General features: G+C 39.3%; 7 protein-coding genes, 3 long non-coding RNA genes and 1 other non-coding gene across 52 annotated transcripts; 4 read left to right on the top strand and 7 right to left on the bottom strand.

Annotated features, from left to right (window-relative positions):
- Positions 1 to 72,688: 72,688 nt before the first annotated feature.
- ANK2 (ankyrin 2) lies at positions 72,689 to 654,645 on the bottom strand. Of its 17 annotated transcripts, none has more exons than XM_061419338.1 (51): positions 352,954 to 354,008; positions 288,707 to 288,808; positions 261,852 to 261,950; positions 258,950 to 259,048; positions 218,771 to 218,869; positions 213,679 to 213,864; positions 213,214 to 213,237; positions 210,134 to 210,232; positions 208,723 to 208,821; positions 202,611 to 202,709; positions 198,245 to 198,442; positions 195,997 to 196,095; positions 195,737 to 195,835; positions 190,316 to 190,414; positions 184,494 to 184,691; positions 180,740 to 180,838; positions 180,093 to 180,191; positions 173,879 to 174,076; positions 169,210 to 169,308; positions 168,105 to 168,203; positions 164,396 to 164,494; positions 163,372 to 163,470; positions 154,724 to 154,796; positions 153,443 to 153,496; positions 144,022 to 144,166; positions 137,303 to 137,405; positions 136,495 to 136,598; positions 132,224 to 132,259; positions 125,426 to 125,650; positions 123,596 to 123,694; positions 122,446 to 122,600; positions 118,941 to 119,152; positions 118,438 to 118,642; positions 116,032 to 116,128; positions 113,087 to 113,315; positions 111,809 to 111,934; positions 109,521 to 109,643; positions 106,924 to 106,956; positions 105,000 to 105,021; positions 95,833 to 102,081; positions 94,215 to 94,289; positions 91,604 to 91,735; positions 90,091 to 90,234; positions 86,403 to 86,685; positions 84,362 to 84,653; positions 81,909 to 82,001; positions 81,339 to 81,422; positions 81,063 to 81,227; positions 79,878 to 80,060; positions 78,389 to 78,480; positions 72,689 to 74,966 (listed from the first exon to the last, which is right to left on the bottom strand). In XM_061419338.1, the coding sequence occupies exons 1-51, from the start codon at positions 353,080 to 353,082 to the stop codon at positions 74,783 to 74,785; spliced, it is 12,537 nt and encodes a 4,178-aa protein (XP_061275322.1). In that variant the 5' UTR covers positions 353,083 to 354,008; the 3' UTR covers positions 72,689 to 74,782. The 17 variants fall into 17 exon arrangements, with proteins under 17 accessions (XP_061275322.1, XP_061275321.1, XP_061275323.1 ...); XM_061419337.1 differs by lacking the exon at positions 352,954 to 354,008 and adding an exon at positions 323,037 to 323,443; XM_061419339.1 differs by lacking the exons at positions 213,214 to 213,237; positions 352,954 to 354,008 and adding an exon at positions 323,037 to 323,443.
- A 17,071-nt stretch (positions 654,646 to 671,716) lies between these two features.
- LOC133249241 (uncharacterized) lies at positions 671,717 to 691,293 on the bottom strand. The gene is made up of 3 exons (XR_009736889.1): positions 690,944 to 691,293; positions 676,339 to 676,424; positions 671,717 to 674,215 (listed from the first exon to the last, which is right to left on the bottom strand). It is a non-coding gene; the product is annotated as an uncharacterized LOC133249241 (long non-coding RNA).
- A 134,505-nt stretch (positions 691,294 to 825,798) lies between these two features.
- LARP7 (La ribonucleoprotein 7, transcriptional regulator) lies at positions 825,799 to 843,697 on the bottom strand. 7 transcript variants are annotated; one of them, XM_061419365.1, is made up of 13 exons: positions 843,550 to 843,697; positions 837,449 to 837,649; positions 837,196 to 837,296; positions 837,039 to 837,122; positions 836,744 to 836,908; positions 836,568 to 836,661; positions 836,148 to 836,492; positions 835,926 to 836,070; positions 833,864 to 834,012; positions 833,064 to 833,182; positions 829,615 to 829,774; positions 829,273 to 829,364; positions 825,799 to 826,135 (listed from the first exon to the last, which is right to left on the bottom strand). In XM_061419365.1, the coding sequence occupies exons 2-13, from the start codon at positions 837,645 to 837,647 to the stop codon at positions 826,055 to 826,057; spliced, it is 1,734 nt and encodes a 577-aa protein (XP_061275349.1). In that variant the 5' UTR covers positions 837,648 to 837,649; positions 843,550 to 843,697; the 3' UTR covers positions 825,799 to 826,054. The 7 variants fall into 7 exon arrangements, with proteins under 7 accessions (XP_061275349.1, XP_061275347.1, XP_061275346.1 ...); XM_061419363.1 differs by having other exon boundaries at positions 833,064 to 833,185; XM_061419362.1 differs by having other exon boundaries at positions 836,148 to 836,495.
- A 128-nt stretch (positions 843,698 to 843,825) lies between these two features.
- Positions 843,826 to 899,478, top strand: ZGRF1 (zinc finger GRF-type containing 1). Of its 5 annotated transcripts, none has more exons than XM_061419354.1 (30): positions 843,826 to 844,090; positions 847,018 to 847,103; positions 847,933 to 848,013; positions 852,184 to 852,243; positions 853,719 to 853,904; positions 854,569 to 856,750; positions 860,071 to 860,144; positions 862,364 to 862,414; positions 864,249 to 864,335; positions 866,003 to 866,188; positions 867,955 to 868,057; positions 868,151 to 868,248; positions 870,587 to 870,710; positions 872,796 to 873,454; positions 874,348 to 874,486; positions 875,002 to 875,186; positions 875,974 to 876,170; positions 879,765 to 879,904; positions 883,310 to 883,453; positions 885,916 to 886,030; positions 887,094 to 887,356; positions 888,647 to 888,806; positions 892,300 to 892,377; positions 892,578 to 892,725; positions 894,305 to 894,432; positions 896,101 to 896,224; positions 897,527 to 897,703; positions 897,839 to 897,973; positions 898,691 to 898,952; positions 899,127 to 899,478. In XM_061419354.1, the coding sequence occupies exons 2-30, from the start codon at positions 847,035 to 847,037 to the stop codon at positions 899,285 to 899,287; spliced, it is 6,516 nt and encodes a 2,171-aa protein (XP_061275338.1). In that variant the 5' UTR covers positions 843,826 to 844,090; positions 847,018 to 847,034; the 3' UTR covers positions 899,288 to 899,478. The 5 variants fall into 5 exon arrangements, with proteins under 5 accessions (XP_061275338.1, XP_061275340.1, XP_061275341.1 ...); XM_061419356.1 differs by having other exon boundaries at positions 885,919 to 886,030; XM_061419357.1 differs by having other exon boundaries at positions 872,796 to 872,851.
- A 222-nt stretch (positions 899,479 to 899,700) lies between these two features.
- LOC133249246 (uncharacterized) lies at positions 899,701 to 922,014 on the bottom strand. The gene is made up of 2 exons (XR_009736891.1): positions 921,864 to 922,014; positions 899,701 to 900,542 (listed from the first exon to the last, which is right to left on the bottom strand). It is a non-coding gene; the product is annotated as an uncharacterized LOC133249246 (long non-coding RNA).
- NEUROG2 (neurogenin 2) lies at positions 920,969 to 923,865 on the top strand. 2 transcript variants are annotated; one of them, XM_061419367.1, is made up of 2 exons: positions 920,969 to 921,550; positions 921,923 to 923,865. In XM_061419367.1, the coding sequence occupies exon 2, from the start codon at positions 921,924 to 921,926 to the stop codon at positions 922,734 to 922,736; it is 813 nt and encodes a 270-aa protein (XP_061275351.1). In that variant the 5' UTR covers positions 920,969 to 921,550; position 921,923; the 3' UTR covers positions 922,737 to 923,865. The 2 variants fall into 2 exon arrangements, with proteins under 2 accessions (XP_061275351.1, XP_061275352.1); XM_061419368.1 differs by lacking the exon at positions 920,969 to 921,550 and adding an exon at positions 921,557 to 921,835.
- Positions 923,866 to 925,599: 1,734 nt separating this feature from the next.
- TRNAC-ACA (transfer RNA cysteine (anticodon ACA)) lies at positions 925,600 to 925,670 on the bottom strand. The gene has a single exon. It is a non-coding gene; the product is annotated as a tRNA-Cys (tRNA).
- Positions 925,671 to 950,655: 24,985 nt separating this feature from the next.
- Positions 950,656 to 1,072,441, bottom strand: ALPK1 (alpha kinase 1). Of its 11 annotated transcripts, none has more exons than XM_061419370.1 (15): positions 1,071,822 to 1,072,416; positions 1,069,845 to 1,069,932; positions 1,012,289 to 1,012,468; positions 1,007,739 to 1,007,893; positions 978,361 to 978,559; positions 972,633 to 972,692; positions 970,139 to 970,225; positions 969,099 to 969,175; positions 967,055 to 967,150; positions 965,195 to 965,299; positions 962,270 to 964,394; positions 959,972 to 960,125; positions 955,411 to 955,573; positions 954,694 to 954,880; positions 950,656 to 953,368 (listed from the first exon to the last, which is right to left on the bottom strand). In XM_061419370.1, the coding sequence occupies exons 3-15, from the start codon at positions 1,012,407 to 1,012,409 to the stop codon at positions 953,169 to 953,171; spliced, it is 3,729 nt and encodes a 1,242-aa protein (XP_061275354.1). In that variant the 5' UTR covers positions 1,012,410 to 1,012,468; positions 1,069,845 to 1,069,932; positions 1,071,822 to 1,072,416; the 3' UTR covers positions 950,656 to 953,168. The 11 variants fall into 11 exon arrangements, with proteins under 11 accessions (XP_061275354.1, XP_061275353.1, XP_061275361.1 ...); XM_061419369.1 differs by having other exon boundaries at positions 1,012,289 to 1,012,520; XM_061419377.1 differs by lacking the exon at positions 1,007,739 to 1,007,893 and having other exon boundaries at positions 1,012,289 to 1,012,520; positions 1,071,822 to 1,072,418.
- LOC133249251 (uncharacterized) lies at positions 1,023,620 to 1,025,584 on the top strand. Its single transcript, XR_009736892.1, has 3 exons — positions 1,023,620 to 1,023,744; positions 1,024,287 to 1,024,354; positions 1,025,023 to 1,025,584. It is a non-coding gene; the product is annotated as an uncharacterized LOC133249251 (long non-coding RNA).
- An 8,097-nt stretch (positions 1,072,442 to 1,080,538) lies between the features above and the next one.
- On the top strand, positions 1,080,539 to 1,089,570 carry TIFA (TRAF interacting protein with forkhead associated domain). Its single transcript, XM_061419386.1, has 2 exons — positions 1,080,539 to 1,082,115; positions 1,088,222 to 1,089,570. Exon 2 carries the CDS (start codon positions 1,088,246 to 1,088,248, stop codon positions 1,088,801 to 1,088,803), a length of 558 nt encoding a protein of 185 aa, XP_061275370.1. The 5' UTR covers positions 1,080,539 to 1,082,115; positions 1,088,222 to 1,088,245; the 3' UTR covers positions 1,088,804 to 1,089,570.
- A 7,193-nt stretch (positions 1,089,571 to 1,096,763) lies between these two features.
- AP1AR (adaptor related protein complex 1 associated regulatory protein) lies at positions 1,096,764 to 1,124,876 on the bottom strand. 5 transcript variants are annotated; one of them, XM_061419381.1, is made up of 10 exons: positions 1,124,432 to 1,124,876; positions 1,112,647 to 1,112,695; positions 1,111,090 to 1,111,116; positions 1,108,483 to 1,108,508; positions 1,105,788 to 1,105,884; positions 1,104,506 to 1,104,604; positions 1,102,362 to 1,102,420; positions 1,101,607 to 1,101,680; positions 1,100,376 to 1,100,504; positions 1,096,764 to 1,097,665 (listed from the first exon to the last, which is right to left on the bottom strand). In XM_061419381.1, exons 1-10 carry the CDS (start codon positions 1,124,512 to 1,124,514, stop codon positions 1,097,400 to 1,097,402), a joined length of 909 nt encoding a protein of 302 aa, XP_061275365.1. In that variant the 5' UTR covers positions 1,124,515 to 1,124,876; the 3' UTR covers positions 1,096,764 to 1,097,399. The 5 variants fall into 5 exon arrangements, with proteins under 5 accessions (XP_061275365.1, XP_061275367.1, XP_061275366.1 ...); XM_061419383.1 differs by lacking the exon at positions 1,104,506 to 1,104,604 and having other exon boundaries at positions 1,124,432 to 1,124,830; XM_061419382.1 differs by lacking the exon at positions 1,124,432 to 1,124,876 and adding an exon at positions 1,124,003 to 1,124,421 and having other exon boundaries at positions 1,111,090 to 1,112,695.
- Positions 1,124,877 to 1,153,433: the final 28,557 nt, after the last annotated feature.

Raw genomic sequence — 1,153,433 nt, forward strand, 5'->3', positions numbered from 1 at the left:
TTAAAAATAAGACTGCATATTAACAAGATGGGATTGATGGCAAAATGCTTGTAAAGATAATAAAATCTATGGTATCTCAGATCTACTAACAGCCCATTGTCCATGTTAAGGGCTATTGGCAACCCCTTACTTCATTTCCTGGGATATCTACCCTGTCTAGGAAATTCAGATAGCTAATTGCTTATCTGAATTATTTAAACTCGCATTTAACTTGCCCAATATGCTACTGGTGATGAGATGGTTGGATGGCATCACCGACTCAATGGACATGGGTTTGGGTGGACTCGGGGAGTTGGTGATAGACAGGGAGGCCTGGCGTACTGCAGTTCATGCGGTCGCAAAGAGTCGGACACAACTGAGCAACTGAACTGAACTGAACTGATGTTTATTTACCTTAGATGCAGAGTACATCGTGAGAAATGCTGGGCTGGATGAAGCACAAGCTGGAATCAAGACTGCCAGGAGAAATATCAATAACCTCAGATACACAGATGACACCACTCTTATGGCAGAAAGTGAAGAACTGAAGAGCCTCTTGACGAAATTGAAAGATGAGAGTAAAAAAGCTGGCTTGAAACTCAACATTCAAAAAATGAAGATCATGGCATCTGGTCTCATCACTTCATGGCAAATAGATGGGGAAACAATGGAAACAGTGACAGACTTTATTTTCTTAGGCTCCAAAATCACTGCAGATGGTGACTGCAGCCATGAAATTAAAAGATGCTTTCTCCTTGGAAGAAAGACCAACCTAGACAGCATATTAAAAAGCAGAGACACTACTTTGTCATGAGCAGATGTGAGAGTTGGACTATAAAGAAAGTTGAGCACCGAAGAATTGATGCTTTTGAACTGTGGTGTTGGAGAACTCTTGAAAATCCCCTGGACTGCAAGGAGATCAAACCAGTCCATTCTGAAGGAGATCAGCCCTGGGATTTCTTTGGAAGGAATGATGCTGAAGCTGAAACTCCAGTACTTTGGCCACCTGATGTGAAGAACTGACTCACTTGAAAAGACTGTGATGCTGGGAAGGATTGAAGGCAGGAGGAGAAGGGCACAACAGAGGATGAGATAGTTGGATGGCATCACCAACTCGATGGACATGAGTTTGAGCAAGCTCTGGGAGTTGGTGATGGACAGGGAAACCTGGCATGCTACAGCCCACAGGGTCACAAAGAGTCGGACATGACTGAGCAACTGAACTGAATTGCTTATCAGTGTTTCTCTCTCCCTCACCCACCTTACATAAGATCTTCAGAGGAGAAGAGATGTTCCAACTAAATCAAGGATATGGCGTTTGTTTCATAGATAAAGCATGTTCACAAATGCAGGAAGAAATCCCTTTTCATACATGAGATATATTCAATAGCAGGTAAACAGTTAGTTGTCTAAAATCTTCATTTTGTTTCTTAACAAACTGAACTGGAAGCCCTATGTGAAGCAGTACAAGACTCTAAGACAAGTTCAGATAATCTTTACATTTTTATCTCCTGGTAAATATCTAATTAGCATCATCTGGATCAATAGAACTAAGGTTAGGAAGTTTGAGGAGTCAAGCAGTATTGAATTTGTGAAGGACTGTTCCATAGGATCTGCAAATGTTTAACCAAGTCAGTCCATTCTCAGATTTATCCTTTGAATTTTCCAGGGTCTATTTTTGCTTTGTAGTTTTGATGTTCATTTTAATTTACATTGCCATTAGATATGTAAGGATCTCTTTATCTGAAATCTCTCAATTCTACTTTTAACCAAGGATTATAAAATGGCACCATTCAGAATATCTCAGTTTTATGATTTGAAAGCGATCCTGGAATCAATGGACCGGAGATAGGAAGGACTCATGATCTTCATCATCAAGTGATCACTGTCATTATTTCTCAATAACATCCCCATCCAGAATCTGCCAGGTTGGACTGCCAAGAAAATGACAATGAGATGGAGCTGGAGCACAAGATATTTATTTATTAGGAACCAACAGCTATGAAGGAAAGGAGAGGACATAGATCTGGGGATAGGAAGAAGTGAAACTACAATGGACTTGCCAGCAGACCGTGGCCAAGCAGACCAGAAACTCTTGAGCAAACGTGGCCTGTCAAGATGTCACACATTGAACTGAAATGCCTGGTTTTTGTATTCCTTCTCTGGTCAGTTGTTCTATGTGGGCTGCCCTGGGAAGGGCATGGACTTAAGTGAGGGGTTTCTTTGCCAACGAGGCAGACTTTGAAGGAGCTGACAGATTATCAGGTTGTCTGGTAATCACACTTTCCACAAACTGAGTGGCAAATTTTTCTTCAAAAGGCATCTGGACAGTGCTTCTTCACATTTATCAAAGGAAAATTTTGAATTTCCTCTTAAAAATGGTCATGACTCATATGTCCACACAAATATTCATAATAGTACCAAAGAGGAAACCCAAATGCCCATCAACTGATGAGTGGATAAATACAACGTGGTGTATCCACCCAAAGGAATATCACTTGGCAATGAAAAGGAGTTCAGTGCTGATGGATGCTACAACATGGAACCTTGAAAGCATAAGCCTAAGAAGCCAGTCACAAAAGACCACAACAGAGCGGTAAGAACAAGATGGCAGAGTAGAAGGGCATGTGCTCATCTTCTCCTGCGAGAACACCAAAATCACAAGTAGCTACTGAACAACGATCAACAGGAGAATGTTGAAATCCACCAAAGAAAGATACCCCATGTCCAAGAGCAAAGGAGAAGCCACAACAAGATGGTAGGAGGGGCAGAATCACATTTAAAATCAAACTTCATACCCACCAGAGGACGAGATGGTTGACTGGCATCACTGATTCAAAGGAGAGTTTGAGAAAACTCTAAGAAATAGTGAAAGACAGTGAAGCCTGGCATGCTGCAGTTCATGGGGTCTCAAACAGTTGCACACAACTGAGCAATTAAACAACAAAATACTCACCAGAGATGCTTGTAGGGCACAAACAAAATCTTGTGCACACAAGGACCCAGGGAAAGGAGAAACTACCCACCCAAAAAGATGGAGCCAGACCCGCCTGTGAGTATCTGAGGGTCTCCTGTGGAGGCACAGGTCAGCAGGGGGCTGCCACGGCAACAGGGACTCTGGGAGAGGCAGCGGGAGGCATACATCCTCTTGAAGAAGGTCACCATTAGCCCCACCACAGGGCTGCCAGGTGGGCGATTCACAGACTGAAGAACAATTATACAAAAGGAGTTCTCACACTGTTGTGAAAATTCTAGGCCCCTCAACAGACTTCCCAACCTGGGGATTCAGCAAGGGACGGAGAAACCCAGGGAATCTGACTTTGAAGGTCAGTGGGATTTGATTACAGAACTTCCATGGGCTCGGGGAAACAGAGACTCTTGGAGGGCACAGACAAAACCTTGTGCGCACCAGAACCCAGGACAGAGGAGGGGTGACCCCCTGAGAGACTGAGCCAGGCTTGCCTGTGAGCTTTGGGAGTCTCCAGTGGCGGTGTGAGCCAATAGGGGCTGGCCGAAGGGTCGGGGCACAGGCAACAGGAGTCCTGGGAGGTGCAGCATGCTGACAGAAGTCTTTCGCAAGAGGTGGCCTCAGGCCAAAGTACAGGAAGGCAACATAGCCCCACCCACCAGCAGAAAACTGGACTAAAGATTTGCTGAGCATGAACTTGCCCACCAGAGCAAGACCCAGTTTTCCCCACAACCAATCCCTCCCATTAGAAAGCCTGCACAAGCCTCTTATCCTCATCCATCAGAGGGCAGACAGAACGAAAACCACAATCACAGCAAACTAACCAGTGATCACATGGATCACAGCTTTGTATACTTAATGAAACTATGAGCCATGTGATATAGGGCCACCCAAGACGGACAGGTCATGATGGAGAGTTCTGACAAAATGTGGTCCACTGGAGAAGGGAATGGCAAACCACTTCAGCATTCTTGCCTTGAGAACCCCATGAAAAGTGTGAAAATTATGACACTGAAAGATGAACTCCCCAGATCGGTAGGTGTCCAACATGCTACTGGAAAAAAGAAGAGAAACAGCTCCAGAAGAAATAAAGAGAGTGAGCCAAAGCGGAAACAAGAGTTGTGGATGTGACTGGTGGTGAAAGTCCAGAATAATATTAGAATAACATTTAGAATATTTAAATTCTAAATAGAATAGTTTAGAATAATATTACATAGGAACTTGGAATATTAGGTCCATGAATCAAGGTAAATCAGGCATGGTCAAATGGAAGTTGGGAAGAACAAACATCTACCTCTTAGGAAACAGTGAACTCAAATGGATGGGAATGGGCAAATTCAATTCAGATGACCATTATATCTACTACTACGGGCAAGAATCCCTCAGAAGAAATGAAGTAGCCCTCATAGTCAACAAAGCAGTCTGAAATGCAGTGCTTGGGTGCAATCTCAAAAACAACAGAACAATCTCAGTTCACTTCCAAGGCAAACCATTCAACATTGCAGTAATCCAACTCTATGACCCAAACACTAACGCCAAAGAAACTGAAGTTGAACATTTCTGTGAAGACCTACAACACCTTCTAGAATACTGAAGGGAGGAGAAAAAAAAATTGTCCTTTTCATCAAAGGGACTGGAATGCAAAAGTAGGAAGTCAAGAGATACCTGGAGTATCAAGCAAGTTTGGCCCTGGAGTACAAAATGCTGCTGGGCAAAGGCTAACAGAGTTTTGCCAAGAGAATGCACTAGTCATAGCAAACACCCTCTCCAACAACACAAGAGATGACTCCACATAGATATCACCAGATGACCAACACCAAAATCAGATGATCAATACCAAAATAAGACTGATTATATTCTTTGCAGCCGAAGATGGAGAAGCTCTATACAGTCAGCAAAAATAAGACTGGGAGCAGGTTGTGCTCAGGTCATAAACACCGTATTGCAAAATTCAGACTTAAATTGAAGAAAGTAGGGAAAACACTAGGCCATTCAGGTATGACCTAAATCATATCCCATATCACAGTGGAAGTGACAAATAGATTCAAGGGATTAGATCTGATTGATAGAGTGCCTGAAAATCTATGGACAGAGGTTTGTAATACTGTACAGGAGGTGGTGACCAAAACCATTCCCAAGAAAAAGAAAGCAAACGGTTGTCTGAAGAAGCTTTACAAATAGCTGAGAAAAGAAGAGACGTGAAGGGGAAAGGAGAAAGAGAAAGATATGCCCATCTGAATGCAGAGTTCAAGAGAAAAGGAAGGAGAGATAAGGTCTTCTTAAGTTAACAATGTAAAGAAATAAAGGAAAACAATAGAATGAGAAAGACGAGAGATTTCTTCAAGAAAACTGGAGAAACCAAGGGAACACTTTATGCAAAGACAAGCACAATGAAGGAAAGAAATGGCAAGGACCTAACGGAAGCAGAAGAGATTAAGAAGAGATGGAAAGAATACACAGAAGAACTGTACAAAAAAGATCTTAATGACCTATATAATCATGATGCTGTGCTCACTGACCTAGAGCCAGACATTCTGGAGTGCAAAGTCAAGTGGGCCTTAGGAAGCATCACTACAAACAAAGCTCGTGGAGGTGATGGAATTCCAGTTAAGCTATTTCAATTCTTAAAAGATGATCCTGTGAAAGTGCTGCACTCAATATGTCAGCAAATTTGGAAAACTCAGCAGTGGCCACGGGACTGCAAAAGGTCAGTTTTCATTCCAATCCCAAAAAAAGGCAATGCCAAAGAATGTTCAAACTACCACACAATTGCACTCATCTCACACACTAGCAAAGTAATGCTCAAAATTCTCCAAGCTAGCCTTAAACAGTATGTGAACCAATAATTTCCAGATGTGCAAACTGCATTTATAAGAGGCAGAGGAACCAGAGACTACATTGCCAACATCTGGTGGATCATAGAAAAAGCAAGGGAATTCCAGAAAAACATCTACTTCTGCTTTATTGACTATACAAAAGCCTTGGACTGTGTGTATCACAACAAACTGTGGAAAATTCTGAAGAGATGGGAATACCAGAGTCCCTGACCGGCCTCCTGAGAAACCTGTGTGCAGGTCAAGAAGCAACATGGAACAATGGACTGGTTCCACATTGGGAAAGGAGGATGTCAAGGCTATATATTGTCACCCTGACTATTTAACATATGCAGAGTACATCATGTGAAATGCCAGGCTGGATGAATCACAAGATGGAATCAAGATTGCCGGGAGGAATATCAATAACCTCAGATATACAGATGATACCACCCTTATGGCAGAAAGTGAAGAGGAACTAATGAGCCTCTTGATGCAGGTGAAAGAAGAGAGTGAAAAAGCTGGCTTACAACTCAACAGTCAAAAAACTAAGATCATGGTATATGGTCCCATCATGGCAAATAGATGGGGAAAAAACAGAAACAGTGACAGACTTTATCTTGGGGGGCTCCAAAATCACTATGGATGGTGACTGCAGCCAAGAAATTAAAAGATGCTTACTCCTTGGTAGAAAAGCTATGAGAAACCTAGATGGCATATTAAAAAGCAGAGACATCACTTTGCTGACAAAGGTCCATCTGGTAAAGCTACGGTTTTTCCAGTAGTCATGTATGGATGTGAGAGCTGGACCATAAATGCTGAGAGCCTAAGCACTGGTGCTTTCAAACCGTGGTGCTAGAGAAGACTTTTGAGAGTCCCTTGGACAACAAGGAGATCAAACCAGTCAATCCAAAGGAAATCACTCCTTAATATTCATTGGAATACAGATGCTGAAGTTCCAATACTTTGGCCACCTGATGTGAAGAGCCAACTCAACGGAAAAGACCCTGATGCCAGGAAAGACTGAAGGCAGGAGGAGAAGGGGGCAACAGAGCATGAGATGGTTGGTCACTGGATCTGAGTTTGAGCAAACTACGCTGGGAGATAGTGAAGGACAGGAAAGTCTGGCATGCTGCAGTCCACAGGTTGCAAAGAGTCTGACACAACTGAGCAAATGAACAGTAACAACAAAAGATCACAAAGGGTATGATTTCTTTTATATAAATATCTGGAATAGGCAAATCTATATAGACGGAAAGCAGATGGGTGGTTGCTTAGGACTTTGGTTGGGAGTGGGGCGAGGAAAATGACTGCTAATATAAATGAAGTTTCTTTTGGGGATGATAAAATATTCTAAACTTCAACGGTTGTGATGCACAACTCTGTAAACACACTAAAACCATCCAATTTAATGTTTAAACCAATGAGTTTTATAGTCTGCTATGTAGATTTCAATGTTTTAACAAGGGTCACCACTAAAGTGTGGTAGGCAAATGTACTTGTTTTTTGTTTGAACATAGTCAATTAATCATCATTACGATCAGCAACGTCATCATCATCATCATGAATATTTATAGGCACTCATCTAAAATGCACTGCATCCATTATCTCATTTCTATATCAACCAACACTTATTTGCTTCCCCACTTTTGAGGAATTGAGGGAAGAGATACTAAGAGTTAGGGAGCATGGGATTGACATATACATACTACTGTATTTAAAATAGATAACCAAGGTCCTACCATATATATAGCGCAAGGAACTCTGCACAGTGTTATGTAGCAGCCTGGATGGGACGGGAGTTTGGGGGAGACCTAACACATGCATATGGATGGTATGGCTGAGCTCCTTTGCTGTCCACCTCAATCTATTACAACATTGTTAATCAGCTATGCTCCAATATAAAGGAAAAAGTTAAAAAAAAAACCAGACTTTAGTGATATATTAGTTATAGACTAGTATATATTAGTTATAGACAAAGAGAGAGCTGTCATGACTTTAGTATTTCTGAAACTCTGTATGAGCTTCCACGTTAAGGCAGGGATACTTCTCAGTTAAATTTTTTTTTGGATTGCTGTTTACGTTGGGTTTGTTGTTGTTGCTGCTGCCATTATTGATTTTGCTCCATCTATTCCATCTTCTTGGTTTATAGACCAGATCTCTTTTGTCTTTCAGTCTGTTACCTCTTTTACCTTATAATAAAAATGTCCTTATGCATTAAAACCAATTACTCACTTTACCACTTTATGTATGATAAAATCTAGGATTAGAGAGAACTGAGTAATTTGTCTAGGACTACGGAGTTAGCGATATCAAAACTATGATTCAATCTCTTTCTGATTCCAGACTTGCTTCATGAGTACATTACCTGTGTTGTAGAAACAGAACAAAACACATGTGTTAATACAGTGGCACTGTTCTAAAATTAACTGTGTATGATGATATGATTTCACATTTTACATGCCCCATCCTCCATGAGGTTTAAGAGAATTTAAATCATATTTTCTAACTATTCATTTTGATTTTATTTGGATAATCAAGTTTTAATCTAGTTCTTTACTTTGGGAAGCAGATTACCACCCAACTAGCATAATAACATAATTATTCACTGAAATCCAAAAATCTGAAGAGAATTAAGGCAGTGGTTCAATGTTTCCAGTTGAAGATATTAAATTTTCTTTGCATGTAGGTATAATAAACTTTACAAGTAGACAGACTTACAAAGGTAAGATATATGTACCAACAGATTGTTGGATTTGTACAAACTTTTAGACTATTTTTTTCTTTAGACAATTTCAAACATTTTGAGGCATGCATGGGAAGATATTTTACACTAAGATTTAATATGCCAGAAAGTAGGACTGAAAATGACTTAATGAATATAGTCTAAAAAAACATGCCCTGACACTTTATTAAAAGCGTTAGGGTTATTTGTGATGTTTCTTCAGTTAAGTGGGATTTTAATTTGCTGTAGATTAGAAAGTGTGAGTCTAGAATCCATCTCTAGTGGATGCTCCTTACCCTGGAACAAAATGGTATCTGAAGAACTGTGCATCTTATCAAGAGGTACCCATTCCAATACAAACCATAAGGAAGCTTATTTTTAAAATAAAAGAAATTTTGACAAGGTGAATAATGATTTCCTGGATAGAAATAAATTTTAAAACTCAGAGATTCTTAGAGCTATTGTTGCTGCTGCTAAGTCGCTTCAGTTGTGTCCAACTCTGTGCGACCCCATGGACTGCAGCCTACCAAGCTTCTCCATCCATGGGATTCTCCAGGCAAGAACACTGGAGTGGGTTGCCATTTCCTTCTCCAATGCATGAAAGTGGAAAGTGAAAGTGAAGTTGCTCAGTCGTGTCTGACTCTTAGTGACCCCATGGACTGCAACCTACCAGGCTCCTCCATCCATGGGATTTTCCAGGCAACAGTACTGGAGTGGGGTGCCATTGCCTTTACGAAGGGAAAAAAAAAACAAGACACCAATTACTAATATCATAAATGAAAAAGGAGTCATTACTACCAATCTCATGGATGTCAAAAGAATGATAAAGGGAAACTATAAACATCTCTCTGTGCACAAATTTGATAACAAAGATTAAAATGACTTTTCCCTTTAAAGACACAAACTACTAAAACTCACAGAAAGAAACAGATCATTTATATAGAGCTGTATGCATTAAAGGAACTGAATCCATAATTCAAAAAGTCACACAAAAAAGTGCCAGACCCATTTCACTGGTGAATTCTACCAAACACTTAAGAAAAATACAAATTCTCCATAGTTTCTTCCAGAAAACAGAAGCAGAGTGCACACATTCTAACACATTCTATGAGGTTAGCGTTATCGTAATATCAAAGCCAGAACACTATGAGAACGGAAAACTAGAGACCAATATCCCTCATGAATATAAATATAAACATCCTCAATACAATATTAGCAATGTGAACCCAATGACTCAGTAAAAATTATTTACTATAATCAAATGGTTTATTTCAAATATGCAAGGTTGGTTCAACATTTGAAAATTAATGTGACCCATCATATCAATGTTTTAAAACATAATTAGTTGGATAAAAAGCATTTGACAAAAATCAACTCGCATTTATGACAGTAAGTCTCAGCAAAGTAGGAAGAGAAGTGGCTTTCCTGAGAGATGTCAGCAAGATGATGGAGAAGGACATATAAGCCTTTGCTCCCCCTTCAAACCCAACAATGAGACAGCTATTTATGAATGAAAATAACCCTGGGAGGACTCGAGAGTACAATAAGGACCTGCAGTAACACAGTGCGGAAAGAAAAAGAGTAACTGCAAACCAAGATCTCTGGAGAGATCAGCATAACTAAGATTTGTGGAATTCTCAGTTCCTGGAATTTGATTTTAGGAGCAAAAAAGAGATGTGGAGACTGTCAGTATTGGCCATGCATCAGGTGCCACCCTGGTTTCCAGTGGCCCTGGTGACAACTGACAGCTGCAGACACCCTCTAGTTTTCACAGCTTAGGGCTCCACGGAGCTCATCAGTGTCAAGCCCAGTGGCCTGCTCCAGCAGCTTTTGCCACTGACGCGACGACAGCCATCACTGCGGTGGATCCCTGGAGAGGGGGACACTGCTGCATGCTCACCCACTCCCAAGAAGAAGCCATTGTTACACCACCTCAGGACCAGGCCTTCTCCAGCCCACAATCCTGCACATGCCCCAGGTCTGAGGCTGCAGCCACTGCGCATGTCCACACGCCAGAGCTCAGCTCTGTGGCTGCTCTGCCCATGCCATAAATCCTGACTCAGCAGCCAGCCAGTCCACGAATGCCTGTGCCTAGGACACCAGAGCATGAGCTCTGCAGCAAGAGCACACACCCCAGCCCTGGAGCTTTGCTGACAGACGGGCATGGAGACTACGCTGCCACACCCTCCCCAGTGTTGGACGCACCACACCCTTCCCTCACACCCCCTGGTAGATAAAGATCGTTCCCTATTAAAGCCAATTCATAAAGTTTGGAAGAGATGACTGTTCCAGCAAATGTGTGAACAAAAGGGCAAGTCTACATGAAACATGAAAAAAATCAAGGGAAATGGTAACACCAAAGGAACAAAATAACTTATAGTAACTGTCTACAAAGAAATGGAGATCGAAGATCTGCTGAACAAAGAATTAAAAATAATCATCTTAAGGAAGCTTAGGAAGCTACAAGAGAGAGGAGAAAAAAAATGAAATAAAATCAGGAAAACAATACACAAACAAGTTCAACAAAGAGATCAAAATTCCCCCCAAAAATGAATGTGTAAATAAAACATATGGACTTTGCTGGGGATTATCCAGTGAAACACATTATGCTGCTGCTGCTGCTACTAAGTCACTTCAGTCATGTCCAACTCTGTGCGACCCCATAAACAGCAGCCTACCAGGCTCCCCCATCCCTGGGATTCTTCAGGCAAGAACACTGGAGTGGGTTGCCATTTCCTTCTCCAATGCATGAAAGTGAAAAGTGAAAGTGAAGTCGCTCAGTTGTGCCCAACTCTTAGCGACCCCACAGACTGCAGCCTACCAGGATGGGAGTCCATAAAGTAAAAGCAAGAAAGGAACAAAGCTTATTTAAAGAAAGAATAGCTGAAAGTATCTGAAATCTGAGGATATATATTGACATCTATGCACATGATGCTCATAGGTCTTCAAGTTCAATCCAAAGAGGATTTCATTAAGATACATTGTAATAAAACTGTCAAAAATCAAAGAAAAAGAATTTTGAAAGCATCAAGAGAAAGGAAACTTCACATATAAGGAAATCCCATAAAGCTATCACTACATTTTATTAGTGTATTTTTCAGCAGAAACATTGTAGACCGGTATAGAATACGATGATACATTCAAAAATCTAAAAGGAAAACCTGCCAACCAAGAATACTTACCATTATACAGTGGAAGTGATAGAGTCAAAGGATAGATTTGATAGAGAACTATGGACAGGGATTAGGTTTGTAACATTGCACAAGAGGCAGTGATCAAGATCATCCCCCCCAGAAATAAATGCAAAAAGGCAAAATGGTTGTCTGAGGAGGCCTTACAAATAGCTGAGAAAAGAAGAGAAGCTAGAGGCAAAGGAGAAAAGGAAAGATATACCCCATTTAAATGCAGAGCTCCAAAGAATAGCAAGGAGAGATAAGAAAGCTTCTTCAGTGATCAATGCAAAGAAATAGAGGAAAACAATAGAATGGGAAAGACTAGAGATCTCTTCAAGAAAATTAGAGATACCAAGGGGACATTTCATGCAAAGATGGGCTCGATAAAGGACAGAAATGGTTAACAGAAGCAGAAGAGATTAAAAAGAGGTGGCAAGAATACACAGAAGAACTATACAAAAAAGATCTTCATGACCCAGGTAAACACGATGATGTGATCGCTCACCTAGAGCCAGACATCCTGGAATGCAAAGTCAAGCGGGCCTTAGGAAGCATCACTATGAACAAAGCTAGTGGAGGTGACGGAATTCCAGTTGAGCTATTTCAAATCCTAAAAGATGATGCTGTGAATGTGCTGCACACAATATGACAGCAAATATGGAAAATTCAGCAGTGGCCACAGGACTGGAAAAGGTCAGTTTTTATTCCAATCCCAAAGAAGAATAATGCCAAAGAAAGTTCAAACTACTGCACGATTGCACTCGTGTCACTTGCTAGCAAAGTAAAGCTCAAAATCCTCCAAGCTAGCCTTCAACAGTGTGTGAACCAATAATTTCCAGATGTACAATCTGGATTTAGAAAAGGCAGAGGAACCAGAGGTCACATTGCCAACATCCGATGAATCATAGCAAAAGCAAGGGAATTCCAGAAAAACACCTACTTCTGCTTCATTGACTACACGAAAGCCTTTGACTACGTGGATCACAACAAACTGTAGAAAACTCTTCAAAAGATGGGAATACCAGACCACCTTACCTGCCTCCTGAGAAACCTGTATGCAGGTCAAAAAGCAACAGCTAGAACTGGACATGGGACAAGAGACTGATTCCAAAATGGGAAAGGAGTATGCAGAGAACACCATGCGAAATGCCAGGCTGGATGAAGCACAAGCTGGAATCAAGATTGCCAGGAGAAAGATCAGTAACTTCACATATGCAGATGACTCCACCCTTATGGCAGAAAGCAAAGAGGAATCAAAGAGCCTCTTGATGACAGTGAAAGAGGAGAGTGACAAAGTTGGCTTAAAACTCAAATTCAAAAAACTAAGATCATGGCATCTGGTCCCATCACTTCATGGCAAATAGATGGGGAAACCATGGAAACAGTGACAGACTTTATATTCTTGGGCTCCAAAATCAAGCCATGAAATTAAAAAAAAACTTGTGCCTTGGAAGAAAAGCTATGACCAACCTAGACAGCATATTCAAAAGTAGAGACATTACTTTGCCAACAAAGGTCCGTCTAGTCAAAGCTATGATTTTTCCAACAGTCATGTATGGATGTGAGAGTTGGACAATAAAGAAGGCTGAGCACCAAAGAATTGAACTGTGGTGTTGGAGAAGTCTCTTGTGAGTCCCTTGGACTGCAAGGAGATCCAACCAGTCAATCCTTAAGGAAATCAGTCCTGAATATTCATTGGAAGAAGCTCCAATACTTTGGCCACCTGAAGCAAAAAACTGACAAATTGGAAAAGACCCTGATTCTGGAAAAAATTGAGGGAAGAAGGAGAAGGGGATGATAGAGGATGAGATGGTGGGATGGCATCATCAACTCTATGGCCATGAGTTTTAGCAAACTCCAGGAGTTGGTGATGGACAGGGAGGCCTGGTGTACTGCAGTTCATGGGGTTGCAGAGTCAGATACGACTAAGTGACTGAAGTGACTGTAGAATACTTTACCTTCAAAGGTGTCCTTCCAAAATGAAGGAGACACCTATGGTCAATTAATCTATAACAAAGGAGGCAAGAGTATACAGTGGAGAAAATACAGTCTCTTCGATAAGTGGTGCTGAGAAAACTGGACAGCTACATCTAAACCAATGAAATTAGAATATTCCCTAACACCACACATATAAATACATTCAAAATGGATTAAAGACCTTAATGTAAGGCCAGATACTATAAAAGTCTTACAGGAAAACAGAGGCAGAACACTCTTTGACATAAATTGCAAGAATATTTTAACCCACCTCCTGGTATAATGGAAATAAAAATAAATGGAATCTAATTAAACTTAAAAGCTGTTGCACATCAAAAGAAACTGCAAACAAAAAGACAGTCCCCAGAATGAGAGAAAATGTTTGCAAACAAAGCAACTGATAAGGGATTAATCTCCAAAATATGCAAGCCATCATGCAGCTCTCGGAGAACGCAATGGCACCCCACTCCAGTACTCTTGCCTCGCAAATCCCATGGATGGAGGAGCCTGGTGGGCTGCAGTCCACGGGTCACTAGGAGTCGGACACTACTGAGCGACTTCACTTTCACTTTTCACTTTCCTGCATTGGAGAAGGAAATGGCAACCCGCTCCTTTGTTCTTGCCTGGAGAATCCCAGGGATGGGGAAGCCTGGTGGGCTGCCGTCTATGGGGTCGCACAGAGTCGGACATGACTGAAGTGACTTAGCAGCAGTAGCATGCAGCTCTAGGTCAAAACAAACAAACAAAGAAACCAATGACTCAAATGAAAAATGGGTGGAGGATCTAAATAGATATTTCTCCAAAGACGACATACAGAGGATTTAAAAGCATCTGAAAAGATGCTCAAAATCTCTATCAGAGAAATGCAAATCAAAACTACAGTGAGGTATCACCTCACAACTGTCAGAATGGCCATCATAAAAAATCTACAAATAAAAGCTGGATAAAGGGAACCCTCCTACACTGTTGGTGGGAATGTAAATGGTACAGCCCATAGGAAGAACTGTATTGAGATTTCTTAAAATACGAAAAATAGAGCTACCATATGACCCAGCAACCCTACTCCTGGGCATATATCCAGAGAAACCCATAAGTCAAAAAGATACATTCAGCCCAATGTTCATAACAACACTCTTTACAGCAGGCAAGAGAGGGAAGCAACCTAAATGCCCATCGACAGAGGAACGGATAAAGAAGATGCAGTACACGTATGCAATGCAATGTTACTCAGCCATACAATTAATTAAATAACATCATTTGCAGCAACATGAATGGACCTAGATCGTATCGTACTGAGTGAAGTAAGTCAAACAAAGACAAATACATGGTATCACTCACATGGGTAATCTAATTTTAAAAAGGATGCAAATAAACTTATTTACAAACTAAAAACAAACACAGATTTGGGGGGAAAACTATGGTTATCAAAGGGAAAAGATGGGGGGAAGAAAAAACATAAACACAGTATTATACATAAAATAGGTAACCAACAAGGATCTGTGGTGTAGCACAGGGAAGTACTCAATATTCTGTAATAACCTGAGTGGGTAAAGAATCTGAAAAAGAATGAATACATGTATATGTATAACTGAACCATTTTGCTATACAACTGAATCTAACATAGCATTGTAAATCAACTATATCCCTATAAAAATTTTTAAATATTTTAAAAATTATATTTAAAAATGATGGCGATAGAGCTTTCTTTTAGGGAAACAGAATCTGAGGGATTTCATCACCACAAGACGTGCCTTAGAAGAAATGCTAACAGGTGGAGCTTTTCACACTGAAATGAAAAGACAATAACTAACATGAAACATATGAAAGTATAAAACAATGGTAAAGGTAAATATATAGTCTAATTTAGAATACTGTAATACTGTAATATGTGTAAATCTCTTAACTGTAGTATACAGTATTAAAAACAAGAATAAAAGTAAGCGTTCAAAAATAACAGCTACAATAATTAGTTATGAATATACAATATAAAAAGAAATGATGACATAAAAACAGAGAAGGCGATGGCACCCCACTCCAGTACTCTTGCCGGGAAAATCCCATGGACGGAGGAGCCTGGTAGGCTGCAGTCCATGGGGTCGCTGAGGGTCAGACACAACTGAGCAACTTCACTTTCACTTTTCACTTTCATGCATTGGAGAAGGAAATGGCAACCCACTCCAGTGTTCTTGCCTGGAGAATCCCAGGGATGGGGGAGCCTGGAGGGCTGCCGTCTATGGGGTCGCACAGAGTTGGACACGACTGAAGTGACTTAGTAGTAGTAGTAGTATGACATAAAAAACATAAAATGTGGGTAGAGGACTAAAAGGGTAGAGTTTTTGTATGCAATAAAGCTATTATTAGCTTAAAATAGTGTTAGAGGGGAATTCCCTGGCAGTTCATAACTCTGGACTTGCACTGTAGGGCGGCCCAGTTTGATCCTTGGTTATGGAACTTAGATCTGACAAGCTGCATGGCAGGTCAGACAAAGAAACAAACAAAAAACACTGTTGCAGCTCTAAGGTGTTTTATTCAAGCCTGATGGAAACCACAGAGCAAAAACTTATAATAGATACACAAAAGATAAATCAAAGCATACCACTACAGAAAATCAAACAATAAAGACAGACAGCAAGAGAGGAAGGAACAAGGAAAGCACTCAAAAAACAGCAATCAGTGACACTCCAATATATTAACAAATTAACTGAAAAATAACTTAAACTATCCTATTTACAAGAGTATCAAAAACGTGGAATAAATTTAACCAAGTAGGTGAAAGATCTGTACACTGAAAACTGCAACATATTGATGAAAGAAATTAAAGATACCAATAAATGAAAGAATATCCTGTGTTCATCTGCTGCAAGAATATTATTAAAATGTCCATACTACCCAAAGCAATGCACAGATTTAATGCAGTCCCCATTAAAATTCCAATGGCATTCTTCACAGAAAATCCTAAAATTTTTATGGAATCACAAAAGATCCCTAAAAGGTAAAGTACTCTTGAGCGAGAAAAACAAAGCTGGAGGCATCATACTTTCTGATTTCAAATTCTATTGTAAAGCCAGGGCAATCAAAACAGTATTGTTCTGGCAAAAAGACAGACACAGAGACTAGTAGAATAGAATAGTTCAGAAATAAACCCATGCATATATGATCAACTGGGCTTCCTCATGGTTCAGCAGGTAAAGACACTGCTTGCAATACAGGAGATGCAGGTTCGATCCCTGGGTCAGGAAAATCACTCCAGTATTTCTTGACTGAAAAATCCCATAGACAAAGGACCCTGGTAAGTTACAGTCCAAGGGGTCGCAAGGAGTCAGGCACATCATCACAAGCCATCCATCTACCCATGCTGCTGCTGCTGCTGAGTCGTTTCAGTCGTGTCCGACTCTGTGCGACCCCCAGAGACGGCAGCCCACCAGGCTCCCCCATCCCTGGGATTCTCCAGGCAAGAACACTGGAGTGGGTTGCCATTTCCTTCTCCAATGCAGGAAAGTGAAAAGTGAAAGTGAAGTCGCTCAGTCATGTCTGACTCTTAGCAACCCCATGGACTGCAGCCCACCAAGCTCCTCCATCCATGGGATTTTCCAGGCAAGAGTACTGGAGTGGGGTGCCATTGCCTTCTCCGCCATCTATCCATATAGTTAACTAAACTTCTACAAAAGCACCAAAAGTATGCAATGGAGAAAGGATAGCCTTTCCAACAAATGATGTTGAGAAAACAGGTTATCCACATGGTAAAGAGTGAAAGTGGACCCCTATCTCACACCATACACAAAAAACCAATTCAAAATTATTTAAAGATTTGAATATAAGACCTGAAACTGTAAAATCTTCAGAAGAAAACATAGAGCAAATCTCCTTGACACTGGCAGAGGCATTTTTTGACTTTAACATCAAAAGCACAGGTAGCAAAAAATGAAAACAAGTAGGGCTACATCAAATAAAAAACTTCTACACAGCAAAGGAAACAATTTAAAAAATAGCAAAACCAAAATAAAAGCTAATTTAAAAATACACAAATGAATAGGACAGACATTTTTCCAGAGAAGACATACAAATAATCAACAGTTATATGAAACAGCCATGAAATTTAAAGATGCTTGCTCCTTGGGGGAAAAAAAGCTATGACCAACTTAGACAGCATATTAAAAAGCAGAGACATGCATGTATGGCAAAACCAATACAATATTGTAAAGTGAAAAAAAATAATAATAAAAAAATAAAATAAAAAAGAATCATAAAAAGCTAAAAAATAAAAAGCAGAGACATTACTTTGCTAACAAAGGTCCATCTAGTCAAAGCTATGGTTTTTCTAGTGGTCATGTATGGATGTGAGAGTTGGACTATAAAGAAGGCCGAGTGCTGAAGAATTGATGGTTTTGAACTGTGGTGTTGGAGAAGACTCTTGAGAGTCTCTTGGACTGCAAGGAGATCCAACCAGTCAATGCTAAAGGAAATCAATCCTGAATATTCATTGGAAGAAGCTCCAGTACTCTGGCCACCTGATGCGAAGAACTGACTCACTGCAAAAGACCCTGATGCTGGGAAAGATTGAAGGCAGGAGGAGAAGGGGACAACAGAGGATGCGATGGTTAGATGGCATCACCAACTCGATGGACATGAGTTTGAGCAAGCTCCGGGAGTTGGTGATGGACAGGGAAGCCTGGTGTGCTGCAGTCCATGGGGTCGCAAGGAGTAGGACATGACTGAGTGACTGAACTGAACTGATATGAAAAGATGCTCAACATCAATAATTATAAGGAAAATTAAATAAAACCCACAATGAGTTACCACCTTATCCTTGTCAGGGCAGCTATTACCAAAATGTCAAAAGATAAGTGTTGGTGAGGATGTAGAAAATAGGACCCCTGTATACTGTTGGTGTTTTTATAGCCATTATGGAAAACAGAGTGGATTTTCCTCAAAAAATTAAAAATAAAACCATCATATGATTAAGTAATCCCATTTCTGGATACATATGCAAAGGCAGTAAAATCATCATCTCAAAGAGATAACTGCACACCCAGTTGATTGAGGCACTTGTCACAGTCACCAAGATATGGAAACAATCTAAGAATACAGCTATGGGTGAATAGATAAAGACTATACACACTCACACAACAGAACATTGTAAAGACTGAAAAAGAAAGAAATATTGCCATGTATGACACAAGAGACAAATACTCCTGATCTCACTTACATGTAGCATCTAAGAAAAAAACCAAATTCGCAGCAGCAGGGTAGAATGGTGGTTACCAGGGTCTGGGGACTAGGAGGAAAAGGGAGATGTGAGTCAGGGGGACAAACTCTCAGTTATAAGTTCTAGAGACCTAATGGACTTAATGATGACTATTCTAATAATAATGCATTGCATACTTTGCCAACAAAGGTTCATATACTCAAAGCTATGGTTTCTCCAATAGTCATGTACAGATATGAAAGCTGGACCATAAAGAAGGCCGAGTGCTGAAGAACTGATGCCTATGAATTGTGGTGCAGGAGAAGACAGAGAGTCCCTTGGACTGCAAGGTCAAACCTTGCAATCCTAAGGGAAATCAACCCTGAATGTTCAGAAAGTTCTAATTCAGGAAGGACTGATGCTGAAGCTCCAATAATTTGGCCAGCTGATGGAAAATTTCACTCACTGGAAAAGACTCTGATGCTGGGAAAGACTGAAGGCAAAAGGAGGAGGCGGTGGCAGAGAATGAGATACTTAGATAGCATCACTGACTCAGTGGACATGAATTTGAGCAAACTTCAGGAGATAGTGGAGGACAGAAGAGCCTGGTGTGCTATAATCAATGGGGTCCCAAAGAGTAAGACATGACTTAATAACTGAACAACAACACTATACATTTGAAATTTGTCAAGAGAGTAAAGACAAAATGTTCTCACCACAAAAAGGGTGCAAGTAACTCTTGGTGAATATGTTAATTACCTTGATGGTGGTAGTCATCTCACAATGTATATGAATATCAAAACGTATAGTACAACCTAACTATACAACTTTTATATATCATAAAAAATTGGGAAAAAGAAAAAGCAATTATCTTTCTCAACTTGGTAAAGAAATCTACAGAATACCAACAGCTAACATCATACTTAGTGGTGAAAAACTGAACACACATCCCCTATGATTAGGAGCAAGGCAAAGATGCGCTTCCTCACAACTCCTAGTTGTCATAGAAACTCATACATAAGGAACTCATACAATAACAAAAAGTATACAGATTGGAAAAAGAAAGAAAAAAAATTTTTTTAACAAATGGCAAGACTGCTGATGTCAAAAACCCCAAATAACTGACAAGAAAACTCCTGGAATAAATAAGTGAATACTGGAAGGTTGCAGAATACAATGTTGCTGCTGCTGCTGCTAAGTCGCTTCAGTCGTGTCCGACTCTGTGCAACCCCATAGACAGCAGCCCACCAGGCTCCCCCGTCCCTGGGATTCTCCAGGCAAGAACACTGGACTGGGTTGCCATTGCCTTCTCCTATACAAGTAATTCAATTGCTTGCCTACCTAGCAGCAATAGACAATGTGAGATGCGAAGTTTAAAAGAATACTATTCATAGAAACGAAAGACTAATAAAATATATGCAAGATCTGTATACAGGAAACTACAAACTCTGATGAAAGAAATCAAGAAAGATATAAATTAACAGAGAGATACTCCATGTTTGTAATAGCTCAGTCGGTAAAGAATCTGCCTGCAGTGCAGGAGACCCAGGTTCCATCCCTGGGTTGGGAAGATGCCCTGGAGAAGGAAATGGAAAAACACTCAAGTACCCTTGCCTAGAAAATCCTAAGGACAGAGGGGCCTGGTGGACTCAAAGAGGGTCACAAAGAGTCGGACATGACTGAGCAACTGACACTTTGACACTTTCATGGATGGGAAGCCTTAATACTGTTACAATGTCATTTCTTCTCGACTTGTTCTATAGCTTCAATGCAACCCAGTCAAAACCCCAGGAGGATAGCTTGTAGATATATACCAAAATGATTCTACATTTTATATGAAAAGGCAAAAAACGCAGAATAGCCAACATAATACTGAAGAAGAACATAGGTGGATGACTTACACTATCCAATTTCAATTCTTATAAAGCTCCAGTAATCAAGTTATCCCTGGAGTAGGAAATGGCAACCCACTCCAGTATTCTTGTCTGGAAAACTCTACAGACAGAGGAGCCTGGCTGACCACGGTCTATGGGCTCACAAAGAGTCGGACATGACTGAGCACGTGTGCATGCACATGCACGCACGCACGCGCACACACACACACACACACACACACACACACAATCAAGTAATCAATAACAGCATGGTATTGGTGAAAGAATAACACACTGATCACTGGACCAGACTAAAGAGCCAAAAAACAGACCCAAACAAATAGAGTCAATGAATCTTTGACAAAGGAGAAAAGACAATCCAATGGAGAATGGATTTTTTTTTTCAACAAAGGATGCTAAATTTGAAGCAAATTGAATGTCGATATGCAAAAACATGAACTTAACATAGACCTTATACTTTTCATAAAAATTAACTCAAAATGCATCATAACCCCCTCCCCCAAACAATGGAAAGCTATAGCACTTCTTCTGTAGTGTCCGAGTTTCCTCTAAAAATATAAAAATTCTAGGAGAAAAAGATATATGTGATTTTGTGTTGGTGACTTTTTTTGTTTTAGATAAAACATGAAAAGACTGTCCATAAAAACTGTCAGCTGAACTTTTGCTTTGTGAAAAACACTGTTAAGAAAATGAGAACACAAGTCAGACTGGAGGAAAAACCTTGCAAAACACATATCTAACAAAGGACTTGGACCCCAAACACACAAAAACTCTTAAAAGTCAACAACAGAAAAAGACAACCATAATTCAAAAAGACAGAGACCTCAAAGTTCATTGCAGGAACCTAAACGTCCATCAACAGAGGAACGTTCATTATTGTGATATTATTCAGCAATTAAAAGGAATTAAATTTACAATACTGTAAAGCACTATACTCCCATTTTAATAATATTGCAAGAAATTACAGTTGCTGTGCTAAACAGTCACTTTAAATTAGAGGATAATTTTGTATCTGCTATCATAAAATAAACTGTAAGTGCAAAAAAATAGGCAAGAAACTGTTGGACACCTCAAAGTATGTATACAGATGGCAAATGAGCATATGACTCATTACATATCATTAGGAAATCACAAATTAAAACAGCAAAGTGACAGCACTGCACACTCAATTTGGTTAAAATTTTTTAAAAACTGATACCAATTGGTGATGGGAATGTGAAACAACAGGAATTCTCATTCTTTGCTGGTGGGAATATAAAACCGTAAAACAAATTACAAGACAGTGTGTTCGTTTCTCTCAAAGCTAAACGTAGTCTTACCACAGAGTCCAGCAATCACACTCCTATATATTTACCCAGATGGATGAAAATGTATGTCCACTCAAAAATCTATATTAGAAGGTTTATAGCAATATTCATACCCCAAACTACAAGCAACCAAGACATCCTCAAAAGGTAAATGAGTGAACAAACTGTTACAGTGTTACAATAGAATGTGTTTTTAGTGGAGGGATTAAAAACAAGGTACTAAATCACAAAAAATTATGTATAATTCTTAGTTCTATATTGCTAAGTGAAAGCTAGTCTGAAAAGGTACATATGTGATTCCAATTATAAGATATTCTGGAAAAGATAAATGTCTAGCAATGGTGCAAAAAATCAATGGTTGGCAAAGGTTTAAGGATGAACTGAACAGGTGAAACATAAGACATTTTTTAAGGTTATGAAGCAATTCTGTATTGATACTGCGCCAGTGAATAAATGACACTGAATCTGTCAAAACTTATGGAATTTTACAGTACACAATGAATCATAAAGCAAATTTTAAAAATTTATCACGTAGGATATCAGGGGATCCACAGATGGACTGCAGAATGTGACTATATAATCTAACCGTATTTCAAATGTATCAGTTCAGTTCAGTCGCTCAGTCATGTCCAACTCTTTGCAACCACATGAACCACATCACGCCAGGCCTCCCTGTCCATCACCAACTCCCAGAGTCCACCCAAAGCCACGTCCATTTGGTTGGTGATGCCATCCAACCATCTCATCCTCGGTCATCCCTTTCTCCTCCTGCCTTCAATCTTTCCCAGCATCAGGGTCTTTTCAAATGAGTCAGCTCTTCGCATCAGGTGGCCAGAGTATTGGAGTTTCAGCTTCAGCATCAGTCCTTCCAATGAACACCCAGGACTGATCTTTAGGATGGACTGGCTGGATCTCCTTGCAGTCCAAGGGACTATCAAGAGTCTTCTCCAACACCACAGTTCAAAAGCATCAATTCTTCGGCGCTCAGCTTTCTTTATAGTCCAACAACACATCCATACATGACTACTAGAAAAACCATAGCTTTGACTAGACGGACCTTTGTTGGCAAAGTAATGTCTCTGCTTTTTAATATGCTGTCTATGTTGGTCATAACTTTTCTTCCAAGGAGCAAGCTAATTAATTAATATGTACATAAGCTAATTAACTAATATTACTGTATCAATATTGTATCATTAATTCTAACAGATGTACCATACTAATGTAAGATGCTAATGACAACAGAGAAAATTAGATGTGAAGTATACAGAAACTCTTTGTATACTTTTTTTTCCTATAAATCTTAAATAAGGGGTTTTTGTTTGTTTGTTTAGTTACTGTTACAGAGGGGTTATGAAAGTTTACTCTGACAGAAAAAAGTTGACCAAATTACAGAATCCCTGCCCTAATTCTACACACATATGTGTATAGAATACCATTATCAGTGGGATAGTCAACCTAAAAAGTATATTTCTTTGAGGCCCAGCTCCTAAAAATTAGAACCAAGTGATTAGTTGATAAATATGAGACTTTCTCAGCAAAGCACTCACCGGCATACCAGTACAGTTTGTGAATACTAGCATTTGTTCAGAAAAGAAGCCACCGCTTCATCAAATTATGATTTTGGCATTCTACATCGATGTCCAACAAGTACTTCCAAACACGGAGACCGGATAAATGGGGCTCACATTCAATTGTAGCATTCGAGACTTCCTTTTTTTGTTGTGTAAAACAGCCATCCTATCTGAGATTTTAGAGATTCTTACACTATGTCCATGAATCTTGGTTGATTCTGAAACAGTTTCTGCTTATTATCTAATGATAAGAAGCGGGGAGGAAGGTAAGGAGGGAGACGTCACCTGATTATTTTCATGCCTCATTCCAAGCAAACGTGACAACAGAGGCAATAATTACTCTCCTCTGTCCCTTAAAACCTTGATTTCTTTGCTCCTTTGAGTAAATATGGCATATAGCTAATGACTGACTGAAAGTCTCCCAGCAGAAACCTAATGCCCTTGCCTCCTAAGCCTGGGCTGGATTCAGGAATCACATGCGCACACGAGGACGCTTGGCTGGGTTAACCACCTTGTGTAACAAAGTATATGGAATCGGCTCTGCTGTGTCAAGTGTCTGTTCATATATCCAGCGTGACAGCTTTGTAAGCTAAGAGTTATTTTTTTGGCCAAGTAATTTAACTTCCCCGGGCCTCCAGTTCCTCATGTGCGAAGGGGTTGTTTGTGCCAGATTCTAATAGCCATCTCAGTTCTGTCAATCCACATCCAGCCCAAGATTTACTTGAGACTCAGAGCTTTTGTGCTGTTATTTCAGCACATGGTAATTCTATCTTCATTGCTTTTCAGAAAATTTGACTTCAGCTTGAGTTACAAACTTGTCTATCAACCTTATTGCCCACTCTCCATTTCTAACAGTCCATTTACCAAACCAAAAAATTTAGAAAATTTTTATGTCCCACAGAGCAAAGGTCTACAATTTGATGACATTTTAATTTATTCTTTTTCATTCTAAATATTTTCAAGAAGTATACTCATTTCCCGGGGCTGCCATGATAAACTACCATGATCTGGCTGGCTTAATCAACAAAAATGTATTGTCTCATAGTTTGGAGGCTGGAAGTCACAAATTAAAGTGTTGGAAGTGCTGGTTCTCTCTTTGGTCTGGAAGGAAGACACTGTTCCCTGTCTCTCCTAGTTTCTGGTAGCCTCAGGCACTCTCCAGCGTCTTTAAATTGCTTTCTATCACGTTCTATTTCTGTGCCCAAATTTCCTTTTTATAGACACCAGTCATATTGAATAGAGCTAACCCTAGCGACCTCATCTTAATCTGATCTGCAAAGACCCTATTTTCAAATAAATTCACGTTCACACGTACTGAGGATTAGGACTTCCACATCTTCATTGTTGAAACACACAATTCAAATCATGAAATGAAAGGGAAAAACTGTTAGTCCTAATAACAGGTAAAAATATTTCCTCTTCCAAGTTTGACCTTTATAAAATGATAATGTCATCTGATGTCTAGTTGGCATAATCTTGCTTTCATTTCATATTTATATAACTTTTTCTTCTCCTTTTCCCCTTCCTCCACTCTTTCTTCCTTTATATATGAAAATCCAAGAACTTGATGTAGACTTTTAAGCTTTCTGTTTTTCCTTTTAATTATCTCATTCATCAAGTTAGCTTCAGCCAATGTGGATCAGATGGCTAGAAAAATGTAGTGCTTAACCCCTGAAAGAGGGAGAGTTAAGTGCAAGTGAGAGAGGAATCAGCATGAAATGAATCGTGGGCAAGGAAAGCGGAGATTATATACTTGCAAGTCCATTAACCTAGGCTTGGCTAGTTAAAAAAATTGCTTGTAAAGCTGCTGATAAAATTTGTACAATTTGGACTTCCCTGGTGGTTTGGTGGTAGAGGATCCACCTGCCAATGCAGGGAACGTGGGTTGGATACCTGGTCTGGGAAGATTCCACATGCCAAGAAGCAACGAAGCCCACACACCACAACTACTGAACCCACACTCCAGAGCTTACGCTCCGCAACTACTGAGCCCACATGCTGCAGATATTGAGTCTAGAACCTGCACCCCATAACAAGAGAAGCCCCTGCAATGAGGAGTCCAGGCACTGCAACTAGAGAGGAGCCCCTGCTCGCCCCAACGAGAAAAAGCCTGCACCGAGGAAGGAAGACCCAGCACAGCCATAAAAATATAAATAAAAATGTTTTTTAAAATTTGCACAATTCTTCTTGGTTATAATGGGACACCCCCCTCACCCCCAGCCTATTGTCATGGAATAAATTGGCTCTGGTTTGAAATTTGTACTTATAATAAAGCGCTGTGAAATACACCTTGAACTTACCACTAGCAAGAGAAACATAGTACAAAAGCCAATTAAGCTCACCAGAAAAATCTACTTGAAGTTCCTGGATCTGAGACTGGTAAGCAATTAGCATCTCTGTGCTTAGCACTTATTAGTAAAGAGGATTCTAATGCTGAAAGGCATGTAGTGTATTCAAAATTGTTTGCTCCTCCTCTGAAAGGCATGACAGACACATGGAAGAAGAGTTTCTCTCTGTTCTCACCCATGGTAAACCTTCCTCCCACCACGTATGTATGCAATATGTCTAGAAGTTTCATGCCAAATGCATGGAACTATTTTATGATTCAGAAAATTCAGTAAAGAATGATTTTCAGACTCTTTTCAAGTCCAGCTGAAAGATATTTTTAATAATCTTAAGTCCAAGAAAAACTCTGAAGCATCATTTTGTTTCCTTCATGCATTTTTGCTCAATATAAATTGCTTCAGTGGTTTCTGGAACTGCAGTATAGGAAGTATTATTCTTTTTATCCACATTTATTATCATGGGTTAAATATATTCCCTATATTTCTCTCTCTGTTATCACCTTCTTTGTGTATCTATGCCAAGTTGTACTCTAAGATTGTAAACTGCCGTACCGGTACTCCCTAAGCTGTGGTGTGCATAAAATCACCGAATTTTATTTTTAAAATGCATGTTTGGGCCATTATCTAAATGGATTCTTAGTAAGCAAATGTAAGAGAGACCCAAGAACCTGTACTTGTAACAAGCATCACCTATGGAGCCGAAGCAGCTGGTCCTTGGACCTAACATTAGGAAAAAAACATGAAGGATAGGGACTAATTCCATTTAAGATGATTTATACCATGCCAAGGGCTTCTCTGGGGTTCAGACGATAAAGAATCTACTCGCAATGTGGGAGACCTGGGTTCAGTCCCTGGGCTGGGAAGAATCACCTGGAGGAGGGCATGGCAACCCACTCCAGTATTCTTGCCTGGAGAATCCCACGGACAGAGGAGCCTGGTGGGCTACAGTCTATGGGGCCCCAAAGAGTTTGACGCAACTGAGCGACTGAGCACATACTATGTCAAGAGATGTTTGCTTCTAGGTGCTGACTACTGCTAATTGCCTAAGTATTCCTTATAGCCAAACTGCTGTACAAAAATGGAGTCTTACATGGTTCACTAGCTACTGAGAAACAGACGAAAGGGCTGATGGATTTTTCCCCTCCCTGGGTAGAAGAGACGGCCACTAATTCCTAGACAAGTTACTCAAACCACTTCTTTTCTTCGGTCCATACAACCCCTTGGCTACAGTTCTTAAGGATGTCTATTCTCTCTCTGACTGACAACATATGAATGAAAAAGTGTTTAGAGTTAAAAAGATTGCTCACTTCTCTTTGTTGTTTCTCCATATGTCACCTGTCTTTACATTTGTCTGATGTCGGTCGTGCGTGTTTGTGCAGCTCAGTCGTGTCCGACTCTCTGCAACCCCATGGACTGTAGCCTGTTTGGCTCCTCTGTGCATGGATTTTCCAGGCAAGAGTACTGGAGTGGGTTGCCATTTCTTCCTCCAGGGGATCTTCCTAACCCAGGGATTGAATCTGCATCTCCTGAGTCTCCTGCATTGGCAGGCAGATTCTTTGCCACTGAGCCACCTGGATGCATTTATTTTATCAGTTGCAAAAATAATGCACATGAAGGAAAGTACCCGGTAGACAGCGCCATGACACCAGGGGTGAGGTTTCTGTATGAAGACCTCTTAACTCAGTGCCCCACAGCTGCTTCCCCTGACCCTGTACGGTGCAGTGTAGCATCCTCTGCCCCCTCGCTCCTTTCTAGCCCCCTCGATACTGTGTCATTGACAATCTACTTGTCTGAATCCCACTGTCATTTCTCACTGAGGGTAGGAATTACGTCAAGACCATCTGTGTATCCACAACTCTCAGCAAAATGACTGACTTAAAGGAGACGATGAAAAAACCAATCGTCTAATGAATGAATCAATAAACCAACCTCCTGAAAAAGGAGAGCCAGTTTCTTCCACAAGCTTCTAGGAAAATTTCTAGTTTTCCCAGCCGTATTAGATCCGTACAGAAACCCATGCTGCTGCCCAACTGGTCCATCACATCTCAGCCCTGCATTGCATCTGCTTCACTAGATTTGTTTTGGAAGGATGGGTTAAGGAAAGATTTAGAAAGACATCTAACTTCAACTCTCAAACATGAGATGTTCAAAGTAAAGGGCAAGCTTAGACGCATGAAGGGGGAATGTGTATGCGTGTGTGCGTGGTACGTGGGAAGTTAAAGGCATTCTCACAGCTTATAAAATTTCTGAAATTAACCTTTCACAACTGAATTTACATTTATAAATCTATATACTAGGGATGTGTTCAAGACCTTAATTTTTAAAAACCCTTTCCTCAGAAGAAGTTACAATGAATATCACAGAAAAACAAAGGATCATAAGAGACTACAAGCAACTATATACCAATAAAATGGACAACTAGAAGAAATGGACAAATTGTTAGACAGGTACAATCTTCCAAGAATAAACCAGGAAGAAAGAGAAAATATGAACAGATCAATCACGAGTACTGAAATTGATTAAAAATCTTTTAACAAAAGTTCAGGACCAAATGTCTTCACAGGCAAATTCTATTAAACATTTAGAGAAGAGTTAACACACACCTTTTGAAACTCTTCCCAAAAATTGCAGAGGTAGGAACACTCCAAAGCTGATTCTATGAGACCACCATTACCCTGATACCAAAACCAGAAAAAAAAAAAAAAATCACAAAAAAAGAAAATTACAGGCCAATATCACTGGTGAACACAGACACAGAAATCCTCAGCAAAATACTAGCAAAGCAAATCCAACAGCACATTAAAAGGATCATACACCATGATCAAGTGATTTATCCCAGGAATAGAATGATCTTTCAATATCCACAAATCAATCACTGTGATCCGTCTCACCAACAAACTGAAGACTAAAAGCCATATGATCATCTCAATAGATGCAGAAAAAGCTTTTGACAAAATGCAATACATTTATGATTAAAAAGAATCTCCAAAAAGTGGGCACAGAGGGAACCTACATCAACATATAAAGGTCATATAAGACAAACCCACAGCAAATATCATTCTCAATGGTGAAAAATTGAGAGCACGCCCTCTAAGATCAGGAACAAAACAAGAATGTTCACTCTTGACAACATCATTCAACACAATTTTGGAAGTCCTAACCATGGAAATCAGAGAAGAAAAAGAAATCAAAAGAATCCAACTTGGAAAAGAAGAACTAAAATTATCACTGTTTGCAGATGATGGGACACCATACAAGAAAACCCTAAAGATGTTATCAGAAGACTTCTAGAGCTCAGTGAACTTGGTAGAGTGACAGGATACAAAATTAATACACAGGGGCTTCCGGGGTGGTCCAGTGGTTACGACTTTGCCTTCCAGTGCAGGAGTTGCAGTTTTGATTCCTGGTGAGAGAGTTAAATTCTACATGCCTCAGGATGAAAAAAATCAAATCATAAAACAGAAACCATGTTGTAACAAATTCAATAAAGACTTTAAACATGATCCACATGAAAAATCTTTAAAAATTAATATGCTGAATTCTCTTGTATTCCTATATACTAACAATGAAAGATCAGAAAATAGAAATCAAGGAACCAATCCCATTTCATCAAAAAGAATAAATACCTAGGAATAAACCTATCTTGGAGAAGGCAGTGGCAACCCACTCCAGTACTCTTATCTAGAAAATCCCATGGATGGAGGACACGACTGGGCGACTTCACTTTCACTTTTCACTTTCATGCATTGGAGAAGGAAATGGCAACCCACTCCAGTGTTCTTGCCTGGAGAATCCCAGGGACGGGGGAGCCTGGTGGGCTGCCATCTATGGGGTCGCACAGAGTCGGACACGACTGAAGCCACTTAGCAGCAGCAGCAAACCTACCTTAGGAGGCAAAAGACCTAGCTTAGGAGGCAAAAGTTTCTACTCAAAAAACTGTAAAATATTGATGAAAAAAATCAGAGATGACAGATGGAAAGATATACCATGTTTTTGCCTCAAAGAATCTATATTGTGAAAATGATCATACTATCCAAAGCAACATACAGGTTCAGTGCAATCCGTATCAAATCACCAATGGTATTTTTCATAGAATTAGAACAAAAAATTTCACAATTTTTATAGAAACACGAAACACCACGAATAGTCCAAGCAATCTTAACAAAAACAGAGCTGGAGTAATCAGACTCCCTGACCTCACACTGTACTGAAAAGCTACAGTCATCGAAAAAGTATGGTTCTGGCACAACAACAGAAATACAGATCAACGGGACAGAATAGAAAGCCCAGAGATAAACCCACACACCTACAGTTGCCTAATACAGGGGGCAGGAATATACAATGAAGAAAAGGCAGCCTCTTCATGTAAAAGAATGAAATTAGAATACGCCCTAAGACCAATCACAAAAATAAACTCAAAATGCATTTAGGACCTAAATATAAGGCTGGATACTGTAAAATTCTTAGAGGGAAACATAGGCAGAACACTGTGACATAAAATCGAAGCAAGATCTTTTTTGACCCACCTCCTAGAGTAATGAAAATAAAACCAAAAATAAGCAAATGGGACCTAATTCAACTTGAAAGCTTTTTCACATCAAAAGAAATCAAACAAGTCAAAAAGAAAATCCTCAGAATGGGAGAAAATATTTGCAAATGAAGCAAGTGACAAAGGATTAATCTCAAAAATACACAAGTAGATCAAGAAACTCAAAATCAAAAAAAGTCTCAATGAAAAAATGGATGGAAGACCTAAATAGACATTTCTCCAAAGAAGATATGCAGATGGCCAACAAACAATGAAAAGATGCTCAACATTACTAATTATTAGAGAAATGCAAATCAAAGCTACAATGAGGCATCATCTCACACCTGTCACAATAGCCATCAAAAAAAAAAAAAAATCTACAAACAATAAATCCTGGAGAGGGTACAGAGAAACTTACACTGTTGATGGGAATGTAAACTGAATCAGCCACTATCGAGGCTACTATGGAGGTTCCTTAAAAAAGGAAAAACAGAATTACCATATGACCTAGCAATTCTACTACTGGGCATAAACCTGGAGTAAACCCTGTGTATAAACCTGGAGTAAACCATAATTTAAAAAATACACGCACTCCTGTGTTCATTTCAGCACTATGTACAATAGCCAAGACATGGAAGCAACCTAAATGTCCATCAATACAAGAATAAAGATATGATACATATATACAATGGAATATTATTCAGCCATAAAAGGGACAAATTTGTGCAAATTACAGAGATGTAGATGGACCCAGAGACTGTCATACAAAGTGAAGTAAATCAGAAAGAGAAAAACAAATCTAATAATATCCCTTATATGTGGAACCTAGAAAAATAAGACAGATGAATTTACTTACAAAGCAGAAACAGAGACAGACAGAGGCATAGAGAATGGATATATGGATACCAAGTGGGGAAGTGGGGGATGAATTTGGGAAACTGGGATTGACATATGAACACTATTGTGTATAAAACAGATAACTAACCTATGGTAAGAACCTACTGCATAGCACAGGGAACTCTACTCAATACTCTGTAATGGTCTGTATAGGAAAAGAATACTGGAGTGGGTAGCTGTTCCACTTTCCAGGAGATCTTCCCAACCTGGGGATCAAACCTAGGTCTCCGGCACTGCAGGTGGATTCTTTACCATCTAAGCCACAAGGGAACTTGAGAATACTGGAGTGGGTAGCCTTCTCCATCAGATCTTCCCAACCCAGGAATTGAACTGGGGTCTCCTGCTTGGCAGGCAAATTGTTTACCAACTGAGCCATCATGGAAGCCCTCTGTAATTGCCTGTATGGGAAAAGATTCTTAAAAAGAATGGTTGTATACACATGTGTAACTGATTCTGTCTGCCGTATACCTGAAAATAACACAATATATTAAATCAACTATACTCCAATAAAAACTAAATTTAAATTTTAAAAAAATTTGAAGGCTTTTCTTTCCTCCATTTTCAGACAACATTGTGTCCCTTTGTATAATACATTTGTATTTTTTTTACAATATGAATTGGATATAAGTTGGAAAAGGAAATATGGCGATTTGGGAGAGTTTATCATCCACCATCTCCTAAAATGCTCTTCGTGCCCCAGGACCCTGGAATGAAATGAAGACAATCCCATTAGTGTCTCAGAGTGGAAAGAATCTACCCACAATGCAAGAGACCTGGGTTTGATCCTTGGGTTGGGAATATCTCCTGGAGAAGGAAATGGCTACCCACTCCAGTATTCTTATCTGGAGAATTCCACGGACAGAGGAGCCTAGAGGGCTACAGTCCCTGGGGTCACAAACAGCCGGACACAACTGAGCGACTAACACTTTTACCAAGAAGAGGAAAGGAAAACTTGTCTCCCTAGCATTCTCTTGCCCCATTCCCATCCAACCATAACTCTTGAAGCTGAGCTATGTTATCTACTTTTGATACATCCTAAATAGAAAAATAAATGCTGGCATTTGTAATTGAGCCTTTAACTGTAATACTGTTGAGTCAGTAAGACATGTCTGACTCCCATGGACTGTAGCCCACGAAGCTCCTCTGTCCACGGGATTTCCCAGGTAAGAATACCAGAGTGGGTTGCCATTTCCTTCTCCAGGGGATCTTCCCGACCCAGGGATCGAACTCTGGTCTTCTGAATTAGCAGGCAGATTCTTTACCACTGCACCACCTAGCAGTAATAAAGAAATCTGTGGGGTGCAGCAGGAAATAGAATGATTTCTTTAAAATCTGCAAGACTGACACCTGGTGGTTTTAATGCTCTGATGCAGAAAAGAAAGAAGAGTAGCCTGAAAAAGAGAAACCCCATAGAATTTCCTCTGGGGGTAGATTCCTTCTTGATAACACACAAAGCAAAGCCCCCCACAAAACTCCCCAGCACCCAGGCTTTCTCCTGCTTTCTGGTCACGAGACAAAAACGGCGTAACGATTCAGGGCAGAAACGTCAGCATCAGACGCGGCTTAAATGCTGTCTGGCCTCGTGAGATATTTTAGCTACGGGAACCTCAATTCCCTCATCTCTGACAGTGAAAAACACAGTGATAAGCCATGATGGAAAAGAATATTAAAAAGAATACATATGATACATACGTGTGGAACTGAGTCTCTTTGCTGTACAGCAGAAATTAACACAGCATTATAATGTGCTGTGCTTAGCTGCTCAGTCATGTCCAGCTCTTTGCTACCCCATGGACTGTAGCCCACCAGGCTCCTCTGTCCATGGGGATTCTCCAGGCAAGAATATTGGAGTGGATTGCCATGTCCACCTCCAGGGAATCTTCCCAACCCAGGGATCGAACTCAGGTCTCCTGCATTCTAGGCGGATTCTTTACTGTCTGAATCACCAGAGAAGCCCAATTTTTCAAGTAAGAATACTGGAGAGGGTTGCCATTTCCTTCTCCAGGGGATCTCCCCGACCCAGGGATCAAACCCAGGTCTCCTACATTGTAGGCAGACTCTTCACCATCTGAGCCACCAGGGAAGCCCACATATAGATAAAATAAAAATATCTCAGATTGACTGTCCTAAAACCTTACAGATTACTGATAGACTGTATCTCTAAACAGCATGTGTAGATCACATAGAGGTTAATTAGCACAGTAACTAGCTCACTGTAAATGTTCCACAAAATCTGAGAGCGTTGAACTTTGAACTAATGCAAAAGAGCAGACATTTGGAGACTCAGCCCCTGGTCACCCAATTGCTCAATACATATTATTTTTATAGTTCCCATCTCTCCCACTTCTCCAGGTCTTTGAATGCATCAAGCATTGTCCTTAAAAAAAAAAAAAAAAAAAAACTATCATTTTAAGTCTTCTATAAAATCGGGCCTATAAAACTGCTGCTTTTCTACCATTTTTGATCTGCAAAAAATAGTTACCTCACCAGTTAAGAGTCATTTTCCATCATTAGAGACTTTCTCAAGTGAATAAACAGTCTGGAAAAATTACTGTCTACAGGCTGAAATCATATTATTATAGTTAGTTCATCCACTGAGCTTAAAGGGGCTCTAAGATACAGGATTTAGCTTACTGAAGCTCTCTCCACTACAAGCTTTGTATTAAAGCCCCTGTGATTATTTCCATTAAAAGGCTCTTCTTTTTTTCACAGTAAGAAATTTACAGGAAATCATATGCTGTGTAGCTGAAGATTTTAGACAATTTTTCTATGTAGAATCCAAAACTGTTTTCTACCATCCATAAAATCAAGAAACAACAAAAACTGTGGTTACTGAAAATAAAAGCCTCCTAGGCAACCATCTCATACAATACAAAAATAATCTAATGCTGGCAGAAATGGTCCCTTGGAAATAATGGCTCATTTGTTTAGAGTTCTACTGTTATTAACTTCTGGTGATTGGGGAGTGAGGAATGGAAAGGATGCCACAAAGGATCATTAAGAACAACACACCAGATAGAGAGAACCATTTAGATGACAAGCCACATAACGCACTTTGGATTAAAAGCAAACACACACAGAAAAACAAAAATTTAAAACCACTGCTGGAGAGCATGAAGTCCCTGAAAATCCGGGCAGATTCTTAACTTCCTACCAAAGGAAGAGGCCATTACAATTTTATTGTCCCCAAACAGTAAGAAATACCGACTGTGTTTAAAAGGAGCTAGAAAAATAAAAAATAAACATTCTTATCTGGAAGTTGGCACTGTTTAAATGAGAGATTTTAAATGCCTGGTGGCTCATGACCTTTTGTGACCTTGCATGCTCAGATGCTTCAGGGGGCAGAGCCTACAAGGTCAGGCCTGACCACACCACACAGCCCTATCTGGAACCTTCTTTGCCCTGCCAGAGAGCCTGGATCCCAGTCTTTAGGTTTTTTCTTTTTGTCCTGCACTCTTTGCACCATCACTCAAAATGACAGAACCAGCCTTTGAACTCGAAGACAAAATTAATCATTGTGTCCACACTGAAAAGTTTCCTGAACACATGCTGAGGGCAGAAACTGTACTGACCTTCCAAGAAGGTGAGGGGGTGATGGACCCTCACAAGCCCAGGACAGTGTGGATCCTTCTGCAACACAGGGCAGATATGAAGGGTGCTTACCTTCTCTTCCTGGGACTTTGACAATGTCACCATCGAGCAAAACCAGCTGAAGGCTTAGAGTGCCCTTGCTTTCTTACCATTTCCTTCCCTATAGTTTCTCATATTGGAAAACTGGACAATAAATGCACAGGCAATGAAGGACTCCTGATGTGGTTATTCAGATATGGGGAGGATGACTAGAATGCTTGCCTCCACACATAAGACAGTTTAGGGATATTCACAGCCATTAACAGAAGATTCAGAGATATAGATCATATCAGGCTCGCAAAATGAAATACTCTCAAATTATTAGATTTATTTGACTCATGAATAGAAGGTGGAAAATGAAGTCAGGTTAATTTGCCCTTGAAGAAAGACTTTCACCTGAATTCATTTTCTAACATTTTATTTTACTGTGGTAAAAATCACCGAAGAGCTGACTCATTTGAAAAGACCCTGATGCTGGGAAAGATTGAGGGCAGGAGGAGAAGGGGATAACAGAGGATAAGATGGTTGGATGGCATCACCGACTCAATAGACATGAGTTTGAGTGAACTCCAGGAGTTGGTGATGGACAGGGAGGCCTGGCGTGCTGCGGTTCATGGGGTCGCAAAGAGTTGGACACGACTGAGCGACTGAACTGAAAAATCACCAAAAACAAGACCAGGAGCTGACTGTGGCTCAGATGATGAACTTATTACAAAATTCAGACTTAAATTGAAGAAAGTAGGGAAAACCACTAGGCCATTCAAGTATGACCTAAATTAAATCACTTCTGATTATGCAGTAGAAGTGACAAATAGATTCAAGGGATTAGATCTGATTCAAGGGATTAGACCTGAAGAACAATGGACAGAGGTTCGCGACATTGTACAGGAGGCAGTGACCAAAACCATCCCCAAGAAAAAGAAATGCAAGAAGGCAAAATGGTTGTCTGAGGAGGCCTTACAAATAGCTGAGAAAAGAGGAGAAGAGGAAGGCCAAGAAGAAAAGGAAAGATATACCCATCTGAATGTGGAGTTCGAAAGAATAGCAAGGAGAGATAAGAAAGCCTTCTTAAGTGAACAATGCAAAGAAATAGAGGAAAACAATAGAATGGAAAGACTAGAGATCTCTTCAAGAAAATTAGTGATACCAAGGGAACATATCATGCAAAGATAGATACAATAAAGGACAGAGCAGTATAGACCTAACAGAAGCAGAAGATATTAAGAAGAGGTGGCAAGAACACACAGAAGAACTGTACAAAAAAGGTTTTAATGACCCAGACAACCACAGTGGTGTGATCACTCACCTAGCACCAAACATCCTGGAGTGCAAAGTCAAGTGGGCCTTAGGAAGCATCACTACAAACAAAGCTAGTGGAGGTGATGGAATTCCAGTTGAGCTCTTTCAAATCCTGAAAGATGATGCTGTGAAAGTGCTGCACTCGATATGTCAGCAAATTTGGAAAATTCAGCAGTGGCCACAGGACTGGAAAAGGTCAGTTTTCATTCCAATCCCAAAGAAGGGCAATGCCAAAGGATATTCAACGTGCCTGCTAAGTTGCTTCAGTCATGTCCAACTCTTTGTGACCCTATGGACTGTAGCCTGCCAGGTTCCTCTGTCCGTGAGGATTCTCCAGGCAAGAACACTGGAGTAGGTTGCCATGCCCTCTTCCAGGGAATCTTCCTGAACCAGGGATCAAACCGGTGTCTCCTGTGCCCTTGCATTGCAGGCGTATTCTTTACCATGAGCCACCAGGGAAGCCTAAGAATGTTCAAATCACAACAGAATTTCGCTAATTTCACGTGCTAGTGAGGTAATCGGAGAAGGCAATGGCACCCCACTCCAGTACTCTTGCCTGGAAAATCCCATGGATGGAGGAGCCTGGAAAGCTGCAGTCTACGGGGTCGCTGAGGGTCAGACACAACTGAGCAACTTCACTTTCACTTTTCCCTTTCATGCATTGGAGAAGGAAATGGCAACCCACTCCAGTGTTCTTGCCTGGAGAATCCCAGGGACGGGGGAGCCTGGTGGGCTGCCATCTATGGGGTCGCACAGAGTTGGACATGACTGAAGTGACTTAGCAGCAGCAGCAGCAGCAAGGTAATGCTCAAAATCCTTCAAGACAGGATTCAACAATACATGAACCAAGAACTTTCAGACATACAAGCTGAATTTAGAAGAGACAGGAACCAGAGTGCCAATATCTGTTGGCTCATAGAAAAAGCAAGGGGAAAAAAAAAAGAAAAAGCAAGGGAATTCCAGAAAAACATACTCCTGCTTCATTGACTATGCTAAAGCCTTTGACTGTGTGGATCACAACAAACTGGAAAATTCTTAAAGAGACAGGAATATCAGACCACCTTACCTGCCTCCTGAGAAACCTGTATGCAGGTCAAGAAGCAACAGTTAGAACCAGACGTGTAACGATAGACTGGTTCAAAATTGGGAAAGGAGCACATCAATGCTGTATATTGTCACTGTGCTTATTTAACTTATATGCAGAGTACATCATAAGAAATCCTGGACTGAATGAAGCACAAGCTGGAATCAAGATTGCCAGGAGAAATATCAATAACTTCAGATAGTAGATGACACCATGCTTATGGCAGAAAGCAAAGAAGAACTAAAGAACCTCTTGATGAAGGTGAAACAGGAAGTGAAAAAGCTGGCTTAAAATTCAATATACAAAAAACTAAGATCTTGGCATCCAGTCCCATCACTTTATGGCAAATAGGTAAAAATGGAAACAGAGACTTTATTTTTGGGCTAAAAATCACTGCAGATGGTAACTGCAGCCATGAAATTAAAAGATGCTTGCTCCTTGTAAGAAAAGCTATGATGAACTTTGCTGCTGCTGCTGCTAAGTCGCTTCAGTCGTGTCCGATTCTGTGCGACCCCATAGATGGCATATTAAAAAGCAGAGACATCACTTTGCAGACAAAGGTCCATATAGTCAAAGTTATGGTTTTTCCAGTAGTCATGTACAGATGTGAGCTGGATCATAAAGAAGGCTAAGTATCAAAGAATTGATGCTTTTGAGCTGTGGTACTAGAGAAGATTCTTGAGAGTCCCTTGGAGACTCAAGGAGATCAAACCAGTCACTCCTAAAGGAAATCAACCCTAAATATTCATTGGAAGGACTGATGCTGAAGCTCCAATACTTTGGCCACCTGATGGGAAGAGCTGACTCATTTGAAAAGACCCAGATGCTGGGAAAGATTGAAGGCAGGAAGAGAAGAGAATGACAGATGATGAGATGGTTGGATGGCATCACCAAATCGATGGACATGAGTTTGAGCAAACTCCAAGAGACAGTGAACAGGGAAGCCTGGCATGCTGCAGTGTGTGGGGTCACAAAGAGCTGGACATGACTGACTGACTGAAGTGAAGCATACTCAACATGAGATTTACTCTCTTATTTTACCTGAATTTATTGATCACTGTCTCATACCTATACTTTTTCTCTTTACAGAGCAGCTTTTCTGTTATTTGTCATAAAAATAATTGCTTCAAAAGGAAATACAGTTGAATCAGTTATTTGATAAAACAGTGGTTTTTTCTGAATTTAACAAAGCCTTGAAATAAAACAGTCAAGTTTGTTTATATAGCCATTTTAGACCAACACTTCTGAAATTTCTTCACAGTATGTTACCTTTCCAAACCAATTAGTTAATTATATAGGTATCTCAGTCTTTTGGGGGCTACTATAACAAATTACCATAATCTAGGTAGCTTATAAACAACAGAAATTCATTTCTCACAGTTCTTGAGGCTGCAGACCTCAAGATCAGGGTGACAGCATGGTGCAGTTCCAGAGAAACCTTCCTCCAGGTTACAATCTGCCAACTTCTATTGTATCCGGAGAGGCAAGTAAAGAGCAAGAGAGCTCTCTAGCCTCTTCTTGTAAGGGGACAAATCCCATTCACGAGGGCTCCACCCTCATCACCTAATTACCTCTTGAAGTGAAGTAAAGTCACTCAGTCGTGTCCGACTCTTTGCGACCCCATGGACTGTACCCCACCAGCCTCCTCCCTCCATGGGATTCTCCAGGCAAGAGTACTGGAGTGGATTGCCATTTCCTTCTCCAGGGGATCTTCCCGACCCAGGAATCGAACCCAGGTCTCCTGCATTCCAGGCAGACGCTTTAACCTCTGAGCCACCAGGGAAGCCCTTAATTACCTCTTAGAGAACCCATTACATTGGGATGTTTCAATGTATGAGTTTGGGGGCTGGGAGGGGGGCACAAACTCACAGTCCACTGCAGTAGGTTTCAGTCATAAACACAGCCAATCCTTATGTAACTACTGTCTCCCTTCGCAACACAAGGACCAAAGGGAATGAACCCGTATATGTAAACAACCACACTGACTCTTCTCTCTGGCCAGCCCATCTTCCCCTCAAGCTGTAAACCACACTCTTGCATCTTTCAAATCTGTATCTATTTAGGCTGAGCCAGGTCTTCAATGCTGCACAGGCTCTCTCTGTTTTGTCAAGAGGGGGCTACTCTCCATTGCAATGCTCGGGATTCTCCCCGTGGTGGCTTCTCTCTCTCGTTGCTGACTGCAGGCTCTTGAGTGTGTGGCTCCAGAGCACAGGCTCAGCAGCTGTGGTGCAAGGCTTAGTTGTCCCGTGGCATGTAGGATCTCCCTGACCCAGGGACTGAACTGGAGTCCCCTGCATTGTCAGACAGACTCTTTACTACTGGGCCACCAGGGAAATCCTCATATCTTTACTTAAGTGTCACCTTAGTGAAACCTTCCCTGCCCAGTCAATCCAAAATACGGCTATATTCCCAGGATCTAGAAGAATATAGACATATAATATGCAGGAAATAAAGACTGACTGTGTGACGGAAGGAGAGACTTGTTTACTGGAAAATGTGCTTTGCAATCATCCTTGAAGTCGCTTTGCTATGAATGGAATCTATAATGGTCCCTAACTTAGAATGATTCCATTTAAGGACTCTTAGACTCTGTGGTGGTACGAAAGCTGTATGTGTTCAGTAGAAATCGTATGTTAAGTTCTGAATCTGGATCTTTCCCAGGCTAGCAATATGTGTTACCACACTGTCTCATGATTCTGGGTGGCAGCTGCAGTTTTCCAGTCAACCACGTGACCACGAGGGTAAACTACCAACATACTGAGTCATTCTGGACGCATGCAAGCATTTTGTGTCTATCAGCACAGTATTCAACAAATAACACAAGATAGTCAACAGTTTATCATAAAATAGGCTTTGTCTTAGAAGATTTTGCCCAACTGCAGGCTAATCTAAGTGTTCTGAGCATGGGTAAACCCAGCTATGATGTATAGGTAGCTTAGGTGTATTCAATGTATTTTTCACTTAGGATACTTTGAACTTACAATGAAGAAGGAATTCATAGGGCCTGGACTCCATCTTAGGCCTGTTCATGCTGATCATGCTCGGCCACCTTTCCAATGGACTCTGAACTCTGGGTTTAGTGCCTATGAAAACAACAACAGAAGGATAAGACCCCCTCCAGACAGGGGAGCCTTGAAGATCATATCTAGGTTACTCATCGCTTAAGAGAAAACATACACTAATCACCCCTTCCTCCAGACAGGCCGTAAATTTTTCTGTATCAATCGGAGTGTAACCTCAGGTTTATTGATTATTGGCTAACTGTTTGATTTTTTGAGCACATGAGTACATAGCACGTGAATGATGGCGTTATTGGGATTGTATTTTCCTTGGTTTATGTAAGTCTCAAGGAATTTGGAGTGGTGGGTTCAGACACGTCCACGTGGGGTATAAAAGATTTTCACAAATGCTGGTTGGGGTCCTTGGCTAAGAGGAGACTCTGCCTTGGGCCCGCAGGTGTAATAAATTGCACTCCACTATCTGCATTGTCCTTTTTTTTTTTTAATTGAAAAAAATTTTCACAAGAAGAATTTATTGGTCACTGAATAAGAGATGACAGTATATTTTATTTTATTTCTTTTTTTAATATAAATTTATTTATTTTAATTGGAGGTTAATTACTTTCCCGGAACGCGTGGCTACAACAAGAAGTTTATAAGGACATAACCCCATCGTAAGGTGAAGAATATCTGTATATATTCAGGAAAAATATATCATAAAAAATTATTTGCAGGACAAGTCAAACAAACTAAAACAAATAGTGATAATAAATATGATAATGTAATTTTTAATGTTATAGGAAAGAAGAAAGGGCAAGCTCTGTGGGGGAGAAAAACATACAAATTCCATATTTGAATCTAGAGGCTAATTCTCAAAAGGGCTTTACAGTGCTCAGAACTCTACAACAGTGTGCATGGTCATTATTATATGAATAAACAGATGAGTTCACTGCAGTTTACTGTGGGTATTCAGTTCCTTCATGGGTGACTGAAGAGGCTGCTAAACCTCATGAACTGAAACCAAAGGAAAGATTTCCCTGAGCTGCTGACAGGCTCTACCTGCCAAGAGTCTGATGTTTCTGAGCTGGAGGTGCAGTTGAACAGCAAAAGAGACTTCCTGTAGCTAATGAGCCTTTTTGCAGGTGCCCTACACTGAGGAGGCCTCACAAAAGTCCCTCACAGTGTTAGGGATTGCTCAAGGGAACTTTCTGGAGCCTGACTGGGCTTTCCGATGTTGTCATTAGGCACAGCTATTGGCGTGCCCCAGGTGACCCCGGCTGCCTGCTCTGGCCTCACTGTGCCTTCCTTCAGTGCCTGCTAGAGAAATGGTTACAATCGAGTTGCAGGAGTGAAAGAGCAGAAAAGGATTTAGTGTGAGGCTCGATGGCAGCCCGCAGCGGCCACCTCACCTCTCAGGAGAGCTCCTTCATAAGCTGGATAGACCAGTGAACAGAACTGGCAACAGTTTTGTCTTTTGTTGGGGCGACAAAGGCACATACACGGCGCCGCCCTCCCTCTGCCCACCACTGTCGCTTGCTGTGAACTTTCTTCTCCCCCCTATAGTAGGCCGGGCTGTCTAAAGTCCATGACATGGGCACACCTTGGAGAGACTGTGGTTTGATTCAGACCACTAAAATAAAGAGAATCCCAATAAAGCAAGTCACACAAAATTTTTTATTTTCCAGTGTATATAAAAGCTATATTTACATCACATCTAAAGAAAACAGGGTATACACTTTCATTAAAAAAATACTTTATTACTAATAAATGCTAACCATCATCTGAACCGTCAGTGAGTCAGATAGTAACAAAGATCACTGATCACCATAACAAACACAGTAATAAAAAAAAGTGTAAAGCATTACCAAAATGTGAAAGAGACAGGAAGTGAGCAAATGCTATTGGAGAAATGGCTCTGAAAGACTTGTTCAACATAGGATTGCCGCAAAGCTTCGATTTATAAACATGGTATCTGCAAAGCACCATGAATTGAACTGCAGGAAAACTCGGGACGCCTGTACTCTACTGTCACTCTTCTGATGAAGCCTGTCTAGGGAGTGTGGCTTTAATGACTGCGTTATCAACACAGAATAGGAAATTTCAGCTGTTGAAATATTTCATTCCACTCTCACTTTGTGAAGAAAAGATTAATTTCACAGATTAATTCACTTTTTAAAAAAAAAAAACATAGTCACCATACTTTTTTTTTTTTTCCCCTAAAATTGAGCATGCCATGGTTTCCTATTAGAGTATGGTGGTTTAGTGGCTAAGTCGTGTCCAACTCTTGCAACCTCATGGACTGTAGCCCGCCCAACTCCCCTGTCCACAGGATTTTCCAGGCAAGAATACTGGAGTGAGTTGCCATTTCTTTCTCCAGGGGATCTTTCTAATTCAGGGATCGAACCAGTGTCTCCTGCGTTGTGGGTAGACTTTTTACCACTAAACCACCAGAGAAGGCCTATTAGAGTATGGAGGGTAAATAATACAAAGGTTCAGCTCTTGGGCTCTGAATCAGGTAGCACTACCCCTTATTAGGTGTGTATGATTTGGCAAAAAAGGATCTACCACTTAAGGTTGTAGTGAGAATTAAATGAAACCATGTACATAAAATAGTTAACACCATGCTGGACACAGAATTTCTCCATAAACATTTTTCTCCATAAACATTTACTGTTAACTGAAATGGAGCAGGACCCTATGGTCCTTGACCCCCAGGTCCTCAGCCTGCCTTTTGCCTGTGAAAAAAATTTAGCCAAAGAATAAATTTTATTGGAGAAGTGAGAAAATGCAGAAACAAAACAGTCAAAGGAGACCAAATAATAATAATTTAGTCATTAAGTGAGGTCAAGGAGCTTTAGTTCCTTCTCAAGGGCTACAGTCTTCCCTGGTTGGCTTGGGGATTAAAAAAAAAAAAAATGCCTGCAATGCAGGAGATGTGGGTTCGATCCCAGGATTAGGAAGACCCTCTAGAGGAGGAAATGGCAACCAAATCCAGTATTTCCTGCCTGGGAAATCCTATGGACAGAGGAGCTGGGTGGGCTACAACCCATGAGGTCACAAAGAATTGTTCACAACTAAAAGAAAACAACAGAATGGGAAAGACTAGAGATCTCTTCAAGAAAATTAGAGATACCATGGGAACATTTCATGCAAAGATGGGCTTGATAAAGGACAGAAATGGTATGGACCTAATAGAAGCAGAAGATATTAAGAAGAGGTGGCAAGAATACACAGAAGAACTGTACAAAAAAGAGCTTCATGACCCAGATAATCACGATGGTGTGATCACTCACCTAGAGCCGACATCCTGGAATGTGAAGTCAAGTGGGCCTTAGGAAGCATCACTACGAACAAAGCTAGTGGAGGTGATGGAATTCCATTTGAGCTATTTCAAATCCTGAAAGATGATGCTGTGAAAGTTCTGCACTCAATATGCCAGCAAATTTGGAAAACTCAGCAGTGGCCACAGGACTGGAAAAGGTCAGTTTTCTTTTCAATCCCAAAGAAAGGCAATGCCAAAGAATACTCAAACTACCACACAATTGCACTCATCTCACACACTAGTAAAGTAATGCTCAAAATTCTCCAAGCCAGGCTTCAGCAATACATGAACCATGAACTTCCAGATGTTCAAGCTGGTTTTAGAAAAGGAAAACCAGAGATCAAATTGCCAACATCCACTGGATCATGGAAAAAGGAAGAGAGTTCCAGAAAAACATCTATTTCTGGTTTATTGACTATGCCAAAGCCTTTGACTGTGTGGATCACAACAAACTGTGGAAAATTCTGAAAAAGATGGGAATACCAGAACACCTGATCTGCCTCTTGAGAAACCTGTATGCAGGTGAGGAAGCAACAGTTAGAACTGGGCATGGAACAACAGACTGGTTCCAAATAGGAAAAGGAGTACATTGAGGCTGTATATTGTCACTCTGCTTATTTAACTTATATGCAGAGTACATCATGAAAAATGCTGGGCTGGAAGAAGCACAAGCTAGAATCTAGATTGCCAGGAGAAATATCAATAACCTCAGATATGCAGATGACACCACCCTTATGGCAGAAAGTGAAGAGGAACGCAAAAGCCTCTTGATGAAAGTGAAAGAGGAGAGTGAAAAAGTTGGCTTAAAGCTCAACATTCAGAAAACAAATATCATGGCATCCGGTCCCATTACTTCATGGAAAATAGATGGGGAAACAGTGGAAATAGTGTCAGACTTTATTTTGGGGGGCTCCAAAATCACTACAGATGGTGACTGCAGCCATGAAATTAAAAGACGCTTACTCCTTGGAAGGAAAGTTATGACCAACCTAGATAGCATATTCAAAAGCAGAGACATTACTTTGCCAACAAAGGTCCATCTAGTCAAGGCTATGGTTTTTCCAGTGGTCATGTATGGATGTGAGAGTTGGACTGTGAAGAAAGCTGAGCACCAAAGAATTGATGCTTTTGAACTGTGGTGTTGGAGAAGACTCTTGAGAGTCCCTTGGACTGCAAGGAGATCCAACCAATCAATCCTAAAGGAGATCAGTCCTGAGGGTTCATTGGAAGGACTGATGCTGAAGCTGAAACTCCAATACTTTGGCCACCTCATGCGAAGAGTTGACTCATTGGAAAAGACCCTGATGCTTGGAGGGATTGGGGACAGGAGGAGAAGGGGACCACAGAGGATGAGATGGCTGGATGGCATCACCGACTCGATAGACCTGAGTCTGAGTGAACTCCATGAGTTGGTGATGGACAGGGAGGCCTGGCGTGCTGCAATTCATGGGGTTGCAAAGAGTCAGACATGACTGAATGACTGAACTGAAGTGACTGAGCACACACGCAGCTCAAAGTCTACAGATAAAATTGAGCCACATCCTTTGAGCAGTCTTACAGATACTGAAACCCCCAGCAGGTGGAAGAAGTTAACGACATGATGACCAAACTGTAACCATGACATAAGCTGCCATGATTCTGAGACTTGGCCTGAAAGAAATGGGGACAAACTGACTCTGGAATTGAAAATGAATAATACTTAATCAACATGATGCTGGTCAGACCACAGGTGACCAATTTCAAGATGACGCTCAGAGCTGTCTGTGCTCTTTCTGCACGCAGCCCCCCTCTCCCCAGCTCTGTCCATAAAAGCTCTTACCCACTGATTGTTAATGGGAAGGAGTTGGCCTCTGGATGGGCCCAACAAGCCCACCACAGGTTGCCAGCATCCAAAATAAAGCACACTTTCCTTTCCACCAGCTTGGCCTCTTTATTGACTTTTGCACAGGGAGTAGCGCACCCCACTTATGATTTTGTTACAATGATTTCTTGCTATAACTTTAAGAAAAACCTAGAGTTCTTTCCTACAGCCTTTTCTTCCTATGCCTCTTTCTCTTGTGTTTTTCTTTCCTGTGTATCTCCTTTACTACTCAACAACAAAAAACACACTTCACTTCTGACACTTCTAATCACCAAATATCTTGGGGTTTTCCCCACACCACCCATTTCTCCAGCACAGCTGGGTGTTCTACAGTTTAATTCAACTCTGACACTATCTACTCAAGTACAGCATCAGATTCCACAGAGTCGGGGCTCAGTCCCACCAGACTGCTGCCCCTCACTGGGATGCTATTTGCAAACCCAGATGTCACCTGTGCTTCTGACCTACTAACAACAGAGCTGCCAAAGACTCCATCCTTGAATTTAGCTTGCCAAAGCAGCACACAGAATTTACAGAAAGACCTACTTACCTTTACTGGGCCTTCTTACAGGATGTGATCAAGGATACAGGTGAACATCCACATAGAAGACTCATAAGGTAAGGTTCCACAACCTCTCCAGGTACCTTGCACCATGCAGGAAGTTCACCCAGCCCTTTTGGGGGTTTTATGGCGGTGATAGTACGTAGGCATGATTGACGGGTCCATTGGCCAATGATGATTGACGCAACCTCCTGCCTTTCTTTCCTCCCCGGAAGGTAGTGGGTGGGACTGAAAGTTCTAACCTAATTACTTCATTGGCTCCACCTGGCAACCCCCTCAACACTTAAGTGCTTTGCGAAGGTCAGCTCATTAACATAATAAAATACCTTGTATTCTTATCCTTTAGGAAATTCTAATGGTTTTAGGAGCTCTGAGCAAAAAAGGGGACAAAGATATAAAATAGACTTATTTTAAATCACAGTATCACAATGTGAGAAAAAATGCATTAAACTCTTCTTCCCATGAATATGTGATACATTTAGAGCGTTAAATAATATCACTGACGCCTCTTAAGTATATGCATTTAGGAGACCGTGAGGCGTTAAAGGATGATTCATCCACAGTTCTAACTGCATTTCAACTGCAACTGGTCAATTGTTTTCACCAGATTTAAGAAGTAATTGTTATTTTTTTTAATTTAATTTTATTTTTAAACTTTACATAATTGTATTAGTTTTGCCAAATTAAGAAGTAATTAACAGGCTTGTTTACTTCACCATCTCCAGCGCCTCGTCAGCATTTGGTTCAGGTGCTTATTAGCAGTAAAGTAGTTGAGAAGAAACAGTTGAAAAGAGAAGAAACAGACAAAGGAGGAGAAATCTGGTGTCAGGCTGGTCCTGAACAAGCAAAGGCCCTGAGTTGGGGGGCAGGAGCCCCATGCAGTCAAGGGGCTCATGGGATTTACTCTTTGAATTCAGGATCTGCTGGGAGCAGTGGAGGAAATGTGAGCAGCTCTGGGCCCCGTGGGCACTGACACACAGGTCCATGCTGTAACTTTCTACTGTTACAAACCTAAGGACAACTACAACGGTTTAAATGACATTAAGTGAATCTGCCCAGAAAATCCTGGGAATTTTAGCACAGCACCAGCAAGAGGCTCCAGTTTAGGTGATGACTGGTTACAGGACATGGTTTCCTGACTGGTAAAAGATCAGCCTCCCTCATGTCTGCACTCGCTAGAGCAACAGAGCTCCCCGCTCTGGGATTTTGGCTGAGACTGTTGGTCGTCTGCCCAAATCTATGCTCCCTTTTCTTCCAAGGTGACAAGACTCTAATGGGCCAGACTTTTCAGAGCAGCAGGGCACCCACCCTCTTTCCCTTCCACTGCTGTCCGAGTGTACCAGTAAGGCCCAACGTGTGGGTCTCTGAATCACCATATGAAGGAAAGCTATCCAGTCGCATACACACTGAACTGCTGTGTGAACCGGCTGTGAAAAATTCTGTTGTATTTGATCATGTACATTGGGGTTTAGCTGGTCCCAATTCATACACTACCTTCAGTTCCACTGCTGGAAACAGAGTTTGCATTACAGTTTATTCCATTGTCCAACCCCAATAAAAGACAAGTATACTCGGGATATATAAAATAAATGCTTTCTTAGTTATTTTCTCCTTAGTGAGATGAGTGAATCAGAAATTTCCTGAAAAGTGATTATGACATGGCTCACAGAGAAGGGGACATAAAAAGGCAGGAACACATGTAGGAAGGGAGGAGAGATCAGGATGCCAAGAGAGTAAGTGAGCATGACCTTTAAGTCTTTCCCAACTTTTCGTGGACTCCCTCTAACGATGTGATGGATTGATTAAGACCAAATCCTATCCTCTCTGTGTTTATTGGAGAAATGGCTTTTCTCCCAGCCTTGTGCAGAAAACCCGCTATCTGCTGTTCTCTGGGGCATGTTTAAAGGAGTTCTTCTCTATCGACTGAGCACCCACCATGTGTCAGTTAATGTACATGCAAAGTCCCAAAGAGCTGCTTTCCCCCTGCTGGGATTAACAGACCTCGGATTCTTATGGCTGGGATTTCTACAGGGCAAAGTGGGGCTCACACCTCCTATTCAAGGTCACCGTGGCTGAGGATCCTCTTGGACAATGTGAGACTGATATTTTTCATAAAGGTGCCTGCTTCCAAAGGAAGCTTTGATCTACTGAACTCATTTTGGCTCTGCTGCTAACCAAATACGTATTTCTCATTATAAATCATAGTAACACAGTGTTACACAGAGGAAAAAAAATTAAACTCTTAATATGAATATGTGATAAAGTCAGAGCATTACTTAATATCACAGACATCTCTCAAATATCTGTGCTTATGAGACCAGGAGGAGACAAAGAATGATTATCAACAGTTCTAAGTGCATTTTAGCTGCAACTCATCAACTCTGCTTTCAGCAGTCCTAAGGAGTAATGACCAGGCTTGTGTTTATTTTACCATCTCAATCTCCTTTTTTACCATCTATCATATACATATATATATATATATACACACACATATATATATCATATTATACATCTATATATATCAGATTTTATATATACATACACACATATATATATAACTGTATAATTGTTCATGTGCTAGTCAGCAGTGAATCAGACAAGGGTCCTCCTGACTCAAACAGCCATTTCCAAACTACTTCAATTTAGTAGAAAAGCATTTATCGAATACATACTGTGTGCTAGGGATTCAGTGTTTGTTGGAAAAGGTCAGTTTTCATTCCAATCTCAAAGAAAGGCAATACCAAAGAATGCTCAAACTACCACACAATTGCACTCATCTCACACTAGTAATGCTTAAAATCCTCCAAGCCAGGCTTCAACAATACGTGAACCGTGAACTTCCAGATGTTCAAGCTGGTTTTAGAAAAGGCAAACCAGAAATCAAATTGCCAACATCTGCTGGATCATCGAAAAAGCAAGAAAGTTCCAGAAAAACATATACTTCTGCTTTATTCACTATGCCAAAGCCTTGACTGTGTGGATCACAACAAACTGTAAAGAGATGGGAATACCAGACCACCTGACCTGCCTCCTGAGAAATCTGTATGCATGTCACCAAGCAACAGTTAGAACTGGACATGGAACAACAGACTGGTTCCAAATAGGAAAAGGAGTATATCAAGGCTGTATACTGTCACCCTGCTTATTTAACTTATATGCAGAGTACATCATGAAAAATGCTGGGCTGGAAGAAGCACAAGCTGGAATCGAGATTGCCGGGAGAAATATCAATAACCTCAGATATGCAGATGACACCACCCTTATGGTGGAAAGTGAAGAGGAACTAAAGAGCCTCTTGATGAAAGTGAAAGAGGATAGTGAAAAAGTTGGCTTAAAGTTCAACCTTCAGGAAACGAAGATCATGGCATCTCGTCCCATCACTTCATGGCAAATAGATGGGGAAACAGTGGCAACAATGTCAGACTTTATTTTTTGGGGCTCCAATATCACTGCAGATGGTGACTGCAGCCATGAAATTAAAAGCCACTTGTGCCTTGGAAGAAAAGTTATGACCAACCTAGACAGCATATTCAAAAGCAGAGACATTACTTTGCCAACAAAGGTCCGTCTAGTCAAGGCTATGGTTTTTCCAGTGGTCATGTATGGATGTGAGAGTTGGACTGTGAAGAAAGCTGAGCGCAGAAGAATTGATGCTTTTGTACTGTGGTGTTGGAGAAGACTCTTGAAAGTCCCTTGGACTGCAAGGAGATCCAACCAATCAATCCTAAAGGAGATCAGTCCTGAGGGTTCATTGGAAGGACTGATGTTGAAGCAGAAACTCCAATACTTTGGCCACCTGATGCAAAGAGCTGACTCATTGGAAAAGCCCCTGATGCTAGGAAAGATTGAAGGCGGGAGGAGAAGGGGACGACAGAGGATGAGATGGTTAGATGGCATCACCAACTCAATGGACATGAATTTGGGTAAACTCCGGGAGTTGGTGATGGACAGGGAGGCCTGGCGTGCTGCGGTTCATGGTGTTGCAGAGTTAGACACAACTGAGCGACTGAACTGAACTGAGAGTGTTGACATTCCTCTTTTTCCTTGAAGATGAAGAACTTTACCTGTATGGAACATCTGTCTGTGTTCTGTGAGACAAGGTCGGCCTCCACTAGCGCAGGAGCTGAGGGCAAGGGAGGATCCGGGCCATTGTGGACACAGAGGCTGAACAGAGAGCCTTCTTCCTTGTCTCCACTCCCAGCCTTCCTCCCTAATCAAGGCATCTGACCTTTCCTCAGCTCTTGGCTCTTGATTCAGATTGGCTCCTAACACAAAACCCTGGATCCACACCAAACCTCAGTTCTCTGCCTAAAATCTTGGACTGTTATTGAGGAATCAAGGCCAGAAACAAATAAAACCTCTATTCATCAGCTTCCATTTGTTGCAAGATTCATAGGCTGTTTCAGGAAGAGTTCAGTTACCAGATCTCTCCCTGATAGGGGAGGACATGAGGCCATAATGATCTGTTTACTCCATTCATTCTTAAGCCAAACAGGAAGCCCGATAAACATTGCTGTTAGCTCTTCCTGAAACTGAACTCTTATTTTAAAACCCTTCATGATTTACCCTCTTCACTTTAATGATCATTAAATCCATTTATTTAATCCAAAGGAAGGAAATATATAAAATCCTAAGTAAGTGCAATTGAAACAAACACCATGGACATTGCATGAGGCAATCCACTGATAAAACCCATTTCATATACAGAGTCCTATGTTTTTAGGAACAGGAAGAAAGAACTCAGACATGTTCAGTTGTAAACATGATATTTATTACCACATTCCTCCTATTGTTAATGAGGCAAGCTCTATTCCCTGTGAATGAACAGCTTTTGAAGAAAATGATTGTTTTTCCTCTCACCCTGGTTTGGCAGGTCCTGAAAGGTTGCAGGACACATATCCTCCTGCAGGACACATACTCTAACCAAGCAGGACCCTACTGGGCCTTCCCAGGTCAGACCTCACTGCACCCACGTTCTCTCCCTGCTTCTTGTCTGTAGTAAAACTCTACCCTCCTAGGCCTTCCCTGCTTCAGGGCCCCCTGGTGACTCAAGATGGCATTTGCCTACAATGCAGGAGACCTGAGTTTGATCCCTGGGCCAGAAAGGTCCCCTGGAGAAGGAAATAGCACCCCACTCCAGTATTCTTGCCTGCAGAATTCCATGAACAGAGGAGCCTGGTGGGCTACAGTCCATGGGGGTCTCAAAAAGTCAGACATGACTGAGTGACTAACACTTTCATTTTCAGGCCTTTCCTGAGTTCCAAAGAATAAATTTAATCAGAGAAGTGAGAAAATCCAGAAACAAAGGAAAATAGTCAAGAAGACAAAATACTAATAGGTTAGTCACTAAACAAAGTCGAGGACCTTTAGTTCCTCCTCAAGGGCTATAGATAATATTCTGAGTCATATCTTTGAGATCTTTTGCAGATTCTGAAACCCTCACCAGGTAGGAGAAGTTAACTGTATGCTGACCACAAATACACAGACAGACCCCAGACCAGCTGGAACCAGAAGACTGAAAATGTTGACCCCTGGTCACCTCACCACCAGCCAATCCGAAGAAAGTCCATGACCTCATCACACACCCCACCACCATCTCCCTCACCCTGTCTTAAAAAACCCCCTGAGAGCCTTAGGGGAGTTCAGGCCTTTTAAACATGAGTTGCCTTGACTCCTTGTATGGCTCCCTACAATAAACACCACACTCTCCTTCACCACAACCCAATGCCAGTAGATTGGCTTTCCTAGGAGGGGTGAGGGGACCCAGGTTTGGATCAGGAATGCTGCCACCACATGAAAAGTAAGTCTCTCCACCCACTCTTTCACACTGGGTGGAAAAATCAGTAAGGAAAAGTGGAACAGAGTAAGGAAGCCCAATTTTGGCCCAAACCCCTGCCTGCTCCTACCTTATCTGGCTGCCTAAGTGAAGCTGATCTTCACTCCGCAGCTTTTCCCACCTGGTTGAGAACTCAGAGGAGAGGAGATGTGACTCGCTGCGAGCAGGGGGGTGGATGATCAAGGAAGAATATTCACTTCCTTATACATAAACTCAGATATTTGGTTTATGACAACTGTTTTCAAAAATTCATTTTGAAAGTGGAAATTCCAATATCCCTTGTGAATGGTTTGTTGAGTTTGTTGTTGGCCAAATCCAAGATCACCTGTGAGTTTCACTGGTGATGACTTGGTGGCTGCCCGTGACACGTGCAGCCGGAATGAGGGGACATTCAGAAACCGCAGTCTGTGTGGAGATGAGCAGGGGTGGGGGTGAAGGTCTGCTGACGTCATGTGTGTGATTCTAGGCTCCTGTTGTGACTGTTCGAAGGAAAAGAGCAATCATGGTTTAATCAGATTTTGTAAATAAATATTTATGAGCCACACTCATTTCTAATGCATTATAAAGCCCCAAAGTGAATTTTCAACCAAAGGTGAAATCAGCACAATTGTAAAGTCTTTTTAAAGGTTTAATAACTTAACATATATAAATATTTCACAGCTTTGTACCCTACTTTGTATTACAAAAGTAAGATTTCTTCAACATAAAGAATGAAACTATAAAGTTTCACAAATAGAAATGAGTCTAATGGCTCATTAAACATATACAAGAGGAAATATTCTTTCCCGGAGGAGTTTTGCCAAATTTGAGTGAATTATATAGAATTAATTTTGCCTTTATTTTCTTACATTTTACAATATTTAATATTTTGTTACTTGTGAAATATATTTTCAAGGCAGAAAAGTTAAAAAGTACAGAAAAGCAGAAAGAAAAAGAATAAGAATTAATTTTTGTACTCACAGATGACTACTGTCCATCTTGCCATTCCTCATGAGTATGTGAGGTATGTGTGTAAGTATGAAAGCCTGTAAGTGTGAGCAGGAGTGTGTACCCATGTGTGTGTGAGTGTGTGTGTCTCAGATGCTAAAGGGTCGTTTTCTGCTGACTCAGAGCCTGGAGCCTTTGTGAGCCCAGAAGGCAGGAACTACAGGCACCTGGCCATCTCTCCATCCCAGGACAGTCTGGGCTTGAGAAACCAGTTTGGCAACCCTAACTCTTGCTTTCTGTAATCTAATTTTAAAAAAAAAAAGACCTTTTCAGATTTACTTCTCGTCGTTCCCCAAAACTAGCTTCCTCTGTTGTGAAAACTATTCGTATTCCCCACAGAGGCCTCACCTGCACCCACCTCCCTGGGGGTGCTTTTACATTCCTCAGGGGCTCCTCTCCACCCACCCAAGATTAGCAGGTAAACATTTTGGCCTTAAGTGTGGGGAGGAAGAGATATGGAATGTATTTGGGGGAAATAGCAGATTGTAGTCAAGTTTAAGTTGGGCTAAGAAAAGCCATAAAGGGACATTGCCAGTGCTGTGGAGAGGAGGGTGGGGAGAGATTGGTTCCAAGACCAACAGCCATGGCGGTGGACAGATTACAGTGCTCTTCTGGTAACAAAACAGTGCTCAAATAGCAAGGAATGGGATGCAGTTGCATGGTAATGTGCCTTAGGAAAGCTCCCAAGAAAGTCATTTTCTATAAAGACAAAACTATGAATTGCCAGCCAGATGCAATTAATAACATTTTATTAGACATTTGGGTTTGCCTTTCATTGCACAGGTTTCCTGTGTGATGGAGCAGTTATGATAAATACAGCCTCTGGCATCAGAACACTCACATTCCGGCCCTACCCCACCTGGCTGAGAGACTTTGAGCAAGTTATCTCACTTCTTTATACCCAAACTTTCTCTTTTGCAAAATGGGAGCACTTGGGTAGCAGTAAATGGAAGATTGTGTACCAGCAAAGGGCTTAGAACAGTACCTGGCTCATAAAATGCTATCAGTAACTGTTAGCATTTTTCCCCCCAAAGGAATAGAATCGTATCTACATAGACTTTGGCTTAAATCGGGTTTGTTTATTTAATGGGTAAAGTTAAACAAGGTTAAATTCTAATAGTTGCTACAGTCACTAAGTGAATCTAACTGCGAGTTACAATAACGTCCTGTTAGACCTAGCAGAGGTTTTATTTCACAGCCCCTCCCCATTTTACTGGTAAAACTGAGACTGGAAAAGTTCCCGAACTTTTCCAGTCGCACAGCTCCTGAGCTGGGAGATTTCCACTCTATTGTGGCAGCCGCCACCTGGCGCAGTCGGGCAAATGACTGATCCTCTGTTGCCCTCTTGTGGCACGTTAGGGAATTTTTCTTAGTTACCATGTGCTTTTGCTTAGTCGCTCAGTCGTGTCCGACTCTCTGCGACCCCATGGACTGTAGCCTGCCAGGCCCCTCTGTCCATGGGGATTCTCCAGGCAAGAACACTGGAGTGGGTTGCCATGCCCTCCTCCAGGGGATCTTCCCAACCTAGGGATCAAACCCAGGTCTCCCTCTTTGCAGGAGGATTCTTTACTGTCTGAGCCACCAAGAAGTCCAAGAATACTGGAGCGGGTAGCCTATCCCTTCTCGAGGGGATCTTCCTAAGCCAGGAATCCAACCGGGGTCTCATGCACTGCAGGCAGATTCTTTACCAGCTGAGCTACCACAGACGCCCTATTGGACACTAATAGATAAGAATCTTGTACTAAGGATAGTGGTGCTAAGTCGCTTCAGTCATGTCCGACTCTTAGTAACCCCGTGGACTGCAGGCCGCTGGGTTCCTCTGTCCATAGAATTTTCCAGGCAAGAATACTACAGTGGGTTGCCATTTTCTGACCCAGGGATCGAACCCGCATCTCTTATGCCTCCTGCCTTGGCAGTCAGGTTCTTTCCCACTAGCGCCACCTGGGAAGCCCAACGATATTACAGTTGACCTTTGAACACGAGAGAGCAGTTGTTAGGGGTGCCAACTTTAGAAGCAGTTGAAAACTCAGGGATATATTGTAGCTGGTCTTCAGTATCTGCAGTTCCAAATCCAAAGTTCTCCACCAAGAATCATGTAGCACTGCAGTGTTCACTAATGAGAAAAATCTGTAGCTAAGTGAACCCGCGTAGTTCAAACCTATGTTGTTCAAGGTTGACCCTATAGCAAGAACTTTTTTGTAGAAAGCTCCACAGGCATGGACCAAAGTCTCTATACATGGTCTCTATAATAAAATGAGAGTTAAAATTACTAGATGTTTTATTATGTTTATAAGTAGTTAAAATTCTTCCACACACCTAAAAGATTATTCCTCTTTTGTATACAGACTGCCCTCAGCTTACAATGGGGTTAACTTGCTGACAAACCCATCGTTAGTTGAAAACATTGTAAGTCAAAAATGTGTTTAATATACATAAGTAAGTAAATTAAAGTTGCTCAGTCATGTCTGACTCTTTGCAACCCCATGGACTATACAGTCCATGGAATTCTCCAGGCCAGAATACTGGAGTGGGTAGCCTTTCCTTTCTCCAGGGGATCTTCCCAACCCAGGGATCAAACCCTGGTCTCCCGCATTGCAGGCAGATTCTTTACCAGCTGAGCCACTAGGGAAGCCTATCTATTTCTACGTGGGCTTAATTCCCTGTACAATGACTGGATCCTCTCTCTCAAACAACAGGTGGTTTTTAGAAAAAGAAGAAAGAAGTTAAACACAGCCAGAAGCTAGGTTAGTCTCCTGTGCATACAACCTGGGAAAATATTGCCAACAGATTCACCCACTCACGCCAACACATATAAATTAAGTTGTACACAGATGTGGGCATACAATTAACATTCCCCTTCCTCTGGACTTTACTTCATGAAAGACATTCTTGAAGATAGCAGCTACATACTCTTCCAATATGTATCCTATTATGGATATAAAATTTGTCTCCTGTTTTTTTTTTTTAAGTATAGTATTTTCCTTTCCCATGGAGACCATCAATAAATCCCTTAAGGTAACACTGTTGAGTCAAAGGATTTGTACATATTTAATCCTGAAAGGCATTGTTTTGTAAATTATTTTTCATTTCCACTGGCATATAAGAGCCCCATGTTTCTGCATTTGGAATACTAGGTCTAATTTTAGGCCTTAAGACCTAGGCTAATACTAGGTCTTAATGAAAATTCTGTGCTGTGGTTATTCACTCAGTCATGTCCGACTCTTTGTGACCCCGTGGACCCCACCAGGCCCTCTGTCCACGGAAATTCTCCAGGCAAGAATACTGGAGTGGGTTGCCATGCCCCACTCCAGGGGATCTTCCCTACCCAGGGATCAAACCTAGGTCTCCTGAATTGCAGGCAGATTCTTTACTATCTGAGCCACCAGGGAAGCCCAATGAAAATTCTAAGTGTATCCAACTTGGTTTAAAAATAGCATCTTATTGTTTTAATTTATGATGTCTAATTGTAGGCCAGATGGGGCTTTTTTCTCAGGTAAACAAGTTATTTGAATTTTTTCCTGTGCCTGTGTGAAGTCTCTCCACATTCTTTTCTGTTTTCATGTTAGGTTGTTGATATGTGCAGTCTCTTTATACAATGAGTGAATTCATACTTTCCCATCTATCTTTTAATTTTGCTTATAATGTTTTTTCTGCATAGAAAGTTTAGATATTTATATAGTCAAATGTATGGGTTTTGTTTCACCTAAGCTTCTGAGTTTTTTTCTTGTCTACAAAGATCTTTTTTATTTAAGGTGATTTTTTTCTTTTTTTGCTATCACTTTCTTTTATTATTTTTATGGTTTCTTTTAAAAATTTTTTGGCATTTAAATAATTGAGCTATCTCTAATTTGTTTTTGTGAAGCAAACAAATAGGAATTTAGCTTTTTTCCCTCCCCTAAATAATGAGTCATTTGACCTAACACTATATAGAATAATCTGCTCTTTTCCGGCTGATTTGAAAGGCGACATTGATCATATACAAAATTTCAATTTTGGGGGGGATCAATTTCTCTTTCTGGATTCCCCATGCTATTTCATTGCTCTTGCTGTCACTTGCTACACAAATAATACACTATTTTAGAAGTCGTAGACTATCACCACTTCTAAAAAGAAATATTATTTTAGAATGTATTAAAATACATTTAGCATCTAGTAGGTCTACCTTGCTATAGATATTTCTTTTTTTTAACCCCTAGAATCTTGGTTAATTTCACATGCTTGATTTTTGTCGTACAAACTCAAATTAAAATAAAATTCTACAAGAAATTTTATTGTAATAATATTAGGAAACAAATTAATGGAAAACTGACACCTTTACAATATTTTATAATTACATACAAGACAGTTTATATGTATCCAATTATGTAAGTAAAGCCTTTAAAACATTTTTAGTAGGCTCTGTAGATTTCTTGTTAAATTTATAATTAGACATTTTAATCATTTTTCTTGCTATTATAAATTAAATTTACTATTTCTTTCACTTTTATTTTTAATCTGGAGATTTTCTATGTTAAAGAAAGTAATGGACTTTTTTATGTTAATTTTGAAAAAAGTGAGAAAATTGTTGACTAATTTTTCTTTCAGTTTCTCTATGTTTTTCTGGTTTCACAAATATATTATCTGCATAAGTTGGTAATTTTTTTTCTTCTTTTCCAACTTTTATGCTTTTCTTTGTTTTTCATTTGAATTTACATTAATACTACCCAGAATTGATCAAGAAGTAATGGAAATAATGGACTTTTTTATCTTGTTCACAGTTTTAAAATAAGAATATTCCCAGTGTTCAACATTAAACAAGATGAATTATGGTGTGTCCCCTTTGTGCTCTTAACATATATTTATTTTTTTAAATCAAAAAAAAATAAAAAATAAAAAACCAGCTTGTGCAATGAAATAAAAGTTATTTTCTATGAGGCACAAATTTTGCTTAAAATTGCAGCATCATTTGTAAAGAACATAAGTGAGTTCTTTCTATTTGCATTACATACATAACAAAATTTGCTGCACATTTTTTCTTACGCTTTAAATAACTTAATGAATGTATTAATATTGAAACTTTTACATGTGAGGATTCATAAATATTCCATACATGACATCATCTTACAGAGAGACAAGCTTGGATACAAATGAAAAATGTATGTTTTCAATGAAATTTTGTCATTGGCAGCAACATGGATACACTTGGAGGGTATTATGCTGAGTGAAATAATTCTGACCGAGAAAGACAAAGACTGTATGATATCCCTTGTATGTGGAATCTAAAAAAATACACAGTAGTGAATAAAACAAAATAGAAGCAGATCATAGACATAGAGAACAAACTGTTACGGTGGGGACAGGGAAGGGAGGAGGGACAAGATGGGATTAAGAGGTACAACTATTAGGTATACGTCTATAGGTCTTAAGGTCTTAATTAAGCTACAGATCTTCCCTAGTGGCTCAGAGGTAACGAATCTGCCTGTCAATGCAGGAGACATGGGTTCAATCCCTGATCTGGGAAGATCCCACATGCCACAGAGCAGCCAGGTCTGTGCACCACAACCATTGAGCTTGCGCTCTAGAGCCCACGTGCCACAACTACTGAGCCCAGGTGCCACAAGTACTGAGCCAAGTACCCTAGAGCTCATGCTCTGCAACAAGAGAAGCCACTGCAGTGAGAATCTTGCACAGGGCAGCTGGAGAGTAGCCCCCACCTGCCACAACCTGAGAAAAGCCCCACAGCATCGAAGACCGAACACAGCCCAAAATAAATTTTAAAAATATTAAGTTACAAGGATATATTGTACAGATGGAGACTAACGCAATTATTTTATAATAACTAAAATGTAATATAACCTTTAAAATTGTGAATCACTATATTATACACCTGAAATTTATATAGCATTGTACACCAGTTCAGTTCAGTCGCTCAGTTGTGTCCGACTCTTTGCGACCCCATGAATCGCAGCACGCCAGGCCTCCCTGTCCATCACCAACTCCCAGAGTTCACTGAGACTCACGTCCATCAGGTCAGTGATGCCATCCAGCCATCTCATCCTCTGTCGTCCCCTTCTCCTCCTGCCCCCAATCCCTCCCAGCATCAGAGTCTTTTCTAGTAAGTCAACTCTTCGCATGAGGTGGCCAAAGTACTGGAGTTTCAGCTTTAGCATCATTCCTTCCAAAGAAATCCCAGGGCTGATCTCCTTCAGAATGGACTGGTTGGATCTCCTTGCAGTCCAAGGGACACTCAAGAGTCTTCTCCAACACCACAGTTCCAAAGTATCAATTCTTCGGTGCTCAGCCTTCTTCACAGTCCAACTCTCACATCTATACATGACCACAGGAAAAACCATAGCCTTGACTAGACAGACCTTTGTTGGCAAAGTAACGTCTCTGCTTTTGAATATGCTATCTAGGTTGTATGACAGGTCAATTTTTTAAAAATCTCATTAAAAAAAGCCTTGGGGGTTGAGGGGAAGAAAAGAGAAAAAAATGCTTTCACTGGTAATAAAGGAAATTTGTACACTGGGACCCACAGAGTGGAGGCTGCCCCAGTGGTCTGAGCCATGTCTCAAATCTCAGTCAGTCCACACTTCCAGGAAACACCTTACTGTCAAGGAAAGCTAATATACCAATCACAACCCTCAAAGTTAGCTTTGGTTTGCTTGCAAGGGGCTCCTCAGGTGGCTTTATGGTGAAGAATCTGCCTGCTGATGCAGGAGATGTGGGTTCAATCCCTGGGTTGGGAAGACGCCCCTGGAGAAGGGAATGGCTACCAATCACAACCTTCCAACTTGGCTTCAGGTGGCTCACCTGGCTCATTGGAGAAGGAAATGGCAACCCACTCCAGTGTTCTTGCCTGGAGAATCCCAGGGACGGGGGAGCCTGGTGGGCTGCAGCCCATGGGACCACAGAGAGTTGGACATGACTGAGCACATAGAACATGAGCAGTATATTAAGAGCTATTAGCAATGAGCCACTTTTGTCTTGGAATGAAGCCACTTGGTCACAGTTTATTATTTTTAAAAGTATGTGCCAAATTATGTTTGTTATTTTGTGAATTTTTGCATAGTTGCTGCTGCTAAGTTGCTAAGTCACTTCAGTCGTGTCCGACTCTGTGCGACCCCATAGATGAAAGCCCACCAGGCTCTGCTGTCTCTGGGATTCTCCAGGCAAGAACACTGGAGTGGGTTGCCATTTCAGTTACGCCTTAGTAAAACTGGTCTATGAGGTTTATTTGTTGTTGTTATTTTGGATTTTTTTTTTTTTGGTTGCATTTTGTCCAAAGGTATACATGCTTTGTTAAAAAAAAAAATAATAGTAATGGGAAATTTTCTTTTCTCCCAGGGCCCTGTGGCAGTTAAAACGGTATTGGAATTATTTGTTTACTGAAAACATAGTATAATCCATTGGGGACACCACGATGATCTAAAGCTTTCTTGTGGGGTCAAATCTTTGGCTATTTTCTTGATTTCTTTCATGATTGTTGGGTGTGTTAATCAGTGTTCTCCTGAGAAACCGAACCAATTGGATATATATATATATAAATAAAAATCAGACAGGAGAGAAGGAGGCAGGGGACAACCTTTAAAAAAATGACACAGCCATGGCAGATACGACATAAACTGGTTAGAACCACCTGGATTCAAGATGGTGAAAAATTCAGCTTCCAGTGGATCTTGAGCCTCACTGTATGCTCATTGTAGCACATTAGTTAGCCTGTAAATGCCACACCCACAGGTGCCATGACAGCTCCCAGGCTGACCATAAAAACCATGAAGTAGGTGGTGGCCCAATCCTTGGAAATCCTCTCCACTTCCCCAGAATAACTGGAATAATCCTCCCATTTTCTAGCCTATGAAATTACCCAGCCCATTACAACTAACTGCCCCTTTATCCCAGGCCGCTCTCGCCTTCTGACTTGGACCTCATTCTATCTATGAATGTCTATTTCTCTGCACAGACCTGCTTTCACTTCACTCGCTCTTGAATTCAGTCTTGCAAAAGCCCCTCACTGGGCGGCCCTCCTGGGGACCCACCTGAGACCTGGGGCTTGACCATCCTCTTGCGTCCGATAGCTCTGCGACAGAACGAGATTTACTGTGAGGAATTGACTTACCCAGTTATGGAGCCTGAGGTCTGCTGTCTGCAAGCTGGAAGCCATTGGAAGCCAGCGGTGGGGCTCCAGTCCAAACCCAAAGGCCCAAGAACCAGAGGGTCCATTGTGTAAGGTATGGCCCAAGCCCCAAAGCCCCAGAGCCAGGAGTACTGACATCTAAGAGCAGAAGATGAACGCCCGCTAAAGCAAACTCACCCTTTCTCTGCCTTTCGTTCTGTTCAAGCCTTAATGGAATGGATGATCCTCACCTGCGTGGGTGAGGCGGGGTCTCCTTATCAAATGCCACTTAGTCTACCCATCAAATGCTCTACTACCAACAGCTGCACAGACACCCAGACATCATGTTGTAGCAGCTCTCTGAGCACCCATTAGCACAGGCAAACTGACAGATAAAATGAACCATCCCTTTGGGGTTTACCGTTACTATCTCTTCTGCAGTCAATTTTTAAACAAAATCATCTCTTTTATTCAGGTTTCTGCATTTACTTTCATAAAATTAGGTACTTTTTTTTTTATCATTATTTCCTCCCTCGGAAATATTTCTTCCTAAAGGGATTGTGTTCCCAATTGGTGTGTGTGTGTGTGTGTGTTGGAGGGATTCCCCACACTTAGGGTGCAATCTGCCAACACCAGTTGGATGGGGTCAATTCTGACACTATTCCTACCCAGAGACCCTATCAGACCCCACAGGTTGAGATCCCTGTCTATGAGACTGTTCTCTCCCACACACCCACCCTCTCTGCCCTCACGGCAGACACCAGTCAAAAGCTCAAGTTGTTCCTTCTGCTTTTGACCAACCAGCTATAGAGGCTCCAACAAGCCCCTTGTTCTGTTCGATTAAGTTGCCAGAGTGCCTTACAGAACTCAGATAAACATTTTCCTTTCTAGGCCACTGGTTTATTATAAAAGGACACAACTCGGGCACCGCCAACGGATAGAGCAGCATGGGGCGAGGTGTGGGAAGGGACACAGCGCCTCCATGCCCTCTCTTCCTGGTGCCCAGTTTCCCCACATCTGCCACGGTTCATTCACCCACCAAGAAACTCTCCAAACCCCTTCCTTTGGCTTTTTATGGAGGCTTCACTACACAGCATGAGTGACTAAATCACTGGCTGTTGGTAACTCATTTAACCTCCAGCCGCTCGCTTCTCCCTGGAAATCTTAGGGTGGGACTGACTATTCCACCTCTCTACTCAACCCATGGACAGAGCAGCCTGGTGGGCTACAGTCCATGGGGTTGCAAAAGAGTCAGACATGACTTAGCTCCTAAGCAACAATATTCATGGTTGGTTCCCCTGACAACCAGCCCCCATCCTTAGGTACTTTGCAAAAGTCACCTCATTAATCTAAACTCAGGTGTGGTGGAAAGGGCTTGTTGAGAATAACAAGACATCCATTTCATGTTTATGGCTCTGAAGCCATTTAAAGAACTGCGACCAAATATTATAACAAAAGATGCTCCCATTGCTCTTGTCCTTCAGGAAATTCCCAAGGTTTGGGGAGCTCTGTGCCAGAAACAGATGAAGATCGAACATATTTCTTACTATAAATCACAATATCACATTCATCCATTCTCTTTCTTAACACTGCGCATTTCTGCTTTTTCTTTGACTTCTTATTTATGTTAGTGGCAATTCTGTATTATTGTTTCAAAAGACAGCTCGGATATATCTTGTATTTTTACTTTTTTCTATTGTAATATCTCAATATATATAACATGTGGCAAACTCTAGCTTTGCCACAGGCCTAACTAGCTCTTTTCTTTGCCCAGACAATCCACACGTTGTTTTCCTATCTGGCAGTTCAGGGCGGAAGAATTATGTCCCCTGGTTTGAGGCTTTCAGTTTTCCTGTGACCTCTGCTTAGACACATAGTTTCTAATCCATTAAGTTTGTAGATTTTTTTTTGAAGCCAGACTTGAGGATAGTGAAAGAGGAAACGAGGGAACATATGTGGGGAAAGGCAGAAAGAGAATTGGTTGCCGAGGTTGGAGGATGACTTTCAGAAACTGGGAAAGAGCTGCGTGTGTGTCTCTGTTGGACACAGCCAGCGGAGAGCCTGGGTGCGGAGGTCCGTGAGGGCTCGTGAGCAAGTGAGCACGAGTAATTTGGGAGGTAGGAATGGGAAAAGCGTTTGTGATGGTTAACTTTTTGTCAACTCGACCGGGTCCTGGGTGGTAGATACCTGGTCAAGCATTGTTCTGAGTGTCTGTGAGAGTCCTTTCGGATGCGATTAACCTTTGAATTGGTCATCAATTTGGGTAAAGCAAACTGCCCTCTCCAGTGTGGGTGGGCCTCACCCACGCAGCTGGAGGCCAGCCCACAACACAAAGGCTGACTCTACCTTAAGTAGGAGACACTGTCTGCTGCCTGACTGCCTTGAGGTGGGACATTGGTCTTTTCCTGCCTTCAGACTTGGACTGAGACACTGCCTCTTCGATTTGGAGCCTGTTGGCTCTTGGACTAGAAATACACCATCCTGGATCTCAGCTTGCTGACTGCAGACTGTGAGACTTCTCAGCTTCTAAAGTCATACGTGCCAATTCATTATAATTAGTTTCTATTTGTGCATACATCTTACAGTTTCTGTTTCTCTGTAGAACCCTATTACAGAATTGAAGTAATGAATGCCCATTAACATCTACTCTCTTATCCACCAGAGTCAAGGTCATCAGCTGAGTGTGAAGTAGATGAGAAAGACAAAGTAGACTTTAAGAGAAAGAGAGAGACTTTGCAGAAGAGCCGAAATGAGGATGGTACTGAACAGGGCTGATTTCCTTATAAATAAGGAACAAGATATTTCTCTAGGAGAAAATTAATTTTTAATTATTTGTCAAATTAGTGGTTCCATATCTACTGCAAGATTATAAACTCAAGGGGTAGAGACTGTGTCCTTTGAAGATGGAGCATGGTTACTGTTGGAGTCATTGTTTGGATTTTTATCCCAACTTTGCTGTTTTTTAACTGCCTGGTCTTGAGTGAATTACCCAGCCTCTCTGCCCCTCAGTTTCCTCAGCCGTATCTACTTCATAGGTTTTGCCAGAGATTAAAGAGGTTTCAAAGCCACTTTCAATGGTGACTGTCAATGGAAAAGCTCATGATTGTCTTGGCCTGCATCTACCGTGAGGACTTAGCACAATGCCTGGAACAGAATAGGGCTTGAATGTAGGAATGAGTGGATGGAGGAAGATGATTATTCTGTGGCTCAGCCCCTCTGCTTGTTGCTAACTCAGCATCATTTCCACTCTACAGTCTTCCTTTCAGGCTGGGGGAAGATCCTCAGAACTCTATTTCCTGGCACCCCCTTTCTAGTCGTGTTGTGTGATAGATTCTGCCAATGATACGTGTTCATCTGATGTCTGAAAGGGAAAGAGAAGGAAAAGTTTATTTGTCAAGGAGCAGCTGGGCTTTGGCAGAAGACAGAGGAAGGGTTTTCTGCACTCACGTCCAGGCCTTCTCTTAAGCAGCCCACACTTGTTGCTGCAAAGAGCTGAACCTGTCAGTGGCTGAAGTTCTGATTTCTGCACCTACGAATTTCTTTAAAGTAGCATCAACTTCACTGCCTTCCAACATTTGTATAAGTAACTAATTCCCTGCATTAAACCCTTTCCTACTAAAAATACCCAATGGACTTTCAGTTCAGTTCAGTCACTCAGTCATGTCCAACTCTTTGCAACCCCATGGACTGCAGCACGCCAGGCCTCCCTGTCTATCACCAACTCCTGGAGCTTGCTCAAACTCATGTCCATTGAGTCAGTGATGCCATCCAACCATCTCATCCTCTGTCGTCCCCTTCTCCTCCCGCCTTCAATCTTTCCCAGCATCAGGGTCTTTTCCAATGAGTCAGCTCTTTGCATCAGGTGGCCAAAATATTGGAGTTTCAGCTTCAGCATCAGGCCTTCCAGTGAATATTCAGGATTGATTTCTTTAAGATGGACTGGGTGGATCTCCTTGCAGTCCAAGGGACTCTCAAGAGTCTTCTCCAACACCACAGTTCAAAAACATCAATTCTTCGGTGCTCAGCTTTCTTCATGGTCCTACTCTCACATCCGTACATGACTACTGGGAAAACCATAGCCTTGACTAGACGGACCTCTGTTGGCAAAGTAATGTTTCTGTTTTTTAATATGCTGTCTAGGTTCGTCATAGCTTTTCTTCCAAGGCACAAGTGTCTTTTAATTTCATGGCTGCAGTCACCATCTGCAGTGATTTTGGAGCCCAAGAATATAAAGTCTGTCACTTTTCCATTGTTTCCCCATCTATTTGCCATGAAGTGATGGGATCGGATGCCATGATCTTAGTTTTCTGAATATTGAGTTTTAAGCCAGCTTTTTCACTTTCCTCTTTCACTTTCATCAAGAGGCTCTTTCGTTCTTCTTCAGTTTCTGCCATAAGGGTAGTATCATCTACGTATCTGAGATTATTGATATTTCTCCCGGCAATCTTGATTCCAGCTTGTGCTTCATCCAGCCAGCTTTTCACATGATGTACTTTGCATATAAGTTAAATAAGCAGGGTAACAATATACAGCCTTGATGTATTCCCAATTTGGAACCAGTCTGTTGTTCCAGGTCCAGTTCTGACTGTTTCTTCTTGACCTGCATATAGATTTCTCAGGAGGCAGGTAAGTGGTCTGGTATTCCCATCTCTTTAAGAATTTTGCATAGTTGGTTGTGATCCACGCAGTCAAAGGCTTTAGGGTAGTCAATAAAGCAGAAGTAGATGTTTGTACTTCTAAAGTAGACTAAACCCAATTGTTGTGATTGGAATTGTATGCCCCCAAAATTCACACTGGATTATAATTAAGCGTTAAGCTCCAGTACTTCAAAATGTAACTGTAGTTGGAAACAGGGCCTTTAAAGAGGGGACTTGTTTAGAATGAGGCCACTATAGTTGGCCCAGCTGGATCTGACTGGTGTGCTGTAAGGTGGCATTTGGACACACAGAGAGATGCCAGGCTACCTCCACACAGAAGAAAGAAACTGTGAGGACGCAGTGAGAAGGAGGCAAACAGAGAGAGAAGAGAAGCTAGCCTGCCAACATCTGGACCTGATTTCTGCCCTCCAGAGCTGCCAGAAAACACGTCTGCTTTTCAAGCCCTCTCATATGTCGTGTTCTTTTATCACAGTCCTAGGAAACGAACACACCAGTCTAAACAGTAACTGCATCTTTGGAACAACAGATGCTCCAAATTGTCCCTCTGGCGCTTTGAGTGACACAGTATGGTTGGGGAGGTGGTTCTTTAAGGTATCAGACATTTAGGAGTCACTCAGAAAATGCACACAAGGCCAACTCATGCAGAAGTTGCTGCTACAATGGTGTCATGCCAACCCTGCCTACATCATGGCTTAAAGGAGGTCTGAGTTCAACGCCCGGAAAAAACTGGCAGGATGAGGATTTCATGCTGACGTTATAACTCAGTTGTTTCTGCACAACCACGAAGACAGCTGTTGTGTTCAGACCCGCCTCCGGTCCAGCTCAGGCCCCTGCCAGCACTTCTCTCTACAGCAGCTAAGTTGGACCTAGGAGTTTGAGGGGTTTTATCCAATTCTGCAGTTTTGAAAGTGAAAAAAAAAAAAAAAAGGAAAGAAAGAAAACCACCAATAGAGTATGTGTGGGAAGTTTGAAAAAGGATTGGAAACTAGAACTGTGCTCTAAGGACCTGATGAGAAACAAAAAGATCCTGAAGAATCCTTCCTCAGAAGGGAAGTAAATCAAAGGCTTAATTGACAAGCATGTCCAGTGAGTCTCTGGGAGGAAGTGGCTAAACTTTATTTTCTAAGCTAGAGGGCTCCCACCTTCAGTTCCAACTCAGAGGCTCACTCCTTCCCACAGAGGTGGAAGGTCACACACATGGGTCCCTGCCTAATGGTCTCCCAGGACACACACAGCATGGTGGCGTTTCTGGATTAAAGGTGACGAGTGGGGCAGGACTTACTGTCCTTCCCTGCATCTGGTAAGGCCAGAGGATTCTGAGGCAAGTACAGTCAGCCCTCCTTATGTGAGTTCTCCATTTTCGGATTCAACCAACTGTGGATCAGTTTGTAGCCCACTGAGTCCCTGGATGCAGAACCCATGGGTTTGGAGGGCTGGCTCTATCAGGCAATTTTATACAAAAGACTTGAGCATCTGTGGGTTTTGGAGTCCATGGGGAGCTTCTGGAACCATCCCTGGAGGATAATGAGGGATAACTGATTATTATCTCTTATTTTACTCATAAGGGAATTGTATTCAAGTGGATAAACCTATTTATTCACAAAGTCACATGAATATTGACATAGCTAGGCTGATTCCAATCCAGGCTTATTCACGGTCATCTATTTAACCTTTGCTCCACGGAGACATATCAAGGATTTATCAATTGAACATTTCCAATGATTGAAGAGACCTTAATACCACTGTCAAGTCTCATACATAACAGCTGAGCCCAAAGTATATTGATGTGTATTGACATATAAAGTATATTGATCAATATATTGATGTATATTGATCCCATGGAGTAATTCAAAACAAGGGAGTACTTCTTTTTTTCCCAGGAAGTCTGAATATAATAATAAAAAAAGAATAGTTTAAATTGTGTGTAGGAACTGGATGGGAATGCAGGTTTTTCTTAAGGTCTTTAAAATATTTTCTTAAATATTGAGTGAGAAAAAGTTGTATTACATATTTACATAGGTGATTCATTCTAAGATTGTAATTCTAGTTTTAATTAGATCGGAAATAAAAATCATACCTTAACTGAAGGGAGGACAGTGTAGTTTTTCAACAGGACGTGATGACTGAAGACAGACTTCCCAACCGCCTTTTTTATAGCATAATAAAAACAAGCAGGCCATCTTTACTCTGTGAACCAAGAAAATCTTGTAATGATTTTGGTTCTCATTAAATATTTGTTCAGCTCTCTTTACCTGTTTTACTGTGTGCTTATTATCTACTTGCCCACACCCAGAACTTCCATGGTGACATAAATGACAAGGGCAAGTCAAGTTTAAATTCAAGTCTGTTTCAATGTGCATATAGGTGATCTGCATCTATCCATGGTGAATTCAAGTCATTTGTGAGATGTGCATAATCTTCCCTCCATCCAGGGGGTTCCCCTCAACTTCACATTTTAAATATTTTTCTGTAAAATGTGATATGAATCACTGCTCATTTTTTATTTGGGGTTGCAAATCACATAATTAAACATGGGAAGACGTTGAACATTCTCTGATGCTTTAATCTCCTAATCAGACTCAAGGAAGTGGAAGCTCAGAGTTCCTGCCCATAGAAAGCACAGCACATGAAATACATGGGATGGTCACACAGCCACTCCCACTCTGGAAAAAATTCTTTTAACGTTGATTCTTTTTTCTTCAAGTATAACTGGTACTTCAATTTTGGAAGATCTTGCAAATCAACCAGGCAGATAAGCCAGATCCAGTGAGCTTTCTATCTCATACCAGGTGAGATTTAAATAGACCTTAGGCTTCTACCTTGCTCCTTCATCTGTAACACGTTTTTTTTGTCATCTCATTCGTGCGTGTGTGTGTTCCTGTCTTACTGGATATCTGGCCTGAGGCCTCCAGCACTGGACTCTGCAGGCAGTTGGGCAGAGCTGTGCTTGGTGCCAAAATGAGGACCCTCAGAAGGCTTCACCCCAGTTACTATTCTCTGGGGTCTGAGGCTCTCTGTCAGTCCAGCAGTTTGTACTCAGTGCTCCCACCACAGGAGCTCAGGGGTCATGAACCAAGATTTCCGCAAGCCGCACAGTGTGGCAAACAAAAGGGAGCAGAACGATAAGAAAGAATAAAAACTAAAATTATAAAGCTAACAGATATATTAGGAAAAATAGAAATGAAAAAATAACTGGAATGTAAAACAGAACCACAATAGCAAAAATAAAAAAAAAAAAAGGGAGGACCAGAAAAGGCCTTGGGGTATAGGGAGGGGGCGGGTCTAGGCTCAGGGCCTGGGGTGTGGGGGTGGGACTTAGGACCCTAGCAGGCTCCCCAGGGCCTGAGTGGGTGGGGGAAACACTAGCAGCATTTCCCAGATTTTTCGAATCCTGGAAGGTCTCTCCCCATCCCCATTGATCCCCTTGCAATGAGGGGCCTCTCCAGGTGTGGGGACACCTCTCCTCCCCAAGCCACCCCTCAGGGGTGCAGTCCTATCCCCCACCCCTCCCCACCCCAACATTCTATCTGGTCACTTGGGGGTCCCTCTTGTCCCCTTGTGTGTCAAGGTCCCCCACCAGTATCTGGTAGGTGCCCTAAGTTATGAGGAAATGTGAACTCCATGTCCTCCTACTCCTCCATAATAAAAGCCATATACAACAAACCCAAAGCAAACATCATTTTCAATGGTGAAAAACTGAAAGCATTTCCTCTAATACCAGGAACAAGACAAGGATGTCCAGTCTCACTACTCTTCTCAACACAGATTTGGAAGTCCTAGCCATGGCAATCACAGAAAAAAGGAAACCAAAGGAATCCAAATCGGAAAAGAAGAAGTAAAACTGTCTCTATTTGCAGATGACATGATAGTATAGTAAATAGAAAATCCTAAAGATGCCACCAGAAAATTATTAATACTAAAGCTAATCAGTGAATTTGGTAAAGTTGCAGGATACAAAATTAATGCACAGAAATCTCTTGCATTCCTATATACTAACAATAAAAGATCAGGATGCAAAAGATCTGTACTCAGATAACTGTAAAACAGTGATGAAAGGAATCTAAGATAACAAACATATGGAGAAATGTACCATGTTCTTGGATTGGAAGAATCAATATTGTGAAATGATTATATCACCCAAGGCAATCTAGAAATTCAATGCAATCTCTGTCAAACCACCAATCACATTCTTTACAGAATTAGAACAGAAAATTTTACAATTTGTATGGAAATACAAAAGACCCTGAATAGGCAAAGCAACCTTGAGAGAGTAAAACAGAGGAATCAGGCTCCCTGACTTCAAACTATACTATAAAACTACAGCAATCAAGACATTATGGTACCAGCACAAAAGAAGAAATATAGATCAATCGTACAGGATAGAAAGTCTAGACATAAACCCACACATCTATGGCCACCTAATCAATGACACAGGAGGCAAGGATATACAATGGAGAAAAGACAGCCTCTTCAATAAATGGTGCTGGGAAAACTGGACAGCTATGTGTAAAAGAATGAATTGGAATACTACATAACACCACACACACAAATAAACTCAAAATGGATTAAAGATCTAAATGTAAGACCAGACACTATAAAACTCTTAGAGGAAAACATAGGAAAAACACTCTGACATAAACAACAGCAAGATCTTTTTTTAACCTCCTAGGGTAATGAAAATACACACAAAAATAAGCAAGTGGGACCTAATTAAACATAAAAGCTTTTGTACAGCAAAGGAAACCATAACAAGATGAAAAAAACCCTCAGAATGGGAGAAAATATTTGCAAATGAAGCAATTAACAAACGGTTAATTTCCAAAATATACAAACAGCTCATGCAGCTCAGTATCAAAAAAACAAACAGCCCAATTAAAAAATGGGCAGATCTAAACAGACATCTCTCTAAAGAAGACATACAGATGGCTAAGAGGCACATGAAGATGCTCAATACCACTAATTATTAGAGAAATGCAAATCAAAAGTACAGATACTACCTCAGACCGGTCAGAATGGCCATTATCAAAATATCTACAAATAATAAATTACTGGAGAGGATGTGGAAAAAAGGGAGCCCTCTTGCACTATGTGAAGCTCAAAATTCTCCAAGCTAGGCTTCAACAGTACAAGAACAGAGACCTTCCAGATGTTTAAGCTGGATTTAGAAAAGGCAGAGATGACTCATTAGAAATGACCCTGATGCTGGGAAAGACTGAAGGCAGGAGCAGGGGATGGCAGAGAGTGAGATGGTTGGATGACATCATTGACTTGATAGACATGACTCCGGGAGTTGGTGATGGACAGGGAAGCCTGGCGTGCTGTAGTCCATGGGATCACAAAGAGTCAGACTCAACTTAGTGACTGAACTGAACTGAATTTGCACTATTAGTGGGAATGTATATTGATAAAGCCACTATGGAAAACAGTATGGAGGTTCCTTTAAAATCTAAAAATAAAACTACCGTAAGACCCAGCAATCCCCGTACTGGGCATATATACTGAGCATATATACTTTTGGGGCATAATCCAAAAAGACACATGTAACCCTAATGTCACTGCAACACTATTCACAATGGCCAGGACATGGAAGCAATCGCAACATCTAACGACAGGTGAGTGGATAAGGAAGACAATGAAATGTTACTCAACCAGAAAAAGGGATGAAAAGGGGTCATTTGTAGAGAAGTGCATGGACCTAGAGTGAAGTTAGTGAGAAAGAGAAAAAGAAACATTGTATATTTATGCATGCATGTGGAAACTATAAAAATGGTACTGCTGTTGCTGCTGCTAAGTCGTTTCAGTCGTGTCCGACTCTGTGCGACCCAATGGACGGCAGCCCACCAGGCTCCCCCGTCCCTGGGATTCTCCAGGTAAGAACACTGGCATGGGTTGCCATTTCCCTCTCCAATGCATGAAAGTGAAAAGTGAAAGTGAAGTCGCCCAGTCATATCCGAATCTTCGAGACCCCATGGACTGCAGCCTACCAGGCTCCTCTGTCCATGGGATTTTCCAGGCAAGAGTACTGGAGTGGGGTGCCATTGCCTTCTCTGATAACCCATTTCCAGGGTAGGAATAGAGCCACTGATGCAGAGAATGAACATGTGGACGGGGGGTTAGGGGAAGGGGAGGGTGGGACAAATTGGGAGGCTAGGATTGACATATATACACTACCACGTGTGAGCTAGATAGCTGGCGGGAACCTGCTGTAACACTTAGGAAGCTCGGCTTGGTGCTCTGTGATGACCTAGATGGGTAGGACTAGGGGTGGGGGATGGTGGGAAGCAGGTGCCAAGAAGGAAAGGATACATGTATACACAGAGCTGATTCACTTCAGCATACAGCAGAAAGTAACAGAACATTGTAAAGCAATTATATGTCAATAAAAAAGCATAAAATAATAAATAAAATGTGACTCAATTCTTAAGCTGTGTCTTTGTTGTTTTTGCAGTAAAAATACTATAGCAGCACTAAAGGGTTTCTTCCAAAAACAAAACCAAAGATACTCTCCAAACACAACTGATTTCAGTTTTGCACATCCCTGCCCTGTTCTTTATTTGCATTAATGGATCCATTTCATTTCTAACTCTAAGTCGACGAGAGACGAGTAAAGCCCCAGAGCTAAATGCTGCTCCCAAAGGCAGAAGGCGTTCTCTGAGCACCATGACCGCATAGAAAAGAGGTGAATCATGGCCCCTCTTCTCATCTCTTCCAGGCCCCCAAATTCCCATTTCTCATTTACTCATGATCCTAAAACTAAAAATAAATCATTGTTTTTCTCCTTTTGCATAACAATAAAAATTCTTTCAGGACAGAATACAGTCTGTTTCTCCCAGTGCTTAACAGCATTGGGCATGAAGCATATTCAGTTCCCAAACAAGAACAAAAGCCAGTGTGTCTTCCTTCAGGCTTCACATCTATTTCATCTCTTTAATATTCATCTGTCATCTCCTGGAATCAAAGGTGAGTGATAAAGAAGAACAAATCACCGTTGCCACATTTAACACTTGTACATTTTATTTAATTAAATCAGCCATTGTACACATTGCAGCTATGTATTGTTAGTGTTGTATTTTTTCCGTTAACTAATACATGCCCTCATAGATATATTCAATTAGTGTTATCACCATGGGAACAAGATGCTGATTCATCAACTGAAAATTCACTTCTTCTCACAGTATTCAAGTTTTTTGATTACACAGCAAAAATCAAAACCAAAAAAGAAAAAAAAAAGGTGAATAACCATTATGTTGTTACAGACATCATCTGCACTGCAAATAACACAACAGAAGTGCTTTTCTTGAGCTCCAGTGAAGGTTTGGACAACAAGGCCATGGTGCGCTTGAAAAGTTTCACCACTGGCCTCACTCATTTTGGCTGCCAAAGAATGCTTTATTTCCTATCCAATTGCCAAAAAGTGCTATCATTTGAGGCTTAGCAGATTCGGCTTGTGGGAAACCTCCCTCCCAGGAAATTTTCTCTCTTGGCAACGTTACTTGAAATGAAGAAGTACCATTGTTTGTCATCTTTGTTTTTGACATTCGGAACAATGAGTCATTTTTGCACAACAGGAAAAGACCAGATAGAATTGGAAAATGTTCAATCCCTGGAGGATAGACTCTGGTTTTTAAAATTTTTAAATTTCATCTTCATTGAATATACTTTTCTTTAACAAATAACTGATTCAAAATGTATACTGTTTATATGAATATATTTGTGAATATATATATGTTAAAATGCTACACAGCTTCAACCACTAGAGGAATGAGGAATAGGACATGGAAATCACTCAGCTGATCAAAGTCCCTTCTTTGAAACAGACAGACAGGGAAGTGCACAAATGCACTTCAGAGTTTCCAAGGGAGTTCGGATTTCAAATAAATAAACTAAAAATTTTAAACCCAAACCAAATTTTTCAGGATTTCTCAATCTCGTCTGCAAGCTAAAAACAGACCTAGCAGAAAAGTGAAAAGTGCTTGCTGAGGGTAAAAAGAATGAAAACCATCGATGTGATTAGAAGAGGGGTTTGTGGTTTGATTCTTAAATGCTACATGCAGGTATTAGAGAAGATATAAACCTGGAGAAAAAAAAAAGAAGAAACCACTTCAACATGGTGAAGGAGTTCAACCATTTGTGTTGGGCAAATCTTGTTTCTGATGAATTATCTACAGTGCAGTGGCCAGGAGAAAGTACCACCAATAAGACAGCGTGGTTTGCTAAAGCAGCAATGAAAACTGGAAAACTACAGTAGTTTTAGCTTTTTAAAATACCCTGCCAACATGTCCCAAATCTAAAGGACCTGAAGATGCTAGACAGCTGTGGGATGCTGCTACTGGCAACTCAACACCTCACTGCTTCATCTCGTTGCCTCGGCTCCCCGCCTCCCCGCCCTCGATGACGGCTGGAGAGTCATAAATCATGGCTGGCCAGCACCAGCGCTAAGTGCTTAGTTAGGACAGTTCTTCAAGGTTATGAACCCATCTTTAACTAGGAGCCAGAGCTACTCTGGAAATTCTAAGGACATGGTAGGTCTGAAGTGCTTCTTTTGTGGTAGAACTGTATTATCATTCGATTGTGTTAGCAATATCTTAACGAACTGTGGTTCAGCAATTCCTCTAGAGGCCTTTCACTCCGTGATGCCCAGTGTAGTCATGATAGGCAGTGGTTTTAATTTTAATATAGTGTTCGTCTGAGCATTAGCTATATACATCGTACACGGGTATCTCTTGGAAGGATTCCTATGTGTCATCATTTGAAGAGGTCCGCAGGTGAAGTTCTCCCGTTGAATGGATTTTCATGGAGCTTGTGCAGAAGCCAAGAAGAACAACGGAGGTGGCCAGGTCCCAGGTCAGCACAGACACAACAGAGCAGTGGATACAGCATCCAGAGTGAGGGATGCTATCTTTGGTCACAAATTAGCTTACAGTTAAAGAGGATGGGGGAAAACTCAAACCAAATGCCGCATGTTTGCTGAAAGTGAAATGTCAGGGTATCCCATTAATCAGGCCAGTGAGGTCACTCCTCTAATGAAACGGGACGTTGCATATTGAGTGAAGGTGTGGTTTCTGGTGTGAGAATTGGGCAGCCCCTCACTGGGCCTCTTGCTTCGAGTCCTCCTTGCAGAAATGCCGAAGGAGTTGCTGGAGGTCGTGCTGGAGGTCGTCCTGGTCTAGCGCTTCTGGGACATCCTCCAGGTGCTCCAAGTAAATGCGTTTTCCCTGCTGGTCCTTCACCACAGCCCTCTTCTGGGTTCTAGCTTTACTCATTGTCGTCCTGGAGGAAAGCAGACAAGAGAATGTTACGTTCTTTCTTTCCTGCTAAAGGCAGCCACTACCTTTGGTATGAGAGGACCTAAGACATGAAAGTGATACTTACTGTTGACGCCTCTGTCCTGGGCTACTACCAACTACAGCCATCTCTGCACTTCTTTCTTTTAGACACAGCTCTCCTATTTAAATGACTCATGAAATTTCTAAAACGTATTCTGGAACAAGGAGTATTTTTTTTTTAAACTTTAAGAAATATTTCAAATAAATGAAATGATGTTTTCATATGATTCTCTTAAGAACTAACCATACACTCATGCCTGTTTTGATTAGGGCACTGCTTCATCTCCATGTACTGTTATATTGGTATGATTATTTTCCTGCATCTTTACTGCAAAGTGATCATACTGTGATTTGCTCCCTCTCTGCTTGTAAATACAATTCTTCATTCCACAAATATGTGGTAAACATGTCTTATGGACCAGGTACTATTATTATATAGCAAGTAAGGAAACTGGATCTCAGAGAATTTAAGCAGTGCTCCAAATAAAAAAAAATAACTCAGTTATTATACAACAGGGCCAAAAATCAAAGGTTTCAGGATTTGAATCTATAACCATGAGGCCATAGGGACCAACTTTATACCAGCATTGGATGTATCAGTTTTTTAAGCTTTACCCAGTATTTTCCTTACCGATTCCTAGTGTCAAGAAGCTGAGGGTTCTGCCCACGGGCTGCCCTAAGCTAATGCTTCTTAATTCCCTAAGCTTAATTCCCTAAGCTTAATTCTTCCTTCTGACATCTCTACACATCTGTTAAGATCACCGTGGTTTTTAAAATGGCTGACTTCAATCAAAACACTTCCGGCTTACCTTTGGACATCTTGTCTTCTTCCTTCTCTTGTGTTCTCTTATCTCCCCTTTCCTTTGAGTCTACCTGAATTATTTTGTATCTGCAAGCAAACTTTCATTTGTTCCTTTTGAGTAAAACATCAAATTTGGCGCCAGTGCTTGAAGTCAGATTGTTTTATAACTATTCAGCATCCATATATATTTTTTTCATCCAAAATGCAAATTTCTGCTATTGCCACCAAGATCTAGTATAAACCTTTAGGGCACTGGCATTGGGGGTTAAGCTTCTATCAGAGGACACTTCTTGGTGCTGTGTGTCCACATATGTCAATGAATGTGTTTATGAATACACTTACATATACAACTCAAACAGTGGAATGAATTATATGCCTATCGGGGAGCAGTGGGTATGATCAAATGTCTTCAGCAACATGTAAGATGAAGTGTTGTGGATCACAAATAGACTTCCATAAACTAAGTAGCTGTGGGACTGGACTGAGATGTCTATATTCCTGGCTTCAAATTCACCAGCTGTCACTGAGAATTTTGGATGAACTGGTCTCAATCTAACTCCATCTTAAGATCTCATGATGCTAGGGTGTGCGTGGTTTATGTGGTCCCATATGCATAACTGAGTAAAAGATGTAAGAGTTCAGAGTATAAAAAGCACTTTATCCTTAATTTATATAGCATTCTTAAAGTTCTGTGAGCAATTACTCTCTCTTAAATTCCTAGCTGGGGCTGTTTTTCACATGTGGTTGGAGGGTGGAATTGTGACAGAACCTTTAATTTCACTGTTCTAATTATTATGTTCTACAGGCTAAAAATAGCCTTGTAGAGTACTATAAATGACAATCTTTCTTTTCTTCTCACTGAAATGAAAAGCACAGCAGTAACTTCAATTTCCATTGTGTCTTCAATGAGAAGCTGAGAACATTTTGTTAATACACACGGCACTGCTAGAAGCCCAGAAAGAAGTGAGGTAATGGTGCCCAAGTTTACACATCGAACAAGCAATGGGGATGAGGGTAGACCAGAAAGCCTCAGAGCTAATCCTTGTTCATATGCACAGATATGAGCTGCTTACTGCTTTTATAATATTTTCTGAATTTATTAAAGTCCCTGGTTTCAGCCTCACTAGGTACATTCAGCTTCATGGGTATCAAATTCATGCTCATGTTATTTACCACTCACATGCAGAATCATGAAACAGCTTGTTAAAGACAAAAACCCATCAAAGGAAAGATTTACCAAGATTGAGCTGAAAGTGAAAGTGAAAGTGAAGTCGCTCAGTCGTGTCTGACTCTTAGTGACCCCATGGACTGCAGCCTACCAGGCTCCTCTACCCATGGGATTTTCCAGGCAAGAGTACTGGAGTGGGGTGCCATTGCCTTCAGCTAGATTAATTTGTGAGCAATTTAATTTGATTCCTACTCCTTGGAAGGAAAGTTATGACCAACCTAGATAGCATATTCAAAAGCAGAGACATTACTTTGCCAACAAAGGTCTGTCTAGTCAAGGCTATGGTTTTTCCAGTGGTCATGTATGGATGTGAGAGTTGGACTGTGAAGAAAGCTGAGCACCGAAACATTGATGCTTTTGAACTGTGGTGTTGGAGAAGACTCTTGAGAGTCCCTTGGACTGCAAGGAGATCCAACCAGTCCATTCTAAAGGAGATCAGTCCTGGGTGTTCTTTGGAAGGAGTGATGCTAAAGCTGAAACTCCAATACCTTGGCCACCTCATGCGAAGAGTTGACTCATTGGAAAAGACTCTGATTCTGGGAGGGATTGGGGGCAGGAGAAGGGGTCCACAGAAGATGAGATGGCTGGATGGCATCACCGACTCAATGGACATGAGTTTGGGTGAACTCTGGGAGTTGGTGATGGACAGGGAGACCTGGCGTGCTGCAGTTCATGGGGTTGCAAAGAGTCAGACATGACTGAGTGACTGAACTGAACTGAACTCTATTCTACAATGGAATATCCGAGATGGTTGGCCCAATGAAATTGGTGACTTCCTGAAATCTAGGAAGTGACTGTCTAAAAGTCATCTGACTATTATTATGTCTTGCTGCTGCTGCTGCTAAGTTGCTTCAGTCGTGTCCGACTCTTAGCGACCCCATGGACTGCAGCCTACCAGGCTCCTTGTCCATGGGTTTTTCCAGGCAAAAGTACTGGAGTGGGGTGCCATTGCCTTCTCCCATTATCATGTCTTAGTATTTAAAATTTTTTTCTTTGTTTATTTATTTATGGCTGTGCTGGCTCTTCATTTCCGTGGTATGTGGGATCTTCCTGGACCAGGGATTGAACCCAAGTCTCCTGCATTGGCAAGTGGATTCTTTACCACTGAGCCACCAGGGAAGCACCTTAGTATTACTTTTAAAGCATCAGGAGAACACTTCAGGAATGATACAGTGACAGATGTTATCACTTGATGGAAGTCTTAAAATGCAGGGTGAGTCTGTAGCTTCCAAGGGGGTTTTAGGGTAGATGTGTGGATTCTATTTATCTTTTCTTAATATTAGAAAACTTTTAAAAAGTGTTAGTTGGCAAAGCATCACCCCATGCTAACCCAAACCTTCTAATTATTGATCCATCCTCCTTCAGGACTTCATTCTCTACTAAACTGGGGGAGTAGACTTTCATGTGGCTACCTGTGTAACTCAAAGCCTGAAATAAGGAAAAAACAGAACAAGACAAAGTCTATCATAAACCATAGACTTTAACTTAATCTATCACTCTGCTTAATGGATAGTCAATATAAAAATACATGCTTGAAAGGATAAAGAAAAGCAGTTCTTAGGAGCAGACCTAAGGATCAAGTTTTATTTAACAGGTCTGTAAAATTTCTTGCATTCATGAAGGAGACTGGTTCAACTACTCCACAGTTGTCCCTACCTATACTGGTTGAGTTCTAATTTCCTCCTCACCTCACCCTGCTCCTCTCCACAATGCAGACTTTAATGACAAATACAATCAATAACGACCAGAGGCAAAAACAAGGAACAAACAAACAAAGCCCGAAGTGTATAACTCAGGTGATTCTTCTTTTGATAGTTCAAGTTCACCAGGTGTCAAATCTGAAGAACTAAAAGTAGTATGAATAAAGTATGCTCTTAATATCCTAAGGCATTCATATATAATCTCAATGCATACTGTGGGTATAAAAGAGGGCATGCACATAAGATTTAACTTCAAAATGTTTCAATAGCAAAGAATGTTTCATAGATGTATTTTGCACACGCCCACCAGCCCTTAGCTGAATCTTTGAGACCAGATGTGTTTCAAATTTCAGGGTTTTTTTCTTTTTGGATTTTAGAAAGGTAATATGAGGTATACACTATATATTCTAATATCTCATTTGGGGTAGGGACAGCATCCTGAAATCACACCCATTAATATATCAATAGTAAAACATGAACATTCATTCTTTTGGAATAAAAAAGACTCCAAGTCATTACAATTCCTTGTCAGTTCACACTAAGTTTTTCTGCCAAACTAGCTTGCTACTAACTTTAAAAATTTGTTTTGGTTTTCAAAATTTGGGGAATTTTTGTATTGTAGTAAGTGTTTATGGAGATCACTGTGCTGTGGACCCATTTCATAATTATTGAAAATCAGAACTTAATTATAAATGCTTGATTTATTTATGGTTATGAACGATATCTGAATCTTCTTTAACGCTTATTATTGGAAATATCTGAGAATATCCATTAGCAAAAATAAGGGGCAATATCTAATTCTTTCCCTTACTAATTGGAAGTACAAGTCAGTTCTGAGACTTTTAGGCAAGAGGTACCATCATGCCCCAACTTTGGAGATTCTGATCCAGAATGAGCTGAAGGGAATCCTGGTCATGTGGATTTTTAAAAACTCTTCAGGTGGCTCAAATGAACACAAGTTGAGGAAAACTATTTCACTGTACACATTATTCAAATAGGAATTCTACGCTCTTGAATTATTCTGCATCCTTCCATGAGTACAGGTATGGAATGACACAATGATAAATCATTTTCTTCTCAAACACAAAGCACACACATAAAGACAAAGTGATGATGCTTCTATACCTCTTCAAAGTCATCTTTGGCTGAAGGAAGATCAGTGGCTAAACTAGAATCCCCCAGATGTTTCTCCATCCTCTCACCATGGACCACAGTTGTCTTAACAACTTTGCTGACTCTACGGCCTTCCACTGGTTCAGCCTGAAATTGTGAGGTACTGGACAGAATGCTGGGCTCAGACAAAGTTACCTGATGAATGAAGGACACACAGTATACAGTTTCGATGACCAAGATGTAACAGTGATGAACTTTTCTACGCCAAAACCCACATGCTACAATGGTGTATCTTAAAGACAGCATTTTGTCAACAAGAAGCAGAAAAAGACTACGATCAATTGGTAACATCTATGTAATGACTATACAGACACAGCACCAAATCAGCCACTTAATTCGTTGCTTGGACAGAGGTTGGTCAGGAAGTTTCATGGCTGAGGAACTGGCTGCTCAGTGCAATGCAACCCAGTGCCCTGCAGATGAACTCTCTTTTCCCAAGTGTAAATGGGTTGTTCTGACATTATGAAGACAAAATTAACCATCAAAGAAGGAACTTACAGAGACATGAGAAACTGAAAATGTAGATGTTTAGAGAACCTCGTGTGTGTAATAATAAAATTTTGAGGATGTGAATGGATGCAAGATGGTGAGAATGTCCCAAATTACATGTCAAAGAGAGTAAATACGCTTCTGAAAGAGGGAAGTAAAACAGGAAGAAATAAAGCTACAAATCAAGGGAGTTTCTGGATCCTGGTTTCAGTGACTCTGAAATGCAAAAGTTTAGAAATCCAGTATTTATCAAAGGTGCCCTAGAGAAGGCTGCGGTGACTGACTGGGCACGGCACCACAGTGCCTTGGCACAAGATTTTTTTCAGAATCTACCACTTGCCAGCTAATAGGATTGCTGTCTTTTAAATTTTGACTTTTGGATGTCTGCTGCTGTCAATTGAATTAATGAGAAAGTGGAAATGAAAAGGACCAAAGACAATGAGTACAGTGGTTACAAATCTCCCTCGTGGTTATTTAAAAATTTTCCAAATCACGAAGACAAAAAAAAAATCAACGTGTAACTAAACACAGACTGCCTTATAAAGGGGGAGAAGTGAGGCCAGCAGGAATGAACTATCTCGTCCATCTCTTGTGAGCTCTATTTCACACCTCTCCATAAAGTCAGTTCTGGAGACGTTGTGGGCTCACCTCTGACTGCTCGGTGTCACTCTTCAATACAATGCGCTTTATGACTTTGGAATAACCATCCCCTTCATCAACGCTGATAGAATCCTGTGGTGCTCCCTGCATCGTAATCTCCTCTTTCTCTGTGCCGTCAGAGGAGATGAACCGCCTAATGATTTTCCTAGTAACCTAGAAGATATTTTACTCATGTAACTTGTTTTTAAGGGACGGTGCCAGGGTACTGATACACGTTTAGACAGGAAACTTGAATCAATCATGCTAAGATACTTAAGATAATACCTTCTTTACCACGGTGTGTCCATGCTCATCGATGTATTCTTCTTCTGTGACTGTTTCTGGGGGTATGTCAGGCATATCATCTCCCTACACAGTTGAGAGAAAAGGGTCACTTCCGTGTTTGACATCAGTGCTGAAGAACTACTCCCAAGTGCTTATAATGCAAGGAAGGTTAGAAAATTAAAGGAGCTTTGAGAAGCATTGCTGAGATGCCAAATCCTGTCACGTAGTAAGTTTAAAAAAAAAAAAAAAGAGGTAATAACATGCTAGAAAATCTGACCAAAGTTAGCTCAAATTTAAACAAACAAACAAAAATAGATCAGCCAGAGGTGAGGTGGGTGGAGCTGGAGATGCTAAATCTTGCTCTTGCTGTTCGTTCTCTCAGAGGGAGGCTGTGGATGTCATTACTGCTGCATTTCTTTACAAACAGAACTTAGGAGGGTTAAGGATCTGCTTTCTGAAGGCCATGCACTACCTAAGGAGCATGCCAAGCCCTCCACTCCAGATTGGTCACTCTCAAAGGGTTATGGGGACAGAAGTGTCCTGGACGTGCAGTAACGGAACAACTGGTACCTGAATAATCAATCGTCGGCGGACAACCCTGGTTGTTACCATCGCCTCCTCATCTGAGCTGGCCTCCAGCTCACCTAATTCCTCTGTTAGCTCCTGGTGGAAGCATGGAAGCAGGGTTTTTGTTTATCATGCTAAGGAATGTCTCTTCACTACAGGTTTCTGTTTTAGCCCACAGTGGTTTCTGCAAGTTCTATTCGTGGAGGCTTTGGTGGAAAAGCCAGGAGGGATGAAAACAGCACATGCTGGGCTCAGACTTCACCGAGAATATAGCTTTTTGTTTACTGAATTAAAAAAAAAATCTGAAATTCTGAGAGTGGCCTGAGCACCCATCCGTCAAAATACATCAGAAGAAAGAAGCAACTTGCCCATTCTTCTTGGACTTCAACTCCTGATGTAGACACAGATCACGGGCAGAACAAGAAACTCTAGTGAGCTGTTGATTCTTGGGCTCAGGCTTGGAATGACCCACCAAAGGCACAGAAATACTATGCTTGTAGCAGAACTTTCTGCAGGAAGTCAAAATTTCCTGTAGCTATTATCTGGCCAGTAGTGAGTTTCCCTGCCATCAAGGAAGACAGGCTATGAATAGTATTAGACTCCCTGTGCACAGGAGCTGAGGTGCAGAGGCCAATCCAATTTTATGGGTCTGGCCCAAAGCCAAAGGTGGAGCTAAGATCATAACTTTAGATGATAACATATCTCACGGGAGCACATATATGGAATCATTCTTTCCTAATGGAATGCTATTTTTAAAAATTCTATTGAAACATAGAAAAGATTACTCAACTAAATTTTGTCAACATACTTTAAAATATCAGTTATATTTCCATATTCTTTCCTGCTGCAGGAAAACATGTAAATTCCAAGCCAAATTATACTTTAAGTACACTTAGGAATCTGCTGCCTAGAAATATGGTCAGGAAGAAAAGTGACTGAAATTGGACCCTTAAGTCAGGGTCATGAGATGAAAAGGGTCAAAATAGGAAGCTTAAGAGAAAGAATTAGAAATTCATCAAGAATAAGTAGAACAGGCCCATATAAATAATGTGGAATATAGGGAAATTTATCAAAATGTATTCATATGCATAGGACAGATTAAATATATGAATTATCCAGATAATTGTTTCAAGTGTACACTTCAGTTAGCCTACAGATTCTTAGACTAAAATTGGCAACTTTTAAGTTCAGATAGCATCTATGAAACATTTTTACTAGAATTCATTTAAGCCAAGAACTTGAGAGATGAATAAAGGCTGTACAAATGCAAACTTGGAATAAACATCCATTCATGGGATGAATTCATTATTTAAAATAGCTGCCAAAATTTGGAGCAGTTCTTATCTGCCTGGATCTCCCCTAATTTTAAACTATGGTTTTAGAAATCTTGCCAGCAGATATCACACTCAGAGTGAACAAAAACAAATGTAGATGTTAAGCCCAAAGATATTTTCCCTCCAGAGTCTTAATTCTTTTATAAAACATTCTTTCCTAAAAGATGTATATGCATGCTTTAAAAATAGTCTGACATATAAAATGTTTTTAAATCCAAAAAAGGAAAAATATATCTAATTTAATTTACATTAAGTTTAATTCAGAAAGATGTTCACACTTGTGTGTGTGTGTGTATGTGTGTGTGTGTGTGTGTGACTCCTTCAGGGAGCTATTGAAAATGCCGGTTCTTGTCCTTTCCCCTCCCTGGGTTCATTCTGATCCAGGAGTTCAGAGGAGGGAGCGATACGAACCATTCAGACCGTGTTCTGAGAATAAATGGTTCAACTCAGTTTCTTAAGATGGTCTCCACCTGTCTTCACAATATCAAAACCTCACTTAAAAACAAAGAAGAGACAGTGATGCATACTCATGCCGCTATGGGTTTTCTGACTTTTGGAACCAGCCGTCAATGTAGGTGTAATGTCCTTTTCCTGAGTCATTCTTAAAATAAATAGGAGCTCTTACTTGGAAATAATACTTCCCCTAATGAGAAACATTTGTTTTGGGAGGTAAACCCCACTCAATACCCACAGGTGGTGTGCTTATCACCTGACCGCACAGACAGACTTGCCACGAGGGCAGATTCCAGCACTCTCCCACGGCTGGCCAGCTTACCTGATGCTCGGTCAATTCCCCTCACTAGTCGTCTTTATTTATAAGATAATTCTGAAAGGTAATATCAGGTATATTATTTCACCCCAATGCTCATTTTTCTTAGCAAAAGGGTTTCCAACTATAAAACTGGGGCTGATGGTCAAAGAGCTAGAATTAGAACCATGTACTACTCTCTTTCTAGATTCACGGGTTCTCAGGTTTTTAAAAGGGATTGGTGGGCTTCCCATGGCCCAAGTTAATTAATTTGGCAAGCTGTTCTGTGAAAAAAACAGGTCACTGGAGAAATGCACATGGGAGAGGGTGTGGAGCTTTGTTCCACGTGGGAAAAGAAACAGAGGAGATTTTACCTTTTGAAAAGCAGCCTCTTCATCAAGCCTCTCGAAGGCCTGAGGCTGGTCCTCGGCCGATTCCACGATCACGAGGCTGGTTTTCCGAGGTGAACTCTCCTCCCTGCGTTCGGGGGGCTCCTCAGGTTCCTGCACAACTGGAGAGCCTCCCCGCTCACTCGATGTTGGGGTTTGGAGATACAGCCTCTCCTCCTCGGAAGGGGTGGCAATTTCCTCAGGTGTCTTGGTGGGGGAGCCCGATGTTTCCGTGGCCTTCTGAGTCTCTGACATTTCTGTCCCTGGGGTTGTCACGCTGAAACGGAAAAGCCCCAGTATACCATGAGAACACAGGCATTTGTGACCCCGTTGAAGGAAGGGAAGATGAAATCTGTCTTCATAGTCCATGGAAGTCTAAATATGTTTCTAAACTTGGCCAAGAAATGAAATGTGAACAAAAATTGTATGTAAAATATAGTTACAGCACATTGATGTAGCATTGACTGGGAAAGATGCGCTTTAAAAAGATAAAAATTATTCTCAAATGTATTACCATTTCCTAATCTCTACAAAGTAGGGTAATAAATAATATGAGATATTAATAAATAAATAATTTCATCTTTCTTTGACAACTCAAGGTAATATTGATGATCTGAGGAGGTTTATATAAGAAAAATCCGTGGACAATAGGCTTCTGAAGCAAGACCAAAATTTGGCAAAAATTTTAAAAAGCAATATATAAACCCCATGTTAAATATAGTTACCATAATCATAAATAGAGGGAGATTCTTGTTATATCTCTGGAAAATCATTATTACTTGATAAGATCTTTTGGTATTGAAACTTTTTCTATTGATATAGTTTAAGTAACACAATCTTTATAATTGCAATTTCTTTTTTAAATAATTATTTATTTGGTTACACCAGGTCTTAGTTGAGGTACGTGGGATCTAGTTTCCTGACCAGAGATTGGACCCAGGTCCTCTACATTGGGAACATGGAGTCTTAGCCACTAGACTACCAGGGAAGTTCCTATCATCCCAATTTCTAAAATAAAAAAAAATGTTCCCCTACTTTATTATAATTTTGTCACTCTATAGATGTTAAATGCCCCGAGTGCTTTTCTGATAGTCCCTCTTTGCTTCCCAGCTTTTCCTTCTTCCTTCTCGCTTTTCCTGGCCTCTCCTTTATGTTCTCCCCTACAATCTAAAGGCGGGTGGGTGAGAAGGCGGTGCTCTGCGGAAGGCAAGGTCATCTCAATGCCCATTTTCTCCAAATCCAGTGATTTCAGCATAGAGCTCACTCAACAACAAAGAGCCTCCTGACACACTATTCTCACATTTCAGGGCGGGGACACGCTTGCCTTTCTCATGATCTGGTTGGTTTTCTAGACAAGTGTCATTTAAGAAACTTTCTTTTGCTTTTGCTTCCAGGAAGCCCAGAGCTTGAGTTCTAAGCTCACTGCACTCTGCAGCTTCCTTTAGCCAGAAGCTCTCCAGACGACTTCTCTTCACTCCCATTCCAACCTCTAATGGTCTTTCAATCTGTGTGCGTAATTTGTGTGGCATTTCTATATTTACTGTCAGCCACCTCATAGCTTTGTGGTGGTTTCTCCTGCACTGGCCCTGTTCACACTCTGCACCAGTCAGAACACAACCCGCACGCACACAGAGAAGTGAGGTACAGCAGAAACACAAGTCATGACCGCACAGTCTACAGTGTCAACAATGCCTTCAGAGAAACACCTTTGACCTTTGACCCTGTAAGGTGAATAAAGTGGATATTACTATCATAATCTATAGATATGGAAACAGAATCTCAAAGGGCTTAGGCATTCACCCAAGGTGACCAAATTGGAAATTGGTTCAAGCAGACTTGTGCCATGCAATGCTGTCACATGATGTCTATTAAATATCTTGCTTCTTTTCCTCTAGTTCTGGCATTTGTTATTCGTGTCATTTGAGAACTATCTGAAAACGCTTTATGCTTGGATATGGCTGGCACCCTAGCCATGTTGGCTGGCATCTCTGGACTGACCCAGCACAGCCTTTCTTTTGGAACTCACAAGTATTCTTGCTGTTCAAGAGACGACTCCTCAGGCAGGTCTTGCATTTTCCCTGAGAAATCCTGTTGAACTTGCTCCTTTTGAGTCTGGGGAAGGAGCTCTGTTGCAGAGCCATCGCCCTCAGTCTTGGGGATGCCATCCTGAAGAGTGGAGTAACCAACAGAAATGTCTTCCTCTGAGACGATGGGAGGGTGGTCAGAGGCCTCGTCCTCTTTAGAAGCAGCATGCTCCTCTTTCTGCTTGTGCTGGGCAGTGCAAAGCTCCTCTTGGAGTACTGAGAACCCTGGAGGGGAGAATGATTCCAAGTAAGTGTTTAATTGAAGCTAAACTTATTAAGTAGGTACTTATTAAGTAACTACTACATGCTACGCCTGTGATAGGTTCATGGTTACAAAGTTGATTGAGGCACTGTGTCTGCTTTCCATCTAATACTGACCATCTAGGGAAGCATAGGCAAGTAAGAAATATTAAAATGCACATGACTGGGCCACCAGTGCTAGCTGATGAATGCCAAGGACCCAACAGGGTCAAAGAATCAGGAAAGGAAATGCAGAGGGTGAGACAGCTTTAGGAGACCTAAAGATAAGCAGGAATCAACTGCAATAGTCAAGGCATAAATCTACATAGCAAGAAGAGGGTTAATACGAATGGTAAAAAAAACACTACTACTCCTACTAATAGCCAACACGTTCTGAATCTTTATACTATACATCAGGTACCATTATGGGTTTCCCAGGTGGTGCTAGTGGTAAAGAACCTGTCTGCCAAAGCAGGAGACATAAGAGACATGGGTTTGAACCCTGCATCTGGAAGACCCCCTGGAGGAGGGCGTGGCATCCCACTCCAGTATTCTTGCTTGGCGAGTCCCATGGACAAAGGAGCCTGCTGGGCTACACACAGTCCATAGGGTCGCAAAGAACCAGACACAACTGAAGCAACTTAGCACAGCACGGGCATATTATAGGTGCTTTGCAAGTATGAACATGTATTAAACAAACACTCTGAGGTTAGTACTCTTTTTATGAAAGGTCTCTTAGGCCAGGCCATGGAATTTCATTATATCAAGGGCAATAAGGAGTCACTGAAAATTTTTTTGGCAGAGATGTGACTGACATTCATCTATCTCTCTATTCACTCAATAGATATAATATGTTGAGTTTTATATCTAATAGGTGTTTAGATGCTGGATACATAGTAGTAAACAGGACAGTAAAAGTTTCTGGCCTCACTGAACTTGCATTTCTGCGGATATAGATTTATAATAACTTTTAGGGGGCACGGAAGCCAGGGGAAAAGTACAGAGTAAAACGGGGCCAGTATTTCAGATAAACTTGTCAGAAAAGGCTCCTTTTAGGAGCTGATACTTGAGCAGAGGCCTGAATAAACAGAGAAAAAGGCACGTGATGATCTGAGGGAAGAACACCTCAGAATGGAGGGGACAAAAAGCACCAGAGCCTAGAAGCCTGAGAAGACGGAGGCGCCCAGGGAGCAAAAGTCAGGTGTCTTGGACTTGGAAAGACGGGGAGAGATAGGAGACAGGACAAGCTATGAGGCTCCTGCTGACAATAATACACGCCACTGTGTGAATTTACAGAATGTAAACTGCACAAAGACACTGAAGGAGACTACCCCGTGGCATAGGAGAAAAAAAGAAGAGAGGGTATCATTTTAAGAAGAAGAAGAAGGGATTAGTTTTCTGTCTCAAATGTTACAAGCAGGTAAAGGAAGATGAAGACTGAGTTGCTCAGTGCATTTGGTGATGAGGAGAAACTGGTAATTTTGCAAGATTCTTTGCTGTTGAGTGATGATGACCACACATGGCCTGTATGGATTCTAGAGACAGTTCTATAGAGAACGGGAAGAGAAAAAGTAGAGATGGGAAAGTTAGACTCTCCTTTGGAAGAGACTTCCCATGAAATGGCTGGAGAAACAGAACTTCATACAGGGGGACATGTTGGGTGAAAGAAGATATTTGCTTTGCTTTGCTTTTTAAAGCTGGGATCTATGAAGTACATTGTAATGCTCTAAAGCATGGTCTAGTTGTAGGAAGACAGAGTGGGTCACTGCAGGAGAGAAGCCCACAGCTGGTAAAGGGGATGAAATCCAGTACGAAAGGCGAGATGATGGTTTTAGCAAAGCAAGGCCATTTCATATAGCAGGGAAGGTCGAGTATAAGCACTGAGATGCACTTACGTTGGGAGATTTTGTGGTGAATGGATATGGACATTTGCTTATAGTTATTCTTTTTTTCTAAGGAATGTCAATTATGATCAGGTTGGAAAAAATGAAAAGAAGAGAAATATTGGAGGCTTGAAAGAAGAAGAGAAAATGCAAAAATACTGATGAGACAGATGAAGGAGAAAGAGTCAGTGAGAATGGAAATGAATGAGGGTAAATTAGGGAAATTTTAATATAAAAAATGAGGTAGGAACAATGGCTGGAGGTCCAGTGGGTTTGAAGGATGACTGTGTAGAAGCAAAGGAGGATGCAAGTGTAATCCCTCAAGTCAGGACTTGGAAGTAGTACAGTCACTGATGACTCAGTTTGGGTTGCAGGCATAGAAACGGGTTACTAAGGTAGAGTAAAAGACACAAGCATCAGCAGTGCCACCAAGGAGCTGAAGAAAGGGCACTGGGTATCACCCATGCTGACGGTTGCTATGCACTATTTGTGTGCATGCTGAGTCACTTCACTCATGTCCAACTGTGTGACCTCATGAACTGAAGTCCACCCGACTCTCTGGTCATGGGATTCTCCAGGCAAGAATACTAGCGTCAGTTGCCATGCCCTTCTCCAGGGGATCTTCCTGACCTGGGAATCAAACTCGCATCTGCCTGTGTCTTCTGCATTGCAGGCAGATTCTTTACCCACTGAGCCACCTGGGAATGCTGCTGCTGCTGCTGCTGCTAAGTCGCTTCAGTCGTGTCCAACTCTGTGCGACCCCAGAGATGGCAGCCCACCAGGCTCCCCTGTCCCTGGGATTCTCCAGGCAAGAACACTGGAGTGGGTTGCCATTTCCTTCTCCAATGCATGAAAGTGAAAAGTGAAAGTGAAGTCGCTCAGTCATGTCTGACTCCTAGCGACCCCATGGACTGCAGCCTACCAGGCTCCTCTGTCCAGGTCCCATTCACATTCATATGCTGAAACCCTAGTCCCATTGTGATGATATTTGGACAATGTATCCCTAGGAGGGAATTAGGTCATGAGGGGAGAGCCCTCATGAATATGATTAGTGAGTGCCCTTATAAGAAGAGGTTAGAGAGCTGGCTGTCCTTGATGTGAGGACAGAGCAAGAAGACAGCCACGAACCACCCTGAAGAGGGCCCTCACCAGACCCTGATTATGCTATCACCCAGACCTTGAACTTCCTGAAAACTTCCCTGGTTTTCAGAACCAAGAGAAATAAATTTCTGTTGTTTAAGCTACCCTGGTTTTCTGTTGGAGATCATGGTTTTCTGTTGGAGCAGCCCACAACGACTGAGACAGTGATGAAATATCAAAGTATGAGCAGTATTCAGGTACCTAAAATGGGCAAGGAAGTCTCAGGGTAGTGAGGAGAAGAATGTATGACCAAAGACCATAGGCAACCCTCTGAAAAAGGAAGATGGTGGGTCTCACTGCCTGAATTAACCATACACAACAGGCACTCATACACAACAGGCACTCATACACACACAAGCTATCTGACCTTCACTATGATCCAGTGTAATGGTCTGCTCAATCTCTGCATAGCTATGACCGATGCGCTCCTGGAGAGCTTCTGTGCTGGTCTCCATGAGATGCACGATATCCATTCGGTTGATCTTGGTGAGACATTCAACGAGACTGGTATCTGGGATATTAAAGAAAAAACATTGATTACATCAGAGGGCTAGTCTTTTAAACCCTTTCCTTTAGTTGTCTTAGTGAATTTTTTTGTTGATACATTTTAAGTATAGGAAAAAATTTACTAAAATTTTGTTATCTGTACCAAAAACAGCCAAAGCCCAACTAAGGATCTTTGTAAGCAAACAAACAAGACAAACACACAAAATGGGTGACACAGCATGGTAATAAGCCCTAAAAGCAGAGCTACCAGACGGCGTGGAGAAGGTCCTGTCACATGTGATCCTTTGATAAAAAGCGATTTTCTAGTAAAAGTATATCCCACATATTGTGTGGGATATATTCATACTAGAAAAAGTATTTGTTGACTGCTGCTGCTGCTGCTGCTGCTGAGTTGCTTCAGTCGTGTCCAACTCTGCGTGACCCCATAGACGGCAGCCCACCAGGCTCCCCCGTCCCTGGGATTCTCCAGGCAAGAACACTGGAGTGGGTTGCCATTTCCTTCTCTAGTACATGAAAGTGAAAAGTGAAAGTGAAGTCGCTCAGTTGTGTCCGACTCAGCGACACCATGGACTGCAGCCTACCAGGCTCCTCCATCCATGGGATTTTCCAGGCAAGAACACTGGAGTGGGGTGCCATTTCCTTCTCCAATGCATGAAAGTGAAAAGTGAAAGTGAAAGTGAAGTCGTGTCCAACTCAGCGACGCCATGGACTGCAGCCTACCAGGCTCCTCCGTCCATGGGATTTTCTAGGCAGGAGTAGTGGAATGGGTCACCATTGCCTTCTCCGATTACCTGAAATTTAAATTTAACTGGGTACTCTCTATTTTTATTTTTATTTTCTGGCAATCCTGTCGAGAAAAATGGTAAGAGAAGGAAAGATAAATGTGGGCTGGAAGTCTCTAGGTAAGGTCTTCAAAGAGATATTAAAGGAAATAGCAAATTTAGACTAGCTGAAGGATAAGAAGCAGTTATGGCTACTTCCCATTTTATTTGATGTGGTCAAAATATCCACTTGACATTTTCCCCCTGTTTTAGTTATTTAGGAGTAAAGGAAGCAGGAACTGAATGTAATATAACATCAATAAAACAATGATTAGTAAAGCAAGTGTCTGCTGTCAATATTTAGAAAATTTAAGGATCTTAATAACATTCCTGTTAGCAACCAGGGCTAGGATCACTTTTCACTACTTAATGCTGTTCACAGAAACACAGTACAAGAAGTTTCATGCAACGTGGTTATTTGAGAAATGTTATCGCTTCTTCTCATTTGCTTATAGCCGCACTTCAGATTGGTGGCACCTGACATAAAAGGCACTGAATAAGGCTTATTTCCACCTCCACCCTACTGCCTTTTAGTTAGAGCTCCCCACCCACCTGTAGCATGTCTCCCGTCCCTTTCTAGCCAGTACTTCAACAGCGCATGACTCTGATCCTGCAGGGAGTTAGGGTTCTCAATTCGAATTTGATGAATTTGCTCTTCAGTGAAGTCCAGTTCTCTTGCTAACTCTAGAAGAGAAAATACTTTGTAAACACATTAACTTCAAAGTTTGAGTCTCAACACCTTGTCTTGTGATTTTGCAAATGATGAGTTCTTTGTACTGCTGTAACAGAGTTCCTTTATGTTTTCCTATTAGAAAAGACTCTCATATGCCTTTGTTCTTCTAGCACTAACCCCAGATATTTTCCTTACAACTGGGTTTGGAGTTGATCACTGTCTTAGTGGAAAAAGTAAGTTTGAAACAATGATTATAAAACATGTAAATTCAGGCCCACTCATTTAATTCCAAAATTAGAAGAGACCATTAATACTGGCTTATATTCTTAATCAAGATAATGGAAAATAAATGAGTGAAAACAGTAGAAGAGACCATGTCTCACTTTTAATCATAATTAGGTAATTTTCAAATACTATAAATCCTGTTTCTGAGTACTTGGATAAATGTTGGTTACAGCTGTATTACGGTGGTTGGATAAACTCTTTTCTACAACATTATGTCATACGAATAAAAGGTCTGGGAAGCATTAACTGACCTAGGGAAGAAGCCACAAAGTTCTTATTTAAAGTCTATACCACTAACATTCTACATGGATGCTACTGTATTGAGGGGTGTGTGTGTATAAATGAGGTGTCCTCTTTAGAGGGTAATTTGCTAATATCTTTCTAAATTAAAAATATACATATCCTTTACCCAGCAATTTTCCTTTTAGGGGTATGCCCTACAGTGGGTGCATGCTCAGTTGTGTCTGACTCTATGCGACTCCATGGACTGTAGCCCGCCAGGCTCCTCTGTCCATGGAATTCTCCAGGTAGAATACTGGAGTGGGTTGCCACTTCTTTTCCAGAGGATCTTCCCGAGCCAGGGATCAAACCCACACTTCTTGCATCTCCTGCATTAGCAGGTGGATTCTTTACCTCTGAGCACCAGAGAAGCCCATGCCCTACAGACACAGCCACAAATCTACCAGTGCACAAAGATATTTACTGCCACTAACAAGAAACAGCCTAGGCATCCATCAACAAAGGCCACTGATGGAATGGCCTCCTATACAGTGGAATTAAATATTTATTTAAAAGAATTACATAGATATTTCTATGCTGATGGATTATTTATGAGAAATACTGTTAATTACTCAGCTTATTTTTTAAATAATAGGCATAGATGTGAGCACTGCAGATTTTGTCTGAATACATGAGAAAGTGTTAGCAGTTACCCTTGAGGAATGGAGCTCGAAGATAAGATGTAGGTAGTGTGAGGGACTTATTTACATTTTATACCATTCCATATGATTTTAAGGTTTGAATTTTCACCAACTATAACAGATACTGCATTTAACATACATATACATACATACTTAAAAAGCAAATAATTCGGAATGCTAGCTATTTAATAAGTCAACTAGGGATATTTTGAGATCCTCCCTTCCTCTAAATTCCTCAATTAAATAAATATGATCAGTATTATTAAATTACTTTAAACTATTTCAGTCATTTATTCTACATTATCAATTATCTTTGTTAAGAGTATTATGACTTCATACCCAATCTTTAAGAAACTTAAAGGAGCTTAATATTAACTTTATAATGTTTCAATTACGTAGTCTTCCAGGTTCCTCTGCCCATGGAATTCTCCAGGCCAGAATACTGGAGTGGGTAGCCATTCCCTTCTGCAGGGTATCTTCCCAACCTAGGGATCGAATCCAGGTCTCCCACAATGCAGGCGGATTCTTTACTGTCTGAGCCACCAGGGAAGCCCTTATACTGTTTCAGTTAAGTAGTCACAAATGACATAAAAGTCAGACCAAAAAAAAAAATCGGGAAAAGGCAAAAAATCTTGACAATCTTGCTTTAGTATGTTATATCATAGGAAAGATAAAAGGTATACCTTTTAAATGCTTATTTGTAAATAAACCACATTGATTTTAGAATTCACTTCACATCAGAAAAATTATTTAACATATAATTTCTAAACTGAAACATGCCTATTTCTCAGAAAATTAGTGAACATCTCATTCATATGTATTTTAACTTTCATTTGAAGTTACGTTTAATACTGTTTACAATGAAAATATCTGAAACAAGTTATCTAAAACAAGAAATTCAAATTGAATTTCAAATTAAATTCTGGTTGAATTTAAAATTAAATTCTATGACAACTGCATCTAACAATGGTTTTGAAACACAGTAATCTCTCCAAAATTTAAATATCCAAAGGAGGGTGGTGGGAGTTGTTTTGTTCTCAACCTAAAGTTCTATTATTCAAAATTCCAGAGACAATAAAAGGCTTGCCCTGGTTCACAAAGTGAGTTAATGCAGACCCCAGATTTTTGAGTTCACAGTTTATCATTCTTTTCACTATTCCATGTGGTCTTCCTCAAGGGGAAAAAAAAAAAGACCTTTTACTTTGTCAATGACACTTGGCTGATGCAAACTATGTCATTCAAACCAAGCAGGTTTTGTTGAAGAAATGGGTCATATGCATTTTACCTGTCCAGCTGAAGCCAAGGTGATCAGCAATATATGCCAGCCTTTCCTCAATCCGTTCCTGCTCATCCTGTTGATCTATAGAAGGTCAAAAACAGAATGGCCAAAAGTTGTCCATGACAGGAGAGGGACCACAGTACTGATCATCCAAAGAAAGACAGTCAATTGTCCAAATATTTGATTACAGCACAAGTTAACTATAACATTTTAAATCATATTAAATTGTGTGTTTGCCTGATTTCTGGAATGGAATGGGGGGGATACATTTAATAAAAATCATGGAAACCATCTGCTTCCATATCTCTTTAATCAAGACTAGCCATTGGACATAATTGCATAAGTTACTGATTTCTAGTAATCTTATGACTTTCCTCTTAAATTGTCTGAGAGGATACTGCCCACCCTAAGATAATCATCTTGCTCATCAAACAGCAGAAAAATCTTAAATGGGATGGAGAAGTGGAGTAATTGGTTAGGACCTCCTATTATTGCCTGTGGCAGTATAAGATCACTTCTGAGTCACATAGCAAAAAATCACATCCAAGATTCAAGAGACCTAGATCACCGGTTGATCGGACCATCCCGGTTTTTTCCGTATGGCCAGAAACAACGTTTGTCTTGGTCCTGGTGACCTTGGAAGAAGGAAGAATAAAATGTACATAGTTGTATGTGTATGTTATATTAGTATGTATATATGCCTTTTGGGCAAAGTTTCTGTCTGCTTACCACTAAGTAAACTCAGATAATGCTCCCACAGACTACAATTTTGCCTTTTATTTTTAACTTCCATTAATCGATGGGCAGCATTTTAGGTCATGGTATCATGACATTTTTTATAATCCAAATTTAAGAATAATAGTCTTTATTGTAGAGATATTGGAAGACCAGAGGCTTCTTCTCAAAGCCATCTATGGTTTCCTTTTTTCATAATTCAAAGGGTCATCATCCCCTCACAGTCAACTTAAATCATGCAAAGTTTGAGTTTTCGTTGTCTGCTGCATCTATTCAGAGTCCATTCTCTATTCATCTGTCGCATAAATGAAAAGCATGCTTTTACCTTATGATTGCTTAAAGTATTTACCATTGGTATCTGAAATCCAACCTTTCTAAATAAAAACAAATCCACAACAATTAGAATTTCATGATATGTGAAATCTTCTTGTGCAAACGGCTTTCTAATGATCACAAAATTGCGAAGTACTAATTATTTCAAAGTACACAAAAGAAGAGAAAGCAATGAATCCTCATAATACAAAATGAAACCAAATAAATCCATGTGCTTAATTTGAGGCTAAAGCCTGGAAAGTCAGAACAACAAAACTCAAAGCTTGCATGGCCTCACGTGCAGCGGCTAGAGGAAAGGCAAGATCCTGGTTGCCTGCCGATCATGTTTATGTTTTCCATAAGCATTCTCATTACTCAATCTTGAGATTGTTTCCACGGACAAGAGTATACAGAGAAAGCCACAAAACACAAAGGGCTTACACAAACATAGTAACCACTACAGAAAGCTTAAAGGAAATGAGACACAAATCACCAACTAAAACAGACATACAAAAAATAAAACTATATCAAATTTATGACATGCGTAGCACAGGGAATCCCAGTGGCTGGCAAATACCTTCAGCATGGTCATGGCCATTTTCATCAGGGATGCGTTCGATCAGAGTCTCAATGGACTCATCCCAAATGGGCCTTGTGTCAAACAGGTCCTCAGGAATTGAGTTCTCGGTCTCAACAGGTGGCAGATTTTCAATTACTGAAACTTCCAGGGCACTACTACTTTCATCATCTGAAACTAAATCTTGCTCCCTTTCTGACTGTGTAAGTCTATCCACTAACTTGGAAGCTTCATCACTAATCTCCTCAAAGAATTCTATGGAGTTCCTGTAAAGATCAAAGAAATGCTCCTTATTGTCTTTTGTGGGGCTTGTGGGCCCCCTGCAGGAAGATGCGGTGCTTTTGCTCTTTACTGGCAATCGGGATGCAAATATCTTTGGTCTTGTGGCCCCTTCCTCTGATTCTAACTCAAGCTCCTCTTCCTCACCTGTGCTTTCTATTTCTGCCTCAGTGTAACTTCTAGTTTCTACTGGACATTTGGTCTTCACGTCCAAACTGGCATCAGATTCAGATTTGCTTCTATCATCTGGTGCGCTGCTTGTCAAGTCCTGTCCCTGGGGACCACCTGTCTTCTTTAGAGGTGAGTCTAGATGTGAAGGCTGCTGCTCCACTCTTTGGGCAGGTGCTTTCACGGGGATTTTAGACTTTGGTTTTGCTTCATCTTCTTTACTTTCCTCATCCAGGCTGGGCAGAAAATCTTCAGAAAGGGAACTCTCATATTCCACCGATGGAGGTATTGAGGTTGAAGTGGGGATAGTCCTTACAGGGATTTTGGATTTGCTCTCAGTAGAAGGCACATTCTCCATGGGTGCAGTAGGGATTTCAATGACTGATTTCTGTTCCTCTGGGGAGGAATCGGGAGAATCATCACCCCGATCTGAATATACAGACCTAGTGACTGTGGAAAAATCTAACTGAACTTGTACAACTTGTTCAGGGAAGTCAGGGCAAGTGGTCTGCTTCGCGCTGGATGGAGGAAGAGAATCACCCATTTGCCTGGTGGGTAGGTCCTCAAGCCCTGTAGAAGTAGCCTCTTTCATGGATGTTTCTGTGGAGGCTGAAATGTCTATTTGGGAGCTAAGTGGGGTATCTGAAGTGTGTATTTCTTCTACCTCCTCACTCAGGTCATCTGGGAGTAACTCTGCTTCATCATCCACTGTTTCTTTTGATTCTGAGAGTGTTAATGACTCAGCTGATGTCTCCACCTGTGGGGCCTCAGCACCTGTACCTCCTTCTTTCATGTCTTGTGAGACAGTCTCTTCCCTGGATTCTTGCCCAATTTGGAAAAAGTGAAAGCTTTCATCGGCATAGGACCTTTTGGTCATATCAATGGCACCACTTCGGGTCATCTCAAACAATTTTCCTTCCTGAAAGAGAAATGGATTTTGCTCACTGGTTGGGGTCCCCTCTTCAGTTGGGGTCCTAGCAGGAGTGGTGTCAGGGGTGGTACCCTGTGACTGTCTGTCTACCATCAAACCAAATATCTTCTGTTCTTCCTCTTTCACCCGAGCCTCAAAGGCTTCGTCATCCTCACGGATTTCACTCCAGGAATCAGAATCCACATCAGTTTTTGTGATGATGACTTTGCTTATTTGTTCACTGACAACTGTTGATGTTTTTGGTACAGGTGGCTCCAAAGATGAGGAGGCTCCATCTGACTGTATTTCCTGCAAAGTACTCTCTTGTTTGGATTCTACTTCCAAGACCTGCTCCTCAAAATTAGCTTCTTTACTTGAAACAGTTTTATCAGAGGAGCTTGTCTCTACTACATCTTCAACAGAGGATGTGATGGTAACAGAATACTCTTCAGAAGAATGAAAACTTGTGTGCCTTGTATCTGTTTGGGTTTTGCTTTCTTCACCAGAGAAAAAAGATTGAGAAGGAACATTTTCATAAGGGCTTATGATTTGAGGATCATAGATTTCCTCAGTCTCTGTTGGGTCTGACACTGGAACATCCAAGGATGATCTATCAGTTTGAGTAGTAATGAGTGAATCTTGAATGGAACAGTCCTCTGGTAAGCTCTCAAAAGCTTGGTCAGGTTTTGTGACCTCCATTTCTGTAGCAGAAGCTGTAGAGACCATGTCTTCATCTAATTCTTTTGCTTCAGATGCTGGACAAAGAGGTAAAGAGGAGAAAGATGGAGAGCCTTCACTGGGGGGATCTGCTTGTGAAGATTCGACTTCAGGAACATCAAGCTCTTCTTCTAGGTCGTTCTCACCAGTGTCTTGGAGGGCTAGTGATTCCTTATGGATAACTAGCTGCTCACTGACATCGTCACCAGGGGAACTGCGGAGACCTGAAGAGACAGGAGCAGCTGAGTCGCTAGGACTCCCAATCTCATACTCAAGGCCATCACAAAGTTTTGATTGATAAGTATCTCCATTCAGATCATCATAAGACATCTCTGGTCCATCAGTGGGAAGAGCATGACTGTCTTCGGGTAAGCGAGATTTATAATCTTTTTCTTCTTCTGATTTATCTGAATCTTCCTGAGCATCTTCATTCATCTTAAAAGTGTACTGCTTGGAAACGATAGGCTGGAATTGTATTTCTTCAGGACTGGAATTTGAGTCTATGCTGGATGGAAGTGGGGAAGGAGGCTGCACTCGAATAACTGGCTCTGCCAAGAGACCTGAGTCAGCACCTTTCTTCAGCTGTGTCAACTCAGGTTCACTTTCTGAGGAGGAAGAAGCCTCCCTGCCCTCTGTTGTTACTACCACAGGAGCGTCACTTTCATCCTCGACACTCTCTGTGTGTTTTGGTTCATCCGTGTCTGCTGAACAGTCGACATCTGCATCAGAGGATGAAGAAGATTCTTCCTGCTTGGGTTCTCTTTTGTAGTCCCTTTTCTGCTTTGCTTCTTGTTCAAGTTCATCAAACGTTTTGACTTTGGTTACCATTTTAAACATTTCCTCTTCCGGTGTGAACCTCTTTTTCTCCCCATTTTCTGAGTCGTCCTCCTCCGCACATTCAGGAATCACAGCTGGTTTTGGTGTGTCTGTGGTTTTGGGCGTGACCTCGTAGCTAACTTCTTCGGAGCTGGGGGTGTCTGGGGAAAGGGGACTCTTCCCCGAGCTCTCCATGAGTGACGTCTGCTCGAGGCTGTCATCCTCGGCACTGCCGTCGGGGTCTCGGAGCAGCCGGGACCGCACAGAGGCCACTTCCGTGAAGAGCTCGGTCTTGGCAACAGCTGAGGGAAGAGGAAAGTGACTTGGGAGAATTCCAGCCTTCATCTTTGGTTCAACGGGGCTGCTTTCAAGAGAGTCACGGCAAGGGGATTCCTTCAGAGGACTTGGTTCCAGAGAATCGGGAGTTTTGTGCGAAGAGTTATCTTCCAGCACAGGGCTGGCCTCCAGGGAGTCTTTGTGGCTCACAGCGAAGGATTCATCAGCCCCAGGGCTGAAAACCTCACTCTCGCGGCTAGGGAGTGCGAGTTCTAACCCTTGCGGACTTCTAATGGCTGCCTGGGGCTTTGATTCAGTCCCTGAGCCTGCCTTTACAGCAGCCTCGGACAACGGTGAGGCCTCTGCCTCCCCTGAGGGCTTGGTGGCTGTGGATTCCTGAGCTTCGGTATCAGTTTGTGTTTCGTGGGATGGACTAATGTGTGCACGTGGACCTTCGTCACAGGTCACTTCCTCAGTCAGTCCTTCGGATGTTTCTTTTGCTAATGATACACTTTGACCACCAAGGCTGTCACCTTCCTGTGGGGGGCATATGTCTTTGGAAGGGTCTGGGGTGGCCTCTGTCAGCTGATGCTCAGCAGAGGACTCTACTGCCTCGGTGACTGCAGCGCCTTGCCCTTCAGAACCATCAGCAACATCTTTGGTTGAGGGATGTCCTTTTTCGGAATGACTTTCTGGTGCTGTTTCTAACTTGGTAGTTTCATGTGTTTCCCCAATCTGCTCCTCACTTTTCTTTGGCGAGAAGGAAAGGCTCTCTGGGCTTGTCTCGGGGGTCTCGGCTAGGCCCTCATGTTTATAGCTTTCCTCTGAACTAATCTGAGGGGTCCCTTCCATCAGGCTGCCACACGGAGAATCTGCCACCCCTTCGGGCTTCAGGCTCTCAGAACTGCCATGTAAAGCGCCACTCTGCAAAGACAGGGCTGGGAGGAACTCATCTTTCATGTAATCTAGTGGAAATGTCGTGTTGAAAGGACTAGTGAGCACTTGGTCTAAGTGAAGCTGTGCCTTCTCAGGCTCCTCAGTCATACGGAACTGCTGGTACTTGTCATTGTCTTCCAGTTCTTGCTTAATGACGTCAGAAAAGTCAGTGGAGGTTTTCCGGTCTGGGCTGATCTGGAGATCCATGTCTCCCTGGTCGTCAGCCAGCTTTTCTTTGGGGACTTCGCTATCTTTATGGCTTTCTTCTTCAGGCACTGGCTGAACAGGTTCGGGTGTTTTGTGGTTGAGAGATTTCTCCTTTTCTCCAGCCCCATCTTCTCTCTTAAACCCTGTGGAGGAAGCACGGACTGCTCTTCTGGGTTCTGAGAATCCCGTGACCAGGAACCTCTGGCCTCGTTTGATTGTCTGACTCTCCGTTTTCTGCGCTTCTCCTGGGGTTACTATCGGCCCCTTTTCTTTTTCTAGCCGACCTCTACCCTTTTCTTGTGGCTGTTTTGGTTTTGCAGATTTGTGCTCAAAAAGTCCGGTCTTGTGTTTCGATGGGTCCTGACCTGACTGGAAAGCTTTCATCAGCTCCCGAACAGACATGGTCTCCTCGATTCTTTCTGTTTTTGAGGTGGGGGAGACAGGTGGTTGTTTGTCTGTTTTCCCAGAAGGTGACACGGGCAGGTGCTTCTCAGTTTTCCCGGAGCTTGAGACAGGAGAATGCTTTTCCATCCTTCCAGCGGGTGACACCGGCAAGCGTTTCTCTGTTCTGCCAGGAGATACCGGCGGATGTTTCTCGGATCTCCCAGAGGGAGATCCAGGGGGACGTTTATCTGTCTTACCTGAAGGCGAAACAGGAGGGTGTCTTTCTGTTTTTGTAGAAGAGGACATAGGGGAGTGTCTTTCCGTTTTGGTCGAGGGTGAAACGGGTGAGTGTTTCTCAGTTTTGCTTGAGGATGACACAGGGGACTGCTTTTCAGCTTTCGCGGAGGGTGACACAGGCGAGTGTTTCTCGTTCTTACTCGATGGTGATACCGGAGGGTGCCTTTCTGTTTTGGCAGAGGAGGAAAGAGAAGTGTGTCTTTCTGTTCTAGAGGAGGCGGACGCTGGCGCATGCCTCTCTGACTTCAGAGAGGGCGATGCAGTCAAATGTGTCCTTTGTGTTACCTTTTTTGGCACATCCTCTTTGCCTTTGACTCTGATAGGCAACTTGCTTCGACCCTTCTGTTCATCTTCCACTCGTTTCTGAAGGGCCTTCACCTTGTCCTTTATGGAACCAATGGGCGTTTCCTCTATCAAAGGTGACGTAGCTTTTACAGCAGGAAGAGGCTCGGGGGCTGAACCTGTGTCTTCATCTAATGACTCCTCTGAACTCCCTTTTTTAAGTTCTGTTTTTTCTGCACTAGCTTGTGGACTGTCCTCCTTCTGCTTTTGTTTCTCCTTTAATTTCCTTCTCACCGGCTTCTTGATCCCCAGGCTTGGTTTGGGCTGTTTCTGTGTACTCTGTGTCTCCTCTGAGGGTGCATCTTTGCCTTCGCTTTCTGAGCGCCTGCTGGGACCCTGAACCTCAGGCTTCTCCTCTACCATACCTTGCTCCTTCTGGGGCTGCTTTTCGTGAGGAGGCACATAGGAATTCAGATCCTCAGTAAGGTAGTTCACTAGCCCCGTTGAGTCTTTCTCTACTTCTACTTTGGTCTCTTTATCTAGCCTAACTTCTACACATGGGTATTCGGCGATCTCTAAAGATGCTTTTTGCTTAGCCTCCTCTATCTCCTCCTCACTGACAATGACCCACTCCTCCTCCACTAACTCTCTATCTGGCTGAGACCTCGGCACACTGCCTTCATCTCCTGTGCAGGTTCCGCTTCTCAGGATTTCGTTCACCTTCTCTAAGTCCTCTTTAACTCTTTCAACAATTTCAAAAGGCTCCCCTGGCTCTTCCTCTGCAGCCTTCACCAGCTCCTTCACTTTGATGGAACCTGCCCTATCAGATCCATCTGTGGTCAAGATGGCGGTCATTTTGATCAAATCTTGTTTCATCTCAGAAACTTCAGAGAGCAAGTCCGGACTTGCCAGGACAGGAACTTCATTAACCAGGTGACTTTTCAGGACAGATGTTTCTGTAGATTCTGTCTCATCATCTTTGATGTGAATGGAAAAACATCGAAAGTAAAATGGAAATCAAAAAAGATATTGGCAAATGTAATCAGGACTGAAACGACACAGTGTCTTTTCCTGTCGTGGCGGGAGGGACAACAAAATGGGCTGGGAATGGTGGATCCACAAGGTCTCAGGATACAAAAGCAAAGCAAGGCTAACGGAAAAAAAACTGAAAAGGAAAAATGAGCAGGAAATAACTTGCTTAATTTTCTCACTTGTAGCACATCCACACATATAACAAAGCTTTAACAAATAATCAAGACACACACACACAAAATCACAAAACAAAGAACGAACGCAGTGAAATTACACAGAGATATCTCAAGATTGTTCAGATGTTACAGATCAATGTCGAAAAAAAATGAATATGGGAAAAAAAGGAAAAAAGCATTAGAAATCGCAGATAGTTGATTTCCTCTAGGAGAAAGCCAGTAGTAGCAAACTCAGAATACTTCCTAATGAGGTATATACGTTATTTAATCATAGAAAAATCTGGAACGCAGCATGTTTAGTTCTGCCAATATACAATGACTATATAAAATATATCTGAATCAGCTGCAAACCGGCATTTCATCTAAGGGAAATTCACACCTAACAGTGAAACAAACAGTCTTGTGCTGAGAGGCATGGTCCTTTCCTTGGAGCAACCTCCTTGCTTAGACACGTAATGGACAGACCAAGGAGGGAAAGAAAGGAAAGGAAAGAAAAACAACAAAAACGATTGTGATTAAACTTATATGTGAGTCCAAAGTTAAAATGTGATGCATGGCAACCCAAATCAGAGACAGTCACACGGGACACACGCACAGTTTATGTAAGCCAAGTTATTTCCATGCAAAGCAAAGGTGGACTAAAACTGGTGGAGAGGCAGCCTTGCCGAGATGCACGGGCGGGAAGATGGTGAGAAATTAGAACACATGTGGAAAACGACTGTGGTGAAGCATAGTTATTTCCCTAAAAGCCCATACACAAGATGCTCAACGCAGTATGCGTGAGGCGTGGGTAGTGGGTGCCTGCATCCATTAAAGCAAGGAGGACAACTCAAACTCGTTTAGAATTTACTCATGAAAAGACCGTAGTTCAAAAAGCCCTTTCAACAGAGCTCTTCTTTGGAGATTACTTCATACCTGGATGAAGATTATTTTATGATTGTTTTTACACTAAAAGAAAGCCAAACATGGGACTTCCCTGGCAGTTCAGTGGTTAAGAGCTTCCACTACAGGGGATAAGCATTTGATCCCTGGTTGGGGAACTAAGATCCCACATGCTGTACAATGTAGCCCCCCACAAAGGGAGGCCAAATGTAAGCCTATATTTGAAAATTTTTAAACAGTCACGATACCTTGATTCATTCAGGAGGATTAATGGCACTATATCAATATAGTAACCTTTTTTTTTTAAATGATTGAGCCAGATGGATGAATTTTTAATTCCTATAAGCTTATATCCAAGGAATAAAGGGTCATTTAAATAAACATATTAGTACCAAAGAAAAAAGTGGAATAATAAAATCTCTTTATAAAAAGGAATTAATGAAAGCAATAATAATGTAAAAGTTTTTATAAACATAAGTGCCTTCTCTTGAGAGAATCAATATTTGTTGAGATATACTCTGTGAAATGCATATATAAAGATATATTTAACTTATATTAATACAGATTTGTTCAGATATAAAACAATGAAAATATCCAGAATTTTAAATATGCTAGTCCTAAACAAAGATTTATAGTGGTTAGTAATGGTGGTTAATAATGGCAACTAGCTTGTATCTTACATCATGATCTTAACCCTCATATTTAAGAGGGTAAGGAGACTCTTAATTAAAAGTATTTCAAAAACTTAGCAGTAAATTACATTGTGCTAGGACTTCAAGAAAGGGGGGGAAAGTCCAAAGATTACTGCATTGGGCCTAAAGACCATATTAAACATACTTCTAAGTTTTCTCCTTTTGGGAATAGCACTCTGAAATACAGTGAATCAAAATAAATCTTAAGATGAATAAACATTAAAAATCAGATTTTTTTCTAAAGCATTTGGGACATAAGAGTAGGAAAGAATCCTGAAAAACTAATTTCTTCCACACAAGAACCTAGTCACCAGAAACAAGCCAACAAACTGAAAATTTAACTGAATGTTACAAACCTAAAATGAGCTCTAAGATAGCTCTCTCAATGTCTATAAAAATCAGTTCTTTCTGTACTATATTATGCTTAGGCTTTGCATCATTATTTAAAATTAGCCCTATTATGACATTACGACATACTGTTATGATTAGTAATTTCATCCAGGAGGTTTTCATTTTTGCTTTTCCTGGTTCTTAATTTTTTCAGAACACTTTTACAAAAGTCCATCAGACCTCAGCCCTAGAGAAGTCAGTTACACTTCACCACAGTAAGAGGTGCAAGGGGTGGGGGGTGGTGTGAGGGGAGCGTTAGCTTTAGCTGAGAACTATTAAGACAGTATCACTTTTGCAGGTGTGGCCTACATAAGTAATGAGCTCTCTACTGATGTCAGGGTCGCTTGATGTAAAAAGTGATACTGTCACATCAGAGCTTAAAAAAAATGAGATGACAATGTTATGCTAACAAATGGACAAAAACGGTAGGGTGAGTTTCTAAACAAGCATAACAGCAAAAGCAGGGTTAACAGGGATCCAAAAGAAAGTGAATGCTTAGATGAATAATCATTGCATTTTACTGATAATTTGCTCACAAATTAGATATATTCATAATTTAACTGGCCAAGCTGCTTCTCTAAAAATATATTAATGATTAATAAGGATAATATAAAAATATAAATATTATAATGGTTAGTAATGGCAACTAGCTTGCATCTTAATTCATGCTTTTCTTTATTGTAGCCAGCTTTCACACAAACTCAGTTTTATTTGAAATCTTACTTTTTTCTGATGTCATATCGATCTGAAAGAAAAGATACATAAATTGAATGGTTACAAATAGTGTTGTGTCCCATATCCCCGATGTACACAATAAACTCTATCATAATTATAAACATGGGAGACACCATAAGTTATAGGAAGGTCAGAGTAATTTGCTACGGTTCTTCCCCAAGAGTGTCTTTGATTCTTATCCTAACTTTGGAAAAAACAAATCTGTTTTCTAGACACTATAGGTAGAAAGTCCTTTCCAACATGTTTCTTTGGGAAGATATGACCTAGAGGTGTTTGATATTAGAAATAGATATTAGGGAAAAGGGCCAGGAAAAAAAAAGTGAAGTAGGTATAAAACAGTGTCAATTTAGTTGAGAAAAAGCAAAGAACATGCCCGAGTGATATGTTCTATAGAAACTGTTCCATTATTAGTTACAAGACAGAATTCCAAATCCCCAAAATAACACAAACTAGATCTCTTGCACTGAATAGTTCCTGAAAATATTCAATAGAAAATCGTAAGCCTAACAGAAAAATTCATTTGGATATAATAGCAAAGCTGGTTTCATAACTGTGTTGCTCTTTCAACGAAGTATGTAGGTATCATTTGACCAGCCTGGGGATCAAGTCGTCAGCTACAGAAGGGAAACTGAATACGTGAGGCAAAGAGTGACTGCACACTTGGGGGCAGGCATGGCTTCAGTCTTGTAAGTTTATTGTCATCTGGTCATACACGGTAGCACAACGAGGCTATAATCACCCCTCTCATCCTGCTCCACGGCTGGTATGAATAGAGAAGGGAACTGACGGGTAGTCTCTGAACTGATAAAGGCCTTACATTTTAAGCTGGTGAGCACAAGGGTATTTATTATCTTTTTCTTCATGGTTTTGTATTTCAAATCCATCATAACAACATTAAAAAATAAAATGGTGTATTTGAAAACATTTATGTGAAACAAATTACAATTCCATTTGTCTGTCTTAGAGATATGAAGCAATATGTTAATTAAGTATAAGAACTTTTTCAATAATTTCTTTCATTTCTGTAATGCTTAGGCATTTTCAGATCTTTATTAGGAAAAAAACATACTTTCTTTGACTATCAAAGCAAGTATAATTCAAATGGCTATTTATTCAAGGTAATCTCTCTAAGACTCATTTTTTTCATCTGTCATATAGCACCTATGGTATGACAACATACATCTTTTAGCATGACTGTGAGATCACTGTTGATGGAGTATGTGGAATACTTAATAAAGTGTCTACCTTATAAGAAGTGCTCATTATTAGTAGAGTTCTGCATTATAATATTAATATAGTAAGATGGATGAACTGTATGCTCCTTTTGATTTCAGTGGTTCTCAAACTTTTGTTCTTAAGACGCCCTTTATACTCCTAAAAAAACACTGGGGAGTGTGAAGAACTTTTGCTTATGTTTAACATATATAAATATGTGTCTGTATTACAAATGATAGCTGAGAAAACACAAGAACCCAAGTGTAAACAAGCCCACGTTCCATAGTGTCAGGGTGATAATGTCATCATATGCAATGCAGCCTCTGGAATACTTCTGTGTAGCTTGTGAGGATATGGGCGCTAAAAGGCAAATGATGACTCAGGACTAAGGAAACAGTTTTATCCTCCCGGCATCTCCTGACCAACCTTTGAGAACCACTGAGATTGTGGTTTGATTTTCAGTAATTGGTAGAGAAATCTGTATTATTGCACAGACAGGTAATAATTTATAGGGAAGTTTTAGTGTCCTATGAAATCAGTCCATAACATGAGAAAACAGGCTCAGAGAGGTTAAGTAAAATTGTGACCCTTCAATTACTAAAAACAACTGTATAACCCTTCTCTGTTAATCATGTGCTCTTATCAGTGGTTACAGCAATGACACAGCCATTAACAAGCGACAACGCCATATAATTACCTCTTCCTCCTGTTCTTGATCTGACTCTGATTCCTGGCCACCCCAAGACGCCATGCAAGATGGAGAAAGAGAGCAGGAAGAGTAGAGAGCATTTAGAAGAGAAGACAAAACTAAATACCCTGACAGCAAACATCAGCAGGCAAGCATACAGTTAGCATTTGCATATTTTTTCTTACTAACAGTTTACAGAAGACAAGCACAAAAATTAAAGAAGATTGATTTAAATGCAAACATCTGTAGATTCAAAAGACAAAAGAACCAAAATTATAAATATACTAATCTATCAGACAAAAGAACTAATATTATAAATGTACTCATTTCAGATATAGGTTACCAGCAGCCACAAAGTGTGACATTTCATGGATTGGATGGCATATGTCTACAGAAATGGTGATGATAATATCTCAGCATAATATCTTGATGCTTTTGAACTGTGGTATTGGAGAAGACTCTTGAGACTCCCTTGGACAGCAAGAAGATTCAACCAGTCCATCCTAAAGGAAATCAGTCCTGAATATTCATTGGAAGGACTGATGCTGAAGCTGAAACTCCAATACTTTGGCCACCTGATGCAAAGAACTGGCTCACTGGAAAAGACCCTCACTCTGGGAAAGATTGAAGGCGGGAGAAGGGGACGACAGAGGATGAGATGGTTGGATGGCATCACCGACTCAATGGACATGAGTTTGAGCAAACTCCGGGAGCTGGTGAAGAACAGGGAAGCCTGCTGTGCTGCAGTCCATGGAGTTGCTGAGTCAGACACAACTAAGCAACTGAACTGACTGAACTGAATATCTCAGCCATTACAGGTATTGATTAAACATGTTAAAAGCCACAAATGAACATGCAGTGAAGATATTTTCAATACACAGGCAATACTTAGGAGTTCTCTTGTAATAAAGAGCTACCCTGTTCTAAAATATATCTAAACTCTACCATGTTTGTCAATGTTTTCTTTTTGTTTTAGTTACTAAATGGAGAGCTGTCCTGGACCATCATTGAATTAATAACTGTGCCGGATATATCTTGACTTAGATACAAAAAGGAATAATGAACTAAATGCTTTCTTTTATAGCATACTGAAAGCTCATTTGAATCAGAGACAAAGCTCATTCATCTTTACACATCATTCAGATGGATTGCCCCAGCATTTATGTATTTCTCTGTGGTTCTTATTTGGCATTCTGCTTCAGTGATTCAAAAGTGCTCAGCACTACAACCCCCAAAGTACATTCTTTACCACTGGAATGCTGTTAGATAACAGTTACTTGGATGCATATGTCTACTGCTGTATTCTAATTCTTGTAATTAACATGTAAATTTACACATGCAGATTCTGGTATTTCATTTCATTTTGACCATTAAATAAGAATTTAGTGTTAAATATGATACTACATGGTTTTCTCTATGTGACCGATTTCTAATTTGTAAGAATAATTAATCGTGAAAAATGGTGAATGAAAATAAACATAGAAAATGTTCTGTTTCATGGAGTTAAGATTTAGGATTTTAAATATGTTTCTACCTCTCCTCCTGGGTTTCCCTTGTGATAAAGAATCAGCCTGCAATGAGGGAGACCTGGGTTCGATCCCTGGGTTGGGAAGATCCGCTGGAGGAGGGAAAGGCTACCCACTTCAGTATTCTGGCCTGGAGAATTCCATGGACTGTAGAGTCCATGGGGTTGCAAAGAGTCGGACATGACTGAGCAATGTTCACTTTCACTTTTCACCTCTCCTCCAAGTCTCACCTGCCAGTATCCCACTTCTCAACCTCTAAAATACACTCTGACAACTTGCTATAACCTTCTATAAATTGCCATATGGGAACTTTCCATTAAAAAGGAATACTGGTCAAAATTTTTCAAAAAACAAAAAAAGCTTTTCCCAACATTTAATCTATTCCCTAGTCTTCTTTGATTTGATCAGAGTAATCAAGGAATTCTGTAAAGAGGAGAGGTTTGAATAGAAAGAAAAACTTCTAGTAGATTTGGGTCAAGTATTAATTTTCCTTTCAACAATGTTTCAAATCTATTCCTATAACATGTGAGTATTTTGTATACTAATCATGTTAAAATAGTTGGAAAAAATGAATCTGATGCTCCCCAGATAGTACAGGTTACAAAATGAACATATAATTATTTTAGCAACAAGGTAAAATACCCTGAAGTTGCTTTGAATTTCATAATACATAATCCACCTGTGAACTGGCAGTAAACAGAAGCTAACAGACTCATAATGTTTTGGCAGGGCCAAAAGCACTACTAGCATGGTGCCAGGAGGGCGCACAAAAACCATAAGGAAGGCAAAGTGAATAGTTTCATGTTCAAAATCAGTCCAAAAGGTTACATCTTACATTGAAATTTTCTCTCTTCCATATCCAATACATATTTATAGAAACTTTTCCATCAAAGTGAATTTAATGCAAAATAAGGTAGAGCTACCTTTTTCCTTACTTAAATGGAACATCACAAATTGGACAGGGTATCAAAAACGACTATTATACATGGTTGCATTCAGTGTCTTTGCCTGTATCTATTCTAAAGGATTTGGAAATCAAATCCTCTACAGCCTGAATTGCACTATAGCAGATTATAATACCTTCGTATAAATTGGCAGGGTGATGTTTAAGTTGCAAATAGCTTGGTGCACCAGGCCTCTTGTAGATTTTGGCTCTTTCATAAATGATAGTCGTCCGCAAGGTTCCTGAGTCGTATCACGTACCTTGAACAAGAAAGACATACATGCTTCGCTCACGTGTGACACATACTGTTTACTTTAGTGAGATGACACTCAAAAGAACCAGAGAAAAGTAAAATTCACTTGCTTTGGAAGTGTTCCTTTTGCCCTTTCCTATTATCATTTAGAACGATTAAAAAAATCATTCAATTTTTTAAAAATTGTGGTAAAGTATACATAACATAAAACTGACCATTTTCACTTATATTCTTAGCATTGTTATGCATACAACTCAGTGGCATGAAGCTCATTCACAAAGTTACGTGATTATCACTACTGTGCAAAATTTCCCATCATCCCAAACAGAAACATTACACCATTAAGCAATAACTCTCCATTCTCCTCTCCCTCCAGCACCTAATAGCCTCTACTTAACTTTCTGTCCCTATAAATTTGCTTGTTCTAGGTACCTTATATAGACAGAGTTATACAATCTTTGTTCATTTGTATCTGTTATTTCAGGTTGCATAATATTATCAAGATTCAGTCACATTGCAATATATACCAGAATTTCATTTTTTTAAAAATTGTGTTAAATTGTACATAAAACATCATTTCAACCATTTTTACATGTATAGTTTACTAGCATTAAGTACATACACATTGTTGTACAATCATCACCACCATGCATCTTCAGAATGTTTTCACCTTCACAGACTGAAACTGTTTCCATAAAAAAATAATTTTCCATTCCTTCCTTCCCCCATATCCTGGTAACCACTATTCTATTTTCTGACTAGTTGATGACTCTAGGTATCTCATACAAGAGGGAACATACAATATTTGTCTTTTGGTGTCTGACTAATTTTACTCATTTTAAGGCTGAATAATACTACAATGTATGCATATATCACATTTTGTATATCCATTCATCTGTCGATGGATATTTGGAATATTTCCACTTTTTGACTATTGGGAATAATGCTGCTATGAACATTGCAAGTAACTGGTTGAGTCTCTGCTTTCAATTTTGGGGAATTGCTGGATGATATACTGTTTCTATGTTTTAACTTTTTGAGGAACTGTCATACTCTTTTCCACAGTATGGAATGGCTACACCATTTTACACTCCTTCCAGCAAGGCATCAGGGTCCCCATTTCTCCATATCCTCACCAATATTTGCTATTTTGTTTTGTTTTTGATAATAGCCATCCTAATGAGTTACTGAGTAGTATCTCTTAGTGGTTTGAATTTGAATTTCTCTGCTGTTAAACATTATTTCATGTGTTTATTGGCCATTTGTACATCTACTTTATAGAAATGTTTAAGTCATTTTCCTATTTTTGTATTTGGTGTCTATAGGATAATTTTTGACCACTAACAATATCAAATATTAGCATAATTACATAGCTGTTTACGGTAAATGGATCCCTTAGAAGAACCTATCTTTAATCAGGAAAACCATTGAACCAGAAATGGCACAATGAAGGCCTTCAGTAGAGATCTTGAGAAAACAGACATTAAAACTTAAATAGAATTATTATTTCCTTTTATTTCATGAATCTCTCCCTCATACTCATTTTTGTTCTCTTCAGAACTGGTATCTAAAATGCAACTTGCATATGTTAAATTATGATAAATTGCATATGTTAAATATGAAAAATTCCTAACCTAGATTAACATTCCTAAACAGGGACAACAAATTCATGGTACATTAAAGTGTCTCAACAAATGTTTGTTGAATGAATTTATGAACGTATATCCAGTCTATTGCTCTATCTGGGATAACTTCTTGATAGATTAACTGGGTCTTTTAAGAGCTTTTACTATAAAAATTTGTCACTAACAACTCTTTTTGGTCTCCACATTTGTGAAGTTCAAAAATAAAAAAAATTTAAGCACAAATATTTAAAAGAAGTAATAGTTAAAAAAAATAAAAGAGAGGCTTCTTTTAACATTTGGAAAAGAATGACCAGTTTTCCTAATTAATCAGTTGGCCATTTGTCCCTCATTCTTAGCCTATAACTAAAAATCAAGGTTGAATCTGAAATTTTAAAAAATAGTTTTTAGGAGTTTAAAATTTTATAGAAATACTTTTAAAAAAATCATTAGAAATGACTGAAAAGCAAATATTCTCTTCTACCAAAAGAAGTCAAAGCCTTACTTGATGCTGAATAAAACACATTCCCAAATTCCATGTATATATTACCTTGACAAAGAGAGGAAGTCTGTTTTCTTTGAAGGCAAAAAAACTGAATATATGATGTTGGCCACTCTTGGTTAATGGCACCAGGTTGCCAAAACAATCAACATAGATGGGTTTTCCTTCTAAGACCTGATGAAAATAGAGAAAAACAAAAAGAATACCATAGCTGAAATTATTACATTACTGGAACATTAAAATTCTTAAAATGTGCATACAATAATCTTTAAAATCCTGACTGACATTTTGTCTTATCTGTGACAAGCTTGGACCAGCACTCCCTCTCACTAGTAATAGGAATCTTCAAATGCATGGGGGCCTTTAATCTTACTGTACTCATTTCTAACACTGTACCATATTATTTTCCCAAATCAATATGTCTTTAAATCATAAATTTATATTTTTGACATCACAATGAATTCGGTTACTTGAATTCAATATCAAAGATCCACACTGATGGAAAATTAAGAAATAAGAAAAAGTAGTATAGCAAGCCCTGGATATTGTATTTTTACGTTTACACAAAGGATATACCTCCTGGGCTGTTTCCTTTACTAGTTTTTAAGTTTCCTTAAAATTTGCTTATTTTTAACTGGAGGGTAATTGCTTTACAACGTTGTGTTGGTTTCTGCCGAACATCAGCATGAGTCAGCCACGGGAGTCACATGCCCCTTCCTTCCTGAACCTCCATCCCACCCATCCCACCCCTCCAGGCTGTTTTCTTTATGATTAAAGAATAATAGGGGAAAAAATCCAATAAATAGTCCCTTAAAAAAAAAAAAAAGAACAAGGAAACATAACATGTGAATTGCTATATCCATTTATATACTTATAATTTATTAATAATGCATAATTTTTCCCTTAATAATCTTTAAAAGAGTCCTTTTATCCCTATTGAATGGGTCCAAATTGGCTAAAAATGGTGCATTTTAGACACTGGCCTTCTAACTGATCAAGATGTTGACTGGTCTGCTTTTGATGGCATTATTTAATTAGATGGGCTTCCCTGGTGGCTCAGCATTAAGAACCCATCTGCCAATGCAGGAAATGCAGGTTCAGTCCCTGGGTTGGGAAGATCCCTTAGAAGAGGAAATGTCAACCCACTCCAGTATTCTTGCCTGGGAAATCCCAGGGACAGAGGAGCCTGCTAGGCTACAGTTCATGGGATCGCAAAGAGTTGGACATGACTTAGCGACTGAATAACATTTATTAAATACTATTTTAAATATATTAAAAGAGGTATAAACAACATACTAACATAAATTGGTTTTTAAAACACAGTACCTCCACATCCCTGCTTCTGGCCACCTCAGCAAAGTTTTCTTGTTGTTCCAGGGTTTTATCCACTTTATCGTCAGTCATGCAGAAACACCTCAACCTGGCTTCAATGGGGTCATGTGATTTGGCAAACACTACAAATTTGGCCATATATGGTACACAGATAATTTCTCTATACACTTGTGATGCAAAGGTAACAGATTCCTGAATTTGTCGACAATCGATCAGCCAGAACCTATAAAATAAAACAAAGTCAGTTATCTGAAATTTAATTACAGTCATCCCTCAGTATCTACGGCGGATTGGTTCTTAGAACTCCACAGATAGCGCGATCCACAGATGCTCAGGTTCATTGTACAAAAAGGCAGAATACAGTCGGCCCTCTGTATCCATGGACTCCACAACTGTGAAAAAGGATAGTCAGTTACATGAAAAACAAATCAGTTCCTTCAGTATCATCAGAGTAATCATTGCTGCCTCTTGGAAAAAGTGAGAAGCAGGAGAGGGAGATAATGAGAGCAAGCAAAAGCAAAGGGAAAGGAAAGACGGGGAGGGGAAATGGAGGAGGATGGATGAGAAGGAGGGCAAGACGAGGATGTGCCCGGTGTTTCAGGTCAAATGTTAAACCCTGTAACTTTTCTCCTTGGAAAGTCTTCAGAGTATTCAGGCTTCTGAAATACATCTTCAGCGTCTAGAATCCTTTTGTGGTGCACCCTGGTATTATACCAATATCTTGCTGGATGAGTTTCTATTTTCTTTGATCGCCCCTGCTGTTCCTCATTTCATTTCCTAAAACTTTTTTCAACAAAATCTACCTAACGTTTCTTCATCTCATCATTCTTTTCCAAAGGACTCACAGTCACCAAGGTTGGATCAACCAAACTACTTTTTAAAAAAAAATCTGCTTTTGCTTCAGAACTCCTAAATACTGCTTAATATAATCCATAGAAGAAATTATTGGCCTTGTGAATAATTTATGATTTCTAGCCTCAGTCAAATCTGTGACATATTTTGGTAATTTTTTTTCCTCAGATATCATTTTATACACTATAGTAATGTTGCTAAACCTTTATGACACCCTTCAGGCTTTCAGAAAGGTTAACTTCACAGAAAAAGCAGTAACCATCAGATGCACATTTTCTCAATTTGCTCTTTATACATGTCAAAGATTTATTCCAGATCCTCTCACTTTGAAACCTTCCTCCATCACTGATCCCTCCTTCCTGACTCATTGCTCATAATCTTTAAACACTTGAAAATTTCCTTATCTTCTTAGCTTTTTCTTCCTTCAAGTTCCTGATCCATCTCTCTTCTTCTACTTTTTAATTGTGATAAAATATAATTTAATTGGCAGCCTCAAATCCAAGAAGTGGGCTGTGTGCACTAATGATAATATAAAATTTGTCATTTTAACCATTCTTGAGTGCGCAATTCACTGGCAGTAGTACATTTAAAATACCATACAACCACAGCCACTCTCCATTTCCAGAAATTTTTCGTCATCCCAAACAGAGACACTATACCCATTAGACAGTAACTTTGAACTTTCCCATTCACCTCAGTCCCTGGTAAACTCTATTAAACTCTGTCTCTATGAACTTGCCTATCCTAGGTACCTCGTTTATGTGGAGACATGCAATATTTGTTCTTTTGGGTCTGGCCTATTTCATTTACTGTAATGCTTTGAAGGCAGCCTAGTTCCTGGTTCTTGGCAGGCCCTCAGTATTACCTCCTTCCTCTTTATACTGATTCAACTATCTTTGATTCACTGATTCTTCGACTGTCTGAAAGAATTACATTATTCCTATAATAATATAATAACTCCTAATTTCTTTGTCTCTCCTATAAGGCCTGCTGTAAATAATGTTAACCAACATTCCGGCGTTATTTCTGAATTATAGACTCCATTGTCGCCAGCCTGCAATGCCCTTCTGCATCTTGGCTCATGTTACCTTCTTTTCCACTTTTATCTGCCTGTTAGTTAGGTTTCTATCTCATGGACTACCTTCTCTCTGACCACTCTAATGTGAACACCCTCTTTTGAATTCTTTCAGTAACTCTTTTGTACCTTTCCATCCAGAACTTGTCATTTTCTGGCATTAGAGTGGAGATGAGTGAATGGCAGGGCACACAGACAGACACACAGAACCAGAGACTCACAGCTGAGCCCTTTGGGTGGCTCCGACTACAAACGGATCACTACACCCAGCTATGGCTGTGCATTGTTATTCATGCATCTATCGTTTTACCCCCCGAATAAGAATGTAAGCTTTAACTACTCTCAACGTCAGCTTTCTCATCTTTAAAATGGACATATTGCCTCTCGCTCTTCTTAAGTCACAAGAGTTTACAGTAACCAAATTAAACAAACAGGAAAACACTTGGCAATCCATTAAAGATCAAGCAAATGAGAACTAGTGAGTTGAGTTGGTTTACACACATGCAATAAAGCTAGACAGCGTAAGCTTTTTAAAGATATGGGACACAAAAAGGATAATGTGTAAACATGCTATGGTGCATAAAAGTCACTGAAAACTCTAAACTGTGTAAGCAAACCATGATATGCTCTGTGGTTTGGTTATCATTCTGTTTGAAAAAAAAAACAATTCAGGCTATTTTGTTGTCAGCAGGAAATCCATCATTCCTAAGTCCTTCAGGACTGGAAAAATCAGCTGTGGCTGCTAAAGCCAGAGTCTGGGTCATACAGTAATAGCTGGCAATAATTTACTTTCTTTAGATTTTAATCTGAATGGCTGTACTTCATACTTCATTAATGCATTATCACTATTACATTTACTGGGGAGTCTGGTTTAAGACATGAAAGTAAATGCAGACCATTTTTAAAACCAAACCAAAATTAAAATTACTTTTAAAGAATGCATGAAACAAAGTAAAACAAGAGACATTTGGGCACACAATTTCAGTGGTTTTTCTGTGCAGTATAACCATACCTGGCAGACACATTGGTTGTAAAGGAAACACATTCATTGACAAATGTTAATGGCGTAGTTCCTGTAATATCTTCCCACTGAGCAGGGGTGGTTCCACCTGAAATAACATGATTGTTGAAAAAAAAAATTAGGCAGAACTCCAAACTCGGTGTCATAAAATAAAGGCTTCGTGGTTCTGGCTTCTGGCTACGTTCATTCACTCTTCAGGATGACACCCTGGAAACAAAGTGACTGAAAACTACGTGCTAAAAAAATGATACACGGAAAACAGACATTAATACCACATTTCACAGAACTAAACTTAAGGGAGGCCATTTGAATAACTGCTTCAAATTACTAGGTGCTCTTTTCTCTCCCTGCCATCCTAAAGTTTTTTTATTGTAATTGCTAGTTTCTGAAGATAATTTTGAATTGTATTCAGTTGATGATTTTAAAAGATCCTTCGACTAACCAAGGAGCTGAATGCTTTGTTAAAACAAAAATCCAAATATTCCTTCACCTTGATATTTTAGGCACTTATTTTCAAGAAACAAAATTTCCTTTCAATTTGCAATTTTAGGTTGGCAAAAATCTTTGGAAAATATTAAAAGCTCAGGAAATATTGCAAAGCGAAAGAACAAATGACTGAATGCCTCTGAACACTGACACATCACTCTGGAGGGTGATGCTGACTTTCATTTCTACTGAGACATTAAGTTGGCGTAAATAAGGACAAAACTGTCTTCAGGCATTGCAGGAGAAATATATGTTTGAGATGAAAACAAATTTTGACTCTAAGGATTGTTAAAGAAGGGAATGAGTTATCAAAGTTCTTTATTCTAGGAGGCCCATAAGATACACATTCTAAACAGATTTATATAATAGAGCGAAACACAAAAATCCAAAAATCTATTACTGTATTTGTAAAAATTAACAAGTAAATTTAAAAAAATAAAAATAAAAACGATAAAGCTTTCCCTAAAAAAAAAAAAAAAAGAAAGAAAGAAATTGTTTAGAACAAATCCATCCCAAGACAGAGGCCCAGAATAACTAGACCAGATGGGGTCAAGGCCCAGGTGGTATCTTCATTTGATCATCTAGAAGGGCAGGATGTGCCACGGACATTTTTCAATCTGACTTGTTTTGCATCCAGGCTGCTACATAGCATATTATAGGATGATTAATCATACACATGAATCAAAAAGCATGGGAATGCTATGTAATAAGCAGAAACAAATAACTGGGAGAGGCCCCAAGTGAAGCATGACATTTCTCACTACTCTCATTTTAGGGCATGTATTTTCTTTTATTATTTTTGCTTTGTTTTGGTTTTGAGTGTCTTTTTTGTTTTGTTTTGTTTTGTGGTCATGCCATGTGGCATATAGGACCTTGGTTCCCCCAACCATGGATCAAACCTGAACCCTCTACATTGGAAGCACAGTCTTAACCACTAGACCACCAGGGAAACCCCCATGTATTTTAAAATTATGTCATATTATTAAACTTATGGGGTAAAGTCTCTATGGTTTGCTATCAAGAGTACAGAAAAAAACACTGATAAGAAGGAAGAATGAGAGGATAAAAGAAGGGTGAACATTCCTGCTAATGAGGAAAAATGAAAAAAAATAATAATACTGAAGCAGATATAGTTATTATTTCTACTAAAAACAGTATGAATATTTACTGAATGCTAGTACCATTCAGTTTTTGTTAAATAGGGAAATTCTCAATTATGTAGTTTCAGTTACTTGTGTGGATAGTTTTTTAATCTCTCACCATCTGTGGTAGTATTATTGGTCAGAGACAACCAGTGTCCTGGGAATATCTTCCTGGAGTTTGATGGTTAACTGAAAGCTATTACAACTTCCAATTGAGAAGACTAAATATCCTCCTTTTTTCCAAAGTTAGTCAACAGATTAATGATAAAGTCATAACCAATTCCTGGACAGAAAAGTTTGAAATGGTTGATATAATTATTCAAGATATCATTTAGTTTGCCACAGGTATAAGGTGATATCTTCAATGAAGGCCTAAAGCTCGGGTTTAGAGGTACATGGACTTGGGTTTGAATCCCAACTCTGTCAGATATTTACAGTATAATTAATCTCAGGCAAATTATAAAAAAAAACTTCTCTCAGTCTTGGTTTCCTTTCTAGTAAAAGGGAGTTAAAGTTTCCTCAGAGGGCTACTTTGGAGATAAAAATGACCATGTGTATGAAGTGCCTAAAAGTCTGGCATCAGGCTTTATTTAGAAAATATTAGCTCACTTCCTATCCCCTTTCACTTCCCTAGTCAGTGTGCTTTTCCTGAATTAATGCATATTAATAAGATGCAGGCATCTTAGGACAAAGGTAATTTAGTATTTACAATCTAAGTTTCTTCTTCCAGAACTTTCTATTATTAACACAATAGTCCTATGTGACTCACCTGTGATGCTGCATAGTAATCTTAAGGTTGGTGCATCTCCTCCAAAACCATTCAACATGACATCACTTGAAGCTTTGGGGACAGGAATGGTCATGGTAATTGGCTTGTGAAATTTTCTTCTTCTAGGTTCCAAAGTGACTATAGGGCTGAAGGTAGCTTTGTTGCCCAGAATCTTCTTAACCAACTCACTGTGCATAGGTTGAGCCTTTAAAAAAATAGCGAAAATATAAAAATAAACAATACATCATTATATTCCATGTCAAATTTCTTAATACATTTTTATTTCATAAATCAGTTTTGTATCTTCAAATATGGCAACTGCAATTTCCTACTGTTACCAAACACTCATATAAAACTTCATGACACTGATGATTTCTAAGGGCAGCTTTTGCTCACCCAGGAATAATTTGATTCTTTAGCCATTTCATTCTCTTTTGAAAAGCTGATTTTGAATCCCGGGAATAAAATCCGTCAGGTTAACCTGCATCTTGACGTGGGCGTACCTGTAGGCCAACACGGATCCGCTTGGTTAGCGCCCCCTCGGGGAACACGGCCTGCACCTGCGGCACCACGGTGCTGCTCAGCACGCCTCCCTCTGGGCCAATCAGGTTGCTGTCCTGCTTGATGCGCGACACCACCGCAAAGTACTGTGGGAAGTCACGGGTGATGATGCGGCAGATCCGCTTCTTTTCGAGGTCTTCCGGGCTATCCAGCACTGAGACAAGAAATGACCCATCTTCATAGAGCAAGGATTCGCTTTTGAAAGCATTCTAGCAAACTCACTGGCATAGGTTAACCCTGAACAGATGTGGCAGCAAAAACCTTCTTTTTTAAATAATAGGAAAATTTAAAAAGCAAGGCTATCCTAGCAATACCAGAATCTCTCAAGACCTGTCAGCATTTGGCTGGCACATTTTCTCTCTTTGTGAAAACTAGGACTTTCCAGGGCACTGTGAAACAAAAGCATCCAGTTCTAGACGTGGTATTGCAAGGCTGTCTTTGTAAATAAGGGGGTTTGAGGGCAATGAAACGAACCTGTCCTGTTTTTGGCTCAACGTGCCAAAGAGGAAATTGACTATGGGCTCGTTTCTTTGCAAATTTCAAAGTTAGTTCAAAACCAGTTATTTGTGGTTTTAAGAAGTAATATGGTCCTTTTGGTTCTCAGGGGAGTAGTGCGGGAATAAAATCTGTCTTCGAAGGGTAAGACGTGTATTAGTGTGTTCATTCCAGTGGCATGGTTGTCTCGGAGGTAATCACTGTGGATATTTTAAAAAGATCAGTGATTGCAAATTTAGGGTTTCGATATTCCCCTGAAATCATGAACTTACCAAGCAGATCATCTAACATCAGGAGAATGGGATAATGGACTCTTGATAAATTGCATTAGTGTAGATATGCAGGGCAACACAGTAAATCCAACTGGTTTAAAATCTGAAAATTTGAACTAAGTAGATCACTGAATTTTAAGAGATTATGGAAAGCAATTCATTTTTAGAAAGCATTTTACAATTCTTACAGACGCATGAACAGCAACTGTGTTTTTCTTGACTCTTGAATATAACTAGATAGCAAAAGTCTGAAGTCCCAGGATCTGATCCTTCATGACTGAAGACTGATACATTGGCAATTACTAGCATATACTTATGAAAGAAGAGGTTTTCACAGAACAAACATAACAAACATAAAAATATACAAATTCGATTCTATTTCAAAATGAGCTTTTTACTTATGTAGAAAGTTATAAGAGTGGGTCCCTATCTAAGGACAACATGGCAGTGTTAATGACAGGTAAATATATCAGAGAGAAATATCCTAAACTCGATGCAAAAGAAATGGTTCCCAGGAGCAGAAGCAGCTAAATACAGCACAGAACAAGCTTTATCGGTAAGAACCCGGATCTTTTCATCTTAATTGGAAAATACTGACCCACACGTCCAGAAGGCATAATTTCCTCTTCTGTGGCCTCTCTTCTTACTAACCCTCAGCAGAACAGGAAGAAACATTAAAGCAGCTGCTGTCAGGCTACACCTTACCATCCATGAGCCACACATGAAGCCACAGTTAGTGGTCCTGGAAGACTGATAAAATCTGGCAAACAGCCGCACAATTGTGTGCCCAGGTCGGTGCAAATTTTGGTATGTTCTTGGCACTTGGGAAAAAAAAAAAGTGCCTGTTTGTGTAGTCACGTAAAGTGGAACATATCTCTGGTTATCTATCAGGACTGACACCTCATCTCTGCGCGGCCTCAGGAGGCCTAAGAAAGAGCACCTCCCTCTCGTCAAACTAAGGTATTTCAACCTGAGGTTAAATGGCCTAAACTGGGATTTGAGATTTACAGAGATTAAAGCCCTAAGGAAAAATACGTTCCTTAACTATATGTGTAAGTGTGCATATGAAATTCAACCGTAGCTACCTCTCTGTTTAAGTGTAAACTGTGAGTGAATTTAATTTTCCTAACTCCTTAATAGAAAGTTGAAAGTATTATTCTAGTGAGAAGTTGCTATATAGCACAGAGAGCCCAGCCTGGTGCTCTGTGATGCTCTAGGGGGATGGGATGGGACAGGGGAGGGAGGCATGAGAGAGAGGTAAAGGACTTCTCAGGCGGCACTAGTGGCAAAGAACCTGCCTGCCAATGCAGGAGATGTAAGAGGTGTGGGTTCAATTCCTGGGTCAGGAAGATTTCCTGGAGAATGAAATGGCAACCCACTCCAGTATTCTTGCCTGGAGAATCCCATGGAGAGAATGAGTTTGGTGGGTTACAGTCCACAGAGTTGCAAAGAGTTGACTAAAGCAATTTAGCACACATAGCATGTGCATAATTATGGCTGATCTGCATTGTTGCATGGCAGAAAACAATGCAACACTGTAAAGCTACTTTCCTCCAACTGAAAAATAAGTTGATGAAAGAAAAAATTATATTGTCCTATAACGTAGTAGTTATGGGTATATGTAAGTTTTCCTGGAGAAAAGTTTAGCACTTTTTATCAGTGTCTTAAATATCTAAATGTTCAGATTAGGCATTTTTGAAAATCATGGATATATTATCCAATATCTATTCATTTTGTTATGAAACAGTATCTGCTGCTGCTAAGTCGCTTCAGTCGTGTCCAACTCTGCGACCCCATAGACAGCAGCCCACCAGGTTCTCCCGTCCCTGGGATTCTCCAGGCAAGAACACTGGAGTGGGTTGCCATTTCCTTCTCCTATGCATGAAAGTGAAAAGTGAAAGTGAAGTCACTCAGTTGTGTCTGACTCTTAGTGACTCCATGGACTTCAGCCCACCAGGCTCCTCCATCCATGGGATTTTCCAGGCAAGAGTACTGGAGTGGGGTGCCATTGCCTTCTCTGGAAACAGCATCTATTCTATTTCATATTTTAGAAAAGTTTGCATGAAAGATAGAGATGGGCCGTATTTCTTTATTAATCTAAGATATTTACTATTAAAGAATTTCATTTTCCTGAATGCAACAAAAATAAGACTAGGCAAATATACTGTGCACTCCAATGCATCACCATGGTAATATACCAGAACACTCTGTTGTCATTGTTTAGTCACTAAATCATGTCCAACTCTTTTGTAACCCCATGGACTGTAGCCTGCCTGGCTCCTCTGTCCATGGAATTTCCCAGGCAAGAATACTGGAGTGGGTCATTTCCCTCCCCAGGGGACCTTCCCAACCCAGGGATCAAACCCACGTCTCCTGCATTGGCAGATGGATTCTTTACCACTGAGTCACTGGTGCCAAACAAGGGGTCTGGGCAGCTAATGCTCAAAAACCCAGACTTCTTGCTTTGCACCTGCAATAACCTGGTATTATTTCCTTCACCACAACCTCTTGTTGTGGTGTAGGCAGGCTTACTGTGTAGCCTGTAGGCAGGCTTTACTGTGCAAGCGCCAGGAGAGAAAATTGGATTAGGTAACACACACATACCCCCTAGGATATAAACAAATGCATCACTATCATGCCTCCACTTCAGAGTCCTTTTAAAACCTTCAATATGGAGTACCTTCATCCATGCCGTTCAGGATTTCATTCAGCTCCTCCTCCGTGTATTCACAGTAATGCTCTTTCCAGCTGTCCCCGTTCTCACTGCGCAGGACCACCAGTTCCCTCTCTTTTCCTCGAAGGGCAGCGAAATGAGGGATCTCCACGATCACAGGCCTGACACAGCAAGGCAGAACATTCAGTGTGGACAGGAGCTAACCACCAGCAAGACAAGCACCTCAACTCTGTCTGTTGCAAAGTGACCTGGAATTCTTCTCTTTCTGGGGACAGGGACAGAGCGGGGCCATCCTCCGGAGCCCTGCAGCTAGCAGATGGTCCCACAGTAGCTAGCACTCCACCTCGGGGGCGCCAATCCTCGGGGCCATGCTGCTACCTTAAGCCAATGATGTCTCCCTGTGAGTGCATGTGGCATTCTGGAACTTCTCCTTTGATCAACGTAAGGATAACACATTTAACCAAAAGAAATGTACATGCACATCTATGAGGTATGCCAATCTCTTAAAACGTTTTCTACAAGGTGCAGAATGACAAAATGGTTTAAGAGGGAAAATGGCTCATACGCTGTGTAATTTCATGTGCCATAAATGAGATGTCAGAAGAGTCAACTGCTTCGGAACTCGAGAGGCATGCACTCAGGACTCTTTCCGTCTATTTCCTCCATTCAAGGAGACATAGGCATGTGCACACAGCATGGCCCTATGGGAGCACCTCAGCAGGCGGCCAGGTGTGTCCAATGCCTATTACATTTCAGGATCCAGAACATGCACTACCCTACTGTGTTTCGGTCACATTCACTCTCAAAATCCAGAGAGGCTTTTGATTTTTTTTTTTCAGTCCAGGTTGCTTTGATACAGACTCCGAATTTATCATAACGACATCGTTAACTAGCACATAGTACAACTAGGCAGATCTCATGCTTTAAACGAAAATGAAGGTCACAGCACTTAAGGGAAAAGATATAAAAACATCACTCAAAAATAAAAGTCACATACCACAAGGGTCAGAAATGGTCCACTAAAGATAGGTTGTACAGAATTTAAATCATAGAGAGGGACATGTCATGGGCACAATGACAAAAAGAGAAATCATATTGCAGAAGAAGGAGAAGAATGGGGGCCCGCAGCCATCAATTTGTTTTAAGTCACTCCTACCCAAGGAATTTGGTTCCAGGAGGCCCCAGCTGAAGGATGCGGCTGACCAAACTTTCTCCCTCATTAAGTGGGGGAGGAGCCGTTGGCAGGTGAAGTTTACTGAGTACATCCAAAGCAGCAGTGAAAGAAAGAACATAGGTAAGCTTCAGGTGTTGTGTTCCACAGAACCCCAGCGTCACCAGCTGATGAACAGAGTGAAGTTTGGTTTCACACTGCGTTTGGTTCTGCCCCCTCCATTGGTCACAAAGAGCAAGAACAAGAGACCCAGAGTGTACAATGGAGGCGCGTGGAAGGAGGGAGCTTGGGGTCAGATCTATTCCTGCTTAGGTTCACCGCCAGGGCATGAGCCAAAAAAATAAAATAAAATATGCTCCACAGGAAAGACAAAGCTGTTGGGAATACAATAAAAACTCTGACTCTGTAATGAGGCCAGAAGTTTTCATGGGTATTTCTCAACAGATCTGACAATTATTAAAAAGCCTACAACTATCTGTGCATGAGGAAGGGGAAAGGAGCTGGCACAGAATATGAAAGGAATCACTGGGGAATTATTCCAACCATAATGGAGTTTTCTGATGCAACCCAGAACTTCACAGGCTCCTTCTAAATCTCTGGTCTGTCTGATAGGAGGACACGGGAGGTAGTTTCCATAACTGGGAAATACATACACACACCTTTTCAGGTGTGAACATAATTTGGAACAACCTGTTAATAGTTTGCTCCAAATTATGAGGCTTTAGAACGTTTCCTGAGTTCTAAAGTAAGAAATCCTCTCCCCAGTATGACACTGGCAAAGCAAAAGAGTTCCTAATTAATAGGATTTTCTCCCAGTTTTTTTAGCACAAAGACTTTATATAATAAGACTTAAATACAACCGATTTGTTTCAAAATATTTTGAAACTTGTCCCCCTCCAAAACTTGGTTTTGTCAGTTTTCAGCAGGTACTACTCATTTCTTGGCATATTGAGATACCAGGTAATATAACAGCAGCAGTACAAATAGAAGAAAAGCTTATTTCTGCTCAAAATTGCTAAAATGAGCATGGTAAAAGTCATTCTGGATTTTTGTCCTCTTAATGAAATCTATGCCAAATAAAAAACTGCCAGGATGATTTTTAAGTCATGGTAGCAATTTTGATAACAGAAAAGACAAATCACAAAGATTAAATTTTTGTATGTTCTATAAAGAACACTGCTCTCCAAAGTGAAGATGATGATTCTGTTTGTTGTAACTATACAAGATGCCAAGTTTATGTTCAGAACAGACTAGTGCAGTTGACCCTTGAACAACTAGGCAGGTCCATTTGATTTTTTTCAATGGCAAATAGTTCAGAACCACGTGGTCCATCAGCGGTTGTTGGATCCACAGACGCAGCACCTGGGATGTGGAGGAGCCTCTTACAGGCAGAGCCAATCCTCAGGTGTTTGCAAAGTTTTGACTGTGTGGGGGGCAGTCAGAACCTCTAACCCCTGCGTCCTTCAAGGACCAACTGTATTTTTTCTCTACGACTTTCCCACTTAAATCCAGATTAAAAAATACCTACCATCAACCAAAGTATGATTATTCATAGTGGAAGCCTGGCAGCTACTATCACATCCAAAGAGAAAGAGTAATAGTCAACCTGAATGCTTAACCCATTAATGCCTTAAAATAAGAGGCATTTAAGTGCGGTCAAACATTGAGGCATTAGTTTCAATTCTTAAAAAATTTCACAGGGGCCAATCTTCTTTCAAAAGCTTGACGTACCTGTTTCCACTCCATCCTAGTGATTTCATGTAGAGGACACAAGCTCACCAGTGACTAACTGGGAGGTTTATCAGAAACCCTTACCCAAGGAACTGAGCACCAGAAGGTCCGACTTCAATCAGGCGACTGGCCAGGCCCTCTCCTTCCACCATTGGAGGCATTGTCGCCAGTCTATGGCGTTTGACCAGTCGGCAGGTGACTCGTGTTGGGGCGGTACATTTCCGGGGCGGAATAATGATGCGGAGCCCGTTGTGTCTGCATCCTCGCATAGCACCACCTCGGGCATCCACCATAAAACTAACCAGGAAACTAAAAGTTAAAATGGAAGGTTAGATGGTGTTTTGAAATATCGAAGGCAGATAAACAAGCTTTGTCAAGTTAGCTTTTTTTCCCATAACGCTCTGTTCTTAAAAAACATTTCTTATTTATATGCATAGTGGCCAAAAACATGCCCTTAAAAAGTAATTTTACTTTATACCAGTGCCTTTATTTCAGTTTGGTTGCTGTTTTAATTTTTGTATTTTTTGATCTGTTACTAAAGAACAGTTCTGCTCCTAATTTGACAATGGTGATATTAAACATGAACTTGTAAATTAAACATACATCCAATTGACTTAGAAAGTGGAATGAAATTACATAAAGAATATGAGTCTCCTTTTGTTATAAATGCAGAGGCATTTGCTTCCTGCTATATGCGTCCTGAAAAATCCATAGTTTGAAATAATATAAAGATAGAGCAGAGAGGAAAGACTAAATTGTAGCTTTTCTAAGTTAACTCAACTTGACTTTTAAAAATTACATCATGTCCAGATCATTTCAGCATAATTCTACAACTTAAAAAAAATTCAAAGGCTTTCTCTCAAGACCAAACCCATGTACATGCATCCTGCTCCAACACTGTCATACCCAGGATGCAGGTTTTTAACTGATTACATTCTAAAAAAGAGGAAAACCAAAATAATCAAATGCTTTTTTTTTTTTTTTAAATCAAATGCTTTGGAAAGAGCCCATTTACCGATTCAAAGGTGCTTTTTCACTTCTTAAGTAGAAATATCTCTTCTATACCATTTTAATTGATAGGAGAGAAAGAAAACAAGATTATCAATCCCCTCTGCTCTGGGTTTTGAGGGGGAAATCCTGGGCTCATGCTAATGGAAGACATCTGGGCATCGTGATTTTCCCCAAATTATAATAAATTAAACATGGAAAATCACAGCTAGTAATTCAGAAATGTAAAGGCATCTCTTCTTTTGCTTCTTTTTTGCCAACCTAATTGTTCATGAATAAGGGAGTAATGATCCAAGGTGATTTGGCTTGTTTACTTTTTTAACTGTACCAAGAGAAAGGGTTTGTCTCAACTCTGAAGTTGGTTCCTTCAGGATGTTTCTGCAGCTTAGTGTGAGTCTGTCTCACTAGGTTAGTGTAAAACTCAAAGTCTGGGAGGCACTTACTTTGTCAAGGAGGAAAAATTAAACCAGGCAATCTGATGGTCGTGTACATATACACAAAGACACACACAAATAATGTGCACACCCTACTGTCTTTCCCAATTCTCCTTGCATTTCCAAGAATTTTATACCAAAACAGAAAGAGGAAAGCAACACACAGGTGTCGTAAGATCTACTGATAGCTTAAGCAGCACAGAACTATACCAGATTCATCACACTCAGATATTACATCCATGACAAACATGTAAAACATTTGAAAGGTATTTCATTAAAGTAAGTTATGGGATAGAAACACAATATATTTGTGTTATTTTTAAATAAGTGAAGGAAAAATACCTTAGCATCCTCTTCATAGCAGAACACAGACCTCATTAAGCATGCTATTGAACAGAACCCTGCTGCTAGTAATACAGACGTCTGTGAAGGAGCCCAGAGTGCCTATCTGAAGCAGGTCACGCAGAATGAGACCAAGAGAGGAGGTCTCACACTTCTTTCCCCATGCAGGAGCCAGTCTAGACCTACCGGTTTAAACCCCATCCTCTCAGCTTTTAGTACGGGGCACAAACTGGGGAGTATAAGCAGCAGGTCAGTTCTGAAGTGTGGATGTTTCTGGTCTTTATCAAAATACAGCGAAAAAATGTTGGCTGCTTTTCGTATTACTAGTGTTTAAGCAGGAATTCTTAAATTATTTTCTATTTGCTTTTTAAAATGCACTATCGCTCAAAAAGAATGAAAGAACTGGTAAAACGTCTAGATGACTATAAAGGTTTCTTTCCCATTTTATTATTTTCATTTGACTATGATATCCCAGGGACAGGGGAGCCTGGTGGGCTGCCGTCTCTAGGGTCATAAAGAGTGGGACACGACTGAAGCGACTTAGCCGCAACAGCAGCATGATATTTATGTTGATTTTTATAAAAACTAGAAAAAAATGACTGAAGTTTCAACAGGTGCTATTTCAAACTCAATGCTGTATTTCTGACTTTCTCTACTTTCTTTGATTTCTTTTTCATCTTTTGATTACTAGCACCATTGCTGAAGAATAGGGACTCAAAAAAGTAAGGAATTATTATAATACATCTGATTAATATCATCAATATCCAATACTATCTATTTTTTGAAAGCATCCAGGGTGTTTCCCCATTCATGGTACATGCTATTATATTTTCACTATATTTATTCCAGTAATGGTTTACAGCCTATATATTCCATTTAGAATATCTTGTAGCAGTGCATTCTGTAAGGAGTGAATTGAAGTAGCTATATATTTGGCTGTAACAATGTCTAAGCACCTACATGTTTGATTACTTTCTCTGATTTCTATGTTACTGACTTTCTTTTAAAATTCTCTTTTGTTCTCCTTTACCCCATAATTTCCATGCTGCTTTTCATGTCACATTTTGTACACTTCTTGTCAGTGGCAGCTGCTCGGCTAGGAACTTAGCAAGGATACAGAAAGTAAAGACATACCCCAGATGTCCTCCATTGCTGCCGAGATGCTCACAGTCTAAGCCCCAAATGTCACATGACGATTTCACTTACTCGGAATCGCTTACTCTCCTGATCAAGGAGGAAGGAACTAGACCACACTCAGGTCCATATCAGTGTCACAATGGCAGTGACCTTGTGCTCTGTATTTCTTCCTGTGTCCCAAGTGCCTAGTGCTATGTGAATGGGGCACACAGTAGGCAGTTAATAAGTAACTGCTTAATAGTGAATGAATGGAAGAGTGAAAAGGGTAAGTTGTGAGAAGCTGTATATATTTGTTTCTAATTGAGAAGAAGGCTAAAGTAGAAGGTTATTTAATTCTTTGATTCCTGGACAACCAATCCAGTCAGACCTCACTCAAATTACTACACTCAGACATTTCAGTTCATAAAATAGCTAAATAGTTGAGAAGGACTGTCTTCAATATTAAATATTCCTCTACAGGCATTTCCCTGCTTGAAAATGAGAGAGTGAATATATTCAATTACCTTGATAGAGGATTAGTAGAAAATGAAAGTAAGCAAAAAACCAAGAGTTTGGATACACCAAAGTAATGATTTTGTTAGAAGTGAAAACTGTATGAAGAAAGACCAAAGACTGGGAAGTAAAAGGTCTTAAAGACTGGAGCTGCAGTAGATAAATTTAACTATATATGTCTTGGTGTCATCATAGATCTAGAAAATTATATTTAAGTATCGCACCAGAACAGCAAGCAAATTTGAAAAATTAAAGTGGCAATGTGTCTAATTCAGAGAAAACTTCCAACAAAAACAAGCTTTTGTGTCTTTATGAAATAACTAAAGGAAGTGCACTAGCCTAATAAAAAACAACAAGCTCTACTGAGGGAATTATTAGATGAGAGAGGGAGAGAGAGATGACGGAAGAGAGGGGCAGGCAGGCAGAGAAGAAAGTAAATCAGAAGGATATCAAGAAAGAAACAAAAGGATGGGAAGTCATGAAAGAGCTAAATATTGATAGTCAAAATGAATAAAAATGTTTACAAATTTAGTTAGAAAATACTCTAAGCAAATCAGACTCAAATAGATGCTGCTTAACAGTGAATGATGGAAGAGTGAAAAGGGTAAGTTGTGAGAAGCTGTATATATTTATTTCTAATTGAAAAGAAAGACAACCAGGGACCAAACACCAGTCAGACCTCATTAAAGTAAACAACTAATTAAAAAGCTGACTATGCAGAATCATATGTAAAAGTCTTTTCTTCAACTAAAAGAGAATAAGAGAAATAATTATGCAACTTTTTCTAGGTACTGATGAGAAGTCTTTTGATAAAAGTCAACATGCTAATCAGTTAATCCTAATAGTTTATAATATAAAATTGGCTTAGCATTTGAATATTGTCATCAAAAATACCAGGATATCCAAAGGTGTTACTACCTGGATGTGTGTGTGAGTCATTCAGTTATGTCCAACTCTGTGTGCCACGCTCCTTTCTGTCCCTGGGATTTCCCACTGGAGTGGGTTGCCGTTTCCTTCTCCAGGGAACTTCCCAACCCAGGGATCGAACCCACATCACCTGTATTGGCAGGCGGGTTGTTAACCACTGAGCCACCAGCGAAGCTTAGGTAATAGATTAGTGGATAGTTATTTTGTGATGTATAACAATTTCAAAAAGCAGATTGTAAGAGATCATTATTTTTTTTTTGTATCACAGGAAAAAGTGAAAGGTTAGGGTGAATCATGAGAGAAATTAGTTCACATACCAGATTTGATTAAGTAAATTTGATTTTCTCATATTTTCAGGAGATTAAAAATGGGACAAGATAACCCTAACCCTAACATTGGGAGATGAAAAGAACTAAAGTAAAATGTATTGATAAATGGATTGAAGTTCAGTTTCACTGTTTGTGAGCTGTGACTGAAGCCTCATTTGTCAATGAGGGATAATCCTATCACCACTTAAGGGTAGAGCAAGAATTAAATCATTGTGGGTCAAGCAGATAGAATTCAATAAATGCATATAATTTTATATATTTTGAATGTCTTAAAATTAGCGTATAAAAAATTAAACAGAGTAACTAACATTTATTAAATATCTACAATGAACCTACAACTTTGCTAAAGTAGTTTAATATGGAGTTTTGATTAGTTTATGAACTGTACTAAAGAAGATGTAAAAAACACTATTATTACAGAGCACAAGATAATTCAACAAGTTCCACATTCTTTCCTGGCTCCAGCTTGGATCTATCACGAGATCTAACCTTGTGTTGAATTACTGCTCTAACCTCGGGCAAGTCATTTAACATCTTTAGGTTTCAGTTTTCTCATCCCCAAAATGAGAGACTTTGATTAAACTCAAACTCTAATGTGGCATTCTGGTATTAAAATTCTAACTAGGTTAGGCGACCTACTGGAATGTTCCATTTCAGAAGTTCTGGAAGCATTTCTATTTGAAAAACAAACTGCTATTCCTCCACGAAATATATACTATTTTTGCTGTATGGCTAAAACAATCAGGAGTAGTTTTGCAGAAAATGTATACACATACTCCACTGAACATTGACTTCAGACTGTACAGACAAAAAAACATCACATAACATACTTGGTTTTAATTGTTTATCTTACTCTTCAAAGGAAATTCAGCAGTCATGCAAAGTAGAAATCCTTATTGAAGTTTTCTAAATTGTGAGATACAGTGTTATCACAATTTAAAAGGAATAAAAGCAAAAGCAATCCACCATTATTATGCAGATGACTTGCCTAGGAATTTGTAGTTGATTAGCTAGACAGATACATGCTTCAGAGGAGGCAGCAGAAAACAGTGATTCTGGTCTTTTGAGGACTATATCCTCCACCCCAAAAGTTATGAATCCTTAGGTTTACGTTTAATTCATCCAGGATCATGGGGGTAAGGATGGGGGGGAGATTACAGCATTCAGAGTTAGTTACTGAGTGAAAATAGGAAAAAAAAATCGGTCATCAGGGTGCTTCAGTGATCTACACATACATAGCAAGAGGGCCTTAAATTAAATCTGATTTCTGGGTAACTGTGACAAAACCGTACCGTGAGCTCCCTGTCCTCTATAATTTTCTTAATTTCTTCCCAATCTTCCAAATTCCATGAACTGAAAAACTGATGAAAAACAGCTTTGAAATAAAATGCCTCAAACCTGTTAACATCACCAAAAATGTTATTTATCACTATGTTCATGTATAGACACAAAATATTTAGTGGGTATTGCAAAAAAAAGTAAAAAAATGGATATAAATTTGTCAAAATTGAAAATTGCCTGATTTGTAGACAATCTTCAGTATCCTGATCCTGATGGATGACTATGTAATAAAAATACTATAACCAGTAGTCTGATAAAGAACTTTAAAAAATAACTTTATCAAAATAACATATAATCAAAATAACATAGAATCATAGATATTTTTAGAACACTGGAATCATTCTATAGTACAATTTCCAAAATATCAAAAGTTGCACTTAAAGCACTACTAGCAAGCAAGTGCACTATTAATAAACTTTCAGCCTTTGGTTCCCCTATAGCTTTAAAAAACTCTGCTAAGTGACACTTAAAATCATAACCTTTACTATAACTTGAAAATAGCTTAACCAATTTGCATAATTGCTGGGAATAACATCTTTCAGCTCTATGTAGCCCTTTTTCTCTCAAAAGAAGCAGAGACACGGAGACTTATGATGAAGACAGCCATGAGGTCTACATTCATTTTAGCATACCCCCACTTATTTCCAACAAAATAACAAATACCCGCTTTCCCTGTACCATAATGGGGAGTTCAGTAATGGTCATGACGTGGAGGCAATAAATCATTCTCCCTCATGTGCTCCCTCTCTTGCTCTCTCTGGCTAGGTATGGTCACACTAAAGCATCCCAAGGCAAGGTACAGGGAGAAGGACGTGGAGAAAGGGGAAGAGGGGAGGCAACATGTTCAGAGAAGGAATTATGCGGAAGTTCACCTGCTGTTGTCACGATCAAGACATGGAGAGGTGCGGCTGCAATAGAATAGATACTTTAGCACAGAGAAGGAATGGATAAAGTGAGATATAAAGAAGGAAATCAGAAGTGACTTTCAAATGAAATATTTATATACCAATACCGTATTCACTGAAAAAAAAAAAAAGGATGGAAATACAAATGAGATACAGCTCTCTGAAAAGGCTGAGAGAAGACCCAGATATGGGGGCTATGGAGTAACTCCCAGGTTAGGGAACTGGGATATAAAACCAATGGAGAGGGATTTGTGGCCTTATTCAACACTGGCGTATGTGGGTACTCAAAGTCTAAATATCCAAGAAGCTACACAACATCAAGGGGCAGTTTAATGAAAGATAAAAAGTCTTTTATTTGATAGACATAGTTTTGCCTCCATAGCTTTTCACTCACACTTTTAGTATTTTCAAAATAATGGTAATGCCCTTTGGGCTGCTACATAAGAAATGCAAACAGAAAAGGCGCAATTTAAAAATTGGCTCCAATGACAAACAGCAGCATAAACTATAAGGCAGAGTAGGTAACACTAATTACCTACTATAGGTAACAAAAACTATGTGAACGAAGTCTTGGTGCTTTTCCAAGACTTCCATTCCCTGTCTTCCTCACTGGTCACACTGTTTGACCTCACTCTAAGTCCTGTCGTTCATTCCTCTTCTACTTGAGGCTGCTCTTCCTCAAAACGCTCCGTACCTTTTCAGAGAGTCCACTTGGGTTTTCGGCACCTGATGATTTACAGATAAGTGTATACTCTGGACCAGAAACCTAACTTGACAAAACAGTTGTTTCACTACTTATGAAACAATTTTCTTCACCCCAAAGAATTTACCTTCATGCACCATTAAAAAAAAAGTGTTTGAAATACATGAACAACTAAATTAACTGCCACAGGTACTTAGATAAATATTGATGTCGTCAAATGAAAAACATCTTTAATTTCTATGAATTTCAAATATCAACTTCCACTATTTGGGCTAACATCTTTACATTTTTTTTAAAATAGACTATATTTTTTAGAGTAGTTTTAGGTTCACAGCAAAACCATCTTCAATATGTTTTCATGAAAAAGAAGTCCTATAAAAGATTACTTTCCTATTGACTTCTAGTTACTATGTCTTATATACGACGTCATGAACTGACATTTATTTGTTGGCACTTGGCTGACATTAAAAAACTATAACATTAAAGACTTTTGAAATAATACTTAAAATGAGTCACAAATCTAGCTATTGATAGGAATTTGTGGCTTACATCTGTTGATTCATTATGCACTTATGAAATGGGGAAGAAATGTAAAATTTAAGCTCTTGTCAAAGCTTGCACTGGATGTGATCACGGTTAGGATACTGGAAATAATAATCACACTGTGAATCAGTGAGGCAACTTCTTTAAGAACAACAACAGAAATATTACAGCCAGCCTTTCTTTTGCTAGATACTGGCTGTATTTATTGGTCAGAACAGATTTTTTAATCACCGTGACCTATTCTCCTATTGTGATGAACACTAGTCATTGGAAACAGTAGAAATAAAATAATGGTGCTTATTGGTAGAAGTTGTGTCTTCCATTAATCTAAAATCTCTTCATCTAATCTAATAGATCAGTATCCAAAAATTAGTGACATATGCATATAAAAGCTAACTTTATTATCTCCTCTATCAAAAATTATTTTTTTCTTACAATTTGGGCAGGCTTTAAAGTGGCTTAGAATTCACCTAATTAATTTAAGATAGACTCAGCTCCTTGTAAATTACATAAAAACTATTACTCAGGAACCTGATGTATAATGAATAAAATTATAAGAAGTCATTTTTATATGATATATTATGAATACTATTTATATTAATATCACAGTAGCTTTCAAATACCACCATGTTCAGAAATACTGAATTTTTAGTGGTAACTATCCATTCCACTGGAGTCATCTTTTGCAGTGTTCATTCAAATACTATGGTAGAAACACAATTTTACGATAGATTACCTGATAAAAAATAAGTCAAACACTGCCATTATGAATTATACCACATTGGTTATTCCCATTTAGAGAATTCAGAATACTTTTGTTTCACTAACTGGAAATTTGCTAAAGATGTGTGTGTGGATTGTATAAATACTAATGGCTAAAATCTATTGATTACTTATTCTTTCTAGGCAAAATGCTAACTACTTAAGAAGCACCTAATCCTTAAGTCCCCCCTACGGAGCCTATAACATAACATTCATCTTATAGATAAATAAACGAAAGCACTTTACACAACTTGCCCAGTGTCACATATTGAATGTCAGGGCCAGGATCTGAATTCTGTTTGGTATGATTCCAAAGCACACTCTTAACCATCATGTTATTGCTCTTTCGTAGACTGTCTTCCAAATTCAAATAACAACCCTCAGCAAGCTTCTTAAAGGTACTGGCTAAGGCTTACTCATCTGTTTTCCTTAGTGCCTGGCACAAACTTTGGTGCACTGCAGAATTCAACAGTGTGTGAAGAGAGAATACTGAAGTAAATGGAAAGGATAAAAAGATATTTGAGGTAACTAGTCATATGTTAATTACCTAAGTCAAACTTATAGTCGAAGCTTTATTAGGCAATGGTGTTCCTTTCTAATCGCCTACATAAAACAAATATATTTGACAACTGGTGCTTGTAGAAAATACCAATGGCAAGGCCCCAGCAACAGAGACTGTGATAGAACTGGTTTCAGTTGGGGCCTGGGCATCAATATTTTTAAAGCTCCCAAGTGATTCCCATGTACAGCCAGAGTTGAGGATCAGAGTCAGTGACCATGTTTCATAGTAAAAAAAAAAAAATAAGGATCTTTAAAATCTTGGTCTGCAATAAGACAATTTTTCTCTGTCACATTTTGCTTAAAGTAATCTTGTCACTTTGTAGGCTGGACATGGACTTCAAATACTAGATTATGGTTTCTAAATTCTGACCTATTATCCATCAACACTCTAGGCCCAAGGTTTTTTTCTTCTTATTATTGTTGAAAAATTTAGTATGTGATGTTATGCTTTTTGAACCACATACAGCTGTCAGATTTTAATTATCTCATTTTATACTTAAAATAAGTAAATTTGAATGAGGTTTAATTGGTTTTTATTCCCCTGAATAACACTTGCACCAAGAACTAGCTTTTACTTATTTAACATAGAAGAGTATTATGATTATTTTCAATATCTATGTAACTAATTTTATATCTATGTAACTAGTTTTAAGAGCCTTTAACAGAAGATCAGATTAAGAAGTCCCAAATTTTAAACTACAGTATCTTAGAATGCTTTCCTGAAAGGAGAATATTTTAGAATAATAAAAACAATAAAGGATCCATCACTCAAAATCATTCTGTGGATAATGGATAAGGAGTTTGGGATAATAATTTAAATCAAAATATTACATTTAGTTAGATAAAATACGAGCAGGGTTTAAAAAGTAATTAAAGAAAAACATTTTTAAAGTTTATTCATAATTATGGAATTACTATACAACTTGAAACCATTAAAATGTAAGGAAAAGACCAATTGTAAAGAGTACTACAATTTAAAACCCCTTAAGGAATTAATATTACAAATAATTGAATTCTAACTTAAGAACATCTTTAAGGATATTTAAAATCATTAACTCAAAGTCCTACTTTTTAATAAGCTAATATAAATAGGCAGAATTTCTTAAGTGGTGGCATATATATTACCTGAATGACTTTAAAACGATAATTGAGAACCTAACTGGTTGCACTCAAATCTCCCTTTTTAATATATTCTTACTTCAAGCACCATGTGAACTCCTCTGTATATCTGTATGACTCAGACTCCTGTAAACATTATTTTAGATGCATTAATATGCAAGGAAAGGCATTTATTAAACTAGTCAATCTTAGTAAGCAGAACTTTCAAAAGCAAATGATCTTGCCCCTCTTTTCAAGGTATCTTAAAGACAAAAATATGAACAATAAGGAGGCCACAGGTATACTCTGGTTAGTTAACAAGCTATTTGACGCAGTTCTATGCGTTATTTTAAAACAATGGTCAGTTCTTCTATGCGGAATTCAACCCTTTTTGCTGGTCTGTTTGTGTGGAGAGACTCCATGGCGGATAAAGCGGATAAAGCATGACCTTTTTAAAAAAGGTCACTTCCCCTGTTAAGCTAGCCATCAGCTAAAGCTACTGGACAAAGCTGTTATTTTCACTCATCTCTTTTTACCTCTTGATCTGGATACACAATATTGATTTACTCACCCTGAATGAATAGGGCTGGAAGAAAGAGCCACGTTGTCCAAGTTCTCAGTGCCCCAGCTTAGACGATAAGAATTCCTTTCTGCCTCCTTGGCTAGAGTTGTCACCTAAACACAAAGAACACTGGATTTAATACGAAAGACTTTCTTTCAATTAAATTAAAATATAATGAACTTCAATAATTGGAATCACAGGAAAGTGGTATTACATGGAAAAACATTCATTTAAAAATATGATATGAGACTAAGGCATTTAAAAATATATCTTTATAATGCATTCCAATTTAAATTACATTACTGATGTAGGGTTACACTTGAGTAGTTGTCTGTGAAAAACATAGGTTTCATTTACTTCCTTATATATAGTCAAACTGATAAAATCATATCTAAAATTAAGTTCATAACAAATTCTACACCTTTTCTCATAGAAAACAATTTTAAATATTGAGAGATATATTTTAACCTGTACCTTTTATCTTATACTTTAAAATGCATCCAACCTTACATTTTCCTTTAACAGAGATTTCACAAAGAAATTGAGTTTTATATATAATCTTCACAGAAGAATCCAGTATAGCTTAAGACACAAGTAGTATATTATTTTAGAAAAACTCTGCTCATTAAGAAATGCAGCAAACTTTCTTTATGCTTTTGAAAAACTTATAAATCTCTTATGCTAGGCTTATTGACTGAATTAAGACAGTTTTTTTTTTTTTTTTAGGTTAAAAAATCTTCTTCCAGACCTAGCCAACATCAGATAACGTTAAAAAGACCTCCAGAAAACAGAAACGCAAAGGCAAAAAGTCACATACCTGGTGACTGGGGATCACAACTGCGTCGTCGATCATGGCACTGTCCCTCAGGTACGAGGCATGGCTCAGGGTGTGAGACCTGTCGGAACTGAAGGATCGAAGGCTGGTAGGTTGGCAGGAGGTCATGGTGATATACCAACAGCAGTAGTAGGGTTGGGAGGATGGAATGATGAGCCGAGCAGGAGAGTGAAAAAAGCGTGCTATTAGCTAACAGTGCAACTTCCAGGGGGACATAAATCGCAACCGTGGAAGAAGGAAACCCAGGTCTCTGTGTTGCCACACCTCTCTGTCCAGCAACTAAACTAACACATCTTTTGACTGGTTCCTACCACTCAATGGCCAGGGCACAAGGGAATCCAGAAGATAAAATTTGATACTCCTAACCTGATTCATTTTCTTCCCAGAAATGTTTTAAACCAGCAACTGTAGCTTACTGCTAGTATAAGAAATTCACACAGAAAGTAATCCCAGGATAGACTGCTTAAATCTGTGTTAAATGTAAATCTCCCTGCAGCTAGAAAAAATATTAGTAGAAGACAGCCCTCGGAGAGAATGAAACGAAAGCACAGGTTTCATTTTCACTCATTTTCCTCTCTCTCCACACCTCTTTCTCCTCCTCTCCAGCTGTGAATGACTGAGTGTCGGTGCACACCCCTGGAAGCGACAGAGCGAGATGAATGGGGGCCAGATGCGTGCTTCCTGTGGAAGTGCTGTTTCTCCTGTTTGTCTCTGGTGTTTCCAATAAAGGGATTTCAAAGGACAGCACCATTCCCTGTGCATGTCCTGTGTGTGGTGAGTGAGGCACCAAAGAACGCTGGTCGCTGTGGCAATGAGATGCAAGAGCACAAAAAACCGTTTCTAAGACCAACCCACAACACACGCGCACACACACATCTGCCAGCGTGAAAATGAATTGCCAGCGGACACTGACCAAAACTGAGGCTTGGCTTCACAATGGGATTTAGGCTTTGATAAGCAATGCTTTACATTTTTGGCAAATCTGAATTTCAAAGTTCTGAATTACATACTCATATGTAATGGGTGAGACTCGATATTTGCATAGATGCAATTCGGAGAAGGCAATGGCACCGCACTCCAGTACTCTTGCCTGGAAAATCCCATGGATGGAGGAGCCTGGTGGGCTGCAGTCCATGGGGTTGCTAAGAGTCGGACACGACTGAGTGACTTCACTTTCACTTCTCACTTTCATGCATTGGAGAAGGAAATGGCAACCCACTCCAGTGTTCTTGCCTGGAGAATCCCAGGGATGGGGGAGCCTGGTGGGCTACCATCTATGGGGTTGCACAGAGTCGGACACGACTGAAGCGACTTAGCAGCAATTTCCTTACTTCCTAGTCAATTTGTACAATCAAATGACAAACACATTGGTATCTTAAATAAACTATATTTTATACATGCTAGCCCAAGAATTAAAGATCTGTATTCAGAATACTCTCGCCCAAAGCCCACAAGGGAAAATAAAGAGATAGGCAAACTTTTAGCTTATTTATGGAAGCAAGATTTCATTTACTTTCAGCTAGTAGGTATTTGGCCAGTGAAGCGCTATAGAATTATGGACTAAACATCAATTTAGCAGATCTATTAGTAGAAACTATTTTCTTTTGCAAATATACCTAAGTTTGTAAGCCATATATTGTCATCTTTGAGAAGTGTCAACATCTCCAACTATCTTTGAGGAAATCATCACTTGGTAGATAATTTATAGTAATTTGGGGCCTTCTCCTATTTTGCTGTAGGATCTATGCCCCAAAGTAAATGCTGAATATTAGACGGTAAGTGTAATTGATGTACTAAAATTCATGTATTAAAAAAGTTAAATTATCTGATCCTATGTTTTTACACCTATATAAGTCTGTGTGTTTATAATACAATTAAATCTAAATAGAAATTTGTCAATACACTATTTTATGCTCTACAGGCTTTTGGGGAAGATAGAGGCTCCTGACACGGCCATGGTAGGAGGAGCCTGGATGCCAAGCAAACAATTCACAGGGGTTTTAGTTCTGGCACCTGGAAGCAGCTTATACTATAGTTATTTTTACAGCTGTGCAGCTAGATTTTGATGGTGCACTTCATAAATAGGCTACTGTGACGAACCCTGGCCTGACTTTGAAATTGAGGATAGGAAGGGGATTAAACTATTGGGAACAGGGGTCTTTAATCTCAGCAAAAGCTTGTCTCAACTGGTGGACTGAGTATTTTTTTTTTCCCCTGCCTTAAACTACAAAGATAGCTAAAGATTCACTTGTATGTGTTTTGTACCAGGCAGCACTAGGTTAACAGCTCTTCAATTCTATTCTCCTTTATTTTCTTTTGAATTGAACCAAGAAGGGAAAAACAGTAGAGAGGTTAACCTCTTGAAATGATATGTTGTCTATGGGCTCATCATCTTCCCCCATCAAGATCTACTGGGTTTAGATGTATTAATTACATAGTCTCTATGCTCAGCTTTGAAATTCATAGATCCAGACGGTGACTTGATACATTTAAAAGTGCTAGATTTATATTAATGAACAGCACAAAAGGACCAACAGGCACTGGAGTACAAGAACAAAAATGCCTGCTCATAACGGCAAGTAGAGACTCCATCACTATGTAACTTTACCCTTAAATGCAGCCATGGAATGGTAGAAACACAGGTCTCAAAGGCAAAATAGATATTTAGCTTGGATGGGAAAAAACTGAATGGATAAAAAAAAAAGGCGCCTCAGTTAAGACCCAGTGACGTGGCTGCCACCACTGTTTACACTGTCGAAGTGTAAACTTGTAAAAGGGCAGCCAGGTCTCAACTGCCACTCTCAGGGAGGCCCCATATCTGAGTGGGGGTGTGTCTGCTTTAGGAACAAGGTATTTAAGGGCTCCTTTGGGTGTGAATGGAAAGAGGTATTAATGAGGTTTTTAAGAGTTCCTTGGAGCGTGAATTTAAAGCCACATCCTGCAATCACTGTATCAGTAATAACGGTGGATTACTGATATCCATCGACCTAATACCTGGGTCTACTTTGCAACTGGTTTTGAACCAAGAGGAGAAAAGGGATGTTGGTGTTATTTTTTGTCTTTCCTAGAGTCCAAACACCAAAGAAACACAGAGGGAGAAGATAGGAAAGAAAGAGACAATATGATTACAAAAAGGAGATTAGGGTAGGGAGAAAAAGATATTAGGATCTACAGAGAGTGAGGGAAGTTAGAGAGACAGAGTGAAGAGAATGAGTAAGTTAAAACCATATGTCTGAATATCTCTACCCTCTGATTTTATTTTAGCTCTCTCTGTTTACTGCCTTCTAAAATGCTAATTGGTATTTAATCAATGTTTATAGTTCTAATTGCTCTTTTTTCTATGATATCAAAGAATCTACTTAAATGAAATGAAGTGAGAATATTCCAAGAGTAAGGAAATTCTTCTCTAGTTCAAGTCTCTGGATCAGAAACTGTCTACTCTGTTTTAAAACACTGCAAGTAAATTCAAATATTTTGCAACAGAATTGCCACTTTTAAAAAATTAGGTCAGAGGTGGTGCTGTTCAGTTAAATTTGCAATAAAATATCTATAGAAGTGTAAATTTTTACATGCTGTTCAGCTAAGGGATGAGCCAAAAGTTTTTTTTATAATCTTAAATTTATACTTTTTCACCATGATACAGCTGCTTTATGGACACATATTAGGTGGTATCAAAGTTTGCAATTTCACTGAAAAGTGCAATAATTACTATCTTAGTAAGCTGCAATATTTATTAGAAATTCAATTAATGGTGCTTTCAAACCTATTATAACAAGTGAATATCCAAAAATTCAATGTGTTTGCTTTAATACATGGGGAAGCTTCTGTGGTTCACTGTTATTTAGCTCTGCACTGACTCTGAATAGCACTTTTTAATATGTAAGCAATAATAAAATAAAATGGAAACAAAATCCAACTAATCACATCTTGGTTGTGTTCCTATTCAATGTAATCAAAGTTTAGCTGTTTTTATTCCTCTGCATCCATATACATTTCGGGCATCAGAGTAATTTTTTCTATCATGTCCAACTATAAATAGGCTAATTACATTTCTTCTGGAGAAGGAAATGGCAACCCACTCCAGTGTTCTTGCCTCGAGAATCCCATGGACAGAAGAGCCTGGTGGGCAGCAGTGCATGGGGTCACAAAGAGTCGGACATGACTGAGTGACTTCACACAAACACCTTTCTTTTGGGGAAACTGTGCTAATGTTTGATCAACCACAAGGTGGAGCTGTGACAGTTAAAATAAAGTCAGGTGGGGGCGTGTCACAGACTTTCATCCTAGTAAAATATTCCTCCTTCTAGCTCAAATATTAATAGATACTCAATTTAATACATAAAAATCCTAATTTGAGAATAAATCCATAATTCTAGAATATAAGCAATCCTTGCCAAAACACACAAGTGTGCACGCATGCACGCACACACACACACACACAATACACATATATTGAGCAGAGAGCAGGGAAATGTGGATGTATCCAGGAAGGTCATGTTTTCATGATATGCAATTAATACCTACCTGGGTATGGTACTATTGAAAGCACACCAAATAAAGAAATGAGAAGGAAAAAATGATTACCGAAAAAGATAACATATTCAATTGGCTAAGCAAAACTAAAAAAAAAAAAAAAAAAGCAACCATGAAAATGAAATGCAGACTATAATGCCAACTCGGAAAGGATGAATGAATCTGGTGTCTTTAATGCAAGTGTGGCCCCGGACAACCGATCATGTCTTTTTTGTTTCATATCCCCTGTCTTTACAAGCTGAGAAGTATTCAGTTTAGGTAGAATCCTCAAACCACTGATACTCGTCTTATAGAAAGCATTGTTCTAAATCTTTCTCCATACTAAGTATTTCAAAGTCAGCAAAAGGATCAAGTTAAGCACTTATTTGTAACAAGAGAAATCAAGCTGAAAAAAAAAGGATTTTTGGATAACACTAATATGATTATTCACAGACTACTGTGAATTTTTGCAAGGCCATAAATATTTCATTGCAATTTAAAGTCTTTCAAGAATCTCAGATTGTAAGGCTCAAATCAATCAGTGTATCAAAATTCAGAATCTAGAACACTGACCCCTCACAAGCTCCCCTACCCTCACTCTCTGAGCAGCTCCCCCTATATCCTGATCCCAAGGACCCTCTCCATCTAAGTCACTGAAGCCAACGAGCCAGTTGGGTCTTCTTCCTCTTCCTCACACAGCCCATAAAATCTGTCACCATATCTGGCCAGTTTTGCCTCACTGATATATTCTCAAATTTTTCATTTCTAAAATTCTCTCCAGGATTGCTACCACCCAGGTTAAGAGTTCAAGTCTTGTCCTAGCTCCTCCAGCAACCATTGCAGCAGTATTTTCTCAGATGGTTACTACTGCCAGAGGTGGGTAGCCCTTTGACAAAGCCGCTGAATTCACCCTCTGTCTCACTGTCAGAGAGATCCATCCAAAATGCAGATGAGGCCGCCCCTCCTTCACACTTGCACTCCAGCCGCGCTACACTGTTACACTACTCTGTTTCTCTCATACACCACAAGCCTTTGCTCACCTCACCAAAGCTTCAAATGCCCTCCCTGCCTCTCCTCACCACTATTACTTATCATCCCTTCTCGATCTAGGCTCATCGGCTCCAGGAAGCCTGAGCCTCAGGGATCCAGGTGCACTGTGGTACCACTGGCCTCATCTTTCATGCCATTAGTTATGAATTCAGCAATTATATCTTAATCATCTTTGTACCTCCAGCACCTACCACAAAGCCAGTCCAGAAAGGCACTTACATGCACATTGAATTAAAAAAAAAAAAAAAAAGATAGGAGGGAGGCATTAGTACTCAAGGAAAAAACCCAAGGTAGGCTTGTTTTTCCTAATTATCCCTTTAAAATGGACTAGGCTTTCAGGTATTTATTTCTTACACTCCACATATGCTGGATATAGCCAAAAATAGAGCCAATATTAAAATTATAAACCTGAGATTACTGACTGGCAAAAGATATTACATTATATAAACAATTACACACAATCTAAATTGGCAGTGATAGATGAGGCACCATGGAATGTTCTTAGTCAGTTTGTCGCAAAAACTAATAAACACCTGAGGTGCTAGTTAGTAATAAACCCCAAAATTGATTGTATGTTTCAGAATAAAATGTAAACCTCCCTGGATCTGGTGATAAAACCTGCTCTCCGTCAAGATTTTGCTCAGATTGCTCTTGGTATCCAGCCTCTTGGGGGATTCTATTCCAATTTTTTTCATAAAACAGTCAGTTCCAGGCAATGTTTCCTTCTCAATTTGTTATTTTTAAATCCTTCTTCACAGTATAGTTTGGTTCACAGAAATGATTCCACTAACAAAAAACCCCAAGGGGATTTGGGAGTACCTGTAACTGCCACTGAGTAAAGACTGCCCATAAGGCAAAACTGTCCTTTTAATTTGCCTAGAGAATAAGTTGTAGATGATTGAAAGTATCATACTTTAACAGTTTAGAGCTCTTTATTTGTCACGACTCTGCTTCTTACAAAGTTAAACTTTCACTAAATGACTTAATCTCTCTAGGCCTCGGTTGCCTTTAAAACAGACACAAAGTTGTTAGAGAATACCATAAGATAATACACTAACTGCCCAGAGGACAGGATACCTATGAAGTGTCAATGATCCTGTCTACACTATCATCACAAAGGGAGCGCTTTCGGTGAATACCTGTCGGAGCGGCCCCCCTCCAAGCTGTAGCGCAGGTAATTCATCCCGTCCAGGAACTGACTGCTGGGGAGGGAGTCATCACCCAGCTCCTTTAGGTCCTCAGGTCTAAGGTACTCTCCCCCATCACCCGTCATTGTGTCATCACCTTGAAACAGTCAGAGAGAGATGGAGACTTACTTGTTGAATGTAGTATCAACTACAAAATACAATTATAATTGTGAAAAAAATCAGCGTAATAGCATTGTCATCACTGAAATACTGCATACTGGAAAAAAAACAGAACACATGCAATTAAAAAGTGCTGAAACTCGGGGGAACAATATTTGACCCATTTTCCTATTACTTAACAAGAAGAAATAATTACCTGAATTGGAAGTCTTTTAATTTTTAGTCAACCTTCTTTACTCATTTTTTATCATAATAGCTGATTTATAGCTTTATATTTAACTTAATAATTAGTACAATATGTACAACTTGGCTTCTGAATGTGGTTTCAATAATTTTATACACAGTAGCCAGCATTAACAGTCTTCATGTAATCAACAACATGCTAAGAAATATCTATGGCTCTAAAACAAAGAAGAAGTGTACTAAATGGAGTTAATACAGCTTATATACAGATATTAGCAAAATACGCACATTAGGAAAAGAACACTAGAACGAAGTGGGCAGATTGTGACATTTTAATAAACAATCAGGGATTTAATTTTAAAAACATTACAGAGCTTAGAAAGGATGCTTTGGGATGGCTTCCCAAAGGTGAAGTACCAGGGAAAAAGTGAGCTAAGTAACGAAGCAGTGGCAGAAAGCGATGACTAAGTGTTGTAGTTGTCATTTGGAAGCACAGATGGCGAGAGCACATTCCCTGCCCATGCACTGGAATAGAATGCTGTCAAAAATACAGATTTCAGGAAATTCAATAAATGATACCTCATTCACACAAATGCTCTCTATACCATTAATGTGCTAGAATGGGGGAATAATTTAGCTAAGAGAAACTATTTTTGAAGATCCTTGAAGGGTACTAATCACACAAAGCCTGAAAACCTATGTAAGGGAAAACTTGAAGGAATGTACTTCATTCTTATAAGTTAAACATTATTTTAATTTCTTCTGTTTAAAATAACTATTTCAAGTCAGCACTAAGTTATTTATAAAGACACAGCATCAAAGAACCATAAAAGCATGTCTTCAGCATTTCATCACTTCCCTGTATACATGATCAGAAGAGCCCATAATCAAAAGATTATTAGCTTTCTAAATTACTTAAAGCCAAAGACAGCTTGAACAAAAGATCTTCCAGTGAATAGAAATGCAATTTATTCACCACTGGAGGTTTTTCTCAGAATCATTACACTTAATATTTGGCAGTTACAAGTCTCATCATTAAAATTACTTTTTATTTTTCCTCAGTGAAATAATTATATTTTTATTTAGTTTTAGTTGAGTGAGGCTACCCAGAATAGTAATTAAAAAAGTTGAGTCTTTAAAATCAGATGGATCTGGTTTAAAATTCTAATTCTGCTACTTACTGGCCAGTTAATCTTCCCATGAGAGTGATACTAATAATCTATCTCACATGCCGGGGATCTGAATTAAATAATACATAAGGACATATTATAGAGTTCTAGGATATAATATTACTAGGTATTATTTTTGTTAATACAAAATGGTCAAAGTGTTGACACTCTGAAATATAAGCTAAACTTTATTTATGCAAAATAATTTTTGAAAATATATAAAGAAAAATGTAATTGCACTGCTTAAACAGTTCATAAATCTGATAACTCTAATGAAAACATGAGTAAATTTTTAAAATTAATTTTGTTAAACTGGTTCCCCCTCAAATCTTGTATATAATCTCTTCTTCAAAGTGTTCTCTCACAAAATCAGATGCAGCAACAGCAGCAACCCACAGATAAATAACAATAAGGCCAAAGGAGGGAGATCTCTTGTAGTGCAGTGGGCTGAGCAGTGTCCCCCCAAAATTTCATTTTGTCAACTTGGAGCCCCAGGATGTGGTCTTATGTGGAGTCAAGGTCCTTCTAGATGTAAAAGAAGGATTTAGATGAGATCATACACGATAATTTCAAAAGAAGTGTTTTCACAAGAGAGAGAGAAGGACACAAATAGAGGAGAATGCCATGTGAATGCAGATGTTAAAGAGATGTGTCTATAAGCCAAGGAACACCAAGGGCTGCTGACAGGCACCGAGGCTGGAAGAAGTGATCAAGAGTTCTTCCCTACAGCTCTCGGAGGTGAGCATGGTCCCACCATGGACTTCCAGCCTCCAGACCTGTGAGGGAATAAATCTGTGGTGATTTGCTGCAGTAGTCCTAGGAAATTCCAGGGAAGCTGCAAAAGGAATCGCTGAAGAAGGAATGGGAGCTGGTCAACTGCTTGGGGGCAACTGTGATAGGCAGCAGCTGCTGCTTCAAAGTTGCTTCAGTTGTGTCTGACTCTGTGCGACCCCACAGACGGCAGCCCACCAGGCCCCGCCGTCCCTGGGATTCTCCAGGCAAGAACACTGTGGGTTGCCATTTCCTTCTCCAATGCATGAAAGTGAAAAGTGAAAGTGAAGTCACTCAGTCGTGTCAGACTCCAGGCAAGAGTACTGGAGTGGGTTGTGTGATTGGCAGAGATGAGTGTATTTTAAGTGAGAGGCTGGTGTGTGAGGGGTCATGGAGGGCAGCAAAAACAGTATGAATATAAGAGTAACATGCATTACTTACTGAGAGAATACTAAGTAGAATGACTTAGCATTAGTCAGTGTTCATGTTGGCGAGCAATGGGAAGAATCTACGAAGAAAGTCGGTCTCTGAACACAGCAATGAGATCAGGAAGCTTGGACATTTTATTACAGGACTTGTGGGACTTTCCACTATTTCTCCCTCTTGTATAACTGGTAAGTCTTTACACAGGAGTATTTTTATGAGTCAAATAAGTTGGGATTCCCCCTTGGTTTATTTCTGGGAGACAAAAAGTTCTAAGACAATTCTAAGACTTGGCTTATTAAAACACAAGTATTGATTGGATATAAGCCTAAATTATTTCAGAAAGAAAATGCAAGTTTTGTTAACCTTTGAGAAAACTAAGTCTTATTTATGAAAAAGTAGAGGGAATGGCTGAATTCACGGTTACATATAAAACAAGCTATACTTCATGGATCCCTTGAGCAAAAGGCCTACAGAACTATTTAAAACCCAAAAAGTGCTTGAATGTACTCTCTCATTCTTGCTCTATCCCCCACTCTACTACCCCAACCCTCCTCTAAGCTCCAGCAATCAAATAGTTGAGCTTTGCCTTCTAGCATCAAATTCCTAATTTCACCCAGACTGAGGCATCCTACCCATCCCCAGAGTCAACAGGCTTTTGCATTTCATCTTGCTTCTCATAATCTGTCAGCTCTCACCAGTCTCTTAGCAACCAAGATGGTTACAGAGAACAAAGACAAGTCACAATGAGCTTCAATTTCTTCTTGAAATTACTCACAAGTGAAAGCATTAGCCGCTCAGTCAGGTCCAACTCCTTGCGACCCCATGGACTGTAGCCCACCAGGTTCCTCTGTCCATGGAATTATCCAGGCAATAATACTGGAGTGGGTTGCCATTCCCTTCTCCAGGGGATCTTCCTGACCCAGGGATCAAACCTGGGTCTCCTTGCATTGCAGGCAAATTCCTTATCACCTGAACCACCAAGGAAGCCCCCAAATTACTCACAATTCCTTAATAAAAAGTAGGGCTGACACTTCAGGTTCTCTGTCTTATTCCTCCCCTTTTTCTTCCCCTCTTGTCATCCCTAAGTGGACAGAAGGTTTACGTGGTGAAGGAAAGAGAAGAGAATGTCACTCAGCCGGACTCACTCCCAGTCTGGAGAAGCAAGGCCTAGTGTCAGCAGTTTTACCTTGTACAAGATGCAAATGAACTTAGCCTTCCCCTCCTGTGCATGTAGTCATATTAAAAGACAGAAAGAAAGCAACTGGAAGAGGACAGTTTTATCAAATATATCAAACTGAGTGACTGTGGTGATAAGTCAATGCACAAGTGAAAAAGCCCTTATTTCACTGAGTTCATGAGAGAGTGGATGTCCTTTACATTCTCCCACATTTCTGCATTTTGATGATTTTATTACAATGCTATCTGCCTAAGACAGCTGCTACATTACAAAAATTGCCTCCTAGGCTTTGTACTACCAAATGTGAAGTTCAAGGGTTCAGAGACCCCTATGGTGGCCTTGTGTCTATCCTGATGCTCGATTATGTTTCAGAGTCGCTCAGTCGCGTCCAACTCAACTCTTTGCGACCCCATGTTCTGTAGCCCACCTGGCTCCTCTAGCCACGGAATTCTCCAGGCAAGAATACTGGAGTGGAGGTCCTACAATATAGCACATGGAACTCTGCTCAACATTAGGTGGCAGTCTGGATGGGAGGGGAGTTTGGGAAAGAATGTATATGTATGTGTGTGGCTGGTGGGCTTCCCTGATAGCTCAGTTGGTAAAGGATCTGCCTGCAATGCTGGAGACCTGGGTTCAATCCCTGGGTTGAGAAGATCCCCTGGAGAAGAGAAAGGCTACCCACTCCAGTATTCTGGCCTGGAGAATTCCATGGACTGTTTAGAATTCCATGGTGTTGCAAAGAGTCAGACATGACTGAGCAACTTTGACTTTCACTCTCATGTATGGCTGAGTCCCTTTGCTGCCCACCTGAAATTATTACAACATTGCTAACTGGCTATACTCCAATATGAAATAAAAATTTTAAATAAAATAATAAAAAAGAGAATACTCGAGTGGGTTATGATTCCCTTCTTCAGGGAATCTTCCTGACCCAGGGATCAAACCCAGGTCTCCTGCATTGCAGATAGACTCTTGACCATTTGAGCCACCAGGGAACACTTACGTCTCAGAGAGAAATGGTCAAAGATGCAGAATCACTAGTGTCACTGAATGCTAGTGTCACTGGCCAGATGCTAACCCGATGTTGGAATTACCTGGAAAGGTATGTACTTAGGTACTATTCTCGCCATGAAACTCCTCTCCCAGGACATGTGTGCATAAACCATGCTATTTGATAGTGTGTGCAGTGTGGGATGGGAAGCAGAAATGTCTATAGAAATTAATGAAAAATAAGTCTGGGGAAAACATGATAGAGCTAATGCTTTAAATGTTATTACGGTGTCCAAAAAAATAAGACAATCATATTCTTGCCTTTCAACATGGTAAGTAAGATGACTTCTACAGTCCAAGGCAAGCCTATCCCGGCCTTTAAACCCTCATCTTCTTTCATCTTCCTAAACTCCTTGTCTGCTAGATCCTTTATCTTTGACCTCTGCTTCTCTGCCAGCCCCTTCTTTCCTCAGAAACATCCATGTTTCTGCCCTCTTTGAAATACAGTAACCTCTTCCTCCAACTCTTAGGCCTTCTTTATTTCATACTCTGAGTCCTTTTCCTTTCACAAACAGAGACTTTCTGTTTTTACAAATTAATCAGTGGCCAAGAGGTGACTTCTTTGCAAAACTAACCTTCTTAATTTCTCAGATGTAAACCCTCCCTGGTCTTCCCCCTTACATCGGAGTCTTTCTTTCCAGTCTCCACTCTCCTTAAATGTTGATACTTCCCTTCCAAACTTTCTTCTTATTTGATACATAATCATGTATTTTTAAAACGTCAAAGATCACCTATATTTTGCTCACACACTTTCTGCATCCATCCCAAACCTCTCTCACAAACTCAACACGCAGATTCAAATGTTTCCAGGGCTGCCCCACCTCAACTTGCTACAAGCGTCTCAGGTTCAGCACGGTGACCCCCGACTCATCTTCTTCCCCACCTTCCTCTCTATCCATCTGCTTCTCTCTGCAAATTCCCTACGTGAACACACAGTACAACTACTTCCCTACCTGAGCCAAGGCAGGGAAAAGGGATACAGGACTACTTTCAAATAAGATTCTGAATTTAAATACTTAACCCTTATTTGTTAGTTCTACTGGCTTGGAAAGAGTTTATGACAGAGTGGTTATACCCCAGCATTCTCTGTTTTATCAACTTCCTTATTTGTTGTAAAACAAATAAACAAAAAGCAAACCCTTTTTATTTTTTGTGTCATAACAAACCTAAAGTGAACTTCCTTTCTGTTTCTTATATTTGAACAACCCCTTCCCTGACATTACATATGTACTTACTTAACAGAATTCTACTTACTTAACAGAATTCTCGGAGAAGGCAATGGCACCCCACTCCAGTACTCTTGCCTGGAAAATCCCATGGATGGAGGAGCCTGGTAGGCTGCAGTCCATGGGGTTGCTGAGGGTCAGACACAACTGAGCAACTTCACTTTCACTTTTCACTTTCATGCATTGGAGAAGAAAATGGCAACCCACTCCAGTATTCTTGCCTGGAGAATCCCAGGGACGGGGGAGCCTGGTGGGCTGCCGTCTATGGGGTTGCACAGAGTCGGACACGACTGAAGTGACTTAGCAGCAGCAGCAGCAACAGAATTCTAACTTTCAGATTTTAGGAGTTAATTTGTTTTTCATTGTATTCTCCAATTAGTCCAAACATCTTCATGAAAACCCTTTCTACTAATTGTATAGCATTAATGTATTGCTTGCTTTCAAAGTTTCCTGTTTTAATATCCAGAAACTCAAGAGTCCTCAGAGCTAGAACCACAGCCAGTCTCTACAGGGTGCAGATCACAAGAGAATGGGAACAGATACATACGTACAGTGGGAAGGGCCCAGGATTCTTCCTCCTGACAGCTCTTCACACTGCCAGGAAGAAGGAGGTTCTCTGAAATGTTCCTGAGGTCTCTCCCTCTCAAGACCACTTAGCACTTCTGCAGTTAAGTGTGTAAAGAGCTGAAATCTGGGGGCGGTGCCATCCTAGGGTCAAGTGTCCACAGTGGAAGTAGGTCAAAAGGCAAAGAGAGATGCGCCTCTGTATTTCATCCCAACATTCAGCCACTCTGGATTTCTCTTGATTATCAGGACACATCATCCCAGAGAACTAGTGGAGAAGTTTGTACAAACCTCCCGCTCACAAATCCCTGAGTATAAGGGATACGTGGGTCACATTTCCACAAGTAATTTAGTTACACAGGTGTTATAATCCCAGAGCCCCATCATATAATTTACGGCTGGGGAGCTGAGTCAGCAAAGGTAGGAAGCAGCTCACAATCCTATGAAGGTGTAAAGGATTACACTGACAGCTTGGTTTTAGTCTGCACAGTAGAATATTCTTAGACTGAATTCCCATTTCTCTTCTCCTCCCATTTCTCTGCCATCCGACTTACTTTACATCCTGACTGAGCTATTACAGCAGCTTTCCAAGTGGGTTTAGATTCCACATCTACCACTTAGTAGCTCTGTGTCACTGAACAAACTACTGAGTATGTTTAAGCCTTAGCTTCCTCACCCTTAGGTGAGTCTTTCTCACCTGAAAAAAAAAATGAGGGGAAATCCACAGTTGATCTCATACGGATGCTTTGGGGATGCGATAACGCACCTGGCACTGTGATGCTTACTGCTTTATCCTCCCTCAGATGTCTGCTTTCCACAGCGAGATCCGTATGTCTTAACGCATCAGCCACACTGGCTAGATTATTTGCCTCTCTGTGTCCCCCTCTTGTACTTTCCTATCTCAGGACCTTCCCCTGTTCCTTTTCCACGCCCTAAAACCTGCGCCACCCTCCTACTCAGCTCTTAGCTCTAAGCAAGTCCATGCGACTGTGCTGGGTCCTGCTCGTGATGTTCCCAGGCAGATATGAAAAGCGGATGACATAGTGCCTTCAGTTATGCTTCGTGAGTTTATACATTGCATCTCCATATATGTTCATCTTTGATTCTGCCACGGTACCGGTCATAGAGCTTACACACAATAACATGACTTTCACCATCTGTAGGTTGGATTCTTGAATGGAAAATTCTGATTTCTTCACTATTGCAAGTTAGCCTGTTAGGACATCTATACTTGGCTTGAATACTCCTGAGTATTGATACACAGACTATTATTAAAATGGTAGAGTTGTAAAGAAAACAGGGATTAGCTAATACTGTCCAAATACATGCCGCTGTACTTCACCCATATAAATGATGGTAGGTTCCAAGAAAACATTTTAAACTCACAAAAAATTAAAGGATTGGCAATGTCAACTAGTCAAACTCTTTTATACTAATTGTACTAAAATGTTACTTCACAATACTTAGCTACATTCTACACAAGAAAATTATTCAACTTGAATTTCTTAGTAGGGAAAAATGCTCCCTGGTGGCACTAATGGTGAAGAATCTGCCTGCGATGCAAGAGATGCAGGAGACTCAGGTTTGATTCCTGGGTCGGGAAGATCCCCTGGAGAAGGGAATGGTGACGCACTCCAGCATTCGTGCCTGGAGAATCTCATGGACGGAGAAGCCTGGTGGGATGCAGTCCATGGGGTCACAAAGAGTCAGACACGACTGAAGCGACTTAGCACGCAGGAAGCCACAGAAAGCTTCCTCTCTCACCATGAAAGATATTCTTGATCATTCACCAATATTCCTTTAAGAGTTCTTATCACTAACAACTTTTAACATGTAACACTTTTAACAAAAGTATATAAGATGCTATAACTAGACCTTATGTTATGCAATGTGTAGGTTCAAGAGGTTGTTTCATACAAATGAAATTTCTAAAACCTCAGTAAATACTTTGGAAGGCATTAGCTATTGGAATTCTTTATCAAATATTTTAGAAATAAATAACTATTTTTAAATTAAATAATCACTACCTAATTTATCTCATTTATAAATTTAGATTTTCATGTAATAGGTTTCCTTCAAGTGGTACCACATGTATTTTGGAGTCTTCTTGATAGAGAAGATATTTTATATTATTCATTTTCCCCTATATGCCAAAGTCTCCCCTAAATTTTTAAAGATTACTTTATTCCTAGGTAATTAAAAAAATTAGATTATAATTACTAACCTATTTTTAACTACATCTAAAACGTAGCTTTATCCAAGAATGGTATGACTACATATTCAAGCAGTCTAATGAAGTTAATATGTTCATGCTAATTCAATGTCAACTTATCAAAAATTAATTTTTCTCTAAATTTGTATTCTAAGAAGAAATATTAATTTCTACAAATATTTCTATAGTGTCATTAGATAATGTAATTAGTTAATAGGTCTCAATAATAGTTTCAAATCATTAATATTATAGTATAAGCAATTCATGGCATTAAATTTCCAAGTTAATACAATCCACACACTCAAATACACATGTAAACAATTCCACTCATATTACACGTGCTATATAAAACAAAATCAAAAACAGATGAGTATTAGGCACCCAGATGTAAATATGAAGCAAGTTGCTTCTAGCCAGTTAAGAAAAATTAAAAGCAAAGACAGGCTTTCACTCCAACAATTTCCTCAAAAGGTACCTGAATCACTAAGAACTTCCCCATCAATAAAGTGGTCACCAAACTGTTTAAAAGCTGTTAACATGTAAGTGAAGATAAGAAAGATGATCACACAAAGCAAAATATAGTGTGCAAATACAAATTCAGAAAATTGGCAAGTATTAGGATGGAACACAAAATTATCATAATAAATACCTGGAACCATTATTTTTGGCAACATCTTTTAATTTGACCCAACATTTGTTTGTTCTTATCATAAGTTCTTACAAAAGTTGAGACAACTCAATGTCTGTCACTGATAAGTGAATTAATGAATTGGTTTCAAATGAGGGGATCTCAATGGAAAGTCTGACCTTATGATTTTATTGTGAAGAACCTAAAGAAATATCTTTAACATTTCTCCATAAAAGCAATTAGCATGGGGCCTACTACTAGGGCCAGTATGGCAATAGTTTTTCAAACACATACACTTGTTATGTGCATACATATGTACACATATTTTTCAAACATGTATGCCTGGCCAATAGCTGTACCACTGAAACTTGGTTATTCACTTTATTCATTCATGAATTTTTTAGATTTTTCTTTTTGTTCAAGAAAAGTCAGCTACTCTAGTGAAGTACAGTAGTGGAAACCTGCTGGCTGGACCTCAAGCATAATGCCTCGTACCCACCCCAGAGTCCCTAGTGCTCCTCATAGAGCCTCTCAGAATTTTGAAATCCACTGGCTTAGATAATTTTTATCAACTTTAAAACTATAGCAGGCACATTTTCCGACTTAAAGAATCAAATCTCAGATTTAATTTGTATGACTTACTGCTGTGCTATTTTTAACCTTCTCTAAGGCTCTTTTCCTCTGGATTTAAAGTCGATTCTGTGTGACTGAACCAAATTAGAAAGCAGATATTTCTCAACATACCCTCAATAAAACATGCTTTAAGTTCTTTTGCTTTCAGGCATTTTAATAAAAAACATATTTTAGCATAGTTAAATATACTAACAACAATTGTATTATCAGGTAGATATTTTAACAGATGGTCAATTTCCAGTTTCTTTCCCTTTTCCCAGTCCTGTTACTTACTAAGTCATTAAAGATAATATCAGTTGAAAATACATTAACAGAATCCTCCCTCCCCGCCAAATTGAAAAAGTAAATGTACTGAAACAAAGGTGAAAAATTGACTTTAAGTGCTAAGATGTTGTCATCTAAACCCACTGTACCAGCTTAGTCCCTGAAAAAAAAGATGATTTCCTTCATGTAAGATCATGACAGATGTCATAGAAGATTGAATAAAAGTCTTACCCTCTTCATCAGAAACATCAAGAACCTCAGTCATGGTCTCAGGAACATTTAGCTTGTGTTTTTCAGTGATAGTCTGGAAAAAGAAAAATCATTACTGTTCAACTTAAAACAAAGGATTAAAAGAATCACACAGGAGAACACAGTCAGTAGCATCAGCAAGTGATCAGGCCCTGAGCACGCCATCTTCTCCATGTGGACATTCTGGAAGCTTAGTCTCTTATTCTCCTTTATGGAAGTTCCTTTGTTCTTTCTGAAGATAAATGACCATTTACTCCAGTGAAGTTGTTAAGAGAAAGTTCATCATTTTGAGTTCCCATTTGCAAAACACATTCTTCAGCAATGGCATTAGAAGCCATGTGGAGAAAGCAGATTCGTGTTTTCAGGGCCTCCCTAAAATGGACTAAGTTATGTGTCTAGACAATCTTTAAAAAGCAGCAGTGAACACAGGCAATCTATTACAAACAAAACCATTGGTTAGAAGTTGTAAGCAATGTGACAGACTTGGGCAGAAAATGTGATGCATCTGCTCTGGACCAGAAGATCAACAGTGGACAGTCAATCATCCTTGTAGTCTTTCACTGGGCTACAATTCTGGCTTGCTGCTTAGTGGCTGCCCTCCATAATAGCACCCCAGAGCTGCCAAATTCTCTGCCTTCCAGCCCTGACGGACCAGGTAAGGTTATGAGACCACTCTCTGGAGTCTGGCTGCCTAAGTTCAGATTCTAACTTCATCACTTATCAGCTATGAGGCCGTAGCAAGTCCTCTATTTTTCCATGCCTTAATCCCCTTGTTTATAAAATGGGAACAATAACACTACATCCTAAAACTGTTATGAAGATTGATGAAATAATATATAGAAGAGCTCCAAAATCACTGCAGATGGTGACTGCAGCCATGAAATTAAGAGACGCTTACTCCTTGGAAGGAAAGTTATGACCAACCTAGATAGCATATTCAAAAGCAGAGACATTACTTTGCCAACAAAGGTTCGTCTAGTCAAGGCTATGGTTTTTCCTGTGGTCATGTATGGATGTGAGAGTTGGACTGTAAAGAAGGCTGAACGCCGAAGAATTGATGCTTTTGAACTGTGGTGTTGGAGAAGACTCTTGAGAGTCCCTTGGACTGCAAGGAGATCCAACCAGTCCGTTCTGAAGGAGATCAGCCCTGGGATTTCTTTGGAAGGAATGATGCTAAAGCTGAAACTCCAGTACTTTGGCCACCTCATGCGAAGAGTTGACTCATTGGAAAAGACTCTGATGCTGGGAGGGATTGGCGGCAAGAGGAGAAGGGGACGACAGAGGATGAGATGGCTGGATGGCATCACTGACTTGATGGACGTGAGTCTGGGTGAACTCCGGGAGTTGGTGATGGACAGGGAGGCCTGGCGTGCTGCGATTCATGGGGTCGCAAAGAGTCAGACACGACTGAGCGACTGATCTGATCTGATCTGATCTAAGAACAGTGTTTAGAATATAATAGTGTTCAAGAAATATTAGCTAGCATAACTTATCATAATAATTCGATATTAAATTAGTCTTAAAAACAAAGGTTCTCTGAACTTTTTAGTCATTCAGGCACTCAAGAAACATTTTGAGTGCCTATTCCATGATAGGCACTGTTGAGACACCAGGGATACCAAGGTGATTAAAAATTAAAGATAAAAAGTCAAATCCCACAACTTTAAATATCACTTAGAGATGGCTGAGGCTCTTTTTTTCTGTGTCCCTGTCTCTTGTTTCTGTATTGAAAGTGTATTAAGTACATCAATTGGCAAAGCCATGAGAACATTCAAATACTAATCTCTCACAATAAAGAGTATAATCTTCAAATAAAGACACTAAAATACAGTCAATAGGTTGTCAAGGTTTTTAAACTTTGCTGCATAGATATTCCAGACTTGTTTGTCTCTAGTATCCCATTACCAGCTTGTTTCTTTCCAAAAGCAGTAAAGAACTTCAAATATATTTATAGGGAAATTCAGTTGATTAATTTGAAAATATATCTATATGTGTGTTGTGCTTAATCTCTTAGTCATGTCTGACTCTTTGCGACCCTAAGGACTGTAGCCCACCAGACTCCTCTGTCCATGGAATTCTCCAGGCAAGAACACTGGGTTGCTATGCCCTCCTCTAGGGGATCTTCCCAATCCAGGGACTGAACCCAGGTCTCCCACATTGCAGGTAGATTCTTTACCGTCTGAGCCACCAGGGAAGGCCAATATACAGGTATAATGTCTTTGTATTAAGAGGGAGTGATTAAATCATAACATGATACTGAACAACCTTTCAGTGGTTTCCCATTTTCTTCAGAAAAAACTTAATACATTTGATCCCTAAATAATTCAGATTTGAACTGCCTGGGTCTACCTACATAAGATTATTTTCCAAAAGTAAATACTACATTACTACATGATCCGAGGTTGGCTAAATCCATGGATGTGGGAGGGGGCATGGCTGACTATAAGTTACACTCAGATGAACTGCCTAGGTTGTCAGGGGGTCAGATGAACTGGCTCTGATAATGCCTGGTGATGTAGCCAGAGGCAGGGAGACCACATCGCTCCCCCAACCCTGCATCCGTGTTGGCAGCCACGTTCTCTTACACCTCCGTTTTCCTCCCTTATCCTTTTCTTTACAAGAAATGTTCTTTTTCTCTTTTCTTGGCTCATGTAAGATGTAACTTCCTTGGAGAAACACTCCTTGACCCTCCCCAATGAATGTATTTGTTTAGCCGTGTTTAATCTGCTACTACTCCCTCCTACAACATCATGTGAACCACATCACACACACCTGTATATGCCTCATCCGCCTCCTACCTGAGTGTGAGTCATTAAAGACATGGTTTCCACAGAACCAAAAACATAGTAGGGGCTTCTCAAATACATAGAGGAATAAATCAATGACATAAAATTATGCAAAGTACATTTAAAATTCACATAATGACTGCGTAGATTTCCTCTGGGGAAGAAAAGTAAAGGAAGAAATGGAGAAAGCCTTATGTTATCCAGATGAAGGCACACTGAAGACTAGAGTAGTAAGTTCAGCTTTCCAGAATGTTGCTTCTGTTGTTCAAATAGTTCCATAATGTCTTATTCACTGAAAACAAATTAAGCACTATAGGAATGACAAAAGCACCTATCCAAAATTATGGAGACTAACAGGTGGTAAATAAGTATTTGACGAATGAACAAATTTTTAAAATATACCATTTAATTATAAGATTAATTTATGAATTTAACACAAAAAGATGATAATCTAAGTTCTATATCAATGATTCTCAACTCTAGCTGCGTATTATAATTATTAGAGAAGTTTAAAACATATTATTGCTTGGGTCTCAACACAGTCAATTAAATCTGTATTGTTTGACAGTGGAACCAATTACAGGTGTTTAAAAATAGTTCCTCAGGTGGGTCTATTGTGCAACTCAATTTGCAACCTGTTACACTTTCCTGTATTAAGAAAGTGCATAGGTTGCAGAAAAATGACGTTTTTTTTTGCATTTAGCATATAAGATAGAAGACAATGAGATCCTATTAAATTATGACTGCTGGGGAAACTTTAAAAATAAGTCTTAAGTGTAAATTAAATGATTTAAAAAGTTAAGGGATATCTACTGTATTAAACTACACCAGAAAGTCAGTTTTTGCAGATAACGTTCTAGAGTAATTGTCCTTCACTGGAAACAGTTTCACAAGAGGATGTGTCTCAATTTAAAAACTGATGGAAATATACTTTAAATAGGTAACTTATATTGCCCAACATTCTCAGTTTCTATTTCAGATGCTGATAATGTGACTGTATTTTCTTTGAACTCGTGACAGTGGAACTAGCTTTGCGTTAGTTTGGTTACTGCATGCTATTAAAATTACTATCTGCAAATATATGTGGCAACAGAAAAAGTAACACACTGATCATATTAGTCATGGATATTTTTTGGCACAGATGTTAAAAATGCCTTCTATTTACAAAGTAGTAAATATAGGATGCATTTTTACATGACATAGTGCCTGACCTTTAAAAAATCATCAGTAAATATTTGTTAAATGGATAATAAGTCTTGTACTCATGACTCATGATAAAAGAAATGAAAAAAAAAAACCATCCCTTTAAATGAACTGTCCTTTGAAAACTTGATTAGCCAAACATAAATATAGTTTTGTGCAACTCCATCTGAATAGTCCACAGAAAACAAGGATATAATTAAATGATCATAGGCATCTTCTGCTATAGAATCTCAGACTCTATGGTCAAGACTAGAAACAACTTTAAAATTAAAATGAGTAGTGCACAAAGCATAAGCTTAATAGGATGTAGTTAAATCATATATTGTGGCAAAACAACTATGTGATACCTGGCAGACTCAACTTACATCATAATGTAGAAAACAGAACATGAGTCCTTAACATGGTATTTTTATAAATGGGGGCTAATGCCTGGTTTGTTTCATGGGAAAGAAGAAGTGTGCTTTACTGCCCTTCATATGGTCCCTCCCCTGGCCAACCATTCCCTTAGTATCACAGACTCTGCAAGTCGCAGCACGCGGAGCGACCCTAGCTAGTGTACTGCCTTCCAAGGCCCACACGCAGTCCCCCATCAGTACAAGCTAAACCTTTATACCAATTGTACATGTTAACATAATTTTTGCATATAATTAAGTACTATGTAAGTAATATTTTTCTATTAAAGGTTGGAAAGTCTCAATGAAGGTGAATTACCAAAAGTAACTGCTACTCACATGTGGTTGAGACAATTATAGCACATTGGGAAAAAATATGCTAAAAGTTTAAAAAGGTTCTGCATTCAGACTAGTCTTCTGGGTTAAAAGTTTTAAAAAGTTCTGTACACAGACTATCTCTTTAAGATAACACATCAGATAAATGTATACAGATATTGTAGGATACCACACATGCACCCACAATACACTATGTATTATTGATGTTCTTTGTGCAAGAATAACAACTTTTAGCTTTCTAGTCAGGGACCTGTATTCAAAGAAGAGTTCTTGACTCCACCTTAAAAGGTGTCAAATGATTACATGTATTTATTGCATTGCCATTTCTATGATTCCCACTTTATCTGACTCATGGTATCATATAAGATTTAGAACCAATGTTTAAATGCTAATATAAATATAATGTCATTTTTATTTTAGTAGGTTATTCAGTATGTATGCCCTACATATCAGTGATCATATGCAATATAAAACACAACACTTTAAAACTATGCAAATAACTGATGATTGCTGATCAATCACCTGAGCCACTGCTCCCTAGTGGCTCAGAAGGCAAAGAATCTGCCTGCAATGCAGGAGACCCAGGTTTGATTCCTGGGTCGGGAAGATCCCCTGGAGAAGGGCATGGCAACCCCCTCTAGTATTTTTGCCTGAAGAATCCCATGGACAGAGGAGCCCGGCGAGTTACAGTCCATAGAGTCGCACAGAGTTGGACACAACTGAAGTGACTTAGCACGCACAAGCAATAACAAAAGGATGAGTCATATCTCACAGTTCTTCCAAACTGCATTAGGAGATTGAGCTTGTTGGCTTCTGTGGCCAGAAATGTGTCCCTCCCACTTTGATGTCCATTCCGGCAAACAGACAATGATTGTAATCCCTGGAGAGTGCTCAACGGTCTCATATTCCCTGCTGCGTCTTAAGAAGTTAGCAAAGCAAAGGTTAAGGAAACAAACTGCAATCCCAAAATGTCTCACATATTTCTGAAGTAATGACTTTTCCTTTACAAACTGCTACCTTACTCTCCTCTCCACACAATGACTTTATTCATACTTTGGGGTGAAGAACTCTGGAAGGAGGAATAGCTAAGGAGACTTTCCCTGATGACAAAGAACTCACATGGCTGCTCACCTGGCACATGGTACTAAGTGAATGATGTGAGGTTTGTATGTTAGGTGTGTGGCTGTAGCTCAGCTAATACATTCAAATGGTAATAATTATTAAATTTAATTTGGTTTATTTTACATATTATTAAATTGCTTCATGCTATTTGCCTACCACCAGTGAGTAGTCCAAATAATTTTTAGTGAATCTATAGACTTTAGAAAATGATACTGAATATGATCCTCCCATGAAAATCAATAAAGGGCATTATTTATGTAAGTTTTTAAAAGTTGAAAATTCCTATTAAACTACTTTTAGCAAAGCCAAGGTCAATTATATCAGAAAGATTAAGAATATGGATTTTGTAATCTGACAACTTAAATTTGAATCCTACATCTACCCTCAATGTTTGGCATATTTGCAACTTACTAAATAATAGTCATAGCTTTAAATATCATCATTATGTGGAAAAAGAAAGACCGAAAATCTCTTCTGAAAAAGAGTATAAAGTCAGAAGACCTACATCACAGGAGGAATGTTTGTATTTTCAATCCTTAGACCCAAATTCCATCTCATAAAACAATAAAACTCATAATTCTAAGAATCCAATTCTAAGAGAAGCAGAAAGTAAAGATAGGACAGTAGCAAAACATGTAACTGGTAAAACCACCCAATTAGAGAAAGGGGGTACTCGTGTGGTTAATGTGGGCGACGATTTCTTATTTGAGTACTGAAAGCAGTTAAAATCTAAAACATTTTATCATGTTTTATATTTATTTGCTGGCTTTTCACATAGAAATTCGATTGCTAAGTACAGTGGTTTTTATTGGAGCAATGCTTTAGCGAGACAGCATAAAGAATAATAGATACAAGAAAAAAAGCTCACGGAGGAGCTTTGAGGAGTTTTCACATCCCCCTAGAGCTACATATGGAGATATGACCTATGTCTGATTTGTGACAAGGTATCTGAGAACTTGTGTGGCAATAGTATTTAAAAGCAATTGCTCCTCTTTCAAAATATAGCTCTGAATGGTTAAAGTATCACTCTAAGTAATATCTATGAGCCTGAGATCGCTTTGAAACATGTAAAATTTATAGTTTTGATATTAAAGAAGATTTTCTTTCAAAACTTAAAACCTCATTTTCCACTCCCCCTATACTGTAAGTTATTGGTCAGGAGGAATAATGTTTTTACCATTGATGACTCTTCAGCACCCAGTATGGAATCCAACACACCTTTTATATCCAATAAACACTAAATGAAAGAAAAGCAGGTCACGATAGCGAAAAGATGCCATCTAGTGGCCATTTGATAAAAATGTATATACATGATTCCTAGAACATGGAAGAGGTAATAAAGTTGAGAGATGACTAGAACAAATGTGTAGCCAGTCTTGCCACCTAAAGTTTCATTTATCTGTGATGTGCACACTGTTTCAAAGGTTCCAAATAAAGACATATGTAAAGGTCCCTAATATGAAGATTCTCCTGGTATAAGAAACCATACAGTAAGAAAAAGGCATCACGATTCTTCCATATACAGTGACTCAGGACGGTGCTAGATGGTGACAAGACTTGTTTTTCTCCTATATAATTTATGAATGCTATGCTTTAAATCTTTAAAAATATTGTGGTACACTGGCCAAAGATTTTGCTTGGGGAAACAAGCAGTGCCATTTTCTTATCTAGATTCTGTCTGCATCTTGCAGTTCATTAATACATCATCCTTCCACTCTATTTAAAACTTCACGTCAAACTACTTCAAGGTCTGTCAGCAGGGACTTGCTATCAGCCTTAAGAACAAAATTCTCTTCTTCTCCTTCACATCTATCAAAAGAATCAAGAGTTGTTAAACTATATGCATCACTCCCAGCTTGGAGCATGTATTAGAACCTCATTCAGAATTTGTTACTTGTTGATTCATGATCTCATTGGATCTCATCTCATCTCTAAGGAACAGCTAGTGATCTGCTGTCGCTCTTCTTTTCTACTTTACGATGAGAAATTACAGAGCTGTTGTTCTCGCTCAAAGAGGAACGTTAATAAATAAAAGCAAAGAGAAGAGCACTTTTAGTTGTAAGTCTCCCTCTCAGGAGGCCTCCTTTAAGCTCTGCTCCAACTGAATAGCACAAGAGCATTAGCAACGATTCCATCACGGTCTTCACTATTCCAGAGTTTCTGGCAAAGGCCAGTGATGATCACTGGCCTAAAGAATCAGCACTTATATTCCATATAGTGAAAAAAAAATTAAATATATACTCTGTCATGATGCAGACACGGTTTCTCTCCTAAGCACACTCACTTTTCTTTTTGAATAAAAAAATACTCAGAAATAGGAAGAAAATCAGGATGAACTGTTCTCACTGCGAATGCATCTGAACTAGTCCTGAGCTAAGAAGGGGTCAAGGTCTTCCCAGCGTCAGGAGTGACCTTCAGGCTGAGATAAAAAGTGGAGTGTCCTACCACTTTGCCAGCAGTAGGTGTCACACCCAACTCCAGCAACAGGGCAGACGAGCCAGAGAAAAAGAAGTCAGTCACAGAAAAAGGGCTAAGTGTTATAACATTACATTCACACATTTTATACGGATTTACGTTGACAAAAGGAAGCTGAAATCCCTGTATGAGCTGTGTAAATACGTTTACATCTGCATACTTCAAGGTACACAGGCTCTACAATATGTTCGCCCAAAGTCTCTACAACCTGTTCACACAAAGAAGTTCAAACGCTCAAAACATCTTGTAAATGAAAATGCACGTGGCTTAAAAACCACAACAACGGAGCCCAAGTCGATGGGTTCCCTTTACTTACCGTGGTGGTGGTGGTGACCTCCTCCGTTACAACCTTCAGGGTGTCCACCACCGAGATGTAGCCCAGACGCTTAGCAATCGCCAAGGCAGTGTTGCCATTCTGAAGAGCGAGCGAAAGAGAGAGAAAGGCAAGTGAGAGCGGGGTGGGGGGATGGCGGGGTGAGCCAATGAGCTCACTCGCGGCTCCACATGAGCCAGCATTTTCTTCCAAAACAAGGCACAGCTTAGGAAAATCACTAGTTTTTACCATTACATCTGAATCTTCTTTGTAACTTCTTCAAACTATAGCCCAGGTCACCATGGTAACACAACAAGCTGCATCTGCCTGCTCTAATAAGAAGCACTCGATTGCTTTAACCCTGAGGTTGTCGAGCTAGCGCTCCGAATTCTGTACTGTGCTTAGGAGAGTCACCTTTGAATCCAGAAGGAGGCCTCCGAAGAAAACTATTCAAGAATCAAGTACACTCAGTCCTCATCAGAAGTCAGGCCATCTGCTGCAGGTAAGATGTTACCACAGGGAACGCGGCAACATATTTAGCTACAGCTGTGCAAAAGTTCCCCGTGCAGCAAAAGAACACAAACAAGCAACTGAGGCCCCAGGCCAGGCCACTGGGGATCTCGGTTGGTTTAATTGCACCGCTTAGTTTACATTTCAATGGCTCAACATCCCAAAGAGCTCCGTTGGAGCCAGCGGCCTCGGAAAGCGTACTCCCTTAAGAAGATCGGGCGGGAGGGGTGGACTCCGCTCCCAGCCGAGAGCCAGCTGGAAGCCAAGCCAGTTTCCGCAGCCCGAGCCCGGGGCCCCCTCCCGGGAGGGAAGACTGAGTCAGGACGCTGCGCTCCCTCCCGGGACCAGCGCTCTCAGAAATCACATGCTGATTTCTGGAAATCCTGGGCTTTCCCCCCGACTGCGGAGGTTTAAGAAGGATGTGGGGGGTTGGGGGACTCAGCTCCGCCAAGCGGCTCCCGGGAAGGGGGATTCTAAGTCAATCAAAGAGAAAGAGGGGCAGCCGGCGCCCCCTTACCGCGGTGGTAGCGTTGGGCTTGGCCCCGTGCTGCAGCAAAACATTGATGATGTGCGTGTGGCCCTGTTGGGCGGCTTGGTGCAAAGGCGTGTAGCCATTCTGTAGACGACGGCAGCGGCGGCGGACCCAGCAGGGGTGTGCGGGAGAAGGAAGAAAACTAGTTAGCCTTCATTTTGAATTTCTTGGTCTTATTTACACCCAAGTCGGCGCGGAGGCCTGTTTCTCTGGAGCAAGATATCACCAGCAACCCATTTTCTCAGCAGCACAACTCCCTCACACCTTATGGTCCGCTAAACAAAGAGGCTGGCTTCTAAAATTAGCAAGATCAACAAACTCCAAATGGTAACTATTATTATGTTTTCACCAATTAGCATTCTAATTAGCATTCACAATGAATATGCTGAGCAAGGAGATATTATAATGAGGAAGAGTATTATCACAGTGACTCCTTCCCTAGGAAAAATGGGAGCATCAACTGTTGAACTCAAACTTAGGAGGATCATACAAACCAGTTTGTTCATTGTGACTTCCTGCGTCACTAACCTCTGGGCTAGCTTTAGGAATTCTAAACTAGTGACAGTAAATTGCAGTCTTCTATCCCCTTCAGAAAATCCTCAAAGATGTACACACTTAACAAAAGACTTCATTGGGAGCTGAGTGGCCCACTTTCAAATAAAAACTCCTTTAAAAGTAGGTTCTTTTAAACATTCTGGTCTAAACTTTCACTTGGATGAAAGTTCTGCAACTGTGATTTGTGAAAAATTGAGGTTAGTGAGAAGCCAATCTTGCTCAGAACTCTAGTGAGTTCTAGGTGTGGTACAGATTGGTTGCATGCGGACATCAATTCAAGCAAACTGCACTGGAATCCTTGGAGGCACAGTGAAACGGTAATAGCTGTCGTGTCCTAAGCACCCATTTTATGCCAGATATTGGACCTTATATTTATTCTCTTAATCTTTACTACCATTCTGAAAATGAGGGTGCTTGGTACACAGCAGGTGTCTTATAAATGAGTTCATGAACAAATGAGTGAATGCATGAATACTTGTCTCCCTATTTCAGAGATGATGAAACTGAAAATAACAGGGCTAAGTAATTTGTTCACAGTCATTCTAGGTTCAGATCCGAGGTAGAAGATCATGAAGACAATGACCATCAGATTACTTTTTTATTGTCTCCCTGCCTCACCCTGATAAAAATGTATCTGTATATGTCACACCCCAGGGTCCTGGGCTCTAAGTTCTGAGTAGCCCATTCATACCTTAAACGTGTAAGAGTATACATCCCCTATTTCCAGTGTCACTACCTCTTCATGACCAACATTTGCTTCTCCCGTCTACATGAAGTGACTATCCCTATGCTGTTAAAAAGAAAAACTACGGGCCCAAAATAGAGTCACTTATGCCAGGCAACCCCACCACATTGGGGCTTAATACCTAACCTAACAGAAGCTTCAACCTCCCCAGAAATGTCATCTTAATCGGTCAGTCAGGAATTTTCTGGTCAGCACCAAGGGGATAATCTGCCACGTGGGGCCCCTGCATACAAGGAAGATGAGGTAGTCTGCCACTGAGACCCCTTTTGTCTGCCATACATAGGTTACCTTTTTTTTTTTTTTTTTTACGACTTCCTTGTTCAGCATTTAAAAACCCTTCCCTTTCTGTCTTCCTTGGGAACTCCTCCCTACTTGCTAGATGGATGCCACCCTTCATGAATCATTCAGTAAGGCCAAGTAGAGCTTTAAAATTTACTTGACTTAAAAGACTTTTAAAAAAGCACCGCACAGGGTGCCACTTGATCCCGTCTGTGCTCTCACTTGGGCCTTTCCATCCATGGGGATGTACCGTATGTGTGAGAGTCTGTCTGAGGATCTCTCAGACTGGAATGTCATCAGCTCAGCCTTGTCTGCTATATATCCCTGTAATGGGATGACTCCAGGAAACCTGGAACTATAAATCAACTTCAGGGACTCTGAAAACATAGCTGTTACAGGCACTCTGCTCTCAAATCAGGCAATCCATGGATATTTCAGGAGCATAAAATAAGTAATATTTCTTTTCTTAAAATTTTTTTTTCCTTTCCATTGTGTTTATAAATACTACACTGAAGTTTTACAAACTTTTCCAAATTTTTATACCAAGTGATGAATGTTTGAAGAGTAAAGGAAATACACATATTTTCATAGCAACAAAACAATTTGTAGTAACTATGGTTACATATGAGATGTGAGGAAGAAAACTAAATTTCTTCTCCAAAAGTGTCATTCTATGTGAAAACATTCTGAAGTGTTTATTAAAAGACTGTCCTTGGAGGTATGGATCAATCCACTCCTCTGAAGATATATGAAAAGATACTTCCAATTGCAAGTAAAATCTACATAGTTCACTTTTTAAAAACCTTGAAAGTTAAACTGAGATTTTTCTCCAGATGTCCATTTGAATGCAGATCAAACCCGAGGGAGACAAATGATGCTATCCAGACCACATGTTTGGCTTCTCAATATTATAACTATTTCAACAAACACCTAAGATAAAAATATAGTAAATATTTTCAAGTTCTGCCAAAATCTCATTGCATTGCTGCATTAGGCCTTACAAGAGAATACCTGGATTCCAAAAGTCTTGCGTGTAGTACTTGTATGTGAACTGACTCAGCCAAAATGGTATTACACATTAATGCCTGAGGGAGACCTCATGTTGGAGCTTTCAAATATGTCTCCAAGTACAGTTTCATGAGAACTCAAGAATTGCTCAGAAACTAGGCAGTCACCATTCTTGCTCAAGTCAGATTAGAAGTTTTGTATCTCAAATGTTAATAGTACAATTTTAAAAATAACTTTAATTCACTTACAAATATACTTATGTATAGACATGCTTTTGTTTATGCTTCAAAGAGGATATGAAAAAGCTAACTTCTGAAATTTGTTGTTTCTAATTAGTATCATCTTGAATGATGACTGAAAAATCCTGAATGTGCTCACAGTAATTTACTTGCGCCTACTCACGTAGCTGAAAATTAGGGATCTGTGATACATAAACGATGCAATTACATACATTTTTGGACTAAAAACATTGGAGCTCCTAGGTTACACTATGCATAGTACCAATATTTTACCCATTTCTCTTCCCTTGAAATAATCTGAATGTACTGAAGTGTGGTGTTATGTTCCCATCATGCTTTGCAGGATAGAACCCTTCAGATTACAGTGTGAAACATACTCAGCTCTACATTATCCTTGAAAACTCCCAGCCCAGGCTTACATATTACTGCCTCACTGAGCACGGCCACGTGGTATCCCAAATGTGACAGAGTTCATTAAAATGAAAGGCAGGCAGTCCAGGCGGCCTAATTGTATTTTCTCACTACGGGATGAAGGCTGGGGGAAGGGGGTCAAGGCTCTGAAACAAGGTAAAGGAAATTGGCCTGAACATCAAGATGTTCTTGCTGGCATCTATTGCATCCAGCAGCGAATTGTTAAATCGCTGTCAGCTACTTGAACTTCCTAACAGAAGTAGTTCTGAAGCTGACCTACATGGCTGTCAAAGGTTATTAAAAAGAAAAGTCTCAAACAATTGCACAAAGCTTCATGGCTTATTCAAAATCACTAGAAGCACTAAAAGGAAAATATGTAACTATGGTGAGCTAGTGAAGTGTCCCTATGGCTGAACCAATGGCTTACAGAAAACAGAAATGAGTACAAGTATTTTACCTTGGTTTTTGCATTGACATTTGCTCCCTGCTTCAGAAGGAAGTTGACCATTTTCACGTTTCCATAGTGACAGGCCACAATTAAAGGAGTGTAACCAAGCTATAAAGAATAATAAATAAATTACTACTCCAGTGGTTAAAACTGAAGGGGAGAGGGATTAGGGAGAACTTCAGTTCTGGCAGGATTGGTAGAAATTCTATTTGCTTGTACAGATATTACTTAGCAGATGATATATACATCCTATGGATATAGAGATGGACAGGAGCAGACCCCTGAGCACAGGAACTTAATGCAGCACAGGAGATCCATCACTGGGCAACTTAATCTGACAAAGAGCTAAGAGAAAGACACAAATAATAGGCTCTGAAAACACGGAAGAGAGACTGAGTCTAATAGGATCCAGAAGAGATGCACAGAAAACACAGAATTTTTTGTTTTTGCTCACCTATGAGAATAAGATGAGTTCGTAGAATTTAATGACATAGAGAGAGAAAAGCTGTTTAGAAATCAAGGACATGGAGGCAAGCAGGCACAGGAAGAAGAAAGGAAGTCATTTTGCCTAACAGATGTGATGAGGCTGCTGCTGCTGCTGCTAAGTCGCTTCAGTTGTGTCCGACTCTATGCGACCCCATAGACGGCAGCCCACCAGGCTCCCCGGTCCCTGGGATTCTCCAGGCAAGAACACTGGAGTGGGTTGCCATTTCCTTCTCCGATGCATGAAAGTGAAAAGTGAAAGTGAAGTTGCTCAGCCATGTCCGACTCTTCTCGACCCCATGGACTGAAGCCCACCAGGCTCCTCCATCCATGGGATTTTCCAGGCAACAATACTGGAGTGGGGTGCCATTGCCTTCTCTGATGTGATGAGGGGGAGAGGGTAAACTTAAGCCTGCAAAGTTGGAATCCTTTGGTATCTTTTGCTATCCATTTTGACTTGATTCCAGTAAAAATGGAGAACCATTAAATATTTGTGAGCAGAGAGAGCCACAGTTGAATCAGAATGGCCATCTGAAGAGGCAGGGACTTGGACTTCGGGTGACATGAATGCGGGCTACTGGGAATCATCCAGGTTAGAACCTGTCCCGATATCAACAGTGATTGGCTTTACCTTTGTGTGTGCATCCTGGTCAGCCCCATGCTTGGTGAGAATATCAGCGACATTCACTTTATCTTCCTGGGCTGCAAGGTGTAAAGATGTGAGTCCACTCTATGGAGAGAACGAAAGCAAAGGGGTACATTTGAAGAAGAAAATACACAGTAGCATCTATAATAGCATGTAGTGAAAAAAATCCTGGAAAATTCAGAACTGCTCCCTAGAAACTGCATCTTTTGATATCTAAAACAAACCCTCCAAGTGAATATAACTTTCCATCAAAGACATGCTCTCTAAGCTAATCAACACTGCCCTCAAATTACATTTTCTGTATTGGATACTTATATTATGATGCAAGACTTTAAAATAACCCAGCTAATAAGCTTCCAAACAACATTCATTTCAAACCCGTTCTGATTCTCCTGCTGAGTCTATTTATTCACTTGAATAATTGATCAACCAATTACTGCTGCTGCTGCTGCTAAGTCACTTCAGTCGTATCCGACTCTGTGCGACCCCACAGACTACAGCCCACCAGGCTCTCCGTCCCTGGGATTCTCCAGGCAAGAACACTGGAGTGGGTTGCCATTTCCTTCTCCAATGCATGAAAGTGAAAAGTGAAAGTGAAGTCACTCAGTCGTGTCTGACTCCTCGAGACGCCATGGACTGCAGCCTACCAGGCCCCTCCGTCCATGGGATCTTCCAGGCAAGAGTACTGGAGTGGGTTGCCATTGCCTTCTCCGCAACCAATTACTACTTCTACTTTATAACTGCATCAATAATGTATATTTTCATCAGTAAAACATCACATCAATGTAAAAAACATCCAGAGTTACAGGAAATGAGTTCAGAATAAATTTCTCCAGCACCCAAAGACAGAATACTATTTTAGGGATTTACCTAAGTGCTAAATAGTGACCCGATCACTCATATATCACACCATATATTTGGCCAGTTATATGTAAATTTCCTGGCATATGTACATCAAGTAATTATTTTAAGTAATTAGGCATGCAAATAAAGTACAGTTAAGAATTAATGAAAGAATAGAGAAAGGAAGGAAAAGTGATTTATTCAGTCAGTGCCACAATCTGACAGCCTCACTACATATGCAAGTATCTCCCATCAAGCAAAACTGAAATTTAAAGGGTATCTTTAAAACCTAAATCACTTGTACGTTTAAAACGTGTTTTTTGAGTACCTCTCATATGCCAGGAAGTGTCCTAGACACTTGAATAGATCAGTGAACAAAAGCCTCTGCCCTTTTAGAACTTACATTCCAGCTAACAGGATATTCATACCACATGTTCATCTCCTGCTGTTATTGTCCAAACACCTAGTGTATTTCTCCTCTCCCGGTGCATCTTGCATCTGCATGCTGCGGTATCCTACTTGTCCTCTGAGTTGGCATGCCCACTCCCCGAGTTCATAGCCAATCAAAGCGTCTCAACCATGGCCTGCAGGCCGGCTCTCCTACAGTCTGCTTGGGTTGAGAAATCTAAACCATGTTCTTCATGCTCTCTAGCCATGGTGTTACTTCTATAAACTGACAAGTTCTCTGACCTTTAAAAAATCAAAGTAGTATTTATAGAGAAAAAAAAAAGAAAAAGATTCTCCAACTAGAGAAAGGGCTTTATGTTTAAGAGTCTGAGGCCTTTTAATTCTTAGAGTTCTGGCTGAGCTCAGCTTTGAGTTTCATAAACCATAAGAATGAGATGGAAGATACACCCTTCTGCATTAAAATGTTATCATTCCTAAACAAATAGTATATAGTCCTAAAGTATAAACATTATGAATATTAGGACAAAGCAGATTTTTCTTCATACTGTTATTCTCTATATTAAAATAGAAAACAAAATTATTTCTCCTTAGAAATAATCAATCTTTTAAAAATGTTACTGTTAGCTAATTGGCCATCTTATCCTCATTTATAAAATGTCTTCACGGAAACATCTAACTTCATTTTAAATTGAATAATTGGGTACTATAGCTCAGCCAAGTTGACAGGACCAGGTGATTTCACTGATCAAGTCTATCCAACATTTAAAGAAAAATTAACAGCAGTCCTTCTCTAAAAAAAAAAAAAAAAAAGTTACTGAAGTGATCATTAAATGAAGTAATCATCAGATGTCTCAAAGGCATCTTTAATGGCATTTCAAATGTACATGCTGATTTCTACATTATTTGCAGAATGGATTTTTTACAATATAAGATGGCAAACTAACAACCAGTGTTAAAATCCTCTACAGTTTATTATGGTAAATTTTCATGCCTAAATTATGTAAACCTTCCTAATAAATTAAGAAAACAGAAAATGTTGAAAGAGTTCTTTTCAAAAAAAAAAATAATCTATTTAAAAAAAAAGTAATCTATTTCCTAAGATGTACTGGCAGACTCTACAATTGGTTGCTTTATTAGATGGGTGATTGGATAAGGAATGAAATATCTATTTCTGTATTATAGTTCTTATTAAGGAATAGTCACTTAGAGCATATTAGTTGATTTTAGTTGACCTTTCTTTTTGGCCACACTGAGTGGTATGAGAGATCTTAGTTCTCAAACCAGGGATTGAACCCATGCGCCCTTCAGTGGAAGCATGGATTCTTAACCACCAGACCACCAGGAAGTCCCTGACTTTAGTTGGTCTTAAATAGATAAAGAATATATGTAGTTTTAAAAAGCAATGGGAAATTTATTATCAGCTTTGCTTATTATCTAAGATACCTTCACAGTTGCATTTTCCTATATTTATTTCATATAAATTTATTATTATAATTTATAATATAAATAACACCAACCAAAAGGCAAGATTATATTTTTCGATATCATAGTTATTCAGATATATCTTAACATATTTACTGAAGTTTTACTCCAGTAACAAATACATCATCATTGATCTTTAGGAAATCACCCAATATTGAAATCATGTTATATAGTTAACATAAATACTTTGTGGTTCAAATGGAATATTTTTCTCCATTGCTGAGTGGAGAAAATATTCAAAAATACTCACTAAGTATTTGTTGACTGCTAAAATTGTCTCAAAAGAAGTAATATGTTTAAAAGAATACCATCAGGGAGGACATAGCAAACTGATTCTACATATATGTGTGTGCCATTTTTATGAATTAAAAATTACCCCATCAGAAGCACAGTGTGATCGGTTTCATGAAATGTCAATTCTACTCAAATTTTTGCATGATTCGTTAATGGATTTCTTGTGTTTATTTTCAAATGAAGATTTGTTTTTAATGGACAATAAACATATGACTCATTTGTGTACTGATGTAAAATGAAATATTCTACCACTGGTTTCATGATGAGACTGTCCCCAGGGAGCTCACAGACCACCTGAGTCCCATGATTTTAACAATCACAAGGAAATCCATGCCCCAGACTTTAAGGATTGTCTGGCTGACACATTGAATTTCACCGTAAAGCGTCATCATGTTCATTCTTGTTAAAAATGCAAATATCTTTTGGAGGGTTAAGCCTACAATTAGTCTCACCATACTTTAAAAAAGGATCTCTGAGGCCTTTTGATAGAGAAGAGAGAAATGCATGAGGGCAAGGAATGTACTGGAACACTTCTGAGTGATTTAGGCACAGAACAGGACTCTGGAGGCAGTCAAGACAACTTGTCTTTTTCACAGCTCTTTCTAAAGGACATAAGCTACATAACCTATTTACAAATATTACGACCAACTTATAACTGAGTCTCCAAAAGTAATAATTAACTCAACAGTGAGATGTGGAAAGTATCTTATTTGTTTATTTGTGGGAAATTCTAAGAAACTTAACTTTCACTAAACCCACACCATGTGTTAAAAAAAAGCATCAGAAGATGTAAACAATGAGCTAACTTATAAACAGGCTCCAATATTTTTGTTTCTCAGCAGCTGGTTCCAATGGAGTACAAAGAAGTGTTAAAAAAAAAAGATAAGATACATAAATAGACAGGGTTATAGATATATATGGAGAAAGACTGGCATGTACTTGCAAAAATTTTAATATATTTTTCCGACATGTCCCTGACTTGTTCTATTATAGTTAATACACTTGTCCACAAAGGCTATTCTCTGGAGAGATGCTTTATTAAAAACACTGATTCTCTGACCACCACCATAACCACCCAAGCTAAGCAGAAATCATCATTTTACTGAGTTCCCCGCTACTGATCAACAGGTGCCTCTGATGCTCAGCCCCGCTGAGAATGACTTGGGTGGCAGGCACAGAACAACAGCTTAGAAGCAAGTGTTTGGACTGGGCCCCAGATGAAACAGCCAACTCTCCTCTCTCTCTGGAATCTGGAAGTAGGGCCAGCAGGTTCTATAGTAATCTGGACAGCTGCTTGAGCTGCGGTGATACTAACTCTTGGGAGCAACAGGATAGCCTCTCTGGTCACAGACAGAGAAGCAAAGGGAGCAGGCGCACAGAGAGAGGAAAATGACACCAACTTGCCAGAAAAGTCAAGACATAACCAGACAGCCCTCCAGGCAGAGTCTGTGAGCCTCGCCCCTCACTTCCTTCTGATTTTCCAGCCCCTCATAAGGCTTGACTCCTTTGCTACCCTTGAATTCTATAAGACATCCCTGTTTCTCTCCAATACATGCCCCCTTTTTGTTTCAAATTGTCTTTGATTGGTTTCTATTTACATTGAAAGCAAGAGGCCAAACTGGAATACCTTGGTTGACATGTGGATATTGGCTCCCTTATCCAGAAGCAAGGTGACCATATCCGTGTGTCCCTCCTGCGAGGCCAGATGGAGTGGAGTGACTCCTTGCTTTGTCACGATGTTCGTCTCTGCTCCGTAGCTCAGGAGTGTGGAAGCTATCTGCATTTGATTCTTCTTGGCAGCAATATGTAAAGGAGTGTAGCCATTCTAAAAAAATAAAAACAAAAAAACACACCTATGTTGTAAGCTTAGCAATCGCCCTGATGTATGCCTAATGGAAATAAGATTCTTTAATCAATAGAAAAGTTAAAAAGTAAGGTTATAAGAAATCCAAATTCTTGCTCATCATAAGTTTCAGTCCAATAACTCCCAAATCTTTGCAAACCATTCTACTATATTTATAAGACAGATATAGACACAAATGCCCCAAAGCTTAGAATCTCCCCATCATAATGCTGCTCCTGAAGAACAAGCCAGATTCCTCGTCTACATCACCGTCCTTTAAATACCTGGAGATGGTTTTCATATCTCCCTTTAGTCTTCTCTTTTTCAGGTTAAATTTCCCATTCCTTCAACTATTCCTGACAGAAGCCCCATTTCTAGAGTTCTCCACTGAGGAGGACCTGCTCTGGACTGACTCTAGTTTGTTAATATACTTTAGATATGATTTTAATAACAGAATAAAACAACATTATTCCCATGATCTTGTTATAACACCCCTACTAATGTGCTTCTAGTTGGAGTGTACTTTTTAATCATTTAACAACTATTTAGTATGTGCCTACCATAGCCAGGCAGTGTGTGTGGTGTGGTGAAAAAGATTTCTGTTGTTATTGTTCACTCGCTAAGTCATATCCAACTCTTTGCGACCCCATGGACTGTAGCACACAAGGCCTCCCTGTCCTTCACCATCTCCAGGAGTTTGCTCAAATTCATGTCCATTGAGTCAGTGATGCTATCTAACCATCTCATCCTCTGCCACCCTCTTCTCCTTTTGCCTTCAATCTTTCCCAGCCTCAGGGTCTTTTCCAGTGAGTTGGCTCTTGGCCTCAAATGGACAAAGTATTGCTGCTTCAGCTTCAGCATCAGTCCTTCCAATGAATATTCAGGGTTGATTTTCTTTAGGATTGACTGGTTTGATATCCTTGCTATCCAAGAGACTCAGGCGTCTAAGAGTCTTCCACAGTTCCACAATTCAAAAGCATCAATTCTTTAGTGCTCAGCCTTCTTTATGGTCCAACTCTCACATCTGGACATGATTACCGGAAAAACCATAACTTTGACTATATGGACTTTTGTCAGCAAAGTGATGTCTCTGCTTTATAATACTCTGTCTAGATTTGTCCAAGTCTTCCTTCTAAGAAGCAAGAGTCTTTTAACTTTCCGGCTGCAGGCACTGTGAGAAGTGGTTTTGGAGCCCAAGAAAACAAAGTCTGTCTCTGTTTTCACTTTTCTTTCTTTTCTCTATTGGCCATGAAGTGATGGCACCAGATGCCATGATCTTTTAAATGTTGAGTTTCAAGCCAGCTTTTCCACTCTCCTCTTTCTTAGAGTAGTATCATCTGCCTTTCTGAGATTGTTGATATTTCTCCCAGAAATCTTGATTCCAGCTTGTGATTTATGCAGTCTGGCATTTCACATGATGTACTCTGCATATAAGTTAAGCATAGTGATAATATACAGCCTTGTCATACTCCTTTCATAATTTTGAACCAGTCTGTTGTTCCATGTCCAGTTCTAACTGTTGCTTCTTGACCCAAATACACATTTCTCAGGAGACAGGTAAAGTGATCTGATATTCCCATCTCTTTAAGAACGTCCAGTTTGTTGTGGTCCACACAGTCAAAAGCTTTCACATAGTCAATGAAGCAGAAGTAGATGTTTTTTCTGGAATTCCCATGCTTTCTCCATGATCCAATGGATGTTGGCAATTTGATCTCCGGTTCTTCTGCTTTTCTAAATCCAACCCGTATATCTGGAAGCTCTAAGTTCACATACTCAAAGGCTAGCTTAAGGGATTTTGAGCATTATCTTGCTAGTATGTGAAATGAGGACAACTGTATGGCAGTTTGAACATTTTTTGGCATTGCCCTTCTTTGGGATTGGAATAAAAACTGACCTTTTCCAGTCCTGTGGCCGTGCTGAGTTTTCCAAATTTGCTAACATATTGAGTGCAGCACTTTCACAGCATCATCTTTTAGGATTTGAAATAGCTCAGCTGGAATTCCATCATTTCATGGAATTCCATCAAAGCTGGAACACATTCTAGCTTTGTTCATAGTGATACTTCCTAAGGCCCACTAGACTTCACACTCCAAGATGTCTAGCTCTAGGTGAGTGATCATACCATTGTGGTTATCTGGGTCATTGAGACCTATCTTATATATAGTTCTTCTGTGTATTCTTGCCACCTCTTCTTAATCTCTTCTGCTTCCTTTAGGTCCTTACCGCTTCTGTCCTTTATCATGACCATTCATGCATGGAATGTTTCCATGATATCTCCAGTTTTCTTAAAGAGAAGTCTCATCTTCCTCATTCTATTGTTTTCCTCTATTTCATTGCATTGTTCATTTAAGAAGGCCTTCTTATCTCTCCTTGCTCTTCTCAGAAACTCTCCATTCAGTTAGGTATATTTCTCCCATTTTCCCTTGCCTTTCACTTCTCTTCTTTCCTCAGCAATTTGTAAAGCCCTCTCAGACAACTATTTTGCCTTCTTGCATTTCCTTTTCTATGGAATGGTTATGGTCATGGCCTCCTGTACAATATTATGGGCCTCAGTCCATAGTTCCTCAGGCACTCTGTCTACTAGATCGAATCTCTTGTATTTACTCATCATCTCCGCTATATATTAATAAGGGGTTTGATTTAGGTTAGATCTGAACGGCCTAGTGGCTTTCCCTACTTTCTTTAATTTAAACAATAAAATCAGCTTATATTAATCTTGTGGTCAATTAAAATCCTCAACCTCCTTTTTGTCTCTAAAAGCTACTCAAAGGTAGAAACATGAGGCTACTACCAGAAACCAGAGGAAGTCAGACTTTGCTTATAACAGCCTAAGTTTAAACCTCACACTTGGTTAAAAGGACAAACAGATTAACAAAACTCTGGGACAAGTGTCAGTCTGGAACCTACACTGTTTCCTTTCCTTTTCTTTGTCAATTCTGGTAGAATTTTTCATGAAAAACATGTGGTGGAAACTAAAAGCGGTGACTTGCCATTAATTGGGAGACACTGAAGGGAAGCACAGCATACTGACGAAGTGCTTCTTATGAGATTCCTGAAGTCTAACTGCAAAGTGTCCCGAAAAATGAAAAGGGGCTTTGAGAATTTAAAAGGCCTTCTGTGTGGTCATGAAATCTGGATCCTCACACAGCCCTACGTTATCCCACTGTTATCCCACGTTATCCCACTTCTCTCCAAGTCAAGAGAAGCATTTTTCAGATCCAATGAACATTTCCCTCTGAGCTGCTCGGGAAATTCAGCAGCTCTTCCTGGAAGCCTTCTCACAGGTCCCTTACGTTCCACATGATCTAGAACACTGCACTCGAACCATGGGCTCTACTGGATAAAAGGGCACAGAGATTATTGTGGACCCTATCAGTTTACACATTTCTTTCTTTTTTTTGCAGTGGGCTTTCTTTCTTCAGCCCCAACTCTCCCCAGTCCTGTAGCACAGACTACCAAAGCTAAGCAAAGTATCAGTAAACGTACCAAGGTTAGGTAAAATCCGGGACTCATGTAGAGAAGGACAGAGAGGTTTTAAAAAATTTAAAAAAAAACAACATAAGAGATCAAAGAGAATGCTAAGTTGTAGCAATATAAGAGGTCTGACTGTCCAGCAGATACTTAACCTGGTAGTCTGAAGAGCCCTCCTAACTCCATATAGAGTCAAATTTGGGGGAACCAAATAAAAACAACAAACCCAATGAAGACTAAGAAAGGATTCTGGAGTTTGCTAGAAAGAAGCAAAGAGGTTCCAGGATCCCAGGGACTGTGTATGTGCGTGACAGGCGGGGTGGGTGGGGGATGGATGGGGTGGGGTGGGGGATGGATGGGGTTTGGGGGCGGTTAGGGGACTGTAGTGAGCAGAGTGTCGAGAGTGGCAGCAGAGCTGGGGTCCGCCCACTGGCAGGCTCTTGGAGCAGCCTCAGAGCTATATGTGTGTGTGTGTGTGTGTGTGTGTGTGTGTGGCAGGCGGGGTGGGGTGGGGTGGGGGATGGATGGGGTGGGGTGAGGTGAGGTGGGGTGGGGGGATGGATGGGGTTTGGGGGCAGTTAGGGCGCTGTAGTGAGCAGAGTGTCGAGAGTGGAAGCAGGGCTGGGGTCCACCCACTGGCAGGCTCTTGGAGCAGCCTCAGAGCTACAGGAGTCATGCTCCCTGACAAGCTGGGGCAGGCGAGCAGAAGACACTAGAGGAGCCTCTGAAACCCGCCCACTGCAAACCCTGGAGCAGACGCTGCTCTCCCTAGTCTTAGGGACTCTGTATGTTTGCTCCTGAGTAAGGACCACACTTTGTCCAGGTGAGAGATCAAGGCTATATTTGTCTCTTTAGAAAAACCATACACAGTATAAGTTAGGTCTTCTCTCCCTGGTAGATTGAGAGTCTTGTAGGGGGAGAACATCCATTTTAGTTTTACAACAACCCTTTCTTTATACATATTAAGAGTTCAGATAAAGAGTTGTGTTGGGTATTGACAAAGTCTTTCATATCTTTGTTTAATGGAAAGTTAATGGAAAAAACACTGGGATGTTAAATGAGCAGGTATTTTTTATTCCATTGGGATAGTTGCTCAGTCTTCATTCTTTCATTAAAATTTATTGAGAACCTACATAATCGTGTATGAGACACCTCAGAGACATACAAATATGAATACAACATGATTACTGTCCTCAAATAGTTTATAGTCTAGTAAGAAGAAAGACATTTTATGACAAATGCAGAATTGATGACATTATAGAGAAAAGGAATTATAAATAAGAATAGTATGTGCAATAATAAAATATGTCCTGCTCTTTTGATAAACATCACAAGCTATATATTTGTAACAATAAAATATGTATATACATATTTACACATACACATATAGACACATATGTAGGTATGGGTACAAAGTTTAAGTATGTGTAATAGTTTATCATATATAACATTTTTATATACAAAATAAACTTCTAAATAGAGTATTCCATTTTATTACACATGTAGAATGTATATAGACATGTAAGTATATATGTACATGTTGCTACACCAGAAGAGGGATAAGTCTCTCTCTAATGCTTTGGGATACAATAGACCTAGTAGTTAAGAGCTGGCTCTAAAGTCCGACTGTCTGAGATCAAATCCTAGCTCTGTCAACTCTTAGTCATATAACTTTGGACTTGCAAACTAACCTATTTAAATCTCACTTCCTCATCTGTAAAATCGAATTGCCCTCCTCTCACAGGATCATTATGAAAGTAAACGAGATATTGCATGTAAAGTCTTTGGCATATAGGTAGTAACAGCTGTGGCTCTACTATGTCATCTAATATAGCATGAATATTTTTCTACCACAATAAATAGTTTCTTTTTAAATAAACAAACTCTGACATGTTTTCAATATATGTCTGCTAAATGAATAAATGCAGCAGACAATAATGACGTTAGGTGTTATGTGACATTCATGTGTACTTTCAGTGTAATAAAGAGGCAGCTCAAATGACAGAAACATCATCCCAAGGTTCAAATCTTAGTTGGAGCTCTTTTATGAGTTGCTGCTACACATACTTCCAAAATGCATTCCTAGACTAGAAATTTAAAAGGATGTATGCTATAGTTAACAAGAATGCAACATTTAAAAACCAAAGAGCATTTCATAGAGCACAATGAAAATTCTGAGTCAGAAAAAATGAGCAAATAAAAGGGTGGGTGTACCACATTTGGTTTATACAAGAAAAGAAAAAACCTGAACTTATGTCAAAACTCATACTTCTGAGTCTAAAACACGGAGTCCTGGCAGTAAGAGTCATCTTTCCTGGCTCCTGGGCACATCTCCTTAATATTTGCTGACTTGTAAAAAATTTTAAAAGGTTTTGTGGAATCAAATGGAAGAGGAAAAATGTTAATACCAAAAGCTACTATCAGTACTAGTTGCAGTTATAACAATACCGTATGTTTAAAAACCGGTTCCCGTGTGCTGTCAGATCAGTTACATGCTACACCTGTAAGCCCTTTCTGTGGTCCTCACCTTGGCCATGGCGTGAGGGGAAGCACCCTTCTCCAGTAACAGCAGCGCCACCTTCTGGTTGTCATAGTGAGCAGCAACATGGAGCGGGGTAAGGCCATTCTGTAAAGGGTGTGTTTAAGTTTCAGTATTAATAAATTAGCATTAGCTGCTGTAAAGCTGCCAGGATGCATGGAAAATGATACCGATTAAGTTCATGTTAATGCATTAATATAGTCAATAGGAAAAAATCAAAGTAAATATCTCATGATTTTCATGTTAGAAATGTAACTAAAACTGAAAATGAGCAGTTGAGCTTACAATTAACACAGAGCATCTGGATTCCACCATAAAAAAACGTCTAAAATGCCATGTAAGAATTATTACATTAACATTGCAAGGATTCTTTCTAATATAGAGAAGTTCTGGACCCTGTTGTTAAATCAACACACGTTTGAGACACAGCCTTTTTAAACACCTTCAGAATCGGTATGTATGTGGACAGGTCACAGATAGACACCTGCATCATGTCTATTTGGCATAGATTCAACAATTACATTGATATTTCTTTCAGAAGACTGAGAAAAATATCTTGAAACAGCGATCCCCCAAGTTTTGAAATTAACCGAGTTAAAGGCTAAGAACAAACATGCATTACTGAAAGCTTTTACCTTCCCCGCAGAATCTGCGGCAGCACGGCGTTGCAAGAGAAGTTTTGCCACATCCAGGCTCCCATACTTGGCAGCTACGTGCAAGGGGGTAAAACCCTTCTGAAAATGGGAAGAACAAAAGTAAAATGTAGCATTTGTCTTTGTGACTGCTAACAAAATCCTTTTAACAAAACCTATTAAGCAAACTATGTTGATTCTCCACTTGGGAAAAATACTGGAAACATTAAATCTGTTAGTCATAAATGAGGACTAGAATAAGGAATAAATTTAACAAGCAAGAGTTTGGCTTGACAGACTGGACAAAAGAAATCTTATTTTGAGGGCTTCGAGGCTGAAATTGGACCTTATAGGCTTGGAATGTGCAAGGGTCAGTAAAATGGCTCTGATCTGTGAGTGGAAAAAAAAAAAATCCTGTCTTTTTCTTACCTCTAAAATTAACAGGATTAAAACAATAGTGCCTTCTGTCCAGACTCTTTTTTCCTATTCTTTTTATAATACCTGAATTCCAAATTTCTTCATTTAAGGTTTAGGGTATTTTAGCAGTCATGATAAAAAAACAAGTGATTTGTGATTCAGTTGATTGCATTTTCTGCAGAAATAGCAAGATAAATGGTGGACAGAACAAAAAGTGTTCACCTTAAAAACCACCTCTCCTCCTGAATGTTATCCCTTTTCTCAAAGACCCACACTTTATCTAATACCTTTTGGAAATACGCTTTACTTCTGGCATTCTATTGAGCTGATTAACACCAGACTAACTGTTGCTTTCCTACACGTTTGTATGTACAGATTCAATGTCTTGTGTGCCTAATCCACGTCACTCTGTAATTAGCAGTGTGTTACAAATATAGCCAAGTTCCTGGACTCAGATCTCTAGGATGGCACAGCTCCTACATCATGATCTCAAATCCATCCTATTGGCCAGACAGTCTAACCACATGCTCTTCTGGCACTGGGGTGGGCGTGGGAGGACTCTAAAGCTGACCAGGGCTTGCAAAACACACACAACAAACATGCCTGGGTTAAGTGGTCTTCTATCCTCCAGAGCACTTAGGCCCTCAGAATATAGAATACAGAACATCCCTCAAGAAACAACACTGCTTTCTCATGGTATCACTATACAAATTATTTTTAAGATGTCTTTTTTTCTTTTTGCTTTTTTTGAACCTTAGGTACTAGTCAGTCTTTGGAGGAAAGTAAATCTGCTTTTTGCAAGTGTGGGAAGAATATAAGAAATCCATTCAAGCCAACATATGTTATTAATACTCTCCTCCCTACACACAATGACCGGGGTGACCCCCAGGGTGAAGTATAAACCACGTGGTAAAGAAGAAAAAAAATAAACTTTTATCCTTAAAGTCTTGCTGGAATAGTGATCCAGACCCTTTATAAATTTGGAAACTATTATTAGACAAGACTACATAGAATCTTTACTGTAGAATCACAAAATAGAGGGTGGAAAATCTCTCTTGAGTCACACATTTTCCTTCTTCCCCTATGTTAATCGCATCAGGATTTCACTTGCCCTCTGATATTTATAAACACTCACATAGCTTTAATAACGGAGAAGGCAATGGCACCCCACTCCAGTGCTCTTGCCTGGGAAATCCCATGGATGGAGGAGCCTGGTAGGCTGCAGTCCATGGGGTCGCTAAGAGTCGGATACAACTGATCGACTTCACTTTCACTTTTCACTTTCATGCATTGGAGAATGAAATGGCAACCCACTCCAGTGTTCTTTCCTGGAGAATCGCAGGGACGGGGGAGCCTGGTGGGCTGCCGTCTACGGGGTCGCACAGAGTCGGACACGACTGAAGTGACTTTAATTCTAAAAATCTTTGAAAGACAAGGGACTATATTTTGTTCCCTATTTCTGTATTTTGCATATCTGAATTTCATTTATTTATCACCTTCGTCTGAGGAGACAATCACCCAACCTTTCTTGGGTTGCTATTGCTGCTATTCTTATTATTATTATGGAGCTGACCCTTGAATAAAATGGGTTTGCACTGTGGGAGTTCACTTATATGCAGATTTTTTTCAATGGCAAATACTATGGTACTGCACAGTCTGCATCTGGCTGAATCAGTGGCACCCCACTCCAGTACTCTTGCCTGGAAAATCCATGGACGGAGGAGCCTAGTGGGCTGCAGTCCATGGGGTCGCTAGGAGTCGGACACGACTGAGCGACTTCACTTTCCCTTTTTACTTTCATGCATTGGAGAAGGACATGGCAACCCACTCCAGTGTTCTTGCCTGGAGAATCCCAGGGACAGAGGAGCCTAATGGGCTGCCGTCTATGGGGTTGCACAGAGTCGGACACCACTGAGCGACTTAGCAAGGCTGCACAATGGATATGGAAGAAACCAGGATACAGAGGAAGTGCGGATGTGAAGACAGACTACAAGTTACATGAATATTTTCAACTGCATGAAGCGTGGGTGCCCCAAACCTCCTTAGTGTTCAAGAATCAAACATGCTTTTTCTTGTTTATGATTTTAAAAAAATTAAAAATACTTTCAACCCTTTAGATTTCAGCATTTGAATAACTAACAGTTTCTTACATCAAAACATGTTTTGCAGTCATAGGCAACCATGTAGGTCACAATGGATAGTGGACTGCTTCTACTGCTAAGAGGACAGAAGCCACCGCAATACTTCAGTTTATACTTGAAAACTTCCTTCTCTCTCAGAGGTTGTATTTATGTCTACTTATTATGAGCAAATTGAAGGTGTCTCTTTACAATCTGAATCACTGTTGGACTTGTCGGAATTATTTTGCCCTGCAAACAATTCAGTTGTTGTAGGCTGTAACACGGCTCATTCTCCTCTTCTGGACTAGTTCATTTCTTTTGCTCCAGTAAATTGTGTTCATGTTTCATTCTAAGTCACATTCAAATAGTGTATCTCAAACACAATGCGTCAAGTGGAAAAAAATTTGTCTGCCCTAGCATTAAACTTGGAACACAAGTAAAATTCTGTGATACGGATTTTCTTTAGAATATCTACTTTTCTACTTAAATTAGAATTAGATTAAAATTGTCTAATTTTCTATTAGACAATAGTGACTAATAAAGTGTGATTCTGCAGCCCACTTCTGTTTAACCACTGTGAGCTGGTTAAGCAGAAACCAGAAAAGGCGTGATCACTGACACCAAGGTTGGGAAAATGCAAGATTAAGTAAAGTGAACTTCTAGGTGATACTCTTGACAAACTCTTAACTCGTAACAAATACAGTACTGCTAGTCTAATGCCGTGTTCTTTTCCTCACTAGGAATACTAGCTCAATGTTATTTGGGAATAGTATTTTTTTTTCCTCGTGGCAATATATTACAGATTTTACCATGGAAAGTGAAGAGAATGTAGCCCCTGCTTTATGGAAATCATCTTAATTAAAGTTCTAGGGGGAATTCCCTGGCAATCCAGTGGTTAGGACGCCACATTCCCATCACAGGGAGCCCAGGTTTGATCCCTGGTCAGGGAACTAAGATCCCACAAGCCAGACAGCCTGGCCAAAATAATAATAATAAAGTTCTAGAAATAACACCAGCATTAAATTAGGAGAAGAAAATCCAGCCCTCTTTATTGAAGATACTATACGTAATCTCAAAATCCCCCTTGGTCATCTAGAAAATGAATCTCAAACATTCAAAGAGAAAGAAGTAAGTGGGAGGCTGACAGGAGCTCCGCCCTCCCTGCCTCTGTGACTCAGGGCTGCTCCCCGTCCACGTCGGCATGAAGCCACCCCTCTTACCTTGGTAGCCAAGGAGTGGGCTGCCCCCGCTTCCAGGAGGACCGAGGCCACGTCCACCTGTCCTTCCCTGGCAGAGATATGCAACGGCGTGTACCCATTTGTAGTGGCCGCATCTGGATGAGCCATATGTTGCAGAAGCAGCTGAACAATTTCTGTCTTACCCAGGCGGGAGGCAATATGCAAAGGCGTCTGTTCCTCCTACAACTCAAGTCAAGTAAAAAGTTAGTGCCAGGATACACCGAACTTTACCAATAGTGCATTTTACCCAGATGTTTCATGATGTCTCCTCGGAATCTCTAGGAACCTCTACCCCAAAGGAAATTATTTCAACTCTGACCACAGTTTATATCTTGTTACAGAATGACCTGTTTGGTCACAAACTCTTCCTCAGATTTTTTAAAAGTAGATATTTCCATGAACTTGGTCATCGTTTTCTGTACATGCCAAAATGCTTCTCAATTCATTAAGGCTTCAGCCCTCACTGATGTTTAAATATAAACCAGCTTATGGTTCTGAATAAGAAAGAAATGTAGTCCAGAAGTCCTAAGACCTAGATTCTCATCCAAAAGCTTTCACCAAGAGACAGTATTCTGGGAACCGAATCAAGAGAAAAAGAACAAAGGATGCTGGGAAAACGTTGTTATTATTCCACTTAGCAAGCCAAGGATACACATGCTGGTTATTTTCTTCAAGGAGAGACTGTGGATAAAGATGATATTGTAATCTGATTTAAAAAGATGTCATTCCAGGAAATGTGGCAGACGGGTCTGGGACTTGCATCCAGGGCTTCAAAGATCAAATGGAAGTCTGGCGAGAAGATAATGGGGTTAAGAATTTGCCAAGTGCTTTTCATTTAAAAAAGGGAGAGGATATAGCTGGTATAAGAGACAGGAAGGACCCATTCAAGGAGGCTCAAGAAAACACCTGACTCTAATGTGTGGTCAGGAAAACGTTTTCAGTGTTCAGAAAACCAGGCCAAACTATTCTCTTATAAAAAGAAAATTGTGGGTAACCTTAGTGAGGAACAGAGGTATATCTCTAATCTGCCCAAGGGCATGTCCTAACAAAGGTGAAGGAGGAGAAGCTGGGCCAGCTTCCAGGGCTAAGAATGAATAGAGAAGATAGAGCGGGGAAGAACTGTTCAAAAAACGCAGTATCTGAAAGTTATAAGAAAAGAAGTATTAAGAGGGAGTGACAAGAAGAGATGGATCCAGGATGGTAAGAACAAAAGAATAAATAGGAATTATGTAGAACTGCGATTTTAGAAAAATTTGCACTTTCTAAACTTTTTTCACGTACTCAAGTCCTATGCTTATAACAGACCTCAAAGGAAGGTGTAGGATGTATTAGTTGGTCTTTTCCAGAGGAATTAAATGAGTTCTCCAGGACTGTCCGAGGTCACTCAGTTATTAAAACAGAACGTGAATTCAGGCAATGGATTCTAAAGACATTTCTTTGTCTGTTCATTCTACAGAGACAATATGATGGCCACTAAGAAAACTAATGGGCTTCCCAGCTGGTGCCAGTGGTAAAGAACCTGCTTGCCAATACTGCAGACGTAAGAGACGTGGGTTCAATCCCTGGGCGGGGAAGATCTCCTGGAGGAGGGCATGGCAACCCACTCCAGTATTCTTGCCTGGAAAATCCCACAGAGAGAGGATCCTGCTGGGTTACAGTCCAAAGGGTCGCAAAGGGTCGGACAAGACTGAGCGACTTAGCACACACCTAAGAAAACTAAGAGGGCAATGGGGGATTCTCAAGAGGAAAGGAAACTGACAACACTTTAAAAGATACAACTTTCTCTGAAATACAGAGGAGATAAGAGAGGAGTGAAGAGAATGGACAACTACCAAAATAAATGGAAAGCAAAAACAGCAGCAACAATCAAAAGACCAAAGAACTTGAGGATAGCAATCATGAACATCTGTTGTTTCTGGGTGTCCTTTCTTGGACTTCCGCCCAGCAGATTTTGACAGAGGTGGGTGTTGCAAGTGACACACTCTAACATGTGTTTTCAGTGAGCAAGGGAGAGAGTTGGGGCAATGATAACCCCTCAATGCATAGCTGGGAATCGACAAACCTTGACTAGTGGTGACTGAGTAACTGGCTAAATTATCAGTGTCTCGGTTCTTAGACCATAGAGCACTAAGGTAGTCGTTTTTTGTTTGTTAAAGTTAAGAAATAAGCTTTCTTGCCTAATTTCTTTAATTTTTGGTACAATCCTATTTGAAAATTGAAAAGGAAAGAACATACAGATTCAATAAGAAATTTTTTCCACCTGAAATCAGAGATTCTAAGACTTCTGAATGTTCAGGTTGTTGTTTTCCTGTTGAATAACAAAAGTTTAATTTGCCACCCCCAGTTAAAGCTAATTCAATCCAAAGCAAAGAACTGGGAAAGCACAGAAGATAATATTAAAGAAAAACTGTATGTATCTTGACCTTCTTGGTCTCCTTCAACTGTCAGTTCAGTCGCTCAGTTGTGTCCAACTCTTTGCGACCCCATGGACTGCAGCACGCCAGAACTCCCAGAGCTTGCTCAAACTCATGTCCATCAAGTTGGTGATGCCATCTAACCATCTCATCCTCTGTTGTCCCCTTCTCTTCCTGCCTTCAATCCTTCCCAGCATCAGGGTCTTTTCCAATGAGTCAGCTCTTCGCATCAGATGGCCAAAGTATTGGAGTTTCAGCTTCAACATCAGTCCTTCCAATGAATATTCAGGTCTGGTCTCCTTTAGAAGGGACTGGTTGGATCTCCTTGCAGTCCAAGGGACTCTCAAGAGTCTTTTCCAACACCACAGTTCAAAAACAGCAATTCTTCGGCACTCAGCTTTCTTTATAGTCCAAATCTCACATCTATACATGACTACTGGAAAAACCATAGCCTTGACTACACAGACCTTTGTTGGCAAAGTAATGTCTCTGCTTTTTAATATGCTGTCTAGGTTGGTCAAAGCTTTTCTTCCAAGGAGCAAGCCTCTTTTAATTTCATGGCTGCGGTCACCATCGACCATATGAGGGGCAATAATTCTCTCATTATAAAGCATCACTGACTGTAATACAGCCTGATCCAGGCAGACATGAGCTCAGCCTTACCATCACTACTAGCCTGAAAAATCAGGGAGACTTTCTGAGCCCCAACCCCTTTAACCAAAATGACAAAAAAGCAATGGCTGGGACAGGGTTTAAATGTTTGATAAAATTTCCGCTACTAGTTTCTAGCTAACAAGATCCCCAGGAACCATATCTGCTGGCAGGTAACTAAAGTCTCAGTTAAGTTTGAAGTGAGGTTAAATCAGGAGCCCTATGATTGCTCAATCCCTAGAGAAAATGCCAGAGCCCCATATTGTGCCAACAGAACGTGGGCGCTTAAAAGCAAGAGAGCTCTCAGAAGTGCAGGTCGTCGCAGCGCCCCCATTTACGTCCGTGAGGGACACTGGGTGAGAAAGGATCTGGATCTGGGGGTGCGGCAAGCACAGAGTGTGAGCAGGAACCTGGCCACGGCGGCCCCTGCTCTCCAGTCTGTCGAGCAAAATGTGACACATGCTCTTGACTAGTGAATTGAGTATTCTTGCACTTCTTAAGTGAAAGATATTATTGTGATGACATGACATTTCTTTCATTATATATCACTCATAAATATGACTTAGCCCCATGATTATATAACCATGAGGTAATATTTCTAAAACCGGATAGAGAAGAATACATACAACCCAGAGATCTTGACCTTAGAGATCTGTGTGGTAACCGGGTAAAATTTTTACTGTCTCCCCTTTGTAAGAAAGTGAATTTTAGCACAATGGTATTAGGTTAAGAGAGGGAGTTTTCAGAAGTGCCTGCATGTGGGAATTTTACTCGAACTATTAGGTAGTTTCATATTAAAAGAGAGGGCTTCCCTGATAGCTCAGTTGGTAAAGAATCTACCTGCAATGCAGGAGACCCCGGTTCGATTCCTGGGTCAGGAAGATCCACTGGAGAAGGGATAGGCTACCCACTCCAGTATTCTGGCCTGGAGAATTCCATGGACTGTACTGTCCATGGGGTCGCAAAGAGTCGGACACAACTGAGTGACTTTCACTTTCACTTCATTTCATATTAAGAGAGATAAATGTGAAGGCCTTTTATGATTGAGCATGGATTGTAACATATTTACCAGAACACTACCATAATTTCTGATAAACTTAGTGAAGTTCATAGTACTCAGAGGCATTGACTGACCATAATTTTTTTCTAATAGCTGAATTGCCAGGCAAACTTGAAAGGAAGTGAGAATAGACAGAGCACAGAGGATTTTTAGGGCAGTGAAACTACTCTGATTGATGCCTTAAGGATGGATACATGTCATTATACATTTGTCCAAACCCAGAGAATGTACAACACCTAGGGTAAACCCTTGTGTAAACTATGGGCTTGGGGGTATCATGATGTATCAATGTAGCTTCATCATTCATAATCAATGTACCACTCCGGCGGGGAATGCTAATAATCGGAGATTATGGGGTCGGGTGCCTTTTGGAAATCTATGAACCTTCCTCTCAATTTTGCTGTGAAACTAACACTGCTTTTAAAAAATAGTCTTTAAGGGTGGGCGAGGGGGAGAGGGAGAGGGAACCAAGAAAAATGCCAAGGCAGGGAAGAATAGAGATTGAATAACAAAACACTTAACACATAAGAGCATAAAACAACAATAATGATTACCAAAGAACATAAGTTACACTACTTGTACAGTGGATAGAAAGGTGGATAAAATCTAAAGGCACAACAGTAATGTCAAGGCTGCCCATGTATCACTGCATTCTGCATGAAGGTCTGCAGGAAAAAATGCTGCAACATGCACAGAGTCAGAGAATGTTAAGGAAGTCTACAGGAGTTTCAAGGTTTCTAAGGCCAAGCTTACATTTTAATCATAAAGACCCGGAAGTGAAATGACTTGCCTAAAATGACAATTTGTATGACTCTGGTAGAATGCTTTCATTCCAGTACACTAATGTTTCTGAAATGGACTCACAAGGGTGGGATTCATGCTGAAGTGAGCTCTAGCTTAGATATTGAACAAGGAGAGAAAAAGTATTTAAATATTCTATGAGAATCCCAAAGAAGCTAGCGCAAAAGTTAACAGCACAGCGTGGAAAAGGAAACAGAAGATATTGATAAAATATTCAGTGTAAAGGAAGAAGGTGAAAAAAGAAACAGGGAAGCAAAACTTTTTTTTAAAAGAAGAGGGAAAAAATTCAAGTTGTGGGGGAATTAGAAATGGAAGAATCCAATCACACAATCTCCCATATTTTGGAAGAGTAGAAGGACAGAACGTCTAAATATGGAGAATCAGAAAAGAAGAAAAGTAGAACTCATTACAAAAAGGAGGAAAATAAAGCATATGAAGGGGAAACATGAAAACTTTGAACATGATTTGTTTCTCAGTAACTAGTAAGAAATGTCTATGGAAATTTGATCAGCTTTGGTGGTAAGAAATAAATATTATGTAAATATCTTTATAATATAGATAAAAATATTAAAGCTCATGAAAATGAAGATATTTGTGGAAGTGCTTTCATAGGTTAAAAAAAATCATTAAAATGTTACTCAATGCCCAATTTCTTATATACTGTACATTTTTTCAAACATTAATGTTTCTAAAATTGGAGTGTATTTTCCATTGTGTATATTCACTGTACCATTTCATTTCTGCCTCAAAAACTGTTACTGAATTGATGCGTTCACCTACAGTCCTTGGCATTTCCACATCAGGAGATGGACAGCAGCATCCCTTGGAGATGGAAGTCATGTGCGTAACAGCAGCAAACCCCAAGCACCAGCACCTACCCTGGCTCTGGCATCGACGAGGGCACCGTTCCTCAGGAGGCATCGGACCACTTCCACCTGCCCTGCACGGGCCGCCATGTGCAGGGCCGTCTCCCCACGCTGCCAGGAAACAGAGATTGCTGAATCTTAAGCAAACCCACTGCTCTGGATAGCACACAATAAAAATGTGCCTTTTTGTGAAAGATAGCATTATATCCAAAGGTGTAAGAAATCTTGGTAAAGGCACAATTACTTCCTAATTCTTCAGTCTGGAAAAACACAGTTTGGTATCTTCTCCATCTTCATAAGGATAGAACAAATGTATATATAAACATCTGGCTCAGATGGTAAAGTGTCTGACTACAATGCGGGAGACCCGGGTTCGATCCCTGGGTCAGGAAGATCCCCTGGAGAAGGCAATGGCACCCCACTCCAGTACTCTTGCCTGGAAAATCCCATGGACGGAGGAGCCCGGTAGGCTACAGTCCATGGGGTCGCAAAGAGTCGGACACGACTGAGTGACTTCACTTCACTTCACTCCATAAAAAAACTGGTGAACTTACCCAAACATCCAGGATACCCTGAGGTTTGACTTTGTAACCAACATAAACTAATTGTCTTTGGTGACATGAAGTCATCTTTTATCCGGCAAACCTAAAATCTGTCACACTTGCCTATGTGATTACGACTTCATTCTGTTATTACTAATGAGAAACTCTAGATGCTAAAGATCAAGTCAACACAAAAAATTGCAGCACCTGCACCATACGGAAGCCATTCCTTTCCAGAATTCAACATTTACTTCTGAAATAAGCTATTATTTCACATTTGTCTTGGTGTTCTGAGACTAAAGACAGTTCATATGAGAAATCTGATTTGCCCAGGAGGTCCCTGCTTATCATTGATCAGCATGTTTAATTACAGACAGTTATTTGATAGAACCACTCAGAAGTGAGTACAGCAAAGTTAACAATGCCATAGGTTGAGGTGGGCAGCACTGAGCTTCGGGTCTCTCCTTAAGCATCTCCGTGCTGCCTCAAGGCAGACGCACCTATCAGGAAAAGGCAGCTTACCCTGCAGCATGAAGGATGATGGTTAGACATAAGAGAATTTTCTCATTAGGAAGCCTGTTAATTCCTGCCTCTAAAAGAGAGATTTTTTTTTTTTCCAATCAGCATACTAAATCCACAGTAGTTCTAAAGAAAGCAGGGGTTCATTCTGTTAAACAATTTTACAACTACAAAAGAATAAGATTCTAGAATAAAAGTTATTTTTGTCACCACAACTATACTAGAAAAGAAGGTTGACTTCAACCTGGTAAACCATTCCAAATAGAGTAAATTGATTTCAAAGTTGGTTGAGGTAATTGGATACACCTGACAAATCCCGGTGAATAATTTCTTCTGATTCCTTGCACAACAAACAGACTAAGAAGATTTAAGACAGACTTTTTACCAAAGTACAAAGTTTTTACCAAACTTTCGTTTGGTACTTAGCTCACAGTTCATTTTTTGCTAGTGTTCAGTGTTCCACTCCTTATGAAATTATAAGAAATTCATTTCCAATGATCTGAATTTAAAAGCACTGAATTGGATGTCTAACTCTAATGTTCTTTTTGTTGGTGATTCATTTATCCTCTAATGGCCTTATTTTCTGATGCTATCTTTTGACTTTTGTAAATGTATCGGAGTATGTTATCACATCAAATAACATTATCAGAATAGCTGTATTTGTTTTCACCCTTTGGATGTATGGGAAGATTTTTCCTTTTCAGACAACCACAATTTCTGACTTTTCTGTATCACTTAAAACCTGTCCCTAAATAGATGAAGCTAGATCTTCTGATTTAGAGAAAAAAAAAAACTCAAATTTTTTATTCAGAGTCCTATAATAATATGGCAATTTTACTAATTTTGGAAGAAATGAAGACAAAAATAAATTTTCTTATAAGAAGTTAAATCAAAGAGGTCTCAGGAGTACCTACTCAATGATGAATTTTATGTTTCCTTTACAAGCCAAACTTTATCAATAAGGAGTTTTCAAAATGTAGTATTTCCAGTATTAGTCTTAGTATTTTCAATATCCTTATTTGTACCTAAAATAAATAATTTTTTATAGTGTTTACACATTTGAAATTGATAAGTAAGATATAAACCCTAAAATATTAAACATTATATTCAAAGAAAAGTTACACATATACACACGCAAATCGTCTGTCCACTTTAAAACAATGGCCGTGTTCAATTCTTATTTAATGACTTTTGGATAACTTACTTTTATGGTAAACTATCCTTATTCTTTTAGCTTTATGTTATCCTTGTTTATATATAAGTATAAATAAGAAAATGAAAGATGTTATATATTATATTAATCAGTAACTTCCATTTCTTAGTTAATGGGTACCTCATCTTATTCAATGATCTTGTTTTCCTTATCTTAAGCTAATTAACTTTAAGGATTAGGGGACATTCTTAAATATAATATGCAGTGTGAACTTAAGCCATGAATCCATTGATTAACTATAAGAAGAGAAAAGCTCTGTGTCCCCCACGTTGCAGTCTGGAGAGCCCTCAAAGTGCTGGGGTTTTTACTCCCATGCTTGTCAATGCATACTTTGGATTATGGATGTATCACAACTGTCAGCTCAGCTTTCTAGGTTTTAAAGTACATTTGTGAACTTTCTGGAAAGGGAACTTTGCAGTAATAATATTTGCACATGATTGAGTTGTTGGTACACTTCAAGCTTGGAGTGAATTTTGAGACATATAAACAAGACTGGCAGGAGAATGAGTACGCTCAGGTCCAAAGCAGGTACTAAATTTCATGCCCCTCCTCCCAGTCATTAAGACCGACTCTGCTGACAGCTATGTTGACTTCCACTTTGGCTGCATCAGTTGGAAAGCATCAAAGCATAACAGACAGCATTGCATTCAAAAATGCAACATGATTTCAGGCAACACACAAAGGCTCCACGGGCGGGGTACTTTGGGGTCAGGAAATGCCCAACTCTGACACAGCAAGCAGGCAGCCAGTGTTCACATGGTTTCTTAATCAACCGCAAAGAGTTTTGGATGCAGGAGCTACAGCCTCACGTTCTGAGAAGACATCAGTTCACAGGCATCCCACTGCTAGAGAAAGTTAGATTCCTCTAAATGTTGGGTTGCCAAAATTACCAAATCAAAATACAGGATGGCCAGTTAAATTTGAATTCCAGACAAAGAATATTAATTTAGCATGTCTTGACTATTGCCTGGGGAATGCATATACTAAAAACTATTACGTGTTGTTTATCTGAAATTCAAATTTAACTGGGAGTACTGTATTTTTTCTGGCAGTCCTATCTCTATGGTATCTGTTCCCTGAAGGACACATCATACAAAACTTAAAATGAACAAACAAAAAGCAACTAGGAAACACGTTCAAGGAGAGGATTATGTTGGCAGATGCCCCTCAAATATTTACTTTGAAGGATCTGAAGGAAAAGAGTATGGATGGACAAATGAGAAGATGAAGAATGAAGAACTTCATAATGACCAACAGGTGGAAGTTAAAGTTTAATACAGCAATTGCCAAATTTGGGAGTATTTAAGAACCTAAAGATGTCAACATTTTTCTTGCTTTAATTGCTATTTATTTTTACTTGAAAATCTATATGTAGCCTACACAGGTTTTTGTGGTTTGTTTTTTTGTGTGTGGAATGGAGCATATCAATATGGAGTAAATCCATAAGCATCAAATAATTTGGAATTGGTCAGTGAAAAAGCAAATTAAGAGTGCCACAGAACCATACAACCATTTCTTGTGGCTTTTCTTGGATTAAGAAAATATTTAGCAAAAATCTCCCCTCAAAAAGATTTTCCAAAAAGTCTCCCCTCAGAAACACAGGGAGTTTCAATCAAGCATTGCATAGACTATACTTATCTATATTATTATAGCATTACAGCATGATAATGGAATTCACATGGTGTCAACATTGCTCCTGAGATACCGCAGGCATTTTAATGCAGAGAAGGAAAGCACAGTACAGTGAGAAAGGACTCAGAGAACTTCTTTTAAAGGTACTGGATTGTACAGGTCTCAATTTAAAAAAAGAGAGGCAGCCATTTCTGAACACAAAAAAAGATGCTATTGATTTCTTTTAAAGTCCTAAGAAGTGACCATAAATTAAACTCAAGTTGGCATGTTGTGAAATTTATCTTTAATGGAGAAATTAAAATTTGCATACAGCATTACTTTAGGATCAATAAGGTGTAAGTAGGGGAATTATAAATATAGACTATATTTCAATTCTTTAGTGGTTTTATACTCCAATTGTGAATACTATGGAGAGGTATTAAATCATAATTAAAATCTAATGAATTTATTTCATATGGATTTGTCCACACATCAGAATCTTCAGCATGGAAACAGTGTGCAAAACACAAGGAAATGAGAAAGTGAGAGGGAATACAAATAAAAAGTGAAATTGAACATTCTGTTTTACAACCTAAAAGGAATGGGATACCCAAAATTAATAGCCATAGTAAACCAACTGCTTTTGAAAGCATGATTCACTTTAATAATAAACACTAACATGTATTGGGGGAGTTACTTCTGTTGAATACTTTTTAAAGCCTCTCAGTGGTTCAGTGGGTCCTGGTGAGCTTCAAATACTTGACATCACCTTGTACAGAGCAAGTTCTCTTGTTCAAAAGAAAATCTGCATTCAATGATCAAAGTTTAACTGGGCAGACTCCAAGAAAATGAGAGAAATAAGAAATGGGAAATAAAAATCCTAACTTAGATTATGTAGAAGAATTCTGAAATATCCAGCATTTATTGGCAGAACAAAAGTTGTCTGGCGACCAACATGGACTTTAGGATACGTGAAAAAGTTGCAAAGTATAACTACTTTAGCAAACAAAATCAAATCAAAAGGAAAAATCAACAGAGTAAGGTTAGAAAATGGAAAATCCATGTGATTTAAAGGGGCGGAATTTGATATTAAGTAAAAAAAAATTAAACAAAAAACTCTTGGTCTACCTCTGGTTAATCATTTGATATAACCAATTATGGTACTCAATATTTTAACCAAAATTACCTGGAATATGATTCACTTGAGCCATAAAGTTTTTATTCCAACCAATAATTCATTCACATTCAGAGGACCTCTTAAAATGCATTTTAATAACTGTATTTAAGATGTGTGGCCAATTCATCTGCACCAGGAAGCTGACACAGTCTTGCTCCACAGCTTCCAATGTACTGTGTAAAATATTTCTTACCCTATGGAGGTTGTCCTCACCAACATTCTAGCAATTACTTCAATAAAGTTATCACAGGGGTGCTTCCCAAAGCTCGGCCAGCCACTGAGCTTTGATCACACACACACATCTCTACACACACCCACACACATCCTCTCACTCTCTCTCCTGTGGTTATTCTGACCCAAGCCATACTCACAATGTTAGTGACATCTGGAGAGGCTCCGTTCTGCAGCAGAAGGAGGACAATGTTCAAGTGGCCCATGAAGGCAGCCACATGTATTGGTGTGAGGCCAGACTGCGAAACAAAGCGACAGCAGTTTTACTCCTCTGCACCGGTGGGGGCCTTGGGGCTTCTTCAGATAAATAAAACTCGGAGAGGACAGAAGATGGGTGGAAGGAAGGGGAAGAAGGAGTAAGACAAGGAATGTTTCGTGACAAGCTGAAACATTTTTCTACCTCTGTTATAGCTTGGATTGAAGCCCCATATTTCACCAGCAGTTCCATGACTTTGATGCGGTTTTTCTTGCAGGCAATGTGCAGTGGAGTAAAACCATTCTGTGCAAAAGACAATCAAGTTAGTTGAAAACATGCAGAAACGAGTCTCACACAACTCCATGCTGGCACATTGCAGGCAGTAATGCTACATCGTCACATAATGTTACCATTTCTTCAAATGCTGTAGCTGTTGGAGTTAGACAGCGATGGTGTATTCCTGGAGGCTTGTGTCATGTGTGGGGGGCAGGTATGGCATTGTTGTGTGGTTACAGAGAAAACAAAAGGGACGTGGGCCTATTCTTCTATGGTGGAAAAAACACACATAATTATAGTTTAGTTCTAAAATGGTTTAAAGTATACTAATAGGACAGATTATTATATGGCTTAAAGATGCTTCAAAGATAAGAATACATTTTTTTTGATGATGGGCTATTTCTTAGAGTGAAAAATCATTACCTGTTTTATTTTGAAAATCTAAGATTTATGACTACCTCTATAATAAATGTTTCAGGTTAGCTACTATTTTTTTAGGGAACAGGTGTTACAAATTAACAGAAATTATTTGTGTTGATCATTTTTTATAGCCAGAAGTTATACTGTTTATATTAAAAATGTTTTATGAGGAATTGTTGTATATTAGCAGAAATCATTATTTATGTTGATAATATCTTTATAGCCATGTTATATTTCTTATATCTTTAATATAACATTTTTATAACATGCCAATCAAGATACATTTTGTTTTAGAAAGAAAGTAATAAGTGCTGAAATATTTTCAAAAATAGTATGAAGAATTTTTTAAATAACTGTAAGAAGATATCTCTTAAAAGCAAAGAAATGTGGAGAAGTCTTTAAGGTACTTTTTAACTTTTCATACTAGGATAATGTGCAGGAATTGGGGGAAATTACATAAAAATTTGTTAACCCCATGCTTAATCCTTATGTGTTAAGTATTATATTTTTATTTGAACAATGATGACTCTATATAGAATAGCTGTATCCATTTTGCTAGTTAACAATTTTGCATGTCCCAATAGGGACTTTTTATCAGAAAATATTTTTCTACATTAACAGTTCTCGGGAAAGTATATAATTTTCTTTAACTTATGACATTATTATTCACAACATTTTAAAACTAATTTCCCATCTATTAGCTATGTAATAAGCCAGATATAAATAACAACATGTATATGTAGCACTTAAAAGATCTTCAATGATTAGAGTATGATATCTTATAAGCTTATTGGCCACTATCCAATTAAAAATGAGTACTTTTTTCTTTGTAAGAAAACAAACATCCTCATGTAATTGCACATAACCCAAAAAGTATAGTTGTTTCCCAGGCAACAATAAATAAGTTGATTCCAAGGAAAATTTCTCATAAAAGTAAGATCCAATATTTTCTAATTCTAATACATTCTCTTAAATATTGATTGCCTGAAGACTAATTTAACTGACATAAACAAATAGAAAAAAGGATTTGCCTTTAGTTAGAGAATTAGGAAACAAGAGGCATAAATTAATACATGCCTAATACTTCCAATGATTATGGTTAAAATATAAGTGAAGCAAGGAGACTTATTCAATATTAGACTGTGAGGGACACAGAAGGTGCTCTAGGGACAACCATTTGCAGATTTCTCTTGAGCAATTGCTGAAATAGTTCATATAAAATACTTCCTGAAGTAAAAAGATGACCAGCATCACTTTTCTATTAGTCTATGGTTGAGGAATCAGGTCAATAAGGAACATCTCCAAGTGAATTCTTTACAGCTTACATTTTACATTACCTTACGCAGTCAAATCTGTTCACTTTAAACATTTTTCCCCCAAAGATTATAAAGTTTAGCTTTTTTACAATTTTATTCTGACTCTATATAGAGGTGTATAGAACTTATTTTTATAACTGCCTATTTTGCAACTCCTATTTTCCATTTAAAAATGCTGATCACTCCAGAGGTTTCATATTATCTATGACTTGCTAATTACGGCAATGTTACCTTGGTGTTCTCTTAAATCTATCCCTGCCGTTATTTAATAGCAAACTGTGACGGCATGAAGTAGGCAGGCAACTTGTGGGAGGTGACAAATTTAGAATTAACTGTGTATCTGTAACCGTGCACTGCTGGTGTCTGCAACCACTGATCAATCAGTGTGGGTTCGCTGGTGTCAACCTGTATTCATTTAACGTGGACTGGGCCAGGTTTACCAGGGCTCTGGCGTTCGGGTTGGCTCTCTTGTCCAGAAGAAGTTTGGTTACTCGGTAGTGGCCGCAGTGTGCGGCAACGTGGAGGGCCGTCAAGTAGTCCAAAGTGACGTCATCAACAGGCGCCTTGTGCTGGAGCAGGTGCTTCACACATTCCACGTGGTCCCCCTGTGCAGCCATGTGAAGTGGAGACAGCCCGTTCTGCACATCAAAACCAAACCAGGCCCACATTTTAGTCATACTGAGTAATGTAAGAGAGAGAAAGACATATCATATGGTATCACTTATATGTGGAATCTAGAAAAAGGGCACAGATGAACTTATTTATAAAACAGAAGCAGAATCACAGATGCAGACAACAAACTTAAGGTTATGGCGGGATAAGGGTGGAAGAGGGATAAATTGGGGAATTGAAGTTGATATATACACACTACTAAAAATAAATAGATAATTAATAAGGACCTATTGTGTAGCATAGGCACTCAATACTCTGCAGTGGCCTATATGGGAAAAGAATCTAAAAAACAGTGGATGTATGTATAACTAACTCACTTTGCTGAAATTAACACTCACACCTGAAATTAACATAACATTGTGAATCAACTATACTCCAATAAAATTTTTTTAAAAAAGAAGTTTGAAGGAAAAAGAAAATGTATAGAATAATCCGATGGCAGGGAGTGAGAGTAAACAGACAGGAAAATACAGTGTGTAGTCAGGCAGCATCAGGTCGACTTAGGGATCACAGGGATCATTAGGGATTACAAAGTTAAAGAGAGCCGCATCACTGCAGTTGGATGCTTTCTGCAGCCCCATTCAGCCTCAAAAATGGGAGCTGGATTTATATCAGGGTGAAAAGTAGCAGGTGTGTATGAGTATGTCAGGGAGTGGTACAAGTAACCAGGGAATTTCTGGTGCATAGAGGTGAGGGAATAAGGTGAATGAGAGACAGTTCAACTGAGAGACAGTTCTGGTGCTAATGGCACCAGAACAATAAACATTTTTCTGGAGTTGGGCTTCTGGAGAGTATTCACTGAAACAGAGGAGGTGGTTGGACAAAGGGGAGGTTAAACACAGAAATTACAGAGGCTTTACAGTGAGCAAACTGTAGAGGCCAAGTGAAACGATCATCTACTGCCCTCACCAAGATTGTTAAAATCACCAATTAGAACAGGGCTTTTGGGGACTTCCCTGGTGGTCCAGTGGCTAAGACCTGACACTCCCAATGCAAGGGGTCCAGGTTTGATCCCTGGTCAGGGACTAGATCTTATATCACAACTAAGATCCAGTGCATCCAAATAAATGATGGATACATCTTTTTTTTTTTTAAAGGATAAGTTGTGGAGAAGAGTCACAGTTTACTGAGCATTTGAATTTTCAAAGAAAGAGGGAGAGTGACAGCTAGATAGATGAATATTTGCTTGAAGGAGGAATAAAAGATGATACAAAGCTGGGAGATATGGAGAGGGAGGGAAGCTAGTCTGGTATTAGTTGCCTTGGCCCTTTCCAGGCCAGTGGTGTCACCTCACTCCAAGATGGTTAATTCACTTTCTTCTGTTCCTTCCCACAAACATAGCTCTACTTTTTGTACTAACTCCTTGTCTATCTTACCCATGTAAATTCCGAGCTTCTTGAAACTACAGATGGCATATTATTTTTCTTGATAGTCCCTTGGTGTCCAGAACACTGCTTGGCACATTGTAGCTACTCACTATGATAGACTGATGGTGCATGCATGCATGCTCAGTCATTTCAGTCATGTTTGACTCTTTGCAACACTAAGGACTGTAGCCCACGAGGATTCTCTCTCCATGGGATTCTCCAGGCAAGAATACTGGAGTGGCTTGCTATGCCCTTCTCCAGGGGATCTTCCCGACACAGGTATCAAACCTGCATCTCCTGCATCTCGTGTATTGCAAGTAGATATTTTACCCACTGAGTCTCCTGGGAAGACCAGTTTGATGATACATGAATGGTATCTGATTTTTACAAGTAGGCCATTAAAAAATTCCATCAAGGTAAACCATAGTCTTCATTAGTGATTACAATTACAGGCAAATTATGCAAATGAGATTATTTTATTGTTTGTGGAATGGCCTATCTGCCTACCCTCAATTTGATACAGGTCTTTTATTAGTTATAGCATGACCAGTGTGAAATTTTGTTCCTTCCATTTAAATTTCAATCTATTTCCTCAACAAAATTTTCCTTAATTATGCATGCATTGCTAAGTCACTTCAGTCGTGTCCGACTCTGTGTGACCCCATAGACGGCAGCCCACCAGGCTCCCCCGTCCCTGGGATTCTCCAGTCAAGAACACTGGAGTGGGTTGCCATTTCCTTCTCCAATGCCGGAAAGTGAAAGGTGAAAGTGAAGTCGCTCAGTCGTGTCCGACTCTTCTCGACCCCATGGACTGCAGCCTACCAGGCTCCTCCATCCATGGGATTTTCTAGGCAAGAGTACTGGAGTGGGGTGCCATTGCCTTCTCCGTATGCATGCATTACCCAGCCCAAAATGTTGCATTTTAAAGACAGATCTCTACAACATTCATAGTATAGATATGAGAATGAAAATGATGCAGATGATTTATTCTTTGTCTTCATATACTTCTGATTTGAAGCCACCCTTTCAGGACCTATGAGGCACATCTCTAAAGACTAAGTTCATTCTATACAAATTTTGAACCTGTGGGCTGGTTTTTGCTCCAATAATTTCAATTAAATTTTAATTATAACATAAATTGAAAAATATGTACTTGTGTTGGCTGCCTTATTTTTCTCAGCTTACCCTAGTTACAGCATTGGTTGATATGAATCATGTTCAGGGGATGGGAGAAATGCAATAGGGAGAAAATAAAAGAAATGTCCCCTGTCTAAATTTCTGCTGTATTTAAGGATCCAAGTGTTGTTACATTTCCCATTAAATAACTCTGTGTGATTATTTTCAAACTGTGTCTCACGCTATCTTCTGGTAACTCAAAGAAAATATCCAATAAATCAGCTCATCACTCTGTTTCTATTTGTATGGATAAGAGTTTTCCTCATGGCTGTGAACACTGATGAAATGAGACCAGAATATACAAGATGTACTATGCCATAGAGAACAATATGCTTGTTTAATGGTTCTCTGTAGCTAGGCTATCCTAACTTTTGCTTTTCACATCACCTATTAATCGCAATTATAATCAACCAACACGAAATTCTTTTTAATAGTACTGTCTAAGAAATAAAGATTGGACAGCTTATCCCATACAATCTTATCTTGTATTGCTACTTGTACTTCTTTAAAACATAATTTTATATGCATTTTACAGCCATCTCAGAGTATCATAAAAATGTAGACTAACAATGTTTAGAGACGTTATCACATATATAATATCCACATTTACATATAATACAGTAATATTCACATTTCTATCTACAGAGAGAACAGCAGGTAAAAATATAGAAATAATTGGAAGTTATACATTTAAAATAAAGTTGACTTAAAACTCAACACTAAGAAAACTAAGATCACAGCATCCAGTCCCATCACTTTACGGCAAATAGATGGGGAAACAGAGGAAACAGTGACAGACTTTATTTTGGGGGGGGATTCCAAAATCATTGCAGATGGTGACTGCAGCCATGAAATTAAAAGATGCTTATTCCTTGGAAGAAAAGTTATGACCAACATAGACAGCATACTAAAAAGCAGAGACATTACTTTGCCAACAAAAGTCCGTCTAGTCAAGGTTATGGTTTATCCAGCAGTCGTGTATGGATGTGAGAGTTTGACTATAAAGAAAGCTGAGTGCCAAAGAATTGATGCTTTTGAGCTGTGGTGTTGGAGAAGACTCTTGAGAGTCTCTTGGACTGAAGGAGATATAACCAGTCCATCCTAAAGGGAATCAGTCCTGAATATTCATTGGAAGAACTGATGTTGAATGAAACTCCAATACTTTGGTCACCTGATGCGAAGAAGTGACTCATTGGAAAAGACCCTGATGCTGGGAAAGATTGAAGGCAGGAGAGAAGGGGAGGACAGAGGATGAGATGGTTGGATGGCATCACCAACTCAATGGATATGAGTCTGAGTAAACTCCCAGAGTTGGTGATAGACAGGGAGGCCTGGCATGCTGCAGTCCATGGCGTCGCAAAGAGTTGGACATGACTGAGCGAATGAACTGAACTGAACTGACACATTTAATACACCTCAATGCATGTATTTTTAAAATAATTTTTAAAGTTTGATACCTACGACTCATTCCTCAAACACAACAATTGAGGAACCAGAATATGCTCAGCTGATGCTTTGATTTTAAGAATAGATACTATCAAAAAATGTCTTAAAGAGTTTGCTGGACACCATCTTCCTCATAACAACTCACCTTCGTCCTTGCCAGCAAGGGAGCGCCCCGCTCCAGCAGAAGCTCCACCACTTGGTCATGACCGCTTCTTGCAGCACAATGAAGGGGTGTCAACCCATCCTGCCAAAAGAATGAAAGATAGGCCTGAGTTCATTTTAAACAAACAAACCAAGATTGTATCTGTTGCCATCTTGAAGAGAGGGTTTCCTAAATTCAGTCCCAGTGACTCAGATCAGTGATAGAATTGCTATCAGTTAAGTGATAGAGAAGAAAACTTAAGAGAGAAAACAACATAGAGAAATCTTGATAGAGAGAAAAAGAAAGGCAAAGACAGAACAAAAAGAGGGAGAGAATAAGAGAAATCCCATGTGTAGAGGTTCAACGTAAAAAAAAAAAAAAAACTGGCTGGTCATGAATTTGTATATTGAGGAAGATGGAGAAGCAAAGTGTGCTGCATTTGTTGAACTTCAAAGTCCTACTTGCCTGGAGCCACCCCCAGAGATGATATTTGATGACTCTATTTTCATTCTGGTTATCCTAACACAGCTTCTAAAAATTCTTCTTAATCTAACTTGTCCATCTATCTTCTCTCTTGAATTGTCACTTTTGATAAATTCTTCTGAAATGTTCCATGAGGCTTATAAAAAAAGAAGGTCATTTTTTTTCACCTTCTAAAGGTGATCCAACATTCTGTGATGTCTAAGCTAGCTATCTTCCATTTGCCCTTCCAGATCTGTGCTCTACCCTTCTCCATTGTGGGCTACCCTGCCCCCTGGCTTCTGGCTGGGGTTGGCCAATGGGATACACAGCAAGACATGGAAGCAACTTCCTGAAGGATCTCCTGGGTCTGGCAGTGACTCTTTAACCAAGTGTGCACTCCTACCAAAGCAGCCTTCTGTGTACAGCTCTCTCCTTTGAAGGGCAGGTGACCTCTTCTCACCTTTCAGACCTAGGGTTGGTAATGAGCCCTGTTGGCAACTAGCCCCAGGGATATGTCACCTTCCCTGTTGCCTCCCCTTCAGTCCAGCTACAATGGTGTAAATAAGCCCTTGAATAATTTCTATTCAAATTATCAAATTTGAGTCATTTGATTTTGGCTAGGACCTTAATGATAACTGATCCTTGCTTTGTTAAATCTATTTGGCCAGTCATCTGATTTTGGCTAGGACCTTAATGATAACTATTCCTTGCTTTGTTAAATCTATTTAGCCAGTATTGAGATACTAATAACCAAAATAGACCCTGCAGTTTTGGGGTATCTGAGAATTAGCATGAAAAGACTGTCTTCTCAGCAAAAAAATATATATATATAAACTACTGCAGTTGGGATGCCAATTTATTTTAAAGTTTGCCAAAAGGAACTTAAAAGAAAAACTGTGTGGGCAAGGTGATTACCGTGCTGACGCATTTGTATACTGGTACCAGTGACTGGTGGTGGACATACTGAGCACTGGTTGCTGTATTCTAAGTGAAACAGCAATTAGATGCAACTTCATATCTCAAACGTATTCTTGGTGGGGGCTTCATGGAGATCTAGAGTTTGTGAAATCCAACACAGTGAATGAAGACATGACGTGCACAGTCCAGCACGTGGTCTCTGGAACCACTGAGCTCTGGGTGTGAGTGTGTCTTGGATCAACCCACCATGGGTGAATCTGCCTGAGGCTCCGCTTCACGATATGTTGAATGAGGATGGTTTTTCTTACCCAGTTTAACTTACAGCCTTGTTTGAAAGATGAAGGGATGCTATTTTAAATCACTTTTAGAAAAGGCAGAGTATTGCTTTCTAAAGATTATATGAAATATTCATGGCATAATCATTTTGAAACCTCCAAAATGCTCTCAGAATAATAGGAAAATATGGAGAACACTTAAAAAACCCACTAGAATATCAAGGAACACTAAGGGTTAAATAATTGGTTCTACAAATAAATATTACAATTTAGTGATGTAATTTATCTGCCTGTATAAATGATATGTAAATTGTATCAAATTCAAGTTGCCCAACATTATCAATCTGGGAAGATTTTGGATATATTCTAAAAAGTACAGTGTCTCATCCCCTGCCCCAAATCTTTATTGAGATGTTTTGTATTCAAGAATGTTTTAAACTCTTTTTACTCTTAGGAGCTATTATCTATTCATTACCTTTTTTTTTTTTTTAACTTACATTCTTAAGACTGTATTTGAAGATTGCCTTTCCCCCCGCTTCCCTGTGTTCTCTTCCCCCCACCACATTGGAATCATTTCAAATCACACTGCAATGTCTGTAATCCTTAAAGGAACACCATTTATCTGGCTAGTAACCCACAGCATTAGCTTCTTACAACCATTTCTCTTATCTTTTCCTCTCCTCCCTGTCAGCTTAGATTATTCTTCCAGTAATGTATCCTGAAGTCTGTGTGTTAATATAAGCTCTGCTAACTACTAAGCTGTGTGTCCTTGGTTAAGTTATTTAACTCCTCTGAAACTCATTTTTCACACTGGTAGTCTTATTTCTCAATTGAAACCACCATATTTTCTCAACAAGTAAACAATAATACTTGGTAAGTTGTTAGGAAGATGAATTAAGCTGATATTAGCATAGTACTGAACAGGGTGCCTAGAACAGCATGTGCATATGACAACTTATAGCCCCTACTACTACTTTAATTATTACTTCTAATAATGAGTAGCAAGGGTGATCTCTTTCTCTGATGCATTTTCATTAATCATCCTCACATGTTTTTTGTATACTTTTATTGCTTGCATTGAAATACATATTTCAATATTTTAACCATAATCCTTATAGGAAGTATTTCCACATTAGATAAAAATAAGTTTAAAAATAAAAAAGAATAATGCCTTTAATAAAAGTTAATAATATCATGCTTAACTAGCTATAACATTTTGTTTTAACATGAAAATGAGGTTTTTAAGACACCAGAAAACCAAGGCTCTGGTGAAAATGTCTTAAAGTTTCACATGAGATTCTAGTCAATGATGAGAATGCCTCTGAGATGCAAAATGTCTCAGTGATTGATATAATGCTGGTGAAAGTGCTGAGAGATTGTGGGCATGATTTTTTAAATTGCCCCAAAGCCTTTACGTATAATATTACAGAATAATATTTATATTATTAAAAATTCCATCAATAGACACATTATTATAGTACCTAAAAAGATAGTCAAAAACAAATACAACATTTTTTAATTTTAAAATATGTTTTTAAAGGACAAAAGAAAAAACAAACCATGAATTGGCCTCCTGATTCCAGACATAGTCCTGGATTTTCAGCAGATACCTCTACGTGATTTTACTTTTGGTAAGAAGGATATGGGTCTAATGATTATAGCCAAAACCTAAAGAACATAACAGCTTTTAAAATTCTACTTTAGAAATGAGGAAATATTTTCACTTACAGGAAAAGCTCAGTGCCACCTTCAGTATTGTGACTGATCCCAGGGTACACTGGAATCAGCTCGTGCAAATCGGTGAGAGTCAATTTTCTGCCTAGCTTTTCTCAATTCTGCATCAGGGATATGACATTGGTAGCTCTCGTTGGCCATGATAGAAGTTTGGAAGTATTTAACCATGCGAATCACCAGAGGGAAAGTCTACAAATCAGAGTCTATAGTTTATTTTTTAAAAGAGCTTAATATTAAGCTTTTTTACCAGTACGCTGCTAATCTGCTCCCTTGGGTATTGTTGATACGCATCTCTGAGTACAGGGATCTAGTCTGTCTTTGTTAACAGCTGTATCACTAGGGTTCATAACACCAAGTAGGAAATCAATAATTATTTGTTTAAGGAAGGAATGAACAGAAGATCTGCACAATGTGTACAATTAGAAAATCTATTTTCACTTTATAAATACCTGAGTGAAATTCTATTTATTTGCTATATCTAAAAGCTACATTGGATGAAATACAGTCCAAATATTCCCTTTAAGAAGAAAGCAATGCTTACACTGACAGAACTAGCCTAAAAATCCATTTCTCAGTACCCTTGTTATGAAAAAGCAACGCTCATTTGCAGTTACACTTTTAAATCATATACGCAAATGTATGAAGGGCAAGCAAATTAGAGCATATTGTAAAGGACAAAGCAAATATTGTGATGATCAATAAAAACAAAATCAATTGCCTCAATAATGAATGAATACACCAGAAAAGCATTAATAAGAGGAACATGTATCCTTAAAACACTGATGAAGATAATTTTTTTTTTTTTTGCATTTGCAGAGTGCTATCTTTACATTGGTCCTCTCAATTACTAGAGAGTCTCAATAGAGACAGACAGGTGAGTGTAAAGGGACTCATTATGTAAGTAATGGACTTAAAGAAGGAGGTACAGAAACTCTTTCTTTCAAATACAGAGAACAAATAAGCAAATCATGTGACATTATACGTAATTATTCCAAATTCTGCATACCTACAGCATAGCAAGAGAAAAGGCATGCCCTCAAAGCAAAGGGTAGAAACCACATAAAACCCTGGTGAAAGACACTAGACACCCCAGCAAAGATCTTGACAGAAAAAGCAAACCATTTCAGAGTTCCCACATGATAATATGACCCAGGTACTCTGGACCAAATGTTGTAGAGAAATGAGATTTAAAAAGCAACATAGTCTAAAGTCATTAAAATCCAAAATGTATAGTCTGGGACTCGTGTAGTTTCTAAAAGCTCAAAGATGATAAGATTATTAAAATATTTTTTAGTCTTAAGATTTGCAGGGGAATTAGGTTAGACCTTTATTCCTTCGACTATGAGCATGCAAAGTCCCAGGATTAAACAAAGTGACAATAAAATATCACAAGGGACATATTCTATCTACTAACTTATATAGACTTCTTCCACCATACATTTCAGAATTTGACATAATAGGGATGTTTAAAGTTTTGCTTAAGTCTATGATTAATCAAATGTACTCGAGAATTAACACTAAGGTACTAGTTTAATGTTTAAGCAAGTAATTGTACATCATTTCCATAACATGATAAACATTATGAGTAGCTAAGTAATTTATTGGTAGTTCAGCTGGTAAAGAATCCACAATGCAGGAGACCCTGGTTTGATTTCTGGGCCGGGAAGATCCTCTGGAGAAGGAATAGGTTACCCACTCCAGTATTCTTGGGCTTCCCTGGTGGCTCAGATGGTAAAGAATCCACCTGCAATGTAGGAGACCTGGGTTCGATCCTTGGACTGGGAAGATCCCCTAGAAGAGGGCATGGTAACCCACTCCAGTATTCTTGCTTGCAGAATCCTCATGGACAGAGGAGCCTGGTGGGCTACAGTCCATGGGCTGCAAAGAGTCAGACACAACTGAGCGACTAACCACAAAGCACTTAAAAAAATACCTAAGAGTTGATTCTCACACAACCCTATGAGGTAGGTAGTATTACTAGCCTAACTAAGTTTAGAGAAGACAAGTAAAAAGTTAATACCACTCAGTTAGTAAGCAGAAGTAGCATTTGAAATCAGGTAGTCTGCATTCAGAGTCTGCACTTTAAACAGTTGTGTTCTCCTGATATCTTATTATCTAGTTTTTGGGAGTGCATAAAAACTCAGAGCTATATTTTACTCAAAAAATTTGAAATCAATGAAGGGCACTGCCTCTTGGCATGTTGACATGAGTAAACATGCAGCATAGTAATAACTGTATGCCTTTTTTTCCATAAGCATAACCAGAGATCTCCTGCTCAGATCCCTATAGCATAGCTAGTTATGAAAAACGACTTAGGAATTGAAAAGTTCAAACCAAAAGATTTTCAAAATATTTTTATGTAAAAACCACACTCTCATAGCTTAATGTGTCCTAATGAGTTTGGGCTCTTGATGTTTATGACTAGCCAAATCTCAGATGAGGAAGTTCAACCTTTGATCTTTGTGCCCAGAAAATCAGTAAGCAAGAACTTGAAAAACTGTCTCCTTGAGGAGCTAGCATTCTGCTTCTCTGGGTACTTATGAGCAAATATTAATGCCACTTGACCATGTAAAACCTTTATATAATGTATGAAGTTTAAATCAAATCCAAGAAGGTAATTTCCTTGAAAATGCATTGCTTGTGTTTAGGGACTGTTATTTTAAAGAGCCTGCTAAAAGAATACAAAAAATAATATGGTAGGAAATGGAAAGAACAGAGACACTCACCCTAGTTTTGGCATCAATCTGACCGCCACGATCCAGTAAGAGCTTCACCATGTTTGTGTTTCCCCTTTTGGAGGCCACATGCAGAGGAGTGATTCCATTCTACATTGTGGAGAGACCAAACAAGAGCATGGTGGGTGTGACAGGGCATGGTGGTGATGGCTTTGTGCTGAAGAGCACAAAGGAGATTGTGACCTATTTTGCAACTTTATCCAAGGTTTCTATGCCTTCAGTGCTTTTGATTTTTAAGGAACAAAAAAAGCACACAAACCATATAGCACTATAGAGAATGGAAAACATTATAAAACTGCATAACTAAGTTAATCAATAACTATGACATATGTACTAAATCTACACATCACAGTCAAGAGACAAAGGAAGCAATTTTGCATAATAGAAGCAAAATTTCAGGTCCTACCTAGGATAGAGCCCTAGTCCAAAGTCTTAAAACATTCATGCACTTAGAGATTCTGGGATCCTAAAGTTTGCTATGCTTAAAAATGGAATACACATATGCCAATAAATACCCAATGGAAAAATGATTCTTAAAAACATCTTCTTCAGAATAATTCAGTATGAAAAACTTGAAAATAACGCAATATAGTTTCAGGGCAGAAGACTTCTAAGGACAAAAGACTGTAAGCATGAATCATATGTATTTCTTTTCTTGGCTATTCTATAATCATCATGATGTCAAGGATATGTACCTGATTTTTGGTATGCTATGATTTTGCAAAATCAAGTATTGCATTTACAGTATATTAAGTATACTGAATTTGATATCTGTCATGTAAGTGAATTCTTTCCAAGGAAAGTATACCATTAAACGTATAACACATCGTAATATCTTTAGCTAATAAGACTCCTCATATGACCAAATTCTCAATTTATTTTAAAAAATCTGTGTCAAATTATGTGCCCTATAATCACTGTTAGGATATAGTATAAATGTACTTATATATTTTATACTGAACATTTTAACAGTTTTTTGTTGACTTGAAGTTTTTCATCCATGATTCACGGTGTGACCTTTAAATGTAACTGCTCATATTGATGTCAGAATCAGCATCTTCCTTATAAAAAATGATCTGCATGCATGTGAATTTACACACTATTTTTCACTTGCTGGTTCATAATGACTTCCTACGATTTGAAGAGGAAAAAAAAATGGAAAATCTAATTTCTCCAGCACAGATGGATCCATTAAGAAAAAAATAAATAAAATCTTTATCACTGTTTATTTTTACTTTAGTAAAATGCCAAATTCCCTGGCAGTCCAGTGGTTAGGACTCTATGCTCTCACTGCTGAGGGCTCAGTTTAATCCCTGCTCAGGGAACCAAGATGCTGCAAGCCACACAATGTGGCCAATCAATCAATAAATCAAATTAAAAGAGAAACTATTTTAATCCATACCCTGGCTGTGAAGTCCACAGCAGCTCCCCGGTTTAGAAGGAGAGTTGCCACGTTGACGTTTCCATAGTGGGCAGCAATGTGCAAAGGGGTGAATCCACTCTATGGAAAGCAAAGAAAACAGCAGTCAGTAAAGCATTTTACCTCCATGCGTGGTAGTCCCTGGTTTAGTGAAGAAAATCACATGGGAACTGTCTACCTAACAAGTGAGCAAAGTAAATCAGGTCATAAATGCTTTAATAAGATTTTCAAGTTTGAGTGGTATTATTTAAATTTAGTGGTAAATAAGTCAACATGAAAAGGTAAACAAATATCCTATATTTCTTGGCAACATTATTTCTAATTATTATAACAATTTATTTATTTATGAGATTGGCTGTCTATATAAAACCATGTTTCCTGAGTTGATTTAGCTTTAAAGCAAAACAAAATATGATTAAACAACAGTATTTTTTCAGCCATAGAATATAACTATGAATAAAGAATGTTTTCTCCAGAGAAAATTTCACATCTTCTATTTTTAAAATTTGTGTTTTGGTTTGGGTGTTTTTCAAAATGAAAAATAGCATTGGTTGATATTGTATCTTTGGAACTATGAATATATTGTGAGAAATTCAATATATTGTGAGAAATTCTTACAGAAGATATACAATTTCATCCCACATCATTTATACTATCCTGATATTTCTATCCTCTTTAACAACTGAATTTTGTCAGTTATATTGTTCTGAAAAAAAGTTTAAAAAGCAATAGTTAAACAATACAGTAGAATAAATATGAATATAAAACAAAGAAAAAATTAAGTGGAATCCCAATTTGAACGTTAATTAAACTAAATTTTATCAGTAAGACTAATATAAAAATAAATAAATCATATGAACATTAGAGAACGGTTTATTCTTAGAGTGTTTTAAAAATGAGTCTGAAAATCTTAAATAGAGAAAAGCATATTTCCTTTCATTTTTGCTAATGAAAGCATAATTAGAAATTTCTGCCATTTTCACAGCAGAAGCATACTGATTCTTTTCTTATTTACCATATTAAAAAAAAGCATTGTTCCTGCTCTCCATAATTTCCATTGCTTAATAAAAGATAATAGGAACAATAAAGACTGTTCCTGTAAAACTGGGTATCAAATCCTGCAGTTTTGAGGCCATTTTGCATTGCCTTCTTTTGTTTGAAATGAATTTTGATATACAAAATATTGTTTTTAAGAAATGTTACTCACATCACAACCATTATTTTCCTATTCACTTGGTGACTTTGCTTTTAAAATAGCCTAAATAAGTATTCAGATACCTTAGGTAACAGAAATTCCTCTGTGCTAGTAGCCAAATTAGCTGCAAATAATTTCCAACTCTAGTGAAGCAAGATACAAAATAAGAATAGCAACTATCAATCCAAAGCCTACGCTTATAGTCATGATATTTTTATTTTGTATCTACATGATGCCAAATATTCATGTCAATATACAAGAAAAAAACCCAGCCTACAACCTGGGGGCTATTTTACAAAATGTCAAACTTTAATATTTTAGGAAATAATTGACTAGATGTTTTTTATTTTTATCTTGATATTTCCTGTCACCCAGTCATATCCTGAACATGTATCTATTATTTGAGTTACAATTTAATTTCAGAAAAACACAGAGATCGCTGATGAATCATTTTCAAATTATTCAAGTATAATAATATTATTTTTCCCATTTTCAGAAATAAACTAATTTATTGCTTGACACAGCCTCATTGAAAATCCACAGTGATGCCTCAGGCTGTGACTCTTGGATTAGCATGAGGTTGGTGTAAGCCCCTCAGGAATCCTTCCCTGATTAACAGGGAGATGGAAGGCTCAGGTCACGATTCTACAGGACTGTGGTTTGATGGGTTTCTCTTTGTTATTCTACTGTCCTTGAAGAAATACTTCTAACTCAGTATGTATCTACTCAAATTGCTGCATAATGATTAGAACCAACACTGCCTTCAAAAATGTAAACAATTACCAAAAATCACTTAAAAGTAAAAAATATTAAAATCAGTAATTAAGATATATCAATTTGTATTATTCCAGTCTTGAGCAATTTCACCAAGCAGTTGGGCATTTTTTAAAAAGTCTCTGACCTAACATTTGGAACAGAAGAAATGATATGAATAATTTAAGTCTATTCACATCTCAATGAATAAACTAGTTAATAAACAGGTATTAGTTTTAGAAATACACTACTAATATTAAGCGCAAATGCCAGGTCCACAACCCAGTGATCATATGAAATGTTAATCTAGACAATTTCCTCAGCAAAGTGAAAATCAGTCTACAGAAACAGTCACTTGCCTTTGAAGGTTAAATTTTATAATACAGGTTAATTTTTATAATACACTTTCAATGGTTTTTGTATTAGTGCCTCTTGATAGCAACAGAGAGAGACCACTACACACACACACACTCACACATACTCTCTCTCTCTCTCCCACACACACACACACACACACACACTCTAAACCAAATGCTCTTCTTGATTTTGTTTGTGGATGGGACTTATTTAGGTATGTGGAAAATAGATGATTTCATGACAACTATTATCAGATAGCAAGATGATGAAAATATTTTGCTCATGATATGCTCAACATCATTACTGATTATATACAACGTGGCAAAAAATTACAAAAAAGGGCAATTGCAAAGAGATAAGAGGATGAAACACTGGCAGAGCAACCTCCTTAAATTACACTTCACTCGATTCTAAATGGAGAATTCTCATTAAGAGAAGGAGGTCACATCTCTTATTGGCAAAAAGTTAATAATAAAGCTCACTTAGTAAAACACATATTATGGAACAGTATTGTTTCATGCTCTACTCTAATGAGCTTTTTAAATAGCTATACTGATTAATAGTGTTTCATAAATATGTTATATTAAAATTTTTGAATTACCTATTTGCCCTAATTATGGGCAAAGTTTCCAAATTAATTTCCTAATAATGAAAGTTCTAATCATTAGTATGAATTAGTGAGCATTTATTCTAATTGGACAAAAAAGACAATAAAAGTTTTAAAAAGATATATTTCGGTATAACCGCAATACTGTACCTCGGTGGTCCTATTCACCATCATCTGAAGCAGTGTTGTGTGGGGAAAAGAGGGAAGATATTACACAGTGCAAAATTAAGGAAACCATCAACCTGCTCTCTGCAATTGGCTACACCATTCCAGCATGCCAAAATGCATTCTATTTAGCAAAGGCAACCATAACACTATACAATACAACTGTATCTTTCTATTTCTGTTCCTGTTATTTTTTATCATAAATAGAATAAATAAGAAGGTTTCTAAAAAGCTTCACCTTTTGGAGAAAATTATCTCATAGGGTTCTTTTTTGTTTTCTTACTGTACCCAGTAGACAGTCCCCTTTATTCTGAAATACCTCTGAAAGTAACATCTCTTTTGATGACCAGAAGTAATTTTGCATTATCACCATGGCCTACTTCTTTATCATCCCCCAGGAGGAAGCCGGCAGCGGAAGAGTTCCTGTCCACAAATACGTGCAGCTTTTACCTTGGACTGTACGTCAGCGTTGTGATCGTTCTGAAGCAGGAGGGCGGCAGATTTGGTGTCATCTTTCCTGGCTGCAATATGCAGGGCTGGCAGCCGCACCTTCCCTTTGGTGTCGTTCTCCAGGAGGATGGCCACCGCCTGGTTGTGTCCCTGCTGGAGCGCCACCGCCAGGGGCGTAAAGCCATCCTGGGGAGACAGAAGGAAAAAATTTCCATCAACTTTGGGAAGCCTGGGATTCAACTCCAAGAGACAGTGCATCTCATTTTCAAATTAGAGATTAAGATTGACAAAAACATTGGAAGGAATAAATATCACTGTGAAGACTGAAGCAAATTATAGTCATTTATTATACTACGTACTGGCTTCATCAGATATTTTAAAATATCTATTCTATACATACTTTTAAAAACATCTGCCTTTCCTAATGAAGCATACTGCACACAGGATATGCTCAATTATGTCTTGAATCTGAAAATATAAATTAGAAGCAACCCGAAGTGATGCCTGCTTATACAAAGAAAACTGTGGGAAGGGGAGAAATAATGAAAACCAAGTCTGACTGATATGGTAGCCAACACGGGGAAATAAATGACATGATTAACTTTGCAAGCTGCTAAATATCTCTGTACTGATTAGGGAAAACAACAACAGTTAATGGAATGCTCTATTACCAATTAATTTGGGAAAACTGGGGCATAATATGATCTAAAATTCTTTGGCAAATAAGGCTAATTCATTAATTTTGCACTTAGTTGAATTATATATTGTCTTTTGAATATAAAATTGTGCTAAATAATGTAGAAAATCAGCCTTTCACTTTGAAACTTCAAAACCAATTAAAGAAATACCACAGATCATCAAAGCTAGAGGAGTCTTAGCCGTAGATGGATAACCATGCTAGAAAACTGGGAAGCTATATTTTCTCTCTAGAAACATGTATTCAAAAATGGAAAGGTGACAAGTAGGAAAAAAATATACTCTAGGCTCTGTTAATGTGAAAACCTCCCTTAATTCACAAAAGCTAGAAAACAAGTCTCAGAGTTAAAAGTTTCCATTCATAGAGGAGACAAGAGGAATTGGATGGCACATCTAACAAATGCATACCAGAGACAATGGCTGTTTAACCACATCTAACTGCTCCATTTGTTTCCAAATATGATTTTTAAAAAGGTAACTGTAGGACTCCTCTGGTGGCTCAATGTAAAGAATCCTACCTGCCACTGCAGGAGACACGGGTTTGATCCCTGGTCCAGGAAGATCCCACGTGCTGTCAGCAACCAAGCCCGTGCACCAAAACTATTGAGCCTGTGCTCCAGAGCCCAAGAACTGCAGTTATTGAGCCCAGAGGCCACAACTACCGAAGCCCATGTGCCCTAGAGCCCGGGTTCCACAACGAGAGAAGCCGCCACAGTGAGAAACTTGCGCAGCGCAATGAAGGCAGCCCCCGCTTGCCACAGCTAGAGAAAAAGCTTGCGCAGCGCAATGAAGGCAGCCTCCGCTTGCCACAGCTAGAGAAAAAGCTTGTGCAGTGCAATGAAGGCCCAGCACAACCAAAAATACGTTAATTAATTAGCCAATTTTTTAAAAAGGTAACTGTAGACTTTGGAGGGAAAATTATTTTCCTCAAATGTCCATATCATATATGCACTACCACAATTAGGACTGAACTTTTAAAATTAGAATTGAATTTTAAATAAACACACTACTTAATGAAATGGAAGAGTAAAGCATGTAGTGTTGTAAGATGAAAGAGAGTAGCCTAAATTTGGAACTTTGGCACAAATTAAGTCCTCTGTGAAGGAGGAAAGAACAGGCTCATTATCATTTACATATTTAATTTGATTTCCCCCGCAACAGTGGGATAGTTTATATTAAAAGAGTGTGAAGTTTATTTTTTTCTTAGAGACGAGTCATTTGCTGACAGTATAGGGCCTGATTTAAAAATTCCTAGCTTTCAATTTTGGTAACATTCAGGAAGAAGGAAGAAAGCAGAAAATTATAAAAATGATACTGGATGGACAGATAACTCCCTGCAGAGAATTTAACTTTGAATCTCCACCACATGATTTCATTCTAATCTACACTTCATGGAAGAAGAGTAAATATTTGAAATTATTTTTTTTCAAGTATATCTACTAACTCTATGAAAAGGAAACCAATATTAAAATTCAATACGCTTCATTTTTCACCATCTATTTACCAATGCCAAGTGCTATAATTATGGGAAATTTCAAAACTTTAAATATTTCTTTTCAAATATGAGTTTCACTGCCATACTGAATGATCTCAAACTATCTGATAAACTGGTCGTAATGTCTTGCTTAGTAATTTTTGCAAATTAGGGCTATTAATGGGTTCAGGGTGTCTTCTTTAGGTATTTTCATACATGCACACATGATTGTTGAAGGTATTTAGCAATACAGCCTAAAATATCACAGAGTAATCAACTATAAAGCCCTGTGAAGATGTCATTTATTCGCAGAATGATAACTAAAGCATGCACTCATGCATGTTCAGTTGGGTCTGACTCTTTGTGACCCCATGGACTATAGTCTGCCAGGCTCCTCTGTCCACGGAATGTTCCAGGCAAGAATACCGGAGTGGGGTGCCATCTTTTCCTCCAAGGGATTCCCGAGCTAGGGATCAAACTCCCATCTCCTGCATTGGCAGGTGGACTTTTTACCACTGTGTCACCTGGGAAGCCCAAGAAACTAAAGTGAAAGATGCAAAGAGTTTTCCATTAGTGCATTTTCTGATAACCATTAAGGCCAGTGGTGTGGAATAACCAATTAAGTTTCTATATGTCCACTCAGAAAAAATTATAGTTATTTAAATGATTAAGGGGCTTCCCCGGTCGTTCAGCAGTAAAGAATCCACCTGTAATGCAGGAGACTCAAGAGATATGGGATGGATCCCCTGAAGGACGAAATGGCAACACACTCCAATATTCTCTCCTGGAAAATTCCATGGGCAGAGCAGCCTGGACAGCTATAGTCCATGACACTGCAAAAGTCGGACACAACTGAGGATTCCTAACGCAAATGATTAAAAAATGAAACAACAGGCATAAATGAGTCTAAACCAGGATTCAAAACCCCATGCGATTGACTTGCAAGAGCCACACTTCTGTGCAGAAATCAAAGACCATTTTCATTTTCTGAGAACCACAGTGTGACATGGACTCAACCAACGCAACATACATAAAAAGGTGTTAATATTTCTGGAAACAGACTGAGATGGCACAGAGGTCTAGTCTGGAGGAGCCATAAGACAGCTGAGAGTGCTGGCAGGCTGCGTTTCCCTAAACCATATGCTAGAAATAGTAAGTCTGTATGATCGGCAGAATTCTGTAGTGTAAAGATTTCTCTAGGTAAATGATTCTGTTTTCAAGGAAATAAAACACATGCAGATAAGCATATTTAGCTACAATTCTCAGAGGATGTGATGTAGAGATATAGTCTCCTATTGTTACCCAAGCTGTGCCTGAGGACGTTCACATGCCACGCGCTGACAGAACTAGTGTCTCAGAAAGTCATAAAATCAATCATAAAATCATAATTATAAAAATCACACTGTACTCATGTGGTAAGAGGGTAAAATCTGTGTGTGCTGAGTAGAGAACATGGAATCGTTTCACACTGGGTAGTTGTATTTTCCATGGCACCCCACTCCAGTACTCCTGCCTGGAAAATCCCATGGATGGAGGAGTGTGGAAGGCTGCAGTCCATGGGGTCGCCGAGGGTCGGACACGACTGATCGACTTCACTTTCACTTTTCACTTTTCTGCATTGGAGAAGGAAATGGCAACCCACTCCAGTGTTCTTGCCTGGAGAATCCCAGGGACGGGGGAGCCTGGTGGGCTGCCGTCTATGGGGTCGCACAGAGTTGGACACGACTTAAGTGACTTAGCAGCAGCAGCAGTTGTATTTTCCAGTCATAAGCAGGAAACATGGTCTCATTAATAGTGATGTCTCGGGATTGTTTTTAGCTAATGAGAATAAGCTGTCAGAAAGTTACTATGAGGCTCCACAAAAAGCTTTCTATCAGAGGGCCTGGACATGAATTCAATGGATTATAATGACCTCTCCGCACAATGCAGGGCAGAATGCAGGTTGTGTTTATTTCATCTGGAGATTTAATTGCCCATAAAGGAGGTCATTTAGACATTAAAAATTAACGAGGCAGTTTCTATTAGTCATCTTTCACTCCAGGCCGGGAGTTTTAAAGTTTTGTCAGTGGAGCCACAGAACAAGAACCAGGGACGTTAAAGCTGATTGAAATTGGTGAGGAGAGGCATGTCCCGCTGGAGGTCTCCTCCCTTCCTCTCCTGTGTCACCTGCTCCCAACCTTCCAGGGGCCCCTGAGCATTTTCCCCAAGCTTGAAAACATCCTGACCATCAGGTACAAATCACTATTCCAAACAGTCACTAAATTCACTCCTTAATCTGCCTAGGGCAAAAATCAGAAGGAAAATACAAAGCAGGTTCTGCTTATCGGAGGACACACACAGGGAAAGGAAAGTGATACACTACGTCGGCTCATTCCAAAACCATTTTTATGTCTGGATGCCCTGAATATTTGGAGACTGGATTGATTTTGAACATTCTACTCAGTGGCTGCCATAACCACATTCATACAACCACGTCATAATTTGAACTTCAGAAATACGAACAGCTTTCTGATGTCCTATTCCTCATGAAACTGTACAAATACAAAGAACTATGAATCAGTGCTTATCACTAAAAAAAAGCCCCTTTAAGGAATTGTATTAGATCCTAACAAAGACAAAATATTGATGAAAAGAGATGGGTAGAATTTACTACAATTTGATTTTAGAATGGTATAAAGCTCCAAAAAAGCTACAGAATGGCAAAATTGATGGAAGCGTGATTTCACATAAGAATACATTGATATGAATCCCAAATTGTAAACTCATTCAACTGTGCACTGGATTGCTCGTTCATGGCCACTGTTGTACAATAGTGATATAAACATTCCTAAAATAAAGATAATGGAGACCTTTTACAGCTAGATACGAAGAAAATGGACATTAAGTCAAAAACATTCAAGTCTTTAGAGCTGACAGTCTTACCTCAGTAGCGGTGCTCTGATTAGCTCCATTTTCCAGCAAATATTTTACAACATCAATGTGATTCTCTTGGGCAGCCATGTATAAAGGAGTGAAGCCATTCTGAGGACAGACAGTGAAACAGGTATCTTCAATCATTTGACAAGTTTAAACCAGGGAAGAATACAAGACAAGGAAAGAATGAATACTATGAAGAAAAATTTTGAAATGTTGAAACAAATAACATACCTTCACACTGAAGAAGTCATACCTGCATTTACCATCATAAAATTAGACAAAATCAAAGTTAACCAATTTCCACCTAAGATATTTCAAAGGAGGAGGAGAAATGGAAGAAATATCCCCCTCATTTCCTGCCTTCATTTCAGTATCAGAGATTCACATTTCTTATCACCCAACACTGTGTTAAAACTAAAGATATTTAGTGTCTAAATATCTATATAATTCTATAATATATAGAATTCTCATTACATATACTATCTATATAAAGTAATGTTAATGTAATATCTCCTGTATTTATCAATTCATAAGCCATTTAAACAGATGATCATTATCTTGAATATACACATTTTAATACTCTTAAAGGTATAAAATGTTACTCATATCAAAATAGGCTGGGAGAAATTATAGATCTGATTGAAAATTTAAAAATCTGTATTTCAATGTTCTGACTGAGGTAGCATGATTTATACTGAACCCTCTTTACTTTTTAAAATCCATTCTGAAATTCTATTATTTGTTAATTCTCATATTCATTTATTCAATTATTTACAAAAATCCAAGCACTGGTAGCTGGGCCATTGCTGGGAAATGATGAAAAACAAGACAGACATCTGCCCTCCTGGAGAACATTCCACAGCAATATGACAATATCATGTAGTCATAGTTTTTCAAAGCATTTACATTTTATAAATGAGTTTGAAACTAAGTTTAAACTGGCAAATTTTCTTTTCATTAGAACCTTTGCAATATGTAATATTTTATTAAGGTAAAAACTCGTAAAGCTTTATATTTAAAAACACATGAAATAATTCATAAACTATCAAAACTCCACATTCTCTCAAAATTGTGTCAGAATCTTAAACACAGTTGGTTCCCTGAGAACTTGAATGCATTAATGAGAATAAGTAGAAATACAGATGAAACTTCAGGGAGTTTCAAAAACTTACAAGGAAAGAAAAATGGCTTTTTTGAAACATTCTTCCGTATACATTGTATAAGTGTGGAAATGTTATTGAAAATGGTCAGGACACAGCAAAATACAAACACACAAGGGTATGAGTAGAATGGGCTTCCCAGGTGGCTCAGTGGTAAAGACCCACCTGCCAATGCAGGAGACATGGGTTTGATCCCTGGGGGGAAAGATCCCTTGGAGGAGGGCATGGCAACGCACTCCAGTATTTTTGCCTGGGAAATCCCATGGACAGAGGAGCCTGGCAGGCCACACACAGTCCACTGGGTCACAAAGAGTCAGACATGACTGAGCAACTGAGCACGCATGCACAAATACAAGTGGAATAAGAAAAGTTATTTAAAATTTGATTACCAAAGAAAAATTGTAGGTTTCAAATGGTGGTGAAAATTTTAAAACAAAGAAATATTACAAGAGGAATGAACTAACAGTTTTGTAGGATTCAGGAATAACTTGCTAGCTGGAAGGCATATTTTTAAAAAAACACAGAAAACAGGTGAAATCTAGTGTATTTTAAGAACTGAAGAGGTGGCGGAAGGATAGAATTAGCAATTCAAAGGAAGGGAAAGCCAGTGAGGACTGTTACAAACAATGAGTGGGTGTGGACTGGGGCTCTTTCACGACAAGTAAAAGGCAGGGATGCAAAAAGAAAAAAAGAACTTGGAACAGAATAAAATAATTTGCTTACATGTTTCCCTCAGAACCTTGTATGTGGATCAGGAGAAAGGTAAATAGACTGTGGCTGCCAGATGGCAGGGGGAAGGGGCCACGGGCCATCCTTAGGCTTCTGTCTTGGGTCGTGGACTTTAAAGGGACCTCCTCTAGCTGAGGAGGGTAAGGGATCCAGAGGGCTAAGGGGACATGCCCTCTCTGATCCTGCAGCTCCCCTGCCCTCAGATCACACATCAGACATGCCGCCACCCAGAGTTCCGTCCCATGCAGCCCCAAGCGTGCCTCAGCGCTGCTCAGACTGCTTCCTTGGGATCATCCACTCACGGGTCCACTGGCATGCACACCCTGCAGGGTTGAAAAATGGTCCTCAATATGTGCACATCCTAATCCCCAGAACGTGGAAATGCTACCTATAATGGTAAAAGGAATCTTGCAGATGTGATTAAGTTAAAGATTTTGAGATGAGGAGAGTAACCTGAATTACCCAGGTGGGCTTGACGTAATCACAGAAGGTTTTTACAAGAGGGAGGCAGTAGGTCAGAAAGGAGAGATTTATTCAGAACATTCAGTAGGAATCAGCAGTGCCAGCACCTTGGCATTAACCCTGTGATTAGGACTGATTTTGGACTTCAGACTTCTAAAATTATAAAAGACTAATAAAAGAATAAGTTGTGGGGTTTTTTTTTTACTACACTTTGACATTTTTCATTGAAGGATGCTTTATAACATTGTGTTGCTTTCCGCCATACATCAACATGAATCAGCCTTAGGTATACTTATATTCCATCCCTCTTGAACCTCCCTCCCTCCTTCCATCCCATCCCACCCCTTTAGGTTGTCGCAGAGCACTGGTTTGGGCTCACTGAGACATACAGCAAATCCCACTGGTCATCTATTTTACATACGGTAATATATACGTTTTCATGCTATTCTCTCCATTCATCCCATCCTCTCCTTCCTTCCTACTGTGTTCACAAGATTATTCTCTATGTCTGCAACTCCATTCAGTTCAGTCAGTTCAGTTCAGTGGCTCAGTCGTGTCCGACTCTTTGCGACCCCATGAATTGCAGCACGCCAGGCCTCCCTGTCCATCACCAACTCCCAGAGTTCACTCAAACTCATGTGCATCGAGTCGGTGATGCCATCCAGCCACCTCATCCTCTGTTGTCCCCTTCTCCTCCTGCCCCCAATCCCTCCCAGCATCAGAGTCTTTTCCAATGAGTCAACTCTTCGCATGAGGTGGCTAAAGTATTGGAGTTTCAGCCTCAGCATCAGTCCTTCCAATGAACACCCAGGATCGGTCTCCTTTAGGATGGACTGGTTGGATCTCCTTGCAGTCCAAGAGACTCTCAAGAGTCTTCTCCAACACCACAGTTCAAAAGCATCAATTCTTTGGCGCTCAGCTTTCTTCACAGTCCAACTCTCACATCCATACATGACCACTGGAAAAACCATAGCTTTGACTTGACCTTTGTTGGCAAAGTAATGTCTCTGCTTTTCAATATGCTATCTAGGTTGGTCATAACTTTCCTTCCAAGGACTAAGCCTCTTTTAATTTCATGGCTGCAGTCACCATCTGCAGTGATTTTGGAGCCCCAAAAATAAAGTCTGACTCTGTTTCCACTGTTTCCCCATCTATTTGCCATGAAGTGATGGGACCAGATGCCATGATCTTAGTTTTCTGAATGTTGAGCTTTAAGCCAACTTTTTCACTCTCCTCTTTCACTTTCATCAAGAGGCTTTCAAGTTCCTCTTCACTTTCTGCCATAAGGGTGGTGTCTTCTGCATATCTGAGGTTACTGATATTTCTCCTGGCAATCTTGATTCCAGCTTGTGCTTCTTCTAGCCCAGCATTTCTCATGATGTACTCTGCATATAAGTTAAATAAGCAGGGTGACAATATACAGCCTTGACGTACTCCTTTTCCTATTTGGAACCAGTCTATTGTTCTGTGTCCAGTTCTAACTTTGCTTCCTGACCTGCATACAGGTTTCTCAAGAGGCAGGTCAGGTGGTCTGGTATTCCCATCTCTTTCAGAATTTTCTACAGTTTATTGTGATCCACACAGTCAAAGACTTTGGCATAGTCAATAAAGCAGAAATAAATGCTTTTCTGGAACTCTCTCGCATTTTTGATGATCCAGTGGATGTTGGCAATTTGATCTCTGGTTCCTCTGCCTTTTCTAAAAGCAACTCCATTGCTGCCCTGCAAATAGGTTCATCAGCACCATCTTTCTAGATTGCATATACATGTGTTAATATACAAAGAATGAATTGTGTTAAGTCACTGAATTTGTGATAACTGTTACAGCAGCAACAGGAGTCTAACACACTACTAGATGTTTTTGTGAGGAAGAGTGCAAGTAACAGATGAACAGAGCCTGAATGTACAAGCTGAGGTGTCTATACCTTTACACATGATGTTCCTGTGGTATGGATGGAGCCTAGGGTGAGGAAGGGGAAGGGGCCAGAGTCCAGAATCAGTCCCAATCCTGCAAAGAATGAACTCCAGGGTTTTTAAGAAGTCTAAATTCGGACCTATCATATTGCTAGAAAGATATATTTATGAATATAGGAGGATGTGTGCATGTTCAGTTTCTTCAGTCATGTCCAACTCTTTGCAACCCTATGGACTGTAGTCTGCCAGGCTCCTCTGTCCATGGGAACCTCGGCATGCAAGGGCTTCCAGCAGAGTGCGGGATGCCAATGTAAAGAACAATGAAAATAAAAATGATTTACTGAACACAAGCTATATATCATTCACTGTGAGAAATGCTTTGAATATATGGCTTCAAATTACTATGACCACATGTCTCAGTTGTCTGGGATGGTCTAAGTTATGAACAGTATCTTGGAGTAATTATTAAGAGTCTCAGTTCAGGTTTTTATCAGGTGATAAATTAAAAGGCCCAATACTATCTCGAATATTTAAAATTGTGCTGTAACACTGGTATTATTATCCCCATTTGCAATAAGGCAGCTGGGGCTCAAGTATTAGGTAACCTTGCCAAAATCTCACAGGTATTAAGTGAGCTGGAAGCAATAGGCAGGAGGCAGTCCATGGAGAGCCTTCTTCCCTATAAAGGACCTGATCTTGTGGATGTGTGATTCTCAGCCTGGCTGTGTGATAGAATCTCCTGTGAAACTTATACAAAACCCTAGGGACTACCCTCCCTCCCCTGAAGTGGAGTATCCAGATATGAAATCAACACACACGCATTAAATAAAAAAATTTGTTTTTAAACTACCTTTAGGCAATGCAGAAAACGACATGGCTTTTGGCAGGAATCACATCTGCATTTTGGACAGGTCACTCTGGTGACCACAGATGCCTTGGTTTGGGATGGCAGGGGACAGAAATTGAAATATGGGATTAATCAGCTTTTGCAATATTTGAGACAGTGTATGGAAAAGATGAAGGACACATGAGCTAAGACATCATCTTTGCTAAGAAGGAAGGGGAGCTATTTACTGTTACTAAATGTGTGAAGTAGGAAGGCCGTAAAGATTTACTACAGGTGCTAAAGATGTTGGAAATTATCCTTCCTTCACTTACTGATGCTATTTAGTAAGAATTAGTCTACCAGACAATATGAAACACATCTGGGTAACTGGGAAAGGGCATGGCAACACTTTAACACCATTGTCAGTTTTATAGGGAAGCTTTTATCTTCCTACATTGATAGGTCCTCAACACAGGATTAATGGCTCCTGTGTCCATGTATACAAGTACTTTCCAATAAATTATGTCTCCATGTTTTCCTGTAATAGTCTGACTGCATGTAGGCATCAAAATAGACATTTGATATTTCCTCCTTGTTGGTATCAAAAAGTCAGAGGGACTTCCCTGGTGGTCCAGTGGTTAAAACTGCACGTTCCCAATACAGGGGGGCCTGGGTTCAATCCCTGGTCAGGGAACTAGATCCCACATGCCGCAACTAAAGATCCTGCATGCCGCAACTAAGACCTGGCACAGACAAAGAAATAAATACATATTTTAAAATAAATAAATACAACAAATTAAATATTTGTTGTCAGAGTAGTTCCAAGGTGACCAACAGCAGCCTCTACCAAGTGGCTATTAAATATTTTGAATGCTGTTCCTCTCCATAGCAATTATTAATTATTTGCCATTCATTTATATTTATTCACTAAAAAAAACTGTGTTTGGTAACTTCACTGCCAGGCATTGTGCTCAGCTCCAGTGATTCAGAAATGAAAGCTCCCTGTTTATGAGGAGCTCATGGTCCAGAAGCTGAGATGGACAAGTAAGCAAACAACGGTATTACAATTCAGTGAGCACATATCTAGTTAAGTTTCTTTTAAAAAAAAATTATGTGTTGGATACAAGGAGAACATAAAGGGACATAGAAGTCAACTGAATAAAAAAATTATATCTGAAGGAAACTCTGGGAGTGACACTTGGAAGACATTGGGAGTGATTTGGCTTGTGGCTCAGAGGTTAAAGCGTCTGCCTGGAATGCAGGAGACCCGGGTTCAATTCCTCGGTTGGGAAGATCCCCTGGAGAAGGAAATGGCAACCCACTTCAGTACTCTTGTTGGAGAATCCCATGGACGGAGAAGCCTGGTAGGTTACAGTCCATGGGGTAGCAGAGAGTCGGACACAACTGAGCAAGATCACTTTCAGTGACTTTTCAAGCTAAAAAACACAGAATTTAGGCACAGAAGTAGGGAAGGTTTTCCAAACAGAGGAAAGCCCATGAGAAGAGAAAATCCTGACCATATAGGGATTTCCAGAAAATTCACTGTGACAGGCGAGAACAGGCTGAGACAGGCAGGGATCAGCACCCATTCATCACTCAAAGGCATCTGAATTTTATTCTTAAGTCTTGGGAGTCACTGAAGGGTTTTAGGGCTTCCTAGGTGGCGCTAGTAGTAAAGAATCTTCTTGCCAGTGCAAGAGACATTAAGAGACGCATGTTCCATCCCGGGTTGGGAAAATCCTCTGGAGGAGAGCATGGCAAACCGCTCTAGTAATCTTGCCTGGACAATCCCAGACAAAGGAGCCTAGCGGGCTACAGTCCATAATGTCACACAGATGAATGAAGTGACTTCGCATGCACACACAAAGGGTTTTAAGCAGGGGTCTGACATATTCACATTTGCATTTTAAAGAGATTAAGTTGCCAGAATGGGGAGGATGAATTAGAAAGTGGTCAGAGAAGAGTCTGGAAGAGTAGAAAGAAGATTTTTGTAATAATTCAGATGAGAAATGAGGATTAGAAATATTTAATATGATTTGGGGATTTTGAACTGTCATTAACTATTTATATGTATTTATATGCCACTTAAAGATTGGAAGTGGTTTCGGTATGCATGATTTATTAGTCATTATAACATTTCTCAGATTTATTGAAAAGTTAAAAGAGTTTTCTTCAAATCCAGAAATTATATTTTGGAGAATTCAAACACTTGCAATATTACCAAAAATATTTTTCCTACTTTCGTTAGTGATATAACTATAAACCAGTAATGAGGTTTTAGTCATTGGAGAGAAACTTTTTTGGTAATTGGATTATTTTGGAAAATTGAATTAACATGAGCTAATAATTTTCCTATCAAACGTAGATTTATTGCAGTTTTGGGAACATTTTAATGCAATCAATCTAATGCTATCTATATGTCATTTCAAAGAAATTATACAGCAACAGATAAGTGAGTATGAAAAGTAATGAATGGATTAGAATCAAAGTTTTAGATAAGGACCAAAACTCTAAGAGCTATTATTATCACCAATTTTTAACAAATCTTAACTTTTCAGACTTAATTGTGCCAGAACATATAACCTTATTCTTCTATTACACAAATTAAGATTTATCCGTTGGATGATTTGAAATGGTTGATCATACAAAATCACTTTTATCTTAACGTAAGACTCAATGTTACCATTCAATTCAATAGGTATTTTTTTAATTAGATATAATTGACATATTAATTAGCTTCAGGTGCATAACATAATGATTTAAAGGTTATACATATTGAGAAGTGATTAACAAAGTAAGTCCAGTTATTTTCTCAGATCAAAATAATTTTTACAATAATGAAAAGTTCAAAAAAAAGGTCTTTTTTAACAGCACCAGATTTGTTCTAAAGTTTTTCACTTTAGCACTGGACTAGGTACTTTGAGAGTAACAATTATGAATATAATATTGTTCCTGCCCTCAAGAGCAGAAAATGCAACAGAATTCATTGATTACTACACATATACAGAATCATAGCACAAGACACATTATAATTACCAACAGAGAAACATGAATAAAATGCTCTCAGAGCACTAAAGAGTGAGCAATTAACACTGAAAAATGGTATCATTGGCCTAAGCACACAGATCTGAGAGGAAATCAGGAACTAATGAAATCAAGAGGGTAGATCCAGAGAAAATGAAACATTCTTTGCAGCTTTTTTTTTTCTTGTTTCATTTTCTCTATCTCTCAAGAGATGTGGTTTTTCTGTGAAAAGTCAAGATTCTTACAGGTCTAAAAATTAAAAGGAAAAATTCAAAGATCTCTTAGGCTTCTAACAGAAAACGGCAATTCACATTTAGCATATTACTACCCAGCTAAAGATATGCTTCAGGTAATTTTATAAATCAAGAGTGAGCTAAAAGAATAGAAAATGATTGTGGAAACTTCAGATGGTGTATAAATTAATTTCTTTATAACTGCTCATTATCATTTTATTTGTTCTTAATTTCAGCACTATGCTGCTAAAATTAAGTATATTTCAATGATTAAAAAAAGGTCCTATTTTTCTAGATGAAAATGTTATATCTAAAAGGAGACTCATCATTTTACAATGAGGAAATTTTAACCTGGAGACTGAGTGAACTTTCAAGTGGACGGGGCAGCGAAAGAGGTTAAGCAGAGACCAGAAGGTTTGCTGTTGTTTAGCTGATAAGTCATACCCAACTCTTTGTGATCCCAAGAACTGTAGCCCACCAGGCTTCTCTGTGCATGAGACTTCTCAGACAAGAAAACTGGAGTGGGTTGCCGTTCCCTTCTCCAGGGGATCTTCCCAACCCAGGGATCGAACCCACATCTCCTGCATTGGCAGGCAGATTCTTTACCTCTGAGCCACCTGGGAAGCCTGGAACAGGAGGTCAGTTGGAAGTAAATGGCACAGCAGAGGCAAAGATGCTCAGGATCTCTAACCCTTTCCTTCTCATCTTCTAAGCCCTGACACAAGTGTCACCCTCCCTGGGAGGCCTCATCTGTACCCATAACAATGCTTAACAGTGGATGAATCAGTAAAGTGGAATAGGACCCAAGATTTTTTTATGTCTGTCCTGGTTTTAAAATATGTCTGCCTATTCTTTTCCCATAAAGTTTATTACAGAATATTGAGCAGAGCTTCCTATGCTGTAAAGTAGGTTCTTATTATCTATTTTATATATAGTGGTATGTATATGAAAATCCTCAAAAAGAATAGACATAGGTATATGTATAACGGAATCACTTTGCTGTACAACTGAAACTAACACAGCATTGTAAATCAATCAAGTATTCTCCAATATAAAATAAAAATTTACCAAAAAAGAGCACTGCATATGTCTAAAAGCTCAAATCTTATGAATATATCACGACAGAATTCTGGAAAAGAACTGTGTTATTGGCAACGGTATCTTGAAAAATAAAAATATAAAGAAAAATTTTAAATTCATACACAAAAATAAAACAAAATGTGTCTGCAAATTCTTTGACACTCCTCCCTTCAAAAGGTAGAGCGTAATTCTCTTTCCCTCAAGTGTGGGCCAACTTAGAACTTCGTTTCCAATGCACTGATTATGGTGGAACTGAGATGTTTGAGTCCTGGGGCTACGGTTTAAAGTCCCTATCCTATTACTAGGTCTCTCTCGGGTTGTCTGCTCTGAAGGAAATGAGCTGCCAGGTCGTGTTAACATTCAGACAGCCTGTGGAGAGACTCACAAGAGAAAGAACTGAAACTTCTCACCAACAATTAGCACTGGCTTGTCAACCACGTGATAGAAGGCTATCTTGGGAATGAATCCTCCAGCCTCAGGAAAGCCCTGGTCAGCCTCTTCACTACAGCCTCATAAGAGACTCTGAGCCATAATTTCACAGTTAAGCTACTAATGAATTCCTAATGAATAACATGTGTTTATTACTGTTTTAGGCCACCACGTTTTGGGATAATTTGTTGCATAGCAATAACTAACTGACGCAATGTCCAACAAAGCCATATATGATCGGGCCATGGCCCACCTTGCTGACCACGTCTCTTACCACTCTTACGCTAAACTACTCCCTTTCTGTTTACAAAAGAAATTCAGATCCTAATTTTGTTTTGTTTTGTTTTTTCAAATTTTCTAATCATATAACTTTCTTCAAATGCTATCTAACCTAAAAACTTTGAAAATAAAATGTTAAATAAACAGGGGTCCTCTGTTTGATGTTGAGAGAGTTACAACTGTTCAACAATGTCTTCCTTATTTGCAGACTACCAGGACAATCGTTTATAAACTGTTGTGTTCCAAGGAGGTATATCAGGGTTCCTCCTAGTAGAATAGTGAGTTTTATGAGTTATCACTGTTTGAAAACACAAAAGACAGAGCAGCATAATTTCATAGTAACGTGTTACTTTTCCTTTAGCATTCTACAATTAAAAATGATACAGTCTTTGCAATAATAAGAAGAAATGAGTGAGTAGACAGTTTGCATATATTTGCTTAGATGGAGCAATCTATATTTCAGAGTTTGAAAACTGCAGCTTTAAATATTTATAATACTCTTAATTCCCTGTGTCATTTTCCAGTGGATAAAACATTACATATACTCTCCATATCTACTGGAAAGCTCATCAACAAGTTACACAATCAGTCCTAAAAGTAGAAAATGGTAATGGTTATAAATGGCTCTGGGCTTCCCAAGTGGCGCTAGTGGTAAAGAATCCACCTGCCAGTGCAGGAGTCGTCAGAGTCGGCAGACCTGGGTTCTATCCCTGGGTAGGGAAGATTCCCTGGAGAAGGAAACGACAACCCTGCTGTATTCTTGCTTGGAAAACTCCACAGACAGAGGAGCCTGGCGGGCTCCAGTCCATGGGGACACAAAGAGTCAGACACGACTGAGCACGTAAATAACTCTGGGTTTGAACTCAGCAAAAGTAGAATTTCCTTTTTGATGAAACCTTCAGTCTTTTGCAGGAAGGTCACTATCAACATTTAGCTTTTTCACAGAGCAGAATTATTCCGCAGCGTCAGCTATGACGTGCTCAGAGGCTCTGTCATATACCAGTTAGCACTGGTTAGGAATTACTCCTCTAGTTTCTATTCCAAATACTATGCATCATCTTCTTCTTTTGAATTAGCATTATGAGGGATAAGGTTAGAAAGCATCCCCAAATTATCACATAGTTTAAAGTCAGGATGATTCAAATTATTTGCCTAAATATACCGTAAATGCACAGCTGCAAAGGATGTAAAAAGCCAATGAGTACTAACTGCAGTCACAAAAATAAAGGCTACTTTGTGTACTTCGGGGGTGTGCTTAGGGCAAAAGAACAAAAGATACAATTATACACTTGCTTAGTAGTTAAGAAGGCATTTTATTAATTAAAATGTCATATAAATTTTCTCAGATAATCTAAACATGACAATTCCTTACAAGGGTTAGGATATTATATGTTATTATAACCATCTTTTCTCCAAAGGTCCTCTTTAAAGGATTATAGCTAAACTATTACATGACACTAAACGGTTAATACTAAATTTTTCTAGGAAGGTTAAACTTTATGAAGTGTTTGCTATGTCGTCGTGTTTCATCCCCACCCTATGTTATTAAGGTCATTTAAGACGATGGCTGGGGCTTCCTTGCTGGTCAAGTGGTTAAGAATCTGCCTTGCACTGAAAGGGACACGGGTTTGATCCCAAACCAGGGAACTAAGATCCCACACGCCTTGGAGCCACGAAGCCTGAGCAGCATAACTAGAGAGTCTGTGTACTGCAACAAAAGATCCTACCTGATGCAACACAGACAGCACATGCTGCCAAATAAATAAATATTTTTAAAAAGATCATAGTGCACAGTCAGTTCACCCAAGGGCACAGCACAAGTGGTACGATCAGGGTCTGAACCCTGAACGACTCCAAATACAGTGCTCCTTCCTCTCCCCTCAGCTGTCCCCTTCAACCAGAATTCCATTGTCTCAGAGAACAGACTTTTCTCTAGTAATCGGACAACGAGCCTTCTCTTAGACTCTTCACTAGAGGTGACAGCATTAGAAATGATGCTTGATGAAGAATGTCCAAGTGCACTCTTAGGCATAAGAATTCTTCCAGTCTTTATTTCCAGTGACTAAGAAATTTAGGGTAGGGGGTGTGAGGAGAGAGAAGGCTACATACTTTACATTTGCTATTTAACCCTAAGAGCCGAGTGCAGTAAGTCATATATCTCTATATGACTCAAAGAAATTAATATTCACAGGGATTAAGAAGCATGACTAGGGATTTCCCTGGTGGTCCAGTGGGTAAGGCTTCACCTTCCAATACAGGGGTTGTGGGTTCAACCCCTGGTTCAGGAGCTAAGATCCTACATGCCTCATGGCCAAAAAAAAAAGAAAAAACAGAAGCAATACTGTAACAAATTGAATACAGACTTTTTAAATAGTCCACATCAAAAAAACTTAAAAAAAAAGAAGGGTGCCTACATTTTCACACCACTTACAACATGGAGCTGGGATCTGAACCCACGTATAACTAATTCTAGAGCTCATGTTCTTCCTATTACACTAATCTGCCATGTTTTTAGCAGCAAATTTAATAGACAGTATTATATGATGTCTGGATTTTGCCAGTAATCAGAAACACAACTGAAAATACTGTATTCCTACAACCACTCTTGTCACCTTCTCATGGATAAATTACCATGAAAGTATATGACTTATTTTACATATTTCAAGTTACTCACTCCAGTACACCTTATACATCAACCTGAGCCAATTTCTTTAAAACTATATTCAACACTTTCTTGCACAGTAAGACTGTCATCTTACTGACCATAATCAAAGACCACAGCTAAGGACAAAGACCTTTTCTATCCTCACCCACTGTCATATTAAGAACAAACCTTCAATGCGTAATAGGGTGTCATTCCAGACCAGCCTCTCATCAGTGTTTCTACACTCACCAAGCTCAACTGTTACCTTCTGCCATTGTTGTAATTAATCTTCCCATGTGGAAAGTCTTCTGTTTCAATTTCCCCTCTGCAGACCTTAGCTCCTTCTCAATGCTGGGCTCAGTCCTCTGAGAATTTTTCATTAACAGAATTTAGCCAATTTCAACCGTCCTCTCTATGTGGTTGTGTTAGTCGCTCAGTTGTGTCTGACTTGTGACCTCATGGGCTGTAGCCCACTAGGCTCCTCTGTCCATGGGATTCTCCAGGCAAGAATACTGGAAGAGGGAGCCATTCCCTTCTCCAGGGGGGTCTTCCCAACCCAGGAATCGAACTCAGGTCTCTTGCATTATAAAGGAATTCTTTACCATCTGAGCTATCAGGGAAGCCCCTCTATAATATAGCCAGTTCCATACAAGTTATACCAAACTGTCTACCATCTTCTGTTATTCACCTTTTCTTGTGTGCTTGCCTGGACTTTGCAGGTAGCCTATACACTTTTTAAAGCAGCTTCCTGCCTCACACTTGTTCAGAATCTTCCACAGCAATGAGAACTCTGCTGAGTACACAGTAAGCACCTAATAAAGAGCTTCTGACTAACAGTTTACCCTCAGTTCCTGACAACTACCAAGAGCTTAGATTTGTGCTTTTCTCCTTTCTCATTTAAAAATTTAAATTTAACAGGTGACATAGCACCAGTTCATTCTACAAAGGAGCTAAGGTAGCTGGTGATGTTCTATTCATTCTCACAGAATTCCAAAATACTGAAAACATTCATCTCCATGTTATACTTTACAAAGGTAAACAGATATCTCATTACATTGTTAAGCCACTACTGAATAATTACACAGTTTATGTTCTTGAATTTGCAAACAAAAAATGAGAAGTCAAATGAATTTTTAAATAAACATAGAGGAAGCAAATGCATTTTAAAAGAAAGTAAATGGCATTTTAAAATTGAAGAAAGCAAATGAAGTTTTTTTAATGGAATGCCCAGGATATGGCAGTAGGTTGATGCCTACGCAGGATCCTTCTACTTTTTTTTTTTTTTCAGTTGATTTAAATACATAGTTTTAATGGATGCTACAGTTGAAATCTTCCACTTTTTTAAAAAAGCATTCTGGTTTCCTTTTAGACCATCTAAGAGATACTCTAGATATCTGTGTCTTTCCTGACACAGTTCATGTAATTCCAACAAAATTGAACTTCTCTCCTCATCGTCTAGCTCCAGGAAGAGTATCAGATGACTTAACACAATCAACACTTTTCATTCTCTTACATATAATTAGTGTCTCAAGTTTGGCCAAGAGAATTAAGATGGCCCAATCAGTCAGACTCAGGATTCTCTTATGGAAAGCTGGAGCAGAGTTCCCTTATTTTAACCGTGAGCAGGAAAATGCCTGGCTCTAATCTTAGATCCACAAGGAAACCCAGTCTAGAATAAAGCTACAGAAATCACAGCATAGAGAAAGAGTGAATCTGAGCTCTTGGCTATGAATACCTGGCAGGGGAGGCGGGGGGAAACAACAAAAATAATCTAATACTGGAGTTTAGCATTCATCTATTTCAACATTGAGGGCTTCCCAGGTGTCACAGTGGTAAAGAATCTGCCTGCCAATACAGGAGGTACAAGAGATGCTGGTTGGATTCCTGGATCAGGAAGATCCCTGGAGTAGGAAATGGCACCCCACTCCAGTATTCTTGCCTGGGAAATTCCATGGACAGAGGAACCTGGCGGGCTACAGTCCATGGGATCCCAAAGAGTTGAACGTGACTGAGCAGCAGACATGGCATGGCTGCATTTGAACGCTGTACTCATGAAAACTAGGAAAGTCCCTTTTTTATTTACCCAAATATGAAGTAAGTTTTTTCTTGTTTGCAATTGAAGGCATCCTAGTTGATACAGACACCTACACTAAAATAAAGCTTACATTGCCATTGGTTTAAACTACAGCATATTCCAGGAAATCCGGAGTATTACAAAGTATATCACAGAAATAGAAATATTAATAAGGATGCAATCTACAAGATGACTATAGCTAACACTACTGTATGGTATACAGGACGCTGTTAAGACAGTAAATCCTGTGAGTTCTCATCACAAGGAGAAAAATTTTATTTTCTTTCTTATTCCTTTTATCATGTCTATATGAAAAGGTGGATGTCAGCTGAAACTATGTGGTAACTATTCAAAGTATATGTAAATCAAACCATCACAGTATACACCTTAAGCTTACGTGATCAATAAAACTGAAACATTTTTTTCAATAAAACTGAAAAAATAAAAATATAATTAGACTTTTAAGAATGAGGTTAAACTACAAAAAGGCAAATGGATCATTTTCAGTAAGGAAATAAATTTGTTCTTCCAAGCCTAGGATTTAAAATATTTCTGTGTGAATGGCAAATACAAACTAAGGTATTCAGTGGTAGGTTTTCTCCCATTACTGTTTTTGCACATATAAATGCTAACTTTTATTTAAACTATTGTTAGAAATGGCAAATTTATGTACTCCTGGATTAAATGCTTTCTCACTAATCACATAAAATTTATATAATAATCTATATAAATGTTTTTATGTTGCATGTGTAGTAAATGATTTTAATGATAAAAAAAACTAAAATTAAATTTGCAAATGTTTTAGTAAAACTAATCTCTATAGAAGTAATAAAATTGCCTAAACATCAAAGATGAAAATTTAACATAAAGTTAATTAATATTTGAATACTGAAATTAAGTGGAATTATCTGATACATAGGCTTTAAGTACACTTTTCTAGACGTTCAAATTGCTGAATAACATGGATTATTAGGTTCAGAACCTTAGTTTGTAATACAATTTACTTGGTATATGTAGCAGGTGCTTTAAAAAATGTGCATTTTGGGGCAGCTTCATAATGACCCAAAACCTTTGAATAAAGAAATGTGTCACCTCCAAAAGCAAAAATATCGACTATTGTACAGGTCCAAGAGATTGAGAAAATTAAGCCAGTAACAATCACTGAAGGGTGCTTTTATTTTCCCTCAGCAGAGTAAAATCCCTAAAACTGAAATAATTATTTTGAGTTAAGCTATGCATGCATGCTAAGTTGCTTCAGTCACATCCGACTCTTTGCAACCCTACAACCCTATGGACTGTAGCTCAATCAGGCTCCTCTGTCCATGGGTTTCTCCAGCAAAGAATACTAGAGTGGGTTGTTGCCATGCTTTCTTCAGGGGACCTTCCTCACCCAGGGATCGAATCCACGTCTCTTACTTCTCCTTCATTGGCAGAGAGGGTTATTTACACCTAGTGCCACCTGGGAAGCCCTGGATTAAGCTATGAAAAGTTAAAGCATTAGTCTTAGTCATGTCCAGCCCTTTGCAACCCCATGGACTATAGCCGGCCAGGTTTCTGTGTCCATGGAATTCTCCAGTCAAGGAAAGTGAAGTGGGTAGCCATTCCCTACTCCAGCGTATTCTCCCTACCCAGCGATCAAACCTCGGTCTCCACACTGCAGGCAGATTCTTTACTGTCTGAGCCACCAGGGAAGCCCCAAATTAAGCTATAGTACTAACTTAATTCGGAGAAGGCAATGGCACCCCACTCCAGTAATTTTGCCTAGAAAATCCCATGGGCGGAGGAGCCTGGTAGGCTGTAGTTCATGGGGTCGCTAGAGTCAGACACGACTGAGCGACTTCACTTTCACTTTTCACTTTCATGCATTGGAGAAGGAAATGGCAACCCACTCCAGTGTTCTTGCCTGGAGAATCCCAGGGAGGGGAAGCCTGGTTGGCTGCCGTCTATGGGGTCGCACAGAGTCGGACACGACTGAAGCAGCAGCAGCACTAACTTAATTGGTTATTGTTTTATTATTTTGAGGTTGATTAAATCTAATAAGGATCAAAGAATTTTGACTCACCAGGTTAAAATACTCAAAATAAGTATAAAGGGAGTAATAAGTACTTCTCTTGCACATTATATAAAAATATTAAATTAATGCTTACTAAATAGTTTTCTTATTTCTACTCAGCTGCCTTTGAGAAAATAAAATGCTGCTCTAAGTCTTTTAAAAATACATCTAACATCAGAACAATATATGATTCATTTAGACCAACAAATGTAAAGCCATATTTCTTATAATCCTGTCAACAGCTGCCACTAAGAAACTTAGTTTTGTTAATAAATATAGAATGCAATCAAGTAGCATTTCTTTATTACCTGAGACACGTATCCAGAAATTTTAAATATTTAATCAAATGACATCATTGCTTCGCTCAGTAATGCCAGTCATTTTTTGCCATTTTTATAATTAAAGTACTTGGAAAGCTAATATAAAAATTAAACCATATAGTTGAGTACATGCAGACACCCAACCCCAGTAGGTTTCAAACATTTTTTTCTTAATTTTCCCAAGTAAAAGTTTCCTTTTCTTTGTTTCCAAAATATTTGCTATAAGTTTTCTCAGTCACTCAATAGTGGTCAGACTTACATTGCAATTCTTACCTCTTATCCAATGTTAACAATTTTATATAAATTGTTATATAAATAACAATTTATATAAATATAAATAACATCTCATTTTGTTTGATATAAATAACATCTCATTTTGTATTATGTTAGACACATTACACCAACAGAAATTAGAACAAAACTCCACAATATAAACAGGTTTGGTAATATTTGAATAACAGAGTAGTAGGGCAATAAAAGCCTTAATACAGAACTCTTCCTTTACTAAGTATGGGGTTTTATCTGTGTTGATTTACCCTTATCTAAGCTCTCTTAAAAGCTGCCACGGAGTTAGAGCAGACAGTGCTTCCAAGCAGTGTTGAGACCGAGAAAGAAAATAGATCCATTAAAATAACCAGCCCCACGTGATATACTCAATATTTAACAGCTACTTTACACATGTAGTTCACAACTTGCCTAAGATATAACCTCAAAGAATGAATAATGTAGTGATTCAGAAACTCATGTAGACAACATGCGAAACCATTCAGTCATGTACTCAGACTTGGTGTCCCTTGGAGTGCTATTTATAATTTGAAATATATTCATATTCACAAAGGATTTTAGGTTACATATACACATAGAGTTAACATATATACCTATAGTTAAGATAGGGCTATAAAGGCCTTCAATCAACAAACTTTGGTTGCAGAAATCTAGTGGGGATAAGGAGGGCCCAGAATGAGCTGGGTGTGATCACTGAACACTTGAATTTTGGCAGCCATAGAAATAAGGGAAATGTGAAAGACGGATGGAGTTGCCATATTTTGGAGAAAAGGAAACTTGCTGACTGTCCTCTAGAATCTTGATTTCATACAAGAGACAGAGAAGACACAGAAGCCGGTTGTCTAAGCATGCCTGAGGCTATTCCTTGGGAGAGTGGTCTCAGATGCAAAAATGTCAGGGCAAGAATTGTCACTGAATGGAGAGCAAGTTCTCCAGGGAAATAAACTCTAATTAGCATCTGAGGTGACAAGGCTGATTCATGCTATTCCTGAAAGCTATGAGCGTGACATATCCCTCTTGAGTCAGAGGCTGCCTTACTGCAACTTAGAGGTACCAACAGCAACCCTTCTCTTCAAAAACTGTGTTTGATCTGCTTAAAAAGTTTGGGTGCATGGAATTCTTGATCTCAAAATAGAAAAGCTAAAATTTTTATCAAATTATTTTGAGGGAAGATGTACCCTTCAAGTTCACACATAAGTGGATATAAATATGCCCCATTCATTCCTTCAAAGTGAAAGTGTTAGTCATTCAGTCATGTCTTTGCAACTCCATGAACCGCAGCCCATCAGGCTCCTTTATTCTTGCCATTTTCTAGGCAAGAATCCTGGACTGTGTTTCCATGCCCTCCTCCAGGGGATCTTCCTGACATGGGGATAGACTTCGTGTCTCCTGAATTGCAAGCAGATTCTTTCCTTCTGAGCCACCAGGGAAGTCCAATCCATTCCTTATTCTGCCATTAAAAATCAGATTTTGAACAAAAACATTCTGATGGTCCTTCCTGAATGCAGTGGCTTCAAACCGTACACAGCAACAACCAACTGGCTTTTGGATGTGTTTCTGAAGCATGCCCTCCCACACTTGTCATGGTCTCTGAGATAATAATAATTATTATGTCTTCAAATGATGATGTCTTAACAGATCTAACTGCAAAAGGGTTTTGCAGTTAGTACTACTAGTTTCTGTTCATAAAGTCATCATCATTGCCATTGAACAGACTTCTTATCTTTCTTTTGGCTGCGGCAAGTGAATATTTACTAAATCATGTAAGTACAGAATCGGGTTGTTTTAGACCTAAGCACGTTTACAGGTCTAAAACTAGACTCTGATTTGTCAGTAGACAGTGCTTTTCCTTCCTGGTGTTATAAACTACACTAATTGAGAAAAGCCTGTACTGTGTGAGGTTGCTCACAGCATCCTGTAACTTGAGCTCAAACAGTTTCCAGTTACAAAATCAGAAGGTGACAAAAAATTTGGTAAAATGGTTCAGGAAAATGTATACTGTTTTAATAATTTCCTCAGGAAACTGAAATATGATGACAAATATTAGTCATGTAATAATTTTGCCAAAAATAGCTTGCTCTTTACACGAAGTAATATATTAAGAGGGTAGGACTTGAAATGTACCAAGAAAATGTGGAGACAGTAGCTTAGTTTAACAGTTGAAAAAGAAAAAATAGGATTTTTCTAAGCAAGCTATTTTCTTATCTTTAGCCTTCAAAATGTGTTTTTCACGTGTAACAAGATAAAAAGAACAGCTTTTTCCACTATGAAATCATATTTAAGAAAATTTATTAAACATTGTGGTTTAAAGTGTAAGATGGTGATTGCATCCATGAAATTAAAAGACGCTTACTCCTTGGAAGGAAAGTTATGACCAACCTAGATAGCATATTCAAAAGCAGAGACATTACTTTGCCAACAAAGGTCCGGCTAGTCAAGGCTATGGCTTTTCCAGTGGTCATATATGGAAGTGAGAGTTGGATGGTGAAGAAAGCTGAGTGCCAAAGAATTGATACTTTTGAACTGTGATGTTGGAGAAGACTCTTGAGAGTCCCTTGGACTGCAAGGAGATCCAACCAGTCCATTCTAAAGGAAATCAGTCCTGGGTGTTCTTTGGAAGGACTGATCCTAAAGCTGAAACTCCAGTACTTTGGCCACCTCATGTGAAGAGCTGACTCATTGGAAAAGACTCTGATGCTGGGAGGGATTGGGGGCAGGAGGAGAAGGGGATGACAGAGGATGAGATGGCTGGATGGCATCACTGACTCGATGGACATGAGTTTGAGTGAACTCCAGGAGTTGGTGATGGACAGGGAGGCCTGGCGTGCTATGATTCATGGGGTCGCAAAGAGTCGGACACGACTGAGCAACTGAACTGAATTGAACTGAACTGAAAGTGTAAGTTATGTTGAAATAATGGAAAAGAGAAAATTAATTATTAGATAAAGATAACACAAGGTATACTATTGTAAAGCAATCATCCTCCAATTAAAAATAAATTTTCAAAAAAATACAAGAGAAAGGTGATACTTTCCAGTTTGGTTGTTTTAACTACGAAAAAGTTGATAAAACAGATTCTTTTCCATGCACTGCCAGCAGCAACAGCAATGCTTGGCATATGGTATGTGTTCAATGAATATAGCCTTTTTTTCTTCCTTGCTGTTTGTAGCAAGTTCCTTTTCTCATCTTTCAACTTCATGCCCTTTGTGTCAACCTACATTATATCAAGGAAAAGTTATATATTAATCACTAAAGATAAAATTTTTGTGAAATCTTTCCTTTGCTTCTCTCCAGATAATATAATGACCTCATAGCTGGAATGGACAATCATCCAAAATAACAGATATTGTCCTAAACTAATCTCCATACCATTTATCTCTCATTCAATAACTTAAGCAGATAATACCAATATATCTAATAATTAGGATAATAGCTAACATATAAATTGCATATAGGCTTCCCAGATGGCTCAGTGGTAAAGAATCAGCCAGCCAAGCAGGAGACATGGGTTCGGTCCCTGGATTGGGACAATTGCCTGAAGAAGGAAATCGCAACCCACTCCAATATTCTTGTCTGGGAAAACCCATGGACAGAAAGGAGCCTGGTGGACTCAGTCCACAGGGTGGCAAAGAGTTGGACACGACTAGTGGCTAAACTAACAACAGGAGAATATTGCGTTTATTGTATACCAGGTACTTGTTCTAAGCACTTTACGTGCACTAACCCACTGCATCTTTATACTTACCCTGTGCAGTAAATACAATTATCCCTATTTTAAAGTCAAGGATATGGAGTCAATGAGAGTTTCAGTAACAAGCCCAAGGTCATACAAATAGTAAATCACAGAGTAGGGGTTCAGCGTCTCTCCTGGAGTCTACAGCCCCACATACAGTTTTCCGGGGTTAATTAAACATATTCCATTGCCTTATATCTCTTATTCAGAAGTAATGTAAAATTTGCCAGATTCCTGCGCCTGTGGCAACACCCAGGTTCCCCCTCAGTCAGTCTCTCCCATCAGGAAGCTTCCATAAGCCTCTTATCCTCCTCCATCAGACGGCAGACAGACTGAAAACCACAGTCACAGAAAACCAACCAATCTGACCACATGGACCACAGCCTTGGAAAACCAACCAATCTGATCACATGGACGACAGCCTTGTCTAACTCAATGAAACTATGAGCCATACTGTGCAGGGCCACCCAAGATGGACTGGTCATGTTGGAGAGTTCTGATAAAACATGGTCCACTGGAAAAGGGAATGGCAAACCACTTCAGTATTCTTGCCTTGAAACCCCATGAACAGTATCAAAAGGCAAAAGATAGGACACTGAAGGATGAACTTCCCAGGTCAGGAGGTGCCCAATATGTTACTGGAGATCAGTGGAGAAATAACTCCAGAAAGAATGAAGGGATGGAGCCAAATCAAAAACAACACCCAGTTGTGGATGTGACTGGTGATAGAAGTAAAGTCGGATGCTGTAAAGAGCAATATTGCATAGGAAACTGGAATGTTAGGTCCATGAATCAAGGCAAATTGGAAGTGGTCAAACCGGAGATGGCAAGAGTGAACGTCGACATTTTAGTAATTAGTGAACTAAAATGCACTGGAATGGGGGAATTTAACTCAGATGACCATTATATCTACTAGTGTGGGCAGGAATCCCTTAGAAGAAATGGAGTAGCCCTCATAGTCAACAGAAGACTCCGAAATGCAGTACTTGGATGGAATGTCAAAAATGACAGAATGATCTCTGTTCATTTCCAAGGCAAACCGTTCAATATCACAGTGTTCCAAGTCTACGCCCCGACCAGTAATGCTGAAGAAGCTGAATTTGAATGGTTCTAAGAAGATCTATAAGACCTTCTAGAACTAACACCCAAAAAAGACACCCTTTTCATTATAGGGGACTGGAAGGCAAAAGTAGGAAGTCAAGAAATTTCTGGAGTTAACGGGTAAGTTTGGCCTTGGAGTACAGAATGAAACAGGGCAAAGGCTAATAGAGTTTTGCCAAGAGAACGCACTGGTCATAGCAAACACCCTCTTCCAACAACACAAGAGAAGATTCTACACGTGGCCATCAACAGATGGCCAATACCGAAATCAGACTGATTATATTCTTTGTAGCCAAAAGATGAGACCAGGAGCTGACTGTGGCTCAGATCATGAACTCTTTATTGCCAAATTCAGACTTAAATTGAAGAAAGTAAGGGAAACCACTAGACAATTCAGGTATGACCTAAATCAAATCCCATACAATTATACAGTGGAAGTGAAATATAGATGCAAGACTAGAGATCTCTTCAAGAAAATTAGAGATACCAAGGAACATTTCATGCAAAGATGCGCTCAACAAAGGACGAAAATGGTATGGACCTAACAGAAGCAGAAGATATTAAGAAGAGGTGGCAAGAATATACAGAAAAACTACGCAAAAAGTATCTTCACAACCCAGATAATCACCACGGTATGATCACTAACCTAGAGCCAGACATCCTGGAATGTGAAGTCAAGTGGGCCTTAGGAAGCATCACTATGAACAAAGCTAGTAGAGGTGATGGAATCCCAGTTGAGCTCTTTCAAATCCTAAAAGATGATACAGTGAAAGTGCTGCGCTCAATATGCCAGCAAATTTGGAAAACTCAGCAGTGGCCACAGGACTGGAAAAGGTCAGTTTCTTTTCATTCCAATACTAAGAAAGGCAATGCCAAAGAGTGTTCAAACTACCACACAATTACACTCATCTCACACACTAGCAACGTAAAACTCAAAATCGCCAAGCCAGGCTTTAACAGTATGTGAACGTGAACTTCCAGATGTTCAAGCTGGTTTTAGAAAAGGCAGAGGAACCAGAGATCAAATTGCCAACATCCGCTGGATCATCGCAAAAGCAAGAGAGTTCCTGGAAAAGATCTACTGCATTATTGACTATGCCAAAGCCTTTGACTGTGTGGATCACAATAAACTGTGGAAAATTCTGAAAGAGATGGGAATACCAGACCACCTGACCTGCCTCTTGAGAAACCTGTATGCAGGTCAGGAAGCAACAGTTAGAACTGGACATGGAACAACAGACTAGTTCCAAATAGGAAAAGGAGTACGTCAAGGCTGTATATTGTCGCCCTGCTTGTTTATCTTATATGCAGAGTATATCATGAGAGACGCTGGGCTGGAAGAAGCACAGATGGAATCAAGGTTGCTGGGAGAAATGTCAATAATCTCAGATATGCAGATGACACTACCCTTATGGCAGAAAGTGAAGAGGAACTAAAGAGTCTCTTGATGAAAGTGAAAGTGGAGAGTGAAAAAGTTGGCTTAAAGCTCAACATTCAAAAAACTAAGATCATGGCATCCGGTCTCATGTCTTCATGGCAGATAGATGGAGAAACAGTGGAAACAGTGTCAGACTTTATTTTGGGGGGCCTAAAAATCACTGCAGATGGTGACTGCAGCCATGACATTAAAAGATGCTTGCTCCTTGGAAGAAAAGCTTTGACCAACCTAGATACCATATTAAAAAGCAGAAACATTACTTTGCCAACAAAGGTCCATCTGGTTAAAGCTATAGGTTTTCCAGTAGTCATGTATGAATGTGAGAGTTGGACTATAAAGAAAACTGAGCACTGAAGAATTGATGCTTTTGAGCTGTGGTGTTGGAGAAGACTCTTGAGAATCCCTTAGACAGCATGGAGATCCAACCAGTCCATCCTAAAGGAAATCAGTCCTGAATATTCATTGGAAGGACTGATGTTGAAGCTGAAACTCTAATACTTTGGCCACCTGGCGCAAAGAACTGACTCTTTGGAAAAGACCCTGATGCTGGGAAAGACTGAAGGCAGGAGGAGAGGATGACAGAGGATGAGATGGTTGGAGGCATCACTGACTCAATCACTGACTCATCACTGCTTATGCCATGACACAATAGGGATTGTGTTACCAGCTAGACAGAAGTTTGACACTATTAGAAGGAAGATTTCTGTGCTTACTTCTCTCTGACATGTCTATGATAGCCAGGCAGATTTTTTTAAATTTAAATTTATTTATTTATTTGGAGGCTAATTACTTTACAATATTGTATTGGTTTTGCCATGCACCAACATGAATCTGCCACAGGTGTACACGTGTTCCCCATCCTGAACCCCCCTCCCACCTCCCTCCCATCCCATCCCTCTGGGTCATCCCAGTGCACCAGCCCCAAGCATCCTGTATCATGCATCGAACCTGGACTGGCGTTTCATTTCACGTATGATATTATACATGTTTCAATGCCATTCTCCCAAATCATCCCACCCTCTCCCTCTCCCACAGACTCCATAAGACTGTTCTATACATCTGTGTCTCTTTTGCTATCGCGCATACAGGGTTATCGTTACCATCTTTCTAAATTCCATATATATGCATTAGTATCATATTCTTATTTCATGGCATTGGCTAGGGCTTGAATGCAATGTTGAATAGTATCACAAATAAGAGTCTTTTGTTTTGTTACAGACTTTAATGAAAATACTTCAAATATTTTAACATTTAGGCTGACATTTCAGTGGTTTTTGGTATATTCCTTCATAAGCAGCCTAATATTACTAGTTGAATATTTTTTACATTATTAAAATTAGATTTTAATTTCTTAATTTAAATACATGCTTGAAACATCATTTAAAATGATACTACAATGTTAGATACAAAAATATGAGTAGTTAAGGACTAAAACAACCCTTAAAAGTACCACCAATTAATCCTGAAAAGTGCTATCTGCCCAAATAATAAATGTAGTATGGAACTTTAAAGAAAACCAGTCCATATCAATCAAACATTTTGGATGTTTTTTAAAGAATTTAAACTTTCTCTTCAACTTGGGACTTTAGCAACATTGATACCTTATTCTAACTAAGGTATACTAGCACTATATTTTATATATTTTCAAAAAGATTTTTTATTATTGTACTATAAGCAAAATGTAAACCATCCTTATAAGGTTTATGGTATTCTATTTAGAATTTTCAACATTTGGAATTTGCCTCTGAAAGGGATTTTCAAAATAACTGCATTTTGTTATAACCACATTTTGCTATTTGTACTTCAATGTTCACTGTCCAGAATATCTAAATTGAGAATTCTCATTCTTTAATCCATTAGTATGAAGCTGCCAGGGTCTCTGGGTAATCGATGTTTATAGGCTAAAAGACCTGATCATTCAATTACTTAACCAAGTAAATTACTACTGTATCTATGCTTAGAATAACTATGCAGCCAAATGGCAGTGTTCTGAAGAGCACATGGAAAAAGCCAGTCATGTGAACTACAGATTTCACTGTGAGTAGCAATTTCTTAATCTATGTCAATGAACTGATTTTGTCACATTCTTCACTGTGCTAAGAACAGGCAGCAGTGAGCATGGTGAGTGGCTGTTACTACACAAATGCACTGTCACTGAATCCAGCAATAATGACAGCTAACAGTCATTGAGTCTTACGCCAGGCCTCATTCTAGGTGCTGTACATGACTTAACTAGTTTAATTCTCACAACAGCTTCTGTGAGGGAAGTACTATTATTATTATGCCCCTTTTAGAGAGGAAGACGTCCCTGGTGGCTCAGATGGTAAAGCGTCTGCCTACAATGCAGGAGACATGGGTTCAGTCTCTGGGTTGGGAATGGTGAAGGCAATGGCACCCCACTCCAGTACTCTTGTCTGGAAAATTCCATGGACAGAAGAACCTGGTAGGCTACAGTCCATGGGGTCGCAAAGAGTTGGACATGACTGAGCGACTTCACTTTCACTTTAGAGAGGGAGACTCTGAAGCATGGTTACATGAGGAGAAAGTAGAAGAGTTTGATGATCTCGCTTCAGAATTTGTATTCTCATCCACTTTACTACGCTGCCTAACTATGCAATGTCAAAAGTGGTTATAGGAAATTTCAATATCTTAAAAACATATATTTGCTTTTATGGATTCAAGAGTGGACATAAAAAGTAGAAATAATCTAAGATTTCAGTTATAACACATACGTAGTTATGCTATAGTTAACGCTGTAATATGTTCCAGCGCTAAGTCGCTTCAGTCGTGTCTGACTCTCTGTGACCCTAGGGACTGTAGCCCACCCGGCTTCTCTGTCCATGGGATTCTCCAGGCAAGAACACTGGGGTGGGTTGCCATGCCCTTCTCCAGGAGATCTTCCAGACCCAGGGATCAAACCCACGTCTCTTACGTCTACTTGTATTGGCAAGCAGGTTCTTTACCACTAGCACCACTTGGGAAGCCCCAATGGCGTAATATATTTACATATAAGTTTGTAGTATTTTACACGTGCAGTATATTACTGGGCACTGCTTGTGTGTGTGTGTGTGTGTGTCTGTGTGTGTTAGTCACTCAGTCATATCCAACTCTTTGTGGCCCCATGGACTGTAGCCCACCAGGCTCCTCTGTCCATGGGATTCTCCAGGCAAGAACACTGAAGTGAGTTGCCATTCCCTTCTCCAGGGGATCATCCCAACCCAGGGACTGAACCCAGGCCTCTTGAATATTTGGCGCTGCAAATTTTCGCAAATAAGAAAATAAATGAATACTTAAGACATTAGTTAAAGGACTTCCCTGGTGGTCCAGTGGTGAAGAATCTGACTGCCAATGCAGGGGATATGGGTTCAATCCCTGGTCCTTGAAGATTCCTCATGCTGCAGGGCAACTAAGCCTGCAAGCTGCAACTACGGAAGCCCATGTGCCTAGAACCTGAGCTCTGCAACAGGAGAAGCCACCAGAGTAAGAAGCCTCGCACTGCAAAGAAGAATAACCCTCTGCTCACTACAACCAGAGAAAGCTGGTGCGCAGCAATAAAGACCTAGCACGGCCAACAATACGTAAATAAAAAATTTTTAAAGATATGGGTTAGAATAACACTTGAAAAGAATTATGAGGAATTGTACCAAATATGAAAGTTTAAAAAATTAAGACATAATGTAGATGCTAATTTTCACCTTCAATTATGGTTATATAATCAATCAATGTTTGGGATATAAACAAAATCCCTTGAGACCATAAGTGTTATCTAAATTCTCAATTTCCTCTCTATAAAATGAAGAAATGGCTGATCTCTGCACAAATAATGCAGCGAGGAATAATACAATATTCTCAATTAATTTCCTTGGGCTTTTCAGAGTTTCAGACACACACACCTAAAAAGTTCTATTAAGGGACAATAAAAATGCAAACACTTATGAAGTATTATAATGTATAAATAGTATAAAGAGAGTTTAACTGCATAGAAAGAAACCAGAAAAATAATTACTTCTGAGGAAGGGCATGGTAGTTGGGAAACAGGAATTAATGCTTTTTAAGTATACTTTTGCATTGTTTTGACTGTTTACAATAAGAATAAATTCCCATGTTACTTGTTAAGATAAAGAGCTAGACACTCAAATCACATGGAGTATTTAACCGGATATCAGAAGACAAGCGACACCAATACAACTTTGGGTAAGACACTTGGCTCTAGGACCTCACAGTCCTATAATTAGTGCTAAAGCTAGGCTGTCTCTAATACTACTCTTTCACGTCTAAACTATAATAATTGGTGAGGGACATAGAGAGAGAATGCTAGGAACTCACAGCCCCCAAATAAAGCAAATACTTAATAGTTCATCCACAGGAGACTTACCCTCAAAATAGAATACTGTCCCCATCCTATTACCTCTACTGTTGTTGCTAAAGCACAAAATACAGTGAATACAGAAGGTCAAAAGCTCTTCAAAACAATTTTATAAAGTAGAAAAAACACCAAAGTATCCATGGAAGGTGTAATACACTGAGTGAGGGAGTGAGTGGCGGTCGCTCCGTCTTGTCCGACTCTTTGTAACCCTGTGGGCTGGTGCCTGCCAGGCTACTCTGTCTATGGAATTCTCCAGGTAAGAAAACTGGAGTGGGTTGCCATTTCCTTCTCTATAGTATACTGAACCTAGCTCCAAACTGCAAAGCTGTTTAATTGCTAATGAATGACACATTAGAATAAAGGAAAAGATGGGCCATCTCCAAAGTCTTTGCAGTTTGTCCAGTCATCAAATGTCTGAGTTATAAAATGGCACAACTAACAAATTCATGACTGTTAGGATGTTTGTCATTATATACAATACATGGTGTGCACATTGATACAAGAATCACTTGTTAATCAGAACTGAAGTAGGTGTATAAGTTGCAAATCTCTGATCTGTTTAAAAGGCCTTGATATAGTTTCATATTTTTGGTTTTCTCTTGGCTTCTCTTTTTTTGTTGTTGTTTTCAGTGGTTCCCAGGTTTCCTTCAGTAGTTGTTACCTGCTCTACTTTCTTTTACACTATGCTTGACCTGTGAATGCAAACTTAGATTGCACCCTATGCTTTTATTCCTAAGAATCAATAAATTTAATAAAAAGAGGAAAAGTAATTTAGGGCCTAATGAATCAATAACAACTGAACCATTGCTTCCCACATAGAGTGATATCCTTCCCATGCCCATGAAGCTAACAACAAAAAGAATAAAAATAACAACAATGTACCATGGATTGTGCTCCATACTTCAATCCTCACAATAATCCTAGATTCACGTACTATAGTTACTCCTGTTTTACAGATAAGTAAACCCAGACACAGATATGATAAGGAACTTGCCCAAAATCACAAGGTTAGTCAGTGAGGCAGGATTTGGAATTCCAGATTATCTGACTCCTGAGTTGATGCTCTTAATTACTCTTAAATTGAAGTCTGTTCAACTTTAAATCAAGTGCTCATTACACTGGTCTTAAATGGTTCTCATTCTAATTCTTCAAAACGTGCTATTTTTCACTCACTTTACATTAAGGACCCAGAATCTTCAAGACAATTACTATAACATTTTCCATTTTTTAGCCATATGTCCCAAGTTTTCTTCAACATGAAAAATTTCCTTAAAACCTAGACCCTCCTCCACCTCTCCCTGGCTTCACTGCTGTGGCAGTCTCATTGAAGTCCACTGCTTCAAGAACTAATCTGTCAGATGACCCATAAATGTCTTCATTTCATTCCAGAATTCTCTGAACTCCAGACTTGCAGCTCAAGTTTGCCATTAAAATCTCCTCTTGGATGTCTAACTAGCACCTAAAACTCATGTTCTTTACCCACCCCACCCCTGACAACAAAAACACAAACAAAACCTTGTCCTTATCCAGCGTCCTCTGTATCAATGGACTGCATCAGCACCCATAGCGGCTGACAGACGAGAAAGCCAAAGGTCATCACTGTCACCATCCTTTTCCTCACCTACTGTACGCCACCATGACCGAGTGATGAACGAGGTCCTACATCTCCATCAAAGCAGTTCCCTTTCTGCATCACGCAAAGCACCAGCAAGCACTCCACTCTATGCTAACATCACCTATTGGCTAGAGTTGACCTCTGCAATCATCTCCAAAGAGTTTGCTTTGCATCTGCCCTGTCTCCCTCCCAGTTGTTCTCTGAACTGTAGCAGGTGACCTTTCCAAAATCTAAGTCTTATGTTATCTCCCATCTCCACCTCATACTGGGCTTAGGATAAATAGCTTAAAACAAAATCCTCAACATAGTTCACAGGGTCCCATAGGCTCTGACTTTCTCTCTCAGGCCTCATATATATCTCATTTTCCCCTTAATGTTTTAACCCTCAGATTTATTATAGGCTCATGGATGCAGTATTTCATCTTGCCGTAGCACACACTATCTCCTCTTAACCCTAATAGTAATAGTAACTCCTTTCTTTAAGAGAACAGGTCACTGGAGGAAATCATGCTAAATGAAGTAAGTCAGACAGAGAAAGAGAAATATCACACGGTATCACTTATATGTGCAATCTGAAAAAAAAAAGCCAAACTCATATAAAGAGGGTAGAAAAGTAGCTGCCAGGAGCTGGGGGATGAGAGAAACAGAGGTTGGTAAAAGGGTATGAAATTTCAATTATAAGGTGAATAAAGTTTGAGGATCTAAAGTATAACATGGTGGCTATAGCTGATAACACTTGTATAATGTAAATTTGCTAAGAGAATAGAATTTAAATGTTCTTATAAAAGAAAGAAGGGAGGGAAGAAAGAAATAAAGAAGAGGAGGAAGGGAGGCATGAAGGAAGAGAGAAAGAAGGGAAGGGAAGACAGAGAGGAAGGAAGGAAGAACTATTTGAGGTGATGGATTGTTAATTAACTTGACAGCTTGGGGGGGAATCCTTTCACAAAGAATATATATAACCAATTATCATGTGGTACACTTCAACTAACTCTCAATTTTATTCATCATTTATACCTTAATAAACATGGGGGAAAAAGAAAATTTGAAAAATTATAAGTTTTAAAAAAAGAGATCAGTCATCATTTCCTCCAACTCCACCACCCTCGTCTCCACCAAATCATCATATCTTTAGCCAACAAATACCTGCTGAGTATGTGAGGAAAGGAGTAAAGGATTACTTCCAACAATTTTCTATTGGCAAGTTTTATTTAGTGTCATATTTTCAAAATTACAATTGTAATTGCATATTTTTTTTCCAATTGTAATTACATATTTGACCATTACAATGTCAATTTTTTTTCTGTGATCTTTGCCTTGAAGGATCATTCTTTTGAGGTCTTCCCAATGGCTTCACCTAGCATCTTAGCTGCTGTGGAATGTACACATTGAGCTCTGAGATCTGAGATCTGAAATAAGAGGCAAACTGCTACAATGCTATTATACCTACTTACTGCCAGAGTAGCTTATCCTCCATATTACCTCAGAATGAGAGAAAAAAAAAAAGGAGTCCTCTATGAAATTCGAACTCCACATTTATTAAGAGAAATGTGGAGCTATCTTTGCCATGTTACTCTTCTCCCTACAAGTACTACCTTACTACAAATTTAGTTCCTTTAAAATGCAGTAATAGAGGACTTGGATAGGCTTGTGAAGGAATGAATACATCTACCAAAGAGTTAGATTTGATGATGCTTAACCACTCGACCATTCAGGTATGACCTAAAACAAATCCCTTATGACTATACACTGGAAGTGAGAAATAGACTTAAGGGCCTAGATCTGATAGACAGAGTGCCTGATGAACTATGGCCGGAGGTTTGTGACATAGTACAGGAGACAGAAATCAAGACCATCCCCAAGAAAAACAAATGCAAAAAAGCAAAATGGCTGTCTGAGGAGGCCTTACAAATAGCTGTGAAAAGACTGGAAGCCAAAAGCAAAGGAGAACAGGGAAGACATACTCATTTGAATGCAAGTTCCAAAGAATAGCAAGGAGAGATAAGAAAGACTTCCTCAGCAATCAATGCAAAGAAATAGAGGAAAACAATAGAATGGGAAGGATCAGAGATCTCTTCAAGAACATTAGAGATACCAAGGGAACATTTCATGCAAAGATGGGCTCAATAAAGGACAGAAATGGTAGGGACCTAACAGAAGCAGAAGATATTAAGAAGAGTTGGCAAGAATACACAGAAGAACTGTACAAAAAAGATCTTCATGACCAAGATAATCACGATGATCTGATCACTCACCTAGAGCCAGACATCCTGGAATGTGAAGACAAGTGGACCTTAGAAAGCATTACTATGAACAAAGCTAGTGGGGATGACGGAATTCCAGTTGAGCTATTTCAAATCCTGGAAGATGATGCTGTGAAAGTGGTGCACTCAATATGCCAGCAAACTTGGAAAACTCAGCAGTGGCCACAGGACTGGAAAAGGTCAGTTTTCATTCTAACCCCAAAGAAAGGCAATGCCAAAGAATGCTCAAACTACTGCACAATTGCACTCATCTCACATGCTAGTAAAGTAATACTTAAAATTCTCCAAGCCAAGCTTAAGTAATACGTGAACTGTGAACTTCCAGATGTTCAAGCTGGTTTTAGAAAAGAAAGAGGAACCAGAGCTCAAATTGCCAACATCTGCTGGATCATCGAAAAAGCAAGAGAGTTCCAGAAAAACATCTATTTCTGCTTTATTACCTATGCCAAAGCCTTTGACTGTGTGGATCACCACAAACTGTGGAAAATTCTGAAAGAGATGGGAATACCAGACCACCTGACCTGCCTCTTGAGAAACCTATATGCAGGTCAGGAAGCAACAGTTAGAACTGGGCATGGAACAACAGACTGGGCGGAAAGGAGTACTTCAAGGCTGTATATTATCACCCCGCTTATTTAACTTATATGCAGAGTACATCATGAGAAACACTGGGCTGGAGGAAGCACAAGCTGGAATCAAGATTGCCAGGAAATATATCAATAACCTCGGATATGTAGATGACACCACCCTTATGGCAGAAAGTGAACAAGAATTAAAGGGCCTCTTGATGAAAGTGAAAGAGGAGAGTGAAAAAGTTGGCTTAAAACTCAACATTCAGAAAACTAAGATCATGGAATCTGGTCCCATCACTTCAAGGCAAATAGATGGGGAAACAATGGAAACACAGTCAGACTTTATTTTTGGGGGCTCCAAAATCACTGCAGATGGTGACTGCAGCCATGAAATTAAAAGAGGCTTAGTCCTTGGAAGGAAAGTTATGACCAACCTAGACAGCATATTGAAAAGCAGAGACATTACTTTGCCAACAAAGGTCCATCTGGTCAAGGCTATGATTTTTCCAGTGGTCATGTATGGATGTGAGAGTTGGACTATAAAGAAAGCTGAGTGCCGAAGAATTGATGCTTTTGAACTGTGGTGTTGGAGAAGACTCTTGGGATCCAAGGAGATCCAACCAGTCCATTCTGAAGGAGATCAGCCCTGGTGTTCATTGGAAGGACTGATGTTGAAGCTGAAATTCCAATACTTTGGCCACCTGATGTGAAGAGCTGACTCATTGGAAAAGACCCTGATGCTGGGAAAGATTGAGGGCAGGCGGAGAAAGGGATGACAGAGGATGAGATGGTTGGATGTCATCATCAACTCGATGGACATGGGTTTGGGTGGACTCTGGGAGTTGGTGATGGAGAGGGAGGCCTGGTGTGCTGCGGTTCATGGGGTTGTAAAGACTCGGACATGACTGAGCGACTGAACTGAACTGAACTGATGCCTTAATTCATTCAAGTTTCAGGAAAAAATGAAAATTAGCACTCAGTCTTTCTACCTCACCTGTCTTCAGAAAGATGAACAGAAAGACAAAATATGTGTATTAATTTTATTTTAAAATTTTGAATTTGCTTTATTTTACTACAAATGAAAATATTACCATGTCTTTTCAGATAATGTGTGCGTATTTAGCAGACTAATAAATTTAATGTTAGAATAGTACTGGGATCTGAGACAATAATTCCATTCAAGGCAATTTTTAAATATATATATGAATCCTCATCATTTCTCCAATCATACTGGAGGGTAGAGACTGGAGAAAGCATATTACCTTCATTTAACTTGGAATGGTAAAGAATGCAGATACTCTTGCAAACCTGTAATCACCCAGTAAACTGATTTTCAGAGTCAAAAAAAAAAAAAAAAATTCTGACTTCAATCTTACCTCCAGGTAAATGCAAGTATGTGTCATCATCTTAACATCAGAGAATTTGTATTACTATAGCAATTTTCCTAATTAAAAAACCAACCCTTATTAAGAATCATATGTATATATTTGGGACAAAAACTGAAAATGAAATATTTTTTGAAATGTGTGATCATGGATCCCATTTTATACTGTGTGTGTGTGTGTGAGAGAGAGAGACAGAATGGAATGTCCCATTCTGAGCTTTTGTTTTGAGAGCCAAGGATGGCTCTGTGGTCATATGGAAGCAATTTGCTGTAGTGGGCATGGCGGCCAACTATGTAGGCTTTCTTCCTCTTTACAGTCCAATCCAAATTATGAGACAAGGAGTGAGCGCCAATGAAGACAAATCTATTGGAAGCCATACCTGAAAAGATACTCATCTTTGCATATAATGGTTGTTGTTGTTGTTTGTTAACTAAGTCGTGTGCAACTCTTTTGCAATCCCATGCACTATAGCCCCCAGGCTCCTCTGTTCATGGTATTTCCCAGGCAAGAACACTGGAGTGGGTTGCCATTTCCTCCTCTAGGGGGTCTCAACCCAGGGACTGAACCCACATCTCCTGCATTGGCAGGTGGATTTCTTTACCACTGAGCCACCTGGGAAGCATAGTGGGTATATGAACCCTTGTAAATCTGGTGGAGTAGTTGATGGATATTTAATCTTGCAACTGGTCATAGTATGTCTGAAAGCTAATAAAATAGTGGTGTAATCATGTTTGTGTTACAAATTGAAAAGTCTTCTTCTAGAATAAAATTTCAAGGATTTAACAAACAAAGAGTAGTGATCATAAAATAGGCAAAAGGATTCAAGGAAAATAGAACTAAATTTAGTAAAATATGGTATCAAGAATAGCCAATCAGAATATCTTATTTGGCACTCACCATTAAAATAAAATAAAAACTACAGTGTTCCTGAAGGCCTCATAAAAAAACTTGAACACAAGAAATTCCAAGAAAAAGTAGAACAACGTAGACTAGATAAGAAAAGTGAATCAAAAAAATCACAAACTATATTTCTGAAAGTATAAAATATTCCATTTGTTAAAAGTTGTTTGGTAAAAGAACTCTGTAAAAAATGGATGGCTGAGTGTCACAGTGCTAATGAACTCCTTTGTGTGCTAGTTGTCTAGCTTTTGCGGAATCCTTTCAGTATTCCTTAGCATCTGAGTGACCAGACCAGGAGAGAATGGATGGCATTAAGCCATAGACCTGGCTCTGGTGGGAGGTAGGTAGGGTCTTGGACCTCCTTAGAGGAGACAGAAGGTGTAGCGACAGCTCAATGAGAAACAGTGAAGCATCCTAAAGATTTGTGGAAGGAAGGGGGCCATACCATACGGCCGTGCGTCTGTAGCTCCATCACTAATTGAGGATGAGACCTTGGTTTTCCTATCTGTGCCTCAGTTTTCCCCATATCCAAAATAAGGATAATCATTGCTGATTCACATAATTATAAAAAAATGAAATTAAATAACACATGAAAAGACTTTTTACAATTAAGCATCTAAATGCAAGGTATTACAATTGGGCTGCAGTTCTTTGGCATCTGGAATGTCTTCCAAGCCACACTCAGCTCCCTGGATATTCTTCTAATGAAATCACATTTTCCTTTCTCTATGACTGCCAGGGAACTCAAACACTATGGGCTCCACTGAATGAAGGTAAAAGTTAGAGAGCTGCAGCTGACCACAAGTTCTCTCCCCATTGCTCCATAATATCCCTCAGTTGTATGGAGGTATCACCTATTCTAGAACTCAGTTTGCTGTTTTTAAAGCTGTGGTAAAATATAAATAAGATAAGCTAGTTTTCTTTGTAAAATCAAAAACCAAATACACATTTTAAGTCACTTTGTTCTATTATTAGAGCAGTCATTCGGAGAAGACAATGGCACTCCACTCCAGTACTCTTGCCTGGAAAATCCCATGGACGGAGGAACCTGGTAGGCTGCAGTCCATGAGGTCGCTAGAGTCGGACACGACTGAGCGACTTCACTTTCACTTTTCACTTTCATGCATTGGAGAAGGAAATGGCAACCCACTCCAGTGTTTTTGCCTGGAGAATCCCAGGGACAGGGGAGCCTGGTGGGTTGCCCTCTATGGGGTCGCACAGCGTCAGACACGATTGAAGTGACTTAGCAGCAGCAGCAGCATTCTTATTTTAATAATTTTATATAGAGAGACTATAATAAAGATCTAAAAACATACACTTATTGAGGAACAAGAGTTGATAGAGAAATGTTTCTCTGTTAACACATGTTGATAGAGGAAATTAAATAGGGGAGATTTCTCAGGCCACATATCTTTGCAGAAATTGCACATGTTCATATTTTGAACATTCTCCAAAGATATAGCACTTATATATTGTTGTATATTTATACAACAAATACTAGTTAAAATTTTTTCACATTAAACCTTTTGCATGGATTCTGCTTCAGGAGAATCAGTTTATTTAGACCTTAATAGGATTTTAGCCAGAAGAAAAAAATTATTCTCTGGGGTCTATAGTGAAGGTAGAACTGAGGTCTTGATGAGATCTTCACACCACTAAATACAGGAGACCAAAGAACCAAGCCATGGAACTACGTGGTCAAGGTGAGGCTTAAAATCACACCAAGAACTGACTCAGTAGAGACCACACTGCTACCACTGCTGAACAAAGAATCATTTGTTGACTGTTTTTGTATCCATCACATAGTTCTATTTAAAACACTTAAGTTGCTCCTGCTGGAGTTCTGGAATTCTTCTTGAATGAAGGACACCACCTACCAAACGTGGCACGGTGCCATTTGAAGGTAAGCCTCCCACGGATCTCACTGTTTATGTAGAGAATGCATAGGACTCCATAGAGGCATACATCTGCATAACCTAGGAGTCTCTAAATGTTGACTCAGTGATGGTTCCTTGGAGCTTTTCAGAGTTTCCTACTTTCTCAATTCAACAAAAACCTTAGTGCTCCATTTCCAAGTAACTCAGAAGTTTGTCAAAGCCAAACTACAGTGCAGTAACCCATGATGCTATAGTGACAGACGATTCTGCATTCGCCATGCATTAGGTTCTTACAAAGAAGTAGAAGACATAATTTGAGTACAAAATTCAGGATTTACATTATACATCTGGGATTCCTATGCTCTTTTTTTGGTTCTCAAAAGGGAGTGAGTGTCCAACTATCACAAGCACAGTTCCTACTGATTCACCTGACATTCACTGTTGTCACACAAGAAATCTGTACCTTAACAAGCCACCACCGACAAGAGTCATACTTGGAGAAGGGCTCGCATTCCCCTTCAACAATCCTTAAAATGACGCCTTTGGAATTTGCTCACACACATGGCAAAATAATCAATCTGTTTTATATAAATCCCAGCATTTTAAGTTCAATTATAAATTATAAAATATTCTAAGTTATAATAATTTTTGTTAATTGGTAGTGATGGCTACCTAAATTTAATATAGCGAATAGTGTTATAGATCTTATCAAATGATTTAGGCATTCAGAAAAACTAAATTTTAATTATGAATTTTTCTTACTCTAAAACTTTCTCACAAAAATATATGAAAATATAGAAATTAGTGTGAAGCTATCTGTCAGTATTCCCTACAATATAAACCTAAATCGAGTTAACTGAATACAGACAAATAAAAATTATTTTAATCTCAAAGATAATATAAATTTTCCTTTAAGATCTGTTATAATCTGGCATGGTGTGACTATAAAGAACAGCCTTCTTGACACTGAAAGCAAATCACTGATTAAATGGTTTGTTTTCTTTGAAAAGTCTCCAAAGCATATAATATCTAATAGACAGTAAAATAACTGATATAACTTTTAACAAGTTTTTACCTTACAGCATTTGATACCTGTCAGCTTATATGAAATTACTATGCTTCGTTGACCATTTTGAGGAAAGTAGGCAAGTTCTTTTGATAGATATCCAGTACCAACATATATGTTAACTTTCCATCAAAAGCAACCTCCTATGGGCAAAGGATGGCTTCTGTTTCCATGCTTTTTTTAAAGTCACAGACTACTGATGTATCATATGCAGTTGAATCTGTATTTAGACAATCTTACTGCAATATCCTTACACTCAGTTTTCTCTTACATTCTCTCCAAAGCAGAGGTTCTCAAAGTGCGGTCCCTATATTAGCAACATCAGCATTAGCTGAGAATCCGTAAGAAATGAAAATTCTCAAGTCCCTCATCAGAACTAAATCAGAAGCTCTGAGGTGTGGCCCAGAAACAGGTGTTTTAACAAGTCATGCAAGTGATGCAGGCTAAAGTTTGTGAAACTCTGCTCTAAAGCAAAAAGATACTCTCTAGCTATGAAGAAAAGTTTGTCTGTTTTTTAAAAAAAATTTTTTTAACTTTTTTTTTGTTGTTGGTTTTATTTTTTTATTTTTTTTAAACTTTACAAAATTGTGTTAGTTTTGCCAAATATTTATTTTTAAATGAAGGATAATTGCTTTACAGTACTGTGTTGGTTTCAATGAAACATCAACATGAATGAAAAGAAGTTTTTATCCCTTACTTTGGAGCAGTCAATTTTGTAGTGTCCTATGTCTCTAAGCCCAAGATGCCATTATACTTTATAGAATATACTAGAGTTCTTTACAATGACACCGATTTTTTAAAGAATTTCATTTAACAAAGATTTTAGAATATGGCATATTCTCAATAAGTGTTAAAATGTTGATGCACACTTAAAACGTGGATTATAAAGGGAAAAGTGATTATTCAAAACACTGTGAAGTAGAGATAAAAATTGATAATGTTTTGTCTGTTGTAATTTCAACAGATTCTTCCCTACAATTAAGGTCAAAGAAAATAGGGCTGATTTTAAGTTCCACCCACTAGTGTTTTAAGGTCCAGAACTTGTGTCATTTATCCAAGCAGAGCCATGTCTATGTGATGAATGAATGAACACTATAGGTAATATATATTCCTGTACAAAGGTCTTCAAAGGCAAGCTGGAGAGATTAACCCAAGGAATGGACAGAGAGGAACTGGTTTATTTTGCCAATAGCACCCTGGTGTGGTCTATGTTACTAGAAAGGCTAAAAACTTTAAAAACAGAACAAATGGATTTAATTTCAAAGATATGCACCTCAATTTCTGCATAAATTATAATAGAAACAGAATAAAGCTTTGGGCAAACCAATATTTCTCGACCTTTCAACTACAAAAAACAGGGATCAAGTTTGTAGTATGGTGCTTTATTATTTCAAAATTGTAATTAGTTTCATTTTAAGATTATCATTCTCTATACCATATAATTAGTATAACATGCACCATAAGGCTGTGGGTCTTGAATTTTTCTATTTCCCTAAGGAGATCTGTAAAGCCCGCATTTGACATGAAACTACCCAAAGGAGTATGACTCCCACTTTAAAACAGATTCTCCACTGGACTATTAATTTTTGATAATTTTTTTTAATTTAAGGAAAGAAAATAAAATACTTTATAGAGTGACATAACTTGCATGAATAATTCATCTTTCACAGATGTTACTTTCAAGGAAAAACACTATATCATTTTTTAATGCACTTAAAGACAATGATAGACTGTGAACTTGTCAAATTTTGTCAAATTTTCAGTTATATTAACAGGAAGATGATGTACTAAGTGAAATAAGTCAGAAAGAGAAAGACAAATACCATATGATATCAATTATATGTAGGATCTAAAATATGACACAAATGAACGTATCTACAAAACAAATAAAGACTCACAGACAGAGAACAGACTCGTGGTTGCTAAGGAGGGGGAAGGATGGATTGGGAGTCCAGAATTAGCAGATGCAAACTATTATATCTCTAGATGGATAAACAATGAGGTCCCATTATACAGCATAGGGGTCTATATTCACATACTATGATAAACTATGGAAAAGAATGTGAGAAAGAATGTATACATATATATGTAAAACTGAATCACTTTCCTGTATAGTAGAAATTAACATAACAATGTCATACAAAATAAAAAGAAAAGAGAAAGAAGCTAGAAAAAAAGAGGAAGATGATGATACATAACGAAAATCAGAAATGGTATGAGTTAGTAAAATAACTTGGCTGAAATAAATCACAGAGTGTTTATAGTAAATTTATGTACCCAATAGCTGGCTAAACATATTAAATCAATTTCACAAGGTTAATTTAAATTTCTTTACATTATAGAAAATCAGAATGTAATACCTGAGACTGTGCATTAATATTGGCTCCTTCCTTGACGAGAACTTTGACAACTTCTGCTTGTCCAGCCAAAGATGCAATGTGAAGAGCAGTATTTCCTTTCTATTTTGAAACAAAATAGAAAATGTTAAGAGGCTTCTAAACCTTGTAGAAATCAAAATGTACAGATATTTTCAATTTTGCTGATTATTTCAAGTGGTTAAAACTTGTCATTCTGTTAAGACAGCAGCCCACCTCAGGAAAAAATAATTTTTACCATCAAACATTGGCCATTCTATACAAGTTTTCCTTCTCTATTCTGTACAATCTTGGTTTACTGTGAGGAACATGGAAAGACTGAGATCTTACTGAAGTAAATAATTTGGGACGTATGTGCATACGTGTGTGTGAGTGACAATATTACCATTCATGTTATTTAATCAACAACAAAAAAAGTCCTACCCTAAGATAAAGTTAACTAAAAAAAAAGAGTTTATCTGAATTCATTTCTCTATGTAGAGAAACCTAGGAATTTTAAGTGGTGAAGAAAATGACAATTCACAGTTGGATTCTGAGTCACCAGAGCACATAGGTGTTCAAAATATTTGGGGACTAAAATAATAAATTTTACATGTACTACATGATATTACCAACAATTTCAACCATTAGCTACATCAAAAAGTTACCATTAAGAGTACTAAACAAAAATGAAAAATAATTTAAAACCATCATGAAAAGAAAATAAAGGCTAAGAAAAAAAAAAAGAAAATAAAGGCTAAGACATTAAAAAAGGCTTATGACATCATTAAAACAATTATAAAAAATAAAAAACAAACAAATCTGGGGCTTCCCTGGTGGCTCAGTGGTCAAGTATCCACCTGACAATGCAGCAGACACAGATTTGATCCCTGATCCAGGAAGATCTGGAGAAGGCAATGGCACCCCACTCCAGTACTCGTCTGGAAAATCCCATGGACAGGGGAGCCTGGAAGGCTGCAGTCCATGGGGTCGCTGAGGGTCGGACACGACTGAGCGACTTCACTTTCACTTTTCCCTTTCATGCATTGGAGAAGGAAATGGCAACCCACTCCAGTGTTCTTGCCTGGAGAATCCCAGGGGCGGGGGAACCTGGTGGGCTGCCGTCTATGGGGTCGCACAGAGTCGGGACACGACTGAAGCGACTTAGCAGCAGCAGCAGCAGCCAGGAAGATCCCACATGCATGGCGTAACTATGCCCAAGGGCCACAACTACTGAACCTGTGCTCTAGAGTCCAGGGGCCATAACTACTAAGCCCTGTGCACTCTGGAGCCTATGCTCCACATCAAGAGAAGCCACCACAATGAGGAGCCCACACATCGCAACTAGAGAAAAACCCACACAGCAATGCAGGCCCAGCGTAGTCAAAAATAAATAAATAAAATCATTTTTAAAAAATCTGTACATTCAAAGTCATAAATTTTGGGGGAAAAAGGTCATAAATTTTGGAAACTGGTTCTTTTTTCGCCACTAATTCACTGTGGACCTTTACCACTCACATACTATATTGGAGGCTCAGTTGCCTTCCCTTCAAATGAGGAGTTTCAGTGAGACTCGTTTCTGGATCTAAACCTCTACAACTGTTGTAACCTGTGATTAAAAATGAACCTGTATTTTAAAACATCGAGTTTAAAGAAAAGGAAACAAATGATAATAAACAGTTAAGCTAGAAAAAGCAGTTGCTTTAATGAATACATTAATATAGACAACTCAGGGGAACCAAATAATTTGATATAGGTTAAAATTTACATTCTTTAAATATTTAACATTTATTTGACGTTGTCAAGAGAAATGTTAAAGATGTTTATTCTCTCTTTAGACTTAAAAGTAAGCAATTTCTTGCATATGGTGAACTTATATTTTAACTTCTTTGGAATTGCCAAAGAGTTTTTCACTTGGTTTTGTTTTTTTATTTCCAATGGAATGGCTGTATACAGTGGGAGTAGTGTCAGTCCACATTTTGGCAATTATGCATGAGGCACTGGAAATTCAGGTTAAATGGTCATACTTCTAATTTACTCCAGCACTCTTTTTGTCTATTCCTGACTAGGCTAATGACCCAGCTGGGGGTTGGGGTGCCTGCAACCTCTCTCTGCATCACACACAATCAAATTGTCATAATTCAGCCCTAGTCAACAGGCTTGACTCTGACTGGCTATGGGTTTTTTGTTTTTTTTTTTCCAAATTAAATTTTCACCTTCTAAAGATAAAGATTTGTCACCACTGATGATATTTTATAAAATACTTGTTTCTGAAATGATCCCCCAAAGTTCAAATATATTTACCAAAAACAGCATCAACAAGTAACAGGTACTAGTGTACTGAGCATCTTATAAACTCCTTTAAAAATGAGCCCAATTTCTTTACAAACTCACCTGATAGTGACAAAAATCTGGGTTTACCCTAATAATTCAACCTATGATCAAAAATCTCTTTTCCATTAGAGTATAAAGTATCTGTAAATTCTCTTATCAAGTTAAATGAATATATTAAAAGTTATAACAACTTACTGAAAGCATGAAAATTACTTGTTCATTTCCATCAAGCAGTTTACTACATCAATTTATTTTAAAAAATGAATTAGCCTTGGGAAAATAGGTACTTTTGTCTATAGAGGATTATAGTAATCTAGTCTCTATGTGAATCAAACAAGAAAATAAAAGATAAAATATTGAAAACTAAAGATACAGAATTCTTTAGTCTCTGTTAAGTCCCTAAAGGAAACAATTCAAACTCTGCAAGATTTAATGAACAGGGGTTTCAATTTCAGCTCTGCATTGTGAAGAATCTTGGTGTTCCTGCAAACCTCTGAAATACACAGCCAAGGTAAAGAAGTTTTAAATTGTTTCCTCTTTACCATGGGATAAATATGACCAGCACAAACATTACCTTGGTGGCAGAGTCCACAGCAGACCCTCTTCCCAGCAGCTCCTGAACTAGCCCCACGTGGCCTTCCTTGGCAGCCAGGTGAAGCGCGTTGAGTCCATTCTGAAAGGAGAAAGCAACAAGGCTCAGAAGTGGAGTGATGATGAGGCACACCGTTGCTGATCTAAGCAAGTATAAAACCCAGAGGACAGACAGACTCTGATCCTCTCATTTTCTCTCTTTTTGCATTAGCTTGAAGCTGTTAATTTCACAGAGACTAATTTCCAATGGTTTTGATTCAGAGAGGCAAAGAGGTAAATATCATCACTGCCCCTTCCTTCTCTTTCAGGATTAATCCCAAACCAATGCCCACCTCCTGAGGCACTGCTGGCTCTTCTGAGAGAGGTCTCAGAGCAGCTGTGGAACCCCGAGAAGGGGCCCAGGGTTCCAAGCCATTGGAAGCAGTGTTAGAAGTAGTTCAGGGATGGCCCAGGCAGAAAAGGAGGCCCACATGGGCCTAATGATGGAGCTGCAAGGCCATGAGGTGAGGACCACCTGCTGCAGAGGAAAGAGTAGATGGTGCTCACTGTAGCATGCAGGGGATTAGGGCTGGATGCAGGAGAGGAGCCCTCGAGGGGGCCACAGCTGCTGGTGGCAGAGACAGGGCTTCTCAAGCCACTGGACTGTCCAGGTGACTCCAATAACCGTGGCAAAATGTCCCTGAGTCCACAAAAGGAGGGTCATTCGCCATGGGAGGAACCACTGTGGCTACAACGGCTACCCGGAACTGGAGAGTCTGTTGAGCCTGCTAGTATGTGTGGGGTGTGATCATTGGGCAGGTCACTGGAACTGCTGGGACCTGCATTGCTTCTCCTCTGGGGACTGTGGGTGAAGCAGGGTATACTTGGGATTCTGGTTGTCAGAGCCCCAGAACTGCCTGCTAAAACAGGGCCATCTCTGCCTACATCTCTTTCAAACATTCCTTGCTGCCCTCGCCTGGCTGTTGGAACCAGGGCCCACGACCAGGGCTCCTTCTGGACCCAGGGATTGTGAGGCTGACCCGCCAGCTGATGTCTTTACTGTGGCGGCATCCTGAATACGGACCAACCAAAACAGGCTACTGTTGACAACTCTTTGATATTGGCTTTATGTAAAAGCTAATGTTGATAAAAGAATATGAACTTGAAAAAAAGGAATAAGCAAAAAAATATGAACTTGAGTCTTTTGAAACAATCAAAAAATATTCATTGAGCTGGCTTACTGAGAGCAAAATACTGATTGGGCTTATACACCTGTGAATCCCAAGCAAGATACCACCTGGATCTACACAACTTTTGGAATAATGCTATTTCTGTATAATATCATCAGAATGACTAAATATTCCACATAGTTAAAAAATAAGATCTTACCACTACTTTGAAACAACCATGTGTACATTAACCGAAGGACAGAGTTACCTGTTTTGATTAGCACTTTTATTAAGTGCCTATATAAAGTAATATTGTACTATTTTATTTACAATTAAATTTTACAATAAGCTCTATTCCCCATTTCTCTTACTGATTTTATGAGATATTTTGCCCATTGACTGCTTTTCCATGATCATATAAAACTAGTGGATGAAAACCCAGGTAAAACAGTCAATAAAAATTTTATAGAGCCACTGACCATTGTTTACACTTCTGACACATATAGAATATGCATAGATTAACCTATTTCTAAAAGTTGAGAACAGATTCAAGAACAGCTAAATATAACTGAATGTTAAAAGCATTGAAATCCATTAAACTGTTTTGCATCTTAGGACAAATCTGTAATTAATACAAACTTAGCAGTTAATCAACAAGTGTTTGCTAAGTTCCAACCAAGTGATCAGCTCTAGGTGCTAGGTGCTAAGGGAGGACCCATGGCATAGTTTCCAGCCCCAAACAGCCCTGAAATATTTATTATTAAACTACTGAAAATTGCTTCTGCACTAGCATATACTTGTCCATGACTTTTTCAAATCTTTGTCTATTCTACTTTGCAAATCTTACATGTAGAGTTAAAGGTTCTTCAATCTGTTTGAAAAGTATAACTTATATACCTTCCTTAATAACATTAAAATTTAAATATCTGAAAGGAGGCAACTGCAAATAAATATGAGTTCTTAAAAAATATTAAAAGAAAAAGATGGAGGGTAAATGGATACATCAAAAGGCAAATAAAAGGAGAAAGCAAAACTTGGTCCCTAACCTCCATCCCAACCCCACTCTTAATGGGATTCCTGTGTCAGACACTAAACCAGGAGCTCTTTTCAAAAGGAACTAAATGCCCACATATAGAGATACAAATAATTATGAAATGCTATTTGCTGTTTCAAGCTTCCCAAGTGGCTCAGTGGTAAAGAATCCACCTGCCAAGCAGGAGATGCTTGGGTCAGGAATATCCTCTTGAGAAGGTAACAGCAACCCACTCCAGTATTCTTGCCTGGAAGGTCCCATGGACAGAGGAGTTTGGTGGGTTAGAGTCCAAGGGGTCACAAAGAGTCAGACACAACTTAGTAAATAAAACACCACCATTTAGAGTTTTACTCTGCCATTAGCATAAATAACACTGATAAAAGGAATCACCTATAATGGGAAGAAAAAAATCAAACTCAAAATGAAAATGACTGTTTACATATTCCTAATCCACTTCCCACTCGGTAAACTCATCCAGAATCTACCTGCACCTTTCCCATCTCTTTCACGGTGGCTGCTCTAAACTAAGAGTACTCACCGTGTGACACAATTAAGAATGTATTCAGTTTTCATGAAAACAGGGAAAAGTAAAGCATGTGTCATCTTTGTCAGTTTAACTGATTTTACTGTGTCGAAGAATAGATGCTTTTGAGCCGTGATGCTGGAGAAGGCTCTTGAGAGTCCCTTGGACTGCAAGGAGATCAACCAGTCAATCCTAGAGGAAATCAATCCTGAATATTCATTAGAAGGACTGATGCTCCAATACTTCGGTCACCTGTTGTGAAGAGCTGACCATCTGAAAAGACCCTGACGATGGGAAAGACCGAAGGCAGGAGGAGAAGGGGATGACAGAGAGACAAGATGGCATCACTGACTCAATGGACATGAGTTTGAGCTCTAGGAGATGGTGAAGGATAGGGAAGCCTGGCGTGCTGCAGTCCATGGGGTCACAAAGAGTTGGACACAACTGAGCGAATGAACAACACTGGGTCTTTGATGTCCAAAGATTTCTGATTTAATAAGTAAATAAACCTATGGATAATCCAAGAGGAATCTTGTTTTGTTAGTGAGTTATTCTCAAATCCTAAAGACTTTCTTTTTAATTCCCAAACGAATATTTAATGAGGATTTACTGAGTCTTTAACTTAAAAATATTTACAATGAGACTTGAAATTTAGTGACTCATTGATAATTTATAGGGAAAAGTGAGAATACGAATGCTTTGAAGATACTACTTTATAAAGCCTGTTTCTTATTCTCCATTTCAACCATAGTGGAAGGCCTACCTAGCACCCCTAGCTGGTAGCTCCCTTTATGGCCACTGGTCCTTCTCCTCTTTCCAGCCCTATCAAATGTTTCTATTGTACAATCCCCAAAGATAGAGAAAGACACTAAACATGACGGTGAGTTACCTGAGAGAAGAAAGAGTTGCAAAAGTCCTTCAAAATCTTACCAAGACCAAGTAGAATGAAAATATTATCAGAGCTGAGAAATAAATACTTAATGAATGAAAGATAAGCTTATGACATAAATATCATTATTATATTCTACACTTTACATATATTATATCACATAATATTTTACAGATGAAGATACTAAAACCCTAAGATTCCAAGTGACTTGCCTCAAAGATCCTTACCGTTAAGAAGAGGAAGAGAAAAAACTCAAACTTAGATCTGATTTCCAAACTCACGCTTTTAAAAAAGTTAAAACAATGTAGCTCTACACTAGTGTTTCAAACGGTAGGTTATCATGCACAAGTACATCTAAAATCTATTCAATGGATTGCCAATCAATGTATTTCAAAACATGAAGTAGAACAAAGAAAAACAGAGTACATTGTGGATGGCAAGTGTTGATAGTATTTGGGGTTTTTTTGGTGAAGCTTTACATACACATACACATGTACACATGTGGAAAATTCTTCAAGAGATGAGAATACCAGACCACCTTACCTGCCTCCTGAGAAATCTGTATGCAGGTCAAGAAGCAACAGTTAGAACAGGACATGAACAACAGACTGGTTCCAAATTGGGGAAGGAGTATGTCAAGGCTATATATTGTTACCCTGCTTATTTAACTTATATGCAGAGTACATCATGCGAAATGCTGGGCTGGAAGAAGCACAAGCTGGAATCAAGACTGCTGGGAGAAAGATCAATAACCTCAGATAGGCAGATGACACCACCCTTGTGGCAGAAAGTGAAGAAGAACTAAAGAGCCTCTTGATGAAAGAGGAGAGTGAAAAAGTTGGCTTAAAGCTCAACATTCAGGAAACTAAGATCATGGCATCTGGTCCCATCACATCATGGCAAATAGATGGAGAAACAGTGAAAATGGTGGCAGACTTTATTTCTTTGGGCTCCAAAATCACTGCAGATGGTGACTGCAGCTTACTCCTTGGAAGGAAAGTTATGACCAACCTAGACAGCATATTAAAAAGCAGAGACATTACTTTGTCCACAAAGGTCCGTCTAGTCAAGGCTACAGTTTTTCCAATAGCCATGTATGGATGAGAGAGTTGGACTATAAAGAAAACTGAGCACCGAAGAATTGATGCTTTTGAACTGTGGTGTTAGGGAAGACTCTTGAGAGTCCCTTGGACTGCAAGGAGATCCAACCAGCTCATCCTCAAGGAAATCAGCTCTGAATATTCATTGGAAGGACTGATGCTGAAACTGAAACTCCAATACTTTGGCCACCTGATGTGAAGAACTGACTCATTGGAAAAGACCCTGATGCTGGGAAAGATTGAAGGAGGGAGGAGAAGGTGACAACAGACGATGAGATGGTTGGATGTCATCACCAACTCGATGGACATGAGTTTGAGTAAGCTCTGGGAGCTGGTGATGGACAGGGAAGCCTGGCGTGCTGCAGTCCATGGGGTCGCAAAAGTCAGACATGACTGAGTGACTGAACTGAACACATGTGCACACATCTGCACTGGGTGTGCATGCAGTGTGCACCTGTGTTTGTGTGTGTATGTGTACACGCACACTGCTCTACATTAGAAGAAAAGCTTGAAGACCCAAAACATGAGAGCATCTTGGGGAAACAAAATGTTGTTTCAGACCAATAAGTAAGTTAAAAAGCTGATACAAAGGTCATTCTAAAAGAAAAATGGTTTTTATGATATGTCTATTTGAATTTATGAAATAAAATTTCACAAATTTCATAAAATTTCAAAAATAATTTTCATTTTAGATGAGTGTTGTGATATAAATAAAATGAATGACATTGGCACAAACAAGATTTCTTTATTTTGAAAATACTGGCAGAATCGCAGTTAAATGACATCCACATTTTGAGTTCTAAGAAGGGTTGTGGTATAGTAGACAACACACACATTAGGAACCCAGTCCTGTTTCTCCATTACTGACAATATAATTTAGTTTCTTCACTAGTATGAAATGGGGACATTTCCACTCTGCTTACTTCAGATAGCTACTTAAAAGAGAATATAAAATAATGTATGTTTCTGTTTGAAATCTATGAAGTACTATGCAAGTGTAGGTTAGATGCAAAAAGTAATAAATTCACACATATTCCTAAGTCTTTCCTTCTGTTTTCTATCACAGAGATTTGGTTGAAGGATGATAAGCTGAACTGAGTATTTTTTTTTTCATGAAATGGACCACAAGCAAATGGCATTCTAGAAGTCAGATGTCCAAATCGAATTTCACTGGGCTAAAATCATGGTGTCGGCAGCACTGTTTTCCTTCCAGAGCTTCTAGGGTAGAACAGTTTCTTTGCCTTTTCTAGCGTCTAGAGGCCACCTGCATTCCTTGGCTGGTGGCCCCTTTCTCCATCTTTAAAGCCCACAGCACAGCATGTGCAAACCAGTTTTGAATGTTTGGGGTCTAACCTATAATGTTTACCTGGACTGGGAAAATTATTAATTTAAACAGAAATGATTATTTTAAAAAGTGTTTTGAATTCTGTGTGCTTAGACACACACACACACACACACAGGTGTTTATTGCCCTGCTGTCTGTGTGTGTGCGAGTCTGTGTGTGCTTAGGCACTCAGACGTGTTTACCTCTTTGCAGCCCCATGGACTGTACCCCACCAGGCTTCTCTGTCCAAGGGATTTCCCAGACAAGAATACTGGAGTGGGTTGCCATTTTCTGTTTCAGGAGATCATCCCAACCCAGGAGTTGAACCCCTGTCTACAGCATTGGTAGGTGGATTCTTTACCACTTAGCCACCTGGGAAGCCTCATTTTTATTCTTTAGAATTCTAATGAAACCAAAAAAAGCAGATGGGAACCTGGTCCCTTAGTAGCCATCCTGTCAATAATTCAAAGAACTGCTATTTTACTTCTCAGTTTTAACTCTCTTAACTTAAATGTCATTTTCACATGGTCTCATTTCTTTGGTTAATTTAATTTTATAAGAAATGATAAATTATTTTAGTATTTGACTTGTGTTAAAGAAAGACATCTGACTTACCATGACACTCAAAGACAGAAAATTACTTGAGCTACTTATTCTAATATCACGGTTTAAAGCAATTTAAACATTAAAAGTCAGCAGCAAATCATTTAAATAATAACTAAAACTTATTCAAATTTATACTCATATGTTAGGCTTGGCTCTAAGCTTTTAATTGCATTAACTTATTTAAGCCTGAATTGAACATTATGAGTTATGAACTACCTGGTGATTCTAGAAACAACACTCCACTTCTATAATCAAGACAAAAGCAAACTATATGGGCCCTGTTTTATAATTTTATTTCACTTTCTTTAGACCTCAGTTTCTCATCAACTGTTATTCCGTATTTTTTAGAATAAAAATATCTCAGCCTTTGATAATAAGTCAGCAGTTAAGGAGAAAAATGATTTCCTCTAGGCCTCTACACTTACAATGTCTAAATGTGTCAAAATTAGAAACGAACTCCACAGTGAGTTCTAGACTGCTGTATCATGTACATGCCAAACTTAGTTGGTTAAGCAGGTTCAGTGTAGTTGATCCTTTAAGTTATATATAGTAATAAAATTCTTTGGTTCTGAAATGACAAGTAATGAGAGTATAATTTCCAGATGATTTAAAGAAAGTATCCATGAGATGAAGTCTTCTCTTTGTATATTTATCACGTTTAACTTTTCAATCAACTCATCTTGACAGAAAACTTTCAAAACATGGCTCTTCTCCTTCTGACATTGAATTTAGCAAGATTGGAAGCAGGGGAAGGAGTCCACATCAGAATTAATCAGCAATCTCTTTTTTAAAAAATGAAATGAAAAAACTCCCCTAGTAGGACAACCTGAATTGGATATGCATTCAGGGGTAAAGGGTAAAATTGAAGTGAGAGAGGGAAAGAGCAGCAGGATCTCCAAGGGAAGGAAGTAAGGCAGGAGAACAGATTCTTAAAAGGTCCCACACAGTTCATTCCAGTTGCACCGTGTCCTGCTACTGTTAAACCTGGCAGAGTTTTATATTAATATAGACTAGATAAGGCTTAAATTCAATAATTAATAACTGAATATCAGTTATTCAACTATTTAAGCTGTTTTGTACATGCATTATATGCCAAGCATCATTCTAGGTACCAAGTCTACACTTCAAGGTACCCATAAAAAAATCTAGTAATGTTATTAGGGAATTAATAATTAATCATCTCTCCCCCCATTTTACAATTTTAATTAAAAATAAGCCAAATTTGGCTTACTGGGCTCTAAAGGATTATGGGAAGAGAGAGGAGGGAACCCTCAGACAACAAAAGTTAGCTTAGAGCAGTCCTCTAAGAACCGCATCATCACTCTGTTTTACATCATAATAAAATGATTCAAGGCTATGGTTTTTCCAGTGGTTATGTATGGATGTGAGAGTTGGACTGTGAAGAAAGCTGAGCACTGAAGAATTGATGCTTTTGAACTGTGGTGTTGGAGAAGACTCAAGAGTCCCTTGGACTGCAAGGAGATCCAACCAGTCCATTCTGAAGGAGATCAGCCCTGAGTGTTCATTGGAAGGACTGATGCTAAAGCTGAAACTCCAATACTTTGGCTACCTCATGCGAAGAGTTGACTCTTTGGAAAAGACCCTGATTCTGGGAGGGACTGGTGGCAGGAGGAGAAGGGGACGACAGAGGATGAGATGGCTGGATGGCATCACCGACTCAATGGACATGGGTTTGGGTGAACTCCGGGAGTTGGTGATGGACAGGGAGGCCTGGAGTGCTGCGATTCATGGGGTCACAAAGAGTTGGACACGACTGAGCGACTGAACTGAACTGAACTGAAAATGATTCTTGCAATTTGCATTTGGTATCAGTTTCAGATTTGTCTCAGATGCACTCACTGGCTTAGTCAGTTTATCCTTTACACAATCACAAAATTTGTTTCTTTTCACAATTGATTGTATTTTGTGTTTCCTGTTTATCTTCTATGAGAAACAAGGTTTCTCATGAACAACAGTCAAATCCATTCAACCTTGTAAACTCTACACCTAACATAGTACCTGGAACAAGAGGAAGGCCACTGCAGTAATGTTCTTACAATGAATGAGCTAATACATAGTATGTGCCATGCAGAGGTAAACAAGAGTTTGCTTAACTCACCCAATAACTGTGCATTTTGTCAGTGAATGAGACAGGTGCACAGACAAGTCAGGAACAATTACATCCACCTTTAGCCTTTGGAAATACAATCAAGAAAAGTACACTCTATGAGGCTGAAGTTGGTTAACATTAACATGTGTAAGAGCAAATTAGACTCTGAGATAAATATTTAAAGTGGTTTTTCTCAACCTGAAATTCTTGGATGTGCTCTTAAGGATCTCTGAATTCTCTGAGAACTTTTTTAATTTAGCATTTTCATGCAAGTGCCAATCTTAAAGTTAATAGACATATATGCTGGATCATCTGGATAATCACATTTAATTAAATATCATCAGGCAATTTCTTGTTCTCATATTCGTGATTGATTCCAAAGGATCATTTAAAGGAACATGAATTTTAATGCAGTATTTCTGAACCTGAAGCATACAGATAGATTCTCAAGGTTCTCAAAATAGTCTCCTTCTCTAAGTAGAAGAAATAGGGCCTCAAGAGATGGTTTGTAAACATAACCTAATGAAACTTGGGTTGCTCCATTTAGAAAGTAAAACAGATGCTTGAGGAGGCAAGATAAGAAGTACTCAGCCATAAAAAGGAACAAATTTGAGTCAGTTGTGAGGTGAATGAACCTAGAGCCTGTTATAGAAGTCAGAGAAAAACAAATATAATAATCCATATATATATGTGGAATCTAGAAAAAGAGTACTGATGAACGTGTTTACAGGGAAGAAATGGAGATGCAGACATAGGGAACAGACTTGTGGACACAGCAGGGGAAGGAGAGAGGTGGGACTGACTGAGAAAGTAGCAGAGACATCATACACTATCATGTGTAAAAGGAAGCACGTAGGAGGCAGCTGCTACGTAACACAAGGAGCTCAGCCTGATGCTCTGTGATGGCTGAGAGGTGTGGGATGGGAGAGGGGAACAAGGCTCAGGAGGGAGGCCCCTGCATATATAATTATGACTGATGGCGGCTGTTGTTCAGCAGAAGCCAACACAACATTGTAAAGCAATTATCCTCCAATTGAAATAAAACAACCTTCATAAGCATTAGAAGCTTTACTATGTCCCAGAGAAGTGTAAATTACCTGAAACGAATAATGACAATATTGATCATACTGAAAGGAATACACTTGTTAGAATTTATCCAGAATTTGTCCATCCAGCTACTCTAGCTTGAGTGAAATCAGTAACTGTGGCCAGCCCAACTTTTTTGTTAACTTCTATCCAACTGCAACTGACACAGCCATAATTTGGTCCCCTGAATAAGTGTGTGCAACACAGTGGGTTTTCTCTGATATCGTTTTAGCCTAAAGTAGTCTTGCTTTGAGGAAGAGAACTACATTGTGAAGGTTACATATATAAAGTACACAGACAGTGATGAGCATGTACCCGGCATGCAATAAAGTATTACTTAATACCACAGGTGTTATTTCCCATTTCATGACTGGGTAATATGAGATTCAGAATGATTTAGGAGAATGGCTCAATATCCATATTTATTCAATTATTCACTTAGTGAATATTAATTGGAAACCTATTGTGTGCCAGGCCTTCCAGCAAAGTACCCTTTTCACTGAACAACACTGAAGCTTAAATTTTAGCTTATAAATCATCCTTTGTGAGCTGGTTCATATAAGTCAGTAACCATATTTAGATTGCTATGCTTCAAGGACTTCTCTTTTTAAACCCCTTAATTTTCCTGTGCTGTTAATGTTCCAAGTTTTCTGTTTGTGGGTTGTGCATTCATTCCTTTCTGCGTTTTGCTAAATTGTTAGCTCTGGATACAAATGGTTAATAAGAATATAGTGCCTTCTTTAGAGATATAAAAATCCCACTAAAAGGAGTCATTAAAAAAGGCTATAGAGATCATAGCTAGTTTGTTTCTCAAATTAATAATTTCAAGAGAACTTGAACAGCAAATCTCTTAAGCAACTTCTCTTTGGTTGCTTTGGATGAGAAAATATTTTCTCATCTCCCTGGTAAATTGCTTCCTTCCATCCCTACTTCTCTCCCCTGCCTCCCTTGGGCACTTTGCTATCTTCCTTCATTCCTTAAGGGAAATATCACATCACACGTTCTCCAATAAACCTCTTTCCCAAGAGCAGTAGCATCCTTCTCTCACCCCAGCAATGGGTTTGTATACATGATCAGGTGTAGGGTTTGATATCAGATTGTCCCCACCACATCCTCTACCCTGCACAAAGTACTTGTCTTCTTTGTATTGTTGGTAACTTTTTTTGGTGGTGGTGGTGGCAGTGAAGGGAGTCAGAAGAAGGGAAGAGCCATGGATTACCTTTTCCAAGGTGTGCCCTTATGAGCCCTTATTCATCTGCATTTTAGACTGTTTTATCCTACCCTGAAGACCTTTCATTTCTGAGGGAAGAGGCTGAAGAAAAAACACTGTGATACTAAAATCAATCACCTACATCAAGTTATACACCTGTACAGACACAGGTTCATCAACCGACAGGTAGCTCCTGATCATGTCTGTTTCAATGGACAACCACATGGAGCTGCTGAATTCTCTTCTGCATGTCTGTTTTCCTCATTTCTAAGAATCCAAAGAAGTTACCATCCGAAAACAAGGTTTCCTTTTCTTTCCTACTCCTTATCCCTAAGAGAAGACTTTGAAGACTAGAGATCCTAGGATTTGGGGTTGCTCCTTTACAATCATCAAAACACACACACACAGAAGGAGAAAGAGAAAATTACGAGAGTAGACAGGCATGGTAAAGGCCTGGAAAATGTCTATAGAAACGTGGGAAAAGACTGGAATTAGTGATTAGCAAAGAAAGAGACTGTTAGACTAGGAGTGGGCAAAAGCTCAGCTACTGCAAAAGGGCTGGCTGATTTTTAATGGCACAAGGAAAGAAACCAAGCAGAAAAATGACTAAGCAAGAATGGCATCTAAATACATCTCACTTCACACACCACCTGTGTTTGGTTGCTGTGTGTATCTGAACAGCTCTATTGAATATATGTTTGGATAAAGATCTTCCCTCTCTTGACCCTCCACAGCCAAAATCAAGGCAGGACTCCAGAGCTCTGTGGGCTCCTGGTTAGACCCCCCACTGCCTCACATCTTTTTCCAGACAACTTTCACAATCTCACCATCACTATCTGGTTGGGACCATATAGACTAAATTTAACAAAACTTAGCATACCCTGTATCTTTGTGTATGCCAGTCACCAGGTCAATCCTCTTCCCTCCAAATGCAACCCCCATACGTGTCCCTTTTTCTGATCATCTCTGATCACCTCCCATATTCTGAAACTCTTACACAAGGTCTTCTAGAACACATGCATGTGGTTATTAGCAGTGCCTTAAATCTCTTCTCTAAACATTCCTTTTAACCTTTCTGTTCTAACTGAAACACAAAACCACTGCTTCCCTGAAGTCCACTCAATAATATTATATTCATCCCCCATGCCCCAGTTAACCACTGGACTTGGTGGAGCTGTGCTGATGCTTCTTGCTCCTCACTGCTCTTCAAAACTATTTTTCCTTCTCCTTTTACATAAATCTCCAGATGCCATCAGCCTGTATCTTTCAGATTCCATCCTCATCTCTTGAAGATTTTAGCTTCTAGTTTATTGCCACTTTTTCCAACAAATATGAAGGTGGTTTTTCCAAAACCACAGTCAGGTTCCTGATTTCTCTATCAATAATGTTTCCTTCTCTCTACCTCATCTACTCTCTCCACAGTCATTCCCAGTAACATAATCTTCCTCCAGGATTTCAACTTCAAGTATTGAATCTGTTTGCTACCATTTACTCTCTTGCCAATATCCTGACCCAAATCCAGCAATCCTTCAGTCCCTGACACCTAGAGTTTGTTCACCTCTTCACTGTGTCCATTTCTTTCCTCACGCAGCCTAAATTCCATGCATAATCTTTATAATTTTATTCATTCCATTGCAGGTATCCTCAGTTGGCTTGGCCTTCTCTAGCTATACCACACATGCTTAGCTGAACCACATTCCTGGTGATGGACCTCTCCATCTGACACCACATCTGAATGCAGCTGCAGAAGAACCCATGCATACAAGCTTGCTCATCACGCTGCCTGGCAATCATACTCTGTTACTGTTTCTCCCATTCCCCTAGGTGATTATTTCACATCTTCTCTCTCCTCAATCTCCAATACTGCCTCTCTCCCATCTCTCCTCTCTGCTGATGACCTTCATTCAGATTTCACTAAAAAAAAAATAGAAGCAATGGAAAAGAACTTCCATTCCACATCCAGCTCCAAGCACCTCATCCAAAGTGCTTCTTGCTTTTTTATCCATAAACCCTTCCCTTTTCCTGAACTATCCCTGTTCTTAGCAAAGGCCAAATCCCCATGTGTATACCAGGCCCCATCCCCTTTTACCCACCTTAGGACAGCATCCAGCATTTCTCTCTTCTCTCTCATGCCTCATTGACTTCTCCCCCTTCTGCTTATTTTTTCCATTAATGAGACAAAAATGCTATAATTTATCTCATATTGTTTTTAAAAAAGCCTCTCTTGATTCTACTTCCTCTTCCAGCTGCCTCCTCCGTTTTCTCCTTCCCTTTATAGAGTCCATGCAGTAGTATCTGGTCTTCCCGTTTCGACTGAATCAACTCCAGTCAGATGTTTACCCCACCAGGCAACCAGGAAAGCTTTAATCAAGTCATTAGCTATCACCACTTTACTAAGGCTCTTGTTCCCTTCTTCAGCTTATTTGAACAGTGTTTTACAGAACATTTTTCTCCACCTGAAAATAAACTTTTCACTTGGTTTCCTGGACACCACAACTCCAGGTTTTCTCCCACTTTTCGGGGCACTTTCCCCCTTTCTCCTTCCCAGCTCCACCTCATCTTCCTGACCTCTAAGAGTTGGAATGTCCCAAGGCTCAGTCCTTGGACCTCTTCAGTTTTCTCACATAATTTTCACATATTGTTTTGGTGACATGGTCCGGTATCATGGCTTTATGTAACATCTGTAACACTGAATGCCCCGAAATATGTATCTCTGGTAAAAAGCTCTCCTCCAAACCCAAGACTCATATGCCCAACTACATGCTCAACATTTTGGATATCAAATAGATGAAGTGAACTTATATCCACAGCTGAACTTATGATTATTTCCTTAAACCTGCTAAAATCACATTCTTTCCCATTTCAGTTAAGGAAGCTTTTAACTTCCACTATCCTTGTGACCCCAACCTTCATCCCCAACTCCTGTTGTTTCCACTCATTCTACTTCACTGCTTGGCAACCATTCACTTTGCAGGCGGTGCAGTGGTAAAGAATTCACCTGCCAAGGCAGGAAACACGGGAGAGTCTTGGGTTTAATCCCTGGGTTGGGAAGATCCCCTGGAGAAGGAAATGGCAACCCCTCCAGTATTCTTGAGTGGAAAATTCCATAGACAGAGGAACCTGGTAGGCTACAGTCCACGGAGTCACAGAGACTCAGACACGACTTAGCAAATGAGCACACACATACACAACCATTCGGTTACCCTTCATCACTCTCTTCCAGTCTCTGAGATGATTATTTCACAACTTCTCTCTCCTCTCCAGTAACAAATCTTCAACCCTCATTAGTCTCCTTACAGCCCCAATCTTCATCCCCAACATCTCTCTTTGGCTCTCAGACTACATTAAATCCATCAACAACATTTATCAGCTCTATCTTAAAAATATATCCAGACTCCAACCACTTCTCATATCTCTCCTGCCTGATGCCTTAGAACAGAACACCTCATCTCTCACCTAAAGTATTAAAGAAGTGTAACTAAGATCATGGCATCTGGTCCCATCACTTCATGGGAAATAGATGGGGAAACAGTGGAAACAGTGTCAGATTTTATTTTCGGGGGCTCCAAAATCACTGCAGATGGTGATTGCAGCCATGAAATTAAAAGACGCTTACTCCTTGGAAGGAAAGTTATCACCAACCTAGATAGCATATTCAAAAGCAGAGACATTACTTTGCAAACAAAGGTTCATCTAGTCAAGGCCATGGTTTTTCCAGTGGTATTGTATGGATGTAAGAGTTCGACTGTGAAGAAAGCTGAGCACCAAAGAATTGATGCTTTTGAACTGTGGTGTTGAAGAAGACTGTTGAGAGTCCCTTGGACTGCAAGGAGATCCAACCAGTCCATCCTAAAGGAGATCAGTCCTGAGTGTTCACTGGAAGGACTGATGCTAAAGCTGAAACTCCAATACTTTGGCCACCTCATGTGAAAAGTTGACTCATTGGAAAAGACCCTGATTCTGGGAGGGATTGGGGGCAGGAGGAGAAGGGGATGACAGAGGATGAGATGGCTGGATGGCATCACCAACTCTGTGCACATGAGTTTGAATAGACTCCGGGAGTTGGTGATGAACAGGGAGGCCTGGCGTGCTGCGATTCATGGGGTCGCCAAGAGTCGGACACGACTAAGCGACTGAACTGAACTGAACTGAATGTATGCTTCTGTGTAAAGAGTAACATTCCTTCTTCATAAAGTATTCCAAAGCATTTCCTCCTTCTGCCCTTGCTCCCTTTCAGTTTAAGGGCTACTTTTCAACATAAAGTCAGTTTATGCCCTGTCTTTGCTATTCAGTTCAGTTCAGTTCAATCGCTCAGTCGTGTCCGACTCTTTGGGACCCCATGAATCGCAGCACGCCAGGCCTCCCTGTCCATCACCAACTCCCGGAGTTCACTCAGACCCACGTCCATCGAGTCAGTGATGCCATCCAGCCATCTCATCCTCTGTCGTCCCCTTCCTCTCTTGCCCCCAATCCCTCCCAGCATCAGAGTCTTTTCCAATGACTCAACTCTTCGCGTGAGGTGGCCAAAATACTGGAGTTTCAGCTTCAGCATCATTCCCTCCAAAGAACACCCAGGGCTGATCTCCTTCAGAATGGACTGGTTGGATCTCCTTGCAGTCCAAGGGACTCTCAAGAGTCTTCTCCAACACCACAGTTCAAATCAATCCTCTTCTCTCAAATTAAAGCCAAAGTTCCTGAAATAGCCTATATGCTCTTTGGTGCTGCCTCAGATTCTCCCCTGACCTTCTCTTCCCCTCCATCATGCTACTCCAGCTACACTGGTCTTGAACATGCCAGGCACACTCCTTCCTTGGGGCTTTCTCTCTGCCAAGGCTTCTTTTAAAATGCACTGCCTGGGATTGACATATATGCACTATTGATACTATGGATAAAGTAGATAACTAACGAGAACCTACTGTAGAGCTTGGGGAAGTTTACTCTGTGCTCTGTGGTGACCTAAAGCAAACCCCCAAAAGAGGGGATATAAGTATTTAGAGCTGGTTTCCTTTTCTGTACAGCAGAAACTAACACAACACTGTAAAGCAATTACACTTCAATAAAGAGTAAAAAATAAAATAAAATGTACTCCCTCCAAACAAAGCCGAGTTTCCTTGTTCAACTCTTTCAGGTCTTCTAACCATCCTGCCTTCAATAATATGCTGCTCTCCATCCCCCCTCCCTCTCTTTGTCCTGGCTGTATTTTTCTCTCTGTCATCTACTGCCATCTCTCTTCCCACATATTTTACTTTTTCCCTTGGTGACCATCTCTGTCCTCTCAGGCAGACTGTAAGCTCCGTGAGGGCAGGGTTTCACCTCTCCCTTCATGGCACCTAGAATTCTGCCTGCCACATAGGAAACACACAATATGTGCTTGAATAAACAGATAAACAAATGGGAAGCTTGGATTCAGACTGGCAGAAAGACTGCTATGAGGGTAAAATCTGAGATGACCTAGGGAGGAATGAGCGACTGCCTGCTTGGTATGTTTAAAAATCAACATCTTTTAAGTCATAGAAAGCAAGCACTGAAGAATATTCTTAGAATATAAATTGTTCTGTTCAGTCTAAATCACTTAGCAAAGTACTTAAGAAGACAGTCACAGGAATAATCTGCAGGAAGCTACCCTTGGGAGTTTTTAAATGAAAAGTGTGAAAGTGTTAGTTGCTCAGTCTTCTCTGACTCTATGCTACTCCATGGACTGTAGCCCACCAGACTCCTCTGTCCATGGGATTCTCCAGGCAGGAGTACTGGAGCAGGTTGCCATTTCCTTCTCCTGGGGATCTTACTGACCCAGAGATCGAACTCGGGTCTCCTGCATTGCAGGCAGACTCTGTCATCTGAGCCACCAGGGAAAGCTGTTTTAAAGTGAAAGAAGGGTTACATTTCAAACGTTTCGTAAATCTGTGTGGTTATACATATGAAGCTTTTTAGATCTATGGAGAAGTAGCTGAGGAAAAGTCTCTACTGGAATTTCTTTACATTGAATGACTTATCTCTGAAACTAAAAATTCTAAGTGCTCAAATTATTTGGGAGACATCATTCAAATCCAGTTTGAGTCAACACTAGTCAGTATAAAGCAAGAATTAGTATTAATGTATTGAAGAAAATCAGAGAATGATGCAGAATCCAATAACAAAAGAGTTATTATACAAAAGGTTAACAAATAATAACAAAAGTTATTATACAAAAAGTTATATAACAAAAGGTTAACCTGAACCAGAAAAATGCACCACCTTTTGCTTCCTCTAAATGAGGTGTCACAATTAACTCATAGATATACACCTAGATTATTTGTACAAATATTTGTACCTCATTTAACTTGTTAGAAAACTGTGTGTAGTTCATTTTGATATTCCATTAATTTTATGAATTCAGTTCTCAGCTATTCATTTTTCTTTTTATCTTTATAAAGTCCAAGGCTAAAAATTGGTTTTGGCATTTTAAAAAAGAAGTTCTGTCCAGATGGAGCCAAATGACATTCATAAAAAAGATTTTTGTTCCAAAAAAGATTTTAGTTTAAAATAATTCACATAAACAGTAACTGTTACCAAATTGCTACTAAATGGGATCTTGCCTATTTGATGACACAGGCTATGATAATACCTTTTATGTTCTGCCTATGAGAACAAGCACTACTTTTACTAAAGCTCAGGTTGAGAATCAATCTAAAAATATTACATTGTAAAAAGGATTATAATTTGCTAATATTTTTAAAATGCTTGCATTTGGCAAACATCATATTTAATTATCACAAAAGCCCTATGACTTCAGTGTTACTATGATCACTATGTTATGTTGAGAAAACAGTTGAGTCCTGGAGAAGCTGATTGCCCAGGGTCAGGTAGCTGAGAGGTGGCTAAAATGAGAATTTGGATTTCAGCACCCACATTTTTAATGTGGCTTCCAAAAAGGCTGTGTGGTCTGAGTCCTAACTATGTGAGCTTATGATAAAGTCACTGTGGGTGCGCCAACATTGCCCTCTGCTTTTGAGAAATGAAACATAGGCTGTAATTGATATTTAGCACTTTATCACTTCAGTGGTAAACATGTCAAGGTCAAAAATCAGAACGCTTTAAGAACTGTTAACCTTTAAGGTAATAATTAGAATTATGTCCAATAAATGATACGTGATATCCTTCATTCTGAAGTCATTGCTGTGGAACCAATAAATTTTGTACATGGTGAAAGTATCTGAACCTTCAGAGGCTTTCATTGATGTATGTGCTGTGCGTAGTTGCTCAGTCATGTTCGACTCTTTGTGACCTCATAGACTGTAGCCGCCAGACACCTCTGTCCATGGGGATTCTCCAGCCAAGAATACTGGACTGGATTGCCATGCCCGCCTCCAGGGAGTCTTCCCAACCCAGGGATCAAACACAGGTCTCCTGCATTACAGGCGGATTCTTTACGGTCTGAGCCACAAAGTGGCTATAAAATCTTATGAAAAGGTCATAGAGGCTATTTTTAATATCTAGATGTTAACTTTGTTTGCAATATTATCTTATGAACAATTACTAAGTAAATATAAAATAAGTACACATGAGTTTCAAAAATAGGGAGCCAAAGCCAAGATTTACTCTCTTTTTCTGAATGTACAAGAGATAAAAAATAAATACATTACCAGCTTCATCTTTTAAGAAAAATGAAAGTTAACAAAATTGTGACTTCTTTGAAAAGAGAAAAATGAAAATTCAGTTCTTTTTTTTTTAAAGAAATCTATCTTATGCCAAATTTTGCATTTTCCTCATGTCCTTCAAATGAAAGTAGAAGCCAAATGGCATTTTTCAATTAAATTTCAAAATTTTCATGGTAGTTATGAGACCAATTTTATAAAGAAAAGGAATTTCATCCATATTTTAGTTTAAGGAATCTAGCATGCCAACACACATGGTATTTTTGGAAAGCTGGTGCAGCCCAGATTGCCTTTCATTGAGAAATACAACAGGGTACAGAAAGTCCTAGTTTCTATGTTACATGTCATAATGCTCCCCAGAAGCTCAGGCTTATGAGCAAGATATGCAATGTTAGCTTTGAGATTTTCTATATTTAGAAATAGCAATACTTTGGCTAACAAGTTGCCTCTTTTGCTCTCCTGGATGTTTGGGAATTATTTCTGTTCTATATTTTATTTGAGTTTTAGTAGTAATCCTGGTGGTGGTGCTCTTTGACTTAAAAGTTCCTTTAACTGCATATTATGCTAATCTGTGGATGAATAAGGTCCCATTTATACCAGCAACATTAGATTAAAAAAGATTTGAGCTTTAAAATAAAGGGCAGCACCATGGCAAATTTGGAAGGGCAGATTCAAACATCTCAGGAAGATTAAAAGCTGAAAGAGAACAGACCTCTGTGACCCTGGGGACATCACTTAACCACTTATGGACTCTTCCTGTATTTGTAAACTCAGGGGAGTGTCTCCCTTACATTTGTCTCTGCCGATTGATGAAGTATCAGGCCACCAACACAAAGCCTGATATGTAGTAACTAATTAGTTAGCATTTTTCACTTCATTTGCCTAATCTCTACTTGATGTACATTCCTGAATGGTAATAAAAAAGAGCCAACACCAGACAACAATATTTACTTTCAGTTCAGTTCAGTCGCTCAATCGTGTCCGACTCTTTGCGACCCCATGAATTGCAGCCCACCAGGCCTCCCTGTCCATCACCAACTCCCGGAGTTCACTCAAACTCATGTCCATAGAGTCAGTGATGCCATCCAGCCATCTCATCCTCTGTCGTCCCCTTCTCCTCCTGCCCCCAATCCCTCCCAGTATCAAGGTCTTTTCCAATGAGGCAATTCTTTGCATGAGGTGGCCAAAGTACTGGAGTTTCAGCTTTAGCATCATTCCTTCCAAAGAAATCCCAGGGCTGATCTCCTTCAGAATGGACTGGTTGGATCTCCTTGCAGTCCAAGGGACTCTCAACAGTCTTCTTCAACACCACAGTTCAAAAGCATCAATTCTTTGGTGCTCAGCTTTCTTCACAGTCGAACTCTTACATCCATACAATACCACTGGAAAAACCATGGCCTTGACTAGATGAACCTTTGTTTGCAAAGTAATGTCTCTGCTTTTGAATATGCTATCTAGGTTGGTCATAACTTTCCTTCCAAGGAGTAAGCATCTTTTAATTTCATGGCTGCAGTCACCATCTGCAGTGAATTTGGAGCCCAAAAAATAAAGCCTGACACTGTTTCCCCATCTATTTCCCATGAAGTGATGGGACCAGATGCCATGATCTTCGTTTTCTGAATGTTGAGCTTTAAGCCAACTTTTCCACTCTCCTCTTTCATCTTCATCAAGAGGCTTTTTAGTTCCTCTTCACTTCTGCCATAAGGGTGGTGTCATCTGCATATCTGAGGTTATTGATATTTCTCCTGGCAATCCTGATTCCGACTTGTGCTTCTTCCAGCCCAGCATTTCTCATGATGTGCTCTGCATACAAGTTAAATAAGCAGGGTGACAATATACAGCCTTGACATACTCCTTTTTCTCTTTGGAACCAGTCTGTTGTTCCATGTCCAGTTCTAACTGTTGCTTCCTGACCTGCACATAGATTTCTCAAGAGGCAGGTCAGGTGGTCTGGTATTCCCATCTCTTTCAGAATTTTCCACAGTTTATGGTGATCCACATTGTCAAAGGCTTTGGTATAGTCAATAAAGCAGAAGTAGATGTTTTTCTGGAACTCTCTTGCTTTTTCAATGATCCAGTGGATGTTGGCAATTTGATCTCTGGTTCCTCTGCCTTTTCTAAAACCAGCTTGAACATCTGGAAGTTCACGGTTCACATACTGCTGAAGCCGGCTTGAATTTTGGGCATTACTTTACTAGCATGTGAGATGAGGGCAATTGTGCAGTAGTTTGAGCATTCTTTGGCATTGCCTTTCTTTGGGATTGGAATGAAAACTGACCTTTTCCAGTCCTGTGGCCACTGCTGAGTTTTCCAAATTTGCTGGCATATTGAGTGCAGCACTTTCACAGCATTGTCTTTCAGGATTTGGAATAGCTCAACTGGAATTCCATCACCTCCACTAGCTTTGTTCGTAGTGATGCTTTCTAAGGCCCACTTGACTTCACATTCCAGGATGTCTGGCTCTAGGTGAGTGATCACACCATCATGATTATCTGGGTCATGAAGATATTTTTTGTACAGTTCTTCTGTGTATTTTTGCTACCTCTTCTTAATATCTTCTGCTTCTGTTAGGTCCATACCATTTCTGTCCTTTATCAAGCCCATCTTTGCATGAAATGTTCCCTTGGTATCTCTGATTTTCTTGAAGAGACCTCTAGTCTTTCCCATTCTGTTGTCTTCCTCTATTTCTTTGCATTGATTGCTGAGGAAGGCTTTCTTATCTCTCCTTGCTACTCTTTGGAACTCTGCATTACTTTATTACCTGGTAAATTCTGGTGACTGAGGAGAATCAACCTCATACTTTGCAAGAAGGTCAACTTCAATTTTACTGGTTCTCGGTGGATAATACACAGTAATTGCAGTTAGAATATGTACACCTTAGAAAGTCCTTTCATATTTCATATTTAATTCACATTGCTGCTCAGTGTGTAAAATTGAATGTATTATTATTTTCTTGTCCTAGAGATTAGAAAAATGTCACTTTCTAACTTGAAATGACTTGATGAAAGTGGAGATAGAACTTAAACTTGAGCGTCTGGGATCTAAATTCTGTGTGATTTCATGACATTGTTGCCTTCTCACAAAAACAAATGCTCTTCCCTTTTATAGTCATGTGTTAGTGCACACTGGGCCACAAGAAAAATATTAAGCTACTAAAAACTTTTCTAGGTAACTCAAGAAGTTAGGTTCACAACTCTATAAAGCAGATAAGAAGTGAGCATTTACTGCTGAGAGTTTTTCTTTTAAAAAAAACAAAGACCTAAGATCTTTTATATGATTAAGATATTTCTTATATTTTAGGGTAAAGTGGACTTGGTTTGACTGAGGTTAATGTCGTTTTCCTTGGGTTCCTCTTCCGGCATCACTTATGATGATTTTATCTAAATGAACTAATACTTCAAACAGTTTCATGCCTTTTTACTAGCATATAGAATGTTAATGAATTGGTATTAAAATTGGGAGAACGTATTTCATGTACTTGAAAAAATTCTAAAATAGCATGTTAAAATATTCAAACAATTTATATTCATTCTCACAGGCAGTTTTGGAAGAAGTTCCTATGTCTATACAGGAATTTGGAGGAAGTTCATACATCTATACAGGAATTTCATATAGTCAAAGCTGTATTTTTTCAATAGTCATGTTTGGATATGAGAGCTGGGCCATAAAGAAGGCTGAGTGCCAGAGAATTGATGCTTTTGAATTGTGGTGCTGGAGAAGACTCTTGAGAATCTCTTAAGCTACAAGGAGATCAAACCAGTCAATCCTAAGGGAAATCAACCTTGAGTATTCATTGGAAGGACTGATGCTGAAGCTGAAGCTACAATACTTTGGTCACCTGATATGAAGAGCTGACTCATTGGAAAAGACCCTGATGCTGGGAAAGATTGAGGAAAAAGGAGAAGGGGGCAGCAGAAGCTGAGATTGGTAAATAGCATCACCGACCCAATGCACAAGAAATTGAGCAAACTCCAGGAGACAGTAAAGGACAGCAGAGCCTTGCATGCTGTAGCCCATGGGGTCACAGAGTCGGACGTGACTTGGAGACTGAACAGCAACAACAATAGGAATTTGGATGTTCTTGCTCTTTTAATATATGAAAACCCCAAATTATTTGTGCAAAAAAATACTAGAAACATATTAAATGAATTCATAACGAAATATAAGATAGATAAGAAATGGAGTCATAAAATGTGAAGATCTTATATACTAGGATAAAGGCGTTTGGCTTGATTCCATATGTCAGTGCCAAGAACTATGTAAGGTCTGCTGTTTTATCTTACCTATAAGCTACACTGATAAACTGCTACTGCTTCCTGATGCTAGAAGAAGACACGAGTCTCCTAGATGAGAGACAATGGACTTCATGCATGCGCGCTAAGTCACATCACTCATGCCCAACTCTTTGCGACCCTATGGCCTGTAGCCTGCCAGGCTCCTCTATCCATAGGATTTCCCAGGCAAGAATCCTGGAGTAGGTTGCCATGTCCTACTGCAGGGGGTCTTCCCGACCCAGGAATTGAACCTGCATCTCCTGAGGCTCCTGCATTACAGGTGGATTCTTCACTGTTGAGACACGAGGGAAGCTCAATTGACTTCAGAGTTCATAGCAAAGAATCGGCTGCCTGTCAACATGTTGCCTACACCAGTTCCCTATGTCCCCTCCCAATCCCAAGGAAGGGACACAGAGGACCATGGGTACCTGTGCATACCGTGGGTTGAAACTGGAGCCTATTATACAGAGTGAAGTAAGCCAGAAGGAAAAACACCAATACAGTATACTAACGCATATATATGGAATTTAGAAAGATGATAACAATAACCCTGTGTACAAGACAGCAAAAGTGACGCTGATGTATGGAACAGTCTTATGGACTCTGTGGGAGAGGGAGAGGGTGGGAAGATTTGGGAGAATGGCATTGAAACATGTAAAATATCATGTATGAAACGAGATGCCAGTCCAGGTTCAATGCACGATACTGGATGCTTGGGGCTAGTGCACTGGGACGACCCAGAGGGATGGTATGGGGAGGGAGGAAGGAGGGTTCAGGATGGGGAGCACATGTATATCTGTGATGGATTCATTTTGATATTTGGCAAAACTAATACAATTATGTAAAGTTTAAAAATAAAATAAAATTTAAAAAAAAAACAAAAACTCAACATTCAGAAAATGAAAAAAAAGAAGAACTAACCTTCAGGGATTCACAGCTTTTAAACTAAGAATGAAGAAGCCTGCGTTTTCTCTGAAGGAATGAGCTACCTAATCCCTCAAGGTTGCTCACTGCAAACACTACCCTGAGAAATTCCCCAGATAAATAGCATTCAGTGTCTTTCATTCTTGTCACACCCAAAGGAATACATAGGGATGCTCAGGGTTATAGCAGACTGATTCCTAAAAGCAAGCTGCACTCAATATTTTTGATGCCAAGAGATATACTTCCCTAAAGGACAAGAAATATTGCCGTTGGTGACAATACTTCCTATGGTGGAAAGTCTTGGGAGGAGCAAGGAAAATCCTGCACCCTTTGCAAAAGTCTGCAGGTAATTTTTATATAACAACCACACTGATCTAAGCATTGGAAGCCGTAAAAGTTTGAGGGTGGAGGAGTACCATAAAAATATTTTTATTTTAGAAAGATGACTCAAGACAGCATAGAGATTGACCAAAGTGACAAGATGAAGACAGAACCTAATTAAGCAGGATCTTACGGCAACTATGGTGAGTGACCATACTGTGGGTTAATGCAAATTTGCGGATGTGGAAAATGAACCAGGAAAGGAGTGCTGGACGGGAGTAAGGGAGAAGACAAGGGTGGAAACCTGTGGGAACTAAGTATCAGTAAGGAAAGTGACTATGTTTTTCAATGAAAAGTGAAAAAGCCTTTCACTGTGTGGATCACAACAAACTGTGGAATATTTTTAAAGAAATGGGAATATCAGACCACCTGACCTGCCTCCTGAGAAACATGTATGCAGGATAAGAAGCAACAGTTAGAACCAAACATGGAACAACAGACTGGTTCAAAACTGGGAAAGGAGTATGTCAAGGCTGTATATTATCACCCTGCTTATTTAACTTCTTATATGCAGAGTACATCATGCAAAATGCTGGGCTGGAGGAAGCACAAGCTGGAATCAAGATTTCCGGGAGAAATATCAACAACCTCAGATATGCAGATGATACCACTTTAATGACAGAAAGTGAAGAGGAACTAAAGAACCTCTTGATGAAGGTGAAAGAGGAGAGTGAAAAAGCTGGCTTAAAACTCAACATTCAAAAAACGAAGATCATGGCATCCAGTCTAATCACTTCATAGCAAATAGATGAGGAAAATGTGGAAATAGTGTCAGATTTATTTTTTTGGGCTCCAAAATCAGTGTGGACGGTGACTGCAGCACGAAATTAAAAGATGCTCCTTGGAAGAATAGCTATGACAAACTTAGTGTACTAAAAAGCAGAGATATCACTTTGCCGACAAAGGTCCATATAGTCAGTAGTCATGTATGCTTGCGAGAGTTGGACCATAAAGAAGGCTGAATACCAAAGAATTGATACTTTTGAAATGTAGTGCTAGAGAAAACTCTTGAGAGTCTCTTGGACAACAAGGAGATCAAATCAGTCAATCCTAAAGGAAATCAACCCTGAATATTCATTGAAAGGACTAATGCTGAAGCTGAAGCTCCAATACTTTGGCCACCTGATGGGAAGAGCAACTCACTTGAAAAGACCCTGATGCTGGGAAAGACTGAAGGCAGAAGGAGAAGAGGGTAACAGAGGATGAGATGGCATCACCAACTCAATGGACGAGTTTGAGCAAACTTAGGGAGATAGTGATGGACAGAGAAGCCTAGCATTCTGCAATTCATGGGGTCACAAAGAGTCAGACATAACTTAGCAACTGAACAACAAAAAGATAATCAGCAGGTAGGAATTTGGGAGGAGAGCAAGTGTGACTATGAAGATACACCAGATTCAGTTTTTGAGAAGTTGTATTTGAAAGATTTACTAATTTCAGGGGAGTATAAATTGAACGTAACTGGGTATAATACACATCAGGTATATATATCAGGATATATATGACATTCTACAGATGATTTCGAACTAGACAATGAAATTTATCTCCTGCTAGCTTATAATTTGGAGAAGGCAATGGCAACCCACTCCAGTATTCTCGTCTGGAAAATCCCATGGATGGAGGAGCCTGGTGGGCTGCAGTCCATGGGGTCGCTAAGAGTCGTACATGATTGAGCGACTTCACTTTCAATTTTCACTTTCATGCATTGGAGAAGGAAATGGCAACCCACTCCAGTGTTCTTGCCTGGAGAATCTCAGGGATGGTGGAGCCTGGTGGGCTGCCGTGTATGGGGTCGCACAGAGTCGGACACGACTGAAGCGACTTAGCGGCAGCAGCAGCAGCTTATAATTAGCCAGGATTATTCATTTCCCAGTTAGCTCTGTCATGCACACACACACACACACACACACACACACACACACATCACAACATTTAGCACATTATAGTGAATACTGGAGTTCACAAGACACTTTTATTCATGGTATTAAAATCTTATAGAAAACACAAAAATCTCAACATCCCTGGGATCAAATAATATCCAAAATGTATAATAACATCTAAAGTCCTTAGCAAATGGGTGTGATAAATAAATAATCCAAACACCTCATTTAAGCCAACAGTTTCAAACTCTTCTCACTCAAATCCATACTTAAAAAGTAATGGCAGGGTAGGGACGGGTAAGTGGGTACATAATTTTGACTTTATCCTTTTTTTTCTCTATCCCAAGTTGTAATAATCAGTTACCCCCTGAATATAAGGCTTACAGCAGACAAGAATAGAAGCCAGCATCTGGATAATTAGTTGATAATAAATGAGCAGTATTTCAGCTAAGGGCAGCCCAGATCATTTCATAGGCAAAACTGATGTTCAATCATTTTTGATCTATCTACTTTGCTGGTATTATTAGCTCTAGATACAAATGTCTGAGGCTTCAAAAGTTGGTAAGGAGGCAAAAATAAACTTTCATAATTCTGGACTGGTGCTATTTTAGTAAATTTAACAAAAGACAAAAAACCCTGCTGGGCTCTTTGAGTGTACCTGTAGGTAACAGGTGTGCCTTCAGCGTATAATACAGAGGCTGCTGCAGGGCGCTTACCTGGTTGCAGGTATTGATGTCTATGCCCCCCTTCAGATATTCCACGACTTTGTCTAAGTTGCCTGCTCTGGCGGCACGGAGGAAGCTTGCATTGCTGTCAGACTGTGAGAAACAGAAAAGAGCTTCAGTGAATTACTGATCAAGTGAGAACATATCAAAAACAAAGAAACAAGAATGTTTGCACCGCAGATCAGAAAAGCTTTGGCTGCAAAATAATTCAAACCTGAATTTAAAACACTTAATAATAATTAACAGGACAAGTGAGCAACCTCACAACATTTCTAGAGAGCTAAGGACATTAAGGTCAATGGGAATACATTCTGCTCTATTAAAGAGTGTAAAAGAATCATTAAAATAATTTTACTGCTTTATTCCAAATAAAGACATGTGAAGATGAATTTATACTACCCCCAAATCCACTGTTACCCATTCATTTTTGCTTCAGGAAGCTAGGGACTTTATACTGAGCCTAGTACGAAGCCAAAAAGGAATCAAAAACTGAAAAGAAATGAAAGGTACTGGGTTTCCTCTTTCTTCCTTGACTGGTTTTCAGATGCATCTGAGGGAGAATACTGACTATGGGTCGCCTGACAGTCATCTGTCCTTATGATACGGGAAAAACAGAAAGTTGCAAGGATGCTTTGAGGAAAGCAGATAGTGCTAGCTGGCAGGTGCAGACTGGGCCAATGCAAATTTTGTGATCCTAGTGATTTTGGAAAAACAAGATTAAATTTAAACCAGCTGACATAATACCAGATTCAAATCTCTTGGTAAAGATGATCAGTCTGAGTGGAAACTGCCTTCTAAGTCCTCATCCTGAGTCCATTCCTCTCAAAACCTGATCCTGGGAAAATCAGCTGAAAACCCCCACCCCCACCAAGAAATATGTCCAAAGGAGGCTATTTCAGAGACATAGCCATAGGCACCTTGCCTCTCTGACTTGCTGACAAAGTCCGATTTTCAAACCTTAACACAAGGATGATGATAACTTCATTAGGTTCCAAGATACTGGCATCACTTTATAGATCTTGTGGTATAACATCTGACTAAAGAGGAAATGGGCTTCCCAAGTGGCACTAGTGGTAAAGAACCCACCTGCCAATGCAGGAGACATAAGAGATGTGGGTTCAATCCCTGGATCAGGAAGACCCCCTGGAGGAGGGCATGGCATCCCAGCCCAGTATTCTTGTTTGGAGAATCCCCATGGACAGAGGAGGCTGGCAGGTTATGCTCCATAGGATTGCAAAGAGTCAGATGCGACTGAAGCAACTTAGCACGAACACACGTGCAAAGAGAAGACAGCAACCTACCTACAATAGGAGATCCCTATAAAAAGGGGCCTACTAGAAAGGGAGATGCAGGTGGGATGGCTCTTAATCCACCATTCTCCCCAGTAGGCTATACTGCCTGCCTCCTTCTCTCTCGAAAGGACTCTGCAAGGGCCCCTGGCATATTCTTGGACCTATTTATTATGACTGGTGATGAAGTACAGATACAGAAATGGAAGTGTTTCCTCTGGGAGTCTCAAATATGGAATTACTTGCAGACTGTTAGGATGATTTCCACAGGGGAAGACTGAACACCCTAAGACAAAATCACCTCACATTTAAGCCAAATACCACAATGCCATATATATTTACAAATTCGATAGATAATTTATGAGGAGTCGAAAGGTGTGACTGGAATCTGCACATCTGGACTGCACGCGCGGAGCCTTCAGAAACACATCCCGGTGTGACTAACATAGTGCTGCCTTCCCCCGCCCCGCTCTGCTGTGATGCCTCACACTTCATCCTTCCTGAAAGCTCTGCTCATGGCAGGGTGCCCCCAGCATATCTGCAATGCTGCAGGGACTGAATGGGAACTCACTTTGAAATGCCTATTCTGTGGAAGTATTTGTGATTTGCAGCAAATTCTAAATTCCAGGAAGAGTTTCCTCCTTCAAGTTTCTTGCCCCAGCACTTAAAAGTGAAACATGATAATTCTTTGCATTATGCTCCATCAATATCCCACAAGAAACATTAGTTATTACAAAACAACCATTAAATAACATTAGGTCACAGAAAGTATGACAACATTATTTCCCATATCTAGGTTTTTAAAAATGAATCCACATGCTATATATTACATGGTCTTCCCAGGTAGTACTAGTGGTAAAGAATTCGCCTCGAGATGCGGGTTCGATCCCTGGGTTGGGAAGATCCCCTGGAGGAGGGCATGGCAACCCACTCCAGTATTCTCACCTGGAGAATCCCCATGGACAGAGGAGCCTGGCGGGCTACAAGAGTCCAACATGACTGAAGTGACTTAGTATGCACAAATATCACATACTATATTAAAGATGATGCCTAGAAAGTACTTCCATCCGGTACACAAGGCTTCATAATTATAAGTAATACTTATGAATGTCAAGCACTTTCCAGGTGGCACTGGTGGTAAAGAATCAACTTGCCAATGCAGGAGACGCAGGACACAGGTTCAATCCTTGGGTCTGGAAGATCCCCTGGAGTAAGAAGTGGCATCCCCCTCCAGTGTTCTTGCCTGGAAAATTCCATGGACAGAGGAGTCTGGCGGGCTACAGTCCATGGGGCCACAGAGTCAGATGCGACTGAGCACATGAATGTTTACGGTGGGTCAGGCATAGAGCTAAGAAGTCATATGCATTGTATTGTGATTACAATAATACTAGGAGAAAGCAACTATTATCATGCTCATTTAATAGGTGAGGAAAGAGGTTTAGAAAATTTTCAAGGTCACAGAATTTTTCAGTGGAAGATCCAAGGTTTAACTCCTGTTTCTCAGTGTCAAAGCAAGTCTTATCTGCTGTAATGCCTCATCTGTGCAAGGTATCAAAGCAGAGGTTACTGTAGCTACCTAACCTCAGCTATAGGTTTAGTTTGTTTGTGATAACCTCAGTATGCCCTTGGTCTACCTATTTGCTCTGTAAATCCTGGCACTTGCTTGATAGAGTGCCTTAGCTAGAGAGAGAATTCTTGGCTGACAGCTCTAGCCTCAAATTTATCAGCCATCTATGCACAGAGAAAAATGAAGAGTTGGCTTGAGACAAACTACTTAGAAACACATTAACTTCGGAATAAGGAAAGAGACAGTAAAGTACACACTACATTAAAAAGCCAGTTGATTGTCTCTCTCTACATGCCTAACATGATCAAACTCACAAACTAAGATCAGGGTTCGCTATCATTCCTGTAAAAAAAAAAAGAATGCCATGAACAGAAGTAGAGCCAGAGGGTGCAGCTGACCCTGCAGGAATGAAGAAACACCCAGAGACACCCTGCAGAAGCTTGAGGGGGGTGCTATTGTTGGTCTGAAGGGACTTCAGGTGTCATGGAGGGGTACCTATTAGACCCTCTCAGAACCTTCTGTAGGGGCTGGGCATGACATTGAGGATTGCTTTTGCTGTTACACAATAACAAGTTTTAATAACTAATTTTCTCTTTTCTGAATCAAACTCCTAAAAAGTAAAGACAAGTAAAAGACTTAAGTCCAGTCCTTGGAATTCTAGCCAAAAAAAAAAAAAAAAAGTTTCCAGGTTTTTAGACAGGCTAGAGCCAATAGAAAGGAAACACGTGAGCTATCCTGGCAAGGATCTCTTCAGCAGTTGAGTCACAGTAAATTTTGCTATAAGCTGTATTCTTCTAGAACCCCATTAAGGGATTTAGTTTTTCCAAAGTAAGAAAACGCATTGGAAATGCATTTTGCAAATGCAACTAAGTGTGTTATTATAAAATGCTTTCAGATCATGAGTTTCAAGAACAAACTTAAAATGAAACTTCAAAATGTATATGTAGATACTGACATTATTGAAGGTTAAAAGTATAGATTGGTACAGAAGTATATATTTTTCTACTTCCAGATAAACACTTGCAAACCCTGTACTACAAAGAGGTCAATCTGTGATTAAAGCTCTTGACATAAGAGCTTAGGATAAACAGCTTTTAGTCTGGTTACCTTCAATCAACACAGAGATGAAAGAGGATTCCGGGACTCCTGGTGAGAGATGCAGCAATGTTTACCATGCTATATTTCCCTCTGAGTATGACAAAAGTAAGAATTTAAAAATTAAAATTAGGCATTAGTGGTGGGAGAGGCATGCTTTCAAAACAGACTGTTGTCTCTTGGCTTGACCCGGGAGATTTCACGCACAAAAAGCACTAGAAAGAGAGAAGAAGGCAACAACAATCCTTTGAGAGCAAAGTCTGACATACAGACTAACTTTTTATGCTTTGTTGCTGTCTGTCCCTAGAACTCTCAATCCTAAAACCAATTGTACTTATGCCTATATAAAGTCTGACTCTGAACAAGGCATTCAAACGCTGAGCTCCATTTATTTTAATCTGCAACAGATGGATGTCATTAAAACTTGTCCCTTTTACAACCCGAGTGTGGCATCTCAAGCCGAGAAAGAAAAATTTCCTCTTCAATTATTCTCGACACAGTTCTGTACGTTTTTTGATCCAAATGTTAGAAAAACAATACTTTCTCAGCATCCAGCAGAGCGGACATGAAAGGCAAGGAGGAATGTGCGTTCACAGAGCCACATTACGGCCTGAAGGAGTGCTTCCCCGAAAGATCCAGGGGCTCACTCACAGGGGTCCTTGAGTTTGCTCCAAGATTTTGCAAAACGTCTATGCTTACAGTTCAATAACAGCCTAACAAGGAGAATATAAGCATGTTCCAGGTCATCTAGATGGCTACCCTTTTACTGAGTACAGCCATCTATCTTTAGAATGTGACTTTGTGTTTATAATTCAATGCATAACAGGTGAAGGAGAGATGGTATACAAACAGATGCACAATACGCAAAATATTTTGCCTTAGAACAGACTCGTCAGAGAATCTGGCCATCACACATGGCAGGATGCACTACAGAACCTGAGCACAGCACTCAGTAGCACATCAGCATTGGTTTAGTCACTAAGTTGTGTCCGACTCTTGTGACCCCAGGTACTATAGCCTTCTAGGCTCCTCTGTCCATAGGATTTTCCAGGAAGAATACTGGAGTGGGTTGCCATTTCCTTCTCCAGGGGATCTTCCTGACCCAGGGATTGAACCTGGGTCTCCTGCATTACAGGAAGATTCTTTACTAACTGAGCTACAGACCCAGCATATTAATAGGGACTTCCTTGGCAGTTCAGGGGCTAAGACTCCAAACTTCCTCTGTGGAGGGAGCAGGTTGATCCTTGCTCAGGAAACAAAGATCCCACATGTTGCACAGAATGGCAAAAAAAAAAAAAAAAAAACTAATAAAAAAATAAAGTTACAAATAATAGGCTCAGATGCTATCTCTGTGTGGTCCAACTTGGGGCTTGACTATTGGCAGTAAGTATAACAGAAAATCCAGAGTAAAACGTTTTTCGGTTCCTAATTGCAGTGTTATTGTCTTAGGTACATATTTTTAGCACAATACTAATTCCATCACTAAGTAAATAAAGAGAGTTTTAAATGATTATCAAATAGCATGCCTTTAATATTGGCTTCCCAAGTGGCTCAGATGGTAAAGTGTCTGCCTGCAATGTGGGAGACCTAGGTTGGATCCCGGGGTTGGGAAGATACTCTGGAGAAGGAAATGGCAACCCACTCCAGTACTTTTGCCTGGAAATTCCGAAGAGTTGGATATGACTGAGCGACTTCACTTTCACTTTCAATATTGGCATTGGCAAAGTTCTCTGATAGCTTTATGTTTTTATTCTATAGTAGGAAACAAAAGTTTAAATGTATTAATAATTTTTGTATAACATGCTTCTAAAAATGTATGCTCTGTATTATTTTTATTTAGGGCAAATTCAGAAATACATTATAGAAATACAAGGTTAAATCTTTTTACTATTAAACCAACATCTGTGACTTAGTTTTACACAGTCCTGTCCATTCTATTACATTGGTGCTATTTTTTTTTTTTTTTGAATAATACTAGTTTTGTACTTCTGTTCATGCTTAGCTTGTAAAACTTTCATTTTAGTAATGGTCTAAGAGTTTAAGGAGTTTTATGTAGTTTGATTTTTACATTTAAATTACCACTATAAGGAATTCTGTGGCAGTCCAGTGGTTAGGACTCAAGCTCTCACAGGCCAAGGGCCCATGTTTAATCCCTGCTCAGAGTGCTAAAATCCTGCAAGCCACATGGTGAGGCCCCCCAAAAATGTTTTTCATAAAAAATTAATTATTAGTCTAATAAAAATAACTCTAGAGGTTACAAACTATTTTCATACTTCAAAGAGAGGAATATATTATTAATATTTGAGACACTCACATCCTCTAGCATGAATTAGCCACCAGCCTCAACTAACCTAGCAAGTGACACTTGGTACCTCCCCTCACTCTGTGGCTTATCCTGTACCCTCCACTAATATTTTCCAACTGATTAACCATAAGAAAGCACATGTTCCTTGTGAAACTTAGGGAATTTGCTTATTTTCTTAGGATACAGTTATTCCTTTTAAAATAAATGGGGTCATTTACCTGCCTACCCTGAGATCTACATTTTTACACTAATACAAAGTAAACAAAATATATTAAAATCACTTGAGGGGAAAAATCTTAATATGAATATAATAAAATAAGGGACATTTCTACAATTCCTTAGGTCTTTTCTTAGGAATGTTGGATAAGTTAAAACTATGTCCAGCAAATCACAAGTTGTATGATCTTGAGTCTTTGTGGGTCTCAATTTCCTTATCAAAAAAATAAATGTGCTTTACAGAATTGCTGTAAGAATGAAATATGATTTAAGGTACTTAGCCCAATGACAGGCACAGTAGACACTGACTGAGCTTTTTTAAATTGCAGTTTATCTTGTAAATTATAAAGGCAAAACAACAATGGCAAATCAAAGGATAGATGCATACATATTATCTTCTTTAAATAAGAAAGTGCTGCCGGAAGACCAGAGTATTTGAAAATATCCTGCTAACTGTTAAAGTGTCCTAACTGTACGAACACTTGACACTGCAAAACCCCACTTAGTTTCAATTCAGCTGACTGTTAATAACAAAAATTGTGATAAAACATAAGTTTGTACACTGCAGCTTGATTAACACTGCATGTTGATTACGCTACATTTTTAGTGTCATTTTAACAGGTCTTTACACTGCAACTAAATGGAAAATGCTGAAGGAGCTCTGATCTTCAGAAAGAATTAACATAACCTCTTGAAAGGTTGTTTTTACTTCAGTGACATATGTTTTAAGAATTTTAGTTCAAATATAGGTGTTTTTATTTTCACTTTTAAAATATTACTTAAGATAATTAATGATTAACACATAAAATTGAGAATTGTATCAAAACAATATCTAACTTTAATTAAACAAATAAATTGCACCTGAATATTTCAAGCAAATACCTATTTGATATGCAAGATCATTTGAAATTACTTTTACATAAAGACAAAGATTTTTTTCTTAACTTCATATGACATTTTGACATTGATTTGCACTAGCACACTAAATAAATTTTTTTATCAATGTTTTCCCTGAGATTATTATCCATGAGAAGAACTGCCTATAGGATACCATCTTCAAAAAGATGGTGACACTGAAAATTAGTTGTTCCTAACTTACACAATGGTGACAAAATCACTGAAGAGTAAATAGATGAAAAAATTAGTATTCAAAAGCAATATCTTTTTTTTTTACTGTGGAGGCAGTTTTTCTAATGCAGATTATTCATATTATGCAGGGCTTCCCAGGTGGCACTAGAGGTAAAGAATCCAGCAGCAAATGAAGGAGACCAAGAGACCAAGAGATGGATCCCTGAGTCGTGAAAATCCTCTGGAGTAGGAAGTGGCAACCTGCTTCAGAATTCTTGCCTGGAAAAATTCCATGGACAAAAGAGCCTGGAGGGCTACCGTCCATAGGGTGGCAGAGTCAGACACAATTGAATGACCTGCTCTTTTACTTTCAAGGTGCCACACAGGCAAGAGAGAAACAATGCAGGTTACTAAGTACACATGGCTATGTACTTGAACTCAAAATATGACGCTAAGTCAACGTCTGGAGCATCTTTTTATTATACCATTCTAATAGCACTCCTCTGGTCTTCAAAAATATTTAACAAGAATCCAGGAAGACCAGATATGGCTCAGAGATCTTGACTGTTAAGTCTTCTATGATAAATAGAAGTAAGTTGTTAGAGATAATGTTATACCTTAAAAAAATTTCTGCATCACGTTTTTGAACACTGAGTCAAAATATTAATAATGTAATATCTGTCCTCAATAAATTAAAAATATGGCAAGAACACAAAACTAATAGGAACAAAACCTTAAATCAAAAATATCATTCTAGTGTACATTTGATTGATAACTATTTTATACTTCAGACTCCCTGTGATTTATATACAGATATATCCATTTAAAAATAATTATTAAACAGAAGAAATACGAATTCCTCAGTTAGTATATCATCAGACAGTAGAAGTCTGACTTGAAAAGTAACTCTGTTTTGCTGACATGAGTTTGGTTTAATAAAAATTACAAATGAGACATACTGAAACCTTCACTAAAACAGGAACTTTTACAAAGAAAAGGTAGAAACTTTCTTAAGTGGTTATAAGTTTCAGTTTTCTACTGAACATTATCATAAATTGAAAGTTAAAACAACTTCTCCTAAGTCAGGAAAATCAACAGGTTTTGATTATTTGTATTCTAGTTATATGTTCTGCCTATGACTCCAAAACGCCTACAGAACTCAGAAATTCTGTCACAAAGTACAACATGTCAATTTTTTTTTCTGAATTTAAATGGGAAGATGGTAATGCCTCCACCACAATACTTACAAATCTAAGGAAATCAGAAAAAGGGAAAAATTTTGCCATAGCTATAAGTCAGACATTAGATTAAACAGTTTCAGGTTCATCTTAAAATTTTAAATTTTAGAACACTGCAACTGAGTGCTTCAGATTGTTTCAAGGGATAAGACATTCTGCAAAAGTGAAAGTATGAAAGTGATTGTCACTCAGTCATGTATGACTCTATGCAGACCCCATGAACTGCAGCCCACCAGGCTCCTCTGTCCATGGGGATTCTCCAGGCCAGAATACTGGAGTAGGTAGCCATTCCCTTCTCCAGGGGATCTTCCCAATCCAGGGAAGGAACCCAGGTCTCCTGCACTGCAGGTGGATTCTTTACTGTCTGAGCCACCAGGGAAGCTCTTTGGGAGGTTTCAATTAGACAGATTAAAGGTAGTACTACAGTCAGTGAGCTAAGCACCTTAATAATTGCTTTAAACTGTTTATCTAGAGTTAATATTCCTCCCTAAAGAGCATATCATACTTGGGAAAAAATGGCATATGATCAGGCATGTGACCCCCACTTTCAAGCATTGCAGCTTCCTCTTGGTGTAGAGGTACCCTGTCACATTATGGCTTCATGCCATACACCACCCCTCACACTACTACCTGAACGGATGGATTTGAAAAGTTCTGCTTTATTTATTTATGTTCAGAATGCTAACAATGCAAAGGCCAGAAAAAATATTCTACAAATCTTATATTACTGAATATTAGTTTCTCCATAATATTCGCTAATTTTTTCAATAGCCAAGGTATAATGGAAATCTGCATTTCACATGCCAACACCAAAATTAATGAAAACTCAGATTCCATATACATGCATTAATATTTGATATTTGGCTTTATCTTTCTGATTTCTGGAAAAACAGTACTGGTGAACCTATTTACTGAGAAGAAATAGAGACAAACATAGAAAACAGTCTGGTGGAAACACTGGAGGAAGGAGAGGGTAGGGCAAATTGAGAAAGTGGCATGGACACGTATATACTATCATGTGTGAAGTAAATAACAAGCGGGGAACTGCTGCACAACACAGAGGGCCCAGCCTGGCACTCTGACAACCTAGAGGGGTTGAATGGGGGGCGCGGGGGCGTTGAATGGGGGGCAGGGGACTTTGGGGAATGGGGGACGTTGAATGGGGGGCGGCGGGTGTGGCCGTGTGGGCTGAGGCTTACAAGGGAGGAAATGGAAGTCAGAAGTCGCTCAGTCTTGTCTGACTCGTTGCGACCCCATGGACTGTAGCCTACTAGCCTCCTCTGTCCATGGAATTTTCCAGGCAAGAGTACTGGAGTGGGTCGCCATTTCCTGCTCCAGGGGATCTTCCCGACCCAGGGATTGAACCCGGGTCTCCTGTACTGCAGGCAGACGCTTTACCATCTGAGCCACCAGGGAAGCCCCTTATGAGGGAGGGGATATGTATAAATATTACTGATTTGTGTTGATGTATGGCTGAGATCACTACAACACTGTAAAGCAATTATACTCCAATTAAAAAAAAAAAAAAGAAAACCTAGAGTTCCACAATAGAAATTTAATAGCACACACTGCATCTGTATAGGATTGAATTCTAAACAGTTCTCTACTATTGCTTTGGGATCTCCAACCAGTATTAATTGAGAGTAAAACATTAAAAACATATTTTTAAAACAATCTGTATCCCAAGCCTAATAGCTTTCCTAATTTTCAATGAGCTGGACATCTCCGTAAAAATGTTCTGCCACCATCTTAAACTTAAATGAACATGGGCCAAAACATGGAAGAGATTATCAAGCTTTCTGTCATATACACAAATCCCCAAAGGAATTTCCCTTTGCCAAGCACTGGCCATAAGAGTAGGTTTCATAAATGAATAATAACCTACCATAATAACACTCCAGTCAGAACAAAAAAGAGAGCTTTTGATATAATTTGGTAACCATTGTTTATTTACTTCTTTCTTTAAGAAATATTCTCTACACAAAACTCTTCTCATTCCCTGCCTAATCCGTGTGTTAAAATATTACAGAGCCTTTGGGAGGAAAGGTATATTAGAGTTTATCCCACTGCTATACTCAAGGATCAAGATAAATGAACCTGAATTAGGTTTTAGTCTCCCTTGAAAGCCTTTAGAACTGTCGTGATATGACAAAAATAAACCCAACCAAGTGAAAATGTCTTTCCTCAATTCTTTATTACGCTGGGCATCCTACAGTGTTAATTTACTATTGCCCCCTTGAGGTAGGCACTGAATTTCTATCCCCATTGGTCTGATTATTCATCTTTGGACCATCTGTTCTGAAGCAGACATCACTCAGTCAAAAGCAGCTTCGTGACACAGCACAAATGAGGCACTGACCGCACCCCGTCATACTGCACACACAAAAAGGTTGATTGCTTCTCTAGCACTGAATTATTCAAGGCTGAACAAGAAAATACATTCTTCCAAGGAAGGTTTCACAATGGCTCACCTTCAAATATGACCACTATTTTAAAAGAACTTGCATATATTTTCCAATGCTTACATTGTTAATTTTAGTGTGGCCCTCCTAAAACTCACATGGAAATACAGAAGGGCTTTCTGTTTACAATAGTCCAGTGTACATCTGTAATTGGCAGTCTGATTGATTTTCTAGAAGATTTTCACTTATTTACAGCTTAGCAACCACACACAGTGACAACCTGACTCTACTTGTTTAAAATGTAACTCTGGACTCATTTCCCATGTACAGGAAATCATTTCCCATAAAAGACCAAATTAGGGAAAATGCATCAAAACTGAGTAACTCGATTTTTTAATTTTACTTTTTTGAGTACATATGTTATATAATATTAACATCTACTCCAGAATAGAATAAGAATTTGAATTCATTACTTTCTAGTATCATTTTTGTCCCAAGACGATATTTTAATTCTATAGGAATAACAGACCTAAGAACTCTATTTGTGCCACTCTTGGCATTTCTGTTTTTTTAGAAATCTTTCTAATTACTGGGTGTCAGGAATTTCAGCATGGTAATTATGTTGCTTATTGGAAATAATTTGAGTCACTAGTCCCTTTGGTTAAACTGTTCTTAAGTTTGTTGTTATCTATAAAATGGCAAAAGTCAATCCTTCTAATGTGCATATAATTTTTAAGAAGTTGTTTATTCGACCCCTTCTCCAAAGCATGTGGGTCCCAAAGGAGTATACACAGTTTTCAGGCTCTTTGCACATTTGTGATGATCTACATGGGAAGCAAAATTCCAATTCTCAAAAAGTCTACATTATGCTAAATATAACATACAAAATCATTTTTTACACTCATTTCTTGACTCTATGCTGGCCCAGTGGTGCACAGTTGAAAGTCAACAAAACTTTAAAGTTAAATTAAAAAATACCTAAAGGATACACAATATGTGTACTGTATAAGAAGGAAATCATTTCCCAGTTTGATTCATTTTATTAACTTGATTAAATCACTGAAAAGACATAAATGTGTACATATTAGAAAAATCAAAGCTTCAGTTTGGAAAAAGTGAAAACAAATTAGTCTAAAAACAGATTATTTTGATAATAAAATATACATATAGGATGGATCAACAACAAGGTCCAACTGCAGAGCACAGGGAATTATAGTCAGTATCCTTTAATAAATCATAATGGAAAGAATAGGAAAAAGAATATATATGTATGTGTGTGAATCACTTTTTTTGTACACCAGAGACTAACAAAATCGTCAATCAAATATGCTTCAATAAAAAAAAAATTAATAGTTAAAAGAATTTAACCAGTTCTTTATAAGAAGTTATTTAGTTGAGAATAAGACAATTTTGAAGTCAAGCAGTGTGTTAAATGCAAAGAATTAAATACAGAAGAAATAAACATGATCTATCCCCTCAAAGGCTTCCCAGGTAGCTCAGTGGGTAAAGAATCTGCCTGACAAAGCAGGAGACACAAGAGACTTGGGTTCTATCCTTGGGTCAGGAAGATTCCCTGGAGTAGGAAATGGCAACCCACTCCAGTATTCTGTCTGGAAAATTCCATGGGGATAGGACGACTGAGCAACGCAACACACATATATCCCCTCAAAAGATTTTAAGATCTGCATTTAGAAAATATGTTTTAGCTGCAACATAGTCCATGAATTAGATAGAAGTGGGCAAAAATGGATCCATGGATATCCATTTAGAAACAGTAATCCAAGCAATAAATGCTTGTGTGTTTTACAATCTGTTTTACATTTGGAACATATAATAGGAATAGCAACACAGTATTTTACAAAGTTCCTGGTGATAAGTTAGGTGGAAAACACAGCAGGCACAGGACTAGCGAGTGAAATGTCATAGTGGTAGGGAAGAACACAGTATGCACGAAACTATGAGTAATGCAGTGTGGTGAATTATAAACTCGGAAATGACAAAGAAGTTAAAATTCTCAACGTAAGGCAGGGCCCAGTCTGTGAATGTTCTTACATGCTGTAATAAGAAGACTGAATATCACCCTTTAGGTGAAAGGGCACGAACTGCTAAGATCAGAATGCTGTCCTCAAAATAATCACTGGAGTAACATATGGAGGGTGAGTTAGAGGTAAAGAGAATGAAGTCTGTCAGATAATCTGGATACTATTGCAATGGTCCTAGTGAGCAACGTTTGGGGGACAGCAACGTGAAAAAGGAAGTGATGTGTCATACATGCAGGGGAAAGAAGTTATACAATTTAGGGGAATTGAATTTAAGGGTTTATGGAAAAGAAGAAATTAAGGAAACCTTGGAAACATCTAGCTTTGGTACGTAATGAGCAATAATACTAATCAAGATCAGAAAACTGGGGAAACAGCATACCTAAAATTGGAGAGAACACAATAGTGTGGTTCTGGTCTAATGAAATCTGATGTGCCATCACAGCATGGTATGTGCTAAAAATGCAAGACTCAAAGGTCTGGGAGAGTGTGTGGACTATGGACAGAGGCCACGGTGTAACCTCTGGGAGATGGTCTGGGGTTTTTTGCAGTGATACTGGATTTGTCTTCATTCCTTACCATTTCTCTGTCAACAAGACTCCTAAGAATAGGAAAGCACTTCTTGTGTTGCCTGTGGAAGCAAATACTGCTGACCTATCAACATCTTGCATGAACGCCAGGAAGTGCTGATACAATAAAAACTGCAAGGTATACATATACTTCAGTATACACGTATATACATACACCAGTGAGACTAAAACAGAAATCTGTACGGGAGGTTTCTCATGCGCTCAGAATACTAATAGCATGCAGCTGACATTTCCCCATAAGACCAGGGCACAACTGAAGTACCGCTTTATCCACAATGGATGTGACCTGCTGTAACTTTCTAAATTTACCCTTGTGCTATGTACGAACTATAATTGTCTAGAATGGTTCCAGCTATTCAGTTCTAACTCTATGAAGGGTAAAGAGCTTCCTTAACTTTACACTGAAATGTAAAAAAGGTATGGAAAGGTGGCTTTAAAAAGAAATGTGTTTAATTAATTATAGTACCTGACACATGGCAGTGGGAAAGGACTAGCAAATCAAGTATTTGTAGCTTGCATTGCCTTTAAAAAAAAAATTAGCTTATACTACAAATTCTCTGTTGGAAATCAGTCAATAAAAACCCCTCCAGTTATTAACTGCATTTCACAGAATATCTGAACTTCTTCTGAGGCAGCTTTCAAAACAAATTCTTGACTTGTTGGGGTAAGAGTATTGGCATCAACTCCAAAGAGAATTTTGAAAAGTAAGGGATCTCCTAATTTAAACATAACTAAAAACAAAAGTAGGGTCAATTCATCTCATGAAACTAAGCTTTGGTTCAGATGCTCAAGACCGTTTTTTAAAAACTGAGCTTAAGCCAGGTTTAATGAGAAATGGAGAATTCTCTATTAGTTGTTTTTTATTCTTTGACTTCTACGGTTCAGTTCAGTCACTCAGTCGTGTCCAAATCTTTGTGACCCCATGGACTGCAGCACGCCAGGCCTCCCTGTCCATCACCAACTCCCGGAGTTTACTCAAACTCACGTCCACTGAGTCGGTGATGCCCTCCAACTATCTCATCCTCTGTTGTCCCCTTCTCCTCCTGCCTTCAATTTTCTACAAGAATTTGTATTAAGTGGATCCTGTGGGTTTATTTCCATAGGCTTCGGAAAACTTCTTCACAACACCCTCCCAACCCACCCTTCTCCCCTCAAGTCTGACCAAGTTCCATTACTCTGGGGTTCCATAACACCCTGAGAATCATTCAGTCATTCATAAACGCTTGTTGACTACCAGTCATAAAAACAACACTGCACTAAATGTTGTCAATGGCTATAGCAGGATCCCCAAATATATGCTGACATATCTATCTCCCCAACTAGCCTGACCCTCCAGGTTAGATGAGGCCATGACTTATTCATCTTGGGTTGTCTCCACTGGCCAGCACAGGGTTTAACAGAGAGTAGATCAATAAACCTTTGTGGAAATAAGATAAAATAAAGAAGTTCAACAAAGTGAAACAGGCCAAATAGACACATGAAGCAGCACTGGTCACTATGAATTAAACTAATGAGAAGTTTGGTGAATCAAGTACATTTTCACGACTCACTAAATTTTAAAACTTGGTTTAAAATCAACATGTATACACTATCATGTGTAAAATGGATAGCTAGTGGGAAACTGCCAGATAACATACACTATATGACAGCCTGGCAATCTGTGAAAGCCAGAGGGATGGGATGGGGGCAGGGGAGGGAGGCTAAAGAAGGAGAGATTATATATGTCATTCTGACTGATTCTCGTATGGCAGAAACCAACACAACATTGTAAAGCAATTTTCCTCCAATTAAAAAATAAATTCAAAAATAAAATCCTGATTAGCAACATTTACACTTGTTATATTATTTCACCTTTATAATTCTATTAGATAACCATTTATTGTGGTTATCTAATAGAATTATAAATAGAATCTTGCCTAACTCTTCCTAAGGGTATGTGAATATAGAGTAATGGGGTCAGGATGCCCTCCAACTATAGGACTTCCCCGGTGACTCAGCAGTAAAGAAGCTGCCTGATATTCAGAAGACGCAAGTTCAATCCCTGGGTTGGGAAGATCCCCTGGAGGAGGACATGGCAACCCACTCCAGTCTTCTTGCCTGGAGAATCCCATGGACAGAGGAGCCTGGCGGGCTACAGTCCACAGGGTAGCAAAGAGTCAGACACGACTAAAGCTACTTAGCACGCATGTATGCCCTCCATCTGCATCATTATTATCTTACAGTTAAAATCACGGGAAAACTTAACAATGGAATTGGTTAGATAGGCCATGGACTCAACATTCTCTGAGCTTAATTAGTTTAACAGATAACTGCCAACTATGACATTAGTAAAGAAACACAGAAAGAAATGGTATTTTACTGATACTGACTACATAGAACTATTAGGATCCTGTTTCTGAGAAATAATAAACTATAATTTTATTATTATAAAATTGTTATTATTGCTCAAATTGTTAAACAATTTTTAATAAAATTGGTAAAATTGTTATAGTTTTATTATTATAAAATTGTTCTTTTCTGGAGGGGGAAATTTTACATAAAGCAGTAACATAAGCTTCCATTATTGCAAAAATTATCCAAAGAAGAAGGGATTATAGTGTATAACAACACATAGCAATACACTGCACTATCCCCAGTAGTTACAATAAGACTAACTTCTAAATGAAAGAGATGATCGGCATGTTTAAATTATTTTGACCAAGATACCAGTGAGAGAGGCTATTTCCTTTTAGAATTATTATGCATATAAAATACACCTCACTTCACTCATAGGGAAACTATATATTTACTTCTACCTCCACATTCTTGTATCTGTAACAAGATATATAAAATTAAACTAACATATATGTGCACAGGTGTATGCGTGGTGTGTGTGTAAGAATTTGTGTGGAGAGTGAAAAAGACAACCTACTGAGTGGGAGAAAATATTTGTAAACAATATGATGGATAAGGGGTTAATATTCAGAATATATAAAGAGCTTATACAACTCAACATCAAAAAACCAAACAATTCAATTAAAAAAAAAACGGGAGTGGGGGGCAAAAGAACACCAAACAATTCAATTTTTTTAAAAAAGGGGAAAAGAACTGAACAGACATTTTTCCAAAGAAGAAATGCAGATGGCTAACAGGCACATGTAAAGACGCTTAACATCACTAACCATCAGGGAAATGCAAATCAAAACCACAATGAAGTATCACCTCACGCCTGTCAGAATGGCTATCATCAAAAAGACAGCAAATAACAAACGGTAAAAATGTGGAGAAAGAAAATCTTTGTATACTGTCAGTGAGAAGGTAAATTTGTGCAGCCATGGTGGAAAACCGTATAGAGGTCAAAAAACTACAGATAGGACTCCTATGTGACTCAGCAACTCCATCCTGGGTATACACCTGAAACAAACCAAAAAGACTAACTCAAAAAGATGCCTGCACCCTGATGTTCATAACAGCATTATTTGCAATTGCCAAGATATGGACGCAACCTAAATGTCCATCAACATATGACTGGGTAAAGAAGCTGTGAGATATATACATATATAGAGATACACACTCTATGTAATAATATTCAGCCATAAAGAATGAAATTTTGCCATTTGCAGCAATATGGGTGGACTTGGGGGGTATTATGCTCAGTGAAATAAGTCAGATAGAGAAAGACAAATACCGTATGATATCACTTATATGTGGAATCCAAAATACAACAAACTAGTGAATGTAGCAAAAGAGAAGCAAACTCACAGATATAGAGGACAAACTAGCAGTTACCAAGGGGGAGAGGAAAGGAGGAGCATTAAAGGAGCAGAGGAGCGTAGGAGTAGAGGAATAAGAGATGCAAGCCATTATGCACAAAATAAGCTAGAACGATATATAATTTACAGCATAGGGAATATAGCCAACATTTTATAAACTTATTTATAAATGGAGTGTAACCTTTAAAAATTGTGAATCACTATACTTATAATTTTGGAGAAGGCAATGGCACCCCACTCCAGTACTCTTGCTTGGAAAATCCCATGGACGGAGGAGCCTGGTAGGCTGCAGTCCATGGGGTCGCTAAGAGTCGGACACAACTGAGCGACTTCACGTTCACTTTCACTTTCATGCATTGGAGAAGGAAATGGCAACCCACTCCAGTGTTCTTGCCTGGAGAATCCCAGGGATGGGGGAGCCTGGTGGGCTGCCGTCTATGGGGTCGCACAGAGTCAGACACGACTGAGGTGACTTAGCATAGCATAGCATACTTATAATTTATATAATATTGTACATCAACTATACCTCAATAAAAATAAAAAACAAAAGATGTTTAGATTGTGCCACTTCTGATTAGCAATGTTTAATATGGGAACCCAGCACATAATATGAAGCTTGATGAGAATCTGGGTATATATTAAAATCCTGCAGCGTCCCAACAAGGTACAGTCCTTTACAATCGGAGAAGCTCCACTTCTATTTGGTTTCCTTTTCCTGGCTTTCCTGGTGGTCAGACAGTAAAGAATCTACTTGCAATGCGGGAGACCTGAGTCAGGAAGATGCCCTGGAAAAGGCAATGGCTATCCACGCCAGTATTGTTGCCTGGAGAATTCCATGGACAGAGGAGCCTTGGGGACTACAGTCCAGGGAATCACAAAAAGTCAGACACGATAGCAACTAACACTTTCCCACATGTAAGAAGTGTGGCATATTTGAGCAGTTCAGTTCCCTCTACTAATGACATCTTTTCATAGATTTAACTATTACTTTAACATGAATTATGTAAAGAAATCATTACAAAGATTACCCTGACCTAAAGCCTTTCTCTTCTGGTTATAATTTCACTTAAGAGGATTAATTACACGTGTTTTGATTAGAGTCACCACACTTTTGTTCACTATGTTCTGTTCAAAGATAATTGTCAAAGGCACATTGAATAAGTCAATTGTTCACCATTTTTACAAGATTCGTGCACATTTATGTAGTTTTAGTGATTTTTTTCCTAAATTTAAAAAATATTTTCTTATAGAATATGAACTGACATATACCATATTAGAATTCTATGCAACTTCCTTGGTGATTCAGTAGTTAACACTCTGCGCTTCCACTGCCGGGGGTGCAGGTTCAATCCCTGGTCAGGGAACTAAGATTCCACATGCTACACGGTGCGGCCAAAAAGAAATAAAACAAAAAAAGAATTCTACACGCCCCCTGCTACTGCTAAGTCACTTTAGTCGTGCCCGACTCTGTGCGACCCCATATACGGCAGCCCACCAGGCTCCCCCGTCCCTGGGATTCTCCAGGCAAGAACACTGGAGTGGGTTGCCATTTCCTTCTCCAATGCATGAAAGTGAAGAGTGAAATTGAAGTCGCTCAGTCGTGTCCGACTCTTAGCGACCCCATGGACTGCAGCCTACCAGGCTCCTCCATCCATGGGATTTCCCAGGCAAGAGTACTGGAGTGGGGTGCCATTACCTTCTCCACATGCCCCTTAGATTTGCTTTTTTATAAGTCATTCCTCTACTCATGAGACTGTGTGACATGCTTTGTGTGGTTACACTCTGGCTATTCAACTCCCTGAAGGAATGAATAATAGCTGGTACTTTTTGTCTTTCTCACACTTACTACTACAATATTAACTGTAGGCTAATCCCACTATATGCAAAAATATTTATGTTCTCAGTTAATAAAACACACAATTGAAGAACCTGAGGTTTAGTTAGATTAAAGCACTCGTCCACGGAGGAGGAAACGGCACCCCACCCTAGTACCTTTGCCTGGAAAATCCCATGGACGGAGGAGCCCCGTATGCTACAGTCCATGGGGTCGCAAAGAGTCACACACAACTGAGCGACTTCACTCACTTTTTGACTATTGTCCCGCCAAACTTAGGTTTGGCTGTGAAGATAAATATTTTAAGTGATTTTCCCCAGTGTTTTACATGAAAGATTTCCTTTTGATTTATTTTTAATATAATAAAGATACTTTACTTAAAAAAAAGAAAAAGCACTTGTCCATGGATATTTTTAATAAGTGTCAGAGCTGTGATTGGTACCCAGTCAGTCTTATTTCAGAGGCCATGATCATATCACCATAAGATACCACCTCCCAGGCTCTGCCCAAAGGTGCCATATATCTTTCCACTATTGAATGCCAGTGTCTGCTGCTTCCTGTTCTGGGGGCAAATTAATGCAGTCACACTGGGGGCCCCAGTGATCATGTTCTGACTTCCCTTGGCACCCAACTCCCTCTCCTGTGCCAGGGGCAGGGCCTGAAGTTTGAGCATATGGCACTGACACCACTGGAATACCAAGGTTTCTTTTCTTTAATGTTGCTAACTCAAGAGTTGTGATTCTCGGGAACTCAATCACCGTACTTCAAAATATTATTGCATATTATATTCAACAAGTGAATCCAGAGCAACGTCTCCATCACCCTTGTTATTACTACGACGCACAGGGGAAAAGTTTCAAGCTCCAGAGCACAGCAGGCTTCAAAGACAACATTTGTTCCTCTGTTTTCAAAGCAGCATGAAGACTTTTACGAGCTTGTACTGACACATTTTCTTGAGTGGGATTTAAACCTGGACTGCTTCCAAAGTGGATAAAACCTCTCTCAGCTGTTCTTAATTAATCACCATACCTGCTATTTAAATGTTGATTACACCTATACACACTTATAATAGTAACTCTTGTTTTCCCAGGAAAAATTTAGTAAAGTATACCTATAAAAAGTCCTCTCCTCAAAATGAATTGAAAAGTTAAATGTAGAATAGGAAATAATAATTTCTTATGCAACCTAAAGGATACAGAAAAGCATATTCCATTGGAGTTATTTGTCTAAAACTATATAACTTTCTGGGCTTCCAAGGGGGCGCTAGTGGTAAAGAACCCACCTGCCAATGCAAGAGACCCAAGAAACTTGGGTTTGATCCCTCTAGGTTGGGAAGATCCCCTGAAGGAGGGCATGGCAACCTGCTCCAGTATTCTTGTCTGGAGAATACTATGAACTGAGGAGCCTGGCGGGCTGCAGCACATAGGGCTGCACAGAGTCAGACAAGACTGAAGTGACTTAGCATGCACATACAACTCTCTAGGTTCTTTAAGTCCTTTTTTGTTTTTAAAATCTCCTCTCTTTAAAAAAAAAAAAAAAAAAAAAACCTTGGGGAATCACTATAAAAGCATATACATATTCTCATAGAACATTTTAAAAATGAGTTAAAGGGAACTTCCTGCCAGTCCAGTGGTTAAGACTCTGTGCTTATCCCTGGTCAGGTTAATTAAGATCCCATAAACCTCGCAGCACAACCAAAAATAAATTAAAAAATAAAACATACATTAAAGAAAAACAGCCAGCAGCTCTAGTTCCATTACTCAAACTTAACACTGCTTATTTCTATGTATTTTCTTTTAGAAGTTTTCTCATATACATTGTATCTATGCATATATGTAATATTTTTACAAAGTTGGGATAATAATACCTAGGCTTTTTCATTTAAAAACTAACATTACTTGATGTACACGAGCTGTTCAAGCAAATCGGTTGAGTGGATGGTCTATTTTCAAAAGCCTGTAAATTAAAGTAAACCCAATGAATTTAAATAAATAAATAAAAATAAAAACTAACATCACCAAATTGATAATGCCTACACCACTCCCTGGTGGCTCAGAGGTTAAAGCGTCTGCCTGGAGTGCGGAAGACCTGGGTTCGATCCCTGGGTCGGGAAGATCCCCTGGAGAAGGAAATGGCAACCCACTCCAGTACTCTTGCCTGGAGAATCCCATGGAGGGAGGAGCCTGATAGGCCACAGTCCATGGTGTCACAAAGAGTCGGACATGACTGAGCAACTTCACTTGCACTTTCACACCATTCAAAAGTTGTAAGGGAAATTCAAAATCTCATATAGTAGTTTATAGTTGGATTATAACTTTTTTTTTAGCTTTCCCTAGTTATTTGCAGAATAGTGCCTTTGTTTTCACTGCAGTTAAGAAGGCTACAATAGGGACTCCCCGGGCAGCCCAGTGGTGAAGACTCTGTGCTCTCAAGGCAGGGGGCACAGGTTTGGTCCCTGATCAGGGAACTAAGATCTCACATGGAGAAAGAACGCTTGCTGTGACAAAAAGTTACATACCTAAGTCTTTGTCCTGGCCTTGACTATGTCCACTGTTTAAATCCCTAAATATGGAACAGTGCTGTCAATGGGTGCAGATTGTTGATACATATTAAATACTGCTAAACTATCCTTGAGAGAGGCTGAAGCAGATGTCACCATAACTGTTTGTGGAAGAGCCTTTCTCAACTCAGTCACATGCTCAAATCTGCTTTGCTCAATTAATATGTCTATCATTATGGTCTTGTTTTATCTTTTTTACTTTTGAAGAGTTTAAAAACTCAGTCATACATTTAATGCCTATTGCAATTTTTGTCTTCTTTGACTTGCCCATATTTTTGTCCTTTTAGAGTTTCAAATGTCTTTTGTTTTATTATTTTTAAAAACTTCATACGGGCAAGATAATATTTTGCCATATTTGTTGCAAAATTTCCCAAGTTTTCTATTTTCTCTTTAATGGAAATTTTAAATTTAAAAGTATTAACTTCTACTTCTAGATTTTTATTCCATTGCTTTTATGTCTTACAACCCTAAAATCAATGAAATACTTCCTTTCATTCTCTTCTAGCTTTAAAAAATTATTTTTGTTTCCATTTAACTTTTAATTATCTGAAATTTGTTTGGGTATGGAGGATAAGTAAACTTTTAATTATCTGAAATTTGTTTGGGTATGGAGTATAAGTAATGATCTTACTTGAAATTTCCCAAGTGGGCAATTTTTTCAATTGTTGAAAATCATTGAACCCACTATTAATTTTCTTTAATGTTTCCTTTATACAATTTGCTTTCTTCAAAAAGTCCAATATAATGAGCTTAGAACTATCTTTTCAAGGACAGTACAAATGTAGGGTTTTTAATGCATTTAAAATTAAGAAATTAATCACAAATACATATATGATTCTGCTGCTGCTAAGTCGCTTCAGTCGTGTCCGACTCCATGCGACCCCACAGACAGCAGCCCACCAGGCTCCCCCGTCCCTGGGATTCTCCATGTTATAAAGAAAACCTCATGGCAGCCACAAACCAAAAATCTGTTATAGATACACACACAGAAAAGAAAAAGGAATCCAACATAACACTAAAGATAACCATCAAATCACAAGAGAACAAAAGAAGAAGAAATGTGAAGAACTACCTTTTCCATCTAGTTCTACCACTTACTATGAGTTATATGACCTTGAGCAAAGTACTGAACTCAAATAAGCCTCAGTTTACTTGTTCATAAAATGTAGAGGACTATATGGACTAATTTAGGAAATACAAGTAAAATCCCTAAGAAGAGTACATTGGGATAGCAGACACTCAATAAAAGTACATTTTAATATTTGATTAACAGAGCTATCATTAGGAGTAAATGAAAGTTGTATCTATAAATGGTATGTAGACCAGCATTACATAACCCAGCAAACAATAGGAGCTCAATAAATGATAGATGCATTGACATTTCTACACCTTTTTATTTATTTGTTATTCTCCTGCTGTTTTCCACATCTAAGTCAACTGTTTATTATAAGAAAAATAGATCTAGTCCCAGTGCCAAATCAAGCGGTTAGCAATAGACCAGAAGGCACCCCAGGATCAATAACTTGGCTAGCGATCTCATGGCTAGGGTCTGACACATGGCTAGAACTGCATGGGTCACACTTTAAATGGAAATGGAAGTTGACCTGTCCATCTGGATTACTGTTTAATTCTTCAAAGAATTCACTAGTGAGTTTATACAAACCAACACCAAAGAAAAGACAGACTCTTTAATCTGTATTTATATATTAATACTATGCTAAAGCTGAAACTACAGTACTTTGGCCACCTCGTGCGAAGAGTTGACTCATTGGAAAAGACTCTGATGCTGGGAGGGATTGGGGGCAGGAGGAGAAGGGGACGACAGAGGATGAGATGGCTGGATGGCATCACTGACTCGATGGACGTGAGTCTGAGTGAACTCCGGGAGTTGGTGATGGACAGGGAGGCCTGGCGTGCTGCAATTCATGGGGTCGCAAAGAGTCGGACACGACTGAGCGACTGAACTAAACTGAACTGAACTGAACTATATCACAAAAGAAAGAAAGAAAAGAGTATGTAGACAATGGAGTTCACTATTTACTTTCTTGGAAAAAAACTGATTTAATACTTAATTTTACAGGTCTTTCAGAAATGCACATGTACTTTTTAAAACTAAAAATAAACAGAGTGAATATTGAACACCTCACATTAATTTATTTTACTAAGAAATTTTAATAAGGCCAGAAGAACTGTCAATCATCCCTCATATGCAACATGACATTTTAGCCACAAGTGTGGAATTGAACCAGGAAATTATACTAGACTTCAACTCCAAGGAAGGATCAAATCATTCAGAACAATCTTACTGTTCTAGCTCAACATGGAATGAAACTTTGACTTTTACAAAAAATTGGGGGCACATTTTCATAACAACATCTTACGGTACCTCAGTGTCTAGATTTCTGATGGAAGTCTAGGTTTCTGATGGAAGTTTATAAACTTAAGTGATGAAAGGACTCTATATAGGTATATAGCAATGATTACTTTTTGGAAGTAGAGTTTAAATTTAAGAGTTGTGGTTTAAAGTTTCATTGCAATACAATGCAGACACCTTTACTTTTAAGATAACGCATAGACTACAGGAAGCCCCATTCACTGGCAGAGTAGCCTCAGTTCCCAAGTCCTACGTGGTCCTGGTGTCTTTGTCCGGAAATGGAATTTGGCAATTGTTGAATTAACCTGAAATAGAGGAAACTTAATTTAATGTGAAGGGTTTTTATACTCTTATGCCCTTATGTGCAGTTGTGACATATTCAGCCCCATCTCTTCGGTGAAGTCAACCACTTAGAACATAAAGCAGTGGTTATCATACATTAACGCACTTAACGGGTTACTTAGAGATCATGCTTAATCCTGTTAAATGAATATTCTTGGCTCCCACCTCAGAGATTCTAATTCTGAAGGTCTGGAGTGGAGCTCAGCAATCTACATCAGTTTCAAACACTGCAGGTGATTCTTCTGATGAGAGCAGTCCAAGGAACACACTTTGAGAGGTGAGGACACAAGGGATTAACTAGACCTTTCATTCTATGTATTTATTACACAACCCAAATACACTTTATCCATCTGCAGTCACTTAGGCAGTCAGAATGTATGAGGTAAGAGTGCATAAGAAGCTGAATGACAAGCCATTTCTAAAGAAATGATTATATACTACAGGTACATGGAATATTTTGTGAAACATACACCTTACGAACAGAACTGTTGAAAGAGTTTCACTTTTGAAAAATGAGCTTCTTCTTTTGTAAATCTAAAGAAAAAATTATATGTGACAACCAGTGGTTTTCCAAAAGAAAAAGAACCACAAATCTTCCTATTTACTTCTGTTTTACTAGTTGTCTCAGTATTGACACCTGCTTTCTAACTTATTTCCCTCAGAAGGCTGACAGTCTAGAAAGATATGATTCTAAAGTAGCAAATCTAAAGAGACTTCAACTCTAGTGTTAAGGCATTATTTCTGCCTGACGTGATCCTTCCCATGATAAAGTAAGAATTCTTCACTAGACAAATGATTAGTCTTAGAGACTTAATTTTAACTACATGATATGTTTATTTAATAGAGGGGTCGCACAGAGTCGGACACGACTGAAGCGACTTAGCAGCAGCAGCAGCAGTATACTAGATATAGAAATTGCTATGGTATCAGGTAAAACATAAGATTATATTTCAAAGCCTCCTTTGAAACTCATTGATAACTGAGGTAGGTAAAGAGTAGAAAAATTCAAATTTTAAAATAAACAATATGTCAGCAACATTTATAATTAATCAAAAACACTGTTTCAGCTCACAATCTCTATTCGACACCTGGCTTTCACATAGCTTTTAGACAGAATTCATTAGCTCAAAGATACCATTGAAATGACTATGATTCTGGCAATCACTGTAACATTTTACCTCAAATAAGCAAATATTAAGGGAAGTTTTACTATAAACACATAAGCTCAAATAAATATGACACGAATGTAAGGTTTGAAAAGTCCAACTTAAAATTTATTATTTTATTTTATAAGATAAAATATATAATTTTATATATTATAAATGTTATAATATATATAATAGTTTAATATATAATTTTAATATTATATTTTATAAATATAATTGTAAATTATAAGTATTTTATAAATATATTGCATTTTAATATAATATAAATTATATATTTTATAATATATTGTATATTATAATATATTTAACATTTAATGTATTATAATTTATTTTATACTATATTATAAAATATTATATATTTTATTAAATAAATATAATTTTATTGCCTTAAAATTTTGGCAATAAAAATGTAATATTATATGCCCCAAATTTCCAAGAGAAACCTTTAAATGAAAATGAAGAAACCAGAAAGCCAGTAGCTATTTCTTACAGCAAATAAATTTTAAGTTTCACCCATTAAAAGGGCATTCAATCCAAAACAGCAACTGAAAGTGGGTAAGAAACAGCAGATGCCTGTGTGGGAAGAAAACAAAACACGGTTGAAAAGACAGCTCTCTCTCAACAGAGTCTTCTCAGCTCCACCATACATGTGACCTTAGAAAAGCCACTGTATATCCCGTAGAACCAATCTTATTAAATATAGCAGAGAGAAGATGTAAAAATTATCACATCATTCAAATTTGGTTTGGATGAACAACACTGTAAGAAAAATATAACAGAAATAGTATTATATATTGATTTTTTATGTTATGAAAATGATTCCTCTTATCACAGTGTAATCTTTTACTGAAGGCATCTATTCCATTTTTGTATAATTTTATATGGAGAATGCATAATAGTTCAAGAAACTATTATAGTAAATATTCGTTATACAATTAATATTTCACAGCAGTAATGTGTGTGCACTTGAAGTAGAATACATTTTTTTTTGAGCAGAAGGTTATAATTAAAACTTCTTAGTTTCAATTCTTAGTTTTTCCATGTTCTTTAAATATTTTTAGAAATGCTTTTTGTATCTTTATCACTTTTTCCATCTTCACAGCCTCTGGTTTCATCTAGGGGCTTGTCACCTGTAACTACAAAATGCCCACAACCAGATTTGCCACCTTGGGTGACTTCTTAGCTATTAATTAATTCATATTTTCCAAAAACATTTATTGAGCATCTGTTAGGTGCTCGGTGCTTGTTAGGCACTGAAAACAGAGTGAAGCTTCTGATAATGCAAACCACAATCCAACCAGTTCTCCTAAAAAAACCTTTGTCAGGGGTCTTTCAGTAGAACAGAGGCCAAATTCTGAAGCTTGGCTTATGAAGCTCTTGATAGCCTGATGTCATAAATACTAACCACATTTCACAAATTCCACATATGTCCAATAAAAATGAGGTGTTACCTCCAGAGACACTCATACACTGCTTCTCTATCATTCTAATATACAACTGACTCCAAGACGGAGTTTGTGATCTGCTCATAACGCTTCAACATTTGACTTTTCCATAACCCTCTGAGACTCAGTTGCCATTCTAAGGCATTCCACACACCCCGTGCCTTCTCACCACACTGTGACACAGTACTGGGGACTCCTGCTTTGCCCATCCTTGGATCACACTCCTTCAAGTCAAGCTTGCAAGTCTTATTCACCTTAGTAGGCCCAGTGCCTGGCACTTAATAGATGTTCAAAAAATGCTTGGGAAATGTGCCTTCTTCCCAACAGGAACCAAGATTGTACTCTGCTTCCAAGATCTACTGCAGGCTAGCATATCTATACAATGTGTACAATGGAGTACTACCCAGTCATAAAAAAGAATGAAAACTTGCCATTTGCAATAACATGGATGGACTTAAATGGTAATATGCTAAGTGAAATGAGAAAGACAGGTAATGTATGATATCACTTACATGTGGAATCTAAAAAATAAAACAAACTAGTGAATATAACAAAAAAGAAACAGACTCACAGATGTAGAGAACAAACTGGTCAACACCAGTTGCGGGGCATGGGGAGGCAAGTTAGGGCTAGGGGTTTAGAAGGTACAAACTATATATAAAATAAATAAGCTGCAAGGATATATTGTATAGTTTAGGGAATACAGCCAATATCTTATAACACTTATAAGTGGAGTACAACCTTTAAAAATTGTGAATCACTACGCTGTACAGCTGAAACTTACATAATATTATATACCAACTATACTGCAGTAAAAACATTTAAAAATAAAAAGATCTACTACAGGCTACAATGTATCCATTAACAGACTGGATATGCAGAATATTTAACAACTGGTACAGTCCACACATCAAACAATCACAATGGATGCTGGCTATAGCACTGGAGGACAGTGGTCCTGAAGGCCCCTGGCTGGTCCACACATTGATCCTTTGTTTGCTCATGTTAGGGTTGGAAGTAAGCTGAAGAATCCTGGGGGTGGGCTCCAGGTAGGCATTATAGAAGGAACAGCTTGGTGAGCTCACAGAAGCAGCTATTTAGTTAGTCTGCATGGAAACGTTTCAAACTGTAAACAGCTGGTGCAGCTGTTCTGCTCCACACTGGCTGAATCTCAACCCTGTCTCTGGCCATCCCCCAGACACTGTGGTCTGTGCTGCTCTGCTCCTTCCTTGGCATCTTTTAGGTACTCATTTCACCACCCACACTGCCACCGACTCTCCTACTGAGGGTTCACTGATTTAAGAGTTCACTGATTTCATGTGAATAAGTCCTGCTTCTAAAACTAGATGGAAAATTCCTAGAGGACAGAAGCCATATCTTTCTTCTTTCAATATTTACCTTTAATAAATCATCCAAAAATTACATAACCATGCTCTGTATCATTTTATACTTTTAAAAATGCTTTACCAGAAAGATTTTCATTATACTTGCAGATCTTTTTAGGGTTAATAGCAAAACTATATGAAGAACCTTTCTCATAGCAGTTATAAAAAGACTTCAGAAGGTAATGCTCACAATATCAAAGTCTCTTATTTCTGTCTTCTTAGAACTCAAACTTGAAAAGTTTAACTCTCCTGACATTCTGTGTACTTCGTGGATAAGGAATTATCTCTTTCTCTCACCTACACACCACATTCATTCACATTCTTACACATGCCACTCCATCTTAGTAAACAGCACCATCTGGTACCCAGTTGCTTAAACCAATAACTCCTTGTCTTTCTTTTATAAGCCAATACAACCTTTGATAAAAACAAAAAATACTCTGAGAAACTGATCCCTTCGCATTACCACTGATAACACCCTAATTTAATCCTATATCATCATTCGCCTGGCAGGCTACAGTCTATGGGCTTGCAAAAGAGTTGGGCATGACTTAGCTACTAAATGACAACATTGCTCACCTCAGGGGTTTCTGGGCAGCTTAAATCGGCCCCCGCTTCTTTCTCCCTTGATAGAATGTACAACCCATTCTCCACCAAGCAAAGACAGACAAAGAGAGAGGCAGAGACAGAGACATAGGGAGGGAGCAAGAGTGGGAGGCAGGGACAGAGAGATCTTTTGAAGCATAAAAGAGGTTCTACTATTTCCCTAAAACCTTTCAGAGATTTCCCACTGTACTTTGAATGAAATCCAAAGTCCTTTACCAAGACCCACTACAATTAGAAAGAAAGCTAAACGTCTGCCAAGGTAGGCTTGTGTCCGCCTCTCAGACCTTGTTGCCAGCCCCTCTGTTCACAATGCTGCAGCCAGCCTGTCTTTCTGCCCCTTAAATTAACCCAACACACTCCTACCTCTGGGCAGCATGCTCCCCCAACCTCCCTAAGCATGGTTAAAGTCTGTCTCCCCTTACTCTGTCTCATCAACATATTGCCAGCATTCAGATCAATACCTAGCTCAATAAATATTTTCTGACTGACTTACTACCTTTTGATTCAGCACAGAAGAAAAGTACTGAATTGTTTTCACAATAACACCAGAGTTCATTGATCACGGACTAAAGTCACAGAAAATTTATACAGTGACAAAAAGCCTGAAATAAAGAAGATAAAATTCTTTGGTACAACTGGGGAAATAAATAAATGAAACAAGAAAATAAAAATCTCTGGACAACCTGATAAAACAAGGATATCATAATTCAAAAATCAGGACAGATAATCTAAGTAACATTTGCAATGACGCATCACATTTATGGTTTTGCTCTTGGGACAAGATAAATTAATAGTAAAGAAACTACAATGAAAAGTACATGATCTTAATGCAAGAAAAATATACAGAACACACAGACCAAAATGCAAATCTATAAGTGATGCCATGACAAAAAACACAAGCCAAGAACAAGAAATAAAGATACATTTCTGATGCTGCTCTAGACTGCACTTTACCAAAGCATGGGAAGCTGTCTCTCTGGAAGCCGGCTCAGCCCCCGCATGGCTTTGCAAACTTATGTCCCTGATAGAGCTCCCCTAAGGACCCAGGACAAATTCTGTAAGGCATCTCTTAGAACTTCTTTAATAAGTGAACCTAGAATAAACATACTAGTCATCTGCGTAAAGGAAAAGGTATCTGAGAAATGATGCCGTTTTCCCTTCTGTGATCAACAGAAACATTTAGAACTATTACTAGAACTTACTCTGAATAAGAATTTGAATTTTGTTCTTGACTCTCTCCTGCCCCACATGCTTCCTCTTTCTGGAACTGTCAAGCTGACTGTGATAATAGCAGATTGTGGAGTCCTTTAAGGACTAATTTAAGAGACAACCACATTTCAGAGGAAAACCCTAACATATTATGCTCAGGAGTCTTACCTCTCCAGACATTTTTTTCTCGGTGGATTTGGAATAAGGTCTCTGAGGGTAGAGTTCTCTGGCGCCCTTAAAGCTTGCATTAAGGGAGGGGTAGGCTTGGGAATACTCACAATAGAGGGGTTGAAGTCCAGTATAGTTGGGGGTAGAAGTCTGCCCAGAAGGTTTGCCTACTCTTTTTCTCCATGCATTGCAAATACCTCCTTGCTACCAGAGTCCTCACTGCACTAGCAAAACGAAGAGAGGCACTGTAACTAGCTTGAAATGTATTTCCAGATTGCATTCCAAATATTTAGAAAAAGTTTACAGCATACCCAGGAATGTCTACCAGTCTCAAAGCATTCTTCTGAGACTGAATATCACTATATTCTTTGTTTACAAATAGAATGATATTTTATTATTTTTTAAAGGATAGTATTACAAAATACAAAAAGCAACTAAAATTAATATTTTAGTGGCTGAAAAAACCAGCAATCGAAAATTTTATTTTAAAATTTAGTAATTGTTTTAATACAGCCAGCTATTTGTCTCCTGTCTACGACTGCTTTTTCTCTACAACCTAACACAGTTGAGAAGCTGCAACAGAGACCACATGCCCACAACGCCTATAAAATCCACTCTTTGGCCCTTTACAGAGGGGTTTGTTGAATTTGGCTCTGCAATTTAAGTATTAATTTGTACATGTCATAAAATAACCTATTTTTATCCAGCTGTAGAATTTTTAAATGCTGTGGTGTATGAACTGTTCATCTGTTTTGCTATCATCTTTTAAAGTTGATTTAAAGCTTAGGAAATTATTATATCACCACAATATTTAGCTTCATTTTCTACTTTTTTGGTATAACTTCTGGGCTTAACTATGTAACAAACTTGGAAATTATCTGATTTTTTTATCTTATAAAAAATGAACAACACAACACTGTAAAGCAATTTTCTTCCAGTTAAAAATTTTTTTTTAATGAATAAGTCTATAAGTGAAATTTCAAATATACACACACAAGAAGAAATTCTTTTTGCTTGCTTACTTCCAACACAATTCCTAGTAACATAGTTATTCCTCATTACTATACTTACCCATACAAACAAATGTCAGAATATTCAAAATTCTAAATAAAAACTTAAGGAAAAGAATGAAGTATTAATTTACATAAAGCCCAGCAATTTTAGAATCTTAAATTTATATTTTCCCCATGAGTTTAGTTCTGATTATGAATAAAGTTGGGAAATTTATTTATTTGAAATTTTTGGTCCCCAAACACAACAAACTCTATAAAACTTGTATAAGTTAATTTTCAGAAGAAAAAGAAGTGCTAAGGACCTCTGTTTCTGTTTTTCCCCTTTAAAAAAAATTATAAAAATATAAGATAATAAGACTTGAATCTCCTAACTGAATCATCAATTGTGATAAGCCTGAATGATACAATAAGAAACTAATTAAGATATGTAGTTATCTAGATGGTCTAAGGAGTGAGTGACTTCAGTCTTATAGTACCCATTTAAAAGTAAAGAAAGATGGTAGATTACTTAAATTTGGGGAACTTAAGCTAGAGACAACCACATATTTTGCTTGCTATTATTGGTATTAAGAATTAATCTTTTTTGCCCATGATTAAAGTGATAACATCCTGAGCAAAATATCACTGCATAAGGTAGACACCAGGTGCATTTCACTTCTGCCATTTTTTCCATATCACAGCAATCATTATATGCTCCTGCCTGTAAAATCTTTGACATAAGACTTTATTTAACTATCAGCAGACTACAAGTATATTATTTAATTCACTGAAATTAGATTGTAATTATTTTTTTAAAAATCAACTCAAAATTTTTTAGGGCTAATATGTATATTAAAAGAGATATGAGGATTTTTAACAAGGGAATGAGGTTGCTATTGATTATTTCTTCTTAAAAAGCTTTTTAAAATCATTTTCTGAACTCAGAAGTTTTAAATGACTTTATTTTAGCCCTTGAATCTCAAAATCATACTAACTCTTCTTGTTCTTCTTAACTCATTAACTCTAACATTTGCTCTTCTTTACCTAAAAGAAACTATCAGTGCATCAGAATACTGTCTCTTCTCTACATTTTAAAAATGGGCTTTTATATTGGACTTTTAAAGTACTTTTAATTTACTTTCATGCTTTACATTTTCCTTATTGGTTTTTAAGAGGTGAAAACATGGAATAGAGTTGTGTAACTTGAAGGAAGTATTAGTTAATATTTTAAAGAATGGCCTAAATGATAAATTAATGGAAAAAAATCCCTAGAAGCTATTTTTTGAACAAGGTAGTCACTGCTTAGAAAATATAAATACATAATGCAACTAAGCAAGCTTGTAGAGGCTACTGAACAGTTACCCAAAAGTTCACCCTTTCTAGCCCCTTCAGGCAATAACTACACTCCAAGTGGCTACTCAGAAATTCTGAATGACACTCCTGGTGGATGTGGGAAATTTAAACCTTAAACCATAACCTGCGACAGCGCCGGGTCACAAACCCAAGCTATTTTTAAGGCAATTTTAAAGGCAGGCAACTTCCCTCCGCAGGGGAGCACCTCCCTCCCCACCTTTTTGCTTCATCTCTTGCCTGGGGTGGCGTCTTTCTAATTCCAGAAGCACCATCTTCCTTTGCACTACAGTCCTGACAGACTTCCTTTTCACTGCGAGCTGCAAACACTGGCCCTGCACGTTATTTTTATTGATAAATTCTTAGTTTCTCTTTCCGTTTCACTGTGGGCTGACAGAATTTCAATGCTACACTATTATGAAATTATCCAGGTCAGAGTAAAAGCCAAAGAGAATAGGGAGTCTCCCTTAAAGTCCTCATTCCTGGAAACATCAGGCACACACTTCAAAGTATTAATACAAAGTATGCTTCTCTGATTCGGAAATCCTCCTTATCTTAGTTTCATGGTTTCACTCTGAAATAAATGCCTTGCAATGCAGGTCAAATTCCTGCATCTGACAGATCAAAGATACACTTTATCCTCCAGCAAAAATGAAAATCAAAATATTTCAGAAAGATTTCTGGCCCTCTCCCCCACCAAAAAAATTCACAATAAGCCTTTGTTACCAGTTTAGGGAACCTACCACGACTGAATTATTAAAGCATGTAAGTCAACTTAAATAAGTGATGGTTCAACTTCTCTAGGACTCTGAACAAAACATTATTATCATAATCAAAACAATATTTAAAGGGCTTTTCACTGACGTCAATTAAATATTAGAAGAAAAAATGCCTTTATAGGCTGAAACTGAGATTTGAAGTTAGCATGTGCTTTTCAAAAATAATCTGTGATCCTAATGAAAAATCAACTATCAATATATAAACAGGCAAAATATATTAACCGGTTGAATGTAAGTGAATCTGTGCAATAGTGCTGCGAGTCACTCCATAATAAAATATATACTCAGTTTTGTAAATTTTAAATTAAAGAGATGGCATCCTTGTATACTCCCAAATGTCAGTTCATCGCTAAAGTCAAACATGAACCTTGTGGATCACGAAGAGGAAACAGCAGCAGGCCACAGAACCAGAGGCAGTCAGCTGGTTTGATCACATTGGTTTTATTCTGTCAGCTTCCTTCCAGGAAGTTCAGAGGTTTAACCAATGAGGTCCAATGTTGATTCTTATGCCACCATCCTCCTCTCCTCAGGTCTGTAGCTTAAAACTTACCCGCGGCCCAAGTTCTTTGGTGTCCTCGCCGTTACAGCCATAGTAGTCTGGGGTTCTGTCCAATTCCTGCAAGTGTCCCTGTGCTCTTACGCTCTTATCCGCATGGCAAGCCGGGCAGAGAGCTGCATTCCCCATCTCAGTTCCAGTCTTCCTGCTGTCAGTAGGCCCGTCCTTGCGCTCTATGCTCTGTCCAGGGCTCCCAGGGGGACACTAACGTGGACGACTCATCCAGGCGATCCTTGGCTCCTCTGCTCAACTCCCCTACACGCCCCTCACCAGTTCTCCCCATCTGCTGGCTGGCTTGCTGGTGTCAGAGAACTCAAAACCCCAGCAACTGCAGGCTGCCTTCGGTGACCATTTCCAATTCAGGCGCTGCCAGTCTATTTTTACACCTACCAGGCCAGCTATGCATGTCAATGGAGTGAGGGGGGGCGAGGCCAAGGCGGGGCAGGGGAGGGGGCGGTGTTGTTTTATTTTTCACCATGCGAGCAGCCTGCTTTACACATGGACTTAAGTTCCTGCTGTGTAAAATGTCTCTACATAGAATTCCTGCATTACTCAATGAATGCCTTTGATTTTTCCCCCTCAGTCTTTCCACTCACACAGAACACCAAAGCTGCTAACCTCACTTCACCAACATAACAGGTAAAAATTACTTTTGTAATTGCATAAACCAAGAAGCAGCCTCTTGGCTTAAACAGATTTTTTTTCATAATCATTTACAGAAGACAATTAACCATGCTTGCAGCATTTAAAGTCCACCGGAAAAACATCGATCAAAATGGCTCATTTTACACCAATATGGATGTTTGAAATTTTATAAGTTATCCACAGTTTTTCATTATCTACCAGCATTTCAGGAAGAACGAACATTTTTCTTCATTTATAATTCATTTTGGGTTTCCCTGGCGGTTCAGAAAGTAAAGAATCTTCCTGCAATGCAGGAGACCAGGGCTGGATCCCTGGGTCGGGAAGATCCCCTGTAGTAGGGAATGGCAACCCACTCTTGTATTCTTGCCTGGAGAATTCCATGGACAGAGGAGCATGGCTGGCTACAGTCCACGGGGTCGCAGAGTCAGACTGAGTAAATAACACTTTTTACATAATTTGTTTTTATTTGTACTATTTTGAAAATGTTTCACTCAGCTTTATAATAGATATTCAAGAATGGTTTTCAACACAATACATACTGTCTTTGAAACCATATTACAGATTTTGAAAGAAATTGTTCTCTACTGAGATGAACACAGCAAATACACCATAGGTTTTAAAGCCAGTTATGATTAAAAAAAAATCAAGACATTGTTATAGACTATTATCGGAGAAGGCAATGGCACCCCACTCCAGTACTCTTGCCTGGAGGGTCCCATGGACGGAGGAGACTGGTAGGCTGCAGTCCATGGGGTTGCTGGGAGTCGGACATGACTGAGTGACTTCACTTTCACTTTTCACTTTCATGCATTGGAGAAGGAAATGGCAACCCACTCCAGTGTTCTTGCCTGGAGAATCCCAGGGACGGGGGAGCCTGTTGGGCAGCCGTCTATGGGGTCACACAGAGTCAGACACGACTGAGGTGACTTAGCATAGCATAGCATACTATTTGCATAGTATGGTAGTTTTTCATCAAATGTTTCATGTACTTGAACCATGTTCTGTAGGAATAAGGTAAGCTATGATGTTTAACAATGTGGTTACCAATTCTATCAAAAGGATATGTTTGAAATTTCCCTCTCTTTTCTAGAAGGTACTTAAAAGCCTTACAATGCATTACAAACTCTTACAATGGCTGTTTCTTCCTGGATATATATGAAGTATTTTATTCAAAATATAAATCAAGGTTTCACCAGCCATTTATCCCCACCTTTAGAATCAATTAGTTGACTTTCTTTAAACAAGACATTTAATATTCAATTTTTTATATAGAATTATGCAACTTAATAACTGGAAGCAAATCCTAAAAATTCTCTCTAGCCTCCTTGAGCCTTCATTGAGCTGAGATCTGAAAATCAGTACTAAACCATGTTGAAAAAAAAGAAAAACTTAACTACTCCAGATTGGAAAAGATGTTCTTAGGTGCTTGATAAAATACTTTTCCAGTGCTGAAAAGTATTGGACTTCCAGCATGAAGTCTTTCCTGGCATGCTTCTGCCATGTTAATACATTACCTATTCTACCACCATGGAGCCTTAGATTTTGTTTCTCTTTCAGCCAAGCATGCCTTGCCATTCCTCTGCCAATACAAGTTTATTGTCTTTTGCAAAACTCTTAAAATTCACTTCCTTCTGGAAGTCTTAATTACATCTATGTTAGTCTCTTTTTCTATTTGTTCTATCTTTAATAAAGTTGAGACTACCATTGGCTCTTGTCTTTTTACATAATATTCATCTCTCTCACTGACCTTCTCAGGGGTAAAACCCACACAAGAGTATTAAATGTTTGTTAAGTAAATGAATAAAAGGTAGCCGCAGATAGGAGCACAATTTGTAACTTCAATATTTAACTGGACTACACTGACCTAAACTTGTTCTTTCCTACATTAACAGGGACAGATTTAATCATTATGAACATTTTAAACATGACAAACCTTTAATTTTATTTCCAGATCTGCAATAAACACCCTTTTTAGTCTTTGAAAAAAATATTAACATTGTTTGGGTAAATCTTCCTAGAAAAGAATTTGTAGTGTTTTGTTACAAAAGAAAAAAAAATTCCAACAAAGAAGCTGTTATCAACTCTTAGAAGATACTTTTTCTAAATGACTAGAAATCAATCTTCAACCCTTTTCTTACATTTTTATTCCAGGGACATCTTCTCATTCTTTTCCCAGAAGAGAAATGTCATGTTTGTTGACTATAATATCCACGCTGCTATCATTTGAGCAGCCCAAAATATGTCCCATAGTGGTACCAAAATCCCATTGCCAAAGTTCAGTGGCTGAAAAAAATGGGCAAAGGAAAAGTACACAAGACTGGTGCTCCTGTAACTGCTGACACTTTCTATTTTCTGGCTTTTAGATCAAAGTATTGACTTGGAAGACATAATAGCTACTAAAACAGAACTTCCAACAAACAGCTTTCACATTCCAAACTTTGCCAGTGGTCTGATGCTGTCAGTCTGATCAAAACGAAACGATGGGAAGGGCCCACAGAAAAAGGCATTACTTCAGAAGTTAAGACATTTCCAGTTTCACACCTAGTGCTTAAGTAAGAGTGACTGCCGGACAAGTCTGTTACGAAGTCTTGGGTGGTATGACAATGTGTACACCTAACATGGTGTCATCTAGAAGGCAAGTTAGTACATACTGTGCAGCAACGGCACCCACTCCAGTACTCCTGCCTGGGGAATCCCATGGACGGAGGAGCCTGGTGGGCTGCAGTCCATGGGGTCGCTAAGAGTTGGACACGACTGAGCGGCTTCACTTTCCCTTTTCACTTTCATGCATTGGAGAAGGAAATGGCAACCCACTCCAGTGTTCTTGCCTGGAGAATCCAGGGACGGGGGAGCCTGGTGGGCTGCAGCCCATGGGGTCGCACAGAGTCGGACACGACTGAAGCGACTTAGCAGCAGCAGCAGCAGTGCAGCACCCATGTCCTGACAGTATGCCCACAGAGTGCTAGGATCTCTGTGGATACAACAAGGAGTATGTTTTCTGCTAGGGGAGAACAATGTCACCACTGTTTCTCAAAAATGTTCCAAAGTCATTAGGGCAAATTACTCAGAAAGCAAATATTTGCATGTTTGGCCACACTAGGAGCAGAATACTTGAACTTGGTGTATGATGTAGAAAGTGAAATTAAAGACACCTGCGATGTGACATATTTGCAATATCTTCATAAATTCTCAGGTACTTTTTCTGTTATTATTTCACCTATATTGCTGTGTTTCAAATCCATCAAGAGAGAAGTGATTCAGGACTGAGAACAAAGGCCATCTTCTCAGCTCTAATCTTCTGAAAGTAGCTCCTGCAGTCCCTATGGTGGCAAATCTGAAAACCACCCCCTGTAGTTTTACATTTCACCTCCTAAGTAAGAAGCAATGATTACAGAATCAGCAGAAAACTAACACCTTGGAGAAGAAATACCTGTCAAGCTTCTACAAGTTAACCTATAGAGTTAGATCACAGCTACAGGGGCATGAAAAGACCTCATAGCTAGCAGTAACTAATCCTAGATTTTGGTTTTACCACTAATATACCTGTGCAGATGTGTGTAACCAATATCAAATCAGGGCTTTCATTTTCTCTTTTCTAACATAAGGGGGTTAGGCTGAATGATTGCTAAATTCCTTCCAGCTCTGAAGCCCTTTACTTCTATGAAACAAGTTAACATTTGAACATACATCTAATACAGGGTGATGAGTGAAGGTGACATCTATTCAGTTCATTAGCGTTAAAAACAAACAAAAAGAATAAGAACTCCTCAGCGTCTTGCATCACGGGCCCTGGTTAGGAGCTGACTATGACGCACAGCATTTCCCTGGGAGACTAACACAGAAGAAAGGACCATAGTATGCTAAGTTGCTGCTAAGTCGCTTCAGTCGTGTCCGACTCTGTGCGACCCCGTAGACGGCAGCCCACCAGGCTCCCCCAGCCCTGGGATTCTCCAGGCAAGAACACTGGAGTGGGTTGCCATTTCCTTCTCCACATACTGTGAGATATGGCCAACTCTTTGTTGGGATCTAGGATGTAGACTCTTTTTCTTTTGCCCCACCCCTTCTGAATATGAGCCCCACTGAAAACTTTCAAACATTTTGGAAACTGCACCCTGCCAGTATTCTATATTTCACAATTTGCAATAGAACTTTCACTTGGAATGCTCTCATTCACCAAAATGGGCATGGTAGGATAGCTTTATAGGACTCTGTAGGACATGTTTTTGAAAATCAACTGCAAATGCTAGGAGGGGTTTCATTTTCCCTCAAATATTTTGATTCATTTGTTCTTAAAGGGCAAGTGCTATCATATTCAAAATACTGAAAGAAAAATATTTTGCCAAAATTCTTAAAAGTGGCAAATCAGAAAGAAAATTTCACCCAGAATCGTGGAAATTAATTTTTTTCCTCTCTTCCAAGTAGTAAGGGTTTTTCGGGAATATCTATTACACAGATGAAAAACTAAAGGTAGAATCTCTCTTAATCTGAACTATCATGTACAAATTATACTGTTCTAACATGATATTTAGTTAACACTTTGATTGTATTTTGAAGGCTACTTAATATGCAAGATTTATTTTACTTCTGCTGAATTTAGAAATCTGCTTAGATTACAAACCATCTCTGTCTTTCTGCTTTTTTCCCCCAATTCAAGACTAATTGTTATGGTCAAATGTATTTATCTGATTAAAGTAGTATTTTGTTACTCCAGTTGTGTGCAAAATTCTCCATGCCCAACCACAGGGAACCAAGGACAGGTTCTTCTAACTTTGGAACCACTGACCTGTGGAAATAAAACTGGAACACTGTGCAACAACCAAGGCAGCATGTTATTTTCTCCCTTGTCTGGATACATTCAATGTCATTTCTTTGACTAGAAGTTAAATATATAATGATTTTCACCAGTCAGAACTGTTATATAATTGATCGATCAGAAAAACCGTTGCATAATTTATAGATCTACACTAGATTCCCTGTAGTAACATGTGGCATAACTTTCCTAACTGAGGTCAGTGCAAAGGCATTTTACTGTTTATGCTGTACATAAATTAATCAAGATGAATATTGCCAAGCTATTCATATGCACACAAACATCAATTAACCAATTTAATTTTACATTCCTGCCAGTGATTATTTTCATTCCAGACTGCTGGCTCTTCACGTCTAGTACATAAAGGAGGACATTCTTTAATAAACAGTGCTAACAACTTGAGAAGTTTTCTAAAGGCTACTCCACACAATGCCCACCACAAAGCGGGCATTCAATAAATGTCTTTGACTGACACTCAAGAGACCATGAGGCAAGAAGTGTAGGGTGTGCAAACGCGGTCTAAAGGGCCATTTGACCAGCTCTATGGCCTGTCATATTAAACTGGATTTTGAAACACAACATGAATAAAACAATTTAGCCATTGTGCACTCCTACTTTTTCTGAAGAAAACTATGTGCGAACATAATACTCAGAAAGAGGTTAGCAACTAAAGCAGGGGTTCCCAACAAGCATTGTTTATAGAGAGGGCCAAGTGACAAAAATGAAAAAGCAGGTAGAGGGCTCTACTACAATCTGGTTTTAGTTTACTAACACTTCTTGTAAATTTCCACCTGTAAACGAGAAAGACAGCTGACAAAGGGAATCTGAAAAGGACTCTGTTAAGGTGATGTAAAAATCAATGAATGGTGTGGAACACAACTGTGGATCAGTTAATGGGGACAGTCTAGTGTTCAAAGGAACAACATTCTCCAAGGCTGCAGAGAAAGCTGACCAGCTCTGTTCTGTCCATTGTTTGCCACAGTTCTCCAGACCTACCTATCAAAGAGGTCTCTGACCACCACAGTGATTAGACACAGGACTTGAACCTTAGGACAAGGTAAACAGGAGAGCTCTACTAGTAAGAATTTATAATCAATCTCTTCAAATAATGTTCTACTATTAAGCATATAGGAAATCCCACCAGGAAGCTCAAATTAATTATCCATAACTGAGACAAAAAAATAAAAATTTACTTATCCTTTCCGTACTTCTCAATTCTCACTTCACTCAGAATCTGGACAATGTTTTCCTTTGATGGTTCACAGGCATTAAGCTACATGCATTTATACTCTAAGTTTGTACATTCACCTTGGAGGGTCCAGAGAAATAGCAACTTTTCATAAACTTTGGGGGTTATGCCATCCAATATGATGGTTTAAATGTTTTCATCGATTTGTCATTACTGCAAGAATTCTTCAGCTGTAAAACAGAGTCCAGTTCAATGCAATCACTCAGATATTTTAATTTGTTGGTCTCAAATATTTTAAAATAATATTTTCCAAACAAAATAAGGGCAGATGTATACACACACACACACACCATTTGAAATAGACTGTCAGGCTATAACCAAGTATTGATCAATTAAGAACAAATTCAACTTCAAACTAAGTATCTAACCAAACTGGAGCAGATATGAGTATTTATCAAAATTACAAATAAAACTGAATTATTATGAGTATGGTACCCAATATTCTTATAATATATTAAAACAATGAAACAACTAGTTTCATCCAAGTTTGACTGTAAAATATGGTATCACTAGGCACCCCACTCCAGTACTCTTGCCTGGAAAATCCCATGGACAGAGAAGCCTGGTGGGCTGCAGTCCATGGGGTCGTGAAGAGTCAGACACCACTGAGTGACTTCACTTTCACTTTTCACTTTCATGCATTGGAGAAGGAAATGGCAACCCACTCCAGTGTCCTTGCCTGGAGAATCCCAGGGACGGGGGAGCCTGGTGGGCTGCACAGAGTCAGACACGACTGAAGTGACTTAGCGGCAGTTTTCTTTTAAAAGTACTTGTTGAGTGTGCATTTAATCAAGAATTCAGTGAACTACAACTATAAGATGATAGACTAGATTGAATTTATTCCAAGGCTGTGATAAATTAGAGCACCAGAAAGCATCTGATTTCATTGTCCAAATGATAATTAATTGAGAATCTATTTTAAGCTCTCTCTAGAACAAATGTATTCTATGCACCTCAAAGTACAAACAACTTTATTTTCATATATTATTTATACTGCAATATTCTGGTCAGATATAGAAAACAATCTTATGGCAACCAATGGGGGCAGGAATAAATTGGGAGATTGGGATTGATATGTACACATGTGAATGTGAAAGTTGCTCAGTCGAGTTCAACTCTTTGCGACCCTATGGACTGTAGCCTGCCAGGCTCCTCTGTCCATGGGATTCTCCAGGTAAAAATACCAGAGTGGGTTGTCATTTCCTCCTGCAGGGGATCTTCCCAATCCAGGGATGGATCCCAGGTCTCCATCCCAGGTCTCCCCTCACTGCAGGCAAATCCTTTACTGTCCGAGCCACCACGGAAGCACATATACACAGTACTACATATAAAATAGACAACTAATAAAAACCTGTTGCATAGCATAGAGAACTCTACCGGCACTCTATAATGATCTATAGGGGAAAAAAAACTAAAAACAGTGAATACATGTATATGTGTAACTGATTCACTTTGCTGTACAGCAGAAAGTACCACAAAATTGTAAGTCAACTATACTCCAGTAAATTTTTTAAATGAATAAATATCCTGATTAAATGTCAGTCTCCCTGAAAAGTAAAAAGGTTTTTTTTAAGTTTTAATAATGTCCTGTATCTTTTGAAGACAGAATAATTTTATAGCCAATCAAAAATCATGAAAATTAAAATATCATAAAATTAATACTGAAAACTCAAGTCTTCCTAGTGTCAGTCTGGTCTTATGTCCTCTGAGCTACAATGCTATTGGCCACATGTTGATAAAGAATGAATACTGGACAGAGTGCTGCTAGCTGCCATGCTGATATTTATTCTTACCTGTATAATAATGAGCTACGATCACTGACCTAGAGCCAGACATCCTGGAATGTGAAGTCAACTGGGCCTTAGGAAGCCTCACTATGAACAAAGCTAGTGGAGGTGATGGAATTCCAGTTGAGCTATTCCAAATCCTGAAAGATGATGCTGTGAAAGTGCTGCACTCAATATGCCAGCAAATTTGGAAAACTCAGCAGTGGCCACAGGACTGGAAAAGGGCAGTTTTCATCCCAATCCCAAAGAAAGGCAATGCCAAAGAATGCTCAAACTACCGCACAATTGCACTCATCTCACAAGCTAGTAAAGTAATGCTCAAAATCCTCCAAGACAGGCTTCAGCAATATGTGAACCGTGAACTTCCTGATGTTCAAGCTGGTTTGAGAAAAGGCAGAGGAACCAGAGATCAAATTGCCAACATCTGCTGGATCATGGAAAAAGCAAGAGAGTTCCAGAAAAATATCTATTTCTGCTTTATTGATTATGCCAAAGCCTTTGACTGTGTGGATCACAATAAACTGTGGAAAATTCTGAAAGAGATGGGAATACCAGATCACCTGATCTGCCTCTTGAGAAATTTGTATGCAGGTCAGGAAGCAACAGTTAGAACTGGACATGGAACAACACACTGGTTCCAAATAGGAAAAGGAGTACGTCAAGGCTGTATATTGTGACCCTGCTTATTTAACTTATATGCAGAGTACATCATGAGAAACTCTGGACTGGAAGAAACACAAGCTGGAATCAAGATTGCCGGGAGAAATATCAATAACCTCAGATATGCAAGATGACACCACCCTTATGGCAGAAAGTGAAGAGGAACTAAAAAGCGTCTTGATGAAAGTGAAAGTGGAGAGTGAAAAAGTTGGCTTAAAATTCAACATTCAGAAAACGAAGATCATGGCATCTGGTCCCATCACTTAATGGGAAATAGATGGGGAAACAGTGGAAACAGTGTCAGACTTTATATTTGTGGGCTCCAAAATCACTGCAGATGGTGACTGCAGCCATGAAATTAAAAGAGGTTTAGTCCTTGGAAGGAAAGTTATGACCAACCTAGATAGCATATTCAAAAGCAGAGACATTACTTTGCCAACAAAGGTTCGTCTAGTCAAGGCTATGGTTTTTCCTGTGGTCATGTATGGATGTGAGAGTTGGACTGTGAAGAAGGCTGAGCACCGAAGAATTGATGCTTTTGAACTGTGGTGTTGGAGAAGACTCTTGAGAGTGTTTTGGACTGCAAGGAGATCCAACCAGTCCATTCTGAAGGAGATCAGCCCTAGGATTTCTTTGGAAGGAATGATGCTAAAGCTGAAACTCCAGTACTTTGGCCACCTCATGTGAAGAGTTGACTCACTGGAAAAGACTCTGATGCTGGGAGGGATTGGGGGCAGGAGGAGAAGGGGACGACAGAGGATGATGGCTGGATGGCATCACTGACTCGATGGACATGAGTCTGGGTGAACTCAGGGAGTTGGTGATGGACAGGGAGGCCTGGTGTGCTGGGATTCATGGGGTCGCAAAGAGTCGGACATGACTGAGCGACTGAACTGAACTGACGGTAAACAGACTCTTATGCTAGTACTAGATCACACCCCACTCCAGCACTCTTGCCAGGAAAATACCATGGACGGAGGAGCCTGGTGGGCTGCCGTCTATGGGTCGCACAGAGTCGGACATGACTGAAGCGACTTAGCAGCAGCAGCAGTATGTCTTTAATCTTTAGAGTTATAACCTATAAATCATGCTATGAGCTCAGCAAATGATATCTTCTCTGCAGAAGATAAGAAAGAAGGAAAGGAAGGAAAGAGGGAACGTAAATATGATATGAAAACAGATCTGTTTCGAAATCTTGAGTATTTTTAAGAGAGGTTATTTTTTAAATCTTTTAAAAAAGGTTCTCCTTTCTAATAGGTCTTAAAGGTTAGCATTTAAACATGCTCAGGGCTTTCCCAGGTCATTAAAATTCTCTCCTCTGAGCCACTGTTTCCCCCAAACCCACTCCCGACCCTGTCTTCTCCAGCTCCCTGAGCAGCACCCTTGCACGCCTTGGTGCTCCAGCTGGAAACCGCTGATGTAGTTAACGTTCCCTTCCCCATACACCCAGGCCTGAAGAGGCTACTTTTGTACACCCCTTTGCCACTGTGTGGCTCAGACGGTAAAGTGTCTGTCTACAATGCAGGAGACCGGGGTTCTATCCCTGGGTTGGGAAGATCCCCTGGAGAAGGAAATGGCAATTCACTCCAGTACTCTTGCCTGGAAAATCCCATGGACAAAGGAGCCTAGTAGGCTACAGTCCATGGGGTCGCAAGGACCGAGCGACTTCACTTCACTTGCTACTGTGTTACGTCAGGAATTTATCACTTCCTGGCTGCTTTACTATAACCACTTCCTAAACAGTTTCCTACTTCTAGCCTTGCTCTATTCCAATCCATTCTCTACACCATAGCTAGAGTGATCTTTCCAAAGCTTAAACCTGTTCAGGACACGTCTCACAATTTTCGTGATAAAAGGGAGAATCTTTAATATGGTCTGCAGAGTCCTGTAGGATCTGGTCCCCTCCTCTCTTTACCGCAGCCTTTTCTCTTGTAATTTCTTCCAGACTTTTATAAACAACTAGTATTCCATCTGGATCCCCTCCCTCCCTCCCTCCCTCCCTCTATATTTGCTAGACTTTTCTTGGAAGCCCTGCCTGGCCAACAGGATTAAGGGCCTATTGCAAACAGAACCATCACAGTGATGGCTACACTGAACTGTAATCACCTTTTTACACGCCTGTCTCCTTCACAAGAGTAGGAGTTCATTATATATTTATTTTTCTATTTGTCTCCAGTGCTTCTGATAATGCCTCTGATATAGCAGCCACTTGTAATTGATTATTGAATATATAAAAAATAAAAATCTTCCTTAACACATTTAAAATAAAACTGGTTTTTAAAAACATTTCATTAATCTCATTAATATGTATTCAGCAGTATAAGCCAAGTCCAAATATATCATTTATATAAAAAGAGGCAAATGTGTAATATTTCTGATGTACATACAGAAATCCTTCAATAAATCTCTGAGAATGGCAATCCACAGCAAACTATTCAATTACCAGTTATCCTTGGTTTTATTCATATTATTATTCTGTCAGTTCTCATATGATTGTTTTTTCAGATGTTTAATTTTTGTCATGAAACAGTCTAGGCACTGAACCTACTGGTAATCATTTGCATATGAGCAGGAGTGAAAAGAACAAAAATACAAATGACCACAAAAGTAGCCACAAACCAGAATATGGTTTATTAAGAGAAAAACCATTGATTTTTATCATGGATAGTTCATCCATGCCTAAAACCTATGGAGAGTAATCACTGCTAATGCCAGAAAAATGCAATGACTGTTCTCTAGAGGCCCAAATAGATTACTCTTGCAATGAATGTTTACACACACACACCGCTCTGTGGTTTGGCCACTCTGGGTCTCTAATGTGTTACTTGTGGTAGAAACCTATTTTCATTCCCTTCTTTCCACCTGGGGTGCTGCTCTGTACTCTTTCATTATTGGCTCTTTTATATTGATGATGATAGATTATCAATAAATCCCTGCCTCTACTGTCACATCTAATCCTCTTCATGGCCATCACCTCTATACAGTCAGGACCTCCTCTGACATTGGCTCCAATCTATGAAACCCACTTCCATCTCCCCTCGCCAGTTTTTATTCTTCACATGTACCCTTATTTCTAACATATCTAACCTTCAGTGAAAAACACTAACATTTGCAGACAACAGCCAATAACACAGAAAATCCATAAGTGCGAAAACACCCCATAGTGATCCGTCTACAGTAAGTACTCATAGAAAAGATTTGCATTTTCAACTTTAGTTCACAAAAAATAATCAGTTAAAGTTCTCAAGTGGAACTCTCTGATATTTGCCACTATTAGCTGCCAGTGATTCTGATATATGCTAATTGCAGTAAATATGTGTCCTGAAGAAAGGAGCACCATAAAAATTCAAAGTCTTGCCTTCTTTTTTATGATAATTCTGAAGCTTAAAATTACAATTTACAATTTCTAAATGCCTATGGCAATAACATTTATTCCTAACTTCATATTTTAATAACTCATAGGATTATATTGCAAGATTCTAATCAGATTTTTGTCAAATTTTAATAAACACATAGGTAATGTTTTATTTGACTAAGAATAAACTTATGACATCGATAAGTGCAAATGTAGCTTTCATTAACCACTGACATTTTAAAATGTCAATTTTGCTGTAATGTGTTCTTTCTATTTTAATAACATTTGATTTTAGCTGCTTTGGGGATCAAATGTTAAAAATCATTTCTTAAAAGTTTGCTTCTCTTTGCTCTGGAACCCAAAATAGTTCAGTTTATTATTAGCGCACGCTAAGGTACAGCACGATCGATCTCCCTGTGTTACAGAGACAACATACAGACCCTGGTCCTCGCTGCTCAGCAAAGCCGAAAGGGCACCCGAAGACCTTTACGTGCTATATACCTTTTTGTGTCCAGAGTCAACAATGCCTCAGTGATCTTCCTTTTCCAGTTTGTTTTGTATTTTTGTCCTTGGGTTCTCTCTACGGTCCAGTGAAAAAACTAACTTTCAAGAAAATTTAGAACCACCTACATCCACAGTTTGATAAACTGACTTCAACTTAATCAGCTATTTGATACTCACAGCTCTATGAGACCTACCTCATCTGTCTTCCACTCTTACAACATATTCCTCGTAGAGACATCTAGGCCTTAGACATCTGCTTTGAAGTTATTTTGATTGTTGGAGATGCAAGTCATACTTGAGCACTTAATAATTTTAATCGCTTTGTCCTTCTTTCTATAACCTATTGAAGAACTTGATATAGTGTAAACCACATCATGACTCTTAAGAGGCTGCTCTATCCTGCTTGCTTTCTTCCTGGAAATGTCAGAAATATTTTTATGTGTCTTGGTGTTATATATCCTACATCACAGCTACTTTTGTCTCCAGCATTCTAAGTAGAAGTGCACATACAAGCTGTCGAGAGCTTTCTCTTTCTTCTTCCTTAAACCTCATTTTTCCATTTGACAAAAGGGGGTTATAATCATTTCTATTTCATGGTGTTGTGAGAGTTGAAATAGTTGCTATATAAATATTTAACATAGTACCTGGCACGTTGCATTGTTCAGGAAATGTTAGCTATGATAAATTTTCCTCATCTTTATTTTTCTTTGTTTGAATTGCACTTGTACTTATTTATCTGTTCTACAATTTGGTGGTACTAGTGGTAAAGAATCGACCTGCCAATGCAGAGATGTAACATAAGCAGGTTTGATCCCTGGGTTGGGAAGATGCCCTGGAGGAGGAAATGGCAACCCACTCCAGTATTCTTGCCTGGAGAATCCCATGGACAGAGGAGCCTGGTGGGCTACAGTCCACGGGGTTGCAAAGAGTCAGACACGACTGAGCATCTGAGCACACACACAATATAATTTAAAAGTACTGAAAAATTAGATATTGTGCCATAGTACACACCAGCATGGTTTAGAGAAAAGGCATGAGCTGTAGAATTGGATATCTGGGATGTTTTTGCCCTGAGATTTGGGGGAAGATAAATTAATCTTTCTAAACCTCATTTATGCACCTGAAAAATGAGGCTGAAAATATACTTCATTGTGGGAATCAAATAATATAGTGAATATTTTTTTTTTTAAGTACAGAGGCTAGATGGTCTTATTTCTCTCTAGATCCCATTTGCTGCCTCTATTCATCCTCAATTTCAAAGCAAATGGGTCAAACTTCCTCAGGTTTCCACCTAGTGGTAGCTATCAATGAAGTCATTTTCAGGAAAAGTTTCTCCTGCTCTCCTGTCTCATTTACCAACCATTTGGAAGCAAGTCCTTGAACCTTCACCTGTGTCTAAGGACAACCAGTAATGATGTCATTCCCAAAATATAACTTCATTTTCCTCTCCGTTTTTCTCTCCATGTTGTCACTAAAAAGGAGTAACCCTTCCTTCTAAATCTAGTCTGTGTGCCTCTCTCTGGTTGGAGGGTTGTCGTGAAGAAGGTTGTAGGTGGTATAGCTTCCAAGGTACACTTACGACACTTTCCTTTCCAATACCAAAGCTTTGTCCCATAATCTATAACGTGGAGTTGCGTCATCCTGGCCAAGAAGAGAAGTTTGCTTGGCTGCCAAGCAGCTGAAATTCCCCATTGCTATATTCCCCCCGCCCAATACAAACCCCAGTGTTTGCTGCTTTCTACGTTGTGGATGAGGTGACTATGTGACACCACATCTGGCATGGGCCTCCCAGATGGCTCAGTGATAAAGAATATGCCTGTCAATGCAGGAGGCCCATGTTCAATCCCTGGGCTGGGGACATCCCCAGAGAAGGAAAAGGCAACCCACTCCAGTACCTTGCCTGGGAAATCCCATGGACACAGGAGTCTGGAGGGCCACAGTCCCTGGGGTCGCAAGAGTCAGACGTGACTCGTGACTAAACAACAGCAAAGCCTGGCATGCCTGTCTGGGCCCAGACTTTGCAACTCCATGGGTCTAAAGCCAGACCCCAAACGTAAGCCAGACCCCAAACGTTCCCATCCATCTCATGGGCTGTCTCACTGAGACCGTGTCATCAGGTCTCAAGCCAGAGCTGCAAGATAGAAAGTAGTGCTGTGAAATGATTCTATATTTTAAATGTTGATACTTTTTAACTTACAAAATTTGTTTTTAATTTCACATACTTATGAAATGGATCCATTCTTTTGTTAAATCTTACTAAAATGATCATTCCTTTAAGTACACTTGAAGTACATACTACAATAAGACGACAACACTGTAGCTTCAATATATTGGAAACGCAGGAGGAGAAAAAGTAGAGAGAAATAAAATTTTGAGAAATGCAGATGTGTAGAATCTAGATCCTATGTGCGTACATATACATCATACCTTAGGGACAGAGCTCCAAGGAAAGGTTTTCTCGGAAAAGATACTACTTCAAAATAAGCTAGTTAGAAGAAGGAAAAAAAACAAACCTCTAATCAAGTTGCAATAGAATTTATCATTTTGTGACATCTCAGAACAGTGTTCTATTTTTTCTTTTATATGATAATTTCCTAGTCAACTTTACTTCTCTAGTAGGTCACACTGTTGACCTATGTACTCCAAGGAATTACACAATCATTGAAATCAAAGAAGAAAGGGGGATGGGAAGAGCCTTTGAACCGTTAAAGCTTTTATCTTTACAAAAGCTGTATGAAGCTTTTGCATTTAGTCTATCTTTCATTTTTATATCTTGCCTGTGTGTATTTTTACCCCCTGAATCTTCCATGAAAATGAATGTGGTTTCACAAAGAAAAAAACTGCTTCTTCAGAATATGAAGACTCACGACGAATCCCGTTTAATTCTACCATGCTTTTGCATACAGGAATGTTAGAAGGTTTTATACTCGGTTACAATATACTGCTTGTTTCAACAGAAGTATGCCTTTGGTGTTCTGTTCTGCAGGTTGGTCTCCACTTGACAGTCTATAAAATACACTGACAGGCCACAGTTTCTTTGCCAGTCTTTAAAGTCTAAATGAGCTTCACAGTTCCTTGCTTTATTTTTGCACTACAATGATGTGTACACTTTCTCGAAGCTTTCCATTGGAGAAACCCACACATGTCAGAGAGCTTCCCAGGTGGCACTGCTAAGTCACTTCAGTCGTGTCCGACTCTGTATGACCCCATAGACGGCAGCCCACCAGGCTCCCCCATCCCTGGAATTCTCCAGGCAAGAACACTGGAGTGGGTTGCCATTTCCAGGTGGCACTCATGGTAAAGAACTTGCCTGCAAACGCAGGAGACAACAGAGATGTGGGTTTGATCCCTGGGTTGGGAAGATCTCCTGGAGAAGGGAATGGCAACCCACTCCAGTATTCTTGCCTGGAGAATCCCATGGACAGAGGAGTCTGGTGGGCTACAGTCCATAGGGCCACAAACAGTCAGACATGAGTGAAGCGACTTAGCATGCATGCATGCGTGCTAAGTCAGAGGAGAGAATCCTTCAAAAGTTTTAGAAATCACTGGAACCTTGATCTATCTCACAAAGGATAAAATCATGATTTCAGTAATGCAGCCTACACCTAAACAAGCTACATGTATGGGTCACTGGCATGCAGACACTTCATCACAGAAGCCTGGGTCACATTCATCAAAATAGAGCAGGAAGAGAACAGAAATAGTTACTGACTTTGGCCAGCTAAGCGTGCCCTTATTATGTGTGAACAAGGATCAAGGTTGAGAGGAGAAACAGGGCAAACAGGAGTTATGAGAGAGTGTTGCCAGCCTAATGCAGCAGACTTCATGCACCCCAGAGGAAAGTTTCAAACACTATGCAGACAAGGGAATTTGCACTGAAAACTGGAAATTAATAGTTTACAAAATTATTAATTTATAGTTTTAAACATTAGTGTGGTTTTAAAGATGCAAATTCTGTGCATTAACTTTTAAATATACAAAGGAAGATAAAAAATATTCCTCTAGAAAAATTTTTGTCCCATCCTTCATAATATCCTTAATTTCCTTGTTAATAAATGTAATTGAGAATAGCTTTTCACAAAATGTTAAAATTTCTGGTTCTGTTTGATTCTGTGATAACTGTTTATGCTACAATCCACAAGTTGACCAAATAAACTTTTCTTCCTAGGTTTGCTTCAAAAGACTAAGCTATGACAAATTAGAGTTGCTGACACAAAAATACTACTTAGGTGTTTAGAACTGGTAGGGTATCTACTGTGTCTTAGGCAATGGTGGCACAGTATAGGAAGAAAATCAGCCATTATTACGGACACAGCAAGTTGGTCAAATTCCATGACACCAGGGCATGTGGGACACTGTTCTCATAAATTAAAACTACAAAGTATGTAGGCTTAAAGAAAGAACTTTAGTCCCCCCAGGTAAAAACATTTAGTTATCACTGTATCATGCAGTCACTTACACAGAGAAAAATGCATGGAACGTTAACAGAAGTACTTGTGTGTGCTCTGATCAGAGTACAAGTGCTCTCTACAGGAGGTTGCTGAAAACAGCTCAGCTTACAAGGTCATCATACCCTTGATCACAGCGATTAATTCAGTGTCAAGAGTGAACCAACATTACACATATAAATGAACCAACATTACACATCTAAATATTTTACCAAGCTAGACTGAGGTAGGCAAGCGGATGACTAATGGCAAAGAAATCAGAAAGGAAAAAATTTACTGAGTTTGGCCATTCAGTAGGAAAGTAAATTGAAACTAGAAACGAAGTATACTTTTGGGAGGGGCCAGGGATTGAGTCATAATTTGTGAGGTTATTATCTGTATGTGGAGAGCAGATGCCTGCTTCTGAAAATAATCAGAGAATTGAGTATGGTAAATTAAAGACAAAGTCAATTCTCATGGCCAAGGCAGAAAAAGGACTACTCAAGACATACCTTGTTACCACTGAAACAGCAGGAGCATACTGTATAGGTTCTGCAGATTCACAGTGTGTGTCAACTTACAAAAGAGACAGAGAAGTAGCACAATTATCCCAGGAGTTCAAACTATGTAAAATTATAATTTTGCACACCAATGGGAGGATGAAAAGTGCTCAGCAAATGTTAGTTGCCAATGTAATTTAATACCAGCAAATAAATATACACATTATCAAAGCAAACTCAAGACCTACCTAGAAGAGATGTTGTTTGATATAAATTATTTTTTTACTCAATCAAAAATCTTTACCACTCAAAGTCTAGTTTGTAGTAGTTATTCACTTAATTATTTTATCCAAGGTACTGCAATATGCTGAAGTATATCTGCATTCATAATGGAAATAGAGAGGAGGATTAATGGGAAATGAATTGTGATAATATTTTTTAATGTAACACAAGAAAGAAGAGAAATTAATAAGTACAATATAAAAGTTTCTGGGTGGCTCTAAGTGGAAAATGTTCAACTTTCTAGCATAATCATCTCAGTTTCTTGATTGACTTTCATAGAATTTTAAAGATCACTGGAGGGACCAAATTGTTTTGTAAACTCTTATGCAACTTACTATAGAATACATAATCCAGAAGGCTCATGTGTGAAGGCTAATTACAGTGATTAAGGAGGCATGCATCTCAGTTATCAAGCTTCCTTTGATGGCAAAAAAAGATTTCTCATATTAGCTTACTATAAATTCTTCTTCCAGTGCTGTTTTCTAGTAAAAAAGTCAAAAGTTCTGAAATATTGCCACTTGTGTTACATGGGTGAGTGTGAGTGTTTTATGTTATATACAAAGTCCTTTCTGTGCTCTGATAAAGTGCTTGTAGTTAAAGGACTGGCATCTGCTCCTGGGTCCTTTGTCATCTGCTTCCTCCCCATTAATGACAACTTGTGCTTTCACAGATGGCTTTCTTCTCCACCACCCACGCCCAGTCTGTGACTCCTGTCCTTTGGAGCCCACATGTTTTGCAGCCCCATGCTTTGTAGGTAACTGCCCTGAGCAAAAGCTTCTCATTTCCTAAGTGACCTCTTCCTCAAAGAGGAAGAGGTTACCTGTTCCAGGTTACCTGTTCTACTTATACTTTATTGGTTTCAGTCATGTTAGGATGTGACACAGTTTAATTAAGCATCTGGCACAGTTTGAGGCAGAAGCCAAAAATAAGGAGGAAGTCTGTACTACTACCCCTAGAAGAATGCAGGAGATGTCTTATTTTCACTGAGTTATACAGCTGAATTATTTGTAAACTGCTGAGGTTCCTTTAAGTGCTTACTATGGGCTCTCTTCGCCATAGCCCCCTCTAGTTCAAAGGCAGCTGTCATTACTACCACTGGATCTTTGTAAAACGATTAACACTATGATGATACTTTCTGTGGGTTTATAAGATGCGGCATTATCAGGATACACAGGCTCTAACAGAAAATAATGGAACCACAATAAACTCCTTCCTGCAAAATGACTCAAATCAGTACCTAAAATACAAAACAAAAAACAACTGCACAACTTCATAAGATTACTTCATTTTCTGTATCTTCTGTCTTAACTGCTTCCAGAATATTTCAAGTGTTACCACAACAGGAACTATTTTCTTCCATTATTTTTTCTGCCAAATAAAAGCTCACAAAAATACACAGTCTATTAAATAAAACTTGCATCATATACACAAAAATAGACAAATCTCCATTCCAACTTAATGGCCCAAATAACATTTTATTCTTATTATTTGTACCCATCACCCCAAGTGGTATCAGAGCTTCTTGGTTGCAGGAACTGTGTCTGGGACATAGTGTCAGGCCAAAGCAATTCCTATCATATGAAGGAAAACTTGGAAACTCAATGGAACTCCTCAATCACTTACAAAAATAAAGAGAAGCAAAAACAATTGAAAACACTGCAGAATCATACAGGAACAAGAAAGATCGCTAATAGATTTCAGGGCCACATCATTTCATAGGTGAGAAAACTGAAGTCAGGTTAATAGTTTGCCCAGCGTCACAGTTGGCAGATGCAATCATACACAGGTCTCCCGAATTTGTCTTTATGGAGCTTTAGGAGCATCTGGTAATTTTATGTAAATATCACTTATTAAATTAGTAAACAGCTTTCTAGTATGTTTTCTGTTCTTTATAACCCTATGTACCATATCCACCTCCAATCATGCTGAATGTCTTACAAGGACTGGCAGCTAAACTTAGTTTCAAATGCAAAAGTAATATTTGATCCCTATAATTAATAAAAAAATTACAGTAGATTCTTAAGAGTTCATGTTTGTAATGCTAACATAATTTACTTTTTAAAAATTTAATCGATGTTTATTGATTAGATTTTTTAAAATTATATTAGTAACACAAACATGAACTCTAAGATAATCTACGTTAGCTTTTTATTAATACATTGGGATCAAATATTACTTTAGCACTTGAAGCTAAGTTTCATTGTTGCAAAACTTCTATATAACCTGGCTCCTCCCTTTGCCTCCTTGGAGCAGTTCTCTCAGGGTCTCTTGACACGCTGTCTCCTAGGCTTGAAGTCCTAAGAATACCCACCAAATAACACATTACTCTCAAAAAAATTGATCTAGAGATTAAATAACTCCCTTGAAAAAAGTAGAAATTTGGCAAAACCATCATTATTCACATAAAGATACATAAAGGTCAAAGTAGTTTTGATTTCAACATTTTTTTACAGACAAACTGTGAAAAAGATGAGTTAAAATTGGTAATTAACAGGTCTCTATTTGGGTCGGTGGTGAAGAATTCACCTATTAAAGTATTAAAATGTACTTTTACTGAGTGTCTGCTATCCCAATGTACTCTTCTTAGGGATTTTACTTGTATTTCCTAAATTAGTCCATATAGTCCTATACATTTTATGAACAAGTAAACTGAGGCTTTTTTGAGGAGGAGAAAATGGCAACCCATGTCAGTATGCCTTTCAGTCCCATGGACAGAGGAGCCTGGGGGGCTACAGTCCATGAGATCGCAAAGAGTTGAACATGACTGAGCCACTGAGCATGCATGCATGCAAAATATATAGAGAGCCAAGAATATACATTAATGTGAAATTATTAATGTGACATGATACTATTTCTCCTAACCAAATAAAGATGAGGTTGATATGTTTATAATAATTTTTGTATCCCTGGTATTTCTCCTTAATAATACATACTTTTTTATTGAGGTGTTCCTCATGATATGAGCAGTACAGTAATGATAAATAGACAGTAAAGGGACATCTCTAGAAAAGGGCTAAGTTGGCATCAACACAGATCTAATGGGAAAAGTTTTGGCAAGGTACTAATGAAGTGAAGGAAAATGGAGGGAGCAATAGTCCAGCTATACATGCTGAAAAGTCCATTTCAGAATTCTGTATAACCTAGTGGGGAATCCCTTTCTGCCTACCCTGGAAGCTCTGGTGAGCGAGGACGAGAGTGAAAGAACAGCTGGTAAAATATTCACGGAAGTAACCAAAAATATAACAAAGAAACAAACAAACAAAACCCTGGCATCATAAAGAGCTTGTTGAGTTAGAACTATTAACAGGAGATATCTGAGGAACTGGGAGAGAGATTTCATCTATGAGCTGCTCATTCCTTCTTTCTTCCCTACATTCATGGATTTTATACTATTTTAAAGATATAGAAAATCTACCAAAGTCAAGGACAAAGAGCAAAAAGTAGATGTTGTCTTGTGTTTAGGAGTTTTAGAACTGCTGATGTCTCTAAAGGTTTGAGGTCTCCAAGGCTGCCAAATTACCAATTAAATCCCCAGGATATTTATTGAAGTTTACTTAAAACAGCACAGTCTATTTAAGGCTTAACTTTTAAATCACACTTTAGTGGTCTTCTTTCAAAAATTCAGCTTGAGTAATTTTTGTTCAACCTGGGGCCTCAATGAGTTTAGTTATATATGTATGTATCAGAAACACACAGCCTCATTCCTGAAGATCATAGCACCAGGACAGACAGTCATGCTTCATGCAGGTCATAAAGCCTTTCAACTTATCTGATAAAACTGTTTCCTCTTTCCCATGCTCAAAGGTAACTAGAGGGCAGGGTGGAAGGAAGGCTCAAAAAGGGAGGAGATACATGTATACTTATGGCTGGCTCACGCTGTTGTACAACAGAAACTAACACCACATTGTGAAGCAATTTTATCCTACAATTTTTAAAAATTCCCAAAAATTAATTGGTTATTAGATAGACCAATTAGTCTCATTAAACATTCAAAAAATCGCCAGGGTGTCTCATATATACACATGGAACATTTTTTCTCAAATCGCAATGTAGAGTCACACTGATTATTAAAAGCAGGTCTGCTATTGCTTCAAATTCAAAGATGGGGTGGGTAGAGTAAGGGATGATGGGGACATGAAAGTATTTATTGCAGTGGTTTTCAATTCTGATTGGACTCACCAGGGGAGCTTTAAATGTATATAGATTATGGTCTTCTTTCCTTTTTAGCCTACCCCAGGATCCTGATTTATTATGAATGGAATGGAGCTAAATGACTTTAATGAGATTTTCCACAATATGCATTTAAAAATGACACATCACCTTTGAAGCAAAAGGGTCATACTCAAACAGCTGATGATTCCACTAGCAATTTCTGCAGAATTCCAAAGTTTGGGAAATGCCTTTTTTTGTACTATTCTTCATTTTCATATACTATATCCTTGTCTCTGATAATAAAGGTAGTCATTCTTTGTGAAGAAATTATTTTGAGAAATACAAACAAAAAGAGTGATATAATGGAAAAACACAAACACAAAAAATCATTAAATATGGCACGAGTCGAATTCTTAACTTCCTTGTATTTTCACTGACTCCTATAATACTTCTACAAAATATTTCAGTATTCTTTATGATGTAAAAATGTATAATAAATAGCATTAGTTTTATCCAAGTGATAAATACAGTAAAATAATAAAATTTTTTAATAAAGGTCACCAATGAAATCTGTTTTCATAAAGATTAAAACATTTATATGAATTCAGATTAGCATAAACAAAAGGGGGTGGCAAATTCCACTGAGGTATGCTTAAAGAATTTAGATTCCAAAAATGAACCCACTCATAGTAGCTGATTTACCTTAAGATTTTTGTCTTTTTAGTCTTCTTAAAAATGTATCTCAAGTCATATACTTGGGATTATTTCTGCCACAATCCCACAAATTTGACAGCTGTAATCCTAAACTAGTAGTTAGTCACCCACTCAAGTGGTTGAAAGAGGTTCTTTATAATTAAAAACTAATAAAAACTTAGATTATGGTGCTATTCAAGAGTACCATTAATAGTGCAAGTCACTTACATAAAAATAATTGTTCTAGCCAGGAAGGGGATTCTGAACTGAACTAAGAGAGGAGGATAGAAGGAATATAAAAGAAAAAATATAGGTTTTTAAAAAATCATGATTCTGGGAGTTCCCTGGTGATCTAGTGGTTAGGATTTGGTGCTCTCACTGCTGTGGTATGGCTTCAATCCCTGGTGGAGGAACTGATATTCCACAAGCCATGCAGGTGCAGCCAAAACTCAAAAAACAAAATCATGATTCTATAGAAGCTTCTCCATGTAAACAGATATGCCTGAACATATTTATTTAGACTCAATTGACTATTAAGACATAAAAAGAGAGAAAGCTGTCCAGATAAAGCTCAAGACCTCACAATCTACTTTATGTAAATGTGGTTTCTAGAAGTACTGATGTATCACTGAAGGGGTTATATGAAACCATATGAAGACAGTTTGATATAAGTGCTAAAATACATCAGAATGTAATACATTATACAGGACCCACATTATTCTGTTGTGATTTGTATGTTTAATCATATTGCATTTGGCTTAGTATCCAGAACACTGCATACGTGGTTCTTAACTAAGCGTTGCTCATCTCAGAGGAGGGCTTCCCTTCAGGAGCAGGCCGGGCGTCCGTGCAGAAGGAACCAGCACAGGAGAGCTGACTGGCCTGTCCTCTCTTCCTCCTCTACGACTGAATGCACTCAGACCGCCAGGAAGGCAGGCTCAGCTGGCCATTGTATTTTATGCTTATTTTAAACCCATAACATAATTCAAAAGTTACAGAATACTTTCCTCTCCACACTTGTAAATAAGCATTCCTCCATTTTAACAAAGTATACTAACAAACTAACTTTCAATATTCTTTATGTTTCTGTGTTCCCTTACAACTTGGTGATAGGTCCATTAAATATACTCAGTAAGAGTTCTCATTGTCATCAATTTAATAACAAAATGGACAAGAACAATATGGTTGGCACAGTACCCAAAAGTTATCCTAGAAATAAGAAGTCTTATTCTTTCAAAGATAATAATTATATACATTTAAAAGAAAGCAAATAACTGATCAGAACCCTTTTTTATGAGAATCAAGGAAAAGGACTTGAAAAAAAGTTTGCTTTTATTTTCTATTTAATCCTATGCAAAATCACCTTTCTGTGCTAGTTAAATAAGTGTAAATACGCAAATACATCTGATGTTTTGATAAAACTGTAACAAAGAATGATCATATGTAATCATTTATCACTGACAGCAATTGCTATATTTAAGAAGCAAATGTTGACTTCTACCAATTGATTTTCCAAAAAATCTCATGGAATATTCTGGTGCAATTATAGTAGAAGCATAACCTGAAATTTATTCAGTTTCCTCTAAAATATGTCATTTAACTTATTCTCACAGTAATTAAATTTCTTTCAGTTATATGAAGATTATTCTGGAGGTTAGAAAACTGAGACATTGGCAGATTAAATGATTTACTTATGCTCTAGATTTAGTGTAGGTACAAGACCAAGAAATCATACTACCTTTTTTCCCAGTGAATTTTGGAGCCTGAGGTTCAAATCCCAACTCTGCCAATATACTAGTTGGATATGATTAAGCAAGTTCCATAATGCTGACCCTAAGTTTCCTCACTTGTGAAATGGAGAGAATATCTAATGTATCAAACTGCCAATGGGATTAAATAGGACAATGTGTGTACCAGACATGGGACCACCTTGGTACTCAGTAAATATTACCATAATTTTCACACAAAATATGAACTCTGGCATTTTAATAGTATAAATAAAATAGGAATAATTCAAGCATTACAATGCCAAGAACTAGTCATACAAACTGCCTTTCATGCTATATGATTTAAATAAATATTGCAGACAGTATGATGCATTAGAGAACGGTTTGTCCATGCTGAAAAATGGAGAACACATCTATTTATTTGAACTGGTAATCATAAGTTTAAATGACAAAGATAATTTAAACATATGCTTTCCTTTCAAGAATGAAACTGTTTTGTTTAGTGATCCTCTGAAAATTATACATTTTTCCAAATTAAAAAAAAAGTACATTTGGAAAAGAATATATGACTGTGGAATGAATATTATACTCAAAATCGCTTTCTAGAACAAAGTCTTAGAAGTCTGTGAGAAAGATTCCTTTTGGAATCCTTCTCAAGTCTAAAGTTCTCAGAGTTTAGTATGAAAACTAGATATCCAGATGTACATAGAAATGACAAGTTAATCAGCAAATAATGAGCTCTCATCTCTGTAAAAAAGCTAGAACATCAATGTACTCTTTTGAACAAATAAATGATAAATTAGCTTGCTTCAAATAATCTTACTCTTGGTCCATTTGCTTGAAGCTTGGTTTTATTCTCGGTCTACCACAGTATGACACATGTACCATATATGTTTGGTACACACTATATTTAAAACAGTCCAAGGCAGAGGAACCAGAGATCAAACTGCCAACATCTGCTGGATCATGGAAAAAGCAAGAGAGTTCCAGAAAAACATCTATTTCTGTTCTATTGACTATGCCACAGCCTTTGACTGTGTGGATCACAATAAACTGTGGAAAATTCTGAAAGAGATGGGAATACCAAACCACCTGACCTGCCTCTTGAGAAACCTATACGCAGGTCAGGAAGCAACAGTTAGAACTGGACATGGAACAACACACTGGTTCTGAATAGGAAAAGGAGTACGTCAAGGCTGTATATTGTCACCCTGCTTATTTAACTTATATGCAGAGTACATCATGAGAAACAATGGGCTGGAAGAAACACAAGCTGGAATCAAGATTGCCAGGAGAAATATCAATAACCTCAGATACGCAGATGACACCACCCTTATGGCAGAAAGTGAAGAGGAACTAAAAAGCCTCTTGATGAAGATGAAAGAGGAGAGTGGAAAAGTTGGCTTAAAGCTCAACATTCAGAAAACGAAGATCATGGCATCTGGTCCCATCACTTCATGGGAAATAGATGGGGAAACAGTGGGAACAGTGTCAGACTTTATTTTTGGGGGGCTTCAAAATCCCTGCAGATGGTGACTGCAGCCATGAAATTAAAAGAGGCTTAGTCCTTGGACGGAAAGTTATGACCAACCTAGATAGCATATTCAAAAGCAGAGACATTACTTTGCCAACAAAGGTCTGTCTAGTCAAGGGTATGGTTTTTCCTGTGGTCATGTATGGATGTGAGAGTTGGACTGTGAAGAAAGCTGAGCACCAAAGAATTGATGCTTTTGAACTGTGGTGTTGGAGAAGACTCTTGAGAGTCCCTTGGACTGCAAGGAGATCCAACCAGTCCATTCTAAAGGAGATCAATCCTGCATGTTCTTTGGAAAGAATGATGCTAAAGCTGAAACTCCAGTACTTTGGCCACCTCATGAGAAGAGTTGACTCATTGGAAAAGACTCTGATGCTGGGAGGGATTGTGGGCAGGAGGAGAAGGGGACGACAGAGGATTAGATGGCTGGATGGCATCACCGACTTGATGGACTTGAGTCTGAGTGAACTCCGGGAGTTGGTGACGGACAGGGAGGCCTGGCGTGCTGCGATTCATGGGGTCGCAAAGAGTCAGACATGACTGATCGACTGAACTGAACTGAACTGAACTGAAAGAAGCCTGAACATTTTATTCTAAGATAAATCTTGAATATAGAATATAGAATAAATCTTGAATCTAGAATAAAATAAATTTTAAGATAAATCTTGCTTGTCATGATGTTGAAACTAGGTTCCTTAGTATACAAATCCAGCATTTACAAAGACGGTACCACTGAGAAGCTGGTAGAGGGGTTACAGCCAAGCACGCAAAGTGTTTTAACTTTACAAATAATTAAAATTTATTTGAAATGTTTTATGGAATACAAAATAACAACACAAAAATTCTTTTAATTAACAGCAAGTTTATAAAAGAATATTAAAATGAAATCTAAATATGAGGATGCTTAATTGATTTAATACTCTATAATATTTTACTTCAGTAAAAGTATTTTCAAAATCAGTTTATTTTTTTCAAGATCCACAGTTGGTTTTAACACCACAGGGGAATGTCTCATCTGAATTTTTTTAATAAACTGGTTCATCTACAATACACTTTACAAATGGATATGTAAATGGTAAACCCAATCATCTCTACAACTGATGTATTCCCTTATGGTTATAAAATGGCATCAGCAAATAAAGTATAATCATTTTTAGGTTAATTTCTGGAGATGGTGTTCCAGAGTGCTGCTAATAAGCAAACATGCTTTTTTCATTTCTTTTGGAATTACCATTATATATACCTTAAGGAGGGAGAAGGCAATGGCACCCCACTCCAGTACTCTTGCCTGGAAAATCCCATGGACGGAGGAGCCTGGTGGGCTGCACTCCATGGGGTCGCTAAGAGTCGGCACGACTGAACAACTTCACTTTCACTTTTATGCATTGGAGAAGGAAATGGCAACCCACTCCAGTGTTCTTGCCTGGAGAATCCCAGGGACAGGGCAGCCTGGTGGGCTGCCGTCTATGGGGTAGCACACAGTCGGACACGACTGAAGCGACTTAGCAGTAGCAGTAGCAGCATACCTTAAGGAATAATTATGAGGTAGAGCTTTCTTCTTTTAAACCAAATTTTAGAACTAACTCAATTTGGTTATGTGTGCATGGGGCCAGGGGAGGGGGAGGTGGAACTATATCTAGAAGATAAAGCTGACACAGCTAAAAAACCCGGTCACTCTTTTAGCAAGCACTTCTTGTGCTGTGTAAATAGCTATGTAATGCCACAGGCATCTGCAGTACAAAAGGGAAGTGGACCAACAGATTTGTATATCCCCCCCAAAAAAAGAGGAACAAAAACAAATAGTAGCTATGCCATTATTTCCCTAATTTAATGATACTATCTTAATACGAAGATCAGATGATCCCATCATATGATCAGTTTCAACCAATGATGTCTCCCTGCCAAACTGGACTCAAGCTAAAGCAATGCAGCACCCAGGCAACTGAGACTCAACAACTGTTGGCAGTCTTCCATCTTAATGATGTGGCTTTGCAATTTTACTAAAGTATAGAAAAAGAAGCTTGAAGTAGATACAGAAGCAAGCCAAAGGGAGAACAAGAGAGTGGTATGAGTGGTACTTTAGGTAAGCAAAGTTATTAGGTTACAGTATACGCTAAACAAGCATCCCTGGCCAAAAAATAATAGACTGTGTTTCAGAGAACGAAAGATAAAAAAAGATATAATCACAGGAAATTGCTTTATGGCACAATGTTCCATTTAGACAATTAGAAACAGACTGCAGTAGCTGTCGAAAAGGGAGCCAACTCCCACCAAAATGGCCAATAACATCCTTGATATTATAAAAAAGAATGAACGCATCCTTGAAACAAGGCCATTTAAAGGTCAGGCAGGCAGTATTAAAGTTTTCCCCAGAAGGAAAATAATAATATACGGCAAATGTTATTTGTTTGTATTGCCTCATGACAATCATTTGATCTAACTACTGATGAAATAAGTAGTAACACTGAAATGTAAGGAATCCCTGCACAGTAAGATCTGAACTTAATGTGGGTCCTCAAGTGTCCTTCCAAGAGTGAAGCAAAGATAACAACCCCCAAATGAAAAGGTAGATGCATCTATTACTGAAGAAACAAAAGACATTGAGCACATGGATTATTAAGCCTATGGATCCCCAATGCATCCCTAATCCCATAGCTATGTTTAACAGCTTGTGTACAAACCACTATTTTTATGCTCTGCTAATGTAATATGTCATTTATCATCTTCCGAAATTATTCACTGACCCACTTTGTTAATTAAAGCACTTATAGAAATCTCCTTGCCTTATAGAAACAGACCACCAGCTAAAGGAATAGCTCAGTTCCATCAAGTTGTAAGATTGTTTCTGTCTTAAAGAAAAAATATTTTAAAAGATAGAGAAAGACAATGATTCTCTACTTTACTGTAAATGGAATCAACATTTTGTTCCATTTACTTAACCCTGGTCTTTTAACTTAGTGGCTACAGTCAGAAGAGAAAAGCATAAGATCATTAATGAAAACCAAAAAGTGAATTAAAATTATAATTTTAAAAATTCTGAGACACAGCTCACTGCATGAAGACTCTCAGTATAGTTTTACATGGATCAGTGTCAACCTTTAGAAGGGGAGGGGGGCAGAGTAAATAAAACCTGTGGTTTATTCTTAACCAGAGATCTACAGCAGATACATAAAGTCAGAGAGAAGGCACAGGCTAAAGATCCTGTAGTAGAGGTGATGAACAAGAAGAAAATACTTTAACCCTCCAACCAATCGTTCCTGCTTCTATGACAAGTGTTCAGAGTCACTTGGAGGAATAAAAAAAAAAACGCCTAGCTTTGAGACTGAATAAAGATATTAAGGAAAAGCAGAAAAATGAAGTGGAGACTTTTTTTTTTGTCTTTACTTGGTTAAGCCAAGGAAATTTGCCCTGCTCAGGCATCTCTTCCCAATGCAGCAAATTTAGGCATGAGCTATAGGCTGCAAACTGAGCTTGGAAATGGTGCAGGGGAATGATGGAGGGAAGGGAGGAGGAAGTTGCCAGCTCTGAGGCTGATGGTTCTACACTGAGCTTCACAAGCAAGGGCCTAAAGGGATGCTCCTCATACCTTTCTTTTCCGTTCCATACGTTCCCTGGGGATTTTCCGTTGTTTTTTCCTCTCTCTCTCCAGGTTTTTCTCCTTTTCATCCAGTTCAGCCTCTCGAACTTTTTTAATAGAAGCAGCAGCGTGAGCCATTTTTGCAGAGGAGAGCAGCAGGAGCAGTTGCGGCAGCTCAGTTTCCACTCCCCAGCAATCCAGGTGATATTAGAGCTAGATGGGGAGGAGATTTTCCCCACCAGGGCAATGGCTGGCAGCCAGAACACTCACAAAATAATCCACTCCGCCCCCGAGCTAGGTCGGAATCTTGCTCCAGCCTCCGCAGCATTCATAATTCACAAGGTACCAAGGTCCGCGGCCAAGCCCCTCCAGGAGCGCACACCTGCACACACGCGGGCATAGGTGGGCGCCCACACTTAGAAATGGTCCCACGGGGAAGGCGGAGCACTAGATTCCGAGCTCTTCAGCCGTTGGATGGCCGCAAGGGCAGACAAGCATCCTACTAGTTGAAAAAGCCTTCCTCTTAGACACACATCACCAATTGGAACGGTCTTTGGGGACTCCTCCAGACAGTCTGTGTCTTCCGACTGGAGCCAGGAAGAGGCCACCTCCGTGGAACTGGAAGGGGGTGGGTAGTTGATTGCCGCTTGCAACCACACCTCTATGCAGGGTGAGAAGAAAATGGTGCGGTCTTGCTAAATGACTCGCTGCTGCTGCTGCTGCTGCTGCCGCTACTGCCGTTGCTAGGGCTGCTCTGCTGTAGCACATGACATGAATTCCCGTCTCTTAAATCTCTCAGCCCTTCCCCTCTCCAAGGGTCATTTAAGAGGGAAGAATCAACGCTGCAGTTCGGGGGGAAGACGAGCGCAGTTGGAGTCACTTGCCACTGCCAGAGAAACACGGGGGTGAGCCCCTCTGGGAAGGGCTGGGAATACTGTCACGCGTGAGCCCGCATTAGGGAGCTGCGTTAAGCAGGGAATGGAAAGGAGCTGTCAGCGAGTACACAGTATAATCTGGACTCAGCCAGGTTATCCTGGGAGAAAGAGGGGGCCCTCCAAAGAGGGAGAGGAGAGCAGAGGCAGAGAAAGGGAGAGAGAGAGAAGCAGGCCACACCTGAAGTCACTCTCCATCATTCTGAGAGGCACACAGGTACTCATCATTCATTACCAAAGGCTTTCCTTAAATACAGAATTAACTAACCTGATGAGGTCACGCAGGATTAATATTTCTGGATGTTCCTGCATGTATACCCAAGAAAGAGATGCAATGAAAGGAGAGAAAGGATACAACCTGTTAATTCAAGAAGATGCAGCTCTGTATACTGTTTTAATTGCTTATAGTACCAGTCTTTTTGCTTAGAAGTTTACAATTTTATCTAGGGCCAATAAAATGTCACTCCTTTCTTAATTATTCATCTCTGGACTCTAGAGTCACAACACTGCGTTGAACACAGTGGATTATGGACCCCTCCATCCCTACATATAATCACACAGTTGTCTCATTTTAGAAGAAAAATTTTAACTAGTACTATAATTGCTGACATTTAAACAATAGAATCCTATCCTACTTATATCCTATTATTAGGAAAAAGGTAAAATATTAAAAGTGCTCTTTTACAAAATGGCATATTTTTGTATCCTAATTCTATGACATATCTACCCAGATAAAGGAAAATGTAATGTTTCATTTCCAATACTACATGAAGAGAGTAACTCTTCTGGGAGGGAACATACTAATTTTCTATACTGTGGGTCGTCTCTACGTATTTTACCTATTACAACATAATTTGTAATTTTTCATTTTTACCTAAACTAAGTTGAAAGAAAGGATTAATACAATATCCCATAAGCAAGCAAAATGTACTTCATGGTAGTTCAGGGAAGTGGTCCCCAACCTTTTGGGCATCAGGGACAGGTTTCATGGTAGACAATTTTTCGATAGCCTGGGATGGGGGGAAGTTTGGGGGATGATTCAACCACATTACATTTATCGTACACTTTATTTATATTATTATTACATCAACTCCACCTCAGGTTATTAGGCATTAGATCCTGGAGGTTGGGGACCCCTGATACAGTGAACCCTGCACTTAAATCAGACTCAAAAGTCAGTCAAAAAATAGAAATAATTGCCATGGCATGAGCCAGCATTGTATTGGCACCATGAAGATTCACAGGTCGGTTAACTTTCAGCCAGCATGACTAGTTTTTTTATATATGATGAGCATAACTTTCTCTGACTTGACCAGCTGAGAATTCATCTTCTAAAAAAAAAAAAAAAACCAGCTTACTAACTCCCTCCTCTGGAAAATCTTGTATGTCTTTACAAAGAACCATACATAGATATTTAAGTTCCTTAACCAGGTGAGTTAAGTCAGCCTTCCACTTGATATAAGATAATTCAAACATTTTCTCCTCTGAGGGTCTTTGAGATAATCATCTGTGATGGTATCAAAGCCGTTGTTAGCAATGAAAGTGGTTCAGTGAGAATAAAAGACTGAAGCACAGGGTGATCCTAATGCCATCTGGCATTCTCTTTTCCTCTAAACATTTTTTTAAATGTTTACAACCAACAAGTCTTACTTGATTTGTGAATATCCTTTTAACTTAATAACATGAATCCCAACAAACTGTACTTGAGTCTCCTAAAGCAGATTCTCTTTAGTGAGAATCTTTCTGGGCTTGTCTGGGATGATGCCTGTCCCACACCCCTTTAGAACCTGCTTATACTGGATCACAATATCTTCTCCTCTCTATAAACCTCCCCAGAGGAAAACGAAAAACCACAAGCACAGCTAGAGAGGAAAGTGGGGAGTTCCTGCTGTTAAAAGCATTTGTTTGTTTCATTAGCCTTTAATGAACTCAATAGGCCTACTTGTAAAAGTGGACAATATCAGTTTAATTATCTGATTTTCTACAACCAGGAGAATTACACATTTTTAAAACTACAATCTAACAACTTTACAAAAAAATTTTTTAGGCATAGTTAACAAAGTCTTAATCCTCTAGATTCCCTCCATTTTTCTACAAAAAGTATGAGAGCTCTTTTCTTCATTCTGTCACATGAAGAAAAGGTAATGAATCAGATGTTAGTTTGACATTAATCTTTCACAAAGCACCATGATTGCCAGATCTTTAAAAACAATAATTACACTACTTTGATTACATTTTCTCATAATATCTTTGCATGCAACTCAGGGAGCAAAGTCACCGTGATTTTACAGTTGAGGACCCCAGAAGGCCAGTGACTTGCTCCAGATAGCCCTCACCAGGAATGGAAGGAAGGCTGAGGTTCCGTGTTCTTAAGTCAGCCCACCTCGGGAGAAGGAACCCACCCAGAAAGCCTCACTATGGGCTCTCCTACTCAAATTACAGGAAATCTCGGACTAGTATGAATACACTTAAATAAAATAAACTGATCACACGTTCTTTTTTAGCCCGTGATTTTTTATTCATCTTTTTCCCAATCACAGAAAGTTTTCTTCCCACATAAGATGGATAGATGCACATAATCCTTTTTGGAGTGTCAGATCGGACATTCCTATCCAGTGATAATGTTGCCTCTCTACTACTGACTTATTTAATAGTAAACTGTTGAGAAAATCATTTTATAAAATCATTCCTTCTTGTATATTTGTGTTGCTCACACCTTCCTATGATTTTCTATTTGAATGGAAAAAAAAAAAAGTCTCAATTTTCTGAACAAAGAGAGCAGCATACACTCACCAGCTGACCTCTGCAGAGACAGGGCACCAGGTTCCAGTCCCAGGAGCTCCGGGCCATTTAAATGATGCATGTACCACAAAAAAAGGAGTCTTCCCATCAAGCCTCTAGCAGAGAGAGAATACTGGCTGAATTCTGAACTTGTAAAAAAAGCTGCTTCCTTTTACAAAGCATTTTGGCCATCACTGGGATAAGCTTGTGTCTGCCTTCAAAGTAAGGAATGCACTGTCGTTTACATTTAAACTCGAGAGCCAGCTTAGATAGATTGCCCTTCAGAGAGGACATACTTCACTTTAAAGACAGGAGAGAAAACGGCCATTTGCTGTTCTCAGTCTCTAGCATTCCATTGATCCAGAATCCCAAGAAAATCCTCCGCAGACATCAGGCATCAGTTGGGACATTGTTCAATAACAACTGAGCTAGCCATATGCAGTTTAATCTCCCTGCCTCTGCCCAGCCTCACCCGGGTGAAGCAGCTATACAATTAAACAGCATATCCTGTCACTCCTCCACAGATGGAAAGTGGATGGTGAGTGGGAAAAGAAGCAAAGGCACTACAAAGACTTAGACCATCACCTAATCAGGAAAAAATAAAAGGCTCTGCTAACTTGCACTATGAACCAAGAGTTCATTCTATTCAAGTTCAAGGGTGTTTATCCATATTTAAAAATGTATGTGTGTTCTCAGACAAATGAATGGTCAGGGTAAGGTAAAGTGGACCGAATGAGTGACTACCTTGACATATCACCGCCCAATTTGTTTTGTTGTTGTTTAGTCACTAAGTTGTGTCTGACTCTATGCAACCCTATGGACTATAGTCCACCAGGCTCCTCTGTCCATGGGATTTCCCAGGCAAGAATACTTGAGTGTGTTGCAATTTCCTTCTCCAAGGCATCTTCCTGACCCAGGAATCAAACCCGTGTCTTCTGCATTGGCACGTGGATTCTGTACCACTGAGCCGCCAGAGAAGCCCCCGGTCTGTTTTACTCGAGCCAAACTAAAAGTCAATTTGATAACACAAATTAATAAAGCAGAGCTTGCTAGTAATGTAATAGGTCCTACTTTCTGTAGGGAGAGGACTTGGTTAAAATTACAATACCCAAATCGTGTCTTCCTTCCACTTCTGCCTGAGGAATGGAAACAGTTTCCATAGCTCAGGATGGGCTTCCCTGGTGACTCAGCGGTAAAAGAATCTGCTGCCATGAAGGAGACTCGAGATCAATCCCTGGGTCAGGAAGATCCCCTGGAGAAGAAAATGGCAACTCACTCCCGTATTCTTGCCAGAGAATTCCATCCACAGAGGAGCCTGGCTACAGTTCATGGGGTTGCAAAAGAGTCCGACACAACTGAGCGACTGAACAACAAAATCATAACTCAGGATGGAGAAGCAGAAGTGGTCCCAAGGCCCTCACCTTCCAGCCTCTGAAACAAGCTCACAGCACTTCTGAGGTTTCCCAGAAACTTTCCAGCTGGTAACAATGGTAAGGGCACAAGGAGTGAAAAACTTCAAGCCACACAAATTATAGGAGATAGACAGCTAACACTTTGTCAGCACAGGCCTTGGCTCTAGGAGGACAGTCAGGGGATCGTGGGCAGCAGCCACATCTGTAACAGTGAGAGGTAAGAGGAAAGCACAGACAGAAAAGGGAAAATCAAAAAAGCCACAATTCAGAAGAAAAAGAGAGACACAAGCCTATCTCTCCCTGAGTTTTGCCAACCCTCATCTCCAATCATTCATTCCCCAAGTGCAAATTTAGATGAACAAAGATGACTGTTCCTCAGCCTCACTGGTGAAGATGGGAGCCTGTGGGCACGGGTTGTATTTGCCCATCGTGAAAAACTTCTGACAGAAAATCCCTTCCACTGAGGCTTCTTATTCAAACTTATTTTCTTGTGCTCAGTTGGACAGGAAATAAAGAAACAAATTCATTCGGGAATCAGAAAAGCCCCACAACGCTAAAAATCTGTCTTCCTTTTAATCTACACTATAATACCTTAGATTAAAAGCCTAGGAATTAATCTTAAAAAGCGCTTCTAAAATATTTTTCAAATAAAAACTTTCTCCCTGTCCTCACCTCATTACTGCACAGCTTGTCTCTGGTGCCATCTTTTTATCAACTACAGTTACTGAAGGCCCATAAGAGCCAGTCAAGGAGCACTGGGGATCTCGTAGTGAAAATGGCAATCTCTGCCCTCATGGAGAAGAAAATCCAGGTGTTACATATTCTCAGACTTCCTTGCAGCATCTCAGTCTCTTTGTATTGTCTAGTTTCTGGAACTATGAATATTCAAATCTTGACTAGAAAGCTCCTTCCCAAGGTTCACGTGCCTTGTTTCAAGTTTGCAACTATTTCTTAGATATCTTCAAATATCTTCTTGGGACTACACTCTTCTTTTAATTATTTAAACTTTTATTCTGAAAAACATAATGATCATGGGTAAGAAAGACCCACAGTCTATTAGGGATTGAAATACTGGGGTTAAGTTCTAATCCCTCCTGAAATTTTACTGTTATGTTTTTAACAACATAAAACTTCCCTTTGGGGTTTGTAACAGCTTTTTATAAAAACTCAGAATGTGTTTCTCAACCTTTTTACTTTGGTAAAGTAAAGAACACTGAATTGTGGTTAAAATGTAAAAATGCAATGCCAAGCCTGTTAGTCCTAAAGAACCCTGAAGATATTTTTGTGTGCCTATTATCCATAAAGGAATTTATATTTTAGAAATTTTATTTTTACTCAGGAATTATTACTTGACAGTAGCTTTAGCATCTCAAAGGAAACAACTTATTGGTAAGGGAGAGGAGTCTGATCACTACTTGAAGGCTTATATCTGTACAATGTCAATTACAGAAGTGCCACTGAGATAGTTTGACAGAACACGTTTTAGTTAGACACAAAAACAGATTTTCTCGATTGTGACAAAATTATTTTTAATTCTTATTCTTTGTGTGAATCCAAATTAAGCCATGTGTATCCTAAATTTTTGTGAAATAACATATTTGCATATAAATCAGTAAGGCTTAAAAGCCCATGAGTGGGGGGTTTAAATGAATGGGCTATTATTCTACACTTTTTATGGACCATGAATTGTAGCCCTCTAACTCATTATTCCTGGCCAGTAAATTATTAGCCAAAAGGTCTCATTGTTTTTCAAAATTAACCATATAAAAAGGGCAAAGTGTAATCTTAGAGTATAAGCAAATAAGATCAAATATCCAATCAGTGATAGACATTTCAGATCTCCGATTTTCCAATCTAATGCATTTATCATTAAAACAGGCACATAAACACTTTCTAGAGTTTCAACAACCACTTTAGTGCCTAGTAGAGTTTCTGTGATACTTCAATAGGTATAAAAGACATAAAATATGTTGTTTCAATAATACAAGCACTTAAAAAAAAATCCCCTTGTGGCAGAATTGCTGGTACCAGAAAACTGAAGTACCATAAAGTGTTACCATTATATCCATAGGTAGTTAGAAATTTTTATAAAGATCTGGATTATTGTTGCTTCTGGTGCTACTACATATAGTTAGCCATCTCCTCTCTGACTCACTGAGTGTCCATGAACTGTTTCACAAAAAATGTTCTTTTTATTGCAACCTTTGTTTAATTAACCTATAAATAAAATCTGTTGGTAGGCAGTCAATGTTTCTTCCTTTAGGCATGACCAGCACTTTTCATTTTATACTTACTCATGCAAAGTCATAGTCCATGAATAGGGAGCCAAAGTACAAGATTTAACCAAACTTTCTTTGGAAACCACATTTTAGAGGTAAGGCATGGTCAAGTCTTTTCTGTGACCTGGTGAAATCAAATATCACTTTGAAATCAAATCAATCATGGAAATACTAAACACCGACATACACAGTATGTGTTTCCAGCTACTGAAACACACTAGCCATGTTGGATGAAATATAAAGAACTTCTTCATAGCAACAAATAACTGACGTGATAACAAGGAATTCCTAGGCAAAACTGAAGGAAAATGGAACCACCGGGAGATAAAATAGGCAGAGAAATTCCTTTTGTTTTCTGAGTGTATTTCCTAGAAAATTTGAACTTTCATTTTGCAAAGTTCATCAGCAAGAGGGCAGAAATCAGGGAACTCTACTCAGTGCTCTGCGGCAAGGAAAGCCAAAAAAGAGGGGATATATTGGATTGGCCAAGAAGTTCAACAAACTTGTTGGCCAACCCAGTATTTATACATTCAGCTGATTCACGTTGCTGCTCAGCAGAAACTACCACAACATTGTACAGCAACCACGCTCCAATAAAAAGGAATTTTAAAAAGGAAGGCAGAAATCAAAGAGCAATCAATGTCTATACAAGGTGCAGAATCATTTAAGTACCTCCCCACAACAAAAAGCTACATTCTCAAGCTAGGAATAGAACAATAAATAAGCAGCCCTGTTCAGCAGAGGTTTTATTGCCTGGAGTTTGAACAAAACTCAAACCCTGAACTTGGATCAGGGTGATTTCCAAATGATTTGTGACCACAGAACCTGGGAGAACTAAATACGTATCTTCTCTGAAGAAGTTACCTTCGTCCTTGGCCTCAAATTATCTACATAAATTAATTTTTCAAGTACCTGCCTGCAATCAAAGACAACCAAACATACAGCAAAAACCACAGAGCAGAGAGACAGACCTATAAAGACTTGAACAAAAGGCAACTATGAACAAGGCACAGACACAAAAGAGATAAATTAAAGGAAAAAATAATCAGTTCTGGTTCCCCAAAGTAGCATTACGTAGATTAGAAGTTAAATAATCTGAACTCTTCAAGCACAGTCTTATCTCATTTTTTTCTGTACCCTTCCACCAAACTACACTATTTGCACAAGAACAAATAGCAATAAATGCTAAATAAATGGGCAATATAAGCATCAAATGAATTGTAGAAGCAATATGTACTATAGGACTTTAGAACAATATACTTATTTCTTAATAAAAAGTTTTAACAATGAGGTAATAAATCTTAGTAAAGAATTGCATCCTTAAATATTTGATAATTCAAAAATGGCACCAAAATCTAATAAATACATGTTACTGAAAAAATACAATAGAAATACTTTTCACAATTTATAAGTTTTATATAAAAAACAAACTTGATGGCTTAGGTAGAAACTTTAGACAATGTTCAACCAAATTTTGTAAAATAGAAAGAACTATAGAGAGTTTTTTCAGAGAAGGCAATGGCACACCACTCCAGTACTCTTGCCTGGAAAATCCCATGGATGGAGGAGCCTGGTAGGCTGCAGTCCATGGGGTCTCGAAGAGTCGGACATGACTGAGCAACTTCACTTTCACTTTTCACTTTCACGCATTGGAGAAGGAAATGGCAACCCACTCCAGTGGTCCTGCCTGGAGAATCCCAGGGACAGGGGAGTCTGGTGGGCTGCCGTCTACGGGGTCACACAGAGTCGGACACGATTGGAGTGACTTAGCAGCAGCAGCAGCAGCATAGAGAGTTTTTAATGTTTCAAGTCTGTGATACATTTAGATTTCAGTGTCTTCAGAGAAAGGGAATGAGTTTTCTTCCTCCCTTCATTTCTTAAAAAAAACATAGAGTAGAAGTTCTAACATACCTTTACTTAATAAAATGTCTCTATGCTCTCTATGAATACTGACTAATGCTCACCGTATATTAAAAGCTTGTAGCTTATTAGCTCTTGAATATTATGTGTATATTTTTCTCCCACCAGTAAAGTTGTATGCTTACCAAAAGCCAGGTATGTTTACTACTAATCTTTTTAATCTCAGTTGTAACTTTATTGCAATTATATAAATCAATAAATCTTTTCCAATGAAATATGGGTGCAAAAGAGTTGTTTCATGAAAATTAACATAAATGCTTTGTAAGGACTTGATGAAGATGAATCCTAACAAATATTACTGTTGAATTATAGGTATAATTATTAAACTTGCTGAAACAAATGTAAAAGATGGGGGAAGTGGCTTTAAAAATCTAGAAATTATACAAGCAGATTGTTTTGAAAATGTCTTTAACTTCTGACTCCAATTAAAAGATATCAAACTGGAAAATAGAGATGAGACAATACCTATGAGTATGTATTGTTAAAAAAGATAAGGTGAAGCCCCAAACAGTGGCAAGTTCGTAAACAAAATATTCTTAGATGAAATGTTATGATCTTACATCAAACCATTGGTAAGAAAAATTCCAATGTATATATTTCAAGTTAAAATAAAATGTTTTAAATATGTATGTATCATTGTTTTTGATTCTCCACGTTAACCATCTTTTTGTTTTTTTACTAAGGGATTAAATAATAGTTTTGATAATGTTACAAAATAAAGTTTCTTTTGCGTGGTATAGGGTCTTGAGTTTGGGTTTTGAATTCCAACTTTGGCCTTATAACTTTGGGTATATTATCTAGTCTACAAAGACTTCAATCTTCCTTTTAAAAAATATAAATGGGGATAATGTCTATCAAATAGAATCAAGAGAACTCGTGAACATATAACATCTGTTCTGAGGGAAAAAAAAGAAAAACATGAATATAAAAGCATGAAAGGGAAGCAAATTCAACTGTAAAACACAAACACAGGAAATAGGACATGAGATAGAATAACCCTTCAAAATAGTGTGTGTAGATAGAAAATGCTGATCACTTTGGATAACCAACATCATTAATAAACTCACATTTCTCAGGACCATATGTATAATGAAAGCCAACACAGTCCTTGTAACACTTTAAGAATAAATCTTAAAGTCAATGAACACGTGCTATGGTCTAAATGTTTGTTCCCTCACCCCAAAATTCACAGGTTGAAATCTTAATACCAAATGTAATGACATTATCAGGTGGGCCTTCGGGAGGTTAATTAGGTCATGAGTGAGATCAATGCCCTTATAAAAGATACCCCAGAGAGCTCCCTGCCTGCCTTCCACCATGGGGGAATACAGCGAGAAGCCTGCCACCTGGAAGCGGGCCCTCATCTCACCTGACCGTGTTGGAACCCTGATCTCAGACTTCCAGACTCCAGAACTGTAATATTGCATTCCTGTTGCTTATAAGCTACCCAGTCTGTATTTTGTTATAGTACCTTGAATAGATGGAGATAACACATGTGCCTCGGAAAGTATTCATTAGCCCCTATAAAAGCACGACTTTTTAGAGTTGTATTGCTTAAATGAATTAAGTACCAAAGACTTAGACCAGGCCTCAATCAGAATAAAGGGACATCCTACAAAAGCTTCACTCTGATTGGAAAAACAAAGAACAATTACCGTCTGGCTACTGGGGAGGCACAGTTTCAAATGGAAGGTTCCGTAACGATTCTTTTGTAAATAGATTTATAACCAAGGCAAAGTAATAAACAGGTAGGAGATGGAATGCTTTTTCACTCTCATAATTAATCACTAAAATTCAATTTTAGTAAAGAGCAACAACTACACAGTCTATCCGTTTGGCACGCCTATGAAATACTGTGAGAAAAATCAGTCAAAATAAATGCCTTTGCCTCCTACTGTACAGCACAGGGAATTCTGTTCAATGTTATGTGGCAGCCTGGATGGGAGGGGAGTTTTGGGGGAGAATGGATACATGAATGGGTACAGCTGAATCCCTCCACTCTTCATCTGAAACTGTTCATCTTGTTCGTCTGAAATTGTTAATCAGATATACTCCACTTTAAAATAAATAGTTTTAAAAAAAAGTCTTTTCCATTCCTAAGATTGGAAATAAAACTGCCATCTTTCCTGAAACAAAACAAACAAACAAACAAGACATACAACCACACAGTAGGAATTATAATTGAGGACAAAAACCTGTGTGAGGAACTTTCGTAACTCGCACATTATTCTGCTTATATTTTTTCCTGCAGTGTCAGCATTAGGATTTTCACAGAGGGAAAAATATTTACGACACTACTCAAGAAGAGCTGACTTTGAATTTGGAAGAATATTTTTGGATAAATCAGAGCCGAGAGTTTCGATTATCTTCCTCACCTCACTGGAGTTTCTGCAGAGGCATTCAGGGGCTCTTCTGAAATTAAAGCAGCTCCACGTGTATCTCCTCTATGTGTTGGAAAACTCCATTTTAGGAAAAGGATCTGGTGCTTAAACAGACAAACAAAAACTAGAAAACTGAAATCTAATGTGCTTGTGCTCAGTCTTGTCTGACTCTGAGATGCCATGGACTGTAGCCTGCCAGTAGCTCCTCCTGACTGTAGCTCCTCTCTCCATGGAATTTTCCAGGCAAGAATACTGGAGTGGGTTGGCATTCCCTTCTCCAGGGTATCTTTCCAACCCAGGGGTCAAACCCACATCTCTTGCATCTTCTGCATTGGCAGGTGGATTCTTTACCACTGAGCCACCTGGGATCAAAACATTCAATTTCTCAAATAATACTTTAGAGCAACTGGATTTAATAGTTTATATCAGAGAAATAAACTATGTAAATTTGTAGTCATGTGTGTAAATAGAAATTGATAGAGTTTGGCAGCCCTCTGCTGGCTGAAAGATATTAAATCCAGTTGCTCTAAAGTATTATTTGAGGAATTAAATGTTTTCATAAGGATTACAGGACTCCTTTAATGCTCACTATACGCGTATTTTTGTTTAGTGGATATTTTCTGTTATTGCAGAAGAGAGACAGGAAATATCCTCTCTGCCAAGCCATGTAATGTAACATCTAACTAGAAGAATACAATGGAGATTATTACTAAAATACCTTGCAGTTTTCTTAAAAACAGAAATTGAAAAAAGCAAGTAAAATTTGCAGACAACAAATATATTTGAAGGTTCTCAGTTGTCAAATCCCAAACCAAGATTTCTCTTAATTAAAAATTACCTGTTGATGGAGTCTTAAACTGTCTAGTAATATGCACTGTCAGATCTAATCTTACATACATTTGACTAATAAAATAAAATCAGGCCTTTTGCTTAGAGTAAGTAAATTTCTAAACATGATGGTAGAATCACTTTAGAATATTCAACTGTTAGTTTGGATGTGCAATTTCTGAAGCAAGCCAGGTCCTAGAACAATACTATTTTCACAAAACCTGTTTCACAAATCAACTTTCATGCTTATTAAACCCAATTGGAAAATTATTTGTTGTATATTTTGAAGCCTTAATAGTAAGCCTTAAAAATGAATGAGCCTTGAAATAGTCTCTTTAAATCTTGGATTAATTTCTGGTTAATTCATTGGAAGGACTGATGTTGAAGCTGAAACTCCAATACTTTGGCCACCTCATGCAAAGAGTTGACTCATTGGAAAAGACTCTGATGCTGGGAGGGATTGGGGGCAGGAGGAGGAGGGGACGACAGAGGATGAGATGGCTGGATGGCATCACCGACTCGATGGACATGAGTTTGGGTGAATTCCGGGAGTTGGTGATGGACAGGGAGGCCTGGTGTGCTGCAGTTCATGGGGTCGCAAAGAGTAGAACACGACTGGGTGACTGAACTGAACTGAATTTTATTTCACATATCCAATCTTTTCAAAATCCCATCTTCCTGTTGTATCACTGAGGATGGGATATGCCCAGCCTCTGTCATTACTGCTTCCTAAAACTAACTGATAAGGTTTTGCCCAGTCCACAGTCTTCAATGTTCCCATCCTCACAGCAGAGGCCACTTGATGTTCACTTTCAAATTTTTTTCATCTTGTCCCAAGGCAAAAAGGGTTTAGGAATTAATTTCCAATTATCTAAAATGCAGGACCAACTCACTTTTATATCTCAGTTTAGATAACTTGGTTTATGCTTTAATGTCAAAATTTAATCTCAACCTGGGGTAGTAAAATTATGACTTCAGAAGTGCTACTGACAGGGATTCCCTGGTGGCTCAGATGGTAAAGAATCCACCTGCAAGCAGGAGACCTGCGTTCCACACTTGCCTGTCACCAACTGCCCATCATTCTACCAAACACCGGGAACAACCCTCCTCCCAAATTTCCATCTCCATGCCTTACCTATCTGCTGGGACACCCCTGTCACACACATTAGATCCTCTCAGTATGTTTGGATTATCACCTATTTCCTGAGGCCACTTTCTACCACCACCCTAACTACTGAGTATACCAAGTCTCACTGTTTTCTGTTTCTGCTGCTCACTGTTCCTAATGAGACACTGCTGGAGGAGTCCCAAGGTACGGTGCTTACTACCAAAATAATGTTCTTCACCTTCACCCACTATATTTTATTTCATTTATATTCAATCACAGGACACTTCACTTGATTTTTTTAACGATCCTCCCTTGTCCTCCAGTTTTTCCTCCATTATATCTGCTTTTCACTCTTCTTCAAAACAATTGTCCAGATTTATAAAGCTCTTTTGTGATATTAAAGTTTTCAATTTTCTTTTTAAGGTGAAAGTCTGCTTTTCCTTTTCTCCTTATTTCCCAACTGAAAAGTCCCATGATGTCTTCATCAAATCATAAATCACTAACTTTTGGGGGAAAAGACTATGACATTTCCCCTGGGGAACAGTAACACGATGTAGGGGTTACATTCTTAGCTTGATACTGAAACAAGAACCAGACTAGGGGACCGATCACGTGGGCAAAGCAGGTTTACCCTTCAGTCTGCTTCTAACGTTAATACTCATCACAGCCCAAGTCTCTTAGAGCCTTGATATTTTAAAAAGCACTGCCCAAGTCAGCATTTTGTCTGTTTTCCAAGGACAAGAATGAGAGGCATGTAGGAGGATAGGGACAAAAATGACAATTCATATTTTTTAACTTCCTAAAATCTTTTACTATAAAACTAGGCTTAAACATCTTCCTCTTATTTTGTAGTTAAATAAACATTCATATGTTTATAAATATTGAATAAATGTTCAATATTTCATGAAAAATTTATGCAATATCCTTAAAAATGACTAATGGATACATCTAATGTATATACTCTATCAACTTAATACAGCTGACTTTTAAAACAGTGGCAATAAAAGCTAATATTCCTAAGGCACAAATTATATCCAGGAATGCATTTCCAGAAATCTTACATGCTCAAAAGTACTAAGCATTACTTTAACTGGATTTTGCTTAGTGTCAAGCAAGATTCTAGATTATTTAAGTCATTTATAGTAAATTCACAATGATGCATATACTGGAGCAACTTTTGATTACTTCCAAAAATTGCTTTTAAAATGTCACTTATATTCTTTTTTATCTCAAAAACGTTTTCTACTTAGAAGAAATCTTCAGTCTTAGATATCACTATATTTAAAACTACCTTTAACTATATTTAACACTACATTTAATGCTACATTTAAAACATTTGATGTTTTTGTACCACAAATGCTATCAAAGTTGCCATCAATTCCTGGCCAGGTAAGCATTTACTTCTTAGCTTTTAATGCCATGTCTTTTCTTCTATGAATGTTATAAAAAATTAAATAAGTGGGAAAATATGAGAAATTTCAAGTCATCATGACATAAGCCATGTCAAGTATTTATGTTCCAAATTGAGGCCAGTTTCATTTTATGTAATGGGTTCCAGCAAATCACATTGCAAAGAGAGCTCTATTTGTGACTTAACCCATCAGGAGTAGACAAAACAAGGATGTATTCACATGGGTTTGACAAAACAGATAATATTTTATTACTGATTCTTCTAAGTAGATGAAGGTAAGTAAATTAATATAAAAAAGAAGAAAAGTAATTCTATGAAGGACAGTAGAAAATAACTGGACATATGTTGCATTAACTTTTTCTTTTGCCCTGTTCCATTCTCCCTGCCTGCCCTCTCCATGTGTCATACGTTTCTTTTAGCTCAAAAAAAAAAAGAGAGAGAGAGAGAGAAATTAGATAGGGGAGGATAAGTTGGAGTAGAACAGAAAATGCAGTCATTCTCTGGGGACAATACAAAGGTGAAAAGGATAAAGACGAGGATGTCCTAGAAATTCAGCTCAGTCTAGTTATGTGCCTTCAAAATACCTTCCTAAGTTACCAGTGACCCCCATGTTGCCAAATCTAACAGAGGGCTGACAGTCCCCGTATTACCTGACTTTCAAACAGTATTTCATATACCTGAATATTCCTTACTCGTTTGGAAAACTCTCTTTCCTCGGTTCTGGCTCTAGAAACTTCTGTTCTTCCCCGCATCATTTTAGCTATGTTTCAGCCTCCTTTGAGGTGTCCTCCTTATCCATTATCTGAACTCACATGTTCAGACCTGTCCTGGGGTCTTACCTCTTCTCATGCTACACATATTCCCCAGCAGCAGCATCTACCCAGCAGCCAGCCAACACCCTGGGAATTGTCCACATTTAATCTATCTTGTACCTGTGCTTTCTCACCTAAATGTATCTTCGTCTATATGTTCCTTGCATCCCTTCATTATCACTGCCTCTCACCAAGGCAATCACAATAGCTTCTTATTAACTCCCCACTTTCCCTCCATCCCTCCTCCCTTTCTCTCAGTAAAAAGGTGTCAAAGTATACATTGTATCCTGCTTAGCAAATGCCTAAACAGTTCCAAGGAATTCACACTGAGATTAGCAACAAAGTCTTCATGATCTGGCTGTTCTTTGCTCCTCTCTCCTGACTCTGCTCCAGTGACCTGATCTTACTTCAGTCCCTGTCCCTGTGTGCGACAAGCCTTGTCCCACCTGAGGACATCTACTTCCCTCTGCCTAGAATGGTGTCTTCATTCTTCTCCTCACTTATCTTTTAAACCACAGATTCAGTGTTACTTGCTTATAGTAGGTTCCTCTGATAACTTTCTCAACCAAGCCAAATTAGGTTTTCTTACAAAACTCTCTTATAACAATCTGTATTCTATTTTATAGCATTTATCACAACTCACAATGATCCAGTTAATTAGGTTCCTATTTGGTTAATGTCTTCCCCTCCCCCCCAATAAGATGTAAACTCCATGAAGGCAAGTTCCTGGTGCCACAAAACTAAGAATATTGAAAGGATGTTTGATTTTGTCAAACATTTCTTCTACATCTATTGATATGACCATATAATATTTTTGCTTTAGTCTACTGATGTAATGGATTATTTTAATTGATTTTTCACTACTGAAATAACCTTGTATACCATCGTTTTACTTTGTCAGTATTTTTATTAAAGATTTTCACATCTATTTTCAAGACAGATATTGGTCTGCAGTCTTCCTTTCTTGTCATGTCCTTAATCAGATTCTGGTATCAGGGTAATGCTGGCCTCATAGAATGTTTTAGGGTGTGCTCTCTCTTTATATTTCCTGGAAGAGATTGTAGAGAATTGATATTATTCCCTCCTTAGATGTTTTGTTGACTTCATCCGTGAAATCATCTGGGCCTGATGCTTTCTTATTGAAAAAATATTATTGATATAATTTTTTAATAGATATAGGTTTATTCATAGGCCCAGGTGGTACAGTCATAAAGAATCAGCCTGTAAATGCAGGAGACACAGGTTTGATCCCTGGGTCAGGAAGATCCCCTGGAGGAGAAAATGGCAGCCCACTCCAGCATTCTTGCTGGGAAAATCCCAAGGACGGAGGAGCTTGGCAGGCTACAGTACACAGGGTTGCAGAGAGTCAGATACAACCGAGCATGCACACACAGGCTTATTCATACTATTTTTCCTTATATGAGTTTTGGTAATTACATTTTTCAGTGAATTGATCAATTTCTTTTTTCAATAAAAAAATGTTTCTTTATTGTCCTTTTAATGTACATGGGGTCAGTAATGATAGTTCCTCTTTCATCTGTGATGTTAGTAATTTACGTCTTCCCTTTTTTTCCCTCTTGGTTAGCCTGGTTAGAAATTTTAAAAATTATTTATTTATTTTTGGCTGTATGAGGTTTTAATTGTGGCTGGTGGGCTTGATTGTCCATTGGTACGTGGGATTTTTAGTTCCCCAACCAGGGATCAAACCCACATCTGGACCACTAGGGAAGTCCCAAGCATTAGAATTTTATCAATTTTATTGATCTCCTCAAAGAACCAGTTTTTGGTTTGGTTGATTTTCTGTATTGTTTTACTATTTTCAATTTCACTAACTTCTGCTCTAGTTTTTATTATTTCTTTTCTTCTGCTTGCCTGAGGTTTATGTTGCTCTTCCTCCTACAGCTTCCTAGGGTGGCAGCCTAGATTACTGGGTTTTGGATTTTCCTTTCTAAAACTGCATTCAAGGCCATAAATGTCCTTCTAAGCACTGTTCTTGCTGTTTTGTTTTGTTCATCTGGACTTTTAACTTTTCAAAAGAAACTCAACATGTATTACACATATGCATGAGTGTGTGCATGTGTGCTCAGCAATGTTGGGCTCTTTGCAACACCTGTAGCCCACCAGGCTTCTCTGTCCGTGGAATTTTCCAGACAAAAATACTGGACCAGGTTACCATTTTCTTCTCCAAGGGATCTTCTCGACCCAAGGATTGAACCCTTGTCTTTTGCATCTCCTGCATTGGCCAGCAGCTTCTTTACCAGCTGAGCTACCAGGGAAGCCCCTATTACACACATAGGCAAATACAGAAAAGCAATGTAAATTCTGAAACATGGATAGAATTTAATGATCACTAAAATATGTTAGACCTGTGTAACATTTTATTCAAATCATACATGTATATATGCTTATGTGTATGTACAAAAGAAAAATGCCTATAGCTTTCTTGGTTTTTTCCTCTGAGCTAATGGCTAATCGAAATTTCAAAATTAGCATTCTAAAAGGTAAAATGATTAGCAGTTCTCAAATATCTGCAGCATATGATGTTACTGAATCTGTCTACAATTTCTCTTGATTGTATCTCAAAACTAATTTCCCTTCAAACTGGATCAGCCTTAGGCAAAAATTAGAACATTTTTTCAACCACATAATGCTTCCTGAAATAAATGTGTACCAAAAGCAGATAGCTCTGAGAATGATCTAAACATTAATTGATTCTGATAAATTGATTTTTAACCAATAGGATTTTTTTTTTAAATGACTGCTTGCAACTTTTCAAAGTGTCCTTAATGACAAGGCATGAAAACCCCTTCCAACTGCTAGATATGATGACTAGAGTGTAAGCCATTATTCCAGACTATGAGGAAGAAGACTCATGGTGAGGATAGCTGGGCAAAAAGATTAAAGGACCCTGGATTCCTGGCCCAGTGGAGTACCTCATTAGCCCCAGATTATTTTATGTGAAAGAGAAATAAACTTCTATCTCATTTAGGCCACTATTACTATGAATTTTTAATGGTTCCAGCGATAAATCAATCAGTAAACTAACTAATCCTAATTAATGATGAGATTTACCTGCAATTCAGGAGACTCAAGTTCAATCTCTGGGTAGGGAAGATCCTCTGGAGAAGGGAAAGGCTACCCACTCCAGTATTCTTGCCTAGAGAATCCCATGGACAGAGGAGCCTGATGGGCTAAAATACGACTGAGCAACTGACACTTTCACTTTTCAGGGAACTTTCAGGTTAAAAACGAAAAACAACTCATTCAATCTCTTCAGCAAGTGGTGCTGGAAAAGTTGGACAACTGCATATAAATTATTGAAGTTAAAACACTCCCTCACACCATATTAAAAAATTAACTCAAAATGGCTTAAAGACTTAAACGTATGACATGACACCGTTAAATTCCTAGAAGAAAACGTAAGCAAAACATCTCTCTCATAAATCACGGCAATACTTTCTTAGATCAGTCTCCCAAAGAAAAGAAATAAAAGCAAAAATAAACAAATGGGACCTAATCAAACATATAAGCTTTTGCATAGCAAAGGAAACTATAAACAAAATGAAAAGACAACCCACAGAATGGGAGAAAATATTTGCAAATGATGTGACTGTCAAGGGATTAGTCTCCAAAATAAATGAGGAGCTTATGCAGCTCAATATAAAAAGAACAAACAACCCAATCAAATAATGGGCAGAAGATTTAAATAGATATTTCTCCAAAGAATACATACAGATGGCCAATAAGCACATGAAAAGATGCTCAACATCACTCATTATTAGAGAAATGCAAATTAACATTACAATATATTATCACCTTACATGAGTCAGAATGGCCATCATCAAACAAAATCCACAAATAATAAGTGCAGGAAAGGGTGTGCAGAAAAGGGAACCCTCTTACATTGTTGCAGGGAGTATAAACTGGTGCACTCACTGTGGAAAACAGTACAGCGGTTCCTCAAAAAACTAAAAATAGAATTACCATATGATCCAACAATCCCACTGCTGGGCATACACCTGGAAAAGATGGAAACTCTAATTTGAAAAGATACATGCACCCCAGTGTTCACACCAGTACTGTTTACAAAGGCCACCTACGTGTCCATCAACAAATGAATGGATAAAGAAGATGCGGTACATATATTCAACAGAGTATTAGTCACAAAAAAGAATAAAACATTGCTATTTTCAGCAACATGGATGGACCTAGATATTATCATACTAAGTGAAGTAAGTCAGACAGAGACAGACAAATATCATGTGATATCACTTATATGTGGAATCTTAAAAAAGGTCACAAATGAACTTGTGTATAAAACAGAAACATATTTATAGACATAGAAAGCAAACTTATGGTTACCAAAAAGGAAAAGGGGATAAATTAGGAGATGGGAATTAACAGACATATGCTCCTATATACAAAATAACATGTACCTAATACATAGTTCAAGGAGCTATGTTTAATATCTTGTAATAACCTATAATGGAAATGAAGCTGGAAAAGAATCTGAAAACCTATATTTATATCTGTATCTATATATATATCAGATATCTCTATATGTAAGACACATATAAGATACATTTACAGAGCGAGAAGATATCTGAATCACTTTGCCACACATCTGAAACTAACACAATATTGTAAATAAATATACTGCAACAATTAAAAATAAAATAACTCATTCAAATAGAAAAAGGAGTGATTCACAGAAGATTCATGCAGTAACAAGGTCATCTTCAGGAAACAGGAAGAGCTGGCAGCTGTCACAGAAATTTAACTCCCCATCAGCTCCTGAGTCCTCTCATATTTGAACTTTACAGAAAGAACTGGAATGAAATTTGTAAGACACTGGGGCACAAGCTACACCGCTTTGGCTGCCATTCCCTGTTTGGCACAGTGGGAAATGCGTTCCAATCAGTTCCTTGGTACCTCAAGGGCACTGATGCCTCAGTGGAGCCTGGTGATAGAGCAGGGGGCAGTGGAAGGAAAGGAGTGATGTGCTCAGAAATCTTTCAACAGCCAATGAGCTGGCTCACCAGACTTGATGACGGACACTGGTTAGACCACACCAGTGATCCCTCCCTTCCTTAAACACAAGAGTGGCGAATGAGGGCAAGGACAGCAGGCTTCTCAGGAGACTGAGATGGGGATATGGGTCATTAAAGACCAGTGACTATTAAACTGACTTCATTTGTATCCATGGCTGGTGAGGCCTAAAAAAGTTTGGAACCCAGATGCGGTTTCCATCAGCCACTGCCATTGTTTCAGTTAACTAAAACAAAATGCCACATAAATTACAGAAGAAAATAAGTATGAGCAGGAACAGTGAGACATACAGTATGAATGTACTTAGATGAGACACTGAAGCAAGGGATGAAGATTCCAGAGCTGCTGGGCCAGGAAAGCAGGAGAGAAAGGGTGTAGCAGCAGCGGCCTGCAGGAGGCGAGCTGCAAAATCCTGGAAAACACTCAGCAGTGCTGCAGATTTGCTCACAGCTGGTCCTAACCAGCCCAACTGAGAGCTGAGGTTCTCCTTTCAATATGCTGAAGAGATGTATGGCAAAACCAACACACTATTGTAAAGTAATTAGCCTACAATTAAAATAAATAAATTTAAATTTAAAAAAATATGCTGAAGAATTTGACTTTCTACATAAGAATCAATACATTTATAATTTTAAAAAGAAATACAATATTTGCTTCACCTCTTCTAATCTAGGCTCTTTCCCTGGTCCGCATCCTTTTATTTATGGTGACAATAGGTGTCATTTCTGGGGACAATAGAAAAACAGAGAAAAACAATAAGGAGAAAGGACATGCCAAAACAACAGTTTAAGGTCTAAATACTCTTTGTCTTCATGCAAACCTCTCAGTTACCCACACTATCATTTATTTTAAATTCAAATTATTTCAAATTAATAGGGCTCTTGTTATGTGGATCCTTCATTTTCACCTATACCGGCACCATTTCAGAATTCTTAGAGTATCTAGCCAAAATTAAAAGCTGCCAGAGAAAAAGGCAGAAAAGAAAAAACAGGTAATATAATAAAGGTATATCCTGGAGAACTATCAGCATAGCAGAGAGAAGATAGCCAGAGAGAAATAAGTCTTTTCACTGAGAAAAAGAAAATCAGTATAAAACTTGTTCTGTGAAAAAGGCCTCAGCAACAACTGCATTAAAGTGACTCCCAGCATCAGAACACTTTTTCCATGGTGGGGGAATCCCAAGATTAGAGGAAGGCAGTTCTGACCTCCCATTATGGTAGACCTGTTGTTCCCTTTCACCGGCCCTGCTGATTAGCACGTGATGCATGATCTTAGCTGATGTATCATTGTTCTCTAAATTCATCTGTTGTTTTGAATCTAGCAGCAATGCTATTCTGCCAAGATACCACTGGAGGCCAGTCATGCTACAGTCTAAATTGCAGCCACACCCTAAATTAAAAATATATTTGTACCTAAACGATACTTATAAAAACAATGACTAAACACAAATAAATGTACACAATAAACATATACATTTGTATACATTGTAATGTACACAATTAATATTCACATTTATTTGTGACTGAACACATAATAGTAAGGTGAAGGTGAAGTCACTCAGTCGTGTCCGACTCTTTGCGACCCCACGGACTGTAGCCTACCAGGCTCTTCCATCCATGGGATTTTCCAGCCAAGAGTACTGGAGTGGGGTGCCATTTCCTTCTCCAACATAATAGTAAACATAGTAGTAAAACTTTTTTCTGGAGAAGAGATGGAATTTGGTTTGGATATTTCAATTAAACATCTCAATCAATCCAAATATAACTAAATATATTGATTATCTTGATTGTGGTAATGGCTTTCTGGTTTGCACATATGTCAAAACTTGTCATATTGTACACTACACTAAATATGCACACTAAATATTTATGTCAATTATATTTTTAAAAGCTGTTACTAAAACAGAGGGGCTTCCCAGGTGGCCATGCTAGCCATGCTAGTGGTAAAGAACCCAACTGCCAATGCAGGAAACACACAAGAGATGCACGTTCGATCCCATCCCCTGGAGTAGGAAATGGCTTGGAAAACTATACACGGGCAGAGAAGCCTCACAGGCTACAGTTCATAGACTCATAAAGAGTCGGACATGGCTGAGCACACACACAGTAGAAAATAAGATACACACGCCCACACAAGAGCTATGCACGCCTCTCCATAGCAGTAAAGTTTTTCTGGCCTTCTCAGTATTGAAGTAATAATTTTGAATCCATAACCAAAGTTCCTTCTCCAGATGAATGTCCAAACTTTTAAACTTTAGATAAACATGGTTCCCTTGAGACTGTCTCTTTTCTAATGACACAAAGTCTCTGCCTCAGAGATCTATTGATAAATAAAGTCTTTACTTATTTATGAGTCTGACAATTAAGCAAAACAGTATTCTCATGGTTTTGAAAAAACTACCCTTTTTTAAAAAAATCTCAGAGTACCTCAATGGGATATGACTTGCAGATAAATTAAAATAAGCAGAAAAAATGACCCCATTTAATTTGTATTCACGTTAACAGGCAATTCAGTTTAAATATTTATTCAATGTGCTGGCCACATGTTCACCAGGAAAATTTATCATCACTAATTGAGAAAGAGAACTGAAAGCAGCAAATGAAGAAAGGTCCAAGAAGTTCTATTCATTTATAAAACTTTCATAATACACTCTGGTTCCACATAAACACTGACTGAGTTGATTAGGAATTTGGGAGAGGTTTTTCAGGCAAAGAAGAATTAATGAACTCCAAACCAAAAACAAGTTGTTTTTGGTTATTGTAGAGTTGAAATCTTGCTACAAACTTTATAACCAGAAAAGAGAAGCAATAAACTTCAGAGAGTTTTCCAGTGGAAAACAGACAATTAGGGTGAAGGTTCTGTCTTTCATCCAATGAAGATGTGCTGTGTGTTCGCAGATTCAGCCAATATGCTCACATAGAGCCTAGACAATGAGGTGACAGAAAAAGGAGAGGACAGCCAACCTCTGTTCCAAGCTTTAGTAAATGAGCTGTTGCATTTTCAAATAGCAAAGTATTTCCTATAGAAATAATGGATTTGGGATTAGATATGGATTGCGTGAATGCTCAGTCTCTCAGTCGTGTCCGATTTTTGCGACCCTACGGACTGCAACACTCCAGGGATTTTCCAGGCAAGAATACTGGAGTGGGTTGCCATTTCCTTCTCTGTAGATATGGGTAATTAGACCATATATGTGTGGTGGAAACAGTAACAATAATTTGAATGATTTTCTGAAACTTCTAAAAGTACCCAATACAGTACCACAAAAGAATAGTCATCTGAACACAAATTCTCATCATTAAGATGATAAGTGGTTTTGCCAGTTCTATAAAATCTGTAAAATAGTACTATAAGCATTTTATAGCATTTTATGTTCTCAGATAATAGTCATGAAATCCAAAGATGTTAGACTTTAGGTTCAAGGTCAAGAGAATGGGACTAGAATATAGTTTGTCTAATTCCTACCTCAATGTTCTTTAACTGGAAATTCTTGTTCCTTTTAATTTCAATTTTTAAAAGCATATTTACATTGGTGTAACTTTGGAAAACAAATTTGTACTAACTCATAAAATTGAAAACATGCATAAAACATATCTATCTATAGGTATAGGTAACTCTGAAATAAGTGTATTATCTCACTTGCCATGTGGTAAAGGTAATATAATACAGTACATCAGAGAAACAATGAAAAAAATCACTGCATGCATTTATTTACGACATACAACAAGTGAACGATAGTCCATACGCCTTTTAACAATTACATCATTTAATACTCACAATAGGGTGAGGTAGGTATTATTATTACCTCTGTTTTCCAAGCAACTAAATGGAGATACAGAATAACTTGTCCAGAATCAATGTGGCAAGTGACAAGGCAGGAGGAAACTAAAATATGAGCATAGTAAGTGGCTTACTAAAGATTGTACAACTAATAACCGATGGAATCCAGTATCTCTAGCCAAGTGCTTTTCAAACTTCAGCAGGTACATGAATCACCCGTTAATGTAAACATAGGTTATGATTCCCTGGTCTGGGCTGGCATCTGAGATTATGCATTTTTTACCAGGGGATGCCCGTGCTTCTGGCCTATGGTTATACTTTGATTAGCAAGGATTTATACCATTGTTTCTGCCTCTGCGTCAAGTTGCTTCTCACTAATTCTTCCTTATATTTATTAAGCTTAATACTTATTAAACCCTAGTGCCCACAGCCAGGGGTAAGGGCAGTTCTGCACTGGGATAAGTGTGGTATATACCTTTGCTATCGTGTACAGTAAACACTTTGACCACATGGATTTTAATCCTATAGCCAGATGCCATTCTAAACAAATTCAAATCTGTGCTCTGCGTTCAATCACTCAATCATATCTGACTCTGTGGCCCCATGGAGCTTGCCAGGCACCTCTTTCCATGGAACTTTTCAGGCAAGAGTACTGGAGTGGGTTGGAATTTCCTACTCCAGCGCATCTTCCCAACCCAGGGACTGACCCTGTGTCTCTTGCATCTCCTGCACTGGCAGGGGGATTCTGTACCACTAGGACCACCTGGGAAGCCCTAGGTAAATTCAAAAATTCTAACCTTCATTTTCATCTTTGCACATTACCACATTTTAAGAATAACTTTGAGAATATACACTGACTCTATTCAAGCCATCTTAGAGAAGAAAAGTAATGTTTAGAGTAGAAACACATGATTTTATTTTATAAGATTCTACAAATCTTCAGATTGAAGAATCTTGTTGTTATCTGTCATATGGTCCCTACAGGGCTTCCTGGTGGTAAAGAATCTGCCTGCAATGCAGGAGACCCTGATTTGATCCCTGACACAGGAAGATGCCGTGGAGAAGGGAATGGCGACTCACTTCACTGGATTCTTGCCCAGAGAAGCCTATGGACAGTGGACCAGGTGGGTCGCAAAGAGTCAGATACAACTGAGGGACTAACACATGTGCATACATAGTACCTAGGATGAAAATTCTTTAAGTTTCATACAATATGTTCCAGAAGCCACAAACATTGCAGACTCCTGCACATTATTAAAACATCTGGAAACAGGCCTTTATGAAATTCAGCAGAGGCTGGAATGTGTCAGAGAAACCAGGCAAGAGGTGGTAGAAAGAGTGATTAAGAGCAGATTTGGAAATCAGACTGCCAGGAAACACATCCCTGTCTCTGTGAATTTAGACAAATTTTATCCCCTCTCTATGCTTCAATTTTTTTAATCTATAAAGTAGGGCTCTCTAATAGGAATAAACGAGTTAATTAATATGGAACTTAAAATACTAGCATGTAATAAGCACTCGATAATGTTAGCTACTACTGCCAAAAACTAATTTTGATCATTTTCAAAATTATTCTTGGTGATCCATTCTTTGATTCAGAAAGGAGAACAAGAGAAAATTGTTAATTTTTTCTTTTTAAACAACCTTAAAATTGACCTGAAATTCATAACTTAATTCTGGAAAAAATTAATAATAACAAGCATTTTAAAATAGAGAAATCAAGAAACACATAAAGGCTTGGATCACTTCAGTTCAGTCGCTCAGTCGTGTCTGACTCTTTGCGACCCCATGGACTGCAGCATGCCAGGCCTCCTGTCCATCACCAACTCCTGGAGATTACTCAAACTCATGTCCATTGAGTTGGTGATGCCATCCAACCATCTCATCCTCTGTCATCCCCTTTGCCTCCTGCCTTCAATCTTTCCCAGCATCAGGGTCTTTTCAAATGAGTCAGCTTTTCACATCAGGTGCCCAAAGTATTGGAGTTTCAGCTTCAAAATCAGTCCTTCCAATGACGATTCAGGACTAATTTCCTTTAGGATGGAATGGTTGGATCTCCTTGCAGTCCAAGGGACTCTCAAGACTCTTCTTCAACACCACAGTTCGAAAGCATCAATTCTTTGGTGCTCAGCTTTCTTTATAGTCCAACTCTCACATCCATACATGACTACTGGAAAAACCATAGTCTTGACTAGACAGACTTTTGTTGGTTAAGTAATGTTTCTGCTTTTTAATATGCTGTCTAGGTTGGTCATAACTTTCCTTCCAAGGAGCAAACGTGTTTTAATTTCATGGCTGCAGTCACCATCTGCAGTGATTTTGGAGCCCCCAAAAATCAAGTCTGTTACTGTTTTCCCATCTATTTGCCATGAATTGATGGGACTGGATGCCACGATCATAAGTTTTCTAAATGTTGAATTTTAAGTCAACTTTTTCACTTTCATTAGAGGGTTTTCAGTTCTTCTTCACTTTCTGCCATAAGGGTGGTATCATCTGCATATCTGAGGTTACTGATATTTCTCCTGACAATCTTGATTCCAGCTTGTGCTTCTTCCAGCCCAGCATTTCACATGATGTACTCTGCATGTAAGTTAAATAAGCAGGATGACAATATACAGCCTTGATGTACTCCTTTCCCAGTTTGGAACCAGTCTCTTCCATGTCCGGTTCTAACTGTTGCTTCCTGACCTGCATACAGATTTCTCAAGAGGCAGGTCAGGTGCTCTGGTATTTCCATCTCTTTAAGAATTTTCCACAGTTTGTTATGATCCACACAGTCAAAGGCTTTGGCATAGTCATAAAGGAGAATTGTATGTTTTTCTGGAATTCTCTTGCTTTTTTGATGATCTAACAAATGTTGGCAATTTGATCTCTGGTTCTTCTGCCTTTTCTAAATCCAGCCTGAACATCTGGAAGTTCACAGGTCACATATTGCTGAAGCCTGGCTTGGAGAACTTTGAGCATTATTTTACTAGCGTGTGAGATGAATGTAATTGTGCGGTAGTTTGAGCATTCTTTGGCATTGCCTTTCTTTGGGACTGGAATGAAAACTGACCTTTTCTAATCCTGTGGCCACTGCTGCATTTTCCAAATTTGCTGGCATATTGAGTGCAGCACTTTCACAGCATCAGCTTTTAGGATTTGGAATAGTTCAACTGGAATTCCATCACCTCCACTAGCTTTGTTCGCAGTGATGCTTCCTAAGGCCCACTTAGATCTATACAGCCCTAGTCAGCAAAAACAAGATCAGGAGCTGACTGTGGCTCAGATCATGAACTTCTTATTGCCAAATTCAGACTGAAATTGAAGAAAGTAGGGAAAACCCCTAGACCATTCAGGTATGTTTAAATCAAATCCCTTATGATTATACAGTGGAAGTGACAAATAGATTCAAGGGATTAGATATGATAGATAGAGTGCCTGAAGAACTAGGGACAGAGGTGTGTGACACTGTACAGGAGGCAGGGATCAAGACCATCCCCAAGAAAAGAAATGTAAAAAGGCAAAATGGTTGGCCTTACAAATAGCTGTGAATAGAAGTGAAAGGCAAAGGAAGAAAGAAAAGATATACCCATTTGAATGCAGAGTTACAAAGAATAGCAAGGAGAGATAAGAAAGCCTTCCTCAGCGATCAATGCAAAGAAATAGAGGAAAACAATAGAATGGGAAAGACTAGAGATCTCTTCAAGAAAATTAGAGACACCAAGGGAACATTTCATGCAAAGATGGGCATAATAAAAGACAGAAATGGTATGGATCTAACAGAAGCAGAAGATATTTAGAAGAGGTGGCAAGACTACACAGAAGAACTATACATAAAAAGAGGCTTGGATATCAATCCAGAATATGATGAAAGAATTTGACTACTATTTAGTTTGCCTAGATTCCTGAATTCGGAATTCAAGGTAACTTGAAATTGTATTTTTTTATTTTTTGTAGCTTTAGAAGAGTATTCAAAGAAGTCACAATTTCAGGCTATGTTGGCTTGCATTTCAATATGATGCTAAAGATGACTGATAAGTATTTTTAAAACAGCAGGTGCAATCTGGCGCTGAAGTATTACTGCCAAAATCAGATTTATGATATGGTTCAGAGACAGACAGAATCTGTACCACTGCAGTTCAGAGCTTGATCTGGAGGTGGATAGACAGAGGTTCTTTTTTTGCATTTATTTTTGTGCCCGTACACCTGATGGTCTCCACACTTGGTCATGCATCTACCACTGAAACCCCACTGTAGCCTCCAAAGTCTGATTCTCAAACATCACATGGGTGTTTGGATCCTCTCAGCCATAGCCCTCTGCTATCTCAAACTCAAAATGCATCTACAGGCAAACAGGTTATGTAAGCATAAGAAGCAGGAGTGATGGTGACCAAGACTGCATTCCCCCTATCCAAAGAGGGCAATTTCTATTCAGTCTCAAACCATTAAGAGTTTGAGTCTTAATTAAGAGTCATGATTTATTACACACAATGGAAGCTTATCAATTATTTGATGTTTTTATGAAAGTCATATTCAAGGTTAGAATAATAATTAGAAAGAAAGGATGTCATTGAGAAATGTTATATTGGGAGAAACCCTTTGGAGTTAGCAGGCATTTCTGCATTGTTGTTTATTTTTCAGTCACTCAGCTGTGTCCACCTCTCTGCGACCCCAAGGAGTGCAGCACGCCAGGCTTCCTATCCTTCAGTATCTCCCGGAGTTTGCTCAAACTCATGTCCGTTGAGTCGATGATGCCATTCAACCATCTCATCCTCTGTTGCCCTCTTCTCCTCCTTTCGCCAGAACCATTCCATGCTCATAATATGACTCTATAGATTCTTGATATAAAAACAACTGGATCTAACAGTATTAACCATCCAAAGGATGGCAAGACTTGGACTTCACACAGCCTTTACTTATTTCTTGATTCCATGCAAAAAAAAAAAACAAACAATAAAAAAAATCATATTTCACTGCATTTCAGGAAACTATTAATGCTCCTGTAAGTCTAGAAGAAAATTCCTATGCCCTATGAACTAGATATTGTTTCACATTTCTTTTTAATCTCGTTTTAATCTATTGAAAATTCCTTTTAACTACAAATCTACCATCTTTTATAAATCATAACATCTTAAATTACAGAGGGCTCTATTTATAAGCTTCCAAGATATCTAGATGCTCAAATCTCCTTTGAAATGGTAAAGTAGGACAAACTTAGGAGATACATTCAAGAACCTAAAGCATCATTTTCTAACATTCTTCAGTGTTTTGGTAATGATGCAACACAATATCACATATTAAAAATTAAAAACAGAAAAGAATAGCAGCCAATTAAATATGATCATAATATGTTGTAGTCCTTCCCATCAGGAGATGAAACCTTTTTCCACCCCACTGAGTCTGGGCTTCCCCCAGGACTCGCTTTGACTAGTGCGATGTGGTAAAGCGGCACCATGGGACTTTCAGAGCCCAGGTCTCAAGACACCTTGCAACTTTCATTTCTACCTTCTTTTCTGTTGCCTTGAGACCACCATGAAAAAGAACTGATTGAGTCTACTAGAGTATGAGAGAATTTAAACTGCTGTTGTTTTAAACCATTAAGTGTTCCAGTGGTTTGTTATGCTGTAATAATTAACTAGAGCAGAACTAAGGCTCACAACAAACTAATGATGTGTTTAAGCAGAACCGGGACTCAAGACAGGCAAGACCGTGGACGTCAGAGCCAGAAAGGCTGGATTCCAAGTCATGATCGAGTCATCCAGTTTCACTGAGCCTCAGTTTACTCATCTGTAAAATATGGTGCTAACAATGTCTGTGTAACAAATTGTGACACATGAACTAATACAAAAAACCCAAATACAGTTTGGTTGCCTTCCCAACTTAGGTCATTTGTCTCTGTTTCACTGTCTTTTGGAGACATGAAATGGTCTTCTTTTCTAAATAACATTTTGTAAAAGATTAATATTCTGGGGACTTTGAGCTTTATTACATAAAGCTTATTAAAGAAAGAGCACAATCACGCTTTTAGGCATGTGAGGCCAATTGTGGATGATGATGTGCTCTGAAAATCTCCACTTTAAAATGATGTTTGAAAATTAAGGAAGATGCTAATGTTTTGTTCACAAGGACATACATATTCTAAAATACCAGTGTTATTTGATCATTCCTAGATGAACTGTGACTATCGGCAACCACTAAAGAAAGGCCTCTCTCTCACATAGTCAGAGAGGCGCCCATGAAAAACTCCCAGTGACCTGACTGTACCTCTATGGGGGCTGCCTACCCCTCTGAAGAACCTCAGAGTCCCTGAGCTCAGGTTCTACACAGCCTGTGGTTCCCAAGACATTACTTCACACAGTACTTTCAATTCTAATGAAGAGCGTCAAGGGAGAGTTTGACTCAGCAATTTATCAGCCTTAAACCTACCCAGTGAACAACATTCATGAGTGAATTCTGATTTCTTATAGACAACATAACAGCACTGTTAGAGGACTTCTAGGAGCACTTTAATCTTCAAAAACAGTACCAATGAGGCTGTGCAGGTGCCACCAATGTCAACACCCAGCCAAGGTCAACCCACCCTGTTCTTTGACACCACAGTCAAGGGTGAGACCTTCAGCCACATCCCTTTCAAGCTATTTGCAAACAGCGTTCCAAAGACAGCAGAATATTTGCATTCTGATCCCTAGAGAGAGAAGGTTTGGTTGTAAAGGTTGCTGCTTTCACAGAACTACTCTGGGGTTTGCATGCCAAGGTGGTGACTTCTCACGTGCTAATGGCCCTAGTGGCAAGTTCATGTAGGGGGAGAAATCTGATGATGCAGACTTCTTCCTGAAGCATAGCCTGGCATCTTGTCCATGGCAAATACTGGGCCAACACAAAAAGTTCCCTTTTTCACTTGTACTGTCAAGACAGAGTGGTCGGATGGCACATGTCAGTAAGGCAAAAGAAGGTATATAGTAGAAGTCGCGGAGCACTTTTGGTCAAGGAATGGCAGGACCACCAAGAAGCTCACTAATGTCCACTGTGAGTGATTCTAATAAATTTGACTTGTGCGTTACCTTAGCCACCAGGTCGTCCTCCTGTAGCTCAGGAGAACACCTTTCCACCCTCATTGGCAGGCAATATCGCATAATCATGCTCTCACTGCAGTTCTTCAAGGTCAGTGCTTTCCTGTCTCCATGTAGGTCTAGCTGGATTACAGAATTAGGTTTATGATTACAAAATCAAAGCTAAACAAACAATAAAAAACAACAATACCAATGAAAATATTGCATTGGGAAATTTATGTTCAGAGTCTAGAATTTATCTACAATTCATTTCTAAAAATTCCAGCCAGGATGTAAGACAATAAAGCAAATACATTTTAAATAATGCTAACAGTCATTCAAAACATATGGAATCTCCTGAAAATATTACTTGAGCAAGAAAGAGTTGTTAAAAAATAGATTACTATATTTATGTCCCTAGAACTAACTCAATTTCTGTGAGGAAACCAGAAAATCCATCATTTTTTAAAAGTAATTATTAAGTAAAGTAGATACAGCTTTGAAATATTGATATTTTTCCCCCCAAAACTGAAAGTTAAAGCAAACATGGAAATTCTTCTTGTTTGCCTGCCCTGAAGAAGTAGAAATATTCATCTATCTTTGATATTATTAAATCTTGTTAACAGTTTGCCCTACTTTTAAGGAGTGCCTCCCCCCCCCAAAAAAAACAGAGAAAAACAATGAATTTAATGTAATTGATAAAATGTTAAACTTCCATAGCATAAAGTAACTCAAATTAAAAAGGAAAAACTGTCTGAGATACTTAATGTTCAGTTTTCTATTTTTTTTTTTTAACTTGGAACTTTTACAATTTGATTCTAATCTGTTCTCCAGCCTCATCTCCCATTACTTTCCAATACACATCTTTGGGGTTTTGTTTGGCTTTTTCTTAATCTCACTGAACATTTTGTTAAATCTAAAAATGTGCCTTGACCCTGGCATATGCTCCTCTCTTCCATCCTGGAAAGCTCGTCCTCATCTTTCAGGTTCCATTTCGGCATCATTGTCCCCCCAGCGCGCTTAGCTATATTATCCACTGCACTTTGCTCCTGTCTTCACAATGGCACCTAAGACACTGTATGTAATTTATTCGCTTTACATCTATGTGCTATTTGAATATAAGCTCGGTGAAGCTAAGGGCTGTCTTAGTCACTTCTGTATTTCTGTCTCCCAGCATACACATGCCACCTAGAGCAGTAATTAAGTGTGGCCCCTGGTGACCTCTGACTTTACCTCTGACCATTCTCCTTCTTGCTCCATATGCTTCAGAATTAATGACCCTTCTGCTCCTCATCAAGCATGCCAAGAAAGTTCCCTTTTCAGGAACTACTGTTTCTCTGCCAGGAATGGCGTACCTGAGAGTCACAGAGGCTACTCCCTCTCAGGTCTCCAATCAAATATCACCAACACTTCCTTTCTTTAACTACCTATCACTCTCTAGCCCCTTACTGGGTTTTAGCTTTGGCCCTAGAATTTATTGCCATCTAACATTGTCTGTCTGTTGATTTATGTCTCCACTGTCTACCCTACCCCTCCTTCACTAGAATATAATCACCATAAGGGGAGGGACACTGCTTCATCCACGGCAGTGTGCTCTGCACTTAGAACAGAGCCTGTCACAGGGGGGCACCTAGTCAACATTTGTGGAATAAATGAATGATCAATGCTTGAGTTAAACTGAATTGCAACTCTAGAAAAATATCAATGAGTACAAAGAATGGAATATAAATATGATTTTAAGATAATATAGTAATTAATCTTTTTTAAAATTTTTCTTTAATTTTACTGTATTGCTTTTTCAATAAAAACAAAATTGTTTTTTAAAAAAGAAGGGAGAATCCTGCAGACATACTATCTTTTATTGACTTTGAAACTCATGTTAAAGGCAGGCAAGATGCCTTCAACATATTTTGCCTTCAACATATTATTTTAAGAACATATTATATTACCTTCAACATTATTATGCCTTCAACATATTATATTAAGAAAGTACAGTGGTTCTTAAATGAGTTCCGAGGCAGTTTCTGTGTTTATATTAAATTAGTTCTACTATAATCTTCTGATAAATGATCAACAAATATATTAACACTGGAACAGATTTGGGGACATATATAAGGAAAAACCAATTAGCCAATTGACAGATTTTACAAGGACACGAAGCTAAAAGGAATCTTGCTAGGTCCTCCATTCTGTCCATCTTTCCCTCTCCTGTCTACATTTATGCAGCGCTTCAAGAAAACTGGTCCAGATGTTGAGAAACTCTTTTTTTAAGGAAAAACAGGTCAAGGTTTTACAAAGTCTAGTGACTGAAAGTCCTTCCTTCCTCTCAACCTCTTAGGCTGCGTCTAAATCTGGGCTGGTGGGGCTTCTCCACCCCCTTCCTCACAGCCAGCCTCTCTGCTAACAGGGCCTTCAGAGGGTTCAGCAGTGTTTCAGGTCTATTCTCTATAATGAGCTTTCTCTGATCTCCCAAAGAATTTTAATATGCAAAGTCACAATTTGCATCCATTGGTGACTTCTAGGTAGGCAATACATATTGCCACTGGAATTAATAAAAAAAAATCAGAGCCTGCAGAAACAAAAGTGTTACAGAAACCTGTGAGGAACAAGGACTAACAGAATAAAGTTGGGCGTAAGTTACCCACATGGAAACAACTACACATAACAAGTACCTCACAGCAGGCACGAGAAATGATTAATGCAGGCTTAGCCAGAGGTAGCACAGAGACAGAGTAAAGAGAAGGATACACTACAAAGAAATACACATAGGTCACTATACGTGAGGAAGCACAGAATAAGCTCAAGTTAATTATAAATCTAACCATAATAGGTTTATATTTATGGAATGGATTGCCCTCCCTGGAGAAGGGAATGACAACCCACTCCAGTTTCCTTGTCTAGGAAATTCCATACACAAAGGAGCCTCGCTGGCTACAGTCCATGAGGCCACAAAGAGCTGGCTGGACACAACTGAGCGACTAACACACACACTCAACCATAATACAGGCCTACTACAGTATCCAATGTTTTTAATTGGTTTTATTTCCCAATGTTTATGGAATGACAGAGGATGAGATGGTTGGATGGCATCAGCTACTCGATGGACATGAGTTTGAGTAAACTCTGGGAGTTGGTGATGGACAGGAAGGCTTGGAATGCTGCAGTCCATGGGGTCACAAAGAGTTGGACACGACTGAGCGACTGAACAGAACTGAACTGAACCAATGGCTCTCTATTGAGCCGTGCTTTGAATTCCTTTTCTGAAGCCCAGATGTGGATATTATGTTTTGATATTATTTCAGAATTTTAAGTCAAATAATTATAATGTAACTGAACTTTGTATTTTATATTTTAAAAAACACCACGTCTGGTTTGAACTTCTACTCATCCTTCCAGAACCAATTCAAACATCACCTTCTATAGCACCCATCCCATCCCACCCATTCCATCCCACCCTACTCTGGGGGCTCATAAGGCTCCCTGAATATTCTTCTTTCATCAGCTTTATGGATTGAGAAGTCTCTGCTTACTCTCTGACCCTCATGAGACTGATCTTCTTGAGAAAAGTGACTTAGTCTTTTATATCTGTAACAACAATTTTAGGCAATAAAAGCTCATTAATGTATCAATGAACAAAAAGGTTAAAAGTCAAGTATACTAAAAAAAAAAAGCATTTTGAAAAATATAGAAGAGTTCTGGGTTCATTTAGAAATACACTGGAGCTACAGTTTCGATGGCCTTTCTGGATTAAAAGAAAAAGCCTTAAGATCTGTCCACTCCTGGAATTCTACTCTATAAATATTTAAAAGCTAATACATGAGATATGCCTACACCAGCAAAAATGAGTAAGCCCAACAATGCTGATCTGTTATTTCAGTCACCTTGTGATTCTCACATCACCTGCATCAGTGGTCATTTTTATAGATTGTACAAACTGAAAAATTTAGACTAATGGTCTTTTCCAGTGTTCAGACAGATGCAGTCACACAAGTAAAGAAAACAGCATTACAAGATTATACTTCTAAGGCATCTAATACTTACAATCCAAAGGATTTTAATCTAGTCATTTAAACACTGTGAGTCTCCATTTCTTATCCAAACAGGGGACTAATAACACCTTTTCCATGTTTCTCAAAGGCTCATTGATTGTCTCAAGTGATATAAGGACTCAGGAATACTTTGAAAAGTACTCTAAGGACATAGTTATTCTTAATCACAGAAATTTATTTTAGCAGCACAGGATGATTATATGTCATAATCATTACAATACAAAATGATGTGTTGAATATATCTTCTAAATAAAACTATCATCTTGCTTAGCAATTTTATTTAAGCAGCTACAGAAAGAGGGCTTTTATTGCATTACTTAAAAACCACCACCAGAGGGGAAAAAAAGGAAATGACTATTTTAAACTTCTGAAATTTAAGAATATCTCCAAAATCATTTAAATGGGATTCTACTTGATGACACAACCCATGTAGTTCTAAAACAATAGTCCTAAATTTATTCAATTATGGATTGATAATTCTTAGTTGCTGTTTTTAAAAATAGCCTTATTTTTAATACCATTACTCTAAAGACAATTCTCAGTTGTTGCTTGAATATAGCAATCATAATCACCTTCTAACCAAAGCAGAGGAAGCCAGCTATTCACTAAAAGTTCATGCTGTCCTTTCACAGAAAAGTATTATTTTTGGAAAATGGCCACCCACTGAAGACCCTGTCTTCTTGTTCCCTTTACATCCGGTTAGACTATAAGACACGGCTGTTGTTCAGTCAGTAAATCGAGTCTGACTCTTTGCGACCCCACACACTGCAGCACGCCAGGCTTCCCTGTCCCTCACTATCTCCCAGAGTGTGCTCACACTTGCCAGGAGCCAGCATGAGGAACTCCGCCCGTGGCAAAAGTCATGAGGAAGGAGGCCTGGCATACGCAAAGGCGAGATCAAGCCTCAGGAGTCCCCCTGGAAATTCTCGAGCATCTACCCCCAAAACCAGAGTCTGCCTACTTTGCTGCTTTGTGCTCTCACCTACACCTCTGACTTTATGGGGGTCTGTCCCCCACTACCTCTCTCTGAAAAAAGAGTTAACTTACAGCTCCAGTTAATAAAGTTCCTGGGTGTGATAGTGTTTCAACCTACAAACTCCTTTGGAAATCCTCTAGCCTGCCTGAATAGGTTTTTCCGGCCACATGTGATTGCTCAGAGCCTCCCAACTGTGAGAGGCATGAGATGTTCTAAACTGTCTAAATACAGATTCCTTTGAGCAGTAAAAAGATTGATTAGAAATTGTATTGGTGAAGGGATTTTCACTTGTTGGGCCAATGTTTGCTGCTAAGTCTCCATATCCCTTACCTACTGTGTCCCTGGCAGTGTACTGATTAATATAATTCGTGTAAGTAGTAGCTTTAATGTTTGTAACCCTGGACCCTTGAGTTAATTCTTTTTCTTGTTATAGCCCACCACACCTTTGCCCTATAGGAATGCAACTTTATCTAAAACTTTTAGAGGGTGGCACCTGACTAATCACCTTTAGAGAAAAATAAGATTTCTGAAGAAAGGGTCTTAAAATGTTAACAGGCCTCCGGGCCAGAAGATGATGCAAATCACCTAAACTTTTGCATATGATAAGTTTGCAGGAAGAAAGCCTGGCTTACTGCATGACTCTGCCCCTTCCCCCATTATCCTCTATGCGTAACTTAAGGTATAAAAACTACTTTGGAAAATAAAGTGCGGGCCTTGTTCACTGAAACTTGGTCTCCCCATGTTGTTCTTTCTCTCACCTTCTGGCTGAATTATTCAGCCTCTTTTCTCCACTGAATTTCCTCACTGAGCTATCCTTATTTAACCACTCTTTATATCTTTAATTAACATTTAAATAAGCTGTTGTTTCCTGATCGCCGATGCCATCTCCCCTTCGAATTCCCAGGATCCACCGGGGCTGGACCCCAGCACACACTCATGTCCATTAAGTCAACGATGCTAAGTGTCTCATCCTCTGTCGCCCCTCCTCTTATTGGAGGAGGGAATGGCAAACCACTCCAGTATTCTTGCCTTGAGAACCCCATGAACAGTAAGACAGATAATGGAACCCAAATAGAAGAAATACACACCCCTTTCAGATGAAGATATCCTGCACAATTCTCCACATTTTCCTTAGTTGGTCAACCCTGAGGGAGACCTCAGAAGCCCAATGTTAGAAGAAGCAGAGTTTATATAAACCTGAGTCTCTAAACAAACGCATATAAAGCCAAGTCCCTGACAACGGCATGCAGAAGATGTAAGAACCTCAACTCCCAATCCACCATCATTGCACTAGACTTTATGTGAACAAAAACTAAGCTTCCTCTGTGCGAAGACATGAAATTTCAGGCTTTTATGTGATAGTGACCATCAACCATAACTCTTATATCACCTAAATTTAGCATAAAATCTTAAATATCCAAGAGAATTTTCAGAAAAAAAAATAATATGAATGAATGATTTTTCCAGATACATAAATATTTTCTGTACTAAACTTGCTATTGGCTAGTATCTTTAATCAAATTGAGATTTCTTATTTCCTAATCAAAGCTGTCATTATAAATCAACACATCTATGTTATGGCTTTGAAGTTCAATGCCCATATGATTTTGCTTGACTCAGAGGGCCTTATAGATTACACAGTGGGAGGAATACATTGTAATCCCCCTTTCCCACTCCTTATATCCATCATGGACCTGGTTTGTGACTCTGAAAGAAGATGGAGTTGAGAACAAGACGCAAGCCATTTGTGTAATCTAACTGAAGGTACTTCTAATTCCTAGAAGTAACTAGGAAATTATATGGAAATGCACTGTTCTGTCCAGATGAAGCTGAGGGCTTGTGTCAATTACGCCCTCGTAACTCGGGAGGAACTCCCACTACTTGCACCCAAGCTACCAAGACATGTTTCCACCTTTGAGATTCAGACAGATTTTGCAGTTTTAAGCAGAATCAGTTTCACAAAGATGGCTCAACATTTATAACAAAATTTACACAATATTTTAAGAAACATAACAATGAACCCTAAATATATTAAATTTAAAGACAGAACTAAGAATAAACTACAGAGACATTCTGTTTTGTAATATTCACAAGACGAAAAGTATATTGAGTCAGAATATGTGAACCATGTTTTCTCTCCCCTCTTGTATAATATTCTCAACTGAAGCAGTTATCCACAGCAGAGGAATACTCTCATCATGTTTCAAATACTAACGCTGAATTGGTTTTGTAAACAGTCCAATGGATAAAATGGAAAGAGTAAATTGTATGCTAAAACTAAACATGTTTCATTAAACTTTAATAATCATGGCATTTCATCATTAATAGTAGTACAATATTAGTAAATAAGTTATTAAAATGTTTAACTATTATAAAACCTGAAAATAAAAGTAATCCTACAGAAATAAGAAGCAATACATTCTTATACTAAATGAAGTTGAATTACTATACACATTTTGCTGCATGTTTAAAAACAAAATGTCGATCATGCAAATCCAAATCCAAGTTGGTATAAAAAGTAAAATTTTTGTATATTACAGATTTTCATATATGATTTATTGGGCAAATATTTATCAAGTACTTAGAAGGCACAGCTACTGTAGTAATTGCTGGGACTGTAAGTAGGATCAAGTTATGTTACAGGGAGCAAGATGAAAAAGTATAGAACGACTGAGTTTACTCAAGTAGGAAAGATTTTCTCAGAGAAACAGGATTTACCCTGAGACTTGAGAGACTTGACACACTGGCCAATTTTGCCTGTTATTAATAAATAATTTTTCATCATCATTAAAAGCACTTATAAAACTATCTGAAGTCTGAACCAACAATGACCACATGTTCTCCACAAGTGATTTAAATAATTTATTCAACCATCAAAACACCTTGGGCCTGAAGAAGAAGAATAAGGCAAGATTCTGCTATGAATAGTTGACATGACAGCAAAAATCTCCCCAAGAATTGTCAATGATAATAAATTTTTCACACCAAAGAACAGGTCTTTTTTTAAATTCTATTAAATATTTGGCTTCTTATTACTTTATTACTAAACAGTCCTTAATGTCATGCTGCTAAGGAACGATTTAGTGATGAACTCAAAATTCAATGGAAGCCAGCTTTATTAATTAGGAAAAAATGCTCATTTCAGCAGGGCATCATAAACTGATACCCCAGAGTGGAATCACGTTCTTTGAAGGAACTAACGACTATTTAGAAATACACTCCTTTTAAACTTAAAAGCAATCAATATACATAGGAGATTCCCACTGATATCAGTTTATGCTGAGCTTAAAAATCTAAAGTGGTAAGTGGTACTAGATATACACAGTAAAAATCTTATTAACAGGCCTAACTAAATGAAAAGACAGTCGAGTTAGTGAAATCTCTATATTATAATATTTTTATTATTTTATTTTATTATTTTATTTTATTTTTTACCTTTACAATATTGTATTGGTTTTGCCATACATCAAAATGAATCTGCCACAGGTATACATGTGTTCCCCATCCTGAACCCTCCTCCTTCCTCCCTCCCCATACCATTCCCCCCTCCGCCCCTCCCCCCCCAAACCCCCGTCACCCCGGGTCGACCCAGTGTACCAGCCCCAAGCATCCAGTATCATACATCGAACCTGGACTGGCGATTTGTTTCATATATGATATTATACATGTTTCAATGCCATTCTCCCAAATCATCCCACCCTCTCCCTCTCCCACAGAGTCCAAAAGACTGTTCTATACATCAGTGTCTCTTTTGCTGTTATAATATTTTTAAAAAGAAATTCAACTTCTTTAAAAAACACAAAATAATAGATTTCTAGGGTCTGATAAGAATGATATATGTTTGTAAGTAATACCTTCGAAGAGCCTGAAAATAGTTTGTTCGTGTATTTTATAGATTAAAATCTTCCCACAGAGTTTTGTTCATACTGTCAATGTGTCTCTAATGGATCAATGTGGAGGTTACCACACTGTCCTTACTTTGCCTTTCTGTCCTAGGGAGACTGATTCCAAATACAAAGCTGTAAAAAAGAAAAAAATCAGTGAGTTACTTGCCCACTAACCACCAGGTGATGGCACAAACAGGAAAACTAGTGAACAGACTAAGCCAATTACAGATATAACAGATTTTTTTTTGCCAAGTAGCAGAATTTCTTGCCTTCCATTTGAAGGGCTTTTAAAAGTCTTGCATAAACCTATATTAATTCCAGGCTTGAAAATTTTAACCTGTAAGAGCATAAAATCAGGAAATCAGTTTTCCTGTGTAACTTAGTCACTCACAATTATAATCATCTAAAAACTGGTCATGGCTTGGAGATTCCTTAAAAATTAAAAATAGAGTTATCATATGACCCAACATTCCCACTTCTGGGCACATATCCAGAAAAGACAAACACTTTAACACAAAAAGATACATGCACCTCAATGTTCAGAGCAGCACTATTTATAATAACCAAAACATGGAAGCAACCTAAGTGTCCACCAAAAAAAGAATGGATAAAGAAAATGTGATACCGCTTATACATGGAATCTAAAAAATGATACAAATGAACTTATGTACAAAACAGAAAGGGATTTACAGACACAGAAAACAAACATGGTTACCAAAGGGGGAAGGAAGTGAAGGGAATAAATTAAGAGGTTGCCATTAATAGATATGCACTGCTGCTGCTGCTAAGTCGCTTCAGTCGTGTCCAACTCTGTGCGACCCCACAGACGGCAGCCCACCAGGCTCCCCCGTCCCTGGGATTCTCCAGGCAAGAACACTGGAGTGGGTTGCCATTTCCTTCTCCAGTGCATGAAAGTGAAAAGTGAAATTGAAGTTGCTCAGTCGTGTCCAACCCTCAGCGACCCCATGGAGTGAAGCCTACCAGGCTCCTCTGTCCATGGCATTTTCCAGGCAGGAGTAAAACCATTGGCAAGTTCATAATTCTTGGAAGTCACAAAGGACCATAGCCAAATTAGCTAGAATTGTATCCACCAGAAGCAAGACATTAGGAATGTCAGGGCGGCAACTGGCTGCTCTCTTCAATGGTTAAAAGTGCCTTCTGCTTTCATCGTTGATTAGGTTTGAATATTCTTTGCTTTAGTTCTTGTGTAGGTTCCATCTGTTTTACCATGAGAATTTTTGGAGCAAGTGAGCTTTCTCTAGGTTTTAATTTTTCATTTTTAGGAAAGAAATGGTTTATATGAAATATTCTGCCACTTTCCATCTGAAACTCCATTTGAAACTCCCCTCTTTGAGTCTCTAATTTGAGAATTAGCAATTTTATTTGGATGTTAAGCTATGAGTTTAAGAAGAAAGCAGCTTACTACTTTGCATTATTTTTACATGAATGACTAATCCTAAAATACTCTCTGGCAGTTGGGCCTTCTAAGTGCTTCAGCGTTCCTTTTTGAACTTTGTCTAGAATACTTCTAGGTAGACATTGCTAGATACTGTGCAGCAGAGGTTTTACAATCAGTCTACCTGGGAGGTTCCAAAGTTTGGTCCATTGACCTTGAGTGCACTGCCGGGTTTTTCATAGCCTCAGTTTCTTCATCTTTAAAATAGCAGGAACAGCAGTATATCACAGGACTGAGGAGAAGGATCAATGAGACAAAGCATGTTTTGCATAATGCCTGGCACGTGAATTGTTCATGTTTTGAATTCAAAACATCCTTATATGTTTTTACCTTTCTTTTCTCTGCTAGACTGTAACTAGACAGAGAATACTGACAGCTACTTGTTAATGTGTCATCCTAGACCCCCAGTCTAGAGACCTGGCAGTCAGCTTTACACCCAGTCTCTACCCCTTGATCTCACCTCCTGAATGTTTCTTGAATTCTTTTTCCCATCCCTGACTCCAATGCCTCACTGAAGAAGTCCCCGTCTGTTGCCTGGATGATAATCACATCCTATATGTATGTCTCCCTGCCTGCATAGCTGCCAAAGTGACTTTTCTATAATTACAAATATTGCCATAATTTCCTCTCCTGATCAAAACTTCATTGCCTAAAGGACAATGTACCTTAGTTTTTAAGAATCTCAAAAAATACGGTGTCTGCTCACCTCTTTGCATACCAGGAAAAAAAAAAAATCACAAAGATCTTATGGAGAGCATCAGGGAAGGTTTAATTAGTCAGGCAGGAGGAGAATCAGAACCATATACTGTTCTGTAACGAACATCAATAGTATTTCTCCTTTCTCAAATAGGTAGGACTACTGCTTTATAAATTTAGTAATAAAACAGCTAAAGAAAACACAGCAGGACAGGCTCACACCTGGGTGTTTTCTATTCTGACAAGAAAGAGGAAAATGTCTATCTACCACAAAATTAATAAACTTTTAGAAGGCAAAGAATTCGGTGCTGATGACTCTATGAGGTTTAAGCTTAATTTTAGGAAAAGAAATCATAATTCATCTGTGCCCAGCCTACGTCTCAGACAGGCTGTAGCTGTAACCACTAAATCAGTAGTAATGTGGTGGTGCACTTGACCTTATTTCCCCAGACATCATGGCTACTGCTGACCAGCGGCATGCAATATGCTGAGAATAATGTCACAAACAATCCTCAGCGACTCTGCCTTCTGTAGTGCTGCTCCTGCCAATGACATCACAGCCTGTCAGCTCAATATGCTACTGGCATATGGACTCACTTTAAGTGGTGGTAATAAATAGCATCGGGCCATCCAGTTGCACTCCATTTTGAGATCACATTACAAAGCAGCATGAAGTCCTGGGCAAGGCAGGAGGTCTGATGCTATTTTACTGTCTCCTTAGCATCACTATGTACTTGAAAAGGAAAAAAAGTCACGAGAAAAATGTGAACATAATCCTCTAACAACTATTTTAGAAATGTAGGTTACAAACTTCTTTCTTACATGTTTTACAGGAGTTAGAGAAAGCCATGATGAGTCCAGTTTTAAAGATGAATAAATTGACGTTCACTTGAGTTTTCCCAGGTCATTCCATAAGATGTAGCCATCGTGTATTTTGTCTTCATAGTTTCTGTATTTTTGGATGAGCAGAAGCTGATAAAACTGTACTCAGAAGTGCCTGCCTTTCACGCAGGCATATTCAAGATACGGGAGCAGGGCCCCTCTTGAGAAGCCTGGGCTTGGACTATTGTTCTCTGTAATAGTGTGGATGGCCAGCTGCTGGCTTTGATTCAGTAGCCAGTTGTAAAAAGTGAACAACACTTGCATAGAAGCAAAGCAGAAAGCAGCCTTCCTTGGGGACAGTTTGAACTCAATAAATAGCTCCATTAGTTTAAGGCAGCAGATATGCACAGGGATACAGAATAGAACTCACAAAGACACATTTCTTTCTGCCTTTACTAACTGGATCTAACCTCTTTCAATGGTTACTGGTTAACAGAACTGGACAGATGGTCCTTCAAATTGAAGGGACACTTAAGGTTCCTTTCACTTATCCGCCTGTCATTCAGAGAACCACACTTAACACAATTTCAGATTTTTAACGTTTAAATTTCTTTAAAAATTTTTCCTAATTATGAAAGCCACATAAGCTCACTGAAAAGATTTTGAACTATACAGAAAATTATCAAGAAAGAAATTAAAGTCAATACTCTAGATATGACCATTGCTGTTTTTTGTTTCCACTCAATTTTTTATGTGTATGTTTTTATTTTTGTTCTCAAAATTAACTTTATTAATCCTGTTTTTTCTCTTAACATTATATAAGAGAAGCTTGATTATGTGATGAGATACTTCCTGTTAAATACTGTTGAAAAATATTAAATTTAAATGGCTGATGAAATTATTTGCAGGGCAGCAAAGAAGACACTAGACATAGAGAACAGACTTATGGACATGGGTTACGGGGGAGGAAGGAGAGTGTGAGCTGTATGAAGAGAGTAACGTGGAAACTTACATGACCACATGTAAAATAGATAGCCAGTGGGAATCTGCTGCATGACTCAGAACGCAAACTGGGGCTCTGTAACAAAGTAGAAGGGTGGGGTGGGAAGGGAGGTGGTAAGGAGGTTCAAGAGGGAGGGGACATATGTATACCTATGGCTGACTCATGTTGATTTTTGGCAGAAACCAACACAATTCTGTAAAGAAATTATCCTTCAATAAAAAAATAAATTAATTTAAAACATTTTGCATTTTCTCTCATACGAATATAACATGTTTACCCTTGTTTCTATGGTTCAACAGTACAGTTCACTTTGCTATGGACAAAGAAAGCTGCAATGATCATCCATTTACAGAAATGATTGTCCAGATTTGTTCAAATGATTACTTCCTTAAATTCTGACAGAGGGAATTACTAGCTGAGGAAATATTAAGAGTTTATGACTTTTTGGGCTTCCCAGGTGGTGCTAGTGGTAAAGAACCTACCTGCCAGTGCAGGAGACACAGGAGATGTGGGTTTGATCCCTAGGTTAGGAAGATCCCCTGGAGGAGGAGGATAAGGCAACCCATTCCAATATTCTTGCCTGGAGAATCCCCATGGACAGAGGAGCCTGGCAAGCTACAGCCACAGGGTCGCAAAGAGTTAGATATGACTAAAGTGACTGAGCACACACATACACACACACACACACAGATTTTTTAATACAACTATGACTCTTTGGAAGGAATGATGCTAAAGCTGAAACTCCAGTACTTAGGCCACCTCATGCGAAGAGTTGACTCATTGGAAAAGACTCTGATGCTGGGAGGGATTGGGGGCAAGAGGAGGGGACGACAGAGGATGAGATGGCTGGATGGCATCACTGACTCGATGGACGTGAGTCTGGGTGAACTCCGGGAGCTGGTGATGGACAGGGAGGCCTGGCGTGCTGCGATTCATGGGGTCCCAAAGAGTCAGACATGACTGAGCGACTGATCTGATCTGATCTGCTCTGATGACTCTTGTTTTCAAAAAAGCACCAGCAATATATAAGAGGGACTCTTAACCCTCATCACCTTTAAATAATATGTTTTATATTTATGTTTGAATTTGCTAATCCAAAAGCTTGTAGGACTTCCCTGGTGGCGCAGTGGATAAGAATCCTCATGCCAGTGCAGGCAACACAGGTTTGATCCCTGGTCTGGGAAGATTCCACATGTCATGAAGCAACTAAGCCTGTGGGCCACAACCATGGAGCCTGTGTGTTGCAAATACTGAAGCCCACAAACTAGAGCCTGTGCTCCAAAACAAGAAAAGCCACCACAGTGAGAAGTCTGCACATCTCAACAAAGAGGAACCCTGCTCACCATGATTAGAGAAAGCCTCGGCCCAGACAGTCAAAAATTAATAATAAAAATAAACAAATAAACAAAAGTTTGCAAGTATTCCTGAATTGTCTTTTATTTTTAAAGATACTCAGAGAACGGGATTTTACATCCTCCCTTGACAAAATCCCACATGAATGACTGAATACAGACTGAATATAACAAAGTTTAAAATGCTACAAACACTTGTTGTTGTCACTTGATGCAGAATAAAGTTAGGAACAAGAGATAAAGTGAAATGGAACATGGAGGTAATTTAATATACCTCAAATAAAAGATTTCTTGGTGTCTTAAATATGCATAACAAATATATATTTATCTTTACTTGTCAAAAAGGTATTTCAAATTTGTCAACCTGAGTATTTTAACTCTTGTATCTCCTTCTATGGACATGAATTTGAGCAAAACTCAGGGAGATAGTGGAGGACAGAGGAACCTTGTGTGCTGCAGTTCATGAGATCACAGAGTTGGACACGACATAGCCACTGAACAACAACAACAATCTCCTTCTATATTACAAATTATCTTAGCTTCATTTTACATGGGAATGCAATGAAGTCATTGACTATTCACATTTGCAAAACTTCACTGATAAATTAAGCATGAGAAGTGGCACAAACTCCTCACTTTCCAAGATAAAACTCAATATTGACCCTGCAGATTTACAATAAGATAACTAATTACCTAATATTTCTCAGCCCACAGATGGATAGAAACATCACTTCGCTTTTTTTTTCTCCTACCCTTCCTCCCTTCTACAATGGTAAGTAGGTATGGAAAAAACAAACCAAACCAACAAAACAGTTTTCAGTCTTGGAAAATCAGATGCTAATTGTAGATTTCTTACAAAAAATGTACTGAACTATTTCCTACAAAAATGAAACATGATCAATACTCAAATATAATAGATTTTACATTTCAATGCCTAGAATATGAAATTCCACAGTGAATTAAAAAATCATTCCTTAATATCATCTCCTTCAGAAAGTTTGCCGGATTAAGTTGATCAATCTACAGTTTACAAAGCTCAGGTAATAGCCTGACAATTGGGTTTTAGAAATACTGATACTGGAAGGAAGTTATTAATTCCTAAGATTATAATGCCTACAAGCAATGTTTTTTCAAAATATAGTAAATACTCTTAGCACCAACTAAGAACAACAGAATCTCTTGGAATCTCTGTTTCAGTGCAGATACCTGAGCCTTTTCTAAGCTACTAGATCAGAATCTCAGTAAGATTGGAATAATTTTTTTTGAACAACTTCCTCACATATTCTTTTGCACACTGAAGACTGAGAAAGGCAGATGGTTTTTGTATGTAAACCAAAATAGCTCTTGTTGCCAAATATCAACCTAAGGATATTCAACCAGATCACCCCATCCAAAACTACTGTACATTTAAATTCGTGTGACTTTGAAGAGGTTTCCCTCTTTAGTTCCCGTCCTGATATCCTAAATGAGGATCTTTCAACTGTAAACCTTGATAATATTTCCTTTTCAAATGGATGTCCTCAAAACTCACCTCTGAAAGCCATTCTAATCCAATATTCTGTGCCACTGCCATTCTACGGCACATGGGTTTGGTGGCATGTGGCAGATGGAAAAGAAGAGGGGCCTGTGAAACTTTATCCACGGAAACCTGAATGTCAGAACAGACCTGATGTAAACAGGGAGAGGGCCCAGCATGGGACCTTAAGCATTATTTACCTCTTTAAGAGGAATTAAACAAGTAACTGCAAATAGTAACTCAGAGAGGTTTTGCTAAATGGCAGACTATTTTATGAATGGCTATTTGCCAACGGTGCCTCCAACCAAAAAGAGGCAGTATATCACAAATAGTTATTAAGACATCACTTTTCTCAAATATGTATTGATCACAGTTAAGGAAATTATCACATGGGACTCTATGGTGTGATAGATAATACGAGAGCTCGTGATCTGAGACCCATACACTTTGAATAGCAACATATGGGCTTCCCTTGTAGCTCAGTTGGTAAAGAATCCGCCTGCAGTACAGAGACCCGGGTTCAATCCCTGGGTTGGGAAGATCCCCTGAAGAAGGAAATGGCAACCCACTCCAATATCCTTGCCTGGAAAATCTCATGGACACAGGAGCCTAGTGGGCTGCAGTTCATGGGGTCGCAAAGAGTCGGGCACAGCTGAGCAACTAACAGGTACTTACTTAAGTACATTTTTTATTACCATGTTTCACTGAAGTATAATTTACAATGCTGTCTAAAGTGCATTTTTATATCTATGCCTATCATGATATCTATTATATCATGAGACACTTTCAACCTTGTGGTTTTAAGAGTAACTCTTAGAGCATGAGAAAAAAGGTTGCTGAAATAGCCCATCATTTAATACATGTACTGGAGCTCTCGCTAGCCCAAAATAATTAATACAAATCCATGGTACTTTTCATAACAACAATCAACTGTGTACTCCCTTTTCATAACCATTCTCAGAATTCTCAGAACTGGGCCCATTCTTTCCGATCTTTGCCTTTGACCCTCTTCCTGGATGCCCAATTCTTCCAATCAAAATTTCACACATGTAAAGTCCATTGAAATATTACCTCCTTCATGAAGTTTTAACTGATGGCCTCAGTAGAATGTAATTCACCCCCCTTCTAAATCCTCATACTTTTCAAACAGACAGACCATTAAAAACACTGTCCTTTAAACATCTTCTGGAACTTGGCCATGTACCTTTTCACTTCCTTTAGAATAGCTGTTCTTTCTCAAATCCAGTGGCACATTATGTATATGAGGAGACGTATGAAAAATACTGAGGCCAAAAGCCTCACCTAAGACTTCTTAAATCAAAGTATCTGGGGAGTGAGAACCAGGCATCAGATTCTAACATGTGGCCACAGTTGAGAATCACTATCTTAGATGGGAGGCTCTCCAAAGGGTCGCACTAGGTCTTAGGCATAAATATTCATAACAGTACACTCAGTTCAACTCAATAAATATTTACTGAGGCCCTTAAATACAGTAGGCATTTAATAAATACACATCAAATTGAACATGTAAATCTTCCATACTTGAATCCTGGGAAGAAAAGGAAAACATATCAATCAAAAAAGTTTTATTATTCACAACACATTCTTTAATGATAGACTGTCAATAACAGAACAAATCCTTCTGTAAAAAAGAAAAAAAAGGTGAAATTGCTGATATATTCCTCCACTCAAATGTTCACTCTGTAAATTAAGATTTTCCATAAAACTGGGTCCAATTTACTTTTCTTTTTCAGACAAGCAGTTTTCTCCTCTCTTCAAGTTGAATAGATATTACAAATCATTAATGGAATTTTCAGCAGCAACCATACTGGAAATAATCAGCTGACATCCAAGATAGGGTGCACTTTTTGCCACTGTCAAACGAAATTAATCACAAGCTTCCAGCATGCTGAGTAGAAGCGGCTTGGGTGCCATCAGATGAGGTGTTTCTATGGCCTGGCAGCCGCGGGTGACCAGCAGGAGAGCCAAGCTGTTTTCAGAAAACACTGCAATGGGTTTCTGTATCTTGCTTTCTTTTCTTTCTTCTTTTAAATTCCTAAGGGAGACTCTCCTGGCAATGCAGCCAGGAGATTTTCTTATATAGAAACAAGGAAGTAGGGTGTTTGAAAAGCCAGCTGGAGGAAAAAATGCTATTCTCTTTGCTTTCTTCTCCCTCTGCCTTACAGTCTCCATAAAGCACCAGGGGGATCATTTAAACAATTCAGGCTGAGTCCTAGTTTCAACCAGAATTACACAAATGACCAGGTCTATTGGGCTGCCCCAACTATATTATCCAGATATATCTGTTCAAGTATTCTTCAATATTATTTAGTAGAGATCTAAATTGTATATGTTCAATCAATAATGAGTTAATTTACTCATTATATTAAAAAGAAATTAACTGAGCAACATTTATGTGCCAAGTTGTGCAAAACTGTGCAGAAAACAGGCAGGTCTGTGAACAATACTATTCAACTGTCATAAATTCTATAATAGGGTTTGAATAGAGACACTAGTATTTTTAATTAAGCACCCAGAAATCATCTAAACAAAAGCTTTAGGAGCTGGAAAGGAAGGACAACAAAAAAAAAATTTTTTTGAGGTAAAAAGCCTTTAAAGAAAATAGAAATTACAATCAAAGCCATCATGATAATTTCTCAGATTTTGGTTGAGTTGAATAAGGTATTGTTTCGGCCACCTGATGCAAACAGCTGACTCATTACAAAAGACCCTGATGTTGGGAAAGACTGAAGACGGACAGAAAAGCGGGCAACAGAGAATGAGATAGTTGGATGGCATCACCGATTCAATGGATACGAACTCGGACAAACTCTGGGAAATGGTGAAGGACAGGGAAGACTGGCGTGCTAAGTCGGACACGATGTGGCGACTAGACAGCACTGCCTAAACAATTACCACAACTTCCCTATACAACTAGTACCTCCAATCCCACTGCCAATACCCCTAAAAAAGATTCTTCTAAATTTCAGACTATCTCATACTTACTTTACTTGGATGTCACCAAGACCAGTCTAGCAAGAAGACTGACGTCTGAACACCTGGATACACTGCCACTTGAACTCGAGCATTCAACACACAGTTTTCCCCCTAAAAATCCAATTGTCTATGTTGTTTGAGTTTGCTTATTATATGACTCCATACAAATCTACCTCTCATCTCTCCCTGCTGGAGATGCCCTGAACACAGGATCTGCTTCAGTTCAATTCAGTTTAGTTGCTCAGTCGTGTCCAATTCTTTGTGACCCCATGGACTGCAGCACACCAGGCTTTCCTGTTCATCGCCAACTCCCAGAGCTTACTCAAACTCATGTCCATTGAGTCGGTGATGCCATCCAGCCATCTCATCCTCTGTCATTGTCTTCTCCTCCTGTCTTCAGTCTTTCCAGGCATCAGAGTCCTTTCCAATGAGTCAGCTCTTTGCATCAGGTGGCCAAAGTATTAGAGTTTCAGCTTCAGTATCAGTCCTTCCAATGAATGTTCAGGACTGATTTCCTTTAGAATGGACTGGCTGGATCTCCTTGAAGTCTAAGGGACTCTCAAGAATCTTCTCCAACACCACAGTTCAAAAGCATCAATTCTTTGGCACTCAGCTTTCTTTATAGTCCAACTCTCATATCCATACATGACTACTGGAAAAATCACAGCTTTGACTAGATGGACCTTTATCAGCAAAGTAATGTCTCTACTTTTTAATATGTTTTCTAGGTTGATCATAACTTTTCTTCCAAGGAGCAAGCATCTTTTAATTTCATGGCTGCAGTCACCATCTGCAGTGATTTTGGAGCCTGAAAAACTAAAGTCTGTCGCTTTTTCCATTGTTTCCCGATCTATATGCCATGAAGTGATGGGACCAGATGCCATGATCTTCAATTTTTGAACGTTGAGTTTTAAGACAGCTTTTTCACTCTCCTCTTTCACTTTCATCAAGAGGCTCTTCAGTTCCTCTTAACTTTCTGCCATATGGGTGGTGTCATCTGAAGTTGTTGATATTTCTCCCAGCAATCTTGATTCCAGCTTGTGCTTCATCCAGTCCAGCATTTCGCACGATGGTGACAATATACAGCCTTGACATACTCCTGTCCCATTTTAGAACCAGTCTGTTGTTCCATGTCCAGTTCTAACTGTTGCTTCTTGATCTGAATACAGATTTCTCAGGAGGCAGGTAAGGTGGTCTGGTATTCCCATCTCTTTCAGAATTTTCCACAGTTTGTTGTGATCCACACAGTCAAAGGCTTTGACGTAATTAATAAAGCAGAAGTAGATATTTTCCTGGAATTCTCTTGCTTTTTTGATCATCCAGTGGATGTTGGCAATTTGATTTCTGGTTCTTCTGCCTTTTCTAAATCCAGCTTGAACATCTGGAAGTTCATGGTTCACATATTGCTGAAGCCTGGCTTGGAGAATTTTGAGCATTACTTCACTAGTGTGTGAGATGAATGCAATTGTGTGATAGTATGAGCATTCTTTGGCATTGCCCTTCTTTGGGATTAGAATTAAAACTGACCTTTTCCAGTCCTGTGGCCAATGCTGAGTCTTCCAAATTTGACGATATATTGAGTGCAGCACTTTCACAGTATCATCTTTTATGATTTGAAATAGCTTAACTGGAGTTCCATCACCTCTACTAGCTTTGCTCATAGTGATGCTTCCTAAGGCCCACTTGACTTCACATTCCAGGATGTGTGGCTCTAGGTGAGTGATCATACCATCTGTGTCATGAAGATCTTTTTTGTATAGTTCTTCTGTGTATTGTTGCCACTTCTTAGTATTTTCTGCTTTTGTTAGGTCCATACCTTTTCTGTCCTTTATCAAGCCCATCTTTGCATGAAATGTTCCCTTGATATCTCTAATTTTCTAGTCTTTCCTATTCTATTGTTTTCCTGTATTTCTTTGCATTGATCTTTGAGGAAGGCGTTCTTATTTCTCCTTGCTATTCTTATAATTATGCATTCAAATGGGTATATCTTTCCTGCTCCTTTGCCTTTAGCTTCTCTTTTCTCAGCTATTTGTAAGGCCTCCTCAGACAACCATTTTGCCTTTTTGCATCACCTTTTCTTGGGGATGGTCTTGATCACTGCCTCCTGTACAATGTCACAAACCTCCATTCATAGTTCTTCAGGCACTCTGTCTATCAGATCTAATCCCTTGAATCTATTTCTCACTTCCTCTGTATAATCATAAGGGATTTGATTTAGGTCATACCTGAGTGGTCTAGTGGTTTTCCCTACTTTCCTCAATTTAAGTCTGAATTTGGCAATAAGGAGTTCATGATCTGAGCCACAGTCAGCTCCTGGTTTTGTTTTTGCTGACTGTATAGAGCTTTTCCATCTTTGGCTGCAAAGAATATAATCAATCTGATTTTGGTATTGATCATCTGGTGATGTCCATGTGTAGAGTCTTCTCTTGTGTTGTTGGAAGAGGGTGTTCGCTATGACCAGTGCATTCTCTTGGCAAAACCCTGTTAGCCTTTGCCCTGATTCATTTTGTACTCCAAGGCCAAATTTGTCTGTTACCCCAGGTATCTCTTGACTTCTTACTTTTGCATTCCAGTCCCCCTATGACGAAAAGGACATCTTTTTTGGGTGTTAGCTCTAGAAGGTCTGATAGGTCTTGAAGACCTATAGAACCATTCAACTTCAGTTTCTTCAGCATTACTGGTTGTGGCATAGACTTGGATCACTGTGATAATGAATGGTTTGCCTTGGAAATGAAGAGGTCATTCTGTCACTTTGAGATTGCACCTAAGTACTGCATTTTGGACTCTTTTGTTGACTATGGGGGCTACTCCATTTCTTCTAAGGGAGTCTTGCCCACAGTTGTAGGTATAATTATCATGTGAAGGAAATGGCGCCCCACTCCAGTACTCTTGCCTGGAAAATCCCATGGACAGAGGAGCCTGGAAGGCTACAGTCTATGGGGTCGCAGAGTCGGACCCGACTGAGCGACATGACTTTCACTTTGGTCCATTTTAGTCTACTGATTCCTAAAATGTCTATGTTCACTCTTACCATCTCCTGTCTGACCGCTTCTAATTTACTGGGATTCATGGACCAGGTTCTCATGCAATATTGCTCTTTACAGCATCGAACTTTACTTCCAAAACCAGTCAAATCCACACCTGGGCGTTGTTTCTGCTTTGGCTCCATCTCTCCATTCTTTCTGGAGTTATTTCTCCACTCTTCTCCAGTAGCATACTGGGCACCTACCTACCTGGGGAGTCCATCTTTCAGTATCATATCTTTTTGCCTTTTCATACTGTTCATGTGGTTCTCAAGGCCAAGAATACTGAAGTGGTTTGCCATTCCCTTCTCCAGCGGAACATGTTTTGTCAGAGCTCTTCACCATGACCCGTCTATCTTGGGTGACCCTACACGGCATGGTTCATAGAGGATCTGGTATGAGCACATAAATGTTGTTACAGAAGCTGTGTTTTATTGGCCTTCTTTCCCATACCAAGTAGCCCTTAGGTTATCACGAAGCCAAAGGCCACTCCTACTTATATCAATAGGACAATGGTAAAAGTGTTGGTATGAGTGGAGAGGTTAGTTCATAAATGCCTCCTCAACGTACTTGTCTTTCTGATCTCTGGCTGTATGGAGCAGATTTTATTAAAAAGAGAGAAAGGCAAGGGTGTACCACAGTCTAAGCCTAGACCAGATTATAAAGCTATTATGGCAACGAAAGGGCTTCCCTGGTGGCTCAGCAGTAAAGAATTCACCTGCAATGCAGGAGACACAGGTTCAATCCCTGAGTCAAGAAGATGCCCTGGAGGAAGAAATGGCAACCCACTCCAATATTCTTGCCTAGGAAATCCCATGGACAGATGAGCCTGGCAGGCTACAGTCCACAGGGTCTCACAAGAGTCAGATACAACTTAGCAACTAAACAGCAATACCAACAAAAAGGAAGCAATGAATTCTACCGAGGTATGGGTAGTGAGTAGGGAAGAGTAAGCATGTTAGTCAATCAAGGAATGAGAAAGCTTGGTTAAGGAGAAGGTGGATTTAAGTCTGGGAAGAGTTTTGTTTTTTTTTTGGCAACCAAGGTAAGTAGTCCAGGTAAGGTACAGGTGTGAAATACGTGGAGATGTTCACAAAGTGGTACCTGATCCCTCAGTCAGAGTAGGGGATGGCATTGTACATTTCTATACCACTCTTCAAAAATACGTAGCAAGGCCTTCACTGCAATAAACTGTAAATGCTGTTTATTATCTAGCCTTCCATCCTAGCTGCTGACTGACGTTGGAAACCATGCTGTTTTATCTGCCATTCCTTGTCGCTAATCTGAGTGAAAAGACATCAGGCCTAAGCTTCTGTCACCTCCTATTTCATTTAGGCTTGTTTTTAAATAAATGTGAGGTAATTAAGACAAGAACAGTATATATTAGAAGCAGTCATGATTTTAGAACTATGGGATGATTGTCATCTCAATTTAAAGTGAACTTAATTTTATTCTTAAGGCTTTCTCCTGTCTGTTACTTCTTTCTAAATAAACCTAACTAGACATTCTTGCTCAAAATTTCTCTGGGGTGTGATAGTGTCCTTTATCCACCACCATTACAGTCATCAAATCTGGATAGTATGATGGATACTAAGGGTTTACTAAGCAAGTGAAGAGAAGCATTTCAAATGTCCCAAGGGCTTATTGTCTTATATAGAAAAGACCAAGGCAGAATGGGATGCCAATGACACATGCCATAAATTAATTTAATTAGTATTTAAGTGTTTTCAAAAGATTTAGTGCTTTCAATGGCAACAGCAAGTAAAGTCAGGAAAGTCACATAGGGGAATAAGGCCACTGGATTGCCTTTCAAGGAAATGTACAATCTCACTGAGCAGGAATGGTTGTTGCCCAAGAAAATAAGCACTGGTTGACTCCAGAAGTGTAGTGACAGCCTCACAGGGCAAATACTCCGTCTTTCAGACAAATGCAGTGATTTTTCAAATATACCTTGAATTTCCAGGAAATTCAAGTAAGTGCATTTTTGTTGAAATTCAAACTGAGTCACTCGGAGAAGGCAATGGCACCCCATTCCAGTACTCTTGCCTAGAAAATCCCATGGATGGAGGAGCTTGGTAAGCTGCAGTCCATAGGGTGGCTAAGAGCTAGACACGACTGAGCGACTTCACTTTCACTTTTCACTTTCATGCATTGGAGAAGGAACTGGCAACCCACTCCAGTGGAGAATCCCGGGAACGGGGGAGCCTGGTGGGCTGCTGTCTATGGGGTCGCACAGAGTCGGACACAACTGAAGTGACTTAGCAGCAGCAGCAGCAAACTGAGTCACTAAATTCACTTGAAATCAGAAGAAAAAATTCAAACATGGGGCAATGCCATTTGTACTGATTATTTCCAGAGTAAAAGATGCCAAGAAATTATGTGTGTGGAAAATCGCCATTACACTTCAAATTAAGGCCCACAGTTTCATGAACTTTAATGATACCAAGACTTTTAAAATGATAAAGTGACAATGTTGGTATTTTAGGACTAGAACTCAGCAGAGGACAAAAGAAAGCTGATCAGCCTTGTCTAGAAGAGAAAACATTCCACAACCAGAAAAATGAATACTAGAGGCTACATTTTTAATTTGGAGAGTATAACACATATTCTCTCTGAGCAGAAATGCATGGAGAGGAGAATTTAGGGACCAGTTCTCCGCAGTGTTCTTCCAGGATGAGGAACAAAATAGACAAATGGTGTAAAGACTGACACGTGGGCTGAACCTCCAGTTGACCGGACATCCAACTGGGCTTGGGATAAAATGGGTTAGATTATTCCGGTCAAGTGTCAACATGGAGGTAGATAATTCATTTAAAGCACGATATAAAGCTGTAAAGCCCCCTCACCTAGAAAACAAGATGAAAGGGAGGAGGAGATTAAATTGTCAAGCAGAAGATAGCACTTTGGCAGCAGCACTACTGTAGAACAGTCAAACATCCTTGAGGGAGGCCAGAGAAGGGAAAATGAATAGGGACTGTGGTCAAGGTAAAGTGATGAGCTACAGAGACACCTTGGCTATTTAGCATAAGAAGAGCAGTGAGTCACATGTGGTCCCCAAGGTTAAAGAGAAACAATACCCGTTAATGGAAAAGTTCAGCATAAATGATGATGCAATAAAGAGATGAGCAGCTCTTTTCTTGTCCTATTTAATTTCACTCAGTAGCAAAATACTCAGTTTAAGATAATACATACAGTAGTTGTGCCAAAGGCCAAATGAATTAGACTTTTAAAAGACTGATGGCGGGACTTTCCTGGTGGTCCAGTGGTTAAGACTCTGTGCTTCCACTGCCTGGAGTGAGGGCTGGATTACGGGCCAGGGAACTAAGATCCCACAGGCGGCACAGTGCAGCAAAAAATTGGGTGTGGGGGAGGGGGCCCGGGGGGGCGGGGCGGAAGGCTGATTGCAGTAGGGAAGTCTCATGAACGTTCATGGATCTTCCTGGATTGCATTATCCCTTCTCTTACTAAGTACCCTTTCTTGTCTCCCCACTTCCCCCACCCCGCCCTGCCCCCAGCTTCTGCTAATCGTCCACGGCATCTTGTGCTGGAGACCTGGACGTTGGCCTGCTCTAATTTGGCTCATTTGATGGCTTGTGCCAGTAAATACTACAGTTCTGCTCTCCAGGTGGCAAGGTTGTTTTACAACAAATTGCTGGCTAATTAGGGCATAAATGTTCTTTTTTTCACTTCTCCCTGACCTTACTGATTACAAGCCCAGAGACAAAGCTCCCTCCTTGTTCTGCAATGTCCCCTGCAATTCGTCCACATCACCTATGCCTTCCACGACTTCGGTCTTCATTTCTAAATTTCCTCATCTGTTGAGTCTGACAGCCCTTACTTGATTTTATATCTTTTTAGTGTTTCCCTAAATCTAGACTGCTACTTTATTATTTATTTATTATACAATTGCCTATATTTTGGGACTCTCAGCCATGTTATCATTCTCTTGGTAACAAGTATACAATCATATGAGTCATTTGGGATCATTTTCTTGATCCTCTGTGTGTGCTTAGTCACTCCGTTGTGTCTGACTCTTTGTGACCCCATGTACTGTAGCCGCCAGGCTCCTCTGTCCATGGGGATTCTCCACGTAAGAAGACTGGAGTGGGTTGCCATGCCCTCCTCCAGGGCATCTTCCCAACCCAGGGATCAACCCATGTCTGCCCCATCGCAGGCAGATTCTTTACCATCTGAGCTACCAGGGAAGTCCAAGAACACTGAAGTGGGTAGCTTATCCCTTCTTATCCCAGGAATAGAACCAGGGTCTCCTGTATTGTAGGATTCTTTTATCAGCTGAGCTACCCAGGAACCCCACTGATCCTCATCTGATATCAAACTCTAATCTGAAATCTGGAAAATACATGCAGATGCTCCTTTAGGCACTTTTCTATTCCATTACTGAAATGGTGTAATTTTATTTGCTTTTCATCATATATCATCAAGTTACAATTTTCCAACACACTTAGGGGATGCCTGTTTGTATAACATTCACAACACAGCAACTGGTGGAAGCAAACAAAGGTAACACAAGTTTAAAGGACTTCCAGGGATCTCTGTTTTGCAAATTATTTTAAAATAACAAGGTAAATATTCTTATAATAGTTTTTGTCATCACTTACATGCAAAATATCCAGTATATACATAACTAATTGCCTCAATTTTGTATATCTTTACAATTCTGTCACTGCATAGGAGAAATTCACTCACAAAGGCAGGAATAGCTTAAAGATTTTTATCTGGTATTCGTAGGCAATTATTAGCAGATTTGTTTTTCTGCAAAGATGTAGCTATAAAGTTCAGGTCTTCCCACACTCAGGAGAAAACTGAAGAAAAAATAAAATATCATAGAGATGATTTGAATTTCTTTGGGAATAGTTGCCCAAATGAACTTTTTTTAACTTTTTATAGGAAGTATAGTTGATTAACAATGGTGTGTTAGTTTCAGGTGTACAACAAAGTGATTCAGCTATACGTATATGTGTATCTATTCTTTTTAAAATTATTTTCCCACTTAGGTTGTTACATAATATTGAGCAGTAATTGCTATGCTACACTGGTGGCTCAGATGGTAAACAGTCTGCCTGCAATGTGGGAGACCTGGGTTCGATCCCTGGATTGGGAAGATCCCCTGGAGAAGGAAATGGCAACCCACTCCAGTATTCTTGCCTGGAGAATCCCATGGACAGAGGAGACTGGCAGGCTATAGTCCATGGGGTCACAAAAAGTCAGACATGACTGAGCGACTAAGTACAGCTATGCTATACGGTAGGTCCTTGTTGGTTATCCATTTTTAAATTTACTTATTTTTAATTGGAGGATAATTGCTTTGCAATGTTATGTTGGTTTCTGCCATACATCAACATGAATCAGCCATAAGTATATATACACTCTCTCCCTCTTGAACCTCCCCAAATGATCTTTAGTGACTTCTTTAGTTTGGAAATAACTACCTAAATGATCTACTTAATGCTCCAATGATACAGACTCTAACAGCATGCTTAGCAAATCAACTGGCACCACTCAATGGCCCCAAAGACACAATGACTGTGTGATCAATGGACAAGAGAATGAGCTTGATCCACCTAAGCAAGGAACAACACGTGATCAGCTAACATTTTCACTATAAGCCATGCAGCCTGGGTGGAAAACCAGGTAACCTTAGACTCATGGTTTGGCCTGGCATTCTTAAGTGGGGAAATCATACCTGGAGACAAAGATGAGCATGTGCTCTTTCCCAGCTTTCCTGGGAGCTTTCTATCTCCTCTTATCTCTATCCTGAGAATCTCTTTCTTAGCCTTTCCTGTAACTACAGGTGTCACTCCAAGATTCCATCCTCCATCTATGAATGATTTCATTACTTCTCACGACTTCAATCTCACCATGCTGATGGTTCTTAAAATTATACCTATCCAGATCTTTCCCCCAAGTATCACACTTCAAACGTTTGTTAAAATTTTCCCTCAACATATCCTACAGCAACTACAAGCCCTACTGGTGAAAATTAGGACCCCACACCTTTCCCTCTAAATCTGCTCCTCCTATGCTATTTACTACGTCAGTTGTTAGCAACACCAGCCACCAAATCATCAAAATTGGACACCAAGGAGTCATTTTGACTCTTGCTCTTCCCTTAATCCACCTCACCACTATTCACAATCAGACTCATATATGTTTATCTGTCCCTTCCTCTCCACACCTACCACTATGACATCTTAGTTTATTCCCATATCACATTTCCCAAGCTTTATAGCTTCCTAAATAAATTCTCCCTATATCCTGGAGGAGGAAATGGCCACCCACTCCAGTCTTCTTCCCTGAGAAATCCCATGGACAGATTTACAGGCTGTACCCTGGCAGGCTACAGTCCATGGGGTCTCAAAGAGTCGGACACAACTGAGCATGCTGCTAAGTCACTTCAGTTGTGTCCGACTCTGTGCGACCCCACAGACGGCAGCCCACCAGGCTCTGCCATCCCTGGGATTCTCCAGGCAAGAACACTGGAGTGGGTTGCCATTTCCTTCTCCAATGCATGAAAGTGAAAGGTGAAAGTGAAGTTGCTCAGTCGTGTCTGACTCTTAGCGACCCCACGGACTGCAGCCTACGAGGCTCCTTTGTCCATGGGATTTTCCAGGCAAGAGTACTGGAGTGGGGTGCCATTGCACACATGCACAATTTCCAATTCAGTCTCCAGAGTGATGGAAAAACTAAATCTGGTCACATCACCTCATTGCTTAAAGCCTTTTAAAGTCTACACAACATACAGTCCAAGCTCATCACCATGAGGTGCAAGAGCTTTACTTTTGCGCATATCTTCAGCCTCATTTATCACATGCCCTACTTACTTTCCATTTTATAATCTAGCAAAAGAAAACTTACATGATGTTCATTATTGCCAAGTCTTCCTCTAAGCACTTTACATATATTAATTCACTAATTCTCACAGAAACCCTAGTAAGCAAGTTCTATAATTATCTCCATTTCTACAGATGAGGAAAGTAAGACACAGAGAAGCTAAATTGCTCATCCAAACTTACAGACCTCACACACAGCAGAGCACCTGTTCCATTCCAGACTCTGACCTCTGCCCCCTTCTGTGCTTCTTCTCCAGGTGAGCTGGCCTATTTTCACTTCTCCATGACATGAGTCATGCTCTAACTTCTGTCGGAAATGCTTCTGCTACACCTGTGCCCGGGTCACTCCCACTCACCCTCCAGAGCTCAGGTCAATCACCATCACTTGCAGGCGTTTTGCCTGGCCGTTCTGTGCTCTTGTACTAGACTATGCACACTTCCAGCATATCAGTTATCATCTAAGAATCAGCTATTAAGTGAGGGAGACATATTCTTGGGCTTCAAGGAATCAGTATTCTGTATTTTGCACCATATAGTGTCCAGAGGCATTCAATAAATGTGTGTTGAGTGAAGGATTAATAGTACCTGGATAAATAAAGAGCACCCCACAAGAGTAACCAAGAGCCTTTCCTAATAAGAGTAGTACAGCAACAAAAATGTCAACACTCACAGAATGAATCTATCAGCCCCTGCAGAAGGCTTACAAGAACCATAAGGCACATGTGTGTGTACATGTGTGTGTGTGTGTGTGTGTGTTGGGAGGTGGGGGAGGACAATATGAATCAAAGTAGGAAGAGATTAAAAATTGAAGCTGTGTGTCCTCAGTCCTTGCCCAATGGGGTAGAGATATAAACTCCCATTTTATTCCCTCTACTCAGATATAAAGTGATAGAAGTCTTCTCATCCCCATTATTTTTTAACAGTCTTATTTATAAACTTTGCATAATCCAAAATAAACTATTAAAGCTGCTTGATAGGCTCTTAGAAGCAATATTTTGGCAAGCTCTTCTGGCATGTTTACTGCATCTTGGGTTGTAGTTACAGTAAGTCAATATACATTGTTTGTTGCTGTTTAGTTGCTAACTCATGTCCAACTCTTGCAACCCTAGAGAATGTAGCCCACCAGGCTCCTCTGTCCATGGGATTTCCCAGGCAAGTACACTGGAGTGGGTTGCCATTTCCTTCTCCAGGGGATCTTCCTGAACCAGGGATCAAATCTGCATCAGCCACATTGGCAGGTGGGTTCCTTACCACTGAGTTACCAAGGAAACTCGATACATACTTCCAGATAAAATTTAAAGTTTACACTTAAACACTAGATGCTTAAAAGAACATCAGAGAATGGAATATTAAATAATACTCCACCAACATCTGATATTAACTGTTGACTGGGAATAATACAAGCATTTAGGTGTTATAAAAATCTATCTTGAATTCTGTGAGCCTGGCAAGGAACAGAGGCAGGACGAACTCCACTGGGGATATAGAGAAGTAGAGCGGATGGCTCTACTAAGGAGGGGAAATGTACGCTGAAGCTTGAGGTGGAGTTGGGACAGAAAAAGATCGAGTAAACTGTGGGTTGTTATAATGTAAAGTGTGTGCAACAGGTCTTGTAGTCTAATAATTTAGAATAAATGCAAGAGTAATTGATTTTTAAAAATTGAAGCTACTAGTACACAGACTGTTAAGTAAAATCAAGTCCCTTTATAAGATGGATATATGTTAATGGTTCAACAAATCCATATTCAGTTTCCTAATGATGTTTTGATTCCAGCTACCTTTTTAGTTTGTTGTAAAGTTCTCATGTTTAAAGGCCTTAAGGTATTATAAAATATATACCTGAACCCAGTGGGCACAAAAGTAGTGACTCCAGGAAAGTAGCCCCCATCACATATCCCAGCTGAAAGACTGCGCTAGATTGAGAGCACTAATATAACAAGTTCTCATGAAGCATTTGAATACTAAATATCAAGAAATTAGCTTTTGCATAATAACCCTGCAGATGAAAACTTAGCACATCACTTGGCATTAGAAACATGACTTGTCCTGTCAGCTGACCTAAGTCTCCTCTATAAGCATATAAGGGGCCTTTGTAAAGTTTTACCTTGCTCAAAGTCAAAACTTTTTATTCTTCTCATTACTAGGCTCTGATTGCTATTTAAGATGACCCCTAAGCAACAGAAAGATCACTGTTCTAGGAGTCAGGACACGTGAAGTCTAGGCCCATGTCTGCCATTAATGACTTCTGATTGTGGCCAACATATCTGATTTCTCTGCATCTTAGTTTCCTCATATAAAATAAGACATTTGGATTTAGAAATTTTAAGCTAATTGCAGCTCCATCTTAAGCTACTTGGACCCCTGAAGTTTATACTCTCAAAGAAATTAGTAAGAATCACACAGTAAAGTCACTTGGATGCATACACACTAACACACATATTCATACACACAAGAGAGTGAGAGACGCTAAGCATTTATAAATATATTGGTTTTACAATAATAAAAAATGTTACCTTTTATCCTGTGTATTATACACAAAGGATAGGTACTATGGATATTTGAGAGGTATTAGATTTGTTTAAATTTCAATTCTAAAATTGTTTATTTGTTAGAGCTTCTACAGATACACAGAAAATGAATGGCAATTTATTATTTAAATCATAAATAAAAGATGGCTTACTTCTCAAAGAATCATACAAGGTCATATTGTTCACAATAGTCTGGATATTCTTAAAAAAAAGGGATAACAGGGGCTTCTGGCATGGGAAAAACAAAAGGTGGCTCTGTGCCACAGTGGAGCGTAGAGTCCTCCTGGCTAATCCTGGCTAAATCCTGACTGGCACGCCTGCTGTAATGTATGTACTCACTGAACAATTGGCACCTGCGTATGGGAAACATGATTAAAGCAGGCACAAAATCCTATCACCATGATAAGCCCCAAGGAGTATTGTTGAGGGAGCTTAATCCACACAGAGAGATGATGAGGTAAGTGGAAGGGATCTTTTTTTTTAACTGTTAGATTTGCAGTGAATTGCATTTATGTCATATCAAACTCTAAAGGGTTTCAAATTCATAAAGAATTGAGTCAAAATTTCTCAAAAAATAAGTCATATACATCTTTAATACCTAAAAGCAATATAGTTTAAACTGGACCACGGTGCTAAAAGTTCGAAAAATGACTTTGAACAGAACGAAAGCCATTTGCACATATCTAGTGGGAAAAAAAAATAAAAATTTTTGTGTGTTTTTTTTAAAAATCAATTTCAGTTTAATGTTTTAGGTCAACCCCAAAATAAAACATCGTATTAAAATGAGTTTAGTGGTGAGTTTTCCATAAATAAAGTGCTATTTGAGCCATCAAATGAAATACAGAAGCAGAAACGTATATTTCCCTTTGCAAGCTAAATAAATTCTAATGAATTTAGTTGAAAATTATTATAATGTCTACTCAAAATAGACCAGAGATTTAGTTTTCAGCCTTACTTTTACATTTGCATTGAGTTTGGTATCATAATTTTAAAAAGTAGAAATATTTTATTATGAGACAAAATATCATTTTCCATAATTCTATAATTATTATGGAAATTGTAATAGATTACAATAGATTATTACAATTATATTACAATTATAACAATAATCTATTATTGTAATAGATTGTTACAATCTATCTAATGTACATAGATTTTCATATGTACATTAATTTTTAAGAATTTTTAAAATTAAAACACAAAAACAACTACTGCCAGCAAATGAAAATAATCTCTAATAAATTATCATAGATGTAGATTACTATTTACCAGTTTATTTGGTCTTCCATCTTCTCCCAACTGAGAAAGTAGCCACATAAAAACAGTCTTTTTATTGTGACAAAACACAATTCTTTTTACAATGGAAAATAACATCTGCACCATTAAACAAATACAAACTTTGACTAGACATATAGTGAAAGTGAACTCAAGAACTACAATATATTTTCTGAGAGAAAATACTGAAATCCCTCTTTCTCCAAATTTATTTTAATAATGACTGTTAAAGATAATATCTTACCTGCAATGTTGGCTGCAGGTATGATTTTACTAAATGATAATCCAGTACTATAACTTAGAAAAGGTAGCAAATTTTATGGTCTCTTTTGCTATTATTTGGCAATATCCAAATATTTGTTATACGTATACATATATATATATATATGAATACATGCTCATATCTATTCTGCTGGATATGTTTTTACTAAATATCATATTCAATTTCAAAATTTTGATTCAAGTAGATAATACACTACAGAACTTGAATTTTGGTCACCTATAATACAGACCAATACAAAAATAAAGAAATACATAAATATATAAAGAAAGCTGAGCACCAAAGAATTGATGCTTTTTTTTTTTTATCTTGAAGACTCTATATTTAATTCTAAATATACATGGCTTGAACAACATTTCCTTTGCGGGATGTAATTTTATTGCCTCATTGTTTATTTTATTTTTTTTTAAATTTTATTTTTAAACTTTACAATATTGTATTAGTTTTGCCAAATATCTAAATGAATCCGCCACAGGTATACATGTGTTCCCCATCCTGAACCTTCCTCCCTCCTCCCTCCCCATACCATCCTCTGGGTCGTCCCAGTGCACCAGCCCCAAGCATCCAGTATCGTGCATTGAACCTGGACTGGCGACTCGTTTCATACATGATAGTATACACGTTTCAATGCCATTCTCCCAAATCTTCCCACCCTCTCCCTCTGCAACAGAGTCCATAAGACTGTTCTATACATCAGTGTCTCTTTTGCTGTCTCATATACAGGGTTATTGTTACCATCTTTCTAAATTCCATATATATGTGTTAGTATACTGTATTGGTGTTTTTCTTTCTGGCTTACTTCACTCTGTATAATAGCTTTTGAACTGAGTTGCTGGAGAAGACCCTTGAGAGTCCCTTGGACTGCAAGGAGATCCAACCAGTCCATCCTAAAGGAAATCAGTCCTGAATATTCATTGGAAGGACTGATTTTTGAAGCTGAAACTCCCAACACTTTGGCCACCTGATACGAAGAACTGACTCATTTGAAAAGACCCTGATGCTGGGAAAGACTGAAGATGGGAGGAGAAGGGGACAACAGAAGATGAGATGGTTGGATGGCATCACTGACTCAACGGACATGAGTTTAAGTGAACTCTGGGAGCTGGTGATGGACAGGGAGGCCTAGCGTGCTTCAGTCCATGGGGTCACGAGTCAGACACAACTGAGCGACTGAACTGAACTAAACTGATAATACAGACTCATCATTTGTTACCTAAATTGGTATAACCACCTCATTTTCTCAAGGTCATTTTAGGGTCAATAGACATAATCACTTTTCACGGTGGCACTAATCAAATTAGTTCTGTAGAAAGAAAAGGTAAAATATTAAATCTATTTTTAAATATCTCAGCTATACAGCCTTGAAATTACTGGATAAATAATAGATGAATAAGTACTAGACAACTGCCATTTAGCAGATGCAAGGAATCATTTTCATATTCCAGAACATTCAGTATATAGAAAAATATAGTCAGCCACATCTGCTTAAGTATCAATCACCCCCATGATGTAATTATTTGCATCAAAAACATTCTAGGAGTTCCATGTTGGATCCCATATTCTCAGTTTATTGAATTCTGTTCACTTTTTCAGCTTATATAGTATTAAATAATCTTTATTCAAAATAAAGTTCCTCTGGAGGTTAAAAAAAGGTACTATGAAAGGGTGATGTGCATTCATATAGGAATATACAAAGAGCTTGTAGCCAATAAAGAATATAAAAAATCTAAACTCATTGATCACCTTGAAATGAATTTGAGAAATCACTCCAAACAATAAAAATTCCACAACGCACACTAATGTTACTTTCTTTATTATAAAGTGTTAAGGTGAGATGTACATGATATTTGAATTATAGGCCATCCCATGATAGTTTCCACATGATCCTGGGCTGGAACTTGAGACTGTTCATAGATCCTGACATACACAGATAAAAGTAGTCTAACCCACCATAAGAGGAAGGAAGACTTTTTGGACATTTGGAAATTCAATTTATAACTCCCAAATTAATAATCCGGTTGTAGACAAGAATCTAAAATCTGTATATGGCATAACACTAGCTTTTTAGAATGAAGATAACTCATTACAGAAACTTTTTAGGACAACAGCAATAATAAAGGTATCTCAAACATCCAGGCAAATGTGTTAGAGTATGGTTATAACTTCTTTTTCAAATAAAAAGTTTCTAAGCCATTTCCAATAGTGTCATAGCTGAAACTCAGAATAATAAAAATGTATATGTATGTGTGTATACAACTTTTTCCTAAACTCTTTGACATTGCTGTATAGGCAACCTATTAAAACTTGATCTCCTAATATCCTTTATGAAAAGAAAAATTAATTTCTTTGCAAAGGAAAAAATAATTCCACTCTACTAATTGTCTTCACATGTGGATAAATTATAAGTCAGATGTTACAATAAAAGAAATAATCATCCCTTAATATTATTATCAGAAAGAAGCAATAAGAAAAGGACCTTCACTATCTCAGTGAACTCTGGCCAGTGATTCAGAAAATTGTTCCAAGAGTAGTTCTTTGTCTGACCAAGGTATTCTGTCAAAAGTAAAAGTACCCAAATCACATAGACTTGTTGCTGTTACCTAAGAACTATCTTCACAAATCAGGCACAGAAGCCACTTGGGATTAGGCCATTTGGAAGAGTGTGGAAATGGACCTCCTATCCTCTCAAAAGGTCCAGGTTACTCCACGGCCAGGAGACAAATGCCTGATTGGCCCAATGTAACAGTGCAATCACTCCTACTGATTCTTTAACAACTGGCAAGAGGTCCCTGCTGTGTAATGAGATTATGGAACACATGATAGATTAGTGACCTTTCAAATTAGGACAAGCAACAGAAACTCACAACAAATTCCTCCTTATATTGGAGAGGCTGTGTTAATGGTGTCAGTCATTTGACTAAAATAGCTGAAGCACAGATGGAAATACCAATGGATAAAGCTTCATTCTTCAGTGTTCCAGGGCTAAGACTAAGAATTCACCTCTGGCTTGGATATTATGAAAGCTTTTGATAATTTTAGTCAACAACTACATAAAAAGCATTTTCCTATTTGGATTTATATTTTTATTTTGAACTATTTTTGAAAAAATCAATCAAAATAGCTTTTTAGATTCATTGGCCAATCGGTGAAGGCATATTGGTAACAATGGGTTTTGCACATAAAAGAAACCTTTATCTCTTTCATTCTTGGGTCCTGTCTTAATTATTTAAACTGTTCTATCAGCATATGAGGGGGTTTTGGAGATGAGCAAAATGGTAGGTTTGACCTGGGGTTACATCTGGGATAGCTACACAGATTCAATCTTGGAAGTTTTCAATCCATTTAGATCAATTTCCTCATCTTTAAGATGAATATTATATGGTCACCCACTCATTGAATAATTGTGAAGAGAAAATTAATCTATGCAGAACTCAGCACAATGGCTAGCACTTAATACTATGATAAGCTCTCAGTACTTTTAATTATTGCTTTTTATTTATTCTTGTAAAATGCTGTTACAATGAGGTGAACTATTTTTCTTAATGAATATTTTTTCTATTACTAAATTGCTTAGTTTTTTGGAAAAAGCATAATTTATTCAAACAAGCATAGTTAATTGACTTAGGCAAACATCTTAAGTCATAGAGGACTTACTCTTCATGTGGATCCTCTACAAAAGAGAACTTTTTTTATTGAGGAGAAAGATAAGTAATTAGGGAGGAATACTGATACATAAATGTGTCAACAGAATATCCATTTCTTAAAGTGTATGTGTTGGGTAATGGATTTGGATTTACACATATCTAGCAGTATTCTCCTTCTCTGCCTCCCTTCAACCAACTACTCTTTAAGGTTAAGAATGAAGTCCAAGGTTTGAGACTACAGATAATTGGTCTGTATGGAATATAGGGCTAGACTAGCTGCTGCTGCTGCGAAGTCGCTTCAGTCGTGTCCGACTCTGTGCGACCCCAGAGACGGCAGCCCACCAGGCTCTGCCGTCCCTGGGATTCTCCAGGCAAGAACACTGGAGTGGGTTGGCTAGACTAGCACTATGCCCTAAATAGCTGAACAATTCAAACCAAAACCCAGTCAATATTAATCCTAAAACCCCAGTGTCATTACTGCTGTTGTTTAGTCGCCCAGTCATGTCTGACTCTTTGCGACCCCATGGACTGCAGCACACCAAGCCTCCCTATCTCCCAGAGTTTGCCCAAGTTCATGTTCATTGCATCAGTGATGCTATTCAGCCATCTCATCCTCCAATGCCCTCTTCTCCTTCTACCCTTGATCTTTCCCAGCACCAGGGACTTTTCCAATGAGTCATCTGTTCACATCAGATGATCAAAATATGCAGCTTCAGCTTCAGCATCAGTCCTTCCAGTGAATATTCAGGGTTGGTCTCCTTTACGGTTGACTGGTTTGATCTCTTTGTTGTCCAAGGGACTTTCAGGAGTCTTCTCCAGCACCACAGTTTGAACGTATAAATTCTTTGGTGTTCTGCCTTCTTTATGGTCCAGCTCTCGAAACGGATGAGACCACTGGGAAGACCATAGCCTTATACAGACCTTTGTCGGCAGAGAAATGTCTCTGCTTTTCAACACGCTATCTAGGTTTCTCATCACTTTACCGCCAAGAAGCAGTTGTCTTCTGATTTCAAGGCTACAGTCACCATCTGCAGTGATTTGGGAACCCAAGAAGGGGAAATCTGTCTCTACTTCTACCATTTCCCCTTCTATTTGCCATGCAGTAATGGGGGCAGATGCTACAATCTTAGTTTTTTTAATAGTTAGTCTTAAACTGGTTCTTTCACTCTTCTCCTTCACCCTTCTCAGGAGGCTCTTCAGTTCCTCTTCACTTTCTGCCATTAGAGTGGGATAATCTGCATATCTGAGGTTGTTGATGTTTCTCCCGCCCGGCATTTCTCATAATGTGCTCAGCATATAAGTTAAATAAACAGGGTGACAGCAGACAGCCCTGTTGTACTCCTTTCTCAATTTTGAACCAATCAGTTGTTCCAATACAGGGTTCTAACTGTTGCTTTTTGACCTGCATACAGGTTTCTCAGGAGACAGGTAAGATGGCCTGGTATTCCCATCGCTCTAAGAACTTTCCACAGTTTGTCATAATCTACACAGTCAAAGGCTCAAGCCCAGTATATGGACTTATTCAGAGTCTTAGAACAGACTAATGTATTACAAACATTTTATTAATGTTACTCAAATATGGTTTTCAAAATAGTCTAAATTTATTAAAGTAAATGGGTAATTTACATTAAGATTTTTCCTAATTACTACCATAAATTACGGGCTATGAGGAAACTGTTGCCAATTTTGGAATTCTCAAAGTACAGATACAAAACTCTCCAAAAAGAATTTACATATGTATTTTATTTTATCCCCATCACTTGTTTCATTTTGTTCTGAATGTTGTCCTGGGAAAACCAAATAAATCCCTTTGTTAGAACTAGAGGGTAAACTCTGTAATGTAGATTCTATTCTAACATCAGATTTACTTGTTCAAAATGAACAATTATAGTACCTTGAAACCCACCCCAAAAGAAAAAAATTTGCTGTGCAGATAAACTCTATTTGCAAATTTATTGTATCCTGCTGAATCTACAAACTCTGATGCATGTCTTCTGATGTGGGTGGAAGAGGCCATGGGACATTCCCTCCATCCTTCTCCTTACCTGTACTACCCAGGATAAAGCATCATCAGGGCAGAGCAGCACCTTGACGTTCTACAGAGGATGGGAAGCTGACAATCATACTGAAAGTCATACTAGCTTTCTTCAGGAGATTCAGAAGAAACATCACAACCTGAATATGACAAACCTGCCTCGACGCTGCCACAGGCACACACCCCAGTACACGCTGTGGGACCCAGCAGGGAACAGGCGTGTGGCATACAGCCACATCAAAGTCCTGGGACAGAGGAATAACTCATACACACACACTGTGATGACAGCCCTCTCATCTTCAGGCTGAGGCAGAAGAGAACTGATTCCTACAGGCTATTTACAAAGTCTATTCTTTGGCCATTAAGTACCAGCTTTGGAACACAAATGATGATACATGATAAATCATGCTAAGCCTCAGGTGCATACACAGTTGTTAACTGTACTGTACTGTACTACTACAGTTCATGACAACAACATATGCATACCAAATCCTATGTGGCTCTTGTCTTTTGAATCTGACTGACTTAAGAGGGCACTGAAATGATTTACTATGTCTTACATGGAAAATACTATACAACTGTAGCAGGTGAAACACATCTAACACAGATTTCACAGGATGTGAGTTAATTAAAGCAGATACTCAGACTCATTTTAATAAGCCAATAGGATGGATGGTTCTAACGGTATCTCTAAATTACTGAATATAAAGTATCTGTACTTGTTCTAGTTTTTTTCCTTCCTGATTTTCATTTTAGAATACTGGTTTTCAGCTCTGTTGCCACCTCTCTGTGCAATGATTACAATGAGACAATGCTATAAAATAAGAGAGGAGGGCATCTTGGCACCACACCCTCTCAAATCAGGGCAAATATTTAGAACACCTAGGAAAAGGAGTCTTTAGGGATACACATTTTATGAAAAGAGAACTGAAATCCTGACACAGAAAATACCAAACTTCTCATACATAGTTCTCATAATTTTTGCTTTTTTAAAGCTTTCAATAATTTTTTACAAGTTAGAACACCGTCACCTAAACTGCTTCAATTTGCCAGAGATATCTGTTGTTAAAGAGCAGCACGACAATAAATGATTACATTAAAATACTTATATAAAGGTGTCACTTCCTAGAACTTGGTGAAACATTATAGAATGGTCCACGTTTCATTTTTAACTTCTTCAAACTTGCAAAATCCACACAGATCCTAACACTTATTTCTGTCTTCATAATTGTACTTCGAAAATACTCCCTTACTTCTTCTTCTTCAAACCTTAAGTGTTCTTTGAAGTAGCAGTAACTATTACGGTCCTTATTTTATGGATAGAAAGTCCAAGGCAGCTAGCGGTAAAATAATTGGCCATGAGTCACTCCGCCTGCCAGTGAAGATGGACAAAAACCAAGGGCAGAAACCTGTAGACAGACCAGGTAAGCGGGGACAAAGGAAAAAGTCATGAATTTCAAATTCAAAGATCCGAAAATACAACAGGACCTAGCTACGCAGAGAGAACTCAAAAGTATGCCAATACACAAAGCAGGCTAATGCACAACGGCTATAATAATAACCAAATAAGAAAAGCCATTTTCAGCTAAGATGCAAAATCTTAGAAATTCCTGGATAAGTGTTCTAGATAGTTACAGTCCTGAGTTAATCATATCAGTATCTCTTAAGGTTAAGGTAGAGACTGATAATTCAGATAATTTATAAAAATGTTCTCCATGTTTATTTATTGGAATTTACTCCTGACTACAGAAATAATGTATAAATATAAATATATATGGGGTAAGGCCTTCATAAATAAGTGACTAGAGATATATAAGAGAGGGACACAGTAAAATTCCCCAAAGAAAATGGATTCCAAAATGCAAACCCAGAACTGACCAAGGCTCAGAGCATCAGGACACAACAGAGAGAGTTCACTCACAAAGTTTGTAGCTGTGAGCTACCATCAATGTCTCAACAGTTTCTTAGTCTTTAATGTAACTTGAAATTATATGGCTGAGTTGCTCCATCTGATTGCCCGTGTTCCTTCATACTGAAGTATTCGTTGAAATCCAAGGCTTAGGGCTGTTGCTCATCCACTCATATGGCTTAGTGTTTTTAAAAAATCACACTGATCTCTTGCTCTCCTCCAGGCTCTTACAGAATTCATTTTTGGCAATGTACAATATGATAATTATTATAACATAGGTTATACATAATATTCATAATATTTCTCCAAATGGCTTATTTTTCAATAGAAATGTCTGCTCAACCAGATTATAAACTCAAAGGAAGGGTATCAAGCATTGACTTTCAGTTTAGTTAATACCACAGCCGTTATTGCAGGACTATACACCTAGCAAACCATTGTTGAATTAAAGGAGGTTTCCTGTGCATAAGGAAGAAACATCTAAATTAAGCTGAGTTAAACAAGCTGATTCTTAGAAATTGAAGCTCGTTAAGTAAATGTTAGAAATCAAGGTCTTTGTCTTAATGAGCACAAACACAAATTAGTGGGTAGAAGATGATAGTTGTCTATGAGCTACCAGGAGGCAAAAAAAAAAAAAAAAACAGGTCTGGTAGCTAAGCATAAGCTTACCCTCTAGATTTAGGTATATCATTAACTAGAACATTTCTTACTGTCTCCTTCCCTGGTGGCTCAGTGGTAAAAAATCTGCCTGAAATGCAGGAGACATGGGTTCAATCTTTGGGTCGAGAAGACCTCCTGGAGAAGGAAATGACAACCCCCTCAAGTATTCTTGCCTTGAAAATCCCATGGACAGAGAAGGCTGGTGGGCTACAGTCTATGGGGTCACAAGAGTTAGACATGACTTAATGACTAAACGACCACCACCACCAGCTTTAAAAAATCCACCCTCCCTGAAAGGTTGGAAGACATTAATGGATTTCAAAGAAAAGAAATGCCCTATCGTATTTACTTGGTCTCAAGTATATAAAAGACTTTTTTCTATCAAAAAATTGTTTCATTTGGTAGCAATCCCAACTCTGACTTTTCAAAGTCAAAGGAAATTGAGATGGTAAATTTATTTGCTGTGATGAATCTGGTCAGTGCCAACTAAGATAAAAATAGTGATTTTGTTTTTGTTACTACAGAAGGCAAGCAGGAAAGAAACACAACTGTAGGCTCATTTATAATTTAGCATGTTCTAACAAATGCAGATTAAAGATCTTAATTCTATTTCAATATGCAATCACTTGTCTCTTTAGAAACTTTATCAAGAAGGAAAAAGAAACCTCAAACACTTCGTAAAAGAGTACATGAAGAACGGTCTTCTATAGAACAATTACTGAGAATATCACACTAACAGAGTTCCTCAAAAGAATAATTAGAACTCAAATTATGCAAGTAGGATCAGCTTTTTATGCCAGCTTAATTTAACACGCCTAAACCACATCAAGATACCTGTTTACGCTTTTGTTGTTGTTCCATTCATCTTTGTGGATTTTCAAAGTCCGGTACACTGTCCGTGTAAACTGAAATAAACCTCTACACAAACATGCCACAAGATGTAATGAAAGCAAAATGAATAGAAAGAGAAGTCCTGCTTAGAAGCATATCTCAGAGAGTCAGGAAAAATATCCTCTTTACATATTATTTCCAGGGATTAGAGTGGGCATTTTGGAAACCATGATCAACTGATGAAAGAGAGGAAGTAACATTGGGGGGGAAAATCTGGAGGATATCTTAGCAGAGGATGAAACTATAGATAGCTTAGAAGCTTTGCTAGAGACACAGGAATAGCTTAGCATAGAATAACTTAGCATCTGGTTTGCATGGGAGAAATGGTTCAAAATATGTCACTTCTTGATTAGTGGGGAAAATGTCCATCATTTCTCCATCACCATCTCTATATGAAGCTTCTGAGTCTCCAGTTGCTAATCTACAAAACTGGGATAACAGTACTCTGATAGGAGTTACTGTGAAGATTAAATGATATGGTGTTATGTGAAGCATTCCAGGTTCTAGATGTAGAATAAGAATACAATGGGAGAAAAATGCTTTCTCTTCTCTTGTATCATTACTATTGCCATTTAGACTTAAAATAAACAAATGTAATAGCCAAGAAGCAATTTAACATATCTAACTGAAATCAGAGATTCTTCTTTCTAAAGGAACTCAGCTTGCTGACCACATTCTAAAGCAATGGTTCTAAACTCCAGCACACATCGGAGAAGGAAATGGCAACCCACTCCAGTGTTCTTGCCTGGAGAATCCCAGGGACGGGGGAGCCTGGTGGGCTGCCGTCTATGGGGTCGCACAGAGTCGGACACAACTGAAGCGACTTAGCAGCAGCAGCAGCATGAGTAAGTGCCTACTTCAACTGTGAATTAATGATGGCTTAAAATATTACATTTTTGCAAATAAAACTCAACACTGAGAGCTGCTCAAGAGCAGGAATACCTTGTTTTATTCTTGGGATCCCCAGTTCTTAGTATGGCTTCTGATTTAGAGCAAGTGGAGGTTAATAAATGTATAAATGAATTTTTAAAATAAATAAATAAATAAACTCCAGCACACATCAAAAAAAGTGGGACACCTATCAAAACTCACCAAAAATGAGCAGATCTAAAGTGGATCCTAAGAATTTTATTCTTTTAGTAGGCAACCCAGGTAATTCTGGCAGTTGTGGTCAGCAGACAGCACTTTACTCTAAAAAGGACATTTTAGGATTAATTTTCTAGTTATTGCATATGAATTAGCAGTGGAAAAAAAATAAGTATCATGAAGGTGAGTCCAAAGAGATGGAAACGAGTGACAGATATAGAAAGAAAATCATGGAATATCAAGTTGCAAGGATTTTTCCATCCAGTAAAAATATTTCCATCATCTCTGACAGATGGTCATTTTAAATACCTTCACTGATGGGGAACTGCTGTCTTCCAGCAACACACACTGTTTTGGATTATAAACTAATGTAAAATAAAGGGTAAATCATAAGTTTTTGGAGAATTGTAGAAATGGGGTATTATTCTGGGAGAATTATACATTGAAGCCTTTCTAGTCCTGGTTGAACAAGATCAGGCACTAACTGAAATCAAAACGAATTTGACTGCCAGACAACTGCCAGATCCAACACCCAAACACTGGCTCTGCTACCTGATTCCACTAAAAAAGTCATACTTGCTGTGGCTGCTATAAAAATAACCCTTCCACTAGATCTGTCACTCACGTTTCAATGGTAGTATTTCAAATGGCAGTATTTCAATCAGACATCTGGCACTACTTTCATCTCTCCATTTAGGCCGTGGCAAGTAAACAGCAATAAAATTATATAAAATCAAAATAATGTTGCAGTCAATGCTCATGTTGCTGCTAAGTCACTTCAGTCGTGTCCGACTCTGTGTGACCCCATAGACGGCAGCCCACCAGGCTCCCCCGTCCCTGGGGTTCTCCAGGCAAGAACACTGGAGTGGGTTGCCATTTCCTTCTCCAATGCATGAAAGTGAAAAGTGAAAGTGAAGTCGCTCAGTCGTGTCCAACCCTCAGCGACCCCATGAACTGCAGCCCACCAGGCTCCTCCATCCATGGGATTTTCCAGGCAAGAGTACTGGAGTGGGGTGCCATTGCCTTCTCCTTGCAATGCTCATAAATATTTTCAAATAATGGTCCAGGTCAAAACTGTTTAAATGAATATAAGGTATATACAAGGCCATTTTATCTTGCTATTCTGTTAAAAACAACAGTACATATTTATATTTTAACTTCATCTTTATATTCATTTCACCAAACAAGGAAAATAATTATAAAGCCATTTAATTATTTACTTGTTTTAGAAGAACTCACCAAACCTAGTGGCTTCAGATGGCTCTGCCATATGTGATTGATGTCTGGGCATTTCCATTATCATTTATGCAAATTATCTAAGGCTCCTGCAGCCTCTTTCAGGGCAAATCCATTGTCATGTCATTGACACAGAATTGAAATGTGTGGGATGCTGCACACGAATATGGTCTTGGATTCTTTTCATCTAATCTGCCAAAATATTATCTGGGATAAGCAATTTTTAGAGTTGGTTGGGATTTAGAACAGGCTAAACACTCACCCGGATACATCACACAAGTGTCAATGCTTCCTTTTCGTTCAGGATACCAGGTGAGAATTCCAGCATGTCCATATCCTCTTCTCCACTGAACCTCACTAGAACATCAATCCCAAATCTGTGCCTTAGCTAATATTTACTGATATTTGTGTGAAATAATTGGGCCTTAAGGAAATTATTTTGATGGAGCATTAAATGAAAAAGTTTCTATGAATTCTTTGGCAACAACACTATCTGATTTATTTTCTTTGGACACTAAGGAGCAGCCAATAATAAATACATCTGTCTCTCTCAAAAGTATCTTTGTGTACAAGCTTGAGAAAAAGCTATCACTGACATCCAGGAACTGGACTGTTCCTATCAGCTTGACTTTGGTGTTCTGCTGTTGAACATAAATGATTTCACAGAGCATCCCATCATCAGACCAGGCCACTATGTGACCGTGATGGAGAGGGACAACAATGACACCACTCTCTTATCATGTCTAAACACAGACAAAACATGAATACTGTCCAAGCCGCAAAATTCCAGACTTCTGAGAGTCTGCCACTTCTTTACTGATTCAGCTTTAGTCTGCTCTCCTAGAGCTCAGATTTACTGGGATACACAATCATAAAACTGCCCCTGCTTCGAGAACACCCAACCCAGTGAGTCCTCATTTTCTTGGACCCTCCCTCCAGATCACTCATTCAAAGCCCAAATCTAATGCATCATTTCACACTCAGTTCCCCACTGAACATCCATCCTCAGTGCAATGGGCTGTAATCCCAACACACCTAACCACACGTGTGCTCCTGGTGGGCTTTGCAGGAGAGCATCGACAAACTCAATGACTGAAGTCAGAACATTCTTAACAAAAGCTAAAAGAATTTCTATCTTCCAGATACTCACTAAAATTCTAATACAAAATAAACTCCTTGAGTTTATTTTCTCACATGGTGGGTTTTATGGCAAAGGACCCTTTAGTTTTGACCCTCAGAAGAGTTACTTTTGTGAGGCGTAGAATAAACCAGTGGATTGTGCTCATCTGTTAAATATTTATTTCAGGAAGAGGCATATTTCCAAAAATTAAGATTCAACATATTAGATCAACACCCAGGCCACAATGAGCCTGGTGGTCCGTAATCCTGGATGCTGTATGGAATCCTATAGAGGATTCAATAGAAACCTCTAGTAGAAAGCAGACAATTGAATTAAAAGTGATATACGGCATTGACTTTGCTCCAGTTCTTGCTTTTTTTCAGATTTCATCCTTATTAGGGATGCTTATCTCTTGATTATTATTTCCTCATCAAAGCACATTCAATGGTCTGTTGAATTTAGCAGGAGAGAGGGATGTCCAGTGTTTTCTGGCTTGGACAATTTAAAAGTTTCTAAATATGAAATTAAAGTTGCCTGCTGGGCAAAAGATGTGAAGCAGGACTCTGAAGACCTAGGGTACATTTCTGTAAATCTCAATAATTTGTATGAAATCAAAAGTTTCCAATTTTAACATATAACTTGTGACATTTTAAAAAATGAGTATGAGCCTTTGCAAAGTACCAATAGTATATTATGCCTCTCTAAAATAATCTTTATAGTCTCTATATATAGACTTTCTTTCTACATGCTTTATTCCAATAAATAATTTCCACTTAAGGGAACAGCAACAACACTAAAAATTACTGTCAACAATATATTAAATACCGCTCAAACAATACTATACACATTATTTTTAACCCTCACAAAATACCAAAAAGTATTCACGATTATTCACATCTTACAAATGAGGACCTGGATCAGAGAAATTAAGCGATGGGCTCCAAACATAATATGAAAGGATAGAATTAAGATTCCAACCCACTTATGTCTGATTTACCAAACTGAAGGATGTTTATGCATGTGTATGTGTATGTGTATTCTTTTTAGATGAAATTACCTTTAATACTCAAAATTCACTATCTTAACAGCTCATTTAATATATGCCTATTAATGTATGTACAAACACACACATATTCAAAGCTTGCTATCAGCTGCTATCATTTTGACTGCAAGTGTGGAAGAGAATTTATTCTTAAAGTAAATATGTTTGAGAAAATGGAGCTTTAAAAATATTATAGTTATCACATAGGACGATTTTGTCTCCTTTTTCCCCTCAAACACTTTAAGATGGCTTTGGTTGTGTGAATTTAGCATTATCACTCAGAGCTTAAAATCTCCTTGAGATACATTCTCCAACCCTTTAATAGTTCTGAGTATATTGTTTCTAATATAGGCCAGGCCCTTCAGAGAGAAATTAAGAGGATTTTGGAATGATATTGTGAATTCAAGCCAAAATTCCCTTTTTCCTTTTCCCTCTCTCTAGCTCTCTTTCTCTTTTCTAATTGTTTTCTTTTAATGTTGATCAATTAGCTAACACTATAAAAATGACCTCAAGGGTTGGGGTATCCAGAATTCTTAAGTACAAAAGGATATTCTACCAATGTTCCTGCCTGCCCTGAATTATCTTTTTGCTTTTATCAGATTGCATCATTATCTTCATGCTATTATCTAAAAATTATCATAGGTGAGCATGCTTATTTTTATCAAATTACATGGCATTGTACAAATATACTAACCCCTTGTTTGCTTATACAGTGATCTTTTGATATCAGAGGTTTTGAATTTTTGTAGATTATGACACATTTAGTACATCATGGATCTATCACTTCAAACACCATGCAATTTCCACATTATTAAAATAAAAACATATTCATTTCTTCAAGATATCTATTTTTTTTAATCTGCTCATTCAAAACCCTAAACCATCTAGCACTGGAATCCATTTACATTAGAATCACAGATCCGGCCCATATTATTGACTCAGGAAATAAAGGATTTTAGGAGACTATTTAAAAGGCATCTCTTTCAGAGGTGGAGCTCAAAGAGCTCTGTGAGGCTGCAACAGTTTACCAGGAGTCAGGCCATAAAGAAAGAAGTGCTGGCACTGGGTGGGGCCGAATAGTTTGCATCTTTTCCCACTGTTTCTCACTGGTATCATTTCCATGATAATCACAGATGTGGGAATGTATACCAGGGCAAGAAATCCTACGTATTGCTCTGTGTGCCCACCACCCCCTCCCCCATAACACTGTTAGCTGTTTACCTTAATCAATGAAAGAGCTATCACATTAATGTCTGGGAAAACTGCAGAGGAGCTAAGCAAACCAAAGAAATATCATGGTGGGGATCAAATTTCTCCTGTCACAACAGTGTTTTCTCCTTAGGAAGAATACACCTAGCACAGAACCAAAAGGCATTCGCTGTCCAGCCATCTCAAGATCACCACGGAGCAAACACATCTGGCCCCAAATCTTCCTTCTGCTCCACACTGCTTAACCCATTCCTTTCTAAAGAACTCACCCATTCTAAAAATAAAATGACTCTCTCTGTACCCAGTTACTACCAGAAGCATCTGTCTGTGGCCACAGTTCTCAGTAATCCATATGCAGAACACACCTTGACTCTGTGCTTCTCTCACCATGCTCCAGTCAACCTATCCATTATGAACCCCAGTTCTTTTCCTATTCTCAAAAAGCAGCAGCTTGCACCTGCCTCTTTAAAATGCAATGCTTGGCACAGTTATAGTCTCTAGTTACTCATAACGCTCCACGGTTTCTACAGCCTCACTAATATTACACACTTACACACACACACACAACCACACCTCTATACGGCAGCAATTTACCTTTTTGGGTTTTTTCCTTCGCTGACTACTGCCATTGAACTTCTCTCCACTGTCGCTTTTCTGAGCTGCATCTTCGTTCATCATTTTGAACAGTTTGGAAAGAAAATAGCTCTGCCATTAAACCCTGCCGCCGGTACAGACCACTAGCGAGTATGCACTTACTGGAGGAAAGCAGGCAGAAGACGAGGGGTGGGGAAGGGGCGCGCACTGGGAGGGTGAGGACGGTGACGTTGCCATGGCAGCAGCTGCCACAACTGTTTATCTGACTGCATTGTTAAATCTGATTCAACCAATTACCATCAGGGACCGGTTACAATGAAGAAAGCCTTCAGAAAAGAAAAAAAACAAAAAACAAAAAAACGCCAGGGACTCGAATGATTGGGGACTCTGCTGGTTGGTTTTTGACACACCCGCAATTCCATCGGCTTTCCACCCACACACAAAACCTGTACTTAATTTTCTTCCTACAGGTACTTCAACACCGAGCAGACACAATGTGTAACCAGAAAACTGTAACATCCTGAATGCATCTCTGAACCTGAAGAGGTACATTTTAGCTGGTGAAGAGGCTACTCGATGAGCAGGGTTAGCCATTAATATTCTAAAGGAAATGTAAGCTACATTTTTAAGATGTTATTCATTTGACTCCAGATGATAATCTTTCAAAACTCAGCTCAAAGATGATTTCTGTTATAAAGCCTTGAGAGCAGGCTCCCCAGCAACCAGGTAACACAGACCACTCCCTCTTCCGAGCCTCCTCCTTCCACTGAACTGTTCTGACATAGCACCTGTAACAGCTTACCCAACTGTTTGCCCAGCTATCTATTTTTGACAGGCCAGGAGCTTCTTACGGCCAGAGATATATATATATATATATTGTGTGTGTGTGTAACACAAACATAAGAAAGCTGTAGAGTTGAAACATTTTATAACTGATCTTAAAAGTCTTCTTAACCTAATTCTCTCTACTAACAGATGAACAAAACATAACTCCTGCTCTCCAGGAGTTTATAAAGTTCCAGAATTCTTCTCGATAAGAAAAGAAATCAGCGTTTGTTTTTATAACAAACAACAACAACAAAAAAACAACTTCACCTATTGGATTGTGGTGGCCATTTGTATATTGAGGTGGTCACAATTTGTTGTAAACTGTGGGTACAACCAGAGCCCAACATGTTTTGTACAAACACACACATGCACATACTTAACACTCATCTCTATTCCTAGAAAACAAACTCAAAGGATAACACAAAGAATCCTTAAATGTAAAAATAGAGTAAAGGGTTAAATCAATGAGATATTATATATATACACTTTGAAAACTGAAGGCTCCTATATAAATGTGTTATTGTAATCATATTATTATTACAAATACAGGTACTTTTCAACTCAGAAAAATCTACCTTAAAAATGTTTCCTACAGGAAAATGGCTACCAAAATTGGGAATTCGTCTTTCCAGTAAACACAGAAAGAAAAACACCTTCTCTCCCCACTGCTGTCGGGGTTGCTCACTCCTGAGACCCAGGCCACTTCCTCATCTAATGGCAGCCCCCTCTCACCGCCTCTCACTCTCGCCACCGTCTTTCTGCTTGAGCAAACCCGTCCCACGTGATTCCTCAGATCCCACAGACAGGATAGAGGCAACAGAACGCTTTTTCCTAAATGAAATCCTACAGGAACTTCTACAGAAGCCTCAACAGCCTAACCCCCACTGTTTTCAGAGCTCACACCAAAGTCCCTCACGATATCCCCCATTCCTCCACTATCTCCTCAGCCAGCTCCTCACTCATTCCCTCACCTGTTCCCACAGTAACTCCTTTTTTGACCTTTGTTAGGAGCACCCTCCAGAGAAGGCAATGGCACCCCACTCCAGTACTCTTGCCTGGAAAATCCCATGGACGGAGGAGCCTGGTGGGCTGCAGTCCATGGGGTCGCTAAGAGTTGGGCACGACTGAGTGACTTCACTTTCACTTTTCACTTTCAGGCATTGGGGAAGGAAATGGCAACCCACTCCAGTGTTCTTGCCTGGAGAATCCCAGGGACGGGGGAGCCTAGTGGGCTGCCATCTATGGGGTCACACAGAGTCGGACATGACTGAAGCGACTTAGCAGCAGCAGCAGGAGCACCCTCAGCCTGGAAACTGTATTAATTTACTCAATAAATGTTTATTGAATGCCTTTCATGTGCTAGGAATTAACCACTAGGGAGACACTGTCCTAACCTCCAGGGATATAATGATGAACAAAACAGGCAATGTTTTTGCAATCATGGTGCTTATATTCTAACAGGGAAAACACAGTAAACACAAATAACAGTGGCACGAGCTATGGGGAGGGGGAGTAGGGTACAGAATGATGGGGAACAGATGCAATTTCAGATAAGCTTCTGACAGAACAGTCTCTAGAAACCTGAATGAGGTTAGGGAGCAAGCAAAGCAATTATCTGGAGGAAGAATATATTTCCTTATTGCATTAAAAACAAACTTTGCTGCTGCTGCTAAGTTGCTTCAGTCGTGTCCGACTCTGTGCGACCCCATAGATGGCAGCCCACCAGGCTCCCCCGTCCCTGGGATTCTCCAGGCAAGGACACTGGAGTGGGTTGCCATTTCCTTCTCCAATGCATGAAAGTGAAAAGTGAAAGTGAAGTCGCTCAGTCGTGTCTGACCCTCAGCGACCCCATGGACTGCAGCCCACCAGGCTCCTCTGCCCATGGGACTTTCCAGGCAAGAGTATTGGAGTGGGGTGCCACTGCCTTCTCCGGGCCCCTATTATATGTCATGTAATGTGTTAGGTTCCATGTGGGATTTATAGATAGATGCTAATCTTGCCCTCAAGGCAAAGAGAAAAGCAGTTCAAAAGTCCTGAAATGGGAATTTCTTGTCAAACACATTAGAAAAACTATGATATTCCAAAAGGGGAAAAGAAGGAAAAAGGAAAACTTTCCCAGAAACTGGATCTATAGGACAGATATATTAATACCCTTTATTCGCATTTGACGCCAGAATGTGCTTTTCAATCAATGGGTTTGGTAGCCCAATTGGGAACCTAATCATTGTTTTTATATCATCTCTGCAATGCAAATCACAGATGTACTTCATATTTCATTACTTTATGAATCACCAACTTCTGATTGTGTTTGAACCACCTCTTGTAACAATGCCTTCTCTCTCAATACATAGTACACAGCTTAGACACACACACGCAGGCCTCTGATTTGGACAGTGCATGCTTCTTTGAAATGCTAAGCCTTTCCATAACATACTGTCTTTACAGAGTGAAAGTAATGTACACATACTAGACCAGCATACCACAGAAGCAAGCACCCATATTCAAAGTGTTGAATAAACATCTCAGCAAGTAGATAAACAGGTGCTAACAGTATTACGTGCACTACAATATTAGAAGGTGAATTTTATACACATAGAGTTTATCAACAATGTGTTATAGTATTTTGAGTGTGTGGGTTTCTCTTTTGAAGCTTTCAATCAATTTCTCTGTGCCTCTCTAGTGGACACTCTTCCCTTGTGGGCATCTGTCCAACTGGACATGAAGCTTCTTGACGGCAAGACTACTGTCTTTGCATTCTACATGGAACCTAAGACATTGGATGGTATGTAATAGGGGCCCACGGCTCATTTTTCAATGCAATAAGGAAACATTTTAAATATTTACCATGAATTTATACTTATGGCTAAACTTCCAGTGGGTAAATTCTTCATATTTTGTGTACTTTCTGACATCTAGGAGATAAGCATAATTTCAAATAAGATTTTCAAAGATATTTGAGGAACTGGAGTTGCAGCATATAAAATAACAGTGATGACAGTACCTTGAGAGTCCGTTGGACTGCAAGGAGGTCCAACCAGTCCATCCTAAAGGAGATCAGTCCTGGGTGTTCATTGGAAGGACTGATGCTGAAGCTGAAACTCCAATACTGTGGCTACCTCATGCGAAGAGTTGACTCATTGGAAAAGACTCTGATGCTGGGAGGGATTAAGGGCAGGAGGAGAAGGGGATGCCAGAGGATGAGATGGCTGGATGGCATCACCGACTCGATGGACGTGAGTCTGAGTGAACTCTGGGAGTTGGTGATGGACAGGGAGGCCTGGCGTGCTGTGATTCATGGGGTTGCAAAGAGTTGGACACGACTGAGCGACTGAACTGAACTGAACTGGATAGTACCTTACATTTTAAAGCATTTTATAATTTATATACTTTGTAGCTCCAAAATGGAAGATCCATAAAGACTGAGTTCTTTGCTCACTGATCTATCCTGAGGGCTTATAACAATACTGGCAGATGACAGACATAATTATTTAGTGACTTTATGGGGCTCTCACAACCACACAGGGAAAAAGATTAACATCAATATAGTGCAGGTAAAAAAACTGAGGTAAAAAGCAGTTTGGGTGACTTTCCCCAGATAACAAGGTTAATAAGATACAGAGCTCAACATCTCCTAATTCTAATGTCACTATTCTTTTATTAAATCATGCCTTGCTTCAATGAAGAGCAGCCACTTAATAAAGTACAGTAAGATGGAAAATGCCAAGAGCAGAAACCATAGTCAGATGACAATGATCCAAGTAGAAAAAGGAAATCTTTATTAGTTTTATATTAAGCATATTTTATAAGCATGGAGTTTTAGAGGTAATTATATTAATTTTAATATGCCTACTATGTTTTATTAAACCATTTGAATTAACAATATTACAGAATCTGACACATATACATACTCATACTGACATATTATAGCATTATTTGAGTGGGGAGAATTTCCCTGAAATGTAGGCAATTGTGTCTTAAAGATACGTTATCTTCCAAAAGTTTGTCAGTTAAAGTTGCCTGGTGTTAAAAATCTTTTTTTCGCAGAAACAATACTATCAATAAAGGCTTAGTTCTCCAAAATTCTCAAAAATCTTTCCTACTCACTATTACTTGTAGTAGAGAATCTTAATAACCAGGCAGAGATTGGACAGTGGTTCATCAGAAAATCTCTTTTCCTCCTGGCCAACTAGACCACTGTGCTGGGTTGAACTGTCCCCTCTTCCAAAAAAAAAAAACGATTTAAGTCCTACCCTCCAGCACCTGTGAATGTGACCTTACTTGGGAACAGAGCCTTTTGTGAATGGAATCATGTAAAGATGAGGTCATGATGGATTGAGTTAGACTTAATCCAATGACTGGTATCCTTATAAAGGGGGAGAAATCTGGGCACAGAGACACATAGCAAGAAGACAGCCATGTGAAACTGAGGCAAAAATAGGAGTAATGTGGCTGCAAGCCAAGGAAGACCAATTGCCAGCAGCCACCAGAAACTAGGACGAGGTAAGGGAGGATCCTTCTCTAGAGCTTTCAGAAGGAGCCTGGCTCTGACAGCACCTTGATTTCAGACTTCTATCCTCCATAACTGTGAGAGAACAAAGCTTCGTTATCTTAAATTGCTCAGTTTGTGGTCCTTTGTTATGGCAATCCTAGGAAACTAATACAACCATATTTACTGGCCACCCTGGCAAATGCACCCAGGCGTATGACTTGTTCTAGCATTATGGAACACAAGTCCGAGTGCCCACTGCACAGTGAGGTCAAACAACACTAACACTAAAACATCAGAGTTACAGCAGGGAAAGGTTTATTGCAAGGCCAAGCAAGGAAACAAGTGGATCATGCCTTCAGTTCAGTTCAGTTCAGTCACTCAGTCCTGTCCGACTCTTTGCAACCCCATGAATCTCAGCACACCAGGCCTCCCTGTCCATCACCAACTCCCAGAGTCCACCCAAACCCATGTCCATCGAGTCAGTGATGCCATCCAGCCATCTCATCCTCTGTCGTCCCCTTCTCCTCCTGCCCTCAATCTTTCCCAGCATCAGGGTCTTTTCCAATGAGTCATGCCTTAAAAACCCCAAACTACCCAAAAGCTTTCAGCAAAGCCCTTTTATAGGAAAGGTAAGGGAAGGGTGTGGTTAGTTGTTATAAACTTTTTGGTATCAGATCCTTTGTTTTTGAGGTCAGATCACAGCCAGGTCACGATGCTCTGTTCACCTCCACCAAAACAAATGTTATGCTCTGTACTGACCAGAAAGGGCAAGGTCCTGAGGCTCAACTTTTACCCTCTGAGGTCCAGTCTTCGTTTGAGATGATGGGAGTCCCTGCACAGACCAGTTAACCTGTCTGAAAGCGTTCATTCAGCACCCAGTCTGGGTCCTCCTGCCAGTGCCCAGGCATGACTATAGAGGCAGATCTCAGCTGGTGGCCCCCTCAGGGTCCCCAACGCTTCCCAGTTGTCATCACTGAGGGAGCAAGGTACCCAGAACTCAGCTGGCCCTCAGTCTTTTCATTTCAACTGGAGAGAATCATTTGTATAGAATTAATAGGAATACCTATTATAACAAATACCAATCAGGTTCATTCCCAGCTCACAACTGCCATTCTTTGAGAATAGCCTAGAGATGGGCCTGAAGTAATGCTATGCAACATCCTTGCAATTGAGACAAGGACCACTTTGTTGTATGGTCGCCCCAGTCAGGCCTGTAGTAACCACTTCATCCTAGGCCTTAATGTTTCAACAAGTATACCTGTCCCCAGGCTGACTATTGCCCCATGTAGGTATCCAAGTGTGATCATGCATGTGTGTTCAGTCGCTCAGTCATGTCAGACTCTTTGCAACCCCATGAACTGTAGCCTGCCAGGCTCCTCTGTCCATGGGATTTTCCAGGCAAGAATACTGGAGTGGGTTGCCATTTACTTCTCCAGGGGATCTTCCCAACTCAGTGATCAAACCTGCATCTCCTGCATTGGCAGGTGGATTCTTTACCACTGAGCCACCTGGGAAGCCCCATCCAACTGTGATACCTGACCCTTTTAGCTTAGGAAGAATATATACTCAGGCTTCCCTGGTGGCTCAGATGGTAAAGAATCTGCCTGTAAAGCAGGAGACCCGGATTCGATCCCTGCTTCTGGAAGATCCCCTGGAGGAGAGCATGCAAACACTCCAGTATTCTTGCCCGGAGAATCCCATGGACAGAGGAGCCTGGTGGGCTACCGTCCATGGGGTTGCAAAGAGTCAGACATGACTGAGCAACCGAACAACACCAACAAAAATTCAAGTTCTGGGAGGAAGTGAGAAGAGGGCAATCCTGCCTAAACAGCGAGAAGAAAGAGACCTCCTTTTCAGTGAAGTTTTATTTTAGGAAAGGCCTCAAAGAAAAATTTTGGAAATCCATTTCATTTAAAAAAGAAAGAACAAGACTCGGGAAGATTAGAAATTGTTCCCAAGGTTTTACAACTAGTTAGTAGCAGAAGGAAGACCAGGATCCTGGACTCACGCCACCTCACTGAGCAGCCTTTACACCATGGTAATCTTCACATGGGCGCACTTAGAAAGCTGATGTCAAATCTTAGCTGTTTTCATTATTTACTGAAGATGTAACAGAAATTAGAGAGAAATTAGTTCACTGAACCACAACTCTCAGGGAATGATTGGAAAGAAAGACCCTTGTTTCTCATGTAAGACCGTATGTGTTCAGCCCAGATTGAAGCAGGTTTATTGAATGTTTCATTGAGATGTATCTTGAAGCATCAGCAACAACTGATTAGGGACCTACTTCTTTCCCTTTAAGGATTACCAAAGAGATATTTGATTGCTAAATTTACCATGTCCAGCATAAAAAGGAGCTTTGGGAACCCCCGGCAAACAATTTGAGTACCTCACTTCACCTGCAAAGTGAAAGTGAAAGTCACTCAGTTATGTCTGACTCTTTGCAACCCCATGGACTATACAGTCCTTGGAATTCTCTAGGCCAGAATACTGGAGTGGGTAGCCTTTCCCTTCTCCAGGGGATCTTCCCAACGCAGGGATCAAACCCAGGTCTCCCACATTGCAGGCAGATTCTTTACCAGCTGACCCACAAAGGAAGCCCAAGAATACTGGAGTAGGTAGCCTATCCTTTCTCCCGCAGATCTTCCTGACCCAGGAATCAAAATGGGGTCTTCTGCATTGCAGGTGGATTCTTTACCAACTGAGCTATCAGGGAACCTGAAGAATCTAATTATTAAAATTATTGTGTGTGTGTGTGTGTGTGTGTGTGTTCAGTCGTGTCTGACTCTGAGACCCCATGGACTATAGGTCACAAGGCTCCTTTGTCCATGGAATTTTCCAGGCAAGAATACTGGAGTGAGTTTCCTTCTCCAGGGGATCTTTCCAACCCAGGGATCAAACCTGTGTCTCCTGCATCGGCAGGTGGATTCTTTACCACTGAGCCACCTGGGAAGCCTGAAAATTAGCATAGTGATTAATTACAGTCTCATTTTACATCAATATCTGAAACAATACTTTAGATCAAAGGTAGAATTTTATGCGCGAATAACAAAATACAGGTGAGCTCACCATGTACATGTCCCTGTCTAGGTCAGTTTTTTAGGACGCACCGTTATCTGCTTGCTCTACTATAGGGTGACTCTGCTCAGTCTCCAGTGGTATGAGTTCTTGAAAATAGCTGTTATAATTGAGTTTCTCTGCAGATGCAAATGGTACATTCGGGCAGGCTGTGTCCTTGACAGACATTTTACCAATGCAACTTAACTTTATTACTGTAAACATTTTAAACCTTAACCTAACCCAGCTTGAAAATAAGTTACAACAATTTTTTAAACTACAAAGAGAAATCGTGTGGCCATTGATAAATACCCTGCATTAAAATAATCCAGAGGCTTAAGTCTCACACAGATATAAATCATATTTTAGAAGTTGTGCAACCACAGTGGTAACAAGTGACAAACCACAAAGAATTACAATGTTAGAAGGTAATTTAGAGACTACTGTATCCAGCTCCTTGCTTTTAACAAGAAAATTGAAGCCCACGTTTGTATGCTACTTACTCAATGCTGTACCTACAGTTATTAGCACTTTGAATTTCGAATTTTCTCATTCCTAACCGAGGATTGGTATCTTCCAGTGGGGTGTCTCTTTACTAAAATAGACTTCAAGAAGCCCTCCCTCCTCAGCAAACACAGAGGCCCAGTGATGGCCCAGTTATTCAAAGAACAGAGAAAAAATTATATGATTCCTTATACACCAGGCTTAAATGTTTCAGGCATTAGAAGTAGAGAACTAAATGAGACAAAATATTTTCTAATGTTGCAAAATATCCCAGGTTTGGACCAGAGTTTACTATAACAGAATCACAGGAGAGGGCAAAGGAGGCATGTTTTTTCCCACAATGTTGCTCTTCTCCAAAGACTCAAAAATGACAGAAAATTAGTGGTAATATGAACATTAAAGCTTCAAAGAGACTTTAAACAAATGGCTATAATTTTAAAAGGCAGATGAGAATGAATTACTAATGAATGACCACTACTATTCCATCCATTTAAAATAAAAGGTCAAAGTGAAGAGTTCATTATCTACTAGTGCTCTGACTTGTAACTACCATCCTGTCCAGATTGATGGTATTCCAAATATTTATTGCTGTTGCCAACTACCTCATAAACTAAGTGGCTTAAAACAATAGTTCTATTTGGCTCACAGACTTCTGGGCCTGGGACTCAGGAAGCGCGCAGCTGACGGATTCATTCGTATTCATGCGGTCAAGTGAGGCAGCTAGGGCTGGAGGCTCCACTCCCACAGTGGCATCGTTCCTTGTGCATCTGGTGCTGACTGGTCTCTCTCTCTATCCACATGGCGTTTCATTTTCCAGGTCTCCCCACGAGGCTGTGGCTTCTCACTGCATGGTGGTCTCAAGGCGACTGTACCCTTCTGTGACAGCTGGCTTCTAAGGGGTAGGCTGTGGGAAGTGCCAATTAAGGGTGCTACCGAATTGTACTGGTCAAAGCAGTCATGAGGCCAGCCAGATTCGGAAGGTAAAGAAGTGGGCTCCACTTCCTGATGAGAAGGGCAGCAAGGTCACCTGACAGAAGAACACATGGGACGGAGCCGTCTTGGAAAGTGCAGCCTGCCCTAGACGGCTGGCGAGTGAAGCAGGCAATGTGGGACAGGAAGCACAAGGGCTGATTCTGCATACCACAAACACAAGGTCTTTTCCCAAATGAACACACTCTGCTAGCTACAATGCTGCATTCTGCATTCTTTCAATTTATTTTATTACAAAAAAATGTCACCAGTATTAATTTCTGGAATGATTAACTCTATACTACTGAGTCAAACTGGTCTATGTCCTCTTAAAGCAAAGTCTTTGTTGATCACTGAGGATGAGTCTCACATATGGCACTTTCTGACTGTGACCCACTGTGGCTAATAAATTCATAGGAAGTATTTTGTATATTTGAAGTACAGCTTGTTTTGTCCTTCTTTTTACCCTTTCCTTCCATTCTCTTTGACCTCTCACTCACTGTTGCATCCATTCTATCCTTCCATATAACATCAATGTGACCTCATAACAACCTTAAATTTTACAGTATAAAAAATATGATAATAAAAAAGCTTAAAAAGAAAATGAAAATATGTTATAGTTCCTGTGGTCATGTATGGATGTGAGAGTTGGACTGTAAAGAAGGCTGAGCGCCAAAGAATTGATGCTTTTGAACTGTGGTGTTGGAGAAGACTGTTGAGAGTCCCTTGGACTGCAAGGAGATCCAACCAGTCCATTCTGAAGGAGATCAGCCCTGGGAATTCTTTGGAAGGAATGATGCTAAAGCTGAAACTCCAGTACTTTGGCCACCTCATGCGAAGAGTTGACTCATTGGAAAAGACCCTGATGCTGGGAGGGATTGGGGGCAGGAGGAGAAGGGGACGGCAGAGGATGAGATGGCTGGATGGCATCACTGACTCGATGGACGTGAGTCTCAGTGAACTCCGGGAGTTGGTGATGGACGGGGAGGCCTGGCGTGCTGCGATTCATGGGGTCCCAAAGAGTTGGACACGACTGAGCGACTGAACTGAACTGAACTGAACTGAACTGAATGTCTAAAGAGAAAGGTATGCACTGCACCCATATTCATTGTTTAAACCCAAAGCAGGGTTTAAACACTATACCAGGCAAATAACTGGAGACAAGATTATTAACTTGTTAACTACACAGTTACTACAGCCCAGAATTTAGTCTGTAGGGCTGATATGTATAAATGCTAGATATTATATTTGTTCAGGGCCCTAACAAATCCAAGTGTCTAATGGGTTTTCTTTATTATTCAATATTCTTAGTGTTCTATTCTATTTAGGCCTCACATTTGGTGTTTATGGCTTGGTGGCAAAACTAAAACTGGCAATATCTATTTTAATTATTCAATCTGCTTAACTACCAAGAGCAAATTGTGCCTTGGGTCTTGATACCACAGTGATAAGCAGACCTGAAAGAGAGTTTCCAAATTCAGGTAGGAAGAAAAATCTTCCTCAAGGAAGTTTTTTGCAAAACTCAGGACCCAGGGTATAGTCAATCCATCTATTTTGGTCACACTGACTATCTATATAAATTATTATATAATATCTACTTGCCAGTTGATCCTGCAAAAATGTCCCAAAATAACTTTTTTCACACAAACATTTAGAATATAACAAGAATAATGTATTCAATGCTCTATATGTTGTAAAGGGTGATAGAAAGTGTTATTTCACAAATGCTACTATCAGTGAATCCCAGGATATTAAGGCCACACTTGGATCTATGACTACTCTATCTAAAATTACAGAAGTCTAACCAAGTAAAAACTGATATACAGCACTTCAAACTTCCTTTCAGTTCAGTTGCTCAGTCATGTCCGACTCTTTGCAACCCCAAGGACTGCAGTATGCCAGGCTTCCCTGTCCATCACCAACTCCCAGAGCTTACTCAAACTTATGTCCATCAACATGATGGACAAATTTCCTTTTTGCCTATGCAAATTTCCTTTATGCCTAGCCAATTATCAGACTTTTCCAAGGTCCATTAACCTCTCTACCTAGAAACTGTTAAGAATTGTGAAGGGTCTGAGATCCTACTTGCAAGCTAAGAAGTTAGTCTGCTACAGGTTCATGGATATTGGTAGAAGATATGAAACTCCTGCGCCCAAGATAAAGAACGTTATTACTCATGGCATAGCAAGCAGCATGGACATTGATATACTTGTGTCAATTTTCCTTACTCTCAATTTTCACAGAGGCTCAAATGCATACCTGCACACTCAGTGGGTTATACACAGGAGAGGAACTCTAAGTTTCAGGATCCTGAATCTTTTATAGCAGACAATAAGCATATCTGTACTCCACAGGGAGTCATTATCTTTATTATACTGGATAATAAGCAAGTCTGATCTTTGCTCCGCTATCTTCTAGGGCTGTATGCTATACCAACATCTTGGAAAAAATAATCTGAACAAAGAAAACCAGTGCAAAATGTACAGAAGTGTAAGAAACCAACAGAAATTCTCTCTTCAACAGAAAGCTTTTTAAAAAAATACAGATGAGATAAATGCCAAATTGTTCTTTGTGACTGTCTAAGTGGAAATTGAACAAGATTTCCTGCAAATTCTCTACATACATGGCTGTGCATGTATGTATGTTTTAACAGTTATCTTATTTGTAAACATTTGGAAGATTTTACACATTATTTGTCGGAGAAGGCAATGGCAACCCACTCCAGTACTCTTGCCTGGAAAATCCCACGGACGGAGGAGCCTGGTAGGCTGCAGTCCATGGGGTCACTGAGGGTCGGACATGACTGAGCCACTTCACTCTCACTTTTAACTTTCATGCATTGGAGAAGGAAATGGCAACCCACTCCAGTGTTCTTGCCTGGAGAATCCCAGGGATGGGGGAGCCTGGTGGGCTGCCGTCTATGGGGTCGCACAGAGTTGGACACGACTGAAGTGACTTAGCAGCAGCTGCAGCACACATTATTTGCAGTTTTGCCAATATTACTATAGCACACAGTAAGGAGTAATGGTTTGAAAGTCAGCACATCTGGGTTTTCATCAGCATGCTGTCATCAACTGACAACACGATTCACAGCAAATCATATAATTTACCTGGACCTTAGTTTCCACATCTCTGAATATATGTGCATTCTCTTATTTTTCTCCTAGATAATTCTCTATTTATTTTTTATTGCTACAAGTCCTTGAATTTATGAATCCACATTTTAAAGGACAAAAATACGCCTCAAAGAGAATTTAATTGCAGATTAAATGGCCAGTGATTCAGTATCAAACAGAACGTGGTGTGGCCGTCTTTATTTTCAATTTCCTTTTCTTTCTTCTGATAGAAAACAGAGACGTTGAAAAACACATGAGACTATAGAACCTAACTTTCCTCAAGGTCAACAAATGAAGTCAGAAATAACTAGGGAAAACAGAAATGCTGACAGTTATACTACAAATTACGTAGACCTGTATAACAAATTTGGCACTCGTAAGCAAGCTGTGGAGTTTTACCCACCAGGCTGGATAGAAATAAAATGTCTGCTCGGCTAGAGACTTCTGTCACTTTTCCCTTCTCTCTGTTCAGTTTTTCATACCCATTAAGTAAAATCCTCTGTTTCTACTTTGGAAATCTTATGTATTCTTATGTCTTCCCCTCTTTCCTGTCGCCACTGTACCACCACTTTCTTCTCCTACCTCAACTATTTAAATCAACAGAATTTGCTACCTCATTCCCTTCAGGTTTCCCCCTTCAATCTGACCTGCAGACCACTGTACTTCTGTTGTTCATAAAACATTTTTTCTAGTCTTCATCGTCCTCAGAATAAAGTTCAAATACCCTCAGTTACTACTCACATTCATCCATATATTTCTGTCTTCAAGTGTTTTATTCAATGGTTTATTTTAAAGGAGATAGACATATCACAATACAATGTGCTCAAATTTTTCTTAAGAAAATGTTATCAGATCTTTTAGAATGAGCGTCCATGAACTGCATCAATGAGGTGGGTCTGTGAATAATTCCCAGTTTAAAAAAATACCTATTCTTCTTTTCTTCTTTCTCCCTAAAATCTACCCAAACTGCAAGTTTGCAAGTCCCAAACTGATCATGGAGCTTTTCCTAACAGCAAAGGACACTGAATTTTCTTTCTCTCAAGATTACTGTGCTACTTCTGTGTATTAATCACACAAGCTAGTTAACTGTTTGATATATATCTATCTTTTATGCCCAACTAAATGCCTTGCAATGTTGAATTAAAAAAAAAAAAAAAAACATGGATGAACTTGGAACAACTCCCCATACCACCACTTACCCCTTAATAAATATTTTTTATCCTGAGTGAAAGGCACTTGATATTTTTTATTCCCTCTACAGAGTCAAAACAGTAAGAATAGTAGGAAAGCCTATTTATATATTTTTTTATATATATATATATATATATAAAAGGGGGACATGAGAGCCTAATTTATAAAAAGGATTGGGTTCCCAAGTTTGAACACATTTGGTCCCAAAAAATATATGTGACCTGATGGATAACCCACAAAACTCTTTGCATTCCCCCAAATGGTTTTTCAATTACATCCAAACTGCTGTTTTAAACATGTCTTCCATAGGAAAATGAATTTCATTTTCCACTAGAGATGCCAAAATGCACTTCCTCATCATGGTAGCCTGAGCAGGGAAATAGGGGGAAATGGAGAGAGGGAGGTCATTAGGTGGAAAAGAATCAAGTCATTTACTCATTCTTTATATTTGTCCAAAAAGGTTGTCAGTACTCCTTCAGCAAACATCATTGTACACCTGCTAAGTGCTGGGGTCTGTTCTCCATTCTAGAGATGCAAAGATAATTAAGAAATGTTTCTTGCCTTCAAGGGTACATACAAAGGTGCTTTCTTCTCAATGAAACTCTCTGTTCCCACCTTCACTATAAATTAGGAAGGTTAAAACCACCTCCAGGAGGTGCCTTTGTATTGGTCACAGTTTCTTTTCATCAGTATTTTCTTTCCAATAATGCTGGTCACACAGCAGACAGTGCACATTTCTTGAATATGCATATCAATTGAATAGACAGCAGATAAATCAAGACTACTTAGTTATTATAAGTTTAACTGAAAAAACTCCATCTGGTTATAAGCTACATAAAAATACAAATAGACAGCAGAGATTCGTCTCTTTTGGCCTATTTAGAGAACATCTGTGACATACTGAAAATTAATCTTGATTTCCCCTCAGTATCATTTCATTCTCAAATTCACCCATCTTTAAGGCGTTCCTGTTCCAACATTCAACCTGGATCTTCCCTTGAATTCAGAGCCTCTTCCTCCAGAAATTTTTTGGTAATTCCACTCCAGTGTTCTTGCCTGGAGAATCCCAGGGACGGGGGAGCCTGGTGGGCTGCTGTCTATGCGGTCACACAGAGTCGGACACGACTGAAGTGACTTAGCAGCAGTAGCAGCAGCAGCAAATTTACTTATTCCATTCTTCCAGCTAATTTGACATGACAGCATACTGACAGAAAAAAACGAAGCAAGCAGGAAAACAGATTGGCCTCAGCAAGCAGGAAAATAGATCTACACACTGGATTCTACCAGGAGGTTCAAGGAGGAAGTCAAGACACACTCTCATTCCTTGGACGACTCAACCAGTCATCCAAGATGTAGTAATGAGACAATGTAGGAGAGAGATTAAGGCTACGACTGCTGGAGACTGTCAACATAGGGGTCAAGTGCTAGTAACACATGGTGGTTAGATTGTCCCTACAATGCTGTCTGTCTTAGACCCTATACACCTAAAACAAATGGAAAATGCCCACTTAATTTGCTTCTCACCATAAAGAGTCACATACTTGGCTGGGCTTCAGGATACTATTAAACGAGAGCAGTCGTGAAGATGACAACTTCCATTTGACCCAACTTGAAATCGAATCCACAAACTTCTTTTTCAAATTGTCAGTAGCTATTACTAGGGAAAGAAATCTCTCCTCTCCAAAAATATAATAAAGGCATATAATAATAATACAAAGTTCACATTTGATGTGGAGTTTTGTTTGACTTTGTTTTTTAAAGTATTTCTCTATTTTCTAAGGTTTAATTCCCTAGAGAGCACTTTTTTTTCCCCCTATCATCCATTATTCACCTTGAGTTTTTGGTCTGCTGTAGAGTATAAGCAGGGCTTCCCAGGTGGCACAGCAGTAAAGAATCTGCCTGCCAATGAAGGAGACATCTGAGACAGCAGGTTTGATCCCTGGGTCAGGAAGATTCCCTGGAGGAGGGAATGGCAACCCACTCCAGTATTCTTGCCTGGAAAACTACATGGACAGGGGAGCCTGGAGGGGTGTAGTTCATAGGGCCACAAAGCGCTGGACACAACTGAGCATGCACACATGCATGTACGGGATAAGCAGTCAAGACTCAAGAATCTCATTCCTGGACCAACCACTAATTATATTACGATGGTTGGCAAGTCACTTTACCTGAAGCTCAGTGTCTTTATTTCTAAAATAACAAAGTTAAACTATAGGTATGATTTCCAGGGTTGTTCTACAGGCTTGTAACCCTGGAAGACACTCAATCATTCTCACCTCATGTAATACAAAATTGTGATGTATCCTGCGTCATACTGGTGGCCACATGGCATTCCTTGTGGAATATACATGATTATTTACCATGTTTCTTAAGTCCAGATAATAATTGGTTTTTCAAACACCAGAAACAGGCTGTTTGATGTTTCTCAAGTGTAATCTAATTTAAATGACCCACGTGGGCAAACAGCAGCATTTGGTTTTCCACCAGGGCGCAGACGCTTCTGCTAATGGAAGCTCCTTCGTAGTATAGTGAATGTCAACTGGACCCTCTTCAAAACTCAATCTAAAATTTGATTCTTCTGGGAGGAACTCATTGCTTTCCTGGGTAAGAGAAGAATATTTCACCTGCCTGATAGCAGATATTTTCAGAAAAGATATATCTATAAGTGTTTAAGTGAGTGTTCTAACTCAGCTTAGGAACACTATCCTATGAGACAGAAAACACTATGGCTGGCTGTACTAAACTGATTCTTACATCTTTCACTGGTAGCACTGACTTTGGAAAACAGAAGCAGCTACCTTTGAAAACACCTCACAGACATGTTACAGCCTTCCCTGATTGCTAAGTGGAAGATTTGGGAACCATACAAACATCTCTCTATTTCCAGAATCTCAACACCAACATTACCAGATTGGGAAATTAATAATCTATACTCTCAGTGAATCCCTTTGGGAAAACAGTTAAAAGGCAAATACTGTATGTTAACACTTATAGGTGGAATCTGAAAAATAAAACAGAAACAGACTCATAGAGAACAAATTTTTGGATCCCACTGGAGAGAGGGAAGGAGAGAGGAGACAAGACGGGGTAGGGGATTAAGAGATACAAACTACTATGTGTCAAACAGGTAAGCAACAAGGGTATACTATGCAGCATTTGGAAACACAGCCATGATTTTGTAATAAATTTAAAGGGAGTTTATAAAAATATTGAACCACTATGCTGCACTACACCTAAAACTAACACAATATTGTAAATCGAATTTAATTCAACTAAAAAATAAAACTTACAAATGATCAAAAATGAGTAAGTGTAAAGGCAGGAATGAAGAATAACTGGCAAGAAAAGGACTCAGAGAAAGAAAGATTGATTTGTCATTGCTCTGGAATCCCTCTTATGCCCCACTGGGAAAACGGAGTTCAGTTCCCCAGTGAGAAACCAAATTGGTACCACAGCACATGGCATTCGCAAGGTGACTTCATCTACCTTATTGCCCTTGTCTAACACCAGAACCCTCTATGAAGCGGTTCTCCTCAGTTCTCTCATTTTACGTGGGAGGATACTTGTAGCTCAAAGAGGTTAAGTACTAGCCAAAGCAAACCCCAGTCAGTAGCAGAGAAAGGCTGCAACGCAGGTCCTCCAGTTCACATTTCCACTCTTTCACTGCTTACATTTAACCCATGCCCTTGACTTTCCATACAGTTTGTGCCCCAGGTCTGGGACAAATCCATGGGACAATGGGTTTTCTAAACATAGAAGCCAACTGGAATTATAGAAAAAAAAACAAGAGATGGATTCAAAACATTCCTCATGTGTTTCTCCCCCCCAAACCACAGTTGCATATGTTTTTCAAATAGTGTGTGTAGCCAGGGTAGTACAGTAAATAGAACTGTTAATTAGAGTCAAGATAATGCTTTGATTCATGTGTGAGGGCATTAACATCTCTGCCATGGATATTTGGGATGCTTTGGTTTGAGAAGCTCTTTATTTCTAAAGTACTCTATTGGGCTCATAGAGGGATTACACTTCAATTTGATCACACAGTAATTAAATCGAATGGGACTACCTCAAAACCTGCTATGCTTGAGTAATATGAAGGTTTTGTTTAAGGGAAGAAAAAAAAAAGACAAGGAAGGAAGAAAGCATAGGGTTTACTGCAGTTCTCACATACCCTTCCATTTGAGATTAAGGATCTCACTGTTTTATTCATCATGTGTTCTACATTTACAAAATAATAGGAGGAAGGATGTTCAGATGGGATTTCCCAATTCTTCTTTAATGAGAGGCTTCTCCTGGCTACCTCCCGCTGAACCCTGCAGTTACAGCTGTCCTACTCTGATAACCAAAGAACAAAAGAACAAACCACTGGTCCATTTAAGGATTCATCAGTGATAACACAAGTCACCAAATCAAACCAGAATACCAAAAATTAGAAATAAGTGAGGGGTGGGGGAAACGAAATAATATCTTTATTTTTAATTATATTTCCATGATTGAGTAAACCTCATTTTTAAGTGGCTCCTCTCCCTCAGAAAGAAGTTTAAAGTCAAACCCTCCCAGCTTACTAATAAGCAAGAAATCAGCCCATCTGCCCATTATTCTCCAACAGTCCCCAGGGCACCCTCCCTCTCTTTAAATGAATAAACCTAAGGCAAGATGTATGACTACTGCACAGAGAGATGAGTATCTCCCCAAAAAGAGATAAAAGAAAGAGAAATTTTCAGGCAATTAAGAAATTAATTATAAAATGTAAGTTTCTCTAATGCATCTCATAGGACTCTCAAAAATAACATTACATAGCTCTGCCTTTCATTTATTTAAATTAAAACTTATCATTTATTTCAGAGTTTTTGGCAAACTTCAAATTATAGTCTCGGGAATGGTAGACAAGACAATTCAAGTCATCTGCCAAGTATTTTTCAAGTAAGTAAATATCTCACATTTTCAGGAAAAACAACCATTCATTATCTCAGTCAAGATTTCCAGGATGGTAATTTCACTTCTCTCCTTGTCTCCTCTAATAGTTATCAATCTGATAGTCATCAAAATGTCTTTTTGCCTTTACTGAACTTTTCCTTCCATTTCAATTTAAAAACAAAATAATCAACCTTCCTCTTACTTAAAAAATTCCTTCCTGTACTTAAAAGCATCTATTTAAGTAATTTTTAAGCTCATTTGTTATTTTTTTAATTTTCTGGACTGAACCATCCTGATTTCTTAAATATGTACTCACGTATGACCTTCTTTTTCTTTCTTTTATATCATTGGGGTTACTTTTCAGCAGTCTTCAGTTTTACCTTTTAGTTCTTAAAGTACATTGGCCTTTCACAAATACAGAATTAACAAAAACCACAATCATCATGGGACAGACATTTTAAAATAATGACATTGTATCATTAATATTCAACTTATACCAGATTTTCCCCTGGTCTTTTCCTTCTTTTCTTTTGCTGAGTCAAATTATGTGTTTAAATTACAAAAGCACCATACTTCTCTGTATGTAAAACAACTTGAACTTTACTTGTATCCTTTGGAGTCTTGACTTGCATCAAGTACAAATCTGACAAATATATTCCAGATTATTTTCTCTAGGTCCTCTCTAAAGATACTAAAGCAAGTGGCCCCAAACTCATTCCAGTTGCTTGATATTTCGTAAGAAAGGAAATGTGCTACCAAGAACTGTGTCGGTTCTTGCTTCAAGGTCACTCTTCTACACAAGAGTCAGCGGCTGGAGACAACTACTTTGTTTAGGAAGCTATCATGCATACTCAGTCACTAAGTTGTGTCCAACTCTTCGCAACCCCATGGACAGTAGCCTGCCAGGCTCCTCTGTCCATGGGCTTCTCCAGGCAAGAATACTGGAGCAGGCTGCCATTCCCTTCTTCAGGGGACCTTCCCGACACAGTGATTGAACCCACAATTCCTGTGCCTTCTGCATCGGCAGGATTCTTTCTTTATTCCTGAGTCACCTATCAAGTGATGTCAAATATAAGACTTTCCATCCTTTAGATGGTTGGCCCCTCCTTTAAGTTATCTGATTGTTTTTACTACTATATAAAGAATGTACTTTTTCTTCTGATCTTATTTTAGTTCCACAGATGAAATACATGCTTTATTTTCCATATTGCCAGTCTATTAGACATTATTTTTAATACATATTTTTATTCTAAATAACAAATAGAATTATTTATTTTTCATTGAAAAAATATACTTTAGTAGCAGGTAAATTTTAAAGTAAACCAGATTTTACACTAAATTTCAAATTTTTGAAATTTTTACACCAATTTCAAATATAACAATGAGAAAACCATGTAAAACTGTGTGAATATTAATTGATAAGGTATGTGCATTTTATTATTTCTCTCACTTATAAATTTAAGAACAAGTCAACAGACATCCCTATAACCCTACCTCTAATCTCTCTCCTTACTCTACTGGGTATTTGGGCTGTCAAGGTAAGGATGTCATTCTGCAGCATGGAGGTACAGAGAGCAAGCACAGGCAAAAATGAGAAGGTGCACAGGTGAGGCCCGACCTGTGGATGTGTCAGTCTGAACAGGAAACTCCAGTTTGCTGGGTCTCAATGGGCCTCACTAATCACTCTGGTCTCTTAAGTGCTAAAGGTCCATTTTTAAGGGAAAGGTCTGCCATATTTATTTGTAGTACTTTCTGTCAAATACTCAAATCCCCATATATCATAAAAGCCCTTTCTTCACCCAGAGATAAGCCTACGCACCTATGGGCACCTTATCTTTGACAAAGGAAGGAAGAATATACCATGGAGAAAAGAAAGTCTCTTCAATAAGTGGTGCTGGGGGAAAAACTGGACAGCTACTGTACAAGGATGAAATTAGAACACTTCCCAACATCATATATACAAATAAACTCAAAATGTGTTAAAGACCTAAATGTAGGACCAGAAACTATAAAACTCTTAGAGGAAAACATAGGTAAAACACGCTTTGACAGAAATCACAGCAAGATCTTCTATGACCCACCTCCTAGATTAATGACAATAAAAATAAAAAAATTTTAAATGGGACCTAATTAAACTTAAAACCTTTTGCACAGTGAAGGAAACTTTACAAAGGTGAAAAGACAACCCTCAGAACTGGAGAAAATAATTGCAAATGAAACAACTGACAAAGGATTAATCTCCAAAATATACAAGCAGCTCATGCAGCTCAATGCTAGAAAAACAAACAACCCAACCAGAAAGTGGGCGGAAGACCTAAACAAGCATTTCTCTAATAAAGACACCCAGATGGCTAATAAACACATGAAAAGATGCTCAGCGTCGCTCATTATTAGAGAAATGCGAATCAGAACTATCAATACAATGAGGTTGTCATCTCACCCAGTCAGAATGGCCATCATCAAAAAGTCTACAAACAATAAATGCTGGAGTGGGTGTGGAGAAAAGGGAACCCTCTTCTACTGTTGACGGGAATGTAAATTGATACACTACTATGGAGAACAGTGTGGAGATTCCTTAAAAAACTAGGAATAAAACTACCATATGACGCAACAATCCCATGACTGGGCATATACCCTGAGGAAACCATAATTGAAAAAGAGCCTCTTGATGAGAGTGAAAGAGGAGAGTCAAAAGGCTGGCTTAAAACTCAACATTGAAAAGACTAAGATCATGGCATTTGGTCCCATCACTTCATGGCAAATAGGTGGGGAAACTGTGGAAACAGTGACAGACTCTCTTTTCTTGGGCTCCATCACTACCGATGGTGACTGCAGCCATGAAATTAAAAGACGCTTGCTCTTCAGAAGAAAACAAAAAAAAGTCCTTACTTTAGAATAATTTTGTTTTCTTAAAATATTATTTGTCTAGGAATTAATTTCTAGGAATCAATATAATTTACTTTTATTTATATATATTAATAGTGCTTATAGTTTTCCCAGCTCCTCTGAATCCAGGTTTTCATTTTAATCATCTACATTTATCCAATTGTGGGACTTCCCTGGTGGTCTAATGGCTAAGACTCCATGTTCCTAATACAGGGGGTCTGAGTTCGATCCCTGGTCGGGGAATAGATCGTACATGTCTCAACTAAGAGTTGGCATGTTGCAAATAAAGATCCATCGTGCCACAGCTAAACCCGGCACAGCCAAATAAATAAATACATATTTTTAAAAATATGTATTAAACTAATTCAATTGTGTTGATACAAGGTATGATCAAGCTTTCAGAAGCGGAAATGTACTAAAAAAAAAACAAAACAAAACACTGAGCAACACATCATTCCAAGATACTAATTTATATTAATACAGAGTACTTGAGTTGATTGTTTACTTCAATCTTCTTCCCTAAGGAACTACATATATTGGGTTTACATAAAGCCAAATGCAATGGAAGTAGATGGCCTTTAAAGTTTCTCCTGCAACCTTTGAGTTAGCAAATCATTTTCTCCATCGTGGAAACAATCTCCCAAATAGAATGAGTAGACTCCACAAGCATTGTTCTGATCACTTACTCTAGGTTTCTTATTCTGAAACCAGCCGAAAGCAAACATATTACCTTGGTAGTACAATCTTGAATTCAGAATTAAGCACCTAAGTAAAAACTGAACAAAAAGTCCCTTTAACTTTTGGATTGTGGTAAAAAAAAAAAAATCTCCAGCCTTCCTTCAAACCTCTAAACATAATTGATTATTCCTCCTTTGTTCTACTGCAGCCTTTGTACACGTCTGTCTATTCCACTACTTATGTACTGTCCTGCAATTATTTGTAATGTGTTAATGTTACTTCCTGACTACAGAGCAAACACATGAAGATAGTTGCTTTGACTCTATAACTGACGTTAGTATAGGGCCTGGCACACGTAGGTGCTTAATATTTCTGTTTGTTGGATGAATGACAGCTAACAAATGTTCTCTGCATTTTCTGAATTGCTGTGTCTGGCTGGAGTCTGGGACAGTGCCACGCCTTTCCCTCTGTTCAGAACCCTTCCCCCGACACCCTGCTTTTGGCTCCCTCCTGAAATATCAATAACCTCAGATATGCAGATGACATCACCCTTATGGCAGAAAGGGAAGAGGAACTAAAAGCCTCTTGATGAAAGTGAAAGAAGAGAGTGAAAAAGTTGGCTTAAAGCTCAACATTCAGAAAACAAAGATCATGGCATCTGGTCCCATCACTTCATGGGAAATAGATGGGGAAACAGTGGAAACAGTGTCAGACTTTATTTTTGGGGGCTCCAAAATCACTGCAGATGGTGACTGCAGCCATGAAATTAAAAGACGCTTACTCCTTGGAAGGAAAGTTATGACCAACCTAGATAGCATATTCAAAAGCAGAGACATTACTTTGCCAACAAAGGTCCGTCTAGTCAAGGCTATGGTTTTTCCTGTGGTCATGTATGGATATGAGAGTTGGACTGTGAAGAAGGCTGAGCGCCAAAGAATTGATGCTTTTGAAGTGTGGTGTTGGAGAAGACTCTTGAGAGTGTCTTGGACTGCAAGGCGATCCAACCAGTCCATTCTGAAGGAGATCAGTCCTGGGATTTCTTTGGAAGGAATGATGCTGAAGCTGAAACTCCAGAACTTTGGCCACCTCATGTGAAGAGTTGACTCATTGGAAAAGACTGATGCTGGGAGGGATTGGGGGCAGGAGGAGAAGGGGACGACAGAGGATGAGATGGCTGGATGGCATCACTGACTCGATGGACGTGAGTCTGAGTGAACTCTGGGAGTTGGTGATGGACAGGGAGGCCTGGCGTGCTGCGATTCATGGGGTTGCAAAGAGTCGGACACGACTGAGCAACTGAACTGAACCGATGCTCCTCAGGTCTCTGTCACAGGTGACTTCCTCTGAGAAACCCCTGTCCCACTAGATTAGTTGCTTGCTTACTCTGTGTTCTCGTGGTATGGCACCTGCCACTCTATTGCAGTCACTTAATTGACCATGTCCCCTGCTAGATACACATAAATACATTTAAATTCTTTATTATCAGCACTAGGACATAATCCACAAAGGTGCTAAATAAATGCTAGTTGGATGGATAACTATCAGTCACCTTTTTTTTTTTTTTAATTTTCTGGCTGCACTAAGGCAGCTTGTGAGATCTTAGTTCCCTAATCAGGGATTGAACTGTGCCCTCAGCAGTGAAAGTGCAAAGTCCTAACCACTGGATTGCCAGGGAATTCCCCAGTCACCTGTTTTAATACCTTTACCAGAAGAGAATAAATACATTTGAAGTAAGTTAATTTTAAATTTGAAACAAATAAATGGATTCGCTGGAGGAATGCACATTTTTACACCATCAGATTTATGTTATTTTTAATATCAATAAAACTCTGTCACATTACACAACAACACAATAGTGTATTATAACCAAGGAAATCAATTATTTCATCCAAAGTCACCATTTCAAGATAAATCCACTAGTCTCCCCTCCTGTATACAAGCTTTATTTATGTGTTTTTTTAGGGAATTTCAACAAAAAAGACAGATTTCTATTTCTATGTATTTCCCATATACCATACAACACAAGATTTATGTTTAATTTCTGCAAATAGGCTAACAGGAACTTTAAAATTCGTGAAAACAGCAGTGCGTTGTACTATTCAGTAGAAGGAAAAAAAAAAAAAGAAATGGCTGTAAGACACTTGAGGATGTGAGTTCTTCCGTAGCTCTTGCTGCTGCTGCTAGGTCGCTTCAGTCGTGTCCGACTCTGTGCGACCCCGTAGACAGCAGCCTACCAGGCTTCCCCATCCCTGGGATTCTCCAGGCAAGAACACTGGAGTGGGTTGCCATTTCCTTCTCCAATGCATGAAAGTGAACCGTGAAAGTGAAGTCGCTCAGTCGTGTCTGACTCTTCGCAACTCCATGGACTGTAGCCCACCAGGCTCTTCCATCCATAGGATTTTCCAGGCAAGAGTGCTGGAGTGGGTTGCCATTGCCTTCTCCATCCGTGGCTCTTAGCAATCTGATATTATGCTGGAGTCCAAGGCCAGAGCATGTGGGTCAGCTTAGGTAATAGTGGCCCCAGGAAGGGGACAGACATGGAATTCAGAGGAAGGGCTACACATAGAGAGGCAGAGATCCTGTTCTGCACAGCCTGCAAAAATAACCACAGAAAGCTCTTGGCTCAGCTTGGCGCCACAGTCAATTTTTTAAAGTACAACCCACCTTTAATGAACTAACCCATGGGTCTGGAGACACTATTACATGCTAAAGTGACTTTCAAACATAGGAGAGATAGTTGATTTCTGGCAACCTGTGAGATAGTGAAGGTATTGAACTTCTGAATATACTCCAAATATGCTCAAGTGATGAGTCATAATTTTATTAATTATCTCATGAAGAAGCTAGCAAGAAATTTTATGTTTCAACTATGCACACCAGAGAGGGGTTTACATAAGTCACCAGGCATGCTAGTCAAAAGAGGTCACTTACTTTCCAATATACCAGTGACAATGAAGAGAGTGTATCACCATCCAACTTCAAGAGAGCACAGGTACTCCCCATTTCCAACACACTGTCTTCCCTGAAACCAATGGATTCTGCAATTCTCCCCTCGTCTCTCTTCTCTTTGTATCCAGACTCCTGAGAAAGTGGCATACTTCTGGAGCTTCCAATTTCTCACCGCTAACTCCAGTAACCTTCTCCAACCTGCTTCCATCCCAGCTCATGCAAAGGGCCACCCTTTTCAAGGTTTCCAATAACCTCTCTCAGCCAAATCAAACTGCTTCTTCCCTGGACTAATCACTTGATTTCTTCACTCCCCAAAACCGGTCAGCACAGTCCACTATTATGAATGAATAACTCCCTTCTCCTTGATTCCCCATTGTCCTGTACTTCCAGACACACTCCAGCTATTTGTCATTTTCCTTTGCATCCTGTTAAATCTTTTCTAACCAGATTCTAACATAGGTTCCACAGTTTATCACTTGGGCCCTTTCTTAAAAACGGCTTCCTTCATACCTATCAGTGTTCTTTGTCCACCAAAAGTACCTTTATAGTACCATAAAAATTCAATCCAAGGAAAGTTCTGATTACATGTTTTTGTCAGTTGCTGATCCACAGTAGCAATACTTTTTATATAGTTAAAGAATAGATAGTTCGTGCCCTCAAAGAACTTAGCATGGAGCTCTCTAGCACAGAAAGGAATCTTAGCGTGATCTAGTCTTAAGGAAACATATCTCGGCAGCCCTTAGCTGGGTATGCCTTCATTGTGTGACCTCATTGGGTTTAGTTTGGTCTACATAGTTTTGTTTTTGTTAGAGGTCACTTTAAAAAATCAGGAGATTTTGTATCAAAATTCCAATTTCTTAATTCTTTTGAAAACTCAGATCTAGACACATTGAGCTCACAATCCTACATGACAACAATAAGTCGAGCTAAATTGCTGCAGTTCCTTTCAGATAGGGTATTTGCTTTCCACATATCAGGTCCCAAGTGTCAGCTGCCATACATCATAGCACTTGTGTTTGCGGGGCAGTTTCCCTTAAGAAATTTATCTCATCCTTTGTGGCTATTAAATGTCAAAGTGGAAAACGATCAAGAAACAATGAAATGCTTCTTACGCCCATCCAGCTTCATTTGTTTATTTAACATGTTTGTTCCTATTTTAATTTATATTCCTGATCTCCTAATTTTATAAACTAGGACATTAACATACATAAAGATGAAATAACCTATGTACGTTCAACTATGGGCTTCCCTCGTAGCTCAGCCGGTAAAGAGTCTGCCTGCAAGGCAGGAGACCTGGGTTTGATTCCTGGGTCGGGAAGATTCCCTGGAGAAGGAAATGGCAACCTACTCCAGTATTCTTGCCTGAAGAATCCCATGGACCCTGGGAAGCTACAGTCTATGGAGTCGCAGGAGTCGGATACGACTGAGCAACTAAGCACTCAGCACACACACACAAGTTCAACTATGTATCATTGCTCACTATTGAAAGTTATACTGCTATTAGTTATACATCCATATCTCCACATCTCTGAAAAACTTCTTTTCCCAGAAAATAATTCCTGATCCCTCCATCAGAGTGAGATGTCCCCCCATCCCTCCAACCCCCTAGATCCCCTTAACAATTTGTATTTACAGATTTCACAAAGAGAAAGAAGCACTCATTAACCATTCATAAGAGCCCAAGAAAGAATGAACAGAGCTAATTACAATTACATAAGGAGATAGCTACATTCATTTTGAAAGAATGTGGGTATGATTAAAAAGAAGCTTTAGAAAGTGTCACAGAGATTAATTTTTAGCAATGCTTTGAATAGTAGAAACATTATGTTATCAGGAGTTTGGATATTATCCATAAAGGCTCAAAGAAAAGAAAAATTTACATTTTCTTGAACAAAATGAAGAATACAACTGGAGATGGGCCTGTCAGGTAAAACACGTGTGAAGGAGGTGGCAGCAGTGAAGTGGTATATAAAAATACCCAAGGAGGGACTTCCCGGTGGTCCCGTGGTTAAAACTTTTCCTTCCAGTTTACGGGGTGTGGCTTTGATCCCTGGTCAGAGAGCTGAGATCCCATAGGCCTTCAGGCAAAAAAATAAAATGACAATAAAAAGGAAGTATTATTATAAAAAATTCAACAAAGATTTTTAAATGGTCCACATTAAAAAAAAAAAATCTAAAAACAAAAAAGACACAATAACGAGGGAGCCTCTCCAAGTCCACGTGTACATACACACTTCCTTGCTCTGTCACGATTCTTACATTCCCGGTGTGTGTGTGGCAAGGGATAAAGAGTGGAGAGTTCACAGAGGCAACCACTCTAGACAGGTTGCCTCGTTGGAAAAAAAAATGCAACGTGATTACAGTGGCATCTGAAGATTGATGCTGGCTATTATGTTTAGGATAAATTGGGGAAGAGAGCAAAAAAAGAGCAAAAGAAAAGAAGTACAAAAGAGTTGGAGGAATATTGAGGGGTACTTTGAACAAGGATGGAGAATACAATAGGAATTAGGAGGGAAAAGATGACTTTCAGAATTTTAGTTTTTGAATAATAATGAAATAACATTCCCAGAGTTATAAATCAATTGTATGCTTTAAAAAAAAAGATACAAAACATAAAATATTAATTTCTAAAAGTTGACACAAAAGTACATATCTACAAATCTACAAAAGTGCAAATCTACAAAAGTAGATTAACTATGAACGTTAAGGATAAGGGGTTGCTTGGGTAATCTCTGTACCTTACTTTTAAATTTGACGTGAACCTAGAACTGCTTTTAGAAAATAGTTTGGACCAACACATTATTGTAAAGCAATTATTCTCCAGTTAAATTAAAAAAAATAGTTTGGGGACTTTCCTGGTAGGCCAGTGGTTAAGGCTCCACGCTTTCACTGCTGGAGGCTCAGATTCCATCACTGGCTGGGGAACTAAAGATCCTGAATGCTGCATGGTGTAGTCAAAATAAGTAAATAGTTTCTTTTTCTTTTTTAAAATAAAGAAATTCCTTTTAGTTTGATATGTAAAAGAAAGTACATGCTGGAAAATATTAATCTTTAACATTTTGAATAATACACTCTTCATACTTTTTACTCTTATCACAGGGACTGAAATTTTGTGACTAACAAATATTTAGAACCAATAACAGAAATCGTACGAGCTTCCAGTCTCAAACAATCACTCATATGTGGCATTCCCTGTATGTTCTTTGTAAGGCTGGGAAACGGAGGTGTATTTAAATTTGCATTATGTCCTCAGGGTCATTAATCTACAAGCTCTATGTTCCTCACAAAGACACAGAGAACTGTTTGTCCTGGGGACCTTCACAGCGTCTTGCGGGTCACAGGTCAGGTGACTATTGCTGTAGTTACAGAACTTCTGGCACACACACTCTGCGGAAGTATTCCTTAAAGTGTTTTGGATTATTATTTTTTTTAATTTTACTGTTTGTTTGTTTTTGTAGATAAAAGAAATTTTCTGCATCCTTTTAAGAGTGCTTTCTTCACGTGACAAATTAACAAAATAAATTAGTAGAGAGAAAAAAATTTTAATGGGAGAAAAGAAATCTGGTATCCTAAAATCAAACAACAGACTCTCTCACCTGTGTCTCTGAGAGATGGTCTAGTATGTTTGTAATCCTTAAACTAAACTGATGAACATATACTGTTCATTACTAAACCCTGATTCTGCAACGGAAGAAGATGCTCTTTGAGTAAATATACAATTTTAGACTGTTACATAAGTTAAAGAATTCCTTTATATGTATCCTTCTCAGTTTCTAGTCTCATTTCCTGGTTTCTAGGCTTGATATATATTCTACTTTAATGGACTAGAACGTATGTAAAGTTACTAAAATAAGAGGCTAAATATGTTAAATTCCATGAAGGAAGAAACTTTGCTGGTTTCCTTCACTGTTTGCCTTTCAAAATTATCTTCTCATGAAGGAACTCACTGATTTTACTCCAATTATCATTAAGCACCTACTTAATACCAGGAACTGATCTAGATGCTGGAGATACAACAATAACAAAACAAAGACCCCAACTCATGAAGCTTGAGTAACAGAGCTAAGAGACAGAAAACAAACAAATGAAGACGGAATATGGCCGGTGGTAACACGAACACAACAGAGGGTGAGGCAGTAAGCGTGTGGTGAGGGTGGCGAGGTCTTAGATGAGGTATTCAGACACAACGGCTCTGAGAAAGTGGCTTTTGCTCAAAGACCTGAACGGAGTGTGGGAACCAGCCACTAGCACATCTTTCTTTACAGGGCATTCCAAGCAGCAGATTAGAATATGCCTGCATGGAGAACGTGGTGAGGACCAAGAAGGTCTAGGTGGATGGAGTGAAGCATAGGAGGCAGAGAGTGATGGGGCTGAGGTAGCCAGGGCCATCCATGGACAGCCTGGTTCCTCTGGGCTAGGGACTGCTTTTAGAACTGCTTTTAGAAAATAGGGTTAGACTGCTGGGTTAGATGCTGGCGTGGAACCTGTGAAATGAGATGGGGATTTAATGAGAAAGAACAGTGTTTTATGCTGTGACCTCAATTCACTCTATTCTTTGCTTCATATTCTTGGACTGACTCACTCCTAATTTCCTATCCCACCCATACTTTAAAGCCATTTTTGAATAATAGACACCACCTGGAGCTATGCACAGATTTTTTTAAAAAATCAATCCAAACATGTATTACTTTTATAAAAATTCAAGTAATGGAAGGAGAAATCATCTCTTTGGCTATAGCTTCATTGTATTGATTATGCTAACCTCTTGAAATTTAGCAACACTGCTCCTGTCAGGACAGAAGAAAGCACAATGATAAAAATTTGGCTAATTTTTCAGGACTCATCATCACTGCATTACCCAATGAAAGGTGCAATGAAATCTCTGCTAAAAATAGGCCACTCCCTGAAACCCCTCAAGGTTAAGTGAAATAGTGTCAGCCACGCTGAGACAAGTAGCAACTATATTTTTACAGTTTTAAATTTTTCTATCATGGCTAGCCCTAAATGAATGATATAACCCTAAAATTCATTTCAAATAGATGGGGAAACAGTGGAAACAGTGACAGACTTTATTTTGGGGGGCTCCAAAATCACTGCAGATGGTGACTGCAGCCATGACATTAAAAGACGCTTACTCCTTGGAAGAAAAGTTATGATCAACCTAGATAGCATATTCAAAAGCAGAGACATTACTTTGCCAACAAAGGTCCATCTAGTCAAGGCTATGGTTTTTCCAGTAGTCATGTATGGATGTGAGAGTTGGACTATAAAGAAAGCTGAGCACAGAAGAATTGATGCTTGGAAAGCCTTTTTACCACAAAACTGAAATTCATATTTATATTTAAAGTTCCTTTTAAAAAAGTAAAAGAAATGAAGCATCACACTGGGCATTAACAGTTACTTAAATGAGAGTCGTACTCGCTATTTTCAGAATGAAAACAAGGCCTTGTACCTTGTAGGTTACATGACCTGCAATTTTTGCACCCCTGAAAGAAAACCTTCTTTCAGTTCTATGAGTTTCTCTTTAATGAATTCCTTTGAGACTCCTGAACTTCAGAAAATATACTGAAATATACTGAAAAAATACTGAAAGAATTTCTACTTAAAGCTACCTTAAAAAAAGAAAACAAGAACGAAAAATAAGAGGATCCTGGATTCAATCACAAGAGTGAGCTGTCAGTCATTTTTAATAACTTGGTCTCAACTGGGTCATTAGAGAATCATGAAATAAAATTTACAAGTGTTTTCAGTGCTAGTTTTCAGTCAGGCTTGACTGAATCCTATGGGTGACCTAATAATTAATGGAGCATTTTAATAAAAATCTGTGACTTTGAACAAGCTGTCTCACTGAAGATAATATCAGCAACAGGATGAGGAAATTTCTGATATCCCAAATGGCCTTCATTTGGGAAACCAAGAATGGTTTTATAAAAAAATGTTTGGTCTCCATTACAGGCAGAAAACTATTCTGAATGTTTCTAAAGAGCTATTGAAATTCAGTGATGAGTCTGTATCAGGTGGAACAGCAGTGAAGTGTTTTTCCTATTGTGATTGCCTTAGGAAGTGAATTCACATCGTGTGTACGAGAACATTTTTTGAAAATGTAGTTTTAAGGAACAAAAGGACAGGAAAACAGTAGAGAAAACCTGACAGACCTCTGTCTGATACTAAACTGCATCGCAATGTTCTCCTCTTTTGAATAGTAATAATTATCACTTACCTAGTGCTTTATTGTTTACACAGTTTAATCATATTATTTCCCTTGATTTTCTCAAGAGCCCAAAGAGGTAGGTAGTTATACCAGCAACATAAGGGAGCATTTGAAAATGCAAACACTTGCTTCTCTCTTTTCTCTGGGACTCTTCCTTAATCCTTTTAGGCTTTTACCTCCAAAATGGCTCCTTTTTCTGTGAGACCATCCCTGGTGACCCTACCTAAAATTATAAGTCATCCCACATGTTTCACAGCTTTATTTTTCTTTTTTTCTCTTTCTTCTTTGCACTTATCACTCCAACGTATGATATATTTTCTTTTTTAAAAAATCCTTCATTCCCCTTCCCTATTAGAACACAGGCCTATAAGACCCTGCCTTTTTTGTCTGAGTTGGTCATGGCTACATCTCGAGCATCAAGAAGAGGTATCTAACAGGTAACAGGGGCTCAGCACATACTGTTTAAGTGAATAGAGTCAGGTTCCTTCTCTGTACTTGTTTCTTTCCCTGTAAAATGTGATAGTTCCTATTATTTAAGGTTGTTAAGGTGACTAAACCTCGTTAAGCCCTATAATGCACTTAGCACAGCACCTAGAATGTAATAAGCATAGAATCAGTAGAAATCATTACTTTCATTTTTCAGGTCATAGAATCAATAGAAATCATTACTTTCATTTTTCAGGTAAGTGAACTGAGATTTGAAGAATTTAAATGACTTTGCTAAATCACACAGCAGGTATTTAGTGGTGTCTGATCAGGATCTGGTTTGACTTCCATTTCAGTATCTTTTTTAAATGTATAGAAATTATTCAATGCCATAAATGTCACCTTCTGTACAACAGACCTATTGAAAAGTGCTGTGGAATAAAATGCCTAATAAAAATAACTACCATTTATTCAGTGTTTACATGAGCCAGACATTTTCCCTTACATAAATCATTTCTGATAATACTCACTAAAGACTCTATGAGATCAATTCTATTATTATCCTCATGCTATTGATAAAACATAGAGGTACAGTTGAGTAACATGCTCTCTGTATTAAGTAACTTGACAGAGGTCCCACTGTTACAAAGCAGATCTGGGGTCTGCTCTGAGGTCTTTCAACTCCAGAGCCCCTAACTACCCCACCGCATCAACCCCAGCTTGCCATTGCTCCCCACCCTCTCCCTGCAGAGATCTTATACAGGTTCACCCAAAGGGGAATATAGGGTCTTCTGGTTCTGAGTGATCCGTGGGAGAACAGAATAGTCCTGTGCGACCAGAAGCCCCTGAAACATCTTACCCTGAGGATCTGGCAGAATAATGGGAATGCACAAGGAGAAGTGTTGTGCTCAAAGAGTACAGGGCTCTCTGAATTCTTTCTTTGTGTATAAAAGCTTCTATTCACAGGGACTTAAGAGGAAAAAAAAATCCCCTTTACTCTCTGTGCTTTGAAGCATTTACATCATTTCTTCTCACATTCCAATAATTCAGCAGAAACAGCTGTTCTGCCATCGTGGGCAAGAACCATAAACTGCATTCCAAAGAATGTGTTCCATTCTGTCATTATTTATTAATTAATGCTATAGCTCCTGCCTTATAGTAAATGAATATGTCAAATCCTCCCTTGTCTTTTGCTACAATACAGACCAGAAATATTTTATCATTAAAGCTGTTTCATAAGTAAAAGTGAAAAAGACTTCTTTGTCTCAGGGAGCCAAAAAATACAAAGAAGAAAATTTGAAGACAGTGAAAATGGGAAATGTCTTGCATATAAATTCTTTAAATGATAAACATTCAAAACAGAACAATTCTGCACAGCTAGCACAATCTTATCACTGAAAGCCTAACCAGTTACCCAGATGTTCCGAATCACAGAAGAACCAATATATCACTGATGCAACTAACAAGATCTAGTCTTTGAAGTTTGCTCCTTATCTATACAATTGCATCTATATATTAATTAGGTGATAATACCTTACTAATCTATATTTAGTTCAGAAATAAAATCTATAGCATAAATATATTTAGTTGTATTTAGCAATATATTCACTATTTTTCTGGATTTTTATTGTCATAAAAAATAGTTTGGCTACTTCAGATTTTAAGTTAGTGATCTCTTTCATAAAACAGAAAATTGGAACTTTTCTCCCTAAAACATTATAAAGCTACAAAACCAGATTCTCAGAAGTACTTAAATCTTTTTGAATAGCATTATAATTTTTCATATACAGAAGGTATTTTTGTGTTCAAATTTTTAATATGCATTCATGAAAATACATTTTAATTCCTTTTTAAGATTAATTTTTTAAAAAAAGGATCCAAGTACTAATATGAGCAAAAATAGTTGCATTTACTCAGTCATTAAAAACTAAAATGATTTTTTCTGTAATATTTTGTGTGTTTTGTTTCACCTGATTTCTTTCTATTCAAAAAAATCAAACAAAAACATATAACTGAAAATATTTTGCTTTGAAGAACTGACTTTTTATACCTAGGGCAGATTTTAGATACAAAATGTGTGCTCACAACTTTATTTAAAAGTGTGATTAAAGTATCTGTGTATCTACTTCACTATAAGTATAGTGACAGAGAACTGATGAGAATTTTTAACTAAATATTGTTGAAAAATACAGAATATCTTAACTAAAATATTTAATTTCTTTCAAACCTACCGGCAGTAGGTTAACTACCTTTTCTTAAGCACAGAATCTGTAAGTACAGATATCTTTAAAAATAAATATGTACACACATCTTTGTTACCCTAAATAAAAGTGTTTGAAATCCTATCATAAATGCTCAAGAATAAGAAAGTCACATAGTTCTCCTCAGTTGGTTAATTTGTGAAGTCCAATATTCTAGGACATTCAGCTACACCTTTAATTTATGTGTCTACTTGGATGAAAAGAATAATAGATAATCAGAGGGAACTGCAGAATTAAACAAGAAATTTATATTCTTGCAAGAATCATCAACCCAACTCTGTCCATTTACATCCCAAGGAAATGTGGAAAGTGAAAAGAGCAGTACCACCAGGGACAGCCTGAAGAAGCAGCCTCCAAGCCTTGGGCTCCACTGCTTCTGCGACATGATCAGAGGGGAAACCATGCTGATGCTAGAGCTGGTTTATTTCTTACAGTTTTGCTTTGATTAGCCCTGGCTATGGCCTTAAAAAAAATCATCTCACTCACCACATTTGGCAGAAGCGCTAAAGGAAGCACCCTTTAGACTCTAAATTTAAACTCTAAGTTTCTGGACTGGTGAGCTGTCAAATAGTAAAGAATGGTTTAATTTTTCATCCATTCATACAGACTTTTCTCCTAAGAGAATATGATCCACTCCTATGATGTTGATTTTTAACACAATGGTTCCTTAGAAATTGTGCTACCAAAGCAAAATTATGCACTTTAATTGCAAGCTGATGTTTTGATGGATGGTCAATGATTACTATCCCTCAAAGGATGGCCCTCACCCCAAGATAGACTTAATTTCAAATTTCCTCCAAGTCACAACCACTAGCTTTGCAAAATGGCTTCCTGTCAAGTTGCCCGTGTTTTATATCATTAATTTCAGCCAGCTGCCTCAGGCAGCAGAATACTGGTCTTGTCAGTTTGAACACAGAGACATCGAGAATGACTGACAAATAAAACACTCTTTAAAAACCAAACACGGAACATTTCATCTTGTTATTTTCAAGGGAAGCATCACAGAGAATTGTGACAAATCCCCATTGTTTTCGCACGTATGACTTTGAACTTTTCTTCTTTGTATCCATTACATTCACATAAGAAGGAGTGCCTCAGTGGCCCTTTGCCCTCACACCCACCACATCCAATTATGTAGAAAGTGAATGTTTTCTATATCTAATGATCAGGTCTGCTGGGCCATTTGACACTGAAGTAAACGTAGGGAGAAAAAGCTTTTCAGAGCAATTGGTATGGATCTCACTGCATCATATACCATTGGCTCAGAGTGTGTAGTTAATAAGGGCTTCTGTAAAAACTGCATGCTGCAGCTAAAATTCAACCCCATTAGCCAAGTATCTCTAATCCATTTTTAGGTGCACTTAAAACAACTGAAGCATTAAAGGTCCACATGAAAATCCGCATGTTAATGAGAGATGCAAATCCAAGGTTTGGATGGAACCCAAATAATATGAGTTTCTAAAAAATTTATAGTTGCAGCATACTTCATGAAGAGAGACTCCATCAACCAAATTACAGACTCTTTGGGAAATGTATTGCTGCTGCTGCTGCTGCTGCTGCTAAGTTGCTTCAGTCGTGTCCGACTCTGTGCGACCTCATAGACGGCAGCCCACGAGGCTCCCCCGTCCCTGGGATTCTCCAGGCAAGAACACTGGAGTGGGTTGCCATTTCCTTCTCCAATGCATGAAAGTGAAAAGTGAAAGTGAAGTCACTCAGTCGTGTCTGACTCTTAGGGACTCCATGGACTGCAGCCCACCAGGCTCCTCCGTCCATGGGATTTTCCAGGCAAGAGTGCTGGAGTAGGGTGCCATCGCCTTCTCCGGGGAAATGTATTAGGGTTCTGATTTCTGCAATGTTGGTTTAGCTTATCTCTTTTATGATAGGCCAAAGTAGAAGTTTCAGTCTTGCAAAATTCTCTCTTTAATGTAAAAGGATCAAAGACTACGATACTATACATGCAGCACACTAGGCTTCACTTTTTGTTTTTTCTATTTTTTGCACAGTTCATACTGTCAACCATTCAGTTCAGTTCAGTTCAGTCACTCAGTCGTGTCTGACTCTTTGAGACCTCATGAATCGCAGCATACCAGGCCTCCCTGTCCATCAATTTCCAGAGTTCACCTAAACTCATGTCCATCGAGTTGGTGATGCCATCCAGCCATCTCATCCTCTGTCATCCCCTTCTCCTCCCCCCAATCCCTCCCAGCATCAGAGTCTTTTCCAATGAGTCAACTCTTCGCATGAGGTGGCCAAAGTATTGGAATTTCACCCTCAGCATTGGTCCTTCCAATGAACACCCAGGACTGGTCTCCTTTAGGATGGACTGGTTGGATCTCCTTGCAGTCCAAGGGACTCTCAAGAGTCTTCTCCAGCACCACAGTTCAAAAGCATCAATTCTTCGGCACTCAGCTTTCTTCACAGTCCAACTCTCACTTTCATACATGACTACTGGAAAAACCATAGCCTTGACTAGATAGACCTTTGTTGGCAAAGTAATATCTCTGCTTTTTAATATGCTATCTAGGTGGGTCATAACAACCATAGTTATTCAAAAAACAGAAAACTGATCAAGTCAGAGTTTCCAAACATCCAAGATACTTCTTGAAAGTACAATGGTTACCGGGAAATTTTAAGTTACACAATGTACTCAAAGAATATGAAAGTTTAATATTTAGCTAAACAAAACAGGAAAATTAACCCTTGCAAAAAGAAAATTCAGTAGCATACGTAGAGGTCAAAAATCAGCCACAAAGTCTTTTGAGATACTTTTACATTAGAAATTAAGAGCTATTTATTTGCTGTTTCAGAAGTGGTCTACCCCCTTTCTAAGTACATACTTGCTTAGAAATGAAGGGGATGGTAGAGAATGGTAATGGTAATTCTCCTTTGTCTGCTGGAGAGAGGAGTTGGGCTGGGGGTATGGAGATGTGGCCCCCAAGCCCTTCTTGTTGCTGTGAGGTAGGGCAATCAGGGACAAGCCACACGCTTCTGACCCTCAGAGACGGAGCCTCTTCTCATCTCTCCCTCACTACCTCCTATAGCCTCTCTGGCAGAACGTATAGGTGAGCTCTACAGAACTGTTAGGAAAGCAAACTCACTGAAATAGCCCACCCTGGCCAGGCACCATAGTAACCATTTGCGTGAGTTATAACAGGAGATCCCGGTAAGGAACACAGAATTAAAAAGCCAGGAAAAGTTCAAAAGGAGACTGCACATGTCCGACCACCTCCCAGAATCCTTTTCACTGGCATCCATCTTGGCTGAGCAATGTGAGCACCACCAGGAAGGACCTGTGTCAGAACGACTGTCCAAAGACAATACAGAAACCAATCCCGTCACCATAAAACCTGAGACTGCAACCATGCGGCAGAGCAGGTCTCTTGGGTTCCCTTGCTCTACTGCTCTCTGCCCAGGAATCCTTTCCTTTGTCAACACATGTGTCTCCTCGGACAATTCATTTCCGAGTGTTAGACAAGCTCACCCTTTCAAGCCCTGCAAGTGAAGTGAAGTGAAAGTCACTCAGTTGTGTCCGACTCTTTGCGACCCCATGGACTATACAGCCCATGGAATTCTCCAGGGCAGAATACTGGACTGGGTAGCCTTTCCCTTCTCCAGGAGATCGTCCCAACCCAGGGATTGAACCCAGGTCTCCCACATTGCAGGGAGATTCTTTACCAGCTGAGCCACAAGAGAAGCCCTTCAGACCCTGGAAGGAGTCCCCTTTCCTGCAGCAGAACCAGAATCCAGCTTCCTTTCACACTGCTACCTTGGACCTACTTTCTATTGTGTAACTTTTCGTTCCTTTGGGTCTTGACCATTTAAGAAGCAAAAACCCTGTGGCGGAGGAGAAAGGTCCCGGCCACTAGAGGCAGAAGGAGGTGCCACACTACCACTTTAACCCTTCAATAGTATATAGCCTTTGCAGGGCCCAGGTGGCAACCCAGGGAAGAATGGGAGGCCTGGGAAGAGTATCTTGAAGCAAAGAGACATAGGAGCTCTGAAAAATGAAACAGGTGGTTGTCAAAACAGCATGACAATGTTGCCATTTCCGCAAAACTGCCTTGCATCACCATAAGAGCTATGAGTTGCTGAGCAGAGACTTGGTGGATAAAGAACCTACAAGAGCTTATGCTTCCTGGACATTAAGAATGCACATGAAAGATTCTATGGGCTTCCATCTTGCTAAGCCCTCTTGACCATTCTCCAAAAGCCCTTAAAGACTGAAGCCTGCTTGGAAAAAACAAAACAATGTGAGGAAAATCATCATTTTCTCTGATGATTCTCTCAAATGCTTCTACATCTTTTTTTCCCTGAAAAATATTACCTGTGTGTTTTGCAAATACTGACTTTTAAAAGGCCATATCATAATCTCCTTATTAATCATTTGCTTGCCTCCCCTGTTGTACAGGACATTATTCCTCAAATCTTGAGCATAACCTTTTAAATCTATGCTAAATTGTCTTTCGCTCTCTAGGAATATGAGCAAAACTTCATGAAAGTAAAAAACATATGGACCAAAAAATATATGCACAATTGAGAATTTAAAATCTGTCAAGTTTTTACAATACTTGTAAGTTGCTTATGTGAAATGGCATCCTCACTAACAGTAATCGTTAGACCATGTAGTTTGCATGGAAAACGGAACATGATTCAGTATGATCCAACAGCCCATATACTTTACACTATTCATGAAGTAGAAGAAAGAGCAACAAAACTGCAGGCAGCAAAAAAGGAAACTAATAAATTCATATTAATGACCTCATGAACATATTAAATCATGACATTTAATTCAACAACTGAAAATGCAATGGGCAGCACACAGAGGGCTGAGTTCAGTTCAGTTCAGTTCAGTCGCTCAGTCGTGTCCGACTCTTTGTGACCCCATGAATCGCAGCACGCCAGGCCTCCCTGTCCATCCATCACCAACTCCCGGAGTTCACTCAGACTCAGGTCCATCGAGTCAGTGATGCCATCCAGCCATCTCATCCTCTGTCGTCCCCTTCTCCTCCTGCCCCCAATCCCTCCCAGCATCAGAGTCTTTTCCAATGAGTCAACTCTTCACATGAGGTGGCCAAAGTACTGGAGTTTCAGCTTTAGCATCATTCCTTCCAAAGAAATCCCAGGACTGATCTCCTTCAGAATGGACTGGTTGGATCTCCTTGCAGTCCAAGGGACTCTCAAGGGCTGACTGAGTTAGATGCTCTCAAAGTTTGGGCATATGATCAGGAACATAAGAGCCTTTGAAATTTCAATTAGTTACACTATTAAAAAGTGGTCTTAACCATTTACTTAGGGCTCTGAGCTAAGTCTATTCTCATCTCATCCTTAAACTCTATTACAACCTTGAAAATCAGGTATCACTACATCTTCTCAAAGAAAGTAAGAAACTAAGGCTTAAAAGAGGCTAGGGGTTTGCCAGAAGCCATATACTTTTAGATGCCAGAAATTTCTAAAACTTCTTTAAACCTGCTCCATAAACAATAGATAAAATTTTTCATAATCTCTATTTACAGAAATGATATCTCATAAGTTTAATCCATATGACAAGAATGTTGGCTCCTATGTACTAAGAGCACTACGTGAGTGACGCAAATAATAAAAGTTTTTCATATACACTTTTTCATTTAATCTTTACAGTAAGCGTAAGCGAGTATCTTAGTCCTTTCAGGCTGCTATAACAAATATGCAGGCTGGGTAGCTTATAAACAACAGAAATTTACTTTCCATAGTTCTAGGGGTTGAAAGTCTAAGATCAGAGGGCCAGCATTGTGGGGTTCTGGTGAGGGCCCGCTTCTGAGTTGCAGACTGCTGAGTTTTCATTGTACCTTCACAGGGCAGAAGAGGTAAGGGAGCCCTCTGGGGTCTCTTTTAAAGGGCACTAATCCCACTAATGAGAGCTTCACTCTCATCACCTAATCACCTCCCAAACAGCTCGCTTCCTAATATCATCACCTTGGGGATTAGGTTTTCAACATATGAACAGGGACAAGGGAAACACATCCAATCCATAGAAGAAAGTTACTTATTATTTCCATTTATTAAGATGAGAAAACTGAGGCTTTGAGCATTAGTGTCTAGAGAGGATGTGGAGAAAAGGGAACCCTCCTCCGTTGTTGGTGGGAACGTATGTTGGTAGAGCCACTACAGAAAACAGTATGGCAGTTCCTCAGAAAATAAAATGCAATTACCATATGATCCAGCAATCCCATTCTTGGATGTACATCCAGGCAAAACTCTAATTCAAAGAGACACATGCAACCCCATGTTCATAGCAGCACTATTTACAGAGCTAAGACTTGGTAACAACCTAAATGTTCACTGGCAGATGAATGGATAAAGAAGATGTGGTCCATGTACACAATGGAATATTATTCAGCCATAAAAAGTGAAATAATGTCATTTGCAGCAACATGGATGCAACTAGAGATTATCATACAAAGTGAAGTCATAAAGAAAGACAAATACCATGTGATATCACTTATAAGTGGAATCTAAAATATGATACAAATGAACCTTTCTACAAAACAGAAACAGACTCATGGACATAGAGAACAGACTTGTAGTTGCCAAGGAGGATGGGGTTGGCGGGGGACAGAGAGGGAGGTTGGAGTTAGGAGATGCAAATTATTATACATGGAATAGATAAGCACCAAGGTCCCTATTGTATAGCACAGAACTATATTCAATATTCTATGATAAATCATAATGGAAAAAATATAAAAGAGAATGTGTGTGTATATATATGTGTGTGTGTGTATATATACACCTGAATCTCTTTGCTGTATAGCAGAAAGTAACACAACATTGAAATCAACTATACTTTAGTAAAATAACATATAAAAATGTCCAAAAACAGCTGAAAGAAGTAGCCAAAGACATGTAGCTACTAAGTGGCTGAGTCAGGATTGGACCCAGTCTCTTGGCCCACAATAGCCATGATGCTAAACCACTTTGAAATGTTGCCTTTCCCTCTTTAAGTAGGTCAGCAAATGAACTGAACTCTCATTTTTCATAACAGAAAGTAAGCTAAATGCATGAAGAACAGCCAGTTAATACTAACTGGCCAGTTTTTATCTAGTACCATTGTGAAGTCTAAGTGCTTTGGTCTTACATGAACTTTTTATTCTTTGATAGTAATAAATCCCCAGAGTTAAAGAAAACCAGATACAGTGAAATTGAAAATATACTTTGAGAAATAGTCATTCTGATTTCATTTTCATCAGAACTTTCTGATTGGTAATTTGGTTCCCTGAGTAGATTTGCACAAAGAAAACAAGCTGTGCAGATGATGTGTCTATCTGAAAATGTGGCATCTTAGTTCGTGAATGGCTTAATCAATCCATACCCTATGCATGTACTTACTATGAGCGCACCATTAAAAATAGTGTGCCCCTGGATAAATTAACAAAAATACAAAAACTAATGTCTGGACAAGCAAAACTATGAACAAAATTATGGGCCATGAATATCCCCAATAGAATGAATGGCTTAGCCTAATACAACCATCCAGTATCCCACAGAGCAAAGAACAGAGGTTTTAGAAGAGGGGTCTTGAAGTACACTCCAGGTTTGAATTCTGGCTCTAATACTTAGTAGTCATGCAACCTTGGAAAGGTGTTCAACTTCACTCTTCCTCAGTGTTCTTATCTGTAAAATAGGAATAATAATAGAACTCTCCTAGGGTTATTATTATTAATAGAAGTGGAATCTTCTTAAGAGTGTCTAGCACATACTTAGTTCTCAAAAAATACTGGCTATTAGTAATTTCTCTTAGATTCACAAGCATCTCAATTTTTATTGATTAGCCAGTCATCCTATGAAATCAAAGATATGCTGTTTTATTTTTCATTCATGGTCTCCATGAAATGACAAAGGATGCCACTTACAGTCCATGCCTGACTCAACCCTGTACTCAGTCAACCTAAACCCAACTCTCCAGGCTTCAGTGCTCAACCTCTTAAAATATGTACTTATTTTAATTCCATAAATTGAGTAACATTCTTCATTACAAAGTTGAAATAAAGCAGTTCCATAGTCTCTTTCCCTAGTTCAAAAGTTTAGTGACCAAAACAAGAAAAAATGCTGGCTTTGTGTTCTATTAAGATGGTGATTAACCAAATCCTTAAGCCAAATATTTTGAATACCTCTTGAAACAGGACAGCGCAGATATTTAGTAAACATAGAGGATTTCAACTTTATGACTAAGCCCTGACCATTTCAATGTTTCAGTGTACTTGCGAAGGAAAAACAATGTTAAAATGACAAGATAATTCAATGTAGATATCTTTTAAAAACATACTGCCTTAGAAACAAATACACGTTGTACATCTCTTTATTTAGCAGCTATAGATACACACGATTTTTACCATAAGATGCACAAAGCAGTTAGCTCTAGGAGATTTTTAACTATCTGCTTTATTTGATCTAAACTTTCTGTATTTTAGATTAAAAAATATGTAATAAGTATAATTAAAAATTAAAATCATTTTCATTTTGAAAAAGAGAGAAATACAAATATTATTTTTAGAGTCCTCAAGCATTCTGATGTATGACAGAATATGAAATAATAGTTTTCTTTCAAATAATCAATGTGTGAGGATTGATGGATTGACTATTTTGTGAGCCCTTAGAAGAGTCAGATGGTACTGACCTTGACTTAAGTAGTATCTGTGAAATCAAGACACTCCAAAAAACAGGTTGCTAAGTTACCACCCTGGTACTGATGATTACATACTCTGAACTAACCATAAACTAGAGTGCATTTTATAGGGGATATCAGTTCCTTTCCAAAGTATGGAGTTCCTGCCTTATGCTAGCTGCTGCTGCTGTTAAGTCACTTCAGTCGTGTCTGACTCTGTGCGACCCCACAGACGGCAGCCCACCAGGCTTCTCCGTCCTGGGATTCTCCAGGCAAGAACACTGGTGGGTTGCCATTTCCTTCTCCAATGCGTGAAAGTGAAAAGTGAAAGTGAAGTCGCTCAGTCGTGTCTGACTCTAGCGACCCCATGGACTGCAGCCTACCAGGCTCCTCCGCCCATGGGATTTTCCAGGCAAGAGTACTGGAGTAGGGTGCCATTGCCTTCTCCGTTATGCTAGCGAGGATCACTTTAAAATACCACTGAGATAAATAATGTCTTTCACTTATGAATTCCAACTGATTGCAGGGAAACTTTAAAGTCCTAGCAACACTGTTGCTATAGCAATGCAACCTGATTAGATATTCTTAGCAACCAGCCACAACTCACACCCACGGAGTCCCTTCATTTATTCCAAGAAGAATAATGTTGACATTCCAATCTCTAAAATATACAGAATTCAGTGACAGACATCTATGGATGAGAGGCCTGTGAGATCCAACGGAATAGCAAGTTAATAAATAATATACCTGGGCCTTGAACACATCCTATATGCATACAATAAGCACATGTAAAAGTGTATTCTACATGGCTAAAAATTGAAGATGTTTCATTTTTGGCCCTTGGAGTATATGTAAATCAGCAGAACCTTTCAATTTCATACTGTAGTAGCTAAAGTTTACATGCTTCTCAAATAGTATATTTCATACTGAATTAACAGGGATAACAATAAACTTTCATGTTTGTGACCTACAGCAATAATTTGACATTTTGATTCTAAAGCTTTCATCAAAACTGGTATCACACTTGAAAAACCACAGGCACTACTGAGAGTGAGGGTATGGCTAATTATGAGGGTGCACAGCAGAAATACTGCCTTTGTCACACGTGCTTAAGCCAGAGCTGATACAAGGGATGGATTGAGTTACTGCTCTGCAGGAAAGGATCTGTCACATCCTGAGCAGGATAAGATTTTGAAGACCAAATTCTGGAGTCATTTCCAGGCTGATCATAACAGGAAGGTCAAAAGCAGGATCAGATCTAGGAAGGCTCAGAAAAGAAAACAACAGCCCAGAAAGCTACAAACACGGTCTATGATTCTATAACTAAATAAAGGATGCTTTTCTATAAACTGAGATCCTGAATCATTCTGTTTTGATATGGAAAAGAGCCCAATTACATTCTTAGCCTCCCCTGAATGGCTATACTCTGGCAGTTAATAACCCAGTCTCTCCATAAAAACAGTTTCTGTTATAAATAGAGGAGTACAGTGGGAAGGAATTAAGGTGAAAAATAACCAGAAGCTTTTGCTGCTGTTGTCATTGCCTTTGAAAGTTATTAAATTTGAGACATGGATACAATATTCTGAAAATAATGACTCTCAGCTAAGCTACAGAATTAGAAAACCCTTTTGAGAGGTCTCCAATTTTGATATCTATTCTAAAATTTCAATTCTATGTTAATTCTGCATTGAAAATTTTTTGCACATCCCTATATAAAAATTTAATATAAGAAAATTATTGTCGTGCACATATGCATGGTTAGAAGAATGTTCAACCCAGCAGTCAAAAATAACAAATAACTTCACTGCTAACAGTCTAAATATATAAAAACATGGCATTGACTAAATTAATTATGGTGTCTGGTATCATGAAATCCTGCTCCACAGCCCCCTTACCTGTCATCTTGAAACCTAAAAAAATAAAAAAAATTGAAAGTTTATATATAACTTAACTGGCAGAAAAAGCTGATCTGACCAGGACTCATTTGACACCAAAATCTAACTGGAAGTGAGACTATTCAGAGGCTTTATTTGTCTCACACAGTGTGATTATTCTTATGGTTTACTGCAGAAATACTCATGTGTTTGATTGCAGAGTGCTACCACAGACACTGCTGAAAATGTTTCCTAGTATTAGAATTTAACCATGTTAGATTTCAAAAGTTTAAAAATTCCTTAATTCTATACAAAAAAAAAAAAATGTGGACAGTGATATACACGGTGTTGTCTCTGCCTGACATACTCTTAAGATTCTTGACTTTTACATGACTTGCTTCTTCTCATCCCTCAGGACTGGACTTCGTAAGTCTCCTCTCAGTGTTGGTTCTCATCTAAGTCTAAACAAAACCCCTGTAGTTACTCTCCACCACACATGCTGGTTATTCTTCCTTCACAGTTCTTCCTACAACCACTGGTGATCTCATTTGTTTCTTGGCTTGCAAATCTAACGACTGTCTCCCCCTAACTAGCTCTAGGAGGGCACAGACCTTATTTGCCTCACACAATTGGGCTTCCCTGGTGGCTCAGACAGTAAAGAATCCGCCTGCAATATGGGAGACCTGGGTCAGATCCCTGGATCAGGAAGATCCCCTGGAGGAGGGCATGGCTACCCACTCCAGTATTCTTGCCTGAAGAACCCCCATGGACAGAGGAACCTGACAGGCTATATAGTCCATAGGGTCACAAACAGTCGGACATGACTGAAGCGACTTAGCACACATGCACACTTGTCCATGATTAAATTGATTCACATTACACCAACATTCTTCCCTGGTGGCTCAGCTGGTAAAGAATCTGCCTGCAATGCCGGAGACGTGGGTTCGATCCCTGGATTGGGAAGATCTCCTGGAGAAGGGAACGGCTACCCACTCCAATATTCTGGTCTGGAGAATCCCATGGAGTATATAGTCCATGGGGTCGCAAAGAGTTGGACATGACTGAGAGACTTTCACTTACACCAAACACTTCTCTGAAAATACTTACTATTACAAAAAGTACACAACTATCAATTTCTTCAAGTCAGGACCACACAGCACAGCTCCACCAAAATGTGAAACCACACAAAATAAAAATGAAAGATAAAAGTAAGCCTCTCTTAACATACATACAGCTGCTTCACTTTGTTGTGTAGCAGAAACTAGAAACATTGTCAACAACAAAAAAGTAAACCTCTCTAGATGTTGCACATTTTTTCTTCAACTGTTTCAAATTGTCAATTTTTCACCAAGTGTGGATTTATTATGTTATTTGCTCTCCTGCCTAATTCTCAAACCAAAGCACTACCCATACTGTCCCACCAGCATAACGGGTGTGTGTGCATGTGTATATGCGATCTTTCCCAACAACAAGGCCTTGAAAACCACAGAATCTACCAAATGCTTTGGGCCAAACACTCTCTTCCTATTGATGAAGAGAGGCTGAGAATTAGAAACACAAACCTACTTCATAAAGGTAAAACATTTTTAAAATCCACAAGGAGGCATTTCTAGAATGGATTCATCATGCTGAGTTACTGTGGATCATTTTACAAAGGACACATACAACCAAATGCTAAAATTTCCATATTCGTTGCCAAGACCCATTTTATCCTGAGAAGCAGTCCAGCACAGAGCAAGAGAAAGCACCCTGTCCTCTGACCCAGCCACCCACAGCCTCGAGAACTGCAGGGCACCTGGAAACAGAAAAGCTACATTATATTACAGCCACATTTACACAAAACATTCTCAATATGCTTTTCTTCAACCTCCAAACACGTTTTCAGGAAACCACCTCGATGTATCCCGGTGTTTGCAGACTTTCCGCACACTCTGTTTTGTATTTTTTCCGCACGTTCTGTTTTGTATTTTTTGCACACTCTGTTTTGTATTTCATACCTTTTTCACATTAATGTACCTGGGACCATTGCTATGAAATTAGAGATACTTCAACTGAAAAGGTATCAAAACAATGAAGAAATACATCCTAAACACATACAGTTTTAAAGTAACTAATGCATATTTAAAACAGCTCCGGATCTTGTGAACACTGTAGTTTCCAGGATACGTTTAAATCAAGAACAGTATGGATATGCTATCATTTTGAGGAATCATTTGACACCACATCCATCTCACTTAGGTCTTTCTCTAATTCTAATAGCAGCTCAAAAAGCAAAACAAAACCAAATCACTCACCAGAACAGAGTTCTCCTTTATCTGCATGTCTGCAATGTTTATAATTAAAATCTCTGGTTCAGGCCTGGTGGAGGAATCAGTTCCCGCCAGCCCTCTGCCTAGACTATTGTGCGCAGGTGTGTTGTATTGTTATTTAAAACATGCTGTTTAGAACACAGAATTCTTTCTCTGAGGCCCCTTAAGTGAGGCAGCTGAAGACCAGCAGCTGCAAGTTTTTTGCTTTATTTCCGAGCGTGTCATTGTTAGCTCTGGTCACTGAGCCCTTTTCCCTAATGAACAGGCTGGGTCTGGGGGTTGGGGAGCATCTGGACAGCACTGCTCCTGTTTACCCCAGACGTGGAATACAGAACCCCAGAGCCACACCTGCCAACCGCCAACAAGCGTGCTGTTTAAGTAATGGAGCGTCTGGGATATTAGATAACAAAATTATCCCACTAATGATACAAAATGAAAAATCACCTTTGAGTCAATAATTTTCTGCTCGATGTTCTCCCAATAGTATTTGGATACACTTATGTTTAACTTTTCTACAGAGGACCTCATTTCTTTTAAATTCACATTAAAACACCAAATACCAAAGGCTTATTTCAGGGGAACTCCCCCCCAACTACATAATAAGCATGAATTAAACTAAATTCTTTCATCACCTATTCCATTTTTTTGTAAATGATTTTCAAATTTTTAGCCTGAAACTGGCTATAAGCAGAAGTAAAAAATACTCCTTCTGGTATGAGAATTAAATTTCCTGTCTAAAAACTTCAATTTTAACTAAAGCTAAAATAACATTCCTATTGGCGTATCAGAACTAAATTCTAAGGCTACACTTGCAAAAACAAACGGATGACAGTCATGTGAGGTTTTCCTCTAATTACACATACAAGACTTTCATACAAAAACCTCCACTTAACTGCCTTTAATAGCCAATAAAGCGTAGCACACAAGGCTTTATGCGGTGTTTATACAGTCCTATGCAAATGGGAAATCCTGAAGTTATAACCTGAGTTTATTTCCATTAAAACTTAGTTCATAAGGAAAAAGAAAAAATTCCATTCAAAAAAAATAAATTAAAAAGCTTAAGAAGTGAATGATGCAGATACAATATTATCAGGGTAAAAACTACTCTAAAATGTAAGAATAAAAACTGTATGTGATGGTGGCTCCAAGGAAGAAAATATTTGCTGTTCTTAACCCTGGAAGATTTTAGAGTAGCTGAACTGGAATCCTGAAGCTCATTAGCTGTATTTATACGGTGTGGAGAAATAGCACTCTATAATTTCTGTATGCTGCATTTTCATGCCATATTACTACCATATGACAGTATTGTGCCACATTTATTTTGCAACCCACTTTAATCCTGGCTTTCATTTGAGTTATGCTTGTGTATCTATAACCTTGCCTTTTTATTCACTTCTATCTTTTTGTTTCTGTTTTTAAATCTTAATGTTGTACTTTCAGATACAAATCTGCACCCTGCATGTTCTCTGTTTAGCAACCCAAATCATTAATGTGATGTGACGCTAAATAATATGTTCTTACATCAAAGTCCTTCAGAACTCTTTCTTTTCTTTGAATAATAGTTTTCTCCTGGGATGGGGAGAATATAACACTCTGAATAAAGTACACGGGAAAAATGCATCTACCCACTTCGGCAGATGGCACTTTGGGTGTCCTGTAATGAAACTATTGATTGTTCACAGTTTCTGAATATAGTTGTCAGGTAGGGCTAAATCTTTAGGGGTTTGTGGGCCAGGGTCAGACTTAGCCACCTGCTTGAAAAGCTTAAAGCTTACTCTACTCCCCAGAGGCCAAGACCAAGGTCAAAATATTTACAACCAACAGCTCCACAAAACAAGTCAAGAAATTCCATGTATTATATATATTTTCCACTTGTATTATAAAATCAAAGCATGGACTCTAAAAGATACAACTCTCTTTAAAAACAGATATTTTAGAAAAGCAATGGATAGTACATGCCAGTGTATGGTGTACCTATAATTTTTAGACCATTTATTTTTCTCAGGCTAAATAAAATGCTAGCATTTCAGTTTCAAAATAGAAGATAGGAAGAGTAACTCTTTTCCTTCTGTAAATTTTCTAATTGCTGCTGCTTCTGCTAAGTCGCTTCAGTTGTGTCCAACTCTGTGCGACCCCATAGATGGCAGCCCACTAGGCTCCCCCATCCCTGGGATTCTCCAGGCAAGAACACTGGAGTGGGTTGCCATTTCCTTCTCCAATGCATGAAAGTGAAAAGTGAAAGTGAAGTTACCCAGTCGTGTCCAACTTCCAGCGACCCCATGGCCTGCAGCCTACCAGGCTCCTCCGTCCATGGGATTTGCCAGGCAAGAGTACTGGAGTGGGGCGCCACTGCCTTCTCCTTTCTAATTGCTAGCAGTCTTTAAAGTATGAGTTTCTGTGGAAATGCATTTGTCAGATTCATGGTGGATTCATGAGAGTCTTACATGTTTGAAGCAAAATATAGGGAGACACACTGCCCTAGCTGGTGGTGGAGAAATGTAGTAGGGAGAAAAGGACAATGCTAGACTAAAACCTTATGAAAGAAAGGTTTTTAAAAATAAAATAAAGTTGTATTTATATTTTAATATAGGAAATACATTAATACAGTTCTAAATATATATGTGAATTTAATCCCTGCATGTAAAAATACCTAATCAAAGGGCATATTTATTTGTAATGTTGACAAATTTTGCCAACTACCCTCTAAAAAGTTGTACCCACTTACACTCCTACCAACAACCTATGAGAAAAATTGTTTTCCCACATCTTCTAGCATAATTATCAGAATTTTCTTCATTTTTGCTAATCAGAAAGATGATACATGATACCCCAGTAAGCTTCAATGTGTACCACTCTTGTGAGTAAAATCATGCCTCTATTCATACGTCCAAGACATTTCATTTTCTGTTAACTATCTCATTTCTTTTACCTATTTTTATTGGTTCATTGGACTTTTTCTTATTCATATATGAGGGTCCTTTATACACCAGGGGCTTCCCTGGTGGCTCAGACGGTGAAGCGTCTGCCTGCAATGCAGGAGACCGCAGTTCGATCCCTGGGTGGGGAAAATCCTCTGGAGAAGGAAATGGCAACCCATTCCAGTACTCTTGCCTGGAAAACTCCATGGACAGAGGAGCCTTGTAGGCTGCAGTCCATAGGGTCGCAAAGAGTCGGACACGACTGAGCGACTTCACTTCTTCTTCACTTCTATATATTTGCTAAATAAGTCCTAAGTCCATGACACAAGTTGCAAATGTTTCCCTTATTAAGAGATTATTTCTTGAATTGACTATAGTGATCTCTGCATGCAGAAATTCTTTATATGTAGTTGAACTTACTTTTCTTTCTTATGGCTTATTGTTTTTATGTCATACTTAGAAAGATTTTTCCCTACTCCAGTTTTATAAAAATACTCTCCTGTGGCTTATTGAAGGATTTATATTATGCTTCCATTCTTCATATTTAAATCTTTAATTCATTGCCATTTATTGTGGTGTCACATGAGATTATTTTTCCTAACTGATCAGTGGTCCCTACAGATTTGACATGTCATGTTAATCATATATTCAGTCCTCATATGTATTCCAGTCTATTTCTTCATCTTCCAGTTGGTTTCATTGACTTGTTTCTTTTCGTATTCCAAAACTATGTTCTATGTTTCATGCTTTTATAGTATTTTCAAATATTTAGCATTTTAAATATTTAACATAATATTTTAAATATCCAGCCTCAAGGTGGCGCTAGTGGTAAAGAACCCATCTGCCAGTGCAGGATACATGAGACAGGGGTTCAATCCCTGGGTCTGGAAGATACCCTGGAGGCGGCATGGCAACCCACTCCAGTATGCTTGCCTGGAGAATCCCAAGGACAGAGGAGCCTGGAGGGCAGAGTCGGACACGACTGAAGAAACTTAGCACGCACGCACAGCTCTCTTCCCGTGTGTATTGTTCACCTTTTATAGAAGCTTTTAGTCAATTTTTGATTATTTTTTCATTTGAATGTTAGATTCAGCCTGTCTTGCTCAAAAAAGAAATAGAAAAAAAAAACAATAATATTATTTTGGGCATCATGTTAAATGTATAGATTAACTTGGGAAAAATGTATATGATATAGAATTTTCCTATGTGAAAACATGGTATTGCCTTTCCATTTGTTCATATCTTTGAGACTTCAGGAATAGATACAACTTGTTTTTTTTTTTTTTTCATAAAAGCTCATACATTTCTTGCTTTATTTATTCTAAAGTATTTTATCTTTTCTGTTGCTATTGTAATTGGGAGTACAAAGAATTGCACGATAAGATACCTAAAAAGAGTTTAACTCCAATAATAAAACATTCAGGTTACTAGAACCACTAAAATATAATGTGATGTGTGCCATTTAAAAAGCCTGTAAAAGCACTCTATGAAAATGGGACCATGGAGAACAGCACACAGAAGAGTCCCAAAAGACCAAATGCATTTCAGATGGAAAAAATCTGTACAGATGCCTGAGAGAAAGAGGTGACTTGATGTACTGTAAATAGTTTCTCAGAGCAAATCTGTCAGAACCTTAGAGAGTTAGGAGGAGATGAGGCTGAAAAGGTGGGTAAGAGTCCAATCATAAGGGACCTCTGTGTCCTTGGGAGGTGTTTAAACTTTATAGACATTAAGGGTTATAAACAAAAAAGGTCCAAAGTACCCCAGAAATTAGGAGCTAGCCCAGAAATTAAGACAATAGGAGAATATTTCAAACTTCAAGATAGGAAATAACAAAGATCTGAAATATGGAGTTCAATGAAAGGATTAAACTGATTCTCAGGAAGTAGAATTTGAATTTTAGGACTTATAAATAATAGAATATGTAAAGTAAGAAGGAGGATTTCAGCTTTTTGCCTTGAGCATGTACCAGGCAAGGACTAGAGAGAGAACTTCAAGACAGTAAATATTTGGAGATAGATGAAACACACTGTCAAAGTCAAGATACTCATTTGGTGGTGGTTTATCTCATTACCATTCACTCGAGTGGTGAGGTCGAGGGGACAAGTGTGACAGCAGAGACCTAGGAAATCCCAGACTTTAAGTGTCAAGGGGAGGAAGGGAATCCTTGTAAGACTGAGCAATAAGCAGAATTGTAAGTGGCATTGGCTCAGTGGTGTCTCAGAATCCAGTGCAGGACCAAACTCACAAAGAGTGAGTGGTCACTAATATCAAAGGTAAATAATATTTGAATAATTTTCACCTAATCAGAAATATAGGCACACTTGAGTGGTTTAGTTTTAGGGGATGGAATGGGATGGGGAAGGAAAAATCTTAGTTAAATATTTATTAATCTGATACACTCTCAGAATATTCAAGAATATGTCAATCATTTGACTGCAGTCTTGTCTTTAGTAGTTTTGCTTCATAAACTACATTTGCTTTATGTTTTTCTGTATAATAAAAGTATTTTTATTAAAAGGTTCACACTGTTTTTAAAGAAAAGAAGCAAGAAAAATGCAATGGAAAGGAAGAAAATGTTCAACATTCATCTCATATCTTTACCATCACAGATATGAGACCAAAATTTTGTAGAAATTATTCCTGTGTTTTTTGTAAACACTTAGAAAAAGTGACAAATAATTATGTCTTTACAGTCTTCCTTGCAGGGATGATGATTTGGGTAATACGGAGAATAATAAAATCAACACTGTTTGGTCATGAACCTATAACAAGGAGCCATGTGAAGGCATCTGGAGTTTTGAGTCAATTTGTTGGTAGTTGATCTGAACCACCCACACGCTTTCATCAGACGCTGTGTGCACAAATCTAGTTTTCCTGGTTTACTCAAATTATGACTCTGTCTTTGGCTACCAGATTCGACTTTTCTTCATTTGTTTCTATATCCCTGAAACTTGCCACCCACTTATCAGATTATCGTCCTCCATTAACACACTGGCCAGTGTAGTATGAGAAAAATACTGGGTGGTGTATTAACAACCTTAGATTGCCCTAGCTTTATTATATGTTATTGAATAAGTCTCTTTAGCTCTCTAGCCCTTATTCATTTCTAAGACCCTCTAGATTTCACGGCCCCAAATCAACTTTCTTACGATGTTTGTCAAGAAAAGCCAGAAAGGATTCCGGGAAGTTTTTTTGATTTATTTGATTTATTTTAATTCAAATTTATTTATTCAAATAAAATTAAAATTCACAGCAAAACCCCTTGTGATTGGTATCCCAGGGGCTCTTTTCTGTTTCTTTTTTTAATTTTTCTAGGAAGGGGAAGTGGAGTGAGGAGTGGAGGGAAGACGGCATATTGCTGGAAATCTCCTACCGCTTTTGCAGTATGCAATTTTAGATATTCCTCAGTGAACGAAAACAGTGAACTGAATATTTCAAAGCTATATATAGACTTTAGATTTTTTAACCCTTTGCCTCCTGAGAGACAGGCCTAGATCATCAGGCTGTGTGGTCTTCAGCAAGTCATTTATCCTCTCTGATCTCCATTTCCTCAAGTGTAAAAGGAAGTCAGACTGGACCTGTCTACTCCACAGTGTGATTTCAAGGACTAAGTTAAATGATACACTTAAAATTGCTTGGTAATCTGTGACATACTAATATAGGGTATTAGTTACTCTTTTGAAATTGTATTCTTTATCACTATTTTATTATTAAAATAGAGCAAAATATTTTCAACCATGACAAATGATCTCGGCATCTATCTGCATCACACAGGAAAATGGCAAAGTACAATGCATGTCAATTTTATTTTAATATTTAAAAAGGCATAATGTGCACGTACAGAGCATTTTGTCTAATAGATGTGCTGCAATAGTTTATATATGTGTGTGCCTTATACATATACAAGAATAGAAACAAGGTTACTCTTGCTAAATTCCTGATTATCTTCCTGATTTCTCCTTTTTTTGATTTGCAATAAAATATATAGGAAAAGCAGCATATATAGAAAGATTTCTCCAAATTAATTTAGACATGTGTTTATTTTCTGCAAGATGAAAATTGGTATTTTTTAATTAAAAAAAATGTGCTGTGATCAAATATGTTTAGTCTATACTGTGGACTCTATGCTTATCTTACAGATTAAAAATACAGCAACTTATGAAAGGTTCCAAGAAATCTTGCAACAGAGGAATCTGTTCAACTTCATTTAACACGGTTTCCCAAATTTATTTAACCATGACACTCATTTTTTTTTTAACTAACCGCCTATTAATAGCTTATGAACCTCCAGTATTCTGCATAATAAAATGTAGGAAATGCTGAAACCTGTTCCAAATATGAAACAGTCATTATAAAATAAAAGACACCCAGTGTCGACTCTACACTAGGCTTGCTGAGCTCTTTTCTCCTCACTAACATTTCAACCTAAAAGTCATCCTGGAAAACCCCAACAAATGCAAACGAAACATGCCACCACGTGACTGAGATGGAAGGAAAGGCAGAGGGACACTTCTGGCAAATGGTACAAAGTATTACAGTTGTTAAACACCATCAGTCATTTTGGACACAAAACCGCTTCTGAATTATACCCTCAGGGCCTAGGGGGTGAGGGGAAAATTGCACCTAATATGAGGCAGGCGTAATTGACTTCTGCTTGAAACAGTCAGTCTGCCCTTGGCAAAACAGCCAAATGTACCTTGAAAATGGCAATTATTTATTACCATTGGATTTTCTGAGATTTGTGAAAAACTCAAAGTGTGCCAGACTCTATAAAAATATTAGTCTCAACTAATAGACCTTTTAAAATTTCTTTTAACTTTCAAGAATAAAATATGAGGAATTAAGACCATCATGTTTAGTCAAAAAAAAAAAAAAAAAAAAAAGACCATCATGTTTAGGAGGACCACATGCTCAAAAGATGACCTTGATGTATGTTACAATTTTCCACATGCTATATAATTCAACAAAGTTTTGTGAAAACTGATGCTACAATTAGAAAATAATGGCCAAAATATTTGTGTACATGCATACTGTGAGAATAAAACAAAATGCTGCACTCTCCAACAACAAGGGTTCTGTTGAGTGTTTTTAGTGTTTGAGTAGAAATGAGTTCCCAAGGGTGAAAAATCCAAGAGTCACGTGTGGATGTGAGAGTTGGACTGTGAAGAAAGCTGAGCACTGAAAAATTGATGCTTTTGAACTGTGGTGTTGGAGAAGACTCTTGAGAGTCCCTTGGACTGCAAGGAGATTCAACCAGTCCATTCCGAAGGAGATCAGCCCTGGGATTTCTTTGGAAGGAATGATGCTAAAGCTGAAACTCCAGTACTTCGGCCACCTCATGCGAAGAGCTGACTCATTGGAAAAGACCCTGATGCTGGGAGGGATTGGGGGCAGGAGGAAAAGGGGATGACAGAGGATGAGATGGTTGGATGGCATCACTGACTCGATGGATGTGAGTTTGAGTGAACGCTGGGAGTTGGTGATGGACAGGGAGGCCTGGCGTGCTGCAATTCATGGGGTCACAAAGAGTCGGACACAACTCAGTGACTGAACTGAACTGAACTGAACTGAACTGTGATGGAGAAATCACCTCAGCCTCTGAAGGGTTTCAAGATGAAGACCTGGTTGACACTGTTGAAGCTTGTTGTATTAGCAGTGGTTTCCTGGGGAAAGGAGGAGGGGCGAAATGGAGAGGGGCCTAGGGGAGACAAGCTCCTAGATTTGATTCTGCCAGATTCCACAAAGTGTGATACATGTTCGATTGGAAAATTTTTACTACTCTTACTACCGGAAAACAAACTCCATCATATTCCTGTCACCTACAAATGCGCTTTTCAAGGACGTTTGCCGTCTGCTTCTATGGAGACTGGACCCTGTGCTACTGCAGCTACTGACCTTCAGCGCGCCCTGAAGGGAGTTCAGGGTGGAGACTGAGGCACTCTGTGCGCCAGGGACACTGATGGGACAGGTCTTTAGATGGTTAGATATTCTCAGGAACTGACTTCATGATCCCAATCCTTGCATCTCCTCATATCTAGAAAAGCATTAAATCCCTTCATGGTGACATCAGCTCCTTGTGACCAGCAGAAAACCTCTTGTAAAGTAAGTAACTGATTGCATGGAACTCCCCTTCACCAAAATCTTATATGTTGACCTTCCCCCACTCCCTCTTTGGAGCAGTTGCTCAGAGCTCTCTAAGGTGCTGTCTCCTGGGCTGCAGTCCTCATTTTGTCCCAAATAAAACTTAACTCACAACTCTCACATTGTGCATCTTTTTAGTTGATGCTCTTGACTAGTGAAGATATGCTTAGCACAAAAGCACCAGGAGAAAACCCTAAAATTTATGTGGGTTGAAATGAATGAAATATTATGATACAAATTAAGTGGACAGTGCAATAAAAGAAAATGACCCTATTGCATTCTATGAGCCCAGTCCATGTTTGATGTGTAAAATGAATATATATGCTTTCCCTTTTTAATATAGTTTTATTGAGGTAAAATTTATGTAAAATAACCTGCATGTATTTAAAGTATACAATCAGAAGCTTTAATTTATGTATATACATATAACATATGTTAAGCAATCATCACAGTTAAGATAATGAACATATCCATCACTCCCCCAAATTTCCTGATGTCTCTTTATAATAAAATCTGACCCTCTCTATACCCAACCTTGTCCCCAGAAACTCACAAATCTGCTTTCTGTCACTACGGATTAGTTGGCGTTTTCTAGAGTTTTATCGGAGAAGGCAATGGCACCCCACTCTAGTACTCTTGCCTGGAAAATCCCATGGATGGAGGAGCCTGGTAGGCTGCAGTTCATGGGGTCTCGAAGAATCGGACATGACTTCACTTTCACTTTCATTTTTCACTTTCATGCATTGGAGAAGGAAATGGCAACCCACTCCAGTGTTCTTGCCTGGAGAATCCTATGGACGGGAGAGCCTGGTGGGCTGCCATCTATGGGGTCACACAGAGTCGGACACAACTGAAGCAACTTAGCAGCAGCAGCAGCAGAGTTTTATATAAATGGAATAATACAGTATGTGTTTGTTTTATGTCTTTTTTTTTTTAACTTAGAAAATTATTTTGAGATAATCTATGTTGTTGTAGATATTAATAGTTTGTTCCTTTTGTTTACCCATTTGCCAGTTGATGGATATTTGGCTTGTTTCAAGTTTGTGGCTATTACAAATAAAGCTGTTGTAAATATTTGCATACTAATCTTTGTATGGATTCATGCTTTCACTTATCTTGGGTAAATATTTAGGAGTGAAATGGCTGGGTATGGTAGGTGTGTGTTTAACTTTTTAAGACACAATCATATTTTTCTCCAGAGTGACTGTACCATTTTACATTCCCACCAGCATTGTATGAAAGTTGGAAAGGATGTGGAATCCTCACCAATATCCCATGAAAATAGACCATACTATCAAAAATCCAATATATAGATCACAAAGAATTTTTTTAAACTAATGAAGAACTTACTCATAAAATCTTGCAGTCTGAGTCCTGCCAAACTTTATTATTAATAGTAGAGGAAACCCAAAGTAATCTTCGCTAATTCTCTTATGAATTATTGGCCCTAGAATGTAAATTTCAAATTCTGTAAACAATCACATCATTTTTCTTTTTGCTATTAATTGTAATGAATCTACCAGTGAAAGGGATTTTATCTATCTACTTGTTTATTGCAATATGTGACAAAAAACATGGAAGAAGAAATTCCTTTCCTCAGTGTCAAAGAGAACTTGTAAAGATGTCTCTGAGATAAAGTCAAAACCATCACTAGAAAATTGGTTACTATCTGTTTTTATTATTGCATTCACTGATCCACTCAGGTCCAAGCATCAGCATGCAGATCTAGCAATGAATTAGATGTTCCAATAAGATGAGAGTCCATCAGACAGAAATATGTTTGTAAGGAATGCAACTGCCACTAGCACGTAAGCTCCATGTACCTGGGGACTGTGTTTCTCTTATCCCTTTTTTCCTAGTACCCACGACAATGCATGGCATATAGAAGGTATACAACCACAAACATGCTGGACATTAGAGAACAAAGAAGTATCTGGGCCTAATCCAAAAATAATACTCAGAGTACAGTGTCATCTACCCTCTGAGAATAGAGGCTCATACATTAGAGATTCTGCTCATGCCAGCCTTCTCAGGGCCTCAAAGCTCTTGTTTTGGCTTAATACATACCTTATTATAGAAAATTATGAATTCAGTTTGCTAATATATTGTAATTTCCACAATAGCTATTGAGCTATGGAATTCAATGTTAATTCTCAATTTCATCTTGGAAGGATACAGTTATGAATTATCCAAAATTTTAAAAAATATATTTCCTTATGATCCATTGGTTTAAAAGCAGGTTTTATTCCCACAGTACAAAACTTGGCACACGATTATACTACCATCAAGCTCGCTGACCTCCCACCATTCCCTTTAAAACTCTTCTCTTCCCAAGACCTCTCATGAATTTCCACCATTTTGGGGAGCTGACAAGACTACACCACGAGGCTGCAGCGTATTTTCTAAAGCTGCTGCTGCTAAGTCGCTTCAGTCGTGTCTGACCCTGTGTGACTCCACAGACGGCAGCCCACCAGGCTCCCCGTCCCTGGGATTCTCAATTTGCCCGGTTGAGACATATTTTATGAAACTATAGTGAGAACGTACTGTATAAGGCTACTACTGAGTCAGAGGCACTAGGGCTTATTTTTATCCCCAGAATCAATTAGATACAAAAAATATAAAATAGCACCACAAATAGAAAGAAATTTGGTAGGTAAATATTATGTCTAAGAGGAATCAATGAATCAGTAAGACCACATGTTGTATCATATGTTTGTGTCTACAGATTTCATTTTCACCAATATTATAATGTAAATTGTCCTATTTTATGAGTTTCTGTTACACTATTAAACTTTTAACTTGGGAAACTGATGACCTCTTTGTGTCTCAGTTTTCCTATTAAAGTTTGAGAAGAACTAGATCTCTAGGCTTACCTCTAGTCATGTGTTGGTTTTTATCTGCTTTAAGAAAAACAGAACATGGAGACACATCTACACATAAATGAAAGTAACATTTGTCTACAGAGAGCTGAGCAGAATCATTCTCTTGGCATGTGGCTCACCTAGAAAATCTGCCTCCTCCCATCAGACTAAGACCAAGCTCTTTAACTCTCCCAGGTGGATGAAGAAAGTCACCTCCCATATCAGCAATCAAAGGATGCTGCAGCCCATCAAGTCCTCAGCAACTGAAGTTGCCTCATGTGTACCCTGAGGGGATTCAGATTGGGAAAAAAAAACAAACCAGGAAACAGGATACTGACCCTAGACAGTAAAGGTGCATATCAAAAGAATGATTTCAGAGAGCACAGACTCTTGCAAAATCTTCCCATGCATTGAAAAATGCTAAATTCGTTAACCTGAGATGTCTGGGTTTTCTTTAATTAACAACAATCTTTTGATGTTCAGACCACCAGGGTTTTGTTGCCAAATGCCTATGTATCCTGGCTGCTCCTTAACTCTTCAGAACAGCCCCTCACAGCTGTCTGAGAGGCTGTCTTCCAGGCGTCAAGTCCTCTCAGTACGTCTGCTGAATAAAAAATAATTCTTAGGACTTCCCTGGTGGTCCAGCGCCTGGGACTCTGTGCTCCCAGTGCAAGGGGCCTGGGTTGGGTCCCTGCAGAGGGAACTAGATCCTCCATGCAGCAACTAAGAGACCCCAAGTGCCGCAACTAAGACCTGACACAGCCGAATAAATACACAAATAAATAAATATTTTAAAAATAATAATTCTCAAATTTTAGGGTGTGCTTTATTTGCAGTTGACACCCATCAGGTTTTTTTAACCATTTGGGTTACCCAGAAAAAGTTGATTAAAAGTTAGAAGTAGAATAAAGACTCTAATCTTTATTTCATCTATATGTTCTCACACACACATACAAGTTAACGTACCTTTTCTATTTACCTATAGGGTTTCTGTCGGAGAAGGCAATGGCACCCCACTCCAGTACTCTTGCCTGGAAAATCCCATGGACGGAGGAGCCTGGAAGGCTGCAGTCAATGGGGTTGCTAAGAGTCGGACACGACTGAGCAACTTCACTTTCACTTTTCACTTTCCTGCATTGGAGAAGGAAATGGCAACCCACTCCAGTGTTCTTGCCTGGAGAATCCCAAGGACAGGAGAGCCTGATGGGCTGCCGTCTGTGGGGTCACACAGAGTCGGACACGACTGAAGCAACTTAGCACAGGGTTTGTTAGGTTCTAAAAGCATGAATTAGGTGAAAGGAGATGTAGATCATAAGGCACTCTATGTATTTTAGCTGTTACTATTTAACAAACATGAACATGACATGGTTTCCGAATGACAACAACAATTTAACAAACAACAAGTAAACAAAGCTAAAATATATCCTAAGTTAATCAGTCATTGTATCTCCAGATAGGATTCTCCAATTTCCATGCCTAAGTCTAGAGACTGGAGGTGACTGCTTGCCCTGTAGCAAATTGTTTCCTCTTGCTTTGAGAGTAAGTATATGCCGGATTTCTTCTCAGTTCAATCCTTCTTTCCACTGATTGCATAAAGCCTTGCTTCCACATCTCAGAATCTACCCAAGTGGAGGGTTGGAGTAAAACATGGAATAACAAGTCCACGTAAGTAAGAAGTAGATCCCCCAAAGTACTTCAGCCATCATCCTGTAAGCAATGCTCCTAATGTGGTCACCAGAATAACAGGGACAAGCTCTGTTGAGGACACTTGCTTCCTACCACAATGTAAATCGCCAGAGAACAAAGGGTTTTCTCTGTTTTAATGCCGCACCCAGTTGTGGGAATAGAGCCTGGCACACAGAAGTGAACTGAAAGTCGTTTAGTTGTGTCCAACTCTTTGCAAACTCAAGGACTGTAGTCTGCTAGGCTCCTCTGTTCATGGAATTCTCCAGGATCTTCCCAACCCAGGAAACAAACCCAGGTCTCCCGCATTGTATGCACACTCTTTACTGGCTGCGCCACCAGGGAACACCCTGGCACACAGAAGGTGCCCAATAAATGTCTAGTGAACAAATTAACCTGCTTCAAGTATGCTATCTTAGCAACTTCTAAAAGATTCTTTTCTCACAGAGCAGTCACATATGTGTAGCTATTATTACTCTGCAGTGCAAAGGACTGATTTCTTTTCACTTGGGCACTGAGAAAGCACCAGAGCATAAATGATATCCTAATTTGGAGCCCATTCCTTCTTTCTTATGCTAGTTCTGCTCTGGTATCTGAGTCACCTTCCCTCTTCTATTTCCTATTCTGTTACACACTAATATTGTCACTTCCTGGAATCCGAAATGATATTATTATCATTCAATTCATTTATCTTTCAGTAAATGAAGGTCATTCCTGTGTCCTGCCACATTTAGTCAGGCATTCCCTTCCCCAAGACAGGACACCTTCTAACAAAGGCGGGTCCCAAAGCCAACCTCCAATCTGAACCAGGCTAGTACCTGAAACAAAGGATAAGCGGCTGCCGCTGTTGTTGTTGAGTCTCCAAGTCTTGTCTGACTCTTTGCGACCCCATGGACTGCAGCATGCCAGGCTTCCCTGTCCCTCACCATCTCCCAGAGTTTGCCCAAGTTCACGTTCATTGAATCGGTGATGCCATCCAACCATCTCATCTTCTATCACCCTCTTCTTCCACTAACCTCACCTGGAGAGGTGAGCACATAACCTGCTTACACCCCAGCACTGCCCACCAGAGGAGAGGGAGTCTCAGCCAAGAGAGCAGGCATCTGCCCTGTATGCCAACCTAGGGTGAACAAGATGGGAAGACGGGACCAGAGAACCATGCAAGATCTTGAAATAATTGGGCAGCTGATTTGTGAAAAACTGAATTAGATATATGCAATCTGTGTTGATATCCATCTAGCGTATCAAAGTGCAAGTGAAATTTGAACAGAAAAGATGTAACATGGCACAGTGTTGTTGTCTACAAGCACTAAATGTTCCCTCTGAACAGCTATACCAACTTTGTCACCCAAAATACTATTACTCTACTATCTATATAGATAGATAGATAGTACACCCATAATACCATTTAGCAATTTGATATCTCACAAATCCGAAATGCTGGAATGCTTAATAGTGAAACGCCTTAAAAGCAAACACTCTGTTACTGTCTTCTGGGAAAATGTCACCTACAGAGAGATATGTTGCAGTCAGTCACACAATATATAGGGCATCTCAGACATGTTGAGGATTTTCCAAGCTGAATGTTACTAGGAAGAGTCTTCTCCAAAGTCAAAGCCAGTGTTTTTATGCATGTGATTCTTCTTCCACTCTCAGCACTTCCCTGGCTAGAGTAACTTAGGAGAAAAACCCTCTGCTAACCACCTTTGTGAGGTTTTTACAATTTGCTGGATTTATACTCATGTTGGTTACCAGAATACATGCCCTCATTTAAAACTAGAACTGAAAGCATTTAAAATACTATAACTTCATATTTTTTTTATAAATGAAGCTTTTAAGCCTTAAAATGCATATAAATGGAATATACAGTCATGAATTGTTCAGTTAGAAAAAATTGGCTATTTATATACAGTAACTGTGTATAGAGCTTCTCCATCTTTGGCTGCAAAAAATATAATCAATCTGATTTCAGTGTTGGCCATCTGGTGATGTCCATGTGTAGAGTCTTCTCTTGTGTTGTTGGAAGAGGGTGTTTGTTATGACCAGTGCGTTCTCTTGGCAGAACTCTTTTAGTCTTTGCCCTGCTTCATTGGAAAAGACTCTGATGCTGGGAGGGATTGGGGGCAGTAGGAGAAGGGGACGACAGAGGATGAGATGGCTGGATGGCATCACCAACTCAATGGACATGAGTTTGAGTGAACTCCGGGAATTGGTGATGGACAGGGAGGCCTGGTGTGCTGCAACTCATGGGGTCGCAAAGAGTTGGACACGACTGAGCAACTGAACTGAACTGAACTGAACTGAACTGCTTCATTCTGTACTCCAAGGCCAAATTTGCCTATTACTCCAGGTGCTTCTTGACTTCCTACTTTTGCATTCCAGTCCCCTATAATGAAAAGGACATCTTTTTTGGGTGTTACTTTTAAAAGGTTTTATAGGTGTTCATAGAACCGTTCAACTTCAGCTTCTTCAGCATTACTGGTTGGCGCATAGACTTGGATTACCGTGATATTGAATGGTTTGCCTTGGAAATGAACAAGTTTATATAGTCAACAAAAACAAGACTGGGAGCTGACTGTGGCTCATATCATATACTCCTTATTGCCAAATTCAGACTTAAATTGAAGAAAGTGGGGAAAATCAGTAGACCATTCAGGTATGACCTAAATCAAATCCCTTATGATGATACAGTGGAAGTGAGAAATACATTTAAGGGACTAGATCTGATAGAGTACCTGATGAACTATGGACAGAGGTTATTGATATTGTACAAGAGACAGGGAGCAAGACCATCCCCAAGAAAAAGAAATGCAAAAAAGCAAAATGGCTGTCTGAGGAGGCCTTACAAATAGCTGTGAAAAGAAGGGAAGCTAAAAGCAAGGAGAAAAGAAAAGATATGCCCATTTGAATGCAGAGTTCCAAAGAATAGCAGGGAAATTAAGAAAGCCTTCTTCAGTGATCAGTGCAAAGAAATAGAGGAAAGCAATAGAATGGGACAGACTAGATATCTCTTCAAGAAAATTAGAGATACCAAGGGAACATTTTCATGCAAAGATGGGCTCAATAAAGGACAGAAATGGTATGGACCTAACAGAAGCAGAAGATATTAAGAAGAGGTGGCAAGAATACACAGAAGAACTGTACAAAAAAGATCTTCATGACCCAGATATTCACGATGATCTGATCACTCACCTAGAGCCAGACATCCTGGAATGTGAAGTCAAGTGGGCCTTAGGAAGCATCACCACAAACAAAGCTAGTGGAGGTGATAGAATTCCAGTTGAGCTATTTCAAATCCTAAAAGATGATGCTGTGAAAGTGCTGCACTCCACATGTCAGAAAATTTGGAAAACTCAGCAGTGGCCACAGGACTCGAAAATGTCAGTTTTCACTCCAATCCCAAAGAAAGGCAATGCCAAAGAATGCTCAAACTACCACACAATTACACTGACCTCACACGCTAGCAAAGTAATGCTTAAAATTCTCCAAGCCAGGCTTCAAAAATACTTGAACCGTGAACTTCCAGATGTTCAAGCTGGTTTTAGAAAAGGCAGAGGAACCAGAGATCAAATTGCCAACATCTGCTGGATCATCCAGAAAAACATCTATTTCTACTTTAATGACTATGCCAAAGCCTTTGACTGTGTGGATCACAATAAACTGTGGAAAATTCTAAAAGAGATGGGAATACCAGACCACCTGACCTGACTCCTGCGAAATCTGTATGCAGGTCAGGAAGCAACAATTTGAACTGGACATGGCATAACAGACTGGTCCCAAATAGGGAAAGGAGTACGTCAAAGCTGTATATTGTCACCCAGCTTATTTAACTTATATGCAGAGTACATCATGAGAAACGCTGGGCTAGATGAAGCACAAGCTGCAATCAAGATTGCTGGGAGAAATATCAATAACCTCCGATATGCAGATGATACCACCTTTATAGCAGAATGTGAAGAACTAAAGAGCCTCTTGATGAAAGTGAAAGAGGAGAGTGAAAAAGTTGGTTCAAAGCTCAACATTCAGAAAACTAAGACCATGGCATCCGGTCCCATCACTTCATGGCAAATAGATGAGGAAACAGCGGTTGACTTTATTTTGCGGGGCTCCAAAATCACTGCAGATGGTGACTGCAGCCACGAAATTAAAAGATGGCTTACTCCTTGGAAGGAAAGTTATGACCAACCTAGACAGCATATTAAAAAGCAGAGACATTACTTCTCCAACAAAGGTCTGTCTAGTCAAGGCTATGGTTTTTCCAGTGGTCATGTATGGATGTGAATGTTGGACTGTAAAGAAAGCTGAGCACTGAAGAATTGATGCTTTTGAACTGGGGTGTTGGAAAAGACTCTTGAGAGTCCCTTGGACTACAAGGAGATCCAACCAGTCCATTCTAAAGGAGATCAGTCCTGGGTGTTCATTGGAGGGACTGATGTTGAGGCTGAAACTCCAATACTTTGGCCACCTCATGAGAAGAGCTGACTCATTTGAAAAGACCCTGATGCTGAGAAAGATTGAGGGCAGGAGAAGAAGGGGATGGCAGAGGATAAGATGGTTGGATGGCATCATCCACTCAATGGACATCAGTTTGAGTAAACTCCAGGAGTTGGTGATGGACAGGGAGGCCTGGCATGCTGTAGTCCATGGGGCTGCAAAGAGTCGGACACAACTGAGCAACTGAACTGAAACTGATACAGGAATCGTACATTTTTCTAAATATATTGTAGAACTCAGTTACAAACAGAAACCAACTGACTTTACTGGGATCTTAAACCCTGATTCTATTAACTTGGACCAGAGTATATTTCTTTAATCAGAGCCTAGGGTCCCTAGATCTTCTGTCCCAAATCCTGCCTTCCTAAGGGAGCTGTGAAGCCTAATCAGCATGGCCCTCCAACAACTTGAATAATGAGACTTACAGGTAGACTGCTATATTACTAAAGTAATATACAGATGTCTTCTGAGGGTAGTAGCTTCAAAGAATTAACATTAAGCCAATCAGATCCCTGTGGAAGAGTGAATATCTTTATAAACTTCCAGATGAGAACCATTTTATTAATATAAAAAAAGGACTATTCTTAATAAAAGCTCAGAAAGAGGTTTCTTTCTGTTAAAACCACAACATAGCTTCAGAGGGAAAGCACATCACTTTGAAAGCCTTCGCTAGAAGCCCTTTTGTTCTCACTGCCTATCTTCCACCCTTGGAAAAATGACTAGAGAGAAAGGGGGAAGAAAACAGGCTTGTGTTAGCATTCTTAGTATACTGGTACAGGTGGGTGTTGTGCGGTAGTCGCATTTGTAATACGAATTTCTTACCTGTGAGAGTGAAACATGACACGATTGCAGAAAACACTCAACTGGTAATAGCTGGAGCTATATCTCAGTAGGACTTCCCAGGTGGTGCTAGTGGTAAAAAACCTGGCTGCCAAATGTAGGAGACATGAGAGAATCGAGCTTGATCCCTGGGTCAGAAAGATCCCCTGGAGGAGAAAAGTCAACCACCCCAGTATTCTACTCTGGAGAATCCCATGGACAGTGGGGCCTGGCGTGCTACGGTCCACTGGGTCGCAGAGTCGGACACAACTGAAGTGACTTGGCACACAGACACACACTCATCTCAGTAGAAGAGGCTTAGGCACAGACAGAATTCAAAAGTAGATTTGGGGATTTCCCTGGTGATCCAGTGGTTAGGGCTCTGCCCTTTTACTGCAAGGGGCATGGGTTCAACCCCCTAACTGGGGAACTAAGATCCTGCAAGCCAGATGGCACTGCCAAAAAAAAGTGGGTATTTTGTTGGAGGCCCTTCAGTAATTTAGTAGGTAGGTTAGAAATACAAATATTGCTACCTTGATAACAGCAGATATAGATAAATTTATGTAAAAATTTAATTATAGAATCTAGATTGTAGGCATATGTACATTCACAATACAATTATTCTATATATTTGAATTTTTCATAATAAAATGTTAGACACTGTTGAGGAAAAACCACACTACAGAGGAGTTAGTTCACTGAGCTTAGTTTATCAGGGGCTACATGCGGCTCGATACATACTGGTAACATAATTGAGCAGCTCGAATCTAAAGGCGGGCTGAATGTTCTCTGCAGGCTGTCGTGCATGAGCTCACTCCTGACTGCTAGGATGAACTTTAATAATAGTCAATAACATTTGCAACAACATGGATGGATCTTGAGGGCATTATGCTAAGTGAAAAAAAAAAGCCAGATAAAGACAAATACTGAATGCTATCACTTATATGTGGAATATTAAAAAATAATCAAACACACAGAAAGAGAAAGTAGAAAACTAACTACCAGGGGCTGGGGGGGTGGAGAAAACAAGCAGAGGTTGGTAAAAAGGTGCAATCTTTCATCTGTAAGATGACTAAGTTCTAGGACCTAACATAAAACTATGACTATGAGTTTATAACATTTCATATAATTGAAATTTGCTAAGAGAGTAGAACACAAACAGTCGCAACAACAATAGAAATTTCTTTAAAGGATGAAAAGGGAAATCCTTTTGCAATGTATATTAAAACACATACCAAATCACTATTCATTAATTATATCTCAGTAAAGCTGAAATTTTAAAAAATTAGTCAGTAACCTACTTGGATTAGATGAATTTCTGGGGCTCTACACACCCAGTCATCTTTATTCTTTACATGGAAAGCAGGGATCTAGTAATAAAAACCTGGGCTCTGGATCATAGTTCAGATCTTGATTCTACCGCTTTATACTCATCAATCTTCCTGATCCTCTCCCCATACATCAGAAAAACAAAGACACTAATTTCAATTTTTTAATTTTTTTTATTTTTTTTCTCTGAAAATATATTTTTTATTGAAGCATTCTTGATTTTCCTCTTTTTTTTTTTTAACATTATTGGAGTATAGTTGATTTACAATACTGTGTCAGTTTCAGGTACACAGCAAAGTGATTCAGTTATACATATACATATATTCATTCTTTTTCAGATTATCTTCTCATTAGGTTATCACAGAATATTGAGTAGAGTTCCCTGTGCTGTACCGTAGGTCCTTGTTGATTATCTATTTTATTTACAGTACTGTGTGTATGCTAATCCTAAGCTCCTGATTTAACCCTCCCCCCATCATTTCCCCTTTGATAACCATAAGTTTGTTTTTGAAATCTATAAGTCTGCTTTTTTTTATAAATAAGTTCATTTGTATTATTATTTTTTATAAATAAGTTCATTTGTATTTGTATTTTATCAGAGGCTTCCCTCATAGCTCAGTTGGTAAAGAATCTGACTGCAATGCAGGAGACCTGGGTTCGATTCCTGGGTTGGGAAGATCCCCTGGAGAAGAAAACGGCAACCCACTCCAGTATTCTGGCCTGGAGAATACTGGACAGAGGAGCCTGGCGGGCAACAGCCCATGGGGTTGCAAGAGTCGGACATGACTCAGCAACTAAACCACCACCATCATTTGTATTATTTTTAATTAGATTCCACATAGTGATATTATATGATACTTGTCTTTGTCTGACTTACTTCATTTAGTATGATCATCTCTAGGTCCATCCACATTGCTGCAAACGGCACTATTTAATTCTTTTTTGTGGCTAATATTCCATTGTATTTATGTACCATATCTTCTTTATCCATTCCTCTGTCAATGGACTTTCCAGCTGCTCCCAAATCTAGGCTATTGTAAATAGTATTGCACTAATTTCAATTCTACACAACTGAGCACAGGGTAGGAGAAGTCTGGTTATGATTTCATATTGACTGAGCTTCGCCCTGGACTAACTGTTGAAATTGCTTTTAGGCAGTAGGATATCAAATTACCATCACTATTTTTTTCAGAATATTAGAAATATAGATAAATTCTTTTAAGCAGACTCTATATTAACTTCCATACATCTACAGAAAAATATCTGGGTTGTTGAATGATGACCCTGAGGTCCCCAAAATTTCTAAAGTGGCTCCTGAATCATGGTGATGAAAGGGACAAAAGGGGAAAACAGCTGTTCATTCTTCTAGAACTCAGTTCTGTCTGTTCCATTTTATCCACTAAAATAGGGAGAAAGAGGAAAAGAAATTGCAGGAGATACATTTATAAAGGAAGTTCAATTTTTTTAGCCCACATTTTACACTCTGATGTTAAAAATCTATGCCCCTCAGATAGAGATTTAATGCACGCAAATGCCAAGGAAACATAATCATCTTTGTCATTATCTGAATAATTATATACATATACATGATCTAGAAAATAAGAAAAATCTAGCATGCTGAATAAAATAAAATATATAATGATGTGAGGAAATAAACACATTATATTGAGAAATGCGTATTCTTTTCTAATTCAGCATGACGGTTTTCCTTCAAGATAATAAAGAGAATTTTGACTTTAAAGATAGCTAAAAATATCACTTAGAATTAATGAGAGAAATGAAAATGATTACTATTATTAGTCTTGCTGGAGTGGCTGAAATGCCGTGTGGGTCTGGAACACTGGTTGCTATGGTGTATACTGTTGCCTTCTCACAAAAGAGGATAAAACAGTTCTGCAATCAATAACAAAGACTGAAAGAAGTAAATTCCACTGCACAGACTGCAAAACGGCTTTTCCATATCTGCTTTTTCCTTCAACTATCAGGAGGAGTAACAGAAGATAACTAAATGATGGTACTTTCTAGAACTGCTAAACTAAAGGTGTGAACAGTGTGTTCTTGGTGGTTCAATTCAAATTTGGCCAGTTTTTATGTCACTGTCTCCCCATCTACAAGACAAGTTCAATTTATGCGAGTCATACAAACTAGATTATTCTGTTTTTCTGATCATTTCACATTGATAGCTGCATATTAGACAATAATGGCTTTTCGGTGTCTGTCAAAGATGACGATCCTTTTTCAAAATTTAATGCCTGAGATCACTGACCTCTAAGGCAAGACTTTCCTCCAGCTTTATGCTTCTCCCTGTACCTCTCAGTGGCCATACCTCCTCCATTCTCCTCTTTCTCTACCTTTCCCTTTAAAACAGAAAAATGTCTTGAAGTTTCTTCTTTTGATAAATTTTCTTCTCTATCATCTTTTGTTTCAGTGACCTCATCCTTCACCATGTTTTCCAAAATGTCCTCCATGAAGACACCCACTTCAGTCTAAAAAAACGACAGTTCCCAGTTTTTCCTTTCAACAGGGATGGAAACCAAATGTCCACTGAAGGGTGAATGAGTAAACAATATGTGGTAAACACGTACAATGGAATATTACTCAGCCTTAAAGGGTAAGGAAATTCTCACACACTCCAACATGGATGAACTCTGAAGACATTGCTGCTGCTAAGTCGCTTCAGTCGTGTCCGACGCTGTGCAATCCCATCGACGCCAGCCCACCAGACTCCCCCATCCCTGGGACTCTCCAGGCAAGAACACTGGAGTGGGTTGCCATTTCCTTCTCCAATGCATGAAAGTGCAAAGTGAAAGTGAAGTCAGTCAGTCGTGTCCAACTCTTAGCAACCCCATGGACTATACAGCCCACCAGGCTCCTCCATCCATGGGATTTTCCAGGCAAGAGTACTGGAGTGGGGTGCCATCACCTTCTCCGCTGAAGACATTACAATAACTGAAATAAGCTAGTCACAGAATGACAAACATCATACGACTCCACTTACATTAGGTATATAGTATAATCCAATTCATAAAGGTATGAGGAAGAAAGGTGGTTGCCAGGGGCTGAGAAAACGGAGGAAAAGTAGTTATTATTTAATGGATATGAGCTTCAGTTTGGGAAGACGCAAAAGTTCTAGAGAGGAATGGTGGTGACTTTCTCACAGAAATGCTAATGTACTTTATGCCAGTGAACTATACACTTAAAAATGCTTAAATGGTAAATTTAAAAATAAAATAAAAAATAGATCAAAACTACCTTGCAAACTCAGAGTGAGAGGAATTTTTAAATGAAAGTAATAGGAAACAAACTTTCAAAAAAGACAAATACTTTTTATCAGAATTTTATGAAAAAATCAACAAATTTATGTTAAGTGCTTAAAGAAGAATGATGACAGACATTAGAAAAAGAATCACATTTAAAAGAAATTCAGAAAAGACATTACAGTCAATGATTCAAGCTCACTTTTCAAATTTCTTTGTTTTAGAGTTAATATAAATCGTTCTTGAAAATGAATTCAAAAGGTACTTTCTAATAGTTTGTACCTTGTTGATAAAGAAAAGTGTACTTTGCTATTGTTAATTTCAACAATATTCTCTAAGGGAGAAAGGTAATTATCCATAACAAATAACTTAAAAGTAACTATTTCCATATCAAAACAGCATATTTGACATTGTAAATTCATTTCTTTAAAGATTACAATAAACATGAAAGAAAGCTATATGATTACAGTCTGCTGCTGCTAAGTCACTTCAGTTGTGTCTGACTGTGCAACCCCATAGACGGCAGCCCACCAGGCTCCTCCATCCCTGGGATTCTCCAGGCAAGAACACTGGAATGGGTTGCCATTTCCTTCTCCATTGCATGCATGCATGCTAAGTCACTTCAGTCGTGTCCAACTCTATGAGACCCTATGGACAGCAGCCCACCAGGCTCCTCTGTCCACAGGATTCTCCAGGCAAGAATACTGGAGTGGGTTGCCATTTCCTTCTCCAATGATTACAGTCTAATACCTGCTATTTGCTTCTCCTTCCATAAATATCTAATCTTTAAAATAAATTTGGTTCAGTATAAACTTTCTTTTAGCAGAGCAAACCTCTATTTTATTTAAGAAAAGATAAACAAGTGAAAAATAGAATACACAATTCCTGCGCTCTTGTCTTGCAAATTAAATCTAATTCAACAGAGACTTGCAAGAGCATACAATTGGGAAAACCCAGTATGAGACTCTAAGGCTACAAAGATGACTAAGGCCTTCTTTTCCTGTTCTCAAGGAACTAAGTCTGTGGAAAATACCAACATGCATGTAAATTCATCTCTGTGTTGTGAGCAGAGATTCAAAGAAGTAGACTTAACAACAGAGGTAGATTCAAAGTACAGTAGGGACACAAAGAAGTAGTCAACTTGAAGATGGTGATTCTGGAGCTCTCTTAAAGGAAAACGAAAAAAAAGAAAATTACAAGTCTCTCTAGTTTAGAATGGGCTTCCCTGGTAATGCAGACGGTAAAGAACCTGCCTGCAATCTGGGAGACCTGCATTTGATCCCTGGGTTGGGAAGATCCCCTGGAGGAGGGCATGGCAACCATTGCAGTATTCTTGCCTGGAGAATCCCCATGGACAGAGGAATATGGCAGGCTATAGGCCATGGGGTTGCAAAGAGTCGGACACGACTGAGCGACTAAGCACAGCACAGCACATAGTTTGGAATGGATGTCTAGAAAAAAGCCAGTATAAACATTAGTATCACCTTACATTTCTAATATCACCTTATGTTTCATTGTAAAATTTATTAAGCAATTCCTCACACACTGCTGGATATAAACAACCCATGGAGGCCTCTGTGTGTGTGTGTGTGTGTGTGTGTGCGCGCACTCAGTCGTGTCCAACTCTCTGTGACCCCATGGACTGTAGCCCTCCAGACTCCTCTGTCCATGAAATTTTCTGGGAAACAATACTGGAGTGGGTTGTCATTGGCTTCTCCAAGGGATCTTCCCAACTCAGGGATTGAACCCAGGTCTCCTGCATTACAGGTGGATTCTTTACCATCTAAGCCACCATGGAAGCGCTAAAAGCAACCTGGGAAGCCCAGGATTGTTCATGATAAACTCTTTTAATTCCTAAACTGCTTCTTCACTGCACTTACACCAACATAGTCACAAAACAAAGGCATAGGGAAATTGTGGATTGCAGAAACAAGTCTATGAGAAACAAAAAAATGTCAGAAGCAAGTTTTGGTATATCACATTTTCAAATTGAGAAACATCAATTAAAAGTGAAATGGAAACAACCTCTTATCCTTCTGAGGCTTTCTGAATAAAGAAAAAAAAAAGAAAGAAAGATTAACTAACACTAGACACAGATTTGACATATTCAAATATACCCACAAATGGTAGCCATTCACCACGTGTAGAGAATTTTCTGAAAAGTAATTAATTGCTGCTGTAATCTAATAAACTAGTAGTTTAATTGAAATTATCTGATTACCACAATATAGAAGAACTACTGTAAGCCATGCTTCCTAATTACTGTCAACACTAAGAAGAGCATTTGTGTAAAAAAAAAATAAGTAGAGAACACTAAAAGAGAGTTTGCTTCCAATCCTGCTGTATATTATTTATGGAAGGAATAAGCATTAGAGTGGTTGATGATGTTTGCTTTCAATTAATAGGTCACTGTAGATAAAACTGTCAGCCCTTCCTTTTGATTTATTTCGTCTAGCTTAATTAAACCCATTTTTTCCTGTATTTAGTCTTTCCCTTCTCCAGGAGATCTTCCCAACACAGGGATCAAACCCAGGTCTCCCTCATTGCAGGTGGATTCTTCACCAGCTGAGCCACCAGGGAAGCCCTTCTGTACTACCAAACAAGGAAAAATCATTTGAAGTTCTGTGTAATGTTTTCCAAAAAAATTTTTTAGGATCCAGTAAGTGTTTTTCCCTTCCAAGTTTATATTGACTTCAATGATATTTGACAGTCTGAAAACTATATTATTTTATTTGAAGCAGCAATGGCAACTTCAAATTTACTCTAGCAAGAAAAAAATTGTAAAAAATAATCATCATGAACTTAGGAAAATTACAATTCCTGGTAAGTGAACATAAACATCAATAAAATATACTAATACAAGCAACTGAATGGAAGTTCCTAACCAGTATATTCCTTTACAAAAAGTCTATGTCAGAGAGATAAATAACCGCATCTAACTTAAATTGTCTGGGAAGGGGGCATTTTTTTTATTTGAAATGAAGAAAAGCAATGTAATACAGCATATGAATAGTACTAGACTGGAAATGGGCAACACTAGTTTCAAGACCAGGCTTACTTCTAACTAAATGTTTTATTTTATCATCTTGAAAGTATAGTTAAAACATCTGAAAATGAAAATATTGGACTAGAGAAACTGAAATCTCCTTCCTATGGTATTTCTTCTCTTCTTTTGATAACCCTGCTTCTTCACTTTTGAGTAAGCACAGGCTCAGTTCAGTCAGTTCAATCGCTCAGTCGTGTCTGACTCTTTGCGACCCCATGAATTGCAGCACGCCAGGCTTCCCTGTCCATCACCAACTCCCGAAGTTCACTCAGATTCACATCCATCGAGTCAGTGATGCCATCCAACCATCTCATCCTCTGTCGTCCCCTTCTCCTCCTGCCCCCAATCCCTCCCAGCATCAGAGTCTTTTCCAATGACTCAACTCTTCGCATGAGGTGGCCAAAGTACTGGAGTTTCAGCTTTAGCATCATTCCTTCCAAAGAAATCCCAGGGCTGATCTCCTTCAGAATGGACTGGTTGGATCTCCTTGCAGTCCAAGGGACTCTTAAGAGTCTTTTCCAACACCACAGTTCAAAAGCATCAATTCCCTATGCTAACTTCCTTTCTTCTTTTTCTACATTTGCCAAGGCAAGACTGGGGACTAACTTGGAGAGAAGAAACAGACAAGACATTTCCATGGAAAATGTGAGTTCTTTAAAGAACACTAATTAGAGAAATGAAACTAGACCAGTTTGTTAATCTCCCTAAACTTCACTGTGTCCATCTATAACGTGAAATGACAAAATTATCCCAAGGATTAATGAGATAATCCATATGTAGGCCTTGCTGCATAGAAAGCATTTCATAAATTCTGGCTATTATTGCTATTGTTTATTTATAGTAGGGAGGTAGAAGGAGAAATAAGACAAGTCCAGAATCATCTATATCCCCTCTTTCTTCTTTTTATTTTTTTTCCCCTTTCCTCGCAAACATCTACAGTTCCACTTCACTGTGATGATCTATACGAAATGTCAAGTGGTATTTTAATTTAGCAACAAGAGAAAGTAGGCCTTTTGAATTAGCATTTTATGTTTATTTGATCCCTCTAGGCTCTTTATATTGGACGTAGGAAATTAGCAAGGTCCTCTTTTAAAGGAAAATGTTTTCTTGCTAACTCTACATTGCTTTCCAATTTAGGCCCTTGTCATTGTGCTTCCACAAATGACACAATTTCACAGAGCATGGGTGGACTCTAGAGACCGAGAAGGCTCATGAAAACATTCATGAGAGAGGTGTGCCATTTCCCTCAGCACTACGCACTGCACCCAATTTAGAAAGACAAACTCTAAGCAGATGGGTCTCCTGGCCTCTTTCCAATACATGATTCGAATTGTTCTTCAAAGACACCACGAATCAAAAGCTGACTGAGGTTGCAAACAATTTTTATGTCTCAGAGAATCAAGTGACAAGGTCACTGTGAGGCACTGCTTTAATCATTGTACCTTTTAATGACTTGCTTTTTCAAGTATTAGAGCTGGTGGCGTAAGTAATTTGAGGCTTTCCTAGATTATAATGAAATATTTCTTACTTTCAGTTATCTATCCAGTCAGATGGACAGTGACTGACCCTTAACAACAGTGCAGTGGCCTGTAAGAAATACACCTCTGATTTTAATCCTGTTCCTCAATAGAGCACAACCTACATCACACAACCCATCATCCGAAGTGTGACAACTGAGACTGAAGGAACAATGGCCGGAAGTGGCCCGCAACTGGATGAGTTAACATTTCAGTCAGTATCTTAAATGACAGCTCAAGGGACGTGCTTATTAAGTCTGAAGAGGAAGCCAGGTTTGAAGGAAGGCAGTGGCCAACACCTGAGAAAATACTAATCAGTTCTCTGGGATCATGTCTCATTGGATCCTTATCAAAAGCAACACAACAGAACTAGGCAAAGAGAGTCAGATAGACACAGTGGAGGAAGAAAGATAAGAGAGAAAAGCACTAAGCTGGTTAGAGCTCTGAGGTCAAGACCTAAGTCTGCCATCTACAGATAAATATATAATACATATTTATTAACATATTATTATAATTATATAGTATAAATATATATTTTACAACATATATTTATGTCTTGAGTGTATCCCCACTCTGCTTCTCTATAATCTGTCAACTATAAAAATATCCTATACCTATTTGCTAGAGTTTTGTGAAATTCAAACTGCATCTGTTCACTCGATTTTAAAAATAAAAACATGAAAAACGTGCATTCCAGAGAAAATAACCTCAGTTTTCTGTTGTCCTCCTCATATGGGAGTTTTACGGAGGGGATTACATTTATGGAAGACTGCTTGCATTACTTGTGCTAATACTACTGCCGAGGCCACTGCCAGCCACTCATCCTCGCATCCAGGCCCTCCCCTGGCTTAGAGTAACATCTGTGCATGACGACTCTCTACACTCACCACCAGATCCCTTCTCTGCTCTGAACCTCAGTCAATTCAGTCCACCTAACATCCCCACCTGCATATCTAAGAAGCACGGCTAAGCTTACTTTATAATAAGAATAATGATGATAATAGCAGTTAGTTTATTGAACCCTTACCTCATGTCAGGCACTATACAGCATATGTTTTCAATACCACCTTATTGCCTCCTGAGAGAGGCAATGCCTAGGCAGCTGGATAAGAGGAGGAGAAAGGGGTCTGGAATTCTCAAGGAGGAGGAAAGGACAGATGTCTTGTCTTTTTTTCTCTACATTCCTTAGTCTTAGTTACATAAAACTTTTTTTTTTTCTTTAAGGGAACTGATGATTATACAACAAACAACTCTGTTTAAACTCTGTACTAAGGATTATATAAGGACAATGTATCCTGCTTGAGGACAGTTTCTCCCTCCTAAAAACCTTCCAGCTAATCCTGTCATCTTAAAATGTATATTATGGGAGTGGGTCTGGTAAGACCTTTCTAGTGTTAGTTCTAATCCCATTATCTTAAAATGTATATTGTGTGCATGGGTCTGGTAAGACCTTTACAACCTTGAAACAGTCTTTTGATTTATTGTAATAACCAATCGAAAAAGTATATAGCTCCCTTTTCTAAGACTAGCAAGGGAGGCACTCTCCGTCCCCCGTCTGATGTCTATATCAGTAGCGTTCTTTGTCCCTTTTTCACTTTAATAAAACTCTGCTACACAGAAGCTCTCGAGTGATCAACACTGGTCCCTTGTCCCGAAGCTAAATCTTCTGCTTCGGAGATCACAAATCCAACATCGTTCACCATAAGCTATCACTCCTTTCCCTTAAATTTCACACTGCTCCTGGCTCAACTGTAAAAAGAGCTCATTGAACCTTGGGTGATTCTTCTACATCTCTTTGAAAAGAACCATTACTAGAGGTAGATCATGTAAGCCATCTTAAAGTCAGATTCTTGAACTATAATTATTGTTCCCACTCCATTCTCACCCTATCTCAGTCCCAGTAAGAATTGCTTTACTTGTGTGGATTTTCACATCATGTTTGAGGCTTCCATCACAGGGTACTAAGAAAACAGCCCTATGACATTTGTTATTGCATTTTCTGGAGAATTGTTTTGAGGACTGAGATGTAAAATTCCAAGTTCCCATTCCCTGACCCCTAATAAGAGGCTCCTCAGGATAAAATTGTCTTTTTTTTATGAATTGATGTATTCTTTGCAGCCATAAAATCTTCTAACCTTTCATTTCTTCTATTCTCTTTGGATACCAGAAGACCTACAACTAACTACAAATTTCAAACATATCAATTATATAGGACCTTACAGCTAGTCTATGAACTTATATATAGTCAATGCCCCACCTTTATCTTAATCCTTTACACTAATTTTATGAATTATCTGTCAGAAAAATTATCTGAAACTTGGAAATAGGCAAAAGAAATTACTGCATATGATTTTGTGCAGTACTGGGCTTGACATTCTATTTAGTGACTATTTACAACTGTGTAGAGACAGAAGTTAAAATGTAGATTCTGTCAATAGAATTGCAAATAATTTTTGTCCAGTGGAACTGGAATGTTTTGGTTTATAGCCCTGTTGGACAGTCATCAATTTTGCATCTAATTTAGTAATCTAATATATTATAATAAATTTACAATAAATTTGGACTGATTTTTAACATTTTACTTGTTCCGTCATCAATTAATATGATGAACGACATCTACAATATGCATTCATTCTATATTTTCATGAATTAGGGTTTTTCATTTTTAAAATCACTTTAAGATATTTTATGTAATCAAGATTTTAAATCTCCATTTATAGTTTACCATTTTGTTATATGTACTTTTGTAACCTCTGCTGAATCATTTAGCATTTATATGTCAAATATCATTTATATAGAGATAACATATAAAAAGAGATTTATATGGTACCTATATGTACATATATATATATAGTTTGGCAGCACTATCAATTAAAATGATATGATAAAGTCCTGTATCAAAAATAGTATTTAGAATTTGATATTAGCCCTCTTATACTTATCACCAATGGGATTAGTATATTAAAACACCATATAAGGACTCAGCTATGAAGAAACATAATACTTATCATCAAACACATAAGAAGGTTGAACTATTGCTATACATATCCACCAAGGACAGAACAAGAGGTTATTGGAGCACAGTACAGGGCAAATGTTGGTTTAGATGTAACAATACAATAGTCTATAAGCAAAATTGTTCTAAAATATTTTTTAAAACTAGCAAGAATACACAGAAGAACTGTACAAGACAGATCTTCATGACCTAGATAATCACGATGGTGTGATCACTCACCTAGAGCCAGACATCCTGGAATGTGAAGTCAAGTGGGCCTTAGAAAGCATCACTATGAACAAAGCTAGTGGAGGAGATAGAACTCCAGCTGAGCAATTTCAAATCCTGAAAGACAATGCTGTGAAAGTGCTGCACTCAATATGCCAGCAAATTCGGAAAACTCAGCAGTGGCCACAGGACTGGAAAAGGTCAGTTTTCATTCCAATCCCAAAGAAAGGCAATACCAAAGAATGCTCAAACTACCACACAATTGCACTCATCTCACACGCTAGTAAAGTAATGCTCAAAATTCTCCAAGCCAGTCTTCAACAATACATGAACCACAAACTTCCAGATATTCAAGCTGGTTTTAGAAAAGGCAGAGGAACCAGAGATCAAATTGCCAACATCCGCTGGATCATCAAAAAAGCAAGAGAGCTCCAGAAAAACATCTATTTCTGCTTTATTGACTATGCCAAAGCCTTTGACTGTGTGGATCACAATAAACTGTGGAAAATTCTGAAAGAGATGGGAATACCTGACCACCTGACCTACCTCTTGAGAAATCTGTATGCTGGTCAGGAAGCAACAGTTAGAACTGGACATGGAACAACAGACTGGTTGCAAATAGGAAAAGGAGTACATCAAGGCTGTATATTGTCACCCTGCTTATTTAACTTAGATGCAGGGTACATTATGAGAAACGCTGGGCTGGAAGAAGCACAAGCTGGAATCAAGATTGCCGGGAGAAACATCAATAACCTCAGATATGCAGATGACACCACCCTTATGGCAGAAAGTGAAGAGGAACTAAAGCCTCTTGATGAAAGTGAAAGAGGAGAGTGAAAAAGTTGGCTTAAAGCTCAATATTCAGAAAACGAAGATCATGACATCTGGTCCCATCACTTCATGGGAAATAGATGGGGAACCAGTGGAAACAGTGTCAGACTTTATTTTGGGGGGCTCCAAAATCACTGTAGATGGTGATTGCAGCCATGAAATTAAAAGACGCTTATTCCTTGGAAGGAAAGTTATGACCAACCTAGACAGCATATTCAAAAGCAAACATATTACTTTGTCAACAAAGGTCCGTCTAGTTAAGGCTATGGTTTTTCCAGCGGTCATGTATGGATATGAGAGTTGGACTGTGAAGAAAGCGGAGTGCAGAAGAATTGATGCTTTTGAACTGTGGTGTTGGAGAAGGCTCTTGAGAGTCCCCTGCACTGCAAGGAGATCCAACCAGTTCATCCTAAAGGAGATCAGTCCTGGGTGTTCGTTGGAAGGACTGATGCTAAAGCTGAAACTCCAATACTTTGGCCACCTCATGTGAAGAATTGACTCATTGGAAAAGACCCTGATGCTGGGAGGGACTAGGGGTAGGAGGAGAAGGGGATGACAGAGGATGAGATGGCTGGATGGCATCACCGACTTGATGCACATGAGTTTGGGTGAACTCAAGGAGTTGGTGATGGACAGGGAGGCCTGGCATGCTGCGATTCATGGGGTTGCAAAGAGTCGGACACAATAGAGCAACTGAACTGAACTGAAATGAGGTTTGCTTGAGTTTTTCTCCTGCACACCATGCAGTTCATATTCCGCCTTTTCAAAGCATCTGCCTCAAGCTCACTTTTCTTTTTTTTTTTTTTTTGTATTTGGAGATTATCTTTTTTATTTATTTTTACTTTAAAACAAAGTTACTTCTGTTGTGGATATTAGCAACTAAAAATATATGAAATATATATTAATATAGTTATATAATTATATTTATCTTTAAAGTCATATATAAACACATCTTATATAAATATATATCAACAGTTTAACAAAAAAGCTGCACAGTCTCTGAAAACTTGAAAAAATATAGCTAGTCCATCTACAGTTGCCCTTATGTAATCAATATTCTCATTAGGTAGACAAATATAAAGTTTAGGTTACTGTGATTTGCCAGCGTGATAAGGAGCAACACCTCCCATATTTTCTAGGACACAAGATATGTATTTTGCTTATCAATATACCAATGTGGATCTTAAGTGAAAGTATCAATGTTACAGATTAAACTGGTTCTTAAAATGAGAATAAAATTTATGCTAGAAGATAGATGCTGAATAAAATATTTGTATACATATACAAGGAGTAATTTAGGCAAACTATAGTATACACTTTGCAGTAGAGTTGCCCTGCCTTACCCAGAGGGACTCTCACAATCTGCCTGAATATCATTTGACTTATTCCTTTAGACCCTTGAAATTATATGGGGCCTAACAAATAGATAACAACAAGGACCTGCTATATAGCACAGGGAACTATACTCAATATTTATAATCTAAGGGAAGAGAACCTAAAAATATATGTATAAGAGAGTCAAGCTCACTTTTCCATTTTTTTTTCCTCCCTACCACTTCATTTCCTTAAGTCTTTCCCTTGAAACATCTAAACGTAGTTTGGAAACAGCATAAACTGTTCAACACGCAAGTCCCGGGCATGGCCAGTAGCATGAGAAGTCAGAAAAGAAGGCTAAGAACTGAAGTGAGAGATTTGAAAATAAGAAGGAAAATTTTGGGAAACGGCAATACCTCTTCTCTGGACGCTTAGGAAATGGTAGCCTCTTCCCCAGGAAAAATGAAATGTTGCATGTCCAGGGCAAAAAATATTCAGGGCATTTTTATGGCCTGAAATCTAAGTGGAGATGCAAGTAGCTCTCACTAGAGTGTTGTGGAGTCAAGAAAAAAGAGCTTCAGTGCCTAAAGTCTGAGAGACCTGATACCACCATTTATTAACCATGTGAGCACCTGCCAAGTTCCTTCATCATGTCCAACTCTTTGAGACCCTATGGACTGTAGCCCTCCAGGTTCCTGTGTCCATGGGATTCTCCAGGCAAGAATACTGGAGTGGGTTGCCACGCCCTCCTCCAGGGGATCTTCCAGACCCAGGGATAGAATCTGCATCGCTTATGTCCCTGCACTGCCAGATGGTTCTTTACCACTAGCACCACCATCATTGGCCCAGACCCTCATTTTCCCATTTGTAAAATCTGGGTGATCACATACATTTTTTTTTTTTTTGATCACATACATTTTGCAATATAAAGGTGAAGATTAGACAACGTATGCAGAACTTACAGTGTAGTTCCTATGTTATTCAAACTACTAGTTAAACAATTTTAATCTGTAATTATTATTAAGGAAGAGAACCATTCTGAGTTCAGGCTATGGGGATGAATCTGAGGCCAAGACTCACACACACACACATAAAACCCAGCTCCTCCAGAGATCTAGGACCAGTTTAAAAAATCAAGAAAGGTCAGTATCAATAAACAAATGAGCACCTAAACAGTAAGTAAAATATTAAACTCTTAGGATATATCATTTAATGCTTTAACCATATACTAAGATAATTATATAATAAATGTTTGTGTCCCTTATGGAAAAAGCCTGTAATTTCTAACTTGGGATTCCTTCCCATTGTAGTAAAAATTGCTTTGAGTGTTATAACAGTAATTGCTATTGGCAACAGTGGTCAGAATGTAGGAAAAGAGGAAAAACGAAAAAGGAGGTTATTCTATAGGGAATCTCTCTTGGCAGAAATTCTATATCCTTATTCCTCTGTTCTTCATTTTGGGGGCAGGATAAATTTCCTAAAGAGAAGTAGAAGGAAAAACCAAGCCTAGGGCTACATGAGCAATTCCTCAACCAAAGACTCAGGCTTTTCTCTGGGATGGCCATCCCTTTCAGCCAAGAGCATGGCATAGGAGAGTTGAGACAGGAAAAAGCACCAACCAGCCAGTCTGATGAGCCCTGTCAATGGTGAGGTGGCAGATGTCCCAATCAATTGCTCTAACATCAGAGAATAAAATCTGTGACTGCGAGGATCAATGCATCTAACCATGATTTAATAGTACTACTACCTCTTTGAACCCTGTGCAGTGATACAGATTTCAATTTAAGAATTTCACTAACCCACTAATAATTCATGTTAAATTATAATTAATGATTCATAGGAAAGTCCGTCAGACAAATAATCAAACTGAAAGAAAGTCCAATGCCTTCAAAATTTACATATTCTATCACTGAATAAATCTCTTTGGAATAAATTTTAAAATGTCAAAATGAATAAAAAATCACTCTAAGAATCATCTAATTTTATCTTCTAACATATGTAATTTACCATCAATTTCTAGGGAAATGTCTGGATGGTAAAGAAAATGGATCAGTTAGATTTTATCTATTTTGAGAGACAATGGATTTGACAGTCTTCCTTGATATGTCCACAAGTATCTGTCTATTCACCTCAAACTGAGAGGGGAAATGATTAAATTTAAAATAAGCAAGCTGCTATGTCTCTCTGCCACCCACATCTAAGGATTTTGCATTTAAGAGGTGTCTGAGTATGACTAATAAGCTAAAAATAAAGGATCTAACTAAAATAAAAATCAATATAACATCAAAAACATATTGGCTTGACATAGTTTTTAAGGAGAAATGTGAAACCATTAATCCTTTTGACTTGCTACAACCTTGGTATCATCTTTGTTCATTTTTATTTTTTTACACCTTTAGAAATGTATACATTTCAGTAATCATTTTCACAGATTTTTCTAAAAGGGCAAAAGTCATTTAAAAATGGACAACTTTTATCATCTAAATTACTATTTGGATTATCAAATAAAGGAAAGAGACTTCTGACCCTCCACACTCAGTGGCGGGGAGAGGAAAGGTGGCAAACGCAAGCCCTCAGATGCAAGTCTCAGTTCTGACACAGAATAATGTGGCTTGGGGGGAAACTGTTTCACCTCTTTAAAAATCACGTTCAAAAAAAAAAGATCTGGATTAGTTTAATCTTGATCTTGACTCTTGGTTTTCAGCCCGAGAGAGCCAGGCCATGTGCACAAACATGCAAAGTGCACACTCCTGGAGGGTGGCGATGACATTCATTTATATTTCTTATTTGAAACTCAGTACAATACCATAATATTGCAACATTTTAAAATAATAAAATTATTTCATGAAGAGATCTTATTGTTTTTCATGAAGAGATCTCTTATTTCATGAAGAGATCAACTAAGAATATTTCTAAATTATCTGTAGAGAATATATTTTCTCCTACCACTCAAAGCTGCTCAGTTTGTCTTAAGAACATCCCCAAACAACTATTATGCCAAAAGAACCTGCAGTTCGCTTGACACGCTAACCCCAAGGCTCTCATCAAGCTTTCTTACATTTATTGACAGTGCTTGTTCAGGCTGAAAATGAGAGTCTGCCATTCCAAAAGGAAAGGGTCAGAAGAGTAACACTTTTATTTAATAGGTTTTACAACATTTTATGCATTGTCAATCAAATACCACCAATCAAGATTTTTCAATTATTTACAAAATGATTTCATAATAGATTTTCAAAGTCTTACATAGAATACATTGTTTTCTATATATACCATCTTACACATGGCTATGGTTTTCAGTCATACTCAAGCATAGATATTTTTAATTCTCTAAAAATCAACTATATGTACAAAAATATTCACTGTAGCACTACTTGAAATAGTAAAAAAAAAAAAAAAGGCAACACTGAACATTTTCTGAGCATATTTATAAACATGAAGAAATTCCTATTATATAATTAACTTGAAAGATTAATTTTCAACATGATCACAAATTTGCTTTTAAAAATATAGGTATATATATATATACACACACACACACCTATATATATATCATTTTAAAAGGACTAGAAAGAAAAATAAAACACTAACACTAATTTAGGTGGCTAATGTGACTAATGGAGAAGTTAATGGCACCCCACTCCAGTACTCTTGCCTGGAGGATCCCATGGACGGAGGAGCCTGGTGGGCTGCAGTCCATGGGGTCGCTGGGAGTCAGACACGACTGAGCAACTTCACTTTCACGTTTCACTTTCATGCATTGGAGAAGGAAATGGCAACCCACTCCAGTGTTCTTGCCTGGAGAATCCCAGGGATGGCGGAGCCTGGTGGGCTGCCATCTCTGAGGTCGCACAGAGTCGGACACGACTGAGGCGACTTAGCAGCAGCAGCAGCAATGTGACTAATGTGAATAATTTTCTAAATTTTATAATAGTAATTTTTTTATCCCCTGGACTGCAAGGAGATCCAACCAGTCCATCCTAAAGGAAATCAGTCTTGAATATTCATTGGAAGGACTGATGCTGAAGCTGAAACTCGAACATTTGGCCACCTGATGGAAAGAGTTGACTCATTGGAAAAGACCCTGATGTTGGAGAAGACTGTAGGCAGGAGGAGAAGGGAATGACAGAGGATGAGATGGTTGGATGGCATCACCGACGGGATAGACATGAGCTTGAGCAAGCTCCGGGAATTGGTGATGGACAGGAAAGCCTGGCATGCTGCACATCATGGGGTTGCAGAGTTGGACATGACTGAGTGACTGAACTGAACTAAACTAGATACATATTCCATATTTAGTTTTCCAATTATCTACAGGAAGTATTCTTGTCTGGAAAATCCCATGGACAAAGAGCCTGGCGGGCTGCAGGGTTGCAAAGAGTCATGGCTAAGATAAGACTGAGCAACTAACACTTTAACTTTCATCTACAGGGAACCAAGGTTTGAAGACTAAAGACTAGATTAATGGTTCTCAACTCTGACAGCATATTGTAGGTAGGAAGCTTCCAAAGGAAAGCTTCACAAAAATTCCTAAGCACAGGTCCCACTGCAGACAAATTAAATCAGAAATTTCTGAAGAAGGACTCAAATACCAGTACTTTTTAAAGCCCCTCAAGTTATTATAATGAACACATAAGGTTGAGAACCACTGCATTCTTTTGTTTTCTTGAAAGCTCTTAAGTCTACTCTGTGAATGTGAAAGTGTTAGTTGCTCAGTCGGGTCCAACTCTTGGGACCCCATGGACTGCAGCCCACCAGGCTCCTCTGCCCATGGGATTCTCCATGCAGGAATACTAGAGTGGGTTGCCATTTCTTTCTCCAGGGAGGATCTTTCTGACTCAGGGATCAATCCAGAGTCTCTTATGTCTTCTGCTTTGGCAGACAAGTTCTTTACCACTAGCACCACCTGGAAAGCTCCATCAGCATAGGGGAGAAAAATGTTAATGAGAAGTTGACCAAAGACACATGGTTCAGTGGTCTTGAAAATGAAGGCAAATGCAATATGCTTTCATCTTGGTTATAGAAATCATAGTCTGCAAGAAGCAAATTTTATTGTCTAGCTACAGTACCTACAGGTAAGCCAATGCCTAGTCTCTAAGGCATTTAGAACCTATTAAAGAAATAAGCTGATTAAATACAGAATTTTCCTTTCTCCATCCTATGTTCAGAATCTTTATGTTCATAACTTTGTTTTGATAATTCTGGTGTAAAAACAGATTCTGTTTGGTAGTATCTTTGCGATGGAAAGAAGTAATGATCACTTATATACCTAAAAAAAAAAAAAAAATCCTTTAAGTCAGTTCTCCTTTGCCCACCAATGTTGAAAGTAGCACACAGGAGTGTTGCCGCATATGATATACTGATTTTTAGAATCCAGAGAAAGCGCTTGCTTTTCTTCACACAGAATTCATTGCAACTAGATCAGACAAACACTTTCCACGGGCTGTTTGCCCAGGCAAGGAAATAGCTGTTTGTACAGAACTCTTCTCTGTAGTGGCATTTTTGTAAAGGAATTTTATCTGTAACCTATTTGCCTCAATTCAGCCCACTATTATAATAACAATTACTTAAACAATTTACATAAGCTAAAGAATTTACAATATATCTTAAAAAATAACCATGCTACACAGATTTACATAGAAATTGAGCTTTGCAAATAGCTTACAAATCTGATGATCTGTAAACGCCTCTGATGATAAGGCAATGTAGCAAACTGAGAATAACCTGGAACTTACATCCTAAGGAAAAAAGCAAGTTATTATTTTCTGAGGAACCTTGGTTTTTTCGGTAAAATTAGAGTAATGATACCTATCCTCAATATCCTCATGGGGATGTTACAAAGGTTAAGAGGGAAAAGCACAGAAGGAAACTTGGCAAGACAATATATAAAATAAATTACTCTTAATACTATAAAAATGGTGCAGTTAAGGAAAATATTGGTAGAGTTAAATTTTATTTTAAGAATTATCACTAATTTATTATTTTAAAGAATATATTTATCAACATAATAGTGTTTGCTTATTTTAAATTGATTTAATTCTGGTCTTGAGCTAAACACAATCTAATTTGGGGCATTATGATTGCATTCAAGATTAGGGCTAGTAATTTCTTCTAAAATAAAAGATGTTTTGAGTTCTGGTTCTTAAAAAAAACAAACAACAAAAAAAGCAGAAAAAAAACAAACGAGTCACTCTCACTTTCTGACTTGAACTATGTTCTATATATGGAATGTGAATCTCTCTAAATAAACTTCCCTTCCTTTTGCTTCAGCTCACTCCTGAATTCTTTCCAGCAAGAAGCCAAGGACCCTTACTTGGTGGCATGTCCCAGGGACTCACCTGAGACCTGGGATATGACCATCATCTTATGCCCCATTCTATTGCAATGCCTGGTGTCGATTCTATCTTAATTTTTAACATGGCACTTGCAAGCTGCATTGCAAGCAGTTATAACAGGGAATAGAGATCACATGCTTTTTCTAATGGCTGTAGAGACATATTTAAGAATGAATGAAATAAGGATGTCTCTAAAAATTCCAAAAATAAATAAAATCTTAAAAAATTAGAAAAGAAGGGATTATACTTGGGAACTAGAAAAACCATATCAAAAAATAGAAACTTTTTATGTGTCTATCCTCTGGGATGAGATCTCAGAAGACAAGGCTGTATGGCACCACTGACTCAATGAACATGAATTAGAGCAAACTCTGGGAGATGGTGAAGGACAGAGAAGGCTGGCATCCTGCAGTCCATGGGGTCACAAAGAGCCAGACACGACTGAGCAACTGAACAACAAATGTGTCTGGTGTGACGGTCAACTATTTTCTGTCATTTTGAGTCACTTTGGAAATGAGATACCAAAAGATAACAGTATTTTTTAAAATGCAGCATTCACACTGTTCCTTCTCTGATTTGGAATCTACCAGAATCTACACACATTTCATTTACGGTCATCATGTTTAGACAACCTTGCCCTCAGAAAGTGGCTTTCTGACAATACATGTAGGCCCGAAAGCCTAGGGGCACCTCCTGACATTCCTGACACAGATGGGCTTCGTACTATTATAGTAAGGTTTTCTCAAAAGTTTTCCTCTTAGATGATACTATTCGTCCAAGTTGTTAGGCATGGATACACAAAGTCTTTTGTCTTCACCTAGGTTATTTTAAATAAATTCTTAATTATTACCAGTGTTACCACAGGAGATCAACACAATGAAAGGCTCATCATAGTTTCCATTATGCACTTTCTCTGTCTGGTTTCAAGTTATTTCAGCTGTTTAATCTTAAATCAGTCTAAGCCTTGACCTCCAGATTGCAGGAGCATTTGTAATAGCTGACAGTTCTGAGGCAGATATCAAATAGGGGTGTCCCAAACTGGGTTGACATACAGTTCTCCTCATGTTTTTCTTTTTTTGGCTATCCCAGGCAGCATGCGGGATCTTCGATCCCTGACCCAGTATGAACCCTCGCCCTCTGCGTTGCAAGCACAGAGTAGCGGAGCACCAGGGCAGCACTGGAGCACAGGGAAGTCCCAGGGTACTCCTCATGGACCACACAAGGACTGGTGCCCAGACTTTACAATATTTCTCCAATATTCCTAGAGTTCATCAGCTAGTATTTCTTATTTCCATTCTTTAATCTTACTGCCAGCACTTTCAGTAATGGCAAACAAGAAAACTTGAATGTACATGTTTCTAAACATCAACAAATTTGAAAGAATTCTGATCATAAAAGGTGGTACTAGAGACTATCTCAAGTAAAATAAGCTAGTATCGATCTAGCTATCCATATGCATGTATGTGTCTTACGAAATCTCTGTGAAGTTCCTAAGCCTTTATTTTTCACCTTTGCATCAGTTCATTTAGGCAAACATTGATTAAAGCATTAGAGAATCAAAAATAATTTATTAATATCCCTAAGGAACATCCTTTTATTTGTGGCAGTAGGGAACACTTCATTAACAAAATAATATTTCATATTCTGACACTTTTTTCCCCAGAAAATCTGCTTCTTTAGGGGTTAGGTCTGAATTTCCGCCTCCTTTTCTCCCAATAAGAGAAACTGTTATCACTGGATAGGGACAAACACTTGACTCCATATATTAAGAGTAAAGTGAAAGTGAATTCGCTCAGTCATATCCGACTCTTAGCGACCCCATGGACTGCAGCCTACCAGGCTCCATATTAAGAGTAATTTATCATTAACTGGGCAGAGACATTATTTTGCCAACAAAGGTTCGTCTAGTCAAGGCTATGGTTTTTCCTGTGGTCATGTATGGACTGTGAAGAAGGCTGAGAGCCAAAGAATTGATGCTTTTGAACTGTGGTGTTGGAGAAGACTCTTGAGAGTCCCTTGGACTGCAAGGAGATCCAACCAGTCCATTCTGAAGGAGATCAGCCCAGGGATTTCTTTGGAAGGAATGATGCTAAAGCTGAAACTCCAGTACTTTGGCCACCTCATGCGAAGAGTTGACTCATTGGAAAAGACTCTGATGTTGGGAGGGACTGGGGGGCAAGAGGAGAAGGGGACGACAGAGGATGAGATGGCTGGATGGTATCACTGACTCGACGGACGTGAATCTCAGTGAACTCCGCAAGCTCGTGGTGGACAGGGAGGCCTGGCATGCTGCAGTTCATGGAGTCGCAAAGAGTCGGACACGACTGAGCGACTGATCTGATCTGATCTGATCATTAACTGTTTTTCAAGTATAATCAACTCAACCTTATGTGGTACATATTAAATCTTCAAGACAAGGGCAATATTGCAGATACACTATATTGAAATTAAGAGGCCACTTTAAAGAAATATGTCATCAACTACATAGTATAGATAGTGTGCACCTTCCTATCCTTAGCCATATTTAACTGACACCCAGAGCACTCAATGTCTTTTATCCACTTGACTCCCTTCTTTCAATTTTAGCTGTTTCACCAAGACCCCAAGAGAAAATGACTTAGACATCATCCTCAATGATTATCTTGGGATGCCTAATATTTGTAAAATGCACTAGTTCTCTTTGAAGGAAGAATAAAAATAAAAATCATTTTAATAAATAAAAATCATTTAATTTTAATAATTATCTTTCCTGCACTAAATACTGCAACTGGTGATTGATAAGTACCTATTAAGTAAATGAATAAATTAATAAATGCCTGTATTGCTGCAACAACAAAAAAAAATTCTTAAGGAAACAAGGGTGACATCCATACAAACTTCCCTAACTAGAGACACAGATCCTTCATTTCCCCTCATCCCTCAAATCCTGCTATTCAAAGATTAGTCCATAAATATTGGCAATTACATATTTGATGTTTTATATGCCCAGCATATTACTGCATATAATATGCTTGTTTTTAGTAAATAACACTCATGACATTACAAACTGGAATTCCATTGTATCAGGCTATATGCGTGCATGTAGTAAATTGGTAATTCCTTATGTAATCCAGTATACGTTAACCTCATTTTCATTTAAAAAGGTTTTTACAATAAGATGTTTTGGGGTTTAAAAGATTTTAGACTAAGAATTAAAAGACTAAGTTTTAGCCTTTTTTGCTACAATGCTGTCACATCTACATATCAAATGGAAATTTAGAATATGTGTCTCTAAGGTTCTGGCCCTTTCACTATTAAAACTTCTTACCTTCAGTATAATCTTAAATGATTATAGGGATGAAAGATGGTTTGTACAAATCATTAGGCCTAGGTTAATCAGATGCCTAGTTCTGAATGAAGAATGCAGCTTCTTATTTTTCATGATCTTTATTATAAAAATAATATGATCTTTTTAATTAAAAAAAAAGAAAATGTTAGGCCACAACCACTATTAACACATCATTTTCTTCCATAGAAAGTTTAAATTTTTGCCTATTTTTAGTGAACTTTATATAATTTGTATCAAAGAAAATGATTACTACTTTTTTTACTTACATTGCCATAAATTTTCATTTTGTTGCCTTGCTTGTGTTAATATAATTGTAATATGAGCATAGTTAATGTGACTTCATATTTCCTGCCAGAGATCTACATTTTTCACAATTATAAACATATTTAGCCATGTAGAGTTTTTTAAAATATATTTAGGGTTATTTCCTCAGAACTAATTCCTAGACGTTGACTTCTTGCTTGTGTACACTTTCATGTTTTTAATACATATTTCAAAATTATTTTCCAAACGTATTACCCATCTTATGCTCATGCCAGGAGGCAAACCCTATTTATAATACTTTATCTACACAGAATTTATACCTACAAACAAAAAGCAGAGATTACACTTCAATTCTCTGAACTTTTCCATTTCTAAAACTAGCGCCTTTCTAGTTTATCAAGATCCTTCTTAGAGACTATACTTATATACTGCTATTCTTTTTGTTTAGAAATAAATGCCAGCTAATGCTCAAATAAAATTAAATCTATTAAGAAATCAATGGAGGTTAAAAACCAGGCATTACTGGTCTAGGTAGCTAGTACAATTTTCTACTGAATGAAGCCCAAAAACCACCACCTGTTTAACAATTTAGAGTTCTTACTAGTGTGCTTATATTTGACTTGTGTGTTAGATATGAGCCATCAGGGCTCCTGGTGCACCATCCCTTCCATTTAAATACTTTATCACATTATTCTCATGGACAATAAATGGCATAACTGGAGTTCAAATAATATTCTGCCTCAGTTCAGGAAATAAGTTAATGGAAGTGCTTTTTGCCATTCTAACTCTATAGAGGGAACTATGCCTTTTTAGGGCAGATGTATTAATGAATTGATTTATGGAAATATAAGAAGGGATGAAGGGATGGATACATAAATGGATGGAAGCAAGGGAGGAAGAAAGGAAGGAAGGGTGAGGGAGGGAGGAGGTAGAGATGGAGGAAGACGGCAGAGGGAGGTATCAATAGTCAATGGCTAATACAATACCATAAAAATGAACCAAATTATTCACAAAGGAATAGCAATTAGGCAATAAAATCCTGTTTGGGTTTAAAATGTGGACAGAAATTATGGCATTTTTCTTAGTCTATAAAGTATCAAACTATACTGTTCTCTAGTCTTTTTTTTTTTTTGCCTTTCATTTATACAAAAGAAGAAAAGATCTGTGTAACTTAAATCACCTAACTGAAGACTTAAAAAATGGAATACTTGAATAAACTGGATAAGATCTCTGTGGCTACTTCCTATTTATTTTCACGATGTACAAGATGCTTAAAAGTGGACAAACAAACATTTGATAATATCCTTAACAAAATTCAAGGGGTAAGCTCTAGTGCCATCATGCAAAAGAACTACCTTCTTGCAGAGTGGAGAGCCAGGGCTTAGACCTGCAGAGAATGCCAAAAGTTTAATTTCCTTAATTGGAATTTACTATCTATCAGAAAGAGTCACATATGAGAAATACTAAGGTCAAAGCTCTGAAATTAAAGCAAACTAAACAGGAAATCAGTCCTTAACATTCATTGGAAGGACTGATGCTGAAGCTGAAACTCCAATACTTTGGCCACCTGATGCAAAGAACTGACTCACTGGAAAAGACCCTGATGCTGGAAAAGATTGAAAGCAGGAGGAGAAGGGGATGACAGAGGATGAGATGGTTGGATGGCATCACCAACTCAGTGGACATGAGTTTGAGTAAACTCCGGGAGTTGGTGATGGACAGGGAGGCCTGGCTTGCTGCAGTCCATGGGGTTGCAAAAAGTTGGACACAACTGAGCAACTGAACTGAACTGAAACAAGTAATCCTCTCAACAGCTAATGGTGGGATTCTCCCTACATCCAGGTGACAAGGCTCAGGAATGGGAGACAGAGCAGCCCTCTGTGTGACCATCTCCCTCACTGGAACCTCAGAAGAGAACTCCAGCCTTTGAGTTTCACATAGAATCAAATACCTGAATTCAGCACGTTCTTTCTGGAATGATGCAAAATAGAAACTGAGAACAATGAAGCTGTATTACTGAGTGGCTAATTGTTTGAAAATATACAATCCCCTAAATAGCAGAATATTAACTTTAGTAAGTTAGCAGAGAGAAACTCATATGCAACAAAAGTCAATGAGCAAACAAAACTCTACAAAGATGTGGTACAACAGAGTATATGTGTTACAAGAAATCAGCTTTAATTAGATATTAAAAAGAACAGCTATGATGTATTTTCCTCCCGGATGTTAAAATATTTAAAGAGAAATTACTACACACATCAAAGCTTGGATAAGAAGACACTCAGATAAGGCTAAAAGTGTCTGAAGAAAGAAAAGGGGAAACAAAGTATGAATACTGTTAAAAATAAAAACAGAAACTATGGTTTAAAAATAGTTCAGTAAGTTTTAGTCAGTATTATTTCTATCACAAACTTGAAAATATTTTTAAAAGCCATCCATCACGATGTCTTTATTTATTTAAAGGAAAGATACTAAAAATTCCTCAGAGGCTCTTAAAATAACCAAAATTTTAGAAAATAAAAAACAATCCTGTTTAAGGAGAAAGGTAGTATTTAATGATATTTCCCTGGAACTATTTTGTAACATTCAAATAAATAGTAAATTATACCTGCCTGAGAAATAAGTCAGATATTAAACTACATTTCCAGTTCTTTATCTGCATAGAGTACAGAGTACAGGTTAGAAATAGGGGGGGCAGGAGATTGTTGCAACTCTTGGAATGAGATTCAAGAGACAGACACACCTGGCTGTGAAATTCATGTGTATCACTTCTTTTATAATCTTGCACAAATTGCTCTTCTTCTATGGTCAGATTTCCTTAATTGAAAAATGGAGACTTATTGCTTTGCTGAAGGGATTAAATGAAACACTACCTACAACATTTAGTGTATCTCCAGTTGTTGGCCAACAATTCCTGTAGCGACACTGTTTCTGCTGTTCCAGTTGTTGTTCAGTTGCCAAGTTGTGCCCGACTCTTTGCCACCCCATGGACTGCGGCACGCCAGGCTTCCCTGTCCCTCAACATCTCCCGGAGTTTGCCCAAGTTCATGTCCGTTGAATTGGTGATGCCATGCGAACATATTATCCTCTGTCGCCGTTTTCTCCTTCTGTCTTCAATCTTTCCCAGCATCAGGGTCATTTCCAAAAAGTCAGAGGTTCAGTCAGGTGGCCAAAGTATTGGAACTTCAGCTTCAGCATCAGTCCTTCCAATGAATATTCAGGACTGATTCCTTTAGGATGGACTGGTTGGATCTCCTTGCAGTCCAAGGGACTCTCAAGAGTCTTCTCCAGCACCACAGTTCAAATGCATTATTCTTCAGCATCAGCCTTCTTTATGGCACAACCCTCACATTCATACATGACTACTGGAAAGACCATAGACTTGAACATATGGATCTTTGTCAGCAAAATGTCTTTGCTTTTTAATACACTGTTTGTATTAAAAACACTGTTTAGGTCTGTAGTATCTTTCCTGCCAAGAAGCAATTGTCTTCTAACATCATGGCTATAGTCACCATCCGCAGTCATTTTAGAGCCCAAGAAGAAGAAATCTGTCACTTCTTCCACCTTTTCCCTTTCTATTTGCCATGAAGTGATGGGACCGGATTTCATGATCTTAGTTTTATTGAGTTTTAAGCCAGCTTTTTCGCTCTTCTCTTTCACCCCTCATCAAGCAGCTTTTTAGTTCCTCTTTGCTTTCTGCCATTAGAATGGTATCATCTGCATATCTGAGGTTGTTGATACTTCTCCCGACAATCTTGATTCCAGCTTGTAACTCATCCAGCCTGGCATTTCGCATGATGTGCTCCATATATAAGTTAAATAAACAGGGTGACAATAAACAGCCTTGTCATACTCCTTTCTCAATTTTGAATCAGCCAGCTGTTCCATATAAGATTCTAACTACTGCTTCTTGACCCACATACAGGTTTCTCAGGAGACAGGTAAGACGGTCTGGTATTCCCATCTCTTTGAGAGTTTTCCATATTTTGTTATGCTCCACAGAGTCAAAGGCTTTAGCGTAGTCAATGAAACAGAAGTAGATGTTTTTCTGGGATTTCCTCACTTTCTCTATGATCCAGCAAATGTTAGCAATTTGATCTCTAGTTTCTCTGATTTTTCTAAACCCAGCTTGAACATCTGGAAGTTCTTGGTTCACATACTACTATTATAATCTTTATTATTATAACTCTCCTAATCTCTCCTGACCTTGGTCAAGCCACTTAACCTTCTGTATTCCCATTTCCTAACCTATAATATGGGAGTAATGATACCCTCTTAACGGGGTGTTAACAGGATCAAATGAGACAACATGAAGAAACAATTTCAAAAGTAAAAGATTTCATAAAACTATCCCCAAGAGATATTTTATTTTGGGTAACTGTGTCTGCGTGATAATAATTCCACTCGGTAACTGAGAACTTTGCATATATCTTTTATGCTTTTCTCCCCCGTTTTAAATTAATATTTAATTTTTGACTGAGGTGGGTCTTGTTGCTGCATGTGGGCTTTCTCTAGTTGCTGTGAGCAGAGGCTATTCTTCACTGCACTTCACAGCTTGCTCTTTGTGGCGGCTTCTGTCTTGTCGTGGAGCACAGGCAGGCTCTAGGCACGTGGGCCTCAGCAGTTGTGGATTTTGGGCTCAGTATGGTGACACGTGGGTCTGGTTGCTCCAAGGCATGTGGGATCTTCCTAAACCAGGGATGGAACCGGTGTCTCTTTCATTGCGAGGTGGGATTCTTAACCACCAGACCACCAGGGAAGCACTCCCCACCTTTCTGTTTTAACAAGAAGCTCAAAGATTTAAAAGACACATGTCAAGCAAGAGTCTTCTTAATTAATGCATGTTAAGTAAGTAACTACTCTTCTTCAACATGTACTAATGGCAGATACCAATCAGACAAGCCATAATATGCTGCACAAATACAAATTAGAAACTCAAAGAATGGTTCTCTTTCATGGTTCTGCAGTTTTCCCAGAACAATAAAGATAACTCAGAAAGCAAAGATAAAAGCTATATTCAATGATGTGCTAGGACTGGCTAACACAGGCTTGCAAGAGCCAAGTGTCAATTTTTCAAGAATTTTGCAAGTCAGTTGTAACAATTATTGAGATTATGGTAACTTACAATTAAATACATTATATTAAAACTAAAAAAAACTGCATATTTCAAACTTATCTCTTCCTGTTTATCACATTTACTACATAGTACTATTATACCTGTTTATGTTGAAAATACTGTATAATGGTGTTCCACTGTTCCTAAATTCATGTTTAGAAAGGCCACATTGATTAGATTAAGACTGACCATGTGGGAATATTTACACAGCAGAAATTTATAACTGCTATACAAAAGGGACTTGGTTTAGTGCTAAAGGTGAATTTGAGTTTAATGAACATAATTTGTACAAGAGTGATAAACAGTTATAGAGTAAATCAGATATAATTGGGAAAAGAGTGGATTGGAACACAACTCTATGTGTCAAATCATGGCTGAACTCAACAATGAGCACCCTTCAGAATGGCATCATCAAAAAGTCTACAAATAAATGCTGGAGAGGATGTGGAGAAAAGGAAAACTTCCTACACTGTTGCTGGAAATGTAAATTGGTGTAGCCAATACGCAGAACAGTAGGAAGTTTCCTTTAAAAAATGAAAAATACAACTACCATAAAATCCAGCAATCTCACTCCTGGGCATATATCCGAAAAAACTCTAATTTGAAAAGATATATGCACCTCACCATTCACAGCAGCTCTATTTACAACTGGCGAGACATGAAAACAACCCAAGTCCCCATCAACTGAAAACTGGCACAAGATGTGGTGTATACACAATGGAATATTACTCAGCCACAAAAAAGAATGAGTTATTACCATTTTTAGCAACATGAATGGACCTAGAGAATACTGTACTTTGCAAAATAAGTCAAAGACAAATCTATATGATATCACTTATATGTAGAATCTATTACAAATGAATCTATGTACAAAATAGAAACAGACTCACAGATCTGACAGTCAAATTTGTAGTTACCAAAGAGGACAGGGGCAGGAATAAATTAGGAGCATGGGATTAACAGGCACCAACTACTATATATAAAATAGAGAAGCAACAGAATTTAGTGTATAGCACAGGGGGCTATAGTCAACATTTTGTAATAACCTATATTGAAAAATAATCTGAGAATTATATATGTGTGTGTGTATATATATGTAACAAAATCATTTTGTTGTACACCTGAAACTAACATAATATTGTAAATCAATTATACTTCAAGTTATTGTTGAACTGCAGCCATTGTTTAGCTACAGACACATGATGTCGGCAAAAAAATCAATGAAAGCATTTTGTGATAATCAATTAGGTATATATAGCTTAAATAAACAGTATTTCCTACTTTATTATCACTTGTACATTGTGTGCTACCTTTACATTAATTGTGTGCATCTTTTATGTGAGCAGAATTTGTTAAAATTTATGAATATATATAGTTTCTTGGAAATTTTGTTGTCAAACATTTACCAGTACACCACTGGTCATTTTTTTTTTAAACTGCTTTAAAAATAGAGCTATCTTTGGGAAAGAAAAAAGAAGCTATAACCTCAAATAGTAAAACGGTAAACAACTCCTCATCCACTAGGTGGCAGTAACGAGAATCATGAAAATCACAGAAAAACTAAGAGGAAAAGGAATTTACAAAGAAATTACTTCATCTGTTTTCTTTTCAATTGACTCATTAAATAATACTGAGAAAGAAAATTATGACCATTTTTGAGGCTGCCCGCATACTAGCTAGTTATCAAAATAAGCCACATTCAGTATAAAAATTGAGAAAATGAACAAGGCCATATAAATTAAGTAAAATGGCCCATAAAATGACTAAAGAACTAACTGCTGTCAATATTTTGGTGAAAATCCTTGTATACATTTTACAAAAACAGTATCATATTATGCATACTTTTTTATAATTTTATTTTTCCCCTGCTGTATCACAAACATTGTTTTCTGCCAAGAAATAAGATCTATACGTCATTTTTAGTGACTGTGTAATATTTGGTTGTTTGGATGTGCTACAACAAATCATTTCCTATTTATTAATGAGCACTTCACTTACTAATAACCCTTCTCTATCATAAGTAATACTTTTATAATCAACCATATGCATATATCTTCGTGCATAATTTGTCCAGTAATTTTCTTAGAATAAATTCCAAATGGTGAAATTACTTGACTAAAATGACATATACATTTAAAAATTTGATTCAATCTGCCAAATTTTCCTGCAGAAATATTGTTCTAGTTTATGAGAATACATTATTTCACCCACACTGTGCACCTTCTGTTTTCAACCTTTTTCAATTCAATAGGTAAATATTATGTTTCAATTTACCTTCTATTAACTCCTTCATTCATTTATACAATTACTCAACAAACATTTGAGAATCTACCCTGACCAAGCACTGCTGCTAAGTCGCTTCAGTCGTGTCCGACTCTGTGAGACCCCATGGACGGCAGCCCACCAGGTTCCTCCATCCCTGGGATTCTCCAGGCAAGAATGGTAAAAAATAAATAAATAAACAGAGATTCGTTTCCTCATCCTAGAAAGTTTCTATTCAAATAGAGGCAGGCAGGCTGTGACACAGAGTGGAGGGGCATTATAGTGAAGACCTGAAGGAAAAGGATCAAGCCTATAAAATTTGTGAGGAAAAGAAGGAAACATTTAATACAAACCAAATAGCAAGTCGTTTGTGAGACTGAATACATAATCACAGCTATATTTATCTTTATTGAATTGCCTATTTCTAGCCTTTGTTAATTTTTCTATCATGTTTCTATTTTTCTTAATCTCATATATTGAGAATATTAGCCTATTTTGCAAATTATTTATCTATTGTATAATTAGTCTTTTAAATGGTGCACATCATACAAAAGTCTTTACTTTTGCATATCTCAATTAAGCATCGCTGTCCTTTACAGTTTCTTAACTTTGGCATCAAATTTAGAAAGGCTTTTCCCAGACTAAAATGATAATATCTCTTTTTCTCTACTATATTTATTTTATTATCAACTTTTTCATCATTTTAATCTTTTACCCACCTCAGGTTTATTTTTGTGTCTGGTATTAAAATAGAGATCATACTATTTTTGTTCCAGATGGTCAGCAAGATATACCATACCATGGAAAGAACTTTCTCTAACACGTATGATTAGTATATTCAAAAAATACCGTGGAATATAAGTCTCTGTTTTGGCCCAGAATTTAAGTCGAAGCCCCAGTAGGTCAGCGGTGTCTACAAATATTCTAAAAATAACCAATAAAGATTCATCATCTCCTCAAGAATCAAAAAATACACGAGTCAGCCAGTGAATATATACAACATGGCTAGACACATTAAGGCTGTTTCTCTGAAGACAATTTTAAGAAGAGAATGCTCTGCGATATCTCCCCTCCACCAAGCCTTGTAGGAAAAGGAGGGACCAAGGGACCCACCTGGGAGATGGTTCCAAGTTCTACCCAGCTGAAGATAGACCAATCTTTTCTTTCACACTAAGACCAATGAAACTAGACTCAAGTAGCTTAAGTAACTAATAGGCGTTGTCAAGAAAGCTGCTACTTGGTGGGACGGAGGGACCCAACGGGACATGGTGGGGGTTGAATTGCCTGGGACAAAAGCTGAGGGGTGAGAGACACTCGGAAACTCACTGGAGAAATCTCATGGGAGATCCTCAAAGAATTCTATTGACGGTGGCCTCACAAAAGAGGCAGCAGCTGAGTACTTGAAATAAAGAGGACGTTTGATACAAAACGGGAGTGCCACCAATGACATGACTCATTATCCTTTTTCTCCCAACCCGAGAAGATTGAAAGTGAGGATAATGTGGGACAAGAGTGAAAGCACAGGCCTTACCCCTCCTTACCCCCTGCCGACACCACATCCAAGCAAAAGTCAGACCTGAGCAGAAAGCACACAGAGCCTTTAGACCAGATATCAAAATACAGCTTCGATATACATAGACTAGACTGTTGAAAGGTCTGAAAATAAGATCTTAAAAAGGTCACCTGAAAGTGACCAAAAGCTACCAGATGATTTGAGATGACGTCCAGAGCTAAGGATGACAGAGCCTGAATGAAATGCTAGGGAAAAGTCAAAGCTGTTTCCTGTGTGCAACCCCTTCATTGAATCAAGCCAGCTATACATCTATCATATAATTGGATTTCTTGCTGGATTCTATCCTGGCTCATTGATCTGTCTGTCTCTCCCTTTACCAGGGACCATTTCAATGATGAATTACTGTTGCTTTAAAATTGCCCAAACACAAACAGCAAATATGTTCAACTTTAATCCAAACAGTTAAAATTTTACATCAATTCTCACAAAAATGAACTATAAATAGAAAGTGGACATGGGATGTGTGTGTGTGTCTATAAATATACACACATATATACATATGTATTATCAATATAACATCTATGCTAAACATATACTATCTGCCTGGAAACAATAAGATTACCATCTTCAATTGTACAAATTTCCGAGGCCGTCGCTCTGTGGCTTTGCTCTAGATGCCTGCATGCTTCTCTTGTGTGCTTGCATATTGCATACTAAGTGGCTTCAGTCATGTCCAACTCTTTGCAACCCTATGGACCATAGCCCACCAGGCTCCTCTGTCCATGGGATTTCCAGGCAAGAATACTGGAGTGGGTTGCCATGCCCTCCTCCAGGGGGTCTTCCTGACCCAGGGATCAAACCTGAGTCTCTTATGTCTCCTGCATTGGCAGGCAGGTTCTTTACCACTAGCACCACTACTCATATCTTGATTTTATGAAAGCAAATTAAATGATTCTGCTCATTTTTTGGCATAACTCAGAACAAAGTATAAGTACCATATTTGATAGCAAGATCCCAAAGCAAAGATTTTTATTTAAATTTTGGGCATATGTCATCAGTTAATGAAATAAGTAAAATGCCAACCATAAAAGAACTACACTTCATAAAATCAGCTATTAATTGAAAGGCACCACACTGAGATTAATAATGGGGTTAAATAACTGCTTAGTTATGGTTCCTACTCCCAAAGGGCATATTATGTGTAAAATAATATGGACTTAATTAATGCAGTACCCATTCATAAGAGTGAATCATTCGAGAGAAAACACTGCTCTTTTTGCATCGGTTTCATATCAGTGTTAACTAGGAAAGGGAGTCTAGAAATGTGGGGTGAGCAGAGACTTTGAGAAAAGCTGTAATTCTTCAACTTAAAAGTAGAATTGATCCACTGAAAATAATCACCTATTCAAGTGTATTTCAAAGAAAAGCAGATATTTGAAGCTTAGAACCATGACTTTCCAGCTGTATAACTGTAGAGAAAATTATTTGCTTAAGTTTCAGTCTGCTTACCTATAAAATGGAATCATAATCAACAACTCTCATAGGGTTGTTGTGAGGAGTCAATAAAACAAGCTATATTTGGCATAACTCCAATACTTTGACCATCTGATGCAGAGAACTGACTCATTTGAAAAGACCCTGATGCTGGGAAAGAATGAAGGCGGGAGGAAAAGGGGACGACAGAGGGTGGGATAGTTGGATGGCATCACTGACTCAACAGACATGAGTTTGAGTAAACTCCAGGAGTTGGTGATGGACAGGAAGGCCTGTTATGCTGCAGTCCATGGAGTTGCAAAGAGTCGGACACAACTGAGTGACTGAACTGAACTGAACTGAACCTGGCATTATTTAGCAATTTTAAGAAAAAGCAGATTTTTTTTTACTATTGCAAACATCAAAATTAGTTGGACTGATATTGTTCCTGGTGTATATATATACACGATATAGGGCTTCCCTGATAGCTCAGTGGTGAAGACTCTGTCTGCCAATGCAAGAGATGTGGTTCGATCCCTGGGTTGGGAAGATCCACTAGCGAAGGGAATGGCAACCCACTCTAGTGTTCTTGCCTGGGAAATCCCAGGGACAGAGAAGCCTGGTGCACCACAGTCCTTGAGGTCACAGAATTGGACATGACTTAGCACCTAAACAGCAACAACAATATATATGATGTAGACCTCATTTATTTCTAAGTTAGAAATGGTGAATAATAGATAGCTACATCTGGTCGACTGACAATTTCGCCCTATTTGCCTTTTAATTCTCCCTGAGTGCTTTCTTCCTCGCTTGGTTCGCTTTAAGCACCCCTTTAAAGGCCCATTAGCTGACTGTGCCTTAATCAAATTAGAGAGTCCTCAATTTACAAGAACCCTCACAGCCTCTGCTATTTACACCCCTGTTCTCACTTTGGCAGCACTTAGGGCATACCGGTCAGCCTGTTCATTTCCCCAGAGCTCCGACTCCTAAAAGCCCACCTCGCCCTCAGCCCCACCACATCCAATATCAGGAAGCCAGCTCTGCCGGGCAAGGGCTCTTTTCCAGGAAGGGCTCTGGTCTTCACCTTCTGGGAGATCCCTGGCTCCCAGCCTCAGACAAGGCCTTTCTCCCAGGCCCTGGGCAAACAACAATAATAACTGGGCTTCTGTAGCAGGAGTCTAGAAAGTCACTCATTTAAAAACACTTTATTCTGGTAAGATTACGAGCACAACTACTACAGAGTGCCAAGATTGGTCACTCTCCCCCGGGGGGTCAGCTGATCCGGCCATACCCACGCTGTGTCCTGACTCCCCAGGGCCCCGGCAGCCAGGTGTCCCATGACGCTGGGCCTGCTGCAAGCCAGCAGAGTGTGTGGTTGAACTTCACACGTGCTTCGAGGCCAGACAGGCAAAGCTCCATGCTACTCGGGAGATGTGACTTGACCTCTTCCAGCCTGGGCTCTGTGTCCAAAAATAGGCATCACAGCACCACCATCACTTATTATAAGCACGATAGGATACAGCCTTCTCTCTCTCAAACTAGAGTCTGTTGATCTAAATTCTTGAGGCTGGGGCTTGCAGGTGGGAGCGCAGTCCTGTGTCTGCTATTGTACTCATGCTGAATTATTATACCCCTTTCCCAAGGAAACAAACTTTTCCTTAGTGATAACTTGCAATTAATAGTTTCAGAAAACAAAACTTCAGTTTCGTAAATTGGGGTTCCTCAGTCTGTTGTCCACGGAGGCGTTTCCAGGTACACTTCTCAAAGTGACTGCCATGTGGTTACCGATAGGAAATAGTAGCCTTAACTCAGGGATTTATTAAATAACTTTTTGTGATTAGTCACTATGTCTGTTTTTTCCTTACATCTTGATACTAAATAGTCATTGGGAATAAACTTTGCTCTTTTCAGCTGAGCTTGGTGCAATTCACCAGTATTTTTGGTTCTCCTCCTTCTGGGCCCGAGGTGGATCTGTCCTTTTCCTGCACTTGGTTTAGCCAAAGTATGAGGAGAAGTAACGTTCCTTTACTCTAAGGAGAAGCCTCTCAGTCAATGCCCATGTCACCTGCTGCCATGGCACACAGTGATATGCAGACGGGAAGCTCTATGAGCCTGTGCCGTGAATGAGGGCAGTGTGAGGCAGAGGCCCCACCAACCCAAGATGCACATGTGATAAAAGCAAGAGATAAATGTTTGCAGCTGTAAATCACTAAGTTTTGTCATCATTTTTCAGTATAACCTTGTCCATTTTGACTGGTACACAGCTGGTTCAATACTATGTAATAACTTGTATAAAACCTTGGCTATCAAATCCTTAGTCTGAGAATGTTAGCTTTCACTGTAGCATTGGCCTTTACAATAAGCTGCTTTTTCCTAAAAGGTAATCAGCCACTAGAGGGAGAAATACCTACACTAAATCTTATTCCTCAAAGGTGAGGTTTCGTCCTCACCAGTCCACTGATGTCTTTCCCTCTAATGTCCTCTACAGGCTGCATTTTTACTCTACACTATCTGCTTCAGCCCTCTCTGCTGAAAATAAGCTGTCATTTCCTTTCTTGTTCTACATTGCGCCTTAACCTTGGAATCACTTCCCAACTGCCATGTGCAAGCAACCACCTGGCTCATCAGACCTCAGGAATTCACCCGTTTACACCATCAACAATGGAGGAAATGAATATAAAAGAGAAAATTAGAGTTTATAAGGCCCACGCTCTTAAAGTTAAGGGTACCTTTTATGTGCTACATCACTCACTAAATGTATTTATTCATAATAATAATTTCCCATTATCCTATCACAAAGAGGTAGAATGTTTACATCTTTGGAAAAATTTCAAATTAGCCCATGATTTTGTTTACCCAAGTTAAAGAAAATACTGTTTGGTAGGTCTATCAACTGCAAAAATCACTGCCTGTTTATTAACTGGAAATGGAAATACTTATACAGTAGTCTGAGGATAAGATTATGGTAGACAAATAGACAAAGCAGCTAATACAATATATCATCATCTTTCAATTAGGAACAGGCTATAACAAACAGATTCATCCAAGCCCAAGCCCTCTCAGAACAATAAGTGAAAGGCTTGTCCAGGATGGAAAGTGGGTTTAAAAGCTGATTTCTACGTAGATAACCCTGATGCATGTTTTCCCTAGTCCTCATTAAATATAAATATTAGTTCAATGGACTGAAAATTCTGCAAACAAAACCTAGACCTATCTAATGAAGGGCTACCAAAATCCATTCTCATTTCATATAAGTAGTCTGAAGTCATCTAAATTACATCGGACATACAAATTAGATTTGAATCCATCAAGCCTGTTACTGAATGCCAACTCTGCCTTCCTAATTAAAAAATATTACCCAAGAATGCCAGAAAATGAATTAAATTATATTCTCTGAGTAATCGTATCTTTCCACCACCCCAATTTCATCTTCCAAATGTTTATAGCAAAATGAGGTAGAGGAGAAGACAGAAAAAAATTATTATAGGCTCCACTTTACTTTTTTGTAAAATGTCATTAATCTTGACATTATTGTGTACACACACACACACACACACCCCTTTAATATACAATAAAATTAGAAGAGTATAAAGCTGAAAGGATCTCCAGATGCCTAATGCTGTTACTGTGAAGATGAGAAGACAGAATCCTACAGAAATCAAATCCAGGACTAGAACTCAGATCATATGACTTCTAGTCAAGAGTTACTCCCAATAGGGCACAGTGGTCACAAGTGAAAATAAACAGAACGGAGACTAACAGGAATCTAGTTCTCCCAATAACCTCTACTTTTCTCCAACAGAGGGAGAAGGAAGCGAGGAGACACAGAGAGATACTATGTTTATAATGGGAGAGTTCTCACAGAGGATACACTTTCCTTTCAAGCTGTACATTTGGGACATCAGCATCTAGCATCTAGAATAAGAAGACTTAGCCACCCACTGAGCCCCATCTTTCTGCTTAAAGCTGAACTTGGACTTAAAGGTTTATTATGAGACTTAGGCTTCCAAGGTGGCACTAGTGGTAAAGAATCTGCCTGCCAATGCAGGAGACGCAAGAGAGGCAGGTTCGATTCCTAGGTCGGGAAGATCCCCTGGAGAAGGAAATGGCAACCCACTCCTGTATTCTTGCCTGGAAAATCCCACGAACAGAGAAACCTGGTGGGCTACAGTCTGTGGGCTGGCAAGAGTCAGACGTGACTGAGCACACAGCGCAATGAATATGAGACTTAAGACTCTGCCATCTCCCTGTACACAGCAGTTTGCTGCTGCTGCTGCTGCTAAGTCACTTCAGTTGTGTCCGACTCTGTGTGACCCCATAGACGGCAGCCCACCAGGCTCCCCCATCCCTGGGATTCTCCAGGCAAGACCACTGGAGTGGGTTGCCATTTTCAGTCTAGAGAAAGAAAAAAAAGATTAAGAGCTGCAAAATGGTTACTATGTTTTGGGCTTCCCTGGTGGCTCAGTGGTAAATAATTTGCCTGTCAATGAAGGAGACACAGGTTCATCCCCTGGCCCAGAAGACCCCAGTGCCATGGTGCAACTAAGCTCATGTGCCACAACTACGGAAGCCCGCAGGCCCTAGAGTCTGCGCTCCACAGCAGGACAGGCCACCGCTGCGGGAAGCCAGCGCACCACAGCTGCAGACCAGCCCCCACCGTAACCAGCTAGAGAAAAGACCGCACAGCAACGAGGACCAGCACAGCCAAGGTTAAATGAATGAATCTTTTTTTTAAATGGCTACCAAGTTTAATTATTTACATGTTTGGGCAAGTAAAATTAGGTTCCATTTTGCCATTTGTCTTGTTGCTAATACTTTGATTACCGTTAATTTTAAAAGCTTCCCTCCCCCAAAAGAGATAGCATGTAAGAAATTAATGGAGAAAATTATTTTCTTAACTTCATCTTATGAATCTGAGGTAATATAAAGAGATAAGCAAATAAAGTTAAAGTTGACATAAATAGAAATGATTGGCTTGGGAAATTATAAGGAAAGACTGTGGTATGTGTACACATGCAAACCCATCTGTAAAGCATGCTAGATATGCACACATTCTGCTCTGTTCTAACCAGTTTTATTTTTTCAGTACCAACAGATATTTCAAGAATGTCTTATATTACTGGTGTAATTCCTTAACAGTATTGCTTTAATCACTTTTCTTCATTTTTCTCATGAGAGACAGCTCCCTGTAATAACATTGCTGCCGCTGCTGCTGCTAAGTCGCTTCAGTCATGTCGGACTCTGTGCGACCCCATATCCTGACCCCACCGCTTGCTCGCTGTGAGTCAGCTTGGTGTTCTCATCTATGAAGTGGGAGTACTATCACTAAATGACAAAGCACAAAGTGCTAAACGGCTATAAATGCCTTTGAACACATCCTTAGCTTTCATTCATTCAACAAATGTTTACTAAGCACAGACTAGGAACTGGAAGAGCATTAGACACGAAGGAAACCAAAATCAGCAAGATCCTCACTGCCCTCTCAGTGAAGTGTACGGCTCACCGACAACAAACCTCAGATACTGAGTTACAGTATCAGTATAGGCTGCAAAGGAGAATGATGAGGGCCTAGCTACCTCACTAAGCTTTGGATGACAACATTAGGGAACTAAAAAAATTCCTAGAAATAGATAATATATATACATTTTTAAGATTTTTCTTGATGTGGACCATTTTTAAAGTCTTTGTTGAATTTGTTGCAATATTGCTTCTGTTTCATGTTTTGGTTTTTTGGCCATGAGGCATGAGGGATCTAAGCTCCCTGAACAGGGATTGAACCACACCCCCTGCATTAGAAGGCGAAGTCTTAACCACTGGAGCGCCAGGGAAGTCCCTAAATAATAAATAACAATCAGAAAATTAATATATTGACTATAGAAAAATTAAAAAGTAAAGTAAGGAAAAAAAGAAAATAAATCTACATAACAATCTATAAAAGACTATTCATAGCAACAAAGATGACAATAATAGATATTTATAGGAGACACTATTCTAAGCATTTTATAACTATTATTTTATTTAATCTTTATAACAACCCCATGAAATAAGTCCTGTCATTGATCTCACTTTTAAACTGAGGAAACTGAGGCACAGAGAAGTCTATCAAAGTTTTGATATACACTTTTCAGTTTTTGTCTGTGCATGTATAAGTGTTTTTCTTTTTAACCAGATGAGATTAACACAGTTGATATTCTTTCCTAATATGCTTTAATATGTTTTACTTACTCAACAAAATAGCATGAACATTTTCCCATATTATTAACTATTCTTAGTTATAATTTTAGTACATATAATTTAGTGCCATATAATTTTAGTACATATTACGTAAATGAAGAAAACAAATATCTCAGTGTAAGTCGCTCAGTCGTGTCCAACTCTTTGCAACCCCATGGACTGTAGCCTACCAGGCTCCTCCGTCCATGGGATTTTGCAGGCAAGAATACTGGAGTGGGTTGCCATTTCCTCCTCCAGGAGATCTTCCTGACCCAGGGATTGAACCCAGGTCTCCTGCATTATAGGCAGACACTTTACCATCTGAGCCACCAGGGAAGTCCATAAATATCTTAAAGATGCTTTTAATACATTCATGGCAAAGTAGCCAAACTCCTCTGACAGTAGAGTTTCAGTATGTTTTCTCAACCTTTAAAACGCCAAAATATTATCTACAGCAGTATGGTGGGTTGAAAGTATCTGTCCCTTTCACCCGTTGTTCTTAAGTTCTTAATGGGAAATCAAGCATTAAAATTTGTGCTCCAGTTCATAAATAAATCTTACAGCTTGACACAAGAATCCCTGTTTGGCTACGTTTTCACCAAGATAGAGACGGATGGGTCAGGGACAAATCAATGTGCTTTAAGCTCTCTGAAATAAAAATGCTGCTTTCCCATGCAAAAAACAAACCAAAAAAAAAAAAAAAAAGTTCAAAGATTCTCAATATATTCCTTTACTTTGGGTTCTTTATTCAAAATACTGAGCGGGCATTGCAGGTATGATTCAGAGGCTGTTGTGTTAAATGAAGTCCCATAATAGTTATCCAACTGACCGTGTGTCAGACAGTCTGAACCCCACTGCATGATATTAAAAGGTACCCAAGTTTTCTGCACAATGCCTCCAGCATTTGGAAGAGTCTTAAAAAGCTCATGACATCACTTCTCATTATCCAAAGACTGAAAGTGATCTGGTGTCAGTAAGTTTTTTTTAAGTAGACATTCCTTGTGTGTGTTCAAATATAGCCAAGTTTTAAAATGTCACTAGTTTCTTTATTTACGTGTCCCTAGGTAGAATGTTTACCACAAATGGTCTACATAATAACTACGTGATTTTTAGTCTTCAGCATAGTTTTAGGTTTACAGGCATATTTAAGAATGACTTGTCAAATGAATACGTATTGTGCGTCTTCACTGGTTTCTTAATAGGAAAATAAAGAAATTAGGCAAAAACCTGGCCAGGTTAATAGGCAACTAACATTTGATAAGGTAAAATGCCTGTAACTTTGTTTCTCCTACCTGCTGCTATGATTGCACCAAGGCGCTGGAAACATGAAGTGCTTGGTGGGCATTTACAACAACCTGGTCAAACTGTCAAACAACATACAGAGACTCTGTAAATAACGTACACGCAAGTGTCAATGTACTGTGACAACTGACTTAAGAAATTGACAAAACTAAAATAAGAACTCCTATTGAAACATGATTCAGGGAATACCTAAAGGAATTTTTTCAGTGGGAAAACACTGCTATTTTTAATAATTAAAAGCATATTATGAAAGTTAAGATGACTAAGTTTTCCATCAAATTTTGTTCTTTATAATAATAGGTTTAAGTTGTCTAGTAGTTTTATAATATGAGGTACAATCTTACAGACAGGCGTATTCACTTGCAAACATATAAGACGACTCAGGAAAGACCACAGTAAAACATCACTGGTGGCTTCCAGGTAAGGGAGCTGGGAAACTGGAGGACAGAGACAGGGAGGGAGAATTTTCACATTTTTTGCACTTTCTGAATTTTGAGTCACTTTAGCGACTACAAAATTTTAAAATAAAATTGTGCTTTTAAAGAATGATTTTCCCTGACCTTTTGTTTTTTAAATGGACTCCTCTGTACTTGATTACTTTGCCCATGAGCTTTCCCATTTCCTACTGACTGACTTGCCATTTCCCAAGCAAATTTAATGAACTAGTCATTTCCACAAACCCTATTTTAGTCTTTTTGAAAAATACGCTTCAAGTTTATATATTAGCAAAGTGACTGTGTAAAAGGAGATAGAATTCAAAATTATTAAGTACAAATAAGACTTTCAATCTTGTTTTTATATATGAACTATAGAAAATTTTCCAGCTAAAGGAAATATACAAATAATATTTTTAACATAAAAATGAGAAGTCAACTCATTAATTAATTCATTTAATGAATACTGAGTTGTGACGTGTGACGGACTGTTCTGGATTTGGGGATACAGTAGTGAACAGAAGGGAAAAATTATTGTGCTTACATTCCAGTGTAATATTCCACTGATGGGTGGTTAAAAGTATACTAGAGATTCAAAAGTAGTAAACAGACTCCGTGATTACATGTCCCCTTTCATTGTTTTCCATTATTTCCACTTTTCCTCTAGGTGCAGAGCTGTCTAGAAAAACTCCACTAGGTGGCACTGTTTTCACTGATCAGAATAAATGTAAATGGTTGTTCACAATGTATTCTTTCTGTTTCTCCTTTGGTTTTATTTTTAACCTGCATTTTTTGTGACCAAAACACAATTTAAAAGTACACCATTTGGGGGAAAACAAAAAGTATAGAAAAAGAAGACCTATTAGTCTAAGTGTGCTGACACATTCCACCTTCTAACATAAGATATGATCCATCATTTAGTCACACCCCAAAGCATATAACAGTGGACAGACTCTTCACCACAAACGGACAGAACCCCTGAAAACTAGTGTGGAATGACGGAAGAGAAGTCAGCAGAAGGTGTCTAGAGTTGTACGTTCAAGTCCTAGCTTTAGCTCACCTTTAACCCACCTTTAGGTGAGCAACCAGGGACAACTCACCTAAGCACCATGAACTTTCCTTACTCATCTAAGGGGGTCTTGTAAAGATCAAATGATTAAAATCTGTGAAAGTGCTATTTTGAACACATTTAGCTATATGGTTCTGGTAATTTAGCTAGGAGAAGATACAGGATTTTTTGAATTATGAACATAATAAATAGCATTTTTAATTAGTGTTTACTATCTACTATCTATCTTCAACTGTTTGAACTGCTTTAAAAATATCAACTCACTTAATATTTTAAATGTAACACTATGAGGTCGATACTATTATTATCCTCATTTACAGCTGAGGAAACTGTGTTACAAAGAGCGAGAATAACTTATCAGAGGTCACTCAGTTATTAAATGGCAGAGCTCATCTCTTCCCAAAGACTCCCCCATTTTTATAAATCAACCATTACAGGAGCTGTTTGAGGAGCCCCTGTACCACTGAAAACATCACAGCCAACAGAACACTTAGGGTATGCTACCGGAATTTCTTCCAGAACATGACAGAGTAATGAATGCTTCATATACAGAAATCAAGCTGTTCAGACCTAAAGATGCCCAGACTGAAAGAGATAAGAACCATGATCATACAAATAAAGTCTTACTCACGTATCTTGGGTACTTTTATAGCTGCTTCAGCACAGAGCTGCCATCCCAAAGGTAAGAAATGAAAGGTAAGATTTTTAACACCTACTTATCTCAGGGGCCTCATCCTGCAATAGCTTGGGGTAGGGCCTCGGCTCCCAGCCAGTGACTGGGGCCGGGACACAGCAGTGAAGCGCCAGATCCTAGCCCCTAGATCAGCGGTCAGTGACAAGGGCTCTGGGCCTTCAGCTCTGCAAAAAAGAATTTCCAAGAAGACAGAAAGTAATGAAACAAAGCATTTATTAGGAGGAAAAGAGTACTCTATGTGTGGACAGGCACACTGATGGACCGAAGCAAAGAGAGAGCAGCTGACTCACAACCTCGTGGCAGCTTGAACTACTTTTATGGAGTATTTCTTTCGGGCTTGCTTTGGCCAATCATTCTGGTTTGCCTGGCTCACAGTCCATATTTGGTATATCTCAGGATCTTCCAATGTGTGCATGCATCTCTTAGCGAAGATGGATTTTACCGAAAAGGCGTATGGGTAGAGAACATCCCTTGACATAACTCCCCTTTGACTTCCAATGAGTGTCTTCTGTGCATGTGTGGTCAGAGAGATCTCCCGACTTAGAGAAATGTGTGGTCGGAGTAGGGCCCAGCCTCCCCGCTTTTAACCATCCTGCAATTTTCATTCTGGAATTTCGGTCAATAGGGAATGAATCTCCAGTTGCTTTACGCTGGCTGTGGAGGGGGCATCTGCCTCCTGCCTCACACTACCTCTATTTCATCCAACCCTTCATATACGTGTAAGCTCTTTGAAAACAAGTTCAGATTTATTTGTTGATAATTTTTTTTTAAGTTGTGGAAGTAAAAATAATAGTTTGGAACATGACTTCTGTAGAGTATGGACTATTTTGGAGAATTCTGGTTTCCCACTTGCCAGTTAAAAGATTGAGGGAAAGTTATTGACCCGCCACATCTGTAAAACAGGGGCAGTAATAGTATCTCTTCAAGTTGCAAGAGTAAAATCAGTTAATACATGGAAAGGCCTAGAATTGGACCTAGCACATAGTAACAGCTCAGTAAGTGTTAACAATATTCTTTTTGTTCCCACTTCTCAAATCACAGGAACTCTTTGCACTTGGTGGTCAAATCATCTTCCATTTAGTGCTATACAATACAGAAGCTCCTCCATTTACAGACTTTCTATTAACACAATTACAGAGATGACAAAGTAACGCTCTAGAAGAAAAGCATCTCCCACTGAGAGATGGTGAGAGCAGTCACTGATAGAAAACTCTCAAAAGGATGTTTGTTGTCATCCTTGTTATGCTTATTGTAGTCTCTAAAAATCACAGAACTGAGAAGACAAGGTGGATGATCTCAAAGGCAGGGTCGTGGCTTAAATATCTTTTTCTCTCATGACTGATATTGTTGTAGGTGCTATAGTCCCATAGTGCTCTGCTTAGTCACTCAGTCATATCTGACTCTTTGTGACCCCATGGACTGTAGCCCACCAGGCTCCTCTGTCCATGGAATTCTCCAGGCAAGAATAATGTAGTGGGTTGCCATGTCCTCTTACAGGGGATCTTCCCCACCCAGGTTTTGAACCCAGGTCTCCCAAGTTGCAGGCAGATTCTTTACATTCTGAGCCACTAGGGAAGCCCAAGAATACTGGAATGGGTAGCGCATCCCTTCTCCAGGGGATCTTCCTGACCTAGGCATCGAGCCGGGGTCTCCTGCATTGCAGGCAGATTCTTTACCAGCTGAGCTACCAGGGAAGCCCCATAGTCCCATGGTATGTGCCCCGAAGTATTTATTCAAATAAACAAAAAGTTGCATCATGTTCGCCTTCACAGTTTCACTCTTTTTTCTTTGTTTGTTTTGTTTTTTACTTTCACCTCCAGGAATATAAATCTTTAGTAAAGAAAACATTAAAATGCACTCTGAGACTTCGCTGGTGGTCCAGTGGTTAAAACTCTGAGCTTTCACTGAAGGGGACTTACGTTTGATCCCTGGTCCAGAGAAGTTCTGCATGCTGTGTGGTGAGGCCAAAATAAAAAAGGATGCAATTTGGCTCCTGTCACTTCTCAGCTGGCAATCTCCAATGGCACCCTATATCTCACTAGGAGAAAAGCTAAAGACCTTCCCTGACTCTGTATGTTACAGCACCCCAGCTATACCCTTATACACACACACACACACACATCTCTGACTGCAGTCTCTACACTATCCCTTGCTTATTACCCCATTCCAACCACGGTGGTCCCCTTGGAATTCCTGGAACAAGCCAAGCACACTCCAGCTAAAGACTTCGCCCTCACTCTTCCCTGCATATGGAATATTCTTTCCTCCAACACTAACACTGTTCTTTTACTTCCTTCAGATTTTCGCTTGTGCTGTCCTGTGCTTTGTTAATCAGTTGCATCCAGCTCTTTGCTACCCCATGGACTGTAGCCCACCAAGCTCCTCTGTCCACGGGGATTCTCCAGGCAGGAATACTGGAGTGGGTTGCCATGCCCTCTTCCTTCAGGAGATCTTCCCAACCCAGGGATTGAATCCAGGTCTCCTGCATGGCAGTCAGATTCTTTTACCATCTGAGCGAGCAGGCAAGCCCAAGAATACTGAAGCAGATAGCTTATCACTTTTCCAGGGATCTTCCCAACCCAGGAATCAAATGGGGGTCTCCTGCACTGCAAGCAGATTCTTTACCAGCTGAGCTATCAGGGAAGCCCCCGTCTTTGCTTAAATGTCTTCTAATCAGAAAGGACTTTCCTGTCCATTTTATATGTTAAAAAAAACCAACAACTATCCTACATATATAGTTTACATATCTTCCATATAAACTATCCTTCACATATAGCACTTATTACTATCTAACAAATATATTATTATTAGCTTGCTTTCTGTCTTCTTCCAAGAATATAAACTCCATGAGAGCAAGAATCTTTTGCTAATTTTGTTCAGTGCTGTACCTCCAGTACCCAAAATATCACTGGCATGTAGAAAATGCCTAATAGTTATTTATTCTAAGTTTATTTTCCATCATCTTCCTAAAGTATAACTATGTATTTAACAAGATATGAATAAATAAATTCAGTAAATGCTGGGAGAAGGAAGGAGGGGGGTTGACAGTGACCTTTAATGACAGAGAAAATATGGAACCTAATAAAATACCATTGAATTGACTTAAATGCTGGAAAAATAGAGATGTTGACTAAAACCTCAAGTAGAAAGGAATTAGGAGACCAGAGGGAGAAGCAAAGAATGCTGAGAGAGAATAACGACTTAGATAAAATGAAAAATAGAAAGATATGGAGCTACAGGGATCAACAAAACCACAAACAGCTGCAAGTTTCCTCAAGGCTCAAGAGCATCCAACCCCCACCCCCCCGCCCCCGCCATTTAAATACAGAAACGCCTTAGCAGGGCTTGCAGGAGGTCACTAGCTTCCACTGAAAGCTTCAACCACAGAAACAGTCTTATTTTACAAGATAATCAAATTCTATCTGGAGACATTCTCATTAAGTAGACCTTTCAAATCCTGAACCCAAACCTTCCACTTTATACTCCCATAAACTGGTCCCATTCTGCCTTCCAGAACTACACTGATTCTCTTTCCACACATCTCCAAATATTCAAAAGCAACAAACTGGCCCCATCTCCCCCAACCATTCCTCCTCTAGGCTAAAGCTCCACAATGTCTTTGGCCTCTCTAATATGATATCATTTCCAGATAGTCATCCTTTTATCTTAGTCAATCTCCTTTATATCTATCATAATTTTTTAGTTTGCTTCAAAAAAAATTTGCATAAGGATAGGTTAAAGTTAAATGATTGTTTATAACTTGTACCTTATTTATGAAAACACTTTCTACTTTCTTCAGAGTTCTTTACATGAGTTCTATGGTTCAATCCTCACTGTACAATGCTTTTTTATTTTTTTTTTCAATTTTAAGTTGGAAAAACTGAGAATCAGAAGGGCTCATTAACATATCCAGAGTATGGGTCCAATATCAAACACCTGTCTCTAGTTTTGTTTTTGTTTAACTTTCTATTATGAAAAATTTCAAGACATACAAAAAGCAAAGAGGTTTGTTAAGTGAACACCCATATCTCTTTCCCTACATTTAACAATTATAAGTTATTTTATTCTGTGGTATTTTAAAGCAAATTCTAGGTATATGTATCCTGGCATTCCATCACTAAATTTTTTAATATGCATCTCTAAACTATAAGGACTTCTGCTTACATAACCATGAACTGTATCACACCTAACAAAATTAACAATAACTTCTCAATATCGCCTAATTATCCACTCCATATTCTAATTTCTCTTACATCCAAAATGGCTGGATTTTTTGCAATGAATTTTCTTTATGAGTCATATCCTTTAACTGGGGCTTCCCTGGTGGGTCAGAGAGTAAAGAATCCGCCCTCAGTGGAGGACACCAGGGTTCAATCCCTGGATCAGGAAGAACTCCTGGAGAAGGGAATGGCTACAGTATTCTTGCCTGGAGAATCCCATGGACACAGGAGCCTGGCAGCCTACCCCTAACTCCTGATCCATTCCATGGAAATCATACACAAAACGGGAAAAGATATGCTTAAGGAGACAAAGAGGAAAGAGGAAATTGATTAATCAATTAACTGATACTTACATTTTCCTGAGTATAGGAAGAAATAGAATATCAAAGGCTACATGAAGTTAACTCCTTTGATTAAATGAAGGAAAATTATATTAGCACTTTTAATAAAGTTTTTTACTAACATGTCACTTTCCTTTAGCTTTACATTAGGGAAATTTGAATCTTACCTAGCATGAAGCTACTTTGAAAACTAATTGAAAGAGGTTTTGGGTTTCCCTTGTGGCTCAGCTGGTAAAGAATCCGCCTGCAATGTGGGAGACTTGGGTTCAATCTGAGTTGGGAAGATCCCCTGGAGAAGGGAAAGGCTACCCACTCCAGTATTCTGGCCGGGAGAATTCCATAGACTGTAAAGTCCACGGGGTTGCAAACAGTCAGACACGACTGAGCGACTTTCATTTTCACACTCTGAAAAGTGAAATTATATGTAGCAATCTGGGAAATATTTTCAGCAAGTTTTCTTTGTCTTTAGTCTTAAAATATTCTACTAAATCTGATTACAAACAACTGAAACTTTGGATTAACACTGAATCTTATATCCTTTGTAGGCAGAAAGTCACAGCTGCAAATATGAATGAGGCTGGCTTGCTAAGACTGTTCAATATTTCAGCCAAATGTTTTACCTTTATCACTTTCATCAGGCTAGGGGCTAAACCTTGCACTTATTAAACAACATATTAACAGTTGTTGATAGATAGCTAGTCAATGGCAGTAGGAACACTATGATATTCTGTTGTCTTTTCAAATACGAATTACACCAAATCTTCAGCACCTATATTAAGCAGCAGTTTCCAATTTTTTAGAGTCACTATAAGCCTGAGTGTTTGATTTCATCACAATTCCCAAATATGAGTGAAAATTAATTTTGTCTATAAGAAAAAATATGCAATTCCTATTAAGATAACTAGAGATAGCAGGATTGGGGATATAAATCATTATGGGATGCTGTCTGATGGAATTATCACTTGATTCTCTAATCAAGGTATCAAGACCAACCTGCAGTAACTTCAAGTGAGAGAGGAGCCTTTATGGAACTGGTTAAAGTAGAAATCCTGGAATAGTACATACTATTAGTATGTACATAATAATAGTATGTACTATTAGTATGTATTATGTAATATTAGTATGTACAACCAAGGTTATCATTAACCTACAAAAAACACAGGGCTTCCTGCACCCCCATTCATTTATGCTGTGAGCCAATGATAACATGGGATTGAGGAGAAGACCAACTTTGCAGGTTCCGGCCTCTCTATTTCCAACCATTAAGACTCTGGTCTCCATGGCTTGGTTCTGCTCAACCACTTTCCCAGAAACGGCCCCAGGCTTTCTCCCTATCACATGCAGAGTCCATAAAGGGTTTAAAAGTCCTTACTATCACCAAGAGGAAAGGATTACAGTACTGTTACAAAACATAACTTTCTGTTTATCTCCACCTAACACCTTGAAACTTCGGTGTCCTGGTCCACATGTGCTCTTCTGACCAAATCCTGGCAGTTATTCTCAATCCTTGCTTAATACAGTTTCCCCACCAAGACATTTTACACTTGTCAAAGGCTACTGCTGCTGCTGCTAAGTCGCTTCAGTTGTGTCCGACTCTGTGCGACCCCATGGACTGCAGCCCACCAGGCTCCCCCGTCCCTGGGATTATCCAGGCAAGAACAGTGGAGTGGGTTGCCATTTCCTTCTCTAATGCATGAAAGTGAAAAGTGAAAGTGAAGTCGCTCAGTCATGTCTGACTCTTAGCAACCCCATGGACTGCAGCCTATCAGGCTCCTCCATCCATGGGATTTTTCCAGGCAACAGTACTGGAGTGGGGTGCCATTGCCTTCTCCCTGTCAAAGGCAACCCCACCTGCTATTCCTGACTGCTGTCCTTTATCAATTTGAGTCTCAGTCTTACATCTCACTTTTTCCCCCATGTACAGTCCAATCTCACCTTCTCTCTCTGCCCCTCATACCCTGGTTGGTATTCAGAGGTAGCACCCTAAACACCACCTGAGTATTTTCAATAATCAGGAAAATGACTGAACAAGGTGAGCTCCCATCCTGATAAGAACGTCCACCACCAAATATTCTATTCCTCTACCCCCTCAGTGCCATCTTATTCACCAGCTCCATTTTATAGGTCTGGAAGCAAAAAATGCATTATTCTGCTAGTGGCAAGAGAGTCACTTAGAGATTGCACTTCATGAGTCAGAAACTCCATCACAGTCTCCTCACTAGGTAACAACTCATCGTAAACGGGTATAGGAGAGTTCTTCCAACACCTATATCAGCCTCTACTTTCTGGTAACAAGAGAGAACAGGCCACAACACCAGTCCTCATCCTATGGAAGGATATCACTAGACCTGTGGTCATCAGAGAATCAAGGTTTAATCTGTGGATCAGATGATTATGGTGAGAGCCTGCATCGGGATGCAAGAACAATGGCTCATTGTAATTCAAACTCATTTATCTCGACAGTCACCTAGAAAGAGTCATTGAGGTAAAGAAATCAAAGACTGGCAAGGGGAAAATCAGCCTTGGCAGCTGGCTAGTGCCTAGGTTGATCATGATAGAAACAAAAAAAGAAAGATGAATGCACAGGCTGCATAGGAACACAGTTACAGGCTGAATCCAAAGGACAGGATGTGTACTTGTCACAGCAAGGCTACTAGGTCAGCAACGTCCCTTCCACAAAGCTCGCCTCATGTCTTCATTTTTCCCATAGTCCTAAAAACAATTTGCTTTCATCATAGCAAACTGTTTAGAATAGATATACGTCTATAGAATGGTATGATCATCTTTAAATGAAGAGGTATGCTAAGTTGCTTCAGTCGTGTCCGACCTGTGCAACCCCACAGACGGCAGCCCACCAGGCTCCCCCGTCCCTGGGATTCTCCAGGCAAGAACACTGGAGTGGGTTGCCATTTCCTTCTCCAGTGCATGAAAATGAAAAGTGAAAGTGAAGTCGCTCAGTCGTGTCTGACTCTTAGCGACCCCATGGACTGCAGCCCACCAGGCTCCTCCATCCATGGGATTTTCCAGGCAAGAGTACTGGAGTGGGGTGCCATTGCCTTCTCTGAAATGAAGAGGTATATAGCAGTACAAATCAGGGATTTCCTAAATACAGAAGTTAACTTTGACCAAAGTATGAGTCAAATAAATGTTGACTGGTAAGCACAAATCAACCTACTTATAAACTTAAATACACATGGTTCCTCATACTATCTTGAACTCAATGAAAACAAAACAAAACTTAAGATTGGGTGGCTTAGACAAGAGAAAATATTTCCTGACAATTCTGGAGGTCAGAAGTCCAAAATCTAGTGTAGTCAAGATTGGTTTTTTCTGAAGCCTCTCTCCTTGGCTTATAGATGGCTATCTTCTCCCTAGATTTTCAAATGGCTTTCACTCTGGATGTGTCTGTGTCCTAATCTCTTCTTACAAAGACAGAAGTCCTATTGGACTAGGACCACTCTAATGATGTCATTTTAATTATCTCTTTAAAGATCTATCTCTAAATATACTCTGGAGTACTGGAGCTTAGCACTTCAACATATGAATTTTGAGAGGACACAATTCAGTCCATAACAGTTACTATTCCAAAATATTCTACCTTAGATGTTTTAAGAAAAATGCAATCAGCAGATGAATGGATAAGAAAGCTGTGGTACATATACACAATAGAGTATTACTCAGCCATTAAAAAGAATACATTTGAATCAGTTCTAATGAGGTGGATGAAACTGGAGCCTATTATACAGAGCGAAGTAAGCCAGCAAGAAAAACACCAATACAGTATACTAACACATATATATGGAATTTAGAAAAATGGTAACAATAACCCTGTATACGAGACAGCAAAAGAGACACTGATGTATAGAACAGTCTTTTGGACTCTGGGAGAGGGAGAGGGTGGGATGGTTTGGGAGAATGGCATTGAAACATGTATAATATCATATATGAAACCAGTTGCCAGTCCAGGTTCAATGCACAATACTGGATGCTTGGGGCTGGTGCACTGGGACGACCCAGAGGGATGGTACGGGGAGGGGGGAGGGAGGAGGGTTCAGGATGGGGAACACGTGTATACCTGTGGCAGATTCATGTTGATATATGGCAAAACCAATACAATATTGTAAAGTTAAAAAATAAAAATTAAAAAAAAAGAAAAATGCACATTTTTATGATTGATAATGGAAATATTTCATAGTGTCATGTGTGTTTTCTATTGTAAGTGCTAATGACTTGAGAATATATTCTTTTCCTATTTAAAACATTTCCTAATTGCATCAGCTTAGGAAAATAAGACACTTCCTCCTATCAATTATAATTATTGCAAAAGCTAGTTCAAAAAAAACCCACAGCAACTGTTTTATTGTGAATTCCAATGTATTATTATTTTCTCTATATTTGCACTGCTTAAAATGCAGCTATACTTATTATTTCAAAACTTAAACATGTTGTCACAGGTGATTCTACAGCAAAATTTTTCCTGATATTTCCAAAAGTGTACATATTAATTTATTTTATTTTTTAAGATAAAAATGAACCAATAAGACAATTAGAAAATCAGAAAATGCTTATACATTTTATAGGCTAATAGCAGAGAAGAGACTTTCTTAATTAAACATGAAAAATATCTATAGAGATAGCCTTATAATGGCTCTGATCATTTGGTATGAGAAAGTTTACTGATCTGGAAAGCAAGAGAGGATCTTTGAATTGTTTCAGAAGCAAAGTCACATCTCCACACAACAGGTCAAAGAAATAATTACAACTTACATATAGCTTTGACATATTTTGCCTATTGCCATAGCAATAGGAAAGTTTCTCCAGTGAATACAATGGAGTTTATGACTATAGCTTAGCAAAAGATGTAAGAATGATTATGATGTAATTAAAAGCTGCAGAATGGTTGATTTTTTTTCTCAATAAATCTGCCAGAATAGATTTTTAGAAAATGAAAAAGTAGATGATTTTGAGAATTTTTTCTGTGTGATATCAGAGACAGACTCATCTCAGCTTATGAAAGAAGCAGTAATGGGCAAGAAAGATATATATCCTATCTCCACCTTCAGTCCCAAGTAGTGATTAAGTGAGAAAACAGCCACCACTTGGAAGAGCGGCAAGTACAGAAATATTTCTGATAGGAAATCCTTTCCAAAGGCAAATCTAAGTCACGCGAGGATTTACAGTTGAGAAAGCATCATTTTTGAAAAGGTAAAATCATAACTATCATTCAAATATTTGATGATCTATGTCAAAGATTTTATGTATCCAATTAATGACAAGATCAGTAAAACTGGTTCAGAGGAGAATCTGAAGAACAGACTTACACATGGATCGCTATGTACACTAAGTGCTGAGATAATTGGCTAGTATGTACAAAACTGGTTACTATCCTATTTGACACAAAAACATTGTTTTGGATTATCTTTTATATAAAACAGAAATTAATTATATTCAAACTGGACAAAGTCTATTAGCATTTCTAAGGAAAACAATCATTTGCATTCCTATCAGTTTTCTACAAATTAACTTCTACTGCTACAAAGTTATAAAATGGCCTGGAAAGAGAATTAAATATGCAAAGCCTTACAAAATCAGATAATTCTAGGAAGGTCTGCTTGATAACACCTACCACTTCACTGAACAGACACCCAGAAATCTCTTCTGCCCATTTCAGATCTTTGACAATTTATTCTGACATAGTTGAATCAATCAGCCTGTTCTTTGTCACTGTATTCCTGGCACAGTAGAATCTTAGACAATAGACATAAAAACTATCAATATGCGGGGAGAGCACTCATAAGAGAAAGATCTGTTTTCTATCAGAAAAAATAAGTATATACCTATTTTAAAGAGTAGACTCTGAACTCTTTCAGAGAGTAACAATTTTGAGGACGAGTGGACGTCTTACCTCTTCATATTCTCAATGCTCTGCACATACAGCCCAGTCCTTCCTGACTAGGCTACACTTCAAAATGACTAGGGGAGATTTTCTGTTTTGTTTTGTTTAAATATAGTCACTCTGATCCTACTGAAATCTACTGAATCCAGTTCTCTAGGCATAGAATCCAAGTCTCTGGACTTTTTTAATGATCCTGATGTGTGACCACAGGAAAGACACACTGTTGATTGACAGAAAAGAAAAGGTTCAAAGAAGTTATTTCTGAAATTGTTGTGCGGGAGTCCAGAACACAAACTAACAGCTGACTTTAGTTGCAACTATCCTATCAAAAGCAAAGTATCACTGTATTTCCTTTTCATGATCACTATAAATTTTCCCCTGTAACTATCATAATTATAGTCAACAGTAAATAAATGTGTTGATTACCAGAGAAGCCCAGGAAAGAAACTTACTCCATGCTCTACAGCATTAATTAATTTTATATTCTGTACCAGCTAACTCTTCTGAATAACCTCTCAAAGTTCTTCCAAGTTTATTACACTCAGGTAATAAAACCCTAAAATGTTTACAGTATACTTGCACCATCAGATTTTATTAATTAAGAATTTCTTTGAGTTACTTACTATCACTATCATTATGTATTAGGAGGACTATGCCAAGTGGGGATTTGCCAGAATTAAGCTATTATTTTCTCCCAACCATGTGCAATTTTTCTTTCAGAACATAATTCATATAAGCAATGGAACCTACATTAGGCAGATATATTTTCTGTATTAATGAAAAAATGTCATACAATTTACCATGGGAGATAGAAAACAGATGAATGTTATTCTTCTAAAATCATGACTGCTAATCTGAGAGGTGAACTGAAGCAGTTGATCCCAGTTTCAGGTTAACAAAGGTATTTTTGCATTCATTGTTGCTTTTCCCCCCACACATTTCAGAAAAAAACCTAACTTTTAACACATACTATTGATAATGATTATTTCACCACTGTGGCTTGAAATAAGATTTGGAATAAATAAGCTTTAAAAAATGCAGTTTGCAATTTATAAAGATAATGTGTTCATTCTAAGAAAAATTTGAAATTAAAAGGTTAAAGAAAAATGATAAGTATCCAATAAAACCACTATTTACATATATCTTTTGTATGTTTCTATGCATATGAAAAATATAGTTGAGGGCATATTGGATGCATTTCTTTCATCCTGAATTTTAAAGTTAATAAATCATAAGCATTTTTATATCATTAACTTTTCTTTCAAAAGAGACTTTAAGAATGGATGCATAATATTCCATTTCATGGATAAAGATAAACCGTAATTTATTTAACAATTTCCTTATTATTAAATATATGATCGTTTTTAATTTGGAGTCATAATAAAATAGCTTTTAAAAAGCTCTTTTCTCAACAAGCATTATCCATATTATGCACTAGGCATCTAAAACTGTCACCCATGGATAAACTACTTGAATTTTCTGGAGATGTTTCAAGAAATCTAAGGAGCTCATAACTTTAAAATATCAGTATATTCTTTTTAATTAATTTAAAAATCATTTTTATAAAAACAGAAACCATTATGAGATATCATCTCACACCTATTAGAATGGACATCATCAGAAAAATAAAATATAACAAATGCCGGCATGGATGTAGAGAAAATGGAAACCACTGCACACTGTTGTTGAAAACTGGTGCAGCCAGTGCGGAAAACAGTATGAAGGATCCTCAAAAATTATAAACAGAACTACCATTTGATGGGGAGGGAGGTGGGAGGAGGGTTCAGGATGGGGAACACAGGTATATCTGTGGCGGATTCATTTCGATATTTGGCAAAACTAATACAATATTGTAAAGTTTAAAAATAAAATAAAATTAAAAAAAAAAAAAGAACTACCATTTGGTTCAGCGATTCCACTTCTGAGAATACATTCAAAAGAAACAGCAACACTAAGTCTAAAAGATGCCTGCACGCTTTGTTTACTGCAGTATTATTTTCAACAGCCAAGATACGGAAACATCCTAAGCACCCATCAGTGTGAATGAACGAAGAAACTGCAGCACAAATAAATACAATGGAATATCATTCAACCATAAAGAAAATAAGAATTTGCTACAACATGGACCTTGAAGGCATTATGATAAGTGAAATAAATCAGAGAGAGAAAGATAATACTGTATGATCTCACTAATATGTGGAATTAAAAAAAATAAATAACCTCATATAAAAAGAGATCAGACTTCTGGATACCAGACATGTAGGGTATAGTGAGAAAAAATTGGAGGAAGTTGGTCAAAGGTACAAACTTGCAGTTATAAGATGATTAAGTACAAAGATATAATGCACAATGATGATGAGAGCTAACACTGCTATAAGCTAGGCATAGGAAAATCGTTAAGAAAACAAATTATAAAAGATCTTATCATAAGAAGAATTTTCCCCCTTTTTTCTTCATTCTCTTTTTATTGTATGTATATGAAGAGATAGAGGTTAGCTGAACCTATTGTGGTAATAATTTTGCATTGTATGTAAATCAAACCATCATGCTGGATGCCTTAAACTTACACAGTGATGTATGTCAGTTGTTTCTCAATAAACTGGAAAAAAGATTCTTAAAAAATAAATTAACTATAAAGGAAAAAACATTTTTACATATCATCTCTTAGTTTTTCACACCAAGACTTACAGAAGTACCTTTGAGGTCATGAAAACAGAGGTGTGACTACAGTGCATCACAACTGGAAGAACCATTATTTTTAAATCTGTGCTAAATTTCAGAGATCATTTCCTTTTGGTTTGAATCAAATTCCAGGAATTTGGGCGTTGCATTGTATTCCTTTCCAAATCCTCATTCCTCTCTACTTCAATATCTAAAGTGCCTTAACAACATAGAAAAAGTGACCAATTCTTTTTCTTTTTTACAACTTTACTCAAGAGATGACTTAATATTAATATTTTGGTTCCCATTTTGTTCCAATCTCAACACTCGGCCCTTAGGAGTATTTAAAATAAACATTCTAATTTTAGAGCAGTCATGAACTTTTTTTACTTAATAGTTAATTCATATTTGCAAAACACAGTCTTTTTTATTTTAAAAAATATCTAGTTCGTGTTATTTTTCCCCAACTTCATCTACAACTTGAGCTTGCTATTTGTTAGCACTTTATTGGCCCGACACTCATTTAAAACAAAATGGCAACAATTAGCTTAATAATCAGCTTCCAAAACTATACTATAGAGTTTAATATTTTAGTTAGCAGTTTAAGTACCTAGAACATACAACACTCTCTACCAGACCGACTGCTTTAGTATTTTATTTGTAAAGGGAAAGAAGCAACAACATTAAAGACATTCTTAAAAAGTCTTCATTATTATCTTCTACAGGAATTATTTAAATTATTGGAATATAAATAAATTTCATTTCTCTAATCTCTGCTGATGCTGCTGATGCTGCTGCTGCTGCTAAGTTGCTTCAGTCGTGTCCGACTCCGTGCGACCCCATGGACTGCAGCCCACCAGGCTCCTCCGTCCATAGGATTTTCCAGGCAAGAGTACCGGAGTGGGGTGCCATTGCCTTCTCCAGTCTCTAGTTTAGTATTAATGTGTTAAGTGGGATTGGCTTTGACTCTAGCACTATTATATGTCAAAATACAAAAATGCCAAAAATAGAATAATAAGTCCAATAGAATATACTGCTTAATGAAAAACCAGATCTCCATTTTGAAACTATTTATACTTATCTGTTGATGAAATTTAAATCTATGTTTTTCTAACAACAAATTGAAGGTATTATTTTCTTTGAAGTTAGAAAAATAATCTTAGAATTATGTAAGTTTTCTTTTTTTAAAAGGAACATTAAAAATGTTATCTTTTATAATACTAGAAAAAAGAGAAACAACCGAAAGTAACTCTGTTCCCTCTGCTTGTGTATCTTGAGTTTTACTAGGCTGATGTCAGTGACAATAATATTAGACAATCATTTTTAATTACAGCTGTTTTTTCAGAGTTTGGCCATACTTAACTAAAATGTGACACTGATATTGAACTGTCTGAACTGATTAATGTATTCAGTTCAGTTCAGTTCAGTCGCTCAGTTGTGTCCAACTCTTTGCAACCCCATGAATTACAGCACACCAGGCCTCCCTGTCCATCACCAACTCCCGGAGTTCACCCAGACTCATGTCCATCGAGTCAGTGATGCCATCCAGCCATCTCATCCTCTGTCGTCCCCTTCTCCTCCTGCCCCCAATCCCTCCCAGCATCAGAGTCTTTTCCAGTGAGTCAACTCTTTGCATGAGGTGGCCAAAGTACTAGAGTTTCAGCTTTAGCATCATTCCTTCCAAAGAAATCCCAGGGCTGATCTCCTTCAGAATGGACTGGTTGGATCTCCTTGCAGTCCAAGGGACTCTCAAGAGTCTTCTCCAACACCACAGTTCAAAAGCCAACATTAAACTTCAAGACCTTTTTGAAACTTTAAGTAATCTCTTTACAAAACCTTTGCTCAAAATAAGTGATTCACCCCACCTCTGAATCTTTCATACCAGACTGAGCAGTTCTTGCTACGATCTCAAGTATTTCCAAGCAAAACACACTTTAATCAATAGGCACTTCGGTGTTGTAAGATAATAGAAAGTGTATATATATATTGGTCTCTCACTGGTTCCTGGCACAGAGAGCCTAAAATCCATGTAAATAACAAGAACTGAAAAAGATAATCTTTCTGTTCTAATAGTTGATCTTTGGCCCCAGTTTCTGACACTAGTTGGAATTTCCCTGTGAGACAGGAGTGCCTTTTGTTCTAAAAAGGTGAGTCTTAGTGAGATCCCGGATGGGGGCAGATCAGCAGAAACACCAAGCCTTGTTTAAAAGCTTGTTATTTTCAGCTCCACCATCCCCCATTCTCCAGAGAAGGGAGAGGGGCTGAAAATGGGAGTTCATGAAGAATCCTACTACATGATGAAGTTCCAAAAACATCCCCAAAATAGGGGGTTTGGAGAGCTTCCCCTTGGTTGGTGAACAGTGAGATGTCTCCCCTTCCCATAGGGCTTGCTGCGGGGAGCGAGCTCCGCCCCTGGCAAAGGTCATGAGGAAGGAGGCTTGGCATACGCAAAGGCTTCGGCCTTTGCCTCAGGAGTCTCCCTGGAAATTCTCGAGCAATCTACCCCCCAAACCAGAGTCTGCCTACTTTCTGCTTTGTGCTTTCACCTACACCTCTGACTTTACGGGGGGCTGTCCCCCACTACCTCTCTGAAAAAGAGTTAGCTTACAGCTCCAGTTAATAATTCCTGGGTGTGACAGTGTTTCAACCTACAAACTCCCTTGGAAGTCCTCTAGCCTGCCTGAATAGGTTTTGCCGGCCACATGTGATTGCTCAGAGCCTCCAAACTGAGAGGCATGAGATGTTCTAAACTGTCTAAATACAGATTCCTTTGAGCAGTTAAAAGATTGATTAGAAATTGTACTGGTGAAGGGATTTTCACTTGTTGGGCCAATGTTTGCTGCTAAGTTTCCATATCCCTTATCTGCTGTGTCCCTGGCAGTGTATTGATTAATATAATTGGTGTAAGTAGTAGCTTTAATGTTTGTAACCTGGGACCCTTGAGTTAATTCTTTTTCTTGTTATAGCCCACCACACCTTTGCTCTGTAGGAATGCAACTTTATCTAATGCTTTTTGGAGGCTGGCGCCTGACTTTAGAATAATCACCTTTAGAGAAAAAGGCCTCCGGGCCAGAAGATGATGCAAATCACCTAAACGTTTGCATATGATAAGTTTGCAGGAAGAAAGCCTGGCTTACTGCATGACTCTACCCCTTGCCCCATTATCCTCTATGCATAACTTAAGGTATAAAAACTACTTTGGAAAATAAAGTGCGGGCCTTGTTCACTGAAACTTGATCTCACCGTGTCATTCTTTCTCTTACCTTCTGGCTGAATTATTCAGCCTCTTTTCTACACTGAATTTCCTCACTGAGCTATCCTCATTCTATTACTCTTTATATCCTTAATTAACGTTTAATTAAGCAGTTGTTTCCTGATCCTCGCCGACGCCGTCCCCGCTTCGAATTCCCTGGATCCACCGGGGCTGGACCCCGGCAGCTTGCCCTTTGCATTTCTTCCATCATCCAGTCCTACACCTTTATTTAACAATTTAGGAAACTGAGGCCCAAACATGTGGGTCAGGTGTTCAAGGCCACAATATTAAACAGCACTCCAGCTGGAACTAGCATCCCAGTCTTCCAGCTTCCAGACCAGACTTCTGTTCCCTCTGCTGTGTGTCAGATAATAGTCCCCAGGCAGATGTACACAAGGACAAAAGACCCAGAGCTGAATGGCTGTGCGTTAAGCACTATATACAGGAGATCATGCTGTTTGACATTTTACAAGAAACAAGTAATAAATTCTTGTTAGTTGCCATGGTCACAAACATTTAAACACAGGAACAAATAGAAATGTCAAAATGTGGAATTGTATTTAAAGTCACTCTTAAAAAAATAAATAAATAAAGTCACTCTTAAAAAATCTAATAAAAATTAGAGAGAAACGGTATCTCATATTTCTCAAGGCACCTTACTTAACTCTGAATCAGAGCATATAATAGTGACTATGAAAAAAAAAGAAACCTAAAGCAGAAAATTTTCTCATAAGAAGGCAATACTTAGAATTATTCATTCAGGCTAATCACCATTAAAAGCACTCTGATAACATGGATGTATTTAAATAAATAAGACTGCCTGAATATTTCTTAACCAGAAATCCCTGAGCTATCCAAGCCAAAGTTTTGATTTAAGTTTGGATGTTAAATGTAAAATTTAACAATTTTATATTTGGCATTTAAAGCAACACTGAACAGAAAGCGAGGGAAGGTACAAGGAAAATTCTTTAACCTTAAGTATGTATGTGTGCAATAAGGCATAGCCAGAATTAAAGCAAGTCAACAAAGTAAACATGATGATTCAATTAAATAAAAAAAGAACAGATCATCTTTGATTATCAAAGACCATCTCTGTATTATCAAAGTCTATACATACTGTATCTATGAAGAAGGTAAGCAATAAATGGCTTCTCTGTGCCAGTCTGCACATTATTTATAACCACTGTGGTAAATCTTTCAAAATCCCAAGAGAATATAAAATATTCAAGCTGAAATTACTATTCATAACTGAAAATAATGTATATCTGTAATCAAAACTCATTGATATTGCTTTATTTTGTTCAGATTTTAAAAGCATAGCTCTTAATAAAAAAACAAATCTTCTTTAGTACTACATTCTATATCCTCTGATATGTGTGTAATATCTTTGAAACATTTATCGTTTCTTAGCTAATTGCTTTTCCATAGGGAACACGTTTTGTTTGAGTGTGGGAAGGTGTATGTATACATTGACATTTCCAACTCAAATGTCATGAGATCACGTCTCTCAGGAGTTGTTGCCAACACATAATGTATTTTACAAATATTCAAGGAAAGAAAAGTGAGTTGCGTCTCCTCAACATTAGGAATGCAGATTGATTTTGTGTAATATAAAAGGTTTAATCGATATTATATACCATAATCAGAGGTAGCATTGAGTGAGGAACAACATTCTGAGATTAGAGATGGGAGATATGAATTCTAAACCTAGCATTGCCACTAACTAGCCCAGTGGAAAAGCTTCACTTCTAATGCACTTGAAATAAGATGACTGGACTGAATGATCTATGAGGGTCTTTTCTAGGAGACCTAAAATCCTATAATATTATTATTCAGTTCAGTTCAATTCAGTCACTCAGTCATGTCCGACTCTGCGACCCCATGAACTGTGTAGCACACCAGGCCTCCCTGTCCATCATCAACTCCCGGAGTTGACTCAAAGTCATGTCCATCGAGTAGCTGATGCCATCCATTCATCTCATCCTCTGTTGTCCCCTTCTCCTCCTGCCCCCAATCCCTCCCAGCATCAGAGTCTTTTCCAATGAGTAAACTCTTCGCATGAGGTGCCCAAAGTATTGGAGTTTTAGCTTTAGCATCACTCCTTCCAAAGAACATCCAGGGCTGATCGCTTTCAGAATGGACTGGTTGGATCTCCTTGCACTCCAAGGGACTCTCAAGAGTCTTCTCTAACACCACAGTTCAAAAGCATCAATTCTTCAGCACTCAGCTTTCTTCACAGTCCAACTTTCACATCCATACATGACCACTGGAAAAACCATAGCCTTGACTAGACGGACCTTTGTTGGCAAAGTAATGTCTCTGCTTTTTAATATGCTTATTCTACTCTAAAATATAATAAATTTTATTAATATCTGCATGAGAAAATATTATAAGCAGATTGATAGATTCATTAATTAAAACTATTTTTATTTTCTAGACAAAATAATTTTTTCATTAAGATGTTCAATTCTCATTGATGGCAGACATTTTAATGCAATTAAAATTCACTTTTCTCATTTCCCAACTAGAACTTTAGTTTGGCTGCACTTAAATTTTCAAGCATTAGCAAGACACTTAATATGACTAAAGCAAATAAAAGGTTATTTCCTATTACAGAAGTATGAGCAAAATGCTGGCTTATGAGTTTTCTGCTTGCTATTTAGCAAAAATAATGCACTTATTCCATTTGTCTTAGGAAAAATAGACTATTAGAGACTCTATGCATCTCAAATTCTTAGGATTTAGGAAAATTAAAAATAATGTAATATATATCCAAATTAGTTACATTAATTATCCTCTATTGGCTTTCATGAAATAAACTAATTGTTTTATTTCCTCACCTGAAAGTTTGGATTTCAATTAACATTAATGACAATTAATGACTTCTCAAGTTAAGTTTCTATTTAAAATATCATGTTTTTTAAAAGTATAGTTAATACCTATAAAGAAAAACATCTGTGATAAAGAAATGAAATCTGACTAAAGTTAATGGAAGTATAAACTACACTTCCATATAGCTGCTATAAATTTTCACTGTCACCTACAAATTCATTTAATATAAAACATGCTTCTCACATGAAAAAATGCTCAATATCAGTAATTATTAGAGAAATGCAAATCAGGTCATGTACATACTGCTATACTAAAAATGAATAAACAACAAATACCTGTTGTATAGCAGATGGAATTCTGCTCAATGTTACATGCCAGCCTGGATGGAAGCAAGGTTTGGAGGAGAATGGATACATGTATATGCCTGTCTGAGTCCCTTCACTGTTCACCTGGAACTACCACAACACTGTTAATCAGCTGTTACAAAATAAGAAGTTTAAACTTAAAAATTAAAAAAAAAATTTTTAATTTAATTAAAAAAAAAAACTGCAATGAGGTATCACCTCATACTAGTCAGAATGGCCCTCGTTACAAAATCTACAAATAACAAATAATGAAGAGTGAGAAGAAAAGGGAACCCTCCTACACTACGGGTAGGAATATAAGTTGGTGCGGCAACTATGGAAAACAGTGTGGAGGTTCCCCAAAAAAGTAAAAATAGAGTTGCCATATGATCCAGCAATCCCACTTCCGTGCATATACCAGACAAAACTGTAATTTGAAAAGATACATGTACCCCTACTGTCATAGCTGCACTATTTACAATAGCCAAGACATGGGAACAACCTAAATGTCCATCAGCAGATGAATGGAAGATGCTAGTATACCTTCTAGTATCTTCTATGTATCTAGCACATAAAAAGCATCAATCAGGGCTTCCCTGGTGGCTCAGTGGTAAAGAATTTGCCTGCCAGTGCAGGAGACATGGGCTTGATCCCTGAACGAGGAAGATCCCACATGCTGCGAAGCGACTAGGCCTGTGTACCCCAACTATTGAGCCTGTGAAGTCTGTGTCCTACAAGCCATGCTATGCAACAAAAGCCACAGCAATGGAAAGCCTGTGTGCCACAGTGAAGAGTAGCCCCTGCTCACTGCGACTAGAGAAAGCCCACGCAGCAATGAAGACCCAGTGCAGCCAAAAATAAAAATATTTTGAAAAAAAAAAAAAAAAGCATCAATTATGATGTCTGGCTCATCAACTAAAAAAAATCAGTTCTGGATCATAAAAGACCCAAGTCTACTAGTTGGTAGTTACTTGCAAAAACACCATGTCTTACAATAAATTATATCCCTAAGCCAGGTGTCTCATAGACAACATTTTAAAAATATTCTTTAATGGACAAATGAGACTCCAGTCATTAAAAAGTCTATGTTTAGGAAAAAAAAAAAAAAAAGCTGCTCATGAAAGAGTCTCAACCTTGTTAGTGAGATGTGCCCTCAGCTCATGCTACAGTCAGGGACTGCCTAATTCTGCCTACAGCAAAGCTGATGAAAACGACCCTCTTTATCAATTAGGTAGTGATTTATCAAACTGACTCCACTTACTAATACAATAAAGCAACAAACAAAACTATAAATCCTCGGATGTGGACGTGGCAATGAGGGAGAGAGCATTAAAAGCACTTAGTGGAACGGTATGAATAATACCAGGCAGTGTTCAAATTAAAAGGCACCAGTAGATTTAGGCCATAAAGTATGATGGACTTGTCTTTCAGTTAAGCATTACTCAGAATTAAGCAAGAATTTCCCACTAAACTGAGGAGCGCTGACTCTATAAAAAGGCCCTCGGCTTTGCTCAACAAAGCCAATATTTTTCCTTATTCCTTATTCTTCATACAGGAAAAACAGTATTCACTTGGACAACAAATGCCATCATGATGAAGGCAACTATAGAAAATTAGTCTCCAAGGTTAGATGTTTCTGCGATTTCCCTTGGCTATTTCCAAGTAGCTTACCCTCAGTGATACTGGGTACATCAAAACTGGGGAGGCAACTGCATTATCTTGGTTCCTCCTTAAAGGAAAATCTGATGAGGTCACTTTTCTGCTTATGCTCTTTCAGGTACTAGTACAGAATATGAATTATTCATGCAGAGAAAGAAAATATAGTGAATTATCTCTACTCTCCCCTCCTGGAGCCCAGAGCATTCTTCAACCACAATCTTCCAGGCACTCTAATCCTGTAAGCTTGTCTGAGTCTCCGAGTCCTTCTCAAGACAGCTTCGATAGCAACTTCCAATCAGTTGGAGATGGCCCATGCAATAAACCTATTTATCTCCTGAATACACTGCTAATCAGGAGAATGCTCTGACCAGAGGAGGGTCTGGGCAATGGTGGCCTCACAGGTAAAGCAGAGTCAAAGAAGAAACATGTGGACGGTGCCAGTCCAAGCAAGGAAGTGATGCATGGACCCCAGGTCACCTGCACTCCTACCCTGCTAGCCAGATAACACTTTTTATGCAGATGGTGTCTTGGGATACCTTGGGTGTCTTAGGCTAATGTTCCTGACAATTAAATTACATAAGTATCTTCCTCTTCCTCTAGTCTCATGCTTATGGAAAAACCTTCTGTAAATATTTGACACCCATATAATTTCATTTGCTTATAGTTAGAATATCAAACTCATGTTGGCACTATTCCAAAGCTGTAACAATATAGTGGAATCCTGTTTTAGATATCACATTCTGTGAGTTCAGTTAACATGAAATTCACCCCTAAGAGATTTACTCTTTTTTTATGCAAAATCTAATTTTATTTTATTTTTAAACTTTACAATATTGTATTGGTTTTGCCAAATATCGAAATGAATCCTCCACAGGATCCTACAAAGTAAGGATTCAATACAAAATCATGATGGATTCACTGAGATCTATGCCATCTTATAATCCATCATAACAACCAAACAGCTGAAGTTTATTGCTAATGCTACCTCTTTCTCACCAGACCCTCAACATGGAAAATAGGCCCCCTGTGATCTAAGCCCATCTTTTTTATAATTTTACCTCCTACAGTTAGTACCAACAGCAGGAGTACCACTCACAGCAGCGTTGGTGGGGGGGCATAGGATGCATTATATCTAAAGTCATGAAGCAACATCAAAAACAGGAGAATGAGAAATAACATTAGAAGCAGGAGCATCAAAAGCTTGTAGAACTGAATGTTAAATGTTATGTGAAGTGAGTTTATATCCAAGAGAGCTATCAATAAAGAGATTTTTAGGAGTTCTTTTTTACATGTTGTTTGATGCTGTGCAGAAAGATGGTAGCTGAAAGCAGTTGTATGACTCCTGGACCCTCTACTCAAACCCTGTGCACAGGCCCTGAGGACTCGTTATTCTGAATCCCTTGCTATTCTGGAACTGGCATTTTCTTCATACTCCTGTGCCTTTGCAAACACTTTTCCTTTCCTCTGAAATATCCACTGTCCCTCACTCAAGGCGTCCTCTTCTCTGCTCCCACAGCATTTATGGAATTGGGATTCAAGTTGTTCGTGTATATTTCCTTTATGATTGTAAGTTCCTTAAAAGCAGAGCCCTGTTTAAGTCATCTTAATTCCACTAAAGTGCTGTAACATTACTCTGTATTAATATATAGTAAGGAAATATGTAATTTGATCATTGAATTATTCATTAAAATACACTGAGTGGAAATCCTGATGCAATTATAATGGTTATAGATATTCTCACATATATTCATTTATTCACTTATCTGACAAATGCGTATTGAGATTTTAGTTTTTTACCTTTTTAATGTGTCAGACCAGGTGCTAGGAATGGGAGACATGAAAGTGACACAATCCTGACCATTACAGTACTCTCTGTACCGTAAGACTATACGGAGAGTACGGTCTTAGCAGCAAGTTGATACTTATACTCTCATTACCAAATTCCTACAAAATATACACAGACTACATATATTTCATTGAAATACTTGTATACTTAATAGATTAAAGGTAGAAATTTTAATTTATGCGTTGGTTATTCATCAGGTCTTTATATATCAATTTCCTCTGCTTTATAACTATAGTTTTGAGTAGAATTATAATGTGCATCAAAGATGATTTCCATAAGTGACCTCACTTTTCAAGGTTTCCATTACTGAGGTTCCGAGTCCTGCTCAGTGGTAAATATGCAATAGTACATTTAGTGCATTAACCTTCAGTAACGAAGTCAAAGGCAGATCTTTATTACCTATGTCCATAAACTACTAGATCTTAATATTAGCCCATTTCCCCATCAAATCACATTGGAACACAAAAATTCCACAGATTCATGTGTTTGGTTTATTAATTCAGGAATTGTAACGTTTAGAATCCACAAACCAAAAGTGTCATTTGATCTCTAAAACATATATTGGATAGTTGAACAACTTTTTTATTTTGATGAAAGTCATATATCAGTTTTTCTCAATGCAAAGCTAAATATTAATTAAAAACACTAAAAAGTGTACATGAAAGGAAAAAATTTCCATATGCTAATTTTGATGGCCTGGGTACAAAATTCTGTGCTAACAGCCAAATGTTTGGGCTTCCCTGGTGGCTCAGACAGAAAAGAATCCACCTGCAATGCAGGAGACCTGGGTTCAATCCCTCAGTTGGGAAGATCCCCTGGAATGCCAACCCATTCCAGTATTCTTGCCTGGAGAATCCACATGGACAGAGAAGCCTCTCCAGGTTACAGTCCATGGAGTCTCAAAGAGTCGGACGACTGAGCAACTAAGGATATACACAGGCAAATGTTACATTAAGTTACACTAAGTACACTTAGACTTAGTAATTATATTAAGCAAAGTCATGTGCCCAGAAGCAAAACTGCAAAGCCTACATCATGAAAGCAAGTGCAATACCAAAACCTAACACAAACTGAAAAATAATTTATACTATATTGCTATCAGTTTTTACAATTCAAAATTATTATTCAAGATGAACTCCATCCTATATTCTGCTTTGACAATTTTAACTTATTCTTTTAAGCAAAATCTGTTTGGAGTCTAATTTTCCTGTCAAATCTGTTCTTGGCAAAGATTTCTTTAAATCTAGTTTGCCATTTGCCGTTTGTTTATCCCAATATGATTACCAAGCTCCATCATGAGCTCCAAGGCACTGAGAATCCTGAGCTTAAGAAAATGGACAAGACTCCTGCTCTGAAAGAGCTTTCTCTAGAAAACAAACCAGGAAATGGAAAGAGCAATAATAACTAGAGAAGAAATCAAAATCTAACTTTTGTGGCTCAATTCAATTCACTAAAAGTCATAGACTTATTATCTTGGGAAAAGACACTAAATTTCGTCACACCCTTTAGTCTAGATGTAATTTCTTTAACTATTCAGAAGAAACTAGCAGTCACTGAGAAAGCCTCAGAAGCCCGAGTAATTACCATTAACATTAATACAGTGTTGCATTAAGCTTTCCAAAAATAGGATTCACATCTTCAAATTCACATGTTCCTTCATGTATCCTCAACAGATCTCACCTCCAACAGAAGAAACATTATGTTCTTCCTAGACTACCCTAGACTAACCGTGAGTTAGGGATTTGAATGTTAAAGATAACAGGGGTTGGACTGCTCTGTAAGACCCTTATAAGCTCTAACTTACAGGAAACAACAGGTGCCACTGCCTCTCAATCTGAACACGCATATGCTGGGGTGTTTCCCCCCTCGGGTTACAGAAACAACAGTAAGCAAGTGTGGAATCAGATTATAGTTCATGTTAGAAACAGTATGCCATCACATAACTATGTTAATTCTATCATCGACTGGTTGTAGTAAGTGTTACACAAATGGATATTTCATTATGTTTATGTTCAAGACAGATGTGGATTTGAACCCTAGCTATGCCACAACTGACGTTATCCAAACAAGTTATACAGCCTTGCTAAGCCTTGGTTTCCACTTCTACAAGATGAGTATAAGAATCTACCTCAAAGTAACACGTGCCTGAGGTCCTTAGCAGCAAGTAAGTACTAAAGATGTCAGCTATTCCTGCAATAAAACATTTCCATTGAAAAGAACATAGAATAGTATCTGTGAAAAGTTCCCTAATATAAGAAAACATACATACAGAAAACATATCTTGAAGATGTTATTACATCTAAATTTCATAGCAAATTGTACCATGTTTATTAAGACTTGGATCTCTTTTCAAACTGCAAACACTACTTCTCTAGAGTTTTCAAGCAGAGCTTTCAAGCTACTAAATAAAAATAGCTACATCTGTAAAAGTCTAACAAGTTTACAGATGAGGACAATACAGATGAAAAGAATAAAGGATATGAGAGTTTTGAAAAATTTAGAGAATTCAAGGTGTTGGAATTAATTATAGATTCGAAAATCTAACTGGGAAAATTCAAGAATATGCACTTTTCCAGAGGTATTATTCAAACTAACCCTTATCAAAAACACTGTTTTAGGAAAATAATTTAAAAGTACAAGCTAAAATCAATTTTCAGCATTAAAATATTCCATTTAAAAGGGGCAGATCTAGATTTGACAAAGTACTCATATGATACACTGGGAAGTCTCTCTCATTCTCTCATTCCCTCCATTTCACATTTCCCTCCTTTTTACCTTGTTTGTTTTTAGAATGGCAGAGATCATATTCATTTAAAAATTTTTATTAAGAATTATTATATTGAGCAAATCTCTTATTCTCTCAGTATCTTAATTACCTTGCTGAGAAAGTAGGAATGATAATAACTTTACCTATTCAAAAGGAAAGGAATTATACTGGTCAAAAGATTTTTACAATGAGCTTCATTTTGCTATAAAAATGTACTGCAAAAAGATGCTGAAGTGCTGATGACTGATTATACAAATATTTTATATTATATAAATATTTGTTATTCAGGCAATATTTCAGTTCAGTTCAGTTCAGTCACTCAGTTGTGTCTGACTCTTTGCGACCCCAGGCCTCCCTGTCCGTCACCAACTCCCAGAGTTCACTCAAACTCATGTCCATCGAGTCAGTGATGCCATCCAGCCATCTCATCCTCTGTCGTCCCCTTCTCCTCCTGCCCCCAATCCCTCCCAGCATCAGAGTCTTTTCCAATGAGTCAACTATTCGCATAAGGTGGCCAAAGGACTGGAGTTTCAGCTTTAGCATCATTCCTTCCAAAGAAATCCCAGGGCTGATCTCCTTCAGAATGGACTGGTTGGATCTCCTTGCAGTCCAAGGGACTCTCAAGAGTCTTCTCCAACACCACAGTTCAAAAGCATCAATTCTTCAGCGCTCAGCTTTCTTCACAGTCCAACTCTCACATCCATACATGACTACTGGAAAAACCACAGCCTTGACTAGACGGACCTTTGTTGGCAAAGTAATGTCTCTGCTTTTGAATATGCTATCTAGGTTGGTCATAACTTTCCTTCCAAAGAGTAAGAGTCTTTTAATTTCATGGCTGCAATCACCATCTGCAGTGATTTTGGAGCCCCCCAAAATAAAGTCTGACACTGTTTCCACTGTTTCCCCATCCACTTCCCATGAACTGATGGGACCAGATGCCATGATCTTCGTTTTCTGAATGTTGAGCTTTAAGCCAACTTTTTCACTCTCCTCTTTCAACTTTCATCAAGAGGCTTTTTAGTTCCTCTTCACTTTCTGCCATAAGGGTGGTGTCATCTGCATATCTGAGGTTATTGATATTTCTCCCGCCAACCTTGATTCCAGCTTGTGCTTCTTCCAGCCCAGCGTTTAAATGGCACTATTCAAGTAATATCAGATAATATGGATAGTTACAATGGTATGAACTAGCAACAATGGATGCGAACAACTATGTAAAGTACTCTGACTACAAGCTAATATTAGTTCTTTTACTGTTACATAGGTAACCTGGGCCTATGTAGTGCATCTTGTTCCAACCCTTTATTGACTTATATCAGAAAAGTATAGATCTGGAAGAAACCTTTGAGACTTCAATGAATATTCAGTCCGTACATTTTTTCCCCAATATGTTTTCCTAGATGTAGTCATTATCAGACCATATGGAATTTTAATGTAGATTTATAGTAAGTGAAACTGATGGACCCAAACCAAAACTCTACGTATGTTATGAGGGAAAAAAGCTAAATGCTAATTATTTTCCCAGTCACTAGCAATGGCTAATGATGAATTTTGTCACTCTATCACAGATAAATCTTCTCTATCACATGACGTTTTTGTGACTCTCCAGTTTCATTACTTTTAGAGTAACATTTACAAATAGAAACAATTTTATTTCAGTGCTACTCTCTTGACACCATCATAACTCTACACTTATTGCAAAGTTCTTAGCCTAATTATCTCAATAGAATTGCTATATTTTCTACCTGCCAGTGACTTTATTAAACAACAAAAAAGTTAATCCTCTCTTCCTTATTCATCATTCTCTTAATAATCATAAAATATTAAGAGGAAATAATAATAATAATTGTAAGAGCAAAATAAGCAAATCTATTTACTTTTTTAATGGTCACACACACAAAACAAAGTCAGGACTAGTAGTCTTTCCACTATGTTATTCCTATTAAAATATATACATATTTCCTTAAAATATATATATATAGGTGTGTGTATATTTGAATACATATGTATTAATAAACACTCATTGAAAGAAGATCCCAACAATACAGAATCTATTTATAAAAATTTCCATGTCCACTGACAGAGTCTTATTTACCAAAGGCAGCCACCATCAACAGTTTGGTGTCCTTCAGATATTTACCGTGGCCAGGCACAGCAATAGATTCAAGCATAGCATTGCAAACCTTTCTTTTCTTTCATTTTTCATTTTTTTAACTTTGGCCATCTTTTCACCTCAGAATACATAAATTTATTCATTTTATTTTAAAAACTCTTCATCCACCATCCATTCTTAAAAATGTATGTTCTCTTTTAATATGCCTATAATTTAACCACATTAAATATTTTGTAATACCCCAGCTGTAACTAAAAATTCTACATAATGTGAAAATCAAGGATTTACATTTCAATAAGTCAGTCCTCTCTACTGTTTTGTATGATTTAACTCTGTATGATTAAAAAAATAACAGTTAAAATATGTATATTGAATTTAAACCACTTGTATCAAATTACTTTAAATTGCTATAATTTTTCTGAAAGACCATGACATCACCCATCCCATATATTTTCACACAAACACATATACTATAAAGTATATTCTGTATGTTAATATTTATATATATATATATATATATGTAACACATTTTCATTATGCCAACATTTTCTAGAAAATGTTCTTTGGAGTAAACTCATTTCTACTCTTTTATAATGAGAATATTCATTGGAAGGCCTGATGCTGAAGCTGAAGCTCCAATACTTTGGCCACCTGATGCAAAAAGCTGACTCACTGGAAAAGACCCTGATGCTGGGAAAGATTGAGGGCACGAGGAGAAGGGGACAACAGAGGATGAGATGGTTGGATGCCATCACCGATTCAATGGACATGAGTTTGAACAAGCTCCGGGAGAAGGTGAGGGACAGGGCAGCCTGGCGAGCTGCAGTCCACGGGGTCACAAAGAGTCAGACATGACTAAGTGACTGAACAACAACTCTTTTATAACTTGTTTTTCTGTCATGTAAACAAGATTTGTTTCATACAGATACATACTTAGAGAAATGATGGCATTGGTTTCATAGCAATGAAACTAAAGCAATAAACAGCAAGAAAACAAATGATAATGAAAAAGAATTTTTGGGTAAAACGTCAACGAGTAAATAAATGTCTTCAAATTAGAAACCATATGGCTTGGGCTTCTGTTAATTATGATAAACTATTTAAAGAACATAAATGAGTATTAAAAATATTTTGATAAAAGTTAAATATAGATTTTTCTTTCAACATTTTTCAAATGTTGCTTCTAAAACCTCTTAGCAGTGAATTGTCTTCCAAATATTACCCTCTTTCTAAGGTAAAAAAGACAAAAGATAATTAGTTCCTCTGGAAGTTTATGTTTGCCTGATTATTCTGAGTAGAAAAATGCACATTTGCAGATCTGCCAAGTTCAACCCATTTTGCTGGAGAATTCCCAGTGCACTGGATTTTTGCCAAAGAACTAAGCTAGGCTGTTGAAAGTTCTTTTATCCATCTGCAAAATTTCACTCTCCCTCTGCTGGCGGCCACAGACACCCTTTACAGACACTAGGTTTAGACGTGCAATGAAACACACATTTGTTCCCTGTAAGCTTTTCAACAAAGCACACTTCAGTATCCCCTTCTTATAAGTATTTCACTTTAGAGCAGCTCTCACTAACTGGCATTCACCATTCCCTGTGGAGCTGAATAAAGCTTTTCTATGATAGGCTCTTCCTATAAGATTTGCAACTCTTACCATTATCTGAAGAGTTCAGAAGCACTTCTAAAAGCTGTAAGCATTTTACAATGTTTTCTTTGCACCACTGAACAGCTCCAGCTGATGAAAGCAAAATGAAAAGGGCCAGATGCATGCTGAGAAGGGCATGATCTTTGCTGTGAGATCAGTATTTCCAGCTTTAGTCCACTGAAGGGTAAGGTCCTGCTTTCCTCATACACTTTGCCCTTAAGCATGTGGACTCAGACACTAGATCACTGCGATTCATATCAGTTTGTGATTTAAAAAAAAAAGTTCTCCAACTTGTCCAAGACAAACATGCTTACTCTATTGTTTCCTTGTTTGCAAAATTTTAAACACTAGAGAATATGGTTGATTAAAAAAAAAAACATAAATTTTACTGTTGTGCCCCTGATTATGTGACCAATATATTAACTAATAAAGCATTATTAGCACAGCTAGAATAACTTACACAAGTTAAATGAAGGAATTGTACGGATGGGGGAGGCAAATTTTGCTTGGAAAAAAGTAACCAGTTAGCTCATTAGAGCTTTGTTCATTATACCAGATATCAATCCTTTCTCCATGGTCTGTGTTGCACATAAACTAACCACAGACTTAGGGACTGATTAGTTCCCAAAAACCTTGTCATGGAGTGAACCCATTCTCGCCCCCACCAAAATCTCTTCTTTTCTTTCAGAAAAATCAGTAGTACTTCAGTTTACTGAGTTTTCATATTCCCCTTCTTTCACAGTGAGGACAGAAAAAGGGACTTTATGCCAACTGTAAATAGATTTAACCAAAACCAAAATAAAATAGGAAATAGGATAAAACAAAAGGATATTCTTCAGTTGTAAGAACTGTATGTAAAATACATTACAATTGTATGTAATACAAAGATTATATATCTATTAAATTTAGCCAGGGGGGAGAGAGCATCTAGGAAGCTGCCACACTGATTTGATGCTTAGTACCACTTTAAGGGATTAATATGAACAAATCTAATTCTATCATTACGCCTGATTACATACATTCTCTACGAAAAAAGTATTCCAGAAGATACAGAGCTTAAGAGTTTGAGTTTTCTAAATTAAAGCAAATTATATCATAGTTACCGATCAGAACAAAGTGTCAATATTCCAGCACTGTAGCAAGGTCTCAAATATTACATTTGATTTATACAAAAGATAAGAAATTGGAACCACTTAAGTATAAAAAATTTGGCATCACAGGCAAACAAAAACACACATTATCAATAATCGTATCAATGCAGGGAATTCTATCCCCTAACATCTGAGAAGTTTATCAGTCTTTGCTACTTTCTCCCAGTAACCCTACACATTTTAAACAAGTCTTGAAAAGCCTTTTGAAAATTCAAGATTGTAAATTTTATATCTGGCTCACATGATATAGTTAACTTTTCAATTGCTATTTCCTTTTGCTACTTGCTTCTGTATAGCCAGAACAAGATTTCACATACTAGGAGATACAGGATCTCAGTGTGTGATTCAAGGATCAACACCTGAATAGAAGATGTCTGGGCACAACCCAGAGCTGAGCTCTTTTTCCTTCCCCAGGAAATGAATCCTGGCATAAAAAGACAAAGCTCTCGCCATCAATGGGCAGACTCTCAAGTCAGGGACACCATGGGGAGTCCTGAGCCACTCAGAGTTCTTCCCATCTGACCTCACTATTGAAAGTTGTTGGTGGCATAAAGCCCCAAGTGACCTGAGCCATGAAGAGACAGTCCTCTAATCACCACAGTATTTAGAGGAAGGATTGTCTGGAGGCAATGAGAAAGACAGATTCCGAGGCTAAAAATCCTCATTGGACTGTCAGAGTCACTTCTTTCTTGGTGAGCTAGTGGAGTTACCTAACTTCCTGAGAAGCACTCTGGTGTGGAGGACAAGCTGTCTTCTTGCTGTGTCTCAACAGTTGAGGACATTGTTTTCACTTCAGTTACTTCTAATCCCAGCTGGCTGTTGAGTCTGACTTTAATAGGCCATGTGGTGGTGAAAGAAAATGATTTGGATCTCAATTTTGACTCTACTACACTTACTTGTCATTTATTGTGTGAGCTGGACACATTGCTTAACCTCTGGGAGACTCATCAAATACAAAATCAAGTTACAATATTTACCTAGTTCAGGTGCTATAACTATCAAAAATAACTGAAGTACACAATTTGAAATAGTATGTGGCACAGATACTATTTGTTCATATGTTCAATACTGTCGCATATTAGTTTGACTTTATGACTCTATTAGCAAGTTCTACATACTCTAATTTAGCTTTCTTTTGACCATTCCCTGTATCTACCTTATCCATGCTCTAGTTCCCAAAAAGTTATTATTGTTTTCTTTAAAACACCCCATTCCATTTCTATGAATACTGTCAGCCCTAGACAAATCACAGCCTAACAGAACAACATCTTTGTAACTTATATCACATACTTTCATGGCTGCTCAAGATCAAGGCAGTTAAATCCTCCCTGCCATAGTCCTATGTCCATTTTTTGATGACTACTCCTGAACTTAGTAAAAGGGTCCCCATGTAAGAACTTAAATTAAAAAAACTAAGTGCCTGGCTTTTCAAACTCCAGATTTGCACATTTATAACAATGGTTTTTATGGAGTTTCCTTGGCCAAAATCGGTATCTATTATCACTAAAATTACCAATATAAGATAATTATGCACTAACAAAGTAATAAAGTCAAAGTAAACACTAACCTGCCTGTCGGAGAGAGAAAAATTATCTTAAAGTCACAGTTAGTTTATCTTAAGAACTTTACATTTTGGTGAAATTCAGTATGGCTGTGGACCACCTAGAATTGTAATTTTCAAACAATGTTCCACTTCAAACACTTGCAACTTTTCAAACAATGGTTAATGGTGATGTCTCAGGGGGTTTACACAAAAGTGGATGAAGAAGGAGTGGAAAGAGGTGACCAGAGCAATTGGGTTCAGGTCCCCCATGCCCACTGGAACCAGAATACTTGTCTTTTTATCTTTATTTACACAGATTTTATTTTTCAATGTGGTTGTGCAGCTAAAACAACATTTGACAGTCCCTCAACTAGAGAGCTCTTTTGAGTTTTATAAAAAGCTCTACACTCTCAAGTAAACACTCAAAAGAACCAAAATGGGAAATAGAAATTTAGAGTTTTCTCATTAAATAGATATATTAACATACTCACAATTCAAAGTCAACAAACTGAAATCTTTCATCTTTGGGCCTGTTTAATACTCCCACAGTCAAACTCTACTGTGCAGAGGACCCACGCCAGAGTAGGAAGAACATGCCTGAGTGGCTTCAGACAGCAGGCTCTCTCCAGTCATGGCACACAAGACAAAAGTTTTGGATTAAAAAAAAAAAAAATCATCTGGTCAAACAGTGTTCTTAAATTTTGCCATAAAAACACCATCATTAGGAGACACACACCAAAAATGAGTACCTGAGAAAAGACTCAATAACGTCTTTTATCCCTTTTCTCCAAGCTGAATATCTCAGATTTCTGATTTTTAGGAAGAAATACTCAACACATAGTTCACTTATAGACACACATATGTTCATGCAAGTTAAGGGAAAACACCACACTTAGATCAATGTCTTCAAATATGGCTCTACTCCAGTACCCTTGCCTGGAAAATCCCATGGACAGAGGAGCCTGGTGGGCTGCAGTCCATGGGGTCGTTAAGGGTCAGACACGACTGAGCGACTTCACTTTCACTTTTCACTTTCATGCATTGGAGGAGGAAATGGCAACCCACTCCAGTGTTCTTGCCTAGAGAATTCCAGGGATGGCAGAGCCTGGTAGGCTGCCGTCTATGGGATCACACAGAGTCGGACATGACTGAAGCGACTTAGCAGCAGCAGCATTATATATTAGATTTAAATAAATCTTCCTACCACCTAAGGCTTGTCATGATCTACAGTGGTCAGTTGAGAACTGTAATCAGATTGGAAACTTCAGTCCACTGATAAAATTTAGGGAATTTGATTATACTACAAATTTCAGTCATTGATACCAACCCAAAGCAATTTTTCCTCTCCCTTTCTCCATAAACACTACTTCAAACTTTTCTTCTTTCCTCAAATCCCTATTAACTACTCTGGCCAGCCACACCCTATTCATAGAGAAAAGAGAAATCTTTGCTGACACTCCCCTACACTTCCTCTACCAAATCTATCAGCCTATCCGTGTCTGTACTTATTCTACCGCCATTGCCTTAGTTACGTGAGGGGCTCCCTGCCATCAGTTACGGGCCATCCTCCTTCCTGCACTGCTACTGCATCCCTTCCTTCCTTCTCACACCTTAAACCTATCCCCTTCTCTTCACTGTTCCCATTAACATTAACACATGTTTGAAACTCTATCATCCCACCATCCCATTCCAGCTACTGGATATTCTTTACTTTTATTCACAGACAAAATTTTCATAAGAACTATCTTCTTGCCAACTTTATCTCCTTACCTCTCCTTATTCTTGAAACCACTCCAGTATGGCATATGCTCCCACCATTCCACAAAAATTTCCCTTGCCAAAGTCACTAAGGACATTTATGTGGAAAATTCCAGTGGGTTTATTAAAGTCTTCATCTTCCTTGACCTGTCTCATCATTCTCTCCTTTTCTTCAAGTATTGGAACTGGTCCTCTGTTCTTCATCATACTATAATCTCTACTAAATTGGTCTCATTTATTCCCACAGTCTTAGTTACCAACTGTGAGACAATGGTTTCCAAAATCTACCATAGATCTTTGCTCTGAGTTTCTAAGACTCATCTATCTATCCAACTGCCAGCTTAGCACTTATACTTGGAAATATCACTGGTATTTCAAGTGAAGCAAATTGCATCATAATATATTAATATAATAAGACAGGGTAATAGCTGCCTTGTCTAAAAATAGCCCAAGCTAATTAGGGCTCTATTATCATTATTAATAAAGTTGCCTAGTTCTCATTTGACATTCAAAAAATAGCCACAAAGTAGAGAAAATTCTTGCTAATTAAACGATCATCATTGGAAAAGAATAAACTTTTTGATGTAAAGCTATTTCCCTAACTTTTTTTAAACTTAGCTTCAAATTAAGCCTCTTTAGAGCACTTGCCCTGGGTTTTGTAAGGTCCTTCAGCAAAACTAAAAAGTTTTTTAAATTGTGGTTTTATACAGACATTAAGCTGACTTCTCCTCTTTTAGTATTCTCATATATCTTCTAGTCACTGGAATGAATTTTTAATTTAGTATAAAGGGACCATACATGCTTCATTGCATCTAAATGTCACAGGTCTGTGCTAACTGCCAACACTGATGGATTCACACAGCTCATCTAACAGTTCCTAATGCAATCGTTTCCCTTGTAACCAGACATCATGGTTTCTATAATATTTTAAAGATTCCTTCTTGAAAATAAAGAGATTCTTCTAAACAAGGTTCATAACTTCAAAAAGGAATTGGATTTCCCCAAATCATGCATGTGACAGATATTTAAAACTTTTATATTCTATTATTTCTTTAAGTGCATTATATCCTTCTTCCTCTATTTTATTAAACATTTTTTTCATGTAAACAGAATCTGGAAAATTCTCCACACTGACGCAATCTATTTGAATTATCCAAAATCAAATTGCCTTACCAGCAAACTTAGAGCAATCAATTTTATGAGCAATTCTGAAGATAATTTTTTGATCACAGAAAATAAACCATAAGCCTTTGCAGAAAAACAGACAATTTTGATGCATAAATCCCAATGTATTCACTTTTTCCATTGTATCTAATTTCTTTCCACCATCTCCCTCATTCTACCAATGAATATGAGATAAAGTGATCGATTTACTTATCTTTCCAATCCTAAATAATACTGACAATAATTTCCCAGACTCAGAAAGAAAAGCCCTATCATATTGCATTTCTCATAATTAAAATGTTTAAATTATTAAAACTATAACATCTTTAAATCTGTTTTGCATTGGCACGCATGCTCAGTTGTGTCTTACTCTTTGCAACCCCATGGCTAGCTTCCTCTGCTGCTGCTGCTAAGTCGCTTCAGTCGTGTCCGACTCTATACGACCCCATAGAGGCCAGCCCACCAGGCTCCCCGTCCCGGGGATTCTCCAGGCAAGAACACTGGAGTGGGTTGCCATTTCCTTCTCCAATGCATGAAAGTGAAAAGTGAAAGTGAAGTCGCTCAGTCATGTCCGACTCTTAACGACCCCATGGACTGCAGCCTACCAGGCTCCTCCGTCCATGGGATTTTCCAGGCAAGAGTACTGGAGTGGGGTGCCATTGCCTTCTCCTTAGCTTCCTCTGTCCATGGAATTTTCCAGGCAAGAATAGTGGAGTGGGTTGCCATTTCCTACTCCAAGGGAGCTTCCTGACTCAGGGATCAAAACTGGGTCTCCTGAATTGGCAAGCAGATTCTTTACCACTGTGTCACCTGGGAGCCCTTTAAATCTGTTTACACACACACACAAAAAATGTTTACCAAAATAGAACTTACACATTTCAACCTCTGTGTCTTTTTATAGTATTCCTTCTACAGTAATATTAAAAATACCAAAAGTACCTTTTGCAACATGGTTGTCATTTGAAAGGTCAGTTCTTCATGTCCCTGTTCAGTTACTTACCTAAAAGAACAAAAAAGAAAACATAAGTTTGAAATCATTTCAATTTATCTTCAAGAACAGCTTTCACATTTCTAATAAAAAGTTTTGTAGTAGGCATTGATAAACTTGTTAATAAGAAAACTGTCACTCTATTAGAAATACGAAAAAGCAACCAAAAATATGTAAATCTTTCAAGAGCTCAGAAAAGTAAGCAAAACAAATTTTAAAAATTATGAAAATGTTCATCTAATTATAAAAAACTTTAAGCGACATTAGTAGGTTTGAGATGGTCAAGATAATTGAGAACAAAATTAAATTGTGTTCATACTTCCAAATTGTTTTTATTGGTTCACATTTAGTATGACAAACATTATTTAGCCAATATGCTTCAGCTGATGCTTTAGTCATAGTCTATATGAAAGTCTACATAATCTATATTAAAACTTCTAAGCTATTAAAACATTATAAAAACAATAGGACAATTTTAGGAACAACAAAAATCATTCTTATTCCACTATCTGAAGTCAACAGGTTTACTTATTCATGTTCTTTCTCTTTTAAACCTACAAATAGGTACTCATTCCAACAGGTGTTCATTTAAACAGGCATGAATATGTTCTTCTTTAAATTGAGAACATACAATACACTATAATTACAAAATACTGTATTCATTTTTTACCTGTTATTTACGCCTATAATTATCCTCCATGTTTGTATCTACTGTTCAGACATGTCATTTTAACATCTGCAAGTGTGTGCACTGCAGTGCTGTTTCAACGGTCATTATCTTCTTAATGAAAAATTGTTGTCAAATTTCTATAAATTATCATTTAAGTATATGTGAATACACATTTTTTAATCTCTTTTCACTTTGGTCCTAACTTTTGCTCATTTACGTGTCCCTACATCAGGTAGGATATATCCTTCTCCATTATTGTTTCAAAATATACTTTTACATTCATGCCTGTGTCTTTTCTAACTGAAGCGTAGTACCAATTTGTTGAGAGTTTAAGTCCTTAAATTCCAACTAGGCTTATTAGGACTGCATTCAGTCTATACACAGACTTGATAAGAACTGACATCCTAACAATTATTCACCACGTGATCCATCCCTTATTCAAATCTCCCTTTTCATCTCCCAAAAGAGTTTCAGTATTCTTTGCATAGTCCAGGTACACCCTTTGCTAAGCTCATTCTGAAGTACTTAATACTTTTTCTTGCTATTTTCAAAAGGAACTTCTTTCTCATTACATTTTCTCCTTGATATACATTACTACTGTTATCTCATACACTTTTTGTGTTTATTCTCTTTAGAAAGTTTATTGGCTCATCAAAGTTTTTAACATTTCTCTAATTACATCACAGCTTTTAAAACCATAAGAAAAATTCACAAGTTCTTCCTGAGTATTCCCATTAGAGAAGTTAATAAGACCAATCTGGAGTTTATGACAGTGAGGACAATTAACATGACTTACTGAGATGCATCTCCAAAGCAGGCTTTGATTTAAGTGGTCCTTCCAGTTATAAACTACATTGCCTCCCACATAATATTCAAATATTTTATACCTTATAAACTATGCTGCCTCCCACATAACATTCAAACATTTTATACCTTTTCATTAGGAGCCTATAAGTGCCAACCTAAATAGTTTTACTGATCAGATTTTTGGATAAAACTTACTACACAATTATGTGGTTTGGCTTTTTTCAGAAAGCTTCTTTAAGCGCATGTGTGCCTTATGGGAGAAAAGGCCAAAGCAAGGGAAGTGTGATTTAATAGGAAGAGCCTGGCTTTGGGATCTTATTGGTCCGGTCTCAAGGTCTGACTTGGCCACTTGCTAACAATAGGCCCTTTGCAAATGGCTTAACTCTGAGCCTGAGTTCTCCTCCTGAAATGAGGTTAGCTGGGGGCTTAGACATAGGAGATAGTATGTGCCTGGCATAAATTTTACACTCAAAAACTGGTGGGTATCATCATCCAATAACCATATCTAGACCTAATCCCAAGCATTTTATATATGTTTACTTATTTAATTTCACAATAGCTATGTGAAATACCTCTTTCCATGAGGAATGAGGTCTGAACAATTTCATGGTAACAGTCAACACTGATGCATAGAATACATCAATTAACATTGACCCTTAGTCAGTGCTCTCTACTCTGACAATGCTCTCTGTCCTATCTTCTGTTTTCATTACTTTTTCCTACTAATATCTGGGTTTCCATAATAATCTACAGATTTCTTTTTAATTGAAATGATCAAGAATGCATCTTTTCTAATTAATTTTAAAATCCACTGAATAATGTCCATAATGCTGAAACTGTCATTAAAACCACTTATCATCTGACTCAAAATACCTTTTCCAACATTATCATTAATTCCCTTTACTCATCCTACAAACAGACCAAATTCCTGGCCATTCCTCTTTACATACTTAGAAAAGTTTATCCCCTTTTCCTGTCTCCATATTTTATCTCAAGATAATTCATTTTTTAAAAACTTATTACAAAAGAAATAACTGCTTGCGCGGGTTATTTTCTAGGCACCCCGAGCTCCCATCTGTTCCCTTTTCTCTCTACCCTTCCCTCATTCTATGAGGTTGACCCCACACTGTGTCACACAAGCTCTCCTACCAGCTGACTTCCGTTTGTGTTTGCTCAGTACGATGCTCCAGTAACAGATCCCAAAGCGGAATCGGCGAGATATTAACATATGTATTCTTCATGTTCCCTCCCTGCTTTGACATCCAGCAAGAGCTGCATTTTTCTAGCACCAACAGATTCCATCAGACTCAACAGATTCCATTCTACATTCAAGTAACACAGTTCCCACACTTGAGTCTTTCAGGTCCAACCTGAGCGTGATGGTGGTTGCCCCCACAATACCTCACCACCCATTGATGGTTCCCTTAACCTGACTCAGTTCTTCTTAAAGTATCTCTTCATTAAAATTTCTTCAAGATCCTGGCTGAGGAACTTCCATGGCAGTCCAGTGGTTAAGTCCCCTCCACACTTCCACTGCCAGGGACACAGGTTCAATCCAAGGTCAGGGAACTAAGATCCTGCATGCCACAAGGTGTGATCTTAAAAAATAAAAATGAAAAAAGAATCCTGCCTGAATGCTTCCTATGCCTTCTCATTAAAAAAAAAAATGGAAGCATAAAAAGTACAAAGAAGAACATTCCATGCACAAAGCATATGAAAGTAATGAGAAAAATGTTCTTGGAAGAACCAGGCTTAACAGGAGACACACTACTCCCAGAATCCCTTTATACACCTACATATAGCTACTTTCATAAATATTGTATTATTATGTAAGATTGCTTTTTGCCTCATGGTCCCTTAGCCATGCCAATATTAATATCTAGAAACTCACTTCATTTGTTTAAATATTTTCTTAGCATTCCAGAAAATATGCATCTACCATATATCTACTTAATCAAAGAAAGACATGCTTTGTATTATATAATATCCAAAATCGGTTTTCAACTTTCTGAGTTTTATATCTTCAAGTTTTTACATTTATAATTGTCACATGAAAGAAACATGAGGGATGATGTTTACTTGCAGAGTCAGTCTAAAATTCACACAAAAGCATTGACTGAAATTGTTGGCCAAGGAATGTTAAGCTGGACAGGCATCTCCTGTCTCACAGCTAAACTGCAGTGAGAAAAACTGAAACGAGAGATGCCTGTGTCCTGTAGTTTCCTCTTCCCTTATAACTACCATTTATTAAATATCTACAATCTGTCTCTCTATGTTTCATCTATTTATTCTTTGTAACATGTAAGATTGTTGTTCAGTCCTTCAGTCATGTCTGACTCTTTGGCGACCCCATGGACTGCAGCTTGCCAGGCTCCTCTGTCCATGAGATTTCCCAGGCAAGAATACTAGAGTGGGTTGTTATTTCCTTCTCCAGAGGATCTTCCTGATGCAAGGATTGAACCTGCGTCTCCCGCATTGGCAGGAGGATTCTTTACCTTTGAACCACCAGGGAAGCCCAACATGTATGACAGGAATTACTAAATCCCTTTCACAGATGAGAGAAGGTTAAATAATATGCCTAGGCTCCGAATGCTGGAGTCAGGAGCTACCCATCTGCAAAGTCTTTTGTTACATTTTGCTGTCTCCTTTAAAAAATTTATTTATATTTTACTTGATATCAGGAGATTAGGCAACTTTTTCATGCCAAAGTCTTGTTATATCAGGTTTTGCTAAATGTTCATCACATTATATCACAATATATCATATTTTTATCAAATGTGATTTGGCCTACTGTATCATTAAACCATTAAAATATTATAAAACAAATATAGTAATGTTCTCATTTTATTATCTCTTACTCTTCAAGGCATATTAGAACACTTAACAGTCTTTAACCGACAGTTGAGCTATAAACAGTTAGGAACATATGAAGGACCCAAGTACGAAAGGGTTAGTGATGTTCCAACGACATGGAGCCCATAGACTGGTGTCCCTGGACCAATTGCAGAATCACTGAACAGAATCACTAAAGGCTTTTTTTAAAATCACAGAGCCTTGAGTCTCACTCCAGTATAATTTTTTAAGACTTAACAACTTCTAACAACCTCTGCATGTTATCTTTCTGCATATTAAAGTTTGAGAGAATAAGGCAAGAATTCTTATTCTTAAAGCAAGATCACCTTACTTCAGTGATCGCTGACCACCAGTATGTCAGCACCACCTAGGAACTGAGATGCACAGTACTGGGCCCCGCCCTAGGTCTTCTGAATTAGAATTTGGGAAATGGGCCCAATAATATGTTTTAGCAAGCCTTCCTACTACAGGCTATTCTCGAACCATTATGGAGCCATGGCACTGTCACTCCTCACTTTCCCAGGAGGCTCTTTAAAATTCCCAGTAAGAGCCTTCTCTGATACATACAGTATCAAATGCCCACCATTTCTCTTCCCTGCCCTATTTATTTCATCTACCCTATATCTAGACTAAGGCTTTCCTTGTGGCTCAGTGGCTAAAGAATCCACCTGCAATGAGAGAGACCTGAGTTCAGTCCCTGGGTTGGGAAGATCCCTTGGAGAAGGAAAAGGCTATCCACTCCAGTATTCTGGCCCGGACAATTGTATGGGCTGTATAGTCCCTGGAACACAGTCAGACACGACTGAGTGACATCATAATTCATAATAATGTCTAGATTAAGAGATTAAACAGATGCAGTGTCTGCATTCACACAATCATTTTAGGAGCTGACAAAATCATACAGAGTTATTAGACACTTAAACCAGAACCATCACTTCACACTGCTTTAGAATCATGAACGTAAGCATAGAGATCACACAGTTTGCATAATGCTGTTTAGAAAAAGTCTTCTCTAGTCCACTTTATGGTGAGCAATCCTCTCTGTGCCTTAGCACCAGTTTAGAAAGTACAACATTTAAGCATTCATAAGATGTTTCCATGGAAAAGGCCAACCAAATTGAAAGAAGCAAAACATCGTCTCAGGTGTCAAAAGAAGAAAAGAAGTTCACAGAACCCTTGTCCAATTAAAGTTCAAGACAAATAGCCAATAACATCACAGAATAGTAATTGTGGGCTGGGTTGCTTTCCAGCTCTTAATACTCATGCATGTACTCACAGGGACCTGATTCAACATCTCACACAACAGAAAAACCAATGTAGTACACCACACACTGAGCAAAGTGTTCCATCTGACACTTAGAATTGCTTGCACTCAACTACTTTTCATTTTCGTCCCAATTTCAAGAGACTGCCACCAACACAGAGCTTGAAGTCCTTGCATCTAGCTCCCATTGGGCTGTTCTGTCGAGTCTGAATAGTTAGAGCTCCACTGACAAGAACACGCCTGATTTCCTTTTGAAACCGAAAACCAGTGCCTCGGCCTTTGCATACGTGTTTATTCTTCTCCAAGAAAATCAAAAGCAATTTGCGTGCTTTCCCCTTCACTGTGAGCCTGTAACTCTCCTCGCTTAATGAGGCAGTGTCCTGTGCTTAGCTCAGTTTCAAATGCACTTTCTTGGCCTCTTCCAGATATATAGTTCAACTGGATTCTCTTGGCCTCTGACTGTGAATAGCTTCCTGCAGTGAAATATATCACACTCTGATCTCTCTTCTTTCAAGGGAGAGTATTTTGTTTTGAGGTTGGCAAGGAAACAACTTGGAAAACCATTTGCAACAAATAAAATATTAACAAGACAGAATCTCTCAGCATCAGTTTCTCAACATCTCTTTCCTCCCTAAACTTAATAGAAAACCCCATGTAAAGACAAAGACTCACTAATTTAATCTTTTTGACCTCATTTTAATAACTCCTTAAATAGGAAAAATAGCTACAGTTGCTCTCCTTCATGTTCTAGTCATTTTTCACAATGTATGTTCCTGTTCATACTTCATAGTTGTCCACTCACAACTGACTACTAAAAATAATATCTGGACACATGGATCAATATTTAGATGACTATGTAGGAACCCCAGGGTTAAAGGTGGTAGGTCAGAAACCTGAAAAAATGACTGCCCATAAAATGATATGCAGTATCAACAGTATACTAGGCATTATTTAAGGGCCATTCAGTCTAGCTAGAGATGACATAATTAAGCAAAAATTAATAATAACAATAACTTATAGAATTATTTCTAAAATTATTTCAATAATAATAGAGCCTATAGAATTTTCCAAGTACCAAAAATTACATTGACTACTTTATACACATTATCTAAGCTACTATTCAAAACAACTCCATGAAATCATCTTATATTTTTACTCTAAGACAAGGAAAGAGAAATATGAGAAATAAAAGGACTTGCCTAAGACTGTACTGCTAATAAGTGATTAGACTGAAAATCAAATCCAGGTCTCTGATTTATAAAGCCTAGGTCTTAGCCACAGTTGGTTATAAATGAAGGCAAGGTAAATTAAGTAAGTGACATATTGGTGGGCTTCCCTGGTGGCTCAGCAGTTAAGAATTTACCTGCCAATGCAGGAGAACCTGGTTTGAGCCTGGGTCAGGAAGATCCCCTGGAGAAGGAAATGGCAACCCACTCCAGTATTCTTGCTTGGGAAATCCCATGGACAGAGGAGCTTGGTAGGCTACAGTCCATGGGGTTGCAAAGAGTTGAACACGACTTAGTGAATAAACCACCATCCTCATAGGTGGGGCAGGCATTAAATGGCTTGGTGGTGTGTAATCTTTACTGAGGTGATAAAGCTGAACTTTGAAGTAATTAAGAGGAGAGAACAGAAAAAAGAACTGGAAGGAAGGAGATGGGAGGGAAGAGAAAGACTCAAAGGAAAATGTAACATGTGATATGTTACTCTTGGCCTAAAGTTCCCTTCTGGCTCAGATGGTAAAGAATCCACTTGCAGTGCAGGAGATCCAGGTTCAATCTCTGGGTCAGGAAGATCCCCTGGAGGAGGAAACAGAAACCCACTCCAGTACCCTTGCCTGGAGAATTCCATGGACAGAGGAGCCTTCGAGCTACAGTCCATGAGGTTTCACGACTGAGCCACTAACACACAAGATGCACAGAGGCTTCCCAAGTGGCTCAGTTGTAAAGAATCAGCCTGCCAACACAGGAGACACAGGTTCAATCCCTGGGTCAGGAAGGTTCCCTGGAGAAGGAAAGGGCAACCCACTCCAGCATTCTTGCCTGGGAAATCCCATGGACAGGGGAGCCTGGTAGGCTACAGTTCATGGGACTGCAAAAGAGTCAGACACAACTGAGCAACCAACAACAAGAAAGATACATAGCAAATATCCAAGGCAAGTTGAAGAAACTAGTAGAGTTATTACTAGCTGCAGTAGAGCCAACAAAATAGATAAAATTGAAAACCTAAGTTAAGGATGGACTTCAGGGTTTTAAGTGTCCAGCTATGCAGTTTGACCTTCATTGATAGAATATGATGCATCATACTTCAGGTTTTTCAGTAAGGAAATGACATGATCAAAACAGAGTCTTAAAGAGATTCATCTAGTAAGTAGGCAGGCAGCTTGGATGAGGGTTAGAGATAAGTAACTGCAATGAAAATAATGCTCTAAGGACCTGTCAACTGCAAAACACTGCAAAGCTTAATTACATCTTAGTTCCTAAATGCCAAATCTACATCAGTCAAATATTCTGGACTTATTGGTAAACTTGCCTTTCTTCCCTCCAGGTCAAGTCCAGAGCCACTTCCAGAGGCTCTGGCCACCAGAATGCAGGTTCCATGAGGTAGGGATTGCTATTGCTACTTTAATTGATGAACATCTGTGCTTAACACTGAGTAGGCACTGAGTAAATACTTATTGAAGAAATGCATGCCTGAGTCAGAATGCTCAATCATGTAAAGGGCTAATTCTAGGCCTATTGTTATTAAATGTTTAAGTAGAACAGAGAAAAATCGAAGCAGAAATACACTTTTTATACAGACCATCATTTACCTATCTTTGACATAAATCAATATGCCAGCAAATGTGGAAAGCTCAGCGGTGGCCACAGGACTAGAAAAGGTCAGTTTTCATTCCAATCCCAAAGAAAGGCAACGCCGAAGAATGCTCAAACTACCGCACAACTGCACTCATCTCACATGGTAGCAAAGTAATGCTTAAAAATCTCCAAGCCAGGCTTCAACAATACATGAACCGTGAACTTCCAGACGTTCAAGCTGGATTTAGAAAAGGCAGAGGAAACAGAGATCAAATTGCCAACATCCGCTGGATAATAGAAAAAGTGAGAGAGTTCCAGAAGAACATCTACTTCTGCTTTATTGACTATGCCAAAGCCTTTGACTGTATGGATCACAACAAACTGTGGAAAATTTTGAAAGAGATGGGAATACTGACCACCTGACCTGCCTCTTGAGAAACCTGTGTGCAGGTCAGGAAGCAACAGTTAGAACTGGACACAGAACAACAGATTGGTTCCAAATAGGAAAAGGAGTATGTCAAGGCTGTATATTGTCACCCTGCTTATTTAACTTATATGCAGAGTACATCATGAGAAATGCTGGGCTGGATGAAGCACAAGCTGGAATCAAGATTGCCAGGAGAAATATCAATAACCTCAGATATGCAGATGACACCACCCTTATGGCAGATAGTGAAGAGGAACTAAAAAGCCTCTTGATGAAAGTGAGAGATGAGAGTGAAAAATTGGCTTAAAGCTCAACATTCAGAAAACGAAGATCATGGCATCCGGTCCCATCACTTCATGGGAAATAGATGGGAAAACAGTGGAAACAGTGTCAGATTTTATTTTGGGGGGCTCCAAAATCACTGTAGATGGTGACTGCAGCCATGAAATTAAAAGACGCTTACTCCTTGGAAGGAAAGTTATGACCAACCTAGATAGCATATTGAAAAGCAGAGACATTACTTTGCCAACAAAGGTCCGTCTAGTCAAGGCTATGGTTTTTCCAGTGGTCATGTATGGATGTGAGAGTTGGACTGTGAAGAAAGCTGAGCGCCGAAGAATTGATGTTTTTGATTTGTGGTGTTGGAGAAGACTCTTGAGAGTCCCTTGGACTGCAAGGGGATCCAACCAGTCCATTCTGAAGGAGATCAGCCCTGGGATTTCTTTGGAAGAAATGATGCTAAAGCTGAAACTCCAGTACTTTGGCCACCTCGTGCGAAGAGTTGACTCACTGGAAAAGACTCTGATGCTGGGAGGGATTGGGGGCAGGAGGAGAAGGGGATGACAGAGGATGAGGTGGCTGGATGGTATCACTGACTCGATGGACATGAGTCTGAGTGAACCCTGGGAGTTGGTGATGGACAGGGAGGTCTGGCATGCTGCGATTCATGCGGTCGCAAAGAGTTGGACACGACTGAGCAACTGAACTGAACTGAACTGAAGAACTATAATTCACAGTCATTTCTTATTAATTGTAACAAATGTACCACACTACTGTATGATGTTAGCAATAGGTGAAACGGGTGAGAGAGTTATACAGAAATTCTCTGTACTATCTGCTCAGTTTTTTTGTAGACATAAAACGACTCTAAAAAAGAAAGTCTGTTAATTTTTAAAATGGTTCACTTTTTCCTTGATGAAATAAATCAAAATATATTCTTACCTTTTAAATTTACATTTCATTTTATGTATGAATACTATATTAGATATTAAATCTGTGTTCTTTTGAGCTACTTGAGAGGAATATGTATCTTTTTTCTCCATTACCCAAAACAGATTTCCCAGTCTCAGAAAGGAAATATGATGGAAACTGTCTCTTATATTGGGCTTCCCAGGAGGCGCTACTGGTAAAGAACCGGCCTGCCAATGCAGGAGATATAAAAGATGTGGGTTCGATCCCTGGGTCAGGAAGATCCACTGGAGGAGGACATGGCAATCCACTCCAATATTCTTGACTGGAGAATCCCGTGGACAGAGGAGGCTGGCAGGCTACAGTCTATAGGGTCACACAGAGTCGGACGTGACTGAAGTGACTTAGCCTGCATGTACATATCTCTTATATTATTCTTGGAAATAGTAAGAATAAAAAACTCTTCCAGAGACAAGAGGCATGACACCTTCTGGAGAGGCATTCTGTTGCTGCCAGCTGAAAGGGAGAGCAGTGGGAATTGCAGTGCAGTGGTGTCAGAAATCCCAAACAGATGTTCAATCCATTGATCAAAAAGATGAGCAGTATGGAAGCTGAGACCATCTGTCGTCTTCCACAAGGAGACAGAACATCATCAGTGTGTGGAAACTTTTGGCACAAGAAAGACCTTAAGAGATTCTTTGCTCTCATCCCTTCATTTTCACAGATGAGGGAATTTTAATGGCCACCTAATTTCTGATAAGCAGTTCTCTCCAGACTTTTCTGAAGCATGAAGAATAAAGAGCCTGACCTAAGAGGTTAGAGAAAATCAGCCTCTTTTCTTTATCATGTATGCAAATAATTTTTGCTTGAGACAGAAGATTTTTTCCATTTGAACTTCTGTTAACAAGAAGGGGCAAATAGAAACAGTAGCAAAAACAAAGACACAATAAGAGGCACTGGGCAAAGAAAGAGAGGGTTGGCAGATTAAGTCAACAAACTTGAGGCTCAAGGAAAAACCCAGGAGTAGGGATTAACTTCTGTGATGAACTCCAGAAGCCAGAGTCATACTATGTTTTTGGAGGCAGATACAGTTTTTGTTTTGCTTGAGTGAAACCCTGAATACTCACTGCCAAATCCCTAAAGAACTGGCCCCTTCTTCAGTGACCAGTGATCAGAGAAACTCAAGGAGAGGAGACTCTAGCTTTGGCTGCAAAAGAAAGAAGACTTGTCATATCACCATTGGGAAAAAAAAAACCAGTGGGAGAGCACACTGGAGAAGGGACACTGAAAAAAGGAATTTGTGACTGAGGAACGATCTTCACCTGGGATACAAAAGGCTGCACTTTCATGGACACCTCTGTATACAGTTCTTTCACGGACACCTCTGTGTACAGTTCCCGTGTGCTCGGTCGGCCTCCTCACACTTGGAGGTAAGCGGTTTGCTTTCCTCTAAAGGACAGGTTGACTACAAAGTCAGTGATGACCCAGTCAGAAGGAGCTGTCCTTAGAGCAGGAAAGTGGCCAAGGTGGAATACAGGGGGAAGCCCCTAATAGGTCTCAGGTTGATGACAACAGAAGTGACAACTGACAAAGCCCAGCATTCATAGTTTTCATCCAAACCAGCCCCGTAGGCTAGGCTAGCAGCAATAAAAACTTTGGCTGAAAGCTCTTTAACCCCTTTCTCAGCATCTGAGATGCCCTAAATGAGAACTCAACCACTGCCTTAACCCACCCCAAGAAAAGCACCCAGATACTCATTTATCCTTTCTACAAGGACAGAGAGGTCTCAACAAGCTGAGAAGCTTCATGCTGAGTTCCTCAATCTTTTTTCTCCCTGCTCTTTATTTTATTCTGGTGAAAACAGTTTGAACCTTCTTTCCAATGCACAGATTTCTCTCTCAGAATGTTATTTGCTTAGACAAAGCAAAGGACTTGGCAACACATGGAATGCAGGAGAAATTCCTGCTTGCACTTGAGACTACAACCCTGGTGAATAAATGGCTTTGCTCTAAACACAACTTTTTCAAACCATAGTCTGTATCACCCATGGCAAAAGAAATAATTTTTGAAAGTATATTGTCGTTCCTTCCCCTATGGCTGGAAAACAACAAACAAACAGGTAAGCTCTCAAAATAACCAGCTGGCGTAAATTAAGTCAGTGCTTTACTCCAAGTCCAGCAATTCTGCTGACCCTTCGAAGCATTCTAAAGCAGGTTCCTTTCTCAGCGTGTGGACACTGGCTTGGAACTGAAGCAGTGCAGCGACAAGAGACTGAAAACAAACGCTTCCATTGTGCAGCTCGCTGAGACAAAAATGAGAGTTTGACTCACAAATACAACACAATCAGAGGCAGTGTAGAGGCCTCAATGGGCCAACATGGAAACACAGACGATGTGAACGCTTTCACTTTGACACACACTCTCAGAGTCCAGCAGTCCCCCTGAAATTACTGCCAACCAAGAAAATGACTTTCAAATCACTTGTACTTCTCTTCTGATTCTGGAGCTCACGAATACTCAGGAAGACAGATTTGACTGGATGTTTTGCCCGGTTTGCTGTCTTTGTCAGCACTTCTTAAACATTAGAATCTTGCATTTCTCATTAGTTTGGGGACTCATGATTGCGGGAGGGCGCGGTTAGGCAGAATTTCAAAGTAACAGAACTATATGACGCAGTTGCTTACGAATTAAAAGTGTTCCTTTGGGTTCTTATCATTTGTCTGAAAACTACAGAAGTGCCAGCATCTACAAGCTCTGGCGCTCTATGAGCATAAAACGGTGACCTCGCTTGAGCATTTAAAAAATCTATTTAATTCCCCTGAAGAACAGACAATGATAACTTTCTGTTACTCTGGGGAGAAGCAGATGGCTTTCTTCACCTTAACGGTCATAAAATTGGTGGGGAAAGTAATGCTGATCTTCACTAATGAAGGAAAATTCCTTTTGCAAATCCTGCTTTGAATGATTATTTTTTTCTGTTAAACTGAAAAGAGGCTTACTTCCTCAAATCTGTGAAAGAGAAGATTCACAGGCTCTACGGTGAGTGTATCAAATTCTCCCTAAGTACTGTACTGATGTCATGCACTACGGCATTAGGCTAATTAAGCATTACGCCTGTTTTCAGTCCCATCTGTATTTTCACTCAGACAAATGGAATATGATAGCAATGAAACTAAGTGGTTCAATGCTTATCACAATAAAAATTTCCATTAGGAAAATATGTTTAAGAGTACTCAGGATACCTGAATTACCCTTAGGTCACTTACCAGAACATTGATGCTTCATTTCTAAGAGGCTCCATTGGAAGTGGCCTCATCAAACTGCTGCACAAAATATGTCTAATGTACCAGATCGTGATGTCACCGGTGGCATAAGTGGTACATTAACCCTGCCAAGCATTTAGTGAATTCTTGAAATTTTATCACTTGTTAGTCATGAAAACTGAGGGGGAAAAAAAAATATTATATACCCAACTTGGCCTTCATCCCATGCAGCCTCATCATATCTTTGAGCTTAGCTGTTCTAAAGCATGTTTCATTAATGTGACTCAAAGAAACCACAGCTAAATCATAAGCATCACAGACTCCCCCTTGTTTCCATCCCTGTGAATTCACAGTGGAATGGCCAAGGGATGGTGGAAACATTGGGGCAGCTACTGAATCCAAGAGAACATCATGCTTCCAGTGAGAAATGACAGGGAGCTGTGAGTAATTGCATTTTCCTGTGTTCTCTACATCTATCTCTTAGGCAATTGTGGAACATTCTATAGCACACCCTGAGAATATAAGTAGCCCCCCAAATTTTATGTCAGTCAATAACAGTTATCTCCTTGAAAAGAAAAGACCAGCAGAAGCTATTTATACAAATGCATGGAGTCCTCCTTCCTCACAGGACTTCCCAGAGATACAGCCAGTGTTGTATTCACTTCTGTATTACTGGGCCTTACATGCCTGGTATATAGTATGTGCTCAAGAAATGAAAGAATTAGGCTAAAAAATATATGCTTACAAGCAGTCAACTAGGACATCTTGAATTGGGACATCAATGAGCTTAGAGACTAGGAATCAACACGACATAGTGGAAACTGCACAGGCTTGTGTTTGTATCCTGATTTTACCACTTCCTGTCTGTATGGTGTTGAATAAATATCTCAACCACTGCAGTGATTTCCTCCAAGACCATTAAAAAGAATATATGCAAAATTTAGAATTTGATAAATGGTAATTATTATGATACTATCACTTTCTGAGGTTATTTATAGCAGGCTAAGATTTAAGATGCATCATTATTCATATTCACAATAATAATATCTCACACTTGTAGGTATAAAGCACTTTTCTAAGCATCTCGTAACTTTTATCGTGTTAACTCAATCAACTACCAAATAAAGTAGTAGTATCTCCATTTTCTATCAGAAAAAACTGATGTTCATATTCCTAAGTATATTTACAAAATTAATTTGAATCGCAGAATATAATACTCTAAAGGAAACAAAAAAGTTAAAAACCTTAAACATTTATCCAAAACGCAGCTGAAATGACTATTTTTTCGATCTATTATCTGTTTTAATGAATAATTTGTAAAAAAAAAATACAAATAAGATAATTGAAGCTCAAGTAAATGCATGCAGATTGCATCTTTTCTCACCGTAAAGGCCACTAATGTGGCAACATTTGATAATTGAATATGTGTCGTCAAACTGGTTTTTCAAAGATTGTAATTAAGCTCAAACTATTTAAGCCCCATATCCTATAATCTCAGGGCACTAAGGGATTTTTTTGAGGGAATTTAAAAAGTAAGTATGCTTTAAAGTTTAACCTCAATACATGCTTAGCAAACATATCAGTCACAGCCTCAACTCTGACCACATGAATTCGGAACACTGCTGTTTCCCAAGAGCAGCACACCCAAGGACCGGGGCTCGTAAGCAGGACAATGTCAGCATTCATAGCAAGGCCACATCTTTGTAAAGCACTCTACAGTCACAAAGAGCTTTCAAGTACTTAACTTCAAAATTCTCTGAGTCAGGTAGTTGCTATGATCCTTAAAAATTATAAAGCTGTCATTTGTTGAATTTCTACTCTGAGCAAACATTATATTCATGTATACGCACATGCACGCACACACATACTTCATTCTAATCCTACAACAACCTTATAAAGGAAATATTTTTATCCCTAGCTTTCCAGTGAAGCAGCTGAGTCTGCCTGCCCAAGGGACTTGCTCAAGGTTAATAAAGACAGTCTGATTTCAAGAGCTAAATTTTCCTACCATGCCAGAGCTATTTCTCTTTTCCCAGCATATAATGCCAATAAAATGTTTGTGCAAATGACATTTATCTAAGAGCCTCTTCCATTTCCACCCCTTCATGACACCTGAACTCCAGAAGTTGTACTGGCCCAGAGAACATGTCTAGAACCCCCACATCCCATCTGGGGCTGCCCCCCAGGAGTTGCACACATTCCTCCCACCCAAACTCCCATCTTCCACTGCCACCATCGAAAACTATCTGCTCATCTCCATTCCTTTCAGTTTCCTTAAAATACAAATTATCCTTATTACACAAATGGATGCTAGCACATTTTATTTATCTGGAATAGTCCATTCATTCATTCATTTAATTAACATTTATTGAGAACTCACTATGTAATACTTTCCAAAAACTAATGTTTAAGTTCTAAGAACCAATGAAGCTGTATTTATCATCTGACAAGTGTTTGGATGGCACTCAAAGTTCTCTATGTATAAAAACAGATAATGCTCACCAAATGTTTTATTCTGTTTTAGTGCTATACAAGTATTACTTCATTTAGAACAATGGCCTTATAAAACAGGTACTAATAATATTATTCCTATTTTATATATGAGAAAATTGAGGCATACTGGTGAGATATTGTCACAAAAATTATTTGGCTAATAAATAGCAGAATCATGGTTCTGCTTGACTAAGTTCTATCGTGAGGGCTGCTCCTCTTAATGAGCCATACCAGCTTTAGAGGTTTTTGTTTGTTTTTATAATTAAAGTTTGTATACATTCTAATTTGCCTGTGATAATTCTGGGATTAGTCCATTTGCCCAGAATAAGTAATAGCACCCCCTTCACTCTCAAAAGTGTCCTTCTTTGAAGAATAAACTATAGTGTCATCCTATTTCCAGGAAAAGAATAATAGTTAACTTGACATGGCTGGAAGAGAAAACAGCACAAGAATATTCTATAACACTCATTAGGATGCAAAGGGAATATGGAGAGGAAGGAAAAACAAAAATATAGGTGTCAATAGACCTTGATTCAAGACCAGGTTCTGCTATAGTTAGTTATGTGGCATTGGCCAAGTTGTGTAACCTCTCTGAGTCTCAGCTAATATTCTCTGTAAAACAGAGTTTAAAACACCAGCTCCCGTGGCTATGGTAGAAAGATAAGATTACGCTGGAAAAGTACGTGGAACATGATAAGGTCTCAAAAAAAAAGTACACGTTTAGTTATTCTTTGGAATAGTTTCTCTTACAGTCCATGTGATTTTTCTACTGCAAATGAAAATGAATTCTTAGAAGAATTAAACAGGATTTGGATAGGAATTTAACATTAAGAGCCAAGAGAAATTTATACCATTAATTCCTGCAATAATTTTTATTCTTCAGAGTTACAGTACTGGGAATTAGTTATGAAAATGAATCCATTACATCATGCACTCCTTGAAGGCCACACAATATTCTAAAGCTGGAATGTCCACTCACTGTAGGTGGTCTTACCATGTAGGCTGAGGTAACAAAACCAAACCACACTCTTGGATACGTATTTTAATTCTAGAATCTGGGACTTCAAAGATCGAGGAGCCAAATTTCAAGACATCTTGAGGGAATGGGAAAGGAAATCCCAGAGCAGCAAGGTTAAATGAAGTTCTTTGCCTTTCTCCCACTAGGAAAGAGCAAAACTACTCTGCAAGGAATACTGTGTTTGTACCTCCTTGTCCTATGTTCAAAAGAAGAAAAAGAAGTAAGAAAGAATGGAGGGGACCTGAATGTATTAAAAACCACTAAATATAAGTTTAACATTTCTTAAGCCTATTATTCGGAGAAGGCAATGGCACCCCACTCCAGTACTCTTGCCTGGAAAATCCCATGGACGGAGGAGCCTGGTAGGCTGCAGTCCATGGGGTCACTGAGAGTCGGACACGACTGAGTGACTTCACTTTCACTTTTCACTTTCACGCATTGGAGAAGGAAATGGCAACCCACTCCAGTGTTCTTGCCTGGAGAATCCCAGGGACAGGGGAGCCTGGTGGGCTGCCGTCTATGGGGTCCCACAGAGTTGGACACGACTGAAGCGACTTAGCAGCAGCAAGCCTATTATTTAGGAAAAAATATTTATTTCATCTTTGAAGTAGTCTGTCTTCACAGCATGGCTTAGCTAGATAGTTGTGAGGCAAGATGCTAAAGAATGACATGTTTTCACCTAACAAACTATAAAGGAAGAAATAAATTTAGAACAACACTAAACTAAGAAAATATCACAGTCCCACCAACCTCTGGAACCCTGAATCCTTGAAGAATGTGGATTTATCCAGCATTGGCGCTCATTATATTGGGGAGTGATTGTGTTTCTCTAAACTCAAATAATTCTTGTCAATTACATAATTCGTGTAACTCCCTATGGATTTAGTAATTCCCTAACAGCTGGGATGTGAAATAAAGGCCATAAACTTAGTTCTTTCCAAGGATAAATTAAAACATAAACTGACTGTGTCATGATATTACTTACTAATAAAGTATCATGGTATACTTTCACTTCTCACATTAATTTTGTAAAGTAGAAATAACTGGTTATTTTTTAAAAGGAAAAAAAGAGAAAAATCAGGAACCCAGCAAAAATAAAAAAGAAAGAAATATAAAAAAAAATAACACATCCCCGAGATCCAACGTGTGATATCTAAAATACAGTTGAGGTAAGTGTTTACGCTGTTCTATTCAGTGTAGCACTACAGAATTATGGGCCCCATTGTACCTAGAAGGAGCAGGATGGAGCACGCATCTATAAACTTGTTCAACAGTCTATACAGTACTCTATTATAAAGCAACATCATGCATCACTCACTCCAAAGAGAAAAGCTAATATATTCCATAAAAGAGAAGACTGACAGTAGCCACAGTGTACAAGAGAATTTACAGTTTATCTTCTTAAATGAGAACTTCGAGAGAAACAGCACCCAAAGAATTCAGGAACTAACTGAAGTCGTTTCTATTTAACAAGTTTAAAAAACTGAGAAACTGTTATTTTAAGGAAACCTTCATAAATTGAGATTCTGCAGAGAAACATGTCATTTATAGGAGAGTTAGGAATTGCAATTCACATTTTTGTAACACCACTCAATATAAGTTAGTGGATAAATTTGTATCAGTCAAAGGGACCAAAGAGAATGTGGAGCTTATGCCCTGATTGGTTTTTTTTTCTTTTTTTTCGCATTACTACTAACAAGTTTTCCAAAAACCCCACCAGAGTCAATAGGTTCAGTACACTGGGGTCAGCATTCGGAATCATCCTCCTCTTTGTTTGGCTATCCTGACATGATACATGTTGGTACCACAACGACAGCTGACAACAGCTTTTCCTATTTGAAAAGACTTTGCCATTCAACTTGGACCAAAAACATTTGTCATGTTGTAGGCAGTGGATTAGCTATAATCAGACCAGGCCAGTGGCGGTGCCAGTTCTAGGTTGAAAGAATCTGGAGGGACAAAGGCTGGATTTATCTCTTTGAGCATTGTTAGTTTCTTTTTGAGGGGGTGGAAGTGTGAGAGGTTAGAAAACAGACAGGACTCTTTTTCTGTAAAGTTGAAAGAAAATGTCAAAATTAAAATTATTTAGAGCTATTTATTTTGCTAAAATTTTCCCCAAAAGAATGTTTTCATATTGAGTATCTATCTTATTTACATTGTAAAACACAAACATTTGTTTAATCTCAGAACGCAAAAAAAAAACAAAAAACCTTTCTCATACACTTTTGTTTAAAAAAAGTTTTATTAGTTATCCAAAATATCAACTTTTCCTGACTGTGAACCACTCTCTTTAACTTTCTAAAATTAATTTTTTTATCACCTCTGATGATTAGATGAGTCTACAGGGTTCATTTTAACTTTAAAATATGAGGACATTAAACATTCTATTAACCACTGCCACTATTTATATAACTAGCAATTCCCCATCCACTGATTTTTTTTTTAATTTGTGAGTTGTTATTAAAGAGAGAATAAAATTACCGTGAGTATGATTGATATATATATATATATATATATATATATATATATATATAAAGCAAGTAAAATCTACAGCTAAAATCATCCTGTAAAGGAAATGAATACTTAATTTTTATTAAAATGTAGATGTCAGTTGCTGCTAAGTCACTTCAATCATGTCCGACTCTGTGCGACCCCACAGACGGCAGCCCACCAGGCTCCCCTGTCCCTGGGATTCTCCAGGCAAGAACACTGGAGTGGGTTGCCATTTCCTTCTCCAATGCAGGAAAGTGAAAAGTGAAAGTGAAGTCACTCAGTCATGTCCGACTCTTCGCTACCCCATGGACTGCAGCCCACCAGGCTCCTCCGTCCGTGGGATTTTCCAGGCAAGAGTACTGGAGTGGGGTGCCATTGCCTTCTCCGAGATGTCAGTTAATAGGCCTTATACTGCAATTGTCATTTCAGACAAAAATTATTTGAAAACTCTGAAGATTTTTTCTTGACACACTCAAATGGTTTAAAATAAATTATCATGAAATGCTAAAACGAGCACCATACTTGTGCTGTTAGTCGCTCTTTGACACCATGGACAGTAGCCTGCCAGGCTCCTCTGTCCATGGGATTTTCTAGGCAAGAATACAGTGGTGGATAGCCATTCCTCTCCCCAGGGGATCTTCCTGACTCAGAGATCAAACTTGGGTCTCTCGTATTGCAGGCAGATTCTTTACCACCTGGGCCACCAGGGAAGCCCATATATTTATCAAAGTCTGGCCAAATACCAGTTCAGTTCAGTTCAGTAAATATAAGAAACTTAATAACTATTTATCAAGCATTTACTATCTGCCACAAATTGTTCAAAATACTGGTGATAAAAACAAAGTCTCTGTCTTCAAGGAGCTTACATTCTAGAGGAGAAGACAGAAGTAAATAAATTTATATTCAGTGTTTAGGATAAAAACAATTAGCAATTACCTTTTCAGAAATACAATCCCTGACTTCAACCAAGAAAATAAAACATGCATGTAGATATTTGCTGTTCAGTAGGTAAGTTGTATCCAACTCTGCAACCCCATGGACTGCAGCATGCCAGGCTCCTCTATCCTCCACTATCTCCCTGAGTCTGCTCAAATTCATGTCCATGTTAGATAGCGTCACTGACGCTATCTAACCATCTCACCCTCTGCCACCCACTTCTCTTTTTACCTTCAGTCTTTCTCAGCATCAGGGTCTCTTCCAATGAGCTGGCTTTTCGCATCAAGTGGGCAAAGTATTAGAGCTTCTATAACAATCCTTCCAATGAATATTCAGGGTTAATATCCTTTAGGATTGACTAGCTTGATCTCCCTGTTGTCCAAGGGACTCTCAAGAGTCTTCTGCAGCACTACAATTCAAAAGCATCAGTTCTTCAGCACTCAGACTTCTTTATGGTCCAACTCTCACGTCAGTACATGACAAGGTAACCATAATATAATATAACCAGATAGCATGGAAGAGACATAAAGCAGTGAGAAGTCAAAAGAGAAATAAATTATTCCAAGTTTAGGGAAGCCTCTTGAAATTTTCCTACCATTTAAATAGAATCTTGAAGGATGTATTAAATATCAACTTTAAAAATGGGAAAAGGCACTACAGATTTTTTGTGGGTTGGCAATAGCTGGGTTGTTTCAGGCTCTCTTTCTCTTGACTACATTTTTTTCTTGATCATGGATCTTGTTCATCTTTTCCACATAAGTAGTAATATTTTTAATGTCTGATGAACACTGTGGGTGATATATTGTAGGAATTCTGGATTATTTCATCTTCATGTAAAGTATGTTGCACTTTTTTTCTGGAAGGCAGTTAAATTATTCACAACCCTTTTAGTCCCGTAAGGATCCATTTTGCACTCTTTGTCAGGGCAACTCTATTTTGAACTTAAACTTGAGTTAGGGATAAGCCATAGCTCTTATCCCTCATTCACACACTCACTGAAGCATGGTCTTTAGGGAATCTCAACTAAATACAAAGTGTCCAATGTGGTGTCTCGATTCTCACTGGACCAGAACTTGAACACCTCCCAGCATAGTACAAGCTCTGTATCACATTCACCTCTCTGCCCTGCAGCAGGCGATTTCTGCTGGGCCTCCTGGAGTCTTGCCTTATACAGATGTAGGCTTGTCTTTGGCCAAGGATGCACAGTAAGTCCCCAAGAAGACTTGTATGACACTTCTTCCCCAGAGTCCTGCCCTACAAAGCCCAGCTGCTTCAGCAGTTTCAAGCTGTCATCTCTGCCTTCTCAGCCCTAGGAGACTGTGCTCCATGTGGCTCCACCTCCTATGTCATGGCAGGAAAGTGTTCCAGAAAGAAATCAGGGCCACCTCATGCCCATCCCTTTAGATATCCAAAATATATTATCTCAGGAAAAAATTAATTCCTTAACTCAATACAGAATAGACATATACCAAAGTAAGCAAAACAGTTTATTGTTATTGTTGTTAGCTTTTTTATAAACAGCAGACTTGAATATAACTATAGACAAGAAAGGTAGTGGAAAAGATTAAGAAAGGTGGGGGTGGGGGGAAGAATATTTGAAACCAAAGACTCAAAAGTGCTTTAAAATTTAGTTAAAGAATAATAAATATTGTATTTTGACAGGAAACATGCCAATCTAATAAGTATTTATCTTTTATGTGCTTCCTACTATGCTGAGGAAAATTAGAGGGAGTATAATACGTGATCTCTGGTCCAAAAAGTTATAACCAAAAGAATCAAAGCTCACAGATCTGAAATAATAAAGGACTGACTCACACTAATCACAGGAAAGAGAACAAAGATACTGAAAAGAATCTGAAGGCAAGGGAGACACCTGAGGGAAGCTGGGAACATCACGAGGAAGACTAGAGGAATTACGATAATTCTGGATTGCTGCTGCTGCTGCTGCTGCTGCAAAGTCGCTTCAGTCGTGTCCGACTCTGTGCAACCCCATAGACGCCAGCCCACCAGGCTCCTCTGTCCCTGGGATTCTCCAGGCAATAACACTGGAGTGGGTTGCCATTTCCTTCTCCAATGCATGGAAGTGAAAAGTGAAAGTGAAGTTGCTCAGTCGTGTCAGACTCTTCTCGACCCCACGGACTGCAGCCTACCAGGCTCCTCTGTCCATGGGATCCTCCAGGCAAGAATACTGGAGTGGGGTGCCATTAGGAGACACAAAGAGATTATTCCAGGCAAGAAAAAATATGAGCAAAAAAGTGTAAGCAAATGTAAACACAATGTGTTTCTGTGATGCTGAAACATCCTGACTAGGTCATGAAAAGGCAGTGTTGAGTAATTAGAATGAGGGCTAGATCAGGAGTTGGCAAACGAGCCCAAGGGGTAAATCCAGCCTCCCACATGTTTTTTAGCAGACTGCGAGCCAAAAATAGTTTTTATATTTTTAAATGGTTGGGAAAAAAACTGAAGGAGAATATATCATGACATGTTAACATTTTATGAAATTCAAATTTCAGTGCCCATAAGTAAAGTTTTATTGGAGCACAACCATACTAACCAGAGAAGGCAATGGCACCCCACTCCAGTACTCTTGCCTGGAAAATCCCATGGACGGAGGAGCCTGGTGGGTTGCAGTCCATGGGGTCGCTGAGAGTCGGATATGACCAAGCGACTTCACTTTCACTTTTCACTTTCCTGCATTGGAGAAGGAAATGGCAACCCACTCCAGTGTTCTTGCCTGGAGAATCCCAGGGACGGGGGAGCCTGGCAGGCTGCCATCTATGGGGTCGAAGAGAGTCAGACAGGACTGAAGCGACTTAGCAGCAGCAACCATACTAACTAGATCACATGTTGTCTGGGGCTGCTTTGGGTACGAGTAGAATTGAGTAGTAACCATATAATATACAAAGTCAAAATGATTTATTATCTGGCTCTTCACCAAAAGAGTTGCAACCAACAGTCAAAAAATAATGAAACTCCTAACTATTTAGTCAAAAGAAGCCAGTTTGTTTCATTTTTGTGATAAGACTACTAGAGAGAATTTTAAAGACTACATATTTGGGACTTCCCTGGCAGTGCAGTGATTAAGACTCTGTGCTTCCAACACAAGGGATATGGATTCAATTCCTAGTCAGGGAACACAGATCCCACATGCTGTGTGACATGGCCAAGAAAATAATTAAAAAGTTTTAAAAGGCTACAAATTTATATTCTATCACTGCTTTGGAAACCTTTTATCAGAATTCCAAGTTTTTCTATAATTACCAAAAGTATTGATGAGTCTAAGTCACATTTTTATAGTTACTCAGGGGAATTTATGAAATGAGACCAAATTTGGTTGAACCATTACAGAATCTTCTTATTTTTAAATCCCTATTGAAAATCACTCACAGTTTAAATTCACTCTCTTACCTCCTTATCAAGAACAAATCAGGTCCAAGTATTGACTGATAAATTGAAAAAGTTAGAATGCAGAAGCAGTTTAAAAGATATACCTATATATATAATAACTTAAATACTTTAACTTAATTAAAAGTCATTTATTCACCACTGTGTAAGGGCAAGACCCCTTGTTTAATTTCATGACTGCAATATTGAGTTTTAAGTCTTCTTCCTTGCATACACCACAGCCTCAAAGGAGAGTCTACCACTTCAAATTTCAGTTTAAGTGGAGGGAAAGTGTCAAGCCAAATGTGAAACAATCTGAATACAGATCCTTCATGATCAAAGAGGAAATTCCTTCTACTCTTTTAGTTTTCTGGCCCACCTTGACTCACCTTTATTATCTTTCCAAAGCATTCCATTTTTCATAAAAATACTTTTTTCAAATAGGTTTCATCTGCTTTTGTAATGTTTGCGTAACTACAGTCACAAATACAAATAGAAACACAAGTGACTGTGAGTACATACAACTCCCAGGTAGACCAGAAAGTGGTCTCTCAGCACACGCATTCAGCACATCACGGCCCCCTTCAACATATTCTCCAGGGGAAAGGAGTATATAAATGAATCCAGCCTGAGGCTCCGTGAGCACCTATGGTACTCTGCTACAAGCTAATAAAGGTTTGCATCCTTTGTACAAGACACTGTTATTTTCATAGAATTTGTCTAGAAATATTTCATATTCTCAGATTTCCTAAAAAACTTAAAATATTTTCTGTTTATATAAGCAATGAAATCAACAGAATCTAGGAGTTTTTTGCTTTGCTTTGTTTTTTAATCTTTCAATTATTGATGCTTTAGACCTAGTATTCTTGCTTAATTCTAATGTGGATAATTCCATGTTGCCTACATAAATTTTCCCAAAGTTTCAATTAGATATGGTATCCTTTGATTCTGATCCTAAATCAACATTCTTATTGTTTTGAACCATGGTCCAGCTGCCAAATTCCATTTACCAGATCAGGTTTCCAGTCATTCCAATTAGTAAACATCATTCAGAATCTGAAATGAAAAACACATTTTAAACTACAAATGAATATTTCAGCAACTAAAAATTAATATTTTCTTCTTTTCTAACTAAGCTGGCAACCTTGACCCTAACATTGCTTGAAATTACTTTTGTACTTTTTCCCCTGTATGTGGAACTATAAAAACAGTTCAAGGGTAAAAAGCTTAGAGGAAAAAATGTCTTTGTTCACAATGATATTCAAATTTCATTAAACAAAAATATATATTAGCTAACTTTGTTCTGCATTTTCCAAGTCTCCTATAAATGTTATCGTATTTTCATGATTTAGAAAATAAAGAAAAAAAAGAAAAAAGTATACATTAGCTATTTTAAAGTGTGCTATAGAATATATCTGATAACATAATAATTTATGATTCAGAAGGTAAATAACACTTAAAATGTATATTTTCATTCTTATAAAGAAGAATGAGAATTCAGTTTATACTAAAATAGTTAAAAAAACTGTAATTGTAGAAAAAAAAGAAAAACTATTTTTGTATGTTAGGCATAGTCATGATTTTTACTTTCTTTTTTAGCTCATCTGTACATCTGATTTGGAGCTATTCCCCAAGAAACAAACCACTGGAGCTATTCTCCAGGGAAACACTGCATTTTGTGATATTCCTCTCAGTCTAGGGCTTCGGGTGAAGGTGAAAGGAACTCAGATCCTTCTTAATTCATCAATCCTAATCTAATCCTAATTTATCAATCTCTTTGAGGAATTTATTGGGAAGTTACCAATCTCTAGTCTAATCACACAGAGAAAAAGGAAAGAGGATCAGAGGATACAGGTAGGGAATGCTCTGATCATATTTGTATGTGATAACTAAATGGAAGCAGCAAGTTTTATTTTCCTACTTCAATCAAAAACTACAAATCTCTCTTCAACCTATAAAGCTAACTTTTCTAAATACAGTTAGGAGCTAGTTTCCTGGAAGAAGATGATGATTTGCTGTTAGCATTTCACACTCTGCATAATGGGGTAAACTTGCTATATCTCAGTCAATCTGGCAAACGCATCCCTAAAACTCAAGAGCTATCCCATCACAACTGTCAATCGACAGCATTGTTTCCCCACACTGTTAGGTTGCAATGCTCCCTGACTTTGTAAACAACCAGTATGTTAACTACAACAAAATAAAATGGGGTATTCTTTACCAGACCTGCACAAGCACTTTCCAGCAGAACTTTCCACAATGATGGAAACATTTAGAATTCCCCCAAAGAAGTATAATTTGTTCAAAATAATTAGGAGAAGAGAGAGATGATGTGAGAAGAAGGGGTTTGGAAGAAACTTTTAAGCATAATGGCTATATTCACTATCTTGATTATGGCGATGGTTTCGGATTTATCTTAAATCTATCAAAGTGCATATTTTAAATATGTACTGCTGCTGCTGCTGCGGCTGCTAAGTCACTTCAGTCGTGTCTGACTCTGTGCGACCCCATAGACAGCAGCCCACCAGGCTCCCCCATCCCTGGGATTTTCCAGGCAAGATCACTGGAGTGGGTTGCCATTTCAAATATGTATAGTTTATTACATTTTAATTACACCTCTATAAAATTGTGTGTGTATCCTACTGTGCTAGAAACACATAGGATATATCCCTTCTATTAAAAAATTTATATGTCTAACTCTTCCCTTAACTTTCAACACAAACACACACACACAGAATTTTATATTTGCTGCCTCTGAGGTATCTTCACCTGGCTGATCAATCGATACTTCAAACTCAATATTTCCCAAACTCATTCCTGTCTTAAGGTTTCTCTTTCTTTCAGCAGTTAAAGAGCTGCTTTAGGGTGTACAACTGGGGTTTCAATTCAAGAAGCTGATCTTTGTTGATCCAAGAATTCTGAAACGTCAGAACACAGATGAAAGTCCAGGGGAACCATCACTAAGTATCTCCTAGCTGGAGACACTGAAGAGGGAAGTGGAACAAGATCACACAGACTGGGTAAGTGCAAGGAATTTGAAACGTAATGGGAAACCACTGGGGGATTTAGGCAGAGATTTAATTTTCAGAGCTCCCTTTGTAGTTGCTATGTTTGTTTATACAGATAACACATTCCCATGGTTCAAGAGTGCAATACCTATAAAAATGTATACAGCAAAAAGCCTTCTGCATGTTTTCCATTGCTATGTAACAAATTACTCTAAAACTTAATGGCTTAGAATAATAAACTATTATTTCACAGTTTCTGTGGGTTAGGGATTGGACAGTGACTTGACTGGGTGGTTCTGTCTCAGGGTCGCTCAGGAAGTTGCATCAAAACACAGGCTAGGACTCCAAGCATCTGAAAGTTTGCTTGGACAGAGGATCTGCATCCAGGAAGGGACACACACATGGCTGCTGTTTGGAGGCCTCAGTTCTTCAACAGATGGACCTCTCTACAGGTGTGGGGCTGTTTGAGGGGCCCACACCAAGGCAGGTGGCTTCCTCTAGAGCTACTCACCCAACAGAACAAGATAGAAGCCATATCTTTTATATCTTTTATAACCCAGCCTTACAAGTTTTAGCAATGCCCTGTATGTTCCAGGTGACAGCCCTGTTCAGTGTGGGAGGGTATTACACAAGGATGTACATGTTGGGAGGTGGGAATCTTTAGAGATTGTTTTAGAAACTGGCTACCATAATCCTATCCATTTTATCTTTTATGCAACTTCCACCTTTTATTTTTCCAAATTTACCTTTCAAGTCCTATTTCAGATCTGACATCTTTCCTGAACTTCTCATATTGGTCAGAAAATATAATCTCTTCTTCAATGAGTCCTCCCTAGTATTTTATGCCCAGAGTGCCGTTAAAAATAAGAGTGACTAAAAAAGGAGAAATCATGGAGATAAGAACCAGTTTGGAATAAATAAAACCACACACAAAAAAGAAATACGACCATTTAAAAATTGATACCTGAAAAAAAAAAAAAAAAGAACCAGTTTGGTTTGGAAAATGCTGAATTTGAAGTATCAATTGATCAACCAGGTGAAGCTATCACAGAGGCAGCAAATATATATTTCTGTGTGTATATGTGTGTGTGTGTAGTGTGTGTATCTAAAGTTAGGGGAAGAGTTAGACATAGGTTTTGAAGTTACCAGTTTACATACAGATTTTGAAATCACACACTTCCAGAAAAATCTGGAGTAACTAGGGTGAAGGTATGGAATAAGTGAGAGGACAGTCGGCACCATGAGAATCCACTGAGCAAAATCCAAGCACGGTCATTTACTCAAGAAATAATGTGCTATCAACCATAATGCATGAAAGGGAAATGGGACTACATAAAGATTAGGTTAATGCAAAAATTTCAAAATAAGAACTGAAAAACATGCACAGATATTAGCTGGGTGGTAATCTTACATGGTGTTGGAGAAGACTCTTGAGAGTCCCTTGGACTGCAAGGAGATCCAACCAGTCCATCCTAAAGGAGATCAGTCCTGGGTGTTCTCTGGAGGGAACGATGCTAAAGCTGAAACTCCAGTCCTTTGGCCACCTCATGAGAAGAGTTGACTCTTTGGAAAAGACTCTGATGCTGGGAGAGATTGGGGGCAGGAGGAGAAGGGGATGACAGAGGATGAGATGGCTGGATGGCATCACTGACTTGATGGACGTGAGTTTCAGTGAACTCTGGGAGATGGTGATGGACAGGGAGGCCTGGCGTGCCGCAATTCATGGGGTCGCAAAGAGTCAGACACAACTGGGCAACTGAACTGAACTGAATCTTACATGGCATTAAGAAGGCGAGAAAAGATAGTTTGCAGTAGGGTAAGAGGTGAACAGGAATTCAGTGAGTAGAAATAAGGAAAAGAGACCAGATTACAGGGTAGATTTCATGATATGCAACCCACTCAGTTATAGGGGCCCAAGAGCCTATGCTTGATTTAATCCTCTGCTTTTACCATCAAGAAATTCTCAATAATTTGGGGCAAGAGGCCTCGTATTTTCACTTTGTACTGAATTCTGCAAATTCTGTAGCTGGTCCTGTTTAGACCATACTTTGAAGAAGTTTGACTAAGCAAGGAAAGAGAGATGAGGCAGTAGGGGTGAAGTACAGACATCAGACCATTCTCTATCTATTTATTGTGGCTATTCTGGTTATTGTTGATATTTTTATTTTAGGATGAGAAAGATTTACTGGCTTAGGGAAATGAGCCAATGGTGAAAGGAGGTTGAAGGTAAAGAACCAAGAAAAATTGGGCAATAGAGTGAGAGAGAGATGAGAAAGAAAGGAACAATGCAACAGAGCCCAGGTGGACACTTCATCCCTGAGACTAGAGGAAAAAAGATGAAAAGAATGAGAAAGTAATGCAGGTTGATCTGAGACTCATTCATCCAGTGAAGGAAAATAAAAGCCACATACTCCCAGGAAGGCAGAGGAAATTGCTGGGTAAAAAACTTGACAAGAAAAAGAATGTTTAACACCAGAAGGAAATGGAACAAAATGTTCACCAAAAGTAGGTAAAAGGGTTGAATATTAAACTGAGAGTCTAATATTTTAATATTTTACATGGATGAATCAGAAAACAATTATGCTAAGTAGAAGTCAGGTGAAAAAAAAAGGAGCAGATATTGTTTAATTCCATTTATATAACATTATAATTGCAAATCAATCCACAGTGACAAGCATGGGAGTAAAGGAGGGGCAAGAAGGGGGGATCCCACAAAGGGGCATGAGGAAACTCTTGGGGTGATGAGTATGACCACCGTCTTGATTGTGGTAATGGTTTCATGGCTGTGCACATTTGTCAAAACTTATCCAATTCTATACATTAAATATAATGCATATAACTCAATAAAGCTATTTTAAAATTTGGGTTAAATAAATAGTTCTGTGTCATTTTTGGCATAACTAGAATGCACCTCTCATCTGTCTGGTGTGACAAATGATCTCTGCTAATGGGGATGAGGTACATTCATGATCCTAGACACTCCAGTGTGTGCTATCTGATGCCTATGTTTCTTTCTTTATTTTTTTTTGGCTGTTCTATACCACATGGCTTGGAGGATCTCAAGTTCCCCAACCAGGGATTGAACCTGGACCCTGGCAGTGAAAGCCTGGAATCCTACCTACTAGCTACCAGGGAATCCCTCAGTATATCCATTTCTACACCTGTTTGTTTCTTCTGTTCCTGCAGGAAAGTGGTACATCTCATCTCAAAGTTAAAGCCTCCACCTATGTCCTCCATCCCCCACACACTTTTTTCCTTGCTTTTGAAATAACTTCTATTCTCCCAGGTTTCCTCTTCCTCTTAATTTGCCTCTGTAGATAGTATCAACACAAATAAAACTTGCCTAATTTATCTTAGTAGTTTGAGAGTGCCAGCTGTTTTTCTCCCCACTGATAGACTGCATAATCTCAAAATAACCATCACAATGTATGCAAAATTACATCAATTTAAACTGATATGTTTCAAAGCACATAGAAACTCCAAGCAGGATTCCCTATTTTAAAGAAGAAATACTGTGATTATCATTATGATGAATCCCTTTCACCTGTTTCGTGCTCAGTTTATATATATTGGCTTTCTATTTACTTAAACAACAAACATCTGAATAGCAACATTGGCAAAGGACTGACTATAGACATTCATGAGTGCGTGCTGAGTCACTTCAGTCATGTCTGACTCTTTGTGACCCTACGGATCATAGCCCACCAGGCTCCTCTGTGCATGGGATTCTCCAGGCAAGAATACTGGAAAGGGCTGCCTGGGATGCCCATGCCCTCCTCCAGAGTATCTTAGCGATCCAGGGATGGAAATCACATCCCAATGTCTCCTGCATTGGCAGGCAAGTTCTTTACCACTAGCGCCACCCAGGAAGCCCATACACATTCATGAAACCACTTTAAACTGTTGGAAAGACATTGAACACTCTACAGAAAAAAAAAATTTCCAAATATTCAGGGAGCATTTCACCTTTGCTTTAATGATAAATACCGGGGGAAAAGGTAATTAGAGAGTTGAAACATAATTTCTCAGCAAGGGTTTCATTCGTCTAAGCATCTCTTGCCTAAAATTTTAAAAACAAACTAGTTATCCTGCCTGTCTCCCAGTTTTTCAATCCACACTTCAAACAATCATCCAATAAATATTTATTGAGCTGCTAAGTAGAAGGCACTATTCCATGCCCCAGAAATGCAGGAGATACTGTAATTATTCATTCCTGCTAAAAACTCCCACTGACTTCCTACTGATTACAAAGAAAGTCTATACTTATTGGCAAGGCAATCATCATCTTTCATAATCAGAGTCAAATGTGAGTCTAGGGTCATTTGTCACCAATACTCTAAGTCAGTGGTCATCAGCAATTTTAGTCTTAGGACCTGCTCACAATTACGAAAAGTTAGGAAGAACCTCAAAGAACTTTAGTTTATGAGTTATATCTATCAATATTCATCATGTTCAAAATTAAAAACATGAACTCTAAAAATGTTTTTCAAATCATTTTGCACATGGACTATTCTCTAAGATACACCATATATTATGCCATAAAACAAGTCATTAAATTTAAAAGAACTGAAAGTATATGATGAATTTCTCCAACCACAAGAGAATGAAATTAGAAACCTATAACAGTGGAAAATATTAAAAAATTTAAAATATGTAGAAAATAAATAACACACTTCTAGTAACCAATGGGTCAAAGAAGAAATCACAAGGGTTATTAGATAATACTTTGAGATGAATTAACATGAAAACACAACAAAACAAAACTTACGGATTAGAATGATAGCAGGGGAAAAATTATAGCTATAAACATGCATGTTAAAAATATTTCAAGTCAAAAACCCAATGTTTCACTTTAAGAAACTAGAAAAAGAAGAGCAGAGTAAACCAAAGGCAAACAGAAAGAAGGAAAAAATAAAGATTGGAGCATAAATAAGCAAAACAGAGAATAGAAAAAATATCAAAAAAAAACAAAAGTTGGTTCTTTGAAAAGATCAACAAACTGACAAATTTTAATTGGATTGACCAAGAAAACAAAAAGGATTCTCAAATTACTAAAATTGGGAATAAAAAAAAGAAGATTAAAAAAAAAGGAGGATCCAAAATGCCGAAACAGTATTGAAAAAGAACATGGGAGAGGGGACTGCAAGAAGATCCAATCAGTCCATCCTAAAGGAAATCAGTCCTGAATATTCATTGGAAAGACTGATGCTGAAGCTGAAACTCCAATATTTTGGCCACCTGATGCAAAGAACTGACTCACTGGAAAAGACCCTGATGCTGGGAAAGATTGAAGGTGGGAAAGGGGATGACAGAGGATGAGATGGTTGAATGGCATCACCTACACGATGGACGTGAGTTTGAGTAGGCTCCAGGAGTTAGCGATGGACAGGGAAGCCTGGTGTGCTGAAGTCCATGGGGTCGCAAAGTGTCGGACACGACTGAGCGACTGAACTGAACTGAACTGAACCGAGGGGAGTGGGAAAGGGGAGTGACTGCTAACACGTACAGAGTTTTCAGATATAGAGTTTCTTTTTCGGATGATGAAAATATTATAATGGAATTAAATAGTGTTATTTGCACAACTCTGTGAATATGCTTTATAAAATACACTGCTTTAAAATGGTGAATTTTATGGTATACATAACTCAATTTTTTTAAAAACAGAATTTATACAAAAAGTGATGCAAAAAAATGAAGAAAAACAGCAGAAATAAATACCAAATTAAGAGCATTCACCAGAAAAATGCTCCCAAAGATAGACAAGATTTAATCAAAAATATTAATTCATTTTTTAAACTTTTAAAAGTAATTGCATTTATAAAATAAGAGCACAAACTAAAAATACAAGTACTTAGGGAAAATAAGGAGATATCAATACTTTCAAAGGAGATAAAACATGAGCTGGTAGAAATCAAGAAAAAATTAAAAGCCCTCTGGAGTTCCCTAGTGGCCTAGTAGTTAGGATTCCAAACTTTCACTGCCAGGGTCCAGGGTCAGTGAACTGAGTCAGTGAACTGAGATCCCACAAGCTGTGTAAAAGACCTCAAGAAAGGAAATCATTATAAAAGCAGACAAAGGGGACATTACAGAGAAAACATAAGATTTTTTAGAGTATATTAAAGGAGAACTTAGAAATCCAGTATAGCATAAATCTAGAAAATAGCTAGACCTATAGAAATACAAATAATTTTTTATTGTATGGAAAAGTAATTTGAAGTAATTGCACAAACTTAGATTTATTTATAGTTTATGGCAAGCTTTGATACAAGGAAGTAACTATTCTGACACAGACCAAGACTGATAAACTACCACAAAAGTTTATCAGCAAACAGTTATGTAGAATTGTGAGGGAAAAGGAAAAGACCATAGTTTTCCGCTAGATATAATTGACTTTTGTTGTTTGTTTATAGTAGCTTTATTCATTATCACCACAAAATAGAAGCAACCAAGATGTCTTTTAGTAGGTAGATGGATAATAGACATAAGTTACTTATGAAAAAGTTAAGAATTTAACATTGGGACCACAACATAAAGCTTCCATATCTTTAAAATATAATAACATGGAGAAGGAAATGGCAACCCACTCCAGTGTTCTTGCCTGGAGAATCCCAGGGATGGGGGAGCCTAGTGGGCTGCCACCTGTGGGGTCGCACAGAGTCAGACATGACTGAAGCAACTTAGCAGCAGCAGCAGCAGCAGCAGCAGGAGGGACGAAAGTGAATATTGTGAAAGGGATTGCTAAAGAGATGATTGATAAAATATTTTAAAACCAAAAAAAATAAAATATAATAATAAACATGAAGAAAAACATGTAAAAAGTTTACATCAGTGCTAACATCAAAAATTAACTTAATTTCTGGGTGGCTGGATAATAAACTTTATTATCTTCATTTTGCTTGTGTTTCATTAATATTTTATTAATATCAATTTTTTGTAATAACTAAATTTAAAAAGTATAAAAAAGAACAATGATATACATTGTTTGCTATATAAATATAATTATGTACCTGAAGAGTATTCTGCTTCTTATCATTATTCTTCTGCAGTTTGGGTTTAGTAACTCTGTCTTTTTATTGTCATTATATAACCTCATATAAATTGTTCCCTTAGGTATGTGGACTAAGACCTTAATTAGACTTCTGCCTCAGTAAAGATTTCGATGTTCTTACCAGCAGCTGGATAAGCAGCACTCACTGCATCATGCTGCTTAAGGACTTTTCCTGTCTAGGATTTACAGGAGGTAAGATGACATAAATTATAGTCACAAAGTATGCCCAATAACAATTAAGAATATTTAGTTCTCCAAAGATAATTTTTCCTTGCTGTACGGTATACCATACCCCAATCTAAAAACAATTATGGGTAGTATTTCTTTAGGAAAAACAGCTGACTTTTTTTTTTTTTTACAGCTGACTTTTTTAAAACAGAATGCTTCATAAAGGTAGCAAAATGATTCACCAAACAATCAAGCAAAATCAAAAGTGTGTGTGTGTGTGTACATATACATACACACATGAAGTGAAGTGAAATGAAGTCGCTCAGTCGTGTCCGACTCTTTGCGACCCCATGGACTGTAACCTACTAGGCTCCATCCATGAGATTTTCCAGGCAAGAATACTGGAGTGAGTTCCCATTTCCTTCGCCAGAGGATCTTCCCGACCCAGAGATTGAACCCAGGTCTCCCACATTGCAGGCAGACGCTTTACTGTCTGAGCCACCAGGGAAGCCCCCTATATATGTGTGTTATTAGTTAATTAGTAAATTAAATTAGTAAATTAGTAAACTAATTAGTAAATTAGTTAATCTTAATTTCCCACAAAACACCATTCAACAACTGAAATGCACATTGCTATGGAAAAATAACAGAGTAATTAATTTCTTTAAAACTTGGAGCAATGACTTTTTTGGAATGAATACATAAGCAATCTAGTGGACCATCCTCTGCCAATAATAGATGTTTTTAAAACTGCAAGGAAATTTGTGAAACATCCATCTTCAATGTTTCAATTATATACATCAGAAAATAAATCTTAGGTAAATGAAAATATCTATATTTTTAAGGTTATGGTATAAAATGAAATTAGACACCTTGTAGTGCTTTCTGTCATTACACCTTTTATGAATTCTAACTGCAGCAAAACTTCATTCAAGTGACTCACTCTGTTCCCCAAAGCCACACCACATTGTTTTGCCCTCATCATTCTACAAGTAGTTTAATCATCTATTTTTCATGGGTGAACCTAGCAGTACCTACAGTGAGATTACTGCCACAAAACACATCCTTTTTATGTAACAGAGTAATGTTATACTTGGGCTTCTCTAAGGGCTCAGACAGTAAAGAACATACCTGCAACACAGGAGATATGGGTTCAATTCCTGGATCAGGAAGATCCCCTGGAGAAGGCAATGCCTACCCACTCCAATATTCTTGCCCAGAGAATTCCATAGACAGGGGAGCTTGGACAGCTACAGTTCATGAGGTCACAAAGTGTCAGACATGACTGAGCAACTAACACGCGTGCGTGCACACACACACACAATGTTGTACTTATACCCCATTATCTTTCAAAAAGAGATTTTTAACCATTTTTTAAATCCGGCTTCCCTTTTGGCTCAGGCAGAGGAACCAGAGATCAAATTGCCAACATCTGCTGGATCATCGAAAAAGCAAGAGAGTTCCAGAAAAACATCTATTTCTGCTTTATTGACTATGCCAAAGGCTTTGACTGTGTGGATCACAATAAACTGTGGAAAATTCTGAAAGAGATGGGAATACCAGACCACCTGACCTGCTTCTTGAGAAACCTATATGCAGGTCAGGAAGCAACAGTTAGAACTGGACATGGAACAACAGACTGGTTCCAAATAGGAAAAGGAGTACGTCAAGGCTGTATATTGTCACCCTGCTTATTTAACTTATACGCAGAGTACATCATGAGAAATGCTGGGCTGGAAGAAGCACAAGCTGGAATCAAGATTGCCGGGAGAAATATCAATAACCTCATATATGCAGATGACATCACCCTTATGGCAGAAAGTGAAGAGGAACTAAAGAGCCTCTTGATGAAAGTGAAAGAAGAGAGTGAAAAAATTGGCTTAAAGCTCAACATTCAGAAAACTAAGATCATGGCATCCAATCCGATCACTTCATAGCAAATAGATGGGGAAACAATGGAAACAGTGACACACTTTATTTTGGGGGGCTCCAAAATCACTGCAGATGGTGACTGCAGCCATGAAATTAAAAGATACTTACTCCTTGGAAGGAAAGTTATGACCAACCTAAACAGCATATTAAAAAGCAGAGACATTACTTTGTCCACAAAGGTCCGTCTAGTCAAGGCTATGGTTTTTCCTGTGGTCATGTATGGGTGTGAGAGTTGGACTATAAAGAAAGCTGAGCACCGAAGAATTGATGCTTTTGAACTGTGGTGTTGGAGAAGATTCTTGAGAGTCCCTTGGGCTGCAAGGAGATCCAACCAGTCCATCCTAAAGGAGATCAGTCCTGAGTTTCACTGGAAGGCCTGATGTTGAAGCTCAAACTCCAAAACTTTGGCCACCTGATGCGAAGAGTTGACTCATTTGAAAAGACCCTGATGCTGGGAAAGATTGAGAGCAGGAGGAGAAGGGGACGACAGAGGATGAGATGGTTTGGATGGCATCACTGACTCAATGGACATGATTTTGGGTAAACTCCGGGAGTTGGTGATGGACAAGCAGGCTTGGCATACTGCAGTCCATGGGGTTGCAAACAGTCGGAAATGACTGAGCGACTGAACTGATCTGAATTCCTTTAAAAACTGTATTTCATCATATAGTATTTGACCCTCCTTTGTTTACAACTATTTGATTGTTTTCCTTACAATATAAAAAATAGTCATTACTACATCAAAAATATATAGAAATACCCCAAAGTTAGCTATTTTCCCCAAAATTGTGCAGGAGTGAAAAATAAAAAAAAACAAGATTTTCTAACCTTTAAGACAATGCTGAAATCTTGGGCTACTGAATTTATTATACCTTACATAAAATTACAAATTATTTAATTAGGATGTAATACATGATCATTAATATTTTTTAATGATACTATTTGAAAGATAAAAAAACTAAACCATCAATATTTCTACTACCCAAACATAGCCACTCTTCTTCCTAGCCTTTTTTTTATTGAAATATTCTTTATATTTTCATAGTTATACTCACTTTATGTAGAAATTATTGTCTAAGTCATTTTTTTAAATGAAAAAGCATATTTTGGGAGGGAAGAGGTAGTTTGCTAACCTTTTGTTCCAGGAAAAAGACATAAACATACATTAGAAGAAATTATAAAATGGCAAAACATTTAATAGATTCCAAAATCTCTGCTTTATTACTAAAGGTACACACGATAATTTATGTATAAGAACTGTATTTATAGGAAAATTCAAGTTCTGGAATTGCCTGAATCCTCTAGAGTAAATGGTTTTCATTTAATTTTTTTATTCATAGGAAAAACATTTATCTCATGCCTTATGAATGTTTTCCAAATCAAATATATAAAATAATTGCAAAGAAATAAACTAGTTAATCTAACAATATGATTAGGTCATAAGACTTCACATTTGAGTATTTGATTGACTAATTTCATTGCCATCTACTTTGAGGAGAAATAACCCTTCTTAAAGGAATCAGACTCAAACCAGAGTCCATAAACATTTGCCCCACTAGTTTTGTTTCTGAGCTTTTTTTAAAATTCCATAAAAACAACTGGGACTCTGGAATATAGCTGCCCTTGTTAGCATTCCAAAAATTAAAGCTCTGATCTGCTCTGGCCAGGAACACTCTAGAAATAATGAAGTCCAGCTTTCTCATCACCCCACTCCAGTACTCTTGCCTGGAGAATCCCATGGACGAAGGAGCCTGGTAGGCTGCAGTCCATGGGGTCGCTAAGAGTCGGACATGACTGAGCGACTTCACTTTCACTTTTCACTTTCATGCATTGGAGAAGGAAATGGCAACCCACTCCAGTGTTCTTGCCTGGAGAATCCCAGGGACGGGGAGCCTGGTGGGCTGCCGTCTATGGGGTTGCACAGAGTCGGACACGACTGAAGCGACTTAGCAGCAGTTTTCTCATGGAAGATTAGCATGTTTAAAAACATAGCTTAGAACTGCTCTCAATGGTGAAACCATATGTATCTCTATGAAATCAAAAAGTAATAATTAGATGTTAAAAAATAATGAAATAAATTTACTCCAAGAGGAGGCATCCTTCCTTACATTTGTGAAGCACCATTGTATTAAGCCTCTTTGTTTCTATTTTGTATATTGAGAGCTCAGCAGTTTAATGACAGTGGTGGAGGGGACGATGCGCCCTAAGTTTTACTGAGAGCTGAGCAAATGCCAGATATTCTCCTTCCATCCTTTCTTTCATCTTCACAACCACCCCCAGTGAAACTAGGGATTGAAACTGAGCAGGATCTCACGAGGCCTTTCCAGGTACAAAATCCCTTTTGTGCCCCCTGTTCTTTTTCTAGGAAAAAAAGGCGGGTGGCTTTAGGCTCCTAGGCCTTCCCTGACTTCCAAAGAGCAGGATTAAGCAGTTAATGACTAGGACAACAGTCACAAAACTCCTAACTCCTCCTGAAGGGAGATAGATCTGATAAACATCTTGACTTGTTCTGCAGAAACTGAGACCCCCACCCAGTTGGAGGATGGTGACTGCATTCTGACTACAAACACCTCAGACTGGCTGGAACCAGGAGGCTGAGATTCCGGATACATCACCCCACTACCTCACCACCTACCAATCAGAAGAATGTCCACAAGTTGCTCACCCATCCTATGAACCTCTCCTCTAACACTATGTTTAAAAACCCTTTCCTGAAAGCCAGAGTTTGGATCTTTTGAGCACAAGCTGCCTGTTCTCCTTGCTTGGTCCTGTAATAAATCTCTGCTCCAAACGCAGACATTTCAGTTTGTTGGACCTCACTGTGTACCAGGAACTCAAGCCTGGGTTTGACAACACTAGGAGTATTATTACCTTCACCATTTTAGATGAGGAAAATGAAGCACATAAGCTAAATAACCTGCTCCAGTCACTTAGTAACTTGCCCCAGTCACTCTAGATTTGACTCTGGATTTGAACTCAGGGCTGAGTTCTCAATGCTTTTACAGAAAAAGGAAAAATGTCTTTATGTTCTCCATGTAGCTTTGACTGCTGCTGCTGCTGCTGCTGCTAAGTCGCTTCAGTCGTGTCTGACTCTGTGCAACTCCATAGACGGCAGCCCACCAGGCTCCCCCATCCCTGGGATTCTCCAGGCAAGAACACTCTTTCCTCTTTTTCTCTCAGCACCTTTTTGTTTGCTTGTTTTGAACAAAGAATTATCTCAATGCACATTTATGATACAATGTTGCCACCAGGAAAGAGCTCCATTTTAAAACATCATACTAATACAATATTGTAAAGTAATTAGCCTCCAATTAAAATAAATAAATTTATATTAAAAAAAAATTAGAAGTCTCATCATGTCCCTTGGAACACAGATCATGTCCCTGAATTTTATTTAATCCTCTTATTAACTCTTACCCCATTTTATACATAAACTCAAGTAACTCACCTCAAAGCAAACAGCTATTTAGTAGCTATTTATGAAGTGGAGATGTTGTACAGCTGAATTTGAAACCCACATATCCTTTCCTTCAGAGTCCATGTGCTTTAAGAGGCTAAAATATGTAGGCTACCATGCCTGCAGTAAAGAGGATATTTAAGACAACCCTCAGTAAACCAGAGTAACCACATGTTTAGTTTGGGTCTCAATCTAAATCCTTGTTAGTCAAATATGATCAGCCTTTGGGAGAATCCTAAATTCCTCAGAAATAGATTTAAAAGTTCCAAATTTCAAGGAATTCCAACCTAATTAGTAGTCCATATGCAATTTCAACCTTTCCTTTTCCCAAGAAGACATAAATCCAAGAGCTTGAGTATAGCCCAGCTAATTAGGTCTTTGTCAAACAATAGCCCTTTTCTTTAAATCTGTGGCTTCTCACCCAGATGATAAAAAGCTATTTCAGCTCAAGACTTTTACTTAATTGGTTTGCACCCTCCCAGGGACCTCCTGGGCTCCTCCTGCATATCCCCACATCAGAGTGTAGGGAGAGTTCTCTGCCTGCCAGCAAAGCACAGATCGTCTAAGATTTATGCCTGGCTTTCATGTTCAGCCACTGAATTAAATCGAAAGGCTTTGCTCCTATTGCTGCAACTACCTTCTCTAAGGAAAGCACTGCTTTGGACACTTGGGCATGTCAAAGGAAGTTTGTTTACCATTAGAAAAGTCCAGCAGAGTTAACAGTGAAGCAATTCTTTTGTAGCCTTTGGCAGCCCCTATGGCTAAGGACCCCAGATCACAATAGCCCCAGTCACCCAAACTTGGAAGGCAAAACTCACATTGAAAAACTAGCTGTTGTAAAATCTTTTCATTCGAAAATGTTAACTTTTTTAAGTTTCTACTGATACCTATTAAACCCACAAAACTAAAGAAGCTCCTAATTTGGCAACTATTGCCTTATGTTGTAACTATATGGTATATGTAAACTACACAATTTTAGACCCAAAGATACAGTAATTATTTTCTCAAAATGCTTCATTTTTCCAGAAACTTAAGGCCCAGAGGGTTCAAGTGTCTTTTCCATTAGTAGCAGGGTGGGTCCAAAACCCAGAGCTTCTCAATTATTTCTTAGTGTTCAAATTAAAACTTAAAAAAAAAAAAAAAAGGAAGAAAAAAACCTCTGTTAAAAACTTGAGTTACAATTAAATGGTAAATCTGACTCCAAGAGACTGTGGGAGGAGAGAGTGACTGGAACAGAAGCACAGTCAATGGCACTAAATCAAATAAATGCTTTATTCTCTGAGTGCTAGGACACTGTAAGAAAGAAACGCCGACACAAATCTTATTTCACTACAGCTCTTCTCCCCACAGAAGGGACCAGATTTGCTGGGATGGGCCACCCAATGGATATATGTGCTCAGTCGTGTCCAGCTCTTTTGTGACCCCACCAGTCTTCTCTGTCCATGGGAATTCTCCAGGCAAGAATACTAGAGTGGGTAGCCATTCCCTTCTCCAGGGGATCTTCTTGCCCCAGGGATGGAACCCGCATCTCCAGTGACTCCTGTAACGACAGGCAGACTCTTCACCACCAGGCCACCTGGGAAGCCCATACCACCCAGTGGATGTAGAGAACAGTATTCTGTATCCTGTAGAGAGTGGTCACCCCGTGATTAGCAGATTAGCTTGCGTATTCCTGCTGTTAGGGAACAAACATCGTGGAAACCAGGGCAAACTTAGTACCAACATTTCATCTGTTTAGGTTTTTTTTTTTTCTTTCAAGCAGTCAAGATCATCAGTTCAGGAGAGTGCTAGCTCTTAGCCATCAAATGCAAGTCAGCCAGGTGAGAGGGAACTCCAGAAAGGGCTTGTGGCCAGGCAGGGTGGTCACAGGTGAGGAGCTATGCAACTGCCACCACGCTGACCCACAAACACACACACTGGATCCGCAGCAGAGACTTTCTGAACAAGACTTCAGGCAGCAGAACAAAAATCCCTGGCTTCCTGCCATATAAGCTGGCAGCAAATAAGAGACAATAGAAGGGATAAACTTAGGCCGAGACAGCTCACTTGAGGGCTGAAGCCTTCCTAGACATGAGGAGGAGGAGCCTGCTGAGGCCAGATAAAACCCAGAGAGACCAACGTCTATCTGGACCCAGCTGCCCCTGTTCTTTCCCAAATCCAGAAAGCAAAAAAGAAGAGTACCAGGAGTGTAAAAGGCATGGTGCTTTAATGTAGATACTGAAACAAATGCTTGTAATTATCTTATATAAAAGTATAATGCTTTGAGGAAATGCTTTGTGCTAAGAAAACCCCTAAGTTCTCTCTTTAGCTTTGCCCAAGAACTATTTAGCCCAGCAATTATACAGCCCTCAGCCCAGACATATTCGTTTGTCATTTTACTTCAAAGACTTCAGGGTAGGCAGTGGGATAATGCAGTTGTACACTGAAGCAACTTAGCACACAAGCATGCAAACTGATTTTAATGCACACTCTGAGGGCAGCTGAATCACATTTCTTAGGGGCAGTTTTCTGCACTGGAGAAACCCTCACCAAGAGTCAAAACTCCCAAGGTTGCTTGGGCAAACCCTTCAAGCATCTCCATCTGAATCTACGCAAGAGGCATCATAAATGAACACAAGGCCTTCGATACAACCTGTTATTGGTGAACTGCGTGGGCCTCAGGCAACGGGGATGGGCTGGAAACGTGGGATGGACAGTCCTACCCTGAAGCTAAACAGAGCACCTGTCTAGCCTAGCGGCGCAGAAATTATGAGGTGGCTTTTATGACTAGAACGTCACGTGTTCCTGCATCTGTCACATAACAGAGAATTCTGTCACCTGTGCCAACTACAAGGGTAGGAACCCTGCTGCCACACCATCATAGCACTGCCTCAGACAGAACTTGTATGTTGGTGACTGCAGGAAAGCACCGAAGAGTGGAGAACAGCAGCTGCATTTCAGGTTGTGTGACTGCTTCTGTACTTGCCAGCTGTTGAATGTATGTTCACAGAACACAGTCTGGTCTGAACATGCTTTCACTGTATCGCCTCACATGGTACTGATATTGTAGATGGGAGAGAAGACAACGCTCACTCGCTTCCTCTGCTCGCAGCAACTGCTCTGTGCACAAAAAGAGCCTGAGAACTCTGACTGGCCACACCGCAAGACAGATGCACCACTGAAACCACCCCCGCCCACCTCTGCTTGTATTTGCTCAAAGTGAAACGGGAAATTTCCCACTTACGTCCCCCTCTAAAACAAAATCTTACAAGAGCTATGAAGTTACATTTACTTCTATAACTCCCAAGTGTGTTAGCAGCATGATGAAACAGTACAGACAAGAATGCCATACACGAGTGACGTATAATGATGGTGGGTGTACTCGGATTGATCCCACTAATCGCTGACAAGATAAGCATCGTGGGATCTTCAGATGACTGGAGGCGTGGCCTCTGCAGGCTGAGTAAACTGTGAAACTTACAGTAAATAGGCTCCATCACGCCCTTTGCTTTGTGTTTTGTCTTTAGGCCTTGTCAGCTTATATATCAAGGTTTCTTGCTGTTTTTCCACCAGAAAAAAAAAAAATTATGCAGAGTATTTTGTTGCCAGTGTGGCAATTTACTGAAAATATTTGTGTCTGTGTATTAATATACTGTAGAAGTGACTGATTAGCATTTGCAGTACATAATCATGAAGCAATATTCCAGGTCAAAAAAAGAGAAAATTCCAAGGGAGACAATAAGATGGTAAATACTCTCTAAATCATCTTTGTCTTCAAAGACGTTACTCACAGTCATGGTCCCAAACAAAATCCTTAAGCCAAGCTGGTCTTCTTTTCTAATTTTACCTCTGTTTCAATCAATACAAGAACTAAGATGGAGTGTGAAGAATAGAATCCTCCTGAGAAAATAAGGGACCTTGACATCATTCCCCCAAGTTTTGACATTACCACCCCCCAATTTGCTCTTATGATTAGAAACAACTTTAGAGTCAAGCACATCTGAGTTCAAATTTCCCTTCTTTCATTACAGGTACCTAACTTCTCTGAACTATGATTCCTCATCCATCAATCAAAATATATTTAGTAATACTAGCCTGCAATGTTGTTATAAGGACTCAGAAAGATAATATACAAAGAGCATCTGAAAGAATGCCTAGCACATAATCCGTGCTCAATATATGACAGTTTTATTATTTTTCTTATTGACCTTATTTTTGTGAGCAACAATATTATCACTCATTAGGAGCCTGTGTCCATAAAAATGCTTCCTCTTAACAAGAGATCCTAGAATGAAGGAAGCAGTGATACTTATAAATAATTCATGAAATTTCCATAAAATAGTAGTCATCTTCACTGCCTGGAAGTGATAAATAAATTAAAATTCTGATTTTCTTCACCATGTGATAAGAAAGGAGATCAAACTATCCTGTCATAAAATATGACACTTTGGCATAAAAATAGTCTTAAGCTCAAAGCGGTTAAACAACAGCAAATATGGAATGTAGAAAGAGATCTCTGCCCTCACTTTATCTGCCTAAAAGTGGAACATAAGTTTCCCTTTTGGAAGGTGTTCTCCCCTCCCTCTCCCATACCAGGAAATGGAAAACAACCACTATTACTGCAGACAGAAAGACTTTAAGACCAAGACTGATCTGCACAAACAAGCCTTACTAAAGCCTTTATCTTTCATTGTTTTTGCTCTTTAGTTGCTAAGTCATATCTTACTTTTTTTGTGATCACGTGGACCACCAGGCTCCTCTGTCCATGGAACTTCCCAGGCAAGAACACTGGAGTAGGTTGCCATTTCCTTCTCCAGGGGATCTTCCCAACCCAGGATTGAACCATATCTCCTGTGTCTCCTGCACTGACAGGCAGTTTCTTTACCACTGAGCCACCAGGGAAGCCCATTTATATTCCATTATTTCCCACCCACTATATATTTACTCTCCCACAAAATACGGTCCATAGAAACCCAAACCCTTTTTCCCTCACTTCATCAATTCTCCACAATTTATTGCTCTTTGTGAAAATGGTATATGAGGCTAAGTACTCCTTTAAATTTTTGTTTTCTTTCTATAAGGGTCTCTGTGTCCTAAAATTAAAACATTAACACCAAATACAATGTATATGCTTTTTCTCCTGTTAACTGTTTTGTCAGTTTTAGTCAAATTTGAACATCCCAATAACAGAAGGAAGAGGGTTTTCTTTCTCTACAAATTTATATATGGTTTGAAACTTGGAAGCACTCATTTTAATTTTAGAAGAGACAAGTAAACATTAATAAATAGCTTGAAAGAGCACTTAGTGCTATTCCTTTTGAGTTAGATCTTTGCTACAAATCCAAGAACCAGCAGAATCAGCATCACCTGGGAGATTGACAGAAATGCAAAATGAGACCCTACCCCAGACCTATGGAGTCAGAATCTGCATCTTGACAACATCCAGGTGATGCGTATGCACACTGAAGTTTGAGGGACACTGGACCCCTAACTACCCTCTTTGTGGTTATTGTTTAGTTACTAAGTCATGTCCAACTCTTTGCAACCCCATGGACTGTAGCCCACCAGGCTCCTCTGTCCATGGGATTTCCAAGGCAATAATACTGGAGTGGGTTGCCTTTTCCTTCAAGAGATCTTCCCGACCCAGGGATCACATCTGTGTCTCCTGCACTGGCAGGTGGATTCTTCACTGCTGAGTCCCTAGGGAAGCCCCCATATTCCTCTACTTGCATCCTTAATGACACTTGGAGTGGTGGGCATTCTGGTATTCTGTTTCTAATCAGTAGGAGGTGACTAAGTAAGTCACTGCAGCATAGTAACACGTTATCTCTTTTTTAAAACCCAGTTCAAGCCTTGTACAATGTGTACAAGGCTCAGAATATCCATGGTGTCAAATTATAAACAAGTATATTCTTGTCAATGGATTTTTTCAAGCTCCCTTGGCCTAACCATGAGCATCTGCCCCTTGTGCTATGGTCTCTGTAGCAGAGAATACAGTTTACATAATATGTTAACGTAATATGTTTACAGTCTACATAGTATGTTTACATAATATGTTAGCTCAGAAGGTAGACACTGTTGATTTGACATTTCCTGACTTCTTGAAATACAAAAGCTCAGTAAGTGTAAGGAATACCTTCCTTCATTTCTTAGAAAAGTAATTTCATCCACATGTCTATTGGTCACAGTCCTTTTAAAATCTTTTTTTTTTCCCCACTGATTGACAAAAGACTCATTACCAAGGGTCTCTCTGGTGTCTCAGTGGTAAAGAATCCACCTGCCAATGCAGGAGACAGAGGTTTGATCCCTGGGTTAGGAAGACTCCCTGGAGAAGGAAACGGCAAACCACTCTAGTATTTTTGCCTGGGAAATCCCATGGACAGAGAAGCTTGGTGAGCCCCACAGTCCATGTGGGTCACAAAAGAGTCAGACACGACTTAGCAATGTAACACACCAACAACTTCTTACCAAACTTTAGTTAGGTTCCTTTGAGCCCTCAATTAAGCCTCAGTCTTGGCCCCATCCTTGTTAGGACTGGATAGATCAGTTTCAGCAAGAATTCTGCTAAGTTAGTGTAGAGAATCTCCCACCCTGTATATCTGATCAAATTCTTCATCTCCCACTCTTGATATCTAGTCACCTCAGCTTGTCTTCAGCAAGAATCCTGTTAAGTCAGTTCAGCAAGAATTCTACCCTTGATGTCTCCTCATCATTACTTTCCATCCACTGACTCCCTCACTCTGTTCATTGGCTTCAAATCCCCAGCTCTCTTTGCTACATTGGAGGTCGAGCCTGATCTCATTCACACTTCTGTTACAATAGTCGTGACATTTTTCATAATAGTCCTAAGTAGTCTTCCTTACCCTTTTAACACCTGTCAAAATACTTTTGTCTTTAACAATAAACTTTTAAAAAATTCTTAATGAGAAGCAGCCAGAGCACAGAAACATTGTCAAGAATTCATACTCAGAGAACTATGGCATACTCATAGAGAATTGTAAAACATTGGGAACAGTTTGAACAGAATTTACAGAAATTGAACAGAAATTTGAACAGAATTTATTAAAAGTATACCTGAGACTATTTAACTCAAAACAAAACAAGTTAAGTTATGCAAGGTTGTGATTTTTACCCAGAATGCTAAATACAGTCTAAGTAAAATCAAACATCTAAACAAAAAAAGTGAGGTCCCAAAATATTAATGATCTATTTCTGTTTGTATCAATAGTATAAATAGAAATGAGCATGCTGAACAGAGGTCCAATAATCCTGCATTAACTCATCTCTTGGGCAGGTACCCACATCTAGTTTCACTCACACTTCTCAAGTTAAGCCCAGCAATGAGACAACAGGAGACTCTTCTCATGTCCCTCCAAAGGCCATAAAAATGATGACAGGGTGGCTCATTTACAAAGGTCCGGGCACTGTACACAACAATACCCCCATCACATCAAGCATCTCACTAGGGATAATCTTTAAAAGACCTCTAAATACTCTTAAGTCTAAAAATTAGCAAAAAAGGTCAAAGTAGATGAAGTTGTAGGCATCTCCTTGGTTGGGTGCTTCCTTATCCACAAGTGTCTTTCCCAAGGCTGCATTCTATATAACACAAGCCAATGATATGTTCTCAAAAATAAATAAATAAATAAAACAAAAACCAAACAATGGTATCTTGATCAAATATACTTGGAAAAGAATGAATGTTCTATCCTCCTTGAAAGGATTTCATATGCTCATTAGCATACCCTGCCCAGTGAACTAGATCCCACATGTTGCAACTAAAGACCCAATGCAATCAAATAAATAAATAAATTTTAAAGATTCTAAACCATATTAGCATTTAAGGCTCTGAAAAGTTCTGAAGGAAAGGAGCTTGTATAACTTTCTTTAATCCATAGTTTTCCCAAATGACAATTGCCATGGAACCCCTTTTTAAAATGTTATATTCTGCATTACTCATTGAAAACAGCTGAACTTATAGTGAGGACTTCAACTTCTTGGGGAAAGAAAAGAAGGAGGAGATGAGAAAGAAAGGTATGTTACATAGTCATCATTACTTTCTCATCTCTCAAAAAAATACTAGGGAAATTTTGCTTTTCCTTTGAAGGTGGAGAGCTTAGAGGCCGAGTGCTGTCAAGCAGAAGAGGCCCTGCCGGTGACAGGAGGTGAGAACAGGTATGGAGGATAAGAGGCATTCCACGTAGTCCATGGGGCTGGGGTGAGATACCTGTATTTACCAGGGCGAAGAGAGCCCAGCCCAGTGGCAGCAGCTCACAAAAACATCTCATTTATTCAGAAAGACAAAATGCAGTCACTGAGGGCACTAGAAAAAAATAAGAAGAAGACTGGAGGAAGCAGAGATCGGGGAGGGTAATGGAAGCGACCTTTGCACCCACTGTTATTCACCATTTGCTATTACCTTGAAGATGTGGGGCACTTGGTGCTTAAGCTCAGGGACTCTGGAACCAGACTGCCAGAGGCTGAACCCTGGCTCTGTCACTCACCAGATGTGGGATCTTAGATAAGTCGCTAACCTTTCTGTGCCTCTAGTTTTCTCACATATATCTGACATACTTACATGATACACTTATGTCATAGGCTTGTCGTGAAGCTAGTATGTATAATTCAATATGGCAATGCCTTGCACACAGAAAGTACTAAGAAATATTAGTTATTATCATTACAGATATTTTTGCTGCAGCTTGATAAACATTTTGGAGAAAAAACTCTGTATTCTACCCAACTGTGCTCTAAAAATATAGTTTATGAGAGGAAAACAAAGAGGAATAGAGGTACGTGTCAAAACGTATGCAACCTGTCATCAGGGCACTACAAAAACTGTACCTAGTATTGCTCGGACTTCCCAAGTAGGAAAGAACATAGCTGAAATTTGCCCCAGTGGGTGCTTAAACTGCACAGAGACAACTGAGTGGAAATGTGGGCCATCCTTCAGTCTGAGCAGATTGACTGGTGGGTGCCGAGAGGATGCAAATGGGCGCAGGGCTCTGGACCAGAGATGCTGCCACAGAGGCGATCCCAGGAAGCAGTGTGACCCACCAGAGTCATCAACCGCATGAGGCCAGGGGTGGAAGCAGTGTGACCCACCAGGAGTCATCAACCGCATGAGGCCAGGGGTGGAAGCAGTGTGACCCACCAGAGTCATCAACCGCATGAGGCCAGGGGTGGAAGCAGTGTGACCCACCAGAGTCATCAACCGCATGAGGCCAGGGGTGGAAGCAGTGTGACCCACCAGGAGTCATCAACCGCATGAGGTCAGGGGTGGAAGCAGTGTGACCCACCAGGAGCCATCAACCGCATGAGGCCAGGAGTGGAAGCAGTGTGACCCACCAGGAGCCATCAACCGCATGAGGCCAGGGGTGGAAGCAGTGTGACCCACCAGAGTCATCAACCGCATGAGGCCAGGGGTGGAAGCAGTGTGACCCACCAGAGTCATCAACCACACGAGGCCAGGGGTGGAAGCAGTGTGACCCACCAGAGTCATCAACCGCATGAGGCCAGGGGTGTGTCCATCGGGGAATGCAACCCTCAGTCCAGACGAACGATTTTAATTTTCACAAAATACAGCTGAAAGTATCCCTGCCAACAATGCAATTGACCCATTCCAGGGTCTTCACTGAGAGAAAGAAACTTAAGAAGCTCACTGTTTCCATACATGTAAGCCACATCCGTTCACCCAGTTTTTCCAGCACTGAAGTTAGAAGTTTGCTCTCTTTGCCTGAATCCTTCGTCACTGAGTTAGTGTATAATTCATGCAGGAAAGAGAAGTATTATCTACTAGATCCCTGCTTAATCAACTTTCCTATTTTATTTTTTTGGTCGTGCTGTGCAGCTTGCGGGATCTTGGTTCCCAGACCAGGGATTGAACTCTGATCCTCAGCAGTGAAAGTGTGGAGTCCTCACGGCTGGACTGCCAGGAAATTCACTAAATTTTCCCATTTCAAGATGAGGTAACTGAGAAAAGAACTCATTAACTTGCCCAACATCAGACAGCCATTCAGAAGCCAAGGTTGTGGTCCATACTCAGAGAGTGGACAGCCTATCTTCTTCAGTGTCTTTGTGAGATTAAGAAACTAAACTGCAAAATCAACACTTGTCTCAATCGGAGTTTAAAGTTCAAAAACAGACTGAAAAAAATTTTTTAGGTTTGGCTATATGCCTTCAACCTAACTCTTCAACACCCAATCAGAAACACAAGTAATACAAAACTGTAAGCAATTAAAATTAAGTCAGAGCACCTCGCCTCCATGCTACCCGACTCCTCCCATGCCAAGCCCCTCCCTTCAGCACACAGTCCCCCCGACTTCTTTTCCTCACACCACCCCCAACCTGTGCACACCAAGTCCTAACTGAACCCCCCAGACACAAGTTCGTTATGAATTCATCATCTTGTTTTGCTCCTGAATCCAACTGACTTGGAGAGTCAATCTCCAAGATTGACTCCAATCTTGGTCAACCATTTCTCAGTCTGTTAAGCAAGAACCCTTTGGTACTTTCCTGAAACCTGGAAGCACTTCCAGACAGGTAAACTGCTGAACCATGTGGACTTAATCTCGAATTCTTGCAGCAATGGCCCTTATCATCTCTCTGGAGTCTACAACACTCTCCCAACTTATCCCCTGCCTGCCTGCCGCCACCTACAGCGCTTCCACAAAAGCGACCGAGCTGCAACACAAGGTGGCCCGTCCCCACAGCACAGCAGTCTGTCATCCGCCCTGCACTAGCAGCCTCTCCTCTACTGCCTGCCTAATCACACTAAATGGCTTAAAGTTCCTTAAACATGCCAGATTGGTTCTTAACATTTTGGTTCTTCAATCATGTACCTTATTCTGCCAGAAAGATCTCCTCCTCTGCTCCAGACCCCACCTCCTCCAGTTCTACAATCTACATAATCTCTTCCTAGTAAACCCTCACCCCAAGTTTATATGATTCTATTTAAGAATCATGTTCATTGTTCTGCCTTTACAAACCTGCAATCCCTCCTTCATCCTACAACTTCTGTAAAGTGCCCATTCCTTCTTTCAGTTCTTTCTTGGTCATAGAGAGTCCTAGCTTCAGGAATTCCCTGGTAGTCCAGTGGTCAGAATTCATCACTCTCATTGCTGAGGGATGGGGTTCAATCCCTGGCTGGGGAACTAAGATCCTGCAAGCCACACCAACCAACCAAAAATAATAAATAAATAGTCCTAGCTTAATCCTTATAACACTCTTATTGCCCTTTGTTCCTTACAGGCACATCTCCCTCTACTACACTCTGGGCTCCTTGAGGACAGGAACTGTATCTAAACTATTTCAGTATCTCTGGTGCCTAACATTATTCCTGGTATGTAGTTGGGGACTAATAAGTACTTGTTTACTGAGTGAATGAATGACATTTATGTATGTTTAAGGTATTTATTTCTACACCATCTTGTGGTCATTCCTAGACATGGCACCTGCTCCAAGATCCTGAAATCCTGTGAATTAAGAAACATTCCATATTTCTCCAAGATTTCTTATTCTTAGCTGTCCAAAACACTCATAAAGATGGGAGACTCAACTGATTAGATAACTTGCAATAGTTGTTCTTCTACTATTAAAAGGAACAACTAAAAGTCAAGAACAATAAAAACTTAGGGAATCAATCTCTCAAGTTGTTCTGCATTTATCAGAAAAATCAACTGTGTGGATGTAAGTAACACAAAAGCAGACACATCACTTTGCGAACAAAGGTCTGACTAGTCAAGGCTATGGTTTTTGCAGTAGTCATATATGGATGTGAGAGTTGGACTATAAAGAAAGCTGAGTGCTGAAGAATTGATGCTGCTGAACTGTGGTGTTGGAGAAGATTCTTGAGAGTCCCTTGGACTGCAAGGAGATCTAACCAGTCCATCCGAAAGGGAATCAGTCCTGAATATTCATTGGAAGGACTGATGCTGAAGCTGAAACTCCAATACTTTGGCCACCTGATGCAAAGAAATGACCCATTTGAAAAGACCCTGATGCTGGGAAAGATTGAAGGCGGGAGGAGAAGGGGACGACAGAGGATGAGATGGTTGGATGGCATCACTGACTCAATGGACATGGGTTTGGGTGGATTCTGGGAGTTGGTGATGGACAGGGAGGCCTGGCATACTGCGGTTCATGGGGTGGAAAAGAGTCAAACAGGACTGAGTGAGTGAACTGAACTGAACTGAACTGAAGACAAATCTCCTTCTTTTAATATTTCCCTTTAGTAAACTAAATTCTAGTAGGTATTTGTAGAGTACTTGTTGGCCTTTCCATCAGATATTTTATGCTATTGTACAGTCAATTCCAATGTATCACTACATATAGCAGAGAGAAACTAGAGTCATTATAAATAAATAACTTACTTTATTTTCCAAGATGAATGGTCTAGAAAGTGGCTTTAAATATTAAGTGTACCCAAATGTTTTCTTTTAAAATCAATGAGCCCAGATGACAATATGTCTTTTCTCCAAATTCCTGCTTAACTCCTTCTGATGCTTTCTTGATTGAGGCCATGTGTTATCTTGAGAGTTGTTTTTTTTTTTTTTTTTTCCTGTCAATATTCCATTCTAATACTCTCTCTCAGGATCCAACAAAAAAAAGGGTCTAGAGTCTTGTAATCCAGCAAGGAATGCATTAGAACTTTAAATAAGTGTCCTATTCATTTACAGAAATTCATAACTAGAAAACAGAGAAGTTTTTTTTTTTACTTTTCAAAATGTAGAAGACTCACAATTTAGCCTGGAAATTCAATCTCAAATATATCAAGTAACTCATGTTATCCTAACTTTCTCTACTAATCAGTTCCACTGATTTTTTTGTTGTTGTTGCTGTTTTTAGTCCATACTAGATATGTAGGGTAAGGTTGAGCAGACATAAGCAAAGGAAATCCTCCTGACCTCAAGAAAATTAGTTGAAAAATTAAAACCAAGAATAACAGTAGTATTTTCAGAATTATAAAATATAAATTTTAAGTACCATGGCAGAGATGCCAACTAGAGTACACAGAAAGCTATCTAGGAGAGATGGAAGTTGAATTGAAAATTTAAGAATATTAAGGGTCAAGGGGCTTTTTTCGAAGCATAAATGTCCACTTGGGCAAAGATACAACAGGAATGAGCATGAAATGTTCCAAAAGCGTTTCCTTTCTAAAGTGCTGCTGGTAAGCTGCAGTCTGTCACAAAAGAATGTTATGCAATGAAGAACCACTTAAATACCAATGTGCATTTAATCCAAAATGCCCCAGATTTGTAAACAGTCTTCTATAAGAAGCAAATAAGAATGCTTACAAATAGGGTAAATTCATTCAAGGGTGCTAAGGGCCTATCATAAGTTAGTGATAGCAATACTGAAGAATGGACAAAGAAAAGAAGCATTTTAAAGAAAAGTAATGATAGAAATCTGTATCCAGGAAAGGAAGCAACAGTTAGAACTGGACATGAAACAGACTGGTTCCAAATAGGAAAAGGAGCATGTCAAGGCTGTATATTGTCACCCTGCTTGTTTAACTTATATGCACAGTACATCATGAGAAATGCTGGGCTGGATGAAGCACAAGCTGGAATCAAGATTGCTAGGAGAAATATCAATAACCTCAGATATGCAGATGACACTACCCTTATGGCAGAGAGTGAAGAAGAACTAAAGAGCCTCTTGATGAAAGTGAAAGAGGAGAGTGAAAAAGTTGGCTTAAAACTCAACATTCAGAAAACGAAGATCATGGCATCTGGTCCCATCACTTCATGGGAAATAGATGGAGAAACAGTGGAAACAGTGTCAGACTTTATTTTGGGGGCTCCAAAATCACTGCAGATGGTGACTGCAGCCATGAAATTAAAAGATGCTTGCTCCTTGAAAGAAAAGTTATGACCAACCTAGACAGTATATTAAAAAGCAGAGACATTACTTTGCCAACAAAGGTCCATCTAGTCAAGGCTACGGTTTTTCCAGTGGTCATGTATGGATGTGAGAGTTGGAGTATAAAGAAAGCTGAGTGCCAAAGAATTGATGCTTTTGAACTGTGGTGTTGGAGAAGACTCTTAAGAGTCCCTTGGACTGCAAGGAGATCCAGCCAGTCCATCCTAAAGGAAATCAGTCCTGACTATTCATTGGAAGGACTGATGTCTAAGCTGAAACTCCAATACTTTGGGCACCTGATGTGAAGAACTGATTCATTTGAAAAGACCCTGACGTTGGGAATGACTGAAGGCAGGAGGAAAAGGAGACAACAGGGGATGAGATGGTTGGATGGCATCACTGACTCAATGGACATGAGTTTGAGTAGACTCTGGGAGTTGGTGATGGACAGGGAGGCCTGGTGTGCTGCAGTCCATGGGGTCGCAAAGAGTCGGACGTGACTGAGCGACTGAACTGAACTGAATGATATTATACTTGTGGCAAGTGAGCAAAGTCAAGTTACTTGAGAAGTTCTAATGTAATAAGAGTAGTCAGGAAGGAAAGCTGTCTTTGAGCAGGATGTGATGAACATGGACCTGGGAGGAGCCTGAGCCATCAGGAAGGAGATAGGTATGTGGAGGGGAGAAGGAGAAATGTTCCTCCCACTACCGATGTTTCCTCCATGTGGATGAATGTCCAGTAGTGCAATCCCCCAGCTTCACTCCATCTCCTCATTCACTCCTCCTCACGTGAGGCTGATTGAGGAATTTGAGAGTAAAAGCTGGACAAGCCCCACATCTCTCCTTTTTCCACTTATCTTGGGCAGCAATTACCAGGAGGAGGAACATCCTGCTCATCCTCCACCTGTTCAAGTTTTAAAGTGGACTGTCTAGTTTTAGGCCCAGTATGAGGAATTCGATTTCTCCTAAGTATAAGCCACTTTTTCCAGTTGCAACTTTATTAATAGTAAAGATGTTTTTTTGGTTTCATTTGACTTACTCCCAGTCTATCTCTTACCTAGCTCATATCCGGGTGTGGCGGTTGAGTGCTAGTCATTAGTCCCCTAAAACCTCAATAATGTTCTTCAGGCAATGAGACCATACACAGTGATGCTGATTTAAGAAATATCAACATATAGGTTATAGTTAAAGCTGAATTCCCTAGGAGTGAGTATAAAGAAATAAGTGCAGAAGATGGCAGACAGAGAGATGAATAACCAAACACAGGTCACTAATGCATGCTAAAGCATCCAAGCAAAAAGACCAGCACAGGCAAAATCAGAAAATTATGGGGCATCATAAGAAAAGGCGATTAATCCTGACTGACTAAACCATAAAGTCTGTGTAGGGAATGAGAGAAAGGAACAAATGATAGGCTAGAAAAGTAAGTCAGAGCCAGCTTTTAGAAAAATTTAGACATTTCTGGATAGCAATGGGCAAACATTAAGTATTCTAAACAGATCTGTGATGAGACACATGCTTCTTTAAGAAGTATAAGCTAGAGGCAGTGAATCAACTAGCCTGGAAAAGTGAGAGACAACACATGAGGAGACAGAGAAATCCTGAGAGGACTGATCAACCAGATGTGCAGTGGAGTGGAGAGAGAGAGAATGGGTATAAGAACTACTACAGAATTGAGGGGTATTAGAGAACTATGAATTACAGGGGACAAGAAAGAATAAAGAGGGGTAACTTCAAGACTTCAGACCCATATAATACAAAGACTGATAATGTCATTGAAAGAAATTAAAAAGTCGGATAGAACACCAAAACTACAGGCAAAAAAAGCAAAAATAGATAAGTGAGACTACATCAAACTTGAAATCTCCTGAAGATCAAAATAAACAACCAATAGGATGAAAAAAGCAGCCTACAGAATAGAAGAAAATAACTAGAAATTACATATCTGATAAGGGGTTAATATCCAAAGTATGTAAGGAAAAACTCAACAACAATGGCATCCAATTAAAAAAATGGGCAAAGGACTTGAATAGACATTTCTCCAAAGAAGACACTTAACATCACTAATCATTAGGGAAATGCAAATCAAAATCACATGAGATACTACCTCACTCCTATCAGGATGGCCATTACAAAAAAAAGGAAAATAACACAGTTGGTGAAAATGAAGAGAGACTGAAACCACTTGTGCCCATTGGTGGAAGTGCAAAATGGTACAGCCATTACTGAAAAGAACATGGAGGTACAGCCGTTATTGAAAAGAACATGAAAAACAGAATTACCATATTATCTACCTATCCAATTTCTGGGTATTTATCCAAAAGAATTCAAAGGAAAATCTCCAAGATATTTATACACCCATGTTCATCACAGCATTAACACAATAGCCAAGAGATGGAAATAATCCAAATGTTCATTGACAGGTGAATGGATAAATAAAATGTGGCATATATAAATAATAGAATATTATGCAGCCTTAAAAAGGAAGAAATCTTGTCACATGCTACCACATGGATGAACCTCAAGAATATTGTAAGTGAAATAAGCCAGTCATGAAAGGACAAATGGTCCATGATACCACTCATGTGAAGTATCTAGAGAAGTCAAAATCAGAAATAGAAACTAAAAGGGTGGTTGCCAAAGGCAGGGATAAAGCAAAAAGAAGAATTACTGTTAAGTGGGTGTAGAATTTCACTGTTACAAGATGAAAAAGTTCTAGAGATCTGTTGTACAGTATTGTAAGTACACACTACTAAATTATACACTTAAGAACGGTTATGAAGGCTTCACTGCAGCTCAGCTGGTAAGAAATCCACATGCAACACAGGAGACCCTGGTTCAATTCCTCAGGAAGATCCCCTGGAGAAGGGATACTCCAGTATTCTTGGGCTTCCCTGGTGGATCAGTCGGTAAACAATCTGCCTTTAATTAGCTAGACATGGGTTCAATCCCTGGGTTAGGAAAATCCCTTGGAGGAGCGCATGGCAACCCACTCCAGTATTCTTACCTGGAGAATCCCCATGGACAGAGGAGCCTGACGGGCCGCAGTTCATGGGGTCACAAAGAGTTGGACACAACTGAGTGACTAAGCATACACACACAAGAATAGTTATGAAGGTAAATCATGTGTTATATTTTTTTTACTACATTTAAAAAAAAGAAATGAAGAATAATTTGTTCATTTGTTTGATAGGGGGAAGCTGATGTTAAGCCTGATTTTGTCACATAAATATATACCCTGGTTCAAGTGCCAAAACGTCCTCTATAAAAATAGCAGATTATATTGTCAACTCTGAATGCTTGAATACATCAATTTGTCTTACATGTCACTTTTTTGGGACTGTGCCCCACTTCAACTCTGGCCTCCAAACAGATGCTCCTGTAAATCCCTTACATGGTTCAATAAACATGGACTATGAAACAACATTCTACCCTACTGATGCCAAAACAAAACACTCCAGAATAAATGCAATTTTGCAGATTGTTTCACAGTCCAGCAGTTGCCATTTCATGTTCAAAATCAGAAGTCTGCTCCTTTTTATTACAAAACAGCATATGCACATCCATCAAACTCCTTTACCATTCCTCATGGGAAGGGTAAGTCGGAGCCAAGAAAACTGATTGACCTTTATTGGTCTACTACAAATCCATTTCATTTCAATTCAATTCAATGCACATCAGCTTAAAAGACACTTGTTTTATATCTGTTTTTCCCTAGCACAAGGATCAAAGGTGAGTGAGTCAAGACTTCTGTCTTCAAAGAGCTCAAAGTCCAACAGGTGAGACAACCATGTACATAAATAAATATAATAATTTAAAGTTCTCTGATAGAAACGTTGTTGTTGTTGTTTAGTTGCTAAGTCATGCCCAAGTCTTTTGTGACCCCATGGACTGCAGCCCACTGGCTCTTTTGTCTATGTGATTTCCTAGGAAAGAATACTGGAGAGGGTTGCCATTACTTACTCCAGGGGATCTTCCTGATCCAGGGATCACACCTGACTCTCCAGCATTGGCAAATGGATTCTTTACCACTGAGCCACCAGGGAAACCCACAGAAGCATTGTCAAATGGTATAGAAACACAGACTGGGGAAACCAACTTCTTCCTGCAGTAATCACACACACACAGAAATACAGAAGTGACGCTTGAGAAGGGGAGGGAAGAAACTGACATTCTAAGGTTCTCTTTGGCCTGGGTACTTTGTGTAGATACTCTTATTTAATCCATTTTTCCAAAGAAGAAATCAAGGCTCAGATGAGCTTCTAGCTCCAAAGCTCATGCTCTCTCAGGTGAGTACTGGCATGGTCAGGCAGGCACCACTGGACTGAAGAAACAGGAGCAAATCAGACCCAGGAGAACCTGACTCATGTTGGAGGAGTGACTGATGCCACGTGACTAGAACAGAGATGATAGATATACTGGCTAAAGGTAAGTTTGAGAAGGTCAGCTAGGGCTGGGTTGTGAGAGACTTCTAATTATCAGCAAGTACTGAATTAAAATCCCGAGGCCAGTAATTTTCAAATGACATTCTAAGGACAATGTCCATTCAGTAATTCTGCATATTTTTATAGGGGGACTTTGGAGTAGTATTTATCTTAAAGGAGTTCCATTTCTAAAAATCATATTTAAAGAAAACCCACAGCAAATGGAGGGTCATTAAGGAATTTTAATCATCCATATGTGTTTTAGAAAGATAAATATGGTGGCTGTGTGGAGAGGACAGACATTTAAGGAAACAACTTTTGGACTGGAGATCAGTCAGAAGGCTTCAGAAATAATACATGATACAGCTTTTTTTAATATTTATTTTTATTTATTTACTTGGCTGGGTGAGGTCTTAGTTGTGGCATGTGGGATCTAGTTCCCCGACCAGGGATCAAACCCAGGCTCCCTGCATTGGGAGCGCAGAGTCCCAGCCACTGGACCACCAGGGAAGTCCCAAGATAAAGTTTCTTAGGGTCTAGATAGACATAGACAGTGGTAGAAGGATGGATTCAATAATTTAAATATATGGAATTTGGAGGGATTTCCCTGATAGCCTGGTGATTAAGACACTGCACTTCCACTTCAGGGGAGCAGGGTTCTATCCCTGGTCAGGGAACTAGCATCCCGTATGCAACATGGCCAAAATAAAATATATAGAACCTGGTCACAAATTTGCCATGAGGAATTAAAAAAAAAAAAAAACAACGGTCATTGGAAAAGACCCTGATACTGGGAGAGATTGAGGGCAGGAGGAGAAGAGGGGGGCAGAGAATGAGATGGTCAGATATCATCACTGACTCAATGGACATGAGTTTGAGCAAACTCCAGGAGATAGTGAATCACAGGGAAGCCTGGCATGCTGCAATTCATGGGGTCTCAAAAAATCAGGCAGGACTTAGTGACTGAACAACAAGGTTTTTACAGTTCAAGCAACATAGTAATGACCACTAACTAAGAATGAGAAAATTTGCTAGGAGGAGTAGACTTGGAGAAAACAATTAGTTCACATTTGTTTCATTTTGACATGTTGAGTTTGAGATGTCTACAGGACACACAGAAGAAGACATCACATTAAATGAGAAGATTCTTTCACAATGTTTATGTAATCAAATCACCACAACATATACTTTAAATATCTTATTTTATGTTAATTACACCTCAACAAAGTTGAAATTAAAAAAAAACTAATGAAATATATTTTTTAAATGAAGACATCAAAAAGCAGACAGATCTGTGAATGAGGAACATCAGAGAGTGGGGCTAAAGGTATTTTTGTGGGGACCAATAATTCTGCCTTCTCCCCTTCATCCTCCTAGTCATTAAGCTCACTCCCAACCCCTTTAGATACTACAGGGGGTCAGCAGACTACATCCTCATCAATGCAATTTCAGCAGAAACACTGCATAGTTTTCTTTTTTTTTCCTGCCACTTCCTTAGGCCATTCTTGATCTTCATTTCCTGGGGGTTAGAACACAGACATGGTGCTATTGGGCTACTGCAGAGGTACAAATAAAGACAGCACATTAGCAGATGGTGAAGGAACAAGAGAGAAGAAAACTGAGATCCTGGGTGACCAGATGGAGCAGAATCACCCATCTACCTCTTTGTTGCAGCAGCGCAGCCTCACTCTGACTACTGCAGGGATTATCAGCATATAGTGGAAACCTCAGGATGAATGAGATCACCAGAAAAAGGAGAGAAAACCTAGAGAAATACACAAAAGAATAATCTCTAAAAGGTAAAGAAAGGCACTTTACAAGGCCAAAAAGAAATAGCCACACGGGTAGGAGAAGGTCAAGAGAGAGGAGAATACTCCAGACGGGAAGAAGACTGGTTTAGAAATATAAAATAGGGCACAGGAAAACTAAGATGGAGATTTAAAAGAGGCTAATAAACTTGGGGATTTTTGCTGGCACAAAGTCAGTGAAATTGTAGGGGTCAGCCTATTAGAAGTTAATAGGAAGGAAGGAGATAGAGTTGGGCAAGACTACTGTTTCAAAAAGTAAAGAGAAAAGAGTCGAGAAAATATTTTGAGGGTCAGGATTATAATTTTTTATGTGGCTTAAAACTCCTGAATGTATGGTGACTCAAAGAAATCAGAAACCAAATAAGAAGGCTTATTTACCATCCTAGATCTGTCTGCTTACCCTTGCCAGCACCAACACCACAAGTCAGAAGTAAGGACGGAGGTCAGAGTAAGGTTTTACCCCAACCTCAGAATTTCTAATATTAAGACAACAAGCCAAAAAATTCCCCAAGATTTAACTCTGGGGATGTCACATTTTAAAAAACTCTTCGGTAAATTTTTGTGTGTGCTCAGTCACCTCAGTCATGTCTGACTCTTTGTGACCCCATGAACTGCAGCCTGCCAGGCTCTTCTGTCCATGGGATTCCCCAGTCAAGAATACTGAAGCGGGTTGCCATTTCTTCCTCCAGGGGATCATCCCCACTCAGGGATCAAACCCATATCTCCTGTGGCTCCTACTTGGCAGGCAGATTCTTTACCAATGAGCCACCTGGGAAGCCCTCAGTAAATTTCTGCATGTGGACAAATATCTCCAAACTGACGTTGGTGGTGCCTCTGTTACAAGATGGCAATATAAAATCCACACAAGTACATAAGAAACTGACAGCTAATTTCCCCAAAGACATACTATTGCTATCACATCCCTGCAGTTACAACACTTCTATCCAACTTTCCCATCCCCAGAGAGGGCTCCAGGTGCATGCTCTTCTTTAATTGGTTTCTACTCTCACCTTTCTTTAAGTAATCATTTTCTGGGATAATTGGTATCTATGAATTTTTACTAGAGTCCATTTCCTTCTACTGAAAAGGAGCTTAAATTACAACCTAAAAAGAAATAGATTCTCTATTTAACTGAATTTTCCCTGCTCTTTAACAACTAGTTCTGTTTGCTGCATTCTATAGTTATACATAGAAAAGTAAAAAAAAAAAAAAACAGTAAATAATGCTCATCAATATTTGAGCCCCATCTCCAGACAACTGTTTCTATTAATTGATTATAATTTATTCTAATAATTATATAATACATTTTATAGTCTTCCACATTTTTTTCTTTTACCTGCTATTGAAACTTTATATCCACATTAATTGCTAAACATAGATTTTCCAAAAAATGTTTAACAGATATTTTGCAATTCTGTTTTTATCACAGGATTTCATGAACCACTGTTTATCCCTTTCCACAGCTGTACTCTTTATATAAGTTATGGTGAAGATGCTATCAGTATAAACCAAAGGTAATATAATACTCTTTGAAATGCCTTGCTGTGCTTAAAGATAAGCTGAATACATTATTCTTTATACTACACAGTAAACTCCTTCTGATATACCATGAGAAGAATTTCTCTCTGGTCATAGTTGCAATAACTGTTTCATGTGAGCAACTGGCAACATAATTTTCTAGATATAGAAAATCAACTGCTTCCTTCATACACTTCTAGTAAGTTTAACACCAACTCAATGTTCTCCCCTTGCAAATGCATAAGATTTTATGGTATATATTTTTCAGAACAAGGTTCAGTCCTATTCATTTTATTTTCCAACACTTTTCCTTGCCCTAATTATCTTACCTAATTTTAATTTAGCTTTTTCCTTAATCTCTCTATATATGTATCTTTGGGAGTTTCCTCAAATTTTAAGTAGGGAAGGATATAAATGCATGGATCAACTGATGGATAATTGACATACACAGCTGATATTGCTAGGATTTCCTTTCTAAATTAATGCATTCATTCATTCATTGAGTCATTCATTTGACAAACACTGGTCCAGTCCATGCTAAGGGAAAAGCATTGAAACAGGTACACGACAGATATATACCCTCAGGAACTTTACTTGGTACAGATAAACTATAATACACAACTAATAATGCATGATTAAAAAGTGACTGGTGTCATAAGAAAGAAACAAAGAAAGTACAATGAAAGTCTTATCTGACAAAGATTGCACTGCCAACCTATGCTAAGGACCATCTTTCCATGAACCCAGAAGGGGAGGCTAAAGGTCTCTTCACACCATTGTTGGAAGCTTTCAGGAGAATCAACATAAGTTACCAGTACCATTCTGGACCCCTTTAGAGGAACTGTCTTCTCAAAATTGGAAAAAGATGAATATAATTTTTCAACAAATTAACAGATTCAAGTAGTCTGGTGATTCCGAAATTGTCAATTTTTCTACACACCTTGAAAAAAATCAAGACCTTATCTCCCTTCTTAAAACAATTTTGTTTGTGTGGTCACAGTCACATAACATTTGTATGCATGTAATACTATTCTAAATATTTATTAACAGAAATACAAGTTATTCTTAATATCAATTTTTGAATTTAAATTATGAAAGTTGGTTGCCTTAAAATCTAAATAAACTAAGTTCCACATAAGTAGAGAATTAAATAGGAAATATGTCATTTAGGAGATATTTAGAGTCAACTGTAATATAGGCTTTTTTTTTTTTTTTCAGGGCAATATAGTTAAGTTTTAGAATCAAAGACCACATTAAGAACAACAGTTACCGAACATGATACACTGATATCCTCGAGAAGACTACTGATAATTATTCTTTTTAAAAAAACAGAAAAATATTTTATTGTCAAATGTATTTAGAATCATAGACAATAGCAAGAATTCTCAGTACCTTTCCCTTATGCTAATGTATATTAAAGAGGAACACGCGTGGGAGGAGCATACAATGTATTTCGATCTTATTCAACTCAGAATACTTTTTTTTTTTGGCTGCATCCTGCCTTTTGCAGGATCTTAGTTCCCCGACCAAGGACTGAAGCTGGGGCCACAACCGTGAAAGTGCGAAGTCCCACTAGGGAACTCCCTCAGAACACTCTTTGATACAGAGCATCTTTAACAGTTCATGGACCCCTAGAGCTCCAGTTTGGTAGATGCTGCTCTAGGGCCCTTTTCACATCACTGCCAGGTGTCCTCAGATAAGTCAAATGGGAGACCTCAGTGGAGCTTCTGGTATTTGGATGAAAACACAAGAGTTGAGGGAGAAGCTCTAATTTAATATGAATTTCTCCCACACAAAAGCTGCTGGCAAAGCTGAGTCGAATTCTATTGAATGTTTTTAATAAGGAGCACATATTATTTTTATGGAAAACAGTTGAAATTAACAAAATAATTTGGGTTTGAATATTCAGTGGGGGCTATCAGAAATTCATCTCTTCACAGTCAGAAGTAACAGAAATAACCACGCCTTTCAGTAAAGGTACAAGAGCTGGCCCAGTGAGGCAGGGGTATTGTTGAGTGCAGGAGTAAGTATTTATGCTGCAAAGCTGTGCCTAAGAATGATTTGGTCAGTTTTGGATAATGGTTTGTGCATGTAATTCTTCCTGCAAGAAGGCCTGGAAGATGTCTACATTACCAGGCTACTGGGCAAAATTTCCAAGAAATGGCAGACCTCTTGCTCCTCATTCTACAGAAAAAAAAAGAGAGTCACCTCTATTCATCAGTTTCCTTCGGATTCCATACAACTCCAGATCTGTTTGTAAGCCAGGTCTCTGACAGCTGGTACAATATGTGAAAGAACGTTAAATAGCTCCTGAAAAAGAACTCAAGTCTAATAACTCTTGATGTCAGAAGCTCAGAGTTCAGAAGTATTTTTTCTTGTTAACATTTTTTAAACTTGTTAATGATTCGTCATGTAACTGAACACACAACATGAAAGCATTTTTTAGAGGTTTTCCTCTGAAGAAGTCCCAGGTACTAAGAATGTGCAAGACAAAATTTCAAGTACATATGAATTTTTTAATATCATCCTTCATCCTGGGTGCATAAAATTTTCATTTAAAGAGCAGAGATGGGTCATTATTGTTTAAAGTTGGTCATTGGCATCTCAACTAACTTGTCATGGATTAACTGTAAAGTGACTGAAAAAATAAGCGGCCTCCATTTTCCTGATCTTTTTCCTCTGCTTTATATTTTATTTTTCATTTAAGTAACAAAACCATTCTGTGAGAGTTTGTGATTGCTCCAAATCTCATTAATACACCATTCATCTTAACCAAAACCACTTTTCAATACTTAAAAGTCATTTAAATTTGTCAAAATATTTAGCCTCACCACTTTTTAAAGACTCAGCACATGTTCATGGTATGTTTCTGTCAAAGCAGATAGAGTATCACTAGAATTACCAAAAGTACCTCTTGTTTTCCAGACTGTTACTAAAATATGAGTGTGCCCCTTCAGCAGATTTCATTGAAAACGGCCTGATCAAGCATCAGGGAGCCAACTGTTCTTTTCCAGTCTGCAGTGCTGACTCCGTTATTATCTTCGACATATCATTTCAAATCACTTAACCTTCCTGTACACTGTATATCTAAAAAACCTGGGGCCAGTGAAAGAAAAGCGCTTGTCAGCTATTATGTAGGAACATGGGAGAAAAGAAATGAGGTAATGCTGAGAAAGGCCAGTTTTATCCAATAACAGGGACAAAGGAGTACTGCAAAATGTCTCCTTACTTCATGAACATTTGGTGCTTCTGAGAATTGAAAAATAGATCAGAAAGTAAGGAGAGGAGATGCTAGAAGCCAAAGTCCATAGAGGTGAGAGAGAAAAAGTGGCCATGATTTGATAGATGAGGTCTTAGTGAGATAAGAGTTGGACCATAAAGAAGGCTGAGCACCGAAGAATTGATGCTTTCGAACTGTGGTGTTGGAGAAGACTCTTGAGAGTCCCTTGAACAGCAAGGAGATCAACCAGTCAATCCTAAAGGAAATCAACCCTGAATATTCATTGGAAGGACTGATGCTGAAGCTGAAGCTCCAGTGTTTTAGCCATGAGATGCAAAGAGCCAACTCACTGAAAAAGACCCTGATGCTGGGAAAGTTTGAGGCAGGAGAAGGGTAATAGAGAATGAGATGGCTGGATGGCATCATCAACTCAACGGACGTGAGTTTGAGCAAACTCTGAGAGACAGTGAAGGACAGGGAAGCCTGGTATGCTGCAATCCTTGGGGTTGCAAAGAGTCAGACACAACTTAGCAACTGAACAACAACAAAATGCCATATGGTCTTTAAAAGAATAAGCCAACTGTATTTAGATTAATCAAAAAGTTGATATGGGAAACATTTTTGTACACACTTGCAGGCAATAAATGCAAAAAAGGAATGGAAGAACTAGAAAATCATTTTGCCACCTTAATGGAATAATAGACTGCAGCAGCTGCTGCTGCTGCTAAGTCGCTTCAGTCGTGTCCAAGACTGAGGCAGTAATAATCACAGGATGCCAAAAACATTAGATAAAATGTTGATGGGAAACTTTACAATAGGCAGATCAGACCGACACCACCCAAATCCTCTGCTCAATTTCTGAATCACTCAAAGTGAAAAGTGAGCCCTATGAGCCTCCTAAGGTGATGTATCAACACAGCAGAACACAGCAGGCACCACCCAGGAAGGATTCTTGCCAAAAATATTCAATCTGAATACAATCAAGCCCCAAATACGGGGTAGAGGAACAAGTTGAACAACACCTGGAGGGAACAGTCAAATCCAGATGGTGGGGTAAAATAACTTAGGATAAACGACTTAGTTTCTTAAATGAATAAATGGCCTTTTTAAGCAAGAGAATTATTAAAGTTTAAAAGTTTTAATGAATGCCATATGTGGACTTGATTTGGCTTCTAATTTAAACAAAACAACTTTAAAAAGACATTCTTGAGAAAATCAGGGAAATGTAAAAATAGACTGGATTTTATTATAAAATATATTTAAAGATAACAATTTTCTGAGTGTGATAATAGCATTGTAGTGGGTTTTTGTCCAGTATGCCTTAGGAACACACACTAAAGTATTTATAGGTGAAATTACATGGTATCTTCTATTTATTTTAAAACACTCCAGAGAAAAAAGGAGAGCTAGAGATGAAATCAGAGTAGCAAAGGTATTGTTATAGAAATTGTCCAACATACACAATAGCAGAGAAGTAATACAATGAATCTGCATTCATCCAACTTCAACATTTTGTCAATCTTGATTCAAGCTATTCCTCCTACAGATATCTTTTCTTGTATATTTTAAAGTAAATTTCAAACATCAGACAACATATCATCTCATTTATAAATACATCAGCATGTATCACTAATCAATAAAGAATTTTTCTTTTTAACTTAATAACTAGGCCAGTATCACTGGAACAAAATTAATGATAATCTCAATATTTTCTAACATATATAGTAAAACTGTCAAAATGTTAATATGTATGTTGAAGCTGGATAATAGATACCTGGAGTTCCTTATATATCTTAAATTTGTGTACATTTGATATTTTTCATGATAAAATATTTGCTTTACTGATATAGAACAATACTCAAGACATATTAAGTGAAAAAAACATAGAAAAGTGTATGTACACTAATATATATGTACACATTGAATACATACATATATATACATAATCATGAAATATAATCAGAAAATACACATAGAACTACAATCAGTAGTTGTCTCTGAAGAGGGCAACTACAGCACATGGAAGAAAGAAGATGTGTTTATCCTTTTGTATCTGTTGAATCTAGGATGCGTGCCAAGTTGCTTCAGTCGTGTCTGACTCTTTGCGACCCCATGGACTGCAGCCCGCCAGGCTCCTCTGTCCATGGGATTCTCCAGGAGTGGGTTGCCATGCCCTTCTTCAGGGGATATTTCTGACCCAGGGATCGAACCCATGTCTCCTGTAGCTACCTGCATTGCAGGTGTATTCTTTACCACTGAGCCACAGGGGAAAATTTACGATATTATATTATATACTCAAAAACATAAATCAGAAATTAAAAGGAAAAAGAAGCAATGTATAGACATCTGGTATATCATGTATCATCAAAACTAATCATTAACTGGGATTATCGGCCACAGCTTAAACTAATCTGACTTTGGGATCCTTCCAATTATGTTGGAAAATTGCCCTGATATCTCGAAAATCAGATATCTCCAGCCATCTGTTTAATCCAATATTGTGTATTGTGTTTTAAAGCTACTATGGTCTAAAAGAATGCCACTTCAGCTTACTATCATCTGTCTTACTTACTACCTCATGTTTGGCTTCTTCTTGTTCAATCCTTTTTATATTTCTGTGTTCCAGCCCTTCTTCAATAGAGCAAATCTTTTCTGTTTATTTTTCGGGTGGTTAAGCTGAAAGCAAGACCACCATTCAGAGGGTGGGATGAATTGAGAGGGTAGCACTGACATATATACTCTGCCATGTGTCAAACAGACAGCTAGTAAGACACTGCTGCATAACACAGGGAGCTCGGCTCAGTGCCCTGTGACAGACAGGTGGGAGTGAGTCGGGGGAGGGAGGCTCAAGAGGGAAGGAGTATGCGTATACTTACACTGATTCATCGGAAAAGGCAATGGCAACCCACTCCAGTACTCTTGCCTGGAAAATCCCATTGACGGAGGAGCCTGGTAGGCTGCAGTCCATGGGGTCCCTAAGAGTCGGACACGACTGAGCGACTTCACTTTCACACTGATTCATATTGTTGTACAGCAGAAACTAACAGAATATTGTACAATTATCCTCCAAATGAAAAACTAAAAACTGTCCCACATTCAAATGAGACCTATATACAACCCAGCTGCTACAGATCATTCTGTGTCCTTTCAACCCAGGTAACTTGATCAGCTAACATACACCAGGCTAGGGGTCATTAGAGAAGATTTGCCTTTCTTCCAAATTGAATTTTAAATAATTTAAATAGATTAGTGCCTAAACACAAACATATAGTTCTCTTTTTACAGCAACAATTTAGATTTCACTGAGGCAGCATATTGGGAGATTATATAGCACAAAGACACTTCCGTCTTAAATATTTTTTTTCCAAATTTCTTTTCAATCACTAATGAAAAATGAAGTCAGAGTACATAACAAATAGAAAATCATGGAATGTTATTATTCCCTGTATGAAATTTTAGAGTAATAATTATTTTTATTAGTAACATCTGGGTCACATGTTCTTACAGGATTTAGTTTATTCTGAAATTAAATACTATACAATATTAGGATGTGGCATTTAATATTCTGCAGTATTATTCCAGAAGTCACTTTATAACTGGAAAGAATATGCTTTTCTATATACCGACAGTTTTAGTAAGCATAAAATATACAACATGGAGAACCAATAGGCTTTTCTGGGCAAAACAAAATCATTATGTGACTGTAAAATAGTGCAAAATCTACTCTGCAACTCAGCTTCATTCTTCATTAGGGATGGTTTAATGCTTCTTTTATTATAAATCCAATGATATTGAGTTATGAGGAAAAGTTATAAATGGCAGAGTTGATGTTCCAACACCAAGATGAGGAAAAGATCTAATATGTAAAACTTTCTGGAACCTATTTTGCATTAGCTCTTGGATAGCACATTCAGGCATTCTTGTGTCAAAACAAGACCAGCAGCAATATGTAGGTATCCTGAATGGCTAGCATGAAAGAATTTGTCAGATTGCTTTGCCAAAAACCAAGGCACAAGCAGTTCAGTTGGATTACTTAGATGCTTTTCCGTTTTTCTACAATGTAGTCTCTTAAAATTAAAGTCAAAAGAAATTCTTCTTTGAAGTTTCAACCATTAACCTTACACCTTTAAAGAGCTGGCCTCTGAGTGGATGGTAATTTTGTGAACAAGCAACATCTTGTCCCAGCCACTGTGCCCAGCTGAAAAGACAAAGGTAAAATGTGACCTCTCTTTAAAGAACTAGATTTCAAAGATACGTGGACAACTGATTACTCAAGTTCAGGGACGTGAAAGATACACAAAAGAAGGAAAACATAACAAATATGATCATGTGCTTTTTCAGATTTTTAGTAATATTGTTCTGTGAAATATTTTTTTAAATTTTTAAACAAATTTTTATTACAGTATAGTTCCTTTACAACGTTCTGTTAGTTTCTATTGTACAGCAAAGTGAATGAGCCACACATACACACGTATTCACACCCTTGTGGACCTTTTTCGTGTTCAGGCCACCACAGTGAGTTAAGGAGAGTTCCCTGTGCTATACAATGTGTTCTCTTTAGTTATCTATTTTATGCGTATCAATAGTGAATATGTGTCAATCCCAATCTCCCAATTCCTCCCTGTCTTTCCCCCTTCGTGTCCATACATTTGTCCTCTACAACTGTATCTCTGTTTCTGCTTTACAAATAAGATCATCTATACCATTTTTCTGGAGAAGGCGATGGCACCCCACTCCAGTACTCTTGCCTGGAAAATCCCATGGACGGAGGAGCCTGGTGGGCTGCAGTCCATGGGATCGAGAAGAGTCAGACACGACTAAATGACTTCCCTTTCACTTTTCACTTTCATGCATTGGAGAAGGAAACAGCAACCCACTCCAGTGTTCTTGCCTGGAGAGTCCCAGGGACGGGGAAGCCTGGTGGGCTGCCGTCTATGGGGTCGCACAGAGTCAGACATGACTGAAGCAACTTAGCAGTAGCAGCATATCATTTTTCTAGATTCCACATATATGCATTCATATATTAATTTTTCTTTTTCTGACTTACCTCACTCTGTATGACAGTCTCTAGGTCCATCCACATCACTACAAATGACCCAATTTCATCCCTTTTATGGCTGAATAATATTCCATTGTATATATGTACCATGTTGTCTTTAACCATTCCTATGCTGATGGACATTTAGGTTGCTTCCATGTCCTGGCTATCATAAATTGTGCTGCAATGAACACTGGGGTGCATGGATCTTTTGAATTAGAGTTGTCTTGCAGTATTAGTGCATTAAATTACATTTTTTTCTTTTTTTTAATTTATTTTTAATTGGAGGATAATTGCTTTACAATGTTGTATTGGTTTTCGCTATACAACAACATGATTAGCTATAAGTATAGATATATTCCCTCCCTCTCAAGCCTCCCTCCCACCCTACCCATCTAGGCCATCACAGAGGACCAAGCTGAGTGCCCTGTGCTATTCAGCTGCTTCCTGCTAGCATCTATTTCACACATGGTAGTGTATGTATGTTAATTCGTCTCTTCTGTCCTTCCCTTGCTGTGTCCATAAGTCCATTCTCTACATCTGCACTGCAAATGGGTTTATCAGTAAATTTTTCTAGATTTCATATATATATATGTTAATATATGATATTTGTTTTTCTCTTTCTGACTTCACACTGGGGTGCATGTATCTTTTTGAATTATGGTTTTCTCTGGACATTAGCGTATTAAATTTCATTGATTACTTTAGGAAGTCCTTAATCATCGCAGAACTTTATAGTAAAGTCTACCATGTTTTAGATAAAGTTGAAAGAACTACTCTTTTAAAAATAAGATCCTGTAATTCAAAATTTTGTTAAATTATATTTTCATTAGTAACTTGCTATGGGGACTGTCTTCTAGATACTATACTTGCTGCTGCTGCTAAGTCACTTCAGTCATGTCTGACTCTGTTCGACCCCATAGACGGCAGTCCACCAGGCTCCCTCGTCCCTGGGATTCTCCAGGCAAGAACACTGGAGTGGGTTGCCATTTCCTTCTCCAATGCATGAAAGTGAAAAATGAAAGGGAAGTCGTTAAGCCGTGTCAGACTCTTAGTGACCCCATGGACTGCAGCCCACCAGGCTCCTCCATCCATGGGATTTTCCAGGCAAGAGTACTGGAGTTGGGTGCCATTGCCTTCTCCGAGATACTATACTTAAAGTAAAACTAATAAGCAAGTTAGTATTACTTCTAAGCCTTCCCCATACCTTTTAACCATATCATACCACAATTCATTAATACAATGAAATCTTACCTAAAATAAAGGCAGTCCCTTGTCATCTGTAAATTACACCCCCATCACCAAATAACCTTTTAGTTTGTGTGCACAACTCAATAGAAATCCATAGGTGAAACAATAAGCATAAGTTATAAGATAGAGAACTTTAGACTTAGAAAGACCTGGTTGGAATCTTGGCTGATGTCATGTGCTTTGATGCAAGTTTACCTTACCATCTGTGAAATGCCCACGATAAATGAAATGTTGGTATAGGGTATACCATATGGGAAGTTCTCAACAAGTGGCAATTGCTGTTATTATTATTACTTATGATACTTCCTGAAAATTTGATAAAAAAGGCACAAATCAAATGAAGTAAGATTAAAATAAGACATATATATAAGTCAACAAAACCCAATACTGGGTCTTGAATGATGGAATTTTCTCTGAAACTGAGAGGAGTAGGTAGTCTTGTTCTAAATCGGTATACACAGAACTATTTTTCTATGCAGTCTTCTCAAGGGCTGCGTTGCAGTGGTATTTTCAAGTGTAGTATTGTGCAATAGATCTTCATGCCTTCCTTTCTGTGCTCAAGACAAAGGACAAAAATATGCTAAAGACCTATACCAAACCCAAAGCCCAAAAGACAATAAACAGTTTTCACAAGGAAGTTCTTCATCTCAACAGTTTCGACAGTTGGGTATATATCAGGTTTAAGAGATTGCTCTAAAAAGAAGCATTAATCAAAACAGACTGAAGCATAGGAGCTTGAATTCATGATTGGAAAAATCAATCTATAACTTCCACTGACCCCAAACTGCAATCTCAGATTTCACATTGAAGCTGGCTGAGTTACTAGCACAGTAAACAGTAGCATCTGGCTCTCATGTGGGATGGTGTAGACAATGGGCTGATCCGTAACTTTAGTCTACTTTAGACATTTAGATGGATGGGCTAAGAGCCCAGTGTGTTATAATAACCCTGAAAAGCTTTTGGCTCTGGCTGTGAACACATTAGCATTAACTTAAATCTGTTGCTTTGTTTACAACAAGAGATATTTGCTTGTGTTTTCGGCCTACATGGAACCAGTTACAGGTACCCAAGACCTAAGAGTGAAATTTACAGCCATGACAGCAGCTATTCACTGTATTGAGGCTCCACCAAACATTTTTTTTAAAATTTCCTCTTAGTTACATCTTTTAAAAAATAAGTGGTACCTTTATTTGGAGTCTCTCCCCCTTATTAGAAACATTAACGCCTAATTTCCCTTTTCTGTTTTTTTCCCCTCTCCATAACCTGAAGCCTAAACTAAAAAATCAGAGGGTTCCTTGACTATGTCACCATTTAGAAATGTCACACATGCAGCCATTTGTTTCTGAGCTAGAGAGTGTAGGTTCTTAGAACAGTGTTCCAATTATTCTTGTTGAAACCACTCAAAGCTACCAGAACTAATTTCTCCCAATATATCACTATAGTTTAATGTCTAGAATGAAAAGATGCCCTTACTGGATTATTGCACATTAAGGATATAATCAGAGGGCCTCTGTATTGTAGTCAAGGTTTCTAAAAAATGTAATTAAACTGTACCCAATCTAATTACATGTTTATTGCTTTTACAAATAGCATTAACATATATGAATGTGACATTTATTCATATTTTAGAAAAAAAATTTTCAAACAACTATGTTAATCACACCCTGACTAAAATTAGATTGAATAATTAACAGATGGACATTCTAATACCATAGAAGAACAGTGTAAGACTACATTATTTTTTATATTCATAAGAGGCATTGTGGTGTTCTGTATATCTTATCATTAAATCAATAAGTATGTTTTGAAAATTCTTTTGGGTCTAGCAGTAATCTTAGGAGAGTAAGTCAAGCTGAAATTTTATTTTAAATTAAGCATCTCTTATAAATAGTTTTAAATATGTCACCATAAATAGGGCCTACATAAAGAAAGAACATTAATATGACTCAGAAAACTACCCAAATGGAAAGAAGTTTCTAAATGTTCTTGGCGTATTTGATTTGCCAAAACTGAACAAGAATACTTTTATTAGTTAAGGTAGTCCCCGTTCCCAGGAAGGCAAGATTGGAAAACTGATGATCAGGTGTTCGAGATCTCACCACATGACCTGTGAAGACTATACACATGCTACACCCCTAAGGAAAAGAAAATTTCCTCTTTAAGGACTTTCCAATCTATTCCAAGATATTCTAATGAAAGTGAAATTGCAGTGGTTTTACAACTCCAGTAATACCACACCTAAATTAAAAGAACCTCAAGCTGGGTGGGGGGGAACCTCAGGACATAGGAAAACACTATTTCCTTGTGATACGTACGTGACTGCAGAAGGCAGACTGAGATCTGGGTGCTAGTCCTAATTCTATCACTCACCACATGTATAACTCTGGCCAGTCTTCCCCTCTTAAAATAAGGGGATAAGGTCTGTTCAACTCTAAGTCCCTCCCTGCACGTGCTTTCCTGAAAAGTAGCAATGTTGGGTGTAGACGGCCTCTCTGCATTAATCATAGCCTGCCAAAAGAGATGAGATTAAGACAAGGGAATGCAAAGACAGTAAACGGAGCGTGTGTAAGATGGAGAAATGGGTAATTTCCTTCCATTTCTTTTCATAGCCGTGTATCAACTTTTGCAGAAAAGAAATTCTAAAACTCCCATATTTGTTCTCTTTCAAAGAGATGAGGGCTCCTTGAGTTTATGTCCAAGGAATCAACACGCCCAAGCATGGACAGCGCTTCATCAGGCTTCCCTTCAGAGAGAGATGGTATTTGGCACACGGCCAAAAAAGGGGGTGTGGTCTCAGGCAGAGAGAGGGCAGTGAAAGCACCTCTGAAGACACGCCTCACACTGTGCTCACCTACTTCAGGGGCAGAGTACCAGCTGCATTTCCTCTGCCTTTGTCAGCGTCTCTGAAATAACTAACAAAATTACAAGCAGTGACAAGGCCCTTTCCGGCATAAATCTGGCTTCACTCAACAATATGGAAGGCAGACAAGGTGGGGTGGGGCAGAACAGGGGGAAGCTTCATTTTTCTATGCTTCATTTTATTTGGCTTGTACTCTATTCCACAGAGCTCAAAGGATGAATTGGAACCCCCTCTGCACTGAGTGCTCATATAATTTAGTGGAATAAAATGGCAAGTGAATAATCCATGTTCACAGCACTATGGGTGGGGCAAGCTCTTGTCTGTTGTGTGATGTTCTGTGACTTAAATCATCTCTTGCAAAAGGCTATAAAAAAAGAATAGACCTCATCTCTGCTTACTTTCTTTGCTCCCACCTAACCATCTTTCCCACCCAAAAGTTTCCTCAATGCTTAAATGTTTCTGGAATTGGTCTTTGGCCCCTAAGTCCACAGTTTATGCAGAGACTCACAGAAAAGACTAAAGTTATCCCTCAAAATAAAACAAAGAATAAATATTTTTCAATGCTTAAAGACATAGTCTATTTATTTGCTATTGTCCTTCAAGTGGACATCCTATATACCTTGACCTAAAACTCTGTCAAGTCTTCATAAAAAAATGCTAAGACAAACAATTTGTTCTAAATTTCCCTTGAAAATCCCTTACAACCATACACATTTATTTTCAGTCTCTGAAACATTTAGTGTCATATGCCCAAAAAGAACAGTAAGATGTTACTGAATTTATTCTCCTGTTCTCTAAAAAGGCCACACCTAAACATTGCCAAGGTGAGAATCTCTTCTGATGCTTAAGTGTGGGAATGTGATACATGTTACCAGCAAAAAAATAAAAATAGCCCTGAAAAGCTGGGCTTAGGAATCTGCACTCTCGCAGTTCTCATCACTCTTTAATTGGGCTTTTGAACCAGGCGAGACAATTTGAAAAGGGAGTGAGAACTCCATCATTCTCCCACTGCCGGCACCTGTTCCGCCAGCTGACACCACCTAACATAATTTGACTATTAAAAACAAGGCAATTTATCAACACCAGTAACTCTAAATCTACATGCTCCTCACTGCTGGTTCACCCTGCTTTCTCTCTCAACACTCACCCAAAGCAGAAAAGAAACGGCAACTGCTAAATATTTCTCCAGCACAGACATAGTCAATATCTTAACATAAGCAGTGATTCTGACCCAGAGAGCCACCACCCTCTCTCCCCGCTCGCTTATCACACAGAGACCACACCAAGTCCACCCAGGGGTCTGCAAATCTGAAATCAGTTCGCTTTAACCACATCCAGCATATCTACACTACAATCACAAAAACAGAAAATGAAATTCAGAAAACCACATCACGTGGAAAACAAACCAAAATCAGGGCTGGGGGACATTTGCACATTGGCGCTGCCTGTGAACTCCAGGATGGCATAGAAAGCAATGCTGCCCAGCCCAGATTCTGGGAGAGTGTTTTACAAAGGGCTTCCAGGCACCCCCATCAACACCATCGCTTCCTTTCCGCTTCCAAAATGCTCTGAATAAAGCCCCTCTTTAAGCACTTACTGGGAGCAGCAGCTTCTCTCAGCTCTGTGCCCGTGAGTCATGCAGCAGGAGGGGTCCCGGAGCAGAGCAAATCGGAGAGCCCCCAGCTTCCCCGCAGGCTGATGTCTGGGAGACAGTAGCCCAGGAGCCGACTTTCCCATCACAGCCTCAGACTGTAATCCATGTGCTTTCGGCGGGCCAGTCCCAGCTGCCCACAGAGCACCACATGATCTGCTGTGACATCAGATCAGCCAGACGTGACAGCCCATCCGCCAGCCTCTTCCACACTCGTGGGTTGCATCATTTGGGTGCCTTTAGCTCGCCTTTAAGCAGGTGGTACAGAATAAGGAACTGTTGTTTGCTCACAAAATATTTTTTTGGCCTGATTTCTTCTGTTTCTAACAGAAGGAAAAATAAGAAAAGCACTTGGATTTGTTTGCAGCCAGAATTTATCAGCTATATGGGAAGTAACCGGACTTCCACACCTGGTTCTGGGAAGGTGAGAAATGAGCCACTGTCACGATGCCAATACCAGGGGAGTTATCTGCAGATCACTACCACTCCCCAACCTTCCTGTAAATTATCACGCACGTTATACACACACACACACACACACACACATGTATCACAAAATATTGGTGGGGTCTCTGTAGATTTTATAAGCTAGTCACCACTGGTTTTAGTTAACAGAAGATCATCTCAGGGAGGTAACCACTAGACTCAGGGCCAGTTACAATAATTCCACTGTGAGGGAACTCATAATACAGTCCAATAGAAATAGATTTGTAGACCTAGAGAGACAGATAAGTAATAGGTAGAAAGTCAGGATCTTCTATTAATGCTTCTATTTATTCATTCAGTGACAATTTACTGATCACCTACCAGATACCTAGCAACAAAGGTGGAATATTAAATTGCAGGGAGGAGGTGAACATTTGAACAATATGCATAGTTTCAGTATTTTCTTTAATTTGGCACAGGGCTTCTAATTCTATTTCTGTAATAACTGTGGAAATAATAGCTTTATCAAGGCTCCTTATGATATGTTCTGCAACTAATACTAAATCTGAATGCTGATAACAAAACCATGTTTTACCCTAATTTTATTATGATAAATGGTAACAAATATAACCTTTAAGAATAACCAAAATTATTATGCTTTTATGAAGCAAAATATTAGCCAAGCTAGGCGGCAATGACCAGAAAATACATTCTTCCCCAATCAAGAGGAAGATTCGCTCTGTCTGCTTTAACTGTATTACTTCCATTACTTTGGTTAATCAACTTCACTTCAGATGTTTATGTGGAAACTGGATCTCTGTAACCAGCTTATAAACCCACTGTATGTCATGCAACTCGGTATTACTTACAGTAACTTAAACATGATAGTTTTTCAATAAGTAGTGAGAATGAATTGGCTCAAAACAGTTTTATTCTTTATGTGGATTATTCCCAATAGAGATCAAATGGAAATTAGTTGCCTCACAGAATCTCATATTGAATTCCATACAACCTGGTAATCTCACGAAAAAATATCACAAGCTTGACGCAAAACAAATAGATGACTTAAATATTACATATATATGACAGATAAATTATAAGGTGAATAATTATATACATTAATAGATTATTAGACAGGAACATATCATGCAAAGATGGGCTCGATAAAGGACAGAAATGGTACGGACCTAACAGAAGCAGAAGATATTAAGAAGAGATGGCAAGAATACACAGAAGAACTGTACAAAAAAGAGCTTCACAACCCAGATAATCACGATGGTGTGATCACTGACCTAGAGCCAGACATCCTGGAATGTGAAGTCAAGTGGGCCTTAGAAAGCATCACTACGAACAAAGCTAGTGGAGGTGATGGAATTCCAGCTGAGCTATTTCAAATCCTGAAAGATGATGCTGTGAAAGCGCTGCACTCAATATGCCAGCAAATTTGGAAAACTCAGCAGTGGCCACAGGACTGGAAAAGGGCAGTTTTCATTCCAATCCCAAAGAAAGGCAATGCCAAAGAATGCTCAAACTACCGTACAATTGCACTCATCTCACATGCTAGTAAAGTAATGCTCAAAATTCACCAAGCAAGGCTTCAGCAATATGTGAACCATGAACTTCCTGATGTGCAAGCTGGTTTTAGAAAAGGCAGAGGAACCAGAGATCAAATTGCCAACGTCTGATGGATCATCGAAAAAGCAAGAGAGTTCCAGAAAAACATCTATTTCTGCTTTATTGACTATGCCAAAGGCTTTGACTGTGTAGATCACAATAAACTGTGGAAAATTCTGAAAGAGATGGGAATACCAGACCACCTGACCTGCCTCTTGAGAAATTTGTATGCTGGTCAGGAAGCAACAGTTAGAACTGGACATGAAACAACAGACTGGTTCCAAATAGGAAAAGGAGTACGTCAAGGCTGTATATTGTCACCCTGTTTATTTAACTTATATGCAGAGTACATCATGAGAAATGCTGGACTGGCAGAAACACAAGCTGGAATCAAGATTGCTGGGAGAAATATAACCTCAGATATGCAGATGACACCATCCTTATGGCAGAAAGTGAAGAGGAACTAAAGAGCCTCTTGATGAAAGTGAAAGTGGAGAGTAAAAAAGTTGGCTTAAAGCTCAACATTCAGAAAATGAAGATCATGGCATCCGGTCCCATCACTTCATGGGAAATAGATGGGGAAACAGTGGAAACACTGTCAGACTTTATTTTTCTGGGCTCCAAAATCACTGCAGATGGTGACTGCAGCCATGAAATTAGAAGACGCTTATTCCTTGGAAGGAAAGTTATGACCAACCTAGATAGCATATTCAAAAGCAGAGACATTACTTTGCCAACAAAGGTTCGTCTAGTCAAGGCTATGGTTTTTCCTGTGGTCATGTATGGATGTGAGAGTTGGACTGTGAAGAAGGCTGAGCGCCGAAGAATTGATGCTTTTGAACTGTGGTGTTGGAGAAGACTCTTTCGAGTCCCTTGGACTGCAAGGAGATCCAACCAGTCCATTCTGAAGGAGATCAGCCCTGGGATTTCTTTGGAAGGAATGATGCTAAAGCTGAAACTCCAGTACTTTGGCCACTTCATACGAAGAGTTGACTCATTGGAAAAGACTCTGATTCTGGGAGGGATTGGGGGCAAGAGGAGAAGAGGACGACAGAGGATGAGATGGCTGGATGGCATCACCGCCTCGATGGACGTGAGTCTGAGTGAACTCCGGGAGTTGGTGATGGACAGGGAGGCCTCACGTGCTGCGATTCATGGGGTCGCAAAGAGTCGGACACGACTGAGTGACTGATCTGATCTGATCTGAGACTAGATTATTTCCATAACAAAGAGGATGTATAGATATTATCTAAACACTGATATTATAGCTTTAATAAAAGCACAAGAAAAACAACACGATCCACTTTAAAGAACAAAGCTAAAGTGCTTTTGATTATTCTGTAGGAAAGAGCATATTGATTAAAATACAAGAAAATGAAATTGATGTATTATTTTACTTGAGAAGTATCCTTTAGTTTCTTGGCATTTTGCTCACCTTTAACTTTATAAACATAATTAACTTGAACATTTTAAAATAACATTTTCCAGATAAGTGTCTGTACCAATACCTCACTTAGTGATATTTTGCCGTTATCTCTTACTATATGGGCTAAGTAGGAAATCTGGCCTCACAGACAAAATACTCCTTCCAAATCTATAAAGCTAATAAAAGTTTAATATTTAAAAGACTACCACTGCTACTGCTAAAACCCTGGTCCAAACTACATCACCATTTGTCTCCTAGACTATGGCAACTGCCTCCTCTGTCCTCCATAGAGGAACCAGAATGTTCTTCTTAATCAAATTGAATCATTCTGCTACTTAAAACTTTCCAGCAGTTTCCCATCTCATTTAATTCCTTACCATGGCCTCTAAAACCCTTCAATAATAGTGCATAGATGTTTTTCAAGAGCCTTTCTTCTCTAGTAAGTATGATACTGAACATTACTCTCCTTGGCTGAATTATTATTCTTAAGTAATTAACATATTTTCTGTAACTGATTTATTTCACTAGGATAGACTATCAGAAAGTGGAATTATTTAATTGAAGGATATGGCCTTCTTCCAAAGTAATAATGTTTAAGCTAGATACGTAGTTAATTGAGCAGACTATAGCTCCCAACCTCCCTTGCTAGATGAGGCCTTGTAAGCAGAATTCTACATCTCCTGTTTAAAATGGCTTATTCTAGACTTCTTTCTTTTCCCTTCATATGAACTGCAACACGTACTTACCTGTGACCTGGCATCAACCACACAGCTTTAACACTTTGGAAATGGCAGAGCAAGAGAAGGGAAGGAAACAGGGCCCCCAAATGACCAGAGAAAGCAGAGCTTTTCTTCCAACCTAGAGCACTTACTATGGACTATTAAGTGGGAGAAAAATAAATTTTTTTAAGATACTTTATTTGGCACCTCTTTGTCACAGCATCTGAGGCTCTATCCTAACTAATACAAGTGGCTGCAATTTTTAATACTGCAACTTAATTCATATTTCCAAGGTACTTAGCAGAAAGCTAAAAATCAAGCGACATTTCCACCAATGTGTACAAGATTATAGTTTTACCGTACTTTTATCAACACTGAAGCTTATTTCTTTCAAAGAAATTCTAATGAATTGATAAAGGACAATAACAGTATATGTTCTCTCTTATTATTAGCAAGTTAAAGATGATTTACTGCTCATTAGCATTCCATCTTTTGGGAATTGCTTATTCATGTCATTTTTTATTTTTATTGGAATTTTAGTATTCTCGTCCATTCTGCTAAGCTTCATAGTTTGTCTTTCAATTCTGCTTTTGGGAAATATGCTGAAATGTTTTATTGTCATCAAGTTTGTAATTCTTTTATTACAACTTGTTTCATGAAAAGCATTCCTAATGCCCAGATTTTGAAACCTAAATACTATTACCTAGTAAAAAGTTTTTAGGGGGTTGTAGGAGAAGAGGCTGATTTCAGATCTAGGCAGAGAATGCACAAGGTAAACTCAGGACATTCTCTTACGCCAGAAAAGAGGGAAACTACTGAAGAGCACTGGCACTGTGTCAAAGGACACAGGAATCGATTTGCGGAGACTCCCAAAGACCAGCTTCATGAAAATATCTGTCCTGATTACTGTGGCTATCTAAAGAGCCACACCACACTTGACTTAAAACATTTATTCTTTGCTCAAATCTTCAATCTGGGCAAGCCTCAGTGGGGGGTCAGCTAATGTCTACTCTGCTCTGTATCAACTGAGCATCTCAAAAGCTGGAGGCTGAAACCTACAGAGAGCTTACTCACTTGCATCTCTGTTGCCTGGAAGTGAACAGCTAAGGAATGAAACAATTAGGACTTCTTAGTTAACTCTGTATTTCTATGGTGTCTTTTCACAGCCGCTTTTCAATGCACTGCTGAGTTTTCCAAATTTGCTGGCATACTGAGTGCAGCACTTTCATAGCATCATCTTTCAGGATTTGAAATAGCTCGACTGGAATTCCATCACCTCCACTAGCTTTGTTCGTAGTGATGCTTCCTAAGGCCCACTTGACTTCGGACTTCAGGGTGTCTGGCTCTAGGTGAGTAATCACACCATCGTGATTATTTGGTTAATGTGCATTAACCAAAACACAATCACAGCATCATGAAGAATACTACAGTTGATTGATGTACTTGAATATGTAAAAATTCTAAAGACACTCAACACAGGAAAAAAATTAACACATTGACTACTAATTCCTTACTCAAAAATTGGTAAAGAGGTGTGGGATGCAGAGGGAGGTGGGAGAGAGGTTCAAGAGGGAGGGAATATAGGTACACCTCTGGCTGATTCATGTTGATGTTTGACAGAAACCAACAAAATATTGTAAAGCAATTATCCTTTAATTAAAAATAAATTTAATTGTAAAAAACTTGGTAAAGAGAGCAATTTAAGTATTAATTCTTTCTTTTCCATGTGGAACTGTACTTCAGAGTAACAATTAGCTCCAACTGACAAGGGAAAGCTCTTTTTGACAGAATTCCAATTAATAAATGCAAAATGACTGAATGCAAAAAGACTGATAGAATTGGGAAAGTCATCATTTTGCAACTTGTAATGGAAAATGTGGTTAAGGCAAGAATCAGCAATGGATGCTAAAACCATTGAGTATGAAGTTGACAAGGGACTGGATACTAATCTGCTGCCAAGTTATCAACACATAGAATATTTACTTGCCTCAAGGGAAAAGGTGGGAACTTTACAATGGACTGATGTGGCAACTTTGACATTAACCATCAATCCAGTGAAGGAGCTTCCCATTAAAAAAGAAAAACAACTGGGTATTATGCAACTCCTAAAATAACATGACATTCACAGCATCGGTCATGAAGTATTCCTGACAAGAATGTTTTACCTGACTTTATTCATAACTTGAGATCACAATTTTCAGTTTACAGAAAATACAATGGAGAGTTAATGAAAAGTGAAATAAAACCAGAAGGAAACAATCATTGAAGTCCAGAGGGTGGAATTTTACCAGAAGGTGCATTCTACCAAAAAATTGACCCAGTCTCTCGAACAGTTCAGTTCAGTTCAGTCGCTCAGTCATGTCCAACTCTTTGTGACCCCATGGACTGCAGCACGCCAGGGCTCCCTGTCCATCACCAACTCTAGGAATTTACTCAAACTCACACCCATCAAGTCGGTGATGCCATCCAACCATCTCATCCTCTGTCGTCCCTTTCTCCTCCCACCTTCAATCTTTCCCAGGGTCTTATCCAATGAGTCTTATCTGAATCAGGGTCTTATCCAATGAGTCAGCTCTTCGCGTCAGATGGCCAAAGTATTGGAGTTCCAGCTTCAGCATCAGCCTTCCAATGAACACCCAGGACTGATCTCCTTTAGGATGGACTGGTTGGATCTCCTTGCAGTCCAAGGGACTCTCAAAGAGTCTTCTCCAACACCACAGTTCAAAAGCATCAATTCTTCAGCGCTCAGTTTTCTTTATAGTCCAACTTTCACATCCATACATGACCAATGGAAAAACCGTAGCCTTGATCAGATAGACCTTTGTTCACAAAGTAATGTCTCTGCTTCTGAATGTCTAGGTTGGTCATAATTTTTCTTCCAAGAAGTAAGCGTCTTTTCATTTCATGGCTGCAGTCACTATCTGCAGTGATTTTGGAGCCCCCCAAAATAAAGTCAGCCACGGTTTCCAGTAAAGTGATAGGACTGGATGCCATGATCTTTGTTTTCTGAATGTTGAGTTTTAAGCCAACTTTTTCACTCTCCTCTTTCACTTTCATCAAGACGCTCTTTAGTTCTTCTTTGCTGTCTGCCATAAGGTTGGTGTCATCTGTGGTTATTGATAATATCTGAGGTTATTGATATTTCTCCTGGCAATCTTGATTCCAGCTTGTGCTTCTTGCAGCCCAGCATTTCTCATAATGTATTCTGAATATAAGTTAAATAAGCAGTGTGACAATATACAGCCTTGATGTACTCCTTTTCCTATTTGGAACCAGTCTGTTGTTCCATGTCCAGTTCTAACTGTTGCTTCCTGACCTGCATAGGGGTTTCTCAAGAGGCAGGTCAGGTGGTAAAGTATTCCCACCTCTTTCAGAATTTTCCACAGTTTATTGTGATCCACACAGTCAAAGGCTTTGGCATAGTCAATAAAGCAGAAATAGACGTTTTTCTGGAACTCTCTTGCTTTTTCGATGATCCATCAGACGTTGGCAATTTGATCTCTGGTTCCTCTGCCTTTTCTAAAACCAACTTGAACATCTGGAAGTTCACAGTTCACGTATTGCTGAAGTCTGGCTTGGAGAATTTTGAGCATTACTTTACTAGCATGTGAGATGAGTGCAATTGTGCAGTAGTTTGAGCATTCTTTGGCATTGCCTTTCTTTGGGATTGGAATGAAAACTGACCTTTTCTAGTCCCGTGGCCACTGCTGAGTTTTCCAAACTTGCTGGCATATTGAGTGCAGCACTTTCACAGCATCATCTTTCAGGATTTGAAATAGCTCAACTGGAATTCCATCACCCCCACTAGCTTTGTACGTAGCAATGCTTCCTAAGGCCCACTTGACTTCAGACTCCAGGATGTCTGGCTCTAGGTCAGTGATCACACCATCATGATTATCTGGGTCATGAAGCTCTTTTTTGTACAGTTCTTCTGTGTATTCTTGCCACCTCTGCTTAAAATCTTCCACTTCTGTTAGGTCCATACCATTTCTGTCCTTTGTTGAGCCCATCTTTGCATGAAATGTTCCCTTGGTATCTCTAATTTTCTTGAAGTAATCTCTAGTCTTTCCCATTCTATTGTTTCCCTCTATTTCTTTGCACTGATCACCGAGGAAGGCTTTCTTATCTCTCCTTGCTAGTCTTTGGAACTCTGCATTCAAATGGGTATATCTTTCCTTTTCTCTTATGCTTTTCACTTCTCTTCTTTTCACAGTTATTTGTAAGGCCTCCTCAGACAGCCATTTTGCTTTTTTACATTTCTTTTTCTTGGGGATGATCTTGATCCCTGTTTCCTGTACAATGTCACAAACCTCTGTCCATAGTTCATCAGGCTCTCTATCAGATCTAGTCCCTTAAATTTATCCCTTCCACTGTATGATCATTAGGGATTTGATTTAGGTCATACCTGAATGGTCTAGTTGTTTTCCCTACTTTCTTCAATTTAAGTCTGAATGTGGCAATAAGGAGTTCAAAATCTGCTGCTGCTACTAAGTCGTTTCAGTTGCATCTGACTCTATGCAACCCCACAGATGGCAGCCCACCAGGGTCCCCCATTCCTGGGACTCTCCAGGCAAGAAGAATGGAGTGGTTTGCCATTTCCTTCTCCAATGCATGAAAGTGAAAAGTGAAAGTGAAGTTGCTCAGTCGTGTCTGACTCTTAGCGACCCCATGGACTACAGCCTACCAGGCTCCTCCCATGGGATTTTCCAGGCAAGAATACTGGAGTGGGTTGCCAGTGCCTTCTCCAGTTTATGATCTGAGCCACAGTCAACTCCCGGTCTTGTTTTTGCTGACTGTATAGAGCTTCTCCATCTTTGGCTGCAAAGAATATAATCAATCTGATTTCGGTGTTGACCATCTGGTGATGTTCATGTGTTGAGTCTTCTCTTGTGTTGTTGGAAGAGGGTGTTTGCTATGACCAGTGCATTCTCTTGGCAAAGCTCTATTAGCCTTTGCCCTGCTTCATTCTGTACTCCAAGGCCAAATCTGAACAAGTATATATAATTTTTAAAAAGAAGGCATAGAGAAGGGAGGAACTTTCCTGGACTAACAGAGAAATGTGATCTATAATAGCCAAATGGTAACAGCCCTGTGTGTCATTGATTAGATCCTGTTTGGGCAAATTAGCTAATAACAAGCAAAGAAAAAACCACGCCCTTTGGGGACAACTGAGAGAATGTGAATGTGTACTGAATATTAGACGATATCAGGAAATTTTTATTAATGTTTTATTGTGATAATAATGCTTAGGAAAAATATCTTTAGAGATGAATATATAGAATCTAGGGATAAAGCAATATGCTCTGATTTATTTTCAAATGCTTTAAAAATAAAATTAAGTAAATATGGCTAATGTTAATGATCAATAAACCTATATAGATGTGTATGGGTATTTGTCATGCTATTCACTCCATTTATTTTCATATTTGATAGGTTTTATTGTAAAACATAGTAACACAGAAAAGTTCTTTCGAAGTCCAAGAGCTTTCTAAATATTCACTTCTAATTTTTATGGCTTGACTTTTTAAAAACTATTTAACAATTTAAATTACCTGGATTGTTTTTTGCAGTATTTTGTCTTTCCTCAATTATAAAACCAGTTGTACTAAAATATTGATTAAATAATCCTTCTCTTTCTCCTCAAGTGTTATACTTCTTTTGTCTTTTATTAAAGTGTTGATATATGAGGGCCTATTTCTGAGATAATTATTTGAATAACTTGTCTATACCAGTGTCATATTAATTTAATCATTATAGCTTTATGTAATAATAAAACACTTATCTTACCAATTTTTAAATCCATTATTGCCCATTTGTTTTTTGATACTGTTGTTTATGTTTGCTGTTATTATATTCACTAATTCAGTTATTTTTTTAGATTCCACATGTAAGTGATATCATCCAGTATTTTTCTTTCCCTGTCCATTTGTTTTTGTAGGTAATTTTTGGAATCTGCCCCCAACCTCCCCCAAAATCTCATTTTTGTTTATTTTCTATTGCAGTTTGATTAAAATTGAATTGGAAAGAATTATCATCTCTGTATTACTGACAATTAGTAATCTCATTCAAATTTTAGGAGCTCTAGTTTTTAATTCTTTAGCATATTGAGTTATAATGTGCTTCCTTCAAACTTCACAACCCCACTGTTTCGGTTCTGCTCTCTGGAGTGACATATAATTTATGTACTCCTTCTTCTACATAACTGAAGACAGCAATTAAGTTCCCAGTTTATTCAGCCATTTCCTGTCTGACATGATTTTCCATTTTCTTCATTGTCCTGCTTACCCACTTCCAAATATACTCCAATTTGTCAGTGTTTCCTCTTGAAATGTGAAACTCAGATCTAAGGACTCAAGACTCCAAATATATGTGGTCTGAGAAACATAAAGAAGTGGGATTATTATTTATCTTATCCTGAACACTCAGCTGTCATTAATGCAGTCTCGATCTGTATCCACTTTTCTTGGCAGTCCTCTACACTACTGGCTCAGAATGAGCCTGCAGTCAACTAAAATCACTAGAACTTTTCCACTAAATTGTTCTTAAAATATTAATAGATTTTCTTGAACATAAGCAGATGAATGCTGAATCTATTTGTATATATATATCATTATATGTATCCTTATGAAATTTCATCTTTTCAACAATGGTCCATCATTTCAGCCTAACTATACATCCCTGGTGGCTCAGATGGTAAAGAAGCTGCCTGCAGTGCAGGAGACTTGGGTTCCATCCCTGGGTTGGGAAGATCCCCTGGAGAAGGAAATGGCAACCCACTCCAGTATCATTGCCCAGAAAATCTCATGGACAGAGGAGCCTGGTGAGCTGCAAGTCCATGGGTCACAAAGAGTTGGGCATGACTGAGCAACTAACACTTCAGATCAGATCAGTCACTCAGTCGTGTCCGACTCTTTGCGACCCCATGAATCGCAGCACGCCAGGCCTCCCTGTCCATCACCAACTCCCGGAGTTCACTCAGGCTCAAGTCCATCGAGTCAGTGATGCCATCCAGCCATCTCATCCTCTTACTTACTTACCTATAAGTAAGTAAGTCGTCCCCTTACTTACTTACCTATAAATCCTAATTTTACTTTCAAGGAATTAAAACTTAGTCATCTGCAAATGTAATAAACATGCCTAACAAAGAGAAAAGAACCAAGTCCAATGACAAAATAACCAAATACTTCATTCTGGGGGATTACCCAAGGCTGAGTTGAAATAGTGGATCTTTAGCATTTCCTTATCAACTAGGAGATTTATGAAAAAAGGAGCAAGTTTGATCTCACCTGCTCTTTGTAAACCCATACTGATTCCTAATGATCATCTCTTCCCAATCTGAATGCTCACATATTTTCAGTTCATTCTAAATTTTGCTGAGAACCAATGGCAAACCCAATTGTACATCACAATCCAAAGATGATCTTTTCTAAAATTATGAATAAAAATCACCCATCACCCAGTATCTCTGCCATTTTCCAGTTCTCCTAAAAAAATATTGACTGTGAATTGTATTTGCACTTTTTCATTGCTCTAAAATATCATTCCTTAGGTTCTAGAACCATGCACTTATTATGGTACCTGCATGTACTTCCATGAAGGTGTTTGCATACACGTTTGTCTTCTCAACAAGATGTTAAGTCACTTAAGTAATGCTGAGTAATTCAGTTCAATTCAACCTACAGTTAATGAGTAGCAGGCATTGTAACAGCAGCTGTAATAGGAGACAGACAACAGAGAAAACAACAAACAGAGATGCAAAACAGCAGTGTGTGCGAGGACTAGAAACAGTTCTGTACTACTGGAGTGAGAGTTATGGAACAGCAGAAAAAGGATGGAAAGAGACTGCAGTTAGAGAGGGCCTCGGAAACCATGCTAAGAAACTTGATCCTTCAGGAGAAAGTAACAAACAGCCCTCCCAAAAGCCAGGTTCCCCTGCAGACTCATTTTGTCTGCCCCACACAATCTTTAAAAAAAAAAAAAAAGATACAAAAGTCCACAGAGCCTTCGGGCTATACTTTGTCACAGTCCCTAATACCCTGGGGTCTTAAACTGCAACCAGAATATTAGCTCTTGGAGCACAGGGCCTTCCTCTGAATACTTTATAATGGTCTCCTCAGAGTCTAGGTCAGTGTCTGGGGCATACAAAGCATCAAGATTTTCAACATCCTTTCATGATAAAACCCTCAAGAAATTAGGTATAGATGGAATGTACCTCAACAAAAGAATATATACAAGCCACATCTAACATTATACTCAATATAATATGTATTATATATGTATATATAATACAAGCCCACATCTAACATCATACTCAATAGTGAAAAGTTGAAAACATCTGTAAGGTCAGGAAAAAGACAAAGATGCCCACTTTGGCACTTCTATTCAGCATAGTACCAGAAGTTTTAGCCAGAGTAATAAGGCAACAGAAACAAAGGCATCCAAATAGAAAAGAAAGAAGTAAAATTGTTTGCAGATGACATGCCCTTATATATAGAAAACACTAAAGACTACACACACACACACACACACACACACGCACGCAAACTTAGAATTAATAAATAAATTCAGTAAAGTTGCAGGACACAAAATCAATGTACAAAAATCTGTTTGTACATTGTACAAAGTTCTGTTTCTATATACTAACATCCAACTATCAGAAATGACAATTTAAAAAAAGAACAATCCTACTTACAATAGCATCAAAAAAATAAAAAAACTTAGGAATAATTATAACCAAGAAGGTGAAAGACCTGTACACTGAAAACCATAAAACACGAATGAAAGAAATTAAAGACAAAATTCAATGGAAAAATACCCTATACCCATGAATTTGAAGAATTAATACTGTTAAAATATTCATATTTCCAAAGCAATCTACAGATTTAATGCAACACCTATCAAAATTCCAAAGATATTTTTCACAGAAATAGAAAAATTTCCACAATTCATATGGAACAACAAAAGACCCACAGATATATAGATCAATGGAACAGAAATAAATGCATGCACATACAGTCATCCAGTCTTTGACAAGGACACCAAGAATACACAATAGGTAAAAGATAATCTTTTCCAAAAAACAGTGTTGGGAAAACTGGACAGTTACATGTAAAAGAATGAAATTAGACCCTTATCTTACACCATACCCCAAAATTAAATCAAAATGGTTTAAGACTTAAATGTAAGACCTGAATCTTTGAAAGTCCTAGAATAAAACAGGAAAACAACTTCTTAGCAAGGATTTTTTGGATAGGACACCAAAAGCACAGGCAACAAAAGCAATAATAAGTAAGTGGGACTATGTCAAACTAAGAAGCTTCCGTACAGCAAATGAAACAACAAAATGAAAGAGCAGCCTATGGAATAAGAGAAAATACTTGCAAATCATATATGCTATAAGAGGTTAATATCCACAGTATACAAGGAATACACACAACTTAATAACAAACAAAAATATGATTAAAAAACGGACAGAGAACATGAACAGACATGTTTTCAAAGACATACAAATGGGCAACAGGCACAATTTTAAATGTTCACCACTAGGGAAATGCAAATCAAAACCGCAGTGAAATACCACCTCACGTATGTTAGCATGCCTATTACCAAAAGAACAATAAAAACTGGTAACTAGGTGAGCTGATGTGTTCATTTATCATTTCACACTGTATACATCTAATAAATCACATTGCACAACCTTTAAAAAGGATTATAAATAGGTTAAGGTTATTTTAATTATCACTGATTTTGATTACTTAAGAAATACCCATTTACATACAATTAGTGATACTGATTTCAAATTATTCTTCTTTGGTGACATTTTATTGCACTTTGTTGTCTTGAAGTACTGCCAAAGAGTATATGTCAAAATAGAGAACATAATTTTCTCAATCATTCTTTAAATCAGATTTTAACTATCAATAATTGAAATGTAAAAATAATATCTTAATTCAGACATCTTTCTCAATTAGTTTGTGAGGCTGACATGTATGGAGTCACTTATAAGTATATTTACTATAAGCCTGTATTCTTCTACTGAATATTTCTCATTATAGACATCAATCATTGGAGAATAATTAGAAAGTATTTACTTAATGTTATGATTCTAGACTCAAAACCCTCTTCTGCTACTTTCTATCTAAAGGTAACTCTTTTGTCTCAGTTTCCTCAGTTATAAAATGGAGATTAAAATAATATCTATTGGGACTTTCCTGGTGGTCCAGTGGCCAAGACTCCAGCCTCTCAATTTTGATTCTTAATAAAGTCTTTGCTGCATGCCAGGTAACATACTGAACACATTATATCAACGAACATAATTCTCCCCATGTCCTCTACAAATAGATATGATTTTCTTTTTCAATAGTTATTTTTGTGTATTTGGCCACACTGGATCTTAGTTAGAGCACACAGGATCTTCCATCTTCATTGTGGCATGCGGGATCTTTAGTTGCAGCACATGGGATCTAGTTCCCTGACCAAGATCAGATCCCAAAGTACTCTGGAGAAGAAAATGGCAACCCACTCCAGTACTCTTGCCTAGACAATCCATGGACAGAGGAGCCTGGTGTCCAAGGGGTCGCAAAGAGTTGGACACGACTGAGCGACTTAAAAAAAAAAAAGATCCCAAAGTAATACAGTATCATTTTTGAGGTGCACAGTGAAAGAACAATAAATGCTTAATGACTGACATGTAAACAAACAAGCAATCTTTCTTCTGACACATTTTGCACATTTTCCTGACCTATTTTCCTATTCATTTTCTGTCCTCATTCTTACATCTTCATATGTTTTAGACATATACAAATTTATTTGCCAATTAAACTTCAATAAAGCTGGAATAAGAAAAGACTCAACAATATTGTAAAGTAATTAGCCTCCAATTAAAATTTTTAAAATAAATAAGACAGCTCTATTACAAAAAAAAATGTATAACTGATTCACCTTGCTGTACATCTGAAACTAACAAAACATTGTAAATCAACTATGCTCCAAAATTTTTTTTTAAATAAAAGAAAGCAAAGGCTCTCTCAGCTAGTTACTGGCCTGGCCCACTCCATTGGTTCACATCACCTGTTATGAGGATGGGCAACAAACAGCAGGTGCTAGGGATGCCTTCTGGCCTTCTTTCTCCCCGTAAAAATGTAAGAAGCTTAACTGTAAATTTTTTTTTTAACAGAATTTTCTGTTTCTCTCATACCTGCACATCATTCACCATCTTCATGATACAACTAAATCTGAATGTTGGAAGTCTACTTTTCCTACAAACCATGGTCTAAGCCCAGCCCTCCATTCCTTGAGGACTTTACATTCAGGGATGATATGGCCATGTGGTCACACCCTCCCTCAGTGGTAGGCACTTCCAGGCTTCCAACCTGTTCTTCCTTGGCGCTCAGAATCAAATTCTGGATGTCCATTCTCCTGCTTGCTTTCTTGCTATAGTGAGAGGTAAAAAGCAGCAAAGCTAGTTGATGGCTCATGAAATGCTTTGCTTTTAGTAGAACAAGACTACCAGAAGTTATACTTACTGGTCTCTGTGCCTATGTTTCAATTTATATTTGGAAAATATTGGCCACGTCTTCTATTGTAACCAGCATTCTATAGCAAGCACCTTCAATCATACAAGTCTTGTTTTGCTCTCCTGTCACTTATATATAAATGCTTATCATTCTCCACTTCCGTTTCCTTTGGCAAGATATGCTATCTTGAAATTCAGTGCTACTGCCACCACACCCCTTTTTTGCTATATATATTTACATACACTCATAAATATATACATAAAAAACAAAACCACCAGAGCTGCTTATTGTGAACAATGTATTGTTTTAAAAACTGTGAGGTTGACTATACACTGATAATTGTGGAAGCTCAGGGATAAATACATGGGGATTCATTCCACTATTCTCTCTACTTTTGAATCTATTTGAAAATTTCAATGATAAAAATATTTTTAAGCTATTTGTAAAATTATTATATTTTCCCCCAGGCATCTATTTTACCAAATGTTGCTAAATAGTAGTACAAACATTAACACATAATTTCTATTTAGGGTTACCAAATAAAATATAAAATGCCTGCCCTGTTAGATTGAAATTTCAAATAAACAACACTTGATTTTCAATATATTTAGGATGTTTATTCTCTCAGATTTCTAGAGTTAAAGAACCCTGAAATCAATTTCGCTAAATCAAAATCAAGGTGTTAACAAGGCTGTATTCCTTCCCAAGGCTCTAGGGGAGAATCTGTCCCTTACCACTTCTAGCTTCTAGTGGCTACCAACATCCCATGGCTTGTGGCCACATCTCTCCAATCTGTAAAGCCAACATCTTCAAATCTCTATCTGCTCCACTTACACTGCCTTCTCCCCTGTGTGTGTGTTAAATCTCTCTCTGCCTATCTAAGGATACTTGTAATGCATTTAGGGCCTATCAGGATAATCCTGTATAGTTCCCATCTCAAGATCTTTAACTTAATGACATCTGCAAAGATCCTTTTCCAATTAAGGTAACATTTAAGGGTTTCAGGAATTTGGACCAGATATTTTTAGGGGTCAATAATCAACCGACCAGAGGAGCCATGATAGACTCTATCAGGAAACACTGGAGAAGCAGAGAAGGAGTTGAAAGTTTAACTTGAAAGGAGTTGGAAGAAAAAGAAGATGTCAAGAAAGGCTTCCTAGATGAGTGATGCCAGAGATTATAAATAACTAAAGCAGTAGTGATAATAACAACAGTAATCAGAGCAATCACAAGAGACATTAGCTATAAATCACCACTACAGCCTACCAGTGAGTACCAGCTGAGCATCATTCTTGCTAACAGGTATAATGTTAGAGGATTGCTACAAGAGAATAAAATAAGCATCAGCAACTGAATGACAAAAGTCCTTATACATGGTTCCTGATAACCACTTAGGGAGGCAAGAAGGCAGGAAGACCTGCTCTATGTAATCTGTAGAGTATCCACAAACCACGTATCTTACTTCCAGTCTTTTTATTTTCTTTTTTTTTTTTTGTCTTTTTATTTTCTATGTCTTCTGTAATGCCCTTCAAAACTTCCCTACCCCTTTAACTATTTTTTATCAACTCAATGTACTCTATAATTTTGCTCAATCATTCACTCAATACCTTTCATTAAAATAAAGTGTCCTGCATTAAAAAAAAAAAAATTCTAGCAATATAAGCCTCCCAGGTGGCTCAGATGGTAAAGCGTCTGCCTGCAATGTGGGAGACCGAAGTTAGATCCCTGGGTCGGGAAGATCCCCTGGAGAAGGAAATGGCAACCCACTCCAGTACTCTTGCCTGGAAAATTCCATGGACAGAGGAGCCTGGTAAACTACAGTCCATGGGTCGCAAAGAGTTGGACACAACTGAGCAACTTCACTTTCATTTCTCCAAAGGTATATAAAGTAATATATCTCCTCCAACTAATGCTAATGAGCACACATCAACAGATATATCAAGACCTTTCTATCTATGTACAACCATACATATATTTAAGTAAACAGGAAAGCACAATTGTTCAGCTGTTGGCAGAAAGTGATAATCAAAACAATGCTACTTCAGCCCATTATGCTTCCAAGAAGCAGCAAGTTATATGCTCCTGCTTATTATACTCTTTGGATCCAATCCTACAGGAAATAGCTCTAATTCATAAATTATTTCTCCTATAGTGGGATCCTAAAAGACAATTGGCAATAGGGGTAAGAATTAAAACATCAACAACAATTTCCCCTAATCTCCCCCTAAACTTTTCACCCCAAAACCCTTCTTGGTTGTTAAACAGGCACCTCAAATATAAATTACCTAAAATTGAATTTACTATCTTCAGAAACCTGATACTCCTATTGTTTTCCAATTTATCCAGTGGCCAAGCCAGAAACCAGAGAGTCACCCTTTTCCCCCACATCATACATCCAAAAAGCCACCAAAGGATTACAATATCCTAGATGAGCGATTTCCTGCTTACTTCTCTGCCTTCATCTCACACCCTCACAATTCTAGTCTCAAACCACCATGTTCATTTTTTCTTTCATTTTTTTAAGAATGTATGCTTACCCACAGTGGAATTTTGTATGTGCTATTTCTTCTAAAAAAGAAAAGAAAGAAAGAAATGGAACTTTCTCTCTCCCTGCTTAGCTAAGTCCTATTAAATTGATAGCTCTTAGTTAGCAGTTTTCCGATGAAGTCTCCCCTTAATTCTTCTCGGCTGAGTTAGTGGTCTCTTTTCTGTTCAATCTCAGAAAAGATAGATCTTGTGCTTTCTGTCATTTACTGCTGCTACTGCTGCTGCTAAGTCATTTCAGTCATGTCCGACTCTGTGCCACCCCATAGACAGCAGCCCACCAGGCTCCCCCATCCCTGGGATTCTCCAGACAAGAACACTGCAGTGGGTTGCCTTTTCCTTCTCCAATGCATGAAAGTGAAAAGTGAAAGTGAAGCCACTCAGTGGTGTCCAGCTCTTAGCGACCCCATGGACTGCAGCCCACCAGGCCCCTCAGTCCATGGGATTTTCCAGGCAAGAGTACTGGAGTGGGGTGCCATTGGCCTTCTCCATGTCATTTACTAATTCTTCACAATTATAATTGCCTATTCACTTGTCTTTCACCACCAATACACTACAGGATCACCTTTGTATAATCAGGACCAACTCCAATATTCTTGTCTGGAGAATCCCATGGACAGAGGGGCCTGGCGTGCTGCAGTCCATGGGGTCTCAAAGAGTCACACACAACTGAGCACAGCACAACAATAACAAAGCCTAGTATTGGGGACATAGTGGGATCTCAATAAATACTTATTTGTTGTTCATTGTTCAGTCGCTCAGTCACGTCCAACTCTTTGCAACCCCATGGACTGCAGTACACCAGGCTTCCCTGTCCTTCACCAACTCTCAGAGCTTGCTCAAACTCATGTCTATTGAATCAGAGATGCCATCCAACCATCTCATCCTCTTCACTCAACCTCTCATCCAACCATTGCCAGCTTCTCCTCCTGCCTTCTATCTTTGCCAGCATCAGGGTCTTTTCTAATGAGTCGGCTCTTTGCATCATGGAATTACATAGGTAGAAAGAGGAATGCAAATCCCATTAACAAAGTGTTATACATGTATGTTCAGGGAGGCAGTTCAACACATGACTTGAGCATAATAAACAAAATGGGAGCATAATTGTTACAGCATTTTGTTTACTTGGGCATAAGACAAATAAAACCCACCTTCTCCCCTCCAAAAACAGCCCAGTCTCCTCTGCACAGCAAGAAAATCTGACTGTGACTCAGCTCCAAACACGTGTCCTCCTTATCTTTCTGAATTTGTACAAAAAGCGGAAGTAGTAATAGGATAGTAGAGCTGACTGATTCCACCATGATTCTGCCGTTATCATAGTCCAGTGAACAGTCCTCAGCTTAGCAGGCTCAGAAGCTCGATTTTATTGTTTCATACAAAAGTACAAAGTCACTGAGGTAGACTTTCTTAACAGGGGTTCTTCATCTGAACAAAGAATACAGAAAATTATATGAGAGATTATTTCTCAATTCTTCCAAGGCTGGCAAATAGCTACTCCCAATCTAGATGGAAAGAGAAGTAAATTCATTACATACAATAAGTGCTTTATAGCCTTTAGGGCCTATTTCACTTCCAGTACCCCCAGGGGCTTGAATCCCATGAAGTAAATTATATATATATACATGCATACATATACACTTTATACATATATACATATACATGTGTGTATGTATGTATGTGTGCATACGTGATGAGTCGTGTCCTGCCAGGCTCCTCTGTCCATGGCATTTTCCAGGCAAGAATACTGGAGTGGGTTGACATTTCCTTCTCCAAGGGATCTTCCCAACTCAGGGACGTAACCCTTGTCTCCTGCATCTCCAGCATTGGCAGGCAAATTCTTTACCACTGAGCCACTTGGGAAGCTGGTATATATGTATATATTACATGTATTAATTTGTAAAAGAAAATACATGTGTCACAAAAACTAGAATACAGTATCATTACCAACAATGTAGATTGGAAAATACGGACTCTAGAGCCAAAAGACCTTTCTATTCTTAGTTCTAATCTTGTTAATTTAAGATGTATGTTGTGGGAGTGGGTCTGATGAAAGTATATAAGGCCTTGATAAGACTAGCAAGGGGGGCATTCTCCATCCCTCCTCTGATTATGTCAGAAGCTTTCTCTGTCGCTTTTTACACTTTAATAAAACTCTGCTACACAAAAGCTCTTGAGTGATCAAGTCTGGTTCATGGTCCCAAAGCTAAATCTACATCATCGGAGATCACAAATCCAACATTGTTAACCACAAGCTATCAGAACCATATTTGTCTTGGCTCACTTTTTACTGAAATATGAACTAATAATTAATGTAGTGCATGGCACACATTCCATTTCATTAATGGATAGATGATTAAGTTGTACTGTAACACATCCTGGATTATTTTCTAATGATATTTCATTTCATATATGAAATGCAAATTCTTGCTCATTCATTTAACAGGCACCCATTACACACATGGAGCCTAGACAGGTTATGCATCATTTCTTTAAAATTAATCTACCACTTCACATTCATCAGGATTACATTATCCAAAAAAAAGAAAAGAACAAGTGTCAGCAAGGATATAGTGAAACTGGAACTCTTGTGCACTGCTGGTGGGAATGTAAAAGGATATAGTCACTATGGAAAAGTTTGGCGATTCCTCAAAAAATTATAAACATAACTACCATTTAATCCAGTAATTCTACTTCTTGGTATATACTCAAAAGAACTGAAAGCAGAGACTTGAACAGATATTTATACACTCATGTCTTTAAAAGTTTATTCACAATAGTCAAGAAATGGAAGCAACCCCAGTATCCATTGACAGAGGAATGGCTAAACAAAATGTGGGGTGTATGTATCTATCTATCTATATATATATATATCCAGGCAAGAGTACTGGAGTGGGGTGCCATTGCCTTCTCCCATATATAGGTAGAATATTACTCAACTACAAAAAGGAAGAAAATTCTGACACAAGCTACAATACAGGTTGAACCTTGAAAACATTGTGGTAAGCAAAATAAGCCAGTCACAAAAGCATAAATCTGTATGAGTCCCCTTGTGAAGTATCTAGAATACTCAAATAAAGATAGAAAGTAGAACAGTGGTGACCAGGGGCTGGGGATAGGGACTTACTGTTTAATGGGTATAGACTTTCAGTTTTGGAAGAATAAAAATGTTCTAGAGGGAATTTCCTGATGGCCCAATGATTAGGAATGGGTACTTTCACTGCTGAGACCCTGGGTTCAATCCCTGGTCAAGGAATTGAGATCCAACAAGCTACATGGCAAAGTCAAAAAAAGAAGGTTCTAGAGATGGATATAAGTAATGCTTGTACAACATTACAAATGTATTTAATGTCACTAAACTTGTACACTACCTTAAAATTGTTAAAATAGTAAAGTTTATACTATATATTTTCCCATATTGTTTTAAAGATTAATCAAAAAAAAAATAAAGATTAATCCAGTTTCCTTTTCTGATCCTGTTAACATTTATCTTACTTTAGCATCTGTAGTCTTGTCTATCTTTCATGAAGAATAACAGTAACCAACCTTACCTGAACACTGGGATTCTATAAGCAACTGGGACAAATCTTGGATCACTTTAGACTGGAATGCAGGCCTTCATCCTCATGTCAAGATTCTAAGTAATATAACCAGAGGTGAGGCTTTGGGGAACTGGAATTAATTGGATTTACACAGCCAGAAAATGGGGCAAGGGTTAGGAAGGGGGCACACTGGAGAATGGGAATCCCAATCCCCTTCCTACACACACAGTGTCCAGAGAAAAGATGGCTTCTGTAGTAACCCAGTGTTCTCTGTTCCCACCTCAGTTATTCTGCAGTTTAGTCTCCAAAGGAATCCAAAGGAAGTAGAATTGGATTTGCAGGGAAACAGGGAGGGAAATAAGACCTGTAGCACGTACCAGATACTGCCACTGGTGCTTGACATTCATTATTTCATTTGATTCTTATAAAGAACATATTATCCTCATTTCATAGATGACCAAATTAAGGCTTAGAGCAATTAGCATTTCCCAAAGTCATTTGCTTGCAAGTCCTAGGACTAGGATTCAAACCTAATTATTTTCTAACTCTTTTAGCCCAGAATCATTTTGTTGTTCTGTCTCACAGTTGACTATGGAGTCAATTTCTGCCAGTGGCTCCCTCTTTAGAAAGAGTTATGTGACCCTGTATGAAAAGGCAAAAAGAAAACAGTATGCAAAGGCAAAAAGACAGGACACTGAAAGATGAACTCCCCAGGTCGGTAGGTGCCCAATATGCTACTGGAGATCAGTGGAGAAATAACTTCAGAAAGAATAAAGCAATGGAGCCAAAGCAAAAACAACACCCAGTTGTGGATGGGACTGGTGACAGAAGCAAGGTCCGATGCTGTAAAGAGCAATAGTGCATAGGAACGTGGAATGTTAGGTCCACGAATCAAGGCAAATTGGAAGTAGTCAAACAGTAGATGGCAAGAGTGAACGTCGACATTCTAGGAATCCACGAACTAAAATGGACTGGAATGGGTGAATTTAACTCAGATGACCATTATATCTACTACTGTGAGCAGGAACCCTTAGAAGAAATGGAGTAGCCATCATAGTAACAAAAGAGTCCAAAATGCAGTACCTTCATGCAATCTCAAATACGACAGAATGATCTCTATTCATTTCCAAGGCAAACCATTCAATATCACAGTAATCCAAGTCTATGCACCAACATATAATGCTGAAGAAGCTGAAGTTAAACAGTTCTATAATGACCTACAAGACCTTTTAGAACTAACACCCAAAAAAAAGATGTCCTTTTCATTATAGGGGACTGGAATGCAAAAGTAGGAAGTCAAGAAACACCTGGAGTAACAGGCAAATTTGGCCTTGGAATACAGAATGAAGCAGGGCAAAGGCTAATAGTGTTATGCCAAGAGAATGCACTGGTCATGGCAAACACCCTCTTCAAACAACACAAGAGAAGACTCAACACATGGACATCACCAGTAGCCAACACCAAAATCAGATTGATTATATTCTTTGAAGCTAAAGATGGAGAAGCTCTATACAGTCAGCAAAAACAAGACCGGGAGCAGAGTGTGGCTCAGACCATGAACACTTTATTGCCAAATCCAGACTTAAATTGAAGAAAGTGAGGAAAACCACTAAATCACTCAGGTATGACCTAAATCAAATCCCTTATGATTATAGAATGGAAGTGAGAAATAGATTTAAGGGACTAGATCTGATAGACAGAGTGCCTGATGAACTATGGATGCAGCTTTGTGACACTGTACAGGAGACAGGGATCAAGTCCATCCCCATGGAAAAAAGAAGCAAAAAAGCAAAATGGCTATCTGAGGAGGCCTTACAAATAGCTGTGAAAAGAAAGGAAGCAAAAAGCAAAGGAGAAAAGGAAAGATATACCCATTGAATCCAGAGTTCCAAAGAACAGCAAGGAGAGATAAGAAAGCCTTCCTCAGAGATCAATGCAAAGAAATAGAGGAAAACAATAGAATGGGAAAACCTAAAGATCTCTTCAAGAAAATGAGAGACACCAAGGGAACATTTCATGCAAAGATGGGCTCGATAAAGGACAGGAATGGTATGGATCTGACAGAAGCAGAAGATATTAAGAAGAGGTGGCAAGAATACACAAAGGAACTATACAAAAAAGATCTTCAAGACCAGATAATCATGATGGTGTGATCACTCACCTAGAGCCAGACATCCTGGAGTCCGAAGTCAAGTGGGCCTTAGAAAGCATCGCTATGAACAAAGCTAGTGGAGGTGATGGAATTCCAGTTGAGCTATTTCAAATCCTAAAAGATGATGCTGTGAAAGTGCTGCACTCAATATGCCAGCAAGTTTGGAAAACTCAGCAGTGGCCACAGGACTGGAAAAGGGCAGTTTTCATTCCAGTCCCAAAGAAAGGCAATGCCAAAAAATGCTCAAACTACCACACAATTTCACTCATATCACACGCTAGTAAAGTAATGCCCCAAATTCTCCAAAGCCTTCAGCAATACGTGAACCATGAACTTCCAGATGTTCAAGCTGGTTTTAGAAAAGGGAGGGGAACCAGAGATCAAATTGCCAACATCTGCTGGATCATCGAAAAAGCAAGAGAGTTCCAGAAAAACATCTGTTTCTGCTTTATTGACTATGCCAAAGCCTTTGACTGTGTGGATCACAATAAACTGTGGAAAATTCTGAAAGAGCAGGGACTACAGACCACCTGACCTACCTCTTGAGAAACCTGTATGCAGTTCAAGAAGCAACAGCTAGAACTGGACATGGAACAACAGACTGGTTCCAAATCGGGAAAGGAGTACATCGAGGCTGTATATTGTCACCCTGATTATTTAACTTATATGCAAGAGTACATCATGAGAAACTGGGCTGGATGAAGCACAAGCTGGAATCAAGATTGCCGAGAGAAATATCAATAATCTCAGATATGGAGATGACACCATCCTTACGGCAGAAAGCGAAGAAGAACTAAAGAGCCTCTTGATGAAAGTGAAAGAGGAGACTGAAAAAGTTGGCTTAAAACTCAACATTCAGAAAACAAATATCATGGCATCCGGTCCCATCACTTCATGGCTAATAGATGAAGAAACAGTGGAAAAGATTTTATTTTGGGGGACTTCAAAATCACTGCAGATGGTGACTGCAGTCATGAAATTAAAAGAAGCTTACTCCTTGGAAGAAAAGTTATGACCAACCTAGACAGCATATTAAAAAGCAGAGACATTACTTTGCCAACAAAGGTCCATTTAGTCAAGGCTATGGTTTTTCCAGTAGTCATGTATGAATGTGAGAGTTGGACTATAAAGAAAGCTGAGCACCAAAGTATTGATGCTTTTGAACTGTGGTGTTGGAGAAGACTCTTGAGAGTCCCTTGGATTGCAAGGAGATCCAACCAGTCCATCCTAAAGAAAATCAGTCCTGAATATTCATTGGAAGGACTGATGTTGAAGCGGAAACTCCAGTACTTTGGCTGCGTGATGCAAAGGGCTGACTCATTTGAAAAGACCCTGATGCTGGGAAAGATTGAGGACAGGAGGAGAAGGGGACAATAGAGGATGAGATGGTTGGAGGGCATCACCAACTCAATGGACATGAGTTTGAGTAAACTCCAGGAGTTGGTGATGGACAGGGAGGTCTAGTATGCTGCAGTTCATGGGGTTGCAGAGTCGGACATGACTGAGCAATTGAACTGAACTGATGTTACCCTGAAAACAAAAATCTATACCTAAACTTTTATGTTGTCCAGCAAATAAGGCTCTTGGCAGCAAGTTTGTTCTTTGATGAAAGCACTTAAAAATTGATTCCCAACAAGAATAATTAGAGGTAACAGAAGAAAGTGCTTCTTATCTCTGCATTCAGTACCTCCCGTGGCTCAAAAGGAAAACAGCCCTGCCTCATATTGATTTAAGATATTAAACCTGATGCCTGAAAATCACTAGGTTTATATGCAAGCTTGTATAGTGCACTCCTCTACAAGCATTTAAGACCGTGTACAGTTAATTATACTTTAATTGCATTTTCTGGAGTATTTGTTAAGGGATTGATTTTATTGGCTACAGATAACCAAAGCGATAAATAAGATAACCATACACTCTGTTTTTATTAATCATTCAACCAATTGAGTGTCTTCCAGTAAATAGCCAGTTCCTCTTCCAGACAACAGGGGACTTGTCTATCAAAATACTGCATTAAATATATCAAATTCTTATAAATGAAATCTTATTACACAGCAATTGATTTTATAAGACTTCCAAGTTAGAAATCTACACAAATAAGCTATTAACTACATGAAAACTTTCCAAAGGATTTTCATGACCTTTTATGGCTTGTCTTAAAATGAAATCCACTTTTGTCACAGAATCACTTCAGAGTCTCTTGTACTGTTTATATGTCTTCCAACACACTGGATTGAAATGGACATTAACAGTTCGTTTCATTATGCCATAAACCCACAAATGAAATGTGATGAAATGCAATGGGGCTGGTGGGAAAGGGGGAGCTGGTAATCTGAGCTTGAGTTTTCTCATTTATTAAAGATAAAAATTGACCAAAATCATCTCTAAGGATACTCCAGTCTTTGATTTTCTATGATTTGGTTATTCAGCATGTGATAAACTAAAACACAAAATAATTCCTATCTACTTTTGAATAATTAATTGCATGATGAGATTAAATTCATTACAAAGGGTTTTAAGGATAAATCATAATGATAAAAACTACTTTTCTTAAAACTACTTTTCTAAGCCATTATTGTATAACTAAAATGCCTATAATTACATTATTTGAGCAAAATATAAATAATATTCCAGCCTTTCATATCAATAATCTTGATATAAACTAACCTATCTCAACTTTTGGCTCATTTGTGACATTTTAATTTGGGGGGCAAAATAACTTAAAGAATGGTATTAAAAGATAAAAAAATAATTTGAAGATTTTCTTGTATGTTTAATACTTTTTGGTTCTTAATTCTAAAAATTGAAGTTCTTTTAAAAGTAAACCACATTTTTGTGGTTTTATTTTATAATTTTAGATCAAAAGGGATGATGAGTTCATGTTATCCCCAGAAAAATCTAGTTTCAAGGTAACAGATGGTAAGTTTAAAAATAATGCACTCTTTTTCAAGTTTTCTATAATAAGCATGTATCAAATATATACTAAAACAAAAACAAAAGAATAGGATGCCATGCAAATAAAATTCACATTCTCCTTTTTTTCAGGACAAAACTTTTCTATTTCTCTCCTTCCTTTTGGCCCATCATTTCTCCATGTTTCTAAAAAGTAACAAATCAACTAAGCAAGGAAGGTAGACAATTGTGATGTGTAGCATCTACATTTTTCTAACATCTTGTAGCAGACCAAATATTTATTAAGCTACAGTTAGGATAAAGTATATATTTTTGTGGGACTTCTCTGGTGGTCCAGTGATTGAGAATCCACTCTTCTACTGCAGGCAGCACGGAGTTGATCCCTGGTGAGGAAACTGGTATCCTGCATGTCACCCAGCATGGCCAAAAAATTCAATAAGTAAAAAAAAAATTGTGAGACCCAGAGTAAATATCAAAGACCTAAGATGATGACTGTCCTCTTAGTAACCATTCTATAGTCATCAACAACACTGAACAATGCAAACTATCATCCATTTTTCATGCTAAAAGAATCAAGTTGCTTGAATAGAATTTGTATCCTATTGTGTGAAAATTGTGTAAACCTTAATTATGTTGAATTGGTTCATAGTGCTTTTCAAGTATACTATATCCTTCTACTTTTCTGTATACTCATTCTATTAATTTTATACAGCTTGATATTGAAACTCCAACTAAAATCTTAATTTATCTACTTAAAAAATAATTGTGATGTACAATGGAACTATATGTAACTTTGTTTTGTATTTTCCAAGTCTCCTGTAAATGTACCATATTTTGATAATTTAAAAAATAAAGAGAAAAAGAAAGAGTTCAAGTTCCAAGGAGATATGACCTACATAAGAATGTTTTCGAATCATTCAAATGTTTAGTTGTTATTAGGTTCAATTCTGATATCCTAACAGATGTAAAATTTACCTCATTGCCTATTGAATCAGGAATTCTATTGGAACATGTTGAAGAATAAAATTAAATGAGGTTTATGTTCTCAAAAAGTAGTTATCAGCCTTTCCTGGTGGTCCAGTTGTTGAGAGTCTGCCTGCCAATACAGGGGTCACAGGTTCAACCCCTGGTCCAGGAGGATGCCACATGCCATAGGCAACTGAGCCCGTGCACTGCAAACTGAGCCTGTGCTCTAGAGCCTTCAAGCTGCAACGACTGAGCTCACATGCCGCTACTACTGAAGCCCAGAGGCCCTAGAGCCCATGCTGTGCAACAAGAGAAGCCACCGCAATGAGGAGAAGCCAGTGCACGGCAACTAGGGAGTATCCCCTGCTTGCCACAACTAGGGAAGGTCCGCACACAGCAACCAAGACCCAGTGCAACCAAGACCCAGCGCAACCAACAATACTAATAATAAAATTAATTAATTAATTTCAAAAAGTTATCAACATCCATGAATTATACAACATATTTAAAATGTTATTATAAATTTTTCCTTTAAAGAACCAACAATATAACAAATACATATACATTCCCTTTATTTCTGTTATTTATGAAAATTAAGATATTCTGAAATTCTATCTAGGGAGATTTTAATGTTTTCAATTCTCAAGTCTAACTATGTACAAGCAGCTCTAGAGGTTAGAGGTTTTCTTTATTTCTACCTTGGTTTTCCAAAATCTATCATTTTGGCTCCCAAGACTTCCAGAATAAAATAAAAATTTTTTTTTCAAATGTGTGCCTCAATATATGCTTGTCTTCAAAAGTTGACAGCTTGACCTTGTTCTTCAGAAAACTGACAGCATCTGGCCAAGACTCTCCTAGTTCAAGGATTTCCTCTAAAACTTCCCTGACAGATGGCAACCAGTTTCTATTTAAACACTCCAAACACAGGCTTCTCCTGTCTTATTTGTGTCCCCTCAAAATTCATTTGCTACAGCCCTAACTCCAATGCGGCTGGATTTGGAGATGGAGCTGCTAAGGAAGTAATTAAGATTAAATGAGGTCAAAGGCGGCCTGATCGGAAAAGGAATCGTGTCCTCACAAGACGAGACACCAGAGCTCATTCTCTCTCCCTCTCCCTCCATGTACTGAGGAAAGACCATGAGAGGACATAGTGAGAAGGCAGCCATCTGCAAACCAGGAAAAGAGATCTCACTAGAAACTCAATCAGCCAGAACCTGACCTAAGAGTTCCAGCCTCCAGCCCTGTGAGAATACAAATTTCTCTTGTTTAAGCCACCTAGGGCATGGAATTTTGTTTTGGCAGCTGACTAATAACACATCATGCTCCACAAGGTGGTTAATTCCACTCGCCAATAATTCGAAGTGCTGGAAATTTCCTATTTTAAGCAGAAACCTGCTTTCTGCAGCTTCCACTCAATAATCCAAACTTCTGGGGCTCCATGAAACAAATTTAATTCATCTTCACAATTAAAAGAAGCGATCACATGAAGAGTTCCCAGTATTTTAACAATCTTCCGTATCCTTGGGCTCTTAGACATATTCTAATTTACCAAGACTATCTTTAAAATGTGGAAGCTAGAAATACTCTATAAATATGAGTAATACAGAGGCATGATACTTTGATAAATTAGTCCTACATTTTCCTGAGGAAAAGCTACTTTCTAAAAACCACTAAAAACCCTTAAGAAGGCAACAGTCAACAAGACCACCTGTCTACAAAGAAAAACCTTCTATAAGACCCCCTCACTCTGCTGGAAATCTAGTCAGCTGACTCAGAAATCAACAAGATAGAGTTCGAGATCAACTGGTTGGCGACCTGATACTTCAAGCACATCATTGAGAATAATTATTTCTACTTACCTCAAGGTCCCTGTGGACAAAGAATTTATTCATTCCTTCTCACCAGCAAAATTCATCCATTTTTTATCACCTTTCTTATGTCCAAAATGTCTAAATGAGTTTTCTCTTACTCATTCTCTTTTTTCCATAGGGATAAACTAGGTAGCCCAATGCACATCTTTGTAAACTACCTCTACTATATTGGAGAAGGAAATGGCAACCCACTCCAGTATTCTTGCCTGGAGAATCCCATGGACGGAGGAGCCTGGTGGGCTACAGTCCATGGGGTCACAAAGAGTTGGACATGACTGAATGACTAACACTCTACTATATTAGAAGAGCATATAAGCATAGTCCTGTGGTGTCTGGGGAACTTCTCAGTGAATCCCCTGCGGTCACCATCTTCAGTAACTTTCTGGCTTCTTCCAAAGATCAAAGAGAGGGAGATTTCTGTCCTCAGGTCCTGGACCTTTTGATTTATGTACTCTCCGACCGATTTTTTTTCTTTTTCTCTAACTTATTCTATTGTGCTTTTCTTCTAAATATGTCACATCTGAATTGTAAAAAAAAATGACTTTGAATACCAACTGCTGTGATCCACAACACAGATCAAAAGCACAGATTTACTAATGCCTTTACAGCAATGTGGATGGACGTAGAGATTATCATACTAAGTGAAGTAAGTCAGAGAGAAAGACAAATATCATATGGTATTACTTATATATGGACTCCAAAAAACAGTACAAACGAACTTATTTACAAAACAAAAACAGACTCATAGACAGAAAACAAACTTACAGCTACCAAAAGAGAAGCAAGGAAGGGATCAACTGGGAGTATGGGATTAGCAGATACAAACTGCCACATATAAAATAAATAACAAGGATTTCCTATACAGTACAGGGAACCATATTCAATATCTTATAACAAACTATAATGGAAAAAATTTAAAAGAATATAAATATATACATATATATGTATAACCAAACCACTTTGCTGTACACTTGAAATGAACACAATATTATAAATCAACTATTGCAAAGAGTCAGACATGACTTAGCAACTGCATAACAAACAACAACAATACTTTAATTTTTTTTTTTAAAGCACAGATTTACTAGAGTATAAGGGAGATAGGGAATACAAACCATATACCTGAGTAAATCACTGGTAAGATCTGAAGAATTCATTAATCTATGTTGTCCTTATTGTCCTTATAGGCCATATTGCTTCTTCCCACACTCCTAAGCCCCAAATAAATTCAACTACAAATTTAATAAATACAAGTATTTTTATTTTTGCATTCTTACAGCCTCTCGAAAAAGTCATTTCTCTCTAGGCCTTTCTCCACTTCCTTGGTCTCCAATCATCATCTTCCTTTTGAGACAAATTAGTCCAATCAGACTACTCCCTCCAGAATTCCTAAGGAGAATGCAGAGAAGATTGAACAGGGGGAAGCAAAGAGAGCAGTCAGCCAGAAAGACACCAGAAAACAAAGTCTAGGTCCTTAGCATTTACCATAAACCCCTTATATCTTAAGGTGTTTACATTCATTATATTCATTACGATTACCTTAATGAACTTCCTTACAACAACAATAAAAAGCCTAGTGTGATATATTTTAGGAATAGTCAAAACACAGGTCTACCCTAAAGAATGGTTTATCCAGGGGATAGCAAAAGGTAAATTCAGTAGATTAGGGTCTTCACTTGTGAAGATCCTTGAACACTAGCTATATTTTTCCTTCTTTTTTTTCCTAATATAATCTTACTTTCATTTTGCCACTGCACAATTGACAAAACTTTAAAAACAAGAGTGCCTATCAGTTGAGACTGAAATAAATTAATTTGCAAGTGTGACTTGAGTACCATAAATAACAATATTTGATTTTATACCTATGTGTAACAGATAACCAAAGGTATTAAATATCCATCAGTGTGCTGACATAATAAGCAGATGCTCTCTAAACCTTTTCTTTTTTCACACACAAAAAAGATGTACATCTCCCAATCTGATCAGGTATAAGGAAAGGACATTCCCTCTCAGCACCTCTTTGCAACATCATAATGGAAGTCCTTGCTAATGCAGTAAGGCAAGAAAAGGAAATAGAAGATACACAAGGGCACACTGGGAAAGAAGACACAAAACTGTCTGTTTGCAGAGACATGATCATCTATGTAGAAAGTCCAAAAGGATCAAACAAACAAACTCCTGAAACCAATAAGCAATTACAGCAAGGTTCCATGTTACAAGTTAATATATAAAAGCTAATTACTTTCAATATACCAACCATGAACAAGTGGAATTTGAAATTAAAAACACAATAAAATTTGCATTACATCAAAAATAAAAGAAATACTTAGGTAGTATAAATCTAACAAAACATGTATAAGGTCTATATAAACAATACTCTGATGAAGGATCAAGATACTCATCTTCCTGGATAGGAAGACAATACTGTCAAGATGTCAGTTCTTCCCAGCTTGGTCTATTGATCCAATGCAATTCTAAACACGATCTTAGCAAGTTATTTGATAGATATTGACAAACTGATTCTAAAGTTTGTGTGCAGGGACAAAAGACCCAGAACAGCTAACATGATATTCAAAGAGAATAACAAAATTGAAGAACTGATCCTACACAACCTCAAGATTTGCAATAAGGTGGCAGTAATCCAGACAGCATAGTATTGGTGAAAGAATACACAAATAGATCAACAGAGCAGAACAGAGTTGACAGAAATAAATTCACATAAATATAACCAACTGATCTTTGACAGAAGAGAAAAGGCAAAACAATGGAACAAAGGTAGTCTCTTCGACAAACGGTGCTGGAATAACTGAATATCCATATGTAAAAAAAAAAAAAATGAGTCTAGACAAAGTCCTTACACTCTTCATTTTAAAGTTCACCAAAAATGGATCACAGGCCTAGACGTAAAATACAAGAACTATAAAGCTAGGAGATAAATTCCTAGCTGACCTTGGGAACAATAACAACAAAGGCATGATCCATGAAAAAATTAATTGATAAGCTGGACTTCATTAAAATTAAAACATCTGCTCTGCAAAAGACATTGTCAAGAGAAAAAAATATTTGCAAAGGACATAGCTGAAAAAGGACTGTTATCCAAAATATACAAAGAACTCTTAAAACTCAATAATAACAAAACAACCAGATTTTAAAAAGTGCCAAAGCCCTTAACAGACACCTCACCAAAGAAGGTATACAGACAGCAAATAAGCATCTGAAAAGATGGCCCACATTATACATCATCAGTTCAGTTCAGTTTAGTCACTCAGTCATGTCCGACTCTTTGAGACCCCATGGGCTGCAGCACATCAGGCCTCCCTGTCCATCACCAACTCCCGGAGTTTACTCAAACTCATGTCCATTGAGTCGATGATGCCATCCAGCCATCTCATCCTCTATTGTCCCCCTCTCCTCCCGCCTTCACTCTTTCCCAGCATCAGGGTCTTTTCAAATGAGTCAGTTTTTCACATCAGGTGGCCAAAGTATTGGAGTTTCTACTAATGCATAATAACTGGGTCTGCTTTATAAGTATTTTTAAAGCAAAGCATAAGTGGTAAGAAATTTTAAAGGCATGTGAAAGTGATAGTGTTAGTTGCTCAGTTGTGTCCTACTCTTTGCTACCACATGAACTGTAGCCCATCAGGTTCCTCTGTCCATGGAATACTCCAGGCAAGAATAATGCCATTTCCTTCTCCAGGGCATTTTCCCAACCCAGGGATTGAACCCAGGTCTCCTGCATTGCAAGCAGATTCCTTACCATCTGAGCCACCAGGGAAGCCCTCTAAGATGTTAAAATGTTCTTTCTCGTGTCTAGTTGTATGCTTTTAATTTTTTTTATAATTTAGCCATAATTCTTTAATTGAAACATCTTCTTTGTCTCTCTCTGAAGTGAGGGCAACTGAAACCTTTTACAAAATAAACTTTCATACTCAGAAAAAAAAAAAATAAGCATCTAGTTTTCCAAGATAATTTCAACTAAAAATTCACCCACAATGCAGGAACATTGACCACTAAGGATTGCTAACATGGGAATAAGAGAAAAGCTTGGAAGTAAAAAACAACACCAAGTGCTAACGACTTATTTTCCAGTCATTCCAGCACCTCATCTCTTTCTACAAGTGCGTGTAGCAATAGCACAAGGGCAATGGAAGCTTGGCAGAGAAGATTCACCTCGGTGTGCCGAGCAGTCATTACTGAAGCTCAGGCTTCCCCGTATCTTTATAGGTTTTATGTGAGAAAGAGTCACTGCTTCCAAGAGCCTCAACCATTGAGGGTCAACAAAAAGGCTGTTGATAATCCAGACTTCTGCAGAAAGATATATTAGGGATCAAGGAGAGGTGGCAAAAGAAATGTGAAACTGGAGCAATTAAAAAGGATAAATATTTCCACCAACAATCTAAATGTACAAACCCTTCCATCATTTGCATCCACAGCCCCTAGACTCTTGAAGATGAATTTCTCTCAAGAGCAAGCAGCTGTTTCACCAAAGCTACACTGAGGTTATTTCTATATGACAATATATTATTATGTGAAAACTTCCTCCTTCTTCGTATTTCTGGTTCTTTCTCTCTTTTTTATGTTACTGGCTACAGCATCAAACTAAGTAAACATTTTCCAGTTCAGCCACATTATCTGCTTTGTCGATTCACGCACATTCAAAGTTGCACTAGAGATGTGGTGGGGGTGGGAGGGTATGTTTTTCTGTGAGAACAAATGAAATACAGTGTCATGAGAATCAGTGAGAACCATCTGGAATATTTTCAGGGAGGACCAAATAAAACCCAGTCAAATATGTTTGAGAAGGAAAAGAAGTTCAATGTGGGATTTTTATCCACTAATTGTAAAGTTTTTAAGTTGCCATCGTTGATACATATTTATCCTTTGAACGTAAATCATACAAGTATGCCAAATACACTTGTAGGGGCAGTGCTTCTCATAACAAAAGACCACAAGCAATCTAAATGTCTATCATTAGGGAGCTCGTTAAATAAATTGGTTTACCCCATACAAAGAATAGATACTACTCAACTAATAAAAAGGAATGCAGTACATCAATATTTCTATGATGTAATGCACACCAAAGAATAAGTGACATTGAAAAATAAGTGAAAATGAGAAGTTTAGCTTTAGTTTATGGATTTTCAATTGTATAGTATGCCAGAGTATACCACAGTATATTTATAAAATATATAAACATAAATGTACCTTCTAAACATAAGTTGAGGGTAAAATGCAAATTACAAAAATACTAACAAGGGACTTTCCCAGTGGTCCAGTGGTTAAGACTCTGCCCTTTCAATGCAGAGGGCACAGGTTTGAACCCTAGTCAGGGAACTAAGATCCCACATGCTCTGCAACAGCAGCCAAATGAATAATAATATTTATTAATTACTAATGGTATTATATTTACTAATGGTATTAATACTAATGGTATGATATCATTTATATGAACTTTTAAAACATGAGAGGCAATTCCATCTACTGCTAGGGACACACATATATGAAATAAGAGTACAAAGAAATGCATCAGAATGATGTTAGTTACTCACCTGAGTATTAGAGGGGAGGATGTAATTGGGACAAGATACAGGATATGACTGATAACCCATAAGATATGACTGAGCAGGAGCACAATCAGATTAAGCCACATGATATTGCCAATGTCCCATCATTTTTCACCAACAAAAACAGCAATGTCATATATGGTTCAACCTCACATGTAAGTGGTGTTTGACTATGCTAAACAGTTTTTTTTTTTTTTAAGCTGAGAGGAGGATACACATGAGTTCACAAGAACCCATGTCAATCCACCATTATTTAGATCTATGATCTGAAACAAGTTATTTAACCCAATTTCTTCATCTGTAAAATGGGGATAAAAATAAAACATACCTCACAAGAGTACATGAAGATCAAATAATTGAATATGTATTAAGCACCTAAATAGTACCTGGCACATGGGTTAACACTATTAGATTCAGCTACTGTTTTCAGTGGTTCAGTGGTAAAGAATCTGCCTACAATTCAGGTGACGTGGGTTCAGTCCCTGGGTCAGTGAAGATCCCCTACAGAAGGAAATGGCAACCCACTCCAGTATTCTTGCCTGGACAATTCCATGGACAAAGGAGCCTGGCGGGCTACAGACCATGGGGTCTTAAAGTGTCAGACATGACTTAGCAATTAAACAAGGACGACTGTTATCGAATCACAAGTACATGCGTTGTCAGGTAATGATGCTCTCTACAGCTCCACCAAACAAATGTTATTCTCTGTTCTAACAAGAAAGGGAAGGTCCCTAGGTACAACTTTCCTCCCCCCGACCCACCGAGGTCCAGGTCCTGGCTGAAGAGGCAGATCTCAGTTGGCAGCTCCCTTAGACCATACCCAGCTGTCACCACTGAGGGAACCAGATGCCCAGGACCCAACAGGCCCTCAGACTCCTCAGGCCAACCAATGGCAGGGGCCAAGCCCCACAGACTGTGACCAGAGGGCCCCTGCCATTACTTCACAGAGGCGGGGATCGGGGAGAAGTTCACTGCCACCTCAAGGCCTCAGCCCGAACAGTGGGCAGTCTTGGCAAGGGCTCTGGAGCCCTGCAGGACACAGCCCCCAGCCTGTTCCTGGACCCCCTTCCCCCGCCCCAGCTCACATGCTGACCTGAGGCCTGCTGAGCTGGACGGCCCCATGGAGAAACCCAAGATGCACTTCTTACCTCACTCTCTGCCTGAGGACCACGACTCTACCAACAGTTTGCTGAATGGTCCCACTAAGGGTCACTCATTAACAGTTGGCTGCTTGTAGGAGGGCCCTAGGAGAAGGCAATGGCACCCCACTCCAGTACTCTTGCCTGGAAAATCCCATGGATGGAGGAGCCTGGTGGGCTACAGTCCATGGGGTCGCTAAGAGTCGGACACGGCTGAGCGACTTCACTTTCACTTTTCACTTTCATGCATTGGAGAAGGAAATGGCAACCCACTCCAGTGTTCTTGCCTGGAGAATCCCAGGGACAGGGGAGCCTGGTGGGCTTCCGTCTATGGGGTCGCAGAGTCAGACACGACTGAAGCGACTTAGCAGCAGCAGCAGCAGGAGAGCCCTGGCACCAACCAATGACTGAGCAGAACCACTAACGGTCACTTACTGACAGTTGGTTGCTTGTGGGAGGGGCCTGGCACCAACCAATGACTGAGCAGGACCACTAAGGGTCATTTGTTGACAGTTGGTGGCTTGTGGGAGGGGCACAGTACCAACCAATGGCTGAGTAGGACCAGTAACGCTCACTAATGGTCCCACAGTAACCCCTATCTACTAACAGGATGCGGGGGTAGGGGTATAGCACCCAATAAAGACTGTAGCACTAAGGGCTGTGCTTGGCCATGCTTGGCTGTACTCTGTTACACTACTATTATATTCTACAGCTTTTTGTACAGCTGTACGATTTCATGAAAATATTTTTCACTTCTTATTATGGAAAACTGTCTAAATATAAACAAGAGCAAGGAGACTAGTACAATAAGTCCAAATGTACCAATCACTTTGTTATAATAATTAGCAAATCATGAACAATATGTTTCATTTCTATCCCCATTCCCAGAAACATACATTAGATTATTTTAAAGGGAATCCTAGATTTCATCCATTAATACTTCATTACATGTCTTTACCAAAAATACCATTATCACACTTTAAGAGTTAAAAATTCCTTAATATTATCAAATATCTACTCATTGCTTCAATTTCCTGGCTTGCCTCATAAATAAGTAAATTTTGTCTTGCAGCATTTATAAGTACACAGCTTGCTGAATTTATACAAAGTGAACATTCCCATGTAATCAGCCAGTACTTGGAAGAAGAAATAGAATGTGAATTTTCCTTTTGTGTGTGTGTTTTTTACAATTTTTTTCAAATCAGGATCCAAACTGGGTCACATGTTACAAATGGCTGACAATCTCTTTCACAGTAATTTTACATTTTTAAATTCACATTACAGTGATGAAGGATACGAACCTAATTCTACTTTTGAGACAGTTTAGATGCTTGTCATTATTTCTAAAAGAATATATAAAATACTGTTTGTTACCACTGGCAATGGGAATGGAAGTCAGAAATTTGGCAGTGTAGTTTTTCAAGGCATTACCAACAAACAGCCTTTTTAAAAAGGAAATACCATTGAAAATTCAAAACAGACTCAACTATGGTCATTAAAGAACAGTCAACACCCAGAGTTCCATTCTTCAGCTAACTCAATGTAGAGATTCACTTATGGAATTTAATTGGTTTTTTCAATAATCACAATTATCTACCTGTGCTTCTTGGGTTTCCAGCCCTGAATCAAAATGAAATGAAAGTGTCTTAAGGGTACGCTGTTAATAGAACTTGAAAATCATTACTCTGAGATATGGTAGCTTTGCAGCCCTTAATGGCATTGTCCTTGACTGGAGATGTACAGCAAATTTATTTCCTGCCAGCCCCTGTGAGGCTAATGCGCCTTCCAACTGCAGAGTTTTCACTGATTTCTAATGACTGGGTGCAGCAGAGGAAGGAGTCTGGGAGCAGGATGCTGTCTTCTGGCAGAGTTCCTGGGAGAAAGGAAACCTTGAAAGATGCACTGCAATGAAGACCTTGTTCTGGGAAAACAGAAAGTCAAGCTCTACCATAAATTTTTTATTTTCCTCCATAACTTGACTGTAAGATTACATTCAGGAGAAAGCAAGAAAAGACTGATAAAAATAATTGTGAAAAGGTCTGAAATCAAGATAGATATATTATTTATATAAAACAATTGTGTAGTGTACACCACTCTCTAGGACTTAGAGAAAAATGCTGGTGATAAAATCTGAGACTGTCTTTCATACATTCATAAAAGTAAGATAATTATGTGAGTAATGAGAAGAAAATGAGAAATCTATATACTATTAACTGCATACTCAATGAGAATAAAGTGACTGATTTTTAAAGAAAATGCAGAATTATAAAAAATATCACTTACCTACTTCACACTGATATTATAAGATATGTGCAACTATAGAAAATACATCAGAACCTCACCCAAAAAGTGTTTCCACAGTCCAAGAGGACAGCATTGATATATGGAAGTTGCATATCACAGAAACTGAATGACAATGTAGAAAACTTGCACAGAAACAGATTTTCATTTCTGACCATGCACGCAGTCTCCAGGCAAGAATACTGGAGTGGGTTGCCATGCCCTCCTCCAGGAGATCCTCCAGGGATCGAACCCATGTCTCTTATGTCTCTTGCATTGGCAGGTGAGTTCTTTACCACTAGCACCACCTGGAAGCCCCTCATTTCTGACCACTTTGATACAAACAGATTTCCCTAGAGGTTCAATCTGATGTAAATAATAGGCAATTTAAGCTAGCTCAGGAAATCAGAAAACGGTGGTAATAATAAAAGGTATAGTCAAAGGAATGGTTTTTCCAGTAGTCATGTATAGATGTGAGAGTTGGACCATAAAGATGACTGAGCACCAAAGAACTGATGTTTTTGAACTATGGTGCTGGAGAAGACTCTTGAAAGAGTTCCTTGGACTGCAAGGAGATCAAACCAGTCAATCCTAAAAGAAATCAACCCTGAATATTCATTGGAAGGACTCATGCTGAAGCTGAAGATCCAATACTTTGGCCACCTGATGCGAAGAGTCAACTCATTGGAAAAGACCTGATGCTGGGAAAGAGTGAAGGCAAAAGGAGGAGGGGGCAGCAGAGGATGAGATGGTTAGATAGCATCACTGACTCAATTGAATCTGAACAAGCTCCGGGAGACAGTGAAGGATAGGGAAGTCTTGCATGCTGCAGTCCATGGGGTTGTAAAGAGTCAGACAACACCTGTTAGAAGCCTTACAAAGCATTTTCCCCGAATATGAAACAGTTCCCTGCCTCTTTTTATAATCTTCTGGGCAAGGAAAAAAAAAAAAAAGGGTCAGACAAGACTTAGTGACTAAACAACAACAACCAAGTGCTGCCTGGAAAAGGTGATGTTTAGAAGTCGGAAGGTATTATGGAATTCAATTTCCCCATTCAAAAAAAAAACAGCAAAGCAACAAATTGCCATTCCTGGCAATGGTGTGCGGAATGTTTATCTGACAGTCAAGTCACTCTCTCATGTCCCCACCCTCCCAAACACAAACACGAATAATGTAGCCAGCCAATCTTGTTGTAGCCTGCCATCAATTCTCAAAGATTTGGTTCCATGACAGCTCTTGCAAAGGGGTAGTAAGCAAGGAGTTCACCTTTGAGAGGAAGTAGACAAGATGACCCTCTCAAGGCAAGGAACTACATGTTCTATATGTTCATCTTCTCAGTTGTTGGCACCACCAGGTCTCACTGTATCCTCCACAGATGTTTGTTTGACATGGAAGTTGGTTGGAAGTCATAATATTTCCGGATTTGTGTTCAGCCAGACCTTGAAGTAGCAGGGTGCTGATAAAATTTAACTTCTATATAATCAAGAAACAATGTATCCTTTTAAAAGAACTTTAATATACATAGCTGATTTCTTCTTTACCACAGTTTTAAAGGAAGCTAGAATAATTATTATCCTGATTTACAAAAGCTGACTAAGACTACATGGGACTTCACTGAAGACACCAAGATAGGTAACAAAAATGGGCCTCCAACTCTGGTATACTATATCCAGTGTGCTCTTCTCCATACCTCATCTGTTGAGCTATCCAGTTACAACCACCACAGAAATGGAAAGCACCAATGACAGCCACCATGATCATCTCTTCAAGGTCTCAGTTATTATCAGCAGGATCCTGGTCCTGTTTGTGGCCAACACAAAGATCAACTGTCTTGACAATCCCAGAATCAGCTGTGGCCCCAGGACCAGCAAAGTCTTAGTTTTTACTACATTATGATGAGAATTGGGGATTGGGAATATTCATCTGGAAGTAATAAGCAAGATGAGAAGTGACTTGAAGCAGGAAGAACCATGAAAATAGCCCTAGAATAAGAGACTCTCTTAAGTAATATAAGGGGCTTCCCAGGTGGCACTAGTGGTAAAGAACCTGCCTACCAATGCAGGAGATGTAAGAGACGTGGGTTCAATCCCTGGTCAGGAAGGCCCTCTGGAAGAATGGCAACCTACTCCGGCATTTTTGCCTGGGAAATCCCATGGACAGAGGAGCCTGGCAGGCTACAGTTCCTGGGGTCACAAAGTCAGACGTGACTGAAGTGACTTAGCACACACATAAACAATATGAAAGGAAAAGAAATATGGATCAATAGCTGAGCCTTAGATAGATGATAGGCAGGTAGGTATATATCTGAGAGATATCAGATACATACATATAAATTATAATTTCGCTAAAGCTGAAACTCCAGTACTTTGGCCACCTCATGTGAAGAGTTGACTCATTAGAAAAGACTGATGCTGGGAGGGATTGGGGGCAGGAGGAGAAGGGGACGACAGAGGATGAGATGGCTGGATGGCATCACTGACTCAATGGACGTGAGTCCGGGTGAACTCTGGGAGTTGGCGATGGACAGGGAGGCCTGGCGTGCTTCGATTCATGGGGTCGCAAAGAGTCGGACACAACTGAGCGAATGAACTGAACTGAACTGAATCCTGAAATATATATCTTTACACACATAACATTTGTGAAATAGGGATGTATTTTATTTAACACATATTTAACACAATGGTATTATTTTCCCAACACTAGAGAAGGGAAGAAATATATATGTAATTTCTACTGCCTAATTTCTTTCCTTTAATTCAGAACTGTAGATCAGAGACTAGTGGATTAATAAACTAAATTTGATTATCATTTATAGTCTTCTCATATTTTTGCCTCACTACATTGGATCTCTTGGAGAGCAGAGGCCTCATTCTACTTACCTCTATAATTTCCCATATCTAATATTTGTCAATACACAGAGTTTAATAAATGTTTGCTACTGGGTATTGTTATAAGTTACGCACATACAATTAGCAAAAAAAAAAATGTCTCAAACAGGTGATTCATATCTAACAAAATGAGAGAAATTGAGAAAATTAACACTGTTGCGCATATTTAAGCACTAGACATATCTATTAGACTCAGATGAGATATCACCTAAATATCTAAAGAGCAAAGAGAATGTTGCCAAAAGTTAATTTCTGATTATGATATTTTTGTAGAAATTCTCTATCATACAAAGAAGAATATTAATCTTTACCTCACTATATTTTGATTAGAATAAACTTTAAAAGGGCTTCCCTGATGGCTCAGATGGGTGATGAATCCAAATGCAACGTAGGAGACCCAGGTTCAATCCCAGGATCGGGAAGATCCTCAGGAGAAAGGAATGGCAACCCACTCTAGTATTCTTGCCTGGAGAATCCATGGACAGAGGAGCCTGGCAAGGTACAGTCCATGGGGTCACAAAGAGTCGGACACAACTGAGTGATCAACACACACACACTTGAAAAGGATACAACTTGATGCAGTAGTTACATTATGATATAACCATAGAGTAGAATGCAGGGCTGCCAATAAAAAAATGAAGTTTCCAAAAGATACTTAATGACCATATTATAATACTTAGTAAAAGAAAAAAAGCATGATATAAAATTTAATTATTTAATTTAAAATTTATAAATATTGATGGAGTTCAGAACATGCTATCCCCAAAATATGGCTCCTTGACATAATATTTCAAGGCAAATGACAGATATGGAAAGGACTCTCTGACCTCCCCCATCTTCCCTGAAACAAGTCATAAGACCTGCATGTGAGAGGTGCCCTCCTTATACCTGGAAGAAATCTCTGAAGGCATAGGGGCACCAAGTCGAAGCCCAGTGAATAGGCCTTGTTAAGTTTCCCCCAGTTTACTACCTTTAGCTCAAACTTTTCTGCCCATGACTGTCCATTCTTCATCAAATCTAGTATAAAACCTAATAGTTAAACTCAGGTTTAACTATTTCTTCAGGTCTTCATTTCCTTATGAAGGTTCCCATGTCACATAAAACTAAAATAAATGTGGTTGCTTTCCTCTCGTTAATTTGTCTTCTGTCGGTCTAATTTATAGGGCCCCAGCCAGAGAACCTAAAAGTGTAGTAAAAATAAAAAAATAAAACAGGCTTCCCTGGTGGCTCAGTGGTAAAGAATCCATCTGCCAACGCAGGAGAGACAGGTTTGATCCCTGACCTGGTAAGATCCCACATGCTGTGCAGCAACCAAGCCCATGCGCCACAATTATCGAGCCTGTGCTCGAGAGCCCAGGAGCTGCAACCACGAAGCCCTCACGCCCTAGGGCCAGTGCTCCACAAGAAAAGCCACTGCAATGACAAGCCCGTACTCCGCTAAGAAGAGCAGCTCCCACTGGACGCAACCAGAGAAAAAGCCCATTAGTAAAGAAGACCCAGAACAGCCAAAAATAAATAAGTAAATAAATAATTTTTTTTTAATTTTCTTCCCCTACGATATATATGCGACTAGAAAGAAATATACCTAAATCTTCATAGTGGTTATTTCTCAAATATGAAACTACAGATATTTGTTAAACTAATTTCTAAAATTTTTAATATTTTTATCAGCAGGGCTTTTTAGAAATTTGACTTAACAAGCAAGTTCCCCACAACGTGATTCTGCCCATTTGAGTCTTCTACGTGCATACTGCTGGCCAGCTGTAGCTCACCCTTCAGAGCAAAACTGTGTATGGAAACGACTCAACCCAATTACAAGAACACACCACACCAACATTTACAGAGTCATTGTTGCCCGTATTATTTTTATTTTCCTCTAATAAGAAAAATTAAAATCCACTTCAATTTTTAGAAACAACTCGCATGAAATCCCTGATTATAAACTTGATCTGACTTTTTTATCCAGGAATGGGTTAAGCTGCTCAGTTAATGAGGGTACTAGCTCCTGACACTTGCACAAAATGGATGAAGCCCAAACAAAAGCCATTCAGGAGTTAAACAGTGAAAGCGATTTCCCGAGAAAGACCAGACTTCTGGGGTTCAGAGCATCAGTTATCTTTGTGCCCACCCATGGCTCATTTCTCACACCTCCATGAGAGCTTCCTTTTTCTTACAGGTACACGGTAGCTATTTACTTATCCAATAACATTTGCCCTTAAGGGGATGATGGTGACCTTAATTCATTTCTGTCTCTTCTACTACTTAGCCTACTTTGAAAGCACTGTGCTGCGCTCTGAATGTTTGTGTCCTCCCAAAATTCGTATTTTGAAATTCTAATACCTAATGGTATATAGCATTAGGAGGCAGAGCCTTTGGAAGGTGATTCGGTCATAAGGGTAGACTCTTCATAAATGGATCAGTGCTCTTATACAAAGGCCCACAGACCTCCCTGGCCCCTGAGGCCACATGAGGATACAATGATAAATTGGCAGCGGGAAAGGAGATCCTCAGCCAACTGTGCTGACATCCTGATCGTGGACTTCCCAACCTCCAGAACTGCGAGAATTAAACTGCTTTTGTTGACAAGGTACTTGGTCTGTGGTATTTTGTTACAGCAGTGAACAGACTAAGACTCACTCAATAAACACTAACAGAGTGGAAATACACATTGTATCGATCACCACACAAAGGTTAAAGCAACCCAACCTGTCTCTGACACAAACTGAATGCTTGAATGGGTGTCTTCTAGTTTCTCCAGAGCAGGGGCTGTCACAGCTGGGTGATGGTGAAAAAAAGAGAGCTGAGGGTGGATTTTGCAGAATGCCCAGTTTAAGAAGGAAATAAAGAGGAGCTAGGGAGGGACACTTATACATATGTTCTAGAGTTTTCCTCACATTGTAATAAAAATAGTTGTACATTCAGTATGTACATTTCTTTCCCAAAAAGTAGATTCCCAAAATATTATCTAGACAGAAACAGGGAAAAGCAATATGTGATTATTTTTTTAGTAAAGGACTAAAGAAAGGAGCATAGAGGGAAAGTTTTACTATAACAGTGTTCCAGTATGTTCCTCTTTCTATTATTTTCTTAATGCCAATATAGTTTATCTGATTACAGCAATATATACCAGTTTTATGGGTTTTTTTAAAAAGTTTTCTGTATTTTTTTAAAAACCTAATACATTGTTTTAAAATTAAAATAAAATACAGATTGTAAGGGCTCATTCTGAAGGTTCTCAGCCGGTAAATCTACAGTAGGAATCTGCATCTTTTTCCAGTCTTCCCACAGGATTCTGGTAAACCCCCCGGGCACATGCTCCCCAAGCCTCCTGGCTCTGGTGGTTAAAAGTGTGGGGCAACTTCTGTTAAAAGTATAACAGAAAGATTTGTCTGATGGTGCAGTGGATGAGAATTCGCCTGCCAGTGCAGAGAACATGGATTCAGTCCCTGGTCCGGGAAGATCCCACATGCCACGGAGCAACTGAGCCCATGCACCACAGCTGCTGAACCCGTGCTCTAGGGCCCATGACCCACAGCTACTGAAGCCCATGAGCCTAGAGCCCGTCCTCCGCAGGAGAAGCCACTGCCTGAGGAGCTCGAGCACCACAGTGAAGAGCAACCCAGCTCACCACAGCTAGAGAAAAGCCCGCACAGCAGCCAAGACCCAGCACAGCCAACAGTAAATAATTTAAATAAATAAATAAAGTGTATCTTTGTATTTTAAAAAAGTGTTACAGAAGGGGAATTCTCTGGCAGTCCAGTGGTTAGTACTCTGAGTTTTCACTGCCAAGGGCCCAGGTTCAGTCCCTGGCCAGGGAACTATGATACCATGAGCTGCCAGGTGTGGCCAAAAAAAAAAAAAAAGTGTAACAGAAGAAGAAAGCAACTTCACCAGCAGATAATAAAATGGACTTGAAGGTGTAACCTGGCGACAAAATCAGTCAAACAAAGGACACCAAACAGACTATACAGCAAAGGTCTTAGCCTCTCCCTCTTGAACACACACTTCTTCCCTGAGGTTATGCTGTACTATTCAGTGAGGCTGCATTTGCCTTCACTGTCTTCTTTGCCCCGCAAAACAGTCTTTTATATTCTTTTAAGCCAGATTTAGGAGAATAAAATACTACCTAGCCAAACGGGGAGGGAAATACAGGAATGATACACCAGAGAGGGGACGGCGCTCCCAACACTGTCACTTCACCTCAGTAGGATCCCCCATACTCACACCTGAGCTCAAGCTATAGGAGTCCTTAGTAACTGTGCTGAGGAGTTGGGACGTTATTCTGAAATAAAGACCTTTCAAAGTGCAATTACATGACCATCAGCATCAACCCGGTACTGGGAACCTGTTAGAAAACGCAGTTCTTAGACCTCAACCTAGATCTGCTGCTGCTAAGTCACTTCAGTCGTGTCCGACTCTGTGCAACCCCATAGACGGCAGCCCACCAGGCTCCCCCGTCCCTGGGATTCTCCAGGCAAGAACACTGGAGTGGGTTGCCATTTCCTTCTCCAATGCATGAAAGTGAAAAGAGTCGCTCAGTCGTGTCCGAACCTCAGCGACCCCACGGACCGCAGCCTTTCAGGCTTCTCCGTCCATGGGATTTTCCAGGCAGGAGTACTGGAGTGGGGTGCCATTGCCTTCTCCCAGATCTACTAAATGGGAAATCCTGGGGTAGGACTTAGAAAAGTGCATTTTAAAAAAGTCCTCCAGGTGATCCAGATGTACATGAATCTGAGAACTGCCAGTGTAAAGGAAAAGCAATGGGACTTTCCTGGAGGTCCAGTGGTTAAGACTTCACTTTTCACTGCAGCGGCTGTGGGTTCATCCTTGATAGGGAAACTAAGATCCCACATTCTTCATGGCAAAAAAAAAAAAAAAACAGAATACAGAAGCAATATTGTAACAAATTCAATAAAGACTTTAAAAATGGTCCACGTCAAAAAAAAAAAAGAAAAGTAGTGATTGCTGGTTTAAATAATGTACTTAAATCTGTTAGGAAGATAACTCTGAGAGTATAAATCAAAGCCCAGGGAAACACAAGAAATCAAACATTTCTATTGTACCTGGAGTGTATCCAGTAACAGGGACTTTACAACAGGTTGATGTCTTGTTTGGACTGAAAGCCAGTTAGGCTGTCTCTGTCCAAACTCCCAGAGAGCCCCTAGTGCAGGTCTCCCACCAAGGGTCCCCTCAAGCTGCCCGTGCCTGCGACCTTCTGCTGCCTCTGCTGGGCCAGCGGGTTACTGCCTGCTCATTATCTCATGTCCTTCTCGCACACTGACCTTTGAGCCCCCCAGTCCCTCTCTAACGGCCAGAACGGACTTGCATGGACCTCAGCGGAGCACACTGAGACACTGTAGATTCTGCTGGGCCAGTGTACCTTTGGAATCTTTGCCACAAAGCTCCAGAGCTCCTCAGATCAGCGAGGTAAGTCGGCAACAGGCTCTCTGGAATGGAATCCCTCTCCATCCCTTGTGTCCCAGGGCCATAAACAAAAAGAAGACACTTGCTAACTTCCACCATGATGGTCCTGAGGTCACAGTGCTCCCCAAACACCTCCCTACTCTGTCCTTGTGGTGGAAATATTCCTACATCCCACCTAGCTTTTTTGGCCACAAGAGATTCTAGACTTTCTTTTAGAAATGTGGAGCATGTGGTACCAGCTGCTGCTCCTGTAGAAAATCTGGCAATTTAAGGCTCTGAAAGGCATCACCAGAGGCATGCCCACCAGGAGACACCACAGAGAGACACTGGCATCCCAACCAAGGCCTGTTTTAGTGACCTTCTGTGACCCCAGCGTTAGAGGTCTCCAGAATCTATTTCCAATGCTGATGCATCCAGTTCTCTGCTGATGAGTGTTCTATGGGGAACTGGAATCTTCATGAGCATTAGCTACTGTTAAAACTGCTCTCCTCCCATGTAACCAGTGACATTACTGATGAATGAAGTGTGAGTCCTTGGGATGCTTTCTGATACCCTGTCTGTAAGCGAGCAGGACCCTTTGGGCCCTGCCCAGGACGGACCTCTCCTCCATATCCTCTGCTTTAGCTTCTCTTCCAAGTACCCAGATAATGGTATCTCATGCATATTTCCTGAGTTTTTCCAATGTTAAAAACCACCACCAGTTGGAATGAATTAACTGTTTGATGATCATGAGCATGTAGCCCCCAGACCCACTGGTGCCTAAGGACTGATCATTTTAACCACCCTGTTACCTCAATATCAACCAACTGGAGAACTATGCACATGTTGATCACATACCCTGTGAACCAACTCCCTTACCTGGCCATTGTAATGCTTTGCTAAAACCCGTGGTGGGGTTCAGAGTTTTGGGAGGCATGAGCCACCCATCTCCTTGCCTGGCCCTACAATAAACCTTTCTCTTCTCCAGACTCCAAGGTTTTGGTACTGGCTGGCCTCATGGTGTGTCAGGCACACAAACTTGCATTCAGTAACATACCCGAAGTTGGATGAACAAACAGCACAGAATCCGCAGCAGGCTCACCCACGCTGTACGTCTACACTCCCTGAAGCTCCTCTAGGCACAGGCCTAGGAGGCTAAAACATCTCTGGGGCTGTGGGTCAGAACTTCCAGAAAAGGGAAACCAAACTGATGGCAATCTACAGGGTTCTTAGAGAAACTGAATCAGTTTTGTTGTGATTTGATACAGAACTTGATAAAATGGGGTAGGGGTGGGGGAACCCTACCAATACTATTAGAATAATTTAGGAGAGTGATGGTTAAGGTCTTAAATCAACTAGTATTAGTGGGCACTGATGAAGACAAAGGAAGAATAAAGAAGACGTGATTAAAACTCTTAAGAGGAAAACACAGGCAGGGCACTTTTTGATATAAATCGCAGCAATACCTTTTTGGAACCACCTTCTAGAGTAATGAAAATAAAAACAAAAGCAAATGGGACCTAATTACACTTACGAGCTTTTGCACAGCAAAGAAAACCCATAAACAAAATGAAAAGATAACCCACAGAATGGAAGAAAATATCTGCAAACAAAGCAACCAACAAGGGATTAATCTCCAAAATATATGAACAGCCCATGTAGCTCCTTATTAAAAGAAAAAAAAAATCAAAAAATGGAAAGATCTAAGTAGGCATTTCTTCAAAGAAGACATGCAGATGGCCAAAAAGCACATGAAAAGATGCTCAGTTTATTAGAGAAATAATACAATGAGATATCACCACACACCGTCAGAATGGCCATCATCACAAAGTCTGAAAGTGAAAAGTGAAAGTGAAGTCGCTCAGTCGTGTCCAAGTCTTTGCGACCCCATGGACTGTGGCCGACCAGGCTCCTCTGTCCATGGGATTCTCCAGGCAAGAATACTGGAGTGGGTTGCCATTTCCTTCTCCAGCATCACAAAGTCTACAAACAGTAAATGCTGGGGAGGGTGTGGAGAAAAGGGAACTTCCTACTCTGTTGGTACAACTACTAGGGAGAACAGTATGGAAGTTCCTTGAAAAACTAAAAGTAGAACCACCATATGACCCAGCAATCCCACTCCTGGGCATATACCTGGAAAAAAGCATAATTAGAAAATGAACACTCCAGTGTTCATTGCAGCACTATTTGTAACTGCCAAGATTTGGAAGGAACCCAACTCTCTATCAACAGAGGAATGTATAAAGAAGATGTGGTGCATATATAAACACAATGGCATATTACTCAGCCATAAAAAAGAATGAAATAATGTCATTTGCAGCAACGTGGATGAACCTAGAGATTCTCATACCAACTGAAGTAAGTCAAAGACAAATATCACATGATATCACTTATATGCGGAATCTTTTTTTTTAAAAAGGACACAAATGAACTTATTTACAAAACAGAAACAGACTCATAGACTTTGAAGACAGGCTTATGGTTACTAAAGGGGAAACGTGGAAGGGAGGGATAAATTAAGAGTTTGGGTACATTAACATGTACACGCTACTATATATAAGATAGATAATCAATAACAACCAACTGTATAGCACAGGGAACTCTACTCAATATTCTATAATAATCTATATGGAAAAAGAATCTGAAAAAGAACAGATACATGTATATGTATAACTAAATTGCTGTGCTATATGCCTGAAAGTAACACATTGTAAATCAACTATACTCTAATACAAAACAAAAAATAAGTTTTAAAAAAAAAGGAGACATGATCAACAAACTGCATGAAAAGTAAGAGAAAGAGAAAAACCAAGGTTAACTCTGAGTTAAACTTAGACAAGTACAGTAAATTGATTCCATTAATGGCCCCAATTAAATGGACTCCAATATCTATAGCCTTTACCCTATACTTAGATCCTGCCTACTCTAACTCCAGGCGGGGCTATGTGACATAGCTTTCACCAACAGGACAATAGCAGGCTCGGAGCAAAAAGTGACTTGAACAAGCTTTAGGAATTTCCACCTTTTTTTGCTCCTCTTTGATCACTAGGAGCATATTCTCCAAGCATGTTCAGGCCAGCCTACAGGGACGTGAGAAACATCTACACGAGAGACACATGAAAAAGAGCCCAGTTATCCAACTAAGGTCATCTTAGACCAGCCTATGGCCAGCTGCACCCCCAAACATGTGAAAGCCTATCCAGGCTCAGCAGAACCATGCAACCAAGGGGCAGCTGACCTCACTTTACATGCTGGAAACCAGCTGAGACCTATGAGCCATAATAGTGAATGTATTTGAATGTTAGACAGCATTGTTGCAGCAACAGGTAACGAGATACTAAGGAACCCAATGGTCCTCTTTTTAGAGAATCTGAAACAGGAGCAGAGCATGCAAGTACAGAAAGATAAATTCAGGTCTAGACATCACGAGTTTGAGATCACTATAAGACGTCCAGGTAAAAACAACTAAAAGTAACATGGAAACAGAAGTCTAGAACCCAGATAAAATTTTGAGCTGGTGACATAATTTGCACTGTCAGCATAAAACTGATTCCAGAGAGAACAAAGAGTAAGTCTTTTTTAAACAGCAAAATAAGAAATTTGGGGAACATCATTTAAAAGGTGGCTTCCCAGGTGGCACTAGTGGTAAGGAACCCATCTGCCAATGCAGGAGACCTAAGAGATGCTGGCTCAATCCCTGGATCAGGAAGATCCCCTGCAGGCAGGCACTCCTGATGAGGGACTTCCCGGTGGCCCAGTGGTTAAGAATCTGCCTGCCAACGCAGGGACATAGGTTCAATCCCTGGGTGCAGGAAGATTGCACACGGGCAACTAAGCCCAGGCACCACGACTAACGAGCCCACGTGCCCTAGACCCTGCGCTCCGCAACAAGAGAAGCCACTGCGCTGAGAAGCCTGCGCACCGCAGCTGGAGAGGAGCACCCGCTCACCATAACTAGAGACAGCCCACATACAACAACGAAGACCCAGAGCCGCCAAAAATAGATAAATAAAAAAGAAGACTGTAAAAGATTTGTTTAAAAAAAAAGACTTCAGTTCTTTTTGGGAATTCCCTGGGAGTATAGTGGTTAGGGAAGATCCCCTGGATGGCACAGCAACCCACTCCAGTATTCTTGCCTGGAGAATCCCATGGACAGAAGAGCCTGGTGGGCTACGGTCCCAGGGATCGCAGAGTTGGACATGACTGAAGAGACTTGGCACGCGCATACAGGAGTTAGGACTCTAGGCTCTCACTGCCAAGGACCTGGGTTCAATCCCTAGTTGGGGAACTAAGATTTCACAAGCTATGCAGCATGGCTGGAAATAAATTAAAAAAAAAAAAAAAAACCTTCAGTTCTATTTGGAGTATTCCTTTAGTTTCTAGTTTTGTGGTAAGACAGGAATAATGCTTTACATTGTAAGATATCTAAAATACACAAATAATGTTTAACATTTGGTATTATACAAGTACATTAAAATTACACTGTATAATTACATTTTAAAAATCTGTGCCCAGTTCAGATAATGATGATGGTGACTGAGTATCTGATTAGTGTTCTGTACCATGTGATGGGTTTGAGCAATGGAAATGTATGCTGTTTTGCTGTTTGTTTGTTCCTGTTCAGCATCCATCCCCTCTTCTTTTGATAAAAGTGTCTGGTGCTGATGGGCTAACTTCAGTGCCTGCCTTGAGTAAGGAAAAGAATGAATCATGCCTGACCCATCAATGTTACCCATCTCCTCTGGCCACAGTGACTGGTTTAGACACAAGCATGTGTGAGTATCTGTGTTCAGTTGCAAACAACTCTTTTATGGTCCTATGGACTGTAGCCCACCAAGCTCCTCTGTCCATGGATTCTCCAGGCAAGGCTACTAGAGTGGGTTGCCATTTCCTACTCCAGGGGATCTTCCCACCCCAGAGACTGAACCCGACTGGGTCCCGAGTCTCTTGTGTCTCCTGCACTGGCAGGTGGATTCTTTACCACTGCTCCACCTGAGAAGTCCTTATGTACAAGCTGGTGATGCAAAGGACTCTAGTAAGATTAAAGTGTGGGTTGGAACTGTTAGGAAAAGGAAATCCTTCCTTCTCCTGAACTTCAAGGTAAAGGATATAATCCTTGAGCTGCTGGGCACTCTCTTGAGGAAAGAACCCATGAGAAAGTGAAGCCAATATTCAGAGTAGAAAGTCAAAAGTTAAAGGAAATCAAGTACCACTAATACAACTTAAACCCATGGATCTAGCAATTCTGAAGTTGAGAGTCCTGGAACTTTTCTATTACATAATGCTGTGAAAACTGGGTTTTTCTCACTTGTAACTAAAGGAATTCTAACAAAATAGTTTCATATCATGTGTGTGTATGTGTGCGTGTGTGTCAAAAGTTTGCTTTAAAAGGACAAATTCCAAAATTTATTCACTCAACAAATATTTATGGAGCACCTACTATGTGCTGGTGTATCAATCAAAAGTAAAAGTAAATTAACCAAGGTCACCCACATGGTGTTTTCAACATTGACACTATAATAACTTTAGGCAAGGTAATTCTTAGTTGGTCAGGATTACTCCAAGTAGGGAAGAACATTTATCATCCCTGGTCTGTGATCAACATAGATGCTAGTAAGTCCTCACTGTGACACCTGGAATTGTCACACATTTCCAGAAGCTCCCCTAGAGGGCAGTGTGTGTGTTGGTCACTCAGTCGTGTCCCAACTCTTTGCAACTGTGTAGCCCAGAAGGCTCCTCTGTGAGTGGCTTGTCATTCCCTTCTCCAGGGGATCTTCCAGACCCAGGGATCAAACCGGGGTCTATCGCATTGCAGGCAGAGTCTTTACCATCTGAGCCACCAGGGACACAAGGGATTGAGAATTACTGAACTGGGGAGGTGGAGCTGGGGGGTGGATGACCCTGATTCTGACATCATAGAACTAAGAATTTTAAAGCTGTCAGGCATAGCCAATATAAAGGACATGTCAGAAGTACCCATCAGGAAAAAAAATAGTGGGAAAAGTTTGTTCAACAAGTCAGAACAAAACGATACCTACTATTAGAAGGTAAAAGGCAAATAAGGGTTTCAATGAATAAAAAGAGATTTTACAAAATAGCAAATGATTAAGGACAAAAAGAAAAGAAATGTTTGAGGTTACCAGTAGCCAGGAGTAAGATAAACCAAGTTATTAGTGAAATAGAGCTTCAATGTGACAAATTCAAAAGGGAGCCATTCTGCAGAGAATTAGTCCTCCCTCTCAGCAAGACAACGGAGAAGGCAATGGCACCCCACTCCAGTACTCTGGCCTGGAAAATCCCATGGATGGAGGAGCCTGGTAGGCTGCAGTCCATGGGGTCGCTTATAGTCGGACACGACTGAGCGACTTCACTTTCACTTTTCACTTTCATGCATTGGAGAAGGAAATGGCAATCCACTCCAGTGTTCTTGCCTGCAGAATCCCCGGGACGGGGAGCCTGGTGGGCTGCCATATATGGGGTCGCACAGAGTCAGACATGACTGAAGCGACTTAGCAGCAGCAGCAGCAGCTCAGCAAGACAAAGGTAAAAAAGCAGCTAGGGCAGTGAGAACTATCCTAGATTAAGAGACCTAAGAAACAAAACAACCTAACACAATACGCTGACCTTGCTTGGGTCCTGATTTTAACAAATAAGAGGTAAAAGACATTTGCGGAACAACTGGAAAAATTTGAACATAGACTGAATCTTAGATGATATTAAGAAGTTGTCAGTTGTGACTGATGAAGCAAATATGGTAGGATCTTAATAGCTGTTAAAGCCAGTACACTGTGTTAGAGACTCATTTAGCATTTTAATTCTCTCTTTAACTGCTTTTTAATTATCTTGTTAAAATGCTGCTGGATATATAGATTTGCACTAGCCTGTTCTACTTTTCTTTATATTATAAAATTTTTTCTAATAAAATGTCAATTAAAAAATGAGACCTTTATCAGTGAACTGAAGAAATAATACATATGCATCCTTTCTACAGTTTTCTATAGCCTATCCTACATAGTTTCTATATAATGATGCTATTTAAAGATTAGTATAAACAACTTCTAATTTTTTAATAAACGTTTAATTTAAAAAAACACACTGAAGCGTATGAACTGTGCTACAATATTTTGGTCTCCCCACTCCTTTTTATCTTAAGGCTAAAGAAAATTTAGAGAAACAGCTTAACCTACACACTTAGAACATCATTTCAAGACTACTTGAATCTAAAATATGGGCAAGTTGCTTAATATCTCAACACTCAACTTCTTCATCAGTAAAACAGATATAATAATCATATGTTGATGAGATCAAATGAATTAATATTTGTGAAGTGCTTGGAACAATACCTGGCACATATTAAGCTGTATATAAATTCTTTTTTAAAAAGACCATTTCAGTTTAATAAGTGACAGTTTGGAAGAAAAAGGCAAACTCTTCATGATATATCCTAAAATAATGGTTCTAAATTATAACTGAGGACTTCCCTGGTGGCTCAGATGGTAAAGTGTCTGCCTACAATGTGGGAGACAGGGGTTCAATCCCTGGGTCAGGAAGATCTCCTGGAGAAGGAAATGGCAACCCCCTCCAGGCAAGAATTTTCTTGCCTGGAAAATTCCATGGATGGAGGAGTCTGGTAGCCTACAGTCCATTGGGTTGCAAAGAGTCGGATAATTATAACTGTACATTAAATCAAACCAGGTACTGGAGAGTATTTTAAACTTCTTTGTAGGCTCTATTGTAGACAAATTAAATCACGAAATTTGGGAATAGAAACCAGGCATCAGTAGTTTTTAAAGCTTCTCAGGTCCTGTGAGCAGCCAAGCTGAAAACCACTGACCCAAATTTTACTTTGCATGTGTGAAGGTGGTGGTTTCACATCCTGTCTCAGTGATGCCCTATCAAATTCCTGATACCAGCCAGCAGCTTGGAATTTATACTGGCTTGAGTCAAGAAAGGATTTTTTAATAGCTCCAATCCTATATGTCACCATTTAGCTACTCTTTCTTTTACGGCCATTCACACTTTACCATCCAGTTCTGGAATCTGAGATAAACTGAGTGGGTATCAATATCTGCATTACTATAAGAAGAAAATGGAATGTGAATATATAAAAGATCTTCATAACTGAAGAAGTTTCTGATCCAGATAAGAATTCAACGTCATGATTTATTATCATCCCATTTTATAGACATGGCTCAAAGACATTAAGGACTTGACCAAGCTTGTTGTTGTTCAGTCACTAAGTTGTATCCAACTCTTTATGACCCCATGGATTGCAGCATGCCAGGCTCCTCAGTACTCCACTAGCTCCAAGAGTTTGCTCAAATTCAAGTCCATTGAGTTGGTGATGTTATTCAACCATCTCACCCTCTGCCTCCCCCTCTTCCTGTTGCCTTCAATCTTTCTCAGCATCAGGATCTTTTCTAATGAGTTCTCTCTTCACATCAGGTGGCCAAGTATTGGAGCTTCAACTTCAGTCCTTCCAGTGAATATTCAAGGGCTGATTTCCCTTAGGATTGGATGGTTTGCTCTCCTTGCAATCAAAGGGACTCGAAAGAGTCTTTTTCAGCACCACAGTTTGAAAGCATCAATTCTTTGGCGTTCAACCTTCCTTCATGGCCCAACTCTCACATCCATACATGACTCCTGGAAAAACCATAGCTTTGACTATATAGATTTTGTCAGCAAAATGAAGTCTCTGCTTTTGATTGGGTTTTTTTTTTTTCTGCTGCTTTTTAATATGCTGTCTAGGTTTGTCATAGCTTTTTCTTCCAAGGAACAGGCGTCTATTAATTTCATGGCTACAGTCACCATCCACAATGATTTTGGAGCCCAAGAAAAGAAAATCTGTCACTGCTTCCATTCTTCCCCCTTCCATTTGCCATGAAGTGATGGGACCAGATGCCATGATCTTAGTTTTCTGAATGTTGAGTTCCAGACCAGGTTTTTCACTCTCCTCTTTTTCCCTCATCAACATGCTCTTTAGTTTTCTTCACTTTCTGCCATTAGAATGATAGTATCTGCATGTCTGAGGCTGCTGATATTTCTCCTGGCAATCTTGATTCCAGCTTGTGATTGATTCATCCAGTCTGGCATTTCACATGACGTACTCTGCATAGACGTTAAAAAAGCAGGATGACAATATACAGCCTTATCATACTCTTTTCCCAATTTGGAACCAGTCTGTTGTTCCATGTCTGGTTCTAACTGGTGCTTCTTGACCTGCATACAGGTTTCTCAGGAGGCAGATAAGGTGGTCTGGGACTCCCATCTCTAAGAATTTTCTTAAATTTGTTTGTTGTGATCCACAGAGTCAAAAACTTTAGTATAGTCAATGAAGCAGAAGTAGATGTTTTTCTGGAACTCCCTTGCTCTTTCCAAGATCCAGCAAATTCTGGCAATTTGATCTCTGGTTCCTCTGCCTTTCCTAAACCCAGCTTGAACATCTGGAAGGTCTCGGTTCACATACTACTGAAGCCTAGAGTCACAGAGCTCATAAACAATGTAGGCAAATTATAATCACAGGCTTCTGACTCCAGGTTCAATACACTGTAAAAAAGTGAAACCACAGGTTACCCATGACCTGTGTTTGAAGAATAAAACTTTAGCAAGTGTATAAAGAATGCCCTGGAGGAGCACATGGCAACCCACTCCAGTATTCTTGCCTGGAGAATCCCATGGACAGAGGAGTCTGGTGGGCGACAGTCCATGGGGGTCACAAAGAGTCGGATACGACTGAAGTGACTTAGCACATAGCACATAGAATTAATTAGACCAGAGAGTCTAAAGCTACAAATTCTTGAACCCCATTAAAAATCTAGTAAAATGTAATCTCAGGTCCAGAAATCACTCTAGCTGATTCTCATTCTTTGGTAAAAACTGGACTGAACTCACTAGTTTCCTGTAGAATGTAGAGAGAAGAGAAAACAGGGTATTGCTGAGAGTCTCATATATCCTGGGTGGCTTGAGGGGAGCAGAATGTAATAGAAAGCTCTCTAGGTTATCTTGATTGATGATGACCACCTGTGCCAGCCCTACCAAGTTCAAACCATAAGTTAAAAGGGATTTAGTGGGGTCAGGTGGAGTAGGCAATGGCAACCCACTCCAGTGTTCTTGCCTGGAGAATCCCAGGGACAGGAAGCCTGGTGGGCTGCCGTCTATGGGGTCACACAGAGTCGGACACGACTGAAGTGACTTAGCAGCAGCAGCAGCAGCAGCAGCAGTAGAGTCAAGGAGACCAGTTAGAAAACACAAGGAAAAAAATCAATGAGAAATATAAAAAAACACAAAAGTGACTGGATTAGAAGGAGCCATATATTAGGGAATTACAACAGAAAAGAGATCCATGGGACCAAGAGCCACCTGATTGGATATGTAAATAGTTAAAGATAATGTCAATATTTTGTAGCTATATAATGGGAGGATGGTGGAGGTAAAATAATCATGAGATGCAGGGGAATAAATATGACAGTTATGCTAAAGTGTAAGTGATGAGGCTTCTCTGGTGGTCCAATGGCTAAGACAGCAGAGCCTGGCCAACTACAGTCCATAGGGTTGCAAGGAGTCAGACACAAATGAAGCAACTTAGCACTCACACGTGCTTGCTTTTAGTCTAAATCCTGCAGGCACAGAGAGAAACTTCCTCAACTACAATCTAATCCTTTCATGTGCCAGTGAAAAAATGGCCTTTGAGATAAAATCCTAAGCAATTAACATGACCATTAGGGTTTGGCCTCAGCTTCCAGCCTAATGTCTGTTCATGAATTTTAAGCTTCAATTTCAGTATGACCACATTCTTTCTTGATAGTAGTAAACTCCTCACACCTTAAATTGACTGCTTAACTGAAAACCTCACATGCTGCACTAGAGAGTAAACTCACTGAGAGCAGAGACTGAGTTTCATTCCCAGCGCAGTCCCTAAGCACGCGTGCATGCGAGCCCTCACTTCAGTCGTGTCCAATTCTGTGCGACCCCGTGGTCTGCAGCCCGTCAGGCTCCTCTGTCCATGGGATTCTCCAGGCAAGAATACTGGAGTGGGTTGCCATGCCTCCTCCAGGGGATCCTCCCAACCCAGGGATCAAACCTGTTTCTCTTACATCTACCTGTATTGGCAGGCAGGTTCTTTACCACAAGGGCCACCTGGGAAGCCCACCTAAGCATGCTGCTGCTGCTGCTAAGTCACGTGTCCGACTCTGTGCGACCCCATAGACGCCAGCCCACCACGCTCCCCAGTCCCTGGGATTCTCCAGGCGAGAACACTGGAGTGGGTTGCCATTTCCTTCAATGCATGAAAGTGAAAAGTGAAAGTGAAGCCACTCAGTCGTGTCCAGCTCTTAGCGACCGCATGGACTGCAGCCCACCAGGCTCCTCCATCCATGGGATTTTCCAGGTAAGAGTACTGGAGTGGGGTGCCATTGCCTCCTCTGCCACCTAAGCATAGGTACTCAAAATCTATCAGGTAGACGGATGGCTATGGAGTCTTCCTCAAGTTCTCTTTATGTCTTCATGGTTGTTTGTTTGTCTGCTTGCTTGCTTGGGGGTTTCTGTGGTTTTGTATTGGGGTTTTTTTTTTTGGTTTTGTCTTTTGGGATCTCAGTTCCCCAACCAGAGATTGAATCCAGGCCACAGCAGTGAATACTAACCATTAGACTATCAGGGAACTCACTATGTTTTAAATGTATGTTTCACATCCTATAACCTCTGCCCAAAAAGTAATTACACTTACTTAGTCTTAATTAAATCTTTAAACTCCTTGACCTTATTAAACATTCTTTTAACTTTCAACTCAGGCACCACTACCTCAGTTCTCACTGCCCACTTTGTAATTTCCCAGGACCCAAGGATTGTAACCCATATCAGTATAATGATATAGCACTGAAATCATACAGTATCGTAACGCTGTGTCTTTCCCACACTAGACCCTAAACTCCTTGTTGCACTTACTGTTTTTAAATGCTTTGTTAAAGACTAATAAAGTGCACAAATCATGATGTAGGGCTTGACAAATTTTCACAAAGTAAACACATCCATATAATAAGCAATCAAGTTAAACAAAACATAAAACATGGCAGAATTCATTTTCCAATATCCAGTGACTAGCACAGTGCCTGTCAACCTCCTTTAAGACATTCACACACACACTGAATGAATGAATGCCTGAATAAGAGGTTTGGAGGAGGACCAGTCAGATTGATGTGCCACAGAAAACAAAGGAAAGAGCTTCAAGAAAGAGGAAAGACTTAACAATGCCAAGAGTAAATGAAGGTTAAAAAGAGAGAGAGAAAGAGAACATGTTAGACACCTGTGACTGCGGATCTTAAAAACAAGTTTTTGATGGACAGCCAGAAAGCAAGGAGTGGCTGAGTAAGCAGGTGATAAGGGAATAGAGACAGTGGATGTGATTTTGGTGATGAAAGGAAAAGAACATGTTGACAAGATCAGAGAAGGATTTTTAAGTAAAAAAACAAACAAACAAAAAACCCTGCATAGCACTGGAGTTGACAGCAAGAAGTCTGAAATCCAATTTCTCGATTCACATCTTCACATCACCAAACACTAGACATGTGATTTGAGACCTCCTCACTTCATATTTCATCCAGTTCACTGTTTGTAATACAAGGTTCATAGCATGTACAACATGGGGGATATAGCCAATACTTTATATTGACTATAAATAGAGTGCAAACTTTCAAAACTGTGAATCACTATACTATACATCTGTAACATGTAACATTGTACATCAACTATACTTTGGTGTTTTAAAAAACTAAAAACAAAAAAAAATTCATAGTAATATCTTTCCCCTACAAGATCATGAGGATTAAATGAGACTGCATAGAAAATACTGATGCAGTAAACACTCAACATTTGTCCTTGAAAAATCTCAATAGGCAGATAGTATTTGAAGAAAGGAAAACAGGTTAGAGGTCAAGAAGATAAAAGAGAGGGACAGTAATTCAATGGACAGAACACAGGACTAGGATCTTGGAGACGTGTAATCTTGTTTTGGCTCTGCCATTATTCAGTGAACACAGTTCACCTAAATATGGCACCTTTGCATACTGAATGTTTTAAGCTAAAGAAGTCTGAGAAATGACAGATGCAGGAAGGACTCTCGGACCTCTGCTGATTCTCCTGAAACAAGTCTCAAGACCCTCTTGCGAGAGCTGCCTTCCCTATACCTGGAGGAAAGGAACGTTGTTATCCCCAAAGACAGGAAGACTCAAGAGATGAACAGGCCTTGCTAAGTTTTGCCCAGTTAACTACCCTCTTCTCCTATCATATTTTTCCATGACTGTTCACACTTCATCAAATCTAATTCAAAAACTCTCAGGACTTAACAGTTTCTTCAGGTTTTCATTCCATTATGAAGGCTCCTGAGTCACATAAAACTTATGCTATATCAACTTAAACACTTTTCTCTTATTAATCTGTTTTTCATCAGTTTATAGGGCTCTAGCCAGAGAACTTGGAGGGCAGTTCAGTTCAGTTCAGTCGCTCAGTCACGTGCAACTCTTTGAGACCCCATGAACCGCAGCACGCCAGGCCTCCCTGTCCATCACCAACTCCTGGAGTTCACCCAAACTCATGTCCAACGAGTCCGTGATACCATCTAGCCATCTCATCCTCTGTCATTCCCTTCTCCTCCTGCCCTTAATCTTTCCCAGCATCAGGGTCTCTTCCAGTGAGTCATCTCTTTGCATCCGGTGGCCAAAGTACTGGAGTTTCAGCTTCAACATCAGTGAATATTCAGTGACTGATTTCCTTTAGGATGGACTGGTTGGATCACCTTGCAGTCCAAGGGACTCTCAAGAGTTTTCTCCAACACACAGTTCAAAAGCATCAATTTTTCCGTGCTCAGCTTTCTTTATAGTCCAACTCTCACATCCATACATGACCACTGGAAAAATCATAGCCTTGACTAGATGGACCTCTGTTGACAAAGTAATGTCTCTGCTTTTTAATATGCTGTCTAGGTTGGTCATAACTTTCCTTCCAAGGAGGAAGCGTCTTTTAATTTCATGGCTGCAATCACCATCTGCAGTGATTTTGGAGCCCAAAAAAATAAAGTCAGCCACTGTTTCCACTGTTTCCCCATCTATTTCCCATGAAGTGATGGGACCAGATGCCATGATCTTAGTTTTCTGAATGTTGTAGGAAAAAGAACTTTGGAGCTTCCCTGATGGCTCAGTGGTAAGGAATACACCTGCCAATGGAGGAGACACGGGTTCAATCCCTGGTCCAGGAAGATCCCACATGCTGCAGAGCAACTCAACCTGTATGCCACAAATATGAAGCCTGTGCTCTAGAGCCTGGAAGCCACAACCCCTGAGCCCACACGCCCTAGAGCCTGTGTTCTGCAACAAGAGAAACCACTGCAGTGAGAAGCCCAGCACTGCAACTAGAGAAAAGCCTACACAGTAATGAAGACCCAGTACAACCAAACATAGAAAAATAATTTTTAAAAAATTAAAGAATTTTTGTTCATCTAGCAAATCATTAAGTTACTGAACCACATGTGTGAAATGGGATCAGCATAACCTATCCAGAAGGATAGTAGTGTAAGATCAAATGAGACAATGTGTGTGTACAAATGCACATCCACTTTTCATAGATGTATGGTAAGTAGTTTAAGAAGAAAGGAACACAGAAACAGCTGATTGAAAGAGCTGGACTAACCAACCCACTCACTATAAAAGCAATTCAGTTAGAACTAGGTGGAAATGGTCGAGTAGAGGGATCCAAGGAGATCCAACTAGAGGGAGGCTGCATATCAGTGACAAAGGAGAGTCCTGGAACACAAAGTCAGTGCCAGAATCCAAGACATGTAGCCACTGGAGGTATTGCTGCCTCTTCACTATGGTTTTAATTTAGAACTGAAATAGAAATCCTGGGCTCAGATAGGAAGCCAGAGCACAGTCAGGGTGCCTAGTAAAAAGAGAGGCTGGAAAATCTAGGGGGCATAGAGAGTGCCCAAAAAAGGTGATATCCAGTGACAGAAAAGACAAGATATATATTGAGAAGCTTTGCCCCAGAAACACTTGCAACTGTCATTGCTTTATTTTAATACTATGACACAAGCAAGGTTCCTCTGGCTTACTTAATTGTCAAGATTCACTGCAACTCCTGAAATTAGCTTCAGCAATTTTATTATGGGTTCTCCATTGATTGGGACTAGGAATTAGTGAGTTAGAGAGAAGAGAGAGTGCAGTGAGGAGACCAGGTTAGAAGATGCAGGGAAATGCATGTGTGGAAGAAAAGTGTGTGGATTCCAAGGGAATGACTTCTTTGAGAGAAAACTTCCTGTTTGCCAGATGGTAGAGCTAGTCAAAGTAATGTCTCTGCTTTCATCAAGAGGCTTTTTAGTTCCTCTTCACTTTCTGCCATAAGGGTTTTTCCAGTGGTCATGTATGGATATGAGAGTTGGACTGTGAAGAAAGCTGAGCACCAAAGAACTGATGCTTTTGAACTGTGGTGTTGGAGAAGACTCTTGCGAGTCCCTTGGACTGCAAGGAGATCCAACCAGTCCATCCTAAAGGAGATCGGTCCTGGGTGTTCATTGGAAGGACTGATGTTGAAGCTGAAACTCCAATTCTTTGGCCACCTCATGCGAAGAGTTGACTCATTGGAAAAGACCCTGATGCTGAGAGGGATTGGAGACAGGAGGAGAAGGGGACGACAGAGGATGAGATGGCTGGATGGCATCACTGACTCGACAGACTGAGTCTGAGTGAACTCCGGGAGTTGGTGATGGACAGGGAGGCCTGGTGTGCTGCGATTCATGGGGTCGCAAAGAGTCGGACACGACAGAGCGACTGAACTGAACTGAACTGAGAGCTAGTCAAAGTGCAGAATGAACACTTAGATGAGTGAACCCTCCGTTCCAGAAGCCTCTTTGGTTTTTGGTTTCTTGGTGTGTGTGTGTGTTGTTTTTTTTTTTCAGAAGCCTCTTTGGAGTCTGACAGTGCTAACTTCTACCAGCAGACTCAAGTGGGGAAAAGCAGTGTTTTTTCATGAAGCCTGGATCTTCAGTCTTGTCTGACTCTTTACGACCCCACTGACCGCAGCCCAACAGCTCCTCTGTCCATGGAATTCTCCAGGCAAGAATACTGGACTGGGTTGCCATGCCCTCCTCCAGGGGATGTTCCTGACCCAGGGATCGAACGCGTGTCTCTTGCGTCTCCTGCACTGTCACGTAGGTTCTTTACCATTAGAACTACCTGAGAAGCCCCAAATAAAGTGATAACTGATATAAAATGTAGTTTGAAAAGTCTCAAGGACAATTCACAAAGGCAAATGAAAACACCCTAGAGACTCCAACAAAGACCCAAACTAAGCTTTAACAGTTACACAGTGAAGAGAACGGTGCACGATAAACACTGCTCCCGGATCCAGAGAGGAATGTCCAGTCCCCTTCCCGGGGGAGGCTAATTCTACCTGCCTTTATTGACCTTTCAGGCCTAACCTCCTCTGTGCATTATAGTTTTGAACTCAGAGACTGGCATTTTTAAAATGTCTTAGCAGTTGCCAGAAGCCGGGTTGGAATAACCCTCCTGAACGGCCCTCAAGCTCTGCCTCCTAACAACACTAACAATTACTAGGAATAATAATAACCTTATTTTAAAGTAGTTTTAAAATTAGCAAGTGCTTTACCTACACATTTAAGGCACAAACTAATAAATAATGAGCTATTACAATTTCCACTGTACAGAGGAGAAAACTTAAGCCCAGCAACAGGGTAAATGGCAACAGCCAGGGTTGAAGTTAGTGTCCAAACTCATTCTCCAGACTCTGGAACTTGAGCCCACCATTGGCGTGACAGCAAACACAGGTATTTTAAACATTATGGGCACCATCTTCCCACTGGTATGGAAACTAATCTTCAACAACAAGAAAGATTTTAAGATTTTAAAGCTGCATGATCCTGCCTTGAGTTTTTCAAAAGAAACCTGACCAGTTATCTGATAATCTGTACATGTATAAACTGATTTCTGGGATCAAGGAAAATTCCATTGCATTTGGTTATCTTTTGAATGTCGCAGACTATTACCTCCCAGGGGCAAAATTTCCTAATTATTGAAAATCTATAGATGAAAGAAACTATGTAGATTATCCCTCCACTTTGCATGTTCTTCATTTCCTCTTGATGTGACACACGTAGCTTCTCAGATAACTGTGTCAGTTTCAAACTAGGTACCTTAACACCTTTTGAGAATTGCAGCCCACAGATTCTTTCTTTCTTAAATGAATTGAATATTCATCAAGTATTCCAACAGTGTTTCTAGGAGTTATTACTTTACGTTAATCCAAATTAGTTCTTCCTTCTCATTAGTTGAAAGCCTAATTTTCTCCTAATGAAATGTTGAATATGCATAAAATTAACTAAATCAAGTAGTATTGAGCATTTTCAAAACACAATATTAAGGATTTAATAGTTCATTCCTGCCACTAGAGGGCACCAGATGCTCAGAAGCATGAGCATTAAAAAAAATGCCAGTTTTTCAAGTTGCTAAAAATTCATTTTTAAATTTTCATTCAATTTTGAAGTATTTAAAAAATAGAGTACAGGTTAGAGTGTCAGAATATTTAGAAAAATCTAACTCATTGCTTAGTTTTACCCTTTTTCATTAAATATTTTTAGACTGATTTTTAAAAACTTGATACATTAAAAATTCTTACAAAAGTAAAGAATGATCTTGTATTGTCAAGCTTACTGCAATTTTAAATTAGAAGATATTCTGCTTAACCAAATAAATTACCTCACTTTACTGATGGTGCAGATTTCAGCTTAGTAATTTTCACCTTAGTTAACACATTTACTTGTCTTCTGTTATGTTACAATGATTAATTTAATCAAAAGTTAAGAAAACATTATTTACTTGTATTCCAAAGAAACAGACTAACTCTTGGAGGTCTATATTTTCATTCTTTCAAAAGGTGCACTGATCAAATGGGACAACTTGGATAAAGTCACATCTAAAATGCTGGAACTCTCCCTATACTAATGACATGATTTCTTTTACCTGAAAAGTCCTTCCCCCTAGCCCAACAAATTCAAGGGCCAGCTCAACGTCCACCTTCCTTTAACACTATATCACCTACAAAAAAAAATTAGTCACTCCTTCCTCTATGCTTCTCTGTACTCCTACAACACTTGGTATTTCCAGTGTAATTAGATGAAGGAAATTTTTCTTAAAAAGTTACTATATGCCATGCATGAGAGGCTTTGTTTTTTCCCTCAGAGCTTCTATCATGGGGTTCAGAACACACTGACCTAAAATACGGCATATCTGCATGTGTGTGCGTGCTCAGTCGGATTCAACTCTCTGTGACCGCATGGACTGCAGCCCGCCAGGCTCCTCTATTCGAGGGATTCTCCAGGCAAGAATACTAAAAAAAATAAAAAATTTAAAAAAAGAATACTGAAGTGGGTAGTCATTCTCACCTCCAAGGGATCTGCCCGACCCAGGGAGCGAACCCGTATCTCCATGTCTCCTGCATTGGCAGACAGATTCTTGACCACTGCATCACCTGAAAAGCCCCTGAAATATGGCATCTTGGTATATTTAACATTTTAAGCTGAAGGAATTTGAGAACTTGCAGGTGCAGGAAGGACTTCTTGACCTTCCTCTAAAGCAGATTATAAAACCCTCCCTATACTCAGACAAAAGGGTCATCCCTATCTCCAAAGAGACAGGGACACAGAGATAAATCTGAGTGGACAGGCCTTGCTGAGTTTTCCCAGTTCACTCACTGCACCTGCCTCATACCCTCTGTCTTGTCATTGCACCTTCCCAAAACTTTCTACTCTTCATCAAGTCCAGCATGAAAACACTCAGATTTAATCATCCAGTTTCAATGGGTCTTCATTTCCTTAGAAAGGTACTGATATTATATAAAACTTCCTTTAAGAAACTTGTATGCTTTTCTCTTGTTAATCTGTCTTTTGTCACAGGAGTTGTAGCACAGAACTAAAAAGAATAGAGATAAAAGAGTGACATGACAAAAAAAAATACAAGTACATGCAAAAATAGGTATATGGTAATGGAGGAAGAACAGTGGAAACAGTGGCTAACTTTATTTTTCTGGGCTCCAAAATCACTGCAGATGGTGACTGCAGCTATGAAATTAAAAGACGCTTACTCCTTGGAAGGAAGGTTATGACCAACCTAGACAGCATATTAAAAAGCAGAGACATTACTTTGCCAACAAAGGTCCATCTAGTCAAGGCTATGGTTTTTCCAGTGGTCATGTATGGATGTGAGAGTTGGACTGTGAAGAAAGCTGAGCGCCGAAGAATTGATGCTTTTGAACTGTGGTGTTGGAGAAGACTCTTGAGAGTCCCTTGGACTGCAAGGAGATCCAACCAGTCCATCCTAAAGGAGGTCGGCCCTGAGTTTTCATTGGAAGGACTGATGTTGAAGCTGAAACTCGAATACTTTGGCCACCTGATGCGAAGAGCTGACTTATTTGAAAAGACCCTGATGCTGGGAAAGATTGAAGGCGGGAGGAGAAGGGGATGACAGAGGATGAGATGGTTGGATGGCATCACCGCCTCAATGGACAGGAGTGTGGGTGAACTCCAGGAGTTGGTGATGGACAGGGAGACCTGGCATGCTGCGGTTCATGCGGTCTCAAAGGGTCGGAGACGACTGAGCAACTGAACTGAACTGAGTGGAGGAAGCACAGTAGAGGAAGATTAGTAAATATTAAATAAACATTCATTACTGAAAGAAAGGGGGCTTCCCTGGTGGCTGAAACTACCAAGAATTTGCCTGCAATGCAGGTGACTTGGGTTCAGTCCCTGGGTTGGGAAGATCCCCTGGAGAACAGAATGGCAACCTTCTCCAGAAAGAAATGTTTCCAAGCACTATCTTTGCACACAGCTTCGAAGAGAACTTTATTTTTATTGAGAACCAACTCAGAACACTGTATTAAACATGGTGAAGAAGAAGTATACAAAAGAAACAAATGGCACAGATTCTAACTCAAGATATTTTAAGCATATATACCCCAAACTTCAGCATATTACAAAAGCCATATACATTTAAATGAAGTATTTTTACTGTAAAGAAAATAGATAAATGTTCAAGATAAAATGAAATAATTTATAAAGAAGATATACACAATTAACCCACCTAAAGAACTTTTGGTTTCCTGTATCAGAAAATAAGAGCTCTAATTAAGTCTAGAGGAGAAAATCCTACTTTAAAAAAATGGAATTAGAAAAATATTTTCCTCCCCACTTCACACAGAATGAACTGCAATTGGGGTGGGGATGGGAATGAGAGAAGGGAACTAAGCAGTCAAACCATGACTTTCTGCCTGGAAGGCAAAGTGGCCCAGGTACTTGCAGGGGCTGGGAGGTATGGTGATGCAGACCTATAAAACTGTCAAAGCTTGGTAACTCTCATATCTCAGCTGCTTTATTTAACAGATGATGAGTTCAAATTAAATGGTCTGTCGGGGTCCTTCCAGCTCCACCAGGCTGTGATTTTTATGGTATCAGTTACTGGAATAGAGGGGTTGAATTTAAAAGACATGGGAAATTCCCTGGTGGTCCAGTGGTTATGAGTCTGTGCTCTTACTGCCATGAGCCAGGTTCAATCCCTGGTCAGGGAACTAAGATCTGACAATTTGCTGGCATGCCCCCCCCCCAAAAGAGTAAAAGATATGATAGTCAGGAAAACAACAAGAACTTAACACAAACTGGAGAGGGAGAAGATGAAGGGAAGAAAAAAACATGAAATACATCATGGATGCAGAAGCACTCTGAAAAGCACAAAGTCCTCTACGAGAGATTCTTAGAGCTCGTTGAGATTATTAGACTCTAATACTCTCTAATAATTAAATAAGGTTCCAAGTCTGGGTGCCAGGAAACTGCTGGAGGGATCCCACTGAAGCCAATCAAAAGCCACAGAAGTTAAGAATGAGAGCGAAAAGGGGCTTTCCTTTCACGTGCTAATTTCCTCACCCCCCACCTCTCTACAGTATTGAGATGGAATTTACCACCAATGAACAGACCCGAGGGAATCCGCTTATTCTTATGCAATTTCCACCTTTGTTCTTATTGTCTGAGACCAATTCCTAGGAAGGTAAAAGAAAATTGCAATTCAAGTTTGGTAATTAGAAAGATGTGCTGCCTTGTAAATACTGCTCCGACAGTTTAGTAAATCTGATCGTTAGTATTGTTTTCTGAAAATCATAAATAGAAAAACTAATTTGGAAGAAAATGACATTCAAAACCGATCAGAGAATAAAGTGTATGTAGGCTTACATTTCAAATCCAAATTAGACAATAAAATTTTTTAAATTCCACCTTTCTAACTTTAAAACTTATACACAACCACATACCTACAACACTGCATCTTTGGAAAGACAGGGGCTTCCCTGCTGGTTCAGATGGTAAAGAACCTGCCTGCAATGAGGGAGGCTGGGGTTCGATCCCTGGGTTGGGAAGATCCTTTGGAGAAAGGGATGGCAAAGCACTTCAGTATTCCTGCCTGGAGAATTTTATGGACAGAGGAGCCTGGCAGGCTGCATCCATGGGGTCGCAAAGAGTCAGACAGGACCGAGCGAGTAACACTCACTGTCTTTGGAAAGATTATGACAGAGTCCATAATCAGCACATACTATCTCAGAATGCAGCCATTTGGTGTTATTAAACATTTTAAGCTGAAGGAATCTGAGAAACAGCAGGTGCAGGAAGACCTTTCTGACCTTCCCTGAAGCAGGTCTCAGGTTCCTCGTGTGAGACTTGCCCTCCCTACACTGGAGGAAACAAGGACTCCTATCTTCTAAGAAAAGGGGACACAGAGAGAAACCTGAAAGGGTAGGACTTGCTAAATTTCCCTAGTTTACTCCATTGACCTCATCCCCTTTGTCTTACCACATCCTTCCAGGACCTTCCACCGTTTGTCAAGCAAGCATAAAAATCCTCAGGCTTTGTTGCAGGAAGGGGGATCCCTTCCAGGACCAAAAGGGGGCTCTTGTCTTAAGACTTGGGAATAAACTGTCTGAGGAGAACAGACGTGCTGACAAAGCAAGAGACTTTATTGGGAAGGGGCACCCAGGCGAAGAGCTGTAGGTCACGGAACCCAGGAGGACTGCCCTGCCTCATGGCTAACAGTCTTGGGTTTTATGATGATGGGATTAGTTTCTGGGTTGTCTGAGGGAAGGGAAGGTAAGTTGCTGGGTCACGTCCAACTCTTTTCAACCCCATGGACTGCAGCCTACCGTGGTCCTCCGTCCATGGGATTTTCCAGGCAAGAATACTGGAGTGGGTTGCCATTTCCTTCTCCAGCAGATCTTCCCGGCCCAGAGACTGAACCCAGGTCTCTCGCATTGTAGGCAGACGCTTTCCCGTCTGAGCCACCAAGGAAGTCCTCTGGGTTGTCTTAGGCCAATCATTCTGCCTCAGGGTCCTTCCTGGTGGCACACACATTGCTCAACCAAGATGGATGCCAGCGAGGATGATTCTGGGAGGTGGCCGGACACATGGTATCTCCCTTTGATCTTTCTCGAACTCCTCTAGTTGCTGATGGCTTTTTAGTTCCTTGTTCCTTACAAGAATGCCCTGTCGTGAAATAACTTACTCAATGGTTACTATGGTGCCTAGCCAGGATGAGCGGATTAGTCAGGGTGTTTCTCCTAACAGTTTAACTCTCCTTATATTTGCTTTAAGGGTGCGTGTGTTTGGTAACACTTATATTACATAAAAAGAACTGAAGCTGAAGCTCCAGTACTTTGGCCACCTGATGTGAAGAGCCAACTCATTGGAAAAGACCCCGATGCTGGGAAAGATTCATGTCAATGGACATGAATCTCGGCAAATTCAGAGAGACAGTGAAGGACGGGGAAGCCTGCAGTCCATGGGGTTGCAAAGAGTCAGACGTGACTTAATGACTGAACAACAACAACAAATACTACATAAATTTGTACACTTTCTCCTATTAATCTCTCGTTGTGAGTCTCATGTTCAAAGCCAGACAGGAACCTAAAAAGATCAAGGAAAACTTTTTCTTCTCCTATAGTCAACAATACCAAATGATGAAGCCCTTGATATTCCTGTCTTTTACCACATACACCATTTCTCAATCCACAGAATTTACTCCTATATTAGGATGAGACAGCTACAGAAAGAAAAATAAGATTAACTCTACAAGGCAACAGGGAAAATGTTGAAAATTAAGATATTCATGCCTGAGAAACTCTATGACTTCAATTTTATTAACTGTGAATTCCTTATAAAGTAAGTGATGAACTTCTCAGAAGTAATCCACCATATATCAATTCTCTATATTTCAAATTCTTTATCTATAAAACCAGAGAAGATAATAGACACATTTCACAGGGTTGCTGTAAGACTTCAATAAATTAATACATGTAAAATGTTTGGACTTGTGCCTGACACATGGTGTGCCATCAAGTTAGACTCACATTAATACTGCTAATAAGAAATGTCACTGTCATGAACAGACCTCAAGAAAGTGTCAAGCTAAACTGTCAACAACAAAATTGTAACAAGGGAATTGCAGGACGATATAATCACAAATGGAAAAAGTGAAATGAACAGAAGTCAGGGATTGACTTTAAAACACTAAAGCCACAAAAATAAAGGAAAGGAGGAAAGAAAAAAATTGGGTCTAGATGAAGTAAGAGCAAAAGTTATTTCGAGTCAGAGTGATGTTATAGAGAGGATTATTAAACTATTCTCTCTACTACTCTATAGGATTGAACACTTTCATAACAAGAAGACTAATTTTAAAAATCAGAAAAACACCAAGAATTACACAACTCTTTATAATTACTATTATTTATTGTTGAACATATTGAGAGCTTAAAGGGCTTTCATCAACTCAGTTTCATTTTTGTTGGCTTGTTCTTTGGTCCTACTCCCGTTAATAATCTTGGCCGTTAAATCAAGTTCCTAAACAAATCAAAACTGAACTTCAGTGTCAAGTCAAGCTTCTCCTATGCTTTCCTCCTGGGCAATCTGTCCATACAGGAATCTAAGGCTTTTAGAAGAATGATGTGTCTGTGTGATGTGGTGATACTGTCACCTGGGATTGAGGCCTCAATCTATCAACAACCAGCTGTGTGGTTCACCTCTCAGAACCCAATCTCAGTTCAGCTCAGTTCAGTTCAGTCGCTCAGTCGTGTCTGACTCTTTGCGACCCCATGAACTGCAGCACGCCAGGCCTCCCTGTCCATCACCAACTCCCGGAGTTCACCCAAACTCATGTCCAACGAGTCCGTGATACCATCTAGCCATCTCATCCTCTGTCATTCCCTTCTCCTCCTGCCCTCAATCTTTCCCAGCATCAGGGTCTCTTCCAATGAGTCATCTCTTTGCATCCGGTGGCCAAAGTACTGGAGTTTCAGCTTCAACACCAGTCCTTCCAGTGAACACCCAGGACTGATCTCCTTTAGGATGGAATGGTTGGATCTCCTTGCCAATCTGCTGCTGCTGCTAAGTCACTTCAGTCGTGTCCGACTCTGTGCGACCCCATAGGCAGCCCACCAGGCTCCCCCGTCCCTGGAATTCTCCAGGCAAGAGTACTGGAGTGGGTTGCCATTGCCTTCTCCACTATTCACTTCTAAATGAGGGATCTGAACTCCATCTCTTAGGTTCCTCCCAGATATAAAATATTTTGATTTCTAATTGCAAGAAGAGTGGCTTCCTTTTAAAAACTAGATGCAGAGGGGAACAAAACAGAAAAGCATATATCAACATGTTAATGATGACCATTTTCAGGTGAAAAATCAGGGAATTTTACTATTGTCTTTTTGCTTATATGCTTTCTTATTTTTGCTTTTCTACATCTATAAGATATCACTAAAACTATTTTAATTACTACATTCAAATATTTTAAGATTCAAAGTATCCTTCCCCTCACCTAACATAATTTCCTATCCTCAAATAAAACAAATAATATTAGTGTTTTGAAAATTCTACAAACCATTGGGCATTGCTTTGTAATATGGAGAAAGTGTTTTAAAGCAATAACTCAATAAACCACCAATGCTTGCTGTCTATTCTAGCCCCCTTTTCTACTGACCTAACTGGGTCCATGTGTTTTGGCTGTGCTTCTTGGTTTGGGGGATTTTAGTTCCCAGACCAGGGATCAGACCCATGCCTCCTGCAGTGAAGCACACAGTCCTAACCGCTGGACCAACAGGGAATTCCCTGGATCCCATTTTTCACTTGCTGAAGGCTCTAGTATCCAGAAGTCAATCTTGCATTCCTGCTGCCCTCCCAGCAAGGAAGTGAAAGTGTGAAAGCGGAAGTCGCTCAGTCAGGTCCAACTCTTTGCAACCCCATGGACTGTACAGTCCATGGAATTCTCCAGGCCAGAATACTGGAGTGGGTAGCCTATCCCTTCTCCAGGGGATCTTCCCAACCCAGGAATCAAACCGGGGTTTCCTGCATTGCAGGCGGATTCTTAACCAACTGAGCTACAAGGGAAGACCCCCAGCAAGGAAGACCCTTGGTTAAAGGAACTGAGGAATCTTTCTACTCAAAACACATTTTGCACTCACAGTTATTAAGGAATACAGGCTATTTTCTTCCCTTTTCAAAAACTATTCAGAAACTTAGTGACTTACTTTAATAATAATTTCTAATATGGAAGATGATGGTACACAGATAGATAATGTAGAAAACTTATGACCACTAGTTAGGAAATAATCATAAAACCATTACCCTATTTATAAGGATTAGCAAGATTAGCCAAGATTGCAAATCAAGTTAGGGGGGAAACAATGCTAATTAAGTGCCTTCTGAGTAATTACCATTTCACTTGGTATGCTCCCAGTCTTTTTGAATTGCAACTCCTTCACTTTTTTTTTTTTTTGGAACTAAACCTAGGCCCTGGGCAGAGAAAGCTCAGAGTCCTAACCGGTGGACCATCAGGGAGTTCCCTGTAACATCTTCACTTTTGTCTTCATCTTCTTGATTTACTATGGCCAGTCCCTTTCCCCATCACACTGCCTCTTCCCTGCCTCCCCAGCCTGTCAGCAGTTGCGAGTAAGAGGCTCCTTACAAATCTTGTACCTTCTCACCCACAGCAAGAACTGAATGTCATTAATTAAGCTATATCAAATAATGTCAAAGATGTATCAGAAAGAAACTTTAAGAGTCTCAGATTGTTTTCCTATAAGCTGTGTACAAATTTCTCTATCTGATAGGGATAGGACACCTATCAATTTCATATTCTTTCTCAGCAATCTATGATTTTATGAAGGCTAGCGCTATATTAAGGTTTCTCCAACAAAACTTAATACAAAGGCAACAGTATACTTTAGCTCAAAATTAAAAGAGATATTTATCTAAAAATTAGAAAAGGCAGACCAGCAGATCTACTTTTTCCTGAAAAAAATCTTAAATGGTGCATTTGATTTGCATATTTTTTGATCTGAGATTTAAGAGTGGATGTTTTACATTTTAAACAAGGTTGGGAACTATAGACAGACCTGAACAGAGCTTGCAGGTTTAGATTATTTAATTTCTTGAAACCAGAAGTATAGTTATTTTTAAGATAAGGCTCTGGTTTCCTCCACTCTTTTCTGTAGCAGTTACATCCCTAAATAATATTGTGGATAAGGTAACAATGGAAGGACCACAGTCTTCTATTGAACAAGTATTTATGAAGGACTTTCCACCTGGCCTTAAAGAATCTAGTCTTGACTTTTTAAACTGTAGAAACCAGGCCCATATTGTTTAAAGGGCAGAATCGAAGTCAGATGACATACTGACATGTTGGAATCCATGGACCCAGCCTGGGACCAAATGAGTAAACATCCTCCCGTGAATAGTCAGACTAGATGCTGACAGATTCATGGTCAGATACACTGGAACCATTATCCCAACAGGTTCAAGTCACATCTATAAATCTCAGCTAGCCAAAGAATAGCTCAAAGGAATCAACTTTGAGAAATACTGAAATATTTTCAATCATCTAAAGATTATTAGTTCTCTAATTTAAACTCAATAAATATTTATTCTGTGCCCATATTATAGTGCTTATTGAGTAGTTAAAAGAATGAACAAGGGTCTCTACAATTGGTCTACTATCAGACTGAAAATCTTGACAGAGGAAATATCAGCTACTTTTAAGTTGCTGTTGTACCTTAAAGTTTTCATCTTGGATTTTTCCCACTTGTAGATTGTTAGGACACAGCATTTAAGGTAGAAAGTAAAAGGCTTCTTTCCATCCCTCGTCCTCTGTCTCAATTTATTGGGGTGACCACTGTTAGGTTAGAATTATGCATTCAGTATTTCATCCCCTCAATCTCCTCTCCTAGTTTCTCTTTACAGGACTCCTCTCTCTCTCACTTGTACCACTTTCCTTTTAGCAAGTTGTCCTCAGCAGCTTTAGGGCAAGAACTCAGACACAGTACATTGAGTGGTTAGGAAATAACAACAAAAAGCTAAAACAGGCTTGTAGACCACAGAAATGGTAAACTTTATCAAGTCCACAGATAGTCACCATAAGAAAGTGACTCCAACCAATATCTATCAGAAGGAAACAACGTCTTTTTCAAGAGAATCTAAAATCTGCACTTTTATGTGAAGCCTTTTAACCACTGGATACTAAAAATGTTAGCCATAATTCAGCGCCCAAAACCCATGCAACAGAAAGTGTAACATGGACCCATCTCAGCTCACAAGTTGACAGCCACCTATGCTTTTAATTTACAAGAAGTTTTAGATCACTTACAGAAATTTAGAATTGAAAAGGGTTTTAGAAATCATTAAATGCAAAAACTTTGCAAAAAGGAAACCGGGAGAGGGATGGTATGGGGAGGGAGGAGGGAGGAGGGTTCAGGATGGGGAACATGTATACCTGTGGTGGATTCATTTTGATATTTGGCAAAACTAATACAATTATGTAAAGTTTAAAAATAAAATAAAATTAAAAAAAAAAAAACAGGAAACCGGGGTCCAGGGAGGGCCTACGCCTTCAGTGCAGGCGAACCAGTGTAAACTTGGGTTGAATCCCAGTGCCAGGCAGAGCACATGGACGCCCTCAAGAGCTCTCCTCAAGCTGCTCACATGCTCACATAGTTGAGAAAAGAATCCGTGAACATTTGGAAATCAGTTTTATGAAGGTCCAAGCCTTTAGAATGCCATATACCACAATCAGATAACCTGTGAAAGAGAAGAAATACTTAGATTTTAATTTTTAAAATATGGTGGGCCTTCCCAGGTGGCTCAAGGGGTAAAAAATCCATCTGCCAATGCAGGAGACACGGGTTCAATGCCTGATCTGGGAGGATCCCATATGCCACAGAGCAACTAAGCCCATGTGCTGCAACCATTGCGCCTGTGCTCTGGAGCCCGGGAGCCACAGCTGCTGAGACTACGCGCTGCAGCTGCTCCGGTCTGAGTGCCCGAGAGCCCGGGCTCCACAGTAAGAAAAGCCACCGCAATGAGAAACCACAGCTGGAAAAGACCGCACACCTGGGCAGCCTCAGTAGAGCCAAAAATAAACAAATAAAATTATTTTTTTAAATATAATAAAAATGCACAGTGGCGCAGGTAACACAGCCCTGGGAATGAAAAACGCAGAGGTCTAGACCTGGCTCAGCCACTAACCAGCTAGGCAAATCCCTAAACCTATGGAGTGAGACTGGGAGGGGACTTAAGGAGCTGGGAGCTCAGTCATCTTAAGACTTTTTATGACAGACTTCACTGAAATTCAAACATGACAGATATTATTATGGGTAGGAAATGTGGGCAGAGAAAACTCTGCAGAGCAGTTATGGATTAGACTTGGTCTTAAAGGATGAGAAGGATTAACTAGAAGTGGGGGAGGGATGGAATTAGAAGCAGGGGGTGGGCATTGAAGGAAACAACTTTAGCAAAACTGTAGGGGCTGGAATGCATCCTGAGATATGCTAAGGTGTGGAGGGAGTTTACACCAGATGGCAGAGATCTTATCTCTAAAGTAGGAAGTAAGGTCTATCTGCATAAGGAATCCAAGGGAGTTGTTAACAACTTTAAGAAGTGGGGCAGATTTTTTAGACCTTATCTTGTGGGGGGATGTGCAGAGGTTTAAAGAAACGGTGTTGAAGCAGAGCTAGGAAGCCTGCTTAATGAAGGCTGGGACATTTTAGAAGTTGCTTGTACCGTGAGAACAGTGAAGGAACATAGTTTGGAGTATGCTCTGGTTGACGTTTTTGTTACAATTCTTAGGACTTACTACCTGAGGATAAATGACAACTGAAGGAACTATAGTTCCTTTGCTGCTGCTGCTAAGTCACTTTAGTCATGTCCGACTCTGTGCGAGTTTCTTTAGGAGGCAGAAAAATCAAAGGGAAAAAAAAATCAATCCTTTATTCATTCATCAGTCATCTACTGAGTTCTAAACAAAACACTGTTAGGAACCTCACTCTGTAGTCCTATCCTCTGGAGATTATTGCCATCATTCTCTGCTCTTCATTATCTGTTTCAACCTCACCAACCACTTCCTGAGTGACAAGCATGGATGCATGCAGGCTGAGCACCCCTCTCACACCCAGAACAGAAGGATGAAGCAGGAGAGATGCTTACTCCCTTGGCTGTTAAAATTTGGGGGCACTAGGGGCCTCTTGCTTCCTTCTAGGCCAGGGCTCAGAGGATACAAGCATTTCCTTCCCTCTCTCGTAAGCAAGTTTCCTGGCTGGGTCTGACTCTTTCCTTCAGGGCCCCCACTTCACAGCAAAGAATTCTCAGAAACTTTCCCACAAGCCCTCAGCCTCCTCAAGCCTCTGTAGCAGGTTCTCTTCCCTCCCAGAGTACCTCTGACTCTCAGGCCTCACCTGGGGGCTTCTCCTGAACTCAGTACTGGTCTTGCTTCATCTGCTGATACTTGAAAGACTGTGCTGACAGGGAGTAGAGCTTTGGAGAAATCCAAGCCCATAGACATATACAATAGATACAAATAGTTACATTAGTAGTAAATAGTAATATTAGATAGCAAGCAATGCACCTGGTCAAAATGAAGTGTGCTCCTGCTTGAAGTTATAACTTATCTATACCTGCTGCTGCTAAGTCGCTTCAGTCGTGTCTGACTCTGTGTGACCCCACATATGGCAGCCCACCAGGCTCCTCTGTCCCTGGGATTCTCCAGGCAAGAACACTGGAGTGGGTTGCCATTTCCTTTTCCAATGCATGAAAGTGAAAAATCAAAGTGAAGTCGCTCAGTTGTGTCCGACTCCTAGCGACCCCATGGACTGCAGCCTACCAGGCTCCTGCGTCCATGGGATTTTCCAGGCAAGAGTACTGGAGTTGGGTGCCATTGCCTTCTCCGTATCTGTACCTAAATACCTAAAAGTCTGAAGGATGATTTTTTTCTAAAAATGAAGTAGGTATTTCTTACTGAGTGAGCTTCTGTCTAAAGGGCTTCCATTTTCCTTTGCCTCTCCTTGATGCGCTAAATCACAAACACGTTTTTTGCAGGATTTCCCTGGGGCTTTCTATAAACACTGATTCCTTATATTAATTACTCTTCAGTTAACTGAGCACTGTTCTTCAGTCGCTTAGTCATATCTGACTCTTTGCTACCCCATGGACTGCAGCACGCCAGGTTTCCCTGTCCTGAACCATCTCCCAGAGCTTGCTCAAACTCATGTCCATCGAGTTGGTGATGCCATCCAACCATCTCATCCTCTGACGACCCCTTCTCCTCTTGCCTTCAATCTTTCCCAGCATCAGGGTTTTTTCCAATGAGTCAGCTCTTTGAATCAGGTAGCCAAAGTATTGGAGCTTCACCATCAGTCCTTCCAGTGAATGTTCAGGGTTAATTTCCTTTAGGATTGACTGGTTTGATCTCCGTGCAGTCCAAGGAACTCTCAAGAGTCTTCTTCAACACCACAGTTCAAAAGCATCAATTCTTCGGTGTTCAGCCTTCTTTATGATCCAACTCTCACATCCATGCATGACTACTGGAAAAACCATAGCTTTGACTAGATGGACCTTTGTTGGAAAAGTAATGTCTCTGCTTTTTAATATGCTGTCTAGGTTTGCTATAGTTTTTCTTCCAAGGAGCAAGCGTCTTTTAATTTCATGGCTCCAGTTACCATCTGCAGTAATTTTCGAGCTCAAGAAAATAAAGTCTATCACTGTTTTCATTGTTTCCCCATCTATTTGCCATGAAGTGATGGGAGAGGATGCCATGATCTTTGTTTTTTGAATGTTGAGATTTAAGCCAGCTTTTTCACTCTCCTCTTTCACTTTCATCAAGAGGCTCTTTAGTTCTTCTTTGCTTTCTGCTGTAAGGGTGGTGTCATCTGCATATCTGAGGTTATTGATATTTATCCCAGCAATCTTGATTCCAGCTTGTGCTTCATCCAGCCTGGCATTTCACATGATGTACTCTACATATAAGTTAAATAAACAGGGTGACAATATACAGCCTTGACGTACTCCTTTCTCAATTTTGAACCAGTCCATTGTTCCATGTCTGATTTTAACTCTTGCTTCTTGACCTGCATACAGGTATCACAGGAGGCAGGTAAAGTGATCTGGTTTTCCCATCTCTTTAGGAATCTTCCAGTTTGTTGTGACCCACACAGTCAAAGGCTTTAGCATAGTCAATGAAGGAGAAGTAGATGTTTTTCTGGAATTCTGAGCATTACCTTTTGAATATCTGTTTTTCTTTAAAACGAAGGGAATGTCCTTACAGATAAATAAAGCCTAAAAATATTCATGCTCTCCAGCATGGAAACAAAGAGGTGCTTATTCACTATTGATCCATTAAAATTCTTCTCTTTCATGAATATCCAAGTAAAAAATGGTGGAAGTAAGAGAATAATGTGTTGGAGGTAACTAGAGTTGAACAATAGTGAAATGAACCCCCTTTATGTTCAATGACAAACCTCTATGCCTAAAAATTTGTTCCTTTATTATCCAGCACCATGTAGAACATCATGGTGCAATCCGAGAAAATATTACTGTGATTGTTTTCAACCCAGTGATTCTATTCAGTAGCAGACCATCTAGCTCACAAGCACTGCAGTGCTGGAACAGATGACTTCAGGAAGCTTTAAAGTAAACAGCCCAGGCTTTCTCATACATTACCTGAAGGAAATATTTTCTCCTAAATTTCAAATTATTTATTTAGGTTTCTAAGCAAATGCTTGCCATTAATATCTATGGATCTAGTTTTATGCCTAAGTGCACAGTCAACCAAGACATGTTCCCACAAGAAATCTGAAATCTTCACATGGACGTTACCCATAATAACATTTTACAGATGGTGATAAATGCTGAAACGTGCAATAGACACAAAAGAATCGATTAAAAGTGACTTAGAATCTTGAATCAATCCAATGCCTTTATTTTAAAAAACCACCTCTACTTTTAATTGTTATTCAGTAAGTCGATTATCTGTAATTTTTGTTTCCAATAATTCCAAGCATTTAAAAAGTATGATTGTGTTTCAAAATGTTCTCCAACTAAGTGGTTTTCAACTGCCTTGCTTCAGGGTAGATAAGAATCTTATATTCATTCATTCTCAGAACACCTGCAGGGCAGAATCACATTGGAAGAGTCTGCCAACAAGCCAAGAGCAGCAGGTAAGAAAACAAGGGTAAACAGGAATGTGTTTTCTGTGTATGAAATTAACAAACACTCACAGGTTAACCATAAGACAAAGATACAGCCAACTGAAAAAAAAGTCAGATTTAAGGAAAGAGTTTATCATTATGAACTCTCTCTCCAGAAACTAGCCCTCTCCAGAAATTAAAGACCCTAAGTCACTCACTTTCTTAAAAATAAGTGCTTCAGGTTTGTTATTAAGACGTTTTCTATCTTTCCAGTGGGAGTTTAGTTGAAGCAAGCCTGAGTTAGATCTTAGCATACTTGGGGACTTTCAATTTTATTTGATGGTGTCTCCACACTTGCTTTACGAAATCCACAAAGACCAATTTAATTGGCGGTCTAAAAATTATTACATGAGAATTAAACATGGGAAACATGTTTGTATAAAAAAGGCAAATGTGGTAATTTAGCTCCAGATTTAATAGGGATTTTTGCCTCAGGTATCCCTTGTAAATTGGAACAGACATTCAGGAACAAGTGAGTGTTCCAGAAGGGCTTTTAGTGTTCCACGTCATACAATATTAATCACTATATTTTCTTGATGTACCAAAGATATTGAATCACTTAGAGGATGCCTTACCAAAAAATGTATGTATGAAAACAGCTTTTACTATATCTCAATAGCAACTGTAGAACTCATTAAGTTCTAGGATGATAGCCAAATCTTCTCATCAATGAGAAAAAAATAAATATACATATGATGACATCTTTGGGAATCTCTACAATAACTATTAACTCATTGTGCAAGGGTTACTCTTGGGTTAGGGTTATGCTAGATTTAGAAATATTTACCAATTTATGCCATTTATCTCATAATTTCACAAAAACAACGGAATGATCTCTGTTGTTTCCGAGGCAAACCATTCAATATCACCATAATCCAAGTCTATGCCCCGACCAGTAATGCTAAAGAAGCTGAACGGTTCTATGAAGACCTACAAGACCTTTTAGAACAAACACACAAAAAGATGTTCTTTTCATTATAGGGGACTGGAATGCAAAAGTAGGAAGTCAAGAAACACCTGAGTAAGAGGTAAATTTGGCCTTGGAGTACAGAATGAAGCAGGGCAAATGCTGATAGAGTTTTGCCAAGAGAACACACTGGTCATAGCAAACATCCTCTTCCAACAACACAAGAGAAGACTCTACACATGGACATCACCAGATGGTCAACACTGAAATCAGATTGATTATATTCTTTGCAGCCAAAAACGGAGACGCTCTATACAGTCAGCAAAAACAAGACCAGGAGCTGACTGTGGCTCAGATCATGAACTCCTTATTGCCAAATTCAGACTTAAATTGAAGAAAGTGGGGAAAACCACTAGACCATTCAGGTATGACCTAAATCAAATCCCTTACAGTGAAACTGAGATAGATTTAAGGGACTAGATCTAATAGACAGAGTGCATGATTAGCTGTGGATGGAGATTCATGACGTTGTACAAGAGACAGGGATCAAGACCATCTCCAAGAAAAAAGAAATGCCAAAAAGCAAAATGGCTGTCTGAGGAGGCCTTATAAATAGCTGTGAAAAGAAGAGAAGCAAAAAGCAAAGGAGAAAAGGAAAGATATACCCATTTGAATCCAGACTTCCAGAGAACAGCAAGGAGAAATAAGAAAGCCTTCCTCAGTGATCAGTGTAAAGAATAGAGGAAAACAAAAGAATGGGAAAGACTAGAGATCTCTTCAAGAAAATCAGAGATGCCAAGGGAACATTTCATGCAAAGATGGGCTCGACAAAGGACAGAAATGGTATGGACCTAACAGAAGCAGAAGATATTAAGAAGATGTGGCAAGAATACAAAGAACTGTATAAAAAAGATCTTCACGACCCAGATAATCATGATGGTGTGATCACTCACTTAGAGCCAGACATCCTGGAACATGAAGTCAAGTGGGCCTTACGAAGCATCACTATGAACAAAGCTAGTGGAGGTGATGGAATTCCAGCTGAGCTATTTCAAATCCTGAAAGATGATGCTGTGAAAGTGCTGCACTCAATATGCCAGCAAATTTGGAAAATTCATCAGTGGCCACAGGACTGGAAAAGGGCAGTTTTCATTCCAATCCCAAAGAAAGGCAATGCCAAAGAATGCTCAAACTACCGCACAATTGCACTCACCTCACACGCTACTAAACTAATGCTCAAAATTCTCCAAGCCAGGCTTCAGCAATATACGAACCGTGAACCTCCAGATGTTCAAGCTGGTTTTAGAAAAGGCAGAGGAACCAGAGATCAAATTGCCAACATCTGCTGGATCACTGAGAAGGTAAAAGATTTCCAGAAAAAGATCTATTTCTGCTTTATTGACTATGCCAAAGCCTTTGACTGTGTGGATCACAATAAACTGGAAAATTCTGAAAGAGATGGGAATATCAGACCATCTGAGATGCCTCTTGAGAAATCTGTATGCAGGTCAGGAAGCAACAGTTAGAACTGGACATGGAACAATAGACTGGTTCCAAATAGGAAAAGGAGTATGTCAAGGCTGTATATTGTCACCCTGCTTATTTAACTTCTATGCACAGTACATCATGAGAAATACTGGGCTGGACGAAGCACAAGCTGGAATCAAGATTGCTGGGATAAATATCAATAACCTCAGATATGCAGATGACACCACCTTTATGGCAGAAAGTGAAGAGGAACTAAAGAGTCTCTTGATGAAAGTAAAAGAGGAAAGTGAAAAAGTTGCCTTAAAGCTCAACGTTCAGAAAACTAAGATCATGGCATCCAGTCCCATCACTTCATGGGAAATCGATGGGGAAACAGTGGAAACGGTGAGAGACTTTATTTTTTTGGGCTCCAAAAATCACTGCAGATGGTGACTGCAGCCATGAAATTAAAAGCCGCTTGCTCCTTGAAAGAAAAGCTATGAGCAACCTAGACAGCATATTAAAAAGCAGAGACATGACTTTGTCAACAAAGGTCTGTCTAATCAAAGCTATGATTTTTCCAGTATTCATGTATGGATGTGAGAGTTGGACTATTAAAGAAAGCTGAATGCTGAAGAATTGATGCTTTTGAACTGTGGTGTTGGAGGAGACTCTTGAGAGTCCCCTGGACTGCAAGGAGATCCAACCAGTCCATTCTAAAGAAGATCAGTCCTGAGTGTTCATTGGAAGGACTGATTTTGAAGCTGAAACTCAGATACTCTGGCCACCTGATGTGAAGAACTGACTCACTGGAAAAGACCCTGATGCTGGGAAAGATTGAAGACGGGAGGAGATGGGGACGACAGAGGATGAGATGGTTGGATGGCATCACCAACTCAGTGGACAGGAGTGTGGATAAACTCTGGGAATTGGTGATGGACAGGGAGGCCTGGCGTGCTGCAGTCCATGTGGTCGCAAAGGGTCAGACACGACTGAGCAACTGAACAGACTGAACTGAACTGATATCATAATTAATATTTTTCCTTTCCAACACTAGGATACTGAAGGGTTAAAGTCTATTACTGGAGTCAATATTGTTCAGTCTGTCCTATCACTCTCAATACTTTTCCCACCTTCTTTTAGTTCTCCATATTAAGAAGGCAATTGGTGGTCCATTGGCTAAGGCTCTGAGCTCCATCCAAGTTCAAATCCTGATCTGGGATCTAGATTCCGGATGCTGCAAGATCAAAGATCCTGCCTGTGGAAACTAAGACTCAGCACAGTCAAATAAATAAATATTTTAGGACTATATTAAAGGCAGGGAGGGCAGCTGAGGGACTTCCCTGGTGATCCAGTGGCTAAGACTCCATGCTCCCAATGCTGGGGGCCCAGGTTCCTTCCCTAGTTGAGGAACTAGGTCCTACAAGACACAATGAAGACTTCACTTGCTTCAACTAAAGGTCCTGCATGCCTCAACTAAGACCTGGTCCAGCCAAATAAATAAATAAAATTTCAAAATAAATACTGAAAAAGAAGAAGAAGAGGACAGCTGAATTCCAGTAAACAGAACCAGGAATTAGAGAATCACTATTAAATCACTTCAGAGCCAAGTCAACTTGCTTAAATGTCAGGACTTGACATGTAACTATGAATTTGCAGATAAGTCTACTTTTAAACGTAATGCTTTCCAGTAAAACTCTGCCTCCCCCCAAGCCCTATACCCCAGGAGAATAACCACCTTCCATCTCTCTAACAAAAGGTATTCAGCTAGCCAATTTGCGCTCAAACCACTCATTTTCACATGCAAATATCATTGTACATTACCATTTAGGCCCTTTAAATGTGATTTTTCTATTTAAAGTCCAGTGGTGAGGCTTTAGAGATCCCAGCCTGTGGTCTCTGGATTAAGATTTCATTTCTAATTATCATTTCCTTTTGGTGCTAATGTGTTTGTTCCTTATTAGTGCCGCTCACTGGCCTGGATGTAAACCAGATTAAAAGAAATTCCTTTGATTTTCCTGTTTTCAAAGATACAAAAGAATTTCTCACTTTGAGGATCCCCACAGAGTCCTGGGTGAAGAATGTATCACCTCAGGATGTTGATACCCTTCATTATAACTTTCGTTCTTAGAAATTCCTCAATCTCAAAAGACCTGGTTACTGTTACTCCTTTCTGTGGGGGAATATGCGTCTGATACTGTTAATTGCACTCAATTCCTGAAATAATATAATGCATACTGAAGTTCATTTTAGGAATCTTGGAAATAAGTGAATACAGTTATAGACCTAGCTACTGCTTAAAATTGGATATTTGAATACATTTGTTGAAGTCTCTGCAGAAACATAAAATAACCAAAGTATAGGATCACCAAATAATAGGAATAATTTTTAAAAAACTTTATCAGGCTTTCCCTGCTGGGCATAATTAACATTTAAAATAATAGATGAAAAATAATAATAAATCATTTAAACCAATTCAAAAGTAATAAAAATGAAATTACTAAATTCTTTTAACTTGTCAAAGAGTTGTTCCTATTCTGCAAATCTTCAGATTAAAAATTGAATATAAGTTAACAGTAAAGCATGTGTAAAAGATAAGAACCTCATCATCTGCATCTTTCCAATACAAGACAAATGATGATGTTTTTCTTTATCCAGATAATTTTGCACGTTAGAAAGAAGTAGGTGTGTAAAGGCATTTCTGGCCCCTAAGATAACTCTGCTACCTCCACAATACAAAAAACATTTTATTTGGATTCTCCTTTTATTTGCATCATATGTAAGAAATTTCTTAAAAAGCAGCTTCAACTAATGTAAAACACACACAAAAAAGTGCTCTTTATGATTAATTTTTCAATTTTCTTAATTCTTGTACATTTTAATGATTAACAAAACTTGGTCATACATGCTAACATAATTGTCATCACAAACATGTGTAATCATATCTAATACCTGCCAAATTATCCTAGCAACTATACCACTGAAAATTCAGTAGATTTTTTTCAAGGGATAAAGTGAGGAGCAGAGGTTGTTAAGTTTACAGGATAAGATCTATACTGTATTGCCAAAAAAGAAGAAAAAAATGTTATTAGAGTTGCTATGTATGAATTTATATTTGATGCTTATGTTTCAGTACCTGTACAGTAGGTGTATATGGAATTTTTCTTTCTAAATATTAGTCACAGGAAAAAAATTAGAGAACTATATAATGAAAGGAAAAGCAGTGGTAAATATGACCACCTATTTATGAACAGGATAAAGAAAAACTGTGATAAATGGAGTTCAAGAATTCCAATCAACTGCAAAAAAAGTTAGTTGATTACAGGTACCGTATACAAAAAGTCCTCATAATTAAAAAAAGCCCAAAGCACCAACTGGAAAGGACAAAGCCTGTGAGCAAACATTCACCAATAGGACAACAAGCTTATAAAAATATGTCTAACCTAAAGAAACACAATCTGGAATCAAGATTGCCAGGAGAAATATCAATAACCTCAGATATGCAGATGACACCTCCCTTATGGCAGAAAGTTAAGAGGAACTAAAAAGCCTCTTGATGAAAGTGAAAGTGGAGAGTGAAAAAGTTGGCTTAAAGCTCAACATTCAGAAAACGAAATCATGGCATCCGGTCCCATCACTTCATGGGAAATAGGTGGGGAAACAGTTGAAACAGTGTCAGACTTTATTTTTTGGGGCTCCAAAATCTCTGCAGATGGTGACTGCAGCTATGAAATTAAAAGATGCTTACTCCTTGGAAGGAAAGTTATGACCAACCTAGATAGCATATTCAAAAGCAGAGACATTACTTTGCCAACAAAGGTTCGTCTAGTCAAGGCTATGGTTTTTCCAGTGGTCATGTATGGATGTGAGAGTTGGACTGTGAAGAAGGCTGAGCACCGAAGAACTGATGCTTTTGAAGTGTGGTGCTGGAGAAGACTCTTGAGAGTCCCTTGGACTGCAAGGAGATCCAACCAGTCCATCCTGAAGGAGATCAGCCCTGGGATTTCTTTGGAAGGAATGATGCTAAAGCTGAAACTCCAGTACTTTGGCCACCTCATTCGAAGAGTTGACTCATTGGAAAAGACTCTGATGCTGGGAGGGATTGGGGGCAGGAGGAGAAGGGGATGACAGAAGATGAGATGGCTGGATGGCATCACCGACTCAATGGACGTGAGTCTCAGTGAACTGTGGGAGTTGGTGATGGACAGGGAGGCCTGGCGTGCTGCGATTCATGGGGTCGCAAAGAGTCAGACACGACTGAGCGACTGAACTGAACTGACTGAATGACAAATCAAGAAGTAAGTACATGTTAATCCAATGTATTTTGAAATGTATTTTGACTGTCAGATTGGCAAAGATAAAAAATGAGAGGAAATATTTATCATTGGCAAGCATTCGCTAAAACACGCACTCTCATATTCTTTAAGCAGGAATGTAAATTTGTGCTGCAACTGTATAGGACAATTTGGCAGTACTAAAATTCAAAATACACATAATCTGACCCAGAAATTCAACTTCTAGGATTTAATCCTAAGGAAATATCAAAGGTAACATGAAAATTGAAAACAATGCAAATGTCCCCAAAGAGCAGAATTACCCATTAAAGGTAATTCCGCAGCCATTAAGTCAAAGTACTTGTATTATTTTACCTAAAATGTTCAGCAAAAATTTAAACTACAGAAAAATATACATCTACATGTGCTGGTTTAAACAACAGACATGTGAAAGCATTGGAAGACTCATATTAAGGAAGTTATCTTTAGTTTTCTTCATCTTGTATTTTCCATTAATGTATTTCCTTAGTGTTTCAAGTTTTTATAAGCATGTATTATACTGTAATTTCCCTGGTGGCTCAGATGGTAAAGAGTCTGCCTGCAATGCAGGCGACCTGGGTTCGATCCCTGGGTCAGGAAGGTCCCCTGGAAAAGGAAATGGCAACCCACTCCAGTATTCTTGCCTGGAAAATCCCATGGACAGAGGAGCCTGGTGGGCTATATATAGTCCATGGGGTCACAAAGAGTTGGACACGACTGAGCAACAAACACACAACACATGCTGTAACCGGAAAAATATAATAAAATTCAATATGTACAGTTAAAACAAAATATGGAAATAATAATTTAGTAACTAAACAAAGTGACTCCTACAGGAGTCTACTGTGACGGACTTGTCAGTTACCAACCGTGGACTGCCTGTATTTTCGTGTTTCTGTTCCAAATGGAAAGGAAAGAACCTAGAAACCATTAAAATGGGGAGACTGGGAAAGAAGCCAGTTCCCTAACGACTGCGTTATTGACCAACCAATGCAGTGAGCTGATGTGGGAAAAGATTTGCTTTTACAGCCTAAGGAAGATTAAAGTTCCATACTCTTCATGCAAAAGAGCAGCATCAACATGTGGGCTTTGACTTGATTTGCTGGCCCCAGCAGATCTCAGATGGACATATGGAATGAAGATGGAGATCTCCAAAATCTGTGTTTTGTTGGAATGGAATTTTCGGATCATCTGGCATTTCATTTAGGGAGAATTTTTTCTCATTTAAGTATTACTTTGTTTTAACAAAGTAAAGCTGTTCATGTTACTTCCCTACTTACAAATCTATTACCAGTAACCATTGTTCAAAGGATAATGCCCAAACTCTTCCTTATCAAGGCAAACAGGAGCTTAACACTGTGGTCCCAACCTACCTTAACTGGCCTTATCTAGCATCTCAGTTCATCCAATTCCACACCCAACCTACACACACACACACACACACACACACACACAGAAACAATTTAGTGAAAAGTTTGATAAGGACACAGTAGAAACAGTGTGGACTTCATATTCTCTGTGGAGCATTCCCTGAGTTTGTGTGGTATTTATCCCACTTTATTTTATTTATTTAAGTGTTTATTCTATGCCCTAAATAGTAAATAACTTATTATTCTCTGCCCTAAATAGTAAATAACTTATTCAAGTAAAGTGTAAGGAAAATGGAATCCAATACCAGCTTTAAAGATTCACAAACCAACCATTTCACAGGAAGCATTGATGAAATTCAAATGGAACAAGAAACCAAAAATAAATGTATCACGATAAAATTATATCCGGAGCAAAATATGACTGAGTATTTATCCTAGGCAACTCTACAGAGCTCCACCCTAAGCTGGCGGTGGTGGGGGACAGCCCACACTTCCCACACTTCTCTTCCCTAAGACAGCATGGACAGGGGAGTTCGCTTTGTCCAGGTGACCATGTAATGAAAAGGCAACCCTCTACCTGGGTAAAGCCAAGTATAGAGCCGACAGACCTGTTGGAAAGAAGAGGCCTTACTAGAAAATGCTTTTGGAAGGACGAAAGTCTACTGTTTAGGGAAAAGCTCAGTGGGAGCCGTTAGATCACTGAACGAAAGGAGTCACGCTCATCTTGGTCTCGTGGGTGTTTATGTCCAGGTGAGAAAGGCAAGCTGAATCTCTGAATCTCTGGATACTGAAGCACACAGTAAATGTTTGTTGCTAGGGAGAGAATGGTTGTCATATGTGATAATAATCCTTCAGAGAATATGCTTTTCTCCCTTTGGTAATAACCATTTGTTTCTGCTTTTTCCTCTTTTTCTCCACTCCCTCAAACAGAACCTGGACTACAAATACTGACTCCTAAGCACATTTAAAAGGAGCTGGTTGGTGGTAAGAATTTGGAAAATAAAACAGCCGAACTAGAAAACTGAGCCTGCACACATGAGTTTACTTCTTAAGAATGGTTTTTCCCAAGAAAAGCATTACCATTCATTTGAGAAGTCAGATAACATATATTTTGTGTCTTTTCTGCATCATGCATCATACTAGACACTGGGGATAAAATAAGATACAGTCCAACCCCTTGAGGATGTTACAGATGTTAAAACAAAGAAGTTCATTAAACTGGTACTTCCCTGGAGGTCCAGTGGTTAGGACTCCGCCCTTCCACTGCAGGGGGCTCGTGTTCCATCCCAGGGAGGGGACTAGGATCCCACATGCCTTGCAGTGTGGCCAAACACAAAGAGCAAAAGAAAAGAAGTGTATTAAACTAGAAGTGGCAACAATGAAAGCTTATAAAGGTAGAGGCCGAGCACAAAGAAAGACTGATCGATTCAACCTGGGAGATTCAGAAAAGGCTCCCCTAAAGGAATGACTCTTAAGATGAGTCTAGAGAAAGGCGCAGACTGCCTGGGTGGCATGGAGGGAGGAAGGCTTGGAATCCAGACAAAGGAATTTGTATGAAAGAAGCAAAATTTGCATGGCCCATTCAGAGATGTGGGGCCCTGCTCTGAAGGGCCAAATCAGGATCTTACAAGCCTTATTAAGAATCTGAACTTTATCTTAAAGGCAATAAAGAATCATTCAATAGTTTCAGGCAAGGAAATAACAGGATCAAATTTGAATTTTAAAAACATCTTGCTGGCGGCAAAGTAAAGGATAAAGTAGAGAACATTCGAGGCAGGATAAAAGAGATGAGAACCAGAAAAGTGCAAAAGAGCAAAGAAAGGTACATTAAGAAATGTTAGTTCATCATCCTAGTTGAGGTGGGAGTGAGGGATACACTGACAAAGATTAAATTTTAATCCATTGTTTTAGTATCAAAATGTTTGTATTGTACACATCTTCCCCCAGCCCTGAAACTCCAACCGTACTTTTCTGATACACCCAGAAGAAGCATATAGGTTGTTTTATTGCCCTACAGAGCCTTAATGCTGACTGTGCACTGGCATCTAAAGACCTTCTAGTTCAGGGCAAACTGTGAGTTTCATGGAAATAGGTAGAGGAACCATTCACTGGAAAACTAAACTGACATTGACCTGGGCTTGCTTAGAGCTAGAAAGAATCTCCTAGGATGAACAGGGATGCAATCTATTTAGACAAATTTCCCACATCCTTCTGAAGAAAATATGGTAACACAAGGTCATACTGATGGGATTGAAGATTGGCCTCCTCAAGTATCTATCACTCAGTAAATTAGTCAAAATGTTTATTATAAACAAAATATTTTAGATATAAACTTAGAAAATATATGTAAGATTATATATATGTACGTATATAAATAATATATGTATATATATATAATATAATTTACCAATATTTATTTAGTTCCAATTGGGTTTCATGGGAAGTGACAAATGAAACATAATCCCTGCCCTTGTAGGATTTACACTTGAAAAAATAAAGGTTTATATATATATATATCCTCATATTTTCTGAATATAAAATATTATGTCATAAAAGGTAAATTTGAAAATGTATTTCACAGCATACCTCTCTCTCTCTCTTTTCCTTTGACCCAGTTTGTGGTAATTTTAGTTCCCAGAACAGGGATGGAACCCCAGTTCTTGCAGTGAGAGCTCAGAGTCCTAACACTGGACTGCCAGGAAATTGCAACATACTTTTGTATAAAGCACTCAAATATTTCAGAAGTTACTTTCATCCTATATCTACACTTCTTTTTAAATGGTTTAGACTCATTTTTAACATTATTAATTCAAGGTGACAATTTGGGTAATACAGGAAGTATTTTAGGCGGAAATTTTAAATTATTGCAACTACTGTTTTTTAATCACAAACTTTGCATCCTATTGTTTCCTTCCTTTCCTTCACCCATCATAGGCAATTCATCAGGAAGTCTGCATCTTTATCTCCTAAATACCTTCAATACCATCCACTTTTCTCTATCTCCACTGATACTACTCTAATCCAGGTTATCTATCTCTTCATGGATTACTACATTATCTTAACTAGTTGTGCTAATACTCTTGTCCCCCTTTCACCTAATCTCCATCAGTAGTGAGTGAATTTTTTAAAAAGTAATTCAGATGATGTCACTCACCTACATATTATCAATTAATGTTCAGCGACTCATAAGCAACTACTAATGAGCAGTTCTCCAGAAGTTCTTCATCATGACAGTGGACGGAATAACTGTTGCATGTTTTTATCTACTTAATTTTTCCATGGATGCAAAAGACCCCCCTCCCCCACCTTTGCTTCTTGAGTATTATTCTGTCTCACTTCAATTCCTGTCTCATTATTCCACATTAAATGAAGTCTGAAAATGATTCCACTACACAGGATCTCAAAGGTCCTAACCTCCATTCGTTTTGTTTTTATCTGTATAACTCAATGAACAATTATACAGCAACCCAATCTATAAAGTGAGGTGCTGATGGGAGCTTATGGGAGTTCTCTTCTGATGGCTTTTTCTCAGTGAATCCAGAAGCAAGGTGAGAGTGAAGGGGAAGGATGAGGTGTTAGAGGTTTAAGAGAATGGAGATATGAAATTATAACATACAGTGATAAAGTGAATGGTCTAAGGCACCAGTTTGCCAAGTGTGGTGCCCAGACAAGCAGTACTAATAAAACATGGGAAGTTATAAGAAATTACAGATCTCAAGGCCCACCACACTTACTGAATCGGAAACTTTGGAGGTGAGGTACTCCTGGATGTCTTCTTCTAACTAGCACCTGCCCCAGTGAGAGTAATAATACACTGAAATCTGCATACATGGGATGAGGGAACTGCTGTAACATTTCTGGACAGCATTAAGAGCCCCTGGAGGTTCAGGATTATGAACATAAAAGGAAACCAGGTACTACTGTTGCAGATTTAACGGTGGGGTGCCAGGCTTGATGTAAATGGAGATTTTAATTTAACTCAAGTTTGTGGATTCCTGTTATTGTACCTTTTTTAAAAATTTCAATGTATGTTTTTATCAATGTTAAAAATAAAACATATTTGGAAAATGAAACCTGGGGACTTCCCTGGTGGTCCAATGGTTGAGACTTTGCCTACCAATGCAGGGGATGCAGGTTCGATTCCTTATGGGGGAACTAAGAGCTCACATGATGGAGCCAAAAACAATAAAAAATAAAACCTGAACCACATGTTTTTCACCTCTAAAGCAGAAACACAGGATGAAGCATAAATCACTAGATTGAATCCAGTGTCCTCATTACACATGTGAGTATACCTCAGTTGATTAAACTGGCCTCCTTTTAATTCTAATTGATAAGAATTCCTACTTTGAATAGGAAATTGGACACTGGTTATGTTCAACAATGACAATGATATTTTTAAGAACTGTTTTTCTGGAAACTTTTTCGTGTACTTGAGTTAAATCAGTGATTCTCTAATATTTTCCTCTGCCAACAAAAGAGAGGCAACAACACAGATTTATCAGAAAGAGTAGAGGGGAGGTAGAAGGAAACTGCTCCTCCTCTCAGAAGGGAATATCAGGAAGTTGGTAATTTGGCGTAAGAGGGTGTGGACAGAAGTAGCTTTTAAACGCTTCCATCCTATGCATATTATTTATTTACTGGGGGGAGGAAGTATAGTTGATTTGCAATATCGTGTTAATTTCAGGTACACGGCAAAGTGATTCCATATACGTATATGTACCCCAGGTATACTTGCCTCTCCATTTCTGGAATCACTTGGGAATTTTACTGATAACCTAAAGGTCAAAGGGTCAATCCCTAGATTCCTGAGTATCAAATGCAGTTCTCTCTGCTTGCTGTTTCTAAGCACAGGCTCATGACTCCAGGTTAGAGAGCAGTAAACCAACAGTGCAATCTGAGCAGTCCCACGACAGAAAGGCACGTCAATCACACACATAATCCTAAAGGAAATCAACCCTGAATATCCATAGGAAGGGCTGATGCTGAAGCTGAAGCTCCAATACTTTGGCCACCTGATGTGAAGAGCTGACTCACTGGGAAAGACCCTGATGCTGGGAAAGACTGAGAGTAGGAGGAGAGGGGACGACAAAGGATGAGATGGTTGGATGGTATCACCGACTCAATGGACATGAGTTTGAGTAAACTCCGGGAGTTGGTGATGGACAGGGAGGCCTGGCGTGCTGCAGTCCATGGGGTCGCAAATTCAGACACGACTGAGCAACTGAACAACAACAACATCACACACACGCTTGCTTCCAGTTTCAGCAATCGGTTTTTACATCTAGGGCTTCCTCCCCTACATTTTACCATGTTAAGTGTTTCCCATCATTTAGTATTCAGACAAAAGAGACTTTTCCGTACCTATTTTAACTCTGCTTCTCTTTTTTCATTGAACTCATACTGAATGTGTTATTTTTACCACAGAATCCAGAATTTTCCTGAACCCGCAGACTAGGTTAATGCTTAGTCACTAAGTCATGTCCAACTCTTTGCAACCCTAGGGACTATAGCCCAGCAGGCTCCTCTGTCCATGGGATTCTCCAAGGAAGGATACTGGAGTGGGTTGTCATGCCGTCCTCCAGCAGATCTTCCCGACCCAGGGATCGAACCCATGTCTCCTGTGTCTTCTGCACTGCAGGCGAATTCTTTACAGCTGAGCCACTGAGGAAGCCCCAGACTACGTTAAAATGCCTGCTAAACCCTGCCAACAAATAGCTCTTACCATTCTCAGAGCACCCATCAAATCACAAGTTAATGAAATCATTTGTTTAATTGCCTGATGTATGCTCTATCAAGGCAAGGATCTTGTGCATTTTGTTCAATTGTGTATCCCCAGTGCCTACTACGAGCCCTGGCATAGGATAGATGTTCGGTAAATAACGGTGGAAATAACAAGTGAATAGCCTCTTATACATTAAGGGTAGTCGAAAAGTGTGGCAGTCTGTTAGGTTAATGGGCCCCGATAAACTGCCCTCCTGCTGTTCACATCCTGTGCAGTCCCCTCTTCTCAAATCCGACACACTGTACCCAATAAAATACAGCAGAATACACTCTGTGCCGATAAGCAGGCCCAAACCTTAAGAAAGCTTAGCAGCATCCTCTTTCAGCGATTTGGAAGTTAATCCATGTACATAGGGGCTTCCCTGATGGATCAGTGGTAAAGAATCTGCATGCCAATGCAGGAGACCTGCATTCGATCGCTGGGTCAGGAAGGTCCCCAGAGAAGGAAAGAAATGGCAACTCAATCCAGTATTTCTTGCCTGGGAAATCCCATAGACAGACGAGCCTGGCAGGCTACAGTCCACGGAGTCACAACAGAGTTGGACATGACTTAGTGACTGAACAACCTCCACCAGGTATTAATCCAACTACCCTGAGACCACTAAGACAGAAGGAAACCCAAATGACCTATATGCTGGGGCCCCATGGAAGAGTGCTGAGAACGCAGCCAACAGCAAGAACTGAATCTCCTCCCCAAGCCAGCACCAACTTCCCAGGTCTGTAAATGGGCCGTCTGAGATGTGGACCATCCAACCCCAGTCAAGCAGTCACATATTTTCTAGGCATAAGAGAGTCTGATGTGTTATTAAATCAAGCATTATTAAGTGTCTGCACATTGTAGGCATCACTTAATCCTCACGATGGGTCTGTGCTCCTCACGGTGGTAGCAGTTAGTTGCTAAGTCACGGCCAACTCATTGTGACTCCGTGGACTATAGCCCGCCAGGCTCCTCCGTCCATGGGATTTCTCAAGCAAGAATACTGGATGGGTTGCTATTTCCTTCTGCAGGAGATCTTCCTGACTCAGGCATCAAAGCCGGGTCTCCTCCATTGTCGGCAGATTCTTCACTGACTGAGCAACCAGGGAAGCCCCATGCTACACATATTAGTCCCAGTTTACAGATGAGCAAACTGAGGGTTAGAGAGATGAAGTAACCAGTTGAAGGTCACACAGCAAGCAAGATTCAGTGCCAGATTTGAACTCAGCAATACACTTTCAGAGCCCAAGATCTTAAAAACACTACAGTGATTCTCAGAAAAGCACCACCACCACCATCCATTCATCAGAGCCATTTAATTGTGCTTCTTAAAGGAAGAAGACAGCATATCTGTGACACTAACCACTTCTCTTTCTAGTCTCAGCAGAGCTCCTCCAGGGCCACTGATCAAGTGGGAGAATCCACAATATTTCACCTTTAAAAGCGGTTGGCAGAAAGAGAGTTAGCCTTGCCAACATTAGCACCTATGGTAATGATATGAGTGTGCAAAGAAAATCTGTCTGACCAAAAATTTTCTCCCCAACTGGCAGATGCCTGAAATGTGCCATCTCAGAGGAGAATTGACAATGCTCTTTACATACATCTCTAAACCCAATTCTCTGGACTCAACTTCATGTGTAAAATTAGAGAATTCTATTTTTTTTTAATTCTACGGTTCTATTTTTTTATTTCTTTAAGATAAATTTAGCAGCAATGTCATTAGGTTAGGTAAATTAGATAATTTGGCTGCTGAAGTCATTAAGCTAAGCTAAGCAAAGCAGTATAAAATACCATGACTTAGTTGAACGGTGCTGGTAATACATGGGATTTATTTCTATTCTGAAACCTACAAGACAAGGAAGAATTTAGCAAACACTTAGTACAAATGACTCCCAGACACATTATCTACATGAAATCTGCCAGCAAAATTAAAACTTGTTGAGGAAAAAAAAAATGTTTAAACCCAAGAATAAGAAATGCTACAGAACTAGCCCTCATGGTCTCCCCCAGCATACACAGCATGTAGCTAAAGCTATAGATGGGCTAAATTTGAAAATCTCCATTTATTCATTCCATACAAGTTAATTGAAAGTATTTAATGAAAACATTTCTGTTCCAATCAATATGAACAATCCGAGATGTACATTAAAAGAAGGAAATGTACATGACAGTATCTTTCTGGTAGCTTAAAATCTAGTAGGAAAGAAAAGATACATATGTGAATAATTACAATCAAGAAAAATGTAATATATGAAATACTGTATGATTCTTCTTACATGAGGGGCCTCCCCGACCCTGTGACTAAGTGTAAGTAAAGAATCCACTTTATCAAACAATGCAGGAGAGGAGAGTTTGATACCTGGGTCGGGAAGACGCCCTGGAGGAGGGAATGGCAACCCACTCCAGTAATCTTGCCTGAGAAATCCCACGAACAGAGGACCCTGACTATGTCCACAGGGTTGCAAAGAGTCGGACACGACTGAAGCAACTGAGCACTACTCGCATGAGGTATCTAGAGTAGCTAAATTCACAGAAACAAAAAGTAGAACGGTGGTTACCAGGGGCTGTTGAAGTGATGCAAAGTGATACTGCTGTTTAATGCGTACAGAAGTTAAGTTTTGCAGGTTGAAAAAGCTGTAGAGATCAGTTGCACAATAATGTAACATATTTAACAGTACTGAACTGCACACTTAGAAATGCTTAAGAGAGTCAATTTTATGTCAGAAGTTTTTACCACAATAAAAAAGAAAGGCAACAAAATATAAATACCACGTGAATTGTACAGAAAGTAAGTAGTGCAGGGGTTCAAAGAAATGAGAGATCCATCAGTTTGGTGTGAATGTTACTGTGATAAGGAAAGCCTTCTTGTAGGAAGTAAAACTGGTGTCAGTCTTTGAAGATGACTTGAGCCTTGACAGGTAGAGATAGGGAAGATTGAAGCGATGAGGAAAGTAGAAAAGGCTAGGGTACTGGGAGATCAGAAGAGATGCCACTCTGATCTCACACTAAGCAAAGAGCACAGAGGAGAAATGCATAAAGAACCACAATCCAGGGAATTTCAGCCTCAAGTTAGTCACAGTTATATTTCCACTGTGCGGTATTTCAGAACTGAGACAACACACAAGACTGCCCTAGGGAAGGAAGTTTTTATTGCTTCAAACTTAGATTGACAAGAACATGTTATGATGTATCATTAGCAACAGCTAATAACAGTAATGATTTAATAAGTATAATGCAATCTAAGACACTTCACAAATAAACAAAAATTAAACCAAACTGGGCGAAATGCCCAGATTACTTCCTACACACACCAACAAAGTACCATACAAAGTAAAAATGGAAACAAATGTTTCACAATAATGCTGCTTATATTTTGGATGGTAAAAGAATGGAAGACTTTTTTTTTAATCTTTCCTGTATTACTTTTAATTTGTTTTAAAAATTAGCATGAGAACCTTGTCTAATAGAAAATCATTCCATGAAATAAATTTTCTTTATAATAATGACACTGGAAAATGAAAGTACTCCTTGAAAGATGGGGTCCCTTTGATAAAATAAAAGGACATACTCTCTTGGTCAGATTTCCTCAAAGCCTTCTCAGATCACTCCCCACATCCACGTATCACCAAGCAAAATGAGGATTACAGCCACACGGTGGCAGGTAACTTGTCTTTCATTGATTTTAAATACCCCAACAAGGCCCTTCCCAGCACTCTTAGTAAATAGTTCCTGACAATTAATGACTCTGAACACAGAAGACAGAAGGGACTAAGTCGTCCCTGGGGTGCATTTTGGCCCTGAATTTAACTAGAAAGTGGGAACAGCAGGAATGCTCCCATCACTTATTACACTAAGGAGAATGTTCTATACAATTGTCAAGCCACATCAGTAAGCCAATTTGGGGAGTTAGCTCCCTCACCCAGAAAGCAGAAAACACGGCATCTTCTCATAAGGAGAGACTCTGAGAGGGCTTACAACTGAACACTCACTCCTCACCCCTAGAAAGAAAGCAATGTTGCTAGTTTCTCCCATTTTCTTCCAAATTTTGTGTACATAGACACAAATGTGTATGTTAACACACACATTACCACATCACACTACATCATAAACCTGATCTGTGTCCAATTTTCCAATTTATTTCCACCTCCAATATACTCAACCTCTATTCACAGTATTAATCCTTGTTGAAGTTGACCTGTTCAATTCAGCCAAAGAAAATTTCATTTATTCATTCAACAAATGCCTAATTTGAACTAGACGCTGAGCCTACACCAGTAAACCAAACAAGAGTTTCTGCCATCACAAAGTTCAAAGTCTAACTTGCAAAATCACAATAGGCTATTAGTCTAAAACCTACCTAATTTGTGCAAAAAATATACTTGCATGAAACAACTAGAGAAAAATCACCAGTGGACTCAAATGCTTAATTTGAGTTATGGGCTACACATGGAGTGGACGCCGAGTCTCCAAACATCAGGGTTAAGAGGTAGAACTAGGTAAGCTTTGCTTAAGAAAGAATTTTACTCCGGGAAGATGTTTTAGACATAATAAAATCCAAATTCTTTACTTCTTTTGGTGAGGAATCTGCATCTGAGGAAGAACAGCGAATGCTGTTTAGATGCAGAAGGAGACCCAAGCCCTTTACAATCCAGAGTAGACTCAATATATCGTCTAGTGTCAATGAAGACCCACATAGATGACCTTTAAGAGTACCTTACAACCTTCATTGTGAGGCTGCAATTTTTTTGTAGAAAGCACTGTAAGGAGAGAACACTTCTTTGGGGGTATTCAGTAGTAGCAATGCAAAGAGTTCAAGGCCATGACCTCTACAGCCTGACTGCTGCACCTAAAATTTCTACTCTGCTACTTATTACCTGAGTGACCATGGGCCACAGACCTTAACGTCCCTTAATCTGTAAAATGGGAATGATAATGGTACTCATTCTATGGAGTCATTTTGAGATTAAAATGAGTTGATACACATACGGTGGTGTATGATGGGAAATGTTTAACAACTGGTTTGTGAGATAAGGTTGCACTGCAGAGATTGCTTATTTCCTTCCATGACTAATTTCAAGTCACCAACATAAAGCCAATCAGCTTACAGAATTTCTCATATTTTACAAATTGGCTCTCTCAAGCTGCCCATGGCATACCACTGCATGTAAAGCATTATAAAAGTGTCTGGCACTTGCTAACCACTATCTATTTATCTATCTATATCTATATTTAAATCTATACACACACACAACATGCAGATATTAGTTACTAAATATACTAATATATATGACAGCATTTTCTCTGATTTTGAATCATTCAAATACCCTATAATATTCAGAATAACTAAATTTATAGTGGTGCTCAGGGAGCCCTACTTCCCAGGAGGCCCCCCAAAACATACCATGTAACTAAAATACTATGTTTACTATGGAAATACAGCTCAACACAGACTCCCCCAAAGTCTCTGCCACTTCTAGTAGGATTCCCACCTTTATTCCCTCCTAGATAGAGCAGAGCCACTGCAAATGCATGATTTCTATTTGAGTGATATTATTTATGATATATGATTTATAACTTCATAACAATTAATCATGTATCCCACATGCTTCACTTACAACGTCTCAGCGAATCCTTACAGCAACCGTGTGAATGGATATTATTCCCAAGTGAAGAAACTGAGGCTCAGAGGGGACTCATAACTTTCCAAAGGAAATAACATAACATATATACTTAACCTCGTCTTTTGAGGCTAAACCTTTAGGTTTGCTCCACTATCACAAATCACTTCATACTTATCTGAATTTTTTGTTTGGTTTTCATTTTTTTCAGTTCCATGTAAAAATTTGGGTTAGCTTATATAATGGTATTTTGACAATAACTCACCTTACAACAACTACTATATCCTGAGCCATGTCTGTATTATTTAATTTCATATATAAAATCCATAGTAAGCTCTAGCTAGATATTTATAAACACTGAGAAAACCCACCTTAGTATATAGTGCCCATTGAATGACTCATAATACTGAAATCAGTAAGGCTGATACTTTGATTTTCGTTATTTTTAATTTACATTCACAATAATAGAATTCTTAAGATAAGCTTAATTTGTGACTCTGAAGAAATTCTGGCATGGGGGGTTGAAGGGGTGAGAAAGAATCATACGAATTTGGTCCAGGGACTGTGTGAGCCAATACGAAATGTTTATGTGTTAACCGCAGAGGTGTAGAGGGGGGAAACATATACGATTTCAATCAATACAATCATCTGCTTTCAAAAAAACCAACGCTATGCCTGCAATCACAGAGAAATATAATACCCATATTTTATTCATACAAGGATGCATTTATACATACTCAGTGTCATAACCTGAAACACGATCTGTTCACCCCCACCCCTCTGAGATTTCATTCTACCACTCTCCTCACCTACTTTGCTTGAGCTACACTGCCAAGCTCCCTGTTTCCGAAACACAAACCAGCCCTACCTTTGACCATTCCCATTTAACATCCGCCTAAAATGCTCTTCTCCCAGATGCGTGTCCCCTCCTTCGGATATTCCACACCTCTGCCTGATAGTAATCATTAGGGTGGTCTTCTCTGACCACCAAATGTCCAATAACAGCTCACACCTCCCCGACCTCCCTCGTGCTCCCACAATCATCTCGTTTTGTCTTTTCAATAGCCCTTATCACCACCTGATACTTTATTTTTTTTTAACTGTGGTAAACTACACATAAAATATACCATCTTAACTACTATTTACATTGTTGTGCGACCAATCTCCAAAATTCTTTTCATCTTCCCAAACTGAAACTTTATATCCAATGAACAAGATTCCCACTTCCCCTCCCCAGAGACCCTGGCAAACACCATTCTACTTTCTGTCTCTGTGACTCTGACGACACCCCATGTAAGCAGAATCAGAGGATACCTGTCCTCTTGTGGATGGCTCATTTCACTTAACAGTGTCTTCAAGGATCATCCATATTGCAGCACGTCAGAGTCCTTTCTGCTAAGGCTGAACAATATTCCATTTTATGTACAGTTGGCCCTCCATGTCCAAGGTTCTACATCCATGATTCGCTCAACCACAGATTGCAAAATTCAAAAAAATTTTCCAGAACGTTCTAAAAACCAAACTGTGAATTTGACACATGGCAGGCAACTATTTAAATACATAGCATTTACACTATATTGGGTCTTACCAGTATTCTAGAGATGATATAAAGAATACGGAAGGATGTGCACATTATATGCAAACACTGCACCATTTTACACAGAGGACAGAGCATCCTCGGATTTTGATATCTGAGGGGGTTCTGAAACTGATACCCTATGGATACCAAGAGATGGCTCCATACATAAACATATATATACATGTAGCATGCTGCATGCTAAGTCGCTGCAGTCATGTCCCACTCTTTGCGACCCTATGGACTGCAGCCTGCCAGGCTCCTCTGTCCATGGGATTCTCCGAGCAAGAATACTGGAGAGGGTTGCCATGCTCTCCTCCAGGGGATCTTCCTGACCTAGGCACTGAACCTGAGTCTCTTATGTCCCCTGCATTGGCAGGTAGATTCTTAACCACTAGTCTCACCTGAGAAGCCCTATATAAATATGTGTATAGATTTTTTATTTATCCATTATTCCACTGATGGACACTTGAGTTGCTTTCACTTTTTTGGCTATAACACGACTTTGAATCCAAGTGGGCAGATATCTGTTCAAGTTTCTGCATTCAATTCTTTTGGTTACACACCTAGAAGTGGGATTGCTGGATCATATGATAATTCTATTTTTAACTTTTTGAGGAACTGCCATACTGTTTCATATGGCAGCTGCACCATTTCACATTCCCATCAGCAGTGCACAGGGTTCGGATTTCTGCACATCCTCACCAACCCCATATTCTGTTATTTGATAGTACTCATCCTAATGCCAGTGAGATCATATGTATTTATTTTTATGTCTTTATTGCTACCTTTTTTACCTATTAGAATATAAACTCTGTGAGAGCAAGGACTTCATTTCTGTCAGTGTTGTATTCCCAAAGCCTATAACACTGCCTGATACACATTAGGCATCCAAAAAATTTGTTGAATGAACTAATGAGAGCCCACCTAAAGAATTTCATTTATCTCAGTATAACTTTGAAATTGAAAAGACAATATTTAATATAAGAATTATTAGATAGACCATCTCTAACAGATTCTCTCAGAAGTTTGAATATAAAATTGAGACTCTTATTGCTGTTGATGACAATTTAACATTTTAAAGTAGATATAACTGCAGTAATGTAATTCATACATCATATCCAACTGAAGAATAAATTCTTTCAAAACACATTCTCAGCAATTGTCAAGAACCACATTCATTGTTCCTGTGACCATCATCTAAACTATGTCTTTTGTTGTTAAGTTCTAAAGAAACGCTTTTAGATGACTATGTTTTTGATCACCATGGAAACACCAACCACAAAAGTCCTTATAGCAAGAGCTAAACAGAAAAAGAATTTAAAAACAACTTTCCTTCCATTGAGGTAGATATATACATATATATATATGACATAGATGGATAGATATAGATATACAGACATACATATCTATGAGATAGATATATTGATATAAGATAACACCTTTAAATCTAAGGATGGTAAACATCCAGTAAATTAACTGCAGATTTATGAGATTTAAAATTCAATGGAATTCTATTTATGTAGATGTATCAGATTTGCTGGTTGACTACCAAACACATTTCTCTAATTTCTCCCAACCATTTTGGTTGGATGACAATGTACCCAACCAAATGCCATCCTGTTCATTTTTAGGGATTTTTCAAAGGGTAGGCAGGCACATGATCCAGTTCTAACAATGAAATGAAAGGAGGCTTTTGCAGGATGGCTCCTAGGAAAGATTTCCCTCCCTTATAAGAAGGAGGCACAACCAGAGGAAGACCTGGCCACCACCTTCCCCCTACCCCTGCTTTTGGCTTCAGCTATTATACAAAGACATGATGCTTGGAATTGTGACCAAGAGAGATGACATAACACTTGAGGACTGCAAAACAGAGGGCCTAGAGAAGCTTCAATCACTGATCACGTTATTGAACCACTGAACCAACCGTCTTGGGATGGATAACTTCAGGCTCCTACTGAGCTAAATAGTAGATATCTGTATGGCTTAGGGCACGATTAGGTGAAATATCTTAAATGATGTGTATGTATTTGTCTTGTGTGTGTTGTAGGTAAATTCTTCCATTAAACAGCTATGAATGTAGACCATAACTTCATCATTTGCAAAGAAAGAGACAGAGAGAGAGACTGTTAAGCGATTCAAATTTATAAGCTTTGGGAACCAGAAGTAAGGGTGAGTTAAAACAGAGTTGAAACCTAGAGGGATGGAATGGGGGGTGGGGTGGGAAGGAGGCTCAAGAGGGAGGGGATATATGTATACTTATAGCTGATCTTTGGAAGGAATGATGCTAAAGCTGAAACTCCAGTACTTTGGCCACCTCATTCGAAGAGTTGACTCATTGGAAAAGACTCTGATGCTGGGAGGGATTGGGGGCAGGAGGAGAAGGGGATGACAGAAGATGAGATGGCTGGATGGCATCACCGACTCGATAGACGTGAGTCTCAGTGAACTCCGGGAGTCGGTGACGGACAGGGAGGCCTGGCGTGCTGCGATTCATGGGGTCGCAAAAGTCAGACACGACTGAGCGACTGAACTGAACTGAACTGAACATTGGTGTACAGCAGAAACCAACACAAGATCGTAAAGCAATCATCCTCCAATTAAAAATAAATTTTAAAAGATTTTTAAAAAGAGAGAGAGAGTTGAAGACCAAATAGAAGGTATACTGCCACGACATTCTGTTTACAGGAACTGTCCCTGCCAGCTTTGAAGCAATTTAGAGTATACAGAATGGGGGTACCTAGTTAAAAATCATTCAAACAGTATGTCTGCAGATACAGGAATGGGCGACATAAAAGTTAATGAAACAAGGATTTCCCTGGTGGTCTAGTGGTTAAGGATCCCCCTGCCACTGCAGGGGACACGGGTTTGATCCCTCATCCGGGGAGATTCCACATTCCTGTGAAGCAACTGAGCACCTAACTCTAGAGCCTGTGCTCCGCAATATGAGAAGCTCCACAGGAAGAAGCCCGTGTGCTACAACTAGAGAAAGCCCAGGGGAAGCAATGAAGACCTGGTGCAGCCAAAACAAAGAAACTAAAAATAAATTTTTAAGTTAATAAAATGAAACCCTTTATGAGATTGCACTTTTTCTTATGAAATTTTAGGGAAACCAATGAAGTCCAGTAATAATGCATGCGAGATATGCATATTCCCTCTCTGACGCTTTTACCTGTCTTCTAGGAGAAACTCACTTAAATCACTCTAGATGCCATGAGTTTAGATTAGCGTGATCCCAGGTGATTCACTTACTCAAACAATGACACTGCCTTCCTCAGAGCAGCCAAACTCCTAGTCTGCTCCAAGATGATACAGGAATCTCTTACTACCTTCATCACAACGCAAACTCAGTTTGAAGAGGCCAAGGGAACTCTTCACTTCCGTCCTACCCTTTCCTCAGCATTCCTCTCCTACCACACCTTCCATATACCTAACCTTCAGAGTGGCCTGGGAGCATGGGCTTTTAAACTGAAAAAAAGACAGTAAAAGGAACCCACAAAGTTGGTGCAGGTACAGTAGAGGATTTTTTAAAATATGACATCACCCCATATAAACTTTCCAGAAAAACAACAGGGAGGCAAAACTTCTTAATCATGGACATGTTACATACTTCATCTCCCACAAATAGTCATAGCCAAATGTAAGTCCTTTCCCAGAACATAATGGTTTTTCCATTTGCCAACATAATCTCTAGACAACACATATATGAGTTATTCATTACATAGTAAAGTGCTCTGATACACCTTAATTATTAAAAATACATTATAAAACCAACCTCTAGTTTTTCCCTTCAATCTAGTCCATATATGTGAAACTTTTTTGCGGGGTGGGGAGCAAACAGTGATATCTTTTTAGACATATTAAGTTTGAAGGTCATCTCAAATCCTTAAAGATAATGCTGTGAAAGTGCTGCACTCAATATGCCAGCAAATTTGGAAAACTCAGCAGTGGCCACAGAGTGGAAAAAGTCCGTTTTCACTCCAATCCCAAAGAAAGGCAATGCCAAAGAATGCTCCAACTACCACACAATTGCACTCATCTCACACACTAGCAAAGTAATGGTCAAAATTCTCCAAGCCAGGCTTCAACAGTATGTCAACTATGCACTTCCAGGTGTTCAAGCTGGATTTAGAAAAGGCAGAGGAACCAGAGATCAAATTGCCAACATCTGTTGGATCATCGAAAAAGCAAGAGAATTCCAGAAAAACATGTACTTCTGCTTTATTGACTATGCCAAAGCCTCTGTCTGTGTGGATCACCACAAACTGTGGAAAATTCTTCAAGAGATGGGAATACCAGACCACCTGACCTGCCTCCTGAGAAATCTGTATGCAGGTCAGGAAGCAACAGTTAGAACTGGACATGGAACAACAGTTCATGGGGTCGCAAAGAGTCAGACACAACTGAGTGACTGAAATGAACTGAAGTTTGAAGGATCTGAAGAATAAAAAGGAGAAAGTTTACAGAGGACAGATGAAAATATTAACTCAAGAGTGGGTGGAAAATAGAGATAGAAGAAAGATCAGAATTTCAGTGGAGGCTATAGGGCTGGATGATTGTTTCTGGCAAGAAATATAAATACACAAAAGAAGAAACTCAAAGATAGAAAGCAGAACTCTGAGAGACACAAATATCTAGATAACAAGGGAAGGAAGAGGAAGTGATGGAGGAGAGTGATAAAGAAGTGCCTGGGGAAACACTAGGCAGAAAACAACAAATCAGTCATGATAATAAATAAAGCTTTTTATGATCTGGCTCCAGACTGATTCACCAGTCTCTTGTGACCTCCCCCAAACACCATGTTCCAGCCATTCAGGACTGCTGATAACTCCCCAAAATTCAGTATGCTTGCTACCTTCATGCCTTCGCATCTGCTTTTCCTCTGCCTTGAATTTCCTCCCTATCTTAGTCATGTTATAGACTCTTTACCAACACGTCATGGCAAATAGATGGGGAAAACATGGAAATAGTAACAGACTTTCTTGGGCTCCAAAATCTCTGCGGGCAGTGACTCCAGCCATGAAATTAAATGACATCTGCTTCTTGGAAGAAAAACTATGACAAACCTAGACAACATATTGAAAAGCAGAGACATCACTTTACCAACAAAGGTCCATCTGGTCAAAGCTATGGTTTTCCCAGTAGTCATGTATGGATGTGAAAGCTGGACCACAAAGAAGGTTGAGCACTGAAGAATTGATGTTTTTTGAATTATGGTGTTGGAGAAGACTCTTGAGAGTCCCATGGACAGCAAGGAGATCACACCAATCAATCCTGAAGGAAACCAGTCCTGAATATTCATTGAAAGGACTGATGCTGAAGCTGAAGCTTCAATATTTTGGGCACCTGACGTGAAGAACTGACTCATTGGAAAAGACCCTGATGCTGGGAAAGATTGAGGGCAGGAGGAGAAGGGATCAACAGAGGCTGACATGGTGGGATGGCATCATCGACTCAATGGACATGAGTTTGAACAAATTCTGGGAGATACTGAAGGACAGGGAAGCCTCGAGTGCTACAGTCCATGGGGTCACAAAGAGTCAGACACAACTGAGTGACCGAACAACAACAACTGTTTAGTTTGTTTTCCCATTAACATGTTTCCCACAGAACTACAGCCTAAGTTCCATGAGTGCTGAATGTTCTCACCTCTGTATTTCCAGTCACTACATAGGCATCTGGCATGAAGAGGTAATATCACAGGCTCTGTTTAAGGACAAGCATTCTGCTTAACACATTTGAGTGTGAATCCCTCACTCTGCCACTTACTTAGTGTGTGATCTTGAGCAAACTATCAATATTAAGCCTCAGTTTAATCGGCACGATTACTGGGATAATTTAAATTGGGATAATTATTGTACCTACCTTATAAAATGGATGGGAGAATTAAATGAGATAATACAGGTAGAGCACTTGTCACAGAGCTTAGCATACACTCAGGCTCAGTTAAGTGTGAACACCATTACTTCAGAGGAGTTAATATAAATATATGAACAGAGCTCTACAGTCGTTTTAGGAAGAGTTTCAGGAAAGAGAGAAAGTTCAACAGACTCAATACTTGTAAGAAGTCTAGAAGGATTATGGCCGTCAGTTCGCTAAATTCTCAACCAAAGCATCCTTCTATCCACAGCAGTTGGGTTTCCTTAACCTCACCATCAGGCTCATCCCTGCCCCAGTCTCTATAACAATGAAGATGAAAAAAACTGGGAAAAACAGAAAAGCACCTCCTGGACATAGTCAAGTCCTAGGATCAGCAAAAGGAGTGTGACTGAAGTCAGGATAATTCTTCTGAAATAGGAAGAAAGCAAGAATACGTAAAAATACGATGCTCAGAAGTAGAGGTGTGTTCTTGATTTTCTTTTATAACTGAAGAAGATGGCTGTAAAAGAGGCATTCACGAATAAAACATTTTGTACTCAGATGAAAGAATTAACTCAGTGATACAACAATCTAAGCTTTTAACAAAAATAGAGATAGGACTTTCTAAGTTGACATACAAGGTCTTTTATCCAAATAGTAGTCTGATTTAGTCAACAGACTCTTACTCTTGTACATTTTAGCTATTTATATTTATAAATTCATGTTTTCTTAAGGCAAACATTCATTCATTGGTATCTAAATAGAATCTATGAGAACTAACAAAGTTATACAAATACTTGATAAACATCATGGATAGCAAATAATACTAAATATACTGATTTACTGATTATTATTTTTTAGCTCAATAGTGCAAATGTATAAAATAAATATTTTTCTTTTTAAACTGGCATTATGAAAGTGATTAGCCCATAAAATTTACATTAAATATATCTTGTACTCTTAAATTTATAAGCTCACACAATTTAAGCAATATCACAAAATCATGCATCTAATATTCTTGCTTGTGTTTATGACTATCAATCATTACATGGGGCAGCAAATTGGTTAAACCAAGTTAAATCCAGTTCCAGAAAAGGTTTATTTGACTTGCCTGATCCCAAAATAAACTAGGGTGAAATACCTTATGATATTAAAACAAAGATGGACATCAAAAGAGAAACACAGTATTCATAAAATCTGTAGGACGATTTCTTTTAGTTTTAAAGCCTATCCTTAGGACAGTCAGAAAAAAGGTCAGATAAATGCAATATATTAGATCACACACTGCAGAAAAATGACGTGATCCTTCTACATTTATTACCATAAGAATTGAATAAAAGTTAATGGATTTGAACAACTGCATTTCCTGGAGTTTGATTTTCAATACTAAGTGGCTGGCAAGCTACCATCTATTATAAAGGAAAAGTGTTGAGATATACTTATATATAAAGATAGTGTACGATTTCACTGCAGGGCATGCGGGTTCAATCCTGTTTGGGCAACCAAGATCCCACATGCCATGCAACATAGCCAAAAAATTAAAAATAAATACTAAACAAATATAGTGTAGAAGATTTGAGGAGATTGGTTACTACTTCAGCCTATGTGAAATAAAGCATTTAAAAGAACAAAACTGTTCTCAGACCTTCTCAGGTAAAATAAAAGAATGTTTCATTTCCATTAAAAGAAAAAAATAAAATCCAGATGAAGCATTTGCCAAGAACTCAGATTTTGATATTTCCTCTAATTTTTTTCAGCTGTGAGATATCATTCTCACTGAGCATGATCACATCTTTGATTTACTGCTGGGCTTCCATTCCCCAAACTTGAGCACATCCCCGCGGACTCTGCTTCTGGTCACGTGTGATATTGGAAGTACCAGCATTCTGCCCAACGGGGTCTGTTTTGAGCTTGAACTCTCATCTATAAATGATCTAGTAATGTAAGCTATAACTTAAAATAACCCTCCCATCACCTGCTGCTACTGCTGCTGCTAAGTTGCTTCAGTCATGTCCTACTCTGTGCGACCCCAGAGACGGCAGCCCACCAGGCTCCCCGTCCCTGGGATTCTCCAGGCAAGAACACTGGAGTGGGTTGCCATTTCCTTCTCCAATGCATGAAAGTGAAAAGTGAAAGTGAAGTCGCTCAGTTGTGTCCGACTCCTAGCGACCCCATGGACTGCAGCACTCCAGGCTCCTCTGTCTGTCCATGGGATTTTCCAGGCAAGAGTACTGGAGTGAGGTGCCATTACCTTCTCCGACCCATCACCTACAGCTCCCCAAATGGTGATCATGGCCAAATACACGTTCTCAAGACAGAAGACCCTGATTGGAGACCTATCATTAACAGGATAATAGATATATAACCAGAGAAGGCAATGGGTCCTCGTTGCTGCAAGCGGGCTTTCTCTAGTTGGAGCAAGCGGGAGCGCCTCTCCTTGTGATGTATGGGATTCTCATTTCGGTGGCTTCTCTTGTTGCGGCAGAACTCGGGCTCCAGGTGTGTGGGCTTCAGTAGCTTCAGGACACGGGCTCTAGAGCCAGGGCTCAATAGTTGTGGCCCATGGTCTTAGCTGCTGTATGGCATGTGGCATCTTCCCAGACCAGGGATCCAACCTGTGTGTCCTGCATTGGCACGTGGCTTCTTAACCACTGGACTGCCAGGGAAGTCTGGTCATTTAAGTGATTTTAAGAATTACTGGGTCCAGTATTCTTGCCTGGAAAATCCCATGGATAGAGGAGCCTGGTGGGCTACAGTCCATGGTGTCACAAAGACTCAGATAAGACTTAATGACTAAACAACAAAATAACAAAATCTCTTAATCCATAATAAAAATTTAATCTGTAATGAAAAGAAAAAAAGAAAAAGAACTATTGGGAGGCTTCCCTGGAGGTCCAGTGGTTCTCCCAGTGCAGGGGGTACAACTTCAAATCCTGATAGGGAAAGTAAGACCCCAAGTGCCTCACGGCATAACCAAAAAAAAAAAAAAAAGAACCCTTGAATGACACATTGCAAAAATCAGCTCAAAGTGATTGACAAACAAATGTCAAAATGATAGGGTTTTTTAAAAATAGGAGAAAATCTTTGTGACTCTGGATTAAAGAAAGATTTCTTAGATACAACAAAAGGACCACTCATTAAATAAAAAACTGATAATTGGACTTGATTAAAAAAAAAACTTGCTTGAGAAAAACACTAGAAAGAGAATTAAAAGAGAAGAAATAGACAAAGAGAAAATATCAAGTCATATATCTAACCAAGAACTTGTCTCCAGAATATATAAAAAACTCTCTCAACTCAACAAAAGGAAAACAACAACTCAATTTAAAAGATGGCCAAAATATATGGACACCTCAACAAAGAAAATATTGCCAAAAGCATTGAACATCATTTGTTATTAGAGAAATACAAATTAAAATCACAATGAAATGCCTCGGTGGATCTATTAGAAAGACTAAAACAAGGCGGGGAAAGGCCTTACCAGAGTTGGAGCAATAGGAACTCTCATTCATCCTTGGAAGGAATGCAAAAGCAGGACAGCCACCTTGGAAAATAGTCTGGCAGTTTCTTATAAAGTCATACATATATTTACTATATGATCCAGCCATCCTACTCCTAGGTATACATCCAAGAGAAGTGAAAAACCTATGTTTACAACCTCTACACAAATATTTAATAGCTACTTGATTCAAAATTGCCCCAACCTGGAAACAACCCAAATGTCCTTCTTCTAAATGGCTAAACACTCATACAGTGAAATACTACTCAAAAAAAAAGGAACAAAATATTGACAGATGCAAGAAGTTAGATAGCTATTAAGGACATTATGTTGAGTGGAAAAAAAAAAAACAGTTTCAAAGGGTAATGTTCTGAATGATTCCATTTATATAGCAGTCTGAGAAAGGCAAAAATATAGGGATACAGGACAGCTTACTGGCTGCCAGAGGCTGAAGGTAGGAGGATTTGTTTGACTGCAATGGCGTAAGCACAAGGGAATGTTTCCAGGAGCTAGAACTGTACCACCCTTAGATTGTGCTGGTAAGATACACAACTCTAAGATTCTGTCAAAATTTATCAAAAGTATAAAAAAGTGAATTTTACTGTATGTAAACTAAAAAAATTAAAGATTGAAACCAATTATATCAATGAATCACTATATTCACTTACTGCTTTTCTCTCTCTCATCCTTTCACCATCTAAAGGAATGAATCCTCTTTTTGTAACTCAAATACTTTACATAACAAGAAAACTCAAAAATATAACTTGACAAGCATAAACAAAGAATAGAATTAATACTGGAAGAAAGTTAAAAACCTTGAAAATGAAACCCTACTATTTATTTATTCCTGAATAAGAAGACTCTCCATTAATCCAACTCATTCTCAAAATAATTATTATCTCAACTCATACTCAGGAGCAACATGGAAAGAGCAGGAATAACTGAAGAGCGCTCAGAGAAAACCAGGGCTTCCCTGGTGGCTCAGATGGTAAAGAATCTGCCTGCAATGCAGAAGACCTGGGTTTGATCCCTGGGTCAGGAAGATACTCTGGAGAAGGGAATGGCAACCCAGTCCAGTATTCTTGCCTGGAGAAGGGCCTGGCGGGCTACAGTCCATGGGGGTCACAAAGAGTTGGACACAACTGAGTAACACTTCACATCAGGGAAAACAAGAGCTAAATGAGCACCTTCGTTTCTCCTCTTAGCAACCATGAAACTGGAGAAATGCTGTGTTAAAGAATGCAGAAGCAGAAATGGAATTCAAGTCATTCTCATTTGATGAATTGATATAATGAAAAATATTTCAATTCTGTTGTGAATCCTACAGTTAATCAAGGCAAACTAAAAGAGAATTCCTGAGAACAGTTACACATGGCTCAAAGGAGCAAGAGTACTAAGAAGATCTCCCCCAGTAGTCACAAATTAGAAGAAGAAGACCAAAAAACAATAGTGAGTGTGAAATAAGGCATCAAGTGAGTGAGTGAGTGAGTGAAGTCGCTCAGTCGTGTCCGACTCTTCGCGACCCCGTGGACTGTAGCCCACCAGGCTCCTCCGTCCATGGGATTCTCCAGGCAAGTATACTGGAGTAGAGTGCCATTTCCTTCTCCAGGGGATCTTCCCGACCCAGGGATCGAACCCAGGTCTCCCACATTGCAGACAGACACTTTACCGTCTGAACTGAAGGGTTTAGAGGCCGTCAAATGGACGTGACCTATAAAGGCAATTTTGATGGTTTTACATAGAAATGACCTCTAATGGAAGAGAACACAAATGGGAACTATTTGAGATACATTTCTATGTAAAATATAGTTTGCACATAATTCAGCATTTTAAACGAGCACTCTGCAACCGAGACGAAATATCAATCGTCGCTTGAGGTTAAGGCATCAAGACCAAGTTTTAAATCCCCATGTTGCATAGTTGCAACTCACTAGCTATGACTTTGAGGATGTAGGTTAGTTTCTCTAAACCCACACTTCTCATCTGGAAAATGGGAATAATAATAATATCTCCTTCATAGGACTGTTGGGAAAACTGTGCCTTGCTTAGCATCACACCTGCCCATTGTAAATATTTTATTATTACCATCTGGGATGTCTCTAAGTTTCTACAGCAAAGAACGAACGAACACTGGTTTGCTGCCAGAAATGAAATAACACTGATACCCACAGATCTTGGAGAAGGATTGATCAAGAAACAAGAAAAGGACACTAAATTTTACTGGCACCAATTAAAAAGGATGTCTTATAGCTCTCCAATTCTCAAAGTAATTAATGCTTTGGAAACTCCTATCATAGCTCATCGGGCTTCCCTTGTGCCTCAATTGGTAAAGAATCCACCTGTAGTGTGGGAGACCTGGATTTGATCCCTGGGTTGGGAAGATCCCCTGGAGATCTACCCACGGAAAGGCTACCCACTCCAGTATTCTGGCCTGGAGAATTCCATGGACTATACAGTCCATGGGGTCACAAAGAGTCAGACTCGACTGGGTGACCTTCACTTTCACTTTTCATTATAGCTCATCAGAAAGATGATAAGGCCCAGAAAGATGTTAGCTAAGTATCTTAACTCAAGATCTTAATCAATACTCATTTAATTAACTGATTTAAATTTTCTGGCAATAGCCATGGAAATCATATGGATCTCTTGAAGTATGTAATATATGTAGACAAACTATTTCAAAACTTAGTTGCAAAGCTATCATTTCTTAATCTTTTCTTTTACATTCAGAAAACGAATAAAGAATAAATACAAAATGAAATCCAGGAAATTTGTAGTTTGGTAGCTAATTCGACTTAAATGTTTTAAAAAACTAGTGAAACTTCTGTACTATAGTTATCTTGTACAGAAAATAAAATATAACCTCTTTCTTAAAAGAGGAAAAAATAAATATCTATTATCTTAGGAGCCTGAGAAGATAGAGCATATTAATAATTAGTTCTTTCCCTTAACACGATAGTTATGGATAGAATGAAGTTGAAGGTCATTTTTCCTTGATCGGCTCATTTTTGGAAACCTCAATTTTAACTGCACTATGCAAAGGCACTGGTCTATTTCAGCTATTTCATGCTACAACAGCATTTTCCAAAAGCTAAAAAAAAATAAAAACTTTGTCTAAAAGATCAAGTTGTAAAAATAATATATACTGTTCAATATGGCATTCTAATAACAGATTAATTAAAAGATAATGAAATATATTATATATCAAATGTATGTAAACATTAATTCAGTCATACAATGACTTTTTAGGTATATACAGGTTTAGGAATTAGACTCACAAGAATGATCAAAACAAAAAGTTGAGAAATACATTTTTAAATAATGTGGAAAGGCCCCCATAGGCAATTTAAATTTCAATTACTTTAATGCTTGTCCTCATTAAAAACACCTATACCTCCTAATGGATAAGATTTTTATCTTTTTCATTTCTTTATCTTTAGGGTATGAAACATTACATTGTACTGAATAACTGTTGGTTGAATAAATGAGTCTTCACACAGCATATTTTCATTGAAATTAGTAGTTAAATATACAAATTTACAAGATACATATATTTACTGAAAGCCTTTCTAAAATATATTTCTAGGGGCTTCCCTGGTGGCTCGGTGGGAAAGAATCCACCTGCCAATTCAGGAGACACAGGTTCAACCCCTAGTCCAGGAAGATCCCACACGCCGCTGGCCAACTACACCCTTCTGCAACAACTATTGAGCCTGTGCTCCACAGCCAGGGAGCCCAAACTACTGAAGCCCAAACGCACTAAAGCCCAGCTCCTCAAGAGAAGCCACTGCAACGAGACGCCTGCATACCACACCTATTGAGCAGCCCCTGCTCGCTGCAAATAGGAAAAAAGCCTGCACAGCAATAAAGACCCAGCACAGCCAAAAATAATAACACAAATAAATAAAATTATTAAAAATAAAAAATGTGTCTATTATATAATGTAAATGATGACCAATAATAAGTTTATCTGTTGCTAAAACCCATGCTATGTATTTCATTAAAATCCTTCACCTTTGGACTTTTCTGTTCTTTCAATAACACTTTTTTTGTTGATTATGGTTTAAAAAAAGGAAAAGAATTCAGATTTTATTTTAATTCTCATTCAGTCCAGAATTGATTTGGAAAAAGAATTGCTAAAGAACAAGGAGAAACATGTCGGGGAACCACTGACATAGTGAAAATACATTAGGACTGGAAACTAAAATATTTCACTGCTTTGCAGGAAATTTCTGTTTGTTTAATTTCTGATTTGGTCAAAAATCACTTGCAGGAAAGTGGTGATGCTGCAGTCAGATGTCAGTACTTCCATTCCACCTGCCTGAATGAATCAGGTAGACCAAGACGACCAATGATTCCAGCAACCCATTTCCACATCCTATGCAAATTAATGCACCAAATCACTAAAAAAGTGCTTCTGTAAGGTCATATAAATGAAAGGCTGAACAGAAGATATCAATTACTTGTATGTTGCAGCATGATGTCATTTACACAGCTTCTAATTAGGAAATCCTCTAAGTAAAGTATCTACTCTGCAGAACAGCAATGACCTTTCATGCAAATTTTTTCTAGTAGCTATTTTCATAATACTATTTCTTAAATCAGCAGAATTATCCTAAATATAGAATGAGACTTCAGAGAGGTTCCTATGAGTATCTACATTCTACTAAAATTAACACATTTTACTTCCTCAATGCTTATATAACCATGTACACATACGTACATACATATTTAGCCAAATAGGAATAAAAATTATTTTTCCTGTAGGATATGATTTTTTTATATTGCAAATAGTAATTTCGCTTTCATTTTTAGATGTCTAAATATCACAAGTATAGGTGTAATGATGCCAGCTACCACAGTTTTTCAGGGGAAATAAAACAGCTCCAACTGCAATTAAAAATGTATTGTCACAAAATTAGAGTCTTGGATTGTGTACGCATTTAAAACCCTAACAATTTCATTGAGACATGGAGGGCCATTTAAAAAAAGTACACATTGATTTTTTTTTAGTCATTGCATTAAAAATGCACATAACGGTTATCCCTAAAATAACATTATCGATACACATTAAAATTCAAATGTGGCAAAGACATTGTTAAGTGTCAACCAAATTTTACTGTCATGTTATAAATTCTAGAGCTGCTGAGTTCTTCAAAATTTCCCCACAGCTTGGAGAAAATCCATTCTGTTTGACATGATCTTCCTGCTCCATTATCCAATTTTATACTATTTCTAAACAGGAGTTCAATTATCTTTGGTAAAGAGGTTGCCTATGGCAGTCAGGGGATCGTACTGTCACAGGGCACACTGACCCTTGTGTTACTACTGCGATAACCTAAAGTGCTAATGCTATATAGCTCCTGACACTGAAATAGTAGCACAGAAAGGAGAAAAAAAGAGCTCTTTTAGATACCGAATCACAGATCACAACCAGATGGAGTACTCTCATGTTTTAATATTACCATATAAACAGAAAACAGGGCTTATTCAGACAGCCAAAGACATGTGCATCACCGCCCGCCCTCCCCTTGCACTGCTGGGGAAAAACTGTGTCTCTGCAGACGTCGGGAGAACAGGAACACATGTTTTCTTTCTAGTACTAAGGTCTAATACAGGGCTGCAATTGTTGGGTGTTGCTCTGTCTGAAAGTTGAGAACTGGTAAGCAACCTCCAGACACGGTTACTTCTCTCCCGAGGGCGGGAGGTGAATGCTGCCAGCCGTCCCTCTCAAGGTCGTCAAGGGGATGGGGGTCCAGGGTAGATGTCCCCCAAGAGGGCACCACGGGCTCCTTTTTCATGGTGTAGCGCCGCAGTGGGTCATGTGATAGCTGGGCGTGTGCCTCTGTGCGCGACGGGGGAATGAGTTTGCGGGGTGTGTTTGAGCCTGCGTATGTATGTATGTGTGCGCAGAAGTTACACGTCTGGTTTTGGAGAAAGCGTTTTTCTAAGAGTGCGTTTGTGTTTCTGTGCATGTTTCTATGCTCCTGTGTGAAGCGAGACTGAGGAAAGCGGATTCCGAGAAAGGTCCTGGGCCAGGCGACGCGGCCAGGTCCGCCAGTGTCCGTCCCACTCGTCAGCCTCTGCACCGGGGGGCGAGGACCTCGCCCTCGGGGGAGGCGAGGACAATGGGGTGCCGGCGCCCCTCCCCGCGCTCCGTGCACCCACCTGACGAATCCGCGGCGGGTTCGGCGGGGTGGAGGCCCCGCCTTCCGGGGCCGGGGAGGTGGGAGAAGCCATCTTCCTGGTGCTCCGGTTTCCTCCTGCTGTCACGCCCGGGTCTCTCGAGTCTCCCGCGGCTTCTCAGCGCCGGGCCTGCAGCCCGCGGCCCCAGACGGGCCGGGAGGCTCCTCCGGCGCGCCCGCGGCCCCGCCCGGCCGCTCCGCCGCAGAGTGCGAGGGGCGGCCGCCCCCGGGGCTGGTCTGGCCCGGCCGGGAGTCCTGGCCGGAGCCTCTCGCCCCCTACCCGCGCCCACCTACCTCCCGGCGGGGAGACTCGGGGCCATGGCGGGCGGGGCCGGGCGCGACCTCGGCCGCGGGGCTGGGTCGGCTGCGGCTGCTTTCCGGCGCCGCTCGCCGCGCGTGTGTCTGGATGTGCGAGCGGCGGGGCTTATTCTAGCGGCGCCGGGAGAAATGCGGCTGCTTCCCTCGCTGCTGCTGCTGCTGCTGCTATCGCCGGGAAAGCGATGAGCTCATGGACAGCTCCCAGAAATATGTCTATATGCACCACTGACTGCCGGCGTTCGGGAGGTGGGTGGGGATAAGGAGGCTCCTCGGCGGGCGCTCCCGCATCACAAGCAGACGTTCCCTCGGGAGGCCCCCGGCCGCTGGGGCGCGTCCGGCTCTTCCCTGCGCGTCGCCACACTCGCTCTGCTCTTTTCCATTCATACCGTGCACACACGTCTTATTCAAAAGTGTTCGCCCCTTTCGCGTTGTGATAGGCACCCACCCCACCGCTAGCCTCCGCAGACACGCATTCTTTGTTCTGCCAATCACTCCCTCTTGATAAGGAGGAATTAATTTCTGGAGTGAACGCAGTGTGAAATGCCACTGCGACTTCAACCTATGTCACATGTGAGCTGGCCGAGTGAAGTGACTTCAGCCGTGTGTTTTTCACGCTTTGGGCGTTTCCAGCTTCCCCAAGATCCAGCTTCTCCCTTCCCACCTTCTTCACTGTGAGAAAGCATCTGCCAGCTACTGTACAGGGTAGGGACGGCCCCCATCCTCACTAAGACAGGTGGCACCCCATCTGCAGCACTGTGAAGACTGAAAGGGCAGGACCAGGTTTTGCAGACCTTCGTCTGTGCCAGGCCTCGTGGCAAGAGAGGTAAATTCCCGCGCAGGGGCCAGCCTTGTGTGCATCACTGTTTCTCAGGAATACATCTGGCACTGTCATTGACTGAGGGCGAACTGCTTTCCAACACCTGATCATTATCTCCCTCAGCTGCCTCGTGGAAGTGGGAATTATGACTCTTTACAGATAAGATGACTCTCAAGAGACTACTTTGTTGCCTCATAATTTTTCCATTGCCACAGACACCCTCCTCTGCCTGCTTTCTCTCTCCCCCAAGCTAGTATTCAATTTCTACACTGCTTTCCAGCAAGATCCTCTATAAAGTTTTAACATCGCCAGTTCCTCTCTTCACATTCTTCCTTGAACCCACTCCAGGCAGGCTTCCTTCCACCTTCTCCACCAAACTTTCTCTTGACAAGCTTCCCAGTGACCCCTATAGCACTATGTCCAATGGTCAATTCTCCGTGCTCATTTGGCTTGTCCTCTAAACAAGAGTGTTTTAAATCACTCCTTCCTTCTTGAAAATGTCTTCCCTTAGCTTCTGGACACCATTCCCTTTTGATCATCTTCTTACCTCACTGGTTGGTTGTCAGTCTCCTTTACTTGTTCTTCCTCATCTTTCAGACCTCTAAGCTTTGAAATGTCAAAGAGTTGAGTTCTGGTACTCCTTTTCTTCTCTATCTCAGTTGTTAACAACTCTGTTGTGGATCTCACAGTTTCATTGCTTTGAATAGACTCTATATTCTGATATGTATTTCCAAACGCATGTTTGGAAATTCAAGATGGAGATCTTGAATCTTCCCCATCAAATTCAAACCCCTATTGCCAACTGTCTTCACCTGATTGATATCTAAGAGTTTCAAACTGATCATATGCAAAACTGAGCTGCTTTTTATTTTTAATTGGAAAAAAACTAGGCTCTGTTCTATCTTTCACTGCCAAGTTAACTGCTCTAATATAGCTTTTCCTGCCTTTCAGATGCTCAGGACAAAAACCTCAGAGATATTTTTAATTCCTTATTGTTCTCACAATCCCCACTTGCTCTAACAGCAATTCATACAGAATCCAACTACTTCTGTGTTCCCACCACAATGTGTCTAGTCCAAATCACCATTATCTTTCATGTGCCTGATAGCAGAAGTCTTAAACAGTCTGCTTCTCCAGCCTGGCTCCTCACATGGGGCTCACACAGAGCACCTGGGAGGGCTCAAAGTCCTGTGTCCCCTTCTCACTCAGAGTAACAACCAAGGCCTTTCTGTCTCCTGATGTAGGATAAGATCTATGTAGCCCATCCTCCATTCCTGCCCACCATCCCCCGAACTTTATTTCCAGCCATCCCCTCACTCAGTCACCATGGCCACACTGACCTTGTTTCATGTTTTGGTTTTCAGCATGCTAGGCCTACTCAGGTCTCAGGTCCTCTGTATCTGGACCACTCCTCCCCTAGTTATCAGCATGGATCATTCTCTTACTTCCTTCAAGCCTCTATCTCCTTATCAGTGAGGTCTTCCTGATTACCCGGTTATGGGGTAAATTGTCAGTTGAGTTCAGTTTAGTTGCTCAGTCTTGTCTGACTCTTTGCGACCCCATGGACTGCAGCACACCAGGCTTCCCTGTCCATCACGAACTCCCAGAGCTTACTCAAACTCATGTCCATTGAGTCACCATCTCATCCTCTGTCGTCCCCTTCTCCTGCCCTCAATCTTTCCCAACATCACGGTCTTTTCCAATGAGTCAGTACTTCACATCAGGTGGCCAAAGTATTGGAGTTTCATCTTCAGCATTAGTCCTTCCAATGAATAATCAGGACTGATTTCCTTTAGGATGGACTGGTTGGATCTCCTTGCAGTCCAAGGGACTCTCAAGAGTCTTCGCCAACACCACAGTTCAAAAGCATTGATTCTTAAGTGCTCAGCTTTCTTTATACTCCAACTCTCACATCCATACATGAATACTGGAAAAACCAAAGCTTTGACTAGACAGACCTTTCTTGACAATGTTTCTGGTTTTTAATATGCTGTCTAGGTTGGTCATAACTTTCTTCCAAAGAGCAAGTGTCTTTTAATGTCATGGCTGCAGTCACCATCTGCTGTGATTTTGGAGCCCAAAAAAGTAAAGTCTGTCACTGTTTCCACTGTTTCCCTATCTATTTGCCATGAAGTGATGGGACCAGATGCCATGATCTTAGTTTGCTGAATGTGGAGCTTTAAGCCAACTTTTTCACTCTCCTCTTTCACTTTCATCAAGAGGCTCTTTAGTTCTTCACTTTGTGCCATAATGGTGGTGTTATCTGCTTATCTGAGGTTATTGATATTTCTCCCAGCAATCTTGATTCCAGCTTGTACTTCCTCCAGCCCAGCGTTTCTCATGATGTACTCTGCATAGAAGTTAAATAGGCAGGGTGACAATATATAGCCTTGATGTACTCCTTTCCCGATTTGGAACCAGTCTGTTGTTCCATGTCAGTTCTAACTGTTGTATGTGCCCACCCCCCAAAATGCAGATATTGAAATCTGAATCCTTATTATATCAGAATGTGACCGTATTTGGAAATAGTTATTATAGATGTAATTAATTAAGTTGAGGTCATACTAGAGTAGAGTGGGTGCCCAGTCTGATATGACCAGTGTCCTTATTAAAAGGGAAAATTTGGACATAGACATATAGATAGGGAGAACACCTAGAATGTGAACATTGAGGGAGAGATTGAGACGATCTACCTAAAAACCAGCACACTACCAGACTCTAGTAAAGCAGCATGGAATAGAATTGCCTTCATAGCCCTCATTAGGAACCAACCCTGTAGAGCTATATCACAGACTTCCAGGCTCCAGCACTATGAAACAATAGATTTTTTAAGCCTCCTGCTTGGTGGTACTTTGTTAACCCCCCCTAGAAAATTAATATATACTATAAGATAATAACACTCTACCCTTCTTGTTTCTATTACCTTGCAGAGCATCTCTCCTATACACTTGTCACTGTTCCGACAGAGTTTATGTATTTACTAATTGGTTTATTTACATTCACCTATCACTAGAAGGTAAGCATGAGGACAGGGAAGTGCTTTGTTCACTGTTTTGTTTTGTTTTTTTAATTTATTTATGGCTCTGCTGGATCTTCGTTGCTGTGTGAAAACTTTCTTTAGCTGTAGTGAGCAGGGGCTACTCTTCATGCAAGTGCGCAGGCTTATAGCAATGGCTTCTTTTGCTACAGAGCACAGGCTTTAGTCACATGGGCTTCAGCAGCTGTGGCTCATGGGCCCTAGAGCTCGTGGACTCAGTAGTGGTGGTGCACGGGCTTGGTTGCTCCACCATGTGTGGAATCTTCCTGGACCAGAGATCGAACCTGTGTCTCCTGCATTGGCAGGCAGATTCTTAAGCACTGGACCATTGTTAAAAATACCTAGAACCTCCAGCACTTTGTACAGTGCCTGACACATCGATGTTCAATAAATATTCGTTAAATGAATTAAATTTTTTTCAGATTTGTTTGTTTGACTACAGAATAATTATTTGAATTCTAGTTCAAATCTTCAAGCCCAAACTCTATACTACAACTCAAACACTATATTATGGCTTTTCAAATGTGCAGATAAGAATTACATTCATGTTCAAATATGAAGTTACATCATAGAAACTGTTTGTTTGTTTACCCCTTACAAGCATTTACTCCAGTCAACCAATGTGAAAACTTTTAGGATCTCAGTGTAGTGTGCTGGTTAAGATGGTGAACTGAAGTCAGTTACTACCTTGAAATTCTAGTTAATTAATGTTTCTATATTTCCCCATCTGTGAAATGGAAACAATAATAGTACTTACTTTACAGTTACTGTGACTATTAAATGAGATAATGTACATAAACATTATAAACACATAATGTAAAAACTCAATAGTATAGTTACTGCTGCTATTGCTGCTGCTAATAGATAGAGTGCCTGATGAACTATGGAATGAGGTTCGTGACATTGTACAGGAGACAGGGATCAAGACCATCCCCGTGGAAAAGAAATGCAAAAAAGTGAAATGGCTGTCTGGGGAGGCCTTACAAATAGCTGTGAAAAGAAGAGAAGCGAAAAGCAAAGGAGCAAAGGAAAGACATAAGCATCTGAATGCAGAGTTCCAAAGAATAGCAAGAAGAGATAAGAAAGCCTTCTTCAGCGATCAATGCAAAGAAATAGAGGAAAACAACAGAATGGGAAAGACTAGAGATCTCTTCAAGAAAATTAGAGATACCAAGGGAACATTTCATGCAAAGATGGGCTCGATAAAGGACAGAAATGGTATGGACCTAACAGAAGCAGAAGATATTAAGAAGAGATGGCAAGAATACACAGAAGAACTGTACAACAAAGAGCTTCACAACCCAGATAATCACGATGGTGTGATCACTGACCTAGAGCCAGACATCCTGGAATGTGAAGTCAAATGGGCCTTAGAAAGCATCACTACGAACAAAGCTAGTGGAGGTGATGGAATTCCAATTGAGCTATTTCAAATCCTGAAAGATGATGCTGTGAAAGTGTTGCACTCAATATGCCAGCAAATTTGGAAAACTCAGCAGTGGCCACAGGACTGGAAAAGGTCAGTTTTCATTCCAATCCCAAAGAAAGGCAATGCCAAAGAATGCTCAAACTACCATACAATTGCACTCATTTCACACGCTAGTAAAGTAATGCTCAAAATTCTCCAAGCCAGGCTTCAGCAATATGTGAACCGTGAACTTCCTGATGTTCAAGCTGGTTTTAGAAAAGGCAGAGGAACCAGAAATCAAATTGCCAACATCCGCTGGATCATGGAAAAAGCAAGAGAGTTCCAGAAAAACATCTATTTCTGCTTTATTGACTATGCCAAAGCCTTTGACTGTGTGGATCACAATAAACTATGGAAAATTCTGAAAGAGTTGGGAATACCAGACCACCTGATCTGCCTCTTTAGAAATTTGTATGCTGGTCAGGAAGCAACAGTTAGAACTGGACATGAAACAACAGACTGGTTCCAAATAGGAAAAGGAGTACGTGAAGGCTCTATATTGTCACCCTGTTTATTTAACTTATATGCAGAGTACATCATGAGAAACGCTGGACTGGAAGAAACACAAGCTGGAATCAAGATTGCCAGGAGAAATATCAATAATCTCAGATATGCAGATGACACCACCCTTATGGCAGAAAGTGAAGAGGAACTAAAAAGCCTCTTGATGAAGGTGAAAGTGGAGAGTGAAAAAGTTGGCTTAAAGCTCCACATTCAGAAAACTAAGATCATGGCATCTGGTCCCATCACTTCATGGGGAACAGATGGGGAAACAGTGGAAACAGTGTCAGACTTTATTTTTGGGGGCTCCAAAATCACTGCAGATGGTGATTGCAGCCATGAAATTAAAAGATGCTTACTCCTTGGAAGCAAAGTTATGACCAACCTAGATAGCATATTCAAAAGCAGAGACATTATTTTGCCAACAAAGGTTCGTCTAGTCAAAGCTATGCTTTTTCCTGTGGTCATGTATGAATGTGAGAGTTGGACTGTGAAGAAGGCTGAGCACTGAAAAATTGATGCTTTTGAACTGTGGTGTTGGAGAAGACTCTTGAGAGTCCCTTGGACTGCAAGGAGATCCAACCAGTCCATTCTGAAGGAGATCAGCCCTGGGATTTCTTTGGAAGGAATGATGCTAAAGCTGCAACTCCAGTACTTTGGCCACCTCATGCGAAGAATTGACTCATTGGAAAAGTCTCTGATGCTGGAAGAGATTGGGGGCAAGAGGAGAAGAGGACGACAGAGGATGAGATGGCTGGATGGCATCACCAACTCGATGGACGGGAGTGTGGGTCAACTCCGGGAGTTGGTGATGGACAGGAAGGCCTGGCATGCTGTGATTTATGGGGTCGTGAAGAGTCGGACACGACTGAGCGACTGAACTGAACTGAACCGAAGTCGTTTCAGTTGTGTCCGACTCCGTGTGACCCCATAGACGGCAGCCCACCTGGCTCCCCCGTCCCTGGGATTCTCCAGGCAAGAACACTGGAGTGGGTTGCCATTTCCTTCTCCAATACATGAAAGTGAAGAGTGAAAGTGAAGTCCTTCAGTCGTGTCCGACTCTTAGTTTTTAAATGCTTATTGGTTATAGTTGATTTACAACACTGTGTTAGTTTCTGCTTTACAGCAAAGTGAATCTGTTATACATATATCCACTCCTTTAAAAATACTTTCGCATATAGACAACCACAGAGTTTCAAGTAGAGTTCCTAGTAGGTCCTTATTAGTTATCTATTTTATTTATAGTAGTGTGTATATGTCAATCTCAATTTCCCAATTTCTCCCTCTCTTCTTTATTATTATTACCTATTTATGTAATGATAGCTACCTAAAAAATAGGAGGCTGAGTCATAGGAGGGATAAATTAGGAGTATAGGATTAATAAATATACACTACTATACAGAAAATAAGGACTTCCCTGGTGGTCCTGACTAAGACTTTAGGCTCTCGGTGCAGAGGGCCTGGGTTGTATCCCTGATCAGCGAACTAGATCCCACATGCACCAACTAAGAGTTTGAATGCTGCAACTAAAAAGATCCCGCATGCTGCAAGGAAGAAGATCCTGTGTGCTGCAATAAGACCTGGGCAGCCAAATAAATGAATACATTTTTTAAATGAAGACTTAAAAAAATAGAGAAGCAGCAAGGATTTACTGCATAGAACTATATTCAACATCTTGTAATAATATAATGGAAAATAATCTGAAAAAAATGTATATCTGAATCACTTCGCTATACACCTAAAACTAATATGGTATTGTAAATCAGCTATACTTCAGCTTATAAGAAAAGAAAAAATAATAGGAGGCTGAAGATAAAGTTGGTTAAAAAGAAAAATTCTATTTCAGAGAATCGGGGGAAACTTGGTGAGACAAGCAAATGTAATTCAGCTATGACTTCCCGCTCTTCTGTGTCATGACTGGGCACAAGGAAATCCAAGCAGAGTCTTCAGTCTCTAGTGGCTTGGGGCATTTAATTCAAATTAACAAAAAAGGAGCATATCAATAAATAATGTTCAGGTTTGAAGTAGATAGATAGGTAAGTAATAGGTACAAAAATAGAGGTAGAGATTGAGATTGATAGATATGGATAGGAAGATTTATAACATAAGCTTGTGACTGGGAAATATTTCCTTTTTACTTTCATAAATCTTGGCATCACTTGTCACCTGCCACAACAGTGAAGAGTATTCTGGGAAAGTGTTTGCTCCAGGGGGTTAACTAATGACATTATTCAGTCCCTAGAATAGGCAATGTTTAAAGCACAACACATCCCTTTTTTCTTATCCATCCCATCTATCCATCCATATAACAAATACTCAAAACCTGCTCCATCCTCTTCATTCCTAACCTGGATAAAGATTCTCATCATCAGCTGAGTGGCTCACACGAGAAACTGCACTGTAACTCTAGGCCTCTCTACATTTCTTCCACTCTATAATCTCTCACCAGACCCTGGGAACTCTCATATGGTAATATCCTGCTTCTTTTTCTCCATATCCATGGCTTCAGTCCAGGCTTTCAGCTATGCCTAGTGTCGTTTCTTAATAATGACACAGCAGAGCTTTTTGTATCCTGAGACATCTTACATAATTCAGCCAGAATTACCTTCCTTAAAAAAGATATTCTCTGATTTCAAAAGCCCCTGATGGCTTTCCATCGCCCTCAGGATAAAATCTATAGTATCCCTTTACTTTGAAGTAAAAGCCCTTCTTAATATTAATATACCTTTTGTGTTGAAGGAGATGTTTTCAAGAATGATAGCTATATTGTTCATTCCCTAAGTCATGTCTAACTCTTTGCAACCCCATGGACTGCAGCATACAGGCTTCCTTGTCCTTCACTATCTCCCAGAGCTTGCTCAAACTCATGTCCATTGAGTAGGTGATGCCATCCAACCATCTCGTCCTCTGTCGCCCCCTTCTCTTCTTGCCCTCAGTGTTTCCCAGCATCACGGTCTTTTCTGATGAGTCAGCTCTTTGCATTAGGTGGCCACAGTATTGGAGCTTCAGCTTCAGCATCTGTCCTTCAATGAATATTCAGGGTTGATTTCCTTTAGGACTCACTGGTTTGATCTTGCTGTCCAAGGGACTCTCAAGAGTCTTCTCCAGCACCACATTTCGAAAGCGTCAATTCTTCGGCGTTGTTCCATGTCCAGTTATAACTGTTGCTCCTTGACCCGCATACAGGTTTCTCAGGAATAGGTAAAGTGGTCTGGTATTCACTTCTCTTTAAGAATTTTCCACAGTTTGTGGTGATCCACACAGTCAAAGGCTTTAGTGTAGTAAATGAAGCAGAAGTAGATGTTTTTCTGGAGTTCCCTTGCTTTTTCTATGACCCAACAGATGTTGGCAATTTGATTTCTGGTTCCTCTGCCTTTTCCTAAATCCAGCTTGAACATCTGGAAGTTCTCGGTTCACACCCTGTTGAAGCCTAACTTGAAGCATTTTTGAGCATTACCTTGCTAGCATGTGAAATGAGTGCAATTGTGCGATAGTTTAAATATTCTTTGGCATTGCCTTTCTTTGGGATGGGAATGAAAACTGACCTTTTTCCCGTCTTGTGGCCATTGCTGAGTTTTCCAAATTTGTTGATATATTGAGTGCAACACTTTCATAGCATCATCTTTTAGTATTTTAAATAGCTCAGTTGGAATTTCATCACCTCCACTAGCTTTGTTTGTAATGCTTCCTAAGGCACATTTGACTTTATATTCCAGGACGTCTGGCTCTAGGTGAGTGACCACACCATCGTGGTTATCCAGGTCATCAAGACCTTTTTTGTATAGTTTTATGGATAGCTATAATAGAATAAAAAAGAAAAAGATGGATTTTTTTCCCCATATGAAAGTGTAATATTTCTTTATGTTAAAGCTCACATTATTACAATTTGGGTATGAAAATGTGTAATATATTTATATGTATGAAGAGAAAAAAAATTTAAAAAGTTAAATAACACCAAGAAATAGTATTTACACAATTTTTGTGGACAGATGGAGTTAATATCCTTAGTATGTAGGGGAGACAAACACCTTATCAAAAGGAAGGAGGGATTTTAGGAAAATTCACAAAAGAATAGTGACTTCCAATGAACAGATGAAAAAAAAGTTTAGACTCATTAAAAATAAAATAAATTCAAATGCAAAATACTATTTTTACTTATAAACTGTCAGAGAAGAGATTTCAAGTAATGAAAATTTCCCTAGAGCTTCAGAAAGAATATTCAGGCATTGTTGATAGAGATGTAAATTGGTTCAAACACTTTGAAGTGTACTTTGTCACTCCGTACAAAAAAATGCCTTAAAAATGTGCATAACTTTTGAATTGGGAAAATAATCATGAACAAGAGCAAATTCTTTTTTTACTTGCAACACTCTTTATGATACTAAAAACATAAATAAATAAACAATAAAACCTGGAAATCACCTAAATTGAATATATCCATTATATAAACTACATATATCGGGTTGTATAATGGAATGCTATTCATGCCATTCACATACTATTTACTTTAGGCAACTATTTCCGGTATAGCTGTTGTCCTAATAAAATTGTTTCAAGTTATTAGTTGGTTGGGACTTTTTCTCCCTAGTGCCTGCCTTTCCCAGGCTGCCCACAACTGACCTTTTGAGCCTGTTTCCTTCTGTTCCTCATTGATGTTCTGTTCCTGCCGCTCCTCAGTTTTGTTTTGTTTTTTCCTTTGGCTGAGCCACATGACATGTGGGATTTTAGTTCCCAGACCAGAAATCAAACCCTCGCCCCCTGCCTTGGAAGCTGCAAGTCTGAACCATGGGACCGGCAGGGACGCTCCACTTCTCAGTTCTTGAAAGCTAGCCTTGCCTGTGACCGAAGCCTCACCTGTGCTGGCTTCTCTCTGGCCAGAATGCCCTCATCTCTCTGCTTCATCTGATAACCTCCATGTACCTGGCAACGCCTGCATCAAGAGAAAGCCTTCCTGAGACACACTAGAGTTTTGTTCTCTGTGTCCCACAAGCACTTTTTCCTAGTTCTGTTTTAATGTTTGCACTCTTGTAATTTGTCTGTCTACACAGTTATCTCCCCAAACAGACTATGAGTGCCCAACAGTTAAGGCTGGATTTTATTTGTTTCTAAATTCCCAGTGCCTAGCATATTTCTTCACATTTAAAAAGTACTTAGTAAAGCTTATGATTTAAAGAACCACAGCTTGAAACAATATTGAATCATAATCTGTAACCAGAGATAGCTGGCTGCATTGAAGTTCCACCAAACTGTGTGTGTGAAAGTGTGTGTGTTTGTGAGTGTGTAAGGTAGGTATGTGTCTTTGTATAAATAGTTTTGAGAAACCACTATATCAAATATGAAGCAAAGAAACATAAGCACAGGACTTCCCAGGCAGTCCAGTGGTTCCGACTCTGAATTCCCAGTGCAGGGGCCACGGGTTCTGTTCCTGGTTGGGAACCTAACGCCCTGCGTGCTGCACGGCAGTACTTTAAAAAGAAAAAAAAAAGAAGCATGACCACATAATTCTGAGACTTTACAATTCTCAGAAAACAGCCAACAATTCTCAAAGGTGAATGCTTTGTTTCCTCTAAGAGATTATAACTTCTTACAGACTAATAGAAATTTACACAGAAATTCATGATCTTGTGACTTTCTTAGAGTCACAAAACTCCCCCAATACTATTATATGCATCATAAATACATATATATGTTAATAATATATTTTACAGATGCATTAATTAGCATTTCAAATCAAGCGTCTAAAAACATAGGGCCCCCAACCTTTCAAAGGTTTCCAATTAGCTCCTGTTCTCTGTTTCATAATGGAGACTCATTACCATCTTGCCAAAATGCATACATATTTGTGCAGGTCCAGAAAAATAGAAGTATGTTTTTTGGTGTGACAAACTTGGCTTTGAGTTCGGATTCTGTCTCTTATAATGTGTTACATTAAGCAAGTTCCTGCTCTAAACCTCGTCAGTTGTTTTTTGTGTGTGTGTATGTGTCTAGTTGGGGAAGGAGGTCTAATTGGGGTATAAAACACTTAATTATTGTGTCTGGGAACTAAGTGAGCGTGAAACAACATTAGATATTATGTTTTCATTAATCTGAAGTTCCCATTAGAATTACTCTTTCATTTGCAGGCTTTCATACCTATCACAGATTTGGTCTTCACAACTAGTACATGGGGTAGCAGGAGAGCATGACACTTATGTTACAGTTAAGGAAAACAAGGCCCAGAGAAGTCTCCTTCCATGACCCTAGTCACATGGCTCGTAAGCACTGTTTTCAGAACCCTTGTCAAATACTTTGTCAATTTTACTAGTGTGGAACTTTACTAAAATTCCCAGGTGTTTTCTGATTCTGACTAAAAAGCCTTCTTTTCTTTCCTTTTCTAACTCGGGGGCTTGATTTCCCTCCACCTGCTTTTACTTGTTTGCTCAGATGAGCTGAAGACCATGACTAACATGAAATAAATGCTTCAATGCGTAACCAGACTAGGTCCCATAAAAAGCTGAATCAAGCTCCTAAAAAGTTATGGGTCTGCCACTAATGTGCCATTACTCTACCCATTCGGATGTTTCTCACGGGCCGCACGCCCGAGAATGAAGTACACGTGGTAGCACACTGTGCGTAGTAAGTGGGTATGGCACATGAATGCTGAGGATCATTACCTGCAGCACAGCACCTGGCAAGAGCTTTGTAGTCAGTTTGCGGGCATTTTCTCCTCCTCTACTTCCATATATAAGTGGAAAAGAATCTAAGGACCCATCTTATTCATAAGAGAAAATAATTCTAATACAGTATAGTGGATATTCTAGCTGGGATTTGTAGTCTAAAACCCTAGTCCTTGCATTCCACAATATACCCTGTTGTTGTTGTTAAGTCCCTAAGTCATGTCTGACTCTCTGTGACCTCATGGACTATATAGCCCGCCAGGTTCCTCTGTCCATGGGATTTCCCAGACAAGAATACTGGAGTGGGTTGCCATTTCCTCCTCTAGGGCATCTTCCCTACACAGAGATCAAACCCACATCTCCTGCACTAGCGGGCTGATTCTTTATCACTGGGCCACCAGGGAAGCCTAGCAAAGGTTAAAAAAGTCTTTCTCCAGCTTCTAGACAAATTTGAAAAGGGTAATAAATCTCTAAAGATAATTGGGCCCATTCCCAAATCAACATACTAAAACAATATTTGCTTTTCAAACCAATATGCATAAGTTCCAAAACAATCTTAAAACTAATTAACTAAAAAGACAGGAGTTTTCATTACACAAAACAAACCAAGAGACTGAAATTCAGATATTCTAGCTTATATAGATCTTTTTTTTTTGTACTTTTATTTTTTTTATTTTTAATTGAAGGATAATTGCTTTACTTATATAGATCTTGATCCAAGTTTTATTTTCATATTAAATATAGACTGTTAGCAAACTGACATTGAAGACTACATGTTAGAACTAACCTGGTTGTCTTCAATTTTATTTCCTATCTTTTCTCTACATAAATCTTTGTAGAGCTGAACCACTCATTAAATAAATCCCCACATTTATTTTGGCCTGCTAGCAAAAGTATTATTGGATTTCCCTAAACTTCTGTAACTGCCTCATCCTCTGATAATTTATTACCACTTACTGTCTGTAGCAATTGTATAATTCTTACATATATATAATACTTATGTATAATGCTTATTGTACAGTATCTACATTTTATTTATATACTCTATTTCCCAGTAGCTATATCATCATCTTGAAGTCAAAGAGTATGTCATATGCTTGATTTTTTTCTCAAAACCCAGCACAAATACTACAAATAGACATGAAATAAAAATGATGATTTTTTATTATTTGAGGGAGTTGCCAGAAAGAGAGGGAAGACAACAATAAAAATGCACTTGATTTTACAAAGGAACTTTTTTTAAAAGTGTTATTTTGGGGGCCGCCGGGGCTGGACGTAGCCGGGCCTCTGGGTCGGGACGCTCAGGGGCGGCTCAGATGAGGAGGGGTTCTGGCTCACGAGGGAGTGGACCTAGAAACCCTATTTCAACGTTAGTTTCATGACCTCAGGAACTTTCAGTTGGTTTCTCTTTCAGGAAGCCGGAACTCTTCATTCCTGTCTCCAGGGCAGGCCTTCCTCTGAGACCGCACACCCTCCAGGCCCCTGCAGGACACGCTCGGCCACCATGGATGAACTTGAGGCGGGCATGGGAACTTGGGTCGCAGTCGCCGAGCAGAGGGCAGAAATGAAGAGCCTCCAGCAAGGAGAGTCTACAGGCTGGAGTAGCGTGAACTAAAGACCCCAGAGAGAGGCCTTCAGCCGCTGCCCCCCACCTACCGGTAGACCTTCGTGAGGGAGACCCACCCACCACCTGCCCCACCCCGGTCAGTCGCGTGATCTTCGCCATCAACCACAGATTAACGACGTTCCAGAAGGATACTCCCTTAGCGTGCTCTCCAATCCAACCTGTCTCCACACACTCTTCTTTCTAAGCAAATTGTATTTCAATATGTCAGTTAAAAATCCTTACATGGGTTCCCAGTGCCTTCAGGATAAAGTCCGAGTTTAAGCATGAGAGTTCCAGAAAAACATCTATTTCTGCTTTATTGACTATGCCAAAGCCTTTTACTGTGTGGATCACAGTAAACTGTGGAAAATTCTGAAAGAGATGGGAATACCAGAACACCTGATCTGCCTCTTGAGAAACCTATATGCAGGTCAGGAAGCAACAGTTAGAACTGGACATGGAACAACAGACTGGTTCCAAATAGGAAAAGGAGTACTTCAAGGCTGTGTATTGTCACCCTGCTTATTTAACTTATATGCAGAGTACATCATGAGAAACACTGGACTGGAAGAAACACAAGCTGGAATCAAGATTTCCGGGAGAAATATCAATAACCTTAGATATGCAGATGACACCACCCTTATGGCAGAAAGTGAAGAGGAACTAAAAAGCCTCTTGATGAAAGTGAAAGTGGGGCGTGAAAAAGTTGGCTTAAAGCTCAACATTCAGAAAACGAAGATCATGGCAACCAGTCCCACCACTTCATGGGAAATAGATGGGGAAACAATGGAAACAGTGTCAGACTATTTTTCTGGGCTCCAAAATCACTGCAGATGGTGATTGCAGCCATGAAATTAAAAGACGCTTACTCCTTGGAAGGAAAGTTATGACCAACCTAGATAGCATATTCAAAAGCAGAGACATTACTTTGCCAACAAAGGTTCGTCTAGTCAAGGCTAAGATTTTTCCTGTGGTCATGTATGGATGTGAGAGTTGGACTGTGAAGAAGGCTGAGTGCCAAAGAATTGATGCTTTTGAACTGTGGTGTTGGAGAAGACTCTTGAGAGTCCCTTGGACTGCAAGGAGATCCAACCACTCCATTCTGAAGGAGATCAGCCCTGGGATTTCTTTGGAAGGAATGATGCTAAAGCTGAAACTCCGGTACTTTGGCCACCTCATGAGAAGAGTTGACTCATTGGAAAAGACTCTGATGCTGGGAGGGATTGGGGGCAGGAGGAGAAGGGGACGACAGAGAATGAGATGGCTGGATGGCATCATTGACTCAATGGACGTGGGTTTGGGTAAACTCCTGGAGTTAGTGATGGACAGGGAGGCGTGGTGTGCTCCGATTGATGGGGTCGCAAAGAGTCGGACACGACTGAGCGACTGATCTGATCTAATGGGCCCCATCTCCCTCTCTGAATTAGCATGTCCCCCATCCCAGGAACTTGCCTGCAAAGTCACACCTCTGTGTCCCTGTGTCTTTCCTGTCCCTCCTTTCATCTTGCTCAGCCCTTCGAAGACTGTTTCAGTCTTCAACACCCAGCACAGGTTGGATGTTCTCTGATCCTCCCAGGGCTTCCTTGTGGGCACCTCGCCTGTGCCGCTGTATGCTTTGTCTCCATCTGACACAGCTGACCTTGACTTATTTTCCTTCATCTCCACTGCACAGAAGCAGCATGACTGCACAAGCTCCTGTTGATGCTCTCTGTCCTCATTAAGACTATACTTAATAAGTGAATGATAGACTTATAAACCCATATATTATTTCAACTTCATTAATTAAAAAAATTCTTTTCAAGATTCCACATTGTATTTAGTTGCATTGAGCAGCTCCAGCTGCATGCAACGAATTCTGGTAAATTCTCTTTTCATGTTTATTCTGTTACAAATATTTTCTAATATAATTATATATAAATTATATAATTTATAAATAATTCCTTGTTACAGCTTCTTGGTCTTGTATGTGCTCAGTTGTGTCTGACTATTTGTGGCACCATGGACTGTGGCCCACCAGGCTCTTCTGTCCATGGGATTTCCTAGGGAAGAACACTGGAGTGGATTGCTATTTCCTCCTCCAGGGGATCTTCCCAACCCAGGGATCAAACCCGCATCTCCGCATATTCTGCATTGGAGGGCAAATTCTTTACCACTGTGACACCTGGGAAGCCCATGGCTTCTTAAATACACCCATCATTGAAAAGTGGACATTTAATTTCCAAATACATAGGGTTTTTAAAGTTAAAAAATATATAGTATGTTTCTCATTTTCAAGTCATTTTTGGTTTCATCAAAATAATATGGCGTGTAGAGAGGCAACTTTTGAAGAACACATTGGTTTTTAGTTGACAGCTTATTGATACCATACTACCTAAAGTTATTCCAGATATTTTTGACTCTCATATTTACAAATATATTTCAGTATTTCATAAATGTTATTAAGATTTAGAATAGTTATTAAGCTATAATCTTTTTTGTAAACTGTTAATTAAAAAGGTAAAGGTAATATCTGTTCGTGGTAAACAACATATAAACATTACAGGAGTATATAAAGTGAAAATTAAGAGTCCTCCATTCCCCATTATTCTAGTACCATGTCTCAGCAGCAGGCTATCAAAAACTATCTCTTATTGTCCTTCCTAAATTCTTAGCACACATATTTGCAAAGAGATAATAAGTATAACTTGGGGATTGTGTTATACATCCTATTTCTTTTTCACTGTACAGTATAGCATGTTTCCATATGAGTACATACAAATCTACTTTAAAAAAATTTTAATACCTACAAATAACTTATGTAACAAATTTATAATAATTAAAAAATATGATCCTATATTGATATAATCAAACTATGGATTCTTCACATTACTTATTAAATTGTAGTTTTTATTGAGATAATTGTAGATTCACTTCCAGTTATGAAATAATATGCCAAGATTCCTTGTACACATTGTCCAATTACCTGTCACGGTAACATTTTATGAAGTTATAATTTCACAACAAAGATATTGACTTTGATACAATCTACCAATCATATTCAAATTTCCTCAGTATTATTTGTATTCATGTGTGCAGTTGAGCTATTTCAAATCCTAAAAGATGATGCTGTGAAAGTGCTGCACTCAATATACCAGCAAATTTGGAAAACTCAGCAGTGGTCACAGGACTGGAAAAGGTCAGTTTTCATTCCAATCCCAAAGAAAGGCAATGCCAAAGAATACTCAAACTACCACACAATTGCACTCATCTCACATGCTAGTAAAGTGATGCTCAAAATTCTCCAAGCCAGGCTTCAGCAATACATGAACCATGAACTTCCAGATGTTCAAGCTGGTTTTAGAAAAGGCAGAGGAACCAGAGATCAAATTGCCAACATCCACTGGATCACCGAAAAAGCAAGAGAGTTCCAGAAAAACATCTATTTCTGCTTTATTGACTATGCCAAAGCCTTTTACTGTGTGGATCACAATAAATTGTGGAAAATTCTGAAAGAGATGGGAATACCAGAACACCTGACCTGCCTCTTGAGAAACCTGTATGCAGGTCAGGAAGCAACAGTTAGAACTGGACATGGAACAACAGACTGGTTCCAAATAGGAAAAGGAGTACTTCAAGGCTGTATATTGTCACCCTGCTTATTTAACTTATATGCAGAGTACATCATGAGAAACACTGGGCTGGAAGAAGCACAAGCTGGAATCAAGATTGCCAGGAGAAATATCAATAACCTCAGATATGCAGATGTCACCACCCTTATGGCAGAAAGTGAATAGGAACTAAAAAGCCTCTTGATGAAAGTGAAAGTGGAGAGTGAAAAAGTTGGCTTAAAGCTCCACATTCAGAAAACTAAGATCATGGCATCTGGTCCCATCACTTCATGGGAAATAGATGGGGAAACAGTGGAAACAGTGTCAGACTTTATTTTTGGGGCTCCGAAATCACTGCAAATGGTGATTGCAGCCATGAAATTAAAAGACGCTTACTCCTTGGAAGGAAAGTTATGACCAACCTAGATAGCATATTGGAAAGCAGAGACATTACTTTGCCAACAAAGGTCCATCTAGTCAAAGCTATGGTTTTTCCAGTGGTCATGTATGGATGTGAGAGTTGGACTGTGAAGAAAGCTGAGCACAGAAGAATTGATGCTTTTGAAATGTGGTGTTGGAGAAGACTCTTGAGAGTCCCTTGGACTGCAAGGAGATCCAACCAGTCCATTCTAAAGGAGATTAGTCCTGGGTGTTCTTTGTTTTTTGTTTTTTGTTTTTTTGAGACTTTTTTTTTTTATTCAATTTTAATTAAAAAAAAATTATACATGTGTTCCCCATCCTGAACCCTCCTCCCTCCTCCCTCCCCATACCATCCCTCTGGGTTGTCTCAGTGCACCAGCCCCAAGCATCCAGCATCGTGCATTGAACCTGGACTGGCATCTCGTTTCATACATGACATTTCACATGTTTCAGTGCCATTCTCCCAAATCTTCCCACCCTCTCCCTCTCCCACAGAGTCCATAAGCCTGTTCTATACATCAGTGTCTCTTTTGCTGTCTCGTACACAGGGTTATCGTTACCATCTTTCTAAATTCCATATATATGCGTTAGTATACTGTATTGGTGTTTGTCCTTCTGGCTTACTTCACTCTGGGTGTTCTTTGGAAGGAATGATGCTAAAGCTGAAACTCCAATACTTTGGCCACCTCATGCCAAGAGTTGACTCATTGGAAAAGACTCTGATGCTGGGAGGGATTAGGGGCAGGAGGAGAAGGGGACGACAGAGGATGAGATGGCTGGATGGCAACACTGACTCAGTGGACATGGGTTTGGGTAAACTCCGGGTGTTAGTGATGGCAGGGAGGCCTGGCGTGCTGAGATTGATGGGGTCGCAAGAGTCGGACATGACTGAGCAACTGAACTGAACTGAACTGTGTGTTTGTGTGTGTGTGTGTGTGTGTGTGTATGCGTGTGTACGAAGGTAGGTATACATTAAGTTCTATACAACTTTATCATTTATGTGACTCATATATCCACCACCAAAGGTAATATATTAAAGAGTTTTAACACCACAAGGATCTTTCACATTGCCCTTTTATAGACACCTCTGTCTGTCCTTAACCCTGGTAAGCACTAATCTGTCCTTTCTATCTAAAAATGTTGTCATTTCAAAAATGTCATATTTAATATAAATGAAATCATGTATTAGTATGTCATCTTTTGAGATTAACTTTTTTGTTGAATTCCCAATTAAGCTGTTGCATCCACCAGTGAGTTTTTCACTCCTTTTTACTGCATAGCGGTATAACTTAGAATCTTAATACTATAAGAAGTGTGCTGTTATCACATGCCACAGGATCCCCTATCACAACTTATTTTAAGAAATCACATCACAGTGGCTCTAACCATCAGGAATTATGTTATGAGGTTGATATAGGCCATGCCTGTTTTCAGGAGTGTAATGGTAACTTCATGAATATCGTCCTGGATGTGGCTCAGGACAGTCTTTCCAATAGAAAATATGTAATATTCAGAAAACATTTCATTTGTTATGTGCTTTATTATTTTGTCAACATGATTTAATTTGAACTTAAGAGACAGAAACAGTCACCTTGGGTTGGAGGAAACCCAGAAGACTTCTGATGTTCTTCTCTACTGGGATATCTTCCAGCTCAACCAGGGCAAACTGCCTGGTGCCTGAAGAGCTAAGGTGAAAACCAGCTATCTGAGGAGGGCACCCGGGCAAGCAGTCTTTCATGGACTCACCCTTGTGTTTGGAAAAACTTCCTCTTGAAGAACAGGGAGTATCTTAGTGTACTAAGATAATATCGCCCCTTCAGAGCAGTTAGCAAACTGTGAAGGAAAAGGAAGACTGAGGAAAACTACAAATTTAGGACACATTTAACTTCACAATTGCTGAAACAGCTAACGTGTTTCAGAAAATGTAAAATAGTATGCTCTCAAATAGCACTGTTCTAAAAAAGGAAACTAGAAGAGAAAACAATTGTGCAAATTCATAAGAATTCTTGCATATAATAGAACTTGTTTCCTTAGCGATATTAATTCTTGGTAAGGGAATGGGGGAATATAAGCATAGGAAATCAAGTTAGACGTAGATTTATAGGTGGGAAAACGTACATTTGACCTTCTATGTATTTTTAATCAATTAAAATGTGATATAAGACTCTGTAAATAGAAGTAGAATATTCATGGGCAACTAGGAAAATCTGAATAGCAAATTTCATTGGTTTGCAGATGGCACATAAATGTGAGTTTGTAAAAATAGATCAGAAAGAACAGGAGAGAAATGGAGAGTAGTTTATGTCTGTGGCAAAGAAAATAACGTCTAGATCCCCAAACTAAACAATTATTTTCCTATTTCTGCAGAAAGTGCTTATATATTAGTTAGTTGTTAAGATAAATATCTCTATTGTTTTCAATTTAACACGCAAGCAAATTTCAGTTTGTGTCCTTGGAATAGATTCCTCACTTTTATGCCGCCTTCTTTTTTTTTTTTTTTTACAGTGCAAAAAGGAATATGGAGAATAATAATGAGAGACCTGAATGAGGATGAAACACCCTTTATAGGTCAACTATTCAGGCCCTGTCAGCATCTCTAACTCAGCATGTCCATAGCCACTTCAGCTGCTTCTCCATGTTCTCACAGAGAAAATTGGAAACTCAGAGGTTATCTCTCTCCTTTCTCTCTTCGTCCAGTCATATCCACATCACTTATTAAATTCTCTTCATACCAGTTTCTTTTGTCCCAGTCCACTTCTCTTTCTTCACAGTTGCCACAATCTCATTTCAGGCTCTCACTGCTTTTTTTTTCCTCCTTCCTGTTTTAGTGCAGGAACTTCTTGACTGGCCTGTCCCACTCCAATCCTGTGATCTAACTTAGAATGACCTTTTTAAAGCAAATGTCTAACCAGGGGACACTTCTTCTTCCACCCCTTCAAAGTTTCTGTATCGTACTCAGGAAAAAATCTAAACTCTTGAGTTCAGCGCATGAAGCTCTTCACAGTCTACCCCCAACTACCATTCCTATACCTGCACACGTGTTCCACCATCTTGCCTTCAGACATCCTGCTCCTTGTCACTCAAATGTTCTTCCAGTCTCTAAAATGCAGCTTAAGATCCCTTTTCTAAGTCCTGCTACTCCTACTCCCATATCAGTCTCATTAAATTTATCTGTCTTACATCCTTATTTTACCTATCTTACTCATTCATTCATTCAACAAACGTCTGAGTGCCTACGTGTGCCAGGTATTATATTGTCATAATGTGATGATGATTTATGTGTCTCTCTTCCCCACTTGAATGCAAACTCCGTGGATTCTGGGTTCAATTTAAATACAGTGTCTAGTGGATGGATGGAGATATTTAAGGATAGCTGACAGTGTTTCTTATAAGCATCAAAAATTTTTTATATTAATCATTTTATGTAGAAAAATTTCTAAGATATATTCTAACCTCCCTGCATTCTAAAAAAAAATACGGAGACTGCTTGACTCTTCTAGATGACTGCTTATTGCTAGTCTTTGAAGTATTCGAGTTCTCCCTCTACATTTTTCTGTTCCTTCCTTGCTGATACGAAATCACCTGTCACTTGGTACTGTTGTCAATTTGCCGCCTGAGGCAGCTGCTCTTCTAACACCATTCTGATCTGTTACAAGTTCGGAAGCCACATCCTGAAAATTGCTATAACTGAAACAAGCAAATTGCTACAACAAAACACAGACAGATTCAGAACGAGGTCCTGAAGACTCTCTTCTGAGAACGGTCATGAATTCGAGGGTAGCAGTAGTACTCTTGCCTGGCAAATCCTGTGGACGGAGGAGCCTGGTGGGCTGCAGTCTCTCTTCTGAGAATGGTCATGAATTCGAGGGTAGCAGTAGTACTCTTGCCTGGCAAATCCTGTGGACGGAGGAGCCTGGTGGGCTGCAGTCCGGAGTCGGACACGACTGAGCGACTTCACTTTCACTTTTCACTTTCATGCATTGGAGAAGGAAATGGCAACCCACTCCAGTGTTCTTGCCTGGAGAGTCCCTCGGACGGGGGAGCCTGGTGGGCTGTCGTCTATGGGGTTGCACAGAGTCGGACATGACTGAAGCGACTTAGCAACAGCAACAGATAGGGAAAAGGGCTTCCCTTGTGGCTCAGCTGGTAAAGAATCTGCCTGCAATGTGGGAGACCTGGGTTTAGTCCCTGGGTTGGGAAGATCCCCTGGAGAAGGGAAAGGCTACCCACTCCAGTGTTCTTGCCTGGAGAATCCCAGGGACGGGGGAGCCTGGTGGGCTGCCGTCTCTGGGGTCGCACAGAGTCGGACACAACTGAAGCGACTTAGCAGCAGCAGTAGCAGCAGTCATGACAATTATTTTTGCCTACTAAGATTGCTTTCCTTCATGATTCTTTGAGCTTTAGATAGAAATGGTATTAATGTATGGTATTGTAAAAGACAAATCACAAGATCAACTTAATTAAAAAATCTGACACAGTCTGTGTATTCTTCAGTATATGAAAAGAGCATGAGCTTTGGAGACAGATAAATACAGGCCCAAATCTTTGTTCACTTTTTGGGTGACCTTTGGCTATCTCCCTTAATTTCACCTATAAGATCTGTAACCTGAAAAATAGATATAAAATCACCCTTCTTACTGACTTGTTTGCAAATAGAGTAAGATAATAATTTAAATAGTCAACAGTGATGTGCATTTAAAATTTTGCTGAGAGTAACTCTCATGTTAAGTGGACTTACCACAGTAAAATAAAAGAAATTTAAAGAAAATAATTTAAGAGTAGTTGCCTATTTAACATTTCGTCTTGCAAAAATGAGCACCTGCAAATAAGATAGGGGTATACTTCAATAGTAAATAGAAAGTTGAAGTTTCAGCAAAATGATAGATCATTAAAATTTCACTGGGCAAATCCTATAAACCCTTTAAATGTATGCTATCAGTGCCTCCTACAAGCAATCTTGTGACCTTTGCTAGTTTAGGATTATAGCCTTACTCAGGCTCCTGTCAGGAGCTCTCCCTTCTACTCTGAGTGGCTCCTCTTCCCTCACAGACCACCAGGCCATTTTTGGAGAGGGTTTTGTTATTTGGACTCTAAAACTGTGCTGAGCATTCATATCTAATAACTCATTTAATCACACTAGACAGGGTTTTTTTTATGTTATCTTAATTTTTAAGTGAGGTATAATTGACAAATAACATTATATTAGTTTGAGGTATACAATATGATTTCAATATTTGTATTATTGCAAAATGACCACCACAATAAGTCTAGGTACCATCCATCACCATGCATAGTTACAAAATTTCTTTTTCTTGTGATAACTTTTAAGATTTACTCTCTTAGCAACTTTCAAATATGTAATACAGTACTATTAACTATAGTCACCATGGTATACATCACATCCCTATGATCTATTTATTTTAAAACTGGAAGTTTGCACCTTTTGACCTTCTTCATGCATTGTACCCTCCTTCCTACCCTCCAGATTGTACTGTTCTTACACACAGTTTACAGATAGAAAAACTGAGGCAGAAGTTTAAGCCGAGTTGTTCAACATGATAGCCACTAGCTCATGTGGCATGTGAGCATTTAAAATGTAGCTTGTCTGAATTGAGATGTCAGGGTGAAGTACACATAAGATTTCAAACACAAATTAGCACAAATTAAAAGGATGTAAACTATCTCATTAATATTAGTTTACATTGATTGCATGATGAAATAACATTTTGCATATATTGGCATAAGTGAAATACGTTATTAAAGTTGATATCATTTGTTTCTCTTACTTTCTTTAACATGGCTATCAGAAAATTTTAAATCGCTTATGTGTCTCATATTATGTTTCTGTAGGACAACTCTGGTTTAAGCAAATTACCCCAAATGACCCTGGTAGTGTCAGAGGCAGGGTGAGAAACAAGCGGTCTAGGGGACTTCCCTGGTGGTCCAGTGGGTGGACCACTGGGCGGTTAAGAAATCCACTTACGATGCAGGGGATGCAGGTTAGATCCCTGCTCGGGGAACTAGGATTCCACACACTGTGAGTAACTGAACCTGGCCTGCCCCAACTACTGAGCCTGCATGAAGCAAAACCAAGATCCTTTGGCCGCAACTAAGACCCAACACAGCCAAATAAATAAATATCAAAAGGAAAAGAAAGACCCAGGTGCTCTGGTCTGGTCTCAGAGCATGAGCTCTGCCCTACTGAATAAAGCACTTACTGAGTCTGGGCACTTAAAGTGAAAGTGAAGTTGCTCAGTCGTGTCCGACTCTTTGTGACCCCATGGACTGTAGCCTACCGGGCTCCTCAGTCCATGGAAATTTTCCAGGCAAGAGTACCGGAGTGGAGTGCCATTTCCTTCTCCAGGGGATCTTCCCGACCCAGGGATTGAACCCAGGTCTCCGGCATTGCAGGCAGACACTTTACCGTCTGAGCCACCAAGGAAGTTTGGGCATGTAGTGGAAGCACAAATTTAGCAAATGCAGTTTCCTTCTATATTCATTAATAACATGTCCCTTTTCCTGCACCTCTGCTTTCTTCTAAACTGCTTAATAGATATTATCCGATTTAATTTCTATAGAAAGCCTACTGCTGCTGCTGCTGCTAAGTCGCTTCAGTCGTGTCCGACTCTGTGTGACCCCATAGATGGCAGCCCACCAGGCTCCCCCGTCCCTGGGATTCTCCAGACAAGAACACTGGAGTGGGTTGCCATGTCCTTCTCCAATACATGAAAGTGAAAAGTGAAAGTGAAGTCGCTCAGTCGTGTCCAACTCTTTGAGACCCCATGGCCTGCAGCCCACCAGGCTCCTCTGTCCATGGGATTTTCCAGGCAAGAGTACAGGAGTGGGGTGCCATAGTTGTCTGCTATTATTATCCCCATACAGACAAGGATATTGCAGTCTAGAGAGGTTAAGTCCCTTGGCCAAGATCACAAAAGCAGTGAGGAGTTAAATTATCTCAGAATACATTCATTAGCAAGGATCATAACATTCAGTGCATCTAAATTGCTTGAGACAACTCTACTGGGCATGCTCTGTGGAATCAGTTCAGTTCAGTTCAGTTGCTCAGTTGTGTCCAACTCTTTGTGATGCCATGGACTTCAGCACACCAGGCCTCCCTGTCCATCACCAACTCCCAGAGTCCACCCAAACCCATGTCCATTGAGTCAGTGATGCCATCCAACCATCTCATCCTCTGTCGTCCCCTTCTCCTCCCGCCTTCAATCTTTCCCAGCATCAGGGTCTTTTCCAATGAGTCAGTTCTTTGCATGAGGTGGCCAAAGTATTGGAGTTTCAGTTTCAACATCAGTCCTTCCAATGAATAGTCAGGACTGATTTCCTTTAGGATGGATTGGTTGAATCTCCTTGCAGTCCAAAGGACTCTCAAGAGTCTTCTCCAAAAAAAAAAAAAAAAAAAAAAGAGGCTTCTCCAACACCACAGTTCAAAAGCATCAATTCTTTGGCACTCAGCTTTCTTTGTAATCCAACTCTCACATCCATACATGACTACTGGAAAAACCAAAGCTTTGACTACACGGACATTTATTGGTAAAGTAATGTCTCTGCTCTTTAATCCTCTGGAGAAGATGGCAACCCACTCCAGTACTCTTGCCTGGAAAAATCCCATGGATGGAGGAGCCTGGTAGGCTATAGTCCATGGAGTCACAAAGAGTCAGACACGACTGAACAACTTCACTTCACTTCACTTTAGGTTGGTCATAGCTTTTCTTCCAAGGAGCAAGTGTCTTTTAATTTCATGGCTGCAGTCACCATCTGCAGTGATTTTGGAGCCCAAAAAAATAAAGTCTCTCACCGTTTCCACTGTTTCCCCATTGATTTCCCATGAAGTGATGGGACTGGATGCCATGATCTTAGTTTTCTGAATGTTGTTTTAAGCCAACTTTCTCACTCTCCTCTTTCACTTTTATCAAGAGGCTCTTTAGTTCTTCTTCACTTTCTGCCATGAGGGTGGTGTCATCTGCATATTTGAGGTTATTGATATTTCCCCCAGCAATGTTGATTCCAGCTTGTGCTTCCTCCAGCCTAGCGTTCCTCATGATGTACTCTGCATAGAAGTTAAATAAGCAGGGTGACAATATACAGCCTTGACGTACTCCTTTTCCTATTTGGAACCAGTCTGTTGTTCCATGTGCAGTTCTAGCTGTTGCTTCTTGACCTGCATCTAAGTTGTTTGAGACAACTGTACAGGGCATGCTCTGTGGAACGAGTAATTCTAGGTATTTGTTAAGACAATCTGCAGTCAGGAGGTTGAAATCAAGTTTCAGATCCCCGTAGTCACATAGAGACAACCTCAGAAAAATATCAATGCTGTCATATTTCTTCTGTCATAAGTTATACATCATTTCCAATATGAATTAATGCTAATCAATATATTTTAAATTTGTAATGCAATCAATCAAAATATTTCCAATTGTATACAAGTTCCTTTGTAGTACCTTGTATGCCAGATAGCTGCTGCTGCTGCTGCTGCTAAATCGCTTCAGTCGTGTCTGACTCTGTGCGACCCCATAGACGGCAGCCCACCAGGCTCCTCCGTCCCTGGGATTCTCCAGGAAAGAATACTGGAGTGGGTTGCCATTTCCTTCTCCAATGCATGAAAGTGAAAAGATTTCTAGTACTTGTCATTGTACAGTCAGCTTAACACATTACTTTTTATAGGATATTTTGGAACTTTTCAGCTTTCAAAATTGAAATTAAAGAACAAATGAAAAAAAAAAGAAAAGAACAAATGAATTTAATATGCCCTTATTACAAATCTTAGAGATAATTCAGAGGGGGGATCATATCAATAATCATTTAACAATTACTAATTGTGTTTTAATTTTCAAAAAATTAATTTTGTGTCTAGTAGTGAAAAAACAACAAGAAAATACCTTGCTTCAACAGAGCTTATGTTCTAGCCAGGGGAATGGTAGGGGCAATAGATATTACAAATGAATATGTAATATGAATATGAATATTCAGGTGGTTAAAGGGCCTATGGAGAAACCCAAAGAAGAATAAAGACACAGAGAATGACAGGAGAGTGGTGGATGGAAATGGGGCTATTTTTAATAGGAGAATCTGGGAAGTTCTTTTTGATGTGCTGACATTTACACAGGGACCTAAATGAAGTGATGAAGCAAGACTTTGCAGTTATTTTGGGGAAGAGAATTCCAGGCAGAGGGGAAGGCAGGTGCAAAGGACCTAAGGAAGGAGCAAAAGGCTAATGTGACCAAAATGGACTGAACACGGGTAGGCGATGAGGTCAGAGAGACGTGAGGTGGGGCAGAGGCAGAGGGCTGGATAGGCCTCAGTAGGGACTGCTAACTTCATTTTGATTGGCACTGAAAGTCATTGGAGGTTTTAGAGTGGAAGAGTGAGAAATTCTGCGTCATGCTCTCACTGCTTTATGGAGAATAGATTGTATGCAGCAAGAATGAAAGTAGGGGCAGGGGCAGTTAAGAGCTTCCTCCAAACGCCCAGTTCTGGAAGTTTGGCACATTAGACTAGGATGGTACCAGTGCAGGTGATAAGAAAGGTCAGATTTGGGTTATTTTTGGAGCGAAGGCTGACAAAACCTGATTGGATATGAGATATGGGGAAAAGCTGCATTCAGGCAGCTAAACCGGCCTGAATGCATAGGACTTTGTCTTCATTCATTCATTCATTTGCTCATCCTTTCGTAGCGTCTGAACTCTGCCACTTGTCACCTGCGCCCAAGCCAAAACTCATGTTCATACAAAGTAATCCCTCCTCCTCCCGGATTGTTTTTTGAGTGATGTTGCTGTTGTTTTTATAAAGATAATTTTTCCCTTTAAAAAACAAGCTACATCTATAAAAAGATATTTTTTAAAGAAATAGAGGGAAAATTATCCTAGTTACATCTCCCTAAATCTACTACTAATGTTTTGTATATTTGTTTCCTAGTACTTTGCAAGATGCAAGCATATTTTTACATAATGACATTATTGGGCGTAATCTATCATCTTATTGCACATTTAGCTTTGCCTTTTGTCTACAGAGTACTCAAAAGTAGCATTTATAATGGTTACTATTTCAATCACTATTCTCCTTGTGGCTCCTTCCAATTCTTCATTATTTATTATAAGCAGCCCTGAAGGAATGTTTCTAATTTTGGATTATAATTTTACACCAAATTTTCAGATTTGGATTGCTGGGTCAAAAATAATGAATAATTTGCCTAATAACATTCATTTAAAATATATCTATTAAATATCTGTATAAATAAGACCAAAATTAAACTGAACTTGGTGAACATAAAAATTTTTTGGAGGCCTAACATCTAAGTTTTCAGTAAAAAATCCCAGAAGAATAATCTTTTTCAAATTTTTTGGTTAATAGGTGAAAAGGCAGTTTTAAACTTCTAGAACTATGGCTTTACCATTTATTTCAAAAGTAACACACTTAAAATGTTTTAGAAATATTGAAAAATAGAAGTAGGAAAAACACTTTACTCATATTACACCCTCAAAGTCACTGATAGAATATTAGTGGACTTCCTTCCAGTCTATTTTTTAATGCTCAGATTATTTTTATTTTTCAAAAACTTATTGAAAAATAATAATATTTTTCCTGGAGAAGGAAATGGCAAGTCATTCCAGTATTCTTGCCTGAGAAATACCGTAGGCAGAGGATCCTGGTGGGCTACAGTCTATGGGATCGCAAAGAGTCAGAAATGACTGAGCGACTGTACATGCTGCAGTGTCATATCCTGGAATGGAATACAGTCACAGCTTTAGGTTTCCAAGAGACAAAATCATATTGGCTTAATTGAAGAACATATCCCAGAGAAAGCACAGCATATCAGTTCACAGAATTTAAGAAGGTAGAGGTTGCTAATCCCAATGCCCTGAGAACACTGGTATTTCAGACTTCGTGGCTGGTTCTTTGGAAGGCTGAATTGCTTAATATTTTGATTGTATCTGATGAGTCAGAAATCCAAAACCACATCCATGTTACATAAACATTAAATCCAGAGCAGCCAAAAAAAAAAAAAAAAGACCATTTGTTTTCCTGCTATAAATACAATTTCACATTCCAGTTTATTCATTTAGCATCTTTCCACACAGTTTTCATGCTGCTGCTGCTAAGTCGATTCAGTCGTGTCCAACTATGTGCGACCCCATAGACAACAGCCCACCAGGCTCCTCTGTCCCTGGGATTCTCCAGGCAAGAATACTGCAGTGGGTTGCCATTTCCTTCTCCAATGCATGCATGCATGCTAAGTCACTCAGTCGTGTCCGACTCTGTGTGACCCCATAAACGGCAGCCCATCAGGCTCTCCTGTCCTTGGGATTCTCCAGGCAAGAACACTGGAGTGGGTTGCCATTTCCTTCTCCAATGCATGAAAGTGAAAAATAAAGTGAAGTCGCTCAGTCGTGTCCAACTCTTAGCGACCCCATGGACTGCAGCCCACCAGGCTCCTCTGTCCTTGGAATTTTCCAGGCAAGAGTACTGGAGTGGGGTGCCATTGCCTTCTCCTTCCTTCTCCACATAGTTTTCATAAACATACTTAAATAAAAAAACTTTTCTTTCTTTTTTTTTTTTTTAAGCCACAGGGTTTTTGGGATATTAATCTCCGGACCAGAGATTGAATTTGGGGCCCCAGCAGTGAAAGTTTTGAGTCCTAGCCATTGGACCTCCAGGGAATTCCCATCCCAACTGACTTTTTAAATGACTGTCAGTTGGAATGAAATGGAATGGAATTTACGTGGATGTTAATACGATCTGTCTTTGACTATTGCTAACCCACCCATCAGAATTTAAGCAGGTTAATCCATCAAGCTCAGTGATTGTTTCAGCCGTTCCTTCCTCAGCAAGCTATTAGCGTCTACTGAACAGTTTTCCAAAAAAAGAAGGCTTATAGAAGTTTCCATGCTAGACTCTCTACAGTTTCCTTAACTATCCACCTATTATATTTAGTGTCTTTAATTCTATCTTGGTGCTACATCTGTTCTTATGTAGCCTTTCCAATTCATATGTTGTTTTCCACTTTTAAATATATTGGTAAGTCATCATATACACATTTTAAAGTTACATATAATCTTCATCTTCTTTATTAAAAAAGCAATGTTCACTAAAGAATATTATAAAATATACAAGGGGGAAAAAAAGGAATTCAAGAGCTGTAATCCAAGCAACAATGCTAATTCCTGGCATACACTGTTCTACATCTTTTTTTCTTTTTGGCCACGCTACGCAGCATGTAGGTTGCCTGACCAGGGATCAAACCAATGCTCCTTCCAGTGGAAGCACAGATTCTTAATCACTGGACCACCAGGCAAGTCCCCTCCCCCTGCCTTTTTTTTTTAATGTATGTATATATGCCCCTTGCAGTTCACCTGCAACCATGTTATTGGTCATCAACAATTGAGAATAACCTAACTTTTCATCTTGAAGGGAAAAAAAAAGCTGCCTCCTTGAATGGAAGTTTCGTATTGTTGTAAAGTTTTTCTCAAAGGGATGCAGGAAGCCTCACCTGTTCAGTTCAGGGCAGGGAAAAGACAAAGTGAGAGAAGGCTGATGTCAAAGAAAATGGAAAGAATAAGTCAAGGTCGAAGCGGAAGGACAGGCTTCAGAGGCACTGGGTCCTCAGCTGCTGTCGCTTCTCATCTTGCATTTGGCCTCCTGCCGGACACCAGCGCCTGCCCTCCACCCCCCACCCTCCTCCTCTGTCCTGCCCTTGAGAAGACACCCACTAAGAGGTGAGCCTACACTCCCACTCCTGTGCTAGCCGCACGGTGCAAATCCCCATGAGATTCAGGCTGGTACTGAGTTATCCCTTAAGCTCCTAATGATCAGCCTTGTTTTAGGGAACTTCCTTGTGTTTGGGAGACATTCTCACTTCAATAAAAGATCAAAGAAATCTCTTGCCACAGGAATACGCAATTTAAATAGTTTACTCACGTTCAATGTTCCATGAAATAATGAAACTGTATAGAAACTGTATGCTTCATATTTATATTCTACTTTATAAAACATTATCATTTGTGCTGGTAAAACATGGGTTTTGGATGTAATTTAAAATTGAAATCTTACTCCTGACTTCCCTACTTACTAATTGTGGGAACTTCATTAAGCAATTTAATTCTCTAAACTTCAATTTCTTTAGATGAAATAAGCTAATAGTTCCCAACTGCAAATGTAAGTCTTAAATGAAATGATATATTTTAAATGACTAATAGAGTGCCAGCAGATAGTTTTCTTAATTCTTTATTTCTTATCACAACTATAATCGTGTCTCATGTGTATTTGTTGCAACTGAATTAAATAGATTAGCATATATAAACATGAGTTTAAATCCTTTGCCAGCATAGGCATCTGAGAATGTTTGCAAAGGAGACAGAAATTGCCTTGGTCCTTCAGTGTCGAAAAATGGTGCTTAGCACCGTCACTTACATGTAAGTACCCCAGGTTATGGAGTCTACTTGGGTGCTTGTCAAAGGAAAGAAAGGGACTCAGAATTTCAGAGTGACCAGTAGGACACAGATCTAGGAATTTTCACGTGTGTTGCCTGAGACCCTGGACTACTGAATTGATACAGGAGTTTGCATTAGCAATCAACTCTGCTACTGCTAAGTCTCTTCAGTCGTGTTCGACTCTGTGTGACCCCATAGAGGCAGCCCACCAGGCTCCCCCATCCCTGGGATTCTCCAGGCAAGAACACTGGAGTGGGTTGCCATTTCCTTCTCCAATGCATGAAAGTGAAAAGTGAAAGTGAAGTCGCTCAGTCGTGTCGGACTCCTAGCGACCCCATGGACTGCAGCCTACCAGGCTCCTCCATCCATGGGATTTTCCAGGCAAGAGTACTGGAGTGGGGTGGCATTGCCTTTTCTGAATCAACTCTAGGGACTCTCAATATAAATCTGGCTCAGGCAGAGAATTTAAGAAAGAGAAGAGAAATAATTGTCCTTCGTCATCCTTGAATGAACTTAGGGTCCAAGAGGGGAGAGAATATGAAGCATTAAAAGTTGCTCAGAATAGCAAATGAAGCAACTGACAAACAACTAATATCAAAAATATACAAGCAACTCCTACAGCTCAATTCCAGAAAAATAAATGACCCAATCAAAAATGGACCAAAGAACTAAATAGACATTTCTCCAAAGAAGACATACAGATGGCTAACAAACACATGAAAAGATGCTCAACATCACTCATTATCAGAGAAATGCAAATCAAAACCCCAGTGAGGTACCATTGTATGCCAGTCAGAATGGCTGCGATCCAAAAGTCTACAAGTAATAAATGCTGGAGAGGATGTAGAGAAAAGGGAACCCTCTTACACTGTTGGTGGGAATGCAAACTAGTACAGCCACTATGGAGAACAGTGTGGAGATTCCTTTAAAAACTGGAAATAGAACTGCCTTATGATCCAGCAATCCCACTGCTGGGCACACACACTGAGGAAACCAGAAGGGAAAGAGACACGTGTACCCCAATGTTCATCGCAGCACTGTTTATAATAGCCAGGACATGGAAGCAACCTAGATGTCCATCAGCAGATGAATGGATAAGAAAGCTGTGGTACATGTACACAATAGAGTATTACTCAGCCATTAAAAAGAATACATTTGAATCAGTTCTAATGAGGTGGATGAAGCTGGAGCCTATCATACGGAGTGAAGTAAGTCAGAAAGAAAAACACCAATACAGTATACTAATGCATATATATGGAATTTAGAAAGATGGTAACAATAACCCTGTATACGAGACAGCAAAAGAGATACTGATGTATAGAACAGTCTTTTGGACTCTGTGGGAGAGGGAGAGGGTGGGAAGATTTGGGAGAATGGCATTGAAACATGTATAATATCATATATGGAACGAGTCGCCAGTCCAGGTTCGATGCACTGGATGCTTGGGGCTGGTGCACTGGGACGACCCAGAGGGATGGTATGGGGAGGGAGGAGGGAGGAGGGTTCAGGATGGGGAACACGTGTATGCCTGTGGTGGATTCATTTCGATATATGGCAGAACCAATACAATATTGTAAAGTTTAAAAAAAAAAAAAGTTGCTCAGAATTTTTTTATGATAAATTAGCAATGATTGGTCCCCCTCTAATGATGGGTTAACAGTGAGAATATTATTTCTTGAACAATGTATTTTGAAACTTTTCTCTTTACTTTTTTAATTTTACCTCTTGTCACTAAAAAAAGAGCTTCATGCTCACATTGCCAGCAAAATTCAGGGCAATGCCTGGCTGGTCTTATCTATAGACACGGGAAGAGAGAAAATGAGGTGATTTCAGAAAGATGATACTCTGTGCCTAAAAATATCCTCCTACCCCTGAAATTCTATTTCAGAAGCTCCTTGTAAAATGCCTAGCACAGTGGTAGCACATATGTATTAACTGGTCAACATGTGATGGCTATTTCTATTACCAGATAATATATAAAAAATTATATATTATGTTTACTTTTTTTTTTTTTCATCATGCTGCAAGCATGCAGGATCTTAATGCCCTAACCAGGGGTTGAACCCGTGCCTCTTGCAGTGAAATCTCCAAGTCTTAGCCACTAGACTGCCAGGGAATTCCCTATTTTTACCTTTACAGTTTTGTGTCTTGGAAGAGAAGTACTTTAAGATGTTTAAGGTCACATTATTCTGCTCAGAACCCTCCAGTGGCTTCTCATCTGCTCTAGAATGAAAATTAAAAAAAAATTTGCAGTAACCTCCTTACCCTCAAGGACCTCTATCACCCGATCTCCAGCTCCATGCTTGGCCTCACATTCTACCGAGCTGTCCCCGATCTACTCCACAGCTTCGGGGCTAGCCTTGTACCTCAATAGCCAAGGCACACTCCCACCACAGGGCTTTTGCATTTGATCTTCCTGGACTTAAAACCTAGACTCCCCCATCTCATATCCTGCCAGGTCTTCACTCACCTGTCATCTTTTCAATGACACCAACCCTTCCTGGCTTTATTTTTCTCCATAGAATGTGCCATAATCTAAAATAGTGTGTATGTGTTTCTATATTGATTGCTGTCTGCTTCCACTAGTGCATTAAGTTCAACAAGGGCAGATATATATTTTATTGCTGATGCTTAGCCACTGATAGCTACACAGTAAATATTTGCCAAAAGAATAAATGAATGAATCATATAGAGTGCCATTTGAAATGCATTATCTAAGAAAATATTTTAGTAAAAGTATAATCTTGAGAGGGGGCATGAGAATCAGATGGGACATCCAAGGAGGTAAAGCGCACGGACCAGAACAGTCTTAGAAATCAAAAGATAAACTCATCCACCTGATCATTTTGCAGAAAGGCAAGCCTCTTTGGTGGGCCAGAAACAATACTGCATTAATCTAGGTGATTGAAGAAAACCTAAACCTCATCTCAGAAATTCCACTGTATTAAAACCCTGTTATGGACTTCCCTGGTAGTCCCATGGCTAAAACTCTATGCTCTCAATGTAGGGGGTCCGGGTTCCATCCCTGATCAGGGAACTAGGTCCCACATGCTGTAATTAAGAGTTTGCATACCACAACTAAAAAAAAAAAAAAAAATCCTCAGGCCTCAACTAAAGATCTTGGATGCTGCAACTAAAAAAAAAAAAAACAAAAACAATAAATCAGTCAATCACTCTTTTGTGGTCATTTCTCATTCATGTTAATAGATCTCTCCTTTTCCTCTAAGAGCACTAGAGCCAAAAAAGAAAAATTACTTCAAGGGCCCGGAAGGGAATGACTTAACTAAATATAGCCACATCGTACTGTAAGAAATAAAGACTGTGTAAGTCTGCCAAAATCAGATGCTATCAACAAGGAACACATTCTGTTGTTCCTTTCTTCAACCTTGAGATGGGAAAATTTCAGAAACTAAGATTTGCAATTCTCTATTTTCATATAATAATTAGACATTTAAAATGATCTTGTATTTGGACCATCTTTTCCAAGTGTGAACTGGATATTTAAAGGCAGATGCTACGTGACTCCAGACAAAAATACACTGTATCATATTGGGAGCCATGTATGCCTCCTCAGCTGCCGCAGGAACATTTGTCATGTGGTGACAGCATTCTTCTCACTTCTGATAGCACGCACACTCTCACACCAGTGCCCAGGGCCTCTTCAAGTCTCTGTGTCTCTGTGAAGTCAGTTTTCAAGAACGCTTTGAGATTAGAACAAGGTAAGAAAGGTGTTAAGCTCCCTCCTACTTTTTCAAGCTATTTCAAAGGTAAGTATAGGATCAGTAGAGACAACATTTCAGTGATACACAGATTGGGGCTGGAGGTGTAGTGAAAACAAACACTTCTTCTGCCCTGCACAGGGTCTCAGAGCCTTAGGGTTAAACGCCAGCTTTGGATGCCAAACCAAAGCAGAGTTGTCCAAAACTTGCTCTGGAAAACTTTTAATTATAACTCTCTCTTTCTTGGCATAGGTAAGTTAGGAAGCAGTGATGCAGTGAAAGGCTATTTTAAGGATGGTGTTCTTTTTTTACTTAGACGTCTTAGGGGAAGAGAAATTAAGTATAAATAGAGAGGGAGTATGTTGGAGGCAGACTTTAGGTTACCCCAGAAGGGAATATGATGTGGGGCATAAGCAAGTAGAAGAAGCCAGATGATTGCAATAATGTGGCCTATGAGCTAATAATACACTTCCATGTATAATCATGAGACAGTCATGAGAACAGTGGTCCTCAAACTGTGGTCCCTGGACCAGTGGCGTCTCCATCACCTGGGAACTTGCTTCAGCTGTAGAGTGTCAGTCCCACCCCAGACCTACCGAATCAGAAACTCTGTGGGTAGAGCCCAGCAAGTTTACCCAGCCCCTCAAGGAGTCTGCTACACACTAAAGCTTGAGAACCACTGAACTAGTGAATCTGGGCCCTGTGCAGGAGTTCTGCAACGTTAAAGAGCTTCAGGATCATCACCTGGTGATAGATCACAGCCTCTAACGCCATGCTCAGACTAGGCTTTTCATCAGTCCTTGTGGGCTTGTGAAAGAAAGGAAAGGAGGGAAGGAAGGACTATATTTATATATCTCAAAGAAGCAGAACTTAGCAACTTCCATCATTCATCTCTCGTGTCTTGGTTTTTGTCATACTCAAGCAAATTTACAAAGAGATATAAACTACTACGCATAACAAATAACAAGGACATATTGTATGGCACAGGGAAATACAGCATTATTTTACAATGACTTTAAATAGAGTATAATCTGCATAAATATGGACCATATTGTACACCTGAAACTAATAAAATATAACAATTATACCTCAATTTGAAAAAAACAAATTTACAGAAAAATTAATCTCCAACACCATTTAAACTGTATGAAATGGGTGTGCATAACATTTTACTGAGTTGAAATCAGTGTATATGCATTATCTTTGCAATATGATTTTAATTTTTTATTTATGCTTTTACCTTTATCTATTAAGGATATGAGGCTACCGCTTCTTTTTCACTTGGTACACACTCCCATGTATCAGTTTAGCCAATATGTTTTTCATTTTTATACTTTATAATCTTTCTGTGTGTTTTCTTTTCAGTGGCTTAAAAATAGAAAATAACTAACTCTGATTTTTATGACAAACAGTGGCAAGAGCATTTGAATCTCCTGCAGAAAACAGCACTGACTGCTACCATGTGCTAAATTCAATTCAAATAACAAAGAAAAAAAGAGTCAGTCCCAATTCTGTAGAGGCAACAGTCACATGAAGTAATTTAAGGAAATTAATTAGTAAGAAGCACCACGGTACTTAAGTGATTAGAGAATACACAGCAAAGAAGTGATCAGAATGGGAAGGCTCCCTGAAGAAAATTAAGTTTTGGATCAGCATTGAGAGGAAGTGATAGCTATGGATTGGCAGAGAGTAGGATAGTCACTCCAGGTTTACAGAATGGCCTTTCCAAAGGCTCAAAGACAGGAACTAGCAAGTCATATGCTGGGTGCTATTTGCCAATTAACTTGGCTCAAGAAGAAGGTCATGTTAGGGAATAACAAAAGTTGAGGTTGGAGAGTTGACAGTAAGCCCAGAATGCTAAACTGAGAGATACGGTAACTAGTAAACAGGGACTCTTGATAGATTTATAATGAGGCAGTGATGTGGTAAAAACAATTAAAAAAAAGGTTGACATCCGAAATGAATGCTGATGTAGAAGTAAAATCCATAGGTTTATATTGTTGGCAATATAAGTCATTTAGAGCAGGAATTGTTGTGAATAAGACATAATTGTTTGCACTATTATATCACTCTCCTTTTGTTTCTACACTTAATCTGCTTTATAACTCCCCTATTCCCCAGCATCACTATGTAAAATAATTCTCACGTAAGTCAGATATGACTTAGCAACCAAACAACAGCAAACTTGGGCTGGAAAAAAATCTCTAACACACCAAATTTCTATCATGCAGAAGTAGCTCAGGTTTTCAGAACCAGTGCTAACACTGTATTTCTGCACTACATTTCTGAGCCTCTGCTTGCCTTCAGCTGTGAAGGCTGTACCACTTTACCTTAGTCAATCTGGTGAAGTCACTGCTTGCTACATCCTCTGTGTACAATGTCAGTTTCATTTAAGACTTGAGTTTCACCATCTTTAACTGGAGCAGCAACAAAGCTGGAAAAAGCTCTTAAAAATCTTGATATTTTAGAAATGTCAAAGATATTAAATAGGAGGAAAATGTGATGCTATCCAGTCCAGTACTAATCCTGAGCTTTATTTTTCTTTTTGATAGTCTACATGCATACCTGGAAAATCCCATGGACGGAGGAGCCTGGTAGGCTGAAGTCCATGGGGTCGCTAGGAGTCAGACACGACTGAGCGACTTCACTTTCACTTTTCTCTTTCATGCATTGGAGAAGGAAATGGCAACCCACTCCAGTGTTCTTGCCTGGAGAATCCCAGAGACGGGGGAGCCTGGTGGGCTGCCGTCTCTGGGGTCGCACAGAGTCGGACACGACTGAAGTGACTTAGCAGCAGCAGCATGCAAAAGAAGGCATCTGTAAGTGAGCTCTAGTTATTCACTCTGGGGTCCGTCTATATCAAGGATACCATGGTGAATTTAAATCAAGAGCAGATTTGACGAATAATAAATCAGTGTAGGAATTTTGCCAAGACGTCACAACCTGGAGGTGATGATTTCAAAGAGAAACTTTCCCAAACCAGTTTAGGACTCTAAGAGCTAGGGAGAACAAAGTATTTAAAAAGCAGAACTCACGGTCTTCTTTCAACACATGCTAAGGGTCAGCACTAACTTTTGGCCAAAAGTATATAGAAATGAGATTTTGTTTTGGGAAAGCAAGCCTCTGGGATGGTGAGAAAAGAAGTGTAAGGATTTCCTACCTGATATAAACCCAAGAAAATCACTGGGTAGCTTCCTGGCCAGCAGACGCCCATCATTCTTGTATTTTCTTCTCTCTTTTCACTATTTCAGTTCCTCTTGGGTGCCTGTGGGCCCATCAAATATGATGGAGTCATAAAATATGTATGTTGACCTTGAAAAGCAAACCATACATGCTCAGAAAGGAGAAAGGGAGAAAAAGAGAGAAGAAAAGGAAAGAGGGGGAGAGGATTGAGAGTGTGACAATTTGATTAGTATGGAAAAGCCTCCTTAATTGGGAACTGGGAACGTGCTCTTCCCTGACTTCTTTTTCCACAATTCTGAGTGTGATTATGAAGCTACACTTCAGCGCGCTTTAGCATTTACAGATTCGTTTGTCACACGACACGACCCTCATACTCGTTAGTGTTCACCTGTAGGAAGAGGGACTGCTTCAAAGAGTGGTAGAAAATGGGTTCGTTGAGCTTAAAGAACAAGCTTTTGCAGTACATTTGGGGGATTATTTTTTACCGCAGGATACACTTGACTATTCATGGTATTTCTATTATTATTTTTTAATCTCTTTTATTATTTTTTATTATTTCTTATTTTTCTTTTATTATGTTGATATACATTCTTCTATACCTTATTTGTTGAGAAATTTATTGTGAAAGGATGTTGAATTTTGGTAAATTCTTTTTCTGCGTATGTTGAGGTGACCAGCATCTCTTTTTTGATGCTTCCTATGTTCTAGGTGCAGATCTAGGCACTGGAGACACCTCATTTGAAATCCCAGCTCTGCCATTTACTTGCTGTGTGGCCTTGGACAAGTTTCTCAATTTCTCTGACCCTCAGTTTCCTCAAAGGTAAAATATATCTCCTAGGACTCTTCAGTTCAGTCGTTCAGTCGTGTCAGACTTTTTGTGACCCCATGAATCGATGCACACCAGGCCTCCCTGTCCATCACCAACTCCCAGAGTTCACTCAGACTCATGTCTATCGAGTCGGTGATGCCATCCAGCCATCTCATCCTCTGTCGTCCCCTTCTCCTCCTGCCCCCAATCCCTCCCAGCATCAGGGTCTTTTCCAATGAGTCAACTCTTGGCATGAGGTAGCCAAAGTATTGGAGTTTCAGCTTCAGCATCAGTCCTTCCAATGAAACCCAGGACTAATCTCCTTCAGAATGGACTGGTTGGATCTCCTTGCAGTCCAAGGGACTCTCAAGAGTCTTCTCCAACACCACAGTTCAAAAGCATCAATTCTTTGGTGTTCAGCTTTCTTCACAGTCCAACTCTCACATCCATACATGACCACTGGAAAAACCATAGCCTTGACTAGACGGACCTTTGTTGGCAAAGTAATGTCTCTGCTTTTTAATATGCTACCTAGGTTGGTCATAACTTTCCTTCCAAGGAGTAATCGTCTTTTAATTTCATGGCTGCAGTTACTAGGAGCGAATAAATGCACAGTGCTTGTAACTGTGCCTGGCACAGTAACCAGCTGTGAGTATTCTTTTACTGTTAATTCACACAGACATGTGTAATATAAAAGATGAAAATCAATACCCCATCCCACTCTGCATACATAACCAGTATTAATAGTCTGGCTAGTATATGTCCTATTTTTATATGCATATATCATGAATTGCAGCAAGAGTCAGACATGACTGAGCGACTGAACTGAACTGAACTGATAAAATTTACACCTAAATTAGGTGTGTTAATTCTATTACATGAGTGGGATCATTCTGCTCTTGAACTTGTTTGTTCACTTACCTATGTTTATTTCATTTATTCAGAAAGAAATGGATATTCACGATATATCACATAGAGTTAAATACAGGGACTTCCCTGGCGGTCCAGTGGTTAGGACTCCATCCATGCTTCCAATGCAGGGGGTGCAGGTTCAATTCCTGGCGGGGGAACTAAGATGCCACAATTAAGTGGCCAAATTTTTTTTTATTTAAACAAAATTAAATACACTATACATAAATTAAGTCCCTTCCTACACACCTGGGCTTTCCTGGTGACTCAGACTGTAAAGAGTCTGCCTGCAATGCAGGAGACCCAGGTTCAATCCCTGGGTTGGGAATATCCTCTGGAGAAGGGAATGGCAACGCACTCCAGTATTCTTGCTTGGAAAATCCCACAGACAAGAGGAGTCTGGCAGGCTCAAGTCCATGGGTCACAAAGAGTCAGACACGACTGAGTGACTAACACTTCACTTTCCACACACTCATAATAAAATATGGATAGGATAGTGACTTCCAGGCTGCCTTGAACCAAGCTGGATATTTTCTGGTTAGAGAGGATAAACGTGTAGTAGAGAATAGGGGCCTTTGGTAAGCTGGTAAATCTGTTTATTCATCGTCATTGAGGTCAGCCTTTCTTCTTTAAAAGTAATCTAATAAATCTTGATATATGATATATTAAATCTGAGACTAATGCCAGATCCATCCAAACCAAAATAAGTCCATAGAAACAGAGAACAGTCCTTAGGGCTGGTATTAGGTAGGATCAGTGAGGAATGCAAGTGAATAGCATAATGTGATTAGCAGCTTCTTCTTGTTCAGTTGCTAAGTTGTGTCGGACTCTTTGTAACCCCATGAACTGCAGCATGCCAGGCTTCCGTGTCCTTCACTATCTCCCAGAATTTTTTCAAACACATGTCCATTGAGTTGGTGATGCCATCCAACCATCTCATTCTCTGTCGCCCCCTTCTCCTCCTGTCCTCAATCTTTCCCAGCATCAGAGTCTTTTACAAGATGCTTCTTTGCATCAGGTGACCAAAGTATTGGAGCTTCAGCTTCAGCATTAGTCCTTCCAATGAATATTTAGGGTTGATTTTCTTTAGGATTGACAGGTTTGATCTCCTTGCAGTCCAAAGGACTCTCAAGTCTTCTCCAGCACCATAATTCAGAAGCATCAGTTCTTCGGCACTCAACCTTCTTTATGGTCCAACTCTCATACTCACACGACTACTGAAAAAACCATAGCTTTGACTAGATGGACCTTTGTTGGCAAAGTGATGTCTTTGCTTTTTAATACTCTGCATAGGTTTGTTATACCTTTCCTTCCAAGGAGCAAGCATCTTTTAATTTTGTGGTTGCAGTCACCATCCCCAGTGATTTTGGAGCACAATAAAATAAAACATGTCACTGTTTCCATTTTTTCCAATCTGTTTGCCATGAAGTGATGGGACCAGATGCCATGATCTTAGTTTTCTGAATGTTGAGTTTTAAGCCAGCTTTTTCACTCTTCTCTTTTATTCTCACCAAGAGGCTCTTTAGCTCCTCTTCGCTTTCTGCCATTAGAGTGGTATCATCTGCGTATCTCAGACAGCTTATTCTTAGAAAAGTGTTTTAATCAGATAACTAAAACACTGAACACAAAATTGGGAAGAAACAGCGTATCCAAGGATTCATTCAGGCATCGACAGTGAGCAACTGGTGCTCAGAAACAGCAGGCATATTCAGAGATTAAAAAAAAAAAAATTATAGTGTCTTAGAAATTTCTCATTAGGTGTTCCTTTCTTCCAGTTTCTCTTATTTCACTTTGAAGATGGAAGGTTAGATCCTTTAAAGTGGCAGGAGAGAGACATACTCAGATTACTTTAGAATATGACACAGATGTCAACTCACCAGCCATTCCAGTCAAGCCTGTGATGAAAGCAGTCCTGTTGGAGAACCTCCCAGGAGCTCAGCTTGTTCCTCAGCGACCTACACCCGAGAGTGAAGATACCTCGGGGCCCGCTGACACACTGACTGGAGTGACTGGATTCCCCCAGGCCAGCACACACGTGTGCCTTTGCTCTGGTCTAGTCAGTCATGCTCACAGTAGCAAGTAGGTTCTTGACATGCATAGCATAAACCACATTAACTTTACAGGAGAGGCAAAGAAAGGCTGTTAGAAATATTTAGCAGGCCCTTACTGAGGATTTCATGGTCCAGCCTCCTCTATACTCCACTCCTTACCTGCCATGAACATATCTAGGAATTTATCCTAAGCACACACGAATACTTAGAATAATAAAAAAACAGAAAACTGAATGTCAAGCAATAGTGGGTTGATTCATAAACTTTGGGAGATAACGTAATGGCATACCAAATAGCTATTAAAAATAAGGATGCTATTTTAAGAGATTTGATGAATGATTACCATATGCCAAGCATGTGCCGAAAGGTAGGTAATATTACTATCTCTACTTTGCAGATTAAAAACCTGACTCGAAGAAATTTGTTGACAGAAAAACCTTTATAGTATACTACTCAGTAAACATAGAAAGTTATGAAACAGTGTGATATGATATATAGAATTTTGATGAATTTCTTTTTTTCTTATATATTTTCTATTTTTTCCTCAGAATTTGTATTATTTATGTATCTGAGATATAATAGCAGGGTAACATTTTTTTTTAATCAAAAATTTAAAGTTAATTTTCAGTACTTGAGATAATTTAAAAATAAATATATTTCCATTCCTTTAGTATTCCTTCCTTACCCTTAATAAAAAAAATTTTTTTAATCTAGAGAAGGGGCAAATAAAGTTGGTTTCCTTAGTAATAGCACCAAAAGCTTCCAAACATTCTTTTTGTTCTTCCCATTACTTTCTTTTAAAACTGTTTGGATTTCCTGAGTAATAGATATGCATACTAATTATCGGTCCAATTTTATTCCAGGGTTTTTCAAAATGATGACTGTGAAAATGGCCTGATTCAAAGTTTAAACCAACAATTTTAACAGCTTAAACAAACAATTAAGTGGGTCACCATCTCCTCCTAGAATCTGCAGAGCCTTTCCAACACTAGTTTAAGTTCAAGGGCCAATGTCTTATTGCACAAATGTCAGGAAGGGTTCTCATTTTAAATGTAAGGATTGTGTTTAGAGAATTCTTCAACTTTCTATTCATATTAAAAAAATTAAATACAAGTAATGCATTTTAAAAAATATGCAAACAGGACAGAAAGACATAATATTCTTTGTCTTTACTTCGGTTCTTCTTCACTGAAGGGATCGCTATTACCAAGTTTCCTGTGTATTATTCTAAAGTGTGTTTAATACATTTAACAGCACATGTATGATATATGCTTTTTTAAAGGAGACATTCTCTTTTTAATATGTTTGCCCAGATGGGCTCACACTATGATACTGGTTTGTGACATCTTTTTTCTGCTTCAGTTTAAATGCAACAGAGTATTCAATTGTATAAATGTGGTAGTTTAGCCACCAAGTTATGTCTAACTCTTATGACCCCATGGACTGTAGCCTGCCAAGCTCCTCTGTCCATGGAATTTCCCAGGCAACAATACTGGAATGGGTTGCCATTTCCTTCTCCAGAGGAATCTTCCTGACCCAGGGATTGAACCTTTGTCTCCTGCATTGCCAGCAGATTCTTTACCAGTGAGCCACCAGGAAAGCCCTGTGTAAATGTACCATTATGTAAACAATTAGTCTCTTTCTGATGATTTAGGATTTTTCTTTTAGAAGTAATTCTGGAATGAGCAAAACAGTGATCAAAAAAGAACATCTAAATGTTTGATTCTATTTACATAAAGCACAAAATCAGGTGAAATTAATCTATGCTGAGTCCTCACTTGGTGAAGGGAGTGGAAGAGGTTTCTAGGGTACTTATCTGTTTTTTGATTTGGGTGCTGGTTATCCTGGTTATTTGGAGAAGGCGATGGCACCCCACTCTAGTACTTTTGCCTGGAAAATCCCATGGACGGAGTAGCCAGTAGGCTGCAGTCCATGGGGTCATTCAGAGTCGCTCAGTGAGCGACTTCACTTTCACTTTTCACCTTCATGCATTGGAGAAGGAAATGGCAACCCACTCCATTATTCTTGCCTGGAGAATCCCAGGGACGGGGAGCCTGGTGGGCTGCTGTCTATAGGATCGCACAGAGTCGGACATGACTGAAGCGACTTAGCAGCAGCAGCAGCAGTATCCTGGTTATTTGAGTACAAATGTATTCCTTTTGTAAAATTTCACTGATGTTTACTAAGCTTTAAAGTACATTTTCAGTATACAAGTTGTACTTTAATAAGAAATTGAAGAGAGTTGTTAGTGCAATTGCTGTTTGTAAGACTTAAACGCTGGTTCTTCTGGCAGCACACTGAATACGTGGGTTACTTTCATTGAGTTTTAGTTCTGTACTTTTGCATGTTTAAATGACTAAATATATGTTACAAATAAATGAATGATATATGTGACCTTATACCCTCTTCTCCAGACTACTGCTCTAGCATCACAGCCTCAATTAGCACAGCTATGTGGGGGAAACCCAAATCCCTGTGTTTGGCCTCTTGCTATTATCTGATCATGGTTCCTATTCGTCCAATAACCTGTAAAACATCACCACTTAGAATTTCACCCCCAAATTAGCACATATTAAGAAGCTAAGAATCATGCCTCTACCTTACCGGTCTACCTCTTGAAAATCAATTCTCCTTTTAACCCCTTTTTATTCTTTCTTAAAAATCAACTGCTGTGTTCTGCTACCCAGCCTAGAATCCCAGGCTTTGGCTCTTCCACTTCCATCAACATTTATGTCTGATGAATCAATACAGATTGTCAGCTCTTCCTTGGACCCAGGCCTTGCATTCTTCATACCCTTTCCATTTTCACTTAACTCCACTTTCTCATGACTGAGATATTCTAGTGGGTTTCTAATCTTGTTTCACTGGTATCTGATTTTCCTTCTTCACTTCAAAGAGTTACATACTGATGTTGGTTTTATTGGACTGATATTTCATGATATCTTTCCCTTGCTTTTCCATGGGGATGGTCTTGATCCCTGTCTTCTGTACAATGTCACGAACCTCATTCCATAGTTCATCAGGTCTATCAAATCTAGGCCCTTAAATCTACTTCTCACTTCCACTGTATAATCATAAGGGATTTGATTTAGGTCATACCTGAATGGTCTAGTGGTTTTCCCTACTTTCTTCAATTTCAGTCTGAATTTGGCAATAAGGAGTTCATGATCTGAGCCACAGTCAGCTCCCAGTCTTGTTTTTTGCTTCTCCATCTTTGGCTGCAAAGAATATAATCAATCTGATATTGGTGTTGACCATCTGGTGATGTCCATGTGTAGAGTCTTCTCTTGTGTTGTTGGAAGAGGGTGTTTGCTATGACCAGTGTGTTCTCTCGGCAAAACTCTATTAGCCTTTGCCCTGCTTCATTCTATATTCCAAGGCCAAATTTGCCTATTACCCCAGGTGTTTCTTGACTTCCTACTTTTGCATTCCAGTCCCCTATAATGAAAAGGACATCTTTTTTGGGTGTTAGTTCTAAAAGGTCTTGTAGGTCTTCATAGAACCATTCAACTTCAGCTTCTTCAGCATTGCTGCTTGGGGCATAGGCTTGGATCACTGTAATATTGAATGGTTTGCCTTGGAAACGAGCAAGATCATTCTGTCGTTTTTGAGATTGCATCCAAGTACTGCATTTCGGACTCTCGTTGACTATGATGGCTACTCCATTTCTTCTAAGGGATTCCTGACCACAGTAGTAGATATAATGGTCATCTGAGTTAAATTCATCCATTCCAGTCCACTTTAGTTCACTGACTCCTAGAATGTCGATGTTCACTCTTGCTATCTCCTGTTTGACCACTTCCAATTTGCCTTGATTCATGGACCTAACATTCCAGGTTCCTAAGCAATATTGCTCTTTACAGCATGGGACCTTGCTTCTATCACCAGTCACATCCACAACTGGGTATTGTTTTTGCTTTGGCTCCATCCCTTCATTCTTTCTAGAGTTATTTCTCCACTGATCTCCTGTAGCATATTGGGCACCTACCGGCTTGGGGAGTTCCTCTTTCAGTATCCTATCATTTTGCCTTTTCATACTGTTCATGGGGTTCTCAAGGCAAGAATACTAAAGTGGTTTGCCATTCCCTTTTCCAGTGGACCACGTTCTGTCAGACTTCTCCACCATGAACCGTCCGTCTTGGGTCGCCCCACACGGCATGGCTTAGTTTCATTGAGTTAGACAAGGCTGTGGTCCGTGTGATCAGATTGGCTAGTTTTCTCTGATTATGCAAAAAAGCAAAATGGCTGTCTGAGGAGGCATTAAAAATAGCTGTGAAAAGAAGAGAAGCAAAAAGCAAAAGAGAAAAGGCAAGATATAAGCATCTGAATGTAGAGTTCCAAAGAATAGCAAGGAGAGATAAGAAAGACTTCCTCAGCGATCAATGCAAAGAAATAGAGGAAAACAACAGAATGGGAAAGACTAGAGATCTCTTCAAGAAAATTAGAGATACCAAGGGAACATTTTATGCAAAGATGGGCTCGATAAAGGACAGAAATGGTATGGACCTAACAGAATCAGAAGATATTGAGAAGAGGTGGCAAGAATACACAGAAGAACTATACAAAAAAGATCTTCACAATCCAGATAATTACAATGGTGTGATCACTCACCTAGAGACAGACATCCTGGAATGTGAAGTCAAGAGGGCCCTAGAAACCATCACTGCAAACAAAGCTAGTGAAGGTGATGGAATTCCATTTGAGCTATTTCAAATCCTGAAAGACGATGCTATGAAAGTGCTGCACTCAATATGCCAGCAAATTCAGAAAACTCAGCAGTGGCCACAGGACTGGAAAAGGTCAGTTTTCATTCCAATCCCAAAGAAAGGCAATGCCAAAGAATGCTCAAACTACCACACAATTGCACTCATCTTACATTCTAGTAAAGTAATGCTCAAAATTCTCCAAGCCAGGCTTCAGCAGTACGTGAACTGTGAACTTCCAGATGTTCAAGCTGGTTTTAGAAAAGGCAGAGGAAGCAGAGATCAAACTGCCAACATCTGCTGGATCATTGAAAAAGGAAGAGATTTCCAGAAACACATGTACTTCTGCTTTATTGACTATGCCAAAGCCTTTTCCTGTGTGGATCACAATAAACTGGGGAAAATTCTGAAAGAGATGGGAATACCAGACCACCTGACCTGCCTCTTGAGAAACCAATATGCAGGTCAGGAAGCAACAGTTACTGGACATGGAGCAAGAGACTGATTCCAAAGGAAAAGGAGTTCGTCAAGGCTGTATATTGTTACCCTGCTTATTTAACTTATATGCAGAAACACTGGGCTGGAAGAAGCACAAGCAGAAACACAAGCTGGAATCAAGGTTGCTGGGAGAAATATCAATAACCTCGGATATGCAGATGACACCACCCTTATGGCAGAAAGTGAAGAGGAACTCAAAAGCCTCTTGATGAAAGTGAAAGAGGAGAGTGAAAAAGTTAGCTTAAAGCTCAACATTCAGAAAACGAAGATCATGGCATCCGGTCCCATCACTTCATGGGAAATAGATGGGGAAACAGTGGAAACAGTGTCAGACTTTATTTTTGGGGGCTCCAAAATCACTGCAGATGTTGACTGCAGCCATGAAATTAAAAGACGCTTACTCCTTGGAAGGAAAGTTATGACCAACCTAGATAACATATTCAAAAGCAGAGATATTACTTTGCCAACAAAGGTCCAACCAGTCAAGGCTATGGTTTTTCCAGTTGTCATGTATGGATGTGAGGGTTGGACTGTGAAGAAAGCTGAGCGCTGAAGAATGGATGCTTTTGAACTGTGGTGCTGGAGAAGACTCTTGCAGGGAGTCTTGGACTGCAAGGAGATCCAACCAGTCCATCCTAAAGGAGACCAGTCCTAGGTGTTCATTGGAAGGACTGACGCTAAAGCTGAAACTCCAGTACTTTGGCCACCTCATGCGAAGAGTTGACTCATTGGAAAAGACTCTGATGCTGGGAGGGATTGGGGGCAGGAGGAGAAGGGGACGGCAGAGGATGAGATGGCTGGATGGCATCACTGACTTGATGGACGTGAGTCTGAGTGAACTCCAGGAGTTGGTGATGGACAGGGAGGCCTGGCGTGCTGCGATTCATGGGGTTGCAAAGAGTCAACACGACTGAGCGACTGACCTGAACTGAACTGAACTTCCCTTGCTTAAAATCTTCAGTTGCCTTTATGGCAAACCTCTGAGTCTGACATTCAAAAAATTTCTATAGACTGATCCTTATCAACCTATCCTTTTAGCTTTTCCTTCTTTCTTTTTACTTATCTTTTCAGCGGCTGAGATCCTTTGATATGTTCCAAACATGCCAGACAAGTTCCAAATTTATTATTTTTACATTTGCCGTCCTCTCAATTTCTGGAGCAAATGGCCTCCACAACTGGGTATTGCAGAAGCGTGGAGAATTCTGACTCAACTTAAGCAAAAGGTAGAGAACCCTCAATTGACTGAGATTAAAATCCTCCATGGGATGTGGGGCTTGAAACCGAGTTGAATTATATAGGAAAATAAAGTTACATTTCTAGGACACTTTAGTTTGTGGGCTGACTTCTACTGCAACAGAAACAATGGATTTTGTAGTATTTTAGGTAAAGATGTACATTATTATTTTCTATACTCATTTGGTTCAGAATGTAATTTATCAACTGAACAATGAATTCATGAGTTAACCCCCAAGATGTTTAATTGCTAACGATCCATCCTAATTTTGTCCATATCCCTTTATACTAAAATAAGGATTAGGCAGGTGTATGTTTGAAAGGTTACTTCATAAGTAATTCCACGAATTGCTCTAAGTACAGGAAAATAAACTCCTTAAATCATGACAATTTTTATTTACTCATACCACTAGAGACTCATGGAAATACAAATCTAAATCTATTCCAGGCAAAAGATTAACAAAGCAAGGGGCTTATTAAATGGATTCAAGACATAAAATAGCCTTTTCTTTGCCTGGCCATAAGCTATGTCTATTGCAGGGATATAAGCATGCTGATATTGGTATTGTCATTCTTTCAAATAACTGCTCATCGGTATAATTATTATTGTGTATACTACTGTAGATTCCAGTTGCATGGTGATAAAGTTCTATCAATTCACAATACAGCATATTACCCCTTTAACCCTATCCCTGACCACACTGGGTAATACTAATCTTTTTTGTCAATCTAATCAATCCATAAAAGGGCAGAACACTTTATTTTCATTTTCTAGATTACTAATGAATTTATGGGTCTGTTCATTAAGTTTATTGGCCATTTATATTTCGTTCAGTTCAGTCGCTCAGTTGTGTCCGACTCTTTTACGACCCCATGGATGGCAGCATGCCAGGCCTCCCTGCCCATCATCAACTCCCAGAGCCTTCCCAAACTCATGTCCACTGAGTCTGTGATGCCATCCAACAATCTCATCCTTTGTCACCCCCTTCTCCTCCTGTCTTCAATCTTTCCCAGCATCAGGGTCTTCTCCAATCAGTCAGTTTTTGCATTGGATGGCCAAAGTACTGGAGTTTCAGCTTTAGCATCAGTCCTTCCAATGAATATTCAGGACTGATTTCCTTTAGATTGACTGGTAGGATCTCCTTGCTGTCCAAGGGACTCTCAAGAGTCTTCTCTACCACCACAGTTCAAAAGCATCAATTCTTCAGTGCTTAGCTTTCTTTATAGTCCAACTCTCACATCCATGCATGACTACTGGGAAAACCATTCACTAGATGGACCTTTGTTGGCAAAGTAAAATATGCTGCCTAGGTTGGTCACAGATTTTCTTCCAAGGAGCAAGCGTCTTTTAATTTCATGGCTGCAGTCATCATCTGCAATGATTTTGGAGCCCCCAAAAATAAAGTCTGCCACTGTTTCCATTGTTTCCCCATCTATTTGCCATGAAGTGATGGGCCAGGATGACATGATCTTAGTTGTCTGAGTGTTGAGTTTTAAGCCAACTTTTTCACTCTTCTCTTTCACTTTCATCAAGAGGCTCTTTAGTTCTTCACTTTCTGCCATAAGGGTGGTGTTATCTGCATATCTGAGATTATTGATATTTCCCCCAGCAATGTTGATTCTAGCTTGTGCTTCATTCAGCCTGGCATTTCTCATGATATACTCTGCATATAAGTTAAATAAGCAGGGTGACAATATACAGCCTTGATGTACTCCTTTCCCAATTTGGAACCAGTCTGTTGTTCCACGTCCAGTTCTAACTGTTGCTTCTTGATCTTGACATGCATACAGATTTCTTAGGAGGCAGGTCAGGTGGTCTGGTATTCCCATCTCTTTTAAGAGTTTTCCAGTTTGTTGCGATCCACACAAAGGCTTTGGTGTAGTCAATTGTTTTTGTCGAACTCTCTTGCTTTTTCGATGATCCAACACATGTTGGTTAATTTGATCTCTGGTTCCTCTGCCATTTATATTAATACTTGCTAATCCTTACTCACTTTTCTATTGGTGAGTCTTTCCTCGTTGGTTTATAGTATTAAAAAATAAAACACTTTTCTTAAGACCAAGCCCTGTTTAGTCAAGACAAATCTAAAAACTTCTGCTAACATAAATTATATTCCATACCTGTGGAGCAGAGTGAAGCTTTAAGTACTGCCACAGAACAGAATCATGAAAAACTAACAGTGTCCTTTAGTAGTTGCAAATCTCAGGAAGATGGACCACGTTTAGAGATTCTTAATTCCTGACCCTGAAGTCTCTACTTAGATGATGATATGGTCTATATTACAAATCCTGACTCTTGCTTTGGATTACCTCAGACCTATCTGTGATGACTTAAAAGAATGTTCAGTTTTCGTTTTGTTTCCTTCAACAGTGGAAGAATATTCTCAAAGTACAAAAAGCTGAACATTCTTGTGCACTGGGCTGCCATGAACAGTGCGCAGATTGTGCACTGCACAAATCCAAGAACACCATTCACATTGTAACCTATGCAAATACTGCCATCAGTGTAAGACTTGTGCCTCTCTAGGAATAAGGCAGCCTTGTTGGTGTAGTAACATTAAGAAGGTCAACAGACAAGTGTGGACTAAGTACAAGTGACAATGTTGACTCTTTCTTAGTGTAACTCTTTCCTAGCTTTTCATTCCAGTTGCTTTTCTCTATTATGAACTTTCTGAGGCATTTTTTTAAATGTGTGATTTAAAAACAAGGACCTACCCGTATAGCATAGTGAACTGTATTCAGTATCTTGTTAATAACTTATAATGGAAAGGGATCTGGAAAATATATATACATATATCACTTTGCTATATACCTGAAACTAACACAACATTGTAAATTAACTGTACTTCAATTTTTAAAATCGCTTAAAAAAATAAGGAAATTCAGGGGAAAAAATTTTAAATGAATAGTATAACTTTGCCACAGAAGCTCTCTTAAATCGAGAGAGAGGTAAGGAACCAAGATAGCACAGAAGTATGTCTTAAAAAACACAAACCAAGGATGTGGTTATTAGCATGTGGAATTCTCTAAAATCAGATAGGAAGTCTGCTGAGTTTCTGAGAAATTACTACTGCCTAATAAATTCATGAACCTAAAAGTATAATTTATTTTTTAAAGAATAGTATTGCTTTTTTTGGAAGATATTTATTTAAGGTTGTGATTGGCTGTGAAGAACAGACTCAACTCATGCTAACTCAAGAAAGATTTCTGCTTACAACTCTATCTTCTGGGTATCAAAATCAAGAAATGAAGTACAGACAGGACTCACAGGTTTCAGAAGGAGAAATCAAGTTCTGTTAACAGCAGATTAAAAGATAAGGCTCTAGGAATTCCCTGAGGGGCCAGTGGTTGACTCTGCTTTCGTTGCCATGAGGCCATGTTCAATCCCTGGTCAGGGATCCCACAAGCCATGTGGTGGGGCCAAGAAAAAAAAGAAAACAAAGATATAGCTCTGTAAAAATATAAAATATCTATAAAATAAAAGTGCCATAAACCAAATCGAAAGGCAAGAGATTGAATGGGAGAAGATATTTATGAGAACGCAATAACTGTTGCTGGCAGTGAAAGTCTATACAGCATTTTTGGACTATTTCAGTCACGTTATATAAAATAGATTTCTCCCAGCAATCTTTATTCCAGAAATCCATCATGAAGACATACACATGTCAACAAAGGTGGGGGATACAATGTTCATTGCAGCATTGCTTTCAGTAGTAAAACAGAGCAGACAACTACAAGTCCAGTAGAAGCACAGTTAAATTGCAGTACATCTCTACTACGGGATGCAAAGCACTGGTTAAAAAGGAAATAAGGAAGGAAGAAAAGAAGTTGGCAAGAGGTTGGGAGAAAGGGAGGTATCCTAATCATTAAATGTGTGATCTTCAGAATAAGAGAAACTGCGTTTAAGTCCTAGACTAGCTATCTATTACGACCTTTGGCAAGTGCTTCAGCTTCTTCATTTTTAAAGTGGTGATACCACTGGCACCTGCTTCACTGAGGTAACACAGCAAACAACCTACCGATGACAACAGCCAATACGGTTTTCTTTGTGAAAGTGATACGGAGCTATTGCAAGGTGCTTAAATCAGTACTGCAGTTAAGGGAAGCAAACCCCACTGACACGCACAGATAGGCGTGTAGCACACTTGAAAAAAAAGGAACATGAACACCGAGAATCAGCGACTTGAAAGAGAAAATATCTTTTATGCAACTAAATCAATCTCTGATCCTGGGGAACATCCTGCAGCACATATTCAACTCACATTTATTAATCAGCTACTATGTGCTAAGTGTTGGATAAAGAAGGGAATATACTTACCTGAAGGATCAAAGGTTATATATCTTGGAAGATCATGCAGAATTAGGACTCTGCTTTCAGGAACCTATCCTGTATCATCTAGACTAATTGTCCTGTTACTTATATTGTACTGCCAGTTTATATTGTTGACTTGCCAGTTTCCCTCAAGGCTGTAAATTCCCTAAAAGCAGGGCACCTTACCTTTTCTTCATGTCTCTCAAATCTACAGTGTGAGTGTCTGATGTGTTAGTTAGTGTTAATGTTAGTCGCTCAGTCATGTCCAACTCTTTGCGATCCCATGGACTGTAGCCTACCAGGCTCCTCAGTTCATGGGATTTTCCAGGCAAGCATACTGGAGTGGGTTGCTATTTCTTTCTCCAGGGAATCTTCCGTCTCCTGCACTGTAGGCAGATGCTTTACCATCTGAGCCACCAGGGAAGCCGGGGTCGAAGAAGTATTCCTTTAGTTAAGTGAACTGAAGAATAAATGCAAGAATGAATGAATGAAATTTTCTCCCCCTCCATCTTTTTCTGTTTGTCCCTAGGACTTATCTAACATTGTGTAATTTTTACTTATTTTTATTTATCGTCTCTATCTACTGCTGGAATATAAGCACCATGAGAGAGGGATCTTTGATTTACTTCACTAATGCCTCCCAAGTGCTACAATAGTGTCTTAATTAGGCTTTCCTGGTGGCTCAGACAGTAAAGTGTCTGCCTACAATGTGGGAGAGCCAGGTTTGATCCCTGGGTAGGGAAGATCCTCTGGAGAAGGAAATGGCAACCCACTCCAGTACACTTGCCTGGAAAATCCCGTGGATGGAGAAGCCTGGTAGACTACAGTCTATGGGGGTCGCAAAGAGTTGGACACGGACTGAGTGACTTGACTTTCTTTCTATCTTGTTTTAAAGGCTGCCAAGGGGAGAATTTCTGAAAGTTTACTTGATAACCTCTCCAAAGTCACCTATGACAGCCCTCCTTGAAATTAACTGAATTCTTGAGACATACTCCTACTATTGATTATTCTAGATCAACCGGAGCATATGTAGTCATAATCCTTATAAGAGGGTTTAGCAACAATTTACTGATCATTCTTTTTCTTCATGAGTGTGTATGCTAGCTTTTCTTCGTGGGGACAGAAAAACTAGTGAGTCAGTGGCAACCTGCCAGCATGCCTATTTTTGGTAGTAAGCTGCTGCTACCCCAACCTGATGCAGCCAATTTACTTAAATCTCTGGCCCATAGGAGTGAACAGATTCTTGATTCTTTGCCTCCCACAATGCATCCAAGGGATATCCAAGTTAATCCCCCACTGCTGGACAAAGCTGATGGGACTAGAAATGGGTCTGTAGACCAAGGAAATGAATCCCATGGTTATCCAGAGTACTTTCCTGATATCCTGATGAGAGATTAAGATGCCAGTCATGTACATCCCTGGACATTCAGTTCTAGGAAGGCCTTCAACACTCCCTTCTGTGATTTTCCTGAATAAAATGATACACTTCAATTATACCAAAGGCTGGTTCCCAGAAGATATTTTTTTCTGTGTTTACAGCATCTGGTACATTTTATTTTGTCTAATCAAAATAAAATGTTTACTTCATTTATGAAAACAAACTTAGTATGTTTAAAACATTTAAATTGCAAACAGTTCATATAGTCAGTTCAATGGAAGCTCGGACAGGCAAAGTACAATAAACAGAATGAAATACCACACACATGTCTCTGTATAAATCAACATGAAAGGATATCTAAGATATTTCAAATGGAAAAAGCAAGTTACAAAATAAAAAGCACAATGAGCATTCTCTGTTAAACATTTCCCCCAAGCTATTTATTTAGATAGTATTATTTTTGCATATATGTTGTTTTCGTAATATAAAAACATCAAACTTAATGATAATTTCAAACACATTTATTTTCTAAATCACCAGGTTTATTTGTGTCATATAATTTCAACAAATGCAACGTTTACAGAAAAACTGTGGTAAACAATGTAACTGTGTCCAGGAAAAGTATTTACAAGTCAAAGAACAAGTATTTAATTAAATGTAGGTTTTAGAAAAACATTATGCATTATCACCATAAAAAAAAGATATTCCTAAGAATAGCTCTAGTATCCAGTGAAATCTGAAGAGGTACACAAAAAATTTTTTTCAGTCATATTCAGAAAATCTTATGTGTTGACTTGCTTGTTGAGTCTTTTCGAGTCTAATCTTTTCAGCTTTGGTGATTAACTACAGAGAAAAAAATCAGAAATTAGAAGGAACTGGATACCTAAAAACAGAAAGATAATTATGACTAGAAAAATCTCACAACTATTACCTTGAATAAAATTTTTTAAAAAGGGGAAGAGGAAAACAAATGAGATAATTAAGCTCAGGTCAAATCAGTTACAGAGAGAACTACTAAATTAGAGCTTATTAAATATAGTAGATATTAAATTTTTGAATTATCTAAGATCCTTGCATTTTAGTTCTAGACTACCAAAATTTTTTCAATTAAAAATAACCAATAATTTGGTTATTAATTAATTAATAAATAACCATAATTCCACCAACATGGACCTACTATTCAGTATAGGGAATGCTCCTCAGTATTCTGTAATAACCTAAATGGGAGAAGGATCTGAAAAAGAACACATGTATATACGTAGTAACTGAATCACTCTGCTATACACCTGAAACTAATACAACACTGTTAATCACCAATGTGCCAATATAAAAGTAAAAAATTTTTTTTGACATTTTAGGAGGGTTGAGGACCAATCTTTGTTTCATCATATCCCTTTGGGTTTGAGTATTAAGACACTTTGCTTAGAAATTTGAGAAATATTCTAAATAAGGATCTGCTATTAAAAGTACTTATTATTACACCCTTACATAAATAATCAAAAATTTTAAAGAAGGCAAATGAAATTATGCAGAATGAAGAAGACCATTTAAAAATGCCCAAAAGCTTTCTTGATAGAAAAACTAAAGTAGCATATTTAGCTTTGGAGGAAATGAAAATCTTATTCTCTTATAAACATAGATTCTAATTACTATTCATTAAAATAGTTTTTTTAAACTGGTGATAAGTGGTCATCGGCAGGAAGTCACCATTATTTATTTTTCATTTTTTTTATTGTGGTAAATTTTTAGGAAGTCACTTTCAGATTAAACTAAACGCAAACTGATCAGTGGAGTCAAAATTTAAGTGTTTAAAACTCACAACCATATACTTTTTGCAAATTTTATGAATTCTATCTTTATCTGTTTAATAGCTGACCTGTCAGTACTTTATAAAGCAAAGATGATTTTGATGAAAACAACAAAAAATTCAAATGCGCTCTACAAGCTAAAGAAAAATGAGAAAAGCCTCACTGTGTCTCCAATACCTGTTATCTAAGTTTACTAAAATGCTCAACGTGATAGGGTACACTAGAAAAATTTGATTGAGGTAGAATGAATGAGACCCCTTAGGGCATGTCTTTCCTTCATCTTACTGATCTTTTGTTACAGGTCTTAATTTATCTGCACTTGATTTTTATATGTCAAAATATCATACACAGAAAACAAAGTATTTCTTTATCACTTGTCTTTTAATTCTATACAAACTGAACAGACCTTAGAAAAGTGTCCCCAGTAGCCCTCTCCTCCATAAAGTGAAAAAGAAGAACCAGGATTTTCTATATAAGTATTTTTCTTTCACTCAAGTATACTACTGTGGAAACAGTAAAATGGCATGTCAGTGAGGTATTTACACTATACTTTTGGCTGTTAATTTTTTCTAAACACTTATTTTCTATTACTAATATGCTTGCTTGCTTCCTGTACCCCAGCTACACTGGCCTCCTAGTCTGATAATCTCCCTTCAAGACCTCTGTACTCTCAGTTGCCTCAGAGAGTAAAGTGGAGCACCTAAATTCTCCTGGCTTGTCTGCTCACTTCCCTAAAGTCTGCTCTACGGTCACCTTTGTAGAGAACTTTCCAAGGAACCTCATCTGATGTACCCCATTATACTTTTGAGTTTTCTGCACAGCACTGGTCATCATCTGACCTATATTAACTCTAAGCCTCATGAAAGAAGGAGACCTTGTTACTCATGGCTAGACACTCAGTTCTTACACAAACCAATACCAAAAATGTTAATTAAATGAATTAACAAAGTAGTAAACTAATAACCTCCTCTCCTCTGAGAAGCTAGGTTGTGTGGAACCTTTTTTCATTTTATGAAATGAGCAAACTAGTACTTTCATTGCTTTAGCTACAATTCTATACTTTCAGATGACTGCTCACCATACAAATCATGCTAATGATAAAAGCCTGATCCTGTTAATCAATTCATGAGAACTCTTCAATTCAATGACAGAACTACTCACTGGTTTCAACCCAATTTATAAAATTCTCTGTCAAGGTTTATTTCCTTGTCTCAAATTTAATTTATACAGATGGAGTCTTTCTTAAAAACAAAACTGCTTTTTTCTAGTTTTAAAAATACACACAATTCAAATGATATTTTACACCAATTAGAAGGAGAAATATTACTTAACAAAGTGATTTCAATTGTGAGTTCTGGATTAATGATTTTAACATTTAAGTTAATCAAAGCTTAAGTAGGCTTTGAAATTAACACCTCATAGACCTGAAAGAGTCCTTAAAGAGGAAGGAGGCCTCTCTATCTCAACAAATTCAGTCTGCATTCATGGAAAGAGAATTAACAAAGATCAGTAGAAAACCTCCTCCCAAGTCATTTTAAATTCCAATGAATCCTAGGAGATGCAAGACTAATGAAAAAAACTTGATTTTCCAATTAAAAAAAAAAAAAAGAATTTTATACATAGGAACAATTAACAAACCCAGAACACAGGAAGTATGATCTTTCATAAAATAATGCACATACATCTTTTTGGATTTTATTGATTTTTACAGTATACAATTAGAAATTGATAATATTAATTATTTTGTGCCCTATTTTGCTCTAAGCACTTTAAGATGTACTTTTACACGTATAACATTTTTAAAAAGAATAAACAGCTTACTAGCAATAATAAACATATGATAAATTCTTAAGTGTCATTTAAAGTAAAATTATTAAGAGACTTGCTTTAAATTATTATTTTTTTTTCTATAAACTATTTAATGAACTAATTTAAGCTTGTTTATTTCCCTTGTCAGCTATTCTAGAGAAAAAGGAATAAAGCTTACCATCACTATTGGGAATAATATGCATAGTTTCTGAATCTTATCTGTGGAGACTCATATCTTTAAAAACTACACTCTAAATACACACTGTGCTTTTTACCATTAAGACAATCTTTAAATAATCATTTACCACCAAGTTATGAAAGAAAACAGCCAGAAACTGAAATTACAAAGTATGAACTGATTACCTTCTCAGTGCCTCTTTTCTTTTCACGAGGTTGGTTAAGTTTGGCCTGCCTATCTACCAAAATCTTCTGCCAATACCTCTGTTCATGATCACCTTTAAGAAAACAAACACACACAAACATGCTTATCACTGAACAGAAGGATACAGATGAAGAAACACATCCACAGCTTTGTATTTTCAGTAGAACCGGAACAGTTGTCCGAGTTATTTAATGCCTTTTACGTATATTAGTGTAGAGAAACCTCCCCCTAGTTTTTCATCTGCCAAACTCGGAAATTATAAAACAATCACCCCAAAATAAGCATTGTTAAAAAAAAAAAGAGAAGGTTCTATAAAGTTTTACCAGAAAGAATCTCTAGTTGCCAGCAGTGTTTCTTTTTAATTTCCGAATGTGCAGTTACTACTGCTTGAGCATCCTCAGGAGTTTTAAATCTAGCATGGCATTCTGTATCTCCTTCCAGCAAATCAACATAAACAACTTCTGAGATTGCTGCCAAAGTATCCTGCATTAGAATTTAGAAGGGCTTAAAATAAATAATAAAAACATTTCATTATAATTCTAAAATTATTCCAGTATAGGACCTATTGTAAAATTGAGCCATGTATCATTTCAAATGAGGAGTAACTATTTCATTTCAGTTAGCTTCCAAGATATATACAAATGGAGAATTCCTTGGCAGTCTAGTGGTTAGGACTCTTCACTCGCACTTCCAAGGGTACAGGTTCAACTTCTGGTCTGGGAGCTAAGATCCCATAAGCTAATAAGATGCCCAAAACAGACCCCAAACCAAAAACCAAACCACCACCTAAAAAGAGACCTCAAACAAAAACAAAAAAACAAATGCTCTTAGAAATAGACTTGGACAAAGTTGAGTACCAATTTAACATCAACTCTAACAACTTTCTTTCATTCAACAGTATCTTTAAAATCATGCTAGATGGGAATATGGCATAAGGCAAAAAAGATCTATAATACAGAATGTACACACACTTTCCTCTAACACTCAAATTTAGAAGAAGGGTTCCATGTCTGGGTGTAAAGAGTAAAATAAAAAACAAAACTGAAATGGCATTAAGGAAGAAGTTGTGTTTCCACTTACCTGTATAAAATCACTTAGGACTTAAAATATATGCAAACTTTTTATAACCACTTGTGAAAAATGTTTCAAGGAGCACAGAAAGAAGCTTGGTTCTCAAGTTGTCTATGGGAATACAGATAGGGCCAGAGTTTTTACTCTGATAAAACATCTAAGCAACCTCTTCGAGTCACGTTGCAATGAGAAGTTTTACCTATAAGGCCTGCTGTGAAGGCAAATTAACAAGATTCCTGCATTCCCAAGTCATTTTTTTTTTTTCACAGCAGGTTCTACAGTGTAAGCAAGGTAATTATGCAGGAATGTTACACTAATTCTTAATTCATCAACTTCCATTCATAAAGCTAAAGTAACTGAAGGTTCCCAACTGAAAAGAAAAAAAAAAAAAAAGCCCTACCTACCTCAACTCCTTCAGTTTAAACCCAAAATTTCAAGGTGCAACTAATTTAGATTATTTATTAAAAGAAATATTTATTTGGCCACGCCTCTTGGCTCGTGGGATCTTAGTTCCCCAACCAGGGACTGAACCCAAGTCTTTCACAGTGAGAGCTTGGAATCCTAACTACTGGACCACCAGAGAATTCCCTAGATTACATTTTGATGTTGAATTTTAAAATTCTGAATTACAGAAAGAACTCAGCAATACCTGGAAAGGTTACTTCATAAGAAAAGTGCCTTAGTTAATAATAAAAAATAAGTAGTAAAAATCCATGCTTATATATTAATACAAGCCAGGTACTAAGTCTTAATTTATCCCAACAGTTAAAACACTGCCTATCACAAAATAGACACTTTACAGGCAAATTCAATTTAAAAACTAAAAACTGGAGAGAAATATACTTGCCAATTCTTCCCATTTCTCTATCTAGTTAATGAGTTTTTAAACACAAAGAAGGAAATATAAGGTATTAAGTGATGAAATTTGAATGTGTTTATTGGTAGTAATGAGAGTTTTGTAACTGATATATTTACTAAATATCCATTATAATGTCAGGCTAATCTCCAGATTTAAAACCCTTCTTAGAATGACAAATTAACCTGGCAATCACATGGGCAACTCAGAGACAGCAGTAAGAATCATAGCTCAGTTTTTGTTCCAGCAAAATGTAAGTAATTAATAACTTGCTTAATGCACTTATTTTATGATTTTGGTGATCAAAAATGAATTTGTAATTGACATAATTACCATTTAGATAATAAAATCTCTCTGATAAATATAATTAAACCTATTCCAGTTATTCAAAATAACAAACTTTGAGTAATTTTTCTTTTAAAACTTGGGCCATCTGACTAACCACAGCAGCATTTACACTTCAATGTTTTAATCCTTCTTATTGCAAAGCCTATTTTGCTACCAAATTTTGAAGTTCAAGCTAGTATATCAATTTGGGATTGACCAAATTCCTAATCAATACTATAGTGAGAGTCTAGATTTACATCTTAGTGACAGCTACAGGATTTTAAGGAATAGGGTTTCAGATAAACAGTGCTTACGGATGGTTACAATGAGCAACTTTAATCGTAACAGAAGTTAAAAAATGTTGACTGGTAACAGTCTATGGAAAACCAAAACAACATACCACATGGTGCTGACCTCAGCGTATTTATAAATATACTTGCTAGTTACAGAACACATTACATAGTTTAAAAAGAAAGTGTTTCACTTAAACGGATGACAAAATTTAAAAGTAAATAGGGTACTCCACCTAAAAAGAGTATGTGAATAACAAATATTGCCATGCTAGTACAAAATGCTGTAGAGGATAAACTCTATAAAGTGAAAAAAGACAAGAACAGCAGGGATAGGAATTTAAAGTGTAAACTATAAATTTTTGGAGATTTTCAAAATACTTTACACTTTCCTGTAATTGTTTCAAAAATTTTAAAATAATCGATGTGGACTGAAAATACCAAAAAAATTTTTTGGAATAAAATTTTTAAAGGCTCTTCTTGCCAAAAACAACAACCCTGCATTTTTTTCAGGAGAAAATTTCAATTCTCAAGAGGATTCATTAACAGACAAAAATAAACTAAGTCTACGGTAAGTGAAAAATATGCACACTATCCCTTTTATTTCAAAATAGTTCTGATTTTTTTTTTAAGTCACAAAATCTTTCAGGAATCTATTGAAAACTAAAAGCTCTAATGAAAACAAATCACAAATTCTCTAGTTTGCTCCAAATAAGACAACAGCAAATAGTTACAGTTTTATTTTAGAAACAATCACAAACCAACTTTAGTGTTAGTTCAATCTTTATGAAAGTTTTATCCCTAAGTATTGCCCCAAAATCTAGTTTCTGTGGATTTTTCTGAAAAACAGAAAAGGTCCCCTGAGAAAACGAATATTGGGAAAGCATTTTACTTAATCTCCTCTTTTGCTATAATAACTACAGTAGGGTTTCATCTATTTCCTATACACAATCATTGGGCCACCAATAAAAATAGCACAAATTGCTGTTTTCCTATAAAAGGATTAAACTAAATTCACTATAAATTTGATTCAGTGAGGAATTTCAGGTATCAGAATTTGCTTCAAGTCAGACTTAAAGGGTTATTATGGAATCAACCCAATGAGCAGTTTACCACAAGAGAACAAATCCTAATTTGATTTGCCTCATTTTCCATATTCAAAACACTTTCACATGGGGGTTTTTAAGAAGAAAGAGAAACAACTATCATGGGGATTCAAAAGCATTACCCTGACTTGTTTCCTGCCAGGTAAAGGCTCGGTGCTAACGATCTTCACAATCACACCACTCACAAACTGCGGTCCTGCTGAATTAACTTTCTCCTGAGGACCACACTCTTCACTGTTTGCTGCTGATGCAAAAAGAAAAAGACCAGGAAAATACCTCTTACTTTAATAATTTAACGCTTATAGGCCTGCTCTAGAGTATCAATAATGGTCTCCCAGCTTTATTTAAGTAATTTAAACTTACTCATAAGGCCATTATGTTGTAAGTTATACTATTTATTACAGATTACCATAAAGTAAAATACAGAAACTCTTATTATTGTAAATGCAAACTTCTACCCTTAGAACAACACGTTAAAAATCTTAAAAATGTCCCCTTTCACTGAACCAATAAATTGTTTTACTCATAAAGAAATAAACAGGCATAGGTATACCATTACAATTCAAATGTGGAAATTTATATTTTCAACTTATGGGAATTTAAAATATAAATATCAAAGATCATCTTTGTTTCTACAAATGTGATGAACTACAGACTAGGCACTCATCACTAATTTTGATTACTAATGAAAACTGTATAGAGAAAATTTACGTGATTAAAAAAGATTCAGTTTAAAATGAGCCCTTCAAATATTTTTAGGTTAAGGATAAATCATATCTGGACACTTGAGAAATCAGTAATTGCTCTAATAACAACCACTATATAATTGAGTTTCAAAAACTAAAATTTATCTTACAATAACTCAGTGCGTTTTAGCATAAGTACAATATAATGCTACAAAAACTATCATATTGATGCTTACTTTTTTCATTTTTCATTCCGGAATTAGTAGGTACTCCATTTGTTTCCATTTCTGATTGTGATTTTATTTGGGATATTGTTTTTTTTAAAGAAGCCATGCTGGCTTTTTGCAGTGCTAAATACTCTTTCTTCAAATCCAACCATTCTGTTCTGTAGTGAAAATAATTGTACTTTTAAACAGTGACAACAGATCATTAAATAAAAAGTAAGTCTCAAAATATAGACATTCAGTGACTTTTAACTACTCCTTCTCCCAAACTTTCTTTAAACACAGTTAAATTATCTCCTGAGTTCTAAGTCTATCTGGCAAACAAGAAAAGGGGAGTTCCCTCCGTCCCAACATTCAGATTAAATGTTTTATATTTGCTGATTCAATTCTTTAGTATTTTTCAAATATGTGAGTGACAAAAATAAAAGCACTGAGTTAACTAACTAGTAACATTTACTAGAAAAGTCAGTTAACTCTGGGTGAAAAATTAAAATTTTAAGATTTGTTAAACTGCTTCCAATTTGAAAGGTAACATTCCTCAGTATTTACAGGAGTCAAAGGAATTTCTAAGAAGAAAAAAAACACCCCATGGAAGCAATTTATTTATTTACATACATTTAACGTGTAGAGGTTTCTTCAAACAGCTAGAGCTCCTCCAGATAGAAACACAATGCCTCTCCTGGCTCTGCAGGAGCACTCATTGTTACCCTAATCTGTGCCATCAAACAAGCAGATAGGGGATTTTTTTTTTTTTTTAAAGAGGAGAATATCTGTGGTAATGGTTTTAGCTGTTAACATTGACATCTGTATACTTCAAAAAAAAAAAAAAATCCAGACCCACCCAGGACCATACATTCCCTGAGAGCTGATACATTAGAATAACAAAGGGCTCTTGTAATGATTCTCTGAGATAAAAAGGGAAAAGGAATTCAGGAGTTAAGAATAGTATAAATAGAAGTACCCAAAGTCCATGCCTTTTAACCCTCCAAGAGGAAAACTGGAATCTTTGGAAACTGTAATCCAGGAAAGTTAAGAAAGAAACTCTTGTAAAAGGTATGCCGTTTTCTTTCTTCTACTTATCTTCCACCTCTTGAGAAGATGGACTCCCTTTAACTTTAACATGGTAGTACTTTCTGTGACTTTTGAAATAGTAAGTGCTTCCATGTTTTAGTAGAAGTGAATCCAAATTATGCCCCTGGATACAAGATGGCAACTTTTATAATTTATCGAAGCTAAAAGGGGATCCCCTCTGCTTTAACATGGGGGTACCTGCTGTGTAAAGCAAAAGTAAGTGCTTCCATGTTTCAGTGGAGGTGTCTCCAAGTCAATACTTTAAAAGGATTTACGATCTGGTATTTTACAGAACAAACTGTTGAAACTGGCTATTAATGAAGCTCTGAAAGTAATGGAAATGTAGCATTGCTTAATTTCAAATAAAAGATAAAAAGTAAGTAGTCCTTATAACGATGACATTGTTACCATTTTTTATCATTGTTATATCATTTTTTATCATTGTTATATCATTTTTTTTATCATTTTATATCATTGTTACCATTTTGCTTAATGTAAGTTTGTCAGGCATTTATTCTGTTCCCAGACTATTTTCTAAATGTACTTTTCAGGTTAAAGAAAATTCACGATTTTTCCCAAGACTGGGCTCCCCACCACTTAAACGTGGATGTACTTGCTTTATAGCTAAAAAAGTAAGTGCTTCCATGTTTTAGTGATGGTAAGTCTTCTTTTTTCATTTTATCTTCAAGAAAATGCAAAGAGTACTTACTTACACTGCTGGTCTTTGGCATATTCAAGATGTATTTTTAAAGCTATTAAGGAATACCCTCTACTTTAACATGGAGGCACTTGCTGTGACTTCATAAAAAAATAAGTGCTTCCATGTTTTAGTGCGGTGGTTCCTTTTTAAACCTCAACATTGTGCAACTTCTGTGCAGATCATGGCTTCAGGCCATTACTGTTGCTAATATGCAACTCTGTTCAATTAAAATTGGAATTGCACTTTAGCAATGGTGATGGAGTGTGTCATTTGCCAACAATATAATTTGTACCGGTGACTTACTTTGATAGTACTCGTAATGGAATAACCTCTTCTCCCATTTTATGCCTCTCTTTATGTTTTTTCTTATGCTTTCTTTTTGCTTTCAGTAGGGATCCGTCTTTTATATCTCCAGTATCCTTTTCCTCTTCCGTAGAGACTTCTAATTCTAAATTAACAGAAATAAAGACATGAGTTAAGAAGAAACCCCTCCTTATCTAATCCTAAACATAAAGTCAGAAATACCTTTGTTTTCTTTACAAACTTCTGGAGCTTCTTTTTTAACGTCTTTCTGTGACACTTTCTTAACTTTCACTTTGGGAGTGAGGCAGTCTGCATCTTCAGAGCCGCTTCTTTTCCTCTTCCCTGCTTTGACTAAAGGTAAGCTGGATACTTCAGTTTTTTCTCGTTTTTTCTTTTTCTTTGTGGGTTGCTTTTGGGGTTCAGTAACCTCTACTTCAGAGCTCTCAGATGTGGTCCTTGATCTTTTCTTACAGACACTTTCCTTGCTCGCGTCCATATTTGACTCCTTGGTCTGGATATTGTCGTCTTTCTTTGTTCGGCCTTTCTTCTTTTTTTTCTTTTTCTTTTCTTCTGTAACAATGTTATTTTATTTACTTATTTTACTTCATCTACGTGTAAATAAAGTATTTAATAATAACTCACCAGTTACACTGAGCGCAGGAATGGGCTTGTTTTTCACGGTCTTGGGAAATACACCAGGTTTTCTTGGTGCTTCCTCTGGCGGGTTATTAAGAAACTGAAATGAAATAAGCAAAATTTTGTTACTGTTTAAGACACTTAGTAATTTTCTTTCTCTTTCTTTTAGGTTGTGGACCTACCTCAATAGCTTTTGCAGCTTGTTCTTTTGTTTCAAATTCCACGAAGGCAAATCCCTTTGGGTCCCCAGTAGATTTATAATGTGGTATACTTATATAAACAACATTGCCACATTTCCCGAAGACTCTCTCAATCCAGCTGTGGTTAACATTTTTGGGAAGTAATTCCTATGATAAAATAGTAATAATAAATTGTTAAAAACCTTAACTGAAAATAAAGCTTTACTTAAATTCACTACTACTACAATGTTTCTGTTGGGTGACAACAGTTCTGAGCTTTTCCAGAGAAACTGCTTACCACATACACTGTCCGCTCATCCTCATCCTTTGGCCTTTCACCCAGTGGCTTTTTCCTCCTGATTCTGGTGCCTTCTAAATCCAGCTTTAAAACAGTACATAAAGTCAGTATTAATTAACAGTATCATGTGACACATAATATATGTAACAATTCTTACCTCTACAACAGCAGAACTTTTTAGTGCTCTGGCTATTAACTTTCCATCAGTGGTCAATTTTTTCATTTTGTTGAATGACACAAGAAGTGATATATCAACATCTAATGAAAACATAAATTTAAAAAAGTTTCAAAAACATTTTTAACTGTTTAATGTTTTATACACAGTGTATATTGTACATTATATGCAGTATATATAGATTAGAAGTAGATACAGCTCTTAAAACTTGTATAATACACTGAAGGAAACTTACATCCATCTCTAGATTTTTCTATCTGCTCTCGAAGAAATCTATCCTTGTGGAGATTTGCATCCCCAAACCAGAAGTCCACTTGCTTCACAATATCTGCAAGCACCTGTTTAACTCTAGACCGTTTCTTTTTTTCTACTTCTTTTTTCTTTTCTATGCTTTCTTCCATTGCCTTTTCTTTATTTCCACTTTCAGCTTCCATTTCTGTCAAATAGGAAGAAAAGGTAAATATTTTAAGTATTAGTGACATAAAAAATACTTAATTTAGCCTTTATCTGAAGGGAAATGGGCTCAAATATCTCTACCAGAGAACAAACTTCGGATATTTTCACTATTAGCTGTGGAAACTTTCATTTTGCCTGTTTATCTCCTATGTTAACAGCGTTTTTTCATACATTCGAGTATAAATAAGGAATGACAGACTGAAGTGTTCATTTCACAACCTCCAAAGAGAGAAAAACACTTGATTTTTAAAACTGTTCTTTGCTTGCTGAATTGTCAGTGAGATCTCTTATAATCAAGACTGCTAAGTTCTAGACAGACAACTATCTCTTTGCCCTCTTTTCTATTGCCCTTTTTAAAACCTTACTGTTTATGCTAGAATGTAAAAATGATGTTATATCTTTGTTTTGCTCACCGGTACATTCCCATTTCCTGGTATACAGTAATTCAAAAATCTGTTGGATGGTGTCATCTTAGTTGATATACTAAACTTACACACACACTAAAAATGAGTTAGCAAAGACCTAACAGGAGGCCTGGGGTGATACTAAGACAAATGGGAAGTTTCATCTGTCTTCTCTGGTGCACTGGGGTGGGAGATGCTATTAGTTGGTATGCAGGCCTTGAGGCTGTGACCAGCATGACAATAGATTGGTGGGCTAAAGCTTTTGGGTATCAAGGTGACCAAAACACCATACTAGTCTTAGATAAGGGTAGGGGAAAGCAGTGGATTTGGGTTAATTGCTGTATTTGGGGAAGACTGGGACTACATATCCAGAAGAGATGAAGATTCTGCCCCTACGCTTATCTTCTGTCTTATATCCTTTAAAGCTCAGTAAACAGTTATTAGATTAAAGCCTATTTGTGTCTCCTGAGTCTGTCAGCTATAATCTGAAAGTGCAGCAGTGATGCTGCAGATAGAAACAGATTTTGTTTCAAAGTGACATCCAGGAGGAGGGTACGAAGCCATTAATGCATTTCACTTCAAACCGCCAACTCAATGTGCATTCTCATCAAAGGAAGAGTATTTTGGCATTTTTAAAACAGGCTTCTGTTGGTCGGGTAAGCACTAATTTCTAAAACATAAGTAAGTTATTTAGATGATGCTAGCCTAACTCGTAAAATGGAAGTACATGCCAAAATTAATCATTAGAAAAACAATCAGGTGCTGCATAACCATTTATTTCTCACCTCACTCTCACTTCAACCCATCCTGTCAGGCTTTCCTTTCCATCATTCTAATGAAACTGAAAACTAGGGTCTCCACTGTCTACCAGACCTCTCAGGAGCATTTGCAGTTGCTAACGCCCTCGCTGAAAACATTTTCTTCATTTGGCTTCCAGGAGTTGTCTTCTCCATTTCCTTCTCCGGACCCTCCGACTGTCTGCTCTACCTTTCCATGATGCTCAGGACTGCATTTAGTCCTGGGCTCCCTGATCTACACAGATGTCCTTTCAGAGGGTCTCTGGCTTTAAGCTCCATGGCTCTATATGTTGATGTTTAACAAACCTATCTGCCCCACTCCCGACTTTTCCCATTATCTCCCCATTCCAACAGGCAAATACCCACCTGACCTCTTCACTTATTTATCTGAAGCGTATCTCAAGCTTAAATTGAACTCTCAAATTTTAGTAAACCATGTTTTTTGCCTAGTTTTTCCCATCTCAGAAAATACCAGTAAAAATTGCTGAGAGGGCAAAAACACTGAAATCCTTAATTCCTCCCTCACACCCCACAGCCAATTTATCAGCATTTCTGTTGGCTCTAGCTTTTCAAAATTCATATGAATTCTCATTTCTTCCATCACAACCACCTGTTCCAAGCTATCACGGGTGTCTTGCCTGCAGTTCAAACACATCCTCACATTTACTTGCTTCTACTCCTCTTCCATTATCAATTCTCCAGACAGCAGCCAGAATGATCATTTAAATATATAAGTAAAATGTCAATTTCTTGAACAAAATCCTCCAAAGGTTTCTTATCCCAGTCAGAATAAAATAAAAAATCCTTATTGTGGCCTATAGGTCCTATTAGATCTGGCCTAGGGATTTCACTCTAACTTCATCACTTGCAACTTCTTTCAGGGTGCTCATTACAACCTCAACACACCATGGTTCCATTCCTTGAACAGTCTAATGCATTCCCACTTCACGGCTTTTTGTCCTCCTGTTCCCCAGCTTTCCTGTCACACCTGCAGGGATTACTTCCTGGTTCACCCAGGCCTCTGCAAATGTCACTTTTTCAAAGAGGCTTTCTCTTTCACCAAATCTAAAATATCCCTTCCCTTCCAACCATAACCCTACTCTCTCCCTCACTCACCACTTTCTATACTTATATCCTCTTATTCCTACCTGGAATTATAACTTTATTGCCTACCTGCTTCATTATAATATAAACACTACGAAGGCAGAGACTTCAGCTTGATCACAACCTTGGCATTTATTGAATAGTTAAGTAATATAACTAACAGTATCTAATAAACTGTCAAGTATTGAGCATTTCAAGTTATTTTGTAAGGGGGTAGAATTATGAACAAAATACAAATGTAGGCTATGACTGTCACTACAGAATTCACTATTAACTCTTCTGAAAAATCTATAAAGGGCAGATTACCACTTCTCCATTTGTTTTCATAGTCAAAGCCACCATCTAAGGAGATGGTGGACAGAACTACATAAACACAGAAAGCCACAAATCTCCAAGAAATCAGACTTTTCCCAGCATTCTCTTCTCAGCCCTGATACTCTCCTTCCTTCCTCATATATATATATATATATACATACTTTTTTTTTTTGGTGGCCTGGAGAATTAAGTTCAGAAAATCTTGCCCCATGTGAGTAACACTCATCTGCAATTTTTAATCTTAAAAATCTGTAGAGAATCAAATATATCTTCATTTTTGAGTACGGATATGGATTAGATTAAACAGGAAATAAGCTATGGTACAAGTTCTCTTCCCTACCTACACATTGGTTTCAGAAGATCAGGAAGTTACATGATAGTCATAGTTTACTTTCTCAATGTCCTATGATAACAAATAGGTCATTCCAAACATTCCAAATCAAAGTTGTTATCTTTCTTAGCAATGTCTGTTCTGCTGTTCTCACCACCCTCATTTTATTTAAGGATGACATATTCTACTTAGTTAACCAGTCGAGCTATTTACTAGCTGTATGAATTTTGGGCAAGTTAACTCAACTTTCTACGATCTACAAAGTGGAATAAAATTTATACTGACATAATTGGAGAAGGCAATGGCAACCCACTCCAGTACTCTTTCTTGGAAAATCCCATGGACGGAGGAGCCTGGTAGGCTGCAGTCCATGGGGTCGCTGAGGGTCGGACACGACTGAGCGACTTCACTTTCACTTTTCACTTTCATGCATTGGAGAAGGAAATGGCAACCCACTCCAGTGTTCTTGCCTGGAGAATCCCAGGGACGGGGGAGCCTGGTGGGCTGCCGTCTATGGGATCGCACAGAGTTGGACACGACTGAAGTGACTTAGCAGCAGCAGCAGCAGCAATAGGGTTGTTGTAAAAATTAATCAAAATGAATAAAGCACTTTCCATTGCTGCTATACAGCACACAGTCAACAATATGTAACTGTTATTTATTATCATTTTATCATTTACCAATCTTTCATTAAGTCCTATCAATGTAACCTTTGGAATGGCTCTTATCTTCATTCAGTGTTTTCCACAACTACTGTTATAATAATATGGAAATAGTTTATAAATTGTTCGAGAAGTCATCCATCCTTCACAGAAGCTGTGTAACTTGTCTAAACACAGGTCTAATTTTGTGACTCTGATGTTAAAACTTTCAACAATAATAATTCTTTAGCATCTTTTGGTAACACAACATGTATTTTTAAAAAATTAAATGAATCAACTAGTTTCATAGGCTTTAAACAAAGAATAACAGTTACTGTGTAACACCAGTTACTTTACACACCTTGTTTTAAATCCTCATAATCCCTCTAGGTTGTTTCTCTTAACTTCTTTTTACAAAGGCTCAAAGGTTAAGTGACCTGGCTAAAGCTAGCTAGGTAAGTAAGCTCAGGTATGTTTAACTCTTACCCTGTTTACGTTTTAGTAGAACCTCTTGCAACCTCTTACCATGTAGTCTATGTTTTGACTCAGAAATCCTTTTTTTAAATTGTTAAAAAAATTTTTTACAACGTTGTGTTGGTTTCTGCTGTACAACAAAGCGAATCAGCCATTTGTGTGTTCGTGCTAAGTCGCTTCAGCAGTGTCTGAGTCTTTGTGATCCTATGGACTGCAGCCATCCAGGCTCCTCTCTGTCCAAGGAATTCTCCAGGCAAGAATACTGGAGAGGGTGGCCATGCCCTCCTCCAGGGGATCTTCCTGACTCAGGGATCTAACATTGCATCTTAACATCACCTGCAATGGGAGGCAAGATTTTTTTAACAGTAGCGCCACCATCAGTCATAAATATACATATATCCCCTCATTCTTGAGCCTCCCTCCCCTTTCTCCATCCCACTCCTCTAGGTCATCACAGAGCACCAGACTGGGCTCCCTATGTCATACAGCAACTTCTCACCAGCTATCCATTTTACCATGCTACTTTCTCCATTCATTCACTCTCTCCCTCCCCACCCCCACTGTGTCCACAAGTCCATTCTCAACATCCCGGCTCAGAAATTCTTAACCTGAAATCCATGGAATTTAGGATGGATTTCAAAAATTATTGTGAATCCCAAGAAATTTTCAAAGGTAAATTTTAAAGAAAAGGTGAAATCATGACTTTTCTACATTTATAAAATGAACACGTCAATCATTTTATTTAAGTAATTAACCAGGGAACTAGTTAAGTCCTAAAAACCAGTTCAAAGGTGAACTCAAAAACTAGACAAGCATAAATACAAGCAAGCAAAAATATTGAAATGAACTTGTTAACAGATGTAACACTAATCAGGGCAATAACTCTGACTTATTTCAATTATAACTTACATAATTGTAACATAGCTCAGTGACAATGAAAAGCAGAGGTAAGCTGGAAAAGTAAGCCAGACACCTTTTATTTTGGCCATTTTAACCTCTTTCACAATTTTTCTTTAAAAGGTTATAGAAAATGTTTAGACATGTATATGCATTTTCCTGGGGGGCTCATTCATATCTTTTAAATCACATTTTAAAAGGAAATGGTGTGTCAAAAAGGTTAAGAACTATAGTTCTAGTCACAGCTGACTATCCAGCAGTGCCCACTTTCTTGTCTCTGCCTCTGCTTTAAATGAGTCTTCTCGTCTTCCTTGTCTTATCAACTCTTATTCAGTTTTCAAGGCCCAGGTTAAACGGCATCTTACTCTTTCTAGCTTTCTGCTAGCACATTTTCCCTAAACAATCGCCTCATCTGTTTCCCTTTAGGTATGTCTATTAACGCACTCAATAATACACTGTATTTTTTCTTCCTTCCATAACTGGATTTTCAGCTCTCTGATAGAGACAAAAGTTCTGAAAAAGGAAATGACTTAATTTTAAAATACAAGTCCACATTCGCTATCTGTTGGCCACCAAAACTCGAATCTGCGAAGAAAAGCAATTCCCCTTTTACCTACTGCCCCTTTAGGTACCCATCCTTCCTCGCGGAAGACGTCAAACGCGGGACTGCCCCAACCTTTCAAAACCGGACGACAGGCGCCCCCAATCACTAGAAAACTGGAACTGCAAGGGCTGCCGGAGAACTCTTGCGCGTGCGCACAGAGAACTAGGACACTAGGGCAATCGAACTGATGGGTGGGTGGGAGGGGGCGGGATGAGAAGGACCAGAGACGACAGAAAGGACTGCATATAAAAACACTGAGAGTAATTGAGACCTCACCCAACCTGGGCTACCCTAGAGTCCACTTAGAACTTACTCTGTCCAATTCCCAAAACACAGGGCCAGAGACTGCGTTCTTCAGGTCTTCGCGTCCCCCGAACCTTATAGTCGTGGTTATTTTAGCGTCACATGAGCGACACTTCTTCCGAACGCCTTGGAAAAGATGGGCCCAGAGGCTGTGCGACCGTCATTTACGTCACAGGCGTAGGCTCGCTCAGCGTGGGGGCGGGACATCGGAGAACGCAGTCTCCACAGAGGCTCGCAGCCAAAGAGGAATTTGATTGGCAGTTTGAAAACGGCCGTTCAGGTCCGGAGCCGTGGTGGGCGGGCTAAATAGTGGGGTTTGATCCGGTGCGGTCGCGAATTGATGATGTCACGACTTTTCGCGGGAGAAGTTCGAAAGTGGGTGTTGTGCAATGAGCAAGTTAAAAGAGCTGTTTCTACTCGGGAGTTTCTGGGGAGTGAGGGTAGATAGGCTGGAGTTTTGAGCTCCAGGTGCTGTCACTGATTTTGATGCGACGGGCGAAGGAGTTTGCTCCGCCAGACGGGGTCCGGTAAGGAAGCTGTGTGGAGACAAGGTTGGTTCACGGCTTGCCCCAGCAGCTTGTAAATAATTCGTGCTTCGTCTTTACCACCTTCCCCCAACTCCTGCTGTGCAGTTCCGGTATCCGTGTGAGAACCCGGGATGGTTTTGCTGTTTATTTTTAGGACTGACAAAGGGTCTCTTCTTCATTGTCATCTGGTTACCCAAGATAGTGATAATTAGAACGTTGGCAAATGAAATGTGAGCATCTTTTGGTTGTCTGAACTGGACGGTTTCTTAAAAGCCTCTTGGGCTCGTGATTCTTAAATTTTTAAATCTGTGAACCATTTAGGGATTCGAGAGATTCTGCTTTTTCCAAAAGAAAAGGACCAAAAACGTCTCATCGTACTTAGTAAGAACAGCTCATATTTTAGTGATAACACCGAATTTTATACATAAATCTAAAAAACAGCACACTAATGTATGTGTGAAGATATGTATGTAATTCTGTACTAAATTATCACAAAACATCTAATCTCTCCTCTTTTTTTGAAGTGTAATCCTTTGAAGTAATCTACCACTTACAAGAATTTGGACCTTCTGAATACCTTTTACATTGCAAATCCCTCAAGTAGTAATTCTAATTTAGGAAAACTATGGGGGAATTTATTTTGCAATTGGTAAACAGCATATAAGTAATCCTAAAGAAGTAAATACTGGATTTCTAACCTGTAAATTGTGATGGTAATAACAACTTTTCAGGATTATGAGACTGATAAATATTTTATGTAAAGAACCCAGTCCCATTCTTGCCTGATACAGTAGGTTTTACATAGTCACATAATGTAGTTTTTGTGAATGGGAACACCAGAATTTAGACTACTTAGTTTTGAATTCTGAATCTGCCATTTATTTACTTCATGATCTTAGGCAAATTACATACTTATTATGTACCTCACTTCCTATTTTTGTAAAATGAGTGTAAAAAATAGCATCTGTACTATAAGGTGTAAATATTTAAAGCATTTTAACAGTGTCTATCATATAATTTGCACTGAATAAATAATAGCTGTTATTAAAGCGATCTAATGTTAACTGCTACATGCCAAGCATTGTGTTGACACTATGTAGTCTTATCTACATATATAGGAAGTCTAACCCATTCACTGGCTAGAAGCAAGTTGCTGTAAAAGCAGCAGTGAGCGATGTGTTTCTTTGGACCTCTGTTACCTTCTTGGCATTCACTAGGCATCTAGCAATCCTGTAAGCTGGAGGGGAGGGATTAGGATATGGAGTTATATTTCTGAAAGGCAGTGCATCTGTAGGTCTGGTCCTGTGCTGTGAACTATGTCATGGGACAAGTATTCATATCTCATTTGTGTACCGTTTGCCCTGCCCTTTCTCCATTTGGCAGCCAGAGCAATCTTTGTAAAACCCAAGTCAGATCATGTAATCTTATTCTTAAAATTCTGCCTTGGCCTCCTACTGTCTTTTTAAAAAGTCCAAACAACTTAGCATAAAATAGAATGCCCTTCGCATCCTGTTATTGCTCACTTTTTCAGTCTTATCTCTCACAACTCACTATCTTACACTTGATTATAAACTAAAGTTCCTTGATGATGCCTTGCTAAGTCTCCCACAGGTCTTTTGTACATGTTATTCTTATTTGGAAATACCCTCCTTGGAATTTTTCCTTAGTTAATGATTATTTCGGTTTACAGTATATGCATTATGTCTTTCAGGAAACCTTGTTTGATGCCCTAGACTGAGTTGGGTGCCCCTCCGGTGCTTTTCCTTCCATATTTTTTGTAATTACTGTTTATTACCCTGCTATACTGAAAATTCCTTGAGACTAGGAGCAGTATTTTGTTCATTTTAGTATCTTGGCCTAGTGCTATGTACACATAGTACATAGCACACAGTAAGTACTAAATATATGTGATTTATAAATACCATGTAGGTGGCCTATTTTTATACGTTTTGTATGTAGAAAGGATGACTTTAATCCAGAATTGCAAATCATTGCTTTATTGGATACCTGTAGGTTTCAAACTTGAGTGTGTATCACTGTCACCTCCAGTGCTTTTTAAATTACAGGTACTGGACCCCAGTGCCAGCCTTTATGATTTAATAGGTCAAGACTCAAGAATTTGAATTTCTAACTAGCTCCCAGGTGTTGCTAATGCTATTGGCCCAGAGATCTAAGGCCGTGCTTAAAAATAATAATACTTTCTTTGGCATTTCTATTTACTTCTTCAGTTCATCATCAGTGATTTTAGATTTCCAGATTTTCCCACAATAACAATTTTATCCAATAGCATGGGATAAGTATAATTGCAATTCATTGCAATTATATTGAAAAAGTTTTTCCTTGGAGATGTATTATAATGTATATTTGGTTTTAGATACTATGTTCCATTGACTTTGAAAATGTAAAAGGAAAAATTTGAAATGCAAGGGGGCCATCTTGTGGTGATCATAGTAATTCAGAGAATTTTAGAAATTGAAGCTCTTTCTCAGAGAAACCCAGCTTCTGGGGCAGGGGAAAATCAATTTTCTGATACATATTATGGCACCTGGAAAAACGTCTGCAGCCTACTCATTATTTTATATATTTTACCTAGTTTTCTCTTTACTTGGGAAATTCTTTTTCCACAGTGTGGTGTCACTGTTCTGTTGGGTCCTCAGTGGCAGGTAATTTGATTACATCCGTGGGTTGGTTTTTTTTTTTTCTTTTGGCTTACGCTGGGAGCTTGTGGGATCTTAGTTCCCTGACCAGTGAGTCATACCAGCCCTTTGCGGTGAAAGCACAGAGTGCAAGCCACTGGACTGCCAGGGAATTCCCTACATGTGTGTTTCCCTTGGTGATTACATGGTCTCAACACTTAAACACCTCTCTCTGGTCAAGAGTTTGTGGGGAAAGATTGTAGTTGATACTTATTCTGTTCATCAGGGTTGAATATTTGTCGTTTTTCATTTTAGGTGCTATAAATAGTTGAATGACTACTGATTATTTTCTGGACCTGACTGTAATATCAGAAGAAATAATGGAAAGCCAAGAATTTATTGTAAGTCTTACTTGTGTTCACTGTTTCCTTTTTCCTTCCTTCTTTGCATGTTTCACAAATGTTTTGCCAGATTTAGCTAAAAAACCTAAAACAGATTTTTTAAAAACCCCAAACCTGGGACTTTCCTGGTGATCCAGTGGCTAAGACTCCTTGCTCCCAAGGCAAGGAGTCCAGGTTCGATCCCTAGTCAGGGAAACAGATCCCACGTGTTGCAGTTAAGCGTTCACATGCCACAGTTAGGGATTCTGCATGCCATGGTGAGGATAGAAGATCCCACGTGCTGCAACTAAGACCTAGTGCAACCAAAGAAAAACAAAAAACAAAAACCCAAACCTAAAATAGGACACTCTGTTAAATTTGAACTTCAGATAAACAGTGAATAATTTTTTAGTATAAGTATGCATCTCTTAAATATTGCCCTGTATTCTGTCTGGCAACCCTGTATTTTGCCTAGAGTTCACATTGGTTATGCAAAGTTCTTTGGAACAAATTCTTTGGAAGCTTGGAACCAGGAAATAATTTCTTTCTCTTGAAAGACTGGCACGTCTATTCTATCTAGATTAATGGTTCTTAACCTGTTTGGTGTCAGGACCCTTTTATACTCTCACCTCTCCTTTCTCCCCTCCATTGTCTTTAACGACCAGGTTTCTTTCTTTGTTTTTTTTTAAATTGATGTTTCATTGTTATGTATCTATGTTTTTATTTTGATAAATAAAAGATCCTTGTGATGTTTTACATATTTTTTGTATAAAGGAAGGGTATAAAAATATATAACATTTAATACGTGTAAGTAGAAACCATTTCTTTGCTTTATACTTTTGGAAATAAGGTACTATATACTCATCAAAAGACGAAGAAGTCAAAAGTGTGGCAAGATGGAATTCTGAAGATCACTCACTTAGGAAACAAAGTAAGTGCAAAACAGTGGACTAAGGAGTCTAAAAGTTGGGTTCTTTTGATTGAATATTAAGAAAAGTCTGTAGATAAAACCTTACATATGTCCATAAGCTGATATGATGCGAAAACAGAAGGTGTCAAATGATTCCTATATCACAGTGATTAATTTGTGGATTATAAAAGCTCAGTTAATACTATTTAATTTCCTTTGATTTTTTTAAAAAATCAGATTTTCATGAAACATTTTAGGAATTTTGACACTTTTTTTCTTTGCAGTAGTAAGAGTTTATACCAAAAAAACTAAAATATATTTATACCACAATAATGCTCACAGTGTAATGGTACATATAGAGTTGACATATTTTAGAAAAGCTACCAATTTCTGAAATTATGTGTAGGATTCTTTTCTTCTGTTTTTGGATTTTCTTCATTATTTTCTGATATCCTATCAAGTTTTGAGAGAACTATTTACTAGGATAAATCTTTGACCCTACTAGATATAGTGATCCTTCTATGGGTTTCTTTTCCCACCCTGATTATCATTATCTTCATCTGTCAAATTTAAATGTTCTACTCTTACCCATTCTCAGGACCTTATTTAATACCCTTGTCTCCTCATTCATCATATCACCTCTTCTTCATTTGACTTCTGTGACACCACACTCTCCTAATGTTGCTTACTGTCCACTTCTAAGTATTTTCTGCTGGCTAATTGTCTTCCCATGATTAAAATTTTTACTCAGGACTCAGGCCTTCATGCTTTTGTAGAGATGTATAAAGATACATAAATTATCTCTTCCTCTATGGAGGAAAGGGAGATTTATTAGAAGGAATTGTGTAATGTGATTGTGGAGGCTGACAAGTTCCAACATTTGTAGTTGGCAAGCTGGAGTCCCATGAGAACTAATAATGTGGTTTTAGTGTTTATGCCAACAGGCCTGACACCCAGGAAGAGCCATTATTTCAGTTTGAGTTATAAGTTAGCAAAAAACTGATGTCTCAGGTCAAAGACAGGCAAGAGCTTTTCTCTTACTTGGGCTTTTTGTTCTGATTAGGCTTTCTACTGAAGGGATGAGGGACAGCAATCTAGTCATTTATTTTATTGAGGTATATTTTTGACATGTCATTATTTTAGTTTCAAGTGTACAACTTAAAGATTTGTGATCACAGTAAGTCTATTTCCCATCCATCACCATCCATAGTTAGAAAAATTCTTCTTCTTTTCCTTGTGATGAGGACTTTTAAAATTTACTCTCAGCAAATAAACAATTGTTGTTTTTTAGTTGCTGAGTTGTGTCTCTTTGTGATCCCATGGACTATAGCCCGCCAGGCTCCTCTGTCTATGGGATTTTCCAGGCAAGAATACTGGAGTGGGTTGCCATTTCCTTCTCTAGGGGATCTTCTCAACCCATGGATTGAACCTGCATCTATTGTATATTTTGGACTTCCCAGGTGGCTCAGTGGCAAAGAACCCATCTGCCGATGCAGGAGATGTGGGTTCTATTGTTTCTCTTAATATTACCAAATTTAAAGAAAGAACTTTATTACAGATGAGTTGATAACATATTGGACACATTGGCAAGATTGTATCCTCCTGAGTGAAGCCAGCAGTTAAAGATCTCCATATTCCCTCCTTATTCTGCTTATACATATCTATCACTCTGAAATTATCAGTAAAAGAAACTTTTTAATATAGAAAGACTACTTGTAAGAAAACAAACCTCTTAACCAGGTACCAGGCACATTTAAAGCATGCAGTGAATAGTAACTATTGTTACAGATTTTTGTCTTCAAGGGACTTTTATCTAATTTTTATCTAAGAGCCTAATAATTAAAATATGTACAATGATACGCTTAAGGTTCTATGAGATGATAAATGAGAGATGTCAAAATTTGACTCTGTTAAAAAAAAAATTTGACTCTGGTTAAAAGAAATCTTTCTGGATGAAGAGTATTCTTTTGAGTATTTATTTCGTTTTGTAAACAAAGTTGATAGGTTTGAGGGAAGGAAGCTGAGCGTGGTGTTATGGCTGTAACAGTGTGGAGGTGTAGCACAGAGTGAAACACTTCTGGGAACTAGAAACAGTTGACTGTGTCTGGAATAAGGATCCATGCTGGAAAACTGTAGAAGATACAGCTAAAGACGTGGGCAGGAGGTGTATTATAAAGGACTTTGTGTGCTCAGCCTGAGGTGCCACTGAAGAATTAGGAGCAGAAGAATGACGTAATCATGTTCCTATTTTTAGAAAGATCCCTTTGGCAGGTATGTCTAACATACCTTTTAAGTGACGTAGGATGAAAGATTGGATTTAGAAAGACTTATAATAAAGAGGTTGTAGAGTAATATAGACAAAATATAATGGGGCTCTGACCATGCAGGCGTTAGCATTGACATTGGAGGGAAATGGTAATAGAAATTGTGAAAATATAGAATCTGAAGGTCTTGGATATGAAGGAGAGGAGAATCCAGAATGACTTTTAGGTTTCTGTATTATGCTCGTGGTACTGAGTGAGACAGGATCTCTGAAAAAGAAAAGCACATTTAGAGGGAGCAATGAAGATTTTGAGTTTCATTTTGAAACTCTGTTTCATAGACTAGGCTAAAGCTTTTGACTGTATGGATCATAACAAACTGTGGAAAGCTCTTAAAGAGATGGGAATGCAGACCATCTTACCTGTCTCCTGAGAAACCTGTTTGCGGGTCAAGAGGCAACAGGTAGAACCCGGTATGGGACAACTGATTGATTCAAGATTGAGAAAGGAGTACGACAGGGCTGTTTGCTGTCACCTGTTTATTTAATCTACATGCTGAGCACATCATGAGAAATGCTGGGCTGGATGAGTTACAAGTTGGAATTAAGACAGGCTGGAGAAACAGCAACAACCTCAGATATGTGGATGATACCATTCTAATGGCAGAAAGCAAAGAGGAACTAAAGAGCCTCTTGATGATGAGGGTGAAAGAGGAGAATGAAAGACCTGGCTTAAAACTAACTATTAAAAAAACTAAGATCATAGCATCGGGCCTCATTGCTGCATGGCAAATACAAGGGGAAAAGGTGGAAATAGTGACAGATTTTCTCTTCTTGGGCTTCAAAATCACTGCAGATGGTGACTACAGCCATGAAATCAGAAGATGATTGCTTTTCAGCAGGAAAGCTATGACAAACCTAGACAACATGGAAAAGCAGAGACATTACTCTGCTGACAAAGGTCCTTATAGTCAAGGCTATGGTCTTCCCAGTGGCCACGTACAATTGTACGGTTGTGAGAGCTGGACCGTAAAGAAGACAGAGCACCAAAGAATTAATGCTTTCAAACTGTGGTGCTGGAGAAGACTCCTGAAAATACCCTGGACAGCAAGGAGGTCAAATCAGTTAGTCTTAAGGGAAATCAACCCTGAATACTCGTTGGAAGGGCTTATGCTAAAGCTCCAGTATTTTGGTCACCTGATGCAAACAGTTGACTCATTGGAAAAGTCCCTGATGCTGGGAAGATTGAGAGCAGCAGCAGAAGAGGGCGTCAGAGGATGAGATGGCTGGATGGCATCACTGATGCAATGGACATGAACTTGGCAAACTTCGAGAGATGGTGAGGGACAGGGAGGCCTGGCTTGCTGCAGTCCATGGGGTCGCAAAGAGTCAGACATGACTGAGCAACTGAACAGCGAGCAGCATGGCTAGAGAGCTAGAGAGACACAGGAGAAGGCCAGAAAATGATCATCACCTTAGTTTCCTTTTTCTCCTATATCCTGCACATTCAGTAGGTTTTACTTTGTATGCCTCAAACAATTGTCTTATCCCATTGCTGAGGACTTATTTCAAGTTCTAATCATCTCCTTGATCCTTCATATCACACCATTAGAATAAGTTCTTTATTGATAACTGTTTCCTGATTTGCTTCCTGTAATTTATTCCAACTCTGTTTTCTCCCCAGTTTCATTCTAAGATTCTCCTGGTAGGGATTCATTTCTTGAATTTATGAGTATGCCTTTGCTCTCTTACACATACTGAATGGATGATTAGTAAACATTTGAGATAGATGCACTTTCTAATCCAAGTTTACAAAGTGGGTAATCCTTTCAAGACATGATTTTATTTGCTTTGAAGATATTTAAGAAAAGTAGAATTATGTTGTGTCCTTTTTTTAAAACATTGTTAATATTTGTTTTGTTTTAATATAGGCAATTTTATATGATGACAAAGGAGGATGTTTGGAGAGTTTATTTCTTAAGTGCCTTGAGGTATTTTAATATATCTTGTTTTTAAGCTATTGTTAAAAAAATCTTTTACTTCCTTTGTGAATATTGTTAAATAGTAATGGTACTAACGTTAGTAATAGTAATGGTAGTAATAGTACTGTTAAATAGTAATGGTACTATTGTTAAATAGTAATGGTACTAATATTAGTAATTATAGATATGAACATTTATTATTAGCTAGACTCTGCTAAAGGTTTTTAGCTATTGTTTCATTTGATCTTTATACAGCCCTGTGATTTGTATAGACTAAGAGTATAGTACTGAAAGATTAAATAATTTACCCACGTTTATAGAGTTAACAGTGATAAGGCTAGGATTTGAACTAAGAAAGTTATTCTAATTCTATATGTTTTGATAAGCAGAGAACTACAGTGGGATATATATTGTGAAATTGTTCTTATTTAAAATATTTTCTCAAATATTCATGTTTTTTCTCTGGAGAAGGAAGAAAAGGGAACCAAAAGCATATTTTAATATAAAGAATAAGGACAGTAGAAGTTGTTTGTTCTGGATTTATTTCCCACTTTCATATACTTCCTAGCTAACCTAACTTCTCTATGTTCACCCTCTCTACTATAAAATGAGGACCATGGACGTATTCTACTTGATTGGTCAGAAAATTAGAAATAGCTTAGGTAAAGTGCCTCACTGTTTAGTACAGTGATTCTCAAAGTGCTAAAATGTATATTTTTATTATCATTGTGTTGATTTTGGCCATGGTACTTAATCTGTTTTAAAATTTTATGACAAAAATGGTGGTGGAATTCTAATATTTATCAAAAGAGGGTCTAGGAGGAGCATTATTTAGTAGATACTTAATTGATGGTAACAGTGGTTATTGTTATTTCATTTAAAGTTATTTCATGAGTAAAGATTGAGTACCTTATCTGTGATAATACACAGATTTTGCATATTACCAACAGGTTAATAATCTTTTTATGTTGCAGTCTGAAATGGTAATAGTACTGTATTCTGTTTATTAAAGTGATTAGAAATGCCATTTTGGAATATAATTGTTTAAGTAATAGTTTATAATAATTTGTGATAATTTTATGTGTCTAATTTAATTAATTTATAAAGATATATAAAACTGATTATTTAATAGCTCTAATTTAAGAATTACATTTAATTTTATGAATTCTAAGTGAAATCCTTGAGATGAAGCACAGTTTTCTTGTTTGTCTTTGTATCCCAGCATGTAGCAAAAGGGCTTATATAACCCTTAATATGTATTGTTGAATAAACAAATTAGTGAATTTATTTTGTTGTATTACTTTTTTGTGTGCTTGTGGATAGTTAACTAGTGCATAGTAATAAATAATTTAGTTATTGATTCATTTAGCAACTATTTATTGAATATCCATTGTGTCTTTGCCACTGCTGGAAGCTTATTGCAACACATAAATAATCAAATAATTAGACATATATGATTTTGATGTTTATTCTTCAAAATTTAGGTTAAACCTGGAGATGATTTAGAAAGTGATCGGTACTTAATCACAGTTGAGGAGGTTAAAGTTGCTGGAAGCACAGCTGTCAAGCAGGATGTCATTAAAGAAGCACCAGCATTAAATTCAAAGAAGTTTATGTCTTCTGGCCGATCCCTTGGGTGTCAGCCTGCTGGTTTAAAAAGGAAGTTCACTGTAAGTTTCTCTGTTGAAAATAATAAATCAGTATATATTTATAAAATCATTTCAAGAAGTAGTGAATTGCAAAGCTATTGTACTTTATGATTAAAACAGTACTTCATAGTATAGGCTATGGTAGAAAAGACTTCCCTGGTGGCTCAGACAGTAAAGCGTCTGCCTACAATGTGGGAGACCTGGGTTCGATCCCTGGGTTGGGAAGATCCTCTGGAGAAGGAAATGGCAACCCACTCCAGTACTTTTGCCTGAAAAATCCCACAGATGGAGGAGTGTGATAGGCTACAGTCCATGAGGTCGCAAAGAGTCAGACACGACTGAGCGACTTCACTTTACTTTCACTATGGTAGAAAGGAAGTAAACTCTAATCTTAATACAAATGAGTGTTTGCATTTTAGCATAGCAAAATTTATCTTTTTTTTTTTTTGGCTATGCTGGGTCTTAGTTGTGGCATGTGGGATCTAGTTCCAGACCAGGGATCAAACCCAGGTCCCCTGCATTGGTATTGCAGAGTCTTAGCCACTGGACCTCCTTGGAAGTTCCCCAAAATTTATATCTTAATTATTACTTTATCTTGTAAAACATGCACATTCTTTTTTAGCCAGTTCATTTTACATTTTCTTTGTCGTCTATAGAACAGCTAATAATTGTTTAATATTTTTAGGGTTTTCAAGGACCACGTCAAGTGCCAAAGAAAATGGTTATTACAGAAAATAGTGACCCAGCTGCTTCACTTGAGTCTGAGAAACCTGGTCCTGCCTTTCTTTCTCCATTGTACAGCACACCTCCTTTGTTTCCTACAATTGGCAAGAAAGATGCAAGTAATATGCCAACAGACTCTGAGAACATTGTCACTTACAAGAACAGAGAACGAAATGGCATACCTTTTTCTTCAGTTATCTCTACTCCATCCTTCAAGATTAACCCAGAAGTGCTATGTGAAGAAAATTATGTTTGTTCTCCTGTCAGTTCTGTAAATAAGCATTCAGATTCTTTACTGACTGATGAGTCCATGAAAAGAGACAGTTTGGTATCTCACAGTTTAGGAGTTTCACAAAACATTAGAAGCAAAGCCCAGATATTAGCTCTTCTGAAGTCCACATCCACAAGTACGTCTAAGGAGTTAAATTCTGAGATTATAGGCCATTTCCCTCAGATACAACCACAAGGAAGTTTAGAAATTCCTGCTGAACCAAATTGCTTACCTGAACAGGAAGAGTATGCTGAAGTGAAGAGCACAGAAAGTTTACACAACCAGCATCAATCAGAAAATACCATGAGAAATAAAAGCCGGTGGGCCGTGTATTTATCCTCACGGAGTTCACCTGTACGTTCTTCTACAGTAGATGGAAAAGATATAGAAAAGAAACCCAAGACCCAAGAAGGTCATTTACACTTGAAAGACCTTTCGATGCAAAACAGGATCCAGTTCTTGGAAACATGTGCTGAAAAGGGAAAAAGGTATAATGAAGATAAGTCAATAGATGATAATGATCAATCCTGGGATCAAGAAGGAAAACTAGAAATTCCTTCATTCTGTGAAAACAGTAGCTTACCAATTAATTGTAACATTGTAGTAAATGATGGCTTATTATTAGATTCTGACATTCAAAAAAATAATAAAAGATCTGTTGATCAAAATGACCAGATAGGCAAAAAAGGATCAATTCTTCTTAGAGAAAAAGCACAGGAGATAAATATAAATGGAACACCAGAAAAGAAGTATGAACATCTACAAATTGAATCTTCACTAAGTAACAATTCTGGGATCTCTGATGATATATTTTCTAAAAGTAGTACTAACAATGAAAGCCTTAGTTGTATTCATGAACCCATGAGTGATATATCACAGCCATTTGTGGAAGTCACATTTAATCTAAACAATTTTGAAACCAGTGACACTGAAGAGGAATCACAGGAAAGCAGAAAAACTTCCCAGGATTCAGAGGATTCAACTTTGGTTAATAGCAGCAATTCAAGATGTGAGAATATAAGCTGTAAAGAAGTTGGCAGTGAACATCTGCCTCTCTTAACGTCTACTGGGGGCAAACTTTCAGAGACATTTCCCATGAAAGAGATTCTGCCTTCACAGTTTTGTGATAAAACTTGTGTAGGTTATGACACAGAAACTTGGAAAGCTGGAAACACTGGAAAAGAAAGAAAGGAGGTGTGTAGTGACACATTAAGCAATTTTGACTCATCTTTAGAGTGGACTGATGATAGATATGTAGAAAATGATGAAGGCGCTAATAAATCCATTAGTGCTTCCTTCCCAAGTAAATCTGAAAGTATGAACGCAAATTTACATATTCCTCATCTTTTAAACATAGCCACTGATCAGAAACCTGAAAACAACCTATTTTCAGAACAGGCTCAGACTGTTCTGGGAAGTGACTTAGACAAAACAACCAATCAGGTTTTACCGTTAACCTCTAGCAGTGGCAACAGTATCCAGATATTAAATGCCAAACAGATTCACTCCAAAGAATGTACTGCACTTGATAAATCACAGACCCAAGGTTCCAATTCTTTGTGTTACCCTTTGGGAAAAACACATATTTCCAAAGACACAGAATCACATATTTCTGAAGCTGAAGAGGTGGGGAGGAGTCGAGGTTTATCCCAGGACCATATTGATGTAGAAACTTCTGGAGAAAACAAACAATATGGGAATAATCTTAGAAATTCTTCAGAAATTTCTGGATTAGTAAATAGCATTTCTCTCTTAAAATCATTGACTGAACACAGTACGGCTTTGGAAGGCTTGGAAGTATTGAAAAAGAAAAATACCTCCTTGAAACAACAAGGAACTCTGCAGACATATGAGCCAGATAGCAGTCCTGAAGGTTAGAACGGCAGGTCTCATCCTCGTTTTATTTGTTTACAGCTGTGTAATATTTAATGTGTGGTTGAACCATCATTCATGCAACCAGTCTCCAGTATTTTGTTATTGCAAATAATGTGACAATGGTAACCTTTTATGTCTGTATAACTCTGTGGGTGTTTTGCATGTTATTGCAGGTGTGTCTCCAGGGCAGATTCCTTCCTAACAGGTTTGTTGAGTAAATGTGTGTCTACTAGATGCTTCTAAATTCCCTCAAAGGAATCATACCGTCTCTCACTCCCACTAATAATGTATCAGAGTGCCAGTTTCAGCATAGTATTGCCAATAGAGTATGTTGCCAAGCTTTTGAATTTTTACCAGTCTAATAGATGAGAAATGAGAGTATAAATTTGTATTTCTATTACTACAAATGAAATTGAGCTTTTCATGTACTTAAACATCATTTGTCTTTTTTCTCAAACTGTCTATTCTACCTTTTTATCCAGTCTTTTCATGGTTGTTGGTCTTTTTATTCTCTTTTACTTGGAAGAATTCTTTAAAGATTAGAAATATCAGCCCTTTATCTATGATATATGTTGCAAATATTTTCTTTTAGTATGTTATTGATTGATTGGCTTTTTGACTTGGATTATGGTATTTGCCAACAGCATATTTTTTAAAGAAAAATAACATAGGACATAATTAATATTATGTACATATGAACGAATGAACAATGTACTTTATAATATTCAAAAGTTAAAACTGAACTCTTATTTGATTATCTCAAGGAATCCCTGAGGAAAATAGTAATAAATTATTGTATCTAGAAAATTTTTTTAATGTAGTTAAATTTGATGGTTATTATTATAGTTTATTTTCTAAAAAATTAAAAATAAAAAACTATTGAAAAATAAATGTGGATAGATGTAGTTATGCAATATCAGATAAGGATATAAATTTCTAATATAAGATTTAGGAATTACAGATTTTAGTTTTGGGAAATTTTTTATTTTTTCTCATCAAGTTGGAGAAGAGGATTTTAGTTAATTCTCATTATTCGTGTGATATATGTGCTATACAGTTACCAAACAGTAAGTTAGTGAACAGTAGGCCATTGCTTCTAGGAGAAATGAAGGGTAGAAGAAATGCAGGGTTAGTTTCCTTCAAATCTCTGGTCAGAACATATTCATCAGCTAATCAGTATAAAACCTTGGTTTTTTATTTATTTTATCAAAGGATAATTGCTTTACAGAATTTTGCTGTTTTCTGTCAAACCTCAACATGACTCAGCCATAGGTATACACATATCTCCTCCCTCTTGAACCTCCCTCCCATCTCCCTCCCCATCCCACCCCTCTAGGTTGATACAGAGCCCCTGCTTGAGTTTCATAAGACATACAGCAAATTCCCGTTGGCTATCTATTTTACATACGGTCATGTAAGTTTCCATGTCACTCTCTCCATACATCTCACACTCTCCTCCACTTTCCCCAGGTCCATAAGTCTGTTCTCTGTCTGTTTCTCCACTGCTGCCCTGTAAATTTTTCAGAACCATCTTTCTAGATTCCGTATATGTGCGTTAGAATACAATATTTATCTTTCTCTTTCTGACTCACTTCACTCTGTGTAAAAGGTTCTAGGTTCACCCACCTTATCAGAACTGACTCAAATGCGTTCCTTTTTATGGCTGAATAATATTCCATTGTGTATATGTACCACAGCTTCTTTATCCATTCATCTGTCAATGGGCATCTAGGTTGCTTCCATGTTCCAGCTATCGTAAATAGTGCCTCAGTGGACAGTGGGATACATGTGTCTTTTTCAACCCTGGTTTCCTCAGGGTATATGCCTGGGAGTGGGATTGCTGGGTCATACGGTGGTAAAACCTTGTTTTATGTGTGTTTCCATTTAAAGATGCCTTACTTAATATATACTGGTGATTGATTAACATTGAAGTTACGACCAACAGCACTCTAACTCATGCCTGAATGAAACTTATCACTTGTTTTCTACATGAGGGACACCATAGCCTTCTTGCACTTAGGAACGCTAGGCAGCAGTAACTTAGGAAACATTTTAAATAGCAGAGTCACCAATAAAAAGCCCTCAACTAGGAAGAATGTACTAAAGAGACCACAAAAGGGACACGTGGAGCAGGAGAGCTGAAATTAGCAGGCGGAGTGTCTCCTTGTTCTACCTCAGCTGGGAATGTGCTCATCAAGAAACTCATTTTTCCATAGTTCTGCATGTCTGCAAATGACCTCAGAAATATAGCTTTGATTTGGGGGTTACAAATAAATTTTAGTAAGTAAGTGGGATCTGTGAATAATAAGGATCGACTGTATTTTCTGACATAGATGTTTCTCTAAAAAATGACTAAGTTGGTTTTCTTGAGACAGAGGAGATGAAATTTCTTATTAGAATTTAACAAATGACTTCATGGATTTTAATTCAGAATTAGAGAAGAATCAGGTTTACCACCATTTTAGGATGTGTGAAAATGTTTTAAAAAAAAACACAAAACACATTTTCTCCAATATGTTAAAGTTTTTGTGAGATAATGGGATATAGTTTAGAAATGTTAATTTAGAAGTTTATTCTTGACTGAAGGCAGTGAAGGAAAAAATAATTTTCATGCAGTGCCTTTTAGAAATTATCCTTATAAATAAGCTCAAGTTCTAAAATTTTTGTTTCATTTAAATATAGTCTGAATGTTTACAGGAAAATAATGAAACCAAAAATAATAATTGGTAAAAAATGAAGTTTACACTGGATATAGCTATGTTTGTTTGTTTTAACCAGAAGTAATCACTTAAAAATTATAGTCTTATTGGTGACTTTAGAAGAAACTGAGATTATTGAATTTCTTTTAAGGGAAAAAAAAAATCCCGTTTTAAACAGATAACTGATAAGGTGTTTTGACTTAGCTACCCTGTCCTCCTTTCCATTCTGCACCCTTACCAGCTTTTCTGTCTGAGTCTTGACACTTCTTTTGCCTGAAAACCTTTATTCCTGCATAGCCGGTCTTCTTATCCTCAGGTTTCAGCATTTCTTCCCATGAGAGATCTCTCCAGATCATCCTGCTAAAACCACTCTAGCATATTGCCTGTGTTATGAAATCCTTTGTATCACAAGCTGAATTTACTTACCTTCTGTGTCCCTCTGTTTTCAAGGGATCTTGTTTGTTTTGTTCACTGCTGTTTCCCCAGTGTCTGGCATACTGTAATTTCAAAATAATGGTTACATTCCTTGTTTCACTCAGTTTTAGAAATAAGTTTTAAAAAATTTTAGAGCACTACTGTATGTTTGACGAATAAGACCGTTGGATTTTGTCCATTATAGTTGGGAAACCATTGACTACAATAGTTTCACAAGCTATACCAAAGTCTCCTCATCTGAACCAGGATCCTCATCAGGTACATTTTTTTCTGTCAGTATATTTATTATTTTCATATAGAATGCTCTAGAATTTGTAATAATATTATAGAAATACCAAGGGTTTGAAGCTATCTTGGTTCACCACCTCCCCTGTATCTCAGTGATTTTATGCATCACTTGGCCAAAGGAAATACCTAGCAGTTCCATGTATTCAGTTCAGATCAGATCAGTCGCTCAGTCGTGTCCCACTCATTGCGACCCCATGAATTGCGGCACGCCAGGCCTCCCTGTCCATCACCATCTCCTGGAGTTCACTCAAACTCAAGTCCATCCAGTCGGTGATGCCATCCAGCCATCTCATCCTCTGTCATCCCCTTTTCTTCCTGACCCCAATCCCTCCCAGCATCAGAGTCTTTTCCAGTGAGTCAACTCTTCGCATGAGGTGGCCAAAGTATTGGAGTTTCAGCTTTAGCATCAGTCCTTCCAAAGAACACCCAGGACTGATTTCCTTTAGAATGGACTGGTTGGATCTCCTTGCAGTCCAAGGGACTCTCAAGAGTCTTCTCCAACACCACAGTTCAAAGCATCAATTCTTCAGCGCTCAGCTTTCTTCACAGTCCAACTCTCACATCCATGAGAGTCACATACATGACTACTGGAAAAACCATAGCCTTGACTAGTTAGTAGTATTGAAAACTTACCATGCCCGATTAATTTGGCAAGCATTTTGGTTTTTCTTTCCAGTTTTATGGAGATATAATTAACAGTATAACATTGTATTAGTTTAAGATATATAACATAATGACTTGATACATGCATATATGATTGTGAAATGATTACAATAAGCATTTTATTTTTAAACATTTACTAATGGAATGCATGTGCTTGCTGGACACTGTCCAGTTTCTTAAACCTTGAAATAGATTGAGTTTCTAGGTCCACACTGATTTTTGCATGGTAATTGATTTTTATCATAGCAATTTCCTAAAACCCAGCTTCACAAAGATAAGATATCACTGACAGAAATGACAGGAGATTTGATGTTGAAACTGAGCTACCTTGAATTAGTAGTTTGTTCAGTTTCTGACAGATGTCTAATGACACGTGTTTCCCTCAAATTTAAATCATCTTGTGGAGCCCCCATTGAGTACACTGAGGCACCCCAAAGTACCTTGTTACACCAGTTTGGGAACCATGGAAATAATGTAAAAAATAATAATACTAATTAGGGTGAACTGAAATTCTAGAATAATGTAAATTAGTGTTTCCCAGTGAAGATGCTTTTAGCACGTTTGAAGAAACAGTTCTTTTATTGTTTCATTTACCCCTAGTTTGTATCATATTTTGTTTTTCATGTTACTGTTTTTTAAAAAATAATATCAATTTTTCCTCATTTTTTTAAATACAGAAAAAGGTAAAAAAAAATAAAACTTACCAAACCACCGAATGGTAAAGAACCTTTGTGCCGGTGCAAGAGATGTAACAGACATGGGTTTGATCCCCTGATTCAGGAAGATCCCTTGGAGGAGGAAATGGCAAACCACTCCAGTGTTCTTGCCTGGAGAATCCCTTGGACAGAGGAGCCTGGCAGGCTACAGTCTGTAGGGTCTCAAGAGTCAGACATGACTGAAGCGACTTAGCATGTATTATCACCTGGAGATAATTACTGTTAACAGTTCCAGCTTTTTTTGGCATATTAAAAAATGTGGGTAGATTAATGGGTACAAATAGTTTTATGTCCTTTCTAAATAGTTTTATATCCTTTCTGCTTAATATCATATTTTTTCTCACATTATTAAAAACTCTTAAATGTACCTTTTAAAGGTTACTTATCATTCCATACTGTGGATATCCTATGCTTTGGACAAGCAGTTCCCTATTTTGGACATTTAGATTATTTCTAGCATTTTGCTTTTGTAAATAAAACTTTAGTAGATAATTTTGCATGTAAATGATTATTTACATTTTAAAGTGTTTCCTTAGATTTGATTCTCAGAAGTGGAACTGATAATTTGAAAGGCCAAGAACAACTTTCTTAGATGTTGATAAAAGTCAGATTGAAATATTTTAATGTTTTACAATATGAATATTTGTTCACTTTATATTTACCAGTACTAAGATCTTTTAAAATTCTTCCTAAGTGAAATAGTATTTAATCAACACTTACCTTTTATTTCTTTGATTGCTAGTAATGGTGTCCTTTATTTTTTCTAACTTACTATTACCTTTTGGCTTATATTAATATTCTATTCCTAAGATGATAAAAGAAAATGAAGCTGAACCAAGTGAATCACGTCAGTCTTTGCAGGTGAGTTAACTTTTAAAATATAATACAATCAGATATTGTATCTGTATATATAGGTATGGCATGTAATTATATGTTTGTGTTTTATATTGCCAGTTTTCAAATTTATTTGTAATTAGTTACCCTTTTCTACTCATTTAGATGAGCCTACTGGCTTGTATAAGTGCCCTGTGTAGCCAATAGGATTTGGTTAAATAACAAATCTTTTATCATAAAGCTAATTTTGCAGACTTGCAAGCATTACCTAATCCAAGAATTGCCATTGACAGTTACAGCTGCATCTGCAGGCTGTGTTCCTTAAAACAGCACAAAACACAATTCATTGTGGTGACTCAGTCATTTTTCACCCTTATGTTAGTATTACAAGCTCAAATGTGTAACATAACAGCAGCTTCCTAATTTAACTTACAAATGATCACATTCTTACTGTTCTTTTTTTCACTTAAAAAAATATGGTTTAAACTTTTTCAGTGATAATTATCACAAAGTATAAATTTCAAATTAACACTGTCACTGTTTTTCCCTTCAGGATGAGTTGCCATTTAAAATAAATGTCATATATTTTTAAAGCAAAATATTTTATAATCTCACAGTAATGAAAAAGATCTTAGAATCTTTTGCAAAATAAAAGTAATTTAAATCTCTTTAGTATTAATATTGAAGTACATTTTTGTTTTTATAATAGCTTTCTTGCTACAACTCTGAAACAAACTCTTCATATATAGTAGTGATAGAAGGAACTTTCAAAATTTAAAGTTAGGGTGCTCTTTGAGGATATACTTAATGCCACCTTCACTTTGGAGAAGGCAATGGCACCCCACTCCAATACTCTTGCCTGGAAAATCCTATGGATGGAGGAGCCTGGAAGGCTGCAGTCCATGGGGTCTCTAAGAGTCGGATACGACTGAGCGACTTCACTTTTCACGTTTCACTTTCCTGCATTGGAGAAGGAAATGGCAACCCACTCCAGTGTTCTTGCCTGGAGAATCCCAGGGACGGGGGAGCCTGGGGGGCTGCCGTCTGTGGGGTCACACAGAGTCGGACACGACTGATGCGACTTAGCAGCGGCACCTTCACTTTAGTTCTGTACGTGTAATTAGTCACACATAGCAAAGGAACTAGAAGCTATTATACTATGCTAATTAATTTTAAAAATTCACTATTGTTAAAAATGCTGGTTCTAAAATATGAGTTGATTGTTTTTAAGAGCTACTTGATTGGCAGTTGTGCTTACAGAGTTATAAAAGGAAAGTGACCATTGTGTGAACAAATACAGTTTACCTCTTTTAGTGACAATTTGTTTCTTCATAATTATTAAACATAAAATTTCTCCTACAGTTGTTCATTTGTTAAGTCTCAAAGTCTCTTAAGTCTGTAATTCACATTAGAAATTATGGATATTTTAGTTACTTGAACTAAAAATGACTAGTTGCTGTTGTCTATATCTTGTGTTTTATAGTTGCTAGAAAATGATTCATTTTTTAAATAAAGTGTTACACTATTTATGATTTTCCTCTTTTAATTTCACACTAATTTTTGAATTAAATAATCTGCATTAACATAAATTTTAGTATGGGATTTATAACATACTGTTTTAGAAGATTTCAATTAAAGTTTAGAATTAGAATTTTCTAATATGCTGAGGTTTTAAATTAACTAGTATAGTCCTTTCTCTGCTAGAGCACTCCTTTGCCAGGGGTAGTTTATTTTGTGTATGTATAGAGAGACGTGAGATGGAGATGACGTGTACTTTAAGTTTGGGAATATTTTCCCACCAAACTCATAAACCACCTATAAAATTATTTTAGCTAACACACTAATTGATATTTTATCCTAGTTCATTCCCTTGGGCACTGAAGAAGAGACTGCTTTTCTAGCTGTTATTCCTAAACAAATGGAGAGAGAAACCTGTACAGACCCCAAGGTAAAATTTGTGAATTGATTTTTTAACCCACTGTTTTCCTGCTGTTTTTTACACAACTTTGAGTTCGTAGACAGGTTAGTGAGCAAAATGAATTAACCTGATTTTAAGAACAAGAAAAACTAATGACTGTTACCCCTTTTTTGGTCTTGAGCCATCTATCTGTTACTGATTAATGCATTATAGGATACCCTGGGGATTGGACACGATATATATATATAAAGTACAGTTAATGAATGTTCAGTGCAGAACAAAGTGAAGATGTCCATGGCTTTTCATTTACTATAGTTTACTTCACCACTCTTACTTCAGGCTAAATGGGTAGAAGTATATATAACCAAAGCTCTAAGTAGTACTACCCACTCCGCAGCAAAAATTGATAGAGATAACAGGATATATATGGGTGGGTTTTGTAAATGATGATTCTGTTCTTAAAACTCAACATACCTTTGGAAAAGATAGACATAGCAGCAAAGAAAGCAAGGCATTTATTTGTTTATAGAGAATTTGTATTCCCCATCAAACAATGTAGAAAATACAGTCTTTAAAGATTTAGACTTTTTTTTATTGATATGTGTTATATTTTAAAATTCAGAGTGTTTTCAACAAAACTCCTGTTCCAAAGTCATTTTAGTTCCTTTAAAATGTGTGGTTTAAAATCTTAATTTTTAAGTAAGAATGTTCAGATTATATATTATTGTCACTTTGTTAATTTATCAGTTAGAAATAAACTCATTCTTTACATACTTTCCTTCAGCTCTACACACTATTTTTCCATCTTGTGGGTAGACTTTGTCACCTTGTGTAGAGTAAAAATCCTAGAACCCTCAAGGGGGCAGCAGAGAAAGCCATTTGCAGTGTGAAAGCGGGCCAGGTCTCTGAGTGGGTGAGAGCACCCCTCTGAGGTACATGTCCGTCTTGGTACTCTTAGACCTCCTTTGTCCTCAGAGCTACAGGAGCCGATTATCTGGGAGGCTGAGAGCCCAGCATCTCCCTTGCTAATAGCCTGATGGTTTACAAAACCTTCAAACAAAGGAAATGCTTCCTCCGTTCCTTCTCTTTCTTCCCTTAACACATTCCAAGCATGGTGTTAAATGCACATGATACCTTGATGAAGCAGAAGAGTTTCTGCCCTCAAGGAGCTTGCAGTTCAGTTAGTAGACAGAAAAGAAGACACTTCATTGTAGCGTAATATGTCTATAGGGGCTTCCCCAGTGGCTCAGCGGTAAAGAATCCGCCTGCAGTGCAGGCGCCACAGGAGACACGGGTTCAAACCCTGGGTCAGGAGGATCCCCTGGAGGAGGGCATGGCAGCCCAGTCCAGTATTCTGGCCTGGAGAATCTCATGGACAGAGGAGCCTGGTGAGCCACAGTCCATAGGGTCATAAAGAGTTAGACACTGAAGCAGCTTAGCATGCACTCACGCACATCATGTCTGTAATGCAAAGCTGTGGGGAAGTTCCTGGTGGTTCAGTAGCTAGGACTCTGTGCTTTCACTGCCTAGGGCTTAGGTTTGATCCTAAGTTGGGGAACTAAGATCCCATGAGCTGTGTGTCATGGCCAAAAAAAAAAAAGTAATACTTAATAGAAAACTGAATTATGCATTGTTTTCTTTGTACATATGCACTGTAAATATATTTCTCACTACTCGTTTTTAATAATTCACTGTAGCCTGTTGAGTTTCAAGGGCACCAAGTGAAAGGCTCCGCTTCTAGCGCTGTGATGGTCAGAGGACACAGCTCACAGGTTGAATGCAGTCAGCTTTCGGATAGCACTGTGTACGGAAGCTGCACGACAAACACTTGTTTTTTGACACCAGAGTTGCCTAGCACTCGTATGCAGATGGGCTTCTTGCAGGTAAAATGATTCTTATAGTCGCACCTTGCCAAATCATTTTCTTTATGTCAATACTAAATTTTGCAAAGAAAGCATATTTACATCCTTGTACAGCTGTAAGTTAAAAAACAGTTTAGTAAATTCACATGAAGCATCATAAATCAAACTAAGACAAAACTGTTTGAAAGATTTACTGCCTTTATTGGGATCAGGAACTTAAAGGATTACTTTTCACTTCAGAGAATATTAGAAATTCATGACAAGAGCAAATAGGCGGATTATAATAGAAAATATATTTTATAACAGCTACTAGATTTGTTTTCCTTCTAATATCCACCCCTCTCCGCCACTAAGTAGATGCCAAGAACCTCTCATTGCTTCCAAATAGAAGAGGTTATTGAGAAAAGGATGTGTGCATGTATTTGAAACAGTATCTGTTAAAGAGATTTAAAATTTTTCCATTTTTTATTAAAGCATAAAACACATACAAAATAAATGCACAGACCATAAGTACACAGCTCAGTAATTACCACAGGGTGAAGACAGCCATGTAACCTCCACCCTTAAGAAAGAGAGCATTACCATGGTTATTGGGGTTTATCAGTTTGTTTATTTCTTATTGGGATCTCTTGTAGTAGGTACTTTGGTTTGACTTTCTTCCATATTGCTAAGCCTATACTGTTTCCCCGTCCTTTTAATATATTGTAATTCAGGGATACCATTATTTCTTAGTTTCATGAAAGGTAAGAGGTGTTTCTATTTCTCATTTCTTGGTTTTTTTTTTTAAAGAGGAGAATTGAGAAGTACTCCATACTGAAAAAGAAATTTACGTCCATTTGTTTTATTTTTAAATATTTTCACATACATCAGTATGGTCATGTTTTATATCCCAAGTTTATAAAAAATGTTCTAAGGCAAAATGACTGGACTTACCAACAGAGATAAGAACTTTGAGAAGTGTGATAGATTGCTTGCACACAGCAGTATCTGAACTTTAGAAATTATCTTGTATTTCATAAAATCCCAAGATATTATAATTAACTGTAAGAAGCACCATTGTAATATATGATACTAAGAAATTAACACTAGTCAATTAACATTACACAGTGCTTTTTCACTGCCTTTTTAAAAAATGTGGTAAAAAACACATACTATAAAATTTACAATCTTCACCATTTTATGTGCACACTTTGGTAATGGGAAGTACATTAACAGTGCCATGAAATAGATCTTCAGAACTTTGTTCACCTTCACTTGGATTTTTAATGTTATATTTAGTAAAAGACTCTTAGATTTATTTGAACATAGAGTTCTATTGTATATCACACTGCTTTGTTTTCTTGTCTTTCCATGAATATAATACTTTTTGTTTGATGCTAAACCCTAGTTTGATCTTCTTGAGGACATATAAACAATAGAACTACTTTAATATGTCTAATATTAATAATGCACAAATTCATATTTGTGATCATTATTTGACCAGTATGACTCTTTGCATATAGTTGCACTGCACAGGCAGAGATAACTATGTCACAGCTGTTGTCTGTGCAATAGAGATGTAGAAATGTCATTATTTTTAAGGTGTATCCCCATCTGAAAGATGTTAAGAGATAAGAAATATGAGCCATAAGAATTGATGAAATATAATATATTCTACTTTCCCTGAATGGAATTGGCTTCATAACATCTCTTTGTTTTTCTGTGTCTCAAGTTATAAACTATATAGGTAAAGTTATGGATGTATACACACTTTTTTCTAAACTGATAAATGGATCTCTATTTTCTAGTTCCCAAACGAAGAAAACTTGACAAAAGGAGATACTAGCTTTACTATTGAAGACAATTTACAAGTGAGAGCTGAGTTTAATAAGGACTTGACTAAAAATGATTGTAAGTATATTATAAATAAAATATAATATTAAAAAGTTATTTGACGTTGAACAAACTAGTGTATAAATATTCATGCTTTTTCCCCCCCGACAGCAATTTTAGATTTCCCTCCTAAAGATTCAGACCATTTATATAATTATTTGGATTATAATTTTAAATCAACAGAGAGGACTTCGTGGGAAAAAAATAAGGTATAATGTGAACAAAGTTGTTTTTCTTTTTGCTTTGTTTTTGTGGCCACACCCTGCAGCTTGTGGGATTTTGGTTCCATAATTAGACATGAACCTGGCCCTGATAGTAAAGCGTTGAGTCCTAACCACTGGACTGCCAGGGAATCCCCAAGTTGTGAGTAAAAAAATTTGGTGAATCTTAGAAACAGCAAGTGAGATTGAAGAGCTGGGTGGGTTCAAGAATGTGAACGAAGGCCATAGTAGCTGGATTGTGGAAAGTCACAGGCAAAGCAGTAATCAAATGAAATTGGGAAAGTGAGCAGGACCAGATACACGAAGTCTTGCAGGTCAGATTAAGAGGTTTAATATTGGTCTACGTTCCATTGTGAAATTACTGAAGGGTTTCGGCAGAAAATTCATTACATTTACATTTTTAAAAGGTTTTGCTGGCTGCTGTGTGGAAGATGGATTTGATGGACACTGTGGTGGAAGCAAGGAAACCAGTTAAAATGAGCTGTAGATGACAGTGACTTGAAGAGACTGGCAGTGAAAGTATAGAGGAGTTGGTAATTAGATTTAAGATAAATTTTGGAGGCAGAAGCATGGATGTTGCTAGGTTGGATGTAGAGAGCAGAGTGAAGGAAGGGGAGGAGAAAGCCTCCTGGATTTCTGACTTAACAAAGTGGGCTGAAGTGGGCTTTACTGAGTGGAGTCAGCTGCAGATCTCTGTTAGTCTGCTAGGGCTGCTCTAACGGAGGATGAGTGACTTAAACAACAGAAATTTATTTTGTCACAGTTCTGGAGGGTAGAAGTCCAAGATCATGTTTCTGATGAGAACTCTATTCCTGGCATACGAACGGCTACCTTCTCGCTATGTCCTCATGTATACTTCCTTGGTATGTGCACATGGATAAAGAGAGTGCAAGAGAGTGAGAATTCTCTTCTTATAAGGACACTAATTCTGGTGGATCAGGGTACCACTCTTACGGCCTCATTTAGCCTTTGTTACCTCTTAAAGGCCCCGTCTCCAAACACAGTCACACTGGGAGACGGGGAAGAAAGCAATAATAAAAGGTGTTGCGTCGTACTGGGGACCCACTAAGAGGCCTGTAAAACAAAACTCAGGATTGTCCTCCCTGAAGAATAAGAAAAGAAAGGTATTCACATACCAGTTCCCATCTGTCTTTGGCTGAAGGTTACTCCTGGTCATATTAACCACCTGGCACATTTGGCCTGCTGTACCTGCTGTCCCAGCCACTGTCCTCAGACAGAAAGATGCAGATGCTTGAGATAGGAAGCCTGGGACAGGTAGGGGAGCAATTCTCCAACTGTAGATGACCTCAGAGATAGGCCAGGGAGACATGGCAGGATAGCAACAGCGTCTGCTACAGTGGTTAATGGTGGGAATCTTAGGAACTTTTCAGTGGGCTATGCTTCCTGCCATGCAGAGGAGTCTGGTCTACTGGGAGAGCACAGAAGCGGACTTTCAGAGAAAGAGACAGAGTTAGTGGCAGCAGAAGCCCTGATTCCAGCTGGTTTTGAGGCCCTGGGCCCAGCTCTGTTCAATTCATACTAGATTTTTTTTTCATTGGAGGATAATTGCTTTACAATGTTGTGTCGGTTTCTGCCACATATCAAGATGAATCAGCCATAGGTATAGATACGTCCCCTCTCTCTTGAACCTCCCTGTCACCTGCCACTCCATCCCTCCCCTCTAGGTTATCACAGAGCACTGCAACCCATATTAGATTTTTAAGGTGATTAATTTCTAGAAGTAGCAACACAATTAAATCCTATTAGAAGGAGAATAACATAGAGAATGATATGACTGTTCAGATATGGAATATATTAAAGAAGAGTTTATTCCATTTAGAAGCAATATTTTGAAGTTTTAGATCAACTGTAGATATACCCTAGACCTAAGGACATAAAGAAAAAGCTGTTCAGGCCTTGGGTTTGCAGGAAGTGTTGTCTTCCCAGCTCCAGACATGAGATCTGCTTAAGCCTGTGTCCCTAAGACTGGAACCTGATCTTCACAACCAAATCCTCATAACTCATATCAATCCAAATCAGAATCTGACCCATTTCAAATAAATCCAATAGGTTTATGTTCTGTATTTCACTTTCCAATATCCTTGTTTATTTTAGTGCATTTATTCTGTCCTGCCCCTTTTGGGAGGAACTTTGCCCCCCTATAGCTCTACACAATGTGCTTGAAAGCATTGTTTTTTTTTTTATTTTTTTATTTTTTTTGAAAGCATTGTTTTTATAATACAGTTACTAGAATTTGTTCAGACTATAGGGGAAAAATGCAATAAGAAGATTTTGGTCTGTAGTTTTGTCTCTTCTTTCTGGATAGGTGACGTCACCAGAACAGAAGATCTCAACATTAAGCCCTGTTTCTACTTTATCTTTTAACTCGAGAGATGATGACTTCATGCTAGAATTCTCTGAGGAGTCCCTGAAAGGGCAAACTTTACCTGGTAATGTTCACTTTCTCAGCGTAGATAATTGCTCCCGTATGGTTCTAATCTATCTGTCCATGTAAAATGAGATTTTTCATTTGAGAGATTGCTGCTGCTGCTAAGTCGCTTTAGTCTTATCCGACTCTGTGCGACCCCATAGACGGCAGCCCACCAGGCTCCCCCGTCCCTGGGATTCTCCAGGCAAGAACACTGGAGTGGGTTGCCATTTCCTTCTCCAATGCATGAAAGTGAAAAGTGAAAGTGAAGTCGCTCAGTCGTGTCCGACTCTTAGCGACCCCATGAACTGCAGCCCACCAGGCTCCTCCGTCCATGGGATTTTCCAGGCAAGAGTACTGGAGTGGCGTGCCATCGCCTTATCTGTGAGAGAATGCTACTAAACTAAAAATAATCTTGAAACCAGACTCAGTGTCTTATACCCTCACACCTTCCCACACTCTGCTTTGACTTTTTCTGTTGAGGATGGCTCCTACTTCCAAATCCAGTACTCCCTTCTAGCTCTCTGGTACCTTCTTTATCCTCTCATCTTCTCATCTCAGACCTCTACCATTGCCAACACTTCTCACAGCTGTAACTCCAGAGCCTGGCCCCTCTGTAGCCCCTCCCCCCCGACCGGGGAACAGGTTCATTGTGAATGTCAATCATGGTTGACCTTCTTATAACCTCTCAGCTTCCCCTCTTTTGCTTTGGGATCCTGGCATTATCAGGGAGCTCTTCAACTGCTGTGACCTCAACTGCATTCTCAGGCTTCTGTGTCTTCATTCATTACACCTCTTCTTCCCTATGAGTAATTTCCTGCTTCTTGATAAGATAATACATTTATGGGATCTTTTCCACTAACTTCTGTTCCTTAATCTCATCAATGTATCTTCCCTTGATTCTGAAGTTAGGCTGAGTGACGAGTAAAGTTGTAGGTAATCTTTTGGTCTTGGGTGGATGATATAAAAATAAAAGCTTAAAGTGTCTGGAGAATTGGGTTGGAGAAGGTTTAGTGGGTGTGGGTGGTAGAGGAAGCAAGGTAGGAAAGAGTCAGTATGGGAAGAGTGAGCATCTGAGACAAGTGAAGCGACAGTGACAGACAGATGGTCGACACAGTGCTGCCATGACTTACTATTTAATCAGGTGTTAACTTTTCTGTCAATGTCGCTTAATCAGTTTGTTAGGAGTACATCATAACACTTTACAAAAGAATGCCATTGACTTACCTGCTGTCCTGCTACCTTCCCAAGTGACCGCCAGGGTTTATTTCCAATGAAACAGAAACTCTGTCAAGAAGGAACATTATTATAAAACAGGAAACCATAGCATTTTAGGTAAAAACTTTAAGCTGATATAGTTCTCATGCAGTATTACTATTTATTCAGCAAATATTACTGCTTTTAATATTTTCAGGAATATATTAACTACTAGTGATGCTGAAAGGAATTCTAAAACTCAGCCAAAATCTGCCATAACATGTGTTTAACACAGTTGAACTCTTACCACATAACAATGTATCAAAATAAAGCTAAAAGTCTTCTTTACCCTGAAGGTCAACATATTAATCCATGAGTGTAATAAATATATGAGAGGTTATAACACATCAGTAAATAAACCTTGAACTTCAGTCTCTGGAGAAGGAATATAAAATTGAGAAAAAAACCTAAGTTTGGTTTCTTGTCTTAACTCTGCCAATTGGTAGTTAGGTTACCTCTAGGCCTTGGTTGGCAACCTCATCTGTAAAGTGAGAATGATGAATCCCTTCTTGGTTGTAAAGTACTTGAAAGGTTCAGTGTTATATAAATATAATGCAGTATTTGGTGGGGTAGGTGTGGTGGTGGTGAGTGGAAATTATTAGCTAAGAAAGAAAAGAAAAAGAAGGATTTCAAGTTTATCAACCTTAAAAAAGTTTCAGAGTCTAAAATTAAATTTGAAATCTTTATTTTTTTGAGACTAAAAAATTAAAATTTTTTAAAAGGAAATGTGACTTTCTTTTTCTGGCACGAGGCATGTTGCTACTTTTTGCTTTTTTGTATGAATACCCACCGTTTTCTAAAGATTGAGTGATATCTGTAATACATTTTTAATCAGCTCTCTCTTTTTCAGTAATGAAAAAATCAAGTTCTCTGGAGAATAAGAACCTTCAGAGGCTTTCCTTTGAAGTAAGTAGAACCCGAGCTCCACTTGTTGCTTTGCCGCCTGCCAGTGGGCCACCTGACTCAGATTCTTGTTCACGTATGATGGACCGTGACAGGCAGAAGGCTTCTGGTCCTCCCATATTCAGCCTGCGTGAAGAGTCAGCAGTTCCTTCTTTCAGCTTTGGACCCAAGGACCAAAGCGAAGCTTCTTTCTCTAACGAATCTAGGGAAGTGACTCCAAGTGAGGTTTCCCTTCTTGATAATACATCTCCTCAAAGCAAGTGGCTGAAATATCAAAATACACGCCAGTGCAACTTGACTACTCCAGACAGAGTTGATGAGAAAGTAACAGACGGCTTCTTTGCTGAGGCTGTTTCTGGGATGCATTTTAGTAACACAGGTGAAAGAGAGAATGATGCTGTGAATGGAAGTTCTTTAGACTCTGTGTATTTACAAATGATGAAACACATGCTTCAACAGCAGCAGCAGGATTTTAGCAGTCAAGATTCGGTTTGCAGAAAGAAGGCATTTTCTTTGAATATAAACGAGGCTTCTAAGACTGAGGAAGTTCAGAATATGTTAGGAGAGTATGCCTGCTACAACTGCAGTGTAACAGGAGATTTACAGGTGAGGAAATGTCCCAGTGTTTTCTTGGTGCATCTTTTCCAGTATTTATCTGAATTTCAGCAAAAGAATTACCAAAGTCATACAGGTGAAATGATTTTAGTCTTGAAGCCAGTGGCTTTGGGATTTTTTTTTTTTTTTAAGAGTTTTCCAGAACTTTTGCTACAGTCACATTTTTTTAAAAAATTCTTTTTATTTATTTACTGAATTTATTTGGCTGCACCAGGTCTTAGATGTGGCCTATGGGATCTTAGTTCCCCAATCAGGAATCACACCCAGGGTCCCTGCATTGGGAGCATGGAGTCTTAGCCACTGGACCACCAGGAAAGTCCCAGTCACATCTTTGACTTAAGACCTTTCTAGAGGTTGTAAACACTAAATTACGTATTTGAAAGTGTCTGGTGCAGTATCTGGACATAAAAGGTACTTAAATTATAGTTCTGTTTCCACCATCACTTCCACTACTACTACTACTATTGTTTTCATTTTTACTATCAGCTCAGTTTTGATTATTTTCATTTCACTATGAGCTCAGTTTTGCTGACCAGATCATTATTAGGGTAAAGGTACATCCTACTTACATTGGTTATGAACAATTCTTACTGTAATTGTGACCAGAAGTAGAGATACATAATGATTCACTCACATCAGTTAAATTTTTCCTACAAAAATATTTAAAAACTTATTAAGGGGCCGACAAGAGAAGTTAGTCTTATTTATCATTAAAAGTGCCATGTCATATCCTTTCCTGCTATACTCAATTTCCCATTTAAAATTAGAAAATGATTTCATGCATTCTGGAAATCAAAAGAAAAATATAATATCTATAGAATTTGCTTCTTAGTAAACAGTATTTTTCTGGAATTATTGTAATAACTTGAATTATTGCATTTCAGGAGGTAAAAGACTCTGAGCTATGCTTCCCAAGTGGGCAGAAAGTAAAATCTGCATGTATTCCCCAAAGGCAGATTCACATACCAGCTGTTTTTCAGTCTCCTGCTCATTATAAGCAGGTTTTTACATCTTGTCTCACAGGTATGAGACAAGATTTTTTTTTTATTTTATTATGATTGATTGCTGCTTAATGTCAATAGTATAACTGTGAGAAAGTGTAGCATCTTATATTATGAATTTTTATATTAAATTTCTACTTGACATTTGCTATTTTCTGTATATTTAATCCAGGTTTTGACAGTAACTTATATTTTAATTTCAGATCAAAATTGAGTTTAAGAGTGGGAAATGACAGCATTATCTTGTTCAATATGTAGTGTAAACATTTTTTTAAAACTAAAAGTGTTACAGGTAGTTTTGATAAATCAAGTAGGAAATTTTAAGTATGGTGTATGATTAGTTTTGATTGTTTTTTTTATACAAGAGTAATACTCGTCTTTTTAAAAATGGATGTTAGTGTTATGTTACAGTTTACTCTGTCAAAGGCTATTTTCAGATTTAACTAATAGTACATATCTGATACAAACGTGAAATTATTTTGTATTTAATTTTCATCTGTATATATTTTTAAATTACCTTAACAATTTTTTTTGTAGAACATTTAAATATATTGCTATTTGGATTGGCACAAAGGTTGCACAAAGCTCTTTCAAAAGTTGACATATCATTTTACACATCATCAAATGGAGACAAACTGAAAAATGTAGAAAATAATGTGCCATCCTGCCATCATCAGCAGCCTGCAAAACTGGTCATGGTTAAAAAGGAAGGTCCAAATAAGGTATTTTTCCCTCTTCCCCTCCTTTTGTTAGACTTACTTGTTTATAAAAGTCTTGGTACCTGTTGCTTTACAAAAAGTTTAAAGTGTTAAGTCTTGACTAGGAGTCTTCTGCTTGAGGCATTAGTAACTAACATATAGTAAACACTCAGTACATTTTTCCTGAAAGATGATCTGCATTCGAGGATACAAAAATATAAGTTAATATCAGCTTTCAGATTGCTTGGGAACTTGCTGCATAGTAGCAGATGGAGAAAAAGATGTAAAAGGAAATTTTATATAATACTGGAATTTATAAAAATAGGAGGGATGCGCAAATTACAGGAAGGGCACTAAGAAGGGAATATGTCCCCACCTGAGGGCTTAGAGAATGCAGGGATGAGCCTGAAGAAAGTAGGGCTGAGACTGGCCTCTAGTACGAGTAACAAAGCTGATACGGCTGGAGGAGTAGAGAAGCACACTGACTTAATTCATATTGCTGATGACATTATTATGGAAGAAGTTAAGTTAGTGAAATGTGTGTAATGTTGACTGATGGTTTGTACTCGTAACTGTACTTTCACTCATAATACAGCTTTCCTCCACTGCTTGCATATTCCACTTTGTTAGTTGAGTATGTAAATTTGGATTTAAATTTAGTTGCAAAAGCAAGAATTCATAAGTAATATTGGAGAAGTCTCCAAGCAGCCTTTAGAAAAGTCTTGACAAACATGGTACTAAAACAGTAAAATAAATAAATAAATAAAAACATGATTTTTCTCACTAAGTTTCAATATCTTTGTCCCCTCAGGGTCGTCTCTTTTATACCTGTGATGGACCCAAAGCTGACCAATGTAAATTTTTTAAGTGGTTTGAAGAAATGACCCCAGGATATTTAACACAGGAAAAATCTCTACCTAGCATGGTTTTAAGTGATATAAAAAGTATTGGCTTCTACTTAAGAAGTCAAAAGATACCCCTCTATGAGGAATGCCAACTTTTCGTGAGGTATGTTTTATGATGCTAAGTAACTGCCTCTAATTGTATCAAAATAGCAACCTCACAGAATTATCACCAGTTTTCAAAGAGTTTGAGTTAGGAAAAATATCTAAAAGATACCTCAGTTTTTATAACTGTAAAATGGGAATAATTCTCTAAAGCTGTTTATGGTCCTCTCTAAATATTGAGCAGATATTTGGGGTGGCTCAGTGGTAAAGAATCTGCCTGCAAATGCAGGAGATGCAGGACATTCCTGATCCCTGTGTCAGGAAGATCCCCTGGAGAAAGAAATGGTAACCCACTCCAGTATTCTTACCTGGAAAATCCCATGGACAGAGGAGCCTGGTGGGTTACAGTCCATAGGGTCGCAAAGAGTCAGACACCACTTAGCAACTAAACCACATTAAACAAGCACTGAACAGTGTCAGCAATATGAAGATTACTGGCAGGAATGCCATTTTTCTAACCACTTTTACATTAATCATAATCCTAAGGAAAACTCTGTGGAACAAATCCCAAGAATAATTTTTATCAGTGCAGGATAATACATCGGAGAAGGCAATGGCACCCCACTCCAGTACTCTTGCCTGGAAAATCCCATGGATGGAGGAGCCTTGTAGGCTGCAGTCCATGGGGTCTCGAAGAGTCAGACATGACTGAGCGACTTCACTTTCACTTTTCATTTCCTGCATTGGAGAAGGAAATGGCAACCCACTCCAGCGTTCTTGCCTGGAGAATCCCAGGGATAGGGGAGCCTGGTGGCTGCCGTCTATGGGGTCACACAGAGTCGGACACGACTGAAGTGACTTAGCAGCAGCAGATAATACATAGTGATCATTCACAAACCTCAACTACATAGTTTATAGTATCATAGAATGCTACTTTTTGGAAACAGTCATTATAAAAGTTGCATTACCCAAAAAGTGAAATAATGAGCATTTGGACGATAATTTAATAATAACAGATTTATTGGGAGCTTGTATATGTCAGGTACTCTTCTAAACACTCTGAAATATTATTTCATTTAATTGTCATAATTTATAAGCTATGGAAATATAGTCTATTACTCCATTTTACAGTTATAGAAACTGAAGTAGTCTATCTTTTAGATACTATTCCTATCTGTCTCTTTTAAAAGTAATGATGTTTTTGTGAGGCTTGTCTTTGACACAGTATATTTTTATTGTGTATATATACGAGATCCAACCAGTCCATCCTAAAGGAGATCAGTCCTGGGTGCTCTTTGGAAGGAATGATGCTAAAGCTGAAACTCCAGTACTTTGGCCACCTCATGTGCAGAGTTGACTCATTGGAAAAGACTATGATGCTGAGAGGGATTGGGGGCAGGAAGAGAAGGGGATGACAGAGGATGAGATGGCCGTGAGATGACTCGATGGACGTGAGTTTGAGTGAACTCTGGGAGTTGGTGATGGACAGGGAGGCCTGGCGTGCTGCAATTCATGGGGTCGCAAAGATTCGGACAAGACTGAGCAACTGAACTGAACTGAACTGATATATATGTATGAAAGTGGGTTTCCCAGGTGGCTCAGTGGTAAAGAACTCACCTGCCAATGCATGAGTAGAAAGAGATGCGGGTTTGATCCCTTGGTCAGGAAGATCCCCTGGAGAAGAAAATGGCAACCCACTCCAGTATTTTTGCCTGGGAATCTCATGGACAGAGGAGGCTGTTTGGCTACAGTCCAGTTCAGTTCAGTCGCTCAGTCATGTTGGACTCTGCGACCCCATGGACTGCAGCACACCAGGCTTCCCTGTCCATTACCAACTCCCAGAGCTTGCTCAAACTCATGTCCATCAAGTTGGTGATGCCATCCAACCATCTCATCCTCTGTTGTCTCCTTCTCCTCCTGCTTTCAATCTTTCCCAGCATCAGTCTTTTCAAATGAGTCGGTTCTTCGCATCAGGTGGCCAAAGAATTGGAATCTCAGCTTCAGTATGAGTCCTTCCAATGAATATTCAGGACTGATTTCCTTTAGGATGTACTGGTTTGATCTCCTTGCAGTCCAAGGGACTCTCAAGAGTCTTCTCCAACACCACAGTTCAAAAGCATCAATTCTTTGGTGCTCAGCTTTCTTTATAGTCCAACTCTTATATCCATACATGAATACTGGAAAAACCATACCTTTGACTAGACAGACCTTTGTTGGCAAATTAATGTCTCTGCTTTTTAATATGCTGTCTAGGTTGGTCACAGATTTTCTTTAAAGGAACAAGCATCTTTTAATTTCCTGGCTGCAGTCACCATCTGCAGTGATTTTTGGAGCCCAAGGAAATAAAGTCTGCCACTGTTTCCATTGTTTCCCCATCTATTTGCCATGAAGTGATGGGGCTGTATGCCATGATCTTCATTTTCTGAGTGTTGAGTTTTAAGCCAGCTTTTAAACTCTCCTCTTTCACTTTCATCAAGAGGCTCTTTAGTTCTTCTTCGCTTTCTGCTATAAGGGTGGTGTCATCTGCATGTCTGGGGTTATTGATATTTCTCCCAGCAATCTTAATTCCAGCTTGTGCTTCATCCAGCCCAGCATTTCTCACAATGCACTCTGCATAAGTTAAATAAGCAGGGTGACAATATACAACCTTGACGTACTCCTTTCCAGATTTGGAACCAGTCTGCTATTCCATGTCCAGTTCTAACTGTTGCTTCTTGACCTGCATACAGATTTCTCAGGAGGAAGATAAGGTCATCTGGTATTCCCATCTCTTTAAGAATCTTCCACAGTTTATTGTGATCCACACAGTCAAAGGCTTTGGCATAGTCAATAAAGCAGAAGTAGATGTTTTTCTGGAACTCTCTTGCTTTTTTGATGATCCAATGGATATTGTCTATTTGATCTCTGGTTCCTCTACCTTTTCTAAATCCAGCTTGAACATCTGGAATTACACGGTTGAAGTCCATGGGGGCTACAGTCCATGGGGTCACAAGAGAGTTGGACATGACTTAGTGACTAATCAGAACAACAATATATAAAAGCATATAAACATACACACTCTTTGGTTCTTTCCTTTTCATACTCTGTTTTAAAGAAAAATTTTAAAAAACATTTGTACTTTCAAACTTCCAGTTGCAAAATAAATAAGTCCTGCAGATGTATACAGTATGGTGACTGTGGTTAATATTATTTTACTGTATATTTGAAAGTTGATAAGAGTAAGAGTTCTCATTACAATAAAAAAATTTTATTAAAAAAATTTTATACATGCAATGAGTTCTTCAGTGCTTTTTAAAAAAATTCAATATATTTATTTATTTGGTATGCCTTGCAGCATGTGGGATCTTAGTTCCCCAGCCAGGGATCAAACCCAGGTCCTCTGCAGTGAATGCTTGTCATCCTAATCAATGGGCCACCAGGGAATTCCCCTTAATTTATTTAAAAATAAACGAAAACACTTCATTTTTTTTTCACAAGAAAAAAACTTTGTGACTGTGTGGTGGTTGTTAACTTGACTTACTATGGTGATAATTTCATAGTATACACATAAATCATGATGTTGTACACCTGGAATAATATAGTATATGTTAATTATCTCAAAAAAACTTCATACTTTAATATTCAAATTCAGGTTTGGCTCTTACTCATTTTGCAGGAAAGGATTTGATTTTCAAAGAAAACGGTTTGGTAAACTAAAGAAGTTTACTACTGTAGATCCTGAATTTTATAATGAACCTAAGAGCAAACTTTATCTTAAACTGAGTCGGAAAGAAAGTTCATCTGCTTACAGCAAAGGTGGGTTGATATGATGATGCTGTGACTGAATCTAGCCTTGTATCTTAGTTTTATGTGTGGTGTGCTGTGTGCTCAGGTTGCTCAGTCGTGTCTGACTGTTTTATGACCCCATGGACTGTAGCCTGCCAGGCTCCTCTGTCCATTGAATTTTCCAGGCAAGAACACTGGAGTGGGTTGCCATTTCCTCCTCCAGGGGATCTTGGAGGAGGGGATCGAACCTGAGTCTCCTGTGTCTCCTCTGTTGGCAGACAGATTCTTTACCACTGAGCCACCTGGAAGCCCCATCTCAGTTACATACAGCTCTCTATGTAAATTTTTTGTATTAAAGAGATTTTTAAAAGTACAGTTGCACAGTATATATCGTGAATTATTGTGTAATGAATTAAACCATTTCTTTTGAAAATAGCATATTTTATTCTCCCCCTCACCCCTAGAAAATATATTTAAAATTTTATTTTTTAAAAAACCTTATTATAGGCTGCCAAAAACTGTTTAATTTTGTTTAAAAAGTCACATGAGCTCTTGGCATTGTATGAACTGAATTTAATATCAAAAATAAGCTGAAAATGTAGAGTTTTTTGATACTTCTGTCACTGCTGCACAATATGACAACACTGGACCCCAGCTTTTGTATATTTGGAGATAAAATTCTTAGTAAATTATTTTTCTAAGGACCTTATGTACACTAATTTGGGTTAATTATTATGTTGGTTTCATGACCTACTCTTGTGATTTATCCTCACCTAGCTTGCTTTAGTTATTTGATTAGTTATTTTAAATGATAAAAGTGAATCAACAAAGCAAAGCTAAATCTGGTACCAATTATAGCTACCTATAGTTCATACAGAGAAACCCCACTAACTTACCTAGTTGTTTCTCCTAAGGCAGTTAGCATTTCATCCCTGTGTTCATCAACATCTTGCTTTCCTTTGTATATGTTTATACAAATGAATTCCTTAGAAAGCATATTTTAAGTTTTAAGGTTTTTAAAATGTTACTCAAGTGATATAGTTCTGTAAGTAATCTTATAGAATTTATCTTTTTTACTTACTAGTATAATATATTGCTGCAGTATATAGATATTATTGATGTTGATCTAAAATCTAGTCTAGATTACTTGTGTATATAGTATTTTATTTTGTGACGGTGCCACAGTTCATTCATTCATTCTTCCATCGATGATCATTTGGTTTCTAAGTTTTGCCATTGTGAACAGTGTGCCATAAATATTCTTATGCTATCCTGTAGATGTGCAAGAGTTTCCTTTAGATATAATCCTAGGAATGAAAATGCTGTTACAGGAAATGAAAATGCCACACAAACCTGTAGGCTCTAGTGCCCAACTGATTTCTAAAGCGGTTACATCAATTTACGCTCCTATCTGGTGGCTCAGCAGACTCAAATGAGCATAAAATGATCTCATTGTGGTTTTAGTTTACATTTCTCTGCTTGCCAGTGATGTTGAATAGCTCTTCATGTGTTTATTAGTTACATATTTCTTCTTACCCATTTTATTATTGTGTTGTTTATAATCTTACAGTTCTTATATATTTTTCATGTAATCTTTTGTTGATATATAAATATATATATAGTGACTAACTTCTTTCATGTATAAAACAGTAATAATAATACTACCTATCTGACATTTAAAATGTCTGCTGACCCAGAACGTGACATAGGTTATTGTGTTTTACTTAAAAAACAAAATTCCCATACATATATGACCTGCTGATGGACTCTGATCTATTTACCTATCCTAGGTTCTTAGCAGTTATGTGGGTTGCTGCCCCATTTCTCATGCTCAAAGTCCTCTCTGTAGCCTTAGTTTTTTCCCCAGAGTTTAACCTCAGGATGGATTTTGGAGTCAACTGCTCCAAGAGTGATAGGATTATTCCATCATCTATTAAATAATGTCCCAGTTGGCCTTCTGTACCCGTAATTCCTTGATTGGTAAGCTTGGAGTTAACCTAGCAATCTGTTGGGGGAAATTCTTTGTGTGTGTGTTTTCAGAATTCCTTTCTATCTGTGCAGGATTAGTGGTTTCCCAGCTTTGTAAGATTTTATCATCCTTTTTGTCCCGTTCCCTTTGTGACTTCCTAAAGCATCTCTGAAATAAGTCTGGCTTTCCCTGCCCCACTGCTGGCTGTTTGCCAGTACTGTATTGGATTTGGATTTCATATTTCTTCTGTCATTTCAATAGGATTTAGGGAGAAAGAGGTTTTTTTCTGTCAACTACTTTGAATTGGAGATCTTTTAAAAAATTGTCAATATTAAATAAAAATGTATTTGCAAATAGGAAATTGCTTAAGTATATGTTACCTCAATTGGCAGATATTTTTAAATAAATTAGGTATAAATTATACTATAGGTCAGCTTTTCCTCAGTTTCCTAAACATATTTCCTTAAAAAAAATAGTTCTGTGGGGGTATTGAATGTGAGTTAATATAAAAATTTAAAAAATTGGTTCCACATTAAACAAATAACCTTAATTCAAGATTTTTCAGTTTTAATATGTGATTTACATTGGACTTACAAAGTAGGAACGTAGTTTTCTTTAAACAGTAATTTTCCCCTTCATATTTATAGTGATTAAGTTATAAAAGAGTGAGTGAAGTTGCTCAGTCGTGTCCTACTCTTTGCAACCCCATGGGCTGTAGCCTACCTCGCTCCTCCATCCATGGGATTTTCCAGGCAAGAGTACTGGTGGGGTGCCATGTCCTTCTCCAGAGGATCTTCCCGACCCAAGAATTGAATGTGGGTCTCCCGCATTGTAGGCAGATGCTTTACCATCTGAGCCACCAGGGAAATCACTAAGTTATAAAAGTATAGTAGCAAAGACAGCTATTACTATTATAAGTAAGTTTTAGAACAAATGCAGTTGACTCTTTGTAGGTGTAAATTCAAACTGATGGTAGAAATAATGCAGGGGCAGTCTGGAAAGTAGCCTACTAGCCATGAGTGCTCAGTGTGCTGTGGAGAAGAAAGGAGAACATTCATTAATCTGGAGCATCTCTTAACTGGAACTTGTATTCTGTGCACAGATTGCCAGATTTATTTGAGCATGGAAACCATTAAAGGGCAGAGCATGTTTTTAGGCTAATATTCTCCCTTGGGAAAATCAAATGTAGCTATAAAACTGTTTTATAAGAGAAAAATGAGTTAGATGTTGTTTTTATTTATAGTGTTTTTTAAAAAAATAATTACGAAGTAACTTTAAAAGCATAAAATTGAGTTAAAATCATGGAAATGAAATGTTATGAGTTCTGCTCTCTGGGTGGAATCATGTCAATTATGATAACCATGTTTGTTTTTTGAAAAACAGTGTAGAACTAAGCACCAGCGAAAATCCGAGGTAGCTTTGGATTGAGCGTTGTTCTGAGACCTGTAGAGTGTTTGTCTTTTCAGATGATCTTTGGGTGGTTTCGAAAACCCTAGACTTTGAACTGGACACTTTCATTGCATGTAGTACTTTCTTTGGACCATCATCTATCAATGAGGTAGAGCTTCTACCTTTGAAAGGTTATTTCCCTTCGAACTGGCCCACTAACAGTAAGTATTACTATGACCATATTACTTTGTATTAAAAAAGAATGAAAGACATGTGATGCACTGTAAGCAAGCCTGCTAACTTTGTGTGGGATTATTTGATTAAAGCCAACAAAAAGGGAGAAGGAAATGGCAGCCCACTCCGGTATTCTTGCCTGGAAAAGTCCATGGACAGAAAACCCTGGTGGGCTGCAGTCCATGGGGTTGCATGACTGAGCACACATGCATGAGGTGGGTGGGAGCAGATGGATTGGTAGCAACAACAAAGCCAACAAAAAACATCCGCCTCTACTTCCTATTGGGCTTCCCTGATAGCTCAGTTGGTAAAGAATCCACCTGCAATGCAGGGGACCCCAGTTCAATTCCTGGGTTGGGAAGATCCACTGGAAAAGAGAAAGGCTACCCACTCCAGTGTTCTGGCCTAGAGAATTCCATGGATCATACAGAGTCAGACAGCGGGGAGTCGCAAAGAATCAGACACGACTGGGCTACTTTCACTACTTCCTATTACTGTATATGATGTTCCTAAAAATGTGTATTTGGAGAAGGCAATGGCACCCCACTCCAGTACTTTTGCCTGGAGAATCCCATGGATGGAGGAGCCTGGTAGGCTGCAGTCCATGGGGTCGCTAAGAGTTGGACACGACTGAGCGACTTCACTTTCACTTTTCACTTTCCTGCATTGGAGAAGGAAATGGCAACCCACTCCAGTGTTCTTGCCTGGAGAATCCCAGGGACAGGGGAGCCTGGTGGGCTGCCGTCTATGGGGTCACACAGAGTCGGACACAACTGAAGTGACTTAGTAGTAGTAGTAAAAATGTGTATACAACAAAATATTTCTATAGCTCAAGTCCCAGAGCACTAACAGTACAGTAAAATCTTGACCTCTCACTTAAGTGTTCTGTTATAGTTGAATTTTACATGGTATATACTTGATTTCTAAAAATATAAATAAGAATTTTCTTAATTTCTTACAAGTTCTGGTTCTTGATTTATTTAATTCTCTTGGTTTGTTGTAGTAGTATATATTTAATAAACCATTTTTATATTGAGAAGGTCTTGTAGATTTTACAGGAGATTTTGTGAGCAGTTGGATACAATGATTTTCATTTTGAGGCTATCTTATCATCTGCCTTTAGAAATTCTTTTTTTTTCTTTTTGGCCATATTGTATGACATGCAGGATCTTAGTTCCCTAACCAGGAGTCAACCTGTGCCCCCTGTATTGGGAGCATGGAATCTTAATATCTAGATTGCCAAGGAGGTCCCAAGAAATTCTTAATAACACAATAGGGTATGCTGCTGCTGCTGCTGCTGCTGCTAAGTCGCTTCAGTCATGTCCAGCTCTGTGCAACCCCATAGAAGGTAGCCCCCCAGGCTCCCCTGTCCCTGGGATTCTTCAGGCAAGAACACTGGAGTGGGTTGCCATTTCCTTTTCCAATGCATGAAAGTGAAAAGTGAAAGTGAAGTCGCTCAGTTGAATCCGACTCTTAGCGACCCCACAGACGGCAGCCCACCAGGCTCCTCCGTCCATGGGATTTTCCAGGCAAGAGTACTGGAGTGGGGTGCCATTGCCTTCTCCAAATAGGGTATGAGCCTTATTTATTTATTTTAAAATTATTATTAGTTTTTAATAAAGAAAGCTTTAGTAAGCTCAAAGTGAAAGTGAAGGTCACTCAGTTGTGTCTGATTCTTTGCGACCCCATGGCCTATATAGTCCATGGAATTCTTGAGGCCAGAATACTGGAGTGGGTAGCCTTTCCCTTCTCCGGGGATCTTCTCAGCCTGGTAAGCTGAATCCCTATCCAATTCTATGAATCTGTTACTTCTCTATACATTTTGATCTCTGGAATAATTTCTGATGGTTGAATTTGATCCATAACTAATTAAGACATGGCATTTAATGACCCACTTCATCTATTTCATAGACTTTTTAAACTTGATTTTTTTTCCCTTTAGAACTGAATAAACCTAGTCAATCAGCTTGAGTTCAGTAAGAGCCTAATTAAATAAACATTTGTCATTTTTCAAATGCATATTTTCAAATTTGTTGCAGTTGTTTCCTCACCAATAAACAGCATTCTAATTTTCTGCTTTCCTTATTTTTCTATAAAATAACTGAGGGAAAAAATGTTCAAATTACACACACACTACTATGCAATACAATGTGGTATGCTGATTAAATGGAACTGCCAGCTGCTAAGCAGTGTCACCATGCCCTAACTCAAAACAGTTGTCCTTGTTTCATTATGAAAGTCCAAAGTTGATATATTATGCAGTTTATAAAGGATGAATGAGCAGGTAGTATACTGGTTTAATGGATAAAAGGACCTCTGCATATACTTAAGGGTTTCTTTTATGTTGTGACTAATCCATATAACTCTGAGTTATATGGACATTTAATAGTTTTTTTCTAATGGTCCATTTGTTTACATTAAATGTTCATTTTTTGTATTCTGTCTACAGCAGTGGTCCACGCCTTATTGGTTTGTAATGCTAGCACAGAGCTGACCACTTTAAAAAATATTCGGGACTACTTTAATCCAGCTACTCTACCTCTAACACAGTACCTCTTAACAATGTAAGTCATTATTTACCTTTGGGTCATTGGTATTCAAAAATGGTGACTAATCATGAAAATGAAAATGGAGTAAAAGTACATTACACAAATTTTTGCCAATGAAGTGTTAATTTTCTTTGGGGGATTATGGGGTTCCTCCTCATTAGTAATTAAAAAGAGAAAGGGGAGGTACACATCATTTCCCAACAGTTCCTCTATTTATTTATTTATTGTGGCTGGGGCTAACAAGGATACTGCAGATATTTTTCCTTTTTTACGGAATAATTTATTAAGGATCTTTTGAGTGTTTTTACTTTTTTATTTATCTGTACTTTTATGTTGCAAATTATTAAACATTTAAAATTATGTAACATTTTACAGCTTTAATACAGTATGGTATTGATACTGATCTTATTCTTGACATAACCTATATCTTCATTTTTAATTTGTCAACCACCTTGTCCCTTTCTTTAAAAAACTGGAAGTGACATGTTGAATTCACTGTAAAGTGATAGAAAAAGTCTACATTCTAATTTGGATTGTTATGATCTAACTTGTGGTATTTCATTTTTTTCACCATAATGAAGTCCTAGGTAAAAAAGTAAATATTCTTATCCATTATGTCATTTATCTACTTTGAAATGAATTCAGTCTTAATAGAAATAAAACCAGTTTATTTCCATTTTACCTTAAATGGAAGCTATATTAATTGTCTAAGTTGATTTTGTTTAACAGAACATGGGCTTTAAAGTCAGCTTATACACTTATTAACTGTGTGCTTTTGGGGGAATAAAAGGTTAATATTTCTGTATCTCTATATGGGATAATTAAGTACTTAGTATTGTGAAGATTACATCAAGTAATATAAAATGCTTAGCATGATGCCAGCATATAGTAGGTTTTCAACAAATGTTCTGTTTTCATCCACCTTCCTCCAAACTGGGGTATATGTTCATTTATGTCTCCAAAAAAATATTCTCTGTGATGCTTATTAAGTGAAGGCTAAGTTACAAATAGGTCTACTTACCTGTTTCAAAAGCCTTTTATTTAAAAAAAAATCTTTTTCACGCTGCCTTTTTACTAGGTCTTCATCAACTACAACGAGCAACAAGAGAGTCAATAAGAGAAAGTTTATCCCACCAGCTTTCTCAAATATCAGCACAAAATTTGAGCTACTCAGTATAGAAGCAACATTGAAGTTGGCTAGTGAGTTAATTCAGGTGCACAAGTTAAACAAGGATCAAGCCGCAGCTCTAATTCAGATAGCTCAAATGATGGCATCACGCCAGAGTGTCGAAGAAGCGAAGGAACTGGCAATTGATACCCTCCCTATCACGATCATACACGGTAAGAAGCAGGGAAGAAAACAGTTCTAGTAAATACATTGTTATATAAGCTTGTGTCACTCAATCTGCACCTTTGTAATTTCCTAGTCAAACAAGATTCCAGAATAACTCAATAGATTATTTCAAACCTGAATCCCCTTTAGTATCTTTCTCTCTAGATTAAGTGATTTTCTCTTAACCGTCCTCCCTCTCTCTTACTGTTTCTTTCCCCCTATTAGATCAGTCACTGAGATGTTGCTTCTAGTTTCCTATTTTTCATATTGATATTTCATTTTCATTTCATATTTTCTGTCCTCTCCCACCCATTTGTACCCACTCAGTCCAGGCCTTTAACATACCTCCATATCGCCTAGTTAGTGAGAGTGTGGGCTCTCTTAGCTTTAATTCCCTCCTCTGTAAAATAAGGTTTGATAATAGCATCTGTCTCATAGGTTTGGGGGATCAAATGTTAAATAGGTAAAGAGCTCAGAATGGTACCTGGCACACGGGAGGCACTTAGTAAAGTCAGCATGTATGTGTTACCATGATCTCACACAGCTTTCTAATTGATCTGCCTTTACTTTTTCCTTTTTTCATATTTTCACTCAAGTTGTTCTTCAGTTGCTAAGTTGTATCCAACTCTTTGCAACCCCATGAACTGCAACAAGCCAGGCTTCACTCAAGTAGTTTTTCTTTAAAAAAAAAAATAATAATAATCTGATTAAGTCAGTTCCATTGCTTAAAATTCTTCATTGATTTCCATTGGCCTTTAAGATATAATTCAAACTTTTAGCCTTAGCACGCACAACTCTGTGATTTATCCCCTTGTCTTCTTTGTCAGACCACCTCCTCTCTTGCCTTTTTGCTACAGGCCATACAGAAATATTTACCGGCTTCATGCTTTGTCACATCTCTGCCTGGGATGATCCTTTCCTTAAGAGTTGGGATATCTTACCCTGGAAGACTTAGTTCTCCTATTCTTTTTATTTTCAGGAAGCATTCCCATCTCCACCAAAGGAAAGAGAGATGTTCTTTCTCTGATGCCAATAGTGTTACTTAACCGTATTGTTTTATCATTTTTCTTTACTTGTCTGTCTTCCTAAGTTGACTGTGGTCTCGTTAAATGTGAAAGTCTTTTGATTATCTATGCATGTACTCCTTGTGCTAATTAAACACATGGTGGGCATGCAATATTTTTAAATAAATTAATTAAATGAAGGAGAGAGGGAGATGGATGGATATTTCTTGTGCTTTTCAGAAATTTATTTACGATATTGCCTTTACTTTTCTTCCTCCCCTTTAAAATAATTAGGCGTTTTCGGAGCAGGAAAGAGTTACTTGCTGGCTGTGGTGATTTTGTTTTTTGTGCAACTATTTGAAAAATGTGAAGCTCTTACAGTTGGAAATGCAAGACCGTGGAAACTTCTGATTTCTTCTTCTACTAATGTAGCTGTTGACAGAGTGCTTCTTGGGTAGGTAGGACAGGAGTATTTAAGTGCCTGATGTTTTAGGTGGTTGTTGAGAGGCGGTCTACCATGGGCCCTGAATGTCCATGCACATTTGTGCTGGGCATGCCGGACAGGCAAGGCCTTTGTCTCTGACTCAAGAACCAGAGTCCATGAAACAGGAAGAGGCTGACTTAATAGTTTGTAAGCAGGATAAAATACGTACGAAACCTGACAGTTTTGACACAGGATGGGATACTCATGTAAAAATCTAGCTAAGGACATATATAGTTGGGGGAGGCAATCCACCATGCATGCCCTGACCACTCTAACCCAACACATTTTTCCCAGTTGTGTTTGCAGTAAGCAACCTTCACTGATGATGTAATATCTCCCTCCAGGACCAAGAGCAGAGTTGCTGATTTCTTGTTAAAAAACAGTGGCTGTCCAAGCTCAGTGTTCTTTCCTACAGCTCAGTCCACGCAGTGCAGGTGTCCATCTGATTCTCTGTGTCTCCTCATTCAACTTGGGGACCACAGGAAACCACTGTAGATACGTTAGTGCCTATGCTGCTTCCTATGCCAAGAATAAAAGTCCTTTGGCTCTGACCCAGGAGCTTAGGGTGACTACTTTAAAGTAGGCTAAAATTGCAGAACCAAGTTACAGGTTATTCTCTCGTCTACCTGCCCATATGAACACATAATACTAAAATAGCTGAACAGTTTGATTAAATTATGTTTTGGTTTCAATAAGAGGGATCCACCTCTAGTTTTACCTTTATCCCATCCTTGTGCCAGAATCATCAGGTTTTTGTATGTGATTTTTTTCCTTGTTGCTGTTGTTTAGTTACTAAGTTGTATCCAGCTCTTTATGACCTCATGGACTGTAGCCCACCAGGCTCCTCTGTCCATGGGATTTTCCAGGCAAGAATACTGGAGTGGGTTGCCATTTCCTTCTCCAGGGGATCTTCCCGATCCATTGTTCTAGGGATTTAACCCAGGGATTAAACCCATGTCTCCTGCATTGGCAGGTAGATTCTTTACTACTGAGCCACCAGGGAAGCCTGATCTTTTTTCCTACTTACAAACTAAAAGGTTAGCCTCTTGCTGTTTCATGGAAGCAATAGTGCAGTCTGTTACACAGGGTAAAATTTTTGTGTAAGATTTTATTAAAAACGCAAAGACAGTATTACATAATGTTTTACCAGTATTCCAATGTTTAATGATCTGAATTTCAACATAAATGATAAAGCTTGATTAGGGGAAATAATCCATTATTTATAAGTATAGCCTTTTTAAAAATTAACTTTTATAATTGCATTAGGTAACGGGTATAGTAGAAAATATGCAGACCTCAATGGCACCCCACTCCAGTACTCTTGCCTGGAGAATCCCATGGACGAAGGAGCCTGATAGGCTGCAGTCCATGGGGTTGTGAAGAGTCGGACACAACTGAGCGACTTCACTTTCACTTTTCACTTTAATGCATTGGAGAAGGAAATGGCAACCCACTCCAGTGTTCTTGCCTGGAGAATCCCAGGGACGGGGGAGCCTGGTGGCCTGCTGTCTATGGCGTCACACAGAGTTGGACATGACTGAAGTGACTTAGCAGCAGCAGCAACATTTTATTATATTTCTTTACAGACTTTCAATACATTCACACACATTCATTTTGTTTTCCAAACTTAGTTTTCAACAGTATATACTGTTTGTTTTGTGTCCTGCTTTTTTTTTACTCAAAGATTATTTCTTTATGGTATTAAATCTTAGAAACCAAAATTTTCATAGCTCTATTATATGTCATGATTTTTGATCTATAAACAATTTTTGTACTATAAACAATTTTTGATCAGTAAGGTCTTTACAAGCTTTTGCTATTATAAATAATATTGTAACCAAGATCCTTAAACATAAATCTTTGCCTCCATTTTTGATTCTTTTCTGAGGACAAACCTAGGCCTAGAACAAAAGATATGAACATTTTAAAGCTTCTTGATAGATTGCCCTCTAGGCAAGTTCTACCTGTGTGTACTATTCTAAGTAATCTAAGACAGTGGCTGAGGACATTTTTTGACTCAGGATAATGAACAGTTACTTGGGGACAAACTGGAAAGAACTTGAGATTGCTTAGCTTGAGATAAAAATTTAACTCTGTTTAGTAGAGAAAAATCAAGAAGCTAGAAGATTGAGGACTGACTATGAAAGGTAACAAAAAACACAGAAGAGATTCTTTGATGCTTAAGCCTCTGATGAGGGCCTGAGGACTGTGGACTGCAGTTAGGATCTGTATTTATCCCAACTGCATCTATGCTGGACCCAGACATTTCTTCACACTAAACTGACATTTAGCTATGTACTTGGGTAACGCATTTCAACTGCAATGGACAGAATAGGATGAAGAATTTCTTGAGAAGAAATAAAATATTTTTTGCTCCATGATGAGGATACTACAGTGTTCTCATAGAATTAACACACTTATATTGAAAAAAATATATAAACTAGTTTTTCAGACTGAAAAATAGCTATTATCCAAGATAAAAACTAAAAAAGTGCAAAACCTGAAGTCTGTTCATGTATTGCTTGACATTAAACAAATTGCTTCAGGATTATCTAGGAAAACGATGTTTGAAGAGCCATAGTTCCTTTCGTTTTCCAGTTCTTTATCCCCCATTTGAGGTGATAGATGTTTCAGGAGTCCGGATGTTCAGTGAGTCCCTCCTCCGTTCCTCACATAAAGCGGGAGCTGTAAGATACGTAAGAAGGAAGGGAGCTGAGGGCTGCAGCTGCACAAAGCCCTTACTAGGGGGTCATGGATGTGGAAGAACAGTCACCCGTATCTTTTGGAGGTAGACAGACTTGCCCAGGTTTGATTCATGATTGCCTCACTTATTAGCCATGTGGCCTGACTTAGCAAAATACCTGACTTAGAGCTCTGAGTTTCAGTTCCTCATCTCTAAGATGAGATATCGTGCAGAGCTGTAAGGAGTATTAAATTATCAAGGCAACGTATATAAAGAGGCTAACACTCTTCCCACTAAATCTTGATGCTAACTATATGGTAGCTCTTGCTTTCCATGATGTCTTTAGGGCAGTTTTGTCTTTTTTGTTTATTTTTGTGGGGTTTTTTTTGGCCATGCCATGCAGCTTGTAGGATCTTCTATAATTCCTCAACCAGGGATGGAACTGGGCCACAGCAGTGAGACCACAGAGTCTTGATCAGTAGATTGTCAGGGAGTCCCTAGGGCAATTTTATTTGTGATAAATTCTAACATCAGTATTTTATGAACATTTCATGAGCCCTCAACATAAGATAATACATATTTTTAAAATTCTCTGAAACACATTTTATAAAAAGTTTTTCAGCTACATTGCCTTTGAGTTTAGGCATTTCACATTAAACTACGTAACTATAAAATATATTGTTACACAAAGTTATTTTAATAATGTGTATATTATATGAAAGTTTGTTTTAGATTCTGTTTTCTAAATAGTCAATCTGTTTCACCCTGTTTTCTTTAAAGGCTTCTTAGTCTTGGATTTGAAAAGTTTGTCAGAGTTGGGAGTGTCAGAAAGATTGCCAAGCCAGTTTTACCTTACAGGTAAGAATGCCAAATTCCAAAAGTCACAGAATGTGCACAGAAGTATAATTTTACATAACTCTTACCTTAAGTTTGGTTTTTGAAGAAGACTAGAGAAAGCCTTTTTCTTGGTGTTAATTTAGGAACTCTTGTGTTTTGCTTTTTTGTGATACTACTAAAATAGAATAAAAGGGTATTCTTTTATGTCATTGTTTTTTAAGTTTGTATGCTGGCTCAGAAAATGAAAATGAGCAATTAAAGGAACTGCATGCACTCATGAAGGAAGACTTGACTCCTGTGGAAAGAGTCTACGTGAGGAAAAGTATTGAGCAGCATAAACTGGGGACCAATAAAACCCTGCTGAAACAGGTGAGAGGAAACAGCGTCAGTTGTTTATTTCTTTAATTTATGTATACGATTTATATTATTTTTATTCCTATTGAGAGGAATATTATTCCTATTTTATTTCCCTTAAGTAAATTTAAAAAAAACCAACTATGATAGCTTAGATTCAACTAAAGTGTGCCTGTCTATGCAATCCATGTTTTATTTAATTGACACTGGGCAAAATATCCAAGTGAATTTTACCTTTGATGCTTTCCTAGAAAACCAAGCCCTTCAGGGTCTGTTTAAAATCTGTCCAAGAACCTGGGAGGCTCAGACCATGGATCCCAGGTGTTGGGAGCCCACATTGGACACACAGGGTCTCTGGCTGTAGCAAGTAGCATCATTGCCTTTATCAAGTTCTGACTCAAGACAGGGTGTCAGCTTTGGGGAAAGAAGTCTTCAGTAGCTTTCTCCTATAAACAAAGCATGGGAGAAGAAAAGGAGGTTGTCCACTTGTTGGACAGTGTGGACATGGGTCACTTTCTGCAAGAGATTTGGGACAATCAACGTGCTTGGCACCATTTCAGTGAGCTACTGCTGAAATACCATTGCTTAACAAACAAAATCTCAGTAACTAAAGACAACAAATTTAATGATTCAGTGATTCTACAGGTCAGTTGGTGTAGGTCAAACCTCTCATTCTGAGAACAGTTGTCTGTGGCATGATGGCCCTCTCCTGACAGATGGCAGAAGTGCAGGAGGGAAGGCTGGATCATATAGATACATGTAAAGCTTTTGTTTATAGCATGTCTGCTAAGATTCCTTTTGCTGTAACAGGTCATATGACCAAGCCCAGCATCAGTGGGGCTGGGAAGTATACTTCATCTACTTCTCTTGGGGGGAAGCACTGCAAAGCCATACAGTAAAGGGTGTGGATGAGTAATAAATACTCTCACGGTGAAGGAGAGAAAATTGGAAATAATAATGTCTACAATAAGTTTTGGTTCCAGGAGTCCTCAAAATGCTTCAGACTAGCTTTTTATTATCACAAGTATGAACTTAACTTCCCTCCTTTTTCCCCAACCAAATCCAGAAGGGCTTAGTTTGACTACACTCAGGTAGTGCAAATTAGTCATTTATGTGAACTACTTGGGCTTCTCTGGTGGCTCAGAGGGTAAAGAATCTGCCTGCAATGCAGGAGACCAGGGTTCGATCCCTGACTTGGGAAGATCCCCTACAGAAGAGAATGGCAACCCACTCCAGTATTCTTGCCTGGAGAATTCCATGGACAGAAGAGCCTGGTGGGCTGCAGTCCATGGGGTTGCAAAGAGTCAGACACGACTGAGTGACTAGCACACACACACTTATTTTACATCCTTATCCAATATACTGATATGTTACTATAATCTATTGCTCGTTGGTGTCACTTGTTCATAAATAAAATTCTTTTAAGAGGAATTCCTTATGTGGGAATAATGAAAATGTAGATGTCAGGTGGCCTATTTTCTGATTGGTGGTGATTAAATTAGGACTAGCTCATTTATGGTTTTAGCCTACAAGTTCTTTGGTAAGTATATTCTTTTGTTTAATAGTTGTTAATAACATTCTCATTACAATGAAGGTTCGAGTAGTTGGAGTTACCTGTGCAGCCTGCCCATTCCCATGCATGAATGATCTCAAATTCCCTGTGGTTGTCCTGGATGAGTGTAGTCAAATGACAGAACCGGCTTCTCTCCTTCCCATTGCAAGGTAACCTAAAAGGTTCTTTTCCAAAGACTCTCGGATGTTACAGTTATTTCAAACATTTCCTCAAACTCTTACCAAACTTTTGTGACAATTCCTAGCAATTCAAGTACTAAACTGATTCTTTAAAAGAATGTGAAAGGAAATTTGAGGGGGGGAGGAGTTCGTATATCAAAATTTGGTTAGATGACACTTTAGACACCTGAGTCACATAATTCATAAAAGCCTTGAAAGTCCTAGTGCTAGATTCTGTTGGAACATTGCAGATCTCTTAACCAGATTAAAGGTGCCTCTTTAGTCACAGTTTAAGAACCTAACTCTACTGAAGAATGTTCTTTAGTTCTTACCTTGATATAATTCCAGTGTTTAGGTTCGAAAATAGTTTTTAGATTATGAAAGTAGATAACATATATAAAGAAAAATAACTTGAAAATGAAAAATTATCTACTAAAATGTAGGAAACTATAAAATCTTCTAAGCTGTCTCAGCCCATTGAAACACTGCTTTTAAAGCGTCTCTTTCTGAGGAATCCTAAAGGCAGAGGAGGGTGTGCTCAACTAGACCAGACTAATGGGCTCGAGTCCTAGGCCCTGTTCTGTCTCCCTTTGTTGTTTTGCGTTTTCCTTCTTTATAGTAAATGTTTAATCTTCTGATTTCCAGTTTACAAGTGTTGAAAATACACAGGAAAGATTTTACTTCACCAGTACTTTCATGTTAATATATTTTGATGCAATATATATGGCAATAAATCTCTACACATCATAACCAAAAGTATGGGGTTTCTTCCCTTAAAAAAATGGGGATGTAACATTAACAAACACTTTTAAAAATAAAGCACACAATTATTTTGGTGAATTTACAGATCTTTTTCCCCAGGCATAAAGGATGAGGGAGGAGGGCATCAACTGTCATGCTCTGGCTGAGACTTGGGAGGTTCCTGCATCAGGGGGCTTTCAGGGTTTAAACTGGGACAGTCCTGGGCACCAGAACCAGTTGGTCACCCTAATCAGGAGCCAGGGATGCAGAGAGTAAGGCCCTGTGTAGAGGGTAGAGGAGCAAATATTTGTGGAGCATCTACTGTATACTAAACACATTACATGCTTAAATCCTTACAACAGCCATGCAAGGTATTATTATATCAAGGTTACTGATAAAAATACTGACACTGTAGAGATTAAATAACTTGCTGTGTCCATAGAATATAATAGAGCTAAAACTTGCATATAGGTTTTTCTACAAAACTTGGATTTTCCCCCACTATATATTACTCCTATTTAAAAAGACATTTAACCCATGAGAACCTAATAGGCTTCATCTCTAAACAAAAGTTTAAGCTAAATGACTTCTAAGAAAGTTTTTAAGTCTTAAGTTTATAGATTCTAAAAATCATTATTCTCAAAGTGTGTTGTGTGAAATACTGATTCCTTGCCAAGGCAGGGGACACTTAATAGGTTTTATGTGGAGACAAGTAAAGTTATGTAGAGGATTCTTTACTTACTGCATAACTTTTTAAAGCCTTTGAATACACCTAGTAGCACTATTAAGCTTTGTATGTTCTCAGTACATTTCATGGTATTCAGATTCTTTGAAATACATTTTAGAAAATAGTGCAGTAAATTTTGTTAATGCATATTTTTCTCGTTGCTTAGATTAATTTGTAGAATTTTGTTTTAGGTTTGAGTGTGAAAAGCTGATACTTGTTGGAGATCCCAAACAGCTTCCTCCTACTATTCAGGGTTCTGATGCAGCTCATGAAAATGGACTGGAACAAACTCTTTTTGACCGACTCTGCTTAATGGTACTACTTCTAAATTCATACAGTTATCATTTATTGATTATAAATGATAGAACATAAAATATATTTAGGGCAAGACCAGGTCCTTGCCCTAAAATTATTTTAATTGGAGTCGTTTAGAAAGTACTCATCTTAAAGATAAGGAGAACACTAATAATCTAACAATAAAATGAATCTTTCCCCTGTGAATTTTAGTAGTGGGTAGTAAGTATATTGATTTTGCTATAAAATAAAAAGTCTATAACGTTTCTCTTATCCATGTCCACTGTTGTAGAGCTCCAGTGCAACTGCTGGGTCTGATGCTATTTCTATGTCCAACTTTTGAGAAACTGCAAACTGTTTTCCATAGCAGCTGTACCATTGTACATTCCCAACAGCAATGTGCAGGAGTTCTAATTCCACCACATCTTTACCATAATGTTATTTTTCATTTTTAAAAAATTAATGGCTATCTTAATAGGTGTGAAGCGGTATCTCATTGTGTTTTCTCTAATGTATAATGATGTTGTGCATCTTTCATGCACTTATCTTTGGAAAAATGCCTGTTCAAGCCCTTTGCCTATTTTTGAATTGGGTTGTTTTTGTTGTTCAGTTGTAGGGGTTCTTTATGTATTTTGGATATTAATTCCTTATCAGATAAATGATTTGTAAATATTTTCTTCCATTTGATAGGTTGTCTGTTCATAAATTTATGCCCTAAAAGAGTTTTGGGAATTGATTTTTTTCTCACATATTTTTCCCCTTTGTCCATGTGATCACTAACCCTGCATTTTATTACATATTATTATCAGAGTACCTTGTAACTTTTCAAAATGTTCAAACAATATTATAGAACATTTTGCAAATAAAGACCAGGAGAGCCCTGAAATAGATGGGAATTAGTTTATGACATGTTAAAAATTGGAAACTTGTTTGAAGATTCAGAGTGAAAATAGCTTGTACCCAAGGAGGAAAGTTAATGGGTTATCACCAACAATTTCTGATTTGTTTTTAAAGAATTCTTTTCAATTTAGTGTTAGGCCAACTCCACATAGGTTCTGAAGGTATAATGTTAGATACCAAATTTATTAGTCTAAGATTTGTTTGTTTTATAATTTTAATATAAAAAGTTTACTATGAAAATATTTTTATTAAATTTTTTTAAAGTTCTTTTCATTTATAGTCCATTTTATCATGGTTGTAATTTATTTACTAAGGGCACAATATGGCAGTAATTTTAAACTTTAAAATATTATTGTGGATTTTTTTCCCCTAAGGAAAAAAAAATGTTTTAATTCCTTATTTTTCTGTACTTAAATTTCTTAGGGCCACAAGCCAATTCTGTTGAGAACTCAGTACCGTTGTCACCCCACAATCAGCGCTATTGCTAATGATCTGTTTTATGAAGGAAATCTCATGAATGGCATTTCCGAAACAGAGAGGAGCCCTTTACTGGAATGGCTCCCAACTCTGTGTTTCTATAACGTAAAAGGACTGGAACAGGTAAATAACATTAATGTTGATAAGAGTCAACACAGTTTAGTTTCCTGTTTTAATTGTATTGTTGTCTGTATGATTTTCTTGGACTTTCTGTATCATTTCTGGGAAATATAATCTAGGTTCTGTTTCTTATTCCAGATTGAAAGAGGTAACAGCTTTCATAATGTGGCAGAAGCTGCTTTTACACTCAAGTTGATTCAATCACTGATTGCGAGTGGAATAGCGGGCTCCATGATTGGGGTGATAACATTATACAAATCCCAGATGTACAAGGTCCGTACTACATATGATGATACTTATCATTATTAAATATTATAATTTCATATTATATTATTTGGTATTACATTCATCGTGCTTTGGGTTGTATTGGTTTGGTGCTAGAAAAGCTTTTAGGACTTTAAGGTATTAAAAAGCAGCATTTAGATTTTTGTCTACTGTGGTTTTTTTCTATATAATTAGATGTAAACCTAACAAGGTTTAATTAAATTCTGTTTACAGCTGTTGGGGCAAAAATGCAAATAAACAAATTAGAGGGAAGGAAATACGGTGTATGCTTTGTGTTTTGGGACAGATGGGATTGAATCTGTTTTCCAAAATGTTCTTTCACTATTGTTATATTTTATCAGTAAATCAAAGATAGATCCCAGATATTAATCTACTCACAGCCAGTTACTTCTAACTAGTTTTAATTTATATTAATTTACTTTTAGGGTTTTTCATGTTTCATTATTAGTTTATCAATTCTAAATTAGCATATCCAGATGAGTTCCCAGCAATAGATAAATCACCACTTTGATTTTGCTTTGCAACTTATATTATCATCTAGTTATTTATCATTTCAGAAACTAACTAAGTCTCTGTGAGTAATAACAAAATGAAAATTGCCCACTATTAGTTAAATGATAAAGGCTGCCAGGGGCAGGTGGAGAGGTGTAGGTTCTTCATGAAGACACTCTGCACTGTGTGATTCTTGCCATCTTTCCTCTGTAGCTCTGTCATCTACTCAGTGCGATGGACTTCGACCATCCCAACTTGAAAGCTGTGCAGGTGTCCACAGTAGATGCTTTTCAGGGAGCTGAAAAGGAGATCATTATTCTGTCCTGTGTAAGGACCAGACAAGTAGGATTTATTGATTCAGAAAAAAGAATGAATGTTGCATTGACCAGAGGAAGGAGGCATTTGCTGATTGTAGGAAATTTAGCCTGTCTGAGGAAAAATCGACTATGGGGGCGTGTGATCCAACACTGTGAAGGTAAAACAAAAATGTATTTAATTCAAGCATTTTGAATTAAAACTGACTTTTTGTTAGTGCATGGGGTGTTTTGGGTAGGAACTACTCTGAATTTGCCACTGTGGGTGATGAATGAAATGATGAAATGGACGCCACTGTAAAATATGGTTGTCTCATGTTTTGTATCTTTTTAAGGGAGGGAAGGTGGATTGCAACATGCAAGCCAGTATGAACCACAACTGGACCATCTCCTTAAAGATTATCTTGAAAAACAAGCAGAAGAAAAACAGAAGAAAAAGGCTGAAAAAGATAAATTGACAGATAAAAAATCTTATTCACAAAAAGACATGGTATAGTTTGTAAAGTTCAAATTCATTTTACACTGTACATTTGTATATTTTTACTACTCCCTAACCCTTGTAATTGGGGGGAAAAAAGATTTAAATATAAGTAAAATCTGCTCTTCATAAAAAGTGTAATTACTTAAGATAGGCAAATGTTGAAGGAACTATAAAATCTCACCAATAAAAATTCTTTCTGAAAATTACAGCTCTGTTTCTAAAGAAATGAATTTTTCAAGGAGCGGGAAAAAGCTTTTTTGGGGATGTTACTTCAAAAATAAGTGATTATCTCAAAAACTCATCTTTTAAAATGCATCTACACAGTTATACCAATATACTCCTTTCTGAACTACAATGCTATCAGAATCTTAAAAAAAGAAATATAATGCCCTATCATTCTGTAAGTAAAAACATATTCACAATAAAACTTCCTTTAAAAAAATATTTATTTGATTGTGCTGGGTCTTAGTTGCGGCATGTGGGATCTAGTTACCTGACCATGGATTGAACCTGGGCGGCATGCCCAGATTGGGAATGCAGAGTTTTAGCCACTGGACCATAAGGGACATTCCTTCACAGTAAAACTTTTAAGAAGTACAAAAGAAAGAAAAAAAAAAAGTATCTAAAAGTTCATTCCTAGAGATCAGATCAGATCAAATCAGATCAGTCGCTCAGTCGTGTCCGACTCTTTTCGATCCCATGAATCGCAGGCCTCCCTGTCCCTCACCAACTCCCGGAGTTCACTGAGACTCACGTCCATCGAGCTGATGATGCCATCCAGCCATCTCATCCTCTGCGCTCCCCTTCTCCTCCCCCCAATCCCTCCCAGCATCAGAGTCTTTTCCAATGAGTCAGCTCTTCACATGAGGTGGCCAAAGTACTGGAGTTTCAGCTTCAGCATCATTCCCTCCAAAGAAATCCCAGGGCTGATCTCCTTCAGAATGGACTGGTTGGATCTCCTTGCAGTCCAAGGGACTCTCAAGAGTCTTCTCCAACACCACAGTTCAAAAGCATCAATTCTTCGGTGCTCAGCCTTCTTCACAGTCCAACTCTCACATCCATACATGATCCATCCATAGCCTTGACTAGACGAACCTTTGTTGGCAAAGTAATGTCTCTGCTTTTGAATATGCTATCTAGGTTGGTCATAACTTTCCTTCCAAGGAGTAAGCGTCTTTTATTCATGGCTGCAGTCACCATCTGCAGTGATTTTGGATAGTGGTGCTCAAAACTGGCCATGACTCTGCAATAGTAGGTGCTCAATAACGATCTGTTGGATGAACAAAGAATGAATGAAAGACTCCCTTTGGCTCATTTCCTTCTGGTCTTTTTTCTATGCATTTGTTTGCACAGTAGTTACTGGTATATATTATAATGGATTTTAACCATTATAAAAAGAATACATTCCCCTTATAGAAAATTTGAAAAATTCAGAAGAATATACAATGAAAAATAAAAAGCATCTAGAGATTCCCCACCCAGAGATAATAATTGCTAATATATTGCTTCAGTCTTTTTTCTATGCTTATATTCTATATTTATGTATGTAAATAAGTTAAACCATTTGTATGATTTTTAGCCATTATTAACAAAGGAACATTTACTTATCCTTCATGGAAAAATAGCAAGGGCTTGATTATAATTAATAATCAATGAAGTATTTGTCTTTACCAATTACAAACTCATGGCTCAAGTCACTCAATATTTATTTTAAAGATGCAGGACTACCATGGTGGTCCAATGGTTGAGAATCCGCCTTCCAGTGCAGGGGACATGGGTTCAATCCCTGGTCATGGAAGTAAGATGCCACATTGCACAGGGCAGCTAAGCCCACACTGTGCACCTAGAGAGCCTGCCAGCTCTAGAGCCTGTGTGCTGCAGTAGGAATACATTGCCACAATAGGCATAATATGCCATAATATAGATCCAGCACAGCAAAAAAAGATGCAGAAAATTGCTTACTGGAATTACTTCACTATGAAAAATGACCCAGTCCACCTCTATGAAACTTTTGTTTGGGAGAAAATGAATCTAACAAACAAAAGTTGTAATTCTCCAAGCCTTGTCCACAAAGTGTCAATGTTTACAACAGCAGGTTCTCTTTAGATGTAAATGAAAGCTGTAACTTGAGTTCCAGATGATACACAACTGGATAGGAGACACCCCAGAAATCACCCATCGCCTGCCGCAGACCCCTGTGAGCTCCGCATGTCTTCAGTAGGTTAACTCGGACAGAGACCCGGGCCTGGAGATGGTGTGTGAGATGCCACCTGCAGGCTAGTCAGCTGAGTGCCCCAGCTGAGCTCTGCATCACCATCTTGAAAACAGGAGTGGAGAGAAGCCTTTAGCAATCTGTCATTACCCTAAACAGGCCTCACTGAGCCAGAAGTTACTATGCTACCCTGGAATTGTGTGTCTTACGACCGGAAGAAAAGGAGTAACCTTAATGGACCAGTTTACTCCCAGGCTCTCTTGAGAATTCAAACTTGAGCACCACATGATGTCAATTATATGAACAACAAAGGAGCCACATTTTCATGATGTGAAAAGATGGCAGAACAGAAGGACTTTGAGCTCTTCTCTCATGAGCACACCAAAATCACACTGACTGCTGAACGACCGTCAATAAAAAGACTGGAACCTAGCAACAAAAAAAAAGATTCTACATCCAAAGACATAATGAAGAAACTCAACAAGATTTTATTTGATATGATCAAATCCCAAACACTCCAGGTGGGCAAGCTGCAAACTGAAGAACAATTACATTACACAAGTTCTTCCACAGGAGTGAGGGTTCTGAGTCCCACATCAGGCCTGGGGGTCTGGCATCAAGAGGAGGAGTCTAGAGCATTTGGTTTTGACGTCTAGCAGGGCTTGAGGAGCTCCACTCTTGGAGGGCACACACAGTCTCACGTGCACCAGGACCCTAGGCAAAATAGTGACTTCAGAGGAGTCTGGGCTAGATTACCTGCTGGTCTTAGAGGTTCTCCTGGGGTGCTGTGGTGCCGCTGTGGTGCACTGTGGAGCTCACCAGTGACAGAGGTACTGGGGAGCATCCACTGATGTGAACTGTCCTGGAGGCTGCCATTTGGGGACCAAGACCTGGCCCCACCCAACAGCCTGTAGGCTCCAGTGCTGGGACATCTTAGGCCAAACACACAGGGTAGGAATACAGCCACATCCATCAGCAGTCAAGCTGCCTAACGATTTCCTGAGCCTATAGCCACCTCTAGACACATCCCCTGACATAGCCCTGTGCCCCAGAGGGCCAAGACCCAGCTCTACTCATCAGTGGACAGGCACCAGCCCCTCCCATCAGGAAGCCTGCACAAGCCTCCAGACCAGCCTCACCCACCAGTGGGGAGAAACCAAAAGTAAGAAAACTAAGATCCTGCAGCCTGTGGAACTAAATCTGCAGATGCAGATCAGAACCTACCCTGGGACCAGCTGGTGCCTGGCCCTTGCTAGGATGCGTAGGACATCCCCCCCAGACGACCACTTATCCAAGGTTGAGAATCATAATTAACCTTCCACATACAAAAAATACAGATATAAACTGGGACGAAATGAGACGGCAAAGGAGTATCTTCCAAATGAAGGAACAATACAAAACCCCAGAACAACTAAGTGACATGGAGATAAGCAGTTACCTGAGAGGGTTCAGAGTAATAATCATGAAGATGTTCCAAGAACTGGGAAAAAGAATGGATGCACAGAGCAAGAAGCTACAGAAAGTTTTTAACAAAGTCAGAAAATATAAAGAACAACCAGAGTTGAAGAATACAATAACTGAAATGAGAATCACACTAGAATAAACAATAGCAGAATGTATGAGGCAGATGCCCTGGAACAGAATAAAAAGAATGAAAAGAAATTGCGACAGTTTAAGAGACCTCTGGGACAACATCCTGCACTCTGAAAACTCTAAGATGCTGATGGAAAAATCAAAGATGATACAAACAGGTGGAAAGATAAACTGTGTTCTTGGATTAGAAGAATTAATATTGTCAAAATGACTATACTACCCAAAGCAATGTACAAATTCAGTGCAACTCCTATCAAATTACCAATGGCATTTTTCACAGAATATTTTTTTTTTCCCACAGAATATTTTTTAAAAATTTGTACGGAAACACAAAAGACCCTAAATAGTCAAAGCAATCTTAAGAAAGAAAAACAGCTAGGGGAATCAGGCTCCCTGACTATAGACTATACTACAGAGCTACAGGAATCAAAACAATGTCGTACTGGCACAAAAACAGATATATTGATCAATGGAACAGGGTAAAAATCCCAGAGATAAAACCCATGCTCTTATGGTCAATTAACCTATGACAAAGGCAAGAATACAGAATGGAGAAGAAAGAGTCTCTTCAGTGAGTGGTGCTGGGAAAACTCAACAGCTACATGTAAAAGAATGAAATTAGAACATTCTCTAACATCACATACTCAAAGTAAATTAAAGACCTAAATGTAAAACTGGATACTATAAAATTCTTAGAGGAAAACACAGGCAGAAAACTCTTTGACATAAATCGTGGCAATGTCTTTTTGGATCCACCAGCTAGAGCAATGGAAATTAAAACAGACAAATGAGAAGAAATAACCTTAAGAGCTTTTTTGCACAGCAAAGTAAAACATGAACAAAATAAAAAGACAACTTACAGAATGGGAAAAAATATTTGCAGACAATACTACTGACAAGGGATTAATCTCTGAAATATACAAATAACTCATATAGCTCAATACCAAAAATACAAACAGCCTAATCAAAAAATGGGCAGAAGATCTAAATAGATTCAGTTCAGTTCAGTTCAGTTCAGTCACTCAGTCGAGTCCGACTCTTTGCGACCCCATGAATTGCAGCACGCCAGGCCTCCCTGTCCATCACCAACTCCCGGAGTTCACTCAGACTCACGTCCATCGAGTCAGTGATGCCATCCAGCCATGTCATCCTCTGTCGTCCCCTTCTCCTCCTGTCCCCAGTCCCTCCCAGCATCAGGTTATTTCTCCAAAAAAGACATACAGATGGCCAACAGACACTTGAAAAAATGTTCAACATCACTTATTATTAGAAAAATGCAGATCTAAACCACAATGGGCTATCACTGTACTCCAGTCGGGATGGCTATCATCAGAAAGTCTACAAATAATTAATGCTGGAGACACTGTGGAGAAAAAGGACATCATACAAGGTTGGTGGGAATGAATATTGGTACAACCACTAGGGAGAACACTATGGAGTTTCCTGAAAAAAACTAAAAATAGAGTTACCACATGATCCTGCAACCCCACTCCTGGCCAAATATCCAGAGAGAGCCATGGTTCGAAGGATACATGCACCCCAGGATTCACTGCAGTACTATTTACAAAAACCAAGACATGGAAGCCACCTAAGTCCCTGTTGACAGATGAATGGATGAAGAAGATGTGTTATATAATGAATACTACTCAGCCATAAAAAATAATAAGAATGTTCTCTAAATTTTTATTTACAAAAAAGTCTGTTTGTGCATCATAGAATGAAACAATCCAATTTCTAGACTGAAATACACTCATCAATTGCCTTTGCTTTATACAGGCATTTGGGTATATATGTTAGGTTTTTTCCAAGATTCTTTTACAAACACCACATTGATCCCTAGGGAGGAGAACAAGTAGTCTCCCCACTTTATAAATGATAAAGCCAACAGAGAAATTGAAGTGATCCATCTAATTGACCATAAGTAGTACAAGACAGGGCTAGAACCCAGACTAATCCAACTGAGGCTTTTCTACTACATGGTACTGCCTGAGTGGTAAGTCATTCACTTTATCAAACTGTGAAAGACACTGAAACCAAAGATTCTACAATCCTCTTTGATTAAACCAGACTGATTTCCTGTTAATTTAACTTGGTTAATTTATATGCAACACTTTACTAGTAATTTGTTTGAACAATCTATACCTTCCTGGTTAAATAAACTTTGCTAGAAAAATGGGATTGTTGAATTTTCTTTGAAGTTCTTGAAGGTCTACATTTGCTACTAGAAGATCTGTTTGGATACAATGGAAGAAAACTGATTTATCAACAAAGAGGTAGTAATGTGGCTGAGCTGGTAATTTTTATTATCAAAAGTTAATGAAAAACAAATAATTATGATTCATATTCTGCTCCACTCTGCAGCAAACCCCTATCCTTAGAAACATATGTTTCAATATTTGAGTTACTTGTGAAAAATCAGAAGTTAAAATCTGAGATTATGAAGCCCAGCTTAAAACTTCAAGATAAAACATAACTATTGGTATAGTTCTTTAATATTTGAACAAAAAGAATGTTTGATTTGGAGATGCCAAAGCAAACCCCACATGCTTCATGCTCTTCTTGACTACGGTTTAATTTAAAGACAGCTGTGAAATAGCTTTATACTAATTTGATTTTTTTATATTAAATAAGAATGAAATGGAAATTGGTGATTTGCTCGACAGATATTGGACCCTGAAAATTAAATAATTGCTCTAAAAGCATTAGCTCAACACTGATTTGAAATGCCTGCTTTGTAATTAGTCTTGAGTGAAATGTATGTTTAGTTCAAGTTGTGTTTTTTGGTTTATATTAGTATGATTTGATTATAAAGTAAAGGAAAAATACAATCCAAATATCACTGCAAGCCTTTGAATTCCTTTCATCCTAAAACACCAGTTAGGTTGATTTTTAAAAAACTCTTCTATTAGTCTCTTAATTATTGATATTCTTTACTATTTTACTTTCTAACTGAGCAAATCTGATCTTGATAATGTAGTAAATGAAGGTCTGTATATGTGTGTGTGTATGAAAAATTAAGAAGTAGTCAACTCACAGGTTAAAGAATTAGTGGAGAAGACTTCCTAAGTGAGTTTTAAGGTACCAATTGCTTATTAAAACAAAATCTTCAAGTCCATTGATTTTATTGGCTGAATGAAGATGGATTTGTAGATTCTTAGAACAGAACAGATTCTTTGGCTCCACTGAAGTCAGTGCATTCACTAAGCATCTACTTTGTGGCTGGTCTGTGTTACATGGAGAGCAGTCTGGTTCATTCTGGAACAGACATGTGGAACTTGTTTTATTTCTGAGCCCAGGCATGAAGAATAGGTGAATCAGTTACATATCACTCTACCCCTATATGGGGCAAGCTCAGTTCAGTTCAGTTCAGTCCAGTCGCTCAGTCGTGTCCGACTCTTTTTGACCCCATGAATTGCAGCACGCCAGGCCTCCCTGTCCATTACCAACTCCCGGAGTTCACTGAGACTCACGCCCATCGAGTCAGTGATGCCATCCAGCCATCTCATCCTCTGTCGTCCCCTTCTCCTCCTGCCCCCAATCCCTCCCAGCATCAGAGTCTTTTCCAATGAGTCAACTCTTCGCATGAGGTGGCCAAAGTACTGGAGTTTCAGCTTTAGCATCATTCCTTCCAAAGAACACCCAGGGCTGATCTCCTTCAGAATGGACTGGTTGGATCTCCTTGCAGTCCAAGGGACTCTCAAGAGTCTTCTCCAACACCACAGTTGAAAAGCATCAATTCTTCGGCACTCAGCTTTCTTCACAGTCCAACTCTAACATCCATACATGACCACTGGAAAAACCATAGCCTTGACTAGATGGACCTTTGTGGGCAAAGTAATGTCTCTGCTTTTCAATATGCTGTCTAGGTTGGTCATAACTTTCCTTCCAAGGAGTAAGCGTCTTTTAATTTCATGGCTGCAGTCACCATCTGCAGTGATTTTGGAGCCCCAAAAAAGAAAGTCTGACATGGGGCAAGCTACAGCTCTCCTAATAGAGAAACTGGGTGGAATCCTGGAAGTAAGAAAATTGGGCTTTTGGGGGGCCTAATTTTGGAATATATACTTCTAAATAAACCAAGAACCAACAAGGCCATGATGTATTGGGAGCTCAGGTTCCCAGTATCCTCAGGTTTCTTATGATAGAGTCAGTATCAGGCTTTCACACTTAAGATTTTGAGGTTGAGGCCAGACACTGAGGACCAAGTAAGGCAGTGTGGAGTAAGAAGAGGGATGGCTATACGTGGTGAGGAAGACACATATGTGGTTGACAAATTGTGAGGCGTGAAAAAATTCTAGGTCTTTCAACACAATTGTGTGCATCCAAATGACATCTCCTACTGGTCTTTGACTTCTTTTAACTATCATGGGCCCTATCGAGTGTTTTGAATGGATAATGATAATCTGGACCCACATGGTGACATCACATGAGTCCGGGTATCAGGCAAAGTGTAATTACTGAGTCTAGATATTGTATGTGACTTGCTTTTATGTGCTGGCATACTCTATAAGCAAGCTGACTAAATATAAAGAGTCAAGGACAAAATTGATGACATACTGCAAAGAAACTACACATATAACTTTAGTGCCAATGGCTCTTCAGAATGCTATTTTGCATTTATAATTTGGGGTCAGCATTATCACAGGAGATGCTAAGTGTTGAGACAATATAATCAAGTGATCTGCTTTTCTCTTCTTTGATTGCCTTCTTATTGAGCATTTTCCCCTATATTTTAAAACAAACCAAACAGGACATGTTTCTCTTGCTGTCTTCTCTGGGTCATTTATGTGCCTAAGCATATATAACTTGAAGCAGACCTTCATATGTTAAATATGACAACCTCATTTTGTGTTGTTTGTATTCATTATAGCACATCTATCGCCTTTTCCTTGTTTTTTAGTTTTATTTATATACTTTTGATAATAACATATGTGTGGGGTCAAAATTCAAGAGGAACTGAAGGGAAGAGAATGAAAAGTCTCCCTCCATCCTGTGTCCCCAGCTACCTAGCTGCCATCTCCAGAGTCAACTGATACCATATTTCCTTCAAGAGACAGTTAACTAACATGGGAGTCCATACATATAAGTGGTCTCCCCCTTTACATGGTAGCCTACCGTGCTGCAGTCCACGGGGTCGCCAGGAGTCGGACACGACTGGGCAACTGAACAGCAAGAAACGACAACTACCACACATCCTCCGGTACCTGGCCTTTTTCACTAAACAGCATATCTTACAGTTCATTCCATGTTGTCTATACTCTTTAAAAATTGCCTGAGATTTGTCATCACCTAAATTACTTCAACATGTCGCTGACCACAACCTCACCCTCCCTTCACCTCCACATACTTGCCAGCTCCACCAACATCTCTCATCTCCTGACTCCTTACCATTCTCCCAGCCTCCTTTTATCTTTTCCTGTCTGTCAAGACACCATTGTGTTTAATCACTCTCAACAGTCCTGATGCCTTGCCGCTTTGCTGCAGGTTCTTCCAGGGATTAGTCCAAACATCCTCTTCCATTTTCTTACACCTGGGCAGCTGGGTGCTGGAGAGAAAATTATACTAACGTGCAGATGTTGCCACAATACATTTATGATAACTGAGCTCACAGGTCCCATAGGCCCAGAAGTTATATGTCCCTAGTAAGTGCTTCAGCTCATTGTTTCCAGTCACTCTTCCCACCAAAATGATTTTTCTAACATGCAAAAATCCTATGAATTCAATCAATCTCTCCCCCACATGCTGCTGCTGCTGCTGTTAAGTCGCTTCAGTCATGTCCGACTCTGTGCGACCCCATAGATAGCAGCCCACGAGGCCCTCCCCGTCCCTGGGATTCTCCAGGCAAGAACACTGGAGTGGGTTGCCATTTCCTTCTCCAATGCATGAACATGAAAAGTGAAAGTGAAGACGCTCATTCGAATCCGACTCTTAGCGACCCCATGGACTACAGCCCACCAGGCTCCTCCGTCCACGGGATAGCCCCCCTACATGAGATAACCACTAATCTACTCTGTCACCATAGATCAGTTCTGCCTGCCTTAAAACTTCATGTAAATTGAACCAGTGTCTACTCTTTTGAGTCTTTTCACTCAGCATGTTTTCAGGTGTATCCATGTTATTACATGGATCAGCAGTTCATTCCTTTTAATTTGAGCATATTCTGTTGTATGAATTTTGTTGTGGTTGTTTTAAATCTGTTGGCCAGTTCTTCACTTCTGAGATAATTTCATCTTCTCTAGTTTCTCTGTTCTCTCTGAAATTCCTATTAGTCAGATGATGGACTCCTGGAATGATAAGTATCTTATCCTTACTGCTGTTTATATCTTTGATATCTTTTTTGCTTTTAGATTAAAAAGACTTTATTGGTGCTGCAGTCCATGGGGTTGCAAAGAGTCGGACACGACTGAGCGACTGAACAACAGGCTGAGTGTAGGTCTGCTTCCTTTACAAGAGGTAGTTCCTGTTTCCCCAGTTTTCATGAGGTATCAGCCACATGTATTAGCCTTTAGGAAAGTACTCCAGAAAATGTTGCCTCCTTTGGCTACTTACTGCAACCTAACAATATAGGGTGAAGAAAAAACTACAAAAGAAATCATTCCTTTAGAAGACAGTTCTGGACTTCCCTGGTAGTCCAGTGGTTAAGAATCTGCCTGCCAATGCAGGGTACACAGGTTTGATCCCGGGTCTGGGAATGTGCTCTATTCCACGTGCCATGGAGCAACCAAGCCTGTGCACCACAGCTACTGAATCCAAGCTCTAGAGCCTTCGAGCCATAACTACTGAAGCCCATGCACCTAAAGCCTGTGCTCCACAACGAGAGAAGCCACTGCAATGAGAAGCCATGCACTGCAACAAAGAATAAGCCCCGCTTGTTGCAACTGGAGAAAGCCCAAGTGCAGCAAAGAAGACCCAATGCAGCCAATCAGTAAAAAACACACTAATTCTCTTTGAAAAAAAGTTTTGCCAAGAGCACTGTTACTGATCTGCACGGCCTTGGCATAGCCATGCAGTACATACCATCTGATCCATATTAATTAATAAAGAGGAGGAAATGAAAAAAGTGAGAGTCCTCATGCCTTGTTGACCTCAGTTTTGACTTAGCTGTCCTACAATGATTAAATTCACTCTCTGTTCTATAGGTACAGGTTTATTTCTTCTTAAATACTGAATTAGAAATTTCCAGCTGCCAGCAAATTGTGATTGAGATCACATCAAGGGATTCTTTCCTGTCCAAGTGCGTGGGACCGAGGAATGTATTACTGACTTCTGATTAGACTGTCTGCATATGTTTTCATTATTATTTTAAAATTCTGTATGGCATATTTTTATTTCATCCCTATTTTGTGAGGAAAAGAAAAACACTTGGGATAAGAGGAAAGGAAAAGGCTGTTATTTTAATACCATGATACTTCATAATTAGCTTATTTCAAACAAAGGGATTGTTTTCAAGCATCAACACAGGGAAAAGTGAGCACTGTTGATGCCAATTTCATGAGACTGAGGATGAAAGTAAGGTTCAGAACAGAATCCAAAATACCATGTGATTCTTTGAGAGTGGCCAGCAACTTAAGGAACAATGCACTTAGCCCCAGAACAATGTCCTTGGGCCTCCATGACTCGTTTTCTGAGAAATAGTGTTGGTCTCAAATCCAGTACAACTCAAATAATTGGTATAAGAGCAGTGGTCACTAGGTTCACAGAAATATTAAAGCTGTACTTCCCTCTAATTTTTAGTGACACAGATTCTCTACTGGGAAATTTTTTAAAAGGGAAAAGCTATATTCGAGTTAAGGCAGTAACAAGAGTTCAAGTGTGGGTTAATATTGACATAAAGTTTCAGTTTCTATTTCTAGACTGTTTCATTTTTTTCAGAATTTCTTAGTAAACATTTACCATGAAAATATCTCTTGATTTTTCTGCACGATATTACATTGTGAGATTATTCTTTCTTTTCCTTCAAGAGAAAATGAACTCTCAAATGCTCCAAAATAAAAACCCAGGAGAAAAAGAGAATTTGCTGAGAAGAATGCCAAGAATTATCCTCTTGCAAATCCTTTCCTTTCTCTTATCCCGAGTCCTGCTGTCTCATGCACTGACAATAATACAACATCGTTTCAGTGTGGTGATTGCTGCTTTAAAAATGCAGAGTTAAACAGAAACCCACAATAGCCTCCCTTGGGGTAAAGATGGTTTCTGTCAACAGAGAAAGCCTAAGACCTAAAAGCATAGGTAAGCAAAATTCAGAATTAAACATTTTCCGGATCCTGATTTTAAAATAGAAGCTTTAGAAGCCATATATTCAAGCACAGAATAACAGAGGAGGCAAGTTTTTAATCACCTCTGAGGACTGGTCAAGAAACACATTTAAGAAAGATTAAACACAAGTAATTTCCTGTTAGCAAATATTATTAAATGAGAATTATTACTTTGAGACATTGGTAAAAAATCTTTCTTTAGAAATTCATCAAGTCCCTGGGATCTCATCTCTCTGGGAAAATTAGACGTGATTTACCCAGAAAAGCATTGAGAAGCTTTTCTTTCTCTGCGAAACCCCAGGAACTGTGAGTAAACAAAAATTAAATTTTGAGAGAGCAATATGGAAACACATACATTACCATATGTAAAGTAGATATCCAGTGGGAATTTACCATGTGACACAGGGAGCTCAACCCAACTGCGTTGTGATGGCCTAGAGGCTAGGATGGGATGGAGATAGGAGGGAGGCTGAAGGAGGTGGTGATTTCATGATGTAGGGCAGAAATCAGCACAATATTATAAAGCAATTATCTTCAAAAAAAATTTTTTTTAATTAGCACTGAATGTTTCTCTTCCATACATTTCCATCATAGTTCAAGAACAAGTTTTAAATGTTTGTGGGGAAAAAAAAGTTACAATATCCTGTGTTTGTGCTCAGTCCTGTCCTACTCTTGGCAACCTGATGGACTGTAGCCTGCCAGGGTCCTCTGTCCATGGAATTTTCCAGGCAAGAATACTGGAGGGGTTGCCATTTCCTGCTCCGCGGGATCTTCCTGACCTGGGATCAAACTTGAATCTCTTGCATCTCTTGCACTGGCAAGCAGATTCTTTACCAGGGAAGCCTTTTCCAGGATTCTTTACCTGGGCAGCCCTACAATATCCCATGTTAACCCAAAGGGTCCAACTCCTAGGGCCTTAACTATAACTGTGAGCAAATTCTATGATATAACTCACCTTACTTCAGACATCTCTGATCTGAAATTTACTCCCAATCTTTAATAATAAGAGTAGAAAAGACAGAGGCACTTTGCAGAAGGCCAGTGTTGTTGTTGTTTTTTAATAACAATTTCTGATTATAAATGTTCCAAAATTTACTCGGAAAACACAAAAAGAGAAAATTTAAATTACCAATAACAAAAAGATAGCCACTATGAATACTTTTTTGTCCAGGATGTATGTGTTTGTATTTCCCTACAATCAGAGATAAATATCATATACAGATTGGGGTCACACTAAGCATTATATAGAAAGTTTTAAAAATTAAACATCCAGGCTTCCCTGGGGACTCAATGGTAAAGAATCTGTCTGTCAATGCAGGAGACATGGGTTCAATCCCTGGTCCGGGAAGATCCCACGAGCTGCAGAGTAACTAAGCCTGTAAGCTGCAGCTACTGAGCCTGTGCTCTAGAGCCCTGGAGCCACAACTACTGAAGCCCTGCAACCTAGGGCCCATGCTCAGCAACAAGAAAAGCCACCGCCAGAAGTCCTGGCACAACTAGGGAGCAGCCCCAGCTCGCAGCACCAAGAGAAAAGCCTGCACAGCAAGGAGGATTCAGCACAGCCAAAAAATAAAATAAATAAAAATTAAGTATCAATCAAAAATATGATCTTAAAGTCTGCATAACATTTTGGTATTGTGGCAGTATTGTATTTATTATGAGTCAATCTCTACTCTTGGCAGATGAACAGCTTAAAAGATTCACAGGTACACTTGGCAAAGTGCAATTTTGCCTGACAAAGTTAAGGACAAGCCAACTGAAGCAGGAAAGCAATGAAGCAGAGGGGAAACAGGAATGTGGGTGTCTGGATCCAGGGGATGAGGCCTAAGGCGACTGCACTTGGTGCCTCTCGCACTCCTTTCCCAACAGTTTACACACCCGACATCTAGCTAAAATGGGCACTGAACACCAATTCGGAAGAGAATAAAAAATACCAGGGGAGCGACAAGCAGTCTGGAGAATGAATCTGGAAATGGCTGTAGGTGGGAGGAGAGATACCGATCCGTATAGATACAGTATATTCCCAGCAAGCGCGTAAGAGGTCCTTTTATTAGTCTGGAGTCCAGGGCTTTCCCCCAAAGTACTTAGTCTTGGCCTCACTTCTAGCTGCTAAACAGCTAAATCCTCACAAGAAAGTCTTGGGACCCAGGCCCGCTCGTCTCAAACTTGGCAGCCATCAGAACTACCGGGGGCGGTGTCTTACGCGTCTGTTTATTTCTACTCGGAGAAGCCCACCATCGACAATTTTGAGCCTGAAGGTTAGAAGTGGCCGAGCCTACGCGCTCGTAACCGGAGCCACAGGTGAAGGCCCCAGAGCGCATCCCAAGAGGAATGCGAAACGTCGCCCAGCCCCACGCCGTGTAGGCTCCTCCGCGGACCCCGCCAGAGGGCACCAGGACCTCGCCGCGCGCGCAGCGGCCCCGCACCTGCGGCCAGACCTGCAGACGTTCAGGTGCCACCCCGCAGGCCGCCGTGGGGTGTAGGGGGCGCCGCCTCCAAACCCAGCCGCTTTCCGGCTCCCTCGGCCAGCGCCTGAGACGCTGTTTTGTGTTTTGTTTTAAAAGCCTTCCCCGCCCCGGTACTGCTTGAAGGCGTAAATGAGAGAGAGTGGGAGGGGTGAGAGGGGGAAATGGAGAAAAGAGGCGCGGGAGGACTGAATGCCTTCTTTAAATTACTGCTGACACCTCGGTTCCAGGCCCCTAAAATCTCAATCAACAATCCATTAGAACTCAACAGGAGTAAAACGAAATCCTCGTTTAAGTGTATTTATCCGATCTCCTTTCTCTCTTTCAAATGCTAAATCCATTTCAGCATATGCCCCCTTCTTTCTCTAGCCTTTCTCTCAAGACTGGCAGCCCATACCACTCTTGTAAATATGAAAGATGCTAATCATATGACATATCACGTCTCCGTCGGAGCCGGAATAAAGCCTTCAGATTTGGGATCATTGCCTCCAGACAACAGCTTCATCAGCCGGAAAGTTGGTTTTTTTCTCCTTTCCTTCAACTCTCAATCCCTTCTTTGTCTGGAGTAAAATGCAGCCGACTCGAGCCACCCAGGCCATATGGTTCACTCTGTATTTTCTTAGTTGAATTCTGAATTGTTTCTGTGACTTGCGAAAGTTTTTTTTGGAAGTGCGTATAAAGACATAGAAGAGCTACTTGTGCAGGGAGCGCTACCGGGCGCGCCGCGGCCGCCCCCTCCCGGCCTGGAGCCCGGGCGGTTGGCTGCGCGGAAAGTGATGCCGGCCACTGCACGGTCGCGCGGCTAAGACCCGCGGGCCACAGCTGCCGGTTCGTTTGCTATGCGGCCTCCGCGCCTCGCGGAGGGAATGAAATTTGGGGGGAAAGAAAAGATGAATTAATCAGGTGCTAGGGTCGACCCCAAATGGTTTGTGTCCTAAAGTATCGTTTTGGATCCGTGAAAATAAAACATAGCCCGGCTCTCTTCCGACACTGTATTACATTACAGTCTTATTGTCTACCTAACACGGTTTTCTGACATGTGTTAACTTTTTCATTTTTTGTCTACCGATTTGAATGTAAGCTCTTTGGGGGTAGGAATGGTGTCTGTTTTGTGCAGGGGTTGTTCCCAGGGCTTGGTGCAGTGCTCGGCACACACTGGTTGCCCGTGTATGTATAAAGGAGGGATGACTGAATGAGTGCGTTAAGTAGCAAGATGATGTTGCCCAAAGGAACACATTAAAGAACTTTCTCTGCTTAAGATTCGAATTTATTCATCCCAACCTGGCTCTTTTAATTTATATTATCAACAAACAATAATTTCCAGAAGAGAATTCAGTGTTTGGGGAGGTTACGTTTTTCCTTAGTTGGGAGAAGAGAGGGAAAATCAGCTTTCAGATCTTTTTTCCATTGCTTTGAATGAATTTTGTGTTTTTCAGGTTTGGGACTGTCCCTGCGAGAGAGCAGGCTGCCAAATTTCCTTTCTCTCTAACTCCTTACACAAACCCCAAAGAGTTCTTTCACCAAATCATTAAATTCTACAGAGGTGGTCAAGCTCGCACTGCTTTTCATGAAACGGAGAAAGAAAAGGGTCCTTGAAGTTTAGAAGATGCCCAAGGAAAACTCCTTGAATGACATCAAAAGAATGAGTTTCCATAGCTGTTGAAGCACGAGGGCCATGTATCCGCACAAAGAGGGACCGGGGCACCGGGACGGGCTCACAGCTCTGTCCCAGGACAATTGGGTCACTGAAATAGGGAATTAATTACCATTGGAGAGTGGGCAGCCCATTCACCACTGGCTGAGTTTTATTAAACGCCAATATAAATAACAAAACAACTCTTGTGGCTGCACTATTCCTACACGCCAAAGGAAGGATTATGCCGGGGATTAACATCTTAAAGTCTATGAGACTTTCTGACTCAAGGCTCGGAGCTGGTAATCGTGTTTGTCTCCTGGTTCAGCGATTAGTGATCTCTTTCTTGCACTTTCCCCTGGATAGCCAATGTCCCTTTTTGCAGGCACAGAGGGGTGAGGGGGGCTTCTCTCCCTAGTGGGCCCCCAGCCCCCAATTCAAGCGCCGGCTGTTCTTTTCCCCTTACCTGAGGAAAACAATCAGAAAGCTGGCGGAGACTGGTCAAATTTCCTACAGTGACTTCTTTCCTTCGTGGGAAAGAAGACGAGTGGTCGGGCAGCGGGTCGCCTACCGAGTGCAGAGAAGCCTGCCGGGTTCTGCCTCTCCGGAGCTGGTGGGAAGAGGGTAGAGAGGGCGCAAAAGGAAGGGAGCCTTTCAGCACCTGCCGGGTGGATTTCAACACCATCAAGAAGACCTCCTGCGTCAAGCTGGAGTCCCTGAATGGTTGGCTTGGGGCGCCAAAGCACATTATACAGGTTTAGGACAAGGGAATAAGGGTCCCGAGAGAGAGGGGTTACGACCTTCTCTGCCTTGCACCTCCTCTTGTAGATTCCCCCGGCCGATCCCCAAATACGGAAGAGGGTGGGGCTGGCCCACTGAAGCTGCCGCGCACCATCCTAGCTCTGACCTCTGCAGGACTAGAGTGACAAACCCTCCCCCACAGGACCCGAGGGAGAGATCCAGGATGAGACAGAATTCCGCACAGGGGTCCAGTAAGAAGACGGGGAGGGAGAGGGTGATGAGTTTACACTATTATTGTTCTTGACCTCCTTGCCTCCACAGAAGGGGACCCCCCAAAAATCCGAGCCCACTCTGCCTCCCAGCGCTTCACCATCTGCTCATCACTAGTAATGAACTCTGGCGTAGCAAAGAGCCCTCCGCAGGGAAGGGCGGGGGGATGCAGAGGGGGCTAATCATTTCCACTCGGTCTTCAACCACTCTGGAAATCGGAGTGTTTCTAGTCCCCAGCATAACTAAAGCTATTCAAGATTGGCTAACTTTTTCTTTCCATCTTTCCGCCTTTTGGAGAGCTAACCGGGTGGATTAGGATTTAGGCTACAAAGCCATCCTTGGCAGACATCATCTAGTCCTTTTTAGCAGAGCAGAGCCCCTCCCTTTCCTTGAAGGCAGGACGGTTTACCGTGAACTGGAGGATGGGCTGGTTGGGGAGGCAACTTTTGCTCTTGTGCTTTCTGGGAAAAGGACCTTTCTTCACACCCATCCCCGCCCCCCCCCCCCAACATTCACCTGCAGCAGCAAAAGTATGGTGGGGTGACCATTTGTCCTCTTCGGCCACTTGTGAGGTCGAAGTGTGGATGGGATGTGTGGATGGGCCCCACAGCAACACCTACCCTAAACTTTAGAGCTCTTGGGTCGTCTCAAAGTTCAAGCTTCTTAAAAACAACGAAGACTTTCTAAAGGTCTCCACCCCCCTCCCTGCTCCCCTTACTTCACTTTTCTCTCCCTACACAACCTCGGGCCTCCTTTCTTTTTAAGGCTTGGGGATGAGTTTAAATCACTGGGCTCCCATTTCTTGATTACTGCCTGCTTTGAGCTTTTGTTCTCTTAAAGTAGGGATTGCACACAGAAAGAGGGGCTGAAGATGAACAGTTTGACCCTTTAGGACAGTTCACGCAATGGACAGGAGCGGCCCTCGGTCACCAAATTCACTGACGCTATTCACGCGCTCCCCTCCCCCTTCGCATAACATTTCAGCCTCGTTTCATCTGGACAATCTTTTAGACCACACAAGTGCCTCTTGAATTTATTTAAGTTAAAAGAGTGCTAGAAGCATCCAGCTAAGGATATCTGGCACTGGCTTCGTCTTTGCAAATCTGAGTACAAATCGAAATTGCTTTCTTTCAGCAAAACCAAGCAAAATGTGGAACAAATAAAATATTGCGGATGAGTGTGAATGGCTGGCTTCTGAATTGCACTAGTGTGTTAATAGTTCTTGATGTTCTTCTCTTTTAAAAAACAACACTCTTCATAGTAGGAAATATTTCCCGAAATATTATGAACAGTGATGCTTTTCTTGAAGGCTACTAAGCAAAAACAGAACCAAAATTCTTAAAATTCCAAGATAATGTTATTGTTTAGTCACTCAGTCGTTTCTAACTCTTTGCAGCCCCGTGGACTGTAGCCCATCAGACTCCTCTGTCCATGGGATTTCTCAGGCAAGAATACTGGAGTGAGCTGCCATTTCCTTTGCCAGGGGATCTTGCGGCCCCAGGGATTGAACCCAGGTCTCCTGCATTTCAGGCGGATTTTTTTCAAACTACTGAGCCACCAGGGAAGCTGGAAGATAATATAGGGGGTGATTAAAAAAAAAACAAACTTGTACTTTTGCACAGTAATCTAACACAAACCACTCACTGCATATAGCCAACAAATTCCTTACTTTAAAAAGTTACATAAACTCCATGGTATCTTTATAGCCACATAGATTAGAGATTGATTTCTGTCATTTGAATATGTACACGAGCTTATGTTTCTTTTGCATACTTTTTCCTTTTGGAAAGAATCTCCTTTCCTGGAAATTTCCAGAATCAGAAATGTGCGATTTACCCTAATAATATTTTACTGTTACTAAATATCTGCACAGGATACTCTTAAATATTCATTATTAACTTCTTACAGACAGTATAGAAAGTTTGGGTTTTGACAAAGAAAAGCATGTACCCTTTCAGCGCATCATAAAAACATAAAATCTTGGAAGAACATAAAAACTGAGGGGTCAGACACCCAAACAGTCTTAAAAATCATCTAAAGAAACCCATTGTGTGTTTCACTAGCAATAAACATTAAAACCAGCTTGATCTTGGAGTTTGTTTGGAGTTATACAAAATTCATCCGGTTTTCCTTTAAGCCTCCACTTAATTGGATTCCGATTCTGTTTTCCCCCTAATATATTTTATCATCAAATCAACCCAGCACTTCCTAGCCAGACCAAAAATTTAAAGACCTATCTAAAGTATGTTTCTACTGATACTAAAGTAAACTTTCCTTTGTTTCTACTACATTAACCTTGTCTTTCTTTGCAGGCCACTCCTGCCAGGAGATGTAGGTATGTAAAAGCTGACACTCCATAATATCTCCCATCATTCCAGTATTTGTTTTTAGCAGCCTTTGATCATTTCCTCAGAACCTAGCTTTCTCGTCCTATTTCTTTCAAAATTAATACAAAAATCCTGCATCCACTCCCATGTGTTCCTTCCATTTTTGACTAGACAAGACATAACAGAGTTTTCTTTTAGGGGGACTGTAAAGAATATTTACTTATTTGGCCTCAGTGATCATATCCTATAAAATAATGCTAATGTGTGCATCAACGATGGTAAGCATTTTTGGTATCTTTCACTATTGATGCATTTTTTTCTTGAACAAACTCTTTTATGAAGTTCTTCTTCTGCGGGTTCATGATACAGAGAGAGACACCCAAAGAAGGGTGAGACAGAGGTGAGACAGGCAGATGTTGTGTTCTGAAAAGACTAAACATTTCCCTTCTTTCTTGTTTAATATCTGCACTTCTGCCATATGAAATTAAGCTGTTCTAAAAGAACTGAGCAGGAAACTAGGGAAATAATGCTATTATGTTTAGGGAATTTGTTTTTAAAGTGGGTGGGGGGAAGAGATGCAAAGCACAAGTATCAACCAGCAAGGTGAAAATTGTGGCAATTTTCAAATATTTCAAGACAAAGAAGTCTGAGGTTGGATAGCTGCAGCGGGTAGCAGTCCCTTTCATGAGATTCTAATTTTCATTTTCTTTACTTTATGCCTTCCAAGCCTGCTCATTATCTCCCTGAAGAAAACATTAAACAAATTAAAACCATGCCCGAACACTTTCATCGTCCCTTTCTCTGAAATACAGCTTGTTTCCAATTCCCACAATCCGAATGAGACCGAGACCAGAGACAACATTCTTTTTCTCTCACCACTTCTCAAATCTTAACATTCCTATTGAGCCTTGCTGAAACTTAATCTGCAAAAGAAACTCCTCTGCAATCTACTGGAGTCCAGATGCATTCCCGCTACCCATGCACCATCTAACACTCGGCCCAGCACACACTTCTGGGTGATGTGGTTCTAAGAAGTCAGCCACTTCGACAAGAGGGTGGGCGTGAGGAGGAGGAGGAGGGAGGGAGGGATGGCTGTTGAGCAATTCAGAACAAGTTCCCTCCGAGGTCCAGTAGCCCTCCAGCTCTTTTTTCCTATTGAAAAGCCGGGAGAATCAGGAGGACGGGCCCCATGTCCCTACAACGCCCCCCAGCGCGGAGCAGAGGTCATGGAAATGTCAACGCAGCCCATTCGCTCTGCCGAGCTACAAGTCGGCCGCTCCTCCCGCTGCCACCTAGGCAGGAAGCCCTTTGCGGTCCCGCCCCACCATAAACACGGGTTAGCCCGAACGCGCCCCACCCTTCCCCGAAAACCAAAAACCTGTATGGTGCTGTGTGTCACACGTAAAATGAGGAGGCCCCTTTTAGCTCTAATAAGTGAGTGTTTTTAGTTTCACCTCCTCTAAAAGTCCATCAACTGCTCCCCTACTCTATCTCCCTGTCAGGAGACGCCTCTATAAATCCTCCAACGTCCTCTCTCTTCACCCTTCCACGTCAGTCTTTCTGGAACCTAAACATGCTTGCCCGCCAAGTGACCACAGCTCGCCATCCATACCCTATGCCTCCTTTAACCAAACGAAAGCGTTTTGAAATACTTTACTATTTGAGACCATTCCTAAGAAGCTTTGCCAAGAGACGTCCGGCTGCAGCAGAGGGCTTACTACTTTTCCTGGGATTCTGACCCCTATTAACTAATTTCTAGGATCCCGACGTCCGGGAGCTCAGAGGCCAGACAGCGCCGGGTGCCTTGCGGTGCGTGCGCGTGCGCGTCGGGACGGGGGTGGGGTGCGGCCGCGAGGACTGGGACCCGGGCGGTCGCCTTGGTCTCCCCACCCGCCCCCAGCGCCCCGGCCCCTAATGAGCCGCTGAAAGGGAGCGGGCTCCTGTGCGCGTGGCTCGCAGGCCTCCCGGAGTCCGGGGCGCCCTGATTGGCCAGCTGCGCCTCGCGACCTCCATTCATTAATAAATTAGCGGCACGCTCCAGCCGAGCGCGAGCCACCAATCACAATGGGCAGCGACGGCGACAACAGCCGCAGCTTGAGCCGATGCCGCCGCTCCAGCAGTCCGACCGCAGCCTCGAGCTCCAACGGGAGCTTTAGAACCGTGTTATGCTGATTAGATAAAGGGGGGAAAGAGAGGCGGGGGGCGATGGAAAGAGGAGGATGGATGGATGGCAGGGCCAGGGGAGGGGGGGAAGTGGGTGAAGAAAGAAAGAAATGAATGATGATAATGCAATGAAAAGAGTAAGCCGGGTAGGGAAAAGCGGGGGAGAAGGGGGGCCAGCACAGGGGAGGGGAGGAGAAAGCGGCGGCCGAGGGTTGGAGGGTGGGGTGGGGGCCCCGGGGGCAGATCTGATTGTTTTCTTGGTGGTATATAAGGGGTTTTAAGGAGAGTCGTGTGCCAGACACGCAGCCACTGAACCACAAGCAGCTTCGCTTTAACTGGAGTGCCTGGGAGTCGCGTGCCAGGAGTCGCGCGTCCAGGGACTGACTGACAAGACAGACACGCACCACCACCACAACACACGAGACCCGGGCGGGTCGCCGAGGCCGCCGGGGCTCTTGGCAAAGTCGCCGGTCAGAGAGGTCCCCCGCGGAGCCGCGCCGCAGCAGCGCCAGGCCCGGTGCCTCCAAGCCGGCAGAAGGAGCAGCGCTGAGCTCCCGGCTGCGCGGAGAATCGCAGCACGCGCCAAAGAGCGACGCCGAGGCACATTTAGAGAGAGAACCGAGTGAGTACCCGCGCTGCGGCTTCCAACTTAGGGGCGTTTCCCGCACGGCGTCCCACCACATTCGAACGCCCTTCGCCCGCGACGAATCTTTTGTCGCGGGGTCGCAGTCCCTTCCCGGGAGAGAACACAGCTGTCAGGGCGTGTCAGAGTTCGGAACCCAGTTGGCTGGCGACAGGGTCACAACAAGGGGCGCCCGCGAACTGGGAGAGCACAAGGCAGGGTTTCCTCCCCAATTTACTTTCCTCCTTGGCGCGATTCCGAGCGGGTCTTCTCGGGCGCGCAGCAGTAAGTCCCTATAACACTGACAGCTTACCTCTGCCGCTATATTCACACCCCATTTGGTTCTTTCTCCCTCTCTGCTCTCTTCTCCAGGATGTTCGTCAAATCCGAGACCTTGGAGTTAAAGGAGGAAGAGGACGTGCTGGTGCTGCTTGGCTCGGCCTCCCCCGCCTCAGCGGCTCTGACCCCTGTATCTTCCAGCGCTGACGAGGAGGGAGAGGAGGAGCTGGGCGCGGCGGGCGGAGCGCGTCGGCAGCTTGGGGCAGAGGCCGGGCCCGCGGCTCTGGGCGGCTCGCCGGGAGGAGCCGAGGGCTGCCGGCCGGCGCGGCTGCTGGGTGTGGTTCATGAGTGCAAGCGGCGCCCTTCGAGGGCAAGGGCTGTTTCTCGCGGCGCCAAGACGGCCGAGACCGTGCAGCGCATCAAGAAGACCCGTAGACTGAAGGCCAATAACCGCGAGCGCAACCGCATGCACAATCTGAACGCGGCGCTGGACGCGCTGCGTGAGGTGCTCCCCACATTCCCAGAGGACGCCAAGCTCACCAAGATCGAGACCCTGCGTTTCGCCCACAACTACATATGGGCGCTCACCGAGACCCTGCGCCTGGCTGACCACTGTGGCGGCGGCAGCCTGCCCGGGGCGCTCTTCTCGGAGGCAGTCATACTGAGTCCGGGAGGCACTAGCGCCGCCTTGAGCAACAGCGGAGACAGCCCTTCGCCCGCCTCCACGTGGAGCTGCACAAACAGCCCCGCGGAGTCTTCCTCGGCGTCCTCCAACTCCACCTCCCCCTACAGCTGCACTTTATCTCCCGCCAGCCCGGAGGGTTCAGACATGGACTATTGGCCGCCCCCACCTCCAGACAAGCACCGCTACGCACCTCACCTCCCCATAGTCAGGGACTGTATCTAGAACTGCCATCTCTGCTACCCACGCCAGGCCTTAGTGGGTACCCTTTCCTGCCCCCGATCAAGCCCTCCTCCCATCCCCCGCTTTCCATGCCCGGGAAACCGTCTCACTACTCAGAGCATGTGTAGCCGTTCTGATTACTCGGTTATTGGTTGCATTCCTTGGCTAAGTAAGGGCTTCCTTAGTTCAGCCGGGCTCTCTAATTTATTGGCGTGATGGAGCTTATTGTCGAAGAGGATTGTAGAGTTGGGGGCCGGGAGGAGGGAGGCACTTAAGGTAAAAAGATGCTGGGAAGAGATAAAGGTGACACGTCTAAAGAGTTTGTAGAGCGGACTGACGCTCCTGCCCTCTCGGTGCGATTCATGTGAATCTCCCAGGGGGAACGCAACCGGTTCCTGTGATCTCTTCACCTTTGCTTCTACATAGAGATGTTAATGTCGAGTAGAAAGAAATGTATCTTAGCATCTGAATGATTTTACCGGTAATAATATTATCCACAGATTTGCAATGGCTGGCATCTGCTTTATTCCCAGTGCTGCCTGCGGGCTGTGGGAATTTCACCTGTCAAACCAAACTTTCCCTCTCTGATGTGCACTTTGTTCTGTTTCCCAGATTCGTCACAATGCCTATTGTCCCGCTCTTCTCTTTCCTTTTTCTTCTCCATTTTGCCATCTGTCTCTTATGATTTATAAGGGGGAAAAAGTTGTTTTGTTAGAGGGCCAGGTTAGAAGTCATTGTATAATTTGTAGGCTTTGTAATGATTGAATGCAAGCGTGGAAATTTAGGCTGAACTCTCTATCAAAAGGAAAAATGTGGAGGAAAACGGAAAAATCAGGAGGGAGGATTGCTTCATGAATTATTTATCTCGACCTTTTAGGGGAGAAGAAACTCCCCCATTCTTTCAAGAGATTAAAAATAAATCAACACACTGAAAACCTAAGCAGACACGGAGCATTATCAGGATCAGCCACACACGTGTTTCCTTCTATTTATTATAAAGAAAAATTTCATGGGAAAAGTATGTATTTTTTGTATATTCTACAGAGTTTATTCTAGTATGTATTTACGTCTTGAAAGAACAAGAAAATTGTTCTTGTGATTAAACTATAAATAAAGTATCTAATTTTCATAATTTTTGTGTGTTTATTACTTTCCTGTTTAGGTGGCTTTTAGAAGAATAAGTTGCATTTTTTTTCTTAACTCCCTATATCTGAGTAGAGTACTTGTTTGTTTTTGTTTTGTCAATGTTTGTGTGTAGAATTCATTGACACATAAGGTCTAAGCAATCACAGGAAGCTGAATTATATTCAAGACACTAACAATGACATAAAAGTGTAACTCTCCATACAAATAAAAGCTTGTTTTTTAAGAAATCAATTTCTGAGCAAACAAGATTAGTTAAAAAAAAGTTTGGGTAATTTAAATTATAATTAAGTAATGATGAGCACCAAAGTTCAGAAACTTTGCTTTTAAAAAATAGTGGAGTTGAACTATCTTGACGGAGTGTGTAGAAATTTGGTTCTTACACTTCACTTCTTTGAGCTTCAGTTATCGTCTGTAAACAAAAGGGACTGGATAGTGATCTCTAACATCTGTGACATAACTGAGTGTTTATAAATTCATTATTGGAAGCTGATTTCATGTTAGCCAATTCAGTCTTTGTTAAAGCAGTTTACATAGACAAAACATCTTCAGAGAGAAAGCAAAAATGGTTTCCTAATCACCAGGATACATAACTCTCTAACTTGCAGCTCAGTCTCTAAAGCAGAAATCAATGCTCTTTGACTGGCCTTGGGTCAAAGATGATCAAGTGAAGGCTGACCACTTTAGAGGAGGGTGGCCAAGACTTCACAAGCCCAAAAAAAAAAAAAAAAATGCCAGCAAAGAAATGTTGGTTGTTCATAGTTCCTCCCACCCTCATGAATTTCATATCTGCTTCCGGTTTAAGCAAATCCTCCTCTACTCTGCATATACCAATGATCATTCTAAAATGTCCTAACTACTCCTCCTCTCTGTTCATGTAGAAATATTGTGTTTAATAACTGAATAGCTCTTTTTAATAAAAGGAAGAACCAACCCAGCATTTGTTTGGTTTTCATCTTTGGATGTAAGGGAGACTTGTTGGAAAACCCCTTCTAGTTTAAAGATTTTATTATTCTTAACCACTCTTGATTATCTAATAAGGAGAAAGAGATATTTCTCCTACACCTTTATGTTTCTAGTGTTTAAAAAGCCAAGCAATTGTAGTATGAGAATTCTAAAACACAGTTTTAATGCCAAATCACTGTTCTTTTAGTGATGATGGTGGTTATTGTGAGAGCAGACCTCTTTTGGAAACATGCCAAGAAACAGGTTCCTGACAGGTCTGGGGAGGCAACTCTTCAGGTGCAGGTACTCAGGAAAACCCAACTGGAGGGGGAAGCGGGGATGGGAATCCTATAACTAGGTGGTGACCCTAATGGCTTATTCGGAGAGGCATGGATCGAGAGAGGGTTCAATAGTCATAGTTTTGATGAATGGTAATACAGCTAATGACTTAACCTGTGACCCAGTTGAATCTAGCAGTCACCTCTGCACAGCTACTCCAGGGCCAGAGTCTCGTTCAGCCAGAGTTTGCAGGTCCTCTTACACATCAGAAGCACCTAATATATGGTAGGAATTTCGTCTACCACCTGTGATCTACACTCAGGCTTTTCCTTCTCTATCTACAACACACCTTACTTCACACTGCTGCTGTTACTTGGTCGCTTCAGTTGTGTCCGACTCTGTGCGACCCCATGGACTGTACCCCACCAGGCTCCTCCATCTATGCGATTCTCCAGGGAAGAGTGCTGGAGTGGGTTGCCATTCCCTTCTCCAGTGGATCTTCCCAACCCAGGGATCGAACCTGGGTCTCCTGCATTGTAGGCAGATTCTTTACCACTGAGCCACCAGGGAAGCCCTATTTTACACTAAATAGGTGCAATTATTCTTTATGGCGTCTAATCACTTGTAGCGATTAAGAACGTTCTTTCTGCCTCACTTCGCACTAGGAGTTTTCCTTGCCAACCCACCGCAAGCTCCACAGCCTGTGGGTTGAGGCCCAGTCGTCCTCTTCCCTCCCCTGTAAGAATGAGAATTACAGGTCTCAGCTTCAGCAGAAGGGAATATAGTCGCTCCTCGATTTAATCCATTCCTTCCTCCCTCATTGTGCCTGCCCTGTGACCAGCTTGGTTTGTCTGCACCAAGTAGGTTCCTGGGCAAGCTAAGCCAAGCCATTCTATTTCTGGAGCCCTCTGCCGAGAGCCGCTTCAAGCAAGACCATGGAAATGTTCTGATGACAGTCCCACACCGCTACAGTTGCCAGATCTTCCCAGCGCCAGCGGCGCGCGGCGGCGGCGCGTTTACCTAAGCGCGGAGAAGGGTGAGGGTTGGTCCTGCCCCGGGTGGATCGTCGCTTTGGCGCCGTCAGGCTTCAGGCATTGATTGTATTTACTTGTTCTGAAGTGCCCAGGACTTAAGGTTGATTTTCCTTCACCAGATTTAAAATACATTCATCTGTGGGCGAACAAGGAGGAAAAGAAGAAACAGAGGGCTGCCAGGCGAAGCGGGAACCAGAGGAGTACCCGGGCGCCCCTGGGCAGGAGCCGGGTGGGCGCCCTTTCGGGAAGAGAGCCCCGAGGGCCCAGTGGAGGTGAGGGCGTCGGAAGGCCCCGGGCGGCCTTGGCCGGGAAGGAGCAAGGGTCCCGTTACCCGCAGAGGATATCTAGGCCCAAGGCCCGCTTCTGCCGCGCCCGCCCTCCGGTCTGGGTCGGCTGGGCTCCCGGCTGCGCCAAGGTCGGGTCTGCTGGAGAGACTGGAAGTTGCGGTTCGCTGCCGCCCACCGCATGCGCCCCCTGCATCGCACAGCCTTGGGCCTGTTGTGACTTCTGGGCATCGACACCTGGAACCCGTTAAAAGCGCCTCTTCCTCACGCCCGGCCTCGGTCTTTCCCCACCCTCAGGCTCTCCGGGCCCAGGCGAGCTTTGAATGTATTAATTAAATAAAGCAGGCAGCCCTTGAATCGCTCCAATGCAGGGCGCTCCCGGGAGCGTGAAAGTCCTGGCCTCCGAATCCGCCAAAGAAAATGTGTGAAAAGAGAATTAGTGAAATTAGGTTAGACCAATAAAACGTGAGGGCGCCAGCATCCCCCCCTTCCCTCTCCCCCAGCCTGGGGCTAGAAGGGCTATCTAGTCTGATCTATTGTTTCCCGCCCTGGCAGGGGGTTCATTGTTTGATAAATAATTCCCCCTCCATTTTATTCTTAAAAAAAAAAAAAAATGGGTATTTGCATAATCACTGCTTTGATGTGGCCAGAAATCGGAGGCTTGGTCTCCCCAAGTCTGCTATTGGTAGCGAGGCAACCAAGCTCGGTCCAGATCTTTTACTTCACTGACAGTGTGTGGCAGACTGTCAGTAACGGCACTGTTCAGCTGCTGCCTCCTTTTTAAAAAGGATCCACTTTAATGATTAAACCTAAGGAATGTCCAAAAGGAGGGGGGCAAGGGGGAAGGACGAGGGTTCTCACCCCCCCTCCACCTCCCTCTGTCCTTCAGGGTTCATTGTTCCCAGCAGTTTCTTTTCCAAATCCCTGGGGTGGGGGTGGGGGTTGCCTCTCCCTTGGGGCTTCTCCACGTGGCTCGCCGTGGGCACCCGCAGGGGTCCACCCCGGGCCGAGGAGGGGCGAGGTCCGCTAGAGCGGTCCTCCTCGCCCCTCACCCGTTTTTCTTTCCCCAGTTTGGTTTACCCAGCACTGTACTCTCGCGCTCGCTTCGCCTGGCGGCCCACCTCTGTTTCTTCTTTTCCTTCTTGTTCACCCACAGATGAATGAATGGATGGGGTTTGTCTTCTGCAGGATGCCGAAGTGAGCTGCTCTTTGGTTCTCGAGTGGAAACGGAGTGGGGAGGGTCCCTGGGAACGCAACTTGGGGGCAGTTTCAGATGGTTCCCGACAGGCGAGAGGAGCAAAGAAATTCACTCATCCGGAAAGCAGATCGAGAAAGCCAGTGTGGCCGGAGCTGCGATTTCCCTGCAAGGTGGCGGGAGTCGGAAGATGGAGTTGGGAAAGAGTCCTGATGGTGTGTGTGCGCTACAATAAATGACTTCTCTGTCTCTCTCTCTCTCTGCCAGGGTCGCGGGAGGAGGGGAGGCGATGCGAGTGTTCCTGTTTGCGTTCGCTTGCGCCAGCTTCTCCAGCCCCTCAAGCACAAATGGGGAAAAGTCAGCTCGGATTATTGACTAGAAACACTACGTTAGAAGCCGGGGCTGCCCCAGCAACTGGACAGGTGCCAGCTCTGATCTCCAGGCTGGGTAGGTCTCACCTGTGGCAGAAACGCACAGCCTCCCCCGCCCTGAGTCCAGGATTTCGGGAGGGCGGGAGTGGGGAGACTCCCGAGGGGAAGAAGGATCCCCGAAGCACCTGCGCCACCGGATCCCACTACCTGTGCGTCTTCCGAGTCCCCGCATCCTCCGAGCTGGACCCCGGGCCATTTTTCAAGTGTCTCACCAGCTTTTGGACGCAGAGCCTCAACGGTTGCTTAGCTCATTATAAATTCTCTTCTTTATACTTTTCAAGGCTGTAGCCGTATAAACAATCGGTTTTCTTTGTATCATATAAAATAAAAGATTCAAGATTTTTCCCCAGCGGCAGTATACTTGTAATTTTGTTTGGACTTTGAGAGCCGCTCTGTAGACACTATAGGGTATACTGAATTCCAGAGATGTAAGAAATCGAGAGGCAAAAAGCTAAAATTATTTCAAAGGACACATCTCTAAGAGACACTGTTGGACTGTAGCTGGTCTTTGAAAGATTTAATAACAAGTGTATCTCTTCTCTGATCTTGTTGAATTGTAGAACAGACCCTGACACCAGCAATTTTCTTCACTTTTCCTGCCTTTCTAATGATTCCATCACTACTTTCTCTTTTTTCTTCAGGACCTGCAGGCATACTTGGAGACATTAAACCATGAAGCAAAGAACCAAAACCTTTCACCAATTTTATTTGATCTAGAAACAATTAAGTAAAAGTGCTGAAGTCCATGTTATATGGGGAACAGGAAACTTCAAAATAAGCAGAGAAAGCTGGGGGCTGGTTTCCATGGTAGCAGCTTGCAGTAAAGCCTAATTCCTTGTGACAAAGAGGTCATCTTCCTTTTCAAATGTGTTTATGATCCCTTTGTGCATTGTATTTTGGCATAAAGGCTTCTATGCCCTGTCAGGGCTCCGCAGGCAGCTCTATGACTCTCAAGGGGGTTTATTGCCTCCTTGGTATAAGAATAGCAGAAAGAAGCCAAACTAGTGCCAGTGTGACAAAAGATAACCTCACGGGCTTGCTGTTGCTTTCTTTCTGTTAACACATAAATCTTGCTATGCACTGAAATAATTTAAAAATGAGAGATTCTGGGATAACTTTGATTTTGTGTTTTTTCAACCTTTTACATAAATTGAAACACTACATGCAAACATGTACAAGAAGATTGATTCAGTGTGAGGATATAATTATTTTTTGCCTCACTTTCCAGATAATTTTGAAAAAGAAATCAAATGAGGTAAAACCTGGAATATACCTTTGAAGATGTATGGAGAAAGTCTAACCATAAACTTCAGTATTGCATTAATACATTAATACTTCTTTCATTTCACAGTACCTAGAACATGATCAAAAAGAAGACAGAATCAAATCTATCTGAACTAGTATCTTCCTTAACTCAAAACTGTCATGGCAGCAGCTTGAAATAGACAAATAAGAAAACTTGAATTTTGCTATTAGAGCAGTAAAGCCACTGAAAAGTTTTGAGTTCAAACCCAGTGTTTCTTCTGAATTAGAAGGAAGTCAAACCTTACTAACAGAGCTCTTGATGGCTTTGCAAAAGAAGTTCCTGTCACTTTCAGGAGACCTAGGAGAGTCCAACTGACATCTTCAGTCTGGTAAGAATCAGAAAGGCTGTAGTGAAAACTGAGTTTTATTTCTCAGTGAGCAAATAATTCAGTTCTACTAGAATAAAACTTCTGGAATCTTAGACTATTCTGCTCGCTTACATTCAGGAGAGTTGTCGAGACTTCCTAGAGTTTTTTTCAGAGCAACATGGTTCTAAGCTACAGAAGATGAAACTGAACTGACAAAGGCACTGCCCAGAGACCTTTACAGAGACCTTTACATGATTCTGAATCTCTCAGATATTAATGTCTTTCATGATAACAACATGTATAAGATGGTAATGGTGATACTGCATTACAAAGCAGGCTGGAGCAAATCCCTATGGTGACAACTACCTGGTTCTTAGCTCTCCAGATAATTGCTAATTCTTTTTTTTTTTTTTTAATTGGAGGCTAATTACTTTACAATATTGTATTGGTTTTGCCATACATTGACATGAATCTGCCATGGGTGTACATGTGTTCCCCATCTTGAACCCCCCTCCCACCTCCCTCCCCATCTCATCCCTCTGGGTCATCCCAGTGCACCAGCCCAGAGCATCCTGTATCATGCATTGAACGTGGACTGGTGATTTGTTTCACATATGATAATATATATGTTTCAATGCCATTCTCCCAAATCATTCCACCCTTGCCCTCTCCCACAGAGTCCAAAAGACTATTCTATACATCTGTCTCTTTTGCTGTCTCGCATACAGGTTTATTGTTATCATCTTTCTAAATTCCATATATATGCATTAGTATACTGTATTGGTGTTTTTCTTTCTGGCTTACTTCACTCTGTATAATGGGCTCCAGTTTCATCCACCTCATTAGAACTGATTCAAATGTATTCTTTTTAATGGCTGAGTAATACTCCATTGTGTATATGTACCACAGCTTTCTTATCCATTCATCTGCTGATGGACTTCTGATAATTGCTAATTCTATCTCTTTCCACCAAAAAGACAAGAAAGTTCAATTTTCTTCAGTGGTGCTCTGTTCCAGTCAGTCAGTTTAGTCGCTCAGTTGTGTCTGACTCTTTGCAACCCCATGGACTGCAGCACACCAGGCTTCCCTGTCCATCACCAACTCCTGGAGCTTGCTCAAACCCATGTCCACTGAGTCCGTGATGCCATCCGACCATCTCATCCTCTGTCGTCCCCTTCTCCTCCCACCTTCAATCTTTCCCAGCATCAGGATATTTTCCAATGAGTCAACTCTTCACATCAGGTGGCCAAAGTGTTGGAGTTTCAGCTTCAGTATCAGTCCTTCCAATGAATATTCAGGACTGATCTTCTTTAGGATGGACTGGTTGGACCTCCTTGCAGTCCAAAGGACTTTCAAGAGTCTTCTCCAACACCACAGTTCAAAAGCATCAATTCTGCTCAGCTTTCTTTATGGTCCAACTCTCACATCCATACATGACTACTGGAAAAATCTTTGCTTTGACTAGATGGACCTTTACCAGCAAAGTAATGTCTCTGCTTTTTATTTTTATTTTTTGTCTCTGCTTTTTAATACTGTCTAGGTTGGTCATAGCTTTTCTTCCAAGGAGCAAGCATCTTTTAATTTCATGGCTGCAGTCACCATCTGCCCCAGCAAAATAAGGGATGTTACAAGATCTTTTGTAAGAGAATAGGAGAGTATTCATAGATGTTAGACTTCACTTTTTGATATTCATGACACACTTTAGAATTTTGATAGCATACTTGAAGGGATTGGGAGTCTTCAAAAAACATAACAAAGCAGCTATGATTATGCCAAACAGTATCTTCACCATGTCTCATGGAATCTGTAACAGTCACAACCATCAGCCACTGCCCTTCAGCACTGTATCACTGTTTGAAAAGAATTATTTCTTGTCTTAATAGTGCCTCCTATATACACTTGGCAATATTCCTACACATTTCATTGGTGCCATCTTTATTCTACTCTGGAACTCTTAAAGCCTGTGATTTCATTTCATTTCATCTGGACAAAATCCTGCTGCTGGATACTGTGGAGGACATTTCTAGTCTCTATCAATGTCTGATGTTCTAACCCTACTGGGCATGCTCAGGCCCCTTACAATAGACAAGACTCCATCTGTGGTCTCTATCTTCCTCTTGTCTTGAGTGGGTTAGGCCAAAATTTCAAAGCTGGTTGGACTTCTAGGGGATCATATAAAGAGTATATGAAGTGTCCACCTCAACTCACAGTGGATGTTACTTGAGGGAGAAAAACTTTTGAGTTAAAAGCCATGAAGATTGGAAGGTTGTTATTGCATCATAACAGCCCACTTTGATTAACATGGATATAGTTTATTTGAAGACTTTATAACTTATTTGTAGCAAAAAAAAAAAAAAGTTTGAAAACTTGGTGGCTCACCTCTGAATGGGGCTTCCCCAATGGCTCAGTGGTAAAGAATCTGCCTGCAGTGCAAGAGTCACAGGAGATGCAGTTTCAATTCTGGGTTGGGAAGATTCCCTTGGGGATGGCATGGCAACCCACTCCATTATTCTTTCCTGGACAGAGGAAATGGACAGAGGAGCCTGGCGGGCTACTGTTCATAGGGTTACAGAGTTTGAAGATTCTGTTATAAAAGATAATTTTAGTTTTGGACATGCAAGAAAGCTTTATGCCTCAAAGTCTATAGCCATTCTAAAACTTCCCTGGTGGCTTAGAGGTTAAAGTGTCTGCCTGCAATGTGGGAGACCTGGGTTCGATCCCTGGGTCTGGAAGATTCCACTGGAGAAGGAAATGGCAACCCACTCCAGTATTCTTGCCTGGAGAATCCCATGGACGGAGGAGCCTGGTGGGCTACAGTCTACGGGGTCGCAAAGAGTCAGATACAACTGAGTGACTTCAGTTATCACTTCAGTTATCATTTTTAACTGTACAGTTAGTTTTAAGTATATTCAGTGTTTTCAACCAATCTCCAGAACATTTTCATCTTACAAAACTGTAACTCTACACACAGCAAACAACAATTCCCCATTTCCCCTCCCCTCCAACCTCTGGCAACCAATATTCTTCCTTCTGTTCCTTTGAATTTGACTACTTTACATACCTTATGTAATAAAAGCTATTTTATTTTTAAAGCATCTAGTGTCACTGTCCTCATTTTCTCTATTTTATTTTAATAAACTAATTTTATTTCTCCATACTGCTGATGTAGAAGTAAGTATGTATAAAGTCCTTTTATTCACCACACCTAGCCTTTCTGTTATCTTGTGGGAAATAACTTATTCACCACACCTAGCCTTTCTGTTATCTTGTGGGAAATAACAGTATGGAGCTGTAGTCTCCTTTACATAGTGTTACTCATTGCCTGAAGGCGGTTTTCTGGGAGGGCATCCATTATTTGAAGCCATCTATCCTTGAGAGAGTCCTGCACATAATTATGTATTTGCTACATCCTATCCAGAATGTGCTCTTGCATGCTTAGTCGTGTCCAACTCTTTGCGACGCTATGGACTGTAGCCCGCCAGGCCCCACTGTCCATGGGATTCTTCAGGCAAGAATACTGGAGTGGGTTGCCATTTCCTTCTCCAAGTGGAAATCAATCCTGAATATTCATTGGAAGGACTGATGCTAAAGCTGAAGCTCCAATATTTTGGCCAGCTGATGCTAAGCGCCGACTCATTGGAAAAGACCCTGATACTGGGAAAGATAGAAGGCAAAAGGTGAAGAGGGCAGCAGAGGATTAGGTTAGATGGCATCACCAACTCAATGGACATGAGTTTGAGGCAAGCAGACATCCTGGAATGTGAAGTCAAGTGGGCCTAAGAAAGCATCCCTATGAACAAAGCTAGTGGAGGTGATGGAATTCCAGTTGAGCTATTTCAAATCCTGAAAGATGATGCTGTGAAAGTGCTGCACTCAATATGCCAGCAAATTTGGAAAACTCAGCAATGGCCACAGGACTGGAAAAGGTCAGTTTTCATTCCAATCCCAAAGAAAGGCAATGCCAAAGAATGCTCAAACTACTGCACAATTGCACTCATCTCACATGCTAGGAAAGTAATGCTCAAAATTCTCCAAGCCAGGCTTCAGCAATATGTGAACCGTGAACTTCCTGATGTTCAAGCTGGTTTTAGAAAAGGCAGAGGAACCAGAGACCAAATTGCCAACAACGGCTGGATCATAGAAAAAGCAAGAGAGTTCCAGAAAAACATCTATTTCTGCTTTATTGACTATGCCAAAGCCTTTAACTGTGTGGATCACAATAAACTGTGGAAAATTGTGAAAGAGATGGGAATACCAGACCACCTGATCTGCCTCTTGAGAAGTCTGTATGCAGGTCAGGAAGCAACAATTAGAACTGGACATGGAACAACAGATTGGTTCCAAATAGGAAAAGGAGTTCGTCAAGGCTGTATATTGTCACCCTGTTTATTTAACTTATATGCAGAGTACATCATGAGAAACGCTGGACTGGAAGAAACACAAACTGGAATCAATATCAATATTGATTGATATTGATTGATATCAATCAATATTGATATTGAGGTTATCAATATCAATAACCTCAGATATGCAGATGACACCACCCTTATGGCAGAAAGTGAAGAGGAACTAAAAAGCCTCTTGATGAAAGTGAAAGTGGAGAGTTAAAAAGTTGGCTTAAAGCTCAACATTCAGAAAACGAAGATCATGGCATCTGGTCCCACCACTTCATGGGAAATAGATGGGGAGACAGTGGAAACAGTGTCAAACTTTATTTTTCCGGGCTCCAAAATCACTACAGATGGTGACTGCAGCCATGAAATTAAAAGACGCTTACTCCTTGGAAGGAAAGTTATGACCAACCTAGATAGCATATTCAAAAGCAGAGACATTACTTTGCCAACAAAGGTTCGTCTAGTCAAGGCTATGGTTTTTCCTGTGGTCATGTATGGTTGTGAGAGTTGGACTGTGAAGAAGGCTGAGCGCCGAAGAATTGATGCTTTTGAACTGTGGTGTTGGAGAAAACTCTTGAGAGTCCCTTGGACTGCAAGGAGATCCAACCAGTCCATTCTGAAGGAGATCAGCCCTGGGATTTCTTTGGAAGGAATGATGCTAAAGCTGAAACTCCAGTACTTTGGCCACCTCATGCGAAGACTTGACTCATTGGAAAAGATTTTGATGCTGGGAGGGATTAGGGGCAGGAGGAGAAGGGGAGGGCAGAGGATGAGATGGCTGGATGGCATCACTGACTCGATGGACGTGAGTCTGAGTGAACTCCGGGAGTTGGTGATGGACAGGAAGGCCTGGTGTGCTGCGATTCATGGGGTCGCAAAGAGTCGGACACGACTGAGCGACTGATCTGATCTGATCTGATAGGAGATAGTGAAGGACAGGGAAGCCTGGTGTGCTGCAGTCCATGGGGTCACAAAGAGTCAGACATGACTTAATGACTGAACGACAACAAAATTCTGAATGTGATTGACATGGTACCATAGGCTCTGGAGGCTAGATGGAAGAGTAAATTGATTCCTGGGACACTTAGCTAGAACTCAAATAACAAATGAAATGTTATTTGATCCTGTTATATCCAAGCCTATAAGGGGACTATATCGATAAATTACAGATTTAGCTGAAGTACCAAAATCAGCTTATTAACTTTTTCAAGTATGTTATGAGGCTTCTCATTTTAGGGAAGCCAGAGCACTGAATTAAGTCAATAGGCTGAATTTTTGATAAGGATCTTTTTTGTTACTGATTGGCTATGTGACCAGGGGTAAGTCTCTCAGCCTGATAAAATTAGATATTTCTAGTCTCTTCTAGTTCTGACTTTCAAAGTTTTTTTTTTTTTTTTTAAATAAAATACTGTAGGTGTGTTTTTAGAAATACTTTGGACAAACCTCAACAGTTTTATGTTGATACGTATATTTTCAGAAAATATCTTCAGAAGAACTGCTGTGTTGATTTGTTAAAAATAGATGAAGAAAGCAAATTTTAAGTTGCTTTTCATAACTGTGTCTTTAAAAAAGGGAAATGGAGGCTGGAGCAAGGCAACTGAAATGTCCCTCAAGCTAGGCTAATATTTAACACTGAAATCTAAGACTTGCCATGCACTTTGAATCCAGTCTTGTTTTTAGTCAGCATTTGCATTGAACAGAAAAAGTCAATCATTTTATGTAGGGAAGAAAAGCAAACCTTTAAAAAAGATTATCTTTCAAGCTGTCTCCAAGTAGAAGATGACTATTTCTTTTATTCAGAGATTCATATTTCTTCATCTGCCTCATTTTTCTCTCATCTTTAAAGGTATATCTTGATTTGGGCATCACAGATCTACAAACACATCACACAAGTAATTTAAAATGGTTCTTCTTGGGGGAAAAATAGATTAAGTCTCAGCTCCCCATGAATGCTCTTGCTCTTTCCTTTTTAATAAAGAAGAGTTAGACTGGACCAGTGCCGATGGCATATTTACCTTCATGAGCTAAAAAAAAAAAAAAAGAAAAAAGTTAATTACTGCTCAGAGCAAGTTAGTCTGGCTGTCCTGAGCTGTCTTTTATTAGTTGTCCCCTTCATTAATTTCCCTCACTGGATTTGCTGCTAATAGCTGCCTGGTCCCAGTCAGCTCAAAGCCGCATCTGTGCCATTGAGCAGAAAAGTAGGATCCTGGCCAAAGGGGGGTGGAGATGGCATGAGGGAGACGCTATTTACAAATCAACTCTTATTAACATGATGGTCTGGTTTGCTGAAGAGGAGGGGGAGGGTGGGCCTCAGAGCAGAGAGCTGTAGAGAAGAGGAGAGGTAGTTAAAACTGGAGGAACCAGCCCCAAGCATGGCAGTTTGGATTTTTGCTTGATTCCTTATGAACTAGTGTTCTCCTCCTTGTTTTCCAAAGGCTGGATGCAGTATACTACTCTGTCACTGAATTTCATGAAAAGTAATAAAAGTATGGATCTTTTAGTAAGGAGATCTGATTTTAACCTTATCATGCAGAGACTTGGAGAGATCCAAGTCAACATATGATTTTTTCCTTTATAAGTTTATAGCTTATTTTTAGATATTAATTCAATGAAAGACAATGTATTGAATACATATAATGATTCTTAAAATTCTTGTCCAGTTACGTACATTGCTTTGGAAAGGTTCAGCCATCTTTATTTTTCTCACACCTATCACCAACAAGAATACTACCTTACTAACTTATTTTGTTTACCTTGTCTGCCCTCACTGGAACATCTATGAGTGTGTGTGTGTGTGTGTGTGCGTGCTGTGTATGCATGTTTATGCTTCATTCAACACTATCGCCAGCATCTGTAACAGTGCCTCCCACATAGTAGGAGCTCAGTAAGTATTTGTTGAGTTAATGCTGATGAAGGAAGGAAGTTTTTTTTTATAGACAAAGAACAATGAGTTCCAAATTCCTATTTATATGCATACTCAGTTATGACACATCTCAAAAGTTCTCCCCTCCTTTGTTTGAGAAGAAGAAAGTAGGGAGTTAGAATGTTAACCCTCCCCTCAGCCCCTGTCATAGACAGATGTGATCATTATTAACAGGTCTACCTGAGCTATCCTTTTTTTTTTTTTTTAATGCAACAGTTCACCTTTTCCAGCCATACCTAGAATCTTCTGAAGCCTTGAAGAACATTGAGAAGACCTTAGAAATGAGATAGTGGACTAGGTGGGAGTTAGCCATTCTGGATATATTCTCTATAAACACAGTTGTTTGAACAGGTTGAGGTGACCATAAGGCCTTTCTATGTATGTTGCAATATGCTTGTATTACACTTATAATTCACATGGCTCTATCACAGTAAGATAAAAAACTAAATTTGAATACTCTGAGTATCACATACCCAGGCTTGGGGATCAGTTAGCTTGGGTTCAAATCCCGTTTCTAATATTCATTAGCTGTGTGGTCACCTTAATTGTAGCTTTGGTTCCCTGTTTCTAAGTAGAGCTAAGTGAGCTAGTACACAGAGTGTGGTTAGGACATAGGAAGTCCCAACAAATGGCTGCTGTTTTGTTATTGTTTGGAAATGTGTACTAAATATGAAACCAAGGGTAGTCACCAGTTATCCTTTAAACTATAAATTGCTTAATAAATAATGGCCTACAACTTACGTTCTGTGATGAATCTTCCCTTTGAGTATTTTTGCAAAAACTTGCGTGTCCTCCAAGTGTCAGGTCGCCTGAACAATGTTTGCTCAAGATGCTCTTTCATGAACTTGGAGTCAGCTGTGTCTAGTTTGAGCTGGTTTTGACTGGCTGAGACCACTGACCCGCCAGCTGGGCATGCTCAAGTGTCCCCTTGGTGACCGCGTGACGTCAGAAGCCCCAAAACTCCACCCTCACATTGTGCTAACCGCACCATTTTCCTCCCATGAAGAGGTTTGCAACTGAGTTGTACCTTGGGAATCTACATAGAAGGACCCCTATCTCAGGTTTTCCTTGTTTTTGATCACCTTTCTCCATGGTCCCCATGCCTCAGCTTTATCCCATAGATATCCCCAGCCTCTTGCCTGGGGGGAGGCAGATTTGAGAATTGGCCTCCTTGGTCCTCACTTGGCTGACTCCTGAATAAACCTTATCTCTGCTGCAAAACTCCATGTCTCAGCACTTGGCATGCTGAACTTTGGGGCAAAGTCCAGAAATAAATATACATGGTATTTTAAGTATAAAAATCCAGATTAGTAAGAATCTAGAATAATCATAACTACCATTGACTTGAGTGACATTATTTATAGTTAATAACTATAATTAATATACTTCTTTGGTGAATGATATAAAGCATTTCATCCTTTGATAATATTATACATCATGGAACAAGAGAGGAGCATATATAGTGTGGTTTTGGAGGGGTTGTTTCAATAATTGAAAAGCATATCCCCTTGAACCTGAAATTCGAATTTTAGGAAGTTACCCACAGAAATTCTCTTTTTGTCTCTTATTGTCTCTCTTTCTTTACATACACATGTACACACACATGCTCAGATGTTTATTATAGTGTTACTTGTAAAAAAAAGTTTGGAATCAAGTTAAATGTTCGTCAATAGGGCATGAGTTAAACAAGGCATGCCACGGTCACATGGTGCGATCCTATCTACCATGCTAAGAATGGAATAACACTAAGTGAATTGACCCGCAGTTGACCACAAGCTTATCTTCCATTACTAACACAGCCAATGTGCTTTCCAGGAAACATGGATGTTTCTTTAGTCTCCAAATGGGGCTGATCACTAGAATCCCTTGTGTTATATGTTATAAATTCCCAGCTCCTTTCCCAGACTTATTATAGGATGAGACTTATTGAGGCTAGAGCCCAGAATCCTTTTATTTTTTTTTTAAAACTTGTATGATTCTGACACAACCAGCTTGGCACTAGTTCTAGGATGGCTGTTCAGAAACTGTGGAGTGAAATAGTGCAGATAAATAGGAAGGATTATTTCTAGATGGCCTTGATTAAAATGCACATATATAATTTGGAAGGGCTCTTTTGCAAAGTGAGGGGGAGCTGTATTAAGGTAATGCTTCCGATTTACATTCTTTCCGGTTTCTCACAGACGGGCTTTCTGACAGGACCTGTGAATCAGTTAGCAGCATGAAGCGGTTTGCAGCATCCCTTTGATGAACTCTGAGCCCTGGCTGGTGCACTTTCAACTTCTCCCACCACTCACGCTTGCAGGTCACCTTAGTACTCACGGGGTGAGGTGAGAAAGAAGTGGGCTTCTTGGGTAGCATCCTGTCTGGCTGGAGAACCCAGGTGCTCACACGTGCTCTCAGTTTTCCTGGCGAAGGAAATCATGGCTGTGGGGGTCGTTCTTGGCACTGTGCCTTAGTAGAAGAGTGACGTGGGCAAAGTCAAGTTGTTCCTCTTACCTCTTCAGTCGTTTATTTTTGGATTCTTCAGTTTCAATGACATGCTGGGGTTTCTCTGCCAGACTTCTTGGCTCTAACAAAGATGTTCTTACCTGTGGATGATTATAAAAGTAGATGTGCTGTTCGGGGAAGAAGGTAGAGAAGTCCTATTCTGCCATTCTGCTGATATCACTTCAATTATGTTTCTCTGTGCTAGACTGAAATAAGAAAATAATACTATGTACAGCATCAAAGACTATGTATAGCATCAAAATATAAACTACTTAGGAAAAACTTAATAAAACATGGGCAAAATGTACATGCTGAAAACTAGAAAGCATTTATGAGAAACATTAAAGAAGACTTAAATACATGGAGAGATGTATGGTACTCATGGATCAGAATATTTCACACGGGTTAAAATGCCAATTTCCCCCTATTGTGGTCAGTCTGCAGATGCACAATTGATCTCTGCCCCATCCACAATCTGGATGTCAAGACTGATGATGCCACACATGTACCAAAAGGGTGTGAGATTATTATTCACATAAGGAAGTTTTCTGGGAAGAACAAGGCAGCCTCCCAAAGGAGGGCAAAATGGCTTGAAAGAGTGGGCTTTGGGTTTTATGGTGTTTAGAGGATAAGGCTTGTGTGAGAGCTCTTTCCATGGGTTGGGGTTTCATGCTTTTAACTTCCTGCTGGTGCCACAGGAGACAGCACCTGGGCTCTCTGGTCAGCTTGTCCAGATGTGGGACAGAGAGGTAAGGCAGAGGGGTGGGGCTTCATAGTTGTCAATCAGCAAACATCAAAATTAGAGTCAGACACTTCATTAGAGTCCCAATTCGATTTATAAATCCAATACTAACCCAATTAAAAGTCCTCTTTATCCCTGATAATTTTTTTTCTGAAGTCTATTTTGCTTGATTTTAGTTTTATGATGTACCCTTAATCTCAGTGATGCTTAGCTGCTCTGGCTAAAGGATAAACCACAGTCTTTAATTCAAGAAACTTGAAAAATACCCTTCTTAATGCACTTTAAAACACTTGGTTTCTGAGCCAAAACCAATAAATTAGGTCTTCTTTATTGCTTATTTTTATAATAATTCAGTTCTTTATTTGAAACATATAATGTAATAATACATATAAGGACAACATTTATAATAATCATCTTAAAAATTAGATAACCAACAAATGTGACCACATAATAGTAGAATACTCCTAGAAATAATGATGCCTTATCACTAGGATCCAAGAACAAGTGATAATCAATTTCTCCAGAGTCAAATGATTGGCAGATGCATCAAATAATGATAAAAATAAACATTTTAATAAAACACTGGGAACTATTTTTTTTAACCAATTTTAATTCATGTATCCAAAATAGCTTAATTTTAAACACTAAAATCAAAATCATGGAAAATAAGAGGGGACTAAATCTCCCTAAGTGATGGAGCACTCATCCTTTTTTTTTTTTTTACCCAGACAAAAAACAAAAACAAATAACAAACAAATAAAGAAAAAAAACCCCCATCCACCCAGGAGCTAATCCATTTTCCACACTCATTATCATTCAGATGAGTCTTTTGTAAGACAAAGATGGCGGCATAGCTTTTTTCAGTGTCTGAGAACGCCTTTCTTATTTGGATTTTACAAATAAAGAGGACCCTCTGGATCTAATTAACAGATTTTTCACCTGCCATCATTCATTCATTCAATTCACAAACATTTATGGAACACGTGCAATGTTCATGGCACAACTTTAAATACTGTATTACACCAGGAGTTATGCCCCAATGGGTCAATCATAAAACTACACTCTTAATTAATCTTGTGATTTTTAATGATTTAAGTCTTTCATTCAACAGGGCCTTATTAACGACCAAGTGCTAGGCTAGGCACTGGTGCTGACAAAATGAACTCACAGTCTCTGCTTTCACGCGCTCATAATCTAATGGGGGAGGCAGATACATAAACAAGTAATTACTGTGCGATTGAGGTCCCACCATGAAAGGTTTGTGATGATGTAACGGAGACTCTGCAAGTGTGTGCAAGTGTGTATTTGTGTGTATGTGTAACTAGAGGGAAGTAGGAGAAGAGTCAGAGAAGGTCTCCTGGACGAGGTGACACTTGAGCTGAGTCTTGAAGGGCAAGTAAGAGTTTCCCAGCAGAGGCAGAGGTGGATACTGCAGGCATAGGAAAGAGCCTCAGGAAACTGTTGTAGGAAGGCACGTCATACCTGGGGAATTGCAGTCAGGTGAAGCTGGGAGGATGTGGGGCTACTGGGAGGTGAGGTTGAAGAGAGATGGAACAAGAGGATCGTGTTGAGTATTATTTAGGCTGAATCGTATGAACTTGCCAATATAAGATGATTTTGACTTAAAAAACAAGTAATTTGATACAGATGAAATGTATTTCAAGGTAACATGATAATGGTAAATAAACATTAGTATTATAGAAAAAAACCAAAGAAACTTTTTGGCCAAAACCCAATAAATAACTACATGAATGGAACCTACTACTGTTTCCATTGTTATTTACATTTCCCACTTCTTCATACCCTGATTAGAACTGACTTTTCCTAAATACTTGTAACTGATGTTACCAACAGTGGGATAATTTCCAAAATATATAAACAGCTCATACAACTCAGAAGGAAAAACCTAAATAACCCAATAAAAAAACAGGCAGAAGACCTAAATAGACATTTCTCCAAAGAAGACATATAAGTGGCCAATCAGATCAGATCAGATCAGTCGCTCAGTCGTGTCCAACTCTTTGTGACCCCATGAATCGCAGCACGCCAGGCCTCCCTGTCCATCACCAACTCCCAGAGTTCACTGAGACTCACGTCCATCGAGTCAGTGATGCCATCCAGCCATCTCATCCTCTGTTGTCCCCTTCTCCTCCTGCCCCCAATCCCTCCCAGCATCAGAGTCTTTTCCAATGAGTCAACTCTTCGCATGAGGTGGCCAAAGTACTGGAGTTTCAGCTTTAGCATCATTCCTTCCAAAGAAATCCCAGGGCTGATCTCCTTCAGAATGGACTGGTTGGATCTCCTTGCAGTCCAAGGGACTCTCAAGAGTCTTCTATTTCCCATGAAGTGATGGGACCAGATGCCATGATCTTCGTTTTCTGAATGTTGAGCTTTAAGCCAACTTTTTCACTCTCCACTTTCACTTTCATCTAGAGGCTTTTTAGTTCCTCTTCACTTTCTGCCATAAGGGTGGTGTCATCTGAACTGAGGTTATTGATATTTCTCCCGGCAATCTTGATTCCAGCTTGTGTTTCTTCCAGTCCAGCGTTTCTCATGATGTACTCTGCATATAAGTTAAATAACCAAGGTGACAATATACAGCCTTGACGTACTCCTTTTCCTATTTGGAACCAGTCTGTTGTTCCATGTCCAGTTCTAACTGTTGCTTCCTGACCTGCATACAGATTTCTCAAGAGGCATATCAGGTGGTCTGGTATTCCCATCGCTTTCAGAATTTTCCACAGTTGATTGTGATCCACACAGTCAAAGGCTTTGGCATAGTCAATAAAGCAGAAATAGATGTTTGAAAAGATGTTCAACATCACTAATTATCAGAGAAATGCAAATTAAAGCTGCAATGAAGTAGCACACCAGTCAGAACGGTCAATACTGAGAGTCTACAGATAACAAATGCTGGAGAGGGTGTGATGAAAAGTGAATCTTCCCTCCCACATTGTTGGTGGGAACGTAAATCAGTACAGGGACTATGGGGAACAGTATGCAGGCACTTTAAAAAATTAAAAATAGTTTTATTAAAACCATATGATCCACTCCTGGGCATATATCCAGAAAAAGCTCTAATTCACAAAAATACATGCACGCCAGAATTCATAGCAATATTATTTACAGTAGTCAAGACCTGGAAGTAACCTAAAGGTCCATTGACAGTTGAATGGATAAAGAAGATTTGGTACATATACATTGTCAACGAAATATTACTCATCAAAGAATGAAACAGTGTCATTTGCAGCAACATGGATGGACCTAGAGATTATCACACTAAGTGATTAGATCAGAAAGACAAATATGATATCACTTATCTGTGGACTCAAAAAAATGATAGAAATCAACTTATTTACAAAACAGAAACAGACTCACAGACATAGAAAATAAATTTATGGTTATCAAAGGGGAAAGGGTGGGGGGAGGATAAATTAGGAGTTTGGGATTAATGAATATGCATTCTTGCACCTCATATAGCTGAACAACAAGGTCCTACTATATAGCACAGGGAACTATATTCAATGACCTGTAATAAACCATAATGGAAAAGAAAGTACGGAATCACTTTGCTGTACACCGGAAACTAACACAACGATGGAAATCAACTCTATTCGATTAAAAAAAAAATTGAAAAAGAAATGACTTCTTAAAAGCAAGACTATTCCCTGAGTCTGGGGAGAATCCAGGATGACATGTAGCTAAGGGGTCTTGGCCACTAAAGTTAGTGAAAGTGGGGCTGGGAAAATGAAATCAGCAGGACTGCAAAGGGAAAAGAGTTTAGATAATAATGATCACACAATTCTACCCTTTACTGAACACCAAAATATGCCAGCCACTGGACTAAGTCCTTCACATGTGTTACCTCCAATCCTCTTCACACTCCAAGGTGTCTCTTTTTTCACCCATTTCTCTGTCCATAGGATTTTCCAGGCAAGAGTACTGGCGTGGGTTGCCATTTCCTTCTCCAGGGGATCTTCCTGACCCAGGGATCAAACCCAAGTCTCCTGCATTGCAGGCAGATTCTTTACCCTCTGAGCCACCAGGGAAGCCCTTCACATAAGGGAACTCAAAGGGTTCTTCTAGTAAGTGGCAGAGCCGGGGTATATACCTATTATTTTATGCTTCCCTTCAAGGAGACATAATGGGAGTGACTGCAGGTAGAATTAGAAGTGACCATCTGACCGCCAGCTGGTGTTTAAAAGTTATTTCCCAGAAGTAGAAAGACCAGAAGATGTGTGTAGCCCCATGCATCAGTTCAATACCAGAAGTTCTTGATTTTTAATTTTCATGTTTTGGTTTTAGAGAGGTAGGAAGGGAGAAAGAGGAGAGGGTGCAGGAGACTTGGTAACATGCGAAGAAAAGTGAAGACAGGATGCTCTTTCCAACCTCCCTGGCAAGCAAGGAGCTGGCTCTATAACTTAACTCTGTTTACTATTCAAGGACGGAGCACAACCCGCTTAGTGAAGTCTTTCCCAACAACAGCTAAACAGCGGGCGAAGAAACTGTGTGGACATCGTATACTGAAAACATTTTTCTTGATTTATTCCCTATAATATGTGCATAGGAAGGACTTTATAGTCACAAAAATGCAACATCAAAATCTGAAACATGTTACTGAGGGAGTGTGCTTAGCCAGGAAACTTTAGCCAATGCTCTCATCACTTCGGGATGGTGGGCCAGCTGAGCTGCTGCCGTTCTCTGCAGCCCTGTTATCCTGAAGCCACCCAGCGCCCTCACACACACAGTGGGAACAATGCCCTGGGCTCCCATGTGGCCCACAGTCGCAGGGGCTCATCTCTTATCCAAGGGGCCTGTTCTAGAAACCATCTTCTGGGTGTGTCTTTTCATTTGTCTCTTCTGCCCCACATGCTGAGAGTGATGACAAGGGTCATTTCTACTTGATATTGTGAACAGTGCACTTAAAGTGACCTTTTCAACTGAGAAGCAGCTATTCAGAGTCTGGATTTTTAAACAGATTTCTCCAAAAAAAGTGGGTGTATTTCCTGAAAGCTCATACTTTTGAATTTAGACTTAGGTGTCTGTGGCTCTCTGAGTCTTAGTTATTTTCATAAGGAACATGATGTTGTTAAGTGTCTGAAAAAGAAAATAACTCTAGCATTATTTTGCAGAGGCAAAAGGGAATATCGATTTTTAGTAGGATGAAATATATAATTAGTCTTGCCAATGGAAAACACTACAATAAATACACAAACCAGTGGGCAGAGTCTCTTCTCTCTTTTAGCAATTGCCTGAGTAAGCTGTACCAAACTATAAAATGCTTCCTGAAGAAAATATTTTCTTGATGACTGGATTGATTTTTAAAATTTATAAAACATTAAATTTTCTTGAATACTTTTTTCAATTCACCATTTTGGCATTTGAGATATATTCTGGTAGGTGTTCTGAGCAAGGCATTTTGGGCACATTTTCAAAAATCACCAAGGGAGTAAAACAGCTGACATATATCAAGTGACCAAAGCACTTAGTTCATCTCAATCTTTTAATTTTTAAGTTACTGACAAAAATCTGGCATCTCTTGACATATGGGGCGATTTGAAGCTCTCAATTTCCCAGTCATCAGTTGCTATGTTAGCCACTTGACAACAATAGCAGCATGTTACTGGCCTGTATAGAAAGGGTCTAAAACAATAGGCTTCTTTTTGATTGCTTGCATTTTTCCCTTCCCTCTGGTAACCGAGAGTTAAATGTAATAAGAGCTGATACCTAGCAACGCAGAGTTTTAGAGATGCCAAATTTAATTCGACTTCATATGTGACTATGTTGTCTCAAGATACTTAGGAATAATTTTCGCTTGTCGAGTGAGTGTCCTTGCTCAGCTCAGACAAGGCAAAGGATGAGCTGCCAGGATGGAGTGGCAAGAAGAGGCAGGAGGGGATGAGCTCGTGTCTCTTTGCGGTAGGTTGTCGAGGTCATGCTGCACTGTGGAGCTCTCACTAATATCCAGCTCAATCTCAGATCATCTTCTTTGGTGCTTGTCTGAAAGTCCTAGGACTTTGATAATTTAAATTGCCTCTGTCAGTACAATTTATGGCTTTGAGTCCTTGTACAAGGCATGTTTCAACGGCCCCGGGCTCCATTGCATTTAACCTTTATCTACACCCACTGAAGGATCTTGCCGACTCGTCCACAGTGGGGCAAAGGGGCAAAGCCTGCCTGTGTGCTAGTCTGGCCTGGCCTGGCTCCTGCACTAACATGCCCTGAAGGCTGGGGAAGGATACAGCTGGCCAGAGGCTCCTTCCCTTGTATCCCGTCCTCTTTGCTGCAGGTGCCTCAGTGACTGCTGTCCAGCCCAAGGGAATGCTGCCCACAATCCAGGTGCTCAGCCCGGAGAGAATGTTCCCTATTGAAAACATGTTGGGAACACGGCCCTTCAAAGCCAGGCTCTGTGGGTCCTTCTGTTATTTGGAAAAGACCATGTCAAATGTCTAACAAAAGTGTTTAAATAGTCCCTCTCCTCTTTGGTGATTTGTGTAGGAAAAGAAGGTTAAATCGGGTGTTTGTCTTTGGTGGAGAAAACATACATTCTCTAGCACGATCATCTGTTCTTGCAGAACATGTATAGAACATATAGATGGTTACTAAGTAAGTAATGTTTGAAAATCTAGTTAAAAGTTACAAAACAGGGCATTCTTTGATTTGAAACCCTTTTGACTAGGAAAATGGTCTGTACCATTTAAGAAAATCTGGTGTGGCAAAGTATAGGCAAAATGTCAAAACAGACATTTCTAACAACAGTGTTGCCCAGAATTCATGAGGACCTAAAAATAAACAGAATTCTTTCTCATGTGTCATTTTCAGTGTAAGGCCTAAATGGCAGAACACAAACTAAACTTTAATATTATTTTAAGTTAACAAATTTAATTAGAGAGAAATGAATTTTTCTTATGATGACTTTAATTAAGGTACTTACTTAATCTCAGACAGTTTGATACTTACTCTAGTTTTCTTCCTTTTGAAAATTACTTTTAAAAACAAATATAACCGTTATAGATTCAAATATTTAAAAATCTGCTTTCTGTAATACAATAAATACTGGCCTTAGCATGGTGAACCAAAGGCTGCAATCCCAGCCTTCCATTGTGAACTCATTTCTGTGTGAGATTCAGTAAAAATTTTATCACTGTGTAGATCACACAATGGAAAAACACTGTTAATAACTGGATACTGTAGCTACAGGATTGTAACCTACTCTTAGGAAGCTAACTGCCCCAGGGCCAGCGGCTGCTCATTTATTTCTCTGTATTTAAATCAATTGCTAAGGCAGTCAGACAATAAATTGTGTATCTATTTCTGGTAATAAAATTGGCACCTCAAACAGCAGAGGCTTGTACAAAGATTTAATAGCTCCCCTGTTCAGGATGGATTCTTCTTTGTACCATCTTTTGCAGGGAGGTTGCCTACATGTGAAGTAACATTCTTGTTTCTATCTTCTTGCTAAATTTTGTTTTACCACTGTACAATTGAGCCCAACTTTTTCAGTTTCTGTAAAGCTTCCACTTACTGCTTGAGGGGAATTCTTTTGTCTGGGCAGCGGAACAAGATAACTGACTTAATCTTCCTAGGAACACGTGAGTCGCCATGTATCATTTTAATCTGCAAAACACTAGGGCTGAGTAGTGTCACATGCTGATTTTACTTTTCTATGAGAAAGTGACTCCCTGGTTCAATGATGGATTGCTTGTTCTCTTTAAACAACAGTCAAGACGGTGAATGCCCTGGGGTGATAGACAGGGTGTGCAATAGGAATGGGGCCAATCCGATGGCTTGGTTCAAGTTCACCTGACAAAGCTGAGGCAGTCTGCAAGCAGCATTCGAGAAAGGATTATTCACACTGGCATTATAGTTTTGAATGCATTTTTCTCCTTGTGCAGCTGCAAAGCTCCCTCACACTGAAGGTTTATGCACCATAATAAAGAGATTTATTTTTTTTTTCTCTCTCACTCTCTCTGGCTTCTTACACTTTACACCTAGTTTCTACTGAACTGTTCAGGCAGAGGACATCTGTATATCCAAACTGCACAGAACAAGCATCATCTTCAAAACAATAGCAGTGCTGAAAGACAGTATTAAAAGTCTGACATTTTTGATGTCTGAAGGGACAGAAATTAAGTCTCCTTACATTGAACTCAACTCCTCAAACTCAGCTTTTAAAATATTGTCATTTCACAACTTTATACACAGGAGAGTATAATGAAAATTATTTAGTTTGATTTAGAAAAATTATAATGGAAATTTTCTAAAAATTACTTGAAAATTTCCTAATATCGACTTTGCTATGAGAAATTAAAGAATGGGGGAAAGAAGTTAGAAAAAGGTAAACAGAATGAAGCTAAATAATTTTCCTTTTAAACAGAGAGGTAGGATTGGAAAGAATTGTGCCTTTCTTTCCTTCCAACTTTCCCCATCCTTCTGTCCATCGGCTTACCTACCTACAACTCACCTTATTGGAGAACGGCCTTCTGAAGGCTGGAGAGCTCAGACGTTCTTTTCTTCTGTAATTAAGACATTGATTATTATTGCCTCTTGCCTTATTGTAGCAAGAGGTAGTTATCTAGTAAGCACTTATTGCGCATAGAAAATACATAGAATTGCCAGTGATGTCTCATTCATTTACTCACTTATTTAAATAAAAATGAACTATCAACTGTTAAGCAGGCTCTATAATACCCAAGTGTGCGGTGGGGATACAAAGGGGCCCAAGACTCAGTTTAGGCCAGTGAGACAGACAGAGTCACCTTCGAACTGGCCTCCAAGCGACTCCTGCCCCTGGCTGGTCATGCCCTTTGACCTCCTCCCACACGGTACCAGGGCTCGTCTGTGTGACTAATAGAATATGAAAGTGATGGTCTGTCGCTTCTGAAGCCGGGTTATAAAAGACTGTGACTTCTGTTTCTCTCACTCTTGGACTTTTTGCTCTGGCTTAAGCCAGCTGCCATGTTGTCATATGGACAGGCCCATGTGGTGAAGATAAGGCCTCTGGCCAACGGCCATCAAGGAAGAGGCTTCTTGCCAAGAGTCACGGGAGAGAGCCTGGGAGCAGACCGTCTAGTCCCAGTCACACTTTGAGGTGACTGCAGTTTCACGACGTATGACAGCAGCCTCAGGAGGGATTTTGAGTCAGCACTACTCAGCAGGGCCACTCGCCAATTTTTCATCTTGAGTAACTTTGAGATGGTAGATAAATGTGGTTGTTAGCCTCTATGTTTTGGGGTAATTTGTCATGTAGCAAAACATAAATAATATAACAGATAATTATAATTTACCTATAGTGTAGGTGATATGACACAAGAGTGTATTAGCTTCCATGATAACTGAGCCTGCACAGTGATAGTCGTATAGCTATTTGCGGAGGTCACAGGGGGGTTAGTCACTGAGCTGGTGGAAAGGGAGGGAATGAGGATGATGGATATCAGGGAGGATTTTCTGAAGGAGGTGTTGGTTGAGGTGAGTGTTCAAGGATGAGAAGATATAGGGGGGGTAATTGTCCCCGTCGGTATAAGAAAAGCATGAAAACACTTATCAAGTCATGAAGCGTCTTTGTGCTGCGGTGGAAGGAGGCAGGGTGGATTACAAACTGACACGCTAAGCAGCTAGGTGTTCCGAAAGAGCGTATCACAAGACTGGGAGTAGCATTGGGCTAAAGGAGAAAGCACTGTGTGATCGTCGGATAATGTGGATTTTCTATTGAAAAAGAGAATCATTTGAATTTCTCATTAAATACTATTTTTTGGTAATAAGTAATACATGCTTATTGCAGAAAGCTTGGAAAAAATAGATGAGAAGAAAATAAAATTCCCTACCACAAATTCACTAGCCAGGGAAAAACACAGTGAAGATTTCCATGTGTTATACATATATTGTTTTTTCTATTTACATACATATATGTACTGAAATTATAATCAATACTATAATGCTGTTTTAGAGATTGCTTTTTTACTTCAAAATTTGTATGTAATTAAATATTTTTTAAAATATACAATTTAAACAAATGAATAATAGTCATATGGATAAATTAAATATATAAAACTATTTCTCTGCTGTTGAAAATTTGTTTCTTTTTTACTATCATAAGCAAAGTTATGATATACTCATTTGTATATAAACATTTGTTCACATTTCTGTTTGTTTCCTCATTAGAGGTTTGTAAAAGTAGAATTACTCAGTCCAACATATATTGGATTTTTCTTGGTATTTTTTCCTTTATATGATCTCACATTTTAAAAAATTTTTGAGGAGATTTAAAATATATATATAAAAGGGGAAAGATTAGTGTAACGAATTCTTATATACCCTTCTCCTTGCTTCAACATTATCAAGAAAAAGCCAAGCTTCTTTCATTTCTCCACTTCTCTTTGGCTTTTGTATCTTTAAAATACATCATTTCATTAACTTTTATTTAATACTCAACACAAACTAAAAAACCCCGACTTGTCCCCAAAATGTTATTTTATTATTGATTTATTATAGAGGTATAGAGTCACCTCATTATAACAAGAGACCAGCCTATCAGTAAATTCCAAGGGATCTAAGAGCTCTGTGCCAGGAATCAGGGGCAGAGACTATATATATATATTCTGATTTTTCCAGATGTGGATAGGGTTGGGATAGTAGGTGCATTTGCTTGCTCCCTTTCTCAGATGAAAACTTTCAAGTGTTTCACTATTAATTATGAGATTGCTGTTCAAAAGAAAAGTTAAAATACCTTTTTTCAGATTCAGGAAGTTTTTCTTTATGTCTAATTTGCATCTAATTTGCAAAGAGCTTTTTTTAAACCATAAATTAATTTTCAACATTATTAATTTTTTCTGCATCTTTGAAATTACAAATGTCCCCCTTTATTTTGTTAATAGGATAAAATTTTTAAATTTTCTTTAATAAAGTTTAGTTAAGTTTGGGTTTTTCAAGAAGCAAATGCCGAGAAGGAACATAAAACATACAAGGTATTTATTGAGAGAAATGACTGTAAAGGGTAAGTGAGCGAGAACAGGAGTATGCAGGGAGACCACGATGTAGGTCTGGCATTGTTCGAGGAGAGGGCAAGCAGAGGAGAAGGCACAGCAGAGATTACAGCAGAGCTCTGAGAGAGTTTTGGTCTGGCCAATGGGAAGGTTTTGCGCATCACCTGGCAGAAGCATTCTGAGCCTGGCACCCATCTCTCACTCAGGCACTGGCTGAGGGTACACAGTGGTCGGTCCAGTGAGGCAGGCTGGAGGCTCCTGTCAGCTGTGTTCACAGCAAGAGAACCCAGTGGCTCTCAGCAGCGCTAGCTGCAGTTGTAAACAGACATGTGCAGGAACCTCAAACTGAGAAAGGTGCACCTACCTAGAATTCAGAACTCAAGATGTTCATGCACGTGGGTCTGAGTTACATCACTATATAAGGCACTAAGATTTGTTGAGGTAATAGATAAGACAAGTTGAGAATGAATAGTGGAGGAAGGAGAGAGTGTGTACTAGGCGCAGTCCCAAAGACTAAGTATAGTGAGGGAGTATCTCATCCATCTCTTTTGTAAACTTCAGCAAGATCATGGAAGCACTGCTCTCCAAACCTGTGTGAAGCAGCACATCTGTGTGGGCCAAGGGCGGACTGTGGTGGCCACCTCCCTCACACCTCCTGCAAGTGTAAATGTACTAGAAGAAAATATGAAGGGTTAAAAACAACAAAATCCCAGACATGGAGAACAGACTTATGGACAAGAGTTGAGGGAGAAGATGGAGAAGGTGAGAAAAATGGAGAGAGTAGCCTGGATGCACATATACTAACATACGTGAATAGGTAGCAATGGGAATTTGCTGTATGACTCACAGAACTCAAATTGGGGCTCTGTAATAACCTAGACAGGGTGGAAATGGCGGGAGGTGGGAGGGAGACTCAAGAGAGAGGGGACATATGAACACCTATGGTTAATTCTGAAGAAGGAAATGGCACCCCATTCCAGTACTCTCGCCTGGAAAATCCCATGGACTGAGGAGCCTGGTGGGCTGCAGTCCATGGGGTCACTGAGGGTCGGACACGACTGAGCGACTTCACTTTCACTTTTCACTTTCATGCATTGGAGAAGGAAATGGCAACCCACTCCAGTATTCTTGCTTGGAGAATCCCAGGGACGGGGGAGCCTGGTGGGCTGCCGTCTATGGGGTCGCACAGAGTCGGACATGACTGAAGCGACTTAGCAGCAGCAGCAGCAGCATGGTTAATTCATATTTATGTATGACATAAATCAACCCAATATTATAAAGCAATTATTGATCAATTAAAAACAAATAAATATTAAAAAAAGAGAAAAAACAACAACAAAATTCAGAGTAGTGAAGCTCTATGGATGACATATAACCTAGAAACCATAAAAGACTGATGAATTCACCTGTATAAACCAAATTCTGCATGGAAAAAAAAGTTTCTTACAAAGTCAAAAGACAAAAAATTGGATTGCATACCACAAAGGCCTGATTCTTTAATGTCTCCCGCATTCTAGGCAGACGCTTTAACCGCTGAGCTACCAGGAAAGCCCCTGAATTCTTTAATATATATCTATAAAGAATTCCTAAATCAATAAGAAAAATGCTAAAAGTATCAGTCTTGATGGATAATTACTAAAGTCCCCAAATCTCGATGGCTTCAGCTAGAAAAGCTTATTTCTGATATGTGCTTCGTGTTCATCGTGGGTCAACTGGAGCTCTTTCCTGTGTTCTTCTCACTGTGGGACTTCTGATGTATTCTTGGCAATTGTGCAGAGGGAGACTTTGTAGAGTGTTGCACTGGTAATTAAATATCAGCCTGAAGAAGATACTCTTCAATTCCTCTCAAAAATTATTGGCTAGAACCAGTCCCATGGCCCCACCTGAACCCAAGGACCAGGCTGTGCCGTAATTTGTGTCTGGAAGGAGAGGAGAGCCATCATTGGTGAGCAGCACTGAGTGGTCATTACCACTCCAGACAGTCTATGAATTGTTTGGTTTCTCAATCGAAGGTCTTGTCAAAGAAAGACGATGGCATATTTCATTACATTCCACATGCTGGTTATTAAAGAAGTAGAAAATTCCTTTCTTTCCAAAATTGGTAGTGACATCTTTCTGATCAACAGAGTGAATCTGGGGATCTGTGAGGTAGATGAGCCCTTTTCCATTCCCAGTCACCCAACCTAAAAAAGAAATAAATATGTCTAAGGATTAAATCCTCTATAAATTTCAGCAAAGTGTTTCAGAAAAAATATAATATACATACAGTGAAATGGACATTTGGTAACTTGGTCATGCTATCATGTGAAAGTCGCTCAGTCGTGTCCAACACTTTGTGACCCCATGGGCTATACAGTTCATGGAATTCTCCAGGCCAGAGTACTGAAGTGGGTAGCCTTTCCCTTCTCCAGGGGATCTTCCCAACTCAGGGACTGAACCCAGGTCTCCCGCACTGCAGGTGGATTCTTCACCAGCTGAGCCACAAGGGAAGCCCTATGGTTGATGATTAATAAATTTCTGCTAAGGGATCTGGTGTGGCATATTCCAATTCCTGGTCTAAGAAGAACTGAATATTGGGTAATTAAATTTGTCAAATATGACATGCCCAGACAACCAATTTTCAAGGAATTAGCAATAGCATGCACTTAGTGCAATTATTAAATCACATTGAATATTTTTCTTTCATGATTCAGAAGTTTCTTTAATGCCTTACTCATCAATTCATGCATTCCTCTGTTCATTTAACAAATATTTATTGAGTGTACACATTGTACAAAACACTATTGTGTTTTGTGAACAAGTTAGTAAAAAAATCTCTGTACTCGGTGTCACGTTCTTGTGAAGATCAATAAATGATATAAGTAAGCAAAATACATAATACAGAGTGATGATAAATGCAGTGGATGGGGGATAGAAAAATCTTGGAGGATTATTATTAGAAATAATCATAACAAAATTCATTTATTATTTAAATAAAGTACAGAATGATGGCTAATAATTCTGTTAGATAAAATACCAAATTGAAACAAAATTTACATATTAATGCAGATTTTAAAGGAAGCTAGATTTGGGTATACAGCTTGCTGTTCCATAATGATCCCAGTTATGAAACCCAATATCACACCTATAGTGAAGGTAAAGGGCTAGAGCAAAGAAAGTGTGAGAAGACTGTGACATACTAAAACACACAATCCTAAGAAACCTGCATCACCCAAATCCACCTGAGTAAAATTAAAAAAGAAAACTGTTATGGATTTGCTCTAGAATTAAGCTCAATAAAATGTGAGCCAGATCTTCTCACTGATTATCTGATGCCCTTAGACAGTTGTAGAAGCTTTAGAAATTTTTCCCATCCATCATTTGCTATATACAGCAAGATTGATTAATTTCAAATAGTAGCCTGTGCACTAAACAACCTATTAAATAATGACTAGCAAAGCTAGTTATAAAACCTCACATTAACATATAAATAATACTAAAGCAAAAAATAATTCCCAGTTTCACATACCTTGTAAATCAACCACAACATCTCTATGATTGGAAAATTCATAAGAAAAGTGGCCATACGCCAAGCCATATTCTGTGGCTTTGTATTCTGTTTTCACCACTTTTGTGTTATTTGATAATTTTACAAATTCCCCTAGCATGTAAGGTTCCACACTGACACATCCTTTTATTGTCTTGCCTTCTAAAATCTGAAAAATAGGAACAGGAGACAGTATAACAATGGTGAAAGCCATGGGTTTTGAGGTCAGTAGATCTCACCTTATTGGAGAAGGAAATGGCAACCCACTCCAATGTTCTTGCCTGGAGAATCCCAGGGATGGGGGAGCCTGGTGGGCTGCTGTCTATGGGGTCACACAGAGTTGGACACGACTGAAGTGACTTAGCAGCAGCAGCAGATCTCACTTTGAGGTCAGTAGATCTCAGCCTTTGAACTCAGGCTTTGCCACTTAGGAGCACTGTTGTTCTGTCACTAAGTCATGTCCAACTCTTTTGCGACCCCATGGACTTCAGCCCACCAGACTCCTCTGTCCATGGGATTCTCCAGGCAAGAATACTGGAGTGGTTTGCCATTTCCTTCTCCAGGGGATCTTCCCGACCCAGGAATCAAAACCAAGTCTCCTGCGTTGGCAGGTGGATTCTTTACCACTCTGCCATCTGGGAAGCCCCCATATATATTTCTAGACCTGTTTAATCATCCCCCTGATTTCTTTCACTTTACCAGCAATACTGAGGACGGTATGTAGAATATCTGCGTGTGAATCTTCTGCTCGTAAAGTCTCTTGTTAAATTCTGTCACGTAGTGCTGTGCGGTCATCTGCCTCTCCACATCAGTGAAGTGGTGCCAGAGCCCCTTTTGCTCCTTATATTCTTTCCCGACATATCTGTGAATGCAAAAAAGCCACAGCAAGAAATGCAAAGTGATCTATCTTAGTTAATATTATCTTATCTCATGACTCAGATAATTTTGTAAGAGCCACCTGAACAATGGAACACAATTCATACTAGCTGTTGATAACATAAACTTAATAACATAAATTACTAAGTTTATGTGTCATCTCGATTTGACCATGGGGTGCCCAAATATTTGGTCAAACACTATTCACAGTGTTTCTGCGAGGGTGTTTTGGATGAGTCTAACATTTACATCAATAGACTGAGTAAAGAAGATTGCCCTCCCTAGACTGCGTGAGCCTCAGCCAATCAGCTGAAGGGCCAAATGGAACAGAAGGCTGAGCTTATTTCAAGTGAAAGAGAATTTTTCTTGCTGACTGCCTCTGACCCAGGACACTGGTCTTTTCCTGCTTTTGGACTTAAACTGAAACATCATCTCCTCCTGGGTCTCAATCCCCCTGGTCTTTGGGCTGGAACTATATATATCGTCAGCTCTCCTGAATATCCAGTCAACAGTAGATGCTGAAACTTGAAAGCATCCATAATTATGTGAGTCAACTCCTAATAATAAATCTCTGTATGCACACACACACACGCACACACACATATGGGCTTCCCTGGTAGCTCAGCTGGTAAAGAATCCTTCTGCAATGCGGTAGACCCCAGTTTGATTCCTGGGTGGTGAAGATCCTCTGGAGAAGGGATAGGTTACCCACTCCAGTATTCTTGGGCTTCCCTGGTGGCTCAGATGGTAAAGAAATTGCCTGAAATGTGGGAGACCTAGGTTTAATCCCTGGGTTGGGAAGATCCTCTGGAGGAGGGTATGGCAACCCACTCCAGTATTCTTGCCTGGAGAATCCCCATGGACAGAGGAGCCTGGCTGTAGTCTATGGAGTTACAAAGAGTTGCACACAACTGAGTGACTAAGTACAGCACAGCAAACACACACACACACACACACACACACACACACACACACACAAACATATACATCTTATTGGTTTTGTGTTTCTGGAGAACCCTGGTGAATACATCGACCCAGTGGTGATACCGATTTATTTTCTCCTTATATGAGAAAGTGTCCACTTGTTGTAGCAGTTCACCAGATGTGGCTAAGTCAAGAAAGCCAGCCAGGATACTGGAAAACACATGGACTCTGGAACCAGATCTTTCACTGCCTACAACGTGACCTTATACAGGTCAACAGATCAATCAGAAGTCTTTTTCCCCCTTCCTTTTGTGATTACTTCATCTCTACAAATACTTGCTTTCAATCATCACCTAATATATGTACAACACTTTTTATACTATCCAGGATTCACTGTGATTCCTGTATTTGAAGATTAATATATTTGGGCAATTTTGGAAAACTATCAGAAATGATTTATTAAAATAATAATTCTTTCCTATTTGCTGTGTTATCTTTTTCTGATCAGATGTATGTTAGACCCTCTTGCTCCATCTTCCATGTCTCTTCTTCTCTCTTTTATATCCCATCTCAGATCCTCCTATCACGTATCCTGGTGTGTTAGTTGCTTAAGACTGCTGTAACAAAGTGCCCAAACTGGGTGGCTTAAGCAACAGAAATTGATTCCTCATAGTTCTAGAGTCTACAAGTCCAAAGTCAAGGTGTCAGCAGAGTCATGCTCCCTCTGAAGACGCAAGAGAAGGAGCTTTTCCAGACTGTCAGCTTTTCCAGACGGTTCCTGCTTGGTGGCCACATAGCTACAATTTTCACATGCATCCTCCCTGTGTGTGTCTATCTCCAAATTTCCTCTCTTTTATAAGGTTACCAGTTGTAGTGGATTCTGGGCCTACCCTACTCCAGCTTGATCTCATCTTAATTAATTACATCTGTAGTGACTTCATTTCCAAATAAGATCACAGTCTAAGTTACTTAGGGTTACAACTTCAACTTGAATTTGGAGTAGGGGGGGACACAATTATACCTGTATCACCTGTCTCCACCACTTTGATGTGCGAACTTGGGGAGGTTTCTTAACATCTCTGTGTCTCAGCTCCCTCATCTGTAAGATGAGGATAACAATAACACCTACCTCATTGGGTTTTGTGAGGATTAAGTTAGTATATAAAGGACTTAAAACAGGGGCCTAGCACATGAAATTTACATGTTTACTATTGTTATTATTATCAACATCCTTTTCAATTATTTCTATTATTTAAGAATTTCCCGATTTCTCTCTTTTTTTCTCTCCCTATTTATTTCTTAAAATTTTTGGATTTGGGAAAAGAGCAAGGTCTACTTTAAAAATTTTGCTCCATAGGTTCTTTAAAATATACATATGGTATAAAATTAGGCCTTATACCAAACGAGGACCACCTGTGATCACTAATTTGCAGGTGAGTTTTTGCTTAAAGTTGTCATCAAGAATTCAGTTCAATTCAGTTCAGTTGCTCAGTCGTGCCCAACTCTTTGCGACCCCATGAATTGCAGCACACCAGGCCTCCCTGTCTATCATGATCTCCTGGAGTTCACTCAAACTCATGTCCATCGAGTCAATAATGCCATCCAGCCATCTCATCCTCTGCCCTCCCCTTCTCCTCCTGCCCCCAATCCCTCCCAGCATCAGAGTCTTTTCCAATGAGTCTTTTCCTCTTCTCATGAGGTGGCCAAAGTACTGCAGTTTCAGCTTTAGCATCAGTCCTTCCAAAGAACACCCAGGGCTGATCTTTAGAATGGATTGGCTGGATCTCCTTGCAGTCCAAGGGACTCTCAAGAGTCTTCTCCAACACCACAGTTCAAAAGCATCAATTCTTCAGCACTCAGCTTTCTCCACAGTCCAACTCTCACATCCATACATGACCACTGGAAAAAACCACAGCCTTGACTAGACGGACCTTTGTTGGCAAAGTAATGTCTCTGCTTTTGAATATGCTATCTAGGTTGGTCATAACTTTTCTTCCAAGGAGTAAGCGTCTTTCAATTTCATGGCTGCAGTCACCATCTGCAGTGATTTTGGAGCCCAAAAAGATAAAGTCTGACACTGTTTCCACTGTTTCCCCATCTATTTCCCATGAAGTGATGGGACCAGATGCCATGATCTTAGTTTTCTGAATGTTGAGCTTTAAGCCAACTTTTTCACTCTCCTCTTTCACTTTCATCAAGAGGCTTTTTAGTTCCTCTTCACTTTCTGCCATAAGGGTGGTGTCATCTGCATATCTGAGGTTATTGATATTTCTCCCGGCAATCTCGATTCCAGCTTGTGCTTCTTCCAGTCCAGCGTTTCTCATGATGTACTCTGCATATAAGTTAAATAAGCAGGGTGACAATATACAGCATTGATGTACTCCTTTTCCTATTTGGAACCAGTCTGTTGTTCCATGTCCAGTGATCACTCACCTAGAGCCAGACATCCTGGAATGTGAAGTCAAATGGGCCTTAGAAAGCATCACTACGAACAAAGCTAGAGGAGGTGATGGAATTCCAGTTGAGCTATTTCAAATCCTGAAAGATGATGCTGTGAAAGTGCTGCACTCAATATGTCAGCAAATTTGGAAAACTCAGCAGTGGCCACAGGACTGGAAAAGGTCAGTTTTCATTCCAATCCCATCAAGAATTAAGGCCAAGCAAAAAATCTTTCTAGGTTATTTGCTTCAGTGACATGGCATTTATGTTAACCTTTGTTTTTGTTTTTGAGGATATAGCCATTCCTGAGTCAATGCTTTGTATCAGTGGTCTCTCCACTCATCCCCTGTCATGTGTAACTTTTGTCAGTAGTGGCTCCCTCATCTCACCCCTGCCCAAAACTTCTACAGAGAAGTGTCTTAAGGATTCAGCATTAACTTTTATCCCTGAATATGTTTCATTATTGGCCTCAGAGGAGTTTTATGCCTTTTCTTCCAGGCTCACTCATTTAATCGGAAGTGTGGCTTGCATGGTTTAACTAGCCTTTTATGCCAGCATTTTCAATGAGAGTGTTCAAGAGTCTCTGACTTGTCATATGTCAAGAAACTCTATTTTTCTTATCTGTACCATGGGGTTAATGTTCTCCAAGGGATTTAAAATCATGTATATAAAACATCCAGCCCAATGGCTGACATAATGTGGATTCTCTATCTATGGTGGTTGTTGCTCAGTTGCTAAGTCATGCCCGATTCTTTGTGACCCCATGGACTACAGCACACTAGGCCTCCCTGTCCCTCATCATCTCCTGGAGTTTGCCCAAGTTCGTGTCTGTTGAATCGGTGATGCCATCCAACCATCTATGGTAACTGTTATTAATTAGCTAATGAGGAAGAGGAAAAGGACCTGAATTAAAAAACATTTAGCCACTTTTTCCAGCTCGTTTATAGTCTCATAAACAATTACTTAACAGAGGGGACAAATCAAGCCATTATACATTATTATATATGTTTTCAAGCAATACCTGCCCAGAGTTTCTTCTTGATGAAGATGATGTACCCAAAATGCATTTCTTTGTCTGCCTTTCTTTGTCACATGTAGGTAGTCCCCCAAATATACAACAGTTTCTTGGGCTGTCCACAGTTCAGATTTCTTGGAATATTTTAACAAAAGAGCACCTTGAATAAAAGATAAGATGAATACTGACCTTATTTTTCAAAAAGATCTTGCAATTCACGGATAAGATGAATTGTAACACAGGTACCAATCTATGTTCATTTGAAATATTCAACTTTTTAATACATTTTCTCAAATTTTATCCTGTTCTATGACTATTACTAAAAAGTTAGTGGAGTACAATAAAAAGGCAAAGTTTGAGAAATTACAATGAAAATTGCCTTTGATTCACAAAATCTCTTGTTTGTGATGGCAAGGTATTAAGGCCAGAGCTTCAGTATGGAAGTTATGAAAAATAAAAGGGCTTTTCAAACAGCAAAAGCCCAGAGACCATCTTAGAACAAGTGACATGTGACTCCATCTTCTTCTGATTATCTGGGAATCTCAAATAAAAGAGGCTGCTACCTATGTGAGATCACATAGGTAGAAATAAGTTGAATAATTTTACTCCAAAAGTTCCTGGCCACTCCAGGGATCCTAGATTACATATGAAAGTCCAACCTGATTTTCTCTTACATATTTTAAGTTGTGAAACTCCAGGAATTACTGAGAAAATGTAGATACTGTACAAAGATGAAAACTCAGCTGAAAAAGAAAAAGATAAAGAGGAAAAAATAAGGGTTGTTTTCACCTTAAAGAAAGGACGACCAGCGCAAGCAAGAAAGGATCTCTTTGAGGGGGAAGACCAACATGAACCCTAAGGAAGAAATGTAACATTTTGAGACCCAAGTTAAAATAAAGTGAACAAGGATCTCCAGTGACTAGGTTGTGGCAATGAATAAATGAACAGGAGACTCAGGAGAAGAGAATACTTAAAGCGAGATAAGCCTGCAGGTTTGGGGTGGGGAGGAAGGAGACGACTGAGGCTGTGGAGAGATGATGCTCAGGGCTGGGTGACTCCAAGAAGCTGGGGAAGGAAATGAAGGTGAGCTGCATGTACACATGTAGAAAGGGTGTGAGTGAAGGGAAGAAGCGAGGAGAGGATGCACAACTTGTCCAGTTTCTTCAACTTTCGGGCTTGCTCCCTCCCATGTGCTTTTTCACCCATAAAATGGCACACAGACAAAACAATGAAGCCGCTACCTAACTCTCAGAAATGTGCCTTTGAAACTGCATAAACTCACAGTAAGCAGGGAAACCCTATTATTAGAACATTTTGCTTCTTTGGGCCACAACTTGATCTTTCAGTCTGACTTCAAGGTGGCAGGTAAAACACTGAAATACTTTGAGGCAGAAGTTCTTAACATTTATACAAAAAAAATCACTGGGGAGCTCTTAAAAAATACAGATGCCTGGACCCACACCATAGACACACGAGACTGGAATCTCTGGGGTGACGTACTGGAAGTTTTAAAGAGCTAAAAAGCCTCGGGAGATTCTCATGCGGCACCAGTGTCGAGAACTACTACTTTAGCATCCAGTGCTTAGCAATCCACATAGCTTGTTTCCTCTGAAAGGCATTTTGCAATAGTTTTTTTCCTCATTCAAATAATTCTTCAGTACCTTGGAGGGTATTACCACGTGATCCTCTGGGCTAAGAGAAGAACCTTCTTTGGTCTTCTCCCCAGCTTCTCCACCACTTCTAGGCTGTGTCAGACACACTGACGGCTGGGTGGCCCCAGCTCAGGCTTCCTTGCGCTGTTCCTGAGGCAGGAAGCAGCTGCTAAATGCACACGATCAACGCAGTGCCTGGCAAGAAACCACTCAGCATAGGCGTGAACATGACGAGTGCCTACCAGGAGGATGATGTGTAACTAGGTCAAACTCCATTCCCTGGGGTTTTGAATGGGAAACAGAAAAATCAGCTGTGGCAATGAGAATCGACAGAGGAGATAGATATTGAGTATATGTGGCATCCAGAGCTGTTTCAAACCCTGACTGATGACTGCTCCCATGGTCTGTAAGATCCTCCCTTACTGCCTGTGTAGCAAATGTCTAATGTTTGAAGCAGCCTGAGTGAGCCTCTATGCAACCTTTAGAGTCCATCACACACAGAGTGAAGAAGGCCCCCGAACTACATCTTTCTCTGTGTACTCACAAAGCATCACAGCTGTCTATATCTTCCACAAGCTTTAAGTGATCCACAGAACAGAAACGACAGAGGGCCCTCAGCATACAGAGATGCTTCCTGAAAGGGTGTACTTACTATGTGCTCCGTGGAGTTGTCTGGATTTAAAAAGGCCTGTATGCTCCAGTCTCTGGAACAACCAATCATGCCTCACCCCTGCCAAGAGTTTTTCAAAGTCATCAGGCTGCAGGGTGCGGGCCTCAAGGATCGCCTGCTTTGTCATTCCTGGCAATGAAACAAAAGAACTTCCACTGGAATTCAGAAAAGACCATGGATTTTCTCCCTCAGAAGAACCACTGGAGATTGCCGGTGATTTCAGCCACCAAGATGAGGATAAGCTGGAGTTCTGGCTGCAGTTTAGCAGGTTTCCAGGTTCATTTGCTTCCTCCGTGGTAGTGCAGTCCTCGCTGAGGACAGGGGTGGAAGTCTTTCTGCTTACTGAGGAACTGGGGATCTGGGCTCCCTGAACGTGCGGCTGCTTCCAAGTGCACGGTCTCGGGGAGCCACGTGTGCTCGTGGTGTGAACATCTGCGCTGCCCAGCAGTGGGCTCTCCTCATCCACCGTGGAGGCATCAGGGTCAATGCCCTGCTCTTTGACTGAGAGACCATTTTTTCCCGAGTTAGGGTTTTCAACAAGCCAATGAGGAGTGTAGGAGTTACATGCTACCATGGAGCTTTTGTCCCGAGACTCGTCCACGACTGAGTGGAAGCCTACGGGAACATCTTCTGCTCTTTCTGCTATTTTTCCTTCTGGGTCAACCCAGCAGGGGCTATCTTTAAATGGAGGACCTGTGCCTCCTTTGATTTCTTCTCTCTTCTCTTCTTCATCCCCATCCTTGGCATCTCCGTTGATTTCTTGAAACTCATCAATTGTTTCAAAGGTTTCTTCTTCTTGGATGGAAGGATACGTGGTCATGTTCTTAGGCCAACCAGAATCAGAAGTCCAAGAAGCAGAACAAAATAAGGGTCTGGAATGAGCAGAAGTATTTCTGGACCCCACATTTTCAACTTCCTGCATGCCTCCTTTAAACCACCCTCCACCAGAGGCCAATGAAGTGCCTGTTGTGCTGTGAGGTGGGAAGGTTGCCAAGGGCGTGGACTTGTGCAGCTGACATTGAGAAGACTCTAACCTGTCATCCCTGGGCACCTGGAGAGAGAGACCATGCAGCTCTGAAGACAGTGGGTGCTCAGCTCTGCTTGCCCCATTCACCTCCTGCTCGTCTGACAGAGCAGTGGAACACTGCGTGTCCACAAGATGCCCCTCCTTGCTCAGCTCTCTTCCGGCAGACATATCATCAACATGATAATTCACTTCCTCCCAGCTTGTAGAAGATTTGTACCCTGATAACTGGCTCCAAGAACTGGAGCTCAGGCTGTCACTCAGAGACTTGTTCAGGACAGCTCCCCCACCATTGCTGTGGTCTGTTGACTCAGCTTCGGTCTCCACATCTTCATCCACAGAGACTCGAAACGCATCAGAACCGGCCCAGTTTCTCCTTCCCGCCCTCCTGAGTTTCTCCTGACTGTTCATCGCCATTCGGGAAGAAGATATCACCCTGCCTTTTTCAAAATGTGCTTTGTCCTCCGTGGCACTCACGGTATCTGTGTTTTGTGTTTCTGTCTTTAGATCTGTGATACAGACTCCTGTTTTCATACCTTTCTGTTTATTTTTGTTGTTCCCACAAGTGCTTTCAAATAGTTCACAAACTGAAGTGTGGTGCTGTGAATAGGCTTCAAGGATTTTTGGGAAATCCACTTGCCCATGTAAGATGGGCTTCTCTAACCCACGCTTGAATCCCTCTGGAACGTAAGACTTGTCATCTAAATTTGAGAAGCTTTGAACTTGTAACTGTTCCTTCACCCGGGTGATAACAGACATGATTTCCTGAGAGACAGCTTCTCTCTCCTGACTTCTGGAGGAATTGCTGAAAGTATACAGCTTTCCCATAGCTTCACTACAGAGCTGACTTGCTGTTCGGACGGTCTCCATCTCCCCATAGAGTCTTTGGTGCACAGTGGTGAGACCAAAAGCAGCTTTAAGAAAACTATGGAGCTCCTGTCTTCCAGTAACTGGTTCATCACGTTTCTTGGTGAGGAGGCCAATTTCAAAGGCTTCTTTGGCTTCATATAAATATGAATTTTTCATTCCTGGAGGACAGTCCTCAGAACTACTATATGACAAGAGGCACGTGCCACGGATATTCTGAGGAAAACATCAGATACAAAATCAGACACTGAATTAGAAACTGGAAGTGAATCAGGGAAAAGTTTTCATTCCTAGAGGACAGTCATTAGAAATAGTATTTAAAAAAAAAAGAAACATGTGCCATGGATATTCTAATAAAAATACATAAGCATTGAGTCAAGGACCTGTGGTCTTTTTGATGCCTCAGGAGGAGGGACTGGGACATATGTGATTGGTTGGCTAAAGGGGTAAGAAATTAGCTTTAGCTTCCATTCTACTGTAGCCCTGATGCTTTTGATCAAAGATGATAAAATTGCTGTCATTGTTGCTAATGTTAGTTTCAGCAAACAGAGTCTATACATGGGACATGGACGTAATAATTTTGTTATGTACAAACACGTAATTTGTTTATTGATGGTCAAAACAATAGACTTGTGGCTTCCAAATCCCTCTGGGTATTTGAATCACCTGGGAGATATTCCATAATGAATGATTTCTGGGTAAGAATCCCAGGCCTTTACATGTAGTGGATTTAGGGTAGAGCCCCAAAATACGTATTTTGAAAGGGCTTTTAGGTGATTCTGACATGCTTGGGAACCCTTGTTCTACAGCAGATAACATCATATGCCCTGGCTGCAGTAACTTAGCTCCCCATCAGCAGGATGTCACTACTCTGACTGATATGACCTCTACATACATGAAGTCCGCTCACAATTATCTAATGATGCACACAAATCCTATCTTAAGGTGAGACTCTTCCCTCCCCCGGTGATGTCTGTCACTGGGCGAGGAGCAAGGAGGGGCTATGCCCTGCTTACCATAGCCGTGAGCACGAACAGGGGCGTGTAGGGGCTGAAGGCAGCCGCCAGCTTGCAGGCCTCAGCGGCTGACAGCAAGTGGTGGTCAAACTCCTTCAGCAAGCCCTGTGAGGGAACAGGAGGCCAAGTGTATTGTGAGAAAACAAGAGGCCGAGTGTACTGTTGACAATTATTTACCCATTAGCAAAAGGCAGGCTATAAAATTCCTTTGCTTTTCTTTCAAGATTCTGAGGGGTGCCCTGCGCCTCACCACAACCACTTCAGAACAGTGCCAAGAAAGAGTAAGTGGGTAAAGACCCCAGGGCATTGACCATCCTTTCCCGCACACCCATACACCATCCATCCCCAACTCGCACCACACAGAGAGCCTCACATGTGCCAACATTCGCAGTGCCTGCCCACGCAAAGTAATTCAGACTAGTTTCTTCAGAGGATCGTGCAGCTCTCTGTTCACAGAACTCTGAGCGTTTTGTAGTCAGATTCACTAATGATTTATGCATTGTTCTTGACAAAGAAGGCTTTAATGTACAATTTCATAGCAATTAAGATTCATTCATTTATTCCAGAAATATGTATCGAGTATCCCCATGTGCCAAGCACTGTTCTAGCCACGAAGGAGAGAGGAGACAATGAGGCTGCAATGAGCTTATTTTCTATTAAGGGGAGGGGATCAAAAACACACAAAATAAGTAAAGTGTGTAATATTTGAGATGGCAATAAATGTTCCAGAGAAAAATACAGTAAGAAGAGATCAAGGAGGTCCAAGGCGAAGGGAAGTTTGCAATTTTAAACGATCCTCAGAGATAACTTCACCGGACAAAGAACATAACCCCTTTCCTGTGTTTTGGTCTGTCTGATAGCAAATGCAACATTTTGCTAAGATTCAGAGTACAAGCAGCAAGCTAAACGTATTTTTGCTGCTGCTAAGTCGCTTCAGTTGTGTCCAACTCTGTGCGACCTCATAGACGGCAGCCCACCAGGCTCCCCCATCCCTGGGATTCTCCAGGCAAGAGTACTGGAGTGGGTTGCCATTGCCTTCTCCAGTATGTGTTCTTATGCTACACTAATTAGTACTGAGTACAGTTACTATTGTTGTTTTGGTATTTGAAAAAAGGCAATGTTGATGATACTATTAAAATGTCAACTTGAGTGCAGTGCAGGAGAGCAGTCAATGTCTGTGCAATGCTCTGAACTGGTCAGAGACCTGGTTTCGGCTCCCAGTTCTCTTTCTTACTGACTGCGCAGGTTGCGGAGGTTACCTAGTTTCTCTAGAGCTCAGTTTACTTTCCTCTAAAATGGGAGTGACACATTCTGCTCCACCTTATGCCTAGGTAGATGTGGTGTGTGTGGCTCACATACATATGTACACACACTTCTTGAGTTATAAAACAACAAATAAATATTTATAATCATTACTATTACAGATAGGAGCCCAGACAAGCAACTGATGCCCTGATTTGAACAGACTGTCATTAAAGTCTTAAAGGTATTACCCTTTTACTTTGTCACTGAGAGAGTTCAAGTGTAGAAACTGAATTTTGTGATAATCTGAAAGGAAATCATGAGGTTCAAAGCATTTATCACTTTGATTTCATTCATTCTTTTTTTTCCCTAGTACCTTCTGTAGGTCTGGTGCTGTGCTAGATGCTGGGGTAATAAAGCCAAATGGGGCAACATAGGAAATGTTCCCCAGGCTTGTTCACATTACTCGAAGAGGGGAGATACTCTGAGATACTGTGAGGGGAGATACAGGGAGATCCTCTGACTCCTGACTCCTGGAGAGAGCACTAACCAAGAATAACGCTGACAGTTTTGTAGGTGATGCCACTCTGCCCCGTAGTTTTGCCAAGTGATGATTACCAGGTTAATGTCAGGATTGCTTTTAAACTTTTCATAATCTTTCTTGCTCATGGAGACGAAGATGTCTGCCAATATACCTAGTGATGTGGAAATGCCCTGTAACGAAATACGAACAAAACACAGATGAGGAACTTACAGTCAACTCTCGCTCTCAAGGCCCAAAGTCAACGACTGGCCCTCCATATGAACCATTGCTGATTATTATCATTTGTTATTATGACTCTGAAGATACTTCTTGACTGGGTGTCACTGGGCTTGAAAGATGATCACATCCTGAGGACATGGGCATAATGTAAACTCAGCTATTTCTTAGCGGGGCTTTGCTTGCTTGTCGACATGAACTTGTCCACAATGCTAGGTATAAAGAACTGACCCAAGCAAGAGTTCCCACCCCCAACTCCATTTGTGTTGTTAAAAGGATTGTAGGCAGCAGCGCTCCTAACAGAGTTCAGGGAAATGTATAACCCAAAGCTTCAGTTAACAAGGAGAATGTTCTCACAGAGTCACAGAGGATGAGTACATCAAGGAAACCTAATGTTGCTTCTCAATTTCTCAAATAAAGATGCTATGTAAATGGCTGAGGTCTTTTCCCACCTAACCAAAGGAGAATGATTTTACAGAATGCAATTGAGCCATCCCAACTTTGCTGCGGAATGAGGTAAAGGCTAAATATATAATAAAATCAATACCAGTAGAAATAAATGGATCAGTAGAAATAAATATACAAACAGACAGTTGCAAATATATAGAGAAACACTAACTACATGCCAGGAGTCTAGTTGTGAGTAAGGATGGGCAAAACAGAGAGGGAGTTTTTAAATATTTCTGGTCTTATTGTTCGTTCATTCATGCTTGTGCTCAGTTATGTCTGACTTTGCAACCCCATGGACTGTAGCCCACCAGGCTTCCCTGTCCATCACCAACTCCTGGAGTTTACTCAAACTCATGTCCATTGAGTTGGTGATGCCATCCAACCATCTCATCCTCTGGCGTCCCCTTCTCCTCCTGCCTTCAATCTTTCCCAGCATCAGGGTCTTTTCCAATGAGTCAGTTCTTTGCAACAGGTGGCCAAAGTATTGGAGTCTCAGCTTCAGCATCAGTCCTTCCAATGAACACCCAGGACTGATCTCCTTTAGGATGGACTGGTTGGATCTCCTTGCTGTCCAGGGGACTGTCAAGACTCTTCTCCAACACCACAGTTCAAAAGCATCAATTCTTCAGCACTCAGCTTTCTTTATAATCCAACCCTCACATCCATACATGACTACTGGGAAAACCATAGCTTTGACTAGATGGACCTTTGTAGGCAAATTAACGTCTCTGCTTTTTAATATGTTGTCTAGGTTGGTCATAACTTTTCTTCCAAGGAGCAAGCATCTTTTAATTTCATGGCTGCAGTCACCATCTGCAGTGATTTTGGAGCCCCCCAAAATAAAGTCTGACACTGTTTCCACTGTTTCCCCATCTATTTTCCATGAAGTGATGGGACCGAATGCCATGATCTTAGTTTTCTGAATGTTGAGCTTTAAGCCAACTTTTTCACTCTCCTCTTTCACTTTTATCAAGAGGCTTTTTAGTTCCTCTTCACTTTCTGCCATAAGGGTGGTGTCATCTGCATATCTGAGGTTATTGATATTTCTCCTGGCAGTCTTGATTCCAGATTGTGCTTCATCCAGCCCAGTTTCTCATGATGTACTCTGCATATAAGTTAAATAAGCAGGGTGACAATATACAGCCTTGATGTACTCCTTTTATGATTTGGAACCAGTCTGTTGTCCCAGGTCCAGTTCTAACTGTTGCTTCTTGACCTGCAAACAGATTTCTCAGGAGACAGGTCAGGTGGTCTGGTATTCCCATCTCTTTCAGAATTTTCCACAGTTTGTTGTGATCCACACAGTCAAAGGCTTTGGCAGTCAATAAACCAGAAGAATCAACAAAAATATAACCAATAAAATTGATAAATGAGAAACTCAATTGTGCCATAAGGTAATAACTTTCCAAAGGCAAATATAGGAAATGAGAAAATAAACATGAGACAAACAACCTTTTTGTCTGGCTGAGGAAGTGTCAGGTATCCCATGATTGAGGCCCATATTAACTCTGCTGCTTCATACCACATCCCTGGAAAAAAGGAGACAGGACAAACAGCTAGTATCTGTGCTCTTGTATCAGAAAATACTTTTAAAAACTAATACAGAAAGATGATTTTGCATTTTGTAAGAAAATTTACAACTAGACTAGATTGACAGCAATGAGCAGATAGCAACCTGCTAGAAATACAACAATCTGCTTTTCTGGTTGGTTTAATACAGATAATTTTTCCCTTTCACAGGGAAACAGTAAGAAATATTACATATCACATGTGTACATATGAACTATATTAAATATAAGTGATTATCTCCATTATTTTCAAGATAACAATTACCATCTTCTGTTTAAAAATTTCAAATACATTAGTTTGCATTTTAAAATACAATTAAGGTCCTCTAAGCTTTGCTAGTAAAACTCAGAAATACCCTCTGGGGAACAAATGGGTAAGTTATCAGGGTGTGTGTGTGCACTCAGTCATATCTGACTCTTTGCAGCCCCATGGACTGTATGTGGCCTGCCAGGTTCTTCTGTCTATGGAATTTTCCAGGCAAGAATACTGGAGTGGGTTGACATTCCCTACTCCAGGGATCCTCCTGACCCAGAGACTGAACTCGTGTCTTTTGCATCTCCTGCATTGGCAGGTGGATTCTTTACCACTAGCGCCATCTGGAAAGCCCAGCATAGGTTTAGAATAAGAGTATCACTTATCACGTGGAGTCCTGCTGAACTGACAGCCAGATGCCAGAAACAGTACCAAGAAAAGTCACAATATAGAAACGCAAGTTTCTTTAACAAAACTCAACAGAAAACTATTTTGTTTTGTTAATGCTCATAATATTCCTGGCATCTTAAGTGTCAGTCTCTTTTTGACAGTCTCTTTTTGATGAGGAAACTAAGGGAAGTGAAACAATATCAACCAGATCCAATGAGAAAAGCCCACAGTGAAATCTCTTAGCCAGACTTGGTAAATGAGACTTGAGAGGATGACTGTACCCAACTTCTGCAGAATTTGCCCTCTTATCTGTATGCAGACTGACTGCACCAGGACCTTGTCGCTTTCATTTCTGTATAGCCAGGTACCTACAATAAAAGAGAGGGGGAAAGAAAAACATTTTTGACCTTGAATTATTAAAGAAATAGCCTGGTGAAATAAAACTATGTTCATGGAAGCCTTCATGAACACATGTGACATAGATTCGGTAAACAGTCTCTTCTCTGTATGTAGAATAAGGTCTAAACTCCTTGCTATAACCTACAAGGCTTCACAGGAATTGACTCCTGCCTGGTCCCCACCTCTCCTGATAACCAACTGGGCTCTGCTTGTGTTCCTTATGCTATGCTATGCTAAGTTACTTCAGTCTGTGTCCGACTCTGTGCGACCCCATAGACGGCTGCCCACCAGCCTCCCTCGTCCCTGGGATTCTCCAGGCAAGAACACTGGAGTGGGTTGCCATTTCCTTCTCCAATGCATGAAAGTGAAAAGTGAAAGTGAAGTCCCTCAGTCGTGTCTGACTCTTCGCAACCCCATGGACTGCAGCCCACCAGGCTCCCCCGTCCCTGGGATTCTCCAGGCAAGAACACTGGAGTGGGTTGCCATTTCCTTCTCCAGTGCAGGAAAGTGAAAAGTGAAAGTGAAGTCACTCAGTTGTGTCCGATTCTTAGCGACCCCGTGGACTGCAGCCCACCAGGCTCCTCCGTCCATGGGATTTTCCAAGCAAGAGTACTGGAGTGGGGTGCCATTGCTTTCTCCTTATAATAGCAGCCAACTCTTGCTAGTGGTAAAGAATCCGCTTGTCAATACAGGAGATGCAAGAGATGTGGGTTCGACCCCTGGACCGGGAAGATCCCCTGGAGTAGGAAAAGGCTACCTGCTCCAGTATGCTTGCCTAGAAAGTTTCACGGACAGAGGAGCTTGGTGAGCTACAGTCCACAGGGTCATGAACAGTCAGACATGACTGAACACCTGCATGCATGCATGCACACACACACACTTACTTGCTTCATGGTATCTGCACTTGTCATTCCCACTACTTGGGATTCTGCTCCCTCCTCTTTCTACTCCAGGGCTCATCCTCAGTGGTCTTGCCTCCAAGGCTTCCCAGGTTAATTAACTACAGTGTCACTTCCACTGTCTTGTGGTTCCTGAGAGGAGGGCGGGATCCATCCCATTCACCCAAAATTGGTTTGGATGTTGAAACTGATGATCCCACACATGCACCGGGAGGATATGAAAAGATTTAGTGCTCACATAATGAGCCTTTCTGAGGAGGGCAGGGAAGGCACCTAAGCTGGTCTGTTTGACTTAAGTGAAGGGAGTGGTGGATGGCTTCTCTTTTTATTTTGATTAGGGTGTGGGGCTGGGGTAAAGGTTCCCACAAGCTAGGCCAAGGTTTACTGATAAATGAGCTTTAAAAAAAACTCAGCCTGTCCAGATGTGGGGCACAAGGGCAAGAAGCTGGGGCCTGATAACTGCCAGTGGCCAAACATCAAAAATAGTCAGGCTCTTTATCATAATCGCTCACTATTCTCTACCCCATTGACCCCCTTACTTTCTCCCTGGCTTTTAATCTATATGTGTGTGTGTCGGGGAGTGCAGAAGATGGGAAATAATGCATATTGTAGGTTAGTGATGGTGGCCACAGAAAAGAGGTATATCGTCAATATTTTTATTTCCAATTGGCTTCCCACTGGAAATGTCTACAAGTTTCAAGGAGTTTGGGACCTTATATCCAAGTATATTGAGCTTAAAAGTCAACTAGGGCACTTTCCTAGCTTCAGTGGTTAAGACACCACACTTCCACAACAGGGGGCATGAGTTCAATCCCTGGTCCAGGAACTAAGATCCCACATGCCATGCATGGTACAGCCAAAAAATAGGAATAAAAAAAGTTGACTGGAAATTGTGTTCAACTTGTTGGGAAACTTGTTGAACGCCTAGAAATTCAGACAAGATATCTGAGGCTTAAATTACTTGTTACTCAACTATTAGGACTTCCTTCCTTTCATGTATGTTAAAATATTCTAAGAAATCCATTTCAAAATAAGTTTTTATTACATTTTCTCTATAGCCAAATACAGTTTATTTTTCAGATCACTGAAATACACTAAGCTGTAAGTGTATTCTCCTGAACTTACAGGCTCAATTTCCATTCACAATTCTTTACAAAGCTTCAGCTGAGCCTTTTCTGAAGCCCAGGGAGTTACCTACTTCCACAACTAATGCTGATTAGGTAACACCCTCCACAATAGAGCAGGGCAATATTAGAAGACTTGGTTGTTTTGTTTTCCTTTTTAATAAGAGAAAATGGAAACATAGAGAAGTAAACTGCTCAACCAAAGCCACTTCTTTCACTGGGGCAGAGCCAGTTCCAGGGATTTCGGGAATATTCAGTGCACAGTAACTACGAGGTCATTGAGTTGTTTCTGAACTGGAATTCGGGTAGGGACAGTGCGTGAAGGTTATGGTGACGATATGACAGCACCTTACCCGTTGCTCCATTGTTGCTTATTAGACTGCCCAGGATATACTCTGCTTTTAAAAGTTTCCCTGAAAAGAAGCAACCAAATGCCACATAATTAGTTCTGAACACGTGCTTTAAATACTACTGCTGTTCATGCTCTAAGGTAAACACATTATAACAGGGAAACATCATATTTTAAAATTTAAAATCAGTAACTACATCACACACAAAAGTAAAAAAGAAGATGCAGTTTTCAGGAACTGGTAAGATGGGAAGTTATGTAGTAACTGAAACTGCAATTAGATTCCCAAGTATACACACATGTGTATATGTGTACACACGTGTTCATTTATATGAATAAATAATCCGTTCATACAGAGTAAGGCTTGAGAAGTACAGGCAAATCTTTCTCAGAGGCTGCATCTCCTTCTTGTGCAAACTATGCCAGGACTCTACTCCAAAAGTAGAGTTGAGTTGCCTGTGAAGTGAATAAGACTATTTACAGAATTATTAGGGCTTCCCTGGTGGCTCAATTGGTAAAGAATCCGCCAGCAATGCGGGAGACGGCCTGCAATGTAGGAGACCGAGGTTCAGTCACTGGGTCAGGAAGATCCCCTGGAGAAGGAGACAAAAAACCCACTCCAGTATTCTTGCCTGGGAAACCCCATGGACAGAGGAGCCTGGTGTGCTACAGTCCATGGAGTCGCAAAGAGTTGGACACAGCTTAGTGACTAGACCATAACAGAATTATCAGGAGGGAATTTTTTAGGGGGTTGGTAGAGAAGAAGTTCTTTGTAAACTTTTCACTGACTTCATCAACACCACGTAGGAGGGGCCTAACCTATGAATTCATAAGCCCAATCTAATTCATAGGCCTAACCTATGAATGTAAGTAGGAATCTCAATCATTTATCCTTTTGTCCATTTCCGCTTCCAGGTCCCTCGAAGCCCTACATGGTCTGGCCCCTGGGACTTCTTTGACCTCATCTCTACCATTCTTTCCCTCATCCTCACTCTTAGTTTGGTGATAGTGGCTTCCCGACTATTCCTTGAACCTGTGAGGCTTGTTCCCACGTCAGGGTCTTTGTATTTACTTATTTTACTTTGGAATGCTTTTATCTCAGATATCTACAAGGCTTGCTCCCTTCTCCTTCAGGTCTTTGCTCAGATGTCACTTCGCTGTCTCATAAGGCCTTCCCTGACCACCCTATTTCAAAGTGCACACACAGCCATATGCCTGATTGTGGCAGAGTGTGATCCAGAGGCGGTCACAACAATCTCTTCCGACCCACATGTTCTTTTGCAATGTGACCCTGCCACTCCTCCAACAAGAAGTGGAATCTAGAATTTATTTTCCTTCCCCTGAGCCTGAACTGGCCCTGTGACCTACTGTGGACAAAAGACGTGGCAGAAGTGACACTGTGTATCTTTCTGGTCGGGACATTAAGAGACACCTCTGGAGTGTGGATGTTTCTCTGGAGCAGAGGTTTGTACTTGATCTGAGAGGCCCCAGAAATTTCAGTACTGAATTAGTTTTCTCTTAATTACTTGCTGGGGTAATTGTGGGTAAATTCAGACTCAACATAGACACCTGGCACAGATTTGCTGCTCTTTCTTTTTGGATGGATATATACATACATTCAGTTCAGTTCAGTCGCTCAGTCATGTCCGACTCTTTGCGACCCCATAAATCTAAGCACGCCAGGCCTCCCTGTCCATCACCAACTCCCGGAGTTCACCCAGACTCACGTCCATCGAGTCGATGATGCCATCCAGCCATCTCATCCTCTGGCATCCCCTTCTCCTCCTGCCCCCAATCCCTCCCAGCATCAGAGTCTTTTCCAATGAGTCAGCTCTTCGCATGAGGTGGCCAAAGTACTGGAGTTTCAGCTTCAGCATCATTCCTTCCAAAGAAATCCCAGGGCTGATCTCCTTCAGAATGGACTGGTTGGATCTCCTTGCAGTCCAAGGGACTCTCAAGAGTCTTCTCCAACACCACAGTTCAAAAGCATCAATTCTTCGGCGCTCAGCCTTCTTCACAGTCCAACTCTCACATCTATACATGACCACAGGAAAAACCATAGCCTTGACTAGACAGACCTTTGTTGGCAAAGTAATGTCTCTGCTTTTGAATATGCTATCTAGGTTGGTCATAACTTTCCTTCCAAGGAGTAAGCGTCTTTTAATTTCATGGCTGCAGTCACCATCTGCAGTGATTTTGGAGCCCCAAAAAATAAAGTCTGACACTGTTTCCCCATCTATTTCCCATGAAGTGATGGGACCGGATGCCATGATCTTCGTTTTCTGAATGTTGAGCTTTAAGCCAACTTTTTCACTCTCCACTTTCACTTTCATCAAGAGGCTTTTTAGTTCCTCTTCACTTTTTGCCATACTCCATGGCAAATAGAAGGGGAAAAGGCAGAAGTAGTGACAGATTTCCTCTTCTCGGGCTCCAAATTTACTGTGGACAGGGACTGCAGCCATGAAATCAGAAGACAATTGCTTCTTGGCAGGAAAGCAATGACAACCTAGTCAGTGTGTTGAAAAGCAGAGACTTCACTCTGCTGACAAAGAGGTCCATATAGTCAAGGCTGTGGTCTTCCCAGTGGTTGGGTACGGTTGTGAGAGCTGGACATAAAGAAGGCAGAGCACCAAAGAATTGATGCCCTTGAACAACAGTGCTGGAGAAGACTCCTGAAATTCCTTGGACAGCAAGGAGATTAAACTTGTCAATCTTAAGGGAGATCAACCTTAAATATTCACTGGAAGGACTGATGCTAAAGCTGAAGTTCCAGTATTTTGATCATCTGATACAAACAGACAACTCATTGGAAAAGTCTCTGATGCTGGGAAAGATTGAGGGCAGAAGGAGAAGAGGGCATCAGAGGATGAGATGGCTGGATGGCATCACCAAGGCAATGAACATGAAGTTGGGCAAGCTCCGGGAGATGGTGAGGGACAGGGAGGCCTGGAGTGCTGCAGTCTATGGGGTCGCAGAGTCAGGAACGACTGGGTGACTGAACAACAACAACAAAATATATATATATTTGGCTTCCATCTCAGAGCTTGGGCAGAGAGCAGGCTTCCCTCCCCCACTTCTCTGGTTGGGTTGATAGAGCTGTTCAGTCCCATTTCATAGCTGTGCAAACTTTTAAGAATTCCAGCTTTATGCAAATATTTTACCCCACGAAGCCCAACGCCCTGTCCCTGCTCAGGAATTAAAGCGGCAATCCCTTCCCTTAGAGTGTATCCAAGTGTAAATCCCTTTGGCTATAGTGTCAGGAGCAGTAATCTACTATTCTGACTTTGAACATCTATCTTTCGTGCATTTAAAAACATTGAGTTTACTATATTTATGTAATGGGAGAAGATTCTGCATTCTCCATGTTGATGGATCTGTAAGTCTGAATCTTTATCTCTAATTGTGGCTTGAAAGGTTTTGTCTAATTTCAGGCAAGAGTGAGCTGAGCAGGCTCAGGGCATCCTCTATTGCCTCTGAAATCTCATGATGTTGAATACTCAGACCTTTGGAATGCGTTTTGAGTGGATACCAGGAAGGCTAGGTCAAAGGGCAAAACAGGAAGCCTGTGCTGTCCCCTCGTATTCTTTTTGTTCCTTTTCCTTACCCTTATGGTATCACACACACTTCTGCTCCATCAGGTTTCCCAAATGCTGGGGATTGAGACGCCCTTCCCCTGTATCTTCTCTGCTTTCCAGGACACCACCCCTGCTCTAAGCCCCCTTTCTCTCTGGGAAACCCAGCGTAGGTAGAGGCTCAAGAGATGTTTGGGGGCAGATGTTCACAAGTAAGCACCTAATCCTGAGACTGAATTTGTCTTCTTGTGGCACTTCTGGTAGTATCTTTGAGGAAATGATAACTCCAACTGTGGGAGAATAAGATCTAGGACTTTTACCTTAGACATATGATATGTGGGCAGAGAAGTGTACTGTTCATGATGGTAGTAAGGCTTAACCCATCATCAGGAGAAAAACTCTATACTACCTTGGTTAGAGATGTGAGAGACAACCAACCAACCAACCAAATAAGTGAAAAGATTATTTGCTCGTGTAAAGCAAAGCTATCAACACGCTAGCCTACCGACTTGACCTTGATTAACACGTCACACTACAGCAAATCCATGTATTATACAACATGCCCTCTGTTCCAAGTTCTATTTAGTGAGAACAAACATTAGGACACTGCCTGCCCACACCCAGCCCTCATTTTTCGGTGCCACCGCCCCCTCATCGGAGAACATTCTGCTGACACATCATTCCTTCTGATGCTGTCAGGAGGAACATTAGTGGTTAGGTTTCTCTCATACCTTAAAGATGATAAACCCCAAACATTATAAAAATGTCCCCAATTATGGACATTTGAAGTAAGACTTTTTTTCCCCAAGTTCAACTCTGTTGATGTAGTTACTTTAAAAAACTATATAATAAGCTGCTGTTAAGTCACTTCAGTGTCCGACTCTGTGCGACCCCATAGATGGCAGCCCACCAGGCTCCCCCGTCCCTGGGATTCTCCAGGCAAGAACACTGGAGTGGGTTGCCATTTCCTTCTCCAATGCATGAAAGTGAAAAGTCAAAGTGAAGTCGCTCAGTCATGTCCGACTCTTAGCGACCCCATGGACTGCAGCCCATCAGGGTCCTCCATCCATGGGATTTTCCAGGCAAGAGCACTGGAGTGGGGTGCCATTGCCTTCTCCGCTATATAATAAGACCCGGGTACAATTTACACACAGCTGCAAGAACTTGAGAGTGAATGAGCTTGGGCTTTTTGAAAAGTTAGCCTCCACAAGCCCATTTCTCTGTCCTTTTATCTCTGCCCCTCTCTGTATTCAGCAACTGTCTCATTCAGTATAGTCAGTACAGTTCCTTTTCAAAGGAAATGAAGTAGTTAAAAGATATTTTTAACCTCTTCAAGTACAGAGTTATTAAAACAATAGCAATAGCTAAACCCAGTTTTTAAAATGAGCCAGTTCTGTTTCTGGGAGAGGCCACTGGCATTCTACTTTTGTCCTTTACTCTTTCACTCTTGGAAATGAGTACAGCAGGCTACACGTTTCTAAACCTTATGGTTATCAGTAATTTAAATAATTCAAGAACTCTATGGAAGTGAACTTTGCTGTAACACAGAGCAGGCCCCTGGCCCCACCAGCGCTCCTCTACATTACAGCCTCAGTTAGAATGTCAGCCTCATTTTTCATTTCATTCAAAGTGACAGAAGGAAAAAAAAAAGATACTTTAAGGCCTAATCAGGTACTGTACCGGTGCTCCTAGTGATGGAAAAAAAATCTCAAATTACTTCAGTGGGTTTGTCAGCTCTATTGTTAGCATAGTCAAGTGGCCCTACAGAAAGGAGACAGCAGAGCTAAGAGAAAATAGTAGAATTCTAATCTGCTTTTTAAAGGCTCTTGGTCAGAAGTACAGCAATTCAGATACCCCTGTTTGAAAGCAGCGGGACAGATTTGTTAGACGACAAAAGCTCCAATTAGTATTTTCCACCCCCTTTCACAATTTTCTCTATTGCTTTTGGCTCTGAAACCCTTTATGCCAGGGCCTTTGTGCTGCCAAGAGGCGGGTGGAAGGGCGCCGCGGCAGGCCGGCAGGCGGGAGCGCGGGAGGCTGCAAAGGGAGGCCCGCGGGCCGCGGTTCCCGTCGGCCCCGTGGAAGTCAAGGAGCCCCGAGTGCAGACGAGCCCGGACGGGACGACTCCGGGACAAGGGGGGCCCGCCGGAGGAAGCCTACCTGCATGCATCGAGATTCGGGCCTGGCGGATGACCACCTGCGGGGCGATGGGCGTCGCGGGCTGCAGCCTGTGCAGCGCTTTGGCGACCTGCAGCAGCTGGCCCGAGACGTCGAGCCCGTACAGGAGACGGTCGCTCAGGAACACGATGGCGGCGGCCGTGGCGCAGTCCCGGGCGAGGATGGAGGCTTTCAGGGACGCCTGGGGGAACATCCACCAGACACCATCAACAGAACCGAAAGAGCGCCCGGCAGAAAAGAGAGCAGCCTTGGGACCAGGCTAGTCTTCTAGGTATTGTGATCAAAAGAACAACAAAACCTAGAGCTAGGAGAGCTAGGAGGCTGCTGCTGCTGCTAAGTCGCTTCAGTCGTGTCCGACTCTGTGCGACCCCAGAGACGGCAGCCCACCAGGCTCCCCTGTCTAGGAGGAGACTGAACCAAAAGACAGTGATCATCGTCGTCGTCATCCCAATTCATTTGTGGGATTAAATATTTTTTATTCCATTTTCCCTATTACATTTCTAAAGTTATACAGGTGATAAAATGCATATATCCCATTATTAAAAGTCCAAACAATACCCAGTCAAAATTAAATGTGCCCCTTTGCTTCCTGATTCCCTACCTTATTTTCTCCCTGACTCCCACCAATTGCATTCTTGTTCTTCCTGATAATGGTTTCACAGAGATCTTTCCAGAACTTCCTCTACCCTTTTATGTATATTTAGACATTAATTGATTCCTTATGGTGCCTTTCCTCCTCCCTTTCTCCTTTTCTCTCTTTTTCTTTCTTCTCTCCCTTTCTTTTCCTTCCTTTCCTTCCTAAATGAAATTACACTAGACATAGTGTTGTGTTACTTGGTTTCTTCAGTCACCATAACATCTAGCATAGCTTTCCACATCAGTTCATAACACCCTGCTTCATTTATTGCCTACATTTTAATTAATAAGAAATACAGAATTCTAGGTAATATTTTATATTTATATGATCATGTTTAGTTAATGAATAAAATAAGAAAAGAAGCAGACATGAAAGTATAACAAAGAGTGAGAAATAGAGATATAAATGAGGCAAACTTTTATGGAAAAACACCATATTTAGGGCTTTTAAGGTATTATACTGTGAGTGCAAGTTGCTCAGTCGTGTCCAACTCTTTGCAACCCCATGGACCATACAGTCCATGGAATTCTCCAGGCCAGAATACTGGAGTGGGTAGCCTTTTCCTTCTCCAGGGCATCTTCCCAACCCAGGGATCCGACCCAGGTCTCCCTCACTGCAGGCAGATTCTTTACCAGCTGAGCCACAGGGGAAGCCCAAGAATACTGGAGTGGGTAGCCTATCCCTTCTCCAGCAGACCTTCAGCCAGATTCCTTACCAACTGAGCTATCACGGAAGCCTAAGGTATTATACTAAAGACATTATTACACTAAAGACATTAAAAGTCATACAGCTGATAACATAAATGAATTTACCACCCATTTGCTAAACCAAGTAGAATGTTTACTGGGCTTCTCAGTTCACATATGAAGCCTGCTGCTGCTGCTGCTGCTGCTGCTAAGTCGCTTCAGTCATGTCTGACTCTGTGCGACCCCATAGACGGCAGCCCACCAGGCTCCCCCATCCCTGGGATTATCCAGGCAAGAACACTGGAGTGGGTTGCTATTTCCTTCTCCAATGCATGAAAGTGAAAAGTCAAAGTGAAGTTGCTCAATCGTGTCTGACTCCTAGCGACCCCATGGACTGCAGCCCACCAGGCCCCTCTGTCCATGGGATTTTCCAGGCAAGAGTACTGGAGTAGGGTGCCATTGCCTTCTCCGCATATGAAGCCTAGAAAGCATTATAAGCATTGTCCATTTTCCTACCACAATCTTTTTATACAAACACTGCTTTCTTCATCACATAAGTACTAACATTTATTGGGTAAAACTAGGTACCAGGCACAGTGCTAAGAGCTTTATATGTATTAATTTAATCATCACCAAAAATCCTAAGAGGCAGATTCTATTTACTTAATTGTCAAAATCAGTATTTTAATCATCCAATTGAATTATTCCTCCCATTCTGACTCCTAAAATCCTACTGGGTTGACCAAAAAAGTTCGTTTGGATTTCTCCAGAACATCTTATGAAAAACCCAAATGAATGTATTGGCCAACTCAATATTTCTTTTCATTTATACCTTGCTACCAAGAACCACCACAATAATCCTTCTCTTTTCAAACGAATGAATTCTTGTTAAGGCTTTTAACCTATTACTGTGTTTTTTAAGTTTAAAAAGTGATAATATGCTCTTGTATTTGTCCTTTTGTTCTTAGTTGATCACTATTGAAATTGTGATATTAATAGTAATACCAATTGTTAGGGGGAATATCTCTTCTCTCCTTTTGATGGTTCCTTCCACATGCAGGGAGCTCAGTTACTGTAGCATTCCTGGCCTCTTTCTACTTATTCTGCCCCAGGAGAGGTGGACGATTTTGATTGGTAGACTTGGGAAGAAACTGGGCATGCATTACTTAGCTCCTCAATTTTTTCTTTTGGGATCAGAGTGTCTAAAGGAAACAGGGATTCTTATCTGCTCTTCTATGTCATGCCTGATCTAGAAAACCACCCCTTATGCGGTGTTCTGCTTGGCTCAGTAATTTCTGTGACTGAATAGGGAAGTCAACATAATTCTGAGGTTCATCTAGCAGAACCCCTTGCCCTAAAACCTAGCTGTATCTTCCAAGTTAGCCTTTGTCAGAATTAAAGGTAATATTTAATCTGTCTCCCTAACTCTTTTGTTTTATTTCTTAGTTTGCTCTAGGAGGGTAAGAGAGGTGTTATTTATTGGATCTGCGTAAAGACCCCAATGTTAATCATTACCTAACACACCACGTGTGCTGTGTGCTAAGTCACTTCAGTCGTGTCCGAAACCTTTGTGAGTCTTTGCGTCCAAGGGATTCTCCAGGCAAGAATACTAGAGTGCCCTCATCCAGGGGATCTTTCCCACCCAGGGATCGAACCTGCATCTCTTTAGGTCTCCTGCATAGGCAGGTGGGTTGTTTATCATGAGTGCCATTTGGGAAGTCTACCTAACACACCATAGCCCTTTCTAAAGGAAACTGCTCTGCTCACAGCTCCTGCCTTTGAAGCAGCAATGTTTTTTGTTGACCTTGATCCCCTCTCCCATCTTACCACCAGCTGAAGGCTAACCTAAGAGTACCTACCTCATACCTAGCCCATGACTCTGTGGTCTGAATTGAAAAATGAATTTATCAGTCTAAACTAAGAAACACAGAATTTTCCAGTTGCTGCAGGATAGGAAGAAGCAGAGAGTAGAGTTTAGCTAAGCTACATTTATGTATAACACCCGCGTGAAGTCCAAGAATGTGACTGTGAATCCAGATCCACATTTTCACCAATGCTGTTATTAGAGTTACAGGCTTCCTTTACCATCCCATGTGTATGTTCATAATGATGTACACCCTATTCTAAGAATTTCCTTGTGTGAGCCTCTGTTTAACTCAACCCAAAATGCCTAACTAAAACTGAAATGCTCAAAACTTCTATTGAGGATTGTCAAGTAAACCATTAATCTGAAAACACAAGTTTTAAAATGAGAACAAGCCAGTCATCTGACATTTGTAAAATGTAAATTTAAAGATAGAAAAGGAAATTGCTGACTTTATTGCCCAGCTCTGTTTAACACGGAGTCTCTGATCAAGAGTCCTCTCTACGGTAGGTGCACAACACGGCCCTCTGGTTTGCGACCTCAGCTGCTATCTGCAGAACGTGCGGCGTCCGCCACGGCCAGGCTCTCTTAAACCGTTCTTTGAAACAGCAACTCTATTCCTGTCACCCTGCTCATGACCCTGTGGAGGGTACTCAGCAAGCCACAGTGAGCCCCTTCTCTTTGAGGTGCATGCCTGACGTTTAGTTCTGCTCTTCATTCTCATAGGGGTCTCACTTCAGTTTTCTGGGTAAGAGTACCTATGTGGGATGCAATGTTTAGAGGCAGGTCTGTTCTCCAGGGAAGGCGATGGCACCCCACTCCAGTACTCTCGCCTGGAAAATCCCATGGATGGAGGAGCCTGGTGGGCTGCAGTCCATGGGGTTGCTAGGAGTCGGACACAACTGAGCGACTTCACTTTGACTTATCACTTTCATGCATTGGAGAAGGAAATGGCAACCCACTCCAGTGTTCTTGCCTGGAGAATCCCAGGGAAGGGGGAGCCTGGTGGGCTGCCGTCTATGGGGTTGCACAGAATCGGACACGACTGAAGTGACTTAGCAGCAGCAGCTGTTCTCCAGGGCTGATTCTCCTCCCTTTCCTCCTTGACAATAATGGTTTCCATCTTTGTAGTACCATATAGTTTATGAAAAACGTTCACACACATGATTTCATTTATATTTATAGTAACTACAAAATCTAAGTAAGGTAAGGAAACGGAGACTGAGAGGTCGACTTTCCAAAGTTACAAAGTCAAAAGGGTCAGGGTCAGGCAGGAAGGAACTCAAGTCTCTATCATTTTTTTTTCTTTCCTTTTCTGTTGTGGTAAAAAGCACAGAACATAAAATTTACCATCTTACCTTTTTTAAGTATGGCATTCAGTGGTGTTAAGTGTATTCATAAGTTGTAAATTAGATCTTCAGAACTTTTTTATCTTGCAAATATGAAACTCAATACACATTAAATAAACCCTTTCTCCCTTCTCCCTAGCCCCTTGGTAACCTCCGTTTTACTTTCTGTTTCTATGAATTTGACTCTTCTAAGGTATGTCATACTAGTGAATCATACAGATTTTGTCTAGTGAAAGACTAGTGAATCATACAGATTTTGGCTTACTTGACTTAGCATAAAGTCTTTAAGGTTCATCCGTGTTGTAGCATGTGACAAAATTTCCTTCCTTTAAAATGTTGTATATAATATTACAAAATATACCAGTTTTTGTTTATCCATTCATCTGTCAGTGGACATTTGAGTTGCTTCCACCGCTTGAGTATTGTCAATAGTACTGCTATGAACATGGGTGTGCAAATACCTCTTTGAGGCCCTGCTTTCAATTCTTTCAGATCTATACCAAGAACTGGGGTAGCTGGATTAAGTGGTAGTTATATTTTTAATTTTCTGAGGAGCCGCCATACTGTTTTCCATGGCGGTTACACCACTTTACAATACCACCAACAGGGCACAGAGCTTCAGTTTCTTGACAACCTCGCTGATCCTTGAGGAACTCAAGTCTCTTGAGGGCCAGTCTTTCTTCTGCTTTCCCCCTGTGTCTGATCAAGGTGGTTCTGGGCAAGGCCTAATCTGCACAGGAATCTGGGCATAGGAATCTGGGTCTTTGGAGCTAGGGCTGAACTCATCACTTACTGAGTTCAAACAGTGGTTCTTAGGACGCTGTATCCTATATTATGATAAAAATATTTCTAAGAAAAAAAGAAAAACAGGGGCAAATAAAAACAAATCCCAATTGAAAAGAGTGTTCTTGTTATGTATTTTAAAATAAGAGAAAGAAAACTTTCCAGGTCATCTCTGACCTTTAATTTCAGTATTTTAAAACTCTCTAGTGAAAGCTGGTATGTACCATGAGACCAAATGATAATTTGGTTATTAACTGGAGGTTATTCCAACTGGGCATTCCTTACACAGCTGAAAGGATGCTCTGTGAGTCTAATGAGGTGGTCTTCCCACGTTGAGGGGATGGAGCTTCTAAGAGTCTGTGGAAGATAAGGTGGCCAGAGTTCACAGAGCAAAGTACCAAAAGCAGAGAGCTGCACAAAGAAAGAAATCCAGAGATCTGCAGAAGGTCCCCTTGAATCTTCAGCAGAATACTGATCAGCTCATCCCCACCCAATGCTGGGGAAAGAACTACTTGACTGGAACAGAGGAAACAATCCCCAAGCCTCATGTAGTTTGTGTTTCTGCCAGCCAGAGTAGGAAATCATGTCGTTCACAGGGCATGGGGTAGGATGTTCAGAAGTGTAATGCTTCAGTAGTGAGACAAAATTAACTTCAGAGAAAGTGGCTCTTGGCCCACTCTGAAAGTTTAGAAGCAAGCTTGAAATGGATCAAACTATTTACTAACTGGACTGAGTTCCAGGAAAAAGTTCAAGAATATTTACAGGCACACAAAGAATCTGCCATATTATAAGGTAAAATTTATAATGCCTAGAATCCAGTCAAAAATTAGCAGGCATGAAAGAAGCCTATACTAAAGAGGAAAAGAAATAAATAGAAGTTGAACCCCAAATGACACTTAAAACTGTATTTCTTAAGTTCAAGAAGGTACAGTAAAAATTAGGTGGAGTTGGAGAAGGAAAGGGCAACCCACTCCAGTGTTCTTGCCTGGAGAATCCCAGGGACGGGGGAGCCTGGTGGGCTGCCGTCTATGGGGTTGCATCGAGTCGGACACGACTGAAGTGACTTAGCAGCAGCAGCAGCAGTAGCAGGGACATCAGAGATATAAAAACTATGCAAATCCACTTCTAGGGATAAAAAATGTCTGAGATGAAACCGTAAGTATCTGGATTGTGTCCAGGGTCTTCCGTTCATTTGCCATGGCAAGTTACTTAACCTCTCTGAGTCTCAGTTTCCTCATCTGTGACATGTGGATAATATCGATTTTTGGTGCTGTTTGAGAATTAGAAGAAACGTGGGTCAAACGTTCAGCACAGAGCCTGGCACATTATGGGTGCTAAATAAATGAAGGGGAACAAAATAGGGAAGAGAGCTTAGTTCCTGTGCTCCCATTCCCCTGTATGCCAAAATAGCGACAAGCGAAGATAGACTCCTAAAAGAAATGTCAGTGGAATTTTCAATAGAGCAAAAAGGAAGTAACAGATCATTCCTATACCATCTCTAAGGTTTATCTCAGAAAACGGTGGAGCCTCTCATTTAATTTCTTTCTTCTCTTTGCCCTGTCTAAGGAATGATGTTACTAGAAACTGAGAAAAGAAAGGAAAGAAAAGGAAAATGAGCAGGCTCCATGGCAGTTGGTGAAGGAAAGCTGGTGCTTGAAAGGCAGCTTTCTCAGCATGCACGTGCGAGCTGCTTTTGGCTGTGGCCAATGGAGGAATCCCTCCCGAGCACCTGTAAAGGATGCTGCAAACACCCTATTCTGCATCCCGCGTGAACACGCCATATATTTGAGCAGAGAACATTGCCTCATCTATTTTTCCCCCTTCTACTCTTAATAGTTTGGAGCACAAAAGCCTGAGAGAGGGTGACCTGCCAGACAAAGGCCCTTTGAGTTCCTTGGAAAAGTAGACTTGGAGGAGGATGGAAGGAATCCAAGTGGCCCTATTATTTCCACTTGCACTAATTAGACATTTTTCTGTCAGCTATTGAGCACTGCTGAGAGGCCAAACTCTCTGAATTCATTTCTAAAGTGTTTACAGAAGTTTGCATCTGTTTGTGTCTCTTCAGGAGGAAAATAAGCACTTCAATAGCATTGTGGAAAATCTAAACGAAGCATCCTATTCTGGAGGGCCTGGCGTCCCCACAGCTGCATAATTTAACTCCGCTCAGGGCCCGAACCTCTCGCATCTCTCTCCAAAACCTAACGACGCAAAATGCAGAGAAAGTCAACTCCGGAGAATCTTTTCTTTCTTGTCATTGTCTTTCCTCTGCCTCCTTTGAAACGGCGGCCTGCTGTGCATCACATACAGATTTGGGTGGGTATCACGCTTGCAGTCCGCTCTCGTGTTTCTACCAGCACTCTGAGAAATTAATACCCACTTTCATTTGCTGCCAAGTGAGGGGATAGTAAATTCCTCCGCAGCAGAGCGAATACATCACCATCCTGGGAATCTCCCCCAAGTGTCTGCCCGGGGAGCACTCTGACTTCAGAAGGGGAGGAATGAAAGGAGCCCCGGGTGTGTGGTAGGGAAAGACGCTGAAGAGAAAGTTTCCCTACACGGCAAACTGTGCCTGGGTTATGCACAATTAGATTAACATGAAAGAGAGTCCCTTTCCCTCCCCCACTCCCCAAAAAAGAAAGAAAAAGAAAACAACACAAAAACCCTAACCCACTGACTACGTGGCAGTGCCTTTGAAATGCATATTGGTCTACATGGTATTTGATTCAGGGTTCTTTTTGTTTGGGTTTTTAGGCCCGCGACTGACCTGCCATCACAGAGGACTCAAAAATAAAATCTTTTAAGATGCTGTCACAGTAACAGAATTTTAGTGATGGAACCAATATAGCATAACTCAAGAGTTTTTTAAAAAAGGAATTCTGTTCCTTTATCTTTGCTCAGAGGCTGGCTTAAGAGAAAGCTTGTCCACATAGTCACTAAATTGTGTTTTTCTTGTTGAGTGGACCTGTTTAAATGAAAATATATGGACACAGACAAGGCAGTGTGTATGCTGGATTTCTAAAGATAGGCTTACAAATGTGCACACACACATACCCTACATTTTTTTACATCTGTTTTCAGGATGGGAAATATGGGGTTCTAATTGAGTTTGTGGTACAAAGGGAACTTCATGGCGAGGAAGCTGAGTCAGGTGGTAAAGGAATTAAACTCCACAATGAGATTTCAATACACAGATGATTGAAAAAATGCTAAAGAGCCTGTTCTAAGGGCTTTTGCTGAACAGCAGCAAGGAAAAGTGTGTGCTGTTTTCATAGTTCCTTGCATTAACGCTAGCCCCTCCCAATGCTGAGCACCAAGTTTGGGTCCCAGCTATGGGTTCAAAGCCGTGATGTGTTCACAGCAATGACAATGGCAGCTGTTCTCAAGGGGGGCTGGGTGAGGGGACTCAGAACCAAAGCCATCTGGCATTGCAATTGGCAGGCGCAGTGTAAAGGGAAATTATTGCTGCATGGCAAATTGGGAGATAGGAAAAGGCAGCGGAAAGGGAGAGGGGGAAATGTCCTGAGGTGAGGAATTAGCAGAATAAACAAATGAAAAGTGATTGACGCCTACATAGTTATGTGTCAACAATAAAGCAGAGTAAGAGTCAACCGATCCAACTGGACTCCTCAAGGTCAAGGGAAGACCAAGCCCAAATGTTCCACGTTTGTCCACCCACTGAACCGTGAGGAGGAGGAGGAGGGGAAAGAACCTGAACTTTCCTACAATTTATGCTCAGGGCTTATTAATATTTCATCAGTCTTTCCTTCATTCTACCAGTGGAACATGCAGATTCAAGCACTTGCAGAAAATAGTTATTGATATAACCTTTTTCTTGATCCCAATACCTGAAGATAATATTTTGGATCATCTATCCCTGCTTTCTTACCCTCCCTCTCACACATCTACTGTGAATGGAACTGGGTTGTCTGTTGAAAGAAAAAGCAATATCAAAATAGATCCACCAGGATCCTGGTGAAGCTCATGGCCCCTGAGTCCCATGGACCTGCCCCTGTCTTCTGGATTCCAGGTTGCTATGGCCACAATGACTCTCGTCATCATTCTTGGTGATTTCAGCATCCATATTGATCATTTACCCAGCGCAGATGATTTACCCTGTCTCTCTTGCCTCCTTATCTCCAGTGAGCTTGCTCTACACTCAACTTTAGTCACTCTCATGGCCAGAATTTGCCATTTGATTTTCTGATTTATCTGCTATTCTCCCAGCTTTCTTCCTGGATAGCCCAACTTCAGTGATTCTGCAACACTTTGGGGATATTCACACTGTCTGCTAACCCTACTGTTTTATTTGTTTGTTTGGCTATGCCATCAGTCCCTCATGTCCTCACTTGCCTGTTTAAATTCCATGGTGCATCAACATAACAGCCTTTTAATAAGCATTCTTGACTCCTCTGCCACTTTCTACTTCCGCCATATTTGTCTGGCAATTCTAACCATGTTTACTGTTAAGGGAAAATGTTGACCTCATGTTAGAATCACCTAAGGAGGCTTTTTAAAAATCTAGATGCCCAGATGGCACCCTTGGCCTGTTAAATCAGAATCTCTGGACGTGTGCCCAGGCATCAGTTTTGCCTTACAATGCCCAGGTGATACCAACGATCCCCAGGTGATTCCAATGCTTCCAGCTTTGAAACCACCTGTCCCTGACCTTTAGCCTCTTTCCTCACCCTTCACTCCCTCCTCCCTGATGGGAATGGAGTGAATCTTCTGATGGGAGTGGCATAGCAGGCTCAGACCTTCTTCTTTCCTCTCTTCGAATCTTCTTCCCTGTTCTACAAAAAGGGAAGGGGCCTGGCAGCAGCAAGATGAGTGAAGAATTTTCCAACTACTTGCCCCAAAACCTAAAGCTACATTCTCCTGTTTTAGAATAATAAAGGTTGCTCTTTTACATCTGTCTTTCAGTAGGTTCTGAACACAGGAGAAGATGAATGTTATTTATTGTCACTTAGTACTTTCAAATTCTATCTAATTCTCTGCCTAACCTGGGCTTCTACCCAAGCAAATGAATGTGGCTGGAGAAAAACACACAACTGTAACACTTTAAATTTATGACCATAACCTGAAGCTTGCCCTCAGCATGGTCAGACAATCCAGCTTTTATACCTTTGCTCTCCTCTAAAGCTGCCACAGCCCCTTTAACCTCCTCTACTCAACTGATGACCTGGCTTCTGAATTCACTAGGATAATAGTCAGTGAGGTGAGAGCTTCCTTATTCTCTTTCCCAAATCTGCCAACCCTCTTATGTTATAACTCATGTGTCCTCCCTACTCCTACTGGCATGTTTAAGACCAGTTGCCACTCTATACTCAAATCTATCCCGCCTGCTTTACTCTAGGACATGATGCCTGTAAACACTTCCTTTCACTTCTGCATCATTCATTTCCTCATCTCTGCTGGATCATTCTCATCAGCACACAAACATTGTATCTTCCACCTTAAAAAGTCCTTCCTTAACCATATATCTCTTAGTCCTTTCAGGATGATGTAACAATAATGTCGAAAACTGGGTATTTTGTAAACAATAGAAGCTTATTTCTCATAGTTCTGGGGATTGGGAAGTCCAGGATTAAGGAATCAGCAGATCTGATGCTGGGTGATGGCCTTCTTCCTGGTTTACAGGTGGCATCTTTTCTCTGTGTCTCTCTGGAACTTCTTTTTAAGGGCAGTAATCCCATTCATGAGGACTCTGTCCTCAAGGCCTAATCACTTCGCCAAAGCACCTCCTCCAAAGCCATCACCTTGAAGGGTAGGATTTCAACCTATAAATGTGGAAGGTAAGGATACATACAAATGGCCAGTCCCCAGCATTCTCCTTCTAGCACCTGTCCCATTTCTCTGTCCCTCCTTACAGTCCGTCTCAAAAGAGTTGTCTAAACTCACTGTCATGCTTTCTCACCTCCCACTTTTTCTTAAATCTATAGCTTTCATCCCCAACACTCCACTGAACCCATTCTTTTAAAGGTTGCCAACAACCTCCAAATCCAATGATCGTTTATTAATCCTCATCTTATTCAAACTCCTAGAAGCATTTGGCTGTGACGATCAATCCCTCCTTTTTTATTCATGTGACTTCTGGCATTTCACACTCTCCTGGATTTCTTTCTCCTTCATTGACTGCTCACTCTACTTTGCTGGCACATCCTTTTCCAGCCTCTGAATGTTGACGGCCCAAGGAGTCAGTCCTAAGACTGCTTCCGTTCTCTACCACACACTCATTTAGACGGCCCCTGGCCTCAAATATGACTTGTGTTGATAACTCCAAACTAAAATACTGTCTTATTGTTAAGCAATTATCCTCCAATTAAAAATAAATAAATTTAAGTTAAAAAAGAAAAAAAAAAAAACTCTTCTGAGTCTCTTTCCTGCAGTGCTGTGAGGTATACAAAATTGCTTACACAATAAATAGCCTGATGTGGATGTCAGTTACATATCTCAAACCTAATATGTTTAAAACAGAACACTTTAATTTCTCTTCTGTACTTGCTTCTTCATTTCATTAATGACAACTCATTCATTCATTTGCTGAGGACAAAACTTTAGAGTTTTCACTCTGTGGTGGCTCTTCTTCTCTCACCCTCTACATTGAATCCATCTGCAAATGATATTGGCTACACCTTTAAAAAAATTTTATTAAAAAAAATTGGCATATAGGGCTTCCTTGGTGGCTCAGTGGTTAAGAATCTGCCTGTCAGTGCAGGGGACACAGGTTTGATCCCTGGTGGGAAGATCCCACATGCTGCAGAGCAACTAAGCCACAACTATTGCACCTGTGCTCTGGAGCCTGGGAACCGCAACTACTGAAGCCCGTGAACCCTAGAGCCCATGCTCAGCAACAAGAGAAGCCACCACGATGAGAATCTTGCATGCCGTAACTACAAAGGAGCCCCCATCTGCAGCAGAGAAAGTCCAGCACAGGCAAAAAATAAGTTAATTAATTAAAAAGTTAGAGCATGATTGCTTTTCAATGTTGTGTTAGTTTCTGCTGACACAACATGAATCAACTAGAAATATATATATATACATCCCTTCCCTCTTGAGCCTTTCTCCCACCCTCTCATCGCACTCCTCTAGGTCATCACAGACTACTGAGCTGAACTATACAGCTCAGCTATACAGTCGGTTCCCACCTTTAAAATATGCACAAGCTCTGACCACTCTTCACCTCCTCTAGAGCAACCACTTTAATTCAAGCCATTATTATAAATTTGCCTCCCCTTATCCTGCTGTTCTTTGTCTGGGTGCCCTTTCCAAAAAGTCTCTTGCTTTATCAGCATGTGTGTCTCCTCAAACAACTCATTTCCAAGTGTTAAACAAGAGGCCACTCTCGGGCCCTGGAAGGGGTCCCCCTTCCTGCAACAATGCTGAAGCTGAAGCTCCAGTACTTTGGCCACCTGATGCGAAGAGCTGACTCATTTGAAAAGACCCTGATGCTGAGAAAGATTGAAGGCAAGAGGAAAAGGGGACAACAGAGGATGAGATGGTTGGATGGCATCACTGACTCGATGGATATAAGTTTGAGCAAGCTCTAAGAGTTGGGGAAGGACAGGGAAGCCTGGCATGCTGCAGTCCATGTGATTGCAAAGAGCCGGACATGACTCAGCAACTGAACAACAGGAACTGTTCTAAGCATTCCATGTTATACATTCACTGAATCCTCTAAACAACCTATAAAGTAGGTAGTTACACCATTGTAGAGGTAGAAAATGGGAGCCAAGTGTTTAGGTAAGGTGCCCAAGATGACAAAGCTAAGGAGGCAGCACTAGGATTCCAACCCAAGTTCAGTTCAGTTCAGTTCAGTCGCTCAGTCGTGTCCGACTCTTTGCGACCCCGTGAATTGCAGCACGCCTGCCTCCCTGTCCATCACCAATCCCCGGAGTTCACTCAGACTCATGTCCATCGAGTCAGTGATGCCATCCAGCCATCTCATCCTCTGTCGTCCCCTTCTCCTCCTGCCCCCAATCCCTCCCAGCATCAGAGTCTTTTCCAATGAGTCAACTTTTCGCATGAGGTGGCCAAAGTATTGGAGTTTCAGCCTCACCATCAGTCCTTCCAATGAACACCCAGGACTGATCTCCTTTAGAATGGACTGGTTGGATCTCCTTGCAGTCCAGGGGACTCTCAGGAGTCTTCTCCAACACCACAGTTCAAAAGCATCAATTCTTCAGTGCTCAGCTTTCTTCACAGTCCAACTCTCACATCCATACATGACCACTGGAAAAACCATAGCCTTGACTAGATGGACCTTTGTGGGCAAAGTAATGTCTCTGCTTTTCAATATGCTGTCTAGGGTTGGTCATAACGTTCCTTCCAAGGAGTAAGCGGCTTTTAATTTCATGGCTGCAATCCCCATCTGCAGTGATTTTGGAGCCCCCCCCCCCCAAATAAAGTCTGACACTGTTTTCACTGTTTCCCCATCTATTTCCCATGAAGTGATGGGACCAGATGCCATGATCTTCATTTTCTGATGTTGAGCTTTGAGCCAACTTTTTCACTCTCCTCTTTCACTTTCATCAAGACGCTTTTTAGTTCCTCTTCGCTTTCTGCCATAAGGGTGGTGTCATCTGCATATCTGAGGTTATTGATATTTCTCCCGGAAATCTTGATTCCAGCTTGTGCTTCTTCCAGCCCAGTGTTTCTCATGATGTACTCTGGATATAAGTTAAATAAGCAGGGTGACAATATACAGCATTGACATACTCCTTTTCCTCTTTGGAACCAGTCTGTTGTTCCATGTCTGGTTCTAACTGTTGCTTCCTGACCTGCATACAGATTTCTCAAGAGGCAGGTCAGGTGGTCTGGTATTGTAATCTCTTTTAGAATTTTCCACAGTTTGTTGTGATCCACACAGTCAAAGGTTTTGGCATAGTCAATAAAGCAGAACTAGATCTTTTTCTGGAACCCTCTTGCTTTTTTGATGATCCAGCAGATGTTGGCAATTTGATCTCTGGTTCCTATGCCTTTTCTAAAACCAACTTGAACATCTGGAAGTTCATGCTTCACGTATTGCTGAAACCTGGCTTGGAGAATTTTGAGCATTACTTTACTAGCATGTGAGATGACTGCAATTGTGTGGTAGTTTGAGCATTCTTTGGCATTGCCTTTCTTTGGGATTGGAATGAAAACTGACCTTTTCCAGTCGTGTGGCCACTGCTGAGTTTTCCAAACTTGCTGGCATATTGAGTGCAGCACTGTCACAGCATCATCTTTCAGGATTTGAAATAGCTCAACTGGAATTCCATCACCTCTACTAGCTTTGTTCATAGTGATGCTTTCTAAGCCCCACTTGACTTCACATTCCAGAATGTCTGGCTCTAGGTGAGTGATCACACCATCGTGATTATCTGGGTCATGAAGATCTTTTTTGTACAGTTCTTCTGTGTATTCTTGCCGCCTCTTCTTAGTATCTTCTGCTTCTGTTAGGTCCATACCATTTCTGTCCTTTATTGAGCCCATCTTTGCAAATAATGTTCCCTTAGTATCTCTAATTTTCTTGAAGAGATCTCTAGTCTTTACCATTCTGTTGTTTTCCTCTATTTCTTTGCATTGATCCCTGAGGAAGGCTTTCTTATCTCTCCTTGCTATTCTTTGGAACTTTGCATTCAGATGGGAATATCTTTCCTTTTCTCCTTTGCTTTTTGCTTTTCTTCTTTTCACAGCTATTTGTAAGGCCTCCTCAGACAGCCATTTTGCTTTTTTGCACTTCTTTTCCATGGGGATGGTCTTGACCCCTGTCTCCTGTACAATGTCATGAACCTCCGTCCATAGTTCATCAGGTACTCTATCTATCAGATCTAGTCCCTTAAATCTACTTCTCACTTCCACTGTACAATCATAAGGGATTTGATTTAGGTCATACCTGAATGGTCTAGTGGTTTTCCCTACTTTCTTCAATTTAAGTCTGAATTTGGCAATAAGGAGTTCATGATCTGAGCCACAGTCACCTCCCGGTCTTGTTTTTGCTGACTGTATAGAGCTTCTCCATCTTTGGCTGCAAAGAATATAATCAATCTGATTTAGTTGTTGACCATCTGGTGATGTCCGTGTGTAGAGTCTTCTCTTGTGTTGTTGGAAGAGGGTGTTTGTTATGACCAGTGCATTTTCTTGGCAAAACTCTATTAGTCTTTGCCCTGCTTCATTCCGTATTCCAAGGCCAAATTTGCCTGTTACTTCAGGTGTTTCTTGACTTCCTACTTTTGCATTCCAGTCCCCTATAATGAAAAGGACATCTTTTTTGGGTGTTAGTTCTAAAAGGTCTTGTAGGTCTTCATAGAACCGTTCAACTTCAGCTTCTTCAGAGTTACCGGTTGGGGCATAGGCTTGGATCACCGTGATATTGAATGGTTTGCCTTGGAAATGAACAGAGATCATTCTGTCGTTTTTGAGATTGCATCCAATACTGCATTTCAGACTCTTTTGTTGACCATGATGGCTACTCCATTTCTTCTAAGGGATTCCTGCTCTCGGTAGTAGATATAATGGTCATCTGAGTTAAATTCACCCATTCCAGTCCATTTTAGTTCCCTGATTCCTAGAATGTCAACGTTCACTCTTGTCATCTCCTGTTTGACCACTTCTAATTTGCCTTGATTCATGGACCTAACATTCCAGGTTCCTGTACAATATTGCTCTTTACAGTATCGGACCTTGCTTCTGTCACCAGTCACATCCACAACTGGGTATTGTTCTTGCTTTGGCTCCATCCCTTCATTCTTTCTGGAGTTATTTCTCCACTGATCTCCTGTAGCATATTGGGCACCTACTGACCTGGGGAGTTCCTCTTTCAGTATCCTATCATTTTGCCTTTTCATAATGTTCACGGGGTTCTCAAGACAAGAATACTGAAGTGGTTTGCCATACCCTTCTCCAGTGGACCACATTCTGTCAGACCTCTCCCCCCAGGTAGTCCAGCCCAAGTCAGGCTCCTTAATCCCTATCTCTATGACCTTAATTTCATCAAGACTGTCATTGTCATTGTTATCAAAACCACATTCTAGAATAGTGGCAGATGCAGAGTAAAAAGAGAACTGTTTGGACCTCATTGTCCCTAGGACTTTTCATTTGTTCTTAAAGTAATAATTATCATTGAAAGGTTTGAGAGCTTAATTGTGCCTGTTGCAATTTTAAGAGCTATGCACGATTAGAGAAACAAATAGACTGATTTGTCACTTTAGAACCTTATTATCCAAGAGAATCACATTTATATAAGCAAAGCAGAAATAATTTTTTTAACAGTAAGGGTTAGCCTTGCTACAATAAAACCTCATTAAAAAAATCTCACTACTAGGAAGTTATTCTCAAAGTATGAATGGTTATTCACTAAGTCAGAATCTCTGGATAGTAGACCTTGTGAAAAAAAAATTTTAGAAGCTAAACTTTTCCTCATTCTTTCTCTCCCTCCCCAGCTAATGTACATTCCCACACAGATACACAGACGCACAGGTAATCCTGATTCAGTCAGTCCCTTGAGCAGTATTTAGAATCTCAACCATAAGTCACTAAAATCATAAGCAAGTCTAAGTTATGTGCATTTTAAGCACATTAAGCAAAGATTTGGCCTTACACAAAGGATGACGAGAAGCTGCTGTAGTCCTGTGTTCAAATCATAAAATGTGAGACTTACTGACAGAGAACGTTAGAGGTCTGACTCCTATGCCCCTTTAACATTCTACTTGACAATGACTCCAGAGGCGCAGAGGTTTCAATTTCATATACAGCGCCAGTGAGAATAAGTCATGCCTAACACGATGGAAGGTTTTCAGTAACCATGAAAGAAACATACATTGTTCTCAGTATTTACACAGTGAAGAAATATAAAAAGTTCCAGAACTGGGTTGGTAATACTTTTAAAATGTGATGGATTGTACCTACGTATGGAAAAAGAGTCAGTTTGAGACTATTCTCAGGAGGAAGAGAGTCAAATCAGTTACTAGGGGGAGATACTGTGGGAAAGTAAAAAATACTGGGCTTGGATTGAGCTGAGGCAGTATTTGCTTTGGATCTCATTGTCCAAACTAAGTAAGCTACTTAATTTTTTAAATTTCATTCTGTTGTGTATAGAATAGGGATAGTAAAACCACAGAGATTACTGAGAAAATTAAAAAAATATATATGTAAAGTGCCTTGCACTTAGTAGATACTCAATGAGTAACATTATTTTGAGAGTGGACTGATGGTAGGTATGTGGAATCAGTCCCTCATATCTCAAAATATAATGAAAATTTAAAAAGTTTCCACCAAAGTTTACCAATGAGAAAGAAAGAAAGCTTTACTATAACATTTTAAAAAGTGGGTAGGCCCTAGCCCCTTCCTTTGCCTGTGTGTCAAATGGTGACTCATGACAAACTGCACAGAGGAATTCCTCATCTTGGAGGGGCTGATGATGAGGATGCACCCACTAAACTGTTTTCAGTTTATTATATTGCAGCTGCTGCTGCTGCTAAGTCGCTTCAGTCGTGTCCGACTCTATGCGACCCCAGAGACGGCAGCCCACCAGGCTCCCCCGTCCCTGGGATTCTCCAGGCAAGAACACTGGAGTGGGTTGCCATTTCCTTCTCCAATTCGTGAAAGTGAAAAGTGAAAGTGAAGTTGCTTAGTCGTGTCCGACTCTTATCGACCTCATGGACTGCAGCCCACCAGCTCCTCCACCCATGGGATTTTCCAGGCAAGAGTACTGGAGTGGGGTGCCATTGCCTTCTTCGATATTGCAGTTATACCTGGTTAAATAGATTCGCAGTTTATATTATCACAAATCAAAGACACTTCAGAATAATTCATAATAAGAGGGGGGAAGACTGCAAAAAGCTCAAAGCAAAGTTCTTTAAACAATAGTCAAATGTAAAGAGTTTGGACATCGTAGCTTTATAAACAGACAAGTGCTAGTTTTGTGTTTCGGCAGTGTGTATGTGTGCTCAGTCGTGTCCGACTCTGCCACCCCGTGGACTGTAGCCCACCAGGCTCCTCTGTCCATGGGGTTCTCCAGGCAAGGATACTGGAGTGGGTTGCCATTTCTTCCTCCAGGGGATCTTCCCAACCCAGGGACTGAATCTATGTCTTCTGTGCTCCTGTATTGGCAGGTGGATTCTTTACCACTGAACCACCTGGGAAGCCCACTTTGGTAGTATCACAGCCAATAAATTTTATCTGAGGTGTGATTATTGCTAATGGAAACAGACAAGTGCTCCAAATTTACTAGCCTTTCTGTGATGACAAGTAGCTGACAACAGTATGTTATCCAACAGGTATTCTGAAAATATTTTTCAGATAATGATACTGGAAGTGTTTTCAGCATTGTGATTTTAAAAGAAAGTATCTATATTAAAAACACTCACACAAACGGGAAACTTTCAACCTGTTTAAAAATCTTCCAAATGAAGAATCTGAATAAGTTTCGATATCCTTTGTTAAAACATAACGTCTTCTGATTACCTTGCAGAAGCACACCATTGACATTAAGGAAAGTGGAAATTTGCTAGCTGAATTTCAACAAATGATTTTTCATAATTGCTGGATGATTGAAATATGAATAGCGTGAATTAGCAATCACAGCCTACCTCTTTTATTTGGATCAACACACCTTTGAGACATAATTTTTTCAACTATTACAGTCATTAGAACTAAGTACTGAAATAAACTGTGTTAGCTATATCTTCAGTGGGCAGTGCTAAGCTGAGTTTAAAAAAAATAGTTAATGATATTTAATTATAATTTTAATACAAACAGAAAGGTTCTTGTGCCAATAATTCAGTTTAAAAAAATTATTTTAAAATATTCATTTAATATTTGTTTTGTTTTTCTTAAATTTCTATCCTATAGAAATATATAACATAGGAATGTATAGCACATGCATATACTTTATTAAACAAACAAATGTGTATTAGAGTGCCTGCTCAAAATTTTTACTGATGATCAGTAAAAAAAATTAAAGACAACTGATTCAGAATGAATTAATCAATGAGAAAGTGAAAGATTTTTCTTTTGTTCTATACAAATACATCCGAAAAAAGAAAAAAGTAATTCCAAATATCTTTGAACTTGTTGAGCTTAAAATGTTTTGGTTTCTGCCCTCTGAGGCAAGTTGGTTTAATAAGCAAGGCAAGTGATTCTACATCATGAAGGGATGGTGGCAGGCCGAGGCGGGTGGCACAGAGGGGAGGCTTCGGGTCACATCCCAGCTTAACCGCACTTTGTAGTGTGGATTGGGAACATCTCTCAAGCTCTCTGAGCCAACTGTCTCATCAGCAAAATGGACATCATCAGTTCTATTTGCAGGGTTGTCATCAAATTAATATGTTGTTAAAAGCATATCATGCAGAATCACATGAAGTTGTCAGTATTTGGTGCTTGTTGATATACAACAAAATACTGTGGTTCAACTAATATCAACAGCATCAGATATGTGGAGATGGCTGGATGGCATCACTGACTCGATGGGCGTGAGTCTCAGTGAACTCCGGGAGTTGGTGATGGACAGGGAGGCCTGGCGTGCTGCGATTCATGGGGTCGCAAAGAGTCGGACACAACTGAGCGACTGATCTGATCTGATCTGATCTGATATATATTTAGAGATAATATTGTTCAACCTCCTTAATTTACTTAACATAAAATGTAGGAGGTGATGTTATTCTTTCTTGCTGGCAGGACAGAATAAGCACATCCCTAGGACTGATCATTTTCTGAAGGTCATCACTTTCTTCTCTCTGCCCAGCACTTCAATCTGCTCATTTTCTGCATTTTGAACTGGATTGCTCTGCCCACTTGTCTTAGTTTGATCAACTCCACCAAGACTTGGCTCAGCTTTTGGGCCTCATTATGAGGAGACATGAAATCCATGCCATAGGGTTAGTCCTCATCAAAGGGATAACTTGCATGCCTGATTCTGTGGCAACCAAAGTTTCATTGGTAGAATTCTAAGGACAAGTCACCATTTTAATTTATCTTCCATTGAAACTTGAAAGTACCGTATTAAAAGGGGTAGTTTTTTGGCACAGTTTTAGAGCAGGGTTTAAATCCTTGGTGATTTTAATCATATTCTATCTTAAAGTCTGAATTCGCATAGGCCTTGGGACTAATATTTATCCTCTGAAGGTTTCATTCTCTTGGTGCCTAAATTTTACATATTAAATGAAATTCATTTTTGAAGGACCCGAACCTTTTGTCTGGCTCCTTTTCAAAAGAAGAACTATAATGTTCAGCAGAAGAAACTAAAGTTTTAAATGTTGATTACTGAAAATTATAAGATTTCTGTCTTAATTCTGCACTAAGTAAAAAAGTGAAATCACATTGACAGAGAGGGAAGAGGGCAGGTTACAGGGCAGCTGAGACAATAGGAATGCACCCGGGAAAGGCTGCCCTGGCCCCATAACAGCCGTGTGTGAAGGATGGAATTGTGTAGACTCAGGGAAGACATGCCAGGTTCAGGCTCAGAAACCTGGGTGCTGGGTCCTGCTGCTCCCACTAACAGGTGGTGTAACTTACAGCAAGTCACTTCTTACTCTCTCTGGGTTTCATTTCCCCATCTATCAAATGATGGGCTTGAAATAGATGACCTTTAAATTTCCCTCCCTGGAAGAAAAGCTATGACAAACCTAGACAGTGTATTAAAAAGCAGAAACATCACTTTGCCAACCAAAGTCTATATAGTCAAAGCTATGGATTTTCCAGTAGTCAAGTATGGATGTGAGAGCTGGACCATAAAGAAGACTGAATGCCAAAGAACTGATGCTTACAAACTGGTGCTGAAGAAGACTCTTGAGAGTGCCTTGGACAGCAAGGAGATCAAACCAGTCAATCCAAAAGGAAATCTACCCTGAAAATTCACTGGAAGGACTGATGCTGAAGCTGAAGCTCCAATACTTTGGCCACCTGATGTGAAGAACTGACTCACGGAAAATATCCTGATTCTGGGAAAGATTGAGGGCAGGAGAAGGGGGCTACAGAGGATGAGATCATTGGATGGCATCACCGACTCAATGGACATGAGTTTGAGTATACTATGGGAGACAGTGAAGGAAAGGAACCCTGGCGTGCCACAGTTCATGGGGTTGCAGAGAGTTGGACATGACTGAACAACAAAGTTTCCCTCCAGTTTTGGTATTCTATCATTCAATAAAGAAATAACTTGTACTCATGAATATCAATTATATAGATACATATGTATATTCCATAGGTGTCTGTACGTGTATGCACGCAAATGTGCTAAAATGATCTCCAAAAACTTAACAGGAGAACTTAGCTTATAGCAGGCCATCAAATGGGAAAAGGAAAGATTCAGTAACAAGAGCACTGCATTTTGAATCCTCACCTTGTTAGTGGAAAGATGCATGGTCGATGTCATTTAATTAATGATGTTAGCTTTTCCATTAGAATCTAAGTTCAGTATTTGTATTTGCTTTTAGAGAAGTGATGCACCATTACTTTACTGTCCTTACTTAGGTTTTTTAATATTTGATCCTATTTAGATTTAAGGACAACTGGACAACAGATGGTTTTCTCTTCTCCTGTTTATGAAGCAAAGGAAAGCTTCCAACTGCTGAACTACACAATGGCTTATACTGCTTGGGACTGAGATACGTCATCACTTACAGTCTACCTTTCACAGGTAGGGCAGGTTGTATGGCCAAGTTTGTAGGGATTAGAAGAACATGTGTTGAGTACCTGCCACACATTTAGTGTTCAATAAATGGAAGGGACCATTCCAATAAGCAGACTTTTGACAAAGCGTTGCCCTATCTCTTAATTCTTGCAGTTTTTCCAGAACATGAATTAGGTCTTCTATTTCTCTTACATTACTCTGGGTGATCTATATCAATGCCTGGCATGTGTTAATACTCAGTAAAGTTTTACTGAATGAATGAACAAATATACAGTTTATATTCACTTTGCTTTTTGCATCCTCATGAAGAATATTTCAGTTATTAAAGTCCCAAGGCCATAGTTAAAGATGAAAACCTCACTGGAGAAAAATCAGTTGCTGAACAAATCATAATCCCAAATGTATCTATTATGGGTGTTGAGTTCTCTATTATTACTATGAAAACTGTTATCTGAAATAAATGCTTTTAAAATGATTTTTAAGACAATCTTTTAACCCAGAACTTATTCATGGAAGAAATTTTATTGTTCCCATGGAAAGCATCTCACCCTCTTACCTAGTCTTCATACCCTGCATATCTTTCTTTGACTTGACATTTCATTTTCTAATAAATTCATACTTTAGTTATCTTTTGCTAAAGGCTCCTTTTCACCTTTCTACTCCCAGGTTACTCACACTAGAATTTTTTTTTTAATATAAATTTATTTATTTTAATTGGAGGCTAATTACTTTACAGTGGCAGATTCATGTCAATTTATGACAAAACCAATACAATATTGTAAAGTAATTAGACTTTAAAAAATATTTCCCTGCAATCTTGTAATGAGCAATTCTTACATTTATTCGTGTTTTAATTCTGGACCATTTAGTATTTTAAGTAGTTCAAAATCTAAAATGTCAACTTAAAGGCACCCAGAATATCTAAAGAGACTTATTAAAAAATATTCTGAAAGCTAAATTTATCAACCTCCATTCACAAACATTTTTCAACATAATTAGCACAAGAAAATCAGTAATAATTTTTTTATCTCTCTTAAAATTACTGCAAGGTAGCACAGATATTTCCAAAAATGTCTGCTGGATAAAAGTTATCAGATTACCCATTTTTATGATTGTAAAGTTGAAAAGGAAATGGAAAAAAAATCCTCATTCTGAGCCTGCTTCATCCCCTTGTAATCAGCCAGCCTGTGAAGACTGTAGTGTGTCTTCCTACAAAGGTGTCACGCTAAATTCAGGTTTCCTCCCCCACAGAAGTAGAGCTGGGGAGAGGCCAGTCCCTTCCAGCATTAGGACCCCCAAATTTGCAGGGAATGCTCAAAACCGCAGTCTACGAAACAAGTCTTGGCCTGGCAACCTCATCTTTTCCCAAATGCCACTGACATGCAAATCCAAACATGCCCTTAATCTCCCTTTCAGAAGTTTCCTTTTCATATCTTCTCTAAATTAGGTAGAAATTATACTTTTCAGGAGTGTACAAGTTACTGAAGAAATCACACAAGTTGGCAATCACATGGAGGCCAGTGCCTTCGTGTTCTGGCATCTCACAAGCAAGGACAGTTTTACTAGTTAGAATTCTACTGTGTCCATCCAAACCAAGCTAAACATAAGCTAACGCTAAAAGCTTTCAATACTTTTTGAAAAATCCATCAAAGGTTTTTCTGAATGATATTTATAAGGGCCTTACTGTTCTCTTTCAAAAACTGAAATGCCCTTCTCGGACACTTGAAAAAAATTGCTTGTGCTTTTCATCTTTCCCTCTCAGAGTGTAAACATTGTTTTGAGTGAAAGGAGCTGAAGGAGCGCTTACTTTCCCTTGAAATTTTATTTTTAAATAAGAGAGGGAGAAAATCCTTTTTCTGACTAATACTAATAATACAGGTCAAAGTGTCAGGCGATATACAATTAGATAGAAAACAAAAAAGGTTCCCCCTCTTTTTCCCACCGTACAATGGCACTGGAATATAAATTACCGATGAAGATGAAATAACACTTCAAAGCTTATAGGGCAGGGCAGGGCAATGTTTACAAAGTATTTTCTATGGCACGATGAGACACTACAGAGGACGGTAACCCATGGACTCGAGGGTGTTGCTGAATAGTCTAAAACTAGCATGAGGTAAGATTTTACATCCCTATAGCCCGTGACCCTGTGATATGCTTTGTCTCACAAGGGCAGCTGCAGTTATCAACAGATGTTTCAGCAATAAATAATTGGTATCATCTCGGAAAAGACCCATCTACCTGGGGAGAGGGCATAATACCAAAAACACTGCCCGGCTATCACAGCCACATTAATCTCCCATCTCTCCAGGTTTCTCGGGGAGCATACTGCAGGTGTTTTTTCTGGGAGAGAGAGGACAGACTCTCTCAAGTCAGCAAGCTTTGTGTGGAGTGTAAAGGAGGTTGGCCCCTGCCATAAATTTCTGTCTGTGGCCACACACCAAAGGAGAAAAGATGGGGGGATGGGAAATTAGGCGAGGGAGGAAACAGAGGAGGCTGTGGAGAGCAGAAAGCAGAGCACAAAACACATGATTTTTGCTAATTAAGTTAAGCCTAAGTGAGGAACATTAGAAATGACCCTTTGTTTTACCAACTCAGGCACTCAGCACAGTTTCACGTAACTTTGCTCTGTTATCTATGGAATTAAAGACAGTGTTTACACTCCAAATGTAATGCTAATTTTTTAAATGGAAGGAAAATTTTTTATGAGAAGGATTCGTTTCAAGGTATAAAAGTATCATGGGAATTCAGATTTATGAAAAAATATCTATAAGAACAAATAACTGAATAAAACCTCAGCAACCTTTATTTTTTAATGTAAGAATAAAATCTCACAATTAATTGATTATTATAATAATGTGGCCATCCAGCCTTGGTAAAATGTGATATTGAAACCAGTGGATAACGGGACAAAAACAAATCATGGTATTTCCTTGAGATACTTTTGACAAGCTAAGATAGCACTACAGTTCTCCGTATTTACAAAACAGAATGGTTTAGCAATTGTGCACTTGGGGCCTGACACAATAAGAAAGCATCTCAAGGCTCTTTGGGAGGTGTGGTTGCTTAATTTATAGCTTGCTGGGTAAGCTAAAGAAAATGATGCTCAGCATTCAAAAAGCTCCCAGGTTAAACACATTATGAGCTAAACGAGCCTAATGGGCTGATTCCAGGAGCTGCCCCTGAGTGACCTTGTGAGCAGGGTGTAAACTTCTTAAATTCTCTGTGCCTTTCAGTTCAGTTGCCCAGTTGTGTCCAACTCTTTGCGACCCCATGAATCGCAGCACGTCAGGCCTCCCTGTCCATCACCAACTCCTGGAGTTCACTCAAATTCATGTCCATCGAGTCGGTGATGCCATCCAGCTATCTCATCCTCTGTCGTCCCCTTCTCCTCCTGCTCCCAATCCCTCCCAGCATCAGAGTCTTTTCCAATGAGTCAACTCTTCGCAGGATGTGGCCAAAGTACTGGAGCTTCAGCTTTAGCATCATTCCTTTCAAAGAACACCCGGGTCTGATCTCCTTCAGAATGGACTGGTTGGATCTCCTTGCAGTCCAAGGGACTCTCAGGAGTCTTCTCCAATACCAGTTCAAAAGCATCAATTCTTCGTCTGTGCCTTTGTGCTCCCCCAATTGTGATATCTGTGCAATATATAGAGGGAAAGTAGAAGGAATAATGACTGGACTCCTGAAACAGCCTTACAACTATAAGCAGTTTGTCTCTCAACTCACATTAACCCCCAAATGCAGCAAGACTTTAAAACGCCATTTTCAGGTTTTTTGGCCAATGTCACTACCAGCTTTGAATGCACCTAGGGTGATCTAGTAAGTGTGGGTGGAATGAAGGGAGTAAAACCCTGGTTACAGAGATGTGCTGCATCTCGGCCTATGCTGGAAATCCCGAGGAACTTTCTAAGCCTCAAAGGTCGAAGCAGGGGTTTCTCTTCCTCTGTGAAGCTCCCATGCTCTCACCCTGCTTGGAACCATATATAGAGCTTATATATGGTTCTATCTATGGTTCTATATATGGTTCTTATATATGGTTCACTGGCTGAAGCACACAGGGCTTTCAAAGCTCTTCTCCTCTCGCATTTTTGTTCAGGCTCTGTGTCTTTAATTTATAGCTTCCTGGGTAAGCTAAGGAAAATGATGCTCAGAGTTCAAAAAGCTGCCAGTTTAAACACCTTATGGGCTAAAGCAGCCTAATGGACTTATTTGAGCTGCCCAATCAATTGCCATCCTGTTCTCTTTTCAACAGTCATTCTCAAACTCAAACATGCATCAGAATCATCTGAAGGGCTTGTCAGTGTTGATTGCTAAACCCTCGCCCCCAGAGTTTTTGATTTGGTAAGACTAGTATTGGAGAAGGCAATGGCACCCCACTCCAGTACTTTTGCCTGGAAAATCCCATGGGCAGAGGAGCCTGGTGGGCTGCAATCTGTGGGGTTGTGAAGAGTCGGACACGACTGAGCGACTTCACTTTCACTTTTCACTTTCCTGCATTGGAGAAGGAAATGGCAACCCACTCCAATGTTCTTGCCTGGAGAATCCCAGGGACAGGGGAGCCTGGTGGGCTGCCGTCTATGGGGTCGCACAGAGTCGGACACGACTGAAGTGACTTAGCAGTATACGGCCCAAGAATCTGAGCCAGTTTTTGGGTGATACTAAGTGCTGTTGTTTGGAAGTCTAACTTTAAGCCCCACTGCTTTAGAGCTGCACTCTCCAATTAGTGCAGAAGGAAATGGCAACTCACTGCAGTATTCTTGCCTGGAGAATTCCATGGACAGAGGAACCTGGTGGGCTACAGTCCATGGGGTCACACAGAGTTGGCCACGACTGAGAGACTGAGCACATCTAATTAAATAGTAGCCCTGCTGCTGCTGCTGCTAAGTCGCTTCAGTTGTGTCCGACTCTGTGCGACCCCATAGACCGCAGCCCACCAGGCTCCCCCGTCCCTGGGATTCACCAGGCAAGAACACTGGAGTGGGTTGCCATTTCCTCCTCCAATGCATGAAAGTGAAAAGTGAAAGTGAAGTCGCTCAGTCGTGTCTGACTCTTAGCAACCCCATGGACTGCAGCCTGTTAGGCTTCTCCATCCATGGGATTTTCCAGGCAAGAGCACTGGAGTGGGGTGCCATCGCCTTCTCTGAATAGTAGCCCTAGCCACATGGAAATGTGTATGTAGTTCATTTTAAAAATGAAATAAAACTAAAAACTCAGTTCTTCAGTCATTCTAGCCACATTTCGGGTGCTCAAGAGTCACATGAGGGCAGGGCCTAGCGTACTGGGCAACAGAAATATAGAACATTTCCATCATCGCAGAAAGTTCTACCCGACAGCCTACAGCTTGCATTAGAGTAAACGAGTTTCAGGGCTTCCACCTGGGCTCTCAAGTTCATCCCTTGGGGCTTCTAGAGGGAGAATTGGAATAGGACAGAGGAAGGAGCTGAGTCACAGCTCCACCACTCACTGATCTGCTCCCATGAGAAAATTAATCTCCCTGTACCTTAACTTTGTCATCTGCAAAATGGGTATGATAATGATAATGATCACTGGAGGGCTATTTTGAAAATTAAGTAAGATCATGCACATACAAGCATTCTATAAACCCCACATTATATATACACTATAATTGTTTTCCATTCTACTTCTCCTCTAATAACAAGCACACTTATTTAAAAACCCTGGCTCACCACCAGATTTGTTCAAAGTATTCACTTTCCTTTGCCTGTGGTCCTCAGTCTGTTTAACTTCAGTCTGATTTTTTGGAGAGTGGGAAATGTTGATGAGGAGGTTACTGTTTCTATGAAGTCTCCAACAATGCTGTTATGTGTGCATAGATCAGGGGGATCTTTTCTGGATTTTTGTTTTGATAGACAAAGATAATGTCTATTTATATATTTATTTTGGGATGACCCCCAAACACATTCCCATGTAAACCAATAAAATAAATATTTTAAGAGATTATCGTTGCTTGTAATGCTTGGTCCCATACAAATGTCTGTATTTTATGTAAAAAAAAAAAAAACAACTAACGGAGTCCCTTCTTTGATAATCATCTAAGAGAATGTGGGAGGGGGGAACACTATCAAAAAGCAAATTGGCACTTACAGAAGCATCCCCAGAACCTAAGCCTGAAATCTGGGCTCCAATCTGAATTCATGTGTTATTTTTGAGGCTCTCTCCTTTCTGGGGTAGAGGTACCCAGTGGACTCATTTCCATTAAGTGAGTTAAGGAATAATAATGCCAATGACTCTGACGATACTTCCCGAACAGCGTGAATCATGAGGAGATAAGGGAGAGAACAGGATTTCAGGCAGGACTCAGGAAGGGACATGCCAGGCTTCAACAGCTTAGACACCAAGTCATATGGATGAAATAGTGGTGAGTTTATTTTTTTAAGTTACCCAACTCTTAGAAAGTAGCATTTCAAAATAAAAATGCTAATGAAGCATGGTGGAATCAAAACTACTGCGTGTAACCCAATGTTCATCACAGCACTGTTTATAATAGCCAGGACATGGAAGCAACCTAGATGTCCATCAGCAGATGAATGGATAAGAAAGCTGTGGTACATATATACAATGGAGTATTACTCAGCCATTAAAAAGAATACATTTGAATCAGTTCTAATGAGGTGGATGAAACTGGAGCCTATTATACAGAGTGAAGTAAGCCAGAAAGAAAAACACCAATACAGTATACTAACGCATATATATGGAATTTAGAAAGATGGTAACAATAACCCTGTATACGAGACAGCAAAAGAGACAGTGATGTATAGAACAGTCTTTTGGACTCTGTGGGAGAGGGAGAGGGCGGGATGATTTGGGAGAATGGCATTGAAATACGTATAATATCATATATGAAACAAGTCGCCAGTCCAGGTTCGATGCACGATACTGGATGCTTGGGGCTGGTGCACTGGGACGACCCAGAGGGATGGTATGGGGAGGGAGGAGGGAGGAGGGTTCAGGATGGGGAACACATGTATACCTGTGGTGGATTCATTTCGATATTTGGCAAAACCAATACAATATTGTAAAGTTTAAAAATAAAATAAAATTTAAAATAAATAAATAAATAAAAACCAAAAGGCACACACACACAAAAAAAATTAAAAAAAACAACAACAAACCAAAACTACTGCTTCCAGCCCACCAAGAACATGCAGATATTTCAGCATGACAGGTTCTCATTGGCCCACTGACCACACTTTTCCACTTTTACTTGATTTGCGTTTCCAACAGAAGGTCTTATGGGCAAACGGAGCTCTTTGAAAAGCTACCCCCCCCAACATTAGTCAATTTGGCAGAGCTGACCATAAGGGTAGGGGCTGTCTTATGCTTCAAAGAAATTTAATCTATTAGACCATTTAGAGGCTAAATGCCTCACTTGGGGGTGTCAAGGAGCAGGTGGTGTGGGTCTTCCTACCAGTAACTGCTGCAAGCTGGCGCCAATCACATCCTGCAGGTTTGTTTTGTCCTCTGGGCCCACAGCTTGTTTGTATTGCCACTTTTCAGGCACGAAGGGCCATTTCATTTCCTTTGCCTCCTGGATCAAGGTTCTTAACTCGCTGGGGAGTGAGGCTGAAAAGGTCAGAGTTCAGGTAAGGAAATTGCAGTTGAAGAAAAGGTTGTTGAGTTACCTATGTTATGATGAAGCACCTCAGTGGCACAATTTTTTTTTTCCTACTTCTCACTGGCTGGCCTAACCTGGTGTTCTGACTCAAAGAATAATAGCAAAAAGCTATCTGTCAGGGGGTGGCTCTGGTCTACTTTGCCCTACAGGTAAATTGGGGTAGTCAGGCATTAAGAAAGGTTTTAGCAGGAAGTAAAGCACTTCAGTGACTGTCTCTGCATGAAGAATCAGAGAAAGGAATGAAGGAAATATTATTTTTCCTGTAAAATGAGAAAGGGCCTGAGATGGAATGGCATTTGGGGCTTGTGGCTGGGTAATGCAGCAAATCAATCTCTTTTTTACTCCTGTAAGACCTCACCTTGCCTCAGACTCTCACCATGGACTATGTCTGAATATAGACAATCCCACATCAATTTATTATGAAATAATATCACTTTAGGAGATATATTTAATCTCTTAATAGACATCAAATTTCATTAAAAATATAAGTCAATAATCTCTTATCCAAACTTGGGAAAGCTAGAAAGCTCTGGAAACTAGATTTTTTTTAAAAAACTTTGGCCCCAAACCAGACTTGAATTGACTTGAGATTATTTGTAATCTTGCTATGATGAGATTAGTCACCGTTTTGCCCTGAAAATTTTAATGTTTGGTGGTGCTGCTCCTAGCTTCTACTGCAGTGTTAGTATAACAGATGGTATATGCACCATACTACCTTTTCTAACATTTGAAAAAACTCTGAATTCTGAAGCACGTGTAACCACCAGGGTTGTGAATAAGGGATCATGGGCCTGTATACACGACTGCCAGCTATACATCTTTAAGTGCTTGTCTTGCAGACACCTCAGACTCAGTCTATCTAACACTGAATTCATTACCTTTTTCCTAAAAACTGTATTTCCCTTTCTATTCTCTGTTGATGAATGCTACTACCATTCACTGAGCCACCCAAGTCTGAAACCCAGACGTCAGTCTAGACTTTTTGCTCTTCCTCCCTGAGTCTAATTGGTTATCACATTCTGTGGATCCTAAAATCGATTTCTTTCTTTTAGTCATCAGTAATTCTTGCCTGATTCATTGTCTTCCATCTCCTCCTATCCATTTGATCTTCCACATTGTTGAGTCCCATTTTTCCAAAAACAAGATGGACTAGGATATTGCTCTGCGTAAAATTCTTTAATGCTTCTGTATATCCTGCCTTCATATTAGGCATTGTCCTGCCTCGGCTGCCTAGTGAGCAAGCTCTTCTCATCAGCCCTGCCATGATCTCCCAGTGGAGTTGAGATGCTCCTCAGGAGCATTCTCAAGCCCGCAGGGGCACACTCCTTTCAGCATCCGCCTCACTGCTCTCTACCATATCTGTCCTTTCACTGGACTGTGGATTGGGAGTCTCCTGAAGACAGGCATCATGTCTTACCATGTTTGTAAATCCCACCATGGTGGTTAAAAGAAAGGTTAGTCTTATGTTTACATGAGATACGCTAAATAAGACAAAAGAGGTGTGAGAGAGAATAAAAAAAAAAGAAAAAAGAAGAGAAGGGAGAAAACCTAATTCTGCCTTGGCTCATGATGCCTTTTGGTGTCCTTGCCACCAACTGGGCAAATGTAAGGAAGCCTCCCGATGGAGAGGGACTGCTTGCATTGAGGGGATAATTCATGGGCTACATCAATGAATGACTGATCTGGACTGGCTACTAAGCATGACTTACAAATATCACAGTGAAACCACTGTCCCCCCCTGGCCCATTCAGTAACCCAGAACTATTGAGCCTCCTCTGTGCAATGGCGCTCCTCTAATGAAAGCAAAAACAGGAGGTTGGAGACCAACCTGATTTCACAATCTCTTCTTACCACCACTGACGTACTTTCAATGTCTGAAAATGTTTTCAATGTACATGTAGAGAAAATTTCTTAAATGATATTTCTAAGTAGTCATGAGCTGGATAGGATGACTACCCAGTTCTGTTTGCTTAGGACAGTCCTGTGTAGTCATAGTGGAGAAGGAAATGGCAACCCACTCTAGTATACTTGCCTGGAAAATCCCAGGGACAGAGGAGCCTGGTGGGCTGCCGTCTATGGGGTCGCACAGAGTCAGACACGACTGAAGCGACTTAGCGGCAGCAGCAGCATGTAGTCACAGCATGCTTGTTAACAGAGCCTTTTCACTCTCAAAAGTATTTCAATTCTGATAAATTGTTTGGACACTCTGTCTATGAGTGTCAAGCTCAGGAGTCAGAGGAGTAGTTAAATGACAAAAGAAATGTGATTTTTTGGATTCATGGAATTTCACTATATTTTGGCACTAAATAGCTTTAAGTACTTTTAACTTTTCTTCATGGTGATGAGGAAAATCTGTTTGTTACAAGTAATTTTTTTTCCTCCTCATATCACTCTTTCCCTACAGGTCGTGCCAGAACATGGATTGTCCAGTGGGGAGCACTGAAATAAAAGATGCCCCTGAAATATGTTTTTAAAATATCTATGTGTTTGGATTTCAGTTCCTTCTCTGTCTTGGGGGGTTAGAGCCTCTAAGGCTAGCCACCCATGCTGACTGGGACAACTTCTGAGGGAAAATGATGGGGTTGAGAGGAGGAGGGAAAAGAATGAAACCCACAGTGTTAACTTTCGAGTCCGCCTGTTACCCCATCGCCTTAAGTGACCCTGTGCTAATGCCTTTCTCTGTGAGCCCACGCAGGAGACATCAGTGGCAGTGGCAGCCCAACCGTGAGCTAGAGCTGCTCAGGAACCAGCTGCCGAGGGACAGGTTCTATGCTCAGACCGAGTGCAGATGCACTGAAGGCGCTTGGGTGGACCATGCAACATGCAGCGGCGATGGGCAAATGCCGAGCTTGTCAATGGCTCACATAGGATTCCTCCCGCATTGGTTGATCAGATTCAGCCAACACCAGCAGTCAGCCCCTGACCGAGCAGGAGCCTCCTTTGCCTCTCTGATCCCTTACTTCCCCAAGCAGCTTACCTGGAGGGCCATGGCTAATCGAGTGATTTTGCAGTCGTGATTTGCCTTATCTGGAACTAAACTGATTATTTCTCCTATTCTGTGGCACTAGAGAAAGAAAGAAAAAGAAAACGCTCCCCGATTAGGGGTTCAGAGTCTTCACTACGGAGAACACAAAACTTAAAGGAATTTAAGCTGAAGGGACAAAGGACATGATGTAGTAAAAGGAGAAGAGAAAACGTTCAGGAGAAATAACAGAACACAACACACTGCCCCCGGGGAGAACGAGGACCAGCACTGGGGTGAGCAAAATCAGACACTGATGTTTCTGGCCAGTAAAGAAAGAAAACACTAAGGTTAGGAAACAACTGGACACAGGGCATTTTATCTTGAAAAGAGCACGGATGACAGACAGGTTAGAAAAAACTAGACTTCTAAAGGCACCTTAAAGTTCCCCTGTAAAAACATATGCACTCCTATACAAGGATGTGGGAAAAAGGCTCTCCCAGAAACTTTTCCCATTACATAATTAACAGAAACAAAAGAGATGGGAAGTGTGCATTTTATATGGGAATCTTGTTTCTGTAACAAATAGCAGTCAACTAAAAATACAAAGAAAAATATTTAAAGCACATTAGACAGATACCCTGATAGAAATGAAGGAAATTTATCTGAATGCTAGGAAGAAATCTAAGGAAAGAAGGTTGCCTCTTGAAAACTAGCTAGAGAAGAAATTAGAACTGCTTTAACTCTATAGATTTTGTGGTTGAAATTTCCCAAACAATGACTCATCTAAAACTATGTATGGTACAAACCGTGAATGAGCAGAAAGGCCAAATTCTCAAATCCTGGTAATGATGTAATAAGTATTTATCAGTTTGAGTAAATGTATTCATAAATGGTATGTAAATACAACATGAGAAATGTATTGATGGTCAAAAAAGAGAGATGGGACTGATGAGATGACATATTTGTGGAAACTGTAGATGTCTATGCAAACTGATGAGGCACAAAAACCTAGTTTGAAACAAAAGTATGCACCACCATTCAGAAGTTGCTTCAATTTTTTAATAATTGAAATTTACGTGCACCAGCCCACTTGGGCCTTTTGTTCTTCTTGAACTAAACTGTTTCTTGTAGCCCTCATGTTTACTGAAGCTTAAAATTCAACCTGACAGCAATTCACTGCAACAAAGTGGGCTTCCTCCCCTGCCCGTCCACCCGCAGCCCATGTCCCATTCATGCCCTAGAAATCCACTCATCTCTCGGTGGTCATCTGCCAAGAGAAGAAAAATAGGGCAGAGATGAGACCGTGTCGTTCAGACAGGGTAAAGGAGAGCGAACCCGCTGCTCCCTGATGCCCCCAGCGCCTCCCCTTGGACCTCACCTCTGCATCTCTGGTCCTCCCGCTTGTCCTCCTCTGACACATCTGACGCCTCCAACAGGAGCTGGTCCAGCACTTGCTTGCACTCTTGCAGCAGCGTAGCTACAGCTTTTTGATTATTCATGACGATTACCCTTTCTTGATGATGAGTCGAGTGTCCCTGGGTCTACGGTGATCAATTACCTAGGAGAAGACATCGATTCTCAATAAAAGAGCCCCTTCAAGCCTTAGGTACCTGGTGAACAAAAGAAGGGGAAAGATGATTAACTGAAGCATCATCAATTATCTGTAAGACTCAAGCAGGGAGGGATAATAGAGCAAACACATGAAAATACATGACAGCCCCTGAGGACTTTATTAGGGGAGGGTGTGAAATTACTGCAGGCCTGGTCTAGATGGGCAGCACCTCGAAGGCATCAGAGAGCAGAAGGCAGAGGGTCCTGGGGCAGACCTCAGTCACCCACAGTGTAGTCAGTGGAATCACATGGAGTCAAATGAAATGAATATACCCTATGATTTATGTATCTTCTGCATACTTCACATCAGTGCCTCTGGATCCCAGTGGCACACCACTTTCTGCTTCTCTGAAAGTCTACAGGAAGCGTCTGGCTAGCAGTTCTAATATCCAGACACAAGCACGTGGTAATATGAAGTTTACCACTCTCATAACCTGCTGCTGAATTCCCCTGTGCAGCATCCCTTGTGGTATTTAGCATCATATAATTTGGACCAAAATAGGCAATGACAGATGCCAAATTTAAAGCTCTTCACTGCCAGGCACATTGCCAAATAAAGTGGAGAAATGAAATCCCAGAAAATCCAATTTCCTAGATCCATCATATGGATAAGATCTACTTACATCCTATTTAACACACATACAGTTGAGAGGCTTCTTATGCAAATATGAGTATGTTGTAATGAGCTATTGCAGTCAAGGTAATTTCAAGAACAAAATAACTCACTGACAGTATAAAAAAATGCCTGACAAATAAATACCCAAAAGTCTCTTGATTAACAAATAATTTTTAAGTTGAAGTATAGTTGCCTGGAAAATCCCATGGATGGAGGAGCCTGGTAGGCTGCAGTCCATGGGGTCACTAAGAGTCAGACACGACTGAGTGACTTCATTTTCACTTTCCACTTTCATGCATTGGAGAAGGAAATGGCAACCTACTCCAGTGTTCTTGCCTGGAGAATCCCCGGGATGGGGGAGCCTGGTGGGCTGCAGTCCATGGGGTCGCTAAGAGTCAGACATGACTGAGCGACTTCACTTTCACTTTCCACTTTCATGCATTGGAGAAGGAAATGGCAACCCACTCCAGTGTTCTTGCCTGGAGAATCCCATGGATGGAGAAGCCTGGTGGGCTGCAGTCCATGGGGTCGCTAAGAGTCAGACACGACTGAAGCGACAGCAGCAGCAGCAGCATAGTTGATTTGGGTGTCCGCAGTGACTTAGCAGTAAAGAATCCGCCTGCAATGCAGGAGACACAGGTTTGATTCCTGGGTCAGGAAGATCCCCTGGAAGACGGCATGGCAACCCACTCCAGTATTCTTGCCTGGAGAATCCCATGGACAGAGAAGCCTGACAGGCTATATATACTCCATAGGGTCACAAAGAGCCGGACACAACTGAAGTGACTGAGTATGCATGCATGCATAGTTGATTTACAATGTCGTGCTCGTTTCTGGTATACAGCAAAGTGATTCAATTTCATCTATATATTCCCTGTGCCATACAGTAGATGCTTGATGTTTATCTATTTTATGCGTAATAGTTGACAAATCTTTTTGCTTTCCTTTTTAAAAAAAATGTACATTATAAACAAAACAACGGAAGTTATTATCTTTCTGAACTTGCCAGAATAGACAGTGGAGATGCCATTTGGCTTAGGCACTCTTGTATGGCACTTAGAATCTTATTACCAATGCAAGAGAATCTGAAAAGGAAGAAAGTACAACAGATGTATGAATGACTCGACTCCCTCTGTCACCTAGCAGATCCATGCAACACAATAATCTACTGCTTTAGTAATCATTAAAAATATTAAAGCGGTGAGTTATCGTGTTGTTCTTGGGGAAAATGTGCTCTACTACCCTCACTTTAAGAAGCTGGTTTTGAATTTGAAATTGCAAGAAAGCATTTTTCTATCTTTTTTCTATTTTATGACTTAAAAGGAATAGAAAATGAAGGATAAGCCTGAAATCCAAATTTTGTAATTCTCATTCTAACCTGAATTGTTATGCTTTAGGTTTTAAAAGAGATACGCACACATACTTCACACAGATGGAACTGCCAAAGCGAAATTTTAGAACATGACAGACTTGTTTGGCGAAGACAACCGTGTATTTGTTGAAGAACACAAGCAGAGGTTTTTCATGCAATGTTCTTGTTACTTGAAAGAGTATTCATGCAAGTGAGGTCATGAAATTAGTTACTTGAAGCATTTAAATGTAAATATAAATCTAACTTCTTTTCTGTTTAAGATGTTTCAGAAAGTATTGCTGCTTGGATTGGGTTGTTGGACTAACCAGTTTTCAGTGTCCCTTTTAGCTCAAGTGTTTGTAAGTCAGTGTTTCTGTGGTACAAGTTGACCATTAACTTGCTTTTCTATGAAAAGAACTAAACAATAATGACTGGTCAGAGTTAATTAGCAGACTAGAGTGAGCAAGAGGCCACGTAGCAGTGATATCCCATTCCCACCATTGTCTGAAAAAAGGAGATGGTGACTGTAACGGGAAGCTATGTGGAGACTGAGAAATGCAGTTGCTGGATGAGAAGGTTAAGAACAAACGTTGCTCAGGATGAGTTATGGGTGAGTAGGACACAATTTTCTTCAAGTCCTAATTAAATCAAGAAAGGGATTCTCTTTCTCCCTTTTTTAAGGACTTCATATAGAAGCATTAGTCGCCCAGTCGTGTCTGACTATTTGGGGCTCCATGGACTGTGGTCCACCAGGCTCCTCTGTCCATGGGATTCTCCAGGAAAGAATACTGGAGTGGGTAACCATTTCCTCCTTCAGGGGATCCTCCAGACCCATGGATCAAACCCAGGTCTCTAACACTGCAGGCAGATTCTTTACCATCTGAGCCACCAGGGAAGCCCAAAGAGAGGTGTAATAAGAAAATACAAGAGCTTGTGTGCAAAGAAATAAAACTGCACTATATAAAACTTTACTAGCACATCACGCCTTTGTCTAAAGGCTTATAGTAATGTTTTATTGGTGCTGTATCATCCTCTTAAGGCAGACAGTCATCTTCCACTATAAATTTTATTTGCTTTGTTTCTGTTAATATTTTAAGCTGAAAGAGTATGTAGCAAAGAAAAGAGGACCTAGAAATAGGAAAACATATATATGTAATAATGTTCAATGACTAATTCCACTTCGTTCTCTACCATTAACTATCTGTGCCTGAGACCTCTGAGATTCACTTTTGAGATTCATTTTTCTCATCTGTATTTTGAGCTGATTGATTAGGAACAGTTGTTAAAATCTTTCCAAGTCTTAAATTCCATACTCAGCAGCAAAGGTTGTCTATTGCTAAATAACATCTGATGTTTATTTACTGAAAAATTCTTGGCTGTTTTCAAAACCCTGAAATATAATATTTTTATGCATACTTTCCTCTGTGGTTTAGAAGTGTTGGCTTGAATCTTAGAGGCTAGATTATTGCTGAATATTCTTCTTTGCTTTTGTTTCCTCACTTGAAACCCTAATTCCTGATGCACAAGATCATAAATCTCTTCCCTTTGTCTAAGTGCTGTGAAAGAGAGATAAGATACATGGTTTTGTGAGGGCAAACAGCAGGACTTGACCTAATCATTTGGGTAAGGACAGGGTGGATTACTGGGGGCTTCTCGGAGGATGTGATGCCTGAATCAAGCTCTGAAAGAGGAACAGGGCTTAATGAAGTTAAAATGGTAGGGAACAGCCCTAACTAATGTAGAAGGAAGTATAGAGGGAATGAAAGAAGGTCAGATTGGCTGAACTATACATAAAAGGAGAAAGTTGATATAAAGTGATGCTAGAAGGGTAAGCAGGGACTGTGAAAGGCCTTGTGTACTTGGTAAGGAATTTCGTGCTTACCCTAAGAGTCATAGAAAACTACTAGTAGCAATAAGAACACAACCAGCTTTACACTTGGGAATGATCATCCTGTTTTGAACATAGTTTGTGTATTGAGGGCAGGGAGGAAATGGCAGGTAGATCAGTTAAGTACTTATTGCAATAATCCAGGTGAGAGATAACAGGACTCTGGACTAGAGTAATGATATCAGAAATACAGAAAACTGGACAGATTTGAGAGCTGTTTATGGAGTAGGTGCAGCTTTGGTGTTGGATGGCTAGGAATACTCTTAAGGATTAGTCCCAAATGTCTGCCTCACCATAGCTCAAAACTGAATAGATGATGTTAACATACTTTGAGACAGCAAATACAGACAAGAAAAGACATAAATACATCTACTTCTAGCAATATAGTAAGGAAGATAAATCATATTGTCCAACATAAGCAACCAGATTTTAATCAAGAAAGCATGTCTAAAAAGGAGGGCGATATTTCCAAGACAATGAATGTTTGTTACTTATGAATTTCCAAACTGTACTGAAGATATGCTTCATACTTTTTTGAAAGTTACAGCATTTCCCCCTTTCCCTGTAGAATTCAGGAGAGACAATAGGAAGAAAATACTGTAATATGAGAAACACTTTGGAATCCAACCATCTGTCCAGATTTGTATGGTTCATTGTTAGACATAACAGAGGCTGGAGCCCAGGAAATTTTCCTTAAGGCAACAGTCCCACTGAAAATTTTGGTCAGCTTCATGTAAAATTGAAAAATCATTTTCAATTTTAACACATATCAATTTTTCCCCCTTGAACGGCAACACTCTATGAGCTATACATTATTTCTAAATTGGAAAATGGATTTTCTCCAATATTTTTTATAATCTATGCATTATTTTTTCTATTTTAATGTCCCCTATATTTTTTCCCTTAAAAATCTAATAGAAAGAGGACAGAAAAAGCAATGAAACATGCAAACAGATAACTCTAGAATAACAAAGTTAGAATCATATAGTTTAAAACACACATCCATACATATAGCCAAGTGGCTATGTGTTCATACATTCTGCATTTGATTTTGGCATATTGATACTTTAGTTCTATCCATGATTAAGAATTTAGCTGAGTGGCTAAGTTACAGAATAACTGGCAAGTTGGCCATCATTAGAAAGAAGAAAATGAGGGAATTATTCAAAGCCCCATTTCTTTTGATATTTATGCTTGAGTTTTTTCCACTGTATGATCAGTGCCTCTACTAGGGGATAAATTAGGGAAAATGAAAGAACTCCATGGTCTGCTGGCTACCACCTCGGTAATAATTGACCAGCCAACTACTGAGAATCTTAGGCTTCAAGATGTGGGGAAGCATAAAGAAGTAAAAGAGATGGTCTCTACCATTAGGGAATTTACAATTAATTAGAGGAATAACACATACATATATAAAAATTAACTATACAAAGCATATCACACACGATTGTGTTCTAAATGCTCAATTTAAATTATCTTTGGAATTCAATTAATGGTTGGTTAAATTTATAAGCAAGCTTACAGAACTCATTTAATTCATATTCACATGAATAATTATACTAAAAATCTTTTTCATCTACATTCAAAATTATTTATCATATTGTTTTTAGGAGAAAATACATTCTGGTATCCAACATAAAACAAAAAGAATAAGTTTCTCCTATCAAGCCCTAGCAATGACAATCCAGTCTTTCCCACACTTTCACCCTCTTTTGAGCCACACCACAAGTCTGCTCTGACCATAATACGTCTTGTACTGATTGGTGGTGAAGTGAAGTGAAAGTCGCTCAGTTGTGTCCAACTCTTTGCGACCCCATGGACTATACAGTCCATGGAATTCTCCAGGCCAGAATACTGGAGTGGGTAGCCTTTCCCTTCTCCAGAGGATCTTCCTAACTCAGGACTGAACCCAGGTCTCTGCATTGCAGGTGGATTCTTTACCAGCTGAGCCTCAAGGGAAGTGATTGGTGGTGGAAATGGGTAAATAAAAAGAGAAAAACATCTGATTGGAGTGTAACACAACTGTGTAGCTTGGTTGGATATGTTTGCATGACAGACATTTGTTAGCATTTAAAAACTGCATAAAAAGGGAAGAGAAGCCAACTTCTAAGCCACCAAACAGCTAAAGGGTAGACTTATATTTCTAGCAGTATAGTAGACTATGCTCTGACCAACATTCCTGCTGAAAACAACTAATAACACTGGAGAAGCATGTTAAAATCCCTAAAGTGTATCAGAGAAATAGCAAGAGAGGAAAGACTGCACAGAAGACAAAACAAGTAAAAACTGGAACCCAGAAAGTTAACACAGAAGCTAACCTTTGCCTTGAGTACATCTGCCAAGCATTGTGAGCTGAAACTGGTTTTCACTATTTTAGAATGTGCGAGGATAGGAAATAAAACCAAAGGCCTACCCAGGAGGGAAGTATAAGAAGAGACCACCGCCCCCACCCCCCTTGCATAAAACTGAGATCCTAAAAGGTTGCACTTTTAGCATGCTGCTAAGCCGCTTCAGTCGTGTCCGACTCTGTGCGACCCCAGAGATGACAGCCCACCAGGCTCCCCCGTCCCCGGGATTCTCCAGGCAAGAACACTGGAGTGGGTTGCCATTTCCTTCTCCAATGCATGAAAGTGAAAAGTGAAAGTGAAGTCGCTCAGTTGTGTCCGACTCTTAGCGACCTCATGGACTGCAGCCTACCAGGCTCCTCCATCCATGGGATTTTCCAGGCAAGAGTACTGGAGTGGGGTGCCATTGCCTTCTCCAACTTTTAGCATAGGGGTGAGCTAAAAATGTTTTCTCATCTGCTTTCCCCACCTTTCAGGAAAACGGTCTATGGTAAGATAGGCAGCTTCAAGGAAGAGAGCAAAACGTTTTTCTCTTGCAAATCTGAAGCGGCAGATCCAAAAACACCTCTAGCTGATAATTCTTTTAAGTAAATTATTTACAAATAAGCCCAGGTTGGTGGTTTTCTTGGCCAACTGGTTGACTGAAACATAATCATCTCTAAAGAAATCTGATTTCAACCCAAGTCTCAAAGATGCTCACCTATAAAATACCAAGAAATATGAGCTCCAGATCAAAGCTGTCAAAATATATAAGGTAAAAAGAAACAATGAATGAAAGCAGAAACAACAGATAGTAAAATTAGACCCACAAAAGACTATAGATGAGGGAATTTCAGATAGATACTACAAAATATGCATGTTTAAAGAACTGAAAGAGTATGTTGAGTGTATGAATAAAGATCGAGAAACTATAAAAAGGCGTATTAAAAATCATAAAATTTCTATTATTTAATTTTAATAATAATTAAAAAATTTAAATGTAAGGAATTAGATATATCTGATCAAAATTAGCTCTGGCTGAAGACAGAACTTTTGAACTGAATGATACATCAGAACATGCCACCTAGAAGGCAACAGAAAAAAGACATAGGGATGGAAAATGCGAGAGAGATGAAGAAACACAGAGGACCGAGGAAGAGCTCTAACATATACTCAGAGTCCTAGATGGAAAGAAACAGAACAACTTTGGAGAGATAATGACTAACAACTTTTAGGCCAGGAGAAAGACAATAATCAGAATTCCCATAATACTCAAATAAAAATTCATGCCTAGAAATATCACAGTGAAACTAGGTAGCAAAAAAGATATAGAGAAGATCCTTAAAATGGCCAGAGAGAAAAGGCAGATTACCGTCAAAGAAATAACAATAAATTTATAGATAGCTACCTAAAAGCAACAATGGAAACTAGGAGACAGTGAAAAGATAGCTTTAATATATGCTAGAAGGGGGAAACCCTGCAAAATAATAATAAACATCAATAGTTCCAAGCACACATCTATAGTTAGTACTTTAGGTAGAAGGAAACTAATTACAGGTGAAGAGCCAGAGATTCAAGGAGAAATAATAACCATAAAAGTGGTATGTTATTGGCTAAGTATAAACAAACAGTGATTGCAAAAAGCTACAACAATGTCTGCCTTTTAGGGTGAAAAATAGAAAAAATATATATACAAACACAAACAATAAGCATATATGTTAGAAGAACAGTGATTGACATTTAAGTTTTCTAAGATCCTTGAGTTGGTCAGAAGGATTGGAGACATTAACATTAGACTCTGATTAAATGTCTAAGATAATCCCCCCAAAATTAAAATAAAACATATAACTTTGAAACTAGTAGAAGGAAAAAAAATGAAAAAAAAAATGATCTAAAAGAAGGCAAGAAAAAGGAAAATTAAGAAATATACTTCTAAATGACTCAACTCAAAGAAGTCATTATTATGGAATGATAAATACTACATCAGTTCAGTTCAGTTCAGTTGCTTAGTCATGTCCGACTCTTTGCGACCCCACGAATCGCAGCACGCCAGGCCTCCCTGTCCATCACCAACTCCCAGAGTTCACCCAAACTCATGTCCATCAAGTCGGTGATGCCATCCAACCATCTCATCCTCTGTCGCCCCCTTCTCCTCCTGCCTCCAATCCCTCCCAGCATCAGAGTCTTTTCCAATGAGTCAATTCTTTGTATGAGGTGGCCAAAGTACTGGAGTTTCAGCTTCAGCATCATTCCCTCCAAAGAACACCCAGGACTGATCTCCTTCAGAATGGACTGGTTGGATCTCCTTGCAGTCCAAGGGACTCTCAAGAGTCTTCTCCAACACCACAGTTCAAAAGCATCAATTCTTCAGCGCTCAGCTTTCTTCACAGTCCAACTCTCACATCCATACATGACCACAGGAAAAACCATAGCCTTGACTAGGACCTTTGTTGGCAAAGTAATGTCTCTGCTTTTGAATATGCTATCTAGGTTGGTCATAACTTTCCTTCCAAGAAGTAAGCGTCTTTTAATTTCATGGCTGCAATCACCATCTGCAGTGATTTTGGAGCCCAAGAAAATAAAGTCAGCCACTGTTTCCACTGTTTCCCCATCTATTTCCAAGTGGAATTCAAAGTAGAACATAAACATATCAATGCTTATGATAAAGATAAAGGAATTAAATACTATAGTAAAATGATATTGATAGACTAGATTAAAAATAGCTACATGGATTTAGGAAAGCATAAGAATATAGAAAAGGTAAAAGTAATAAGATGGAAAAAGACATACTAGAAAAATACTAAAAGCTGATGTACTAATAGATAAAATAGACTTTAAGGCAAAAAGCATTAGTAGAGACAATGTCAATAATAAAAAATTACCTTAAATGCAAAAATTATTGGCACTAAGAGAGACCAAATTGATCTTCTAAATAAAATCAGGAGTCCAATACATATGAAAACTTGAATTATTACAGAGCTCAAGATATAACTTTGAGCTCACTGTTTTTTTAAAATCAATACAAGTCAGATTAAAGACCAAAATGTGAAAAACAAAACCATTCAACTTAAAAAAATACCTAAAAGATTATCTTTATGACTTCTGGTTAGGAAAGAATTTCTTAAACACAAAAATAGCAAATTGTAAAGGAAAAGATTGATATATTTAATTAACTGGAAAGACACTTTTCTGATCAATAAAAAGACATCAAAAAGGAAATGAAAAGACAAGTCACAAACTGGGAGAGAGTATTTATAACATATGTAACTGACAGAAGATTTCTATCCAGAATATGTAAAGAATTCCTGTAAACCAGTGAGAGAAGGATCATAGAAGAAAAAGAATGAGCGAAAAATTGAACAGATGCTTCACACAAGGAAACATGATGGTCAATGAACTTATGAAAAGTATCCAGCCTCATCAGGAATTGTTGTTGTTCAGTCACGCAGCCATATTCAACTCTTTATGACTCAATGGGCTGCAGCACGTCAGGCTTACCTGTCTTTCATTATCTCCCAGAGTTTGCTCATCAGTAATTAAGAAATATAAACTCAAACCACAATGAAAAAACATTCACAACTTCTTGATTGGAAAAAAATGTAAGTTGGATAATAGTTGTCAAGAACAGTCACTGTTCTATTCCCATCCACCACTGCTTGGTATTATCCAGTAAAATCAAAGATGCTCACACACTGTGGCTCAGTGTCCACTCTTAGGCATATACTCTGGTTTAGGGAAGTTCTTGGACCTGGGTTGAGGAAATACGTATAAAAATGTTCACTGTGACACAGTTTGTAATAGCAAACAACAGGAGGCAATTTGAATACCCATCAACAGGAGAATGAATTAGAAAACTGAAGTGTAATTATACACTGGAATAGAATAAGCAAATGAATGACTACAGTTATGTGCAACAACATGGATGAATCTTGGAAATAAAGAAGGAGGCCACAGATGAATACATGCATAAAATTTATAAACAGTCACAGCTAAACAACATACATAGGATACAAATACATAAGGTAAAATTACAAATAAAAGTAAGGGAATGATAAACTAAAAATTTAGAACACTGGATTTACTGAGGGAAGAGTGAAGAAGTTGGGAGGCAGGTATATGGACACGGGAGATTTCAAAGGAAGTGACAGGTTCTTTTACTTAACTTGGTTGTTTGATCTATGGATATTCACTGTGTTCTGTGTATATTGCACCTACTTCACAAGTTTTTGATACCTATTGACATTTAATGAAAAAACTAAAAACAATAAGATGGAAATTCAAGTCTAGGTGTATTGCATAGGTAACAAACCCTTAGGACTGGAGCCAGGGATTTCATCAAAAGAGAGTAAAAGGCTCAGGATTTCAGAGCAGGGAGGCGCACTTACACAGGAGCTTCTCCAGGGTAGGATGTGGAATAGTTGAAGAGAGAAGAGAAGGAAAGAAATCTAGTTGGGGAATGAAGCTCGACTTCAAGGAAGAGATCCTCCTCTTATGTTGGGAAGCCATGAGTATGCACAGACTACTGAAAGAATTTATGAGACAGGCGACTTGAACCGTTAGTTTAACAAACACTAGATTGCACAGAGATTTATCTTTCATTCCACTGATAAAGGAATGTGTTGTGATTTCTAAAAAATAGTGAAATAGACTTCAGAAAATTCTATAAGTGAAAATGAAGGTCTTTGCTATGGCTCTTTTGTACCAAGGTTTCCAACCTCAGGGCCACGCCTTGTTAAAGCGGGAGACTGGAGCCCAGTGCTGCCTCTTCCCTCTTTCTCTCCTGCTCTTGCGCACCACCCTCTCCAGTTCCCTGCATGTGTTTATCAAACTTGACTGCACAGAAAAGTGCAATGAGAGTGTTCCGGGTCACAAACAGGTTACCTGCTGGCCTCAGGAAGAAAGAAGAGGAAAAAGAAAAAGCCATTGTTTCAGGGCCTGCCGCTGTTACTCCCCGGCTACAGTTACCCACTTCATCAGCTACGGTGACATCTGAAGAACTATTAGCCTGGCCCCCATGGCGAGAAAAGCAACTTCTCAGGTCAAGGTGAGTCAGGCCTGCCATCTGGTCCTGCTCCGGGCTCCTGTGCTTATGACTTCCAAATGATCCTTCTAGGAGAGTTTTCTTTGTATTTCTGCACCCCAAATAGAAGAAGAGTAGTCCCATATATGGACTCTGTTATGTCTCAAATCCAGAACTGCATGATACTGGGAGCCAGTCACAGAGTAGGAAAAATTATTCTTACAAATTTGAAGGGCCTTCAATCTGAGGCATATCTTTTGGGAAGCAGATATTGTCTACTCAAACTCTAGGTAAAGAATTTGAGCCATGAAGAGGAGTGAAAAGGCAGAAAGAGGTCGAGTAACAAGCAAAGATCAGGATAAGAATTCAGGGGTTCTGACTTGTCCTCAAAACACACTTTGCTAACCTTTTAAATAGTATTAGAGTTCTGGAGATTAACATAGCAAGTGTAATTTGCTAGAAGAGAAACAATTCTCTTTTAAAAGAGAAATTTCATTATAAGAAGAAATGAAGTAGTCTGTGCTGTGGTGGATGAGGCAGCTGAAGTGCTCCGTTTACTCCTACAGAGTCAGAATGGCAAACTTACTGGAAGTCTCCAGGGATGGAATGGGGAGAAAGTCCAGGTGATGCTATGGTATGTATATGGAAATGGCAAGAAGCATGCAGACCTGCACGTGTGCTAAGTTGCTTCAGTCACATCCAGCTTTTTGTGGCCCTATGGACGGTAGCTCACCAGGCTCCTCTTTCCATGGGATTCTCCAGGCAAGAGTATGGAGTGGGTTGCCATTCCCTTCGCCAGGGAATCTTTCCACACCAGGAATCGAGTCCATGCCTGTCTTCTGCGTTGACATGCAGGCTCTTTACTACTAGCACCACCCGGGAAACCCCGCATGTAGCGTCAGTTCAGTTCAGTTCAGTCGCTCAGTCGTGTCCGACTCTCTGCGACCCCATGAATCGCAGCACGCCAGGCCTCCCTGTCCATCACCAACTCCTGGAGTTCACTCAGACTCACGTCCAACGAGTCGGTGATGCCCATCTCATCCTCTGTCGTCCCCTTCTCCTCCTGCCCTCAATCCCTCCCAGCGACAGAGTCTTTTCCAATAAGTCAACTCTTAGCATGAGGTGGCCAAAGTACTAGAGTTTCAGCTTTAGCATCATTCCTTCCAAAGAACAAAAGCGTACTATGATATAAATTGCCAGGGCTATGAAGCATTATGTACTTTTGATGAGGCCAGCAAAGGTGAAGATTAAGATTAATTTTGCAGCAAAATATTTTCAAATCTGTATATATAATTCCCACAGCCAAGAGTTATTTTTCAAAGAACCATGTGGATTTTGAAGTTAGAGATGGCCCACAAAGAAGCAGTCTGTATTGGAGAAAAGGAATGCGGGGACTCTGAAACTGTTGGAAGAGAAAAACGAAGGTACTGATATGAAGAACTGCAGTTTCACTGTCTAAGTCATCGAGAGGCCGGCAAGTGAAGCACTTGGGTTTGCAGTCAGGGTTCTTAGGTTTAAATTTCAGTTCCACTACTTGCCAGCTGAGCAGCCTTAGACAAATCATGTCTCAGTTTCCTCATCTCTAAAAAAGGGCTAGTAATAGGACTAATCACACAGAGTGCTAAAAGGGTTAATATTTGTAAAATATGAAGAATGTTACCTAGAATGTAAAAAGGGCTTTGTAGGTATCAGTTACTGTTATCAATACAATTTTCAAGAAATAAAATTTTATTTTTAAAAGGTCACCCAGTTCCTCCTTAATCTGCTTTTCTTTGGATTTGGTTTCCTTGTTGGCTTCATTAGAGTTTATGGTTTTGAGAAAAAAATTGCTTGGCTGTGTAAAGTCTTCAGGTTCTTGATCATTTCCTCAGTATAAAGCCATGTAATAATGGGATTATCCCCTAAGTAACTCTCCAGATCCACATTCAATTAAGCAATAAAATGCTCTTAGAAAATTGAAATATTATGACCAGTCAGAAAACTTCAGGAAGAAAGATGTGAATTTTTTAAAAAGAACCTCTTAAACCCAGCTAACTTGGTTTAGTCATCTGTCTGAGGTGTCAGAAAAGTGAGCCCAGGAGCAGCTAAGGGAAAGGGCGGCCATCGGATTACAGATCAGACAGAAACACCCCTGGCCCCTTATCTTCCTCTTTGCTCTGAGACACAGGCAAAGCTCCTTATTTATTTTACACTTGCAGTGTCAAAGGCGCGTGGGGGTGGGCCTCCAGACCGGGGATTGGCAGACCACACTCCTGGACAGACATAATAAAAGTCCACCATGTGGTCGTGGGATTCACACAGCGTGTGCATGTCTCCAGCAACCGATGGATCTTGGCAGGGAGCCTCCTTCTGGCCTGGGAACAAGCACAGACTTGTGTTTCCTCCAGGGGCAAGTGGCCGTGACGGAGCAGCACTCAGATATTCGCGTGCTTTGAGGGCCAAAAGGCAAAAGTGTTGTTCAGTGGGGCAAACGTCCACACACCAAACCGCTTTAACGCAGTGACAGCCCAGCGGCACGGGGCTCTGTAGGACAAGGAATTTACAACAGAATTTTGCTACTTTTGTCTGATGGTAAAGAAAAAAGAAGTGTCAGAAAAGGAAAGATAGCATAATTACTTTTGGGGATATTCACCTGTTGAGGTGTAGCTTCTCTGGGGGCTCAGCCAGTGGTCAAGAATCCACCTGCCAAGGCAGGAGATGCAGGTTTGAACCCTGGGTCGAGAAGATCTCCTGGAGCAGGAAATGGCAACCCACTCCAGTGTTCTTGCCAGGGAAACGCCATGGAAAGAAGAGCCGGCGGGCTCTAGTCCATGGGGTTGCAAACAGTTGGACACGACTGAGTGACTAACACTTTTGCTTTCGCTTTCACCTCTTGAGGGAGGTATCCCACCACACATGCAACCACAGAGTCCTCAGCATGGCTCATCCTAGCTGGAAAGTCTAAAGTACTGTTGTACAGAGTGAAATAAGTCAGAAAGAAAAAAAAAAAAAACCAAATAGTATAGATCAACACATATGTGTGGAACCTAGAAAGACGGTATTGATGAACCTATTTGCAGGGCAGGAATAGACTCAGACATAGGGAACAGACTTATGGACACAGCAGGGGCAGGAGCGGGTGGGACAAATCGAGAGAGTGACATTGAAATATATACATTACCATGTGTGAAATAGCTAGCTAGTGGGAAGTTCGGAGAAGGCAATGGCACCCCACTCCAGTTCTCTTGCCTGGAAAGTCCCATGGACGGAGGAGCCTGGTGGGCTGCGGTCCATGGAGTCACTGAGAGTCGGATAGGACTGAGCGACTTCGCTTTCATTTTTCACTTTCATGCATTGGAGAAGGAAATGGCAGCCCACTCCAGTGTTCTTGCCTGGAGAATCCCAGGGACGGGGGTGCCTGGTGGGCTACCGTCTATGGGGTTGCACAGAGTCGGACACGACTGAAGCGACTTAGCAGCAGCAGCAGCAGCAGTGGGCAGTTGCTCTGCAGCATAGGGAACTCAGCCTGGTGCCCTGTGAAAACCCAGAGGGGTGGGATGGGGTGGGAGGTGGGATGGAGCCTCAAGAGGGAGGGAACACATTGAAGTCTATGGCTGACTCATGTTGATGTCTGGCAGAAGCCAACACAACACTGTAAAGCAATTATTCTCCAATTTAAAAAAATGGATTAAAAAAAATAAATAAAAAGGCTCAGTTAAAAAACCAGGCCCACTCTGCTCTCTCTGAACCTGCAGAGAACCTGAAGGACCTCTCTTCATCAGGCTGACGTGGAAAATGAGTACCGTTTTAGAATCTCAGGATTCTGTGCTTTCTGTAAGAGTTCTGCTACTGAGTAAAATGCCACTCAGTCTCGGAACTAATGAGCTCAGTGTGTCAATCACCTGATCTGGGGGACAACTTGATTGTTTTTAAGCCACTGTACTCACTTTCTTTGGTAGTTCCTCAAGGGGAAGAACACTCATTTCCTCTTTTCTCTAATAAAGAGGATAGAGATCTGAGACTTGGTGTTAACTCCTTTGCTTTCAGCTAATGAAGGAATATTTGCCAGTATAGAGTTAACAGTGATACAGAAACAAGTTTTTAAAAAAATTAGTAAATCATAAAAAGACAAGTGAAACGCACTAGTTTTTTACACATTCTATTACTGGCAGAACAATTTTTTCTTTACTACTGTTTCCTTAATGCTTTGCTTTAATAACTAACTTTTAGAGTTGTAAATATAAAATAATACATACTGACTAGTATTTGCAAACTCCTGAGTGGTAGTTAAGCATTTACTGAGTATCCATTATATACTGTACTTCAAACTTTTGAAAGTTACCAAGAAACAGAATAAATATTTCCAATCCTCAAAGATAACCTCATTGGGGAAATAAAATGAGTGTCTAATTCAACTTACAAAAAATTCCAAAGCAACATTCTGACCCACAGGATGAGTTTACTTGAATTTAGACAAGTCAGAGAATTGACTCTATCTTTCCCACTATTATAGAAAAAAAGGTATTTCATAGTACATATTGACAAGAGGAAACAGAAGAATTGGGTTGACTATTTTATAAGATTACAGTGGGGAAGGTGGCAAGTAATATGGTGCCAATTTGAAGATAAAGTCAGAAGTTTAGTGATTTGTCCAAGTTCAAATGGCAACTCACTGGGATTATCTACCGGAATTAGACACAAGCTTTTAAACATTCAGTCCACTGGTTTTTCATGAGACCACTCTGTGTCCTGGATTTCGTGGGGAAGAAACCAGTAAACACACTGAAAAAAAATGTATTATTTAGGTAGATGGTGATACTGTGACAGAAATGTATAACCTGATTTGTTTTAAAAAGCAGACTTGATTCTTAAATTTTAAAGCACTGAAAACATAGCAGGTATGTTTTTTCTTGGGGAAAAAAAAATATCCTAATTTGACCTTATTCAAGCAGTGATATAATTCCGGGGGGACCAATGAAGAGAAAGGAAAGATCTGATGAAGTCTAAGTGGTGATTGCATTTATAGATTAATCCTGACAGGGAGGAAATACATCTCCTCCCAGGAGACCTCAATACAGCCAACTGAGAAGTGGGGTCATTATTTATGAGCACAGTGGATTTTTCTGATTACAGTAAGCATTTGAATTTCTTTAAGTGAAACATTTTTTTTAGCGGTAGTAAAGTTAAAAATTAAGCACTGTACTGTCTTTTTTTGTTTTGTTTTGTTATACTGGCTATAAATGCAGTCCTCTCTCATTCTTTTTACTGCTTAATATGGCAATTTGTCTGCCCTGATCAAAATGGGAAAATGCTATACATTTATTTAAAAAGCACTCACATACCAAAATCTGCAAGACCCCACACGGAGAAAGAATAGTCTGACTGAATGGTCAGCAAGATCTCCCCAGAGCGGTATCATTTTCGTCCATATTCTACAGTGGCCTTCACATATATTAACAGTTTCATTTGAAGCTAAGAAGTTTAGAAAACTTACCCAACTGAATCAATGAGGGTGGGGTAGGAGCAGGATAATGATTCAATTTTTATTTTTCAATCAGAAGATAAATTCTCATTCTAGGAAGATACTACCACATACCACAAAATATACCAACTACACATATCCCCAGTGAAAGTCATTATGAAAGAGTATTCATGAAACCACTGTGTCATGGAAGCAAAACAACTAATTTGGAACATGAGAGCCAAGTAATCAAACTTATTTTAAAAGGGAGGGGGGCAAAATATTAAGTCATATAATATTGTGATAATATTAAGTCACAATAAATGATATTAAGGAGTCTGTCTTAATCTTTAAGGTGAGATAATAGTATTGTGGTTACCTTAAATAGAAGTTCATATCTTTTAAGGAAACACTCGGAAATATTTACAGATAAAATTATATGAATCTGAGGTGTAGGGCATGGAAGTGCAGTTCTCTCATGGAAGTGGGGATGTAAATTAGGCAAGATTGGCCATAGGTCATAAATGTTGAGGCTGAGTCAAATTACATTAGACTTTGTATATTGCCCCCACCACTTCTGCACATATTTGAAATCTTTCTTTATAAAATTCTTTAAAGATTTTGTTTTGAGGACTGTAAAGCAAAAAGGAGGGCTTTCCAGGTGGCTCAGTGGTAAAGAATCCACTTGCCAATGCAGGAAACGCAGAAGCCCTGGGTTTGATCCCTCAGCTGGGAAGATCCCCTGGAGAAGGAAATGGCAATCGACTCCAGTATTCCTGCCTGGAAAATCCCATGGACAGAGGAGCCCGGTGAGCTACAGTCCATGGGGTTGCAAAAGTCAGATATGACTGAGCAACTGAGCACAGCACCCAGGCAAAAAGGATGGCTTTCATGAACTCTGAGAGGCAGCAAAAGACAATTCTGAAATTACTTTAATTCTGCCTAGTCCCAGCTTGAGATAGCCAGCAAAATTGGGCTTCAGTTCCCTAATGTGGAGTAAGGCTCCGTAAAGTGAGGCAATGGCTTTATCCAGCTCCATAATCAAGCCCAGACTGTGATCGTACATTTGGAGTGTCTGCCTAATGAGTTACCAGTGCCACACTGTATTTTTTATCACAGCTCTATTTCACCTATACACCCATCATATAAATTTGTAGAGCATGCTGTTGTATTTCTCTGTTAGTTTGTACTTTGAAATCACATCCCAGGTTTAATATTATCTTAAGCAAAATATAAACAAAAAGGCAAATGTAGTGCAAAAATAATCATACCAAATATTTCAAAGCTATTAGCACAGGTAAATGAATTCCGTCTATAAAAACACAAGAAGCTCATCCCCTATTAACACTGTCTTGGGGACGCAGAAGCTAAGCTACTATGAGTAAGTAGAGAGGCCGTGCCTGTTTTTGCCAAACTGAGTGACATGCTCCTATTCTACTTTTAAAGAATTAAAAAGTGAAGCAAAACAAAAATTCCAAACCATGGAAGAAAAAAATCTCCAACTTCATCTGCCTTCAAAAACTTTTTAAATGTGAAAAATTAGTCTGATTATTTGAATGTTTAGGTATTTGGACTAAGTTAACGGATATTCTAAATCCACAGTTTGCTGACCCCAGAAGGCAGAGTGGAGAGGGAATTTTTCATTGGTTGAATACTTTCTATACTTTTTGAACTATATACCTCAGACACAATCCCTTGTGAGGTAGGCTTTATTATTCCCACATTAGAGATAAGAAAATTGAGGGTCATGGAGGTTAAGTAATTTGTCTTAAGATCACATAAAGAATAAGGGGGCATATTCAAACTTTCAAGAAGATTTTGACCCCATGGGTGTTTTTAAAGCCATTTGCCTTCCAGCTTACTGACATAGTCCTAAATATTTCAGAGTGTATTAATACATAGAAAGATAGGATTAGCAGAAGCCCTTCTAGGTACTCTTTTTGGACTTCCTATAAAACAATTCTATAAATATATATGTGTGTATTACATATGTATGCTTCCATTTTACTAATGAATCAATTTCTACCCAGCCTGGTCCAGAGAAAGTTGATCAAATTTCACAATTTCCTCTAAATACACTAGAGAGAGCTGAAAAGCCAGAGACTAATTGAGATGGTCACTCCTACTATTTTCACATTGGAGAGACAATTGCTCACAACTGAATTCTCTCTAGGTTTCAACCAGCAGTAATTCAGGCCAGAACAGGCTCTCCCGTCACACTCTATATTCTCCAAGTTCGCGGGAGTTTTGTTTCGCAAAGATAATGAAAGACATGGGAGTGCCACTTGCTCGGATTTCTCTTCTTCTCTTTTACCTCTTATAAAAGAAGAAACTTTAAAGATTAGATTTTTTTCTTTTTCTAAAGCTGGGTATACCAACTGGCATCGGCTGTATTAAAATCAGGAGAAACCTCAATCAAAAAGCCCCTCTCGGAAGGCAGGCTTTCTTGTTAATATGCACCAACATGAAAGGCTTTCTTTTCATCCTATACAACTACAGTGTGTGTAAATTGCAGGGGGCTCATTGGCATAAATCTCGGCTGCGACCTCTGAGGTAAACTGGATTTACATTACTTTCTGACAAGAATTAAATGAAGGCCTTGTGGATATATGAACAGCCTTCTAGGCAGCAACAGATGGGCATGAATGTGCTCCCTAGGAAAACTATCAGTGACATCTGTGTCCTCCAAATTCTGGTGGTCTCAGCCAATTAACAGGGGGGAAGAAAAGGTGGGGGGTGGGGAGGCCATGACACAGCCCCCAGCCAAAACCGAGGCAGAGTGTTTGTGTTTGGAGATGGGATCAGGCTGGCCCTAAGCGGTGAGGTTAGCACTTTATTGTTAGCATTCAAATGGAGAATGTGGCTTACAAGCTATTTGTATACCACAGTGAGGATAATATGATTTTTCTCATTTGACCGGAGGAGATGGCCCTCTCTTGCAGCTGATATCATATTTCAGTGCAGTCTCTTTGAGACGGGTGTTTACTTTGGTCTCTTCGAGGCAGGCTGATGGTGTTGCTGTCTGCCAGCTAATGTGGTGCATTCACGTGTCACAAAGCAGGTGAACTCTAAGACAAAACAGAGATCTTTCTTCAAAACGTTCTTCTTCAAAATCTATTTCTTTCCTCCTCCAAAGGAGCTTTTACTGATTTCGCAAGGAAGTGAATAATCAAGGTCTTCTGGTTAAAAGAAAGTCAAAATAAATTACATCACAGAACTTTCAAGAAGTGGTGGAGGAGTCCTTGAAAAGACAGCAACATGAACCCTGAACCCTACTGTCTGAATTTATCAGATTTTGGCAGGCCAGTCCCCCTGTGTTTAACGTGCAGGCGGAAGGAAAACTGGATGAACCTAAGCAGAGAGTAAGAATCCCCTTGCACCCTCTTAGGGCCTTGGATAGCATGGAGCAAACAACCATGGGGAGGACTGGGGAGCTGGAGACAGCAGGGAGATGAGTACTACATGTACTTGTGCAGTACCAGGGGGAATCAGGCGATGACTGTTTGAGTATTCTAGATCCTGTGTCTTCCAGGCCCTAGGGCTAAGAACAGAGGCTTTGAACCCAAAGTACCCACGTCTGGCTCCACCACTTCCTGGATATGAGTCAATGGGCCAGTTACTGACCTTCTCTGAGCCTCAGTTTCCTCATCTGTAAAATCAAGCTAATAATCATATCTACCCCTTAATAAAGATAAAATAACCTCACACATGGAAAATGTTTCTGACATTGTTTGACAGCTATTTCTACCCTGACTTTACAGAGAGGAGTATTGAGGGCCCAAGGGTAGAATCCCAAACCTCTCAACTGATTTTTCAAAGTGAAAGGCATTATGTGCTACTAGTTTTTAGAAATTCAGGAAACTGATTTGCAAAGGAAAAAATTTGTATTGCTTTTAGGAACTTTATCATGCTTTAAAATTATACCTTTCCTTTAGTGTGTAAGATTTTGAAATTATGATTTGCTGAAATGAACTTACTATCAATAGCATCTAGATATCTCTGAAAATTATAAAATAGCCTGTCAAGAGGCTAATAAAATAGTATAGTTAGTCACCTCCCCCTAATTTAAGCCATTTAACTCCCTTTTCCTAGTTGTAGAAATGGAAGTGAGTGGCTTGTGCTACAGTCAATTGAGATGATTATATGTGAGGTTTTAGAGGACAATGGTTAATTGTGATAGTTTGGATATAAACTGTTTACTCCTTTGTCCATGGTGTTGTTTAAAACACAGTAATTCCATGTAACAATTGTTTAGAACAACCGCTAAAAAAGGCAAAAAGGGTAAGTGGACCTTCTGAACAAGAGAACCAGTGTCTAACCGTACAAGCTCATCTATTTTCACTTCTGGATTCTTAACCTCTTACTTTCTGCTGTGTATGATTTTTCTAATGATCCAATTATAAGAACTTGAGCAAGCTGAGCCTCAAGGATTGCTTCTAGAGAAAGCCAAATTATTGGTTCACAAAGAAGCACTTGCTCTTTCTTCTTTACTCATTTGCTGGCTTTCAAAACCCATGGACTCAGTGACGAGGATGAAGACAATTGTGGGCACAGTTTTTGCACAAATTGTGAGGTTTTCAAAATCTTTCCTAGGCTGCAATGCCAAACATAATCCTGTCTTACTCTGTTGGTATAATATCTTCATGTTCATCTATAGACAGCAGAGGAGCCTTTGTCTGCATAGAGATTCAGAAGAGAATTGACCCTAAACAAAAGCACCTGTTGTTTGGTTCTCGTAATAGCCTCAGAAGTGACCAGTTGGCTGCATTTTCCCCACACTCCTCCCTAGGCTTTTCCCAACACTACCATCTCACACATCATTACTGGACGTAAAAAGAGAATAATTGAGGAGAAGATCAATAAATTTAAAAGCTCTTTAAGGAAAGACATAATGAATTTGGTACAGCACATATTTTTAGATCAAAGATGCCTTTGAAGTGACAAAACCCTAATCCATAAACTACTGAAGCACTTCCTTTCTCTCCCAAACTGCTTGTTGTCAAATAAAATGGAAGTTAAGGAAATTATCTTTATCTGAAAATGGCCAAAAGAAGCCATCACCTAATGACAGCCTTGTCACAAATGACAATTGGGGAAATTGTCAGGAAGGCAAGGCCTAACAAGCAGAGAAGTGGGCTTGCTGTTTGCACTAATCTGGCCATGCAGCCCCCACACACAATCCCAGTCAGCTTGCTGTGTGAAACAGCTAAGGCTTTGTCAGTGGTGGCAAGGGCTGGAAAGAGTGCTCTTTCATGAATATGTATTACCATCCCTTGAAGCCTACAGAGACAAACCCTTCAAAACTGAGATATAAAACACACACACACTGCTGAACAACAAAAACCAAGAGAACCTAAGCTATTCGGTCGAGTGCAGTGAAATGCTAGTAACTAATGAAAGATCACGCATTGGAAATCGAGCCACAGTCACCCGGTTGCATGTGTGTGCAGGGTCTTTATTTCCTAGTAATTGAGATGAAATCTTTAGGGGGCTTTCAGTCTCTGGGAACCACATGTATGGATTCTGAGAGCTACACACAGTTTACATGGCTTGCAAATCACACACCTTATAATGAATTCACCTTCCCAATGCCAGATATATTCTGGAATTCTAAATATGTGAAAATAATTTTCATATTAACTGAGTATACATACAGTTTTAAGAAACCAATCAAATCTCACATTTGCTTTCAATGAAAGTAGTAAAAACACTATATGGAAAGTTATGATAAAGATACAGTTGTCCAATATTGAGCAGAAAGATTGTGCAGGCAAAAGGACCACAAGCAAGAAATTTTAAGGTGAAATGGGGAAAACACCCACTCCGCAAGCCTTCTGTAATCCTAAAATAGTGTTTAAAAAATAGAGTTAAAATGTTTTTTTAAAAATTCATATTATATGTATATCTTTTTCTACAAAGATAAATTATTTTATTTCTGGACAAAGATCTAGTAGGATGCTTTTGAATGACTAAACTTTGGTTTTTCTACTGACATAGCAACTTAGTTTAAATATAAATATATGTGAATAAATATTTAAATTCATTTATCTAGCAGCAGATGCATAGGCAGAAAGTATAAGGTTGTTTTCCTTTTCTCGTCCTTCTGATATGATAAAGTTTGGTTTCCCACTGTGCAAGAGACAAAGCTCAGTTTTGAAGGTTTTCGATATTATGCAATGTTTGCCATGGACATTTACATTTCATTAGCATATTCTACTCCACGTGAAATCCAGCGTTGAATGCTCCCAGCGCGCTAAAGCTAATCCTCTTTAAAGAGTTACAGGCTATATTACATGTGGCCACAGCAGCAGCCCTGCCATCGCCGCATCACTTTGAAGACGATGAACAGAGTTCTCTTGTGCGTCCGTCTGTATCCAGACTCATAAACCTCTGCTTTCTGTGCTGTGAAATCCTTCTGTTTTCATCAAGGAGAATTACGAGGAGGCTGAAATCCACGTTACCAGTCTGAAAGCTGGACTGTACTTGAAGAAGAGATATTATGCTGATTTCACTTTTTCCTAAGTGTCTATCCACAATCTTTTCAACTAAGATTAAAATGAACTATATTCAAGTGTTTCTGGTCCTTTGATTAGCTTCAAGTTCTAACCACGTCTTTCATCTGGGGAATCTGACCTTGGTTAATCAGAGGAAAGAGACTCAGTGATGCCACAGGTCTTTTTTTTTTTTTACCCTTATTTTTACGGGATAGCATTAAACATGTAGGTGCAGTAGTCTGTAGTAGCTCACTTTCCTATAGACAAAGATGCCTTAGCTGCTATTATTTATGCAGCAAATAGATAATCCAGTAATGCAATTTCAACAAAATATAACAGACTTTAGTTTGTTGTATTTTATTGAAATTGCAGAAAACGTAATTGCAGAAAATGTAAGTTTTTAGTTAAAAACAAAGAAAAGAAGTGAGTACATCCCTCTACTGAGGATACTCCCTTATTAATGCTTAGATTATACTGTAAATAAAATTGATCTTATTTGTTTTATTGTAATTAATTTGCAAAAATGGTTTTTAAGTTGTAATTTGGAAAATAATTATTTGGTAAAAATTGCTATTGAAGATGTCTAGTGTACTGCTTAATGTTATTTTATTTAGTGTTAGTTGCTCAGTCGTGTCCGACTCTTTTCGACCCCATGAACTTTGTAGCCCGTCAAGCCTCTGTCCATGGAATTTCTCCAGGCAAGAATACTGGAGTGGGTTGCTCCAGTTCCTTCTCCAGAGGATCTTCCCAACCCAGGGATGGAACAGGTTCTCCTGCACTGGAGGCAGATTCAACTTCTGAGCCACCAGCAAAGCCCAGTTTTACTTAAGGTGGAACTGATTACAGAATCAGAGTTTCCTGGGAGTAAAGGCGAAAAGGGACAGTATGATGAGGTTTAGATTTTTTTGATTTTCATGCCAAATGGAAATATTTCTTTTTATTAGACTACAAAAACCTAATCTTTATAAACCATCTAACACAAATCCTTCATTACTTGGTCCACATTCTTTACTGTTGCCTGAGTAGTTTTAGACAGATGAGTGCATCTCTTTTTGGCAATTTTCAAATAATTTTGAACATGTGTGCAAGTTAAATACATTTCACAATAGAGTTCCTTATTTAACTTGGCCATTTTCTTTACAAGCATATGCCAGATAGACTTTACAGAACAATGGACAGAATTCAGCATCTGGAGTTATTAATAAATGGGCCTAGATTTACTGTATACCAGCTACGTGGCAGGGACATTTCTTCCCTTCTGAGGTGACTGAGCTGTGAGGCAGGCAGCCAATTATTTCTCTCACTGTGGGCAACTTCAGCATTTCCATACACAAAAGAAAATTTTGCTATAAATTTTCAAGCTGCACACCTTTAATCCTGGCAATACATAAGTTCAGATTGAAGTTTCATTTGCACAACTTGGTAAATTTACTAAGAATTAAATTGTACTGTTAAAATGAGTAGATTTTATGGTATGTAAATTGTATCTCAATAAAGATTTTAAAGGGCTTTCCTGGTGGCTCAGATGGTAAAGAATCCTCCTGCAATGTGGGAGACCTGGCTTCCATCCTTGGGTTGGGAAGATCCCCTGGAGGAGGGCATGGCAACCTACTCCAGTATTCTTGCTTAGAGAATCCCCATGGACAGAGGAGCCTGGCGGGTTGCAGTCCATGGAGTCACAAAGAGTCAGACATGACTGAGCGACTAAGGACACTTAGTTAAAGGGAACTTAGTTAAAAGGAAGCTTTTAACTCCCCTTAGTTGAAGCCCCTTTAACTAAAATGTTAAAGGGGCTTCCCCAGTGGCTCAGCAGTAAAGAATCCACCTGCGATGCAGGAGACACAGGTTCAATCCCTGGGTTGGGAAGATCCCCTGGAGGAGGGCATGGCAACCCACTCCAGTATTCTTCCCTGGAAGAATTCCATGGACAGAGCAGCCTGTGGACTACAGTCCACAGGTCACAAAGAGTCAGACACGACAGAAGTGACTGAGCAGACATACAAAGATGTTAAAACTATATTTAGCAAAGTTTCATTCATTAAGTTATCATCATCTCTATTTACAAGAGGCAAATGAGACTCAAGGAAATTGCATCTCAAGGCAAAGAGACTCAAGGAAGTAACCTGCTTGTTGTTAGAGCTTTTTGTTTTACATGATAGAATTCATACCTTCAACTGTAATTTCTGTCTGCCTGTGCCTCACTGATTGAATTAACTGATTGAACTCCTACTGAATCTCCCTTGACCCACTCTATGAGTGAGTCTATGTGGGTACTTTCTTATCTATCTCCACTGTATTATGGTTACACAGATCTATATATGTGTTAAGATGATGAAATAAAGACCAAACTAAAGGTCAGTTTTACTGTATGTTAGGTTAAAAAAGAAATAAAAATAAAGCCAATTTATGCTGTTTTCCAAAAGAAGAAAGAAAGGAGAAAGGAAAAAAGAGAGGGAGGAAAAGAGGGAGGGAGAGAGAAAGGAAGGAAGGAAGGGAAAGGGAAAATATCAGCGAGTTTTAAGGTCTAACCTCTTGAAACGGAGGTACTTAATACCAGGAAGAGTCTGACCAAGTCATACCTCAAGGAATAGGTTTACAGTTCAGTTCAGTTCAGTTCAGTCGCTCAGTCGTGTCCGACTCTTTGCAACCCCATGAATTGCAGCACGCCAGGCCTCCCTGTCCATCACCAACTCCCGGAGTTCACCCAGACTCACGTCCATCAAGTTGGTGATGCCATCCAGACATCTCATCCTCTGTCGTCCCCTTCTCCTCCTGCCCTCAATCCCTCCCAGCATCAGAGTCTTTTCCAATGAGTCAACTCTTTGCATGAGGTAGCCAAAGTACTGGAGTTTCAGCTTTAGCATCATTCCTTCCAAAGAAATCCCAGGGCTGATCTCCTTCAGAATGGACTGGTTGGATCTCCTTGCAGTCCAAGGGACTCTCAAGTGTCTTCTCCAACATCACAGTTCAAAAGCATCAATTCTTCAGCACTAAGCCTTCTTCACAGTCCAACTCTCACATCCATACATGACCACAGGAAAAACCATAGCCTTGACTAGATGGACCTTTGTTGGCAAAGTAATGTCTCTGCTTTTGAATATGCTATCTAGGTTGGTCATAATTTTCCTTCCAAGGAGTAAGCGTCTTTTAATTTCATGGCTGCAGTCACCATCTGCAGTGATTTTGGAGCCCCAAAAATAAAGTCTGACACTGTTTCCACTGTTTCCCCATCTATTTCCCATGAAGTGATGGGATCGGATGCCATGATCTTAGTTTTCTGAATGTTGAGCTTTAAGCCAACTTTTTCACTCTCCACTTTCACTTTCATCAAGAGGCTTTTTAGTTCCTCTTCACTTTCTGCCATAAGGGTGGTGTCATCTGAATATCTGAGGTTATTGATATTTCTCCCGGCAATCTTGATTCCAGCTTGTGCTTCTTCCAGTCCAGTTTTTCTCATGATGTACTCTGCACACACCCCCACAAAAAATTATATGATTTTTTCTAACTTTTTCCCTATAGGAACCAGGGGAATGTGTGTGTAAATAAATTCTAAAATGATAAACTAAGATGGGAAAAAGGAACATAGCTCCCCTGGGTCAAAACAATTAACATGGGAACATTTACCAGAGACTTTAGATTCATTGTGCTATCCATGAGGTGGGGTTGGGTACCACAGTTTGGTCAAAAAGTGTAAAATACATAAGACACCTTGATAAGACACATATGTCACTGAGGATAAGAGATAAATTCCATGAGAGTTCAGAGATCTAATAACTCACTGATGTTGCTGGGAGTCCAGATGTCAGGGGGTGCACTTAGGGATCTCCTCCAAACTAAAAGATAGTTTACTGCACCTTGTATCTCATTCCATGAAGAAATCCCACACATTTCATGGGATTTTAGTATAAGACAGGAAAAATAATATTATATTTGTGTTGCTCCTTTCTGCTGCTGCTAAGTCGCTTCAGTCGTGTCTGACTCTGTGTGACCCCATAGACGGCAGCCCACCAGGCTCCCCCTTCCCTGGGATCTCCAGGCAAGAACACTGGAGTGGGTTGCCTTTTCCTTCTCCAATGCATGAAAGTGAAAAGTGAAAGTGAAGTCGCTCAGTCGTGTCCGACTCTTCGCAACCCCATGGACTGCAGCCCACCAGGCTCCTCCATGGGATTTTCCAGGCAAGTTGCTCTTTCCTACTTACTGAATAAACCATAAAGATTCTATATTTAAAGAGGGCCCAAAGCAAAGGGGTAGTCTTCAGTCAGTTCAGTTTAAAGAGTAAGCCGTTTTTACCAGCCATTAGACCTTGTGACCCAGGGAATCTAATGTGTACAATATTCTGTAGCAGATCACTGAGCTTACAGAATTCCCAAATAAAATAGTACAGCCCCTAGAACTGAGAGAAAAGCCATACCTCTTAGACAAATAACTATTTTCATCAAGAAACAGCTGCTGTGTTGTTTTTTTTTTCCTGCTGTATCCTGATAAAGACTGAATATCTGGTCATGGAGAATGAACTGATAGTGAGACTTGTGCTTTCTCTTCCAAATTAGATGTTATTTGATGGACCTCTTGTTAAATGCTTCCCTGGTGGCCCATCAGAACAAGACCCAGTTTCCCCCTCAGTCTCTCCCATCAGGAAGCTTCCATAAGCCTCTTATCCTTCTCTATCAGAGGGCAGACAGACTGAAAACCACAATCACAGAAAACTAACCAATCTGATCACATGACCACAGCCTTGTCTAACTCAATGAAACTATGAGTCATGCTGTGTAGGGGTCACCCAAGATGGACAGGTCATGGTGGAGAGGTCTGGCAGAATGTGGTCCACTGGAGAAGGGAATGGCAAACCACTTCAGTATTCTTGCCTTGAGAACCCTATGAGCAGTATGAAAAGGCAAAAAGATAGGACACTGAAAGATGTACTCTCCAGGTCAGCAGGTGCCCAATATGCTACTGGAGATCAGTGGAGAAATAACTCCAGAAAGAATGAAGGGATGGAGCCAAAGTGAAAACAACAGCCAGTTGTGGATGTGACTGGTGATGGAAGCAAGGTCTGATGCTGTAAAGAGCAATATTGCATAGGAGGCTGGAATGTTAGGTCCATGAATTAATGCAAATTGGAAGTGGTCAAACAGAAGCTGGCAAGAGTGAACACTGACATTTTAGGAATCAGCAAACTAAAATGCACGGGAATGGATGAACTTAATTCAGATGACCGTTATAACTACTGCCATGGGCAAGAATCCCTTAGAAGATATGGAGTAGCCCTCATAGTCAACAAGAGTCCAAAATGCAGTACTTGGATGCAATCTCAAAAACGACAGAATGATCTCTGTTCATTTCTAAGGCAAACCATTCAATGTCACAGTAATCCAAGTCTATGCCCTGACCAGTAATGCTGAAAAAGCTGAAGTTGAATGGTTCTATGATGAACTACAACACCTGCTAGAACTAAAACCAAAAAAGAAGATGTCCTTTTCATCACGGGGGACTGGAATTCAAAAGTAGGAGGTCAAGAGATACCTGGGGTAACAGGCAAGTTTGGCCTTGGAGTATAAAATGAAGCAGGGCAAAGGCTAACAGAGTTTCGCCAAGAGTACGCACTGATTGTAGTAAACACCCTATTCCAATAACACAATAGATGATTCTACACATGGACATCACCAGATGGTCAACACTGAAATAAGATTGATTATATTCTTTGCAGCTGACATTGGAGAAGCTCTATACAGTCAGCAAAAACAAGACCAGGAACGGACTGTGGCTCAGATCATGAACTTCTTATTGCAAAATTCAGACTTTAATTGAAGAAAGTAGGGAAAAACACTAGACTATTCAGGTATGACCTAAATCAAATCCTTTATGATTATACAGTGGAAATGACAAATAGATTCAAGGGATTAGATCTGATAAACAGAATACCTGAAGAACTATGGATGGAGGTTTGTGTCATCATATAGGAGGCAGTGATCAAGACCATCCCAAGAAAAAGAAATTCAAAAAGGCAAAATGGTTGTCTAAGGCCTTACAAATAGCTGATAAAAGAAGAGAAGTGAAAGGCAAAGGAGAAAAGGAAAGATACACCCATCTGAACGCAGAGTTCCAAAGAACAGCAAGGAGACATAAGAAAGCCTTCCTCAGTGATCAATGCAAAGAAATAGAGGAAAACAACAGAATGGGAAAGACTAGAGATCTCTTCAAGAAAATTCGAGATACCAAGGGAACATTTCATGCAAAGATGGGCTTAATAAAGGACAGAAATGGTATGGACCTACAGAAGCAGAAGATATTAAGAAAAGGTGGCAAGAATACATGGAAGAACTATACAAAAATGATCTTCATGACCCAGATAACCACGATGGTGTGATCACTCACCTAGAGCCAGACATCCTGGACTGTGAAGTCAAGTGGGCCTTAGAAAGCATCACTATGAACGAAGCTAGTGGAGGTGATGGAATTCCAGTTGAGCTATTTCAAATCCTGAAAGATGATGCTGTGAAAGTGCTGCACTCAATATGCCAGCAAATTTGGAAAACTCAGCAGTGGCCACAGGACTGGAAAAGGTCAGTTTTCATTCTAATTCCAAAGAAATGCAATGTCAAAGAATGTTCAAACTACCACACAATTGCACTTATCTCACACGCTAGTAAAGTCATGCTCAAAATTCTCCAAGCAAGGCTTCAACAATACATGAACCATGAACTTCCAGATCTTCAAGTTGGATTTAGAAAAGGCAGAGGAACCAGAGATCAAATTGCCATCATCCGCTGGATCATCGAAAAAGCAAGAGGGTTCCAGAAAAACATCTACTTCTGCTTTATTGACTATGCCAAAGCCTTTGACTGTGTAGATCACAACAAACTGTGGAATATTCTTCAAGAGATGGGACTACCAGACTGCCTTACCTGCCTCTTGAGAAACCTGTATGCAGGTCAGGAAGCAACAGTGAGAACTGGACATGGAACAACAGACTGGTTCCAAATAGGAAAAGGAGTACGTCAAGGCTGTATATTGTCACCCTGCTTATTTAACTTATATGCAGAGTACATCATGAGAAACACTGGGCTGGATGAAGCACAAACTGGAATCAAGATTGCCGGGAGAAATATCAATAACCTCAAATGTGCATATGACACCATCCTTATGGCAGAAAGTGAAGAGGAAGCCTCTTGATGAAAGTGAGAGAGGAGAGTGAAAAAGCTGGCTTAAAACTCAACATTCAAAAAACTAAGATCATGGCATCTGGTCCCATCAATTTATGGCAAATAGATGGGGAAACAATGACAGTGACAGGTTTTATATTCTTGGGCTCCAAAATCACTGCAGACGGTGAGTGCAGCCATGAAATTAAAAGATGCTTGCTCCTTGGAAGCAAAGCTATGACCAAAAGAGAGATATTACTCTGCTAATAAAGGTCCATCTAGCTAAGGTTTTTCCACTAGTCGTGCATGGATGTGAGAATTGGACTATAACGGAAGCTGAGCACTGAAGAATTGATGCTTTTGAGCTGTGGTGTTGGAGAAGACTCTTGACAGTCCCTTGGACTGCAAGATCAAACCAATCAATCCTAAAGGAAATCAGTCCTGAATATTCATTGGAAGGACTGATGCTGAAGCCGAAACTCCAATAGTTTGGCCTCCTGATGCGAAGAACTGGCTCATTGGAAAAGACCCTGATGCTGGGAAAGATTGAAGGTGGGAGGAGAAGGGGACGGCAGAGGATGAGATGGTTGGATGGCATCACTGACTCAAGGGACATTAGTTTGACAAAACTCTGGGAGTTGGTGATGGACAGGGAGGCCTGGTGTGCTGTAGTCCATGGGGTTGCAAAGAGATGGACACTACTGAGTGACTGAACTAAGGTCTCTGACTTGTTAAATTTGGAGGGGCAGAGCAGCTCTTCATCATCAAGATGAAACAGCACATACAAGATCACACTCAATCAAGTTCTAGATGCACAAGAAGCTTTCATGAGCAAATGGCTCCAAGTCTTGTGACACCTAGTCTTGCTGCAAGGTCCACCTCTACTTGGACCCACACATATGGACAGGGAAGAAATGGCTCAAGACTGATTTACAAATGGTTATGGAGAAGGAAATGGCAATCTACTCCATTGTTCTTGCCTGGAGAATCCCAGGGACGGGGAAGCCTGGAGAAGTGACTTAGCAGCAGCAGCATGCACAATATACAGGCAGAGCCATAAAAAAGTTCATGCTGCATTAGAGTTCTTCACACTGTCACGATGAAGGACAAGTAGGAAGATAAATCTTCACAATAAGCAGAACTTTAAGAAGTACATCTATTTGTACATTTTACCTAGAGAGAAAGATCACCATAGTGAAGGTATATACATAGATTCTAAAGGTTTCCTTTGATGATGAGCAAGTAGGAAGGAAAAAGATTGGATTGACAGGAGGTTTAGGGTAGAGGTACATGTATGGACCTCTTAAAATAGGTTCACGGGTGTGAGAATATTGTGCCCCATGTGAATGGTCAGCAAAGGGCTCTCACTACGGAGGAGACTCAATAACCAAATGGGCAGGATGATCAGGACTGCAAATGTCAGCTGTCCTCTTCCCCAAGAATCACTATTTCTCTGTAGGTTCAAAAGCAAAGACGGAGGTTATCCAAGGGCTCTACCACGACAACTTCTTACCAAGGCAGATCTGGCTACTACCGCCATAAATGAACGCTTTAAATGCCAGCAGTAGAAACCCATGCTGGGCCCTCCATACAGCTCCCAGTGTGGTGAATGGGGTGGAGTGATTATATTGAGCCACTTTCATTGTGGACTTGGTAGCAATTTTTCTCACTAAAATGGATCTATGTTCTGCATATAGATTTAACCCCCCTGCTATGTTCTATTAGCAAAACTTTCTGTGGACTTACCGAAAGTTAATTTCACCCACAGTAATGCATGCAGCACTGCTTCTGGTCAAGAATGCTATAGGATTCCCACAGAATTCATTGGTTTTACCATAAACCAGGAGCAGCTGGCCTTGCAGAGCAGTGCGATAGTCTGTTGAAGGCTTGGTTACAGAGCCAGCTGGAGGACACCTTACAAAGTGGGGGTACTAGCCTAGAGAAAATGCTGTACGCTCCAAATCAATAACCAATATATGGCATGTTTCATCAAGGACAGATCAGATGGGATCATCATTGTTGTTGTTCAGTCGTGTCTGACTCTCTGCAATCCCATGGACTGCAGCATGCTAGGCTTTGCTGTCCTTCACCATCTCCCGGAGTTTGGTCAAACTCATGTCCATTGAGTCAGTGATGCCATCCAACCATCTCATCCTCTATCGTCCTCTTCTCCTCCCTCCTTCAATCTTTCCCAGCATCAAGGTCTTCTCCAATGAGTCAGCTCTCCACATCAGGTGGCCAAAATATTGGAGTTTCAGCTGTAGCATCAGTCCTTCCAATGAATATTCAGGACTGATTTCTTTTAGGATTAACTGGTTTGATCTCCTTGCAGTGCAAGGGACTGTCAAGAGTCTTTTCCAACACCACAGTTCAAAAGCGTCAATTCTTCCATGCTCCGCTTTCTCTATGGGAAGGAGCAGGCCTCTCACACTACCCTTCCCCCTCCTTACTGAGAGTACATTCAGTTTCAGTTCAGTCACTCAGTCGTGTCTGACTCTTTGCGACCCCATGAATTGCAGCACTCCAGGCCTCCCTGTCCATCACCAACTCTCCGAGTTCACTCAAACTCACGTCCATTGAGTCAGTGATGCCATCCAGCCATCTCATCCTCTGTCGTCCCCTTCTCCTCCTGCCCCCAATCCCTCCCAGCATCAGAGTCTTTTCCAATGAGTCAACTCTTTGCATGAGGTGGCCAAAGTACTGGAGTTTCAGCTTTAGCATCAGTCCTTCCAAAGAACACCCAAGGACTGATCTCTTTTAGAATGGACTGGTTGGATCTCCTTGCAGTCTAAGGGACTCTCAGGAGTCTTCTCCAACACCACAGTTCAAAAGCATCAATTCTTCGGTGCTCAGCTTTCTTCACAGTCCAACTCTCACATCCATACATGACCACTGGAAAAACCATAGCCTTGACTAGACGGATCTTTATTGGCAAAGTACATTAAGAAAGTTATAATTGTAATCTCATAATCAGTTGCTATGGGGGCTGTGGTCAATATTTATATTTTCTTGCTTGCATGGCAGTGTATATGTTCATGCAGTAACCTATTTCTTGCCCTGCTCTCCTTTTCACGTGTTATATAGGCTGTATTGGTGGTGGTTATCTTTACAGCTTAGTACATGAATAACATGTATGTAGCTTTTACAAAATCTATCAAATGTCCTCTTATTTATCTTATTTAAGAGTGTATGCAATAAACTCTTTGTAAAATTAATTTCTAAGGATGAATCTGCATTTCCAGATGAATTTACACACTTTGCTGACTGATGAAAACCATACTATATAGCATGTTTCTCCTTTAAGCTGGTTGTCTGGAAACAGAGCTTTTTATAAGCACCATTATAATGATCCATTCATTCAGGTTTCCAGACATTGCTTCCTTCCTTTCTTCTGAATGGTTTCTGATTAGTGCTTTTCATTTTATCTTTTCCTGCACTGGTTTCTACCCATTTTTTCCACTTCAGTTTCTGTTTATAAATGAATGCTCCATTAGTGAAGCCGTTCATGACTTCCCTTAGCAGCAGCTCAGCCTTAGAATGGCCTGTTCATTCCGCCAGTGTTTCCTCAGTGCTTATCACACGCAGACACAACAGTCCTACTCCCATCACCGTACACAGTCCCCATGTCCTCGACTATCCCTGCTATTTTATGTTAGATGGTCACTGTCAGTTCCATGGGCAGCACTGGGGTGATGTGTGGCTCCTCGTAGCTGGACTGTCTCTCTCAGTCCGTTTCTCACTGTTCGTCACTCGCAACCTCTAGGGTCTGTGTTTCACCAGTGGGCGCCTTTATACCCAAATCCACTCTTTCGTAAGACTTTACAATTTCTGGATTTCAAATTACTTCTCTTTTTACCATAGCTTAGCTTAACTGAAACCTTTTAGAAGCTACCTGAACACCAGAACTACCTCATCCCGAGAGCTAGTGACTTTCTTCCTTTTGAAATGCATGAAGATGCTGTGATCGTAGAGTGAAGATCCTGTGATCGTATAGTGGTTAGGCCTCTGTGTAGTAAAATGAATGAAGAAATGAAATACATAAAATTAGGACACAAACACTGAGCTCTCTGGAGAGGTGTGTTCTCCGCTGGCAACAGTTAACAGGATGTTAGTCAATCTCTTGAGAGTTACTAACAATCTCTTGGTTAGTATAAATAAATGGATTAGGCTGTACACAGTCTGCTGCTCTTTTCTCTTCTTCTATTCTTTAGGAATAATATTTGTCTGCTGCTGCTGCTGCTGCTAAGTCACTTCAGTCGTGTCCGACTCTGTGCGACCCCATAGACGGCAGCCCACCAGGCTCCCCCGTCCCTGGGATTCTCCAGGCAAGAACACTGGAGTGGGTTGCCATTTCCTTCTCCAATGCATGAAAGTGAAAAGTGAAAGTGAAGTCGCTCAGTCGTGTCTGACTCTTAGCGACCCCATGTACTGCAGCCTACCAGGCTCCTCCGTCCATGGGATTTTCCAGGCAAGAGTACTGGAGTGGGGTGCCATTGCCTTCCCTGAATATTTGTCTGACAATGGTACAATTCCTCATGGGTAGGTTGCCTATCTTCCTCCTTTTTTTTTTTTTTTTTGCTCTAAATTGACATTTCCACCTTTCTGCATGCTTATCCTACCCAAGCACATATATTCTTTAATTCTTTCAACATTTCTGCAAGTACCTACTGTGTGCCAAACACAAACTGTTTAAGGATAAAGAGATGAATATGATGCTGTTTCTGGACTCTGGAAGTCCACAGTTGTGGGGAGGCCAGTGTGCAGACAATAATGTCAGCCTCATAATAAATGACAGGGCAGAGGCACCTTAGAAGTCTGAAGATGTCCCTCCACCTGACCAACAAGCTGAGCGACCCTTTAGGGACAGTGACCCTGTTTTATAAGGCAGCACGTGGTCATCAGTCCATCATGCTGGGGGAGTTGCTGAGCTTTTTTCACAACTGAAAGAACCAGCAGAACATCTCAGGCCACTGTAGGAGCAGGCAGTTTTGGAAAGTCACACTAATTTCCCTATAAACTCAAGTGTTATAGGTAGTTAAGACCTGGGATAGTAAAATCTGTACTCCAAAATAGAATTTTAAGGGAGAAAACCCCACATGTACCCAGTAGGCAGGGCACATACATTGTACAAAGTACTACAGAGCTCCCTTAGTAGCCCTGAATGCCCCGTATGGTGCTCTAGAAATCCTCGGCCAGTGAAATGATATCGATAAAGAATGGTAATTGGTCCCTAAAGAATTGCCTTGAGAAGGGTAACAGAGCAAATACACCACAGCAGCAGTAATCGAGCAAGGGAGGATATAATTATTTATAATATTCAGATCAAAAGATGTGGCTATTTTGGACATGCACAATGGGTTCAGATACAGAGTGAAGGTAATGTTTCTATATCACTCAAGAGATTTACAAGGAATCTATTTATGTTCCCTACTTGACAGTCCTTTTCCTTGTATTGCTAACTAGCAACCAGCATGACTACTCAACCAAAACATTTCTACCAGCAAATGCAGTCTTGTCTCTCAGTAGCACTCATGACTGAGGGTGGCCTCACTCTGACATTCAGGCTGATGGTCCCCTTGGGAGAAAGAACCCAGTGTGTCGGCAAAGGATGCTTTTGGCTCGGTGTGGGTTGTGCAACTTTTTAATAATGTATCCGCTTTTCTTAGTCCTCCCTTTAACAAAACAAAACCCACTGCTTTCCTTTCTATGTAGTCATTGCTTGATATTCACCCTATCCAAGTTCGCCATCTACAGGTCATATGGTTTACAATTGCTTTTAAGGTCTTGAGAAGATCACATGTGAGAATTCACATGTGCCTCCTTTTGGGGGAGTTTACTCTGCTTCTGCTGCTATTTTGGCCACCTGATGCGAAGAACTGGCTCATTTGAAAAGACCCTGATTCTGGGAAAGATTAAAGGCGGGAGGAGAAGGGAACGACAGAGGATGAGATGGTTGGATGGCATCACCGATTCAATGGACATGGGTTTGGGTAAACTCTGGGAGTTGGTGATGGACAGGGAGGCCTGGCGTGCTGCAGTCCATGGGGTCACAAAGAGTCGGACACAACTGAGCGAGTGAACTGAACTAAACTGAACTCTGCTGTTGACTGACACCACAGCCGATGGCTATCTATTGCATAACTACTGTGAAGAGACCTGAGCGCTGAAGAATTGATGCTTTTGAAGTGTGGTGTTGGAGAAGACTCTTGAGAGTCCCTTGGACTGCAAGGAGATCCAACCAGTCCATCCTAAAGGAGATCAGTCCTGGGTGTTCTTTGGAAGGACTGATGCTAAAGCTGAAACTCCAATACTTTGGCCACCTCATGCAAAGAGTTGACTCATTGGAAAAGACTCTGATGCTGGGAGGGATTGGGGGCAGGAGAAGGGGACGACAGAGGATGAGATGGCTGGATGGCATCACCAACTCGATGGACGTGAGTTTGAGTGGACTCCGGGAGTTGGTGATGGACAGGGAGGCCTGGCGTGCTGCGATTCATGGGGTTGCAAAGAGTCGGACACGACTGAGCGACTGAACTGACTGACTGACTGACACTCTTGTTAGATGTTTCCTGGACTCTTCTTTTAGATTTGTCTACATGCAGGGATTTATTTGGAAAAGATAACAGTAAAGAAGAGCTATGAAATACATGTTTTAGTATGTTTAAGTTTCTAAACTTAAGCTTCTCGGATGGCACTAGTGGTAAAAAATCTGCCTGCCAATGCAGGAGACACAAGAGAAGCGGGTTCACTCCTGTGTAGAGCCCCTGGGGTAGGAAATGGCAATCCACTCCGTAATCTTGCCTGAAAAATCCCATGGACAGAGGAGCCTGGCAGGCTACAGCCCATGGGGTCGCAAAGAGTTGGACATGATTGAGCACGTGCTTACACATACACAAACTCAAAAAAAATGTAACCTCCCTTCCAGTTAACAGGAAAATAACACACTTTTCATTGATCCTTGTATTACAAAGCACTAATTATCCTAACCACCCTTACCACTTACTGAGCACTTGGTTGGTACTGTTGGCCTAGGAACTTACAGACATTATCTAATCTAATACTTAAAGCATGTTTATAAGTATTTTTTATCTGCACTTTGTAGATGAGAAATCTGCAGCTCTAAGGGGTTAAGCAGCTTAGTCAAGGACACAGAGCTAGTTAGTAAGTTGGAGAGTTGGTTTTTGACATTGGTCTCACATCAAAACTATGTTCTTGAAAAATACACCATGCTGCTTCCAGTATCTCATTTTTCCTTGTTTCAAGCCTATGATGGTTGCCAATGAATTTTTCAACTACTCTTCTGCCTCTCAGGTTTATATGTGTCCTCCCAAGGCAGGGAGCAGGAAAGAACAACCTTTTTCTACAGTGTGCTATACAACAGCCAAGAGTATAACCAGAAACTGTAAAGAAGTCTCTGTATCACCAAGTCAGTCCAGTAGCATTCCAGAGTTCAGGGTAAAGCTGTGACTCACTGTTCTTCTTCCTCTACCTGGAGTTTAGGTTGGCAAGAGTGTCCTGATCATATCTGACACTCTCCATTGACTTTAAATAAAGTCACGTTCACTCAACAATGCCTAAAGTCTGACCCTGTCTCCAAAAGGATCCTCAGTTTGCAGTTTCTATCATGTTTTTCTTCAGAGGTTGCCTTTTACGCAGATCAAGAAGCTTTATTTTGGGAGGTATTTTCTTTATTCTCAGTTGAATTTGAGTTTCTATTCATCCCCAAAAGGTGAGGTTCACTTGGACCAAGTGGAAACATGCCCACTGAAGTGGGAGATTCTTAGGTTTAATTTAGCTGCAAAGGAACAGAACACACCCAAACTAACTTTAGCATAAAGGAAAAATTATTGGATGGACACAGGGATATCTCATGGACATGGGTCAGAAAATGAAGGTTGTCTTCATGTGGGGTTGGAATCAGGAAATGGAAGGCTGTAGGAGGCAAAAGTAGTCTCTCTCTGTCTCTCTCACACACACACACCCCACAGTCTGCTTTATTCATTCACACTAAGACTTACTGAAAGCCTGCTATTTCCCGCACCATGCTAGGTGCAAAGACCACAGAGGTGAACGGAATAGATAAGAATCTGATTTATTTCTCTCTGTAAACCATCCTTATCTGATCCACTGACCCTGGCTTTACCTGCCCTCCTGATTCATCCGCTTAATAGAAAATGACCCAGTCTCAGCATCCTTAGTTCAAAGACAAAGTCTTAGTGCAACACACAGCTCATTACCTGTGGGCATCATCTGTCCACCCACGGTCCAATCGGTTAAAACAGCAATGACTCTAATGGTGGTGGGGGTTGTCAGGGAAGAATAACAGAGCAAACTGTGTGAAAATGGGATGTTGGTAAAGAGCATATGGCTGGTAAAGAAATGATGATCATCTCTACTGCAAAGATTTTCAAACATAGAAGGGTGATGAAAGTTTCCATAAACTCGAGGGGAGGAAAGGAAAGCAACTCAGGAAGGCTGAAAACTCACCATGAGGTGTGGTAGGGTCTCCAGGCATATGGCCTATGTTGGAAACCAGTTTGAGTTGGAGTGGAAGGCTCCAAGTGAAGAATGAGTTACTCAAAAGCCCTGTAACTCTGCCTCGGGGGAGCCTGGGTGACTTTCCTTGCAAGGGGAGGGAAAGGGAGCAAGGGAATTAGAGCTCGTAAAAAACAAGGCCTTCCTTGAAAAGTCTGAACAACTTGTGGCAGCCTAGAAGTTCAAGTAACCTAGGGTGGCTGAAACATTTGTGAACCTTGGAGGCAGTCGATCTCCAATTTTAAGAGCGACAGTGACACTGCTTGTAGAGATTGGAAAGCATCCTGAAAAACGGGGAGTGGAGAGGCCGAAAGTCGAAATAGGCAATAACAAAATTTTTGTGACTGTTGCCTAAGCTTTTTAGTCACTAGGGCTAATATGATCTTGGGAAACAGGAGTTACGATCATCAATGTAAAAAGTAACTCCCCTCTCAAGTCTGGGCTGCCACCTTGCATGTCTCGAGTCAGTTCAGTTCAGTTCAGTCGCTCAGTCGTGTCTGACTCTTTGCGACCCCATGGACTGCAGCACTCGAGGCTTCCCTGTCCATCACCAACTCCCGGAGCTTGCTCAAACTCATGTCCATCAAGTCGGTGATGCCATCCAACCATCTCATCCTCCGTTGTCCCTTTCTCCCGTCTCAAGTACCTCACCTCTATACACTGATAAGATATTTAAAGAGAATCTTGAGAAGAAAAGATATTTCATTTGCTCAACTGCACATATCCAAGGAAGTATTTAATGCTAATCCAATTTACTAGCATACTCTAATTTACAGTTCAATTTACCATTTTGAGAGAGTAAAAGTCATACCTGATAAAAATCCTCTGATGAGTATAAAGTTCTTAAAACTTTCAAAGAAACTCAGTATGTGGCAAAAGGCTGCAGATATAAAGAACTACAGTTACTATACTACTGACTTAGCAAGTTACAGACATTGCCTTAGGTTATTTGGATTTAGTTGGTGGTTATTTTATATATGAGTCCTAGATTCACTTCTCATGAGGTAAAGTGTTTAGAAATTTTATTTGTTATAAAACCGGGTAGACTACTAAATCTTATTCTCATTAATCCTCTGATTTTTTTTTTCTTCTTCTCAGATCAGATCAGATCAGATCAGTCGCTCAGTCGTGTCCGACTCTTTGTGACCCCATGAATCACAGCACGCCAGGCCTCCCTGTCTATCACCAACTCCCGGAGTTCACTCAGACTCACGTCCATCGAGTCAGTGATGCCATCCAGACATCTCATCCTCTGTTGTCCCCTTCTCCTCTTGCCCCCAATCCCTCCCAGCATCAGAGTCTTTTCCAATGAGTCAACTCTTCTCATGAGGTGGCCAAAGTACTGGAGTTTCAGCTTTAGCATCATTCCTTCCAAAGAAATCCCAGGGCTGATCTCCTTCAGAATGGACTGGTTGGATCTCCTTGCAGTCCAAGGGACTCTCAAGAGTCTTCTCAAACACCACAGTTCAAAAGCATCAATTCTTCGGCGCTCAGCTTTCTTTACAGTCCAACTCTCACATCCATACATAACCACAGGAAAAACCATAGCCTTGACTAGACGAACCTTTGTTGGCAAAGTAATGTCTCTGCTTTTGAATATGCTATCTAGGTTGGTCATAAGTTTCCTTCCAAGGAGTAAGCGTCTTTTAATTTCATGGCTGCAGTCACCATCTGTAGTGATTTTGGAGCCCAGAAAAATAAAGTTGTCCGACTCTTTTAGACCCCATGGACTGTAGCCCCCTAGGCTCCTCTGTCTGTAGGATTCTCCAGGCAAGAATACTGTAACGGGTTGCCAATTCCTTTTCCAGGGTCCTTCCCAATCCAGGATTGAACCCGGGTCTCCTGCATTGCAGGCAGACTCTGGGTATGTTATGAATGCCTGACCAATCTCTCCTTTCTGGGCTATCTATCAGGTTGTACTTACAGCAACTGTGAGGAATGAGGTAATGTCTCCCTCTGGGCCAAAGAGGATTCCTCAAATTCAGTGTTACTTGGCTGCAACACAAACCCACCAACATCCACCTGGACTGCTCAGTATCACTCCCTCGACCTAGGAAGACATGAGGAACTGATGTCAATATGATGGTCATGCTACTTGCCGGCTCTGAGTAGTGAAGTCCTTTGTCCTTGACCCAAGAGTCTCACGTCTTCAGTCAGCATCCGTGGAGAAGTAGCAGGCTAACGTACTAACTCTAAGGAAAGTAAAATAAAAGCCCAGACCCTGAGACTTCATCTTGATTTCCAAGAATTTCATCGCCCTTAAACAAGCCTCTCACAGAGTAGAATTGCCAAAAAATCTGTTAACTAAAGTAGGATAAAGGCAAAAATGTCAACTTTATTCAATATATTTGTTTAAATTTGTAGCCTGCATATTACAAACTGTGCTCTTCAAAAGAAACAATTCTTAAAAATTAAGATCTGTGGTACTTTTCTTCCAGCAATACAAACTAACCAAAATGTTCGGGGTTTCTGCTATGTGTTGTGGTTTGCAGTAGAGATATAAAGGTGAATAAGACACAGTCCCATACTTTTAGGGCTCCAGCTTTGATAGAGACAGCAAGCACAAAGGTGTATCTCAAATACAAGACTGAGTATGGTCAGATACAGCTGAACTCTAAGCAAAGAGTGGGTGAAGAATAGGGAAGAGGAGATCTAGTTCAGTTATTATTTATTCAGAAGGTAAAACAAGAGTCAAACATTGAAGGATGGCAACTCTAACAAGTGGGAAAATGGGGGAGAGGCAGGGTGTAGGAAACAAGGGAAATGGTGTGAGGAGATGCACTGCAGACAGATGGTGTGGGATAGGGACACAGCCAGAGCAAAGGGCGAAATGATCTTGCAGATCCTAACTGGAGTCAGCAGCTGGTTCAGGGTGCCTGCGCCACTGAGAGATGGTAAGTTCAGACGAGTTCTGTTTGAAGTGCCCATGAAAGCTTGCAGAGAAACCGTGTTCTCTACAAGAGGTGGGAAATGTGAGTTGAACTCAGGAGAGAGATTAGAACAGGAGATACATTTGGGAATAAGGGGCAATCCTTGAAGCTTTCACAAGAGAATAAAGGAGGCAAAGGTAGGGTATGCAGAGGACATGGACTTCTAGATTTCCGGGAGCCAAGCAATAAAACAGTAGCCTGCAAAAGAAGTAGCTGGCCAAGTGTGAGAACCAGGAGACTGTGGAGATGTGATACTGCATAACAAGTTCTACAGGAAGCCCCAGGGAGTGACTCAGTTTAGTTCAGTTCAGTTCAGTCGCTCAGTCATGTCTGACTCTTTGTGACCCCATGAATTGCAGCACGCCAGGCCTCCCTGTCCACCACCATCTCCTGGAGTTTACCCAAACTCATGTCCATTGAGTTGGTGATGCCATCCAGCCATCTCATCCTCTGTCATCCCCTTTTCCTCCTGCCCCCAATCCCTCCCAGCATCAGAGTCTTTCCAATGAGCCAACTCTTTGCATGAGGTGGCCAAAGTATTGGAGTTTCAGCTTCAACATCAGTCCTTCCAATGAACACCCAGGACTGATCTCCTTTAGAATGGACTGGTTGGATCTCCTTGCAGTCCAAGGGACTCTCAAGAGTCTTCTCTAACACCACAGTTCAAAAGCATCAATTCTTCTGCGCTCAGCTTTCTTCACAGTCCAACTTTCACATCCATACATGACCACTGGAAAAACCATAGCCTTGACTAGACGGACCTTTGTTGGCAAAGTAATGTCTCTGCTTTTGAATATGCTATCTAGTTTGGTCATAACTTTCCTTCCAAGGAGTAAGCGTCTTTTAATTTCATGGCTGCAATCACTATCTGCAGTGATTTTGGAGCCCCAAACAATAAAGTCTGATACTGTTTCCACTGTTTCCCTATCTATTTCCCATGAAGAAGAAGAGGCAACTAGATTGGGTGATTGGGAAATTCCCATTGATTCTGTAAATAGAGGTTTCAGAGGAGGACAGAAGTTGATGGATGAGTGTCAAACAAGGAAGTGAAAGGGATGAATGTAGACTTAAATATAGACTACTATTTTAAGAAGTGCTGCTGTTAAAAGAAGGGAAAAGATAGAATGTAGTCTCAAAGGAAATGAATATTTTATAAAGAGTCATTCAATTTGAATATGTGTAGGCTAAGGAGAAGATGTCAGAAGGCAAAATTTTTAAAAAGGAGAAGTGAAAGAAAGGGACAAGGAATAATGAGACAAGTCACAAAGTAGGTAAAAAGATGTCACTTTAACACAGAAGGGATAGGCTTGAATACAAGGTAGAATATTGTTTTTCTGAGACAGAATGGAAGGAGAAACAAATGGATAATGATTCAGAGAAAATCTGAGCATTCTCCATGTATAATCTGGTAACTTATGAGTCAGATACAAGGAAATTTGGCAGGCATAAATTCAACTTGAAAAGAGAGAACCTGGATTGAAACAAGTGCTGTGGAGAATTGAAAAGACAATTAAGAATGAAGAAAAGAATTGATAAGCATCTCTCAGAGCTCAGCTATGGCTCATCATAATGGATCCCATCAGAGTCAGCTGGGGCACTGTATTAGCTCGGGCCTAGAGAGCTGAGCGAACCCGGGTCTGGAAAGTGTATACAATGGAGGTCAAAGAGACAGAACAGAAGTCTATAGTGCTCGAAGAAATTTAGATCACCTTATTTAACCAAGGGGTCTAGACTCACAGGGAAGCTAGAGAGTCTAGAAGTGGACTCACAGCCTGGGAAAACTGCCAATGAAGACGAATGAAAAAGAAGAGGGGGGATTATATTCACACACCTGTTTTTCAGGTTTGATAGGGATCTGTAGTTTAGAGTGTATCAAGAGAGGACAGAGTCTCAGCGGCAGCTCCAGCTCAGGCTAGCCTGATGACTGGTGGAGTTGACTGAGGTGGTCAGGGAGGCTCGGGGCATTTTATAACACTTCAAATTAGCAAAGTGTTTTATTGCTGCTTATCAACTACCCAAATACTCTTCTGCAAAATTGTTTTCACACATCTGTAAATTTCACCTTATCCACTTTATGTATTGTTAAAACACAAGGATAATATAAATGGGTGTTAAGAACTTCAGAGAAGTTGTTCTTGAGTCCTTTTAAAAATTTTATTTACTTTCCAATTTGGGGGTTGAGCCCAAACTAATTTATTTATGGCCCTGTGGTAGACTGCTTTCCGTTTTTTCTCTCAACTATAACTAATGAATTAATTGTGAGGTTTTGTTTAAAGTCTCTCCTTCCCACTATATTATACCCTTCAACAAGTCAGGGAATGTGCCTGTTCCGTTCTGTACTATAGCCTGGAATATTCAACACCTAAAACAATTCCTAGCACATAAAGGTATTCAAAAAATACTTGCTGACGTGTGATTGCCAAGGGGAAGGAGGTGTGTGGAGGGATGGAGTGGGATTCTGGGGTTAGCCGATGCAAACTATTACATTTAGATGGATAGATAACAAGGACCTACTGCATAGCATAGAGAACTACATTCAATATCTTGTGACAAACCATAATAGAAAAGCATATATTTTTTAAAAAAGAATAGATATATATCTGGATATATATGTATAACTGAATCACTTTGCTGTACAGCAGAAATTAGCACAACATTGTAAATCAACTCTAGTTCAATTGTAAAAGTTGTGGTTGTTAAATGTTTCTAAAAGAAGATACTGGCTAAATACGGGCAGCCTCTGTTAGTTGATTAGTGCTACTCATTGCTTACTGCATATATGATAAACTGGAAATGTTTCTTTTTATTTCATGAATATCTGTAATGTTCAAAGAGGATAAGATGCCTTTTATTGTCTCTGTAAACTATTACATTCTCTGCATACACTGTGGAAATGACAAGAAACAACATGCTTGCTTTTAACTCTTCCTCCAATCTCTTCCTTTCAAACTGATGTAAAATTTTCAGAGTATTTCTTAGTGTTAATCCTCATCAGTTTTAATAGAAATTTCCATAAATTTCTCATGGCATTGCATTATGAGATCATCTTCAGATTTTCTGAAATTTCTGTAGCAACGTTTATGTCATAGTCTCTAGCTCAGAAAATAAGCCAGTTAATTAGGATGTTAGTCAGAAGGAAAGTATCCATTCATTCAAATCATGGTCTTAACTATCTGAAATTGAAGAATCTGTAAATGTTATTCTTTATAGTGCCTCACTGCTGCCCTCTTCTGGTGGCACATAACAGCTTAGGCATATACTGCTGCTGCTAAGTCACGTCAGTCATGTCCGACTCTCTGCGACCCCATAGACGGCAGCCCACCAGGCTCCCCGTCCCTGGGATTCTCCAGGCAAGAACACTGGAGTGGGTTGCCATTTCCTTCTCCAATGCATGAGATAACTATTAATAGATGTTCATTTTTACTTGGGCTTCCCTGGGGGCTCAGGGGTAAAGAGTCCACCTGCAATGCAGGAGACACAGGCGTAGTTCCTGGGTTGGGAAGATCCCCTGGAGAAGGAAAGGGCAATCCACTCCACTATTCTTGCCTGGGAAATCCCATGGACAGAGGAGCCTGGAGAGGTACAGTTATCTGGATCGCAAAGAGTTGGACATGACTAAGTGACTGAGCACGCATGCATATTTTTACTTATAAATGAAAACAAATGTGGTGCTCCATAAAACAAAAAAGTTATAAATAAATTACAAGACTTAGTTATGGTATAAGAAACTGGAAAGCTTTTTTGAAACATTAAAATAGTGACACATACCATTTACCTAACCAACAATCTTTTTTTAACTGTTTCAGTAAAAATCCATTAATTGTTTTGAATTTCAATATAGAAAAAATAATCCATTGTTTCATCTCTATGATATTCCACTGTAACAACAATAAAAATTACACTTGTGCTATGGAGAAAGAGTTTGCTAACAAGGGCTTCCCTTGTGGCTCAGCTGGTAAAGAATCCACCTGCAATGTGGGAGACCTGGATTTGATCCCTGGGTTGGGAAGATCCTCTGGAGAAGGGAAAGGCTACCCACTCCAGTATTCTGGCCTGGAGAATTCCATGGACTGTATAGTCCATGGGGTCACAAAGAATTGGACACGACTCAGCGACTTTCATTCACTCACTAGCATTGCAATGGAGAAGGAAATGGCAACCCACTCCAGAGTTCCTGCCTGGAGAATCCCAGGGACGGGGGAGCCTTGTGAGCTGCTGTCTATGGGGTCACGCAGAGTCGGACACAACTAAAGTGACTTAGCAGCAGCAACATTGCAAGGCATGTTTAAATGGCTTGAGGAAGAAAAACATCTATTAAACTATTAGGGTATTTTAGAGTGGCTAAATATATGAAAGAAATACTGATAATTAAAAGAATATTATCTGTTTATGAAATGCTCCAGAGGTCCTTCACTAGCAAATAATGTAGTGGTTCTGAACATACACATGAACTGAAGCCTTTGTTCATGCGCTTGTCTTGACTCCTACCTTATTCTCACTACGCATCCTACAGTCGACAAAGACTGACAAACTTCCCATAAATGAGGTCTCCACTCTGTCTCTCCTGCTGCTGCCGGTACAGGTCCTCTCCAGTTCATACTGTCAGCCTCTACACTGGTTTTCCTGTTATCTGTCTCTCTCTGTTTCCACACTCTACCCTTCATGGACTGCAGATAGCTTCTTAAAAACAGACCAGTGTCGCTTCTCTACTTAAAATTGTCTGCTGGCTTTCTGTTGCCTGTGGGATGAAGTCTAGGCCTCCGATCTTGGCAGGGAGAGTCCAGCCTGCCTTGCTCAGCTCTGCAAGCAATGGAGCATAGTTTCTGCCCTTAAGCACTTGCCCTTGGTGTCCTGGAGGAGCATCCCACAGCACTCTGTTGTTTTTGACTCTGTGGCAGAGCTTGGTCCAAGGCTGTGCCATACATCGGTTACTTAATCGTCTCCCAAGAGACTGTGAGTCCTGAGAGTGGCCAGTGTCTCCCTGCTTCTCTTTTGAATCTCCACCACGCAGCTGGAGCTCACTCTGTGACGAACACACAGGGGAAGCTCAGTGCAGATTTGTGAATAGATGAATGAATGAATGGACGAAGGCTGTCCTCCCCATCTTTAGTGAATTCTTCAGTTTTTGAGTTTTATAGTGCCACCTCTCTAAAACCTTTCTTGACTCTTACCTGGCGTAAGTAATTGCCGTCACAGTTTTTTGTTCATATAAGTTAGTTGTATATGCTCCAGCCTCCTTTCAGGTCATACTCGCTGAAAGGCAGCCTGGGAGAGTGAAAAGGGCATGAGCTGGAGGTACACAACCCTGAGCTTGTAGTCCTGCCACTCACTCTTCCTGTCACCTTCGATGGGTAACTCAGCTCATTTTTAATTTAAAAAAATTGAAGTATAGTTGATTTACAATATTGTGCCAATTTCTGCTGTTTAGTAAAGTGACTGAGTTAGGCACATATATTCTTTTTTTTTTTCATATTGTTTTCCATTATGGTTTATCACAAGGTATTAAACACAGTTCCCTGTGCTATACCGTAGGACCTTATTGTTAAATTATTTTATTTTTTTATCTATTAGCTGTGTCACACAGCTTACAGGGGATCTAACTTTCCTGGCCAGGGTTTGAACCTGTGCCTTCATCAGTGAAAGCAGAGTCCTAACCACTGGACTGCCAGCGAATGCCCCAATTATTCTATTTCATCATCTGCTTTTCTAAAATGAACATCCCACCCCCCCCCAAATGAGGCTAACACCACTTCCCCATAGGTTTAATGCAAAGATTAAAAGAGAAAGCGAGGAATTTTCCTGGCAGTCCAGGGGTTAAGGCTCTGTGGTTCCACTGCAGGGAGCGCAGCTTCCGGCCCTGGTTGGGTAACTAAGATCCTGCACTGCTTATGACACATTCGAGATTTGCATGAACTTTTAGTATTTATTCCCTTTCCCCGAGGGTGAAAGTGAAAGTCACTCAGTCGTGTCATTTCCTTTGTGACCCCATGGACTGTACAGTCCATGGAATTCTCCAGACCATATCCAATTTAAATCTAGGTTTCCAGGGCTTCAACAACTACAGAGACTCAGTAATATTTCCTGAGTAAATAAATGAATTCCAGAGTTGTCTTTGGTCAAAAGTGATATAAATACATATTTTAACAGACTTTTAAACTAATACAATTGCTTGTCATTCCTACTCACTTAGTGTAAATATTGCATCTTAATACTCTGACATGGCTCAGATAAAATTTTTCTCATTTTTATGATTATAGTATCCAAAGTATACAGAGGTCACACAATTTGAAGCATAAATATTTTCTAATCTTTTGGGGATACTTCCATTTATTTATTTTCTTTCATGTAGTCATTGTAAAGTATGCCTGTGAAGTGTTTCCATAAAATGAACTAGTGTTTATATTTTAATGGAATAACTATATTATAATGTTAAGTAAGAAAAAATAGAATATAAATTAGTTCATACCACATGATAGCAATTATATTTTAAAAAGTCACTGAGGATCAATGATTTTTTTCCCAGAAATAGCAAAAATACACCCTAAAATTCATACAAAATCTCAAGGGACCCTAAATAATCAAAACAATCTTTAAAAAGAAGAATAAAACTGGGGGGCTGCCATTTTTAGAAAAATTGGACTACATCAAAATTTAAAAACTTTTGTGCATCAAAGGACACAGTAAACAGAGTGAAAAGGAAACCCATGGAATGGTGCTACTGCTGCTGCTGCTGCTAAGTCGCTTCAGTCGTGTCCGACTCTGTGTGACCCGAGATGGCAGCCCACCAGGCTCCCCTTCCCTGGGATTCTCCAAGCAAGAACACTGGAGTGGGTTGCCATTTCCTTCTCCAATGCATGAAAGTGAAGAGTGAAAGTGAAGTCGCTCAGTCGTGTCCGACTCTTAGCGACCCCATGGACTGCAGCCCACCAGGCTCCTCCGTCCATGGGATTTTCCAGGCAAGAGTACTGGAGTGGGGTGCCATTGCCTTCTCCATGGAATGGGGCAGGCATTTGCAAATCATATAGCTGATAAGGAGTTTATATCCACTACCCAACAACACAAACAATCCAATTGAAAAATTAGTCAAGGGACTTCAACATTTCTCTGAAGAAGATGTACAAATGGCCAACGAGCATAGGAAAAGAGAAGCTCCATAAGCATAGGAAAAGAGAAGCTCCCTGTTACTAACCATTAAGGAAATGAATAAGCTCACCAGTACTAACCATAAAGGAATGAATATTAAAATTGAAATGAGATGCTGCCTCACACCCATTAGAATGGCTACTATGAAAAAAAAAAAAAACAGGAACAGAAAAAGTGTTGGCCACGATGTGGAGAAGTTGGAACCTTAGCACACTGTTGGTGGGAATACAAAATGGTATAGCTGCTATGGCAAACAGCATGATGGTTCTTCAAAAAAATTAAAACGTAGAAAAATCATATGATCCAGCAATTCCACTTCCAAGTACATACCCAAAATAACTGAAAGCAGAGACTTGAAGAGATATCCGTGCACCATGTTAATAACAGCACTATTCACAATAGCCAAAAAAGATGTAAGCAACCTATATGTTCATTGACAGACAAATGGATATGAGAAATGTGGTATATACATATGATAGAATACTATTCAGCCTTAAAAGGGAAATTCTGATAACGGCTACAATAAGATAAACTTGAGAACATCATACTAAGTGAAATAAGCAAGTCACAAGAGAACAATTCTACTCACACAAGGTACCTAGAGTTGTCAAATTCATAGAGACAGAAAGTAGAATGATGCTTGCCAGGGCTGGGTGGAGGGGAGAATGAAAAGTGATTGTTTGACTGTACAAGGTGAAAAGAATTCAGTGGATGGATGGGAATAACGGTAGCACAACAAGGTGAATGTAAATTAATACCACTTAAATGTGTACATTAAAAATAGTTATAAAAGTAAACTTGATGTGCATTTTACCACAATTCATACAAACAGTTTAAAAATAGTCAGTAGGCCAGGAACCCAACCTGGCTCTCTGTGATGACCCAGAGGGGTGGGATGGGCGGAAGTGCAGGGGGCTAAGGAGAGAAGGGATATACATATAATTATGACTGATTCACACTGCTGTACAAAATTGTAAAGGAATTTTCCACCAATTAAAAAATAAGGGAAACATAAAACATTAATCAGAAGGAAATACACCAACATATTGAGCTTTTGCCTCTAAAGTCATACTTTTTGATTATTTTCCTCTTTTCATATTTTCTACAGTGACTATATAGAGTTATAGCACTAGGAAAAAAAGAATTCAAAAGTTTCATATGAAAACTTACCCCAAATCTGTGTTTATTAGATTTCAATCCATTTCTGGTTTAGAAGAACCTCCTAGTTAAAAAAAATTTTTAAACGCAGAGGCCTTTGAACAAACACAGTAAGAAATAGTCTCTAAGTTTTTATTTCCTGCATTGTGTCATAGGTATTGCTGCATGCTTGCTATCTGAAACATCCAGATAAGTGGACAGAGGAAACTCATGTTCCTTTGTCCCCCAAGAGAGTGGAGAAGTTACAATTGGTCATCACTCTTCCTCGCTCTCGATTACACAGGAAGACAACTATTACTCCAATCAGACTTTTGTTCCATCACTCTACTGAAAATGCCTTGATCAAAGTCACTGATAAACTCTATATACCTAAATCCAGTGGTCCATTCTCATTCCTCATCTTAGTCAACACACCAACAGCATGTGATGCAGACCCTGCCTCCTCTACCGCCCTCCAGGACACCACAGTCTTTTGTCTTTCCTCCAACATTACGGGTCACTCCTTCATGGCCTTTTGACTGGTTCTCTTCCTCTCCTAAATCCCATCCGGTTGGACTGTGCAAAGGCTCAGTTTCTGGTCCTCCTGCTTTCTCCATCTAAATCCACTCCTTGGTGATTTCATTTAGTTTATGGTTTTAAATAACATATGCTTCCCTGGTGGCTCAGATGGAAAATCTGCCTGCAATGCAGGAGACATGGGTTTGATCCCCGTGTGGGGAAGATCCCCTGGAGAAGGGAATGCCTACCCGCTCCAGTATCCTTGCCTGGAGAATTCCACGGACAGAGGAGCCTGGTGGGCTACAGTCCATGAGGTCACAAAGAGTTGGACACGACTGAGTGATTAATACTTTAAATAACATGTATTGGTTGAAAATCATCTATTTCCTCTCTCCCATTCAAACTTCTCTCTTGAACTTTACAGAAGCATATTTTCAATTGTTTGTTTTATTATGTGCATTTGGATATTCAATAAGCATCACATTTTCAAAAATGTCCACATTGAAATCCTGATCTGCCTCAGCTAATGACTCCCCATTTCCAGGAAAGTGAAATGAAAGGCCAGCTCTTAGAGGAACTGTGTGTTCAGAAGAGGCTGAGTGGAAGCAGATGGGGTGATTGGAAGGGATACATCTTTGGAGAAAATTTGGCCAGGGGAACTCCTTGGTTCCCTCATGTCCGCTGAGTCTTTTTCTTTGTATGTGTGCAGCTTCAGTCTAAGAAGTTTTTCCTCTGACAACTGTGACTTGTGGGAATTATGGTGTTAAGATGCTGTGGAACTTCTGAAATCTGTTGCATAATAAGCAATGCTTTTCTTTCACTCTAACTTCCCTTTTCACACATGGTGGCTACTAGCTTGCAAATGAGAGTTATTACCAGCCTACCAGATGCTTCCCAGAAGCCATGATCAAGAAGTATTTAGATCATAAACGATTTTAAGGTTGTACCACAGTTATTTCTGATATATTTTTTAAGACTCTAGAATTTTGAAACATTTTATTATTGTGAGAGCAAAACAGTGTTACTGTAAAAAGTTTGGAGAAAAAATATGGTAAAAAAGAAAAGAAGAATTACCCATGGTCGCACTAAGAAATAAGCATTGTAGTTTGATAGCATTATTTCTATGCATAGTTATAATATTTATGATGAAGTTTTAAAAACTGTAAGTTCCCAAAATTTAAGTATTCTTTGACCATAATCAAGCAGTCTGATATTTGTCTCTCAACTGTGATGCCTAGATACATTCAGAAGTGATTTAACTAAACATTGTAACTCTGTACATATTTCGGTGGCGCTTCTTTCACTCATGCTGCTGCTGCTGCTGCTAAGTCGCTTCAGTCATGTCCGACTCTGTGTGACCCCATAGACGGCAGCCCACCAGGCTCCCCCGTCCCTGGGATTCTCCAGGCAAGAACACTGGAGTGGGTTGCCATTTCCTTCTCCAGTGCATGAAAGTGAAAAGTGAAAGTGAAGTCGCTCAGTCGTGTCCGACTCTTAGCGACCCCGTGGACTGCAGCCCACCAGGCTCCTCCGCCCATGGGATTTTCCAGGCAAGAGTACTGGAGCGGCTTGCCGTTGCCTTCCTCTCTTTCACTCATATCTTATGGTTAACTTAGGGGCAGTTTCTGCATGTGTTATCTCTTGTTTCTCTGTCAGCCTTAGTTCAGAACTAGACTTCTCACCACTTTGCCTGCCCCCACATCCCACCTAACACAGATGACTAATCCCAACCCTCAGTAGTAACTGTTAACTTTTATCAAAGTGTTCCTAAGAAAAGATCTCTCCTACTGCATATGTGGCAGGCATGTTCACTTAATAGCAGGACGCAGGAGCCTGGGGTAAGGCCAGAACCTCCTTTGGAGTTACTTGTTCAAGTCAGGAAGGCAAGTGAAGGACAGACACAGTTGCAGGTACCGGGGAAGGTCTGGTTTGGCACGTGTGTCATCTTACTCAGAAGGGATATCGAGAGACAATTGGCAGAGTTCTAGTAAATGGTTGGAATTCGAGGTAGAGGAAGGGTATTGCACGAGGCAGAGTAATGAAGTGATGTTAACAGCATAGCAAAGAGGTGGCAATAACAATTATTACCATTTATTAAGTAAATATGATGAATAATAGTACCTGTCTCACAAACTGTAGTGAGTATTAAATAAAATAAATGTATATAAGCCTTGTAGCAATAAGACTGACATACAGCAGTCTCCCCGTATCCACAGGAGATTGTTTCTAAGACACCCCAGTGGATGCCTGAAACCATAGATAGAATTGATGGGATAAAATTTATATGTTAAAGGAAGACAAGAAAAGTTAAGCATAAAATTCTCTCTCCATTTGGGCCTTCTCCCTCCCCGTTTAGTGTGCAATGTTCACCTGCATTATAAAGGCCCCCCTGTCCATGGGATTCTCAGGATTCTCCAGGCAAGAATACTTGAATGGGTTGTCATGCCCTCCTCCAGGGGGCATGAAGGGATGCCCCCTGGAGGCATCCATTCGATCCCACCCCAGGGATCGAATCTGCATCTCTTATGTCTCCTGCGTTGGCAGGCAGGTTCTTTATCACTAGAGCCACCTGGGAAGCCCAATACATTAACAAGACCTCAAAGGTGGGAATGCAAAGATCAAGTTTTTCCTTTTTTCAATGCTAACAATGTTTTCTTCTTAACTTTATTGTGAATTCAATTTTGGTTGACAGTAGCAAATCCTATATATACCCTACATACATATCTAAGACAAAGTTTAATTTATAAATTAGGCACAGCAGAAGAATAACAATAATAATAAAAGAGAACAATTGTAACAATATACTATAAAAGAAGTTACACGAATGTGGTCTCTCTCTGTTTCTCTCTCAAAATAACTTTTTGCATAAATTTAATGCCTTTCTATTTTAACTCCATATTAATCACAAACTATGGTCAAAACATTTGTAATTTGATGTGTGGCAGCCAAACTAGCACAAATTTTATTTTCTTTCTTCACAATTTCATGAATAGAAGACTTGTCCTTACAGTAGATCTTAGCAAATTCAGCATACAATTTTTTTTCCTTTCCTTATGAAGTCAAGAACTTTAATCTTTTCACTTAGAGGAAGCACTGTATGGGATCTCTTTGGCATACCTGAATTGCCAGTGTCACTACTCTGGCTCTTCAGGGCCATTATGAAGTAGAACAAGGCTGACTTACTGCTGTGACGATGTGCTGGATAACCAAGACGGCCGCTAGGTGACTAACAGTGGGCAACACTCCACAAACACTCAAATCACGAGATTCACGTGCGGGCCAGACAGCGCAGGATTTCATCACGCTACTCAAAAGGGGAGGTAATTTCATATTTTGGGGGCGTCCTGGTGGTGTCAAAGGTAAAGAACTGGCTTGCCAGTGCAGGAGACATAAGAGACATGCGTTCCATCCCTGGGTTGGGAAGAGTCCCCAGGAGGAGATCATGGCAACTCGTTCCAGTGTTCTTGCCTGGAGAATCCCATGGACAGAGGAGCCTGGGAGGTACAGTCCATAACGTTGCAAAGAGTTAGACATGACTGAGGAGAAGGCAATGGCACCCCACTCCAGTACTCTTGCCTGGAAAATCCCATGGACGGAGGAGCCTGGTAGGCTGCAGTCCATGGGGTCGCTAAGGGTTGGACATGACTGAGTGATTTCACTTTCACTTTTCACTTTCATGTATTGGAGAAGAAAATGGCAACCCACTTCAGTGTTCTTGCCTGGAGAATCCCAGGGAAGGGGAGCCTGGTGGGCTGCCGTCTATGGGGTTGCAGAGTCGGACACGACTGAAGTGACTTAGCAGCAGCAGCAGACATGACTGAAGCAACTTAGCAAGTACCTGGTGGCTCAGTTGTAAAAAATCTGTTGCAGGAGACACACATTTGATCCCTTCCCTCTGAGAAAATTCCGCATGCTGAGGAGCAACTAAGCCCAGGCACCACAACTGTTGAGCCTGTGTTCCAGAGCCTAGGAGCTGCAAATACTGAGCTCATGAGCTGCAGCTACTGAAGCCCACACTCCTAGAGCCGGTGCAAGACAATGCAGTGAGAAGAGTAGCTCCCCCACCCCCAGCAACTAGAGAAAAGCCCGCTCAGCAATGAAGGCCCAGCACAGCTAAAAAGTTTTCTTTTTAGATTAAAAAAAATTAAAAAAATAAAATTTAGGAATTTCTGAAATTTTTTCATTTAATATTTCTGGATCAAGAGTAAATAAACCATGAAAAGCAAAACCATAGATAAGCGGTGGGGGGGGGGGACTACTGCACAGAATATGCTTAATAAATATGCATTAATAAACAATGAATGTGTGCATACTCAGTCATGTCCAACTCTTTTGCGACCCCTGTGGACTGTAAGCCCACCAGGCTTCTCTGTCCATCGGATTTTCCAGGCAAGAATACTGGAGTGGTTTGTCATTTGCTTCTCTAGGGGGTCTTCCTGACCCAGGGATTGAAACTGTATCTCCTACATCTCCTGTACTGTAGATGGATTCTTTATCCCTGAGCCATCCGGGAAGCCTGAATAATAAACATTTATATTATTATTTACAGGGGCTTCCCTGGTGGCTCAGCGGTAAAGAATCGACCTGAAATGCAGGCGATTCAGGAGATACGGGTTCAAATCCTGGGCTGGAAAGATCCCCTGCAGGAGGGCACGGCAACCCACTCCAGTATTCTTGCCTGGAGAATCCCATGGACTGAAGAGCCTGGCGGGCTACAGTCCATGGAGTTGCAAAGGGTCAGACGCGCCTGAAGCAACAGAGCACATATTATTATTTATTAATTTAGCAGCGGTGAACAGATTGAATGTCATTTATGGTGAGTGAGAGACATGTTTCCTTGGTTTATCAGACCTTTAGATACTGCCTGTTTGTGAATTCCTGAACTCTGGGATCTGTTCACTTCATGTTGAATCCTAGCCACACAGTAGTCCCCTCCTCCCAGTCGCTTTCCGTTCATCACACATTAGGAGATCTGGTTCTAATTCTGTCTGTGTCACAAACTAGTTGTGTGAATTTAGGCAAGTCACCTTTCCCTGCTAGACCTCAATTTCCTCACCTTTAAAACTGGGGGAGTTTTAGAGATTATCATGCTAAGTGAAGTAAGTTAGACACAGAAAGATAAAAATCGTATGACATTACTTACATGTGATCTCTAAAAAAAAGATACAAAAGTACTTGTTTACGAAACGGAAACAGACTCACAGACTTCCAAAACAAACTTAAAGTTACCAAAGGGGAAAGGCGGAGTGGTGGGGGATAAATTAGGAGATTGGGATTAACATATACACACTAGTATATATAAAACAGATAATCAACAGAGACCCCCTGCCTAGCACAGGGAACTCTACTGAATATCTGTAATGACCTCGATGGGAAAAGAATCTGAAAAAGAATACATATACATGTATCTATATACGTATAATGGAATCACTTTGTGTACACCTGAGACCAGCACAACATTGTAAATTACACTCTAGCATAAAACAATTTTATGTATTCTTTTTAAAAATCTATTTAAAAATAAAATGTAAAAAAGAATGTTAGGAAAAGAAACAATTTTGAATTAGGAGGGTTTGCTAAGGACTCCATAGTCCTTTCCAACTCTGTGATTCTACAATACTATTTCACATCTCTCAAAATTCAGCAGCAAGTAATAGGATCAGTGTCAGCCTGGTCTGCTAGCATAGCAGCTACATGTTCTCCACGGGACTTAGAATTATTTCCTCCCTAGAATGAATCCCTTAAAATTGCCAGTATGACTATTTTAATGGTCACTGGCACATACCATGATATATTAATGGCCCTGGACCTGCAAGATGTTTATCATGTCCTCCCCAAACTCCTACCTTCCAGCCCCAACCCCACCCCAATTTCAGAGTTAATGGTGTCTCAGTGAAACAGACAGAATGGAGCCATAATCCTTACTCTGAGTAATTCATCCTCTCTATGATTCTTATTTCAAAAACTATTAGCTAGATTCTGCATCTCTTCAATTTTATGACAAGTGGTGAGGGCTGCAGGTCTGATAAAAGTTTGATAAAGCATTTCTTTATCTATCTATATTTTGTACATCTATAATTAGGCAATTCAACAGATCGTGTTAACATTGAAATCTGTCACCAAGGACCAGTGAAATTCAAAGATACTTCACTGGTTCAGAAAATATCCACTTCTCAAACATGATAGGGCAGTATCTCCAAAACTTTCGTCAGTCACATGCCACCTTCACAATCTTTACTATATCTGCGTATTACCTGTAATAGTTTTTATTTAATCATTTTCTTAAAATCAATAGTAAATTTATTTTTACTTAACATCTTCCTGAGCAATAATATCCATGAAATTATAGATTTTAAAAGCTAATTACATTTTCAATGTACCTTGAACTAAGCACAACTCAAAGTTTCAAAGTAGGGATATGTGTCACCTAAAATCGGTGATTTGTATACCATACTTTGGGCAAGTTAAATGAATATGTAACTGATATTTAAGCTGCGATCATCTCTTTCTGTTTTTTCAGCCATAGAAGAAAGACGGCATCAGATAATATTCTTACTTTTAAATCTGTCTGTCCCATAGAACTCTAGAAACAAAGGAAATCACAACATCTTCATTGTGATTTGCAAAGCAACATGGCAAAAATAGATGTCACTGTCAATAAGAAGGTGGCTCAGTGGTAAAGAATCTGCCTGCCAATGCAGGAGATGCAGGAGAAGAGAGTTTCATCCCTGGGTTGAGAAGATCCCTTGGAGGAGGAAATGGCAAACCTCTCCAGTATTCTTACCTGGAAAATTCCATTGACAGAGGAACCTGGTGGGCTACAGTCCATGGAGTCACCAAAGAGTCGGACACAACTTAGCAACTGAGCATGCCTGCGCGTCAGTAACAAAGACCAGAGTATAGAGAGAGGTAGCAAATACAATAAAAAGAAATAGGAATTAGTTTACACCAAAAGTTTGAATGTACAGTCCTGTTAAAGTTCTTCAAGCTAGAGACTTAAAACTCAGGAAATAAAAGCATTTCCAATGAACATTTTATTTTGAAAAGCCATCATTTTCTGAAATAGATTAAAGGACAGGAAAAGCAGTGTATGTGCTATGTTCTGGGAAAAGGGTCAGTGAAATTCTTTTGGAATGGGAGAAGCCATGGAATTTCAGAAATATCTTGAAATGCACACATTTACTCTTAATAAAAATTCCAGCTTCTAAACCCAAGCTTAAATCACACAGCACTTGAAGGGAGACTGTTACAGCTTAACAAGTCAGGTGCACTCATTACACAGTATTATTTTGTGTGGGATTTTATAATGTCCATCATAATTTACATATGGCTTTTTCAACTTCAAAAAATATTTATATACATTTATTGTCTCCCTACTCATGCAAGTAGATGAGTATAAAATTCTGGTATCTTGCTGGGGGAAGAATTGAAGAATTCATCTCAGGCTCAGAAAGACATTTGAAGTAGAAAGTAAATTATTGCTAGAATAATCCAAAGTCTTTTGTTTCCTTGAGGCTACAGGTTGATAGAATTTGGACAGAAGAGATGCGAAGAGAGACAAATTTTTTTGGATATAAAGCGGATAGAAAGACTTGGTTTGACAATTGTTTAGGTCTGTGTGTCTTCTAAGTGGTAAATTAACCTACACCCACCCCTACCCCAAATAATGCATACCATACAGTCACATAATCTGTTGACAGACCAATCAGTTCCTAGGGGAACACAGCTTCTGTGGTACGACTGCTATTGCTCTTTTTAGTTCGCAGGGAAGAAAGAGGAGAAACAAAAGAATGTGGAGACCGTGCTGAAACACCAGCATAGACTTGTACAGCAAGTGATTCCAAGTGAGGAATTATAAACGTTTATAACAATAAAGTATCAGCCAACCAAAAGTGGATACGGTTTCTCATAAGAGTACTAGCTGCACCAAGTCTAAAGAAGAGGCAGATAGATGCGGACACTACAGAGATGCCATTACGTTGTGACATAAAGTCCCCTCCTTTCTGATCCTGCCTCTTTGCACACTCACCCACCTGCAAATTCCAAACAATTCTAAAGGTTTTTAATCTGTGGCTTTCCAAAGTCATTTGGAGCCTTAATTTTAAATGCTAAAATTGGCATTAAAGAATAATGCTTTTAATGAAAACGCTTTGGAATGAAAAGACTCTTTGGAATATAAATACGAAAGAATTTTAATTTTTCTAGATATTTTCCCTGTACATAATACTTCTTTATATGTAGAATTCCCCTCGGTTCTTCCCAAATGAGAAGAGTAATTCTCCAGCCTTATCTGTTTCCTGGAGAAATTATTGAAGCCATCATAAACGTGATAGCTGCTGTTATCACTACCTACATACTCCAGCCAAACGTCCCAGGGTTAATTTTTCAAATAAGTAATCCCAACTACTTAATCAAACACCTCAATTCAGTGATAAATGAAGCCAGATTTTCACTAACAGCTCTAGCACGCCTCTGGACTTGAGGACTTTATCATTTAAACCTTAAAAAAAAAAACCCGTTTCTTTTCTTCTCTTCCTAATAACCTAACACCACTATAGGTGACCCTTCCCCGCCCCCCACTCCCCCTCCCTTTCTAGGGAGTTTTCAGAAGTGCAAATGTTCTAGAAACTCCAAAGTTATTTAAATGTAGAGAAGACCACCGGATGGAAACAGGATCACAATTTAAGAAAATACTTCCTTAAAAATTATTCTTTTATACCTACGTATACTGCGCTTTTGTCATTAAAAGGCTGATACTCACCATTATCTCGAGGAAGAGGAAATACACTTTAAACCAGCAAATCTAACTCTTAAAAAGTTAATTACAGCACAAGTGCCCTGAAATATACTGTTTTTTATAAACAGCCTCCATTTCAGGAAGTAGGAATTTAAAAGAAAACATGGCCTGTTATTGTCTCAGAGTTTGATTGTGTAATTCAGCTCGGGCACTTTTCAGCAGTTCTGTGCCATAAGACACTCCCCTTTAGGAATTGCTTTAGTGAAAGGTATTCTGGGAGTTGTATTGCTACAGAGAATTTCCTTCGTCTTAAGAAAGTGTAAGAAAACTCCTTATTTGGATTGAGTCAGAATGGAGAGCCAGTCCACTGAGAGAATGTCAGAAGAAATGAGCATGACATTGTTTTTGATCTATTATCAAAAGAAATTCTTGTTAAGGCTCCAGTCAGTACTCTATTTTAGAATTAGTGTGTACAGCTGAGCTTGTCACAGGGACACCTATATTACCAAGTTTTTGGGGGGTTGAAAAATGAGGTTGGAATTTATCTCATAGAAAATCTCGTCGGGCTGCTTGATTTAACAGTGAGGACTGTCTAATTGCATCACATAGTGGACATCATCCTTCAGTACAAATCTGCGCTCCAAATTCTGACAAAAAATACCAAAAGTACATGAAAAGGTTGGTAAATGCTTAACATTTTATTGAAAAAATTATTGATATCAATAACTTTTAATTTTCTCAGTCCTTTCTGAGCCTGCTGGGTTAAAGAAGTGTCCTCTCAAGTGAAGGAATAAGATTTCATTAGTAGTAATTTGATAAATCTTGGTAGAGCCCTTTTGATATATTTCCCCAAAACTGAGAAAGTAAATGACTAATAAAAAGAAAAAAAAAAGTTTTAATTGTCAGTCATGTCCGACTCTTTGCGGCCCTATGACCAGGCTCCTATGTCCATGGGATTCTCCAGGGAAGAGTACTGGAGTGGGTTGCCATTCCCTTCTCCAGGGGATCTTCCCGATCCAGGCATCGAATCTGGGTCTCCTGCATTGCAGGCAGATTCTTTACAGTCTGAGCCACCAGGGAAGCCCTGGTAGAACAATTCACTCTCCCAAACTGGCCCTTTTCTTCCTGCTTCCATAGCCTCTGGCTCTCATAATAAGTGACTGGGGATTCCAGGATCAGATCAACTGGGGATCTCATAATCCACTGGGCTCCTCTAACCAAAAAAACCATATTAGTGTTCTATTGTTACCTAAAAATTAACACAAATTTAACACCCATTAAACAATCTGTTCTATGAAGTAAATATATTTATAAATGAAGATGCATTTAAATGTTTATAAAATGATATTATAACTAGAGCATCGACATTTTATAAGTATTTAAGAATTTCAAAGAAAAGTTATAAAGGTTCTTCGGTATACAAAAGCAAAAAAACCCCAAAAACAACCCAGCTCCCATTTATTATTTCAAGTTCTTGTCTGACAGAAATCTGGGCACATTAGAGCTGAGAATGCTACAGTTCTCATGTGAAGCTTGGAATAGGGGCTCCTTTGAGGCCCATGCGGGTTGTTGGTAGAATTCCAGAGAAGGATCAAGGTTGCCATTTTCTTGGTCGTTGTTGACTGGGGACCACTCTTAGCTCCTGGATGTCAACCACAGTTCCTCACATGTGGTCTCTGCAGGCAGTTCTTGATATGAAAAAAGGAAAGCACTAAGAGTGTCCAGCTCTTGTGACCCCAGGGACTGTAGACTGCCAGCCTCCTCTGTCCAGGGGGTTCTCCAGGGAAGAATACTGGTGTGGGGTTGCCATTTCTTTCTCCAGAGGATCTTCCCGACCCAGGGATCGAACCCAGATCTTCTGCATTGCAGGCAGATTCTTTATTGACTGACATGGATGTTTGCTTTCTAGGCCAGCAGGGACCCGACTGCCTGAAGGGCTGAGCCTTTTTAAGAATTCACATGTTTAGATCAAGCTCAACCAGATAATCTCCCTTTGGAATCAAAGACAACTGATTAGAAACCTCTCCTCACATGAGAGACATCTTGTCATATTCATGGATTTTGCCCACATTCAAGGCAAGGAGATTTTACAAGCTGTGTATATCTGGGGATGGGAAACTTGGGGGTTATCTCAGAATCTTGCCTACCACACAACTTCCCCTCAAGTGTCCAGGGAGGGGCAGAACCGATGCCCTGGGACAGGCCAACTCCTCTCTCTCCATCCTTCAAGGGCCCTGCCAATTTCCTTCTCACCATCTGATCATTCTCTTGACAACCTGAATTTTATTGCAGTTCTCTACATGTGAAAAATATTGAAACATCAAAAAATTAAGTGAGAATTTTCTCTCAGGAGACTTCTTTCATGTGTGTGCTTAGTCATGTTTGATTCTTTGCAACCTCTGTGGACAAGCTTCTCTGTCCATGGGATTTTTCAGACAAGAATACTGGAGCAGGTTGCCATTTCCTGCTGCTGCTGCTACTGCTGCTGCTAAGTCGCTTCAGTTGTGTCCAACTCTGTGCGACCCATAGACGGCAGCCCACCAGGCTCCCCCATCCCTGGGATTCTCCAGACAAGAATACTGGAGCAGGTTGCCATTTCCTACTCCAGGGGAAATCCCAACCCAGGCAATGCACCTGTGTCTCTTGGATCTCCTGCATTGGCAGGAGGATTCTTTACCCCTGGAGCCACCTGGGAAGCCTTGGTTTTTCTTAAAAAAAAAAAAAAAACTGTGTGTGTGTGCGTGTGTGTGCCTGTAGCCATATTGCATGCAAATGAGACTGAAATTCAAACAGTTTGGAAAAGTACCCAATGAAAAATCTGTTCCATCTCCACCTTCTGCCCTCTGTCTCCCAAATTCTTTCTCTCAGATTAACCAATATTACAGTTCCATTTCTTGGATCTCTTTGTAGATAGTTCACACATTTACAGATATCTCCCCCCTCACCATCACAAATATAGCATTTTTGTTCTGCACTTTGGTTTTTTGCTTTAGTGGTGCATCCAGCAGATCTTTCCACTTAGATCTAAATTGTTTTAACTGCAGTCGCTTAACCCCACAAACAGCGAGAAAGTGAAGTCCAGAGTAGCTTATCTTCATTCTCAATACTTTGGACCTACTCTTGTCCCCCATTTAGGGGACAATAGTAAATGAGCTGAGTTATCTCAGTTGATCCTGAATGTTTTCACAGGTTGGCAGAGAGGATCAGCCTGAGATGGGGCACTTTCGAACTGAGTTAGTCCAAATCTGAACATCTGAGCTGGACTGGGGAGAGTTAGATGAGTCTGTATCCAAGATGCTTAGAGTGCACTGAGGAGAGGGGAGTATCATAGAACCCGGTTATGAGGCAGCACAAAAGAGCGCCACTTAATAATTTTTTTCTGTCGTGTGCGATTGCTCCTTTCAGTTCAGTTCAGTCACTCAGTTGTGTCCGATTCTTTGCAGCCCCATGGACTGCAGCACGCCAGGCTTCCCTGTCCATGGCCAGTTCCTGGAGTTTACTCAAACTCTTGTCCATTGAGTCGGTGATGCCATCCAACCATCTCATTCTCTGTCATCCCCTTCTCCTCCTGCCCTCAATCTTTCCCAGCATCAGAGTCTTTTCCAATGAGTCAACTCTTCGCATCAGGTGGCCAAAATATTGGAGTTTCAGCTTCAACATCAGTCCCCAATGAACACCCAGGACTGATCTCCTTTAGGATGGACTGGTTGGATCTCCTTGCAGTCCAAGGGACTCTCAAGAGTCTTCTCCAACACCACAGTTCAAAAGCATCAATGCTTTGACGCTCAGTTTTCTTTATGGTCCAACTCTCACATCTAAACATGACTACTGGAAAAACCATAGTTTTGACTAGATGGACCTTTGTTGACAAAGTAATGTCTCTGTTTTTTAATATGCTGTGTAGGTTGGTCATAACTTTCCTTCCAAGGAGCAAGCATCTTTTCATTTCATGGCTGCAGTTACCATCTGCAGTGATTTTGGAGCCCAGAAAAATAAAGTTAGTCACTGTTTCCACTGTTTCCCCATCTATTTCCCATGAAGTGATGGGACCAGATGCCATGATCTTAGTTTTGTGAATGTTGAGTTTTAAGTCAGTTTTTTCACTCTCCTCTTTCACTTTCATCAAGAGTCTCTTTAGTTCTTCTTCACTTTCTGCCATAAGAGTGGTGTCATCTGCATATCGGAGGTTATTGACATTTCTTCTGGCAATCTTGATTCCAGCTTGTGCTTCTTCCAGCCCAGCATTTCTCATGATATACTCTGCATATAAGTTAAATAAGCAGTGTGACAATATACAGCCTTGATGTACTCCTTTTCCTATTTGGAATCAGTCTCTTGTTCCATGTCCAGTTCTAACTGTTGCTTCTTGACCTGCATATAGATTTCTCAGGAAGCAGATCAGGTGGTCTAGTATTCCCATCTCTTTCAGAATTTTCCACAGTTTGTTGTGAACCACACAGTCAAAGGCTTTGGCATAGTCAATAAAGCAGAAGTAGATGTTTTTCTGGAATTCTCTTGCTTCTTCAATGATCCAACAGATGTTGGCAATTTGATCTCTGGTTCCTCTGCCTTCTCTAATTCCAGCTTGAACATCTGGATATTCACAGTTCATGTACTGCTGAAGTCTGGCTTGGAGAATTTTGAGCATTACTTAGCTAGTGTGTGAGACGAGTGCAATTGTGCAATAGCTTGAGCATTCTTTGGCAATGCCTTTCTTTGGGATTGGAAAGAAAAATGACCTTCTCCAGTCCTGTGGGCACTGCTGAGTTTTCCAAATTTGCTGGCATATTGAGTGCAGCACTTTCACGGCATCATCTTTTAGGATTTGAAATAGCTCAACTGGAATTCCATCACCTCCACTAGCTTTGTTCGTAGTGATGCTTCCTAAGGCCCACTTGACTTCACATTCCAGATGTCTGGCTCTAGGTGAGTGATCACACCATCATGGTAATCTGGGTCATGAAGTTCTTTTTTGTATAGTTCTGTGTATTCTTGCCACCTCTTCTTAGTATCTTCTGCTTCTGTTAGGTCCATACCATTTCTGTCCTTTATTGAGCCCATCTTTGCATGAAGTGTTCCCTTGGTATCTCCCTTGGTAATTTTCTTGAAAAGATCTCTAGTCTTTCCCATTCTATTGTTTTCCTTTATTTCTTTGCATTGATCATTGAGGAAGGCTTTCTTATCTCTCCTTGCTATTCTTTGGAACTCTGCATTCAAATGCGTGTATCTTTCCTTTTCTCATTTGGCTTTTGTGCCTTTTCTTTTCTCAGCTATTTGTAAGGCCTCCTAGGACAACCAATTGCCTTTTTGCATTTCTTTTTCTTGGGGATGGTCTTGATCACTGCCTCCTGTATAATGTCATGAACCTCTATCCATAGTTCTTCAGGCACTCTATCAGATCTAATCCCTTGAAAATATTTGTCACTTCCACTGTATAATCGTAAGGGATTTAATTTAGGTCATACCTGAATGGTCTAGTGGTTTTCCCTACTTTCTTCAATTAGTAGCCTAGGAATGCTTAAACCATCCAGAAAGCATTTAGCTTACTCTGTACATCTGTGAGCAACACTCACAGCATTTGGCTGTGTCAAATTTGCTATTGTTGTTTAGTGCTAAGTCATGTTTAACTCTTTTGCAGCCTCACGGACTGTAGCCTGTCAGGCTCCTCTGTCCATGAGATTTCCCAGGCAAGAATACTGGAGTTGGTTGCCATTTCCTTCTATAGGGTATCTTCCCCACTCAGGGATCAAACCTGAGTTTCTTGCTTGGCAGGCAGATTCTTTATCACTGAACCACCTGGGAAGCCCTAACCAAGCTTTAAAGCCACCTCAAGTTTTCCTTCATTAAACTTACTGGAAAGGAGTTTAACCACATTATGTGTAATTCGAAAGATGTTGACAGTCCATGAGTAGTTGTGAGTGCAAGAGAAAATGCTTGAAACTTCAGAATCGAAGAATGGGTTTGTCAAAATGACAAAACCACATTGAAACAAAAACAAAAATGATTTTGTTCCTTTCCAGAGAGGAAATCTGCAAATAAGAGGGCCTCAAAAGTGACTTTTAGCAGGACCCTTCTCACGAGCACATTTGTGAGCACGTGCTAGAATTCTTACCTTTCTTCAGTCCGATGTGACTTCAGCTGAAGTATTTTCACAGGGCACTTCTTATGATTCATTGTTTTCAGAGAAATCATAGCTTGAGATGAGTGTATTTTATAAACCTCTTCCTGTAATAGCTAGTAAACTTCCACCACAGAAAGTCCTACTGTATTCCTTCAACAGCGAAGGCATTTTCTTTATCAAAGAATGATTTCATGTTTTTCTGTAAATGCTATTGTTACTCTATTTAAACTCTGACCCTGAATAACAATAAAACAAGTTAAACCTGTAGTAAAACTTTAAAATAACCTCTTCTATTAAAAATGCGTTTAGTGGTTTTACACAAACAGAAACAGTAAGTAAAGCACATACTGCAAATTACTTTGCCTAATTTAGATATTAGTGATTTAAAATCTCCTTTTTAAAGTGAAGTACAAATAACTTATGATACTATATGACTTCCAGGTATACAAGGCAATGATTCGATATTTTTACGTTTTATGATCACTCTGGTAAGTCCAGTTACCATTTGTCAACTAAGTTACGACATTGTTTATTGTATTCCTTATCTTGTACATTATATCTCTGTGACTTATTTATTCTATAACTGGACACTTATAAAACATACCATAATCAGTATGTTCTCTGTATCTATGAGTGTTTCCGTTTTCACTGTTTTTTTTTTTCTTTTCCAGATTCTACATATAAGTACAATTATACAGTATTTGTCTTTCTCTGTCTGACTTATTCCATGTAGCATAATGCCTTGTAGGTTTATCCATGTTGTCATAAATCCCAAGATTTCTTTTTTTTTTATAACTATGTTACATTGTAAATATTTACCATATCTTCTTTACGCATTCATCTATCAGTGGACACTTAGGTTGCTTCTATATATATCTTGGTTACTCTAAATAACACTGCAATGAACATTGGGGGTGCATATACCTTTCCAAATCTGTGTTTTGTTTCCTTTGGATCAATATCCAGGAATGGAAATGTTGATCTGTATGGCAGTTCTATTTTTAATTTTTGTGGACTCTGTCTACTGATTCCCATAGTGGCTGTGCCCATTTCCATCCACCGTGCATGAGGGTTTCCTTTTCTCCAAATCCTTGCCAATATTTTTTTGTTGTTTTTTTTTGATAATAGCCATCCTGACAGATGTGAGATGATATCTCATTGTAGTTTTGATTTGCATTTCCCTGATGATTAGTGATGCTGAGCATTTTTTCACGTGCCTGTTGGCCATCTGTATGTCTTCTTTGGAAGAATATCTGTTCAGGTCTTCTATACATTTTTAATTGGATTGTTTGGTTTTGGAAATGTTATTATAATAGTTATATGAGTTCTTTGCATATGTTGAATGTAAGCTCCTTATCAGATACGTCATTTGCAAGTATCTTCTCCCATTGAGTATGTTTCCTTTTTGGCTTTTGATGGTTTCCTTCACTCTGCAAAACCTTTTTAGTTTATGTACTCCCATTTATTTTTGCTCTTGTTGCCCTTGCCTGAGGAGACAGACCCCTCCCCCCACAACCCCCTCACAAATATTGCTAAGACCAGTGTCAGAGTGTAATGTCTATGTTTTCTTCTAGGAGTTTTAGGTTTCAGGGCTCACATTTAAGTCTTTAATCCACTATGAGTTTATTTTTATATATGGTGTAAGAAAATGGTCTAGTTCTATTCTTTTGCATGTAAACCGTCCAGTTTTCCCAACATAAATTACTGAAGAAATGCTCTTCTCCTCCTTGTATATTTTTGCAGCCTTTGTCTAGACTAATTGACCATCGGCACATGGGCTTATTTCTGGACTCTATTCTGTTACGTTGATCTCTGTGTCTGTTTCTGTGCCAGCACCATACTGTTTTTTAAAAAGGCATTCACTCATTTTATTTTTTTAACTCATTAATTTATTCTCTGCTGCTGTGTGTGGACTTTCTCTAGCTGTGCTGAGTGGGGGCTTCTCTAATTCAGCATGTGGGCTGCTCGTTACCGGGGCTTCTCTTGTTGCTAACCATGGGCTCTAGGCACACAGGCTTCAGTAGTTGTGGCCCACAGGCTTATTTGCCCCACAGCACGTGGAATCTTCCCAGACCAGGGACTGAATCTGTGTCTCCTGCCTCGGCAGGTGGATTCTTAACCACTGGACCACTAGGGAAGGCCAGTACCATACTGTTTTGATTACTATGGCTTTGTGGTATAGTTAGAAACCGGGAGTTGTAGCCAGCACCAAACATCTCTTCAAACCTTTAAGGAACAAAAACTTTTCAAAGGTGCACTCTTGGCTGTTTCTCAACTCGCACAAGCCATTTTTGGTTTAAGGCCCATTATTTTTAACCAGTTGTCAGAGGGAGAAAACGATTACTGAGCTTAGAGTCTGACCTGGAATTGAAGGCTTATTCAAATTTCACTTTGGGTAATTTAGCAAATCAAATAAGTCATCTTAAAGGACAGAGAAACATGGGATAATGTTCAGCATCATGAATTTTATCATTTAATTTTGTCTATTAGTTCATCAATAGAACTGAGTTAAATAATCCTTTGCAATTTATAGAACATTTTCACATCTTCTTTCATTTTAAAGGTTAGAGATCAGATGCTGCAATTCAGAAAACATTATTTTATTGTGTGACTTTATTGGTGTAGTCAAATTGCATGTCTTATCTTCCATCTGCTCTAATGTTCTTTGACAGAAAAAAGGTCGTGACTGTCTCTCTTTCAGGGAAGAAACGGCAAGTGTTGATGATTAACGAACAAAATGCAGCCTTACAGGAATCTGCTTCACTTACAGATGCGCTCATCCTTTCTCAGCCTTATGGTTCTCGATTATATGTAACTCTGAGAGCTCAACACCCAACCCCTCCTCAGAACCTCTTTATCAAGTGGTGAAGCAAGAGCAAGCATCACCGTTGTTTTATTGCTGGAGAAATGGACCCATAAACAAGCACTCATGGAGTCAAGGGTGGAGCCCAGACAAATGAAAGGCTTTCACCAGACAGTTACCAGAATTGGTGGGCGGTTTCCCAAGCCCTGGAGTAAATGGGCCAGTACGACCTCCGTCGCTGCAAGCTTTGTCCTCCTGCCGCTGTTCTGGGTCCTTTTCCTCCTCACACAGCCTCCTGTCTCCCTCTAGACACCTATTGTCTTTAGGCTCTCTCCACCTTTAGTTCATCGCAAATCTTCTCCTTGAGGCAGGAAAATAGTATCAGCTTGTTCACCCTAAGTTATAAAAGCCTCTTGGGAGGTTGTGTTATCAGCCCTTACTTTTGGAACCCGGAACCCTGGGTGTTGAGTGAGGAGTCCCTTCAGGTGGATGGCGGGGAGAGGAAGCCCCTGGATGCTAGGGTGTAAGGTGAGGGCACCATGGGGTAACAAGGGGTGGCTTAGGAGCTCTGGGGCAAGTTTAAATCCTGCCGCTCCCCTCCCCACCCCCCCACCCCCCCACCCCCCGGAAACCTAACCACTTTCTGGGCCTCAGTTTACTCATCTGTAAGGGGGACCTACTCTCCCGACTGTGACGATTAGAAAAGAATAATACGGGCCCTGCACCTGGCTTGCTTGCTAGGTTAATTCAGCTCTTCTCCTCTCCCCACCCTTGGCAGTGTGTTTGGGAGGGAGGGGTGCCAGAGAAAGTCGCCCTTACTGTTGGGGTGATCGCGTCTCCTTTTCAAAATTCACATCCTCTTCGGAGGGGCCCTTGTTTGGCAAGCGGGGTCCCCGCCGGGCTTATCGCGCTTCATACCCGACCCGGAGGCTGGGCTTTGGGTCTGAAAAGGCGGCTGGCGAAGAGCAGAAGGCGCCAGAGCGGAGCGGGGGCGGGGTGGGCGGAGGGCCGGGCGGAGTCCGGGAACCTCCGCGCTTTCGGTCTACTTAAGGGAGGGCTCGGGGGAGGGGGCGCACTCGGCCGGTCGGTAGAAGGAGTCGCCGCGCGCGCCGCGGGGCCTGGAGCCCGCAGTTTCCGTAGCCCCTGTAGCCCCCGACTGGGCTGCGTCTGCGTCCCTCTCCCCCTCGGTCTTGTCGCCCCGTCCCCCACCCCAAGCCCCCCGCGCAGTAGGTGCAGCGCAGCCGCCGAGCGCCCTCCCCGGCTGCGGCGCGGTGAGCGAACGTGGCAGTCGGCGGTGGGCGTCCCGCCATCCCGGGCCTCCGCGGGCTCGCGCGCATTAACCCCGTGCCGCGCTGAGAAAGCGAAGGGAAGTTCACGGACACTCGAAACCCAAGGTACCTGCCAGGTGGCGGTCTGGGGGGCGCGGGGGCGGGGTGAAGTGGGGCTGCGTCGTGTCTATTTATCCCCTGGAGAGAGAAGCTCTGTCCAGGAGTCTTCCGGAGCGTTGCAGGGAAAGTCATCACCTGCTCCTCCCGCTGGCTCGGCTGCGGGCAGACGCTCGAGCGATTATTTACGGCGTGATTTTAGCTTTACAATATAGAGGAATATTTATAAATAGAGCGGAGGAGCACTGACAGGAACTATTGGGATGCGTGTTCCTTGTTACTTTTCTGTGCTTTGCAAAGTACCCCCCTCCACCTTTAGTAAATAGAAAATAAGTGTAGCGGTGAGCTACACTTCATTTATGAAGTGTAGCTTACCGCTCGATTGCGTGTACACCTGCCTTGCTTCAGCCTGCTTGGTTACGAAAATAACGTAATCCGTGGTTTTCTGGGACTTTCTCTAGCTTTCAGATTGAAAAGAATTTCCCAAATTTTTCGGAGCTTGAATACACACTGAGCCTCGCAGCGGAAGTCCGCTGCCACGGAGAATCCGACGCAGCAATTTTGGCTGGAAACAAGCCAATCAGGCAGAGTGGGAGAAAGACACCATCTCTGGGGGGAAAATCCTGAGCTTTTACTAAGGCTTTCCTCCTGCTGATTTTGGTTTTTACGACTCTTTTAGCAAGACCTGTTGCTTAACTAAGTATTGATTCTGCTCAACGTTCCGTTTGTCTTCAGAGCCACACTGCTGGGTGATGACCTGGTGCGGAGGGTCAGGATAGCTGTTTTTTGCTGTGCTTCCAAGTTTTCTCTTCCTTACCGGTTAGCTCAGTGTCAGCAAAGTTATTGTGTTGATTTGTTAACACAAATATTACTGTATGCCACACATCATTCCAGTGTTTTACAGCTTTTTGATAGAGAACATGGTTTACCAGCTTTGATGATAATCTCTAATTCCATTTAGTTCCATAAAAATCAGGGGGTTTGTGACCTCCCAGTTGGCTCAGATGGTGAAGAATCTGCCTGCAATGCGGGAGACCCAGGTTTGATCCCTGGGTGGGGAAGATCCCCTGGAGAAGGGCATGGCAACCCACTCCAGCATTCTTGCCTGGAGAATTCCATGGACAGAGGACCCTGGCGGGCTACAGTCCATGGGGTCACAAAGAGTCAGACACGACTGAGTGACTAACACTTTCTGACTTTGTAAAGAAAATACTTGTTATATGTTTGAATAGATATTAGATGCACATGGTATAAAATCCCACAGGTACAGAGTGTGCAGTGGAATGCCTCCTTTCCACCCCCTACTCCAGGTTCCCTCTAGAAGCTCCCTCACTATAAGCTCTTGTTCTTAGGTTTCTTTGATAACTTAGGCCAAACAGATTTGAAAAAGCTACTTTTGAGCACCTGCACACTAGTGATTATTTAAATAAAAAAGCCACCAATTTTATCATTTTGATTTTTTTTTTTTTTTGTTAGTTTCTTTGTTTTTCTCCTGACCACTTTGAAATGTCAGAGATTCAGGTCACTTTGTACAGGGAACTTGCAGCTCTGGAAATTAATGAATAGCTTAGTTTCTAAGTTCCCTGAAGTCTGAGACCATGGTTCACTAACTTTGGAGCTCCCTAACCAGCCACCATAATTACTAGCGACACCCCAACATACATACATCGGGCTTAAGGATAACTGATACTCGCTGTAATCTGGTGTTTCACAGCCTCTTCTCCTACGAGGAGGCAGTAACAGTACATTTTTCTTTTCAACACTAGATTCCTGGTGTCTTGCTAGTTTTGGTACACCCGCCCCATGGCCCTCTTCCCTGCTGATTGGCTGCTATAGTTTGTGAAGTAACTGGTAACGGAGTAGTGATGTTTGTAGTTGGCAAGAGAGAGTGTGCATTTCTGCTGTGTTTGAATCCTCCTTTTGGCAGGGATTTGTGACCTGGGCTACCTAGCTAAACCCTGAGACTTAGCTCCCTCATCTGTGACGTGGGGATTTTAACCGGTTATTTTGAAAAGCAGATAGTATCAATAACCTCAGATATGCAGATGACACCACCCTTATGGCAGAAAGTGAAGAAGAACTGAAAGTGAAAGAGAAGAGTGAAAAAGTTGGCTTAAAGCTCAACATTCAGAAAACTAAGATCATGGCATCTGGTCCCATCACTTCATGGGAAATAGATGGGGAAACAGTGGAAATAGTGGCTGACTTTATTTTTTTGGGCTCCAAAATTGCTGCAGATGGTGATTTCAGCAATGAAATTAAAAGACACTTACTCCTTGGAAGAAAAGTTATGACCAACCTAGACAGCATATTAAAAAGCAGAGACATCACTTTGTCAACAAAGGTCCATCTAGTCAAGGCTATGGTTTTTCCAGTGGTCATGTATGGATGTGAGAGTTGGACTATAAAGGAAGCTGAGTGCCGAAGAATTGATGCTTTTGACCTGTGGTGTTGGAGAAGACTCTTGAGAGTCCTTTGGACTGCAAAATCCAACCAGTCCATCCTGAAAGAGATCAGTCCTGGGTGTTCATTGGAAGGATTGATGTTGAAGCTGAAACTACAGTAACTTTGGCCACCTAATGCGAAGAGCTGACTCATTTGAAAAGACCCTGATGCTGGGAAAGATTGAGGGCAGGAGGAGAAGGGGACGACAGAGGATGAGATGGTTGGATGGCATCACTGACTTGATGGACAGGGGTTTGGGTGGACTCCGGGAGTTGGTGATGGATAGGGAGGCCTGGCGTGCTGCAATTCATGGGGCTGCAGAGTCAGACATGACTGAGTGACTGAACTGATACTGATACTGATGTATAAAGAGCTAGCACTGTGCCTGGCATATGAAAGGCATACAGTAAGTGGCAGTCTTGTTACTGTTGGGCTCTGTAATCATTTCATATATTCATAAGAAAGGTGAGTGTGTATGTTAGGGAACATCATGGCTCAGTAACTGCTTAGAAGGAGGGTTCATTTGCTGCTCATAAGTCTCTATGGTTCTGTCTTTAGCCCTCACCTTTGAGACCCCATGCTTAGCTGTTCCTTCCGTGGCACTGATGTGGCATATGGAAGGAGGAGAGACAGGTCTATCTACATAGTGGTTTTTAAAACCTACCCTTGGAAATAAGCTTGCATGTTCCTTCCATTCACATTTCTTTAATATGGTTGACACTGGAATGGGAAGTATCATTTTTCCAAAGGGGCAGAACTAGTAGGGATAGGTCTGGTAGTGAGGGGCAGCAGATGGTAACACAGTCTACCTCAGTGTTTGCTGGAGGGTCACAGTTGTGAAACCAGAAGTTCATCAAAAGCTGAGAATTGATTCACCCGATTTATAACCAAAATGCCAGAGTTTTCCTCTGCAGTGAATAATATATCTGCCCTGGGTAACTAGGCATCAGGTGTATAGGGCAAAATTTTCTTGATGGTGGATTTGCTCAAAAGACTAAATTCTAAGCTAATAGGTTATATAAAGATCACAAGAACAAAAGTTGGGTGCTACCAAAAGACAGTATCCAGAATATACTGCGTTTTAAAATCCAGGTCTCCTTTTGGAACTGTTACTGTGCAAAGCCCAAGAATGCATTTGAGTGATGGCAGTGTAGCCCAGACAAGGCGGACATCATGATGATAGATTCTTGCTCTTTTTAGGCTTTTTACTTTTTAACAGCAAATTCTTTTCTTGTCAGCCACTAATTGCATCATCTCATGACTTGTTATAATTATTCTCCTTTAAGCTGTCTGCTTCTTGAATAATGACTTTATTATTGTAATTATTTTCAAATCATGGTGATTAACCAGTTCTACCTGCAGTGTGTTAATTGTTGCTGCCTTTGGTTTCATAGCAATTTTTACTACTCTTGCCCCAAGATTTTGAGTATTCTTCTCTTTTTCTGCTTATAGCTGGGCATTTGTTGTCTGATTGGCTAAGGCAATATAATAATGTTAAGAAAGAACTTATTATGAAAGCAAATTAAAAATATATTTCTAAATCAATAAAAAATTTTGCTTTGTTATATCATTTGTTGAGTAATTCAATAAACTGAGTTTGATTTTTAGCAATACAACTATGCAAAACAGAAGAAAAGATTGTACTTTAAAAGCAAACATCATGGAAAGAAAACATTCTGTTTTTTTCCTGTTTAGCAAGCATAATTTTGATAGCAATATCTAATATAGATGGCAGACAAAAACCAGTAAAACTCCAGATTACCTTAAGACTGTTGCTCCCCAAACCCCACTGTAAATACTATATATATAGTATTTAAAGAATGCAGGGAGCACTCAGTATCATTCCATCTCCTGGTGTAATTTACGACCGCACTAGTTTAAAGGAATTCTATGCAGCTGTTTAAGATTGAGGTATATTTACGTGTATAGATAAATGGAAACAAATCACCCACTTGTATTATTAACTGAAAACAATGCAAGGTCTAGAACTAAATACAGTATGTTCCTATTTGTGTAAGAAAATTTTTTCTTTGTAGAAAATGTGTATGTCTTTGAACACGAAGTTTTGCTTGTTGGGTAAATAATTCTGTAAGGATAAAACCAACTTTTACAATGGTTGGCTCTGAAAGAGTTAAAAAAAATGATTAGGTCAGAGAGGGAAGATACTTAAAAAGATCCTTTTTTAAGCATTTGAATTTTTAAAATCATGTGCATGTAATTCTTTTAAAGCGAAGTAGTTTTAAAGTGGCAGTTTTGTGTCAAACCTTTCATAGATTTTAGTAACTAACTGTTTTGTTTTGCTGCTTAAGCTACTCCACTGACTATTTAAGGTACATACAGTGAAGTGGGGGAGAAGACAATGGCACCCCACTCCAGTACTCTTGCCTGGAAAATCCCATGGACGGAGGAGCTTGGTGGGCTGCAGTCCATGGGGTCACTAAGAGTCGGACATGACTGAGCGACTTCACATTCACTTTCCACTTTTATGCACTGGAGAAGGAAATGGCAACCCACTCCGGTGTTCTTGCCTGGAGAATCCCAGGGACGGGGGAGCCTGGTGGGCTGCCGTCTGTGGGGTCGCACAGAGTCGGACACGACTGAAGCGACTTAGCAGCAGCACAGTAAGTGGAGGAAAGGTCACCACAGGGCCATGCAACTCTAGAGAGATGTGGTTAAGAACAGTTAGATTGTGCTGCTTGGGGTAAATGACAGTTTGTCTGTCCAGTCATTAGGAACCATTGACAAAAACAAATAACTCCAGTATGAGTACAGACTATGATATTTAGAACTACCTTGTGGAAATTGATTATTTTTTTAAATAAAAAGTGTATAATGTCTAAATTTAAAAATTGTAGAATATTTAAAGCACTTACTTTTTTACCCCTTTACCTACTAGAAATCTAAATCAGGATATAAAGGACAAATGTTGCAGTTACTTTGTTTCTAATGTCTACATTTCTTTAGTCAGGATAATACACGGTAAAAATCACAGAAGCCTTTCTCTGACAGTTATTCATACTGTTCCATCCAAAATAATACAAAATTCATAATACATTAAATTTTAATTTAGCTAGTAAACTGTAGGTTTTCCTTATATGTATATCCTCTGAGGATTTAAACCAAAGGGATTCTTTTTTTAAAAAAAATTCACTTATTTTTAATTGGAAGATAATTGCTTTACCATGTTGTGTTGGTTTCTGCCACATATCGACATGAATCAGTATACATATTTCCCCTCCCGCTTGAACCTTCCTCCCACCTCCCACCCCGGAAGAGAGTCTTTATTCCTGATTTTCTTCCTAAAGTACAGACAGCTGTTCTATTTGGTCTGGGCCCAAGTCATCCTATGTAAATGAGAAAGGAACTGAAGTCTCTGTATGCTTCCCCCCACTAAATCATTTTATCAATAGTCATTCCTTGTTATTGTCCAGATTATGTCTTACTGTCAAATTGGAAATGAAAGAGAAGAAAATATAATGTACCAGTTCATATGGGGCTTGGTATAAGGTTTCACATATCTACTAGTTAAATGAAAGCATATTGCTTATGTATTGTTTTCTTAAAGTCTAAATCAGTTACCTATTGGAAAGCTTTTCATCAAAATATTGGAATCAAAGATCTCAGAATCTGATCTCTGGGGTGAACTAATGTGCTGATTTAATTGTTGCAGGCAGGTCAGATTCCGGTGCTCATCATGTCCAGTTTTGAGGATGCGGACACAGAAGAGATGGTAACTTGTCTCCAGATGACTCTTTACCATCCTGGCCACCAGCGAAGTGGAATATTCCGATCAATAAAGTTTTTTAATCGAGAGAAACTCCCCACCATCGAAGTGGTGAAATTTGGCCGAAATTCTCACACCTGTAATTATATCTTTCAGGACAAACAGGTTTCTCGAGTTCAGTTTTCTCTACAGGTGTTTAAAAAGTTTAATAGTTCAGTTGTCTCTTTTGAAATTAAAAATATGAGTAAGAAGACCAGTCTGCTTGTGGACAACAAGGAGCTGGGCTACCTAAATAAAATGGATCTGCCAGACAAATGCATGATTAGGTTTGGCGACTATCAGTTCCTGGTGGAGAAGGAAGATGGAGAGTCATTAGAATTTTTTGAGATTCAGTTTTCTTTGTCGAAAAAACCTCTCCTGCAAGAAAACAACTGGCTTTCCCAGGAGCCCATACCTGAGTGTGGCAGCTATTCATCCTGTTTGACTCAAAACAATTCTCCCATGGAAGTGGGTGAAAATGAGTGGTAAATGCTGAAAGCTAAGAGAATTATGAAGGACGAAGAACTCTGTACTCGTTTTATAGGCATTCCACTTACTAAGTTTCTTAGTATAGTATTGTACTGTCATTTGTTAAAGCTAAGTTTGAGATCTGGTATTATTGTTTGAAGTCTGCAAATTGTGTTAGTAATTGATTGAGTCACCTGTCGCATTGTTGGATGTGTAAAGAATTTCTCTTAAGTGTATATGAGAGCATGAATGTACAACACGTATTCTTCATGATGAAGGAACAGTGTTCTCAAAATAAGGTTATGTTCTTTTCTTTTTATGCCTGATTTTTTCCCTATGTTTTGTATTGTTTCATTTTGATTTGTATGTTATCATCTCTTGGTTTGGTCATATTATCTCACAGCAGCCATTTGTTTTCAAGGTCAAGGCTACAAGCAAATTATGTGTGTTGTAGCCTGTTGGATTTATAGTACCAGAGTATTACAACAGGGCATGTTTTAGTGTGTGTGCCACTGAGGTTTTAATATGGGGAGACTTACTTATTATTTGAGCAATAATACCTTTTCTGTGTTTTTTATCTATAGAATTAGTGTTTATTCCCAAGAATACTGTTCTCCTTTTGTATATTCAGTATGTGAAACTGATACTTTATAAACATTTCAATGAACCACTGTTTAGAATTATTATTTTGTGTACCAAATTTTAGTTTTTTAATGTACTACAGGGTTTTTAACTCCACGAATTCAAAATTTTAACAACTATGTACCTAATAAAGTCTACTTCTCTAACCGTTTTCTTTGGAACTCCTTCTGAAGGAAGAACTGTCGTTGATGTCTGTAAGGGAGGAATGCAGGGGGCCACGCAAAGGCTGTGAATTCAGACGCATCCTGCTGTGTGCATGCTGGCTCCATTCTCCCTTTGTTCCTACCTCCACACGGCGGCAGGTGGCCAACAGTAGCTCCCACATTTCATACGTTACTGATCAGCCACCTGAAGACAGCCTTACTCTCAATTCCAGTCCAAAGAAAAAGGGTCAGCTTCGGCCAGGTCTCCATTCTACGGATCAACTCTCCTCAGGCCACGTTAAGTCACGGCTGCTCCAATCAGTGATCATGTGCAAAGGAAAAGCATTTTCTCAACAAATGGCCACAGTGGGTTGGGGTCTGAGGTTAGACAGTCTAGATAAGGTATGACATGGTTTGGGAGTGAGGGCGAACAAAAATATTGGTGTCTGATACTACACACTGCAGCTAAGTTGTGAAACATTTTCAATCCTCAAGGGCTCATTTGTCCCAGGACTGATTTTTTTTCTTGGGCTCTTTAAGTAGAGGGGTGTATACATTGGTGCCAGTGTTGTAGGCAGTGTCTTCTTGAACCTGAAACTTTATGACAAGGGGGGCTTTCCAATGGTGAAGTCTCATATGCTATATGATTATATAACTGCATTCTAGAAGATTCTGTCTCGGCTATCTACAGCATTGACTGATCTGGGGAAGCATTACTTTTATGCTCTAACATGAGTGTAGTATTTAATTAGTAGGCCTTGTAGAAAAATGAGCTAGTATTTTATTACCAGGAGAAACTAGTGTTAACACTAGCTATATATGTTGTGTGTTTATCTTTGGTAGCTGCGTCTATGTTATCTGGGCTTCCCTGGTGGCTCAGCTGGTGAAGAATCTGCCTGCAATGCCAGGGATCTGAGTTCGATCTCTGGGTTGGGAAGATCCCTGGAGAAGGGAATGGCTACCCACTCCAGTATTCTGACCTGGAGAATTCCATGGACTGTGTAGTCCATGGGGTCTCAAAGAGTCAGACACGACTGAGTGACTTTCACTTTCTATGTAATGGCCCTTTTTAACTTTTTCAGTTCTCCAACATCTATTTGATTCCTTATAGTAATTGTTATGTTAAAACAACAGGTGAGGTTACTCTTTTACTCTCTGAACCCTGATTGAAACAATTAGATCTTCCATCTCAAGTGATGATGGAGGATGAGTGTTAAAAAGCTGTGGTTGGAATTCCCTGGGCTACTAGTTGATACAAAATTTCCCTAAGTCCAATCACTCACCCTTCTACTATTCAACCTAGATAAAAATATTTATTTGGCCAGTGGTATCTTTTTAAGCAATGCATTTAGGGTAGTGACACTGGTGCAAAAAATAGGAAAGCAGTAATTTTAGTTCTGTTTCTGGTTTCAACATTTTGTTGTGGGTTGAAGGCCACTGAGGGACTAGAGCTGAGCCATCTTGGCACTGCTTCTGAGAGACCATTGTAAGATGCAGGGAAACACAACACCTTTCTTAATAGTGTTAGCGGAATCACTTCTCAAAAGTCCGTATCAAAGTAGTAACATTTTTTTAAAAACTGTTTTATTCCTGGCGGTGCTGGCTCTGTGTTGCTCTGTGGTCTTTTTCTCCAGTTGAGGTGAGCAGGAGCTCCTCTCTAGTTGCAGTGCACGAGCTTCTCATTGCGGTGGATCGACTTGTGGGGCACGGGCTCTAGGGTGTGTGGGCTTTAGTAGTTGTGGTACGTGGGCTCAGTAGTTGGGTGCACGGGCTTAGTTGCTCTGCGGCACGTGGGAATCTTCCCAGAGCAGGGGTCAAACCTGGTCTCCTGCACTGGCAGATGGATTCCTTACCACTGAGCCACCAGGGAAGCTCAAGGTGGTAACGTTTTAAAACAGGTAACTTCTGAGGTTAGATAGTCAAGATGAGGTATGACGTGGGAATTCCCTGGCTGTCCAGTGGTTAGGACTCCTTGCTTTCACTGCTGAGGATACCGGTTCAGTCCCTGGTTAGGGAAGTGAGACTCCTGCCAGCCACACAGCGTGGCCAAAAAATGATCGTGGAACTTTACCTTAAGTCAAAATGCCTTTTTGCAATAATATGAATTTTTATATCTCAAAACAATCTTTCAGTCATCCAAAGTAAGACAGACTTAGTCTAATAGTTAAAAAGCCTCCAAACTTCAGAAAAGCCTCAAAAAAAAAACAATTCTGTGTAGTGCTGAGTGTGGGCTCTGAATCATACTGCTTGGGTTTAGCTACCATTTCCTGTGTAACTTGTCATTAGCTCTGAGTTTCAGTTTCCTCTTCTGAGAAAGCAGGAAACAGTGCCTCCTGTGAAGGGTTTCTGTGAAAACCAACTGAACTAAAGTATGGCGAGACCTCACCACACTGTTACACATAGTACATGTTATTATGAATAGCAGTGAGCACAAGCAGGCCCTTATATTTAGCGGTTGCATATAAAAGACTTATTACAAAAGACAGTACTGCTTACTTCTGAGTGTCAGAAAGAACTCCTTTAATTTGTAATATTAAAAGTCTCACATAAAAATTTAATATCATTTTTCCAATTTAATTTCATTTTCAGCTTTAATACTTCCTGAGGGTATAAGAGTCAGATACCGGAAATCTGTGTTTGATACTGAACTCTTTCATGACCTCCTTTACTGCCAGATAATTAATCAGAGGTACCAAGTAAATGAATATGGGAGAACACTATTAATATATTTGATATAGTCTTTTTTAGATGTCTGTGTTCTAAAATTATGACTAGGACATCTTTAAAGTAAAATGAAAATTCGGACCTGTACTAAAAAGATGTATTTCTCCAATTACTGGATTAAAAAAGTGAAAGCAGGTGTAATTCCTGATTATATCATTTGAAAAGTTCTAGCATCTGAACCCTCACACAACTCCACATACCCTCCAGTTACCCCGTTTCTTGCTCTGACAGCAACTTTTCAAATAAATTGCCTACACTGACCATTCTGTATTCTTCATCTCTTACAAGATACTTCTCAGTTTCCATCCTTTCATTTGAAAAAATGATCACAAGCAACAAATATTCCTGTCCCCAGACCCACCTGATGCAGCTGTCCTTTCTCTCAGCGCCCAAGTTACACTTGATATCACTGACTCCTCTCTTTTTCTGACTCTGGTGACACCGTTCTTTGGTTCCTCAAATTCCTCCCGTATCTGCTGCTTCTGACCCATTCTCTATCCCTGACTTCTAAAAGGTCAGCACTTAGTTGGGCTTCTCTGCCGGCTTCCTCAGGAGGATCTCAGCTGGAATAATGACTTAACATTACTATTCACCTACTGCTGCTGCTGCTAAGTCGCTTCAGTCATGTCTGACTCTGTGCGACCCCATAGACAGCAGCCCACTAGGCTCCTCTGTCCCTGGGATTCTCCAGGCAAGAATACTGAAGTGGGTTGCCATTTCCTTCTCCTACTACTGACTCCTAAACTTGTACCCATTCTCTAAGCTGCACACATATACCCCCATCACCTACTTGACATCTTCATTTCTGTTTTTTATAGATACCTCAGATTTAACTTTCCAAAACGGAACTTTCATTTCTCATACTGTACCTCCTACTACATCTAAGTCAGAAACCAGAAGTTATTGTCAAGAGTTAGCTGCAGCCGCTAGGTTTGGCTGTCATCCTTCCACAGACTTGGCCAGTAGGGAGGCAATGAGCTCAAATAGATTTAGAGAGTTTATTACTCACTGACAGCAAAAGCAAGGCCAGTGTCGAGTCAGTGACCCACATCTCGGGTCGCTAGGGATGTCCCTAGCTGACACTGAACCAGGGGGGCCGGATGACAGATGCCTTTAAGTGGAGGGTAGGTCTGTTATTGAGGGGCCAACTGTAAACTCCAACCAAACAGTTTTATTAGTCTACATACTGTACCTGAATGTGGAAATCCCATGCCACCCTGGAACCAGCGAGTGGGATCAGAAATTGCCTCACGGCAGCCTTCTACAAGATATGAGGCAGATGATAAATGGCCCTGTGTGGCTCCTCTAAGACTGCCTGTCTTGCCATGTTCCAGGGAGGATCATAGGGCTTTCTGTCAAGATGTGTTTTTGGCTATGGTTGAGTGTTGCTATGTGGATATGCAAAGTGAGCAAGGTCACAAGGGCCCCATTCTGACTGCATCACCCAACAGTTAAGGGGCAGAGGATCTAAAGATGTTTTTCCAAAGACGACATACAGATGGCCAACGGGCACATGAAAAGATGCTCAATATCACTAATCATTAGGGGAGTGCAAATCAAAACCACAATAAGATATTACGTCACATCTGTCAGAATGGCTATTATTAAAAAGACAAGAAATAACAAGCTGAATAGATGTGTAGAAGAGGGAACACTTGTGAACTTCTGGTGGGGATGGAAATTGGTGCAGCCACTACAGAGAACAGTGTGGAAATTCCTCAAAAAATTAAAAACAGAACTACGATATGATTCAGCAGTTCTACTCTGGATACTTATCTGAAGAAAATAAAAACACTAGTTAGAAAGGATATACACACTCCAGTGCTCACTGTAGCATTACTTACAATAGCAGAGAGATGGAAGCACCCAAAGTGCCCATCAGTAGGTAAATGGATAAAGATGTGTGTGTATCACTCAACCATAAAAAAGGACAAAGTCTTTCCTTTTGCAACGACATGGATGGACCTAGAGGGTATGATGCTAAGTGAAATAAGTCAGGGAAAGACGAATACTCTGTGATTTCACTATATGTGGAATCTAAAACACAAATAATCAAACATAACAAAAACTGTCATAGACATAGAGAATAAACAACTGGTTCCCAAAGCGGGGGTGGGTAGGTAAAGGGAGTAAAGAAATAGGCAAGAGAGATTATGAGGTAAAAACTTCCAGTTGCAAAATAAATGAGTAATGGGTATGAAATACACAGTGTGGGGAAAAGTCAATAACTATGTAATAATATCTTTGTATGGTGACAGATGATAACTAGATTTACTGTGGTAATCATTCTGAAATGTATAATAGGAATACCAAATCATTATGTTATGTAACAGGAACTGACAGGGTTGTAGGCCAATTATACTTCAAAAATAATACAAAACAAAAAACAGATCAGATTTGCGATTAACAGCAGTGGAGGGGAAGGGGAGGGTGAGTTGGAAGAGGGCAGTCAAAAGTTACAAATTTTCAGTTGTAAGATAAATAAGTACTAGGGATATAATGTACAACATGACGGAGAAGGCAATGGCACCCCACTCCAGTACTCTTGCCTGAAAAATCCCATGGATGGAGGAGCCTGGTGTGCTGCAGTCCGTGGGGTCGCTGGGAGTCGGACGTGACTGAGCGACTTCACTTTCACTTTTCACTTTCCTGCATTGGAGAAGGAAATGGCAACCCACTCCAGTGTTCTTGCCTGGAGAATCCCAGGGACGGCGGAGCCTGGTGGGCTGCCGTCTATGGGGTCGCACAGAGTCGGACACGACTGAAGTGACTTAGCAGTAGCAGCAGCAGTACAACATGATAAATAAAGTAAATGCTGCTGTATGTTATATATGAAAGTTAAAACAGTAAATACTAAGCTCTCATCACAATAAAAATAACTTTTTCCTATTTAATTTTATATGTATAACACGATAAATGTTCACTAAATTCATTGTGATAATCATTTCATGAGGTACGTAGGTCAAATTATGCTGCATACCTTAAACTCATATAGTGCTCCGTGTCAATTACATCTCAATAAAACTGGAAAAAAATCTTGTTGGTCTACCTCTGCAGTTAATGTACTGTGCATTCCTACAGCAATTATCAATCCAAGCCACTCCATGTGCCACTGGGAGTACCATACATTCACCCATAGAGGAATTTTTCAAATATGCAAATCTTATCACTGCACACTCTGGCTTACAAAAATTAGTGGCTTCCTATTATACATCAAATAAAATTCACTCTTCCTAACATCCTACCGGATATAGTAGATTCTCCAATATTTGCTGAATAAATGAATGTTATTCTAGTGTTTTCTATAAACATATAAAGCAAGAAAATTGATAAATTGATATCCTTTTCTTAGCAGTTCAAACACAAACATTTTCAACTTTAGTTCCATCCTGCTTTACTAATTCATTCCTTTTTGTCTTCAATAAAATAGCTCTGTCAGGAGTCAAAATTGTTGCATGTTTATGGTGTAAAACTAGTAATAATCAAATAATTTATTATTTTTAAATGTAAAAATGTGTTTATTCACAATCTTTGAGAAGTCACCATTCCTTCAAAAAATTCTTTATGAACAAAATGCCAAGAAAAATTACAATAGTAGCTTATGCCAAACCAAAAATATACATCTTATGTATACAAACTTTAAAAAGCATAACACAGGCAAGGTGAATATAGATTATCTTTAAAATATTTCCAATGACATAGCTACAACTTAAATTATGTTAAGAGACATAAATAACAGCATTACCTAATATATTTACATATTTAGAGTGTCATATTTATTTCTGAGATTAAAAAAAGGAGACAAAACTATAGATGTCATGGCCCAGCTGTTCAAATATTGAAAGGGCCACATGATTGTGTTTTAAAGTATGGCAAGAACTTTAAGTTAGTATTTATATCTGGACCTTCCTATATTTTTGAGAACATGCACTGTCATTGTTGCAAGAAAAAAAAAAAAACTAAGGAAAAATTGAAAAAAGTTTGCTTACTAAAATCATACTCAATCCTCAGCAAAATCAAGACAAGCAATAGAGTGTGCTATATCCTTGGTCTCTTAAATTGATACATAACTTTAGAGCAAAAAAAGTTAATTGTATATCATAAAATGCAGTTATATATTGATTTACTTAGTTCCATCCTATTAAAGTACCTTGTATTACAAGGCAAAGGAAAGCTTAATGAAATCAATGAGATTCTTTCATATCAAAAAGGATTTTATTTACTTTGAAATACCCGTATTATCTTTTTTAGGTTTTCCTTTCTTAATAAACCATGCACAGAGAATATGTTCCATGTAAAATCTTTCAAGACCATTCACTGGAAATACAGAATTTTAAAAAATGACAGCTAGAAATTTAATGTATCAATTGACTAAACGCAACATTCATTTATAGTGGCACAGAAAAGGAAGTGAAAAACCTAAGTATATGTATTTTCTTAAATATCTTTTGATAGTAACTTCAAGTGTCCAAATTCTGAAAGATTATTTTAATGTATCATATCCTTTGTTCAGACTGAATGAACATTGGTATACTAGGATATGCAGTAAGTGTAGGAAGAAACTGATATTTCAGGCTTTCTTTAGGGTCATCTACTCAAATTAATTGTGCTTACTATTAGATGACATAATTTAAGTAAGTCATAGGAATAAATAATGCTGGAAAAGGGAACACTAATCTGTCTGAATCTGGCAGTCCCTCTTCATGCTCCCTTCATGTCTGCTGAGAATTAACACAAAATGCCTTAATATTTTCACAGTTAGCTACTGAAACAGGATTAAGGAAGCATTTGAAGTAAAATCAACAAAACTATTTTAAAAAGTGAAAAGCAACAAATAGTAAACAGGATTGCTAAAGAGTTAAATAAATTTCATTAGTAGCATGACAGAACCATTCAATTGTTTTTGAAAAGCAGAAGGCAGATGATGAAATTGCACTTAATTCTGAAGCAGTTCAGATACAGCCTATCATTCCTATTCCTTTCTAAAAAGCATTTACAAAACAATTTCTTACCTCCCCTCACAAAAAGGCTCAGCACAACCATTTATACATTCTAGTTGGTTTGTAACATTTGGTCATAACTGATAAACAAGATCACACAATTTTTTCCTATCGTTTTTGTTGATCTGAATCATATTGCTTTAGACCAGAATCGGACAGTTCTAATACAGGATTTACAAATCCACAATACTCGGAATTGCCATTATCATCCATTTCGGCACTAACAAAATCATTCTCCCACTCCAGCCCATTGGAATCATCAGAGGCTGATGTAGGATTACTTCCAGTCTTCTTGCAGCTATACTTAAGTGCTGCCCGGAGAATGTCTTCCTCTGTTTTGGAACGTTCTCTCATTGGAAGCATTCGATTCATTCCTATTATATGGGCAGAGTTATTAGAAATCTTAGTGAAGATTTAAAAACTTTATTAAAAGACTGAAACTATCAGGCTTGACGTGTGAATTAACTTAAAAAAACCAATCCTGGACTTCCCTGGTGGTCCAGTAAGTCCAATCTTCCTTGGTTAAGATTCTTCTTAACCAAGAATCTGCCTGCCAATGCAAGGGACACGGGTTTAATCCTTGGTCCAGAAGATCCCACATGGCACGGGGCAGTTAAGCCCGTGAGCCACAACTACTGAAGCCTGCGTGCCGAGAGCCCGTGCCCTGCAACAGGAGAAGCCACTACGATGAGAAGCTGGTGCACTGCCACAGAGTAGCTGCATCTTGAGTAAAGACCCAGTGCAGCCAAAAATAAAAATGTCCTAAAAATTAAATCAAGTTCTCAAAAATAATCAATCCTATGGAAGACTTTTTAAGGGAAATGTTAAAGTCTAATCCTATAGTGAACATTAGCACTCAACAAAGGATGGTTTCGATGTAACACTGATAAGATGAAACTTCTGAAAAACTGTAAGTAAAGCAGAATGGATGGAGGATTTCAATTGCTATTAGTCTTATATGGCCAAGTTAGTGTGTGGGCCAAACTTCTTTCCTACCTAGATGACAATTTCATTTCCCAGAGTTATAATAACTCTAATGATAATGATAACAATGTACACATTTCTAGAACTTACTAGGTTCCAGTTAACACTGTTTGCAAATGACACATAGAAGCTGATCTGGTCCTCAGCCACTCTATGAAGACACACACAGCACGGTCACTACACCCCATTCTGAAGCTGAGGGAAGCAGGGCAGGAGAAGGACAGTGATTCACCCGTGGTCACACAGCTGCAGGGGCGGTGGGGCAAGAATGTGACTCCATTCGCTTGGGCTTCAAAGTCTGTGCTCTTTTGCTATTCTGACTCTAGCATAACAAAACAGAGATTTCTAGCGGAAACTGTTCCAGATCTAATTCTGAACAGAAAGAAACTGGTCAGTAAAGTGAAAGTAGCAAAAATCTTGGAAGAAAAAAACATCATTTTGGCAGAACAAAGAGAGGGAGGACAGAAAAGAGCCTTGATCTGCGTGTGTAGGATCCACACTGGGAACAGAATTAAAATCAAGGACAAGAGCGTAAGAGAATACTCCCTAGACATGTTCAGCAATTTTGTTTTCCGAGCTTAAAGAATCGAATCCTACAATAATTAAAAATATATTTAATCTATCACTGTTACGACTCCCCCCAAATCAGAGACTCAACCTAGCAAACTACATCATCTTTGTAGACATGATAAAAATGGGAGCTGGGAACTAATATAATTTTGAGGATTTGTCTTTAATTGAATAATACTATGTCTAACGGAAGCTGAATTGTACATCATAAGGTTTCTAGTGAGTTCTGTCCTCTATGAAGTCTAGTTTAATAATTCTATTATAATGACTTGAATAATAAATAACCTTGAAAGTCATGTTATCTAAAAATTTAATTAGCATACAGCGAGGATGACAGAATCAGCAATTAAAAGACCTGAAAAGTCTTTAGATCAAATTGAACAAGTTGTTAAAATAAAATTAAGTTTAAAATTTTCTAATTGGGATCTAAATAATAAGAAAAATATAGGGCTGGAGAAATGGTGTTTAGTTGAGAAGAAGACTTAATGCAATCTTTGCTAAAGTTATTCAGTTTCTCTATTGATAAAACTAAATGGCTTGTCTAAAGGATATCTAAGGTCTACTCCATCTCAAAATTCTATGAAATATTTAATGTTTATGATTTTTCTTAAAGTCCTATATTTTGCAATTGGTTCTTCCTTTTTGGATTACCTATTTCTTAAAATTGGAGAAGGAAATGGCAATCCACTCCAGTATTCTTGCCTGGAGAATCTCATGGACAGAGGAGCCTGGAGGGCTACAGTCCATGGGGTCGCAGAGTCAGACATGACTGAGCGACTAATATATTTCTTAAAAATAGAGGCTTGGGCCTTATTCAGTGAAAAAGCTTTAAAAAAAATCTATATTTTAGCTACAATTTTGAGTACTTGCTATGTGTCACACTATGTGCTGGAGGTTTTACATAAATTTCATTTAATCCTCACAACATTCATGTTTTCATTTCTTCAAATACCTATAGATGCCTATTATATGCCAAGCTTTTTTAGACCCTCAGTATATAAGTGAATAATCATTCTTTAAAGCAGCTTTATAATTCCCTTTTTATGATGAACTACAGCTTAGAGAGATTAAGAAATCTATCTTAAGTACTACAGCTAGAAAGACATACCAGTAAAATTCTAATTCACGTCTGTGTTATGGCTTTTGTACTACCAAAAACCTAACGAACTGTGTATTTATTTCAGTTTAGTCACTCCGTCGTGTCCAGCTCTTTGCGACCCCATGGACTGCAGCACACATCATTATGAAGAAAAAGTTAATTCAGTTGCTCACAATGGGGCAGTGATTCCTACTGAGTTAAGCGGCTGCATTACAAAAATCTTAAAATGAAAAATAACATTTTCTTTCTAAATCTCAAGAAACATTAAGAATTAAGCAACTTTCTAAACAGTTCACCAACAAATGATAATCACTAATACAATAAGAGTCTAAGAAATTTTAAAGACCTTACATTCATTTCAGTTTAAGGAAAGTAAAAGACAAAGCAGATTTCTATAAATTAACACAAATTAAATAAAAATTTTCAAATACCTTCTTCATCTTCCCATTCTAGATCTAAAGATGTGCTGTCATCATTTCCACTAGTTGATTTAGTTTTGGTCATTAAATCACAACTGCTTTCTGTATTTGGTGTCAAAACTGTGGCATCTGATGAGAGCCCTAGAATATACACCAAATCCAATTAGATGCAGTGACACAATACTCCTTTACTACAACCATTTATTTTGCAATAATGATCTCTCTTCAAATAATACTACTTCGTTTAACATCGTAAGAAACAATTACTGAAATCACTACATTGGTAAGCTTCTGTTAGAAATAGTATAAATGGTTTCCCCCGCTTTCTTTTTACTTTTTTTTTTTTTTGTCATCTAGCACAGTAAATACACAAATTTAAATGAATTACAAATTTTTCAAATATGATGAACTCAATGGAAAAAGGAGGGCCAGACTCCCTACGCTGCTGCTGCTAAGTCGCTTCGGTCATGTCTGACTCTGTGCAACCCGAGACGGCAGCCCACCAGGCTCCCCTGTCCCTGGGATTCTCCAGGCAAGAACACTGGAGTGGGTTGCCATTTCCTCCTCCAATGCATGAAAGTGAAAAATGAAAGTGAAGTCGCTCAGTCGTGTCCGACTCTTAGCGACCCCATGGACTGCAGCCCACCAGGCTCCTCCGTCCATGGGATTTTCCAGGTAAGAGTACTGGAGTGGGTTGCCATTGCCTTCTCCGAGACTCCCTATACGTAACTATAAAAATAGCCTGAGATTTTTCTTTACTCCAACTCCTTTTATTTTAAAATTTATTTTATTGAAGTATAGTTGATTTATAAGGTCATGTTAATTTCTGCTGTAAAGCAAAGTGAGTTTTATATATATATATATATATTCATATTCTTTTCTACTATGGTTTATTATAAGACATAGAATATAATTCACTGTGCATACAGGAGGGCCTTGCTGTTTCCACATTCTGTGTATAATAGTTTGAATCTGCTAGTCCCAAGCACCCACCCCATCTCTCCTCCACCCCTCCTCCCCCTTGGCAACCATAAATCTGTTCTCTATAGCTCTGAGCTTGTTTCTGTTTCTCCAACTCCTTTAAAAAACTAAAAATAAAACTGTATATTTAAGAGCTAGTTATTTGGGCAACACAAATTGAAGGGCAGGAAGTTGGAGAAAAACAGAGTCAGGATCTTCAATTATCTGTTTAAAGTGGCATAAAGTAACTTTAAAATGTCCCCACATATTTTAAAAGACTTACTACTACTTCGAAAAACTTCATACTGTGACTTTATATTTCTCAAACAAGATTCAAAGTCATCTTCTGGTCCTGGACTGTAATAAAAGTGAATTTTTAAAAATATATTCATAGTCAATACAACATAATGCAGGCTAAAGTTAAATGATGTCATTTTGATTAGAAAAGGTATATCCCACACAAATTCATAATTACTTACAATCAGAATACCCTAGTCAAAACAGGTCTTTTCTTAGCGCTAGCAATAAACTGAAAATAATATTGGTTAGATTTTGGTTAGTGTTGAAGTCAAATCCAAAGCTCAGCCATAAGTCTAACTATAATTTTCATTACTGAAGCATGAACGAGGTTCTTTGGATGAGCAGGAAACACTCCTGGAAATGTGACACTGAAATTACATCTTCTAAAAAATGATCACACATAAACTTTAAGAAAAGAGCTAAGGAAAACAAAAACAAGAAAGGCATAAACAATTTATCCAAAGGTATTTCAATGTGCTATTGCATCATATTCTATACGAAAGATGTAATCACTCTTAAGAATGCAATAAAGTCAATTTAAAATAAATGATGATGATTTTCCAATATAAAGAAACAAATGTTCTCAGTAATTTACAAGACAGTATCTTCGAGAAACAACTGTTCTTTTTATGGAGCACGTACACACGAACATGTATATAAACATCCAGAGATGAAATGCTTTCTCTTTAGAAATAATATTTCCTACCACAAAGGGAAGAAGTATGTTTCATTATTTACCTTTGATATTCTCCATTGTTGGAAGCACGGCATCGCTGCACAACTCTCTGCCTTTCTTGCTTTGGAAACATAATGCGACACAAGATCACTCTACTGTAAAATTATATTTTCTAAAACTATTCATGAAGTGCCAAAACTTTAAAACTTAAACAGTTACTCTATTGAAGTCTTTTTCCTTAAATTCATCATCGTTCACTTCTATATCATCTTATTTAAGGGTAGAATTTCTCTTAATTTTTCAGTGTATAGTCCTTACATGGTCAGAATATTCATAGGGCTATTAAAAATAACTTTAAAGATATATATTGGTAACTTCCTTATTGCACCTAAGAACTTCTAATAACTGGAAAGGTGAGGAGGAAGAAAGTAATAGTTAAAACAGTATAAGAAGTCCTATTCTGGGTGAAATAAGTAGCAATAAAAGAACTAAAAGATCTGGCTGAGTTTACTCAGAAATAAAAACAAAGGATTTAGAAAACCTGTCAGGAGTTGTGGCTCTGACAGTTATTAGTCATGTGTCCCTGGCATGTCCTATATTTTCTGTTTCTTCGTCTGTAAATTACAGATGGCTATAGCACTGCCCTAGCAAATTCACAGGGCTATTGTGAAAACCAAATGAATTTGCATAATGTGTATCCTCTGTGTCAGTGTATGCTGTACAGACTGCATGTGTTCCCATATCTACTTATTCAAGAAGAAAAAACTCAAGAACTCAAATAGATTCTGCATATGGAATCCTTTTTAGTCTTTAAAAGCAAGCAGCAGAGAATTATAGTAGAAAGAGATGGTTAAATTAGAATCAGAAAAAAATTTACTTTCTTAGTAAAAGGTAGTTAATTTTAAAACTTTTCCATTACTTAGAACTTACTAAACAAAATAAAACTCCCTCATATAATCTGATTAAACTGTTAAAACACCGAAAACAGGAGAAAGAGAGAGAGCACTTGTCACACAGAAACATGATACATGGCTTTTTAGTTTCTCTAAGTTACAATAGTTATTATGTGACATAATCCTTGTTCTGCACTTCAGTTGACACCGCAGCAGAGTTCATGTGGGCCAAAGACGGCACAAGACACTGAGCAGAAAACTGGCTGAGCGATGCTTGAACACTGGCTCTGCCATTTATTAGCTGTAGGATCTTAAGTTGTTCAATATCTCTGTTCCTTGGTCTCATCACCTGTGGAATGGGGATTAAAAACACTATCTTTCTCCCAGGATTGTTGTGAGGACTAAATAAGGTAAAACATGTAAACTAATCCAAACAGTTCCTGCCAGGGCTCCATAAATGTCTGGTATGAAGCTTGTCTGGCATTATGAGAATGCCATATTTGAATACCACATGGTAAATTATGATAAAACTGTTGTTTTCTCTGATGATATGCCAAAGGTTTCCCAAGACCCAAATTGTCAATTTCCCAAAGACAAAAGTACAAAGATGAGAAATATAGTATTCCTATGTGGTGAAATCACTTAGCTTACTCCAATTTTAGGAAGCATGAGAAACTCTTAACAGTTCAAGAAATTGGTGGGGGGAAAAAATTCACAAGAATAAACTTAAAAATGCTGCAGAAATTGTATATAAAGGTCAGTTTTGCAGTGTTTCATTGAAGAGTATATTTGTTTTTCCAAAAGAATACTGAATTTTGGAAAAGTAAATTTCTTCTTTGGGATAAAGAAGAATTGGTATTGTTCAGTCATTAAGTGGTGTCCAACCTTCTGCAACCCCTTGGACTGTAGCCCGCCAGGCTCCTCTATCCATAGGATTTCCCAGGCAAGAATACTGGAGTGGGTTGTCATTTCTTTCTCCAGGGGATCTTCCCAACCCAGGGATTGAACCTGTGTCTCCTATACTGGCAGGTGGATTCTTTACCATGGAGCCACCTGGGAAACCCTAACAAGAATTAGCTTCTCCTAATTTAAAGCCAAACAATAGTCAATGTCAAGTATAAAATTTGATGCTATTTCTAGCTGTTAAAGACCCACTAATTTGCCTTTAAAATCCCTAAGAGTGTAGGAATAAATACATTCATTGTTAACAAGAAGCCCTTGATTCTAGGGGGAAAAACGTCCCGACTAAGATCTGTCAGAGAAAATCAGGAGAAAAGCGGCCCTAAGTATATGCTGGGGTCTCTTCCCCTCACCTCCAAGAGCTTTCGCTGCTTTGCTGCCCTGGCTGCTTCACGCTGTGCAGCGTATAAAGCTTCTTCTTCTAGTCTTAACTTCTCTTCTTGTAAGGCTAACTGTACATGAACAAAACAATAAGGATTAACGAAAATCAGAACCTGTCTAACTGCTCTAAAAATAAAATGTTTCTATTTATAAAATAAAAAGAAATTATTAAAAAAAGAATTGAGCTCTACAAAGCATAATAGAATTGAAATTTTTGTGATCTATTTCAATTTCTCTTTTTACAAAGTATTTCAAATAGTATCAAACATATTACAGAATTCTTAGAAGTTGAGTTATAAAGTAGAGCATCTTGTTTGCATAAATACAAGACTGTTTCTTTCTTTAGAATATGCGGTGATCTTCATTCTCAACCATCATTCCAATGCCTATCACCCTACTTAGTTTATTGTTTGGGCCCTTGTTAGTTCAAGGTCTTCAAAACTAAGGTCAATCATATCATTGTCTACCAAAGTGAAGTAAGCTTTCACAAAGTTCATGTCATATTGATACATGTGTCCTGAATTTTATTACTATCATTAAAAAATTAATTCCAAATTTAAGTTCCTGCCATTCATAGTAGCATACAAACTGCTTTAGTGATAATCTGTTGCAAGTCAAATCAAATTTAAAAATCAAATTCCAACACAATATTTTTCTTTAGCCTAATATTAGCATCTATTGTGTAGCTTAATGCTGTTGAAATCATTAATTGCAAATAATTTAGTATTAAACAGGTACTAAACAGACTACTTTTAAATGTATAATGGAATATGACTAATTCCATTTAGTTTAATGAATAGCAAAACTAATTATAGGCCATTTCTGTAAATATACTAAAATAGAACATTTATGATTGTTAGAAGTACTTGGTTCACTTATTAAGAGTAATTAAGTCCAAGACTAACAGAAAGATTTTAAAAAATGAACCATTTATTGTGAAACACAATCATTGTTTAATGTTAGTTTTAAACACGAAGGTTCAGGTATTTTACCACAGGGCCTAATTGTGAGTTCAGAAGATCATTTTCAGAAGGATGTATTCTCTTCACTTACTGGCAGCATATGATTGCTGATAAACCAAACTGAGCCAAATTATTATAGGTTGGAATAATTTTTAACTTTTAAATAATTTTCATCTGCGTATATCTAAATTTAGGTCCAATGACTATTCATATGCAATATATTATTTAATAACACCTTTCTCCTATAAACAGAGACATGATAAAATATATTAAGCAACATAAGACTAATTACCTCTTTTTGGATTTTCATATCAAGATCTTTCTGTTTTTCAACAATGGAATCATAATGCTTCTCTCTCAGGTCAACAATTTCTTCCTCAGTAAGAGGCCTACACAGAAAAAGAGAAAGAAAGTAAAAAAAAAAAAGTGCTGATGTGTTCAAGTTTAAATAAAACACTCACAAAATCAGTGAAATTCTGAAATTTTACTGTCAAAATGTGTTAAAGCAATTCAATGCTGATTTCAACTCTTAAGAGTAAAAAAAAAGAAATCATACATTCTAATACTTTTTTTAATGTACTAATTTGGTACGTAAGTTGAAGATGACATACTATCAAGAGTATTTTTTAGCACTACAATCAACTTTAAAGAAACGTGGACTCCATGTGCCTTTACTTTGGCTCTAGTTCTTTTTGACCATATCCCAAGATGTGCATCATAAAATACAAACCTCAGTATACTATACTCTTGATATCAGCCCTCATGTCATTCTGGAATTCTTAACTCTCTTACCCACTGCCCTCCTATTTATCCTGCTCAATCCCCCTGGCCACCTCAGGCCCTTGATCCTTCCCTTTTGTCTCTTGTTTATCTATCCTGATCATCTTCTGGCTTCACTTCACTTACAACCAACATGGATCCCATGGCAAATCTGAAGTACTTTCTTACCCACACATTCACCTTCTTGCATAACCTTCTTTGTGCCTTATTCACCCAGATTACTCATTCTCTGACTCTAGATCATTTCCAAGATTAGCTCTTCCTGCCGAGAGCTGCTAGAAAAAATCAAACATACACCTGGGCCTCTGCCCCCAGCAATAACCCTTTACTTATACGAGGCCAACTTCCTCGCATATACTATTCTAATTACTTCAAAATCTTCACATACACGCTCTTTAAGTTCCTCATGAAAACTCTTCTCTTAGAAGTCAATTGCACCCCACTATGAGACATGAGGAAACATGTCTCCAACCATCAAATCCCTCAATTTCTTGCCAGTGCTCCTCTTACCTCGGTCTATCCTCCCTTCTCTCCTCTCTTTCCTCTACACAAGTCGCATTCTTAGTTTGTTCAGGGTCACCCATCCTGCTTATACTTGATTCATTCGTCACTGGTGCTACTCCTATCCCAGCCCCACTCCAGAGAATTCTGTGGGGTGCTGCACCATCAATTAGCACTTCTCTTCTTAAGTCTACTCTTCCTATCTGTTTTCACCTCTCTTCCTTGTGAAGACGGGAAGAAAGGAAAGAAGAAAGAAGGAAAAACTTTCAATTGATCTATACCTATCTCTGGCTTCCCTGGTGGCTCAGAGGTTAAAGCGTCTGCCTGGAATGTGGGAGACCTGGGTTCGATCCCTGGGTCGGGAAGATCCCCTGGAGAAGGAAATGGCAACCCACTCCAGTATTCTTGCCTGGAGAATCCCATGGAGGGAGGGGCCTGGTAGGCTACAGTCCATGGGGTCGCAAAGAGTCGGACACGACCGAGCGACTTTCACTCACTCACATACCTATCTCTAACTACTGCTCCCTCTCTTTCCCATTTCAGCCAAAACGTCTGAAATTAAGTTTGATTGATAACACATCTGGCAGTTACTATATGTCAGGTTCTCTTTTATGTGCTTTACATATACTAATGTTAACTCTTGCAACAACCCTATAAGGTAGGTAAGATAAGGGAAATGAGACAAAGACAGATTATGTCAAAGTAAGTCATATAGTTCATGGCAAAGCCAGAATCTGAACCCAAGTAGTCTAGCTCCTTGCTCTTAACTACTGTGTTTCTCTTACCTTCTATGTTCTTACTTCCCATTCTCTCATCAAAAAATGGCAGTCTGCTTTCATTACTAGGTAATCAATGGCTTCTATGTTGCCAAATATAATAGATAGTTTTAAGTCCTTATACTATTACTTCCATGTCCTGTGGCAATGCTGGCCATTCCCTCCCCTCCATCTGTCTGTCAGTCTGTCTCTACCTCCTTCCTGGCTTTCTATGCTCTCCTGATTGCTTTTGCCCACTGCTCCTTGATTGTCTTCTGAATCCTCTTCTAGTGTCTGTCTATTCAATCCTGAAACTGCTAAACCAATGTTCTCTCTCCATGATCCAACCACCCCACCTGCTCATCTTCTCCAACCTTCAGTCAGTTCAGTTCAGTTCAGTTGCTCAGTCATGTCCAACTCTTTGCAACCCCGTGAATCGCAGCACGCCAGGCCTTAGGTCTTGATAATTATCATGGTTTTAACCAGAGCTGTATAAGGTAATGTCTCCTCCTACATTTGTTCCTCTAGCCCTAACTTCTGCTGGGCTTTTTTTTTTTTTTTTTAGTGTTTTGAGGTATTATTTATACAAAGTGAAAAACATGATTAGTAAAACAAGTTTCAGAATGTCATTAAGGAAGGAAAAGGGGTATAAAGTTTAAAAAAATTCAAAGAAATGTACTTATCGATATTAATATAGTTTTTTAAACTAAAATATACATAAAAACTTAGGTTCAATAAGAAAGCACTTAAGCACATTAAAATCTTTAATGTTTAAAACAATCTTTTGAAATGTTATTATTTATCTCAATCTTATAGAAAGAAATAACCAAGGTCCTGAAATGTAAACTGTTCAATGCCTCAAAGCAAGCAGATGACACAGCCTGGATTTTTAGAAGCTTATTATAGTTTACATAGAAGTAGTTTGTTTAAAAAAAAAACAAAACGCCTTACCTATGACTGCTTCCTGGGCTTTCTCCCTGTACAAGAATTAATTAAACAATTACACAAATTTTACTAGCTGAATTCTATTTAAGGCAAGCCAATAAAATTTTTATTTAGTCGAAATATTTTCTGCTTATCTATCTTTAACAGATTTCATTACTAAAACTCTTTTCAATAAAAAGCTTTAACATTTTACTATTTCTCAAAGGCAGAATTTACTTTAATATCTATCTTAATTAAAAAGCAACCAATTGCTGAGCATTTCCCAATTTTTTAATAACAAATATTTACTATATATCAAATGAACTTCTGGGTTCAAGATGGTACTAGACAGATACTCTCTATGCTCTGATCGTTCACAACTGATCTTCATTATTCGCAGATTCCAAAACTGCAAATTCACCAATGAGCTAAAATTTATTTGTAACATCAAAACCAATACTCGCTGCACTCTTGTGGTTGTTCATGAGCATGACCAGAGCAGCAGCAATCCAAGCTGCCTGATGTGCACATGCCCCGCTCAAGCAGAAGGCGACGCTCTGCCTCCCTGCGTCAGCACTTGCTGGGTGCCCTCTTTGCAGCCTACACAGTGCCACTTTTTTGTGCTTTTTTTGGTTGCTGATTTTGCTGTTTAAAATGACCCCCATGTATAGTGCTAAAGTGCTATCTATTGTTCCTAATCACACGAGAAGTTATGATATAGTTTATGGAGAAAATATATGTGTTTGATAAGCTACATTCAGGCATAAATTATTAAGTGCTGTGCATAGTCAGTTCAAAGTTAATGAATCAATAGTATACATTAAAAATAAGATGTCAAACAGAAACACAAAACAAGGTTATACATTGTTCAGCTGATAAAAAGGTGATCAGAAGCTTGCAGGAAGATAATGCTGTATTTTCCCTAGGAGTAGTGTTCTGGTATTCACTAATTGAGCATTCATGACAACTTTATAGAACATAATTACCACGGATTTATGCATTTCTTACATATCTGAGCTATTCACTTCCCACAACTAAAATATATGACTAAGTAACTGCAGAAAGAAAATTCCAAATGGTCACATCAACTTAGGAAAAAGCACTACAAAGCAGGACATGACATTCAATTAAACCAAACACTATGACACGAGAGAGGAACAGACTGGTCAGCAGACAAACTCAAACCAACAAAACGTGCCTTAGGAAAACACAAGGAATCACATTCTTTTTTAAAAAAATGTAATAAAATGTGAGGATGAATTGTATTGAAGGTTAAGAGAACTCTTACATTTAGTACTTGTCAGAAACTTTAAAAATACCATGGTAAGTGTTTGTTTAAAAAAATACACAAAATTAAAGTTACTTTTGAAAAGGGAAAGAAACTAGATTCTATGAAACATTAAAACTATTTGGGAGAAATTTTACTGGGAAAACAAAAGGTTAAAAGAGTTTCTCAAATATGTTCTATCAGATGATAATAAATATGTATTACTATTTTAAAAATGGATTTATACCCAAATTAATTTGGGAAATGCTAAATTGGACAAGTTGAAATAATTTTAACAGTTCTTTAGCAATTTCTTTAAGAGTTCTTCTCAGAACCTTTAAAATGCTAATTTATACTGAGACTAGTATCGTGTACACACTATGGGAAATGCTGGGCTAAAGAATAATTTAAATTTGATGTAATATATTTTCCTCTTTCCTCAGAAAACAAAAATGATAAAGAAAGACAAAACCCGCAATGCTCTTCTATATGCATTCACTTTAGAGATGTGAGAAGCTCAAGGAAGGTTAAGTAATTTGCACAAACTCATATAATTAGTAAAGATGGAAATTAACACACAAACTAAAACTCTATAACTATACCAGTGCCTAAGAAACATATACCACATTGCACTAATTCTAAAACGTACTTTTTTTTCCCATTTTAACATTTCTGTACTTGGTATACATCTTAAAATTGATTTTTAGATGAGGTGAAATGTAAAAATAAACAAAAAGAAGACTGATAAAAAGAATGGCTAAAGTCAGAAAGTGATTGTAAAACAAACATATATAAATTCTACCCTCAGAAATTTGTGAAAACTATGGAGCTGGTGATGGACAGGGAGGCCTGGCGTGCTGCGATTCATGGAGTCGCAAAGAGTTGGACACGACTGAGCGACTGATCTGATCTGATCTGATGGGTCAAAGAATGGTTTACTCTGGATCATTGAGGAATTTAACCTACTTAGTGGCAAAATGTTAGAAATATCTTTTCTTAAAGTTCCTCAAGTTCTACAGAATATTGTAAAAACCTGTTTTAAATATATGTATATATAAACACATATATAAAGGATAGATGAAACTATATATATTATATACATATGTGATATTTTACAGAGGCTGTATATACATATGTAATACATAGGCTGTGTTACATATGTTTCATCATAGAAAATTCTGAATAATTTGCTAATATAAATTAGTAAGAGAAGGAAATAAGGGACTAAAAAGTAAAACTAAGAACTAAAATGTTAAAAATTCTAAAAGAAAAGATAACATAATGAAAATGTTAAAAAATAACTGTCAGAAGTAGTGAGATGCTCTATGAGAACAAATTGGATTATCTACTACTGTGAAAATACTTACTTCATCACTTTCTACTAGATTCTCAAACTGAAACAACAAGAAAGAAAGTGTTAGGATGAATATTTGTGTAAGGTACATGTCTCACAAAAAATTTTAAGTTATTTTTTCATTTCAAAAATAATATACCTTTATTTTATAAGATAAAATATAAGTAATATATCTCTTTATACACCATTTCATTTGATTTATTAAACAAGATAGCCAAGACAAGAATACATCATTTATGACTTTTATTAAAAAGAAAATGGAAAATTACAGCAATTTTCTACATAAATCAGAAACTTATACACCAAAACTTTCATCTGAACTAGGTAAATTATCTATTTCATGGATCTTTTAAGTCCACACTGCTAGAATTTCCTAATTCACCTGAGTTCAGAAAGAATTATTTAATATTGTAAGTCCCTCAAGAAATAGAACTAAAAGATATTCAAGAATTTCTCTTATGTTTTTATTTATTCATCTATTCATTCATATAATGATTCACTGAAAATCAAGATGGTAGTTGCTATTTCTAAATACAGTGTCTTTCTAGAGATACAAATGTAAAAACTTTGATCATAATGTGATGAATGCTATCATGTCAAAAGACCAAATGAAAGTCATCATGTTAAATTATATTATGAAAATATTTATACTTTAAATAGAAATAATATGATATGTGACTACTTGAAAGAAAAGAAAATATATTTAACTGTTAATATTTTTTTTGTTGTTTAAAGATCAGGAAACAGTGAATTCAAAATGTTTATAAACTACAAGAATCTAAAGTGAGGACTTTAAAGTGTTTAGCATTATTACTTTGAACTTATATTTTGTGCCAGTTTGTAATTTATTAAAAACAAACAAACAAACCTAATTCCTGGTTCACATGTTTCTTTATTTTATATAAAAGGCAGTTGTAGATTGGGTATAAGTTCTGCCACATATAAGTGTTGTAATGTAGTCCAATTTCTTCTCCTGTCTAAGCCTCTGATTCTCACCCATAAAGCAAGGTGACATCCACCTGTTCCACAGAATTGTAGCAAGAATGTGCAATGACACTGATAAACTATATGGTGAAGGCTGGGGCATAGTAGGGTCTGAGCAAATGGCGGATTCTGTCATTATGTTTTACATAACAAAGAATAATCAACTCAGTGACTCTTTTTGTAGAGTTGCTTCAAATCAACTTGCTGCTTTGATTCTGTCACACCTCTACTAGGACAGGCCAATGATGTCTAGACTCATAGCCTACTAAGCCACTGTAACCGATACAAGAGTACCCTCAACCTCAGTTGTGCAGGGCAGAAAAGACAAAAACAAAACACAAAAACACTCTCTCTTAAGCAATTCTGTTAGAAGAACAGGACCTTAGTCTTCTGCAAACTTATTTTCCCCATTTACACTTCCCCCACCACTCCAATTCTTTCCTTCTTCACCAGCATGGATAATACTGAAATATCAATAGTCCATACTAAATTTAGGTCCACATCCTTCCCCCTTAATAAAAAAAAAAAAGTCCCTCTTGCCCTTCTCAAGGTACTTTTATCCAATCAGATTTACAACACTACTTACCTCTATAGTTAAGTGCTCACCTCTTGAGCATGTTCTAAAATACTTGGATCTGGGAAGAAAAACAGAATAACAACTTTAAAAATTACAATTAATGCTAAAACTGAGTTACTGTAGTTTATAATATAATAAAAATTATTTCCTCAAAAGCAACTTTAAATTCGCCAATATACAGCATCTTATATTTACAAAAAGGAAACATCGAACTTACAAAAGAATACAGATAGTCCCGATTTTTAAACGCAGTTGAAGTGTTTAATCAACTCATAATTTTCTATTGGTCCTAACAGTTACGAAACTTGTAATCGTAAGTTAATTTATATATATTTATTACATAGAATACAATTAAATTTAAAATTTTATCTCATTATTTTTACTGTATCAAGAAAAATATCTTGTTAAAACACTGGTGTGTTAAATAATCTATAAGAGCATGTTCCCAATTTTGTTAAAGAAAATGTATAAACATATAAGATTCCACAAAACAACAAAAATCTAAAAAGATATATGCCGTTTTGCTGAGTGGTTATCTCTAGATGGTGGGATCACATGCATGCATGCATGCCAAGTTGCTCCAGTCGTGTCTCTCTGTGGCCCCATGGACTGTAGCCCACCAGGCTCCTCTGTTCATGGGATTCTCCAGCCAAGAATACTGGAGTGGGTTGCCAGGCCCTCCTCCAGGGGATCTTCCTGACCCAGGGATCGAACCCATGTCTCTTACATCTCTTGCACTGGCAGGCAGGTTCTTTACCACCAGTGCCATGTGGAAAGCCCCGGTGGGATCATATATGTTTATACAAAGCCATGCCTGCAAAAATTAGAGGAAGAAAATGAAAAAACCATATACTTCATATATACATCAACCAAATAATCCATTAAATTAACTGTTCCAACTAGGGCCAAATATTGACTTTAATTTTAATTTCTCCCCACAATGTATACATATGTCAAATCACCATGATGCATACTTTATATGTCTTACAATTATGTCAATTATATCTGAATAAAGCTGAAATTTAAACATTCTAATCATTTTTTTCTGCTTCTACTAGTGAAACTCACATGCAGTCAAATAAGTGTCTCCTATGTAATACCTGCTCCAAAGATACGACCACATTCCATTAACTGTATGTCTTCTAACTATTACAGTATACAAGTTGGTACAGGTCAGAGTCCCTCAAAGTCCTTTACTACTGCAAGTGCCTGAAATTTTAAAACTTTCACTTATAATGTGGATCCTGTTATTGTTGCCTAACCTGGTGGCAGAGAACACCCGCCATCCTCCCATGGGGATCCAAACCTCACACTGTGGGTTCCTGGCGTGCCAGGATTCTGTAACAGAAAGCACCCCTTTGGGAGATGGAAAAATCCAGGAGTTAGGACAGATCAGAATACTTTTTATTATGTGTATATGTGTGCAGAGATGGCAGACAGGTTTAGTAAAAGAGAATGGTATACTACCATGACTAAATGTTTATTATCATCAAGAATAAAAAATAATTTTTCCTGTACAATCTTTATTTGCTAACAGATGCAAAGCAGTTTTATTGCCCATTAAGAGATCATCAGTAAAAACCAAAACATTTGGTATTATCATCATAATAATATTATTACCATAATAATAATCACATTATCATAATAATTCATGAAACATATGCAACGTAAATAAAGTACCCTAATATTCCAGGCATCTAGTGCTCCCATTCGTCTATCTTTCCCATTTCTCAAATAAAAACAGAAGTGAGTTGAGTTTTCCAGTACCACTGGTGTTCTGGTATTATGATTTATGTTTAAAGTGCTATATGCTCTCCCTCAGCAATCATCACTCTCTTCGTTTGGGGAATTAAAACACCATTTTCCTTCAAGTTAAGAGAAAACGTGGGTCCTCATAAGAATTTGCTCCTGCAAGTGTCAGGAACCATGTGAATCATAGAGAAATGAGTGGGGATAAAGGCACAGAGAAAGAGGGGATGTATGAATAATTATGCAATTAAAATTTGAGCCTAAACAGTTTGCACTAGAGTGGTGTCATTGAGAGAAATGAATAGATTAAAGAAATATTTAGAAGATAAAAATCATCTAGTGAGGGAGATGGAATGGAAAATGCAAGATGATGAGAAGTGTCATAATCTCAGTGGGAATGTAACAGAAAAGAAGCAAGCGTCAGGAATGGAGGTGCAAGAGAAAAAAGAAATGTGGTAAATCCAAGACCCAAAACTTAAATGCCAGAGGGGGAAAAGGAAAAAGGACAAAGTGGTGTAAAAAACTGCAAAAGCCCTCTAGAATCACAGTATCGCATAAAATAAAGCTGAGCTCTGAAATAATTCGTTAAAGTCACATCACATGTGCATCATGAATTTAGTCATAAGCCCTGGAGGGAAGGGGAAGATGACAAATAAAATGGGGAACAATCCACCATTGTATTCAAGAGCATGTATATTCAGGTGCACTAATAATGAGCTGCTGAAACAGGTTCCAAAAGCAATAATTTAAAACAAAAATCTGTGTTCCCTCTTTTTAAATACAGTCTGCTGCTGCTGCTGCTGAGTCGCTTCAGTCGTGTCCAACTCTGTGCGACCCCATACAGCAGCCCTGCAGGCTCCCCCGTCCCTGGGATTCTCCAGGCAAGGACACTGGAGTGGGTTGCCATTTCCTTCTCCAATGCATGAAAGTGAAAAGTGAAAGTGAAGTCGCTCATTCGTGTCCTACTCTTAGCGACCCCATTGACTGCAGCCCACCAGGCTCCTCCGTCCATGGGATTTTCCAGGCAAGAGTACTGAAGTGGGGTGCCATCGCCTTCTCCTTTAAATACAGTCTAGAACTCTCCAAAGCAATCCTTGCACATTTCTTTCTTTACACACAATCATCATGTCCCTGAGAGCTTTCTCTAAGTAATGTTAAGTTTCTGTATAACCATTCTACTGTTGCTAAAGATGTGAAAGTTGACTCAAGTATGTAAAGGATATTAAAGAGGTAGAAAAGATAGGCTATCCCACTCCAAATGATCATGGCAAGTAAAAGAACTTGTAAGAGTCTGAAAGTAAAGGGGTACAAAAACGGTGATTCTTGTATGTATATCTATTTATCAGTGTTATCAAGGCAGATATCAAGACAATCATTTATTTAGGACAAAATCAGTCTCATCAAGAACTGAATGAAAATATAGTTCTTTATGCTTCTACATGTTATTTTGCAAAGCAGGCAAATACTCTTTTATATCAAAGTGACTTAAGTAAAAGATAACTTAAAAATTCTCATAAATCCTACATTCTTATAGTTCCTTTTCTTCATATTCTACTGTATAATATCTGTTAAAATAATAGTCTTTCATCTTCTGTTTGACATTATAAATAATTAATGAAGAATCATGGTAAATTTGTTCCACAGTCTATTAAAAATTAAAAGCTCCCCAGGACTCTTTTCTGGACAGAGGATTGGAAAGGTTAGAGATAGAAGCCCTGGCAAAAGCTATTACATTGATGACGATGGACAAATTATTTTTCAAGTAGTATCAAATACATCAATGCAGGTTTAACCATTCAAATCTCAAGGGATAATCCATCAACAGATTTTCCAGGTAGGAACAGCATCAACATAGGTGGTAATAATAAAGTAATAATATTTACTGTTAAATAAGTCTCTCGCTAATGAAGGCAAATTTAGGAAAAATGGATGTTCAAAAAACTTCTTGTGTTCCTTGGAAGAGAAGAGGCAAATCTTCCTGCTAAACTTTTGAAGACAGAAAACACGGATTAAAAAAAAAAGCCACTGTCCTTTAAGAGAAGCCTGACTTAGAAGAAACCAATAACCAGAAGGGACCTTAGAGGTCTTTCATTTCTTTCTCACTCATCTTCTGCAGTCTATGAGCAGCATCTGAAATTGTCAACAACCTTCTTTTAAAAACTGTTGCTGCTTAATGTGTCCATGATTTTGAACCTTCTAATTCTTACTTCCCTCGATGAATGACAGACATAGCTATGTATTTATATTTAAAACATAAAAATGAGTAAAAATTGACCCACGATTCAGGAGATTTACAGTCTAATGGGACAGACACATAGGTGAACTAGCATGGTGGTCGTTAATTCACCTGTGTGTCTGTCCCATTAGACTGGAATCAAGATTGCCAGAAGTATCAATAACCTCAGATATGCAGATGACACCACCCTTATGGCAGAAAGTGAAGAGGAACTAAAAAGCCTCTTGAGGAAAGTGAAAGAGGAGAGTGAAAAAGTTGGCTTAAAGCTCAACATTCGGAAAACGAAGATCATGGCATCTGGTCCCATCACTTCATGGGAAATAGATGGGGAAACAGTGGAAACAGCGTCAGACTTTATTTTTTGGGCTCCAAGATCACTGCAGATGGTGACTGCAGCCATGAAATTAAAAGACGCTTACTCCTTGGAAGAAAAGTTATGACCAAACTAGATAGCATATTAAAAAGCAGAGACATTACTTTGCCAACAAAGGTCCGTCTAGTCAAGGCTATGGTTTTTCCAGTGGTCATATATGGATGTGAGAGTTGGACTGTGAAGAAAGCTGAGCACCGAAGAATTGATGCTTTTTAACTGTGGTGTTGGAGAAGACTCTTGAGAGTCCCTTGGACTGCAAGGAGATCCAACCAGTCCATTCTGAAGGAGATCAGCCCTGGGATTTCTTTGGAAGGAATGATGCTAAAGCTGAAACTCCAGTACTTTGGCCACCTCATGCCAAGAGTTGACTCATTGAAAAAGACTCTGATGCTGGGAGGGATTGGGGGTAGGAGAAGAAGGGGACGACAGAGGATGAGATGGCTGCATGGCATCACCGACTTGATGGACGTGAGTCTGAGTGAACTCCGGGAGTTGCTGATGGACAGGGAGGCCTGGCGTGCTGTGATTCATGGGGTCGCAAAGAGTCGGACATGACTGAACGACTGAAGTGAAGTGAAGTGATGCTCTGAAAGGGCTATGTTCTCAAGAGGAGCATCAAAAATCAGCTGAAGAGGAAGGAATCAGCCAGGCCCCCAGTAGTGGAAAGAAATGTTTAGGGAGCAGCAGTAGCTACCAAAAGCGAAGGGGAATGAAAAGATCAAGACTGTATACATTAATTCTGTCAACAAGTATTTACTAAACATCTACATACTAAGCATATAACCTGGAGTTGGGTAGTCAATGGTAAGCAAAGTAAGCATGAACGTGTTCCTTTACACAGAGAGCAGAAAATAATAATCAAATAAGCACACTATTGCAGGTAAAACTATAGTCTGAGGAAGTGCTGACAAGATAAGGAAGATGGTTCCATTATGGTGAGAACTTATTCTCAGAGTGTGGGAAACAGATTGGGAAGATTCCCATGAGAAATAATCCTTGAAATGTCAACTAAAAGATGAGTAAGTAGGACTTATCTAAGTAAATAGGGAAGAAATTGATTCAAGGAAGAGTGTGACAAAATGAGGCAAAAACAAACAAAAAAGGCAAGGAATAGATAATGTGAGGTCTTGAAAGCTACACTGAAGATTTCAGTCTTTATCCTGGAAGTATGGTAAACCACTGAAGAAAATGGTAGGGGACATTCAGAAGGTATAATCTACAAAATGTGACAACTTGGACTTGGAGGATGAGTGAAAGGGAGGACTTTAATATGCTTCTCAGACTCATGGCTTTGGTAATTGTATATCGTTTTGCCATTCACAAAGTAGGGCACAAAGTAGTAAAAATACTTGGGGTTTTAAACAAAATGGGGAAAAAAAAGGAGTAAAGAACTGTGAGAAGGAAAGAAAGGTGAGCTCAACTTTACAAAATGAATTTGAGGTTTTGTTTGATACCCAAGGGGAAATACTCAGTAGGCAATTAAGATACTCAGGGCTCAGACTGAGATGACTGAGCTCATTAGTATGTAGGTAGTAGGTGAAACCATGTGCTTTCCTGCCATCAGCCAGGAAAAGTATATTATGGAAGGCAAATATATTAAGGAAGAACAGAGGGAGATTCAGAACAGAGCCTTGGGGAGTCCTCAAGGTACAATACAGAATGTCCAAGAAATTCTTACTCATTTCAGGCTACCATGGTTTTCCTTCCTAACTTCTGAAATTTCAAGAGAAACGTCTTACGCTTATATATTTCTCAAAGCTGACAAATATGCAGAAAACCAAACTGAATCTCTCAATAATGACTACTGATTACTATATTTTAGTAATACACATTATTGTAAAATATTTAAAAATTCTCATTGGTACTCTATATGGTCTCTAAAAAGAAAGTCAACACAAAACTGGTGGGATATATGTTTCACTGTGTAATGTTTTTCCAAAGTTAGGGGATAGCTTGAAAAATAAAAAAGAAGAATACATGCTGTTTCCTAGATCTTACAAGTTCACAAGTAATATTCATTTGACAAACATGAGATACTAAAAATGAAGAAAGATAAAACACAGTCCCTGACCCAGAAGAGCTCTCAGCCCATACCACCGTGTATACCAGGAGGCAGAGACCACAGTCTACAGGCCAAGTATGGCCCAATGCCTGTTTCTGTTAATAAAGTTTTAATGGAACACAGTCACCTTCATTTATTTACATATTGTCTACGGCTGCTTTTGTGCTAAAATGGCAATGGTGAATAGCTGCAACAGAGGTGTTATGGCCTGCAAAGCCTAAAATGTGTATTAGTTGGCCCTTTACAGAAAAAGTCTGCAATCCCTAATACACAGTAGACTTAAGTCTGTAGGAAATACTATTTCCTCAGGGAGATAATATTGTTTCAGGGGTTTAGAGCAGGTTTCATAGGGAAGGGAACATTGAAGGATAAGTAAAAGCTCACCAAGAACAGGAAAAGAAGAAAAATATCACATACAGAAAGGCACAAGAAGAGAGAACACTGCATGTTAGGAAAATAGAAACAGGCAGAGTCCATTTGGTATACAGGGTACTTGGCATACGCCAAGCGAAAGAACGGTAGAGAATCCTTTCACTGACTTCCCCTGCCTATGCTGCCCTGTTCATGTCAACAAGGAATAAAACCTACAATTTTAATGCTGTACTCTAAGGGAACTATAAATAGAAAATGTAATTAGGCTGGTAAAATAGATGAAGGTTATCTTGTCAGGTGTCTGAACTTCATCCTACTCTGAATTGGAAGGTTATCATTTATCATAAAAAGTTAAAATACTAAGGTTTATGAATGAGTTAAAGTTTTCTGAGATTAGAATAGTCAATGTTTTCCTTTTAATGTTATTTTGATTTGTATTCTGACAAGACTTTCTGAATGAGAGAACAAAGAGTGAGATCACACTCTTTACCCAAATGCAGACCTGCATATAATCCTACATATTCAGATGGACATTATGTTGTATGTTTGAATGCCATGCAACTAATCATCTGTCACAGAAGGAAAAAAAGGCTGGGCAACTTAGCTGTAGGAAATAGTTTGCAGATGGAAATTGTTAAGCCAGGGAAAGCCAAGTATGGGTTTTAGAAAGTTTAAGTCCACTGACAGGAAAGGAAGATGGCCCAAAGCACAGAGATACAACAGGGAGAGCAGTCTAGAGGTCACTGAGCAGGTGATTTGAAAGACAAAGTTTAAGGAAGAAGCACAGAGGAAGGACACAGGTTCAGTATATATTAAGAACACACTGACTAGCAACTTAGAGTGGTGTGTGCAGGCTCAATCGGGCCCGATCCTTTGCAACCCCATGCACTGTAGCCCGCCAGGCTCCTCTGTCCATGGACTTTTCCAGGCAAGAATACTGGAGTGGGTTGCCATTTCCTACTCCAAGGGATCTTCCCAACCCAGGGATTGAACCTGAATCTCCTGCACTACAGGTGGATTCTTCACCCCTCTCCCGCTAGAGGACCACAAAGTTTGTAGCATAGAGACTGTGAATGGGAGCTGTTAAGGGAGTCCCTAATCCCTGATTAGGGGATACATGAAGCAGAAGAAGAAATCTAGGGGGAAAGAAAATGCATGATTTCAGACATTTAATGGTACACAGCTATTAGATTCTTTAGATAATGCACGATGTAATGCACGATAATCCAGTGCACGATGCTGGATGCTTGGGGCTGGTGCGCTGGGACGGCCCAGGGGGATGGTATGGGGAGGGGGAGGGAGGAGGGTTCAAAGAAAAAAAAAAAAAGAAATTAACTCCAGATCCCCCCCCCCCCAAAAAAAGAAATCTAGGGGGAAAGAAAATGCATGATTTCAGACATTTAATGGTACACAGCTATTAGATTCTTTAGATAAGCTGATATGAGGAGCCTTGGTACAGCCAAGTGTATCTGTTAAGTAGACAATGAAAACACAGTGCTGAACTGCTGAAAAGAACCCTGTTCAGAAGACGTGAGATCTGGAAGTGTTGGTGGCTGAAACCACAGGAGTGGTCGAAATTAAGGGAACTAAATAAAGAAAAGACAAAGAAAAATTCCATATTTAATAGGCAGATAGAGTAAATACAGCCAGAACAGGGAAACAAAAAGATAAAAGCGATGTTGCAGAGGAGTAAGTGCATAGTTTCAAGAAAAGGAAGACAGCCTATCACACAAAATAAAGAGCCAAGTTTTTGAAATGCATAAGATCTTCCAGTGACAACATATAATATAATGCACTGAGATATGGCAATTAAATGTTTATAATGCTTATATGTTTAACAAAATTTTATAATGTTTAATATAAAGCCATATGATATTGGTGGTTAAGGATAAATGCTCTCAATTCAGAAGGACCTGGGCTGCAACCCCAGCTCTGCTATCCTGGGCAAGTTAAACTTCCTAACCTTTAATTCTCAATCTATCATGTCTCTAACAGTACTCACCTTCCTCACAGGATTGTGGTGAGGAATAAATGAGATAATGCAAAATACTTAAGAACAGTGCCTGGAACACAGGAAGTAATCAAATGTTGGCAGTTATTATTAAAATCATTTTTACCAGGAAAAAAAACAAACAAACAGAAAATCATTGTGAACTATCATCTGAAGGCAACTTTGCTGCTGGAGCCAAAAAGGCCAACACACATTAAATATCAAGGGGGATATAAAACATGACCATTTCTTTTTATAGTACATCTTAGCTGGAACTACTATGTGGAATTATATGGTAAGATAAAAATGGGAATTAAAATACAACACAACAAAATATATTGGATCTTCAGTTTGAGAAAGAAAAATCTAAGATGCTAAGTGTCTATGCACCAGATTTCTCCTATCACTCAAGAAAAAAGAACTGACCAGCAGATGGAGCCCTCTAGACTATATGGGTAAGACAAAACTCCCTATAGTGAAAAAGGATGACTCATTAGGATGTCTAAATGCTATCCCTTAAAGATATTTAAAACATATTTAACTTTTGTTTTAACCACCAAATAACTTTACTAGTATCAAGATTTCTGACATAACACTGATATTTATATTCTGACTAGTCGACATATTCTAGAACATAAAATATCAGAATTCTCTAAAATTTTACAAATTAAAAAATAGATAATTCTGGTTTTGCCCCTGGATAGTGAAAAATGAGTGATCTGACTCTGAGATACTTGTGGGAAACCTGTAAGGCTCAAAAACCAGGCCCTGGATTATAACGTATCCTTGTGATGCCCAGCTTAAAGTGGCCTAAGAAAGCCCAGGATTCTTCATCTACAGTCATCACATTGACAAATAGAAATCAAGTTTCTGTGATTGCTCCTCAACTTTTTTGTCCTTGGATGAACAGTTACCTATCTAGACCTATACCTGAAAGAAAATCAGAATACCAGGTGATTTAAAAAAAAAGCAACTACTAAAATGAGAGGTAAAGTTTAACCTTATTTGTAAACAAAAACAAACTATATTCACCTATCTCTGCATGTTTATCAGAAGCTCCTAAAATAAAGTTAAAATGAATAACAACAATAAGTTAATTGAAGATTCAAGTAGTAGACTGTCCAAAGCTACATTTAAGGATTAAAACAGAAGGATGGATAGCATCATTATATTGTTTTAGATGATAGTGTCTACAACCCACAGACTCTCATTGCCTCAACAGAACTTGTTTGTTCAAGTTTGGCCCACAACCAAACGAGTACAGATCCCACTATTAAGATTTTATGGCACATCTACAGACAATTAGCACTGACAATGATTCACTGATTTTTCCCTTATCTTCCCTAAGCTGCCAAGTTCATGTGCTCAGGGAGTAAAACCTGTAATTTTAATGCTATACTCTAAGGAAAACATTTTTAGTTTGTAAAATCACAGGAAAGAGCAAAAAGCCCAAATCCCAAAGACACCAAATAATGTACTCTGAAGTGAAACATGCTGTTTACTTCATTTGGGCATAAGATCCTATTTTTAATTATCCTACAATACATATAACAATACATATAAACATAAATAAAAACAATAACAAGGTCAAGGATTCTGTGACATCTAGTCCTAAGGCAAGCCTATCAAAGCAGCTTGACTAAATGAGAGCATCCACAAATAAAAATTAGAAGTAACTTAGATGACTTCCGTTGAGAAGATAAACAGCTGCATGCTTCCCTGTAACAGTAATAGCCCTTAAGTTAGGGAAATCAAAATACAAAACTAGGCCCTAAGTCTTTAAATCCTTACTTTTTCATTCAAGGGACACAGTGTAAAGCCCTAGCTACTCGGAATCAGAGAGGTGACGAAATGCCTGATGAACCAACGAGTAAAATAAAAAAACAAAACAAAACAAAACAAAACAAAAAACCAATGAGTAATTCATATTAGATCTACATCACCAAAAGACCCAAATGATAAATCATTTGGCTTCAATGTATGCTGAACCTCTTATTACCTAATGATGTTGGTTAAATGGGACAGATCCTGCAAACTTGGCAATCTATTTCAGAAAGTGCAAAATTAATGTCATTTCTTACATACAGTGGTGTGCTTCAGATTTTCAATTCTAAGTTTGAATTCCTGGGAAATATTAGACAACAACAAAGTCAATTTCAAAGGCATTTAAGTTTTTCAATATCTTATGAAATAAACACAGAAAAATGGCATAATTATGAAATTCTATTATTCTATGGATGGTGTCAGTAGAAAAATCTATGCATATCCCAGATTTAATCAAGAGCACTTCAGAAGGACTGCGATTTCCCTGGTGTCACAGAATTTGTGGTTAGCAATCGGGGCATGGCATTCCTCTCGAAATTCCAAAAAGTTAATATTAAAGAGTTACACACTGTCCCTCTAGTTACTAGTATTACGAATCTGAATGCCCTCAGGAAACCTAGCAAATCGTAAATACCGAAGAATTAATTGCTCAATGTCTGGAACTTAATTTTACTCCAACATCCAAATGATTTCTACTAAAAAACAAAAACAAAAACAAAACCCCTCTTAGAGACATCAACTTTTAAGCAGATTCTTCACCTGCTCCGTCAGTGCCAAAGAGAGAATCGAATACACAGCTACTACCACCTTCGGTAATAAACCCAAGTTCAACGCAGGGTGTGCTCAGGCTGCCGTGGATCCTCCTGCTCTACCGCCCTTTCTTGGGAAGGTGCCCCGAGCTTCCCAGACACGTTGCCTCCCGTGACTCTTTCCCCACGTGACAGCGCGCCCAGCGGGAATCTCGCTTGGAGGCGGCAGAAGCGACACCCCGCCCGCTTTTCAGCTCTTTCCCTGGAAGGCCCCTCCAGACCAGGGCCCCACTACGACCACCCACTCGACGTCTGTGCAGCCGCAGGGTCGCTGGCCTCCCAGCTTCCTCTAAGCCAACGGGGGACTGACTGGGGTTCCCCGCCCGGGGCCGAATAGGAGGAGCCAGCGGGCGCCGGGCCCCTCCTCCCGGGGGCTTACCCTCCGCCGCCTCCTACACGCTGCAGCCGCCCAGCTTCCTTGCGGAGGAGTCCGAAGCACTGCGTCCAGCAGCAGTTCCCCATCGCATGCCGTCCAGACGCTGCCGCTCCTCCTCTTCCCACTCAAAGCCCAAACCCAGGCCCGGCAGCCGCATCCGCGCGGCACGAGCCGAATGGGGGCTCGGGGGCCGAGGGCTGGCCGGCCGGAGCTCGGCGGCCTGAGAGGCGAGGGCGATGGAAGGAACAAAGACAGCGATTACTCTTGCGGCCGCAGAGTCGCCGCCGCGCAAGGGAGAAGGGCCGGGCAGGGTCTGGACTCCCTCGCAGTCCGCATGGCCCCTCGGTCGCCTCAGCCCCCCAGCCCAGTTCGAGTGACCGCCTCCTGCCGCCGAAGGAGGGCAGTCCCCGCCCTCCGGCGCGCCCGGGCCGGCGCCTCGCCACCGACGCCGCCACACCCCCGGCCTCTCCCGGGCTCCAATAGGCCGTTCCCTCGGCCGCCCCGCCTCCTGCGGCGACTGTCCCTGACGTCACTTCCGCCAACACCGGCGTGTGCCGGGGAGTTCTTGAGAGTGTTTTTGTTCTGTTGGACCTTGACCTGACTAGGAAATCTTTACACCTTGCAGTTACCCGCCTCTGGTCCCAAGAGTCTCCGGTGTCGTAGGAGCAAGGCTCAGTTTCCGAACTTTGTACCAAAGCCTTGTGAGCCTCCAGGTCAAGAGGCATCAGGTGTGAAGTGGGCACTTCTCTGGGAGGTCTGTGCTTAGGTTTTGTGTTTATTACACCCTAAGTGGCAAATAGTCAGGGAACTGATTGTGGTTGTTTTGAAGCATCAAGAATTTTTTATCTTTAGTCTCCAGTTTGCGTTTCAGTCTCCATACTGTGAGCATTGTACGGAAGTTTATAAACAGTACCCTACTAGCTTTGCTTTGTTTAAAATCAAATCTTCAAATAATTTCGGAGATCTAGAGGAAATAAATTATAGGCCCAAGATAATTCAGGGACACCAGACTTACCAGTGCAAGCGTATTTTCCAGAACAGTAGTAGATGGGAAGAGATAGCTACTCTGATGCGACTTGGTTTGCCTCACTGTTCTCAAGTGTTGCTTTACAAATAGGTTTTTGTCTGTTGTTGACCTTAAAACCGGTGTAAGGCGTGGCTTAGTAAACACATGGTCTAGTAGATAGGATGCTAACTAACCAGAAGTATCCATTTTTAGACTGTCTTAATTTAACCTAGGAAAATTGTTACATTAAAGAAATTATTATTAATGAAAACATGTTCTTTGACCTATTCATTTTCTTGCTTCCTGAGTTCTAGACCAACCTGGGTTTCAATCTTAACCCTGCTACATAACTCATTTTGACCCTATTTTGGTCTTAGTCATTTTTTGTAATCAAGTGTATAGGGATATATTTGGCCCAATAATTTGCTATCAGTGAATGTTGGTGGAATGACTTAATAACTTCCTGAATAATGACTATTTTCTTTCCCTCTTTCACCCCTGAAATCAAGTAAATGTGTTTGTGAAACAGTCTTTAAAATTTAACTCTAATTGTTTAAAGAAACTGTAATTTCTATTCCAGCTGGAATTTCTATTCCAATGGAATTTCCACTCCATGGAGTACTACTCAGCAATGAAAAGGAACATATTATTGATACACACGCTGGAGAAGGGCATGGCAACCCACTCCAGTATGCTTGCCTGGAGAATGCCCATGCACAGAGGAGCCTGGCAGGCTACAGTCCATGGGTTCACAGAGTTGGACAGGACTGAGTGACTAAGCACAGCAGAGCACACTGATATACACATGTTGGTGTCCTTTAATGGACCGGAACCTGGTGGTCCGGAGTTGATGATAAGAAAGTGAAAGAAGGAAAGAGGCTAATATTCCCTGGGTTATGCAGCCGGGCTTCGCACTCCAGGGAATCAGCCAGAAATAGAGAGAGAAGGATGGACACGGGACCCAAGTCTGATGGAACAAGGGTGCTTTATTGAATTCTTTGTGAATATATATACCATATTACAAGGTAGCTTCTTCAGATAAAGATCAAAAGACCAGGCTTTACAAGTTACCAAGGAAACACGGAGCAATAGAGGCCATAAGGCCAAAAGACAATCCATATCAAAAGAGGGTCTTAGATAATCCCTTTCACCATATGGAAAACCTAATGAAGGAAATCCTTTGCAAGAATCCCATCTCTTTGACCTCAGTCCTGGGAGTGGCTTGCCACTCCTCTCGATCCTATCAGGAACTGATAAGGAACAGAAGGTTCAAGAGAGACAGGACACAGCACACAGGAATCCTACTGTTAAACATTCCCTGCCATACACACCTTAAGAGAATCTGTAGAAAAGTATACTGAGTGGATACACCATCAGATTCCCAACTCTACATTTGGGAATGGTTATGAAATCAGTGAGACAATAGACAAAGGTATCCTGGTAGTTCAGTTCAGTTGAGTTGCTCAGTTGTGTCCAACTCTCTGCGGGGGCATGCCAGGCCTCCCTGTCCATCAGCAACTCCCAGAATTCACTCAGACTCACGCACATCAAGTCGGTGATGCCATCCAGCCATCTCATCCTCTGTCGTCCCCTTCTCCTCCTGCCCCCAAACCCTCCCAGCATCAGAATCTTTTCCAATGAGTCAACTCTTCACATGAGGTGTCCAAAGTACTGGAGTTTCAGCTTCGGCATTACTCCTTCCAAAGAACACCCAGGACTGATCTCCTTTAGAATGGACTGGTTGGATCTCCTTGCAGTCCAAGGGACTCTCAAGAGTCTTCTCCAACACCACAGTTCAAAAGCATCATTCTTTGGGGCTCAGCTTTCTTCACAGTCCAACTCTCACATCCATACATGACTACTGGAAAAACCATAGCTTTGACTAGACAGACCTTTGTTGGCAAAGTAATGTCTCTGCTTTTGAATATGCTATTTAAGTTGGTCATAACTTTCCTTCCAAGGAGCAAGCATCTTTTAATTTCATGGCTGCAGTCACCATCTGCAGTGATTTTGGAGTCCCCCAAAATAAAGTCTGACACTGTTTCCACTGTTTCCCCATCTATTTCCCATGAAGTGATGGGATCAGATGCCATGATCTTCGTTTTCTGAATGTTGAGCTTTAAGCCAACTTTTTCACTCTCCTCTTTCACTTTCATCAAGAGGCTTTTTAGTTCCTCTTCACTTTCTGCCATAAGGGTGGTGTCACCTGCATATCTGAGATTATTGATATTTCTGCCAGCAATCTTGATTCCAGCTTGTGCTTCTTCCAGCCCAGCGTTTCTCATGATGTACTCTGCATAGAAGTTAAATAAGCAGGGTGACAATATACAGCCTTGACGTACTCCTTTTCCTATTTGGAACCAGTCTGTTGTTCCATGTCCAGTTCTAACTGTTGCTTCCTGACCTGCATATAGGTTTCTCAAGAGGCCAGTCAGGTGGTCTGGTATGCCCATCTCTTTCAGAATTTTCCACAGTTTATTGTGATCCACACAGTCAGAGGCTTTGGCATAGTCAATAAAGCAGAAATAGATGTTTTTTCTGGAACTCTCTTGCTTTTTCCATGATCCAGCAGATGTTGGCAATTTGATCTCTGGTTCCTCTGCCTTTTCTAAAACCAGCTTGAACATCTGGAAGTTCACAGTTCACGTATTGCTGAAGCCTGGCTTGGAGAATTTTGAGCATTACTTTACTAGCGTGTGGGATGAGTGCAATTGTGTGGTAGTTTGAACATTCTTTGGCATTGCCTTTCTTTGGGATTGGAGTGAAAACTGACCTTTTCCAGTCCTGTGGCCACTGCTGAGTTTTCCAAATTTGCTGGCATATTGAGTACAGCACTTTCACAGCATCATCTTTCAGGATTTGAAATAACTCAACTAGAATTCCATCACCTCCACTAGCTTTGTTCATAGTGATGCTTTCTAAGGTCCACTTCACATTCCAGGATGTCTGGCTCTAGGTCAGTGATCACACCATTGTGATTATCTTGGTCGTGAAGATCTTTTTTGTATAGTTCTGTGTATTCTTGCCACCTCTTCTTAATATCTTCTGCTTCTGTTAGGTCCATACCATTTCTGTCCTTTATCTAGCCCATCTTTGCATGAAATGTTCCCTTGGTATCTCTAATTTTCTTGAAGAGATCGCTAGTCTTTCCCATTCTGTTGTTTTCCTCTATTTCTTTGCATTGATCACTGAGGAAGGCTTTCTTATCTCTTCTTGATATTCTTTGGAACTCTGCATTCAGATGCTTATATCTTTCCTTTTCTCCTTTGCTTTTTGCTTCTCTTCTTTTCACAGCTATTCATTACAGCTAAAGAATTTATTCATATGGCAAGTACCCGGACACAATATTCAGTTTACCAGTAAGAGATACAAACAGATTATTTACAATGATAGCCACTTAATGTCAACTTTCTAGACGGACACCACTTGCCCACCTTCCAGGTAGTGGGACCTTTCTGTGTCTTTGCCATCCCTTTCAGAAGTTCTTTTCTGTCTTGTAGTTTATCCTGCAGTCAAAGCAAGAGTTTTTCTTGTAGATGCTCTGGAGTCAATCAGGATGCAACCTGTACCTTGAACTGTCTTTTGGATTATGTAGTTCCAAATTTGAATCTCTTTTTGCTCATAACTCCTTCTATATTGACTATTGATCACTTTTTGTTGTTTTGAGATTGGTTGCTACCATCATGTTGTTCTTGGGGCTAGGGTTTCCCTGCTTGGGAAGAATTCTCTGCACCCCATTAGCACCCTGGCCTACTGAGTTTATAGAGGTAAATGCATCCTGTTAATTCACTGGAGCATGTTTGAATTACCAAAATTTGTACAAGATAACTATATATGCCCACTACAGATAATAAAATTTGGCATTGTTAATAGAAATGATTAAGCATTTAATCAAATGCTTAGTAACAAAAAAGTAAGTGCTTAGTATAATATACACTATAATTCCTGTAATGTGCTGTATATTATGCTGTAATTATGTGTAATATCATAAATGTAATATAAATATTAGTTGTTACTATTATCCACAGGCCAAAGGAGATTTTTGTTAAAAAGTATTCTCTCCTTTGTAGCTATATCCTTGGCATTCCATGAAGAAAAGTTAGCTTTTTCAAAATTCTGCCTCTTATACATGCATTCAGGCATACCCTATGTTACTTCTTGAAGTCAGGCTCTAAGAAAGTGTGGCCTGACTTAACCCAACATTGCCTAGTTTTTTGGTACATATTTACCTGCATTATGAAGTGAAAAATTAAGTTGCACTAAAGCTAGTTTCAGCCTCTGAATACTCAACAATGGCTTGAAAAGAGAATAGTTCTAAAAAATTAAGTCCTAACATTTTGCAGGCACGTCACAGCTTAACTTCAAACTTTAAAAACAAACATTTCTCCAAAAAAAGTCCAAGTGAACCAGCTCTGCCTACAATACAGACCACCTTTGCATTATTATACAAGAGAGGCTTAGCTCCTTAAAATCACTCTTCTCAAATGCCTTTAATTTCTGCAGTGGTCTTTTTGCAGAGGTAAATCGCTAAATGGACCCTTTAAGTGATTTTCCAAGAACAAAGAAATACAGAGACAGGCTTAAAGATAAAAGGAAAACTAGAAGGGGAAATTACTTAACTCTTGGCTGAATCACCAATGCCCCATTTATTCTCACTTTTGGTTGTGTAATTAGCTTTATTAGTTGCTCAGTGTGACTGAGTACAATGCACACAGTGATTTCCTTCCTTCTTTGCTCGTTCAACATTTACAGTTCACAAAATGAGGGATTAATAAGAGCAGTTATGTGATTAATATGGAGTGCTTCCATTGGGTAGTTTGGTTCAGATCTCTCTTGCCTGTTCAGAAACTATACTAGTAATCTGAGCAGGAAAAACTTAACAGAAGGAATCATAAGTAGGTAAGCAGTGGTTAATTCCAGAAGGAAACTCAAAGGTCTAAAAGATGTAGGTACTACAGGGAGCCACCACCAGCCCAGGACTGAGGAAAAATGAAGAAGAAATTTAGCTGTTTCGAGGAAGGCCCTACATGGTAGACATTCAGACCTCTGAGAAGACAGTGTGAATGCCATAGAAACATGCTACCCATCACTGTGGTAACTGAGAAGCTACATGGGACATGTCTGCCTGTGAACCCATTTCTGTGGGCTTAGGTGGGGGCATTCACCATTGAAGTAGGAAGGCTATGGCCACTACGTAATCACTGTCAGGGTTCCTTCCTGCTGATCTACTTGCCATCATATGGAGAATAGAACAGCAGAAAAAGATTGAATTGCTTCTTCCTTCCTTGTGATGTTCCTCCAGCACCCTTATTAAAAGATCCCAACATAGAGCCTGCCAGTGGAAGAGAAAGGTAGTCTTCAGAATTGATTTGTAGCATCAAAAAACAGGGCAAAGAAAGGTGGGAGATACAAAGGAAGTTTGTTAATGTTGATGTGATCTGGGTTAGGAAAAAAACAAACAAAGCTTATCATCTTACTAGTTAAGGAACTGGAATTTACAGTAACATCAGGGTCTTGAGGACTTCCCTGGTGGCTCAGAGGTTAAAGCATCTGCCTGGAATGCGGGAGACCTGGGTTCGATCCCTGGGTCGGGAAGATCCCCTAGAGAAGGAACTGGCAACCCACTCCAGTACTCTTGCCTGGAGAATCCCATGGAGGGAGGAGCCTGGTAGGCTACAGTCCATGGGGTCGCAAAGAGTTGGACACGACTGAGCGACTTCACTTCACTTCACTTCAAGGTCTTGAAATGCCAGGCCAAGACATTAACATAAAAAGTGGGTTTTGATGCAATGATACCCTTGATATTTCTTGCAAATTAAAAACAGAGTCTCTCCGGGGGGAGATAACACATCTAGTTTGCACAAGACTTCTGTAAACATAAAACCACACTGAAAATGAACCTGCAGTCACATATTACAAAGTCACATATTACATGACATAAGCAAGACACAGGGATAGCAGAGGAAAAAATTCCCATGAATTTTATAGAATAAATGTAATAAAGCAATCAGATACTATAACATATGTTTAAAATACTTAATGTCATAAAAAAAGAAAGCAGGGATACAAGAGAATAGTTAATTAAAACAACTAATAGACATGAAAAGTGAAGATAATAAAAGTAAACTAATGGAGAAACTTCTGCTTTCAGTTAAGATGTAGAAGGACATGAAAGACAAATTGTAGGAACAAGAAAAACCTCAACAAAAAAATCATATTTTTCAATGAGATCAGCAAGGAATGAAGAATGAAAGAAAGCCCCGAGAAAGTACTTTTCAAAGAGAAATGAGGCATTCGTAAATAAACAGAAAACCTCAGTGATTTCCCATTTGGGAGTAGTCACCTGGAGAGTTGGACTATAAAGAAAACTGAGTGCCGAAGAATTGATGCTTTTGAACTGTGGTGGTGAAGACTCTAAAGAGTCGCTTGGACTGCAAGGAGATCCAACCAGTCCATCCTAAAGGAAATCAACCCTGAATATTCATTGGAAGGACTGATGCTGAAGCTGAAACTCCAATACTTTGGCCACCTGATGCAAAGAACTGCCTCATTGGAAAAGACCCTGGTACTGGGAAAGATTGAAGGCAGGAGGAGAAAGGGAGACATAGGATGAGATGGTTGGATGGTATGACTGACTTAATGGACGTGAGTTTGAGTAAGCTCTGGTAGTTGATGATGGACCGGGAAGCCTGGCATGCTACAGTCCATGAGGTTGCAAAGAGTCAGATACAACTGAGTGACTGAACTAACTGACTGACTAAATACAGGTGGGTGGATAATTAGCTTGTCAAAGATGGAGATGAGAAGAAACCAACCAAGATTTAGACAATAATGTGGGCTTGTGGGATGCACAGGAATTTGGAAGAAGACTATAGTAGATTGAGTTTTCAAAAAAAAATGTCCTCAAGAGTATCTTCCATCCTGCAGAATCTTTCCTACAATGTGACAATGACATCCTTCCATGGAGCAGTAGTGTTCATGATTCTTGCCTTGAATCTGGTCAAATTTGTGACAATGGTGAAAATAATGATATGTGAATTCTGAGGCTAAGTTGTAAAAGGTGTTATAGCTTCTAACTGGCCCTCTTGGGATACATGATGTTGCAATTTTCACTGCAGTGTAAGGAGTCCACAGCTACTATGGTGTGAGGAAAAGTCATGTGATGGTGTTCAGAGTCATCCCAAGCTTAATTCTCAGCCAACAGTTGGGATCAACCAGCAGGCACGTGATTGGAGCCATTTCTAGAAGATTCCTGCTCCCTGGAGACAGGTTACCTCCAGACTGATTCACATGGTTCCTGAAAGTAATACAATGGTCTTATTTCAGTTTTTATTGTTTTATTTCAGTTCAGATGTCAGTATATCAAATGTTTAAACTTCTAAATTTGGGGTAATATGTGATGAAGCAATAGATAACCAGAATAAGCTCCAAATCTGACAATAAATTACCCACCTTGATAGTTCTCCCCTCTCTACATGCCACTTATACTCAAATATTACCAGGAAAACAGCAATAAGAAGTAAAGCCTGGAAAATAGGTATTGAAAAACCACTCCTCTACATCCTTACAATGTTTGGATTCTGGACCTTGTCAGAGTCGAATCTAAAAATGAGCCCAAAACATCTGAAAGTACCCAACCTCCTCCCAACTCAGACTAAAAAAACAGAAAATCAAAGACATAGAGTTAATGTGTTGGGGAGTTAGGCTAATTATGAATGAGTTAAAGCTTGAAAATAAACCCCGTGGCTTGACTGTGTTTAACATAAGTCAGAATAATACGAATAATCACCCTCATCTTAACTAAGGAATGGGCTTGCACTCTCTGGGAATAATCAAAACAAAACAAATTACATTTTAGTTTTCAATATTTTTTTAAATAAATATCTAAGTTAAGTTTTAAATGGATGTGAAAATAAGCAGAAAAAAATGGGACCATAGTGAATAAAAATAGACCTAGATAGCTTCACCTATTATATCTATGCTTTCTTATATATGCTTACATAGAAATGAATTTGAGCTAATTCCAGTAGATAGTGGAGGACAAAGGAGCTTGGTATGCTATAGTCCATGGGGTCGCAGAGAATCAGACACAACTTAGTGACTGAACAACAGCAAAGAGAAGACCCACCTATTTGACTCTATAGACCAGAAATTTAACACAACTATTATAAATATATGGAAGCATATATAAGAAAGCATAGATATAATAGGTGAAGCTATATAATATTTTAGTAAAGAAAAATATCAAAAATAAGAAAATAAATTTTAGAACTAAAAATTGTTGAAAAATACAACACCAGAAATATTCTTTAAAAGTATCCATTAGTCTTAACAGCCAGATTTGATAGTGTAGAAGAAAGGATTAGTTAACTTGAAAATGTTAAAAAGAAATTAACTAATCCCAAGAAAGAAAAGATAGGGGGAAAAATTCAGATTGCCAACAGCCTATGAGATAATATCAAGTAGTTCAGCCAATTTGCACTTGAGTTACAAAAGAGAGGGAAAGAGAGAATTGTGTAGAAAAAAGTATCTGAAGAAGAAATAATAGCAAAAAAAATTATTTACATTTGACCAAAAACATCAAACCATATATCCAGAAAAACTTAACAAACCCTAAACAGGATAAATTGTGCAGTAGTGTGTTGGAGAAGACTCCTGAGAGTCCCTTGGACTGCAGGGAGATCCAACCAGTCCATTCTGAAGGAGATCAGCCCTGGGTGTTCTTTGGAAGGAATGATGATAAAGCTGAAACTCCAGTACTTTGGCCACCTCATGTGAAGAGTTGACTCATTGGAAAAGACTCTGATGCTGGGAGGGATTGGGGGCAGGAGGAGAAGGGGACGACAGAGAATGAGATGGCTGGATGGCATCACTGACTCAATGGACGTGAGTCTGAGTGAACTCCAGGGGGTGGTGATGGACAGGGAGGCCTGGCGTGCTGAGATTCATGGGGTCGCAAAGAGTTGGACATGACTGAGTGACTGAACTGAACTGAACTGAAACAGGATAAATACAAAGGATCAATACCTACACATATCCTGGTCAAATTGCTGAAAATCAAGGATAAAAAGAAAATCTAAAAAAAAAAAAAACAAAAAAAAATGCATTGAGGGAGAAAACACTCATTTACAGGGTAGCAATAGCAAGAACTCCATCTGATTTACTAGAACAAGTGCAAGCCACAGTGGAATACTTTAAAGGGCTGAAAGAAAAACAAAAAAAACCCAAAAAAAACCCTGTTAACTTAGATGTCTATATTTAGGGAGTATATCCTTCAAAAATGAAGGCAGATTTTCTGATAAACACAAACAATTTTTAATGCAACAGATTTTTACTATAAAAAGTGCTGATCAGGCTCATCAGGCTGCATGGAAATGATACCAGATGGACATGCAGATTTATAAGAAAGAATGAAGAGTGCTGGAAATGTGGATAAATATAAACCATTGGTTCTTTTCTTTAAATTTTTTTAAAACGGAAAATTGACTTTTTAAGGCAAAAAGAGCAACAGTGTATTGTGGGAGTTATAGCATGTACTAGTTAAATATGTTTGGTAGCACAAAGGAATGGAGAGGTTAAATAGAAATATTCAGTTGTAAGATTCATCGGTTAGCAGTATGTGTGTGTGTGCTCAGTCTTGTCTGACTCTTTGCGACCCCATGGACTGTAGCCTACCAGGCTCCTCTGTGCATGGAATTTTCCAGGAAAGAAATTCTGGAGTGGGTTGCCGTTTCCTGCTCCAGGGAATCTTCCCCACCTAGGGACAGAGCCTGAGTCTCTTGCATCTCCTGCATTGGCAGGTGGATTCTTTACCACTGTGCCACCTGGGAAGCCCTCTATTAGTAGAGAAATAGTTTAATATAATTTCAGTTTCTATTGTAAATTCAGTTCAGTTCAGTCGCTCAGTTGCGTCTGACTCTTTGCGACCCCATGAATCGCAGCACGCCAGCCTCCCTGTCCATCACCAACTCCCAGAGTTCACTCAGACTCACGTCCATCGAGTCGGTGATGCCATCCAGTCATCTCATCCTCTGTCGTCCCCCTTTCCTCCTGCCCCCAATCCCTCCCAGCATCAGAGTGTTTTCCAATGAGTCAACTCTTTGCATGAGGTGGCCAAAGTACTGGAGTTTCAGCTTTAGCATCATTGCTTCCAAAGAACACCCAAGACTGATCTCTTTTAGAATGGACTGGTTGGATCTCCTTGCAGTCCAAGGGACTCTCAAGAGTCATCTCCAGCACCACAGTTCAAAAGCATCAATTCTTCAGCGCTCAGCTTTCTTCACAGTCCAACTCTCACATCCATACATGACTACTGGAAAAACCATAGCTTTGACTAGAAGGACCTTTGTTGGCAAATTAAGGATGCATATAATAATTCCTAAAACAGGATTGCTTAATCTCAGCGTCATTGACATATTGGACCAGATGATTCTTTGTCATGGGGGTCTGTTCTGTACATTACAGGATATTTAGCAGCATCATTGGCCTCTACCCACCAGATGCATGGTATCCATGACCCCCAGTGTGACAACCAAAAATTCCTTCAGTTATTGCCAGTGTCCCCTGAGAAATAATATTGCCTCCTATTGAGAACCACTGCCCTAAGGCAATCATTGGAAGACACACGATGAAGGAAACACACACACACACACCAAATAGTAATAGCTATAAAGTCTGTGGAAGAAGTAAAAAGGAATATTGAAAGCAAGGAAATAAACAAATACTTCAGTCAAAAATAGTGCAGTAAATAAGAAAAAAGAAGGAAGAATTGATGGGATAAATGAAAGACAACTTACAAGATAGTAGAACCAACCATACTAATAATTACCATAAATGGGCTAAACACTTCAATTCAAAAGTAAGAATTTTTTTCACAGACTGGATTAAAAAAAAATCCCACTATGTGTTGTTCACAAGAGATGCACTTTTAATGTGGAAACAGATTAAAAGTAAGGATCAAGATAACTATACAAACACTAAGTAAACCATAGAACTGGTGTGATTACATTAATATGAGACAAATTGGACATCAGTACAAGGAACATTACCAGTGGTAAAGAGGGATGTTTTAATTGTGGTAAAGTTGAATTAATCAAGAAGACAGCAATCCTAACTTGTGTGTGGCATGTGTGCTAAGTCGTGCTAAGTCACTTCAGTCATGTCCAATTCTTTGTGACCCCATGGACTGTAGCCCTCCAGACAGGCTCCTCTGTCCATGAGGGGTTCTCCAGGCAAGAATCCTGGAGTGGGTTGCCATGCCCTCCTCCAAGGGATCTTCCCAACTCAGGGATTAAAACTATGTCTCCTGTGTTTCCTGCATTGCTGGTGGATTCTTTACCATCAAGCCACCGGAGAAGCCCTAACTTGTGCTAAGTACTTAATAACTGAATCTGCAAATTTGTTTACCATGTAAGACCCTATGAAAAAGAGCTGAAGTGCTCTGCCCACAGCTCTGGCTGAGCTTCCAACTGGCAGCCCAGACAAAGGGCCAGCTTCAAGAGTGAATGATCTAACCCTTCCAGTTATCTAGTATCTTAGTTGGTATCACATGAAGAAGAACCACCATGTCACCTTACAGAATTATGAAAGATAATAAGTTGTTTTAAGCCACTATATTTTGGGTGGTTTGTTGTGCAGCAATAGATACGATACCTATATATCTAAAAAATCAAGAACTAGCAATAAAAGCATGTTATTTAGTGATATGAAAGTCATATAGAAATAAAAGGGCAAACATTACACATCTGGGGCAAAATAATAAAGGGTGAGAAAGCTAAGCTCTTCCTTTTATCCATAGTTAGCAACTCCATCAAAATTACTGTTTTTTTTCTTGCTAAGCAAAAAAGTAATGTTTGCCCTTTTATTTCAAAAGACAATTTATTTTACCTCAAGTTGATTAAACCTCATGAATATTTGCAGTTTTCCAGGATTCACAACACTCTTCTCTGTGTGTTTGCAGACTTAATTCTTCCCTTTCTTGTGAATTTTCTTCTGCAGTCTGTCCTTTGGCCCACAGCATATGAAAGGAGAAAGAAGTGAAGATAAGACACAAATCTATTTTGCAGATTGTTATGGGCTGAATGTTTGTGTCCTTCCAAAATGTGTATGCTGAAATCCTTAATCCCTAGCTGATGATTTTAGGGGCTGGGCCTTCGGGAGGTGATTGGGTCCTGAGAGTGCAGCCCTCATGAATGGGATTAGTGTGCTTCTAGAAGGAACCCCAGAAAGACCCCTTGTTCCTTCCTTCCACCACATGAGGTTATAGTGAAAAGACAGTGGTCAAGGAGTGGGCTCTCACCAGACACTGAACTGGCCCAACCTGTTAGCACCTTGGACTTGGACTTTCCAGCCACCAAACTGTGAGAACAACAATTCTGTGGTTTACAAGCCATCCAGTCTCTGGCACTTTGCTATAGAAACCCAGAAGGACTAAGGCAAGGTTGTGGAGTGCCCTGGTGTGACATGATGGAGGTGAGGTGGCTGGTGGTATTGTCATAGCTCAGTTTCCTGGGCTGCTGGAGTTCTGCATTCCTAGTCTCTCCAGTGAACACACCGGGAGTCCCACGCAGTCACACTGGAGATCCATGAGGGCCACAGTTTCAGCAGGCCTTCTATGAGATGTGTTCGGCCAAGCTTGACTTCAAGAGTTGGGGTCTCTGACATAACCTGATTTCTAATTGAAATTTAGAAAATTGAACCTTGTGAAAGTGATGGCACATGATCTGCTTCTACAAAACGAACACTAATACCTGATAGTTGCTGATTATAAAAAAAAAAAAAAAAAAAAAAGAAAGTCATATAGAAAGGGAAAAAAAATTAAAGTGGATGCTTCTTTGATACTTTAAATTGTTCAGTTCAGTTCAGTTCAGTCCCTCAGTCGTGTCCGACTCTTTGCGACTCCATGAATCGCAGCACGCCAGGCCTCCTTGTCCATCACCAACTCCCGGAGTTCACCCAGACTCACGTCCATCGAGTCAGTGATGGCATCCAGACATCTCATCCTCTGTCGTCCCCTTCTCCTCCTGCCCCCAATCCCTCCCAGCATCAGAGTCTTTTCCAATGAGTCATCTCTTCGCATCAGGTGGCCAAAGTACTGGAGTTTCAGCTTTAGCATCATTCCCTACAAAGAAATCCCAGGGCTGATCTCCTTCAGGATGGACTGGTTGGATCTCCTTGCAGTCCAAGGGACTCTCAAGAGTCTTCTCAAACACCACAGTTCAAAAGCATCAGTTCTTCGGCACTCAGCCTTCTTCACAGTCCAACCCTCACATCCATAGATGACCACAGGAAAAACCATAGCCTTGACTAGACGAACATTTGTTGGCAAAGTAACGTCTCTGCTTTTGAATATGCTATCTAGGTTGGTCATAACTTTCCTTCCAAGGAGTAAGCGTCTTTTAATTTCATGGCTGCAGTCACCATCTGCAGTGATTTTGGAGCCCAGAAAAATAAAGTCTGACACTGTTTCCACTGTTTCCCCCTCTATTTCCCATGAAGTGATGGGACCAGATGCCATGATCTTCGTTTTCTGAATATTGAGCTTTAAGCCAACTTTTTCACTCTCCTCTTTCACTTTCATCAAGAGGCTTTTTAGTTCCTCTTCACTTTCTGCCATAAGGGTGGTGTCATCTGCATATCTGAGGTTATTGATATTTCTCCCGGCAATCTTGATTCCAGCTTCTGTTTCTTCCAGTCCAGCGTTTCTCATGATGTACTCTGCATGTAAGTTAAATAAGCAGGGTGACAATATACAGCCTTGACATACTCCTTTTCCTATTTGGAATCAGTCTGTTGTTCCATGTCCAGTTCTAACTGTTGCTTCCTGGCCTGCATACAAATTTCTCAAGAGGCCGGTCAGGTGGTCTGGTATGCCCATCTCTTTCAGAATTTTCCACAGTTTATTGTGATCCACACAGTCAGAGGCTTTGGCATAGTCAATAAAGCAGAAATAGACGTTTTTCTGAAACTCTCTTGCTTTTTCCATGATCCAGCGGATGTTGGCAATTTGATCTCTGGTTCCTCTGCCTTTTCTAAAATCAGCTTGAACATCAGGAAGTTCACGGTTCACATATTGCTGAAGCCTGGCTTGGAGAATTTTGAGCATTACTTTACTAGCGTGTAAGATGAGTGCAATTGTGTGGTAGTTTGAGCATTCTTTGGCATTGCTTTTCTTTGGGATTGGAATGAAAACTGACCTTTCCAGTCCTGTGGCCACTGCTGAGTTTTCCAAATTTGCTGGCATATTGAGTGCAGCACTTTCACAGCATCATTTTTCAGGATTTGAAAGAGCTCAACTGGAATTGCATCACCTCCACTAGCTTTGTTCGTAGTGATGCTTTCTAAGGCCCACTTGACTTCACATTCCAGGATGTCTGGCTCTAGGTCAGTGATCACACCATTGTGATTATCTGGGTCGTGAAGATTTTTTTTGTACAGTTCTTCTGTGTATTCTTGCCATCTCTTCTTAATATCTTCTGCTTCTGTTAGGTCCATACTATTTCTGTCCTTTATTGAGCCCATCTTTGCATGAAATGTTCCTTTGGTATCTCTGATTTTCTTGAAGAGATCTCTAGTCTTTACCATTCTGTTGTTTTCCTCTATTTCTTTGCATTGATCGCTGAAGAAGGCTTTCTTATCTCTTCTTGCTATTCTTTGGAACTCTGCATTCAGATGTTTATATCTTTCCTTTTCTCCTTTGCTTTTCACTTCTCTTCTTTTCACAGCTCTTTGTAAGGCCTCCCCAGACAGCCATTTTGCTTTTTTGCATTTCTTTTCCATGGGGATGGTCTTGATCCCTATCTCCTGTACAATGTCACGAACCTCATTCCATAGTTCATCAGGCACTCTATCTATCAGATCTAGGCCCTTAAATCTATTTCTCACTTCCACTGTATAATCATAAGGGATTTGATTTAGGTCATGCCTGTATGGTCTAGTGGTTTTCCCTACTTTCTTCAGTTTAAGTCTGAATTTGGCAATAAGGAGTTCATGATCTGAGCCACAGTCACTCCTGGTCTTGTTTTTGCTGACTGTAAGAGCTTCTCCATCTTTGGCTGCAAAGAATATAATCAATCTGATTTCGGTGTTGACCATCTGGTGATGTACATTGTTACCTTGGTACAAAAAAATTTTTTTAAAGAGAACTTATGCATTAATAAAAGTTCTGACTGAGTTGCCCAGGATTTAGTACATAAAGATGGAAATATGAAAAATAAGTTAATAGAGTAGGAAATAGAATGGATGGGTATAATAGGAATTATAGAAGGAAAAACCAGAAAAGATAAGGTTTGGAAATACTCAAAGAGATAATAGCTGAAGTATTATCAATACTTGATGAGAAATGAATTCTCAAATTTGGAAAATGCAGTTCCTGAGGAAAAAAGAATCCATATCTAGACATATCGTATGAAAACTGAAAAACACCCGTGTCATAAAGATATTAAAAAAAGAATGCCAAAGAAGAAACATATTACATTTATAGGAGTAATGACCCTCAAAAGACTTCTCAATGCAGCAATAAAAACCAGAAGACCATGGAGTAATATACTCAAAGTGCTGAGAGAAAATAAACCAATACCCAGATAAAACATTGTTTAGCAGTCAGAGCAAAATAAAAATATCTGTTATACCTGTTATATTAAAAAAATCACACAACTGTTGTTCAGATACTGGGGTACTTTCATGATTGGTAAATAGCTACTGCTCCAAGCCCTCTGGGGGCTTCCTAGGAAGCGCAGTGTAAAGAATCTGCCTGCCAATGCAGGAGGCGCAAGAGATGTGGGTTGAGCTCCTCGAGGAGGAAATGGCAGCCCACTCCAGTATTCTTGCCAGGAAAATTCCATGGACAGAGGAGAATGGTGAGCTACTGTTCACGGGGTCACAAAGAGTCGTACAGGACTGAGCACACACACAGAAGCCCTCGGAGTGTCCCTTAGCACCTTCCCTCCCATCTCTCTAAAATCTAACATTAAAAGGTTAATCCCTGGCACAGAGAGAGGCTTACAGGACCTTGCTCCAGCCCTGTGATTGGTTCCAATTTGTTTAGTTGTGTCCTGCCCCCCAGGCACTGCCACTGGATGTCCCAGAGAGCCTCCCAAAGACCGGCCTATGCTCTGCCCAGAGAGCCTCCCAAAGACCGGCCTGCGCTCTGCCTGAGCCTGTCTGGCACTGGTTGTGGGGGTGGGGTCCATGTGGGCGCCGCTGACAGTATGTGCAGGTATCTGTGGCTCCCAGGTGTCAGCACCCATCATACAGTGTTCTCCAGGCCAAAGTGGCCATCTGTCCCCCTGGTAGCAGCGCTGGCATCCTGGGGGACCAACACCCAGCACCGGGCTGGCTCTCTCCCCAACGCTGTGGCCACCTGCTGCAGGCTGGTGCTTCTTTGGATTCACCTTTGAACAACCACTTGTAGAACCTGTAATCTCCTTAGGACTTTGCCTCTGAGAAAGCTCTGATGAAACAGAGAAATCAGTTGATAGCAGTAATGGAGGCTACCTTTGGCCCTGTTCCGATGCTGCAAGTTCTTCCAGCATAAGAGACATTCAGTGACAGACACAAGGCCAGAGAGGATAAGCAGACCTATGTGAGTGGTTTGAAGCCAGAGGATGCCCCTTTTGTTACCCTGTTTATTTTCAGTTCTATTTAATTGGATGACTTTGTTAACATCATTTTTACGCCCTCCATCATAGGCACACAACATTTGTTCTTGTAATAAAAATAAGCACTAAATTCTATACTGCTTTCTCGGTACCATGTGTCACTTTAAACGTGCATTAACACATTTGGGTCATAGAATTATTACTATCACTCTCATTTTACAAATGGCAATACTAAAACATAACGAAGATATTCAAAACTTAAGTTGCAGAATTGAGATTTGAACCCAGGAAGCTTAAACACAGAGCCAGTTGTGATCACTGCCATATTGCGCTTCTTCTGGATTATAGGATTAGGTGTAACCTAATTAAGTACAATAATCCAGTAAGAGATAATAGACTTAGTAACTGTGTAAAAATCTTAGATGGCAATATGAGAATTGGGAAAAAATTAATGTAAGTCAATATTTTAACAGTTAAAATTGTTAATGTAACTTCAGGACCAGCTCAAATTGGTCCTTCTCTGTGGATAGATAAATGGATGTCTAGTTGTCTTGCCGACATAGCAGAGCCAAAATTGCAAGTTGTGAACCTGAGCATGTGCAGATAAGGAAAGTCTCCCTCAAGTAGCACTCAGAACCCACATCTCCTCCACTTGGAACCTGAACACTGGAACCCTTTCAGAAATGAGGGCTCCAATGTCCTGGAAGATCTGGTGCTAAAACCCACCATTCTGTACCTTACCATCTATGGCCAAGTGTTGGGAAGATCCCCTGGAGAAGGGAAAGGCTACCCACTCCAGTATTCCGGCCTGTATAATCCATGGTGTCACAAAGAGTCAGACACGACTGAGTGACTAAGCACAGAGCTCTCCAATGCGAAACTGCCCCGTTAGCGCTTCTACATACCAGCCTGTCGTCCATAATTCAAAAAAAGTTTAACCAAACCCCAGACTGGGGAGACAGACTTGAGCCCTGCCTCCTGCCATGACAGTTGACCTCGCACACAAGCTCTTTTTTTGCTCAAAGGCTGGTGCAGTATTATTGGCTTCTCTGCATGTCAGGCAGCGAGCCCTGGCTTGGTAGCAATATTAAGAGAACTTCTTTATGTATTGAGACTATTAAGTCACCCAATTACTCTCAATTTAGTGCAGAGTTTATTGAAAGAAGGGGACGACAGAGGATGAGATGGTTGGATGGCATCACCGACTCAATGGACATGAGTTTGGGTAAACTCCAGGAGTTGATGATGGACAGGGAGGCCTGGCATGCTGCGGTCCATGGGGTCACAAAGAGTTGGACACAACTGAGCGACTGAACTGAATTAGTCTCAGTACCTGTTGTTATTGTTTAGTTGCTAAGTTGTGTCCAGCTCTTTTGTGACTTCATGTACTATAGCCTGCCATGTGCCTCTGTCCATGGGATTTCCCAGGCAAGAATACTGGAGTGGGTTGCCTTTTGCTTCTCTAGATCTTCCTAACCCTGGGATTGGACCCATGTCTCTTGCTTGGCAGGTGGATTCTTTACCACTGAGCCACCTGGGAAGCTCAGTCTCAATACAAAGCATGGGTATTTTGAAAATGCTCTCTGGGTAACTGGATAAGGAAATGGCAACCCACTCCAGTGTTCTTGCCTGGAGAATCCCAGGGACAGGGGAGCCTGGTGGGCTTCCGTCTATGGGGTTGCACAGAGTCGGACACGACTGAAGCGACTTAGCAGCAGCAGGTCCGGGTAATACTAATTACTGTCAAGGTTGAGAACTACTGCTCAGCAGCTGAGGTTGGCAAACTACTGCCCTGAGCTGCCTATTTTTGTAGATAAAGTTTTATTGGAACACGGTCATCCTCATTTGTTGTGTGTCTTTTATGTCTACTTCTGTGCCACAGCACAGACTAATTGCCACAAAGACCATATAGCCTGCAAAGCCTAAAATATTTTCTATCTGGCCCTTAACAGAAAAAGTTTGCCAGTCCTTTCTCTATAGCACTGAAAATGAATGAACTAGTACTATGGTGATATTTTTTTAAAATCTCCAATAAAATTTTTAATGAAAAAAAGGCAAGCTGGTGAACAATATGTACAGAGTAATACAATTTATATGGAATTGCAAAATATACAATACTACTGTAAGGTACTAATTTATATAGTAAATTTTTTTTTAACACACAGAAATGTTAAGCACAGCATTAAGGATAGTAGCTACAAATAGGGAAGAAGGATGGGAAATAAGACTGGGAAAAAATAGAGGCAGAGGAGAGCTAAACCAAACAAAGAAACAAAACAAGGCACAATGGCAAGATTGACTAGAGCTGGAGTAGTTTTATGTCGTTTCCCATACTTTTCTAAATGCTTAAATAATTAAAGAGTGGTAGACACTGAAGCTTTTTTTTTTCCTCCCATTACAGCAAAATATTTTGAGTATATTAACTGTTTCTTTCTCACAATTATTCAGTGAAATAGATTTTTGTTGTTTTTTTAAAAATTGAAGTATAGTTGATTTTCAAAGTGAAATAAGGTTTAGTGTTAACTCCAAGAGGGTAGGAACTATATCTGTATTTGCTCACCACTGAATTACTAGCAACTAAAGCAGTGCTTGGCACTTAGTATATGATCAAGAAACATCTATTGAATAAACAAACTAATGAGTAATAAATGCATTCGTAACTGCTGAAGCCCAGCCAAACAAAGTGGCTTATGTGAAGTTCAGTTCAGTTCATTTCAGTCACTCAGTCGTATCCAACTCTTTGAGACCCCATGAATTGCAGCAAGCCAGGCCTCCCTGTCCATCACCAACTCCTGGAGTTCACTCAGACTCATGTCCATTGAGTCAGTGATGCCATCCAGCCATCTCATCCTCTGCCATCCCCTTCTCCTCCTGCCCCCAATCCCTCCCAGCATCAGAGTCTTTTCCAATGAGTCAACTCTTCCCATGAGGTGGCCAAAGTACTGGAGTTTCAGCTTTAGCATCATTCCTTCCAAAGAAATCCCAGGGCTGATCTCCTTCAGAATGGACTGGTTGGATCTCCTTGCAGTCCAAGGGACTCTCAAGAGTCTTCTCCAACACCACAGTTCAAAAGCATCAGTTCTTCGGCACTCAGCCTTCTTCACAGTCCAACTCTCACATCCATACATGACCACTGGAAAGACCATAGCCTTGACTAGATGGACCTTTGTTGGCAAAGTAATGCCTCTGCTTTTGAATATGCTATCTAGGTTGGTCATAACTTTCCTTCCAAGGAGTAAGCGTCTTTTAATTTCATGGCTGCAATCACCATCTGCAGTGATTTTGGAGTGCAAAAAAATAAAGTCTGACACTGTTTCCACTGTTTCCCCATCTATTTCCCATGAAGTGATGGGACCAGATGCCATGATCTTCGTTTTCTGAATGTTGAGCTTTAAGCCAACTTTTTCACTCTCCTCGTTCACCTTCATCAAGAGGCTTTTTAGTTCCTCTTCACTTTCTGCCATAAGGGTGGTGTCATCTGCATATCTGAGGTTATTGATATTTCTCCTGGCAATCCTGATTCCAGCTTGTGCTTCTTCCAGCCCAGTGTTTCTCATGATGTACTCTGCATATAAGTTAAATAAGCAGAGTGACAATATACAGCCTTGATGCACTCCTTTTCCTATTTGGAACCAGTCTCCAAGCCAGGCTTCAGCAATACGTGAACCATGAACTTCCAGATGTTCAAGCTGGTTTTAGAAAAGGCAGAGGAACCAGAGATCAAATTGCCAACATCCGCTGGCTCATGGAAAAAGCAAGAGAGTTCCAGAAAAACATCTATTTCTGCTTTATTGACTATGTCAAAGCCTTTGACTGTGAGGGTCACAATAAACTGTGGAAAATCCTGAAAGAGATGGGAATACCAGACCACCTGACCTGCCTCTTGTGAAATTATGTGAAGTAAAGTTGTTCATTTGTTTGAATTCAGGTTACTGATAACTAGTTGAGTCATTTATAATATTCTAAGTTAGCCTCTTTTCTCCTCCTTTTCTATAATGTCATGCCTTTGAACCAATGGCCTTGACAAGAAGTGAACTCATGCTAGCATTTTTCCTGCAATTACTAGAAACATAATCTTCAGACCATCAAGTTAGTAATTTCATGTTTTTTGTTGTTTGGTATATACAAGAATGAGCATATGACTTGGTTAACTGTTTCCTATGGCATTAACATATTTTATGAACTATGCACCTGGAAAGAAGGGCTAGATCCACTGGTTAACTAGGATGGCTGCCCAGCAGGTAGATTGATTTAGTATACAAATCTAATATTAATATTATTTCTAATGTAATTGTCTTTGCTAGTCCATTTATTGAATGGACAGAAGGCCTGCTCCACCAGACTCGTCTTTCATGATGCCGTTGTAGCATTTTCTTTCTCTTTTAATGTCTTGATTCTATTGATTATAGTTAAGGTGGTAATACTGTCAACCCCTCACCATCAACATCAGTTTCATTAAGGACAGAAACATAGTTTCATAGCCTTTTAGAATCTTAAGGTTTAAGTTAGTTATTTTATTTTTCTTTCTCAGTGAGGTAATTAGATTTACAAATGAGAAAGCTGAAGTTAAAATAATTAGGCATTGTCCAAGCTCAAGCCTCTTGATGAAAGTGAAAGAGGAGAGTGGAAAAGTTGGTTTAAAGCTCAGCATTCAGAAAACAAAGATCATGCCATCTGGTCCTATCACTTCATGGGAAATAGATGGGGAAACAGTGGAAACAGTGTCAGACTTTATTTTTTTTGGCTCCAAAATCACTGCAGATGGTGATTGCAGCCGTGAAATTAAAAGATGCTTACTCCTTGGAAGGAAAGTTATGACCAACCTAGATAGCATATTCAAAAGCAGAGACGTTACTTTGCCAACAAAGGTCCGTCTAGTCAAGGCTATGGTCTTTCCAGTGGTCATGTATGGATGTGAGAGTTGGACTGTGAAGAAAGCTGAGCACCGAAGAATTGATGCTTTTGAACTGTGGTGTTTGAGAAGACTCTTGAGAGTCCCTTGGACTGCAAGGAGATCCAACCAGTCTATCCTAAAGGAGACCAGTCCTGGGTGCTCTTTGGAAGGAGTGATGCTAAAGCTGAAACTCCAGTACTTTGACCACCTCATGCAAAGAGTTGACTCACTGGAAAAGACTCTGATGCTGGGAGGGACTGGGGGCTGGAGGAGAAGGGGACGACAGAGGATGAGATGTCTGGATGGCGTCACTGACTCAATGGACGTGAGTTTGAGTGAACTCCGGGAGTTGGTGATGGATAGGGAGGCCTGGCGTGCTGCAGTTCATGGGGTTGAAAAGAGTCGGATATGACCGAGCGACTGAACTGAACTGAACTGAAGCTCACAAAACAAAAATGTGGCAAAGTTATGATTTAGGTCTAAATATGATTTCAAAAGCACTTTTTTCTTTACTGTTCTAGGAGGCTAACATCAAGCTGGACATGGGAAACTAAGGAGCAAGTCTAAAACAGTACCTTTCCTGATCTTAGAAGGTAGGTTGCTTTATTTGTCTTTCAATTAGTTTTTAGGTTTTGGATTTGTTATTTTTGGTTCAAAGTACCTCAGATCAGATCAGATCAGTTGCTTAGTTGTGTCTGACTCTTTGCAACCCCATGAATCGCAGCATGCCAGGCCTCCCTGTCCATCACCAACTCCTGGAGTTCATTCAGACTCATGTCCATCGAGTCAGTGATGCCATCCAGCCATCTCATCCTCTGTTGTCCCCTTCTCCTCCTGCCCCCAATCCCTCCCAGCATCAGAGTCTTTTCCAATGAGTCAACTCTTCCCATGAGGTGGCCAAAGTACTGGAGTTTCAGCTTTAGCATCATTCCTTCCAAAGAAATCCCAGGGCTGATCTCCTTCAGAATGGACTGGTTGGATCTCCTTGCAGTCCACGGCACTCTCAAGAGTCTTCTCCAACACCACAGTTCAAAAACATCAATTCTTCAGCATTCAGCCTTCTTCACAGTCCAATTCTCACATCCATACATGACCACAGGAAAAACCATAGCCTTGACTAGATGAACCTTTGTTGGCAAAGTAATGTCTCTGCTTTTCAATATGCTATCTAGGTTGGTCATAACTTCCCTTCCAAGAAGTAAGCGTCTTTTAATTTCATGGCTGCAGTCACCATCTGTAGTGATTTTGGAGCCCCCAAAAATAAAGTCTGACACTGTTTCCCCATCTATTTCCCATGAAGTGGTGGGACCGGATGCCATGATCTTTGTTTTCTGAATGTTGAGCTTTAAGCCAACTTTTTCACTCTCCACTTTCACTTTCATCAAGAGGCTTTTTAGTTCCTCTTCACTTTCTGCCATAAGGGTGGTGTCATCTGCATATCTGCGGTTATTGATATTTCTCCCGGCAATCTTGATTCCAGCTTGTGTTTCTTCCAGTCCAGTGTTTCTCATGATGTACTCTGCATATAAGTTAAATAAGCAGAGTGACAATATACAGCCTTGATGCACTCCTTTTCCTATTCAGAACCAGTCTGTTGTTCCATGTCCAGTTCTAACTGTTGAATTGAAGAGATACCAAAGGAACATTTCATGCAAAGATGAGCTTGATAAAGGACAGAAATGGTATGGACCTAACAGAAGCAGAAGATATTAAGAAATGATAGCAAGAATACACAGAAGAACTGTACAAAAAAGATCTTCACGACCCAGATAATCACAATGGTGTGATCACTGACCTAGAGCCAGACATCCTGGAATGTGAAGTCAAGTGGGCCTTAGAAAGCATCACTACAAACAAAGCTAGTGGAGGTGATGTAATTCCAGTTGAGCTATTCCAAATCCTGAAAGATGATGCTGTGAAAGTGCTGCACTCAATATGCCAGAAAATTTGGAAAACTCAGCAGTGGCCACAGGACTGGAAAAGGTCAGTTTTCATTCCAATCCCAAAGAAAGGCAATGCCAAAGAATGCTCAAACTACCGCACAATTGCACTCATCTCACACTCTACTAAAGTAATGCTCAAAATTCTCCAAGCCAGGCTTCAGCAATATGTGAACCGTGAACTTCCTGATGTTCAAGCTGGTTTTAGAAAAGGCGGAGGAACCAGAGATCAAATTGCCAACATCCGCTGGATCATAGAAAAAGCAAGAGAGTTCCAGAAAAACATCTATTTCTGCTTTATTGACTATGCCAAAGCCTTTGACTGTGTGGATCAAAGTACTTAGACAGTTCTAAAATTGTGTTGGATTTTTAGGCCAAGGCTAGATTTCCAGAAAAAATGTCTGCCATCTATCCTGCACTACACACTTGCTGAGAAATGAGTGTTTACTCCATAATGGACTCTCCCCCCAGTCTCTGAGGCCATGGTGGTTTAGGTCTCTCCTACTAGGGCTGGCTCCAAACCAAATGGCTCAGTGCTTCCAGGCAACATCTGTCTATGCTTGCCTGTTCATATAATGTATTTCCCCTAGCCATATAAATCCTCACTTGTGTGGATAGGTGATAGCTGTGTACAATATAGCTGGATTATCTGTGTGGCCCAGTGCAATAGTAAGGGTTCTTACAAAGAGGGAGGTAGGAAGGTCAGAATCAGAAGAATATGTGATGACAGAAGCAGGCTGGAGCAGAATGGTTAGAAATCAAGACACGCAGCAGCCTCTGAACACTGGAAGAGCCCCAAAATATATTCTCTTCTTGATCCTCCAGAAAACTCTTGGCTCTGCCAACACTTTAATTTATGCCCCATAAGACCCATTTCAGACTTCTGAACTTCAACCTGTGAGATAATAAATTTTTATTGTTTTACGCTACCAGGTTTGCTGTATGTTGTTACAGCAGCAATAGGAATCAATACACCTATGTGCTCTCACCCCAGGTTAAGCGATAGAACATTCACCGTGCCTCTGAGAGCCTCTGTCTGCGCCTCTCCAATAACGTCTCTCCCCTTTCCTACCAAGGGTAACTATTATTCTGAATGTTAGTTTTATTATCTCCTCTCTTTTCATTGTATTCTATCTATATACTTCTAGTGGTATGTTAAGTGTTATTTATAGTTTTCTGAAATGGCTTTGTCACTCAACATCGTGTTCGAGATTCATCAATGCAATGTGTGAAGCTGTGGTTCATTTATTTTACTGCTGTTGTATTCTATTTTTATGAGTATATGGCAATTGAATTATCTTCTTGTTAGACATTATTCTACCTTTTCATTCTTGATTTAATCTAGTAAAATAACTGCGGGTTGTCCTCTGAATGGGTAAGAGCAATATCTAAGGAAAAGCCCATCAGAGAGATCAGTGTAATATCACAATCTTTTCCTTTCTGTTTATCTTATCTTCTTTCCTGGCAAATGAATATCCTTCTCATTTTTATGACTTAATTTAAATAAGTTCCTAGATGATAGGAATTGTGGTGCTAAAACTGTTTTATATTGTTCAATGTTTTACATAATGTATTACTGCTGCTGAATAATTATGAAATAATAACAGCAATAAATGTTATGTACTACCAGCATGTAGGGGTCAGGACCATTTGGTTGCAAACAAAAGAAACTCAAGTCCTACAAGCTGAAGTAGAAAACATACTGTTTTGGTTCATGTATGTGGAAATTTTGATGGGAGAAGCTAGAACTTTAAGGCACAGATAGATACAAGGGTTGAAATGATGTCCTTAGGACTCTATTTCTCTCCATCACTCAGATTACCCATCTTTGCCTGACCTTCTTAGAAAGAGATGATCTTAATGAAAAAATGCTTAATGTTGCTCCAAATCTACTTCATTTTACAAGTCATTTGTCTAGAAAAAGAGAACATCACACTCCCTCCTAGTGACCTGATATGAAATCTCTGATTATCTGGAGATATTTTAATTGATTTTGTTTGAGTCATGACAATCTTACCTGCTTTGCATGGACTGAAAATATTAATTTGGAATGGATGAACTTCCACACTAATCCAAAGGAAAGGATGCTGAGCAGAAATGAAATGTCCTCTACCACGTATATCAGAAAACCTTCTCAGGTTTAATATATTTAACACTGCGCCTAACGTGGGGCTTCCCAGGTGGCTCAGTGGGTAAAAATTCCGCCTGCAATTTAGGAGACAAAGGAGATGTAGGTTCGATCCCCTGGATTGGGAAGATCCCCTGGAGGAGAGCATGGCAACCCCCTCCAGTATTCTTGCCCAGAGAATCCTGTGGACAGAGGTGCTTTGTGGGCTACAGTCCATGGGGTCACAGAGTCAGACACGACTGAGCACACAGGCATGCATACTTGATATGAAGTGGCTGGGGTCTTAATCTAAACAAAAACAATCCTTATAAGCATGGATTCTCCCAGTCAGTCATAAAAATCCAAATAAAATTCGGTTTTATAACTTATTATCTGGTTACATTTTCTCTGGGATCCAGATTGCTCTTAAAATAAAAGTATAACTATTTTACTCAACTTTGAACCACAGAAGCTTTGAGCTTTGAATGTTGATTTTTACTGTGTTCATGCTATGAAAATCCCTATGTTAAAACCAATTGATTAGATTATATTAAAATAAAGTTGATTATAAGCACTGAAAAAAAAAAAAAAACCAATTGAGAGTAATAAGGCTTGGACTCCCACACGACTAAAAGTATTGCTTTAACCCTTACTATGTTGCAATTATCTCCCATGTTGTAATGTAGCCTTTTACTTAGTTAATCTTCAGTAGGATATGAACATAAGAGCTGAAACATAGGATTGTATTTTAGTTATTTTTATATTCCAAACCTAGGCCAACATCTGACACATATAACTCACTGAATAAACATCTACTGAATTCTTATTGTTAACATAATGGTTATCAAAAATAGCAATAGTAATCATAAAACTGAGGAAGGCTTTCTTATCTCTCCTTGCTATACTTTGGAACTCTGCATTCAAATGGGTATATCTTTCCTTTTCTCCTTTGCTTTTCACTTCCCTTCTTTTCACAGCTATTTGTAAGGCCTCCTCAGACAGCCATTTTGCTTTTTTGCATTTCTTTTTCTTGGGGATGGTCTTGATTCCTGTCTCCTGTACAATGTCACAAACCTCTGTCCATAGTTCATCAGGCACTCTGTCTATCAGATCTAGTCCATTAAATCTATTTCTCACTTCCACTGTATAGTCATAAGGGATTTAATTTAGGTCATACCTGAATGGTCTAATGGTTTTCTCCACTTTCTTCAATTTCAGTCTGAATTTGGCAATAAGGAGTTCAAGATCTAAGCCACAGTCAGCTCCAAGTCTTGTTTTTGCTGACTGTATAGAGCTTCTCCATCTTTGGCTGCAAAGAATATAATCAATCTGATTTCGGTGTCGACCATCTGGTGATGTCCATGTGTAGAGTCATCTCTTGTGCTGTTGCAAGAGGATGTTTGCTATGACCAGTGTGTTCTCTTGGCAGAACTCTATTAGCCTTTGCCCTGCTTCATTCTGTACTCAAGGCCAAATTTGCCTGTTACTCCAGGTGTTTCTTGACTTCCTACTTTTGCATTACAGTCCCCTATAATGAAAAGGACAACTTTTTTGGGTGTTAGTTCTAAAAGGTCTTGTAGGTCTTCATAGAACCGTTCAACTTCAGCTTCTTCAGCGTTATTGGTCTGGGCATAGACTTGGATTACTATGATATTGAATGGTTTGCCTTGGAAATGAACAGAGATCATTCTGTCGTTTTTGAGATTGCATCCAAGTACTGCATTTCAGACTTTTTTGTTGACTATGATGGCTACTCCATTTCTTCTGAGGGATTCCTGCCTGCAGTAGTAGATATAATGGTCATCTGAGTTAAATTCACCCATCCCAGTCCATTTTAGTTCGCTGATTCCTAGAATGTTGATGTTCAGTCTTGCCATCTCATGTTTGACCACTTCCAATTTGCCTTGATTCATGGACCTAACATTTCAGGTTCCTATGCAATGTTGCTCTTTACAGCATTGAACCTTGCTTCCATCACCAGTCCCATTCACAACTGGGTGTTGTTTTTGCTTTGGCTCCATCCCTTCATTCTTTCTGGAGTTATTTCTCATTGATCTCCACTAGCATATTGGGCACCTACTGACCTGGGGAATTCATCTTTCAGTGTCCTATCTTTTTGCCTTTTCATACTGTTCATGGGGTTCTCAAGGCAAGAATACTGAAGTGGTTTGCCATTCCCTTCTCCAGTGGACAACATTCTGTCAGACCTCTCCACCATGACCTGTCCGTCTTGGGTGGCCCCACATGGCATGGCTTAGTTTCATTGAGTTAGACAAGGCTGTGGTCTGTGTGATCAGATTGGCTAGTTGTCTGTGATTGTAGTTTCAATAAATATTACTGAGTGACTAATACATGCTGTGTTCTGCCAGGTACTTTTCCAAGTTATTTTATTGTTTATTAAAGTATTAACACCACTGCTTGGATGAGTCTTCTCATTTGTAAAAACAGAATGTAGCCATA

This window comes from Bos javanicus, chromosome 6 (assembly GCF_032452875.1).
Source record: "Bos javanicus breed banteng chromosome 6, ARS-OSU_banteng_1.0, whole genome shotgun sequence".
Taxonomy (NCBI): Eukaryota; Metazoa; Chordata; class Mammalia; order Artiodactyla; family Bovidae; genus Bos; species Bos javanicus.

Excerpts from the sequence above, each read along its gene's own strand:
- ANK2 (XM_061419337.1), bottom strand. The coding sequence starts at position 323,171 with ATGGGGAATGCAGCTCTCTGCCCGGCTTGCCATGCGGATAAGAGCGTA. Across the intron at positions 122,601-123,595 it reads CCTGGAACCAAATTCCTTGG|GCCTGTGATCGTGGAGATCC; the intron begins GTAGGAGTGACT and ends TTGCTGTGTCAG. Across the intron at positions 105,022-106,923 it reads ATCAAGAACAGGAGGAAGAG|ATCGATATGACATCAGAAAA; the intron begins GTAATTATATGG and ends CTTTTCTTTCAG.
- LARP7 (XM_061419359.1), bottom strand. The coding sequence starts at position 837,647 with ATGGAAGCTGAAAGTGGAAATAAAGAAAAGGCAATGGAAGAAAGCATA. Across the intron at positions 837,123-837,195 it reads AAAGTTCTGCTGTTGTAGAG|CTGGATTTAGAAGGCACCAG; the intron begins GTAAGAATTGTT and ends ACTGTTTTAAAG. Across the intron at positions 834,013-835,925 it reads CCATTACGAGTACTATCAAA|AACAGAATGGTTGGATTTGA; the intron begins GTAAGTCACCGG and ends TTTTCACTACAG.
- ZGRF1 (XM_061419354.1), top strand. The coding sequence starts at position 847,035 with ATGACTACTGATTATTTTCTGGACCTGACTGTAATATCAGAAGAAATA. Across the intron at positions 852,244-853,718 it reads TATTTCTTAAGTGCCTTGAG|GTTAAACCTGGAGATGATTT; the intron begins GTATTTTAATAT and ends TTCAAAATTTAG. Across the intron at positions 892,378-892,577 it reads AAGCCAGTTTTACCTTACAG|TTTGTATGCTGGCTCAGAAA; the intron begins GTAAGAATGCCA and ends TTGTTTTTTAAG.
- NEUROG2 (XM_061419367.1), top strand. The coding sequence starts at position 921,924 with ATGTTCGTCAAATCCGAGACCTTGGAGTTAAAGGAGGAAGAGGACGTG.
- ALPK1 (XM_061419371.1), bottom strand. The coding sequence starts at position 1,012,409 with ATGAATAATCAAAAAGCTGTAGCTACGCTGCTGCAAGAGTGCAAGCAA. Across the intron at positions 965,300-967,054 it reads GCAATCCTGACATTAACCTG|GGCTTGCTGAAGGAGTTTGA; the intron begins GTAATCATCACT and ends GTTCCCTCACAG. Across the intron at positions 953,369-954,693 it reads TGTTGTGGTTGATTTACAAG|GTTGGGTGACTGGGAATGGA; the intron begins GTATGTGAAACT and ends TTTCTTTTTTAG.
- TIFA (XM_061419386.1), top strand. The coding sequence starts at position 1,088,246 with ATGTCCAGTTTTGAGGATGCGGACACAGAAGAGATGGTAACTTGTCTC.
- AP1AR (XM_061419381.1), bottom strand. The coding sequence starts at position 1,124,514 with ATGGGGAACTGCTGCTGGACGCAGTGCTTCGGACTCCTCCGCAAGGAA. Across the intron at positions 1,111,117-1,112,646 it reads GTGAGCACTTAACTATAGAG|TTTGAGAATCTAGTAGAAAG; the intron begins GTAAGTAGTGTT and ends TTGTTGTTTCAG. Across the intron at positions 1,108,509-1,111,089 it reads ATCTAGTAGAAAGTGATGAA|GGAGAAAGCCCAGGAAGCAG; the intron begins GTAAGTATTTTC and ends ATTCTTGTACAG.